The 903,680-nt window shown below is 47.3% G+C and overlaps 17 protein-coding genes and 2 long non-coding RNA genes across 44 annotated transcripts; 9 read left to right on the forward strand and 10 right to left on the reverse strand.

Moving 5' to 3' along the window:
• Nucleotides 1–721: 721 nt before the first annotated feature.
• Nucleotides 722–22,463, reverse strand: LOC142803702 (succinyl-CoA:acetate/propanoyl-CoA:succinate CoA transferase-like). The gene is made up of 7 exons (XM_075889354.1): nt 22,160–22,463; nt 13,401–13,553; nt 10,613–10,852; nt 5,398–5,586; nt 4,253–4,468; nt 3,332–3,469; nt 722–1,456 (listed from the first exon to the last, which is right to left on the reverse strand). The coding sequence occupies exons 1-7, from the start codon at nt 22,326–22,328 to the stop codon at nt 1,143–1,145; spliced, it is 1,419 nt and encodes a 472-aa protein (XP_075745469.1). The 5' UTR covers nt 22,329–22,463; the 3' UTR covers nt 722–1,142.
• A 651-nt stretch (nt 22,464–23,114) lies between these two features.
• LOC119161621 (uncharacterized) lies at nt 23,115–49,758 on the forward strand. The gene is made up of 10 exons (XM_037414194.2): nt 23,115–23,259; nt 24,233–24,350; nt 25,400–25,588; nt 29,680–29,859; nt 31,228–31,457; nt 32,783–32,977; nt 38,361–38,605; nt 41,097–41,393; nt 43,259–43,600; nt 45,187–49,758. The coding sequence occupies exons 1-10, from the start codon at nt 23,189–23,191 to the stop codon at nt 45,318–45,320; spliced, it is 2,001 nt and encodes a 666-aa protein (XP_037270091.2). The 5' UTR covers nt 23,115–23,188; the 3' UTR covers nt 45,321–49,758.
• Nucleotides 49,759–49,885: 127 nt separating this feature from the next.
• LOC119175764 (acetyl-coenzyme A transporter 1) lies at nt 49,886–70,288 on the reverse strand. Of its 2 annotated transcripts, none has more exons than XM_075889357.1 (10): nt 70,197–70,288; nt 62,080–62,359; nt 61,124–61,431; nt 59,694–59,848; nt 57,852–58,048; nt 57,552–57,736; nt 56,997–57,117; nt 56,358–56,579; nt 52,807–52,976; nt 49,886–50,490 (listed from the first exon to the last, which is right to left on the reverse strand). In XM_075889357.1, the coding sequence occupies exons 2-9, from the start codon at nt 62,338–62,340 to the stop codon at nt 52,818–52,820; spliced, it is 1,608 nt and encodes a 535-aa protein (XP_075745472.1). In that variant the 5' UTR covers nt 62,341–62,359; nt 70,197–70,288; the 3' UTR covers nt 49,886–50,490; nt 52,807–52,817. The 2 variants fall into 2 exon arrangements, with proteins under 2 accessions (XP_075745472.1, XP_075745473.1); XM_075889358.1 differs by having other exon boundaries at nt 62,080–62,362; nt 70,197–70,252.
• A 9,413-nt stretch (nt 70,289–79,701) lies between these two features.
• On the reverse strand, nt 79,702–94,873 carry LOC142803704 (acetyl-coenzyme A transporter 1-like). Its single transcript, XM_075889359.1, has 10 exons — nt 94,759–94,873; nt 93,140–93,419; nt 91,360–91,667; nt 89,172–89,326; nt 88,044–88,243; nt 87,044–87,228; nt 85,795–85,915; nt 84,585–84,806; nt 80,968–81,137; nt 79,702–79,901 (listed from the first exon to the last, which is right to left on the reverse strand). The coding sequence occupies exons 2-9, from the start codon at nt 93,398–93,400 to the stop codon at nt 80,979–80,981; spliced, it is 1,611 nt and encodes a 536-aa protein (XP_075745474.1). The 5' UTR covers nt 93,401–93,419; nt 94,759–94,873; the 3' UTR covers nt 79,702–79,901; nt 80,968–80,978.
• A 972-nt stretch (nt 94,874–95,845) lies between these two features.
• Nucleotides 95,846–140,136, forward strand: LOC119175742 (protein kinase C iota type-like). 3 transcript variants are annotated; one of them, XM_075889360.1, is made up of 18 exons: nt 95,846–96,084; nt 99,833–99,954; nt 102,087–102,176; nt 102,278–102,328; nt 102,889–102,974; nt 105,138–105,269; nt 105,850–105,961; nt 107,596–107,717; nt 109,960–110,124; nt 111,051–111,148; nt 115,806–115,942; nt 117,810–117,895; nt 121,098–121,185; nt 122,278–122,403; nt 129,614–129,693; nt 130,505–130,594; nt 130,737–130,852; nt 139,790–140,136. In XM_075889360.1, the coding sequence occupies exons 1-18, from the start codon at nt 96,035–96,037 to the stop codon at nt 139,875–139,877; spliced, it is 1,839 nt and encodes a 612-aa protein (XP_075745475.1). In that variant the 5' UTR covers nt 95,846–96,034; the 3' UTR covers nt 139,878–140,136. The 3 variants fall into 3 exon arrangements, with proteins under 3 accessions (XP_075745475.1, XP_075745476.1, XP_037282592.2); XM_075889361.1 differs by having other exon boundaries at nt 107,596–107,708; nt 109,957–110,124; XM_037426695.2 differs by having other exon boundaries at nt 107,596–107,708.
• A 178,334-nt stretch (nt 140,137–318,470) lies between these two features.
• LOC119161604 (ski oncogene) lies at nt 318,471–477,763 on the forward strand. Its single transcript, XM_075889364.1, has 6 exons — nt 318,471–319,485; nt 467,945–468,204; nt 469,633–469,722; nt 471,690–471,901; nt 472,790–472,998; nt 474,556–477,763. The coding sequence occupies exons 1-6, from the start codon at nt 318,571–318,573 to the stop codon at nt 474,817–474,819; spliced, it is 1,950 nt and encodes a 649-aa protein (XP_075745479.1). The 5' UTR covers nt 318,471–318,570; the 3' UTR covers nt 474,820–477,763.
• Nucleotides 332,943–334,866, reverse strand: LOC142803705 (uncharacterized). The gene is made up of 2 exons (XR_012894237.1): nt 334,609–334,866; nt 332,943–334,198 (listed from the first exon to the last, which is right to left on the reverse strand). It is a non-coding gene; the product is annotated as an uncharacterized LOC142803705 (long non-coding RNA).
• Nucleotides 405,839–410,484, reverse strand: LOC142803706 (uncharacterized). 2 transcript variants are annotated; one of them, XM_075889362.1, is made up of 2 exons: nt 409,333–410,484; nt 405,839–409,251 (listed from the first exon to the last, which is right to left on the reverse strand). In XM_075889362.1, the coding sequence occupies exons 1-2, from the start codon at nt 409,545–409,547 to the stop codon at nt 407,031–407,033; spliced, it is 2,436 nt and encodes an 811-aa protein (XP_075745477.1). In that variant the 5' UTR covers nt 409,548–410,484; the 3' UTR covers nt 405,839–407,030. The 2 variants fall into 2 exon arrangements, with proteins under 2 accessions (XP_075745477.1, XP_075745478.1); XM_075889363.1 differs by having other exon boundaries at nt 405,839–409,181; nt 409,317–410,484.
• A 6,461-nt stretch (nt 477,764–484,224) lies between the features above and the next one.
• Nucleotides 484,225–497,201, reverse strand: LOC119175721 (uncharacterized). Its single transcript, XM_075889365.1, has 4 exons — nt 497,166–497,201; nt 494,413–494,810; nt 491,098–491,697; nt 484,225–490,528 (listed from the first exon to the last, which is right to left on the reverse strand). The coding sequence occupies exons 2-4, from the start codon at nt 494,800–494,802 to the stop codon at nt 490,223–490,225; spliced, it is 1,296 nt and encodes a 431-aa protein (XP_075745480.1). The 5' UTR covers nt 494,803–494,810; nt 497,166–497,201; the 3' UTR covers nt 484,225–490,222.
• A 515-nt stretch (nt 497,202–497,716) lies between these two features.
• On the forward strand, nt 497,717–500,066 carry ida (anaphase promoting complex subunit 5 ida). Its single transcript, XM_037426663.2, has one exon. It carries the CDS (start codon nt 497,846–497,848, stop codon nt 500,045–500,047), a length of 2,202 nt encoding a protein of 733 aa, XP_037282560.2. The 5' UTR covers nt 497,717–497,845; the 3' UTR covers nt 500,048–500,066.
• A 3,411-nt stretch (nt 500,067–503,477) lies between these two features.
• Nucleotides 503,478–515,268, reverse strand: LOC119175705 (uncharacterized). 5 transcript variants are annotated; one of them, XM_075889389.1, is made up of 4 exons: nt 515,139–515,268; nt 511,540–511,609; nt 508,952–509,351; nt 503,478–505,883 (listed from the first exon to the last, which is right to left on the reverse strand). In XM_075889389.1, exons 3-4 carry the CDS (start codon nt 509,339–509,341, stop codon nt 505,581–505,583), a joined length of 693 nt encoding a protein of 230 aa, XP_075745504.1. In that variant the 5' UTR covers nt 509,342–509,351; nt 511,540–511,609; nt 515,139–515,268; the 3' UTR covers nt 503,478–505,580. The 5 variants fall into 5 exon arrangements, with proteins under 5 accessions (XP_075745504.1, XP_075745500.1, XP_075745501.1 ...); XM_075889385.1 differs by lacking the exon at nt 515,139–515,268 and adding an exon at nt 512,343–512,827; XM_075889386.1 differs by lacking the exon at nt 515,139–515,268 and adding an exon at nt 511,688–511,939.
• On the forward strand, nt 512,055–638,254 carry Pex2 (peroxisomal biogenesis factor 2). 4 transcript variants are annotated; one of them, XM_075889382.1, is made up of 10 exons: nt 512,055–512,206; nt 614,823–614,888; nt 615,223–615,300; nt 615,413–615,475; nt 616,688–616,885; nt 624,394–624,546; nt 625,907–625,954; nt 629,128–629,334; nt 634,523–634,666; nt 636,848–637,747. In XM_075889382.1, the coding sequence occupies exons 2-9, from the start codon at nt 614,847–614,849 to the stop codon at nt 634,625–634,627; spliced, it is 894 nt and encodes a 297-aa protein (XP_075745497.1). In that variant the 5' UTR covers nt 512,055–512,206; nt 614,823–614,846; the 3' UTR covers nt 634,628–634,666; nt 636,848–637,747. The 4 variants fall into 4 exon arrangements, with proteins under 4 accessions (XP_075745497.1, XP_075745498.1, XP_075745499.1 ...); XM_075889383.1 differs by lacking the exon at nt 512,055–512,206 and adding an exon at nt 536,138–536,247; XM_075889384.1 differs by lacking the exons at nt 512,055–512,206; nt 636,848–637,747 and adding exons at nt 614,557–614,662; nt 638,123–638,254.
• On the reverse strand, nt 542,016–582,684 carry LOC142803707 (uncharacterized). The gene is made up of 3 exons (XM_075889366.1): nt 582,345–582,684; nt 567,882–567,996; nt 542,016–542,864 (listed from the first exon to the last, which is right to left on the reverse strand). The coding sequence occupies exons 1-3, from the start codon at nt 582,595–582,597 to the stop codon at nt 542,744–542,746; spliced, it is 489 nt and encodes a 162-aa protein (XP_075745481.1). The 5' UTR covers nt 582,598–582,684; the 3' UTR covers nt 542,016–542,743.
• On the reverse strand, nt 634,679–729,815 carry LOC119175687 (uncharacterized). The gene is made up of 8 exons (XM_037426631.2): nt 729,616–729,815; nt 655,379–655,580; nt 649,144–649,206; nt 647,397–647,546; nt 645,259–645,315; nt 642,698–642,782; nt 641,544–641,602; nt 634,679–637,004 (listed from the first exon to the last, which is right to left on the reverse strand). The coding sequence occupies exons 1-8, from the start codon at nt 729,733–729,735 to the stop codon at nt 636,985–636,987; spliced, it is 756 nt and encodes a 251-aa protein (XP_037282528.2). The 5' UTR covers nt 729,736–729,815; the 3' UTR covers nt 634,679–636,984.
• LOC142803708 (uncharacterized) lies at nt 638,577–645,772 on the forward strand. The gene is made up of 2 exons (XR_012894238.1): nt 638,577–639,713; nt 639,789–645,772. It is a non-coding gene; the product is annotated as an uncharacterized LOC142803708 (long non-coding RNA).
• Nucleotides 729,816–730,019: 204 nt separating the features above from the next.
• LOC119161595 (eukaryotic translation initiation factor 4 gamma 1-like) lies at nt 730,020–841,074 on the forward strand. Of its 14 annotated transcripts, none has more exons than XM_075889373.1 (22): nt 730,020–730,127; nt 731,035–731,237; nt 769,220–769,245; nt 769,699–769,869; nt 770,019–770,102; nt 771,984–772,253; nt 779,492–779,573; nt 780,274–780,491; nt 787,309–787,903; nt 811,595–811,701; nt 812,468–812,734; nt 814,001–814,393; nt 815,259–815,609; nt 818,513–819,106; nt 829,924–830,049; nt 833,243–833,578; nt 834,726–835,523; nt 835,707–835,805; nt 835,896–836,069; nt 836,253–836,334; nt 836,521–836,670; nt 838,657–841,074. In XM_075889373.1, the coding sequence occupies exons 2-22, from the start codon at nt 731,102–731,104 to the stop codon at nt 838,839–838,841; spliced, it is 5,244 nt and encodes a 1,747-aa protein (XP_075745488.1). In that variant the 5' UTR covers nt 730,020–730,127; nt 731,035–731,101; the 3' UTR covers nt 838,842–841,074. The 14 variants fall into 14 exon arrangements, with proteins under 14 accessions (XP_075745488.1, XP_075745496.1, XP_075745494.1 ...); XM_075889379.1 differs by lacking the exon at nt 731,035–731,237 and adding an exon at nt 768,865–768,905 and having other exon boundaries at nt 730,034–730,100; XM_075889380.1 differs by lacking the exon at nt 731,035–731,237 and adding an exon at nt 768,865–768,905 and having other exon boundaries at nt 730,036–730,100; nt 769,223–769,245.
• Nucleotides 841,075–850,840: 9,766 nt separating this feature from the next.
• On the reverse strand, nt 850,841–853,735 carry LOC119175671 (translocon-associated protein subunit gamma). The gene is made up of 5 exons (XM_037426603.2): nt 853,559–853,735; nt 852,974–853,100; nt 852,793–852,885; nt 852,021–852,152; nt 850,841–850,971 (listed from the first exon to the last, which is right to left on the reverse strand). Exons 1-5 carry the CDS (start codon nt 853,683–853,685, stop codon nt 850,905–850,907), a joined length of 546 nt encoding a protein of 181 aa, XP_037282500.1. The 5' UTR covers nt 853,686–853,735; the 3' UTR covers nt 850,841–850,904.
• A 4,197-nt stretch (nt 853,736–857,932) lies between these two features.
• On the forward strand, nt 857,933–872,288 carry LOC119175660 (troponin C). Its single transcript, XM_037426593.2, has 5 exons — nt 857,933–858,165; nt 859,418–859,445; nt 865,243–865,386; nt 867,050–867,301; nt 871,590–872,288. Exons 1-5 carry the CDS (start codon nt 858,163–858,165, stop codon nt 871,616–871,618), a joined length of 456 nt encoding a protein of 151 aa, XP_037282490.1. The 5' UTR covers nt 857,933–858,162; the 3' UTR covers nt 871,619–872,288.
• Nucleotides 872,289–874,888: 2,600 nt separating this feature from the next.
• On the forward strand, nt 874,889–902,344 carry Dd (CTD nuclear envelope phosphatase 1-like protein dullard). 2 transcript variants are annotated; one of them, XM_037426581.2, is made up of 7 exons: nt 874,889–875,145; nt 880,911–880,977; nt 882,073–882,191; nt 893,841–893,912; nt 897,887–898,003; nt 898,963–899,074; nt 902,176–902,344. In XM_037426581.2, the coding sequence occupies exons 1-7, from the start codon at nt 874,891–874,893 to the stop codon at nt 902,319–902,321; spliced, it is 888 nt and encodes a 295-aa protein (XP_037282478.2). In that variant the 5' UTR covers nt 874,889–874,890; the 3' UTR covers nt 902,322–902,344. The 2 variants fall into 2 exon arrangements, with proteins under 2 accessions (XP_037282478.2, XP_075745507.1); XM_075889392.1 differs by lacking the exon at nt 874,889–875,145 and adding an exon at nt 879,507–879,608.
• The last annotated feature ends 1,336 nt before the right edge of the window (nt 902,345–903,680 follow it).

The following is a 903,680-nucleotide window of genomic DNA, read 5'->3' on the forward strand; positions in this document are numbered from 1 at the left end:
CTAAGCCAAGTGCCTCCTGGGCTACGGGACTTCAAAAAAGACAGCAGCTGGCAAGGAGAACTTCTTTTCATCCCATACTTAAAATGTTGTTTCGTACCACCCCACAGATTTTTGTTCTGGTGCCAGCGCTGTGCCCCAGCCACCCTACTTGCTGCTCCCCCAGTGGTGTACATTCTGTGAAGTGCGCGAGGCGACTGTAATTTTATATCTACTTGGGCACCTGGAAAAGAGTTTTTGTGTAAAACTTGTCTATTGCAGACAATAAATATTCAATACTTCTTCCCCTTAAAAAAAAGAATCAAGCTGGTGGAAAATATTGCTGTTTTTATTTCATTCATTAACAGAATATACTTCACTTTCCCGCGACTCGTCATATACACAGGTCTAAGAACGCAGCAACGACTTGTTCTCTGAATAAAGAAGAAAGCATTCTGTATGAAGCGCTTTCTCCCGAGTTCAGAACGGCACTGTCTTGCTCCTAATACGTCCCAATGTTTACATTACACTTGATGCAAGAAAGAGCAGCACTGGGCATGTGATGACTGCAGGACTTAAAAAGGAGGCATGAACTATACATAAAGGGTGGGAAGAGGGCTTGCTGTGCTTCGAAACTTTATAAGCACCACGAACCTCCTTGCTTGATGGAGACAGTTCTTGCGGCTTGGAAGACTGTGTAAAATGCAGTGTCGCTAAAAATGTAAACTCGGCCGACTCGATAGCATTAACATTGTGCAAAACAATAGATTTCTGTGGCCATCTCTACTGGATGTCTAGCCAAGCTGTGAAACAGCTCCATCTAGCTTTCTCTTAACTGGAAATGGCAGTGTTCGAGCAGCCCGATCGTTAGACGAAGCTCACTGCCCTTAGCAATGCTCATTAGATGCGGTGCAGAGCCTGCAATGATAGACATGTTGAACTACTCGTCAATCTTAGTCCCACTTAACGGGCTTTTTCTAACCATGCAGAGTCATCAAGTTAAATACATTATGTGCCAAAGAAAACATATATACGTCCCTTTTTGAAACATATCCCACAAGCACTGCCTGCAATTGGATGCAAACTGAACAATCTTGAAACAACGCTATCGCCATTAGAAAATGATGGAAGTACGGGTGCCTCTATCGAAATGTGAACAAGGAGCTCTACGGAGATGGCATGCATTTAAGCCTTTCGAAGGCTTCCTTCTCCAGTGTTTCCCTGTGGTCAGGGTGCGCTATGTTGATGAGAGCGTGCGCACGCTGGCGGATGCTCTTGCCGAAGAGCGAGGCGATCCCTTGCTCAGTGACAACATAGTGGACATGGCCGCGAGTCGTGACGACACCCGCGCCCTGCTTGATGTAGGTGCAGATCTTGCTGACCCCCTTGGCGGACACGGAAGGCATGGCCAGAATGGGCTTGCCCATTCCATCTTGGCAGATGGCCGCTCCTCGTAGGAAGTCCAGTTGCCCACCGAAACCTGCGAGATTTATGGATGACGTGGCGATGAGTAATTTTATGCAAATTTCGCAAACGCCAGTTAGAGCAAGCTTATCGTGGGTGCCCGTGTCGAACTAACCGCCATACAAACACATGCTCAGTTTTATATTTTTGGGAGGTTAAGATGTGATTGCGCATTATTGCCCTTGTTTTTAAACTGCGGCACTAAAAAGTGATTTCCCATAATATCAAATAAGCAGAGATGATATGGAAAGGTAAAGAATGAAAATCTAGAGAGCAGGTTGGCACGCAACAGTGTTGGTCGGCAATCTTGACACTGCCTCTATATAGTGTGTACGCTCCTATCTGATTGACACGAACCTTATTTTTTGTATTTGAGTAGATGAAAGAAGGGAAATTTTAAGGGCTCGTTTCTTTTTTCCTTCTTTCTTTTTTTTGGTTAAGCACAGCATTAATAAAAACTAGCAAACAATAAACCGCTATGAGTGATCATGATAACCACATGTCGTTTCAGATCTCTTTAGTATCAAGATTACGTTCGCTCTGACGTAAAATTGGCTATGCTGAGACGTGCACTATAGATGCTGGAAGCAAAAGTATGTGAATCGCTATGGATCACAATGACTCAACCAAACGAGTTTTCAACTTGTCATGCCTTTTTCACATAGAACTATTCCATTACACGTAGCACCGGGACTGATCTAACTGGATATGTCCAATCTACATCTCAGAACTTCCTGTGGTGAGCAAGCATCGTCTACCAGTGTTAAAACGTGGTCATTGTGCTCGGTGTTGACATGAGCTGAGCAAGCGTTTATCTGGTGGTTTCACTTCTCTGACAACAAATTGCCCTAGCTGTGTAGTGTGCCATACATGGTAACGATTGGCCTTGTAAAGCTGCAACTGAAGCACCTGGCTGAAGGAATTACTTGAACTCGTCGCTGCAATGAGTGTCACACTCTTGTTATTCGGTCAACACCACGATACATATGTCTGCAGATGCAACCTCGTGTCTGAAAAAAACAACCACATTGCCAGAGTTATCGGTGGTTGTTCTCGAATTATTTTTAATTGTCCACATGCTTTTGCTGGTTATGAAGCATGGAAACTTGGGCAAGTTGTTAGAAGATACCTGAATGCCAATCTTGACTCTTGTGGACCTCGAGCAAAGAAAGGAGCACACGAAATCGTGTGCTCGTTACCCGACGTGAAACTTAGTCAAGCTCTTCAGAATGAAGAAAAGCAATACGCTGTCAAAAGATTTTTTTTCCGAGCCGAGAATCGCCTTATAGCGTTGCCGGAGTCAATGACCTGGTGCTTGATCAGCTTCATGGCATCCCGAGTCGAGAGCCCCGACTGAAAGCCAATCATATTGTTGGTAGCATTTGTTAGAGTCGAGGTGTGCAGTGAGGCGGTTGAGCATGACGTGCTCGGCCGCCTTCCCGACGCACGACGTCGGTGAGATTGGAATGAGGTTCTCGATGCTCAGTGCCTTACCCGGCTTGGGGATCAGTACTGTGCAGGCTACATTTCAGCTTTTAGGAATGAGACAACTGCACCAGATTTCGTTGATTTTGTCCGTAAGAAATACGATGAAGTCATCGTCGAGGTGCTTGAGCATTTTGTTGATTATCCCATCGGTTCAATAAGTAGATCTCCCGTTGAAGGATGCGAGAACCTGTTTGACCTCAGATACTGTGTTTCTTTTTCTGTTAAAAGATGCAGCCTATATGCTTGGACAGCTGCCTGTTTCACCAAGTGCCCAGAAAAAATTGTCTTTTATGTGCATTTTTCTTTTTTTGGCAGTTGCGAGGTGTCAAAGGACTCCTACTGAAATAGGTGCTCTGAAGTCTTGGTTCAACTGCAGATACTCAAGTTCTTTTCAGATGCTTACCTGAGTAAATCCTTGTGCCAATAGAATCCGACACAACCTGGCCAGTGATGTCAACTTCTATGCAGGAGTTGATGGCAGTGACCTTCGGGTTCTGGCAGATGATTTGGGGGTTGTTGACGTAGGAAACGTCCAGCATCACTGCAGGTAAAAATCGCTTTGTAGAGATACACAGATGCAAACATTAAAGAGCTACAGCATTCACTTGCTGTCCATATTGTTAAAAATATATATAGATATTTTGCATTTGAACTGACCACTGCAGAAATGTTTGAGAGAACCCTGAAACACTTCTCACAGATGCATGCATGCTACACCGGCGGCGTAAGATGAACAGTGCCACAGCTGTCTATCACTGACATCATACGGTAGCTGGAATAGTAGTACTGTTATTTCGCACGGGGAAAGAGATTAATAATCATTATGGAACGACTTCTAGATATGCTGCATTTAGGAATAAAGCTTGTCATCTCTTTATGGTTCTTTGGTTTGTTTATTGGACTGAATGTCTCAAAGGCGACTCTGGCTATGAGAATCAGTGTAGTAGAGGGCTCTAGATAATTTTATATGGGGCAGTACCCCATAGCACATAGGTTTTTATATGTCGCCTCCGTCAAGGTGTGACCACTGCGGCTAGGATCCATCCTGTACCTTTCATACCGCGAGCGGAGCACCGCAGCGCCACATCAGCGGCTTCGTTTCTCGATGGCACAGTTAGCTAACTGAGCATGCAGTTGGTTGATCATGAGTCATTACTGCACCGAATAATCCTAGTGAAAGAATTTTCACCACCGACAAAAAACTGAGCTTGCTTGAAATTCACAGATTCAGTACAACAGCAGCAAGAGGCTAGCCTTGAAAAGAAAAGGGGGGAAAAAAAAAAAAGAACTGGGGCATATCGAAGATGAGATATGCCACACTAACCGAGCCCAGCGTTGCAGTTCATGAAATCGAACAGCTTCTGGGTGCCAATGCAGAAGCTGCCCACAATCTTGCCCTTCTCGATGACCTTCTTGTTGTTTGTGATGCAACCCTCTTCAACAAGGTCGACCACACCGTCACTGAACATCTCCGAGTGGATTCCCAAGTCCTTGTGGCCCTTGAGGCAGCTCAACACAGCATCCGGAATTGACCCGATACCTGAGAACGTTAGGTTAGGAAAGCATAAAAGAAAAGAAAACATGAGCTTGCTTTTGTTTTGTTTGTTGGTAGGGTTGCTCTCAGTCTCGGCCCAATTGGCGCTAAAGACAATAGGGCAAGATGTGCGATTACCTATAGGCAGACTGTGTATTAAAGAGAATCCTAAACACAGAAGGCAAATTACTTTCAAACAAGTTCTTGAAGGTGGTTGAATTACAGGGCCCAATGAAGCCACCAAGACACAAGTTATGGCAAACCTTTGTACATTGACCACTATTTTCGTGCTGGATGAATCGTCTCGCCCACAGTGCCCACAAATGCTAGCAACAGAGTTGCCTCCAGAATGCACAGCACAATCCCTTGTCAAAGGGAACACTTGAATGCGCACCATTCATACTGTTGGCCCCCTAGTTGCAAGTGGATGTTGAAATATTGGTAGCGCAGTGTAGAAGTCTATTGAAATTAGTCAGAAATTTTAACCACCAGTTATCTTGCACAAATCTATGTTGCTATGTGTTTGTTGCATCTACTCATGAATGCCGTCCACAGAGGACATCTCAACTGAAGGAGACTAAGGCACTCCTGAAGTTGCCAAGAAAAACTAACTTGGACAGCAGCTGTGACAGCAATGTCTTGTATCACGCGAGCGTGACGGACTTGTACCTGACTGCATGTTTGTGTAAGTGCGGTGTCATGTGCTCTCTCTCTCTTTCCACTCTTTCTTTTTCTTTCAACCTCCCTTTTTCCATTCCCACAAGTTGGGCAGCAAACCGGTTTTCCTGAACTGGTTAACTTCCCTGCCTTTCCTTCTCCACCACTTCTCTCTATGTTGCTACACTTTTGTAAGACTGCAAGATCCGGACATGTCCGCACCACTTTGTTACTACTGTATGCATTGCAATGCCAAGCACAAGGCTGCATTGACTCACCGAGCTGCAGCGTAGCGCCATTTTCGACCAGGTTGTCGGCAATGTTCTTGCCAATCTGCTTCTCCACGTCAGTCAGATTGGCCGGCTTATGTTCGGGCAGTTTGGCATTGTGCTTCACGAGGGCATCGAAATGCGAGATGTGGATGTTTCCGTCGCCCCACGTGCGCGGCATGTGTTCGTTCACCTGCCCTGAAAAGTGGCAGAGAGACTGCATGAAAAATAAAGTCTCTAAAAGGCTGGCCTATGCATTGAAAAATATTTCATGCCAGTTAAAAATTGGCAAAAATGGAATGACAGGAGTACAATGCATCTTTAGATATATGTCAGTTTGGTACACATGATGCACAAAAATATGGAATGTTTAAGATCCTCTAATCGTTTCGAGCTGCAATGTGCAAGGCATACAAAATGTGAAATGATATAATGGAGTTTGCAAATCTGTAGAGAGGGTGAAGAAGCAGAAGGGACACGGCGCTCTTCTCGGCCGTCACTCACTCTGTTCAATGTATCAGGTTAGTTATTTAGGCCGTTGTAATTGCTTTAGAAGCAGTGATGCCATGCTTTTTAGAGTGTCGTGTCCCATTAACAGTAAATGGCTTATCTGGACATGCTATGCTGTTTCTCGCGAGTGTATGGCTGCCGCATTGAATTGGTCTGTCTTGGAGGGTTACGATGTGGCCTCTCAGACATTACTACTCTTGGCTGGTGACATAGAACAAAACCCTGGCCCTATGTCTGTGCCTGAGCGAGAACAGATAAGTAAAATCGAAGAAATGCTAAAGGTTCTACAGTCGGGGCAGTTAACCGTGTTGGAAAAGCTGTCGGGCATTGCTAAAACTCAGGATGAGCTTCGGAAAAAGCTGGACGACGTGATTACTAAAACTAATGTAATTGAAAAGCGCCTTACTACACTAGAGGAAACAGAAAAGAAGTTCGCTGACAAACTAGACGACTTAGAAAACAGAAGCCGGAGATCAAACTTGGTATTCTTTGGAATACCAGATAGTCATCCAAAGGAAACTTGGGAAGAATCCGAAAATCTAGTTAAGTCTGTCTGTACGGATGTATTAAAGCTGGAAAATATAGCAATAGAAAGGGCTCATCGTCTCGGGGCCTACAAAACAGAAAGAATTCGTCCAATAATTGCTAGCTTTTCAGGGTCGAAAACAAGAGAATCTGTTCTGCGAAACGCATACAGATTCAAGGGGACGTCATACAGCGTATCAGAAGACTTCAGCAAGGCAGTTCAAGAAAAACGCCGGCAGCTTTGGATGTACGGTAAAGAAAAACAGCTCGACAAGAAAAATCGTGTACATTTAAGTTACGATAAGCTGGTAATCAATGGACAAGCATTTGCCTGGGATACTGACATGCACCAACCAGTTCCTCTTCGGGCGCATGCTCAGATATTGGGGCGGAAATGACATGATCATTCTAGCTTAAGAACAAATGGGAAATATACCATCACAAAAAGCTTTACACCAGTATTGTTGGTGGTCAATTGTCGAAGCCTAAAAAACAAAATTGATGATTTTACAATCTTACTTGAAACGGTGAAAGCGCAAATCGTTATGGGTACCGAATCATGGCTTGACGACACAGTTTCGGATGTAGAAATATTTCCGCCAGGTTTTACAGTGTACCGTAAAGATAGAAACAGGCATGGTGGTGGCGTGTTTCTTTTAATTTCAAGTAGCCTTGCCAGCGAAGAAGTTGTTTTTGATAATGAAACTGAATCAGTATGGTGCCGCGTCCAATTTCCCCAGGGAAACAACATCGTTTTTGGATCGTTTTACCGCCCACCTGACCACAACAATGAGTCTCTGATTCAACTTTCCGACATACTATCACAAATATCTCACTGCGTAATACTGGGAGGGGATTTCAATCTGCCCGATATGAAATGGGATTCCGACTGTGTAGCCCCACAAAAAAATCGAAATTGTTCTGCCTTTTCAGAACTAATGAGCGTCTATGGGCTACAACAATATGTGAACGAACCAACTCGGTTTAACGCTTTACTAGATCTTTTACTAAGCAATGACGAAAATGTTATTGTTCACACAAATGTATGTCCAGGAATTAGTGATCATAGTTGCGTTGTTGCAGAGTTAAACGTTTCTAGAATACCTGCGTGTAAGCAAACCCCTCGAAATGTTTTCATGTACGACAGAGGGGACTTTAATGCCATTTCCGAAGAGCTGGTCTTGTATTATCCCACTTTTTTATGCATATCGGAGTCATGCGGCATGGATGAATTGTGGCAAATTTTCCGTGACAAGGTTACAGAGCTAGTGAATATGTACGTACCTCAGAGGTGTCTAAGATGCAGAAAGAGGCACAAACCCTGGTTCAACTCTGAGATACGCAAACTTGTTAGAAAAGCAGCGAATGCCCATAAAAGGTTTCTTAAAAAGAGAACAGCACTAAATAAAACAAAGCTCAAAAGTGTAAACAAAGAGCTTAAGTTAAAACTAAAACAGGCAAAGCGTGTCTTCTTTGACAAGCTAAACACAGACTTGAAGTGTAATCCAAAATTCTTTTGGAAGTATGTCAAGAGCAACAGAAAAGATGATACAGCTATCCCTGACCTTTTAACCCAGGAAAAAACTATAACGGATGACTTGGAGAAAGCTGAAGCATTTAACGCCTATTTTCAGTCAGTGTTTTCAAAAAGAACTGAACACTCTCCAATGCTACCTTCAAAAAATATTGGTAATGAAATGGCGGAAATTGAAATTGATTACGCTGGTTTGGATAGTCTGCTGCGTACTCTGGACACCTCTAAGGCTACAGGGCCTGACGGTATATCATCTCATGTACTTAAAAAGTGTCACGTTATTATTGCACAATATTTATGCATAATGTACAAGTTGTCTCTAGACACCGGCGTTATTCCAAGGGATTGGAAAACAGCCAATGTGGTTCCTGTGCACAAGGCAGGAAGCAAAAAACATGTACAAAATTATCGTCCCATATCATTAATTTCAACCTGTTGCAAATTATTAGAACACGTTATTTATAGCGCATTGTTCAAATATCTCGAATCTACTCATTTCTTTGCCCGCTCCCAGCATGGATTTCGGCAGGGTCGTTCATGCGTCACACAACTAACTGAATTTCAGCATGACGTACTGACTGCGCTTGACCGTAACAACATTGTTGATGCATTATTTCTCGACTTTCGCAAGGCATTTGATACGGTCCCACATAATCTGTTAGATATTAAACTGGCTTCACTGAATATTAATGCTAAGCTGCAAACCTGGCTACGGAATTACTTAAGTGGTCGTAAACAGTGTGTTGTTTTAAATTCTAAAACGTCTTCATATGTAAACGTGACTTCAGGCGTGCCACAAGGTAGCGTTCTAGGTCCGCTGTTATTTTTGGTTTATGTAAATGATATAGCATATAACATAAAATCTTGCATAAAATTATTCGCAGACGATTGTGTCATCTACCGTCACATTACTTCAATCACAGACACTGAATTATTGCAAGATGACTTAAACACGGTAACACATTGGTGCTCCACGTGGAATATGTGCTTAAATATCTCGAAGTGCAACCACATCAGCTTTGCAAAGAACATTTCAAAAATCCAGTGCACATACAGTATTAATGGCGAGGCAGTCAAAAAAGTGCCCGAGTGTAAATATTTAGGAATTTACTTGACAGAATCATTCCATTGGAACAGACACATAGACCAAATGATCTCAAAGGCTAGTAGAATGTTGTTTTTTATTCGTAGAAACTTTCACTGTGCAACAAAAGAGGTGAAAGAAACTCTTTACTTCCTTCTTGTCAGGTCTATACTGGAATATGCTTGTGTTATCTGGGACCCGGCTCAAAAGTATCTTGCAAAAACAATAGAAAAAGTCCAAAACCAGGCAGCCCGTTTCGTCAGCAACAACTACGACCCATTCGCTAGTATGTCAGAAATAAAGGCCATATTAGGCTGGGAAACTCTAAAATCTAGAAGACGGAAACTTCGATTAAAACTTCTGCATAGCATATATTATAACCTAACAGGAATTAATAAGTCTGAATACCTACTAGCACCAACATATCGTTCCACAAGATGCCAACACTCACATAAAATACAAGAATACGCATACAAAACCACTACTTTTGCCAACTCCTTCTTTTTAAAAACAATTAGAGACTGGAATGAACTTCCCGAAGGTATAGTGAACTTGAGTGACAACAGTGCTTTTTTCTCATCGTTGTGAAATTGTGACATAGGTACTTCTCTTTTGGTACCTGTTGTCATGTGTAATATTGTACTAAAATATTCTTTATTTTTATATGTTGTTATAATTGAATTTTTCACTATGTTTGGCGTCTTATCGCAGAAATGTTTTCTATGACTTCTTATGTATACCCCCCTGCAGTAATGCCACTACGGCGTTGCAGGTACTATGTAAATAAATAAATAAATAAAAGGTTTACAGGCTGAAAATGCACCCAAACAAGTGTGCAAGCAATGAAGAAAAGCAGGAGCAAATTGTGTAAATGTTTGTGTGTGTGCCACAAGTTCTACTGTCTCTGCCATGAGATTGAACAAGCATATTAAGGGGCGGTACTGACATACATTTTTTAACACCAATTTACTTTGCCATACAGATCTCCTGAATATAGACACGGCTGTGAGCAAGTACGATGCTCAGCAAATGCTGATGAGACATTTTATTTCTGCGTGACAGTCTATTTTCACATGGCACACTTACTGAAATCGACACTGTCGCGTAATCTCTGCTGACCTCGTGCACCAGAATTGCTAGTTGTTATGATGTCAGGTATCAAAAGGTTAAAAATGGTTGCTCTTACCATGAAGCGGAGCGGCTGTGAAACGTCGGATCTTGTACAATGATATAACAAAATGCTCATAATGTGTCGTACAGTGCGAACTGAAACTAGCTTTTCAAGATATAGTGAAAGTGCTTCTTCAGGATGCACTCATACCAATACATTTTATAGGCTCTTGAGGGCTTGGCATTGCATTGATGCACACAAAGGGAAATGAAGAAAGAAAACAGCAACTGCAAACTTTCGTGTCAGTACCTATTTAAGTATGTCTTCTTTCCCTCACCCCTTTGTTTCACGCTCATGCTTGTGGGATTACTACAAATACTTATAAGATGGTTTGTACCACATTGCCAAAGAAAGCAAAGATACCACGTAATGGACCTGCCAGTCACAGCTGCTGACTTACCAATTATGTACTTGGCATGGGTGAGAGCTGCCCGCGCACAGTCGACACTAGTGCCCAAGCTGCAGTAGCCGTGGATGTCCGGTGGCGTCACTTGCACCATGGCAACATCAACGGGAAGCACGCCGCGGTGGAACACTTGGGGGATTTCGCTAAGAAAGATGGGCACGAAGTCAGCCCGGCCAGCATTAATGGCCTCCCGGCAGTTGGCCCCGACGAAGAACGACATGCTCCGAAAGATGCCTGTGCAGCAAAGTATTGAATATAATTTGCAGTAATCGTTTCAACGCTGTCTGTTTTTGCTTTCATTAACCCTTCGCGACAAACATTATGACAGAATCTCTATAAATGCATCAACTTTGATGCCAAAGCTTTAGAGAACTTGAAAGAAATGGAAGTGTTATTATAAATTGTTGTGTATTTCACAGCAAATAAATGTAATGATGTAAATGAAAAAATCAGGCAGATCCCACATACCATGGCAATTGGTGCCATGAAAGGGAAAGAAGACAACCATCTGTATATAGCACGAAGCCACAAGGAAATCTGTACTGATTTCTCAGAAAAAAAGCCTCTTAGTTGCCGAGAAATTCGTCCTGGTCCAGGATTGTCTTCACTTTTTTTTACACAAACAGAAAAAAAAGATTGATCACACAAGTGGGACACTCATGCCTGCTTAGAACAACTGGCGCACAAATACAGTATTCCTGTTTAAAAAAAACGCAGAATTTCTACTTCTACATAATTCATTAGTCCCCTTTACAACGTTACTCAAGCCACAGACAGGTGCTTCTAGCACAACATTGTCAAATTCATCAAAGAGTGAACAGCGCACTGTCGTTTCTGCACTTTATGCAAGTCACTGACTTCAAACATTGTATGCTTCAATAGTACTTTGTTCAACTAGTGAAATACCATTTTTGTTGAACACATTGATACAGATACACTTTCACTGACTAGGTAAATGTGAAACATTTATTGCCAGTATAAGGGACTAACAAGTAGTACATGCTTCAGATAGGAGATGCAATTGGAAATAATTGCAAAATTGGATTTGACTGTTACAACTATGTTCATGCTGTAAACAGTCACACCCAAAAAGTTTCTAATCTCGTAACACATCGACATAAGAAAGAAAAATAATAATAAAACTATTCAACTAGTTCTTTCAATTTATTTACAAATCAATGTCACAGCTAATTCTTCATAAAAAAATTGTATCAAACATCAAGCAAACACTTGCAGTGTGTGAATGTCAGGCCAGTTAGAGATGCACGAGTGCACAACAATTTCACACCACCAGTGGAGGCAAGTACATCCATTGCAACCTGGCCTACCTCCAATATGGCTTCCCTCTGTGCCCACTTCCTGTTTTTAAATCTTGCACCTCATCTTTCTTAAGTGCAGTATGTGGCCCTGTCACAGCTCCACCTGGTACTATGTTAAGCACAGCCACTCTGTTCGTTCGCCTCTCTGTTTCTTTGTTTGTTCAACTTTAGATTGTTCCTGTGGTTTTTGCTGTCATTCACTTCTTCTCACCCCGTAGGGTGCCCCTCCATTTCAACAAACCGTGCTGCTGCGTCTACCAGCAAACATTGCGTCACTGAATTCCCAACGCACAGACAGACACCAATAGAAAGAGGAGGAGGTTTCACAACTCTCTTGACGTGCTTATGTTGTTTAGCAACCGTTCTTAGTGTAAAGCACAAAAAGGCGAGTCGCAAACACCAGTTAACCTTGGGCTGTTCATACCTTAGTTGCACTGCACAAAAATCGCTTCCACTTGTAAAAGTTATCAGAAATGAAGGGCTGCAAAAGTTGCCACCTTTTTTTTTAAAGTCTGTTGCTTTATGGTTACTTTATTTCTTGAAGAAATTCTGCAACCTGGGGACTTTCAAATGCAAGAAGATTGTTCTGCCACCAAGTAAAAAAGTAAAAAAAGTTTAGTTGTTTTTATGCGGCAACAATTTGCGAAAAGTTCTGTCGCTAGAACCAGCATAAAGAAACTTGCATATCCAGAACATACGCCCGATATATAAAAGTTGTTGTGGAAAAGGGCCCCATACATAAATCGACCACTGTGTCTCCTCGAGTGTACATGGAAACCTAAGGTATCTTTGTATTCACCCTCACCAGAATGTTTTAGCTGCCTGACCGTAACGACACATGAATGACCACAAAAAAAAAAGTGCGCAATTATTAAGCCACTCATTAGTTTACTATCTTAAGCTTCACACCACAAAATAAACATTACATAAAAAAGTTCAACTGATCTAATAGCACTGAGCAAATCACAATATAGAGATTGTTTTCCCCAGTCAAGGTCAATCAACTTCATCCTGCTCGTGAGCAAGAATTATTGCTACGCATTTCTTTCTAAAAAAAAAAAACAGTCGCTTCTACTTTGTACCCATATGGCATCATTTTCTCTGTATTTGTGAAAACGTCGAAACAGAAACAAATGAAAGAAAACAATCATTACTCTACAAAGATGGAATGTAAAACGAAATGATGAACAGATCTGATTGTCTAATCAGTGTTGGTAAGCCTTCCAGTCTACATTTTTGTGCAATCCACATTCGCAACAAGTTTAGTACGGTCTAGTTCAAGTTTGCCTGGGAATTAAGGCCTTGCTGAAGCCCACCAAAGTTCTAATACAACTTGATAGCATCACACACATATGGTAAAATAAATGCTGAAGGCCATCAATGCTGTTAATTTTAAAAATACCCTAGAGTTTTTACATACCAGAACCAGTTTCACACAACCAGATGTAAGACTGCCGACTCACCGTGGCAGTCTGGGTGGTTGTATTCTGCAGCACCCTCAGTGTGGATGTGGCAGACCGTGACATTCTTAAGACCGGACTTCTTTCCATGCTCAACCATGGCAGGAATGAGCCCTCGTGGAGTGGCTGCCGCTCCATGGATAAACACTGTATCGCCTGTAGCCATTCAGAAGAAGAGAATCGTCTGCTGAAGAGGCAAGGTTTACATGACACGTACATCATGCCATTCTTGCATGCGACAGTGAAAAACATTTAAAAAATAGAAAGAAAAAAATGTAAACTAGTAATGCTAATCCTGCAGGATGTGCGAAGCTGGGTGGCCTTTCTTTTCTTTTGTTCTCTCTCCTTTATTTTATTTTTATTTTTCCCTCCCAGTATTATCTGTCTTTGTGTCTGTTTATTTATATATTTTTCTTTCTCTTCCCACTCTTTCTCTATCTGTTTCTAATTGTTCCTCATTCTTTGGTTATCTCCATCTTTCTTCCGTTTCTTTTTCTATCCTTTTCTTTCCCTCTATATCTCTATACTCATCCTATTGCCCATTAGAGTTATTGCATCCCTTGCTGGACAAATCAGTGCACGTGTTCTGAGAGCGAAACAGAAGATAGAAGAGAGCGCATGCCAGTTCATGATGTTGACAATTTTCGTTTGCAACTAATGGGGCTCCCTCTAAGCTTGAACAGCACCACCATTAAATATATTTTTTAGTCACCTGCACAGCCATAAAGTGCTACTTCGAACAGCTGCAAATGAAAAAGTTGTGCACAAGCCAAAATTAGTTACAAGTTCAGAATAACACACATATCACAAAAACTGCTACAAGGGCCATACTTCTTCAATCAGGTGATAAAAGCGAATGCATATCCTCTAATCATGGATATTTTAGCTTCCATTTCCCCATTGCAAGCCAGCCTTTCCCAGTGTCGTGACCAGCCGGAGCTACTGGACACATGATGACAGGTTCCACAACACAGCTTAATTCACACATGCGCACAGGCCTCGCAGCACACGTCTGATACACACATGCGCACAAAATATTATGCCTTTAGTAGAAGGATTTTTCCCCTTCCTCATATGCAACTTTGTAGGGCCCAGGCATCTACTTTCCGCATGCTTCAAACCAGGTCATACCCCAGTCTTCGTTCCCACAGCCAGTTTATTGAAAGCATTGATTTAACATGCCCAGATTGTGGGGCCGTATCTACGTTAGACCACATGCTCTGGCAGTGCCCCTCAACACACGATTCTCGGCACATGACTGAAGAGGAATGGAGCTCTGCGCTCAGAACTTGTACATCAACTCTGGGCTGTCTAGAGGGCCCACGACGTGGCGGTGAGGCTCAGCCTACTCGTTCAGACGTGGAAGCGGCCTGCTGCTCTACCTCCTTGAGGTAGCGTTCCTCAGAACCTCAATAAAGTTCTGTGTCTGTCTGTCTAGAGGGGCAAGCATTATAGCTATCAAGAAACTAAACTATGTGTTTTAGTTCTGCAAATTGCAACGGTGTCTCGCAGGCACTTTCTATTGTGATTAGGGCCTATCTGGATCAGGATCAATCAGCATCAGGTGCTGCTACATGTTCAATTGATATGAGGGTTTAACGTCCCAAAACCACCATATGATTATGAGAGACGCCGTAGTGGAGGGCTCCGGAAATTTCGACCACCTGGGGTTCTTTAACGTGCACCCAAATCTGAGCACACGGGCCTACAACATTTCCGCCTCCATCGGAAATGCAGCCGCTACAGCCGGGATTCGAACCCGCGACCTGCGGGTCAGCAGTTGAGTAATTTAGCCACTATGCCACCACGGCGGCGGGGCGCTGCTACATGGTCACTTTTAATTGTTATCAGGCAGAATTAGTATCACCACAATTGGAATCTGACTGCCAGATCACAATTTGGCTGACATCTGAGCTAAATTTGATCTTGATTAGTTTAGGCCCTGCAGCAGCAACGAATGTTGATAACGATCAAGAAATCGACTCAGATCAGATCTAACTGCACTTGAAAATGCCTCTGTGACACCATAATATGTATAGAGTTCGTTGCACACTTGGGGTATCTTGCAACGCATGCCACGCGATGTGGCCAGCGCTGCAGGCGCGTGCCGCCATAGCTGACGACGTGGTTTAACACTGTGCTTCTCAAGTGTCTGCGCACGCATGTGCTGCTGCCGGCACGCGACTGCAGCATAGGTCGCACTGCAAGATTTCCCCCAAGTGCAAAACAGACTGTACTTCTATCCTATGCAACTGAACAATGAACAAAACATTCCCAGTAATGACTGCTTAGTCTTTAAGGCTAAGCAGTAATTGCTGAGAATGTTCTGTTCTGTTATAATTTATAGACAAACTAATACACAATAATATTTCAATATCCAAAGCGAGTTTCTGAAACCATACAGGCAGGCAGCACATTTATATTTACAGGTTATATGATTTTCCAATCTTTTCTGTTTACTCCTGAATACTAGTTCATTATTTTGCCTGTGTTGCGGGTGCTCTGCCCAATGCTTTTAAAAGATTAATTGAAGTCGCCTCAACTTTTATGTGCTTGCTTTGCACCAACTTTCCTAATCGTATTTCATGCTACAGTTTCGAGGTGTTCGAGAAGGCTTTCCAAAGCGGATAATCCACCCTGTGGACATGTGGGCAGTCCGAACACTCACTTCAAGAGCTGCATTCTACAGCTGCGATCTCTGGTATTTCGTTACGCAAGAGCACAGAGGAGTGCTGATCCAGGATGGAGAAGCTGCCATGTTAGGAGTGTTATCAATTCTCCCATTGTCCTTTGGAAACCCTCGCGAGCTTGTTACGTTATCTGTCACCATATCTTTGCCAGAGAGGTATTGCGTATCTCTGATGGGTCAAAGAGTAATTCACACTGTTAGAGGATGCTGACACAAGAGAGCTGAAGAGCGCTTTTCGTTAAAGAAGGCCCACCAATTGACTTTTTCTTCTCCTAGCCGCGTAACGCACACTCGGCACCTAATGGTACTGTGCATGACTAACACAACCCATGGTGAGATCATCTGTCTAGAACAGTCAAATATTTCATGTGTGTTATAACATAGTGCTTCTGCATAGCCTCTTTCTCTTCAATGGAGACAAAGAAAAAAAATGCAGAGCAATAAATCCAACGACTTGAGGCAATTCCATGACAGACAACTACTACAGCTCTAGTAAAAGCAAACTTCAGAATTTCAGCTTACTCATTATTTTTCCAAGAATACTTTTCAAACATCATTAAGAAACATCATTCGAATGAGGCTTCTGATTCATTTGGACTTCCTGGATGCTTGCGAGCAGTAATGTGGCTAAAGATGCTTGGTGGTAGAAAAGTGAGTAAACGTTATGATCATCATGTTACTACGAGCACTGGCTGCTTCTGCTGGTCTATCTGCAACCTGTATTGGACAATCGTGGCTTTTATAAAAGAGATAAGACGGTAAAGGGACTTTCTTTAACAGTTATATCAACGATTTCATTTCCAAGGAAACTAAAAGTGCACGAAAACTTGGAGGAAAAGGGTGCACATTTACACACACACATGGTCACTTCCAGCCAATTTATTGTTGCAATACCGCTTCTACTCATGCCAGCACTTGATTGGCCCATATCAATCAATGCACAGAAGTTCGAGGCCCCCAACAGATGACACTTTCCAAATGACGTCATACTCAGAAAATTACTTTTTTTTTCTTGTCAGAGCTATTGATGGCATGCTTAACACATTTTACCTATCTTCCCAATCTCTAGTGCCTGGATGAAAAAAAAAAAAATCTAGTCAGCCAATTTCTGTTCATTCTGCATGTGTCCAACAACAGAACACAGCCATATCACTTATGATTTATTGCTTAAAAATCACCTGTCACATTCTTGACATTGTAAAAGTAAGCATGTAAGCGATCGATAATGCAACAATCTGTTTGCCCAACACAGCAGCGACTGTTGTTGGACATGTGCACAATGGTTGACGAAAATCGAAGTCGGCTAGACCATCGAGGCACGGGAGACAGAGAAGATTGGCGAAAGTGCATAAGTATGCTATCAATAGCTCTGACAGAAATAAATAACTTTCCGAGAGTGACCACATCATTTTGAAAGTGTCATTTGTTAAGGACTTTGAATTTTGGCGCATTAATTTGAGCCGATTAGGTTATGGTATAAGTAGCAGTGGTATTGCAACAATAAATCTGTTGCAAGTAGCACATGTGTGTGATAATGTGTGTGCCTTCTTTCACCCATGTTTTTTGTGTGCTTTTAGTTGTCGTCAAAATGAATTACCGCGCTAACTGCCACATAGGTGATTTTATTTGTATACTTTGTGTGCTGTTGTATGGTGTGTCCATTTTGCTTACAAAATAACTCGTAATCAATTTGCCTCAACTCATTTAAGCGAAGCTGTGTGCTTTACATGGTCACTTTTATATGCACTACTTCTTTATAAAATTGCAGGGAATAAAAGAGCAATAACGTTAATAATAATAATTGCTGGGGTTTCATGTCCCAAAACCACAATATGATTATGAGAGATGCCGTAGTGGAGGGCTCCGGGAATTTTCACCACCTGGGGTTCTTTAGTGTGCACCTAAATCCAAGCACACAGGCCTCAGAAGAGCAATAAGGTTACTTTTGATGAGATTTTAAATGTTAATTTACCACTCGAGAAGTATTTACAGTACTTACACAGATTATTAGTATAGAAAATGAAGACCAAGCCTTTTTCCTTTAATTCCATAAATGAATAAGGGCGCTCACAAAGTCAGGCATTTGAAAGAATCCGCACTTACCTTGATTGCCCCCCCCCCCCCTTGCTTTCTTTCTTCAAACAACTGTGAAAATGTTGGTGCACTTGGTTTGCATTCACTATCGCATAAAATATGATCAATCTTCAATACAGTACAATTGCTTAGTCTTTATAACATGGTTCTGTTGAACATAAGTTTGTTGTAAGCTGGTTCGGAAAATTTTCATGCAGCTGGGGATACCTATGGCTTTTCCCCTCTTTTCATTCTTTCGTGTTTTGTACCAAACATCTGCTAATGAAAAACCCAATCTAGCAAAAAAATAAAAAACTTGCGTGTTACAAGTCCACGCACTTCAGATAAACTGCTCGATGAAATGCCAGGTGCTCCAAGTGGCTGGATATTAGGTCACAGCTGGTTCATACCTGCCATGCTGTCGCAATGTTTTGCGACAAACTTGGACCTTTTTCAGGCCATATTTTGATACAGCTAATTTCAGAAAGTCCTTTAGAGGTGCACAGCAATGACGATTTCAATCTGTACAGCCTCTTGTTCTGTTAATAATTTGCCCTCAAGTGAATCTTTTTCTTCCATATTCTACAGTAAATTTCTGTTTCCTTTTTGAGTGTGATAATGTGCGCGTAGTTATTCAACATTGTACAGAACATTGGTGCAAGAAAATATTACAACTGAATAGGCTTTGCATGATGTTCCACACACATGACAATCACAACACGAAACTGATATTGTTGACTTTTACAAGCCTTATTTTCCTGTTCAGTCTTTTTTGTTGACTATAATGAGATAATTTCGCATATATTTAGGAATGAGTAAAATACAATGTTGGAACTATGCTTCCAAATGAACACACATCAACCACCCAGAATCCTTTAACCTGCATTGAAGTTTCTGAACACAGGCTTTTAGCACCTATTGTTATCCAAACGTCACTGCCATCAGGTGTAAAATGCACTCTCTTGCTCCACAGCAGAATGTGGCATCTGCTCGGCGATGGGCACGTGGGCATTACATTCAGTGCGAGAGCATCCGGGAAAACCATTTCTTTCTTTGCTTGGCAAGAGCCTCATGCGAAAGAGTGTGGCCGCACTTTGTACGTATGGCCGCACATTTTCGTTGCTACCTCTTACACAAAACGTCCTTCAGGAGATAAGACAAGGACACGAGCACACATGGCACACAATGAAAGAAGCTACACTCACAATATCGCCCTCTAATTATAGACGACCGACTGCCCATACACAAAACTGACGTGTAACTGCATTTCAATGTTCTGCGCATTGACAGTAAAAACAAGCACTGCAGAAACAAGCACATTAACAGTAAAAACAAGCACATTAACAGTAAAAACAAGCACAAAAAAAATACATAAGAGCTGTTAAACATCACACATGCACAGAAAAAGAACATTGAGAATGCGGAAGAAAGAAGCACCACTACAGTCGAAGCGCTATCTCTCAAGAGTCTTGCATTCATTGACAAGTGGCTTCAGCTTTTCCTCTGCTCTTGCAGCGAGCGAGCACTTGTTTGCATGCTAGCTTGCCATGATAACTGGCCACACTGTCATGTGACCAAAACAAGTTCGAAAGGCACAAGCAACCTCTTCTATCAGCTACGGACCACAGTCGTATCAGTGCACTAAGGCGAGGCGTACCCCCTTCTCCCGGAACTATCACAACCGAAGATAACTGCACTTCTCGGCCCGAGAATTGCCTTCGTAGAAGCCCGCATATTGCAAGTACTCTCTCGTTTAAATGGCCTGGCTTGTTGCATAGCAGTTAAAAAAAGAGAGACAGAGCCTAGCAGATTTTAAACGCCAGCTTGACAAGCAGTCCCAATCACAGTGATATAGAGCCATGTCGTCCAGAACGCCATGCAATTAGTAATGAAACATTGCTGTCACCCACAAAGCTCTGGAGCTAAAACACCAATTAGAGGCGTTGTTATAAAGGTCTTGCTTTAATATTGTAGTGCTACATTTAACGAGGACAGCACCTGTCCTGTATCTCTTTTCTTGCACTCATCAAAATGTGTAGCGCTACAATTTTTTAAAGTATGAATGTATTACCAACTAGCCTTACAGAGTGTTTTGTCAAGTTATAAAGGTGCCAGCGTTTAAAACTAGCAGCAAAAAAAAGAGACACAATTCTTGAACAATAGAAAACCGGGACAGTGAAGTACCTCTATCCGATTCCTGAGCATTTTAAGAATGATTAGATGAGCCGAATCACCGTTAAGCTTTGTAGTAGGGAGAGTAAAATGTCAATCATTCAGTTTTTAGCTGACCAGACCACCAGAATATACCAATCGCTTGCATCCACTAATATCCTACTACCAATTTGATAAAAGATGAATACAATGTTCGCTCTTCTCCCGTGTAGGCCAGAGTCGTATATCTGTCAACTCGAATGGACGCCAGAGGTTGCACTCACGCAGGGCGCTGGAAATGTGCGCTGCCACACCTAGCAGCAAACGATAAGGGGCGACTGGTTTAACTGGAAATCGCAACAACGTGCGGGAGCATAGACGATGGCTCGATAAATAATGCAATAGAGAGAATCGCCCAGCACTCTTTGCTACGTTTCCCATCTTTTTTTTTATTTCGTTTTTTTCCCTCGTGGCTAACGATTTCCTTTCCTCGTGCAGTTGAAAGCGTAAGTACGCCGCGCGCGCCGTTAACGGGCGCGAGGTCAACGAGCGGACGATTTTTACGAGAGATGTGTCGTGTGTTATTCAAGAGCGTACAGTCGAAGCATCCCTCCATTTTGTACGCAGCACCTCAAGGTCGAATTTCTTTACGTCCCGCGCCAAAAATGGAACGCCGCAAATCCGAGCGCCGCCCGCAGATCTTCGCAGTTTCCCGAGAAACTGGATTGATTGATTGATTTGTGGGGTTTAACGTCCCAAAACCACTTCTGATTATGAGAGACGCCGTAGTGGAGGGCTCCGGAAATTTTGACCACCTGGGGTTCTTTAACGTGCACCCAAATCTGAGTACACGGGCCTACAACATTTCCGCCTCCATCGGAAATGCAGCCGCCGCAGCCGGGAATCGAACCCGCGACCTGCGGGTCAGCAGCCGAGTACCTTAGCCACTAGACCACCGCGGCGGGGCTCCCGAGAAACTGGAGACTCCGCAACTAGAATTCTTCATAAAGAAAATAGAGAGAGGGGGGGGACTAGGACGTCAAGGTTACGTACGATTAAATAAATGCACTCGTGGCCCTACAACTGCGTTACGAGAGGAGATTTCTAAGAAAACTGAATTTTGAGGTAGTTGATTGCAGTTAATTCACAGGATGAAAAATACCGTTTTCGGTAGAAATAATAAAAAAAAAAAAAACGCCCACGCGCGCAGCGCGTTTGTAGGCGGACGGCGTAGCTCGAAATAATACGCAACGTCTGTAGCTGTAGGCGGACGGCGTAGCTCGAAATAATACGCGACGTCGTTGAGCTCGTCTGCGAGTTTCCCGCAACGTAAACTTGTTCGGCAGCAAGCGTCGTAATGCACGAATTCACTGTTCAACACATTGATTGATTGATTGATTGATATGCGGAATTTAACGTGCCCAAACCACCATGTGATAGTGAGACACGCTCCGGAAATTTCGACCTCCTGGTGTTTTTTGACGTGCACCCAAACCTGAGCACTCGGGCCAACAACATTTTCGCCCCCATCGGGAATGCAGCCGCCGCAGCCGGGGTTCGATCCCGCGACCTGCGCGTCAGCAGCCGAGTAGCTTAGCCACTAGACCACTGCGATGGGGCCACCGTTCAAACACAAGTGCGACGTGGACTCGGAGTCGCAACATCGATCACCGCTGATTTATGGCAAAGGAAGGAAGTCGTAGGTCAATTATGCTCGAAGTCCGCTGGGAACGAGAGAACTAAACGGACAAACAAAACGTGCGCTGAAAAAAAAAAACCAAAAGGCGTGTCCGCAATTGAGATGAAATTATTTTCCTGGTACCGCAATGCATCTTCACCCGGTCCTTACCGGACTTGATCGCGGAGACGGCTTCCTCGGCCTTCACCCACTTCGGATCGCGCTTCAAGGGCTGGAACGGTTCGTTGCAGTACGAGTAGAAGCCTCTCCGGTGAGCGTTCTTCAGGCCCGGACGGACGAACCGCTGGCAGAGAGAGGCCGCCTTGGACTTGAACGACATGGCTGGCGGTCAGATGCGAGAAACCTTCGCGAACGGCGAGACCTGTCAGACGCGGAGCGGCACGGATTTATATACAAAGCGGCCCAGTCGTGCTCGCGATCTTCTCCGCCGTTATCGCTCGGTCCGGCAATCCGTGCACGGCGGTGGTATGCGAGAAAGCAACACCTGCGCGGGCGTCGAAATCGGAAACTTGCGGCGGGATATGACGTGTTTGAGTTTCTTTTGCCGTGTAATTTACATCATATCCGTATGTAATTACGCTGAGTTGATGACGTCACCAAAAAGTGCGAAAGTTTGAAGTGTATTGTTTAATTTAATTTAAATGCTGACAGTGTTGCTGTGCGTTACGTACATGTGAAACAATAAATTATGAATTGTTTTTTGAGTACTTAACTTGAAGCTTTTGTGACAATTTAAGTGCGACAGCAAAAAACGTACTTTGCTAAAAAGTTGTTGTGGAAAAACACCTACAACAATTGCCGGGTATTTTGTACTCTACTAATGTTGCTAGCACAAAGAAATTAAAGAAAACGTGACCTGCAATACGTAAAAGTGTGAGTTGCTGCTAATCTTAAAGGCCAGCTTAAAACGCGCACGTTTTAAAACTAGCGTTGCTAGCGTGAAGTCACGGAGGAAGGAAAAAGGTACCTTTCCTTCCTCCGTGCGTGGAGTAATGATATAACATTACGTGGAGTAATGATACAACAAATCATCATCGCTCCACGTTTGTGCAGGGCGCTTCCCCCTCTTTTTTTTTATTTAATCTTTTCATTGAGACTCGCTGCGGCCATCTGCGGCGGTCTTTTTCGTTCGTTTGTAATTGTTTCTCGCAGAGTTTCTCGTGGAGCTCAAGCACCGCTATGATCTTGCCGGTGCTTGCGGGGGCAGTACTCTGTGTTCCCGTTCTTCTATATTCCTACAAAAAGATAAGGTGAGACTCTGAACTGCCTGAACTGAGCATAGAACTGAAAAATTGTTAGCGTCAGCTCGGAACGCCGGTGCCTGCCGCAAAGCCAAGCTTCGCGTTGGTCCCTTCGCCACGTGCTGTGCTTGCGCGCGCGCATTTCCTTTCGGGAATTTAACCGCGAGCGTGTGCGTGTTATTACGTGTCTTTACGTGCCTTCGTTTACCTCATTTACGAGCTATTCGCAGTGGGTGGACAGCTCGTCCAGAGTCGAGAGCTTCAGTTATGTGGCGTTCGCTAGTCGTGAGCGACGATGGGAGTTGCCGCTCTTAACCCTGTTGTTTCTTTTATACCCGCCTCGACAGTTTAAGCTTCGCCTGCGTTATTTACTAGGCAATCAAAGTCGCAGATTATTCGCGGTGCTCCTCGAGGTCCGAGCATCCGAAAGCCGCATTTGGAAGTCCGCGGCGCTTGTGGCTTCGTTCTTGATTTGCTTTAACAGAGGAGATGTTTTGTCCGCACAAAACTCGGCTGGTATGCACAACAAAAAGCAGGTGTGTACCAAGCAGCTCCTAGCATAGAATGGGAGTGAGGATGAGATGGGCTGGCGCTGGGTGAAGTGGGAAAGGGTGGGAGGGTAAACCATAGCATAATCATGTATGTGCGTACACTATATCATGACAATTAAGGGTTAGGAAAGGGAACTTAATGTGAAGAGACGGCAATGTGGAAATCAGAGAAGATGTTGATAGAGGTAGAGAGATAATGAAAGAAAGAAAGCAGATGAAAGAAGTCAATCTGTCTTTGCCAGGTGGTGGTGCTTGCTTTCTTGTCTGCTCAATCATTTTATTCAAGCTTTAATCAGATGACACAGGCGCGGAACTGGCTTTATTTGCATCTTTTTTCTTTTCCTTTTTTTCTTTGTGCGAACTGAATGTTATTATGGTGTCATTCTGCCATTTATGGAGATTCATTTTGTGTTCTCCAATTTCTCTTGCAGGCCTCTATTTTCTGTCAAGGTCAGCTGCTGGTTTTGTGGGCTGCAGACTGTTGTTCCTTACGGAAACATCAATTGCTGGGACTGTCCGAGCTGCGAGCAATACAATGGATTCAAGGCGGTATGTTGAAGTTGTGCTGTTGGAACGCTTCTTGCTTGAGTGTGCACTTCAGCCTTGAGGTGCATTAGTGCACATATTCAAATAAATGTCTGTGTTGAAAACTTAAGATTGAAATTGAAATATCGATGCATAGGGCTCGTGTAAACGTAACAGACTTAATCTTCATCCTTTTTATTGAACAGTTATCATTAATCCTTCTTTTGGGTATTGTAATATACATGAAGACAATCATTTTATGTAGCCAATAATCTGTTTTCTGGCTGGCACATAAGAACTGGTGTGATCATGGGGAAATGGAGTGGAATCCATTACATTTTGCATCTAACTTTACCAGGCAAGTTGATCCGTAAAAGTACTTTTTTATAATAATATAGTAATTGTTCTGGTTTTATGTTACAAACTGCAATGTTATTATGCGTGATACTGCATAGAAGGGCTCTGAAAATTTGGCTTCCTTTAACATGCTCCTCAATGCAAATGCGCGGGCCTCTAAAATATCACCTTCATTTAAATCCGGCCGCTGTGCCTGAAATTTGTTCTTTCAACCTTCAGATCGGCCTACAATTATGAGACTACCACAATGGGTCCTATTTGTGATATCACAAGACCAGAAATCTGATGGTGATCGGCCTAATAAGAGGGAATCCTACAACAGACTTTATATTGGGAAGTTTTATGAATGTCATTTATATTTTGTTTTTATAAGATATGGTTCTGGTGACTGTGATTGCTGACCTGTTGAAGCTTGTCAATTGTGATTGCGGAATTCAATTCCATTTGGCCTTTGTTGCAACTAAGAGTGCCCTGCGTGACTGGGTTATAACGCTTCACCTCGAGTAGCGCTAAACTGCCACAGTGCGCACATTACTATAAAAGGAAGCAACCTATCAGAGGCTGGTCTGCATTCTCACTTAATCTGTCTTCACCGCTTTCTATGTGTGCATACTAGTTTTGTAATTTTCTTGTTAATCACACTTGTAAAGCCCTAAGCCAGCATTTATAAGATTTTTTTTTGTTTGAATCTCTCATATTTATTTATGATTTTTCAGGATGGTGACTACAACAAGCCTATACCTGCACAATTCGATGAAGCCCTCAATTTCACAACGTCTAACTGCCAATCCGATTCCCCGCCTTCGTCCTTGAAACTGAAACCTGACAACCAGCTCTGTTCTGTGTGCAATTACCATCAGCTCATCAAGGTTCGTCTGCTGGCAAACTTCACTCCAACCGAGGAGGTACGTATGTGTGCCTTATGGATGTCCTCCACTGTCGTGTCCTGTTTGTCATTGTTGATTGCATTGGGGCAGTTTTAGACTCTAATGAGAGAGATAGAGTCAAACATATTGTAAATATATTAGTAAAAAAAATTGTCATTCTGTTTATTGGACCTTCTAGTCTAGAAATCCATTAGCTTTTTTCGCCGTCCAAGCTCGGTTAACTAGAGCTTGTTGCTATTGAAAGTCCGAGCTGGACAGGTTTGTCTCTTAATCCGCTATCGTCAAATTACGTTTTGCCAGTATTTTTGGATTCTGTTGATACATTCGGGTCATGTGGCATATAATGGCCATCTGGAGGTGTAAGACAAGAGCGACATTTCTTGAATTAGTAAAGTACCCTTTTGCAATACCAAAAGCACCAGCTTTGTAGTGTACTCTTGCTCTTAGTTAAAAGGACACCAGAGAGAAACAGTTACTTGTTTTAGATCGATAAACTAACTACCTTGAGAGCTATAACGACCAGCTAACAACATAAGTTTAATTGTCCTAAGTTGATTATTAGCGAGATTATCAAGGTTTAACTACGATTTTTAAACTTCACGCTAAAATCTCCGCGCATGACGGAACCAATTTCAAAACGAATTTTTTGTATTTTTGCGACATTGACTTGATTAAATTTTCTGAAACTTTGTGTGCTAGGTCTGGACACCCACAGATGCCAATGTACATCATTTTTACCAATTAGAAGCTACAAAGGACCCGGTAGACACCTTCAATATTTATTATGTGACAGTGTTTGTTGCGGAAATCTCAAGGTGGCGTCTCCATTCGCATTTTCTTTTCGCACATTTTCTCGCTTACCAGGCGTCGTGTTGCGGGGAGAGTGGTGTTTTCGGGATTGCGAAATCGTACTTTGCTAAAGCGCGATAAATCGTTTTGCTTTTTAAGATCCCCTTAAGAGGTAAAGCACTCTCGATGAACGAGAAAATGCACCGCAAAGAAAACACACGAGGCCATGCTGTCTTGAGGTTCCCGCACCAACTCGCTGCGACATTGTAGAGTTTTGAAGGCCTTTTCTGTAGGCTAAGGAACTATTTATTGGCAAAAATGAATGATGTTGTGTTCTGAGGGAGCCGAATGCGTAGTAACATAGGAAGATTTAGGAAATTTTTTTGAGCCAATATGACCAGAATAAAAACTGTTGAATAAATGTAGTATCACACAGTGCTGGAGCTTCATTCCTAAATTCAAAAATAAAAAGTTTGACTTATATCTTCTCATAATGGCCTTATGATCATTAAATTAGCTACAACAGATTTTTCAGAGAATAATTTACCAGTCGTAACTGTTCCTGTGGTTAATTTTAATGTCCCTTTAAGTTGGTTCTATAAAAAGTCAGTATTTGCGTATCTCTATGCGTTTTACCAGTCAGAAAATGCTGAAACATGGCCAGAATCTCTCGTGGCATGGCACGGTGTTCAAAATAATCACATAAAGGTTTTGAGTTTAGTTTATTTACCACGTACAGTTGTACAGTAAGTAGCTGGGACAGAAGAAAAAAAGCTGTATAAAGCAGCTTGACAAAGCCCCAAGGTAATGAATGAATACCTGGTTTCTGCAAATATTCGATTGCTTCAAATATTCAAACAAATATTGCTGTACTCGAATTTGCTTTGACTTGAATTTAAATTGTTGAAAATTTCAAAGTATTCGAAATGAACGAATAGGTTTTATTAGACCACATATAACCCCTTCTGCAAAGGTGATTTCACTGCAGCGGAAGAGTGCTAAGCCGCGAAAGAACCTTTTCAGGTTTATTTTAGCTTGCATGTAATTTTTTGTAAATGTGGTTTTACGGCGATGAAAAAGTGCTAAGCCATGAAAATACCTATTAAAAAAGTTCGAACTGCTTTGAAGCATTACCGCAAGATTAAATGAACATATTACCCTTGCATTGATTTACATTTTTAGTTTACAAGCTTGTTATGCCAGCTTATTTGCTCCAAGTATGGCAAATTTGAAAGCATAACGTAGTTTAAAGGTTATCATTTGCATTATACCAAAAGCCATATCCAGCTTCTATTCAACATTGTTTTTACATTTTTTGAACCAAAAAGAATAGCATTTGCACAGTATTGTGCAGGTTACTTTATTACCTAGACAAATATTTCCATTTTTTTTATAATGCTATGTGGTATATACTATTCAAATTCGATTTGCAATTATCCGGCTAAAATTACTATTTGCTTCAAATTCGCTTCAAACCTAAAATTCACTATCCGCATTAGTTTAATGAAAACACACCAACTAACCCAGTTCTCTCTTATTCTATGCGTAAAGCTTTCCTTACTTACAATGGCTGTGGTGTAATTTGGCTAGATATGTAAATGAATCGGCAGTGACATAATGTCACATATACGCTGCTGATCGCAAGTAAGCCTGATCGGAAACGAATTTCTCGGCAGTTATTGGCTCTAATTTAAAGCTTGCAGAAATGAGATACAATGTCTCCGCTGCTATTCAACGCTTGTTTACAAGAGATTTTCAGAGTGCTAGAAAGTGAAGAGATAAGAGTCAATAGAGAATATCTTATTAACCTACTCTTCGCTAGTGACATTGCCTTGCTGTACAACTTGGGATGAATTACAAAGCATGATTACTGAATTGAACAGGCAAAGTGGAATGGTAGGTTTGAAAGCTAATATGTTGAAAATTAACATCAAACAGTCTTTGTAGGTAACAGTGGTTTATTATAGGTAGTCACACACTGGAAGCAAAGTAGGAATATGTCTGTCATAAAACCTCGAGTAAACGTGCCTCCTATAGTGAAAAATTTAGAGGGGGTTGGGGGCTCGCTTGATTGCCCTATGAAATTCGAGATGGTGGCAAAAAGGCTTAAGAAGAATGCACACCTGGGCTTCTAATGGAATGCTTGATTGAGTATGCGTGCATTTACTGTTTTCACTGAACTAGAGGGAATCTTCGAGTTAAATTTTGTACATCTGATGTTAAAAGGGAAAAATTGGAGGTGTACGCAAAGGGCTCAACTTGAATTGAGGATGAAGCAATAAGTCATGAAACAAAAAAAGTGTTAAAGGCGTACTGACTCAAAATTTCGGGGCCGATAGCGTGCGGGATCAATTCTCATTAACATTCGTATATCATCTGCAAGATATCAACAGCGATTGTTGCTTGGAAGGTATTTTAAATTAATTTTGAAGTTTGCGTGAGCAACCAACTCCATAGTGCTATAGACACCATCGGAGGTGACCTCGAGGTGACCCCCTATTTCCCTCACCGTCTCACGTCACCACGCTGCGGTCAACAAAACAAGTTATCATGACGTCATAGCCGGCATTTTTTTTTTGCTGCGTTAGTTCCCAAAGCCTATATTTCTTGGCTGCTGGTTATGAGTGCGAGCCGTGGCGCACCCTTAGAAAGTTTTGTGTTTGGCGACATTCCAGTGCTGTTTTCTATTCGAAAGTAATTCTTGATGCGGATCATGCGGAAGTGCGTCATCGTTCTGTGTGCTGACATGGTCAAGAGTTGCACATGCTAGGTGGCGACAGTTGCACCCAGTTTTTGGAACTCTCTCAAACCGAAATGGAAACTGATCAATAATGAGGGGCCTGTAATTCGTTATCTATTGCGTGCTGCAGCAAACAATGTGTTGTGTCATGACTAACAGCCCTAGAGCAACGCATTGCAGCAGAGAAATGCGAGGCCAAAGTTTTTGTGTCAGTACCCTTTTAAGGGTATCCTTGAGGGACTCTAAGAGAGAAGTTGTGGGTCAGAGGATGGAGGCGAAAATGCTGTAGGCCCGTGTGCTCAGATTTGAGTGCACGTTAAAGAACCCCAGGTGGTCCAAATTTTCGGAGCCTTACACTTTGGCGTCTCTCATAATCATATGGTGGTCTTGAGACGCTAAACCCCACATATCAATCAATCAGTGTGGGTCAGGGAAAAAACAGGTGTTAAAGACATCTTAGTTAAAACCAAGAACAAATGGGCAGGGCATGTCGTGCAAAGGCAAGATAACTGCTTGTCACTAAAGTGTGGCATTATTATGGTAATATTGCTGTGCTGTAATGTCCATTGATGTGGTGCAGAACCATTTTGAAACCGAGATGGAGCAGTACCGACAGCACCTGGAAGACGTCTACGCACTGTGCCAGTCATGCGAGGCGCAGGTCAAAAGAACGCTGACCCTTCAGGACTCGCTGCTGCGGCCACACCTGGTTGGGCACATCCTGCCAGGCCATTGGAGAATTCTTGCACGCTACTGCCTGGTACGTGAGAGGCTTCCTCAGCTAGGGAAAATGCACGCAGTAATATATGGCAAACTAATGTAAAAATATACACGGTGGGGTATGACGTTATCACGCTTGGGAAACAGACACCGTGCACATCGCAGTGTAGCAAACCCATAGAGATTTATTGACTCTAAGCATGTGCGAATATTTAAGCGCTTCGAATATTCAAACGAATTCAACATTATTTGAATTTGCTTGCACACAAATTTTGATTATTCAAAATATCGAAGTATTTCAAGTGAATGATTATATGTATCAGTGCTTATAATGCCTCGTCAAGAGAGTTTCACTGTGGTTTGCAGGTGCCATTCCGTGAAACCATCGGATTAGGGGGAAATCCACATTGCGGCGAAGCCAGATTTTTTACTCAAATGCACGTGTTACCTGAACCACGATTATCTTTTGCACGTGCTTTACACGTGCACATTTGCACGTGCTTTGTACTAATTTTTAAAATTATTGTGCAGGTTAGTTTGGTCGTTGCAAATATGCCTATTTAAAATTATTCAGTAAAAATTTGCTTCGAACATGAAATTCTGCAAATTCGTATTGGTGCCTTTTGCATAGCAGTGAGCCCGCCGGTCAAATCATACAAATAGCACATCATACAAGTAATTATACAAGTAACAAGTCAAATAACACTGTAGAATGCCAATATAAGTATAACACAAGCAGGCAAAACATCGTAACACACAGTGTACTATAAACACTGCATCACAGACATTCAACTCGCTGCGGGAGTCTGCGTAAACTAGCCTCGTCATCGTTCTGGTGGACCTACCCATGAGAGCGGATCGTCGACGATCAGTGCCAAGCCCCTAAAAAATAAGCTCCACTTCTCATGACTCCGTATAACATCTCCAACGGCATGGCACCGTCGCGAGAGCAGAGCACCAACACTCACTTATGGTGACTATGCTAGATACCATGCCACTGCAGTGAAGCCAACCTGCAGAATGTGCAAGTACCATGAGACGAAAACCTTACGGAAAGCACGAGCTCAACCACAACACTAAATAGCACAAAGCCAGAAGAATCTCGTAAGGAAAATTAGGTTCCAGATTGCAAAGACATTGCAGTAGACTCTCAGTAAACAGAAATCTGTTTAACGGAACAGCTGCTTAAATGGAACAAATGCTTCTGACCAGATTGGTTTCGTTGTTGCATTGCATGTCCCTGTTTATCTTTCAGTAAGTGGAACTCCTGTTAAATGGAACACATTTTACTGGTCCCTTCAGGTTCCGTTTAATAAGAGTCTGCTGTACATGGAAGGAACTATGTAAGAGTTCCTTGACGTCACGGGAATTAACCCTGACCAACCTGCCTGTTCTTTTTTTTTTACAGCCGTGGAAGCAACGTCTGAGGCTCGCATTGTCCATCGCAGCGTCAGCCATGAGCGTTTCTGCCTCGACAATGTTGCTGTTGGCTTTGCTGGAGGGCAGTGCCGCGCTGACACAGTACCACACGAAGTTGGGCCTAGCTAGCGTGGTGGGGAATGTGCCGTCTTCGCAGCTACTGCAGCCTGCTGGTTTTGTATTGGCTGGAGGCTCGGTGCTCTTCGCAGGACGTCGGCGGTGAGTTCTTTAGCATGTTTGACGGGTTTAAAAGCTGCTTCTAGGGATATTTTCACTGGAGACTTCCTGGGGTGCTGCCATAGTCTTCTCTAGGCTGCTGTTAACATGCGTGACCCCCCAAAAGTGCACAGCTGAAGCTGCGACATCTGCTTTTGTTTTCCTGTGCAACAGCCAAACAAGGAGGAGATCCCCTGCTCCATTGGAAAGATCTGTATATGATACGCAATGAATCAGCTATTGCACCAGCTTGCCAGTGTTTCCCTTGAATATCTTTTCTTCTCTTGTTTTTTCTCGTATATTAGCCACACCTCCACAGAAGTGTCACCAAACGTAATATGCTCTTGGATGTGTTTCATTGCTGTAGTTCCTGAAAGTTCGTCCAAAGGCATGTTCATCACCTTTTCCGAACTCGGACTGCAGTTCCTTTGATGAGCGGCGTCGCCGTCAGTGGCGTAGCCGGTAGACATCAAAACATGAAATGAGAAAAAAATACCCCAGGCTGAATGTGATTTGAACTTAAGCCTTCTGCGTGGCAGTCTAGTATGCTACCACAGTGTCACACTGATGCTTGAAACTCATTTGCAAAAAGACACTACACAGGCGTTGTGTCGGGCGAGGGATCGCGTTAAGCTTTGTAATATAGTCTGGCAGACAAATACAATAATAACCAGTCGTCACACAATGCTTATTGTGCGACGAGTATGTGGTTTAATGCTTCTCATTCACTGCAAAGTGCTTAGTCATAGTTCTTCATCGTCATTGGCCACATGCAGCATCAACAATGTGCTCATAATATCTTACGAAGTTGTTGCGGGTACCTCGCTTATCCACAGAAAAATGAATAATGACATAGTGGGTGCTGTCCTACTTCCCCAAAATTACGATTTATGGTGTAGTCAATTACCTTGTGGAACGTCAAAACTTTTCACACTTGGTCTTGCCCCAACATGAAGCTGCGCTCAGAATTCGCACTAGCTAGTATTGTAACTGTCGGTGCATTTTTATTTGTATGCTGTTATTGTAAATCTTGGTGAACAAGGCACGTGTTTGTAAAACGTTGGATTTTGTGATTGAAAGACCCAGGGTATAATTCCAACATGTGCAAAACAGCAGTGCGTAGCTTTTTTATTTGATATTCCTTTGTGGCTGGAAGTAGACAGCATTTGGTGCCATTTGTAAATGCATTTCAATGTTAATATTTTCATGTTACATTTATTTTGACCTAACTGATACTTTTAAGCTCATGTGAGCACAGCCCAGAATTATGGCTGTATGAAAGCGAATGAATGACATTACCCCTACCCCCCCCCCTTTTTTTTTTTCAGTCTGGGCATTACAGCCCTTCTTCTCTGCTTCTTCTGGCTTCTAACGCTGTCCTGCAGCTACACTGCAATGGAAAACTGGCTAGGTTACGGTATCGTGGCATGGTGCCAGCTTGCTCTCTCCACTTCAACGGTCATCCTGGGTGCCTTCCACACATTCAACCTGCTCAAAAGCTACCTGCATGGCGGAGCCGTCAGGTAGGATTTATCTCTTTACACTAGTGTTCTCACACCACTTTTTTTTCCCTCTCATTTAGTACCCAAAGTACGTTCTCAGATTGACTGTGCCTCTTACAAATTCAGTTTATTGATTGATTGGCGGAATTTGTCGCACCAAAGAAATTTCGTAGTATGAAAAACGGCACCATGGAGAGTTCCATTTTACTCCGGAGGTTTTTTTTTTTTTTTCGTGCATCTAGATCTAAATGCATCAGCATTTTCATATCTTGCATCTATCTCAACATGGCCACCATGGCTGGGAGTCAAATCCACGACCTCTGGCTCAGTGGCATAACGCTGTGACTTCCAGCCCACCACACTATCACACTGCGCTGAAAGGGTACAAGCGGGGATATAGAATGACTGAGAGAGTCTGCAGGTAGAGCAATTACAACAGTAATACTTCGATGTACTTTTAAAGTACAGACTGTCCAGATTGTGTTCTACAGATTGTTGTACAGATTGTTGTTGTGTTGTAATCTGTACAGATTGTGTTGTCTGCTGTACTTTTAAAGCAAAACTCCTTGGAAAATATTCATAGCCTGCATTTTCCTACTCTCTGTGCCTCTGTCATCTGAGGGCTGTTGATACTCAGAAGCAGCCACTTTACTGCTACGTGAATGTAATGACTGCTCTGCTCCCCTTTGTGCTCTTATTTTGGCCTGGGAAACCTCCGAGTTCATTCACTTCTGAGCTTATTGTAATTACTGCATCAAAATGCTGTGACCGGTTGGGAGTTTTGGTCCGACAACTGTAAAATCTATGATGTGTATTGGAACAAATTGGAAAAATTGTACCTGCAATTTCGAAAACAACATGCGGCTTACAAGAAATGTTTGCTGGACGTTTCCCCGCTGCAGCTCCCCTCTGACCGAGGGGCAGGGCATGTGAAAAGGCTTGTCATTTTCGACAATCAACAACAGACAGTTATTGTTAAGTGAGCCAAGCAGAATAGCAGGCTTAAAAGAATAGCGGGATCGAAATGCGCATGCGCAGCACGCTAAACAACTTGTGGCGCTTACCATACTAACATTATTTTTAGATTTCCTTAAACCCTGCTATCACGCTAACCCTGAACTATAGCTGTCTAATCGCTGCGACATGCACTGGCAGCTCATTCCCCAACCAAACATTACTGGTTGGAGAGAACTCATGACCACTTGCGTTGTTAAAAGGGGGGGGGGGGAGGTACCATGTACTGCTATGGATTTTTATCAGCTGGTCCAATTAAATTGCATGTTTGATACACCTGTTATCACTAAGCAAAAAGGAAAAAAAGAGACCTAATAAGAGAATTTAATAAGGGTCAATAAGAGTTAATAAGAGAATTTAATAAAGGTCAGTGTGACAAAATTTGCAATATGTCTTGGCTGAAAAATATGATCACTGAAGCTCTCGACCTTGGTTTTCAAAGTAGACATTGCAGGCAAGAATTCCGCCAGCAGTGCAGGTGTGCAAATTGCTGGAGCCACAGGCAATCGAAGGTTTGCATACATCGCAAATTGCGCCAAACGGACCTTATTAAATTTTTTTATAATTTCAGAAAAAATGGGTAAATCATGACACACTGACGTATAGAGAAACATTTGATATGCTGCCCTCGTGTCATCACTGTGTTGCAGTGAAGCAAGTCTTGTTTTTTTTTGCAGGCGCAGGTTTCGCTTGACCACGAGACCGGCTTGTTTTGTTTCATTTTTTTTTTTTTTGTGCTGGAAGTCGTGGGGCTGGATTGCTTCAGCTGCCACTCATTAGTATCGCTAAGTTGCATTTCCATGTGGCTCTTAAAGGCCGTCTTTTCTGCAGATTTCTGTTGAAATCGAAATTGGAAATTAGCACACGTTTTCAAATTAACCACACAGATGCTGACCGTCACTTCAAATGATCCACTCAGACTTGCATTGCAAAATACGGGACCATAGAAACATTTCTAATTATGTGGAATCCCAAAATAACCAAGTTCAAATAAAAAGGTTTCACTGTAGTTAGCTCAATTCACAAAAAAACACCAATTTTATTGAAGAATAAGCTTGATTTAGATCACCTTAGCATTTGATTCCTTTCGTCTCGCATAGTAAATCGCATTCGTCATCGCAAACGCTCCATTGGCAAAAGCCTAGTGCTCTAGCCCTAAATGAAAGAACCCCCGGAAACGATAAATTGAATTCCATCCTTCGGAGTGGTTCATCCATAAGTGTTTTTCTTTGATTGGTAAACAATCTGCATGTTAAGAAGAAATGATGCAGGGCAAAGAGTAGCAGAACTACATGGTGAAGAACGAAGCTTTGCCAACGCTGTAGCAACGGATGTGCGTTTCGGAAAGCAACATAAACAATGCAAGAGATTGTAGTGAATGAGAGAGACGTCCTGGGGGCCAAAGTGATCGTCACTTTACAAGGTGAAGTTAAAGACAAAACGGGGCTGCAGTGTCCTCTGACCGTGCGTTCTCTTTCTCGCCCGCACCTCAAGCTCTTAGCATAGCTGCATGAGTGGTGAGGTAAAGACCAAGATCACGATGAGCGATGATGATGTCATGATGATTTCAAGCAAAACAATTCGCGAGACTCGGTGGCTGAAAATCGCCGCGGCACGAGGCCGCAACAAACGAGCCCGCCACCGATAACTCACCTTGATTTCCATAGCAAATGGCAACGGAGCCATCGATATTTCTAAATTCTCCGAGTATTTTGCAAGTATGCGAGTAGTGGGCACGCATTAATAATATTCCAAGGGTGAAAAAATGACGGCTTTTCGCGACACTTATGAGGCAAGCATCTTGCATTGCACACACCTTGCGCTCGCGTTTGCTGTCAGTACTCATGGTGGGCATCAAGGCGCTCACTATCGTGGAAAGCGTGGCCACTTTCGCGCAGGTTTTCCCATTTATTCATTATGGCATTGCAGAAGAATGTCTCTCTACGGTGTCTAAAAATCCTGCTCAAAGAACCAATGCGCTGGCCACGGGTGCTTTTGCCACCATAGGTGTCAAAGCAAGGAGTATCATGCTGTCTGCTATACGATTCTGAACGTTGCGTGCCCGCCGCACCACAAGTGGTGCTGCGCCCGGCTTTTAAAGTTCCCCTACAGGTCCCAGACAAAACGTATAGGGAAAGGTTCATAGCAGTGATCCACACCCCCACACCCCACTGATTTAATGTATGCGGCAGATTTTGCGTACATACCCCTCCCCGTGTACACGCTTATGGTTGCGTGTTGAATTCAAACATATGTCGTGGGAATCAACAAGTAACGTTAATCGTGCGCTGGCAAACGTGCCTTCATCTGAAGACTGGAGACTGCCCTGGCAACAATAATAAAAGCTCTATGTGCTTTCGTTCATAGTTGTGCAATATTCATACCGTATATACTCGTGTAAGGGCCGCACTTTTTTTTCGAAAATTTTGCTAGGTGCGGCCCTTACACGAATCAGGCCGATTTAGTACAGGCAGTACAGGCCAAAGGTCTGTACTGTTTATGCAACAGTAGCAGAGTGCAAGAGTCACAAATGACATGCCAGAAATGTTTTTATTCGGATTCCATTTCGCTGTCCTCGTTCTCGGAGGAGCTCGCCTCGGCGTCCGCGTCTTCCCAGAGACGGTCATCTTCGGTGCCGTTCATGGAGTTCGAAATTCCCGTTACCTTGAAGCTTTTAGCAACTACTTCTACTGACATGGCACGCCACGCATTCAAAATCCATTCACACACCTGTTGGAGCGACGCCCGCTTCAGCCGTCCTGTAGGGGTCTTCTCGTGGACGCCTCCAGCCATCCATTCAGAGTAACATCGGCGAAATTCCACTTTGAATGGTCTGTTGACGCATACGTCGAGCGGCTGCAGCACACTCGTCAGGCCACCGGGAATGACGGCCAAGTCCGTACGAGTTGCGGCAACTCGGTTCTTGACGCGGTCGGTCAAGTGGCCCCTAAAGCTGTCCAAAACAAGGAGGGCTTTCCGTTGTAACAGCCCTCCAGGTCTGTTTGCCCAGACGGTCTTAATCCAGTCAACGACCAGTTCCTCGGACATCCAGCCCTTCTCTTGCGCACGTACGACGATTCCCTGAGGGAACTTCTCTTTTGGGAGAGTCTTCCTTTTAAATACGACGTACGGCGGAAGCCTCCTGCCGTCTGCCGTGATGCACAACATCACAGTGCACCTTTGGCGTTCTGCACCAGTCGTGCGCACAGACACACTTTTCGCACCTTTTAAATCCACTGTGGTGCTTTCCGGTGCATCGAACCACACAGGTGTCTGGTCCGCATTCCCAATTTGGGACAGGTCGTATTCATGCTCCCTCCTGAGAGCATTCACGAAGCGATGAAACTTAATGACGTGGTCTTCGTACTCGCGCGGCAGTTTTTGGCAAATCGTCGTTCGGCGCCGAATAGAAAGCTGGTTACGGTTCATAAACCGCGTAGCCCAGCCCCGACTTGCCTTGAATTGTGCCGGGGGTATTTCCATGTGGCGAGCGATGCTGAGGGCTTTGACGCGTATCATGTCAGTCGATACGGCGTAGCCGTCCCTTCGTGTGTCGACGACGTAGTTGACGAGCTCGCTTTCGAGTTGCGGGTACTTGCACTTTTTCCCGCGAAACGCCTTTCGGCTCCTGTTAGTAGCGGCGAGGGCATCTTTCTGATTCATCCAGTAACGCACGCGCTTCTCATCGACGTCGTACTTTCGTCCAGCTTCCCGCTTCCCGTGCTCCTCGGCATAGTCAATCACTTGCAGCTTAAATGCTGCAGTGAATGATCTCAGATGCCGGCCCATCGTCCGTCACGTGCGCTGGCTTCTGCAGGGTTCACTACAACCAACAAAGTGACACCGACGACACCGATCTGAAGTCGCGCTGCCAACGTATCGACACGATGCTAGGAACGATGCCAACAAAGAGGCCGCACAAGGCAAATATGGCGGCGCGCTGTCAACAGCGTGGTCGGCGCGTCGGCGGAAGTAGAATAAAAGCGGAAAAGCGTGCAGCGCCATCTGGCTGTAAATGAACTAACTACACTTTTCTGGCGGGACATTTTGAACTTTTGTTTTTTTTTTTTTTCGAAATATCCGCTTTCAAAGTTGGGGTGCGGCCCTTACACGAGGGCGGCCCTTACACGAGTATATACGGTATTTTTGCTTTACAAAAAAATTTGGTTATTTCTAAGTTGTCCTTTATAATTGAGGGATTTCTTAATATCATAATAAAAATATCTTGAAGAATGGAAAAATTTATTGTTTCCGCTTCTTTGGCGCTTGTTTTGTGACGAGTATTTCCTTGTGTTGCTCAGTAGCATCTAGCAACACTGGTACATACTGTGCAACTACAGCACTTTACAGTGTCTCTATATTTATCTCTTTCACCGTCTCTTTAACCCAGAAAACTGGTTATTGGCAGAGGAAGCAGCCTGACATCTAGTCCCTGCTCCTCCAGTGCAGAAAGTCTGAGCTCGTCAACGTACCTGCCCAACTGGGAGGCAACACAGTGCAATAGCCGGGGCCAGTTCAGCTTCAGCGATAACCACAGCACTTGCAGCCGACAGACAAATACGGCCGCCAGTGACCTCTCCGACCGGATCACTGACGTGCACATCTCACCAGAGAGCGAGAGATCATGGACCACTAGTGAGCACGCTTTTTTGTGTGTAGCGTGCGTTTGCACCTCAATATCTGAAATAGCTTTAAAGGGGGCTTTGTGACACTTTTTGAGCATGGTCAGAAAACGCTGCTGATCAGTAGTCGAGGCTCCCAAGAAAATGCGAGCCAAATATTACAGCACAGCACGCGGCCTGGCATTCGCAATAAATTGTCAAAGTTAGCTAAAAATTGTTCTCTCCTCTCAGCAAAAGACCATACAAGCTCAAAAATCACTCGTCACAGCCATTGTATCGGCCACTGGTCGATTTGAGCATGGCGGGCTCGGTCATTGCTCAGGCCACCGCTTGAGGTCCTGTTTTGTCCAAAAGCGCAATCACACTAAAAAGCCACATATTTCAAGAAAAAAAAAAGAGAGAGAGAGAGAGAGATAAAGTGCTTAAAGTCACTAAGCGGGCGTGACATATTTTCTTTTCCCGAGTCATCCCTTCCCGCTTAGATTCCAATGCTTTCATCGGGACGAAAGGACAGAGAATGCGATTGCAGCGTGTGACAAATTTTTGTGACATTGCTCGTACTGGACAAAGTCTAAAAACTCTTGAGGTAATAAGCTTCTTTAGTGAATCCATTCCGTGGCAACTGGAAGAAGTGTTGCCTCTTTAAGGGCTCCTAGATGACCCAAAGGTTGAAAAAATTTAATGGTGTTAATATAGTTGCGCACGAATCTATTACGAACACATGACCATGAGAATTTTACAAAATGGGGCTATAACAGTGGAGTGACATGCGCTTGATGATCAACATGAGGTCCTTGCTCGTCTTGCTCCTTCTATTGTCTCACCTCTGCTCGTGGTCGAATGTCCCTCCTCACCATGCAAGGAGAATAAGCAGGGAGCGAGCAGGCAGACGAACAGGTTTTTTCTGTTGGTGGCATCAATGGCTTCCACTGGCGGCACCACAACCAACTTTGAGGATACTGACAAACCTGGAGGGGAGCAGAGGATTGTTATTATTTTTTATAATGTGGCAAATTAGCACGCATAGCTTGAAATGTTTGAAAAAATACAGGATGATGCTTGGGGCCCTTTAAACAGTGATGCACTTCTCTGCATTATGACTAACGTCTTATTTTTCACAGCTCTCTGGTTAATTCGTCTCTTAGCGTAATTTTAGAACTGCTGTTCAATACAGCAGATTGATATGAAATATATGCTTGATAAGGGTCTCTTCTCAGACATGGGCACTAGTCCTCCGGATGTTTAAAACTCTGCTCTACAATGAAGTTGGCGCGGAGGATACGGTTCGATAAACACTCATCAATTCATGCTTCGTGGGACCAGCAAAAGTGTTTTTATATGGATGTAAAGTTACGAAAAAACCCAAGAAAGCGGATGATGAAATGCTGCGATAGCATGACCCAATTTGGCAAAGAGCTTTACTACACTCGTTTGCTGATTAAATGATGTATATAATATTATAGCTGTTGCTTTTGTTAAGATCTACAATTGATAAGCACTTGCAACCTGTGGAGAATCTTCCAAAAAGCCGGCTCTTGGCAAGGCTTTCCTCGTGGGGTTTTTGCCTTGTGAATTTTCGCTGTGTAGAAGCATCTGCGATGGGGAAGCATCGCAAGTTTTTCTTTAAACCCATAGGTTTTTAATGCGAAATCTCAAGCAAGCATCCACCCCCCATACACACACACCTACAGCGAAAGATAATCCGACAGGTTTGGAGAGGGCTTGGCTCGGACGCAGATCTGAATTCAAAATGGCAGCAGAAGAGCCACAGAGAGTAAACAGCTCACACCCATGCTTCCAGTGGAATGCTTTATTGGGTGCGCACGCATCCACTGTTATTTGCCCTCGTTTAGGGAGAATACAGAGAGTGAGTGAAACATTGAAAATGGCGGAAGGGGACGGGTGCTCTTGCGCAGTCATCCGCGCATATTTAATATCTCCCGGAGCCCTCCACTACGGCGTCTCTCATAATCAAATAGTGGTTTTGGGACGTTAAACCCCACAAATCAATCAATATTTAATATCTCACGAGAAAGGCAAGGGGGGTGGCTTGCTCGGGATTTAGGGGCTGTTGAAAAAAAAAGGCTTTGCGTTACAATTGCCAAGTCACTGACCACCTATATAAGCCTAAAAAAAAAGGAAGGTAAAATTTTTCCCCTCATTACATGCAATGAACTCTCAGTAAGTGAAAATATTTTTTAAATGGAATTGCTCCTTAAAATGAAATTGCCTGCGATATGATTGGTTTTATATCTCAGTACTGTGCCTCGGTTCATATCTCATCGAATGGAGCGCCTTTAAGTGGAACATACCTTCCTGAACCCTTCAGGTTTCAATTAACGAAAGTTTATTGTATTTTCTTCACATTAGCCAGGGGCCAGACTCGGTCATTGAAAGGCGTTGCTTTCATAGGTTTGTTTTTTAATGCCATTAGTTCCTCACTTATCTGCATAATCGTGATCTTTCTCTCTCTCTCTTTGTCCTCTGTTATGAATTTAACACAGGCACGTGGTCCAAGCCTACAAGTCTGCAAGAAATCTCCCAAGAAGCTGCTTCGGCCAGCTGCACCAATTTGGCCGATGGCTTCGGCAACAACACACGCCCATCGTCGATATTGTGGCCCGCTAGGTTGCACTTTCAGCAGGGCTCACCATGGATGACCGGTGGCATGTGGGCCATGGGCGGAACGCGCACCTCCTCCAACACCAATGTCTTGTGGGGAGTACGGCAGAGTTTCGGATTGCTCACCCCACCTCCATCTCTGGCGGGGTCTGTCAAACACAGCTCCAGTGGGTCCATCGGTGAGTCGCACGCTGAACACCTTGAAAGATGTCCATTTACAGTAAACTCCAAACAATTTTAAAAAATGACGGGACCTCAGAATCGTGTTCGAATTATCAGAAGCGTGATTCTCAAAAGTTTTCATAAATATGACTCACGGCGACATACCAGTTAGTATTGGGATGACTGTTTCCTAGTGCCACAACAACATCGCAGTCAGCTCTGCATGATTACCATTAATGTTTTTGCTCATTAGTGATCATACTCGTGCTCGTTACTGTAAGTTGTGTGCTCGCAGCTTTAAATAAGGCATGAAATTCTGTCCCACATTCTGTCCTGTAAAAGCTTGTAACCCCTTTCCATTCACAAGATGGTTTCCCGCATAACTATGATGTACTGCGGCAAAACCAGCTTTAGGAAGCCTTTATTTTATGATTCTCATTCATAAACCGGTTTCTTTAATGTACTGCGGTAAAAGTGGCTTCAGAAAGTGGTAAATCAAGGCCAGACCACATCTTTTTTTTTTTCTTTCTGATTCATGCAATTGTTAGTGTGCTCAGGTATAATAAATTCTAAAATTTAATGTGTCATACTACTCACATCTTCTACGCTACTGCTATTCAAACCTTGTCACTACTCGAAGTTGCTCCTCCAAATTAAATGAGGTGACATTCACACATGCCTCGTTCTAATTTTTCAAAATGTTACGCTAGTTAGTCGGGTCATTAAAAAATGCTCAATCTTTTTTTTTATAATTCGTAATATCTACTGTTTGTGCTATTTCAATTCAAAGTTATTCATCCAAATAACTACGCACTTCGAATACGCTTCGAACCTCACATTTTGCCATTTGCCCGTCCCTACAGTTTATCAAAAGTTCTCGGTTCTACCTGTCACGGTGGTTACGTTGCGGTTAAAAAGATGCATGCAAGTGCTAGAATGCACAGCCATTTTGTTCCAGTGCCCTGGCCACTGTAAAATCTTTATTGAGAGAGAGACATTGTATCTAAGGATGCCGTCGTATGCATGAGACAGCCATCCACATAATATCACGAAAGAGTATAAATACATTGAATATTGCTGTTAGACCATGTGGCCTTGTTTCTTGTTTTACCTTTAGTTGGCATGGCATGTGCATCGCGTTCGCCATATATATTTTCGTACACAGTAAGAATGGTGTTGTGAGTTGAAGCACCTGTATGGCTCGTCTTCCTTCCATATGTTTCAGTGCTGTGGCACTCCAGTTTCCTGATGATAAAATGTCAACTAATGCTTCTGTGGGGGCCAGGTGACACAACTTCATGACAGTTTGTGCTGCTGGGAACGGAACCGACGAAAAGACCATTGAAAAAATGCACAGTGACCTTGCTTGTCCTTTTTCCTATCGTCTGTTCCTGACAGCACAAAGTCGTGAAAATGTCAAATGTCCACCTTACCCAAACGTTGACTCTGCGCTTCTGAGCTTCTGAGCTGTTGTATCCCCATGAGAGTGTCGTGGCCCACGGCTGGCCGGCAGAGAGGCCTAATGTTGAAAAGGCACACCGAGCATTGAGACGAGGCGCAGCATCTGGGAAAGACTGGGGAGTGTGTCCAAAGCGTTTATTGCATTGCGTTTTAAGGAAAGGGGGCAAAGGGCGATTGGTCGATACAGAGGGGTGTGACGCTGGTCACATGACGTATGCAGTCACGCCTCGTTGCCTACAAGGATTCAAAAAAAGCACAAGACATTGGTGACGTAGCTCCATCTTGTGACGCTGACCACTAACACAAACACACCGGTTTGTTTACATAGCACCAGGGGTTGACACAACACATCAAATCATGAGAGGCTTCACAGACTCGCTCATTTCCTTCCCATTTATTTTTCTCTCTTTCTACAACATAGCAGGTGCAGCTGACCGTAAGCAGAAGAAGGGAGAGTGGTGTTTTTTCAAGCAAAGAGACGCCTTCTTCTCATCGTCACCCGACGACACCCACATACCCGAAATGAGGACACCAACTCCTGCCGAAAACCAGCAAGCGAAAACATTGTTCAGCATGCACCGTTCATTGCCCGGCAGTCACATAATCAATGACGCTTCAACGCTGCGGCACCGTGGAAGGGTCAGCAGGGAGACTGCACCCAGCCCCGTCCTAAACACTCGCGGCAGAGCCTATGCAAAGTCCTCTGTCAGCGAAACGTCACTGGTGACGGACAAGGTCTCCGGCTGTGAAGCCACGCCAGCAGGTATGTGACATCAAGGAAACACCCTGCTTTTCTTTTTTATCCTGTGGTTTATGGTAAATTTAGCAAAATTGTGGCAGCTCTTCTATTTCGTTACAGTAAAAACTCAAGCGCAGCTAAATGTGTGCATAACAAATACATTCAAACCTGGATATAACGACCCTGTATGTAATGACTTATCGGTTATAACAAAGTGAAAAATAGCTTTGTTGTAAATAGAATGTTAAGAATATATGTTTAGAACAAATTTGTGAATATAACTAAGTACTTTCATGGCAGATCTGACATTGTTGTACTATAACAAGGTGCGAGTGTATCTGGAAAATCATGAAATAGTTTGACAAAAGTAATATTTGTCAGTGAAATTGTGCTAGAGCAGGGGTTGTTGAGCCTTCTGGCTTTGGGGAAACACAGGGGCTTTTCCAGAGTGCTGGCAAAGACCCAAAGTTCGGAGTATAATCGGAGGGGTGATAGGTAGGTGATGATGCTTCAGGGTGTGTGAAACCACAGTATTGGGCACCACCGCATTGGCCTATTATCATTGATGTCGAAGGTCATCGCTGTTGATGTGGACCTTCTGATAATTCATAGACTTGCATAATAGCCACAATAAATGGAGGATTGGGGCACTGTATGGGGGAGCAAGCCCTTCAGAGCCTACAAAATGGACCAGTAACACTGAGCAAGCCCTGGAACATTAATTGCAGCATGTTTTTGAAAACTAGTTATTTGTACCTCTTGTACATAGCGTCATGAGATGAGCTTCTCATCATTTGGTCACTCAAAATATTGCAACATTTTCACAGCCGCTTGACTTTGTGGTTCCATTGGCGGCTTGAGTGAGGTCTTTTTGCAAGTTTTAGTACCTTATGTCAAGTAGCCACAGTGGTGCGCATAATCATCAGAATCGATTCTGTAGCCTGACGTTACGCTAGTGTCAATGTCAGTAGGCACATAACGGAAAAATTGTTTTTAATATAGGAATAAAATACCTCATCAGTATTTCCTGAGCTTCACGCTTACTCGCTGCCATCTGTTTATTCGGGAGATTCGTATTGCAGATTAGAGTCAGTGTCAAAAATTGGTGTAGGTACCCCTCCAAGTTCCTTGGTAATCGGAATTCACCCATATTGTCTGTAAATGCCAGCCCAGGGGTACAGCCCACTGCGGGGCTTTGCTTCACAGAGCACCATCGATATGCAGTTCTTTTGTATAATTCCAAAGGCCGTCGGCACAGCCAAACTCTACTCGCCATGGTAACTTAGCATGTGGGGTGTCGCGTCACTAAGCTTGAGAGCGCGGATTCGATACCCAGCCATGACAGCTGTGCTTTGACGGGGGCGAGACGCGAGGAATAGTCGTGCTTAGATTTAGACATGCGTTGAAGAACTCCTGGTGTTTAAAATTTATGCAAAGTTCCCCACTGCCATGCGCCTCATCTTGCTGCTGCTCATAATCACATCATGGATGTGACACATTAAATCCCGACAATTATTGTTGTTACTACGAGCCAACTTTCTTGGCTCTAATTTAACAGCCACGTGTCTCCCTGTGACATGAAAACCGTGCTTTTCTTTCTGTCCCTACAGCTTCCAACGTGCACCTAGCCAAGCGGCCTTTTTCAACGCTCACCTACTTCTGTCTGGTTCTAAGCGTGGTGCTCAACATCTCGCTGTGTGCCTACTTTGTTTTCTCGTCTCGTCTAGCCTCCATAAGGCAGTGAATTAAGGGGTGACGAGCTGGCACAGCGCCCACATTCTGGGCGTGTGCACCTGACCATGACATTTCTTGATGACTTTGCCTTGTTGCATTTTCGTACATATTATAGGCAAGGAACATGCACATCACGAGAAGTACACAAGCGCCAACGTAGGGAAAGTGTAGCGCACGCTAATAACCTAGAACTGGCGTTTGGTGGATGCGTGAAAGATGTATTTTTTGTATGCGTGTGAAACCAACCGTGCAGCGAGTGGTAAAGTTTAGCTTGCTCTTTCTAGTGTACATACGTACCACCGTGAGCATTGAAAGTGCTCACACTTTTTGCATTAGTCGTTGTTGCCGTAGACAGGCCTAATATCTGGCAGCTATTCCTCGACTGTGCTGAACATGAGACTGCCATCCTTTTTTACTGAACCGGACGATATACTTCAATCATAGCACTTTGACAATTGTTGCATCAAAAAGCTTTTTGATTAACGCTAGTCTACAGTAGTGCCCATGGGTAAGCCGAAACAGCTTTGGAGGTTATCAAATTTTGTTGCTGAAACTGGCAAAAAGTGTTTCGATGCATAGTGACACCGCAAAGCTCTGCCTTTTCAGAGACGAACGAAGTGTCTAATGAATTACGTACCCACTACTTCAGATGGTTTTACACTTCACTACAACCCAAATGTCTCTCTTTTTGTTTGTGGACCGCACTTAGTTCCATCCACATTTGTTGTTGCATCACCTTTTTATTATACATTAGACATTGTAACATACTTCAGACGAACCTCCACTCGAGCGCTATTACTGTTATTGTACTTATGACTGTTATTTTTTATTTAGTGAGAAGCTCCTACGTTGCCTGTACATTCATATAGTGTAATATAAATAGTGTTGTGTTGTCGACTTTCCTAGGCTTTTGTTGCAGTGTCATGCACTGATGAAATTTCGTGTGCAAAATAGCGGCTATAAGCACTTGGCTAATGATTGTTTTCAGCATATTAATGAACTTAATTTCACATCAATGAGCCAAATATATGACTAGTGCACATCTACTTTACATAGAAGTGCGAGTAGAACAAAGGCATGAGCACTTCGTAGATTGGTACTTGCCAGTAACCTGCATTTCGCATTTTCGCTGCCATTCTGACATTGGGTCCAGTTTTAAGGGACCTAGCAGCTTAAAGTGCCGCAGTGTTATTTATGTTAACATTGTTTTTTTTTATTCACAAGACCTCATCTCTTGTGTTTGTTTCTCACAGCAGTTTTCGTGAAGTATACATCCAACTGCCTACAACACGAGGGGCTCGTAAATCATGCTTGTTTTCAGTGTACTAATGAACTTAATTTCACATAAATTAGCCAAATATATCACTAATGCTCATCTGCTTTACGCCGAAGTGCAAGCATGAGCACTTCGTAGATTGGTATTTGCCAGTAACCTGCATTTCGCATTTTCGCTGCCATTCTGACATTGGGTCCAGTTTTAAAGGACCTAGCAGCTTAAAGTGCCGCAGTGTTATTAATGTTAACATTGTTTTTTTTTTATTCACGAGACCTCATCTCTTGTGTTTGTTTCTCACAGCAGTTTTCGTGAAGTATACATCCAACTGCCTACAACACGAGGGGCTGGTAAATCATGCTTGTTTTCAGTGTACTAATGAACTTAATTTCACATAAATTAGCCAAATATATGACTAATGCTCATCTGCTTTACGCCGAAGTGCGAGCATGAGCACTTCGTAGATTGGCACTTGCCAGTAACCTGCATTTCACATTTTCGCTGCCATTCTGACATTGGGTCCAGTTTTAAGTGACCTAGCAGCTTAAAGTGCCGCAGTGTTATTAATGTTAACATTGTTTCTTTTTTGTTTATTCACGAGACCTCATCTGTTGTGTGTTTCTCACAGCAGTTTTATTTATTTTTTTATTTATTTATTGATTCCTCAAAGGTCCCATAGGGACATTACGTGAGGGGTGGGCATGACACGACACTTGAAAGAAGGGTAACAACATGGTAACGGCAACAGACTATGTACAGAAGTTATGGCGGCACTTCTATATAAGGGGTGCGGCACAATACTAGAAAGGAGGGTTACAATATTGTAGCGACAGCAACAGAATGGGTACATTAATTATGGGGGCACTACAATGGCGTGTTTGAAACGAGATTGGTCCATGATGGTAGCAACTTCAGCAGGTAGGTCATTCCACTCTCTGGATGTGCGTATGAAAAATGATTGTTGGAATGTATTAGTATGGGCACGTTCCGGATAGACTGCGTTGGCGTGGCTAGTACGGGAAATACGGTGGGCTAGTCGGATGTACTGATTTCTGAGTTGTTGCGAGTGGAAGAATTTGTGGTAAAAACACAGTCGAGCTATTTTGCGGCGAGATTGAAGTGAAGGAAGGTTAAGGTCTGCTTTTAATGCTGAAACACTTGAATAATAAGAGTAATCAGACAAAACAAATAGAGCCGCGCAATTTTGGACAGATTTCAGGGTGTTGATCAAATAAGTTTGGTAAGGATCGAAGATAGCGTTTGCATATTCTAATTTGGGCCGCACGAAAGTTTCGTATGCAAGTAATTTTATTAAGGGAGGGGTTAGGCCAAGATTACGGCGCAGGTAGCCAAGAGCACGGTTAGCTGAGTTCGTTATGTGGTTAATGTGACAAGACCAGTTTAAGTCGTGGGATATATGGACACCTAAGTATTTAACCGAGTCTGCAGAATCAATAGCAATATTGTTAATAGTATACTTAGGCTGCACAAAATTGTGGCGGCGGTGGAGAGAAACGTGCACAGTCTTTTGGACATTTAACGACATCAGCCAGTTATTGCACCAAACCTGTACGCGAGATAAGTCTTCTTGTAGCGCGGATATGTCACAGGTGCTACTTATAGAGCGATAAATGACGCAGTCGTCTGCGAAAAGACGGACGTTCGATGTAAGATATGTGGGGAGATCATTTATATATATGAGAAAAAGAAGTGGCCCCAGAACGGTTCCTTGTGGAACACCGGAGAGCACGTGCGTGAGTGATGATGTATGCGAATTGACGTGGACAAATTGCTGGCGGTCATTTAGAAATGCGCTTATCCAGTTCAACACAAATGGGTCCAGATTAAGGCGAGACAATTTTAGCAGTAGGCGATTGTGTGGGACTTTATCAAATGCTTTTTCAAAATCAATAAATATTGCATCAGTTGGAATGTTGCGGTCTAGGCATGAATGTACGTCATGAAGAAACATGGAAAGCTGAGTGTCACAGGAATGATCTTTACGGAAACCATGCTGATTAGGATTGAAGAAATTAACGGAATGCAAGAATTTGGCAATGTGCGAATACAATACATGTTCCATGATTTTAGAGCAGTTTTCGTAAAGCATACATCACACTGCCTACAACACGAGAAGCTGGGAAATCATGCTTGTTTATATGTACGCACTTCAAGTTATACAAGGCATAGTGTAAACCAGATGCTGAAACTGTCACCAACAGTTCCTTTTGTCTCGTGCGTTGTTATCTTATTTTTATGTTACAAAGACTACTATGCATTCTTCCTTCTTATTTTAAATCTCTTTTCGCATCTGCGTCCTTCATAAGGCGTATTTGTAGCTCAAGCTAAATGGTTTTGTGCGTAGTGTGGAATTTGGAGTTTTCGCGCGGTTCCGGGAACTTCTTTCCGGCTTGCTCTATGATGTCTCTATGGCTGTAAAAGCTGCTCACTGTAAATGTTGTTTTGTTTCGCTTTGGTATCAGACAACTCGGCGGTCTGCATGTTATACTGTGTAATAACCAAAGCAATGCTTGGAATACTATTCCATGTTGTGTAGGAGAAAGAGTGAACAGTGTCAGTTTTACTGGAATTAGGGTTAAGGTGTTCCAGCGTGAAAAGAAAGAAAAAAAAGACTTGTTTAGGCCAAGTGAACTAAACTTGTGGTATTTCCTATTTAAATAGTACTAGTAAGGTGAATCTTGGGTTGTGGCTTGGCACAGGGTGCTGTGTATTTTTGTGTATAAATGAAAGCTAATTTGTCTGCATATGGTTAACCTTGCCACACTAAGGTCACGCTTTTCTTGGAACGGTTGTGATGGAAAGGAAGTTAGTCTGCTGTGCAGCATCGTGGTTTATTGGCAATTTTTTTTCGGGTATCACCATTATTACATTCTGTTGCATGGAAATATATATAGTTACAAGCACGTAATGTAAAAAAAAAACATTATGCGAAGCTGCTGTTTTTAGCGACACAATTTGTTAAAACGAAAATTGAAGAAAACTGTGCTATGTGTGTGAATCTTTTTTTTTTAATTGTCTTCAATAAATGTGTCAGACGTATGTTGCAGTTGAAGAATCTATCAGGCATACCAGTATTAGTGTGCTTCCATGTTTAGAAAAGAGTGCTCTGGTTCCATATGCTATCATGATTAAACATGCCTTTGTGTCTAAAGGATTGCATAGAGCAGTGATTCTCAGTCATGGATGTGTCGCGGACCCCTTGTGGACTGGTGGAAGTGATGGGGGACCCCTTGCAGCGGAGGGGAGGGAGTGGGTGTACGTAGGTAAACTAGCAGACCTGGAGCGGGAAACAGGTGCATTTTATTGCTACCAAAAACATCAAACAAACTTGCCACATCACTTTATTTTGGGCAGTTCACCAATACGTGGCACAATCATGCTTTTAAAAAATGCGGCTGGGGGTTTCGCAGATCATACAAATGGATTCGCGGACCCCCGTTTGAGAACCATTGGCATAGGTTATAACGATTCACATTACTGTCAGCTGATAGTTCTATCAAAATATTTTTTTAATATAACGACTATCCATACTCATATTTTGTAATGCTCAAATTTGTCATAACCATGGTAATCCTTAAATGTGAATTTCAGAGTATTTTATTATATTTTTCAATTAACACTATACACAGAAGTTTACACCCCTATACTTAAAACGATAACAAAATACATGCGCCCACTTTCATACAGAGTACGAGATGTACTTTCCACAAATGCGTCTGAAAAAAGTCTCAGATGTACAAAATTTACAGTGCTTCAGATGCATCTACAACAAAGACGCATCTTTGCATAATGACTAGAGCGCAAGAGTAAATGAAAGACATGGCAGTCAGCTCCAAGGGCTTGTCATTGAAGTTTCTGGATGACTTATTTGTGGTAGCCTTAATACCTGAAATAAGGAAGAGGAAGGCGTGTTTGCCTTTTTGTGTTCACTTCCCTAATTTTTAGATTTTAGCATGCTTTTATGAACAAGAAAAGAATTTTGGTGCAGCAGCGCAATTTATCTCACTCTAAAACTTGTCGAAAAATTCTACAGTAGGGAATTTTTATTTTGTCCTTACTTTATTCATTAAGTACACTGAACTTTGCCAGTATTAAGTATTTACATATGATAATGCTATTGATTCGTAAGCATATTTTTTATGCCACTAAAGAGAGCAAAACAAAGTGATTGGATGTAAAGGCAGCTCTGCACAAACAAAACAAATATGTGCAAATTTTTAAAACTTGCACTTGTCTCAAGATAGGTAATTAGCGCACGTGCTAACGCTGGCCAACCTGGCTTCCCTCTGTACAGCACTGAAACTAACTATTGAAAAATTCAAAATCTATTAAAAATATTATTCTTTGAACATTGAAAAGGGGGACATGCGCTTTTATATTGGCATTATATCTGACCATCTGAAAAGTGTAAATAGCAATTTAAGAGGATACGTGACATGTGGTGCTTCTTTTTAAATACATATGCAAAGAAGTGTCGTCCTTACATTACAAGTGTGTTCTCCGAACTCTCTTCGTTGCAACGGGGTGTCTAGTCTCGGTAGCGGTGGCTTGAGAATAAGTAACCTATTATCGGAAACAGGCTTCGTAGTATTTCTTGCACTGTAGCTTTTGTTATTAGGAATATTGTTACTGATTAAAACGTACTACTATATCACAACATGAACTACTTTGCTGTTCTCACTCTCAGACAGTTTGCAGCCACGGACACCAATTGTATGCCTAGCACAGGTCATGGCACGGCGGTATCCACTGCGTTTTCAGCTAAAATTTATTACTGCAATAGCAATAATATGGACGCTTCTGGCGGGATTTTGCTGCCGGCGTCGACATCGTTCACCTTATATATATAAGTATCTATACATATGAAAACGCAAGAAAGAAAAATAATCCAGGAAAGGACTCCGGCGCGCAGAATCGAATGTCGGACCTCTGTATTGTGAGTGCGAGGCGTTAGCCACTGAGCCACGAAGGAGCACCTCTAACATTCAAATGGCAAGCTATTTATATCTACGATTTAGCGATGGTGATAGGCATCTTGGGGGTAGCTATCGTGTTTTCAGCATTACCAGCGAGATGGCGCAATTAGCGTGCATTGCCACATCTCACAATGCAGCAGCACGCTTTTATCTCCAATGCGTACTTTGCCCCGTGGAGAGGAGGGGGCGGACGCTCAAACTCGCGCCTCTACATCGCAGTGGGGAACATCGTACGTCTTGGCTGGCCTTCGGCTTTCACCGGAACGATTCTGTTGTAGTTATCAGGCACACAAAGGTCACTGCAATCGTTGCACAGTCTCCATTTGCGAAAAGGGCGTGCTTTTAGACATAGCAAAGTAACAACTGAGACGCTTATTTGCGTTCATCTGTACCTGTGAGTACGTTTCATGCATCATTTGTCTGTGAGAAACGTGAGGCATATTTTGACCTGCCTTCCATTTTTTGTGTGACCTTCCAATTTGTTGCTATCGCGTTCATTGCTTTGCCTTTGCAAAGCTATGGCCTTTCTTTTTATAGGCTACTCATGGCTATGACACAATATTACTTTGAACATTGCATAAAGTAACAAATATCTATAGGGCTACTTAATCACCCTTGTCATTACCATAATTTTCATAGTACACATCCCTTTCCTGTGTAGCAGTGTGCCGTCAAAGTGGCATTCTGAGGCCGTATGCGCACTCACTTAAAATGACCCTAAGTTTTTAGTGTGACTGGAGTACTACAAATGGAAAAGAAGTTATGCATTGACTATAGCGGAAAACTGGAATTGTTCAAGTTGTAGACAGATATACGGAGCCATGCACTCCGTAATGCTCTCAAATACCCTTATAGCAAGCTGCCTGTGACCTTCGGAATACATTATCAAAGAGGGGTGCTTTTGTAGAGCACTTTTATTATTTTTTTCATGCCTTTCACTGACATTAGTGATTGGTCGAAATTTTCGGGCCACATTGTTTCAACAATCGCTACTGGCTAAGGGTAGCATAAAACACTGAAAAGAAGTCATTGAATCACAATATAATTGCTCTGCAGCAGCACCTGATGACCTTGCTCAAATGTTGCCCACTGGATTGTTAACAATATCAGCTGGATTGTAAGGAATCATTTATTTTCGAGGTAATCGCTTTGTTAAGGTGTTTGTTATGATAGTCGTCCAACTCTAGTATCCACTGATAGAAGCTGCACACATTACTACATCGTACCTGCACTGTGATTAAGTGCACTTCCACGCGGACTGTGGCAAGGACTGCAGCCAGTTAGCCTTTCGCCGTGCATACAGCAGCCACAGGAAACCGAGTGCAATGCAGAACACCATTTCTATGTTGTAGCCGTCTATTGTAGTCTCGCAGGTGCCTTTTTGGCTGCTGCATATCTGTAGGAAAAGAAAATAATGTTAGTGTTAGGCAATAAATTTAACAACTTCGATTATAGAGAAACCCCTTGTTGAAAACGAGAATGCGGGTCTGAGTCCTAGGCGCAGCGGGTCGATTAAAGGGCCCTGCGACGCTATATGAGCACATATTTTTTATCGATTCTGCTGGTGCTGTGGAATGTGCTGGTATCGTTGCGCACATGGCAACGCCGAAATCATTGCTGTGATAATTTTAATTCACGGGACAAACTATCTTGATTTGAGACTACGGGGACATACATCGGCTATGTTTGTTATGGGAAGTGATGTCGTGTCGCGTGACGTGGCGACAAACACCGTTCGCTTTTTATTGACTTGACGCAAGAAAGAGCATGCAATATTCATATGGCGGTAGTTACGCCATACTAGTGAATGCTAAAAAGAGCAAAAAGGTTTTTTGTACTCTCTCAGAAAGAAATCATTCCTGTTTCGAAATGATGTATTTTCAAAACAAGAACAACACTTATTCTGCGAATGAGGCTATGGTGCGCCAGCAACTATAAGTGGAAACGCATGCCACATTTTTAGCGAGCCGAAAATGCAACAGGCGGTGGGCGCTGGCATTGCTGTAGAACGCTTCTTGCATGCAAGCCGAGAAGTGACCCTGCCCAAAGCGTATGTATCTTACACAGTGTGTCCGTGGGAGCGTCTGCTACCCGACGCACATGGCTCGTAGCAGCCATGCTAACGACACCATCAAAAAGAGCGGTAGCGAGGTATTGTATAAAAGCCACCATAAGGTGACATTTTCGGAATGTTTTTATTAGACGTGTGCTGTGATTGGAAGCGGCTTTTGACGTCAGCAGGCAAGTGAAATGTGAAAGAGAACGTTTCTCGTCCTTCTTTGCTCTAGTTTTGAACTTTGAGGACTCATAACTTCACTTTCCGTGCACCAATGTTCATCATTTTTGTTGCATTCATCTCAGTAATCATCGCTACACACGTTTCGGTGCTAAATAAGGCTGTCCCAAAAGTGTCGCAGGGCGCCTTTAAAGGCAACTATTAAGTCGACGTTAATTGTTGAAATAGCGGTCCAGAAACCTTGTAGTGTTAATTTGTGCCACGGAAGGGCCTATTTTGAAATAAAATCGCGTTTTAGTGGTCTACATCGGGTTAGTGCAGTTCAAATTACCCGCCTCACTGAAGCGGACCGACCGGACCTACTCACGTCACAGTTACCGTGCACAACATTGCTCAGCGTAACTGCGCTAGTAGCAGCAGATTGAAAGCAGCAGGAGCCAGAGCAGCAACAATGGCCATCCCGCCATTGGTTCTGAGATTGCCGACGTATTTTGGTTCAACTAGGTCCCGCTAGATGGCACCACCTGTCCGATTTGACCATGCTAAAAATTGAATTTTTGAACCACTCGTGCCATTCCCCGTTAGCAACGTTCGATGGTTCTTTTTTCCATTAATCAAATAGAAACAAACAAGCAGCACTCTATTGTGTCTCTTGATGTATGAAAGGTTTTTTATTTAGTGCAGTTAGATCGATTACTAGTGATCTATTGTAGGCGGTCCGTCTGATGTCATCGAGATCATTTTGAAAATGTCCTACTGCGGCGCTTGTGTTCTTGACATTTACCTTAATTTCTCGGTAAGTAGGACACTGTTGTTGATAATATTGTCGTTTTATATGTTGTCATACGTTGAGCTTTCACTCTGACGTAACTTGTTATTTGACTTTAGTGTCTCTTTTAAGGGGGATGGACGTCAAAGGTGAAGGAAGATGCAATTTTTTCAGTTTTCATGGCACAATATTCAAAAAATAAGTGACAAGTTTTTCCACAATGTGGCGAGTTTTTGTGCCCACAAAAAAATTAAAAAATGGCCCCAAACGCGCCTGATCCCGTGTTTGCGCCGAGTCAACTTGAACTTTAAACGGCGTTTTCTTCTAACACTACTTTTCGTCATAAAGGAACATTTTCACTGTAACCGCTGAAGCTATCAAATGCACACTTTTGCAACTTCTTTCTGAATACCATGCACCTTTTCTGAAGCAAAATAATGTTGTTGCCACCAGAATTGTATTTTTTACTAAAATTTTTTTTAGTAAAACAGCCTTAAATTCTAGTCATAAAATGTTTATATTTTCAACTAAAAATGGTCATGCCTACAATTATTATTTTTGTTCAGAAGTATACCCTGGGAACAGAAGAAATTTCACCATTTTACAGCACAATCTTTGTAACAAACGTTCTTTCAAAAGTAAAAACAGACAAATAATTTTTTTATTATTTTTAGAACAGCTTTGTATTTTCTTGCCAAATTCCCAGAATATATAGTAAAACCCCTATTCAAGCAACTTGCAAAGTTTTGTAATGTTTGCTAAAAAATAATAGAGCAATAGGCAGGAGTAGTTGCACACCCACCTGTGCTATGTCTCCCCCTTCAAGATAGTGGCAAAATACAAGAACGCTCACATACTTGTGATTCGGCTCCTAATAAAGATCACCCGGCTGTCGAAAAATAATTCCAAACCCCTCCACTGTGGCACATTTTGTAATTGTACTGCTGTTTTGGCAACGAGCAGTGCAGTCACATCAGCTTCTTAGAGTCATTGCAGCACAGCAATCTTTTATTGAGGTTGTATTGTGCAGATACAGATAGATTTCATTTACCGTTACGGATGAGTTGCTGCATTCAGTAAAATTATTTTACCACAATGTCTGTCACATTAACTTTTGCAAAATGCCAAATCCTGACAACTGCTTCTGTCTCTAGTTGTAACCTCACAGACTTCACTCACCATGGACATGCTTTCACGTACATTAGGTAAAAATATTGATCACTGTGGATATTAGGGGAAAAAAAATCAAAAGCTTCTGCCTTATCGGAAAAATGACGGCGAGGAAAGCTTCGCATGCGAGTTCCTGACATGCAATTTTTCTTCTTCATTTCGTGTTGTCGCATTGCACGATGCCCCCTCCTAAATTTTTTCTTTCCCCATGTCGGGAATGAGAATATGAACTTAGCCACAAAAACAATTAATTTGTTATAGGCAGCAATGACGGACATTCATTCATAACCTGGCGGCAACATCATGTGGCTATGCGAGATGACAAGTCACCTCTTCAAAAGATTGCATAGCCCTATTAGAAAGCAACAAGCTCACACTCGAGGGGGCATCGGTTATTAAAAAACAGCACATGCAGATATGCGTGTGGCCAGTGCATCGAGGACCCTATTTCTGTATCCTAGCTTGCACCGGGTTTTTCCTATATTCCGGTGCCGCTGAAAGCTGCAACTTGTAAAAGCTTCGCTTGAAACAATTTGGAGGTATCTGATAGCTGTTAGCGGGTGCTATATAGTTGCCATAAAAGTGAAGGTACGTGTTCTCACATTCTTGTCTTCCTTTGAAGAACAGTAGAGCCACGCTTCAGAGGCACCAACGCAGCGTTTGAAAGTAAAGCTGTCCACCATCCACAGTGCCACTGTCGCAGGCCAGCTGCTGCCTAGGTTGCTGACAGTGTTGAGAAGGGTCATGTAGGTTCCCCCAACAGCTGGGTCACTCACCCTTGCACAGAATGCCACCGAAGACACAAAACTGCTGTACAGGGTCACCTGCACAATCAAGACCAGGTGCATGTACATCTCGTTCAGCCACAAGTGCTGTCATAAAACGGAACCCGCCCAGCAAGTAACACGCGAGACATACAACAGGAGTGTCGATCAAAGAATCTGAGGAAAGCCTGAGGGGCATTGCTTGTAGCTCTTAATCGGAAGTGAAGGAAATACAAGATAAACCATAATGAAAGGTGAAAAATATTCTCCGCACGTTCTTGATTGAATATCCCGACTGCTGTGAACTATGGTGAGGCTATTTTCCCATCGACTTTTTTGTGTATCTCTTTATCTTATGCCTAACCCTGTGTGTGTGTGTAAGTAAGTGTTACAGTTGTTGGTGATAACAAAATTGTGAAAGAAGCCATCCCCATAATGAGGTTGGCCATGCTCAATTGCCGTTCAGTTATTCCTTACCTGGTACACAGCATAGACGAGAACAATGACTACATAGTAATAGAGGGGGAATGTTCCATCTGGATTCTTGACATGATACGTCCAGTGGACAAGAACCATGAACACCAATCCAAGGAGCAACCTAAAAAAAAGCCACAGATTGTGCTACAGTTATTAGTGATGTGTTGGGGCAACTATATCTTCCCAAAGGTTATTTAACCTGTGCACCCAGTTATTCTCCTCACTTAGCTTACACAGCAGGTGTTGCGCTATTGATTTTAGTCTTTGAAAATGCATCAAGCGTGATGATAAAGTAAAATTCCTGCTTTCATTAACTAGTAGGTCAAAGCTGTATGACTAAATTGGCTTTCTTCTCTTTTCGCTTGTTAACAGTAATTCCAGTTTTCAAGACAAAAACCTTTCTTTTGATTGATAAAGCTACATCTAGCAACCACAAGAGTATGTTTATGCATCCCTGAGGAAACGTATGCTTAATTTGTTTTTCTTAACAACATATTCGTAGTAAGCAAGTCAGTGCAAAGCTGGTAAGCCTTCACGTCATGCTGAGTTTCATACCTATATGGATAGGCCTTGAAATACACGTTGAGTGGCCTGTTGCCACCAGTGTGCTTGCTTATGATCACTGGCAACAGGATCTGAATGGGCGCCACTGGTATAGCCAGCAGGGCCAAGTTTTCGCGGCGCATGCCAGCCTCTAGAAGCTTCATCCCCGTCATGTTGTCAGCCGCTGCAAAACCAACCTGGACAGTTTCTTGAGCAATCAGTGTCACTTTTGTAATGAGGCAATAATTCTAGATAATTGGTGCATGGCACAAATAAATTTTACTATCAACATGCGAGAGAAACGGCGTTCACCTTGGCAGTGATTAAAAAGATGCATAAGGTGCGGACGCTGGGAAGCTGAAAGATGCGCAGTGCCATCTTGTACGCCTGAAAAATTCCCAGATCAGACCGGCCATCCTCGTCACTGGTTACTGTGCTTTGCTCGTGTTTCAGTAGGGCCACCATGGTCGTCGTCAACATGAACACGATCCCCCAGAAGTTCAGGAACCCTGCAGCCACCTTACAATTATCAAGTCTGAACGGGCTCATGAATGCATAAGTGGTTTCTCACTTTTAGTATAGATGTGAAAAGTTATTATGCTCAGACTTAGCACGGCTTTGCAGTAGCCAAGTGGTTAAATATTCATCATGATGTTTATCGAGTTCGGTGAAAATGATGCTATGACTTGAGACCCGTACAAGGTAGGTGATTATGGACACGCATATATCAAAGCTGACTGTAAAGTGTTGTTTAGTCCAATGATTATAGTGTGTGCTCGTTGCTTTATCTACCAAATGATGATACTGTGACAAATATAAAGAGGCCCTGCAGTACTTTGCCCAGTAATCATTGAATGGCTTCATTAAAGGAGTCTGTCCCTGGACAAATCCACTGCCGCAATTTTTCTTTAGATTCCGTCAAGTACGAGTGGAGTTTACAGGAATCGTCACAAACTTTATGTGCTTTCTCTCACCTTTCATACCAGTGAGTTCGCTCAAAGCTACGCAAGGGAAAGGGGGTTGATAAGGACGCAAGAGGTGGTGTTTGTTCGTCAGCGCACGTCATGGCCTTGAGCATTTTTTCCCCCCTTCGAATGTGCCTCTTACTTTCAGTGTGATCATAAGTGAGCATGTTGGCATCTCGTAGCATGCTGTAATTGTGCAGATTATGTTGCTCATTCAGCCGGTGGCCATGGATTTTGGATTTATGGCATCATTTGCCAAGAGAAGTAAGAGTGATCTCTAGCTGATTTGGAGAATTAATTGCGAATTCTAGGGCACGTGCTGTGCTGTAACCTTTAGCTCACATGCTCTGTGCCCCGACTACAAATTGACAGCGTTTTCTGACCATGCTAAAAAAGTTTTGCAGGGCCCCTTTAAAGGGATATTGAACAAAAATCAGAAAGAATGACAAATATATTGAAATTTCGCATTAGAAAGAGGCAGCTGTCGCGATAAGCAGAGTTTATTTCACATATTTTTTGCTGCATTTTTGGAATGTCTTTAGTGCGCACAGGGCTACACATCAGTGGCCGTGACGTCAGTTGTCTCCATGATTAATGCAGGGTGCACGTTGTCCTGTCTAGGTCCCTCACTTTCTTCACATCTTCCTTGTGTTCCACTCTCCCCCTTCCCAAATGGAACTGGGATGTTGACGCTTTACCCCACCCAGGAGCATTGTTCAGTTCTGATGCCATTTGGACTGGTTCTAGCTACTGTAGTGGGAGCAGAGTGCTGACGCAGGGGACAAGTGACATTGTTTTCACACCTGTTTTTGGTGGTGTTAAACATCACCTTCCCTGGTTCACTTTGCGGTGGCTAAATGCTCCAGTTTTAGAAAAACACATTAATTTCATCATTTAATCAAGTTTTTGTCTGAAATCAATGTTTTGTGTATTAATTTCGGCACGTAATCTCTCAGTTTGGCTGAACAACTCAGTGGCAAACATTTTGTTTAGTATGCGTTTAAGACATGTAGACATGCTGTTTATGACCCTATTATATTGCATGTTGCATGTTTAACGAAGCACATTATTTTATTCATGTAATGGAGTATCACAGAATTTTAGGTTGTCATAATATACTGAGACTGTTGTCATGAAATAAAGCAAGCACTGTAAATTTAGCCGTGAATTAACAGCAGAAGCTTCTCACCATCAAGAGTGACGATGCCATCTTGTTGGGGAGTGGACCTTAGATAGCGGTTGCAAAAGTCTGCAGACTCGAGAGCCAAAAATACCACGTTTCCCATGATGTATCCGACCGTTTGCCCCACAGAGTTGCACGTGGAGGCATATCCTACGTGCCGCCTGGAATGGCGAAGCAAGCATTCGAATCGTAACATTACTGACCTTTTTGTACTAAGCTAGTTAACATTTTAGAGGTTTTATAAGTGAAACTAAGCATTTTTCTATTTTTACAAAGCTAGCTGTAAATCATAAAAGCACTGGAAATCCTTCTGTAACGCATGTGGCTATGGGCTGTTGAACACACTACTGAAGTAGTCCGCTGGCTTCCTGCCAGATAGCTTATTGGGGCTGTCTACTAGTAGAAGAAGTGTAGTTGCTAAAGTTTGGAACTGTGAAACTAACAAAACAGTTGGTTTTCAAAATAAATGCCGATTTTCCAGAAGCCCTAAAGAGAGCAGCCCCAAGAGATTGAATTCATACGCTCCCTGCAAAAAAGTCCAGGTCGAAGTAAACAGCGCAAAAACGCAGACAGAATAAAGGAAGGACACAAGACTAGCACTGTTATGCTTTTCTAGCTTGTCTAGACAAGCATAACAGCACTGCATGACAGCTAGTCTAACTTGGGTAGGACTGTTGGGCCAGTTTCTGTGCAGGGCTCTGGAAGGACTAAACGATAATGAAGTGATAATATGACAAAAAAAATCGCCAGGCCTGCACAGAACGCGTAGCACAGTCACAGGGAGAGGTGGAAGAGCAGCTTTTCAGCGGCTCTCTCGAAAACTCTTTGAGTAACTGCTACAAGCTCACATGCAAAGTACCCACTATGCCATAAATCGCAATTTTTGTGTAGTACGGAGGCATTCACTGTGCCATCTTTTGTAATTGTTTGGAAGTGTGTGGTACCTGCTACACACTTGTAAGGTGCAATTTTTTTTTACGCTGTGGCTGACGAAGAATCGTGCCTGAAGCTTTTGGAATAGGTTGGAGCATTCAACGGTCCACTTGTTATGCAATTCGCATTGTGTGACGCCTGGTTGTTCATTTGCTGTTCTGAATTGCTTTGTTACTCGCAATTATGCAATTCGTTTCTCAAGATCGTCTGCCTAATGCCAGTTTGCAACAGAGTTTCATACTCCATGTAGTAAAAAACCAGGCTGGCACGCAGGCGACCCGGTTTCGAATTTCATTGTCTCCTTGGTGTTTTTTTTTCATTACGGACACCAGCGGACAGCTACGGCGCCCGCAACCTTATTTTGATCTCATAACAGCTTTTGCTGTAAAAGAAATAGTAGCAAGTATCCCATGCATAAGGGAGAAAATGTCAAGGATAGCACAACCGTGAAGAGTCTGCATTTCCCTAAGGAAGAGTGCGCTAAAAAGGTACTGTGCACTCACCGTGAGAGCATTGTGAGGGCCCAGCCATCGACAGCAATGTCCTGAGTAGCCGCCAGGAAGTTTAGTGAAAAGAAGACTAAGGTCAGCATAAGAACACTGGGCTCTGCCTTGCTGCTTCCTTCACCTTCACCCAGCAGAAAACTCATGTGCGATGACAGCCAGAAGAACGACAAACCAATGGCGTACTGGGCAGGCACCAGCCATGACTTGCGCCGGCCAAAGCGACTGGAGTACAGAGAGTCCACAATGGGGGCCCACAGGAGCTTGACACTGAAGGGCCATGCTGCTAAGCTGAACAGGGCTTGCTCCTGCGTGACATGAGGTTGTTTCTCCATTTAGACTAAAGCTTATCCTTGCCAGTACCTTGTAATCGCGTGTCTTCGGAGAATACAAAGATGCAGAGGGTAGGGCTGATGCTGCCTCAGGGACTTCGGGGCTTCAGAATCCAAGTAGCATGTGTTGAATGCGAACAATTCAGTGGTGAAGTCTTTGAAAAGTCATCGAATTGTGAAATTTTACAAGATGCTGCTAGATCACGCGCATAAGCCTGATGGTTGCAGCTTGCACTCATGATGCGAGTGGCTGGTATTGTCCCAGAAGACGAAAACGGCTCGCGTTTTCTTTTTCATAGGAGAGGCATCGATTCCTAGATGTTTTATGGCAGTGCAGTGTATATGCAGCTCAACGCTGCACGCTGGAGAAGCAAACTCGGAATGCATTTTACTGAAAGTACTAGATGGACGAGCTTACAAAGAGCAAAAGCCGGTGAATATGAGGTCACTGGTACCTTAAGTTATGGCTATAAATTCATTTTTTGTGTGCAAAAGTAACGTCCACCTCATAGATGACACTTTACATTAATGGCTGGAAATGGCAGAAATCTTTTTAAGGGAGAAGGTGAAGTCGAGAATAAGTGGACATCGTTTCCCAAATAAATCACTGAATGGATAGCCCACCTTGTAGCTGATGCGTCTGTTCTGAAGTAACAGTGGCATAGCGGATGCGAGGCCAAGTGGGACACCTTGGAGCACGTACAGAAACAGCAGGAGTGCAATGCTACGCCACTCTTCCAGCACACTGCCAGCGTATTCTCTATCATTGTGGTGGCCATCCCCACTCGCTTGGCCATTCTCCAACAGTGGTTCCTTGCTTGGAGCCAGGATGTCGTCCCCAATAGAATCTCGGCGTTTGTTGGTGGGACGCCTGTGCATCTCCATATCACATGGTGGTCTTCTGCTGCTCAACAGAAAATGGAGAGCCCACTTCTGGCCATTTGCTATCATTGAAAACACTCAACTTCTATTTATTAGCTACTCAATTTTGTAATAAACATTTTAATGTGCTGATGAATTCAAGGGTCCGTGTAAAGATTTGGATAAGCATATGTTAATCAGCAAACGGTCATGCAATAAAAGCTTCATATCATTCAAAAGCACAGCACACATTGTACCTGTGAAGAAATTTTTTCCGGTGGTGGATGCAGGGTTAAGCCGTGCTTTACATACGTTCATTCATGCATGCGCGCGCGCGCGTGTGTGTGTGTGTGTGTGTGTGTGTGTGTGTGTGTGTGTGTGTGTGTAACGAAATTTCAAAATACACCTGCAAAATTGGAAATTTTTCGGGGGGGGGGGGGGGGGGGGGCTGGACACGCTTCCCGGTTGCACCAATCTAGAGTAAAAATATTTTACCGAAAGTCGGCCTTAGTCCTCCCTACGCTATCGTTGTTGTGATAATAGTAGTATACGCTGGTCGATCCTCTCGGTAAGCAGCCCCTTCGGGTGTGTGGACCTTCCTCGGACTGCCCATGGCTAAACTGCCTTAGCACGACTAGGCGCGGTTCTTACTTAGCGATTCCAAAGACGCGCACATGCGCAGCAACTCTATGCCGCATATTATGACGCAAACAGTTGCTGCGCCAGACCACTTTCAAACTGCCACGATCGCTACACAACTGCCAAGCGGGCCGGCGTGACGTAGTCAGGCGTGGCGGCATGGTTTCGGCATATGCGCGGCTTAACGTGACGTCGCGGTAGTAATTGATGATGATTGATTTGTGGGGTTTAACGTCCCAAAACCACCATTTGATTATGACACGCCGTAGTGGAGGGCTCCGGAAAAAGAACCCCCCGGACCACCTGGGGTTCTTTAACGTGCACCCAAATCTGAGCACACGGGCCTACAACAATTCCGCCTCCATCGGAAATGCAGCCGCCCCAGCCGGGATTTGATCCCGCGACCTGCGGGTCAGCAGCCGAGTACCTTAGCCACTAGACCACCGTGGCGGGGCGTCGCGGTAGTGAAGCGCGCAGAGTCCGGGTTGTGCGCAGCTGTTCAGCGTGGCCAAGTTTTCTCTGGACGACGGCCGTTTTCGTGATCTGACTAACACTTTCGTTATTAATAAAGCTCGCATATTTGTCGCAAAGGCGAAGCATTGAACGCGATAGAAACGAATTGGAAGGTCACGCGCAGAATGGCAAGCAGATCAAAACTTGCCCCGCGTTTGTCACGCACAAATGACGCTCGCAACGTACTCACAGGTACAGGGGAACGCGAATAAGCGTCTCAGTTGTTACTTCGCTGTGTCTGAAAAGCGCGCTCTTTTCGCAAATCGAGAGTGTGCAACGACTGCAGTGACTTTTGTGCGCCCGGTAACTACAACAGAATCGTTCCGGTGAAAGCCGCGAGATAAGCGCGCGCGTTAGCGTTCACTGCGCCATCTTGCTGGCCATGCTGAAAACACGATAGTGGTTGCACATTGTAAATAGTCCAATGAAGTTTTCAAACAATCAAACCTCGCATTCACGCTTCGGAGCTCTCACGTTAAATTCCGCGCGCCGGAGTCTTTTTTTTTTGAATGCCTTTTTCTTTTGTGTTTTCATATACATAGACAACAGCACGCCTATCTCGCACCCAGGCTCCTTCGGCAGTATACCCTCGCTCGCAGAGACGCCATAATTTGTTTGGAACTGCCAAGGCGCGCCACGCTAGCGTGTCATGCAGTGACTCTGGGAGTCTAAAATGCGAAAAAGCGCCTGTTCACGCTGCGCCCGCTTATAGAATGACATCTAGCTGTGTACCACTGCGCTGTAATCTGATGCGACAACAACCAGCGCAAGAGAAAGAGATTGCTGAGCACTACCTGTGAAGTTCACAGCGCATGCCGGGAATCGTGGCAGTGCGGTGTTTTGCGATTGCACAGATTTCCGTCCAGAACGGAAAATGCTGTGCTCCGCCGCCCTATAGGATATAATCGCAATCAGCAGGAAAAACTACGAGCCTAGTAAAGTATACGAGTAAGTATACTTACTGCGTTTATTCGCGCGACTCCAGCTGTTCCACTTTACAGCGGCGATTTGCGTGCAGTATGCCTGTAGTGTGCGGCACAAAACTATTGCCGTACTTTTTCGCAGGCCGCATGTCAACAATAGGGTATAGGTATTACGACTCACGTGTGAATGCAAGCGCCGCGCATGTTTAGTACAACTGTAACGGCCCACTATCGCGATGCAAAAGGACGTGAACCGCGCGGAAATCATGGCTTTCGACTCGGTCGAACTGGGACATGTCTTGACTGTCACTATAGGGGAATCTACATGTGCTTTAGGCCAGCGTCACCGTGGCATTTTGAAATCTTGTTCTGGCTGGCACGTTTGCACCGCGTGTGTGTTCGGAGTGCCTGTCAGGACTGGCAATAGATACACATGTGGTGCATGAGCGTAAGCTGGAGCCAGATTCCAGCGCTACGTTGACGCCGGCTTACAGCACAAATTCTGCCTTGTCACAGCCAAGGCACGTCGCAGTTTACGCTGTTCACGTTTCTTTCAGTCGGATAATACGTACCTGATGAAGTTGCTCAGCAGTCTGCAATGCAAGTGCTGCATACATTCCGGACTGTTGAGAAAGGTCTCCTCAACGTTTCACACGAAATCGGCCTAAATTCCAGCACAGGAACCGCGGAACATGCTCACAGCCGCACTCGGGTTGTGAAGTTTCGCGTTTGATGTGCAGAGTGCCTGCTTGGGTGGCAGTTGAAAGTGTTGCTTCGCCGCGCTTGCAACAGATGGCGCCACGCGCTTTTCAATATGGCGGCAAGCAGTGAGCTCGTGTTTGTATACGTATACATATACGGTGAGTGACGGCAACGCCGGCGGCAGCATCCAGCCGAGAGTGTCAATACAATTGCTATCGCAATAAAACGAAAAGATGGTGATGATGCTTGAAATGAGACTTAGAAGTGAGAATTTGTGTGCACGTTAGAGAACCCCTGATGGTTGAAATTTTCGGAGCCCACCACTACAGCGTCTCTCATTCACGCCGTGGTACTGGCTGAAATTTTTTGTAAAAAAAATGTAGACGCGTCATGCCAACTTCAGCCGTTGCCGGGATGTCCCGTACACAGTCCTATTGCTACACGCCACGTATTGCGCCCCCAGTTTTCTGCGTGCGAGGGTGAGCAGAGAAGGCTAGACGCGTGATGTCATACAAGCGCCTATGTTGATTGATTGATATGTGGGGTTTAACGTCCCAAAACCGCCATATGATTATGAGAGACGCCGTAGTGGAGGACTCCGGAACTTTTGACCACTTGGGGTTCTTTAACGTGCGCCCAAATCTGAGCACACGGGCCTAAGCGCCTATGTTGCAAACGCACTTTTGAGTGCTAAAGTTTGGGTTCCTATAAGAGCGTGTTTTCCTCTCGATATCAGCTGCTGCTTCTCATGCTGCCAGCGAGCCTGAGCGCGTCCATGGTCTGCACGGCACCTATGTTGGACCATGTCAAGAAGCAGCACTACGTGGTTTTCAGCGCTTCACGCTTATTATATGTGGTCATAACAATGAAGCCATTGCGAGAAGTTGAGTTTAACTGTTCACTAACTTTTACCTTCATATGTTGCACAACCAGCTGGCAGATTCCAAAAATATGGTTTTGCTTTTCAGGAGTGAGCAACGGATGCGAACTCAGGCACAGTGCATGATTATTCCGTTGCCGTGTCGATATGTGTAAAGTCTATTACATTTCTTTGCTGTCTTAGGTCGCTTGTTTAAGCAGAAAAGTGCTGCCCCACACGAGTATACAAAGCGCTCAACACGGCGAGTCGCAACGCGCGTTGTGGCAGCAAGAAATGCGGGCAATAAATATTTGATGTCGCAGAATGTTGCTGCGAGAACTTTGAAGTAACGTGTACGCCCCCCCCCCTCCTTTTTTTTCTTCTATTGGCTTTCGTTTGTGCGCGCGCGCGTATTGAAAGCTTTCTATTTTTTTTTTCGAACTTTGAACTCGTTTGGCGCATGCCGGTTTGAATGTCAAGCGCTAAGATCCTGTGCGGACGTCTCACGTAGAGCGCGCGAAATGTCATATTAATAAGGACGAATAGATTGCATTGTGCATTGTGCATAAGGTCAAGATTGCATTGTGCATATTACACGCTCAAGATGCGTGCAAATCAATGCGTAATGAAGTGCGCACCACGCGGGCAGCGCAGGTCGACCGCAAGAGCGCCTTTTGCGAACCTGACGTGTCGCCTTCCCCCAGACCCCTGGTTCACTCCTGTCGGTCCTAAAAACATAACTGCCTGTAGGGCACTATTTTTGCTATCCAACCACCGAAGCCGACAAAGATGGCTGTTGGTGCGATGCATTAATTACCATTCGTCCACCACCGATGAGGATAACTGTCGGTGCGACACGACCATTGCCGAGACTGACAAAAGTATTTTTGCTACAAGATTCTTTCCCGACCATAGACAACGATAGCTGTGGGCAGGGGTCAGGAGCGTAGCCAGAAATTTTTTTTCGGGGAGGGAGGAGGAGGGGGGCACCACTTTGATTTCGGGAGAGGTACCCTTTTGAAATGGTTACTTTTCGCTCCCTATGCCATGGCGAAAAACGCTTTGGGGAAGAGGAGGGGGTGCTCGGGTCTGGTGTGCCACTCGTGGGCCATGTCACTGGTTGTCGGTACGGAAAAATTCTTTTTTGCTGACCACCGACAAGGATAGCTGTCGATACGAAAGATTCATCTCTTTGCTGACCACCGACAAGGCTGGCAGTACGACGAAGATAGATCTGTCGGCCGACTATACCGACATCGGCCTCGCTGTTTGCCCTGAAAGCGGGACACAGGAAGAGGGACAAGCACATGCACGTCTTGTTGCTGTCTTCTTGAGTCGCTGCAAGGTTGCGCGCTCGTCAAGCATCATGATTCATGAACCAGACAATTTCGCTAGCAAGATGGCGGACCGTATGTGCGCATTGCGCAAATCCGCACTCGTGTGCCGGCGTTACATTGTAACATTTAACTGGTGTTGCTGCTGTTTTATATATCGTTGTCAGGTGGCTTTACAGTTGGCGAAAATTTTGAACTGTTGGTTGAGGGAACAGAAGTATAAACATATATTTGCATTTGGTTTAAAGGCGTGCCGTAGTGGATGACTAGGGGCTTATTTCGACCACCTCAGTTAATAAATGCTTGAAACGACGCTTGGACTACGCCTCAAGAGTATATCAAGCGATATCAAGCCAGCCTTTTTGGCATCACCTTCTGAATCGCTAGCCTGGCTTCGCTTCTCTGGCGACACTGTGTCGCTATAGGAAAGCAACGTCTGTGCAGGTAACATGGACCGTTCAAATGTACTTGTTCTTCTTGAGCTTCTCTTGTGGCTCATGCTCACTGTATTTAAGGGTGCCCACTTCAAGGTCAGTTGCGAAGTGCCCACTACACCATTTTTTTTCTTTTGTGAATTCGCGTAGACCCACAGCACGTAAGGCAACATGCGAACCTACGCTAATGCCCACTTTGTGGATGCTTTTAATTTGATTGATATGTGGGGAATACCGCCCCAAAACCACCATATGATTATGAGAGACGGTGGTGGAGGGCTCCGGAAGTTTCAACCACCTGGGGTTCTTTAACGTGCACCCAAATCTATGCACACGGGCCTACAACATTTCCGCCGCCATCGGAAATGCAACCGCTACAGCCTGGATTCAATCCCGCGACCTGCGGGTCGGCAGCCGAGTACCTTATAGCCACTAGACCACCGCGGCGGAGTTTGTGGGTGCTTTCGGTGATGATGAAGTATGAGCGACTTGTTATGGGTGGGCCTTTAAACAACTGCCTCGTTTTTTTGTGCAATTGATATGTTTTGACGCCTGGTGTTTTGACTCCAGTCCCTAGATGACATTCATTTTTTTCCCGTCCTTTTTTGGAGCATGGACGTGGCCTTGTGATGATCGCCTGCTCCCCACGCAGACGTCTTTGGTGCGGTTCCCGCTCTAACAGAAGATTTTTTTTTTTCTCGCGTCTATCTCGAATTTTCGCGGGCAGGGAGGGACTCGAGAAGAGGAGGGGGGGGGGGGCGCAAAGCCAGCTCCATGCGTCGGCATTAAAGAGAGGGGAGGTGCAAAGACAGGCTCTTACATTCACATGATAAGGATGGGGGGGGGGGCGCCACGAAGAACCTTTCCCCCTCCCTTGCCTCAAGGGGGACTTTGCTCACGCTTGTGCTCTTTCAATGTCAGCGGAGGAGGTGTTGTAAGGAAATCGAGACAGTGAAGACTACGCGGTTCGCATTCAGATGCTTTAACGCGCACAATGACGACCGACAGATTTATCGTAACAGCTGCATTGCCGTTAGGTATAAAAATAGAGCACCCCTGCATCTCCAGGAGCGTTTAAACTGCACTTGCGCAACTTGTGTACGCGCGCAATAACAGCGGCGAAGATTTATTAAACAGCTGCGCGTTGTTCGTATCACTCGGTGGTGTGGTATGGGAAATAACGTCCCGGCGATTCTTGAGCGTCAGACACCTGCTTGGATACAGATTGCAAATCGTGAGGTCGTCGGACACAACGCATTAACGGATACACCGTACGAACGACGTTAATTCGACGCCATCCTTTTAACTTCGTTACAGCGAGACTTTGCGTGCATCTGGCCGCGCAATAACCCGATAGTGTAGTGGCAACATATGTCTGGCGACCCAGTGAATCGCCGCAGTTATCGGGTGCGCCCGTTGTCAAAACTTCCGGCGCGGCCTTTGGAAACGAAACCGAAATCGTCTGACTGAGCGTTACGGAAGTTGTGGAACTATTCAGGTTAATCCGAGGCTCAGCAGAATTCGGTTTATTCTCGCAGGTTTCGATATTGCGACATTCATCCGATTTGCCTGTGTATGCATATATATGGCTTGATGAAGTCGAGACATCCGAGGACATGCGTGTTGACGAGTGGCGTAGCGAAGGAGGCGAGTGTCAACCCCGCCACCTCATCGCTACACCAGCTAGCGGTCGATTTTGCGTGTACACACGCACGCATACAAATGCACGCACAAACAAAAAATGTAACAGTCACCCCCCTCACCCCTCCCAAAAGAAAAAAAAAGGTCAAGAATCTCGCTATACCACTGCGTGGCATTGGCTTGCAGGGCTGATCACATAATCGGTGCGATTCAGGAGAATAGTGATCGTTTTGCATGCCGTCGTACTATCCCGTCGAATACGGGCAGCTGTTGATTATACGCAGAACGAAAAAAAAAAACATTTCGGCAGGATTGGAAAAATTATCCGTTACAAATTGCTTTCCAAAATGCCACATCGGGACACAAGTGTACAATTAAATGAATAAAAGAACTTGCGCTTATATTCGAGTTCAAAAATTAGTCACTGATAAAGTGGACTACCAACAAAAAAAAAAGCGGGGGAGGGATGGGGGCTTGGCGCGCCCTCTCGTGTGTGGGGCCATTACAGGTTACCGCAAACGATATCCATTAATTCGGTGTTGTATAATGTGAACGACATCACCTAATCAACGCAGACTTGATAACACACACTGCATTTGTCCGAGGCCAAAGTTAAACGACACAAAAGACGAGGGCATGAGAACGTGTGATGTTATAACTGTGGACACTTGCCCATGCCAATGCACTCGAACACCGTGGCTCTTGTACTTCGGTAGGGATGCGACGTATAAATTTTGATTTCTATAGCAAGCGCGCGAGGCGTGTCTTTCACGCCCTTGCAAGATCCCACACAGCAAGGAAGACGCGTTCTCATGCAATACGCAATGTATCTCACCTTCGTAACTCGGCTCACAAGTCCTGCGTCACTCATTTAATAGTCCACGCGTGCATGCGGCTGCAGCAGACGATATAACACGCCGCCGATACATACGTGTCCCAGTCGCCTCGTTTCGCCGCTCAGCGGCGCTGCGTTTAAGAAACCCCGGCTGCTGGAAGTCTTGTTTGAATGTTTAAAACGCACGCAGCTGTACCTCGGGGTAGTATTGAAGGCGTATTTTACGGATGACTTTTTTTTATGGACGCTCGCGCGCGTCGTCAGATGCCGCGCGAAGCGAAAGTCGCGCTCTCTGCTCTGCAAAAGGAATGATGATAATAGTAAGAAAGAAAAATGTACCCGTTTTGTTCTCCTTATGTCGTGTCTTGTTTGACGCACGCATGCGGTCTGGTTCCAGAAGGACAAATTTTTGCAAGCCACGGCTAGAACCGGCTGCTTACACTCTGCGATATATATATATATATATATATATATATATATATATATATATATATATATATATATATATATATATATATATATATATATATATATATATATATATATATATATAGTGTCACGCATTAAAAATTGTATGCTCCTTTATGTAACAACGACAACAAGAAAAAGAAAGAAGTGAAGTGCTGGCATTATATATATGGATATGTGGTAGAAGTTCCGCAAAAAAAAAACAACATCGTTGACGATAATAACCGATATGTCGAAATGCCAACGGCGGAATTCACAATAAACGTGAGACGCTATTGACGTCGCTGTAGAAAGGTTTGAAGTGTTTTCGCATGCATAGTATCGTACAACGGTGAGAAAAAGGCTTGTCCGGAACCCGCCGAGAGAAAAGAGGAAGGCCGATGGGTATTGTTCTCTAGTTTCATTGTACAGGCGTCTCTCTCCCCTTCTCTTTTCAGTATGAATGCATAACTGGCACGCGCGCGCGCGTGTGTGTGCCTCTTGCGCTAACTGTGTCTATGCACAGCTGCGAAGTGACGCATGTCGCGTGATCGATGAAGCAATTGGTTGCTGAGAGTCCCTGAGCACACATTCTTGTGAGGTGTGAACGCGTAAGCGTTTCTTTCGGCTAGGTTGTTCGGGAAGGTTGCCCCATGGGAGTCGGCAGGGGAGTGCGAAAGAAGCACTTGAGACAGTGCGAAAGAAGCACCCCCCTCCCTACCCCCGGTGTACCCTGCGCGAAAATGCACGGCCGGGTTTGCACTTCCCAAGACAAAATTCTGCCGACATTCATCGGGGGTGCTGCAAAGTGGCGTCGCTCAATAGTGTTGAAAAGAGCATATCGTTCGCAGAGTTCGCCACTGGGGGGGGGGGGGGGGGAGCAACGACTGATCCTAGCGACCCTGCCCCGTTGGTAGGGTCTAAAACGCAACATGTTGGATGGACGAAAAAACGTTTAAACGACGCGGTGACTCGCTGCTTACAACGGCGTGCTCAATTGGTATGTCGCTTTCCGGTAGTAAATATAGGAAGTAAATAGTCGGAATTTCAACTTAGCGGCCTTCGACCGCCGTATATCCTCAAAATCGTGTCTCCCGTGTGCTCAGATTTGGGGGCACGCTAAAGAACTCCAGGCGGTCGAAATTTTCGGAGCCCACCACTACGGCGTCTCTCATAATCATATGGTGGTTTTGGGACGTTAAACCCCGCATTTCAATCAAAAACGTGTGTCGCCATCAAGGTCGGCAGAATTTTTTTTCGAGAAAGGGATATATATATATATATATATTGTTAAGCGGTTTATTGGCGGACACTCAGCGATGATTCACGACAGTGACAGTCAATGCGGGGATCGACTCTCTGCACGAGCTGCTCTTCTTATGAAAAGGGCAACCCACTAGAAGGCGCTGAAGAGGACGACCCACTGTTCAAAGGTTTTACCACAACTACCCCGGGTACGAAAAGGGAGCCGCCTGGCGACCTAACAGCTGGTTACAATGAGCGGGTCATGGTAGGCCTTGAGGCGCTCCACGTTAACAATGTCGCGTCCTCGACGACGCATGTCCGAAGATGGTTCGATGGGTTCAATCAAGTAGTTGACTGGGGAAGTGCATTTGACGACACGGTAGGGGCCTTCGTATTTGGGCAATAGTTTTGAAGATAGGCCAGTTGCAGTAGTAGGGATCGAGAGCCAGACGAGCGCTCCAGGGAGGAACGTGGGCGCAGTAGTGCTGGCGTCAGCGCGAATGCTTGTAGGCGAGACAGTTTCTCCAAAAGCCTGGGGCCTCGCGACGGTTTCGGTGTAATTTAGGGGAACAGTGACAGAAATTGGTGGGGGCGGCCTGGCAACAACTTGGGCGTAGCTGAGTGGCACAGATGCAGGAGGCGGCTGGTGGTATTCAGGGACGACCTCCGCGATTTCCTGCTGAATGGCTCGGCGGAGTGGAGGTAGAAGTGTACTTGATGGCTGTTGAGCATGTTGTGGGGAGGCAAAAGCCAGTAGAGAGACCTGGCAGGCAACTTCCTCACGCACGAACGACTTGATTTCGGCGAGCAAGGTTGCGTGGTCAGGAACTGCTGACAAGGCCGAGAGATCAGCATGCATCACGTGGTGGCGGGCGACGGGTCATCAAGCGCTGCCGCCGCAGCTCGTCGTAACTTTGGCATAACATGATGACTTCTGCCACAGTGCGGGGGTTCTTTGCCAGGAGCATGGTGAAGGCATCGTCGGCGATGCCTTTTAGAACATGCGTGATTTTGTCAGCCTCTGACATGTTCAGGTCGACTTTCTTGCACAAGTCATGGATGTCCTCGATATAACTTGTGAAGGACTCGCCGGTCTGCTGGGCTCGTTCACGTAAACGCTGTTCAGCTTGCAGCTTACGAACGGCCGGGCGGCCGAACACGTCGACGACAGCGGTTTTAAAAGCGGACCATGTCGAGAAATCAGATGCGTGGTTGTTGTACCACATGCCGGCCACACCCGCGAGATAGAAATACAGGTTGCCGAGTTAACCTGCCTCGTCCCAATGGTTGGAGACGCTCACGCGTTCGTACATGGCCAGCCAGTCCTCGACGTCGGTGCCATCCGCTCCAGTGAAGACAGGAGGGTCGCGGATGCGGGGGACACCAGGACATGGCGTCGGCGTAGGAGGAAGCGTTTGCTGGGCGGCGTCTTGGTACATGGTTGGAGGCACGGTACGGGATCGAAGCTCCAAGGGCATCGAATGCTGACCGAAGGTGTTTGAAGGGCACAGCACTCTCAGCACTCTCCACCAAATTGTTAAGCGGTTTATTGGCGGACACTTAGCGATGATTCACGACAGCGACAGTCAATGCGGGGATCGACTCTCTGCACGAGCTGCTCTTCTTATGAAAAGGGCAACCCACTAGAAGGCGCTGAAGAGGACGACCCACTGTTCAAGGGTTTTACCACAATATATATATATATATATATATATATATATATATATATATATATATATATATATATATATATATATATATATATATATATATATATATATATATATATATATATATATATATAATTAGAAGGGGGAGGCACGGGCCCGGCGTGCGTGCGACCTTCTGGCTACGTCACTGGTCGCCATAATAGCAATATTCATGAAAAGAACGCTAAAGTCAAATAACAGTGTATGTCAGCATATGGCAATGTATGTAATGTCTAAAACAACAACAAATAACAATATCATCAACAGCAGTGCCCTACTTACTGAGAAATTGATGTAAATGCACGAGAACACATGCATGCGCTATGAGTAGGACATTCGCAAAATTATCCCACATGACGTCAGAGTTACCGCCTACAATTATTCACTAGTAATTGAACTAGATGCACTAAATAAAGAATCTTATAAAGAAAATAACCACCGGACGTTACTATGAGGATGGCGCGAATGGTTCGAAAGTTCAATTTACGCGTGGCAGGTCGTGCCAGTTAGCGGGGCCCAGTTGAACCAAAACACGTCTGCCATCTCGGAGGCCATGGCAGGAAATTCTTCAATGGTAGTTGTTGCTGCTGTAGCTCCCGCTACTTTCGCTCGGCTGCTACTATAGTGTTATGGTGGCTAGCCACCATAGTACTGTTGTTGGCCGCGCAGTAAAGCCGGGCAACGTTGTGCACAACAGTGACGTGACAGGTTACACTTTGAGGCGGACAATTTGAAGTGTGCTAACGTCATGCGGACTACTAAAACGCGATTTTATTTAAAAATAAGCACCTTGGCACAAAAGTAGCACTTCGAGGTTTCTGGGCCGCTATTTCAGCGATCAACAGCGACCTAATATTTGTCTTTAGTGTCCCTTTAACAAAGATGGGAAAGGTCCGACAGAATATAAACTTGTGCAGGCAGACTTGGCGTCTCCCTCCCCCCGTTTTATGGGAGTAGGGGGGGGGGACTTGTGCCCCCCTCGTACGCACGCCTCACTCTACACTATAAAGAAAAATTGAATATTTGGCGGAGTGTTTCTGCCACATCTCCTCCGTGCTGCCACACAACAAAAATCTTCATCTACATTGAGTACTCTCCTCGCCTTATCACCACGGTTCCGGTAGTTCGCAGTCACGAACGGCGCGCGCTCGGTCGTTATCAGTGCGACATAATTCTTGAGAGATAAGTGGCCACCGCCTGGTGTTCAAGAAATGAAACGCGAGCAAGTCAGACGACAATAGACCTCTACCGGGGTACGTCACAGCGTGACGTCACCGGTGCACGTGCAAGGTGGTGGTTGGCAAAACACTCCCGCCGGTGGTTGAGTGGGGTGCAGTCGCTCGTTGCTTGGGTCAAGATTTTTTTTTCCTTTTTGAAAGCTCAATCTTCATCTCACAGTGGCAACATTTGGTGTGGTATTTGTCAGAGAACATCTAGGTACGTGGTAAAGTGCGTGATGAAATATTTGCCACGCTGGCTGGCTGTTTATCACGGAGAAGTGAACACACGTGGCGGCCTGTGCGAGGAACAGCGGCATCATCCTCGAAAATTTGCAGCGTTGACTGTGGCGTGTAGTGTGTGTTGAAAGGCATCGAAAATATTGGTTCACCATTACGGGCGGTCAAACTGGGACTATTGTGCGTAGTGTGTGCAGTGTGAATAACGCGATGCGCCCTGTTTGCGAAAACACTGGTGTTCGTTGTGGGCCGGTCGCAGTGACCGGTTATCGATAGAACTTTACGTTCTGACATTTTAGTCAAGGTAAAAACGCACTTGACGCGATTATTTGCGAGTGGGTACATCTCAACGTATGCGCGGCGTGCAGAAAAATAAAAGTGCATCATTTCCGGGTGATGTATACGACTACGCATGAGCTATAAGCATGTTGTAGCGTTGCCGAATCTGCATATACGCTTCACCACGGCTATAATTGGTATTATTGGATACCTGGTACGTGCTAATGGAAACAGCGGAGATTTTCGTTTCTTATCTACTTTGCACTTTTACTGCTCGATCCCTATTAAGTGACAATTAGCAATAGAAGGTCGTGTATCAGGCCTAAAGAAGCAATATAGGTACGACAACACGTTGTATGTGTCAAATGCAGCAAGGTAACTGTGCCAGATAATGTTGTTGCAAATGTTGTACATTATTAAGTTGTTGGGTATTACATTACACAAATAATTTTCACTCGGTTATAGGGAAACGCAGCGGCAAAATTTCACTTTAATTTTCACGAGGATATGTTAACCTGAGCCTTACACACGGCAAGTGTTTCTCTTCTTTTTTTTTCATTCATCTTTAATCAGAGTTTTGCGCAATGAGCGAGAATCTTATCCATGCCCCGCCGTGGTGGTCTAGTGGCTAAGGTACTCGGCTGCTGACCCGCAGGTCGTGGGTTCGAATCCCGGCTGCGGCGGCTGCATTTCCGATGGAGGCGGAAATGTTGTAGGCCCGTGTGCTCAGATTTGGGTGCACGTTAAAGAACCCCAGGTGGTCTAAATTTCCGGAGCCCTCCACTACGGCGTCTCTCATAATCATATGGTGGTTTTGGGACGTTAAACCCCACATATCAATCAATCAGAATCTTATCTATGACGTCGCGCACAGCAGCTCAAAACCATGCTGCCGCCAATGATGTGCCTCGTTTAAAACTGCAGTGCACATGCCACGATGGAAATTGAGTTTACATTCATGCCATTCAAATATTTCTCGAAGTGCCAGTCGCCGTGTACATTCAAAACGTTCGCTTTCGAAAAAGATCATTTTTTTATGGCTGCCATTTACGTGGGTGCAGCGTATACTGCGTGCTAGTCGCGTCTTTCAGTACTCTAAATAATTTAAAGTTTCTCCATCCATACATCCATCTGCGACGAATGATTTCCACACTAGGAGCAGTGACCCTTCCGCGACCCCCTTCTTTTAAAAGTCGTGACTTTCTGTCGAAGGAATGCAGACACAAATTTCTGTCGAAGGAATGCAGACACGCAGCTCTGCTGTGCAAAAAGATGCCGCCGGCGGAACTTCCTTGCCAACCAGCACCTGCTCCGAGAAAGGGTATGGTGGGCGGAGTGCCCGCATTGACGTAAGTCTGTTTACAAACAGGGAGAGGTCTATTATTGTTGTGTAGCAGAACTACTCCCCGAATACTCCATTTTTAGGATCTCTTGACGAACGCTCCCATTGCATCGAATCACGGCTTCATTTTCGATGAAGGCGAAAATTCTGGCTGTCGGCCCTCCACTACGGCGTCTCTCCTAATCATATGGTGGTTTTGGAACGTTAAAGCCCACATATCAATCAAATCAGCGCTCCTATTGGTTTGCGGCGAGCCGATTCGGCGGCGGACGCCGCAAAAATCGGTGCGAGAGCGATCAGCGGGGAGAGGGCCCTTTCGGCGGCCATTCGGAATGTTCAGTGTGAACGAGCCATGGCAGTGTACCGTGGAGCATTGCATGCAGTCCCGCGAGCAAATTCGCTGCAAGTGGCGCCGCGAATTCAAGCCTCTCGCGAAAACGCCGTCGCTTTTCGTTCGTGTTTCGAAAATGTAATGTAAAAACTTATATTTTTTTTTTGCGCGCTTGTAAAGGCCGATTTGTTTTCTCACCACACTCCCATGGGGCGCGATGGGGTTTTTTCATGCGCAGAATCGATTTCTTTTTAAATGCGAATGCATTTCTTAGTCGGGATATGTCAGGTATCCGGCGTTGTCCGCGGCGGTGTGCGCGCGCCGGCAGGTGTTAACTCCCCACTCTCACTCCCATTGCAACAGCTGCGGGCGCGCGCGCTCATCCTCGCCCCAAGCAACCATGTGGTGCGAGAGTGTAGGTGCAGTTAAAGGGACACTAAAGACAAATAACAATTTACGTCAAAGTGAAAGCTCAATGTATGACAACGTCTAAAACGACAATATTATCAACAGCAGTGCCCTACTTACCTAGAAATTAAGGTAAATGCACAAGAACACAAGCGCCGCAGTAGGATATTTTCAAAATGATCCCGATGACATCAGACAGAAATTATTGTGGGCATTTAGTATACCAATCCTCTTCATCTGTACATTATCATCATTATCATGTGTTGCTCATGCATCCTCATCGTTGTCAACGCCTACAATTAATCACTAGTAGTCGATCTAACTGCTCTAAATAAAGAACCTTCCGTGCACCAAGAAACGCAATAAAACGCTGCTTCTTCGTTTCAGTTTGATTCATGGAAAAAAGAATCGCCGTACGTTACTATGGGGAATAGCGCGAATGGTTCAAAAATTCAATTTTCGCGTGGTTACACGGGACAGGTGGTGCCATCTAGCGGGGCGCCACCTGCACCACCAACAAAAGCGTCTGCAATCTCTAAGCAAATGGCGGGAAATTGATCAATGGCCATTGTTGCTGCTGTGGCTGCCGTTGCTTTCGGTCTGCTGCTACTAGCGCAGTAAAGCCGGGCGACGTTGTGCGCGACAACAGTGACGTGAGACGGTTTGGTCGGTCCGCTTCTTGAGGCGGGTAATTTGAAGTGCGCTAACACTAAGCGGAGCACTAGAACGTGTTTTTATTTCAAAATAGGCCCTTCTTTGGCATGAAAGTAACACGAGGTTCTGGACCGCCATTTCAACAATCAACGTCGACTTAGTAGTTGGCCTTAGTGTCACTTTAAAGCCTTTAGGTGCGGTGCTTCGCCGCTCTCACTCCCCCTGCGCCCCACTCACCCGTCCACTCGCACCTCACTCTCGACCGTTCGCTTGCTGGGCACCTCTCAAGAACATCCGAAAAAACGCTGGTGGTCCCAGTGCAAGTTTTGCGATGCAGTGGAAAATTTGGTCCACATAGTGTAGACATGTCCGAGTAAGAATGATGGTTCGCACACTGTAGACTCCTGGGAGGCCCTGCTCTGCAGCCTAGACCCCAAGATCTAGTAAGACGTAATCAGTCAAGCCCTTGCTGCTGCCATATACTTGGTGTTCATGGCCGATGGGCTACGCCTGAAGTTATTGACCGACTTTTCTAACAGAGTTTTTCTTGCCATGGGGCTCTCTATATGGTTACTAGGAGTTGAGACATCACTGGGAAATCAAAATCTGTGTCCAGTATTTCAGTCAATGTGGAAATCATTATCCACGTGTTTTTCGAAGCTCCACGTCAAATATCCTTCAGCAATTATCCATATATGAGACACAGGAAAGGGGTTCTTTCAAATGGCAACGTTGGGCGACATTTTGTTTGAAATCTCCGCCATCTCTTCACTGTCCCAGCCACTGCAGGACTGAATTGATCAACTTTCCGAAGTTGGTTTGAGATCCCTGTTAGGATGAATCGTGAATACTTAGTAATGACAGAGATACGAAGTCTTCCAAGTGTCCATGCCGTGGTGCCGGATGTGGGCTTGTCTGGCATGCTGATCGCTTGTTCGCCTTCAGTTGGCTCATGTGTCCTGCATCATCATACACTGCATAGCATGTCAGGGTGGTGATCGTGATGTGAGCAACATAGGTTGGGAATCGTGGAGGCCCTCACAATTGTTTCTGTTGTTATTGTTACCATGTAGTTAGTAAAGATGCCAGAAATTTGGCTAGCAATGTCACCACAAATGAAAAACAAATTTTATTGCCTTCTATGAATATGTCATATTAACATTGATATGGCATTCAAGAGTTTGTGAAGCACGTGTGACAAGTTTTTATGAGCAGCCAGATTTAGGAAAGCAGCATTCCAGTTCTGTGCATCCTTGTATGTGGCAAGCATTTTGAAACGATGATGGTATGAGGTGTAATACAATTCACTGTACTGTCATCTGTTGGGTTAATTTGCTCTGTAAAGGGTGGTGGTTTGTTATACAAGTTTCGTTCACAAGTTCACAGATTCATCAAAATGACCACTTTAAGGATCACTGTAATTATTATGTCATGTGATCACAGTGGAAAACCTCTCCTCGCCACCTCTCACTTTTTTTCTCTGTAAGCAGAATGAAAAATTTAATTATGGAATTGGAACTATTATTTGATTTCATATTTAGTCAAAAAACAACTCCAATAATACTCATAATATGAAACATGGCCAATGCTTGTACACAGCACAACACACAATAAAGCTTTATACATAGACATCTGAAGAATGTTGGAATGCGTTTTCACATAACAACTGTACAGTACCACAGATGCTTGAGCAGCCGAGGCAAAGCTTTTTCACAACAGAACCCAAGTACGCGTTTCCCGCTACATGAGTTACGGAAGGAGTGGCAGCCAGCACCACAGCTTATCACTGAAGCTTCCGCTGCGCTTGTTTTTTTTTTTCACAGGGCTTAATATCTGAAAACAAAGAGAACAGCGGCCATAATTAGCAAAAGTGTGAAATTTCTCTGAGATTCTCATGTTTTCATGAATACATGTAGAAATAAAATTGTTTTTCAATAGAAAAGTGCATTTTATTACTATCAATATTTTTTCATTTCTTTTCTCCCATATACTGCGCTTACGTGAGTGTCCGCATATTACGTGCACTTCGCACTACGCAAGTTGAATAAAAGATAGTATATCAGAGAGTTGATTGATTGATATGTGGGGTTTAACGTCCCAAAACCACCATATGATTATGAGAGATGCCGTAGCGAAGGGCTCCGGAAATTTCAACCAGCTGGGGTGCTTTAACGTGCACCCCGATCCAAGCACATAGGCCTACAGCATTTTCGCCTCCATCGAAAATGCAGCCATCACAGCTCGGATTCAATCTCCCGACCTGCAGGTCAGTAACCTTAGCCACCAGACCACCGCGGCAGGGTACGAGTGTCACACAGAATGTGCAGCAGAAGTGAAGGTAATAACTGTAGAAGGATTACTACTGTGGCACAGTTATACAACTCCATTTAATTCACAGCTTTCAGAGCACCCAACACAGAGCATTATCATGATGGGAAGAAATGCAACCACTGCAGCATCTGTGCACTCTGCTGTTTTGCATTTCTTTTCAAACATCTGCCGCCTGGATAATAATAGAAAGCTACTGGAGTCATCAATGATACAATCAAAAACCATTCTAGCATCTTTTTATAGCCACCAAGGTCAGAGCTTGATGAAAACAACATGCCCAGCTGTTTGCGTTTATTTTCATCACTCCTGCACATTGCATACCTTTACTGAATGAACAGAAGTCAAACCTCAATGTAATGAACTCATAAATGCCGAAATATTGACTAGAACAATGCTAGCTAAAATTTGCTGCGAATACAGTGCAACACATATTTAGAAGTGCAGAACGAAAAGTGACAAAGGGGCACAACTACAAAGCAAGTTCTTCTGATGTCTTTTTTGCTGTTAAATATAGTCGTGCAAAGAAAGGTTGCATAGGTCTGTGTACAACATGATAATTAAGAAGTACCTGCGGTGTGATCAGGTGCACTTCCACGCAGACTGTGGCAGGGACTGCAGCCAGTGCGCCCGCCTCCGCGCATACAGCAGCCACGCGAAACCAAGCACGATGCAGAGCACCATCTCAATGTTGTAACCGTCTATCGTAGTCTCGCAGGTGCCCCCTTGGCTGGTACATGTCTACAAAGAAAATAGGCAGCCCCAGTGTTGCAGAGTCAACTGCGATTATGCGAAAATCTGGTGCACATCCAAGTGGTTTGCACGCTACTACTACTGAATGAAGATTGTTGTGTATACGTATCCCAGAAGAGTACGGCCTTTGAGTCCGGTCTTAGAGAGCCGCAGGGCATGCGTCGACCATCGTTGTGACGAGAACACGATAGTGCTCAAGGTCACAACACTTTATTGCCTGTGGCAACATCAAAAACGCAGTACAGAGCCGCTGCAAGGCGCGACGGGAAAGCAAATAGACTTATTCACGCCACGGGGGAGAAGTACTACACAGGGGTGCCGCGAGCACGTCTCCGAGGTAAAAGTGATTTACGGTGACACCGGGACAAAGGGCCCGGTAGCTCGAGCGAGGGCAAAGGCACTCGCGTTAACTTTGGAGAGATACGGGTCGGTGTAGCTTGGCCATGTACTAGGACACCGTACCGCTCTTTGGCCTAGCGTACGCAAAGGGGCAACAAAAGGTGAGCGTTCGCCTCGGGCGCGAGGCGCCGTGGGTGAAGTACGACGAGCCCCAAGCAATGGGAGTTGACGGACAGAAAAGGGAATGCGTACTCACCCTCAGCTGTCCCAGAGAAATCTGACTCATTCCCCTACGCGCGCGCGAAACGTCCCGAGAGACCTTGCGCACGGCGCCACAGTCGACATCCACTGCAGGGTCAGAGGGATTAAGCGTCCCTCCTCGCTCTCCCAGCGTGCCAAACAGCGGAGGAGGGCAGTCATGTCGGAACATGAGAACGGCAGAAATAGGCGGCAAAGCCCGCACTAAGGCGGCAGGCTAGCTTCAATTCCAACAAGATTATGAAGCCATGTTTGTTGAAAAAACACTAAAGACAAATCATGACTTGGTTTAGATTGATAAACTGCACTCCGAGAACTCTAACGCCGTAAGTGTAACTTGGGCGAGTCGGTAGGTCACCCATGAACTTGGCTCGTATCAGCGAGGTACATAAAACAAGGAATTGGATCACGTGCAAGATGAGTTGTGTTTTTTCGCGCATGTATAAAATTACCCACCGTCTTAATACAACCTGAGTTCTGGTTCCATGTGTTTCACAATCATAAATTCATTATCAGTGGAGAAAATTACATTTTAAACTTTGCACTGAAATCTCCACATGTAACGTCAGAAATTTCGAATTGTATTCTCGTATTTTTGCAACATTGCCTCGCTGAAAATTTCTGAAACTTCATATGCTATATACAGATGACAATGTACTTCTATTTTATCTCCTAGAAGCCATGCAGGAGCCAGCAAATGTCTTAGATATTCTCGACACCAGCGCATTTGGTGCGGGAATCTTAAGATGGCATTTTCACTCACATTTTCACTTTGTGCATTGTCTCGCTTAGCAAGCCTTGTGTCGTGGTAAAAGTGGCACTTTCGAGATTATGAAATTGTACATCACTAATACGCAAAAAATTTTCCTGCTCTCTAATATCCTATTAAGATTAAAACAACAATATATAAAGTTACTGTGGTCAGTGCAAGGTGCACATGTTTCTGTCCAGCTAATACCCTTTCTCCGCCTCTCCCCCTTCCACAATGACACTGAGATGTGCCCCCGTCTTTTGAGGCTTTATCCCACCTGAGAGCACTTCTCACTACTGATGCAGTTTGTAGTGGTTATAGGAACAATACTGGAGGCTATGCGGGTCGAAAGACGCTGAAGACGCTTGGCATTGTTGGCACGGCTGTATTTAGTGGCACGAAACATAGCCTTTGCTAACTCACGGCTCTTCTAGTTCATGGCATGGCTGCAAGACATGGAATTGTGAAAAATGCATTTAATTCATTTTTTTTGCTGGTCTGTGTTTGAAATGAAGGTTGTGTTTACCGATTTCAGCACCTAGTTGTTTAGTCTGACTTAAATCTCAGCACCAAAAATTTTGCTCAGTGTTTCTCCCTTCAAGTGTTTGTAGGATGTAATGCCAGTCTGCAGTTTTATAGCGATTCTAGCTTTGTTGGGACATTCTGTAAAGTCTCGTCGTCCATTTAATTAAAATTATTTGAACAGCTTAATTTACATTTAATACAGCTATTATTTCATGTTAAAGTAGGCGAGCTGTCCTAAACGACGGCCGTTGCCAGCACTGGAGCAATGTTTTGCATAGATAGTATGGCAAGAAGTAGCTGACGAATGTAATTTATGGTTAAAATAATCAGCCACACACCAGCACCACAGAAAAAAAAAGTTAAGGCAGCTTTGCAATAGAGGGTCTATGCCTCAAGAAGTGTGGAGCTGGGCAGGCTACTTTGTTTCTCTTTGGTTTCCCTTTGTTTCTTCTTCTTTTCTTTCTCTCTTTATTACTACTTTTCCTTTTTTTCTTCATTTCCCGCATGCTTCCTCTTTTTCTGCTTTTATACATGGTTTCGCATGCATGTGTGATGATCTTCAAGCTGCTGAACAAGCAAGAAAAAGAAGACTTCTCCTTGGTGCGAGCATGCACTTAATATGCCACAAATGGCTATGCTACAAGTGGTTTCGCGTGCGTTATGCCAAGCGACAGCAGCATATGAAAACCCAGGCCCCTAAAGTGCCCCAGACCTCAAAGCTTTTGCCCACCATGAGATATCTAACATAAATTGGTTCAAGACAAACTCAGTCGCAGCTTCCCTTCCTTGACAACTATTTTTGGCTATGCCAGTTCTACGGAGAGCTCAACAAAATCCATTTATCGAAGTATTGACCCACGAAGCAATGCATAAAACACATAAATTTAGGAGTATTACGGCATGCAACCGTGTGCAGTCATCACCCCGCTAATCTTGCTCATCTTGGTTTAAAGAAAAAAAAAAGGTTACATTGTTTCAAGCAAGTTATAAAGTGGTCAGCATAGGTGTAAAAAGAAATTTGACTCGTGATATACTGATTCAAGCCAATAAGGGGTGGCATCACCTTGAGTGAGTCGCCATGTTTAAACACTGCCAGATGAGTGATGAATTCCTAAAGAGTCAAGTGATTCAAACAGACAATTATAGGCCAGGGAAAACATAGAGGATGTCAACTGTTGCCTTTAATCGTAATGCACCCATTGTGGCAGATGTAAACTGAAAATGAAGTGGACTAAAAATTATCCTATGCAACAGATCGATTAGAAGGTTGCGGTTTCTGATCCCTCAAACAAAAGGGGCCATCTTTTGCCTAGTTCAGTTTACGTAACAATTTGTACACTACAAATAAAAGAACAATTAACATCCTCTATGCTTTCCCTGGCATTTGTCTGGTTGATTTATTTCACTGTGTCTAACGTATAACAGAGCCCCTGTAAGATAAATTGCCCTTCTGTCATTTTATCGCTAAACACTTGCACCCACATCTTCCTGGGATGAACACGAGAACCGAGCCTCAAAAAAAAAAAAAAAGCCCCTTCTGTCATTCAATCACTAATACTTACATCCAGATCTTCCTTGGACGAACACGAGAGCCAGCCTTTGGCAGCGCCAACACAGTTCTTGAAGGTGAGACTCTCCACCATCCACAGCGAGAGCGTTGCGGGCCAGTTGCCTCCGAGATTGGTGATGGTGTTGAGGAGGGTCATGTAGGTTCCCCCAATGGCGGGGTCACTCACTCTAGCGTGGAACGCCATCAGGGACACAAAAATGCTATACACGGTCACCTGCACATAAAGACCGGGCACACTGGCAAATCCCTGTTCAGTACTAATTGGTGTACTGGTAATATGGAAACCGACCAAGCAACATGAAAGATGTGCTCCATTAACAGAGAAAGCTGGTACAATCACATATTTGGTTAAATTCTTAGTCCCTCGTTTGTGCCACACTGCACATTCAACCAAAAGCACTGCACATTCAGGTGGCAAGAGCCACCTGATTGTGCAGTTATTCGGCAACAACTTGGTGGTTCACTTATATTTCTCAAGTCAACATTTTGACTTGATCACCATTTTTTTCATTTATATCCTTGCACTGTCACCACTATGTTACAGTATTATTGCCCTGTGCCATATATCACTGCCTGCGTGCAAGTGCTCTTTAGTTGACTAAACAAAATAAAATAAAGAATGGTAAGGCTTGTGCATGGACATGGACTTTTCAGATACAATGCTTCTTTTTTTATAAATTGCTCTTATCAGTTAGTTCAACTGCCATTGATTTATTCTTGGAGTCTACAGAATTTTAGCTCTTTATATAAGGCCGCCATGAAAACATCAATGATTGGCTGCGGGTGTTGACTCCGCCATATACGTATTGGCATCCACTGGTTGTGGTCACAGCAGGCATCAAGTTCAGCAAACCAGTAAACCATCATGTTACAAAAAACACTATATGTGAAACTTGGCATACTTATTCACTCTATTTAACGAACATGTCATGAACTTGTTTCAGTTTGGATGGGATGCCAAAGTTCATTATTCAGCTTCAAATACAGGCATCTATAATAAGAGTATACTATATTAAACAGCGAACATGCACTGTACTGCTGGTAGCTTATTGTAGTGAAAACACAATAACTTTGTCAGTCTTTATTACATTACTAGTAACAAAAAAAGCTTAGAGCGAAGAGTGGCAATGAAGAAAAAGTAAACTAGCATCTTCGTAAAGACATCTGGCAAGTTTATTCACTGTTAAGTTACGAATTCTTACCTGGTGGACCGCATAGACAATAACAATGATTGCATAATAGTAGAGGGGGAATGTTCCATCTGGATTCTTGACGTGATATGTCCAGTGCAGAAGAATCATGAACACCAATCCAAGCAACAACCTGAAGCAAGCCAGAGGTGTGCGACAGTAATAAAAAGAGTGTTAGGGTAATTGTATTTTCTCAAAGAAAAGTCAAGTCCCCGGTGTAGCCAATAATTCTTTTCACTAAGCTTGTATGACAGGTGTTTCACCACAAAGTTAAGTCTTTTGAAATGCGCTAAGCATAATAGTAAAACATTTCTCGTCATCTAGACGAACAAGAAGATTACTAGATTGACATTCTTTTTGTTCTTTATGCTTCAGTGCTATTTTTCCATAACCAATCCTAATTCACAAGAACTGTCCAGACCACGTGAATAAATACACTCCAGCCTCATTATAACGAAGTTGCATCGTACATGCAGATAAGATAGCTATATCCGAAAATTCGTTATAAAGGTTCATTCCTAACACTGTATCCATTGCAAGACTATTTTTCATTTACTTCGTTATAACCGATGTTTCATTATGCCCAGTTTAGTTATATTGAGGTTCGAGTGTAGCTAAATAAATTTGCACTCTTGACGTAAATTCCGCTTCATCTTGCTTCTTAATTTATTGATGTTATATGTGTAAATACGATGGTGGAACTAAAGAGAGAAAGTAAATAAATGCAAAGCTCTGACTCACGAGTATTTACCAATGATGCAACAGAAACAAAAGCACTTAGAAAGCAAGGTACAGTATAGGCACTGAATCACACACGAAAGTTTATGTTGCTACAAAGAACGTTCCGAAGAAGAAAAAAAAAACACGCATTTGCAGACCAACATAAAGCACTGACCAAGATAAAGAAACCAGCTTACAGGCATTCCAGAGAGAAGATAAAGAGGAGTGCAAGGCAGGGAGGTTAACCAGAAGTTAGTATCTGGTATGCTGCTCCCTTTCAGATTGATTGAAATAGCTATTCGTCTAAAAGATTTGTCTCTTTGCCATTTATGTATTTATTTATCTCCGCAAGATCAGAAGCATTACAGAGGGGAGTGGTCGCAAACAATGCAATACAGGAAAAAGGAAGAAATAAAACATCCAAAATGCGAGTGTCATGTTGCTGGGCTATACAGTTATATCTAATGCGGTTAAGTATTTACTAGCTGCAATACCAAACTGAACCCCCCCCCCATCACCACCACCTTGCTGAGTTCCATACCTGTATGGATACGCTTTGAAGAACACGTCGAGTGGCCTGTGGCCACCTGTGTGCTTGCTGATAAGCAGCGGCAGCATGATCTGAATGGGCACCATCGGAATGGCCAGCAGGGCTAAATTTTCCCGGTGCAAGCCAGCCTCGAGGAGCTTCAACCCAGTCACACTGTCGGCGACGCCGAAGCCCACCTGCACAGTTGTGGTAGAGTTCATTTGAATTCCTCATAGCTCGTTAGCTCAGAAAGACACACGAGTCCTACTGCAGGTAACCGAGCCGTGCGATACTCTACACCGTGCATGTGTGTTGTGAAGTGTGTGCACTGAAGCTCTATCTCTCTCTTTTATTCTCTCATTACCCTAGCAATATGTAGGCTAGCAGAGTGGACATGGTAGAGTCAACGTCCCTTTCTTTCCTGAGTTCCGTTACTCTCCCTTTCTGCTTGCATTCCAGTGCACAGCAAGATAAACCCATAGCTTTGCTGTAGGCCCTGTGCGAGAAACATTTTAAGGGCAAACATTGGGCAAAGTTTGAAGGTTATAGAAATCACATATTGTTATGATTACCACATGATAAAAACAGTGTCAAAGTTGTGAAACGCATCTACCGTTGTGATGGCGAACTGTACTAGCACCTGTGTTGCATTGTGCCCACGTGGTTGTGCTTTTCAGATAAACAATTACAACAGCCATTTGTAGGTCCAAGTAACAACACTGAGATGAGGTTAAAACCCCATTTAATCTCAATTCAAGACTTTTCGTTACTGTTACACAAAGCAACAAGTGGCCTATATTATCTAAAGATGATCCAACAGTCAAGCAGGCAGATGCAATCGCGATGCACAGCAAAAGGTCAATAGCTATCAACAATTACAAAACCTCTGATCATGTGTACCAATGCCATAAGAGATCCCTGAACTTTGCCTCACACTTCCACGTACTCAAACATTGGTGCAGGATGCTAATAAAGTCAAGCGGTGCACATGAAAATCACGAATGTAATTCACCTTGCACGTGAACAGGAAAATGCAGAATGTACGGACACTAGGGAGATGAAAAATGCGCAGGGCCATTTTGTACGTCTGAGCGATGCCAAGGTCGGGATGGCCGTCGTCCTCCTCTGTTGCAGATTTGTCTCTCTCGTGCTTGAAGAGCGCCACCAGTGTGGTCGTCACCATGAACACGATGCCCCAGAAATACAGGAACCCTGAAGATGCAGTACGTTGTAATGAAGCACCAACCTTGTGCACTTACATAGTATTCTATGTTCAAACATAATGCCAGTTATGGTAAATACTGCTAAACCAGTATTAAGCTTCTTCACTATAGTAGAAAGTAAGACGTGCAGACACAACAAGCTCAGGAGAAGGAATACAGACAATGCTTTCTTCTACAATGAACTCCAGCAAACTGGTTGAATTTTCCAACGTCCGTAATTTTTGGGAGTCACGCACGTGACTTTCTGAGCATTAAGCTTGTGAACGAGCGCACAGCTGCAGATTGAGAACACTTATAAGCTATGCTATCACATCTTCTTGCCACTTCAACTATCATCTGACTGGTGTAGCCGCAGCGGAGGGGGGCAAGATGCGACCTACCCAGAAATTTTATTTTGTATGGGCATATATACTATACGTACACACATACAAATGCATGCCTAGGCATACATAAAGTATAATTGAAACCCACCTTCTAAAAAATATTTCTCGCTATGCCCCTGACTGAAACACTGCCACTTTGGGAGACATCGTGCCAATGCTGTTGAGTTCCTCCTAAATACAAATGTTTAATGAAGCATACTGATTTAATTGTAATTATACAGTAAAGTATTATTACCATAGAAAGTTATGATAGTACAAATTTTAAAAATCTCAAGGCCTATTCAAAGTATGTGCATAGCATTTACTATGTGTCGTCCACTCATTCAGCAATGCCCAATCTAGGCATACAAGACACCGTGTCATTCGCTTAACAGAAGATGGTTTTCATGTCTAAACACTTTGTAGGACATTTTCCCCCTGAGCGGATGGCCAACGCAAACTGAATTTCAAGCTTTTAAACATAACCAAGCAAAACAGTCTCAATAACAACTGTTGCAGTAGAGCGATTGGCTGAGTAAGCAGGAGGCTTCTCACCATCAAGGGTGACAATGCCATCCTTCTGGGGTTCGGACCTCAGGTAGCGGTTGCAGAAGTCTGCAGACTCCAGGGCCAGGAAGACCACATTGCCCAAGAAATATCCGGCCGTTTGCCCCACAGAATTGCAGGTGGATGCGTAGCCTACATGCCTCCTAGAATGGTGAAGGAGACGCGTCATTTGTGGTACTTAGTAATAATATTAAATGACTACTTGTAGCACACATTTGCAGCACTCAGAGAGATCGTGTTCGCTTTAGCTAGGTCGTCAGAACTCAAGGAATGATAAACCTGACATGGAAATATAAGCTATCAATCCTGGAAGCTACCATGCATTTCTTGGACATCAGATGACAGAGTCTCACTATTGTTCAATGACTGTCCATGTAATAACTCCTTCCAGACATCATAGCGGCAGTGAGGTAGAGGCGCTCCAGTTCAGTGCTATCCAACTTACCTCATCTAACACAGAATGAATGGGTAATCTAACCCAAGTGGGATCGAAAATAGGCACTGACTTTCCAGCTACCCTGTAGTGAGAACAGTCCTGAACAGTCACAATTTCAAAGTGCTGCTTATGTTTAAAAAGAAAGACAAGCAAGTACTACTGTACTAGCGGACAGTGATCGGTTCCACATTTTGGCTAAGTTATGTGCAATAATACTTGCATAAATACTTTTGTATGGTTCCGGGCATTTAATGCTGAAAATTCAAACACACATAAGACATCGTAAATAACCTTTGCACATGTGTGGAAACTGTGCATTAGAATTTTCGTCTGTCAGCTTTTCGTAACTAAACTTCTTCATTTCTCGGTAACACCTGTTTTGTACGTTACCCATTACTCTTGCAAGGTTCGCTAGATGAAAGCACATGGGGGTATTCATACCACCTATAGAATCGTTTTGCACGTCCGAGTCAAATGCTGCCAAGCAAGAGCTGGCGCTCTTCATCACGCGGCGGCACTACTGGCGCCTCCTGGCAGGAGCGAGGTCACACAGGTGCATGAGGATGAGCACTCTTGGGTCTTGGTGTGGCTCTGGACGGTCATCTATTGCAGGTCTGTGGGGAAGATTCCGTAGTTCACAGCCTTCTATGGAGTCCCAGCTTTCTTCCAACATGTTTTATTTGTGTCGTATTTGCATTATTTGAAACATTACCAGGTCCGCCACGGTAGAGCAGTAGTTAGTGTGCTCGGCTGCTGGCCCGAAGGTTGTCGGGTTCGATCCTGGCCGTGGCAGTCGCATTTCGGTGGAGGCGAAGTGGTAGAGGCATGTGCACTGTGCGATGTCAGTGCACATTAAAGAACACCAGATGGCCGAAATTTCTGGAGCCCTCCACTGCGGTGTCTCTCACATCCATATCGTGGTTTCGGACGTTAAACCCCACATATTATTAATATTGGAACATTAGCAATATAAATTCAACTGGCAAGCTTGCCATTATAAAGCTGTTAACAGTTGCCCACATGTTTGTTGCACGACAGCGTGTGGGCAATTGTGTTTGTGTGCTCCATGAGCGCGGTTCTTTGAAGATCCCACAAGCAAGAGCTGCTGTTAGTGGCTATTCATAGTGATGTATGAATGATGATGGATGCATGAATGAATTAATTTCCTGAACCTGACACTCAAAGTTGTTCACACATTAACGCTGCACACAGTGGAACTTGAAGGTAACCATCAGTGTTCTTGGCACCATTTATGATGACTGTACAACCCCACATTTACAACACAAGATGCAAAACAAGCAAGCCGGATGAAACCACAACACAGAACGTCAGGCAAATGCGCTACGTGGTATAAGTCTATTTGCTCGGTACATTATGGCGTAATTGGTACATTAGAAAGATTACAACACATGCAGCCAGAGGTAGAGTGAAGAAGAAACAAGACGTAACGCAAATTCAACGCTGGGTCTTTGTCCTTCTTCACTCTGTTCATGTCTGTGTGTGCTGTTCCCTTTGCAAATCTCTTTTGAGATGTGATATCAACAAACCTACCGAGCAATTTATACAAACTTCAATTAATGCTTTTTTACTGCCAGTCTGCACTTTTGCAAGATAAGCCGGTAAGAAGCCTATACTATCTGTCTTGTATAGAATCGTGAGAACTCGCTCAATATGAATGCCGACATGACGCAGCTGGTGAATGTTGCACCGTTGCCAGTCGTAAGAAGTGCACCTACTCACCGCGAGAGCATTGTGAGAGCCCAGCCATCGACAGCAATGTCCTGAGTAGCCGCTAGGAAGTTTAGCGACAGGAAGATGACTGTCAGCAAGAGAACGTTGGGCTCTGCATCGCTGATTTCTTCCTCGTCGCCCAGCAGGAACCGCACGTGCGATGACAGCCAAAAGAAAGACAGACCGATGGCATACTGTACAGGCACCAGCCACGACTTGCGCCGGCCAAAACGGCTCGAATACAGAGAGTCCACAATGGGGGCCCACAGAAGCTTCACGCTGAACGGCCATGTCACAAAGCTGAACAGGGCTTGCTCCTGCAAAACATGAGATGGTGTACCACATTTCACTTCGAATAATTTGAAAGATTTTAATGGGCAGAATTATAGACGCAATTTCACTGGTTACAAATATGGATGGTGTCTGGAAACAAGTTGCCTTTCTGGAAAGGAAGATCATCTGGTAAGCGCTTGGCTCGGGCAATTTTCAAAATGCCAGCAACCAAGTGTCAAGACTGCAGGAACACATGATCTACTCTGCGACAGCTTATTCTTGAATTCAGTGCATGTGAATTCTTGTGCTGTTACTAGCTGAAAGATGCTAGCACCCATGTGGAAGTTTCCATTTCCTACTTTCGCATTCATCTGTCCAGTATAAAACAGTCAAACTTAAGGAATATGGATACAAAAAATTTATCAAATCTAGTTAAGTAAACTCAAAATTTTTGCTGGTAATATCAGCATATACAATCAATGTACAGAAAATCAGTGGCATTTTCATGTTGACTGCAACTTTCATGGAACACTGCATTGTCCTTTAGCAAACACAAACTATGCCAACAAATTACGGAAGGGAGGTTGGTGCTTGGCAGTGATGTCGATCATGTGGGGTGCTACAATGTACAGTGTCAAAGTCCATGATGTTGTCAAATTATGTAATGGCAGCATTGCAAACCAATAGGAGAGATGTTAGCGAGGCTGTAGCTCTGGACCAATCAGAGCTTACAAGATGGAAGTAATCAGAGAAGCTGCAACAGTTCTGGAGCATTTGAAGAGGCCATAGTAGCCTTCTGGGTTAACCGAAGTTGACAAGATGGTGGATTTGAAAATGTCCAGTTAAGACCCATGTATTAGAAGCACATATTTGCAATTAAAAGGGCCAACAATAGGCCAGAACATGTGATTAGATCCCGGCAGAAATAAAAAGACTGTCAGTTATAGCGACACATTCAAGTGTCCTTCTTGCAATCTGTGTGCTATAATTTTAAACCACATTTAAATGTCACAGAAAACCGGTATGTCATGCAGCCTAATGAAAAAGCCTTAGAGATGGGTTATGGAGTCACTTTCCTGTAAATAATCGGTTTTTCATGGGCTCCATAATCAGTGCTACAAATTGTGCATTATTATCCATCCCTGCTTTCTTCTGTTCTCTCTACGTGGTAAAACGAGTTGCACACTAACAAGCAGCGCTATTTTCGCGACAATAATGAAACATGTCAAGCTGCAGCGCATGCACCGCAAAGTGCCCTGCACGAACGCGAATCACTCGCACTAACCGCAGACTGTTTGCAGCATGTATTTTGTGTACACAACTTCACAGTTGCCACAGATAGACAAATACATATCATATGTGCTTTCACTGCGTTACTATTCCATGATTAGATACTTTGACCAATAAGATCTTTGTTGAGCAAAGGGAACGTGTACTACAAATATAAAATTGGCCATTGGTGCCTTTAAGGGCAGGGAAGAAAATTCCCACACATACTTCTGAACCGGTGACCCACCTTGTAGCTGACATGCCTGTTCTGGAGCAACAGTGGCACGGCTGATCCAAGACCGAGGGGGATGCCCTGGAGCACGTACAAAAACAGCAGGAGTGCGATGCTACGCCACTCGTCTCGCACGCTACCACTGTGGTCTTTATCGCTGTGGCTACCATCTCCACTTGCCCGGCCGTCCTCTAGCAGAGGGTTCTTGCTCGGAGCCAGGGCGGTGTCTCTGCTGGAATCTTGGGGTTCGTTGGTAAGACGCTTCCGCGCCTCCATGTCACGTGGTGGCGGGCTTCTGTATTCGAAAATGAGACATAGCACTTTCATTATTGCTGATACACAGCAAGTAGTTATTGAATACAAATTGGCTTGATTATCAACATTGCATGGTCGACACGTAGTGACAATGGTGTCGTTTGTTTTGGATAACGGGGCAATGAACATAAACCATATGCTATGTACATGCACGACTGTAACCAAACTTAACAGGTTACAAGGCTGATATTTAGAAAAGAAAACAAGAACTGTAGAATCATGGCAGCACAGCAGCACGACCAAATTATTCTGGAATGTCTGCATGACGAGTCATTAAACCATGCACATATGGAGCGAAATGTCCCGAATAAATCTTTTACGTTTTTCAGAACATGATGTTCAATAACCTTGACACGTGTTGCAATGAGGGCTTACTGACACGGCAACTTGAAAATACATAGCAGCGTAATGAAACCGAGTACACGCGACATAGCGTTGTGTGTGTTGATGCGCTTCAATCGCCTGTGTTCGCGATTACGTGTGCTAGCTTAAGTTGAAGGAATAGACTGCGATTACGAATATTGATGCAGGTCTCGTATTAAAGCTGCGCTTCCTACAGCGAAACCGTCAGTGGTTGTACGAAGACGCGTTCTAAACAACAACAAAAAAACTTTGTGTAGCCGTGTAAACCAGGCGAGTAGCGGCATTACACAAATGTACACTTGTAAACAGTTTGAGTGTACTCCAAGAAGTACCGCATTGATAAACCCACGGGGATCGAAATGGTTAAGCCAAAGACTTACGTACCTATGGCAGACAAGATACGACCTTCGGCTCAATAGAATATATTTTCATATGCATGGCGCGAAAGTAGCTTAGGTGTGCAGTTACGAGAGTGGCGTTACTTGCACGTGAAGTCGCATGTATTACCTATGGATCGCGGGCATGCGCTAACTGTTAGACGTGACAAAACATACCGGCAGGCTCGGAAAGAAAGTGGACGTGTAAAATATCCCGACAAATTCCACACCGGTCAGCGCAGGTGCCGCATTCAACGGACGGCGAGCAGCTGCGCTTGCATCAATCAAACGTCGCGTAGAGCACGTCACACGCGCCGACCAAACGTCGCGTTGCAAAAAGTGTCGCGAACACCTTACGTCCTACCGGCGTGTGTCCATCGGAGTATCGCGCGAGGTCGCTCGTATTCGACGCTAATCGATGAAAGACACGGCCACAGAACACCTAACCCAGCACCATTTTCACTGACTCCTTGAAACTACAGTTTGGGCCACGGCGTGGTTTTCGTGGCTGATCACGCGAAGCTCCGTCCTAAATATCTCACGGATCCAAAGACACGTTTCCAACTTAGCGCATCTTACCTCTGAATTCAGGCTAACCTGTGTCATTCATTTAGTGCCGTACAGAATGTGATTGCAGCCACTGATTGCAGCAGACGCTCCCGGCGGAGCTCGCACATACGTGTCCCAATAATAACGTTATTACTTCTAAACTTTGCCGCTAGTGGCGCTACGTTTCGCACAACCGCTAATGCACAAGACATTCATTATAAAAAGTTTACAAAGTGATGCTGTAATACAAAAAATACCTTTTTATTTGATAAGCTTTGGTGCATCAAGTCTGCAAGTATTTGATAGTGAAGAACACTAGCTAAAAATTACTTGCATAGAGAGCGTTACCGCACGTCGGCTTTGTTACTAATAGATGTTCAAAACATGGCAATCACGACAAACCAAACATGATTATTTTAGTGCAAAAACGCAAATTGTTTAAGGTTCACTTCTTAAGTGCTTTACAAATATTACAAATAAACTAAAAAATAGATAGATGATTAGATGTGGCTGTACCCTTTAGATCAGGCGGCGGCTGACGCCACCTAGCCGTAATACTTAATAAACTAACCACTAAATTTATCTTTTTTTCTTTTAAGTAGTAAAGTTGGACGGGTACTTTGCAGTGAAGAGTTTAATTGTCACTCGTGCCTTGACTTTAGCCACCAATCAGATAACCTCCTTCTAGTTAAGTCTACCCGCTTAAAGTCTATTTTGCCCTCCCTGTCCCTAAACCCCAGTGCTTTGAAAAACTATGCGCCATCATCCTGTACTATTGGGTGAAGCTCTTTACAGAACATTATCAAGTGTTCGGCAGTTTTTTTTCCTCTCCACACGCACTGCATACTGTGTCCACCCCTTATATATATATATATAAGGATTGTAGCGCCACCACAGTCAACCGCTGTTTGCATGGCTGTCTGTCCACCTATCTTACAATACCGACACGGAGGAAGGAAAGGTGAATACCGAGTTCTACCAAGTGACCGGACAGGCATTGCAAGTTCAAAGGTGGCCTCAGATGCTATGCGCAGGGTGTTTCCGCTTCCGTTTCTGGTACAACCCAGCATGGCGGCGGTGGAATTTCTGCTTTGACTCATTGGCGAGTGCTTGTGCAGCAAGATTGGCGAGATGCCTGAACGGTTGAAGGCTGTGAAATCGCGGACGCGCTGTCCGCGACGTTAGTTGGGCCCAAGTTCGTGAAAATCGCGATCCTCTATGAGCGAGTCGCCGCGCGCTTCTCCCGCGAGTTGACCACCGCACAGGACATCGTCGATCTGGCGAAGTAATTAATTCGACCTCCAACATGACTGACGGCGAAGGCAACGAAATTCGTGTCAAGACGGCCTACAATGGGTGAGACGACGGAGCGTGTTCTTTCCCACTCTTTCGTTTATCATTGTCTTTACGCAAGGTTCGTTGTTTTTCCCTTAAAAAGCAACCCTCCTCGTATCGCTAGGCTGGTCATCGTGATGACCGTTGACACACGTAATCTTCCAACATTTTTGAGTGTCGAACGTCGTATTTTGAAGTGTTTTTCTATGTTGTAACCGCGTATTTTGCTCGCCTCTTTGACGTATTCATGAGCTGTGGGCGATCGTTGTTTGTGTTCCTTTTTTTTCAAGAGAGAAAGACGTGCTCCCTGTAGGGCTTAATCGAAGTCGCGGCTTCTGTCATTTTGCCTGTTTTTTTTTTCCTTTTCTCGTCGGGCTCCTGTCACGCTATGCACAGGCGCTCGCCCCGTGCGAGTCAATCCGGGGGCTTCTTTCTACTTATTCTCCACGCACGCAGTGAACGTCTCGCTGACGGCAGCAGCCGGACTCGCTCGTGTGCGCTCGTAATAGACGGACGTTGATTCTCTTTTCTTTCTCTCGCATACTTTTTCTCCGGCTGGACTACGATCGTCGCGCGGCAATTAAGGACGGCTGACCTCGAAAAAGTGTCGCGCCGTTCGCTGGCTCGCGCGCGCTGTTGCTTCTACAATGTTATGCGGTTATGTCATTCGCAGCACCATTCTTATTACGCCGTTCCGACCTCGCATTAAACGCTGCCGCTAGCGCCCGAAAGAAATTTTCTGCATTTCGCAACACCACGTTCGCGCGCATTGCTCGCCAGCGAACGACGATACCGCAGTGCTATCACGCGGGCGTCGACAGTCCGCCGATTGTTTTTCAAACTCTCTCTCTCTCTCTCACAATCCTGGCGTGCTTTGCAGTGTTTTCTTGACGTACGATGCATGCGTTCCGCGGCGAGCGAGTTGGCAGCCCTTGCGTGACGCGGCGACGGCGCTACCCGTTCTTTTATTTTCCTTTTCTGGGTTTCGACGCGCGTGTTTGTGAAAATGGAATTCGTTCCGGTCACGGCCCCAACCGTTGTTCATTGTGTTCGCAGCAGCAGCGGTGGCCACCGCCGCTTCCCAACGCGCAGCTGCCGCTGCTCGTAACGGTCCTTCGGCTAAAAGAGAGCCTCCGCCGCTTCTTGATCGTCTGCTACCTTAATCGTCTGCTACCTCGATCGTCTTCTCGCGGTGCCCCGTCTCATCCGACCTCTTTCCTTCCTTGTTTCTTCTCGCCTTGCCGATCTAACGCACTTCTTTTTTTTTTTTTCCGGCCCACACACACCGACTCCTGTACGAGCAACGCCTGCAGAGAGACCCGCTGTCGGCAAGGAAAAAAAAAAGTAAAGAGAAAAGAGAAACATGGCTTGCTCATCGCAGCGAGTGTGCGTGCACCTTACCGTTTTCATCCTAGCCCCAACCTGTGTCGCGCGTTTTGTCTTTGCAATTTTATACGTAGCTGCGGCGCTGAAGAAGTGTTTCGGCGTCCGGTTATCGAACAGGTCCGAGCTACGCCCTTTTGAGTGCCTTGCGTGGGCGTTGCATGAATAAGCGCGCGCGCTCACACCCTGAATATCGGCCGCGGCGAAGCCGGGTTTTCGCGTCCTGTGTCACGGCTTTATTTAAACATTCGCTGCTTTGTTTCTCGTGATACGTTCGGGCCGAGTTCCGCGTCTTTTGCGCGTGCAGTGTCCGCTGGAATAACGGGGAACAGTTGTGTAAAACGATGATTCTTTTGTTTTAGAAGCGTATCGATTTGCGCGAGTTGGTGGCAGTTCGTTATAAATTCGCGCATAACATATTTATGAAGAAAAAAAAGGATGACATACAAAAGGTTGGACGTACACAAGTTTGCCTGAACTCCCAAATGCTTTTTTTTTGTTTTAGGTTGTACGCAAGTAACCATTCATCATCATTTTAGTTTGTTTAATTTCAGATAGTGTCAGTAGTGAAATTCATATTTTTTATGCGTAGTTAAAATCGCGCTACTCACCATTTATGCCACAGTAGCTTCGGCCAATGCCTTCATATTTGCCACTATGTGAAACCATGCAAACGCGAGAAAACTGGCGGGACCAAAGCCATGTCAGTTATCACAGATTTGCATAGCCAGTATTACAGTAGTAAGTAAGTAGTATTACAGAATCTGGGCAAACTTGTCACAGTTGAGCATGCTTCCGATTCTGTGTTGTGAAAATGTGTAACAATGACTTTATGATTTGCCTTAAAGCGAGGAAGTGATGTGTCAGTGCTTTGAAATGACAGTAACGTGAAGTAAATTGCATGAAACATAGAAGATTACACATCTTTCTTTTCTGTTGAAGAAACATTTCATTTGGTGTCACTTTAATCATGCATGAGAAGAAAATGTGCCATTGTGCATTAGATGGACCTGTAAAGTGCGAAAATCCTATTGTCTACAAAGAAAAAAAAAGTTCAGAAGGTATTTTGGGTTGCATTGTATTGAAAACATCAACTTGCAAGAAAGACACGTGTGCACGGTTTTAAACCTTTGTTTCATGTTATTTCAGCCCTCGTGGTTGATGTATACACGTCATATAAAAAATGTGATTTGAATTGTGAGGGCATATAGGCCACATATTGTTCGTGCAAATGCTGACAAATCACTTGTGGTTCGTGGTTCCTTCTGTGGGCTAAAAGCGTTTGCTGCTGAAAATTTAATTGGACGAGGTGCACATTTTATTGCATTGAAATCATGCCTCGAGCAGTGCGGACACCAAAACACATTTGAAATTTGTTTTTCTGATAATGGTGCATGTCTTATCACCGATTATTGGACTCAAAGCAGGGTATGGCAAGTTGGAGTGGCCGATTTTTTATAAGTCGTCTCTACAATTGTGTTTTATCTGTCAAGCTCCATACACACTATATCTGTGTGTCATACCAGGCCAACTGTGCACACATCCTTACACTTTCGCTATTTTCATGACACACAGGCGACTATCATCATGACAAATGGCAGTGTCCCACATCTTCGCTGAGTAGTCGACATCGCCCGGGGTTGCCAGTAGGTCAAAAGCAGAGTATCAATCACTCGCAGCTGCAACTTCCGTGGGTCGAAGCGACTCGGACCCCTGCTGCAGTTTACCATTCGATGAAAGTACACAAATCATGACCTTTGCAAATAAAAAAAGCAGATACCTAAAATACGGATGCAAGTTAGTGCTTTCTGGTCCTTTGTTAAGCACTGCGAGCTTCTGTCTCTCGAATACGTTCGTAATCATTGTCGAAGAAACTATTGATAGTTCTTTTAGTTTTCTGTATCATTTCCTTAAATTTCTGTCTTGGTTTTTGTTTTTTTTGCCTCCCTTATCTTTGCATTGCTCATTTTTGTCACATGGTTTACTGTCTCCTTTATATGTTCTCGCACCCTGCACAATAAACACAGTTGGAAGTTAGCGCTCGTCTTCATTTCCATTTGTCGTCATTCTGAGCTCGTGCTATAATAATCGTCACGACCAACCAACTAGCCCGAACCGCCACACTTCCCAGGAAAGGACAATTTTCAGTATTTTAATGTGACAGTTTGTTGACACGTAGGACCGCTAGCTTTCTCAGAAGTCGTTTGTACAGCCTTTCGCCGAAATGTCTGCCTTGTATCCTTTCACCACACCGAAACTCCAGTTTGTCCATAGAGGTATTACTGTTCCTGAAATGTCACGGAAGTGCAGAGCAGCAACACTTTGATTGTACTTAACTCACACATTGGCCGTAAACGTTTAATAAAATTAAAAACACGCTTTGCAGGGAGATCATGGTCATGTACATCGACCCATCCATCGCCCTCGAAAAGCTCTGCAAAGAGATGCGCGACATCTGCAAATTCAACGAGGAGCAGCCATTCACCATGAAGTGGGTCGACGAAGAAGGTACGTTGTCACAACCCCATTGCTGCGAGTCCCGGATAGTGAAAAAATATCGACCTGCAAGCCGGGGCTTTTAGAATCTTGTAGATGTGACCACTCTTTCTTGCTGCCAATCGCGAAGCTGCAAATTCAGTGTGGCTTTGATTAGAGACATGATAGTGCACTTGCGCACCACAGCATGCACACAGGGATAGTAAAGTGTAAGATTTCTTTTTTTTTTTCATTCAACTAGTGGGGAGTAAACTCATCAACTAATGCTGTTTTCTTTTTGTTTGTGTGTGTGCACATGCATATGTACATGTGCACGCATGTGTGTGTGAGAAAGAGGAACTCTGGTAATGACTGTTGGAAGGTAAGCATAGTGTAAACGTATTCAAGAAGCTTTTGACGCATGTTTATGTAGGAAGCTTACCTTGTTTTTTTCTCGATATTTTTTTAATCATTTCTTCATCTTGGGAAAAACTGCTAAAGTGAAGTTTTTTTCTTTTTTACTGGAGTCAGGGGAGGTATATTGATTTCTGGTCTAATATAACAACAATATGTTAAAGTTTTGACAGTGAGTGAAGGCTGCAAATGTGATCTTCCCTGATTTCATGAATACAAGAAACTTTTCCAGATTAACTAGAAGAAAGGCAGCCCTGTACTCTGCAGCTTACCGTTGATATGTTGTGCATTGCCTGTAAAAGAAAGCCTAGTGTTAGTGTCATGAAAGAATTGAACAGCAAGATAACAGAAAGACAGCACTAAAGCACATTTGTTTTTTATAAACTGCACAGGGAAAAAAATGCAAAAAGTACAAAGTACTGACTGTTTGGTTGTTTTGCGGTCTGTTGTATAAGCGGACCACCATTTGAAGCTGCACGAGAAATTGCATTTATATTTGCAAGAGAAGAGCTGTCATCTGAAAAATTACACATGCCGCTTACACGACCGTGCCTGCTTTGTTTAGTTTTTTTTTCTTTTATTTCCGTTCTCAAACCACATTGTTCATTCTACTTGTCCTCGCCTTGCGTTGCAGCGGTGTTGCATGACCTATTTTGTTCTGTTCGTACCGAGCAGCTGCAGCAGCTGCGCATTGTGTCGTCAAAGGGAATAGACAGGCCTTCCCGCCCTGCGCGGTTTCACTCTCCGCTCTGGTAACACCTGCTCGGAGCCCTGAATCGCAGTGTGCCCAGCACGGCATAGTCTAGACACATGATCTGTTCCAGTGTTTCGAGTGACGTGAATGCTGCCTAATGAGCCGTGTCACATTGGGAAAGAAGGTGGAGGAATCTGTTGCGCAGTGTGCCTAGCGTTGCAGCTTTCCAGGCTGCGTTAGGCCTGGAGGCAACGCGGGGGCCTTGTTCAAACGTACCTAGCTTCCTACAAACTTTATTTTTTGTCGATTTGCTTCTTTTCTTGCTTCTATATCATTTGTTCGGCTGTGCAAACTGTGCTATGGAATATCGTCATAGGATTCGCATTTGTAAACACCCAATTGCAGCCTCCTTTGAGTAATAGGGCACTTAACAAGTATAATACATAGGTGTTTGCTGTTGCTCTACGTCGTATTCCTTTACCCTTTACAATGTTCTTTTTTCTTTGTTGCCTTTTGATTAATTGCTGTTTGCTGTGTACAAAACTGGCATGAGGATCTGAAAGGTTATGGATCATTGTATACATCTCTCTTATTTTGTGGCATTCTTTCCTTGCTTGCAATCACGTTCACTTTAGCTGTTTCCAAGCTCTCTTATCCTATCAGGCTTGTGGTTTTGGGAGTCATTGATAGTGCGAGTAATTTATATTGGGAGCTGTTGACTTATAAGCCGATTATTAGTGGGGCTGTTGTTCTTTCGTTTTGAAGTTATACGGCATCAAATTTGATTGAGGTATGTTCGCTGGTCCATGATGTAGGTCGGAGCACACGTGAACTGCGGCTGAATCATTTAGCTTAAATTTTGGTGTGTCTTGCCTAGAGTCACTGCTAGCTTCTATGCAAATAAAACCAGTAGTATGGTCACTTATTCGTATGAAACTTGGAGTTGAAGGCGAGATGTGTAATGTAAAACAAACTGTTTGACTTGTAGCATATATATATATTCACTTCTGGTTTGTGAAAGGAAAAATGGCATGCTCTTGCTTCCTTTTTTTTGTAGGTGATCCATGCACCATATCATCACAGGAGGAACTGAACGAAGCCATCCGCCTTTACGAAGTCAACAAGGACTCGGAGCTCACCATACACGGTTGGTTTGAGAAGCTGCATTACATTGCAGTTACTTCTTGCACAGGATTTATTTATTTCGTTCTTTTGGTTTCTCATTGCACATTGTTTCGTGTCACGCAGTTTTTCCTAATGTCCCCGTGGCTCCTGGTATGCCCTGTGCTGGAGAGGACAGTAAGTTGGTTGTTATCATTTTCATGTAACCTTATCTCGCATCACGGTGTACAGTCATAGACAAAATAAATGTGAACAAGAAATCGTAAAGCAGTGCAGCTTTCTTATGTTGTGTCCCGAGAACACAGTTTTGCATTGATGATCACAAAAGACTGCTCGAAATATTGTTCGATCTTCATGCGTGGGCAAGGTGAAGCTGTATTGATCTTAGAGTACCAGTGAAAACAAAAATGAAACGTGTTTCAAAGTAGAAACTTGAATAGATATAGAACCTGCACTCTCGTCAAGTATTGGCAGATCTTTAACGTATAAAATTCTACTGTAAGGCTCTACCGGACAGCTTATGTTGGCTGCTGGTTCAAAATTGTTTTTCTGATTGAAGCTGTTCGTGTGATTTCACGGGCATTCATCTCAGGCACGGTGGGAAAAATGGAAATTTTCTGCACCACTTACAATTGGGCAAATAGTTTCTGAGAGCACACTTACGTTTTTCTAGACCGCCCGCTCATAAGGCTGTCTTGAATGCCCCTGAGGATGCTGTTGTTGTTTACACGTTTCAGAGAGCATCTACAGAAGAGGGGCTCGACGGTGGCGCAAGCTCTATCGTGTCAACGGCCACATCTTCCAGGCGAAGCGTTTCAACCGGGTATGAAGCTGTCCCACCACTTCTCATTCGGGAGGGAGAGACATGGCTTGCGTGTGATGGCACTTTTTTTTTTTCGTTGGGGCGAGATAATGCTGTTTGCACTTCTCGCCTCTTTAGTACACGTAAGAAAAGACACACAAGAAAAGACACACGGAAGGAGCTTTTGCGTACCTTGCGGTTGTCATCAATTCTCTCGTCTCTCGCAGTCCACCATCTCACTCAACGGAGCCTTACTGCGAAGCTCAGTGTTGAAGGAAAGGGCAGAAGTGGGGGGCTCTCTTATCTCGGTTGCGGTTCCTTTCTCGATTGAGCGTCGGTTCGTGACGAGCTCGCTCCGTGCACGACTCCCCCAGACTTTGCTTTTGTTTGACATGCATGGTGATTGTCGGTGTACGTCATGATACTGATCGAGCTGATAGTGAGTGATAATAGCCTACTTGTCTTTGTTGGAGATTCCTTTTACAGTTGCTGCCTTTTGTCACTGTTCTCAGCTCCTCCTAAACATTTTTTTCTGGGGTAGAAGAAAGTGAAATGCTCGTTACTCGATTTTGATGCACCTCATTTTTATGTCGCACAGTTTTGGGGGGTAAGCACATGAGCTGGCAGTTCTTGGGGGTTCAGAGATTGATCCTGCAGAAAAATGTTTGGCTGCTTTTGCTTTGCAATTCATTCTTGTTGTGACCTGTTATGTTTATCTGTCAGGCAGCTGTATGCTGTTAGATTTTGTAAAGCCAACACTGCACAGCTGTTGTGTGGAGGATATTCAAAGGAGAAAGTTATGTTTTTACACCTCTGTTGCATGACTATCCACTCTTTGTTATTGCAGAGTACTTACGTGTTGCAAAGCAGCAAGGTTACCTATATGTAAAAACAACATTCTCGGCCACATTTTATCAATTCTGTTCTCCTATGCGGGCAGCGTGTTCGGTTAGTCATGTGAGTTTTCCGCAAAATTTTGCTACATTGTGGATGTCTGCTCAACTGAGTGGAAACTGAATTGTGCAAATCAACTGGAACATTGTTTATGCATTTCTTTGACAACTTCTTTGACAAGTAGAAGTTGGACTGACATAAGCACTCTTTGGTTTGATTTCATTCAACGACATCATGAGAAATAATTTAATGCCGATTGTTGCTAAAGCCCATGTTTCGATGAGGAAGCTTGTTTTCTTTATTTCTATGTAAATTTTATATATGTATTGCTGATTTCATTCAAAGATGTTAAATATAATGTTGGGAGGGAGGTTCACTCATGGTCTTGTGCTTCCTATCCATGACATAACTACTAACTACAAAGGCTTTTGTCTATCTGCCTCTTTCCTTGAATGTAAGAAGATGAATGTAAGGGCCCATTTTTATTAATTAGACAACCCCATAATGAAAATGAACAGACTATAAAGCCAAGGAAGGTATAGGGGTTGGTATTTGTATCTTTCAACTTTATTCTACTTACTATACGAGTGTGAAGAAATGAAAGTAGATGAAATGGCGTGCCGCTGGAGGGATGGAATCTGCTGCCTTTGGATGACAAGTCCAATGCTCCATCATTTGGCTACAGCAGCCGTCGTCCTCCTGTCCACAGTGTTTACATGCATATATGCATGTAAACCTGAAAGTGTGAGTCAGGGCTATTCGTAGCCATGATGGCAAGTTTGGAACATTTGTTTTTTGCTGGAATCTCTGAGCACGCGATCTTTTTTACAAACTACCAGCCGAACAATTTATTGCAAAGACCTCCTTCCTTGTACTGAATGTTTTGTATTAGCAGTCAGTACTTGAAAATGCATCTGCTAGTCCAGTGGTTCTCAGCCATGGATGTGTCGGGGATTCCTTGTGGACTGGTGGAAGTGATGGAGGACCCCTTACAGCGGAGGGGAGGGAGTGGGCGTACGTAGGTAAATAACACAACTGAACACAACATGCCACATCACTTCATTTTTGACAGTTCATCAATACGTGGCCCAGTCACGCTTAAAGAAAAAAATTTGGGTGAGGGTTTCGGGGATCATAGAAATGGCTTCGCGGACCCCCATTTGAGAACCACTGTGTTAGACTATGGGGTCATTCGCATATGTCTCACGAGTCCGCAATATTTCTTGCTAGACTCGTGCACTGAGCAGCGTGCCTTGAAGCAGCGCCCCCTCGCTTATGTTTCTGTTGCAGCGTGCGTTCTGCACCTTTTGCCTGGACCGCATCTGGGGGCTGGGCAGGCAGGGCTTCAAGTGCATCAACTGCAAACTCATGGTGCACAAGAAGTGTCACAAGCTCATCAAGCTGGCTTGCTCGGGACCTCTCGTGAGTTTTTCGCACCCATTTGCCTCGTTGCGTTAACAGGATTTTATGAACGTGCGCCTGCAAGGAAGTTTCACTTCGGTTGCGTCAACTAAGCGTCAGTAAAAGAGCATGTATGACGGAGAAGTGCTTATTTGAAAGGGCCACGTCAGCGGGCTTCAGCCAGCAAAACACTCGGTGCACGACCTTCATCCTTGCCAAGGCTCTCGGCATGTGTTTGAGCATTTGTGTGTGTATGTGCTGCCACATGACTGCCAAATACAGTTTTATCAGTGGTAATAGTCTCCTGACTTACCATTTGAAGCCACACTGCAGCATTCACCTGCAGCTGGGTGGCCACAAATATGTAATTAATCATTTGGGGTAATTAAAAATATCAAGCTTTTATACCATAACTGCATAATCTATAGCTATCTAAAGTATTTAAGCATGCAAGTTATACTAGTTGTTTTTGTTTGTTTGCATCAGTACTTGTTTAAAGCTTCCCAGTGTACTGTGCTATCATACAATATGAAGTACTGATGTTCAGTACACAGAGTGTTGTAAAAAACTTGTGATGCGAGCCGCCAGAATGTCCTTCCAGAAAAATGACCAGGACCAGTTTGCTGAGTCGTCTGCCCCCACCACGCCAGCGCCATCGAGGACGAGCGACACAACAAATGGGGGCGAGGTCAACGGTACGAGTTTGACCAGAGGTATAGTCTTGCCTCTTATTGCCCCACATTCATTACCACACTCCCTGATAATCTTTAAAATCATGAAATATAAGAGAAAGTATGAATCACGTTGGTGTAGCATGTAGTTCAGTCATTTGTCATATCTGCCATCTTTTATCATGTTATCATACCTGTTTTTAGAGCTTGTTGATTATTGTTGTACATAGTCATACCAACAACTTTGCAACCCCTAATTTCTTCAAAGTAAAAGACAGAACAGACTTGTAAAGAGCGCAGTCCCCAGCCAATGCTTCATTCATGCTGTTGCAGGCTTGCCTGATTATTTAGATATAACAGTGGCTGCAGTGTTCCCTCCTTAAAATGAATGCAAAATTGTATTTAGTTCCAGTATATGAACATTGCATGGACAGCTTCGTTAATACTTCTTCTGTTGTTTAACCTATGGTGCAAGTCACATGGCAACTAATCAAATGATAACGAATTTTAAAATTAACATATCTGCAGTGAGTATGCACAATGTGTACATAACATCATATCATGCACATCATCATATCGGCGTGATGATGGCTATGTAATAGAATCACAGCATCACACCATGTCTATGCAATAGAAGGACATTTGAGGTTACACTGTCATGAATATTTTGTTGTAAAAAAAGAAGTCTTCAATGGTAATTATGAAGCTAGTTATGCAGAACACCCAAATATATCAAAACAATGCTAATTAGTGGTTGAGCAACCAAGGTTATGTGGTTAACCTTTTAAGTAAGTGCTTTACAATACATATTACAATTTACCAATGTAGGCTGTGAGTTTCCATTGCGAATCAATTAAATCTGAAGCGAGTGCAGAATGCATGGTATTGACCATTAAACTTGTGGGAAAAATGCACTCTTGTTCTGCATAATTTTCTAAGAAAACATTGTCTTGCGCATTGAAGCAGAAGAATAACTTCAATGTCCCATTTATGTTATTTCACATTTTTGGTATAAATACTATCTCAAAACTAGTGAATCCTGAAAATTGGTTCAGAATTGAGACTGCTTGCAAGTTCACCCGCTGGAGTCTGTCACTCCTAATATGTGTCGCAAGGTGATCATTAGCAAATGTTAAGTACCTAATTGCTAATTAATGTAATTTTAACATCTGTTGTCTTCTGCTGCTTTTGAATGTTTATTTTTGGAGTAATTTTTCTCGCTTTTCAGTGAAAAGTGAGCTTTCAAGAATTTTGATCGGTGTTACCTGAAGCAGTCTCTTTACACACTGAATCATGTGTTGAAAATATCTAAGGATTTTTTTCTTAATTAGCATTTTCGCCGTGTGGAGCAATTATTGTAAATCTTGGGGTAAGGTTTTGATGGTGTTTCTAGAATTTTGAAGTCAGCAGGCATGCCCTTAGATATATTTGAAACATTGCCATCAGCAATGTCCCAGGACAAGTTTGTCAAACAAGGAATGCTGCTTCAACCAATGTTTTAGGGAGAGAACTTGTCTTCGTCTCTAGACAGTGACATTCGTTGTTCAACGATTTCTTATCACTTCATGCCTCTATCATTTTCTGAACCAAGGTCTTGTTTCGAATCATAGGAAGCCACACTATGTGAGGTCAGTGTTTACTGATGTACGCTGTTCCTCCTTCTATCTTGTATCTAGCTGGAACTCCAAGGCACAAGACTCATCACAGGGCAGGCTCGGCCATTGAGACAACCACTGACTCTGCCGCCGGCCAGCTGGGCCAAGAAATTGATGACCAAGTTTCGGGAGGCGTAAGTGCTGTGCGTTCAGGTTTTGCAGCAGTTATTCCTGTAAAAGCCTTGTAGCTATGTTTGTAGCATTGTTTTAGGAAGTTTCTTTAGTGTACAGGGCAGTTATAGTGAATGCTCGTTTGTTACACATATAGCAAAGTTGACCATAAGGTCATCAGTTTTATGCACTTCATGATTCACGTCACAGATGTCACAAACTAGTTGCATTTCTGGGCTCCTTTAGAGTAAATGTAGCATCAAGGCTATGGAGCAGATGAAGGCAGCTGAGGTAGAAATAAATTTAATTCTAATGTAGTACTATATGACTGTATGAAACAGCATTGCTGCACTGTTCAAGCACAGCCGAGGGCTGCTGATATATGTTGGAGTAAATTTGCCAACATGTTGTAAGGAAGCCGGTGTCACGAAATCATTTGCTGATGAAGTCATCATCTGGGAATAGTACTGAGGTTTTGCCAGCCAAGAATGGATGATTTGCAAGGCAGCTGTCCTCGAAGTTTTTTTTTTTCCTAACCAAGCACTTTCATTTCCTGACAACCTTTTCTCCTTGTTGTAACCATAAATGCTTTTTTTATGGATGACTTCAAGATATTCATGCCTGATGTGACAAAGGAGCGGGGCACAGGCGGCCACCAATGCACCCTGGAAAGGGAACTCTTGGGAGGATTCTTGCTCACACAAGAACACACAATTTATTTAGATATTTATATGGGTTAAGTACACTAGGCGTCGAGACGTGCCCTTACATGAGACACGACCGGTTGTAACGAAGGCCAAAGAGGGAGTGCCCAGAGCACACGCAATGCTCCTTTTATATCCTCTGTCCATGCACGTGCATCTTGTCCGACGCCGATGCGCATTCCATATGGCGCACACGGACAAATCTCGCGTTTCTGCTGGACGCAGACCGCATTATAAAGGCTCGCAGATGACTGTCTCTTGCAGGGTGGACTCTTGCAATGCTATCTATTACATGCCTGATTCTTGACACTCGGCCTATGCATGTTGAACAAGAAACCTGTCGTTCGGGCGACGTACTTTGACAGGAACTGAAAGCGGCAAAAGTGCAAGGAGTGGGAAGGGCATTCTGTGAATAAGAGCGCTTTGAATAAGAGTGCTGCGAATAAGAGTGCAGATATTTGCAAATTGTCCATTGGACAGCTATGAAACTAAGGAGCCTGTGAGGCCAGTAGTGCCATGGTTAAACATTTGCACTGCAGTTGAGTGCGTTTAGTTAGCAAAGCTGCTTTCCTTATGTGAGGCTCTCTGTGATGAGTATTTCTCCACTTTGAGCGATCTGGAAGCCACTATTGTCATGTCAGCATTGAAGAAACTAAGCTTACTAATTACCCTGGAATGTAAATCATTTTTGCCATTTTATTGCCTTAATATTGCTTATAACAAAAGTTCTGATATAACTGAATGCACCCTGCATTACCAGTGCATTAGTTATAAGTGAGGTTTACTGTATTACCGCTATCAAATGGTGATTGATGCTTTCTGAGCAGTGACTTTCATTTGATAACAACAATAAGATATAATGTATGTACAGTGCTCACAGATTGTTAATCTACATCAAAACTTTAAGTGTAAAGACTGATATGTGCTCAAATTAACCATGTCCTCATGTACCAGCTACGAATTTGGCCACTGGAGGTTACACTGGCTCCAATGTAAGCATCTGAGTGGAAATTATGCCAGTGTGGCACATTGTGAACACAGCATAATCAAAAGTATGTGCATTGCTTAGTCCTAAATTGTTGCGTTTCAATTTGTAATTACTGTGCAAGTTCTAAGAACTGAAGGGACCTCAGCCATTTTGGAATGTGGCACCTTCTCTCCAGAACATTGATTTTTCGAGCAGTGATAGCTTACGTGGCAGCAGTCATGATGTGTGCTACGCAGCACAAAACATTGGCAAAAAGCCGCACTTAATTGAAAGCCTGTCTGGTTTCTATTTAAAAGCATTGAGAAAGTTAACTCATTAGGGACAGAAACAGTACTGCTCGGGGAAGTAGTCAAGCTGACAGATGCAGATGTGGTGTCAGAGGTGCACACACGAGTGACTGCAGAAGTAGTGTGCAGTTAGGAAGCGTGATGACTGCGCATTTTCTTGCACATGCCTGTTTCTCAGTTTTTTGTTGTGCAAGTTTAGCTTTCTTCACTGTTTCGGGGTTTTGTAAAACTTTGTGGTCCGAAGAATCGTCGATGCTTATCGCAATTTCCCTCTTTTGTTCCTTCATTGAAGCAGGTGGAATCCGGTGGCGACTCGTGTCAGTATGGTCTGAAGGACTTTGATCTGATCCGTGTGATTGGCCGTGGCTCCTACGCCAAGGTGCTCATGGTTGAGCTCAAGAAGACCAACCGGATTTACGCCATGAAAATTATCAAGAAGGAGCTTGTCACCGATGATGAGGTAGGCAGTGTTTACGGTCAGTCGCTAAACTTTTCATTCTCAAGCTTGTTTGGGGCCTCTTTCAGACCAGCATGTGTCCGAACCCGGAGACATGCAACTGCTGTAGACGAGCGCAGCATTGCGATTGACGTAGGTTACGTAAGAAAAGCTGATCTATCATCATATATTATGGGCATGCCCCCAGGCAACCTATCTGGGTTGCACAATGACTAACGACGACCATTGGGTCCTAGATGAGCTTTGTCCGGGAAGAGAAACTCTGGGCCACTGGCCTGGCCAATGATGCGAGCACCATTGGTTTACTGGGCGCTGTCTATGTGAGGACTAGTCCTGCCTCTGCTGGCGCTTTACTGCAAGGTTACTTGCTCCTAAAGTTTGCTCTGGATGCATAAAATGCTGATGGGCCTAAAAGAGTTTGTTGTGCAGTCAGCGGTTCTCAGCAGGATCGAGAATTTTCTCTCTCTCTCTCTCTCTCTCTTGCACTGTCGTTTTTTTCTTCCATAAAAGATTGCACCAAAGTTTAAGTTTTGGCACTTTTCACTTGCATAATGTGAAGTTCTCACTATTTTTGGCTTGTTTCACTGACCTTCATTGCCATCATGCCACTTACCATGCCCTGTCCTGTTTTTTTCTTCTTTTCGTTCTTTCATTGACACTGACCATCTCCTGACAATGTGACAAGCATGCTGTATATGGCATAATGTTTATTTTTTTTTAATATGTAAAGCAGCTTGATTTTACACAGTTCAAAATGAGTGGCCAAGTGGTTCAATCAGTTGATCGAATAAACTTGCTGTTATAGCAGCTTTACGACCTTCTGTTTTATCGTTTATGTTTATGATTAATTTAAGTGGTAATCTTTTATACACTGTGTGTTTCTCTGCATGCTGCTGCCAACTTGTGAGCATTTCATGTGTGGGGTGCAGGACATCGACTGGATCCAGACCGAAAAGCATGTCTTTGAAACAGCATCTAACTACCCGTTCCTCGTGGGCCTGCACTCCTGCTTCCAGACAGAAAGCAGGTCAGTCTTCAGGCTTCGTTGGCTTACTTTGTGGGGTCTCGATTGGCGAGTGACACGCCACGCTCTTGGAGTGAACGAACACAGAAGACGCGGTCGGTACAAACCAAACAACACACTTTTTAACTACTTTTGAATGACTATATCGTCCGCCAAATCGATACATCAATTGTTATCAACACGCTAAGTCATCATTACACAACATAACCATACACTCAAACAACATAACACAAGAGCACACAAAAGGCGGTGTCGCCAAAGCTTCACTCACCACGTGGGCCTACCGCAGGCGGCCCGCAGTGCCGTCCACGGTAGACCCACCGGAGAGACAACTGCTCGCGGCAACCGCCACACGCAGAAGAGACTCGCTCAACTTTCGCCCGCCACGAAGGCTTGCCTTCCGCCAGGGGTCACCGCTCGCGTACGCAACGCCACCTACCGCCCGATAGTTGTAACTCGAAATGCGGCTTTTGGGCGAGACACGTGCGCCACGCGGCGCAAACAACTTTGCAGGGGGTGTCAGCACCGCCACAACTTTTATGTGTGTATTGGTCATTGCATCTTCGCTATAGTGGTTGAAACGCAAGAAGAAAAAAACATAGTTGATACCTCTATCATAGGAATTTGTATAACACAAAAGTGAAACGTGTCTCAACACAAGTAATTGAGCTTTGATAAATACGTACATTGATAAATGCATTGATCAATGAGAGCCTGCACAATGTCTGCTGGTGTTAGGCGGCTAAAGAACCGTTTGATGTGGAAGCACCTATATTGACACCTGGTAGCAGATCGCCATCCTGATGACCAACATCGGTAATTAAGATCAAACCTTTGTGGTAGCTGAATCAGAATAAACCCTGACATAGGGAAGGGTGAATCCTGCACAAAGATGGCATCGGCAGGCGTATTATCTCTAGTACGCGATATGGCTCACAGACTTTGTCAAAATTTGTGGAGGGAAACCGCAAAGTGTGCGCTTTGTACTACAGTGGAGCCCACATGTAATGGCCCCACTTAAAACAAACTTTCGCTTAAAACTAACAATATCCGCGTGACCGTGAAAATATACATTAGTTCAATGGCACAAAATCGCACTTACAACGAACGTCTTTGAGCGCTGCTGATCGGTTACAGCGAACGTAGTCAGCGGTCTGCCGACTTCCCGGGGAATCAATTTCGACCACCAATCCGGCATCGGCGAGGTGCCCATACATTCTTATTGCTAAACGCCGACCCTGCCTCCGCGACCCTCTGGTTGCCGCTCTCCCCGACCGCTTTTTGTTACGCACCCTTCCGTCCTTTGTTCTCCCGCTACTCTGAGCACCCTGCACCGACAGACGAGGCCCGTGTTTTCACACTGCCACCGATCTTTCGAAGACCGGTCGACCATCTACCCTGTTTTTGATCGCTGTGGTACTGTAGGTGGCGTCGCCGGCCTTGAGTGACCAGACCATTTGCCGACATCATCGACCACCGACTGTATCCGCTAGTCTGGGTCTAGTCCACGCGCGTACGCTACAAAAACCGACGCTGATAATTCGCGATTCGTTTCGTGTTTAGGACTTGTTCTCGCTGACTTCGCACTCAACTCAGCATGCCTTCCGCGCGCTTGTGGAACCGCAATAACGGCTGTTAATTTACGCGGAACAAATCACGAAATATTGAAGTTCGTGAGGCCACGCAAATCCACCGACGCAACGAAACGATTTTTCGACCACGGCCGCCGATTCTTCAAACACCGCCGCGTGCATCAATTCAGGCGGCCATGCACTGTTTCCAAGTTTTTCTATGTGCAAGTTTCGCGGACCTTTCAAGCAAGCTACCCAACCTGCCTCCTTCCCGTGTGTTTTGGTTTTCAAGGTTGCCCTCCCGCCGCATCCTCCCTCTCTTTATCGCAACTCCTTGCCCTTTTCTCGCAAGTCTGCTCACCTCTCTTGATCACAACGCCTTCGCCAGTCTCGACAGCTCCGCGACGCCCGCCATGCTGGCTCGTTTCTGACTGGAAACGGGCCCAGAGCTGTTCCCCGCGTTCTGGCATGTGTGTTGCGTGTGCGCGTCTTGCTCGCTCTTGGTGTGTGTGTGTGGTCATGATGGCTGACGGGAGGAATAGCATGCTTTTTCTTGCTGCTCAAGAAAAGGTCGAAAGTGTGACCGCTTGGCTTGAGCGTAATCCACGTGTTAGGTGCCGCGTTGCGGAGCACTTGTTCATAGCTGTTGACCACATGGCAGCCAACTTGCCGCTTTGGGCGTCCCGGTATTCAGCTGTGGAGATGGTGAATATTTCGTGGGTGGCGGTGATGGCTACATGCACGGGAAACTATTTTTGCGAGTCCGACTTTGTCGACATCGGGCCCGATGCCGAGCCTGAAGCTTCCAAACTGCGGCAGCGATTTGTGGCAGCGCGTCGTCGACTCCGACCAGGGAGAGCGAGTGGGACATCTGTTGCGATGGTTTAATTACGGCCGATGATGATGCCAACACTGCGGAACCAACCGTGCACGGATTAAGGCATAGTGAATTAAGTACGTCGCGAGAGCGATTTGGAGGAATGGGATTGCGAAAACGAGGAAACTTTGGAGGCAGGGCCTCATGCAGCTTATGCCACAGGCCTCAGCGAACGAGCGCCCTGCCGTTTTAAATGAACTCGAGACTGCTCTTATTGCTTCTTTTCTACGAAACACGTGCATCACAGACTTTTTGGGTCAAAAAAAGTTCGTGTTTTCACTCGCAACTTTTTTTAAAAGCTGCGTTTCATTTACTACAAACTTCGGGATACAGCGAACTGATGCTGCGTCATACTCAGGTTCAATATAAATGGGCTCGGCTGTACTAATTGGGTTACCTGCTATTTTGCTCGCGTATAGACTTCCACACAGCGCCTCAGGTAGGTGAGAGGCAGAGCTCGTAGCTTGAGCCATCAATATGTGAATTCATCCTGCTACATGATGGCATGCCTCCAAACAAGAAAGCACTCAATGAAACTGTATGGAAATGAAATGGAGTGGAAATCAGTGAGCCAGCCTCCAAGTCTCTGAGTAGGGCACCTAGATAGATGCCAGTGTTGACCGAAGAAACACTGGCACCGAGGTGCCCTCGAGGTATGTCCTGCCAACGGTCGTTGGCGTCATAATGCGGTACTTCCCCTATCTAAAATGGCGAAAACTCCCCACGTTAACAAGGTCACTGTGAAAGAGAGAAGTGGTAAAATATGTAAGGTGTGTCTGTAAAGACTCATTGACAACGAGTAAAGCATCCGACTGCCATCGTCACGGCCCGAGGAATTGTGTTTTCGACGCCCAGAACCCTGTCATAAAACACTTTCTTGTTAAAATGTCTGGTTTGCCCAGAGCCGTTACTGTGCCTCCTGCAGAAAATTTGCATAAATGCTAAATCCTGTAGCACTTAGTACTAATTTTTGTGCCATCAAACATTTCTCCAGTGTTTTGGATAGTTGACTTTTCCTTACAAACACACTTTTGTGTGGCTGGTTTTAGGTTGAAAGCTGAACATCCTGGTAAGTTTTGTCGGCGGGAACCGCTCAGCCATAGATGTTTTGGGTGGTAGAAACAAACCATCGACCCTTGATATGCTAGTGTTTACATCAGCCGAGAGAAATGTGCTCATAGTTCTAGTGGAAACGAGCTAACATGACTGTCTTCTGCTTCTGAGGCGCAGTTCTGAAGTGTTTCGATGGGCTGAGCTTGCATTTGTTTCTTTTAGTTTGTAATCAACTGCACTCAGCCTTAGCGGTAGACCTCGAAGGAAAATTATGACTTGGAAGGGGGCTGCCTACGGTTTACAATGATTGAAAGTCGGAAATATTAGGTATATCGTGGTACGAGATATTGTTGAGTTTGTTTCCCGAGAGAATGAGGGGGGAAAAAAAAGGTGCCGCATTTTTGGGTGCTCATCTTCGCCTCACTATTGCTTTTGGGCAATTTGGTGCGATTGCAGTGCTACGAGTAAGGCAGTTTTGGCACAATGCCGAGAACACTGTCGTCTGTCAACAACTCTGGTGTGAGTCACGAAATACTCTGAGAAAGTTAATTAGTAAATGGAATTTGTTAAACGGAACTGCTGCTTAAATGGAATAAGTGCTCCTGGCAAAATTGGGTTCGTGCTTTTATTCTGATCCCTTGTTCATCTTTGAGTAGATGAAACACCTGTTAAATGGAACATATTTTCCTGATCCCTTCAGGTTTCATTTAATGAGAATCTATTTTCAGAATGGATCGTCTGAGAATGTGGTCGAAGTTTTTTCAGCAAGTTGCTGCACAAACAGGCACTTGCCTGTGCCCCGGCAGCTTTTTCATGTTTTCACGGCATATAAGATGAAGTCGTCGCAAGTGTGAAATTTTGCAGGCGTCAAGTGTTGTAAAGTTTGCAATACTGTAAAATAAGGTTACTAAATGAAGACACATTTATTACTTAAGGGATTCAATTAATCCACGCATCAGTATATCTTGCTCTCTTAGCCACTAGTAGACACTACTATCAAAAACAAGTTGTGCACACACCAGCACGCAGTGCACTTGAAAGGGTAATGTCTCAATGACTAAAGGGCTGTTGTTGATATCAGTGACGTTCTAGACATTTTCAAGGGTTAATCTATCGTTCTGGCACGAATATGTTACTAAGCTCGTATCTGTGTTTACAGGTTGTTCTTTGTGATCGAGTTTGTGCGGGGTGGCGACCTGATGTTCCACATGCAGCGGCAGCGTCGCCTGCCGGAAGAGCATGCCCGCTTCTATTCGGCTGAAATCTCCCTTGCCCTGAACTTCCTGCACGAACGGGGTGAGTACGTCTTTCGGTCTCCCCACTTATCGTGTGCCCGTGTGCGTGTGTGCTGCGCACATGCAGTTGTGGCATGGTGCGAAGTGAATGGCACTGCATTCTTTATATTGGACTCGGGAAATTAGATTACAATAGATTTTCAGTAATTCCTACATTTTTGGTAGGCCCACTATGTTTTCAATGTATCTTAAAGGTGCTGAATTCAAACCGCCTAATGAACAAATTTTGTAAATTAAAACGTTTTGCTCACTATGTCTGAAAATATGTGCTGCCTTTCATTTTCTTCAAGTTTAGCATGTGCATCTTTCTGTCTCTTACGGTCAGAAATAAAGCCTATTGCCTGTCTAGAAAGTAGCCAAACTAGCCAAGCCACATGCACCTACAAACATATGTTTGCCAGGAAAAGGGTTGCTGAACAGTTATCAAAGTCACTTTCCCAGCATTACACTTGTGTAAAGCGGGAAAGCATTTTAAGTTTCGGAAAGGATTTTTATTTTGTCTTTTAACTATGTAAGCAATCTCGCACTGTATAATAAGGGTACCAGTGTCATCGCTAACATTTAAAAACATTACTGGCAATCACGCAGTGGCATTGCTGTAACCCTGAGAAACGAACAATGCTAGTTAGTATGTTTCCTCAGGTCATATTTACAAGAACTTTTGATGATGTGAACAAAATCCTGCGATCCTCTCAAGTTTGAATAATTGAGAGCTTATTATAAAACAAAATGGTCACTTAGATTTCATTTTGGCATTCCTACTGCGTAAACTTATGTGTGGTAAATAACTGGCATCGCCTTGTGTTGCTAGTGTCGTGCCTTCTTGATACAGAAGTGGTCGTTGTAAATTATGAAATGTGTATTGTGGGTTAATGTGGCATTGAGAACCGTTAATTAGAACAGCAATGCATGTCATACCCCATTTCGACTGTTTATCTTAACCAGTGTGAGGCATGAAGTTTCTAGCATGACGTTACGCTTTTACCTCCGACAGACTTCAGTTTCCTAAGAGTCATTAACTGAAAAACTAGCTAGTGGGGATTCGTGAACAATTGTATTGGCTCTTGTCAAGCAAGGTATGAAGTCTACTACTGCTACAAAGCTTGTTCAATAACAGTTACCATCATTGCTCAACCCCCATTTTCACTGCCGAGTCGTGCAGTACACTCTGTGCGCATTGAAAATGACAGATAAAGTGCACAACAAGCTTCAATGCATCCTCTTATCTTTTATGTCAGCAGTCAGTTTTATAATCCATAAACAGCGCATGGTAATGAAAAGCTATTTGTAGAGGGGGAAAAGATATTGTGCATCATTTTCATGACACAACGCATTTTGGCGAGTTGATATAGATAGTACATAGTAAAAATTAAACAACGCAGAATCAAACAGACACAAGATGAAGAAAAGCAAACAGAACACAATTGCTTATTCTAAATAAAATTTTTAGTTGAAAAACACAATGTACTGGCTGACATAATCGTGGGGAAGAAAATCCAAAATCGCTGTAAACATCAGCAATTCCTACTTTGCACATGACACACTTTCTCTTGCACATGCAAACAGTGCATTTGCCACTTCCCAAGATGCTTTTTTTTTTTTTTTAGGGCTGTAAGTGGATGGCTGATGCAGTTATACTTCTCTTTTTGAATGGAATATACTTCAATGATTAAGTCGTGTTGCATCTATAATCACTTCATCTTGTTGTGAACGTTGTGTCTCTCACACTCAGTATGGTTAGCCACTTAGTGTGTGTCTATGTAATGTAGTGGTTGCTATTACAAAATCTTGGTGTCATTTGAGAAAGCAGTTTTTTTAGAGTGAGTGCCTCTTAGCAAGGCTGTATTTCGCTTTGTCTGTACCTGCAGGCATCATTTATCGGGACTTAAAATTGGACAATGTCTTGTTGGACCATGAGGGCCATATCAAGTTGACTGACTATGGCATGTGCAAGGTGAGTCCCAAGCATGTTCTCTAGGTTGCCTTAAGATGCCACTTTTAGATAATTTTGCATCTAAAGTGGGATGCTTGGGCAAGTTGTTGCAACATACTAGAAATTTGAAGAGCACAAAAGAGAGTACCAGTAAGAAAATAGAGACAGCAGCACTGTATGTTTTATATATTAAGTGTTGTTTTCTGTGTCTTTTTGTTAGCTGCTACTCTGTCTTTTGCACTGTTTTGATATTAAACGTTTTTTAAGTGCTTAGCACTTGAGGAGCCCCGCTTGCCTTCAATCCGTAGATCTCGTAGGATTATCGTGTCTACAATCAAGTGATTAATTAATTCAGGCCTAAAGCAAAGCTAACAATACTTAAAACCCGCATGAAATAGACAAACACTGTCTAAAATTATATAATTACTGAAAATAATGAAGACGCAATTGCAGTAATGAACTTAACATAGCTAAAGATGCTTGAAAAATGCAGCTGACAGACTCGCCGCGCGAGGGAGGGTGCCACCACTTCGCCAGGCACTATTGCACTTCCAACCAGGGCTTCTCTGACGTCAGCGCTTGCAGTGGTTCGTAACACCGTCATCGGTGTTACAAACTCCTGCAAAAGATCATTCATAGACAGAGACTAACCATAGCTGTCTATGATGAGAGATTAACGGTAGCTACAAGTATTGCTGGGTGCCTGTGCTACACACTTCCTCACTAGTACAGCAGAATTAGCGCAGAATTTAGAGAAACACCAATCTCTACACAAGAATGACGTTTACGCTGGATTAGGAGAACATTCTGCCCTGGGTGTGTTTTTTAGCTTTTTTTTCTTTCATTGGTGGTCTACTGCTGGTTGGGGGGCTGTAGCGGCTATAGCGTTGCAACACGAAGGTGCTGCTTTGAGTGCTCAGCCACAGTGTTCACCACTGGATGAAAGTTACCGTATTTACTCACGTAATGAACACACCTTTTTTCCCCATAAAATGTTGATGCCGATTTGGGGCGAGGGTTCATTACGAGGGAGAAAAAAAGTCACGGGAAGGAGTTATAACTACGAAAATTTCGCATGATGGCTTTGCTTGTGTTGGCCCATGAAATGCGCGACAAATTTTTTTTGTAGCCCGAAGCTTTTTGTTTTCTCTTGTAACGAAAGCTCACGGATCGATGCCGAAGTGTCGTCCAGCTGCTTGGTTCCCATGTTCCGGCGCCTGCTGTTTGTAACCAGCCGTGTAACTAGCGTACCGGCCGAACACGCCCTGCACAGCAGGTGTCCCAACTAAGTTCACAACGACAAACCTAACAACAAAAGGGCAGCATCGGATGGCGGCGCACAAGCGTTGTGGTAGAAGATGTGGGTGCACGAAGCGCTGTTCGGCGCGTTGGGTGCAGTTTCACTTTTCATGGCCTTTGAGATGGAAGGCGCACGGCGTGCTTTTCCACCGGGCACCTGTCATTTTGGAGGCTGCACACTTTGTTTTTTTTTCTGTTTTGTTTTTTTGCTTTGTTTTTGTGTTATTGTGTTTGCGTGGTGCTATCTGCAAAGACGTTTCCCCTGCATTCGACAGATGGTGTTTTGCCGCAAAAGGCATGACTTTCACATTTTTATTGACGTCTGCGCTCGCGCTGTTATCACGGTTGCAAAACTATGTTTTGATGTTTATTGTGCTATTATTTTGTGATATAATAGCTTGATCTAACGTTGTTTGGATTGTCAATAGCACTGGCTACCATACCGAAATAAAATGAGCAGATACATTAAAAACAGCTTTTTTTTCCCCTTATGACCAGGGGGGAAGGGGGTTCATTACACAAGTAAAAAAAAAACGGTGAATACATACTGCTTGTCTATAAGATTAAGGGGCATGTTGAAGAATCCCAGGGGCTGAAAATTAGTCAAGAGTATTTCTTATGTTTTGGTTGATGAGCGTATTGTGTGTGTATGTGTGTGTGTGTGTGGTGTGTGTGTGCCTTTTTTTTTTTTATCGTGTACATATATATGCTTCGGCGAAGGTTCATGTAGCTGCACGTCCTGTAGAGTTAAAAGTGAAAATATTTTCAGTGAAAATACTTTTTTTTTTTTTTGAAATATTTTCAGAGTGAAAATACTTTCAGCGGACACTCTTAAGGGGGCAGACTGCTCTTTGGGACCAAAAGTGACAAAAAGATTCATTTTTTAAAATTGACATATTTGGTTTCTGCAAGTATTTTTCTATCTCTCGGCAAATTTTCACGCACCAGGAAGTAGTAATATTTTTGTAATGTCATTTTAACTGTCCAGATTCTTGGTGCTGTTAACATGCAGAACCTGCAAAAAAATGAGGAACTGACTTTGAGGCTTCTTTAAAATTTCCCAGCACCTTTGTCTAAAGCTCTACGACCAATTTATGAGCGCCTTCATGAGGATTGCCAAACATGCGCACCATGATTGTTGCTTTTTGAAGAAACTGTGTGTTTTCAGTTTTTTCCATTTTTCTCAAAAAAGTAAATTTGTAACTATTCAACTTTGAGGCCTCAATATCTCTGCAGCTAGGGCAGGTACAACAATAATTCTATTTGCAGTGGAAACCTGTATGTGTGTAGAATGCAAGTATGGGAGCAGAATTTAGAGCACATGCCTTTTTAATTAATTACTAATCAAAATCGTAACACAATTCCGACTGCTTTTGAGATGTATAGTTCATTTCGCTGCGAAATAACCAATGAAGGTCTAAAAACAAAAACCTCTTCCATACTTTCACTCTATAGTCATTAGTCTATATTGGCATATCCTAAATATCACTTTTAATTAAGCACTTTTTTTTCTATGGTGGCCTTAAACAATAGGGGGTGAACTTAAGTTATCTCAGCAACAAAGTGAGTTACAGGAAAACTAATTACATATTTGAAATCAGCAGAAAAAACTGTATAACCATGTGCAGTTTTATCAATATCACTGAAGAAATAAACAAAAAAATGTCTAAGACCAGTCTGCCCCCTTAAATGATGTTTTATGATGATGGTTTGTAGTCTTGAGGATAATTATTTTGTCAATTTGCTGGCGTCACACCCCGAATTTTGTCGAGTTGTTGGTCAAGTATTTCAGCTTTGCTGTACCGATGCTCGGTTTTGAGTGTTCTTGAAATGCAAAGGTTTGCACCAGATCTTTGCAACATCTCTGTGAGAGACCGTCATGACAGAAGGTTGAAACGTTCGTGCCCTTCTGTCGCTTTTGTAGGAGGGCATTCGTCCTGGTGACACGACAAGCACATTTTGCGGGACACCCAACTACATTGCCCCTGAAATCCTCCGAGGGGAAGACTACGGTTGGTCATTTTCCGAGTGTTTTCCTGCGTGGTTGTTCTCTAACTTAGTTGCAGTTGTGCTCACCTGGGTCCATGTTCTCAGAAGTTATATTCAATTACCACAGTAATCATTGCCAATCGAATGAATACTGTTATGATTGCCTTGTTGACTGATATGTAGCTTCAGTTACGTATAAGATATCACTGGGCTAGTTGGTTGCTCACTACAATTTCAGTGAGAGCCCTTTTGGCAAGACCGAATGAGATGCGATGTAACAGGAACCGCAAATACTGGCACCAGTGTTTGGGGTTTGGTTTGGGCCTTTGTTTTGTGTTTGGTGTTATTTCATGCTCGTATATAATCTATGCAAGTATGCTGTTGGAATGGTGATGAGCAAATGCCACGTATTGCCATAGCATCCAGATACAAGTCTCCCTCATTTTAACAACTGTCTGACAACTATTTCTGTTTCTCGTGCTCACAAGTCAGTTATACTAATGTATCAGCCTTCCAGTGCTTCAAGGAAAACGTCTCTAGTGGTGCAGCCATTTCTAAAATGGCAGCAACCTCATGTGCATTTTTGTACGAGTTGCATAATCACCACATGAGCGTAGGCAATAAATGAAACACTCCAATGAGTGCAGTTAAAGTAAACCAAAAACTGTTATTCTTTCTTTGCTAATGAAATCTTCACTGTTCTGGTTCACTTATGGTTCATGAACAAATAATAGTTGCCCCGCCGCGGTGGTCTAGTGGCTAAGGTACTCGGCTGCTAACCAGCAGGTCGCGGGTTCGATTCCCGGCTGCGGCGGCTGTATTTCCGATGGAGGCGGAAATGTTGTAGGCCCGTGTGCACAGATTTGGGCGCACGTTAAAGAACCCCAGGTGGTCGAAATTTCCGGAGCCCTCCACTACGGCGTCTCTCATAATCATATGGTGGTTTTGGGACGTTAAACCCCACAAATCAATCAAATCAAACAAATAATAGTTAAAGGGTTCGTATCAGGTAGTGTTCTGGGTGGATGACCTGTTGAAAAGTTCTCTATGTGAAAGGTTAGCTCTGGCACTTTCCTTAGCACCACTGACCTTTTTCTCTGTCGACTGTCATGCAGACTTCAGCGTAGACTGGTGGGCGCTGGGTGTGCTCCTGTATGAAATGCTGGCGGGCCACTCTCCGTTCGACATCATGGGCACCAGCGAGAATCCCGACGAGAACACCGAAGATTTCCTCTTCCAGGGTACGTAAGCCTTGCTGCATGCATCGTTGCAATCTGGCAACAATGTAATTCATTCGTAGAGAAGCTAGTATTGTTACTGTGGTGCTACATCACGATGCTCATGAGACCAAATTAAATAAATAAAACTGATGATTTCATACTGCATGATACTGAAGTTTCTCCCCAAATATCTGTCTTCTATACGCTAAACTATGATGTCATACTCTTGATGCATCCAGATATGCTAGAAACACGGGTCATGCATCCGTGGATCTGTGGAGCACTTGTGTTCTTCGCATAAAAACTAATCTAAAAAAATAATGTTATACATATTGTAGCATAATATATTACAACATAATGTGTAATATTGCCGCATGTTGTTAGGCACCTACCGAAGTCTTGCGTCACTTCCTGCTCTTATGAATTCTGCCACCCCAACTGACAAGCCAAACGCGCCAAGCTAAACACGCCATGCATCGCTGGCTGCACGTGTCACCACACCACACACTGGAAAAAGAAGGCTGGCGGCTTTTCGAAGGAGCGGCACGCAGAAAGACGCAAAAAGAAAAAGTTGACGACGTTTCCACTAGCGTGCTCAGGACAACTTTTGTGTATTTAGTTGACGGGCACAAGTTCGCCATAAATAAATAGTTGTTTTAGCTTCCAGCGTTGTATTTGTTCGTTACAAACTGGTGGAGGTGCTGGGTATGATTCCAAGCCCATCTCAGGTTAGGGAACATAGCCTGGAACCTCGAAGGTTGGAGCCAGGGCAGTTGACTCCCATGCACCAACGCACGAATCGCCGCCTACGAGGTGAGCAGCCCGTGTTTGGTGCCCTCTTCGATTCTTTCAGACCAGTGGAGGCCGTAAGTTTCGGAGCCCCTGCAATGGCCGCCTAAGCGACTTCATTTCCATCACATATCGTTATGGACCCGCCCTGAATACCAGAGGTATTCCACGGTGATATTTTCTAGGATTCCGAGGACTCGCTCGACAGTTTCGAACGCGCCGCCAGACTGAACGGTTGGGACAAAGACAGGAAACTTCGCTACGTCTGCGTGGCACTGGAAGATTCTGCGTGTACGTGGTTCAAAAACCACGAAGCGTCCTTGTTGTCGTGGGACGATTTTCGAAGGGAGTTGTTTGCTACATACCCAAACACGGACCGCAAAGAATAGGCAGAGGCCACTCTTCAGACGCGAAACCAACAGAACAACGAGAGCGCCGCCATGTACATCGAAGACATGTCCTGACTGTTTTGCCGGGCCGACCCGAACATTGCTGAGGAAAAGAAGTTGCGGCACCTGATGCGTGGAGTGAAGGAGAAGCTTTTTGCAGGCCCGGTGCGTTATCCACCCCTTTCTATTGCTGAGTTCAGATCAGAGGCAACAATGATAGAAAAGACGTTGCAGCAGCGCGTGTGCCAATACAACAGGAATGTAAGCATCTCATCTGTTAGCGCGGCGTCGACAACCCTCACAAGTAACATTGACCTCTTACGTGAAATGGTGAGGGCTGTCGTAAGGGAAGAACTTCAGAAAATACAAATGACTCAAGGTCATCCAGCGATGTCCTCGCTTGCCGACGTTGTGCGCGAAAAAGTGTGGCAAGCGGTTCTTCAACCACAACCTCAGGTACTACAGCGTGCACAACCGGAGCCTCCGCCTCAGTTGTCGTACCCGCAAGTTGTACGACAGGACCTCAGACGCATGAATCGGGCGGCTATGACTGCTGTGACGCCTCCGACATTTTCTCCCAATACACCGCTACCAATGCCGGAAGCAAGACCACATAAGAGCGATGTATGACGCACTGTAGACCGGCGGCCCCTCTGCTGCCACTGTGGAGAAGCAGGTCACCTTTACCGGGCGTGGCAGTATCGTCGAGCGGGACTGCGTGGTTTTCCAGTCCATGCACCATGCCCGCGGAACGGTGAACGACCCTAGGAAATCGAAGAGTACTTGTCTTCATGCTATTCACCTCAAGGTAAGCAACAATGGGAGTCGCGTTCGACAGCACCCATGCGCTATTGGCCGCCAAGTCCTTGTCCTTCATCAAATCTCCAAAGACCACGTTTACCTAACCCGCGGCGGGAAAACTAGAGCCAGCGACCTGTGGAGGTGAGGCCGCTAATATACTGACAACTGAAGACCCTCCATTGTTAGCTCAACAAGACGGCGGCAGTTACGCAATGATGGACAAGTGCAGTAATAACAATGTTACCTCCGAGATATTAGTGACGATCGATGACGTCGAGGCCATTGCGCTAATAGACACTGGTGCAGACTATTCCGTTGTCAGTAATGCTCTCGCAAAAAAGCTGAAGAGGGTGATGACTGAATGGACTGGACCTCAGATACGTACTGCTGGAGGGCACTTAGTCCCGTGGGGTTATGCACCACAAGGATAGGAATAAGAGGATTCGTCTATGTCGGCAGCTTTATTATGCTTATCTGAATGCTCCCATGAACTGATTATAGGCATGGACTTCTTGCAAACAAACAATGCGACTGAGTCATTGACTTGCAAGAGTCCCAGGTTTCATTTTCTACGGAGAATGCCGTTGCCATCTGTAATGTGGAAAAAGCAATCAATCTACATCTCCACATCGTGGTCGAAGAACACGTAAGACCTGTGCATCAGTGCCCATACCGAGTAGCGCCAAAAGAAAGGGAAGCCATCAAGAATCAAGTGCAGAAAATGCTCAACGATTATGTGATCTAGCCATCGAACAGTCCGTGGGCATCACCGGTAGTGCTAGTCAAAAAGGACAACACTCTGTGATTTTGCATTTACTACAGAAAGCTAAATCAAGTCACAACACGTGATGTTTACCGCCTTCCGCGGATCGATGATGCCTTGGATAAGTTACGCAATGCTCACTTCTTTTCATCATTGGACTTTTTAAAAAAAGTGGATATTGGCAGATCGAGGTGGACGAACGAGATCGCGAGAAGATGGCGTTTGTGACCCTATATAGACTATACGAGTTCAAAGTGCTCCCTTTCGGTTCGTGCTCTGCTCCTGCTACCTTCCAGAGGATGATAGACACTGTGCTCTCCCGACTCAAGTGGCAATCGTGTCTCGTCTACCTCGACAATGTAGTGGTTTTTTTCCTCTATCTTCGAGCAGCACATCCACCGACTGAGAACAATTCTGGATGCCATTCACATGGCAGCGCTGACAATCAAACCGGAAAAGTGTCACTTTGGATTTTGTCAGCTTCGGTTCCTCGGGCACATAGTTAGGGTGGAAGAAGTCCGCCCGAACCCGGAAAAGATTGCAGAAGATTCCGAAACCGCAAGACAAAAAGGCCGTCAGACGATTCCTGGGACTATGTGCCTACTACAGACCCTTCGTTGAAAACTTTGCTAAGGTCGCTGAGCCTTTGACATGGCTAACGAAAGAAAGTGTACCATTCTCTTGGCGGGAAGAACAAGAAACAGCTTTCTCAGAGTTGTGACGCCGTTTGCATTCTTCTCCAATACTTGCCCATTTTGATGAAGAGGCGGATACAGACATATATACCGATGCGAGTAACGTTGGTCTTGGTGCCATCCTTGTTCAGTGGCAAAATGGAGAAGAAAAGGTCATCGCTTACGCGAGCCGCACTCTATCGAATGCCGAGTCCAATTACTCAGCGACAGAGAAAGAGTGTCTCGCAGTTATATGGGCCATCAGCAAGTTTCGCCCATACCTCTACGGGAGACCGTTTCGAGCAATCAGTGATCATCATTCATTGTATTGGCTGGAAAATATCAAGGACCCTTCGGGAAGACTTGCTAGATGAAGCCTGCGTCTGCAGGAACATGACATCACTGTGGTCTACAAGTCCAGTCTCAAGCACAATGACGCGAATTGCCTGTCTCGCGCACCTGTGGAGTCTCCATCATCTGACCAAGAACAAGACGTCCCATTTCTTGGAGTTCTGAATTTGTCGGAGATGGCTCGTCTTCAGTGAATGGACCTGGAACTATGCCCGCTTATCCAATACTTGGAGGGTCATCAAATTAAGGTACCACGAGTTTTCGTCTGTGGATTGACATCCTATGTCCTCCGGACAACGTCCTATACAAGCGCAACTTCGGAAAAAGCAGTGACACATTTCTGCTTTTTGCACCATCATCACTGCGAGCAGAAACCTTAGAAGTGTGTCATGACGACCCATCGGCTGGCCATATGGGTAGTAGTCGCACTTTGGCCAGAATCCACCGGAAGTATTATTGGCCAAAATTAAGGGATTCGGTGCACCATTATGTCAAGTCATGCCGGGATCGCCAAAGACGCAAAATACCACCATCGACACCAGCGGGTCTGTTGCAACCGATAGAGCCACCTAAAAGGCCACTTCAGCAAGTGGAATGGATTTCCTTGGTCCATTTCCTCTCTCTTCACCGGTAAAGCGCTGGATTATTGTAGCAACAGACTACGGGACTCGATATGCTGAGACATCACCTCTCGCAAAAGGAAAGGGGAACGAAGCAGCCCAGTTTTTCGTCACTCAGATTGTTCTACGGCATGGCGAACCGCGGGTTGTCATTACAGACAGGAACAGCATTTACTGCCCGTTTGATGCAGTCTGTTGTGAAGCTCACCCACACCGACCATAGAAGGACTACAGCATACCATCCACAAACAAACGGATCAACCGAAAGACTCAACAGACCTCTTGCTGACATGATCTCGATGTATGTGGACGTTGAGCACCAGGCATGGGACAGTATTTTGCCTTTTGCTACATTTGTGTACAATACCGCAGTACAAGAAACGACACACTTCACGCCATTTCAACTTGTTTATGGTCAGACGGTCACAACGACCTTAGACTCGATGTTACCTGTCAACAATTCGAATGAGAATGACCCGGACATCAGCGACTATATAGAAAGGGCAGAAGAGACACGGCGATTGACAAGACATCGTGTCATTTTACAACAAGGCTTCGACGCAAGTCGCTATAATCTGAAGCGGAGAGACGTACATTACAATCCCGGAGACAAAGTGTGGGTGTAGACGCCTGCACACGCACCTGACCTATCTGAAAAACTGATGCGGCGCTATTTCGGCCCTTACAAAGTTCTTCGCCGGTTAGGCATGCTAAACTATGAAGTAATTCCTGAAGGTCAAGTGTGCTCAACCAGACGCAGGAATCGCCCAGAAGTCATACATGTAGTACGAATGAAACCGTACTACGAAAGGCACTGAACGAGACAACTGCTAAATGAGCTCAAGCATTATTTATTATTTTATTTACAAGTACTGCTGTCCCATGCCTGGGACATTGCAGGAGCGTGTACAGAAAAATCAACGAAAGCACATCAATATTCCTTTACAATCAATACTCCTTTACAAAATTGTTCGACGTCAGCGTACGCATCGGGACGATGCGTTTCGGGAGGGGGACTAATACCACATGCTGTTAGGCACCTACCGAAGTCTTGCGCCACTTCCTGCTCTTATGAATTCTGCCACACCAACTGACAAGCCAAACGCGCCATGCATCGCTGGCTGCACGTGCCACCACACCATGCGCTGGAAAAAAAAGGCTTGTGGCTTTTCGAAGAAGCGGCACGCGGCGAGACACAAAAAGAAGTTCAGGTTTTCACTAGCGAGCACAGGACAACTTTTGTGTATTTAGTTGACGGGCACAAGTTCACCATAAATAAATAGTTGTTTTAGCTTCCGGCGTTGTATTTGTTAGTTACAATATAAACCATACTACAGTCTACTCTCATTCAACAGGCTGTGATAATGTGGTGAAACAACTCCGTTTTGTAAGGAGTCCACAATATTTAAATGTGTAAAGGTGGGTGAGTGGGGGTTGCGTTGTTGCTCAACATTTATTTCGATTTCGGTCCACAGTATAGGGCAGGCTAGTTCTGCTGATACGTGCTGAAGGTATTCGACAGCATCTTTACAAAAGAGCAGCAGGCTTTTTCAGCCACTTCTGTCGATTGACCTGGAATAAGTTTTTTGTATCTCTGCGGACGGGAAGACACACCTGCCTAAACGGGGCCCCCTATTGACCGCTGGGAGCTGTTACTCTCGCGCAACATCCACGGCCCGCTGGAGGGCACAAAGTTGATCTTAGAGTTCTGAACTGAGAAGCACCTCTCGTATTATTATTCGGATTTGACAGCAGAGCTCACCTACTTGGCACACCGGAAAGTCTTACTTTGAAAACATTGGTTGCGATGTCCAACAACGTTACTGTGATGAGTGACGAATGTCCCAAGCAAAACACAAACAAAAACTTTGTTTACATTTAGCTTGAGAAGAGATTTGCATGAAGAGATTAGCGAGCACCCTTGAACGATGATGCAATTGCTTTGCGCTGCATTTCAGTCAGCTGCAACACTTGAGCCATTGGCGTAACCAACGTGCGCTCAGACTGGCTTGGCTGCAGGCTTGGCTTGGCTGAAAGTCATCTATGTTGCCAGCCACAATTTGATAGCACAGAGAGCGGCACGATCAGGTCTGCTGGCATCCCGCATCAACACGGCAAAAGTACCCTTTCCGCACCCAGTTTAGAAAAAAAGTTGATCATTTCGTTTGCTGTAGCCGATAGTTCGTTGTATTGCGGTTCGTTAAAAGCGAACTTCGCTAGACTAACTTAATGCAGAGAGAAAACTTAGACTGAATAATAGTTTGCAATATCCAAGAGTCTGTTGTTAATGGGTCCATCATAATAAGTGCAGATAATGGAGTTAAAACCCGATTAAACAAAATTGAGGGGATTTGGGATTATTTTGTTGAATCGGGAACTTTGTCAAATCGGGGGTCGAGAGCATTTGTTCATCATCAGTCGGGGTATTCGTAAAATTGGGTTTCAATAAATTGAGTGTTAACTGTATAATACTATTTATCTCAAGAGAATTAGTTGCCAGGCTAGATCGTTCATAATGCTTAACTGCTGAGTGCATATTTCGTACAGGACATAGAATGGAAGAACAAGAAAATGTTTCTGATTGTCCTGTGCTGTGTGTGTTCCCCCATGACTTGTACCATTTTGCAGTTTAGCAGTAACATTATGCAATTTTTTCTTAGGCTGCATTGGCTGATTTGTGAGTTAAACATTCACAAGTGCGCACACTGTACGAAAAGCTGTGACAAAATATTGAAATGGTGATGCTTCAATAATTGGTGAGGTGTATGCTTTAGCTGTCTAATTTTAAAGAATTGATTTTTTTCATAACCTATTCTGCCTCCTTTACTTTTTTTTATTCTACAGCAATCCTCGAGAAGACGATCCGTATTCCACGCTCTATTTCCGTCAAGGCTCAGTCTGTGCTCAAAGGGTTCTTGAACAAGGTGAGTTCAATACTTCAAACATTTCATCTTGCACTGACAATGTCTGTGAAGTTTCAGTTCTGGTTTCTTCACTGGTGTCTACTCAAAAGCGGGCCATATGTTTTAAGAACGTTAGGAGGGATCTCCTACAAATACAGTTGAAGCCCTTTTTAATAGATGTGCACTGAGCAGCGAGTTGTCCTTTATATGAGATGTCTTTTATAAGCAGGTACCACGTATGCATTTGCTTAACCCCTATTTCAATGTAGGCACACCAGCGTCTCTTAAACCCAAGGGTCTTCTACATCCGTGTGTCTTATAAAGGGTAGCATTACGTAAAATGGTCTGTAAAAATTGGGCAGCAATGAGCAAAGCAGTGCTCGTTACGATATCACTTGCTTAAGTTACAACCAGCTATATCAGCATGGGGTGCCAACGTTAACATAAAACTTGCTCTTAAACAAGTGTAATAAATTACCATGTAATTTGCAGTGGAATGTCGGTTTGTGTTAATGTTTAGATGGATAGAAGAGTAAACTTAAATGCTCGTTTACTTTGTTAGAGACAATATTTATGAGAACTGACTGACAATTATATCAAGGAAGTATAGGGGATTATACGACGTTCTTGAATTGTCCCCTGAAAGTCGTGTAATGAATGTTCCAATGTATAAATTATTTTCATAGCTGAATGGAAGATTGTGAGCGCCAGCACTTAGGTGTATGTAGGTGCATTGCATCTTCTATTTCTTGAGTAGTGCACCAAGTCGCATTCTATTCTCAGCCAGCCAACTCATTTTTGCCTTTCACGCCTTCTTTGTTCTTTTGACCAGAACCCTGTTGAGAGGCTAGGTTGTCACCCGACCACAGGCTTCAGCGACATCATGTCGCATGCATTCTTCAAGAGCATCAATTGGGAGCAGGTCAGTGGCCTTTCTATTATATTTCTAATATATGATACTGTATGGCGTTGCTGGTGTTTCCCGACTCTTCTACATTGTTTGTTACTTCCAAGTCGAGCATGCCCAGTAACGTTCGTGTCTCTCATGGTCTTGTTTCATTCAGCTGGAGGGAAAACAGGTGACTCCGCCATACAAGCCCAAGCTTGGCACGGAGCGCGACTTTGAGCACTTTGACCCGCAGTTCACGAGCGAGCCCGTGCAGCTGACTCCCGATGATACGTGAGTGGCCTTCTTTTCACTTTTCTCACACCCTCTCCGACGCTCTTTTCTCTCGTATTTCGCACTCTTATCTCTTCGTACTGAAGTGAGAAATGCACAATACCTTGTGGAGTGGAGGTCTGATGAAGCATGGCGGGGTTTGCTGTGAGCAAAAGAACTTGTGTCATGTACAGCCGCAAGGAAAAAGGGGATCAATGCACGAGGGATCAGTGGCCTAGGGATCAACGGCCAGGGCAGCAAAGTCCCTCGTTGCAAGCCAAAGCACGCCTTTCATTGCTGCGATTTTCCCTCTGCCCCATCCTCTGCTTATGCTGATCTGTCGTGGTGCCGATATCCTAAAGTAGTGAATTAGCACTGATAGTTAAGGGAATTGGTTGAAATTCGTGTTTGAAAATATCTTAAAAGTAGTGTCCTAGTCTTTCTAGAGTGCAACCATTTTCGCAGCAACATTTTGGGCAACTACCTAGCCCCAAACGAGACACTGTGGTGGCTAAGAGGCTCAAGTGTCGCTTTATTAAATGTAAAGGTGCCAGTTCGGTTCCCAGCCAAGATGGCCACATTTCAGTGGGGGGCTGAATGTGAAAAACATGTGTGTGCTTAGATCGCAGATGCATGATTAAAAAGTGCAATAACAGTTAAATAATCCAGAGTCCACCTACTATGGCTATCTCATGGGGTTTTGCAAGCCAATATCCTAGTTCTTAAGATGTTCGAATCACAGCTGCTTAAGAGGGACTGACCCTCCCAGTAGTCTATCTTGAGGAACTGTAAGTTTTTTACCAAGAAGTGAGATTCACTGCTGCCTTAATTTTTGCTTCGGCCATCTAGAGCTAATAATGTTGCGAGGCACAGTGACAAATGATGAAAGTATTGTGAAGTTTATAAACATGCTTTTGTAGGACTTTGCATGGGTATAAGCACTGGTTGGCATTCACGTGTCAGCCTGATATCTGTATGTGACAGCACGGAACAGTCCGAAGATAACATTTGGGACGGGACACTTAGTGGGCACGATGCAGGACAGGACGTCTGCTTCGACAGTAATGTGCTCAGAAGAGAGGCTGGCGAGATAATGTGCCACTTTAGGTCTTCTAAGAAGCATACCGCAAAATGTGAACGATCAGACAGCCGTTTCGTTTTCCTGTAGCTGCTACCTTTTTTCACTTGGCGCTCCTTTTATGAATTTTATTTAGAATTTGCGTTATCACTCTTGTCTGCCACTTATCTGTCTGGTGACCTTTTCATGCGTCATCGCACACGCATTCCTAACAGCCTGCCTGTCCTCTTTGTCGACCTTTTTTTTATCTCTTGTGGGTGCCGTTATCTATTTTGGCTCAGCGCGTTGCTTGGGCAGCATGGCATGACAAGTGTCTGAGGTCGTGTCGGATGCTTTCACTTTTCCTGCCCCACTCTTGGCTCGGTTTCTGCCCGTTCCCTGCGTTGTCGGCCAGCGAGTGCTGCCATCTGGTTCGTAGCAGCGAAGATTGGGGCTTCCGACACAGACAACAAGAGCATTTAGTTCAGACATGTTCAGGCGTGCCAAGCAGTTGCGAAAGGTATACGTTTACTTGGCTAAGAATACCGACTCCAGCATGCCCGGTTTGCATTTATAGAGTGTACTGCCCTTTTATTGCCCGTCGTCTGCTCACAGCCAGAGCAGTCTGTTTTTGCATCAAGGATAAGCTGCACATCTTTATTGGCCTCTCTTCCGTACAACTTTCCATTCCTGCAGCCTTTTCCAGTTATCACCTAGGCTATTTTCTGTTTTTGTCGTCAAGGGCTATGATAAAGCCATGCTGTCTTTAAGACAGGAAGTCGAATCTACCTGATATTTAAATGAGTCGCTGCATCTGCTGTTTGTTCTTGTTGAAGAGCCTTAGATAGCATGAGCTCAACTTTTTACCTTACATGGCGCTCAAAGTTCACTTTTCTTGTTGTTGCTTCTGCAAGAATGTACTGTTCTTCTACATATATTTCGAACTTCTGCACAAATGTACAGTAAACTTCCATTAAGCCGAACTTCTGTTAAGGTGAACCACACAAACACTCCCGTGTTTGCTAACAAAAGAGGCCGTGTGACAGGCCTCTTCTGTTAAGACGTCTATCGCAGCGACCGACAATGACGGGGATTTTGCGCTACAAACATTATAGTCTTGATGGGGGCATTCAGATGAACAAGAGAAAGCAAAATGGAAAAAAATTATAATAAAACTTCCAGGCACGAGGACTCAAAGCAAATAGATGGCAAATTGCGACGTGGAGGGAGAAATCGAGATAAGTGGAAAAGAAAGGTCAATGCATAAAACTGGTATCCTCCACACTCCTAGCCTGTAGATAGAGGAAGTTCCAGCTTTATCAGCAAAGGAAGCAACAAAAAGCGTTTGCCCTTTCGTATTCTCCTCCTGTTCTTCAGTTCCCCCAACCAGAGTACAAAGAAGAACAGATGAACACAAGAGCTTGGCTAGAGAAGACAATACAAGGGAAGTGGCCAAAAAATGAAGCCAATTAAAGTGGAAACGGGAACAAAGATAGTCTGTACATTATAATCACATGAAACCAAAACCACATATGCAGCACTAGCACTCCAATTAAAGGAATCAGAAGCATTGTCATCGCCGCCATACAATGGTACAGGTTGTGGTCAGTTTGCATTGTTTTGCATGGAGCCTGTGCACATCGTATCTGTTCCCAGTGAAATGCAGCAAATTGTGATGCACCATTTTCATTATGAAAGTGCACGACAAAGGAAGGCCATTTTCCACACTAAATATAGCTGTGTGATGTCTTTTCAGTGCGCCCGAGGCTCGTGATCATGAGTAGCGTAAATGTAGATTTTCGGCTGCAAGTCGCTGCGGGCTGAAAATAAGAAAATATCCGAACCCCAAAGAAAAGCTTGCCGACTCTCACAAGCAACTTGGCATATATTGGCTTTGTCAAGTAGCGGTGTGCAATGGAGGCGTATATAAAAGTGGTAGCAAAGCCAGTAAAACAGCCTTTCGGAAGGTGAGCAGCCTGAAGAATAATTTTCTCTTTTTTTCAAGGAAAATTGTGCTTGTCTCTCTCTTTTTATCTTTTTCTGGTCGTCAAAATAGGGTCGAGGTACAGTTTTATTGTTCGGTAAAATGTGGTAGCAATTTATTCATGAGCATATGTATTCATTATGAACTCCCAAAATCGAGTACTCATTAGATTAGTCAAAATACTTTACTTGAAAAGATAGTTTTTATCAAGCTGAGCCAAATAAATTTTTTTTTCTTGTTCCTTTCCTCATTATTGCAAGTATACCTGTGCAGTGCTTTCGAGCATCATATTATGTGTACTTGGCATGTTAGCGTTAGGTTTTTGGGGGAACTTCTGATAAGACGAACGATTGTAATCCCTTGGAGTTCGTTTTAAAGGTAATCTACTGTAAATGTTGGACGGGTGCATGCAACTGCTCATCGTGCTCGTCGAAAATGCCCTGCTCGTGGAACACAAAGTTCTTGTCTCTTTGCAACAACGCTCTCAATGCCTTGCGTGCAGAGGACGGTCTCGGCCAGTGTCCTAATACCCTTTCTTCCGACAATTAACGATTGTCTATTCTATCTAAAGCTTTTGACAGTTCTTATCTTGGCACGCTGAAGTGGGGACACTCGCAGAGAAGATGGGAGAAAGTCTCTGCGCAGCCACAGTTGTCACATGTCAGGCTTCTGGCCATTCCGATTCGAAACGAATAAGCATTCCTAAAGGCCACCCCAATCCACAGACGGCACAAAAGTGTCTCCTCTGCTCTGGTTATTTTTGATGGAAGACAGAGCTGTAGGTGTAGGTCCAAATTATGAAGGCGGACGTTGGCGAATGCCGGTGAATTCCACTGAACGAGTGTCAGTTCTCGTGCAAGTGATCGAAGCCTTGCAGCGGCGTCCGTTCTTGATAATGGTATAGCTACACAAGGGGCATCATCATGAGTAGTTCGGGCTGCTTCATCTGCACGGTCGTTTCCATCAATGCTGCAGTGGCCTGGTATCCATTGATACGCTATGTCATGTAGTTTCTCTATAGCCTGGTGATGAAGCAGTCGTATTTCAGCAATTAGCTGTTCGTTTGGTTCATGACGATATGCCGAGGCAATGTCCTGGAGAGCTGCTTTGGAGTCGGAGAATATTGACCATGTCTGTTACGGTTCTTCAACTAGGAACTCCAGAGGGGCACGAATGGCGGCGAGTTCTGCCGCCGTGGATGATGTCAGATGCGAGGTCCTGAACTTTATCGGGATGGATTTCTCCGGAATTACCACTGCGCCTGTTGAACTTGTTGTAGTGACCGACCCATCCGTGTAAATGTGAATGCGTCCACTGTGTTTCTCATGCAGAAACAGTAATGTTGTTTGTTTTAGGGCCAAATTTGACAAATTTTTCTTCTTTTGCATTCCGGGGATGGTTATCAGGGCTTCCAGTGGATGTAGACACCACAATAGTAACGACGGTCTTGCTGCGTGCGTGAAGTTCATGGGAATCACCGTGCGATGTGGGGCAATAATAGAGCAGAACGCAGAGCATGGCCTGAAAGTTGGAAGGGAGGCGAGGTGATGCGATTGAATCAGGGTGGCATGTCTTATGTGCGTTCTTAAAGCATCGACACGAATGTAGGTTGTGATAGGGTGTTCATGAGCGATTGCAACAGTCGCTGCTGAGGATGCGCATCTCGGCAGCTCGAGGCATATTCTCAGTGCTTGAGCTTGTAATGACTGGAGGACGTGTACGCTTGTTATGCGGGCCTTGCCAAGCACAGGTAGGCGGTAGCGCATGAAGCCAAGAAAAAGTGCAGCATACAGTTGAAGCAAGGCTCGTGCCGATGCACCCCATGATTTTCCCACAAGAAACCTTAGGACGTGGGTGATCATGATCAGTTTCTTCTTCATGTAAGCGATATAAGGGCTCCAAGACAAATCACAATCTATTATTACTCCCAGGAAACGGTGAGTCTTTTGATAGCTGATTGTGTGTCCATTAATTCTGATGTGGTATGGCGTCATTGTCTTGCGCGCAAACGCAACTAGTGAGGTTGAAAAGTATGGGGCTTAGGACCCCACCTTGAGGTACGCCGCGATAAGTATGATGTTGCCTTGTTGCGCCATCTTCTGTCTGAACGAAGAAGGTTCTGTCCTTCAAATAGCTGTAGATCCATTGGTAAACGCGGCCTCCCAATCTAATGCTGCCCAAGGCGTCCAGGATGGTTTCATGTAATACATTGTTGTATGCAGCCTTAATATCCAAGAAAAGTGCCGCTGATAATCTCTTTAGGCTCTTCTGCTGTTGTACAGACGTGACAAGATCAACAACATTGTCTATGGAAGTCCGTCCACGTCGAAAGCCGGTCAAAGCATCGGGGTATATATTGTTATGTTCCAAGTACCACTCTAGGCGAGTCAGCACCATTCTCTCCATCACCTTTCCAAAACAGCTGGCAAGCGCGATGGGGCGATAGGAGGCCATGTCCGCTTTCTGCGGGCAAGTGGTCTTAGAGACAGACTGTAAACAGCGTCGTGGATCGTCTGATGACCTTCTCTCTCTTTTTTTTTTTTACGTCTCTTTTCTCTCATCCTTTATCCCCTTACCCCCTTCCCCAGTACAGGGTAGCCAGCCGGTCTGAGAACTGGCTAACCTCCCTGTCCTTCCTCATTTATTCCTCCTCCTCCTCTTGTCTCTTCGGCAAAGCCAGACAGCTAGCGTTGTTCACTCACTTTGTTGTCGTACTGCAGCTCATTCATATCAGAATGCAATGGTAAGATTGATTCGCTATGCTGAATTGGGGGTGTCAAGTCTGAGGATCAAGACAAACAGTTATCACATTGACTTGAAAGACCCAGGAATATGGTCTGTGTGCAAAATGCTGAGGCACGTTAAAGGGACCCTGAAACGGTTTTGGTGATTTTGTACAAACACCCATTTAGAGATCAGTTTGAGCTGTCTGCATAAACTGTGTAATGTATTACAACCCTTGAAAACTGCAAATTGCTGAAAATCGGAGCAGATCGCTGTGACTTGACCAAACGCATTATTGACTGCCCATTAACAGAGCGACATGCTTTGGCCACTTGATGTCATCGTGGCTGCTGATATGATTGGCTGTGATGGGCTGTAGAATGCACAGAAGTAAGATCGGCTGGTAGGGTGGCGGCACCTGTCGGAGCAGATATGAACCACTCGGCAATCTTGGTCTCTGTTGCCAGATGCCGTGTGTGCTGCCGGGCGCACTGTGTGATGACCTCTGAGACTGCGCACAACCTGTCGGCGTGCAATTTCGGATGTCTCGACTGGTAAAAGCTCAAATCGTAAAGTGCACTCATGAGTTGAGGCCAGGCAGAGGTCAGCAGGAGGGTATGATATAGTTGTCCGTAGCGGCCTTGGTACACAGTGCGTCACTTAACTTGTAGTGCGAATGGTATGATCATGTTCTCGCCTAAATGCCGACAAAACTGTTTCAGGGTCGCTTCAAAGAACCATAGAAATTCGAAATTGTTTGCTACCCTCCACTACAGCATCTCTTACAGACTGTCACTTAGGGATGTCAAACCCTACAATCCAACCAACCAAAAAAGGTGAAGAAAAATATCAGTGAATGATAAGTGGAGAGGTTGTAATATTGATGCATTTTGCCCGACTTTTTTTTGTGTGTGTGTGGTTGTATGTACATATGAAGGCAATTATTTGTCTGATGCTACCAATAGAGCTACCAAGTCGAGCATTCTCTCGTCCACATTTTCGGGTATTGCTGGCCAACAAAGAAGCAAGCCACTCTTAGCAGTCACTGCTGCAAAGCCACGCCAATAAGGTGGAGATGACCACCACACTGCCATAGGCCTCGTTGCTCCCACAATGACACTTTAAAGTGCACAACGAAGCCGATTGGTACTCTTTTCCTGAGCATCAAATTTTTGTCTCAGTATTCCGGACTGTGCTTGGTTTGTCGCAAACGGGTGCCCCGCCTGATCTCCGAGATTACAGCTCTATCAGTGCCGTGTCACCTGCTTTTTGAGTGTGTGCGCAGCGTGCGAGATAGCTTGACAGAGCAGGTCGATCTTGCACGAGAGCGGACAGCTGCCCGTTACCATACAGGGGTGGGACGCTTGCTTGTTTCCTTAACACTCGAACGCTGTTGCCTGGCGGGTGTGTCGTTGGCCATGGCATTCCTTTGCAATGAGGCATTTGACAAGACATCTGTTGCTTTCTGTTTTGTCTGTCCACTTTCATTTAGCACTCACGCTTTTGTCTGTCTACACATCACAATTCCGTAGAGCTGAAAGCAGGGATAAGTCGAAAAAATGTGACGTTGCTTGGTCGTTTGCGCTGTTGGTGGCATGTTGAATTTCTCAATCAGTTGCATGCTCAGTTTCAAAGAAAACTACATCAAGAACTAGCATGGGAGCAAAAAAGACTAGTAGCCATGCACAAATGCATCTGCTGCTTCGTGCTGCTTTGCTGAAAATGTTAAAATTTTAGCCGATATGATTAGCCTTGCTTATCCCTTGCAGGAGGTTCGATTATTCAGTGCAGTTTTGTCAGATCTCATTTGTGCATTTTACTGTGTGTTTGTGTAGTAAGCTGCCTATGCTGTTATTGTTTTCAGACCTTGTGCCAGATTTCTCTGCATGAGCTGCTCTTGCGTCATGATGCAGTTGGTGTTATGATAGCGTAAATTATGGATAGCGTTTCTTTAGCTACTGCAATGGGTTTCAGATGGGTGACGTAGCCGGTAAGTGATATCAGCACTATGCACGTTGTGGCGTACACGTATCTTGAAGAAGTACGGCCACCAGCGTGGGTCCAGTCTTAGCGAGCCGCAGGGCACGCGTTAACCGTCGCCGTGGCGAGAACACGATACTGCTCAAAGTCGCAACACTTTATTGTGGCAACACCAAACGCAGTACAGCCCGTTGCAAAAGGCGCGGCGGGAAAGCAAATAGGCTTATCCACGCCACGGGCACAAAAGTACTACACAGGGTGCCACGAGCACGTCTCCGCGGTAAAGGTAATCCACGGAGACACCGGGACCAAGGCCCGGTTGCTCGAGCGAGGGCAAAGGCGCTCGCGTTGGCTTCAGAGGGAGACGGATCGGCGTAGCCAGGTCACGCACTAGGACACCGTATCGCCCTTCGGCCGTGCGTACGCAGCGGGGCAACAAAAGGTGAGCGTTCGCCTCGGGCGCGAGGCGCCGACAGCGAAGTCCGACGAGCCTCGAGCGACGGGAGTCGACGGACGGAAAAGATTGCGTGGCTCACCGTTTGTTGCAGTCCCGGAGAGTATCTGTCCGCTCCTGACGCAGCGCGCGAAAACCTCTCGGGAGGCTCCACGCGCGGCGCCACAGTCAACATCCGCTACCGGGTGAGAGAGTTAAACGTCACTCCGCTCTCTCAGCGCGGCAGACAGCAAAGGAGGGCAGACATGTCGGGACATGAGAACGGCAGAAAAGGCGGCAAAGCCTGCGCAGAGGCAGCGGGCTAGCCTCAATTCCCACAACATGCACACTGAATAAGCATAAAGTTGTATGATTATATATTTCAAACGTTCCGACTCTAGAATTTGTTCTTCTGGTCTCCATTGCCAAAACCTGGTACTCTGACCACTACAAGCACAGGGACATGCGTCATTAGGCAGAGTAGAACATCTTTAAGAATGCTTCATATAGAAACAGACACGTTCGTGGGATTGCCACTTTTACCACGATGCTCATAATTTTCTCAAGAAGTTGCTTCATGCAAACTAGCTTTTGGTACATGTGGCTGTCACCATCGTGCCAGTCGCATTCCTGATGATACGTAATTGACCGGAGCAAATTCTGGCTTTAATTTGTAATCTGATCAGTTTTCTATGTTTCTATGCGTTTTCTATGCGCAGTTTTCTATGTTTCTGGGCTTCCAGCACTTTCCTGACGTTACGTTTGTTGTTTCTATTTCAGGAGACTCATCTCGAAGATTGACCAGTCGGAGTTCGAGGGATTCGAGTATGTCAACCCGCTACTGATGTCGCTGGAGGATTGCGTGTAGCTGTTTCCTGTATTATCTCCTTTTCTCGTTTCTTGTTTCCTTTGCGGCTCGTATCCCAAAGGAGAGCCGAGGGCCTGTTGCGCGCCTTTTTCTCACGATTGCGCGTGCAAGCTTCGGGGCCCGTACGGGCAGACCAAAAACGGGGCCAAGCCAGCTCATTAGGCATTCCTGCTCATTTTTCGAGGTCCAGCCTAGGGAAGTCACTGAATGTCGTGACTGTTTTTGAGAGGCGCTGACCTCAGTGTCGACGCCATAAGGCAGATGTCTCTCGGGTACTTGACCACAGGATTGGGCTGGCTTCCTGCCTTCTGTGGACCACACACACCCCTCGGAAGAGGCCTTCTTTTTTAAAATTAGTCCGTAATAGTTTCTCGCGCAGATTTTATCGCGAGCAAGTGTCGGTGCATGGGCATGCGTTTGTTTCGCTTGGGGCAAGCTTTTCCTCGAGCTTGTTGGTGCGCGTGTATTACAAGTTGTGGCCTTCCGCTGCCGTCGTTTCTGTGTTGTGGAGAAGTGCTCATCGTGAGGCTTAGTGTGCCGGTGCAGATAGCACAGAATTTTATTTGCAGAGCCATTTCCCATTAGTTGTTAAGCGAGACACATTTCGTTTCCTATGATACTTAAGGATCATTAAGCTACGCTGTGTTGTCATTAGAGCTAGAGAGCTTCCTTTGCATTCTTCAATTTCCTGTTTTGCGCTAGAAAGAGCAGTCAACAAATTATTTCCACAATTGTGAAACCGTTTTCAAAGTAGTTTGTTCTGACTGAACGCTTAAGGACATGAACAGCATGTGGTTGTCTCAGCTTGATATTGTCGAGACATTGATGCCAGATTTCCTGCTCGTCGAAAGAGGCCACCAAAGTGTGAGCATTTGAGAGGCGGTAGTCCCTCCATTCGCAAACGTCCCTATTGCCAAGTAGCACTTTCTATTAGGTTGTTGTGTGCACATAAGAGAATCATCGCGGTGCAGCTCCACCTGCCACGGCATCCTTCTGGGGTCTAGTTTTTTGAGTCGTCGAGTAGAACCCCGATGCTGCCGTGTTTTATCATAGTATTAGGTGTTCTTTTTTCTTCCCTCTCGTCCCGACACGCCAGGGACCGACCTGCATAATATTCGCATTCCATCTATCACTGTGAACACGTCTAGTTGTCTCTCTTCACCGCCAAATCGGACCAGTGCAGTCGGCACCACGGACTTTCTTCCACGTTTCTAAGCCCGCTTTCCTGTGATGTTGTGTGCCAGCGCAAAGTCGTCAGCGGTGAGAGCGGTTGTGGGTTTGACTTCCCAGTTTAGTACTTTGTTACACTTGTGTATTGACGTTTGCTAAGCAAGAAGTAGGCTGAAGTTTAGTGTATATCGTTCCTAAGAAGATTGCATTCTTATCAACGTAACTTCCCTTCGCAAACACCATAGTCGACATTTCCAGGTGCGTTTATTCTCATTTCTTTTCTCAAACACTGTATGGCCTATGTAGTGTTACCTACCCGAATATTCAAGGCACGCACTTTGACAACACTTGCATGCCTTAGGGCACGTTTCGGTCGCAACGTTGAGAGTCACAGGCTTGCATGCTTTTCCCGGCTTTGATTCCACACTTTTGCTACTTCAATGTCACGAACAGCTTGTGCGTTATCCATGTGGCATTGAATATTTGACAGGAAAGTAGCGAATGCATAGTTCACGAAAAACGAAACGCAGGCAGGCGAGGTGGCAGTTGCTGTTCGGGCAAAAACGAAACCTGAAAAGGTGTAGGTGCTCTTGAAGTGCTGTGTACTACCACTACTTTGTAGAGTATTAAGAGTGATGTTACACTCTAAGGGGTGTTACGTGTTTATTAAGGATGCAGCAAGATGAACTTAGCTGGACAAAAAAGCATGCCAGTCGAAACTTCGTTCTCGTTCCTGAGGACTAGACTGGGGCTGTTGGCGACCAGAGGAAGCAGCCAGTAAGGCAGCTCGTTTGCTCATCGTTAGCAGCAGAAGACAATGCCCTCCTGTTGTAGCATTCAGTAATGTTGGTGCCACTTCTCTAGGTTTCTTATTTGAAGGTGTTACGTGGACACGAATCGTTGTCCAATCTAGTACAAGTTTGTGAGCAGCTTACAATGTCGTTTGCAGTCATCACAGTTGGGTCAAAGAAAAATAGGTGCAGCTTAGTCGGCAGATATTGTGGCACATTTGTAATTATGATTCCACTAGCAGGTACTTGAGATGTGATAGTAACGTGGCACCTTTATGGCCTTTGCTAGCTTTTAGTGACCTGATCTTGCCAGTCGTACTGAATTCAAGCATAACGTTTACAGTAATCTGTTTTAGGTGTAAGTTTGAGTCTTACCATATGGGAAGATGAGAGGATGGCATTTCTTCAATCGGCAGCCTTTAGTGGGCTGCTTCGATATGAGTGACGCATTTATCAAAACCGTTTACATCGAGTGCTAGGCCACTTTTTTGAAGACCTTTTAGAGACCGTTCCTGCCATCTGCACTTCAAATATGCTACATTGTGACCCTCGTCAGCACTTCTCATATATGTGAAAGCTAAGCAGACAGAGTCTTCTCAAAGTTGGCAAGTATATAAGGTCATTCCTTTTTCGTAGTCTTTTTTTTTTTTACTTGCAAATTTTCGAGTTCTCGTTTTATCTGGTGCTGCCACCTTGAATGTAGTTGTGTAAGCGTGCGCAGGGCTCCAGTCATATTCGCGATCGATCAAGTTGCTTCCTTTTAAGATTGTTACCGACTGCGTTTTACTTTGTTGCGGCAAGTGGTGCAACTATTTATTTTCATTTCTCTTTCTTTTCCTTTGCATTGGCCTGAGTAACATTAGGTACGTTAGGACTTTCGACGAATGATTGTCTCGCACATTCCTGTCCCCAATGTCACTTTGAGAGAATGCTTATGTGATGTGTAAAGTACTATGTAGACATGTGATGCAGCCTTCTCAAGAGGGCACCGCGATGAGCTTTGTTATCTCTGAACCAGTATGTGGGGATGTTATCACGGGGAACACAGTGGGGCCAGAAAGAAAGTGTAAAAATCTTTATCACTGCTGTTCTTTGATCGGATAGCTTTAATTGTTTCGGAACTTGGAAATAAAAGTGTGAACCCTGTGGCTTACTGCTGTCACTATGATCAGCGCACTTGTTGTGTGTTCAGTTTTACTTTTGTTTCGCTCGCCGTACTGATTTGGGACGTCCCAACATTCATTGGAAGTGGGTGTTAACCATATGTTGTGTACAGCAGCGCCTGTCAGTTCTCTTTCAAATTCAGTGTTTTTTCGCGCTGCTTGCCTTTTCGGATGCTGGACAGGCAAAGAAAAGCGATTCGAAACTGAGGCTCCTCGTTAGATACATTCGTTCTGCTGTTGTTATGAACTCTTCTCATTGGAGATGACTTGTTGAATCGTGAGCGTATGTACACAACAAAGCATGCGACGCGAAATGTTTCGTCAGCGTGATTGAGCCTTATTTTCTTTTGTCAACCGCAAAGTATTTATATGACTGTAATGCATCACATCACATTTTTTATTGTGTTGTATGGTTTGTGATTATTACGTGTCATTCAACGCTGTTTTGCTCATTGTAATTTTACCCTGTTGTTTTTTCTGATTGTGCACGTACATGTATTGCAGTTTGGTAGAGGTCACTGAGCTGCAGTTATGCTGTTACTCTACCGTGGGCACTTGATTATGATTGATATTTTTTTATGTTGTAAGCTTTTATACTTCTTTTTTCGAGCTCAATTTCTAAACACCTTGTGACAGTACTCAGTTTCGCAGACGCTCCTGTTGCCTTTTTCTTTCTCGATCTACGAGTTGTGCTAATGTTACCAGCTGCATGTTTTGTTTTTAACAATTCACTACATTGTTGGTATTTGTGACATTTTTTGTGCATACACGCTTTCGCTTGTCACAGAGGCTGCATTTTGTGGCATGTTCTTTGTTGTACAGAAGTTTCGCCATGTTTTTGTAACCCTTCTTAAATATATATATATATATATATGTATTATATATTATACGTACACGTAATCAAGCGTGACGTGCAAGATAAGTCGCCTCCCTCGACAGCTCTTCGAAAGTAATTGCTTTTGGACACTCGTGGAGTGGACCCTCTGCGACCCTTACCATACACGCGTCAGCATTTTTACAGTGAATGAGAAAGGCATATGAAATAGTACTTATACTGTTTTCCAGTCACAAAAGCAGTGAGAACTCCTAGTGTACGAGGCAAGGCAAGAAACAATGACGCAGTTGTAGCCACTGCTGTGCTTTATTTGCAGGAGTGACTGCTATATGAACCCAAGCACACGAGAATATTACTTGGTGGCAAACGGTGACCATCTTTTTGTTCTCGGTTCTCGTCTCTGTTGCCAGACACTTAGTTCACTGCACCCGTTTAGCGATGTAAAATGCAACATTGCGTTCAGGTTCCAGTAAAATTAGCGCTATAACATGCAAGATTGTTGTACGTCTGGCTGTTCTCCTCGTTGATGAAGCATAGTTCTGACTGCACAGGCCGTGTTATCTGCTTTGCCTCTCTCATAACCTACCTTGCGTTTGTGCTGGCATTGCGAACCCACTCGGCCATGATCTATCAACCTGTCAAAACTACCAATCTTCTTGTACCTTTGTTTTTTCGCAGTGTTCAGTGGAAAGGAAACCTGATAGTGTAGCTCTCTACTGACAAAGAAATAGCTTGGTTCGGGAACTTCTTGTAATAGTCTGGGCTGTCTGAGTTATATTCAACAGCAAAATTCTTTAAGGTATAGTTTTATTCTCGAAAAGGTGTTGCTTGCATTGGGTGTGTATAATATTAGTAAAAGTGTTTACCACCCTTAAAGCTTTAGCAAGAAAATTTTGACAGCATTCTGTGAATGTATGTGCACTACATTTCTGTCTGCAGTGCAATGGATTGAAGGGCACCTTGCAAGATTTCAAGCGTCCTTGCTTAAATTGATGCACGTGTTCCAGATATTCCAGAGTTGTATTTAAAGTGATACTGAGCAGTATACAATGTACTTGAGGCAACCTGTAAATTCTGTTGAAACACTGACTCGTACTCATGTCATAGGTACACTGGTTATGCTATATGTTTGAGCAGAGATGACTTGATAGGTTAAATCTTTTAATTTTTCGTGAAAGCTGCAGGTGAACTTGCATCAACTAGCTAAATGTACAAAGTGAGGCGTTTTCACGCTCTGCTGAATACCTTGTGCACTTTCATGCCACAGTTGACTTTGGACTTTTCAACAATAACCTTTTGTGCGTATGTGCAGCAAACAAAGTGACGTCCCTCCATGGGCTTCAGTCGCGAAGATGTGGCAACAATTCACTGAATTGTCTTTCTTTTCTTGGCCTTCAAGGCATCACATAGCGTGAGCACTGCTGTTTGGCGAATATTGAATTACTGACACAGAGGCCTTTTCTTGTCCTTTGTAACTCCCGTATACTTGGCGTTTTCCATTTTATTGACAGATTTTTTTGCGCGTGTTATCTGTATACTTACAGCGAAACACGTGCTCATCAAAGTGAGCGCAAGTACGACCACGTGCCTCTTCCACGCTGACTTACGTCTCCGTTCGCATTAAAGTTTTCCCGGCGCTTTGCAGATGTAATCACTGTCGCGATGTCAGCCCGCCTCATGATTATGCATATCTGTCGCTGTTTGCCATTTTGAAAAGTTGCATGTGACGTGGCATTTCACGACATGCGCATGTTGATCCTGCTGCTGTGTAGTTGTTCACACTAATGCTATAAAGCTGTACTCACCGTGAAATAAAGAAAAAAAGTATTGTACAGAGGTGATCATAGCAGAATGTGTGCCGTGCGTTTTTTTTTTTTACATTTTGCTTTGGCTCTACACCGTGATGGGCTGTTCCAGGGAAAGCTGCTCTCATTAGAAACATTAAGAAGCATGCAATTGCCTAGCTATTCTGTGTTGAACTGAACATGGAAGCACAGTTTTGCATAATTGAAACACAAGCTAGGATATTTAAAAGCAGTGGCCATTGGTTGTGTGCATTTGCATGTCATCAGTGAAGCTACTGCCTCTGGCACAAACAATGTTCAGGCAAAATGATCTCATTACGATTATTGCTAGCGGCACCTTTTCGAGATCAATGGAAAGTTAAATTTTCTTACATGTGTTCACTTCACCTGTAGCTCATTTTTCAGTGGTTGTCCAAAAGCGCCATTTGCGCCATTTTGCTACAATTCTACTTGTCTGCGCCCAACAAAGCGCAACTTACGCCAAGTATGCCAACGCACCACCTTAGCCTTGGACCGTGGAACGCTATCCCCCGTATTCAGAAACGCTGCTTGACTTGAACTTAACTTGCCACCGACTTCAATGCAGCACAAACGCGTTTTGAATGCGCTGTCTTTAGGCGGTGCCAAGACAGCGAAAACACACAGACGCGTTTCAAACGCACTGCATTGAAGGTGGTTTCAAGTCAAGGAGAGTTTCTGGATACAAAGGTTACAGTTTATATTTGTTTTTGGTCTGGCAAACAGCCCCAAGCACTTCGATCGGCTTTCTTGTTAGTCAGTTGGCTTGTCGTTTACCATTGCTTGCCTGTCAGTTTCCCGCGTATTTGTCCAGCCTGTGGTAGGTGTTTTGTGGTCCAGTGTTGAGGGACGTGAGAGTGCCTTCGAACACAAGGTTCGGAGAATGAGCAAACGTAAGTATGGTCTCTTCATTAGGTGTTATCGCGGAAGTTGTTATCGCAAAGTTAAAACTAGGCCGTGATTATGTTGCAGTGGTTCAAACAAGTTGTCGCTGAATGGCATCGTGCGTGGAGACGCGTACGTTGGTACTAAAGCAGCTAAAGCGACAGCGCAGCAGACTTGCCAGCGGTAGTAGGTGTTTTCTGGACTTGCCATGTCGGGCTTTGCCGTCTAGCCGACGTGTGTGTCCTGCTGCTCGTCGCATTTGCAGCTTCGTGTGTATTTCGCAGCGTTCGTCTAAAGTTCGTCTAGAGGATACAGCCTCCTAGACTTTCCTTGCCTGCCGGATTATCGGCGGTCACTTGGGAAGCGGCCGTCGTCGGAACACTAGTGATGGCGCCACTTAAGTAGGGGTGTCTTCAAATAACTTTTTATGTTTTTGAAGCTCATATGCATAAAAAATAACGTAAAAAAATTTAAGAGGCGTGAACGTAATTATACTCAACCATACGTAAATGACGCCGTCATAGTTGACAGGCGTTTTGCGCTCATTGAACAGGCAACCCCTTCAATACAAGGCATAGCCTCCGAAATCAGCAAACGGCGAAATTGCTGATCTTAAAGGCCAAGTACAAAAACCATTATCTCTACGTAGATAGCGCCGCCATAGATGACGGGCGTTTCGCGCTCATCCGGCAGGCAAGGTAAATCTAGGAGGCTGTGATACAGCGCACTCGTTATCCCTAGAAAAGCAAACGTCACGACACGACATGGTGTGCGGCATGTATAGCGTGGTGTAGCTTTCTAAAACAGTGCCTTCGCTGATACTTTCACGGAATTAGCATCGGGCAGATCGGCATATACGAACCAAAATATTTCTGGTCTCGTGTGCTCGTAGCCGCTGATAGCACGACATTGCCGATATCGTTGCTAGGCCTTTTTCGGTTCACTTAAATAGTAAAGCTGACTGCGCTTCGGAATTGATCACCGACGCTCACAAGCCGCAATATTTTCTTGCCGTTGTTGACGCTTATTGCAGTAATTGCATACAAAGACGAAAACGCGCTTATTGTCGACAGCGTGAAATTTCTTATTGCCGACAGCGCATAATTGTTTTTCATTATTTCTAGTCACTTTTGTGTTGTTTTATTGCGTGAAACTGTTTTCAGTAGTGTAAAAGCGTTATTTACATAGGCAAATAAAGTCTGCAACATACCATGGTTTCCTGTTGTGAGCATATGAGCGAAATGACAGCGCTGCGTCAGTTTTGCTTGTGTCTATTTGCCCTAAAGTACCGAACAATTGTGCAGTTGTAATAAGCTGCACGAAATGTAATACACTTGATTCAAAACGCAGACTCAAAACAAAAAAATTTGCGCTACAGAACTGCTACACAATGCTCATGTGGCTGCTCCTAAATATCTGCAAAAGAACCTTCTATCCTGCAACAAAAATTGCTCCTAAGATCCGCCAGACCACAACTAATTTTTACAAGTCGCACTACAAATAAGCCCTATAATCTATATTTACGTATTTACGTAGTATTTTTACGTACTATATTTACGTAGTATATATTTACGTAGTAATCATTGTGGACGAAGTACAAATAATTTTATCTAAAGAAGTGATCATATACTTCGAAAAAGTAGTGTTTCACAGCCGTGCAGAGTGTTGTGCCAAAAATGTTCATGAGAGTTTGGACACAGAGACTCGGTTTATGACCAGTGCAGTACTAAGTGCGCAAGTGCAGTTAAAGATTCTTACTTCTTTCGAAACATGCAGCAGTTCATGGTGAAATAAGCGTGCTAACACAAATTCCATTTCAATTATTCACGCTTTCTGTAGCTCCTGATAAAACTTGCAACATAGGTGTTTCAGTTTAGCGAAGTTTCACTTTGAATAACTTTTTCCTACGTTCCCTCGAAATTCTTTCAAGTGAGGTTTCACTGTACAAAATAAAATTGCTTTCGGCTGCAAACAATGACGCAGCTTCTTGATCGCACTTGCCTTGATTGCTAGGATCCGTTCAAGGAGGAATTTTAAAAATAGTGTCAATTACGGCCCAGGAGTGAAGCCGTGCCCACCAAAATATGGCGGATACGGCCGCCATACTAGTAGGGACATGATATATAATTGGCGTTTGGTGGTGGCAACCTTTCTAGCCTCCTGTAATCCGCCAAACGTGTGTGCGCACACACAAACACACACACACACACACACACACACACACACACACACGCACACACACACACACACACAGAGAGAGAGAGAGAAACGAACAAATGAAGAAGCGACACCCTGAGTGCCGACTTCTAACCGACGTTTATGTGAGAATTCACACAGTAATGGCACGAATGCGACACTAATCATCTGGATAATCAAAACAGCAGCAATATAAGTAGCCCTGAAAAACTTTTTCAGTATGGTCACAAAACGATGCCGTTCGCTATAGTCGACGCAACACGCGAACAAATAGGTGCCGCACGTGGCCTGGAACTTACAAAAATTAAAGTTCGCTAGAAATCGATCGTTCTTTCTACAAATGATGGCATATATACGCAAATGAGTGCGCCATATACTCGACTTCGATCACTCATCGTGTGCCGCGCTGCGATATATATGGACCTTTTCACTCAAGGCTCCCTGGGCGCCGCCATAGTCCTCACCGGGCTGCTGTTAGTGCGCGTGACCGCCCCCCTCCCCCCCAAAAAAAGTATTACCGAGGCTGTGACGTAGGCTTCTGTACTGTTGTGCAACAGCCCAGAAAGGAGGAAATGCTCCTCTCCGTAAAAAAAAAGGTCAATCGTTACCTAGGTTGCCACGTGGCCGAACGCTCGCGATCACTGAACGCAAACCACGCGTTCGAAGAAAGAAAAAAAAACTGCTCAAGGTCATGAACGAGCGGGATGTAACTCCCCCTCGTGCCATCCTTCCCTGTTTTGCTTCCGGCGCGCTTGTCGGGATGAGAGAAGAGATAAAACAATTACAGCGTGCCACGAATCTCTGCAATCTAACAGTTTTGCGGTGGTTGATTAGCGAGGGAATATACGTCTTTCGCGAAGGCGTTCGATGGTCACTGCGAAAAGACTTGCAGGTTCCTTTGCCATGTTTTGTTTAGAAAATTGAAGCGTCACTAACATGATCGTTTGCAGAGTTCCCCGTTTAGAGGACGCAATCTCGTCGGTCGTGTTGTAGAGAAATATGCGTCAGGACCTATAAATAAAAAAAAATATTGCACGCTCGCCCACTAAAGGGAACCATAAATAGCTTGCAAAGCAGCGCATGGGTCGGCTTAACGAGACACCAAGGCAAATATTAAGTCGACGTTGATTGTTGACTTAGCGGTCCAGAAACCTCGTATAGTGCTAGTTTTGTGTCAAGGAAGTGCTTGTTTAGAAATCAGATCAGGTTGTTGTGGTACGCGTCGCGTTAGTGCACTTCTAATCACCCGCACGTGAAAGCGTACTCTTGGACGTCACGGCTTGCGTGCCCAACGTTGTCCGCCTTTACCACGTGGCTGCCGACACCAGTAGCAGCAGACCGAAAGTTGCGGGAGCCAAACAACGGCCATCGAACACTTTTCTGCCATCTCGGAGGCTATTTTGCTTGCTTAGTTCAACTGGGTCCAGTTAGGTGGCGCCGCTTAGCCCGCCAAAAACTGAACTTATGAACTCGCGTTATTTCTCATATTAACGCCAAGCGGTTCCTTTTCTATTAATCAAACAGAAGTGGACGGGCAACATTTTATTGTGTCTCTTGTGCACGGGGAGTTTTTTTTTATTGCAGCTAGTTTGATTGCTAGCGATTACTTTAAGGCGGACGCCTATATGATCACTAATTAGCAAACAGCATGGTAATACGACACGAATACTGGGTGTGCGTGTGTTAAAAGGTACAAAGACGAAAATAAAAGAGAAATGCAAAAAAAAAACAATGTACGTTTTGAAAACTCTGAAGCGGTTGCAAACCGTTCTAACGCCTCGGCCAGCTGCCACCTGCGCGTGCCGCGAATTAGGGCGCGCTAACGACGTCGCCTGCAAATGAATGCAATTTATACGGCTGTAACGGCCTTTGCTAAAAGGCTCTAATGCTAAGCGAGCAAGGAGACGCGCAGCGCAGGCGAGCCGAATCAGATGCCCAGGGCAGGCTGTTCGAGCTATGCCTTCCACGTGCTTGACACTGGGAGCAGTATACAGAATGCGCTAACCCTATTAACTATACTGTTCACTGTTGTAACGGTCACAACGTTCCTTTTGGCGATCTTATCACGTGACTTTTTCCATATACTTTTCGTTACGGGGCACTATATATGGCCCAACATTTTTGGAACTAGTCCTAGAAACGTCGCTATGGCTGAAGCGTCTGACCGGATTCGACTACCGTATTTACTATCAGACTTCCAGGGATGTCTGATGGATATAGTTGTTTGGCTAATGCTTATTATGCCATGGTAATGCGCAAGATAAAATAACACTATGAATAAAAGTAATAATAAAGACAACAGGAACGGGGACTTTCCGTATAGTGATGGCACTGTGGAACCAGGGCCGTATCCAGGAACTTTTTGCTGGGGGTCTTTATGTGTACAACGGCTAACTTTGACAAGTGTTGGTTGATGCGATGGGGTGTAACCCCTATCGTGACTAAACACAATACTTGTTTATCTTCGCTTGCAAGTCGCAAGCCCATGCTGTCCGAGAAATGGAACACATTTAGACAGCTTTTACGCGACGATGCGGCACCTCGCGTCGAGAAGAAAAAGCTAAAAGAAACAAACGTAACAGTTGTGATTTCTGGCTTATTTCGTGTTGAAATAAAAAACAAATAAACGTTACTCACATTGAGCGTCTGGTAAAGCGTCTGCTTGTGTGCAGACGACCATTCTGGCGAGATTTGATCTGAGCTGTAGAGTTTCTTACTATACACTAGAGGGAACTCTGGCGCTAGCGTTTATTGGAGCTGCAACACACGGCGCTTCAGTGAGCATGGGAATGATGGGTAGTACACACATTTGTATAAACTTCGTACTTCTGGCCTGCTTTTGGCTCCGTGTGTGTTCGTGTGGCTTGAAGCTGTTTTCTCACGAAACAAAAATCAGCAAATGTTCAGCGATTGTGCTTCACCAACCTATTTTTTTTAAATTACCTTTCCAAATTGGGTCACGAAGTTCAAAAGGGTTGAATCTTTCTTTCAAAACAAAATCGAAACACAGCAATAAACGAAGCCGCAAGTACGATTCGCCGCCCGCAAGTACGAAGACTAGGCAAATGTGTGTACTACTCATCATTCCCATGGTCGCTGAATGATCGCAGCGCCAGAGTGCCCTCTAGTTAATTTTGAGAAACTCTTATGATCTGAGCGATTCGCTGAGCCGCCATCTTGTTTAGACACCAAAGTAGCCTGCATCGTATTTGTCTACGATGCTACAGTGTACTACTAGTGCACTCTAACGATGCGGTCTTCTCGGAGCTGTCTACTTTGCCGGCTACGTGAGAAGTTGGAATGGGACTTAAGATGACCGTTGTCCATTTAGCTGTCTATTTAGCCGTCTACGGTGAGTATTGGAACATAGCCAATGTGTTCGTGCCTTATGGTGACATTATTTTGGCTATGCGACGAACGCGTAAGCATGCCGTCCAGGCAGCCGCATTAGCGGTCCCCTGTGTGCAGAGGCAGATTCAGCCACGCATTTGAAGGGAAGGGAGGGGGGCGATACTTTGCGAATTTTTTTTGCTACTTTTCTTAGGGCACTTTGTAGCTTTGTCTCAGCTAATCTCGACATTTAATAGTAAATGCTCTGGCGCATCGCACTCTAAAAGCCGACAGATTGAAACACACGCAGGATGAGCAAGATGAACAGTGGAAGCACCTCAGACAAGCTGGCTGACGTTTCGATAGAAAGACCTATCTTTGTCAAAGGTGCCTTGTCATTCTTGGCGTGTTAGTTGTAAGCTTGGTAGTAATGACGTCATCTCCTGTGGTGGCGCGTGTCCCTGTTAATTGCCGTCTGGAAAGAAAAACAAAAGTTATAAAGAGGAAGAGAGCAGCCCTTTATTCTGTGAGGAGCCCTCGCTTCATTACTAGTTAGGTTGCAATCTTACTAAGAATTCTCTTCACGAATTAAGGTAAGAGGAGGGGGGAGTAGATGAGTAAAAGTAATGGGCGGAGAAAAAAAACAGCAAGGTAGGTGTGGTGTGCAACGAAGTGAGAGTCGCCATAGACGCGAACGACGGAAAGAGCTAAGTATAAAACTTCCAAACCGGCAGACGGGTGCCGCGTCGAGCCACCGCAAAGGGTTGCCGACGATAGTGGCTTAGGTCTATTCCCAAATATCCACTTATGAATGGGAAGCGCAGTGAGATAGCAGTTATGAAAAGGGAAAAAGCTGGTGGCGTATTTTTAATTCATCGTATAATAATTTGTGCCTGCGCCGTTGAGAACAATCTTGCATGAATTCGAAACGCCCGCCTAAATATCATAAGAAAACTAGCGCCCTACAGAACGGGAGTTTCAAAGGTAACGTTCACTCAGCTAGGCTTTGGTGCCCTTGATAGCGCAGTTTTCAAATTGAGGGATCCGCGCGCAATGTAGAATAAAACGATGTGGGTGATTTGGGTATGTCCCTCTCAAGTGTAAACAAAGCATTCTTGCCTGAAGCACGCCCCGCCGCGGTGGTCTAGTGGCTAAAGTACTCGGCTGATGTCCCGCAGGTCGTGCGTTCAAATCCCGGCTGTGGCAACTGCATTGTCGATGGAGGCGGAAATGTTGTAGGCCCGTGTGCTCAGATTTCGGTGCACGTTAAAGAACCACAGGTGATCGAAATTTCCGGAGCCCTCCTCTACGGCGGCTCTCATAATCATATGGTGGTTTTGGAACGTTAAACCCCACATATCAATCACTCAATCAGCTGAAGGATGTAAACTATTGCGAACAGAAATAAGGCCTGCACCTTGTCGGCACATCGTCATTCGTTTCGGGTGTCGCACTGTGCCTGCACCACGGAACTCGTGCTGCACAACTTCTGAAATTCGCGTTCACAGCTGTGAACCAGTTCCGATTGGTGCAGGTGAATCTAACAGACCTCTAGTATAGAGCGAGCGCCAGGTGGCCGTCGGGGTATTGTGCGCCCCCTGACGTTGGCGATAACCACTCGTGGGTCGCCCCTCCGTCTTACTGGTGGCGATGTCGCGAGGTGCTGAAAACTGAGATGAGCATGCGCTCTTTAATAGAATTACAATATTTTGAAGGCAGCGTTTGTAACTAATAATCAGTCCACGCATGCTGGACTGTGGAACAACACAAGCACCCCGAGTTTGCAGATTCAGTTTCAGGGCTCCTTTTACGCTTTCTTCTGAGACGGAAAGAAGGAAGAGCAGCAGCGCGATCACCGTCGATAACCGAACTGTCTTTCCGTTCGCATATGTTTCATCTTTTGTGGAACAGAGGTGTAGCCAGAATATTTTTCGGGTGGTTTATGCTTTGTGTATGTTCATGCCTGCGTTTGTATGTGTGAGCGTATATATACGCAAAAAATTGAAAAATGGGGGCGGTTCAACCCACAACACCCCTCTCCCCATCGCTACGCCACTGCTATGGAGCCGCCACATGACACGCGTCTTCAGGGCACTGTACCAGTCGTAGCAGGGGGCGACGCACCGGTCCTGTGTGCTCAGATTTGGGTGCACGTTAAAGATCCCCAGGTGGTCGAAATTTCCAGAGCCCTCCACTACGTGTCTCTCATAACCATATGGTGGTCTTGGGACGTTAAACCCCACATATCAATCAATCAACCAAACGCGAATGGTGACCGTCGGCTTCAACGCGAGTTATGCAAGAGATCATCATCACGTTGTGAAATTATCCTACGACGTCACAGGTTGCCAAAGCTTGGGAATTCATCGTGACGTCGCCACATCATATCGTTGCTCTGTCAACGCTGGACTGATCCTGAAGGCAGTGCAAAACTAGATTCCGGGAAGAAAGCTTTCGAGAGGGGTTGTAGGGGGGTGGGGGATGTCAGCACAGTTGAATGAGAACAAGAAAATCCCGCACTAAATCCTTTGCAAAAGTTCTTTGTAATGTTTTGAATCATCCGCTTACGAATTGCGTAGTATAGGACAACCCAATCATTCTCTTGTTGATCGCGTGTTGGCCACCGCCTCTGCAATCACGAGTTAACCGAGCTGGTGGAGCCCTCTCACGCTCGGCGTGGTTATGAGCCGGGTGTTTCAGAAGCTCTCTTTCATGATTTTACGTAAGCTAATCCGATTACTTCGTGGTTAATTATGTAGTTTATAATATTTTATTTCAGACTTTCTCAGTTTATTTTGCACTGATTTTGCGCATTGGCTTTGTTTTAGGCCTGTATTCAACATTTTGTGACTCTGCGACCTGAGACGGTGGATGGACGGCAAGCCGAGCCCCTGCTACGCACTTAAAAGATGGTTCTAGTATTCCGGTCGTATGAAAGGCAAATGCATCAGGAACCACGCGATTTTTTTGTAAGCCAGACGTGCCTTAAATAGAAGCGTGAATCTAAGACAAACTTTGTGGCAAGTCACAAATAAAAAATGGCCCCGTATCTGCATGTTAATCTGAAAATGTCGTCGAAAGACAATAGTCTTGCGTGTGGAGAGAGTGAACAAAACATTTATTTGATGTTCTGCGCAAGAAAATTGGTGAATGGTATTCTGGAGGCGCTGCGTTAGAGCGTTTTGAGCGTGCAGCGGAGGAGAACGAGTGCATCAAGTCACATCACACGTCAGACAGTGAGCGTCATCTGGCATTTTTGTTGGAAAACGAAGTGCGCGTGGCTCTCAGACGGGTGTGCGCGCCCGTCTCAGAGGTGATAAGGTGCAGAACGCAAGGCGACTGGTAGGTGCCACCACCGTCTCGTCTTAGCAAAGCGTTGGAAACACTCGCCTTTCCGCGCAAGCGTTGCATGGTCAGCGCTGCGTGATAAGCGCTACGGTCCTTAAAATTACCTACGTATGCCTTTTCTAGTAAAAGACGCACATGCAGAATATATACGTGTTGTTATGGTTCCCCAGACATGCGCAATATTTGCTTTTTAATTGGCAATCGCACAAGTATGAACGCTAAACCTTGAGCAACATTGGTGGGCGCTGCGTTGGGGTCGGCCGTTCCAAGTACCAGGTGCCGTTAAGAGTGGACAAACAGACAAATGTACCGACAGACAGACAAAAATGTTTTGCGTCGAAGGTCCCCAAGAAAGACTATCGTCTTTAGGAACCGAATCCGGATCTCTGCCAAGCAACGGGGCATGGACGCATACAAGCCGGTCATTGCGTGCATGTGTCCACGTGCGTTTAGTGACAGCTGCACAACCAAGCGCGCGGCAGCGACCAGCTCTTCTGTTTGTCCAGCGATGGACGCGCGATGAACTACAGAATGCAGATCCTACGGAACCCCGGACGGAAGTGGACGCGTGGCGTATCGCTGATAAGACGGCCGGACGAGCTTCGGTGCGTGCCGGCAGCGACGGTGTTTCAACGGGACGGCCTTTGGCTTCTGACGCGGCGCAGATCGCTAGCGTCTACGTGCCCGTCGAATTTTCATCGTCGCCGGAAGCTCTTGCCGGCGTACCGTTATTACTGGCGTCGTCGGGGGAGGGGGATTAACAGTAGGGAGTGTGGGGTGGAGGAGGGTTTTTTTTTTTTTTACTCCAGCCGCTACACTGCGAACATGAAGCCGCAATATAGGTCAAAATGATATCTTTTCCAACTTTGTCACATTATTGTGGTGATGCTTCGGCTTGATTCGTTTCCGCAGTGCCTTTCTCATTTATTATAAGAACCTGTAAAGCGTCAATTATTAAGCCAAAAAAATCAGATTTTTTTCTAAAAACACAAGAACGCTAGATATGCAGCATTCTGCAATGTGCAGGAATTTGAAAATTTCGGTCAAGGCCAAAAATATTACGAATTAGAAATGAATAAACTATCATAGCCATACAAAGTCAGTGCATAGAGGTTAAGAAACAACTGTTTCTTAGTTACTTCTCGAGCCAGTAATTTTATATACAGTATTTAGCGTGACACAGTTTCACTTCCGTGCCTGAAGTTAGAAGCGCCATCTAGGCAGCACAATATATATTTTTTTGAAATCGACTAACCTTTCTCGCGTTCGCATATAGCACGATTTTATCAGCACAATCGGGTATGATCGAAAATTTACTTGTTAAACTCGATATGGAATGAGCGCGAGCAGGTGCGGAGTCGGGGCTTGTTTATACCCCTGTCACACGTGGCAACTTAAGTGCACTTTGAGCGAGTGTACTTACGGTCACAAAGTGTCGCTTTGGCGGTTCGCTGCTACACGAGAAAGCGAAGAGTACTTTGGAAATTATGGCAGAGGCGATTGACGGATATGTAGCACAACGTATATTTGTTATTTTTTCCACCCGTGTCTAATCTTCGGACCACGTTGTCTTCGTGGAAGTAGCACCGGTGGCACATTCCATCCTAAATGACTAGAAAACAACCCACCTACACATGTGCAAGTGTACCTGGAAGTTAACAACGTGACGGACGCAGCCATTGCTGTGCTGCCGCATCCCCCTGGCGAACGTGGCCGCAAACAGCCCGACGGTGAAAGTAGTGAGGTTGTTGTTGTATTTGATTACCTTTTTTATGCATAACAATATCCATACAACAAAAACAATGGTTTAAATACCTTATGAACGTCTTTGTGTACAAGCTACTAGTACCGATGCTACACACTTCATCGCAGCCGTCGCACTCAAGTGCACTTGCCGGCAAGTGTAGTTTGCAGCGAGTGATACTAAGCTTGCTCGTGTGACAGCGTACAAAAGACACTCGCGGCTAAATGTACACGCTCAAAGTGCACTTTAGTTGCTACGTGTGACAAGTTTATTACAGGGGTGGGGAGGGGGAACAGGAAATTTAGGCGCTGTGTTTTGACTATGTTCGATTTTGGGGGGGGGGGGCGCAAGGGGGGGAGGTGGAAATTATGGGGGGGGGGAGGTCCAGTTCACAATACGCCCCCACCGCCCCTGAGCGCGGGCGTACTTGTGAAGTAAGCTTCTCCTTACAGCTGCTTTTGTTGTGGGGAAGCAAGATTTGACGACCGCATTTAAAGCGATAGCTAATAAGAGCTCTTAGCAACGCGCGTTACACCCTTGACAGATATATTTGACAAACCTTGTAAGGGCCGCGTAATCACTTGTTTGTTTTCTCTCACCCCCAACTACATGGTCATCGTAGCATGGTCAGAAAACGCCGCCTTCCGTAGTCGCAGCCTTGTGCGACTAAGTGCACATTGAGGTTTTGTTTGTTTGTTTATTGTGACCATGGTCGGACGTCATATAACGAAAATTTTGACTCGTGAAGTAGAATAAACGTGCTAGTTTTGCCTGCTTTGAATACTGATGTGGTATTAGCCTACACGCATGGTCGAACCCGTACATCGATTACTATAGGGCTTCGGGCGGGTATAGCAGCACGCATGTTGATAGCGAATCTAATTACCGCGATTTCGTCACGGTGTTGCAATACGTAATGTCATTTACTGTATTACCTGCAATCGCTGCGTAGCCTTTCTGAGCTGGACACGTAAAGGTGGTTTTGGGGGGTTTCGTTTCGCCAGCAGCTTGCCACGTGCAGCGTTTCGTCATGGCGACTTTCCCGTGTGTGTCAACGCCACGCGAAGCTTTGTGCCCGACCCCCGGACACCGCATGCGCAAGACCTCGTTCAGTCTTCTTCCGGATTATCCTGTCTCCATGAAAGAGAGGGACGGCGGTCATGGGAAGTCTTGCAGTAACCTTGGTCGTCTTCACTCGGTTCGAATGCCACGCGGTCACATTATGTGTGCAGGCCCACGCGGGAACTAAAGAAAAACAAGAGAAGACGGGGCGAGAGAGAAATAAAAGATAGAAATAAAAAGAGAGTGTTCAATGGCCACTATTCTGAGCTATTGTCAGCGCTCACGTTCTCAGCGAGGGTTAGGAGATAGGGGCGCAGCCATGCTTTTTTTTTCAGGGGGGGGAGAGTGGGGGGTGGTGGAGGTAACCATATTTTGTGTATGTTGGTGCGTACGTTTTCATGTGTGCGCGTATATATATGCAAGCAATACTAAATAAAATCGAAGGGGTTTCAACCTCCTGCTCCCCCCCCCCCACGAAGCTACGCCCTAGTTGGGGAAGGGGGTGAAAAGATTTACCGTGGTTTTATTCGGTGAGAAATCTGTTGAAACAGCGTAGTTTCCTTTGTGATTTTTTGTGATCTTCAGTCATATTTCGTTATTTTGAGTGGGTATCTGTTATTACGTGTTTGTTAAAGTAGGAGATGCGCCGAGGGTGACATCCTGTCGCAACGTAAAAACAGACACAAAGAGAGACACATGACAGCACTAGCGGCATTGCTGTGTGTTTCTAGGCCGGCAAACATTCTGTTTAAAACGGCATGGTGACACACACGCACACTTATTGTGTCAGCATGCGTGCATCGTTCTATGAGGTGTATGCAAATGGCTCTGCTCTTAGCGCGGACAAAAGATCTGTGGGAGGTCAGAGAAAAAGAAAAAAAAATGGTCGAAGCTCGTGTCTTTCGCCACCGTGAAACGGGGATGAGAGTGGGAAGTCCTCGTTGCGTCGTACCGCGGCCATTCTTTACTCCATCGCCGTGGCATATGGCAGAAACCACTTACAGGCTGCCCACCGTCGTCGCCATGAATGGGCGAACCAGGAGCGGCCGGTTCGTAAGTGGCGTTCGCTCCATGAATGCCGCAACTGCACGTGTACATGGCTGGACCGGGCTCATCGCTCGCTGTTTCGCCTCTGTGCGCGCGTCTGTCCCCTTCAAACGACCCGTTGCAAATAGCAAGCTGCCCCTGTCGTAGATGAGAGCAGGAGGGATGGTGTGTACCGTAATGAAGCGCGCACAAGCGGCAATCTTGTTTGATTGGCCACGGTACGTGAATGCGTGAACTTGTACGAAACAAGAAAAAAAATAAAGTGAGAATATCAGAATTAAGCGAAGTTTTTGTAACTTGTAGATTTCGGCGGTGTCGTATACGCGAGAAACCGGGCGCCGCCGCGGGAGTACAAAAGAAAATGTGACCTTCAACGGTGCTCCGGTCACTATGCGTATTGGTGTGCTTTGTTTTCATTAACTGGCACTCTCTCGATCGTGCAGTTGTCGCCGATCAGCCGTTTTTCGTATAGAAATCTGATATCTCAGCGAGTTGGCTTGTCCTTTCACGTTGGCACATTTCATTCTTCCCTCTCTATATATCGATCATCGTTGTTGCCTGCAGCATCTGGAGTGGGCCGCTGCTAGGTGATAGGATAAAGGATAAAAAAATCACGGAATATTCACTAAGTGAATAATGATGAGCGGGCGAAGCAGTGGGATAGTTTGGTGTCACCGTAAACCACCCGTCAGATTGACCACTCACGCATGTACATGAGTGACGAAGCGGTGTACAGTTATGTACAATGTTGCATGCGCTAGCGAGAAATGTTTTTTCGTGGGGGGTGGGGGGGCATATCTTTGAAATCGCGATGTGTCTAGGTGTCTTCCTTTTGTACTTCAGTTTTTTTTTCGCATAACTCGGTCAAGTTCAAATGGCCATATTGCTTGCTCTCTGTGCCATGGTGAAAGGAAATTTCGGTGGAGGGGGGTGGGGGCAAGGGCTCGGTGTACCACTCCCTGCCTACGCCCCTGGTTTATTGGTCATAAATGGTATGTTGTGCTGAGTTGTGAATTCCGTTTTGCCTTCATTATTACTGCTTTGTCGTATCGTATCTATCCTGAAGTTTGCAAAGAGGAGGTCTGGGCGCGTTCCCCTGGTGGTTTTCGGTTGTTTCCGGTCGTACGAAATGCATCGTAGAGCATGTCGAGACGTCATCTACTGCACAGGCTAGTCTTTGTCCGTGATCATAATAGTCGTCAGCGTCATCACGGCTACGGCGCACAACTCCAACGCCGATAACAGACAAGCCTCGATTTTAAGAAACTTTGCCCCTAAAATTTAGTATAAATCACCGTGTTTCGCGAAGAGAAAGAAAGGAAAGAAAGATCGTCAGGTACCCAAACTCCAAGCTTCACTTGTCCCCATTTTCCCGATAGGCAAGGACTCGTTGCATATCCACTTCCTAGACCTGCAGCGCGGCCGAATATACCGGTACATATGTTTACTGTGCCATATATGGCTTTAATCGCTAACGACACCGCCTAATCAGAGATCAATAGTCCATACGAATTCACTGCTTCGTTGTCTCGCGCACACGATCGAACGTTTTGCAGTTTCTACGCATGGTGCGACCGTTATACGCGCATCTATGCGGCATGCAACGACCCAGCTATAGAGAACGGCCAAGTTTCAACACGCTAACCTCTTCTAGGCCCGTGAATAGGCGAATTGCGCAAATTTCATATGCGCGGCCGGGCCGCACTTCGCAACGACAAACTTCCCGGCGACAATCCTGTATTGTAAGTGGAGGTCGCCTTTGTATCCTATATATTTATAGTCATTCTCGCGAAGTACATGTTCTTTTATTGATTTCCCTTTTTTTCTTCTTCAATAGCGCCAGAAAGAGGGGTCACCGTGGTTGCGTAACATTATGACGAACATTTGTGCAACCGAACACACCTTGTCGCTGAAAAACGATTGATTGATTGAAATGCGGGGTTTAACGTACCAAAACCACCATACATGATTATGAGAGACGCCGTAGTGGAGGGCTACGGAAATTTCGACCACCTATAGGGTTCTTCTCAGCACACGGGCCTACAACATTTCCCCCTCCATCGGAAATGCAGCCGGGATTCGAACCTGCGACCTGCGGGTCAGTAGCCGAGTGCCTTAGCCACTAGACCACCGCGGCGGGGCGCTGAAAAACGATCGGGCGTCGATGAATTTAGGGTGTGTGGGGGGGGGGGAGACGGAATATAATAAAAGGAAGGAAAGGCTACCGTTTGTGGATTGCGATAGCAATATCTTGAGTTTGGCGTGGCGAAACCACGATGTGATTATGAAGAACGCAGTCGTGTAGGGCTCCGGAAAATTTGACTACCTGGTGTTCTTTTAGGTGCACCGACATTGCACAGTACACGTACGGGCCTCCACCGTTTCGCCTCCATTGAAATGTGCACGCCGCGGCTGTAATCGAACCCACGACCTTTGCTACAGCAGCAGAGTATACTGCAACCGCTACACCACCGTTGCGGACGTGGGTGAAATGCGAAGCTCACTACGAAATGACTTGGTATATGGTATGGTAGGATATCCTGAAATTTTGTTGAAGGATCCAGCAAGGATATTGGTCTGGCCTAAATCACCAGGAGTCTATAGGCGAGGGGAAGAAATCTTTCAACGGTAGACCTGGCTCTCTGTGCGACCTAGGTTCAGTCTGTGCTTGCAAGCTGGTCAAGTCAGTTCGCCAGCGTTCGAGACCTGGTTTATTGTTACCTTGTTTGCATACCCTCGCTTCAACTACCATATATGGCGAATTCGTAAATTTTGGACCGCCATATAGATGAGTATATATGTCTGTGTATGTGGCTACTGTTTACCATAATGGACGCCAATAAAGCCGTATATGACGCGACCGGCCCATGTAGGAAGCCAAGTGCAGCTATACGTGGCGCGAATGGTACAAAAGAAAATAATGCGGCCATGTATGGCACGCTATTGTGGGTAGGATTACGTGTGATCACAGTTTATTTTTTTCTACATATTCGGAAGGTGTTTTTTGGAGTTTGTATTTTTAGGGAAAATTCGGCGGGTATTGGAGTTTATTCCCCGTATATCACCAGTAGTCTGAAATTGGGCGTTTCGTATAAGTTGTTGCAATGGGATCTTATTGACAATTACTATATTCAAAGAAATTGCTTTCCATTATTGGCTGTAACCCTGTCTCTCTCCATTATTTCATTTTTATATACATCTTACGAGCGAGCTTGATTTGGTGGCTTCCGCGCTCCGTTGCGCATAGGTGAAGAGAGCGGGAAAAAAATCATGCATTGCTGCAACATTATCGGCTCGAACGCAGGTCATACCCTCCGCCACATCCAAAACTCACAAGAGACGAAGGCACTCACTACAGGCGTCTTCAAAGCAACACGTTTACCCACGGCGTACTATTGCACCATATGAGGCCAACGTTGCACAGCTACATCTGCCCTCACTGCAATGTGGCAGACACTCTGGCGCACCTCCTACTGCAGTGCAAAGTAAGCGTCCCATGACTACGAGCAGCAGATGCGGACCTCCTCAGTGAAGCGTGGGAGGCTGCGATCTCCCAGTCGGACCTGGTCGAGCAGCGTCGACTCGTCGCTGGAGCCCGGCGGGATGTCCAAGCCAGAGGGTTCCTGGAATAAGGGACCCTCCCACCTTCACTCACAAGCTTCTTTCAATAAATGTTTTTCTCTCTCTCTCTCACCCCGAAAAGTTCCACACGGACTGTGCCAGCTCGCGGTGTCCGTAGGGGAGTCGACGGGGTGCCGCTGATGCTCTCGCCAGCTTCGGTAGACGACGAGGGTGGCCGGTGTTGCAGCCGACTCAATTCGTTGCGCGGAATATTCCGTATACTCGCGTCAACGAAGACCGCGCTTTTCGCTGGTTCAAAGTCAACGATATGACGACCGAAGCAGTCAAGCTCTTCCTGGGTGTACGCATCTCCTTTTAAAGGTCTTTTCCCCGAACACATGCGTCCCCTTTCGCAACAGGTGCAGGAAATACTTGGCGCCATCTTTCCCGAGTGGCTTGTTGCCGGAAGTTTCTCTCACAGTACAAAGGCGCCTTTCCTTGGACGAGGAGGCGCGCGATCTTGAATGCGAGACGTTTGTGAAAGTATTACAGGCTTAAACCTTGTCGTATAGTGGATGCAAGTATTCAATTTACGATTTTATTGTTATTCGTGGAGGTGCCCTCTTTTCTACTGATCATTCTCAGCTTTCGAAGTGTCCTTTGAGAACGTTTGAAAGTGCCCTCTTAAAACCGGAGTTTATCTGGCTTTTTTTTTCGGATTAATCCAAAAACATGGAACTTTATATATATGACATCAAGCAGAACCATTTATGGGGAGGTGATAGCTGCAGGTCGTGTGTACAGCACTACACATGTTGACTATGTCAGGGCGGGCGTATACCCACACCCCGGAGGGGCCTGCCGTGGGTGTAGCGGGTGTCTATGACTTACGTACAGTATTCTGCAAAGAGTGTTTGCGAGCGTCTTCAGTCCGCGGTTTTGCTCGAGGAAGGAAGGAAAATAGGAGGAAAAGAATGGCAGGCAGGTTAACCAGCCTATAGGCAGCCGGTTTGCTACCCTGCGCATGGGAGAGGGATGGAGGAGATGAAAGATAGAGATTTATCAAGGTAGATAGCACTATTTCCTTTTCCTTGCTTTCGGATCGATCTTTACGAGCTGGATGCAGACACCACTGACAGTCGATCCACTCTTGCAAATGCGGCCCTCTTATGCAAATTCTTTCGTCTGCATTAATTTCTAATACATTTGTAAAGGTGCAGCCCTTGTACCTATCTCGTGTCAACTTGCCCCTGAGCGAAAAGCGTTCACTTCCTTGAAGCGTTCGCGTCACTAAATAAACAAGAAAAAACAAACGGCGTTCGGTTGATAAAAAGTGCATGGTGAAATGTATCCACGCCGGAAGACTGTCGCCTTTGAATTGGTTTGCACCAAGAGACTTAAACACGCAGCCCTCGGTCCGCGCGTGGCAGTGCTCGTCCCATATTTTTTTCGTTTATTTTATTAATAAGCATGCTCATGAGATACACAGCTGTGTCTGGTCTCAAGATTTTTTTATTAGATGCGGAGCATCTATTACTCGAGGCTTGTAGTGCGGCGCCGTCCGCAAGCCTCCTCCTCCTTCTTCCACCATCTGTGCATCCCTTCCTCCTCTACACACCGCGCGCGCTTCACTCCTCCACCATCTGTGCACCCTTCCTCCTCTACACACCGCGTGCGCTTCTCCTCTTCACGAACATTCGCTAGCTGTATAATGTAGCGCGCATGCGCCGTCACGCTTCGAGAACATCGGCAGCTGACGCGCGCGCATGCGCCGTCGCGCTTCGAGAACATCGGCAGCTGACGCGCGCGCATGCGCCGTTGCGCTTCTCCCCCTTCTCGAACATTCGACAGCTGACAGTGCATGCGCCGTCGCGCTGTATATATACTCAAGGTCGGCGCTCGCTCGCTCAGTTGCCGCTCGTCGGTTGGTTTGTACGGCGCGTCGACGTCCAAGGTCGCGGTGAAATGAATTCCAACGAATCCACAAACACAATGATCGACGTCCCTTCGACCAGCGCCGCCCTTTCGCATACGTGTGTACGTGTTCACTCATTTAACACCCCCTCCTACAACCACGTTAACCAATTTAGCCATCGACCCAAGTAAGTCGCACTTTAACACCCCGTTAACCAATTATATGCTCCGCATCCTCCTCAGTGTTCCCCCGAGGGAAGCTGCGGGCAATTTTTTTTTTTGCGGTACACCCCACGTGGTCACCATGTGCTAAAACATCACCGTGGAAAGCAAAAAAAAAAAACTTGATATTTCATAATCACCGTTTAGAAGGCACACCTCACTTAAACTCGGGATGGTCATCGATATCCAGCGCCTCCAGCCGCTTACGAGATGACGTGATAGCCTTACTGAGAAATGTCGTACAATCGAAAGGCATGAAATGGCATACGATGAGGCATGAAACGTCGTCGTAACATTGGATGTGGTCGATGTCGACCATTTTGAGTGCGTCCGTATATAGGATTGGCTCATGCAAATGCGACCGGGTCCGAACATTCGTACCGTATACACCTAGGCACAAAAGATAACGTCGCCCGCCCGCATAGAACTCCCACAGCGTGGTCCACCGAAGGCGGCGCCAGGTTTTTTCTCCTTATGCGAAATAATTCCAGCGAGAATAACTTACGTTAAAGCAGGGATTGATAAAACCCCAACACCCGCCTCGAAGGGAATCTAGACCACCCCCCTCAAATGGAAATTCTGAATAAACTCTTGCGTTTAAGCCTGGCTACCCACTGACACGAGTGGGAAAACTGATTGCCTCGGGCCACGCGGTCGCTTCGATCGCCCAGTCGGGCATGGCGGTTCCTATATACCAGTACGAGAGAAAAAGAAAGCGTTTCAGTAATAAATGTAGATTAAACAACCCCCGGTGGCAAAACTGAAAGTGCCGGATCAGCGAAACTTGGAGTGCTCCAAATACATATATCCTTGAGGCGCGCTCGCCTTCTAATTTAATCGAAAGGGCATCGGAAATGGCCGCTCTATATCTGGATGAAGGGGGACCGCGCCCGCATGAAAATGGGGAGAGAGAGGAAGTTCGTGCGTGCGTGCGTCCATGTGTCTTATTAAATCCATATCAAACGTGCCATAACGGGCCGTTTCGAACGGAACATATAGTACACAAAGTATAAATATCGCAGCTGCCGGCTGAAGCTGAAAGGGAAATTTAATAAAGGCGCAACGGCGGGTGGGCGGCCGCGAAAAGTTTTCAGCGAGCGCATACGAGAGATTGAACGCCGTCCTCGTCGAAGTCGTTATTAGTGATATTCGTGAATTGCCGGTTTTCTAACTTTTTTTTCGAAAAATTTCGCCGGCATTCAATTTACTGATATGAAGCCTGACCACTTTGCATGCGATTGCTTCCACTAGTCTCTCTTTCCACTCGGTCGCCGTCGTCTTTTGGGCGCTGCTGTGAATTATTCTGTTTCTTTGATTGATGGAAATGCATTTATATACAGCCTATTAACGGCTCTTATTGATACCGCGCCATTCATACATAGGGTGTGCACTTGAAACGACGCAGACTTTGAGCGAAGACGTGATAACTCAGATTTTTTTTATAGAAGGTTATAACTCATAGAAGGTGTTATAACTCACAGAAGATGATCCAACGAAGATCAGTTTGATTTATTTATTCCAAATACGGCCAAACAGATACTCTCTCCTATTCAACTAATGAATTTTTACGACATAAAATCTTTCCAGTTACGAAAAACAATTTACAGATTGAAATTTCTGTTTCATTTGAAGAATCGTCAATCGATACTTCCCCTTGAGCCCTATATGTGACAACATTGGCGTCACGAACTACAAGGCATCGACATAATGAATCACTATCAGCACCAAAACTAACCTATTCAAGTTCTTAGTTTTTTTTCGCGTACAATTAATGAATGGAACTTGCTGCCAATATCATCAGTGCATAGCATAAAAGCAATTGAAAGTCTTCAGCTTTGATGTTATGCTATTTTAAAATGTTTCCTTTGTTGTGTGAATATTGTTTTAATAATGCTGTGTGTAATGTTCCTTTGTTGTGTGAATATTCCAGAAACCACGTAGTGCTACTATTGTGCCCACCAAGTGCTTCTTTTGAAATGAAATCACGTACTAGTGGTCCGCATCACGTTACATACTTCACATTACCCGCCTCAAGTGGAACCTTTCACGTCACTGTTGCCGTGCCAACGTTGCCCGGCTTTACTGCGCGGCGGCCGACACTAGTAGCAGCAGAACGAAAGTAGAGGGAGCCACGACAGAAACAACGATCATTGAGCAATTGTCTGCCACGGCCTCCGAGATGGCAGGCGTGCTTGCTTCAACTGGGCCCCGTGAGAGGGCACGACCTGCCTAGTTTAGTAAACGTCCGTTCGATTAATCTGCACCAGTCGGAACTGGTTCATGGCTTTGCACGCGAAGTTCAAAAATTGTGCAGCGTGAGTTCAGCGGTGCAGGCACAGCGTGGCACCCGAAACGAATGACGATGTGCCGACAAGGTGCAGGTCTTATTTTTTTTCGCTTAATTTACACCATTCAGCACACACTTACCGATTACGAATTGCACATGCGGACAGTTTATGAGGCGCAAACATCTTGGAAAAACACACCTAATTTGTAGAGGTGGGTACGGTGCCTACGCCAAAGTGCTGCGTCGTCTGCTCAGCTGCACGCGCGGCTGCACCAAGCCGGCACCGTCAGCGTAGATGGTGCAGGAAAATTGTGAACCAGTGGTGCACCACTTCTGCACCTTTCGAAACGAATGGCAGGGTTCAGAGGTCGTCAATGCTGCACCGCTGAAATGAATGGCAAAGTGCGGCACCTCGTGAACTGGTTCACGTGGTGCAGGTGAATCGAGCGGACCTTAAGTAAAAAAATTGAACTTTTAAATGACTCGCGCCCGGCGTTTTTTTTAATGAACCAAATATATACGAATAAGCAGCATTTTATTACGTCTCTTGATGCACGGAAGGTTCTTTATTTAGTGCAGATAGTTCGATTACTAGGGCTTAATTGTAGGCGGTAAGTCTGACGTCATCGAGATTATTTTGCGAATATCCTACTCGCGGCGCATGTGTTTTTACATTAATTTATCGGTAACTAGAGCACTACTGTTGATAATATTGTCGTTTTAGACGTTGTACTGCATCGAGCTTTCACTTGAACTTCATTCATTTGTTATTTGAATTTAGTGTCCCTTTATAAACGGGATTTGAAAGGTGATCAGATTGCACGACTCTTTCTTAAATCAGTGATTGAAATGCACGCCGCGGTTTAGCGGGAGGAAGACCCGTAGCCAGAAAGAGGAGCCCTAGCCCCCCCCCCTTTCCGAATTTCGGTGCTAAATAAATATAAAATATGTGTTTTCAAGGTCTAGAACAAATGCCCCCCCCCCTCGAAAGCAAAAAAAAATATCACAGCATATGTATCCACGAAATAATTACGAGTGGGCGAAGCTCCGGGAGGTTATTACCTCCGTACATTGCCCACTCGATCATGCAAACACGTGACAGCGCGTGTGTACAATATATACAAAGTTGTTTATTAATCACTATGTGCGTATGGTGTTGAGATGTCCACAAGAATATCCATATAAATATCCACCCACATGCATATATTGGGTATCCATATCCATACGAATATCCATATGCATATGGACATTCATATCCATATAAATATCCACATGCATATGCATATCCACGTGTATATGGATATCTATATTCATATGGATATCCATATGGATATTCACTTGAGTGTTCGTGTGCCTATCTATAAGAATATCCATATGGATATGAATATTCATAGCGTGTCACGCTGACGGACAGTGGACATGGCCCGACACTAAGGGGCTTCTCCCCTAGTATTCCTAGCTACGGGCCAGGAATCACGGGCCAGGAAATACCAGCTCCTCCTTTGTGGGAGGATATGGTATTTACGCTTAGGTTCAAACCGACTATAGTGTTCTCATCGCACACAAAGCTCGCACGACTATTGTGATGCCACTGTGACGACGGGGAGGTAGTTTAGCGCGAAGGCATCTAATCAAATGCTATTGCACGCAAGGGAATAAGACGGGGGACGTAGATACCGATGAGTATAAGTAAGCCTTCAATAGCTTCAACTGCTCTCTTGCCCCCACACATGCACTCTTGTTCTTCTTGACCGGGCTGTTCCTGCCATAGGCATGCGTACGGAAGGGGGAGTGGCCGCTCCCCCCCCCCCCCTTAGTCAGCCTTCTACCTTCACATTATAGGGATGGGGTGCTCTAACAAAGATCCCCCCCCCCCCGAAGGGAAACCCCGTGCACGCCTACATGGTTCCTGCTTTGTTATTTTAGTGTGCTTGCTCATGTTGACTTCGTGATTTGGAGGAGGGGGGAGTAATTTTTTTATAGCATATCGCATGATGTCCTTTTTTAATGAATTGCTTGTTCTTCGCAATAAAACTTGAGTTGGAATTCAGCGCTCGCCTTCGTTGGTCTCTTTTAGTCTCGTCTCTTCCCTCTCGCTGTAATCACATTTGAAATGGAATACCAACTACCCCGTACTCGAACTTGGGACTACTGTACAACGACGGACGTCGTGGCTATTTTGTTCTACTTGTCGCAGGCGGTAACGTAACTTAGTAAAGTGAACGTCGGCGAGCGCAGGGTTCACCTTCACCTTCGGGGGAGGGGGGGATGAAGGTTTGTCGAAGTGACCCTCCACCCCTCTCTATTATGTCACTGTATGGTGATCAATTTGCGAACCCCCCCCCCCCCCCCCCCGTGTCGCAGCGCTCTCCCTCCCGCCGCGCGCCTGCAATCTCGGAGGCCATGGGCTGACATTGCTTTCCCTCTCAGGTGACCAAGAATGGCTGCCGCCCTTCTCCTCCTTCTCCCCCTCCCCCATGAGCACGCATATGAAAGTGATGCTTCGGGCTAATGGTTTTGCACACTGAATGCAAACAGCGCTGTGCAATAAAATTTCAGTCCAAAGCCAGAACTTGTCCACGTCGTTTACTTCTGACCCTCTGTGAAGAAATCGTTCTTTCCATTTAGTAGAGGGCGGTGTTACAAAGCAGTAACGAAGTCCTTGGGCCGGATGCTCCCAAGCGTGCCTTCCCGTCATCTCGGACATTCTGTGTGGGGGCGGGTTGTCACCTGCACCGGCTCTGTTTGTCTCGGCTGTGCGCTTTGCCTGCGGGGCAGTGGCTACGGGCGGGCCCTTCTGGAATCTCGGACATTCTGTGTGGGGGCGGGTTGTCACCTGCACCGGCTCTGTTTGTCTCGGCTGTGCGCTTTGCCTGCGGGGCAGTGGCTACGGGCGGGCCCCTCTGGAATGTGCGGAAGGCCGGTTGTGTGCTACAGGAGGGACTGCCGTGAATTTCTCCTGCGTGGTCGCTTCCGAGTCCCCGCGCGTGTGCCACGTGCACCTGCCACGTGTGTGAAGGGACACTTGTGTTGTGCTCACGATCAGTGGTTGGTTCCCCGAAGAGACATTCCGCCTATATATTCGGAACTGCACGGCGAGGCAGAGGGAGCAGCCCGCCAGAAGAAAACAGGAGAGTGTCGCGAGAAGGGTCGTCGTTCGGACGTTACTGTCCGACATGTTGCAAATAAACGTCTTGTTAAGTTTTCCTTTACGCCTGTCCCTCTGCCTCAGCTCTCGAGAGTTCTGACTGGTTCTGAACGTCCTCGTGGCCTGCGGAATGACGACCACCACCCAGCTCCATGCTACCTACTGGGTCCGCTGCGGCCACCGACGCGGCTCGTAACAACTGGATGGCAGCGGTGGGATTCTGCTCACGCCAAGTCGCAACAAGCTCGGGCCAGCATCGGGATCGTCTCCGCTGAGATCATGGCTGCAGGGTGCGGTGAGTGCTTGACTTTTCTTCACTGAGATTTCACCAGGCTTTATCTAGAGTTTTGTAGGAAAGGTGGTAAATTTGGATAACTACTCTACGTTGACCTGTGCATGGGAACGTAGCGTCCTAGTAGTAGTGAAGTTAGCAGCACTTGTAGCAACCATGAATCTGGAGGCACTGAAAAAACCGCTTTTGCTAGAGTTAGCTAAAAGTTTGGGTTTGGATGTTCGTGAACAAATGAGAAAGCCAGAGATTATCGAGGCTATTGAGAACCTTAACGCAGACGATGACGAGCTCTCAGAGTGTCTAGAGCTGATAGACGAACATGAAAGGCGCAAAGCTGAAGAGAGAAATGAGAAGCTCATACGCGAAGCAGAAGAAAGGGATCTTGAGAGGAAACGCCTTGAAATCGAGCTGCTCAAGGCTCGAGGTAGTAGTGAAGGTAGCGACGCGTCTAGCGGAGTAGAACGGAAGTCGTTCAGGATGAAAGACCTAATGCAACCTTACCGCTCCGGAGAGGACATGGGTCTGTTCTTGGTAAAATTCGAGCGCACATGCGAGAAGTCGCGTGTTACCAAAACGATGTGGCCACAGTGCTTGCTTACCCCACTACCCTGTGAGGCTGCCGAGGTAATTGCCCGCTTGACAAAAGAGGAAGCAGATGATTACGACCAAGTTAAGTCGAGCCTGCTAAAGAAATATAGATTGTCAGCAGAAGCATTCAGGCAGAAGTTCCGGAGCGCCGTAAAGCAGAAAGACGAGTCGTATGCTGATTTCGCATACAAGTTAATGTCTAATATGAGGGAGTGGCTAAAAGAGGCTAAGGCGTTCGAGCATAAAGAGAAAATCGTGGAGTGTTTCGGACTCGAGCAGTTTTACCGTCGTTTGCCCCAAGACGTTAGGCTCTGGGTGCAAGACAGGGAGGAGGTAACCACTGTTTCGAGGGCCGCGGAGCTAGCGGAGGATTTTGTTTCGCGCCGCGCGCTTGATAGAAGAGAAATTCCCCAGTGGGAGGGCCAAATCAAAAAGGCAACTGGGTGGAGGGGACATTCAGTCCAAGAGAATCGAGAGCGCAACACTGGTCCCGAAAAGCAACGGGAGGTAAGTAATGAGACCACGGTTGAGGAAAAGCACCAAAACAGTGCGTTTGAAAAGAGGCGACCACTTGTGTGCTATAAATGCCACAAGCCAGGTCACATTGCGGCCGTCTGCAAGAGTCCAAAAGTTGTTTGCTTCTCAGTCGACAGCGAGGGTGAAAACATGCGACTGTGAGCCATATATCAGAGAGCTGATAGTAAATGGAAAAGAGTGTCGCGTGCTGCGGGATTCGGCAGCGACAATGGACGTGGTCCATCCCTCGTATGTTGAAGCTGAACATTTCACAGGAGAGTGCGCTTGGATTAAACAAGCAGCGGAGCCATCAAGCGTATGCCTTCCGATTGCTAAGGTATGCATCGAGGGCCCCTTTGGCGCATTGCACACAGAGGCTGCAGTATCTGCTTATTTGCCAAAGCAGTATGCATACTTGTTTTCAAACAGATCCGATTGGTTACTAGGACAGAAGAACCTAGCGTACGAGGATGGGGTTGTGTGCGCGCTCACTCGCTCAAAGGCACGAGAACTCGCAACTAGAGCCGCACCGCTCGATGTTCCCTCGAGAATCACCGAGAAAGCCGGAGATGGAGAGCCCACGAACACGGTAGACACGATCACAACAAGCACTGATCAAGTGAGCGATGAAGGCGCGGATGAAAACGAGGAAGACCCTCTTGAATCTGGAGGTGTGTGTGAGGAAATGATTACTCCTGCATCTAGTAGCCTGCAGACTTTGCTGAGAGTGGATCGATCGTCCCTTATAGAGCAGCAAAGAGCAGACCCCACTCTTCAAAATATAAGGAGTCAGACTAATGAGGGTATTTCAAAGAAAAACGTGATGTATCAGAACAGGGCCGGGATACTTTATCGTAAGTATCTAGATCGCAGACGGGTGCAGTTTGATCAGTTAGTGGTACCGGAACGTTACCGCCGTGATCTTTTACACTTAGTTCACGGTAGCTCATGGTCGGGTCACTTGGGGGTCAAAACAACGAAGGATCGCCTGCTGCAGGAATACTATTGGCCGGGTTGTTTCCGGGAAATAGAAAATTTTGTCAGAACCTGCGACACCTGTCAGCGTGTAGGAAAACCAGGGGATAAGGTTCGTGCCCCAATGAAGCTCGTGCCAGTGATCACTGAGCCCTTTCGACGACTTGTGATCGAAACAGTAGGGCCTCTTCCAACAACAACATCCGGTTACCGTCATGTCTTAATAGTAATTTGTCCCGCGACCAAGTTTTCTGAGGCAGTGCCTTTAAAGGAACTGAGCTCGGTAGAAGTGGTAAACGCGCTGTTGTCTATTTTCGCACGCGTTGGTTTTCCCGCTGAAATACAGTCCGATCAAGGGACCGTTTTTACGAGTGCACTTCATGACTACAACTTTCTTAGAGAAATGTGGAATCCGATTAATCCACAGCTCGGTGTATCACCCCCAGTCAAACCCAGTAGAAAAGTTACACTCGGTAATGAAACGCGTCCTTCGAGCACTCTGTTTCGAGCGCAAAGTCGACTGGGATGTGTGCTTGCCAGCAACCATGTTCGCGCTCAGGACTGCACCTCATGAAGCCACTGGATTTACCCCGGCAGAATTGGTCTACGGTCGCTCTCTGCGATCCCCACTCCGTATTCTTCGGGAGTCATGGGAAGGGCGAGCGGAGGACCCTACGGTGGTTGAATATGTGCTAACTCTGCTAGAAAGGTTGCATAGAGTACAGGAGCTGGCAGGGGATGAGATGAGCAAGGCACAGGCTCGGGCCAAACGCTACTACGACAGGTCGGCAAGATCACGCCTGTTTGAAGCTGGAGATCAAGTAATGTGGCTGAAACCTTCACCAATGAATAAGCTAGATGTCCAATGGGAAGGTCCGGCGGAAGTCGTTCAAAGGCTGTCCGACACAAACTATCTGGTAAGGATGCCAGGTAGACGTAAGACGCAGCAGATCTACCACAGCAATCTGCTCAAACCGTATCGAGAGAGAGAGGTTGTCGTAAACATGGCGGTAAACGTGCCCGAAGAGCCACCACTAGATTTCCCCTTTTCGGGAGCGGAAAGAAAGGAGGATAACGCTGGTCAAACGCTCAAGGCCATGGTTGAGGTAGCTGAGCTCACAGCTAACGAGAAGCGTGACCTAGAAAGCCTCCTGATAGAATATGAGGACATGTTCTCGGAGAAACCGGGCCGAACAAATTTGGTAGTGCATGACATAGAGCTTACGGCCACTCAGCCCGTGCGGTCAAAGGCGTATCGAGTGTCGCCGCGTCAGCGTCCCATTATTGAGACCGAGATTAAAAGAATGCTCGAGCTCGATGTGATTGAAGCTTGGGAAAGCGATTATACCTCTCCGCTTATATTAGTGGAGGTTCCTGGGAAAGATCCGCGACCATGCGTTGATTACCGGAGGTTAAATCACATTACGAAGGATCAGACCTACCCCATACCAAATATAGAGGAAAGAATTGAGGCAGTAAGCAGTGCTAAGTACATCTCTACCTTCGACCTCGTTCGGGGTTATTGGCAGGTGCCTTTGACCGAAAGGGCCAGCAGATATGCGGCGTTTATTTCTCCCATAGGAACATACCGCCCTAAGGTGTTGAGCTTTGGCTTAAAGAATGCCCCCTACAGTTTCTCGGCTCTCATGGACAAGGTATTGCGGGGTTTAGAGGGGTTTGCCCTGCCTTATCTGGATGATGTAGCAGTATTTTCAGGGTCATGGTCTGAACATCTCACCTACTTGCGAGCAGTGCTTCAACGTTTCCGCGAAGCAGGTCTGACCGTGAAGGCTCGGAAGTGCCAACTTGGCCGAGCAGAGGTTACTTACCTGGGTCACATAGTGGGGCAAGGCCACCGCAGACCTTCCGATGTCAAAGTGGCGGCAGTTAATAATTTTCCGCAGCCCCGGACAAAGACAGATGTGCGGTCGTTCCTAGGATTGGCAGCATTACATTACCAGCATTACATTCCCCGTTATTCAGAGCTTGCCAGCCCGCTTACTGACGCTCTTAGAAAAACCGAACCTCAAATTCTGGAGTGGGATGAGAAGAAAGCGAGGGCATTCTTAGCGCTGAAAAATGCGCTCATGAGCCAACCTGTACTTCAAGCCCCCGACTACGCTAGACCCTTCGTGGTTCAGTGCGATGCAAGTGACCGCGGCATGGGCGTAGTATTGTGCCAGAGAAACGACGCAGGAGAGGAACATCCCGTGCTATATGCAAGCCGCAAACTAACTGTAAGGGAGGAAGCCTATAGCGCTTCAGAGAAAGAATGCGCCTGTGTTGTATGGGCGGTTCAGAAGCTCGCATGCTATCTCGCGGGATCAGAGTTTATTATCGAGACGGACCACTGTCCCCTCACGTGGTTGCAAACGATGTCGCCTAAGAACGGCCGGCTACTTCGCTGCAGCTTGCTATTGCAACAATACTCTTTCGAAATTCGTTACAAGAGAGGCAAATTGAATGGCAACGCTGACGGCTTAAGTCGTTGTTTCTAGGGATCTTGATGGCGTCAGGTAATCTGGCTTGGGTATTTAGGTTCCATTTGTTTGTGTGTGTGACAGGTTTACAATTGCTTTTTTTGTATTTGTGCTTTATCACGACACGTGTTTGTGAAATTGAGCAGCCTATTTCAGGTTGGGTTGTTAGAATTGCTGCTGCTATTGTAATGAAGAACAGGTCGTTTTGGATGAATTAAAAGCCTGGTGGGTCTCAGGAAGAGAGTATGGGCGCTTGCCTGCTTGGCAGTTGTGTTTCTCGCGTGGTGGACACATGTGCTGTCTTTCGAGGAGGAATGTTGGCCAGCAGAGCGGGAGCCTTTCTCCAATTTTGGATGACGCTACCAGAGGCTGCAGATCACCAGGGTACCAGAGGATTGCAGCAGAGCCGCATCGAGGTGTCCACGGCTTCAGCACACCAGCATTGTCTTCATCGACCTCTCCCCACAAAGGTGGATGACCTTCGTACGTCGAGGTCTCGGCCGGCTGCCGGGGAAGCTATTACAAAGCAGTAACGAAGTCCTCGGGCCGGATGCCCCCAAGCGTGCCTTCCCGTCATCTCGGACATTCTTTTGTGGGGTGCTGGTTGTCACCTGCACCGGCTCTGTTTGTCTCGGCTGTGCGCTTTGCCTGCGGGGCAGTGGCTATACGGGCGGGCCCCTCTGGAATGTGCGGAAGGCCGGTTGTGTGCTACAGGAGGGACTGCCGTGAATTTCTCCTGCGTGGTCGCTTCCGAGTCCCCGCGCGTGTGCCACGTGCACCTGCCACGTGTGTGATGGGACACTTGTGTTGTGCTCAGGATTAGTGGTTGGTTCCCCGAAGAGACATTCCGCCTATATATTCGGAACTGCATGGCGAGGCAGCGGGAGCCGCCCGGGAGAAGAAAACATGAGAGTGTCGCGAGAAGAGTCGTCGTTCGGACGTTACTGTCCAACATGTTGCAAATAAATGTCTTGTTAACTTAGAAGTGTGGCAGCTTGGGCTAGTTGGTATGGCATGACGATAGTTATTGCGCGTGTCTTTCGTGTCCTTCTTGTCTCTGTGTCGTCGTTTTGTTCTCGCGCAATAACTATCGTCTTGTTAAGTTTTCCTTTACGCCTGTCCCTCTGCCTCAGCTCTCGAGAGTTCTGAACGTCCTCGTGGCCTGCGGAATGACGACCACCACCCAGCTCCATGCTACCTACTGGGTCCGCTGCGGCCACCGACGCGGCTCGTAACAGCGGAAAGTTGTATATAAGTAGTTGCAGGGGAAAAAAAAGCCAAAAAGCGGGAGGCCCGCGCGCTCGTCGCGGCGGTCGCAGCGCTGTACACACTTTTCCAAATAAGTGCTCGCTCGCCGATTGGTGGAGCTCGTGCGCCTGAAAAAGGCCTGTTCGGATCGAGTTGTCGAACTTGAAATGCTTCTTCGGGTGCCCCGTGGTCTGAGCCTAAGTGAAAGCCCGTTGCAATCCATTTAAGAAGCAGCTCTTGTTTACGCCTTATATATATAGGCCCACCCTCGAAGCCCCTGTGAAGAACAAAAAGCAAAAAAAAAACGTTTTTTGTGTTTACGCCTTTCCCGTAGTCCCACGTGCCTCACCTCGCACTGGCTTCTGCCGCGGAGCTTACGATACAGGGCCAGCATAAATGGATTCGTTCCTTGTGTAAGGGAATTATATTTTCAAAAAGTATTACTCGTATGAGCCCATGAAAGATGTGAGGAAAGAAGCGCGAACTGACCAAGTTTCGCATATCCCGTATCCCGAATCCCAGGCCACTCATAAGTCATGACTATACTTTAACGATGAACGTCCGCATTAGACAAGCTGGAAAACGCCCCCCTATACCCAGTCTGCAACACGAGCCGCTCTGAGGGTGTTGTGGTGGTTTATGAAAGCAACCGTACTGAACGACCAACTGTGATTGATGGTTCGCAGACAACGTTTCAAGTGGTTCTTGAAGGATGGACGAAATGAGGTAATTTGGAAAGAGAAAAGGAGCTAATTTCTGTCTGCCGAATATGGAGAGACGGCTAGCCTTCTTGTTGAAGAGGAGGAAGGGAATAAATAGGATAGTACAAAGATAAAGAGGACAAAGCACTCGCCGCACACGAGTTTGGAAAGAGGAGGGAAGAGATAGGGAAGCTGGGGTACATGGACGAGGGAGTCTGAGGACGGGGGTAGATCGGCGAGAGCTACACAGCACCAGGAGATCGTGGACGGTGGGTTAATCAGCGAGACCTATGCTGGCGTCGGAGATCGCGGACGACACAACTGTTCAGCATGGAATCCGGCAAGGGAGACAACAACGTTGTTATGAGCACTACGACAATGGTCCAGTTCCCCTCCCTCCTTTTTTTAATTAATTACTGCCGCAAATTTTTCCTCTTCTTTTTCATTATTTTTCACCCCCCTTTTCCCCTTCCCAAGCACAGGGTAACGAACTGGAGCTTTCCTCCGGTGAACCTCCGTCTCTCTTTTTCCATCTTTCTCTCTTCCTTTCTCCGCATCGGGGAATTGGTCGTAGGGGTGAGAATGACCTAGATTTGTTCCGACGGCCTCTCAGATGAAAGAAGGGTGTGGTTGAGATGCTCAATGAGGATACTTTGTGTGGCGAAGCTCCCAGCTGCTCACATGAAAACCATCTGATCTTCCAGTGAACTCATTCAATTAACTTTTAATAATTGTATCCTGACAGTTAACATGCCTTTATCTAAACTGCGCTAATGCGTCGATATTATATGCATCTGAAATAACTCTTATCTTCAACCTGAACCATTTCATTTCGTGCCAGATTAATTTTTACGATGATTTCTTTCTGAATATTTAGAAATGCAGAAGTAAGTGTTCTACCGGAAGTGCTGGGAAGAGAAAAATCGCAGAGTGTCTTATATATGCCTCTTCTACTTTGAAACGGGAAAGATAGCACACAAATTTGTCTAATCTTCTTTCTTTCTTTCGGCTCCTATGTATCCGGGTGGTCTCAATCCGCTTTGCCGCAAGACAAAGTTCAGCAAGGGTTTAGCAGTTGCGCTTCACCACCTTGACGAAGTTCACAGCGGTGAGTTCCTTTATTCTGAACAAAACGGAAACGCAGCAATAAACAGAGCCACAATTGCGTTCGAAGCTCGCAAGCATGAAGACCCATCATTCCTATGCGTGTTGGCTGAACGATCTGATCGCAGCACCAGTCTCCTGTAGTTAATTTTGGGAAACTCCATGAAAAAAAAATGACTACTCTTGTTTGCTCGTGCCACTAAAAAAAAAAGCAGCTGTCTCGTCGTCCTCCTGCACGCGAGTGGAAGAAATCGTCTGCTACGAGTGTAATCTCGCGTCTATTTTGAATGAGCGCGTGTACGTCCCCGATGTTGTCGACAAGTGCGGACGATACGAGCAGACGAAAAACCAAACGTCCAGCGAACAGGACAAGCAGTAAAGTAGAAAAAAACAGCAAGAAATATTCTGCCAAGCCACAGGGAACGAGCTTCGCGACGTCGAGATATGCAGATAACCACTTACCGAGAACGAGAAAGTGGACACGCGCGCGCCGTTGTGAATACACTTGCGCACGTGTCTGCATATATACGCAAATGACCGCATTCGCACACGCGTCGTATGACCGTGCGCCGCGGCTGTGTACATGCGAACCTCGCAATACGTGCATCTGCGCCTCCTGCGAGCATACTTGGGCACTCTACGCGTATAAGCACCCAACTCTCGCGAGTGTCCGTGCGATTGGGCTCGGGAACTCGGAATTGCAAGCGTGCATATGCATTCTCTGGATCCCATCTGGAAAACGTACGCTGGAAGTGGCTCTCTCTGGAACGACCGCGCAACCTCTGGAGCGAAATCTCAGCGAGACGTATCCAAGAGGCTTCACCATCATCAACATCATCATCATCATCACCCTGACAACGCCCACTGCAGGGCAAGGGCATCTCCCATGATCCGCCAATCAACGCGGTCTTGTATTTTCCGTTGCCACGTTACACCTGCGAACTTCCTAATCTCATCGGCCCACCTAACTCTTTCTATCTCCCCTTCGTGCGTTTGCCTTGTCTGAGAATTTAGTTAGTTACCCTTAGTGACCAGTGGTTATCCTGCCTACGTGCTACGTTCCCGGCCCATGTCCATTTCTTCTTCTTGATTGACACTGTGATATCCTCAACCCCGGTTTGTTCCCTGACCCCCTCTGCTCTATACTTGCCTCTTAAAGTTACACCTTTCATTTTTCCTTTCCATCGCTCGCTGCGTCGTCCTCAATATAAGCTGAAACCTCTTTGTAAGACTGCATGTTCCTGCTCCGTAGGTAAGAATACTGGCAAGATCTGCCTCTTGAGGGTTAGTGGCAGATTACCATTCATGATTTGAGAATGCTTGCTGATTCTGGTCCCTCCCATACTTATTCTTCTAGTTATTTCACTCTCATGGTTCGGCTCCGCGGTTATTACCTGTCCTAAGTAGATACTCCTTTACAACTTCCAGCGTCTCTCCGTGTGCGCATATTGAAAAAGTGTTTTTCTGCTGATACTGTTGCACATTACTTTAGTTTTGTGCATATTAATTTTCAAACCTACTGTTCTGCTTTCCGTGTCCAGTTCAGTAATCACGAGCTGTAATTCGTTTCCTGAGTTACTCATTAAGGCAATGTAATCAGCGAATTGCAGTTTACTAAGATACTCTCCATTAACTCTTATCCCTAACTTTTCCAAATATAGGGTCCCCAAAACCTTTTGTAAAGATGCGGTGAATAGCAATAAAGAGATCGCGTCTCCCTGCCTTACACCCTTCTTTGTTGGGATTCTGTCGTTTTCTTAAAAAAGAGCTATGCAGGTTGTGGATCCACTGTAGATTTCTTCCAGTATGTTCATGTAGGGTTCTGCGATGCCCTGCTTCCGTAGTGCCTGCATTACTGCTGATGTCCCGACTGAGTCAAACGCCTTCTCGTAATCTATGCAAGCTATTTATAGGGGTTGGTTGTATTCCGCGCATTTCTCTATGGCCTGATTGATAGTATGAATATGGTCTATTGTAGCCTGTACGAAATACTGCTTGGTCCTTTGGTTGATTGAACTCTAATGTCGCCTTAATTCGATTAGCTATTATTTTTCTAAATAGTTTCGGACAGTAAGGTGATCGGCCTGTAATTTTTCAAGTCCTTGACGTCTCCTTTCTTATGGATTAAGATGAGGATGGCGTTCTTCCAAGATTTTTGTACCCTTCCCGTCAAGTGACACGTGGTATATATAACGTGGCCAATTTTCGTAACACAATTTCTCCGCCATCTTTCAGAAAGTCCGTTGTTACCTTATCCTCACAAATGGCTTTGCCTCTTTGCATTCCGTCTATGGCTTTCCGTACTTCCCGTGTCGTTACTGGTACGATGTCGAAATCCTCTGGACTATTATTGTTTCTCACGATACCATCCTGGTTGTTTCGGCTTACTTCTGTACAGCTTTCTGTAAAACTCCTCCGCTACCTCGACTACACATTGGTTATGACATTGCCTTCATTGTTCCTTAATGCATACATCTGATTTCTGTCTATGCACAAGTTGGCCTTTGCAGCGTTCAGGCTTCTGCCGCTTTTTTACAGCCTGCTCAATTCTCTCCATGTTATACCTTCGGCAGTCGGCTATACCTTACGTCTATTGAATATCTTCGAAAGCTTTATTATCTCTATTTTATCGGTTTAATTTGAGGCTTTCATGGTCTGTCGTCTCTTAATAAGATTTACAGCGAAAGCTCTTATGACATCACTTTTCGGGTCACGCGCAGTTGCATGTTGCCTGCCGCCGCCGCCGGTGTCCGTAACCACATCGCGCAAAATTAAAAACAACTTTGCACCTATGACACAGTGGAGCTTTAACCCGGGTCCGCTGGGTGCCAGCCCAATATTCTACCACTGAGCTACTCCGGTGCTTGTGACTTGCTGTCAAACTTGCCTGAGGCAAGCTTGATGTCGGGAAAGCAATCGCGTTAATACGGCTTATAAAGCGCCTTACAACAGCGAAAGAACATCCAGTCGTCGCACAATGCGAATAGCGTAACGAGTGGGCCGTCCGATGCTCCAACCCATTACAAAATCTCGTTCTTCTTTCCCTATTAACTGTGGCGTATACCCACTTCAGCCTTAATTCCTCATCTTCGTCAGCCACTGCATGGACAATTGGCACAAACTTCTTTGCAAGTGTTTAGCGGATACCACGCTTTTCAGAAGAATGACGAAAAATAGCATAGCAAATGTCCGTCTACTACCCGAAAATTCAGCAAGTGTGTTTGCAGTAGTTACCCAATGAGTTTTTTTCAAAAAGCTCTGAAAGGCCGCTCTTCTAGCTTTCGCTGTGACTGTGCTGCGCCTTCCGCGCAGGCCTAGCGTTTTTTTTTTTTTTAGTCTCCTGAAATAGTTTGCCAGTGACCTGTCTATAGTGACTGTACCTCCAACTTCCATTGCGCACTCTTTGATAATTAGTAAGATTATAGTTAATTGGGTCAACGCTAACATCGGTTTTCTCATTTGGTGCCTCGCATCTCTTCTGAAGCGAAACTCTGAATTCCCGTATTTTCCCTCTAATCACCAGTTCATTAATTGGTTTCTTGCGTGTCAGTCTTTGTCTTCGCTTTTTAAAATCCAGGTGAATTCGAGCTCTTACAATTTCTTGGTCACTGCATCGGAACTTGCCAACTATACACTATCCCGTACGATGCCTGGGTGTGCACACAGAATTACGTATATTTCGTTTTAATAATTTCGCCATTAGGACTTCGCCACGTACACTTACGGCTAGCCCGTTTTCTGAAGAAGGTATTCAAGATCCGTAAAATTTTACGTTTTGCGATCTTTACTAATATTTCAAGAGCCTCTCGTATTTCAAGAGCCGATGCCATATTCCCCCATTAAATGGTCTCCGGCATGTTTCTTGCCTATACTTAGGCAATAAAGTCGTCCATCAGAATTGTATACTGTGCCTTTACTTTATTGTTGGCTGACTCTACGTCTTCATGTTGGTATACGACATATTGGAATGAAACTGCGCAGAACGAGAAACCAAACAAAGAAGGACACATATACAGAAAAGCTGTGACACATACAACGCTCTGTATGTGTCATTCTTTGTTTGGTTTCTAGTTTTTCACTTTGACGCTGTTTCTTTTCCAATACGACCTACAGGGGACGTAATCTAGAATATAAATGAGCGGCTGTTTTGGCATTTCAGTACCCTTCGGAATGCGGCTACCGTACCACCGTGGTTACAGTGGCTGATTGGCTTGTGATACAAAAGATGTGGTCTGCATCAGGGCCGCGGCGGTGGTATTTCGACCGCGACAAATCGCTATAGAGATGGCTCTTGTGCTGCGAGATATCGGTGCACGTCAAATATCCCCATCTAGTGGTCGATATCGGTCGAAGCCTTTCTGTATACGCTGTCTCTCATTGCCCGATTCACTCCGCGAAGTTTAAACTCCGCATGCCAAACAACTTTCCGTAGGACAGTTGCCGGGAATAGGATTATTCCAGTTTCTGCGGCTATCCGAACAAACGTAAATCTGGGTTCTCTAGGTAGAATGATACGTGCGTGATACAGTTGCGCCCAATGTTAGTCGCAACATGATTACCGAGCTAAAATCATCGCCGACATAGAAAACCATCAGTGGACGTATACACTGTTCTAGGAGAGTAGGCAGAATCATTTTTCCAATATAGAGAGGGGGCACCCCTTTAAAATGGTCATTTTTCGCTCTGTATGTCATGGCGAAAAAAAGCTTCGGCTTAGATGACAAGGGTGAGGGGGGGCGGGAGGCACGGGCACTGTATGGACTATTGTTGTCTCGAAAAACCAATTTCACGTTTGCCACGCGGTGTCGCAGCGGAGGCTTGGGGTGTACCTTCAACGACGGCCACCGTGTTGCAACTCGTAGCGGGCGCCGGTACACGTAACCAAATATAACACGCACGCCTCCGAAAAAGATATTGCCCTCCTATATACTGCGCGCGCTGCTCGTTTATGAGGCCTCATACAATTACGTACACCTTCCGTCGAAATGTCACATAACGCCGCTGCGTCGTACGTCAACCCTTTTCCTCCGCTCATTTTTTTTTATATGGCTCGCTCATCTGCATATGGCAACGATCGAGCAAGAGATAGCACCGCCACCGCTGCTGCAGGGGACAGGTCGGTGACCCCTTTTACCCCCCCAGCGAGAACATGAGCTCGCTCAGCACATCTCGCCCGCTCAAATCGCGATTACGGGAGCTTTGGGAGGTCGTCGACTCTTTACTCGACACTCTCACTCTCCCACAGCCATGCGCGCACCCGGTAGCCAACCGCACCAATTCGTTTCTCATTATTCTTTCCTCTCTTGTAAATTTATCGCACCAGCCTACGGGAGACGGACGAACGAAAGGGAGAAAGAAAAAAAAAGCGACGCCGAGTAAGAGAAAGGGATTGGCGTTCATCGCCAACCCTTTTCTGCACACCGCAGCCGTGCACGCAGAGCGCTTCCGCCGCTGTACAGTCGATACACCTTTTCGTCTTTACATCGCGTGGAGTTGGCGCGAGCGTGTCACGCCATTCCGCCATCTCGTGGCCGCTTTCGTACTGAACGGTGCACCGTTCTGATCAGTGCGCGCGCATTTCGAGGTGTACGCGCGCATAGATTACACGGTCGGCGGCGCGCGTCGAAAAGCGGGTCTGTCGAAATGTACAGTCCCGGCGTTTCGTGACTGCACTTACGTTTCGAAAGACCTCGCGCGGTCTCCCCCCACCCTTCCCCTGCACTGCTGTGTTCTCTACCTGTTCTTCGTGTTTTTTCTTTTTTTGGCCAAATTTTCCGCCTTCTGTACACTAATTTTCATCTTGTTTTGTTCCCTGGCATGATGGCTCATACCCACTCAGGGGGATTGGCCAAGAAAGTGTAGTGCAGTTTTTCTGTGATCAGTTTAACTCTGCGTAATTAATTGGTATTATAATAAGACTAATGTAAAAAACATAAAAAGAGCAAACGAAAAAAAATCAAGTTGAGCAATTTTGAGATTGGAGGTGTTATGATTTAACACTCAGCTGCGTTTACTTCACTCTGCCCTGGGGAGTAATAAATAATTTTTTTCATTGAAGATCACAAAGGTATACGCTTGGTTGCCTGAATATAATCGCAAACGGCATTGAAAGCATCCCTGTGGCAATGTCCCAAAACTGAGGCACCTTCATTCGTTGGCTTCGTCATCAGTTGCACGCTTTCAGTGGGCTCATATTTCTAATTAGCTGCCTTTTTAGCGGACGAAAAGACGAAGAGTAGTGACAACGATGTTGGGAATGTATACACCCAACCCTAGATTTAATCGTGCATTAGACGAGACTGCAGAAACTGCTTCGGTTGTCTAATTAAGCTCTTTTTTACAAGGATACGATGTTTGTAACCACACGTCTGATCTCTAAATATTCATTTTCGGGCGTTCTGTATATATATTTTTTTCTTCTTAGTAATGGTACTGATTCTCTATTTCCCCCTCCCCCGCTTCTTTCCTACAGATAGCGCGCACGTGATGTTATGGGCACCGCTTCTGAACCTACTGGCACTCCAACATGGCGGTTTGATCACAAGTTTATGGCGGTTCACCTTCTTCAATGTGATAACGATTTGGTATAGGAACGCCTCTGCGCGCTAATAACTATATAAACCTGCAATGCGATGTTTTGATAACGCTAATGCGACATCGCAACCGCCACATCCACCGGTGCTAGTGCTCCAACACAATGGTTTCAATGACGTCAATGCGGGCTATTTATAGCTTACTGCACTTAACGTAGTTTCGCCTGACCTCCGGGATCGGATGCATAGAGAAAGCTTTTTGTGCCTCACTCGGTCTCGCACGGTCTCCGTGAAACCTGCCTTTGACCGAGTGGCTATTACATGTGATGATGCCATCATTGGGTGTCACGTTATCCGACTCCACAGGAACGCCGTCACGTCGCCACTACAAACCATCTGTGGCGTCACAGATAGCTATGATCGCGTGATAATTACTCGTCAATAATGTTGATGCCTCCTACGGTGAAATTTCGTGTTTTATGACGCATTTAGAGCATTCCAGTTCAAATAAAAATGATACAAGATTTACGTCGCACAGAACACAATATGAGCGGACACAGTAATCTAATGGCGCACTGATCACAAAATATTCGGGCTCTCTCCCCCTCTCGCTTTTCGGTTTATCGCTGTGCGTTCTTGCGTAGTCTGTACACAACACGACGAAAGCAGAATGTCGGTTTGTATCTTCTACACGGCGAGTCCACTCTCTCTCTCTGTATTTTTTTTCTGGTCCGTCTTATCTAATCGGGAACAGGGATACCATTCGGCCTCGCTGTGGCAGAAGAGCGCCCCTGTTATATTGCCACCCACACGTAGTGGGTCGACTGCAAGAGCGGCTCTACCATCTGGAGGAAAAAAGAAGATTTGCGTGTCTCTTCTCGGCTCGAGAGCCAGTCACGACTGACGCATCGTCTTAGAGCTAGCTACCCGGTCGTTCAATATATTCCCCAGTACTTGTGACTCATCGTGACAAACTGGTGGAGGTGCTGGGTAGTCTCACGGATGCTGCAGACCCCCCCAGGAAGCCGTAATACGAGTCCAGTGCCAGTCAATACTCCCGTGCATCGGACCAGCCGCCGAATCAGGGGATTGCCTCCGGAAGTCAACGATACTGCTCCCACCACGTCAACAAACATGACCAGCACTTCGGTACAAACCTTGCCAACCGGCACGGGAAGCACGTCGTCGAACCGATATACGTTGGAAAGCCCACGGGCACCGACGACGTTCCATGGTACGGAGAGCGAAGACGTTGAGGACTGGTTGGCGGACTTCGAGCGCGTAGCCAACTTGAATCAGTGGGACAACGCGGCGAAACTGGGTCGTGTTTACTTCTATCTTGAAGACGGAGCTCGCACGTGGTATCAAAATCGAGAGGAGCAGCTGACGACGTGGCCAGAATTCTCTCGTAGACTTCTGCAGACATATGCCAGCGCTGACCGCCAAGAAAGAGCTGAACGAGCTATTCTTGCCCGCGTCCAGTCACCAAACGAAACTGTGACCGCGTACGTCGAAGACATGACGCGTCTCTTCCGACGGGCAGATTCAAGAATGACGGAGGACAAGAAGTTGCGTCACTTGATGCGTGGTGTCAAGGATCAGCTTTTCGCCGGCCTCGTGCGAAGCCCTCCGAAGACGGTCGCGGAGTTCTTGTCTGAAGCCGTGACAATGGAAAAAATGCTACAGCAGCGATCAAAACAATATGACAGGCAAGCCAATGGCATGTCCACTGCTGACATTTTCGCCGCCGCTGGGACCAGCAATGACTCCTTACGTGAACTGATCCGTAATATCGTACGTGAAGAGTTGCAAAAGGCTGGTGTAGCACCTCATCCTACGGTTAGCTCCATTGCAACTGTCATCAAAGATGAGCTGCACCAGGCCCTCCGGGACACCTTGCCTCCTGATACAGCTGCGTCAGCTCCTGCTGAATACCACCGTAAGACAACCTACGCCGAAGCCTTGAAACGCCCTGCTGCATCGCCGCCTCTGTTCGTTCATCCTGCCCCTGCAGTTTCACTCGAGTCAGCGCAGCACATACCATACTACGAAGGCACGTACACGCCACCGCCCCTGCCCTTTGTCCGTGGTGCTTCTGTTGCCCACCGTTCGGTGCAACCGGTCCAGTACATCGACGATCGGCACTCGTATCCTCGGAAGTCTGATGTCTGGCGCACACCCGATCACCGGCCTCTATGCTTTCACTGCGGAGAAGCTGATCACTTGTACCGCCAGTGTCCTTATCGCCGTCTTGGGCTTCGCGGCTTCTCTGCGTACTCGCCGCCCCCCCGTTACGGTCAGAGACCACGCGACATTCAAAACTACCTCTCCCAGCAGCATGCACCACCGTCTGCCGGGCACCAGTCGCGCTCGCCATCACCGAGGCGATTTTCATCAATGCCCCAGCGGTATTCTACCGCACGATCTCCCAGCCCCCGCCGGGAAAACTAGCCGAAGCGACCTCTGGGGGCGGGGTCGCTGAACGTCGAAGCGCTGAAGACCTCCTATTGACGCAGAACCGTACAGAAACTGGTCCGACATTACCTGCTGCTGCAAAGGATAGCCGGCTTTCACTCGACATAGCAGTAACAATTGATGGTTGTGTAGTTAATGCGTTAGTGGACACCGGCGCAGACTATTCCATACAGAGCGGGAAACTAACAACGCAGCTGAAGAAAGTAATCACGCCGTGGCATAACTCGCAGATTCGGACAGCTGGTGGCCATGTCGTAACTCCACTGGGCGCCTGCACAACTAGAGTACAGATTCAAGGGTACACATTCGTAGCAAGCTGCCTTGTTCTACGTGAATGCTCCCGTGACGTCATTCTGGGAGTTGATTTTCTACAGGAAAATGGAGCTATCATTGATCTGAAAGAGCGCCGTGTCACGTTCTCAGCCCAGCGAGCAATCAACGTGCAGGATGACGGAATGCGTGTCGACGTACTCCGTATTTCTGAACAGAGCGTGACGCTTCCTCCCCGAGCCATACCACGTCATTTATCCCGCTCGTTGCCGTCATTCTGCCTTCGAGAGGGTGTGCTGTACAAGAAGAACGCTCGTTCGAACAACCGTACCTACCTCCTGGTGGTTCCTCGAGACATGCGAGACGACGTCCTCTTCGCTTGCCATGACGAACCCACATCCGGTCATCTGGGCTACTCACGGACACTTGCCAGAGTGAGCGAGAGGTACTATTGGCCAGGGCTTTCGGCAAGCGTCAAGAAGTACGTCAAGAGCTGTCGGGAATGTCAGCGCCGAAAGCAACCATCTGTTAAGCCAGCCGGTTTGCTTCAGCCCATTGAAGCACCCTGCACGCCGTTCGACCAAGTCGGCATGGACATTCTCGGGCCATTCCCCCTATCTGCGGACAGCAACAAATGGGTGATCGTCGCGACCGACTATTTGACACGCTACGCTGAGACGCAGGCGATCCCACGAGCCACGGCTTCTGAGGTAGCACAATTTTTCATGCGTCACATCGTGTTACGACACGGTGCTCCTTCCAGTATAATAACGGACAGAGGGACGGCATTTACGGCGCAGCTTATGGACGAGGTTTTCAAACTGAGCAACACCAGACACCGAAAGACAACTGCGTACCACCCGCAAACCAACGGACTTACCGAGCGACTGAATAAGACCATCGCAGACATGATCTCAATGTACATCGACGTACAGCACAAAACATGGGACCGGATCTTACCTTACGTTACCTTCGCGTATAATACCGCCGTGCAAGAGACCACGCGATTCACGCCATTTCGGCTTCTCTACGGCCGCGAAGTGCAGACCATGCTGGACTCTATGCTACCGTGTCAAGACGAAGACGAGTTGGCAACTGACGCCGATGAATTCGCAGAGCGTGCTGAGGAAGCCCGGCAGCTCGCGCGACTACACATCGGCCAGCAACAGCAGGCAGACGCACGGCGCTATAACATCCGCCACAGTCAAGTATTTTACAACCCCGGAGACCAAGTTTGGGTGTGGACGCCCGTCCGCCGCCGTGGCCTTAGTGAAAAGTTACTAAGCCGGTACTTTGGCCCTTATAAAGTGTTACGTCGCGTCAGTGACGTGAACTACGAAGTGGTTCCGGACTCAACATCGCAGGCACGGAGTAGGACACGACCGAGGTCGGATGTCGTTCATGTGTTGCGCATGAAACCATTTATTGCGCGTTGTTCATAACTTTTTCTTGCCGTACAGCGTTCTTTGTGTTACTTATTTATTTTTGTGAACTTGCTTCTTCGTTCAGTGATTTTTCCTATATTGGCACGCTCGGTAATTTCTATTTTTACTTTATCCGAATTTCCAATTTCTTTTTTTCCACGTGCCTATGTTGTAACATCGTGGTGGTGCTATGTACTTTTCTTTCCCCCTTTTGGGACTCTTTTTTTCTTTTCGAAAGGGGGGATAATGCCACCCACACGTAGTGGGTCGACTGCAAGAGCGGCTCTACCATCTGGAGGAAAAAAGAAGATTTGCGTGTCTCTTCTCGGCTCGAGAGCCAGTCACGACTGACGCATCGTCTTAGAGCTAGCTACCCGGTCGTTCAATATATTCCCCAGTACTTGTGACTCATCGTGACAATATATACACCTATTATCACTCAAAAATAAAAAAAAGAAGGCATGTGACAGATGTTCTGAGTATGTAACGTGTAGGTATGAGCAAAAGGCAATTACCGAATATCTACAGCGCCCACTAAATTTCCAGGATATCCGGTGAATCTGCGCACGCGAGGCTCCTAAGAGACGTCCGCAGAGGAAGATAAGACCTTCGTTGAAGAAGGGTGAATCATGACGGAAGCTGGTGGATGACCGAGCGCAAATCAGTCCTACAGCGTCAGAACCGTTCTACTCAGCTTCCACACATAAGTAATTGCATAGAAGGCAACGAATCAAAAAGCTCTCTTCGTTCGTTCATGTTCAGGGTAGTACAGCAGATTCGGGAAGGATGGACGGAGTCGCTGTATTCCGGCAACTGCATGGTGTCGCCGTTTCTTCGAACCCGTCGAACCCGTCGCTTGGGCACGTCGAATCTCGATATATCAACGCATTTCAAAACTACGGGGTTAATTCGCCCTGGTGGTAGCACTGCTCTCGGGGCACACCCCAAGATTCGCAGTAGGGAGGCGGCCGCATTGTCGAAACACCCGACGCCCTTCTTAAGCACTTTGACCCTAACCTCTACGAAACCCCTTCAGTGCACTGCTTATTGTATCTCTTGGTTTATGAGTTCAAGGGGTCGGAGGCGTGCTACGCAGCTCCAAGGGGGGGTCCGTAGCCCAAACGGGTTGCTTGTATGTCAATACTACAACAAGTAGCGCAGCAAACAAGCTTCAGAAAGGAAGAACAAGAAGAGCGTATGAAGACCGGGTGAGTTTCATTTTCTGAGCATAAACTTTAGTTGGAAGTTAGCGCTCATCTGGTCTTCTTGTTCCTCCCTGTGTCCTTATTTATGTGCGCTACCTGATCGACAACGGTTTCGTTCGAACTCGATTTCAGTTCTTGTCTGCTTGTAGATTATAAGTATGTATCTGCGTGTAAGATCAGCGTGCAATCGTACGTCTACAGCTTCCAGGCAAAGGGGGTCGCTTACATTATGAAGGAGCTGCCCAGCCATAACCTCGCCACCACCCTTCCCCAATTTTAAGCCCAGCCCGCTTTTTGCTAAATGCGTGGCGCGTCGTGGAGCCGTATAGATCACACTGTGGGCCGTGCTGAACACTTTGGCCCGTGCCGCCGTCGAGTATACTACGCCGTGGCACGCATGTTTACTCTGAAGCGTGGACACCGAGTGTTGTTATTCTACATAAAGAAAAGAAAAAAGGGCTTGTGTTGGAAGGAGGTCAGAGAGAAAGGGAATAGAGTTGAAAAGGACGAAGTTTAGAAGCAAGGCTGGAGCATGCGATGGCGCTGTTTAGCCCGTGATCAAAGGCCAGCGCATCCTTGTGGTAAAAGCAGGAACGCAGAGTCCAGCGAAACATGTCATCAAACGCAGCCTGCTTCTCATTTTTTTTTAAAGACCGCCTGCATGTGTGGGAGGGGGCAACCGCGGATACGCGCATTATCGTAGAAGCGAGCATGCACTTCTCGTTTTACAACACCTCGGCAAGGCCAGTGGCTTCGGCGAACTTTGGCATGGGTGGCACAAAGCCCACAGTTATCTCTCCCTCTGTCTCTTTCTATTTTCCTCGGCTTTTGGTCCATATCAGCGGAGGAGGGTGAAGAATAGTAGGAGAGATCGTGCGCGTATCTCTCTTCCTCTCGAACACAGATTTGTGAGCACTTAGGTCAGTGTGGAATAGGAGAAGAGGTTGCGCGTACTGCTACACCAGGAGTTCTGTCCTACTCGCTTTGTATCTCTCTCTCTCTCAGACACATACGTATGCACACACATACCCTCTCTACCTCCACTCTCTCCTCTCTCTCACGTGTGATCAACGATATATTGTTTCTGTCAGTGAAGGAGCCAGCTACAGAAATCTTTATGAGGAAGAGGAGGAGAGTTAGCGTGAGCTAGCGCGGTGCGTATCAGCGGCCAGAGGATGACGCAACGAGCGACCCTTCCGACCTCGGCCTTGCTTTATTTACTGCCCCGCTGTGCGGTGGAAATAAGTGCCTCCCCTTTTCTCCGTCCTCTTCTTCTTCCTGTAGATTGTACCGAGACTCGGCGCCGTTATCCTTTATGCCAGAGAGCGGCTTGCCCGCCCTTTCTCTCTCTCCCTCTGCGTGCATGAGGGGAAACTGCCGGCAACAACGCACGATTGCTTTCTTTTTTTATTTGTTTTTACCGGCTCACTGCATGCAAGTGGGGCTATAGGGCTTTGTTCTATTTCGGGTTCGGAGAAATGGTTCTCTATGTTTGTCTTATTTTTTGGTATTCACATGAATATATGAATTTAATATATACGATTATCTCCGCAGTCGATAGCCCACGGGGCACTGGAACGTCACGTCACAATAAAAAAAAGAAAGAAAGAAAGAAAGAAAGAAAGAAAGAAAGGAATAGAATAATAGAATCTGGAGTTTAACGTCCCCAAACCACCACATGCTTTTGCGACGCGCCGTAGAGGAGGGCTGCGGACATCACGACCATCTGGCGTTCTTTAACGTGCACTTACATCACACAGTATATAGGTCTCCAGCATTTTGTCTCCATCTGAATGTGACTCTCACGGCCAGGATCGTACCGGCAACCTTTAAGTCAGCAGCCATGCTCCCTTTCCGATGGAGGCGGAAATGTTGTAGGCCCGTGTGCTCAGATTTGGGCGCACGTTAAAGAACCCCAGGTGGTCGAAATTTCCGGAGCCCTCCACTACGGCGTCTCTCATAATCATGAAGTGGTTTTGGGACGTTAAACCCTACATATCAATCAATCAATCAATCAATCAATCAGCCATGCTCCCTAACCACTACACCACCGCGGCGGGCAAGTAAGAAAGAACGGATGAAAGAAAGAAAGAAAAAAGAAAGAAAAAAAGAAAGAAAGTAAGAAAGAAAGAACATGTCTGTCTGACTGTTTTTGTGTACCCAGCACAGTTTACTGCACAATTTCTCTCACAATGTTCCTAAGACACTTTCTTGTCTATTGCTACGACTCGCACCGCCGCCGACACTGTTGCGTAGTGCGCCGAAGTCACGGGGCCGCCAAGGTTGTTCCGTAGCGTGTGTTACTCAGCTCGCGGCTGTTCCGTAGCGTGTGTTACTCAGCTCGAGACGACGGTGAGTTAAGGCAAGATTTATGTACAGCATAGAATAGAGGCGTTCGGCACTGGGGCCGATAGCTTAGGGACTCGAACAATCGAGGTGTCTTCGGACACACTAACGCTGTCTTCTCTCTGACGCATACGTCGGCTGCTTGGCGAGGCGCCGCTTGACTTTTTTTATAGGCCCCGGGTGGGCTCTTACGTCACCAACGTCCAATCAGAAGCGCTGCTGGCCGTGTTGTCAGAATCCTCCAGTCAGGAGCCGCCGCTGGGTTGCACCCATGGACGAGTGATGTTGCCACGCATTGCGTAAGACTCGCCAGACTGGATGGTGCCGATTGCATCATCGGGCTGCTATCGGGCCCGTGGGCTGAGGGAGCTCGTCGTGCGTTGCGTAAGTCTGACTGGCGCCGCCGGGCTAGATAACGTCGTTGAGGGGGATGGCGTCAGGCGGGCTCGCCCGCTGGCCTTGACACAGATCGCCTTTGCAGAGCCAATGACGTTCGGTGTGGACTCCCAGGTGTAACATTATAGAACCAGTTATACATACATCATTGGCGCACTTGGGCGAAGTAAAACGTGCATTCGAAAGGTGTGGGTTGAATTCCGACCCCGGCGGCTGCATTTCGATGTAGGCGGAATATCAACAGACCCGGGTATACGTTAACGTATCGCATGATAAAGAGTCCCAGATGGTCAAAATTTCTGTTGCCATCCTGTACAGTGTACCTGAAGTATTAATTATTTAAAACGTGTAAGCAGTATTGTACGCTTCTCCGCAGAACAACGAGCAATGGGCTAGTGGTGCATCCTTCCCTACTTCACAACAATTACGGCGACCTATGGCGTAGTGGGTGCCATGCAAGTTCACTTGTACTAGCTAAACTGGTGTGCGCAAATAAAGACATGGACACAGAAAAGATGGGATAGGGATAGCGCTTGTCACCGTCCCATATTTTCTGTGTCCATGTTCTTGTTAGCACACACCAGTCTACCTTCAAATGATGAACCAACTCGCCGTGTTGCAAGTTTTACTGAATCACTCGTACTATAGTTGCCCCGAGAATGTTTCAAAGAAGCTTTGGAAAGACCGCTGTTCCAGCTTTGGCTGTGAATGTGTTGCGCGTTCCGCGCAGGCCTGTCGTTTTCAATTTTAATTTTTATTTACTCAGGAAAGCGCCGCAATGTAGGGGGCGCGCAGCTCGCGAGCTGGTGTGGTATTTTTCGTACCCAACGCGGCCTTACACTTAACCATCTAATGCTCTCGCCTTATAGACCCTTTCATTGTTCATATAGACCCTTTCATTGACATCCGGTTTTGCCCACCGATGTGCCAAAGTAACATCGGTGAGCAACAAGAGCTTCAGAAAATAGCCCGCTTATTTTCTACACTTTCTTTCCCTTACTTGGCAAAATATGTTCAAATAAATGTTTTTTTGAGCTACATGGAAATGACAACAGATTCTCTTAAAGTCTACGCACGTTCCTTTTATCTGAAAAACTAAAGAGAGACATTTCTTACATTTAAAAGGAACTTGAAAACGTGCTTTTAGTTTCGACGTCAGGAGCTGGTAAATGAGGTGACCGGAAATTTTCTGGGGTACAACGCTTTTGACCTTGAAACCTTCTATAAAGCACCACTTAGCATCATCATCATATCATCATCGCCGCACCGTTATTAATAATGATCATTATAGCTTTTATTCCCACAAGAACAGTGTTGGTGGAGGGGATAAGAAAAAAAGAAAGAAGACTATAGCCACTTGACTATGTTCTCACCCCCTAGTTACATCAGGCTGAGGTAATGGGGGCGACACAACACATAAACAAATGGTAGCAAGAACTGGTCCTAGTTACACAGCTTACAAGCACGCACGTAATTTTCAGTTCTAAAATTTTATTATTTCCATTCTGCGCCTGTCTTTACGGTGCTCTTTATTTTCAGATTCCCATACTAAGCTGCGATTTTACTACCGAGAGACCTGACCGCGGTTAGACACAACGACGTGAATCCAACGGGCAATTAGGCCAAGAAAAAAAAACACTGGGGACCTTTAATTAAAGGTGGTCGTAAAAGCTTTGATGTCCGCGGTAAGATTGATTGATATGTGGGGTTTAACGTCCCGAAACCACTATATGATTATGAGAGATGCCGTAGTGGAGGGCTCCGGAAATTTAGACCACCTGGGGTTCTTTAACGTGCACCCAAATCTGAGCACACGGGCCTACAACATTTCCGCCTCCATCGGAAATGCAGCCGCCGCAGCCGGGATACGAACCCGCGCCCTGCGGGTCAGCAGCCGAGTACCTTAGCCACTAGACCACCGCGGCGGGGCATCTCCGCGGTAAGCCACAGATGTGTATGTGCCACGAGAATTGGTCGAGCTCCGAGTACACCAGGTGCGTGCGTTAAAGGGGTCATGCCATGCCGGTCACCCAACAATTTGCGGGTTTCGGCAAAAATGAAGGTTGAGAGTCGAATATGCTTGCACACGTGTGAGAACTGGACTGTGAGAGATTATTTTCGTCCAAAATAAGCTGTAGCTCGGTGTCACACCGGTCCCGTTAATTAGGGAGGCAATCGCCGGGCTAATTCCAAGAGCCGAAGTATCGGCCCCCCGAACCGCACCACGAAAGCGTGGACAATTTAGAAGTGGTCCTCTTTGGCGCGCCAGCGGACGCCGGCTGTGGCCCAAAGAACAAGTCAGAGCCGAGAGTTGATAAACAAACAAATTATATTCTCAATAATGGCAGATCGAAAACAATACACAAAAATGCACACTCCACACTAGTTACATACAATACGTCACCAATCAAACAACGTACTACACGGTACAATCAGCCACACTCAAAACAACGGAAACAGACAACGATACGCACTACAATGCAGTCGCATGCATTGAACAACCAAGACACTTAAAGACTAAAGAGATAGAAAACCTATCCAGTCCAAAGTTCTTGGAACAAAAGTCTGGATGATACTCTTCCGAGAATCACTCACTCAAAGTCCAGCGTTGTTGCCGTTCCGCTGTCCCGAAGTTTCTCTTCCAGGAAACCTCGCGTCTACAATTGGCCACTCTCCAAACTTCAAACTTCTTCGCCGGAAACACGTCGGCTTCACACACGCAGCTGTTGCCACGCGTCCTCGCTCAATAGCGGTAAACACACGCTCTTGCCTGTAGCTCGAGCCTTCACCCCTCAGGTGGAAATCCTCTTCATCTCCGGCTTCGTCCCTACGGACCAAAACCTTCGCCGACTACACGGCGGAATCCCTACGCGCTCTGGCGCTCACTTCCGTCTCCTCCAGATTTCTCGTCTCGGCCGCTCGATTAAATACCTTCCGCGCCACCTTCCAGAACGTTCTCCTCATTTCGTCGGCGCGATGCGCAGCGAAGGCTGGGGAGAGGCACGAGACGGTTCGTTCGACTGCCCGCCCCGGAGGATGATTCAACTCGCTCTGTCCCCGCCCCGTTCGTTCTAGAAAAATCGCGGGCTTGCTCGGCCGCCGTTGTGGGGTGAGGAGGTTCATCGCTTCGCCGCTTCCGAGAGGAGAGGCGTCGCGCGCCCGGGGAGCCCTGGATGCTTGTTTTCTTTTTTTTTCTTTTGACCTCGCGGCGTTTCTCCAGCTCGTTGTCGCAAGAATTTGGCGGCGCGCTCATTTTTAGCGCTCGTTCTGTGACACTGCCCCCCACTTTAAGAATATTATCACATAATATTCAAAACCCCACAGACGAGCGCGAACAGTCACCACACACTCTCACAGACTGTAACACCATCAGTCGCTCATGACACTTCACATTCACAATAGATCACTTAATACAATTGTACATTGTAATTAAATTAAACAACACGTGAAAACACCACCACAAGCACATGAGTACAACACTGCACCACACATTCCCAATAATACAATTGTACGAAGTTCTCTCATTACAACAATGGTCCAATACTATTCATCACATCACAGCACAACACTTCGACACTTGTGACACAGGATAACACAATATTAACACAACATATGGCACTCAGCACTGCCCAACACATTCTGATTCGACCTCAGCACTTATCCTGAGTACTTCGAGCAGCGCTTGCGCCCCCTTTTGCGGTGCTCGCTCGATCTCTTGTGTTTCCACGTTCTTTTTCGGCGAGCCCTTTCCAACGACGGTATCTGAGGCGGCGTCTCAGCCATCGTTGTCACTTCCGACACCGTTAACGCGTCATTACATTCGACGGGTCCTGTCTGTTTATTTACCCGCTTGATCATGCCTCTACATTTTGCCCGGCTGGCCAACTCCGTCTCCTTTACACCGTCGGTCGGTTGAGGTCGTGCCGACGTAAGTCCGGTTGCTCGGCCCGCGAACTTATTCGACACGATCGTCTTCTCCTTCGCTGTCTCTTGCGCCGCAGCTTCACCTTGGGCTCTAGTGAGATCCGTCACGGGATGCTCCTCCACTGTATCTCGTGGCCGCTGTGTTGGCGAGGGCTCTATCTTCGGGTCTTCTCCCAAACATTCTGGATCACTTGGCCCTCGCGCCCCGTCGATGTTTCCGATGACAAGGTCATACAGGGGGGTCGTCATGCATAAAGCAGTAACCTTCCCGCTGAAGTACGGGGTTTCAACCTCAATTTCTGCTTCGGGAAGTATCCGAACCGTACGGTCAATTAGGCAAACCGGTTTCGTTCTGCCTGTCAACTCACTTTCCCGTACCAAATTTCTCCGCACGATAACCGTGGAGCTGCCGGTATCTCTTAACACCGTAATCTTTTTGTCCGCAACTTTTCCAGGCAGCGCTGGCATTCCTTTCGTAACACCGGTCGGCTGTTTTGACATTACAGCACCCACAATAGGAATTTTCTCCCCATTTTTCAATTCTACGAATCCGTCGGTGACGGCATTATTATCGGATTTCGGTGCTGCTTGCACACATGATACCTGGTGAGTTTGACTCGCTCCGTTTCGACATGCATCTGCTTTGTGCCCGGTCTGACCACACTTAAAACATTTCACTACCGTAGGGCTCGTAAAGATCGTTCGACAGTTTTTCGCGCGATGACCCACTCGGTTACACAGAAAACATCGCTGAATGCTCTCTGGTGCACGCTTCTTTTCTTCGGGAGCCAATTTCTTCGAATCATCGGGACACTCTTTCTTTACCTTGGCCAAATTAGTTCCACCTTGCGCTTCCAAGAATTGATCAGCCAATTCAAGCATTCCTTCAAGTGACTCCGCCTTCCTCTCTTTCAAATACAGCGACAGGCTTGGGTGGCAACTAGTAAGAAATTGTTCTCTAATTAGGAGCTCTCTAAGATCATCGTACTCCTGCGCTGTCCCTGAAAGTTCAATCCATCTGCCGAAATAATGGCAAAGTCGGGCGGCATACTGCGTAGCCGTCTCACCATCAGCTGGTTTTCCTGTCCGAAATCTGTCCCGGAAACCTTCCACCGTAAATCTAAATCGCTTCAGCAAAGCAGCTTTCACCCTTGTATAGTTGGCTGCATCAGTCGGCGTCAGCCTGCCGTACACACTGAGCGCTTCACCACTCAAGCAAGTACTCAAAGCAGTTGCCCATTGCTGTTCTGGCGAATTCTGGCTCCTCGCAATCGTCTCAAATCTGTGGAGGTACGCGTCTAGGTCGTCCTTCCTTTCATCAAACGCGACGAGCAGCTTGCTTGGGTTCAAGCGGAAGCCATGATCTTCCCGTTCGCTGCTTTCAACTCTAGCTTGGACGGGAGTTTCACTTCGCTGTTGCAAACGGAGCCGCTCGAGTTCCATCTCGTGCTGCCGCTGCCGTTCCCTTTCCTCTCTTTCTTCTTTCAGCTGTCGCTCTCTCGCTTCTCTTTCTTCTCTCGCCCTTTCGGCTGCCAACTTCTCTCTCTCCAGCTCCAGCTTCAACTGCTGCTCTCTTTCTTCCTTCAGCTGTCGCTCCTTTGCCTCTCTTTCTTCTTTCACCCTTTCAGCTGCCAACCTCTCTCGTTCCAACTCAGCTGCTTTTTCTTCCTTGGCCCTCTCTGATGCCAACCTCTCTCTCTCCAACTCAGCTTCTTTTTCCGCTTTGGCTCTTTCGACCGCCAACCTCTCTCGTTCCAACTCAGCTGCATTTTCTTCCTTGGCTCTCTCAGCTGCCTCTTTCTCCTTCTGGCTTACCCATTTCCGTAGTTCGGCGCCGGAAAGACCCATCTTTTCACCAAGAGCAACTAACTTTTCGAGATCCATTGTGTCTCGCAACTCGCAACTAAAACCTTGCCGCGTGCAAAAAGTATCTGCCTAAATCAGTCTATCGGAACACTCTCCTGCACTCGTTAACGAGAACACTGAACAACACACAAAATCGTTCCGATAGCACTATCAACAACTCGAGGCTCTTTCTCACTACTTTGGACACACTGTGCACCAAAAGGTCCTGTATCGCGGACGCCAGATTAATTGTCACACCGGTCCCGTTAATTAGGGAGGCAATTGCCGGGCTAATTCCAAGAGCCGAAGTATCGGCCCCCCGAACCGCACCACGAAAGCGTGGACAATTTAGAAGTGGTCCTTTTTGGCGCGCCAGCGGACGCCGGCTGTGGCCCAAAGAACAAGTCAGAGCCGAGAGTTGATAAACAAACAAATTATATTCTCAATAATGGCAGATCGAAAACAATACACAAAAATGCACACTCCACACTAGTTACATACAATACGTCACCAATCAAACAACGTACTACACGGTACAATCAGCCACACTCAAAACAACGGAAACAGACAACGATACGCACTACAATGCAGTCGCATGCATTGAACAACCAAGACACTTAAAGACTAAAGAGATAGAAAACCTATCCAGTCCAAAGTTCTTGGAACAAAAGTCTGGATGATACTCTTCCGAGAATCACTCACTCAAAGTCCAGCGTTGTTGCCGTTCCGCTGTCCCGAAGTTTCTCTTCCAGGAAACCTCGCGTCTTCAATTGGCCACTCTCCAAACTTCAAACTTCTTCGCCGGAAACACGTCGGCTTCACACACGCAGCTGTTGCCACGCGTCCTCGCTCAATAGCGGTAAACACACGCTCTTGCCTGTAGCTCGAGCCTTCACCCCTCAGGTGGAAATCCTCTTCATCTCCGGCTTCGTCCCTACGGACCAAAACCTTCGCCGACTACACGGCGGAATCCCTACGCGCTCTGGCGCTCACTTCCGTCTCCTCCAGATTTCTCGTCTCGGCCGCTCGATTAAATACCTTCCGCGCCACCTTCCAGAACGTTCTCATTTCGTCGGCGCGATGCGCAGCGAAGGCTGGGGAGAGGCACGAGACGGTTCGACTGCCCTCCCCGGAGGATGATTCAACTCGCTCTGTCCCCGCCCCGTTCGTTCTAGAAAAATCGCGGGCTTGCTCGGCCGCCGTTGTGGGGTGAGGAGGTTCATCGCTTCGCCGCTTCCGAGAGGAGAGGCGTCGCGCGCCCGGGGAGCCCTGGATGCTTGTTTTCTTTTTTTTTCTTTTGACCTCGCGGCGTTTCTCCCGCTCGTTGTCGCAAGAATTTGGCGGCGCGCTCATTTTTAGCGCTCGTTCTGTGACACTCGGCGAATAGAGTATGTCGAACGCGGGAAAGAAATTGATAGGAACAAAGAGAAACGGAAAGAAAACGAGAACTGAAGGGAACAACAGATCTAAAAAGATAGAAATACCGATGAAGAATGTAGAAAGACAAAACAGTAATAAAAAATTGAATGTACGAGGGAATGAGAGAGAAAGAGAAATGAAGAAAAATATATAGAAAGAGGTAGGAAGAAATTGGGCAAGGCTAAGAAGAAAAAGAAAAGTGAAGAAGCGAGAGAAACGAAAGGATGAAACAAAAAAAGTATAGAAAGAGCGAGAAAGAGAAAGAGAAGTAAAAGAAAGAAATTGGCAGATCCCACGTACAGTGGGAATCGATGATATGCGAAGCACGAATGGGAAATGCTGATATGTCACTTTATATCAGCACAATGTCAGGAGGTGGAGGTTAATGATCGTTTACTTTCATCATCTATTGACGTCACGTGATACCAAATTTAGTATATGTGGAACTAGCGAAATGACCACCAGCACGCTATGAGCGTGGTATGTTGTAATGTTCTTACATGACACGCGTGTCAGGATTATCATGTTTGCACCAGTCATATGTTTCGTCATCCATTGACGTCACGTAACACCACGTTTGGTATATGTGGAGCTAGCAGAACGGCCGCGAGCGCATCATGAAGGGCCCATTATACTCCAATGTAGCGTTGACGCGCGCGCACGCTGGGCTCAGCGACGCTACGTTAGCAAAACGCGATCACTGTATATTCTGACGCCAGGCGCGACCAGCGTCCGTCGGTGCGGCCCAACGGCAACTGGCACGAAATGCGGCATGCTGCATTGCGCGCCGATGCGTTACTCAGACAACACTGTGTCTCCCTCTTTTCGTGGCGGAGGGACGCCGGATGCGCTGAAACGCGCATGCGTCGAAGCAACGCAGCGCGGCGCACGTCTGTCAGTATATGGGAGGACCGGCGCCTGGCGTGGCAACTCCGGCGTGACGCGACGAAATGAGCGCCGGCGAGCACGCGCACCGCGTCACGTCGAAATGTATTGGTGCCTTGGCTGTGGCATGTAGTGATGCATCTCATGATTGTCATGTTTGCACCAGTCACATACCTTCGTCATCCATTGGCGTCACGCAATACCGAATTTGGCATATATCAGACTAACGAAACGGCCGTCAGCGCATCATCAGCGTGGCATGGAGTCACGTTGCTACATGACACGCATCTCATGATTATCATGTTAGCACCAGTCACATACCTTCGTCATTCATTAACGTACTGTAATACCAAACTTGGTATATGTGACGCTAGCGAAATGGCCGCGAGCGCATCATGAGCGTGGCATGTAGTCATGATGTTACATGGCACGCATGTCATGATTTTCGAGTGAGGGTCTGTCGCTTGTGTTCGCCATGCAATCATACCGTACCATACCAGTTTTGCAACATGCCATGTGAACGAAACCACCGCAAGAGGTGCAGGACCACGAAATGTTAATCATGACATTCCTGACATGCATGACATACATGTCATGATTTTCATGTTATTACTAGTTAACTATGTTCTTCATACAGTCATCTTGTGCCATACGAAGTTTGGTATTGATACCATAATCGAAACGGCCCGGGGAGCTAAATAAAAGTCGTAGGTGGCTCGATAGATAGATAGATAGATAGATAGATAGATAGATAGATAGATAGATAGATAGATAGATAGATAGATAGATAGATAGATAGATAGATAGATACGCTCAAAGTCGCCGAAATTCGCTAAGACATATTTCGCATTTAGAACAGGTACAGAAACTAAGACACAATAAACAGAGGAAGGGAAATTGATTAAGAGGAAGAAGACCCCAGAAAACAAAAATTTAAGAAAAACGTGAAAGCACACCCAGATTGGCCCTCCGGGCTTGGCATCGCTATAAAACGAAGCTGCCATTATTTTTCAACTGCAGCGTAGTAAGCGTGGCGTAAACTAAGCCCATTTAAAATAAACGAAACATTATCCCTCCCGTCTGAGTGGCATGCAAAACGAAAACATTTTAATTGCTCGTAATTATAACATTGCGGGTCCAGATGCGGCCAACGGAACGGTTGATATTCGTTCCAATTTAATTCGTTTCAATTTACGTGATGATTACTGTGCTGCAGTTAAAACGACTACAATTCAGGTACCGCATGCTTAACTGTCGGTTGTATTTATTTTAGATGCGAAGCAAGACTTTGAGTAGCATGTGTAACGCTGTCCCTCTGTGCGTCCGTACGAACGCGACGTAACGCGCTCCCCTCAGTGCAGGTGTTGAAGCGGTGCCAAGTTGGTCACGCCGCAGCTGCGTGTCGACGTCATGCTCCATTCGCAGGGCGCGCTGACGTCATTCTTTCCCTCGCCTGATGTGCGCTCGCCGCAGCGCCCGCAGCTGCCGCCTCGTTAGCTCGCCCGCAACACTGGCCACTCGCTCCGCTACAGCGACCGCCGCTCGCTACAGCCGACTTGCCATCTACGCCATTTACACTAGCGCTCACCACAGCACCCGCGTTAGCGCCGTTCAGCACGTGAAGCCACCCGTGATGAACGCTGCTTCTTCGCATCCCATCAGGGTTCCCTTGGGGAAGATTGTCCCATTTTTAGTTGTGTCGTCTGCCACGGTAGATCACTGGTATCGGTGCTTGGTCGCAGTTTCGATCCCGGCTGCGGCGGTTACATTTCGATGAAGGCGAAATGCTAGAAGTCCGTGTATTGTGTGATGTTAGCGCACGTTAGACACTAGGTGGCCGAAATTGCCGGAGACCTCCGCTACGGCGTCCCTCATAATGATATCATTGCGTGGTTCTCACTATAACATTCTTAGTGTATACTGGCCGCTATACTAACGAGGCGTTGTGCCCCTCAAAGGTGGCAGTTGCCAGCTTGCTCTCTCCCTCTCTCCTCTGTGTCCTTGTGTATCTGTGTATGCAAATCACGTTTCACTCAGCAAAGCTATGCCATTGTTGAAATGTTTTTCTTTAGTTTTTCTGTAAATTAATACAAAAGTGTGGAATTGTACCCACTGTCAGTATGTTCAGTGATGTCAATTATGTTTTTTTGTAGTAAACATTTCTGTATGCCCATTCCTGCTTAAGACCTGGTAAACAGGTCAGCAGTATGTAATAAATAAATAAATAAATAAATAAATAAATAAATAAATAAATAAACAATAATCTTAGTGTATAGAGGGACATATCCAAAAAATCCCAAGCATTTCCCCGAGGGTGAACATGGTTAAGTGCGAATGCACGGGGTCATGCTATAAGGGAGAGTAAAGTTAAAATCCGTTGGCATTCGCCAGAGAGTTAACGTAAACTCCCCCGTGTGATCACATTGCGACCCCCATTAGACCTTCTCAGGAAATCTTGGTGAGTTTACGCGTATGTGTGAGAGTAAATTCGCGCTATAATGATGTTTATGTCCGCGGCCCGCTTCGCCCGCTTGCGCTCGTCATCACGGGCTCTTCGCCGCGCTGCCTTGTCTTCAACCGGCGCGACATCTTCAACGACGCGTGCGATGCTCGCATTGGATTGCGTTGTACTCGTTGTTGGAGGTATCGCAGTCGAGGTTGATGCCTGCGATGGATCCATACCTATGACGACTTGCCGGTCTCGAGCAAGTCGTGGATACGCGGGCGCGCGCAGCCACGGAGCGGAGGGCAAAGCGCGCGCAATCACGTGGTGTGTGACGTTGCTGCGCCGTTGCTACAGACGCTCCTCGCGCCGTTGCTAGGGGAGAGGAGGAGACGGACGGCAAATTCAGTGTCGCTGATAGAGTGCACTCGCACTTAAAAGGCTTCGTGAATGGAGTAAAAAAATGGAAGAGCTTGGAGAAAGCTGCTGCTTGGGAAGGCAAAATTGTGGGCTCACTACATATTTTTCGAATTCGCAATTTGCACTTCAGATCATAATTAAATAAGTAGTTTTTCTAGGAATAAAGAAATGTAGAAAGTATCGGACATATTCACCTTATAATCGGCCAATCCCCTCCATTGGTTACAAGCCATGTGCAGAGGAAAACAACAAGGCTCGAGCGTGCGCTCCACCCTCCTTGTAGTGTAGCCTCATAGACGCGCCGGGTCGGCGCTTTTGCCGCCGGTGGTTGTGTTGCGTGGTATTCACTACCATTCTCACTGTATAGTGGGACACGGCGTCGGGAAGGGAGTTGAAGAAGTTGACGTTCGCTCTCGACTGACTGTGTTATTGTCACGTAACGATTTCGTGGTTCCGGGATGTGAAATCCCAAATATTATTATTATCAATTGGGTCTGTTGAAAAAAGAAGCAAGTCCCTCGGTAAAAACAATCACAAACTATCCACAGAGTGAATGATGATGAGTGTGGCGAAGCGTCCGTCCGTGTGTCCAACCGTCTGTGCGTTCGTCCGTTCGCCCTCCCGTCCATCCGTCCGTGCTTTCATCGGTCCGTCCATTCGTGCTCCCGTCCGTCCGTCCGTCAGTCCATCTGTGCGTCTGTCCGTGCATGCTCTGTCCGCCCGTGCTTCTGTTCGTCCGTCCGTCCGTGCCTCCGTCCATGCGTCCGTCGGTCCGTCCGTACTTCTATCCTTCCGTGTGTCACTCACACTAGCGCCATCTGCTGAGTGAGTCATACAACTAGGTGGTACGAATCGGTCACAAAGAGACATGCATGGACAAACCCACGGCTTTAAGAGCTTCGCCCCTAAAATACATTTTTCTCGTTAACCCTGGATATTGCATTGCTGCTGCTCATAATAATCACTTTGTCAACACGTACATGACTGTTTGCGAGCTCTTTGCAACATGACGATGAGGAAGCAGGTGTTTTTGTGCTGTGCACGCACGCTAATTGGTGGCCGGAAGGAATTGTTGACAGTGCGTGTCTCGTCTAAGGGTAACACGTGATTACGGTATCGCAAGCAAATTAAAAAGGTTGTTTAGGCTATACAGTGGCAGTCAGTTATTGCGTAAGGACAATGCTCTGAGGGCACTAAGACGAGACACCGTTTGACTCGTGTATCTTTCCGCGCTATGTACATACAGGGACTGGCACACATAGTAAATGGTTATACAGACTGACAAACGGATGGACGGATGGACGGGCAGGCAGGCAGGCAGGCAGGCAGGCAGGCAGGCAGGTAGGCAGATAAATAGATAGATAGATAGATAGATAGATAGATAGATAGATAGATAGATAGATAGATAGATAGATAGATAGATAGATAGATTTGTTTCAAAGGCAGGACACTTGGGTTCCTATGTATATGTCTCGCAGTCGTCCACAGCAGCAAAAAGACCCGTTTAGCCTTATCTCCTGCTAAAGATTAGAGTCGTTGAATATGGCTAGTGAGTGAATCCCTCTTCTGACAAAGCTAATTTTGTTATTTACTTTATCTGGGATAATTTTTTTTTCTCACACCTTCGCGTTTTCCTCAGTCACCTATATAACCAAACACTTTCGTAATACAATGTCACCGACAGGCGACGGCCAAGCAACCCGAAATTTCATGTTGGTACAAAGGTCTGCATCGTGAAGAGTAAGCCGATAGCGTGGGTTTCTGCTAAGCAATAAGCGTGCGCGACAACAGAAGCTTGCGAAAACTGAGTGGTCTTGAGATCACTGTGTCGCATGTTGCCACTATCGCCGTTATCTCGGCACTTAGCTAGTCCGCTTGCTCTGTTTAAACGTCAACACTTGTACCGGTGAAGGGACCGTCACGAAATATTGGGCCCTTTATGGTACATCGGCTAACATTGGCCTAATAGAAAGTATCTTGGGGCCAACTTGGGACGTATAAGGGTATCTCCGATAAGTCTGGGAGGTGAGCCGCCGTAATCACGACCTGCCTTGCAGCATCGCTTATAATGCTTATTGTGCAAGACAATACGTTTCAATACGTTTCTATCTATCTATCTATCTATCTATCTATCTATCTGTCTGTCTGTCTGTCTATCTATCTGTCTGTCTGTCTGTCTGTCTGTCTGTCTGTCTGTCTGTCTGTCTGTCTGTCTGTCTGTCTGTCTGTCTGTCTGTCTGTCTGTCTGTCTGTCTGTCTGTCTGTCTGACTCTGTCTGTCTGTCTGTTTAACCATTTATTTTTAGTTCCAATCCCTGTTCGTCAGTCATGCGTATATACATACGTACACTCGTCCGCAAGCTTAACGCCAACGCTCAGGCGCATGACCTGGACTACTTTCACTGATGCCATCCTCGAAGCGCTGGACACTGTTGCCGAGTTAATATCTTGATATGCTTGGATGGCATGTCTGCTTGCATGCCTACCATCTCGGCAACAGTACCCGATGCTACACGGTGCTAGCGTCAATCAAACTGTCTCAGGACACGCTGCAGAACGTTTAAGTTTGCTTGCGGATGTACATACATACATACATACATACATACATACATACATACATACATACATACATACATACATACATACATACATACATACATACATACATACATACATACATACATACATACATACGTGTTTATGTCGCTTCGCAGTACCACTTTCTGGATAGTCTTTTTTTTCGTCACCTAAGTACACTGATTATTTGAGCGACGTAAGCATGACACGTAAGGAGAAAGAAGATAAGAGAAACGTCCCTTATCCTGTTGATTGCACACCACACGACGGACCCCCTTTGCTTTCCATAAGGCCGCGGCGCTGTGCGATGTTTTCGCACCCAGAGACAGCTCGACCGCTCCGCGGTGACCATGCCTGCAACTCATATTTGTGCGCAACCTTCATCCGCGCTGACGTTTTCAGTTCACGGCAGACGTCTGCGAAAGGGGAACTGCGAAATGATAACGCGCCGCGGAGATGACCCGCTCGAGCGAAGAAAAACAGGCCGGCGAGATAGTCGCGGTGACGGCGAGTGACTGATAAGCTGATGCACGGGCGGAAACCGCAATGGCGTGCGATGTTGGAGACCGCCAGGGAAGTCCTTGACAAGGCCCCGCCGCGGTGGTCTAGTGGCTAAGGTACTCGGCTGCTGACCCGCAGGTCGCGGGTTCGGATCCCGGCTGCGGCGGCTGCATTTCCGATGGAGGCGGAAATGTTGCAGGCCCGTGTGCTGAGATTTGGGTGCACGTTAAAGAACCCCAGGTGGTCGAAATTTCCGGAGCCCTCCACTACGCCGTCTCTCATAATCATATAGTGGTTTTGGGACGTTAAACCCCACAAATCAATCAATCAATCGAAGTCCTTGACAAGCTGGAGGAAGACGCTATTATAGCAGCCGTTATCATCTGCAGTTTCCTGCGTGATGTGTATTGCGGGAGAAGCTTCGTAGTGCCGAGCTTTGGTGGCGTCCGTCACGCACCCCGAAACCGAAATTGAGACTGGATACCAGCACTTGGAAAACTACAAAATTCTCTGTAAAAAAATTATGTGTTCAACAACTAAGTATATGACAGCACAATACATGATCACCTGCGCCGTCCGCCTGTCCGCCCGAACCTTATACTTGTCTGGGACTTCAGCATAGACATTACGGACCTTGAAACATAGCTTCGCCTGCTCGTCGTCATTCACTACGTGGAGATACGTGGGTTTTTGTCATTTAAATTGCATCAGTTTTACCTAACGTTTCTGCTTCAAAGGGCTAATGTGTGTAACGAATAATAATAATAATAATAATAATAATAATAATAATAATAATAATAATAATAATAATAATAATAATAATAATAATAATAATAATAATAATAATAATAATAATAATAATAATAATAACAATAATAATAATAATAATAATAATAATAATAATAATAATAATAATAATAATAATAATAATAATAATAATAATAATAATAATAATAATAATAATATAAAAGGATATGGTGTTTTACGTCTCGAAACTACGCCCCGCTGCAATGATCTAGTGGCTAAGGTACTCGGCTGCTGACCCGCAGGTTGCGGGATCGAATCCCGGCTTTGGTGGCTGCATTTCCGATGGAGGCGGAAATGTTGTAGGCCCTCGTGCTCATATTTGGGTGCACGTTAAAGAGCCCCCAGGTGGTCGAAATCTTTGGAGCCCTCCACTGCGGCGTCTCTCATAATCATACGGTGGTTTTGGGACGTTATACCCCACACATCATCGTCAACGTCTCGTAACTACAGTATGATTACGAGAGGTGCCGTATGTAGTGGAGTGCTCCAGAAAATTTGGACCACCTGGTGTTTTTAACGTGCCCTGGCATCACACAGTACACGGCAGAGGCTTAGTCAGAACTTTTTTTTTTATTCGGGAGCGGGAAGGTGTCCAACCATACTGATGTATGTTGGTATGCGATTTTGTATGTGTGCGTTTAAATATAGCCAAGCGAAATTGAAAAAAAAATTCGGTTGGTTTTGAACCACCAAACCCCGCCCCCTGGCTGCGCCACTAGTACACGTGTCTCTTCTATTTCGCCTCCATCGAAAATGTGTCCCTGTCAAAGTACGCACGTACGTTACGTATGTATGTATGTATGTATGTATGTATGTATGTATGTATGTATGTATGTATGTATGTATGTATGTATGTATGTATGTATGTATACGTTCGCTGCAGAGTAATCACTTGCAAGCTCTCCAGCGGCAAAAAAAAAAAACCTCATCATTAGCTCGAGTGCGTTTTCGTCATTACGGCTAGACCATAACCCGCGGGCAGAAAAAGATATCTCATTTCGCTCGCATTCCATTTAGAACTCGCCGAATCTCGTTCCATACGTCCTGTTCGCCCTTGCGAATTCGATCGAAGCTGGCTCGCGTCAATACTCTTCCCATTTACCTTTTTTTTATTTATTTATTTCTCCCTTCTTTTCAATCAGCAGAGTCGACAGAGCTACAGGAATGGTTTGAAGAGTTTTGCGGCGATGCGATGTTGGCCCGGGTGCTACGCGCGGTTCCATACGCACTCGACCTAATTTTTTAAACGAGGGGAACAGAAAAAAACAACAGAGAAAAGCGACATCGGCGGCGATGTTTTCACCGAGAGGTTCTGTCGTATAAAGCTAACGAATCGCTTAACGGAGTAGGCCAGAACCGTATGGTAGTGCTGGTGTATGTCATCCTATTACACTGTTGTAACACAGGCAGATCCTACAGTATCGAACAAAATTAACGCTGTGGGTGCATTCTGGAATGCACCCACAGCGCTTAATGTCCGCGACGCTGACCAGAACTGCAGTTCTGGTCAGCATCGCAGGCATTCGTGGCTGGCAGCACAAAAGACGCCATCGAGCCCCGCTCGTCTGAAGTAACACGTTGCGTTTGCACTGGATTTTATTTTTATTTTATTATGGGAGAAAAACGTGTGAATGCAGCTATACGTTAGAGCTGGGTATATATAAGCAGGATATTCAATTTGATAATAAAGAAACGCTCAAACAGAAAAAAAGATTTGGAAATTGAAAAAAAAAAGAGAAGCACTATGTAGACGTGCTAAACTAGTTATCTCAGGCGTGTAATGTATACCTCTAAGTTGCGGAGTCCTATATGGTGATTGCTCATTTTACCGTGGATAGAGTCTGGGCAGAATTTTTGTTTTCATGTCCTTACATACAACATGAGTTAGAGATGTGTTCATTTATAACACAGTGAAGAGAAGAAATTTGGTCGATGACAAACAGCTAATGTAGCTTACATGATTTAAAAAAATGCATTTCTGTGCAACGTGACACCATCTCGTGTCGACCTGTTCTATCCGAGGTAAGTAAAATGAACGGAACTTTTACTCTTTTAGGTTATTTCGTGTTCAAGTTTACTAAAAACTGAAAGTTGCTTATACATACTACGCTTGTAAAAAAAAAAAAAGAAAGCGTGCGAAATAGCGGAGCGAACGACAACACCCGCGATAACCTGAGCAGTCTGCTCTACCGCCATTTTGTTCGGACAGCGATATAGCGTGTATAGCATATAGCATTCCCTAAGAATTCGCCGGCTACGTCAAATTATACTGCCTTCTACGAGCCTTTGGAAACGGCAAATTTCTTGTTCACCGATATTCAGACTGAGTTGGCCCACTGTCAAATTCCGCATAACTCTGACGTCTGCAGACTGTGAGTGACCCAGCGTGGCCTAAAATGTTACCATCATGGCCGTAGCCAGGGTGGGGGGAAGGGTCAGACTCTTTCTCCCGCGATTTTTTTTTCAATTTGTATATATACGCGCACGCATATAAACGCACTGAATAAAATACATTAAGTATTGTTGAAACCCGCCTCCCCACCAAAAAACGTTTATCCACATGATGTCCAGAATTGCACCTCTAATGTCCTGTCCTTTTTTCCCTGATTTTCCTGTGCTACCCGAGGTGATGCAAGGAAACTGTATGAGTCGGTGGCTTGCTACGTATTTCGCCCAAAATTAAGTTAGCTGTTATTCCTAGATCATGCTTAGTGCAGTACGAAAAGACGCGCAACTTTAAATAATAATAATAATAATAATAATAATAATAATAATAATAATAATAATAATAATAATAATAATAATAATAATAATAATAATAATAATAATAATAATAATAATAATAATAATAATCTGGGACCTTAGCTCCTAAAATCACGACATACTGAGACGCCGTATATAGTGAAGAGTTCTGGAGAGTTTCGAGCACCGCGAGTAACCTTTAACGTGCGCTGATGACATCGGCGTTGCGGCTCCATAGGAATGCGACTGCAGTGGCCGACATCGAACCCGCGACCTTCTGGTCAGTAGCCGTCACCATGGAAAGATTGAATAGAACTATAGCCCAACAACAAGTTTTACTACTTTCCGAGATCATATAGACGGGCTCTTTTCCAAAGCATTGCGAGGACTTTCTTCGTTTTCTCTTCGAGAAGCTATATACACGCGCCGTCCACAAATGTTTGCTTATATACTCCCCCGCTTCCTGTATGCATGCACAGTACCGATTTTCTGTATCTTCCGAATGGACCACCGCATGCCGTGTTTGAGCACCGAGGTTCGAGTCCGCCGCTAGTCTCCACGTGCCGTGCTTCGCTTCCTGTCTTCCTTCTTTCAATTTACGACCCCGAGGCGAACAGCGCGGGTTTTTGTTGATTAACCTCGGTCAGTATACTTCAGAAGAAGAGTTCCACGCACACTGGAAGGGAGGGCGCTTTTTTCGGCGGGTGCAGGTAGGCTCCATTACGGAATGCGCACTTACGCTGATTGCGACGGCCTCGGCAGATAGGGCGGAAAAGTCTTGCCGCGGTTCTCGTTTGCGCAATTAAGCACCGCACGTGTAACGACAGTGCATCTTCGCTGACTCGTACGTTAGCCGTAGGCATGGCTCACCGCTCCACCGTTAGTCTATAGGGCTTCATGTTTACGGAGTCATCCGCAAAAAAAAATTGGCAAACATCCGCCGGTGAAATTTTTTTTGAAAATTCGGATTTATCCGCTTTACTTCGATTTTGAAAGGGCATTCTCAACGTACGAGGGTATTTTCGGGGCTCAGAATCGTCAAACAAAAAGCACGCACTTCCATCCGCGGCAGCAGCACCGTAAAGTATCACTGCTTTTAATGCAACAAACTTGAAAGCTTTTAACACGAACAAACGTAGGTGTTTTGCGTTTGAGGATTTTCGCTTGTATGCGGATGCGTTTGTCCGGTCGAACCTTCCAGACATCTAAAATACACTTAGTCGGTATGCATATTTTTGTGCTCAGATATCATTTCAACTATAATATTTCGTAGTATTGAGAATATTAATAACTCATAGGTCCTTTATTTTCATCAAGACGATGCCAGAGGCTGGTAAAAAAAAATGTGAGTTGCAGCTTGACTGGCTCCCGCCACCGAAAAGTACACTTGGGCGATTGTACAGCACTGCACATTAACAAGCCTTATTAACAGAGTAAATAAGGAGCGAGTGAAAAAAAATGAAAGAATGAAGAAGTGTGGTTATAAGAGACAATTCAAAGCAGTTTAACTGGAAATAATTATTAATAGCACATTTCAACAACTTATAATGCAATATTGAACCCCGAATTTCGGTAAATGGCCGATTTACCAGAAGCGAATTCTGATAAAAGTCAAATTTCTCCAGAAAATAAACATCCTCTGAATCTCAAGAAAATGCCAACCGTAAACACGGAGCCCTATATATAACGTTTAATATCTGTATGAATGTCTGGGCTTGTGAAGGCCAGAATGACGTCGCTATCATCACCTCTTTGTCAAAAGACGATCTAGATCTCTCTTCGATCGAACCTTTAGTGTCGCCTCGGGTGATCTATTAGTCGAATTTACAGGGACATCTTCATGCTCCCCCGTAGGAGAGTAAAATGTACTCTGAATCGGCAAACAATGTTGCTAACCCTCATCCCATTTAAAACTGGCAGAACACTTCTATATTGATATTATATACCTGGGAGTTGCTTTAAAGGGGACTTGATTGATAGGTAGTGTTTAACGTCCCAAAACCATCATATGATTATGAGAGACGCCGTAGTGAAAGACTCCGGAAATTTCGACCACCTGGGGTTCTTTAACATGCACCCAAATCTGAGCACACGGGCTTACAACATTTCTGCCTCCATCGGAAATGCAGCAGCCGCAGCCGGGATTCGATCCCGCGACCTGCGGGTCAGCAGCCGAGTACCTTAGCCACTAGACTACCGCGGCGGGGCTTTGAAAGGGACTTAAAAAGCGCGTGATGACGACAGTCTTGTGTGAGTAAACTCTCAATCGCCCTGGCCGGTAAGGAGCTCGATTTCTTGGAAAACGGCAGTTGCCGTAGGAGTTAACTGTTTTCTGCAAAGCAGGGCCGACTTTGGCAAGGTGTGGCAGGTTTTTTTAAGTGCAAATGCACTTTATAAGCGACCCTGAATCCACCGTTCGCGGTGCGCCTCCTCCTCTCCCCTAGCAACGGCGCGAGGAGTGGAGAGGAGTAGCAGGAGTAGCAACGGCGCAGTGACGTCACACACCACGTGATTGCGCGCGCTCCGCCCTCCGCTCCGTGGCTGCGCGCGCCTGCGCAGCCACGACTTGCTCGAGATCGGCAAGTCGTCATAGATATGGATCCATCGCAGGCATCAACCTCGACTGCGATACCTCCAACAAAGAGTACAGTGCAATCGAATGCGATCATTGCACGCGTCGTTGAAGATGTCGCGCCGGTTGAACACGAGGCAGCGCGGCGAAGGGCCCGTGATGCCGAGCGCAAGCGGGCGAAGCGGGCCGGGGACATGAACATCATTATAGTGCGAATCTACTCTCACATATACGCGTAAACTCACCAAGATTTCCCGAGAGGGTCTAATGGGAATCGCAATGTGATCACACGGGGGAGTTTACGTTAACTCACTGGCGAATGCCAATGGATTTTAACTTTACTCCCCCTCATACCATCACCGCGTGCATTCGCACTTAACCATGTTCACCCTCAGGGGAATGCTTGGGAGTTTTTTTTTATTTGTTTGTTTGGGTGTCTTATGGCTTGCTTGTTTGCCGCTGGTATTATCTGCTAGGCTGTTTCTTTGATTGCTTGTTCGTTTGTTTCTCGGTTTGTTTTTTGGAAGAACTGCGCTATGTCGACTTTCAGCGATGGAAAATGCTGTCTTGGTGGCACGTTGCCGGCTGCCGATGCCGAACTCGAACTGCAAACAGATCTCGTACCACGCACTCTTTCGACCAGGGGTCACGCTACGCGTCACGTGACAGGGAAAACAACGAGCGAAGAGCTGAATGCAGGCCCGTCGTGGAAAAGGTCACTCCTTCGTTGTGCCCCGGATTATCAGATTAAGTTATTTAAGCAGCGCCTGCTGGGTTTCAGCTTAACAGTGAACGGTCTTCTCGTGAAACTGATCCCCCATAAGTGTCCTATACCACTCCAATACATATATACAGAGGCGTAACTCGCAAAAAGAAAAAAAAAGAAAATGGGGAGCGGGACAGTGTGCTTGCAACCGCCTCCTCCACCCCAAGCGTAACATAGAAAAAAAATGTATTTTTAAATAATAGACGTATGTTTCCAGGCGCATTCACGATATTCCTTCACATTCGTAATCATTGTTTATGGCTCACACTTGCACACTGTTTATAAATAATACCGTCATTCCATAGCGCGTTCTACTCGCTGTGGTAGCTCAATTGCAGCAATGAAATTATTGGGTTTTACTTTTTACTTGTCAGAGAGGAGAAACGGTAGAAAAGGAAAGGCAGGCAGGTTAACCAGACCAGGAAACTTAGCCGGTTTTCTATCCTACGTGTCGGAAGTTGAAAATGAGATTGAGAGAGGTAGGCAAAGGGTGGAAAAAGAAAGAATAAGATAACACATAACACAGCAGACACACGAACACGCAGAAAGTCACATGTCTATCACGCTCGCGTGGTACGTGACATGACTGTCACAGCCACTTGTTCAAGTTAGTTGTTTTTAGTTTCTTTTTTTTTAAATTCCAGAGTTGTTTGGTCGCCTTCAGCTGCAATGTCATCCGTGGAAGACATTCAAGAATACGCTCAACAGACATTCGCTTATTGTCAGGCGGTGCACTGAAATTGCGATACGATTAGGGACACGCTGTTTGTGGTGGTAGATAACGCATTATCTGTGACCGCACTGTGTTTTTTAACGTGCATCTAATTTAAGTGCACTGCCTGTTGTTCGTTCCGCCCCCTTATAATTGTGGCCGCTGGGGGGTAACGAACCCCTGTCTTCCTTATTGGTAGCGCAATAACAGGTAGCTGCTAAGCTATATATACCACGGTGGTATAAGCCGATCTGTATGGTGAGCAGGGAGGCCCAGGCACCAAAAGTGTATGGCTAATTTTTTTTTCATCCCTTCCTTCCCTCTTTATCCCCACTCTCTTTATTCCTGCCTGTGCCTTCCTCGGCCATTCTTCCTACCCTGGGTCTGCCAACCTGTCCCATCGTCTCCAACCTGTCTCCCTTTCCCAACGTTCCCACCCCCTCTCTTCTTTCATATCCCATCCCTACCCTGTCTTTCCCATAATTTCTTCCCTGTCTGTGCCTATCTCTCTCATCCTTCCAATCCTCTTGTTCTACTTGTCCTATCCTCTTTACCCTGTCATTACCTCCCTTTTCCATCATTTCTGCATGGTCTTTCTCATCGTCCCTACATTGTCTAGGCCCCCATTTCTCATCCTTTGTATCCTGTATCTCCCTCCCTCTTCAATTCTCTCTACCATGACCTTGCCTCCTTTTCTCATAATATTTAATTCTCTCTCACCCTCTCTCCCTGCCTCCCTGCAAGGCCGGGCATGAGTTATACCGCGGAGTGTCATAGTCTTGGGACGGAGAGTAATCGAGCGCACGCTTTGCCGATGCAATATCTCGGCATGTTTAGGCTAACAGATAGACCTATAGCTCGGTTATACTCTTAGGGGAACGTGTAGGGCCGGGCTTGAGTTACGCCGCCGAGAGCGTCATGGTCTGTGGACCAGGAATGGATGGCGCCGACGAGAAGTCACGCTCTCCTGAGTGTCGGCCCAATAAACTGTTTTGCAGGCCCAAAACTCGTCTCCGGTGACTGACCCCCGTATACTAGAACGCCCCTTCACTCAACGCTTCACCTTCACTTGAGAAATCCGATGGGAGCGCCGTCTCTAGGCACGGCAAGTGACTGCATATCAGCGATAGTCTGCCGCGAATATTGAATAGCGCAGCGTCATTTTCAGCCGAGCGGTGGCGCAGTGCTCAACTCTGTCAAGTGAAGGGTGCAAGTCGAGTCAAGGAGCGTTTGTGAGTACCGGGGTGAGACCTTGCCCCATTCACACATCGAAGAATTCACTGCCCCCCACCAAGTATAAGCGCACTTGAGGGTCTGCCTGCGCGCGCGAGAATAGGGGGGACCTCGAATCGGTGGACGCAGGCGCTTTGGAATACGAGACGCGGGCGAAAGTCAGTTGGAGACCGGTGTCAGCACCGGGGGAAAGCGCAACGCCACTCGCACCCATAGGCCAAACTGTCCTCTTCGCCCCTCATCTTCTTCTTTTTCCCCGACCCCCTGTGTTCTTCGATTGTAAACACCGCACGACGGGCCGTGGAGGTGCAGCCTGGGCAGTAACCACGGTGGGGTAGAACGCAGTGAAGCTCTGTGCTGCGTACTTCCTCGCAGTGCCCCGGGCTCTAACACCAAGTGATGTGTAGAAGAGTGAGGGCCTGTTGGTTGCACCCATTGTTAAGTGCAAATTAGTCTTCCCACTTTTAATTGCCCTATGCCAATGTAATACAGTTTGTTCGTAATCATTGAACGTCTCCTGTCGATACTTCACCCTCCGCCGAGCTACGTCACCAAGTATCTCTCGCGTCGACTTCGCGGGAAGAAAAGAACCTTTACTCTCCCCATCCTGTCCCTACCTCCCTTGCCCCGTTCTTTCCATCCCTTCGCTCCCTGCCTCTCCCATCATTTCAACCCTGCCTTTCACGTCGTCCCTATAGGGACGACGTGAAAGTCTATACTTTCTCAGGGAGAGAGGCAGGGTGAGGGTATACCCTCTCCCTGCCTCTTTTTCACGTTTTTTCTGTCTCATCTCAACTTCACGCGACCATCCATCCGACCATGCCTCTCGTTCCCTTTCCCATGCTTTCTATAGCTGCGTATATGCTTTCCTTTTCCATAGTTTTTACCCCCTCTCCCTCTCCTTAACCGCTCTTTCTTAATGTCTTTCCGCATTGAGAACGGGCTTACCTCACGCACCAATACGGTGGCGAAGATAAAGTGATCCAAGCAGGCAGCCCAGAACGGCGCACCAACGAGACCATTTCTTCTACCGCCCGCGCGTCGTGTTTGCACAAAGCTTTGAGGCGCCGAACTGCGTATATTACTCCTTTTAAGTCATATACTTTATTCTTATCTAAAGCGGCAATGTTCTTTTTTGCGCTGCTTCCACGAAGGAAGCCTCGGGCGCGTGCGAAAGCCCAGCGGATACTGCGTGGAATCTCTTGTTTACACGTGCGCGCGATATGAAGCCGTCTCTTTTCGGGAAGACCAGCCAAAGCTGTTAAAAAATGTGGATGGAAAGAGGCAGAGGTGGATAAAAGAGAAGAAAGGGTGAATGGAAAATAATAAAGTACGGTTAGGCCAGAACTCCCGTACTTTCACGGATATTGGGCGTAGTATTTTAATGCCGTGTGGCGCAACGCACCTGGTATATATCGTGCTGGTCTTTCGATAACGGAGTCGTGGGTTCGACCCCCCACTGGCCGCAAATGCTCTGACTTATTAGCGCCTCCTCTAATTTATTAATGCCAACCAGGTGCGCCCGATACAGCCGTTCACCACCCTCTTCTCTAGCCACTTCCCGCTCTCTCCCATAGCCCCCGTGATGGGGTGAGAGAGCCCATCGTGTAGGGCCTCACGACGGAAATCGTTCTTCATAATCACAATGTTGGCTGTCACGTATGGCACTGTAAAAAAGATAGGTTGTTTTGAGACAGCGTGTCACCGTTCGGGGCGCTATGCGGGCAACCAACGGGGGAAGCTTAACTGCGACGCAACTGCGTGCTCTCAGATGCACCGGCGGCATTGCTTCGAGCCACAAAGAAGGATCCCGGAGAAACACGTCTGTCACGTCAACGGGGAGGGGGGGGGTGCAGCGCCGCGTCACGTCCACTCCCTGAACTAGTGCGGATCGAAAGAGAAATAAAGGAGACGTTGTATACTTATGAACCGTTCACAGCCCTAGAGCCGGCTCAGCGCGTGTTCTTCGAAGTCTGGCACGGCATTCTCAAACTTTCTAGTTCCCAATGCACTGCAGCTTACCTGGCTTAGTGCACCCACTGTGGAACTTGTACTCAGAGCAAGCCTCTCCCATAATCCGCCAATCAACCCGGTCTCGTGATTTCTGCTGCCACGTTATATCTGCGAACTTTTTAGTTATTAATTTACTTATAAACAATTTAAAATGATATTATTTCCTATGAATATTAGTTTCATACTAGTTCATTTGTAGTCAAAATAATCACTGTACTGTCTGGTCTGAAGGGGAGAAAAACAACTCTAACGATCTTTCTCATTGTTTTAATGCCTACGTTATTTTTCTCTCTGTCACCGACATATAATACTGAAAATGTCGAAGTCATATAATCAATTCTCGGCCGACCCTCCCCTCCCCTGAGTGGTTATGAGCCATGTTTGAGGTATCATCATCAATCTCTCCCTACTGTACAAAATTTGTGACTTATGGATGGCATAGTGGGTGCCCTGCGAGTGCGCTTGTAGCAGTTATCCAAACAAAGAGTGTTTAGAAGAAAAAAATAAGGCTGTGAAAGGCCGCTCTTGCAGCTTTCGCTGTGACTGTGCTGCGCGTTGCGTGCAAGCCTGGTGGTACTTTTTTATTTCATTTTATTTTTCTCGTAATGAAGGTGTTCGAAAGACTAGAAGGGGATTTGTATTTAGTTTACTATATATAGGTACACTTTATTGAGAGCGCGCTCTCAAATGGCTGTGCTATATGTGTTTTCCCTATAGGCAATGCCATCATCAAGACGCTTGAATAACTACAGAAAGACGAACGCGCGTGCTCAAGCGGCCATGCTATATGCTGCTCAGTCTGCGTTGCACCAAGCTACGACAGCATACGACAGGCCTACCTTTTAAAGTGGCCCTGCGTTGGAACACTTGCTTCATGCAGCCATGGAATGTATGCATACCTTATTTCCTCATGAATTCATCGCCGGAAACATTTTTTATAATCCGTCCATGTACGAGCGGAGTAACGAAAATTTGTCGCACGCTGCAATTCTCTCTTTTCTCGTCCCGGCGATAGCGCTGGGAGCCAAGCAGGAAGCGATGGCACCGGGGAAGAAAATACGTCAGGCGCGTCTTGGGCCCTTGTGCTCTCTCTCTGTCCCTCTCTTTCTCTCTTTCTTTCTCTCTCTTTCTTTCTTTCTTTCTCTCTCTCTCTTTCTTTTTTCTTTGGATGCACAGCTTTTTAGTGCCATCTCACGCGCACGCGTCGCCAAGTCGCGCCCTCCCGCGGCGGCGCCTGCAGTACCGACCGAGCTTGCCATGCACAAATAAGGCGATATCTCATACTTTGAGAATTTATTGCATATTCCAGGCTGCATGCTGCACTATAATATTTGACGCGCTTGTTCTCGGGAGCCTCGACTACCGGTCAGCAGCGTTTTCTGACCATCCTCGAAAAGTGTCGCAGTGTCCCTTTAAGTGGTCCGCACTTTAAATCCTGAGGCCTCTCCTGCATATAGATTGCCCGATTATATAGAAAACTAAGAATGTGCTGCAAGTAAAGTTACCGGTCAGCTTATCCGTTCTCTATAAACTATTTACAAAAATAATAGCTAATAGAATAAGCGTGACATTAGAATTCAATCAACCAAAGGACTAAGCAGGATTTCGTACAGGCTAGCCTACAATACCATGCATATTCATACTATCAATCAGGTAATAGAGAAACGCGCGGAATACAACCAGCCCCTATACATGGCCTTCATAGATTACGAGAAAGCGTTTGACTCCATCGAGACATCAGCAGTGATGCAGGCACTACGGAATCAGGGCATCGACAAACCCTACGTAAACATACAGGAATAAATCTACTGTTGATCCACAGCCAACATAGTTCTCCACAAGTAAACCTACAGAATCGCCAACAAATAAGGGTGTAAGGCAGGAATACACAATCTCTCCAACGCTATTCACCGCATGCTAACAAGGGGTTTTCATGGTTCTAGATAGGGAACAGTTAGAGATAAGAGTTAATTAAGAGTAACTTAGTAACCTGCGATTCGCTGATGATATTGCCTTGATGAGTAACTCAGAGGTCTCATGATTACTGAACTGGACACGGTAAGCAGAAAAGTAGGTCTGAAAATTATTATGCATATAACCAATGTACCACAGTCTTGGCAGAAAACAACTTTTTGTGATAGGTGGAGAGACGCTAGGAGTTGTAAAAGAATGAAGGAATAGACTTCATTTAAAGTGCGGCAGTTTTCACCGGGGTGAGGTGGGGGAAGAGGGGATCAACCCCTGTCCCTTCCCACTTCCCGTCGATTATGATGGCGGTGCCCCAGGTGACCGCTTGAAGTCCTTGGAGCCGGGCGGCATCTTCAGCTTGCCGGACGGCCCAAAGCTGGTCGGCCAGCTCGTCGCTGGTAAGTGCCGCCTCCCAGCGGCAGCGCAGCTGACGCCGCCGATCGGCAACAGTGACCGCAGCCACGGTGGAGGCCGGCTTTCCCTCGCGTGGAGGTAGCAGTAGTTGTAAAGTAATATGTCTACATTGAACAGGTAGTAACCGCTGAGCCAAACCATGAAAATGAAATAACTGAGAAATAAGGGTGGGGTGGATCACATTCGGCGAGTATTCTCAAATAATTAATGGTAATCTATACCACTATCCCTCAAGAGGAAGGTATATAATAGCTGCATCTTGCCAGTTCGCACCAACGGAACGCAAACCTGGAGGCTTACGAAGAGGGAGAAAAATGTAGAGGAAAGGCAGGGAAGTTAACAGAGCTTTAGCTCGGCTGGCTACCCTTCATTTGGGCGGGAGGGAGAATAATGGAGAGGAAAGAGATAGAGAAAAAAGGCACAGCTTTGCCGCAAAGGCGAAGCAATGAACGCGATAGCAACAAATTGAAAGGTCACACGCAGAATGGCAAGCAGATCGAAACGTGCCCCGCGTTTCTCACGTACAAATGACGCACGAAACGTACTCACAGGTACAGATGAACGCGAATAAGCGTCTCAGTTGTTACTTCGCTGTGTCGGAAAAGCGCGCCATTTTCGCAAACAGGAGTTGTGCAACGATTGCAGTGACCTTTGTGCGCCCCGTAACTACAACAGAATTGTTCCAAGCCTAACGCCAGCCAAGATGTATTATTCTCCCCACCGGAATATAAGGACGCGCGAGTACACTCGCCTACTCTCCATGGTCTATGGTCGAACGTATGCGTGGGAGATGACAGCCGCCGCGCGCTCATTGCGCCATCTTGCTGCTAATGCTGAAAACATGACCCCCCCCCCCGAGATGCCCGCCAACAGTGGTAAGTGGTAGGTATAAATAGCTTGCTGTTTGAACGTTGATGGAGGTACCTCTCGGTGGCGCCGTAGTATTTTTTGCCGTTTTTTTTCTTTCTTATATATATATATATATATATATATATATATATATATATATATATATATCGCCGACGCCAGCGGCGAAATCCAGCCAAGGGTGTCCATATAGTTACTATCGCAATAAAAAGAACAGAAAGAGAGAGACGAATGAATAGTGAGCGTGAGACTATACACAGCACGGTGTGTGGATGTTCGTTCAGAAGCGCTCGTGAACTCCGGTGGTCCTCAAGAATCACAAGAGGGCTCTGTATAAGTGCAACCGTCGCGGAATCTTCTTTTCTGTAAGTGGTCTTGAATCTAGGTGACAGAGCTTGACTTCGATACCATGTCGTTGGTGATGGGCAGTGGCAAATAATGGCGCTTACAAAGAGGGTTCAGCTTAAATTGAGGGCGACAGAGCGAACGATGCAAAGGAAACTGATAGGTGTAACCTTAAGAAACTAGAAAAGAGCAGAGTGGGTCAGTGAAGAAACCAGGGTTAGGGATATCATAGTTGAAATCAACAAGAACAAATTGACATGGGCTGGGAACGTAGCACGTAGGCAGAATAACCGCCGGTCATTGAGGGTAATTGACTGGATTCCCAGAGAAGACAAACCCACGAAGGGGAAACAGAATGTTAGGTGGGCAGACGAGATAGGAAGTATGCAGGTATAACGTGCACCAACAGAAAGCACATGACTCAGTCATGTGCTTTCTGTTGGTGCACGTTATACCTGCATACTTCCGGATCATGGGAGAAACATTTGCCCTGCTGTGAGTGTAGTGAGGCTGACGATAATGATGACGACAGTCGCGCTCAGTATGACTTGCGACATGAAGGCGCGTGGCCTCACGAGCTCAAAAATTGCGCATGGCTTTCACTAGTCCCTATTTCCTTCCATAAACGTGTTTCTCTTGCTTGGGTATGAAAGGAAATAATATTTAGTTGGTGAAATATGAACAATTTGAAGCCACGCGCAAATTTTGAACCCCTGAGCCCACGTGCTACCGTGTTTCTAGTCATGTTGAGCGTGCCTGTACCTCGTGCAATGCAACACGCCGGTAGGGTTAGGTTGTACTTGCGAAACGGCGGTATGCTATTGCTGAAGAGGAACTATAGGAGGGAGGGAGGAGGCTTAACGTCGTAGAACGAAATAGCGAATCTCGCGAGGTCCTTTTTTTCTTTCTTTTTTTTTTGCAGCGACTCAAGTATAAGACGCGTTTGCATGGGGATCAGCACGGCGGAAGTTTTGCAGCGAAATTCGCGGACGGCGCAGCATTCGGGACGCGCGTGCTGCAATACCGCGGGCTTTAGCGACGCCGACCTGCCGAGCCTGCAAGCAGGAGCAAAGAGGGAGAGAGAGTGAATGGAAGCGAGTTGCTCGCCCGTTGATGCGTGGGATGTATACACCGAGAGTGCAGGGATTTCGTAAACTCGGCTGTTCCTGTTCTCTCCTTCGACCTAGCGCGCACAGCTGTTTTTTCACCACTGACACACACACACACACACACACACACACAGAGAGAGAGAGAGAGAGAGAGAGAATGCAAAAGTAAATCGCTATATAATCAAATACAATAAAGTTAACTCGCATATGCATCTCTAAAGCACGCCCATTAGCCTCTTGATAGAATAGCGCTTGCTAATAAATGAGCTGATTTTTATTCTCTCAACATTTCATATTTTTGTCTGCCCTTTTTTTCAGGCACCTTGCTACTTCTCATGTGTCACAATTCATCCACAAAGGGTTTTTATAAGCCGTTAACTCACGATACCGGTCCTGCAAGGTTCGGTATTTTTCCTATCCTTTTGAACCGACCAACGCGTTCAACAGTTTTGCGTTTGTGCACCGTGAAGGTAGAAGACTTTTATTGTATTTATTTATCGGTTTGCATGGCATCACATGACTAAAAGACGAACGTTTCGGCAGCCTGGCGAGGTTGTTCAGAATTTATAACATGCAATGCCCGAGGTTATGGATTTTTAATCATTAATCATACCGCTACAAAGTATATACCCGTAAATATAACATTATTACGGCTCGTTACCCGTAAACTGTAAGACTCTGTCGCATGTAAACTGTGAAATTGGCCCTGATAATTTACGGAGGTTGTTTATTTATGTGTAAAAATACTGCAATCCCGTTGTGAGATTTTCGCTGGGTGGGAATACGAAGTTAAGATATGACTAGTAATGCAAACAGAAACTACAAAAGCAAAAAAGAAAAAAATCACAAGTAGTTATAGTGTTAGGAATTAGACAGTGATATCAAAATAAATACGCTTCTAATACAACCGAAATGGCTCACAGAATGAAAAGAAAAATACTTTTCGCAAGTACTGCAAAGATTCTTCAGCGCGTCCTCAATGCAATGGGTGAGAACAAGAATTTGGACCCATCATTTGAGCAGGTATTGATTTTGCATGAGTGCATATCAGTAAACCCAGTTCTCTGTAAGCCTGGCTGGACTGACAGAAGTGCAATGTCGCTTCGCTAATTTGTGAAGGTGGCAGCCAAGCTCTTGTCGAAAAAAAAATGAGTTTTTGTAAAAGCTTGCATCGAGTTGGCTCGGCTACGTAGTTTCAGTTACTTTTACTTTTGTCGTGTAGTGAAGAAGTGACTTCTTATAGCATTGAGGTTCTTAAAGAAAACAACAAAGGGACTCTGGCGCTGCGATCGTTCAGCGATTATGATAATTATAAGTAGTTCACGGATTTCCTTGGTCTTCGTACTTTCGGGCGCCGAATCGCCCTTGTGGCTTCGTTTATTGTTGTGTGTCGGTTTTGTTTCGAAAGAAAGAACAAATCCTTTTGAACTTCGTCTCCCGATTCGAAATAGTAAGCCTGAAATAACAACGTGGTGAAGCGCAACCGCTGAAAATTTGCTTATTTTTGTCTTTTGAGAAAACAGCTCCAAGCCACACGAACACATACGGAGCCAGAAGTACGAAGATTAGACAAATCCGTGTACTATCCATTATTCCCAATCTCGCTGGAGGGCCGTGTGTTGTAGCTCCCATAGACACTAGCGCCAGAGTTCCGTCTATAGTGTGTATTTAGGAAACTCTCTATGTTCCCGTGGTCGTTGAACGATGGCAGCGCCAGAGCCTCCTCTTGTTCATTTTAGAAAACTCTATGCGTACGAGAGGAGATAGAGGGAGAGGAGACGCGCATGCGCGATAGTGGTGCAAGCGCCGTGGGGAGCAATGCATAGAGAAGAGGGCGGAGCAAACATTGGTGTGCAGACGCTCCCTGCGTTGGCGTTGCGAGGCGAGGGAGGGGAACTTAGGAGAGAAAAGAAGTTGCGCGTGCGTAGTATGAGTGCGGATGCCGACGCCGCGGGACATACACCCGAGCAAGAAGTTCTTCGCATCTAAAAAAGAGACCTGCTTGCTTCTAGACTCCCATAGAAGTGAGTTATTGACAAGCTCGTCTTGTTTTTGCAGGCGGAGCTTGTATACCTCAGCTGGTGCTGAAGATTACCGTCAGTAGCTTGAATGGACACAGGAGATGTTGTATGCGACAGCGCGATAACGGTGAGCATTTTCAATACAATATTAAGCATATATGTAACACTATCAGATGCACACGTACATTATGACAGGATGTGTAACATTCGGTAAGCACAAAACGCTGAAGGTTTAGTGTACAAATAGCAAAACAATGAAACATAATACGTGGTCATTTTCTACGCATAATTACACATGACTACATGTGTTTACAAGTTAACAAAATACATATTAAACTCTTCGTGAGACAAATTGTAGTATCGCAAATGCGATTATATAGAATTTTCGGTAAATATTTTGCTTAAAAGGTCGTAACTCATATCCGGTAAAACAGCATGGTACAAGTCATACTTTGCGAGATGCCCCGGTATGTCGTGGTGATGCAAGGTCGTCATAGAGAGGTCGTAAGAGAGTTTTTATATTCTTTGCGAAATACGAATTCTAAAAAAAAAACGCGGTATATCGATCCACCCATATGACGGTATTTATGTTATAGCACTCTTTTTTTTTAGACAAAACGTAGCTAACTCAAACACAATGATGCTTGTCGTAATATCTCAATAGAACTTGTTGTTGGGCTAGTTGGTTATTCGTCATATTGTAAAAACTTAGCGCAACCTTGACTCTCGCAAACACTCAAACAAGCACTCAAACATACATCCGAGTAACACACACGACACGCAGCGCTCACTACTAACACTCTATTTCTTTCAAGTGACCTTCTTATATACGTACAGGTGAATGCGCAAAGGCAATCATTAACAGAGCTGCGCATGTGGAAAGCCAACAGCGCATGAGGTATATAGCGCCGCCACACAACAAGGAACAAGTTAAAAAGGTCATCATGAAAAGCAGATAAACCAGCAGGATCACTAAATCCTTGCCTCGAGAAAAGATATTTCCTGTTGATGCAACACCAAAGACTACTGGCTCGCTGACACAGATAGCCTTATTTTTTTTCAATAAAATATGCTTCCAACGGCAGACGTGCAGATAAATTCAAGCTTCTTCCGGGAACCTTCATATCAGTGAATCGTAGTTCACTGCGGCAACAGGTGACACAAGATGTGCGTACTTCGTTTTTCTTGACCTTTAGCGCTTGCTCCCTAAGTTGGTCATTGAGGCATCCCTCGGTAATGCCAATGTACACGTTACCGCAGGATAAAAGAACAGCATGTTTCGTGTTACTTCTTTTTTTCGGCAATTAGTGGCCATCATGAGGAGTGAACGTAGGTAAGATTCATCACAGTCGGTCGGCGCACGTAGTGGCAGAACGAACGGTGCACTCTCTTCGAAGCCCGGGTGCTTCTCTACCGGGACCCCGGCTGCGGGAGCAGCGCGGCCAGAGCTCGTCGGAAGAAACCCGGGTTCATCGGAAAAATCCGCTCCTTCCGGGACCACCGTCGCTCCCCAAACAGCGGCCCATCCCCACGATCCCTCTCTTCCCCCTTTGGGCGGCACTCTTCCTTTTCTCCAGCGCACCTTTTCCCTATCTCCTCCCTCCGTGTTTTCATTGATGGCGAAGAGGACCGCGACGGAGAGGGGGACACGAGGAAGCCGTGGAAGGGAGGAGGAAAGACAAACTCACGGGCGCACGCTTGAGATTATTGACGAAAAAAAAAAACCTTACGTCAGATGGAGCCACCGCGAATCGATTGAAGCCGTACTACGCCGTTTCTCAAACCATACTGACTTCGGACGGCTATGTAAGCTGACGTTGCCTAGACGTATTCAAGGACCCGAGCTTGTCGTCTCTGTATGTCATTGTTGGGGGTTGTTCGAATGATGATAATCGGTCATTTATTTTTACTTCTAAAGCAGGTGAGCTTAGAGGGTGCAAACGCACATTGATTGTAACTGATGCATTACGGTATGCAGATAAACGAATGCGCGAACTTGCGAATCATTATCCCGTCAAGTGTTGTCATGCGTTACTGACACGAGTGTGTCTGTGTTCGTGTCTTTTTTTTTTGTCACAGTGTTAATCGCTGTAAATATACTTGCTAATCCCTAACATCGCACCGTGTGGCCTTCATCGGTCATTGTTTTACACTGTGTATTTCCTATCTCATCTTGACTATGTGAGGAATCACTTACAGCAGATTACATAAAATTAAAGATGCCTAAACGTTTCTAGGCAAAACTGCAAAGGAACAAATTCAATAGCAGAAAAGGCTGCTACTACAATAATTTGGTTTGAAAATAACATAAGGTAAGGATATTGACGCAGAGAGAGAAAAAGAAGGAAAGGAACGGGCTGATGCTGCCGCTGAAAAAAAATAATAAAAGATAACCCCTCCCTATAGCATTCGGTTGAAAGGGAACAAAATAAGGACGGGAATAAAAGGGAAACGAGCAACGGGAAATACAAACTTCGCAATTAGTAATGCGATGCATGTTCGTTATGGCAGTTAATCACTTCGCTCCTCTAAGGCATACTTGATTTTCTGTCACCGGGGATTGAGGAAAGGATGAAAGCCCAGGTGCGCCGTTCATGCGTAGTGGGCCCTCCAAGCCCGTCTTCCTAAAGAATGACTGAATACCTTCGTATCCTCCACCATCTGGTATGAGGAGAATAGACAAAGGGCGAGGGGGGTTCAAACTCCCCCGAAAATATTTAAATTTTGCTGGTGTATATATTCACGCTCACGTGCAAACGCTCGCATGAACATACATAAAGCATGGATACCCCCCGCCCCCTCCGAAAGAAATGTTTGGATACGCCCCTGTTTGGTATGCTCATGGGCGTGTGCGCCCACTCGTGGAACGTTGATGGTCTTCGCGTTGAAATGTTGATGGTTCTTCCGGGCCATAAACATTCCCACGAGTGGACGCGTTCCAAGAGCACACGGCCTGAGAGACAAAAGCAAAGTAGGAGCATTTCGACAATGTCGTCCGGCGAGTGCTTATTGCGTTCTGGCGTCACACGCGTTAGCTAGCTAGCTAGCTAGCTAGCAAGATAGATAGATAGATAGATAGATAGATAGATAGATAGATAGATAGATAGATAGATAGATAGATAGATAGATAGATAGATAGATAGATAGATAGATAGATAGATAGATAGATAGATTGCAGGAAGGATGCTACTGTAACATTCTGCGGCGACGCAGTATCCTCAGTGGCTAACGACTGTTATGGGCCTCTCTCTCCTTTTGCTCGTGGCATTGATTACCGTCGCCTGATCTTGTAAACATGCTTTTATAACTTTCGAAGAATATGCTTTCTCAGGAAGTGTCGTTATACGGCTTTGGTGGAAAGATGACACTTTCGTCGCTCCGACAACTGGCGAAGCCGGGCGATTCAAAAAACACAAAAACGAAACTTAACGATGAGGTTATAAGTTTATAAACATTCTTTCTTTTTCTGTGTAACCATCGCACGCGACACCACTGTCATGCACACGATTACAAAAGCCAGACCTTTCATCACGGTTCCCCTTCCACCGTTCTCCCTAACAGTTTCCGCGCCGTTTCCCTAGCGGGAAACTTTTTTCGCACAACTTCCGTTATATCTTCATCACAGCCATTGTTTCGACGTCAGGGCTCCCCTTTCGCGATTCGCCCGGGACACCAAATTCCATGTCACGGGCTATCCTCTCGAGAACTTCCCCCCCGAACAAAACTTTCCATTCTTTGCCAGCGCGATTAAAAGACCCCGCCCAACCCGTAAACAGACCCGCTCCGAGTTGAGCGTCGTCGCTCGGCTTTATCCCGCTTCCCGGAAGCCGTCCAGCGTGCCCGTACAAGCCCCCTTTCTTCATCCCTCGAGTGTGCACATTTGAGAGAAAAGGGAACTATTAAAAGTGTCCTGCGTGGCCGGTAGCGCATAGCCGGAGTCGCCGCCAACGCCATCAACAACGCAACGGGAAGAGGCGCGCGCAGGGAAAAAGGGATAACGACGAGGGCTGACGGGGTGAGAAGGGCTGGGGAGGCTCGGGAAGAGGACGCCCGGCGTGCCTTCCCCTCGCGAGTGCGTTGTGGCGTAATGACGCCAGAGCATCGAGCAATGGCGCCTCATTGTTGACGTCGTCGGTGGCGGCGTCGACGACGACGGCTCGCGCAAGCCCGCCGTGTGCGTCTGAATTCTTTGCCCATTTTTGTTTGCTTCAGGCATTCTTTTTTCCCTATCGACCTGCGGCGGCGGTGGCGACGACGTCAGTCTCCCCAGTGGCCGACTTCCGTTCACACCCTTTTCTTCCGCTCTCTCCCTCGCCTCTTTTCCAGAGTGGCACGATGTTTCGCCCCTCTCCACCCTACAGCTAGCGTGTCTTTTCTGTGCCTTCGAATCGCTTATTGCCTCGGTGGGACACCTTTTTTTTTCTTCGTTCCATCGCTTTTCTGTTTCTCTCTCTGTCTTCCCTGTTTTGTTTTTCCTCGCTACGCTCTCCTGTCTTTACGGCTACGCTCTATAGTGCCATCGTTGGCTTTTTTCGACGCACTTCCTCTGTGGCTTTTGTTCATCATCGCTGGTTCCTATTTTTTCCTTCCCTTTCGTCCTTCTCAATTCAGTGTTGAATCAGAACTCCAGACACTCTCCCTCTTTTCATGATCTCGCTCACCCATTTTCCCTGTGAAACGACGCAGCGTTCGGCTCTCGTTCCCTTTCGATCTGCCCATTCATTCTCTCTTTCACTCTTCTTGTCCAGCCTGCATTGGAATGCCAGACGCATCGTACCGGTACGCTACGCGGAAGGGCACGGCTCCTATATATATAATTCCGTTCGTATTAATACGTGATGCGGTGTGACTGGCGTTATCTACGTTTGCTATAGCTCGCGTGAACCTGCCTCTACGTCCAGCCTTTTTTTTTCTTTTTGTTTGTTTGTTTGTTTTTACTTTTTGTTCTAGAGACGGTTACAACTGTCTGCCGAAGTGGGGGCGCCTCTGTCTTCCACCCTCCTCCATCATCACTCTAGTCCTCCTATATACCCGCATTTATACAGGACTGTGCACTATGTAACATACGCCCTCTCTGTTCTGGAACTTTCCTCGGTGCGCATTATTGACCACGCTCACTCCCTGTACTTGCGCCAGGACCGAACCACCGGTGCGAAGTTTCTCTCTCTCTCTCTCTCTCTCTCTCTCTTTCTCTATGTGGCTGTACCGGGTTCTAATGCTCAGTAATAGTTTTGTCGCTTGTGAAGCCAGGTGCCGTTTTGCATACATGTTTCGCCGGAGCCCCGTGTGTTCCGAGCCGTGGTGGGCGCTTACGTGCGGCAATCGAGCTGGCTGGAAAGACGTCATACGGGTGCTGATGCTCCGTCGGGGCTCGGGCACTGCTAAGAAAGAAAAAAAAGAAAGAAGGAGAAAGAAAAAAAGAAAGAAAGGAAGAAGGAAAGAAAGAAAGAAAGAAAGAAAAAAAAAGAAAGAAAGAAAGAAAGAAGGAAGGAAGGAAAGAAAGAAAGAAAGAAAGAAAGAAAGAAAGAAAGAAAGAAAGAAAGAAAGAAAGAAAGAAAGAAAGAAAGAAAGAAAGGAGTTGGTGGGAGAGGAACAGGGCAACGGAAGACGACGTGAGAAGCGATATTCTAAAGCACAAATAAGGAGGCTGCGCGATGGTCCGCAGCTTCACTCACTATTGAATGCCTCGCTCGTCGAGGTACCCGCGATTGGACAAACGCACCGAAGAAATCGTCCGCGACGCTTGACAGGGGGTTTACAATCCTCGCTGCGTACGGTATACGTGATAAACAAACGGACAGAGATGACGGGCCCATGGAAGGGGACCCTCGCTCAATGTTGACAAAAGGCTCTTCTGCAGTGACAGTCGCCATATCACCGTTGCACGTTCGCTGGCACAGGTGGTGGCGAACATGCTGACCTCGTCAAACGCTGTCGGCATCTCGGATGACGTCCCGCTCTAAGCTTGTATGTTTGTCTTGTTAGTGTCTACTTGTCTCGAGCAAAGTCGTCACCGTTATGCTGGATCTTTATTTCCTTCGTCACTCTCTGTCCTTTCAAAACAAAGCACACGTCGCGATCGTAAAATGAACTGTCGTGAGTAATGTTCCGACCTGTTTGGAAGCCTTTATTTGTTAATTTTGCTTGCTTGCTTATGCCTCTCTCGTGTCTTTCCATTTCTTTGTGACATAGAGAGTGAGAAAAAAAGATACATTTTTATATTGCAGTATAGGTGTCATGAATCCAGGATGCCGTGAGCTCGAGCCACGTGTCCTGGAATGGGGGCGCAATAAGCCAGTAATCTTCGAAGTTTTGACGAAGGGAGGGGAGGGGGGGGGCTGTTAGATGGCGGATATAACATAGCGCCGTAGCAAGCGCTAATTCACGAAACGTGCGAGATTCATTTGCCATGCTGTGGGCATATAGCCAGGCTAACGATGAAATGAAGTGTGGAGTGTGGGATTGGGCTGAGTGGTATTTCATTATTACACTGCTCAGCGCAAAAATTAGACAACGCAAACAGGAAAGACGAAGGCCAGCGCACTTGTTTTTTAATGATGGGGAAACTTGCTCAGTATTGCTGAGAGATTTAGGCAGATAGATAGATAGATAGATAGATAGATAGATAGATAGATAGATAGATAGATAGATAGATAGATAGATAGATAGATAGATAGATAGATAGATAGACGGACGGACGGACGGACGGACGGACGGACGGACGGACGGACGGATGGATGGATGGATGGATGGATGGATGGATGGATGGATGGATGGATGGACGGACGGACGGACGGACGGACGGACAGACGGACAGACGGACGGACGGACGGATGGATGGATGGATGGATGGATGGATGGATGGATGGATGGATGGATGGATGGATGGATGGATGGATGGATAGTCGCCCATCTATCTCGATGCTATGAGCTCCGTATGCCAAGCACGACGTTCTACCGTTATCGAAACCACCTCTCGCTCCCATCCCCCGAGGCGATCTCTTCTCTGACAGCTTTGTTCTTGAGACTTATTGTGTCGGGATTAGTCGGACGGCCCTTCGTTTGGACAGCGCTCAATGCTGAAGGTGACAGCAGTGACCCCTCCCAGCGTTTCGGGATCACACGTATACATATACGTATACAAACACATTCGCTCACACTCGCACGGGTCAAGCAAACGAAACTATGTCACGAGGAGGGCCCTCTGTGACGGCTGTCAAGTCGGGTCGGTTCCGCTTCTGCCGGCCGGCTGGGACCGACGGTGTTACACCCGCGAGTTCCGCGACCACGCCTCCGCTGCGAATGTCGGGCAGAGGACGTGCGAGGACTCTGCCACGGGAGCCCGGGGTAGTAGGTGTGTGGGCGAGCGAGGCTGGGTTGACGGCGTCACTGCTCGTCTTCTCTGCAGCTGACAAAGTGTCCGAACTGTCGCGAAAACGAACCGACTTTCGCGGCGACGAACTTTAGCAAACTTGGAAGAAGACTTGCTGGTGGTCGAAGGTTGTGTACGCACCGACAAATTGAAGTTGTGCGCGATTCTTGTGTTTATGGAGAAGTTGTCTTAGCCTACCTGTGCGTCGTAGTGGTCGTTGTCGTCGCCGCTGTAGTAGCTGTAGTAGTAGTAGTAGTAGTAGTAGTAGTAGTAGTAGTAGTAGTAGTAGTAGTAGTAGTAGTAGTAGTAGTAGTAGTAGTAGCAGTAGCAGTAAGTAGAGGTAGTAGTGGCAGTGGTGCTGGTAGTAGTAATAGCAGGTTAGAAGTAGTAGTAGAAGTACTAATATAAGTAGTAGTAGCAGGAGCAGTTCTGGGGGTTGCAGTAGTGGCAGTTATATAGTGCATGCACTAGCGCTATATATTGTTCACGCTGATCGTTTGACCAAAGTGTGGGAGGTGGAAGGAGTGAATAAAAAAATTGCCCGCAGCTTCCCTCGGGGGAACACTGAGGAGGATGCGGAGCATATAATTGGTTAACGGGGTGTTAAAGTGTGACTTACTTGGGTCGATGGCTAAATTGGTTAACGTGGTTGTGAAATGGGTTGTTAAATTGCGACTTACTTGGGTCGATGGCTAAATTGGTTACCGTGGTTGTAGGAGGGGGTGTTAAATGAGTGAACACGTACACACGTATGCGAAAGGGCGGCGCTGGTCGAAGGGACGTCGATCATTGTGTTTGTGGATTCGTTGGCATTCATTTCACGGCGACTTCGGACGTCGACGCGCTGTACAAACCAACGGACGAGCGGCAACTGAGCGAGCGAGCGCCGACCTTGAGTATATTGTTACGGGGAGAAGGCGTCTGAAAAATGCCTTTACTTTAGGTAAACAGGCAGGCATACAATATGGAGCCCGGTCTGCACGAGCTCGCCCTAAACATCGTCCTCTTTTCTACAATGTTCATTTGTGGCGCCCCGTAGCATCACCCCCGGCGGCGAAGGCACCGTCTCGGTGCCCGGTTGGTCTGAGTAATATCGTTTCAGGCGAGTGACGTGAACAACGTCAGAACACGATCGCGCGCTGGTGGCGTTAAGAGGTTCAATTTCATATGTCACGTCGGTGACTTGGCGCACCACACGGTACGGACACGAGTACGGTGAAGTCAGTTTTTCGCACAGGCCAACTCGCCGCGATGGCGTCCAGAGAAGGACTGTGTCACCTTGACTGAAGTGGACATCACGATGGCACGCGTTGTAGACCTGTCGTTGTCGTTCCTGCGAATCGTTCAGACGCTGGCGAGCAATCTCACGTGCCTCTAGAGCTCTAGAAATCACATCACGGGCATATTCTGACGTGTGGCCAACGGCAGGAAGGAGCGTGTCGAAAGGCAACGTAGGTTCTCGTCCGTACAGGAGGAAAAATGGCGAGAAACCTGCAGTGTCATGCCGAGACGTATTATAGGCAAATGTTACAAATGGAAGGGCGGTGTCCCAGTCACGATGGTCGGAAGAAACATACATGGCGAGCATGTCCGTGATGGTTCTATTTAGCCGCTCCGTGAGCCCGTTGGTTTGAGGATGATACGCCGTTGTGAACTTGTGCTTTGTAGCGCAAGAGTGCAATATGTCTTGGATAACTTGTGATAAAAAGTAGCGACCACGATCGGTAAGCAGTTGCCGAGGAGCGCCGTGGTGTAATATGACGTCTTCTAGAAGAAAGTCAGCGACGTCGGTCGCACAACTGGTAGGAAGGGCCCGTGTGATGGCATACCGAGTGGTGTAATCCGTGGCGACTGCTATCCACTTGTTTCCGCTGGCCGATAAAGGAAACGGTCCTAATAAGTCAACACCTATCCTATAAAATGGTTCGGATGGGATCTGAATGGGTTGAAGGTGTCCCGCTTTAAGGGTTGCTGGTTTTTTGCGGTGTTGACAGGATTTGCATGAGGCGACGTAACGGCAGACGGATCGGTAAATGCCGGGCCAAAAGAAGCGACGTCGAACGCGGTTATAAGTTCTTGAAACTCCCAGGTGACCAGCTGTCGGAATATCATGCAACTGTTCAAGGACAGTCTGACGCATATGTTGTGGTATGACCAACAGCAGCTCAGGTCCGTCAGGATGCATGCTGTAGCGATATAAGACGCCATCTTGGAGCAGGAACATACGGAGAGACGGAGGAGTTGTGGGACCACTAAGCCGAAGGATTATATCTCTGAGGTGAGGATCACGGCGTTGCTGATCTCCGATGTTGCTAAACGCGGAAAGTGCCAAAACGCAAGTAGAGTCATCGCTCTCAGAAAGGTCTGCTGGGTCTACTGGATGACGCGACAAGCAATCAGCATCCTCAAGGTGGCGACCTGATTTGTAGACAACCGTGTAGGAATATTCCTGTAGCCGTAGAGCCCACCGGCCGAGACGTCCACAAGGATCTTTTAAGGACGACAACCAGCATAAGGCGTGGTGATCAGTGACAACCGTGAACGGGCGTCCATACAAATACGGCCGAAATTTAGCCACTGCCCAGACGAGTGCGAGGCATTCGCGTTCTGTGATGGAGTAATTTCGCTCTGCTGGCGATAAAAGACGGCTAGCGTATGCAATAACGCGCTCGCAGCCATGCTGTCGTTGTGCCAAAACGGCTCCGATTCCGTGGCCGCTGGCGTCGGTACGCACTTCCGTTGGAGCGCATATATCAAAGTGGCCGAGAATCGGTGGCTTCGTAAGTCTACTCGTCAGTTCAACGAATGCTCTGGTTTGTTCAGGTCCCCACACAAAAGTCACATTTTTTTTAGTAGTTCCGTGAGCGGTCGTGCGACGTCAGCGAAATTCCGCACAAATCTACGAAAGTAAGAACAAAGGCCCACAAAGCTTCGAACATCGTTCGCAGAGGTCGGCACAGGGAAATCTTTGACGGCACGGATTTTCTCAGGATCGGGACGAACACCAGAAGAATCGACAAGGTGTCCAAGGACAGTGAGCTGCCGGCGGCCGAAGTGACATTTGGACGAGTTTAGTTGGAGCCCTGCTTTGCGGAAAACCGAAAGAATTGTTGAGAGACGCTCGAGGTGAGTTTCAAAAGTTGGTGAAAAAACAATGACGTCATCAAGGTAACATAAGCAGATTGACCACTTGAAACCGTGAAGAAGAGCGTCCATCATTCTTTGAACTGATAGAGCCCGTCGGGAGTTATAAATGCCGTCTTTTCACGGTCCAGATCATCAACTGATATCTGCCAGTACCCGGAACGGAGGTCGATGGAAGAGAAATAATTTGCTCCACTAAGGCAGTCAAGAGCGTCGTCTATCCGCGGCAGAGGATACACGTCTTTTTTTGTAACCTTGTTAAGATTTCTGTAATCGACACAGAAGCGCCAGCTGTTATCCTTCTTTCTCACAAGCACAACGGGTGAAGCCCAAGGACTTGAAGAAGGTTCAATGATGTCTCGGGCAAGCATCTTGTCGACTTCTTGCTGGATCACGTGGCGCTCGGTGGAGGAAACTCGATAGGGTCGCCGGTGTACTGGATTTGCATCACCGGTGTTGATCCGATGCTTTACGACGGTCGTTTGACCTAGGGGTCGGTCGCAGAAATCAAAGACGTCTTGATACGACGCAAGAAGGCCACGAAGCGCAGACACATGCTCGGCCGGGAGATCAGAGGCAATCATTCCAGTTATGCAGTCTAGTGTACTGCGCGACTGAATACTTGCAGATGACAGTGTATCCTCTGTTAGGGCCGATATGTGGTAGTCGCCGGCCGGGGCAAGGGTTGCAAGGGATATTCCTCGTGGCAGCACTTCAGGGCAAAGTCCAAAGTTCACAATAGGGAGACACGCCACGTTGTTCTTCATTGTGATGATGGTGTGGGGGAACGTAACATTGAGCGAACAGAGTACTGTAGGATTAGGCGAAATGACATAATCGCCGTCAGCCGCAGGTGGATCAGAAGAGACGTCGATATACGTCACAGCTCGACAAGATAGGCGAACAAAGTCGGCGGAGCATAGCTTTGGCGGCGCAGGATCAGGAGGGTCAACGGCGTGTGGTAGGACAAGCTGAACAACACCAGCAGAACAGTCAATTAGGGCAGAATGCTCCGACAGAAAATCGAGTCCCAATATGATGTCGTGTGGGCAGTGGTCCAGTACGTAAAACAGAACAGTGGTATGACGTCCAGCAACAGTGACACGGGCGGCACACATCCCGGTGACCGCTGGTGTTGCACCATCAGCTACTCGGACAAGAGTGATCGGAGCAGGAGTGAGCACTTTCTTGAGTCGAGCACAAAGGTTGGAGTTCATGACTGATATGTGAGCGCCGGTGTCAATGAGTGCTGCCACAGAAGTACCGTCAACATTTACTTTAATCAAGTTGTTGTGTCCGGGTATCGTGTGTAGAGGAATTTCGGGTCGGGTCGTCGAAGCAGGCTCACCTCTAGGAGCTGCGCCCGTCAGTTTTCCGAGGACTGGTGGTAGGAGGGTGAGGGGGGGGGGCGACTTCGGTTAGTTGAGTGGTACATGCGTCCAGAGGGCGACGGGGAGCGGCTTGGTCGGGCGGGCCTGGATGGCGAAGCATCATCTTGTGCCGTGTAGATCGGCATCCGAGAGCCAGCTGGTGGGCGTCGGGTGTTGGCATAATGCGACCATGGCTGCCAACCCCAGGAAGTGCGGCAATGACGTGAAATATGGCCCACTCGTCCACAGTTGAAGCAGATCGGCCTGTCATCGGAAGTTCGCCATTCTGCCGGGTTCCGGTAACGTGGGCGGTTGTTCAGTCCGCGGGACATATTAGGTGTACTGGGCAGTCGGTAGTCAGGTCGGTTAACGGGGCATAGCGTCTGAAGTCCGGCGTTGGCCAGTTCCTGGCGTACGACACTCTTGATTAAAGAAATCGTGGCGCGAGAATCGTCAGGGGCCTCGACTTGGTCAGGCAGGGGAGATGCTGCCTCGATTTCGTGGCGCACAATGCGCACGATATTGTCGGAAGCAGCAGGGGCTGGTGCCAAACGGGCGTCCTCGCAGGTTGATGTTGCAGCCGTGTTGGGAAGACGCGAAAAGTGTGGAGTGATACGGCGACTTTTCGCGTCTTCGAAGCGTCGGCATTCATTAATAACGTCGTCTACGGTCGATGAGTTTCGATATACGAGGAGATGGAAAGCGTCATCGGCGATTCCTTTGAGGATGTGCGCGACCTTTTCAGATTCCGGCATCTTGTCATCAACCTTCCGGCAGAGGGTGAGCACATGTTGTATGTATGTGACGTACGACTCGGTGCCGGACTGGAGTCGGGACGCTAGCTCTTTTTCTGCAGCACAACGACGCCCGATGGGCTTGCCGAAGAGATCGATGAGTTTCTGCTTACAGATGTCCCAACTCGTGATATCTTCCTCGTGGTTGGAAAACCAAACTTTAGCTGTACCGTCAAGGTAGAAAATAATATTGGCCAACATGAGCGTCGGATTCCAGTTGTAAAGAGCGCTCACCCTTTCGTACAGCTGAAGCCATTCCTCCACGTCGGTACTGTCACTGCCCGAAAATGTGCCTGGGTCACGCGGTTGAGTCAGGACGACGGTGCGGTTAGTAGCAGCTGGATGCGGTGCTGTTGGTTGCTGCGTAGTTGGACGAAGCACGGTTGGGGTAGTCTCCGAAGAATCCTCGTGTTCGTCTTGATCAGGCATCGCACAGGCAGCCAAGCAACGTCCGCTGCGTAGAATCGTCGTGGTGTTGACTGAGGGAGGACCCGCACTCTCCACCAAAATGTTACGGGGAGAAGGCGTCTGAAAAATGCCTTTACTTTAGGTAAACAGGCAGGCATACAAAATGGAGCCCGGTCTGCACGAGCTCGCCCTAAACATCGTCCTCTTTTCTACAATGTTCATTTGTGGCGCCCCGTAGCAATATATACAGCGCGACGGCGCATGCGCTGTCAGCTGTCGAATGTTCTCGAAGGAGAAGCGCGCGCGCGGCACAGATGGCGACGGCGCGACGGCGCATGCGCTGTCAGCTGTCGAATGTTCTCGAAGGAGAAGCGCGCGCGGCACAGATGGTGGGCGACGGCGCGACGGCGCATGCGCGCGCGTCAGCTGTCGAATGTTCGAGAAGCGGTGCGGACGGCACGGACGGCGCACTACAAGGCGCGAGTATAAGATGCTTCCGCATCTAAAAATAAAGAAGACAAAGTGACAATCAGGTTCGGTATGATTGTGACGCTCGAGATTATGACAATGATAAAATATGACGATGACGACGCTAAAATATGACGCACGCGATCTCGCTAGCCAATCACATTCACTCGCACGCTTGCAGATTCGCAGTGTAGTGGTTTTCACATAGCGGAACTGGCTGATCTGTTTGTGGTGGTGTCTTTAATTTAATTCAGTGAATATTACTAACAAAAATTGTATTACAACAAGACAAATTATAAATATCGCACTCTCTCTTCTCTTGCACTCACAAACTTCGCTCCCTCCTTCGTACTCATTCAGTCGAGGATGCGAGCTACTCTGCACTACTCGAGATACGTGCGCCAGCTGGCTTTTATTAAAGTTTACGACGGGAATGCAAATTCGACTCGCGCGTGTCCGGCGGGGCTCGCATGATAAATGGACTCCGGTCCGCGTTCTCAGGCGTGATCATCGAAAAAGAAGTGCCCAGTAATGCGCAGCCGTAAACCTAAACTCGCGCGTGGAAGGAGGGCCTCATCTGCATCCATTAACTCCGGACCGACAATTTCTTCCCGCGGGCTTCATCTATCAAAGCGCGCACACTCGAGTGCTTATATAGCGCGTCTCACCTTTACTTGTTTTTTTTACGTGATGTGTGCCTATATTTATGCTCTTCCCGGCGCTTATTCGGCTATTATACGTGGCGCCGCCCCACGCTCTGCTTTATGTTGTTCAACAGCTTCTGCCACGCGGCCTTGCGGCTGCGTTTACTCAATGCGGAGGAAAACTTGGTGTTACTTTAAGTGGCGACAGGAAGTGGGATTTTGTGAACAGGCGCGATTGAGAGCAAAAGTAGTGTTGCGTGTGTGCGTGCGTGTGTGTGTGTGTGTGTGTGTGTGTGTGTGTGTGTGTTATGTGCGTACGTGATCGTGCCAGTTGTGTGTTTTCTGTGTGTGTGTGTGTGTGTTTCGTTTGTGTTACGTGTGTATGTATTTGTGTAACGTGTTTTTCACGTCTGTACATGTGTGCGATATGTGTGTAAGTTTCTGTTACGTGTATGCGTGCATGTGTTGAGTGTGCACGTGCTTGTGCGACGCGGGTATATGTGTGCGTGGATGTGTTTGTGTTGGGTGCGTGCACATTTATGTTTTAAGCGGGTGCAGAATGGGGGTCTAGAACAAAAGGTTAACGATATAAGTACTAAGTACCGTAACACGGTGGAGGCCTGTGCAGCTGTGTGTCTAACGGTATTATCTAGTGTGCGCAAGCGCTTTGAAAAAAACTGGCTGCAATTCCGCCCCGAGAACGCGAACATCCTACAAAGCTGTGCCAAACACCACTCGTGCTGATGACGGATGGTGGGTATATTTTATTTATTATACTAGAATAATGACCGTGATAATCGTCTCGTGGTCAAAGTGGTGAACCGGGATTGCTTCAGCGACCATTCTCAGCAAGACGAATTCGTTCTCAGGTGGCTGTGCTTGCGAGCTAAAGCCTCTGGTTATGCTGGAGAGACAAGCCTTGTGATTGGTGTCCAGGGTTACTTAGATTAGTAACTAACAATGTTATGCATCAGGCATCGCGTTTCTCACACTGCCTTGTCGTCTTGGGATCTCTATGCCTCAGACATTTTTGAAAACATTTATAGGTATCCGTTAAGACGATCTGAATATGCTTTTATCAGTGATACTGACTCCCTTTCTTCTAGTCCATTGACCGTCGTTTCGTACACCCCAGATTTGTAGTTGTTGTTGTCCTCGTCGTCGTCGTCGTCGTCGTTGTTGTTGTTGTCGTCGTCGTCGTCGTCGTCGTTGTTGTTGTTGTTGTCGTCGTTGTTGTTGTTGTTGTTGTTGTTGTTGTTGTTGTTGTTGTTGTTGTTGTTGTTGTTGTTGTTGTTGTTCAGAAGCTTCTATAGACTGGATAAACGTCAAAGATTCAGAATGTGCCATCTTGGAAATGTGTCAAATCTGATTCTTACGATGGAATACGATGAGGTATACTTTCCTAAGCCCGAATTCCAAGCATTCAAAGTCTTGAAAAGCCGGCGACAAGAATATCTTGCACACGGGGATATAAATAAGAACATAGCCACGGTTGCTTCAGTAATAGAAGAGGCAGGCGTGTAGGTATTCACTCCCCTTCTCTTGGCTGATCATATAGAAATTTTTCCTTCGTGCAGACGCTGTAGAATCAATAATGTTATGAACATAATTTAGGCATTTGAAATTTTCGCTGAAAAGCCAGCTGTGTCAAATTAGACATTTAATTTGAAGTCATAATAACTAGATTATGATGTTTTGTGTTCTCTGCCAAGGCACGTTGCCGGGCTAGTTGGATGAGATTCATCATTTTCACTGGTATAGCGCACCACGACAAGGACATACACAAAGGAGAGATGCACACGCACACAGCGCTAACTTGTTCTCGTTAAATCTATTTATTCTCACAGGGCTGCTCTGGCGCTGCCACCCCAACGCAATTTTGTTTAGACGTGAAATTAATATAGCCCTATTTTCAGTCATGTCGCTGAGGCAGATTACCAAGAAAAATACTTGTTATCCCGTTCGCTAATTCGGTGGTGAGCTTCCCAGAGGTTTTTGTTCCTTCGGCCCTCGGCTTGAGCCACACGAACGATGGTGATACCGTATCAATAGTTACCTTCACAAAACAAAACGAATGCGTACTTCCATTTCTTTTTATTATTGGAGTAATGTTCTCGTTAAAAACATCGAAGATGACTTTTAAATGCGGAGGATTTCTCACTCGCACGAGGTCGCGGATCCGATGTCGGCGGCGCTGTCCACACCTAACTGCGCTCGCCCGCGTCTCGTGCCAATTGTCGCTCCCCCCCCCTCTCTCGCCTCGTAAGGCTGACGTGGGCAGCGCATGCTAGTAATAAGTACTTTTATATGACGAAATTTTCGAGATGGCGGTACTTGGAGTGTTCATTAGATGGTGTTGCGAAAGACGGCGACGCCAACACGGTCCCGAAGGCGCCACTGCTTTCAACTCCGCTGGGAAGGTCACCAGCCGTTTGGTAGCGTATGTTTCTCAGCTCGCGACAGCTTCTGCGCAGAGCTGATAAGACGAGCGGACGAGACGACGGTGAGTTAAACAAGGTTTATGTACAGCATATATACAGAGGCGTTACAATTTCGGCACTGGGGCCGACAGAGACTCGAAGAGCCGAGCTCTCCTCTCTAACACATAGGTCAGCTTTTCGCCTAAGACCGCCGACTCACACACATGTCGGCTCTCCGACACGGGGACTCCTCTCACATAGAACCGCCGATCGCGACACGCCGCAGGGCTTTTTTTTTATATGCACTGGGTCCAACCAAAATGTCCAATCAGAAGCGCCGCTGGTCGTCAGGGCAGATTCCTCCAATGGGGTCGCCGCTGGGCCACGTCAGACCCCCAGACACGAAGACGCCGGCTCGCTGTCACGTGCGCTGCTGACTCACTGCACGTGGGCCAGAGATGCTACGCGCGTGTTTACGCCGTTGAGTTGTTCGCGCCAGGCGGACTGCGGGCTGGCCTTGACCCAGATTGCCTTTTTCAGAGGCACGGACGTTTGACGAGGACTCGCTGGCATAATAGCACCCCCGCCGCCAGACAATGCACCGGAAAGACGAGCTGCTTCCACGGGGCTCGGATGTCGGGTGCGCTCGTTCGCCAGGTCCCTCCAGGTTCGCCTCCAGGGCCATGGGGAGAATACAGCTCCAGACTGTTCCGGAAACACATCCCATTTTTGACGACGGATCCCAGCTCCACTGGCTTGTCGCCACAACTTGTCGACCAGCTTCACTCGTCTCTTCTGACCACCTTCGGTTTCAGCACCTGTCGATGGTTCTGCAACTTGCCAAGAACGGATCGACAACAGACAACACACGACACACGCAAGTGCCCTCGGTCACCCGACAGAACACCAGACAAAGTATAGTACAACATATACCTATCTACGTGTCTATCGGAATTTCGTTCCCTCTACATCAAGAGGCACATGTGGGACACAAGACTCTTAAAAGTAAGAACTTGAATTTTTCACAATTACAACAACGCAACGAATTAGAATACCACATAAAGTTGGCCCCTTGAGATCACTCTGAACGAGAGCGCTCAGCCCAGGTCGTGATGAGGTCAAAATTTTGCCCCGAATCGCCAGCCAGAAACCGAAAGGTTGAGAAGGTACTAGCTAGAACGCACTGCTCAATGCACCTGCATTAGCGTTTAGCTTTCCTTTTTTTTTTGATAGCGAACGTCAAAGTTGCGCTGTGGAGCAACATGCTCCACTTCAGTAACCGGCCACTTTTAGGCGACGATACCTATGCGGCACCAAGAGCTGCTCACACTTTCGACGTTGCACAGGGGAACAACGATACGGCTTGCTACGGATTGACTCCTCACCGCTTAGCTCGATATCGTGTTCGATCACCCTCGTGTTTCCGGGGCGGTCCGAAAACACGTCTCCAAACTCGGAACCAATCTTTCTCAGGTCCTCTTTCTCAGGTCCTCCTTCACTTAAGCTAGGCTCTAGGTTCAACTGTTCCCAGATTACTTTCGATCCCCCTTTGATTACATCACTAGAACTCCAAATTTCTGCTCCCTCTTCCTCTGAAGCATTCAACAGCTGATTTACGACCGCTTGATGTTGAACATTGGGTTTCATCAAGTTGTAAATTTTGTTCTGCCGCCTTCCTACTTGCACCTCATAATTTGTATCGCAAGGCTTCGATAATACTTTGGCGGGCCCTTCCCAATCAACCTCAAGCTTGTTCCTTTTGGATGGCTGCAGCAGCATTACCTGACTCCCTACTTCAAAAGCACGCTTCTTCACCGATTCCTCGTAGTGCTCCTTCGACAGCACTTTTGCCGCGTTTTTCTGGCTTTCCACTAGCGCTTCAATTTGGCTTTCCACTAGCGCTTCAATCGAGAGATCCTCACGCTGCTCTCGAATGAGCGTCTCTCGATCAACTCTCGGCAGCTCGCTCCAACTTTCCGCTACAGGCGAGAGCGTTGCAACCCTCTCGCTCTGACTCAATGGCGCCATGTCGTCTCCCCTTTCTACGGAAACCGCGCCGGTCGGTTCGGCGACGGGCCGCTCGCGTGACTGCTCCCATGACTCCCGCGGAAAATTTTCTTTCTGGGGTTCCGTCGACCCGCCGACAAGGTCACTTGAGAGTTCACCGCATGGAACAAGGTCAAGCTTCCGCGCTTGCGATCGCGTGAGGGCCATGCACGCTAAGTTGGGGAAGAACGATTTGCCCTGCTCTTTGAGAAGCCGCTCCGAGTTGTTGGAGAAAAGATAAGGAAAACGATCATTTAGCGCGGCAGACACAGCCGCTTCGGTGCGAAGCTCACCGAACGGGCCTTCAATGACAACCGTGGCAATTGGTAAGCGAACACTCTGCTCCTCGGCGACTTGCCTGATCCACGAGCATTCTCCTGTAAAGTCATCCGGAGACACCAATGAAGGATGGACAACGTCCATGGTTGCCGCTGAGTCTCTAAGTGCTCGGCACGTTTTCTCATTCACCCTAATTTCTTGGAGATACGGCTCCAACAACCGCATGTTTTTTTCTGATTCGCGGATTGTTGCGAAGGCAAACTTTTCCTGACAGTTTCTCGCGATGTGCCCTTCCTTTTTGCAGTTGTAGCAGATTAGCGGCTTACGTTTGTATTCCGATTCAAATGCCTGTGTGGTAGAAACCTCACTCGATTTCTCCGCTTCTGTTTGCCCTTCCCCTACACTGTCCTTCGTAAGAGACGGGTCCTTCTTGAAATTACGGTGCGGAGCGGGTCTCCGTTGATCAGGTTTCTTTGAAAAGCCCTCTTTTCTCTCATTCTTTTCAACGCGCACTGCCCTGCTGTGCAACTTTCGGCGAGTATAATACTCCTCAGCTAACTCTGCTGCCTTGTTTAGCTGTACTTCACCAAGTCTGTCCTGCAGCCAAAGCCTGACATTATCCTCGATGCAGCGGTAGAATTGCTCCAATGCAACGCATTCCACCACTTTATCGCGGTCGTCATAAACACCTTCGCCCTTGAGCCATTCAATTAAATCGGCCTTAAGCCGAAACGCGAAGTCAATGTGTGACTCATTCCCCTTTTCAGCATACCGGAACCTTTGCCTGAAAGCCTCGGGTGACAACTTATAACGTCTCAAGAGCACTTCCTTAACCTCGTCATAGCTCTCAAACGCTTCCCTCGACAAGCAAGTTATCGCGTCGGACACTTCGCCGGGAAGAAGAGCTATCAGGTTCTGCGCCCAAAGAGACCGCTCCAAAGCGTTTCGCTCACAGACGTGTTCAAACTTGACGAGATACTTCGCCATGTCCTCGCCTACTACGAACGGTGGCAGTTGGTCCCGAATTCTAAAACCGCTGACCTGAACTGTTGGAGAAGCTACGCTAGGCGCCTGCGAACACTGTAGGATTGCCAATTCTAGTCGTTTCAACTCGAGACGCTCCTGTCTCTCGGCCTCCTCGCGACGTTCGCGCCTTTCAGCTTCTTCACGTTCGCGAGCTTCGCGCCTTTCAGCTTCTTCGCGAGCTTCGCGCCTTTCAGCTTCTTTGCGAGCTTCGCGCCTTTCAGCTTCTTCGCGAGCTTCGCGCCTTTCAGCTTCTTTGCGAGCTTCTACTTCTCGCCTTTCAGCCTCCTCACGGCGTGCTTTAATATCCACCCAGGCCTCATCAACTTCCTCAGCTGACACTCCCTCATCCTTCATGATCTCAAGGATCGCTTGCTTTCGTTTCGCACGGCCCAAAGTAATGCCGAGTTCCTCACAAATTTCGATGAGTTCCTTCACTTTAAGGTTCTCCATCGTTCACACTAGCCTCTTGCTGTTTGCCCCTGTTAACAATTTACTTGCCGTACCCACTATAAGTCAACTAGCAAGACGCGCAAACAATTTTTCACTCTCCCGTGTTTACCCCCTCCGCATTAACTTTGGTTTCAAAGCACTTCGACTTTGCTTGAAACGATCAAAGCTCACTCTAATGCTTCACACAGCCTTTCTCTAAACTACTACAACCTGAGCTAGAGTAGTCTGGTGAACTGAGGGGAAAACATCAGGCACTCACCGCATCGATGTCGCTGACGCCGGCCGATCCCGCAGCTGCCAACCACTGTTGCGAAAGCCACCTCCGAAATCCCACCGCTGACCTCCACTGTTGCGAAAGACGGCGACGCCAACACGGTCCCGAAGGCGCCACTGCTTTCAACTCCGCCGGGAAGGTCACCAGTCGTTTGGTAGTGTATGTTTCTCAGCTCGCGACTGCTTCTGCGCAGAGCTGATAAGACGAGCGGACGAGACGACGGTGAGTTAAACAAGGTTTATGTACAGCATATATACAGAGGCGTTACAATTTCGGCACTGGGGCCGACAGAGACTCGAAGAGCCGAGCTCTCCTCTCTAACACATAGGTCAGCTTTTCGCCTAAGACCGCCGACTCACACACATGTCTGCTCTCCGACACGGGGACTCCTCTCACATAGAACCGCCGATCGCGACACGCCGCAGGGCTTTTTTTTATATGCACTGGGTCCAACCAAAATGTCCAATCAGAAGCGCCGCTGGTCGTCAGGGCAGATTCCTCCAATGGGGTCGCCGCTGGGCCACGTCAGACCCCCAGACACGAAGACGCCGGCTCGCTGTCACGTGCGCTGCTGACTCACTGCACGTGGGCCAGAGATGCGACGCGCGTGTTTACGCCGTTGAGTTGTTCGCGCCAGGCGGACTGCGGGCTGGCCTTGACCCAGATTGCCTTTTTCAGAGGCACGGACGTTTGACGAGGACTCGCTGGCATAACAATGGACAGCACATGAGACAGACAGACGGATGGACGGACGCTTCGCCCCAGCATTCACTCCGAGGATATGCTTTGATGCTTTTCTACCCCTTTAGTTTTTCCATTGCCGATAACGGCTACAATGTTGGAATTTGAATGGGTAAAAATCATTGTGTCGGAGCTTCTACATTGCATGTGCACGTTGATATTCCTTCGCCTAACTGTATTCAAAACGTCTAACATATATATCTCATCCTTTGCCAATCCCTCATAATGGGTTGTCTTCAAGAAAAGCGTCTATTTTGAGTGGGTTCAGAAAAAATTCGGCAGATCCCACTTGCCTGGCAATTGACGTTATGCGAACCATGCGGAGGGAAGGTGACCGTGTTGCAAAATTTTTCATTGAGCGACACGTCATGAATTAACGCGATATATATGTGCAAATTTGTCACGCACAGACATATGTTGTGAATAGTTGCAGATGTTTATGTAACCCGTTTTTTGCACTTGCGCAAGGATGTCAACTGGAACATGCGCATTAGCAACACCAGAATCTGATATGAAGCGCTGATGCTGGCGAAGACGTTGCCCCTGGATACTATACATAAATCAACTGCAGCGCATGACACCTAAGCACAATTGACGTTAACCCGACGTGACGACTGTATCAAAGGAGTACATATGCAATGTTTATAAAATGGGTAGGCAGCACTGCAGCCACTATTGACGTTTCACGAATACTATAGCGTCTACTTGAAAAGTAGTTGCGATACCTGGCGTAGCTCTGTGGCAGAATGCTTGACTGCCACGCAGAATGCTTGGGTTTGACTACTGCTGGGACCCTGAAATTTATTTTTTGCATTCGTTGGGGTGTCAACGATGCCTATGTCAGGTTTTTCTCAACACTGACATTTATTCTATGCCTTCCTTGGGTCGACGCTACCGATGCTGGGTATTGCTTAACGCTCACGCGTTAAAATTGCCATGTGTGTTCTTGTCCTTTCTAGGTAGATACTAAGTGTCTGTCCCCTGTGGCACATACGCGCTTACCAACGGTACATACCCGCCCGTGAGTATGTGCCACCGTCTGACGGGAAGTGTTTGAAGACGTACGCGATGGAATTGTGGCATTATTCATGTCTTAACCAGTGCGCCATATTCGTCAAACCATCTTACCCTCCCATGCTAATTTTGGTTCACGCCAAGTTAAGGGGGTGACCACGAGAGCACCCAAACGTGGACGGACGGACGGACGGACGGACGGACGGATGGATGGATGGATGGATGGATGGATGGATGGATGGATGGATGGATGGATGGATGGATGGATGGATGGATGGAAGGACGGACGGACGGACGGATGGATGGACGGACGGACGGACGGACGGACGGACGGACGGACGGACGGACGGACGGACGGACGGACGGACGGACGGACGGATGGATGGATGGATGGATGGATGGATGGATGGATGGATGGATGGATGGATGGATGGATGGATGGATGGATGGATACGCTCAATGTCGCTGAAGTTCGCTAAGAAACGCTGCGCATTTAAAAGTGCTTAACGTTTCCGACTACTTCATTCGCAACTATGGGAGAGCAGTGAGCTGTGCCGATTTGTACCATTGTGCGTTTAGGAAAAATGAGTAACGATTTAGAGTACTAGGTGCTCTACTATGGAAGAGCGTAAAACAGTCCCGTGGGCCTCTCACACTTGATGAGGCCCTGATAACGAAAATGGTCCAAGTGTTTTATTTTTTTAGAAAAAGTTTATGCTATCATGGGACGCAACAAACCTATAAAACGAGCGTCTACACAACAAGCACAATAAAAAGCAAATGACAAAGCACGACTTACATGACACATTTAAACAAAAGTGTCCAAGTCCGTAGGGTGTCCCTAATTTATGTTATTATTGACTACATACACTACATATATACGCTAATCACAATATCAACAATGTACATGATGATATATGTACAAAATTTACAACACTTAGTGAAGATCTTAGCAAGTATATACAACAGGTATAAAGATTCGCGAAATTTACAGAATTTACAGCGTTATAATGAAGTGCATATGTACAACTCACACCCATACGGGGCACACACAAACAGATATAAATAGTAAACACATACGGATTACATGGACTCATCAGACAATGACAGGTGACCTGGCTATAGGAACCAGGCCAGGTGGAAAACTAATCCAACACGTCTGTCAACTACGAACAGAAAGCGGCACCACAGTTGCCGCAGAAATTCTTCCTCCCCAAGGAAGAACAATTCCTCTGACAGAAACGATAAAAGTTCAGAGTATAAGCGTTCCCGAATCGGAAAGAGAGCACGACGACAATGACCTGCCGGAACAGCCTCGCACCTGTTATGCCACAAAAAAAAAAATGGCAGCATATCTACGGAGTGAATGATGGGGAGTGGGGCGAAGCATCCCTCCGTCCATGCGTTTTTGCTTTCGTCCGTCCATGCGTGCGTCTGTGTGGCCGCCCGTGCGTCCATCCACCCGTCCGTGCGTGCGTCTGTTCGTGCGTCCGCACGTCCATCTGTGCGTCTGTCCCTGCGTTCGTCCATGCATCCGCTCCTGCATCCGTCCATGCGTCCGTCCGCCCGTGCAGCGATCCGTGCGTCCGTCTATGCATCTGTCTGTGTGTCCGTTCGTCCACCTATTCAACACTCCAGGTACTACCACCTCACATCTTTTCATCATATATTCCTCATATAGAAGCACCGTCATCCAACGGACATTCCAAGGACTGAATGAGAGGAGGCACACGCACACTTTCTTACGGCTTGCACTTCGTGTCTACTTCCCACCTTTAACGACCTCGAGTTCATGGTATATACTAGTTCACTGTATTTATGGCACTGCGGCCCAACGCTCGCTAAACTTTTTTTAAACCAAGGAGGTTATGCCCAGCGAGTATAACGTAGCAACCTTTTCTTGTCAGATAGTGCTCAGTGTACATGCCAATGGCTGCTAAGGGGGAGAGACAGGAGAATTCGACGTTTAGTTAAAGAGCACGCTGCGATTTTTTTTATTGTTCAACAATGCACAGAAGAGATCTCCCACCGGCACCACCTTGGAGGTCAAAATGCAAGACTCGTTACACACTACTACTACGACTACGAGGGACGAACGGGTGCCGCTATAAGGAGCTTCGCCCGCAGCTATTAGAAGGCGTGCAAAGCGACTACACGAGCAGCGACCAGATGTGACAAAGCGATTAACACCTAGGCCACGAAAACTAGCGTTAACGGACTTCCAAAACGCCTTTGCAACAAAGCATTGCTGCAGCATATGCCGGTTAGACTCCTGTAATGGGCAGTTAGGACAAGTGGAAGGTGGGACCATGCCCCACTTCTCGAGTCGGTGCCGTGTTCGGAATACTCTCCATCCAAGATGCCACATGAAGTCGCGGAGGTGACCAGGCGAAAACGATGCCGTTATCGCGCTCCACGAGACATGTCTCGATCGTGCCAGACAGGCTGGAGAAATCAGAGGAAGCAGAAGTGCCGCCGTTGTATCTATAATGCGGCTTTCGAGAATGTCCACACCGGGACAAACCTGCTGCGCGTGTCGATAAAATGCTACTGCCGTTGAGTAAAATGCAGGCACGTTAAGTGTTTGCGGTGCAGAATTAAGCCGTGCATCTGGTAGTAAATAGCGTATCTTGGTGCCTAAGAAATAGCAGGCAAGATCACGCGCGGGGCACTGATCAACATGCAACAACCGAAGCAAGAATCGTAGGGCAAGCAGCCGGTAGCGAACAGAGATGGATGGGAATGCGAATCCACCGCAGTTTCTCGGTAGCCCAAAGGCTGCTCGGCAAACCAGCTCCTCTGTTCCACCCTATCAGAAAAGTGAGCCAATGAGGGATTGCAACGACCTAGTTATTCGTAATGTGGGCTGTAATACATGAGATATGTACCATGCACGGCCGCAAAACACCGCCTGTGCTAAATACCTTCTTTCGAGCATCGGTAAATCATACTCTTGTGTTTCCCGGACGTGTCGTTTTACATCATCGACTACTGAATTCCACAAGGAGGCTGATATGCCGTAGCAAGTATAATCAAGCCCCAAAATGCGAATTGAGTCACTTTTTTGACGACCAAAAAAGGGACTTAGGCAGGTGTCTGGGAACCAATGTATAAATATCGACATTTTGAAAAATTTAACGCAGCATCTGAAATCGTGCAATACGCAGCAAAAAGTCGTAGGCTACGGAATAAACTGTACTCATTCTTCAAATACAACGTGATGTCACCAGCAAATGCTGTCACCGTCACGGTACCACTACCTGGAAGAGGAAGGCCTCTAACGTAAGGGTCAGCGATTAGCGATTGAAGGAATGGTTCGAGGCTGAGTACAAAACGTGCAGGGGATAAAGGACACCCTTGGCGAACACCACGGGTAACAGGAAATGGCGCACTCTCTAAACCATCAAGAAACAACGTGCTGCGTATATTTCGGTACGCGTTTCTGAGAAGCTCAACGAAGTTTTGCGAGAAGTCAAATGCTGCCATTACGCTAAATATTAAGCTATGTTCGAGGCGATCGAATGCCTTTTCCTGGTCAAGTGAAACCAAGAGTCCCCGAGCTGATCTTGTTAACGTGTACGCAACTATATCACGCGTAACAAAGGAGATACTATGGATTTCTCTTCCAGGAATAGAGCACGCCTGATGATGACCTATTAAGAAAAGCATCGGGCTTCTCAAACGCCGAAAGATAACTGCCGTGAAAGTTTTGTAATCAACGTTGAGGAGCGTTATTGATCTCCACTCCTCTGATTGAACCGACGATGGGTCATGTTAAGGTATTAAATCAATTCGACCATGCCGAAAGCAATCAGGGAAATCAAAGTTCTCAAAACAGCGGCAAATAACAGAGGTGAAAAGAGCACCAATGTCGTCCCAAAACGTTAAATAAAACTCAACAGGCAACCCGTCCGGCCCGGGGGCCGAGCCACGCTTCATGGAAGACAGTGCCTTTTTCACTTCGTCAGCTGACGGACTTGTGAAAACTTGTTCAGCTACTTCTGATGAAATTTGAGGGAGCCTACTTATCATTGTGGCTGTCTCGGTGGTACCGCGATGTGATGACATTGTCGTGCGAGCCATGTTGGCAAAGTGATCTAAGAAAACTGATTCATCACGTGTCGGCGGCAACGCAGTGTGTAAGGATCTAGCAGCCGGAGTTCTTAGTCGACTCGATGGGTTGAGAAGCGAGCTTTTCTCAAAGCGTAGAACCTCAGGTTGGGCATATGGATTACGTCTGCAACGCCAAGCAGCCGCCGTCAACGACGAAGCTGCAATAAGGCGTTGAAAACGACCCCTTAACTCTCGCTGCCATGCGCGCATCAAGGAAGTTAGCCGATCAACCCGAAGAGCAATACGCAGCTTTGTGGCAGTGTCCGCTAGTTCTTCGGACGTATACGTCGTTTAAGGGCCCGCCCTGCTACTGATCAGTGTAAACGCCACTGTGTCTTGAGTGCGTCCCACAACCGCACACAAAAAAAGAGGCACGCAAGACTCTAGATAAACTGGAGCGTGAACGCACGTCGTGCAAAATGCGGATGTCAAGATGAAAAGGTCTCACTGATGATGAAAAGGGAAAGTAAGCCTCGAGCGTCACTGGTCGGTGGTCTGATATATAAACAGGGGATGATGGTAATGTTACTACATCAGAGTGCGACACGTAAGAAGCTTGCGCTCTCGGCACATAGAAACGATCCAACCGACTAGATGACGTGCTTCGCCGCCAAGTCCAGGCATACTGTGCTCCATGCACTATTCTGTACGTATCTATCAAAGAGAAATGTTGCACCAGGCGACGTAGCTCTCGCGCCTTCCAATCAGTGCGACCCATCCTGGACCTTGCACGTCAGCTCGCATGTCTAATACACAAATAAAATCTTGAGTGAGTATGATGACATGACGACCGCCTAGAAAATACACGTCCAGGTCACGGAAAAAATCGTTAGACATCGCTGCTTGATCTGGCCCATAAATACGCAAAACGCGCCGCTTGAAGGATAATAGGACGCAGTCAAAAGCCAATACCCGTCCAATCCCGTCATAAAAACATGATGATTGTGCAGAAGGAGGAGGAGGAGGAATAAACGTTTATTTTCGAAATGGTGTAGCGGTGTAGGTTCCGCGTTCATTTCAGGTGGGAGGTCTCCTCATTCCAGGGACCCTCTGGCCTTCGCTGCCTCCTTGGCCCTGGCGACGAGATGTCGTTTTTGGTCCAGGTCCTCCAAGGCGAGCTTGGCCTTTCACGTTTCGAGAAGGTGTTCGTTTTCTTTACCAGCATCAATGGTGTTCGGCGGAGGCGATAGATCTGTATTTTTATTGCATGGACACTCGAGGATCAAGTGGGCCAACGTGTCAGGTACGGCGGCAATCGGGCAAACATATTCGTGTAATGTCGGGTACAATCGGTGCATTAGTATGCCGTGTGTGTACGTGTTGCTCTGCAGTCTTCTCAGTATGCGCTGTCCCCTTTGTTGAGCTTCGTGTGTGGTGGCGGATACTCTCTGCGCGTCAGCCTATGGTGTTGCAGTACTGCAGAGTAAGTCTTAAGTAACGACTCAGCCTCCACGGACACAGTCCTGGCGTCTAGAAAGCGGGAAGGGGTGGCCCGGTAGGCGTGATCGCGGGCCGCGGCATGAGCCGCCTCGTTTCCCTCCAGCCCCTCGTGTCCAGGAACCCATGTCACACAGGTGAACGGCATCGGAGTGCTTCGGCGCTTCAATATCTGAATTGCTTGGGTAGACACACGACCTTTGCTGTAGTTTCGCATGGCTGCTTGAGAGTCTGTGAATACCACAGCTGCATCCAAGCACGTTGTGGTAGCTAGGGCAATTGTCGCCTCCTCTGCAGTTTCTGGGCTTCGGGTGCGTACTGTGGCAGATGCGAGCTCTACGCCCCGAGTATCAACGACGCTCAAAGCGTAGGCGTCTCTACCAGGATACTTGGCTGCGTCTGTATATCTGGCGTCTGGATCTTGGCTGTGATTTCGTCGTAGAGCATTCACTAGTGCCTGCCTTCTTTCCTTGTGATGTGTGGTGTGCATATTTCGGGGGATTCGTGCAATACAGAAAGATTCGCGGATGTTTGGCGGAATCCATTCTTTTCGGTCCGCGTCTGTGTCGCCTATAAAGGTTTCGCTATAGTTCAGCCGTTGTAGCACTAATCTTCCAGTGGGCGACAGCTTCAGTCGTTCTAGCTGGCTAACCCTGTGGGCATCGGATAGTTCCTGCCAGGTATTGTGCACGCCCATTTTCAGTAGTTTCGCAATGAATGCCGTGAATGGGAGCCCTAAAGCAATTTTGGTGGCCTTACGAATCATGATGTTCAGCTTCTCTACCTCTGCGTTCTTCAGGGTGAGGTATGGAGTGCCATAGGTTATTCGACTGCTGAGGAGAGCTTGCACAACGCGCAGTGTGTCTTGCTCTTTAAGGCCGCTTCTGCGGTTCGTGATTCGCCTGACGAGATCCGTTAGTTGAGATAACGTGCGCTGTAGTCGAGGGAGTGTGGCCAGAAGAGCGCGGTTAAAAATAATAATTCCAACTCCACAGAAGCGAGATGTCGCGAAAGAAAAATAACAGTCTAAATTAAATGCGCGTTTGAATGCACGAACGTGGCCAATCGAACAAATTAGTTTCTTGTAAACACAATGTTCTGCGCGGACTGTGCTGATAACCTCGGCTTGCTTTACTGGTTTAGGGAACCCCTGAACATTTGAAGAAATTATTTTCATGGTGTCAGCCATATTGAAATGAATATGGGTGACTTACCTGGTCGTGTTTTTCGATTCGGTACCCCGGGGATCTGTTCGGGGGCACTGGAGTACATACACCACACAGCACAATTCGACCCTCTAGAAGAGTGTTGAGGTTTCTTCGGTTGCTGGGACTTGGAGCGGCTATCTTGGGTGCCGTCTGAGCTGCTGCCAGACTTGTGAGCACGCTTGACCTCTCGCGGGGCTTGCATTTCCATGTCACATCCGCCTAGGCTAGAAGAGTCCGATGCTACTGTCGACTTCGAGGCTGAAGCTGCTGTCTGGCGAATCAGATGGTGGTAGGGCTGCAACATAAACGGTGTCGCCGCCTCCAACGACCTTGATCACGGATTGCTTGTCGAGACGCGTCAGTAAAGAACTCCCATGGCGTCTTGCTACTTGTTCAAGGAAATCGCGAGCCTGGCTTTCGGAATGAGCCAATGGGCTTTGCTCATTCGGTTTCAATTCTGCACCTGGTGAGACACCAGCGCCCGTAAATCTCACAACGTCGGCGTCTACTGAGCACTCAGCTGCTAGGTTTAACGATGAGTCCGCGGTGCCTCGGTGCCTACCAGCGTTTCTTTCTCGGCTCGCGCCGACGTCGAACATGGCACGGCATGTTTGCCTGGGACAGACGCGAGGTCAACCGCGGTGGCTGTTCCTATCACTGAGATTGGCAAACGTTGCGCGCTCCGCGGTGGTCTATAGTGGCCAAGGTACTCGGCTGCTGACCCGCAGGTCGCGGGTTCATATCCCGGCTGCAGCGGCTGCATTTCCGGTGGAGGCGGAAATGTTGTAGGCCCGTGTGCTCAGATTTGGGTGCACAAACCCCAGGTGGTCTAAATTTCCGGAGCCCTCCACTACGGCGTCTCTCATAATCATATGGTGGTTTTGGGACGTTAAACCCCAAATATCAAACGTTGCGCGCTCGGGTTGGTCAAGCTGCACACTTCGTCGTTTAATGTAGCATCTCAGAATCGGATTCTGGCGTTCTAGTGCAGCTCCGGGTTCCCGTTCATCTGTTGACGTTGGTGACACGAACGGTCGGGCAGGAAAGGTCACCGCAGTAGCATCAGAATATGAACGACGCACAGGGCAGACGGTGGTAGGGTGGTTATCTCAACAACGTCGGCAGGTGCGGTCGCAACCCTCGCTTTCGTGTCCGTGCACACCACAGCGACCACAGAACGGTGCTGTGCACTGCGCTCGACAATGACCACTAGAGCCACACCGACGACAAACACGTTGCAGACCGTGGTAGTCGAAGGTGACTCGATGACCAGAAACGCGAAGATAGTTAGGGGCGCGATTTTTGGGACTCATTTCCATCCGGACAAAGCGTGTGTCTGTGAGAACACCGCGTCTTACGCTCATGAATCCAGCGGTCACAGTCAATACCTTGCCGTATGGGGACAAAGCCTGGACGAGTACCTCGTTGGAGATGAAGGCTGGTAAAAACAGGCAGGCGACGTTAGTTACCTGTGGGCCGACGGGAACGACAGGAATACGCTCGCCACCGATGGTCAGGTAGCCAGCGTCGACGATGAGAGTCATGGAAGCCATTCTCTTGACAGTTACTGGAAATTTCGTGCCTCCTATGTGCGGAACGCAGTGTACCTCTGAGAGGCCAACTATTGAGGCCGTCGCGTCGACGATGGTCTCCGGCCTAGTCCCCGCAGGGACAGAAACGTCGAACGCCTGCGCCTTCGAAGGCGTCCACGACGTCGATGGCGCCATGACAAGATGAGGAGGACGTCCCTCACGTGGAACACGCAGGGGCGTTTGTTTGTTTGTTTGTATTCTTTAATCCATGGCTCGTACCCACTCTGGGGGATTGGCCAAGAGAACAAATAGTCTCATATGAACGATAACTCCATTATTGCTTACAACGAAAAAAAAGGGGGGGGGGGGAGTTGTATAGTTAAGACAGTATGTTGGAAAAAAAAGAAATAAACTAAAGATTTAGATAGTGAGAGAAAAATCAATAACAAAGTAGACACTAATAGCTACAACTTGATTTTGGGAGCCGACCAGACAGCTGGTTTTGCCAAACCCGATTAATTTGGTATGTCACGGATTTATCCAGAATAGAAAATTACTTTTCGACCCGTGTTTTTTAGTATTTGTTAACGAGGGCTTTATGTTGAAAAACGTTTAGAGTCTTGAATAAAATTACACACCGCATCGAATGCATCTCTGTGGCAATTTCCCAAAACATAGGCACCAAAACTTAGAACATTTTCTGCGGTTAAATTTAAACCTAGCTTCGCAAATGGAATATCTAAAAGTCGTTTCCTAATTAATGCATAGTTACGACATGAGCCAAAATAATCTTCAATTGTTTCTGATTCTTCGCAGAACGGACAAAGGGGGGAAAGTGTCAGACCAGCTCTGTGTAAATAAAAATTTAATGGGGGGACACGGCACCGGAATCTAGAAATTATAATTTCAAGTTTTTTGACGGACTCCACTGGGCTTTCCATGGAAATTTGAGATGCTGATAATCTGTCCATTGTGTGATATTTTCTAAACTATCTGTAAAAATAGCGAATTTCCTATATCTAACCCCTGATAAGTATTCTAACTCGGGAAGTACTGAAATTACTGGTCCATCGAGTGATGCTCGTGCCAAAGCATCTGCCAATTCATTTAACAGGATCACTTTCTCTTCGTCCAGGGGGGGGGGGTTAGAAAAAGGGGGTAACATTTTAGAGCACAGGGTACTCTACTATGGGAGAGCTTGAAGCCGTCCCGAGCTTTGTGACGGTGTGGACATAGAGAAAGGAAAATACAAGAGAGGACACTCCGCGAAACCTGGCCTCAAAAAGTGCGTCACGACTACGTAACGAACTAGTGCTCTCACCAAACGTCAGAGGACGCAAGCGCAAAAAAAAGTTATAATCAATGCCACAAAATTGTTTTTACAAAATAATAATTATACGCCCAAATCTGGTATGTTGTTTATACATAAAAACAATTTATTCAACACACCTTACCCGATTATTTTTCTTCAGCCGTACTGTCGTAAACACCATGCACCAAGCGACAAGCCCATGCATGACTGACAGCGAAAAGCTTTCGTCGCTTTCGTCAACGTCGGCTGCGTCGGCGTTTTCGTGCGTGAGATAACAGGTGAGGCACGTTTTCAAGCGAAGCTTGTTGAATGACATGTTGTTGGGCTTGTTGGGTCATTTTTTTTTTCAGAAAACGGTTACACCTGCGCGAATAAGACACCATGCAACAATCATAGGAACATGCACACACACACGTTGCGCTTCGTGTGTGCGAGTTTGTTTCTTACGTGGCGTCTCATTCACGCAGTTGTAACATTTTTCTGAAGCTTGTAAGGACGGGGAGGTTCGCTAAAAAGAAAGTTTGCGGCTCTATGCGGCGGCTAGACGGGAACATTGTGCAACGTATGCAGTATAGCAAAGGCGGCACGGCGTCAAGCCGAGGCGACGCGTGCTGCGTCTGCCACGGACGCGAGCGTCTGTGCGCTGAACATAGCTGGGCAGCTAGGTCATAGGCTCGGTGGCTCGGTGCAAAATATTGAGAAGCATTCGCTGGGCCTCGCATGCTTCACGACGCGTTTCCCGAAGGCTCGGAACACGAATAATTCTTGGTGTGCCGGAGACAAATCTGGACTAGCCAAATGGCCATCATCTTCGTTCCTTCGCTAGCCTTGTGCCACTAGTGCAAGCTGCCCACAAATTTTTTTGACGTTTCCAATATAATTTTACCGCACAAATTTTAACTACGATTTTTCTTCCCAATGTACTGCTGATACTGCGTACGCACGAAGGTGTTCTAATGTTCCCAGGCCGCGATACCATTGCATTACAAGGGATAGCGGCCTGGAAACTTCTGAAGAGATTTGTACGTGGTCTTGACGTCTATCTTTGTAAGTCAGAGTTTTATGGGTCAGAGATGTATCACTGGTTTTGTATTTTGCATCGATTAGCTAATCATTCAAAGGTGTTTGCTGGTACACTTATGACGTGCACACATCTTTTTCGTAATTTGACAGCGAAGCATCCACTTACTAACATTTTCAGACCGCGCTGATGTCATGCCGTCCGGCGGTCCAAGCTACGGCAGCTACTGCTGTGTATCGTGGTGCTTCAACAATGGCAGAACCCACAAGAAGCCTGGGACGAGTTTCTTCCGCATACCATGGGACGGCAGGTGTGTTAAAGCTTTTGTATAGCTTGCATGTCTTTAGGCTTACTGTTCGTACTTGCTCAGTGAGGGTAACAATAAAAAATCACTATTCAAGCACTTCCCTTTTCAGCTGATAGTTCATTGCCAATGCAGGATGAAAGCATGGATGCAGTATGCTGAGTAAGCCGGCTAGCCTATTGTACGCAACGTACAGGGTTTGTAGCGACCACTTTACTGCTCAAAGTTTCATGGACCCTGGGCACACAAGACTTACAAGAATGGTTGTTCCCAGTGTGCAACCAGCTGCACCATGTAAGTGATTGACTGAAACTCAAATATGTGCAATAGCAGCCACTTGTATTGAATCAGTGGCGACAGTTAACCGCGAAGATCTTTGTAGCCGATGGAGAAACCTCACTGTAGAAGTAACACTTGAAAAGTCTTAAATTTTGTTAATTGTGGGCTATTACCTTCCTAACAGCAGCTTTACATTTCTGTCATTTTTTGATGCTCTGGACCTGCGCAACTTGTTTTGAAAGACTTTAAAGGGCTATTTCACGTTATCTTCAAGCCTGAGTGCACATGTATGTATACCTTTCATCAGTGAAAGCTGTCGCTGTTGATAATTCCAAAAATCACAAATTACTTGTTTCCTAGTTGGTGCCTTCTCTTTTGTTCCACGTTCGGCCAATTTATGCATTTGAAAGAGCTGTTTAAGTTTCCCCATGCTACAAGCTTTGTAACTTGTACCAACTGCACATATATGCAGGTCCTCTGAGCGTCGCTTCAAATAGTGACTGTGACATGACTGCAGAAGCTGCACTGTAAGGTGCGGATGAGCTTCAGTTTGTGTTATTTTAAGCCTCTTACTGACACATTGTCGTAATTTCATTTCTTCAGGACCTGCGGTAGAGGCTTCAAAAAGCGGCTCCCACACATTGAGGTGCCCCGATGAACAGGGTGCGTTCAGTGTCGCGATTTCTTTTTTTTAACCCAAATTGACTGTTGACCAAACTTCTGCAGGTGGCAGCTCCCTTGTAGCTGGTGAAAGAATTTCTGCTGACTTCGTCCTGCCGGAAAAAACCTTGACCAGTCGTTTAGCTGTCACAAAAGAAACTTGTGTGACCGGTAAGTTGTACGTTCACTTCAACACCAGAGTGGATTGATATAGAGACTTCGGCAGGCCGCTCGCAAGATTGTTCCGACAGCACTGTCCAAGGCACTGAACAAGCTTCACAAGACCCTCCAGAAGACGTCTCCGCCAACAGCTCCGCGCCTGAGTGCCCTAGAGAAAATGGTGACTATGCTTTTATTGCAGCTGTTTTTAATGTGCTATTTCATGTTTAGGGCATTCTGAGGAAACTATCCTCAAAAGGACACTATGTGTGCACTTACAAAATGTAAGGGTGGGCTCTCAGTGATTTTCCTTTTTTTTGCATTGTCAACATTGTGAATGGTTTGTTTTTAGGTAGTGGAATCGAAAACTTTGCACCACAGAAAGTTGTGCACCTTGGGTCTGAAAGAGCGAGGAAGTGCTCGTTTGGGATTAGTTGTTCTTCGCTTTCACATCCATTTTTTTGTTTATTGCAGCGCGTTCCTGTGTGCCAGCGACAATGTCTCCATCAATGAAGTACAAGCAAACCATTAAACATCTGCAAGCCAAAGTAGCAGCACAGCGGAAAACTATCAAGAGACTGTGGAGACAGCCTCACCAAGCACCGTCATCGACTTCAAAGGCCCTTGGAGTTATCCGACCGCACGTCACCGAGGAGGTTTTTAAACTTCTTTCTGCACATGTTCGCTTGAGGCCCAAACGCAAGGGCAAGCGGTTTCCCGTGTGGTTCAAAAAATTCGCTCTTCACTTAAACTTCCGAGGTCCGCGAGCATACCGATTTCTGGCTCCATATTTTTCTTTGCCCTCCCGGCGTTCATTAAGGAGGTGGCTAACTAATGTAAAGATGACTCCAGGCATAATTCCAGGAATCCTTTCTTCCATATCAACAAATACTCAAGCTTGGAATGAACGGGACCGAGTGTGCCCTTTAGTTTTCGACGAAATAGCACTCAAAAAGAATTTGTACTATGATGCTGCAAGAGACGTTGTCCAGGGTTTTACAGATGATGGCACTCATCGCACTTCAACCATCGCTGATCGAGCACTGGTTTTTCTTCTTGTTGGTGTTTCGAGAAACTGGGTTCAACCGGTTGCTTTTACTATAGAGCACACATCAACACCATCATCTGTTATGCATAACTTGCTGGTGTCACTCATTTTGGAGCTTAGGAGCATTAATATTGCAGTGAAAGCAGTCATTTGTGACCAGGGCAGTTCAAATTTAAGTCTCGCTAACCAACTAAGAGTGACTGTAGCAAAGCCTTTTTTTGAAGTTAATGGTGAGCGGGTGTATTACATTTTTGATGTTCTGCATTTAATTAAAACAACGCGCAATAATGTCGAAGCACACCAGTTATACATTGGGGAAGACATCGTTAACTGGTCGCACATTGTAAGCCTTTACCAATCCTCACATGAGTTGCGGTTGCGATTGGCTCCAAAGTTGACTGAACGGCACGTTCATCAGAAACCTTTTTCTAATATGAAGGTCAGCAGAGCAACTCAGGTCCTCAGTGCATCAGTTTCGATTGCTATCACGGCAATGGTGTATGCGAAGGTGCTGCCTGCCTCGGCCATCACTACAGCTCAATTTTGTGATCGTATGGACATGATTTTCGATGCCTTGAACAGCTCGAGTAAAAAAAGAAGTTCGCAAAAGCTGCGGCATGCAATAATGAAAAATGATTTAGAGCTGATTGACTTCCTCCGAGGCCAGCTTCTCTGGATTGCATCATGGCACTTTGTTGGCAGACGTCAATCACAAACCATAGTAGGTTGGCAAATTACACTTTAGGCTATTTGTCAACTACGGGACGACCTCTCCAAAAGTTACAATTTTGAATACCTGTTAACACGCTGACTTCAACAGGATCTTCTGGAGGACATATTTGGCTACTATAGGCAAAAACAGGGTTGCAACACCTACCCCAATGTAGCACAATTTATTTGTGGCCTGAAGCACATCTGCATAAGAAAACTCTTCAAGCTGTCAGAATACGGAAATGTCGAGGATGATGAATGTGACCTCCTCCAGGAGCAGCTCTCGCCATTCTCCCTCACCAGTGCGTCTCTTGTGGATAATGAGTAGTGTGCACAGCCACAGCCTGACGACTTTCCCGCTCTAGACGATCTCTCTGAACTTGCGACCAACATTCACTCCCATATTATCGATGACTCCGCTGCATATTATGTAGCTGGTTTTCTCATCAAACACTTCCTTCGGAATGCATGTGACGGTTGCAGTTGCCCACAGTTACTGAAAGACGACAGTGAGACGCTTAAGGGTACCCACCAGTATTTCACAATGCTCAAAGCATACCATGTCCCCAGCAAACTTTTTGGGAATCTCACTGTGCCATCAGAAGCAGCTTTTGTATACGTACAACAACTTGAATCTCACTTTCTTGCTATAATTGAGATTACTGCACATCACCTGAAAGTGTGCGATGTTTTGTATCACCATCTGTCAAATGTTGGCGATTTTCATTTCTGCTCTGCTGGATGTCGCGCGAAGTTTCTGAAAATGTTTTGCCGGGTTCGTTTATGTTGGCATGTGTGTTTTGTGAACCGAAACTTAGATAGGGTTAGGTTCCAGTCTTCAATCTCAGGCATACAGCTTGACAAGTTCAAAGGTTAGCAATTAGCGGCGGGTTTACACTAAAGTATTCGAGTTGAGCCGAATCCTGCAATAGCTTTGTTATGTTATTACTTCATTACAGCAGACTTCATTATGGTCTTATATGCTTATATTCAGTTCAACTGGACTAACCACTCCTTCGTTGCATACATTGTTTTGGTCACCCGCTATGAGGAGTAGGGACACTGTGTATTCGCTCGATGTGATTTGCATAACCTTAAAAAAAATGTTGGGTATCCTGTCTGTATTTTTGTAGCAAATGCGGGCGAACTGTACACTTTACTGTGGGTCGCTTGGTCACTGTGTATGCTTTATCTCTCCAGCTCAAGTAATATATTGATAACAAAACCGCTTGTTGAAATGTCTTCGAGCGGGTAAGGAACACAGTATGAAGTGGGCACGGTTCACGTTATCACGCTTTTCGTATTTTAGCTTCTCATCAACCTCCTAATCTCGCCCACCAAAATTTTCAAAAGAATACCCAAACTTGTAGCGTTTGATGGGGCTGCGGACGCTGCCATTTTATTTTTATATAGCTTGTGATTGATAACGTACGATGTAGAGCCTTTGTGAAAAATAATGAGCCAAAGTGGTTTCCTTCTGCTATTTATTAGCCCTGTAATACTGCTCTCGTAGCACCAATTAAGGTCCACAATTCTGGATAAGTGATGACTACAATCTATTTTAGCTCGCAAGCGTCACAGCAACAACCAGACGCAAATAACTTGGGATCTTAAGTTTTTGATGAAGGCGATGCATAAGAAGAGCCACAAGACCTGCCAGTGTTGTAGCATAAAGTTTGTCTTTCACGTAGTGAGCAAGCTGCAAAGCCCTACCTTTCTGAGGACAAGCAAGCATCAAGTCTGTTTTTTTTTAAATTTTGGGCTAGCTGTTCTTAAGCACAGCCAGCACACTGCACCTTTGCCTTTCTTGATATTGTGTCGTGTCGTTTCTGTGCGCTCTTTTTTTCTATGCATTATTTCGGTTAACCCCAGGCGTGATTCGCGCCTTCATTGCTGTGTATATGTCACTTGTTCCTTCTTCATCAGCATTGTGCGCTGTGTTTTTGCAATAGATCCTACTTAACCACTGGCCCAGTGTGTCATACTTCACCAGCTTCTCGGCTTCTGCCAACTCTAGCGATGTGTGCGTTGTCCGTGTTCTCTCTGTATTTGTTACAATATTTGTTACAATTTATTTGTAAGGCGAGATGCGTTTGTTGTCTACCTTTGTCATCATCATCGTCATCAGCCTGACTACGTCCACTGCAGGACAAAGGCCTCTCCCATGTTCCGCCAGTCATACCTTTGTCATATTGTGCTTTTTATATTCTCAGACTCTACCTTGCCTTTGAATAAAACATTGCGGATACTCTGTCTCTTTGAATGATATATACATTGACCACTTGTTCCAAAAGAAAAACAAAAGCGCTGAATAAAACCGTAGTGAAATATCATTACCTGCATCTCTTTTTATTATAACTTAATCGAAATAAATATTACGTCACGACCAATTCGCACGAACCACTGAACAAAACAAAACAGGGAATCGCTAAATCAAAACGACCTACAAAAACTATCCATTTGGGCGATGAAAAGTGGCCTGAAATCATGAACTTTCGTCATAGCCAAACGTTGGTTACGCAAAGTAATTCAAAATTTGCGCCAGTAAAACCGAAACAGGAAGCGCACGCCACTTGCTCTCACCAACCACCAGGTGCGCTAGGGTCGATTGGGCCGCTGAGGTCTACGGGAGTGGCCACTCTTAACCTTTATTTGAAGATCATAAAGCCATCTCGACCTGGTGTGGTTAGAGAAACATGTTGAACGATTTTGAGTACTTCGTACTCAACTATGGGAGAGCACTGAGCCGTCCCGCTGTGACGAAGGTATCAACGAGCGCAATGAACCTGATTCTGCAGTTCAATTAATTACACGTACGCGCTCCGTCGAGTGTCACTGTGCTCCTCACTCTTCATGGCCTTATGAAAGACGCAAGGAACACTGCAAACTGACCGACGTTTTGAAAATATAATAAAGCTCGAAAAAGGCGCAAATCGGAGCGTAAAGATTAGCTGCTGATGACCGCATCACAGTTTTAAATTTAACTTGTGAAAATATGGTTTCTGTCTAAAATAAACAATAAAAAAATTGGGCAGATCCCACGTACTTGGGAACCGAGGTTATGCGAAGCATGCGGAGGGAAGGTAATCGTGTTGGAATTTTTTTTTTACTGGGCGACACGTCGTGAAATGACGCTAAATATATGTACAAGTATTGCACGCACAGACATATTTTGAAGGGTTGCAGATGTTTATATAACCAGTTGTTCGCACTTGCGCAACGATGCCAACTGGAACATGCGTATTAGCAACACCCGAAGCTGATATGAAGCGCCGATGCCCCCGAAGATGCTGGCCTGGACAATGCTACATAAATCAACTTCAGCGCATATCAACTAACCACAACTGATGTTAACCCGACGTGATGGCTGTATCAAAGGAGTACATATGTAATGTTTATAAAATTGGGTAGGCAGCACTGCAACCACTATTGACGTTTCACGAAGACTAGCGTATATATATATTTGGAAAGTAGTTCGTAGACCTGGCTTAGCTCTGTGGTAATATGCTTCATTGCAGCGCAGAATGCTGCCCCGCCGTGGTGGTCTAGTGGCTAAGCTACTCGGCTGATGACCCGCAGGTCGCGGGATCGAATCCCGGCTGCGGCGGCTGCATTTCCGATGGGGGCGGAAATGTCGTAGGCCTGTGTGCTCAGATTTGGGTGCACGTCAAAGAACCCCAGGTGGTCGAAATTTGCGGAGCCCTCCACTACGGCGTCTCTCATAATCATATCGTGGTTTTGGGACGTTAAGCCCCACATATCTATCAATCAAGCAACGCAGAATGCTCTGGTTGGATTCCAGCTGGGACCCTGACATTTATTCTTTGCATTCGCCGGGTCGACGCCACCGATGTCGGGTATTTCTTGACGCTCGGGCGTTAAAATTGTCCACGTGTGTTCGTGTCGTTCGTGAGTAGATGCTAAGTGTCCGTCACCTGTGGCACATACCCGCAAACCAGTGGCACATACCCGCCCGTGGGTATGTGCCACTGTCTGGCGGGAAGTGTTTCACGACGTACGCGACGGGACTGTGACAATTCATGTCTTGACCAGCGCGCAATATGCGTCAAACCATCTTACCCTTCCATGCTAATTTTGGTTCACGCCAAGTTAAGGGGGTCAAAGTCGCCGAAGTTTGCCAAGAAATGCTTCGAATTTAAAAGAGGATTGGACCGCACATATGGAATCTCGCACATATGGCGGCATCGGGTGCGCAGTTATGTGCGTCCGATTTCATCAAGGGAGTGTGGTTAGATGTGGGGAAGCATTGTGCTGGCTGGAGGGAGGTTCTGGCGTGGCTTGAGGGGAGCAGGTGCCCCTTTTGCACCCCTCTGACGATGTACAGGGCAGGGTCAGAAGGTCCTATGCCACGCTGCCATAATAATACATGGGATAGTGGCCTGGGAACCTTTGACCAGTATTGTACGTGACTGTAGTGGGTTACAGCCTAAGAATACACATGTACGGTGTATTTCAATTAGCGTCGTCGCTGACACCTTAAAAGACAGAATCCAGAGAGTGATTGAAAGAATTTATAGACTGATGAGGCGCACCTTTCACGATGCCCTTGCACCTTTTCCCCTGTGGGAGTGTTGCGAAACATCTTTTCATCTCGGTGGCTTTGTTTCTGTCAATACCGATTATCCCGGACTCAACCAAAACCCCACCAAAACGGCAGAGGGCAGCTTTCAGAGGACAATTTCGTACGTCTGGGCCAATACATGGCGGTTGTAAGTTCACAAAAGTTAAGGTTCGTGATTTTTCGCCATTGACCAGTCCACCTTCATTAATGGTATGCTTTCTCTCTGGCATCCAGATTGGCTGAAAGTTGATAATGTGAAATGTTTTACAGTATGATTTTGTTTTGTGCATACACGCCGGCGTCCATAGCCAGAGGCACCTCCCTGCGACGTATCTCCCCCAGCAAAGTTTTTTTTTTAATTTATATTCGGCAAAATATGGGAAGGTAGCCTGCGTTAGAGCCGGCTATGCCAATACCATGATTGATTGATTTGTGGGGTTTAACGTCCCAAAACCACCATTTCATTATGAGAGACGCCGTAGTGGAGGGCTCCGGAAATTTTGACCACCTGGGGTTCTTTAACGTGCACCCAAATCTGAGTACACGGCCTACAACATTTCCGTCTCCATCGGAAATGCAGCCGCCGCAGCCGGGAATCGAACCCGCGACCTGCGGGTCAGCAGCCGAGTACCTTAGCCACTAGACCACCGCGGCGGGGCGCCAATACCATGGCAGTTATGTACAATATAAACACAAAAATACGAGAAATTGGGTATAAAAGAAGACAAAAACAATCATAGGCACTGTGTGTACATATATACACTATAGGCCTTATAATGCATGAACGAACACAGTCTGTATGGGCATTGTTCGTATATCGGGATCACATATCAGATGGAGTCTGTACGAATAGGGGCAAGGTATATATATTATGAACTAAAAAGAGTTAATTAAGTTTGTGCCCACTTCCTTCTTTCCTCCGCCGTAGTCTCAACTGTTTCTATAATACAATTGTCGGAGTGTAGTACCAACGCACGATGTGATCATGAGCTCTCGGGAGCAGCATATAGTGGAGGGCTCCCGAAATTTCAACCACCTGGCCTTCTTTTAATACACTGTATGAAAGTAAATACATGATCTTCTGACATTTCACGTCCACCTAAATGGGGCCACCGCAGGCGGGATTAGATCTCGCGACCTTATAGGGCTGGTGGTCAAGGACCATAACAGCTATAGACCGTCTGGATGATGTAGTCATGACTGTTGTCGTCGTCGTCGTCGTCGTCGTCGCTGTTATTTCCTTAGAATTGGGAGGGCGAGGTCCATCAGAGTTGGATATCGCAATTCACAACCCTCTGTAGAACATTCGAAATCGGACATATGGCGAATGTCATATCTGCTATTCAATAATGTCGGTATACGACTTCGATTACTTTTCCCCCAACAAACTCTTGTTGCTGTACTGCTGCTGACACCATATAAATAATTGGTGTTATCGATTAAGTCAGCTGGACCAGGGGAAGAAGAGTTCAAGTCGTTACGTGTTTAACTCGACCTTATAGTGTTCCTCACTATTTGGTCGAAAGCGTCCGATGCTTCGCCAAACGTGACAATTAACCGTTGGCGGTGCGAACGCACATAGATTTTTATACGGTAATACCTACGGAGGGGAATCTGGTGCTATTGTCTACGCTAGCTCCTTCTGCGGCACTTGTACCCCCATGGAAATTATGGGAAGTACAGGCTTCGGATGTACTTCGGATGGATTACGTTCTTGAGATTCGCGACGCCTGTTTGCCGAATGTAAAACAAAGTGTTGCGAAAATATATTTAAATTAAAATTGCTTCATTCTTTTGTACGGAAATCTTGTTGCAGAAAGTTTCCATAACCATGAGGTAGAAGTGAAACTTTGACTAATTTAACCACCAGGGTATGCATTGCTCTGCCATTGCGTTCCAGATTTAGCATCAAGAAGTAATGAATTATTTTCTACAACACTTGAAAACAAACTTGCTTGTTTTGCCCTTGAAAGTACGCATTATCTATTTTTGGATATAACAATACAGTTAATTATTAAGTGATAAACACTTAACATGTCGTCTGCTGCAATGCCAGGTGCGTCTGTAAGTGATCTGCCACAAAGGCACCTCGCGTTTCGTTGTGCAGTCGAGTCAGAGGAGCGTGATGGTGCGTCTATACTTATCTTTGCCGTCGTTTTAAAGTCAATTTAAACGAGTTTTGGCAAAAAGCACTTGCGAAAAAACGTGAACTTTATGTAATATTCTGCACTGGCAGAAGACGTTACAACTGTCTGCAGCGGTGAGTAAACGACGCTTCGCTTAAACTGTCAAATACGACTCGTAAAGCTCTGAAGCCGCAGCGAATCTCGGACCTAGTGGTCTTCAGCCTCTTTGAACAACAAAGGCGCTGCTTCAGTGCTTTGCGCCGCACATGACTACCCACGCTGCGGAAAAACAGTAGGCCCGTGTACTCAGATTTGGGTGCACGTTAAAGAACCCCAGGTGGTCGAAATTTCCTGAGCCCTCCAGTACGGCGTCTCTCACAATCATATGGTGGTTTTGAGACGTTAAACCCCACAAATCAATCAATCAATCAGCTGCGGAAAAACAAAACTGAAACTGTAGAAAAGGATCCGTGAAAAGTTCGCTAGCTAACGCAATCCAATGCGAAGCCTGTACTTCCCATAATGTCCATATGGTACACGATTGTAGCGCCAGATTCCGCGCTAGGTATTATTTTATGAAACTCTATGACGTCGCGAATTGCGAAAATGTGTGGCGTCATCACACGACACCATCGCTCGCTCAAAAGGTCGGTTGATCACGAAGACTGTGCGAAGACTAGGTAACGCGCAGAAAGCTTGCAACATCTCTGATCTCGGAGGCCGTGAAAAAAACCGCATCAGGTGTCGAAGTACCTTGTGTACGGGTCCTGCCGCTCGTCTTGTCTTTCTGTTTTGTTTTTTTTTGCCGGCGCTTTTTCACTGCCAATACAAACCAAGTAGCCCGAAAGTACATCGTGACTGGTGCCGAAATTCTTTCGGAGGAGGGAGGAGGAGGATCAATACATCGAATGAGAGATGCGTTATAAGCCCTATATTGTGTATATATGCGCAGTCCTGGTCAAACGCTCCCAGGCTACGAGCACCCGAAAATGCGTGAAATAGTGGCCTGGGAAATTTCGACGACCCCTGTACATATAGATGCGTCTGGTTGTTTTCCTTCTTTTTTTTTCTTCTTACTTATTCGTATCTTCGTGTGTATTTTGTACTACGATGTTGGGATAGCTGGCACAAACGCAGCCTATCTTCCCATATATTTCTTTCCACGTTGAAATAAAAAAAATACTATGGCTTTCGCCTTCAAGTTGTCTCATATAAAGTTTTTTGTAGTTCTTTGATTGTTTCATTTATTTTACTATTATTATTTTTCGGCGTGGGGCACAGACAGCGGGAACACAAAGTTCGCGTGTCCGCGAATGCCCGCAAGCCTCTCGCCGTTCCTGGAGGCGAATTAAGCGCCCTTCCCCTTTTCTCCGGGGATTGCGACACGCGTAATATATGCGCATCGTAATGTATCATAAAGACGTATGCCCACGACGCCTTTAACTTCACTGTTGTGTTTGCGTTCGTTGCGTGCTCTACAAGTGTTGCAACGAAACCTCGAGGGCATGCCGCGGTGATATACAAGGCGGCGATAAAAGTTACCTAATAACGCCCAGAAAGAAGTTAAAAAAAAATATCTGTAGACGTTGATGGTCAGAGCGCGCGCTTGAGAGCACGCTACTTGTAGGAAAGGAAAGGAATGGATCTATAGTGTTGTGCATACGTCATAGAGGAAGCACGTTCCGCCATAAATTACGCCCCTCTCTTTTTTTTGTCTTTTTGTTTCGCAACGAGATGGTGCAGCTGCGGCTGGCTTGCGGTGTAAAACAGCACGTGTGTTTTTTGCCCAGCTTTTTTAATTATTATTGGGTCGTTTGTTTTAAAGCTCAGCGGGTGTCGCTGGAGTTGGTACACAAGCCGCGCGGTGCCAGCTTGGAAAAAGTGCAAGAAAATATTTTTTATAAGAAAAAGTGGGGAGGGAGGATTCTAGTCAGCCAGACTGCTTATATATAGTACAAACATGCGAATAACGGAAGCGAGTGAGAGAACATACTCGCGGAGAAGTATATTTTCATACGAAACTATGAGATTGGTCGTAAAAAAGAGTGTCTCCTCTTTCTCATTCTTCTTATGGGGCAATTTCCGAGAGCTTACGTATTCGTGGCGGACGAGTTTTATGCGCACAACGCGAACGTAAAATATTCATTTTTTTATGCACCTTATTTGGTATGTACAGAAGTGGAGACAAGACCGGAACACGAACGTATAACTGTGCTGTACTTTAAATAATTCGGCTATATAGTGGGAGAAAGATACTATTAATATGCGGAAAACTCGTAAAGCCGTTCCTTTACGATTTTTGAAGCTCCATTGGTTGGCTGGTCTGGTTTCGGCGCATTGGTCTTGCTATTATTGTTTGCTTCTCGTCTGCTTCCGTTCTTCTGTTTTTTTGTTGTTGTTGTTTTTTTTTCGTTTGTTTCTAGTCTTATAATGCTCGCCTCATGAAGGCCTATCCTCTGTGTGTTGCGTTTCGTCTGCTATTTTTCTATCTTGAGTCCTCGTCTGTTTGCTTACAAGATTACGGATACGCATGCTTTTCGTCTGCTTTTTATCTGCTTTTACATTTAGCGTTCGTCTGCTTTCCTTTCTGACTATTATCCGTCTACTTTCACTCTTTCGTCTGCTTTTTGTTTTCTGGCGCACGCGCTTCTTTCGTCTCGCTTTCATACACCTCTTGACGCATGCGGACGACTCGGGACGTGGAAGCCGCAACCAGAACGTCTCTCGAATATTTTATTTTGTTCTGTAAAATAAACACGCGAGAAAAGTGAAGCCTGGTACTCCGAAGGAAAATGCTAATCTTCAGGAGTGCGTGCATGCAACCCAGCTCCTATGCGAGCGTCGTCGTATGGAAAGCTTATATCGCACACATATAGTACACACACACCGATGACTGCAGACGTATCACCAACGCTAGCGCACACGATCACTGCAGCCATAACACTTCCGTGCCTGTGTAAACTTAGGAACACGCTCGCTAGGGAGCGCTGCATGCTTGCAGGCGAGGAGAGGAGGAGTAGGATGGAGAAATAAAACGAAACTTCAAGAACGGAAGAAGGGCTTTACTCATGCAAATGGCAGTTTCGTGGAGAGTATATATATATATATATGTGTACGCGACGAGCAGAAAATGCAGCTTCAGCTCTGTGCTCCTTGGCTCTCACGAGTACGCGGTCTGTGTTGTTTGGAGTCTTCGCAGAGCGCTTGCACCTGGCTGTATATACATGTGGGCTGGCAATTTCGGAGAATGGGCGAACGCGACAGTTTTCGTTTGGGGTTGGTGTGTCGTTCTCGTGTTGTGACACCCCTTGTTTACGCCTCGCGTTTTCCGACTTTGGGGTTTCTGTATGTATGTATGTATGTATGTATGTATGTATGTATGTATGTATGTATGTATGTATGTATGTATGTATGTATGTATGTATGTATGTATGTATGTATGTATGTATGTATTGCCACCCACACGTAGTGGGTCGACTGCAAGAGTGGCTCTACCATCTGGAGGAAAGAAAGAAGATTTGCGTGTCTCTTCTCGGCTCGAGAGCCAGCCTCGACTGACGCATCGTCTTAGGGCTAGCTATCCGGTCGTTCAATATATCCCCAAGTACTTGTGACTCATCGTGACAAACTGGTGGAAGGTGCTGGGTAGTCTCACGGATGCTGCAGACCCCCCCAGGAAGCCGTAATACGAGTCCAGTGCCAGTCAACACTCCCGTGCATCGGACGAGCCGCCGAATCAGGGGATTGCCTCCGGAAGTCAACGATACTGCTCCCACCACGTCAACAAACATGACCAGCACTTCCGTACAAACCTTGCCGACCGGCACGGGAAGCACGTCGTCGAACCGATATACGTTGGAAAGCCCACGGGCACCGACGACGTTCCATGGTACGGAGAGCGAAGACGTTGAGGACTGGTTGGCGGACTTCGAGCGCGTAGCCAACTTGAATCAGTGGGACGACGCGGCTAAACTGGGTCGGGTCTACTTCTATCTCGAAGACGGGGCTCGCACGTGGTATCAAAATCGAGAGGAGCAGCTGACGACGTGGCCAGAATTCTCTCGTAGACTTCTGCAGACATATGCCAGCGCTGACCGCCAAGAAAGAGCTGAACGAGCTATTCTTGCCCGCGTCCAGTCGCCAAACGAAACTGTGACCGCGTACGTCGAAGATATGACGCGTCTCTTCCGACGGGCAGATTCAAGAATGACGGAGGACAAGAAGTTGCGTCACTTGATGCGTGGTGTCAAGGACCAGCTTTTCGCTGGCCTCGTGCGAAGCCCTCCGAAGACGGTCGCGGAGTTCTTGTCTGAAGCCGTGACAATGGAAAAAATGCTACAGCAGCGATCAAACCAATACGACAGGCAAGTCAGTGGCTTGTCCACTGCTGACATTTTCGCCGCCGCTGGGACCAGCAATGACTCCTTACGTGAACTCATACGTAATATCGTACGTGAAGAGTTGCAAAAGGCTGGTGTTACACCTCATCCTACGGTTAGCTCTATTGCAACTGTCATCAAAGATGAGCTGCACCAGGCCCTCCGGGACACCTTGCCTCCTGATACAGCTGCGTCAGCTCCTGCTGAATACCACCGTAAGACAACCTACGCGGAAGCCTTGAAACGCCCTGCTGCATCGCCGCTTTTGTTCGTTCATCCTGTCCCTGCAGTTTCACTCGAGTCAGCGCAGCACATACCATACTACGAAGGCACGTACACGCCACCACCCCTGCCCTTTGTCCGTGGTGCTTCTGTTGCCCATCGTTCGGTGCAACCGGTCCAGTACATCGACGATCGGCACTCGTATCCTCGGAAGTCTGATGTCTGGCGCACACCCGATCACCGGCCTCTGTGCTTTCACTGCGGAGAAGCTGATCACTTGTACCGCCAGTGTCCTTATCGCCGTCTTGGGCTTCGCGGCTTCTCTGCGTACTCGCCGCCCCCCCGTTACGGTCAGAGACCACGCGACATCCAAAACTACCTCTCCCAGCAGCATGAACCACCGTCTGCCGGGCGCCAGTCGCGCTCGCCATCACCGAGGCGATTTTCATCAATGCCCCAGCGATATTCTACCGCACGATCTCCCAGCCCCCGCCGGGAAAACTAGCCGAAGCGACTTCTGGGGGCGGGGTCGCTGAACGTCGAAGCGCTGAAGACCTCCTATTGACGCAGAACCGTACAGAAACTGGTCCGACATCACCTGCTGCTGCAAAGGATAGCCGGCTTTCACTCGACATAGCAGTAACAATTGATGGTTGTGTAGTTAATGCGTTAGTGGACACCGGCGCAGACTATTCCATACTGAGCGGTAAACTGACAACGCAGCTGAAGAAAGTAATCACGCCGTGGCATAACTCGCAGATTCGGACAGCTGGTGGCCATGTCGTAACCCCACTGGGTGCCTGCACAACTAGAATACAGATTCAAGGGCACACATTCGTAGCAAGCTGCCTTGTTCTACGTGAATGCTCCCGTGACGTCATTCTGGGAGTTGATTTTCTACAGGAAAATGGAGCTATCATTGATCTGAAAGAGCGCCGCGTCACGTTCTCAGCCCAGCGAGCAATCAACGTGCAGGATGACGGAATGCAAGTCGACGTACTCCGTATTTCTGAACAGAGCGTGACGCTTCCTCCCCGAGCCAGTGTTCTAGTCGACGTAACATGCTGTGGTTTGAGCGATGGTGATGTGGTGGCCGAGACAAATTTAGAACACCTCCTGCAGCAAGGCATATGTGTAGCGAGAAGTGTAATACACGTTCGCGACGGCCGATCTGAATTGCTCGTTACCAACTTCAGCAACGAGCATCGACACCTTTTCCGTGGCACTTCGATAGCGTTTGCCCACGAAGTAGCAAACGTAACCAACTGTCTCACGTCAGAAATAGTGGATAACGCAGACACATCAATGAGCAACATTGACATCAATCCTGATCTGTCCACCGATAACCGGACTGCGCTGCGAGCGCTCTTGTTCGAGTACAGGTCTTGCTTCGCAAGTTGCTCAAAGATCCGCCAGACGTCCATCACTCAGCACAGGATCATCACGTACGAGGACGCACGCCCAATACACCAGCACCCCTACCGCGTGTCGGCTAAAGAACGTGAAGCGATACGTACGCAAGTTCGCGAGATGCTTGACGATGGCGTTATCGAACCATCCAACAGCCCGTGGTCATCTCCAGTCGTGCTTGTCAAAAAGAAGGACGGATCGCTACGCTTCTGCGTCGATTACCGAAAGCTTAACAACGTGACCAAAAAGGATGTGTACCCGCTACCGCGTATCGACGATTCGTTGGATAGACTTCGTCGTGCCCATTATTTCACTTCTCTCGATCTCAAAAGCGGGTACTGGCAAATCGAGGTAGATCAGCGAGACCGCGAAAAGACAGCCTTCGTGACTCCAGACGGCCTATACCAATTTCGAGTACTCCCTTTCGGTTTGTGTTCAGCGCCGGCAACTTTCCAGCGAATGATGGACACTGTCCTCACAGGGCTCAAGTGGCAGACTTGTCTTGTCTACCTTGATGATGTGGTGGTCTTCTCTGCCACGTTCGAGCAGCACCTACAGCGCCTGCGCAGCGTGCTGGAGGCTATCCGATCGGCGGACCTCACTCTAAAGCCACAGAAGTGCCACTTCGGCTATGAACAACTGAAATTTCTTGGACATGTAGTTAGCGCTGAAGGAGTCCGGCCCGATCCAGACAAGCTTGCCGCTGTTGCCGAATTACCAACTCCTGTCGATAAGAAAGCCGTCCAGCGCTTCCTTGGTTTGTGCGCCTACTATCGCCGGTTCATTCATAGCTTTTCACAGATAGCAGAACCTCTGACTCGTCTCACCAGGGACGACACGCCGTTTGTCTGGGAAAACGAGCAACAAGCTGCTTTTGATGAACTGCGACAGCGCATGCAATCAGCACCCGTTCTCGCTCATTTCGACGATGATGCTGAAACGGAGGTCCATACTGACGCTAGTAACGTTGGGCTTGGTGCAGTGCTCGTTCAGCGTCAAGACGACATCGAAAGGGTGATAGCCTACGCCAGCCGCTCTCTATCCCGTGCCGAGGCGAATTATTCCACTACGGAGAAAGAGTGCCTCGCAGTCGTGTGGGCAATCACCAAGTTTCGCCCGTACCTTTATGGTCGTCCCTTCAAGGTAGTGACGGACCACCATGCCCTCTGCTGGTTGGCAAGCCTGCGCGACCCTTCAGGACGGCTAGCACGGTGGAGCTTGCGGCTGCAGGAATTTGACGTCACCATCGTCCATAAGTCCGGCCGTAAGCATGAAGACGCTGACACACTGTCACGCGCACCCCTTCATGTCGTCAGTCAGGAAGCAGAGGAAGACGAAGGCTTCCTGGGCGCCATTAGCTCATCAGATTTGAGTAAACTGCAGCGGGATGACGCAGAGATTCGTCCGATTATCGATCATTTAGAGGGCCAGGGCACAATTATACCACGTCATTTATCCCGCTCGTTGCCGTCGTTCTGCCTTCGAGAGGGTGTGCTGTACAAGAAGAATGCTCGTTCGAACAACCGTACCTACCTCCTGGTGGTTCCTCGAGACATGCGAGACGACGTCCTCTTTGCTTGCCATGACGAACCCACATCCGGTCATCTGGGCTACTCACGGACACTTGCCAGAGTGAGCGAGAGGTACTATTGGCCAGGACTTTCGGCAAGCGTCAATAAGTACGTCAAGAGCTGTCGGGAATGTCAGCGCCGAAAGCAACCATCTGTTAAGCCAGCTGGTTTGCTTCAGCCCATTGAAGCACCCTGCACGCCGTTCGACCAAGTCGGCATGGACATTCTCGGGCCATTCCCCCTATCTGCGGACAGCAACAAATGGGTGATCGTCGCGACCGACTATTTGACACGCTACGCCGAGACGCAGGCGATCCCACGAGCCACGGCTTCTGAGGTAGCACAATTTTTCATGCGCCGCATCGTGTTACGACACGGTGCTCCTTCCAGTGTAATAACGGACAGAGGGACGGCGTTCACGGCGCAGCTTATGGACGAGGTTTTCAAACTGAGCAACACCAGACACCGAAAGACAACTGCGTACCACCCGCAAACCAACGGACTTACCGAGCGACTGAATAAGACCATCGCAGACATGATCTCAATGTACATCGACGTACAGCACAAAACATGGGACCGGATCTTACCTTACGTGACCTTCGCGTATAATACCGCCGTGCAAGAGACCACGCGATTCACGCCATTTCGGCTTCTCTACGGCCGCGAAGTGCAGACCATGCTGGACTCTATGCTACCGTGTCAAGACGAAGACGAGTTGGCAACTGACGCCGATGAATTCGCAGAGCGTGCTGAGGAAGCCCGGCAGCTCGCGCGACTACACATCGGCCAGCAACAGCAGGCAGACGCACGGCGCTATAACATCCGCCACAGCGAAGTATTTTACAACCCCGGAGACCAAGTTTGGGTGTGGACGCCCGTCCGCCGCCGTGGCCTTAGTGAAAAGTTACTGAGCCGGTACTTTGGCCCTTATAAAGTGTTACGTCGCGTCAGTGACGTGAACTACGAAGTGGTTCCGGACTCAACATCGCAGGCACGGAGTAGGACACGACCGAGGTCGGATGTCGTTCATGTGTTGCGCATGAAACCATTTATTGCGCGTTGTTCATAACTTTTTTCTTGCCGTACAGCGTTCTTTGTGTTAGTTATTTATTTTTGTGAACTTGCTTCTTCGTTCACTGATTTTTCCTATACTGGCTCGCTCATTCATTTCTATTTTTACTTTATCCGAATTTTCAATTTCTTTTTTTTCCACGTGCCTATGTCGTAACATCGTGGTGGTGCTATGTACTTTTCTTTCCCCCTTTTGGGACTTTTTTTTTTCGAAAGGGGGGATAATGCCACCCACACGTAGTGGGTCGACTGCAAGAGTGGCTCTACCATCTGGAGGAAAGAAAGAAGATTTGCGTGTCTCTTCTCGGCTCGAGAGCCAGCCTCGACTGACGCATCGTCTTAGGGCTAGCTACCCGGTCGTTCAATATATCCCCAAGTACTTGTGACTCATCGTGACAGTATGTATGTATGTATGTATGTATGTATGTATGTATGTATGTATGTATGTATGTATGTATGTATGTATGTATGTATGTATGTATGTATGTATGTACGTACGTACGTACGTATGTATGTATGTATGTACGTACGTATGTAGTAGTAGTAGTAGTAATAGACTTTTATTCAGCCAAATTTACAGGCCGAGCATTTCGACCGCCTGTGCGATCAGTCGACGCTGTTCTTCTTCCCCTTCGGCGCCGATCCAGTCGAGCCAGGAGGTGATGGAAAGGGATGGTGGAGGGTAATAGCTGGATTGCTGAGCAGTTGGGCAGTAAAACAGGCAGTGCGACAGGTCAGCGTATGGGGAAGGACAATTAGGACAGCAGGGGTTAGACCTATATTTATAAAGGAAAAGGCGAGAGGGGGTTATCAAGCAGTTCATTTGGATGTGCCGTAGAGTTCGAGCCTCCAGCGCCGTGAGTGATGGATGAGGGGGAGGGTAAAGACGCTTGTCGAGCCGGAGCTGGAGATATACCTCCTTGATAGTGTGACGCAAGGAGATCTGCCCATCGTTATTCGCGGAGCTCTCACTGTCTTCCGAAGGTGTGGGCCAGGGAATGAACGGTGCCCGGTGCAATATATCGCGGGCAAGCTGATGAGCTAGCTCATTGCCGTTAATACCCGAATGCCCAGGAACCCAGCGGAGGAAGACAGTGGAGGGTTGAAGAGCAGAGGCCGCTCGCTCGACCTCCTGTTGAAGAGCAGGGGGCAACGTGTTGTTCTGTATGTGACGGATGGCGGCGTGAGAGTCGGAGTAAATCGTGTACTCGGGGAGAGAAGGGAGGGAGGAAAATGACTGCATGGCGTGGACCATGGAAAGGACCTCGAGCGAAAGTACATTTGGCGGGTGTAAGTATGGCCCGCTGGTGTGCGTGTCAGGTGACGAAAGGTGTGGATGGTAGATAACGTAGCCACACGAGCCCCGAGGAGCCATGTATGAGGCATCCGTGTAGGCAACTCCCTGTGTAGAGAGAGGAGGAGAATGATGCTGTGCTGCCGCATGACGCCGGCCGGCGTGAAGAACGGGAGACATATTGGATGGGAGGGGAAGGATGCGAAGGTTAGAAGCAGCGGTGCTAGCGGCAGAAGGCAAGGTGGGCACGGAAACGGGAATGTGAGGGATACCAGCTTGGGCTAATAGCCATTGGCCTTGACGAGTGAGAGAAAGACGGGCAATCTGAGAGTCGTGGTGCAGAGAAATAAGAGAACGTAATGGATGGAAGAGGCCTGTGGCAAAGAGCTTAGTGGTAGAGGTAGTGAGAGGGAGGTTTAGAGCTGCCTTGTAGAGGCCTAATAGAGCTCTTTCAAGTGTGTTGAGTTGAGTTTCGGTGAAATGAACGTAGGGTACAAAGTACAGGAACTTGTTAAGGGCAAGCGCATGTGCAACACGGCACGCATGAGCCTCGTGGAGCCCCGACTGCCGAGTGACAACGCGTCGCAGGAGGTGGGCCACTGAGTGGCAAGTCCTCACAGCGTGATGTAGGGCCTGCGCGTTTTTTGTCGCGTGCAAAGGGAAGCCAAGAACTTTGCATTGCTGAACAGTGGGGATGAGAGAGCTAGAAAGATGTAGGGAGATGAGGGTATTGTGGGAGCGCTGGTACGCAGACCGGTTTAGCCAAAGTAGTTCACATTTCTCCGGTGCAGGGGACAGGCCAGCAGTAGCGAGAAAGGAAGCGATAAGGTCCAGGCCACGTTGCAAAGTATCCTGCACGTGGCCGGGACATCCAGACGTACACCAGAGAGTGATGTCGTCTGCATAAAAAATATGGTGGAGGTCAGGTATTTGGGACAGTTGGGAGGCAAGGGGGGCCATAGCCATATTAAATAGAGTAGGAGATAGTACGGCACCTTGAGGAGTGCCGCGGGTGAGGGAGTGTGGGTTAGACAAATGAGTATCGACTCTGAAGCGAGCAACTCGATTGGAAAGAAATGATCGGATGTAAGAATACATGCGGGAGCCACATGACAGGGAGGAGAGCTGAGCGAGTATGTGGTCATGACTCACGCCATCGAATGCCTTCCGTACATCGACGGTTACAAGCGCATGGATCTGACTACGAGAAGGTGAAAGAAAAGTATGCTGAAGAACAAGGAACATGTCCTGCGCACAAACGTGGCGTCGGAAGCCAATAAGAGAAGGAGGAAAAAACTCTTTCGCCTCAATAAAATCAGACAGTCGAGTCAAGGCCATTCGCTCAAGAGTCTTGCCAACGCATGACGTCAAAGAGATAGGGCGAAGGTTAGAGAGAGATGGAGGTTTGCCGGGCTTCGGAATCATGCAAATTAGAGATGATGTCCAAGAGCTTGGAAGACAGCCGCTGTTCCATGCTTCGTTGAATGTGTGTAAGAGAAATTCCTTCGCGTTGTCGGGGAGATTACGTAATGTAGTATATGTTATCTCATCCTCACCGGGTGCCGAGCGGGTAGATTGAGTGGCTAAGGCAGCTTCCAGCTCCCTGAGCGTGAATGGGCGGTCCAGGTCTGGGTTAGCTTCGCCACAGTAATCTGGGTAGGAAGGTGTGAGAGGGGGTGGGAGATACAGAGATTTTAAATTTTCAAACACATCAGATGGAGTCCCTTGAGTGAGAGCTTTAGCTAGGGTGGGAGCAACGGCAGGCTTGGTACCTAAGAGAGACCTAAACAGAGACCATGTAGAGCGCGAGTGCAGTGCGGAGTCAAGGCCGTCACACAGCGTGTTCCAACGAGAGTGCTCGAGAGAAGTGCCGTAAGCGATAATTTCAGCCCGCAGAGCATCAATTCGGAAGGAAAGTTGGAAGTTATGTGGCTGGGAGCGGAGAGCGCGTTTCAAACGTTTATGACGTCGCCATAATCGGAGGAAGTGAGGATCAGGGTCAGGAATGGGGAGTTGAAAACGAGCGCGGCGACTACAGGATGTCATTGCTGCGGAGATCCGCGACGTCCAGTCGTCGTAAGTTTTAAATGAGTCAGACAAAAGGTTATTACGGAATGCTTCCCAGTCAGTGTGAGCGACTCGTTGTTTCCGCCTATTGTGGGAAAGAGGGATGGTGATGTGTATGAGAAAGTGATCACTGAAAAAATTTTCAGCGGAGACCTGCCAGTGAAAAGGAAGGGAACTCCGAGAGAACGTGAGATCGGGTGTAGTGGAACGCTGTGAAACAGTGCCCGCTCGAGTAGGGGTGTCAGGAGTATTAAGAAGGGTGAGATGGCGTTCCTGGGCGAGGCAGTGTAGAAGGCGACCTGGTTTGAGTGTTTGGGGGTAACCCCAGAGCCTATGAGGAGCATTAAAGTCACCCCCAAGGAGGATATGGGTGGTCGATGGAAGAGAGTGCAGGAATTTGCCAAGAGCACTAAACAAAGAGGACGTGACAGGGGGGTTGTAAAATGACATCAGAGCGAGAGAAATACGGGTAGAGGGTTGGTAATAGACCACACCAACTAAATGTTTCAGGAGGGGGGAGGGTACGTCTAGTGGTTCAACGAGAACGTCATTGCGTACATAAATGGACGCAAGTGGCTTTCCCGTCGTAGCGTGATATGCACGGTAGCCCGGGACGGCAAGGGCCGCCCGAGTCTCCTGTATAAGGAGAAAATGGGGTAATGTTTGGCGGGTGAGAAGATATTGATGGAGAGGGGTCCTATTATGACGAAAGTTGCGGCAGTTCCACTGCAAAATATCGAGGTCCTTTTCACGCGCCATCTAGGTATTTGGAGTAGAGGAAGCACCTACGCGTGCGCGTTCCTTCTTTTTTGCCGGGGGAAGTGACTCCTGCAGGGAGTTAAGCATATAGGTGAAAGATTCCAGTTGCTTAGATTGGGTTTCGAGGGTCGTAAGAATCCGGACAATTGAATTTTCCAGCTGGACCAAACGAGTGTGATGCGCAGTGGTGGTGGTTTCGACCATGTCGGCCAATTTGGTTACATGGGAGCTGGAGGTCGGGGCGGTGAGTGTGGTGAGTTGCTTATTTAGCTCCGTGAGTTGAGAGGTAAGAGAGGATGTGGTAGTTGCGAGTGTCTGCGTCAGTGCAAGTATTTTCTGTTGTAGCTCATCGGAGACGCGTTGTTGCTCGCGCTGGTTGCGCTCCAACATAGCCAGTCGCAGATCGAAGGAGCGGCTCTCGTTACTTGAAAATGGTGAAGGTGTGTTTGATGAAGAAGTGCACATGGGAGGTGTTCCCTTAACCTTAGCGGCGTATGAGCCCGGGGGGGATGTTGCGGGAGGTGATAGGAGCTCATGCGCTGAAGAGGAAGGCGGCGAAGGCTGAGTGGCTCGGCGCATGGCTGTGCGACGGAGAAAAGCTGCTTTGGCGCAGTCGCGTTGCTTAGCTAGAAGGTAGGGGCAGGTGGAGTCTAGAGATGAGTGGGTGTTGACTTGGCAATGGATGCACCAGGGTTGGGCGCAAACGTGAGCATCGGGATCTGCTGGTAGAGGAGACGCACAGCGGCGGCACTTGGCCGGAACTCTGTGTTGGGGGCATTGATGAGCACGGTGCCCTATAGCAAGGCACCGAGAGCAAGTAGGGGGCTTGGGTTTATGTGGACGGCATCGGAAAGAGACGCGTTTGAAGTACACAAAGCGAGGGATGATGGTTCCAGCAAATGTTATGAGGACGGATTCAGTGGAGCCCATCATACGTGCAGCGAGTATATCTGAAGTAAAGGATTCGAGGTCATGCAAGAGCTGAGATGTTGTGAAGTGACCACCGACGTTGTGTATGACGCCGAGACATGATATTGGAGGACTGAGGGCATAGGGCTTAATGGTGATTGGCTTACCATTAAGTTCCAGACTTGTGAGGGAGAGTAGGAGGTGGGCAGTGAGAGGTGAGTGCGTTTTCAGAAACACAAGGCTCTGAGCAGGTTTGGCTTGAAGGGTGACCTCCGCACTGGTCTTGGGAGAGAGATTTGCGGCGGCTATGATGGTAGAAAGCAGGTCATAGAGAGGCAGTTTCGGCGTGAGTGTTCCGGGTGGAAGTTGGATTCCGACGGTGATGAGCTCGGAGCGGGTGCGGGCGGTCGAGGCAGGTTTTCGATTGGCGCTAACGGTGTTCCAGCTGCCTTCAGGGGATGGCGTATTGTCTTCGTTGACTTGCGATGCCGTGAAGTCCATTTCCGTCGATAAGTCGTCAGCTGAAGTGATGGAAGGCAAAACGTCGGCGATGGAAGGAACGACACTCGTCGAAACGCGCTTGTCGACGGACTCGGAATTTCCAATGGGTAGGCCAGACGCAGATAAGGTGGGGAGAGCAGCAGGCGTGGTTGATTGCAATGCCAACGCTGCATTACGGCTCTCGGGCTCCGGCGTTTGCGTGGCTATTAAGCTGAGAGTAGCAGAGACGCCACCAGCGTTGCACGTTGCTGGACCATGCGCGCTGTTGAGGAACGCTGCCTGTTGCTGTATTGTTGTCGGCGCGGGGCTGGTGACATTGCCAGATGTTGACAGTGGAGGCACGGCTGTATCAGCGGTACGACCGGAGGAGGCTGGGCTTACCGACAGGGCGTCAGTTGTCGTTGGTGTCGAGTGCTGGGCAGGACTCTGCATCGTGGAGGTGCAGGCGCGGCGCGTTAGGGTTAGCGCGGCGCCGCGCCGCTTCGTACTTTTGAAGGGGCCTGGGGGGCCAGCCTGGGGTCGGACCGGGGCCCGGATGGTGTCGGCGTGTCCCGGAAGTCTTCTAGAAGGAATAGTGAGCTTGTACAGACACGGGCGGGGCCCGGTAACGGGCCAAGAACACGTGAAAGTGGAGCACTGTATGCGGCCAGCCAAACAAAACGGCGCCACCTGGCGGTCCCCTACGTATGTATGTATGTATGTATGTATGTATGCATGAATGCATGTATGTATGTATGTATGTATGTATGTATGTATGTTTGTATGTATGTATGTATGTATGTATGTATGTATGTATGTATGTATGTATGTATGTATGTATTTAGCAATACTGCCGATCTCACAAAGAGACCTTTGCAGGGAAGGCATACATAATACAAGTGCATACATAACACAAGGGTATACATAATACAGAGAGACAGGAAAAAACATGTTCACAGAAACTGTGCAGCATGTACATTTGCTTCTATCATCTCTAAGAACATGAGTAAAGATAAGGCGTTAGTAACAGTAGGACTCAGTTGGTTCCACTCTCTTATGGTTTGTTGGAAATATGAATATTTCAAGCAATTAGAGTTAGTGTATTCATTAAGTGTTTGCGAGTGCCTGTAACGTGTCAATCTTGAACTATTTAAAAAGATTAGTTTTGACGTGTCGATGCGACGAAGAACGATGTTATTCATCATCGAGGCATTAGATCACTGTTAGCAATAAAGAAGCAGAACGAAGTGTGAAGAACGAAGAAGGGGCCCCGGACCCGATCGTCTGGCTGCGTTCAAGGTCAAGGGATCAACTGAGCGAGCCAGTGCCCCATGGCTTGTGCTCGTGCACGCCGCCCCTTCTTTCTCCTTTATTTGCAACACACTCACGCGGCCGGCAAATCGCAGCAAAGTTCGTGACTTTGGCGAGTGAGATGCGAACCATAGAAAGGGTGGGGTTGTTACATGAGGACGACGGAAGGCTTTGCCAATGACGATGAAGCTTGGGGAGGGGTGGCTTGTCTTGTGGAGGAGGTTAATCATACTCGCTGTAGTTTCCAGATGAATTCGTGGTCGCGTTTTTTGCCATCTTCAGGTCATACTGGGAACTTTTTCTGTTCTTGCGTTGCTTATAGTAGGATGAGTCTGATCTTCGCTTGCTTTCGTAGATTCGCGAGTTTTTTCGATAATTTTCGCGCTCCTTGAGAGTGATATTCGGCCTCTGCTCCTGGTGTTGCATCCAATTTGTTGCGTGGTCATTTGCTGCTTGTCCACTTCGGGAGTCGGGTAGTCTTTCGCATGTGCTTGGTTCGCAGTTGTTTCAGATCTGAATGAAGAATCCGAGGTTGATGACTGTTCCTTTTTATTTGACGAGGACGACGACGATGCCAAATGATTTTGGTTACGTCGGGCTGTGACGTCGCCAAGGGTGGGAATCTTGGCCGCGTTCGGAGGCAGTGGAGATTTGTCTACGCGCTCTGTGGCCGGTAGTCGATTGCCGGCGTCCGTCCCGGCATCGCGAGCGATTGGGCACATCGAGCTGACGCTTTCAGGTACACGAGTCTGAGTTAAGATGGTGGTTTTAGAGACGTCGCTGCGGGAGTCTCCCGACGACTTGTCGATCACGGTGTGCCTTGCTTGGCAAAAGTCCTCGTTTGCGCCGGTTTCCTGCATGAGGTGCGTGGCGTAGTGCTGGAGCTGTGCGGTGTGGCGCTCGTACATCCAGCGCAAGTCTCTGGCGTCAGGCGCCATCTGCTTGTGATGTTCGGTGGTGTCGTAGACGGTCATGGGGTCCATGAACCTGGATGAGTGTGGCTCGTAGCAGCGCTTCCGCTCGCACTCCCGATCGTCGACTTCATTGGGTTTCAGGAAAGACGAACTGGAGACCCTACCACCAGGATCAGGTCTGAGGCGCATGTGGGACGAGAAGTACGGCTGCACGCGTTGTTCTCAATGAGGCAATAATTGGGGGTACATTGTGCCGCACGACGGATAGTACATGCGTTTGTCCATCGGGTCTGGAAAGTAGGAGTGCTTTAGCAAGCTGTGGTTCAGGCCGTGAGAAACCGGGTCCTTGTAGTCGATGCACTTGGTGCGCCCGGGGTTTCCCTTGGCCATCGAAGTCTTCATGGCACACCTTGCGAACGAGTCCGTGCTCCCAAGCACCGTGGATCGCGTGGAAAGGGGCGGTTTTTCCAGCGTGTACCCGAAACTCTTCAACTGGTGGAGATGGGTTCGAGGTAAGTTGTCTGTAGGCTTGTGCGCGACGAACTGCGTAGCCTGGGTTAGTTCGACGCGAGGTACTGGCGTTGCAATCGGGAAGCATTGAGAAGTTAATGTCGGGGTCCGCTGGGACGACGAGACGTGAGGAGTCGTGAGGCTGGTTGACGGCGAAGTCGCGGCCTGCTGCGACGTCAAAGAGAAAGGAGTCGACAGACCGGACGAAGTCGCAGTCTGGTGCGACGTCGAGACGAGAGGTGTCATGAAGGCGGGTGACTGCGACGGGTGCGGGTGGGTTTCGCGGCCACGGCGCGGCGAACCCTCGATTGCTAGAGCGCAGGTGACACGATCTTCGTATTCGTGGGCGATAGTCAAGTCTGCCTCCAGTTCCTCACAATGTGGCGTAGCTTGAATCTCCTTGTCGACGGTGATGAAATGAGCGTGTTTCGCCACAACGATTTTGATGAGCTCTTGGAGCCTGTGAGCAGGGGTCATCGAGTCGGCTAGTAGGGTGTCGAGAGTCGATATTGCCTTGGTGATGGCTGTCCGGTGGAAGCCACGCTGTACTCGGATTTGATCCATTGTCGAAGTGGAGGGCCAGACGACCGGGTGGGTTTCGGCACCAGAACAGAGTGTGAAAAACGAAGAAGGGGACCCGGACCCGATCGTCTGGCTGCGTTGAAGGTCAAGTGATTAACTGAGCGATGTATATGTAGATGTAGATCCTAAACTCGTCACGCCCACCCTGGGGGACGGGCTAAAAATTGGGTAGCTTACAAAAAAACGAATGTATATAAATAAATACTGGCGAAAAGAAAATTAACAGAAATGTTGTTTTTCTATTATATTTAGAAAAAACTTTGATGAATTAGTTCCTACTGACTGAGCAATGAATGATTAATATCAAAGAATTTTTTTCAATAGCCTACAAGGGTGAACTGAGAACCTTTTGGTATTGAGGTTATTAAGTAAATCTCTTAGACTGTACAATGAAATCTTGCACGGCCGCGCACACTTTTCCGTTGCTGTGGCCTAAGGTATGTGTACCTAGGGATAGTAAATTTGACGTTGTCAAAGCTAAGCCAAGGATTCGTAATGGTATTTTTAGTTATACCTTTCTTAAAGTTGAAAACTTTATACAAGAGTTGAAAAAGTGCTCCACGGTTTTCTCTTCTCCACAAAAAGAACAAAGCTGAGAGGGAGTCAAGCCTGCTTGAAACAAATAAAAATTTAATGGAGGAATAAGGCAGCGTGATCGAGTGATTAAAACTTCCAGGCATCGGTTATGACATGAGGATGTATTCCAGGGTGTCTTTAGATGGTTGAAATCCAGAGAATTTTTTAAATATGGTGTAGAGAATTCTCGCATCATCATTTGCCTCCAAAATCTAGAAGCTATTATAAAGGCTGTTGTAGGGGTAATATTGATAGCTGGTCCGTCTAACGCTGCTTTCGCTAGTGCATCAGCTATTTCATTTAGAGTTATGCCCTGGAACCCATACTAATCGCACCTGGATTAAGTGATTCGGTACTGGGGAGTTGAATTCGCCTGATGCTTTCGAATCACCGGATGCTGTGAGCGCACTGCAGACCGACAAAAAGTCTGTTATTATTACGGCGGAATTCATTGATGTTGGCAGTTTTTGAAGGGCCAGTACTACGGCTAAAAATTCTGCAATAAAGATAGGTGTGAAATCAGGAATTTGGAGGGAGAAAAATCAGTCTAGAACAGGGCAGAATATACCGATGCCACTCTTTTCATCTCGCTGTGAAGCGTCCGTCGCAGTGATGACATGTGCTTGCATTCCTAGCAGGTAGTCCTGTAAAGTAGCTCTCAACAAATTACTCGGCAGGTGTTTAGCACTATTCGAGAAAGTGTCATCAAATTATATTTGGGGGGAACTTGTCGAGCTACAAATTGGCAGGAGCTCCCTAATTTGCGTGGACGGTCGAGAAGAGACTGTACAAACTTTACTTGAGGGGTGTGAAATTTATAGGCCAATGACAATTAAAAATGAACCAGGTTGCGCCGTGAAAACTGTTTTTACCCCTCAAAGGATATTCAAATGCCGTAAGTATGTTTGTATAGTCAATATTTTGAATCTGGTGAGGAGTGAGGGAATTCTAGCCTCTATATATACGCTACAAATTTAGGTAGCCCTAAGCACATGCGCAGTGCCTGCTTCTCCAGAACGAGGGGACGTAGCTTATAGGCAGGTGCTTCGGAGTATAAGATACATCCAAATTCTAGAATTGGCCTCGCATACATGTGGTATATTGATAATAACGTGGCTCTGCGCATTCCTGATTTCCTGTTGCTTATCCTCTGTAATAAGCCGACCGCCCGAACACCCTTTGCCACAATATACTCGATGTGGTTTCGCCATGCTAGAGATCTGTAGTATATCACTCCTAGATATTTGATGATTTGCACTTGTGGAGTGGTATCAGTTTTGTAGGAGAGATATGTATACTGGGTCTTTCATCGGAAATACTAATAATGCAGACTTGTTCACGTTTAGAGATAGATGAATAACGTCGAGCCAGCGCTCTATTTCAGATAAGTACATTTGGAGGTTTTGATAGAGAGCGTGAATGTCATGAGCTTACGAAAAGAACGCGATATCGTTAGCATATACATACGTCTGAACATTCTCATTGCATGAAATCGAGCCTATTAAAATATTGAATAGTACCGGAGAAAGAACAGCGCCTACGGTATTCCCTTTTCCTGTTTATAGGACTCCATGAAGCCTCGCAAGGTCCTTTTAAAAATACTGTAATTTATGCACGTAAGTTTTTTTTATAAGGAACAGATATTAGTGGGCACACAAGGTCGAATGTAACTGGAATGTGATCGCTATTAGTCGCAGTGTAAACAGTTGACCAAGATGAGATGCCAAGGCCTGATCTCGAAAAAGTTAAGTCTAAAAATGAGGATGGCATTCCTCTGATAAAAGGGGGGATACCCGAGCTATGACAAGTGAGACAATCACCTTGAGACCAGTCCCATAAGCGAGTACGTACCGCACGAGTCTGTCGTTAAGCCCCAAGTTATGCTATGGGGAGTTGAAGTCTCCCGCCAATAGGACATTGTTACCGCTTATAGAAATTACACTATCCATAGGGTTTGTGTCATGAACCCCTGACGGATAATATATATATTTGCTATGTGAAATGTTCTACCTGAAGGAAGACTCAAAGAAATTACTAAAATTTCGTACTCCGGCGACAGAAGCTGAAGCGTTATTTTTGCTTTGTGGCAAAATTTGGTAAAATTTACTAAAGTAACCCACACCTTCTTGGCAATCGATCTAAACGAAATGATCTTTAATTTTTTAATGAAAATACTGATCTGGAACTAACCAAGTTTCTTGTACCAATATTATATCCGTTTTTTTTTAACAATGAGACAAGATAATTTGTGGAAGCTCTAAAAATAGAACGACAATTCCACTGTAAGACTTTTAACGGCTCAATGATGGGATATACCAACAGTCGAAAGAACCTTCTCTAGTATGCTGGCCTTTACGACCTTGCTAGGCGGAGCCTTTTTTTGCTTCTGTCTGTGACTACACCGAAGAAGGGTTTAAGCGAAATTGGCTGCGTTTGTGGGCACGCGACTCGATTTCAACACCATTGTTGATACTGAGGTCTATAGTAGGGAAGTGACCTTTTATATCTGTAGGCTTATTAACCACCCGAGTGTCTTCTAGGAGCACTTTATCGTCTCTCGTGCTGCATCCTGCCATCTGCTGAGATGTCAGTGTAGAACTTGTCTGAGAAGAAGCTGCTGAGTTATTCATCAGCTGAGTTAACTGAGCGCTCATTATCTCATACAGACATTCTGAGTGGCTGGTGAATAAGCTGTCAATTGCTTAGTATACTGCCTTTTCTACTGCGGCCTCAATTGTTTGGGCAAAGCTAGCGTCTGCCATTGCATTTTGTCGATTCGCAATCCCAGCATACCCTTGTGTCCTTTCCTTGATAACTGTCATTGCTTCTCTCCTTGAGCATCGTCGTCTCATTTCACTCTGATTTTCACTGACGCTGATTTTCACTCAATTAAAAAAAAATGGAAGCTCCTCGGGGGTATCCAAACCCGCAACCTTCGAACTACGCGTCCGATCCTCTAAAATGCGAGGTACCGTGGAGGGTACTCCACCGTTCACATTTATGCAGGGTATTTATGTGTGTTTAATACCTGCGGGTGGGGGGTTAGCCAGTGCCACTCGATGCGCAGGGGATAGATAGATAGATAGATAGATAGATAGATTGATAGATAGATAGATAGATAGATAGATAGATAGATAGACAGACAGACAGACAGATAGATAGATAGATAGATAGATAGATAGATAGATAGATAGATAGATAGATAGATAGATAGATAGATAGATAGATAGATAGATAGATTCATTGATTATTTGATTGTCGTGCCGCCTGTTTTTTTCTTCTGTGTTGATCTTAACACTGTGGCGCCTTCCTCCTGCCTACTCCGGCCCGCTTGTTCTCTGAATTATTTCTCCTTCACAAAAAAGTTCCCCCTGAATAATCCACGCAACGAACCACGAAACCGCCCCCACGCGGCGCTAACCGCCCGTCTCCACGTTGTGGGAAATGCCCTCGGCGACCTCCCTTCCTCACTAGTCCCGTTCTCAATGCGCCTCGGCCTCCTCCTCGCTCGTTGACAAGACGAGAGGTCGTCGTCGTGCTTGTGTCGCAACAACGGCGGGTGCCGCCATAGCTCTCCAAGCACCCCCCCTTCTCCCCCACTGCCCCAACACAGCCGTGTTTGCGACCTCCCCCAAACCCGTAGCGCGCATATAGCCCGAAACACACACAGACAGGCAAGCGCGCTAACACTGAAAAAAGCGCGCGCATCGTTTACGCACGAGCGTCGCTCTCGAGTCTGACACCGGAGGGTCGAGAGAAAGAGGGAAGGTAAGAGAGGAGGAGGAAATGAGAGGCGAAGGAACTGTCGTCTTCTCCCTTCCCTTCCCAAGCTGTCAGAGTTAATGGAGTTCTGCCCCTGATTAATACGGGCCGGCTTGTTCGTTTCGGGGTGCGGAACCGCCAGAGCCCGCCCCTTCGTTCTTGCCCGACAGAGCAAGCGGCCCTGCAGAAACGGTGTGTAAGTAGTTCTCGAATGCCAGCGCCCTGCTCTTGCGAATGCGCGCGCGTACGCACGCACGTCAAACACGTGCGCACACGAGCTGGCACACACACACAAACTCGTCGCAGGAAAAAGAGTCTACGACAGAAAGACCGCGTGTGCGTGTGTGGGACGGGACCTCGTCGTCGCATAGCTTCTTTCTTTGCGGCGTTGTTGCCGGTTGCTTCACTCGCGCGATGCATGCCCCGCAGAAGTTGCGATTCCTACTTCTTCCCCCCTCTCCTTCATTCTCTTGTCTGTCACTCCCCTCCACATCTGCGTTGGAGAGAGCATCTTCGTGGGAGACAAGGAGAGGGAGGGATATTCTACATGACTGTGAAGCCAATCTTCGTCGTTCCGAAAAAAAAAAAAAGACACAGCCCTTGTAGCTTTTGCCAGGCTCTCCTCAGCATCAATGCTACATTTATGTTGTGGTGAAGTAATAAACTAGATCATGCATATATGTGTACGTAAGAAAAAGTGCTAAGGAAATCTTCTGTAGCCCCGTTGGATAGAAGGTTCCCTCGTCGAAGGGTTGGCTCCAGCGACGTTCTTCGTTCAACTACACGTTCAACGACTCCTGACGAGCATTTCATTTTTTTTACCGAGGTTAGCTGTCACGTTTGGATTCACTGTCGTGCGTGAGTGAATCTTCGGGGCTTTTAGAATACATGGACGTTCGCTGCAAGAGCTTGCTTTTGCAGCGAATGAATTCACGGCCAAGGACTTCGCTGTGGTCAGCAACCTGTCGGGACAATAGCTCGAAGAGGCTGGTATATAAGAGCTTATATCATACGGGTGGCATATCGCGGTCAGGGGGGGGGGGGGGGGTCAGCTGCTGTCAAAACGTATAACACAGTGAACAGAATAATAATAATAATAATAATAATAATAATAATAATAATAATAATAATAATAATAATAATAATAATAATAATAATAATAATAATAATAATAATAATAATAATAATAATAATAATAATAATAATAATAATGATAGTTTACTTCCACCCATACATAGTTGGTGGAGGGGGTGAGAATAAAAGCGACTATCCGCTTGACTAAGTTTTCACCTCCCGATACACATAAGGCAGTGGCGGTGGCGGCAACGGAACACCACAGTACAAAAGTACACAACATTGACAAAATTAGCAGTTATGAAGCTTTAAAACTCACTGCAGACGGTTTTGCTGAAACACACACACACACACACACACACATACACACACACACACACACACAGTGCAAAATATTATATAGAAATGTGAATCAGAAGTTACGATATGTGAACCACAAATACACTAAACACATTATTTACGTGCAGCGGTGACTGAATGAATAAATCTTCTAATCAACCAGACGTCACAGAGAAATTTATCTTGCATCCGCTTGTTCAATATTACATGCCTGCTCAGTTCCAACCCCTGGACAGCGCAATAAAACTACGAAAAGGAATCGGTGCAAAAGTATCTCTTTTCTGTCGGACACCGCCACATGCTTTCAGGAACAAAGACAGCATCGGTGCGCTCAGAGTTCTTTACAGTAACGCAGACCTTTTTGGCAGGGTGCGCATGGGAGCCCAGGCACACGTGTGCGTCTTATGTGCACATACAGAAGTGAAAGATTTCGGAGAAGCAAATAGTTGAAAAACCCTCCCTTCCTCCACATGGCTCCGCCAGTGAGTCTTTATTACACGGGGTGAAGTGTATCCGCAGCGCCCGTTCCCTCCCGGTTAAAAAAAAAGAAAACAAGCTGGACATAGTATGCGACTATGAAACTTAAGCGATGAACTATGTAGGATTAAGGGTGTCGGGTATGAAAATAAAGCTCACAACGGCCTGCCCTTTTTGTACCCGGCTTGGAGGTACAAGCACTTCTTGGAAAGTAACACGAGAGCTCATCGGGCTCCATTATCGTCGAAAGCCTGCGTGGCTACAAGCCCTCGTTCAAACAAAGAAGGGACTGATACGGCTGCGTAAAGGTATAACGCAGACTGTAGAGGTATATAATGCCGTCCCTCTCCACTTCCTCCCCTGTGCATACGCCTGTGAAAGAAAGCCTTTGTAAGCAAGCTCTCGCACTGTCATTGGGACAGCAATAGGCCGTTTTCGAAAGGGGTTCGTTGACCGAAGCGGTAAAGCTGTGGTTCTCGGCTGCTCAACTGAAGGTCGCGGGTTCGATTCGGTCACGTTTAGATGGAGGCGAAACGCTAAAGGCCCGTGTATACGATGCACGTCTGTGCACGTTGAGATAACACCGGATGATCCGAATTTCCGTCGCTCTCCACTATGGCGTCTCTCAATGTTATATATGACGGTTTTGGGACGTACGATAAAACCCCCGACTCTGTGGCCTCAGGCCATTTCCAATGGCAGCTTACGTCCGCAGAGCCGCTGCGGACTCCCAACCAGATCTGCCCATTATAATTGTTAGGGTTCGCAGGGTTTGCGTTGCTTGGATATGCGTGCGCTACAGGTATTGCGAAATATATAACGTGTGTGTACCGCAAGAAATTGGCGCGTGACGCACGCGCAGTGGCGATCTACAGTTGCTAATAAAGCAAAGCTTCGCGTTCTTCCAAAGCTGCAACAGTGCCTGATATCTCTTTCCTTTTCTTCTTCCACACGTGTTCTGTAACGCGCTACGATCTCCTATTTCTTACGAAAAAAAAATACGGGCATATCGATCGCGAAGACAGTGCAGTGTAGTAAACCGTTGCACGAGTCCGCCAGATTTCAATTATCGCGTTTACTCGAACAGTGTTCTTCTTGCAGTTCATAGGGTTGTCGATTGTTTGTTAGGTTAGGAATTACGTCTCCTATACTCATGGCTAGTGCTGACGAAAGGGTGCTAGATAGGTAAATACTTTTTCTATGGTTGGCTATGGGCTGTTGTGTCAGCTCCTGTATAAGTACTCATTCAAGTTCAGTGTTATGACTCCTGGAATATACGTAACAGCGATCATATCAATGCAGTCACTGAGTTGTCTCACCGAGACATCTCACTATGTCTCATCTATCTATCTATCTATCTATCTATCTATCTATCTATCTATCTATCTATCTATCTATCTATCTATCTATCTATCTATCTATCTGTGTCTGTCTGTCTGCCCCTCCGTCTGTCTGTCTGTCTGTCTGTCTGTCTGTCTGTCTGTCTGTCTGTCTGTCTGTCAAGTTTTTGACATCATTGAAGAAAGCAGGTATCGAAGAGGAACATCCACGCTAATATGATCCATGACACACTGGTCGCGGGTAAAAAAAAAAAAGATGTGTTGCTCTCGGGAGCCGTTGCAAGATGGGAGACGGAAAGACAAGTTATAAGAAGCCGGTCGCGCGACAGCCATGCGGGCTTCACCGCAGCACACCCTGATCTGACAGCGCTGCCGGGCGAAACAAGACGCCGGGGCTTGTCTTGGCTTGGCTCTGGCCGCATAACCCGCTCCATCTCTCTCTTTCTGCTCTCCACTCTCAGCAGCTCGTCTTCTGCTTTCTGGGCGTCTAGCAGACGATGGCTCGAAGGGGTGAACGACCTTCTCTTCGCCGCCACGTTCTCTTTCCTTTCATTTCTTTCGCTCGCTCTTATTTTACTTTCGGATGACCGAAGCTGTAGTCAGCAAGTCTCGTGACTCCAACGAAACCACCCCCCTCTCTCTTTGTCCCGCAGACTTTCATACCCTTTGTCTCCTCCCGTTATTATTTGTTGTCAGGTTGTTTATTTGTTGCATCTCCTCTCTCTTGTTGACTGGTTCGCACTCCCGGCCTTCCTGCTTCTCTGGACGGTGAGCTTATGCTTATATTTAACAATTTTGCTTTATTCGGCTCAAGCCTTTCTATTACTCTCTTCTTCCAGCAGCCCTTCTAATACAATGGTCTTACATACGTAGTTTTCTTCCTATTTCTTTTTCTTTCTTTCTTCCTTTCTTTCTTTCTTTTTTTTCGATAGAACCAGGTCTAATCATTTCCCACTGACGCCATTGAATGATGGAAGAAAGAACGATAAGACTATACATAAGTAAAGAAAAAGAAAGTGAGAACAGACGCAGCACCTATTTATTAACGCACCGTCGACCGACGGAAACATGTCCGAGGCGAGGCGCTCGCGGCGCGTTCCGAGTTTTAAAAGCAAACCTACAGTGCAAACCAAATGCGAGAGTACAACCAAATACAAGTGAAGCCGAGCCAAGCCGCAGTGGTTGAAGGATGAGACCCATTGGCTTTCGCTAGTTGCCTTCGCCGCAAGGAAGGGGCTAGTGCTCGCTGGAGTGCTCGAGATGCTCTAACACTACTTCTAGGCACAGTGGCGTAATCAGAAATATTTTTGGGGGCGTGTTATGCGGGGTGTGTTGTACAAGAGTTGTTATATAAGGGTGTTATACGGTAAATGAAATAAAGTAAGAGAGCCTGTGCCTAAACGATATCTCACTGATTTTTTTACTTGATTCTTTCACAGTAATAGCTACATAAGTTCGTAATTTTAAACCAGATTCCGCAAACTAGATTCAGAGTTTTCTTTTAAGAATAGGGGGGAGTGGTGGGCATGCAGTGTTGTGATGAGGGGGTATTTAGAAGCACAGGAAGTAGCACGCCATCTTAAAGGTACTATAGACTACTTTACGGGGACTTTCAGTGCCGCCATATTGGCGAACGGTGTTATGTCAGACGCGTATACGTATGAAGATGGTTCAGTTGGTGCTTAAAATATTAACTGACCGTGTTAATCCATGTGCCGATATACAAAAAAATTGCCCGCAGCTTCCCTCGGGGGAACACTGAGGAGGATGCGGAGCATATAATTGGTTAACGGGGTGTTAAAGTGCGACTTACTTGGGTCGATGGCTAAATTGGTTAACGTGGTTGTGAAATGGGGTGTTAAATGAGTGAACACGTACACACGTATGCTAAAGGGCGGCGCTGGTCGAAGCGACGTCGATCATTGTGTTTGTGGATTCGTTGGAATTAATTTCACCGCGACCTTGGACGTCGACGCGCCGTACAAACCAACCGACGAGCGGCAACTGAGCGAGCGAGCGCCGACCTTGAGTATATATACAGCGCGACGGCGCATGCACTGTCAGCTGTCGAATGTTCGAGAAGGGGGAGAAGCGCAACGGCGCATGCGCGCGCGTCAGCTGCCGATGTTCTCGAAGCGCGACCGCGCATGCGCGCGCGTCAGCTGCCGATGTTCTCGAAGCGTGACGGCGCATGCGCGCTACATTATACAGCTAGCGAATGTTCGTGAAGAGGAGAAGCGCACGCGGTGTGTAGAGGAGGAAGGTGCACAGATGGTGGAGGAGTGAAGCGCGCGCGGTGTGTAGAGGAGGAAGGGATGCACAGATGGTGGAAGAAGGAGGAGGAAGCTTGCGGACGGCGCCGCACTACAAGCCTCGAGTATTAGATGCTCCGCATCTAAAAACAAGAAAACATCGGCTTAACAGCCCAAGGTAGCGGCGCTCGTGTCTCAGGTGAAATAGTCTATACGAGCTGACAGCTGGTCAAGACGTCCTCACATACCACCTTCGCTATAGGTGACGTCGTCTTCATCGTCTCGAGATTTTTTTTTTTTTTTGAAAGCCGTACAGACTGACCTCTCTCCTCTGGCAAAGTTTTCGTAACACACTCTCACTCCCGAAAAAGCCCCTACGGGCGTACTTTCGATAATCCGTGCATAAGCTTACTCTTGCGCAAACTGTCCTACCCAAAGAATCATACGGTGGTTTCGGGACGTTCAACCCCACATATCAATCAATCTACCCAACGTTAGTAGAACTAGTAACGTTGGTTCTACCCTCATTTCACCTCCTTACCCGGTCCCCTTCGTTGAAGACCCCCCTCTCCATTTTGATTTTTTTTTCGTTCTGCCTTACCTATGGTGGACATCGATGATAAATGCGATCCTATTTTCGTAAATTGGCGCTCTTCATCCTTTTCAACCTCGCCTCGGCTTTAAGCCGTAATAGCGCCCTCATCGATTTTCATGCGCTGCTCTTCGCGTCGACAACGTGCCCCACCGGCCGGGGGTCGGCTTTCGCGTGGTGCGCACGGAGCGAGTGCAGTTCGCGGTTTGTTTTTGTTTGCGTGTGTTGTGCCCACACGGAAACCCGATCCAGCCGTTAAGGTAACAGTGTACAGGGGAAGTGCAGAAGAAGAAAAAAAAAACAAAGAAAACATGGAGGCCGAAGCGCATGGAATATGAGCTTATGCTCACATGTGTTTGAGCTTGCCCGATGAGGAGATACATATTTATTATTCAATGCTGCTAGTAGAAGGACGCTACGGAGGTGCTGTGATACAATAACATATGCAGGATATGAGTTCTGGCGCAGTAAAGAAAAAAATACGGGTGGCAAATACACAATAAAAAGCACTATATAAGCAAGCACGTATAAAAATGCATCATGGCGTCGTCGATATCACCGCAGCGGTTTTACGAAATAGATGTCATATAGCACCGCGAACACGAGTTTTAATTAGACCAAAAAGTAGGAGCTACCTATTTCCATCCAAAATATCAAGCGACATGTCATTTATTCATAGAATAAAAAAAGAAGGCCGACGTTCTGCCAGAATTTTCACGTTCTTATACTGCTGAAACACGATGTCACAAAGCTCGAAGCGTCCGGTTTTTTATGTGTCGGCGCCTGTTTCGACTGGACGACCGGCTTTGGTAGTAGCCTGGATACGCATTCCTCACGGCGCCTTTTGACCAGGGCGACGGTATCTCTTCCCTTTTCCTTCCCCGACAGACGCTAAGTCATGCTCCCGAATGAGAATACAGATAAGAGCGTCACTTTCATAACTCGTCCACGCCTCTCTGCCGTCTGCGTGGGGGGAGGGGGTGATTTTATATAGAAAAGAAGAGAAAAGTGAGCCCCGTAACTTTCTCTCAAGGGGAGAACACCCCAACAGTAGCTCACGAGGGATGGGGGTAGAGAAGGGAATAAAAGGATAGGATTAACAGGTAGAGAGAGAGAGGGAGAGAGCGAGGTGGTGGGACAGGGAGCGACGGAAGTGAGAAGAAGACAGGAAAGAAGGACACGTTTGCAGGAGTCCGAGGACGGGGCACCACTGGCGAGAGCTCTTGTCGGCCACAGGAGATGGCGTAGAGCTACGCTGTCGTCGTCGTTGGGGAACGGTGGCAGGAGGTGGCGTAGGTCCAAACCAGTCGGCCAGAGCTACGCTGTCGTCGGAGATCGTGAGGGCACAACCAGTCGGCACGGAATCCAGCGAGCGAGTCCTGCCATCTGCGTGGGCGGCCTCGATTAGTGCAAATAATCCAATTATTACTACGGAACAAACGAGAATCTTCCTTGATTTGACGCCCATTCACAAACCAAAAGTGAACCACGTGTGCACCATGCACCAGCTAGCCCAAGAATGCCTTTTAGTGACCTTCTCCAATAATGACGTCGCAGATGACGTCAAGGTGAATAATGACGCGACGTCTTTTATTGATATCACCTAAATTCGTGACGTCACGCCGACATCAAGACGTACGCCACACGGTGATGCCATCAGTTTACATGGTCAATGTTTTTTTTTGGGGGGGGGATGGGGGTAGGCATTAATTGGTCATGAATTCGCCACGCCCTGACACGTTTCAACACGTACGCATGGTCGTTTCAGCTCGTCTCCGCCCGGCTTCCTGTATGAACGAGTGGTTCTTGAGAAAAAGAAAGAGGCACCTAATTTCTGTCTGACTCTTGGGCGACACGGCGCCGTGCCTCGTAGGGAAGGAGGGGTAAAAAGAGTAGCGGTAAGATATAGGTAAGGAAATGGGACAGACACGCGACAGAAAAGGAAAGAGATAGGAAAGTTGGGAGCCGGTCGAAGAATTCCGAGGACGGGGCACCACACGGCGAGAGCTGCACAGGGTCAGGAGGTCACGGAGGGCGAACCAGTCGGCGAGAGCTTCGCTGGCGTCGGAGGTCTCGGGGGACACGACCGCTCAGCTTGGAATCCTCCGAGCAACTCGAGGCTTCCCGTTGGTAGTGGTTGTAAGGAAAGGAAGAAGGCACCTAATTTCTGTCTTCCTATAGGCGACACGGCGCAGTGCCTTATAGGGATGGGGGTAAGGAGGGATAAAAGAATAGAAGGAAATATATGAAGAAATAGAGAGGCAAGCGACGGAAAATAGAAGGAGATAGGGAAGTGGGGATCCGGTCGAAGCAGTCCAAGGGCGGGGTGCCACAATGCGAGAGCTACACGGCGTCAGGAGACCGCGGAGGGCGAACCAGTCGGCAGGAGCTACGCTGGTGTCGGAGGTCTCGGGGGACACAACCGCTCAGCTTGGAATCTTCCGAACAACTCAAGGCTTCCTGACGCAGCGCCGCCACGCGAAGCTGCGCGCCCACTCTCTCCGTTTGGGAGAGGGCGCGGCGCCGCGTCGGAAATCCACGCGCTTACACTCTACCCGTTGATGCGTACGTGCATGTGGTCAGGCCTTCATAGAACGGCAGCGCGCCTGTGAAGACCACCGACGAGAGCGGAGGCGGGATAGCGCACGCCTACTCCGCCGCTCATTTTCCTTCACAGGGTTGAATGGCTCCGACGTTTTTCAGCTTAAAAACAAACAAAAAAGAACGATCTTCCGTCATAGTATCGACTGACAGTGGCTAGATAACACTGTAGGTGAATTCATTGAGATAAAGTGATAGTGGAAGAATGATTACCCCTTCACTCTCCACCTCATCCAAAGTTTATATCAGTCCTCACCAAACTCGCTGCAGCCGTTAGGCCTGATCAAACCAATCGAACCACTCTCACCACACGCAAATGCACTTAATTGATTGATTTGTGGGGTTTAACGTCCCAAAACCACCATATGGTTATGAGGGACGCCGTAGTGGAAGGCTCCGGAAATTTCGACCACCTGGGGTTCTTTAACGTGCACCCAAATCTGAGTACACGGGCAAATGCACTTAAGAAATGTCTATTCAGCTGATTTTCTTCGACGCTTAGATTCAACTGTAATTGGACTCATGTGCTCTTATCAGCACCTATGAGTATATTAGAGTATTCTAAATTATCTGAGTACTATTCTATCGGATGTTTTCGCACGAAATTATTGTTGTCGTTATTATTTTTTTTCTTTTTTAATTCGAGCCTAGCATATTTGCTGCACCCTGTGTAGGCGATTCTCATACTACACCCTATACCAGGCAAACTGCTCCTGTTTACGCTCACCGATAATGTCGCAAAAGTGGAGAAGATAACAAAAGGACACAAAACACGCTAAGTGCTTGACGCTACGCACACGCCGCTTGCTTTGATTCCCGTCGTCTCGAGGTTCGGTCGTTTTTTTTTTTTTCTTATTCCCACTGCAATTTCGCTAATGCTGTGCACTACTGCGTCGGGAAACACAGCAGACGACGAAACGAAAACGAGCAGACGACCAATCGACAAAGAGCAGATGACAGATCGACAAACTGCGCCCGACAAATCGACAGAGAGCAGACGCGTCTTGTGTGTTTCTTACCATACACTGCTCGCGGTTCAATTACAACGAACAGACCAGTGAGCGGGTGCAACGAAATAGCAAAGTCAGTGCCCTCTCTTCCTCGCATACACACTGATACATTCGAACGCTTTCGTGTTAACACTCTCTCCAGCACTCCTCCACCCTTTACACGCATGTGCACACAACAGATAGGCTACTTACTGTAGCCGAACACTCGATGTTTGTAGATATACTCTCGCATACAGGAAGCTCTCTCTTTCTAGTCCTCCTCCCCTTCACTAACACTCCTTCCTCACTCACAGATCTCTTCGCCTTCTCTCTCTCACCACCTCTCCCACTCACGCTGCCTTCAGGTGCGTGCTCGCACGCAAATATATCTCTGAAGTTCATCTGGCTCGCACTCTGCCATTCCTCACTGTTTCTCTAAATACCCTTACCCAATGATTGTACATGTAGTACCAACGCCTCATACGCGTCATTGCATCTATTTCCTTCTTTCCTGCCCACTCTCTTCATCTTTTTACTTTCCCATTTCTCCGGCGTAGCGTACAGGACAGGTGTCTGGTTAACCTTCCTACCTTCTCTCTCTTATCCTCTTTCTTCCTTGCACACACATCTAACTTCTCTTTCTCTCTCTCTTACCTACCATCCATCCTACCCTTCCTACCATCCAACCCTTCAAGAACACTCCTCTCTTACACGATCTCTATCCGCCTTCTCTTTCTCTCTCTCTCCCATCTCCTGAGAAGCTGTTCGATTTACCTTCGCGGCCAAATTGGCTCTGCGTCTCGATTTATGGCCCTTTCCAAATGCCGGGGACCTCCCCTTGCTTCGTCGGCAGCCGAGATTCCTGTACCGCAGTCCCTTCTGCACTGCTCTCGCAAAGAGTTGAAGGCAGAGGATGCCCAGAAGGAAATGCAATGAAACAAAACAAAGTAAAACAGACAGTACGCCGCAAGCAGCGCGGACTGCAATCTGTGTGCGGCAAGCGTGTACCTAAAACCATGCAGCACGGCGAAGACTGCAAAGTACGTAGCGATACGGCTTTTGCAGCTTTTCTTTTTTTTTTCGGTGCCAAAACCGCCATGTGGTTTTAAGGTGCATGCCGTGAAGTGAGACACTCCTCAACTTGATTGGTTTAATGTTTGGCCTTATAGAAATAAATGTAATACTTGTCGGGGTTTTACGTCGCAGAAACACAGTGTAATTGTGGGGGACGCCGTAATGGAGGACTCCAGAAATCAGGACCTCCTGGGGGTTATTGAACGCGCACTGAAACATGTGCACGCGATTCTGTAGCATTGCGCCGCCACCCAAAACGCGGCCGCCGCAACCATGGGAATAAATTGCGTGACATTCGATTCAGCAGTCCTCCAGCACCATGGCCCACTAGACCACCGATCGGGTCTATGTTCGGCAAATGAAAATTCAATTTAATATCAGAAACGCTAATGTGTATACTCACATTTACGGTACACGTTAAAGAACTTGGTCATGATAAATCCTCGGTCACACACTAAGGAGTGACTCGCTGTCATATGAAGGTTTTGCACGTTAAACCTCCTCACCCTCCCCCTTTATTTTCCTGTACTGCGCTCTGCCGTCTAGGAAAGCTTACAGTGCGCAGAGTTCTCCTTCAGAGGGGGGTGGGGGGTGAACGTTCGTTGGAGCACCCCCTTCTTCTGTTACGAGGGAAAGAGTAGCCCTTGCCCATGCCCTCCTAGGGCGCTCGCCTACGAGGACAACCGCTAGGGCTAGAACGAAAGTCTCCCAGGTAAAGGCTTGTTTCGCTACTTTTATGCTAGAGTAAGGGCGTACTCATCATGACATCGAAAGGCCCATTCTTGAGCAACCCCTCCTCGTAACCCGTGCACGACCGATGCAGAAAAACAGGATTACAGCGCCTTCGCTGACCCGCTGCTATGTTGGAGGGGCTGTAAGTAAGCGCCCTTAGGTGTTGGACCCTTAATGAAACCACTTATGTTACTGCTAAATATCAAAACTATTAGATAGGCTGTCTATAATGGGCTGTTCATAATGAGGGCCACACAAATCTACATAATCAAATAACAACTCTCTGATCTTCATCGTCGTACCTCATTCCCAAGGGTATTAGTTGAAAACAGGACTTCAGTCTTATTAACGTGCAGTATATGCCTGTTGCCGTGCCCGTATATATTTCCCTTAATGAACTCATTTATGTTACGGTTGAGTATGAAAACTATTAGACAGACTATCTATAGTGGGCTGCTCATAATGTGGGCCACATAAATCTACCTAATCAAATAACAACTCTCTGATCTTCATCTTCGTACTTCATTCCCAAGGGTATTTGCTGAAAACAGGACTTCAATCTTATTAACGCACAGTGTATGCCTGTTTCCGTGCCCGTATATACTTCACTCCCCACAATCGACCGATCCGAAATGAGTGCAGTCACGGGAAACGCATGTTGGTGCAGGCTCTACTACACGTCAGAGTATGTATAGTAGAAAGGAAAGAATCGATACAGGCTAGTCATCACGCGCTGTTTTCGGCGTGCGTTCGATCTGTCGATCGCGCCTCTGTGGGCGCGTACATGAGAATCTAATAAAAATATTCGGCGTCTGGTGGCGGCTGCATTACATTGTGCGCCGTGGCAGTTTGAAGTACAGTGGGAACCTCTGATATACGACCAGTGAGAAAAACCAAACTATAACTACGGGGTGCTAGACTATTCTCATGAAGCAATGGAAAGCCTGTTGTTATTACTCAGCGGCAAACCGATTTCATACACCGGGTGTTTCAGCTTGCTTGCGCGAAATATGCGTTTGTTTGAATTTCGCCCACTCTAAAGAACACTGTGACTATTTTTCTGCCTGTTAGCCAAGAACAGCCTAACAACTAAGAACTGATACCAAAAAAAAAATTCGACATAGATGAAATAAGTGCTGAACATTACAAGTTTCGATTGAATAATTTTCGACTGATTTACAATTTTGAAGCTTTATTAAGCAACCTTTGTCAACTACCAAGCTCGTCGGATTGGCGGATATCTTAACATGTACAAAATATTACGACGTTTCGTAACAAGTGACTTTTCGCATTGACCATTTTTCACTTGAGGTACTTACTGAAATGTTACTTAAGCCATGTTCGTTAATTATCTCGCTAGATTGATTGGAGAAATATGCTGTCATGCTGCGTACGGTTCAGAACAATACCGGGTCAATTCGACACGCGTATGGCATGTGTTTTGTTTTCGTAATATTACGCTGAAATATGTTAGCTGAAACAAACATGGCTGTCTGTAATATGTTAGCTGAAACATACGAGTACGAACACCTCGTTATTAAGTCAAGTACGTCATATTATCTGCAGCACCACTTTAAGAAAACTTCACATGAGATAAGAGGTGCTACGATAAGCATATTACACTTCAGTTCCAATTAGCAACCATGTGGTTCAGACGCCGCTGAGGAGGCCCTCGTAGTCTAGCCGTATTTCGGGACACGTCATCCTAATTGTAAACTCCGATTGGTTCGCAGGGCTGCCACGACCTGCTCTGATTGGCTCAAACGTGGCGGTATTTGAGTTTGTACAAAACGAGTCCTAAAAAAAGAAGAAAAAAAGGACAAAGCTGAATTCCATGCTTAAACGTCAATTCGTGACTGACAAGAAACTCAAATTTTATACTTTCAGAGGTCAATGTGATGGTTAGCGGGTTGAACCTCAATAAACTGGCGCCACCCACTGAATGCGAGCTGCCATGAAGCGAGTGGTACGGTCATGAAACAATGTGGCTCTGCTCGTGAGTCTTAATTCTTTCCCCATTGGTCAGTTACCTTCGCTAATGAAATGCCCAGAATTCGGAGTGACTGAACGTGCCCCACGAGAACGATTGTATCGGCCTCGATGGCCACCACCGGAAACGCCGGCGCCACCGTCGGCGTGACGCACTTGGCGGCATCACGTGGTCTCAGCGGCAGCGTCGGTTGCTTGCGGAGCTCTGCCGCGTGCGGTGTATGGATGGATGGATGGATGGATGTATGTGGCTGTACCCTGTAGATCGGGCGGCGACTAACGCCACCAGGTGTGTCAAGCTCAATCAGCTCCACCTGCGCTGCGGTCTGTACGAATGCGGAAATGTTCTCGCATTTCTCTCCGCGCAGCTTCGAATTCCCGACAAACCAATGTGCCGGTCAGGTTCATTTCAGTTTGCCAATCATATTTCTCACCCACACGGTTTTCGAATCTTCAACTTTGAGAAACTGTGCCATAACCATGAAACTACGCAATTACGGCGAAATAACTGAAGATATCTGCGTAAACTAAATCGATCTGGAACTTGGGCCGTATTCACAGAGCTTCCATCCGGCAAGCCGGCTTCACTCACGATACGTCGCAGTATCGTGATTGGTTGAAATGTTCTCTTTCGAAAATGCGAAGATCTTGCGAAAATTTCTCTTAGGAGATGTTTTCGTGAATATGGTCCCTGAAGCCATGCGTCCCGCGACCGTTTGGGCGCCGTCATGCATAGGAAGTCAAGAGAGAGAGAGAGAGAGAACAACTTTATTAAAAATAAACGAACCCCAGTCCGAGTCCTCTGAAGCCGACACAAGCAGCGCCACACCGGCACGTGGGGATCAATCCGTGATCGCGGTGCAGTGCGGTGCAGACGGGCTGGCTCCGGTCTGCACCGCACTGCACCGCTTTATTTAGCAAGAGCAGAATAGATACATTGTATTGATTGTATCCTTTGGGGCTGAGAGCGCCTGCGCGGTCTCAGTCCTGGAGAGAGCAGAGGAGCGCAGAAGGAAGGGGAGACGAGGAGGTGAAAGAAGGGAAAAGAGGGGAAAGAAGGGGGGGGGAGGTTCTCGCCGATAAATGGTCGGCAGAAGGGACAGAGACCAGACGTGGAGCGGCCGGCTTTGATTCGCCTGCAGTTCGTCTTTGCGCTTTCGCCTGTTTCTTCTCTCTCTCTCGCCCTTGTGCCTTCCTTCTTTCCATTTATTTATTTCGATTTTTTTCATAGCGCTATTCCTTCCAGTGCGCCACGCCTTCAATTACATTCTTCAGGTTGGCTCGATCGTTAGAGGGTGGTTGCTGATACTTCGTTCTTCGCATTTCATATTGTCATTTACGGGGCTAAAATGACCGGTTCACGTTTCTGCGAAATAACACCCTACCACAGGGGAGCGGGTTACGCTCCAGCGGGGTTGTCTTCTGCCGAAGGGGGTTATCCTACACCGAGAAGGAGGCGGGGGGAGGGGGAGAAGGGAGCAGTTGCATGCTTGCCGACGACATTGCGTGTCTGTGGTTTGGTTGTTGGTTGGTTGGGGGGGGGGGGGCGCAACTCGTTGGTGCCGGGAGCACGCACCGAATGATAAGCCAAAAAAAGAGCAGATTAAGATCGAGAATGAAATTGTTAGGGGGATTCAGAAGGGATGCAGTGTGTAACGTCGCCAACACGATATGCACGTATACGAACACCCGTTCGGTGCCTCCTGAGTGTCCTCACGAAAAGCGGCAATCACTGAGAACCGGGGAAGACCTCATTAAAATTGTCCTGTGACGCTATGATGACTGGGAGACGTGGCGTGGCCCATACTCCATGATGTTCTACTCTCACTTCTTCCTCATCAGCCTCTACCTTCAGTCACTACCTACTTACGTTACCCACACACACACACACACACACACACACACACACACACACACACTCACTCACACACACACACACACAAACACACACACACACACACACACACATATATATATATATATATATATATATATATATATTGTGGCAATGCCTTCGAACAGTGGGTCGTCGTCTTCTAGTGGGTCGCCCTTTTCATAAGAAGAAGAGCAGCTCGTGCAGAGTCGGTCCCCGCATTGACTGTGGCTGTCGTGTATCATCGACGAGTGTCCGCCAATAAACGTCTTAACAATTTGGTGGAGGTGCGAGGTAGCAAAGGCCAGTAAGGAGACCCGGCGGGCAACTTCCTCACGCACGAACAACTTGACTTCGGCGAGCAAGGTTGTGTGGTCAGGAACTGCTGACAAAGCCTAGAGATCAGCATCACATGGTGGCGGTCGACGGGTCATCAAGCGCTGCCGCCGCAGCTCGTCGTAACTTTGGCATAATGTAATGACTTCCGCCACAGTGCGAGGGTTCTTGGCCAGGAGCATGGTGAAGGCATCGTCGGCGATGCCTTTTAGAACATGCGTGATTTTGTCAGCTTCTGACATGTTCAGGTCGACATTCTTGCACAAGTCAAGGATGTCCTCGATGTAACTTGTGAAGGACTCGCCGGTCTGCTGTGCTCGTTCACAAAACCGCTGTTCGGCTTGCAGCTTACGAACGGCAGGACGGCCGAACACGTCGCTGACGGCGGTTTTAAAAGCGGACCAAGTCGGGAAATCGGATGCGTGGTTGTTGTACCACATGCCGGCCGCACCCGCGAGGTAGAAAACCAGGTTGCCGAGTATACCTGCCTCGTCCCAATGGTTGGGGACGCTCACGCGTTCGTACATGGCGAGCCAGTCCTCGACGTCGGTGCCATCCGCGCCGGTGAAGACAGGAGGGTCGCAGATGCGGGGGACACCGGGACATGGCGTCGGCGTAGGAGGAAGCGTTTGCTGAGCGGCGTCTTGGTGCATGGTAGAAGGCGCGATACGGGATCGAAGCTCCAAGGGCATCGAATGCGAACCGAAGATGTTTGAAGGACAGTATTCTCAGCACTCTCCACCAAATTGTTAAGATGACGCGATTGACAGCGTGTAAAGAGCAGAATTCTTTTCATCCCTCGATTTGCGCTCAGGGTACTGGCAAGTACTTATGGCTGAGGACGCTCGACCGAAGACAGTTTTTGTCACCCCCGATGGCTTGTACGAATTCAACGTCATGCCGTTTGGGCTGTGCAATGCGCCCGCCACCTTTGAGCGCATGATGGATACCGTTCTGCGTGACCTGAAATGATACACGTGCCTGTGCTACCTCGATGACGTCGTCGTTTTCGCTCTAGACTTCTCGACGCATCTTCAACGCCTTCGGCATGTTTTAATGCGTCTGAGTGACGCCAGTCCGGAACTGAACCTGAAGAAGTGCCGATTTGCAGCTCGGCAGCTGGCAATACTCGGCTACGTCGTGTCCAAGGACGGAATTCTCCCTGATCCAGCCAAGCTTCGGGCCGTGACCGAGTTCCCCGAGCCGACATCCTTCAAGGAACTGCGCAGTTTCGTAGGGCTGTGTTCCTACTTTCGGCGCTTCATTCGAAGCTTCGCGACTATCATATCGCCGCTGACGAAGCTCCTCAGAAGCAACGGGCCTCACCATTCGTGGTCATCACAGTGCGACGACGCTTTCACAATGCTCCGTCGTTTGTTGACGTCACCTCCCATACTCCGCCACTACGACCCTACAGCCCCTACAGAGGTACACACGGATGTCAGTGGTGTCGGCCTCGGCGCTGTCCTTGCGCAGCGCAAACCAGGGTTCCCGGAATATGTCGTGGCGTATGCAAGCCGTACGCTTAACTAAGGCCGAGAATAATTACACCGTCACCGAGAAGGAATGTTTGGCAATCGTCTGGGCCCTTACAATGTTCCGACTTCATTTAATAGCCACCCATTTGATGTCGTCACCAACCATCACGTTGCATGGTTGTCTCAATGCTGCATGGTTGTCGTCATTGAAAGATCCCTCAGGCCGTCTCGCCCGGTGGGCACTTCGCCTGCAAGACTACGACATCCACGTGCTGTACCGCAATGGAAGGCAACATGCTGACGCCGACGCCCTGTCGCGCGCCCTTGCCTGACGACAATTCCCACAACTCAGCGTCTCACCTTGCCATTTCTTCCATTAGCATTAATGCCATTGCTACTGAACAGCGCAAGGATCAATGGATTGCCTCACTGATGAACTTGCTGACTGATCCATCCACTCCATCCACTCGCGCGTTGCGTCGTCAAGCCCACCATTTCGCCGTTCGCGACGACCTCCTCCACAGGCGCAATTACAAGGGTGACGACCGCCGTGGCTACTAGTCATACCTCGCAGTCGGCGCTCTGACATATGCGAATTTTTTTCATTCTGATCCGCAATGTGCGCACTCCGGGGTATCGAAGACTTACCACCGCATTCGCCAACGGTACTTTTGGCGCGGCATGTACCGCTACGTGCAGAAATTCGTTCGCTCCTGCATAGATTGTCAACGCCACAAAGCTTCAACGCACCTGTCACCGGTAGGTCTGCAACCTTACCTTGCCCAGCCAGGCCCTTTGGGCGCGTTGGCATCGATTTGCATGGGCCACTTCCACTAACGTCGGCTGGTAACCGCTGGGCCATTGTCGCTGTGGACCACCTCACGCGATACGCCCAAACGGCCGCTCTCCCCGCGGCTACAGCGAGCGATGTGGCCTCCTTTCTGCTCCAACGATTCATTCTGCGACACGGTCCACCCCAGAGACTACTTGGTGACCGAAGCCGCGTCTTCCTGTCTGAAGTCGCTGAAGCCATTCTCAAATAGTGCAACGTTGTTCACCGCAAAACTGCTGCTGACCACCCGCAGACGAATGGCCTCGCCGAACGCTTCAACCGTACGCTCGGCGACATGCTCTCCAAGTACGTCGCCACCGATCACACAAATTGGGATTCCATTCTACCCTTCGTCACCTACGCATATAATACCGCCCCTCAGAGCACTACTAGCTTTTCACCTTTCTTTTTATTATATGGAAGGCACCCGTCACACACCATCGACACGATACTTCCGTACAGGCCAGATCCGTCTGAGTGGGCGCCTATTTCTGCTACAGCCAAGCTTGCTGAAGAGTGTCGAGAGCTTGCAAAGACCTTTACTGCGCACGATCAAGAGCGGCAAAAAAGCATTCACGCTGACGCCAGCACTACTGCGCCCACGTTCCTCCCTGGAGCGCTCGTCTGGCTCTCGATCCCTACCACTGCGACGGGCCTATCTTCAAAAATATTGCCGAAATACGAAGGCCCTTGCCGCGTCGTCGAACGTACTTCCCCTGTCAACTACTTGATTGAGCCCATCGAACCATCTTCGGACATGCGCCGTCGAGGACGCGACATTGTTAACGTGGAGCGCCTCAAGGCCTACCATGACCCGCTCATTGTAACCAGCTGTTAGGTCGCCAGACGGCTCCGTTTTCGTACCCGGGGTAGTTGTGGCAAAGCCTTCGAACAGTGGCTCGTCCTCTCCAGCGCCTTCTAGTGGGTCGCCCTTTTCATAAAAAGAAGAGCAGATATATATATATATATATATATATATATATATATATATATATATATATATATATATATATATATATATATATATATATATATATATATATGTTCCAGCCAACTGTTTCATGCATTCCCCTTATACACTAATAGCACTATCATGGGTGGATGAATCTAACCCACGTCACAACCGCGCCACCCTCCATTATCCGTCATGCATGTGATCAAATCTTTCTCAACCTCACCACCTAGCTATTCTGTTTCTCAATTTTACAAGCTTCATAGTGTCACCCCCTTTTCTATCTTATCATACCTTTCTTTCTCCATACTTGTCACGTGACATTTTTTTTTTTGAGGGACGGCACAATGTCCGCGTAAAGAGGTTTGCTACAAAGGACCGCACTCACAAAGAACTTGTGACCGGGCCCCGGTCAAAACGTTAATATGTGTATGTCTGTGGAGTAATCATACGTGCATTTGCATTTCTTTCTTTTTCCACCAGTATACAAGTCGTTGGCTCATGCCCTATAACACACTATATATATATATATATATATATATATATATATATATATATATATATATATATATATATACACGTGCTATAAGGAAGCTGGAGCAATACTAGTCCCTGTATATGTTCCTTGGAGAGCATAGGAGAGCATAACTCTGCTTCACGTCAGGAGTCTGCTCCGTCTTTCCGCTAACTGTATGCCCCCATCATTCCTAACAAGAGGAGCGCATATGGAGCATAGCTCACCATCCCTTTTTACGCATCGCCCATTGGTCACCGCATACGTGTCTCCTCCACATTTCCGCAAACTGCTGTCCCGTCTGGAGTACTAATGAGGCCGTGCTCCGCAGTATAGAATGCGGTATATTACATAGAGGGCGCTGCGGGCGACAGTAATCAGTCGCGTACAGTTCCGAGCAGTGGTTTTAAGCGGAGGATATATATCGTATGCGCGCAGTGGGCGCGCACAATAGGAAGAGGCCATTAGCGCGATGACCACCTCTTGGATGTCCGGGCCAGATGGAAGCCCGGGAAGCAGCAGTGAGCAGCAAAACGTATACATATACGTGACATTACTGCAACGTCTCGTCGGTTAGTCTACGAGCGACTGTAGATTGACCAAGAGTGGAGGAAGAGGAGCGGTCGGAACGGGCATGAGCCGTGAAGGAAGAGTCGTATAGCCTCCGTCCGAGATGGTGAATAATGTATAGTCTTATGCTGCTCGTAAACTTTGTGCATCGCTGCAGTTTTGTTTTTTTGTTGTTGTTGTTGTCGTTGTTTTAATGTATAGCCGCGCTGCTTTCGTGATACCATGAAATATTTAGGTATAGACGCTAAAGATGGAGAGGGAGAGAAAGTTCTGACTCGTATGGTTATCTTTTGCAGCACAGATAAAGTCGGCCTCACGTATATATACCGTGAGAAGAAGACTATGGGAAGAGACGCGAGGTGTTCCTCATTTAATTATTTCGTTTGATAAGAAGAGGATATATGCCATACTATGATCGTCTTACGGCAAGGACAGCAACAGGACGGTATACACCGATGTATTTCCAGCGGCAAATTTTTAACGTGCAATCACAGTTTGTACCAGGGCTTGGTGGCGTTATCTTCCTAGACAAAAAGGTGGACTAGAGGTATACAGTCTAGTCGCCGACGTCGTGATCTATCTGTCTGTCCGCCCGTTCACGTGTGCTCCTCATTATGTGTTGCTCTCTCCCTTTCCCTCTCTGCCACCCTCTCTCTCCAACGGAGTCCGGTGGAGTGCCTTTGGCAATACGCCTATAGTTTCTTTGTTTCACGAAGCGCTTGGAAGGAGAAGCGTACTTACCCGCAAACACTGTCCCTGCGCGGACGACAATAAGAAATGTTTCGAGCGGGAGATTTCTTGGCGAATGGGCAAATTTCCCACGTTCAGCCTCACTAACTGCGTGCTGCGCAGCGAATGCTTGTGTGTATTTATCCGTCGTCACACCAGCGGATACCGCTGTAGTGCTCCGAATTCCAGCCGCGGCCTAATTGTCCGACCTGTAACATACGAGCGACAGACGCTAATGGGCACACTGTTTTGCTGCCGGAAGGAGCGACAGTTGCTTGAAACGTTTTCGCGTGCTCTCGCGCTCATTTGCTTACATGTTTTTTGTTTGCTTGATTCTACTTGATAATTTGCTTGACTGATAGACCAATTGGTCGCTTCTTTGATTTACTGATTGATTAGTTTCATGTTTGTTTGGTTTGGTGCAATTGACAGCTAAAGACGCTCGACTTAAAACGAAGAAAGTGTCTTCGTGTTTTACATACGCTTGCATTACTTGAACTATTTCTTCCGGGCACGACCAAAGCTAGAGAAGGTAGTATAGCAAGGGGTGAGTGGGGGGAGAGTGAGTAACTTCGTAATATTAACAGAATCAGACATTACGAGACAGTATGCGCCACACAAGGGCAGAATTCAAGACTTTTCCCTTAAGCTCTACTCCGAGCCTTTACTCGTAATATGCATGTGCAATATATACCGATTGCCTATATCCGAAGAGGCAGTTTGGCGGAAGATCGAAGCTTGAAGCGGCGAAGGATCCGTGAACACGGGATGTCACGTGGTCCAGCGTGTCAACAAGCTGACTTGTAGCCTTCAAGGCTGCAACTTCAAGGCAGTGGAAGCTTGAATACCGATTGACTGAAGTGTTCTTTTGACGATTCTATAGGGCAACCGCTTTATTGTCAACATGGTGATCAAAGTAGACGACAGTCAGGTAGCTCACGACGGCACACAAGTGCATGCATGTGTGCGCGTGTGGGTTCCATGCGATGCCATGTTTCTGTGTGTAATGTTGATTTTTTTTAATTTATGTGGTATAGGTGTTGTTGACTGTAATATTTGGAGCCCGTAGCTCAATGCTCATCGCTTGTTATTGTTGTGTGAGACTGTTATTAACTTACTTGGTGTACTTTGGTGGTTAGATTTGCGTCGCCCTTTGAATTGTGATTGGTGTAGCTCAATCGCTACAAACAGCTCGCGCGCGCGCGCGCGCGTGTGTGCGTGTGCGTGTGCGTGTGTGCGTGTGTGCGTGTGTGTGTGTGTGTGTGTGTGTGTGTGTGTGTGTGTGTACATGCATGCATGTGTATTTACTTCTTCATCTAGTTATTCATACTGCTAACTGCTAGCCGCTAGCCGAAAATTCCCGTTAGTAATTACTGATGATTCATACCGCTAGCCAAAAGGTTCGTAATACAGAGCGCAGTAATCCCGAAACAACCTTCAAAGATTACAGCAGACAGGAGCGACAGGACGTTATCAACTCAGAAAAAAATGCAGCACGTCCGTCATTTTTAACCAATTATGAACAGCATTCAAACAACCGTCACTATCCAAAACCATGAGCAAACCAAACCAGAAAGTACACCTGTGTTAAATCAGTGCCATTAGTTGGACACGCTATGGAGTGACCAATTATACGCAGATTTCAAATACTATACGGCGTCAGTAACAGTTACAACCGACGTATTAAGTTTTCGACGTTATACACAGGAACTTTGTCCACATGACATGACATGGCTTAAAATTATGTCAAATCTCACATATATACATTTGCCCCCGTGGCTGCGAGCGCCGCTGGTTGACAGTAGGACCACAAAATTTGAATACTCAATACAGTAGTTTAAGGTAGTAGGTTCAGTCCTTACCTGTGACAGGTTGATTTTTCATCGACTCTAGCTCGTGTCCATGTGTGTTATATTATTACACTAACGTTAGAACGTATACAAATAATGGCCACTATACAGTACCTTTCATAGCTTCATTGTTTGTTGGTCTCTGTAGATTACGGCAACAACAAAAAAATAATAATACATGAGCACCAACACACACCTTTCGTTCAGCCAAAGCGTTCGCCGTAGTGGAAAGAGAGAGAGGGCCAAACACTATTTTTGTCCTTGCAGTGGTTATGAGGCTTGACCTAACGTCGCTGGTTTGATCGCAAAGCCACAGCGTTCGCATTTCCATCAGGGCTAAATGGAAGAGCCCACTGTGTGCTGTGCAATGTCAGCGCACGATAAGGAACACCAAGATGGCCGAAATTTCGAGAACCCTCCCCTATACAGCGTCTCTCACGATAAACATCGTCGTTTTGAGTCGTAAAAAGTCTTCATTCAATGTACACATGCACGGTGCTTATCACTGCAGAAAGAAGATAACAGTGTTTGGGTATGCGCTTACCTGGAATAATGTGCGTGTATGCTACGCTTATACAGAGGGTACATGTTTTCTCTCTTCCTTCCGGGGCTCACTGAAAGAGTCATGCTGGGGCGTGTGCGCTCAAGTGACGCGGAAATGAAGTGAAAGAAAATATAAAAAAATAAACAAAAACCGCATTGCGGGGTGTGCGAGTGGAGGAGAACGAGCTGTGCGGGAGACCGAGTGCGAGAGACGGTGACAACGTGGCGACTCGAGGGTTGCCTTATGTTCTGCGCAGCCAACGCGGCGCCAACAACAAAAAACACGGGCCCGTGGCGACGCTTGGCGTGGAGGTTCGCCGAGCCGTAAACACGGGGCGGGGACGAGGCACGAACCGAGTCGAGGACCCATTGCGGGCCGAAATAAAAAGAGAGAGAGAGAGAGAACGACGGGTATTAAAAAAGCAGCGAGACAGATAAACAAAGCGAATAAAAGAAAACCAAGTGACGAGGCAACACTAAAAATGCTGAGAATAACGTTGCAACCGCATAATATGGTCGAAATGGGAAGGGAAGGAGAAAGAAAGACTCTCCGTTAATATTTTGCGTGTTTGAGCAAAGTCAGTCCCAGAGGAAAGTCGCGTTTTTTTTTTTTTTTTGGAGGGTCAAGAGTGAAGATCGTACAAATGTCTCCACTCTTGTGTGAAGTCTATAGATTCATTTCCGCACGGTTTAGCACCGAATCCAAATATCGATCGAGCGTTCGAAACCCACGTCGGTGATGTATATACAAGCCCCACTTCCGCGTCATAAGAAGAACGTCCTTAGAGTGTGACCACTGCGATAACCGCTACGCGTCAGTGGAGCATGTCGTTAGGGAACGGCCGCTATACGAAGTTCAGCTCTGCGTTGGGTTCGACAAGCTTCGATCGAGGACCACTCGCAGTCGGCAAAGTGGTTGGACCGTGGCCAAATCCTGAAAACAAAGGCGCGCATTGGGCGTGCTCTTCGGGATTTCTCATGGACAAGAAGTCGGTGATCTGTTTACTCACAGTTGTCTTGCTTCTTTCCTTAATAATTCTTAATAACTGCACCCGTAGTCATGGTATGTATATATATATATATATATATATATATATATATATATATATATATATATATATATATATATATATATATATATATATATTCTTGGGGTTTAACGTACCGAAACCACGATATGATTATGAGAGACGCTGTAGTGGAGGGCTCCAGAAATTCCGACCACCTGAGGTTCTTTAACGTGCACTTAAATCTAAGCACACGGGCCTCAAACATTTTCGCCTCCATAGAAAATGCAGCCGCTGCAGCAGGGATTGGATCCCGCGACCTTCGTATTAGCATGCACACGTCTATTTCTTCTTGGTTTCAACGCCTTAACACCTGTCGCCTTAACACTGCCGGATAAGGCGTGATGCGGACAGCGCCGCCTTTTTAGGGGCGATGCTCCTTATAACGTGGGTCTGTCGCTCCTCCTCCGTATGTATGTGTGTATGCTTTTATGTATGTATGTATGTATGTATGTATGTATGTATGTATGTATGTATGTATGTATGTATGTATGTATGTATGTATGTATGTAGCCACCAGTGGCACGTACCAGCTCTAGAGCGGGTATGTACCACAGGGGATGCGACATAGCGGTACTTGGAGTGTGCACTAGATGGACGCACGAACAGACGGACGGATGGATGCATGGACAGATGGACAGACGCATGGGTGGACGCACGGAAGCGCAAGTCGTAAGAAAGTATTAGCTTAACGGAGCCTCTGACCGCGGTGCGTGCTGGGCAACAGTAGAATGGCGACGCTCGCGATAAGCATCGCACACGCCTCGACCACTGATAATCTGACGTTGTCGCCACCACACATGCAGCATTACGCACGTAGGCCTTTCAAGGCTCCACGTTCCGGCTTTAATTAGTAAATGTGAACGCGTACGTCATACAGGTATATCGCAAAACGATCACGACCACAATCGGGTTTTTTCCTGCCGTTAGTCTCCGTAATTGCCGGAGCTATCTCGGAGGCCTCGGTTTTGCCTTTCGTTGTACGCCGATAAAGTGTGCACGCATGTATCCCCATTTGCAGTACATACAAATGAACGACAAACATGAACAGGACATTCTAGCATGCGTAATAAGACATTTAAACGCACAGGAAGCGAGACATCGATTGGGGAAGGTAACAGGAAAAGCGAAAAATCGCCAGGGCCATTTGTGCCGGAGAAAGCAAGCTTCGCACCATTGATCGTAAGATATATTGCTCGTGTGCGTGCACTTCATCGCTTTGGCATCGTGTGTATGCCCAAGTTTAACGCATTTAGATGTTACAAAAAGCATGTCGGAGTGCTTCCCTCGGACTCTATGTCATGCGATGCTCGTCGTTTACACCTAAATTGTCAGTAGCAGTACGCTGAAACAACTGAAACATCTTTTGCATTGTACCCGAAGTATAGTTTTAGCGGTCGGCTAAAACGTGGTAAAACCACGTTTTAGCTGCCGAATCGGGTTAGCGCACTTGAAGTTACTAGCCTCAAGCGGAACGTGTCACGTCACTGTTGCCGTGCACAACGTTGCCTGGCTGTACTGCGCGACCGTCGACACTGTAGTAGCAACAAAACGAAAGCAGCGGGAGCCACAGCAGCAACAACGACCATTAAACAATTTCCTGTCATGGCCTCCGAGATGGAAAGCGTGCTTGTTTCAACGGAACCCCGCTAGATGGTATGACCTGTCCAGTTTAACCACGCTAAAATTGAACTTTTGAACCACACGCGCCATTCTCCATAGTGACGTCCGGCGGTTCTTTTTTCTATGCATCAAACAGAAACGAGCAATTAAGCAGCATTTTATTACGTCTCTTGATGCACGGAAGGTTCTTTATTTAGTGCAGTTAGTGCGATGACCAGTGATAAATTGTAGGCGGTACGTCTGACTTAATCGGGATGATGTTGCGAATGTCCTACTCATAGCGCATGTGTTATCGTGAATTTGGCTTAATTTCTCGGTAAGTATGGCACTGGTGTTGATAAAATGGTCATTGTAGACTGTCCGTACATTGAACTTTCACTCTGACATAAATTATTTAACTTTGTGTCCCTTCAAGGAGAAGTGCGTGTCCTTTCAAGGAGGCTTAAAGGAGGCTGCATGGCGTTCATGGAGTTCTGCCTTTCTTTTTTTATTTCGAGCAATGGCGTGGCTCTGAGCGCGGTCGAGCCAGTACAATACTTTTATATTCACGCGGAGATACAGGCTACACAGAAATGTTCTTTTTTTGTGTGTGTGATGTATTCGACATATCGTCCACTGTAAAAAGAAAAAAATTGCAGCATATCCACGGAGTGAATGATGGGTAGTGGGGCGAAGCATCCGTCCGTCCATTCGTTCTTGCTTCCGTCCATCCATGCGTGCGTCTGTGTCACCGTTGTGCGTCCATCCACCCGTCCGTGCGTCTGTTCGTGCGTCCGCATGTTCATTTGTGCGTCCGTCCCTGCTTTCGTCCATGCACCCCCTGCGTCCGTCCATGCGTCCATCCGTCCGTGCAGCAATCCGTGCGTCTTTCCATGCATCTGTCTGTGTGTCCGTTCGTCCACCTATTCAACACTCCAAGTACCACCATCTCGCATCTTTTTATCATATATTCCCCATATAGTAGCCCCACCATTCAGTGGACATTCCAAGGACTAAACGAGAGGTGGCACACGCACACTTTCTTACGACTTGCGCTTCGAGTCTCCTTCCCAACTTCAACCACCTTGAGCTCATGGTATATACTAGTTCACTGTATTCATGGCACTGCGGCCCAATGCTCGCTAAACCTTTCTAAAACCAAGGACGTTACGCCCAGCGAGTATAACGTAGAAACCCTTTCGTGTTTTCTGTGCGTTGTTGAACAATAAAAATTTGCAGCGTGCGCATTAACTAAAAGCCGAATTGTCCTGTCTCTCATTCCCCCTTAGCAGCGATTGGAATGTACATTGAGCACTATTTTTTATTGTTCAACAACGCACAGGAGAAATCTGTCACCGGCACCACCTTGGAGGTCAAAATGTTATACTTGTTACGCACTACTACAACGGCTACGAGGGACGAACGGGTGCTACTACAAGGAGCTTCGCCCCTAAAAAACAAGTTTGGTGTAAACAGAAGAAAGCAACAGAGCGGTACTCGGCGCGTTTTCGGCGTTTTTTTCTTGTTTTTTTTTTTTTCAAAAGCAGCGATTTCGTCGTGAACTGCAACACAGCCCACAGCTTCGACAAGTTCACTTGCACGCAACAGCGGACCAAGCCTTGGGGATTTCCCCGAACTCTATTCGTCGTGGCCGTTTCCGGTTTCCTCCGGGGAGCCCATTAATTCCATGTTCCTCGCTCCACTACTACGCCGTTCAACCCGAGACGTGCTTTGCCTCGGCGCACTTCTCACCCCTTCTACTTCCTCGCCCCCACCGCCACCAGACAGGCCAAGAGAGATACGGCGCTATGCGCGCGCGTCCGAAAACGAGCAGCGGCGAAACGAAAGCTGCGTCTTCCGGGAGCGTGGTAGGAAAGACAAGAGAGAGAAAATAAAAACGCTCGCTGAATAAAAACAGCGCTCGACTGGGCAGGCCAGCGGGAGCGACGTCGGCAGCGACTGGCTAGCCAGGAAGAGGGAAAAAAATGATAAAGGAAAAAAGACAGCACGGGGCGCGAAGAGGTCTTCGTAGCAATCGCCGTAGCAAGTCGCAACCGCCGGGAGGAGGGTGCGCCGGCGGCAGATGCGACGGCGGCGCCTGCGAGCGCTAGCGAACGCCTGCATAGCGAGTGCCGGCGGCCAGCGTACGGATCGAGGGGGGGTGGAGAGTGGGGAACGCATGTGGCGGGGCCGCTCTGAAGGTCGTACGTCTGTGCGTCTGTCTAGGCAGGCGAGAGAGGAAGTGGCGGCGTTCGGCGCCGCCGCCGGTGGTGACGTCAAGGGCCCACGTGACCGTGACGCATATCTGGGGTCTGCTCGCTTTGGCAGCCAGACAAAACACGGCAGCGCAGTCTGGCGTCTGTGCGCCGCCGCCGACTGAGAGAGGAGGAAGACAAGACTGCAAGCCGGGACGAAGAGGAGGGCCGTAAATAAGCGCAAAAGAAAACGCCAACGAACACTCCTGGCTGGTGGAACGGGCAGGGGGTATCGGCGAATCGCGGGAATAGCCAGCCTCTTTCAACCCCTCTCCGCGAGCGCGGACGGATGGCGTGAACGGCGGTGGAGCTTGTGTTTAGCTGGTTGCTTCTTTTTTTTCTTTTCACCGCTCAGAGTCGCGTATTTTTTTGTCCCCTTGCCGAGTTTCGCCTTGCCTAGGTGTTTTCTCTGACGTCGCCGTCCCCTCTGGTCCCTCTCGTTCTTTACAGCGCCCTCATGTTCCTCCTCGCGATCGTTGCTGCTTGTATGTTCATGCAGCGCGCGGCTGCTGGTGCTGTCGGCTGGTGGCGCGTTGGCTGCTAGCAGTTCTCTCTACCTCCTCGCGAGGATAAGTGCAGCCGTGCAGCCGCTGCTGTCTGCTAAACGACGTAAACAAGAACCAGTGCTGCTGCCGCAGCACGTCCGACGGCAACCAGTCCAGTGAGGCAGGCATCTGAGGCAGGAACACGTCGGCCACAGAGGGATATATCTATCGGAACGCCGTCGTGCGTAGCTTCACTCTCGTGCGGTGTTGAAGTGTGGTGTGACGAACTTTCTAACAGACGTTGCGCGTCGCGATACTGCGACCGTCGGTAAAAACGACAACGCAGCTAGGGTGGCTAACGCAGTGTTGCAGCTGCAACCTTCGGCGTCGGTGATTTGAGTGCGTCGGCTGTTGCGACTGTTCGAACTGTGTGTTTTTGTGAGCGCGTTGAGGATACTACCAGCGAGGCTACGTGGTCTATCCGGAAGCAGCTCGCGATACGCTGCAGGAGCGGCACTGCTACAAACAAATAGGTTGCGGGCGCGCGGAGGGAAGGCGCGGGTTGAGGGGGCTGCGCGCGCCCGGCGTAAGAGCCAAGGCGACCGCAGCGCTCTGCCCGATCGTGGCGGTGGTGCGGGGAAGCACTCTTCGGCGCAGCAGACGGACTGCGATGAGCGTGGTGCGTGTGTCGGCCGCCGCTCCTGCGCGGCCCAAACTGCCGGCGCTGGATGCGGGCTCTCCATGACCGCACCGAAGGTGCTGCGGCCATGGCCTCGTCGACGACGACCACCACCGCGCAGACGACGTCGGCGCCCCCCGGGGGCGTCGGCGGTTGCACCCCGCACCTGAAGCGAGTGCTCAAAAGCTACCAGGCATCGGCCGTGTCGAGCCTCCAGGGTCCGCCCGCGCTCATGGCGGCCTCGGCCGCCGCCGATCCGGGCGGCGACGAAGACGAGCCGCTCGAGGCGCCCGCCTTGCCGGCGATCCAACAGCCGCCGCTGCTCACGCCTCCCGACCAGGCTCAGGGCAGCGAGCGCGACGAGACGCAGCTCGAGTGGAACACCATCTCGTGCTTCACCGTGGGCGGCGAGCAGCGGCTCTGCCTCCCGCAGATCCTCAATACCGTGCTGACGGACCTGTCGCTGCCGCAGATCAACAGCGTGTGCACGGACCTGCACATCTTCTGCCTGCGATGCAACCCCGAGCAGCTGGACGTGCTCAAGCGGGCCGGCGTGATACCGACCAGTGCGCCGAGTTGCGGCCTCATCACCAAGTCGGACGCCGAGCGGCTGTGCGCCGCGCTGCTTCACGCCGGCACGCCGGCTTCGGATTTGAACCGCAACCTGGTCGGGCCAGGGGTGCCCGTGTACCACGAGTGCTTCGGCGGCGCCTCCGGTGTGGTGTGGCTGGAGGCGTCCATGGTGCGGTGCCGCGACTGCGGCCTGTTCTACTCGCCGCGCCGCTTTGTGTGCCACGGCCACGGTTCGCGAGAGAAGCGCACCTGCCACTGGGGCTTCGACTCCGGTCGCTGGAGGAAGTACCTGCTCCTGGACGACCGCGAGCCTCTAGAGGACGCCGACGACATGCGCGCGCTGCTGCGACAGTTCAAGGACAAGTTCCCCGACGCTGCCAAGCGGAAACAGGCGAGTACTTCCGCACAGACTTCTCTTGCGCTGCGCAGATGGTGTTCAATAGCATAGCTCCTCATTGCCTGTCCCGTCACCGACCCCCTTGATTACATGGTCTACACTGTAAACCGCGCTTGTCACTGGCGCGTCGGATGTAGCGCTGTGGTCTATTTCTCAACCTGTTCGCCACCGTTGATCGCGTTGATTGTCTGGTCTACGTAGACCGCGTAAGTGCAGGGAGTGGTTAACGCTTTTTACCGGCCTGTTACGTGCACCTCGGCTGCCTTCCATTCTAAACAGTGTATTTTGGAGTTCACGCGCAGCTAGCGCTATCACGCGGAACGAGACTCCAGCTGCGAGACCGCGAAAGGATTGTGGGAACTTTCACTTTCGCGTCGGACCGTCGTGTTGTAGCCGACCAGAAAGAGAGATGCGTATCTCTTGAACGGTGCTTCAAAAAATTCTCTTGTCGCCCTTTGCACCTCGGGTACATATTTTTTCAAGCATTCGCGTTTCTGGTGCGTGGACGATGAAAAGCCGTTACTGTAGGCGGCAAGCAAGCCTCTGACCAAATCGGCGACTACGCTCACTGTTAAAAACACAAAGAATAAAAAAAAAAAGAGATGGAGCGTGGTTCCCTGCTTTCAGAGTTCCCCGAGTAAACTGTTTAGATATCGCACACACTTACGCCGACGTCTCCTGGCTTGAATGCGACGTGTTTGCTCGTGTTTTCGCTTCATGTTCTCCCGTCTTTGTCTTTCCCAACGTCGAGCCAGACGTTTTCTCAATGAAGTCCTAGATCCGGCAGCTTTGGGTCCGCGCGTACCTCAGTATACGTGTATATTGCGTCCTATCGTATTGACTCATTGTATACCCGCACATAGCGGGTAACGTGATCGTTGGTTCAGCGTGAATTCAGCGTGCCGCACGCAAGCGGGTGACAAATAAGCCAATTGGCGACGCTCTTCCACCCTCCGCTTGTTGGGTGCGGCAGTTGTGCCGGCACGTGCGTTGCGGCTGGGAGGCTAGCGCATGGAACTGCCTTAACCCCCCCCCCCCCCCCGCTTTCTGCTTTTCGACGGCCGCACTCACATAGAGAGCCCGAAAAACTGAAGGGCTTCCGCACGTAAGCACATTGGAACCTCTTGGAACTAAAAGCGCCTTTTCGACTCCACGATCACTTTCGCTGGCGACGCCAAACGAGTGTCTTACTACAGTTGGTTGTTCAGCCAGGTCTGTTCGCGCCGTTTATTGGAGCAGCATGCGCTTGAAGAAAGAGAGAAAAAAAAACGAGAGGATTGTCTCCAAGAGCGCACGCCGATCGCTCAAGCTCCCGTTGCTGCCGACGCGATGAGCTTGGCAGCTAGCCTGTGTTGCCGGCGGCGGCCGGCCGTCTTTGCAGTGGTGTAGATGCGCCGAGGGGGGACAGGGCGCGCGCTGGTCGGCGTTCGAAGGCCGCGGTACGACCTTGGCGCCGCCGCCGTGGAAGCCCGGGTCTTGCGGCGGCCAGATAAAAGACGTGGCTCGCGCGAATCCTGAACGGAGAGTCGTTCTGCGTCGTCGTCGTCATGTCGTTAACACTGTATCACAGTGTAGCGGCGCACGTCGAGAAGGGAAGGAAGAGAGGGCGGAATGTAGCGCTGGCTGCGAGCGTGGTTGGTTGGCGGAGAAAGGGAGAGGGGGGAGAATCTGCCGCCGTCATTGCAGTGGCGGCGGTGCCAGTGCTGTGGCAGCTTTGCGCATTTATCGATCCATTTCGGGGCTCCCGCCGGGCGCTGCTCGACCCGCTCCCCAGTACTGCGGTGCTGCGTAGTAAGAAAAAAATATATAAAAGAAAACCTTTAGAACGAGGCGGACGTTCCAGGGACTTGGAAGTGTGGCAGCTTGGGCAAGTTGGTATGGCATGACGATAGTTATAGCGGAAGAACAAAACGACGACACAGGGACAAGAAGGACTTTCGTGTCCTTTTTGTCTCTGTGTCGTCGTCGTTTTGTTCTCGCGCTTTAACTATCGTCGTTCCAGGGACGTCGCAGTAATAATGGGTTTACGGCCTCCAAAAGCGAGATATCCTTTTGAGAGACCCCGTAGTTGAGGGCTCCAAAAATCTTCGACAACCTGGGGTCTTTTTAACGCAAACCGAAATAAAAGTACTCGGGCGTTTGGCGTTTCGTTTCCATCGAAATGCGGTAGGCATTCGATCCTTCGACGTTTCGGGTCAGCAGGCGGGATACCACAACCCGTGTCAGCGGGCTATAGGGCCATCATAAAGATGGGAATTTCGGTGGTAACCACTGTGTGTATACCTGCATGGTTTATCGCCTGATTCTCCACACAGGGGCCGGTTGATAGCTATGGCGTAAATATACGCTGATCCTTAGTAGAGAGAGAGAGAGAGAGAGAGAGATAAAGCGATCTGGACTTTTGGGAGCGTACGTATCTCGTTCTGTGTGAATGTCTGGTCTCACGCACTGATGTTCCCAAAAGCTTTGTGTCGTATCGCCGAATTTCGTTGACGCATTCTGTAGTGTTGCACGGGAGTGCACAAGTTTACGCTCAGAGCCTCGGCTGTGCATTTTTTTTGGAGGGAGGGGGACCACGGCTGTTGACAACATCCCAGAGGGGATTAAGGGCGGCGCCCGGGAAGCCAGTGTAGTAGAGCAGTGGTTCCTCATCACTTCCACCAGTCCACAAGGGGTCTCTTAACACATCCATGGCTAAAAACCACTGATGTAGAGCATTTAGCGGATGGGTTCGAGTGCCGCTATATTGTACAGTTAACCTTTGTGTTTTTTTTATCTTTAACAATTGAACGAACCGTATTACGGTAGGCGGGTAGGCGCACGTGCAGGGAACTAGGTTTGGTGGGAGCATCCAAACCATCCATTACCATCCATTAGGTCGCGGGTTCGAATCCCTGCTGCGGCGGCTGCATTTCCGATGGAGGCGGAAATGTTGTAGGCCCGTGTGCTCAGATTTGGGTGCACGTTAAACAACCCCAGGTGGTCAAAATTTCCGGAGCCCTCCACTACGGCGTCTCTCATAATCATATGGTGGTTTTGGGACGTTAAACCCCACATATCAATCATTCGACAGCCCGCCCATGTGGCGGAGCCAAAGATGTGTTACGGAAAATAGTGCATAACGACGGCAGTATTCAAGGTTACACTTAGCGCGCGCACACACACACACACACACACACACTTCGAGCCCCGTCCGACTTGTATACTGCCGTCGTTTCGACGCTCCGTCGTCCTAGCGAGCTGCAAACGACCTACCGCAGATAGTTTCTGCCTCCCCCGTGCGTGCTGTAACAACCCCTTCGCCCCCTTCACGGAGGCGCGACCTCGTTGCCCAGAACGCGGGCGGGCATATCCAAGAGGGGTGTTGGCCGGTCGTTGTATCGTAGTTAGGTTGGAACGGTGAGTGCCTTTTCTCGGAAGAATTGGTCGCGTCGTCGTTTGCGTCGGGGAGAAGCTAATCTGCATTTTCGGGCGCGTTTTGCGCTGCGAGGAGGACGGCGACGGTCCTCTAAATGCTCCTCGCGTTACGCCCTTGTGCGCGTTGCGAGGCGATGTGCCCCGCCCCGCTGTTGCACCGAATGATAATAATAACAAGAAAGGACAGTGGTGGTAATAGTAGTCTCTCGCCATTACTCGTGCATGGGAAACGTGGCATACGCGTCTCCCGCGTTCTCGCGCGTGTAAACGATGCCCCGGAGTACCGGGTGATGAGGTGGGCGTACTCGTTCGAAATTGGGGCTGGTTTCGGCGTTCTGTTGTGCTACTTGTGTGGCACCCGTTATTATTGGTGTTTGTTACGCGGACGTGGAATTAATTATTAACACTTGTTGTTTCCTGTCGATCTCGTTTTCCGCCGATATACTCGCTATATATATAGGCTTCGCTAACGACGGACTTGGTGCTAAATGGGTCGAGTTATAGGCCGACCGGAGCGCGTTTACGCGCGTTTCTTTGTGTCGAGAGGATTGGACAGCTTTCCTTATGCGAACCCGACGACCTTAGAGGCGGAGAAAGCAAGATAAGTATTGACGCATATGCACGCGCCTGCTCGCGATTGGTAAATTCCAACCGATATTCTAATGTGCGTCCAACGATTAGCGATCGCAGCCGGTCAATGGCAGATAGCATCGGTAAACCAGAACCTGGGGCAACTCGGCTCGAGGTAGGGTGTAATTAAAGATTCTAGTTAATACAAGCGAGGCTACGCTGTAGTCTGCCGTTTTCACGGTGCCACAGCGCATGTGTTCATCCCTTTATTAATAGAACTAACGGACATTCAATTAAAGTGTAGGGGATCTTATTAGTCGTCAAGGAAAGTCTGGGGATCTTGTTGTAGTAAAAATATTTACTGCTAATAAGATACCCTATACTTTTTTGAGAGGGCGATCTGTTCTCATTATTATTGCGCCTAACGAAGAAATACAAGCCCTTAAAGTTTCCACTTCTGTTTTTCCCCTAGCGGGAAAGTCGCAAAATGCGTCCCGGTCTCGGAGGTTCTCGCTCTAGTTCTCTCAGTACCTACCAAAACGGCGGAGGGCTTTACAGCAAAATTGCTGTAAAGTATAAAGTACTGCAAAGTACTGTAAAGTACTGCAAAGTATAAAAATGGCGGGTGATCGCTAGAAGGAAGGGCAGAGGGGAACTAAAGAAATGGGCATGTGTTATCTCGCGGCGTCTTTGAAGCGCCCGAGACGTTGAAAAAGGGGAATGATTTACCTAACTCTCATGAAAACATAAGCCACACGGGCGAAACGGCACTCGCGTCACGTCGACGTCTTCTTTCGCTAGTTCGCAGCTGGGCACGTGCATTATGTGAAATTTGATGAGGAGAGTTGAAACCGCAGCATGCGGAGCGGAGTCTGCCGACTTTCTTCGTATTCACCTTTTCATAAGCGCCTCCCTGGGCGCCGCCATAGCCCTCCTTGGGCTGTGCAAATTGGCGCGTACACCTCGAAAATGCACTGACAACGCTGCGCCCTTAGCCTTTGTACTCTCGCGCACAGCCCATCATGGCGGTGTTTTTTTCCTTTTTGTGAAAAGGTGTAAACACGACGACCTGGTGGTGCTCGATAGCTGATCGCCGAAGGTCGGCGGATCGAATACCGGCCGCGGCAATTCGATGGTGATAGAGCGTTAAACAACCCTACGACAACCTTGCGTATCTGCTACAAGTGCTCGTATTGATAGAGACGTCCGTCGTTTCTGGGTCTTCTTTTGCGCCCCTTGCCGGGCTCGGAAAATTTTGCGAACGCCGCGTTCCAAACAGCAGCTGCTTCGTGGTTCTTTGTTCTGCGCATCTTGGAACCATTGAGGGTGCCTCGCTCAATCCCAACGAGGAGGCGCACTCGGCTGCACGAGGTTTGACTGACCGTGTGCCGGGTAACGCGTCATCTCCTGGGCGACCTGAGCCTCTCTGCTCGTACAACGAGATATGCAAGCACCACTATCTGTCAAGAAGACTGCTGCCTCTACCACACTCCTCGCTATGCAGTGCCCAATCTGTTACTCTCCGACTGCTACGAACAAACACTTACCCGAGCCCTGCGGCACTGCACACAATGTACCCTGAACGGTTTCCAAGCCCGGACTGCCCCCTGTGTGGTGGTTATGCGGACTTCGAACATGTACTGTGGGGCTGCGCCTCTGCCGGTCCCCCTTTCACCCAAGAGGAAATGAAGCGACTCATCAAGGCCCAGGACCAGACCTCTCAAATCCTGGCCGTCCAGAGGGCCCGCGCGAGGGCCGTCAGGTTTAACCTGATGGTCCCCGAGTGGGCCTAGCCAGGTGACGCTGAGTTTACTCGCGTCTATTGTGGACCGAATAAAGTTGTTTCACTCACTCTCTCGGCGGGGTGGAAGGAAGCACGTAGGAACAAGTTGGAGTCGAGAAGCTTTCTTTCATCCGTTATTCTGCTCTGAATTTAACTTTTTTTCTCAGCTTACGGCGTGAATTGAATTGAATTGAAGTTTATTTGTCATGAAATTCTTACAACGTGTCTGTCGAAATCGTGTGAAATCGTGTTTGTCGAACGAGATCCATATAAGAACGCGCGTATAGATGGCGTGTAAGGGGGTATGGCGCCCAATTCTCATGTCTGTTTCTTTTGCAAGCGAGTCGTCCCACTGGTGAACGGACTTCGTGTGTGACTGAAACATTATAGTCTTTTATTTTAGCAAGTTATGGACGTACGGTACTCAAATAAGGTGAAGCGGTATACGGTAGCGCGGGTGGGTTCTTTTTTTACCGGTTTTCCCGTTCACATCGCTCCTTCACTATACCAGTGGCCGCCGCAGGACGGCACACCGGGTGTTGTCCTCGGTGGCGTGGGTTCGACATCGCAGGGTCGGCGGCGCGTTCCAAGAATGCGATCCGCGCGACCCTGTTCCGAGACTCGGGCGAGCCACAACGGGTCTAAATTAACCCCGGGCACCCCTTTCGACACATCCTGTCTGCCTGCTGCTCCTCAACGCTCATACCTGTTGTCTCCCTTTCAACAGCTTACTCCCCCCCCCCCCCCCCTCGATTTGTGTCGGCGTAGCTTGACGTTCTTAAAGAGCACTGTTATGGCACTGTCTCGCTGGCACCGAGGGGAGCACCGCGCCGTGTTGGAAGCGCTTTCCGTAGAAGCGGGCGAGCTCGTCTACGACCAGAGTCCTTCAATGCAGTGATGAACTCTGGCACTGTACGACCAGCGTCCTGGTGCGACTGTGGTTACCACGTAGGACTCTGGTACGACTTACTGGAATGTAATTTTATAACAGCGCAAAAAAAAAGTGAACACTCGAGGATTTCCGCCCAGTCGGCGCTGCTTCCCCTTGGAAGTTTCGAGGAAGTCTGCAACAGCGTGCAAAACTTGGTGCTGCTTTAGCTTCTTTTTTTTTTTTTTACAGAGGCACGATGTGAGGGACTACACAGAACGAGTGGACAATATTCCTCCTCTCGTTCTGTGTAGGCAACTCATCTCGTGTATTCGTCTCCCTACGTTTTTCTTAAAAATGAAGTTAAACCAACTCGCCCAGTTTTTTCACGCTGTTGCAGACCTGTTTGAAACGGCAAGGGGAGCAGCGTTAGAGCAGACGTACGGTGACAATGTTGTGTGGGCCTTTCTTCCACTCGTTTTCCCGTAATTTCTCTCCAATTTGAATTACGTGGTAAAGTAATTTAAAGGAGAGACAGCACGGGCTCGAGAGAAAGGAACCACACCACGCAGAACGCCGGCTGTCTACTGGAAGGTCGCGCTGCGAGGGAAACGGAAGTGGACACAGGACGGTTTCACCTGGTTTTACCCTTCATTCACGCTCTGCGCATGCGCATTGGCGGTTAATTCACGCGCACCACGTCTTTTGGGGGTCACAAGGCGGCGACAGGTGCGCACTGAGTGGCACCTGACGTCGCCTGCTTGCTGTACTGTATACATCCCGAAAAATGTTAGGTCTCCGAGATCGTCTACCGGTGCGCAGCCGACCAAGTCGGAGGCGGACCTCCAGTTTCGATTTCGGTGGTCTTCACTGACAGCGCTGTTTAGACCTGAAAATTAGAGTTGCTATTAAAAAAGGCCCCATTGATAATTGGCGTCTTTTGTTGTCCGGTTATCGCCTCTTGTGTGTCCGTTCTCTGCGCGCCTTCGGTATCGTGCGGTTTAACCCACCCTTACTATAGACTAGGTAACAGAATCAGAATCAGAAATGCTTTTATTTTCCAACGAAATTGTTGAGGGTCCTTCAGGCGAAAAGCTGCATAGTACAACTTGAATGTGCCTGAAGGCCCTCACATGGCAGCAGTAACACTAAAACCAACATAAATACAGATGTTTAGCATATATCCAAATATAATACACCATTTTATTTGAAACTAGGAACTTGCAACATGTTGAATAACACTAGTGATTTCCCACGAACACATGGTACTTAAAAATAACATAGAAATGTAATACATATGTGAGAAGAGATGTGACAGTACATTGTGATAAATAAGAAACAATAGTATTTACAACACTAAGAAGAGCACGGCTATAAATATGACTATGATGCACAATATGATGATACTTTGTATATTGAAACACTGAGCGCGAAATAGATAATATAACAGAAAATGCGAAAATGTAATAACGATCTCTTTTGTATGTTCATTCCGATTTACAAAAGTAGTGTCTAATTTGTTTGCGAGTCAAAGTATTCGGATTAAATGTTTCCCCTTGCACTTTATTTAACAACAAAAGTAGGCTATGTCGTAGTGACTGCATAAAATAATTTTTGCGTCGGTTTAACGTTGGTTAAACCTCTCTGTCCCATCGCTTATTTCTTTCCTCCTGCTTTCGTGGACGCTTAAACTTTTCTTTGGTACAGTTTGACGAATACCTTTCCGAAAAGCAGCGCGAAAAAAAAAAAAAAACAGGCGTCCTGTTACTTGTACTTTCTTTGTCTTTGCCCCCTCCCCCCCCCCTTTTTTTTCTTCCTCGCGCTTCTCTAAGAAACATGACTACGAAATCTTAGCGCCAAAAAAACACAGAGACAAAAGAAAGAAACGTAGACAACACGAGCGCTAACTTCAAACCAAGTTTATTAGGAAACACACATGAATATATACGAACTCAAATCTCAGAAATCTCACGCCTTCTTTTTTAAACAATGTCATACAAAAACAAGAAATGTATTATCAGGAAATAAACAGGTAAACGCGCATGAGTAACTGTTAACAGCCCCCCGAAAAACCCTACAAACGAAAAAACATCAACTGCGCAGGCTTAACTCGGTGAAACTATGAAAACGTGCTCATCAGGAATGAAAATTCTTTATCGTGAAGGAGCACAGACGGTTGACTCACGCACTTATCGCCATGTTTTCGGATGATGCAGGCCTCAACTAATTCTCGGGTTAGCTGCTCTCTGTGACGAAATAGCACAGCTGTTTTTTCGAACATTGGTGTGCAGCCACACTGACGGCAATGTAATGCCAAGTGGGATGATGGTGTGCCTTTCAAAGAGCTATGGTGCTCGCGTAGACGGATATTGAGACACCGCCCAGATTGGCCCACGTAAACGTGTCCGCACGAAAAGGGCGTCTCGTATACCACCCCTTTTATACAAGACACGAAACGAATGCCATGTCTCATTGTGCACTTGCCTTTTTTACCACTATTTTTATTTTCACGGTGCTGCAGTCTCGGGCAAATTTCCTTCAGTTTACTTTTGGCTGAAAACACCACGTTGACGCCAAAGCGTGCCGCCACTCTCTTAAACCGGTGGGACACTCCGTGAATATAAGGGATTACCGAGAAAGGTCTGCTCCCTTTGCATCGATCCGTCGGCGCCAGATTACCACCTGCTCTTATGGTTTTAAGCAACCTTTCACTAACAGCGGCTATAACAGCATCAGGGTACCCTGCCTGCCGCAACTTAACTGCTTGTTCCCACATGCTTTGTCGCATCAAGTGCGGGCATGACTTTGAGATGGCAGACCGGATACAGGAGCTGGCTATTCCGTTCTTTACAAGTCTGGAGTGACCAGACTGGTAGTCGAGCAAGCCCTTTTGAGACCTTGGTTTATATCGCCAGCATAAACTATCAGGGCTAAATGCTAACTGGAGGTCTAAATACTGCAAAGCATCGTTCCGGGGCACCTCACACGTGAACGTCAAACCGTGCCCTTGCTCCCTGAACACCTTCGTTACATTAATCATTTTTCTGATAAAATCACACCTGTCCACGAAAACCAAGTAATCGTCAACATAACGAAACACTTTGATTGCCAGATCAAAAAGACTACCCTGTATAGCCCTGTCCACCTTTGCCAAAAATATTGTGCTCAGAATAGGCGCGACACAAGAACCGATACATACGCCAGATTTCTGAGCAAATACTTTCCCTTTCCATGTGACGAGTGTCGCTTCCAGGTAACACCTCAGTACCTCGAGGAACCCCTCAACTGACACACCTGAACGAGAGGTGAACTCATGTTCGTCCTCTTGAATCCCAATACACTCCTTTACACTCTGCAGAAGAGGGGCTTGCGGTAAGGAGTAGTAAAGATCCTCGATGTCGAGGCTAAATGCCCTTAAGCCTACCGAGTCGTTGTTCCTAAGAAAATCTACGAGCATATCCGAACTGGCCACTTGAAAAGGGTCATCCACAACAAGAGATTCAAGGTTCTTTTGAAGATATCGGGACACTATTTGAAGCCAAGTGTTCCTTTCAGAAACTATGGTACGGAAGGGAATGTCGGGCTTATGGGTCTTAGCGGTAAAGAAAACATCTAGAGTATCACCCATTTCTTTCTTTACCTTATTGACCAGTTTATCTAAACTTAGGCTTTTGAGCAGTTCCACTGCTTGTTTTTTTACCTTGGAAGGGTTGTGCGACACTTCGCGAAAATTCTTGGCAATAGCCACGCTTCCTTTCTCGGAAAACAATCCACGAGTCAGAACCACGAAGAACCCTTCCTTGTCGGACACTACACAAGTGAGGCCAGAGGAATGCAAGAAATCAACAACCGAAGACATGACAATATCATGCACTCGCCTTGGTCTATGCTTAAGCAGAACATCGGTGCACTCCGCCACACAAGTAGTCCTGCTGTCCTCGGGCACTCTTCGAGCCACGGACCTTGAAACCGATACCAGTTCTGCCGGGCGAAGGGCCGGTTCCACACAAAACTTGGGGCCTTTACTCAACACATCCAAGTGCTTGACTGGCACATCACATTCACTCAAGTTGAGCACCTTGGTCTCCGAAGTTGCCTTAGTTCTTGTTCTTGCAGGAAGCGTGGGTCTGACCTGGTTCCATAGCCACTCAGTAACTTGGGGTGGTATACGAGACGGGTGGTATACGAGGGGTGGTATACGAGACGCCCTTTTCGTGCGGACACGTTTACGTGGGCCAATCTGGGCGGTGTCTCAATATCCGTCTACGCGAGCACCATAGCTCTTTGAAAGGCACACCATCATCCCACTTGGCATTACATTGCCGTCAGTGTGGCTGCACACCAATGTTCGAAAAAACAGCTGTGCTATTTCGTCACAGAGAGCAGCTAACCCGAGAATTAGTTGAGGCCTGCATCATCCGAAAACATGGCGATAAGTGCGTGAGTCAACCGTCTGTGCTCCTTCACGATAAAGAATTTTCATTCCTGATGAGCACGTTTTCATAGTTTCACCGAGTTAAGCCTGCGCAGTTGATGTTTTTTCGTTTGTAGGGTTTTTCGGGGGGCTGTTAACAGTTACTCATGCGCGTTTACCTGTTTATTTCCTGATAATACATTTCTTGTTTTTGTATGACATTGTTTAAAAAAGAAGGCGTGAGATTTCTGAGATTTGAGTTCGTATATATTCATGTGTGTTTCCTAATAAACTTGGTTTGAAGTTAGCGCTCGTGTTGTCTACGTTTCTTTCTTTTGTCTCTGTGTTTTTTTGGCGCTAAGATTTCGTAGTCATGCATCTTTACCAACCCGCCCAACTCGCCGCACTCATCAGTCTCTAAGAAAGTTCGTCGACGAGCTTAGCTGGGCGGTTCGCGAAACGAAGCTTTCGGCGATGCTCCGCACTATTTATTGCGGACGGGTAGGGAGATCCATTAATAGTGCCGCTTCCGCTATCCGTTTAGCTCTCCTATTTTAGTCGGGGCCTGCACATCGGAAAGGTATGCATGCGTGTGTGTATGTAAGCGGGTAGAAGGTCTGGCGAAGCAAGCACAAGTGGCTTTCGAGAGGAGTATCGAAGGTGACGTTGACGAAAGCTGCAATGAATAACCGGTCACGAAAAAGAAAGGAAAATCATCGCGACATCTGGCGCAAGTCTACGCAGCTGGTGAGTGACGGGCGAGCAGGAGGAGTGGGATGATGCTGGTAGTTTGAAACAAGTAAGGAGTAGAGATATACACAGAAAATGCGTATATATATATATATATATATATATATATATATATATATATATATATATATATATATATATATATATATATATATATATATATATATATATATATGGCACACCGGCAACAAGGATAAATATATTTATTTCCCAACAGTTTCGGCAGGGGTCCTCCCTTCATCAGGGTATGAGTTATACTAACATGGACGTTCAAACTTCGGTGCTGCCGCGTCTCTCTCGCCTTAAAAAATGTTTGCAAGAGTGGAAGAGAACTGAATATATATATATATATATATATATATATATATATATATATATATATATATATATATATATATATATATATATATATATATATATATATATATATATATATATATATATATATATATATATACATCTAAAACAGTTCTTACTAACAACATGCGACACCTGAATATATATATATATATATATATATATATATATATATATATATATATATATATATATATATGTGTGTGTGTGTGTGTGGAGAGAGAGAGAGCAGACGTCGTGCCCTTCCATTCTTGTTTCCTTTCAGTCTGTGGACCTTTTTGTTTACTATTTTTCGTAGTCGCTTATATATATAGCTTCTTTCAATAGTAACCCTCGCCTCCCATCTCAGTTACAATGTAGCCAGCTGTGCTCAGTCCTGTTCTATTATCTTCAATGTCATTAGTCGTCTACTCTCTTCTCGTTTATTCGTCCGCTCCTCGTCCTGAGACCTTGCTTGTACCACACGATAGAGGCACGTCGTGAAGTAGTGCGAACGAAAAAAACACTGCGATGAACGACGAACAGCGTGCCGGGCATGAGCGGAAGTGAGTGAAAGAGGGGGGAGGTGGCACTCGATTTGGCCACACTCGTTGGAGGTGGTTTCGTCGGCCTTGCCGTGGCCAACGAACGCTGCCAGTTGGCAGTCACGGCTAGCGCGCTTGAGACGGGACCCTCTGAAGAGATTACTTTTAAAAAAAGAAAACTTTAAAATAAAGACGCTGGTCGTAGGAGACTCCTTGTCGCCTCCGATCTGGCAATGGCGGTGCACTGTGGGCCGTTTGGTATACGCACTGCCTCTGTAATAAAGACTTGGTAACCTTCCAGAGAACATTTCGTGTTTGACCGTCACCCCCGGAAGCTTTTCAGGCCTGCGCGTCACGTGACGTGACGTCGACGACGTCACATCGCGCCGGCCGGCCGGCCGCCCTTCGCTGGGTGGCTGCGCCAGCCGCGAGCGCCCTTCACGCCTACCGACTCGGGCGAGGTTCCTTGACACCATGTCCGCACGATTTATCAAGGTATCCATTGATTGTAAGGTTTAACGCGCTGACGCAACGCAGGCGATGAAGCGCGCCGTAGGGGAGGGCTCAGGATCAAGTTTTACTACCTGGGAATCTTTATTGTGTGCCGAAATCTCGTACACACGGGCGTTTTTGCTTTTCGCCTCCATCAGAAATGCGGCCGCCGCAGCCGGGTATCGAAACTGCGCCCTAGTGCTCAGCAGCGCTACGCCTTAGCCACTGAGCCACCGTTGCGGGGGAACTTATCAAGGTATCAAGAAATAATGAATATCGTGAATGGAATAATGCGTATTTATTTATCACAGCCAGACGTCGTCTGTACAAATATCACAGTGCACATTGTTCTCGGTCCAGGCAGACGACAGGCAACACAAGATGTTGCCCTTAATGCTGAAAATATGCCAAAAGTACAAAACACAATATCTTGCCACATAAAACTCAGAAAACAAAACAGATTGTAACAGCAAAAACATCCCCGAGCTTTGGAACAGAAAAAACACACTTTCATTTAAATTGTAGGTTAGAGGAAAACATACCATTCGTTTATCATAGTAGCAGTATCAACACAAGGTATCAGGTTCAAACACTTGCCAAAAAATACAATACATAAGAACACTGGTGACTAAATTGTGGTCCACAGCATGATAAATGACAGAAAGAAAAGTAATTGTACTACCACAGGTAGGTGCATGTCCTAGGGAAAAAAATCAAACAAAAATCTAAGAAAAAACAAATCACAGTGCACAACATGTCTGTACACAGAGTGCACAAGGAAAGTGTACACAGCTTAGGTACCAAAACGGACTGTACAACTGCTACAGTGGGCACCGAGGCAGTTCGAGTTAAAAAAAAAGAAAAAAGTACAGCACCTTTAAAAGCTAACAACTTGTAAAGAGATACAAAACTGGAAACAAGGCTCAAACAAGGGAATGTATTGCTTGAGCCAGGTGGCAATAAGTGCAGCGCTCCTCAGACAGCATCGACAGGTTGTTCAAAATTTCCAACAAGGAACTTACTTTTTGAACTGAGTCTGGTACAACAGCGCTACCAAGGTTCTTGATTGGTGAACCTTGATAGCAGGCAAAGACTTCAAGGTTTGCAAACACGGTCAATGACGCATTCAAACAAGGTTCACGATAGTCGATAATGTTCAAAAACATGGAGCACTCTTCTTTATGAATCACAGTCCACTTCGGAGACACTGACACCCCTTGCAGGCGAGCCCTTAGTTCTTCGAGGGACGAAAACCGGTCTCGTTCTTGCTCCGCTTCATATGACGCCAGCGACTCTTCTACAGCACGGGCGAGTTGGGAGGCTTCTTGTCGGCTCCTCTTGGCGTCAGGGGTTTCTCTCGTGCTCTTGTCTCGTACTGAAAGGTAGGACGGACAGCCGGGAAATACCGTTGGGACAGATCCAGGACGCAACCGTGGTACTGGGAGTGCAACTTCAATAACTCTCCCAGTCCTTGGATCCGTGTACGATGTCGTCTTCTCGATGCATGAAGCGTCGAAATGATCCGCGCACACCTGCACAAACGTTTCAAGAACGTCTGAGACGCCACTTCTCAAAAGAAAAAAATGCGCTCCCGTTTGCATGACCGCGTTTACAGTCCGTGTAGCTAAAACAAAGTCTACCTACGTTTCGCAAGCATCTAAATAAAAGCGCTGCGCTAAGCGGTACAAGCAACATGAAAGGAAACGCGGGAGCGTGATGTCACCGCACTCCACGAAGCGCTTCCACCGAGAGCTTGCAAGAATGGACGACACCACGGCACTGTTAGTGAACAAAGCGCAGCTGACCATCCTTGCTGCGAACGCTGCTGGCGTCAGCGCTTCGCGAGGCCCGGCGGCCACACGCTCAAGTATTTCCCATCATAGGTGATTTCTACCCGAACAAGCAACGACAAGCTAAGAACAGGAGCATCTCAAATTCTTACCTTAGTGCACGAAGTCGGCACGAAGTCCTTCCTAGGAATGGCGCGTAGCCATTGTTTGAGAGCGTCGGCGTCTTTAGGGAAGGAAAAGACTTGTATCTTCTTTCCTGTTTTGTAGTTGCCGGTGCATCCGGGTACACAACACTTATTCGGCATTGTCGCATCACTCCAGCATCACGCACGGAAACGAAATTGCCGCAAAACAACAACGGAAAGCAACAAACGCGAAACACCGTCAACACCACGCCGCCGAACCGTCACCACCGCCGCCCGCACTGCGCTCGCTGCCGCTGTGGCTTCCCCGAGAGTCGGCCGGCCGGAAATGACGTCAGATTGCTGGGCGCAGGCCTGAAAAGATTTTCCGGGGGTGACGGTTTGACACGCTAAAAAAAAGAGAGAGAGAGAGAGAGAGAGCAGGAGGCCATGAACGGCGGGATTACCGGATCGCGCATGAAGGTCGACGCGGATTAATGCAGTAGAGTGAACCAGTAGTTCAGCTCGGCGTTAGTAGACAGAGCGGCGGTGGTATACGTACACGGCTCAAAGTGAGAAAGAGAGTGAGAGAGAGAGATATGCGTTTCCCCGCTGATGTGTTGCGATGTCCGTAACACCCGAACGCTGGCCCGCGCGCATCCTGTAAGGGTGTCCTGAAAAAAAAAAAAAAGGTCCCGTTCGAATTAACGATTGCATCTTCGGCTGAAGTGCACTGTCACCGTGACGGTGGAAGGGAAGTTACGTCAAACACCGCCCGAGCTTCACGACCCGCTAGAGGTCAGAGGAACGTGTGAACTACAAGGCTCGAATCAACGACCGCAGCGCCGTCTGCGAGAGACGCCATTCGGCAATTTCCAGCGTCCTGTTTGTACTGGGAATAAAAGAGCAGACGACGGAAAACCGTACAGTGAGAGACACTTGCGAGACGCTGCGTGTTCAGTCTCTGCGCGTCTGTTCTCGAGGTGGTTGTGCACTATTAGTTCTGTACCAACTCGGCGAGGGTTGTGTTAATTTTGGCATGGCCTTCGGTGTCTAGTGCAATCCTGGCAGCAGTGGAAGTAGTAGCCTTGTGCGAGTATGCGGTCGGACGACGTAAGCTCACGCACGTTTTTTTTTTCCGCCCCGTCCCATCGTGTTCAGCGGCAGCGCCGTCTGTTAATTAAACGCCTGAAATGACGGAATCTCACCGCGTCGTCTGCTAGGGCGCGCGGGCTGATGGGATTGCACCACGCTCCACCGTTGGCCTCTGCGGTGCCGCGGCTGGCCCAGCCGAACATACGGCACCGCACGAGTGCACAGAAAACGCCACCGGTGCCGCCATCAGAAGATGCCATATATACGTGAGTCTTGCCCATAGAGTTTCCTAAAGTTAACTAGAGGGCGCTGCGATCGTTCAGTGACCATGGGAATGACGGGTAGTACACACGTTTGCCTAGTCTTCGTACTTGCGGGCGGCGAATCGTACTTGCGGCTTTGTTTATTGCTGGGTTTCGGTTTTGTTTTGAAAAAAATTGAGCCCTTCTAAACTTCGTGAGCCTATTAGGAAAGTGAGTCAAAAATAAAACGGTGAAGCGCAACCGCTGAACATTTGCCGATTTTTGTTTCGTGAGAAAACAACAGCTCCAAGCCACGCGTACACACACGGAGCCAAAAGCAGGCCAGAAGTACGAATATTAGACAAATGTGTGGTGTACTATACCCATCATTCTCATGCTCGCTGAAGCGCCGTGCGTTGCAGCTCCCGTAGACGCTAGCGCCCGAGTTCCTTCTAGTGTATATTGGGAAACTCTATGGTATTCTTGCCAAGGCGAACGGGAAACTCGGCTTTTTCTCAGCGCCACGTGCACGTCATCGCGAAACGGAACGCATATTTTGTCGACGATTTAACGTAAGACACGCGCGGGGCGCCGCCGCCAACCTGTGCTTCTAAAACGGGATCGGCTTGTCGGTGGCGTTTCCCATCGCCATGGTGTGTCACGCAGTTACGGTCCGTTCGTTCACAAAGTTAATGTCACTTGATGACGTCGGGCCCGTAGACCCCCCCCCCCCCACCTCTCTCTTCTCGAAATTCGGATAAGATGGGGGATGTTATACCGAAAACAAGTGATAAATGTAGGCTTTTTTTTTTCACCGTTTTCAACAAGAGCGCTTCCCCCCTCCCCTCGAAAAAAATTCCTGCCTATGGGCTTGGATGGTGTCATCCTATCATGGCATCGAGACGACACGAGGTTGACGAAATTTGTGACGCAATCGTGACGTGCCGAGGGGCTTCTGGGCCTTGAAATGTGAACGTCTTTATGTTGTCACGGTAGATCACAAGAACGCATATGCGCCACAAAAATTGGGTAAATCTCGTTAGTTGGTGGCCGTGCCAGTAAATGTGACGAAGGCAACGGTTAGCCGAGCAAAAATGGTCGAGGATGTTTGTCGAGCTGAGACGCACTTCCCTGCATGCTTCGCTCCACCGCAGTTGTGTGTGTGTGTGTGTGTGTGTGATTGATTGATTTATTGATTGATATGCGGGGTTTAACGTCTCAAAACCACAATTTGATTATGAGAGACGCCGTAGTGGAGGGCTCCGGAAATTTCGACCACCTGGGGTTCTTTAACGTGCACCCAAATCTGAGCACACGGGCCTACAACATTTCCGCCTCCATCGGAAATGCAGCCGCCGCAGCCGGGATTCGAACCCGTGACCTGCGGGTCAGCAGCTGAGTACCTTAGCCACTAGACCACCGCGGCGGGGCATGTGTGTGTGTGTGTGTGTGTGTGTGTGTGTGTGTGTGTGTGTGCGCGCGGAGAGTAGGATCAATACATCGACTGCTAAGAAAAAGAAAAAAAATAGAGGGGGTAGTGTGGAGGTGGCCTTGCTCCTTGAGTTGTTCCTCCGCCGTGCGCGTGCCTGTATCCTTAAACAGTGCTTTAGGAACGATACGAAATCTTTTCGGTATCGAAACAGTGTTCCCCAAAGAGAAAGTGTTCCCCAAAAACTCGCTGGATTCCTCCTTTCATCGGGAGTACGCAGTGCCGCGATTAGTGTGGTCTAGTACTTGCGTAGCAGGTGTATTGGACCTAAGAATGCGTTTACCTTTCGCGCGTACCGAGTTGTAATGGAAGCAAAACGAGACAGAGAGAGAGAGAGAAAGGGAACAGCTGTTTACCGCTAGCGAGGCTGCCCGCGCCGACGAAGAGCGCCTGGGAGCGACCCTCGTCGGCAGACGCGTCGACCGCCGACGCATCTGCCACGTACTCTGTCGACGATGTCGAAACCGGTTGGCGCCGACCGCCGGCCGTCGACTTCGGGGGGTCCTTTTGCGCCGGAGACGGCGGCGGTCACTGGTGCTTCTGAATTTGGGGGCGTCCCGTATATATATTCCTTCTCGGCTATCTTGTGTGTATAATAATAATAATTCTTGGGGTTTAACGTTTCAAAACCGCGACATCATTTTGATAAACGCTGCAGTGGAGGAAATTTCGACAACCCGCTGTTCTTTAACGTGCACCTAAATCTGAGCATACGGGCCTACAGCGTTTCCGCATCCATCGGCCGCCGCGACTGGGATTCGATTTGGCGACCTGCGGGCCAGCGGCCGAGTGCCTTAGCCTCTGGATTGCAGTGGGAAGTAACCGATGTGTTTAACTGTTTCGTGGCTAGCTTAAAGGGACACTAAAGCAAAATATATAATTTTTTTTAGATAATAAAGATCACTGAGGACTTCTAATGTCGTTAGTCTTACCATTACTAGTTCGTCGTTAGATGGGAAAATCAAGGTCAAAGTGCCATTTTTAAATTTCGCGCCGTATCTGCGTGCCTGAGGTCACGAATTTAGACTTATTTTGCGGACATTGGCTGGACTCCCGAAACTTGCTATGTCAAGTCTCTGGCCCCCCATCGGCAGACAGGGCTTCATTTTCGGAACCGATTAGGAGCTACGTTGGCGTTAGTAAACAGCGTTAAACTTTACGACGTCACTGCATTTGGTGCAGGAATTGTCATGGTGGCGGCGCCACCAATTTTCTCGCTTACCAATTGTCATCTCTCGGCGAGCGCGGTGATTTGGAATCGTTAAAGGGTAATTTACTTATAGCATTAATATTGTTTTTGTTCTGTAGTGTACCTTTAACGGCGGAGCTGTCTAAATATTGATACAGAGGTGTTTGTCTTTCGCCAGCTGGCTGGCTGATAGTATTCATTCATTTATTAACACTGTTAGCCCTGAAAAAGACCCGTTACAGAGCGGAAAAGGACAGAAGTTTCATTTTAAATTTAACCAAGGCAAATGGTTTTCACGGTTGCGCGAGGGGGCGACGGTTAGTCGAACTGGAACGGTACTGATAGTTTTAAGGCGAAACGTGCCACAAAATTCGAGTCATGCTTCGCGGGGTGTTTGCAAACAGCAGCGCGAGGAGAAATGACAAAACATACTTTTGAAGAGTACAACCAAAAAATAGCAGGGCAGCGTGCATCGTGTTCAGAAGGAAAGAAAAAAAGTGTAGGCAGCGAAGCGCATTATTATTATTATTATTATTATTATTATTATTATTATTATTATTATTATTATTATTATTTTATCGTCATTTTTGTTATTAATATATTATTGTTATTATTCGTAAGATTATACTTCCTCGGAACCAGCTTGCATGCTGCGGTAAAAAATGCCGCATGCTGCGGCATTTTTTCAAGCCTCTCTCCTGATAATCTCAACTACTTCGTGTTTATCGCCAATCGTTTTAGAATTGTACCTAGTTTTGCTCTGCAATTGTTTAACATATGTAAAGCATTGTGTATTCTTTTTTATCTTGTTCTAGTTCGTTCATGTGATTTCTGATTCCTGTCTCTTGTGTAAATTTATTTGCTTTTATTTATTTATTTATTTACTTACTTATCCTGTAGAACATTGTACCCTATCTTTTTACTTGTCCCCCCTTATGTAATGCCTTCGGGCCTTTAAGGGCGAAATAAATGAAATGAAACGAAACAGCGATTCGCTCGTTCGCTCAGTCGACAGACGCGAGCGACCCCACGCGGCGATGTTGACGGCGCGTCTCGTGGAGCTCGGGGGAAGGAAGAGAGCGTTCGAGAAAGGGCGCCAACTGCGCGGTGGTCGTAGGGGGGGGGGGAGGTGGTTTCCCCGCTGGTTGTTGTTACGTGACGTTTGCCGCGTTACGTTGCGTCTCGCTTTGCTGACTCCTCCCCCCTCCCGCTTAGCCCTGCCCTTGGGAACGGTCCTTTTTGTTTTGTCCTGGGGAGAGGAGGATGTGTGCGTAAGAGAGAAACGCTTTTTTTTTTTGTCAAGGTCGGGGAATGCTCGGCTGCTCGGTCGTCAACGGCCGGACGTGCGCTTTCTGTATTTTGATTGCTGGTTTGTTTGTGAAGGGGGAGCGTTGTTGCAGGGGAGTACGGGAACCGCTGCATGGAAATGTTGGGTGGCAGAGCGGGGTTACGCAGGCGCGCTACAATGGCCATTCATCCGCTGTGAGCTCTTTGTCTTTGTGTTGTTCAAAGAAACTCATGAAAGCGAAACGTTAATTTTCTTTTACTACTACTACTACTACTACTACTACTACTACTACTACTACTACTACTACTACTACTACTACTACTAATAATAATAATAATAATAATAATAATAATAATAACAATAATAATAATAGTGGTGTGATATCAGCCTAGCCTAAATGGCCCGCAATTGTGCCGCCCGAGCTTCCCCCTGAATTATAGGGGTCCGCCACCAAGTCTCTCACAGCCCAGTGTCTGAGCTCGGGTGCAACAGCTCAGACGTAACAGCATGCTTAGAAGGATGTAGGCAACGTCTTGTCTCATATAGATCGTTCTCCATAAGCATGCGAGCGGAGCCAGAAATGAAAGGAATGGAAGTCTTGTCACGTGTCTTCGTGGTTTGTTGTTACGTTCGTGCTGCTGCTGCTGCACTCCATGAACTATGCATCGTCCAACTAGCGTGCCGAGAAACGCTGGCAGAAATTCTGCACCGGCACGTGTGACGCGCACACTTTGGCGAAGTATAGTGCGGTATGCTCGTGGACCGTTATCAAAAATTGACTCTCCAAAAGTGCAGCCGCGTCGGCCGCCGGTTCCATTCCCCCTTAGGGTGGTGGTGGTGGTCTAATGCGTGCGTCCGTTTGAATAAGCAATGAACGGCCGAGCGAGGAACGCTATACGGGAGGTTCTCGTTGTAACGATCCATTTTCTTCTCGGGAAAAGGAAAAAAAAAAACAAATGGAGAGAAAGATGCTTTATCCGGTCGCCCCGGGCGCGACGATGGTTATAGCGCGAGAACAGAACGACGACACAGAGACAAGAAGGGCTAGAAGGACACCTTCTTGTCTTCTTGTCTCGTCCTTGTCTCTGTGTCGTTGTTCTCTCCTCGCGCTATGGCTATCGTTGTGTGATGCCAACTAGCCCAAGCTGTCATACTTCTAACTACCGGGCGCACTCTGCATCTCACCAACCCGGCCAGAGCAGCGGCGCATTGAAGGTCACGAAGTTACCGACGCAGCTGCGCCGCCATATCACCAGGGGCGGGACTATATAGCGAAGCCCGTTACGATGGTTGGCTGCGGGAATCGCACGTCGAACGTAATTTTTTTTCTAACGGCGACTGCGTTCAGCTAATCAAAAGGAAGTGACGTTGGGGTAGTTGGTATTGCATGTAGGAGGTATTCACTGAGCTCATCCCGTCAGGCGGCGCCAGCGAGTGCGCCGCCTTAGGGCCGTTCCACGCGCTTGCCGCACAGCCGCAACGCATGTGCGGGACCCCTGCCGCACGCAAGCAGGGGGCAAATAAGCCAATTGGCGACGCTCTTTCACCCTCCGCAGCGTCACCAATTGGCTTACTTGTCCCCCGCTTGCGTGCGCTAGGGGTACCGGCACGTGCGTTGCGGCTGTGCGGCAAGCGCGTGGAACGGCCCTTAGGGCTCGTTCCCACAGGCGTCGAACGACCCGTTCCGTCACCGGTTTTTTGTCAGGGGAGAGTATTTCCGACCCGTTCTCTCTTTCAAAAAGGGTTGACTGTGACGTAGAGCGATTTTCTGAGGGCTGCTTCCCACAGCCGTCAAGCGTCCCGTCCCGTCACCGTGACGTTGCAGGTTTTTGTCGTGGTGGTATGTAAACGATCTAGCATATAGGGCAGCATGATGTTCGATGGATCTGCACCTCACTAAGCGTTTTAGTTAGAAAAAAATATCAACACAACGCACGCTGCCGAGGACTTTGCTTGCGGTCCGACGATGACGTTTACGTGCTATAGATATAGAGGCTCGTTCTGTCGTTCGTACTTTGTTCGTTCCTCGTTCACCCCGTGCCAAAAAAACAAACAAACAAAATCTTATCGTCATCATGAACGGTTGTGCCCCGCAGAATTTTTACTACATCCGACCACTCGCAACTGCTTAACTAAAAGTGAACAAGGCAGCCCAACGAAATGGCTGAGACAAAATGGCTGCAAAATGTTGGCCCAACAAAATGGCTGCGAAGAGACGGTGGCGCTTCGCGCATGCGCCGTGAAGGAGTGCTCGCTTTCACAGAGTAATTTGATCTGTTCTTTTTTTCTCGTTTTCTGAAGATTAATATTTCTCTAAGGGTATATAGACTCGTTGTTGTTAGTCAGCGCTTGGTCTTGTGGCTTGTTGTCCCGTCCTGTGCTGTTGTGTTCAGAAATTAGGTATGTACCAACAAACGCGCATTGATACACTATATCAGTCAATAATAATAATAATAATAATAATAATAATAATAATAATAATAATAATAATAATAATAATAATAAATCTTGGGTTCACGTCCCAAGGCCATGATATAACTATAATAGACGCCATAATGGAGGGCTCCAAAAATGTCGATAATCTAGTGTTCTACAACGTACACTCGCATCACATAAGCCCCAACCATTTGGACTTCACCGAAATGCGACCGCGGCGGCCGGTATCGAACCCGCCACCTTCGGGTTGGCTACAGAGCACCACCGTATTCACCAATCCACCGTATCTGATATTTTATATCAGTTGGTGAAACGTTCTTGCCAAATTTCTGTCGTCACGAGTGTTTCAGCCAATAACCACGCGATTCACATGATTAGCACTCGCGAAAGAGAAGTCTGCCGCCATTTCGAAACGCGTCGAAAGAAACCCATATAGCGCTGTGGGGCGCGCCGCGCGCGTTGCAGTGAGGTCAGCGGCGACGCACGAGAAAACGGGTTTTCTCCATTTGGTGCGCGGTCAAAGAATGGAGTGCGTGCTGCTGCCAACTATCCCTTTGTTAAAAGAAAAGTAAAAGAAGAAAAAAAGAAAACGAAGCTCCGGCTATATATATATGAATGGAGACGTCTGTTACACGTATATGCCTCGCCGACAAAAGCGAGGCGAGCTTGCAGAGCGCAGACTCTCGCCGACCGCACCCGTCTCGGTGCGCCGTCTCCCCTCCGGTTTTGTTTATGTTTGTTTTGTTACGCGAAATGCGCAGCTGAAGCTGTCTCGCGCGCGCTCGGCATGCGAGCCAAAAGTGAAAGTCTACATTTTTTTATTTTTTGGAACTGGAATCGCATTCGATAGCCGCCGCTCCCTCAGTCTTCTGAGTAAAATCTATCCGGGAATATACACCAACAAATGCCCGCTATGCAGAGAACACCCCCACACTTTACCACGTGACATGGGCCTGCCAACACACACAGGTAGTGCCAAGAAACTGTGCACCAACACCGGAGCAGTGGGAGGCTGCGCTGTCCTTCTCTAAGCCTGAAGAACAGCTCGAGCTGATCGACAGAGCTTGCAAGATGGCAAAGGCCACAGGGGCCCTGGACTGAGGGCTCCACCTTCACCGGAAAAAAAGCTATTTGTAATAAAGTTTTGCATTCATTCTGGCCGGCCTTCCTCACATACGCACTGCTCAGCTCCGACCCAGGACAGAGCATGTCTGGATCAAGGGGCGGGCAGGCGGAGGCAGCCAACAGACAGCAAGAGTTCCTGGCCGACTAAACCGTCGTACGAAGTGTGGTTAACAAGGGCCTGTCGGTGGTTGTACTATACATCTGAAACAACAGTCGTTGCCTCCCCCAATCAAAGAAACCGACTTCATTAAATAAAGCGCAATGCTGGGCCAGTTGGTACAACATAATGTGGAAATATATGAGCGCACAAGGTAGTAATAGGAAAAGCACTGGGGGAGTGGAAGGCGGGGGAGGGGGGGTACCTTGAAGTGATAGTTGGTTGCGCCTGCGCGGTTGTGTTTTCGTGCAATGCATGTTTTCTAATAAAAAGTTCAGTTGTAAGTGAGCGTCTTTCCTGTCAAGTGCTTTTCCTTCTACCTTGTGCGCTCATACATTTCCACCGATTTCACTGGTTTTCCAGACGTCCGATTACCGGTGTTTAGCACCTTGTATACCATGATCACCGTGCACGCCTAATACAGAACGGGTCTAAATGTCCGTTCCGAATAATATCGACGTACATTAGTTGATCAATGATAGGGGAAAGCGGCAGGGCAGGTGATCGGAGCACGCAATTTCGAAGAGTACCGAATTTCTGGCCCCTACAGTTGGTTCAATGTCTTCGTGGCTGTTTTCCCTCAGTCATGGACTCGGTTCCCGTCTCTCTCTCTCTCCCCCCTCTATCTATCTATCTATCTATCTATCTATCTATCTATCTATCTATCTATCTATCTATCTATCTATCTATCTATCTATCTATCTATCTATCTATCTATCTCTTTCTTTGTGTGTGTGTGTGTGTGTGTGTGTGTGTGTGTGTGTGTGTGTGTGTGTGTGTGTGTGTTACAATAGTAGTAGAGACACCGACTTGCGTGCGCTGCTGCGTCTTTCGATGTGTGTCTCTCTCACTCGCTGCGTTTGCGCGCTTTGTCACATTCACCCTGACGCGTTGAGTGACGTTTCAGCTACGAGGACAGCCCCCTACCACCCCTCCTTCTTTCGCGATCTTTTGACGTCCACGTAAAGGCAGACGCGGCGTTGTCTAGCCGGCTGCGTGACGTCTTGATTTGCGATTGCAGCACCGCTTGATGACGCGTCTCGTACGCGCGCGTGCGAATTAAAAGGACCCCCTAAACAACCTCTGAAAATACAAAAAAAACGAACGCGTTTCATTATACTTCCCTGGCGTTTCTCTTGTTTTCGACTCAGTTCGTGACGTCAGCGGTATGTTCAATTGACGTCGTCAGGGATGAGCAAGCTCTTGAATGGTCCGTTTAGGAAGTATAGCTCAAGAGGGCAAATCTTCGGGGAAGTTGGTGGCATCTTATAGACCCTTTCAATGTTTACAAACACAGCCCCCTGATGACACCCCGTCACTTCATGACCTAAACATAAAAAAGAAGGATGTAGTTAATACAACGTACAGTTTTCGTCATCACTTGGAAAAGGACGGTCTTTCGTGTTATACCGCCTCGCAGGCTGCTTGCTGCTGGGTCGTAAATCCTAACGCTTAACGACGTCTTCTCTGTATGACAGCGGGCGACGTTATATAAGTCCCAACTTGAGATGTGTCTCTGTTCCCCGGTAATAAGGTGTCCCTTCATCTCTCTATGCGCGCACTCTTTTCTACACTCCATTCTATTTTTTTTCTCCCTCACTTTCTTTTACGCCGTTATACGTCTTTGACGACGACGGCTTGTTCTTCATCTCCGAAGTCGATGCCAAGACGCCTTGCTCCGTCCGCGTCCTTCGCGTTTATATTCGTGGCGGTTTCTCCTCTCGGGTAGATCAGCGGTGGGACGGCGCGGATAATTAATGGCCCGACGGCGGATCGAGCTGACCTTCTTAATGGATCTCGGGGCTGTATTACTCGCGGCCCTCCGCCGTGGACGTGATGGCCCGGCGGAGGAGGTGCAGGGGAGAGAGTGCGCGGTGTGTCGGCGACGATGAACGGGGCGCCACCCTCTTCCCTCGTCGTTTCATCCGTCCATCCGTCTGTCTGCCCTTCCGACCCTATACGGGGGTATGTACATACATACATGTATGGAGCGGATATAGACACTTCCCGGGAAGGACGGGAGTTCATTTTGGCGCCGACGTCCAGCGCGAATTTATCTGTCAATCCCTCCCTCTTGTTCCCCTCCTTCCTTACTCCCTCTTCTAACCATCCATCGTCATTTGGTCCGTCCATCCGTCTGTTTATCCTTCGGACCCATACTTGGTACGTACATACATATATGTGGAAGGATATAGACACATTCGAGAAGGTCGACCGAGGTGGTGGTCTTCATTTCGGCGCGGGTGTCCCGCGCCAATTTATCTGTCTTGGCCGCCGCCTTCCTGTCTTATATAGCTGTGCCCGGCTCGAATACGCCTTTTGCCGGCCGCCGACGACGGTCCGTCGTCCTTTTCCTCTGAGACGCTCGCTGTCACAATTTGAGTTTCAAATGTGGTGACCCGGCCCTTTATTTATAGTGTGTGTGTGTGTGTGTGTGTGTGTGTGTGTGTGTGTGTGTGTGTGTGTGTGTGTGTGTGTGATTGTGTGTGTGCGTTGTTTCGTTCGCAGAACTTTGGAACTTCACCTCATATATTTACAGTAATCCGCAAAAAGCGCCACACACGCAGCCAAGCGTTCTTGGTGCAACGAAAACACCACGCCTTCATTAGGTTCCTCTCGGCACCAACTTTTTCATTCAACACCCAAGGGAAAACCTCAATCAAGGAAACGTATAGCGGAAGGAGGATGACAGTCACGAGCGATATATAGATATATATCCTGCGTCTACTGCGGTGGTGTTGGGGAGGGGGGGTTGAAACCAAACCGTGATCGTCAGCGTCGTGCCAACGAGATTCTCATCGAAAAAGTATATCGAAACGAAAAACGACTTGCCTTCCCCCGCATTCACATATAATCGTCATGCGTGGTCTCGCCACCACAGTTAATGTACTAAATACTCTTAGGCGTAGAAACACACACACACGCACACGCACCAGGACTATTATAGTCAGAGTATTTGCTTTTCAAAAACTGTAGTAGACGTTTTTGTTGGAGTCCGAAGGATAGACTATCAAATACTTTCCTGAACCATATAAGCTACACTGTCTGTCTGTCTATCCGTCTGTCTGCATCTATCTATCTATGACTCCGCTTGTTATCACTATATATATATATATATATATATATATATATATATATATATATATATATACGAAGTGAGTATAGATGTATATATGTGCTTACTTATTCGATCTTAACGATAATATAGTGTGAACTGTCGCAAAGCGTCACCGAGAAAGAACACAGACGCCCACAAAACTACCGCTATAGTTTTTTTATTTTTGCCACCTTTCTACGTTGCAGACCTCGGTCGTCGACGCACTTATTCGGTTCTCGTTTATCGTCCTATGCTTATTTGTTTTCTTCTTGTATCGTCTTCGTCAAAACAAAAAATCACACGTCGGTATTTCTCGTCAGTGCTTCGTATTGCATATATTTACGAGGACACCGTTTATCAACGTCTTCCTCCGTTTCTTGTGCAGCCAGTGGCTTTGTCGTCGCTGAAAGAACCCCGGGTGATCGAAATTTCCGGAGTCCTCCACTACGGCGTCTCTCATGATCATGTGGTGGTTTTGGGACGTCAAACCCCACAAATCAATCAATCAATGCTGTCGTCGCTTCGTCGGTCACCGTTATGGCAACAGCATTTTGTTTGTTTTGAACTCCCGTTGGCCTCCCTGTTTTTTTTTTGTATCTACTATCTCCATATTTTTCTGAAGAAAAAAAGCACGCCCATTCTGGGCTGTGTGTGTGGGGGGGGGGGGGGAGATGGATGCAAGGGAGTTCCAAGAATGACGTCACACTCTCGGCAGTGCGTTTTTTGGGTGGTCGCGCCTTTTTTTAAGTCTCAGTTTCTAGGGTTTCTGGGGAGCCATCCTTGAAAGGGCGTATGTTGTGTACACACACCCAGCTAGGGAGCCTTCTGGTGTAACGCACGTTGCGAAAAAGTGCGCGCGTGTAGCCAGGGAGTCCTCTGGTGCGTATATACACCTTGAAGAAGGTGTACATATACACCCCAGTGCGCCTTCGGGTGTACGTGCATGCACGTTTTGAAAATGTGCATATATACGTAACCATGGGGAGTCGGCAGGTGTGTATATGTACGCGTTGTGAAAATGTGTACATCTAGGGAGCCTTCCGGTGTATATACACTGTGAAAAGGTGTTCATATACCCCAACGGCGAATACGTGCACGCTTTGAAAATGTCTGCATATGCAGCTGCGGGCTGTGGTATAAATATGCGTAACCATGCCCCCTCCCTTCTATACCTCACGAAAATGCAATACCGAGACAGGGAGGCCCCGTTTCGTGCAAGCGCGTCACAGTCCTGAAAGGAAATGCCTCTTCTGTCGCGTTCGCTGTCCCAACAAAGTGAGAGAGAGAGAGAGAGAGAGTTATGCACTGTGTACGTGTTTCAGAGACCCGGGCTGCAAGCATTATTCGCTCGTCGCAGTTATTTACAGTCGCGTCAAAGCGATTGTCTCGTTCGTGGAATAGGCACTCGCGTAACTTGCCGCGTGTCTGTGATGTCACGCCGAACTCCCCCCCCCCCTCAATTTTTAATTTATTGCGAAATTGCTTTTACCCTTTAACCTCTCGACATGTCGTCAATGTCGGGCAGGAAAACGACGCTTCGGCTGGTGTAACACAGATATCGAAACGGGCTTTCGTACGATACCACTTGGCTTGGAAGATGCCGTCTCTCAGTGTTGTGTTCATTTGTTAGTGCCCTGTGTTTTGTTTTTGTTTTTTTAAGATTGCGCGGCGCTGGCCCATAGTCGTAAGGCGCATCAGTATGCAATTGATAAGGGCTATCAAAGGGTATCAACACGATCTACTGATAAGAAGAAAAAAAAAAGACGATGAAGATTACTTCCGCCTTCAAGTCGTGTTCGACGGGAATTCTTATACGAGCTTTTCGCTTTCTTTTTTTGCTGGTTGCGCCACTGGCTCTATATATAGCGTACACACACAAACTTGGCGTCGCCTGCCGATCGTCTCGTTTGTCGCCTTCGAGCAGCTTGTATACATATCGATCGACGCAATCTCTCTCTCTCGAGGGAGAGAGAGCCGTGGATATGCATCGCGCGTATATAAATTCCGCCGCGTGGCCCCTTACGTCCGTACATACAATGTTTATGCCGTGGCGATGTGCGCGCTCTATAGCTCCCACGGCCGCCCGCTTTTCCTGATTGCCTGTTCGTGTATACCTCGAATATTTAGCGATCGCGTTGGTTCGTATATGGAGAGACCGGTGCTTCCGGAGAGAGAGCCGGTTTCGGTTATGCCGGTTATGCCAGACTTATGTACAAATGGCATGATTTGGCCGCAAAAGAGACACATACAAGAAAAGGAACACTCAAACGACAAGCACAGGCGTATCAGTGCAAAGGTGTATCAGGCAAAGGTGTATCAGTGAACCGTCGGTGACGTTGTATGCTTCGGAGACAAGATTGTTTGATTGTTGGATAGCGTAGGGCTGTATGAAGACTGCGCATGTCTATATTTTCGTACTTAAGTCTGGGTCTGCACCCAGTCTGCTTTAGTTGGAAAAAAAAAAAAAAAAAAGCCGCCTGTGCTTGTCGTTTGAGTGTTCCTTTTCTTGTATGTGTCTCTTTTGCGGCCAAATCATGCCATTAAGTAAATACCAACTAGGCCAACAATCAGTATTATTACATTATGTACAAATCTCGGCTCATTATCGCCGGCGATATATCTTTCCTCCACGCGGATGCTTATCCTTAGCTGAGCGAAGCGAGGCCGCACCTTCTTGCTGCGCAATGGCGCCGAGAAAGTGTATACCCTGCTCTACGCGATTAGTAGTCGACCTTGTCGCACACATCTCGGATATATATATATATATATATATAATGGTTACGTCACCTCAAAGGTCCAGGTGAGGTTTAGTGGTCGTACAGCAGCAGGGCTCTTGGCAAAACGGATCGGTGGAGCTCGCTATCTAAGGGGACAGCGCGCAAACGTCTTGTTGTTGTTGTTGTTGTTGTTGTTGTTGTTGTTGTTGTTGTTGTTGTTGTTGTTGTTGTTCTCCTATTGTTAGTGGCGCATACCCACTATGGGGGATTGGCCAAGAATCGAGTTGGTTTTAAAAATTACTGTTCAGATTTGTAATGATGGAGGTATAACAGAAAGATTACCGATAGCCTAGGAAAGTCTGGTGCTTAATGTAATGCATACAAATATCTACATAAACGAATTTATTCTTAGAATAGAGTAATAATCTGATTTTATACGTATATAATTATGTGGACATGTTAGGATAACGAAACTGGTTAATTAGTCAACCTATTAGTTTCATCAATATAGTCCCGGACGGCCGCGCACACTGTCGCATTAGAGAAACCAGAAATGGAATCTCCAAAAGACAAAATGACAGGCACAGATAAGTCCATAGCAATACCACGTAAAGGTATTTCTAAAAGGGTTTTTCGTAATGTATTAAACCTCCTGCAGGTCAAAAAGAAACGATCTACTGTTTCCAGTGCATCACAGAATGCGCACAGTGGCGAAGGTGCCTGAGCAGACCTGTGTTTATAGCCCCTTTCTATTGCAACCTGTTCCACTGGCCATGCATTAGGCCCACTATACTACGGGGGGGGGGGGGGGGGCATTATATATCGCGTTTGTGGCTCGCCCTGAACCCCTCACGGAATATGCGGAGCCGGACCAGGAACCACGTTTAATCTTCCGAGCCCCGGTCGCAACCGTTCGGCTGCCAGCAGCTACTGTGTCCACTGTTTAATCCTTAATAATGTCTACTGTGTAATCCTTAATAATGATAACAAACCTACAACGATGCCAATGAAAGTACAGGTTGAGTTACTAAAAGTAATAGTAATGCGATTGTGAAGAAAGAAAAAGTGGACGAAAAGGTTCCTTGCCATGGGCAGGGACCGAACTGCATGCGACCTTCGAATAACGCGTGCAAATAACGCGCGTCCGAAGGTCGCAGGTTGTGGCTGTGCCGGCGGCGAGGTATCATTTCGTTCACTTTTCTTTCGTCACATTTACATTAGAAGTACTTCTGATAACATCCCCTTTACTTTCTTTGGCATCGCTGTCCGTTAGTTCTAATAATGCTGTGTTCCTTCATGTAATCCTCATTGCATATTCTTGTTTATCAGTTCATTAATACATTTTTTTTTTCTTTTTCATTCTCGTAAGTTTAAGAGACATTCAGCTAAGCCTTTCGTTTTTTACTTTAACAATTGCATTGTCACTGCAATGATTGTCGTAATCTATAGCCTATTCATGAAACGATAGGTTTGTATTGCGCCATTTCGTGCTGTGTTGTAGGCCCTGGAGGGGAGCTTCACAAAGGTGGTGTTGTAATATTTAGTTATTTGGCAAAGTAATCACAGTGAACTAGTAACTTATACCGTTAATCTTACTCGCAATCGTGACATGCTCTCTCCCGTCATCCTTCCTAGTCGGCACGCCGCGCCACGGGGTCACTGAATTTTGTCGACACTGTTGCGGCCTCTTTGATTCAGACGTGTGTTCCTTCACTCTGGTTGACCAGTGCGCGTTAAAGAGCACCAGATGGTCGAAATTTCCGGAACCCTTCACTACGGCACACTTCATAACAGATAATCATATCCTGCTTTCTAGGACGTAAAACCCATTATCTTAATAATTGTGGTTGACGTGTCATTCTTGTCCTCTCTTCTTTCTCTGCGTCGTTTACCTTCCAACACAGCTTACACACGCTCTCATTTCCGTTGTAACCGCATTACCTGCAAGCGCGCGGTAATAGAAAATGTAACTCCCCCTCTCTCCCTCTTTTAATTGCACGCCCTGCTGTGGCCACTTGATCGCTGTACAGCTGAGTTCCCGTTTTAGCGCGTTTTCTTATTTTTCGCCTCTTATCTACATCTCCGACTTTCTCGGCCAGTCGCGTGCGTCCTTGGTTCGTTATCGGGGCTAATCTTGTACTCTGTTTTTTCTTGCTGAGCAGTAATGAGCCTGGCTTACGCAGTTGGTCTCCCTTTTCGTGGCATTCGAGGTTTCGCAGAGCCTGCCAATTCGAGGAGATTTACTTTTTCTTTCTCTTTCTTTCACTTACAAGAGATAACTGCAAGGACATGTCGATGTCCTTGCATTGTCTTTTGAGGAGGACAGACAGACAGACAGACACAGATAGATAGATAGATAAATAGATAGATAGATAGATAGATAGATAGATAGATAGATAGATAAATAGATAGATAGATAGATAGATAGATAGATAGATGGATAGATGGATAGATGGATAGATGGATAGATGGATAGATAGATAGATAGATAGATAGATAGATAGATAGATAGATAGATAGATAGATAGATAGATAGATAGATAGATAGACAGACAGATAGATAGATAGATGGATAGATAGATGGATAGATAGATAGATGGATAGATGGATAGATGGATAGATGGATAGATAGATAGATAGATAGATAGATAGATAGATAAACTATAGCGAATGCTATTTACTGTGGACGTCAAGATGAAGTTGCCGCGGCCAGGGACCGAACGTGCGACCTTCGAATAAAGGTTGGCATACTTGCAGACGTGCATCGTTTTGGGTGTTATTACGCTCCTGTCTCGCTTCACGTTGTTATAGTATACTGAAGATAATAGGCCAGGCCGCATATAGGCGGTCTTTTTCCGAGCTATCTTATTGAGCTTCAATATGGTGGCGGCGGCATACTATTGTATGGTACGCGCACATACGTGTGTCGGTGAGGGAGGACATGCAAAGCGATGGGCGATTAGCGAGATCATATGGCGAGACCCTCGTTTCCTCTCTACTCTTTCGTCATACTCCAGTTTTCCGTGACGTGTGGTGCTTTCCAACGGTCTCGTCTGAATTTTCCGTTAAGCTTGCAGGTGCTCAGCGTCGGCGTGCAGTTGGTGTTCTGGGCCTGTCGCTGGCGGGGAAAAAAATAAATAAAATGATACATAGGGGTCGCTAGATGATTGTGCACCTTTGTTTCCTTTTTTTTTTCTCGTTCGCAGACTAAAGGGGTCTTATTGAACACGATGGCAAAACTCTGCTTCGCAGCTGCGAAATCTCTCGATTTCCTATTATTGTCCGTTTTTTTTTCTTTCTTTCCAATTTGCTGTATCCGGGCGATGAGCAGATATCGTATAGGCAATTCGCAATAGGCTGACTGCGGATTTAAAAGTGAGGTCCAAAATATGTATTTATTGCTGTTGTGATCGAAATTTGGGTGTCTGCTGCGACGTTTGCTTCTTCGTTACGTTACGGCGTCTTGTTAAAAAAAAATTGGAGCAACTAGTTCGCCTTACTTTTTCTTCTTTTTGTTTTCACGGTGCCACCGAACATGTGCCCTTCCCCTGGCGGGAAAGTTGCGAAACCTTGTGTTGGTTTTGGATCTCGGAGGCGTTTTCTTTGGCGTTTCTGGTTGTCTCGTGTCAAACCGTGAAGCTTGGCCCCCTCCCCTGTCACAACGCTATAGAGAGCAGCACCGGAAGGACGGGAAAGGGCAGGCTATGGCGGTTTATGTATGCGGCTCGAGAAAGGGCGGTGTAGGGGGGGAGGTGCTGCTTTTGTCGCTCCCCCCCCAAAAAAAAAAAAACAACAAAAACGTACGCGTCTGGCTTTCGGCGTCGAGAAATTCTACAAACTTACACTACAACTGTTCTGGAAAAATCGAGTTGACTCTGCTGCGGTTTTTTTAAAATAAACATTGCGCACATATCGTGCATCTGTGCCCCGCTGGACCTTATTAAACTTATTTCAATCAATGAATCAATTCCACACATGTCCAATAAAGCTGCGGCCAGTATAGCCACGAATGAATACACGTTGAGCTTTCGTGTTGTGAACTAATTTCTGCGAAAGAGAGAAACACCGTTTTTTCGTTGTTGTTTTTTTTTTCAATTTAATTTTATCGTTGTTCGTTGTAGCGTAAACCCACTATACGAAAAATGGTCTTCAAATTGCGGCCTTTGCTACGTATTGACTGCTTATTTGTTTGAAGATTTCGGGAAATTCTCGGCTTCTCTCTCCGAGGATCAGCGAAAAGAAATGTGGCACTTGTAATATCAGCCGGCACCGCAATATACTGGGCAGCCACTAACTCTCGCCTTTGGCGGTAATCTCTTGAAGCCTCTCTGAAGTTGTTTTGTCATTCGAGAAGAGTCTCTCCCCCATATATATATTTTTTTCTCGCCGCTTCTCTTTAGTTCGCGAGGAAGTCCCGAGTCGAATCTCGGGCAGCAAGCAAGTCGAGCACGAGGTTCTGATTTCCGCGCTGGAATGAATCCGTTTTCGCCCTGTTCACTTCATTTTTTTTTCTCTCTCTGTTTACGTCTTTCTCGCAGTCCTCTCGTTATTGCTTTCGAGATTGCGTATTTGCTTGCACGTGTGCCTTGTCGACCGTAGACGGGATAGAGAGGGAGAGTCTTGTTTGCTTACCTTTACTGTGAGAAACGAGAAACTTATGTAGATAAGTGTGACTCCTTGTTTGACAATAAGCTTGACAAATATGACTGCTTGCGCTGCCAAGTTGTGACATCTGCAGCGAGAGGCAGACAGACGTGTTGAATTTCGCCACTTTATTCTTTGCGATCAAAGCGGAGTGGTGACGGCTGCCTTTGTCCTAGCCGCCAGGCTCGAAAACTCGTTTTTGTCTAGCTCGCGCCTCGAGCTCCCGAGTACGAGCAGTGCGAGAGGCGCAGCGCTGTGACTAAGAAGTGACGATCATTGATGATGACGAAGGCGCTATACCAACTATACTTACTGAAACTCTTCTGAAATAGGAAAGGATCGGGCGAAGACTGCCCACAGGTGCAAGAGGTCGTACTATACGGGACAAATAATGTACCCACATCATCCTTAGTTTCATTGATAATCTTTTGATTTTAATAGGTTGGGTCTAACGAAGAAAACGAGGCCACGATCTATTTATTCTTTGCTACCCCACCCCTGTGTCGTTCAGTACCATGCAGTGGGCTATTGAGTCTAGCGCACCATTAAAGGGCCACTCAACAGGCCGAAATTCGTTTGATCCCCATCCCAAAGAAGCTCGACTATTCGTTGAGTGGACCGCGGTGATTACATTTTTCGAATATTACTGTGGTGCGCACCGCGCAGCTAGAGCCCCCCTTTTGAAAAACAGTTCCCCCGCTCCTTTGCTACACCTGACCAATCCTCCTTTCACGCGCAGAGAAGCGAAGTCGCCTATCGGCGACTTGACGTAGCACGCAACTCGTCCATTGGTTTAAACCGGGCACGACGACGGGCTGAGGGTTCTCCTCCCTGTGAGGGTGAAGGGTGGCGACGAGGCCGCGCGCAAATCGGAAACCAGCTGAAACCGATGTTCCGACCCCTGTAACTTCCTGAATATAGCGCTTATCCGCAAAATAATTGCGGCGGCATGTTCACAAATCAGAAGTGCAAATATTTCTCTTGGTAACAATTTTTTTGTGACCTCGGGGCTGTTTACTGGCCCTTAAAAAAAAAGAAAAACGTGGCCTTCGAACGGCTTTTTTGTGTGTGCGTGGGTGTGTGTTCGTGTGCGTGGGTGTGTGTTCGTGTGCAATTGGGAAGAAATTTTCGATTTCATTCAACCGAACGCAGTATGGACTACATATATATAGGGAGTCGGTCGCCCTGCAAATCGCTTCGCTATGTCGTGTGTGCTATCTCTGGAGTGCATTGTTTAACTTATCTCCTTTCGATATACAGCCGTCGTTGCTCCCCACCGTTTATCACATTTCCCTATACCCGTTTTCCCCATTTCCCCAATCCCTAATCTCGCACCTCTCTCCTGCCCTTCATCTCCTGCGCCTTCCCCTGTTCTCAACGGTCGCCTGGTGTGGCGCGCGCGTCGTGCTCGGTGTTAACGACCTCGAGCGGAGTCGGGAAGACTCCGTGGGGAGATCGGGGCGCCCGGGATTTCCTGGAACTCGTGGAAAGGAAACGAGGGAGAGAGAGAAGGGGGGGAGCGGGAATGGTTAAAGTGGAATTCAAGTATCTCTAGCTGGTGGGAAGGGAAACGGAAGGATAAAAAAGCAGAAAAAAAGAAATCGACGAGCAAGAACACGCTAATCGATTATGGTTAGGAGAGAGGGGATGGGAAGGCCTCGTCGTGTCAGCGTCCCGCGTTGGCGGTAACCATCTTGCGCTCGCTTTGCACTCGTTACATTAGGGTTCGTCACGTTCTTTTGCTCGAACCGTTTGTTCATTATTTTTTTTCTATCGAGTTTGTTCTCTCTTTTCTGTGCATCGATTGCCTCGTTTCTTTTTTGACCTCGTTGATGAGGAGTTCTTTGAAAAAGCTTGCGCTGTTTCGTGCCCCTCCCCCTTTTCCCTTTCCTGGCTGGCAACGTCCTTAGCGTCTTAATGTGCCCCGCGACTTGAAGAAAATGTGTATGAGTAGCGGCTTTCCATTGAAACACAGTGTTTTCGTCGTTCTGGGCCTGGCGTTCGCACTTGTAGTTTGAGAGACGTGATAGGAAGTTGTCTAGTTAGCGTCCTTGCCTTTCCTTTTATTTTTCGATCTCCCCTTGAATAGGCGTGGAGAAATGTGCTCGGAAGATAGGTTGTAACGTGGATTTAATAAACACGCACAGGTAACAAAAACAGACGAAAAAAGAAATTGGCGCGATGAGCACACACTTCAGTTCGGTACCGGGTGGTCTTCGTACTTGTACGACTCTGTACCTATACCCATATCTTTGTAATTAATTTGACACGGACATTTTCCGCCATGTCTTCCATCATTAAGGGCAAATACCTGGCGCTTGATGCTGCGATGTCCTTTTATTGAATGATTTATTGTTTTTTTTTTTTTGTAAGCTGAGTGGGTCATTATCGCTGACTCTGAGCCAGACAAGAGCTGCACTTACCAATGACGCCACTTTGTACGACATGTTCTACAATCTGAAATAGCTATCGGATTGCAAGCCTCGTCTTTGCGTAACACGACGCAATGGCTAGCAGCGTCGTGTTAATTGCAAAAAAAAAAGGGGGGGGGGAGGGTCAGTCGTGGATGATCCGGGCAAAAAAAAAAGAACACTAATGACATGACTATCAAGAGCTCTCGCTTTTGTCATTATCCAGTTTTGTCGCTTTTAGTGTTTTGCTGGCTCCTTAGAGCTACAGTTGTAGACCGACAGTCCTGAAGCAGTTCTCAATAGTGTACGAATAGGGATAATATGAAGTCGCAGATTGAGGCTATTGATGATGATTCCTGATGATGATGATGATGATTATGAGTCTTACGCAGTTGCACCTAAACTCCCGAGTGGTGGCGGCGGGTTCGTGCGTCAGCCTCTTAGGTGCGTATATTGTACCGCCTGTCCCTGGTCGTATACGTTGTTGCACCGGCTGAAAGTCGTGTAAGTAATGGCGAGCAGCGTCTTCGTCGTCCTCTTCTCGCTCGCATTTAGCTCCGGAACGGCGGCGTCAGTGAGGTGGGGGGAGGGGGGGTGGTCTCTCGAAGATATAGCGCGGCATTGAGCGTTACCCTCTTCTCTCTTTGTGTTCTTTTTGTTTGTGCCAGCGTAGTGCTGTTCCGGCAGCCCATGCAACGGCTGCGGCGGCGCCGCGGAAGTGTGCCGAGCTCCCTTTATTTTTTCCGGGAACTGGCGGCGTCCTCCCCCCTTTTTTCCCGGAATCGTCTCCCGGGCGGTGCTTGCCGCGTAACGAGGCGACGGGGTCTTTCCTTCTTCACAAAAGCTGAGATATTGCGCGATCGGGGACCTCCGAACTGGGACGCACCCCCCCTCCCTCCTCGGAAGAGCTGTCTCGCTGTTACGACTCGGTCCCGCGCTAAATGGGTGCAGCGGTGAGTATGCTGCGTTGCGAAGTTCTTCTGTCCCGCCAGTGACTTTTCACCGAACCGCGGTTCCCAGCTGCGCGCCGTTTTTTCGCAGCGCCGAGAAAAGCGCGAAGCGGGCGATGGAACAGTCTGCTTAACACCGTCCAGACAGTGGGCGATGCCATTCGTTGTAAAGATCCCGGCATTTACATTACCATGGCCGATGAACACGAACAGACGATGGAAAAGTTTCGTCTGCTTAACGACGTACGTCCAGGCAGCAGACGATACTGTTCGTGGTAAAGTTCTCGACTTTTTTTTTTACATTACCGGCGCTGTTGAAAACAGACGATGTACAGTATATCCTCGGAAGTTCCATCATCGACTTGAACTGATCTGACCATAATAGCTAGGCTTCGTCGCATCTCGACGGACGACGCTGAAACGAAAGAAGCTCACAGCGGTGGTCGATGAATCAGGTTTTCGCTAACCTCCGGCCGAACAAAGGTGCCCCGGTAGACAAACTGCATTACGATATATCCCTTGAGCAGCAACACACTTTCCAGCATTCTGCACGGTATTGAACTTGTGAAACTGGAAAGGGCGTATCTGACCAGCCAGGAGAAAGCCTTTTTTTTTTTTAACTTCTCGCGGGGCAGACTGTATAAGTATATATTGCGAAAGGTTTGTCTTTGTTGTTCGCGATCGTTTTGTCTTGCGGCGGCTCTCTCCGAATCGGTTCGACGTCGTCGTACATTATTTCCTTGGAAGTTTTTCTGCCCCTGCAGTCCTTAGCTAGCCGTGGCATTTGTTTCCGGATTCCTGGTAGTGGCGTCTCTTTTTGGCCCTGTCAGGTGTAATCTTTTCTCGTTCGCATTCTCTCTCTCTCCTTCCTGTGCGCTGTCCATAACAGACGCGGCTCCGGTAACTCCAGGAACCGAGTCAACGACCTCCTCGACTGTATTCTCTGCCGTTTTTTTTTTAATTTTATGTTTCATATCCGTGGCTGAGGTCGCTGGCTTTTTTAACGTTCATTGTTCCCCTTGCGCGGACAGTGTTTTTTATCTCTCCAATTTCGTTCTTGCGTTTCGCAGTCTACCATCCTGACTGACTGTAGCCGTAAGTGCAGGCGATGCAACGAATTCGAGAGGTGTTTGGCATATGTATACTGCGTCGTATTCCTCACCTCTTGAAGCTACGATAATGAGCTGCTATACACACAGACACACGAAGGCGATTCCCGCGGGTGACTGCATAAACTCGCGCCGTGCGCGTTTGTAGTACGTAGATACGCCGGCGTTACGCGTTCAGGGAATGGCGTCGAATGACGACTATACTATAGCGTTGTGCGCTCTCCCTGTCACTCTTCACGCATGGCTGCTCTTTTATTCTCTCATTCTCACTCACTCATTAGAGATAAAGAGAAGGAGAGAATGAATACAAGTAGGCGAAGAGGCAAGTGGTTGAATTAATGGAGATACAGCGTTAAACCGAACACGAAGAACACAGAACGCGTGGTCCTGCGCGGAAGCTCTTGTACTGACCTAGCGCCAACTGGCCCAAGCTGCAGTTGTTTCAAGTTGCATGGAAGTTACGAAACGCAATTCCTGTTATGCCCTGTGAATGTTGTCGTCACTGGACTTGCGCCTCGCCGAGGTTTGCCACTGGAAAGAAGGACCCAAGACGAATGCACTGCAAGACGAAATACTTTTGTTTTCCTCGCTCTTTCTATCACCGCTGAAGAATGCACGCCCGTGCTTCCAATGCAGTGCTTCGTTGAATACGCGTGCATTCGCTGGTGTTGTTGGCCGTCGTTGCGCGAATAAAAACGGGGAATGGAGCTATGAGAGTGGCAGGAACGGAGGGTGGTACTTGCTCCTTCGCTCGCTCATTAGCGCACATTTCAGCAAAATCAGTTGCAAGTGAGCGTCTCTTTCCTGTTGTTCTGAAGCGCTGCCAGCGCTCCCCTTCGTAAGCCTCGTGCTGTATTCTTCCATAGCCTCCTCTATAACTTTTCGAGCGTGAGCTCTTCTCTCCCCCTTCCTCTTTCTCAACAGCACGCGTTCTTCTCGCTTGCGCGACAGTGCCGTATTTCTTTTGTCACTTTCTTCTTTCTCTCTACAACCTGAAGCGCCTCGTTGTGCGTATAACTGACACCTCCAACGCAGGTGTTGTCGTAAATCAAGACTTCTTCTTTTCTTTTCCCCCACACCGTGGTGTTTGTGTTTGCGCTCCTCTAACAACGCAGGTGGTCTTGGCCGTGGGCACGTATACCCTATACCGTCATTGTCCGAACTGGACCCCCTGCCTGGTAACCTGCGAGCCCCCCTCGTGATTACGTTTTTGGCTGCCGCGGGTCTTCTCTCCTGGGACTAATGAGAAAAGTCTTAGATTTCGGCGCTTACACAGTCGAAGTTAGGGGCACGCAAACCGCCGGATGCGCTACGTAAGAACACAAAGAGACACATAATAATGAGAAAGATAGAGCGACCTCCTCCTGTTATGCCTCGAGCTGAAACCGCACCAGCTGACTTTTGTTTTTGTTTCGTCTTTCTACGCTCGCGAGTTTTGCTAATCTCGCGAGGCGCTGAACCGTGCTGCCCGCGGGGTACCCCGAAGGGAGCGCCTTTTCTTGGATACAGCCAAACCGTGTGATCTCATTACTGTGCACACACCGTGAGCCCCGCAGCTTCGCACCTCTGGTACGGCTGTCTTGTTGTACACTACGAGAACGTCGGCGGCCTTTGTTTTTTACCGTAAGGTCTTTTTTTTAGGGATAATTGATACGTTTAGGGTATACGTATACGCAAGCGTCTACGATGTTTCCCGAGGAGATGGACGCTCCACCGTCAGTTATGGGACGAAGGCGAGTCTCCTTGACGAAGCGTTACCCTAACGTTGGCTACAATGACATCCTTTGTTCGACGATTTCTGATAAACCAGCTTGATCCTCCCCCTCCTCTCTCTCTCTCTCTCTCTCACTTGTATCTCTCTAGTGTTCCAAAGCGGCAACTTTCCATCACGCTGTTTGCGTTTACTTTTTCCCGCGTATCTTTTTAGTTCTTTTTCGTGTCATTGCGCGCCCGCTGCACTCATAGGAAGAAAAAAAAAGTATGTGTGACTCGTTTTATATACTCTGTTTTGGGAGTCGTGTGACCCACAAGAGAGTCAACGTGTGCCTCTATCTCTTTCAAATAGAGTCGTATGCGTGGAAAGGCGGGGCTCTTTAAAAAAAAAAGTGTCGGAAGACTCCTCCTGCCAGGCGAGAAAAATGGGTCGAGCGAACGGGGTGGAGTCGGGAAGATGGCGTAAGAAGAAACGGAATATTCCAGCGAGGAATCTATACTATACTCGTCCCCGCCACCCCATACGAATGCGCGACACCACTGCCGGCTCCCGCAGGCACCGCCCAAAGAAGACAAGTTTGCACGTCCGCAGGTTTCTTCGGGGTGTCGCTCGCTCCGAAGAATACACAGCAGTGACCTCAGCTAAAGAGTAGTAGTAGCAGTATAGTAGTAGTGGTAGTAGTAGTAGTAGCAACGTCACCATCATCATTCCAAACAACAGTTATAGGCTGCGCATCTTGGGAATAAGCTGCATCCTTCTACCAATTCCCGCCGTCTTACTACGGATCTCTTCTCCATTTCAAGGATGACCATCACCATGTTCTTCCTGTACTTCCTCCCTCCATTCTCCACTCCTACGAGGGGCGTAACCAGCAGCCCCCCCCCCCCCATTTTGGGGAGGGGGGTGTTAATTTAAGTATGTTCTGTCGTGTACTTGTATCTGTGCCTGTATGCATACACAGGGAAAATTTATAAATTACGGATCGAGGAAGGGTGGCAAGGAGGAAGGCTTGATCTTCTTGCTACCCCCCCCCCCCCCCCCTCTTGTGCACATTCTACCTTTGCCGTCCGGCCTGGCGATCCGTATTCGTTCGGGTTGCCGCGCTGCATGCTGTTGTTGACCGGAGGAATGCCTCCTCCTCCTCCCCCCTTTATAGTGTGTGTGGGACTGCGTTGTTCTCGGCGTTGCTCCACGGCGCTTTCGCGCGGAGAGCCCCCCGTCGTAATGACAGCGTTGACGCTTGTGTGCGCGCGCCTCGCCCACGTTGTTTTCCCCGGACCGCCGCTGCGTCTGTACTTAACGCCGTCCTGGCTGCGTCGCCTGGGAACAAAGACTGCTGGAGTTGCCCGCCGAGGCCGCACACTTCTGGGCTCCACAATGCGCAGCCAACGCTTGGGATTTCGCGGGGAGGTAAAGGAACAGTGCGGAGGTTTGTGTTTTCTCTCGGCAATGCGTTTGTTTGTTTGTTTGTTTGGGGGGGGGGAATCCACTTCGACGGAGCGCCTTTGTATTCGGCGAATGCACACACACACACACACACACACACACACACACACACACACACACACACACACACACACACACACACATATATATATATATATATATATATATATATATATATATATATATATATATATATATATAATATTGCGGGCGAAACTTGTCAACTCGAGCGCGTCAAGTCTAGAATGTTAAGGGTGCACTGATGCGCCAGCCCGGTGCATTCTAGCCACTGTACCTGTACGACCGTGCCTTTCGCACGATCTCTCTGGGAAGCGGTTCGGGCGAGCCAGCGCGACCTAGTTTGCATGCTTGTCGACTCGCGACGAGGCTCGATCGACTTCGGCTGTTCGGGCGAAATCGATGACCTTAGTTTTTTCGAGCGAACCTCGCACTGTCTCACAATTTGTCGTCGTCGTTGACGTCGAAGGTGACACTACACCTGTACACGGTACAGCAGTATTGCAATGAAAAAGTACACTGATAGGAGGGGGCCCTCCACAGTGCGCTGGTTAGTTGCGTATTTGCACGCGACGATAAATGACGCCCTCTCTATCGCGGGCTTGTCGTTTCTTATATAGAATTTCGATCTTTTATCGAGTTCGCGTGGTCGTTTCACGTTGCCACGTTTTTTTTTTGTTTCATTTTTAGCGAGCGCTCGTTGAGCACGTGGACGATGGTTCGATTCCCGGCAGGGAAGAAGGAAGCAGCCAGGATGGAGCGTTGCGCAGTGCCATAGAAAGAATAGTGGCCACTGGCTTGTCAGACAGGCACTGCAGCGGTAGACACCGTTGACGTACTGAGGTGCTTGTATGGATGCATGGTTATAACTGTACCCTTTAGATCGGGCGGTGGCTAGCGCCATCAAGCCGTAATACCTAACGAACCAAAAACTATATTTATTTTTTTTCCTTAAAAAGTGAGTTTGAGGATTCGTACTTGTAGCGACCTCGTGGCGCGCCCTCTATGATCGCGTGACATATATTGGCGGAGCCAACGTTTATAGATACTTTTTTTTATAAAAGTATCTATAAACGTTGGGCGGAGCAGCCCATCCTGCCGACGTGCTGCTGCTCTCCCAGTGGTGATAGGGGGCGGTGTCGAGCTTTGGGCCTGCGCACCGCGACGTCGCCACAAGCGCCCCAGTACGTCGTCTGTGCCTACCACTGTTTAGAAACATGAATACGCCTGTGAGGTTTCCTCGCACCCAATTTTCGCAATATATGGCAATGGCTCCTGAATTTTCTTGGCAGATTATGATATTGAAAAAAGAAATATTACAGCTATGTTCAGTTTCAGCTTATTTAGCAATCTTTTTCAGCAATAATGTTAAAGTACAGTGATTCAATGTTTTCATACAATGGCAATGGTCAACACAAAACAAATTGTAAGTCAGATTAAAAAGTAAAAAGATGCAGGGACAGGAATTAAAAGCTGCAATCCCATTGGGCTCACGTAAACGTACTACCGTGAGCAACATGAGCTGGAATGCCGAATTTGTGTTCTGGAATGCCGAATTTGTGTTAAATGGTTGTATGCGACGTGCTGGCGTGAACGTGACGCATTGAATTACCAGAAATATCTTTCCGCTTGAGCGTTTAGTGTCATGAACAGTTTCGCGCCTGCCAACTGCGTTTAGCAGCTCTGATCATTGAAAGGTAATTTGAGTGTTCCATCTCGTATTGGTCGCGACGTACGAAACTCTATATATGCTCACCCCTGCCCCATGCATGTTGACTCATGCGCGTTTGTGGTTGCACGTATGTCCGCTAACGGCGTTTTGACGCCGCTCTTCACGATGCGACGTCCGAACATGTGCTGTGGAGTCGCGCCGTTTCTTCTTCTTCTTCTTCTTCTTCTCCTTCTTCTTCTTCTTCTCCGTCTTCTTCTTCTTCTCCGTCTTCTTCTTCTTCTCATTCTTCTTCTTCTTCTCCGTCTTCTTCTTCTCCGTCTTCTTCTTCTTCTTCTCCTCCTTCTTCTTCTCCTTCTTCTTCTTCTTCTTCTTCTTCTTCTTCTTCTTCTTCTTCTTCTTCTTCTTCTTCTTCTTCTTCTTCTTCTTCTTCTTCTTCTTCTTCTTCTTCTTCTTATTATTATTATTATTATTATTATTATTATTATTATTATTATTATTATTATTATTATTATTATTATTATTCGATGCCGCGGCACGTGCTACGCGTTACCTCTCCTTCATCAGGGAAAGGCTCCTTGTATTCGAATGAATACGGCACGTATCGCTGTCGTTCGCATATGCTGCCGCTGCAGCGCAGCTAGGTAGGTCGACGGCTTTTTTACTTAAAGGGAAGAAATAAACGATGAGCTGCGGTCGGGACGGTGCTGTTGCGCAACGGATGGGCGCGGTAGCAGCGCGGGTTCCTTTGAACTCCTTTCCTTCTTTCTTTCTTTGCATGAATAGAGAGAAAGGGGCGTAGTAGGGTTCAGGGGGCTGCGTCTGGCTCGGCGTGGTCCCCCCGTTGCAATTTCGACTTTTGGGAAACTCGGGCTCACACACATACACAAGCACACGTACATGAACTTGAAAAAAAATAAATAACAGTACAAAAAGTGTGGTCTGCGTTCCATATGCCTGAGGTGATGCCTTCCCTCTCTCTCTCTGGACCGGCTCTACGAACATTGCGCCTGCGCGCTGTATACTGCATCTCGGTGATTTTTGCTAACCGGTCGACTACCTGATGACGGAAGGGGAAGAAAACGTGAAAGAAGAGCGGCGTTAGTTGTAATTTACTCTGCCCCCCCCCCCCCCCCCCCAAATAAAAAGAATCATTTGTCACCTAGTCACCTAAGTGTGAGCGCACAAATATGCTACTTGCGCTTCTTGCATATACAGGAACACTAGCGCCATACATTGACCGAATATGGAGAGAGAGGGGTTGCGCTGCGACGGACCTTCGCCCCCCCCCTCCCCTCCGTGAAGGGGAACCCCGAGTACGCCAGTATGGCTTTCCGCAATTGCCGCAACACCGCTGTTTCATGGTTGTCGCTCGCTTCGAGTGGTGCTCTTTCTGCTGGCTTCGAGCCAGCGTCGGTGTGACCCTCGAGTGGTGTCAAGTTGAGGAGACTTATCTCCCTCTCTTGGGCAACGTTTTTGAGGCAAGCCGTAGCTCGACGACATCCCCCGGGTAAGGGCAGCCGGCTGTGCCCATGCTTGGGGGGTTTCCGAGGCGACGAGCGAAACTGCACGAGCGTGCCACGTGTGGACAGCCGCCGTATCGGACGTTCGAAGGCTTGACCCCGCGCTAACCTTGATACGGAGGATCGGGTGCGGTAAGGCAAGGCAGTGCAAGCGTTTTTTGTTTTTTTATGGGGGGGGGGGAGCTTCTTAGGACGTCGGTCGTTCCCTCCTCTGTAGTAGTAGTGAAAGTACGTAGCCACCTCTAGTTTATGACTTGCTCAATAGATGACGCAGTGTGTATATGACCTTGGGAAGAATATAACTAGATGGCGTTAGTGGTTTTAGCACCTTATCAACAGAGAGAATGATGACGAGCGGGGCGAAGCGTCCGTCCTTGTATCCATCCGACCGTGCTTCTGTCCGTCCGCGAGTCCGCCCTTCTGTCTGTCCGTCCATGCTTCCATCCGGCCGTGTGTCCGTGCCTCTGTCTGGACGCACGGACGGACGGACGCTTCGCCCCACTGGTCATCATTCGCTTCGTGGACATGCTGTGATTTTATTTGTTTGTTCTGCAACATCCTTCACCGCTATATACATGGCGGCAACCGCGAAACTATGGTCACTGGAACATAATCTTGACGCCGTTGCGGAACTCCCAGTGAAAAAGTTTCATCTACACGAAACATGCTGTTGTGATGTGTTTCAACATTTAGTACACTAATGAATAGAGGGAACTGTGGCGCTGTCATCGCTTAGCCATCATGGACAGATGACGGGTAAAGAGGTATCTTGCCTATGGTATTTGCCCTTGCGGCTTCGAACGCACTTGTAGCCTTGTTTATTATTGCGTTTTCGCTTTTTTTGGGAGGCTAAAATATTGACTCGTTATGAATTGCGTGAGCCGATTTCAGTCGATTAGCCTGAAAGGCTCAGTGTGGTGAAGTCGGGCGGTTGAAACAAACTTTCGCTGAACTTCGTCTTCAACAAAGCGTTGATGACGAAGCCATAATTCCCACGCTTGGCTAGGCAGAACGACACGTGCAAGATTTCCCTCTGATGTGCTTCTATCAAACTGTGTTTCAAGCTCCCGAATTAGACTTCGGACTTTCGACCTTTGATATGTGTGGCTGTCTGCTCGGAAGAACAGAATGCCTTGGGCCGAGAATCGGCTATTGAACTTCAACATTTTGGCGTCTAATATTTCCGGCACGTCCGGCATTATTTTCGTACACTCAAACGGACCATCTTCGCGGCCTCTCGTGGCATCAGCGCGAAAGAGTAGTCTTGCGAGGTGGGAGGTCCTACCTCTTCTTCTTCCTCTTTTAATTGTTTGTTCCCTGGAACAGCGAGAGTATTATTTGCTTTTGAAGTCTGTGCACGCAGGTCATTAAACAAAACGAAAAAAAAACAGTAAAAAGAAGCTGTCATCAAAACGCAAGCCACTCCGTCCCCTCTGGGGTTGGCACGACGTTTACGGAAGCATTTCCAAATTTATTTATTTATTTATTCTCCGAAGAGGAGCGTGCGCTGCCACCACGCTTCGCTTCTCACCGTCTCCGTGACCAGGTTGCGTTGTCATGTGTCGTCGTCTTGGCTGTTTTCTCCCGTAGCGTACAACTGCGACAGCTCCAGCTGTTGTCGTTTGCAGCAATACCGGCGCTGGTGCTTCCTGTTTGTTGCGCCAGCTATGGGCGCAGTGACGAGGTCACACTACTCTGGTGACTGATTGCGCGCGTCGGGCGCCAGAAGCAACGGCGATGCCATTAGCCGCGTCGCCTCGTCACGCCGACTGTAATGGCAGTATTGTTTTCGTCGGGACTACCTGCCCCCCGTACGCAACACTGGCTCGAACGCGAGACCATTAAAGGAAAAAAAAAGGGGGGGGGGGACGAAGACGAAGAGGTTGTTCGGAATGCCAGAAGCGTCTGCTACGGCCGCCGTCTGTTTCTGTCCGTTTATAGCTTTCCTCCTCACTCTACTACGCCACAGCTGGCTCGCTCGTGTACGACTGTTCATTCTTCTTCTGCATCCCTCGGTTGTGCCACCGCCCTTCTTCTTCTTCTTTATCCTCCCCTCGCTCTTGAATCTAGTGCTGCGCCGCCCCGTCTCGTCGATTCGTCCTCGTTCGTTTTGGCCTGTTGCGTAAGCCGCCGTCTCACGCATCGTGCGTGCCGCTTGCCACGCCTTCTTCTTCTTCTTCTTCTTCTTCTTCTTCTTCTTCTTCTTCTTCTTCTTCTTCTTCTTCTTCTTCTTCTTCTTCTTCTTCTTCTTCTTCTTCTTCTTTGTGGTCCTACTCCTTCTGCCGTACTTTTTACGAGCCGTGCCGTGCCCCTCGTTCCGGCACCACGATTTGCACCGTGCGTATAGGTAGGTATACGTCACGCTGTATCGGTGGTTCCTCTCCTGCGCTCTTGTGTGTCGTCTGCTGAAGCCACAACGACGTCTGGTGTACCACGCCGTGCGTGCAGAATGCGTCGTCTGTTCCGCGGCCGCAGCCACTGCTTCGCCTGCAATACTGCCGCGTGTGTGTGTGTGCGCGTGCGTGTGTGTGTGTGCGTGTGTGTGTGTGTGTGTGTGTGTGTGTGTGTGTGTGTGTGTGCGTGTGTGTGTGTTGCTTGGCCCCTTAACTGCTGCGTCATCTGCTGTGTACGTGTCTGAGGGTCGTAAGAACCCCCCCTCCCCGGCAGCAAGGAATTGTAGTACCTTGTGGTGCCATTCCCGCGCTGTTTTCTTTCTTATTCTTTCATTCTTCTTAGCAGTCATTCTGGTCTCTCTCTCTCTCTCGTTCGCTTCATCGTCTTACCCATTTTCATTCCGCGCTCTCTAGTTTCTCCCGCGCTGTCATCTATCCTCTTGCGTAGGGCGTACGTTATAGCGCCTTCTTCTCTGGCCGGGCGCGTGCTTGTTTCCGATAACTGCAGATGCATATTGCACGTCACGAGAGGCGCGCACACGAAGCGATGTGCGCATTCCTTCTCAGCGCCGGTCGATAGGGCTTGACCTCTTGCGAGTATCGTCCGTCCCGGCCCAACCCTACTGCAACCACGCCTACTATATAGAAGTTCGAAGCGATTCTGATCCTCGACTCGGCTGTCTGCGGTAGTGGTGAATACTCGCACGTCGGTGAGTTCTCCACGATGAGTGAGGTTCGTCCAGGGAGGCAGAAAGGCGGGAAAGCGGGATACTCATGTGCTCTCTTTTGGCGGTGAAGAGGCAGGGGGGTAGTGCTCAGCCCCCCCCCCCCCGCGCTAGCGTCGAACTTGTGGTAACATGTTTACCTCCCCCCCCCCCGTCTGTAGAGATGAGGGGGGATATATCCCCGCAAGTGGAGTTGCTCACATCTGGACATCGTCTCTGCAACGCTCCATCTTCGTCGTCGCGCTCGTGCATAGATTCGCGCAAGTGGTTCGTGCAGAAAAAAAAAAAAGGACCGCTTCCGTTGCAATCGTCGTGTCGTGCTGGTTGTCAACGCCCGCGTTGAGCGTGGAATAACGCGTGATTGAAAGTCTCGTTGGGAGAGGGAAGAAGAACCGTTGGCATCCCATTTTATGTTATTCCTATCTGTACCTGTATAGCGATGACGGAATGATATGCGACACTCGAAAGTCTTCAATCCCACCTTGGCGCAGCAAACTTCAGTGAAACAAACTTCCCTCGTTTGTTGTTTTTGTCGCGTTACTCGGCGACGAAACTGAGCCAAACGACCGCATCCGATCGCAGAGAGCGCGTCGATCGCACTTCACGCTACAGAAGTGGAGTGTGCATCCGAAGATATCCGCGTTGCTATCCCCCGGTTTTTCTTTTTTACTTTCTAGCTAGCCGCGCGAGTTGCCTATCTCTTGTGCGGTAACGTCACCAAATGATCGGGGCAGCTACTGGAGGTCTTGTGCACTAAACAAAGCTGCTTACCGACCTTGACTGTATGGGATTTCAGTACCCTCCGATCCCCGGTGTCTCTCCCTCTCTCTTCGCTGCCCCGTAAGTTACGATACCCAAGACAACTGCTGCGACGCGTACGTCGTGCTCTTCAAGAGCTCTCCGGGAGTGTGTACGCGTAACAGCGACATCTGTACGAGCCAGCGAGTGAGCAGAAGAAGCACACGACGTATAGGACCACCACGTGGTACGGGGAGGGAGCTTGATGCATAACTGAGGTGCGCTCCGAACCTGTTCTCGTCGTCGGGATTGCTGAAAGAAACAAAAAAAAAACAAAAGTACACTTCCTTGCATCGGTCCTCGGTGTCTCGAAGTGTGTTGCGTGATTGACTGCGTGCGTGTTGTTGGCCGCGTGCGGTGTTGCTGTGCTCGCGTCCCTATACAGGTGGTCTCCTTTCTGTCCGTCTCTCGTTTTCTTTTGGCTCGCAGACCTGTTGTGTCGGAGAAGTAATACTGCAGAGCGCTCACGGGGTGTGTGAGGGAATTCGAATTTCGGAGCGCTCTGCCACCACGAACGGCGCTTTCTTTCTTTCTTTCTTTTTTTCGCGTGTGTATCAGCGAGACCATTGCGCCCATTGGTTGTGTGTAGGTCGGCTCTTGACGACCGCCGAGCAATATCAACGACGCCGAGTGAGTTAGTGAGTGAGTGTGCTTGCATATACTACATATTACGGATAGGTTTCAGTGCCGCCGTATTGGGCTGTGTTAACCTTGGGTGTTTCGCGTCTTCACCAACTAAACGAACCGTGTTATACGGTATAGACGCGTACGCATGAAAGCGGCTACGTAGGTGCGTGCGATGTTTCGTAGCCTCGTTCATTCACGTCGTAATATACAATAAACAATCGAAAGCATCGGGTTAACGGCCCAAGGTGGCGGAGCCCAGAAGTGTTACGGAAAGTAGTCTATAGCCCGCGCAATCCTGAGGCACGACGGTCTCAAGCTAATAAAAGATTATCGAATTGGGGAAAGCTGTCCCCTACTCAGCCAACTAAGCCATCTAAAATATTTTGAGGGCCTAGCCAGTAGAGCGGTTTCGAAAATGAGCAAATGTTAAACGTTAGGTTGATTGAGAAAGTTGGTTCTAATTAACGAAAGTCGCTAAGGTAATCTGTAAGGGATGAGTGTAAGGCAGCAAGATAGTAGGTAGAGCAAATGTCAACTGCATTACTGCTTGTGAGTGTGCGCGTGCTCCGATTGTTAGCAGATTGGTTCGCCTTCTTGAGTTGATTTAGTACTGCGTCGATGAAAAGAAAAATTGCTGGGCGTGTATACGAATCCTACCGGAATAGATTTTCTTTTTTCTTTTCCACATGCCGCGAATGCCATCGTGGGCAAAAACAGACATGGAAAGAAGGTCGTTATTTTTCTTCAGCGAGCTGCATGGGCGAGACACTGTTAAGCAGCGCAGTTCTCATCGGAGGTCGACATCAATTTTCGCTCGAGCGCGGTTTGAACAGGTGCGCATTTTTCCTGCGCTTGATGAATCGGCTCCCCCTTGGTGAGATGCTTTTTGGTTGTTTCTTTTTTGTTTCGCTAATGGCGAACAAAGGCAGCAAAGCGCGCGTGTATCTGTAGCTTTTTTTTTTCTTCGAACTGAGTCCGCGTATGCCACGCTACGTTCGACCCCCCCCCCCCCCCCCCCCCCAATCCACTACGTGTCTTTTTTTAGGTCTTTTTTTTCCCTTTTGGGTTATTATCGCGGCACGTGACGCTCCTTTGTGTCAACGACACTACGCTTTCGTTGAGCCCAACTGATACATGTGTCGCTCTCTTTTATGCGATCCAGTAGTTTGCCAAAGCTGTTCTCTGGTTTAGGCGTTTCGGCGAACCTATCTTTGGCAGGTGGTTTTAGAGGTCGTTTATGTCGTGGATCCCGTGGTGGTTGCAGTAGTCGTTTCAAAAGTGGTTTCACTGGCGGCTTCGGGGACGTCACTTCGAGCCACTTCTAGAAGGGCCGTGCATTGATTGAAGTCACTGAAATTTCTATGTGAATCACCAACATGGTGCACTCTTAGAAAAAGAAAAGGTAGTAGTACTTGCTGACTTTGTGGTAGTAATGGCTTGTCACGTATGTTACAACCCTGGTTATAGTAAGCGCAGTTAATAAAGGCGAGGGTGGTAATAGTTACTACCTTTGCTGTTACTACCAGCAATAATTAACTGTAACCACCCTAGCCGTTAGCACCCATGGGTAGTAACTTTTTAAAGGTTTCAAGAAAAAAAAAGTAGCAACCGATACCACCCTGTTCATTCATTTTGGCATAGTTCTTCGTTGCTAATGTTAGTCAAACAATGTTTTAATACTACAAAACTGCGGGTAATCTTGCTTGGTTTGCCATGAATGCGAAGAATACTTAGACCTAAGAAGTGCACATTTTGTTACGCTACAGGATGAAGTAAGCGTGGGGTATATATAGCACCTATTTTGCAGATGCATGTCTGACACAGGGAAGCATTTACAGGATGAATCATAACAAATGTATATCTAGAGCACTATATCATACTATCTGAATAAATGTGTTTGGGGACGTGGCACAAGACGATTAATCAGCCTTACTTGTGAAAAAATTATATCTAGTATCTATTTATTATAAAAGGGCCACAAAAAGACAATATGTACGGTGGCCGAAATCAGGTGCCGTACTCAATGGCATAACCTAGTGCATTTGAATGCTTTACACGGCTAATATAACAGCGGTTAAAAGCCTGCAGGTTATAATCATTTTTGGGGTGTGACGTGCCAAAACAACGATAATATTTGGAGACGCGTCGCAGTGGTTTAATTGTCACCGTCCTCCGGATTAATTGTGACCGTCTTGCTGTTTTCAATTGCCGGTCTTATTAATTTGCTGGAATTCACTAAGTTTGTTGTAGTTGTCTATTACAACTTGTGTAGCACTTGCTTATGGTTCGTTAACTTGTACTTCTCCGTTTTGACAATATCAGTATGACGTTTACATATCTAGGTTACGTAATTTAAAACCAAATCTTTTTTCTTGATCTGTTGATATCTCCTGCGTCATTTTTCTGTTTCATGATGATACGTCGAGACGATTCCTCTCATAAATTATCAGAATTGGAATAGCACACTGTTTTATATTAGATAGTCAACAGCCGGGTAGCAAAAGGGTAGTAATGGAGCAGGAAAGGTAGTAACTGTTGTTGTTACTGCCTATTTTATTTCAGTTACTGTCTACTAACATAAGTAGTAAACAGGTCGCAAGAAGTTAGTAACGGCTGCAGCTAGTAGCTGTTTACTAACGTAGGTAGTAAACAGGTTTCAAAAGAGTATTAATGGCCCAAGAAATGTTGTAAGCGCTACAGTTACTACCTTTTTGCTTGCAATTGCTACCTTTTTACTAACTTTATTTTAACAGTCTGGTACGCGAAGTTTGTCGTGTGACATTCATGTTATATATCAGCAGATCGCGTGTAAGTTGTTTTATTGGTGCACTGAGACCCAATAACGTTTCGTACCGTGTCGTTATCATACCGAGAGCACCTCAACCTAAACGCAATTATGCAGCCTTGACGTCATCATAACCGTCATGTTGGACCACCAATGCGTCAGAAGCTGGTTTCTATGACGTCACGTACGCGCAAGTGATCGATACGGGAAGTGTGTCTTACGCGAGGGTTTTCGAAAGCGAAGTGTTTTTTTTTCTCTCTCTCGGAATATTTCACCCCCATCGTGTGACGAGGTGCGATGACTATTGAGATAAATGATTAAAGATGATTCAGAAGGCTGGCAGTTATACAGGCTTAATATAGCGTCTCCCGAAGTCGCTTCATCTGCGGCATGCATTCGCGTACAGTCAGCACTCGCTTGTATTGGTTTGTGTTACTTCGTATGTTGAGTTAACGACGCGTTCTGTTTGATATCCGCCCGAAAGCAAATTCGCAGCTGATGGAAAACGACGCGCACAGAAGAGGACCAGAACGGCGACCGGGGCGACACTTTCATTTTGTTTTTGTCAGGGTACAGAGAATATATACGTAAAAAAAGGACGCATGGATATCCGTTGTTAGTAAGCCAACACCCAATCCATTGATTCAGCTGTGTACAAATTTTGAAGTAAGGTGGCCGAGTGAAGTGCATGTGAGGGCAACGAGAAAAGAGAAGTGGTTCTAAGAGGGAAAAAAAAAGAGATAAGTGAGCCCCGTAACTGTCTGCATCTGGTGCGACACCTCAACAGTAGCTCACAAGGGATGGGGGTGAGGAGGGATTAAAAGGATAGGATTAAAGGTAGAGAGAGAGAGAGAGAGAGAGAGAGATGCGCTGAGGGGCGCTGCCGTAGTCTAAGCGTTACTTACACGCTGCCGTAGCAAAACCTACAATAGTTATAGCGGCCCACGGGACAACGAGAAAAGAAAAACAAAGCGGTGGCAGCTGTTTATGGTATTGTAACTTGACTGCGAATTTCGCTGTTTGTTTGTTTGTTCGTTTCACTGGAGTGGGCGTTCAACCAAACTCTGCACTAGTAGATAGAATGAACTTCGGTCATTACCTGGAGAAAAGAGAGAGAAAAAAAAAACTAACCGGTATCTGTGTACCTTTGACAATGTTTCATTGCTTTGTGATGACGTCACAAGACCTCGTGATGCAATACGTCTTTGGTTTCTTATGTGACGCTAAAGAACCGCAGGCGATAAAAGTTACCCACTACCGCGTCTCTCATAGCTTCTTCACTCGCTTCGAGAGTCCGCAGCGGTGAAGCGGTGCGGTTATACGGAGCTCTGCGTCTGACCCGAAGATCGCGGGTTCAATGCCGCTGTTAACATTTCGACGAAGGCGAAATGCCAGAAGCCCGTGTGTACTGTGCGATGTGTCAGTGCACGTTAAGCACACACCGTGGGGTCGAACTTTCCGCAGCTCTCCGCTATGCCGTGTCTGCATGCTTTTGAGAAGTTCGGAGATTGTTATTTAGTCGCTTCGAGACGTTAAAGGAACTGAGATCAACAAACTGTGTGTGTGTGTTTGCTTGCGCGACTCCGCATTCGTTATGCTTGGCGAGCGTTTGGACGGGAGGGGGGGGGGGGGGGGTTGCAGCGCGACAGTGCCAGGCTGTTTCTTTCACTCGCTGAGTGCAGTAGCCAGTTGTTTACCGTGGAGCCACCCCTTTCTTATGTTTGGTTTTTTTTTTTTTTTTGTTCTCCGGTGCTCGCTGGCGCGAGTCGCTGTCTGGGCCGACGGTTGCAAACAGGAAGCGAGCGTGCATGGCGCAGGCCTTGAACGACGCGTCGATGCCGCCGCAGGCCGGTCCGAGAGACGACCGAGCGGGGAAGGGGACGAAAAAAAAAAAAAACTAATATCAACACGAGTTGAGGACGGAATGGAGCCGCCGTTGCCTTGATGTAATAGCTGTTAGAAGGTTAAAAAAAGAGTAGATCGAGACGAGCGGGCTGACGAACGAACTGACAAATAAAATAGGCCGTGCCATGTACCGGTGGTATACAGTGGTAGGTGAGACCATACGGACGAAACGAAGATAAATTGCGCGCACGAAGCGATGCTTATACAGTAATGATTGTTGGGGGTTAACTTCCCAAATGCGCCGTGGGATTATGAGAGACGCCGTAGGGGAGGAATTCGTAAGTTTCAACCGCCCAGCGTTTTTCAACATGCATACCTCATTAAGTACACGGGCCTCAAACCTTTTCGCCTTCATCTAATACGTGGCGGCCGGGATTCGATCCCGCGACCTGCTGGTGAGCAGTCGAGCGCGATAACCGCTACACCACCGTGGTGGGTCCCCGGTAAAAGTCCTTGAACTTCTTTGTCTTTTGCTGTTGAGAACATCCGTGATTTCAAGAGGAACATTGAGCGAAAGAAAAAACCGGAGAGAGAGAAAGAAACGAGGGAAGAAGCAAATACCGAGCAGTCTATAAAGTGGGTGTTGACTACCTGCTCTGATTGATGCAGCGGTCATCTTCGTGCGGCTTACAACAACAGCAACAACAAAGGCGTAATTGTTGTCCTGTGGCGAAGGCTTCTGAAAAGCTCGAGCTTCGCCAAAAAAAAAACAACAGCACGAGAACAAGATTCGTGCAACAACTAAAGAGCCCGCCAGTGCGAGACCGGCCTCCTGGCCTGTGACGCGCGATGTCATTTGTTGCGCATCTGGGCTCGCCGCTTTTTTTTTTTTTTTTTTACGTGTAAGAGAACGTACGCCCCGAAGGACAGCGGAACCATTTCCAGACTTCTGTCGGTTGGTTGTTGAACGGCGCTACTGAAGCAATCCGTATGCGATGTCCAATAATTCCGTATGTTTCCTTGTTTCCGTAAGAATCTTATGGAAATACATGGAAAACATATAGGAAACATATGTATCCTTAAGGAAACATAATGAATTATTGGACATCGCATACGGAACGTTTCAGTAGGGAGGAAGCGAGTCCCGTAGGAACGCGTAGATGCACAAACACGGCACGAAGTGAGGTGCGCGAACCGACGACGCCAGCGCGCCCACGCGGCCATCTCTGCACGAGTTTTGATTGTGTTGCGCGCGCGTGCATCTCGTCGTACAGAAGAAAAACCGTGCAACACGTTGCCGAAGCGTGAAAAACGTTCGGGAGGCAGTCCGCTAGGACGGTCTCGTCGTTGCGTAGAAGTCTGCGGTATGTTTTTATTCATTGGCGGACGTGCACGAACCTATACACCAATGGGCGTGCGCTTCAGATTGACGTCACGATACCGATGGCCCGTGGTTTGATCCCGCCTTCAGGGAAGATCGCTGAGCATGGAGCAAGAAAAAAAAAGCACGAGTGATGCCAAGCGAAGCCCACTGTGTCGGCCCAACGTGTAATCAAAACGTCAGAGCGTGCGGTATAGGTTTTAGTACAGTCAGTGTCGGTGGTGTACCGTTAGTATTGTCGTGTGTACCGTCACCTCCTGCGTGAGCCGGCCGGTCTGCGACGAACAAGCGTGCTTCGGATAAAACCTATACGGGGGCGCCACACTTGGAAGTCTCGTTGCTCGCGTGATCTTGGCGTAAAGGGTCACGTGTTGGGCTGACGCGGCTGGCTTGGCTGCGTGACGTAAATTCTCCCTTCTCTTTCTTCTGCCATGTTGCTGAGCGACCAGCTGTACAGTCTCGTGGTGTTCTGGGGCGTAGCTTCTGCGGACTTTCCTAAATTGTATCCAATCATCCTTGAGGTTTTCGAGCGCCATCTGTAGTATGTATAGTTCAGTTCCTTTGTACTCGCAGGTGTCCGAGTCTCAATGGCTACGTTTTGACAAGGGCAAAACGCCCGTTTACGTAGATATAATTATGCGAACGCTATGTGAACCCGAGGGGGTCGAAGAGACTAACAGTGCCGGCGCCCCTTCGTATTTCCATAGATTGTGGCTGGGAGAACAAATGAACACTTGAGCGTGGGTGCGCAGGCGGATTGCAATCTCCGGCGCCAAAAAAAGTCTCTCGTGCAACTATCGAGTCGTGTACCACATTCTTTGGTTTTCTGCGGCAGTCTTCGTAAGTAGCGCGCCGTGAGTGTGCATCCTGTAGTCCCGTTTGCGCGTGCATCCCGATTGGCGGTGCTCTTTGGTGCACTCGGGTGTGCTCAGCGCCGCGCCGGTGTGCTGCTTGCGGGCGATCTTGCACCCGGTGCTGTTGTATCAAAGCACAATGCTCGTCCGACGCGCGTCGGTGCCTGTGTGTGGCCACGCGCGTTTGAATGGAAGCTGCAGGCAGGGCGAAAGTTCCTCTCTCGTTTTGTCCACTCCTCTTTGTGACTGTGCGCGCGCTTTTGAGTCGGTGCGCCTATCTCGCTTTGAAGTGATTGGTGCCGCAACGCTCGCCGTTTCCTCCCGGGAAGGTTTTGCTGTCACTATATATATATATATATATATATATATATATATATATATATATATATATATATATATATATATATATATATATATATATATATATATATCTGCTGACCCGCAGGTCGCGGGTTCGAATCCCGGCTGCGGCGGCTGCATTTCCGATGGAGGCGGAAATGTTGTAGGCCCGTGTGCTCAGATTCGGGCGCACGTTAAAGAACCCCAGGTGGTCGAAATTTCCGGAGCCCTCCACTACGGCGTCTCTCATAATCATATAGTGGTTTTGGGACGTTAAACCCCACATATCAATCAATCAATGACCCCGTTTCAGTGACGTCAGTGTTAGCATTCTTTTTAGCGTTTGATAACGTACGCTCCTTACCATTGGAGAGTTAACTAACGTTCACTAACTTTCTGCGTAATCGTTAACGGTCTCCCGGTTTGTGCTGCACAAGACCCAAATTAAGTTATTCCATTTTATTTTCACTTCATGTAGAATGCGAAGTGAAGTTGCGGCTCAATATTGTCGGCGCGTCTTAGTAAAACTGTGTTGGGTGTTTGCTGGCTTAGAGTGATGGTCTGTCAAGAATGGTGCCACGTCATTTCCGTCGTGGAACTGACGTCGTGACAGGGAACGCCAGTAGCCCAGAAAATTGTCTTTGCGTCCAACGCATCTTCAACTATATTGTTACTGAGATACGTTTCGCTTTCGTGTTGTGAACGATTCGTGTTACTAAGATGTGTCGGCCACCAATTTGCCTCCTGCTCCTTCGCACTGTCCTCTGGCTTAGTATATTGTTTTTCAAAAGTTGTACCTCTTTTTCGATGCCAGGATACCCTCTGCATGATAGCGTAAACAGCGTGTTCGATTTCTTTGTTTCTTCGTTGATTGGCGGCACAATGTGCCGCGCGATATTTATTCCTTGTTTCGAAAGCCCGCGAAGTACTACGGAGTTGGAGCGCTCCGCTTTGGTGTTTACACTCTTGTACAACTTGCGCAACATGCTGTATTGTCATGCACGCTCGTTTGACGTGGCTTGCGTGTACGCGTCTACGCACTCAAGCAAGCAAGGAGGCCAAGGGTGTGTTTTTTTGACCGCGGACGTTTCGCGTATACACTATGAGCGTTTTGCCCGACAAGTATAGGCCCTGTGCCGTTCCCTCTCGAAGAGAGCGGCCAGGAGCCGTGTTTGCCTTTCCAGTGCCGCCAAAGGAAGTCGGGAGAGACGCTTAATCCCTTAATAGGGGCGACTTCCACGTCTTGAAACCCCTTTTCCCTTTGTTATGGCCACTTTAAACGGGCGCCGCAAACGACCTTCAGAGCGTCATTTGTCATCTTCTCTGTCAGCTCACGGAGAGAGTGAAAACACCGGTTGTCGACGGAAGAAGAAATGCCAAGCGGCGGGCAGACTCACCCTACCTGCCCGAGCAACAGCACCGCTTTTTTACGGGGGGACTTAGTGAGTGCTTGTGAATGTTTGTTGAAATGTGACCCCAATTCCTGTAAATTAAAGTTACTTTTGTTTAAATGTTCACGAGTGTTCGACCGTTAACTGGCTGGATAGCGGACGCTTTGACCCGTCAAATGCGAGCTGCGAGACCAGCATAGTAAAAAAGCGCTTCAACTGCCATCGGCCGCCAACTCAAAGTCCGCCGGCAATGGGATACGTCGCCACGGCAAGACCCCCGGTTGAACCCAGACACACGCCCATTGCAAGGATTTCATCGCCAAGGAGTTGAGCAGCTGACAGCAGAAGGGCAGCAACAAGGTGGGCTCATTTCATCTTTCGACGCTCAACGCGCAGCTCAGCACAGTAAAAAAGCGCTTCAACTGCCATCGGCCGCCAACTCAACGTCCGCCGGCAATGGGATACGTCGCCACGGCAAGACCCCCGGTTGAACCCAGACACACGCCCATTGCAAGGATATCATCGCCAAGGAGTTGAGCAGCTGACAGCAGAAGGGCAGCAACAAGGTGGGCTCATTTCATCTTTCAACGCTCAACGCGCAGCTTAGCACCATTGTTTCACATACGTCCGCTCCGAGACAAAACGTGCAAGCAAGAATGGACCAGGACGAGCTGACGCATGAGTGTCCAAATGTCACACCACAAGATGAAGCTTCCGCATCAAACGTTTGGCCGCAAAGAAAAACAACCCTATCGACGAGGGCTAAAGAAATGTACCAAACGAGCCGCGAAGAGCACTGCCGCAAACTAGATACTGTTTGGAAAAACGTGGAGAGCGCTCTTCAGGCACTGTCACGCGCTAAGGGAGAACAGTTTACCGGCGCCAAAACGCACCTTCGTGCAAGTTACGAGCGCTACGAACGTGCTACCGCAAGATACTCAGCCTTTCTCGAGAAGGCGAAGACGTTTGAAGCCAGACACGAATTACGGCTCCGACAGGTAATCGATGAAGATCGTGAGACGATCGTGAGCGAAAAGTTACGAGAGGCTACGCCACAAGAACGCGACAAGGCACATGGAACAGCATCGCAGTTCTTTCTATCGGTTCACTCAAGAGCTTCCTCGCGATCACGACGATCGGGCTCCTCCACGATTAGCCTGGCTGCTGTGCAGGCCCGCGCGCAAGCAGAGGCCGTCAAAGCAAGAGCTCAGTTTGGACGTAAAGAGGCCGCAATGCGCTTAGAAAAGGCAAGAATTGAGGCCGAGCTTGAGGTACTACAACATGAAAAAGAGGCAGCTGCTGCAGACGCGCAGGCAAGTGCACTCGAGGCAGCTGTGCAACGGGATGGCGGGGAGTGTGTGCGCCCACACCCACCTTTAGACCGGACAATACGGGTTTGGAGCTACATCACTGAGCAAGCCGCCATACGTGATGCCGAGCTTGCGTCTCTTCGGGTGCCTGTTGTTCATCCGAGAAGCCAGAGCTTGGAGCATGCCGAAGTAACCAACCACCTCCCGGACTTCAGTGACTATCACCAGCCGCCTGCGTACACGCCAGCACCTAACAGTTCAAGCTCAGAGCTTGCCGGCGTCCTTAAATTCCTGTGCCGCAAGGACCTTGACTCTACAGGACTTACGAAGTTTGATGATCGACCTGAGAACTTTCGAGCTTGGAAGTCATCTTTCAGAGGCGTCATCAGAGATGTAGGCCTTTCTGCGCAAGAAGAGCTCGACCTTCTAATCAAATGGCTTGGTCCTGAGTCATCGCATCAAGTTCGAAGATTGAAATCTGTTCATGTGGATGACTTCTCGAGGGGCTTAAACATCGTGTGGAAACGGCTCGACGACACCTTCGGAAACCCTGAGACAAAAGAGCGCTTCGTGCACTTCATGAAAGAATATAAAAGAAGGCGACGTCGTGCTCATCAGGGACAAAGAAGCAAATCGCAACGATTGGCCCATCGGCGTTGTCACCCAAAACCTGCCCAGTGCGGACGGAATGGTGCACAAGGTGGAGGTGAAGATTGCAAGGAATGGTGCAATAAGGAAACTCTGCCGACCGATATCGGAAGTGGTGCCCTTGTTTTCGCCATCAACAAACTGTGGCGTCTAACAAGCAGACACCAGACGGGGAGTGTGCCGTTCCCTCTCGAAGAGAGCGGCCAGGAGCCGTGTTTGCCTTTCCAGTGCCGCCAAAGGAAGTCGGGAGAGACGCTTAATCCCTTAATAGGGGCGACTCCACGTCTTGAAACCCCTTTTCCCTTTGTTATGGCCACTTTAAACGGGCGCCGCAAACGACCTTCAGAGCGTCATTTGTCATCTTCTCTGTCAGCTCACGGAGAGAGTGAAAACACCGGTGGTCGACGGAAGAAGAAATGCCAAGCGGCGGGCAGACTCACCCTACCTGCCCGAGCAACAGCACCGCTTTTTTACGGGGGGACTTACTGAGTGCTTGTGAATGTTTGTTGAAATGTGACCCCAATTCCTGTAAATTAAAGTTACTTTTGTTTAAATGTTCACGAGTGTTTCGAACCGTTAACTGGCTGGATAGCGGACGCTTTGACCCGTCAAATGCGAGCTGTGAGACCAGCATAGGCCCTCTTCATATCATCCTAACAGGAGAGGCTGCTATGGTTGGGAGAATTCGTTGCGGGGCTTATGCGCGCGTAGAAAGATTGCGTGCGATGTTCCCGACGTTCTATCGAGGTTCCTCCGCTGGTTCTCAGGAAGTCCTGCACTGTACTACATTACCCGAGGAAGCCCCGTGGCCTCCGAACGTGCGTGAGATCTCGGAGGCTATGGGTTGCTCGAAGTAGCCCCTGTACGTATACAGAGATGGCAAGAACCTGAATGTTGGAGCAGTGGGCGGCGCTATACTGTCCAGCCTGACTGATCAGCGAGCACTCATCGACCAGGCTGGACGAAAGGCTAAGGTCATTCCTCCCCCCCCCCCCCTCTCGTTACGAGTGTTCGTTTTTCCAGAGTTTTTTTTATTATGTTGATTTCTTTCGTTTTCACGTGCCTGCGATGGTTCGCACGACGTCGTACTTGAACAGCTGTTCGACGAAATTCGACACTGGGGACGCGTCGCATGTGAAACTGATGCTACAGAGAAGAAGGGAGACTGACAGAGGGGGGGGGGGGGAGTGGTGGGAAGCAGAGAGGTGAGATCGATACTCCACTCCTAGAATAAATGCACCGTGGTCCTCGCCATCCTCGTCTTGCACGTCATGCCAGCGGGCGGGTGGAGCTGTGAATGATGGAGCTGCGTGGAGAGAAGGAAAGGTCTCGGCGCGCGCGACTGGGCCTCAGCTGCTCGCTTGTGAAGAATATCCTCGTCTACATTCTCCCCATCCTCCTCCCGTCTCTGAAACTTTCGGGTCCCATTTCTTCATCTTTTGAAAGTTTTCTCGTCACCTCCCACCACTGACTGGCCCTTCTTGCCGTTTTGGTGCGCCACACCGACTTCCTCTCCTTCCTTCTCACGTTTCGCTCTCGAGAGTCGTCGTTGCTTGCATGCCCTGACGGCTGCTGTGACGATGACGGCTCGCCGATGGCCACGGCCGTGCATGCCGCCCCAAGTTTCACGTGTGCCCCCACCGATCAATCACAATTTTTGGACGTTACTGCTGCACCCCTCGCGTACGAGGCCTAACGAAGGAGCGTTCGATGAAGCCTGCGGGCGTTCGCGGCGCTGTGTCGTGTCGACCCCTCCTCCTCCGTCGTCGTCGTGTACGACACGTAGTGGCGTGCCAAGCAACACTCTCGATCCCCCCCCCCCCATTCGTCCGGGTCGTGTCGCCTCGACTGGGAATCCTGCATGCTGTGACGACTCGGGTTCCTCTCGGCAAGTCGACACGCTTTACGATCCCTTCCTTGGCTTTCCGCAATACTTGCGTAGACGGAAAACTGTGTCGATTTACTGAGCCAAAGGCCTTTGATGCCTCATCAGGCGCCCAAAACGACCGTCGGCTTCTACACCGGTGCAGCAAAAAAAAAAAAATCGTCAATTGACGATTGCACTCCGCGACGTCATCGTGACGTCACATGAGGTCACCGCACGCCATAGATGCTTAGCCTATAACTGGTCCGATCCCAGAGGCACTTCAAGGCCTCATTAGGTTCAACAAGCGGGAGGGGGGGAGGGAAAGGGGGTGTGTTCAACCACTTTGTGTATGTTCGCACGTGCGTTTGCATGTGTGCCTGTATATATACGTGAGCAAACATGAAAGTTTTCGGGGGTGGGGCAGGGCTGAACTCCACCAATCCAGCCCCTTTGGTTGCGCCACTGGGGAGGGGGCCTGTGATCAGCGGTGTCGAGTGTCGAGAAGGCGGCGTTCTCCTTCCCGTCATAAGGCAAACGCCACGAGAGACCGTATTTCTTTCATCTACAAAACAGAGCCGCGACAAAGAATTCGCTACATAACGTATTACGACCCGCATTACCGACTGAACGGAAACATGCATGTCCTATTTTTTTTTAATGCGGAGAACGTCGTAGTTTTTTAGAGCACAACGCGTAGCGGTGTTGTACCTGTCGTTCTGCGGTCCCGACGGCATTGAAAAGAGGTTTGAAGAGCGCGCCAGAAAAAACAAAACACAAAATTGAACTGGACAAGACCGGCTCGCCTTCGACCAAACCGGACTCTCTTGGGTCATAAGGAGCTCTATTTATTTTTCATCTTGACCGCTTCGATATTGCGGCGTCGAAAGGTAAGGGTAGCACTTGAGAACGTTAAGTGCGTACAGGCGTATGCGCTCCCCAGCCAGGCCAAACCACTTCTAGCGCGAGAGTTTTCGCGTCTAGTCCGTGCCCGCTCGAGTCGGCGAGCCCGCTACGCAACCTGGCTGCTTTGCTGTTCGGCGGGGTCGCTCTCTGCAGCACCGCCTAAACTAAATGGTGTTGCTTGCTCTCAGCTGTGGTGGTGCTGATTCTTGAAGTGGGAAAATGCACCTCATTTCTCTGTTCTGTCTGTCACTCGGGTGACACGGCGCAGTGTCTCGGCGGGGTGTCCTTCTTACCCCTACTCTTTCCTCCTCGTCAAAATGCTTTCAATGCTTTCCCTGGGCCCGTCTCCTCTCCCCCGGGGCTCCCTTCCTCCTTTTTGCACGCCGTCGACGACACCTCGCTCGTACGGCCTAGCTGTCCTCGAAATAAACTATTTTCCTTGGGGTCGAGCTGCGTGTGTGGGGTAACTCCCGCGAAAAACTGGGCACACACACACAAAAGACGGCAGACGCGACACGTAAGCCAACCAGACGAGCTGGCCGGCCTGCACTGAGGAGCCGGCGTCCTCGCCTCTTCGCATTCCCCGGCGGCCGCCAAGGAAACCCGTGCTTGGCAAAACGTCGTTGCTCTCTCTCTCTCTCTCTCTCTACAGTGTTCTCTCTCCCTCTCTGTTTTGAACGTTCGTTTTCGTTGCTTTACGCGCAGTGCTTTCCTGGTGGAATGAACACGTCCTAGCATTTTGTCAAGTGCCATGGAACTCGTTGATACGATTCTGCATAATGCGTTTTTTCGGGACCATGCCTCTCTTTGAAAGCGAAGTTGCCCTCCAGTGGGGTCGTCGTAGTAGTTAGCAGCAGCTGCAGCATGTAGTCATAGTAGTAGCAGTAGTAGTTGATCGTAATTGTTGATCGTAATCGATGTTGATTGTAATTGATGATTGTGATTGTTGTGGTTTGGCGTCCACGATATGAGTATCAAGGACGCCGTAGTGAAGGGCTTGGGAAGGTCGCGGTGAACCGTCGCCGCTTGAGTCGGTAGGACAGTCGTAATGCCTCGTCAATGTACCTGCACTACTTTTGAACGACGCCTTTTTCTCTGTCTTCTTCCACCCCTCCCAGTACTACTACTGCCCAACGTTTATAGAATCTTGCTACTACCGCAACGGCCGTTTATTTTCGTCTTCTCGAATCGCGCGTAGTCGTTCCCAACTTCGAACCAGACTCCGTTTTGCATAATTTTGTAGTTGGCTTCTTCGATGCTGTGGCCGCCAGCCTGCTGTCCCCAATATGCGTCCTTCAACGAACCCTGTAACCATTTATTTACGCGGACTCCGTACCGTCGAGCTACAGCAGTGCGTCGAGCCGCCGAAGTTCTCGCGTCGAGCGAGGTGCATTTCGGCCGAGTCCGTCACCCCCACCGAGCGAGTGCTCGCCGCTCGAAGAAAAAGAAAAACACACACGCATGCACAAAAAGAAAAGAAAAATCGCGAAAGGGGGCAGATAGGAAAAGAAGAAAAAAGAATGCCCATCCAGTGGTGGTGCCCGGCAGGCGGCAACGGCGGGCGAAAACTGGGGCTGCGATCGGGCTCTCTCTCTCTCTCGCTCATCCTCCTCTTCGCACTTATACCCGTTCTTGTAGTTATTTTCATGCACGCCTGGCTCGCCGCCGTCTGCCAAGTTTTTCCTGGGTCGGCTGCTAGCTGCTCCGGCGGCGGTGGTGGGGCGAGCGGACGGACGGACGACGGCTTGCACGAATGCGACCCCTTCCCCCCCCCCATCTCGAGGCCACTTTTTGTATTTCTTCATCTTTGCTGCGTCTGCTTTCGGTAGGGGTGGGTTTTTCTCTTATTCGGCCTGCTGCTCCTCGTTGGTGTGGTCTTTGTTGTTTTCACGTCGGCGCGTACTTCCCCCCCCCCCCCCCGCCCTTCGCTTCTCCCAGCTAAGCCTACTACTCCCTCGTATTTGTTGCTGCGCCTCTCTCACTAACCGAACCCCCCTTTCTCGTCTTGCGAGTTGTTTCTCGCGCACTCCTTCCATCTCGGCTATTCTTGATCCGTGCCTTCGCGGCTCCGGTCGAGTCTGCGCCGCCGAGTTTTTGTTTTCGTTCCACGTTCTTTGCTGTTTTTCTTTTTGCATCAGCTTAGCGAGCGCGTTGGAATAGTAGGGTGGTTGGACGAAGTGCGGCAAAGTGGTGGCTGCATGAGAGAGGAGAGCTGACGTTTTTTTTTTTTTCTTGATGTGCGGTAAAAGGGACGAGAGGCCCGGGCGCGTGCTGCTGCGGCATAGCTCGAGCGGCCGTGGCAGCAGTGGTGGCGAAGGGAACTTGTTTGGCTCACTCCCTGCTACGCTGCGCCGCCGCGGCTGCTGCCGCGATTGTGCGCGTGTTTCTTTATTTCTTTTTGTTCTTCATTTCGGGTCGTCCTTGTACTTGCTGCCGTCTAGAATGCGGTCAAGGAATCGGCGGCGACGGCCGCCTTCGCCGCCGCCACCACTTACGCAACATGGCGGCTGCCAGTGGCACAGCTGCTGCAGAATTCGCTGCCACCAGCCTAGGGCGCCCTGTAGCGTTCAGGACCCAGGTCGTTCCGCAATGTCGCACGAGGCAATAATGCCTTTAGCCAGTGAGTGCCTTCCCGGTGTTGTCGGGCAGTCGTGGGACCGATAGACAAAGTTTGGCGGCAACCCGTCTGGCAGGCTTGCCTTCACCGAGACAGCCGTATGATTGATGGGCTCTTTTCCTTTTTTTTTTTTCCTTTTTGGTATATCACCGCTCTCGCTGCATCGGAGTATCACCTCGGCAGTCCGCGGTACTACAGATCAGAGGAGTGCCGTAGATTCAAGTGCACCTTTTCTGGGTCACGTTTAGACTGCTCGTTTGAGAAGCGCCCCGGATCCGAGCGCCAGAGAAGGTTCGTGAAAGACAGCTTCAATGGCTCATGGGGAGATCAAGCGTGTTAAGATAGCGTCAATTTAAAGTTTACGTGTCGCACTTCTATCACGCCATTACGCTTAGTATGAAGTTGATAAGAAGATACCTGATGCGAGTTTTTACGCTATTCCGGCGATCTATAGAACAACCACGCCAATGTGCCCATGAAGTTGAAAGCGTCAAAGGGCTCCTCGTGTGCGGTCCTGATACTCGGGCCCGTGTACGTAAATTCGTGTGATGACGTGAAAGTGCGAACGCCTGATGGCACGGCTGGAGGATCATCTGTGCAGCAGCTCCCCCGACCTTCGTTTCGTGTCGCACGACGTTACGCGCAAGCATGCTTAACCCTTTGTGACGCTATGTGCACAATTGCGTACACCGCTCGTTTTTGCTATTTGCAGTAAGAAAAAGGCTTTGAAAGAGCGAGATATACCGCACTTTGGATGAATTGAACCTCCTGCATAATAAATTTGTCCTTATGTAACTTCATTTTGCAGTGCACTGATACATATAATCACTTTTTTTGAACGCACTACCACATTCGTGGAGTCGTGTGACGTGCCCGCTTCCTGCGAACTTTGTGAGAAGTCTGTCTGTGTTCGCAATAGATATAACAAAAAACAAATTTAGTACTGTATTCCTAGCCTGAGCTTTCATTCTATTTATTACAAAAGTAGGTATCAGTAACTTCAGAATAAAGAGATACTCGAATACAACCTAATTAGGATGAGTCACTATACCACACATAAATTCAACAATTATCTCATTATTCTTGTTGCAAAAGCATACCGAGTTTCTTGAAGTAACGTTGTAGTGGTTTGACAAATTTACAGACAGCTCTTTACGGGTGGCATCCGAAAGGGTTACGGGTGGCATCCGAAAAGAACTCGGCACCCGTATTTGCAGATACCGGAAATGTAGCTGCCTTGGCTGTACGCAACTATTGCCGCGAGTACGGGCTGAAACGTGGTTGTGCGCGTTTCTCCCCCACTCCCCTCTCTTTTTGCTATGCGGTAATGTTGTCGTGTAGGTTTTTGCAAGGCGTTCATGACATACAAAAAAAAAGAAAGCCCGAGTAGCAGACATATTTGGCTGTGTCGTTTCACGTCTGTTCTTAGTTTCGACCCATGCAATCCAAAGAGTGCGCGTATACTGACCAAGTGTATTCTTTTTGTCTCTTTACAGGTGAGTGAATCGGCACGAGATGAAGCCATGCCCTGTGCACGCGAGACACCGAATGTACCCACTGGCCGCCTCAATTTTGCCACCGGATACTTGTCCGCCTGTATTTTTTCTTCGGCGTTTCACCCCCTTGATTCTGCGACGATCACGTCCTACCAGCCGGTGAGCAGACTTTTGCCGACCACTGTAGTTTGCAATTTTTTTTACAGGTAAAATTACGAAGGTTAGACCACTCCTTGAGCCACAAACGAGGAGCGCTAACGACGCTGTTTCATTTTTTTTTTTTGAGGCTCTTTCATGCTGACCGATTGCAATGAACGCCCGCGACGTACAAGCCTTTCTATTCGCCCTCTTTTCGGTGAACGAACCTTGCACTTGTCCGTGGGAGACGCATGACAATTTGTCAGAGTTGGAGTTGCGTGCAGCTATAACGATACGGTTGTGTCGGCCTGTTGCGTGCGCTGTACGCTCAATTTCACTTTATATACGTTCCCACAGCCGTGGCGTTATGCTTGCACAACCCCTGCAGAAACACTTAAGACGAAGAAAAAGAGATTGAGCAGTTTTTTTATTGCCTCGCGGATGTAGTATCGTCGTCGTTGTTGCAGCGTCATCCGTATGCTGCACGTAAATACCGCGCTCGCTGGAGTGTACTCAGTGGCGTCGAGGGAAACTCACGTCTAAAACGGCGGCGTCCTGATGTTAGTTCCGCGCATCGAACGGACTTACCCCCGTATACTAGAACGCCTCTTCACTCAACGCTCCTTCACTTGCGAAAGCCTATGTGAGCGCCATCTCTAGGCAGGAAAAGTCACTGCTTATGAGTGATAATTTGCTGCTATTCTTCAGTAGTGCAGCGTCATTTTCAGCCGAGCGGCGGCGCAGTGCGCAGCTCGGTCAAGTGAAGGGTCGAGTCGAGGAGCGTCTGTGAATACGGGGGTTAGAGCTGATGTGGCCGCGGCGTGATCGAAGTCGAACGAGCTGTTTCTCGCTACGTGGCGCTGCTTGCTGACGTGACTTGATTGGCGAACGATGTTTCTCGGGCTCACTCAATAGGCGTGATCATATGTGTATGCATATAGGCATCGATGTTTCTGACGCTGCGCTCGTCATGGTTACAGCATGCGTGCAAGGTGCTTTTCGCGTGGCGGGTTGTTTGAACAAGCAAAAAGGTGTCTGGAAAGGTGCAGAGTGGGAGTGTGGCAGCGGGTAACTTAGCGCAATCCTTGGTGCTGTGATCACTTTCCTGGCGATCGAAGGCATAACGTATGTTTTGGTGGTTGTGCAGTGTTGCGGGAGCGTTTATTTATCGATATTTATTTAAAGTATCGAGATGCAACGAAATTCCATCTTTGCATTGGAAAGGGGGACACTTACATATTTAATGAGATGAACGTGGGGGGGGGGGGGGGGAACACTCATGTCGCGATGAAAATGCAATGAAAAAAAGTGTGGAATGCCATATTGTTGGCATCATGCGGTGTATCGTGTTAACCGTATAATCTCGCTGGCGACGCGGTGTCGATTTCACGCCAAGAACGGTTCGTTGCGTTTTGCCTTCCACTTAATTTTGGATTTCGCGTCTTTCCTTTGTGATTTTATTGCCGGCATAATATAATGAGCGTCGTCTCCCTCCCTCGCATCTGTAGAGAATGCCGAGAGGGAGGGATGGTCAAGAATCGTGGCGTATTCCTTCGTGTCTTGTGTATGGCTTTTTATGTATTATATGCTTTTTTTTTCGTTCACCCTGCTGTATCAAAATTCCGTACCGTTCACTCTACCGTACCATAATACTCCGTACCGTTCCTTCTACCGTGCCATAATACTCCGTACCGTTCCTTGCACCGTACCGTTCCTTGTACCGTACCATACTCTGTACGGTCCACTCTACCGTACCACAATACTCCGCACCGTACCGCGTCATATATCCCGCACCGTTCACTCTATACCGTACACGGTTCTCGTCGTTGACATCGTCGCGCCCTATGTTACTCGCTAATATCCGTCATTTCGTCGCATACCGTCCTCCCTATATATAGACACACACGCTTGTGTACGCGACGCATACACACGTTGTGCACTCAGGCACAGTTCGCGTGCTCGCCAGGCCCTGCGGAGTGCAATTAGCGAGTCGCGATAATAACGACGCCCTTCGTTATCGTCACTCGTCTGCATGCGACATGTCGCGGGGCTTATCTTTTATTCAAGTCGCGTCGCCGCATGTTGCTGCATGTTTGGAGGGAAGAGCCACAAGCATATGGGTGCGTGCGTGTGTGTCGCCTTTCTTTCGGGTCGCTATTCTTTGCGCCCCTAAAGTCATGCAGAGACTGGAGAGAGAGAAAGTGTGTTTTGCGGGGATGCGCTCTAGTCACATCCACGCGTCGTTTGTTGTACACAATAATTGTTGGAGTTTCGCGTCCCAAAACCACGACAAGATTTACCCACGAGGGACGCCGGTGTGGAGAGCGCCGGATGTTTAGGTCGCTTGATTGGTACACAGAACAGAGCTTAATTGATCGCTTGATTGGTGCAGGCGGCGTGCCTTCGTCGAAAACGGTGCCGCCGCTGACGGTATTTCGATACCGCGGTCTTTGGGTCTGCAGCCTAGCGCCATAATCACTAGACCGCCGCGCGAGTTATTGCTTTGATACTCGTACAACTTTGTAATGGCGCTGGACTAATTAGTGTTTCACGGGTTGTTACGTATTAAGCACTTGTATCGATCTTTCGTGTCTAAAATTCTGTTCTACTTTATGTCCCCTCACTGCGTGCATGTAAGTTAAAAAAAAAAACTTGAAATAAATCATGGTAGCACCTGGCACATACATCTCTCGTTTTTTCTGGACGCGGGAGCCGTGTGGATGCGGAGCTTTTACATATGTTCAGGGATAACCCCAACCTCCTTTCTTTTGACTACCCTCTCTTGCGAAATACTTCCGCGTATTCAACCGCCGCTTCGATAGGTACTAAAAGCAACAATCAACCGCCCCTGAACCCTCTCTCCCACCGTGGTAGTGCCTTTGTAACCGCGCTCTGTTTCTATCTGTCGCTCATTTCCTCTCATTTCGCGATTCATTTAAGCTCCGGCGCGTCATCTCGTTAAGCGGAAACGTGACACCCGGCCGTAGGGGGGGGGGGGGGGACCCAGACCAGTAGCTGCCGGATGGATTCGACTTCGCTCGCTTATCTTATCTATCTTCAGGTCGTCGTTTTGCGCGACCTCTTCACACACCGCGGCGCGCGATTCGCTCGAACGGTCGTCCATCGCACATAGTGCAGCGCCCCCTTGTACGCAGAATCTTGCGAGAATGCTTTCGAGCTCCGACGTTTTGGGCTTTTGACATCGCCGTTTCGCACGTGGAACGACGATTTGAACAACTATGTGCTGTGTATACGCGATTCGTAAGGGCGAGAAAACGGCTGTGGGCACGGGGATGCATTCGGCTTTATGCCGTATTCATGACGGGTACTGTATACGAAACCGAGAAAATTGTTTGCTGCGAAATCCCAAGATGGCGATGGCCACCGCTGATAGAGAACGAGATCGCTGATACACGCACGTCGCAACGCTGCGCATTCATTCATTCATTCATTCATTCATTCATTCATTCATTCATTCATTCATTCATTCATTCAGTATGGCCGCAATGACACTTTCCACATCGCCGAAGGTAGGCAGGGAAAAAGAAAGTGTTTCAGCGTTCGGATAGTTTCCGCGAGAATGACTGCAGAGAAACTATAAAGAGTTAAGGAAAAAAGGAAGTATCAAATTGGTTTCGTAGCCCTAATTTTTTTTATTTTTCTGCGCTTGTTCTTTCCCTTCGCTCTATTGCTTTCTTGCCGGTTGACTGGCTCAGCCCATAGATTCATTTTCTATTCTCCTGATATTCTCATAATGCACACATTTACTTCTTGAAGATATTCTTCACTCGGGGCGAGTTGGTTGAAGTTCGTTTTTTTTTCTTTTTATGAAGCAACGCGCGATTATACGAAGGACGGGAAAAGCAGCGCTTGCCCTGCAGGAACTCCTGGTCTCGTCCTTCGTTTAGTAACGCGACGTTTCGTCAAAAACCAATCTCTCTCTCTCTTTCATCCCACTCTCTTTTTTTTTTTTTAAAGCTGCGTTGCGCGTCAGAGCTTCGATTCACGCTGACCTCTCGCGTTCACTTTCGCAACCTCTCCCCGCTCTCGTCCTCCACGCGTTTTCCCTGCTCTCCCGCCGGCGTCGTCACGGCGAATGAATCCGCGATCTTAGTTTTAATTGCGGGCGCGAGAAGAACGAAGGTCCCGGCGAGCGTCATCCTGCACGCCGCGATGTCTGGCCGAGCCACGGCGCAAAGAAAGGCGTCGTCGCGTCGTTGCTATGCGGCCGTCCTACCGACCTGCCAAGCGACCTCCCCCGCTGTCGCGCTCGTCGACGTTGTGAGGGCGGTGGCGACGAGAACAGTACCGCGTTTACGCGCTTACTGTGCGCTCGACGCAAGTTTCCGAGCCTCTGTACAGACCAGTGGCTGATCCAATGAGATTGGAAGGGTTGCAGTTGAGGCGATTGCTCCCCCCCCCCCCTCACCACAAAGTATATGTCAGCACCCCCGTCGCTTTAGTGCTTCGTAGTTCACCTCCTATCAGCAATTAAGACAAATTAGTGAAACCAATGTGAGCTCACATTATGCTTTGAAGGAGGTTTTTTTTTCTCTTGCAAAAATAAAACAGCCATGACCACGCCCCCTTCTCCAGTCTTACTTCAGATGACCGCCCCCCCCCCAAAAAAAAGAGAAAAAAAGTGAGTGGCTGGGTCTGCCCCTGGTCCAGACATGCATAGACAAATACATACATACATACATACATACATACATACATACATACATACATTCTTTATTTCCAACAAGTCTTTATAACCAGTCGGGGGGGGGGGGGTCCTTCAGACGAAAAGATTGAGAAGACAGGCATTGGTGATTGGCAGACATGGGGGGGGGGGGTTGACATTTGAAGCGCAAATGTCAAAATATAGTTCTTTCGCGAACTCGTCGTTGCAGTTCGTGACATGCATGCACGTAAACAGAGACGCATTATTATCACGATGCCACGGCGCATGCGCCCTCCCCCTGGTGGGAAAGTCGCGAAACGCTTTGGTAGAGCCATGGCCTCTGAGATGGCGGGTGCGCGGCGTCTGCCGCGCGCCTCTCATCTCGGAAACCATGGTAGGGTCCCCTCACGCCTTTCCATCCCAAAGGCTTTTGCACCTGCGCAAGTACGGTATACACGAGGTTACTACGTGGAATGAAAAAAAAATGGAGGATTAGGGGGAGTGGAGATCGAGAACGGCGTCCGTACGAGAGTGAAGAAACTGCAGCAGATTCAAAGAGAGAGATAGAGAGAGGTGGAACGAAATAGAACAGTCGCGTTTAGCCGCGTACAGGATGCGAAAAATCACTCGCGGCGAAGGCAAGACGAAGACTAATATATCTGCTAGCCGAAGTGGGGGTTCTGCGTTCGTGGTATCAACTATTCAGTGTAGCACGGCTGCTGATCAACTATTCAGTGTAGCACGGCTGCTGCTGCTGCTGCACAGCTGTAGCACAAAAGTACGCTCGGTCCAACAAAGAAGCGCCCTTCGAGACAGAAACGAGATCGACGTTGAAATAAGTAGGGGGAGAGCGTTTAAGTGCAAGTTTGCTGTAGATGGGGGGCGTTGGCTGCGCTTTTTATTCTCCTCGCCGACAGAGCAGCACAGCGGTCAAATAAAAAGGTCACAAGAACATTTCTCTTCACCTCCTCTCCTCCTCCACCCTTGATGTATCACTTAATAACACATCGCGACGACGCGGCGCGATCCTCTTGTTCTTTTCTCTTTCTTCTTTTCTTTCTTTTCTTTCTTTTGCGTGTGGACGTTTTGCGCAGCTGCTTTCTTGCTGCCACATCGAGTGAGTGTGCGCGCGTGCATGTGTTGCGCGGCTGGCGTATCTTTTGGTTTTTCGTTTTGTTTCGACACTCTTCTTTCTACGGCGATGAAGTTTCGTAAGCGTATGGCGTACGCATATGGGCTGCGTGCCTTCGTGCGATGTTAGCGTCTCTCTCTCTTTCTCGCTACATTCCCCTGCTCACCGTCACGGGGTCCTTTGTGTTACGCACTGCTGTCTTCCACGGCTTTGTTTTTTTTTTTCGTTTTCGTTCTCTCTCGTTGCTCTTCTGCAGCTTGCGAGACATGCCTATTATTCGAAGACGCAATATGACTTTTCGGCCCGTCATGCCTACTGACATGTAGCCGTTATGCTAACTATTTTATATCGTGGCGCTTCTAACGCCTTTCGCGGTCGCCATAGCAACGCGCATCTACGTTACGGTGGCCTAGCTGGAGTGTCAGTGGCGCACCCAGGTGGTTTGTTGAAACACACACATTCGAACAGTAATTCGTATCGGGTGGACATTCGTACCATGGGAGCGTAGGCAGGCATTTTTCTCGGAATATGAGGGGGAATAAACTACTCTGTGTGCGTTCGTATGTGTTTGAATAAAGGAAGGGAGTTTTAGAGGGCTTGTTTTTGTTAGTTTGTTCGTTTGACGCAATCCTAATGAAAACCAGCAGATATCGAAGCCAAGGAAGTGTAGCGAACGTTAATTTTACTGTTTCAAGTGCATTGTAATCGCGATAGAGATGTAGACTCAGTTCGAAGACAACCTACCGATGGCTCAAACCGAACGTGCACCAAAGACTTTTCGTCATCATCACTTTCTTCCCTTTCTGTATCATGGTTTCTATAATAAGTACACTTAAAACAGTTCAATAAACGTTCCCTATACTTTGTTTGGCTCCGTTATCGGCTGGTTTTTATCAAGCTGGTGCCAAACAAAGCGTTTGTGTCTTCGCGTTTGTATATATCGCAAGCAAAGTGGAAGATTTTCGGGGAGGGGGCTAAAGTCTTCATTTTACCGCTTGCGCCAATGGATCATGTAGCGCCCGGACGAAGCGTCGGCGTCTCCCGTCCCGCCTGTACGCTTCGGCCTGCCTGGCAATCATCAAACCGCTGCAGTGCGATGTTGTAACGACGCGCTTTCGAAACCGCGACTTGAGCGCGCTACCCACCCACCAGCTGACAGCAGGCCCTTGAGCTGCAGGCAGGATTGCACGATGCGTGGGCCGAAAGGGTGGAGGGAAACGGAGGTTCGGTTTTCGTTTGTTTAATCTTCGGCGGGCTGTCATTATTTTTTTTTGCCTTTCTCATACGAGCGCTTGCACTGCGAATCAATCGGTCGTCAAGCGACTCGCAACGCGAGACGTTTAATTCGTTTACCACTTGGCTGTTAGCGAGAAGTCCTCGTGCGGGAACGGCCGCTACTCCTGGACCTCAAATGGAGGCATCAAATACAGCCTTAACGCAGTAGTCGACATTATTGGGCCAGCTCTGCGACCATGTTCCGATACGATCACATTTGGCGACAGTGTGAGTGACTTATCGGATCACTCAAAGCGGTATCTCCAATGAGATCGCCTCACGGTGTGGTTCTCTGATTGGCTGCGAAACCCAAGACGGCGAGAGTTGAAAAACAATGGTTGAATTCTGACATTGTCCAGACCCTGGGTTGCACATGCCCTGCGTTGCAAGCGGTTAAGCTCCGCTGTCATGGAAGCCGTGGCATCGATGAATTCTGGCGAAGTCCTCGCCGACGTTCTTCCGGCGAAGTTTCACACGCGCAGTTTCGGTGCTGATTAACAGGTACTCGGGACGTGCTTGAAGAACCCTTGTGGCGCCTTGCAACAAACTCTGGCGTACGCGAAGTTTTGCCCAAGGCGTGCGTGCGTTCGCACACGCAACAGTCAGATGAGGGTGTGTTGGACGTTGTGTTTGCTTGTCGCTCTCTTTGTACTGAGCGAAAGAGATAACTCCCGAGAGGACGTGGCTCCCCATTTGAAAGCCGGGCGGCCTGTTTCTCCTTTCCTATCCGGCTAGGCGGCGTGCTCTACACGACTGCGGTGTCCTTGTATGGAGTGTCTCTCGGTTGCTATCGTTACTTTCTTCGTCGAGCCCTTCCCGGGGACCTCGGCGTTGTCGACACCGCAGCGTTCTTCAAAGGCCACAGCGATCGCGGCAGGCCCCGTCGATGGCGGCTGTGGCCTCCTCGGACGCCCTTGAGTCTCCCTCCGCCACTTCCCTTCGCTTCTAGGCCGCTTTTTATTTCTTTTCACTATCTGAGCGTCGCCATGGCGCAGTTACGTAGTCGTGCGTGCGCTGCGAGCAGAACTGACCCTGCGTGAATTACGCGTGCTCTTTGCATGGTTACGCGCGCAAACTCGTGCAGCGTTGCGTAATGAAAGGGGGGGAAAGGCCAAGCGTGTACGGTGCACCGCTGTGCGCGCCGCGTTTCAAGCGTGCTCGCGACTGTTGGCAGCTGACCTCTGTTCTGCACGTGCGGAAGCAGACGACGCTGCGGTGATGGGGAACGCACGGTGTGAACGCCGCACATTTTTTTTTTTTCAGCCTGCACGACGTTCGGCGCGCATTGTGCAGACTGTACGCCGCATAGCTCACGGTGAACGCCGTGCATTGTACATTCGGCGGCGTTCACAAGTGCGTTTTGAAGTTGTTTTTCTTCCCCTACCGGCGTAGTCTGCTGGACCGCTTTTACGTCTGTCATCCAGAATAGAAACAGACGACATTACAATGTCTCCCGTGACTGTACTATATGAAAACGTGGATGCGACTGCGCGCAGACTTCGGCGTTCACAAGTGCGTTCACGTCTACCTATACATACTCCGTAGTTTCACGTCACCTGTTTAGAAGCAGACGACGCGGTTATCTTTGATGTATATGATAACGCGTAACGAGTGATACTAACTTGGAGGCCGTCAGCTAAATTAGAATGCATCGTGCTGTTCAGGGCACAACACAGGCGTTGTTGCGGCCACGCATACAGCCAGCTGCAGAGGCGTGAAAGTGCGTAACAAAGTGCTCGGGGCGCTCAGTATTATGCAAGTTTTATACACGTCTCCTCGCTTCTTTGACACCGTTGCAGTGAAAACGACCCGCATTACGATGTTATTTCCCTTCGTGAAACCGGCTACGGTTTAAGCATACCTTTGATTATTATTATTATCTTACTTTTAATGCGAAGTCGCTTATGTAGCCGAGTACTTTATTGATACCGTCGCTGTTTCGTTATAAAGAATTATTTCGCTTGGCAGCCCACAAACTCCACAACAACAACAACAACGCCACCAAGAAAACCTGTCATCTGCACAAACGCGGCGCGTTGAATTATTGCGGCCAGCGAAAGTATAATCCACCTACCCGTTTACGTTTTCCGTTCTCTCTCGCTCTGCGTGTTCCCTCATTTCCCAGCCTGCTCTGGACAAGATTAATTCCGTTGCTCCGCAAGCTCGCCTTTTTTTTACCTCGCGGCTTCCTCTTGTTTTCTTTCTCTTTTTCCGGCCACGCTTGGCGGTATTCGGCGTGATCCCTTGTTCTCGCCCGATGCTGCACCCTTGGAAATCGCCAACTTGCTTTGCTTGTTTCTTTTCTCGAGCAATTGCGGCGCGCGAACAAATTTTTCGTTTCACCTCGCGGCCGTGTTTCGCTATCTCTCGCCGTCTCGTTCTGTAACGCGCCGCAGCCCCCTCTTCTTCCTCCTCTTCTCCGAGTCGTTATCTCTCCCGAGGCAGGTTTGTTTCCGGATAGGTCCTTCGCGGCAGGCCGAGTCCTTTCGTCTCGCTTGCGACTTTCTCCCCTGACGCTTTCTCTCGCTTGCCCGTTTGTTTGCTCGATTCCTCGCTTGCCTGTTTGTTTGTTTGTTTGATCGAATTGCATCTTGCTTGTTCGTTTGCTTGGTTACTTGCTTGTTTGTTTGTTCTTGCGTCACGTCCGCGTGACGCAAGAACAAAGAACAACACAAGAACACTCCCCCCCTCCCCCGCCCGACTGCTGCGGCAACATCGGGGACGTGTAGTTGTGCCGTCGACGTAACCGCCTCGCAACTGCCCGTGAACGCGTGTTTGTTTGTTTGTTTGCTTGCTTGTTTGTTTGAACGCTAGGTTAAAAATAGGCGTCTTCTCACTTATATGCGTAGTCGGGAGCGATAAGGAACTTACTGATGCCGAGTATCGATGATGTGTCTATCTCGACCGCAAATTATTTTTTTTTTCGTGTGGGTGCTGTTACTGTTTTTGACGCGTTGTTTATATCGTCTCGTGTCTGAGTTTTACGAGTTTGTGTTGTAAGCAAGCAGTCAGAGAGCATCAGTGGGGGCGGGGAGTGATTCGTAAAAGAGAGAAAAGAAGATAAAAGTAAGCCCCGTAAACTGTCTGCATCATAGTGCGACACCTCAACAGTGGCTCACGAGGAAGGGGGTAAGGAGGGATTAAAAGGGATAGGGAGGATTAAAGGGATTAAGATAGAGATGTGGTAGGGACAGAGACGCCCACATACTGAGGAAACAAGCAGAAGATAGAAAAGATGGACGCGGTCGCGAGAGTCCCGAGGACGGAGCGCCACTCAGCGAGAGCTCTTGTCGGCGTCAGGAGATGGCGGAGGGCGAGCCGGTCGGCCATAGCTGCGCTGTCGCTGGAGGTCACGGGGCTAAAATGTGAAGAAAAGTGCGTAAAAGGATGACGTGGGCAGGAACCGAACCTGCGACCTTTCGAATAACGCGTTCGATGCTCGTCCTGTTTCTGCCCTCTTTATCGTTTCATCCACTTTTCTTTCTTCACATTTCCATTACAATTTGGCCTAATAGCTTCACCTATACTTCCCTTGCATTATTGTCTGTTGGATCTCATTGATATTGCGTCTAACAAGAATGGAAAATGGAAAGGAGCACGTGTGTGTGTGTGTGTGTGTGTGTGTGTGTGTGTGTGTGTGTGTGTGTGTGTGTGTGTGTGTGTGTGTGTGTGTGTGTGTGTGTGTGTGTGTGTGTGTTCCTTCTCCCTGATGGTTATCGCTTTGCGCCGGACCAAACCGGACTGGACGGGACTATCGCTCCAACGTGCACCCCGCCGCAGTATACTTTTAGTGCCGCGGTGACCTTGCCTTCTCGTAATTATTCGACCGACCGCGCGCGGGCCGACCCTGTGGAGCACGAAGTGTGCTCTATACATACTTTCGCGTCCCTCTCTCTTTCTTTCGGGCCTAATCAGTGCTACCCTCTCTCGCTTCTCTCGCTTGCATGAAATGTTATGGATGCATTTTCGCGTCCCTGTCTTTCTTCCTTCTGTTTTTTTTTCTTTTTGTCTGGTTTAATGCAGTCTAATAAATTCGCCAGCAGGACGCTTCTATACATACACATTTCACTCCCCTTTCTTCCTTTCTTTCTTTCTTTCTTTCTTTCTTTCTTAATCAGTGCTGTTTCTATCTCTCTCTCTCTCTCTCACACGCACGCGCACCGTGTAAGCCATAGAAGACTTCCCTCTCATGTTGCTGTTCATGTATGTTTGTGCTGTTTTCAAACACCAATCGCTCGTTACGTTATCGATTTCGGAATCGGTGACGACCTCGAGGCTGTCGTTGAGAGGGCGCCTCTTTAGCTGTTGACACCGTTACCAGACACTTAGTGGCGGATAATAATAAAGCAAAAAATATAAAAAAATAAAAGAGGCCCTCCAGTAAGCGAGTTCTTGAGCCGACCGCACGAACCGGGAATGAAGTTAAACTCGCGCGCCGCTGCATGGGTGCGTAGGCCGCAAATTATTTCCGAGCCGGCTCTCCAGCTGGCCCTGTTTCATAGTGGTCAGTGGAGAGGGGATTTTTTCGCTCGTAGGTTCGCCTGGGAGTCGTGCGTGGAGACAGGGTGAGAAAAGATATGCGTAAGTTGCGGGAGGTCGCTGCAACGGCCCGTCCACTTCAGCTATCCAAGTATATACGTCGACGTCGTGTCGAACGAGAAGAAGGCGATGAAAACGTTAACGATACCTGTAAAGAAAACGAGAAAGAGGAAAAAGTTTCGTTCTTTCTTTCTTTTCGTTATTTCTTAGTTTGTTTTGCTAAGTTAAGTGCCGAGGTATCCGCGCTGCGGCTTTGAGGTATGTACATGTCAATAGCTGCACACAGTCGCGCGCCGCGCTTGTTTATAAAGAACAAGATTGTGAAGCTCCTGACGCCGGGAAAAATGCGTGCGTGTTGGTGTAGGACGCGTTGTTAAGGCAACGTTTAAAGGAAGCCGCTGCTGCGGTGGTGGTTTTTGTTACGCCGCACCTTTTTTTTCTTTAATTGATTATTTGTTGTTTGCGTAACCTCGCGAATTCGCTGCTTCTTCCTTTCGGGCAAAAAAAAATATATATATAAAAAGGTGTGAACTTGCGTGGTCTGCTGAATGGTGCGTCGATGTGAAACAGTCGATGTGAAATGAGGTCTTCTTCGAAGTGATTTTCTTTTTGTCAGTTTTTTTTTTATTGTTGCACAGTGGCCAGTTTGTTTGGATTCCACTGGGTAAGAGGGCTTTAGCATCTACTTAAACTTGTTGTCGAGCTCAATTTCGTTACGCACGCCGCATCATTCTCATACGCAAAAAGATACTTAGAACTTGTGAAAAAAAAAAGACAACGTCTTCGTTTGGCATGCGATAAGATTAATCGCGAAGCGCCTCCCCCCGCCCCCCTCCGACGCGGTGGTCTAGTGGCCCAAGTAGTTTGCCGCCGAACCGCAGGTCCCGGTATCGGATCCCGGCTGCGGCGGCTGCATTTTCGATGGACGCGAAAATTTGGTAGGCCCGTGTGCTCGGGTTTGGGTGCACGCTGAAGAACTCCAGGTGGTCTAAATTTCCGAAGCCCTCCACTATACGGCGTCTCTCATAATTATATGGTGGCTTTGGGACATTAAGCCCCGCATGTTAAATCAATGAAGCGCCTTTCACGCGATACGCGCGTGCAAATAATAATGAGGTACTCAAACGAAACGCAGAACTGTTTAGACGCCCAAACAGGTTCTTTCTCGACCTCCCCCTTCCCCCCCCCCCTTTTTTTTTCCAGTTTCTTCGTAAGTTATTCAACCATATGGAAGCTGAGCCTTCCCTTGAGCCATCCAGTATTAGTTCTCGGGCTGGGTGGCGTACTCGGCAATTTACTCGCCATTCGGAGTCAAAAATAAGTGAGCCTAGCGGGGGTGGAGTGTGGTTGGTGGTTTCCGGAAGAGAGACTGACGGAACTTGGTGAGCGAATACCTGCAGTTGGGGCCAATTTAGGGCCGCGTAATAAGAACAGAACAAGAAATAGGTCCAGACAGAAATAAAAAAAAAAGATAGGAAGGAAGGACGGAAGAGCAAATCACAGGCCGGGCAGACGGGTAGAAGGGGGCGGTGTGCCTGACCCACTTGTGACGTCAAGGTCGCTTGGCGGCGGTTATCGCACCAGGAAGGCGACGACGCGATGTCCCTTCCCTCGACCTTGAAAGTGCCGGTGTATCCTCCTTCATCCGCCTTCTTCTTTCCTAGCGCTCTCTCCCCATTCCTCGTTTTCTTTTTAATCGGTTGCTATAACTATCACGGCTCGGAAGAGGATAGTTATAGCGCGAGAACAGAACGAAAACACAGAGACCTGAAGGACACGAGCGCTTCGTGTCCTTCTTGTCTCTCTGTGTGTCGTTCTGTTCTCGCGCTATAACTATTGTCATGTCATACCAACTAGCCCAAGCTGCCACACTCGGGAGGGGGTCGTCTGATTCTTAACGTCACGTGATCGCTTCGCGCTCATGCGCTCTTTCCGTGATCGCCACTAACTTTGTTATTTTCTAGGGTGTTAATCCGGTTAGTCTATAGTGTGGCCTCCAAGTTGGACCTTTTTTTTTTTTTTATCCCGGATGACTTGTCTGACGCGGTGTTTTGGTCGAGAAAACTGAGTCAATAAACCGGCGTTTCACTTATGCTAAAAGCACATAGTAAGTGCTGAAATAAATTATTAACAAATAAATAGGGTCTGTAGTCGACGTTCGAAACATGTAAAAGGGCTTCAAGGAGAACGTAACAAGTCCATGATATTCCACTGTTTCGACCGGTGGACCGGCCTGTTGCACCGCTGGGTTAGCAGAACGGCTTTTACCAGGCTATTAATGCAGAGCTGGTCGGTTTAATACACGAGAAAACTGCTTCGATGTTGCCGGGATTGCAGATTGGTTACGTTACACTCGGCCGCCGATTTGAATGTCACCGGTTTCATCGCAGCCGCGGTGCTCGAACTTCCGTAGAAGCTAAATGCTGGAGGGTCGGGTACCAGTGTATAGGGGCACGTTTAAGAACGCCAGCTGGTCAATCTGCGCGGAGACCCTTTATCACAGCGTGCCTTACGGTGGTTTTGGCGCTTTAAACCCCGGAAATCACGAGAAATCGTTCGAGTTGGAAGTTGTGTACGCGTTACATTCTTTTGATAACTATTTGAGCCGCGGTGGTCTAGTGGCTAAGGTACTCGGCTGCTGACCCGCAGGTCGCGGGATCGAATCCCGGCTGTGGCGGCTGCAATTCCGATGGAGGCGGAAATGTTGTAGGCCTGTGTGCTCAGATTTGGGTGCACGTTAAAGAACCCCGGGTGGTCGAAATTTCCGGGGCCCTCCACTACGGCGTCTCTCATAATCATATGGTGGTTTTGGGACGTTAAACGCCACATATCAATCAATGAAAAAACAACTATACAAAACGCCAACAGTTCCTGTGAACGGGGGAGCGTCAGAGCGCCACATCGCACCGGTGATCCAATTTTTTTTTATCGCGGTGTCACGGCGCAGGTGTCCTTCACCTAGCGGGGAAGTCGCAAAACGCACCTGGTGTTTTTTTTTTTTTTCATATCTCGGAGGCTCCGTTCGTTTTGGCGAGTCCTGCTGTGCCCGCAAAGCTACGCCCTGTCTTATCAAAATGGCAGATGGCAGTACGAAAAAAAAAAAATGAAATGGGTGGATTAAGCATTTGTGAGATATCGTTTTGAGACCTGCACGAAACGTATGAATCGATATTATAATAATAGTCGATTGATAAGCACGACAAGATTATGAGAGGTGCCTCTGTAGAGGGCTCCGGTAATTTCCACTAACTTGTGTTCTTTAATTAAGTGAATCGAAACTGTGCTGCCATTTGCGGACCCGTTTTTAATTAACCTTAACTTGCTCGTACTTCAATTATTTATGAGTGCGTCCTATACATGACAAAGTTAGACTGTTAATACCGCACGCCACAGATGTTGATTACTGACTCATTCAGCTTGTACCTTATAGCGCCTACACAGTGTGCAGTCTTATTTTTTTTTAAATTTCCTTCTCTCTGCCCCTTTCTCTTTATCTCCTTTTCTTTTCTGCTTAAGTAAAACCGGTTGTTCGCTCCACTCAGGCGTCCGTCGAATACGATGCGCTGGAATACGCTTGATTGATTCGCGAGTTGCGAGAAGTTTTTATTAACAATGTGCCCGGTTGATGTCCATTTATTCTTCTTGATTTCAACTATGATATTCTTAACCCTGGTTCGTTCCCTGACCCACTCTGTTCTCTTGTTGCGTCTTAAGGTTCCGTTCCGTTCCATCCCTCGCTGTGTCGTCCTCAATTTAAGCTGAACCCTCTTTTTAATATCCCTGTAACACGACCGAACTCTCTTGAACTCCTTCAACGTAAAACCCCGCTAGGTAGTTCGACGGAGATGGAGTTGTGGCAGTGTCACACGGCAGTGACGAGGTTGCAATAGTTTCCGCGAGGGGGCTCAGCCTGTGCTGTTTGAGTTTCGCACAAGTATCCCGATTTCACCGCTACGTGTTTTTTTGTGAATCTTCGTTATGCGGTTTTTCTTTACAAAAACACACTATGAAGTACGTCTGAAGCAAACAAAGCATTCAAAATTATTTCGAATGGAAACACATTCGCTAATTGTAGGAATGATGGCAGCGACGCTGGCCATCTTGTGCCCGGTAACGCTATGTTTGTTTACAACTGCGCTGTGCTCGGCAACTAGTTGGCTTTGTAGCTTGTGCACCAATGTTCTTGTGTTTCCTTCCCTCGTGAGCGCATCCCAAGTTACCCTTGAATTAGGTCTGGTCCCATTCCTGTAGCCGTCTAAGCAGGTGACAATAATGCAGCGCTGTCAGTCATTCCTCTCCCGGGCACACGCAAACAAGGCGACGACAAGAACCGCACGCATGTACTATGCCCTCCACACCGCGACAAAGAGACACACGTCATGAATGAGTACTGCAACAAAAGAACGTTTAATAATTCAAAAATGTATTTATTGTTGTCACTGCGGCAATTCAGTGCTCGAAAATTTTTTCTGACTTGCCGATACTGGGAACGAGAGCACCTCGTTCCGCTGTAAAGGGAGGTCGTCGGACGTCCTTCGCGATACGCTCCGTTTACCTTCGTTTGCGTAAGGGTTGCCGTACGACACGGACCCCATCTCCTTTGTCGTAAGGACGAAGGGGCTAAACGGTGTTCGCGGTGCCCGTGTGACAGGGGTATAAGCCTCCAGGTTTATGCTCCATAGGTGAGCATACCCGCAAGATGCAGCTGTTATATACCTTCCTCTTGAAAGTTAGTGGCTGATTACTATTCATGATTTGAAAATACTTTCCGAATGTGATCTACCCCATCCTAATTCTTCTAGTTAGTTCTCCCTCGTGACACGGCTCTGCGGTTACTACCTGCCCTAAGTAAACATATTCCTTTACAGATTCTAGTGTGTCTCTACCTATCGCAACATGTTGTTTTCTGTCGAGACTGTTTCACATGATACTTTAGATTTGTGCATATTAATTTTCAGACCCACTGTTCTGCTTTCCGTGTCCGGTTCAGTAATCATGAGCTGTAATTCGTCGTCTGAATTACTCATCAATACAATGTCATCAGTGAATCGCAGGTTACTAAGATACTCTCTTAAAATTCTTACCCTTCACTTTTCCCAATCAAGGTTTTGAAAACCGGTGAATAGCATTGGACAGAACGCGTCTCTCTGCATTACACCCATCTTTATTGGGATTCGGTCGCATTTTTTATGAAGAACAATGTGGATCAACTGTAGATTTCTTTCAGTATGTTTATGCATGGCTGTTCGATGCCCTCCTTGCCTGGTGCCTGCGTTACTGTTGATGTCTCGATTGAGTCAGACGCCTTCTCGTAATCTACGAAAGCCATGTATCTTATGAAAGCCGTGTATAGGACGGCCCGCGGGCAGCGCGGCTTGCGGTCCGGGTCGGCCCAATGCCCTCAGTCGGCGGCAGGCGAATGAATCGATTGGGGCGGCGGTGGAGGGGGGTACGTCGATTTGGGGCTGAGAGGGGGGGGGGGGGGAATCGATGTCGGGCAACACTGCTTGCTCTTCTGTATGACAGAGTGCGTCTCGAAGGAGAAGAGGAGGACGGAAGAGACCGGCTCGCTGGGTTGGCCAAGAAGTGGAGGAGGGATCGGACGACGCTCAGGCTAGACGGGTGCCGGCGCGCCGCTCGGTAACCCAGACACAGCGGCGCCGCCCGGGATCGGCGGCGACACCGACGCCTTTGGTGTGTTTGGAGAGGGAGAAACCGGCGCCAGTTTTAGCGGTTGTGTGTGTGTGTGTGTGTGTATTTGCGGGTTCAGTTTCTTGTGCGCACGTTTCTCGCGCTGTAATGCTGTGTAGTGCTTTTCTTGCGCTTCAACTGGCGGGCATCGTTGTAACTTGCGAAAAAAAAAAAGCTATGAGAGACGCGCTTTGTCTTTGACCATTGCGTCCTGCATCCATGGCTGCCAGAACTGACAAGTACAATAGACGCTGTTCGCGAGAACTTGCAAACTGTGAAAAAAAAAAAAAGATTCGTGGAGCCGAGCTGGTATAGAACTGAGAGGCCCGGATATTCTTCTTCTTTTTTTTATTTTTTTTGCCCGCTGCGCTTGTGGTAAACACTGTAACCGTTGAGCAACCACGGCTGGTTGGTCTCTGTTGGTTGGTCAGTTCCTCAACTAACTGTCGCACCAAGCTCTCAAGTACTTGCTCCGAATCGGACGGTGCAATGGTTTAAGTAATATAAAAGACATTGGTGCCTTCTTCATTATTTGCGTCTTTCTGGTCCGAAGAGCTGTGAAGTCTCAGTTTCGTAGACTTTTCTACAGACTTTGTAGATACATATGCTGCTCCATATACGTGTAAGCTACCAACGTGTCGGGTTGGGCAATCTATAATTTACCTTCCGGTGTTCCCTTCGTTTCCCGTTTCTCTCTCTCTCTCATTAGTCTTGTATGAAAACGCTCTTCCTCTAACGAAGTGAAACCGTGATAGTAGGCAATTCGTGTTCAAGCGACAGCGGACAACGTATACAAAGAAGGGGGATCTCGTTTTCCATCCACTTTACGCCGTGCGCTGCTTTATTCCCCAAGAGCGATCCCGTAGCAACTCGACGTATCGCTGTGATTCTCTCCCGTGCCACCCACCCTCTCGTCTCAACTCAACTAAACCCACCCAACCCCGGCATCTTTTCTTCGCTTTGGAGGGACGGTGCTCGCTGACGCGCGCCTGTGTGTGCGGTGCATGACGAACCCCGGTGAATGGCCCCCCGCTTCTTGCTCTTCTTCCTTGCGTCACTCTCTGTTCTGGCCAGCGGCAGACAGACCGGCAAAAAAAAAAAAGAGTCAGCAAGCAAAAAAAAGAAAGAAAACAAAAACGCCGCGCCTGCGCGGAACGCGCAGGACAGTCACAGCAACAGCTGGAAGAGCGGCCTTTGAGACGGCCTAGAGCCGTCTCAAAACACTCATTGGGTAACTGCTACAAGCAAGCTTGCTGGCTACCCACTGTGCCCTAAATAATCATACTTTTAGATGCGGAAGCATCTTATACTCGCGCCTTGTAGTGCGCCGTCCGCGCCGTCCGCACCGCCTTAGTTGAGCTAATTCATTACGTCTTGTTGAGAAACGGACCGATCCCACCGCTGACCTCCACTGTTGCGCACGATGGGCCGATCCCGCCGAAGCCACCACTGTTGCGTAGAGTATGTTTATCAGCTCGCGACTGCTTCTGCGCAGAGCCGATAAGACGAGCGGACGAGACGACGGTGAGTTAAACAAGGTTTATGTACAGCATATATACAGAGGCGTTACAATTTCGGCACTGGGGCCGACAGAGACTCGAAGAGCCGAACTCTCCTCTCTAACACATAGGTCAGCCTTTCGCCTAAGACCGCTGACTCACACACATGTCGGCCCTCCGACATGGGGACTCCTCTCTCTAGGACTGCCGATCGCGACGCGCCGCAGGGCTTCTTTTATTTACACCGGGTCCAACCAAAATGTCCAATCAGAAGCGCCGCTTTGTCGTCAGGGCAGACTCCTCCAATGGCGCGCCGCGCCAAGCGTCAGACCACCAGGCACGCGGCCGCCGGCTCGCTGTCACGTGCGCCGCTGACTCACTGCACCTGGGCCAGAGGGCGCCGCGCGTGTTCACGCCGTTGAGATGTTCGCGTCGGGCGGGTTGCGGCTGGCCTTGACCCAGATTGCCTTTTTCCGAGGCACGGACGTTTGACGAGGACTCGCTGGCATAACAGCACCCCCGCCGCCAGACAATGCACCGGAAAGACGAGCTGCTTCCACGGGGCTCGGATGTCAGGTGCGCTCGTCCGCCAAGTCCCTCCAGGTTCGCCTCCAGGGCCATGGGGAGAATACAGCTCCAGACTGTTCCGGGAACACATCCCATTTTTGACGACGGATCCCAGCTCCACTGGCTTGTCGCCACAACTTGCTGACCAGCTTCACTCGTCTCTTCTGACCATCTTCGGTTTCAGCACTTGTCGATGGTTCTGCAACTGGCTAAGAACGGTTCGACAACAGACAACACACGACACAAGCAAGTGCCCTCGGTCACCCGACAGAACACCAGACAAAGTATAGTACAACATATACCTATCTACGTGTCTATCGGAATTTTGTTCCCTCTACATCAAGAGGCACATGTGGGACACAAGACTCTTAAAGTAAGAACTTGAATTTTTCACAATTACAACAACGCAACGAATTAGAATACCACAAAGTTGGCCCCTTGAGATCACTCTGAACGAGAGCGCTCAGCCCAGGTCGTGATGAGGTCAAAATTTTGCCCCGAATCGCCAGCGAGAAACCGAAAGGTTGAGAAGGTACTAACTAAACGCACGGCTCAATGCACCTGCATTAGCGTTTACCTTTCCTTCATTTTTTTTTTTTTTTTGATAGCGAACGTCAAAGTTGCGCTGTGGAGCAACATGCTCCACGTCAGTAACCGGCCACCTTTAGGCGACGATACCTATGCGGCACCAAGAGCGGCTCACACCTTCGACGTTGCACAGGGGAACAACGATACGGCTTGCTACGGATTGACTCCTCACCACTGAGCTCGTTATCGTGTTCGATCACCTTCGTGTTTCCGGGACGGTCCGAAAACACATCTTCAAACACCAAAACAATCTTTCTCAGGTCCTCTTTCCGGACTTCACTTAATATAGGCTCTAGGTTTATCTGCTCCCGGATTACTTTCGATCCCCCTTCGATCACCTCACTCGAACTCAAAATTTCTGCTTCCTCTTCCTCTGAAGCACTTAAAAGTAAATTTACGACTGCTTTCAAGTTACTGTGATAAATTTTGTTCGGCCGCCTTCCTAATTTCTCTTCACAATTGGCATCGGAAAGCTTCGATACTACTTTTGCGGGCCCTTCCCAATCAACCTCAAGCTTGTTCCTTTTGAACGGCTGCAGCAGCATTACCTGATTATCAACTTCAAAAGCACGCTTCTTCACCGATTTCTCGCAGTGCTCCTTCGTCAGCACTTGTGCCGCGTTTTTGTGGCTTTTCACTAGCGCTTCAATCGAGAGATCCTCACGCTGCCCTCGAATGAGCGTCTCTCGATCAACTCTCGGCAGCTCGCTCCAACTTTCCGCTACAGGCGAGAGCGTTGCAGCCCTCTCGCTCTGATTCAATGGCGCCATGTCGTCTCCCCCTACCGCGCCGGCCGTGCCGACCGCTTTCGCGACGGGCCGCTCGCGTGACTGCTCACATGACTCATGCGGAAAATTTCCTTTCTGGGGTTCCGTCGACCCGCCGACAAGGTCACTTGAGAGTTCACTGCATTGAACCAGATCAGGCTTCCGCGTTTGCGATCGCGTGAGGGCCATGCACGCTAAGTTGGGGAAGAACGATTTGCCCTGCTCTTTGAGAAGCTGCTCCGAGTTGTTGGAGAAAAGATAAGGAAAACGATCATTTAGCGCGGCAGACACAGCCGCTTCAGTGCAAAGCTTACCGAACGGGCCTTCAATGACAACCGTGGCGATTGGTAAGCGAACACTCTGCTCCTCGGCGACTTGCCTGATCCACGCGCATTCTCCTGTGAAATCATCCGGAGACACCAATGAAGGATGGACAACATCCATGGTTGCCGCTGAGTCTCTAAGCGCTCGGCACGTTTTCTTATTTACTTTAATTTCTTGGAGATACGGCTCCAACAACCGCATGTTTTTTCCTGATTCTCGGATTGTTGCGAAGGCAAATTTTTCCTGACAGTTTCTCGCGATGTGTCCTTCCTTTTTGCAGTTGTAGCAAATTAGCGGCTTCCGTTTGCTTTCCGATTCAAATGCCTGTGTGGTAGAAACCTCACTCGATTTCTCCGCTTCTGTTTGCCCTTCCCCTACACTGTCCTTCGTAAGAGACGGTTCCTTCTTGAAATTACGGTGCGGAGCGGATTTCCGTTGATCAGGTTTCCTTGAAAAGCCCTCTTTCCTTTCATCCTTTTCAACGCGCACTGCCCTGCTATGCAACTTTCGGCGAGCATAATACTCCTCAGCTAACTCAGCTGCCTTATTTAACTGTACTTCCCCAAGTCTGTCCTGCAGCCAAAGTCTGACATCCTCCTCGATGCAGCGGTAGAATTGCTCCAATGCAACGCATTCCACCACTTTATCGCGGTCGTCATAAACACCTTCGCCCTTGAGCCATTCAATCAAATCGGCTTTAAGACGAAACGCGAAGTCAACGTGTGACTCATTCCCCTTTTTAGCATACCGAAACCTTTGCCTGAAAGCCTCGGGTGACAACTTATAACGTCTCAAGAGCACTTCTTTAACCTCGTCATAGCTCTCAAACGCTTCCCTCGACAAGCAAGTTATCGCGTCGGACACTTCGCCGGGAAGAAGAGCTAGCAGGTTCCGCGCCCAAAGAGACTGCTCCAAAGCATTTCGCTCACAGACGTGTTCAAACTTGACGAGATACTTCGCCATGTCCTCGCCTACTACGAACGGTGGCAGTTGGTCCCGAATTCTAAAACCGCTGACCTGAACTGTTGGAGAAGCTACGCTAGGCGCCTGCGAACACTGTAGGATTGCCAATTCTAGTCGTTTCAACTCTAGGCGCTCTTGTCTCTCGGCCTCCTCGCGACGTTCGCGCCTTTCAGCCTCCTCACGTTCGCGAGCTTCACGCCTTTCAGCCTCCTCGCGAGCTTCACGCCTTTCAGCCTCCTCGCGAGCTTCACGCCTTTCAGCCTCCTCGCGAGCTTCACGCCTTTCAGCCTCCTCGCGAGCTTCTCGCCTTTCAGCCTCCTCACGTTCGCGAGCTTCTATTTCCCGCCTTTCAGCCTCCTCACGGCGTGCTTTAATATCCACCCAGGCCTCATCGACTTCCTCAGCCGACACTCCCTCATCCTTCATGATCTCAAGGATCGCTTGCTTTCGTTTCGCACGGCCTAAAGTAATGCCGAGTTCCTCACAAATTTCGATGAGTTCCTTCACTTTAAGGTTCTCCATCGTTCACACTAGCCTCTTGCTGTTTGCCCCTGTTAACAATTTACTTGCCGTACCCACTATAAGCCTACTAGCAAGACGCGCAAGCAATTTTTCACACTCCCGTGTTTACCCCCTCCGCATTAACTTTGGTTTCAAAGCACTTCGACTTTGCTCGAAACGATCAAAGCTCACTATAATGCTTCACACAGCCCTTCTCTAAACTACTACAACCTGAGCTAGAGTAGTCTGGTGAACTGAGGGGAAAACATCAGGCACTCACCGCATCGATGTCGCTGACGCCGGCCGATCCCGCAGCTGCCAACCACTGTTGAGAAACGGACCGATCCCACCGCTGACCTCCACTGTTGCGCACGATGGGCCGATCCCGCCGAAGCCACCACTGTTGCGTAGAGTATGTTTATCAGCTCGCGACTGCTTCTGCGCAGAGCCGATAAGACGAGCGGACGAGACGACGGTGAGTTAAACAAGGTTTATGTACAGCATATATACAGAGGCGTTACAATTTCGGCACTGGGGCCGACAGAGACTCGAAGAGCCGAACTCTCCTCTCTAACACATAGGTCAGCCTTTCGCCTAAGACCGCTGACTCACACACATGTCGGCCCTCCGACATGGGGACTCCTCTCTCTAGGACTGCCGATCGCGACGCGCCGCAGGGCTTCTTTTATTTACACCGGGTCCAACCAAAATGTCCAATCAGAAGCGCCGCTTTGTCGTCAGGGCAGACTCCTCCAATGGCGCGCCGCGCCAAGCGTCAGACCACCAGGCACGCGGCCGCCGGCTCGCTGTCACGTGCGCCGCTGACTCACTGCACCTGGGCCAGAGGGCGCCGCGCGTGTTCACGCCGTTGAGATGTTCGCGTCGGGCGGGTTGCGGCTGGCCTTGACCCAGATTGCCTTTTTCCGAGGCACGGACGTTTGACGAGGACTCGCTGGCATAACAGTCTGATACAATAATCACTCGTTCTCTGCTACTGCAATATTCACGCGTTCATCAAGTATAAGGTTATTTGTTGCACTTCAAAAGCATACATGTGTCCGAGTTAAAACGGTCAAAGTTTCACATTAAATGCACCACGAAGGTAAAGTATTGGTACGGAAACCAGTAACACAAACATGAGCTTGTACGGTAAAGTTAGCTATTTAAAACCTACGCGAGCGTCGGTGCACACTGAACCATGCCTGTGTACTCAGGCATGTGTCTAACTCTGTTACCAGCCACTAAACTGTTTTAGCGGGACGGCTCAGTGCTCTCCCATAGTTGAGTACGAAGTACTCAAAATCGTTCAACATATTAGATGCGGAAGCATCTTATACTCGCGCCTTGTAGTGCGCCGTCCGCGCCGTCCGAACCGCTTCTCGAACATTCGACAGCTGACGCGCGCGCATGCGCCGTCGCGCCGTCGCCCACCATCTGTGCCGCGCGCGCTTCTCCTTCGAGAACATTCGACAGCTGACAGCGCATGCGCCGTCGCCATCTGTGCCGCGCGCGCGCTTCTCCTTCGAGAACATTCGACAGCTGACAGCGCATGCACCGTCGCGCTGTATATATACTCAAGGTCGGCGCTCGCTCGCTCAGTTGCCGCTCGTCCGTTGGTTCGTCGCAATAAATAAAACACCGCCCTTTCGCATACGTGCCGTACGTGTTCACTCATTTAACACCCCATTTCACAACCACGTTAACCAATTTAGCCATCGACCCAAGTAAGTCGCAATTTAACACCCGTTAACCAATTACATGCTTCCGCATCCTCCTCAGTGTTCCCCCGAGGGAAGCTGCGGGCAATTTTTTTTTGTGTAGTTGGCCAGCATTCATTCTTCGGAGAAGTGTAATATCCGCTACACAATTGCTCGGAATTTTGTGCAATTTTTTCGTTGATGTAGTGGATGACGACGATGAAAAATTATGCCTGAAGTGTGTATACGCCACAGTTAATAGGTGATCTAGTACAAGCTTTCGTAATGGGTCGGAGCATTCGTCCACCTTGTTCTTAGGCTATTCGCATTGTGTGACGTCTGGTTGTTTTTTTGCTGTTGTAAAACGCGTTATTGCTCATGTCAACGTGATTAATTTTCCCGAAAACAAGCCTGCCAAGTTTGCGAACAAGCCCCAAACACTGTGTGTCTTTGGTGTTCTAGGGCCGAAGCTCAAGCAAGCCGTGGGTTTGTCCCTCCTAGCTAGTCGTGGTTCGTGAAGCCTATAGTTCAATGACTCACTCAGTAGGTACGGACGGGGGGGGGGGCGCTTCCCCCACTCATCATTCACTCCGTGGATATGCTGGATTTTAGATTTCTTTTTTGTAATTCAAAGAGCTGCAGTAGTAGCAACGTTCTGCTACGGAGTCTCTTTGACAGCCCCAAGGCAGGTGCGTGGGGAGGAGCAGGAGGAATGGAGGTCGCGTAGCTGATCTGAAGGCTGAGTAGGCGATGCTATATATTGCAGGTATGTACGGCAGAGACGGAGAAGGGGGAGGTTGTTGCGTAACTCGTCACCACCAAAGCCTGAAATATGGGGGGAGGGGGTAGTTTGGCAGTGCGTAGGACTTTGGTAGGGGGGGGGGGGATGGACAGGCATTTTCCAAGATGACAGCGCGGTGACGGGTGACTGCTTGTCATTGGGGCAGCTAAAAAAAAAAAAGAGCTCTGTGCAGAAGCAGATGAAGAGAGTGAGGGTCCAGTGGCAGCGTTGCTATTTTTTTTTTCTTTAAATGCGGAGCGTTTCTTTGTAGCACGAGGTAGCATATAGACTCCTGGATGATATCCGGTTGCGTCCACCGATGTGTCCTAATAGCATTGATGGGGAAGGGAGGGGGGCAAGATAAGCTTTAGAATATAGCCTGCTCATTTTCTACACTTTCCTTCCGTTATTTCACGAAATGTAATAATGAAATGTGGCCCCACCGCGGTGGTCTAGTGGCTAAGGTGCTCGGCTGCTGACCCGCAGGTCGCGGGATCAAATCCCGGCTGCGGTGGCTGCATTTTCGATGGAGGCGGAAATGTTGTAGGCCCGTGTGCGCAGATTTGGGTGCACGTTAAAGAACCCCAGGTGGTCAAAATTTCCGGAGCCCTCCACTGCGGCGTCTCTCATAATCGCGTGGTGGTTTTGGGACGTGAAACCCCACATATCAATCAATCATTATTAATTAAATGCTATTTTGAGCTACATAAAAAACATATATTCCCTCGAAGATTACGCACGTTCCTTTTATCTGAAAAACTAAAGAGAAACTTTTATTCTTGAAAGAACTTGAGGACGTGCTTTTAGGTCGACGTTAGGGAGCTTGTAAATGAGGTGACCAGAAGACTTTTGGGGTACAACGCTTGCAGTCTTGAAATTGTCTAACTCAGCAACTCTAACGGTGGTTATCGGTGGTGGCGCCGTCCACGTCCTTATCGCGCATGCTCGCGTCTCGTGCCGGTCCGGGAAGAAACCCGCAAAACTTTCGCTCCCCTCTCCATCTCTCCTCTCGAAAGGCCGACGCAGGCAGCGACGGCTAGTAGAAAAAAAAAAAAAAAAAAAACTCCTCGCGCTGCACAACTGAGCACGCCGTATATGCAGGCACTGGATCGCGCTTTAGGAAATCAGTCAAGGGCGTATTGTCTTTCGCTTGACGTTGAAGACAACACTTTCCCTTTATTCGATAAATAAGAATGATGAAGACTAAATAACAATTAACCATTCCCAAGCCATACACATTTACGCAGCATTCACGCGATAACCCCACTCCACTGTACTTTCACTCGAGTTTCTCCAACGCCGACTAAACTTCAAGGCCGAAAGGCTGCCGCAGTGACGTCAGAGGGTGGGGGCCCAGTTACGCCGCGAACGCGGCGGAAAGCCTGCGTTTCGTTCACGTTTTATGAGAACCAACGCTCCCGCTCTCGCGGCTGCTGCGGCTTGATTGGGCCGAATAAAAGATGTGGAAAAAAAAGTCTTACTGATCATGCTCAGTTGGGCAACTGGGCCCCCAACCTCGCACGTCACTGCGGCAGCCTTTCGGCCTTGAAATTTAGTCGGCGTTGGTTTCTCCCGTGGGAAGACGTGGGCGGCATATTTTTAAGGAAAAAAGCTTCTTAAGCCGTAGGACGTTCCGTCCTCTGTAGTCGTGATAGTAGTCTGTATTTGGTCAACAGATGCCATTGTGTGTGTATGTGTCCTTGAGAATAATATAATTAGATGGCGTTAGTGGTTTTCACGGCATATTCACGGAGTGAATGATGATTAGCCATTGTGTGTGTATGTGTCCTTGAGAATAATATAACTAGATGGCGTTAGTGGTTTTCACGGCATATTCACGGAGTGAATGATGATTAATAGCGCTAACCGTCCGTCCGAGAGTCCTACCGTCTGTCTGTTCTTCCATGCTTCTGTCCACCCGTTTGCACGTCCGTCCATCCGGACGAAAGGACGGACGTTTCGCTCCACTCATCATCACACACTGCGTGGGTATGCTGTTCTTTTTTTTTTTCGACGCGTAAAAGGGAGAGAGTAGAGCAGCAATGAAAAAGAAGACTTCGAGTTCATACAGTCGAGGCAATGAGCTTTTCGTAGAGAGAGAGAAAAGAGAAACTGGGGATATCAAAGGGGGTGGGAAGGAGAGAGAGAGGGGGGTCATATTACGGCTCTGAAAAATAGCACCGCCGCCCGGCGTGCCTTTTTATACTCTTCGGTTCTTACCCCCCCCCTCCCCCCGTATTCACGAACGCTCCTCGACTCGACTTTCACCCTTCACTTGACAGAGTTGAGCACTGCGCCGCTGCTCGGCTGAAAATGACGCTGCGCCACTCAAGAATAGCAGAAAATTATCACTGATACGCAGTGACTTGCCTACATAGAGATGGCGCTCCCATCGGCTTTCTCTAGTGAAGGTGGAGCGTTGAGTGAAGGAGCGTTTGTGTCTATACGGGCATTAGTCGTCGTCGCCTCCTTGTGGCACTGCCGTCGATGCTACTTTTCTATGCCGCGCGAACGGTTGAAACGGCGAAGCCTGGCTCGTTGCAAGGGCGAGCCCTGCTGTGCTAGTTGCTAACTGCCGATCGGAGCTTCGCCGCGCATCTCGGAGGCTTCACAGGCGGGCGAGGCATGCAATGCCTGGTGGCACCAGCGAGCAGTAACAGTAGCTAGCCCTAAAGCCCCTGTACCTACGGAGGAGAGGGGCTTTAGCTAGCCCTAGTTCTTCGCCACAGAGATAGAGAGGGCACTGGCCGGGTTGCATCGAAATCTAAGCAATCGAGCGTACAACGGCTGTTTGTGTATTTTTTTTTTTTACAAGGAAAGCTGTTATGAGAACACAACACGAGTCACGCGCGGCACCGTATAGTTGTCCGCTCCCGCAGCCGCCGCTGGTGTCCGTCACCACTATCACACGACATTAAAAAAAAAAACTTCAGTAAATAAAACGAAAATTCACAGCATATTCACGGAGTGAATGGTGATGAGTGGGGCGAAGCGTCTGTCGTGCTGGTTACGCCTGACGCCGGACAAGGTTATACTAAGTGCAGCTTTGCCCCTGAAACCACCAAGGACACAGGGGGGGGGGGGGGGGGGTCCAACCCGGGTCCGCTGCGTACCAGCCCAGTATTCTACCACTGAGCCACGCCGGTGCTTGGGACTTGTTCTCAAGCTTTCCTTAGGCAGGTTCGATTTAGAGAAAGGAACCGCGTTAATATGAGTAACAAAGCGTTTTAGAACGGCAAAGAAACAACAGGTGTCACACAATGCGAATAACGTAGCGGGTGGGTCACAATGGCTTCTTCTTGATCACCCATTAAAGGTGGAGCACACTCATCTCAGGCATCATTCCTCATCGTTGTCAGCCACTGCATGAACAATTCGTACAATATTCCTTGCAAGTGTTTAGCGGATACCATGCTTCTCCGAAGGACGATGGGCAGCATAGTGAATGGCGGCCTACTACCCAGGAATTGTGATCATTAATGGCGTAGTGGGTAGCCAGCAAGTGTGCTTGTAGCAGTTACCCAAAGAGTGTTTAGAAAAGGCTCTGAAAGGCCGCTCTTCTAGCTTTCGCTGGATTGCGATTGTTTTTCGCAGGATCAACGATTGTTTTTCCTTCGATAATTCCCGATATCGAACCCAGCGTTATTCGTATACATACGAGAAGACCCTGTCTTGTGTGGCAAAATCGGTCCTAGCTTCTCTGCAATGCAAAGTTTCTAGCGGTGCCTGTCAGAATCGCTACTCGGCTATCTAATTGAATCTAGGAGCAGCGCAACAGACGGTGAATGAGTAGCTAACACATGCAGCGTGCTGTGCGTTACCTTGTCGAAACGTCGGCCTCGGCTATATAACTCGTGTTGAGATTTTTTTTCTTTCTTAACCTCTGCTCTTTCAGATTGGCAAGTGCCGTACCTCTAATAAATTTTTTTTAACTCAGGTGTTTCATAAATGGTGCTTAAATTTAAGCGTGCTAATCTTTTTCTTGGCATTTCGGACCCACGCCGAAAGGCAGCCTCCGGTGTCGAACGCGGCACCTCGAGGTTAGTAGCCACGAAACGCCTTTGCAGTCCGCTAAGCTGTGCATTTCGCAGCCTGCTGGCAGGAAAAGCCCACTTACGAGAATCGCTGTCGCGTGCGTGCGAGTTTGTTTAATGTAGTTTATATAGACTACGTAAAATTAACTTTAATTATAGTGATCGCCCTCTAACCCTTGTCTGGCGCATGCGGAAGCGGTCGTTCGCAGCCTCGTCAAGGGCGGGAACTTCAAACGACGTCAACACACACACACACAAAAAAAAATCTCATCCGAAATTGCCCTTTTAAGCGATTTCTTCCATTAGCTTGTGTGTTCGTTCCTGTGCGTGCTATTTGAGTCTAGGATAATTATTACCCCCTCCCCCCTTCTTTCTCTTCTCTGTCTCTATCCAACCGGGCCGGAATGGGAAGAGGGGGGGGGGGGGGGTTGCGAGCAAGAGAGAGGCGCATTTGGCTGCAGAGAAAGAAAGAGAGGTGCAGTGAAAGGGTCGTCTTTGTATATCCATCTCTGCTTTTTACGCAGAGAGAGCCCCGTGTGCACTGTTCATGCACTGCCGCCCTTCCGTTCTCTTGAGAGCCACTTTTTTTTTTCACGTTCTGTTTTGTGTCTCTCTACTTCGATCTTATTTTTAGCCGTATCCTCGCTTCCCCCAGTCGATGATGGCGGCTTGTCCCGTCTCGCTCGCTCTACAGTTATACTGGCACTGGGATTTGGAGAGAGATAGAGAGTGAAAGAGCTAGGTGGGGGGTACGCTTTTCCCCTCTTCTTGTTTCGCAGTCTCATTAGTGGTGCGGGGAGCTTGTTAATTAATTAGCTTCCGCGAAGAAGACGAGCGGCCCGCGATGGGAGGCAAAGGTGTCGAGCGCTTCGGTAGGAGCGTCGAAGCGTCGTTCACGCCCTCTGGCGGTTGATGTGCTGCACTTTCAGTGGCGATGATCAGCTAGCTGCTTTTGCCGCTTGCCGTAAATACACCAAGACAAACACTGCGCTCCGGTCCGCGTGATTGTTTGTGTAGCGCGCTTCCGCAAGAGTTCTTCTCTCTCTCTCTCTCACGCGCTCTCTCTCTCTCTCTTCCCATGTATGTGTTTTAGGGGCGAAACACCTTAGGTTCTCGCCGTTTTTCGGCGTGTCACGTCGTCGTCACGCTATTTCGCAAATGGCCGTGCGCCACGGAATTTGGCTGAACCCCACTATACTGGCCACTGATCAACACTAATGCACATTATGACTTAAAAGGTTCGTTGTTAATGGCTGAAATATTATGCCTGGCTTAGCAGCGGAGTCAAAATCCGTGGCGAAATTCACCGAGGCGCGCAAAATTCTTATCTGAAACCCGAGACACAAACGCGCGTCTCTGTGCTGAAGTCGTCTTTTTGAAACGCCACTTCTCGAAACATGTACGCAAAATGATGGCAGGTTAGAGAGCAAACGTTATTGTCGTTTGTGTTATTGACGTTTGTGGCAATAAATTGTTTCTAAACAAACGTTGTGCTGTGGAAAACACCTGCGAACTCTTCGTGATTCCGGTCCTCATGAATAAAGTTAATCCGGACTGCCGGTTTTCATTTTATTGTACCAAGTGTGCGGGCTTGCTCGATTTTGAACACATGCTCTGGCGCTGCTCGGCAACGGCCGGCGAGGTTTCTCACGGTGAACAGTGGTGGCAGCGAATGCTGCACAGTGACGCGCTGGCGGACCAACTCGGGGCTGTCCAAAGGGCCCGTGTGGCGGCAGAGGGGCTTGGCCTCTCTGTTCGGACGTGGCAGCAGTCAGCATCTGTCCTGGGCTGATCCCCAGGACTTCAAGAAAGTTCTCTATACCATACCACACTGCATGATTCGCCCCTCCCCAGCTGTCACGTTGGTGGTGGTGCAACGCCTTTTCTTTGTTAATGCATTGTGCTTCCTTTTAACTTTCTTTTTTTTAAGTTTTCACGTATATACGTTAAAATATGATGCGTAATAACTTAAGGCGCCTCTGCAATGCGTCGGCGGAACTGCCATGAATAAATAAATAAATATTGCACACTCTTCGACGTGGTGGTATACTGTGCTTTTCCCCTTTATTTTTTCTCTGTTAAAACATGGAGCGCTTCTATCTGCCGTTCGGCGACCATCTAAGTCACTTCTAGTGAAAAGGTCAGCCGGGGAATCAAACGAGAATATCCGGGCAACCATTCAAAAGTAAAAAAAAATGTCGTCTCTGCGGCCCAGTTCATTGTATACCGCTGGGCCTCATTACATGATAAGTTACAAAGATATGTCTTCCGATCTAGTTTACTGTTCCTCTTCGCGTATCAGGCGCGTAAGAATTTCATTTAGTTGTTCCGTGTATCTGTTAAGTGTGTGTGTGTGTGTGTGTGTGTGTGTGTGTGTGTGTGTGTGAACGTGTGTGCGTGCGTGCGTGTGTGTGTGTGTGTGTGTGTGTGTGTGTGTGTGTGTGTGTGTGTGTGTGTGTGTGTGTGTGTGTGTGTGTGTGTGTGTGTGTGTGTGTCGTTAGCGCTGCAACTCGTTCGCTTCGCAAAACGACACTCACGTCGTTGCACTGCTGCGGCTGCGGCGCGTGTCGTTGACACCGCGGCGCAGTACTCCGCCGCTGTGCAGATTGTTCCCAAGGGATCGTTGCCTCTTAGAGAGATTATCTCCGTTCCGTTCGCACTCGGCTTCTAGAGAACGAGCATACGAAGCAGTGTACACCAACAAACACTAAATGCAAGAAGGCAGATGCGACGGCGTTCAACAGCTGTGGCGCATCTTTCGTACACAGCCGCCGCATTCCCTTTCCTCTAGCGACATTGCGCGAGTGTAACGGTCGAGAAACTGGCGAGCTCGTATGCTTCATTTTTTTATTCTTTTTTTTCTGCTAATTTATGATCTTTCTGTTCCCAAGCTGGGCCAACAACTGTGTGCGGCGGTGGCAACGGTTGTGCGGCGCTTGTGTCGTTTAGCCACCGCCGCCCGCAAGCAGCAGCAGCATGCAACATAGTCTCGCTTGCGAATAAATAATCAAAGGGGTGAACGAACTTGTACCTCGCCAAGGAGGTGGCGGAGAGGGCAGGGCTGCGGGAGAAAAAGAAAGAGTTTATGTTGTTTGTCTGTGCCCGACTGAGGTGGCGGGAGCGTGGTTTGATTTTCTTTTCGTTTTATTTTCTTTATTTATTTATTGATCTTTTGCGCGGGAATTTCTTATAAATGTGCGCGCGCGCGCGCGCGCGTGTGTGTGTGTGTGTGTGTGTGTGAGTGCGTGCGCGTTCTAATCATGGTTCTGTTCGTTCTAGCCCGTTTTGCACTGCCGCGTGCGTCTTTTACCACTTTATCGCGTCCGGGCCTCTTCATAAGTTTACCAATCAATCAATCAATCGATCAGAAGCTTCCCGAAAGACCCTTCTGCCCTAACGTCGGCTCCAGCCAGACGCTCCCCTCTGCACATACATCTGTGTCACCGACGTCAGAGAGTGGCGCCTGGCACGTCCTCCGCTGACGCCCCGCTGCTGAACTTGGGAAGAAGGTGTCAGTTAGGTCATTCGGTAATGTGGCGACCCTGCTCCCTGTGTGCTTAATTTATATTCGTTGTTGTCCTCTTTTAACACGGTATATCCGATAAGCTCGCACACTTCGTTCAAGCACTCTCTTTCTTCCTCCTTCCCTTCCCCCGCTCACAAATCAGCCTAAGTTGATATGCGGTGTGTTTTTCATCAACGACCTAACCTAATCGGCCTCGTTGGAATGTGAGCACTAAATTGCTCTGGTGATAATGTAGATGCCGGACGTGGCGCAGTGATCGTTCTCAATTCGTCATCTAGGGCTGTGCCAATGTGTCGCCCTTGCGGCTGAGGCTGGTCTTGAACAGCTTTGTGTGTACATAAGAAAACCTATAGACGAGTGGTGCGTTGTAGGGGCAGACGCAGTGTCGGTGACCGCGGGGGCGTACGAACAGTCGCTGTGCACTTTCACCGTCGTTGTTGTTGCGGCGGCGGTGGTGGTCACTCACGGCGTGTTGTGTGCCTGCATCGACGACTTTACAGCTGGGCTTTTGAAATGCGAAGTGGCTCTTGACTCACGTGTGTAATGCCGTACGTACGTGCGTCCGTACGAAGCGCTTCAACGCGTTCCCCTTGCCGCGAGCGTTGGAGCGGTGCCAAGTAGGTCACGCCGCAGCTGCGCGTTGACGTCACGCTTCTCTCACAGGTGTGTGCTGACGTCACTTTCCCTCACCCGCAACACACTCGCCGCACCACCCGCAGCTGCCGTTGCTTCGGCCCGCTCGCAACACACTTCTCCCTAGCTTCACCCTCTCCACCGCCCGCAGCGCCCGACGTCGTGTGGAAACACTCTTTCGGCTTGTTTATCTGTGATGAAACTTACACGAAACCCAACCCGCCTCCTGTGTCCTTTGTTCCAAACAGGCGTTGACTCGAGTAAACGCTACACCGAGGTTCGCTTCAAACCCTTTTGCCAGCACCCGAGTCGACGCCCATTTCAACCGACGCCCGTTTCACATCCCATTAGGGTTTCCTTCGGGGTGATGGTCCATAATTTTTTGTTTCTCTCTCTCTGACTGTCTGTCTACTTGCGGGCACTTCTTTTTAACTCCTCAAACAGAAAGAAAGGAGACTCCCGTCTTTAGCTTCCACGTCTATAAACAGTGCCGAACTGGTGAAGCCTGCCGGCTATTGTGAGAGCAATGTGGGTCAACGCTCGCGCGGTCGTCGTTTGAAAGCTTAAGAGCCCGCGGGTCGGGGCCCGGCACCTCTCGCGAAAAAGCGTGGTCGTTTACTAAGCGCGAGCATTTGAACCCCCGAAGAGAACAACGAAGACAAAACAGCTGTCAGTTGAAAACAATAACGCTCTCATAAACAACGCAGTTTCTAAAAAACAACAAAAAACGTTAGGTTACACCTTTCGAAGGCAGCGGTGTTGCCACATCAAAAGCGGATGCGCGCATAGCTGCACCAGTGAGCGTGCGCACTAAAACTGACGTCATGAACAGGACAGTCGGTCGATGACCCCGCCGTGGGAGAACATTTTCGAGTACGGGAACGGGTCTATTGCAAAGGATGCGGATGTAACCTCTACTGCGCTTCGCTCATCCGCCGGAGCCGGTACTGGCCCGGTTAGCTACCCTGTGATTTGGAAAGAGAACCAAGAGATGATAGGGAGGGGGAAAGAAATAACTCACGGCAGAAGTGTGGTCTGAGTTATCTTGTGGCCGGCTGTACGCGTCAAAGCTTTCAGAACACTGTACTCAAGCTAACAAGCGAAAACTCTCTCGTTTTCAACTTCGGCCGCCGCCCTGCAGGGGGCGGCACAAGTCGTGCTGCTCTCCTTTCTATATTAAAAAAAATGTCACAGAAAAAACACTTTGCAATCTTGCTTGTTGTGTATTTTGCTCATCCTGCTTGGATTTTGTCCGCAGTATCTTGTAAATGAATAAAAATAAACGGCAAGAAATATGGGGGGAGGTGAAGGGGCAAGCACCCGGCTGGGCCTCCGCTCTGAACAGCTGAGTCGCACGTGTGTATGCACGTGTGTGACGAGTACAACTGCTGGCAGTGGCTGCTTGCTTGCTTGCTCGCTCACTCTTTCGTCGACTCCCCGTTCGCCCGTCGACCCGGTTCCCCACTTGCTCTGCTGGGCATCCCGCTGTGTCGGAGCTGCCGCCGCCCCTGCCGTGTCTTGCCTCCGCTCCCACCGCTGGTTCTTTTATTTCGCCCAAATTTCTGCTTTTGCTTTTATCCTCCTCTGTGAAATAGAAGAGAGAAAAAAACAAAAGACCTTGCCACCGCCGTCCCAGCGGTCGTCGTCCACGGGTGGTCTCTCTCTCAGAGAGAGCCAACAAACTTTTTGGGGAGCAACAGCCCTCCTCCTGAGCGCCGCCGACTTTGTACGAAGCCCGTGTGCAGACTTGACTGCCACTTTCTTCGGCGTGGCCCCCCATTAGGATCATGTCTCTCCCTCCTACTCTTTCTTTCTTTCTTTCTTTCTTTCTTTCTTTCCTTCTTTCTTTCGTTACCCAATCGGTGTTCCCCTAGCAACCCTTGCGTGGAGAGGAGTAAACGGCCGCGTTCGTTGGCGTACCCCGCGGAGAGAGAAAGAACTGTTGCGTGTGGTTCGGGCTCCGCTGTAGCCGCCGGCCGCCATGTGTTGTGCCCCGTCGTCTCGGGCTTCTTTCTCTGTGCGTGGCTTGCCCCTTTGCGAGTCTTTCGCGGCTCGGAAGCTCTGCGCGGCTGCTGCTTCCCCTTGTTGCTAAGCCTTCCTCCTCGCGCACTGCGTGCGGTCTTGCACGTCTTTGCAACAAAAGAAAGAAAGGCCGCGGAAAGGAATAGAGTGTGCAAGAATAACAGAATCGAAACGGCAACGAGAGAGGGAGAGGCGGGTGCGAGACTTTCAGTGTCTGTGCACTTCGTGCCAGGCTAAAGAGGAGGTGCTAAACTGTATCCTCGCCCGACTTTTGTTTGTTTTCGGTTTTCCCGCTCCCCGTTTTGAATGTCGGGCCGGCCCGCGATGCGTACGTGACGGCGGCGAGTGCCAGCGCTGCTGCACCCCTGCGGTGCCCGCCTATGTTTGCGGTCGGAGAGGGCATTGGCGGAGCCGGTGTTAGTTCAAACGCCGCGCAAATTTTCGAAATCTTACAAACGCATGCGCGAACATACATTAGGGGATGTTAACCCCCTCCCCAAAAAATTCTGGCTACGCTCTTAAAAGAAAAATGGGTGCTGCAGAAAAGTTTTGACGAGAAAAAAAATGGTCTTTAAGATTGTCGCACTTTATTTTTTCGTGAGTATTCTTCCCCCTCCCCGCTTTCTCTCTCCCGCATGCTTATAATGATGGCCTATTAGTATAGTTTGACCTTGAATATGCGGACGACCAACAGATACTTCCTCGAAAGTCTAGTCCGGACTCGCTCGCTGTATTCCGTGCCGACCGGTTGTGCCCTCGCGATCTTCAACGACAGTGCAGCTCTGGCCGACTGGGTTGGTCCTACGCCACCTCATAACGCCGGTCCCCGATGACGATGACAGCGTAGATCTGGCCGACTGGATGAGCCCTACGCCGTCTCCTGATGCCGACAAGAGATCTCGCTGAGTGGTGCCCCGTCCTCGGACTCCTGCGACCGTGTTAATCTTTCCCATCTTCCCTTTACTTCCGTCGCTCCCGGTCCCTGCGCCTCTCTCTCTCTCTCTCTCTCTCTACCTTTTAATCCCTCCTTACCCCCATCCCTTGTGCGCTACTGTTGAGGTGTCGCACCAGATGCAGACAGTTACGGGGCTCACTTTTCTCTGCTTTTTTTTATAACCACATAAAAAAGACTAGTCTTCCCCCCTACCCCTATTGTTAACAAGAAGTCGCATGACTCGACGGCTGCCGTACTTCGGTGTGCACGCTCAAGTGAGAATGCAGAAACAAAACTGGTGGAAATGGGTAGCCTTTCGTGCTCGCGGCACACAAGGTTGTTGCTACAGCCTGGCTTTTGGACGATTTCTCGTAATGTGTATTATTGCGATGCCCTTGAGTTCGGCTGAGCCACACAGCATATCTGTATCATCGGTAGCGGCGGCGCTATAGCTTTGCGTCCTATAACCGTCTTTTATGCGTCTACATAGGGAAATACAGTTGCAACGTGAACGCTCTTTATAATCCGTGGGCGTTTCTCCCTTCTGTCGATAACAAATTGTGTATAGCTGGAGCCGTGAAACGAATTCAAGTATACCGCCGTCTCGCTATACCTCTTTTTTTATTCTTTTTTTTCTTATTTGGCGTCTCGGTGTTGGGTGTTTCGAAGTCGGTCGCGGCATGTTGAGAGCGTGTTTTCCGCTGGGTCACCACTATATGCCGCTGATAATGAAGGGAGATACAAAAGAAGCTCGAAATCTAGGTTAGTGATATAGCTGGGAGGAGATTATATGCATGGTGCAAGAGATTGTCAATGCTTCGCAAGTTTTCCTGAATATCTGTTTCTCATATCGTTCCTCCTTTCTGTACTAAGCTCCTTACTAAGCATCAGTATCGTTGCCCTGCGAACGTACAGCGGATGAGTTCCATATCTTGGCCCTGCCCGTTTCTGAAATTTTGGCGACGTGTGTTGGGCTTTGCTGGAGGCATGTTTACACGCGGTACCAATGTTTTACAACGTCCAGGTGCAAATTATCTGCGCGAGAGACTTCCTTGAACTTGGTGACAGTGTGGTTGTTTAATGAAAGGGTCCAGCAAGTGAGCAAGTGAATTAAAAGGGTAAGTAAAGGACGCGGAGGAATTCTTTCGTCGAACCAGTTTGTTTGAGCTGGTGCGTCGCAGCGTCAGACGACGTTAGGCTTTAACTACGGCTGCACTCATATGCGTTGGACGGGTGGTACCTTTATTAAAAAAAGGAATGGTTCTGGGCCGCAGTTTGGAAATATGGGAGGGAGGGATTATTAGGTGGACAGTGTGAGCATATTAAGGTGAGACCAGCTCGCGTTCATTAGTTGCAGTAGACCTATAAGAGTCGAACAGGCCACTTGTAGGATGGGAAGAAAAAAAAATCTATAGTTGAGCACTTACGAACGCGCTTAATTAAGCATGTAGCAGGCTGCTACGTCGGAACAGCAAAGCCAAGTCTCTCTGCTGCTTCGTGGGCCCGTGGGATTGTACTTGATGATGATGGTTGGTTTGAACGTCTCATAATCACAATATGATTACGAGAGACGCCGTAGTGGCGGGCTCCAGAAACTTCGATCACCTATAGTGTGTGTGTGTGTGTGTGTGTGTGTGTGTGTGTGTGTGTGTGTGTGTGTGTGTTATGTACACATAGATCTATAGGTACATGGGGCTCTGGCGTTTCGCCTTCATCGACAATGAGGCTGGTACTCGATCTCGCAACTTTCGGGGTCAGTAATCGAAACTACATCCTACAGGAGCACCATGACGGGTAGAGTAGGGCTGCCCTTGTCTGTTCTTCAAGCCCGAAGCCGTCAATAGCAGCCTACCATTCAGAAGGTGTAACGTCGCCAGACACCTTTTTGTCTGCTCTGGCGTAAAAAAAAAAAAAAAAAACGTTCAGGTGCCTGGGAGTGGCGCTCGCGGATTCGCATCCGTGTGCCACGGTGTAATCCTTGGTTTAACACCGTGTTTCGTCGCGCTGCCGCAGTGGATCCCGGGGGCTACGTTGAAGGAAGCGCGTAATTGGCATCCCCTCCGCCAGATGCCGCAACTGTTTCGGCCGCTGTGGGAACCTTTCAGTGTTACGTCACAGTGATTGCTTCAGAGTTGATACAAGAGCTCCCCGACGCCCCTTGCACGGGGACAGCTTAGCAACTGCTGTGTCATTTGTCGCGTGATCATAAATGGTGGTGGTGAGGCTGGGCGGTGCCTGCGCGTCGTGACGTCACTACGGGTGCCTCGGTGTGCCGATGGCGCCTACCGCCGTTTATTAAGATGGGTTAGGTCTGAAACATAACCATTTATAAAACGGCCAGTTTCGCAAGCCGTATGATTGAATTATTCGGCCTATTTGCCGAGAGGCTATTCAAAAATAAAAGACTGAAAAGCCTTCAGCTCGAGGAGGGCCCTTGGGCTCTTCAGCTTGTTCCAAAAATCTGATGATTTATGCTGCGTTGTTGATTTTCTTCTTAAGAAAAAAAAAAGAACTCTAGTCTGGCTGTACGGCGTCGCTCCTCGGCGTTGTGTTGTTATGCTGATGCGACCGGTTCTTTCGGAGCCACGATGGGGCTGGCGTTGGGTTGGCGTTGGGTTGGCGTGTGTGTCGCTTCCTCGATTGCGTCCTCTTTTGAGTGACGAGTGCTGCCTCGCCTCTTCAAAAAAAAAAAAAAAAAAGGGATTTTGGACGGGGGAACCGAGAGGGGTGGAGTGGTCCCCTCTCCGCGAGCGAATGGCCTCTCCCCCAGCCAGGCGGTGGAGTCCTTCACAACGACAGGCCTTGTGGAAGTGATATATACGCAACGGCAGCGCTTCACTTTCGCAACCGTCGGCCCTTCCACTGCCTTCCCCTTCCAGGGCAGGCGTATTTGTATTTCTTTTTCTTTTCCGTCGTCCCGTATTCGCAGAAGAATGCATATACATAGCAATGTAGCGAGTCGGGCTAATTGGAATGCACGCATGACGGGCCATTGCCAGCGTAGACAAGACAGGCGACAGAAGAAAGTAGACGACACAGGCGCTTGTGTTGTGACTTTTATCTCTCTTGTCTCGTTTACACCGTCCACCATTACTAGGCAGATTCAATTCCTACAATCGTAGTAATAAGAAGATTGCGATCACATAGTGAGTCGGTTCACTTTAAAGTTAAAAGTAACTATTGATACAGTTCCTCTCTAACGATCTTCCTTAATTTGCCGTTATCGTCCCGTTGACGCCATGATACATTATCGTCGTGTAAAGTCGTTTCTTCGTGCATTCCTTCCCTGTCTCCATGCTTCATGTTCGATGAAGGCGAAAATGCTGTGGGTCCTTGTGCTTACATTTGGGTGCACGTTAAAGAACCCCAGGTGGTCGAAATTTCCGGAACCCTCCACCACGGCGTCTCTCATAATCATATGGTGCTTTTGGGACGTTAAAGCCCACATATCATTCAGTCATGTCTTCATGCTTACTGTGCGTAGAAGTGCAAGTGCGTGCGAAGTTTGTACCTGTTTGTCAAATATTCGTCCATTTCTACCTAAACTGGTGTGATACACGAGTATCTCGTCAGAAAAAGGCCAGTGGCGCCTTGGAATAAGGGCTCCACCCACGGAAGCCTTAGTATGCCGTTTCAATAAATGCTTATTCCTCCTGCTCCTCTTCGTCGGAAAGGCGTTTCACCGGAGAGTGCAGGCAGGGAGAGGAATAACTCTCGGGTCCGCCCCCTGCGCATTCACCTATAAAAAAAGACGAAGGCGAAGGCCTTCTTCATCTTCTTCTTACATGTCCTTTTCATTCGATTGTCGATTGCCCTGTTAACCGTCGCCAATCTCACTATCACTAATATACCTGGTACATACGGCCGTTTTGGTTGAACTGGCCATTGCTTTGTGGACAACATTTGAGTCGGCTACTTTTCGCAGCCACTTCACCTTGCTCCGTGTAACATTTTCTGCACTTTCGGCGTCTATCCAATCGACGCCGTTGTGTGTGCGTGTACGCATACAAATTTTTAAAATTGGGAGGAGGGAGAGAGAGATAGAGGTGACGGTTTTAAATCCCCAACTCCAAAACAATTAGTATTTGTGGCTACGCCCCTTACTCTGGGGAGGGGGGGGGGGCTGCGCTGCGTCGAGCGAAATACATTCGCTGAGTGCAGCAGTTTCCAAAAAGGAGTAAGATGAAGTGCCTTCGAAAAGGAAATGTCCGAAGCGAGCTCGTCGCCGCTGCACGGCGCACCGAGCGAGAGCTCCGGCTGTAGCTCCGGGAGCGGAATGAGGAAAGAAGGGATCCGAACGGGACGAAAGAGGGCGAGAGAAGAGGAAAGAAGGGATCCCGTCGGGCCGAAAGAGGGCGAGAGGAGAGATATCAGTTTAGAGAAGGGAGTAGTACTTACGCGTCGCGCGGTAAGAAAATGGGAGAACTCGGGCAATGTGAGAAAGAGCAGGGAGAAGGGACGGAAAGGGTAAATCGCGTCGCCTCGTTGTGCCATCGTGCGAGCCCAGAGAAGAGACGCAATCTTTCCTAAGTTTAGTTGACGCGGTAGCGTGTCTGAGAGGAGGAAGGCATCGCGAGGAGGAGTGGAGGCGATAGGCGCGTTCGTGGGGAGTCGGGGCATCGGAGAGGGTAGTAGGGGTTGAAGAAGAATGTGTTGCGCTATGCGAACTGCCGGCAGGAACGACTTTTGCTCTCGCATCCCGTCCCGGGAGCGTTGCGAAGAGGAGAGGGCGCCCATTGATCCGGAGCGCGTTCCCGGCGTAAGGGGCTTTAGCGTAAACAAGTGCGACGGCGCCCCCGCTGCCGTGGCGGCGTCGGCGACGTGTTACCCAGACGTCGATGCGTATAGGGGTGCAGTGCTCGGCGTGGGACAAGGTCGTTTAGTGATGTCGATAAGTGCAAGAGGGAGGCGCGGGAGGAATAAATATAAATTATGTACGTAGATATAGATACATTGGGATACATTACTTAAGATGTAACATCTGCCCACCTAACCGCTGCGCGCCCGTCCTTTGCCTGTGCTAGCTGGTGTCCCTTCTAACCGTATTTTTGCTCGGCTAATGTAGATACGATTCAGATAGATCATTAAGATAGACGTAGCTATGATGTAGATAGATTAGGAGTTAAAACATTACGTTTGGCTGCTCAGCTATATGAGAAGTCCTGTCGTTTTCGACCCACAACAAGCGACGCAAACGCGTGGCTGGTTTGAGACAGTCAACTATCCGAAACAGTCGAGGTGGGCTTGACGTCACGAAAATGGGTGAGCTCTATTGGACGGAGGGCTTATGCTTATTCTATTTCAGCGGGACTACGTTGGCGGTGGGTGGCTCTGACATATATTTTTTTTTTTCTCTTAGACTGTTACGGAGTATGGTATTGACTTGGTTACAGTGACGTCCACTATTGTTCGGCGTTGTAACCAGTAACGGACAGCTTTGCACAGCCTTTGCGCAATGGGTGTATGTACGTAGTATGTACTGAGTCTACGCCATCTCCTGACGCTGATCCCCGACGACGACGACAACGTAGCTCTGTCCGACTGGATTCGGGCTTACGCCGTCTCCTGACGCCGACAAGAGCTCTTGTCGAGTGGTGCCCCTTTCTCGGACCCCTGCGACCGTGTCCATCTTTCCTATCTTCTCTTTACTTCCGTCGCTCGCTGTACCTGCGCCTCGCTTTCTCTTTCCTCTCTCTCTATATATGCCTTTTAATCCTATCCTTTTAATCCCTCCTTACCCCATCTCTTGTGAGCTACTGTTGAGGTGTCGCACCTGATGCAGACAGTTACGGGGCTCACTTTTCTTTTCCCTTTAAGAACCGCATAAAAAGGGAAGAATTCTCGTCTGGCGGAGAGGAGACTACTTGTGGGTATTGACATTGGCACTTTTTCTTTCCTTTTTGTCGCTTCGATGCCTCTCTTGGAACAGACCTAGCGAAGTACTGCAGCCTAGCTAGCCCAGTCTCGAGGAAACGACTAAGGAAGTATATACACAGCCAAAAACGAGCGAACATGGGAAGCGGTCAAGACGGATCAGATGGTTCAGCCGCTCCTCTCTTCAGCTCGTTCGGCTGGATGCGTATGTTCTCAGTGCAACGCACAAACTAGCGCGGCGGCAACGGTGTGTGTACCGTAGAACGGCCTGACAACATCGCCCACGTCGGTTGGCGGGCGCCTTCCGGAGAGCGTCTTCTTGCGAAACAATTGTGTCGCTGTTACTTCGAAGACCGCGGTCGTTAAGCCGCGAATAGCGATGCTTCCTTGGCGATGGGGCGGGCGGCGCCGGTGGCGGGGCGACTTCGATCCGCCGTCGTCCCCCGTCTTCGCCGACGTGTCAGTCGGTACTCTTCTGCATGTCCTCTTCGTCTCGCATTTCTTAATTTCTTCTTGTTGAAGGTCTTTTTCTCCGTCATTTCCTTTGCGTTATTTATTTCTCCATTTGTGTGTGTGTGTGTGTGTGTGTGTGTGTGTGTGTGTGTGTGTGTGTGTGTGTGTGTGTGTGTGTGTGTGTGTGTGTGTGTGTGTGTGTGTGTGTGTGTGTGTGTGTGTAGACATGTCTCGATTCCTTCGCTGGACCGGTGCGTTTGAGACAGATGAGTTAGATTAATAGATTGACGTATATGTTTAAACAGTGTAGCTGATAGATAGATAGATAGATAGATAGATAGATAGATAGATAGATAGATAGATAGATAGATAGATAGATAGATAGATAGATAGATAGATAGATAGATAGATAGATAGATAGATAGATAGATAGATAGATAGATAGATTTTTAAAAACCTCCTAGGGCTAAGCAGTGTAAATGCAATGTATGTTCTGGCCGCCTTGTTCGAGCTCGCGAGCCCTGTTTGGGGAAGAGTGATGGCGCGTGTCGTCACTCTCTCGCCCTCCTTCGTCTCGTCTGGCATGCGGACAAGAGAAGGAAAGGGAAAGAGAAACGGCTGTTGCGAAAGCGTGGCGACGCGACTGATTTGTTTTTCCTCGTTCCTGGCGCGACTTTTGGTTGTCTTCTGGTGCCAACTTTCACGTTCTTTTTTGTTTCGCCGCTGTCTTATCCTCTTTTTTTAGCCGTAGCTTCTTTTTTTCTTACCTCCGGGCCACTCGCAATGCTTCCTTTGGCAAGAAGTTGCAAACGTAAGAGAAAGAAAAATTTAAAAAAAAACGTGCGGGTGCGCGAAGATAGCATGGAGCTGGAAGAAAAGAAAATATGTTATAATGTCAAAAAAAAAACGAAGCCATAGAATAAAAAAAGAAAAGAAAAACGAGGGCGAGCTTCAAGAGCAAAGCGGAGAAGTGAGCGCTACGGGGACGTCTCGCCAGTTTCCTGTACCCCGTTTGACACGCCGCCTTCTTTACAGTGTGCATATTCTTTTTGATTCTTATTAGAGATGCTTGCTCCTACTTGCTCCTTGCGCTTCATTCTCCAGTGTCTCTGGCCAGTGTAAAGAAACACTCAACGACAAGCACAAGCGGCTTGCCGCTTGTGCTTGTCTTTGAGTGTTTTTTGTACGACAGGCTTGCGTCGCTTAAATGCGCGCAGGATTCGTAGAAGGCAGCTGTTGACGTTCAGAAACCGTTCAGGGGTCGTACTGTGATCGAGACAAAAAGTTTCGTTCTTTTTTAAAGGAAAGAAAGGAAAGATGGAGAAAATGAAAGAGAGAGAGAGAGATTTAAGATATATGGGCGGCTGCGTTACCCAAATATTGAAGGAACATAAGAGATCGCGAACCGGGGACCCACCCTTTAAACTATGATTATATTTTTGAGTCGGGAGTGAACACCCAAATTCAACGAGTGCGCAGGTTCGTGCCAACTGCAGGGATGAAGAAACGCGCCCGATGATTCTGACACGGTATATCGATAATATCGCGGTATATCGATAATCGCGCGCGCGTGAGCCAACCGTCGATTAACTTACGTCGAGACGAAATCAAATGCCTGAACAGCTTCCTTTCGCGTGCTACCATACACGCGTGCAGTATTGATATAGGTTCTCATATTGCGCGGCCATGCGCAGATAAGGTGTCGCGCTTTCTTTCCACGTTTGTGCGCGTCTTCAGTTGTTAGTCGGCGTCTTGTGGCGTCCCGACTTCACTCTTATCTCCTTGTTCTGCGCGTCCTTTCTTTTAGAATGAATACTCGCCAACTAGGTTAATTAAGTTATATTCTTTAAAAATATATTTTCACGTTTTTATAGGAATAGGCAAGCCCTGTAAATCTACTTACCGCTAAATGTGAGAGTAATTAAAGTACGTTCTTAAAACGTACTCTCGGTTCTTAGTGTGCCTTGACGGCCCCGCCGCGGTGTTCTATAGTGACTAAGGTATACTCGGCTGCTGACCCGCATGTTGCGGGATTATAGAATCCCGGCTGCGGCGGCTGTGTTTTTGATGGAGGCGGAAAATGCTGTAGGCCCGTGTGCTCAGATTTGGGTGCACGCTAAAGAACCCCAGGTGGTCGAAATTTCCGGAGCCCTCCACTACGGCGTCTCTCATAATCATATGGTGGTTTTGGGACGTTAAACCCCACATATAAATCAATCAATAAATCAAATCAACTGTGCCTTGAGGTTTGGACGCCCAAAATGTCGTGACGTTTTCGCGGTCGCCTCTCTCCGTGGCTCCGTTGGTGAAGCACGAGCGGTCATTTCGAATGTTTTGCATGCCTGACGTCATCACAATTCGGCAGACTGCATGCGTGGGGTCACCGGAATCGTTACTGCAGTTCGCGGACACAGTGGTCAGTAGGTGGGATGTCGGCAGTCGACATTAATGTCAAAACAATGCATCTTAAACACAGGGCCGTCTTTGCATTCAGATTTGTATGGCATAGTGAAGGCACCCTCGAAAGTTAGTCAGCACCCTTTCAAGAGGTTATGCCGTACTCCTTCGTGTATCTTGTACGAGACATTTTTAATCTAGCGGACCGCTGCCAGACGGCATCCCGTGAGAGGTCTGGCCAATTCAGCGCTCGTGGATTGGCCCCAGCTCGAAAACTGGCTAGCATTACAACAATCGACACTGTCACTTGTGCGGCCACATCGATTCGGAAATAAGCCCGCGTGCACAGTGGACTAATTTCAGATTGTACATATATTTCGTGGGCCCGCACATGGACCTACGCATTATACACTTCCCTCTCCCTGTCGACCTTCCTTCCTCGGGCTAAGCGCCGTAAGATTCCTTTAAAAGAGCTTATTTGCTCGCATAACGTACTTATTTTTCAATTAAACCATCTAGTAATCTTTCGGTATTTTTACTCTGTATGGATGACAGCTATGAAGCGTAACTGTTCTGCTGCAATTATTAAAAGATCTCAAACCAAGTCCGGTCGCTCAAGCTTTTACTGTCGTGAGCAACAACTTAGGGACGATCTGTTTCCAAACATCTCTATTTCTCTCTCTCTCTCTCTCTCTCTCTCTCTCTCTCTCTCTCTCTCTCTCTCTCTCATTTTTTTCGAACCCTGCGTATTTAGGATGAAGTCGTGTATATAGCGCTACAAAAGTCCACACTATTTGACACTGCAACGCATTAGAATCAAGCCGTGCGAGGAGAAATTTTCATTTTGTTTGCCCGCGCCGTGGTTTCTTAAAATTTTACTCTTAACTGTATGTGTACGTATACAAAAGCGCACCCTGAATCTTCCTCGGATATCCGGGCTACGCAGGACGGGCCGGAGTAAGCTATCATCAAATGAAGATGCTTCGGTGTAGCGGTGTCTTCATACTATGGGGGGTATTCACGTGACGTCATCATGCACCATTTCCTGCACAACTCTCAGCTTCCAGCTGTTCTTCTGAAGACAACCAGATTAAGATTAGAAAGCGTGCCTTTCTCTGTTTTTTTTTTTTTTTTTGAACGACCAAATGGTGGCCGCGGTGACATCAGTGCATACTCCCTATTGCTGCAGCGTATTTGGGGCTTAAAGGCACATTATAAAAAAAAGAAGAAAACATTTCTTCCCGGTCCGCTCCATATAACCTTCCGCCAACAACGCTGTGCACGTTTTCATGTTATTATTTTTTGTCAAGTTTCTCTTGGCATTCGAACGGTGTTCGACCATTCTGGCGGAGCACCAGACGTCCACCTATCTTCCTTCTCCTCGTCCCATTACATTCCACTCGCTCCATTTGCGTCGCCTCTCAGCGATTCTTCCTTCTTTCCTTTTTTTCCGGGCAACAGGCGATGGCGCTCGCCCGTCGCTTTTTTTTTTTTTTTTTTTGCCTCCTTGTCAGATAGGAGCTAAACTGGCGGTGTTGCTGCGCGTGTCTCAGATGGTAAACTCTTTGCGTGTGAAGCCGCTGCCGTAAATGGCTGCAGCGTTGATACTTCTGTGGGCGAGATGCTTATCTCCACCGGCTCTTTCTATTGCCCCCCCCCCCCCCCCCCGACTTTCTTCTCTCTCTCTAACGGCCTTGGTGCGATAAAAGCGCCCGTGGAGTTGTTGTTCCTCGTTATGGATTCGTCCAGCCTTCTACTCCTAGTCTTTCTCGCTTTCTTTATCCCGTTCTGTACGGAGGTTATCGCTGCTCCTGCGCTGCCCGAACTATGTGGGCTTGCGAAGTAGAAACGCAGACGCAGAAGACCCGAGCACGCGGGACGGGCACAACAAAAGTCAAGCGTATGAACCAACTGGCTCAAAGTAATGGCTTTTCACCTTTTTTCTTTTTTACTTTAATGGAGAAAGCAGTACATTGAGACTTTACCAACCAACCGAAGCCTCACGTGTCTCATCAAAACGAGAGAGGTAGCCGTCGGTGTCGGCGCTACGATGTACGCAAAAAAGAAAAAAAGAGAAGAAGAGAGAGAGAAAGATGGGCGTGCATCTGGCACTGTGCATCGCAGCAGGGTTGTGGCGCAAGAGCTGGCCGATACGGCTCAGCTGTATGCTTGGGTGTGGTGGGGATGTTGCCACAGAAGAGCACGGCAAACTACACAATGTTTGGGTAGACTTGGTGCACCAAACTAGGACGAGGCAATGACTACACAAACACAGCGCAAGTGCCACGTTGCGTGCCACTGAGATATGCTCCGTTTCATACATCAAGTGCAGCGCTGTGGAAGTTATGCAAGAAGTTCGGCCAACAAAACGTGTATAACTCCGCGCGTTTCGCGGTCGCTCGTGTGGCTTCCTGTATAGGGCTGGTTCACTCTGCCGATAGTTATATATAGCGCAAGAACAGGACGACGACACAGAGACAAGAAGGACACGAAGGGCACCAGCGCTTCGTGCCCCGCAGGTCGCGGGATCGAATCCCAGCTGCATTTCCGATGGAGGCGGAAATGTAGGCCCGAGTGTTCAGATTTGAGTGCACGTTAAAGATCCCCCATGGTGATAAGGGCTGCAGCGCGAGCACGAAGGTGCTAGGAGAAGCGTGAAACGAAAGGCGAGGCAAGGAAAGCAAAGGGGACAAAACGAGCACTTTCCTGGTCTCGCCCTTTGTTTCACGTTTCTTCTAGCACCTTCGTGCCCGCGCTGCAGCCCTTATCACCATGGGTTCTAACCAACTAGCCCAAATAGCCGTTCTTCTTCAAAGATCCCCCAGGTGGTCGAAATTTCTGAAGCCCTCCACTACGGCGTCTCTCATAATCATACGGTGGTTTTGGGACGTTAAACCCCACATATCATCATCATAAGAACATCTAACTACTTTTCGTTGCGAACGCATCGATTACAGAAAGTCTCGCTAACTTCCGCAACGTTGCTCGTGATGTGTGAACGAAGAGTACAGATTTAGCAATTGAATTCATGTTTGCTCACGTCAGTCGTGACTTGAGACTTTGTTCACGCGTATATACGTGTGTGCATTGCGCATAAAATCAGTTCATAGTTTGCGCTGTGTTTTGGTCGTCCTTCTCTCGTCTACGGGTTTTTTTTTTTTTTGCGCTATGTATACCGTGAGAATGGGCCAACTTGCCCAAACAAGCCACTCCACTACAATGCTTGGGCGGTCATTGAGTACGTGCCGGTCCATGAAGATGATAATTTACTATCTATGCAAAACATAGACCACGATAGCTCTTCCTTAAAGAAAGACTCATCACGTGATGCTCGTGACGTCACAAAGTCAAAGGTCGACATTGATTTGTGGCCGGTATCGGCGATGCGTCACGACGCATGGAAGACGCTCGACGTTGCGTGACGTTCGGGAAGTGACTGCCAGAACGGTCCCATAAATACGTACGTCTACATACATACATATATATCGCCTTTTCGCGAATTAACGCTGCCTTTTTTTTTCCTCTGTCGGATCTCTCGCGTGTGTCGGGTTCGTGCGTGTCGTTATGTGTTGTGCCCTTATCTCTTTCTCCAGGCCGGTTTCTCTTCGGCCGGAATAGAGCGAGCGACGTGCGATTGATAAAGCCTTTGGGGCGGGCAGCGCGCGGCGGCAAAGTTCAGACACGTGGCGCTGCTCGTCTCGCCGCATTCCGCGTTTTTGAAGCTCCGCGCACGTGCTCTGGTTACGTAGTTTTGCAGCGTGTCTCTCTCTCTCTCTCTTTCCTTTTTCATTTTCGTACATTTTTTTTTCTTTCTCAGTACTACCCAGCTCCGTGTGGACGTCTGCGCCGAATTATATATTTTACGAAGAAGCGAAGTTAAACGCAGTGAGGGAATGGATCGGATCTCTGACTTGGTGTTAAGAGAGACCTCTACTACGCAGGGGCTCCGGAAGTTTAACTGAAGTGTGCGGGCGACGTTCGTGGGCAGGGACATATATATATATATATATATATATATATATATATATATATATATATATATATATATATATATATATATATATATATATATATATATTCCTGCTCACGGCAAGTTATTTTCCCCTCACTTTTCTTTCCTCTTATTCACATCACATTGGTTCTAATAACTTCCCCCTATACATTCCTTGGCATTGTTGTCTGTTAGATCTCATTAATATTGTGTCAAAAAAAAAAACACTGAAAAACGAGCCCTTAGGTATACACTTCTTTGCTTCAATATATATATTGGGGCGTTATAGATGTCTCTATTTTTAGTAAAGCGAGAAGGGAGGATAGGGTTCTAGCAGCTGTTAGTGAGAGGGTATCCCCCCCCCCCCCCCCTCCTGGTTTCTAACCTGTAAGAGCCACGGCCCTCCCCACTGCTCCCCCCTCCACAGTTCCGCAGTGCCTGCGAGTCCTACATGACATTGGCTTGTGGTATACAGGTTAGCTGTTGTGTCCTCGATAAGTAGCTGTAGTATGTAATACTACCGAACAACGTCTCATGTACAGTGTTCCTGGCTTTAAAGGGGTGCCGAACTGAAAAATTTTGAGTAGGCGTTTTTCTGCTTCATATGAAGTCTTCAAGCCTAAAAAAATGTGCTGCTAAGCGCGAGCGCACCCTAAGTTAGAAAAGTAATTACAGCATGTTTCAAGCAGCAAGTTTTTGGTTCCTGCTGTGCTCTGACCGGGTATGGTCTTCTTCTTGTCGCGTGCTCACGCAAGATGTCGCAACCGTAGAAGCGGCCATTCTGCCAGTTTTTTTGCTGCATAACGTTGTCGCAACTGCTGCTTGAATTCACCAGAAGTTGCACTGCCAGAATTAGTACTGAATTTTCAGCATTTGCTGTGCCTCGTACTTGCTTAGGGCAGTTCCTACGCTCAGTAGATTCGTATGTCAGAGCAAACTCTCCCCCGAAAAACGGCTTCAGTGCCCCTTGAAGCGATCGCGCGACAAACTCGACGTTTCATACTGATTTTCACGACAATAGCGTATAGGCGCGGGCATGCGGGGGAGTGGGGTGTGTGGGGGGTGTCAGGGAGATACACTCATTCCCCTAACAACTCTGGGGATGTGTCACGTGTGCCCCACATCTCTAATCAGCGAGACTTGTTGTCTCTCTATTGTGTAAAAGCGAGGTTATGGCCATCCGGTGTTTAGACGACAATGGCGGCTACAGGCCGCTGATACGTTGCATTCGAAGAACTGTTTACCGGAGTGTTCGAAACCGAAATGAGACGGTTCTGAGAAGGATGTCATCACTTCGTTTTAATTATTCTCTACCTACTGAGCGGTGGGTGGCTGGAGAAAGGAGGGGGGGGGGGGGGATAGTTACGGTGGTTAGTTAAACTTGGCCCTCTGACTTCGAAGAGCCTTTTAACAGACAGGAGGATCCCCTCCTGTTTGGGTGTTGCACGGAAGCACACGTCACAGGGGGGAGGGGGTCACGCAAGTTAGCAACAGGCGGAGAGAGAGGACGGCGCCCAGGGAGCCTTCAGTGAAAAGGTCATGGCAACGTGGAATGCGGTGATATTTCTTTGTAATATCTTGATATCGCCAGAAACGCGGTCGCCGAATGCCGCTGTTTCCGCGAGATGTTCCAGCTGTGCCGTGTATGTGCCGCAGGTGCTGAGACGTCCTCGTCAAGTTTCATCGCTTCAATTTCTGTGTACGCGATTAATACAATGTTTTGTTTGTACCGGGCGACGTGCCGTGACTGTTCTGTTTACGTGCATTATAGCCGTCTGCAACGCACGATGGGATATATTTTTTTTTTTGTCGAACGTTTTTCAGCGTGAAAGAATGTCAGAGTGGGAAAGCCAAGCGTCGACTGGCGGACCTCTCTATAGCGGGTGACTTATTTACCGGGAAGAATAAATACAAAAAGCAGAACAATAATCAACAAACAGGCTCCATACATTAAAGTATGGCAACGAATGGGTTAAATATGGTTTATATGTAGTATAAAAAAACGGCAAAACTTTAAAGGTGTATAAGTCTAAAAAACAAACATTGCAAATAACGCTTTTCGGCTAAAAATTACTATTTACAAAAGACTAATTATAAATTTCCGATGTGCTGGTGGTATATCGTCGTAGAAGCCGCGATAACGCTGCTCGCACACAGGCGTTTCGTAGATCGCAGATACTTCTTGGATCATAGCCTACACTCTGACCTTAGCCAAAAGGTGTTAAGCAAATATTCGGAACGCGCAGGGGAAAGAGCGAGCCACTGTTTTTTTTTAATTACAAAAATGTAATAACCAACACTGCGCGGAGCACGAAGTCTCCACCCACAGCGGAAGCTGAAGGAGTGGCCTTTCTAGAGCATCTTATAATAAATTTTGGGGTGATTCGACGTGCGGAGCACTTTAGAGGCCCGGGCTGTCGTCGCTTGGCGGAACGCACGCGAAATCACGTATAAAAATAGAAAAAAAAAAGATTAAGAGGAAAGAAGAGAGAAATATAAAGGGAAAAGGTAACTAAGTTAGAAATATACACTGGAAATGAAAAAGCAAAACAGAAAAGGCTGTCCAATTCCGCGCTTCCTTCATGTTTGACACCACTATTGCAAAGCTGCCTTATTTCTTTCTTTTAGTTTACCTTTTCTCATTACTTGTGATAGCGGTTACGGGCGGTGGCGGTGGACAACCGCACGCAACCGAAATTGGCTGTTGGGCAGCGGATACATTTATGACAATTTTCGCTGCAATAAAGTCTTCGCTATATATACTTCGCACCAATAAAAGTCTTCGCGCCATTTCGTGCATGGCGCGTGTTGTATAACGAATCCTGTTAACGGAAGCTATCATTGGAGCCAAGCGTTGGCTAAAACTTCGTCCAGTGCAGTGGAGGGGAGGAAACGGAGGAAAAATTTAAAAAAAAAAAACATTTTGCGATTGCAATAGAATATGGCTAGATCGGCCCCGAATGATAGGGATCTGTGTCCCCCCCTCCCTCTTCTCTGTCTCTTTCAAAAAAAAAAAGAGAAAGAAAAAGACGAAAAAAAAAAAAACGTTTTACGACAGTGCGAAATGTTGGAATCGCAGCTCTGTTTTTGTCGTTCCGCCGGCGCGGCTCGTATCATTACGTCGCTCGCTGCGCGGCTGCCCCAAACGAGCCGGCCTTCACTCGCCGTATTCGGTATGCTGCACGTAACCTCGTTGGCCACCTGTTTCCGGTCTTTCTCCCGTTCGTATACCTGCGGGGCTTGTCTTTCTTTATTGTTTTTTTTTTCTTTTTTACCCCCGCTCTGCTGCGATTTTTGTCTGGTGCCGCGCGATACGGACGCGAAACTGGCGCGAGAATCGAAGCAACATAAAAATAACAAAAAGAAAGAAAGTGCGGCTTATCTCTTTCTATCTCGCTGTTGTTTCGCTTCACATTACACGCGACGCTCTGCTCTTGCCAACTGCTGTAACCGCGATGCGGGGATGGCATAGCAATTCGTTTCGGCGTTCTCTCGAAAAGAAGTAGGAGGGAAAAAAACATGGTTGCTGTTCCAAGACAGTGGATATAATACTTTGTATAATTCTCGGACCAAAGAACAGATCAATTATGCAGTGTGAATGGATAAGTGATGCCACCGCGGGACTAAAAAAACGCCCTTTGTTTTCAGGAGTGTGCATGTGCACACCTGCAATACAGTTGTAGTATTATTATTGGTTCCTCCGTCTTTGGAAGCGAAACTGCAGAGATGGCGATCCCTGGTCGGGGGGGGGGGGGGGGATCATTATTAACATCACCACCATTTCGATCATCATAATCACCATGTCGTTTTCTTTGCTCACTTTACTCTGTGTGACACCTACGACTGCTACTACTACTACTTACTACTACTACTACTACTACTACTACTACTACTACTACCTCTAGGAGTATTATTCATAACGCTATTTTTTATCGTACTTTACTTCTGAGTGGAAGGTCGAAACATCGAATGCCGGCCGCGTTACGACGGAAGCGTAATGCTCGAGATCCGTGGGCTTAGATGGAAGAACCCCGCGTGGTCGAAATTTGCAGTGTCCACCTCTTCGGCTTGCCTCATAATCGTAGGATGTTGTTGTGAGGTTGAACCTGAAGTACTCTACTATTGTGACGATGACGACGGTGGCACATGGTAGATTGCCAAAAGAGTGTTCTCACTTCCATTATTTGGCCTGCCCGCCTCGCCGCGGCGGTCTAGTGGCTATAAGGTACTCGGCTGCTGACCCGCAGATCGCGGGACCGAATGCCGGCTGCGGCGGCTGCATTTTCGATGCAGGCGAGAATGCTGTAGGACCGTCTGCTCAGATTTGGGTGCATGTAGAAGAACCCCAGGTGGTCGAAATTTCCGGAGCCCTCCACTACGGCGTCTCTCACAATCATGTGGTGGTTTTGGGACGTTAAACCCCACGTGTCAATATTTGCCCCCCCCCCCCCCCCTTTATGAAAGGTGGCGCGGTGGTTGTGCACAAAGGATTAGTAAAGCGTAACCGCCGAAACACACGGCACGTGGGCGGAGACTATACCGCCTTAGCGTTGCTGCTTTCAGTGTCCCGTGCGTTCTTGCGGTTACTATTACGCAATCACGAATAACCAACTGGGGTACAACAGCCGCACCCTGCATTGGTGTGTACGGACTGCGTTGTTCACCTGACACGTGGTGGCCACGCTTGTGCCCTCTTTTTTTTTCTCGCGGCCCGCGACAGAGATGCGTCGCCGTGTGGCTCCCGCTTCCCGGAAAGAAGCATCTCGGATCCGCTTCCGTTTCCGAGAAAAGGTGAAGCTCGCGCCGCCTCTCCTGCCCGCCTTGTACCGTCGCTGTCATTTGGCCGAGTACGTTTGGTGCTTGTTCAGTGTATCGCGGTATCTCCTGACCCGAGTTATCTCCGCATTGCCCTTTTTCTTTTTGCTTTTCGTTTTTGGCAGAGGGCGCACGGGATCATATACTTGGTCGTGCCCGTAACATCCTGTGCCCTAGTAATATTACAAGGAAGAAAACAACGTTAGCATGGCGCGCATGTGGGCGGGTTGGATGTAATGGAGTGGACTGTTTCCTAGAGTTGCCTATACAATATTTACCAGGGGATGGGGGGGGGGGGGTCTCTGGCGCTTTGATCGTTTAGCCTCAACATTATACGTGGATTTGCCAATCTTCGTTGTCTTGCGTTTGCGAATGCACCTCTGGCTTTGTTTATTGTTGTGTTCTGGCTTTTGTTTAGAATTAAAGAGTGAATCTCTGTGAACTTCCACTTGAGTTCGTGAGCAAAAAAGAGGGGCTCCACAACGCGCTGCTCTCGGAGGCAGCTTTGCAGCTGCTCTGCCAGTTGCCGTGTAATAATAGAGGGCGGTGGCGAGTTTTAAGCGAGTTGGAACCTGCGCGCCGCAAGCGCCTCAGTATCATTGAGGGACGAGTCTATAGACTATTCCGTCTTGTTTTCTTCTTGCATATTACGACGTTGATTTAAAAGAGCCATTCAACATCGTATCACCATCTCAACCGTTTTCATGCTTATGCGTCTACCGTAAGACTTAGTTTCGTTGTTAAAAGATGAAAAACACAAAGGTTTATAAAAGCCCGATATGGCGGCATTGAAGCCCATCCGCGCTTGTTCCCGCGTACGTGCGGTAGCACCAAGTAGGCCAAGAACGAGTTCGTCTGAAGTGGAGCAACACCTGGTAGGTGTGTGTGCGTTTCTCACCGGCGGGAATGCTCATCCCCGCGGTATTTGTTGTCGTCACTGCTGGCCTCCCCCACCAAAAACCCAAACTATTCGGTGCTGCTTTCGCCAACGGAGCTCAAAATATCGTCGCGCCAACTACCACAGTCGGGGGTTCGACCCTGACCGGCCCTGCGGGCGTCGTTTTTTAGGGCTCCCCGGCGTTCCTCGACGCTGTGGGTGGCGTGCCGCGGTTTTCGGTCGGCGTCATAAAGACTGCTCCTTTAGTTCTCACTTCCCCCCCACCTCCACCACACCCGACCGTCTGCTGTCGCCCTCTACCTTCCACCAGCCTTGGCGTGGGCATTTTCGCAAAGCGGTGGCTGTCGAAGAAGGTCGACGCTTGTCCCCCCCGCGTCGTCACCCTCTCGCCGCGCCATAATTCATCTCTCGGCACCTTCCACGTGTCGCAATGTCCTCCGAGAACTGGGGGGACTCGAGCTGCGAGTGCGCCGATCTCGGGAGACGATGCCGACGTGCGTTGGAAAGACGCGATGGAAGCGCGTGGACACCGTGGCGTGGACCCAGCGTCCATGAGCTTAGTTGCGCTTAGTTGAATAATTCGCCCTCGCACTGCCAGTCTGCTTTATTTTATTTTTTTTTTTGTCACGGTGCATGCGCCCTTCTCCTAGCGGTAAAGTCGCGAAACTTGTCTTAATCTCGGAGGCTTTGCTTCTGGCAATGCCGGCTGTCCCTGCTCCTAGGAAAACTCTACCGAAAAGTGCAGATAGTGAAAGAAAATGAACAAAAATCAAGCCGGTTGATAGCATCTTTCAAATTGTCAGAGCGACCACTCCGTATAGGCGCTGGTCTCGCATGTCACTACAGTACCAGAACGGGAGCTTCTTCAACCAAGAAGCTTTCTTTTCTAAAAATTTTGCACGGACACTCTTGTGTCTTCGCGCCACAAGAGAGGATGGAATGGGAAAACGTTTATTAAAGGGAAAAAATGAAATAAAGGTTAGCAGCAAGTGGGTAGGGCTTCACTGGCCTAACCAGCCCGCCGCTCCTGGTCGAGGAGAACCACTTGGCCACGAGAGGGAGGTTGCCAGTTATTCCTTTTCTTTAATTAAGGTCCCTTTGACAACTCATTCGCAATCTCGCGGGATTCTGCAGAACTCATTCGCAATCTTATACAGACGCTTGTATATGGTTACTTGCCCCGCCGCGGTGGTCTAGTGGCTGAGGTACTCGGCTGCTGACCCGCAGGTCGCGGATTCGAATCCCGGCTGCGGCGGCTGCATTTCCTATGGAGGCGGAAATGTTGTAGGCCCGTGTGCTCAGATTTGGGTGCACGTTAAAGAACCCCAGGTGGTTGAAATTTCCGGAGCCCTCCACTACGGCGTCTCTCATAATCATATGGTGGTTTTGGGACGTTAAACCCCACATATCAATCAATGTATATGGTTACTTTTCATGACGAAGACCTATTTTTTCCCTCTCCATTCTATTCCTCACAAGTACTTTTTCTAACGCTTTGCTTGCTCTCTCTCAATTTTCTCTTTACCAGTGTCCTCTCCTCCCGGCGCTTTTTTTTTATTCTATTTATTTCCCGAGGATTTCACTCGTCAAACCCGGTCGTTTAAGCACTGTTCTTTCGTTCTTCTCCCCAACCCTTTCGTCTCATTTTGTTTCTTCCTTTTGTCTTTCTCTTCTAAGGCGCGCTTTCTCGCTCTGTTTCTGAGCCAGCTTCGACCGCCGCTATTTCGGTTTCGCGCCGTGTGGTTATTGTCATTCCGCCGGCGCGGCCAACGGTCGCTAGCGGTTCGGTTCGACGTGTCTCCGAGAGAATTGAGAGAGGCGCTCAACGCGGAAGTGAGTGTGGTGGTTGGCTGCTTGTGCGCTGTTTTTTTTTTTTTTTTTTGAGTCATCGCTGGCGGTATCTGCATGTCTTAAGAAGGGACTAGAAAGAAGTAAAAAAAAAGCCCGGACTGATGAAAAGTGGTAGAGCCTCGAGGGATGCAGAAGTAGAAGCTGTGTAGCCTTTCTTTTAGTTCTTCCAGCTTTTGCTGGCGAAGTGTCGTCCGCTCGTAGGATCTGCCGCGGGTTTTCTTTGTTTTTTTTTTTTTTGTTCCGTTCGAGGACTCCACTTTTCACTGACTTCGTTTTTCTTGAACGATGGAGGAAGTCTGTGCTTCTCTTGGGGAAGCCTGCTTAGCATCTCGCTTACGTGGTCTTAACACACAGCCGCATCTGTCCGTCCGTCTCTATCTGTCTGTCTGTCTGTCTGTTTGTCTATCTGTCCGTCCGTCCGTCTTTCTGTCTGTCTGTCTGTCTGTCTGTCTGTCTAAGCAAATATGGCCGATTGCGTTAGTAACGTGATTCTTTCACTGCAGTTTGACAGCATCATGGCTATTTTCGGTGGTACATGGCGTTGTAACATTGACAGCGCATTAGATAATTGTTAATAAAAAAAAAGTATCGACAAGCGACATATAAGTCGTTGCGTCGTTTTGTTTGTCTGTACAGTGGAACGAAATTGCTTATTTAAGAGTAGTCCGTTATATTGACGTTTTTGGTCAGGTAATAGTTAATCCTGTCAATTATTGTTGTATTGTTGTAAACCACTAGCACACGAGGTTGTGAGGCCCCGAGCGATGCGTCATCGCGGAACTGGGAATGTCGATGGAGCCAACATTTAGACCATCAGTCTATACCCATACTGAAAGGACAGGTCCTCTAATGTCTCTAAACGCCAGTCCCAACGACGCACTCTATTAAACAATTTCCTTAGCTCGCAAAAAATGCATTGGTTGTACCACTCGTGCACAGTTGTGCCGCAAGAGGTATACAACTTGACCGGATCGCGCTCTCGTATGAAATCACCTTTGCTTTGTAAAGAATGCCGATGGTTGGACGCTCTTTCGACTCCTTTTGACAGGCTAGTGCCATGCGCGGCCAATGTTTCCACACGCACTTGCAAGAGGTCAGCGATACGAAAGCTGCTCGTCTGAGCGTTCCAATCAACATTGTACTGGCCTGTACTTGCACGAAACAAAAACGTGTGCGGAAAGGCACGCTCGCGACAAGGGAGACACATACGCCACTACTCGAAGGAGCGCCCATTAGCCTACTCGTGGAGAGAAAAAAAAAAACTAAAAGAAAGGCGCACGGGCGTGTAGCGCAAACAGCTGCTTCCGCATCAGTGCAAACGAGTGCGCAACCTAAGGGCACGCAGCAGTCGATATTCCATGTTTATTTTCTGTTGTTTTGCTTTTTTTTTCATACTCCGTGCACTCGTCCTTCTAATCGTGGCGCAAACAACTCTGGGAACCCGCGGTGACAGCCCCGGGTGCTAAAAACGGTGCAGCGGGCACAACAGCGGCGCGTTCTTTTAGACCCCCTGTATACGACGTAGCTGCGTCGACCGAACAACAACAACAAAAAAAGAATGTAGTAATAATAAAACAATAACAGCGGTATGCCACGGTTTTGCTGCGTCGGGTGTCTCCGCCGCTGCAACGGTCCCCGTGGCGGTGGCGGCGTATTTTGAGCTCAGGTGTGGAAACGCGCCACGTCGCCCCAGCACGAAGTTTTTCGGGCCGACCCGGCTGGCGGGGCCAAGTAGACACGTCACATACCTGGCAGGTCCCCTTTAAGTCGACGACGCCACCTTGCCCTTCGCTCTCCTGCCTCTCCGAGTCTAAAGAGGGCGTCTTTAGCGGGTGGCTGGTACGTTTTAGTGCAATCTAGACGTGCTACTACTACTACTACTACTACTTATTACTATTAATACTACATACCACCACCACTGCGGTTTCTACTGCATTACTACTACTACTACTACTACCACCACTACTACTACTACTACTACTTATTACTATTAATACTACATACCACCACCACTGCGGTTTCTACTGCATTACTACTACTACTACTACTACTTATTACTATTAATACTACATACCACCACCACTGCGGTTTCTACTGCATTACTACTACTACTGCTACTACTACTAATTACTAATACTGCATACCACGACCACTGCGGTTTCTACTGCATTACTACTACTACTACTACTACTACCACCACTACTACTACTACTACTACTACTACTACTACTTATTACTATTAATACTACATACCACCACCACTGCGGTTTCTACTGCATTACTACTACTACTGCTACTACTACTAATTACTAATACTGCATACCACGACCACTGCGGTTTCTACTGCATTACTACTACTACTACTACTACTACTACTACTACCACCACTACTACTACTACTACTACTACTACTACTTATTACTATTAATACTACATACCACCACCACTGCGGTTTCTACTGCACTACTACTACTACTACTGCTACTACTACTAATTACTAATACTGCATACCACGACCACTGCGGTTTCTACTGCATTACTACTACTACTACTACTACTACTACTACTACTACTACTACTGCTACTACTACTGCTACTGCTACTACTAATACTACATACCACCACCACTGCGGTTTCTACTGCATTACTACTACTACTACTACTACTACTGCTACTACTAATACTACATACCACCACCACTGCGGTTTCTACTGCATTACTACTACTACTGCTACTACTACTGCTACTACTACTGCTACTACTACTGCTACTACTACTACTACTACTACTGCTGCTGCTGCTTCTGCTGCTGCTGCTTATACTGACTATACTACTACTGCAGCTGCTCCTGCTGCTTATATTGACCATACTACGGCTACTACTACTACGAGCGTTACTACTGCTGCTACTACAAATTCTTGCTTTCCTGCCAGTGTGCGGAAAAGCCAGAAACAGCGGAGGCTATCGATTACCGCTGCCTTCGTCGACCGCGTGGTGGCGCCACCGGAAGCGGGTACCCAAAGGGGTTATAGTGTAACTTCCTTGGCGGTACCTGAGATGGCTTTACGATGTTCTGGAATAGCGGCCGGTGCCAGGCCCAGCCAGAATATTATTTCTAGATCCGGAGTTACTCTACCAAACATCTGTACGCGTGTGTATCACCATCGTCATTGCGTCTTATATTTTGTACTCGCTCCCCCTCGGGCTGGTCATGTGACATGCGTGACTATTGCTACTGCTACGACGACACGTGGTACACCAAGACACCTACACGATAAGGAAAATCTTGCTGGTGCTTCTCTTCACGCCATTTATTTCGGAACGGCGCCCGGATGCGTCGAACGCGTCCACATTCTTCATATATATATGTTTTTTCTTGTGTGTGTGTGTGGGGGGGGGGGGGGGGGGTGCGTCGTTATCCTCTGGCGCCAGTCTCCCTGCGCGTGCCTTTTCTCTCTTTGCTGCGTAATTTTTCCTCTTTTTGTGCAGCCTTTTCTCTTTTTCTCTGTGCAGCCAGTGATACACGTGTTAAGCCTTCCCCGTGGCCTGCCTTTCGAAATAAAGTAAAATTGAAAACGCTCTCGCGAACCGCCTTTGCCCGGTTCATCCGGCGTCTGGCGCCGCCATCTTTTTCTTGTTTGCTCGGGCCGTCTGCTAGCGGGGAACAGACGGTCGCTCGCACGTGCGCTCGTACTTCCTGATTTACCGAATGCTCTCGCGTGACGTCACATTGACGTCACGCGTGCTACATTTTTACGGGGTGCGTTCCCATGTTCGCGCCGGTGGGCCTGATGCTGATGTCGCTGCTGATACTGCTACTAGTGCTGTTTCTTCAGTTTAGGAGTCCCCTCGGTTTGTTCCGGAGCCCTCCACTACGGCGTATCTCATAATCATAGGGTGGATTTTGGGACGTCTAACCCCACATATCGTCATTCCTCGGTTTGTGACGAGAAAAAACTGTGCAGCCTGCAGTAGGCGATGTTCGAAGTGTCCTACATCTGATTTCTACGGATATTTTATCGCCATTTTATCTCAAAATTCTTTCTGTGGTGGCCCAGAAACTTCTAGTACACCAATTCGATACATTCACCTAGTACATCATCCCAGTACATATTGACATTATAGCGAGGGGGGCGCTGATACTCGGGGAAGGGGGCGGGGAGGCACTTCGTAGTACTTCAACCCCTCTTATCCTTGAGGGGGGAACTCTGAGCCTGACACAGATTTCGTTCTGCACTCGGTAGTGCAGCCGCGTGGGAAGCGTAATACTGCCCCCCCCCCCCGTCCTCTATAAATCAGCTCTGGCGCGGCCGCACTTAACCCTTGGATGTGTGCTACATACTAACTCGGTATGTTTCAAAAACGAGCGTTTCAAAGTCTTTTGACCAGATAGACGACGGCCAGACGTCGTCTTGCTTGCTCTCTCTCTCTCTTTCGTTTGTGACCTGACGCGGTTCTTGGGGTTACCGACGTCTCGATTTTGGTCTTCGTCTCCTCTCGGCAACGAATTTTCGTCGTGTCTCTCTCTGCGTACGAGCCGGCAAACCTGGCGGCCCTCCTCAAAGGTGGTCCTATGTGTGACGCCGATTGGCTGAGTCGTGTTACAGCAGCGTTACAACGAATGCACATACACAACACTACACGAAATTAAAGGCCAATTGAACGAGAACTGCGCTGTACCGTTCCTTCGCGCTACCACCGTGATCCAAAATTTTGTCATGCCAACAAGCCCGCTTGGCGGGTTTCATTGTTTTTTTTTTTGTTTGTGTGTGTGTGTTTCGTTTCGTCTTGCCATAACCTAGTTAGAGGGCGATTTCGCCCCGCGAGAAGTACACTTAGCGCGACCCAGCGTCTCACACCGCCAACACAACACCGCCATTAGCGAGCCGCGCACCGTTCGCTGCACATTTGCGAATAAAAACGGAGGAGGACGAGTGAGAGAGAAGGAAAGAACTAGGCCATTGGAAAGCGCCCCCTCCCTTCCCAACTCCTTTCGCGCCTGCCCTGCTATGCCTGTTTGCGACCTGTTGCTCACAGATGCGGCTGCAGCAGCTAGGCCGGGAATCCCCCCCCGTATCATTACCGCAGCCGTGTCATTACGATTGTTATTTTTTTATTCGTTTGTTTGTTCTCTCTCCCGTCGCGGCATCGCCTCGATGGGGCATGGTACACGTATGCGCGGCGGCTGAGGATGGCGACATTGGCGTCTTTTCCCGTCTGGCGCCACGGAGTCGGCGCCACATCCTCCGGCGGGCCGCCGCCAGCGCAACCGGTTGTGTCGGCGGCGGCGTCGGCGAGCGTTTATCGTCGATCGTCGTCGACGTGGCCGTTATCGGTGCCGAACGCACGTGTCTTGCTTTATAGTCTACGTAGCGCCTGTCGTGTTTAGTTCATTTTTTTGTTATTTCGCCTTTATTTTATTTCTCCTGTATCCACGTGGTATCTGTTGCGTTTATTTGTTTTTCCCTTTATTGCATTCTTAGCGTTATCGGTTGACTTTCCCACTTCCCACTGTCGCTTTGGCGAAATCTCGTGCGCGCCGAGCCGCTGTGCGCGGGAGAATTGCGGCGTACTTTTGAATGAAGGGCTAGAGAGACATTCGATCTAGACGCGATTCTGACCGTCGTTTAGCTGTACGCTTATTTCCCCGTGAAAGTAAGGCCTGCCAACTCTTGAGCTTCGTAATCGCGTCTTGGAAAATCATCCGGATGTATAACGAATTCTCGGTGAAACAAATTGTAGTAAAGCTCGTCTCCTATAAAACAGCATGATCGCGTCTTGAAAAACGACCGGTGAATAACAAAAAATATAATACTAATAATGACTGTGGAAAGGGTTGTCGACAGTCGATGTAATGCGCGCGGGGGGGGGGGGGGGGAGGACAAGAGATAGAGGTTTGTCTGGTCGCTATCACGAACGCAGGCAAACGCATCTGGATCGCCCTCTGTATTCACAGACATGCATGCTTGCAAGAAGCAGACCCAAGTGAGCTTTTCTCGAGCTGGCAGCAGCTGACCGATAAACCTTCGCGCGCTATAGTAGACTGTTTTACGGAGATGTTTCACTACAGCCGTGCTGGGATGTTAGCCTTCGTGATTTGTATATGTAGCATCTAAACGAACAGCTTTACGGTAAACGCATACACATGAAAGTGGTTGAGTTGATGCACACGGTGTTTCATGGCCTTACTTCATAAAATTCACTTTGCAATATAAAAAAAAACATGAAAACAACTACTTAATAGCCCAAGATGGCGGTGGCCATACGTCTTAGGTCAGAACACTCAGACACGAGGCACTCACTTCGGAAGGGTGAACTGCGTACTTGGACCGGGATAGATCGATTCAAGATACGTTTAATAAAGGGGTTGTGGATGAACGTTAATATTGAAACAGCCCCGAAGCGTTGATTTAGTGGCTAAGTAGTTGGCTGCTGACCCGCGGGATCGAATCCCGGCTGCGGCGGCTGCATTTCCGATGGAGGCGGAAATGTTGTTGTAGGCCCGTGTGCTCTGATTTGGATACATGTTGAAGAACCCCAGGTGGTCAAAATGTCCGGAGCCCTCGACTACGGGGTGTCTCTCGTAACTCATATGGTGATTTTGGGGCGTTAAACCCCGCATATCAATCAATCAAACGTTATTGAAATAAAATGGGTGTAGAAATTGGGGAGCCAACCTGTGTCGAAGAGCTAGGTTGGGAGATCGACCAACTCGGCGTTGGTGGCGACGTCTCGCGGCGATATAATTAAAAACAATCTTTGAAGACCTCATCCAAGCACATCATTATGTAACGGCGTTCGACGCGATGTTCGGTTTCTGGAATAAATAAAAAAAAATAATATCGGCTGGTCCCAAAGGCGATGCAGTCGCTTAATTTTTCAGCTACCGTACTGACCTGCAACACTGTCAGCACTCGTTCGCACTGGTTAGCGCTGCCTCAGTGGCGGATCGATAGGGCAGTTTTAATGTTGGCTAATTAAATTATTGTTTAATTAAAGATTGCGTCGATGAAGTTATGGCTCGTGTTAGCAGAGTGGTTGCAGACCTCTGGTTTGTGTCGATTATCCTGCTGGACTAATCTGTTATCAGAGTGGCAATCGGGCCCGTAGGCAGGAGGGTTTTTTTTTGTTTTTTTTTGTTTTTGGTTTTCAAGTGGCACTTGCTGAAGGCCTTGAAAAACATCCATTTTACGTTCTTCTCAAAGAAAGAGAGAGAGTTCTTTCTGTTGCTCTGGTAGACGGCGCTCTCGATTTTTCGTTAACGAAGACATCACTGCTTGTCACCGAACATTAAAACAAAAACAGGCAATAACAAAAAAAAAAGCGAGCACGCTAACCCTGCTGATCGCGTGCGTTCCCCGGGCACGGCCGTGCTACGCGTGGTTCTTCGATGCCAGCGCCGGGCATCAACTAAGCCAGCCGCTCACACTGCTGACTCAGCGAAAGCGCGCACGAAAACGGGCGTGCTGCTGCTGCTGAGTCGGCTATGTTAAGCAGCGAGCAAAAAAACCAGAAGCGGGGTTGATGAGAGCGCTGGTCCGAGCTTTCGTTTATTTCCTTTTTTCGTTTTTTTCTTGTTTTTCTTTTCGAGTGGGTGCAAGCGCGCACAGGCGTTCTCCGTGTGCCCAGTTCCCTGAGCGTGATTGTGGCCGCAGACACTCACGCGCATCCGTTCGACCCCGTTCTTTTGTCGCGGACTTCGCTCACTTCCGTGTTCGCTTTATTTTTCCTTGTTTTTTTTTTTTTTTGGTTAGTGGCGATTGCGTGCTTCGGGGTACGGCTACAAAGTGACAACGTTGTGCATTTTAGAGGCGAAGCTCCTTATGGCGTGGCTTGTGCGTCTCTCGTAGGACGTAACCACTGGTGGCACATACCCGAAATAGCGGTCCTTACGATTTTGACCTCCAAGGTGGTTCCGGAGAGAGATTTCTTCTGTGCGTTGTTGAACAATGAAAGATAGTGCTCAATGCACATGTTAATGGTTGCTAAGGGGCAATGAGAGACAGGAGCATTCGGCCTTTAGGTAACGCGCACTCTGCGATCCCCATTAGCAGCTATTGGCATGTATATTGAGCACGATCTGACAAGAAAGGGTTGCTACGTTATACTCGCTGGGTGTAACCTCCTTAGCTTTAGAAAGGTTTAGCGAGCGTTGGGCCGCATAGCCATGAATACAGTGAACTAGGGCCAAACAACGAAACGTTCCTTTCCTCAGTAAGGAAGCCTTCATTTTTGTGAGGCCGCCTTATGTCACTCTGAAAGCTTCCTTACTGAGGAGCCCTCGGTAAAGGCTTCCTTGGCGCTTCCTCAGCTTAAGGTTGCTTTGGGGCTACCTTCGTGCGCCCTTAGGTCCGCTCCTTGCCCTGAACGAGCGCTTCGCCTCACAGCTAGCCCACGTGATGTTTTCGTTTTCGAGGAAACCCTCCCACCCCACCTCTGCGGGGAGACACGAGTGTTGCTAGAATGCACCACGTTTTGCGCTCGACTACGGTGGCTTTTCACATTCAGTAATCGTAGTTGGAAGAAAGCGTACACGCGTCTCTATATTAACCCTTCAACTTGGAAGTGATGTGGTGACCCAACTTTTCTTTACAGAATAAACGCTTGTGAGCAAAGCTTATATTCGATAATCTCGAACGCAGGAGCGCGGCAACCATTCCTCCCGCGAGGACGGGTTAAGGGAGCTTTCAGAGTACGCTTGCTTCCTCCGTCGGTCCTTGGATGTAAGGAAGCCTCACGTAAGGAGAGGACGCGGTCAAAGGAAAGGAACGTTTCGTTGTTTGGGCCCTAGTATATACCATGAACTCGAGGTGGTTAAAGGTGGGAAGTAAACCCGAAGCGCAAGCCGTAAGAAAGTGTGCATGTGCCACCTCCCGTTTAGTCCTTGAAATGTCCGCTGGATGGCGGTGCTTCTATATGGAGAATATATGATGAAAAGATGCGAGATGGTGGTACTTGGAGTGCTGAATACATGGATGAACGGACACACAGACAGATGCATGGATGGACGCATGAACGGACGCCGGCGCGGATGCATGGACGAACGCAAGGACGGACGCACGAACAGACGCACGCATGGACGGGTGGATGGACGGTTGGACGGTTACACAGACGTACGCAGAAACGGACGGAAGCAAGAACGAATGGACGGACGAATGCTTCGCCCCACTCCCCATCATTCACTCCGTGGATATGCTGCCATTTTTTTTTCTTTTAATGTTTTTCTTTAAACACTGTTGCTTTGTTAACAAGAATATCTGAGGGAAGCACCGAACTTGTAAATGTGTTGAAACAGCACCACCTTACTGCAGCCTTGTTATATATTAGTGAACTAGTGTGCGGCTGCGGGCGCGCTTCGATTGTTGACCCGAGCCTGGGCGTTGGTCCCGAGTGGCGGGGCCCCTCGGTTTGCTTCAGTTCTGGTAACGCAGGCTGCTTATCTTTTACGCTCCTCTCCTCCCCACCCTCGTTTCTTTTTGTTTTGTTTTCTTCGTGTGATTTAAAAGAGGCGAGAAAGCTCCATGTAAACGGGTGATGACGGAATGAGATGATGATGATGGTGATGATGAACAAACTTTATTTAATTAGCAGAAAGGTCCTCTTCCCCTTTCAGGTGCGAGAGGAGAAGGGAGGACGGAATGAGAGATTTTTTTTTTTTAGAGCGATCTCCGGATCAGTGAAGAGAGGGTTGCTTTTCCGTTACGCCCCTCCCCCCCTCGCTGTTTTTATCAAGGGCCCTTTCTGCTGTTTGGTACGCCTGACACACTAGTCGACGTATATTAATATAAATTAAGTTCTTGTCCGGATGGTGCGCAGTGACACGCATTTTAGAGAAGGAAGCCTACAATCCTGTAGGCGCTAGTTCCCATGTATAGTATACCGCGTGTGTATATAAACCTTGCTTGCTCATTTCTAAAACTTCCAGTTTTCGAAAAACAGGGGCATAAACGTCAACCCAAAGCGTGGTTAGAGTGCTGCCTTATAACCCAACTTGACGTCAAGTATTCTATTCCGGCTTGTTCCGATCCAGAGATTTTTACCCCCGTATTCAGAAACGCTCCTCAACTCGAATCCCATCCTCCACTTGTAAGTTGTGCACTGCGCTGCTGCTCCACTGAAATTGACGCTGCGCTTCTCGAGAATCGCTGCAGAATATTGCCAATATGCAGTGACTTGGTCTGCCAAGAGACGGCGCTACCATCGACTTTTTCAAAGTTAAGGAGAGATCTTGAGTGACGGAGCGTTTTTGAATACTGGGGGCGTTAGCACACTCTGCTTCGTAGTCGCTGGAGACTTGGGGCTGATGGGTAATTGGCGTATCCATGCGGCAAGAAGTGACTCTCTCTGAAGTCTTTCTCTGGTGGGGTGGGGGCGGTTTTCGCCAGTGAGGCCGCACCCCAGGCCTCTTTATGCAATTCCATCATCATCGCGGATGTATTTTTTTTTTCTTTCCTGCAGCAAGCGTAATCAGGATCATGATTATATTCCGAAAGTGTGTAAAACTTAGAAACTCTGTATGATCTTGACCATGCATGACGCGGACACTCGGACGCGCGTCTCCTGCGCGCCTCCCGCGGCGGTAGCAGTCGCGTGCCGCACGGCCTGCCATGCGCGACCGATGGGACGGTCACGTCGCCGGCGATCACGTGCGCGATATGCGTCGGCACCGCTCGTTCGTTTTTTTTTTTATTTATTTTCGCGCATGCGATGGGGCGAGCCGATAGGCGTGATTCAAGGCTATTCTTTCATCGTGGCCACCATTTCATTTACTTGTTTCCCACGAAAAACTGCGAAAAAAAAAAAAGAAACCATGATACGGAGGAACCTGTGCTTTTAGTGACCCCCTTTCCCCTTTTACTCTGGGGGGAGCCTCTCTTTCTCTTCTTTTTGGCGATGCGGCGAGGAAGTGTGGCCGTTTTCGGCGATATAACACTGCAGCGCTTTCCGGCTTGCTCGCTGGGTGTGTCCGTTTATTTCGAAATAGCCGTGGCGGTCGTGTAGCTTGGTGTGTGGCGGCTCAGCGCGCCACTTGCGTTATTCTGACCCCCCCCCCCCGGTATGTCCGCCTTTCAGAGAGGCTCAAAGGGGGCGTGTCTGTGACGTGATCCGGCAAGATAAGCCAATAGTTTAGCCTGTAGACCTCAAGGGGTGTTTCACACTAATATACGGACCTCCGAGTGTGCCAAGCAACGTGCGTAGCTTATTGCTACCGCATGGAAACATATCATGCGGAATTTCGGGGGGTCGAGGGCACAAACCCCTCCCATGGGCGGGGACTGCGATACAAGTCCCGGTGTGCCCCGAAAGCAGAGCTTGTGTAAATTCCGTCCACAGAGGGGACTCACTGAGAGATGCGCGCGTGGTTCCTGGTCACGTAATCTCTGTCGTGGCTGCCGACCTGACCTCATCTGGTAACCTCTCCTTGTCACCTATACGAGCACCGATAAGAGATGCTGCAGCCGCCTACGCAAAAGGCTCTCACAAGAACGGAAAGCTGAAAGGTAAATAAATGATAACCGAATCCGCTGCTGTATACCGGGCGGCCGACTCGATCGCCATTCACTGAGATAAGAGCCAGCCAGCTCGCGGCACGTCCATTCGATACCGCGCGGCACGCCGTCTCCCGCGTCGTATACACGTATTGCATTACCGTGCGAATTCTAGCACGTGCCCGGTGCAACTTTTTTTTTTTAAGAGAATATGCAAGAGGGTGTGTTGCTGATAACTCGTGCTCTTTTCCCCCAATAGGCGTAGTAATTTCCGCAGAGTCGACGGAGTGATTGTTATCTCGCAAGCGTATACGTTGTGCGCAGTGAAACGCGATTTATGTGCCTGCTTATTTGATTAACCCGATTGATTGATTGAGTGAGTGATTAATTGTGGTGTGGTTTTGTTTCGGCATGCTGGCTCGGTCATTCGAGGAATCGTAGGGCCATTTAAGTGTTTGTCGACTAATGAATGAACAAATTAATTAATGAACGAAACTGCCATGAACGAAGAGATAGTCTTTTTCGGCACCTTGTGTCAAGTGCTTCTATCTTTTTGAAACTTTATCTTAATTTGAAAGTGGGCCCTCAAGTGTAATCTGTGCAAAAAAGGCAGAAAGTGATTGATTTTGTGTGGGTAATCAAAATACGGAGTGGTAGACAGGCAGCGCTCCTCTATGTCTTGGTGGTGTCCTCCGGACCAATGAAAGCACTGCCGCGCACGAAAGTGGCGTTTTTTTGTTTTTCAAGTGATGCCACTGAACGAAACCGAATCCCTGCAGCTGCATCACTACTTCTCAGTGTGGTAGGCAAAACTCTCTCTGTCTCCCTTCTATCTTTATTTTATTGGGAATGGGGGGTCAACCACCTTCTACGTATATTAGTGCGTGAGCTTGTATGCATGCAAGCACACGTGTAAGAACACAAACACATGTATAACGTAACGTGCTCGTACATGCACATGTAAATATACATACACATGCAAAAATTTAAAACTTCAGGGCGGTTTGAATTTTCGGAATTTTCCGTGTCGTCGTTTTTTTTTAGAAAACAAAGACACCGGAACAACAGCGCTTGCATCAGCGCTTGGTCCCGTCTTTTATTTCCATGGCATCGTTTTTCTGTGTTTTTTTGTTTTGGTTTTTAGAGGGGGGGGCTGTGTTGCACTCGTGAGATATTATCTTTACCGGGCGACAAGTTTAATATACTAAACAGCTATGACTGGAGTGACGAAGTTTTTGATGCCGTGGGAAGCTGCTGCGAACAGAGCTCGCCCTTTTGCCTATTTCTATCGAGCTCAGTTTTTTTTTTTCTATCAGTCTAGCTAACCTTTTCATCGCTGACGCAGTCGATGCAAGACCCCATTGTTCCTTTTTCCCCCCCCTTCGATATCGTAATCGGCTGCCGATGCAAGGTTATCCTATGTACTCCATAGATTCACCGAACTCCCTGCGCCCGTTATCATTAAACTTGTCATCCGCTTTTTTTTTCTTTTCTTTTTTAATTCCTTTTACCTGTTTCGATTGTCCTGCCGCTCTGGAAACGCCATCGCTCACAACTTACCAACACTCGCTTCACCTGCTTTATCCGAAGTGACGAGAGTTGGCGAAGCGCTCAGATAACTCACCCCCTCCCCTCCCCCCGGCAACCTCTTTATTTTTTGTTCTGCGGAACTCTTTAGAGACCCGCGTTACTCACACATACCACCCCCCCCCCCCCCCCAAAAAAAAAACAAGTCGTCTTTTGTGTTCTCGATTATCTTCGCTCTCTTCGTTCACGTCAGCTCGTATACAACCGACTTCTGATGTAATCTCTTTAAATACGCGGTCGACAGCCGGAGAATGGAGGTCTCTAAAGGGAGACCGTGTGGGGGGACGGGGTGACCAGGGGAGGGTGCATGCAGGGGATCTGGAGGTTATTTACAGGGCGCTTTTGTTTATCCCCGCCTTTGACGGATCGCGTATAGGAACCCCATCCTTTCCATGAAGACCTTCCTCGCTTTTCATCCTCCGCACTTGTGGTGGTTCAACCGGTGCGATTGCTGCACCAGACCAGTTGACGAGCGAGAGAAAAATGAGATACGAAGAGTGTAACGAGAACTGCTTGGGGCTGGATCGAAATCACTTTTTTTTCTTCTATTGTTATTGAGATTGCTATTTAATTTTTTGCTCGCTGATTAATCACGGTTCACAACACACCTCTCGACTGAGCGCTATACCGCAGGACTGCACCATCAGCTTCTTCTTTCCCCCTATTTTAATATGCAGTTTATTATTATTATTATTATTATTATTATTATTATTATTTGTAACTTATGATGATCTTCTTCTTCGGGCCCTTATATAGAATCTTACCGGTCGATCAGGCATTCCCGTTTTTATTGTTGGGATAATAAAAGAACCTACGCAAGCGTCTTCTTATGTTTTTCTTTTCTAATAGATGCAGGTGGGTGTCTTCCTTGAATACTCGACTTTCTTATCTTTGTTCATTTAGGCATCGTTTTTTTTTTCTTCGTTGCGCGTCATTACTACTATTACTATCGTCATCGTCATCATCATCATAGCCTCGTCAAGCCCGATCAGCAGATTGTGCGCCGGCGACCGCACGGGTTCGACGCAGGGTTAAAATTGATAATAGATAGTATCTGTGCCGGATACCCCGAACTGCCCGCGTACGCACGCTCTTGCGTTCCTTTGTATTCTCTGTGGGTGTGGCCCGGAGAACAAAGGAACGCGAGAGTGACAAAGGTACGCATACAAAGGATCGGAAGAGTGACAAAGCTACCTTTGGGGGTACCCAGCATTAAAGCTCTCTAATAGTGAGCGATGAGAGAGATGAGAGAAGAAAAATGAAAAGCAGCGTGCTTAAACGAAAGGCTTGTATGTTCTGCCTTCTTGGTTACCTCTGTTTTATGTAGTTGTTTTCAATCCTAATTCATCCGCATCCTCGTGTGTTGTCGTAGACAGATTAAAGCCACCTTAAAAGGGAGCGACTTGTAAGGGAGAGAAATAAATAAAATGGAAAGATAGAACCGGCGGGGGCGCGGATGAAACGGCCGAACGTCGTGCAGACCAGGCAGCGCTTTCTGCCGACGTTGCGGGATCTAAAAAAATTCTTTATATTTTTTCCCTCTCCTCTGTCTTCTTCATCATCTTCTTTCATCAGCTTCTTTTTTTCCCCCGCGAAATGTGTCAGGCGGGGTAACTTATGAAGTCGCTTACAGTAAGCGCGTTCTCCCTCTCTCTTTTTCCGAGCTGCCGTCGGTCCCCCGAAAGGGGTGCGGCAGCCTATACGGCCGCCCGACGTGGTGGAGCGACGTTTGGGTTCGCCCTTGAAGCCGCCCTCTAAAAACTAAGACAGGACGGCGTGGCGTCTCCGTGTGCGCTGCAGTATGCCTGCTCTGAACCTACACAAGCTTTATTAAAAAAAGAAAAAAAGTCTTCTAAGCTACTCACCTCGCACCGTAAGTGAGACCTGGTGCGTATGTTTCACTAATTTCCTCTTTAGGGGCGGTAGAAGGTGCGTGACAGTGTTCCGTTTTTGTTTTGTTTTCTTGCGTACTGCCCATCGTTGGAGGGTACACAGTATACACTCACTTCGACATCGTGAAATGCACCACTGTACGTGTGCAGCGCGAGCGTCGTTTCGAAGGAGAAAACGTCGCTACGTAGAGCCCAATTCTCGGAAGGATGTCTCCAGAGAGGTGCTCCTCCGTGGTGGACGACTTTCACGCCAATTTTGAGCCTAATTGTACGGAACTTTCTCTCCTTCTTACCCGCGTAGGCGAGGAATTTCCGTGTGTAAGCTAGCCGCTTTAGCGGACAGTGTCATCGGATGTATTAGTTGGCGGTAGTTTCAGGATGAGAAGCGCGTTTAGCTGTGCGACCCGTATAAGGAAGCATGAGAGATTCGTTTGCAGGTTGGGTAGGAGTGAACGAACACAGAGAAAAGGTGAAGCAGCCTTCTGGAGACACTGCGCAACACCGAGCGCCGGGCCAGTGCTTGTGGGTAGCTTTGTAGTACACTTCAATTACACTGTACTTGTGGGTGCCTGGCGGCACTGGGAGGCGAACCCAGTACCTCCGGCAACGGAGGTGGTCGCTTAACTGCATCACCGCAGATGTGTCAGACGGCGCCGTTGAACAGTCTGTTTCATGTTGCTGAGTTGAGCTTACTTCTACCGCATGCAGTTTCAAGTAAGTGGTTGGGTCGAGGAAAATAATAAAGCTGCGTGAGGCAGCTTGACGATGCCTCACGTCCCAGATTCACTGTGGCAGAGGACACGATGGCACAAGCAAACAAATAAAAAAACATTTCAAACCAACATAGCATAGGAAACATCAATGCAGAGAAGCAGTCAACACAGACATATTTAGAAAAGTATATCTATTTACCAATGGAGCTATTAGGAAGAGTGCGCACATTTTCGCAGGTAATTTTTAAGTTAGGCAAACAGTAACTCGATGGCTTCTGTTCTCTCGCGCCCTTTCACTGCCACGTCGCGCGGACTCGCCGCAGGTCGGTCGAAGTCGTACACACCACTGCTGTGAAAGGAAAGGCTCGGAGAAATGAAGAGGGAGGAGGAGAGGTTTTTTATGCGCAACGCATCCGCTTCCTCCGTTGCATTTCCTCCGACGCTCTTCTTCTTCTCTTATTTCTTTATTTTTACGACTTTATATTTCATCCCGCGGCGCCTTTGTTTATCGCACGTCTTTCGTTACTCCGACGAGTTCGTTGTCTCGGGGCCCCTGCTGCAGACGCAAGAAGGGGGGGAGGGGGGTCAGAGGGGCGTGACTTCACGTGTGCGAGAGAGTCTTTATGTGGGTTGTATAGCATATAGGCGGCATGCCCTCGCGATCTCCGACTTCAGCGTAGCTCCCGCCGACTGGTTCGCCCTCCGCGGTCTCCTGATGCCGTGTAGCTCTCGCATTGTGGCACCCCGCCCTTGGACTGCTTCGACCGGATCCCCACTTTCCTATCTCCTTCTTTTTCCTCTCGTTGGCTGTCTTCTTCTGCTTCTACTTTCCTTCTATTCTTTTTATCCCTCCTTCCCCCCACCCCTATAAGGCACTGCGCCGTGTCGCCTGAAGGCAGACAGAAATTAGGTGCCTTTTTCCTCTTCATTGAAACCACTACCACTACCACCACCATGCACTTAGCTCGATTCCCGATATCTCCGGCGGGGAGCTGCATGAAACAACGGAGCCGCAGTGTTCTCCTGAACCCGGCGCGGCGCTGCAGCGGCGGATGTGTTGCCGAAAGGCCGGCTTGCGGAGAAGAAAATGATACCTCTGTGCCCTTTTTGAGAAGTCGCGCAAAACTTGCGCAAGTTTTTTTTTTTTTTTTCAGCATGCGCAACCCGAAGGGAGAAAAAAAAAAAAAGTCGTTTCTGAACGGGAAGTTATCCAAGCAGAGTTTCAGAGAGGCGGGGATACAAAGATCACCCTGTCATCTCTCTCCCTCTCAGCCCTTTCATTTTACTGAAGTTTGTACCGCTCGCAAATGCGGCGAAGACAGGAGAGCTTTGCGGGTGTACTTTCGCGTCGGTGTTGCGCAACGGTGCCACGTTGCGTGGTGGAAGCCGTTACGTCTGTGTTTATGTGCGAGAATTCGGCCATATTACTTATTACAGCACAAAGGAACGCAAACCCTTGCGTTCCTCTGTGTCGCAGGATGTGGCTGGGAGTACAGAGGAACGCAACAGCGTACGTATACGCACGCGGCTGTTTTCCGAACGACCCTTCTACAGAGCTCTCTTAGCTGTCGTCGTATAGTAGTAGTAGTAGCAGTAGCAGCAGTAGTAGCAGCAGCTGCTGCTATAGCTGTTGCTGTTGCTGCTGCTGTTGTTACCGAGGTCACGGGGTTAAGAAGGACAGAATAAAAATAAAACAAAATGATGATGCTTATGCTCGAAGTTGTTACAATCCTCGTAACAGTTGCGGTGGTACTGCTGATGTTGATAATGATGACACTCTGAAATTTGTGAGCGCGCGTATTTAAGTTTTAGTCTAGCGGCGTATTTACACCAACACGTGATCTCCCTAGCCACCCAGATTCCACTCTCGCGCATATACAGCTTTTCACGGCGTCGAACTGGCTCAAACTAAAAAGAAGAAAAAGTGAACGTGATTTGTTTGGCGTTTTAACGACGAGGTGTCGCGCACAACCAGAATTACTAACGCCGGCGGCGAGCAAGCTACAGATTGCAGAGTAGGGTATGGGGGCGGAGCTTTTTATTCAGCAGTCCCGTAATGCCTTCCTCTCACAACTCTTCCTTACCCGTTTACGCAAGAACAAACAGAAGCTCCGAACACCCAGATGGCGCCGGATGTGGCCTTGGGAGGAATGAGAACGCGCTGCATGGCACGCACGTATTTATTATATTATGCTGCAAACAACGCAGCGTGTGTGATACAGAAAAGGCAACGTGCCACATAAAATTGGCGCGCTCTGCGAATCCTTCACCAGGGAGGGTCGTGTGCGGACACCGCCTCTTCGTCATGACCGTAGGCGAGTTACGATGACAGCCTTCTTCCTGCCTTTAAGACCTTGCCGCGGCGCCTTCTTCGCTGTCCTTAAACTCGCTCTCCCCGTTCGCCGAGTGCGTACACGCGTGGCTTTTATTTCGGTTATTTCATTTCCTCCGCCGCTTCGGTCTGCGCGGGCACGTTCGGGTCGACTTGCCGGCTGCTGCCGCCGCCAAGGCCTTGCCTGATTTACGGCCCGGCCGCTCTCTCTCGGTGTAGCACTGCGCCCCTGCCGCATAGCACACACACACGCACACACACGAGGGCATGCCTCTGCTTTTGAAAACTGCCCCGCTGTCGGTGCTTACTTCCTCGGCGAGGTTTGAGGATGCGTCGGCGAATGCTTGCCCGTTGCGTATACTGTGTGTATATATTCGTCCGCAACTCTTGCCCCTCCCCTTTGCACACACACACACACACACTCTCTATATAACGCCAGCGCCGTCTCTAGCGGTGGTTGGCGGCAGTGCACCCCCGTATGTATACGTGACGTCGGTTCTCTCCCAGCTGGCTCGCTTCTCTTGGCCGTCATCTAGGGGCCGTATATAGCCGGGAATTATTTTCGGAAGTTGCTTCTGTAGGGGTACAGCGGCGGTGGCCGTCTCTCGGAAAAGATTTATAATTCACCCGGATTTTTTCGCCAGTGCAGCAACATTGGTATATGACAGCAGGGACGGATATATCACAATCACTTATTTCAAATCAAACAAGGTATTAAGTAGTACACTGTAGGAATATACAGAAGGAAGCCCCGTAGTCACAGACTGAAATGGGACATATATAGAAATATTGTAAGAGACATAAGACACAATGCCTGTGTGATGTATGTTCTTATTCTGCTCTCTGTCTTCCTCTCCTCCAGCCGGGTATGTGCCCGAGCATCGTTTTATTGACCATGACTCAGCCACGCTGCGTGCTTGTACAGTCCTGCCACGGCTGGCCATTATCTGGCGGTGGTGGTCACTTGGAAGGCGGAAACGTGCAAAACGTAGGCCATAGGCAGAATCAATGCCTCTGGCGGGCGGCATTGGCGGCAGCTCGCGGAGCACGGTCGCGGCCGCACTGCATCTTGCTGTGAAAGTCGGCCGATGACGGCTCTGGTGCGACGCCATTGACTATGTCGTGCTGGTCGTCGCATGCGTACCAGGAAAGCAGGCAAATTCTTGTCCAACAAAGCACGCCGGATGGTTTGCACAGGTTCTTGGCCTTGATGGCTCGACGCAGGAACCTCTGCGCTGCCGCACTCTGATATACCCCGGCGTCCATACGGGTTAACGCCACCATGGCTGTACACCTCGCTGCAGTCGCCACGAAGGCGCCATCGTACTGTTTCGCGCGAGCTCGCCGTCTGTCCGCTTCACGTCAGATTCCCCGTTTAACGCAGACGGCCTTGTGGTGATCTACGTGGCGCTCGGATGGTACGCTGCAAGTCATAATGTGCTTCCCGTCATCCCTAGCAGAGCCGCACGCCGGAAGGACTGATGCTATAGTAGCTTCATCCGCTTGTGGTGCATCGCTAGCTTCCGCCAAGCTACGGCGGGTAGATTCCGTCAAAACGGCCGTGCCTGCCATAAGTGTGTCGTCGGCAACCATGGATTTATTGAGAGAAGCACTCGCACAATATTGGTTCGAATCCCGGCTGTGGCGGCTGCATTTCCGATGGAGGCGGAAATGTTGTAGGCCCGTGTACTCAGATTTGGGTGCACGTTAAAGAACCCCAGGTGGTCGAAATTTCCGGAGCCCTTCACTACGGCGTCTCTCATAATCATATGGTGGTTTCGGGACGTTAAACCCCACATATCAATCAATCAACTCGCACAATATTCGCAATGTTCATAGACTGTCGCGCCACCTAGCGGAATTCAGGGGCGTCCTTTCGTGGATGATTAGTAGGTAGACGCTCCCGATGCTGCCTTGTTCGGCGGTACTAGCCGCAGTGTTAACGCGTTAGCAAGAAACGAACACAAACCACTTTGTGTGTTTCGTACATCAGTGAACATACCAAACCACCCGTGACACGATAAATCTGATTCGTTCTTGCGAGACGCGAAGCTTTCGTGAAAATACGTGGCAACTCACGCTTTCGATTATAGCCCACTGCGTACACATATCAGCTTCGCGAGATTTTCCGCAGCCACTTTGGATAGTTAAATGTTAACTTCTGACCATTTCAATTAAAACTCGCCTTGTTTTACGTGCGTACAGCATTCGTTGTACGCGGAAAGTAGCGCAGACTCGCGATTTGCGCTTCCAAACCTTGGCCTACGCTGCGCCGCTGCTTTTTACGTCTGTTGATAGATGGCAGCACGCAGCAAGGGATTCCTTTCTTGTCGGGTATCGGAGCGAAATGAAATGATCTCCGCACCCCCCGATAAACGTGGTGAGTGACGCCGTGTGGGTGTTGTGCGTGGTGAATTACACGTTGTTGGTGCTGTCGAAGTCGTTTGGTGGAGAGAATTCCTCAGATTACTTTCAGCAGTGATGTTAAAAAAACAAAAAAACATCTTGACTTCGAGGATTTTTCACAGGGCGTAGATGGTTGTCAACGCGCTGAGAGTGACAGCGACGATGAACGATCAGCTGCTAGCTCACGAGCAGCGAGTTGCACTTCACGTCCCGTCGTGCGTTAATGTTTTTTCACGCTCGTAAGTCACTTTTGTTGTGTCTACTGCACAATATCCCTCAACAAGCTCAAAATAAAAGCATACTTTTTCTTGTGCATTGAATGTATCCCAATTACAATGGATATCACAAAGCGCCCCATGCCAGCAACAGTTCATACGTGAATATTGGTTCGCGCAGTTTTCTGTAGCACGCACGGGATTACGCAAAGCATCGTTGATACACGGTCGATCAACTGACTACAACCCTTTGCACTGCGGCGAGAAAAGAGGTAGCGAATATTCGGCAGTTCCTACTGATTGGGAAAGTACTCTCGTTCGATATACATTCATTTGATAAGGAAGAGTTCATCCGGTGAAAGCGACACGGGGAGTGCGTCCGTGCGTCCTATCTTTTGTTATGCGAGTTCACGGGTTGATCATCCTTCCGCAGCCATCTTGGATTGAACGGCGCGCCACCTATAGGCTGTGGGCATTGCGAATATATATAACCGTGATGAAGGCCGGTCCACCGGTTGAAACTGTTGCAAATAAAATTAAGACAGCCGCCAAGTTCTCTCTCTCTCTACAAAGCGCAATCGTTTAACACGTATTTTATTCTTATTCTTTGCTGTCTTTCTACCTTCAACTTTTCATTGACTGTTCATTGATGTTCATTGGCCGTTCTTCATTGATGTTCATTGGGAAGATGTTCATTGGCCGTGGCCGGTATCGAACCAGCGACTTTCTGGAGAGCAGCCGAGCACCACCAAGGTGGGCTCCTCATTATAATATCGCATTACAATCGTGCTCGCGTGGCAACGTCGATGTAATTATTGTTGGGGTGGGGCGCCCCACAACCGCGATGGGAGTCTGACGGACGCCTTAGCCAAGGGCTTCGAAACTTTCTGACGATCGGCCGTTAACGTGCATCAGCGCGGTAAGTACACGGGCCTCACGCACTGTCGCCTCCTAATCGTAATGCGGCCACCTTGGCCCGGATTTCATCCCGCGAGTGTCGATTTGAGCACCACTAAACCACCGCGGTAAATAGCTTAAGGTGTAACCTTAAGAGAGCAGAGTGGATTAGGGAACAAACTGTGGTTAAGGATACCATAGTTGAAATCAAGAAGAGGAAACGGACATGGGCATGTAGAACGTAGACAGGATAACCGCTGGTTATTAAGGGTAAGTAACTGGATTCCTAAAGAAGGCAAGCAGGGAGACAGAAGGTTAGGTGGGCAGATGAGATTAGGAAGTTTGCGGGTGTATATCGGCAGCAGCAAGCACATGATCGAGTTGACTGGCGGAACATAGGAGAGGTCTTTGTCCTGCAGTGGACGTAGTCAGGATGATGATTATGATGATGATAATGATGAAACCACCGCAGCGAGTCGGCATGCACAATATCTTGCGAGTTTCACCGCCTGGTTTCCCTTCTTTCGCACCGTCGCCTTGCATCACCTGTCAAGCCGCGCATAGTGAAGGAGTTGAATGCAGCGGGATCATGAACGGGATACTGTAGCACCGGCGTCCAAACGAGCCGCATTCTTTCCTTCCGGCAGCCCGTGGCGCGCACGTTGGAGAGAGAGAGAGAGAGAGAGAGCGTGACAAAAACACCCCAAGGGCAATGTGTCACCGCGCCGTCGTCTTTTCGTCTTCGTGCTGTTCAGTGTCACGGACGACCACGTCCCCTCGCCCAGCCACGGGCTTCGGTTTCCCGCTTTTCGTGTTCGCCGCTGCTCACGCCACCGTACTCTCCTTCCCTCACGTTCGTTGAAGCGACCTGCAGCGCCTTATCTTTGCAAGCGCTTAAGAGCTGTCCCATGTTTGCAAACAGCGGTACAGGCGCAGTCGACATAGTGAAGCGCTTGTAGCGACGTCGCGTCGCGTAAACTCCACTACAGCTACAGGGCGGCGGCGAGCATTTGGACAAGCGCCTCACTATGTCGACGGCGTCTATTGCTGTTTGAAAACAACATGAAATGGGTCTGTAGTATCATCCACATCTGAAGTGAACACCACAGTAGCATTCAGGATCTTCTAAAAGCTGGTCCCACAACAATAATCGTCATCAGGCTTGCGTGCGCTTCCTTTCTTGAAAACTCGGCGCTGGCCACTTTCCTTTCTTTTCAGAGTGTAGAACGCGACACGGCGCGCTGTAGTCCCCGTAGTGACGTGTTGCGCCGCACCTGCGCGTTCATCCGAGGCGGCTCTTCCCGGCGACGATGTGTGGCTCAACACTTCCAGCAGCTGCCTGTCACGCGCGCATGGGCAGTGGCGGATTCGCACATCACAATGGACGCGAGGAGGCGACGGCGCAGTCGACGTGTCTCGCGGTCGTACGGTTCCTCAAAGCGTCGTATCGTATACCACGCTCAATGCAGCTGCGCGACCTGATCTTGTGGCTCGGCGATCGTCTTGCAACGGTGTCCCCGTAGCGCAACGAATACGGGCTCCGCTCCGCCCGAGTTGTTCGGTACACCTGCGAGCACGGGCCTTGTATGCACGAGCCGTGTGCGTCTCTGCTTGTTTGGGCGATGTCGCGTGAGCAGCTGAAAGTTGATATTGCAGCGACTGCTTCTTCATTGGCGTGTCCGATAGGAGGAGGGGGGAGGGCAGTTTCTAAGCCCCCTCCCATCTCGAAAAATTTCAATTTCGCCGACAAACATACCTACATAAAGGGTGTTGAAGCTGCTCCCCCACCACCTCCCTCGCCCCCCCCCCCCCCCAAAATTCTGGTTTAACCTCCCTGCCTTTCCTTGTATCTTTATCTCTCTCTCTCTCTCTCTCTCTCTGGCTCTGCCCCTGTACTACCATACCTGTCCTGTAAGCAGAAGCGGATCTAGCCACTAATTTTTTTTTTGGGGGGGGGGGGGCGATCGCTTAAAGTAACACCGTAAAGGGAAGGGGGGCGTGGTCATTACTTTTTGTCTTTACTGGCATAAAAACTCAATCATAGCACAAATACTGTTCATGTGTGCTCAAAGGGATCCCACTCATTTGTCCTTATTGATGATTCCAGCTGGAGGGTAAGCAGTGAAGAGAGGGGGAGGGGGTGCTTACAAGCATTGCGGGGGGGGGGGGGGGCGACCGCCCTTACCGCCCCCCTTCTGGATCCGCCACTGCCTGTGAGCACGTTCTCGTCAGCGTTTCCACATAATCAGAAAAAAATTTGCTACAAAACATCTTGGAAAACGATCTCGATGTCTAAAGCAAGTCTCAGCTCAGACTTCGTTTGGATCAGTAAGTACTGGGAACCTCTTGCATCTGTGCTATAGGCAGTTATTGTTGAATGTCGAAAAATCTGCTTGCAGGAATATTCGGATGACTTTTTTCAAACATATTGTTACGATATACAGATTGGTTTGAATAAGGGTGGTAATGGTGATTAATGCTTTGGTGGCAATGGATCTTTATTAGGCAATACTGGTTGTCCTTCAATCTTGACACTGACGGTGTTCTACGCATCCAGGAACATTGTCACTCCTCATCACAGCAGCCTTTTAAGACACCTTCGCTGCAGCTGTGAAACTGTGAACATAATTTTTCAAATTGGACAGTACTGGAACCTGTTGTGCATGAAACGTGGCAACTGCACTCCCATCCTGACATTTCATAGGGAATTAGTTGATGTGTCCCATGTGGTTTGCGATGTACTTACGTGGTTTATATGGAAGAAATTGAGGCTCCAGGGGGACGACTTTGTTAGTATCACCCGGTTGATTGTCTGACTGTGACTGCAATGTTGTGTAACTTGTCTCACGCCCTGTGTGCTGTGCCATAACAAATGCTGGCATCGAAAGAGAGTGCGTTACAGCAGTCTGCACAGCTTTCTCTAGGTTTTCGAGGTGTTGCTTACTGCATTAATAATTGTTGTCTTTCCTTTGTTGCTGCAGAGCCTAATGCACATCGACGCAGCAAGCAAAAAGCGAGCGGCACGCGCTTCCCTGTCGGACATCGAGGGTGGCGGCTTTGTGACCACTGGCGGTCCGGACTCAGCCTACTGGTACCACCAGCACAGCCAGTGGGCTAGGACCTCGGCCTTCAAGCCATGGAGCCCCGTGCTGCTCAAGGAGCGAATGGCGGCCAGCAAGCTGCCCCCCGGAGAGCAGCTGTTTGCCGGCCTCCCGACTCTGCCCGTCTACCTCAAGCACAAGTGAGTTGCATCTCAGGGATGTCTTTACACAAGGAAACTGTTAGGTTGCTGTGGTTGAGTCACTTCTTTGTGCATGGCCATCACGTGGAAGCTGTTGGCTTTTTATGGTCTGTGCTTCTTTGCGAATGGTAACCAAGCAAACACACGTACTCAGTTTCCTACAAAGCTAGCGAGAATTCTTGCAGTACGTGTTCGCACCAAGAAATACGGTAGTTCAATGATTTTACCACCAATAATGTGATTTCTCTCTGTTTATGGGTCGAGTAATAAATGAAAATATTTTCTGCCTTAGGAATAAACAAACCCAGTTATTTGTACAGTTTGAATAGGTTAATCTGGATTGCTAAGTGTCTCTTTTCGTATTGTGGCCTTTACGACTAGTCCTGGTGTTGCGTAGCCAGAGCCTGTCATGGAGACCTCGTTTACTATGATGAAATAAAAGAGGGATACACACGGACTTGTGCATTTTTCAGGCAACTTCTTGCATAGTTTTCCACAGTGTCCTTTGACGCCCATCAATACAGGTCTATCCAAGGTGTCGCAAGAACCAGTTTTTTGTCACACACGTTGGGCAAAGTATGGTAATAACAGTTGTTTTAATACCTGTGTTCACATTAGCAGTGGATGACCATGTACCAATGTAAATAATCCTCCTACATTCTTTCTCTTCCCGTCTGCTACTCTCTCATCCCTCGGGCTCAACAAAGTTTGGGTGTCAGGCATTCAAGCTAGGCAGTGTCTATCACCGAGCCGATGAGAGCCATATCACGGAGTGCAGCGGCAAAACGAAGTTCTTGCATAGCTTCCACAGTGTCTTCCAACGCATGTGCGAGATGAGCTGGGCTGCGGACTTCTCTTAGCTACAGCTATGCTTTTTCGTGAACTAGAGATCACTCCTGCTTCTCTTCAGTGCAGTTATCACCACTTTTTTTTCATTTCTGAGCGCTGCAATCAAGTTATAAAGAAAAGGTGGATGGAATGTGTGATACACCTGCTGATTATATTACACTCAAACCTCATTATAACAAAGTTGCATCTAACACAAAAATAAGCTCGTTAAATCTGAAAGACTATTTGTCATGTACTACATTATAACAGATGTTTCATTATATTTGTGTTCGTTATATCGAGGTTTGAGTGTATTTGCATATCAGGATTTTTTCCCTTTTTCCTCTGGTCCACACAGCACTTTCCCAAGACAAAAAAGAAAGAACAACAATAAAGCAGGGTGGGGTCATATCTGCTTTGCATAACTGCCCGAGATAAAAGCTGCATCGCACCATTCACTGTGCGCATCCACATATTCACAGCCATGCCATTCTAAAGCAAACAGATGTCTTGTTTCTATGCATCTACTTGGTCCACGAACTTGGCTGGGACAGGCAACAAAAGCAGAGAGCTCACGTCTTTGTCTTGATCTCCCAACAGCTTGGCCTACCCTGTAGAAGCGTACCTCCCGGCTGATGTCGCAGAATTACAGAAGCTGGGTCCAGCAGTCCTAAAGGCCGATCCCGACAGGTTGGTCTCTCCAGTGATGGTTGAAACCTGTGATACGTACTAAAAGGTCAGATTTATAAGAGGGGTATGTCCTGTTAACCTGGAGCAGCTGGTGACGGCTGTCGTTCAACGTGCAGCAGGTTGTGTGCCAGCCTGTGACGAAGGACAAGTGCCTTTTCCGGTTGTGAGAGTGTGGCACGAGTCACGTATGAAGAATAAAAAAATTAAATGAAGAAGGCAAGAAGTAGTTCCTACACTGGAAAGATATTGAACAACTGTAGCTGAGTCATTTATAAAGATTGATTCAGTCCACGCAACTGCCACCCTTCAGTTGTGTCATCACTGTTGATGTCATCATTACAGTTGGCCATGTATTGTCCTGTAGTACAAGTTATCTTATTTCTGCCCCATCTCTTTCCTTCTTGGGCAGACCCCTGAAATTGGCATCCCAGATATTGACAAGCACAGTTCTCGTTATAATTTATACCATCACAGTTGATGACAAGTGTAACTGTCATAGTGTGATAATTCCTACATCTAGAAAAACTGGTACAGTTTTAGTAATTTTCTACCGTGCAGAATGATACATTTTGTCATGCCAAGAGACAATTCGCCATCTTCAGGTTTGTCACTGCTGCTGCTGTTGTTGACATCTTCATTGTTTTTAAGGTTACACTGTACTACTTTTGAAAGCATCATCAAGAAGTGCTGTGAAGATTTAAAGATTAGAAGTGAATTGTATGATTCCATGATTTAAACAGCTGACACAAAGTCAGTTTGTTGCAACTCAGACAGCCACATAAAAGCGTGTGCAGACTGCCTTTGTGCACCCTAAAAGCTTCCTATTCAGCACTGTAATGGTCATTTGCCAGCCGATAATGGTCAGCTTGTAAATAACAACTGTCATTGCTCTAATGAGCTGCCCTAGCATTAAGAGGCATCATGGGCAGGACTGAGCTACAGTGTGACATGCAGGTTTCCTCTTGCAATGGATAAAAGCAGAGCTAATGACCACCTGTCAAACGGTTAATGTTGTACGCGTAAGAAACTCGTCACTATAAGCCTCACTGTTATGGCATAGCTAAATATGTCAGTTTCACCCACAGCCATCGCTGCACCTACCACAGTGAAATAGCGGGAATGCTCCATCCACAAAGGAAAGTTTCATATAACTTATATTCATATATCTCATATTAACTCATATTCATATAACTTATACAAGTGCTAGGCACGATATTACAGTGCCTACAATAATGCACTCAGACCTTGATATAAAGAACCTGGATACAATAAAATATCGGTTACAACAAAGTAAAAGAAAAATACTATTGCAGTAAATAGTGTTAGGAATATACTTTTATAACGAATTTTCTGGTATAACGAACTTATTTTAGTGTAATGTGAACACTACCATGCGACTATACAATGATGCTCACTCATTTTCATGATGTCAAGCACTTCTTGAGCATTTCAGACAGTTTTCTGTCCAACGCAGACGCATGTGTGTGTCGCTAGTTTTAATAGGTAACTAAGACGCTCTGGTAAATTTGCTCATAAATCCTGACACCACTACTCAGACAAGCACAATGCTTTAGGTAGTAACGACTTACCATTAATTCTTATTGTGCATAGCATTTACACTACCCGAGGAAGAGTACTTAGTTCAAGGAGAAACCACGCACCACTACTGTCTTTGACTAGTAAAGAGCAGTTGCCGCTGTCCTGCAGGTAGAGCTTAAATATCGTCGAAGGCGGTTGCAACCAATTGGACCATCATGACATAAGGGTGTGCTTCATCCTCGCCAAAAAGTTGGTTTCAGCAGCAACTCGAAACACACAGGCTATGAGTGTGCGGGACAGTGTGGTACCAGAGTCCTAAAAAGGTTATGAAGTCGTCGAATTGTTTGTTACAAAAGAACTGGCACGTTCGCAGGAAGATGCCAGATGCAAAAATAGAGTTAAACATCCTTATTCTTTCACCGTTGCAGGCTTGAAGCAGGTGTGACGCTGCCGGTTCTGAAGAAGGGAGCTCAGATTGTGATGGACGTTGTGCCCAAGAAAGAGCACGTGCCGACTGCCTGCAGCAGGTCGTTGGAGTTGGCATCGGGGGGCGTGGCACCTGCCGGCAAGCTCGTCAACGGAAGGCTGTCTGCTGACACGGAAGAGACCATGTCTAATAGCAGCCTCAGCACATTGTCTGGTTGGTCCCTCGACACTTTTCATTCGTGTTGACCCCAAAATTAGAACTCACTAGTTCTGCATGCAACCTTGGCAAAGCTAGCCTAATGACAATAGCTCCTGAACTTGTCCAAAATAAATCAGGTCTATTAATCTTTACTATAATCATAATAGAATCGCGAACGTTTCGTCCATCAAAGCTAACCTTGGCCTCCTTTTACTCAAAGCTTTTTATCTTGCACATGTACTGTTTAACGCTATCATTTACCAGATCGTGTTTATTGTGTCACGGGAAAAGATGCTCAGAGTTTTATCTCCCCATACATAAACCTTTCCATACGTATGTTTACGTTTGCACAAAATAAATTGTGAATGGCAATGCACTCGCCATCAACTGATTGGTGGTGCAGTCATAATGCTCCGTTGCCTGGTCAGACAAGGATGACTGCATATAAAGGGGCCGACAACTGCTTAGAACATAAAATGAGATGACTGCACGGATGGAAAGACTGTCCCTCGTAGTGACTTAAACCAACCCTGTCTTTCTCGTGGAAAATGAAGTTATATTTTTATTTATAGTTCCTTCGTGGGTGATTCTCGCCCACATTTTGTCACTAAACATTATGTGCCTTCTGTAAAGAGTTGGTAAACTTCATTAACTTGAGCTTTGAGTCTTTTAGTTTCGCACCACACGAAACGGAAGGTGGGAAAAAGTTTCGAGCCGCAAAGGACCAATGGCCCCTATGATGTCCTTACTGCATGTGGGATCCATTCGATTGTGTCTAAAAAAGAATTAAGTCCCTCAAAAAAAATTCTCACGCTACTGTCACAAAAGGACGTGGAAGAAAATAGTACGTCGTGGTAGGTTAAGGCTGAGGAATGGGCAGTCACCATGCTTTTGTTTTCTCAGGAGTGGAGGATGTCGGCATGGCCGAGGATGGCAAGGAAGGCGCCACTCTGGTTGCACCCGAGCTGCAGGGCCTGTGGGTGGCCTTCGAGAGGCACTCCCTGGGCGAGCGTGCTCGCCAAGACATCATGCACGAGGTCAGCCTGCTCCTGTCGGCGTGCCAGCAGCGGCATTTCATTGCCAGCTACAAGCTGCTGCTGCAACAGCGTCAGGTCAGTGTCTTCTTTCGTAGCGGCGTGTGAATACACTCGGACCTCACTATAACAAAGTTGCATCTTACACGAAAATAAGTTTCTTATATAAGGGTTCGTTGTATTGAGGTTTGAGTGAATTCGAAACTTTAACATAAATGTGTTGGCATTGTCACAGTGTCCATTTTGCTATTGCAATCTTACTTTCTCACTTCTGTTATATAAAAGGCACACTGAAGTGGAAACACTAAGTCAGTTTTACGCTGATAAGTCGTTCTTTGTGGGGTGTATACCATACAATATTTCGCTATATTAGGTTCATTAGTATAAGAACAGAGAGTGAAGGTCCAGGTGTTCTTGAATTTAACAATACCTTTGAACGCAAATGCCTATGTCATTTAAACGTCCTCATTTGATTTTTTTTTTGGTATTTTGGCTTCATTGAATCAATAGAACTTATTGATGGTCAACATGTTGATTCTGTTGCTTCATTAGAACACAACGCAATTGATTTTTTCCGTATATAAAAGTCACACATGCTCCAGCAGATGCTATGAAGATGTGGGGTTATTACGAACAATTATTAAGGAGCCACAAAATACCTACTAAGAAACCACCAGATGCATTTTTTGTTTTGTACTGTTTCTGGTTTTATCTTCCCCATACCAAGAGTTGCACTCGAGGTATTAGAGAGATCTTACAGTGGACAGGACTGTGCTGCAGAATATTTTGAAGAAAACAAGTGTAGGACTTTAAGGAGACACTAAAGGCAACTATAAGGTCGACGTTGATTGTTGAAATAGCGGTCCAGAAACCTTGTAGTGTTAGTCCTGTGCCAAGGAAGGGCTTATTTTCAAATAAAGTTACATTTTAGTGGCCCGCATCGGGTTAGCGCACTTCAAATTACCCGCCTCAAGAAGCGGTCCGACTAACGTCACTGTTGCCATGCACAATGTTGCCCGCCTTTACTGCACGGTAGCCGACACTAGTAGACAGAATAAAAGCAGCGAGAGCCACAACAGGAACAACGGGCATTGAAAAATTTTTTGCTATTGGCTCCGAGATTGCAGACGTGTTTTTGCCCAACTGGGTCCCGCTAGGTGGCATGGTATGTCCATTGTAACAACGCGAAAATTGAATTTTTCAATCACTCAGGCCATTCTTCAGAGTAACGTCCGGCGGTTCTTTTTTCCATGAATCAAACAGAAACGAACAAGTAGCATTTTATTGCTTTCTCTTGACGCACACAAGGTTTTTTATTTAGTGCAGCTAGATCAATTCCTAGTGATTAATTGTAGGCGGTTCGTATGATGCCGTCGGTATCATTGTGAGAATGCTCTACTGGGGCACATGTATTCTTGTGCATTTACCTTAATTTCTCATTTAGTAGGGCACTGCTGTTGATAATATTGTCATTTTAGATGTTGTCATTCATTGAGCTTTCACTCTGACATAAATTGTTATTTGACTTTAGTGTCCCTTTAAAGCAAGCATGTACTCATGTCTAGAAGCTAGCAGAGCCAATTTGAGATGGCCAAGAGCTGGTCTAATTTTTCATTATGTCATGGCTTCATGCAGGAGGCGGAGCCCATGCCTCCTTGCAAGCTGGGCTCCATGGCCAAGGGTGGCGACATGCCATCCCCTCGTCGGCCGCCACCAACAAGCGCCGTGCCCACGTCGCCACCCAACAGCACACACCAGCCGCCGACGGCCAGCTCTCCCGAAGCAGCACCACACGGGTCCCCAGTGAATTCGCACGAGGACAAGGAACTCTCAGCCTGCACTCCCCAACCGCCACCCAAACCACCCGTGGAACAACACAAGATGCTCCTTACCGCCTAAACCGGTGGTGCCGCCGCAGCATCGCATGCATCGCACGTCGCAGCGTGCGTCACTTAATGTCGACTCGCTGCGACCCTTCCACAGTTTCTTTCTGTGCTGTTGCCATTGACTTGGAAGGCCATGTGTGTGTGTATGTGTGTGTGTGTGATCATGACTGTGCATTCTTGTGGCCTGGGAAATGTGTTGGTAATGCGAGGTTCGACCCCATTGGAGGGAGGAGGAAGAGAATTGAGCATGCCACATTAATCTCGCTCAGCCATTGCGAGCTTTTGCGTATATGTTCATGACAAACAACATTGTCAATTGAAGGCAAATAATGTAAAAAATGTGGGCAGTTTGTGCTAGTGGTTTAAAGCTGAACTAACAGCTTGTGGGTGATCTAGACTTATAGCAAGGTCTTAATTAGTGCAGTCTTAATTAGCACAACCTGTTACTGCCAATGGACGTTTTTTATTCAAGGCAAGTCATACAGTAATATCTGAGGACAAAACCACGATATGAGGCACGCCGTAGTAGCGAGCACTGAAAATTTCGATCATCTAGTGTTTAAAAACGTGGACCAATGTCGCACTGTGCTCGGGCCTCTGGTAGTCCATCTCTATCAAAGTGCAACTGCCACGGCCGCTATTGTACCGGCAACTTTTGTGTCGGCAACGGAGCATTATGACTGCACCACCAATCAGTTGATGGCAAGTGCATTGCCATTCGCAAAATTTATCTGGAACAGCATCTGTTGAGACTTATTCCCACCAGGCATACCGGTTGGTTAAATGTAGCAGCGAAATTCCTGACAAGAAATCAAGAGCTAGCTTGGCTCTGCCAAGCATGCAGATTTGAGAGCCCTGAATAGCTCAGAAAATGCTTGAAATCTTAAAGATTGAAAAAGTGTAACAGGTATGCTGTTGAAACAGACAGAACACCAAGCCCGACTGGCCAAACCAAATGTATACGAGTGCCACAGAACCAAAAAACACCTGGTCAGAACACAAACCCGGTGATTTTCGTGATTTACAAAATGGACAGCATAAGTGAACAAGCTTCATGAAATGCTTTCTCTGTTTTGCACAGCTGTCTTGCCACATTCACATTAGATGAAAACATAACGGTTGTTACTACTACTACTGCTGACTACTACAAGATGGTCAACAAACGACTACATGGCAGATGTCGTGGCAGACTTCAATTCCTCAGCCTCCTCCCCATGTACCGTCGATCGCCAAGCCTTCCTCTCGAAGCAGCTATTGTGGCTGCAAATCACAAATTGGCTTTAGTTCTAGGCTTGATGACTGCAAACACAGGTCGGGCAAAAACTGTTGGTGTGGTCAATGTTTGCTTTGACTTAAAAAAAAAAAAAAAAAGGCACAACCAGTTGACGTTATGTGCCAAATTGTACCTGTTTTCTCTTTGAGCGGAAATTCTTTCTTTGGAAAGCCAAACCAGCTTTTTCCTGGGGCCCACCTCGCTCGTGTTTGATGAGCAGGTAACTGGTGCGGAAAGAAGCGTCAAATGCAATACTTTTTTCTGTTTTCCTTTTTCTCGTGCCGTAAATGCGACATGCACGCACAGCGATTGTGGTGATCAGCCGAGAACGCCGAGTCGCGGGTGCAGTCAGTACCGCTGCAAGATCTCGCCGGCGCTTTCGTTCGCCGAGGTCTTTTACCGTCTTTCCTCTTTCAACGTGTCCGTGTTATCGCCGTTGTTGCTGTTACGTTATCTTTTAATTCTTACTTACTCGCACTTCTCTCTCGTGAAAATGTAGTAGACAATGGCTGTGTGTTGTCATCAGCACAGGTGCTTTTTTTTATGTTTCGTGTCACTCACCTCGTAGTGTTCATAGCTTTCTTACTGTAACAGTGTTGGCCTGCCTGTTGTTTTCACCCCCCTTTTTTTATGGCTCATGTTTTATTCTAGACTCGAGAAGTTTTAATGTCTGTTGTTTCGTTTGTTGTTATTGTGCGAATGTATAGAAGCCTCTGTGTCGAGTATACCTCACGGTCTGGCTCGCCAAGCCAGCTTGCTTTCAATGGTGCAAGCTGAAACTGTTGGGCAGACACACAGCCCGGGCCTTTGCGCTAGATGTAACGCAAGTTGTGTGTGGTGTGTCTGAAACTTCTAGTGGGACGGGGTGTCCCTTCATGTGCGTTCGTCTTTCCTCAAGGTGCAAGTTGTGGGGTGTTTGGTGTATCCTGTAGGCAGGGCACGAGCATCGCTCTGCAGTGACAGTTTGCATTGTGCCAGCGTGTGTGAACCTTGTTTTTTTTTTTTTCCTCGACATTTTTTTCTGACCTGTGAGTGCTTCTGTTGCCCTGTTCTGTGTGCGTGTGTGTGTGTGCGTGCACATTTTCAGTCATCATTGCCCTTTTCATCTGTCGCGCTGCAGAAGCACGGCTTCTGTGTCGAAAGCCTTGTTCGCTCACCACTCACTCGTCGTCATTCCCATCGCCCATTTTACGAAATCGCAGTGCGCGTGGGGGTGCGGGCACGCGCACCTTTAATGAGGGAGGTTTGTTTCGAGACCGCCTGTTTTGCAGTCAACGGTCTTTGTTGAGAGAGCTGGAAGAGCACTCTGTGGTGTCGAAAATCTGTGGGAGGATGAAGCCGGATGCAGTAGGAATCTTGCCGGCGAGAAATCCTGAGTGGCGCGGAATGGCGTTAACAATGAAATGATTTTTTGAAGCAGCAGAGCTGCACTCATTGAACTTGATTTACATCTACTTACAGCCAAGTGATTGTTGCAGCACACTGCGGAAAGGTTAAAATAATTTTGCGGCCAGAATAGATTTGAATGACAGCGAACAACCTAAACACCATGACACGAAAGGTCACGGGTGCGATCCCGATCTCGGCAGTCAGATTTTGATGGGAAGAAATTTATGGTAGAGGCTTGCGTACTGCATGGTGGCACTGCACATAAAAAAACACCAGATGGTCAAAACTTTTGGAGCCCTCCACTACGGCGTCTCTCATAATCACTTTGTAGTGTTGAGACAAAACTTTAGTTAATAAAAAAAAATTACTCACATTAGTGCAGTCTGTGGCAGCTTGTGGATGTGCACCAGTTGGACTGATCAAGAAAAGCATTTGATGGCTTGAGACTGAACATTCCGTGCTCTGCACTATTTCTAAGTTCTTATCGTTCATGATTGTTACAAGCAACATTCTACTGCATCCTGGCCGCTTTTATTCACCGGACAGACTGTTTCGCATTTTGACTCCTTTAAAGAGAAAGCTGTCATTGTTGGTCGTCTAGCCCGCATGTTTTCATTGGGCACCCCCATACTGCAAAGTGCAGCCTGAGAAACGTTTCATTCAATGAGTATTCAGGGATTTTCGGAAAGACAGCTCCCATAGAGGTTTTTTTTTTCTGTTCCTCTTCGAGGTAGGTTTGTGCTTTTCATGTGAGTTCAACAACCTTAATGAAAACAACGGCAGGTTTCACACTCTGCACACCTGATCGTTGCAGCTCATTTCATTACGGTGTGCCTCGAGTGAAAGTTGCTGCGACTTTTTCTTTGGCAGCAAAACGCTCATTTACAGTGCGTCCATTTTCAATGGTCAGCTATCAGTTAACATACCAGTGGGCAATGCCTCCTACTTTGTGCTTTGATTCGCATACTGATGGTCTTTCCCACCGCCCTTATAAGTGGACTGCACTTCGTTCAAAATTTTTCGTTTTCTGTTTGGACAATTTTATCCTCTGCATCCTGAACATTTTCATTACGTGCACACGGTTCGTGCCTCATGCACATGTTGCTGCAGTATTCCTTGCACAAGCTCATTCTTTTGCTGAGTGCATGCAGAATCAATTGTATGCGCAATGCAAATGCAGCAAAACGACATATTTGTTGCTACAAAGAAACGATGCTGTTGCATTCGTTACAACAGCTCCGCTTCAACGGGACGCCAAAGGAAAACGTTAAGTTGGGACAAACTCATGAATTTGTCATTAGGAAGTACACCTTCCCATGTTAACCTCTTTCTTGAAAATTTATCCACCGTATCAACGGAGGGCTGTTATATTTCTAAAAAAAATTTCACTCGTGCCTAAACTACCACGCTGCAAGCGCTATTGCGTGGCTTTTGAGACTATCCAGTCTTTTTTCCGATTTCATTGGCTCAGTATATTTAGTGCTGAATTGATCCGGATAGTACTAGTTACACTTCCAGTTGCTGGTTCACAAACGTAACCTAGGGCCCAAACATGCCCCACAGTTTTCCTTCGGCGTCTCTCCATTTTTTTTTGTGTGTGTCTGTCTCTTACAGACACGGTACCTCATCATCTTAGTGAGGTGTTTTTAAAGCACCCGGTCAAGTCTTGCTTGTCGTTTATATTTCTCTTGTGTTTTTTTTTCTATTTGTGCGTGTGTGCGTGTGCAAAGTACTATTCGAAGCGGGTTTTCAAATGTGTGTGTCCTAGTCATAACGTCCCCACCTTTACATTATCCTGCACAACAACAACAACAACAAAATAACTTAAAAAAGTGTCACGTCGACACATGTACAAAATGAAAGAGAGATAGAAAAAAAAAATGAAGGCGACAAAGATCCGCAGCTAGAGGCTCAGCGACTTGTTCGCGCCGAGACGCTGTTTGACAGTGGCACAATGCGACAAGATGTAAAAGATTAAAGAAAACTAAAGAAGAAAAAGAAGATTTCAGAGATGGCACATGCACGGTTCTCGAAAGCATAGCTGGATTCATGGTGTCGGTTGCCTCTTGCAGTACAAAAAATCCGTGCCAAGGAAGAGACACTTCTCGCTTTTTTTTCACCATGCCCTTAAACGGTCAGCTCCAGAAAAAAAAAAAAGTTATTGGCTTGGCTTTTCATAGCGCATCATTGAAACTTTCACATCCTTCATCGTTTTGTTCGTTTCGAGCCTTTAGGACAGCATCGTGTCTCTCGTCCGTCGCCAACGGAGCTGCCGTTTCCGAACCACGACTTCAGCCCTTTTACCTCCCATGCACCTCTCTCTTCCATGTGTTTTGAGTAATCATAAATGTAACCCTAGTGCCAAGATACCAGTCATCATGTCCTCATCGTTTGTGGTGTCACTTCGCTGTATTTATTTTGAGCTTGGATCATGGTGTCATCTCCCGCGACCTGTCATTTTGTCTGCGACTTGACAGAGCCTCGGATTTAGGGCAGGGTCGACTTGCCGCAACCGACCGGTCGCATTATCACCGCGACAGGCTGTTTTATGTCGTAAATTGTGGCACCTGTACATAATGCAGTTGCTGGTTCCCATCTTCCATTTGCTCCCAACTCCCCGCATTCCTTCTTTTTGTTTGTTTGTTCACGTTCCATGCGTTATTGTCGTACGACCGCAACACCTCTTTTACGTCATCCTGCATCTGATCATCGTCACGTGCGTAACTCCTTCGTCGTTTTCGGTTGTCCAGACCGAACCCACGAAAGGATTGGCTTTCTCAGCCTGTTCGCGTCATTTTGAGCAACTGTACGCTGGACTTTGAGTGTTGCTGATGCAGTACTTTGCAAATGGGCATGTTTGTGATAGGCTAGTTGTTAATGTAAAAACAAGGGGGGGGGGGGGGGGGGGGGGGGCTCACAGGCCTTTGCTGAATTGGAGAGCTGCGATTCTGGGCGGTATGCACTGCTTTCAGTGTGAAACAAGGATTTCTGGCAGTGTACTTGCAGTGAATCAAAAGCAGGATGGACAGTGTTAAGGTTTTTCGAACTATCAGGTGCCTGATGAATCCGTGCACGAGTTTTGTACCATTCTGTGATTCTGGCGAGTAACGCTGTTGTCACGTGCACTGCCAATGATCACGTCTTGCGCAAAGCCTGTACAGTGCGAGAGTAATAGTGCACAGGTGGCCACCATATTGCGCTGGTGAACACAAAAGCCAAAGTCACTCGAATAAAGCAGGTCTGCTCGCCAATTTAGCCAGAGGAGTGGAATGTTGCTGCTTTTTGCTGTACGGTGCGTCACTTCGATCTGGGGATTTGTTTGATTGGCCCATCAAATTCACTAGTAACAGGCTCGCACTAATTTCGTGCCTGTTAAGGTGTTGTTCTGTGCAATCCTAGTCTTTTTTTTTTTTTTTCAATTAATTACATATTCGTGTAAGAGTTCAAAGCTAACACTTTTACAGGAAGCCACCTGGTTGCCCAGTAACATTACATTTTACACAATCACATTCAAAGGCTTCTGCTGCAGCGTTCTGTGCATCTATGCAGCAAGAGTAGTCTATACACTGCTCAAGAATGGCAGCTTCTAGTTCTCGAGCACGTGGCAACTTTGTAAATTTTTCACACTCAGGAATGATTTTAATCTTGTTTTTTTTTTTGGTCAAGGCTCACAAGCAAGCAGTTGCATAAACTTTGGAGTGGACCGTTCATGTTATAAAAAAAAAGTTGAATGCAGCAAGAATGAACCTTGACTTTCAAGGTTGCGACAGGCGTCGTTGTAATAACTGCTCGCTGGACGACGTATGTGGGAGGCATACCACATTGTACGTGTTGTACATTGAGAATGCCGTTCTTGGGATATTGGCCCGATGCGCTTCACGATTGCATTGTCATTTTTTTCTTTTTCGCAGTAGTCTCATTATCATAAAGCATTTGTTAGCCTCCAGTTGTGCTTGATTGTTGTTACATTGCTTGGGGGGACGGGGAGGAACTCGTGCACGCATGTGTTACGACAGAGTCCGCAAACACTGTTCACACAAAAGGGATGCTTTAGGATAGCCCGTTAGGTGCACAAAAGCAATTCACTGGTATTTGTGGGGTTTGGGGGGGAGGTACAAAGGGCTCAGCATAACAGAGTGTTACAGTTTATATGCAAGCAAGGAAGCCGTGTGGTAAAAGGAGAGGCGGTGGAAACGTCGTGGCAACTCGAGATGTTTCAAAAGACTCTCGCGTGCCATCGTCGAGGCGGTAGCCTTTATGCAGTGAAACCTGTGCTCACGTGTTCTAGAAGTCGTCTGTGTATGCGCTTTTCGTCCCGTACTTCTCAGCACTTGCGTGATTTGGCATCGCCCCGAATCGAGTCCGGCTCGAGTCGACTTGTCTCGAAGGAAGATGTCTGCGAGGACAGCCGGCCTGTGTAGCTTGAGCAAGGCATTGAAGAGAAAAGCTGTTACACGGCAGTAGAAGGCAGTGCACAAAAACAAACAACAACAGAAAGCGGCAAAACGTTGCTTGTTCTGCTTTTTTCCCCGTTGTTCCTTTATCGCTGTTTCTGCGTAGTTTCTTCTTCGGCAGTTGTCCTGCCTCGCGAGTTTAAGCTTGTCGTTTCTTGCTGTGTTTGTTGCGATGGGGGTGTTGTTACTCAAAAGAAGAACGAAAGAGAGCGAGTTTCGGAGGCAACCATGAGCGGCATGTTGCACAATACAGTGCCATCCGTACCCGGGGCGGTGAATGAAAGAGGCCAAATGGCAGATAAGGGCAAACTGTGTGTATGTGTTTTCTAGAAGGTTTCAAGAGTGTCGCACAGGGTTTTTTCCATTTTGTCTACTACTGCTACCCCCCCCAGCGCAGACTGTGGTCCAGTTATCAGTGCTCGATTTTGTGAGTGGCCAGAAGCGAGAGAGATTGTTCTTGTTTTTTTCCACGTGTTGCAAGGTTTGTGCCTGGCCCCGTGCTTGGGCAGAGAGAAAGATGTTGGCTGTGGATGGAGCAAGCATCGCTCCTGCACACAAGACTGTGATCAGTGCAGGCAGGATTGTGATATACTTTGAGGAGGAGAAGGGTGGTACCTGTGAAAGGAGGGAGAGCGAGAAAGAAGAGTTGCATCGATGGCCTGGCTTGCGAAACCAGCTGTGGATACAGATGGCCACGTATGTTGCAGCCATGAAGCATGCTGCTTTCATAGTTTTTTTGTTTCTTACCCACAGAGTTCTCGTTGCACTGCTAACTCCAGCAGCATGGGTTGAGCTCGCTGCGTTTTTTAGCTTCCTTACCCGAAATTTTTGCTTTCCTTGCTCTTAATCCGACATCCCTCACCAGGTTTGGAGAATGCGATGAAGCATAGCAACTTGCTTCTTAGCTGACAAACTGTTTTATCGGCCACCTTATCATTGCAGACTACGGAGAAAGCTGACGCACCCGAATGGTGTCGTCGCGACGCCTGTCAGCCCGGCGTCCCTGCAGCAGTCTAGCAACCATGCAAAAACCAAAGGAGCCATCCGGCTCCCGCAGCCAGTGCCATAGGTCCTGCACAGCGTGACGTCATGTGGCCTTTTTTTCCTCGTTTTTAGTCCGACAGTTGAGCAGGGTTGTGGGTGTTTGTACATGCAACAAGGAGAAAGGCCGGAGTGGTGCTACAGCAAGAGCCGTCTTACTCTAGGGTTGGCGGCCTGCTTCGCTAGATTGTGTAGTCTGTTTGCGGCAGTGAGAATGGCCTGAAGGGATGGTGTGCGAGAGAGAAAATTGAGCGTCGGCTTTTTCTCTTCTTTTTTTTTTTTTTTTGCTTGCGAGAGAAGGCACAGAACCTAAGTCACTAGCAACCCCGTAACGTGCACGAGGGTGGTGATATACTCAACGAATTACAACTGTCAGTTCTTCTCGTGTGCCCTTATTTGATTGTCTGTTTTTACAGTTGGCGTGTTGTTGGTTCAATGCTTGGCGCTGGAAGGATGGTAGACGTGTGTCATTGTTCACGTGAGGTGTTAAGAGCGTTTCATTCACTACTGTTTGTCATTGTTTAATTTTTGTATTGTTTTTTTTGCTTCCTCCCTGGACGACCCCCACTTGTGCACTGTCTTTCCTCCCTCTGTCGGGGGAGGAAGATGGCTTGAAAGAAGGGTGCAATGTTGCGAGTGACGTGAAAGGCTTTGTACATTTGCTCACGGCTGTAGAATATTGTAAATATATGTACAAGTCATTTGGAGGGTTTCAAAAGAGATAGTAAAGGGTTTGTATCTCAGAGCCCCCTGCCTTGCTTTTTTTCTTGCTTCCCTGGATGCCCCAATGACTGACTGGAGCGTCTTGGAAACAAAAAAAAAAAAAACTTTTGGGAACACTGTGTATGCACTCAAACATCGATTAGTACAACCAACCTGAATAACGACATATCAGTTATAACAAAGCAAATTAAGAATAGTCTTGTAAATGAGTCTTAACAATATAGCATAATAACATTTTCAGATATAACAAACTATTTTTGGTAACATGCAACTTAGTTATAATGAGGTTTGAGTGTACAGTTGCGGCCACGTCTGTTTAGAGCACGGGAACAGCCAGTTTTTGCTCTGCGGGGCGAAATCTTGGGGCAGTATCAGGCTCTGACGTGGCCAGCCTGACAACTAAACCACTTCAGAGCCGGAAATTGCTTCAAGGTTTCAGCCTGCAGAGCAAAAACCGGCTGCTCGAGCGCTCTACACAAACGTGGCCACGGCTGTACTACAAATAATCACCACTACACATACATAAACAAACAAGCCATTTTGTAAAAGTAACTTTAATGGTATAAAAATATGGAACCTTCTTGAGGTAGTCATAGATATTTTTTCTGTTAAGGCACTGAATGCTTCACTACTCTACAAACAATCTATACAATCAGCGGGCTGTTTTACACAAAGCTCACGCAAGCATGAAATGGGTGGCTGCTAGGAGTCGTGAGCGTTCAGCCGCACCTGGCATGTAAACCAGCGAACCATGGCTTTATGACACACCTTGACAACTTGCTGGGAACAAAATAATATAAAAGAACTGTGCAGAACTTGGAATCGGCATCAATGTGAAATGCAAAATTTTCATACAGTCTTGATCCCGCTTTTATAAATAAAGCCACACTGATTCTGAAGCTTGCACAAATTCTTTTTGATAAATATCAACATGTGGACAGCATTAAAAATTCTATGGTTTACAGCATTCAGGGAGTTTGGCAAGAAGTAACAAAGTAGAGAGGATGGTTTAGCTAAACATGAAAAAAAAAAATGCAGCCATCAAGGCTATTGATGCCACACTGGTTATATTGCCTTGGCATAGTTATCTTAGAGACTAGAATAGTATTTGCAGTGGACACTTTGCTCGAATTCTATTCCCTCCAAAGTTATTTCAACTTCTTGTCCGAATTCCTTAATATTGTAAATAAAAAAGAAAAGGGACAAGGAAAAAGCCAACACAGTCCTCACAATGGCACAAGTTCACATCATTAGAGTTAAGTGAGCGAGCACGTTTAACACAATGCGAGGCATAACGTTTACCAAGAGAGTCGCCTCGCATTTTTTTGCAAGCAGCACAAACAGAGTTATGTAGAGCAGTCCCAACTGAACCCATGAGAGGAAAAGATCACGTGCTTTCTCACAAAGCACGTATAGTTAAACGATTAAGTGCTGGCAATTCAATGACGCACTTGACGAAACACGCAATGAATCTCAATGCTTTGCCTCATATACTCGTGTTTGACAGACAATTAAAAGAATGGTGTCTGATTTTTACTGCAGTTTCTTCATGTACTCGGATCATTGAAAACGGGGTGTCTGTAGGACACACATTGCTCCGTGACCGAAGTAAAGCACACAGTGCTTTAGTACTTCAGTCACAGTAAAGCAGAGCAAGGACAAGCAGAAAACTGTCAGGAAATCTGAGCTGCTTTCTCCGTAATAGATTATCTTCTGTCCCTGTCAGAGAGCTGCTGCACAGGAAGGTCTGCACACAATACGAAGTAACAACGGACAATAACCACTTCGGGCAAATGCTCTTCCAGCCACCAGTTAAAACTCTTGAACCCACCCTAACCTAGCTAATTACGCGCGAGCATTCGCTGCAGGAACCACATATTACCCAGTTGCACTTTCACAGCAGTTGTGTTGCAAAAGCCGTAAGCTGCATCAATTAAATCTGCCTATGCACTAGCATCAATACAGTGTTGCAAAAAAAACCATTGACAGTACTCGCAAGAGGCACCACTAGTTAAAGGCAGACAAAACACTCGTCTCGCATTTAGTGCTCATTTCGCTGTTACTTCAAGTTCCAAAGACTTTTCCAAGCACAAGTAGGCACGCTGCTTGCTTTGTGGCAGCACTATCGCATAAAACATCACCGCTTGCAAGAGAGTCAACAGTGTTCTTTGTCCACGCATCAGTTTGTTCATGTTAAAAAATAGGGTCTCCACGTTTAAAAGTGCTACAATGTAAAAGCTTGAACTGACTCGCTGGCACCAGAGTCCTGCTTAGCCATACAAAGGAGGCCCTCACAACTTATTTGGAAAGAAAGGTTTGAAGGTGAACAAATATTTAAAAATCCTGAACCAGGATGAACTTTTTATCAAATGCAAAGATTTTATTTTCTCCAAAACGCTCATTTCCTTTTGTAGCATTGCACTGCATAATGAGTGGCTGACGATCCCTCCGTTTCCTAAATCTTTCTAAATGTTGTGGGCTTCTGCAAGACTGATTTACTCTAATTAACGATACATAGTCATTTCTCGCTTCTTTTCAAGAACTTGGCATTTGGTTGGAGAATTCATCACACACAAAATATTAACGTGAAAGCCATAGATTCCTTATTACACGCAAAATTTGACAGTGGGCATAGGCGACACCAACATGGGTGATGCAAAAAATCACCCCATGATCAAGTCGCCATAAGATGCCATCATGAGGTCACATGATGCCTTTGTGACATGACATTGTGGCAGGGTCAAAGGCGAGCCGATTACTGAAGTAGTTCAAGACCAAGTGAGGCGCAAAATGCTTGTAATGCCTCCAGATCTGAAGGCAGTGGGAAACTTATAAGGGCAGAAGGCTTTCAGTGGGGTGCAGGAGAGGATCAATTTAATAACTAAATAAACTTAAAAACAAACACTTTACAACACCATTTCGTCCGAGGCGAATGCATAATGGACCATGTGATGGTTATTGCCGCCAGCATTGTTACTGTTACACCTCTGGGTAACCGAGCTATCCATCAAGGGAAACTTGCATAAAATATGAACTAGACAAATCAGATCTCTGAAATGAACGAAAGTCTCGAATACCCCGAGCACAATTGTGGGACTTGAAGGAAGTTTTAGGTCAGTGCCATAGGTACCCTGAAACGTTATGACGATTTTGGATAAACGCATTGAGCCAGCACAGCAAGTACCAAGGATGATTTGGAAACAGATTTAAGCAATCTGCATCAACTGTGCAATTTATCACAAGACTTTACACATGTGAATTGCCTCAGCCGAATGAGTTTTCAACATCTCGTGCCTTTTACACGTAGATATTTTCAAGTACCTGTAGCACTCCTGGCCAATCTTATTGTATATTTCAGTCTACATCGGGGAACCTCCTGTGGGCAAGCGATCGTAGTCTGCTTGTGTTCCAACATGCTCTGTGTTGGCACGAGCCAAGTGATAGTGTTTACCAGTAGGTTTCTTTTGTTGGAAACAATGAATTGAGCTAGCTGTGTTATGTACCGCATACCTGCCTATTGTTGAGTTCTAAAGCTGCAACAACGTTTAATGTTCAGAGGCATCTGGCAAATGGAATCGCTTCAGCTCGTTGCTGCAATGTATTATCAGCGCCAAATGAAACCTGAACAGCGGCAAGCCTTTTGCGATAGTGTAGTGCGTGCCTTCTGCCGTCCAGTTATCACCATTGAAAGGCGCGCGCATCCTGTTTGGCAGCTTTGTGCATATATGCGTGCCTGTTCGTAGTGATAAACGGATCATCATCATCATATACTCCAAAATAGCTTGTGCTGATATACTCCAAAGTAGCTAGTGCACACATGTTGAAACCTACTAAAAGATGGCGAAGTAATCGTGTTAGAAAAACTGGGCACTTTATATACGAAGCGTCTCTAAACCGGAAGGGTACCAGACTTTTGTAAGAACGCCAACATCATTTTAGTTCATAAGAAAGCAGACGTCAGAGATTTGAAAAATTACAGGTCGATCAGCTTGCTGTACGTTTTCTACATACTATTGACAAAAATAATAGTTCATATAATTAAGGCGACATTATAATTTAATCAAACAACGGACGAAGCAGAGTTTCGTACAGGCTGCTCTACAATTGACCATATCCCTACTGTCAATCAGGTGGTCGAAAAATGCGCGGAATACAACCAACCCCCATACATAGTTTTCATACATTACAAGAAGGTGTGAGACTCAGTTGAGACATCAGAAGTAATGCAGACACTACAGAATCCGGGCATCGACGAACCTTACATAAACTTACTGGAAGAAATCTACAGTGGACCCACAGCCACCATAGTTCTCCATAAGAAAAGCGACAGGATCCCAATAAAGAAGGGTATGAGGCAGGGAAACACGATTTCTCCAATGCTGTTCCCCACGTGTTTAAAGGAGGTTTTCAGAATCCTAGATTGGGAAGAGCTAGGGATAAGAGTTAATGGAGAGTATCTAAGTAACCATGGCATTGTCTTGATGAGTAACTCAGATTACAAACACTGAACTAGACACAGAAAGCAGAAGAGTAGGTTTGAAAATTAATATGCACAAAACTAAAGTAATGTGCAACAGTCTCGGCAGAAAACAGCACTTTCCATAGGTGGAGAGACTCTGGAAGTTGTAAAGAAATACGTCTACTTAGGACGGGTAGTAACCGTGAAGCCGAACCATGAGAGTGAAACAACTAGAAGAATAAAAATAGGGTAGATCACATTTGGTAAGCATTCTTAAATCATCAATGGTAATCTGTCACTAACCCTCAGGAGGAAGGTGTATCACAGCTGCATCTTGCCGATACTTATCTTTGGAGCAGAAACTTGGAGGCTTACAGAGAGGGTTCAGCTTAAAATTGAGAATGACGCAGCGAGCGATGGAAAGGAAAATGATAGGTGTAACCTTAAGAGACCGAAAGAGAGCAGAGTGGGTTAGGGAACAAACCGGGTTAAAGATATCACAGTTGAAATAAAAAAAAAAATAAATTGACATGGGCCGGGCATGTAGCATGTAGTCAGGATAATCACTGGTCATTAAGGGTAGCTGACTAGATTATCAGAGAAGGCAAATGAACGAAGGAGACAAAGTTAGGAGGGACGACGAGATTGAAAAGTTCGCACGTATAACGTGGCCGCAGAAAGCACAAGACCGAGTTAATTGATGGATCATGGGAGAGGCCTTTGCCCTGCAGTGGGCGTAGTCAGGCTGATGATGATGATGAGCTTGTGCACACACATGTAGCTCTGCGACATCACATTGGTAAAATGTCTCCTTTTAGATTTCAACGGCTCCCAACAGACGTGACCACCGAATTTCAGCTTGGACAAGTGGAGTTGAAATGTCTTTCTCACTGCCAATAGTGTCTGCTACAAATGGCACAGCTCAGAACTTTGCAGAAACATTCAAGCTGGAACGACTATTGATGAGTGTTAGCATTCTGGTTACCTGCAGAAAAACAGCTCATGTAACGGCCAGCTTTAATCCAGCTAAACTTGTGTTTGTCATGGGGTTCAGTCAGCCTGGTTGATAATCGCAAAACTAACAAATAGTGGACTGAATGCACCGAGAGCAGCTTCCGTGATCTTAATATTTTTGGAAGAGAATGGCGTACAGAAGCACCACTCGAATTACCTGTGGCATGATAGTATTCGAAATGACGGCTCAAAAAGAAGGCAAGAAAAACTTAAAAACAGAACAGAGCACCCATTATAAATATTCAAGATGAGAACCCACCTTGTTCAGTCACAAACAAAACCTATCGCAAAAGAAAATGTTAAAACCAAAATACCAATGCGATCACTAAAGGTTAAGTTGCAATAATCAACAGAAACACTGAAGCCTCCACAAAGATAAGGACTGCAGAACGGTAGTGTGTCGGACTTGAAGGGACAGTATATACGTGTATGACAGAATATACACAGAACACCATCCATCACATGCACACCATGCTGCCACACAAAAACTTTGCCCTAGCATGCAGTCTGAGGACCACCGAGACAGAAAGTGAAGCTCTCTGAAACGAACAATCAGATTCCCCACCAACAACGCTTACACGACAATGGGCCAAAAAGGACAGTACTAGCACATACACCTATGCAGTTGCAGATAAAATAAACTTGCTTAGGTATTGCTTGAAATGCACCTGTCAGCAAGGTGCTTATTCATGGTAGCTTTTAAGAGCACACATTCTAAACAATGATGACACAACCTAGCAAAAACATAAGCACTACACTTCAACTCTATTCAAGTTCATTTCTTGAATTTTTGTATATATTGATGCTTTGTGTCACCCTTGCAGGGGATGCATGATGGCATGAGCTACCAGTCAAGTATAAAAAACTGACTATAATGCATGCTTCACTTAACACTTCTGCCCGTACTTAAAACTCTTGCACAGAGGTTCCTCCATATCTAAAATATTTTCAACTAGCCTCTTTATGCAGTTTGAACTTTCTTGATGCACCAGACCTCTTGTGCAATCAACCCTCTATTTTGTTCAGCTTTTCACTCAGGTGTGTGCGTTTACATCCAACAATGTCAGTAGTAAGCCTGGCCAAGAAGTTGCCACGTGACTAAGGCACCAGACTGAGACACAAATGCAGCCGCAGCCATGTCTTGGTGAGGATTGTCTCCACCAATCGCGTCGCAGTCCGTGAGATTGATCCTCGAAACAAGCATGCTGCCATTGTGCCCAATGACATCCTCGATGTCAGACAGCAGGGAATGCCTCCACCGGATTCTCGCCATGTCGACGATGGCATCCAACGTTCCGTGCTCTTTAAGCAATGCGGCACACTGAGACATTACTTGTCTCCAATGTAGGCCTAGTGGTTCGAGACAAGGCTGCCAAAAAGAATAGTAAGAGTTAGTTGCCGAAACCTTGCACACGACATAGTTTTGAGTACATCATCCTGTCAAACAAACGTGTTCACATTAGCCAACACAGAGGCCTCGAGAAGTTCTATCAAGGAAATATTCAAGTTCATTCAGAGACAACCGGGTTCCTTCAACATGCACCCATAGCTCATCACACGCAAGTGTCTCGGCACTTATTTCCACAGTAACCACATCATCAGTCTATGATTGTGCCTACAACCTCGCATAGATTACTCACTACTATAACACTATAATAGGAAGATTTTACAGTGCTTCGCTCACAACAACATCCCCTTCATGAACAACCACATAAAAAAAAGGGGGGGCAAGGGACAGCTATGCACTAATTTTGCAGAGCCTGTGGGATCAGCAGAGCTGGTGGCCTTGCCATCGCTTCCCTTTCCCACCTCCTTACTATATATGATAGTATACATGCGTACGCTATGCATACCCAGCAGAGTTTTTCCGAACACTTCACAGGGTGTCGGCAAGCTTAAACAACTGCATGGTTAAAAAGAATTCAGCTGCTGCCTCACCTGCCAGGAAGCCAAATCGGGCCATCCCTCGTCGGACATGCTGACGATGGCATGGGCCACGGGGCAATTTGGCCACTTCTCCTCAGCCTTTCTCTTATGCTGAGTGTAGGCGCCGTTCAAGCACCAGCAGATTTCCTTGATCCTGGTAGCCATGGCTCCAACTGTGACTTGTCCTCTGAGGCAGGCACGTCCAAGATGCCGCTCGAGCACGTAGGACACACACGTAATGAGACCATCTACACCCGAGCTCTCCAGATCGTAGCCATGCGCGGAGGGGCACACCAGTAAAGGGCAAATGCTCCCCTTCGGGCCATGGCTAAACAAGTCCTTGCACCATGTTACAGAAGGGAGTTTGCTGGAGATATAGTTGCGAGCATCGATTTGCGGATGCTTATGACCTCGAAGGTCGTACGGCCGAGCCTTGCCCAGGGTGGCCAGCTCACTGGCACTGTTTGAATCAAGATTCAGGTCTAAAACATCTAAGTGTATTCTGGGGTTGAGGCGTTCAAACAGGGCTATGTCGTAGACCCAAATGCACTGCAAGACGAATGGGGACTTCCTGTTGTTCATGGCCTCGTATGTACAGGCAAGCATACTGACCTGATGAAAAGAAAAAAAGGTGGGGGGGAGAAGCACACACACACACACACAAAAGACAGGGTAGGTCAGTCAAATGAATATGTGAAGCTAAAAGAATAGCCATCAGGTATACATTTTCACATGGAACAAGAGCAAAGGTTAAAAACTGTTGTTATTGATATTAAAGATCCTAGCAAAAAAATATTAAGATAAGAAAGCAAACAGAAGACATATCTATGCACTGGGTTTTTTCATGTATAGCCAGGATGAAAAATATGAGGCCCTCCAAGACTATTAAAAGGACCCTTCAACGCTTTTAAAGCACCTATCATATTTTTGATTAGCACATACTAATGGCTGGGGATAATTTTGCCATATTTCTAAGCACAGCTCCTAAATTAGTATTCTAATCATGCAGTAAGGTCACTAGAATGCTGACAACTGCATCAATGCACATTGGTGCGCACGAGAACTATCATGGGTGGCAATGACTGAAAAGCGCGCAGCCCTACGATTGGATAACCGTTTAGTATCCGGACCAAATTATTATATATAGCATTATATACAGTATTATATACAAAGTTCGAATCCGCGGGCGTGCACTAAAATGAACGGACGTCATACCGCATTGCGTTATTAGAACCCAAAGAAGTCACCTCCGGACTCGTTATCATGAATTAAATACAAATACACGATTATGGCAGATTACTTTGTAAATAAAGTTTATGGAGTTTTAATAGCCAACGAATTCAAATGATTAGTCAGCAATATGCCAGAAACAAGCACCTACATGCATTGATATGAGTAGTGAGCCTTAATATGAATTATGACACTAATTACTTGGCAGAGGTAATGCAATCAAAACGAAAGATAATCGGCAATTCTCGTTTGCTTGCGTTTCTTCTGCAGCAACTCCATGAGCATCATTTGCAGTTTGACCAAGAGCTCCTGTGCAGCGTCCGAATTTTAATCTGCTGAGAAATGCTGCTGTTTGGTTGTTTCTTTTAGTTCACTGGGTTGGGTTTAGAATTGTTATACGTCATCACCGTGGGCCGACATCTGGAATGAGCAATTAAAATCAGGGGCTCCCAGTTCGAATTAACTGTTGTCGATATAGCTACATTCGAATTATTGGGAGTTTTCACCTGTAGAAATACACAGGGGTGTGCTGGGACCAGGGCGTCAGTTCGAATTAACGAGTTTTTACTGTACTTGGTGTAGTTTTTCTTTCCTGTGCCTTTCTATTGAGCAACAAAAAGACCATGTCACAAAAACAACAAAAAAGATCACTACAACGAAAATGTATAGGTGCTGGCTGGCATTTTGCCTGTGGCTTTTTTGTTTGTGTGAGTCGGATGTACGAAACTAAAGGTTTTCCTCTTTTCTCTCCTTTTGCATCTACGTTTCAAAGCTACCTTGTGAATGTGCGAGACACTACTGATTGTTGTTGTTGAAGGGGCGCATTCCCTTCATTGAAATCAATGTCACCGCACCCATCTGCTGCTTCATGTGACTCGCCAAACAACCCGCGAAACAACTTGATGCAGTCCAGGGATGCAGGGCACAACTGTGCTTCGCCGCCTTTTTTCATTCCACAAATGCCCTTCTCGGAATGAGAGGCGGTAGTAGGGCTACCAACCGTCCCAGATTTTGGGGGACTATCTTGACTTCATACAGCGTTCGGAGTTCTGCATCGACCCTGTCGGGACGACTATATGTACCCGATTTGCAACTATACATACAGGATTGAGACTAAATACCCTTGAGTTGTGCGCCCCTATCACTGCTGTTCTTGCCGAACTAATACTTCAGCCCACGCAACATGCGAGTAAAAAACTTGGGGGCTGAGTAATGTTGGAGGGCCCCTTTAACGTGAAAGGAATGTGTTGCAGTTACATTTCATACACTGGACTGTGTTGCTAACATTACTTTTTATCCTTAATATTAATATACACTGTCAGATAATCCCGAGGCAAAATAAAGTGAGCAACTTAAAACTAAGGTTCAAATGCGTATATTACACAAATCTGAAAATTGCTGGTGGCAAATTATCAAGAGATAACAAAAATCTTGAGAAGCACCTGAGGACAAATTTTTTCAGGGAGCATCAGACAAATTTAGCAAATTCTTTCACACACACACTAAATTATTCTAATGAAGCTGATAGATCAAGAAGAAAATAGAGGTACAGAGGCCATTATTTGCTGCTTTTAGATCTCACGCTGGGGGTCCACTCGACAGCTGTGGGCTCGTAAAAGCAGTAGCACTGGCTTAGTGATACAAAGTGAATTATTTCAGACACACTGCTACAGTCCCAAAGTTTTTTTTTTCATAAGGTTTGGAGAACTTGGACATACAAATTGAAGAAGTACTAACAATTTTTCACATTCAGTTTGTTTGTGTTGACTGACGGTCTGACACGATCAAAGTCGTGGAGAAAGATATACTGCCAAGCCTCGGAGCACGCGCCGTAGCTTAACATAGATAACGTCTTTTTTTTTTTTACAGCCAGTATTGGTTTCATTTCCAGAAGGTTATGCTTTGTAACTACACTCACGCAGACGCTACGTCACAGCATGATACAATTTACTTTTTTTTTTAGCATACTGCCTTCAGCTTGTTCGATCATCTTACGCAGCTATTTTGCAGGGAAATATGATAAAGCAGCTCAGGAGAACATCGAGTGCCACAAAATGCCGAGTAAACAACTGCCCGCCTGAACGGTTGAAAACGTACCTTGCAAGCAAACTTGTCGTTCTGCAACCGGCGCCATTTCTCGCCATTCTCGAACGATACTACCTCCGCCTTCGGAGGTCGCCTGTCTCTGCAGAGCCGTAGCAGATGTAAAAGCCACTGCTTGGGATCCTCGGGCCCTTCGTCAGCTTTCTGGGGAAGGTAATTCCACACACCCTGGCACCACGACAGAGCCAAGAACGTCCACAGGAACCAACTCGAAGTCAACTTATGAAGATGGTGGCATGTTCTTCCGAAGTTCAGCACATCGAATGGTTCTAAATATTGGCAGATTTTTATCAGCACGTGGCCCGGCAGTTTTGTCCATGAGGGACTATCATCGGCCGGAAAATCCACTTCCATGTCCTCAACTTCTGCTTCGTGCACAATCATTCTGCCGACTATAAAACACAAGAAATCAACAGTACAATTGCAATAAATATACTTGAATAGTGAAATATGCTAAACTTTACACTCACTAACATCTGCTATGACGGTGAAACTAGTGAAGGTGCTGGTTATCGGTATAATGCGCTCATTTGATCCTGACACACGTACCAGCACTTTCATAATGCCGGAAGTATGACAGGCATTTCGTTTTCGAGGACTTCCTCCTGCATTTGGTCCAGGTGTTTTTACAGTAAATGGCATGAGGAGATTGTCGCATGGTACGTTCGGTGGGGGCTGTACTGCACTCTCACTTGGATTACAGAAACGCAGAGCCCACTTCCGACCCGAGTCGGAGAAAGTGCAACTAATTCCAACAAGCTGCCACATACTCGAGCAATCATAGTCTGGAAGACTGTACACATCATGTATTTCATTACAAACAACATGCAGCCTGACTTTATGGCATGCAGGAACATGGTGCATGCAGCTACGGCTTTCTACCATGCTGTCCCTAACCATGTAGCTTCTGGCACACTTGTTTGAAGTTCGAACAAAAACACAAAAAAGCACCCATAATGTGCAATAAATTCCCTGCAACTTCACTTGTTCTTGACGTATTCAAAAAGTCTTTGTGGCGATCAAGTCGCGACAAAATAGGCTTCTTACTGCGATCATTTTATGAAAACTTGAAAAAATGTTGAAGGATTCTTCTAAGGAGTCTGCAGTAAACATGTGGGTGTACACAAGCACTATTACATTATAAAATAACAAAAAAAATGAACAGGAAACTGCAGCAAGGGCCAGGGGTGGTAATGATGTAGAACTCGCCAAACGCCACATAGAACCCTCTGCACCATAGTGCAAGCCTGGAGAATCATAACCGGTAAAACAAATGAAAAGCAGGGGAAATATTTAAAGGAAAACGAAGCAGGAATGATCTGCTTCTTCCATAACACTGGAAAAAGCTTCTTAGAAAAACATACATATTAACCAGCAATGAGTTTTTTTTTTTTTCTGGCATTTCATAAAAATTACTCTTTATATATTGGAGAATGCACAAAACGTTAACAAGAAAGGCGCACTAAATATAACACGTGGTTTTGGAGGCCTTTGCAAAACGTGAAGTGTAGCGCTTAAATTTCAAGCTTTGTCTTTCGCGCGTCGATTAGTCGAACGATTTTCCCGCCGCCGCGGACTAATTCCAAGCGCGGCGCTAAAGTGTTCTAGAAACGGTAGCGGTGCAGCAAGCTATCTGCTCAACAGAACCTGTTAAATAAGAAGTTTTGCGCTTAACTGATCCCGCAAATAGTTATAGAATCAGTCACTTGAATCCAGTGAGCCCCGCTTTTTTTTTCTGTCTTGATTTTTTTTTTCAACTTAAGCGTTCTGTTCTCGCCAACATGCTCAACGAACAAGTGCACGAAAAACGCTTGCATGAAGCAGTAAGTAACAAGAATCGCACCATTCAAAAAAAAATTTTTTTACTTTTGTATGTTTCCATCAGCGAAGTGTTCAGCGCACGCCCAATAAACATACAAACACAAAGCGACATCTTGGCGTCGTCTGCTTCTGTCAAGAAGATTCGCCACTTATTTCTGCATGGTTACTGAAGAGTGTTCATCCTGTTTTATCGATTAGAAACACGACAGCGTGTTTGCCTTGTAGAAATGGGCGTATCTACGTGGTTGGTCAGCGAGGCTATAAGAAGGAACGTCTACGAACACTTGCCGAAACGGAGTGACGTACGATGTCAAATGCCGCTGATAGTGCATATAACAACACGGCGAGATAGACGTGCACGGCCATTTTTTTATGTCGTGGTTCTAACTCGGTGTATTAAAACACCGAGTTTGCTGGTGCAATATTTTCGTGAAGTCAGCGCACGATCACGATCGATGTATACGCAAGCAAGGACGCGATCGGAGCAGTGCGGTGCTGTTTTTCTGCGTCGTGAATGCGCGCTGGTTTCTTGCACAACAGCTGTGACTCGACCGTTTTAAGGTGGGTGGGTGTAGTCGCCGAGTAGCAAACAAGTTACGTAACGACCAGCAGATTTCAAACTGCGCCACGGCGGCGGCATGCGCCGCACCGAGTCAGCCGCAAAACATGCGAGGCGACAACAGGTCCAAACGTTTTGTAGCAAAGTGAACGAAGCGAGAGAGAAACGCCGTGTTAATGCAAACAGGTGCAAGTGCGGTCGCGAATTTTTGCACTAAAGATGCGACCGACATAGCGAGTTCAAAACGAATGCGAAAGAATAGGCTCCACAATCAAAAGTGACAACCGTAAAAACACAGCCACGCATAATCCAACAAAGTGACCCGAAATGCGGCATTCAAAATGTTCAAAACTCACACCAAACTTACTTGCCACGCGCCATGCACGCGCTACTACTGCGCAAAAACGAAACTTACCTTCCACAAAGAAGTGAAGAACGAAAGCGGCAAAAACGTCGTTGGCGTGAGCTATGGACAAATAATACGAGTCTGAATAGGTGGATGGATGCTATAGCATATTCTTTATAACGGAACGACAGCTGCGCCATCATTGATAGAGAACAGGTAGCTAGCGTTGCCTTTGAAATTGAGTGCTTAAAAACCTGCTAACGCAAACTCTCAAAGGTCATATGAAATCAAAGCAGCCACAAACGAAACTCTCAAAACCTTGTACGAAAATTTGTTTACAAAATATTTTTACGCACTCATAATTGCTTTATTTTATAAGAAGTTTTTTGTTTATGTAAACAAATATAATAAAATGGTTTTTGTTATAAGTTAAAAACACTCAAACCATTATTGAGTTTATTTTAAATTATTTAAAGATATATATAATAACTGGTTAGATAGATATGCGTAATGTTTTTACTACTCTTTGTTCGCATTCTAGCGTTTCCCGGTAGGTGTTTTGTAGCGTTTCCTTTTCCTGGTTTCTTCAAGAAGCAAAATGGCGCCCTTTACGATTTTCGGAGCTTGACGGCTTGCAGTCGGCAATGTCACACGAAACCTGACGCGTGTTTCGCCTCTATAGTGGCTGGAAACGACGAACGATGCCGGTCATAGGCATGGACAGCGGACTATGGATTCCAGCGGCCCTCGGCAACCCCCCGAAGGAGGTAATCACCGCTCACAAGCTCGCTATGCTCGTGCTCGTGTCCGAGTACTGCCGCGTTAAGATGCGACGGCACGTCAAACCGAACGAGGAGCCGTGGTCGCACACAAATCAGCAATGTCGGGACTTCGCTGTTCTCTCTCTCAAGCTCCTCCAGAGCCCCGACGTACCGCTGAGCGATTTGCTTGCCGCGCTGCGCCCAGTGTTGCACCCAAAAACGCTGGACCTCTTCACTGAGGAGGTGGCCATCATGCGAGACTCCGGCGTAGCGGGTATCATGGACTACGTCCCCAATCTAGACAACCTTCTCGCCGATCCCGTCGCCGCGACGCCCGCCGTGCTGCACAAAAGCAGCGTCCTAGGACTGTTCGTGCGACGCATGCTGCTCGCCCTGGACAAGCTCAACTTCAGCGCGCTCGTAAACTTGCACAAGAGCTTCCGCTTCTACTGCGACGAGGGACTGCGCCGACCCGATGGAGCAGACGACTGCGCCGTCGGGTTAGCGCGACCGGCGGCGACGCAGCGTCAGGCAGATTTGTTCCTGGCGCAGCAGGTGATGCTGATGCAGCTCAGCGAAAAAGCCGCCCTACCGCCGCCGCAGCTGCAACGGCGAATCAACCAACTGTTGGCCGGTAGCCGAGACCTCTTCGAAGCCCACTATCTCAGCTTCCTCAACTGCCTCGCCGTTCGCGAGTACAGCGGAGCGGATGACAGCCTGCGGCACTACTTTGACCGCGCCGTACCCGAGACCGCCAAGGGCGCCGTCGAAGACGGCGGCGCGACCCGAAACCTCCGGTACGCGTCTTTCAACCTGGCCACGCTGCACGCGAAGATGGGTCACCGCGGCGAAGCCCTGATCGCCCTTCGCGAAGCCATCACGCTCGCGCAGGACGCCAACGACGCGGCCTTCCTGCAGCACGCCCTGTCGTTCCTTTGCCGACTTCAGGGCAGCCGCTGCGACCCTTCCCAGCTTCGTTGTCTCATTACGCGCGCCTCCGAGCTAGGCCTGCACGGCGTCGCCTCGTTCGGCATACAGGCGCTGGCGCGCGTTGAAGGCGAGGCGGGCGTTGCGCCCAGCGCCGTCCTCGAGTTGCTGGGCAAGAGCGACCTCCTCAACTGCCAGCACGCCATGTCCGAGCCCGCGGCGCTAGCCGAGCGTGCGGCGCTCTGGGCTTTCTACGGATTCCAGGCCCTCTCCCAGCTCCAGTCGCACTGGCTGCTGCACGCCTCTCGCGGAGACCCTCTCAGGGCCTCGGGAGTGCAGCCCCTGGGAGAGGCGTCGGCCCTGGCTCTCCGCAACCTGGCCGTCGCTTTTACGTTCCATGGCCAGCACCAGAATGCCAAGGATATCCTCAACTTCGGCAAGTCGCTGTTCCCTCGGTACTCTGATTCGTACAAGACGCTCAAGTTGTGCTACCTCGTCACCTCCTTTAACGTGTCCCTGTACCAGGCGAACTGGCCGTTGGTGGAGAAGCTCGCTTCGGGCATTCGAGTACTGGACCACTACGAGGGCGACCTTTGTCGGGCACGCTCCCTCCTCTGGCAGGGCCACTTCACGGCAGCGCTGGACCTGATTGACACCTTGTTCAAGGAATGTCGCGACACAGGAATTAACTTTGTTGGCTGTGTGCCACACTTTGTGGGTCGTCTGTATCATCTCAAGGCAGAGCTCTTCATTGAAGCTTCGCAACCTATGCTTGCCATCCCGGTTCTTTGCAAGGGTCTCACGCATGCCGAGAAGCACCACCTGGCTTACATTCGAGCCATGCTTGTCGTACTGATGGCTGAGGTTCAGTTTCAAATCGGCCTGCCGGGACACGCAAGCACGCTGCTCGATGAAGTAGTGACGATCGTCCTCTCTCACGGGAGCCTTGCAGACATCGGACAGCTGTGTCTTCTGCGTGCTAAGTGCGTGTTTTCTAGCAAGGGGGTGGAAGCAGCAGGCAAAGCGATCCAACTTGCAACGACGTCTCTAGACACTTACACTAAGGTGCAGTTGAAGAAAGGCATAAGAGACGCAGCCTATTGGCTAGCATTAACTTGCCACGCAGTAGGCTTGGAGGAGCAGCGAAATGCAGCTGCCCAGCGATTTCGCCAGGTTGACGAAGAAATGGCTGAAAAACTGTTGTACGTTGTATAAAAGTAATGTTCTTCATAAATGCTGTGACAGTATCTTTACTTTTACTGAGTGCTTTTGTGTATCTAATTGTCTCTTTGTGCAAGTTGCATGGTTTCTGCAGCCATTCAATTTCTGATTTGCGCTTCTACTTTCTGTAAGAGATGTGTATAGAGTACCGTGCTAGCACTGTTGTACAGAACGTTTCAAGAGATGACGTTTCAGGAACTAGTTCATAGATAGAAAGCTTTTATATTCCCGAAGGGGATGGGGAGCAGCCCGCCTTGCTCTTCCAAATTTTTTCTTTGTTGCCTATCTAGGATCCAAACGTAAGTGCCCTGACCACTGAATTTTCCAATCTGTTTTTTTTTTCTTTCATGGCATTATTTATGATGGGCACGGCACTTTGAAGAAATTCAGTACAGAGAACTGATATGCTCATTGTGCTTGTATCGCAGTGAAGCGACAAATACACAGAGAATCCGCATTCCATCTCTACAGCAAATATATCTAGCAACAGCATTTTTACAATCATAGCTGAGTGACCGTCCTAATGTAGTGGGTGTTGAAGTTATTGGCTGTTTGTTTTTCTGCAACATGTGCGCACTCTAGCGGAGCATAGCAGAGCTCTGTATAGTAGAGCAAGGGGTTGGGAAAGGATAGTGAGAAGGAGGAGGTGAAAGAGGGGAGAAGTTTTAAAAAAGACAGTGAGAAAAAAATATAAAGAAGGCAAGTTGCAAATGTGCTCCCTGGACATTATTCTCTACTCACACTCAAATATTGAATCAGCACTCGTAAAATGCCCAAGTATTGTCCCTTCGGGTGTGGTTTTCTGTCCGAGATATTTAGCTTTATTGGTGCATGTGTGGAGAAATATCTATTAGAATATCTGAAGCACAGTATCTTTACTGCGCCTTTCAATATCAACGTGGAATGTGCCACAAGTGTGGGACTTGAAATCGACAAGCACACAAGCTGCAGTTACACATGCTTTTATTATGGTCGATGGTCACTAAAAAAGATTTGACTCTGGGCGTTCCTTCAGATTTTCTTTATGAATAATCTCCTGTTGGCATTGTTGGGGAGGAGGAGGAGGAAGCAACAAAAGGGAGAAGACAAGGAGGTTAGCCAGAAAGACAACCGGTTGGCTACCCTACACTGCGGGATTAGGGAAGGGGAGGAGAAAGAGGGAAGAGAGGGAAAAGAAAAACAGGTGGGGGAGAGACTGACAGTAATTTCACTACAGCGTGTACTTGGTATTGTTGAATTTGTATAATGTATAGGTTGATGCGAGCTTTAAGTTGCTTACTTTGTTTCACTTCAGGATTAACAAACATGGTATACTTATATAAAAAAGTCAAATGGGTAATTGTTATGTAACGACTTTTTTGTGTTTTCAAAATGTAACTGTAATTCGTTCCAAAATTGGGACAGAATGAGCTTTCATTCCTGTTGTAGAAGAACGTGTACAACACTGTGTACTGTATGTTTTCAGAAGTTTTGTACTTGTTACAGTTTTCAGTTGACCCTTTTAGAAGCCCAGTAAATGGACAAAAGAATAATGTGATACGAGAAGTAGAAGGTAGCGCACACTGCAGGCATCGACCTCTCAAAAATCTTTTGAGCTTCCACTGAACACTATCACATGTGCTCATAATTCACCTCTTAGCAAGCAACAATTTATGAAAAGTGACATTTATAACAATGAATGTGGCTGTCAACTTTACTTATTCAACGCTGAAACTGCGGGAATGATATCCCGATTCCAGTCCATCAAACCATGTGACCTAGCAGAAGTTGACTCCATTTTTCACTCCCCAAATGAGACCGAATATGTGCAATTAGCAAACGTATGCAGTGCTCCTAACAGCTTTTTCCTCAAGGTTCTTTATGGTGGTGAACAGTTCATACTACTAAAGAGGAGTAATCACTATCATAGCAACAGCCTGTGATGTCAGCACAGTGTGGCAGTAGTTAGCGCAAGTTTCTTAAATGCCGGTTGATCGTAATGGCCTTTGTGTCCTCTCTGATGAGGTTGAATTGAATCCTAAAGTACTCTTACTCTTGACAAATGCTATAATATTTATTAGTGGCTGAACTCTTTACCCCGTATACGTGCTTTTCGTAAGGCCGACATTCTAATGTGGGAAAACTTCTCGAGTAGATCAGTTTTACAATGTGCCACTTGCAATGTGCATGTTCACTCGCATGTTTACTTAGAGCAATTTATATATGCGTAAATAAACAATGCTGCCAGTTAGGGAAGGTAACATACCGTCGTCTACGCTGGCAATGCGAAGGAAGAGCCTAGTTGAAGACATCGTTTATTGTCGGCGGCCGTCCACCCCTGTTAAGCCCAACGAACTCTCCCAATGCCATCATGCATTCAAGCATACCCGCTCGGTTCAAGAACAATCGCACCAGCAGCATACCTTACCCCATCTTGCTCTCAGCTAGGATCATTACTGATCCTAGTAGAGCTTTACTGCCGACATATACAACTAGATCTGCCAGATTGGACACTCTTTCTGTCTACTGCCACTGCGGTTACATGCAATATGGCAGTGCTTGCCTGACTGACCTGAGATTTCATTGCGGTGGCTTGCATCCCTAAAACCCAACTCTCCAGGCAACAATTCAGGAAAACCTGCCTCAGCTTTTGAGCTACTTTCCTGATGACCCTCGTGGTGTCGGCACCGTGGATACATATTCGCTATGACTAAACTGCTAGAAAACATGCCAAGCAGTAGCCTATTCACACATTCCGAGACTTACTCTGCCTAAACTAGGGGCATCACTGTGGTGTGAATCATCACATGAACTGCTACAACCATGGACATAATTTTTTTGCCACAAATTAAGACGAAAAGAAAAGGCTATTTCTGCTGTTCCATAGTGCTTAGTGAGGAGCGGGGCTCAGCTCACTGACAGGTTGCACAGGCTCTGCATAAAAAAGAAAAATATGTAGATAGAGATCTGGCACACACAACGTATGACATCGCAGCAGAGACCTGCCCCAAGCGGGCATGTTACAGGGTTCACTGCAGCGCAGTGTAAACAGCTTTGCCCAATGAGGAGCCCTTAGCCAGAATCATAGCTCCTGCACTGCACAGTGTGAAATTGTGACAGGAGGTTTCGAAGAGAAAATCCACATTTTGAAGTGCATGTAGGTGCTTGCAAGTGTCAGGGCTTCACTACAGATCATGTTCCCTAAGATCTGAAAACAAATGAGCTGACTTGTAGACACAAAACTTAGTTGACACGAAAATTGGGAAACTTTTTGGGGAAATGGGTTCCCCTCAAGGCACTTTTTCTTTGGCAGTTAATGATGCTGCTTGGGTCTAGGGACTTTTAGCAGTCCCCTGAAGCACCATCATCATCACTGACGGAAGGTAGGGCGGTACAGAGGTTCATTCCCTCTTTACCCCACCTCGCCTAAAGGCAACTGCCATACTGATTTTAAATAAAGTTTATTTGTCCGTTGTGACACAGAATAATTTGCTTCACAATAAACAGTCCATAGCCAGCACCCTGTTTTATAAAGTAACTTGTGCAAGTTTGAAACTTGTGGCCGCTAGGCGTTGTGAGCATTTAACTGCAGCAATCCCGGGCTCTAGAACACAGTTTGACAACATGCTAGAAACCAAACACTAACAACTGGCATCAGTGTGCAATGCACAATTTACGTGCTTTCTCAATTCAACTACGCGCCAACTTCAACACAGCCGCAGATTTGCACAGATTTCTGCTGATAAATATAGACATCTGGACAGCAGTAAGAATTTTATAGAATTCTATGGCGTAAAATGAGATAGATGAGAAATAACAAAGGCGCAACACAGTGTTTTAGCCAAAGGTGGAAGAAAATACCACTCAACTATCACAGCTTTTTGGTCAACGGTACTCCACTATAAAATTTTCTCAGCAATGCCTGTCAACCTCTCCTGGCTGAGAGAGACTAGTATTTTTCTCCTGGTGAACACTTTGCTTGAGAGCTCTTCCTTCTCGAGTTGTATTCTTATTCACATCTGTTTACTCATCGATGCATCAAAAAGAAAAAAAAATGCGACATAAATGTCCCAACTACCTACAACATTGCACAAGTTCACAGCAATGGAGGCAAGCATCTGAGTAGTTCAAACTTAAGTCAAGGCACGACATTTTGTATGACAGTCATGCCGTATAAGATACCTACGGCCTGACAATTCAGAACCACGAGAATGCTAAACAAGAGAAGAACAAACTTAGTAGCAGAACAGAGCAACAGCAATCATTGTAAAAATGTCCGTCGTGGAAGGAATGCGTGTAAATGTGGCTTGGGAGTGGGGTGAATGCTTGTGTAGCTTGAGGAAGGGGAGTGGTTTTACCACATACACCCATGCAATCACAAAAAATATAAACCTAGTTAAGTACAGCAACAGCTTGTAGATTTAGAGTTCACAAGGCTTTAGATAATAAAAAACTTAACGACACACAAAAAAACTCCAGGTCTGTTCAAGTTCAGATCTTTAATTTTTCTCTATTATAATAATCTGCATCGGTGTTGTTTCCAAAACACGCTGCAAGCAACCAGTTACAAGAAGGCCCCCGCAACATTTTCTGAACATAGCACATCGCGTGGTCGGTAATCTACCATTACGTTTCAAGGTTGGGGAAAATTCACCTGGCAGATTATGCCGCGACTGGTCCAGCTCGGACGGACTGCAAACACAGCCATTGCTCAACATGAGCATCCCTGTGCGGCATACGGCCACCTCAGGGTGCCACTGTTTTCCTGCATCGCACTCTGCAAGGCTAAAATTGCACACTATAGAATCACGCCAGCGTGTTTGCGATCTCACCGAAGGTGAGCCGACAGGTTTCAAAACAGTCGTGCAACAAAAGGTGATGCCACACGCATGCCGTAGCTTCTTGCATTATTTTAATCTGACCTTCCCTTGTGAAACCGTGATTGTTGGAGGAATAAAACGCTCTAAACATGCAACAAATTCTTATAACTCTCCTTGTACGTGACAGATTCACAAAATTTTGGTGCCAATCAGTAAAGGCAACAAACTCTAATTCGATTATTACTTGGAAGGTGTCGTGTGGAGCCAACTATAAAATCCCTGCACACTCTATGCGACTTGCACCAGTGCTTGAAACGCAAGATTCTGCCCCCACACTCAGCACAATTGTGCTGAGTGTTGGGGCATAATGCTAATGCCTCACTAAAAATAACATCTCGTGTTTTAAACCTCAAAACCAAGATATGATTATGAGAGAAATCGTAGCAGAGTGCTGCGGTAATTGGAACCATCTGGTGTTCCTTTGCATGCACTGACGTCCTCTAGCACTTCAGTTCAATAGAAATGTGAGTGCACTGTTCAGTCCTACATCCAGTTTGTACTGTGTAGTTTACCATAATGAACCAGAACACTCTTCAGACTGCCAAACATCAACAATATCTAAAACTAGCCTTTTTAAGAGATCTGAACTTCCTTGTTGCACTCGGCCCTGAATTCAATTCTCCACTTTGGGTCTTTACACAAATGTGCCTATCAGCCCCCGTACAGAATCATTGCAGGTTCTGGAGAAGCACCTGCCACGTCACAAGGACACCAGACTGAGACACAAATGCTGCAGCAATGGCTTGTCGTGGATTGTCTCCACCAATCGTACCGCCATCCGTGAGATTGATCCTCGAAACAAGCGTGTCGTCTCTGGGTCCAACCACAGCCTCAATGTCGGACAGCAGGACACGTCTCCAACGAATCCTCAGCATGTCGACGATGGCATCCAGTGTTCCATGCTCTTTAAGCATTGCGGCACACCGGGACATCACTTCTCTCCAGTGCAGGCCTACTGGGTCTAGAAAAGGCTGTCAACGAGAACGATAGGCTTAGCTGCTGAAACTTTGCACAACAAATAGTTTTTAGAGCTTTATTTTGTCAAACAAACGTGCTCCCATTGGTCAACATAAAAGCGTCAAGAAATCCTATCAGGGAAATCTCCAAATTCATTGAGCTATCCAAATTTTTCAATATGCAGAAGCAACTTATTACCCAAGTGCCAATATACTCAGGCCCACAGAAACAAGGCCATCACAATCTAGAATCAGATTTAACATCTTGTACACACTCAAACCTTGATATTACAAAACCAGATATAAGGAAATATCCCTTATAAAAAAGTAAATGAAACATAGTCTTAGAATAGATATAGTGTTAAGAATATGCCTTCATAACGAGCTTCCGGATATACTATAACACTTAATTTCATGCAAGATGCAAGTTTGTTACAGTGAGGTTTGAGTGTAAGTTAATTACTACATAGCACTATGAAGGAAAGCCTTTACTGTGCTCCCTTGACAAACTCCCCAGCCTTACGTACTTGACAAGAAGTAAAATCGGGCTATCCCTCTTCAGACATGCTGACGATGGCATGGGCCACGGGACAGTCTGGCCATCTACCCAGAATCATGCTCTTATGGAAAGCAAAGGCATGGAAAAAGCCCAAGCATGCTTCCTTGATTCTGCAAGCCATCTTTGTCAGTGTGACTTGTCCTCTGAGGCAGGCATGTGCAAGTTGCTGCTCGAGCACGTAGGACACACAGCTCAGGAGCCCGTCAACACCCGAGGTCTCCCGAGCGTAACTTTCTGTCGAAGGACACGCCAATAACGGGCAAATGCTTCCTTTTGGGCCGTGGGGAAACAAGTCTTCAACCCACCTCGCACTTGAAAGTGGTTCGCTAGAGACATAGGTCTGAGCGTAAGCGTGGCTCAGGGTGGCCAGCTGGCTGACGCTGTTTGGATCGAGCTTCAACTTTGAAACAGTAAAGTCTATGGTGGGGCAGAGACGTTAGTACAGGCATATGTCCTCAAGCCAGAAATTCGGGATGATGAAGTTGAACCCGTCATAATAGTCCATGCAATGGTATGCCCAGGCAAGCATTTGGTATGCCCAGGCACCTGTTGAAGAAAACAGCAAAAAAAAAAAAAGAGCAATAAAGATAGGGTTGGAGTTCTTAATCAATCTACATTGGAACAAGGATTAGCCATCAGGAATTCAAGTTAATGAGCAGTCAAGGAGAGGTCAAATAAGTAAAAAAATTAGCAGCATAATAAGATTTATGTATGCATCCTGTTTCCTCATCTTTCTCAGAAAATTCGGAGTCTGGTGAGAGCAACATGTGAAATGTCAGTGTGTAAGAAAGTATACACCAAGAACTTTTTTTTACAGTGAAAGCCGTTATGACGTCACAAGGGCCGATATTGGCACCATAGTTGTCCGCCGCTGCCACCTGTGTCTGTAGCTGCTACAATGCGAATTGGGGAGGACAAACAAAATGAAATAAGAAAAAAAAATATACAGGATGGACCAGAATTTCAACAAGGGTCCTCTTCATAGCAGCCCATTATCTTACTCCAGAGCCATTCCTGTTTATTTCATTTAAAAAAAAAATGTTTTTCTTTCACAGTATTTGCTTGTAACTCACACAGGAAAAGACCCTATGCAGGCATTTTGTTGGGATGGAGCCACATTAACTTGTGTAATATCGCATGGTGGAAGAGTACGATAACAACCACGCATCACACAGGACGAATTGCACAACCAGTGGGTCGTTGAGTGTTTTCAACTCATTATAAAGTGCTCAGCCGTAATTCTTCGGCGTCATCAGCCACCAGATCAACAAAGATCACCTAATGCCTTAAAAATGCGTAGCAGGTACCTCACTTCTCTGTAGAATGATGAGTAATAGTGTATGTGGTGGATACCTTACAAGCATATTTGTATTAGTAGCCCTAAGAAAGTTTACAGTAGAAAATGCTGCCTTTCCCGCTTTTCCTGTGATGGTGTTGCACTTTCCAGGCAGGCCTGGCATTTAAAAGAAAAATGTTGTTTCAATTGTAGTTGGCCATGTAAAATTTATGCTGAGGCAAGTTATATCCGAGAGAAAAATAGCAGTATATATCACCACAAGCTCTGGGTATGGCGACAAAATTGTGGAAGATTTTTTTTTTTCCAGATGGTAGTACGTACATAGCGCCTAAACTATTTCCCAACTGACCAATTTCTTGCATGCTGCCTAAAGTAATAAGATATGTTCAGACAACACAGTGACGTGAATGAAAGAAAGTTAATTAATGGATGAAAGGGCCAGTTGTTTTGTTCTACACAACCTAATAAAGCCTCAGAAAGCACAAGAGAAATCATCTGGTGTTGTTAGATAGCACGAAGGGTTCATTGGCGAGCTGTAAGCTCAATAAAGTAGTACTGGCTTAGATACAGGGCTCCTTTGGCTGTGTGTTATTGAGAGTTTCCCAATAACACAGTCTAAGGGGCCCTAGATTTTTGTTTTAGTATTCGTAAGTTCTCATAAATATAACACACGCTTACATATCAACTTGTGCTGTTATGTTTATTATTTGCTGAAGGTTGTTCTATGTCGTGACACCACACAAATGATTTGAGCATGCGGAAGGGGCATATGATAATGTTTTGGCTCGTTCTCGTACGCTGGTCCTTGCTGTGAAAAGTAACACAGCAAAGTAAATAACACTTCCAGGTGACAGAAAAGCCCAATAAAGTATGTGGGAGGACGACTGCCATATAGCTCGACTGGTAGAGCATCGGACGAGTCATCGAGAGGTCATAAATTCACAACCTGCTAGCAACAAGTTTCCTTTTTCGTGCACTTTAATAACTTTACATTAATATCATAATTACCGCATTAAGGTCAAAGACAAAAAATAGAGCAGCTATACTTTTCATGGGTTCATTATCCATTGCTTTAATTCCGTTATTCACAACAAAGAAAACAAGCCCTTCATAAACTCTCCTTCTTTTGTTCATTACTTGCTGCGAGGACCGATGAAACAGCACAGCAGAAAACCGAGTGCCATGAGGTGCTGCATAAATAATTTTTTGAAGCAGTTGAAACCATACCTTGCAGGAGAACCTGTCATCCTGTATCTGGAGCCACGTCTCACCGTTCTCTAACAAAGCTCTCTCTATGTGTTGCACTGGCCCTTTTATGCACATCCGGAGCAGGTTACAAAACCACTGCTTGGGATCCTCTGGCCCGTAGCCAACTTCGTTGGGAAGGTAGCGCCACGCACCCCGGCACCATGACAGAGCCAAGGACGTCCACAGGAACCGACTCGAAGTCAACTCGCAAAGACGGCGGCAGGTCATTCCGAGGCTTAGCACATCGAATGGTTCTGAATATTGGCAGATTTTCATCAGCACATTATCCGGCAGGTCCATCAGTGAAGGACCATCATCGGCCAAACAATCTTGTTCCATCTCTTCCACAACTGCTTCGGGCTCATCCATCTTGCAAACTCTACGAAACATGAGAATATCAACATTATAGCAGCAATAAGTGTATTTGAGTAGCGAAATCTGCTAATCGAATTCTACATTCACTAATGACCTCTTCTGTGGCATTGATACTACTGGTGGTCGTGCATTTAGTTGATACCAAGACACTCCCAGTTCCTGCAACCATTTCTACACAAAATAGGGCATTTTGGCACGGCGGTTGCTAGTGACAACTAGCTCCACGGTTTGTTCTGTGAATTTTGCCCACAAATTGAAGTGAGGAAAGTGTCTAATGGTTAAAGCCTTAAACAGTATGCGGTGGAAAATTTGCCATTCTGCAAATCCAAATAAACGAATCTACGAAGTTCTGTGACAACATGGAAGAGATGTTGAGTATATGCAAACAGCTTATCTACCAAAAAATTTCAGCCTCCAAATGCGCTTGCATTATTTTAAACTAGGAAGCTGTTATAGGCGAGCATCAGGAAACGCTCCGTACTTTATTCACTAAGAGATTGACACTTGTGGTACACAATACCCTTGCCTGAACAATTTTTGAGAGTCAACACAATTGAATAAATAAATTAATACCCCAGTGAAATACAAAAAGCTGATTGCCACTGAAAGGTATTTAAGTGGAATAAAAAAGTGTTGAAGGCATTTGTTTCATCCCGACCCAGGATGCCAGAACAAAACTTCTGCTAAATCCCTGTCACAAACAGTATACAAACTTATACAAACTTCTTTATTCAGTACAATACAGTGCAAGTAAAAAGTTGATATAATACAGAAGGAGGTCCCAAAGTAAAAACTCTCAGGGGGACCTCCTGTGAATTCATGTATAAAAATACAGAACAAAGATTGGCAACTAAGAAAAAAACAGCAAGCGAATAAAACAAAATGAACGTAATGAAAATTATTATTGAAACTTATGGTAGTTCAAAATATTTACATGCAAGTGATAAAACAGGAGATAACTAATTGGATTAAATGGCTATAACATAACACATACATATCACTTAACTAATACAGTGTCACTTCAGAACCTATACATGTACACATAAATTATTATAACCGTATTTAAACACACACACACACACACACACATATATATATATATATATACACACATACATATATATTCAGGTGTCGCATGTTATTAGTAAGAACTGTTTTAGATGCCGCCGGAAACAATGTAATGAGGGGCTTGATTTAATAATTGCTGGTAGTGAGTTCCAGAAAGAATATGCAGAAAACAAGACTGTCATTTTACCGTAGTTAGTGCTTACTTTTAGAAGCAGAAGGTTACTATTTTCAGAAAACAGTGTGTTATTAGTATTGTGGAGGTTCGAATCCCGGCTGCGGCGGCTGCATTTCCGATGGAGGCGGAAATCTTGTAGGCCCGTGTGCTCAGATTTGGGTGCACGTTAAAGAACCCCAGGTGGTCTAAATTCCCGGAGCCCTCCACTACGGCGTCTCTCATAATCATATAGTGGTTTTGGGACGTTAAACCCCACATATCTATCTTAGTATTGTGGAGATGTGTGAGGGGAAGTATTTCAGCGGGAATGTCACCGACTCTACTTCTGAATAGTAAAATTCCAAGTTTGAGTTGAAAGGTGGAAATGAATGGTAGAATTTCGAGAGTGCTAAAGAGGGCTGCTGCTGATGCTGTGTAGGAACTATGTGTGATAATTCGGACTGCTCTTTTCTGAATGTGAACGAGAGATGTTAGGTGTGTGGCCTGGGTGTCACGCTTTGTCTTGCGAAAAGTGTGAACGCGGTATATGATCATATGGACCACTGAAACCACACACTGTGACAAAGGAGATAACGTAAGCAATCAAAGACACACAAGTAACGACTCTACTTTAATCTAACTGCCAATGTGTCGCGACTGAGAGGGTTAAGGCCTTAGCAGTATGCATATGGACACCGACAAGCATAGTACCCAGTAAAACAAATGAAAAATATACAGCCATTTATCTGCAAGGGCAAAGGATGATCTGTTTACCAGCTTAACTGTGCAATTCACCTTTCTGAATTAATGATAATCTGTTCTGTATGCCTAGGGCTGGGTTTGGTCAAGAAGAAGAACAGGAGGGAAAGGAAAGGCAGAGATGTTAGCCAGTCTAAAACGACCGGTCACAATAGTGCATGTGCGGCTCATCCAGTCACCTTCAGCCGACAGTCAGAGCCGTGTTGCTCACCTTTCTTTATATTTCGTCTATGTCGGTGACGCTGTTGTTGCAACGTAGGTTTACTAACTCCAGGTGCTTGCTGCAACCAGTAAATAAACAAATACACATAGGAACACGTCGTGTTGTCGGCTTATGTCATAACATTGAGCTCACTTACCTGCACATGAATAGTTAAGCAAGAACTAGCCGTTTTACTGACTACAAACACAACTGCATGTTCATCTTGGAGAAATATGGTTCTGTAGCAATATTTGACGAGGTTTGACAAAAGTTTGACAATGGTACATTAACTTTTCAAATGCTCATGGAAGCAAGCTATGATTACCTAACGAATGCGGACAGTAAAAGCGCAGCAACGCGGCAACTAATTAGGATTTTGTTTGTGTGAGTGCATGTGAAGCGTGAAGGTTCGTGGGGGGGGGGGGGGGGGGGGCACGTCTGTTTTTTTGCATGCCTCTAGCGGCCGAGGTTAGCGAACTTCACACAAGCCATTGTGACTAACGCAGCTCCAGTTGGTCAGTGGACAGTGCTTCTATCAAAAAAAAAAAAGGGGGTTACGTAACGACCAGCACACCTGAATGCCAAACTACACCACGGCCGTAGCATGCGCAGTGACTCGTCGAGTACACTTTAGCAGCGAGATGACAGGGGCCAAGAAAGTTCAGCCGCCAAACACGTGAGTTCCAAAATGTTGTAGCGAAATGAACGCAGCCGGTAGCGCGAAATCGGCGTGGAACAACACTGTAGGAATGCTGTCACGAATGCGTGCGTGACAATCAAAAGTGAGAACAGTGACAAGATAGCTGACTTACAACTTGAGTGACTCGATCGCGGATGGCGTTGTTCAACAACAGAACACCTACCAGTTTTAGTTCAACGTTCAAAATTTACGCAAAACTCGCTCGCCGCACAAGACTCGAGCTTATTAACAAAAGCAAAAAGAAAATAAAAAAATGGGTGAAGCTGGAGAGATGCGTTGTATCACTAAAGTATCAGGAAGGACGTTGTATGACCGAGCAGAGGATAAATGATAAAACTTTAGCCATATTTAAAATGAGAGTGTGGTGTAGGCTGCGTAGCTATAGTATCTGCATTTACACATTTGCTGATTTTACCTTTCTAAAAATAATGTGCGTTTTTATTATTATTCAACAAATGGAGTACGAGTAACAACATAACCTTCTTGAATAGTACTAGCATGTGCTGTTCTCTAGCGTTGTTTTAAACTTAACTTTTTTATACTGTTGTGTGTTTATTATTATTTAACAAATGGAGTACTAGTAGCAATATAACCTTCTTGAGTAGTACTGGCACGGGTTGTTTTCCATTATTGTTTTTGAAATATTTAAAAACTTAGGTTATGCTCTTCGAAATCGTTAAACTTTCTCAGTGCTAAACTAAAGACTAATTTATTTTAAGATTATTTTGGTATCTTTCATTCTGAAACAATTCTTCTTGGTATTTGTAAACTTATAGTTCACAATTTTCTTCTTTCAGTTTTAGGGTGGTTTTGGTTTTTTTTTTTTTTTAGGGGAGTGAGAGGGTAAAATGGCGCCATCTACGATTTTTCATGGAGAAAGGATGCAATTTCCCGAGCCTTTCTAGTCGTCATCGTCAAACAAACAGCACGTGATATATGCTTCAGCAACTATTTCTTTCGGCATTTCCTTACCGGCATACAACTGATATTGCATTTAATTAGGCGCAATCTCTATCATTGTCTATGATGCATGCAAGGAGCATTTTAACACTTTGTCTATTTTTTCTGAGTAAGACTTTCTCAGACGTTCAGATTACTGCAGTGCAGTTTTTTTTATGTACAAAATGAGTCAAGTTGGGTAAAGAACCGTCATTTGGTGTCAGCGTTAAGAACTGCATTAGTGTGTGGCTATCTTGGACAAAGTAAACTCGGCAAATACCAAGCGAGTGTCGGTGATAAACAAAGGAGCGAGAGAGAGAGATCAACAAGCTAAGAGCAGCGCTAATAAATGTGAAAATCAACCTCAAATGTCCCTGAAAGCAATGTTTACAGAACCAAAAACGTTGCTTGCAAGGGAGTGCCGATGAAAATAAAAACCAAGTTTCGCGCGCCTCCGTTGCGATCACTCATCGAAACCATATCTACGAAAAGGCGCTACCCAGCAGCTACTGTACCAGTCAATGTTCTCAGAACAGGCTCTATAAACGTTGGTACCGACGGCGTTGTCGGAGACTGTATGAGCAATGTGCTGACGCTATATAGAAATCAATTCTGGTGATCTCCTCAAGTATTGGCCGCGAGATCGAGCACAGTCGACGCCTGGCGGCAACTGGTCGAAGTGGTGAAGTGTAGATTGCTCCGCGCGGGTAGGTGTTCTGTGGCGTCGTCTTCTAGCCACGTCGTGTTTCTATGTGCGCGTACGTCATGCACGTTCTCAAAGTGCGTTTTGTCTGGTCATGTAAGCGCGAGTGTATCTGTTTCTACGTATGTCTGAAACGACGTACGAACGCATTTAGTCTTGCTCGGCTGCTAATGCATTGTAATAAGATCGGCAAGTGCAACTGGCCAGAGTGCCGTTCATTGTCTTCGTAATCTTAATTCAGCAGAATAATTTCAGAGTGGGTGCTGCTTTCTGCTTCAAGCGCATGTCAAAATGCTCTTGGCATGCTCCCAAAGCTGCGGACTATTAAGTGGTGTGTGAATACAGTATTTTGTAGCGACTCGGTTGTAAAAAGAAAAGATGCTCTATGCCATGCACTTGCGCGTTGTTGGTAGGTGTACAACTACGGCACTGTAGTTTACCGATCGTGTGAGGACCCTTACTTGTGTGTATCTGGCCGTGGTACGACTACATAGAAATATTACTATCACGTAAACTGTGACACATCGGTACTTAAATTGTACTTAAAACGGAACTACCGTGCGCAACCGTGTGCTTAGATTTAAGAATACTTCGAAGAGCCCAGACGTTGAAAATTAATTCAGGCGGCATGCCTTATATATAATATCGTATTATTTCACTGAACTTTTCATCTTATTTTACACTGTCTTCAGCGCTTGTGTGGCCTTTTTAGTGACCGACGGAAGGCAGTGGTCCTTTTTTGCGTGAAAAAAAAAAAACATGCTTGTCTCATTAACCGGGCCTCTCTTGTAGTACTGGCATGCACGTAATCAATCGATGAAATCTTTCTGCTGAACTCTTGTACAAGATTTATGTATTTTTACTGGTGCAGGAACATGCGCGTACACGTGGTAAATGCAGTGTAGCGCAAAGCGCTGTCAGCCATTAAGCTTTCCTGGCTAGACTTATCCAATGTCCCACATTTCATGGTGAACAGAATGAGAGGGGAAAAAATCATATGCGTATAAAGTGCGAACGGTGGTACCGACCTAATCGCACATATATGCGAGCTTTCTACGATCTTTCTTTCTCTTTTTTTTTTTGTAGTATGTGAATGACAAAAATGTAAATAAGTATTTAAGTCACGCTACAGCAGTGCGTAGCAGGCGAAACACAAGCTAACCACGTACAAACAACACAGAGAGCGTGAAGAGAGTCACCCAGGCTATGGTGGCTACCATACCCAGGCCGAGCATCCCTGTGAAAGGCAGAATGCGCTTTACTCACGGGTAATGTTAGCGTTGCACAGGCGTCGTGCACCGATTATGTTGAGAAGAGCTTAGATATTAACAGTAAACTGTAGTCAACGCATTTTATCCGCCGACAATCGGCTCAGAGCGCACGCAACGAAGCGCCGCTGCGCGTATTTGTATAATGTTTGTATACGCGCCGCCGACCGCATATCCACACTTTCGCGGGACGGTGCTGCCACCTATAGTCCGATCTCGCCGCGAATAGATCGACAGCGCTTCTTGTAAGTCCTAGGAGGTGGTAGCACCTTCCACTGAACATGCATCGTCGTTACGACGCGAAATCGCAAACAAATGGTCGAAAACGTACCCGTACATCTAGAACACTGAAGGGATTGAAGTATTATTAAGTAATCACGGACGCTCGATTAAAATTATTGTGGAGGCCCGTGCGCCCCAGAGGAGGCATGAATCGCGTAGTTGCGAATACTCCGGCTTTTTTGTCATAAATTGGGTGAAACCTCGTTTGATCAACAAGAGTGTTCTTTTGTGGCCGGTCTTTTTTTTTTAAGAAACCATGAACTCTTGGAAAGCTCCTCTGCATGTATTACTTCCTTTGGAAACAAAAAAATATTTTATACAGTCATTTGGGCTTTGAAAGCTGAACGCAATTCAGTGTCGCACAAAAATTCGTTGGCGCATATGTTAACCGCCTTTGTTGTCGTTCAAAGATGCCGCTAAACGCAGCGGCTTCAGGGGATGCTCATATTTGGCCAGATATAGCCTCGCGAACGCCACAGCTATGGTGGCTGGAATACCGCAACTTTCGTTTTGGGTCTCTCTCTCTTTGTTATAAAGACGGAGGTGGATGGAGAGAGAGGTTAGCCAGTTTTGTTATAGAGACGCGTGGCTGAGAAAGGGAAGTTTATTGTACACTTATGTAATGATACACAGTTACACTAAGCCGGGGTGTCAGCCATCTTCTTTATGTCTAACACCTTCTTCCTCTTCGTCTCCCTCCAACCCTGCCGAACGTCCACGTACACTCCCCCTCTTTGAAGACTCATCCCTCCTGGCGTGATACATGAAGACGTTTCCAATGATCGCAAACTCCAGCACACCGTCATCGTTAGTGTAACCAATCCTTTTGAGAACGTCATGTTGCTCTGCGATCTGCACCAGGCGATAAGGTCCCATGTACACCTGCTTTGTGCCGGGAAGGCCTTTTCTGACAAGCACCAGATCGTTCATTTGTATCTGAGGTATCCGCGTGTTGTGGCGGCGGTCAAAGTTCCTCTTCATACTTTCCTGGTATCGCTGGTAGGCTTCCGAAGTTTTTTAGTTTTTCGCACCAATTGCAGGCGGTCTGCAAAGCAATGTTCTTGATCAGCAGGAAGCACGGGTACATTTCCGAAAGCTGCAAAATATGGGGTATACAGCCGATGCTCGCAGTGTGCGACCGATTGTGATGAGCAACAGCTGCCTCCAAGCAGCACTTCCATCTGCCCTGAAAACCTGGGTACATTGAAATGAGCTGCTTCAAATCCCGAATTATTCTTTCAGCCATGCCATTTCCTGGTACGGAGCGCAGCGTCCCAATACAACTCCTCGTTCATTCGCCCAATCTTGCAAACTTTGACTGAGAAACGCTGTTCCATTATCTGATATTACTATTTTCGTATTCCTGAACATCTCTAGACTCAAAAGAGTGATCACACTATTTGCGTCTTCCCTTCCTGGCCCTGCAGACACTATTATTGTGCACTGGTCTATTGCCACTAGGAAAGACTGCGTTTTTCTTACTCCTGCAGCCTTCTTCTTGAGCTCTGCGAAATCTAGATGAACGACTTCAAACGGTACGTCGGAACGTTGAGGCAAAACCATCTCGTCCGTTAGCTTTGTGAACTTGGCATTGATGACAAGAATGAGCATACCGCATAACGTCCTCTTCCATGTGTTTCCACAAGAAACGCTGACGGATCTTGTGATATGGCCTCGAAAAGCCGTCATGTCCAGCTGAGTGGGGGGAGTCGTGATAGAGTTCCGAAATTTGAGGCACCATTGTTTCTGGGACTGTGAACTTTCCGTTGTGGAACTTAAGTTCTTCCCACAACAATGTTGCCTTGACTCTCTTTATTTAGTTTTTTGTTTCGTCATCTAGCTCTTCGCCATGGTCTGAGCCTCCCTTGTCGGTAGGACACGGGTGTTGCAGTAGGTCTCCGGTTTACAAACGGGCGTCATTCCTCAGCTCGTGTGGCCCTTGTATTCCTTGCAGCAAGTGTCAGGGGTTGACGCTGAGTTCCTAGGTCCTGGAGGTAGAGGTTTCGAATTCCCTGCAGAAGTTCTTCAACCGTCTTGGGTCCTCACATTTGTATTTGCTTCTGAAGGTCCGGACTTAAACCATGGATGATAAGCGGAACCACAGACGTCTCAGGCAAAGATGAGTCCGCCAGCTGTAGCAAGCGCCTTTCCCATAAAAATAGCCGAGTGCAGATCTAGACCTGTATTTGAACGCGATTGCTTTGTCCCATAGCAACACCCTGTTCTCGCTGAAGGAGCTCAGAAAGCTTGCTTTCCACTCTATCCACGGTTTGTTGCTGTGAGCGTTGACACGTCACTCGTACCAACTCTTTGCTATGCCCGATAAGAATAATCGCATGTTTTTCACTTTATCTTCGTCGCTGTGCCAGTAGTTTTCATTGTATGCATACTCGTAAAACGTGAGCCAGGACTCACGTGCTCGCGACTTGGCCTGCTTAATCTTTCCGTCGCGTTTACAAGCAAGCGCATCAAATCATTTTGCTGCCTATTCTGTTCTTGGTGCAGCTCAAGAAACTTGTTGATCAGCTGGACGGAACTGTCAGGCGAAGCAGCGGTAGCTGCAGGCTTCCCACCGTTTCTTACTGGCGTCAGCACGAAATTCTCATAGTCCTGAAGTTTCATGTTGATCTTCACCGTTCTTTTAGCAAGTAGATGGTCTGGAGCGAGCTTCATTTTAGTGCTTATATGGGAAACAAATGCGTCAGTGCTCACTGCTTCCGGAAGAGCTAGTTCCTCTTCATCTTGAGGCGTTGCAGTCAAGATCCGGATGCCACCGCGTTGATTTGCTCCAATGGTGGAGTTCATTCACATCTTGAATGTCCCCACAGAGTGTATACGCGGCTGCGCCAATTTGTAATGATACACAGTTGCACTAGGCTGGGGTCTTGTCTTGTCGTTTAGGAGATCTTGGCTCATACCCACAAGGGGGATTGGCCACACTGTACCTTATAATAGATATTTTTTTACAAAGCTTGCTAAAAAAAAAAAGACTGTGGTGTCAGCCATCTTCTTAATTTCTAACACCTTCTTCCTCTTCGTCTCCCTCCAACCCTGTCTGACGTCCACGTACAACTTGATTTGTAAATACACAAACGAAACATCGAGAACAGTTAAAGACAGTGTATACATCTTACAAACAATTACTAAAATCTAATTGATCCCTGGGTACCCAAATTTTACAAGTCAAAGGAAAATTAAAATGAGTCAAGTGACTCACATTTTACAGAATACTACGTATGCATGCGTACTAGTGTGGGCGCATGGGTTGTACGGAAGAATTGGAAACTTCATCTGTCCCTCTCTTACTCTGAAGAAACGTGCGTGCCATCGTCGAAGGCCTCTTCTCCGTGAGTTTCCAGCTGCTATTATGAGTAATTCCACACAACTTGAGCCGTATTTTCTGGAGTGCGGGATAGGCGCCTCTATGAGGCTTGTGCCGTACTTCCGCTAAACAGCGTCGCCGCCACAGTGTGTACAAGGCCACTGTAAAGACCAGTGTTGCAAACAGCTCACGTTCTGTTCTCGTGTGTGCCGTGCGAAAGTGATGTAACCGGGGTCCGCCCCAGAGAACCGCGACCAGCCAGAGTCTCGGGGAGATGTCGAGGACAGGAGCCCGGAGCTGTTGACAGTTATTTTTATTTACATTTTGTACAGGTAGCGTGTTATTACATGATGAGAGCAGCATCATGGAATCTCTCGACGGAAGCATGATGGGAGCTTCTGCGAGCTTGTGAGAGCTTGTCGGGAGAACCTCGGCGCTCGCGTTTTATGCCCTGGCCTTCCCAGGATTCCCTGCATGAAGAACAATGGAGGCCAGGACAGTCCAATGAAAATTGCCATATTCACCTCCGCCCTCGAAAGGGGAAGGTGAAACGCCGCCTCCTTTCCGACCAAGGAAAGAAGCACGCCCAGTTCAGCCCATGGCGAGGGAGAAAACACCGCGCACGACACAGCACGAAGGCGTTGAGTCTTACGTGGAAGTCAGTTTCGTAGTATGTTGCCGCTCTTTGTGCATCTCTGGGACTCGGAAGAAATCAGGCCCAACCGCAATGTCTCACGCGTCAAAGCGGCGTCAATATACATGACAATGTTGGCATACATGTACACAAGAACTCAATGCGATATCATGGTATAACGATAACAATGGATGCAATGAAACACGATTTGTAACAATCGAAATAATATATAACAACTCAACGGGCGCTGCTTAGCACCAAGTTGTCGAAAAATTAGTTGTATCCTTTCGTGTTCCACCTTGACGAAAGGGCACGACCAATGCCGCAGAAACTCGTGTTCCCCGAGGAAGAAAAGCTCCTCAGAGAGGAACGCGAAGATACCTCGTCTCATTCTCCCCAGTATCGGCCACAAAGCACGCCAGCGGCAGTTCGCAGTTACGGCCTCACATCGGTTTCTCCAAAGGCTGAACACTATTAAACGTGGATGTTCGCACGTCTTTGACGTTGCGTGTGCGGAATTTTCTTGGGACGCATAGAGTGCTCTACCTGTGTCTTTGTGTTACAACTTTCCTTAAAGATGACTCAACATGTTGGGAAACTTTATTGGTGATCAGCTCATCAATAATCAGCTTTATCGGTTATTTTCATCCTGAACAACGGGCTCTAATTTTATTATTCGCCTAGCGTTTGCACTAACGGAACTAAGCCCCTTTACCTCTAGGTGGGCACAACCTGAAAAGAGCGTTCTTGAAAGTGGCGGATCCAGATCGGTGGGGGGGGGGGGGCGAAGCCTGCGTCAGCACCCTCCTCTCTCTCTCTTCCGTGCTTGTAGTTCACCTCCTATCAACGATCAGGACATTTGTGTGAAACCACCGCGAGCACACATAAACAATAATTATGCTATGAAGCGGTTTTTTGCTAGTAAAAAAAATCACAGCATACAGAAAGAGTGAATGATGATGAGTGGGGCGAGCGTCCGTTCGTCTGTCCGTCCATTTAGCGAACACTCCACGTACCGGCATATTGTACTCTTTCATCATATATTCATCATATACAAGTACCGCCATTCAGCAGACATTTTAAGGACTATAAACGAGAAGTGGCTACGACACGGGACATTCGACCCTCGGCGTAAGCAGCGTCGCCCTTAAATCAAAATGTCTTGACCACACCCCTATATATCCAATGCTACTTCAATGCGAGAGCTTCCCCTGGAGTGAGTGGCTGGATCCGCCTCTGCATACACCTCGTCTTTTCCTATGTATACTTTAGATCACATTTGCTCGAAGAACCATCGCCCAAAGTATTTGTTAACTGGTAGCGTAACTTCCATACAAGCCCATGTATCCAGTAGTTGACGGCTTCTTGCCGCCGTCACCATCTACGTATGGAGGGTAACTATAACAGCAAATAAAAGAATAAAATACAACATCACAAACGGAAGCAGTATACCGATGTCATGCTTTTTGAAAAGTTTATTAATTGCGAACCTTTCACATGCCTTTCTGTAAATACGCGATTTCATCCCGCCTTTGCGGCTCGCTAATAGCGTGCGCGAGAGAAAAGGAAGACCAACAAGAAACATTGAGGAAGCAAGGTTGTTTTTATTAGATAAATAGTGCATTTAGAACATACGTTCTTTTTTGAAGTGGCAATAAATTTGGCAGTCCATGCGGAGAGATCGAGATATGTGCGAAGAATTAAGGATATACAAGGGCCGATCGCAACGTATGCTCTGTCGAGCACCTTAGTAAGCACACTACGTATTCCACTGAGGTGATACATAAAATACCTATAGTGCTTGCGGCAGAGTCTACATTGGAGAGACTGCCAGATGTGTTCATCTATAGCATGTTGCGTGAGCATATATAGAGTGTTAGTTTCTTGAGAGGTGCCATATCATCTCATCTTGGCTGCCATATTGTCATGAATACTTGGCTCCGTTTGCACAAACCTCGATCGTGTCGCATCATCACGATAACGAACACGTGAGATTGCAGGAGCATATACCGCTTGGCAAAGTGTTATCGCATCTGCATAAGTCAGCCGTCTGTGGCACTATCCGATTCAGGAGAGTTGCTTGTTGGGCAGGTTGGCACATACCACGTCTCTGCTCTCTATTTCTGCTGCTCTACTTTTTTTCTATTTCGAACGTTTAGTGGCTTCTTTTGTAGTGCACTATCGGAACAAGAGATTCTTTTCATCAGTCATAAGCGTGTAGTGTGTTTGGTTTGCATTTTCTGTTGCTGTTGTAAGGCTTCCAAAAGCAACGTCGAGCGGCGCCACTGCTCTTAGCGTAACTGGGAATATCGACGGCGCTCCTTTCGTTAAAACACCGTCGCCCCTGCTTCCAGGCACGCGCAGTGCTCTCAGTTTTCATCTGTGGAGCGTCACGGTGTAGCTGTTGCTCACTAGCAGCGCTCCGTGTCGAATGGTGGTGGTAGTGGTTAGAGGGAAGAGGAAAAAGGCACCTAATTTCTGTCTGCCTTCAGGCGACACGGCGCAGTGCCTTATAGGGGTGGGGGAAGGAGGGATAAAAAGAATAGAAGGAAAATAGACGGAGAAGAAGACAGCCAAGCGAGAGAAAAAAAGAAGGAGATAGGAAAGTGGGGATCCGGTCGAAGCAGTCCAAGGGCGGGGTGCCACAATGCGAGAGCTGCACGGCGTCAGGAGACCGCGGAGGGCGAACCAGTCGGCGGGAGCTACGCTGATGTCGGAGATCGCGAGGGCACAACCGTCCAGCTTGAAATCCTGTGAGCGAATCCCGTGTCGAACGAGAAGCGCACGTGTCTGCCGCCGCTGCCAAATCCGGCGACAAACAGCCTTCACCGGCAGCGTCTATCCCAACTAACGCATAGCTCAGCCGCACGAGCGTCGTGCCAAACTTGAGCCCGCGGGTGCGAAGCATCTTAGTTCTATAGTGCTTAGAAGTATATTCTATAGGAACTATACCTTAAGGTATCGCGTGTCGGCGTGCATTGTACGTCGTCTCCTGCTTCTGTCGTGACGGTCAATGGGTGATAGGCAGTCGCAGGGAACTGTGGGATACGACGGCTTCCGGTTCGACGAACCACCGCGGGTTAGCAGCGCCGCGGCACCCATGCATTTTTGTACCGCTCCGTTGAAAAAAAGCACCTCTCCGTGCAATGTCAGTGAAGTTTTTTTTTTGTTTTGTTTTTGCTAGCCGCGACTGCGACAATGACCACCTACGAAAGCCATGAACAGTAAGGAAACTTTTTGTCACACCGAAATTCTCTGCAATGCTTTTATGCTGCTCGGGGGTGCTGTCAGTTTTGCTAGCAGTTCAGTCGATACAGAAGACAGTTTTCATTATATAATACGTTACTGCAGATAAAAAAAATCACGATTTCAAAGATCTCAGGGTATGATGATGAGTACTCTGGCAGTGTGTTAAGAGTTCATTTCAGCATTGCTGCTTAAGCCGAAATCGTCGGTCGATCGGCATGGAGCGCATCATTTGTCGAGCGCGTTGAGATGTCTTATATATATATATATATATATATATATATATATATATATATATATATATATATATATATATATATATATATATATATATATATATATATATATATATATATATATATATATATATATATATATATATATATATATATATATATAGCCTTCAGCGCGCTATAAGATGCATTCGATTGATTGATATGTGATGTTTAACGTCCCAAAACAATGTAAGATGCATTTCTTTGTCGAAGTCGGATGCTTATTTGGACGCTGATTTTACTCAAGCTACGCGGCACGGCGGCACCTAAACAATACAGTCAGACCTAGACGACGCCGAAGAATCGAAACCCTGCGCTTGTTTAACGCGCTTCTTCCTTTGTGTGCCGTCCTGACGCACAGTTTGGCCAAGATAAACGCAAACGGACTCGTCCAGTGCTTCGTGTAAACTTATTCTTAAGCTTTCGCGCTTTTTTTTTTGTCATATATATAGATGCAATGCCGGCGCTCATCTCATATGACAGGTATAGATTTCGCCCGCGCGTTCTCATAAAATTTTTGCTAGGCGCGCCTGCGCGTCAATTTATTTCTGGATATAATATTCGCATCAATTCATGCGTAAGCTTTTTATTAGTGTGGAATACACACGTACTTGTGATAAAATGGTCTTCGCACAATCTAGATCCAACGTTCGGTACACAAGGTAGGCCAATTCTAGCCACCCTATATATATACCCAAAGGCTACTTGTCGCTGTGGCTCTCTTCACAGCTGCGGCCCACCTAATTTTTCTTTCTTCGTTCTATGCGAAACGATACATGCGTTTGCCTTTCACGCTCGAGTTGGAGCAGGCAACGGCCGAACAACCGACCATGGTTTAGCATCACAAAGATAAACGGGCGACCGCGCGCGTGAATCCTGAATAATTTGAGGCTTACGGCGGAGCAGTTCGCCGTCGTCTGCTCTTCTCGAACCGGAAGCCGGCAGCAGACGACGCATCCCACGATCCCTCGCTCTTTTACTGGTCACCTATTTGCTTGGGCGCAAGAGAGTGGCTGCCTTCTCTCGCCCATGGCTTCAGAGATTGGGGGCGCGCGGCGGGATTCTCTACCTTGCTAGGAAGCGCAGCCACTATTACACAGAACACGCAGTGTAATAGTGCATGGCTGCGCTTCCTAGCAAGATGGATCCTTACGAACTGGCCCGATACAATTGTTTATTGGGTTTTTCTAAAACGACGCCGCGCGCCCGCAATCTCAGATGCCGTGTCTCGTCAAGAGAGTTCACTTCAGCTATATGGAAACACTTCAGCTATATGGAAACTTCAGCTATATGGAAGCTATATGGACTATATGGAAACGTTCCCTCGTCCGCGAGAGACGACGCGCTGCACAACCGTTCACCGGTACCCCCATATATATAGGCACCGCATCTTGACCTGCAATTTAGTGTTGGTGGGAGATTTCTCTTGTGCGCAGTTGAACTATATAAACATTGTTCAAGGGCAGAGGTGGTGCCGAAGAAACGCTGGAACACATAATTTGCTCCTGCTCTGCTCTGGCCGGTGAACGATGCCACATATTAAGGCTGGTGGAACCTTTATTTTCTCAAGACTCTTTATCTTCCGCTAAAGCGATGGTGATGCAGGAATAGTGACGTTTCGGTATTTCGATCATTCGATCACTGTTTCGATTTTTCGGCATTTCTAACTCTCTATTGGGAGACGCTCTAGGTGCCGACCAGTGCGGACGCGCGAAAATCGGCTCCTGCTTTCAAGAATGCTTTCCTGTGGTATTCACGAATTTGTCGCTGAGTTTTCAGTCCCATCGTGTGCCTAAGTTCTCAGGAAATCAGCAGATACCATCTTTGTGCTGGTGAGTGGACTTTTAAACCGTTTTGGGGACATTTTCACACGGCAACGCCACCAGGAGATTTAAGCCTTACCAAGGAGGCGATTGTCGTCGATGCGCCGACCCGGCGCCAACGTGACTCAACGCTCTGCGCGTTCCAGGACCTGCAACTGAGAATGGAATACCGAGTAGATGGAGAGGACATCTCTCCAGAGGATTGCACGGAAGACATGGGTTGGAAGGAAGCCGAAACGAGACGCTCGAGGAATAAGCAAGCCGCGGTTAGCGTTCCTGCTGCCAAGGGTTCGACCAAGGCTGGCGTTGCGGGAGACGCTCGAGCCAGTCGTAGTAGGTATGACACCAAGCATACAATCGTGCGAGCTGGACGCATGCCGCCACTACCTAAGGACTTCAGCAAGATTGGGCTACGACCACGTGGAGGATTAAATATCTCGAGAATTGGCACTGGAGCCGTGGCAGACGCGATAGTACTGGCGGCCGGCATCAAAGAGGAGGAGGCCATGCAGGACATCATCTGTTCCAACTTGCAGCAGAACATTATGGTGGCAAGCACTCCGGACCAAGACAGAGCTTCAAGAAACACCAATGTCAAGCAAATTGACATTGGAGGCAAAGTTTTCGAGGTTAGCGCGTACGCCACGGCACCCCACGATGGACCTTCACTTTTGCAGTGCTCCCTTTACCGCAAGAACATCGATATATGTTACGTCTGTGGAAAGCTGGGACATCGGTCTGACGTCTGTCCAAACCCAGCTGAAACCATCTGCAGAGGCTGCGAGATCAAGAACCCAGATAGCCTGCACCAGTGCAATCCAATATGCAGGCTGTGCGATGGTCACCATCCCACGGCAGACAAGGAGTGCAAGAACAGGTTCTTAGTGCCATACGTCGTCAGACGCAGACGTTGGGAAAGATAGCGAGCAGCCGCAGAAGCCCGGGACGCATCAGTCACATCGAGTCCAGACATCAACGGCAAGCAGCTTATTCCAGCCTACGGGACCCAGAGCATCCAGACTACACAAGAACAGGAAAGGCGGCCCCACTCCAGGGGGAGGTCGCGTTCCAGAAGAGGTTCTAGACCCAAGGCCCGCTCCCAATCACGGGGGCGCTCGAGTTCTCAAGGTCACCATCAGGGTCGGGATCAGCCTGGGCGGCACCCGAATGGCCAGCTGCCTGGCGTTCAGTTCAAAATCACGGCTTCACACCCGGGGAGGACGCCTGCAGTTACATCCAAAGGCAGCTGGGCTGAGCGAATGCGCAACGGTGCGGCAGAGGTAATGACAGGTAAGCTGTCAGAGCATGATAGAATTGCACAGCTAGAGCAAGAAAACGCGAGACTTACAAAATCGAATGAGAAGCTATCAGCTGAGTTAAAGGAAATAAAAATTCTTCTCACTAAGCTAACCAGCGCGCAGTCTTCACAGCCAATGCCTCAGCCAGTTGATGTCCCTGTGGCTGAAAACGTGGGGGACACGATAACCACAAAAAAGAGGGCAGTCATGGCAGAACACGTGGAAGCCAACCAAACGACCATGTCAGATATGAAAGAGGTCTTTGACACGCTCAGCAAAGTAGTAGCCAATCTTAGCGAGCAGATGGGTAGGCTACAGTCAAGCGTGGCGGCACTGGAAGAGCATATGACTTTGCGCATTACAAAGGCCGAAGCATATCTGCAGAATACAGCAAGGCCTCCTCATGCACCAAACTCACCCCTTGGGCCACCAATACTAGTCGTACCAAACCTGTCGACAGGTGCAGCATCAGGCTCTGGCCGTCCATGTAATAACCATGATGGCAGCGCTACGTGAAGCATTTCGTATCTGGCAATGGAACTGTAGAGGTTACCTTAAAAAGAAGGCAGCCCTACAGCAGTATATCAGGAGCAGCCAAGAAAAGCCTCATATTATATTATTACAAGAGACCCTTTCTCCGCAAGCAACGTTGCCTGGATTCCGGCCTGTAATAGGGGATACTGAAGAGAGGGGAGTCTGCACCTTCGTATGCAACAAACTAACGCACGTAACCCACGACCTCAAGATAGAAGCAGGCCGGTTGGAACACGTCATGGTAGAGATCATGCCAGGTACCAGCAACTGTCAGAGCATTTTTATTCTTAATATATACAGCAGTCCAAAGGAACAAAGGCAATGGTTCAAGACGCTTCTAAAGAAAGCTGTAAATATCGCCGGGGAATGCCCACTCGTCATAGCAGGTGATTTCAACGCCCCTCATCATACGTGGGGTTACAAGTACAACACTGGGAAAGGAAATCGACTTTGGAAAAGTGCCAGTGAACTTAATCTCACCCTAATCACAGACCTCAGCCTACCAACAAGGCTTGGTACATCTTGCTGCAGGGATTCCACCCCGGACCTTACATTTGTAAGGAACATCAAGAAGGCCCAGTGGATGAACCTTGCTGTAGACCTAGGGAGTGACCGCTGCATTCTTGCCACTACCTTCTCCGTGGAGCGTAAAAAGCAGAGAAAATTCCACTTCACAGACTGGGATAAGTTCAGGAAGATAAGAATGGAAAGGGAACAAGATGGCCACTGACAAGGCTTGGAGCAGTGGGTCAAACAGATTAAAGATGACGTCAAATCGGTCTCCTCCACCATTACCACAGATTTTCCGGTTGAAAGAATGGATAGCCGGCTCGCTCATATTCTTGGGGCAAAGCAAGCACTACTGAACCGTTGGAAGGGTCAGCGCCTGAACTGAAGACTGAAGAAGAAGATAGCTGAGGTAAACAGATCAGTCGAGGAACATTGTCGCGCACTATCCAGGCAGCAATGGGACGAAATCTGCAACTCCGTTGATGGTCAGATGCGCAATTGCAAGACATGGAATATGTTAAGGCATCTCCTCAACGAAAACACCACCAAAACAAATCAAAAGCATGTTATCGCTCGAATTTTGCATAAAGAGATAGGGCGCACTACAGAACAGCAAGCTGTGCGGCGGCTCGTGCATAAGTACCTCCCAATCAAAAGAGGATTGGAACCACCAAGCAGACAGTACCAGGGCAGGCCCAATCCAGGTCTTGAGGGCGACTTTAACATCGAGGAGATCAGAAGAGCCTTGCATGATCTCAACGGCAGGTCGGCCCCTGGCCCGGACGGTATATCAAACAAGGCCCTTCGTAACCTTGATGACGATTCAATTGAAACCCTGAAGGATATTATTACGAGGCAGTGGGCATGGCTCTACCGTCGTGGACAACAGTTCGATGAAAAAGAAGTGGACTCGCCGCGCGAGAGACTGGCAGCTCTGAAGCGTCACTTTGGCATGTAAATATAGGAAATACGCTCATTTCTCTCTTCCGTGTGTTTGCGAGCTCCGTAACAAATTGGTGGGAGTGCTGGGTAACGAAGCGCCATACAACGGAGCTCCGCAGTGGTCGTCAAATCGGAGTTTCCGTGATGGAACACGGGACTGATCCCACGGCCACCTCTCCATCGGCCTCGGCGACGCCCGCACCATCCACGGCAACGCCTCCACTGGCCCCACCCCCACCCACGTACGTGCTGACGCATCCGAAGCATCCTGGAACGTTCTGCGGTACGGACCAAGTTGATGTCGACGACTGGATAGCCGACTACGAACGCACCAGTGCTCTCAACCGGTATGATCCGACTCTTATGCTGGCCAATGTGCTGTTTTACCTGAAAGGCACGGCCAAAGTCTGGTACGAGAACCATGAGGAGGAGATCGGCAGTTGGGACACCTTCAAGGAAAAGCTTCGCGACTTATTTGGGAAGCCCATCGGTCGAAAGGCGGCTGCAAAGAAGGAGTTGTCTATACGTGCTCAGACGTCCACAGAGCCGTATATCTCATATATACAGGACGTGCTGGCTCTATGTCGTAAAGTTGACAACGACATGTCGGAGTCTGACAAGGTTGGCCACGTCCTCAAGGGCATAGCGGACGACGCGTTCAACCTGCTAATGTGCCGGAACTGTGCGACCGTCGACGAAATTATTGAGGAATGCCGGCGTTTTGAACTGGCCAAAAGCAGGCGGATTTCAAGATCATTTACTCGACTGCCGAACACCGCAGCGACGTCCTCCTGCGAAGATGGACTGTCCTCCCATCGGCAGTCTTCACCAGCGTCTGAAATTACGCGAATTGTCCGGCGGGAAATCGAAGCAATTACACCTACTCTTCCCGCCAACGGCCACGTCGATTTGCAAGTACCTCAGGTTTGCTTGGTACAGTCGATTGTGCGGGAAGAACTGAGCAATTTGGGCTTCGATGTCTGCGCCGTTGCTCAGTCTCGACCAATTGGCTTCCGTTCAAGGTCGCCGCCTCGCCCCAGGTCACCACCCCAAGAAAGGTCTTATCCACGCTCTCGCAATCCGGCCGAATGGAGAACTGCGGATGATCGGCCGATCTGCTTTAACTGCCGCCGCATAGGTCACGTCGCACGGTATTGCCACAACCATTGGTCTTCGTCCCGAAACCAGTATAACACTGCTCGCCGCACCGATAGCTACCGTCGTTTCCAACCTCCTGAGCCGATCGCCGACAACTACCGCCGGCCTCTGCCCGTCGATTCCTACGCCTGCGATGCCCCTGATACGCAGCACAGCCGCTCACCGTCGCCTCGACGTCACCAGTCTCGTTCGCCGCCAGGACGTCGCCCGTCGTCCCCTTCTCCTCTACGACGACGCCCGACCTCCCCGCTCAATTCTCACCAGGGAAACTAAGCGGTGCAGCTCTTGGAGGTGAAGCTGCATCCTCGGTACCGACCTCAAATCCTCTCCTTGTACTGCCGACACGACGAAATTTGATCGACGTCGACGTTGACGGCCTGACTGTTTCTGCACTTGTTGACACTGGGGCGCATATTTCTGTGATGAGTGCCCGACTTCGTCGCCGCCTGAAGAAAGTGCTCACACCGGCTGCCCCTGGCGTTATTCGTGTCGCCGACGGAAGAAGTCTTGCCATCACAGGAATGTGCACAGCACGCATCACTATCGCCGATCACCCCACATCTGTTCTCTTTGCAGTTATTGAGCAGTGCCCAAATGACCTAATTCTTGGTTTAGATTTCTTGTCCACCCATGCTGCTCTCATCGACTGTGCAACCGGCGTTCTTCAACTTGAACTGCCTCGACTTGGACCTGTGCCGTCCTCACCGTCACACCGCTTGTGCGCTGTTGATTATGTTCGGCTGTCACCGCAAGCCACCACGTGTGTTGCCTTAACGATATCACCAGCTCTTCCTGACGGTGACTACATAGTGTCTCCATTGGTGGATGTGCTCTTGGCTCGAAGTGTTGCTGTGCCGCATACAATCGTGACTATTGTGGACAACTACGTTCAGCTTCCGCTCCTTAACTTCAGTAGTTCGACCCAAGTTCTCCCGCAAGGAATTTCGTTAGCCCACGTTTCCCCACTTGATGCATGTAGCATCGTGGCATTGGACCCTGAAGACTGTTCGTCCCCTACTGCAGCCAGCCGAGCAAACGCACCTAGCGACGAAATCACGATGATGATCGCCCCTGATCTTCTGCCCTGTCAGTTGGCGCAACTTCACCACGTTCTGACTACCTACCGAGATATTTTCGACTTCGATGACCGCCCTTTAGGTCAAACGTCCTTCGTGCGTCATCAAATACATACCGGCGATGCTAATCCTGTTAGACGGCGACCGTATCGTGTTTCCCAGTCCGAACGCCAGGTCATACAACGAGAAGTCGAGAAAATGCTCTCCAAAGGAGTCATAGAGGCCTCTTCAAGTCCATGGGCGTCACCTGTTGTTTTAGTGAAAAAGAAGGATGGCAGCTGGAGATTTTGCGTTGACTACCGTGCCTTGAACAAGATAACCCGCAAAGACGTATATCCGCTGCCACGAATCGACGACGCCCTTGATTGCCTTCATGGCGCGCGATACTTCTCATCTATTGATCTGCGTTCGGGCTACTGGCAAATTTCTGTCGACGACTTAGACCGAGAAAAGACTGCCTTCATCACACCGGACGGCCTTTATCAGTTCAAGGTTATGCCTTTTGGGCTGTGCAACGCCCCGGCAACGTTCGAACGCATGATGGACTCTCTTCTTCGTGGTTATAAATGGTCCATCTGTCTTTGCTACCTCGACGATGTGATTGTTTTTTCCCCAACATTTGAAACTCACTTAACTCGTTTGTCGACCATTTTAGCCGTTTTTCGTCGAGCAGGACTCCAGCTGAACTCGAAAAAGTGCAATTTCGGCCGACAACAAATCACGATCCTTGGTCATCTTGTAAGTGCTGCTGGCGTCCGACCTGACCCTGACAAGATTAGCGCTGTCAAGAATTTCCCTCTGCCTTCTTCAACCAAAGATGTTCGGAGTTTTGTGGGCTTATGCTCGTACTTCCGCCGCTTTATACGCGATTTCGCTACAATTGCACGACCACTAACTGATCTTCTCAAAAAGAACGTGCCCTTCTCGTGGGGCCAAGACCAAGCAGCTGCGTTTTCCACGCTGATCGACCTGCTCATTTCACCACCAATACTGGCTCACTTTGACCCGTCTGCGACGACTGAAGTACGCACAGACGCCAGTGCTCACGGAATCGGCGCCGTCCTCGCTCAACACCAGGGAGGCCAAACGCGTGTTATTGCGTATGCCAGCCGCCTTCTCTCCACATCTGAGCGAAACTATTCGATAACAGAGCGCGAGTGTCTTGCGTTGGTCTGGGCTGTAGCGAAATTTCGCCCCTACTTGTATGGCCGCGAGTTTTCAGTTATTACGGACCACCACGCTCTGTGTTGGCTGTCGTCGCTCAAGGACCCAACTGGCCGCCTAGGTCGCTGGGCTCTACGTCTCCAGGAGTATAACTTCGACGTAATTTATAAGTCGGGCAGGTTGCACCAAGATGCTGATTGTCTCTCGCGTTATCCGGTGGACCCTACTAGCCTCGCTGTCCATGAAGGCGATTCTTGTGTGCTCGCCATATCTGATTTGCACGACATCGGCACAGAGCAGCGCCGGGACGCAACCCTCAAGAAGGTCATTCAGCGAGTATCTTCAGGACATTCCGACCCTTCTCTCCGTCAATATGTCCTTCGCAACGACATTCTGTATCGTCGCAACATGAAGTCTGATGGCCCGGAATATTTGTTAGTTATTCCCCAACACATGCGTGCCACTATTCTTCAACATCTGCATGACGCACCGACGGCGGGACACCTGGGTTTTTCACGCACCTATCACCGCGTGCGGCAACGGTTCTTTTGGCCTGGCATGTATAAATTTGTGCGCCGTTATGTCGCTGCTTGCGAGCGCTGCCAGCGTCGGAAACGTCCTGCTCTCCGTCCGGCTGGCCTGCTCCAACCTATCGACATTCCCCCGGAACCATTCTTCCGCATTGGCCTCGACTTGCTCGGACCTTTCCCGACGTCCGTGTCAGGCAACAAGTGGATCGCTGTCGCAACCGACTATGCGACCAGATACGCGATAACTCGTGCATTGCCAACTAGCTGCGCTACAGACGTCGCAGACTTTCTCCTAAATGACGTCATTCTGCGGCATGGAGCTCCGCGCCAGCTTTTGACGGATCGGGGCCGCTGCTTCCTCGCAAAAGTTATCGACGAAATCCTCCGGAGCTGCTCTACCGAACATCACCTTACTACTGCCTACCATCCCCAGACTAACGGTCTCACGGAGCGTCTCAACCGAACTCTTACAGACATGTTGTCTATGTACGTCTCTGCTGACCACCGTGACTGGGACGCAATGCTCCCCTACGTTACATTTGCATATAATTCGTCAAGACATGACACCGCCGGCTACTCTCCATTCTTTCTTTTGTACGGCTGCAACCCTGCGTTGCCATTCGACACACTCCTTCCTTCTGCTACTATCCAACCAACGGTCTATGCGCAGGACGCTGCTTCTCGAGCCCGCGTCGCTCGCCAAATCGCGCACACTCGGCTCAGTGCTTCTCAGGCCGCACAAAAAGTCCGCTACGATGACTCGCACCGCGACGTTGACTACCCTGATGACTCTCTTGTCCTACTCTGGACGCCGTATCGACGTGAAGGTTTGTGCGAGAAGCTCCTCCCACGATACACAGGACCCTACAAAGTTCTCCGCAAGGTCACCGACGTCGACTACCTCATCACTCCCGTTCAACCGCACTCATCCTCTGCTACACCATCTACTGATGTTGTTCATGTGTCGCGCCTAAAGCCCTACTATACTGCCAGTCCTGATTGACTTAGGGGCGCCGTGACGGCGCTTTGTTCGCCGGGGGTGATATTACGAGGCAGTGGGCATGGCTCTACCGTCGTGGACAACAGTTCGATGAAAAAGAAGTGGACTCGCCGCGCGAGAGACTGGCAGCTCTGAAGCGTCACTTTGGCATGTAAATATAGGAAATACGCTCATTTCTCTCTTCCGTGTGTTTGCGAGCTCCGTAACAATATGATCAATGCAGCATGGAAAGAAGGCAGGGTGCCAGAGCAGTGGAAGCTAGCCAGGACGATCCTTATTCCTAAGCCAGGAAAGCCCCATACCTTGGACAACATGAGGCCAATATCCTTGACATCATGTATCGGCAAGGTTGCAGAACATGCCATACTGCACAGGGTAAGCAAGTACTTGGAAGATAACGACATATGTACACACAATATGGTTGGATTCAGGGCAGGGCTATCCACACAAGATGCATTGAAGCTTATCAAACACCAGGTCATCGACAATGAAACCAGAGACGTGAGAGCCATTCTGTGCCTAGATCTAGAAAAAGCGTTTGACAACATCCACCACTCATTCATACTCGAAGCAATTTCCAAGCTCGGTCTAGGGAAAGCCTTCTATGACTACGTATGGTCCTTTCTTACAGATCGGAAAGCCGTGATGAAGATTGCAGATATCGAGACCGCAGCAATCGAACTAGAAGCAAGGGGCACGCCGCAAGGGGCAGTGATTTCACCAATGCTGTTCAACATTGCCATGATTGGACTGTCAAAGAAATTATCGAGCATTGAAGGATTGAAGCACAGCATCTAGGCAGATGGCATTACCATCTGGTGCACAGGTGGAAGCGAGGGGCAGAATGAGAGCGCCCTGCAAGAGGCGATTGACACCGTAGAAGAGTACCTTAGTCCTTCTGGGCTCAAGTGCTCCTCGAGTAAGTCAGAACTTTTACTGTATCGGACTGCACGCCGGGGACCGAAGCCCAGAGGATGGAAGTCGTTAAACCAGATAGACATCCACCTCCATACAAATCAAGGGGATGGCATCCAGAGGGTCGACTCCATCAAAGTCCTGGGCATGCTGATAGAGTCTAGTGGCGCCAACAGCAAATCTATAGCCAAGTTAACTTGGAAAACAGACAGTGCGGTGAACCTCATACGCAGAGTGGCCAACAAAAGAAATGGGATCAAGGAAGACAACCTCATCAGGTTGATGCATGCGTTTGTTCTAAGCCACTTCACGTACGAGGCAGCAATGGTCAACTGGTCAAGAGCAGAGTCCGAGACACTGAATGTGCTCCTCAGGAAAGTTATCAAGAAGGTCCTGGGCCTACCCATACATACCAGCACCGAGCGTCTGCTTGAGCTTGGCATTCACAACACGCTCGAAGAAATAGCAGAAGCCCAAGAGAGAGCACAGTTTGCTATGTTATCTACAACAAGGTCGGGGAGAATGATCCTGCAGGAGCTGGGCCAACACCCAATGGCAATCAGACGCAATTACAATGATATCTCCGACAACATCAGGGAGAATATCACTGTGTCTCCTATACCAAGAAACATGCATCCAGAACACAACGTCGGAAGAAGAGTAGCGAGGGCCAGGACTATACTTCGTCAAGTCTCAAACGAGGAACGAGGGGTCGTATTTGTTGACGCGGCTTCCCACGCCAATGGGAAAGCGTTTGTGGCAGTGGTGGTCGATGGGGCTGGCCATGTCGTCAACTCAGTGACGGTCAGGACGAAAGACCCAATCATTGCGGAACAGGTGGCCATCGCCTTAGCACTCAAGATGGATAACATTGAAGTCGTCTACAGTGATTCCATGGCAGCACTACGGGCGTTCGCCAAGGGGACGGTCTCTGAACAAACGCTGAGAATACTGCAAGGCAAGAACATAACGCATCAACTTCTGAGTTGGTTCCCAGCTCACCTTGGGCAAATCAACGATTCCCCTCCCAATCTCAATGAAGCAGCACACGAGGCGGCGCGAGAACTCTCCAACCACGCCTTCCCGGGGATGCGTTCTACCGGTGAAGGGGATAACCGGGAAATTCTTACAACATATAACGAGCTCACTAAACATTTCTACCTGTCTAGAAGGATTTTCCCTCCACCTCACAAAAATATAACCCGGCCCCAAGCACTTACATTAAGGCTTTTGCAAACGCGGATGTACCCTACTTTGAAAATGTTACACATCATGTACCCTGACCTATACCCAAGTAATCTTTGTCCACATTGTGGGGGAATAGCTTCATGAGAACACATGCTCTGGCAGTGCACCAAATTCGCTCATATATCGAACATCACCTCTGCCAGATGGGAGGCGGCAATCCGCAGCTCATCCTTGGCAGATCAGCTCTGGGCTGTCCACCAAGCCCGCGAGGCGGCTGAGGAGCTTGGCATCTCAGTCCCCACGTGGGAGCTGCCCGCAGCACAGTGATCTGTGTTTTGAAGGACCAAATAAAAGTTTATCCAATCCAATCCAACTCTCTATTTTCGGACAATTTGGCTTTTTTTAAATTTTTGGCGTTTTAAATTTGCCCATTCCAATAATTCGGCATTTTGATTTTCGGCGTTTCTAATGCTACTCTAGAAAATAGCGTCCTTTCATTTTCTTCTTCTCGAATCACCCTCTCTTCGTTTTTTTTCTTCATTATTACGGCTTTGTGGTCTCTGAAATTGATAGACGATGCATGGTCAAATCACAGTAGTCGCGATACTTGGAACGAAATGTGGTCGAAAACCTATTGTTGTCGATATCAACAACCGCCACGATTGGAACGCAACAAGAAAAGCAAAAAAAATTGAAGACATCTTTTTTCGAAAACTCAATTTTATATGTGCCAATCTAAACTACGAATTTACTTTATGGTTTATCTAGCACTTGGCTAAATGGCTGATTGCCTCATTTACTTAATTTTTTATTTTTGGGTCGTGCCGTAAATTGGGGGGGGGGGGGGGTGTATGCAGACAGTGTGCTATCAGTACTTATGTCCAGTTCGGCGCATTGCCGGGTCAACCAGGTATCGCTCACTTTTGCGCGGCAGTTTCGTCCGACCCTTCCGCGCTTTATTTGCTTATGTGCTGTTTACTGGCGTGACGTTGCAGAGCTGAAATAAAGCTCACATAAAGTGAAGATAGCCGCTCCGGTGACCACCGACTGTCTTCGCAGGCGCACGGCCAGCGTGGCCTTGCCTTTCGTGACGGTGAATGTAAAACGCTAAGCAACGAAGCCGAGGTACGAAACGCTGTGCTCTGAGGTTGCCGACGTGATATTCTCAAGCCTGCTGTCTCGCTGCAGTGATTTACCATGACTGGGCAACGTGAGTTTTCGAACTATTAATTGTCCTCGTGCACAGTCCTGTCACAATTTCATCTCTGAAGTTTTTGTTGTTTTTGTTCTTAAATGGAATAGATTCGATTTTGCTAACGTTCAGTTGTTGTTGGTCGAATCTAGCCCCCAACCGTTCCCTTTTTCTGGATTTTTTAAACAGCTGCGAGTTCGTATTGTGTACATACATGCCTATGGAGGAAGTCATAACGGTTAATAGCGGACGTCATGTTAGCTTCCATACTCTGATAACTTTAATGCTATGTTTTCGCTATCATATGCTTATTGTAGCGGACGAAGTTAAGGCGGAAGTTTTCGCGTTTAAAGCTGCTCGCGTGGCGTCAAAACTTTCAGTTTATTTTTTTGTATTTGCACTACACTGGCTCGATGAAATTTTATAAAACATCATATTCAAGGTCTATGACACCCACGAATGACAATGTAGTACTTCCTTTTTATCGACTATAAGCTATGTAGGATCCAGTAGGTGCCTCATAATGTATGACGTCGTGGCGATTGGTGGGGGAATGGGAAGGTGTGCAATCGTCGCCTTGTGGTAAGAATGGCGTTCTCCGGATTTTCAAATTGTGCTTTACTATAATGCGCGAAAAAATCGTTTCACTTTCCGGTGTCCCTTTTAACGTGCACCTAAATCGAAGCGCACGGGCATTTGGTCCTGAACCAAACAAGTGGCCCGGCTCAATTTACGCGCTTTGTCCCGGCTTAGGCCGCTCACCGCGGCACACTTGCGTGCAGATTTACTCGGCGCAGTTGATTCGTGCAGGTTTATTCGGCGCACCCGTAGAAGCAACAAATACGCCGAACTTTTCCGCATTTTTTTTTTCAGGAGGCGTAAGCGCTGGTGCACCTATAGGTAGAAGACGTGCCTTTGGCACACCTACGTCCAAGAGCGTCGGCAAGTTTTTTGTTTGGGGGGGGGGGGGGGGGGGCATTGATTTGAAGTGTGGGCCGGGAAGGCAGATATGGTCGACCGTTATTTTGCTTTGGGGAAAAAAATTGAGGGGGGACGGGCTCGGTGTGCTACCCCGGGCTACACCACTGCCTATATAGTTCTAGCCTGACAACTTGACCGGCAGCCTTCACCTGCTGTACACCAGACTCTTTAATACGGACGTAATTCTCAGTTCAGGAAAACCAGCAGACTTCAGGCGTTCGACTTGGCGCTGCTGTCTTTCACCAGGCGCTTTCACAACTCGGCAAGTGCCAGCTCGTTTTGTTGGCTGCGAAACCACAGCGGTGTACGTGATTATGCGGTCCTCCGATCACTGTTACGTCATCCAAACTTGTCGTTGTACAAAAGTCAAATGCGGAAGCACCGAGTGCAGGCGCTTGCTGGGGGTGGGCGCCTTGCGGACCGCTGCAGGAGAACCTCGTGTCGCCCGCATCATGAAAACACCACAGTGCTGGGTCGCTGTGCGAAGGAGGAGGAGAGAAATATGCGAAGCTCTCATCGTTAAAAAAGATGGCTGCCGCGAGCATCGGAAGTTCTTCGCTAGCTCTCTGACAAGAAGCTAGATTATATTATCGGCAAAGAAATCGATACCATGTAAGGTTATCAATGCAGCTTTGTAAATTTATTAGAAGTCTTATGCGCATGCTGCCTATGGTTATTGTCTTTGTGTGCTGACAAGTTTAATGTAATAAAGTTTAGTCGAAGTCTAGCTTGGTCCTATCTTCTCGTACCCGTCTCTTTTATCGCTATAGTAGTCTTGACCTACTATTCTTTATACCAACTCCCCCCGCTTTCTGCCTAACTGTCCACTACCACACTTCTTTCTGTTTGCAAGTTGCAGAAGAAGACGTGCTGACCACCGGCGTAGACTGGGAGGGGGGGGAGTTCAATTCTTTTTCGAATTTTTTTCAATTTTTCATGTATGCTTGAATCGATATACACGCACTGGGCCAATACAAACACGCGGTGATGCGTGCCTTCTTCCGGCCTCCGACTGCTTTGGCAAGCAGCTGCACGCTCGGGTCCGGCACAGCCGTCCTCTGGCTCGGATCAAGAGCGGGCTCTTCGCATTGTTGCAATCGGGGTGAGGCGGCACTTGCCCGAATGTACCACTATAGACGAATTTATCTGGAATGCAGTACGCCATCTGTGGCATCGAGGTCGACCGCGCGTCTGAAGCGCCAGGCACGGCCTTGGTCTCGCCCTGCTCCTTGGAACACTGAAGCACTCCTCCGTCCCCGTGACTCAGCACACTTCCTCGCCTCAGTCAGCTGCTGCTCGCATCCGCTCAGCTGACGAAGAGGCCCGGCGGCTTTGTAAGGAGCCCGCGGCTATGACGACCACCGGTCCCAAGCGCACTCAGTGTGTGACGTCTCCGGGACCGAGTCATGCGGCCCATCCCGTCCGGTCCGCAGGTAGGTAGAGGGAGGCCCTGTGAAATGGCACTGCGAGGACAGCCCCCTCCTCCAGCCGTCTGTTTTTAGCAGGTCCGGCCTCCCCCGCATGCTCCTTCTGTGCGGCGTTACGATCTTTATTTAGTGTCGGCCCTACTCCAGGAGCAAACGACGCAAGGCGCGCTGGCGTCTGGATGACTCAGTCGACGTGAACACGCACACACTCTCTTGCTCGGTGTGTGTGCAGTCATTCAACCTTGGCTCCTCCCAGCAGGCCAAGTGACTCCGCCACTATCGCCTCCTGTCAAAACGGTATTCACTGGAGCTAGCTGGTTCATGGCTAACACTGGTTCTTAGCAGCGGAACTGAAAACAAGGAACTTATAAGCAGACAGACGAGGGCGTTGCTGCACAGTAACAACTGGAGTTATTTAGCCGTGCGCGTAGAAATAAAATTTATGTAGTTAGTACAGCTTTGTCCTTGTCTGCCTTCTCTATGTCCCTCGTTTTCACTTCCATTGCTCGGATCAGAGTTAGAATGCCAGAATTCTAGCTGCGGCTCGATTCCTTTCAAATGTAAAAAAAAAAGAGAAAAGTGCCGTGTTGTCGCCGATGATGTCATTACTAAGGTGTGCGGCGAATGCGTCTCCCAATACCATATATGGAAACAAAGCGCTGCATGGACGGAGGACTGTCTGCGGCGGCTGTTGTGGAACGCGCCCATGCGCTGCCTTCCGCGGTCTCCCGGATTAGCGAGGCAGTCGCGGCTCAGCTTATCGCAATGGCAAAACACAGCTGCGCTCAGAATGTACATTAGGCAGTATCGTGATGAGTATGATTGCCTACACGAGTGGCTCATACCAACTCTGGGGGAGTAAAGCGGTACTTTCCCAATTTCTGTTGTACAGGCGCGGCCACTGTTAAAGAGAACACTTGCGCGCAGTGTGTGTCTGTATTTCACTTTCTAGAATGAGAATAAGAGCTTAGATTTGCTTATGGCTACTGGTGGTTGACAGCTCTGACTCATTTCGACAAACTAGAAAAGCGCACGTTCAATGTTTCCCCATCCACTTGCAGTTAGGGAGTCAGCAATGAGAAAGGTACGCATTCGAGTGTTTCCTTTAACAGTTGACGCGTCTGTAAGCACGCGCTACAGGACTTTTACAGCAAACCTGCTATGGTCGGGAAGTAGAAAAGATAAAAAAGGCGAGAGATCGACTAGAGGGGGAGAGGCATAGAATAAAGGACAAACAGGAAAATAAAAAGTCAGAAATACAGAAGATAGCAAGACTGAGAAACACATAGGCGAAGAGAGTGAGACAGACAGACATAGACAAATTAAAAAAAAAACAGAATAAGCATATATTCCCGTGTAGTATATATTGGTGCAAGGCGGTGGGACAAAGATAGGTGACAGGTTACAAAGCCCATAGCTAAGTCGAAATGAGCTAAGTTCCCACCAGCTCTGCTGTGACTTAGCCTTGCACGGCTTTGTACAAGCTGCGTTAAATTTTCTGGCGTTGATTTTATATTCTTCTTTGTCAATATGTTGAACTTTTTTCCTGTTGATGAATGGTTGTTAGGTTGCGCATCATCTTGTATGTTCTGGCGTTTTCTTTTTCTTTCTTCCGCCTGTGTTTTTGAGAAAACTGTCCAGCGCAGCTGATTACTTCCCTCCTTCAAAAGACGCTTCTTGCAAAATCAACCAATCAATCAGTCAATCAATCAATACGAGAGCGGAGTCGCTCTAAAACGCACTCTGAGCCCGAGAAAACGCTGAAGTACGCCGACTCTTTTGTTTGCTTTGTGTGTACGCCTGTTCTTCTTCCCAGAGTCCTTGCACGACCTTCCGATGCTTAAGATGTTATCGATATCGCGTCCCTGCCCGTCTGCCTTTGCTCGGTGCAACCCGTATTTCGGCATCTGTCTGCATCAGAACGGGCTCTCTCTTTCTCTCCCTTCTCCACCCAGCCCCCATTGTCGAAAGACGAGTTCGCCCCCACTATTTTTACTCGGTGACGTCAGTCGTGCTGCCCTCGCGCACACGCTAGATTCGAAACGCGTCTAAACATGAGGCCCGATCGACTGCCATTTCGAAGACGAACTTATACACGCTCCATATGTACTTATCTGCTGTCGTCGAGTCATACATTATACGCCATCGGTTGTGTCAGCTTATTACCGTTATGTCACCGTAATCTCAATAAGAAACCTTACTGTCACATTACTTCATTCTGCTTCGCAGATAAAGCAAGTTGCCACGCTAATAAGTGGTCCATTTAATTAGCCTGTTGCCAAGATGGTGTAAAGCACCGCCGAAACGGCGGCCCATTTCATGCGGTAAAGACTAGACTTTCGAAAAGTCTCTCGCAGTCACGTCACTACAATATCTTTCAATATTATTTTGGTTAGGTCAACGATGAATTGCCTAAATAGTCTCCTAATCCTTCACAGTATCAGTTTAAAGTAGCCTACATAGATGGTTACGCCGACATGATATGGGAGCTTGCTACTGACGCGACCAATTAAGCTTTTCTCCATAACCTTAACGTTTCGCTCTAAACTATTCGCCTATAATGTGAGTTTGAAGTTTGTACAAAGAAAAAAAAAACTGTACACGTGCAAACTTCTTGGAACTCTAAGTATTGTCGACGAACGATCCCAAGAGAGCATTCTGTGGGGCATGAACATGAGCCGTGCTACGCGAAAGGCGGTGCTTGTTCTCTGCATAATAACAAGAGGCGCAATAGAACATGCTGTGCGACGGAGTTGGGTCAATCATTCAAATCTCAGCCCTTTCTTGTACTAAATTATTATGGTGTCTGGCTACTATAAATGTACTTTGCGGAAAAGAAGTTTTTTTCCCCCCTTCTGCAGTGTCGCCACTTAGAGACAGCAGTATATAAAGAAAAAATAATAATAATAAAAAACTTACCGCAGCTGGGCAACCACGCACGAGCAAACGCGCAGGCAAGAAGGTATTTCCTATTGAAAAAAGGCACCATTAAAGGAAACGAGGAGAAGTTGAAGTGTTTAAAAGCTGACGGCCCAGAGTTTCTGAGCGCTCTTTTATTTCTTCTTGCTGGTGTTGGAAATGTGCAGAAGCGATCACGAAGCGGGCTTTTTCGCACAACACCATTTACTGCAGTGAAGACAACTTCAACGGGCGTCACTGCGCAAGTTTTGCACGCTGCGCAGGTAGGAGACGATTACGTTAATTTACACTTGCCGCGCGCGCACTTTATGCGAGTGAAAAGACTTGACACACACACACACACACACACACACACACACACACACACACACACACACACACACACACACACACACACACACACACACACACACACACACACACACACACACACACACACACACACACACACATGCCCCGCCGCGGTGGTCTAGTGGCTAAGGTACTCGGCTGCTGCTGACCCGCATGTCGCGGGATCGAATCCCGGCTGCGGCGGCTGCATTTCTGATGGAGGCGAAAATGTTGTAGGCCCGTGTGCTCAGATTCGGGTGCGCGTTAAAGAACCCCAGGTGGTCGAAATTTCCGGAGCCCTCCATTACAGCGTCTCTCATAATCATATGGTGGTTTTGGGACGTTAAACACCACAAATCAATCAATAAACCGTGGAGCAGTTTAGGACCACACTGTCCTCAGCTCGTTTCTCGCGTTGGCCTCATCATGCATGTCTCACGTTTGATGCGCATAAGCCGAGCATGCGGGCTGCACGTTAGTAGAAAAGCTGTGGAAAACAGTAGAAAAGCTGTAGAAAGAAGATCATAGAAGAGAAATAATTCACAAGAAAAAAAAACAGAAAAGAAGGAAGTATTACATATTCACTCAAAAATAACAGAAAAAGAAAGCAGGTAAACAAAGTAAACGCAGAAACCGCTCCGCAGTTCTACGTACAGTTTTCGCTCGGGGTGGAACTGACTTGGATTTTTTTTTTTCGTCATATGGTCGAAGCGTGCTCTTGTGTCTGTCGCTCGTCATGCTCACTGATGCTTTCATCCGCAGCTGCTTTCACGAAGAGAAGTCGAATATCCCACGCCGCTTTTACTGGCATGCCGCGGACATCTTTACCTGACAGTATTAGAAGTCAGATTGCAACTCTAATGCTGTCTGGTAAGATGTTGACGGAGCCTTAGAAGATTGGGAGTCACAGCCGAGAGAGTTCCGTGGCGCCGTTCTCGAGCAGGTGTTGAACCACAAGGAAAAAGTTTCACGCTCAACCTGAAAAAAAAAAGAGAAAAATTGGCCCCGTATCTGCATGTTTCACTGCAAATGTCGTCGAAAGACGATAGTTTTGCGTGTGGAGAGAGTGAACAAAACGTTTATTCGATGTTTTGCGCGAGAAAATCGGTGAATTGTATTCTGGAAGCGCTGCGTTAGAGAGTCTCGATCCGTGCAGCGAAGGCGAACGAGCGGACCGAGGCACGTTAGACACGAGCGCCGTCTGGCAGTTATCTTCGAAAACGAAGGAAGGCGTGCGCGCTCGCGGAGAAACATGCGCGCCTCGCCTGTCTCGGAGGCGATAAGGAGTAGAACGCAAAGCGACGGGCAGGGGCCCCCACCGTGTCGTCTTAGCGAAGCGTTGGAAACACTTGCCTTTTTTGAGCATCGCGTTGCACTGTCAGCGTAGCGTGATAAACGCAACGGTCCTTAGAGTAACTTGTGGGTGCCTTCTTTAGTATAAAGGCACACATACAAATCATCGACGTGTTATGGTGTCTCAGATATGCGCATTAATTGCTTTTTAATTGACAATCGCACAAGTATGAACGCTGAATCTTGATTAATATTGGTGCGCGCTGCGGATGGGGTTGGCCGTTCGTGGTATCGTTTGGTGCCGTGTGGGGTATCGTTACTGCGAACAGACAAATATACAGACAGACAGACAGACAGACAGATAGACCGAAATTTTGGCGTCGAAGGTCCCCAAGGAAGACTATCGTCTTTAAAAAAAAAGGGGGGGGGGCAGGGCAGAGAGATAAAGAAACAGTATAAGTTGTAAGTAGCACGAACTACAGCAGAAATAGAAAGCACGGGCTTGTGAAAAATAAGAGGGAGAGAGAGAGAGAAGGCGGCAACACAAGACGACAGGGCTCCTTAACACACGTACAATCAAAGTAAAATGAGATGACTTCAAGAAAAGCATTTAAGAGTACACCGCTACTATGCTGAAATTTTAGTTCGTTCGGCATTTCCCTCGGTAGTTTTGACACTTTTCGCTCAATAAACGTGCAACAACCTTGTAATAAAGTTATTCTACATCAACGCTGAAGATAATAAAATCATTGGGATTACTATACACGATCAAGGCTAATGACACAGTTCAAGTTTCGAGCGATGAGACGAAGTCACGATAAGTTAAATGGCTTCTTTTTTCACGGAGCATCGATCTGTTCTGAGAGCATTTTCGCGCACGCATATTGTCAGTTAAAAACATGGCTAGGTCTCTGTCTAGCAAGCCTATTCGATGAAAGGCCGACAGAGACGTTTTTTAACAATAATAGAGAACAGCGCTAGCAGTTCTTACAACGCTTAAGACGCAAGACGGGGGGGGGGGGGGGAGAGTGAATTAAAATTATCGACTGACAGAACATCGACAACATATATTCCCAGTGAAACAAGGTAGTTTGCTAGTGTGCTTCCCCGCATAGATATCATTACTGCGGAGAAGCAAGCTTTGGCGCAACAGACGCAATCTGGAGTATCGCGGCGCGTCCACAGATCGCACAAATGATCAATCGAGCAAGAAATGTTGGGGTCAGTTGCACGAAGCTTATAAGGAACAAGCAGGAACCGCTGGGAAGTGCCTTGCGCGCTAGCGACGTTCGCTGCTCTAGGCTATGTTTTGAGTATTCTTTACGGTACATTGAAGCTACTACTACTACTACTACTACTACTACTACTACTACTACTACTACTACTACTACTACTAATAATAATAATAATAATAATAATAATAATAATAATAATAAACAAAAATTGACGTTTCTGAGTCGGTAATTGGTAAAGTACGTACAGTGAAGACATACAGCTGCCCAAATGCGAGACAGAAAAAAATTGCGCCTCAGTTGCAGCGGATAACAAAGTTAGTGAGGAGACAAGAAATGAAGTAGACAGTACAAGCGCGAACTATCAACCGAGTGTTATTGAACGAACTTGGGAAGAAAGAAGGCTTTCAGGGAATAGAAAAAATCGATTTACGAAGAGGGTGGGGCCCGGCGATCTCGCTCCACAGTCTTCAGATGCTACGCGTGAGGTGATTGCGATTACCAGATGTGGTGTTGCTTCAAATTTCTTATCCGAGTATGCTGGTTATATTGCTATTTCTGGCTTCCGACGAACTCGATTTCTGTGGGGGTTAGCGCAATGGAGCTGGAACTGACGCATTCGCTTTCTTGGTCTGATTTGCGAAAGGCTTCCGATCGCATGTGGCCACGAACAAATTGGGCAATCGGGAAGATCCATCGATGAGCGGCTCAAAGAGTATCGCTGTGCATGCCAGCAGACAGCGATCACAGGCGACCTCTCAATGCACTGCAGGGAATGTGGGCGCAGCCCACTGTTTGAAAAAAAAAAAACTACAATTCTGGCCAAATAAAAAAATAAGACTACACGCGAAATTGGGAAAGCCTTTCGCAAATTTGCGCTTGTGTGTGTGTGTGCCTTCTCTTGTTTCTTGTCACTTTTTCGCGCACTTTTGTCGTTATAGCTTCGTTCGTTCCCATATTCTCCATAGAGCAAGGGCTGTCGATTTTTATTTCTTATCTTTTACGGGCTTGTGCTCTTTACGCTACCTGACTAAGTAGTTATAGAGCCGATCGACCTTATGAAACGACCTAGGTGAAAGAAAAAAAAAAAAAGATGTTACGCGTCAGGACCGATGATTTCAAAAATGGCGACTCGCTTGTGGTGGCCCTCACAGATACACGCAAAGCCTTTCAAAAAGTTCTTCGTATAGCGAACTGTTCGAGTGAAAGTAAGATCGACGTCACCACACGCGCGAGCCACGTCGTCGCCTTGGTGGTCGACGGGCCGCTTCGATTCGTCGTCACCAAACCCATTCTCTCTCTCTCTCTCTCACCCCCTCCCCTACACACACACACACTCTTCTCTCAACAACGGCAACGCTCGTGGAGCGTGCACGAACAACACAGCAGCTGCGCAGATAAGAGGAAAAAAGAAATGCGCAGAACCCGTAGAGAGATAACGTGCGCTTTCTCTCTTGGAGTCGTGTAGCATCATAGCGAATGCTCCCGCGTCACCCTTCAAAAATAAAGTGCACAAAAATGGGAAAGTGCGCGCACGCGTTTCAGGTATGACGCACGGCGCACGCGTCGTGCGTATACGTTTACATACGCGTGGTATTCGATCCGACGCCGCATGTTGATCGCGTATCGCGCGGTGATCCTCTAAGTACGTGTACAGGAAGGAAGAGAGAGAGAGAAAAAAAATAAATAAAAGCTAAACGCCACGCAAACGTCCTCCAATCCGGAGAAACAGCCGTTGCGCGCGAGCATTGTGTAGTGTTGCAAGAGACGCGCGTGTGCGCGCTACATACGTAATGCTAGGAAGTAGCTGCGGTCGTGTGCCTCGCGTAGAAGGAGTATAGCGGGCGGAAGAGAAGTTTGAGGGGTGTGGGAGGGGGGAAGAGAGCGAAGGTTCCGCGGTCTATATTTGCGCCCCGAAAAAGCAACCGTGGTTCGCAGCAATTACAACCGAGAGAAACTCTGGGGGGCGTCCGGTGTCTACAATTCCCGCCCCCCCGCCCCCTCCATATACTATACTCCAAGCGCGGATCCCCTGCAAGATCGTTACACCGCACCGCACCACAAGCGACGGCGGGAGAAAAGTGCCCACTGTCACGAAAAGGGGTCCCCCCGCCCCCCCGCCGACAGTGCATTGTGCGTGGTTTCACGCTATTGAGAAGTATAAAAGGGGGTCGCACTGGTCATCAGAAGGAAGAGGGTGGCCTGTGACGTATAGAGCGTGGTGGGTCGTTGGGCGCTCGTTCAATGGGTTCTCTGAAACGCTTTGGGGTCTCCTTATCGCTGGATGATCCGTGTATGTATAGGACATCTTATCGAACCGACCGCATCGGCGAGTTCCTTGTTTCAGGTCTTCTATACACCGCGGTGACAGACGGGGGTGGGTGGGGGGAGTCGAGACGTGATGCTCCGCCCCTCCTGCTACCTCCGGAGTCCTTAAAAAAAAAAAAAAGATCGAGCGGGGCCACCGTAAGCTGCTCGGCTCTTTCTTCAAACGCATGAATATGCGAGACGCTCTGCCAGTACGAAAAAAACCTACGAATGCGCATGTGCGTACAACATGGCTGTCGGCACGCGTCCTCGTGTCAACAGGGGGGCCGCGCTTCGACTTCGAGGAAGACCACCAAAGGAAAAGAAAAAAAAGGGGGAAAGGACACACTTGGCCGATCGAACGTGGAGCCGTGTAAGCGTATATTTATAATGCGAGTTGGGGCAACACAAAAACAGCGGCGAAGGCGTAGGTACTGCGTAGGCGACATGTCGAGATACGGAGGTCTTGTACGATGTTCTCTCTCTCTCTCCTTCTATTACTCAAGCTTTTTTTCTTCATACTCGAGCACGCGTATATCGTATTTCGGAACGCACGAGCTGGTTTCAAAATGTCAACGGTGCTTCAAAGGACGAATCCCTGCATATCTCAGCGAAACGCCCACGCGTAGGTGCAGCTTATACGTATAGAGTGCCCGATCAAACCTCGACGAAACAAGCGAGGCGGCTTTCCAATAAAGCGCATACAAAAAAGTAGCGAATTGTACGTGTAGGTTTTTTTGTTATTTTTTTTCTGGTGACCGAAACCACCTGAGCTCGTTTTGAGTGCGCACCCAGTGGGCACACACACGAGTCTGCTAGAGCGAACTCTATCTCTCTCTTTCTCTCTCTCTCTACGCTGCTAACATTTTAAGAGTGCGCCGCGGTGGCACAGTGGCTAAGATGCTCAGTTGCTGAACTGAAAAGTCGCGGCTTAGATCCGATCGTGGCGGTCTCATTTCGATTGAGACAAAGTGCTGTGCAATGTCAGTGGACGCCAAAGACCGCCACATGGTCGACGTTTTCGGAGCCTTGCACTAAAGCGTGCCACGTGATCACATCGTGGTCTCAGTTCGCGAAGCCCCGCTAGTTATTATTATTATTATTATTATTATTATTATTATTATTATTATTATTATTATTATTGAGCACGTATCCCCGCGAGCATAAACTCGTAAATCCGACGATGCATCTTTGCCTCCGTAGGTCATACCGATATAGCTTTAACTCAAGCGTGTTTCGTGCAGCGTGAAATGTTGGGCGTCTCCGTAATCCTGTTGCCCTATACGGTGATAGTTGTTGCAAGTCTCCTCTCGGCCGTTAAAAGAGTAGTGATAACTCCAAGATTATACGAACAATTCCGCATCTGCGTAGAATACCATATACCAGAGCCAGGCGAGCAAGCCACGGAGAGAGGCACATCTACCATCCCTCGAATGTCGATTCATAACGGCGGGACACATTCGGCCACACACACGCAAAAAGAAAAAAAAAGGAAAATAAGGGAGAGGTAAACCGAATGGAAATGATGGCGTCACCTTGGGTTGTGCGTATGCTTCTAGTAGACGCATTAGCAGCTACTCGGCGTAGATGAACATTCGAGACCTCGAGGATATGCACGGGACCGGATACTCGCTCTCTTCAAAAATGATAAAACAAACAAACAAAAAGGAAGCGAGCTTATATCTACATCTCCGTCCTTGCCAAGCGGGTGACTGTCATGCGTATATATATTTTTTAGTTTATTGTACATATGACGTAAAAGAGAGAGCTAGGAAGGCGGACACCAAGCACCATCGTATCCCTTATTATACGGACGTCGCTAACGAATGACAACAAACGCAACATCATGACACGATATACCTTCACGCGCATTAATATCTGTGGCTTTACGAACACGCCAAAACCACGAAATGATTACGAGTCGTGCCGCAGTGAGGGGCTCCGGAACACTCGGACCATCTGGTGTTCTGACACCGCACATTAAATAAGGGCCGCTAGAACACTTCCGCCAAAACGCGACCACCGTGGGCGGGACTCGATGCCGCAAAGACTCGGGCCAGCAATCGAGCGAAATAATGAACAGTTAGCAATAATCTGCAAGGCGGCTTTCCTGTAAGGTTTGTTTTCTAACCAAAAAGCTCTCGTTCACAGACTGCTTTTCTCGTTCATTGTGTTGTGCTCGTTTGCCATCGCTGGAATTCGGAGAGGTGACGTTTTGTCGTACTCACGTGCCTTCGCTGCACAATGAGCGAGCAAAGCAGTCTGTGAACGAGAGTTTTTGGTTGGAAAACAAGCCTTACAGGAAAGCCGACTTGCAGATTATTGCAAACTGTCCATTATTTCAGTCTCAACGCTTCTACTTAGTTTTACACATCAGGTGCAACGCTGTGGAGGCCACGCAAGAAGTTCGCTTAGCAAGGTGTGTGACTGCGCACGGCTCGTGTTTGGCTTTCGTCTTTGTAAACGCTCGGGCGAGACAAGCGCGAATGCGCTCGCACAACGTCGTCGCGAAAGGCGACAAACAAAACATCAAGAGGTGAGAACAAAGAGACTCTAAGTGATCCAGTACAACTTAAAGACGGTCGTTTAAAGGGGGCGTCCTTACCGCCGACTACCAAAGCATGTTTATCTATCATTAAGACCAAAGATCAAATAAAAGCATGCCTCAGATGGAATGATAAAAGCATGCCTCAGATGGAATCTGGAAATAAAAGCATGCCTCAGATGGAATTTCTTAGTGCGAACGCATTCATTTCAAGAAGTCTGGCTAGCCTCCACAGCGTTGCATTTGATGTATGAAATGGAACTGACAATGCGCACCTGTTTGATGAAGATACGGAAGCGGCGAGGAGGAGATAGCGCCAGTGTAGGAAGGGTAGTGGAGGCGGTAAAGCAACCACTCTCTCGTCTTTCAACTCGGAGTATTTTAGGGGGCCCTTTAGGTCTCCCTAATTCGTCATTGTGGTTCAAACTGAACCACTGAAAAGAGGCCTAAACGCGCGCACGATGGCTTGCGAGGGCATGCAGAGGCGATGCACTGCGTAGACTATGCACACGCGCGAAGAAGCGAACTTGAAGGGCTCGTTTCGTTGTTGATGCAACCTTAATGAAAATCGGCAAACGAAACTATATGAAGGTATATAAGAGACGTTGATTTCATTACCTTAACTGTATTGTATCAACTACGAGACAGACGTGAACGTTCCCCTTGCGCGCGCGCTCTACCAACGCCTCCTACATTTCCCGTGCCTGCCGGGTGAGCGCGACACGCCGGTCATCTATGGCGGCGCTGCCTACGTAGGAGTAAGGGTTTTTGTATTCGGCCTTTGAGATCGGCAATTTTGGCGTTTGCTACTAGTTTCAGAGGATGCCTTGTATTAAAAAAAAATTGCTTGCTGAATGACGGCGTCACTTACGTAGGGTTAAATATAATTACATTTACGCTTTTGAAAACTTTTTAACGCTATTTTTGTTGCATATAAGCTTCGAAAACGTAAAAACCTATTTGAAAACACCCCTACTTGAGTGGCGCCACCACCGTAGTTCCGACGACCGCCGCTTCCCAAGTGACCGCCGATAATCCGGCAGGCACGGGAAATCTAGGAGGCGTTGGCTCTACGCATCCAAGGTCCTTGTTGCGCGAATCTTTACGGAACCGAGACGAGACAGAGGCGTTGCAGAGCGCCACGAGAGCGTAACGGCGACTTCCGGTTAAGCACGACGCCGACACATATTTCACCCCGTTTCGTTGAGCGCTTTCCTTACGCGGCGCAAATTAAACGAGTCGCATCGACTCGGTAGATTTGCAAGAATCACTTCCCGCGTCTGCCGGTCGTAAGAGAACCATGAAGCTGACCGGTACCACAGTCAATTACCATCACCGTGGTCCCAACCGAAGAAAGTATGTAAGCTCCGCCCACAGAGCCGCGCCTGACCTTCGCTTCTGAGAAAAAAGAAACAGTCGCGTTCGCTGGGTTCCGGTCGAACCGAAAACCCTTTTGCTCGGCTATCGTAAATAGTACGCGTATCATTGGTTAAAGGTTCGTCGTTACTATCTAAGACATTACGCCTGGCTCAACAGCGATAACTAAATTTCCCATAGATTTTACCGGGGCGGTCAAGTTTTCGTCCTAAAACCAGCGACACAAACGAGCGTATGTATGGTGAAGTTGATCTAAAGCACTGAAGCACTGTACCACTGATATCTTAAGCACTGAAGGAAAATTGTGGACATCGCTTGACTCTGGTTGCAGTATTTTCGTTTTTTTCATCGGGGACGGCTTTAAGTTCTCCCATAGTAGAGTACCAAGTACTCTAAATCGTTACGAACTTTTTCTACCCCCCCCCCCCCCCATCGACACGGGACGGCTTTATGCTCTTCCATAGTAGAGTACCTAGTACTCTAAGTCGTTAACCACTTTTTCTAAATACACAGTCGGCAGCTACATGTCCGAGCGTAATTTTCGTCGATGCCACTGTCCAGTTCACCTGTAATCGGGCACTGTTCTCTCATAGCTGAGTACAAGGTACTCGAAGTAGTTAAACAATTTCTCTAAACACACATGTCACTGTGAATCTTTGCTCGAGTGTTCGTACATTGAAACTGGGACAGCTTATTGCTCCCCCATAGTAGAGTACATCGCACTCTAAAACGTCGAACATTCTTTTTCTAAACGCACGCTCTTATGAACAGATTGAATAACGTCTCGATAGTGTGCGGTGTAATTTTTAGCAGTCAGCGTAACATGGCGTCCAGCTTTTGTCTAAGTTAGACTGACGCAATTCACATAAGTGTTAGGTCAGTTTAGTGTATAAGCGCTTGCGCAAACTCGTTCAATAGGCTTTCTTTTCTCGGATGAGTCAGCGTAAGATTGCCTCTATAGCGTTCGAATAAGCTAAACAGACGCAATTTATAAGTTTTTATAAGCTCCTATAACACCTGCGTGGTCTGCTTCAATAAGCTTTTCTGCGCGAATGGAGAACTTACGCAAATTATTTGTACACGGGCGTTTAGCATACTCGCGACGATGGCTTGGTGGGCTAATTTGTATCGAATCTTAGACATGTTGCCGCGCACGCAGAAGGGGATAAAGTGTAGAAGGAACAAGACACCGCATTGAAATATATTGTAAGCATTTCGTCCTCGCGTCGAAACACGACCTGGAGCCGCCGTGGCCAGGATTCGAACCCACTTCCCTGACGCCAACAGCCGCTAGAAGACACCAGGGAGTCTCCTGCTGCGCTCTCGCGTGCAACAAGTCCTTTCACAATGCGTTGCGCAGGCGCAATAGTGACCGTCTCGGAGCAAGAGTGATCGTGGCCTACAAATTCTCATATATCAACTTTTGGAAATACTAAAACGCGAAAATCAGATGTTCGCGTAATTGGGACATGCGCGAATGTCTACTTTTGGCGTTTTGATGTTCCGCACCATCTCGTCCATTATCAAGTTTCGTTATGCCATATCAACACTTACCACGATGTGCGACGCCGATGATCGACACACAACGGCACTATACGGGCCAGAGGTCTCCGACAGGCGAGTCTTTCTACGGAGAGGGTCAAGATCCGCTTGAACACGCAGTGCCGTCCAGACGAGACACTTATCTGCAAGTTTGTATCACCCGTCGAACGACACAAGCGACACACGCACACTCAAACGGATAGACACGCCTTCGACCGAAGTCTGCGCGGTGGTGTTTTTGTTTTGTGGCGGCAAAAGGAACGCCGTGCCGCGCTCGCGCCCGGTTTTTAAACGGATGTGCGGCGGCGCGCTGTTTATTCTTGGTGAGAGAGGGTCGGAAAAGAAGAAGAGAGGATGTGGTTGCGCGAGAAAGGGTGAGAGGGGGAGACGCCCGACGCGCGAGTCGAGGTTGGCGTCTGACTCAGCGGCTCGGAATTAGCCGAGCCAAGCGGCGACACGCGACGTGTGCCACGGAAAAGTGGTGATGCTTGTGGCGCGGCCAAAGGGAGGTTGCCGGGGGGAGGGAGAGGGGTGTCCCCGCAGCACACCAACAAGAACGCATCGCGCCCGGGTCTCGCGCGAAGGACCCGAACACCAAAGAGAGAGAGGAGGAATGAAATTTGGAGAGCGTGAAGGCAAGGCTACGCGCGGAGCCACCCCAAGGTCTTCCGCAGTTGACAACTACGGAGTCAGAGACCAAGAATTGAAGAGGAGAGGAAAGTTGTTGCATGGGAAAGGGACGCACACAACCGGAGAAGAATCATCACGAAGAGGATACGGATGCAGTTTAGCAGTGAACGACGTCTTTTTCCGGGCTTCGCTGACGTTAGTTGAGCTCGCACACGCTTCCCTACATGCCCCACCGCCGCAATTTTTTTTTTATATTATATACCGGGTGTGAGAAGTGTGGCTCGCCTATGTGGCACATACCGCAGCTACGAGCTGCGTAGCGCTCCCCAAGGATTAACCTCGACCTTAAACATCTGCGCCCTTAATCAAAAAGGGAGAAAGAGACACGCTTTTCCGGGAGTGCTCTATAAATGGCCCCGGCCTCTGCATCCTTCGTGACTTTTCGATGAGCGTCACAGACCCCGACGCCAATTGGTTTCAGTCGCGAATGAAACGACAGTGTCGCGCTCGTCCCTGGAACGGGAAGAGAGACGAAACGCGTTGAAGACGCCGACTCGACCTGCGTCACGCAAGTTGCTTGACAGCGCGTCACTTGCAAGTCGCTTGTCGGACGCCAAGGAGCGACTTTTTTTTTATCATCATTGCGTTTGGACCCAGGGGTTTTGTCATACATACCAGGGGACGAATCTATTCCTGGAACTTTGCACACAATGAGCAATGTTCCTTAGGTATATACTATATATACGTCATACGGCGATGACTGTGCTGCCCCACGAAGCGCGACACAGTCCCACCCACAGTGTGTTTCAACCCCGGCTCGTCACACGCGCGGACGCCCGCTCCAAATTGTGGCCCAGACCCCGGCGCAGCGCCAGCCGAAGAGGTTCCCTACAAGGATCGTCACATCTGGCGCTGCGGTCATTCATCCACCATGGGAATGATGGGTATTAGTGCGTGGATTTGCCCAGTCTTCGAGCTCTAATGCGCTTGCGGCTTTGTTTATTGTGATTTCGGCGTTTCTTTCGCGTAAGATAACGAGTAACTGTGAGACGATTTGAATTGGTGATCTCCGAGAAGTTCAAGGTGGTGAAGTGAAACTGTTGAACGCTTGCTGGTCTTCGTATTGCGACAAAGCACACGCAGGCCGAACGCAGCCGAAAGACGAATCCCTTGTATCCACCATTCCAATGCTGGCTAAAGCGCCACGCGTTGTATAGCTCCCATAGACACTGGCGCCCGAGCGTCCCTCTACTACCATTTACAGGAAACTCTGTAGGTGCCGGCGTCCCAGCGCGGCAGGGTTCAAACTGCCACAATCTTCCTGCATCTCCACCACTTCTTCCTGCCTAGTATATACACGTACGGTGTTTCATTCTTGTGAATTCATGCGTACTTTCTTGCGGCGTTCGACGAGGCAACGAATCTATATAGTCTATGCGGATCGCTGCGTTGTGTACAGGACAGTTACGTTTGGTAGAAAACGGTAAACTTCGGAAAGTCACAACAAGGCGTTTGAAGCCAGAAAGAGCCGAATCCCCCGAAAAAAAAAAATGCCTCCGCTTCACCCATTATTTATATTGGCCGAAACGGCGCGCTTGTATGTACACCTCGTTTATAATAGACAATAAGGTCGTAATTCAACGCAAACCAGTGTCTACGTTCTATGTGCAGTCAACCGAGCATATATCGGAATCGTAAAAAAACAGAATAGAAAGATCAAGAATCAGTTTATTATATCGAATAATTCGATATTAAAGGTGTGAATATTTACCGTACTTTTCGGCTCGTGAGTTGTATTTGTTCACGGCGTGACGGCAGGGTACTAGTTTCTACCCTCTCCGCGCGGTGCTTTTCTAATCGCATAACTCGCACTCCCAAACGTATGCGGCAAAAAAGCCCACCTGTGAGGCAAAAAAAAAAAAAAAGACAGCTTCGTGATGCGTTTTGTGCTGCCCGACGTTCGATGTATGTTCGAAAAAATAGTTCTTGTGCACAAAACGAACAGCGTATTTACGCAAAAAAAGAAGGCGAGGTTGTGTGCGCGCTTTTCTTTTTTTTCTTTTTTGACGTGTTTCCTTTTTAGTATTTGGTAATTATGTGAGCAATTTTTTGGCGAATCCTCCGGAGTGGGTATTCAGTGAAGACCACCACCACCATCATCATTATCATCACTTTGTGTAGCTTTTTTTTTTAAACGTTAACCAACATTTTTTTTACATTGCGCCAAATTAATTTCACAGTCAAAACACAGTAATCATATTCCCCTAATCTAGAAAATCTATAGGTATTGACTTGCATTAACCACCGGCTTCTTGGCCAATCCCCCTTAGTGGGTGAGAGCTACAAAAGAAAGGAACAAGCAAGCAAGCAAGCAAGCCTAGAGCGCTGTCACGTTGAAACAGTTACACTACGCTGATACGCTTACTAAGAAAGCGGCCGCCTTTTGAGAGACATATTGTAGCGAAAGGGTGCGTCCGCCGAGAAGACAAGACAACAGTCGGGCGCACAGATGTCTTGGCGCCACAGTTCGTCTTTCAAGTGAGAACCACGTACATACATCCCAAACTCAATCGTGTACTTATACGTGGCGCGGCTAATCGCTCCGAAACGCGTGCGAATCGAAGCACGTGCTCGAAATCACAACGTCCACGTGGTACGTTCGCTCTACACATATATTATGCAACAAAGGTGCACGTAGCGCGCATAATTAACGTTACGCGAGATTCTTACTTGATTAGTACCAGTAAATGCGTGCACTTTGTGATGTTTGGACGATAGACGTCAGAGGAGTCCCTACTGAAACGTTCCGTATGCGATGTCCAATAATTCCGTATGTTTCCGTAAGAATCTTACGGAAATGTGTGGAAAATATATGGGAAACATATGCATTCTTTACGAAAACATATGGAATTATTGGACTCGTATACGGAACGTTTCAGTAGGGGTATACGAACTCGTTTCGTCTTAAGCACAGAGAGCTGACTTGGTGGGCATTCGTGTTAAAGAGACAAGGTGCCGCAAGACACCTTGAGTTCTACATAGTGGCGCCCTGCCTCTTTAACATCATTTCGTCTACAGCGCCAGTCCCACCATACTTTTTCTTTTCCGTCTATCGTCCAAACATCGTTAAGCACGCCCGCTTACAAGTACGAACACGTAAGAACCCTCTATAGAGCCTCCATTCTAAAACTTACTTGATGTCGCGCTCCGTCGGAGGTGTGCGCGCTTCTTGGCTTGCTCGCTGGTCACCTCAGGGGACAACGCCTTTCTTGCGGCAGCCGAGCTGCACGGAGAGCGTCGGAAGAGGCACGATCGACGCAGCCGTCGCTCCACGAGAGAACGCATCGAAGATTCGGAGCTCGAGTAGCGGAAGGGTGAAATCAGCGCGTGCAGGCAGAAACAAGTCTGGCCGAGAGGAAAGGGAGTTCCTCTCGTTTTACTAGAAAGCGCCGCGCAGCAGCCCCGGACGGTGAGCCAATCCTCCCCGGTAGACGCGAAAGGGAGGACTCCGAGCGGTCGGTGAGTCAGCCCGCCTTGGCGACGTTAAACCGGTCGGGTCAGGACGAGCCGTCCGTCTCGCGGCGCTGTTGCACTTTTTGCACGAGGATCGAGACGGGCGCTGACGAGTTCGTCGACGGTTCCGCTGTCGGATGAAAGGGAGAGAGAGAGAGCTGCATGGGTCAAAGCGACCGCGAACTGCTATCGTGCACCGGCAGTGCATCCGATGGAAGGTACTTTCCCGTTGCTCTGCACTATAGCCCTAAAGCATCGTATTGCAGGAGCCGTAGCTTAGGAAACGAACAGGGGACAAGATGAAGACCAGACAAGAGCTTCATATCGTGCACCTCTTCGATTTTTTGCGCTATGGTATAAGATGAACTACCAACACGTCCAAACTTCAGGCTCAGCTCAGCGCTGAAAGAAGTACGGAGGGGGGCTTCCCACCACCCACCACCACAAACACTTGTCATCTGCCACCCCCTCCCTCCAAATAGAAATCATCGTCAAAACATCATCGCCTCCCTGCTCCCGCAGAGCCGCATATCTCCAAAGGTATATTACGGATCTGGCATCCCCGAAGGAACTTCCTTGTCGTGGTTGCGCCCCAATTGGGAAAATCTCGTTTCCTCCTGTCTGAGACTTCAGACTTCCGAAGTCCCGTAGCAGTGGAGCTTCAGCAAGAATCAGGCTTCACAAAGGAGCGCGGTCACTGCCCTTAACAAGGTAGTTGAAACGTTGACTCCCCCTGCCCGAAGACCCTTACTCGCTTCCAGCTGATGCACAGAGCTTGGTCTCGAAAGGATCAAACGCCACATTCAATTACATCTCTCCGGAAAACGCTACTGAGGGCAGCGACTGACTAGAAGTACAGTTGCGCAAATCACTCATGTCATAGTCACCTGGCTGCACAAGATTGTAAGACAGTGTGCAGCATCTATCATGACAGTCGTCCTCCTCACAAAATATTACAGCCATAAATCGCACCCTATACTATCTTGGAGAAGCAGGCTGCAGAAAGACAGAACCCTCGACCAATCTTTCCCCTTACATCGGTGCTTTTCACTCGGAGGAAAAAAAAAAAACGCAGCACTATTCCCAGAACAATATTTGTAAGGTTACGGGAGCGTTTTCCGGGATGTTCGATTGCATATAGCCATATGAAGGCAATAGTTGATGAATCCAGAGAAAGCATAGGCTATTCTACTTTCAATTCTCAACCGATGTTTCATAATTGTGAAATCAATGGGAAATTAATTAAAGTGAACGCTGCTGTGGATAAAAGCCCACAACGTTCCAGTATAGCGAACCTTTCTGGGGCACGACGGCTAATCGTTACGGTAACTAACAGCGCGAGCGTGAAAGCGTGTGTCAAAGAAGAACTACGTCCAGTGCATTTGTTCGCGCTGTTCTTACTGCCAGAACGTTCGCCCGTACGCGTGACTGAGACGAGAAGTGCTGCCTATTTGCGTACACCTGAAAAAAAAATACGGTGCTATGAATTTACCTTGACAAAGGCACCAGACCATGACGAGTGCCAACGCAAACGATCTACATGCTATAGTTTCCCAGTCTGCCATCTTCCTCAAAGACGCGCATTTGCCTCCAACGCCGCGAAAAGCATCCCAAACCGGAAATCCCTCGATCTCGTTAACTGGCGCTATAGTTAACCTCCCCTGCCTTCCTCCCCGCTCTTCCATCCGTCAACGAAAACGAGCTTCTGGTGAAAGGAAACGCGCAGACTCACCGAACTGTCGATCCGTACGATCGTGGAGAGCGTTTCGTGCGCGGCTCGCATGACTTGTGGCGGGGTGTGTAGCGTGCGACAGGTGCTCACCTCGTAGCGAGAATTCCCTCTCCTTCTTTTCCCCCTCTCTTTCCTTCTTTCGTATCCAAGAGAAGTCGCGTGACTCGGCAACTCCGAATCGACCGAAAGCACCCATCGCACCTGCTGACTGTGCAAACAACGCCGCGGATCGTCGGCAGAGTCACGTCGGTTTCTCGTATAATACCTTAAAGTTGGAGCGGTCTGTATACACATACGACACTCCCTTGGAATCTAATAGGCCTATCGCGGTGGCGTAGTCGGGGGCGTCGTTTGAGGGGTACAACCAACTCCCCCCCATCTCCGCGTATTCTTTTACGTTTTGTCTGTGTATACGAGCACAGATGCAAACACACGCAAGAACAATCATACCAAAAGAAACGTAGACTCATTTTTCGCTTTGGTGTCATGAAACGAACAAGATATCCCGACAAGGGTCCTGTATGCATTTGCCCAAGACGACACGAAGGCTAAAGCAAATCTTCCAGCTCGCTTCGCAGTCGATGCATTAAATACACACCCGCCCCTTCCACGGAAAGCTCTCTGCACCTAACGCGGTTTTACATAGCCTCCGGGATCAGAGACATTGCAAGCTTTTCGCAGCTCGTCCGGTTTAGCACTGCCTCCGTGATCGGATCACCTTCGACCAAGCGTCGATGTCATGCGATCATCAAAGGACGTCTCATCGATGTCCCAAATTATGGCGACATCTAGGTGACGTCGTATCACGGCACGGTTTTGCACGTCGCTCACTTCAAGGTCGGCGGTCAAATTGCGCGCAGGCTGAGGCATCGAAAATTTTGCCTTGCAAAAGAACGAAAAAAAAAAGGTGGAGGGGCGTGCACTACGTGACATTTGAAAGGAACTGTACAGCGGATGGCTTATGTTTCTTGCGTTTAAAGCATCACATTTCGAAGTGGTTCGTTGGAGGCGTAACGCCGCTAGTCTATGCGCGAAATTTAGCAGAATAAAAGCCTCAACGCACACACACAACCAGGTATACGTGCACGAGCACCCCCTATAGCGGATCATTTCTATGCGTCGTCACTCAAGTCGGAGAGGATCGAGCTGCGTGCCCTAATTTCTCCGCAACAACGCTCGATCGTCTCTCGAGCAGCGAATCACACGCGTCGTGGGGCACAGAAGCGATAAAATAAAGACAGAAATTAACTAATAAACAAAAAGAATAGAGCGAGCAACTTGAGTAAAGCAAACAAATATAAAACGAGCGTGGCGTGCCCAGACGACGGCGGAAAGACTGCCGGTGTAGTACGAGCCGATTGAGGAACGTCGTCGGAAGATATATTCGGACCGTGAAATTCGGAAGAGACGGTAACGAAAAAAAAAAAAAAAAGAGGGGATAGGGAAGATAGAGAGGGAACACGGCGCCGTGTTCTACTTACTACCCAAGCCTCGTCGCAAAACACGTAAACAAAGGGAAAAAAGAAAGGTTTAAGAAGGGCGCAGTTTTACCCAATCGATGCTCTCCACTACACTACCGCCGTGACACCCTAAGAAGGCTGCCGCGTACGCAGACGAAAATAAATGCTATACAGGTACACGTAGAACTATAGAATTGGAGGAGGGCGCTTTCTTGCCGAATCGCGCGCGTCTTAGCCTTTCAAACCCTCCTCTTCAACTTTCTTTCTTTCTCTCTCTCTTGCGTTTCTTTCTCATTGGCGTTCTACTCCCGGCAGGTGAGTGAGTGGCTTCCAAATACGAACACAGAAAAGAGAAAGCGAAACTATGAACTGCCGTAACCGTCTCGCGCGGAGGACACACGCAACGCGGGAAGGCCCGAAATGTTGGGGAAGTGAAATGATAGAAGAGACAAGGCCGAGAGGAGCCGACCAGCGCAGGTGGGCGGTTTGTGCGCGGTCGTGATACAGATACGAACGGTGCAGCCGGGAAAGGGAGGAAGGTAAATGGGGGGGGGACACGGCGCGAGCGGAGGAGGAGGGAATGCGCGTAGCTATCTCATACTCCTTGTATATAGGCGAGCGTTTAAAGGAGAAGTACCGCAATATGGGTATGGCACGCACTGTTCTATACGGGGGACCTGCCTTCCTGGCTTCTTGCAATGGCAGCTGGGAAGTCACGAAGTTTGGGTCGTGCCGCCCGCCTCGCCACCTCGGAAGAAAGGCCGACCGTTCGTTCGCTCGCACGCACGCACGCATGACGGAGACGATGCTGCTGTCGCTGCCGCTGCCTTACGTACCCATGTAGCACTGTTCTCTCCCTCTCTTGATAGAGAGAGCGCAGGACTCGGCGCTGCAGCTTGGCTATAGCGTCCTTTCTCTCTCTCAGATAGAGAAAGAGAGGCCGTTACATACGGGAGCTCGATCTCTTCCGACCACGCGGTGATGTGCGGGTCGTGCGCCTAACACGAAGTATTTATACCGGCGAGGTTTAGGAGCAGAGAAAGAAACAAAAAAGATGGAGGTCGTGCGGTAGAGGTATAACCAGAGAGAAAGAGAGGGAAGAATGACTTGAAAGAAGCCACTTATGGATAGATAGATCTACCGAGACGAAAGTGGGGGATAGTCGTATAAGAACACTCTACAGATAACGAAGCGTATAACAGAGAACGTCACCGCAGATGGTATCGTGGCGTGTCCAAAGATAACAGCTAGAAGTTCGAGATATAGTGAAAAAACAAACAAACAAAAAAAACAGAGGTTCGAAAAACAAAAGTTGACAGCAAGCGTGCAGAGCGTGCTCGATGTCATCAGCGACGGTGAAGGGTTGTACGGGGCCCTCCTTCCTGTCTTGGCGAGGTGTACCGCCGCTGCACTTGCGCGTACGCACACACTCGCGGGCGACGTCGCTATATCGGGAGTACACGGCAACGCGCACGCACGACACACGTAAGACTTCGCTCCGTATAGCGTACCGTTCAGGGACTCGGTCCCTCGAGGAAGGCCCGGCTTCGTATGAGTGTGTACTTTCGATCGCGGCGGTGTATGTGGGAGCGCCGAAAAGTAGACGCGGCACGCTTTCGGGTGGTACCCGCCACGTACAATGCACCTGGGCGCCGATGTATTGTATCGCCCGTGGCGTGCACCAGACTATAGAAGGCACTAACGTGCATGGCGTCGTGTTCTTGTAACATTTATTTTCGTTTTGAGTTGCTTGGCAGTTTTCAAGTAGCTGCACTGACGAAGACAAGTCCGCCAACGTTGGCTCCGACCACACCCTCTCTTCAAGGTACTTTTAGGGGCGAAGCTCCTTAGGGCGTGGGCTGTGCGTCCCCTGTAGCCTGTATGTAGCCACCTCTAGTTTAGTTCTTGCAGTGTTCACTAGATGGCGGTACCGTCCCCTGTATGTAGCCACCTCTAGTTTAGTTCTTGCAGTGTTCACTAGATGGCGGTACCGTCTCCTGTATGTAGCCACCTCTCGTTAAGTTCTTGTAGTGTTTACTAGATGGTGGTACTTGTAGCTGATGATGAAAAGATGCAAGATGTTATAAACTAGAAAGCGGTACTTGTAGTTGATGAAAGACGCGAGATCTTATAAAATAGGAATGATGTCACATATGGCGCGTGTCATTGGTTGAAGGCAATCGTTCGATTTAGTGCGGCGACGTACGCTAGGGGGAGCGTTGTAATAAAATCCGTTCGCTGTTGGCGCGCGCTCGGAGTCGCCGGATGGATAAGGCTGCACAGCGGAGAGAGCGCAAGGCGGCAGCAGCGCGCGCTCGCAGACAGAATCCCGATGTGCGAGCGCGCGAGGCAAGGGACATCGCAAGCCATCCATCGTCTAAGAACAAATAAAAGTTGATTTGTGTATATACACACACAGCGTTTCTCACGTCTTTACATGATGATCGACTGGGCGAATTACACGGAAGATTCACAGTTTACCGATGAATCCCTCCGGAGCTTCGCCCATTCATCATCATTCACCCCGTGAATATGCCGTAATTTTTTTCTTTTTTTATCAATGTGAGGTTTGTCATATGTAAACCTAGTGTGTATACATATGGCGCAGTATTTAATGACAAATTACTGAAATTACGACCAATGTTAAAAACGTATTAGTACGGGGGACACCTACGCCGTAGACTTCAAGCTCTTGAGTTATTCTGTAATCCGGCTGGCGAATGAAACACCGCAAGGAAAGTAGAATCAAAACGCAAGTGATTGGGGTCCTCAGTACTCATACTTACTCCCTTTCAAGGCCTAAACTTAAAGTCGAAACCTGCTAATAACAACGCGCACTGAATTTTGGCGCCCTATAGAAGTCACGAGTTTGGCACGAATGAGGATTAAGGAGCACGCTTGCAACAGCAGCCATCGCTATTGAATGATCAGTGGTGCCTGTAGCGAACACTAGCAGGTTCGAGCGCACTATCCAATGCTTGTCGCAGTCATTCAGCCACAGTTAGCCAAACCTAGCTAAAACTGACCATCAATTAGTCGGCAATGTCCTTCAGTAAGGAATCTCTTACCATACGAGGCGCTCACTTTTCACTGAACCGTAGTAATGCGCGGCGCTGACATTACTCGAGGCTATAATGGATCAGTCCTACCGAAGTGACAAAGCATTGCAGGTGAAATGCAGCAACGGTTCACGTTTTCATAGTTTGTATAACATTTAAATATCTTTATTGAGCCTTGTTTATAACTATCTTTTTTACTGGATAATTGATGGAGAAAGCCAAGAAGGAGATGAAAAATGGTGATTTACAGGTTAGATTTCACAGACTCAGTCAGTTGCGAACCAATGTGAGGGCGCTCCCCCCCCCCCCGCCCCCTTTTTGTTGTCTTAAAAATATGTGTTTCGTACCGGAATACGCCAAAGATCCACTGACATCATATTCGTCTCGGAAGTGACGTCATTACAGTACTGTTTAGAATGAAATGTGAACGACTTAACGTATAGTCGATTACGGGACTGCTATATGCAGATGTCCCAACAAAAACACGAGAAAGGACGAGTGTTTTAAATGCGAAGCATTTCTTTGCATACTGCACACACTTAGAGCGTTTCTATCTATCTATCTATCTATCTATCTATCTATCTATCTATCTATCTATCTATCTATCTATCTATCTATCTATCTATCTATTCAGCCGCCTACGTCTGGGAGCTCTCGCGATCATCTCATTAACTTGGGGTAGACTAAAATTAGTATAGGAGGGTGCGAGGGCTTAGCGATTATTACTGTCTGGTCATGACATGAATAGTGTGAAAAACCCGTCGTGTACGACGTCAAAGCCTTTCTTTCAGACACGTATGACGCATACCCGTATACCGTAATGTGGTGAGCGTAATCTTGACACGTGTTTGTGTGCACCACTAGACAGAATTTATGTTTCACCATGTATAAATCACTCAGGGACCTCGTGATATGCGCGTGCTTAACTCACTACGGAATTTAATTCGCTACAATATTTCAGACTATAACAATATCGCGTTATAAAACTGCAATCTCCTTCACGTGGTTCATGAGAATACCAAAACTGTCTTAAATAGAAAAAAAATACATGAAATAGCCTGAATTAGTCGTTGTTTTTTTTTCAGCCTTTCTAGTTGAAAGAGCGTCATTACTTCGTAATGCATTTAATCAGACCGGCTAATGTCACATCGCTACCACCTTACGAAAATCCCTAGATTCAATAAGAAAAGAAGCCAAATCCCTCAAAGGGGTCAAAAACTCGAAAATCTAGAGATAAATCACTAAGGTTGGCGATGCATCACTGGTGTTTGGAAAGAGTTGGTAACAATTTTGAATACTAGGTACTCCACTGTAGGAGCAATGGTAGGAGAGCATGCCCCGCCGCGGTGGTCTAGTGGCTAAGGTACTCGGCTGCTGACCCGCAGGTCGCGGCATCGAATCCCGGCTGCGGCGGCGGCATTTCCGATGGAGGCGGAAATGTCGTAGGCCCGTGTGCTCAGATTTGGGTTGGCACGTTAAGGAACCCCAGGTGGTCGAAATTTCCGGAGCCCACCACTACGGCGTCTCTCATAATCATATGGTGGTTTTGGGACGTTAAACCCCACAAATCAATCATCAATCAATCAATGGTAGGAGAGCATAACTAGCGATTGGTCAGACCCTTTCTTGCTGGGCCGTGAAAAGGCTCCAGTGGCCACCTTTTATATAGTAGGTTTCTCTATGGTAGAAGAGCACAAAGCCGTCTCGTGGTCCTCACATTGTCTAAGAGAATTTTATTTCCAGATATGTCTTACGTAGCTTATGTGCACACAGACAGACAACAATGATGATCATGCGTATGTACAGTGCAAGCTGTTATATACAGCGAAAATAACTTATTTGCGTATGCAGTGATGTACAATGGAAAAATTGTACAACAAAGACGGGACATTCATGAACATCGATATGATCAAACTTATATAACAGTAAGGCTATATGCACAAACAAGGGGGTCATTTACAGCGTAAGGTGATGTTTTTGCATCCACCTGTGAGGACAGTTTGCTCTCGAGCTCAAGAACAATATTTCACAAAAAAAGATATGTTTCTAATGAAGAAAAGAAGAATTCCCACTGTGTGTTTAGAAGAAGAGGTTAATGATTTGAGTACTCGGTACTCTCTACCATGGGAGAGCTGAAAGCCGTCAAAGGTACGTGTGTTTAGAAAAAGAGGCTACCGATTTAGAGTACTAGGTGCTCTGCTATGGGAGATCATAAAGCCGTCCCGTGCGTGAAAGTGTGTTCAGAAGAAGTCTGTGTGTTTAGAAAAAGCCTTAGGGGCGAAGCTGCTAATAACGGCAACCGTTCGTTCCTCGTATATTCGTAGTAGTAGTCGTAGTGTGTAACCAGTCTTATACATTTTGACCTCCAAGGTGGTGCCAGTGAGAGATTTCTTCAGTGCGTTGTTGAACAATAAAAGAATTCGCAGCGTGCTCGTTAACTAAACGTCGAATTATCCTGTCTCTCATTCCCCCTTAGCAGCCATTGGCATGTACATTGAGCACTATCTGACAAGAAAGGGTTGCTACGTTATACTCGCTGGGCATAACCTCCTTGGTTTTAAAAAAAGTTTAGCGAGCGTTGGGCCGCATTGTCATGAATACAGTGAACTAGTATGTACCATGAACTCGAGGTGGTTAAAGGTGGGAAGTAGACACGAAGCGCAAGCCGTTAGAAAGTGTGCGTGTGCCACCTCTCGTTTAGTCCTTAGAATGTCCGCTGGATGGCGGAGCATATGCGGAATACATGATGAAAAGATGCAAGATGGTGGTACTTGGAGTGTTGAATAGATGGACGAACGGACACACAGACAGATGCATGGACGGACGCACGGATGGCTGCACGGACGGATGGACGCATGGACGGGCGCAGGGGCAGATGCATGGACGAACGCAGGGACGGACGCACGCACGGACGGTCACGCGGACGCATGGACGGACGAATGCTTCGCCTCACTCTCCATCATTCACTGCGTGGATATGCTTCCATTTTTTTTACGATTTAGAGTACTAGGTACTCTGCTATGGGAGAGCATAGCCGTCCCGTGTGTGTGTGTGTAGTCTTTGTTTAGAAAAAGTGGGTAGCGATTTAGAGTACTAGGTACTCTACTATGGGAGAGCGTAAAGCCGTCCCGTTGTATTCTAGTCTACATTTCAAATGCTAGTGCTAAATTCTTGGAACCTAATCAACTACGCCCGACATCTTCCAAGTTTTGCTGCACACCCTCCAAAAGTACGATAGCTACTTTGGTCGGTTTCTGTGAAATCCTGCCAGTCAGTACTCTTTAGTTCAGTTATCGGCAAGGTTTTCCAGGAGTTCTTTGACGACTACACGTGACGTTTATCTGAGGTTATGTAACATCCCAAGCTGAACGGGAGTAAATACATTGTTTACTTATAAATTTGGCAAACTACGTGCTGAGAATGTCTCGAGATGCGAGCACTCGAAGTGCAGACTACCGGTGCGCGTTTTGGAGAGAGAGTGTTCAAGAGTCTCGGTTTATGTGCGTTATAAAATAATTAATAAATGTTATATAGGTATCTCGATTAGCAAACCGCATATTTGCCACGCGCAATTATTCTTCTTATTGTACAATATAGCGGCGGCTAATTTTGTGAACGCAACTCCCACTTTCGTGTCGCTACAGTAATTCCTGTCAAAGGGGCATCAACTGTCCATTTTTTTTTTTTTTTTAAGATGTGGAGCATTTTTTAGTCGCACGGTGTCGCGCTTCGGCGGTGGCACCATCCACGCCCTACTGAGCATGATCGCGTCTCGTGCCGGCCCAGGAAGACATCCGCAAAGCTGTCGCTCTCCTCCCCCTCTCTCGCATCGCAACGCCTACTACGCAGGCAGCGTCTGCTGGTCGAAAATAAAAAAGACTGCTCGCGCTGCACAACCGTTCACAGGCCACCCCTTATGCGTATAGGCACTGGATAGCGCGTTGGGAATTCAGTCGAGGGCGTCCTTACTTGACTTTCGCTTGACGTTGAAGGCAACGTTTCTCCTTCGTTCATTAAATAATAATAATAAAGATGAAATAACAATTGAGCATTCCCAAACCATACCCAATTACGCAACATTCACGCGATACACCACTGTGCGACGCATTTACTCCAGCTGCCTGTGGGAAGATGTGGGCGGCATTTATTTTTATTTTTTTTCTAATTTTTGCATCTTTTGAGACAAGACATACGTTTAATACACTTCTTTAAAGGGGGTCCTCACCGCGGTGGTCTAGCGACTAAGGTAGTCGGCTGCATACCGCGCAGGTCGGGGGTTCGAATCCCGGCTGCGGCGGTTGCATTTTCGATGGAGGCGAAAATGCTGTAGGCCCGTGTGCTCAGATTTGGGTGCACGTTAAAGAACCCCCAGGTGGTCGAAATTTCTTGAGCCCTCCGCTACGGCGTCGCTCATAATCATGTGGCGGTTTTGGGACGTTAAACCCTACGTATCAAATCAATCACTGCGATTAGAAGAAGTGGTTAACGATTTTAGGGTACTAGGTACTCTACTATGGTTTTAGGGTATATATATACAACCCCTTCCAACACTACAACCCTGCTGCTACTACGACTACCACTGCCACTACAACCACACCTCTTTCTGGTACTACTAATTACTACCACTTCTACCACCACCACACTTCTTATCACAACTGTTACTACTACTACCACCAGACACACTCTTTACAGCAACTGCAGCTACAACAACCTCTAGAGAGTATCGTAGAGTTTGGCACTATAGCAGTACTAGTGGAGTTCAGTTGTGTATAGTGTGGGTACAAACGGTGTACCACTGTCACTGAACAGCTGAGCCGAAGCGCACACGCTGGTGTGACAGTATCCGTGACTATAGGCGGCGCGTTCCCAATTCGCCGTTCTGCTCCGAATGCCACACACACGCGACCTTAAGCCCACGACGTCCGGTCTGCGCCGACGCCTCCGAGCCAGAGAAAGGGCAGCAGCCCGCGCCATGCCCAAACATGGGACCGACCGAGGACGTACGGGCCGGCGGCCTTTTGACACGGATTCATTCACGGCTGGTGGCCGGCCCACTCGACTTCTACGCACACACCGCCGCACCGGGGTCACACTAAAACGCTTCGCACTCCACACACTTCCCCGACCAGCACGGCGTACTGGCTTTAGCCCGCAAGGAGAGAGGAAATAAACTGTGCGGGGGTGTACACACGGCCGTTCGCGAGTACGTACAGACGTAACTTGTTTCGCGACGAAAAAAAAAATAATACAAAGGGAGAAATGAAGAGGATGCGTTCGCTGTAAAGTTGAGAAGAAAGGGGCGCACCTGTCGAATGTCGAGCAGCGCAGCGACCCCGTTCCCTCGGTGGCTTGCAGGTTCCCCAGCGGTAAGTGAGGGTCTCGCGGCCTTTGTCCTTTCCTCCTCTCCCCTCTTGAGTCATCTGCGGATGAGAGATGAAGAAGAAGGTGCGGTGCGAATCAGTCGTGAGCACGTTGCAGGGTAAACGTAAGCGTAGCAATAAAGAACACCCGGAGCAACAGTGTAAACAGCTCGAAAATTTAGTCAACGAAGTATAGCTTTAATTGTTACGCGTAGCAGACACCGCTGCGTCAGGTAACGTCAGTGTACGCCACTACGAGACATATGCTCTATGGGCCCCTGGATACGGGCCGCAAATTCACTTTTGTAGCCCGAAGGAGCCTCGGTCGCTGACTCGTGATTAGGAAAGGTAACCGCGAAGCCACAGGAGGCACCTATATAAGACACATGAAACGGTAAGAAGGTCGGTCATCATTAGGGAGTTTTAGAATAACGTTTGCAGGCGCTGCGGGCGTTGCCGGCATAGCGGGCGCCATATGAGATTTAGAATAGGGCTTTCTCCCCCTAGGAAAAAGTCTAGGGACTTTCGCCCCGACCACAGACCTAAATGCACGGAAGCTAAACATAGCACTTCGCGGGCCTCGCGGGCCACGATCGCCGCACGCTATTTAGGATTTTTTTGCGTGCGGGCCGCGAACGCGGACGGCGATTCGCGTTACGACGCATGCGCAGTGGCAGCGACCACACCGCAAGGGCTTGCGGTGCGCTATTCTATAACTCCCTATTAACAGGTGGCCTTCCACGTATGTGCACCGAGCACAGCTTTTGTTGGAAGACTGCTTCGTTTTCAGCATGACAAGACTTTGTTGCTAGGTGAGTCGGTGAACACTTGGCGACACCTTCATTTCAGTCCTAAAAAGGCGAGCACGGATGTCGACTCTTACGTGTTCGTCTTTTATAGCACCAACACGAAGACGTCTTCAAGCAGTCAGCACGATATGCCTCTTGCTTTGTTCCTTTATGGTGGTACTTGACATGTTATGCACGCACACAGACACTGAACATGGTACACGCATAGGTACACGCGGCGCGAAGAGTGCCATGACGTCATCATTACGGCGTAAGAAAAAAAAGGATCCGCTGGTCGCGGAGTCCATGCTGCTGCCGTTATCGCGGCAAGCAACAGGCCGCACACAGACGGTAGCGAATCGAAAATAGCATACTGGGCAAGAGGAATAGTTACTCACGTTTACTTTCTCATGTAGGCGGGCGCGCCATCGATTTGATAGCTGAACGTGTGCAGGCGCCAAGTGCGGGCCAATTTCGGGAAGTGATAATACTTAAGAAAAAAAGTCTTAAGGCCTGGCCACACTGACGCGCTGCAGCGCGTCAGCGCGTGGATATTTGACGCAGCGTCGTGCCCTCTCCCTATACAAAGAGAGGGTGCGCAGCTTGGCGTGGCCGCGCTCCCTCTCCCTCCGTAGGAAGAGGGCACGAGACCGAGTCGGAAAGATGCGCGCTGACGCGCTGCAACGCGCCCGTGTGGACAGTCCTTTAGATATGCCTCGTCGAACACGAAAAGCGACCGTCGGCGTCGACATGAGTTATATATAAAAAACACGTGATAGCATCACACTATGACCTCATCGTGATGTCACTGATCGCCACAGTTTGCGACGTCACCATGGCATTACTGTGACGTAAGATACCGCAACGTCACAGCTATGACGTCACACATGACATCGCTTGGCCATGGGAGGGCCCATTCCGCAGGCACGCGGGGCGCAAAATGTTTGCACTAGCTGCCTTCGATCTCGGAGGTTATGGAACCGTACGCTAGGCGCAGAGTTGTTTCGCTGGCGTGGGGGAATCAATACGTCAAGTGGGAAAAAAAGAAGAGGGAAAAAAACGGCTTTCGCTTTCGAACCATCTCAAGCGAATGCGTAAGGGTCCCTATGAGTTGTCCGCATTCACGATTTCGGTGCGGCTTCAGTCTAGTGAACTGGAATAACAACGAATACATTAGAACATACGGTCTCGCCATCGGGTATCGACGAGTTATTCGTGGCAACGCCGGCTGTGCCCCGGCCTATACATGATTGACGCGTGAAAAGAGGTTCCGCGCGATTGGTGCTTTTCAGTTGGTAAAAGGCCGAGCGTGTATGCGTTGGAGAGGTCATACATACTTCGCTAGGCATGGCGGAAGTCTACTGTAGAGTTTTTCCACTTTTGCGGGCAGCGTTTGCAACCAGGAAATGGCTTGCGGACGACGCGGTGCGAGGCACGCAAACGATGAAAGAAAGAAAGAATAGGAAAAGATCTAAACTAGAACCACCCAGATTTAACCGGCGGGACGTGCCTTCGCGGCCCAGGTGGAAGTATACAGATGGCGTTATACACGAAGACACAGACGAACACGCTGCATGTTTTTTTAATAGAATATTCAAAATCATCAGTATGTATCATAATCATCATTATATATCAGCAGTAGCCTGACTACGCTCACGGCAGGGCCAAAACCTTTGAAGGCATCCTAGTCATGTGTTTGCTGCAGCGTCCGCGGATAGTTCTTAATCTCATCTGCCCACCCAACTTTCCTCTCCCCCTCGCGCGCTTGCCTATACGCTCACAATTAATTCTGTTACCCTTAATGACCAGCGGTCCCCCCTCCTCTCATATTGCCTTCGCGCTACCTATCCTATAACAGAATGCGTTTCATTAATGTTCCTGTTCAATAAAGTTGAATAAACAACCTTATTTTTTCCTCACAAGTAATTCATTAACCACTCGTAACTAGTGAAGAATCAAGCTCTGATAGATTCGCAGTGATTGTATGAAAGGACTAACCGATTGCATGTTCACAATGGGTGAGCGATAGAATTGACCACTGATATATTCACTGGACGAATGCAACGATTGATCGATAGACGCACAATAGTCAATGAACAGATTGAGTGAGTGATTGACGCGGAGTATTCTCGGAATCGCGGATGGCCTAAGATGAACTGCCAGAATGACCTCGAGACCGATTGTCCGTACAGTCCACAGACTAACGTAAACGACCCATTTCAACATTATCCGCCGATCTGCGAATCGGTCGACGCTGCAGCTGAGCGGGAATCTAATCTTCGACCTCTCGATCATCAGAACAAACGCTGCGACCGCTGAGTCAACCCTTGAGGTATAGCACAACAGCACATATCCCGGATGAACGACGTGAATACGGCCTGACCAAAAGTCATGCTCGGACAGACGTCATGCTAGACCAGTCTATACACTACTCATAGACCAACCACGAATGCGTCACCGTGCCTGCGTGCGTGTGTAGACGACGTCTTTGATACCTTTCCCCTTCCCCCACCCTATCTCACCTGCGGGAGCTTCTCGTTGCTCGCTATCTCTACGTTTGTTTCAACGCTCATTGTTTCGACGCGAAGGAGCTGTCGATCCCTTCTTTTGTCGGCAGCCTTATGAGCGCTGCAAAAGACGCAGTTTTTCTTGTTTTCGTTTTTTTTTTAATTTTATCGCTGTCTCGACAGCAAAGGTCGTGAGCCTTGTCGCTGCACACCCACCGATTTTCGTCTTGTGTCGCTGTTAGCGAAATGTCATCTGTACATACTTGCATCGCATATGTAGTATACGTTCGAGCAATGACGAACACAGCTGATGACAAGCCTTACGGGCCAATGCAGGCAAAAAAAAATTTTAAAATAAACACGCCACTGTGGAGAAACAAAATACGTTAAAACGAGACGCAGACGTTAGCCACATCACTCAGCAGAGCTCAAAATTTAATACTTAGAAATGTAAACGTCCTCTACGCAAATGTTGTTGCTCGCTGTTGAACTTCGCGGAGCACGGGAACCCTAAAACACACATTTTCTGTTTTAGCTCATTAGTGCTGGCCGCTGTACTAATATACTTACGGTTGATTTCCTATATCCTGTCCTCATACTTTAAGATGAACGATTCCTCAACCCTCTACACGTAAAAGAAAAAAAAAAGGTGTTACTGTTTTCGGTGAGTTATCACCTGCCACGTATATGACTCCCTTTAAAGAGGAGGCACGTTAACTCTCTTTCGGGGCCCACTACTCCCCCAAAAGAGTATTGTGTTCTCCAAAAAGAGTTTTTAAAAAGAGTTCCTTTAAAGAGGGTGATATACGTACCAAGTCAGGGCTCATTGAAAGAAGTCACACGTACCCCACCCTTCCACCCCATTTTTTTTATGTGTGTGTGTGTGTGTAAGCGACTTTCATACATCGCAATGCGGCCAACTTGGATCCAATATCGGTGCGCTGTGTTTCTCGAAGCAGTCTACACTTACACGACCCGGCTACGGATCAGTTCCTTGTTCTGTCGTTGCCTAAGAGACGTCACTGCTATTGTAATACACTGTGAATCGTCGCTGACTAACAGGAAGACTGAAAAAGGATTCGACACGTGCGTAAGTAACTCATCCTCATCTACGGAAGTGTCACATTCGGCCGTAATTCGGAATAAAAGAAAAGACAACGGGGAGAAATATGTGGAAAAAATTATGTGGGAGCATCTGAAACGCTGATAAGAAAAGACAGAGTGATCGTTTTAGCGACACTATACAGTTAAAGACGAATTAGGTACTAATCGGAGGGTCAAAGCTGATACACGTCGAGAGACTTGAGTTTGAGCCACGGTTTTGAACACGGTGGCATTCTACCATGTAATAGTCACATCCAGAAACGCTATAACCGGATAAATGTATTAAATAAAAAGAAAAGGCTAGCAAAAGAAATATTTTTTGTTAAGACGAATTATTGGTGCACAAAACGACTGCTTATAGTTACCTATTCTTTAGTCATACTTTGCAGCCGAGAAGTACCTATACTCTCAGACCTGACCCCGGCTATTAATCTGTGGAACAATTAGTAAAGTTCTTCCATCCATCAGCCGCGATTGCCACTGCCCACCGAAGCTACACGGAGCAAAGCAGGTCTAATAGTAAAAAACAGCCACCGGAGAGGCATACGGGTCAGCTATACAAGTCAGCGATACGCAAACGTTTGTAAAAACTTGGTTTAAAAACACCCGCAGGTCTCGGAATCGAATCCTAGCTGCGGCGGTTGCATTTTCGATGAAAGCGAAAATGCTGTAGGCCCGTGTGCTCAGGTTTGGCCGCACGTTAAAGAACCCCAGGTGGACGAAATTTCCGGAGCCTTCCACTACGGCATCTCTCATAATCATATGGTGGTTTTGGGACGTTAAACTCCACATGTAGTGTGTGTGTGGTTTAAAAACCTCTGTATCTATTGACGTTTCGTTGTCAGGCATTCACTTATCCTTCCTTTATCCTTTGCTAGCTTTTTTTTTTGTGTTCCATGAATGTCAAGGGATGCCGTTATGATCGTATCGATCTTAATAACTAATAAAGCGTCCCTTCCGTAAGGTACATTAACATCAATAAACACTTTACAGCACTACATTTCACCAGTACTAACTTGAACTCAAAGGATATTTGAAGTTTAAGAAGCCCCATATGAAAAAAAAAAAGATAGAGTTATTATACAAACGGTAAAATAGTATATAGGTGTATACCTGAAAAGGCATGACGGAGCGACGCCTAACGTGGTTGCGAAAGCTCGGAGCGACAAAAAAAAAAGTGGTAATAATAATAATAATAAAGACCGGTCAGTGGTGGAAGTTGTCGATAGACGGCCCGGACTTGTGGCAAAGGATATCGAAGCCAGCAGCATCGGTAATTCGCTCCGCACACAAGGGGTTCATCCGTGGACGGTCAAGCAGCGGCGACGCGGTCCGGCCCGTATCCTTGCCGTGTCGGCGAAACTCTATCTCTGCTCCACCGACCGCTGCCGTCGACAGCGGAGGCTTCGTGATAAGGAAAAAAAAAAAAAGCGGCGAAGACGAGATACAAGAAAAGAACAGCTCAGCAGCAGAAGAGCTCTCGCGGGCGGCCGCGCATTTCGAGCGCTCGCCGAATCGTGTACACGTCTGCAAAGATGTCCCAAGCGCAGTCCACGAGTCACGTATGCTGTACTACACGGAGCTCGAAGAGCGTACGCCGTAACCCTCGCGGATAACCGTTGCCAACACCGCCGATCTCTCTCTCTCTCTTTCTCTGCGATCTGCAATATTAGTACCGTGCAGTGACCGCCAGAAAGCGTAAACCACGTGCCTGGATTTGTAGTGAAGGCAGCAAAAGTATTCCGCGAGGTACTATTCTCTGCTGAAGTATAACGCACCTCTGATGACCACCGGCTTGCGAACAAGCAGACTAAAAGCTAGCTCCTTCAAGTGGCTAAAGAAAAGAAAAGGCACACGCGTCCATGGACAAGCTAATTGTTGTATTGGACACAAAGTATAGCATTTCGTGCAAATGGCGTCAGTGATTGCCAAAGAAGTTAATGTTGACTAGGCCAGTTTGAACATTGCTTGTTTTTTTTATTTCTTGCATTTCTAGAGGGAAGAGAGAAGGGATCACAGTGCCACTAGTCCAGCAAGAAGCTCTGTCTTGCATGTATAGTAACTGCAGCATGTAGATTGCAGTCAGTAACACCATCTAATCGCTATGACGCGTGCAAGTGGTTGCTTCAGTCTAGGCGTCACGACCGCACGGGCCAATCAGTGCCGATCAGAATGGTGCAGAATGCACGGAACTAGCGAATTGGAAGCGCGTGTCCCATTAGACCGCTCTGCGGGATGCTTATCACGCATTGCAGCGGCTGCCACCACGAACGTCACTGCGCAGCTGTACAACATATTGACGTGCGTGAGCCTGCTATAGCAAACGACAGTGCTACGCTGCACGCCATTCAAGAGAAAGAGAGCACAGGACAGCAGTATACAGACGACAGTGTTGCACTAAAGAGAGAGAGAGAGAGAGCAGACGACAGCAGTTATAATGCAAGGGATCGTCTGCAGACGACTTGCTGGTGCCATGAACTGCTTCAACTTGGCCGGTCAAGCGGTTCGTCCTGCTTCGTGAGCAGAATTTCGCGCGCCTACTTACTTTTTAAAACTGCTGTTAGGCTAAAGGGCTCGCGCCGCTTAACGTCGGACTTGTAAGCGCATGAGATAAACGGGGAGGGAGAGCTGACTGTGCTTCAGAGTCTGTCGCGAGGTGCAGTGCGACGGCACCACTTCTGATGGCGCCAATGATACGGCGCTGCAGTGCAGACCGCTGAAACAGCACTCTGCGTATACAGCGGCGCTAGCGTATCGGGTACAGTCGCCAGCGCAAGCGACTTCTCGAGCTGACTGACCGTGTTTTCGTCTGCGTATTGTTCGCTTGCTGGCGTATGGACTGCCTCGTGATGGATCCGCTATTGCTGACGGTTTTCTTATACCACAAGACTGCCGCGATGATTCAAGTGCCACTAGAAAGTCGAACTGCAGCTGCATGAGGGAAAAGACGAACCAGCGCAAATTAATATTAGCGTCAGCTTGAAGCATGAGTCTGTTGCGATGTATAACTGGGAAATGTGGTCAGAATGTAACGCCAGAATGTTCACCCGGTGAAATGTGCAGAAGGAGTTCATTGTAGAAAGCGTTTGCATAGTTCGCCTCCCGACATACCGCCACACGATTGTGCTGGTCGGTTTCTAGCCTCAAGTCTAAAATTTAAAGACCGCGTAGATCCAAATATGGCGGCCCGTGGCGAAGTCCCGCTCGTCCTATTGGTCGCGTCAACTGACCGCCTGTAGCCCAGAGTACACCCATACCAGGTGACTTCTATACGGTCGAAACCACGTGCTGCAACTAGATAGCTCGTCATTAGTAGGAGGGGGGGGGGGGGGGGGCAATCGTACGCCGTTGTGGTGCCCACTTATAGACATACGAGGACTACGCAATGCACGCGATTGACGCCGTGCCCTATATTAGCTGATCGGGTATTGTCTGGCCGAGCCTGATCGTTTCGGCATATCGGAATCACATACAACGGGCGCCAGCCATTTGTGGCGAAAGTCGGCGATCGAGCGCTCGACCGTCGATATAAATGCGCGGGCGGCTTGCCTTCCGCAGTCGATACGCTACGTTGACCGCGCCGGCTGTAGGTATACGCTCTTGCGATCGAGCTTATAAGGCAGGCAACTGATTCGGGTGGCTGCAACGTTTTGTTATTGATGACGTCATAGACGTGCGCACAGGTAGCAGGTGCAGAAGGCGGCCACCGCCCTATAGACATATCAAGGGGCGGGTTTATGCGCCTCACCTTTACTCATTTGGCGCTTTGTCATTTGAAGACGAAAGCCTGAGACGGTCTCATCAAAGGCGAAATTTCACCATCAGCGCGCCGCGTCGGGGGATGCAGAAAATCGCGGGATGACGTCACAGACGGCAAACTTTGTGACGTCACGTCTCACGAGTACTTGATCACGTCGCACAGTAGCTTGGTCGAAGGTGGCCTGATCAGAGAGGCAATGCCAAACAAGGTGAGCTGTCTCCGATCTTGGAGGCAGTGCAAAACGACGTCAGGCGCAGAAAGCCTTCGAACTATGGCGGGGAAGCATCCATACATCGGCTGAGAGGGTAAAGCAGGTGTAGCCTTCGCCTTCGAATCGTCTTAAATGAATTCATAAGGGACCCTGTAAGCTAATGTGCGGGGATACGTGCACGCATTAAGTTTGGCGATAGTGGCGACCGAGAAACCCCGACGTTGCAGTCAAAGAACTGATTACACACTAAACCCGCAAATGTGGGGATCAATGGCGAGTCGTTGTGATAAGCCCGTCGTCGCTTCATTTTCACTTTGCGTCCACTGCGGAGCTCGTCCATTGCGGACTAAACCAAGTGAACGGGGCTGTGCTGCGATGACCTCTCCCCCTTCAACCATGAAGAATAACCCTTCTGCCGCCTATGCCAGAGGTGGATTCGATTTCGAACAGATCTTGGCAACGTGGTACCGTTCCATTCGAGCAATATCTAAGGCGACGTCCCGAGTCGCTTTTTGTGCGATAACCGCACGCACGCATGTTCCGAGGAAAAGAGGGGTTCAATGAGTCCTTATCTTCAATGAGAGAGCTACAGTCTTGTTTATATATGCAAATACGTCAGCTTCGGTTCCATACATTAGGACTAATCGTTGCTCTACAATGAATACGATGTTTATTTTTCTTTTTTTTTTAAAGAGCAGCTCATTGACTGTATACAACACACGCGTGTCCCAATTCGGAGGCCGTACCGCGGAGTTCGGCCATCATGCAAAAGTAACGATACGAAAGTGCTGACAATGCGGAACTTGTGTACTCCTCTCCCCAACCCCAGCGTTATCATGGTGAAGGCGCGCTACTGTTATTTGTTTTTATAGGCTTTTAGAACAAACACCATACTTAGAACGAATTATGCATATTGAACGAATTCTGTCTTCAGTACTAATAAATATATCAGTATAGCTTAGCAGGTAATGCCTGCAGTAATCTTCGTATCGATATGCAATTCAATACTGTACTGTTTTTTTTTGGGGGGGGGGGGGGGGGTCCACGAGATGGCAGAACACGACGTAGCAAACATAACCGTATTTAGTGTGGTGCACGCTTACATACAGCTGATATGAATGAAGATCTAGCTCTCTTTATTAAGATAAAACCATCTTTGTTTACGCTGTGTCATGCCAAACGAGGCACTTAGAGTGATGTGAGACAGAATTAGGTGCTGACGTACAGGAGGTCACCCACGTCGTCACGGCGTGCTCGATAAAACTTATAGACCGCATAGAACTCAAGTTTCGCACATTCATGCGCATATTTTTCATGTATTTGCACCCTTTTCACAACATTTGTAGATACGGACTATTCTTGGATCCATCGCCTATGCAACAAGCTTGACGTGAGCAGAGAATCAATCAAGTCACCCCCCCCCCCCCTCCCTTCCCGCAATTCAAATAACGATTGAGAGGATATACCAAGAAAAAAGAGAAAATGACACAGATATAGAGCTGCACGAGGCTACGAAAATTAAAAAATATATATAAAATTTACACAGAACATTTTCAATGTGTACTTACGGAGAAATATGCATATGCTAAGAAGTAAGAGACAAGCGAATATTGCGCGCGTGATGCTAATCGTATAATATATGTCAATTGAAGCAGGATGTATCATCCGTCAGAGTGTCTATACCTGGTCAGGCCTTTTAGCCTTCGGTCATTGCCTCTCGCAGGAAGATTTCGTGTTTTTCCAGCAAAAAAAAAAAGTTCAAACTGCTAGAACCTACGTACGTAACCTTTCGTACCGAGGAATCTAATATCCAGAACTCATAGAGCGTAGCTCCCCGTTACATGTTAATGTGTTTTAGTAAGCTAAATCGAAAAATCAATCAATCAATCGAGTACTACTCCGTGCAATTATTAGAGCGTCGCGCATTCGTGACGGGGTCTTACGTTACGAAACCACGATGTGATTACGATTCGTAGAGCACCCGAAATTTTGGCCACTCAGTGGAGTTATTTAACGTGAGCCTAACTGTAAGCTCACGCACCTCTCGCATCTTGCTTCCTTTGAAATGCGCGCCGCTTCAGCTGGAAATTCGATCCCGCGACCTTCAGGTAAGCATATCAAGCACCAGAATCACATGAGCTAACATTTCAAGCACCAGAATCACATGAGCTAACATATCAAGCACCAGAATCACATGAGCTAACATATCAAGCACCAGAATCACATGAACTAACATTTCAAGCACCAGAATCACATGAGCTAACATATCAAGCACCAGAATCACATGAGCTAACATTTCAAGCACCAGAATCACATGAGCTAACATATCAAGCACCAGAATCACATGTATAGGCTAACGCGAAGAGTCGTTTTTTTTCTTTCTTTTCGTTCATTAGCAACTAAGTATAAGGCCACTCTGCGAAGTGCGAAGTTGCACTTGTGACGTCAGACAAAAACTGAGTCACACGCAGAAGTGCGCTGGTTCACGGGCTCGCCGTGGTAAGAGTGGAGCCAAGCAAGGTTTGACATGGCCAGGTGGAAACTTTGTAAACCAAATCATCGCGCCCGTCCCTGTCGCACATGCACGCGCAATCTTCGCGACATTACGCGGGCTGCTCCGCGCAGCGTTCGTACCATCGTGGCATAATTTAGGCGGCTTATTGGTATATACAGCGTCGTACGTGGCATACGAGGGGCATATTTCAGGCGGGAGGGACGCGCTGCGCACTCAACCGGAAACGCGGAGTGGCGCGCGCAGCGCGTTGCACGCCTCCTGGCAGCCGAAACAGGTGTGTCGAATCAGTTGGATAGATAAGGTAGATAATTAGGATAGATAAAGCAGTGCGGCCCCGGTTTTAACGGCGGAGTTATTCAAGCCCGGTTGGTTGGTCAAACTTTATTAATAGTCCTGAGAGTGCCGTATACTGAAAACTCGGCGGGTGAGAAAAGAGAGGTTAACGGGATGAAGGGAGAGGTTAAAACATAGCATAGCCTTGTACAATATTGCTTAGCAAGGAGACGCAAAATGAAACTGGGGGCGAGGTGAAATGGAGAGGGTAAATGATGACGTAGCCTTGTATAGTAATGCTTAGCAAGGAGATGCGAAAGCGTAGTTGAGGGTGAAGTAAAATGGAGAGGGGAAACTATGTCATAGCCTTGTACAGTATTGTTTATCAAGGAGACGTAAAATGAAACTGGGGGTGAGGTGAAATGGAGAGGATAAATCATGACGTAGCCTTTTACAGTATTGTTCAGCAAAAGGATGCGAAAGGGTAGTTGAGGGTGAGGTGTAACGGCAAGGGTAAACCATTTCATAGCCTTGTATAGTATTATTTAGCAAGGGGACGCAAAATGTAAGTGGGGGTCAGGTGGAATAGAGAGGGTAAATCATGGCATAGCCTTGTACTGTATTATTTAGCAAGGGGATGCGAAAGGGTAGTTGAGGGTGAAGTGGAATGGAGAGGGTAAACCATGTCATACCCTTGTATGGCATTGTTTAGCAAGAGGATGCGAAAGGGTAGTTGAGGGTGAAGTAGAATAGAGAGCGTAAATCATGACATAGCATTATATAGTATTATTCAGCAAGGGGATGCGATAGGAAAGTAAGGGTGAGGAGAAAGGAAGAGAGAGCACAGTATGAAAGCGAAAAAGAAAATTGAAAGAAAAAAGTAAGACGAAGATGACGAAAGAAATCAGTCAGCGTTCGTCAGGTGGCGGCGCATTCCTTGCCAGCTTCGCCGTTTACTCAGGTGATCCCGGCTGTGGCGGCTGCATTTCCGATGGAGGCGGAAATGTTGTAGGCCCGTGTACTCAGATTTGGGTGCACGTTAAAGAACCCCAGGTGGTCAAAATTTCCGGAGCCCTCCACTACGGCGTCTCTCATAATCATATGGTGGTTTTGGGACGTTAAACCCCACAAATCAATCAATCATCGTTTACTCAGGTGTCGCAGGCTTGCAACTGATTTTAATTTTTTTTTTCTCAGTAACTTTCCCAAGACTTCCTTAATAATTGGTGAGATCTCTCTTGAAATATCTATTGGTGTTCGCCTCATGCGTGGTCTTCAATTCATACCTAGTGCACCAGCGCTACGCATGGTGGGACTTGCACAATTTCTGATTCGAAGATCGCGTTTTCAATAGTCTAACTATCGCATCATTAAATTTTACACTGCGGTAAATATTGAAATATACACCCATTACCCGGACGATCCCCTGCCCTACGTATGCGCTATAGGCCTGATGGACAACAGCAACAACAACAATGTACCCGCCAATACTGATCAGCACTGCGGAAAAATTATGCGTTCGAAAACACGTTTTGGGTGGGCTGCATGCGACAGACGTATGACAGTGTTGAAGGCACATTTGAGAGTGACGCTGAGTTGAGAATCTTGAAGGGCATTTTTCAAAATTCAATTGCCGTATTATGTTTTCGCCGGAAAGAAAGCATAACAAGTTGCTATGATATAACTGGAGCGCGGCTACTTCCCTAAAGATTATGCAATATCCAATGTTGAATGATTATAGATATTGGAAGGTATTCGTCTCGTGGTGGGTTAGCGGCTTCACCGTTGAGCTGCTTAGAACGAGGATATGTATACGAGTTCGACTCCAGTGCCCAGCGAACTCATTTCGATGGCGGGGCGGAATAATAATAATAATAAAGAACGCCCTTGTGTTTATACTGAGGTGCTTGTTAAGGAACATGCACTGGTTACAATTAAACCTGAGACTTCTACTACGGCACATACATAGTTGTGGTATGAAAGCAATTTCTTCTTATAATCAGTCCCCCCCCCCCCCGCCCCAACGTTTTTCCTAGCTACTATATGGTTCATTCACAAGCCTTTGTTTACCGACAGACTGTTATAGGCCGAGTTGCTTTTTTTCGTTTGTTTGTTATGCGTATCTACGCAGCTGCTGGTTGTAAAGAAGCCACAACGTTCTACCATATGCGCTAATCTAAAAGATATGTGCTGGTTTGCATGCAAAGCCGGTAATTCGTTTCTTTTTCTGCGATTAAGTGAAACTTCCGTATTGTTCCTTAACACCTGAACTGTGCGTTTCGAGAGAAACTGCGCAGGCGGTCTACACCAGGCTGACTATCCCTAGCACTCCATTAACAATTCTCTCTTCTTCTGGAAACTTCGTTCGCTTATATACGTACACTACATGGTGGCATTCATACTAACACATCCGAAATATTAGCACAGTTCCTAGAGCCACACAACGGCAACGTGTGCCTTATGACGGTACCATCATAGTGAGCAAAACATAAAAATAATAAACTGCCCCGCCGGGAAGGTACTCGGCTGCTGAGCCGCAGGTCGCGGGATCGAATCCCGGCTGCGGCGGCTGCATTTTCGATGGAGGCGAAAATGCTGTAGGCCCGTGTGCCCAGATTTGGGCGCACGTTAAAGAGCCCCAGGTGGTCGGAATTTCCGGAGCCCTCCACTACGGCGTCTCTCGTAATCATATGGTGGTTTTGGAACGTTAAACATCGCACATCTAGCTGACAATAAATAAATAAGTAAATAAATAAATAAATAAATAAATAAATAAATAAAACTGCGTTGCTATTGCGGGGATATCAGAGTGACGCACTGTCGCTCAATAGGTATACGGTGAAACCACTCGCAACAAATGATTCGCTGAAGTTCTGGCCGCATAGCCAGCTCTATGGCACGTGTCATTTACAACAAAGTGACTCGTATAACGAATTAATATTAGATTGTACCAGCCGTTGAAAAAAAATATATTTTTTCTTAAACCTCCACACTAAACTTGCTGATGCGATAAGCCCCGACGAGTTAGCGACCGGACGCGATCTTCTTGGGAACGACACACAGCATTACCTGGGCGGCTACTCCCGGCATGACGCAAGCACTTTTCGGCCACACACACACAGCGGAGCGGACGGGTCAACCGATGCCACCTGCTATCTCTACGGCGCTCTTGGAGCTAATAAACGTCAATCTCGGTTCACCTCCGGGTACGCATGCGAAGCTTTCGACCTTAAAAAGACGTTCAACTCACGTTCGGGATTCGAGTCCCAGCGGCGACCCATCCGGGACGCTTGGAAAGTCCAGCTGCCGTCGCCCGAGAACCAAGCTGGATCCCGCCACGCGTGGACGTGGCTCCCGAGAGAACCGGCTGTCAAAAACGCCTCTCGAGGGTCCACGGACGATCGCCTCGCCTCTCCGGGAGAACGGGGCCGGCGGCTCGCGATACGCCCTTTTCCTTCTTGCCTTCCCCTCCGAACTTGAAACGGCAAGGGTTCGGCGCCCATCCCGACGCGAAGAAGAAGCCCGTGCGCACCCGTTCGGCGCAAAGAGACTTTTGAAACGACCCTGCAGAGTGCCGCGCTTTCTCCTATATAAGCGGACCGGCCCACATTCAACACCACGCCGAGCACGTGCCGTGGACCGCGCCGCTGCCGTCGCGCGCGACACCTGGCGACGCGCGCGCGCCGGCTTCCGCCAATGGGAGGAGGAGAGTGCTCGGTGACGTCACCGACGTCGCTTGCCGCCTGGCACGCTGCCCAAAACGAGCGCACGCGCCCAGCGAGCGGCGAAGTTTTTGCGCTTTGCATTTTTCTTTATTTTTTTTTTTTGACGTCACGGAGAGCTAGCGCAATGGTTATGCGTTCCGTAAAAGTAAAAGAACAATGAAGAAGCGAGAGGTGTGCGCCTACGGAAGTGGATATGAGCGGCTGGCGTTCAAAGAGAAAAGAAGAAAGCTAGGTAGGAAGGAATAAATGGAAGAAGCTCTTCGGTGCTCGTTTTTGTGTCTTTCGTTTTTTGTTTTTACTTTTCGTTGTTGCATGCCTGTTCGTAGGGTTTCTCTCGCTCTCACCGCAGCCTACCCCGCCGTCCTCATCGCGTCACTACCGCTTTCCTTTTGCGTCGATGCATGCGGTTGTCCCGCGTTTCTTTTTCTTTTGCTTAGTTTCCAATCTGACCCGTGCGCTGACGCGCAGCCCTCTTCAATCCATGAGTGAGGAGGAGGGGGGACCAGATGATTCTAGAACACCCATCTTTCGCACGCGGATAGATCAATCGTATCGTCGTCAAAAATTCTATAATGCCGCAAAAGCTGCGCGCCAGTTTACAGCCGATTGAGCGCTAAGCGATGTCGCCGATGCGCTTAAACGCGCGGCTGGGACGTCCGAGGGTCGTAGTAGCGAACAGGTGCGCGTCTTTCGGCCGATTCATTCATGACTCCGCAGAGGCGCTTGCGGTGGTGGTGGGCGTGGGAAGCCGGTCGCTGGAGCGTTGCGATTCGGTTCGGTCTTTCGGGGCAACTCGCAACGAGTCAGTGGAATACTTGTGTCGATATTGTTTTGCAGAGAAGCTGCATATGGCCAGGTTGCGGCAAAACGTGGCGAGCTGTGAGTGCGCAGAAAAAAAAAATTAAAATGAATACTCAGTGCTCGCATATGCTACCTCAAAGGGTCTTCGCGTTTCCACTAGGCTATATCTTTTTTTTTCTTTACTTCCGGTATCCACTAGGCTATATCTCCAGCTTTTGGCAGCATGCATAGCTATGGGAAAGGCTTTTGTCCTGCGGTGGACGTATGAGTTTCTGACTTATGTCGTCACACACATCTAGATGTGTGGACGAACGCATGGGTAATCGGGCATTAAGAAAAAAAAAGTGGACATCACGCACATTTCTCGCCCCTTTTTTTTGCTGGTATGTAGTATTCACCGGCAGTCGATGACGTAAGTGGTGACCCCCTCCCCTCCCCCGCCAGGTATGGCGACCAGAATGACGGGGGGTGCCCGATATGCACTTTTCACCAATAACAAACATTGCCAAAACAAAGCGCATAAGTTGCCCGCCTTCCTTTCACGGCCTCCCCGATGTGAGGCCCGAAGGAATTCACTAGTGATCACACCCCACCGCAGCTGAAAGTTTCTAACACCGCCCCTTCACTCCCCCACTTCTGGATTTCTGGGCAGTTTGATAATTTCTTCATAAAAAAAACAATATATATTCGAGGATAAGTTCACAGTGATCTGTACTGCGAGCCTGAGTCGTCCTGTAGCGCGAAACAGGTGTTTCGGTGGTGACTGCACCAGGAGTGCGCAAATTTTTCGAAAGTTTCTAATTTCCAATTATTTACTAGCACTTTTAATAAAAAAAAAACTGTTAACTAATCGATGGAGTACGTATTGCGCTCCATTACCATGATGTCGTTAGGGAGTTGTACAAATTATTATTATGCATACCAAATAACAAAATAACGATTTCTTTATCCCTCACAGTGAGACTAGCCAAAATTTGGTACATTGAAAGTTCTATCATGAACGTTAGCAAGGTCTTTCTATTTTTTCTACTCCTTGTCTTCATAACATAATCTTGTTTATCTTAAATTCTCCCCGTGAGATTGATTTACTAGCGTGTGCTTAAGCTGCCTGATACAATAAGTTCGCTGTTCTTGTTATATCAGTATTGACTAATATGCGGGGTTTTAACGTCCCAAAACCACGTACCATATGATTATGAGAGACGCCGTAGTGGAGGACTCCGGAAATTTCGACCACCTGGTGTTCTTTAACGTGCGCCCAAATCTGAGCACACGGGCATATAGCATTTTCGTCACCGTCGAAAATGCAGCCGCCACCGCTGGGATTTTATCCCGCGACCTGTGGGTCAGCAGCCGAGTGTCTTAACCACTATATACTGCATGCGGTGGGGCTGTTATGTCAGTCTTGTCATTGGACCCCGAACAAACCGCCATGAGGCTACGGGTCCTATAGCAGTGTCGTGTATTGCCTGCGCGCAATGTCTTTAAAAAAAAGAAAAGAAAGAAGTTGGGCAGCTACGCAGTAGCGATGGGAAGACAAAGCTTACAGCGTAGTGGGTGCCCTTTCCACTCCTTCTTGTCCACCTCCTCCCTCTCAATTCTCTTTCGGGCCTCTTGCTACACTACACTTTTTTCTACACCCCTTTCCTCATCACGTCCACTGTTCCCTTTCCCACCCCTGTGCTATACAAGGCTATGCTCTGTGTTACTCTCTCCTCCCTCTCTCTCCCTCCTCGTCACACTCCCCTTTCTCAATTTCTCGCTACACAATAACATACTAGGCTGATTTATCTTTGCTACGTTTTCCTCTTCCCAATCATCACGCATCTTCTCCTCGCCCTCGATTCGCTTTCTCACGCCCTGGCTACAGTATACTTTACAAGGCTATGCTATGCTCTGCTTGCGTAACTTAGAAGTGTGGCAGCTTGGGCCAGTTGGTATGGCATGACGATAGTTATAGCGCGAGAACAAAACGACGACATAGAGGCACAGAGTCTCTGTGTCGTCGTTTTGTTCTCGCGCTATAACTATCGTCTGCTTGCGTGTGCGATGTCCGAGTGGTTGAGACGCCCGCGTTGGGGTCGTGGGTGCGCGGCTTCGAATCCCGTTTCGCCAAGAATTTATCTTTCCGTATGTATAGGGGAAGTTATTAGAACCAATGTAATGTAAATAAGAAGAAAGAAAAGTGGGTGAAAAAAAAATAACTTGCCGAGAGCAGGAATCGAACCTACGACCTTCGAATAACGCGTTCGATGTTTTACCACTGAGCTATTATGGCGGCTATTCCTCCCCCCCCCCCCCTAGCCACTTTATTGGGTGTATTTAAACGTGCTACGTGACGCCTAACAGGCTCATAAAGAGTGTCAGTCAGTGCCACCTGTAGCCATGGCGGCGAGTGTGGCACACTCTTTATGAGCCTGTTAGGCGTCACGTAGCACGCGAACTTATTACGAGCTGGCAGCGGACTAATAGTCGCTCGTATACAACCTGACGGCACCAAGTGTACCAGTACGAGACCCTCGTTAATGAATAAGGGAAAGAACTGTATACCTAAGGGCTCGTTTTTTTCGTGTTTAGACACAATATTAATGAGACCGTCACCTGTGTTGAGTCAATCGGTAGTTCGCCCAATAGGTACTGCCATTTTCTTGATTGTTTTTTTTTTTTGCTGTAATGGTGTCTTGCGGTAATGAAAAGAACAAGTAATAGTAATAACTGGTGTTTTACGTCCCAAAGCCAGGATGTTAGTGCGAAGAACGCCGTAAAGAGGCTCCGGAAATGTCGACCATCTGGCGTCTTCAACGGGCGCTGACTTGAACGTACACAGCACACGGGTCTCTATAGCATTCCGGCTTCATTGAAATGCGACAGCTGCGGCTGGAATTAAACCCGCGTGACCTTCGGGTCAGCAGCGTAACCTCTACACAACCGTGGTGGACAATGTAAAAAAAAAACAAAGGCTTTGTATTACGCTAGAACTACACAGATGTGTGCGCATTTCCATGCCTGTCATGTAAACCTCTTTTTGTAAGTATATCACACCGATGATACGAATTTCAAGAACACCCCATCGCAAAACGATGAAACTTCCATTGGTCATCGCACACCGTTGCAGATAGTGGGCCGATCAATCTCGTCGGTAGATTGGAGAGGAGTTCTTCACTAAACAACGGAAGCAGTGCACTGTTGTAAAGTAGAGCATTGATTTTCCACCCGTCTCTCTTATCTGGAACGACGCCACGCAGGTGATGGTATATATGCCAGCTGCGAACAGGTGTTGTCACCGGAGGCGCGGTTCATTCAAGACTTCGCAGAGGCGTCGGTGAGAGAAAGAGTGTGGGGAAAAGGAGGAGGGGATACCGATAACAGTTGTCGAAGGCTTGCAGCCACACACACACACACACACACTACGGCTTTCTCGTCTCTGCGGGTCGCATGAATCGAGCGGGGAGTAGGAGGAGGTCGCCCCTGTTTTGAGGTCAACTCGAAGGCTGCGTAGCCAGCGAGGGCCAAGGCGACTGACTGAGCCTGAGCTCTCTCTCTCTCTCTCTCTCTCTCTCTCTCTCTCTCTCTCTGTCTCTCTCGAAGGGCCGAATCACGCGAATAACGGTACGCGCGCTTTTAGATGCGGAGCATCTTATACTCGCGCCTTGTAGTGCGCCGTCCGCACCGCTTCTCGAACATTCGACAGCTGACGCGCGCGCATGCGCCGTCGCGCCGTCGCCCACTCTTCCACCATCTGTGCATCCTTTCCTCCTCTACACACCGCGCGCGCTTCCCTCCTCCACCATCTGTGCACCCTTCCTCCTCTACACACCGCGTTCGACATCTACAATTCTCCTGATTCTCCAGTGGACGCGCATGTGGCGTCGCGCTTCGAGAACATTCAACAGGTGACAGTGCATGCGCCGTCGTGCTGTATATATACTCAAGGTCGGCGCTCGCTCGCTCAGTTGCCGCTCGTCGGTTGGTTTGTACGGCGCGTCGACGTCCAAGGTCGCGGTGAAATGAATTCCAACGAATCCACAAACACAATGATCGACGTCCCTTCGACCAGCGCCGCCCTTTCGCATACGTGTGTACGTGTTCACTCATTTAACACCCCCTCCTACAACCACGTTAACCAATTTAGCCATCGACCCAAGTAAGTCGCAATTTAACACCCCATTTCACAACCACGTTAACCAATTTAGCCATCGACCCAAGTAAGTCGCACTTTAACACCCCGTTAACCAATTATATGGTCCGCATCCTCCTCAGTGTTCCCCCGAGGGATGCTGCGGGCAATTTTTTTAAGAAGACAATGCGAGTCGTGCGGCGCAGCTAACGCAGTTCGAGCGGTAACATATGGCTTCGAACACGAAATCATCATTATGCCGACCGCGCAGCAGACTGTCGACTTGAAACTTTCTCTTCTCGTCGCCGTTTGTTTCCAGTTTCTGTTTCAATTCAACAATATTTCTTGGTTTTTTTTTGTTGTTTTCGTCCCTGTCTCACCTACGCGCGATACTTTATTTGTTTTTTTTTTGTTTTTTAACAGCCGGGTCTTACCGTCCCACTTGTGTTGCGAAAGAACGTACGAGCGATTCGGTTTGTGACGTCACCTAAAGGGGCCAGATGGTCGGGGAATACTGTCGACGCGTTTTTCGTGGGGTTTGTCTTCACCTGTGTTTTCTTCGCGCTACGCCGCGGGGCAGATGTCGAGCCGCTCGAAGTTCTGGAACCGGCACTTAAAAGCAAACAAACAAAATAATGAATACGTGGCTGTTATTGTGCTTTGGAGAGCAGTGTTATTATTTAATGTAAAATTTAATTACTTAATTAATATAATTAATTATGGCAAGATATCTCCCCCAAAGAAGATGATTAAAAGAATGCCACATCGTCGATTATTCACTATAATATCTGGAGTTTTACGGGCCAAAAACTACGGTATGATTATGAAAGAGGCCGTAGCGGAGGGCTCCGGAAATTTCGACCAACTGGGGTTCTTTAACTCATGCACTGACTAGGCACACAACACGGGCCTCTGGCGTTTAGCCTCCTTCGAAAAGCGACCGCTGCTGCCGGGATCGACCCCGCGACCTTCGGTTCAGCAGCCGAGCCCCGCAAGCGCAGTTAAGTATAGTTCAACACAGTATACGCATCACCGCATTGCTAGCTTCGTGTGTTCCATACGCCACAGTATGTGGCTATACCGGCGTTATTTCTGCCGTATACCTGTGCGGTGACCTAGAATCGCACTACGCTTCATGAGTTTAAGGTGAAAGCTTCAGCGTAAGCCAGAACTAACCCCGATGAATAGGAGAGACGAGCTCTCTATGCTTTGTGATCCGTCCAGGTTTGTACTGAAGCTTTTTTCACCTTAAAGGTTATTTACCGAAATTGGCCAAACAGAAGCTTCATTATCAGGTTTATGGACAAGTATTTTGATATTCGAGTACCTCGTAATAATTAGGTTAAATTACGCACCATTTCGTTAATTGTGTGCGTGTCTGCACGTGCGTGGCAACCCCAAGTCGGTACGCACCGGCATATTCCCTGCGCACGCCCCTCGGGTTGTCAACATACGCCGGCGAAATCAGCACCTAGCGATAGAGACGGCTAGCAAGCCGCCAGAAAGCATGGGTGAAGGAACGATTTTATCCGGTCACTCCCACCTGCCAAAACTCGGTATGTAACCCGCGTTCACGGTGTAAAACGTCGTCGTAACCTTTTTCAAGCGTAGCTCAGGTGACACGGGGTAACTGTGTGCTCTGTCTATATTTAATGATGCGTACATTAAGATCTCTCAGGTTCCGCGTTCCTTCGAAGCAAAGGGAGCAACGACAAATGGTACTATAAAAGTAGTAGTATATAGTACGATACTACTATTACTGCTACTTCTACTAATACCTGTACTACTGCTAATAATAATAATAACAATAACAATAATAATAATAATGATGATGACAATAAGATCAAAGAGAAGAAGAATCTACAGTGTTTCTAACAATTTATATTATAACATTGCTATCTACAATCACACAGTGACCCGGCAGCCATTGAAAGATTATGCTTTGTCCTTTGTTAGTGGCGCGATGACAGATTTCATATATTTGAGATACCATCTGATGGTAGTTCCCGCGTCGTACACTTCGCATGTATACATTGAAGGGCCGCCTCGAAGTCACAGAAGATAGCCCACTTAGCAGGGGATTCTCGCATAACAAATCTAATTGCGGCAAGAAGGGCGGCGAGCTCGGAGCTCGTAGACGTTGTGACGTGTGAATTCTTTAACTTGACAGTGATTGACCGAGATGGCAACCACCTCGCCGGCAACGCTGCCTGTTGTGCCCAAGACGCAGCACCCACACTGCTCATACCACTGTCAAGAATTTGCGCCGCAAAAAAAAAAAAAAAAACTTCGCCACATCGTGCATAATACCACACTTGTGCATTGGAATCTTCCACTGCACTCCACTCGACGCCCACAGAACCTCGCTTCGTTACTTCAATTACAGCTGCTATCAAAGACTTCGCGACGGGACGCTACAATGATGTATCGGTTGTGTTGCCTTCACCAATTCATTAAGTCATCGCATTGGTATGGCTGACTCTCCCGACTGTGATAACTGTCATTGTGTAGAAACCCTCGACCATGTCCTGTGCCATTGTCCAGACTTTGAAGAAGACCGCCGGACTCTCCAGTGTGCCCTATGGAGGCTGAATGACCGACCCTTTACTCTGGAGAAGATCTTGGGAGCGTGGCTTTCAAGCACTTCACTCCAGAAAGCCACACGAGCCCTTCTACAATTCTTGAGGGCAACATCCCTGTGCGACCGCCTGTGAAACCTGAACTGTGTGTGGTGTGTGTGTGTGTGTTATGTGCAATGTGTATCTCCTCCTCTCTCTTTTTTTCTCCGTCATTCCACTCTCCCCCGAGTAGGGTAACAAACTGGACTTAGTCTAGTTAACCTCCCTGTCTTTCTGATATTTTTTTCTTCGCTCTCACTCTCTCTACTATGTTTGCTACTGCTATAACAAACACTAGTATATACTACTGTCATCGCTACTAGCAGCGAAGCGCTGGTTACACAGGGTTAGATATATATTAATAATAGCTGCGGTCTAAAGTCCCATACCACAATGTGATTAAGAGAGACGCCGTAGTAGAGGGCGCCGGCAGTTTCCACCTCTTGGAGTTTTTTAACGTGCACATAAATCCAAGCACACTAACCTTACGCATTTTTCCTTTACGCATTTTACGTGGAAAATGCGGCCACAGCGACCCGGATTCGATACCTGCGAGACAGCGCTCGACCACTAGACCAGCGGGGTGGGTTTACTACGCATGGTTGGAGCTGGAACCAGTGTGACCGATTTTGTTTCTTTTTTTTTTTTGAGCAGGACGACGTCGGTATGGCTGTACCTTGATACCGGTCAGTGCCATAGTGTCGGAAATGGGCAAGGCGCGCGATACCTTCAATTCACGGCCATCGCTTTAATATATAGAGAGATGGGGACGGGAAGAAAGCAGGCTGGTTAATCCGCTTGCGCCTGGTTTGGTACCCTACATTGACAGAGGACAAAGTGGGCAAAAAAAGGGGTGGGGGGATGAAAAGAAAAGGAAGAGCAACTGACACCCGCGCGCACTCACAATACAATGCACAGCGCAATCAAAGGAGATCGCGGAGGTCAGGTTTCTTTACGGATCGCACCAATGCTCTTCTGGCCTGCAGCGCAGATGGCGTGGTCGATGCCATGGCCGGCATGTTTGGACACTGCTAACCGTTTGAGATCTCCGAATCAATCGAGGTTGCCAAAAAAAAAACGACGTGCCCGGTCGTGACCATCGCGTGTGCGTATAAATACACGCTGTCCAATGACGTCCGACGGCATCGATCCGATCTATGTCGACACGGACACTGTGCTATAATGCGAAAGAGCGCGCCCAACCGAATGAAACCGCCGTGTTCAAAAAAAAAAAAGTGTCCACGGGACAAAATCATGTTGCTCGTCAGCTCACAATCGATAACCCGCCAGTTTTGGCCCTTCGATTCCCCGCCTCAACTATTCTTGCAACGTGTATTTCCCTCCCTCCCCTGCTCTCGCCTTCTTAAACATCGAAATACCATTCTCGCGAAGAGCCTGCTGTTGGGTCCCCTTCCGTAAATCCCATGCCGGGGATTATATCGCTGACGTCAGTCTGTCAATCGCATAAAGCTCGAGAATAGAACATGCGCCACGATAAATGCTATACGGGCAACAAGTCAATCGCCCGTCTGGCGCGCTCTTTGTAGTATATACCCTTTCTCCCGTAAGCACACACAGAACAGGTTGTATTTGTTTAGAGAAAAGACACTGCGACCTGCAAATCATTGCATGTGCTTGCCCCATTGTTGATACGCGCAGTTCTGAAGCGGTACTCATGGCTGTTTCGCAACGGTGCATTCAAAAGACTCCTGTTTCAATTACGGCAAGGATTAGAGACCCCGTGGGATCCACATTCATTGGTAGCCGGTTGCATGTCGACGTGTTACGCGCATACATTTTACGCTATACACCTCCCGACGACGGTCAAGCATATACAAATAGCCACCGCGTGGCTTCAACGTGCGGTCAGCCTTGCGATTCGTGCCGCCTTTTGCAACTACTAAACGCCGCCCCGAAATAGCCGGTGGCATTTGCTCTGGAAGAATGGAATCACGGCCGCTCCGCAGCGACATCGACGTAACGATTTTTCCCATTCTTCGGAGAGCATTCGGGCATCTTAGCGTTCTGGCGTTAGGGAGAGTTAGTTACGTAGCAAACATCACGCCTGTGTGACCAACAGCGGTCTTACTCCAAGCCACGCGACTTTTTTTTCTCGCCCAGTGATTCAGAAATGGGCTGAATGAGGGATACAAGGCGTCATCTCTTTTTATCCTCTTTTCCCAAAGAGGGGGTGATTGGTTGCGCGGGAGCGTGTTTATGCCTCATATCAATGGGATTCCCTCAATCTATCTATCCATAGGAGCGGCCCGTTATATATACGCGCGCACATACACGCTGCCAATACACGCTTTTTGGTGCCTTCTGCTGTCGAGCGCGCTGAGCAGACGACGCGCGGTAAACAGACGGCGCCCACCAACCCGCGAAAGCACGAGCTCGGGCGCGTGACGCGTCATGTGACAATCGGAGGGGCGGAGCCAACTTTCTCGTCATGCGTTCGCGTGCGTGGCGAAAGATCGAGAAGAGACGAGAAAGAACTTAGAAGTGTAGGGAAAGGAAATGATGGCGAATGAGGTGGGTATGCGTAAACTATGACAAGGCATGTATAATAATACAGAAGAGCACCATCGCTTCAGCGCGGCCCCTTTCAGCCGGCGTTATTAGTGTGGTCGCGCCTGTAAATAAGGCTGCTTCGTTTTCGCGGTCACCCGCTGTGCAGTAAATACTTGTCCTGTTCTGGGCTCGTGGTGGCCGGCCTGTTTGCGCGGCTGTTGCGCGATCGGTTTCGAAAGTCGGCGTTGCCCGCATTACCTTGGTGCGATGCCGAGAAAGCATCCGTTCGGCCATTGGCGAGTGAATTTGGGCGCTCTTGAATGGCATATCTCGGCCTTTGCGGTCACAATGAGAAACGTGCCAGCTGCTTTTTTTTTTTTCTCGAGTGGACAGCCACGTACGGATTGTCGCGTGGTTATATTCGTTATGACGATCTTCAGTGTCTGTTTAATTGCTGATGTAGTACCTCTATTATTACCAACCTATATCTTTGTGGGCATTAGTTTTGCTGCGTGACACACACGAGTCGCACGAATTGGCATCGTTGCGCAAGTGCAAACAACTTGTTATATAAACATCTGCAACTCTTCAACATATGTCAGATTTTTGCGAGGTTGTGGCCTATTGAATAGGCTATAGCACCCCAGCTCAGCTTTTGTTTTGTTTTTCGCGTGTCTATTTCGCTCTTCGCTTTCCTTGCTATCTTTATTCCCCATTCTCCCTTCCCTTAGTGCAGGGTAGCAAACCGGATGCTCCAATTTCTGGTTAGTTTTCCTGCTTTTCCCTCATTTTATGCTCTCTCGCTGTCTCTGTGCATGATATATATATATATATATATATATATATATATATATATATATATATATATATATATATATATATATATATATATACCATTATTTCATGACCTGTCGCTTAACAAAAAACTACAGCACGGTCACCTTCCCTCCGCATGCTTCGCAAAGCGCCGATTACAGAGGTACGTGGGATCTGCCACTTTTTTTTTTTTTAATTGGCAAGTGATCGTTTTTAGTCAGTCTGTGTCACCGTTCGCATAATTTTTTTTTTCATCTTGAATCCCAGAGTGATAGAAACACTTATACCACTGAGCGGGTCCATTAGCGAGGGATCAAACTGACGTCATCTATTGCATGTGATGAGAGAGGGGGGGAAAACAGAAGAGTGATGGTTTCCGTCCCCCGCCGCGTTACATATACATACGACCCGGCTGAAAGCGCAGCTTGCCACGGCGCAAACGCCGAAATGTATCTGCCATCCGAAGGTGTGGGACGGACGGTCCGGGACTGCTTTTAAGTGGGATGTGGTGGGAGTTGTTGTTGGCTTCGTGGTGCGCCTTGCATATTGCGGAGAAGACGACGACGACAGCTGTTCGCGAATCGTAGGCGCGAGAGCGGGCGCCCGCGTTTTTATTTTATTATTTGCTTGTTTTCTTTTCGTCTCCTTTTTTTTTTCACTGGGTCTTCGTCGTGTGCGCTGTCCACATTTTTATTTTTATTTTTTTTTATTTACAGGATTTCTGCTGGCTTCAAAGTGAAGCCGTAAGCAGGAGTGGGTAACATATAAATATAGCACGCTGAACATTTTCACAATATATTACGCACAGAGAATGTCGCGGACACACAGGTTTTAACGCGGTAAAAAGAAAAATATACAGTGCATGACCTGCAATTGCGCATAGCATAATACCTATATAAGTGCGTACTAACATCACTTGTGTACTAACAACGCAACGTCACAAAACAAATAGTACAAATATGGCAGGAAGACATGCTATAAATTTTTTAGCTCCGATAAGAATGACGCCACTGTCGCCGCCTCCACAATCCCACAAGGGAGGCGATTCCACTCGCGTACAGTTCGTGGGGAAAAAAGAGCCCATGTACAAGTTCGTTGTGCAAGAAAATTCCTGTAATTTTTTTGAGTGATCCGCCCGCGTGGGTCGTCGCACAACTTTTTCTATATATGCACTTGAATCAATGCCAAGCTTATCGTGGTAGAGCAGATACATATATTTTAGTCTTTCGCGATATCGCCGCAAATGTAGTGCTTCCAAGTTCGCTTTTTGAAGCAAAGCAGTGACTGACGTAAGGCGATTGTATGAGCGAAAGATAAATCGAGCAGATTTTCTTTGTAGTTTTTCTAGTTTATCAATATTTTTCTTTGTGTATGGGTCCCAGACTACGCAAGCATATTCCAAAAGGGGACGAATGTAGGTTTTATATGTTAATAGTTTTATTTCTTGCGTTGACTGTCATAACGATCTTCTAAGATATCCAAGCTTTCTCATGACTTTCTTTTCTAGAAAAGTGATATGTTCATTCCACCGGAGGTCTGAAGTGATTATTAAACCTAAGTATTTATAACGATTTACAGCACTAAGACAGCGACCATTTATTGAATACTGGAAAGCAAGTGGTGCCTTCTTTCTTGAAATTGTCATTGAGACGGTTTTTGTAGTATTGATGCACATCTGCCATTTTTCACACCAAATATGCAGTTTGTCCAGGGCACTACTTAATAATGCCTGGTCGGCAGGTGTGTTTACTTCCTGATAAAGGATGCAATCGTCCGCGAACAGTTTGATTTTGACAGGTATATCGTTTACGATATCATTTATATAAACTAAAAAGAATAGTGGCCCGAGAACCGACCCTTGGGGAATGCCTGATTGCACGGGCGCCGGACGTGAACATGAGCCGCCAACTGATACGCATTGACTCCTAGACGATAAGTATGACTCTATTCATGAGAGAAGCGAGTTATTTTGTAATATGGGTTTTAATTTTAACGAAAGCTTATGGTGCGAGACGCGATCAAATGTCTTCTGAAAGTCCAAAAAAATTATATTGATTTGACTCTGTTTATCTAAGGCTGAGGCAAACTCGTGTATTGTCTCAAGGAGTTGGGTAACCGTCGACATTCCCTTACGGAAACCATGTTGGCGGCAATCAATCAATTTATTTTGTTGCAGAAACTTTGACAAGTGCGTAAAAATAATATGTTCTAGCAATTTTGAGCAGGTACACAGTAAAGATATTGGTCTGCATGACGTAATTAGTGAAGGATCTTCCGCCTTAAGGATCGGAACAACCTTCGCGCGCTTCCAATCTCTCGGGAGTTCTGCAGTGGACAATGTTTTTTTTTTAATATAATAGATAAATACTTTGAACACCATTCTGCGTACCTTACTAGAAATGCGTTCGGTATGCAATCAATTCCTGGTGATTTCTTTATATTGATTTTAAGCAGCAGTGATAAGACACCCTCTTCAGTTATTATTAAGTCAAAAATTTTGGGTACGTCCTGAAAAATTGCAAAATTTGGTTGTTTCCCATCTTCATTAGTGTAGACTGAACAGAACTTGTTAAACGATGACGCAAGGAATGATTCTTCTGTTACCAATTCTCCATTAATGAGGATTTTATATGCCTGTTGCTTCCTACACATGGTGCTGAAGCGCGCAGGAACGACTCTATAACCACGCAGTTCTGACCCGAACATGCCACCGTCATCATATATTGATGAGCAACGCTCACTGTCCCCTAGATATGATGACATGTTCACAGATCACCACCAATGATGACCAGTTCACTACTGATGATATCATTCACCAATGATGACAAAGGTGTCACCAATGCAGCAGGTAACCTATAATGGCATGTTCACCAATGAGGAACGTCACCAACATCTTCACCGATGATGAAGATGCAGCGATGTTATACTCTAAATTCTAGAATACTTTTGAGCAGATTATTTGTCTCATACTGAAATCGAGACTTGCAGAAAGAAAGAAGGGAGACAGGATAGAGCGCATGTGCTATCCTGTCTTCCCGCTCTTCTTTCCTTCTCCTTGCGCATCATGTCCGGGTGTAAGTTCGGGTACGGATTCAGGTTGAAAGTCGCCGTAAGTCATCATTCGTCGTAATTGGTTGCAGACTCGTCAAGATGTACGAAGACAGCTTTTATTGTTACAATCCTCCTATATGAATCTGTAACTTTACAGCAGTGGTTCTCAAGTATGTTGGTGCCAGGAAAGGCTGGGCTGTATCTTATATGCTATCTCCTGTACTCTTTGGATATCTTGTATCTGTATCGCGATACGTCTCGCAAGACGGGTATCTCTATATCTGTATTTCCGTTGCATTCGATAATGTATCCTGTATCCCAAGATACAATATACTGCGGTCGTAGTGCTACACTGTGCGAAACATTAAGGAGGAGGAATAAATGAGGAAGGACAGGGAGGTTAGCCAGTTCTCAGACCGGCTGGCTACCCTGGCGAAACATTAAACTGACTGAAATCCGCTGCTGAGGCTGGTACTGGTGCCACTAACCACCTGAATAAAACTAAGGGCTGTGTGACATCAGATTATTTTTTCATCCGACTCCAACAGTCATGGCAGGTGTGCGCCTCCCTTTCGGGGAACAAGAGCAACACGACTGAGTGTCGACAGAAACTATACGTTCGCGGGCTTGTTCAATTGAGTGCCTTTCGTTTTCGAGAGTTTCTTCCCTTTATAGGTGTGTCAGAGTTGTGACACTTACCCTTAGCCACTTGCTAGCGCTTCGTACCACAATGCGTGCGGCGATGATTACCGAAGGTCGACAAGACTCGCTATCAGAGTACAACGCGTTTTGATCGCGCTTTGAATTGGCTTAGTTTTGTGGGCACCAGTTACCTCATTAGCGAGTTTCATTTCTACCACTGCCGCTTTCTTCGTAGTCCTTTCGCTCGAAAATTGATTGCGCGTTAGTGCGTGCGTAATTAAAGAACGGTTTACGCCGCCAAATAAAAATAATGAGAAGCGTAATAATAGCTTTATGAGCTCTATGTAGGCCTGCCTATGCACAATGTTCCACAAAAGTGTCGCTTACCGCGACGTTGTTGCTGTTCTACACCGGTGACTCGGTGTTGCAAAACGGTCTCCTATGGACAAGCTGAAACTGCCTACCGGTGTTTGCGTCATTACGCGAAGGCTTTTTATTGACGCTCGTGTGATTAGATGGCGATCTGCGAGGTGGTTGGCGAGCTCAGCTGTGACTTCCATCAATTACAGCAATGACAAGCAAGAACCGCTGTCAGCGAGGTGTCTATATTTCGCTGTCCTGTTACAAGCAGCGAAATCAAACGCTAATAAGTTCTTCGGGAGTAGACTGGTTTACTTCGGGACAAAACATTGAGATACCAACAAACATTTCATAATGAAATTTAGGCACATCTAAGAAATCTTCAAGCCGTCGTTTTTGTGCACAAGTGGTTCCCCGCTATATTGTGGGTGTCTGCAACATCAAGTTGGCGAATGTATTGAAGTATCCTAAGATACAATTAAGAAGTATCGTATCGGATGCAATTTTTGCAGCAGTATCTTGTATCCGTATCTCCTATACTTATTGTCTGAGTATCCTGTATCGTATTGCGATACAATTTGAAAGTATCTGACCAGCTCTGGAACCAGAGAACCCCGCGGCGAGCTTTGTATTTTTAATTTTTTATTTTCAATGAAAAATTACACCTTCCATCTCCCCCTACAGGAAACCAGGAGGGGACGCAAAGCAGCTTTGGGGGTGCACACCAAGTTTCCGTTTGCGTTCACTCGGTATTTAGTGTTTGTGTTATCATTACGTTGTGCTTGTGCGTTGTCGAGGAAATCTCGCTTGAATGGTGTGGTCGCTCCGTCGGTTCCCGGTGGCTGCAGTTGTCTCGAAAGCATGCAGCCTCGCTACGTTCGACGCAGACTCGCGTCGTCTCTGGAGCGACGCCGACGCTTGGCTTCGGCATCTGGACCTCGGGGTTCGCAGCTGGACGCTTGGCTTGCGCTTCCCTGGCCCGGACTTTGGGATCACCTTGCCTGCGCAGGCGTTTGCGTTCGGTATCGTGAGCCCTGCGCTATACTGCTGCTCTGCGACGATCTCGGCCCAGGTTAGAGTGCTGCTGCGGCTGGCGCCGACGACAACTCATTTGAACGGGAGCGAAGCGAGAATGACGCAAGCCGACCGAGTGCACGCGCTTATACGAAACGGGGGAGGGAGAGGAGGTAGTGGGTTTACAGGCTGCAGCATGGGGGAGAAGGAGAGATGACCGAACACATGCATAATGGCGGAGAGTGAGAGAGACAGAGAGTAGGCGCATGCGCAGTAGAGCGCGGACGCCATCGGATCAAGCTCGCTCATAATGATGATTTGACTTGTGGGGTTTAACGTCCCAAAACCACCATATGATTATGAGAGACGCCGTAGTGGAGGGCTCCGGAAATTTTGACCACCTGGGGTTCTTTAACGTGCACCCAAATCTGAGCACACGGGCCTACGACATTTCCGCCTCCATCGAAAATGCAGCCGCCACAGCCGGGATTTGATCCCGCGACCTGCGGGTCAGCAGCCGAGTACCTTAGCCACTAGACCACCGTGGCGGGGCCAAGCTCGCTCATAAGATGCTTGACGTCTAAAATAAAAGCACTGCGATGGCCTTATTGAAGCTTCGTCGTCAATAATGAAGGTTCCCTAGATCGATCACACCTCGGAATCGCCATCTAAGTGAGTCGAGTGGGCGAGTGCGGAATCGGTGAAAATTTTATCAGTGACGGGATCCTGCGGAAGCCACTTTGAGAACCCCTGCTATACAGGATGGAAAAAAAATAAAAATTAACAGTGTCGACTTGGAAGTTTGACAGCTGTGAAATCTGAGTCAATAGCGGAGCTTGCAAGCGAGCGCTGTATATCACCCGGCGAATGCAGACGGAGTTATTCGTTCTCGTTTTTTTAAATGTTTATTTCTTTCTTTATCTTTTGCTACACTGTCTTCTTCATCTTTCTAACTATATTGCCCTCTCCTCTTTTTTCATTCCTCATCGTGAATCCTCCCAATACCTTCACTTCTCTTTCCAACGTCTCGCTATCTTTTATTGCACATGGCTATGTAGAAGCAAAACGGTTATGTAAATGGATGTATCGTGACTTGCCCTATTTTATCCTCCATTTTCCCGTCCTCCTCCTAGCCCTCGCCTTCCTTTTCCACCCCCTCGCTATATACAATACTACGAATGAATATGCAATGCTAGGAGCTTCTTGGCACGTACCCATTTTCTGTGCATATACCAGTGTATAGTTTCATCTACGACACTGCTTTTACCCCGAGCTTAATATTGAACAGCTCTGCTGTTGAAATCGCAGCTCCACCCGCAGCTATAGCGAATTCATCCGCAAAAAAACTGCATATAACCTCCATTCAAAAAAGCTTACTCATTTTAGTGACTTCAAGCAGTTCTCGCGAGTCGCACATGGTTGATTTTCACGTTTACTCCATCGTGGTACAGAACAAACTACAGGAAACAGTGTCCAACATTAAGGGAGGTAATGAACACACACAAACGGCTGTTCCCGTCTGTTTCTTCTCGTGTGTATTTAGTTGCGCTCCCTTGATGTTTTTTTTTAATGCGAAGCATTTCTTAGCGAACTTCGGCTACTTTGAGCGTATCTATCTATCTATCTATCTATCTATCTATCTATCTATCTATCTATCTATCTATCTATCTATCTATCTATCTATCTATCTATCTATCTATCTATCTATCTATCTATCTATCTATCTATCTATCTATCTATATATCTATCTATCTATCTATCTATCTGTCTGTCTGTCTATCTATCTATCTATCTATCTATCTATCTATCTATCTATCTATCTATCTATCTATCTATCTATCTATCTATCTATCTATCTATCTATCTATCTATCTATCTATCTATCTATCTATCTATCTATCTATCCGCCTACGACATTTAGCTCTCCTGGCCGTTTCGATAATGGTATCGGTACCAAACATGGTATGGCACAGCATGACTGTATGGAAAACATATCTGACTAGTCATAACATGAAAATCATGACATGTATGTCATGAATGTCATGATTTACAATTCATGATCCTGCTGCTCTTGCGGTGGTTTTGTTCACATGGCATGTTTCAGGACTGCTATGATATGACATGATTGCATGGCAAACACAAGCAGCAGACCCTAACATGAAAATCATGACATGCGTGCCATGTAACAACATGACTACATTCTACGCTCATGATGCGCTCGCGGCCTTTTCGCTAGCGTCACGTATACCAAATTTGGTATTTCGGTACGTGAATGGATGACGAAGGTACGTGACTGGTGCAAACATGATAATCATGAGATGCGTGCCATGTAACAACATGACTACATGCCACGCTCATGATGCAATGCGGCCGTTTCGCTAGCGTCACATACACCAAATTTGGTATTACGGGGCGTGAATAAATGACGAAGGTATGATAATGGTGCAAACATTGTAAACATGAGATGAGTGTCATGTAACAACGTCACTACATGCTACGCTCATGATGCGCTCGTGGCCGTTTCGATAGCTTCACATGTACCAAACTCGGTATTACGTGACGCGAATGGACGACATAGGTAAATGACACATCCAAACATGATAACCATGACATGCGTGTCATGTAACAACATGAATACATGCCCCACTCATGATGCACTCGTGGCCGTTTCGCTAACTTCACATATGCCGTATTCGGTATTACGCGTGACGCTAATGGACGACGAAGGTGTGTGACTGGTGCAAACATGATAATCATGAGATGTGTGTCATGTGAGAACATGGCTACATGCCACAGTGAACGCGCCAATACATTTCGACGTGACGCGGTGCACGTGCTCTCCGGCGTTCCATTTCGTGGCGTCACGCCGGCGTTGCCACGCCAGGCGCCGGTCCTGCCGTATGCTCGTATGTGCGTGCCACGCTGCGTTGCTTTGACGCATGCGCGTTTCAGCTCGTCCGGCGTCCCTCCGTCACGAAAAGAGGGAGAAGCAGTGTTGTCTGGGTAACGCATCGGCGCGAAAAATTCGCATGTCGCATTTCGCGCCGGTTGCCGTCGGGCCGAGAGTGGTCGCGCCTGGCGTCACCTATTGAGTGCTCGCGTTTTGCTAACGTAGCGTCGCAGTGGCCAGCGTGCATGCGCGTCAACGCTACATTGGAGTATATTGGTCCCTTCATGACGCGCTCGTGGCCGTTTCGCTAGCTCCACATATACCAAATTAGGTATCCCGTGACTTGAATAGATGACGAAGGTAAACGAGACATACAAACATGATAATCATGACACGTAAGTTATGTAAGACGTCATTTACCTGCACCTCGTAACATTGTGCTGATTTTAAAGTGATATATCAACCTTTCTCATTCGTGCTTCGCATTTCGTCGATTCCCACTGTACGTGGGATCTGCCAATTTTTTTTATAATTAAGCATAAAAAACGGAGTGTATTTTGATATAGTGTTTAGCGATTTAGAGTACTTGGTACTCTACTATGGGAGAGCATAAGCCGTCCCAGACCGATCATGGGATCATTGGCTCCACACATACAATATGAATGAGGGGGTGGAGGGAGTCAGAAAAAAAGTGTTCAACGGTTTAGAGTACATGCATTCTAAATCGTTAACGACTTTTTATCATGGTACACTACTACGGAAGAGCAGAAAGCCGCCCAATCTGCATCAGATCTGTGTGTTTAGAAAAAGTGGTTAACGGTTTAGAGTACTTGTGCTACTTGGTTTTCTGCTATGGGAAAGCATAAAGCCGTCCCGTGGGTACTGACCTAGTATTAGGCAGATCTGACCCTCACTCACACTTGATGAGGCGTTGCGAGGCGAACAAAAATCGCTAGCCTGCCGATCTGCGAAATTATATGAACTAACTTTCTGCCTTCTGGCCTCCCGTGAGGTTTTCTGTTTTCCCGTAGTAGTGTACCATGATAAAAAAAATCACAGCATATGCACGGAGTTCATGATGATGAGTGAGGCGAAGCGTCCGTCCGTCCGTGCGAACGTCTGTGCGTCCATCCGCGCCTCCGTCCCTGCTTCCATCCGCCCGTCCGTCCGTCCGTTCACTGTGAACCCTCCAAGTACCGCCATCTCGCATCTTTTCATCATTTATTCAGCAAATGGAAATACCGCCATCCAGCGGACATTCCAAGGACTAAACGAGAGGTGGCATGCGTGCACTTTCTTATGGCCTGGTCTTTGTGTATACTTCCCACCTTTCACCGCCTCTAGTTCATCCATTCCTACATGCTAGTTCACTATATTCATGGCACGGCAGCCCAACCCTCTCTGAACATTGCTGAAACCTAGGAAATTACGCCCAGCGAGTTTAACGTGGCAACCCTTTCTGGTCATATAGTGCTCAATATGCGTCCTTCTGATATCAGTTTTTTGTTTAGTAATCATCAAATTCAAGGCAAATTTTATTAGAGATTAAGTCACCAATACTCGTTTCTGTAAGTTATTTTATGAGAAACAACTATCTTTTTATTTATGATTAACGTGCGTGGGTTTCCTCCTCAATTCAAATGAGTGTGCGCGTGCCGCTCCTCTAAAGTCCGGCCGTGGAGGTTGGACTACGTGAATCGCGGACGCACAACCCGTGGCTTAGGGAGCGTCGCCCCCGAAAGTGGTTAACGACTTAGAGTGCATGTACTCTAAATGGTTAACCGCTTTTTATTATGGTACGCTACTACTGGAGAGCAGAAAGCCGTCCCAATCTGCATCAGATCCGTGTGTACAGAGAGGGTTATTAATGACTTAGAGTACTTGTATTTCTTGGTACTCTGCTAGGGGAGAGCTTAAAGCGGTCCCGTGAACCTCACACTTTGATGAGTCGTTATGAGGAGAACAAATGTGTTTAGAAAAAGTTGTTAACGATTCAGAGTACGAGGTACATGTGTTTAGAAAAAGTTGTTAACGATTTAGAGTACGATGTACTAAACTATGGGAGAGCAGAAAGCCGTCCCGTGTAGTGCAAAAATCAAATATAGAAGAGCAACAATGCTCAGCGCAAAGTTTCTTGATGCAAGCAATGATATAAATTTACCCGACTTGGACACTGCCCCAGATAGTTCACCACACAGACAAACCTTTCTGTCGCTGGGTTCAAGTCGGAAGATTGAGTGAACTGATAAGTTAAGTTGTAGATTCTGGCAGCGCTGCTCAACCAAACATAATGTTTTAGGCAGTAACGCCGAAGTTTTATTTTGTATTACTTGTAGTACTTACGATGGCCGAGAAATAGTACTTACAGTACTATTAAGGCAGGCGTGCCGCGTTCGTGTGCTGTGGGCTGAGGTGACGCTTTGCCTCTTCGGCTGTAACCGTAGTATAGAATCCTGCACATAATCACATAACTGACCGAGTATCAGGCAGATCTGACCTTTCCCCTCCTCCCTTCGATTTTAAGAAAGGCGTTCGCCCCCCCCCACCTCCTTGTGCGTACGCCTGTTTGTAAATATTGCCTATGTTGTAAATATTGCCGTGACGTGGACTTAGGGAGCACACTCGGCCCCGCCGCGGTGGTCTAGTGGCTAAGGTACTCGGCTGCTGACCCGCAGGTCACGGGTTCGTATCCCGGCTGCGGCGGCTGCATTTCCGATGGAGGCGGAAATGTTGTAGGCCCGTGTACTCAGATTTGGGTGCACATTAAAGAACCCCAGGTGGTCGAAATTTCCGGAGCCCTCCACTACGGCGTCTCTCATAATCATCAGTGGTTTTGGGACGTTAAACTCCACATATCAGGGAGCACACTTGATGTTTACATGAAACTGTTTATTCGGCTGAACTTGTGGCCAGAAAACTGAAGGTCAGATTACAGCAACACACGGGCACTGCAGGATAGCGGCGAACAGGGCGTTGGTCGGCGGTCAACTGACAAGCGGTGAAGCGCGTCGGCATTTATACACTTGCCGTCGAATATTCGAGTGTTATATCGCTAGCGGCCACTTATAGGTTCCAGAATAATCTGTAATGTTCTCGAAGCGGGCGTGATCTTAACAAAATGATCTACTGCAGCCCCGAAGCTTCTCGAACACTGAAGGCGCGGTTTGCGCTGTGAATTACTGACACTGTAACGGGGCGATAACAAAACTTGGAGAAGGAATGTGGCATATGCATGACTCCTCCAAAATACTTACTGCCGAGGGATTGACATCAGCCTTATCCCCGTATTGACGAACGCTCCTCGACTCGAGATTCTCCCTTCACCTGACAGAGCTGAGCACTGCGCCACCGCTTAGCTGAAAATGACGCTGCGCTGCTCGAGAATCACAGAATATTGCTGATATGCAGTGACATGCCGTGCCCACAGACGGTGCTCTAATCTGCTTTCTCAAGTGAAGGTGGAGCGTTGAGTGAAGGGGCGTTCTAGAATACGGGGGTTAGAGTTACTCCATGGCGACACTCTCGAAAAGAGGTGCTTTGTTACGATGCAAAGGGTCTACACCGTTGCATCACATCTACGCTTGCGAGACGATGCGCACACCTCATCGGCAGTACGGGTCATCCCGAAATGTGGAGGGAAGCGATTTTATATGAGGGGAAAAGATGAAAAGTCAATCCCGCGACTGTCTGCAGCAAAGTGCGACACCTCAGCAGTGGTTCACGAGGGAGGCGATTAGGGTGGATTAAAAGAGATAGAAGTCAAGATTGAAAGGAAAGCAAAATATTGGGAGGCGATTGAGAAGTCTCGATCGGTGAGTGGACGGGACAACCGTCAGGCACGAAATCCGCTGAGCGTCTCCCGCGAAATGTGAACGCTGCAAAGTGCGATAACGCGTTCGATGCTCTAACCACTGAGCTATCACAGCGGCCCTGCTAAGTGCAAAACATGTATCACATAATTATGCAACTGTCGTCCCTTCGTGTCACCACTGCATACGATGCTTTCTACGTGAAAAGTAAATACATATCCGCACCTTCGTTTAAAACACGCGATCCACCCTACCGAATACGCCGGTCCTTGCCCCTGATATGGAGGACAGCCAAAATTACCACGCCTCAGATTCTGGCGCGAAAATTCAAGACGGAGCAGTGGGAGACCTTCCTCGCTGGCGAGGAAAAGGAGGCCCTAGTGGCGACCTGGACCAGGTGCGGCGGGCTGCTGAGGCCAGTGGAGTCCTGGACTAAGGGCCCCACCAGCGCCTCACCCACCAGCCTATAACCCTTAATTACCTCTTGTTTTTTTTTTTCTCTGTAATAAATGTTTTTCCATTCCATTTCGTTCGACGAAGACATCATAGCGGCTGTTACTGGCGACACTGGGCTGTCTTATGAGAGCTACGTATACAGTGCCCTCTGTCGGTAGATGGTGGCTGTGCTGGTGTTGTTGAATATTGACGAACAGCGACGTACCTTGGTTTGACTTTCCAGCAGTGCTCCATTGTTTGGTCGCCTTCCCGCAATGCCCGTATAGAAGCAGAGAAGCCAACTATAGCAGAAAAAAAAACCTTATCACGCGTCAGCCTGTCTCCCAACAAGGCGCCTATTTTTCTTTCACACCGCTGTAAAAACGAGGAATTAGCATTGTGAAGGCATCACGCAGAGAAAACGGGAACCCTCGTCTGATTCACTGCGCTTCGTACAGTTGTGGCCTTTGCATTGGATGAGCTGGACAAGTTCTGTGAAAAGCCGCCAGGCCTACGCAGAATGCGTAGCACCAGTCACAGCGAATGCTGGAAGAGCGGTCTTCCTATATAATATATCATCATCATCATCATCATCATCATCATCATCATCATCATCATCATCATCATCATCATCCTGACTACGTCCACTGCAGGACAAAGGCCTCTCCCATGTTCCGCCAGTTAACCCGGTCCTGTGCTTGCTGCTGCCAATTTATACCCGCAAACTTCTTAATCTCATCTGCCCACCTAACCTTCTGCCTCCCCCTAACCCACTTCCCTTCTCTGGGAATCCAGTTAGCTACCCTTAATGACCAGCGGTTATCCTGTCTACGCGCTACATGCCCGGCCCATGTCCATTTCCTCTTCTTTATTTCTTGAAATATAATATATAGTTAAACACTATTGGGGCAACTACTACAAACAACGGGCATGGTACCCACTACGCAGTTAATCATTGTAATCTTTCTGTAGTGGGGGAGCGTCTACTATGCCATTATTCGTCATTTTTCGGAAAAGCGTGGAACCGGTTACGCATTTGTTAGGCCTCGTGTACATTACGTTGATGCTGTCGCTGACGACTATTGTCATCTCTGGCTATAGCCGTTTTGTAGCGCTTTTAGAGTGCTCTCCTGAGATAGCAGGAGGAGCGCCTGGTGTACTCGGTAGTGGGGATCGCCCAACTCCTGTAACACGCATACCCACCCGTGGTTTTCTGGAGACAGCGCTGTTCAAAGATTGGGAGGGGTGAGGGGGGGCACCATCGCGATTTGAAAAGCCGTTTCGTATTTGTCCTTGTCGATGAATTATTGCACTCTAGCCAGCGAATTCCGTCGGAGCATTTCGTCCACTCCAGGAACAGCAGTTCTGCATACCTCGCTGAATTGCCTTCGAGTCTTACAGAATTCAACCAACGTTAGCGAGAGCTTAAGATTGACCAATCGACCGCGCGAAGCGACAATTAAAGCAAATGATTGGTCGAGGTCTATCGCCTGCCTGCCGGAACATGCTATAATAAAGCATTGAAGTACATGCACTCTGACACGGAGATCTAAGAAGGAAGCGGTACCTTTTGATTTATGTTTGAAGTTGTCCCGTAAGCACGTGCGCCTTAAAGAGGGTGGGCCCGATATCAAAACGTGGTGTCCCATAAAATTTGGATTGTTTCGTTAACTCTGCGAACCATGTATGCACGACGTCACGATGGTGCGTAGCTATGAGGTGGCTGTTTGGAGAGAGAAAGAGGGGGAGATGTTTATATTTTCAGAATAGCTTAGGCTCAGATGTTCACTTGAATGACATTTTCTGACCTGCTAGTGAGCGTTCGTGAAGGGCAAAAGGTCGAAAGATACAACACAAGGTTTTGAAGGCATAGTCTTCAAACCCCGACATGGTCCTGCCATCTAGACCCTAGACTAGACTCTAGATTTAGTCTAGTCTAGATCTGGACCAGACCCTTTTTGCAATGTCGCTTTCCGCTGCCTGTAACTTTTGTAACTTTTTGTAAATTTGTAGTTTAAATTTTTTTTCTCAATGTGAAATGCAGCTTTTTTCCCTTCGCACCAAACCGCGCAAACAGTGTATTTTGGTGTACTTGTCACGTGGTTAAATAAACTAAAACTCAACTCAACTCAACCCTAGACGCGGTGTTCACCTAGACAGTTCTCAAACAGCACACTGAAGAATGCCTTTCATTTTTGAAAATATGTAACTTTCTATCATCATCATCATCATCATCATCATCATCATCAACTGCAGCAGCAGCCTGACTGACCTCCCGCATGTAACTTTCCATTCTTCATTAAAAGGCGGCGGCTGTGCTGGTCGCAACAAGCGTACGTTTCCGTTGGTGACAGCAGCAGCATGTGGTCAGTGTGACGTCAGCAAGGCCTTCTAGACTTGTACGTAACCGCCGCGGGCATGCACGCACACGTATTACACCTGCGCGCGCACACACGTCTTTGGCGAACGCGCCGCTTTTCACGACCACGTGCGTACAGCGTAAACCCACGACTTCTTCGGCACACCTCGCCTCCGTGCTGCGCGGCCGGCAACGGAGAGAGTTGCCAGCTTTGCCGGCCAAGGTCCCGCAGGGGAAACCGGGGGCGACTCTTCGGCTAAACACACTCACGCACGACGTTCCACGCAGCTGTGGGCCCCCGCGAGAAGAACGTCTTCGGCGTCCGATTGGAAATCGCGCGGCGAATGTCCTTGCGCGTACGCTCACGCACGCGCACGCCTTTTTGGTGCGTGGAGAAAGAAAGCGACGCAATGCGTAGTGGATGTGTGGCGTCGGCCGTGCAGTTCTGTGAACGAAATAAAGAAAAACCTTCGCGGCCACGACTGCTGTGAGGTTGTGGTATTACGGAAAACGTACAGTATACGCGTCTGGCCTGTCCGGCGCTGCCGACCCATATTTACGACGCCTTTGTCTTTATATAGACGGCGCTAGCCTGCGTGTCAGGCATATACGTGTGAGGCAGTAATCAATAAGGTTGAGAGAAAAAATCGATGGAACGGAAACTATTCCGATAGGGTGAGGCCGTGCCACTAAACACATCTTAGTTGTGGTCAAGTTGACTTAAAAAAAAATGTTTGGTTAGTGGGAGACACAACATGAGCTTTGACAAAAAAAAAAAAAACGTTTTGTTGTTGTATTTCTGCCACGCCACTGCGTTTATACGACCTATTTTTACGGTCAGATATTGCGCGTACTTGTGCATGTGCAACTGGTTTGCTTGGTATGCTGATTTGATTTGCGGGGTTTAACGTCCCAAAACCACCATATGATTATGAGAGTCGCCGTAGTGGAGGGCTCCGGAAATTTCGACCTCCTGGGCTTCTTTAACGTGCACCCAAATCTGAGCACACGGGCCTACAACATTTCCGCCTCCATCGGAAATGCAGCCCGTTGCCGCCGGGATTCGATCCCGCGACCTGCGGGTCAGCAGCCGAGTACCTTTTAGCCACTAGACCACCGCGGCGGGGCTTGTTTGGTATACGAAGTCTTGGGAAATTTGCTGGAGATCAAGTCATCGATACTCATCTCGATAAGTTCATCTCGAGATTCACGAGTTGCAAATACTGGCTTCACACTGTCGGCGAGGCATCGCGAGAGATTTCGTTTCAGACCTTATTGTTCATTGCGGAGCGTTTTAGGGGACTTGCTTGTCGTCCGTCTGTACGCTTCTTGCGGTCATGATCACGCTCGCAGTATAGCGCTCAATAGAGGCCACAACAAGACATAAAATGCCTAAAATGGGGTTAAAATGAACAAACATAATCTAAAATAATATAATTTACAGACACGACCAAGAAGCGATTACAATAATCAACTAATAATCACTAAAAATGCTTCGGAAACACGCAATAGAAGGCGTCACCGTCTCTCCAAGCATATGGCCCTCCTACCGGCGCTTCTCCAGCGCCTCCGTTGTTGTGTCTGATGCGGGGAAACAACCTGACGAAGCTCTCCGCAGACGACGTGTATAGCTCAACTACCGTAACGAGCAAAAAAGTGAATGGAGCGTAGAAGGAAAAGTAGCTAGAAGACATGTCACAGTTTGCGAATCTCTCTGACAAGACTATACTAGTTACAGAGGGAAACCAAATGGTAGTATATAGATGTTCGGTGGGGAAGCCTTGCATGCTTACCAAATACTAACCACGCGGATACGGCCGTTCCTTCAATTGTTCGCTACGCAGGGTGCGACTGTTCGGATGACACAACAAACGGTGACGCGAACAACGTCTCGCATATTCTGCGCCGCATATGCTTCCTCCATTGCTGCATACGCACCAAACCCGTTTGCAGTGAAGGCGAAAGACGGCTCTGAGAAGGCTTTGAGACAAAGAAACCGCGCTTTTGACGATCAGTACGTGGCATTTAGCAGTCACGCGGTGACCCGAACCTTGGTACTCTTGTCACGTTTTCTCGGCCTGCAAGTCGGTTACGCGCGATCCTAGCTCGTGTACACAAGCTGAGAGCTGCACGCTGTACATGACGGACGCATTTTGCTCTGTACTTATTTCGATGCGTCGTAGTCCGTCCACTTAGTACGAGACGTGACGGATCGACCGAAGAAGCTTTGACGGACGTGCTCTGAGCGGAAGCAGCCTTGCTTGGGAAGGTCGCAGACCGTCGAGGCCGCGGACCACTTCTGATCAGCACCAGCTGCCTGTCATTTTCTCCTCGCGACGTTAAACGCTCGTGTACACCGCACGCCGTCGTGAGGTGGAGCTGCAGTCCTTCACGCTAGGCGTGCTCTCGCTATTGTGGGCGCTAACCATGGGTACCATGGTCACCGAGTTTGCGATAATATGTGTGGTAGGAACGCAGAGTAGCAATTTAGGATGAAGTGCACGCGTGTTTTGTCGTTAGATGGCCTTGATAATTGTTGAGGACTGCATAGAGGAACAGCAGCAGGTCACTCGCTTGGAAGGAGCCGCGGCACTGTTTGAAATGGGTGCCTTAGTTTCGAAATAAGTATTTGTTCCCTAATAGCTTATGTAAGGCTGGACCGCAGATAACGCTGGGTATTCAACATAAATCAAGCAGTTTATTTATAGTTTTTGCCGACCTGAATTTACACTTAGACTCAGGCTACAAGAATACAAGGCGTTTATGTGCTTTGGAACTGTGGTGTTTTTTTACTTAAATCGAAATGAATCGGTGCTTTGCACTGATTTATTGCAGACACTGCGGAATCATGCAGGGCGTCGATGAAGCATAAACATCTTGGAAGAAATCTACAGGGGATCAACTGCTACCATAGTGCTTCATAAAGAAAGCAACAGAATACCAATCAAGAAAGGCGTAAGGCAGGAGTGTACAATCTCCCCAATGATATTTACCGCGTGCTTACAGGAGATTACCAGAGGCCTAGAATGGGAACAGTTTGGGATAAGAGTTAATGGAGAGTACCTTAGTAACCTGCGCTTCGCCGATGACATTGCATTACTGAGTAACTCAGGGGACGAATTCCAACTCATGATTACGGAGTTGATTGAGTTGACTCATGATTACGGAGACAAGGAGAGCAGAAAGGTGGGTCTTAAAATTAATCTGCAGTAAACGAAAGTAATGTACAACAACCTCGGAAAGGAGCAGCGCTTCGAGATAGGTAATAGTGCACTTGAAGTTGTAAAAGACTATGTCTACTTAGGGCAGGTAATAACCGCAGAGCCTAACCACGAGATTGAAGTAACGAGAAGAATAAGAATGGGGTGGAGCACATTCGGCAAGCACTCTCAAATTATGACAGGTAGATTGCCACTATCCCTCAAGAGGAAGGTATATAACAGCTGTATCTTGCCGGTACTTAGCTACGGAACAGAAACCTGGAGACTTACAAAGAGGGCTCAGCTTAAATTGAGGACGACGCAGCGAGCAACGGAAAGAAAAATGGTAAGTGCAACCTTAAGAGACAAAAAGAGAACAGAGTGGATTAGGGAACAAACGGGGGTTAAGGATACCATAGTTGAAATCAAGAAGAGGAAACGGACATGTGCCGGGCATGTAGAACGTGGACAGGATAACCGCTGGTTATTAAGGGTAAGTAACTGGATTCCTAGAGAAGGCAAGCCAGAAGGTTAGGTGGGCAGATGAGGTTAAGAAGTTTGCGGGTAGTAAATTGGCAGCAGCAAGCACAGAACCGAGTTAACTGGCGGAACATAGGAGAGGCCTTTGTCCTGCAGTGGACGTAGTCACACTGATGATATGATGATGATGATGATGATGAAATTGGTGCCTTATTAATATCAATATTGCTATTGTAGCGGCGAGAGAAGGAGAGACGTGAGAAGACGTCGAAGGCGGCCGATGGGGCCGTGCTGATCTCGCCACTTTATTGCAGGCCTGAAGCGGAGCCACGTCGGCTACCAGCGTCCGCCACGCCAGGCGTGTCAGCTCGTTCTAATTCTCGCGCAGCTCGAGCTCGCGCCAGCTGCGCGAGAGACGCGGCGCGGTGATGGAAAAAATGATGATGGTGATGATGGCACTACACTATTAATATGAGACTGCAGTTAGATGCGAATGTGTGTTTCCGTAATTGGTGCGATTGAGTGCGCTGCGGGCAGTTCCAACTAATGGTTCTAACTGCACATTGTAATTTAGAACGGCGAGTGATAGTTTTGGATCGCACGCATGTGCTGTTGCTCCTTGGTACTGTTTCGTGTTTTGTATGCTCAGTACCTTCGAGAGGTCAGTGGTGGTCGGTAGCTTATTTGCTCGCCAATTACTCTCACATCACAGTTCGATGATGATGATGATGATGATAATAATAATAATAATAATGATAATAATAATAACAATAATAATAATAATAATAATAATAATAATAATAACAGTGTCATATAGATCAATGGAGATAATTAATCATTTGCTGTTCTTGTTCATTATGGTAAATAATATTTATGTATTGGCAGCATGCAATGAAACGAAGCCGCAATGTGGTGCTGTGGTGCTCCTGGCCAGCCGGCGCCACTTTTGGTTAGAAAACAGCGCGAAAAACCACAGCGTGGACACACAGAAAGGAAACGCACACAGCGCTGACTCAACAATTTCAACGAAGAATGCACAGAGCGCTGTGTGCGTTCCCTTTCTTTGTGTCTTGTGATTTTTTGTGCTGTTTCCTATTAATCTAAAACCAAGAAGCCCAGCTCTCCACAATTTTGCCCATTTTTGGTGTTGTCCTTGTTTTTTCGCGCCGGGGGTCATTCTCATAGTATCTAATCGTGTAAGGTAAACACTTGTTTATCTTATACTGTCGTGATTTATCTTACCGTGGCTGTCTGACGGAGTTCTGCGCGCGCACGCCGATTCGTCCGGGTCTCCGTGACAAGATTCTGCTCAGCGATAAAGCTCTGCGCGTCGACAACTCCGTTAACTGTCTTCGCACACTGTCCGAGTTTGAGTTTCGGCATGACACAGAAGCCTACTCGTTCAACGTTCTCGTCGTTGAACTTGTTTCTTGTGCGGTTGGAGCAACCGTAAACCGTGCTGTTGACCACAGTTGGTTTGATGCAACTTGACGCGCAACATTGCGTTGCTACCGGGGCATTTGTTCCAGTCCATGCATCACGCTGTAGTTGAGGAATCTTCTGACGCCGCAGTTGCTTAAATACAACAGACGGGGACAAAAAGAGAACACCGCACAATACCATTCAAACACCGAAGATACAGTGGCAATCGTAGGTCGTCTGCTGTGTAGAACCTAAAAAATGGTGCCCGGCCGGGCGCATCGCAGCCTTTACTCCTGAGTTTCAGTACATACTTTCGGGATTGAAATGAGACCTTTGTCTGAGTACTGGTTCATTTTTACTTGGTTTCTGAAATTATGTTTACAGCCTGGTAAAAAAAAAAAACAGACTTTCAGCATCTTTCAAACAAGCAATAAAAGCATGTGATAATGCAACCGTCTAGACACCTTAGCCAGCTAGAAGCTAGTCATTATTACATAACGGCACATAACGGAAAATTATTAATGTATGGGTACAATCACTATTGCTTTGAAAAAAAAAATGACACATTGGTGACAGTAAAAAAAAAAAATGAAGCACAAGAGATTCTCAACCGAACGAAAACCGGTTAACAATATGGTAAAGGCTAGCTGAAACCAACCTTGACATAAAATTGACGAGTATCTAAATAGAAAGTGCGTGGGACTGCGGCTTTCGCACGCAACGTTTCTGGAACTTGGTTCTAGAAACGTTCTAGAACCTATTTCTAGAAACGTTGGTCGCACGCGCTGAAATTTTCTGAAAAGGAGACGGGCAGCTGAAACCACATTTACGGGTCTCTGGTTTCAATCACCAACCGAAGTTTTTTTTTTTTTTCGCCTTTTCTCGGTCGCGCGTGTGTGAGGTCTAGTGTTAGGAGTAATTTAACAGCTGTAAATACCTAGTACAACTCCTGAATAGGGTTCCATGAGTAGCCTCAACGCCCCTGAAAAGCTGACATAGGTCATCTTTATGCCGTTGGAATACTGTCATATTAACGACATACAAGCGCAAATATAGAGAAATTTCGTACATACCAACGGCTGGAGTAACAGTTACTCTACCAATGGCAAACTAAAACCAACGTGGGCGAAACAAGAACTGACTTAGAAGTGGATTGTCCCGGATTCAAAAACGCCTAGCTTTGTCCCATCTTTGTTATTCCCATCGGCATCACCATCACCAGTATGGCGGCACTCTGCTTTTGCTTCTGCAAGTTTTAGCAAAACTTTTCCTCTTTGCTCGCTGTGTCGTGCGTGCCTTCTCTAATATTTGGTTCGGAGTAAGTAACCTGCTAAAGACTCAGTACCTGAGAAAGTTCTCATGTCACCTTTCCTTAACTTGCGCTTTTTCTTGGGTAGTTTTGGTTACACCTTCCCGTGCTGTACTTCCTACACCATTCGCTGCTTCCTTTAACGTGCTCTACGCGTCAATTTTTGCAGGCACACTTCGCTGGTCAGTGCCACATGACCACGGAGAAACCAGTCGTCGGCTCTCGAGTCAACCAGGTACGGTGCAACTGTATTCTGCCGTTGTAGCGCTTGCACGACTCTGCGTAGCCCTCTGTGTGCAAGGCTACACAAAATCGTTCCGTTTATTTGCGTTAGTTTCTTCGCGCACTAACGTTTACTCGTTTATGTGTGTCTACAACTCAGTGAACTTACTTCTACTGTTATAATCACGCTGCTGTGAGAAATTGCCTTCTGTGATTTGAGACGACCGCCAAAGGTTACTTACTGGCCGTGCATTCATTTGGAAAGCGTCACTCCGCCGTACTCCAACTTTGCTCGAACTTATTGGCAGGCACGCATTCACGTCCATATTTTTGTGTTCTATTTTCAGCTCGATGCTGTTGAACTCGACGATGAATTATTCGCGTTGTTCCGGAGCAAGCTCGGCGACGTGTTCAGGCATGCGGGCGTAAGTAGCCTGCTTTGTGTTTCATCGTGTGCCGTCGTGTGTTTCGGGACGTAACCTGTCGTGTGTTTAGCAGAGAGTTTACACACATGCTTGAACGCACTTGTCTCTTCAGGGTAGCTTCTACCCTACCTTCGAGCCTGAGATCAAAGCCATCCTGAAAGCAGTTCTCTATGGGGTAAGTGTATAATAATGCTGAAGGTGTGTTTCAAACGGTCATTTGTTTTCCGCATGACGAAACCCGTCCGCGTCCCAAATGCGTAACTGTGGTGCACACTGTTTGAAGCCCCAGCTCAACGAGCAGTGCGTAAAGGGGGCCTTTTATTAATTATTATTATTATTATCGGTAGTATTAGTAGCAGTAGACGTAGTGTGTCTCAGCAGTGGATGCTATGGATATTGACGAACCTTGATTAATTCAGCACATTCGTGAAGCCAACTTCAGCTGCAAATACCATATTAAGTGTGCCAAACAGAGCCGAGAGTGAGCACATGTGCATTGCATTTGATGTACAGGAACATTAAAATTTGGCATTTATTTTCCTACCTCTCCTCCATTGCCTTCGTTTATTGAATCTATCTGACTGTGTGTGCCCACTGTTTAGTAACTCTGGTTTGTGTGTGACAAAGTATCATATTTCAGCTTGCTTCATTTAATGAGCTCACGGAATGCAATGATTACACGTAATTACCTCAGTGCTCACAAAGAACCGCCTCACTCGAGTTTTTATTCGACACCACTGGTGAGCACAGCATGGCTCCTCAGCTGACAAAGAACTTGAGTTTTAGCGACGCCTCATTGGTTCCTGGGATAAAGTGTTGCCTTGGAAGTGCATTTTAACTACAATGCCTACGAGTTTAAAACTTTGCTAAGGAAACCACGTAAAGAGATACGAGTGACTTCACTTGACAAACAGTCCTTCCATATTCTTTATTGTGCCGAGTGAATGGACATTGCAGAACAAGTTATATACAGATGCCAAACGCTCAGTGTAACAACCATTCAGACCAAGCATCAAAATCTACAAGTTCCATTTAGTCCCTTTCTTAAGCTTCCACAAGGCAGCGAACGAGGATTGCATGTTTTAATGTTTGTTGCATTATGGTGGTCAGTAAACAAAAACGTGTGTCTGGAGTATCCTTTTGGTTGTCCTGAGAGATTGAGCTACTAGGCTTAAACGGAATTTGATGGGCCACCGCCAAAGAAAAAAACTGTTTGTTTTTGTGCATGGACATAGGATTTTCTTTCATTCATGCAACAACATTCTTTATTAGCTTATTTCTTTATTCTTTCCATTATTTCTTTATTTCTCCTTTATTCTTTCAAAAAAGTAAACGATTCCTTGAGAGTTCATTCGGTGCTCACGAAAACTTCTGTTTTCATTTTCAGTTCACTGTGTACGAGTGTGGGGCCACGGTGGGCCAGAGACTTCTGGGGCTGGAGTTCTTTGCAAACGGGACAAGCCTCAGCCGCATTACCAGGCGCCAGACATTGGCTCTCATACTTCTCAGCATTGGCTTGCCGTGGATTCGGGAACGAGGCCTGAACCTTCTTCTTCGGTTTCTTCCTAAAATGCAGCGTAACAAGGTCCGTTAATTGGCCATTGGAGGTGATTACCTCTGCCTGGTGCATGTAGCTGTGTACGCAGGGGCGGATACAGCCACCCACTTTAGAAGGGCAGCCGCTTGAATTAACACTGGAAAGTGGGGGGGGGGGGGGGGGCATGACCTTTAGTTCTTTGTTTTTACTAGCAAAAAAACCATGTAATGGCGTAACTACTGTTAATGTGTGCTCACAGTGGTCCCACTCATTTGTCCTAACTGGTGAAAGCAGGTGGACGGCAAGCACTGAAGAGAGGGGGAGGGGATGCTGCTTTGAGGTGGACGATCGCCCCTGCCCCCCCCCCCCCCCTCCTTCTGGATCCGTCATTGTGTGTACGTCGCGCACATTCAGTCGTCTTTTGCACAGGTGGTAAGCACGGTTTCAAAAAGCACCTCATTTCTCCTCGTAGCGACAGCCTGTACCAGTTATGAATTGTGTTTTATTAGAAATAATACACTTGAAACTATCTATAGCAGTTTTGCAGCAGATCTCACAAAAGTGAGTCATCACCTTATTTGGTTAGGTGATGCTGTCATCTAGATAACTATAATAATAATTACAATTTCTTCATTTCTGGCATAAGGACTGATTTTAAAACAAAAAAATTACTATGACTTCTTTGATCACAAAGAGATACATCTACAAATAGAAATAAGAAATAGTTAATGGCAAACAGAAATAGTACAGTGATATCATGATCATGTATCTGGATCCTTAGTCAGCTAGGCTAGTGATAGAAAGATGTTTGAAAACAGATGAAAGGGAATGGCTTAAAAAAAGGCACATATGTCACAAAGATATGTCTGTACATGTAAAGCACAATGTATGTAATCTAATTGACTTAAATAGTTACATAGGGCTCGTACTATGATGGCACTATGCACATTTTTATTGATGTGTTGTAAAAAACTTAGGTTGCTCTCTTTCTTCTTTAGGCTTAACCCAGTTTGTCTCGGGATACTTTTTTCATGAATGTATTGTTACGGGGAGAAAAGGCGTCGTCCAGTGTATTTACAATGTGTGTCTAAACACGTAACGCCAGACATACATGGCAGAGCCAAGTCCACGCGAATATCAGCGAGCGTTGTCTTCCTCTTTGCTGTCTTCCTCTTCATCTCCGACAGCGCTTCATAGCATCACCCCCGGCAGCGAAAGCACCGACCCGGTGCTCGATCGGTCGGAGTGGAACGGCTTTAGTTGCATGACGTGAATGATGTCATATGATCGCGCTGTGGTGGTCTCCAGAGGTTCGATTTTGTACGTGACATCGGTGACTTGGCGCAAGGCTCGCAATGAACCAGAGTATGGAAAAGTCAACTTTTCGCAAAGACCAACTCGTTGTGACGATGTCCAAAGAAGGATCATGTCACCAGGATTGAAGTGGACATCCCGGTGGTGAATGTCGTAGATTTGTCGTTGCTTCTCTTGCGAAGTCTTAAGCTGAAAGCGGGCAACTTCGCGTGCCTCCTCAGGTCTAGCGATTGCATCACGAGCGTATTTTGATGTATCAAGAACGGGTGGAAGGAGCGTGTCGAAAGGCAGCGTGGGCTCTCGTCCGTAGAAGAGAAAAAATGGAGAAAAACCTGTCGGGTCATGCCGAGACGTAATGTACGCAAATGTTACGAACGCCAAAGCTTCATCCCTGTCACGATGATCCGGCGAAACATACATTGCGAGCACGTCCGTAAGCGTTCTGTTGAACAGCTCCGTTAGGCCATTGGTCTGCAGGTGATACGCAGTGGTGAACTTGTGTTTTGTATCGCAAGCGTACAGAATGTCTTGGACCACCTTTGATAGAAAGTATCGACACCAGTCTGTAATGAGCTGTCGAGGTGCGCCATGGCGAAGTATGATGTCCTCGAGGAGAAAGTGGATGACGTCGGTTGCTCAACTGGTGAGGATAGCCCGGGTGATCACATACCGAGTCTTGTAGTCGGTGGCAACAGCTATCCACTTGTTTCCTCTGATGGATAGAGGAAAAGGGTTGGGGAGGTTAACACCAACTCTAAAATGGTTGAGATGGTATCTCTATGGGTTGAAGGTGTTCTGCTGGAAGGGTGGCGTGTGTTCTGCATTGCTGACACGATTTGCATGAAGCTACGTAACGACAAACAGAGCGGTAAATACCGGGCCATAAGAAGCGGTGTCGAACATGGTCGTAAGTTCTTGAGATGCCCACGTGACCTGCAGTAGGAATGTCATGCAACTGCACGAGAACAATCTGACGCATATGTGTAGGTATGACCAGCAGCAAGTGAGGAGCGTCAGGATGCACGTTGTAAGGGTATGCATGTTGTAAGAGAACACCATCATGGAGCACAAACACACGAAGCTATGGAGGCGTAGTGGGGTCACTCAGTTGGTTGATGATTCCTCTCAAGTGAGGATCACGTCGTTGCTCCTCTCCGATGTTTGCCAATGCGAAAAGCGTCAGAACGCACATGGACTCTCCACTCTCGGGAAGATCTGGTGGATCTACTGGGTGACGAGACAATCAATCAGCGTCCTCGTGTTGTGGGCCCGTTTTATAGACGACGGTAAATGAGTACTCTTGTAGACTCAACGCCCACGGTCCCAGACGTCCGGTAGGGTCTTTCAATGATGACAGCCAGCATAAGGCGTGGTGGTTCGTGACTACGGTGAATGACCGTCCATACTAATATGGGTGAAATTTGTCTATGGCCCAAACGGGCGCAAGATATTCGCTTTCAGTGATGGAATAACTGCGCTCCGCTGTTGATAAAAGACGGCTAGCGTATGCAATGATGCAGTCACTACCATGCTGTTGCTGTGCCAAAACAGCGCCAACACCATGGCCGCTGGTGTCGGTTGGCACTTTTGTTGGAGCGGATATAGCGAAGTGGCCAAGAATCGGTGGCGAAGTGATGCGCATGGTCAGTTCAGCAAATGCAGTGGCTTGTTCAGGACCCCAGACAAAAACCACATCCTTATTCAATAGGTCTGTTAGACGGCTTGCAATGATGGCGAAATTGCGCACAAATCTTCGAAATTAAAAGCAGAGGCCTACAAAGCTTCGAACGTCATTCGCACAGGTTGGCACAGGAAGATCTTTGACTGCGCACACTTTGTCGGGATCAGGACGAACACCTGAAGAATCAACAAGATGTCCGAGCACAGTAAGCTGCCGACGGCCGAAGTGACACTTCGAGGAGTTGAGCTGAAGGCCTTCCTTTCAGAAAATGAAAAGAATTGTCGAGAGGCACTCGAGGTGTGTCGCAAAGGTCGGCGAAAAGACAATGACGTCATCAAGGTAACATAAGCATATTGACCACTTGAAACCGTGTAGTAGAGCATCCATCATTCGTTAGAACCTAGCTGGGGCGTTGCATAACCTGATTGGCATCACTTTAAACTGATAAAAGCCATCAGGTGTAATAAATACAGTTTTTTGATGGTCCATGTCATCAACTGCAATCTGCCAGTACCCCGAACGAAGGTCTATCAAAGAGAAATATTTTGCATCACTGAGACAGTCAAGGGCGTCATCCATGCGTGGTAGAGGGTACACGTCTTTTTTTGTTACCTTATTGAGGTTTCGATAATCGAAACAAAAGCGCCGGCTGTTGTCCTTCTTTCTGATGAGCCCAACAGGGGAAGCCCAAGGGCTTGAAGAAGGTTCTATAATGTCCCGGGCAAGCATTTTGTCGACTTCTTTTTGTATGATTTGACACTCAGTCGAAGAAACGCGATAGGGTCGCCGGTGTATCGATTTGGCATCGCCGGTATTGATCCGATGCTTCACAATGGTTGTCTGTCCAAGTTTTTGGTCATTAAGGTCAAATACGTCTCGGTATGAAGCAAGGACACGAAGAGCGTGCACATGTTCAGCCGAAAGGTCTGATATGATCATTTTTGGGATCTTTTCGAAAGCAGTTTGACCCAAATCAATACTCGTGGGTGATGGGTTATCCACTGTAAAGGCGGAAATGTGGTGGTCACAGGCCGGGGCAAGGGACGCAAGGGAAATACCCTGGGACAGAACTTGTGAGCATAGTCCAAACGAAGATGCTGAGAGCAATACAGGTGACTTGACGGCGAAGGAGAGCGGTACAGTCAGGGAGGCGTCGATGGTGTAGCAGCATTGTCTTCATGGGTGGGTAGTCGAGAACAGGAGAACGCTGATTGTTGGAATAGTTGTACCAGAGTTGCGAGTTCCAGGGACTACGGCAGGGGCAGGAAATGTGGCCGACGCATCCACAATTGAAGCAAATGGGCCTGTCGTCAGGAGTTTGCCATTCCGCCGGGTTCTGGTACTGGGGACGGGGGGAAGTGTTTCTGGGCAGACAGGAGGACAGGGTGGACGGTAGTCTGATCTGTTCATGGGGCAGAGCGTCTAGAGTCCGATGTTAGCAAGCTCCTGGCGTACAACGGGCTGCATTGAAGGAGCCCTGCAACATTTTTGAGCATGGTCAGAAAATGCTGCCAATTGGTAGTAGAGGCTCATGGCAACAAGCGAGCCAAATATTATAGCGCAGCACGCGGCGTGGAATTCACAGTAAATTATCAAAGTCCGCTAAAAATTACTTTCTCTTTTCTCGACAAATCACGCAATAAGCCCAAGAACACTCGTAGCAAGCCCATCTATCAGCCATTGGATGATTTGAACATGGCACGCTCGGTCATTACAGAGATCGCCGCGGGAGGCCGTCACTTGTCCACGCGATCGCACTGAAAATGCCACGCATTCGAAGAAAGAAAAAAGTACTCCAGGTCACGAGGCACCCATGACGTGTTTTATTTGCCCCTCTCATCTCTTCTTGCTTAGCTTCCAGCGCATTCGTCGGGACGAGAGAAGGGAGAATGCGATTGCAGCGTGTGACAAATCTTTGTAACTCCGCTTATACTAAACGGATTCTTAAAATACTTGCGGCTTTGAATTTGTGAGGCAATATGCTTTTCTAGAGAATTAATTCTATGGTTACTGAAAGAAGTGTTTCTGGGCCCCTTTAAAGAAATCATGTGGGAATCGTCGTGGCCACAACTTTGCATGAGGACTGAAGCTGCAGCCTCGATTTCGCGGTGTACAAGGCGTACAATGTGCTCGCCTGCAGCAGAAGCAGGTGGCGGATAGATATCCTCGCAATTAGACGTTGCCGCTGTGTTGGGAAGGCGTGAAAAACTAGGAGCAATGCGACAATTTTTGGCTTCTTCATAGCGCCGACATTTGCTAATAACGTCGTCGACTGTCGACGAGTTGCGGAACACCAGTAGAATGAAGGCATCATCCGTGATTCCCTTAAGGATGTGCGCAACCTTTTCGGATTCCGGCATCTTTTCGTTAACCGTGCGCCAGAGGGCGAGCACATCCTGAATGTAAGTCACGTATGATTCGGTGCAGGACTGCAGTCGGCATGCGAATCCTTTCTGCGCCGAACGACGACGCTCAATGGTCTTGCTGAAGACGTTGATGAATTTGCGTTTGCATAGGTTCCAACTGGTGATCACTTCCTCGTAGTTGGAAAACGAAACTTTGGCCGTGCCCTCAAGGTAAAATAGAACATTGGCCAATGTGAGCGTTGGGTCCGAGTTGTATAGTGCGCTCACCCGTTCTTATAGCTGAAGCCAATCCTCGACAACTTAGTTGTCAATGCCGGAAAAGGTGCCCGGGTCGCGTGGTTGGGTCAGGACGATGGTGCGGTTAGCGGCAGTTTGTTGTGGCGTGGCAGGCCCGGCTGGCCAAGACACGGTTGGAGACATTTCCGATGCATCCTCGTATTCCTCTTGAGCAGACATAGCAAAGGCAGCCAAGGAACGTCCGCTAGGGAGAATCGCCGTGATGGTGAAAGGGAGAACCCGCACCTCCACCAAAATGTTACGGGGAAAAAAGGCGTCGTAGAGTATATTTACAAGGTGTGTCTAAACACGTAATGCCAAACATACAAGGCAGAGCCAAATCCACGTGGATATCAGCGAGCGTTGTCTTTCTCTTTGCTGTCTTCCTCTTCATCTTCGACAGCGCTTCGTAGCAGTATGTTAGGAGAACTCGCATGCCGAAGAGCTTCTTCTGTGCTTTGTCGCATCACGGGGGGTCGCTCGCCAACCAAAGGCTTTCATGAGTGTTGGTGTCCAATAAGATTTGACTACCTGTTGGAATCAATGGCCCAAAGTTTAGGGGCATCTAGCGCAGTTGCTGATGTTAGAGAAGGCAGCGAAAGACTACTGAAGATAATGAGGATTTGACAAAACAAATGTATGTTTAAATATGTTGTGTATGTGCTTCATTTTCTAAGAAATAATGTCAACAAACATGCTTTCACTTCGCAAGTGCTTTGTATCACGGGATGCTGTACTCAAAATTCCGAGCAAGCGCCCCCTCCACCCTTCGACAAGTCAATATTACCAGCAAACAAGAGAAGGTGTGGAAAGAGAGAGGGGAGCACATGGGGGCTTTTTATAACAGCGCACCAAACTTCGAGATGATGGTGAAAAAAAATTTTTTTTCACCATGAAAAAGACAGAAAGAGGGCATATGGACTTCTTCAGAAGCCTCATACTCACTCATGTCGTGGTCAATTACAATAGCTGTTTACAAACACAAGTAACGCAATGACAATGCTGTAAGAATGTAGAAAGCATGGAATAGAAACAGCTCTGATAATAAGCAAATCCAATAACACCAAGTAAGAAACACTAATCTCGGAGCCCCTACTTTTGCTGATTATGTTGTCATAAGTACCTTCTTAAAATACCAATGTTGAAGGCCATGTTTTTGCTTGCAAGACTGCAAATCGTGCTTGTCTTGTGGTAGCAAAGTTTAAGGTGCTACCGCTATTCAGGAAAAAAAAATATCTTAATTTTGACTAAAAATCTCGCGTGCAGGCGCTTGAAGATGAGGCTGCTAAGCAGCAGGATATGGATGAAATTTAAGCAGGCCGATGTTGCATGGCAGTAGACTAGCAACGCGAAGACAGAAAGAAGACGTCATAGTGCACTGTTGGCACTGTGCCATCTTCTTTCATGTTTCTGTGCCGTCATGCTATCAGTTTACTGTTGGATTTGGAGCAAGCCCAAGCCTCCAACCTTGTCAGTGTTGCATAGACATGGTGCATGATCAGGGTCCAGAAAGAAAGGGGGGGGGGACATACTAGAATGATGTCAGAATTTGATAATAGCTTTAGCATGACGTTCCTGCTCAAAATTTCATAGTATACATGAAACACTACTTCAGTTAATTGGGTGAACAACACAGTTTACAGTGTGCAGTATGAAAGGTGCACATTCAATTGCCAACGGGAGCACCCGAACGTGCACCTTTCATATTGTTTCGCCAATCTGCTTCCGGACGTCGAAACATTAGTCGTATACTGCACAAATCTGTCAGAACGAGTCAGAAATGTCAACCTCCTGCAGTCTTATGCAAATCTACGCCGCTGTGCTTTTACAAGGGAGTGAAATTCACACATGCTATTCATGAAAGTGTTCCCTTTATTCATCTGTACCTTTTTTTATGCAATCTTCTTGTCTCTATACAGGTTGAGCATGGAATTCGACACTTGGAAACAGCTGTTCGCGTGGCTTCCGTGGCCAACTTCGTCTTGTTTCTGGTTCGAGGGAGCTACTGCTCGCTGAGCAACAGGATCGTCGGTGTTGTCAACGGCCATTCAGCACGACCTATGTTACGCGAGGTAAGCCACATCACGAGTGAAAGCCGCGTCTCGTCATACGAGGAAGGCAAATGAAGCCAGTTGAAAAGCATTAGATTTATTTAGGAAAGCGTAAGCTACCAACCACACACCTGGTCTTGATGGGTAGCTTAGGCTTTTTGAAAAGAAGCTACCCACTTGCGCGAAAGGTGGTTCTGATTCTTCCTCATGATGGCCACGTGCCAACAGGAGCAAAATGTGAAAGGGCCTGTGTCCACGCATCTAAGTGCACAACAAAGAAACAGTAAGTTGAAAATAATGGAGAGTTTTCTGCTATGCAGTGTTGTATTAACCTGCACTGTTTGTTGCATACTAGGAAAATTGGGTAATAGTGGTGCAAGACTGGGACAGACAGGCTGAGATAGACCAAGCGCCGACTTTTAACCAGAATTTATTCATTCGCGCACTGTATTACTGTCTGTGAACCTAATAGACGGTACCTGATAGACAGTGCTTTGCCTGCCTCACTCTATTTGTCTTTTTCCTCGTACTGTTACCCACCTCTCACAACTCTGCACTGTCTCATGACCCTGTGGATCATGCATCGCCAAGCAAAGTTCGCATTTAGTTCGCTGTAACCACTCATTCGCTTTGTCAGTGTTTGTTATTCCAAGATTCAATCACAGAGCGTCTGCCTCCTTTGCAAGAAGCACTCGGTTCAATACCCGGGGTTGCCAGGCATTCGCTGGTTTTTCTCATGGGGTGGGAGGTACATCGGCGTGGTGCACTGTGCCGTGGGTGCTCACTATCTCGAGAGGGTGGCCTCTCGTTCCCACTCTCTTCTTTCACTCCTTATTACTCTCCTTCTGGCCACTCTGCCCTGCACTGTGCTCCTGGATGGGTTGCAGAAAGGAGTGTCTTTCCTTTTCTTGGACAACTGCCACTACTCCTGGAGGTGGGATAATAATTAGATTTTCCAGTAACAAATCAGCTTAAGAAATTCTTCCATTCGACCTAGACAGTGCCTTACGTATTCCAGTGTTTAACCAAAATATGCAACTGGACCCATCGAGGGGCTCTGCGAAGGGCCCCTCATTTCGGTTTTTCGAATACATTTTGGGTATTCTAGGCAGGTTTTTAGAATCGCGTGTACATGTGTGCATTGAAAAACACCTGCATTGTCCTTTTTTGGCTTTTGCGACTTGCGAAGCATTTCGTTATCTGACCACCATTTTTCTTGAAGTGTGTATATATATTTTTTCACCTTGCACATACTTTTTCATTCCTTTCTCTCCAGCCTGGCGAGTTCGTTGATAAATCTAGCATGAATGCATAGATACTTATATGGAAGATAAGTGAATCTGAGCAATAGTGGCATGTCTGTTATGCTTGCTCATTGCAGGTTCAGTTTGACTTCATGAATCGGGAACTTCTGTGGCATGGCTTTGCGGTAAGTTGGAGCTTGTTGCTCAATATCTTTTGGTTTAATAACACTTGCGGTGTGGGGTAAGTCTGTAAGTAAAGATACAAGCACACAGCTTTTTTGACCTCAAGTGCTATGGTTGATATCAGTGCTCTATTGAGCCTGTGCAGGGAGCAAGCCTCTCCTGCTTGGAAAATGCAAAAGGACGCACACATTTTTGCTATCGGTATTTTCTATCACTCCGCAGATTGCTGCGAAGGATATCAGCAAAGCACAGATATTGGCATGAGTCGGGGTTTTGCAGTCTTACTAAGCTACAAGGTATCAATAGCTAGTGTGTCTTGGAACATTTAAAATTGTTGTCGATGTGTATGTTGTGAAAGTGAGTGCAAGACGGAGCTCTTCACGGTTTTGACGTCAACTTGGCTTTAATGTAAACAACCAGCAGCCACCTGTGTCATGAGTTTTTGTTGGATGTCATGCTCGTCACATGTTCTCTCTGCTGCAGTTGTCAGTGCAGTACTTACCTGCAGGCAATACAATGCACAGAGCGTGCTTTAACACTGTTGTGTGGTCGCATGGTCAGCTGTGTTCACTAAAAGAGAACCACCCTGATCCCTCTCTCGGTGCTCTCTGAAACGGGAAACTGATGGGGCGCTACAAGAATGTCTTCAAATATAATTAACCATCACATACGCGTGCAAACAAGGTCTCCCATTATTGTAATTTGGTCATCAGCTACTCATGGACACTGAAAAAAAAAAATATGCAGATAAAAAAATTTTTGTGTCGGTACTCCTGTAATAATACTCTATGAAGAGTTGCTACACTATAGGTGTGCTAATGTTTATGCTTTGACAAGTAGAAGAACAACAACGCTGGTGAAATGATTGAGCTGTAACGAGATGAAAACATGGGCAACCAATGCAGCGTGCCCTAATCACATTCTTGCTTTGGGAAGGAAAATTTGTACAAGATGGTATTGGTGATTTTAGCATCAGTATAAGGCCTGAGGATTAAGCACTGTTATGAATACAAGCTGAGGCTTAGCTAAGAAGTGTAAGAAAAAGTGTACGAGATTAGAGGCTTGCGCACGTGCCATATCAAATCGCTCGAGAACAGCTCGTATAGGACATGACTGGCGAAATGGCATACAGCAAGTTGGTATACCGTATTGCCCCTTTTCTAGACTGTGTTTTGTTTGTGTCGTTCTTAAAGGATGCACTGGAATGGCATGGCACATCTGGGCGCCAGCAGTAAAGAATCAGTTCTTAAGAAACATATGAATTGTAGGGTGCTCTAGTAAAAAGAAACAAAACAAGAAGTTATCATCCACTGGACACTAGCACAAGGTGACAGAGGCAGGATAGACCGAAGTGCACTCTAATGCCTCTGTGCTGAAATCACCTGTACACCCAAACCTTGATTTAACAAACCCAGGTATAATGAAATATCGGTTATAACAAAGTAGCGAAGAACAGTCTTGCAATAGATGAAGTGTTAGGAGTACACCTTTATAAGGAATTATCGGTTACAATGACCCTATATTTGTGTAAAATGTAACTTTGTTATAGTTAGGTATGAGTGTATAACAAAGAACATTTTTTTCTGACCAAGCTGCATTGTGGTTGTTACGGCACACTACCCTGATAACAGAGTGGGCTGTTTTGCAGCAAATAATTATAAAGGCTCATTAGGAGATCATTAGGAGACAACTGCAGCCTGAAGCAAACCAAAAGTAATGCGATGATGTTTACTCTTATTGAAAGCAGTCGTACCTTGCTGCAATGTCGTTCAGATTTGACATGGTTAGGTGTGTCTATTCTTGCCTATATACATACAGTAACACTTCTTGTGTCGTGTCCCAGCGAGAAACCTATGGACACCTGAGTATTATCATCTCGTCTTCACACATCGTTCTCTCTATGTTCCTGCCTGATAGGTTGCAAAACAGTCCCTGTACTAAATTTGATGCGGTAGTACACCAATAAGTTTGGCCAAGTGTTCTACCGCAAGTTCATTCAAGGGCTTGAAAAGAGTTTCGTTTTAGCAGATACGTGAAAGCAATGCCAGAATTTCATTAAGGAATTCTTTAACTGGTAGGTAAATGAAAAAAAAATAATTTTTTTCAGTGAGGCTCGTTTCTTTGTTAGACTCGACTAAATGGGTCCCACGTACCATGAGGCCAATGAAATCATAGGTGACATTAATTATTGGTTGTAATTATGGTGTAATTACTGTTTACGATCTTCTTGGCCTAATTGTACGTTGGATGGGTTACTTCGGCTGCGTCAAACTGACTTGTAAGTTCTTCTGTGGTAGAGCTGTGGGCCACAGAGGCTGACATACTCGCTCGGTCTCAGATCGGGCTGCGCGTAAGTTCGGGTGAGTAATATTTGGCTGAGCTTGAGCCCGAGTAAGTCAGGTCGAGAAAATTTTAGTGAGTCTGAGCCCCAGTGAATTCAGTGTTAGGAATTTTTGGTTAGCCTGAGTCAAAGTGAGCCTCGGGCAGGATATATAATTTTTAGTGAATCTGAGTGAGCTCGACGTCTTGCCGACCTATGGTTCTCTCTATTCGACTTCAACATAGCCATCAGCCTTATGTTTGCTCGTGTTTACACTCATGTCTACTCACACATACTGCAACACACTAGTAACATTCATATGGCGCATGACTGTTTATTGATCAGAGGTGTGAATTAATTATGGAGAGGGTGTTTCTGGGTGCCTTCTTCACCCCCCCCCCCCCCCCCCCCCAAACTCTTTTGTGGAATTCCTGACAAAATTATCTCATGCGAGTCCAATGTTTCATAAAAATTTTCTTACTGAATCGGAATCGTTGATAAGTTGTACTTGAAAGTACAAGATCAAAATGTGCCACATTGAGCACCGAATATGTGAGATGGCGGCGTTAAAGAGCATCGGCACCATAATTGAAAAATGTAATTATACACTAATGCACTCCTCGGTCAGCTAACTTGGACTCGGATCAGGCTGCAAGTCCCAGTAAGTCTGCCTGAGAAAAATGTTTGTGAATTTGTTCGAGTGAGCCCTACGAACAATATATATTTTTTGGTTGGGTCTAAAAACAGCTTGTATTTTTTTTTACAATGTCCCATTTAAACATAGTTGGAGCCATTCAACTACCTCATTTTTCTTTAGACCTTGATTTCAATTTTGTAGGTAAAATGTTTCCGCAGGAGTTCATTGGCTTTCTTCTACCTCTGGTCAACGTATACCCAGCCAAGAACTTTGTGAGTCGGCAGTTGTTGCGCCGTAAGTTGCGTCCGACTCATCCGAACGAGCGGACACGAGGAGACATGGCCGAGTGTGGCATCTGCGGTGGCTGCCCGACGCAACCGCACGAGATCGGCTGCAGGCACGTCTTCTGCTATTACTGCATTGCGGTAAGTCACTCAACTACAACACGGAATGCTACTGCCTTGTTGGTGTAAATGTGCTACGTTATAAACGGTCGTAGCAATGTGCACAGCAAGGTGTGCACATTGGGTACGACTTTGATATCAACCAGCAGCTGCAGTAGTATGCGAGCTAATAAGCAAGATTAACATCTCCAACACATCATCGGTAAGGTACAGTAGTTGGATACAGCTTAAGCCTGAAGAAACCCCACTCAGAGTACCAAAGTGTGGCAGGTGATATTGCACCCGTAGCCAGAGAAATGGTCCAACTCTTGTATTCAGCTATGTTCTCCGACAGCAGGGTCATTAACCATGCGGAATATGACATCAATCTAAATTGCACACCCATTTGTGTAGGCTTGTGTACATCCGCCTTTGAGGTTAGAATGCTGCAGCCTTCTGACCTTCTAAAGTACCTAGTAGCCAACTATTATATTAAACAATGTATAAATTTAGACTACTGCATTTATTCGCGTGTAACGCGACCAGGATTGTAACGCGAGGGGTGTCTTTTCACTGCGTACAGGAAGAAAAAAAATATAACAAAAATGAAGAATTTGGGTGCATCACGGTATTTTTTAGACTACTTGAATTTTGTGAATTTCTTTATTCGATTGTAATGCGAGGCTCGACTTGAGATGGCAAAGTGTTACAGAAAAAGAGACTGGCGTTACATTCAAGAAAACACGGTAATAAGCTATTCCTTAAGACTCCTATTGGAAGTAATATTACGATGATAGGTTCACTGTCAGAGGAGACAGTGATGATACTATTAAGTTTTATTCTTGAATTTCACACCAAACTCCGCTACATTAGAAGTACCAACCTGGTAGGATGCAATGTTTGTGATGTCACATTGTTTCCTCCTTAATGGGCAAGATGCTGAAAACATTCCAGAGGTATCATTATCACAGCGAAACAGGTTGACTGCTATGTGATTATATACTGCCTTAATGTCATCAACGCCACCATGTCTGAGCACCATTACGTTAAAGGACCCCTGGCACCAAATTTGGAAACTTGAGATGCTTGTGTTGTTTGAGAGTCTGGCATGCGAGTATATTTCTGACCGATTATTGGTGACAAGCATTGAATAACATATTCTAAACATTGACAATAATGTACAAAACAGCAATAGAAATCACGTTTATTTTCAGCACATTTGTCACTAAGTTGCAACTTACAAACATTAAGTTACAAGCAAAAAACAACATTTTTAATGCGACTTTTGGCGTTGAATATTCCTACCCAACTCACAAATATCTACAGCAAGGTTCCTCACAGACAGGCACAAAATTTTAGATATTTTCATTGTTTAGTCTGAAACAAACATTCAATTTGGCAAACTTCATTCTCAAGAAAATACGTTTGCAGGCATATGGACTGCCAAACACTGTCATCATGGCTACTGCTATTTTCTTCAAACTCGAATACCTTAACATGGCAATTTTAGTGTGACAAAAGATGCACACATGTGATAAACAAAGGACAGAAAGGTGCTAGACAGGCACAGACAGGTGTCTGTTCTCTCTCTCACTTGTGTACATCTTTTGTAGCACTAAAATCACCATGTTATGTAATCACCAACTCAACCAGCAACAAGTTCTTATCGAACACTTGAGTCTATGAGGCCAGTGTAAAACTTTACTGTGCAAGCTTCAAACAAGTTTCTAATGCGTCTTTGAGCTCACCATCTGTCTGCAAATCTTCAAGTTCTAACTGGTACATATTCCTACCTTAACAAGATTCTGAAAGGATTGAACGCTACTCAAATGTTTTAAAAATCGGAGTATTTTTGTGGGAATCGGTGTGCTCATTTCTCCCCCAGCAGTTCTGCATCAAGGTTATACTCACTAGCCTGCTGTTGGAAAAGATTGAGTTTGAGCTCAAAAACCTTAAAGTCTGCGAGCATGTTGTGTACCAGCTTCCTTTTTCTGTGAATGAAGGGCCTTCTCTGATCTAATGCTTCCATAAAGAATCTTTATTCCCCAATTTTCAGTCTTGTGTGAAGAAATGAAGTGAAGACGTTAGCTGGCCAATGTAACCATAGGAGACAATGCCAGCTGAAAGAAATCTTTTTTTTTTTTTGTTCCTGCTAACACCATTTGAGGTCAAAATTGTCATGTCGGCTTTCAGATAGGAAGTGGCAAGGAGAGAGGGTGTCACGTTCTGCCGGGGGCAACGTCATAATGCCTCGCGGGCTGCATGCTGCTTGCAAGCCGCAGATTGTCGACACCTGCACTAGATGATTTCGCATTTGCACTCATAGTGTGAAACGAATCGTTAAAAAATCTTAATTCTGGTGATTGACACGACGAAGCAGTTATTGTATGAAAATGAGGTACATCTTGGAACCACGTGGAGTTCTTCAACATGCACCTAAGTCTAAGCATACAGGCAATTATGCATTTATTTGCCATCGAAATTTGGGACCACCACAGTTGTCAATCAAACCCAAGTCCTTGTACTTCTCAGTGTGAGAAATGGCTGGGTCCACAGACCCTTCGTCCATTGTATACTTTTTTCTGCTTCAGCTGTAAAAAACATGGAATACCAACTAGCCTGCCCCCTTACCTTGCTCCACAATCAGATTAGGTTAGTCAGTCTGTATTGTATTTTGCTTATGTGCTTCTGATGCTATTTGATTTGTATTTGTTCCAACCTCAACAACTACAATTTGCGTACCCCGTTGTAGTCGGTTACAATCTAAGAATAAGTATAAGCTTTACCTTTAGCCATGTCAATTTCACACAAAATGTCTATGCTCCATTCGTTGGTGTTAGCATATTTTTGTGATGACAAGCACTTTTGCAGGCTTAGCATAGCTTAATTCTGCCATATGTGTTTACATTCTTGTCCCTAGTTTTAACTAGAAAACTTTAATGTCGCGAAAAATGTTATCAGGGATTCTTTTATGAGTGCTCAGTAAAATATAGCATTTTATTCACAGATAGCAAGCATTTGTTTTCCTACGTACTTATTATTGAAAGAAAGCTAGTACATATGCTACAGCTGCCCAAATCTTTACCTAGCGAGTGCAAGTGGCCGACTTTTGTGGACATCAGTGCCATATGGCGGAGTCATGTTGTAAGCAGGGCGAGGATAGTAAGCGCATGCTCAAAGTGTGCGCTTAGCTGGGCCCATTTTGTGCTGATACTCCTTTTTAACATTTGAGGGTCAAAAGCGAACATGTACATCATCTGTCAGAAGCCACAAGTCAGTCGAAGGCTTGCATCCATGTCCTTTCCGGTATGTTTAAAATGCATGCCTTTTTCGATCATTTCTATTGTTTGGCACGTGCTGCCAAACTGTGGGAATATATGGAATTTTTTACTTGCATCCATGTTTCTCTGGTTTTTGGTATGCCTTAGCACAGTGGTGCGCAGGCTCCTTCCGGTTTTGTTCTTTGGCCGGTTTCCACTTGTTGCCCCCGTAAGACTGATGGCTGTCCTGTTCAGGATCTTTTAAAAAGTGACAGACTTGTTACTCTCTCGTTTAATGCTCTCCGGTGTGCAATTATACCTGCTTCCGTTCAGGCACTGACTGAAACAAACGATGCTCATGTGGTTGTGTTTCTAGTTTTGGGGACTCACAAAAACTACTTTGGTCACGGTAGTAAGACGAAAAATTATAGGTTTCGGACTTGTTTTAATTTTCCGGGCGCGCTCACAACTACACGGTTTTCTTCAATGCCTTTACCCGCAAAGTTTGCTTTCACTGTGAAAGTACTCGCTGGTTTCTCTGCCATAAGTAAGTCTAGTGACTATTCCTCTAAAATGCCGCTCATTACCAAATCATGATCTGATTCAGTAAATGCCAGCTTGGCATATGAGGAGTGACTTTCGAGTTAAGACTCTGATGTTGTTGACTAAGATCTCAAAAGCAAGCGTGGCGAGACAATGCTGACTAGATCGAAAGTGGCTTCTGCCTCCAACCCCCCCCCCCCCCCCCTCCTCGTGTTTCCACTAATGCCACCTTGTGCACTTATTTTACCACCTTGTGCACTTATTTGCCACCTTGAACACTTTGTCACGGTCAGCAGAAAAATTTTAGAAATTCTTTTTCTTAACTGGATCAATCTGAAGAATTTGTTGCAGCAATAAAATGATACTCATTTCAGGGACAGATTTTGCAAAAAAACATCGACCCTCAAAACTTTGACATCAACCCATATTGGTGCACTTGAGAAAAACTGTTCTTTGGCTTATATCATAAGTGGTGGCCTGTGGAATATTATTGTATTTCATTTACTGATTGCTTGCTCCAATGCTTATCTTTGGAACATGAAATTTGAGCAGAACCATTTGCCTATCTATGGTGCCTGCTTGTGTGAATTGCACTGATATAGTGTGACATCCTTCCAGACCAATAGCCTATCAGATGATGGCCCCAGCTGAGTAAATTTTGTGGGCATGTGCTTACCCTCACCCTGCTTGCAACTTAGCTCCATCATATGGTGCCGATGCACAGAAAAGTCTCTGCTCGTGCGTGCTACTTAAACATGGTAGGTTGTACTTGAACTTCAAATGAAAAGCAGCGCTCTTTCAATAGGGTGAAGTAAAGGCACGCTACGTTTTTGTGGGTTGACCTTATATTAATCAACTGAAGCTTTTATAATTTGCAGGTTTCGTCATCACTCATGAGAAACCCAGTGCCGGCGACTACAGAAACACGGCCTGTAAAAGTGTGCCGGTCACATGCGTAATTGCGTAGGCCATTTCTCAATGAGTGGTGCTCTCTTAATTGTGGGCTTGTTGGCGGTTATTCGTTTTCGATACTGCAATCCGATCCTTTATCAAAGTGACTTGTCATTTTGTGTTGCGACATTTCACTGCTGCTTGGATATGAATGCACGACCGGTGTTGCTGCCTGTAGAAACTGAAGTGTTACGTTGCTATGTAGGAGCGTGAAGGTCTAATTCCGAGCAAGTAGGGAGGAAACAGTTAGGAGGGAGCATTCTATAATGCTGTAGAAAGAAAGGAAGAGAAGTAGCACGTCAGGCACGCACACGCCAAGCTTCACTTGCTTCCGTTTCCGTTCCCCCAATAGGCCAAGGGCTCCTGAATTTTTCCGAATTTGCGTCTGGCTACAGCAATGTCAGAGGTCTACCTAGATACATATACAGCTAGACATTCTATTAACACCTTACGCCTCCTTTTTTTTTTTCTCGCAGAGCCAAGTTACAGCCGATGCGAGGTACTCCTGTCCACTCTGTAATTGTCCGGCCCTGGGACTGGAGAACGTCAGGAAAGCGGCACTCCCTTTCGCCACGAGCTGATGAAGAGGAGAGAATTGATTCGTCGAAGCATAAATTCAGGCAAGCTCTCTGTTGTTGCTTTTTTTTTTAACAAACTCATTTATTCACGTCTCACTTTTATTGGACTGAAAACTTTACAACACACGCACAATCATAAACAAATCACGCACGCTTTCTATACAGCATCACAAATGCACAGAAAGTTGTTGTGGAGCTTATTCTTTTTCTCTGAAACTAGTTATGTTCTGCAGGACAGTGCAGGGGTGCGGTTTGGCTTCTTTTTTTTTTTTTCCTCGTTTGGAGAACTTGGTCGACAGATGTCGGAAAAGTGGAGTATTTTGTCAGCATTACATTAGTACTATGATTGTATATCGATTATCTTGGTCTGAATCGATTCTTGTGTTTTAGAGGTAATGGCAGCCAGAGCTGTGATCTCGTATAGAGCGGTTAAGATATATATATGTGCTAGTACACACTACTTTGTTGCAGTAATTACATACTTTCCAGCAAAACCTGCACTTCTCTGCGGCCGGGTAAGTATGGCAGCTGGCTACTGCGCGCCTTAGCAAAATGCTCTCATAGCTACTCGTGCGACTCCTGCACGATTTCACTCTGCATATTCCTTGAATGGGAGGATTAGTGGAAGACAACACGTGACCTCTTCTGGCTTAACTCGAACTTATCCACTGATGAGAGATGGTACAAATTTCTTAGTGACTCTTGCTACAATTCGAACAAGGGCTGCTCTATTTTCCACCATTGGTAGTGATCCAACCAAATGTCGAAGTACGTGTCCCTCGATATACTAAATGAGCTTGACGGTGTCAGGCTCACTCGTAATGCCTAAAACACAAATTGCTGCATATTCTATAAAAGTTGGCTCAGAAGCTAATCTCGTGAGAAGGTTAAATTTCATCTAATTTCGACAACACTTCTACAAAATATGGCTAATTTCACGGATGAATGGTTGTATTTTTACAAAGTACAACATTGATCACAACCACCACACAAGGCACTTTGTTATCATAAAGCATGGAAAAAGAAAAAGGTGCATTGCCCCTGTTGTTTTTCCTATCTATCACAACCAACCACACTTGATTCGCTGACGTGAAAACCACGCAAACATTTTTTTCTCTCGTGTCAGACATACGCCAAGGCTAGCACATTCAGTGCCTGCCTTTCCAATTTTTTCGGGCTGAAATGATGCAGTGATTCTGTTCCCTGCACACGGGTACGTGGTTGAAAAATTAACCCACACATAGTAGTACATGTATAGCAGCTTCGTACCTCGTTTCTAAGCATTTAATCTTTCCAAACATGGTTCTTTGTGGTCTGTTAAGACACACTTGAAGTGCAAGTGTATCCGGAAACCAAACACTACAGTGAAACGTGGCTTCAATTAACATTAGCATTAACACACGATAAGGAAATGGTAATAAGATTGAGGTAAGACTGTTATAAATGTGTTCGAGCATTGCCATCTTGGGCTGTAAATGTTGCCGTATTTTATCCGTACCAACTTGATGAATGGTACTATAGCGAGCTCAGACGCACGAAAAGAGCCGTACGAACGTGTGTGGCATTTTGTGACCTTGTTCGTTTGACGTCAGGAACTGTGCGAAATAAATCGTGTACTAAAAGCCCAGAATGGCAGTGCCCCTGACTCAAAAACAATGTCATCTGTAGAATAAAATGGATTGGGAGACAAACAGAGATGAGCAGAAGATCACACGAAATTAGTTACCACTCGTTGCCTTGTCACACCCAGGAAAGGAGGTAGTGCACCAGAAGCTCACTACTGACGCTCTGCTTCCTTCGTTTGATTATTTTGTTTTCTTTACTGTTTAATTTTTATTCACCTTCTTTATCTCTTCTGGAAGGAACAAGATTAAAATTTTAAAATTCATTTCTTGTCTGGCACTGTGCATTTTACGATTCTCGCTGTGTATTATCTTCATCTCATCACTCTGCAAAGCCCCATGCGCCAGCATTTGAAAAAATCTTTCACTAGGTTCTTTTTCCATTGCACTAGAACTCTGGTGACTTCTTTTCTGGAGGCCGTAAGTCATGTTGTACCACCATTATATTCGCCACAGAGCGGACCAAGTGCCAACACTAACGAGAACGCATTACCACATACAATTAAACAAAGAATCAGGGCATTGTTCCAGCCTCGACACACACTCATACAGGCTTCTCAACACCGATGTCACAAATCGTCATGTCTGGCCTCTCGTGCAGGTTGACGCTGCTCTCCGAGCTGTTGTCGAGGCAGTGTCACCAATATCAACACGTCGCCAACCTCCTTTCTACACGCTATGTACACTATATACAGATGATGGATTCCTAGACGATGTGCTTGGGAACACCGCTGATCATCACCGCTTCTTTGGTCGTTCTGCAGAGAAAAAGAATGTTGCAGTGAGCTGGCTTTCACCATGAATGTGTTGCTGCGGTTGCGGAGTGTGTTCACTAACTGCTAACAGTAGTGCAATTATTTTTAAACCATGCACGCTTTTACACCAGTGTCGTCATAATGATCGTTGTATGTCTGTGCTATGGGCTGGGTAACATATATGCAATGTTTTTTTCATGTCTCTCCTATTGATTGCAAAGAGATTTCGTACAAGGTGATGAAGAATGTTCGAAGTAATTTATTTTACTTTGTAATATATGTATCTAGGCCCGTAGCCAGAAATATTCTTGGGAGAGGGGGGGGGTCAGTTGTGTTGAATGCCTTGAAAAACGCCTTTTTTATTGTCTTCTGTAGGACACCCCTTTTACTGCAATTTAGGTGTGGGGGGGGGGGGCCTAGGACTACCCCCTCCTTGGGTACAGGCTTGCATGTACGCGTATTTCAGTACCTTGTATAGTGTGCTTTCTTTTTACCTGGTGTGCAGAATTATGATTGTGCCTATATTAAGAGTAAACAGTGACTTCTGGAGAAATTATACCTTTAGCTGAGAGAAATCTTGGAACTGCTAGAAAGAACAAAGAACACTCGATTATTAAAAATGCTGATTACGGTTTAGACTGCTGAAATAAACAGGCCAGTCACGATGCCACGAAGATGTAGCAGCACTGTCATCACATTCCATGTATTGAAATAAAAGCTTCCACTCACTTGTGGAAGAAACTTTTTTTGCGGCCAGGATTAATTGATGTGGCTTTGTCTACCAAAGCTACTTTACAAACTACAGTTCTCTAAGCGAATCCCAAAGTGAGTTTGATGTTTGTTCACAAACATACAAAGCACTAATGCTGGGTCTTCTGCTCATTAATTGTGCTAAGTGCTCTGTATTAAGTGTGTAACTTATACGTTTTTTAACATGTGCTCTCGGTAAGGATGTTGAGAGCAAAAATCACGCCTTGGGAGGGGAGTAACTTCTATACTTGGTCAAAAATGTGAGAGAAAAATTCAGCAATGCTTATGATGCTGCCTAAAGCAAATTGTGAGTGCTGCTGTATAAGTGTCTTGATTTTACAGTAAGTTGAGGCAAATTTCTCTGCTTTCAGAAGCACGCTTCTCCGGATTTTGGCATTGATGGCATGGAGCCTTTGCACGGGCACCTCATTTATCATCAGCAGAAAACAACACACTATCACCAGTTGCATTTTTCACCATTCAGAAAAAATTGACTGAGACCATTTTGTGTGTAGGTGTACGATTTACATTAAGAAGAGAAGTTGCGAATGGCTTGACTGGCGCCGACAACTCCATGCAGCCCATTTCGCATCAATTGCCGCAGCCTGAGCGTAGCGCAGCTGCCTCGATAATCGGGATACTGCAGAAAGCAGCGCGTGGACATGTTCCACAACAGCCACTGCAGGCAGGCCTCCATTTATGCAGAGCTTTATTTCCGTATATGGTATCAGTGGACATTCCGACCACATAATTTAGTGATGTGGAAGCAGGGGTGTAGGTAAGATTTAAGATTTATTTGGGGGGGGGGGGGGGGGGGCAGGCAAATGGTCTTTTTGCACTTTGTCATCGTCATTGTTAGCCAGACTACGTCCACTGCTGGACAAAGGCCTCTCCCATGTTCCGCCAGTCAACTCGGGCCTATGCTTTTTTCTGCCGCTTTATACCCGCAAACTTCCTAATCTCATCTGCCCACCTAATTTTCTGTCTCCCCTTCACCTGCTTGCCTTCTTTTGCAATAATTCAGTCTGTGATCCTTAATGACCAGCTATTATCTTGTACTATGTATGCCATGGCAAAAAATTCGGGGTAGGGGGGAGCATAGGCCCAGTGTGCCAACCCCTTGCTACGCCACTACGTAGAAGCCGCTGTGGAACCGGTCGTTTAGCCACCGACGTTCCCTCCTCCCACTCCTCTCGCTGTCATTGTCGTTCATCCTCCACTGCGCTCCGCGTTTGCTCTCTCTTGTTCTCGTTTGTGCTCATTCTCTGCCAGTTACAACGATGCTGACGCTGCTCAATGCAGGAACGGGTGCCTAAGAGTGGCGCTTTAAAAATTGCAGCATCGCTTAAAGAACTACAGCGCACCTGCGTTTCACCTGCGGAATACAGCCATGCTAGCCGATTTTCGTTCGAACGGCAAGTGCTTTTTATAAGCTGACCTAAGTACTACTCAGGGTAACAAATTTGATTCCCAGAGAAGGGAACCGGGTTAGGGGGAGACACAAGGTTAGGTGGGCAGATGAGATTAAGAAGTTTGTGGGTATGAATTGGCAGCAGCAAGCACAGGACTGGGTTAACTGGCGGAACGTGGGAGAGGTCTTTGTCCTGCAGTGGACGTAGTCAGAATGATGATGATGATGATGATGATGATGATGATGATGATGATGATGATGATGATGAAGAAGAAGAAGTACTACTCATATAGGAGCTAACGGTTCGTTGTTACTACCTGAAACATAATGTTTGGCTCAACAGTGATGGCAGAATTCTTAACCAAGTTCACTGGGACCTCACAGTTTCTGACCTAAAACCGGCCACACAGATGCGTATCTGTATGAGAAAGTCGACTATATCTGAAGCACTGGATAAGTGCTTGGTGTCATGACAAATGAGAAAGTACTATTGGATGAAGCATTTATGCAAGTTCTGTCTGTGGGAGGAACGGCAATGGCTATTGGTGGAGGTGACTAGAGTATAAAGTTGGGCATGTTGGTAAGACATAGTTGATCGACGTAGCGCGTTTAGAAAGCGCGTGGAGGTGACGTTTTTCTTAGGCTATAACTGAGTATAACTGCCCCTACCTCTTAAATTACGGTGTGAATTACTTACTCTACACTCTATCTCAAAAGCTGGTTGCAGCATAGTGGCATATGTAAAGCACCAGGCATATGTAAACCACATGCTTACACAGCGAAACATATTTCTGTTGGTAAATGTGTGGTAGTGGGAAAAGGTTGAGTCAACTGTATTTGTTTGGAATATCCTAAGTCACAGCAATACATGATACGTTAGTCGCGATTCATGCATACGTTATCAGTATTTAATTATTGTATCAGGAGGTGCTTATAATTTGGTGGCGAACCAATGCGGCAGTGCCCATCCATATGCAACCGCCGCTCTGATCTGACCTCGTGCTTGCTACTTGACCAGTGCCCTGACAGCAACAAATAAATGGCGGAATGAGCTCTTGCTTCATGTCATCTCATGTCGAGGACAAAGTGTCAGGATATTTTGTCCTTGTTATTAAGATAAGCTGTTTGTTCAGCCACACATTTCAAGTCTTGTGCCCCAAAATTTAAGAATAAATCTTGAAACCGCGCAGTATAGACACAAATACACTGCTGTCGAAGTCATCACCATTATTATCATCATCAGCCTGACTACGTCCACCGCAGGACAAAGGCCTCTCCCATGTTCCGCCAGTTAAACCGGCCCTGTGCTTGCTGCTGCCAATTTATACCCGCAAACTTCTTAATCTCATCTGCCCACCTAACCTTCTGTCTCCCCCTAACCCGCTTGCCTTCTCTGGGAATCCAGTTAGTTACCCTTAATGACCAGCGGCTAAGAGCGTAGGATGCTACCAAATGCTCCCTTCTCTCACCCAATGCATGTTGTGTTGGGCAGCAGTGGCGCTGCCGCTGCTGCGCAATACTGAGTCTTTGTTGCTACCATTTGCTTGCTCTACTTGCTCAACGCATGAGCGCAGATGCTGCAGGCATGCCGAGGAGACCACATGACCACGTGGCGCAGATGAATAGACCGTAAGCTGTGTTTGCTCTTCCCATTGGCTAAGCAGCTCCATAGCTTCCATTGTGCTACAAACAGCTTGTTAGAGGATAGCTGTAGCCTAACCACTTACATAATTTCAAAAGGCCATTTCAGGGATCTTTAAAAGCAGTAAAGAAATCTGTTGCCCTTTGTATGCGGACTAACCTCAGCCGAAGATTCACAAGAGCAGCATCATCGTTTTGGGGTTGATGTAGTAGCAGTTATAAGGGGACTAAACGGCCGCTGTAAGCTGGAGCAACAGCCTTTGGGTTCTTATACTAGGAAAAACCTAGCTTAAGCCATGCATAGATGATCATGAAACAAAAAGGACAGATAAGGGGTTGTGAAGGTTCCGTCTTCAATCCTAGGTTTCTCTCCTGTTTTAATTGCCTGTGTACGTTCACTGTTTGGTTTATGGCTAAGCACGGTGTTTGTATCATCACACAATGCAATGGGTCCAATTTGAAGGCCTCTCCTCATGCCTGCTTACTGCATTACTCATTTTGTAGACACAAGCATTTAGAGCTTATGCCTTTTGTACTGTCTGGAATTTCTATCTTTCAAGCAGAAGAAATTCATGCCAATGTTATTACGAAGCACTCTTGGAGCACCACGCCTCAAATCATATTGAGACTAATGTGTTTAAAAATCATCGACCTCTAACCTGTAACAAATCTTTAGCATACCATTAATGACTCGGGTGTGGAAAAAATATTTAGTGTGGAGCAAGACAACGCATACTCACTGCGTTCGAAGCTCTTTTCTGTTGAGATCTTGCATTCCACGGAGCCTTGCTTGCACGTACTAAAGAAACAAGAGAAGCCATATGTAAGCACTCAAAGCTCTTTGCTATGACCAGTCTATCCTGAGATGACTATCGCTATTTCTCTGAAAGTTGCGTATTTATACTAACAAAAAACTTTGAAAACAGCAAAAGAAGAAAGCGGTTTAGTGGTAATGGTACTCGACTGCTGACCCGTGGGTCACAGAAATCGAATCTTGGCCGTGGCAGCCACATTATCGACGAAGGCGAAAGTGCTTGAAGCCCATGTACATAAATTTAGGTGCACCTCAAAGGACCCCAGGTGGTAGAAATTTCCAAAGCCGTCCACTATGGTGTCTCTCATAATCATGTGGTGGTTTTGGGATGTTAAATGCCATTATTTATTATATAATGAATCTGTCATTTAAGCTCATCATATTTTTTACCACGTTGTGCAGCCTTTCAGCAATCATACTTCAGAAGAAAAAATAGCCATATCCCGGCATGGTTTTTGTTGCAACCACGCTTATGTGATGGTCGAGAGTGGTCTTAAAGCAATGTTGTTTTCATTTGATGTGAGCTATCCGCAGCTTTCGTACGTTTTGCTTACATAGACGATGCTGACGTAAGATGTTCCTTTCTTTGTTTAGCTGCTTGTCTTAGCAGCTTCCGCTCTCAATCACAATAGTATGATCATATGTAACAGTTCCAGTACACAGAAAACGTGAAGTATAAAATCATACATTCTACACTGAGCAGCATAAACTGGCCTATCCATGCCAATTATTCTCAACTTTGTTTTATAAAAGTTTGGCATTTCATTGATGAACTTCAAAGGAAGGTATAACAAACATAAAATGTGTTAATAACATGCACTAGGATCATGATTAAAGCAAAATTTTGTAGTTTTTTGCAGAAAGCTAAAATTACACCAGGCTTATTTAATGTGTACTGCTGATAATGAGATTGACATGAGCCTTGACAGTATGAGATTGTCACACATGTAGCTGGCTGCTATTGTGCAAGTGCTTTGTGTTGTGAGCCTAGTGGGTTCTTGGTGCACAATGCAAACTATAAGAAAATGAACACGGTGTTTCTGACGTATTTGTGGGGTAGGTTCGATGGCACTGCCTTACCATCCAGTGATGTACGGCTTCTGCTTGAACTCTTCCATGCTCTTGTACTGCTCCTTGGTTAGGATGCATCCACCAGGAAGGAATACTGCGTGATAAAGGGGACAAAATTATGTGTAAGCACACTCTGGAATATGTTTTATGGGTCCGAAGTTCTGATCAGTGCAAAGACAAAGGCGATCTCAGAGGAAAGAAATTGTCTTCTATTGTTATAAAATACAAGTATGGGTTTGTTGCCGAGTATTAACTAGTCTGATTAGAATAGATGGCACTAAAATGAGAGGAGAAAAAGAAATGCATGGAGCATGGCTTCTGCTGTTACGCACCTTTACAATGTAACTAACTCCGTGACAAAGTATTTACTTCTATGCTATGTGACAAACATCATGTTTTGCATCCTGTTAAAGAAAGTGACTTCCATTTCAATGTATAATGAAGGTCCCCACTTTCTTTTGTAACCGCGTTTGACTGCATCTCTTTTTTGCTGTGCAATTTCTGCACACTTCTTAAAACTATTGCTTTTATCACTGTCCGCAGTGACTGCTTTTCTCTATAACTGCAACAGTTGTGGGAATATTTTCTGGAACGTGCACGAAGGAGCTGAATGCAAGGAAGCCTTGAGACCCGGTTTTCGTTTACATACTTGCACGCAAGACTTTCATTAGAATTGACTTTGTGTGACTGATTAACTCATTTGCTTGCTTCATTCAATCTCAACTGAAGGTCTTGGAGAGCACCTGTATACATTTCGATATGCAGTAGCTGTCAATGTTTTTATCAATTGTCTTGTAAAGTGGTCGTCAGCTTAGTCATGCTGTCTGTAACAGCTCATAGTCGAAGAATTTTTCCAGAAGCTTTTTTTCTTGGCAAGACAGTTGGAGTTGAATTGAAAACAAGAATAACCATTGCTGGGAGAGGCCCCTCCCAGACGACTGAACCGTGACCATCGATTGCCTGCACGACTAAAGAAATGGTCACGTTCGTGTGATGACTGGAGCAGTCACGGATCGTACATCAGTCTGAAGTGTGCTCCCATCGGTGCATGCTCATATTCATCCACCCTTGGGGAGGAAACAGCACAGCCTCTTGAAGTTTGGTCCTCGACAAAGTTCATACTCACTCGCTCATCTCACCGTAGACAAGACGTACTCACTCTCACAAAGCAAGTGAATAAAATGCAGTTGAGTTATAGTCATGTCCTATGCATGTCAGTCTTATGCATCGTCAATCATACAGTGTAGCTGGCAGAGCTTACTGAGTTGGAAAGTTGTAGTTTTGAGTGGTATGAGTGGTGTCGTCATAAGCAGGCATCACCTGGTCATCGATTATAGGCAGCCACTGTTTTGCTGGTGCAGTCAAACCTGGACATATTGAACTCGCTAAAAAAATGGAAATTAGTTCAATGTATCATATAATTGAATGTGAAGCTGTTAAAAATTCACCGTATCTTGAGTGTGAATTTCAGTGCGCAAGTTGGTGTCATGGAACTGGTTCGCTATACTGCAAGAAAGGCGGCTTACAGTGATACACGGGGATATTTTCTAGTTCTTATTTTTTTCACTGTTTTAGTATAGGGTGCGAGTTATATGCAGTTTCGGTTGTTGGCAAGAAAATACAGTATATATGTAAGACTCAACATCTTCAAACGTAGCTTTGCATACTCGTCAGGCGCCAGAAGCCTCAAGTGCCTTGGTCGTAATTGTAATGTTGCCATTGTTTTTTGATATGATACAAAAGATTCTTTTTTAGATGCTGTATGCAGTGGTGATGTCACACTTTTTTCTTCTGTATGTTCATCTGTGTTGATTATCCCCAGCTTCGAGGAAAATGGTCAGGTTCTTCCGTTTCACAGCAGTCATTGCATTAGCAGAGGGTAGTATAGAAGCGAACAGCGACCCCGCACAATGGCCACGATGAGAATGATTCGTGGGGCATCTTCCTAATCACACCACCCACTCTCCTAAATGCGTGCGGGGAAAGGCTTTTTCATGAGCAAAAGCTAAGATCTTGGGGCATGTCGCACTGCCCAACATTCGATATATTAAGTGTTGCAGCTATGTATTTCTATTCAGTGTAGCCGTAAACATTTCCATGCACTGTCGTTGAAGCATTTTCTTGTTTGAAAATTGTTCAATATGAAGGATGATTCAATTTATCAAAGTTTGATATAGCCAAGGTTGACTGTAGTCACAAAAGAAAAAAGATATATACAGTAGACTCTCAGTAAACTGAACCTGAAGGGACCTGGAAATTGTGTTCCATTTAACTGAGAGGTGAACAGGTGAACATGGGTACAGAATACAAGGCCAAAACCAAACATTACAGAGGCAATAGTTCCGTTTAACAGATTTCTGTTTACTGAGAGTCTACTCTTTTTTGTGTGTGTGCGTGTCGGCACGCATGCTCGCGCATGTGTGTGTGTGTGTGTGTGTGTGTGTGTGTGTGTGAGAGAGAGAGAGAGAGAGAGAGAGAGAGACTACAAGAAATGTTTGCATATGCATTTAGCCTATTTACTTTAGACAATGTATCAAGAGCCAGAGCTTAACGATGGTCGTACGGCTCACCTGTTTCACTGCCCAAGCTCTCAAGTTGTGATTGGCTGCCATCACCAGAAGATAGTGCTGCAAGGAACAGGTCAGGGATGTTGATTAGAACTACAGATAGTGGAGATAGTAGGTCAGGATTCATTGTAAAATGGGATGATACCTGCAAGCAAGGAAGAGAACAAGACAATACAAATACTTGAGTTGTCTTTTCCTCCTCTCACATGTCTTCTACTGTCATGTTTGCATGCCTTAGCATCTATTTTAATGTTTTATCAGGGATGACAAGCATGGCCAGCAAGACAACGCAAATAAATGTCAACTTGCCTTATGTAACTTTCGCTGCATAACACAGCAAAATGCCCACCCTTGCCATGATAATCTTCTTTAGTCAGAATAGATACAAAAACGAAGGGCAAGAGGCTGACACTTTACCCACTAGCTCTGTGTAACATCCTTGATGTTGCCGGTATGTTCTCTGGCCTCCTTAATAAGCCGTCAATAAATTATGATTGCATTGCGATCAAACACCCCACAGCCTGGTTCCTTTTTACATCAATTTTTTTCGTGCTAGAATGGTGTGTATATTGACGTTCAGTGACAATTCTGACAAAATGCTGATGTGCCATTGCTGTATTTTAGGTGCCACTTTTGAGAAACAAAACATTTGTCTTGTTTCACTCTTCTAGTAATTCATCATTTGCTGCCTCAGAACCAAAGACAGTTTTGCAAGCACTAATTTAGCAGCACATCCTAACATAATGGTGCTTTTTCGTCCATAGTACTCTCTGTCATGCTTTATACATTGATCTTGTGCACAAAAGAAACTAGCGAACTTCATGTTCACCAAAAGCCAGAAGAACATGTGAAACTGCATTGGCGGGCACTGTATTCTTCCCACCAAGTCTTCATTATGGTTAGGAAACTACAGGACATCCACAGAACGCAGTAATTGGAGCCCATAGTTTGACGTACGGCACACGGTCGCTCAAACCTTGACGCTCTCATGCTTGGCATAAGGCAACTAGTTGTAGTCCTTGCTGGAGACGGGTGTACCAAGCGCAAACCAGTGTGTTGCATTGGAGTGTAAATCAGCACAAGCAGGTGATGATAAATAATTTATCATTACTATTACATTATGAAACCACAAGTGCCACTTTCTAGGCCACGAAATCTTGCTGTTAATTTTGTAAAAGTTTGCACTGAGACATATGCATGCTCGAGTTTGCCATGCTTTATTATTACTATAGGTAATATTTTACCTAAAGGACATCAATGCACCACATGAGGGTGAGGCATAAGTGCTGCAGTAACGGGGACTAACATGATATGCTCATCATTGATGGACTTGAACTGAAATGATCAACTGTTGATTGTGCTTCTTTGTGTAAGTGCATAGTACTTAAAGGGTCCAGCTTGTCCACTCTCTCATGTCCTGTGGTCGCACGGTGGTCAATACCATAGGTGTAGCCAAGGGAGGGGGTGGAGGGTTCAAACCCCCCTCTGGAATTTTTCAATATTGCTTGCATATTGTACACTTGCACATACAAATGCAAGCATAAACATTAAGTGTTGTTGAACACGTCTCCATTCACCCAACGTAGCGATAAGCGCTTCTGAATACTCTGGCTAGTGCCCGTACCACAGCCTTGGCCAGAAAGGCAGTGGCAGGCGCTGTGTTGCCCTTCGTCTTGTTTCATGGTACTGGAGCTGCATTATGTGCAGGATTTATAACTACTCAGGAACTATAGCAGTGGATATATTTTTTTTTAGGGAGGATGGGAAGGGGTTGTGGTTAACATGCATTATTATGCTTTTATCTGTACTGGCCAAGCTTTTAGACTTGTAGAACACAACAAGCAAATAGCACAGTGCACAGATATACTGGTTCCAGTACAGCTGTTGTATCAACGCCGATATACTGTTTCGTCAAGCAGTACTTATTGGTCAGTCTCTCGTTGGCGTTGACATTAGGAATAACTGTACCGGAAGGAGCCACCGGCGGAGGCCGAGTGGCCTTCGACAATTATAGTGTTAACCCATGGCAGCACCAGTGTAATGTCTCTCGTGACCTCGGCTGTTCTTTCAAGTCGTGAAGTGTGGCCATTAATCTTTTACTACTCGCTGTCCTTGAGGTGTGCGCGGTGCACAAAACTCACTGGTCATGGCGTGCGGGTCGACGATGCACTCGCCCATGCTGGGCTGTCCGGTGAGCGGGTCTCCGACGTCCTTGGTGACGCACACCATGCCCTCGGGGCACTGCAGCGGCGCTGCGGGCGCGTACACTGGCGCCGTGCTGCATGCAATGCCTGCGCACGTCAAACACCCTACACGCTGTACTCGGTGCACACTTTCAGAGCTGTTTAAGTACACTTGACAGAAACACTGGATCAGTTTAGATTGGTGTGCCCTGACGACTCTAATGTCGTTGATTTCACTACAACGGGTGGGTTAATACAGCGAAAAATAGAGGTCAGCAGTTCGTTTTTGAATATCGCGCTGAAATATCCGCCGGTGACGTCATAGCATACTCTTCGTATTTCGTCATGTGCTCAGCCAACTATCCTGAAGCTTTGTGTGTCAAACCTGTGGCCCTCCCGATGGACAATGTATTTCGTTTTTGCTGATTGGGAACTGCGTAAGACCTAGTATGTGCACCGTCAAAATCTGTGACGCCACGGCGTTAGGTGCGGGAACCATAGGGTAACATGTTACTCTGTGCGGGAACTTCGAGGTCACCCGCGTTTTTTTTTCGCGCCTTATCTTTCTTACCATGCGTTTTCTCGTGGCAAGTGCGGCGATTTCCGGAGCGTTGGAAGCGTAAGTGACTGATATGGCAATAAAAAATCGGTTTCCCCTTCCTGGACAATTCCGGTCAGCTCGGTGTTGGCGAAAGACACCGGACGCGCCAGATGTGTGCTCGCGTTGTCGTCCGCTGTGTGCTTAGAAAAAGTGTTGAACGATTACGACTCCACTATGGGAGATCAGAAAGGCGTCCCAACCATTTCACGCCTGTGGCAAGGGGAGGGGGGGGGGGGGGGTGAGACGAAGTGGGTAACGATATAGAGTACAAGGTATAAGAGTACAAGAGATATAGAGTACAAGAGCTTAAAGCCGTCCCGTGGGCCTCAACTAGAGGAAACCAGAGTGCAAGAAAGGGGGAGGGGGGGTTAGAAAAAGTGGGTAACGATTTAGAGTACCAGGTACTCTTCTATGGGAGAGCTTTAAGCCGTTTCCGAAAATTCACAGCAAAGGGGGGGGGGGGGGGGGGTAGGAAAAGTGGGTAACGTTTTAGAGTACAGGATACTCTACTATGGGAGAGCTTAAAGCCGTCCCGTGGGCCTCATGCCTTTCTGTTATGGCGGCATGTATGTGACAAAGGCGAGGGATGCATTCTTGCAAACAGCTGGCGCGCCGATAGCGGCGATGACGACCTTACAGAAACGCGACCTTCTGAGGTGCACAGGTGTGGATGCGTTTTCTAAGCGCCGCTCTCCTGTAACTGATGCTCTCGGAATCGTGCGCTTGTGGGCGATCAGCCGTTCTTGATATGCCAGTCTGATCTTTTATCGAGGTCTTGTCATTTCGCGTTGCCATGTTTCGTTGCTGCCTGGATATGAGTGCATTACCGTCGTTGTTGTCCGTAGCAAACGAAGCGTTGTGTTGCTACGCACGCGGGAGCAGGTCCGGTTCCCGGCATTGATGAAAAAAACAATTAGGGGGGAGTATTATGCAATGCGAAAGAACGAAAAATACGTCAGGCTAGGCAAGCTTAACTAGCCTCTCGATGGGGCAACGCAACACGCAAAAGGAAAAAAAAAAAACAGACGAAAGTCGCAGATTAAAATGCCCGAGCAGCGCAACATACCAGTTCCACGTAAAGCAACGACAAGCACCATGGCTTACCGGTGAAGTGCTTCAGCGCCTTGCTTGTGTTGCTCGGGCGAGCTTCTTTCGTCCAGTCAATAACTGAAAGGGTAAAAAAAAAAAGAAAGAAAAAACGTTATACATTACGCGTGTATGTACGAATATTAGATATCATTGCTGATTGCTGTGCTCAGTCGCGGCCGAAATAAATTTTGCTGGCGGCTGTTTTTTTTTTCTTGCTCGGTCCTTTGCCGAGTGCATATGTAATAACCCCCGACCAGTGAGTGACCATGTATGAAAACAAAATCGGTATGGAAATGGCCAGGGCCATTACACGTACGGGAGAAACGAATGGCGAATATGCAGCATTAAGTGGCTTTCCAATTAAAGAGGCGTGACGGCTATTGCAATTAAATATTGCGCTCATTTGCGAAGCCTACAGGTTTCGGAAATGAACGCTGTGTGTTCGTGCGTGCGTGCGTGCGTGCGTGCGTGCGTGCGTGTGTGTGTGTGTGTGTGTGTGTGTGTGTGTGTGTGTGTGTGTGTGTGTGTGTGTGTGTGTGTGTGTGTGTGTGTGTGTGTGTGTGTGTGTGTGTGTGTGTGTGTGTGTGTGTGTGTGTGTGTGTGTGTGTGTGTGTGTGTGTGTGTGTGTGTGTGTGTGTGTGTGTGTGTGTGTGTGTGTGTGTGAAGAAGCTTCGCAATATAATGATGCGTAGCTTCCCGATTCCTCAAGCTATCAGCAAGCGAGCCCGCAATAACTTCAACTTCCGTGAACGTAGTGTATACGTATTTGCGCATACATTATGTGGCGCTTGGGAAAAAAAAAATATTAAGCTTGTGCTCTCGTCCGCTTCTGTCAAACATCCGTAACTCTCCTTCTCCCATAGCTATATACGCCAGTTATACTTTCCTCTCAATTTATGCTTGCCCGTTTCAAGCCATATACAAGAAAATTGGCCCCGTATCTGCATGTAACACTGTAAATGTCGTTGAAAGACGATAGTCTTACGTCTGGAGAGAGTGAACAAAGCGTTTATTTGATGTTATGCGCAAGAAAATCGGTGAATGGTATTCCGTAGGCGCTGCGTTGGAGTGCCTCGAGCGTGCAGCGGAGGCGAACGAGCGCATCGAGTCACGTCACACGTGAGACATGAGCGCTATCTGGCAGTTTTTCTAGAAAACGGGGCGTGCGCGCCCGTCTCGGAGGTAATAACGTGCAGAACGCAAGGCGACGGGTAGGTGCCACCACCGTGTCGTCTTATCAAAGCTTTGGAAATTAACACTTGCCTTTTCGTGCAAGCGTTGCATGGTCAGCGCAGCGTGATAAACACTACGGTCCTTAGAATTACTTATGTATGCTTTTTCTAGTAAAAGGCACTCAGAATATTAACGTGTTGTTATGGTGCCTCAGAAATGCGCAATAATTTTTTTTTAATTGACAGTCGCACAAGTATGAACGCTGAATCTTGATTAATATTGGTGGGCGCTGCTGATGAGGTCGGCCGTTTGGGCTATCGTCGTGTGTGTTTAAGGGTACCGTTAAGAGCGGACAAAGAGAAATGTACAGACAGACAAAAATTTTTACGTCGAAGGTCTCCAAGAAAAACTATCGTCTTACAAAAAACATTGTGACGCGGCGAGAATTCAACGTTTTTTTCTCGACCCATTGCGCTCCTCCCTCGGCGTCTTGTCATGTAGTGCCTTTACAGTACGTCTGTACGCACGCGCCGATTGGTTTAGGAGCACGTAAATGGTTCCTTAAACGGTTTTTAAAGACGATAGTCTTTCTTGGAGACCTTCGACGCAAAAATTTTGGCCTGCCTGCCTGCCTGCCTGTCTGTCTGTCTATCTGTCTGTCTGTTTGTCCACTCTTAATGACATCGCGTACTTGAAACGGCCGACCCCATCCGCAGCGCCCACCTATGTTGCTCAAGGTTGAGCGTTCATGCTTGTGCAATTGTCAATTAAAAAGCAATTATTACGCATGTCTGGGGCACCATAACAACACGTATATATTCTGAATGTGCGCCTCTTACTAGAAAAGGCATACATATGTAACTTTAAGGACCGTAGCGCTTATCACGCTGCGCTGACCATGCAACGCTTGCATGGAGAGGCGAGTGTTTCCAACGCTTTGCTAAAACGATACGGTGGTGGCACCTACCCGTCGCCTTGCGTTCTACACCTTATCACTTCTGAGATGGGCGCGCACACCCGTCTCAGAGCCACGCGTTTTGTTTTCTAAGACAACTGCCAGATGGCGCTTATGTCTCACGTGTGACGTGACTTGATGCTCTCGTTCGCCTCCGCTGCACGCTCGAGGCACTCTAACGCAGTGCCTCCAGAATACCATTCACCGATTTTCTTGCGCAGAACATCAAATAAATGTCTTGTTCACTCTCTCCACACGCAAGACTTTCGACGACATTTGCAGATTACATGCAGATACGGGGCCATTTTTTTTTTCTCATTCCGTTTTTGATTAGACGACTACTGGGGCAAATCATTGGCGCCAGAGTCGAATCAAAACACCCATTATTAACAGAGCTACGAGTACTACAGAAGTATCCTCCTCCGCTCCGTCTTTCGCCCTCAACTCTTCCTTCGAGCGCTCGGAGCTAAGCTCCGCCTTCAAGGCGCCTTCGTCACGTTGTGGCGTGAGACCTCATACGCATAAATCCCGCTGCCGATCCAATACCAGCAGTCTGTGCTGCGCGTTCCACAGCCAATCAGATCAGCTGGAAACGATCACGTCAGTGGGGCAGAGCGTGTCGCTTGGTGTATGGGCGGTTGAAAACACGTTTGGCCGAGTCACAGCGATCTGGACTGACTCGCTGCTTTAAAGCGTTCTAATGAATTACCCAGTTTACGCAGAGAGCTGAAATCGGTCTCTAAATTACCCTTGAGACTTGGTCTACCGGCCCAATGTGTTCCTAAAGAATCGCCAAAACCGTTTCAGGGTCCGTTTAACTTCGCATCGCGTTCTTCGGAGAGAAAAGAGTTTCCGAGCAGCAACTATAGGTCGCCCAGTTGCCAAGCTCCTTGATAACAGCTTTGAGCCTACTAACCCCCCGCCCCTTTATCCGGGGTTGTGTGTTCAGGAAACAACAAAAAAAATAGTACAAGTAAACAAATGAGATGAATGAAACATATAGCGTGTAGTGGATAGATGGCGCCGCCGCTCCCCCCAAAATATGGGTGCGGAGACCTCAGGACGATGACACGCGCTCTCCCCTCCTATATCTGTCTATTTATCTTAACCCCCCCCCCCCTTTCCCCGCTCCACGCCTATCTACCGCTCCACCATAGGGTAACCTCACACCGCCGCATGCGTCGCTAATTGCGCGCGTCGCCGCACTTAATTGCGCACGGCCGTCCGTCGTGCACGCCTTCAGCAAGCATGGCGGGTGTGCAGGAACGCACGAGGGCCACCGCGACGTACCACATGCGCGCAACCGCGGATGCTGCACACGCGTGCCACTCCCCTGCTGCTACTACGAAGTACACTGTACTGCTACTACCGCAAGCACCGGTGGATGTCGGGAAGGTGGCAGATGGCCCCTCGGAGATGGCACGTCCCCGCCTCGTCGACTGCGTGATCCGAGACCAACCCCCTTCTCGAAATAGCGGGCCCATATCTTGCTACCGCTTTCGCTGGTAGCAAATTCTGTCCCGACCGCGCCGCGGCTCGTGCTAGGCCACATAGGAAGGAGAGAGATTTAGAGTGGAGCATCACCTGACACTCGCGAAGCCTGGAAAAATGTCGCAAGGACCCTAATGAATTTTCAAGACGACCGTATGGCGAAAGCCAACTTATGCTTGTTTCGAGTCGTATTGATCGCGCCTGACGGCAGGAGCGGCGCAAGTGGGGGGCACGGGCGGGCTGGCGTTCCCCAAAATTCTCGCCTCCCCCCCCCCCCTTGCCTCTCCCCTCCCCAAGAGCAAGTGTAGTAACAACACAACACGCTAGTTCTGTGCCTTCCTGCACCCCTGGAGGAATACAATTGTCGTCGGTGCTCACCCAGAAAAGAAAAAATAGTCCAACGTGCTTTTGCGCTGCCTCCGTGATCGGGCCACTTTTGACCAAGGTACGATGTGATGCGATGACGTCCTCATATGGCCTGATATGACGATAGAATGACGTTATGACTACGTCACAAATTTCGGCGTGCTACGTCATCATTGATGATAATCTTTTTGCATCACTCTTGTTTACGCGCCGCCGACGCCGACTGTCGCTTTTCGCGTCTGAAGAGGCATGTGGTCTCCTCTCCTTCGAGGCAGCAAATGATGAGAAGACCACTTGTCGAAACGTTGGCTATACAGCTATATACACCCTGTTCAAAATGTTTTTCATCTCTTCGGCTCTCCATTTTCTGCTGGACTTTTGTTTTGTGACAGGCAAGCGCATGATAGGGGAACAAGTGGTAATTTCTGGCCACCGAGATTGTATGAATGGCGGAGCACAAATCCTGTTGGGCGAAGGCTCATCGCGACCAGGACATTCCCGTCGGCCAACACGGGCACAGCGTTCCCTTCGTGGGTATGGCTATAAAATATCCATTTTCCCATGAGTGAGCACAAACACAAGAGACGTATACGACACTTGGGTCGACCTAATGGACCCAGCTGAGGTGATGTCATGTTCGCCTCAGAGTCTCATTAAGTTTACTGCCATTCCTTGCTCGTCCCAGTCCTTGAAAGGTACCCCCGGCTTCAGCTATAGAGCTATGAAATAAGTGCGGGGAGATGTGAAAAACTTAGTCGTTGTGTTTTGACATTGTTCGTTCTTTGGGGGGCTTTTGGAGGAGGGCGGGAGCAGGTGAAAATGAGGGGGGCGCTGCCGCCCTCCTCGTTTATCGTGCTGCCCTATAGCGCCACCTCTGCAATATACACGCGTGAGGCCGCGTATCGAGCTATTGGGTGCGACCGAGTCTCTGAATAATCCTTGGGGGCAAAAAGAAAAAAAAAAAGCGGAATGGTTGTCAAATCCTTTGTGCGAGAACTGTAATCGTTGGACCCATGTTCAACTCCATTTATGAAGGCGTATGCGTCCACTCCAATTGTGCGCAATCACACTGAGTATAACTCGATTCCGTCCGACTGAACTTTCCTGTATAAGTCTATATGTATCTCACCCATCAGGCTGTAAAACTAGGTTATATAACATGAGTGGGCTATAGAACATTATTAGGCTATTTATTTTCAGTGTCATACAACCTACATAGGAGATGGGGTCCAAGTATAGGTCCAAGAACGTTTTTCAGCTCAAGAGATGACCGCGTCTGGGTAATTTTCAGTTTGGACGTTAGAGGCTTGAAGCTCCATTTTTAGAGTAACTATACAATCGCATGTATAGATGAACTTGTATACAACTGGAACACGTTATAAGGACATACCGTCGATATGATAAATTATAGCTCGTCATATACGACAGTCATTGTAACAGTAGATATAAAGATGGACCCTGACGAGTTGACTATCTGACTCGGGCGAAAATTCTAGATACAAAAATGCACGTACTGCGTGCAATGAGCATTTCTAGTTTCCGTGCACCATAGCCCCTATTTTTTTTTTTTTTACTTCAGCAGCTTCAATCGTCAAAAGCTTCGTCAAGTAGCTTTTCAGTCTCTTGGCCAAGTCAGCGGTGTCCCCAGCTTGAACGAGATTTCCACAGCCTTTTTAAGTACATCCTAAAGAAACATTTTCAGTATTTTTTTTGTGCTACATTTCGAGTTTTACACTGTGCGCGAACCAAAGGTTTTTTTTTTTTTTTCGTTGCAACCAATAATTCGGCGGCTCTCGCGTTTTTGATAAGAAGAATAAGTGTCACTGAAATGGAGCGTGACCGACAAGAGTTCGTGTTTAGTTGGCTATAACTCATAATTCCCTATGTCCGCGTTGATTGATTGATTTGTTGGGTTTAACGTCCCAAAACCACCATATGATTATGAGAGACGCCGTAGTGGAGGGCTCCGGAAATTTTGGCCACCTGGGGTTCTTTAACGTGCGCCCAAATCTGAGCACACGGGCCTACAACATTTCCGCCTCCATTGGAAATGCAGCCGCCGCAGCCGGGATTTGAACCGGCGACCTGCGGGTCAGCAGCCGAGTACCTTAGCCACTAGACCACCGCGGCGGGGCTCTATGTCCGCGTTCATTAAAACGACGTTCGACTCTAAACACGTGAATGTGTATTCTAAACGCGTATGCATAGACCAAGCACACGTTCGTACGATAAGTACGGGCCGTATCCGAGCACCCACCCACCCACCTGGTGGCGGCGCCAGCTTGGGCAGGCAGGTGAACACGCACCCGTTGAAGCAGCAGCGGTGGCTGTTCCAGCGGCAGTCGTCGTCGCTCGAACAGGGCTGGGCGCGGCACCGGGTGCGAGGCACGGGAACCCGAGGCGCCGGACAGTCGGCCGTGTCCGGGTTCAGGGCCAGCAGGTCGGCCAGCAGCTTGGACAGCTCGGACTGCAATCAAGACGTGTATGTGTATGATCTTAGTCATCCTCGATCATCGCTAGTCAAAATACAAAGTTCTGCAGATATTGTCAGAAATGTATGATAACCATGGGCGGATCCAGAGAAGGGGCGGTAGGAACTATCGCCCCTCTCCCCCCCCCCCCAAGTCCTTGTCAGCATCCCCCCTCCTCATTTCAGTGCTTGTAGTCCGCCTCATATCACCAATTAGTACGAACGAGTGAAGCCACTGTGAGCACACATTAACAACATTTATGCTGTTAAGGGGATTTCCTGCTAGTAAATACAAAAGGTCATGACCACGCCCCCTCTCAGGTGTTACTTCAGGTGACCCCCCCCCCCCCCTTGAAATGAGTGGCTCGATCTTCCCCTGATGATAATATAATCCCTTTTCCGAATATGCATCGCTCCCTGGGAAAGTCGTGGGTTCGAATCGTTATTCCTAAACATGACCACATAAATTCTTCTATGAAACGTAATAATAATAATAATAATAATAATAATAATAATAATAATAATAATAATAATAATAATAATAATAATAATAATAATAATAATAGTAATAATAATAATAATAATAATAATAATAATAATAACATCTGGGGTTTAACGTCTCCTTGAAACGTGGCCACGAGTGTTTATTTTATGACCACACGAGTTTTTTTGTAAGGGGTCCTAATGTCAGACAATAATGCGTAACTGTGCAGTGTTACAAAATCCAACACACATGGTAAAAGCTGAATGTCACAGCAGTAGATTCCGGCATGGAAGCAGCCAGCGGCGAGTTGAGGGCCCCCGCCGGTCCTTCCCCGCTGTTTCCTCGGGGCTTCATTAAAATTTCATTGTCTTTCGTACTAGAGGTAAAAAAAATACTCTCAACTATACATTTGAATGGACAGCTTTTAAAGTACATTTATTATGCGACGCAGAAAAAAAAGATATTCAGCGTTGCGGGAGAGTGATTGAATCTGTGTGTGGGAGGGTGTAAATTACTCACGACAGCTGATCTCGATAAGGTGCGAAATGCATGACGCGAGATGCATATAGGAGCCATCTACTCAAAACAGGTTTTTCGTGGCCTCCTGTTAAGAGGTTTGGTAAAAAGAGAAGGCTCGAGCTTGAGGTCAAGCGAAAGTTCAGAAGGTGATAAACATGCAAAACTATTTACGAAGGCATTCGACAGACTGGAATCGATACGCCGCAAATGAAAAGAATTGCAAAATGAAAACGCGTACCGACTTCGGCACTGACTTAAGACCTGATAAGGGTGACGTATGTACATGCGTGTATGCATATATATATATATATATATATATATATATATATATATATATATATGTGTGTGTGTGTGTGTGTGTGTGTGTGTGTGTGTGTTAGAGTGAGTGGAGTGTCCACTATTATAAGTTATGTAAATGTTTTCGGTTTCTCGACTCTGTTATCGGCTTCGCACCGAAGCTCCCGACACCAACCCGAACTCTTTACCGTGTCCACTCTTGTACCTGTATTCCGATTCCTATTTTAATCTTTCCGTACACAGTTCGTGGAAGTACTGATATACCTGCTGACGCTTGAAGAGGGACGAGACTCGACAACATCGAGCACCACAAAATACGAACGCGTAATGGTATACGACCGCTAAAAGCAGTGGTCGACGATTGAAACAGGTTTGACCGTATCGTTGTCGTCGTGCGTCGTTAAATTCGTGCAGCTATAAAGGGACTCTGCAACACTTTTTCGGCGTGGTCAGAAAACACTGCGCCGATGGGTGGTCGAGCCTCCCGACAACACGCGAGCCGAACATTACAGCGCAGCACGCGGCCTGGAATCCAGCATTCATTCTCAGCCAGCTAGAAGTTGTTCCTTTCTTCAGATGATGTCACATACCCAAAATCACGGTCATTTGCTGATTTGAGCATCGCGGGCTTCATAATTGCCGAGGCCGCCGCAGGAGGCCGCCACGTTCGCAGGAGGCCGCTCGTGATTACACTGAAAGCAAGTCGCACGTTCGAAAAAAAAAAGAGAAAACAGAACGAAAGGTCGGGACGCGGCGTAACGCAATTTATTTCTCTCGCGCCGCAACTCCCTGCTTAGCTTCCAGCGCGCTAGTAGGGAAGAGAGAAAGTAATTACAGTGTGCGTCAAATATATGTGTAACACCGCTCGTACTTGATGGATTCTAGATACTTTTTTGCGGTGATCGATTCGTGAGCTAATAAACTTGTATATTTTAGCCATTCAGTGGTTACTTGAAAAAATTGTTGCAGGGCCTGTTAATGCAAACGGCCTTAGACGTCTCATCAAACTCTAAAGTTGTCCGTCTGCGGCGTTGGCACGAGTGGCGCAAAAAAAAAAAAAAAAATAGTCGCGTGATGATGTCGCTTGGTCAAATCATGTGAGCTGATCCCCGAGACAATGCAAATCTAGGGGAGGCGCAATAAGCTGCAGCAATGCTTTCGATATCAGAGGCACTATAAAACCATGTTATCTGCAGAAAGTTTTCGTATCGGAGCGGCGGAGGATCAATGCATCGGCTTGGAAGCACAAAAGGGTGGCTGTCGCCTTCGAGTGGTCCTATGTGAATGCATAAGAGACCATATGATTGTCTTTTTATTTTTAAGTTGACGCCGCAGCTTGGCATGAGCATTAAACCACGAACCGCGGAATAGTTCAGCGGGTATAGATGTGTGCGTTGCTTAAGCTCGAAAACGCATGAGCTCTTTTCACGCACTCGGTGGCCTCCATGGGCCTAACTGCGAAAACAGCCGTGTAGTACATATGTAATACTTTGAGGGCTGGCTAAAAGAACTCCGAGCTTTGTCAAGAGTAATCCTCAATCTCTGAAATACTGTCGTGTCTTGCCTATTCCACGCATAAATCTGTGGAAATCAATACATTTTTCATTGGCGCGCCAGAAATATTGGTTGTAATATGAGTGCAATCTGAAAAAAAAAATTACATAGGTCCTTATAGGTAATCAAGAAAACAGCGCTACAACACGAGGACGAAGAAAGAATAAAAGAACAGGCAGTGCCTGTCCGGTTGTTTCTTCCTTCTTCGTCCTCGCGTTGTTGCGCTGTTAAGATGAATACCAACCGACTTGCCCAATTTTCCTCAGTCGACTGTGTTGGGGGACCTTTCGCATCCTATACTGGTCTTCTGACTGGTACAGTAAAGAATGACGTGCTTACGGACCAGTGCACGGTATATGGTGTTGCGTGTTTTTGTGAACACGCACTATACAATTGTCAATTAAAAAGTAATCATTTCGCATATCTGAGGCACCATAACAATACGTCAATGTTTTGTACGTGTGTCTTTTTACTAGAGAAGGCACACACTTCTAAGGACCGTAGCGTTAATCACGCTACACTGACAGTGCAACGCGATGCTCAAAAAAAAAAAAGGCAAGTGTTTCCAACGCTTTGCTAAGGCGCCAGTGTGGTGGCAGCTAGCTGCCCGTCGCTTTGCGTTCTACACTTCATCGCCTCCGAGACAGGCGCGCATTATTCTCCGCGGGCGCGCACGCCTTCCTTCGTTTTCGAAGATAACTGCCAGATGGCGCTCGTGTCTAACGTGCCTCGGTGCGCTCGTTCGCCTTCGCAGCACGGATCACGACTCTCTAACGCAGCGCTTCCAGAATACAATTCACCGATTTTCTCGCGCAGGACATCAAATAAACGTTTTGTTCACTTTCTCCACACACAAGACTATCGTCTTTCGACGACATTTGCAGTGAAACATGCAGAAACGGGGCCATTTTTTTTTTTCTTTTCGGGTCGTATCTATAACAAATCGTGGAAGGTGTTGAGACCCAGATGCCTTGCATGGTTTCTATCGATGATGCACTCTACAGCGATTGCCGAGCGATATCTGACAACCAGATCTCATCGGCGCAGACGCTATAGATACGATGAGAAGCACTGAGGAAGGGAAGGGGGCAGGAGGGTACGAGCTACATTTCCACGCGCAACACATACCGAGAGCCGATGGTGGAGGCCGTCGCGACGGGAGCAAGAGTTATTCTTCGAAGAACCGCAGCGCGAACGTCAGCACTCGAAATGACGATGAAATCGCTATGGCACTTTGTACGGAGTAGCGCAGCGCAATCCTTTCAACCTGGACTCGCCATACCTGGCCGCTCATCGTTCAACTTCTCGTTTTGTGCTCGCGTTCACTGCGGTACACGTGTTTTCGCTGAAGCCTTTTTTTTTTCTTATGGAAACATCTGTGCGCGAGGCAGACTAGGACAAAGAATACTGTGAATAGGACGGGAATTAACTCGTTTTATTCGTTACTGAATAAAATCATGGTCAAGCAACCACGCCGTCGGAACTTGCGAACCACCGTTAACACCATAACATCAAGAGCTGTTACATGTGCATGCTCACAATATTTTCATTGAAACAGAACGACTCCAACCAAGATGTCGATTGAAAGAGTGAGTGAGTGAAACAATTTAGGTCTATAATAGACGCGAGTTGTTTACTTTACAGTAAAAAAAATGGCTTGTGTTCTCAGTACAGAAGTTGGTGTTGATTACTCTGTTCCGACCACAACCGGACAAGATTTTGTCTGATGTTCATAATCTTCCGTAAGACAGTGTAATACAACGGGAAAATGATCGATCAATAATGACACTTCTTTGTCCAGTAATGATACATAGATGGAATGCTGATACATTTCGAGCCTTGTTCACTTATACAAGCGTATATTAGCTGTTATCGCTGTTTCTGTATACCTTGTTCGTGCGGATGCCGCTCTAGTTGATGAATCATCGCAGGCGTGCCCGTGTATAGAAGCGCGAAGCCTCGCGATGCACGCCGCGTATGAACCCTGCAATCGAGCTCGTTGATTGACGGGTCGATCGACTGGCTCGAGCTGATTGACAGGGCCTTTCTTTATCTGGGAGTGCGCTCCAATGCGACCGCGTATAAGCGTCGAGGGCGCAGTGAGTATTAAAGCAGCGATAGACAAAGCGGTTGGCGAGTTTCTCACGGCTGGCTTTTCCCAGCGTGCGCCTTCCGCGAAGGCTCTTCTTCCGAGAAAAGCGTGGCGAGCACCTTTGTTCAGGATGGGGGGGCTCATGCAGTGCATGTAGAGTTACGGAAACGCCCTCATACACATGTGGACGGAGAGGAGGAAACAGGCGCAGGAAGGGAGGGGACGAGGAGACAGAGAGAGAGAGTGGGTTGAATAGGTCAACATTTATGGTATATCGGGGGTGAACCCTAACACTACGGTGGTTTGGCTACCTTGAGAAGAGCTGAAAAATGATGAAGGCAGCGGAAGTATAACAGCGTGAAATGCGGAAGACCAGTAAATTAATAATAATAATAATAATAATAATAATAATAATAATAATAATAATAATAATAATAATAATAATAATAATAATAATAATAATAATTCTGTTTTTCCGTCATCAATTGCATATTGGAATCAACTTCCATTAATAGCTGTGAACTGTGACACCGTAGAATCCTTTATTGAAAATATTAAAACTATAAGTTTTGAACAATAGACGCAAATGTACGAATAGGGATTTATTGTGAGCAGTTTCTTTCCCTTTGACTGGTTTGTCCTATTAGCATGACTCTGAACGTTGCATTATGACACTGTTGTTTTGGCTACTTGGAATTCAATAGTTTTTTTTCTCTTTTCTTGGATTGTGTCGGTGCCTTTCTGTACGTGACATCATTGTTTGTATATCCTATGTACCACTCCTGCTTGGACCGAGAAGGTCTGCAGTATACTTAAATAAATAAATAAATAAATAAATAAAATAATAATAATCTGGGATTTAACGTCCCAAAACCACGATATCATTATGAAAGACGCCGTAGTATACGGATATACGTAAATTTCGAGCATCTGCTGGTCTTCTTTAAGGAGCACCGACACTGCACGGTACACGGGCCTGAACCATTTCGACCGCTAAAGGACACAGACAAGCGATCTGAGAGAGAGGCAAGAACTGTATCACGAGGCAAGAAGTGGAAGCGAAAAATGGGATTCACTACTGACTACTCGTGTGTGCGCTGCTGTTGCGATGAGCCTCCTGGACAGCGTCTGTAGAGACACCTTTGAAAGCTTGGATTGATTCTATTCGCCTGCGAGTTTAGCACGAAACTGCGCAGTTTTGACGCACGCCACCATATAGACGAGCAGGGCAGGAGGGGTGCACCCCCCCCCCCCCAACCGGTCACCTGGGATCTTCTGTAAGGCTTACATGCCTATTTATTGTCCGATATGACAGCGTTTAAACAAGACAATGTTCATTTTTCAAACAGCACTATGGGGGGAGCGTTCCTTGCTGGGGGCGTGCCGCTGCCATTGTTGGTAATATTTCGCGGCGAAAATGTATTGCCCTTATTGATGTATCGATTGCTCCTCTTGCAGTGCGTTGTCAACCACCCCCCCCCCCCCACACACACACAAGGCTATTTTAGCCGGTTAAGTGGGAAAACTATATTCGTTCCAGAACGGAGAGCACACACCTTGGCTAAGGTTATTTCAGCCGACTAAGGGGAAAAGTATATATATATATATATATATATATATATATATATATATATATATATATATATATATATATATATATATATATATATATATATATATATATATATATATATATATATATATATATATATTCGTTCCTGAACGGAAAGCACACACCTTTTTTCCCATCTTTTTCCCCATTCGCGAGGAAGAAGCATAGAGTTATTATACTAACTGGAAGAAGCTCCCGTCGAGTCTACTTCTTCGCGAAGCTTGCAGGACACGTTCGACGAGCGCGGCGACGAGAGAAGATGTCACGGACGCGCAAGCAACGACCGCTTCCACTTTTTGCCTCGTGATAAAGCTGTCCTGTCTCACCTTCTCTCTCGTCGCTCTTGTCTGCCGCGTCTTTCTTTTACCGGTCCTACGTCTTTCGAGCTGTTTTTTTTTTATTCTAGTGGTAGTGGTTAGAAGAAGAAGGCGCCTAATTCTGCAGCCCTGTAGGGAGCACGGCGCAGAGCCTTTACTTTCAAGATTGTTTTACCAACATATCCTAGCACCAACTATAGCTTTCTCTCTCTCTCTCCGTGTCGCGCACACGCTTTGAGGTATTGACGTATCTGACTGTGACAGAAAGGAACGGTGACAGAGACACTGACAAAAAGAAAAAAAAAAGCGAAAGCGTTGGGTGTCAAGGAAGAGTTGCGGTCCAGGATTGGAACGGGAGCAAGGGGCAGGCTTTGGTCGCTCCGATAGTGTGAGCTCCGGTGTGTCGCTGTTTATTTTTTTCTTTGTTCATTTTTTTACCCGTAGTTTGTGTACTCTTTCTTCTTTCGGGGGACGCAGTGGCCGACTTTACTTCAAGGCTAGCTCTCTCCCGACCGGTGTCGTCAATAAGCGCGGCACACTTGCGGTTGCGCCCTACATATAACCGTATCCTCTGTGTCTGCGGCCTATATTTATGCATATATTTTTTGCCTGTGTTTTGTACATGTGATCTGTATAACGGTGTTATATCGGACTGCGCCCGTATATATTCCTTTTTAGATATATTCGAACATCGTTAAGCGAACTCTGTTATAGAGAATTATCGGTTATAGTGAATTGAATCCGAACTTTGGCTAGTAACGTTTCCTTTCAGTGACATTTATTAAGACTGTATCGTTACAGGCCTCATCTAACGCGAAATTTGACCGTGGGCGCTCGTGGCGTCGGGTACAAGTGATGCAAAATATCATCATGACAGGATGAAGTCACCATTTGTCGTAGCAATGACGTCAGAGATCGCCAAAGTTTGTGACCTGGACTGGGGATCTCACTCACTGATCTACTCGCGCAGAAAATCTAATAAACGTTTTCTCACTCTCTCTCTCTCTCATCCTGGGAATAAATTTGCGCTTATTTGGTTGACATCCCTGCCTTCTCTTTTTCATAATTTCATTAAATTATTTCTTTCTTTCTTTGATCCGGGCAGCAGAGGTCGCATTTCGATTGAGGCGGAATGCTTTACTGGCTCACGTATTCGTGCTATAGTGAACTAGAAAACCTTCTAGAACACTGTAATCGCGCGATGTCAGTATGCTAGTTAAAATCGAACTTTTCTGAAAACCCCCACTACACCGTCTCCCATAGCCCGAGTAACTTCAGTACGTTCCATATTTGTTTCATTAAAGACTATAGCATTTCCTCGGATACACGAACTCAGAAGTTTCTGTCGTCCGTTCGTCCGTCCGTCTGTCTGTCTGTCTGTCTGTCTGTCTGTCTGCCTATCTATCTATCTATCTATCTATCTATCTATCTATCTATCTATCTATCTATCTATCTATCTATCTATCTATCTATCTATCTATCTATCTATCTATCTATCTATCTATCTATCTATCTATCTATCTATCTATCTATCTATCTATCAGTCTGTCTGTCTGTCTGTCTGTCTGTCTGTCTGTCTGTCTGTCTGTCTGTCTGTCTGTCTGTCTGTCTGTCTGTCTGTCTGTCTGTCACACGATTCAGCCTCCCGGCGGTTAAAGCACTTCCCTAACGCCCAGCCATCTTGATCTGGTTGCTGCGTTCGTACGTCTCATTCAAAAAAAAAAAAAACAAATATTACGCTTATCTTAGGCTCATTTCAATACCACGTATTAGTTATGTTTCCTTACTAGAATATACCTGAATACGTAATTCTAAAGTCCCTAGTGTTTCTTATAGCATCTTCGGGAATTGTGCCCAGAAGCAGTCGCGGCACGCTACGAATTAATGCGGGGATTGCACAGCGTCGCTCCGCCGATTTTTTCAGAGCACCTCGGAGCAACAAAAAAAAAAAAAGTGCCCCGACAGGGTGCGCCCTGGTTACCGAAGACGGTTGGTGCTAACCGGCGCGCTTTACCGAAAATGCCATTATACAGTCCGCTGAATATGCGACGCTATGCACGAAAAAGCGCTCTGCCGACGATATGGTGCTGCCACCTGGCAGTGGCCCTGGGTTGTGTACAAGCTCATGTTTCCCAAGGGCACTGCCAGATGACGTCCACGTTTCACGCAGCGTCTCCCCTATTTTTATCATGCCAGTTAGATGTGTCCGATTCAACGCAGAGGAGGCGCTGTCCGAGGCAGGTCAAAACATAAATGGCTGTTTGGCCGGCAGAAGACTACCGCCTTTTTGATGACATTTGCAGCGAAGCACGCAGATACGCGGCCATTTTTTTTTTTTACCTCAGTGTGTTCCTAGACGGGTTGCAACGCGGAGCTTTAACTTTTGGCGACTTAATTCGCTAGTTAACGCCCCAAGAGGGGCGCAATGACCGCGAAACGCCAGCTGATTGATGCTCACACGTTGGCCAATCGGAACACAAACGCTGATTGATTTGTGGGGTTTAACGTCCCAAAACCACCATATGATTATGAGAGACGCCGTAGTGGAGGGCTCCGGAAATTTTGACCACCTGGGGTTCTTCAACGTGCACCCAAATCTGAGAACACGTACTTCTAAAGTACATATACTAAAATTGGAACACAAACGCGTCTTCAAGTACGCGTGCCCGCTATTTCGTGCGTATAGTGCCGATAGGAGATACTTTCAGGTAGACGCTATACCAAAAAGAAAAAGAAGACCAGTCGAGAGCGCGAGCTGTAAACCGTTCAGCTGTAAACACTCATTTCGACATCAGACGGCGAGCTCTTCTGACACTTGAAGTGTTTCTTCTTTTTGCTTTGTTCCCGCTGACATGCATGAGGTTGCGCACCGCGTGGGGGCCGACGTTCTCCGGAGGACTCGTACTCGATAAAGTATAGACGCGTACGTTTCGACAAGCTGCAATGATAAAGTTTATAGCTCGCTTCGTGAGCGAGTGGATGAGCTGGCGGCAAAACCTCGTATATCAATACTCTTCAGAACTCTCGCGTTGCACGCGCAAACGTATAGGTACACACGGTGTGTCGATGCTTCGTATACACGCACACGTTGCTTGCCTTACGGACACTTGTGTCGTTTCTATTCTTGCGTACACTCGATAGACAGATATTGAAGGATGTTCTTATCACTGTGCTATCTGTTTCCTCCCCTCGCTCGCCTTCGTTCATCACTCCATCTTGTTTCTGCGTGCGTAGAGCGGGTGGCGTTCTTCCCTGTTCAGGTTGTACGAAAACCCTTTGTTGTGCTCTTCTTGCGCGTGGTGTCAGCTGTCAGCAACCCTCGTAACTTGCGTATATTCCTTCTTTACGATTGGTTCCTGCATGCGTGTTTGCAAACACTCCTGCCGTCTTGCGCCGGTACTCTTTTGTTTTATGCGTTTATGTTGTCTTGAAAATGACTACATCCGTCACTCGTGTTGACTATATCACGGTGGGTTTGAGTGCCGCCATCAAGGGCCTTTGTGTTTTGTATCTTTAACAACTAAAAGAACAGTGTTACGGTAGGCGCATACGTATGAAAACGTTTGGGTTGGTGCATACAATGTCCAATGACCCTATTATTTCACGTCGCGATATACAAAAACAACAAAACGAAGAAAGAGAAGAGATTAACAGCCCAAAGTGTCGGCGTTCAGATGTCTTACAACAAGTATAGTGTAAGAAAAAACGCCAACGAATTCATAAATATAATGCTGAAAAGAGAGCAGCAATAAATACGCGTGCTCGCCGTGCTATTGCTGTTCAACGGCAAAGAGGGCCGTGATAACTGAAGTCGCAATACAACCTTGTTGGTGCGCCATTTTTCTGGTTACTATGAAAGCGACGAGGGCGCGCGTGTGGGTTGTGGCATGTCCAGCCCCCTGACGAACTGGACGAACACAGATGCCACTCGAATAAAGGGCACGTTTTCTTTGCGATTGAGCTGCGTGGCGGTTTCAAAGCTCGTTGCTCCGGCGAGATTACATCCTGTGTTCCTTAAGTCTTGGAAGACCAGCCAACTCACGGATGTCCAGTAAAGCGAGCTAGAACGTAGTGTCCCGCTCATTTTCGTACCATCTGGAGTTATATTTATGCTATATAAACCGTGTATGAGAGGTGCACGCAAAATTTTTTTTCAATAAAGGAGAAAAGCAGGTTAATTACACGTTATCAATGTTTGTATGTTCGTTGGTGCGTTTGTACGTGTGCGCGTATAAATGTACTCGTGAATTTGAAAGTTTTCGGAGGGTTTTCGACCCCCTAACAACACCCCTCCTACCCCACCCAGGGCTACAGTCGGCGTCACAAGTTTAAAGACCGCAAGCTTCGAGAAAACTGAACTTCTCGGCAATTTATGGCTGTATTCTGCCGAACTGCGGAGCACATACTATAGTGCGTTTTAGAACAGGCCATATAAACCTAAATTCAAGGCTGTCTGCCGGAACGCACGAAATATATCGCCTTCCTCCTGCGTCTTGTGGTCTCGAAACATTCGACCCTGACTGTATACACGTGTGCGCCTTAAGTCGTCACCCCGAATGACGGACAAGCACTGCGGGAGGGCGCGTTCTGTAAACGCCCTAGGAAAAGCTGTAACCTAACTTAAATATACAGCATCGTGACGTTTACGTTCGCGACTCAAGACGCGTGCTAGCTATAGAGGTGGATCGCGTACACAAACACTTGAGTCACGTCCGCACAGCACTCGTGCAAGATGACATGACTCGGCAAAAAAGAGAGAAAGATTTAGAAGAAAAAAAAAGAGAAAAGGGAAAACCCCGAACTGTGGTGCATAACGAGCACACACATGGACACTCGCCAAGGGAGAACATACTCGCGACTAAGTGTTTATGTTGCATACTTCCGCCGCGCTAACTCGTTATGCGATAGCACAAGAAAAAAAAAAGAAGAAATATATCAATTTTTGCTTCTCCTTTCTCACGCGCGACTACCCGCGCTAAGGAGCGCGTTTGGCAATATCGCTCTGTCGCCCCAGTATAGCATCTATGTACCTGTGGCAAGCGACACATAATTGCTGCAACGAGGTGAAACAAGCAACTCAGCAGGTTGCAGAAACGTATATGCGTATATAGGTCATTAAAAAAAAAATAGATTTTGGGACCACGTAGCTCGCGTGCCGGCTCTTCTATATGCGCAGAGGTGTGCTTCACTGGTCGGCACCAGCTTGTTGCATACGACTTTTGCTGAGCAAGTATTCACTGTAAAGGGTGGGCCATGGTGATTGGCCATCGTGCCGTGTATAGGTGAAGCAGCGCGAAGAAATAGAACTAAGAAAAGACAAACACTTCCTTGTGCATCGGCTTGACAAAGTGAGGTTTTCCAGCGTTGACGTTAGCACATGTGACGTCATGTGCACGTTGACGTCACGCATGCTGGTAAATTGTGGTGTAGTGAGATATCACACATTTTGGTGAAATATGGTGTCGTGGTGACGTCGTTATATATATACAACTGTGATTTTTTGCCTCGCAGTTGTTCACGCCGCCGACGATCGCTTTTCGTGTTTGACGAGTCATATTCCAGAGAAGGCGAGTGGGTTAAGGGGAGACAGAAGGTTAGGTGGGCAGATGAGATTAAGAAGGTTGCGGGTAGTAAATTGGCAGCAGCAAGCACAGGACAGGGTTAACTGGCGGAACATGGGAGAGGCCTTTGTCCTGCAGTGGACGTAGTCAGGCTGATGATGATGATGACGACGATGTTTATTATATTATTATTATTATTATTATTATTATTATTATATTATTATTATTATTATTATTATTATTATTATTATTATTATTATTATTATTATTATTATTATTATTATTATTATTATTATTATTATATCAGGCTTTCGCCTCTAAAAGTGTTGTGTTTTGTACTCCTTTCTTAGAAGCCTTTGTGCTGTGGCCTGCTTTGCCTACATGGCACGATTGTAAATCACCTACTCGTCCACTTGCGCGCTTTAGGACCGTTTATAAAGTCAGTATTATTGCCATGAAGAGAGACAACAAAAAAATCAATGAAATCAGAGTATATATTTTTATGCTTTCCCCACATGATATCCTTGCAAAGACACGCACGTCTGCTAACGATGCATGAGCTGTCTCAGGACATCGCTATCGATCTCTTCATAATTATTAATAATTGTTGGGTTCTAACGTCCCAAAACCACCATATGATTATGAGAGACGCCGTAGCAGGGGGCTCCGAAAATTTCGACCACCTGGCGTTCTCTGACGTTCGCCTAAATCTAAGTACTCGGGGCTCAAGCATTTTAGCTCCCATCTAAAATGCGGCCACCGCGGTTGGAATTCGATCCCACGACCTGCAAGTCAGCAGTCGAGTGCTATAGCCGCTAGATGGTGTCCGTGTTGAACTCTTAAATTTGGGAGTTCAGAAAGAGATTGACCTGAGCGATGATTTCTTCGTCGTCCCGGAAACTATTAGTAAGCAGTGGGTGAGTGAGTTAGTGAGTGAGTGAGTTAGTGAAACAAGTTGGTCCACAATAGGCGCGAGTAGGTGAAACAAGTTGGTCCACAATAGGCGCGAGTTGCGCTCTTCGTGAGAACGAACAGGAAGATATGTCATGCACTTAGTGTAAGGTTAGGTAAATACGCCGCATGAGGCGATATTACTTAGCCCGAGGAGGCTGCGTACGTCGTCGCCGTCGCCTGCGCTGGACGTTCAGCCGGACGTTCCCGATGGGCGCACGCTGCCGTTTCCGTTTTGATGCCACAGTGGTGTTTGCACGGTATATTGCAAAGAACATGCTACTATATATAGACACACGCAGGCTTATGTTGATGTCTACATTGTACATCTGATATCATCATCAGCCTGACTACGTCCACTGCAGGACAAAGGCCTCTCCCATGTTCCGCCAGTTAACCCGGTCCTGTGCTTGCTGCTGCCAATTTACTACCCGCAAGCTTCTTAATCTCATCTGCCCACCTAACCTTTTGTCTCCCCCTAGCCCGCTTGCCTTCTCTGGGAATCCAGTTAGTTACCCTTAACGACCAGCGGTTATCCTGTCTGCGCGCTACATGCCCGGCCCATGTCCATTTCCTCTTCTTGATTTCAACTATGATATCCTTAACCCCCGTTCGTTCCCTAATACACTCTGCTCTCTTCCTGTCTCTTAAGGTTGCACCTACCATTTTTTCTTTCCATTGCTCGCTGCGTCGCGTCCTCAATATCAGTGTGATATTAACATATCACACTGATAATCCGAACTTCATGAACGCCCCTCTACTGAACTTTGATTAACAGTGTTCTGACTACGCGCGCGTGTCCATCCATGGTGTGATTTCGTCTGCCCCTTCTTTTCTTTACTTTCCAAAAAAAAAACAAAGTAGCTAGCTTAGGCCTTCCTGGTTAACGTAATTAACTCTGTTGCGCATGAGGGCACGACGCTATCATCTGCAGATAGAAATTCTGCAGGTGGGAGTCACCTGCGGGAGCTCGCCTTAACTCCTGCATTTTCCTCGTGACATATATCTCTTTGTGTCCGCATCATTCAGGCGAAAGCATTATGTCTCATGCGAATGTGGCCCTGAATTAAACGGCAGCGTCAGCACGAAAATGTGCAGTGTCACGTGACCACTCAAGCATGGCTCGAGGAGCGCGATCTGAGTGTTCACATAACCTCGCGATGTTCGCCTTACTACAAAATAAAAAGTGGCTTGCGTGTGACTCGGGAGATTCACTCGTGATTTTAGAGAGTCACATAACTTTAATGAAAAAAATAACATTCGTGTATTGATGTATAACCTCAAATATGCGTAACATTTGATTTTGGATTGACAACGTTTACAAAAAGTATGAACGCAGCCACCTGATCAAGATGGGTGTGCGTTGAACAAGAGGTTAAACTTTCGCCATGTGGCTGAATCGTTGAGCGGGAAAGACCAACAGAGAGACAGACAGATAGACAGAGAGACCAAACTTTTTGCGTTAAAGTGTCCCACTCAGACCTAATTATAGCGAAATTGCATCTTGCAAGAAAAAAGTTCGCTATACTCAAAACTTTATTATAAGGATTATCTCTAGCACTCTTATTTACTGCAAGACCATTTTTATTTACATCGTTATAACCGATCTTTTGTTATATCTGTGTTCGTTATATCGAGGTGTACATTGTTAAAAAAAAGGTAGCTTTCCAGTAGGGGTGCCAAGTCTGAAGGATGTGCAGAGCTGAGCAGCCTCCTTTGTTTCTCTTCGGTCTTCATTTTCTTTCTTCCTCTTTTTTCATCTTTTTCTCCCTTTATTTCGTCGTGCCATACAGAGCACTGAATGACTATTTGCCCGCCCTGACCCCAGTTCAGATTAAAAGGGTGCCCCCCCCCCCTCCATAATGAATTTCTGTATACCCCGCTGATATTTGTAATGCGAGGTTTATTTGCTAGGATGGAGTCGCGCGGAGGCAGATGAAAGGGCGGTCAGAACGTGTGAAATGGCTTCTGCGGTTGTTTCGACGCAACCGGTACGTTTCTCCGCATTGCGCAGACGTGGTGAAGCGAAGTATAACCACAGTACAAACGCAATGCCCGCTAATTGGAAGCGAAGCAGCGGTGAAAGAGAGGCTCGTGGAAGGCGAACCGACCGTGTTATAGCCTCTCTTTCTCCCGCTCATTCTTCCATATCCTCGCTTTCTCTCTATCTCCCCGAGAGGTTGTAAATAAGGCTTGCGCTTCGAAACTGCCGGTTTCGACACACAACGCACGGCGTCGTTCATTACGGCCTTGTTTTTGTTTGCGTTGCTCCTTTCGGCTCGCCGCTGCTACGCGAGGCAGAAAATAAACTTGAGAATGGAGAGGCGCGGCTCGACGCCTGGTCAACCGTGTGGACCGTTTCCGGAACGAACGACCCAATTGCTGAAGGTGGCGAGGGTGTGATGGTAAGGAGGCTGAGGCGCTCGAACTATGTGCATTCCTTTAGCGATGACGTTCGATTGCGTCACATTCCGATGACAGAGCCTTCGAAAAGACTCGCGGGCTCGCATCGCGTCCTATTTTCGAGCGTAGTTGCGTGTGTGAGTCTGGGTCACGTATACTCTACGTTGCAGCTACCCCCCCCCCCCCCCCACTTTTTTTTATGATCCAGATGTGCGTCGTCACGACGTCCTCCGCTTTCTTTGTGCCAGAGTTTATTGCCGTTTTGTTTGCTTTTGTACCCTTTTTCCCCCGGGAACGCTGACGTGTACCAGTAGGAGTGCCGAATAAAAATATCGCTTCGGCGGTGAGACCGGCCTTACGTCCCCAAGCTTGCAGGAGGTGTCCACCTATAAGAGGTTTGTAGCCGCGCGAACGCGATGCAGTGACAGATTGACTGTCGAAGGCAGTCGTTCAATTAGAACGATGATCGGTGTAGGAAGACCCGTAGAAATTGTAAACGTATTAGTTGTGATGTCAGATCAGGCTGCTATGCATGCCGGGGAAACAACAAGAGAAGGTGTGGGAGGAAAGAAATAAGCGGAAGGACAGCGAGGTTAGCCAGTTTATATAGACCTACTGGCTACCCTGTGCTGGGGAAGGGAATAAGGAGAATAATGTTGATAGAAAAGAGATGTTACATAGAGAGAAAGAGAAAAGAAAAAAATAGCGAAAGGGGAAAAGCAAGATTAAAGATAATGCGACACTAAAGCCTGTCTCTAAAGCCAGCTGCCCCCCCCCTCCAAAAAAAAAGAAAAACTTAATAAGGCTTTCAATGCCTTTTGGACTGAGAATGAACTCGGTGAATGACCCACAACTCTTTGTCCCGACAAAGGGTGACCATCTAGTCAAGCTATATGTTCGGTAAGTTCTTGTCTTGGCGCGTTGAAACGGGTACACTCGAACAGAAGATGGGCGACTGCTTCTTCGCAGCTAAAAAATTCCGCTACGAGCTCTTGCCATATCGGGGAAATCGGTGTAACCGAAACAAGGCGTGCGCGCACTGTACGCACTTATTTTTGTCTTTCAGGAGCGGAGCTCCTTATGGTCGAGCCATATATGTCCCCTGTCCGTCGGCGTGACACGATATGGATATCATATGGACATCATATGGATATCATATGGATATGATATGGATGTCTATGTGGAAATGAACTATCCGTATGAGTATTCATATGGATATCCATATAAACATCTCAACATCATATGCGCATTGTGAGCAATAAGCAACTTCGTATATACTATATACACACGTATTGTCACGTCTTTGCACGATCGAGTGGGCAATGTACGGAGGTTAATAATCCCCCTAAGCTTCGCTTACTCGTCATCATTCACTTCGTGAATATGCTGTCATTTCTTTCTTTCTTCCTTTCTCTTTCGATCTATCTCTCTTTTTCTTTTCGCTTTCTTTTTTCCCCTTCAATCGCATTGCGCAATGCAGCCTCCTAGCTTTTTAGATGCGGAGCATCTTATACTCGCGCCTTGTAGTGCGCCGTCCGCGCCGTTCGCACCGCTTCTCGAACATTCGACAGCTGACGCGCGCGCATGCGCCGTCGCGCCGTCGCCCACTCTTCCACCATCTGTGCATCCCTTCCTCCTCTACACACCGCGCGCGCTTCACTCCTCCACCATCTGTGCACCCTTCCTCCTCTACACACCGCGTTCGACATCTACAATTCTCCTGATTCTCCAGTGGACGCGCATGTGGCGTCGCGCTTCGAGAACATTCAACAGCTGACAGTGCATGCGCCGTCGTGCTGTATATATACTCAAGGTCGGCGCTCGCTCGCTCGCTCAGTTGCCGCTCGTCGGTTGGTTTGTACGGCGCGTCGACGTCCAAGGTCGCGGTGAAATGAATTCCAACGAATCCACAAACACAATGATCGACGTCCCTTCGACCAGCGCCGCCCTTTCGCATACGTGTGTACGTGTTCACTCATTTAACACCCCCTCCTACAACCACGTTAACCAATTTAGCCATCGACCCAAGTAAGTCGCAATTTAACACCCCATTTCACAACCACGTTAACCAATTTAGCCATCGACCCAAGTTAACCAATTATATGGTCCGCATCCTCCTCAGTGTTCCCCCGAGGGAAGCTGCGGGCAATTTTTTTTTTCTTCCTCCATAACCGTAAATCAGACGTTCATCGACGTGTACTGTCGGCGTGGCGCAGTGGCTAGTGTGCTCAGTTGGGAATCCGATCCACGTGTTCAGCCACAGCGCAACACTTCAGCGACTTCACGTAACAACTACGGTCTTGCGTTCACATTCAGGCAGCAATGAAAAGTGGCAACACAGAGTGACAAGTGACCTCGATAAGAGATCACATTTTCATGCGAGAAACTGTCGATAGCCGACAAACCCACGATCGAAAAAGCATCGATTATTGGAGAACGGCGCTTTCAGATACGCACGCGCACCGGTGCATATTTGAGGGTCGCGTTTCTTTGGGCTTTTCGGCGCCGAGTTTCGTGCGTGCACCGCCGTCAAATCTTCCAAAATGTCTTTCATTTGTTTTACGTTTTAGTGGGATGGCTCAGGGCTCTCCCATAGTTGAGTACAAAGTACTCAAAATCGTTAAACATCTTTTTTTCTAGTCACATGCTACCGAAATCCAAAATCGCCGCCGAATTTCCAAAAAACGTGTTTCATTTGTTTTATCGTTTAGTGGGACGGGTGCGTGCACCATCGTCGAATTTCCAAAAATGTGAGTCATTTGTTTTATCGTTTAGTGGGACGGCTCAGTGCTCTCCCATAGTTGAGTACGAAGCATTCGAAATCGTTAAACTTTTTTTCTAATCACATGCTACCGAAATCCAAAATTGAATTCATTATTGTAGCAAATGTGAGTCTCATTTGTTTTATCTTTCAGCGGGGCGGCTCAGTGCTCTCCCATAGTTGAGTACGAAGTACTCGATTAAAAACATTTTTTTCTAAACACATGCTACGGAAGTTTCTTACAGAATGCGTACAGTTAGACGGGGTCCTTGAAAAACGGGTTTTAAAGGCCCTTGAAAGTTTTGGAATTTTTTTGTCGTCTTTGAAAATCTTCGAATTTCCTGAGCAGTCCACTGCCATATTGACATTTCAACCCCTTTAATGTCGTAGATCACTGTAGACCTGACAAACTCCCCAATTCATAAACAGTAATGTAACGTGAGCGCACATGCTTCTCTTTTGCAGAATTAAGCTGGGAAAAATCAGTTTGTCTGTCGGTGTGGTTTATAGCAATGAATGCTATCTCAATCATTCCTATAATATCAACCACTTTTGTAAGCATTCAGTGCGTGTTGTGTTCTTCACCTATCAAGACTACTACATGTTTTTTTTTGTTATAATTGTGATGTCCATTTACGTAAGTACAATAAAACGAGCCATATTTGAAGGTTTTAGAGGAAAAAAATTCCAAGTTTTGCTTGCCGCTCTGCAGACCTAGAATAACCTGCAACAGGACCCTGCAAAGTCTTTGAATAGTCTTGAATTTTCGCTTTGGAAACCTGTACGAACCTTCTTCCTATGTTGATTGCCAGTGTGCTTGTTTGTCAATTTCGGTTGTTGTTTTGCTCTTTATACCACTTTTTTAAATTAAATTTTGACACTTTCATGATCATGCGTATCTTTACTGTCCACTTCCTGTGTGGGCCTGTGCAAAGGCTCACAGTATGAATAAATAAATATTTATACAAACGACAAAGCTTCTTTTGAAAAAAAAAATTGACAGAAGAGTTCATCTATCACTCGCCTTGAATTATCAAAGATGCGGAAAGTTCCCGAAGAGAGGCTAGTAATGTTTCAACAAGAACAATTTCTTTCTTTTTTTTATTTTGGTATCCGCCTACCGTATATAACCTCCGGAGTAGGTGCAACTGTAAGGAGTGCCTTTCATTGAGAGCGGCACGAGATAACAACGTTTTGATTGATTGATATGTGGGGTTTAACGCCCCAAAACCACCAAACGATTGTGAGAGACGCCGTAGTGGAGGGCTCCGGAAATTTCGACCACCTGGGGTTCTTTAACGTGCACCCAAATCTGAGCACACGGGCCTACAACATTTCCGCCCCCATCGGAAATGCAGCCGCCGCTGCCGGGATTCGAGCCCGCGACCTGCGGGTCAGCAACCGAGTACCTTAGCCACTAGACTAGCGCGGCGGAGCGGGAAAATAACTCTTGCAGTGCATACACACTTCAGAAAGACGCATTCCTGTCAGTTGAGACATCTGGAGGGAGTGACGGAAGAAAAAAATGGGAAGGGGGGAGGGGGAGAATGGGTTCCTAATTGTGTACGGAATGTCAGACTGCAGTACGCAACCAGGGACGGGTATGGCAATGAATGAATCCACACAAACCATGCACGACAGATACAAAACGCACGCGGAACACTTCTTTCAACACTCGGCGAACTGAAGTATACGCCTTAATCTGGCCATCGTACAACAATGTTCAACGGTGCCTTCGCTCTGTGAAATGCGGGGGCGCTGCTTGTGCACGCGTTCATAAAACGTCTCTCAGTTCAAGCGATTAGTAAGACCAAAAAAAAACTTATTTATAGGCACACATAGTTGTCTGTACTTATTAGGCATGCATCATTGTGTGTTGGTTCTCATTAATACTGTGTCTAACGAAGAAAATGAGCCCATAAATTTACACTCACTTCTTTTTCTTCATACGGTACGAATAACTTTATTTAAGGATTCACTGGAGCACGACCCCTCTTACTTCTTGGTCGAGTCCGAAAAAATGGAACCTTCGCAAAAGATACGAAAATAAGAAAAAAAATCACAGCATATACACGGAGGGAATGATGATGAGTGAGGCGAAGTGTTGGTACGTCCATCAGTGCTTCTGTCCGTCCGTCCACGCGTCCGTCCGTGGGTTGGTCTATGCGCCCGTCCGTCCGTCTATGTCTGTCTGTCCGTGCGTCCGTCTCTCCATACATGCGTCCGATCGCGTTCGACAAAGCACACGGTGCGCGGGTAACACCGACGAGACGCGAACCAAGGAAGCCGAGCGCAAGCGTCTTCAACGCGTCTCCCGCTCTGCTTCGTCCATGCCCCACTAACGGTGGTGGTGGTAGTGGTTAGAATGAAGAGGAAAAAGGCACCTAATTTCTGTCTGCCTTCAGGCGACACGGCGCAGTGCCTTATAGGGGTTGGGGGAATGAGGGATAAAAAGAATAGAAGGAAAATAGACGGAGAAGAAGACAGGCAAGCGACGGAAAAACGAAGGAGATAGGAAAGTGGGGATCCGGTAGAAGCAGTCCATGGGCGGGGCGCCACAATGCGAGAGCTGCACGGCGTCAGGAGACCGCGGAGGGCGAACCAGTCAGTGGGAGCTACGCTGATGTCGGAGATCGCGAGGGCACAACCGTCCAGCTTGAAATCCTGCGAGCGAATCCCCACTAACGATCCGCCAAGCGATCCGCCAAGTTCGGCGACTATCCAGGAGACTGAGGGAGGCACTCCTTCCTCGCCCACCTAGGTACAACCCGCGCAGCAGCCAATCGAAGAGTAGCGGTGCAGCGTCATCTAGAATATCCTCACTCAACCGCAGTTTGTATGTTGTTCTATGAGACAGCGCCGTCTATTATACTGTTCAAGAAATACCGCCTTCCTTTCCTTCCCGCCTCTTTTTTCGGGTTCTCGTATCTTCTTCTCTCAGTTAAACCACACGTAGCACGAGGTTAGACTAAGAAGAGCTTCGCCCCTAAAATTACTTCGATCATCTCCCCGAAGGGAACCCCGATGGGATGCGAAGCAGCAGCGTTGCGCACGGGTTGAACGGCGCTAACGCGGGTGCTGCGGTGACCGCTGGAAGATTCGTTTGAAGCGATGGCTGGCGTAGGTCTTGTAGATGGCACGTACAGACATGTTTCAACGCGTACGTTAGGCGCGCGTCAGGTTTATTGCGCGTGATTCGATGAGCCGGCTGTGTAGCGGACGGCGGTAGCGGAGGTGTTGTGGGCGAACGGACAAAGCGACAGCTGCGGGTGCCGCGGCGAGCGCGTGGCACGTGAGGGAGAGGTGGACGTCAACGGCGAGGGAGAGGGCGATGACCTACTTGGCACCGCGCCGACACCTGCGGCGCGCGACGTGTTTGTACGGAGGGACAGCGTTACAGAGGATAGTAAAAAGGCTCCATCGCTTCTAAAACGTCGCGACAAGCTTCCCACAACAACCTGCGTTTGATCCACGGCTTTCCGGCGATAAAAAATGTGGGACGTCAGCGGTTCTTGGAAAGCAACATCTGGGATATGATTTTTTTTCCGGGTAGTTGCTTATTTGCTTTCGAAAAGTGGCATAGCGCTAACACACACGGACGAGAAAGACATGAAAAGACTAGTGTATTTCGCGTCCGTGTGGTTAGCGCTGCGCCACTTATCTAAACATCCGAATCCGGGGACCTTAGCCGCCATTATAGTAGTAAATCTGCATGGCCGTATTCTGGCGCGAGAACAAAAACAACGACACAGAGACAAGAAGGACACGAAGGACACGAGCGCTCGTGTCCTTCGTGTCCTTCTTGTCTCTGTGTCGTCGTTTTTGTTCTCGCGCTATAACTATCGTTCTATTCTGTTATAACTATCGTCATGCCATACCAATTAGCCCAAGCTGCCACACGTATTCTGGCACTTCAACCTATGACATGACGAGCCTGACTGAATAGAGGTATGAGCAGACTTAGCGACCCTCCTCTCCTGTGCGCACACTTATGAACGCAGTTATATTGAACCACGTGGCATTCAAAGCTTGCACATACAGTAGCGCGCACGTTAAAGAACCCCAGGTGGTCGAAATTTCCGGAGCCCTCCACTACGGCGTCTCTCATAATCATATGGTGGTTTTGGGACGTTAAACCCCACAAATCAATCAAACATACAGTAGCGCAAGTGCTTACAATCGCAACTGTAAAACCGTGAACAGATGAACTTGTTTAGTGTTATTTTCTCCTCCCTTGAGGGGGAGAGATAGAGGGGGGCTAGGAGTTGCTGATCAAGTTGCCGAGACAGGGAACGCGTTGTTTGCTTTCCTTATCGCTTCCCCCTCTTATTAATGAGTCGTGTCATCCGACGAAGCAAAACGAAAGACGGGCACATTACTCAAGACGCGCACAAAGCGGGGGATTCATATTGCTGCATTGCCTCGTTAATCCATGCTCCCTCAGCTTCTCTGGGGTCGACGATAAATTCGCTTAGCGGCAGCGGCAATGGTCGAGCGCTGCGCGCCTATAACACGCTTTTACAGACCGAGCTGCGCTTGTAATCAGCGCCAAGATAAAAAGCTTTTCTTTCTCTCTTTCTTTCTTTCTTTCTTTCCTTCTATCTTTCCTTCTTCCTTTCTTTCTTTCTTTCTTTCTTGCTTTCTTTCTTTCTTTCTTTCTTTCTTTCTTTCTTTCTTTCTTTCTTTTATGGTCGCGGTGGCCTTCGCTGTCCTGTTGGCACAAGCTCACGCAAAACCGTTACGTAACGTCTTGAGCGTCGAGACACGTAGCGCATGGTCAGTCGTGGTGCGGCTAGTTCCATCTTTAAGCGCGCGAAAATTTTCACCATTTGCATACGCATACTAAGTGCCCCGCGCCTTTTACGACGTTCCTGCGTACTAGGGGTTCCTTTCTCTCGCGACATTGAAAGCTCCTGCTTTGACGGCTCGCAAGATGCATGCATTTGGCGGTATGCGCTCTGGACGTTTTCAACTGAAGCTGGTTAAAACTCGGCCGTATTTCCAGATACGGTTTCTTGAAAATGCTGCCAAACGAACTCAAACGATGCATTGCAGCCAGGTCTGGCACATAGCCGGAGGGGAACGTCCAGAACTTCGAAGAATGGCATTGCTGGATTCGTTTTAGCCACCTGCAGGTTACATAAAGGGTCCATAAACCACCTTTATTTTTTTTTAGCATTTCAACTGAACATGTGCATGAAGTTCAGCCTGCCGTCACGATCAGCAGTGCCTAGCACGGCAGTGCTAGACGCCGCCGGCGCGCCTCAAAATAAAACCGTCCCGCACATCTTTTCGAGCCTTTCGGTATTCTGCAGAGTTGGTAGACACCAGTCATGTCAGCAGCAGAAAGACCATGTTTGTCTACCTGCAAATACGCTCGCTTCCTGGCTATCATTATCGCCCGGCTAGAAGGAAAACCCGGCCGGGAGGAGGGACGTGCCATCGAACGAAGCGTGGCCAAGGAAAGAGCGCAACCACAAAGGGCAGAATTGCGATCATCAGAAAACTCCGCTATCACGGCACCATTTGGAAAAGTTGTCGTGGCCGCGTGTTCGCTCTGGACTCTTGCACAACCGCAACTGAATTTTTACCTCAGGATGGTTAAGGGGTCCTCTAAACGGTCCCTATGCGCCGTCTGAAAAAAGAAAGAGAGAAGAAAACTAAAAAAAACGGACGTGTTATTTTCTTTTGGCGTTTCCATTATTTGGGTATAATATGTGACGCAGGCAGTGTTCACAGTGACGTCGCGAAAAAATAAGCTCTCATTGGTTCACGTGCGAGGCATATCAGTTGCGGATTGTGTCATAGCCTGCTTCTCCACGCACCCGTTCTGTCATGTCTCGAATGACCGTCCGGCGCGATGAACTGATTTCACTTCGTTTTGTGCGTTTTCGAGGAGCGCACGCCAATGTAGCCCCGTGTAGTCGAAGAGCGCGAAATCCTTATAGGCCGCACGCTTACTGCTGACATTTTGTACGCGTTTTATGAAGAAATAAGTGGCGGCGAAGAGAAGACAGTGCCTCGGGTAGGAAGGGTATTGAAAGCTTAAGGGTTGTGCCACCCGCGACCTCCGATGCCATGCAGCGTAGCTCTCGCCGACTGGTTCGACGACCTCTTGACGCCGTGCAGCTCTCGCCGTGTTGTGCCCCGTCCTCGGGCTTCTTCGACCGGCTCCCAACTTTCCGACCTCCTTCTTTTTCGGTCGCTTGCCTGCCCTATTTATTTCTCCACATCTTTCCACTGTTCTTTTTTATCCCCTCCTTCCTCCCCTTCCCTACAAGGCACTGCGCCGTGTCGCCCAAGAGTCAGACAAAAACTATAGGTGCCTTCTCAAGAACCACTCATTCATTATCGTCCTTGAACGTGGAGTGGTTTAGCGACCCTTTAAAACGTGCGTGCGTGTGACAGGAGGTGTTTATCGACGCGCTGCCTTTTGTGACGCAACGCTGTGCCGCCAACCCGAACGTGGACTAGTCCTCGACTCAATCGCCACGGGCGTTCCCTTTGCCCGCCAGCGTCGTCTACGCTTGTACATGCGGTGAGAGGGTGGCAGATCGTAAGATGGAGTGGACGTGTGCGCATGCACACCCCTTCATGACCCGAGTTCCTCCTGTACGTATGTACTCTACTGCTTGTCTGTACAGCGCACGTGAACTCGACGCAGCGAGGATTAAATCGCGCCGGCGAAACGTCGGACGGCCGTGATTGATGACCGGCGGCTTTCTGGTTGGACCAGGCTATGAGGAGTCCGCTGACGTTATGGAGAAAGGCGACGCCACGTGGTAGGGGAATGGCCATAATGCATCGACCGTGTACGACATGCCACCGCGTTAGGTATAGTGCGTTTACGGGAACAATCCGGTTATAGTATTCATATATCTGCAGACGCGACACACATATGAAAATGCTCGCAGGCTCTCTTGTGCATTCAACCAAGAGGACTCGAAGGCCAAAGACGCGTTCTTTTTCTTCTGAATGCATGTATTGATCGTGCCCAGCCACCCATCGAAAGCTTGTTCCACCTAACGTCGTTTTGCACTGCCTCCAAAATTGGAGGCAGTGCCTCACGTGGTTAGCATTGCCTCCGAGACTGTAGGCTACCTGACCTGGTTTCGCGTTGTCTTCGTGGTATGAATACCTTTGACCAAGCTAGGTTGCCATGCGATGACTTCATCGTGTCACGTTACGTTATTATAACGTCAGAAACTCAGAGTCTGTAACGTCATCGTGACGCCAAATTGTGAAGTCATCACGCGACAAAGATGTTTGCAATCGCTCGTCCCCGACGCTGCCGGTGGTCACGTGTGTAGTGGTACTTTCCTTACATGTATACCGCTACCACGCTACCACATGCGGTAGTTATAGAACGCCATGCAGTTCGCAAGGTTATTGTATATGACCTCGTATATTATAGCAATGTTGGGTTATGGAGCAGCTGTAGCATTCTCGATTGCCGTCTTTTGGAAGCATTGGTGTGGCCAGGGGTGTAATTTGGTGTGTTCGAACACCCCCTCTCCTTTCGAAAGTTTCACATCTTTATGTGCATATATGTACGCGCGAACATAAAAATACACGCACGCACGAGAGTACATAAAAGGGGGTATTCCGGCGACGCCTCTGATTGGCATCATAAAGCTTACTAATACAGATCGAACGATATCACTGTGCTTGCCGTAAAGATTAGGTTTATGGGGGTATATAACATTCTGACGAGACTATAAGGCTAATAAGAGACACCGTAGGGAAGGGATTCCAACGATTTCGCCCACCTTGTGTTCTTTAACGTGCGCTGATATCGGTAAGTACGCGGCATAGAGTTTCCCACAATACTTACTAGAGGGAACTCTGGCGCTAGTGTCTATGGGAGTTGCAACACACAGCGCTTCAGCGAGCATCGGAATGATGGGTAGTACACACATTTGTCTAATATTCGTACTTCTGGCCTGCTTCTGGCTCCGTGTGTGTTCGTGTGGCTTGGAGTTGTTTCTTTTTTCACGAAAACATAAATTAGCAAATGTTCACCGTTTGCGCTTCACAACCTTATTCTTTTAAACTTACTATTTCGAATCAAGTCACTAAGTTCAAAAGGGTTCGTTCTTTCTTTCAAAACAAAACCGTGACCAGTAATAAACAAAGCCGCAAGTACGATTCGCCGCCCGCAAGTACGAAGATTACAGGCGAAAATGTGTGTACTACCCATCATCCCCATGGTCGCTGAACGATCGCAGCGCCAGAGTGCCCTCTAGTTGGACCTCGAGCGTTCATTCGCTTCCGTAGATATTCGACCGCCGGGGCCGGGATCGAAACGCACGTTTTTCGGAACAGTACCGCAACTACTCGGCGCACGGCGGCGGCCGAAATATGTGCAGTAAAGGACCAAAGGACAACGATACGGCGCCTCAGAGACGCGCAGTGCCGGTGCAAGGAACGCGCCCTAGTTTATGTACGGTTCGTTATTTTCTGCACGATTAACGGAAGACTCGTCGCGTAGAGCCCGGGAGGAGATCGCGGCCAGATGATTTCTGTAATGAGGAACGCCCCCACCAGGGGCGCAGTATAGCCAGATATTTTTCATTGGGTGAGGGTTGGGGGATGGTCAACCAACCATTATTCATGTTCTTGGTGTATATATGTCTGCGTGCGTGTACATATTCAGATGCAGAACTGTAAAAAAAAAAAAAACTAATTTGAAAGTGGGGGGGGGGGGCATCCATTTAGCAACAGCAAAGTGGAACAATGAATCGGCTTAGATTGATAAATTCTATTCTGAGCACTCTAATGTCGTTAATTTCACCACCACGGGTTTGTTTATAAAGCTGAAAATCGAGGTCACGGTATGATTCCTAAATTTCGCGCCTAAATCACCGCCCGGAACGTCACGGATTTCGAGGTGTCTTCATATATTTTGGTGACATAGGCTCGATTATGCGACCGCGACGGCCGGCGTCGAACCCTGGACTTTCAGGTTGGCAGCCGAGCGTTGTAAGCAGTCTAACGCCGCGGCGGACATATAGCGGTTCGCAGTGAATCCGCCTATAACAGACCATCCTGATATAGCGGACAGTCCGTTTCTACTCTCCGCGCTGCATAAATCGATGCAGGTTGCAGTAGCCAGATTTCATAACCGTCGCCAGACGTGCCCGTGAAGGTATATGGATAGCTCAGGATGATGAATGAGCATCCCTCTTTCCTCTGATCACTTTCGCTTAACGTGGTTTTATTATTAGTATTATTAATATTTTATTTCGTTGCACGGATGTCGCGGGTCGCCGATGCCGCAGTGCTGCCCTCTCGTGCGCGCGGGAGATTAAGGAACCCACGCCTCTTCGTATGTGCGCGCTTATATAGGGGGCATTAGTGTCTTTTCTTACTCCACCCTCGCCTTCTTTCTTTCTGTCTTTCTCTCTCTCTTTCTTTCATTTTCTAAGGGTGACGCCAAGGGACCATAATTCTGGCTTATTTGCAGGAGACCGGCGGTTTCAAGGCCGTCCACGCACAGCGAAAAGCCTTGGCTATAGACCGAAGAGAACGCGAAGGCATCGCCGTCTTCGGGACTCCGCCAGCGCTTCAATTTTACCCTGCCGAGTGGCAGGACGACGCGCGCAGTTGCGGATCGACTGTGCAAACTCGCCCTCTATACGTTCCAGCTATAAGTTCCAAGACTCTGTTTACTCCACGCAGAAGGCCCTGCAGAGTTGTGAGTTGGCGCTCGTCCGTGTCTGTCATGTCCTCGTGTTCTACAGGTTCGCAACCGCATAGTTACACACCAAGGCTCATATCTATTCTCGTGTTTCTGAGACTTACTGGTATTCATGATCATGAAAGTATATAGTTACTATAAATGCCACCAGATGTTTGGTAAAGCTTATACAGTAAAGAAAATAGCAGAGTGGATTAGGGAACAAACGGGTGTTAAGGATATCATAGTTGAAATCAAGAAGAAAAAATGGACATGGGTCGGGCATGTAGCGCGTAGACAGGATAACCGCTGGTCATTAAGGGCAACTAACTGGATTCCCAGAGAAGGCAAGCGAGTTAGGGGGAGACAGAAGGTTAGGTGGGCAGATTAGATTAAGACGTTTGCGGGTATAAATTGGCAGCAGCAAGCACAGGACCGGGTTAACTGGCGGAACATAGGAGAGGCCTTTGTCCTGCAGTGGACGTAGTCAGGCTGATGATGATGATGAAGAAGATGATGATACAGTAAATACATTTATGCATGGGCATCCAAAATGTGTGTGTGGGGGGGGGGGGGGCAAGCGGGTGCCTTCCCCTATACCCTGGAGTTTCGAATATGTTTTTATGCGCTAGCAATAAGCTATATACAAAGCTCAATCAGTAAGTTCGTTGTAAGTTAGCAGCTGATCGCTATAAAATCTGACTTGTACCTAAGTCGAAGATGGCATCCTCTCCCGGACAAGAAGCTCAGGACAGTCGGTGTCCTTGTGCATGCTACAAGTGTGCTTATAACCTAGTCCTCATAACCCAAGCTCCGGTGGCGTTTTCGTGTGTGATAAGTGCGCTGGGCACGCTGACTTAGGCCGCGTGCTATGTGGCTGTGCACCATGCGACACTTTCCCGAGGAACAATGGCCAATGGGACAGGATGCTCAAATATGACGTGCCCCAAGATCGGACTTCGGACTACCCATAGTCCAGAAGGCCCACCAGGGCACGCTGGGTCCGAGAGCCTTTCTCTCCGCCACCTCATGGGCCTTCCGGACGGCCCATAGTACAGAAGGCCCGTGAGGTGGCGGAGAGAAAGGCTCTCGAACCCAGCGTGCCCTCTCCACCTATCTTTTATATAACCGAGCGCGCTTCAGGACCTCTTTTCAGAGAAAAAAAGTTTTACCACTATTCGCATTCGTGATTTACCACCATGCGCATTCATGACGCGCATGTCCGTGTGACACGCCTTTCAGGTTTGCGAGCCAATGTCTCACGTTACAAACCGACCGATTCTGACACCCGTCACGTCAAAGCAGTCAAATGAAGGCTTCCTTCTCTCGGTATCGCGAACTTCTTTCGGTATTGGTCTGTGCGCGTGTGCATTAAGAAGGAAGTTTTTGAGCGCATGGACATGAGCAAGGGCGCAGTCTTGCTGCAATTAGCATTGCAGTTTCGGTATATTGTTATTCCGTCGTTTGTAAAGTTTGGACATTGCAAGCGTATGACAAAATTTAGACAATGCGAACGTGCGTCCCCGAATTCTGTTGTTGCGATTGATTCATCGAGCCCCGAATTTGAGAAGCAAGACTCGCGTTTGCGTAGCAGGCCAGATACGTTTCCGCAAGTGGCATTATAAATGTCTCGTTCCGCTTAGATAACTAAATAAAATGCACGCACGCAAGCAAAGTAGTGCTGTCCTAAAAGAAAGCTCGCGCTATGTGCGGTCGCACTTAGGCATTCAGAACGCGATCCCCACGCAAAGTCGCTCGCGTCGTCCGCGGGTGCTATCTCGGCCGGCACGACGTCGACACCTGCAGGAGGCTGCCTCCGCGCGCTGTTTTGCATTTCCGCTGCATAATACTGTGGGCGGGAGCCACGGCAGATAGGTATACGAAGATCTCGAGCAGCGAATGCCACGTTGCGAATGGTACACGCACGCTTCAGGAAGACGCATGCAAGGGCACCAACCTACGCGGGTCATTCATCCGGCTCGATCAAGCAAACGAAAAACTCGCAGGGTTCCGTACATACGCATTCGCCTCCAAGACGACTCGAAGACAAATTTTTCGTCTTTTTATTTTATGTATTGATCGTCCCCCCACCCTCCGACAGCGTCCTGTACCCTTCCTTTCTTGCCCCTCGTTATTGGCGCTGTTTTTTCTTTATGTCAATCATGTCGTACCAACTCGCCCAAGCAACCACGTTAGCTGTACCCTATAAGGTACAGCTAACGTGGAATCATATACATCGTTTCGCACTGCTTCTTGGATCGGAGACTTCGCAAGGTTTGTGCGCGTCACCTGCTTTGGGACAGCCTCCGTCATAACCCATCCTTTGTCCAAGCGACGATGCCATGTGATGACGTCATCAGGCGTCACATCACTAATTTTGACCATATGTGACGTCATATGACGTCATCACATAATGATGTTTGCAGCGCTCATGTGCTTAGTTGTTGTTGTTTTTCTATGTGGCGGCCTTCATTGTCGCCGACGGTAGTTTTCGCGTATGATGAGGTGTCGAAGGCGTTCGCCTTAAAATGCAACATAGGCTTACGAAGCTGGTTCTCTATTGGGGGAAGGATCAAGTGTAATCGCAGCAACCACCCCCCCCCCCCCCCAAACACACACACACCCCTAAGAAAACAATGTTCGCAATAATTCAAAAATCGAAATGAAGTGATAACATGCTTCTCACAACGTCCTGCCATCACGTTGGGAAGTAAGCAATTGCTGAAATGCAATACCAGAGATCCCCGGCCACCATTATAGTCAATGACGTGCTTGAAATGGTAGAACAGTGAAGGTGCGGGGCAGTCTTGGCACTCCCTTCGATGATTGAGGAAAAAAGGGGAGCCCACCCACATACCCCTGCTCTCCTGTGTGCACGCCTATGATAACATTGACTTGGCGTTAACGAATTCAACTATTAACCCGCGTGCGATCGCAAACCTATGCACCGCCATCGTCTGCAAGCGTGCGAGACGCGTCGATTCGTCTGCTCCTCCGTGAAACCAGACGACACGGTGCAGTGCGCGCTTGCTCGCCGTGCGCCTACGCCGTATGTACGTACAAGATTGCACGCGTCAGCGGTGGCGGCGGGATGTCAACCCATTGGGCGGGAAGGGAGCGGAGATGCCGCGCGTGTGCGCTACATCTAGGAGGAGTGAAGAGGACGCGTGTTCTCGGTCGCCTGCGTTAGATATTCCGTGACAGCAGCGACGCGGATCTGGCGCCAGGTCCCGCACGCGGCATCGCGGACAGGAGCGCGCGCCTCTCGACAGAAGAGCAGCAGACGACATCGTTTGCGCCTCCGTAAAAGCGTGCAGTACAGCGGAAGTCGCACGCTCTCAGAGGGGAGCACCACCGTGACAGCAAAAGGTACGACAGCAAGGGTAAATTTGTGAGCAGATCCTCTTGAGGTCCATCAACGTAATTACAGACTCTGCCAGCTGGCTGTTCTTCAATAGAGAAGCAGAGCTTCTAGACAGAAGCAGACGACATTTTTGTTTGCGGCCTCTGTAAAACCGTTCAGTGCAGCGGAAGTCACATAATCTGAGGAGAGAGAGCCACCGTGATAGTGAAAGTATGAGAGTGGCGGAAATTTGTGAGAATGTATGCTTGAATTCAATGAACGTAATTATGCAGACTCTGTTAGCTGCCTTTTCTTGAATAAACAGAAGTCCGCCTGTCGACAGAATCAGACGGCATTGTCGCTTCGTCTCCGTAAAACCGTGCAGTTCGGCAGAAGTCGGATAAACTGAGCAAAAGAGGGTATAGACACGCGAGTGCACTTGTGAGAGTTTACCATCGCGACAATACTAAATATGACAGTGCTGAGTGAATTAGTAAGAATGTGTGTTTGGGGTCAAATAACGTAATCACATACTCTGCTGGCTGACTTGATGAAAACTGAACTCGACGAAAACTCCCGCGTCCGCACGGGCACAACTTCCAAAATACTTCCAGCTTACAAATTGCGGCTGTGCATTTTCCCGCGCCCTTGTACATTAGTGACCGGTTTACAGCGCGCAACTCCGGTAACACTGCATGTACGTTCAGTGAGGCACGCGTACATGCGTGCACAACAGCAAAGAGGCATCCGCTGCAAGGAAGTGCGTGCGGAGGAGAGAGCACTTCGGAGGGAGAGAGTCCAATAAATGAGAGGCGCACGAAAGCAAGAGCATCGCAGAGAAAGAGCGCCGACACGGAGGGCTCCAGCGGTCGATGCTCTCTCTCCGAGAGTTCACTTTGGCGCGAGCGAAGCGAACCGCGGCTTCTTTTGGGGGCGTGCGTCTCACTCTGCGAAGAAAGTCTGGGTCCAACGAACGCGCGCGCCCCGGCGAGGTGGTTTATGCTTCGCAGCACGTGAAAGTACGTCCTCTTCCGCTCCCTCTACATATATCAGAGAAGAGAGAAAAAAAAAAAAAAGGGGGGGGGGGGGGGAGCACACTCCGCTAAGCGGTAAACGGCACGCGTCATTTACACGCCGCGTGTTAAACCGACTGAGTCCCGAGTAAGATGGCGAGATGGAGAAAAAGCGACCGAGTTGGAAGAATTCCTGAGCGGCGGCAGTTATAGCGCGAGAACAGAACGTCATGTCGTACCAACTAGCCCAAGCTGCCACGCTCCTATAAGCGGCGGAGCTCGCAGACGAACCTCTTCTGCGACTATACTTCTGTCTCGTGCGCTGAACGCGACGCATGCGACACCATAAGAGAAGCAAACGGATACATACATACATACATACATACATACATACATACATACATACATACATACATACATACATACATACATACATACATACATACATACATACAGAGACAGACTGATAGATAGATAGATAGATAGATAGATAGACAGACAGACAGACAGATGGATAGATAGATAGATAGATAGATAGATAGATAGATAGATAGATAGATAGATAGATAGATAGATAGATAGATAGATAGATAGATAGATAGATAGATAGATAGATAGATAGATAGATAGATAGATAGATTATAAGGACAGTTGGCGGCGCCCTGGGCTCCCCACTAGAGTCCAGCTTGCCTCCCCTTGACTCCAAGGAACAAACACTGTCAAAACACAAGTTCCTCCTCGATCCACACCGCCCACTAATGAAAACCCCAACTCATAATTTGAATAATTATGTCTGTGTGGCGGATTGAATGAGCGTCTGTTCCGGTGAACATCCTCCATCCCTCTCCTCTCCTTGCAAGACGTCGCCACAGGCTTCTACAAAATCAGAACTTTTTGAGGTCCTGTGCACTGCAGTGATCATGAGCGGTTCCATGCACGCTGCACACATGCGTCTGCTTGCGCCATTCGCAATGCATATATTTATTACACGAGCCGACTCGCTAGAGCCTTTTTTTTTCTTTTTTTTTCTGTTGCCACAACACCCATCTATAGGTTCCGCCGCAAACCTTTCTGCGAGCATGCAGTGTAAATGCAATCACCAACCCCCTTTCCCCCTCCAATCCCTCGATCCGTGTTCACTAGACCGGAACCGCTTCAAATGCGTGCATAAAACCAACAACCACACGCAGCTTGCGCCGTTCAATTGCGAGAACTGCTGCCGCGGTGCTTTCTTTCGCCACTTATATACGAGACCGACAACGGGATTGGCGCGAAATCTCTTTCGCTCGCACAGTTGGCGAGTGGTGGTTGAGAATAGACCAAGCAAAGTGAAACAAACAGGCAAGAGTAAGCAAATAACCGTTAATACAAGTGGAGCGCATGGCCCGAGGCGTCTCACTATTCGCGCCGGAATGAGCCGTCGTCTGCCGCGATGAAAAATCGTCTGTTCCCTCCGCGGCGTGCCGTCTGCTACCCGTTGCGCGAAGAGAAAAGAGAGCGCGACAGGCATTTGCCTAGGAGCGGGCTAACGTCCTCAATTCCGGGATCGCCGAAAAAGCAGCGCCCGCTCGAGACAAGCGACTAACCCTCAGATACTTGGGCAAGCTTGTAAGAATTGGCGATGACGTTTAGAAGCGCAAGAACGCCAGAAACGCTAAAAAATGAGAACCAGACGAGTGCTCTCCTGGGTCAGAGAATAGAGGCAAAACGTTTAGAAACGACTAACAATTAGGTTTAGGAGAACAGACGCTTAGGCCAGTTACTAAGGATACAAGATGGGATTTAGAAGAGCAAAAACGCGTGCAAGAAAAAAATACACAAGACGCGTAAGCATTATGTTACGTAAAATGAGACGGGACGCGACTATTTGCCAGCGTATTTACACCGATACAATCGGAGCGCAGCACACAGAGCGAGCAAACCAGTCCTCTTCGTCGTCGCCCAGAGAATGGTTCACCCTTCATGCGATAGCTACGTAGCAATAAGAAAGGAGAACGAGGAGAAAGAAGAGCGGTCGTACGTCCTGTCTGGTTCTCCATCCGCGCGTTCCTGGTGTTCTTGCGCGTCTGAATACCATCGTGAAGCCTGCAGCTCGAACTCGAAAAGGAAGAGAAAGAGAGAATCGCGAAAGGCAAAAGTGCCCCGACACGACCCAGAAGTCGTCTTCCTCCTCCATCCTTTTGGACTGCAGCCGCCCGCCACGCGCTAGCTGTCGCCCGATATAGCTACGGACCACGCGAAACGCGTCTCTTTTCACGCGTCGTGAACGATGTTTAGGCGCCTTTGGCTCGTGCACATTCTGCGCGGCACTCGGCTACGTGTGGCAGCGAGTCGTCCATCTTACGGTTCATTAGCTTTTTAAGGACGTCACCTTTAACAATGGCACATATAAACGGTTTTCCACCCCACTGATTCGGCCTTTACGAGTGGACCTTTCGTAAAACGTTGTTTGCTCGTTCGTTGCCAGTCGGGGTCCTTTTATTAACGAGTGAAGCCCTGTACTACAGTGCGTATGTTCTAGACAATAGACAGTTATAGTATACCGGAATACCGGGATACCGGGCGTACTGTGATAACGGAATCGAAGTGCGCATGCGCAGATACGTACGGTACCCGTGCCGCCTACCGTCTTTAACTTATTAACCATCCAATAGGTGACGCCGCCGTCCTAGCTAGGCCACGTAAACGCTATACCGCTAAACTATAAGACGCTTTCCACAACGAACGTTTGCTGCACGGTAAGGACATTCCCTTATCCTCCGCTATCACGTTAACCGTAAACTAGAACTGCCTATTATACCTCTACGTCACGTACGCGTTACAGCGCGAGGCGTGCCCCTCTCTCTTTGCGCGCCCTCTACCTACATGAAGGGCGACGTGTTCTCTCTGCATGCGTGCCCCCTCCCTCCAGAGAGGGCGTGCTTTGAGAGAGAGAGGGTATGCATGCAATGCGCTGACGCGTTGTAACGCGTACGTGTGGTTAGGGCTTTATCGATGACTCGGAGGGGCTCGCCAAGGGACCACAAGCACGCTTACTATCATTTCTATCTGGGTTTGCTTTGTAGAACTTCGTGTTTCCTGGTGCGTTCATGCTCTCCGCTGCGCCATACGCACGAGAAAAAAAAAAAAAAAAGCTCACACGGTTTCTCGTGCGTTTGCCTAAGACTACCTGAAGGTGAAAGCCGTTTCGTTCACAATGGATTGTTATAATACCTCTTTTCCTATTTCCAAAACCGTTATGCACGAAGCCCCTGGGTGTGGCGAATAACAGAATTACGCCGACTGCCATTGGTGTTTGGGCGTGCGTCATTCGTTTCCTGGCGGAGCAAAGGCACAAAGCCACGTGCCTTCTCTACCATTCATTTTCCCGCCACACGCGGCGTTCTTGACAACTTCGGAGACGGTCGCCGCCGAACGTAAAACGCGGGGAACCGTCTCGCACAAAATAAACACCCACGCGCGCCGCGAATGAGAAACGGCGAAGGCCGGGGGAAAATAGAAAAAAAAAAAGCAATCAAGGGACACAATATGCGACTCTCCCGCGCAGTTATTATCAATTTGACACGCTCGTCCAGCCGGTTCCGAGCGTGCAACGACACAGCGCGTGTTTTCTCCCCCACCCCTTTCTACTCCTAGGCATAATTTGCATAATTTTATAAACGCCTTCCAAGCGCTTCCGAGTGACACCCAGACTGCGCCACACCCCCGCCACGAGTTTGCTACTACTACACTCATTCCGCGCACGCGCTCTGCACATACATACATACATACATACATACATACATACATACATACATACATACATACATACATACATACATACATACATACATGTTTTCGTCATACTGCATTTCAATCGTATTAAATTGCTTCTCTATCTATCTTTCTGTACCCACGCAGGTACACACGCACTACACCACGTATACGATGGAAAAGGAGGAGGCACACGTACGCACGCGCACAATCATTCACGCGCACAGCGGCACATTTCGTTATTGCGCACTTATCATTCGCCGACCGAGCGCGAAAGTGGCACCGAAGCGGGCCAGAGACATTTCCCGCTGGTGCTGCCAACTGCTGCGAGGCCGCCCCCCCCCCCCCCCTCCCATTTCGCCGGGAGGCAAGTGTGATCGGCTCTCCGTCCGTTCCCATTCCGAAACTCACTGCAGGCTCTCTTCGTCTCGACTGTGTGTGTCTCTCTTTCGAACAGCTCGAGGAGCGCACAACAACCACCTCCATCCGCGAATGCCACCACCAACACGTAGTTCGCGGCTTCGTTCGCCTCTCGGTTTCTGGGACACGGCGTGCTGCAAAATCCGCTCGTAGCCCGGCTCCGTCGGCGAGCAAGACGCTGTTGTGCTCGTTGCTCGCAGCGATTGTGACTCTCTCCCGCTCTCTCTCTCTCTCTCTCTCTGCTTCGTTCAGCACGTCCCGCCGCGGTGGTGTGGTGGCTAAGGTACTCGGCCGCTGACCCGAAGGTCGCGGGCTCGAATCCCGGCTGTGGCGGTTGCATTTCCGATGGAGGCGGAAATGTCGTAGGCCCGTGTGCTCAGATTTGGGTGCACGTTGAAGAACCCCCATGTGGTCGAAATTTACGGAGCCCTCCACTTACGGCGTCTCTCATAATCATTTGGTGCTTTTGGGACGTTAAACCCAGCAAATCATCATCATGCTTCGTTCAGCACGTATCTATGCATATTTGACGACGCTCCCGCGGTACTCGAACCGTTATCGTCTTTGCCCCGCCCTGTGTCCAGCATTGATCGTTTCTGCTGCCGGTGAAACGAGCCATGTTGCAAGAGTGTGGAGTCGAAGGCCGTAAATGCATTGGGTATGACAATATTGAGCATAGAAATTTGTGTGGCCTATGGATATTTGGACATAGGCCACATAATAGTTGAAAAGTGAAGGCACGCTTATATTAGAAAAAAAAACATTTTTCTGCACGTAAGAAATGAAGAAAGAAAAAAAAACAACACGTGAGAATACCGTCGATGCCTTCATAACCTCGCTTCCGAAATGAAGGCACTGACTTCTTGCGTAGCTCGGCAGGCGTCGTGACACGTCCCTGCTTTGGCCCGTGATAGCCTCGCTAACTGGCTTCATACAGGAAAATTACTTCACGCTATGCAGTCGCCACCGGTGCCGCACCGCAGAGCATGGAGCTACACTTTATGCACCCATTGCCAAGACAGCTTGCGTTTCTGCACGATAATGTGTGGCCTTGCAACACATTATCTGTGTTGCAACATTATCCATGTTGCAACACTTGCAACATGGATCGTTTCCACGTTGCAAGAGTCTGCCTACGTCTATCAATGTGCTCGAGGACATAGGCAGATTTTATTTGTTTGTTCTTAATTTTAATTTTCAATAAGATATTTTGCTTTCGATTTGGATTCGCGGCGAGATGGAATTTCACTACTCGCACACCCACAGGCATTTTATGCAGAAAAATACTACATTGCTCCCGGAAAGGGTCAACCCCTCCATCCCAGGGCCGGGATGAAGGGGTTGAACCTTCCCCCACCCCCCGAAATTTTTTCATGCTGCATGTGTATAGCACGAACACATACAAAAAGACGCACAAACGTAACCCCCCTCCCCAGCCCCCTTCCTCAAGAAAAATGTTTCAGTCTTCGCCCTGTTGTGCCTCACTCAGGCACCAGGGTGTCATCATCCTTCGGACGGTGGTGGATTCGGATAATCGTTGTTGCGTAGCGCCGGGCCTATCCCGCCGCTGACCTCCACTGTTGAGAACGACGGACCGATCCCGCCGAAGCCACCACTGTTGCGAAAGACGGCGACGCCAACACGGTGCCGAAGGCGCCACTGCTTCCGACTCCGCCGGGAAGGTCACCAGCCGTTTGGTAGCGTATGTTTCTCAGCTCGCGACTGCTTCTGCGCAGAGCTGATCAGACGAGCGGACGAGACGACGGTGAGTCAAACAAGGTTTATGTACAGCATATATACAGAGGCGTTACAATTTCGGCACTGGGGCCGACAGAGACTCGAAGAGCCGAGCTCTTCTCTCTAACACATAGTTCAGCCTTTCGCCTAAGACCGCTGACTCACACACATGTCGGCACTCCGACACGGGGACGCCTCTCACATAGGACCGCCGATCGCGACGCGCCGCAGGGCTTCTTTTATTTACACCGGGTCCAACCAAGGTGTCCAATCAGAAGCGCCGCGGGTCGTCCGGGCAGATTCCGCCAATGGGGGTCGCCGCGCCATGCGTCAGACCACCCGGCACGAGAACGCCGGCTCGCTGTCACGTGCGCCGATGACTCAATGCACGTGGGCGAGAGAGGCGCCGCGCATGTTCACGCCGTTGAGATGTTCGCGTCGGGCAGACGGCGGGCTGGCCTTGACCCAGATTGCCTTTTTCAGAGGCACGGTCGTTTGACGAGGACTCGCTGGCATAACAGCACCCCCGCCGCCAGACAATGCACCGGAAAGACGAGCTGCTTCCACGGGGCTCGGATGTCAGGTGCGCTCGTTCGCCAGGTCCCTCCAGGTTCGCCTCCAGGGCCATGGGGAGAATACAGCTCCAGACTGTTCCGGGAACACATCCCATCATTGACGACGGATCCCCGCTCCACTGGCTTGTCGCCACAACTTGCTGGCCAACTTCGCTCGTCTCTTCTGACCATTTTCGGTTTCAGCACTTGTCGATGGTTCTGCAACTTGCTAAGAACGGTTCGACAACAGACAACACACGACACAAGCAAGTGCCTTCGGTCACCCGACAGAACACCAGACAAAGTATAGTACAACATATACCTATCTACGTGTCTATCGGAATTTTGTTCCCTCTACATCAAGAGGCACATGTGGGACAAAAGACCCTTAAAATGACAACTCAATTTTTTTTTGTTTCCACGTACAACAACGTAACGAATTAGAATACCACAAAGTTGGCCCCTTGAGATCACTCTGAACGAGAGCGCTCAGCCCAGGTCGTGATGAGGTCAAAATTTTGCCCCGAATCGCCAGCGAGAAACCGAAAGGTTGAGAAGTTACTAGCTGGAACGCACTGCTCAATGCACCTGCATTAGCGTTTACCTTTCCTTTTTTTTCTTTAGCGAACGTCAAAGTTGCGCTGTGGAGCAACATGCTCCACCTCAGTAACCGGCCACTTTTAGGCGACGATACCTATGCGGCACCAAGAGCGGCTCACACTTGCGACGTTGCACAGGGGAACAACGATACGGCTTGCTACTGATTGACTCCTCACCGCTTAGCTCGATATCGTGTTCGATCACCGTCGTGTCTCCGGGACGGTCCGACAACACATACCCAAACTCGGAAACAATCTTTCTCAGGTCCTCTTTCTCAGGTCCTCCTTCACTTAAGATAGGCTCTAGGTTTATCTGCTCCCGGATTACTTTCGATCCCCCTTCGATCACCTCACTAGAACTCAAATTTTCTGCTTCCTCTTCCTCTGAAGCCTTCAACAGCTGATTTACGACCGCTTGATGTTGAACATTGGGTTTTATCAAGTTGTAAATTTTGTTCTGCCGCCTTCCTACTTGCACCTCATAAGTTGTATCGCAAGGCTTCGATAATACTTTGGCGGGCCCTTCCCAATCAACCTCAAGCTTGTTCCTTTTTGGTGGCTGCAGCCGCATTACCTGATTATCAACTTCAAAAGCGCGCTTCTTCCCCGATTTCTCGTAGTGCTCCTTCGACAGCACTTTTGCCGCGTTTTTCTGGCTTTCCACTCGCGCTTCAATTTGGCTTTCCACTAGCGCTTCAATCGAGAGATCCTCACGCTGCCCTCGAATGAGCGTCTCTCGATCAACTCTCGGCAGCTCGCTCCAACTTTCCGCTACAGGCGAGAGCGTTGCAACCCTCTCGCTCTGACTCAATGGCGCCACGTCGTCTCCCCCAGCGCATACCGCGCCGGCCGCTCCCGCGACGGGCCGCTCGCGTGACTGCTCACATGACTCATGCGGAAAATTTCCTTTCTGGGGTTCCGTCGACCCGCCGACAAGGTCACTTGAGAGTTCACCGCATGGAACCAAGTCAAGCTTCCGCGAAAGCCTTCGCGCTTGCGATCGCGTGGGAGCCATGCACGCTAAGTTGGGGAAGAACGATTTGCCCTGCTCTTTGAGAAGCTGCTCCGAGTTGTTGGAGAAAAGATAAGAAAAACGACCATTCAGCGCGGCAGACACAGCCGCTTCGGTGCAAAGCTTACCGAACGGGCCTTCAATGACAACGGTGGCGATTGGTAAGCGAACACTCTGCACCTCGGCGACTTGCCTGATCCACGCGCATTCTCCTGTGAAGTCATCCGGAGACACCAATGAAGGATGGACAACGTCCATGGTTGCCGCTGAGTCTCTAAGTGCTCGGCACGTTTTCTCATTGACCCTAATTTCTTGGAGATACGGCTCCAACAACCGCATGTTTTTTTCTGATTCTCGGATCGTTGCGAAGGCAAACTTTTCCTGACAGTTTCTCGCGATGTGCCCTTCCTTTTTACAGTTGTAGCAGATTAGCGGCTTCCGTTTGTTTTCCGATTCAAATGCCTGTGTGGTAGAAACCTCACTCGATCTCTCCGCTTCTGTTTGCCCTTCCCCTACACTGTCCTTCGTAAGAGACGGGTCCTTTTTGAAATTACGGTGCGGAACGGGTTTCCGTTGATCAGGTTTCCTTGAAAAGCCCTCTTTCTTTTCATCCTTTTCAACGCGCGCTGCCCTGCTATGCAACTTTCGGCGAGTATAATACTCCTCAGCTAACTCTGCTGCCTTATTTAACTGTACTTCCCCAAGTCTGTCCTGCAGCCAAAGTTTAACATCCTCCTCGATGCAGCGGTAGAATTGCTCCAATGCAACGCATTCCACCACTTTATCGCGGTCGTCATAAACACCTTCGCCCTTGAGCCATTCAATTAAATCGGCTTTAAGACGAAACGCGAAGTCAACGTGTGACTCATTCCCCTTTTCAGCATACCGGAACCTTTGCCTGAAAGCCTCGGGTGACAACTTATAACGTCTCAAGAGCACTTCCTTAACCTCGTCATAGCTCTCAAACGCTTCCCTAGACAAGCAAGTTATCGCGTCGGACACTTCGCCGGGAAGAAGAGCTAGCAGGTTCCGCGCCCAAAGAGGCCGCTCCAAAGCGTTTCGCTCACAGACGTGTTCAAACTTGACGAGATACTTCGCCATGTCCTCGCCTACTACGAACGGTGGCAGTTGGTCCCGAATTCTAAAACCGCTGACCTGAATCGTCGGAGAAGCTACACTAGGCGCCTGCGAACACTGTAGGATTGCCAATTCTAGTCGTTTCAACTCTAGGCGCTCTTGTCTCTCGGCCTCCTCGCGCTCGCGACGTTCGCGCCTTTCAGCTTCTTCACGTTCGCGAGCTTCTCGCCTTTCAGCCTCTTCACGTTGGCGAGCTTCTCGCCTTTCTTCACGTTCGCGAGCTTCGCGCCTTTCTTCACGTTCGCGAGCTTCGCGCCTTTCAGCCTCTTCACGAGCTTCTCGCCTTTCAGCCTCCTCACGTTCGCGAGCTTCTACTTCTCGCCTTTCAGCCTCCTCACGGCGTGCTTTAATATCCACCCAGGCCTCATCGACTTCCTCAGCCGACACTCCCTCATCCTTCATGATCTCAAGGATCGCTTGCTTTCGTTTCGCACGGCCCAAAGTAATGCCGAGTTCCTCACAAATTTCGATGAGTTCCTTCACTTTAAGGTTCTCCATCGTTCACACTAGCCTCTTGCTGTTTGCCCCTGTTAAGAATCTACTTGCCGTACCCACTATAAGCCTACTAGCAAGACGCGCAAGCAATTTTAACACTGCCGTGTTTACCCCCTCTGCATTAACTTTGGTTTCAAAGCGCTTCGACTTGGCTTGAAACGATCAAAGCTTACTTTAATGCTTCACACAGCCCTTCTCTAAACTACTACAACCTGAGCTAGAGTAGTCTGGTGAACTGAGGGGAAAACATCAGGCACTCACCGCATCGATGTCGCTGACGCCGGCCGATCCCGCAGCTGCCAACCACTGTTGAGTAGCGCCGGGCCTATCCCACCGCTGCCACCACTGTTGCGTAGCGCCGGGCCTATCCCGCCGCTGACCTCCACTGTTGAGAACGACGGACCGATCCCGCCGAAGCCACCACTGTTGCGAAAGACGGCGACGCCAACACGGTGCCGAAGGCGCCACTGCTTCCGACTCCGCCGGGAAGGTCACCAGCCGTTTGGTAGCGTATGTTTCTCAGCTCGCGACTGCTTCTGCGCAGAGCTGATCAGACGAGCGGACGAGACGACGGTGAGTCAAACAAGGTTTATGTACAGCATATATACAGAGGCGTTACAATTTCGGCACTGGGGCCGACAGAGACTCGAAGAGCCGAGCTCTTCTCTCTAACACATAGTTCAGCCTTTCGCCTAAGACCGCTGACTCACACACATGTCGGCACTCCGACACGGGGACGCCTCTCACATAGGACCGCCGATCGCGACGCGCCGCAGGGCTTCTTTTATTTACACCGGGTCCAACCAAGGTGTCCAATCAGAAGCGCCGCGGGTCGTCCGGGCAGATTCCGCCAATGGGGGTCGCCGCGCCATGCGTCAGACCACCCGGCACGAGAACGCCGGCTCGCTGTCACGTGCGCCGATGACTCAATGCACGTGGGCGAGAGAGGCGCCGCGCATGTTCACGCCGTTGAGATGTTCGCGTCGGGCAGACGGCGGGCTGGCCTTGACCCAGATTGCCTTTTTCAGAGGCACGGTCGTTTGACGAGGACTCGCTGGCATAACATCGTGGAGTTTTCACCTTATGGGCTCCTTCTATTGACGTCAGTTGTCGTTCGCGGAGCCCTTCTCGGCAACTTGTTTTCAGCGCGTGAAAGAGTGGACGGGAAGAGCACTGTAGTGTGTGCTCTTCCCAATGCCCAAGTAGGCACTGCGCCGTGCTCCCGACCGGGTTGCAGAAATTAGGTGCCTTTTCTCATCTTCTAACCACTACCACCACCACGCCCAACCACATACCAACATGCCCAAGCTTCTATTCTAGAAAGTCTCAGCACCCCAGGTCTCGGCAGTCGAGAGCAACATTCCAGAGCAGGGTGCATGGGACACACAACAGCGCACCGGTGGTGTCGACTCGTTGACGCCGTGCAGGTGTCAGCTGTCTGGCCTTCCCTGTCCACGTGCGTCGTCAACGATATGCCTTTCGAGTACCCAGAAATGTTCATCCTGGCGCATCTTCAACCAACCGACGTCAATATACCATTAACCTTTGGAGGCACAGGCGTGCTCATCATAAAGCCCCGGCCTGTCCTGCAGGACTGGCAGCACTTGCTTCAATGAAACGAAACGATTTCTCTCGCCCCACGGCTGTGCCCCAAGCTGGCTCGTGTAACGAAGTAAACAGGAGGTCGCGAGATTTCTCTATAGTACACCAAAAGCACTAAGTTATTCCCCATACATACAGGGAATCCTGGTAACGCGATCGTTTAGTGGTAACAAGGGGTATTACAAACGGATTTAGACTTCCTACTTTTCTGCATAAGTACTTCTTGGGCAAGTTGATTTTTACTGACCATCAAGTTCTACACTTTTATGGGTTTTGAGCTTTACGGCGGTGTTAATATTTGATTGATTTGTGGGGTTTAACGGATTTAGACTTCCTACTTTTCTGCATAAGTACTTCTTGGGCAAGTTGATTTTTACTGACCATCAAGTTCTACACTTTTATGGGTTTCGAGCTTTACGGCGGTGTTAATATTTGATTGATTTGTAGGGTTTAACGTCCAAAACCACCAATTGATTATGAGAGACGCCGTAGTGGAGGGCTCCGGAAATTTTGACCACCTGGGGTTCTTTAACGTGCACCAGAATCTGAGTACACGGGCCTACAACATTCCCGCCTCCATCGGAAATGCAGCCGCCGCAGCCGGGAATCGAACCCGCGACCTGCGGGTCAGCAGCCGAGTACCTTAGCCACTAGACCACCGCGGCGGGGCGGTGTTAATATATAGTAATCTTCTCAGTTTCTTATTATTTCTTGAAAGATTTCCAAGAAATTCTGTTTTTTTTACTACTATTAATAATAATTGTTGTGTTTTGACGTCCGAAAAACACCATATCATTATGAGAGACGCCGTAGTGGAGGACTTCGGAAAGTTCGACTACCTGGGGTCCTTTAGCGTGCACCTAAATCTAAGCATACGGGCCTCAGGCATTTCCGCGTTCATCGAAATTTCGGCCACCATGGTCGGGATTCGATCACGTGACCTTCGGGCCAGCCGAGAGAACTAGCAGTAGTTGCGCGCACACCTGAACGTCTCAGTGTTATGAAACCGTCACCTTAATCGTGTGTACATTCTTTGCAGGCCTGCCGCAATGGTCTAGTGGCTAAGGTACTCGGCTGCTGACCCGCAGGTCGGGGGATCGAATTCCAGCTGTGGCGGCTGCATTTTCGATGGAGGCGGAAATGTTGTAGGCCCGTGAGCTCAGATTTGAGTGCACGTTAAAGAACCCCAGGCGATCGAAATTTCCGGAGCCCTCCACTATACGGTGTCTCTCATATAATCATATGGTGGTTTTCGGACGTTCGTCAATCAATGAATTAACGTTCTTTGTAAAGGGATTGGGACATCATGATTTTTACGTAGAAGTGAACAAAATGGCTGTATTCGGCCACAGCCTCCTTTTTCAGAAAAGGGGCGCTGTTTCGGTGGATACCCACCGAAAGAAACTCTCCTCAAAAAGAAGGTGTGGTTTAATAGAGGCAGTTGTCGTTACACCCACTTTTCGTTCATTTGAATCTATTGTCCGCGTTTTCTTTTCTTTCTTTTTTAACAGAGGTAATTGATGCGAGGGATTACTACAGATGAGGTGGGTATACACCGTTGTGGTTGCGCCTTCGCCAACGCAAATCAGGCGCGTATCACGCCAGCGGAGGGACGTGCAAAGAACGTGAAAGTCGGGGAGAGAAAGATTGTTATCACTCGACAGGATCGGATTGGTTTTCGCTCGTTACGAATTCAGCGCGCGCCGCTGCCGTCGGCAAAGTCGCACACGCATGCACGATCTAGTCGCTCTCTGTACGCGACGAAACGGAAGCGGAAAGAAAGAAATAAAATCAGAACATTACGACTCTCGGTTAAGATGGGAAGAAGCAGAAAGGCTCAGCTTGAACGCGGGCTTATCGTCGCGTCCACTGCTCCCTCTTAGCAGCAGCGGCACCCTGCAGAGTTCTCCTGACGCGTGCGCTTAATTCATAACGATGTTATCTGAGACTTCCTGTTACCACACGGCGCGGTAACCCTTGGCTCTCACGGTCGGTTTCGGTTCTCCACGGTTGGGGTGGTTTACGCCGACCTTACTAGAACCAGGACCTGGTTCTAGTAACGTTGGTTTACGCAATTACATAACTCGCCCGCGCGTGTGTGTGTGAGAGAGAAAGAGAGATGGGGAAGGGTTGAAAAATAGACGCTTACTTTTGCAGTTATAGCGCTGTCCCGCAGAATGCGGGAGAGAGAGCACACATGGCACTGCGATGACATTAGAATATATGACGCCGTACGCGCTCATGGTCTCTTTATCTCTGCCCTGCCTTCTCTCTCTATATGGAGAGAAAGAGATGGCGCGCAGTTTCACGAAGCCGCGCTTCTTCCTTCTCGATAGGGAAATGGTATTGCGCCGCGTCAAATAGCCACGCGCAGACGCGCTGCGACGGATACGTGTGGTCAGGCCCTCCTTTTCCCTAGAAAACATCGCCGTGCCCAGGCGCTCACGCGTTGTACCGAGTCGGTGCACTGCCCGGCGCCACTGGTAATCAAACTCAAAACACACCGCTTTCCTTTTGTTCTTTTTTTTTTTAGATGCGAAGCAGCTCTTTGACTGGTGTGTAACGCTGTCCCTCTGTCCGCACCGTACTCCCATGGCCGCAGATATTGGGGCGGTGCCAAGTAGGTCACGCCTTCCCTAGCAGTGCGCGCGCGTTGACGTCACTCTCTCCCTAGCCTGTTGCCGCGTGTCATCCCTCTCGCTTCACGCTCTCCACCGCTCGCAACGTTCGAGCGCACATCGATCGAACAGTCTTTCTGCGATGAGACACACAGGAAACCCGACCCGCCTCCCATGTCTTTGCGTTTCAAACAAACTCGAGTAAACGCTACACCGACGTTTGGACCCGCCGCGGTGGTCTAGTGGCTAAGGTACTCGGCTGCTGACCCGCAGGTCGCGGGTTCGGTTCCCGGCTGCGGCGGCTGCATTTCCGATGGAGGCGGAAATGTTGTAGGCCCGTGTACTCAGATTTGGGTGCACGTTAAAGAACCCCAGGAGGTCAAAATTTACGGAGCCCTCCACTACGGCGTCTCTCATAATCAAATGGTGGTTTTGGGACGTTAAACCCCACAAATCAATCAATCAGCTACACCGACGTTCGCTTCAAACCATTTTTCCAGCACCCGCGTCAACGCCCGTTTCAACCGGGTCAATGCCGTGCACACCACTGCTGCTTCGCATTCCATCAGGGTTCCCTTCGGGGAGATGGTCCGTCATTTTTCTCTATTTCTTTTCTTTCGTTAGTTTTGCGTAGTATGAAAAGGTGCAGTTGTGAATTAAAGTACCTATACTATGTATATCATTCAGAAAATAACAACAACAATCTGGCGGTTTTCACTCGCCATAAACACGATTTGGTTACGAGGCATTGCGTAGTGCAGGCGGGGCTCCGGAAATTTCGACCACTAGGTGTTCTTTAACGTGAACTGGCTTCGCAAGCTTCGCGGATCTCTAACATTTCGCCGCCATCTAAACGCGACCGCCGCCAGGATCGAACCCGGGTCATGAGCCGATCACCCCGAGCGCTGTACCCCCGAAGCGAACCTTCAAACAAGAGCGGAAAGAAGTCTAGTATAATGTACACACGACACCGACCTGGAACACACGCATCCATCAAAACCGTATCGCGCGGGGATGGGCCGTGCGCTCATACGCACAGTGTTATGATTTTGGTGCGCTTGCTCTAATTTATCACTGATTCAGCGCCTCATTTGCTCCCGCATACACAAATTGCGTGCCGGTATCTGCGTGTCTGTGCTTATTCCGTCTCGCGAGCGTATTGACTGCGAGGGCCTCCACTAGAGAGGCCAGCGCTGCGATCGTTTTGACGTCACAGATAGGATGCGTAGTTGTGGAACGCGGCAGCTTTGCTTTCGGGACACCACTTGCATCGTACTCCATGGCTGCACCGCTTCTTCGTCGCCATTTTACGACGCAAATTAGACACGAGAGTGCCACCGGGGCGTCGATTCGTAGTTTGCTTGCCCGTATTATCAGGTCTTACTACTTCTTTAAGCACTGAGCTTCAAAACAAAAGGAATCACGCACGGTGTCCACTGAAAAAGCGCGGGAAATGCGGTGTTTTCGCAGACAACACCACCCGGCATCCTATGAGTGACGTCATCACGTAGGTGGCGCTACGGTATGTGCTCGAGGCCAATACTCATTCCTTAGATATGGGACACGCAGGAAGGAGACAGGAGAAAGGAACGTTTGCTTGCGCGGTATGTGAAACTTGCGAGACCCTCCAGTCATATATCCTTCCCAGATTTTGTGCCATTGTCCCGACTTTTCATGCAGCGCGTCCCGCGCCATCTCCGTCGGGACAGTTGCTGAAAGTGGCTCAGACAGATGCCGTTTCAACGTGCGCACATTTGCCTCATTGACATATTCGTAATTGGGCGAGTACTTTTATGAGTTACGAATACGATCATGACTAATTAATTAATTTTCATTTACAAAATATAGTAATATAGTACAGTACACTAAGAACAATATATGTACTAGCTTTGCTTCGCGTGATTCGTTCCGGTTTTATTTAATCGAGCTGCGTGATAATTGGGACGCCCAGTATATATACGTACTCTTACGAGCGCACATACATGAAGTATGGTCGAATACCCTCCACCCCAACTCGCCTGAAAAAAAAAATATCATGGCATATATTTACGGATTGCATGCTGATGAGTGGGGGCGAAGGATACGTCAGTACGTGCGCGCTTCTGTCTGTTCGTTCTTGCTTCCGTGCGTCCGTTCGTGCGTCCTTCCATCTGTCCATCCGTGAATCCGTCCGTTCGTGCGTCCGTCGGTCCATCCGTGCAACTGTCTGTCTCCCCGTCCGTACGTCTGTACATTCGTCCGTCCATCTAGTGAACACTACAAGTACCGCCATCTCGCATCTTTTCATTATACATTCATCATATATAAGTACCGCCATCCAGCGGACATTCCAAGGACTAAGCGAGAGGTGGCACGGTCGGACTAGAGGAGCGGCGCGCGCGCACTTTCTTACGGCCTGCGATTTGTTTCACACCTTCCACCGCCTCTAGTCCATGGCACTGTGGCCCAACACCCGCTAAACCTTGCTAAAACCAAGGAGGCTACGCCCAGCGAGTGTCATACCCCTGTCACACGTAGCAACGTAAGTTCACTTTGAGCGAGTATACTTAGCCTCAAGTTTCATTTGCGCGCTGTCACACGAGCAAGTTTAGTGTCACTCGATGCAAAGTACACTTGCTGGCAAGTGCGTTCCCTAAGCTCACTTCTTTGCGACGACTGCGATGAAGTGTGTAGCCTCGGTGCCAGTGGCTTGTACAGAAAGACGCTGTTGCTTAAAGCGGTGCTCATAATATATTTAAACCATTCTTTTGTTATAATGAATATTGTTATGTATAAAACAAGCCCTAAAATACAACAATAACCTCGCTCCTTCACCGTCGGGCTGTTTACGGCCAAGTCCAATAGGGGGATGCGGCAGCACATGCTCGGCAATGGCTGCGTCCGTTGCGTTGTTTACTTCCAGGTACACTTGCACATGCGTAAGTGGGTTGTTCTCTAGTCATTTAAGATGGCATGTGCAACAGGTTCTACTTTCACGAAGACAACGTGGTCCGAAGATGAGATACAAGCGGAAAAAGAACAAATATACGTTGTGCTACACATCCGTTAATCGCCACTGCCATCATTTCCATAGTACACTTCTCTTTCTCGTGTAGCAGCGAACCACCAAAATGACACTTCGTGTTGCGGGGGGGGGGGGGTAGAGAAAGTGGGTAACGATTTAGAGTACTTGGTACGTGTAGGGGGGGGGGGGAGTAGAAGAAGTGGGTAACGATTTAGAGTACTTGGTACGTGTAGGGGGGGGGGGGAGTAGAAGTGGGTAACGATTTAGAGTACTTGGTACGTGTAGGGGGGGGGGGAGTAAAAGAAGTGGGTAACGATTTAGAGTACTTGGTACTCTACTATGGGAGATCCTAAAGCCGTCCCAAGCGGCCGAAGCAAAGATGCGTGTCGCTGAAAGTGCACTTGTGTTGCCACGTATGACAGGGGTATAACGTGGCAACCCTTTCTGCTCAGATAGTGCTCCAAGTGCGTCCTTCTGATACTAGTTTTGTATAGTCAGCGTCAAATTCAAGGCAAATTTTATTGGAAAATAAGTCACCGATACTCGTCTCTGTAGGTCATTTCATCAGAAACAACTAGCTTTTTATTTACAATTAATGTGCGCAGGTTTCCTACTGAACTGAAAAGGGTGCGCACGTGCCGCTCCTCTAGTCCGGCCGTGGAGGTGGCTACCTACTACTACTACGACTACTGCTATTACTACCTACTGAAGTGGTTACAGGATGGAAAAGAAGAGAAAAGTGAGCCCCGTAACTGTGTGCATCAGGGTGCGACACCTCTACAGTAGCTCACAAGGGATGGGGTCAGGAGGGATTAAAAGGATATATGATTAAAGGTATAGAAAGAGATGCTCTGGGGCAGCGAGCGAGGACATATCGAGGGGATAGGAGAGATAGGAAAGATGGAAACATGGTCACAGGAGTCCGAGGACGGGGCAATACTTGCGAGAGCTCTTGTAGACGTCAGGAGATGGCGTGGGGGCTACTATTTACATCGCAAACGCACGACGCACAGATTAAGGAGCTTCGCCCCTAAAAAAATTCTGGCTACGCCTTCAAAAAAAGTCCCACCGTACGTTTATCGTTGCCCCGTCGTTATACAGCGCATTTGTTAAAGTGAAGGGCACCTCAAATTGACACCCCGGGATATCGTGGCAAGCGAAAACGTGTGGGAAGAAAAATCTCTTACCATGCCCCCCCCTCCACACACACACACTCACCCCGTTGACGCTGTACCTGACTGTATTCAGTTCCTTTGTGTCTGACGACGGCGACGCGCGTTCCTCGTTTCCACGTGATGAAGAAAGCTGGGCTCACGTGCCTACAGCTCGCATGGCACGTGATCGACGCGCGCACCTTGTATCTCTTCCTCCTCGTGTCTGTCGTCGTCGGGGTGCCTTTCACCTCCGAAAATGCACGAAGTTGTCACGAAGGACGCGACGAGAAAGGTGACGCATGGTCGGCATCGTTTTCGCCGTATTCGCCGTGGCATAAGCCAACTTTCGTTTCAACTATTTCTGCCGGCCACGGTTTGTTGGTATATCAACGCGGAAGACGTCGAACACCTTGCCAACTATTTTCGGCTATCTGTCGCGCCGTACCGCACGGCATTCCATCACTCGGCGACAGATGTGCGACGACGAGCGGGAAGTTTGCTTGGGGCGAAAGCACCTTTCTGCAGCATATGTTTCGTGGGCGTCGTCAGAATGTCATCTTAACTACTGCAACCATGCAATGATCTCCCGAAAATGCATTGACGAAGCAGCGACACCAACCTCTGTATCACTAAAAATAAAAAATAAAGAGTCGAGTACTTGGAGAGTGATTCTGCTTCACAAAAATAATCGTCATCTGACTTTGAATTGAATTAAACTGAATTGAATCTTTATTTTCGTGTTTGATACTGCATTAAAGATGGCGGGAGTAAAAGCTTCACTGAGACGGCTTCACTATCTCTCGCTAGATTTCTTGAAAACCCGGCGCTGGCATATTTCTGTCGAAAATGCTGTGTGACTCCTGATGACGCGCGCGTCGTTTGTGACCGCGAACTTGACCCGCCGTGGTGGCCTAGCGGCGAAGGTACTCGGCTGCTGACCCGCAGGTCGTGGGATCGAATCCCGGCGGCGGCGGCGGCTGCATTTTCCGATGGACGCGAAAATGTTGTAGGGCACTGTGCTCAGATTTGGGCACGTTAAAGAACCCCGGGTGGTCGAAATTTCCGGAGCATAATCAATGGTGGTTTTGACGTCTATCTATCTATCTATCTATCTATCTATCTATCTATCTATCTATCTATCTATCTATCTATCTATCTATCTATCTATCTATCTATCTATCTATCTATCTATCTATCTATCTATCTATCTATCTATCTATCTATCTATCTATCTATCTATCTATCTATCTATCTATCTATCGTGAACTAGCGGAACCGTGGTGATAACGCGATGAAAGTGGCGCGAAGTAAATAACGATTATTGTAGTGTAGGAGAAACACTCCCCAAATACTCGATTTTCGTTTTAGAGTGTACTTGCTTGCAGCTGAATGAATTCAATCGGCCAAGAAGAAGCAGAAGGAGGTTTTCGCCTTGCATTCGTCTTTGACGAATGCATACGGGACTGACAGTTTTTTCTTTTTTTTTCTGGTCGTAATAAACCATCATCCGCACCATCTCCCCTCTCCCCATTCTTGTTCCCAGTAATGTACTCCTCTGGACATGTGCTCTGAATTGTAACTGTACCGCATATACGACCGATATCATCCCGGTAACGAGAGCTCAATGGGACGTCCTAGACGAGTTTCGCTTTTCAAGTACTGTTGGATTCGCATTGCCCGGGGACACATATTTGTACGTGTTTGCTGGAAGTATACGTTGCTTGACTTTCGAAAGGAAAGAGAAACTCTTGGATATAAGCGAAGGAAAAGAAAGCGTATATTCGAAAAAGCAACGTTGAGGGACGTTTTAGGAAGAATCGTTCGCTCCACCAGTACACTTCAAGGGTCCTCAGCGACTGGACTACACTGTGCGATCGCTCTGCCTGTACAGACCTCCGTCATTTTACAGCCACAACAGACCTCGCAGCTTCTTTCAAGCCTACTCGCGTCTGCAGAAAATGGTTCTCGGTTTCTCGAGCACGAGTTTCGATAATGCACCGCGCGCTGTTAAAGCTCACGACGCTCGGGAAGGAAAGATCAAAGCACTATCATGACCCCCGGGCCACCCCCCCCCCCAAAAGGGGGCCTAGGGAACTATTACCCCCCCCCTCATCCCTTCCCCTCGCATACCTTGGAGGCACAAAATCACCGTGCTACCCCTCCTCCCGGGCTGGACCATCAACCAGTGTGGAAGCGCAATGTGCTGCAGCAATATGAATAGGTGATGGGGGGAGTCAGGGGGAAAGGGGGAGAGCCGCACAATGCGTGCGTGTGTCATTCGCCGGCGAGGAGGGGTCCTTGGAAGAAAGCGCAGCGGAATCCGCCGCGGCGTTTTACCGAGTACGGTGGTGGCAAGCGACGATCGCACACGTCGCTCGGGTACAGCCTTGGGCGAGCCCCTTGCCGCGTGAGCAATAGACTTCTCAGCTGCCCGGAATCTCCTTCAATGCCCGCTACGCTCCATACCCGAATGCTGCGGGGATAGACACGCAAAGGCTTCGCGAGAAGTGTGTAATACCGCGCAGCGTTGTTCAAGCTGAGTGGAATGGACAACCAGAATAAATTAAAAAAAAAAAGCTTATAAGACTCTTAGTCATTCGCCTAAGGCTACTGGAAGACATAAGCCTTCTTCCTTACTATCAAAGCTAAGACAGCCAAAAAAAAAAATCAAATGAAGCTAAATGAGCGGCCTATCTGACTTGGCACGTAAAAACAGCCCCAAAACAGACAATGGCTGAAGCGGAGGTGACAAGGTGCCTTGTCGTCTTTGTCCTTGTCTCTATTTTTGCGCTGTTTTTACATCCCGAGCATTAACCACCAACTAGCCCGACTTTCGCTTCTAGAGCCTATTTAGTCTATAATGCTGAAGTGAAACGCATTTATTAACCAAGGTCTCGAGACCGTCAGAGTATTTCGCTACACTGGCAACTTCGTTGTAAAGGTTGCGTGCGCCATGGTCACATAAATGTAGCCGCAATGTTTTTTACCAGTGTGGAAGCTTCGTCTAGTTGGTCTGGGTTGGTCTGTGTAGAAACACGGCCGATGTAGAACAGAGCGATGAAATTCAGGAGGAAAGCGTCCATTTTTTCTCTGTCCCCATTTTTCTCTACGTTATTCAGCTATAAAATACTGCCGCAATGTTTTAGGAACTTCTCGATTACACATCGTAATTTACAACATCAGTTGCAGGCTGTCCAGAGGCCCGTGACGTCACTGAAAGTCATCATCTCCTGGTTCCGTCGTGGGCGGAGCCACCGACTTGACAACTTGATTGGGGAGCCTCCGGCTCAGCGTAATCATTTTCCTCGGGACGTTTCAATAAAAAGTTCTTGCCACTGTCACTGTCTCGATTTCTCCAGAGTACTCCGATAGATGGCGCGCTAAGCTTTAGAGTAGCCGAGTTTATTCCGGAGCTAACGCAACCCCGCCGATAACGCCGGAATGGTCATTGCTGCACGCCAATCTCGGAGGCCGTGGTTTGTGTGTAAGATACCATGCATTTCGCCGACGATGAGGTGCCGACATCTGTGTTTGCCTTTTCCGCTGGATTAAGACTGTTGCTGCTTTTACTACGTAGTTCGCCTAGTGAAGCGTTCCACGTTTACCGGTCGCTTTCTCGACCTTTAAAGGCACGCGTGACGAACGACCCGCGCATCACGCTTTTGTGGCCAACCACACCATTTAGGCTTGGCGCTCCGCTGAACCCATCATGCGATGCGGGGAGACCGGAAATCACGGCATGCCATCACCGCTTCCGACGGGGACGACTAGTCGCGCGCGGCTGGCGCCATGATGCCATTGATTCAGACGATTATGAGACAGACATCCTTGCTTAAAGGGCGCATTCCTTAGCAGTATTGGAAACCAAACCTACTGAACATTTTACCTGCGATTGTGGGTGTCGGGGATCTGTCCAACGACACTGAAAAAGACCATGGGGAAGGGTTGTGGCAAAGCCCCCTTTCCCTATTACGTCAATTTATGGGGCCGAATTTGCGTCCCCCCCCCCCCCAGAGTCACAGCGCCCCCTTTCTATTATGTCAATATATAAGGCTGACCGTGCACGACCCTCCCCCCCCCCCCCTTACAAGTAGATGGGGGGAGGGGGTAGCGCCCTTCGCGCACGCCTGTATGACTAGTGGTGGACATCCCGCCTCGGCGAATCATCTGAGCATTTCATTGTTAGCCCATCGCAACCGGCCAGGATTGAATTCTAACCTACAAACTTCCCGGCGCAAGTATTACAAGCGCCTGTCTATTACAGCAACCAGACATTCAATCTCAGCGTCACAGAAAAGTAACCTACGCGCCTTATATGCAGTCGATACTCGCATCCATGAGCAAGCGAAAACTAGAGATGAATTCGCCCATGTGTTATAGAAAGTTGTAAAACAAAGAAATGCTATCACGACATAATGCTTATGACAAATAAAAAATATTTATACGAGAACGTTGAAAAGCACGCCAAATCACTTATAGCGCACAATTCACGGCTGTTCCAGTTGGTGGATTTTGCCAAACGTACATGAGGATCCAGGACCGGACCAATGAAATTTCTTCGGGGGGGGGGGGGGGTGTAGAACGGCTAGCTTTGGCCACTGGTGGTCAATGTTAATACGTTGTTTAAATACCTTAGTATCACACGAAAAGTTGAAAATGAAAAACATTCGGTGGGTGTCAGAACCGCCCCTATTCACGAGTCTGTGTGACAGGCGGCGTTTTTCAACCGCATTCGTTTATTGGGCGTTATTCGCGTACAGCTTCCATGAGACGATGACCGCTCGACGACAAACGATGTCACTGTTGTAACGCCTGCTTGATTGAAATCGGCTATAGAGCATAAACATCGCCCCATTCCTTCCACGTGCTAGCACTTTAAAATACCATCTTTTTCTTAAATAGAGAACTGGAATTTATTTATTGCCTAAATCATTAAGTGCCATATACATTGTAGGTATTTCACTGTTGATGCTTCTATACGTATTTGTTTATTCTTACATGCATGTAATTCCACTCCTGACATGCCCTAACGAGCCGTGGTATATGTTAAAAAAAAAAAAAAAGACTTGTACGCGGTGAAGGCCATATATAGAGTTTTCTACAGATATCACAGATGTAAATGTGACGCCGTTTGAAGGTCGAGTAATTATTCTCGGGCTTCGTTAACTTTCTCCATCTTTGCAATGTTAACGGATCGAATTCGATTGAGAAGATGGATTGATCGCGTGCACGTATACATACATGTACGAGAGGAGAAATGAGTCGTGAAAGTCACTGTTCCGTATGACAGCAACGCAACTTCGATTCACGGACGTATACCGTTTGTGCGTATAGAGTGACAGAGGGACGCAATATTGTCTGCTTTCGCGTCGTCTGCAACGCAGTGGCGCGCAGCAGACTCCGAGCAAACAGAAGGCAAAATGTAAACAAACGTCTGGTCTCGCCTTATAGCAGGAAGCTGTCACAGACGTGGCAGCCAGCGCGAGCTGTTTTAAGCCTGATGTATTACACGCGCTTTGAAACGTACACCCGACACTGAACGAACGTCGTGTTATGACGGCTGCTTGACGCTTATGGCTACTGCAGGCCGCGTTTCAAAGGTCTTTCGTTCAGACACTGATACCCCTGTCACACGGGCACTTAAAAGTCTTTTAAGTAAGCGGTCTTTTTCCGAAAAGGAGTTCCTGACAGTAGACACACGGCACAGAGCGAACTCCTTTTCAGAAGCGGTCTTTTTCGTAAACGGCGTTCGTCAATCTCTTTTACGGCTCTGAATGAGTAGCCTCGAAACCAGTGGGCGCCAGCAATTTTCGAGTGGTAGGAAAAAAAGAGCGAATGCTTATTTTTCTGTCACCAAAACTTTTCGTAAAAACAAATTTCATATCCTGCAGAAGGTGTAATGAACTCTTTTAATGGTTATTTCCTTTTCTACTCTCGTAAGCAGCTACAACGCGTCGGCAATATCACGTGGTGACGCTCGGTCTTGTGCTGCTTTATCCTCTCCTTGGCGGCTTTTGCAGCGTCTGCCTCGCTTTCCAGAGCGAGAAGGCAGGCCGTGAGGCTTGCGATCTTCGCTTTTTCTCCCGTACGGTCGCCCATAACGTGTCGAGAGCAGTCGAGAGCAGCGAAAGACAAATACGGTAAATAAAAGCCCAGTGGTGCCAGACGGACTTGTGCACGTCGCTAGTTATGGGAATGCTTCCTTATCTTGTGTAAAAAACTTTCACATTGGTGTTTCTTCCTCTCTTATTCTTAAATTTATTTGAAGAAACGAGCAGTGCAACAAGTCTTCAATTTGTACATCGTGATACATCGTTTAATTTTCATTGCTTCTCTTTTAACTGCTAGCGCCACGCTTTCGCTAGCGTCTTCGAACGAAAACACTAAAAGGAGATCGTTGCTGCCGTGTGTCTGCGCCGCAAACACCTCTTTGTCAAGTCTTTCAACTTCGTAAAAGACCGCTTACTTAAAAGACTTTTTGCGCGCCCGTGTGACACAGGTATGATATACCCCTGTGACACGGAAGAAAATTTGGATCGCGATCGAAGCCGATTGGTATCGAGTTTGTCAATCGCCTCATTCGCGTCACACGCGAAAGGGATCCAATCGAGGAATGATCGAGGGTACGATCTGGCTTAATTGCGATTGAAAATGGCCGTGTGACGCCATATAACCAAAAAAGGAACTTTCTACCGCGATCGAGCTTGCTTGGGGGTGGGGTACTAATTTTTTTTTTATCCCGAGTGGAAGACATTCGAGTATTCGGAAGGGAGCCAAACACGGTGGTGCCCTTTCCTTCCTTCGTTCATGGTGCTCGATCACAATGGAAAGTGCGTCGTGTACGTGGCATAGAGTAACATAGTAAACACTACTCTATGTACGTGGCACCGAGGCTGAATCCTGTATGTAGTCGTGGGCACGCCTTTCGAGGTTGTCTTGATTTTGAAGAAACCGTACACGTGGTTCCCTCAAAATAATTAGCACGGATGGTACGTTTATATAAAAATCGAATGTACTGAAGATAAAAAGTGTTGTTACGGCGTAAATATGGGTGCTTTCATTCACTCGGCAATTAAATGTTACAGCAAAGGGAGCAATGCACACTTGAGCATGCATAAACGACGTTTTTGCACAAGTGCCCTAGTTTGAAATTGTTTATCACCTGTACGTTGAAACACTTTCGAAAGAATATCCACGATGAAAGCGTTGTAACACTTTTATCCTCCTCTCTTCTACTTCCTAGTGTGGCATTAAGGCCTACGGGACGGCTCTAAGCTCTCCCATAGTAGAGTCTTTTCCTTTCTCTATGGTAGAGTACCAAGTACTCCAAACCGTTAGCGACTTTTTCTAAACTGGCCTCATGAAGCGTGAGGCCCGAAGGACGGCCTGCCCTCCCGTACTATAGAGTGCCTAATACTGTATAAATCATTACCCCGTTTTCCTAAGCAAAGGCCAGTTGAATATCGCGCATGTGCCTCTTATGTCCACGAAGGGACGGCTGATTGCTCTCCCATTGTTGAGTACGACGAACTCGAAATCGTTAAACACGTTTTTTTTTTCTAAACGCAGTTTTGTCGTCTGTACGTAGCCTTCTTCCGGCTATAGTGCACTGTACTTCCGGTGAAGGCTTCGTAACTGGGACGGCTTTCTGCTCTCCCGTAGTAGAGTACCCAATACAAATCGTTAAACATTTTTTTTTTGTAAACAGAGACATTTTCATTGCTCTCCGATAGCAGAGCGTTTCGCACTATAAATCAACTACTAACATTTGTTCTAAACATTTGCCGTGTGCCGAGCGGGATCGCATACTAACATTTCACGACGTCTGCAACCGTGTATACCGCCGAACTTTAACCTAACCGCCGCTAATAACGAAATCCTTGCGAAGGCGCGGAGTGTAGTGTGGCACCTTTCCCCCGCACCTTTCCCTATCTTTACCCGTACTCCCCTGTGAATATTTTTTTCCGCAAGGAAAGCAAATCTTAATCATATCATGTCGGTGTGCCTTAAACACTCCCCTTCCCGTCCCTCCGAAATGTATTGAGGAGCAGTGGCTTGAAAAACGACGTCCAGGAGGCCATGGATTCTGGGTTGCGCAGAGAAAGTTGAGGAGGAAGCAACCTCCCTCCATGTCTATCCCCTTGTCGTTTTCCGTTCTAAAGGAAAGACAGATTTTTAACGTATTCTTGTTCGGTTATGTGCATGTTACATATAGACGAAAACTCTCCTTCTTTCGCGAATCGTCAACGGCTATTTAGTAGCACTAGCCATAAGCTGGCAAAAAAAAAAAAAGAGAGAAAAATTATGGCTCACTCAACAAATTTATTTTAGGGGCGAATCTCCTTGGAGGGCGAGGCTGGTGTGTTTGTCAGGACTGGATTATATGGGGCAAACGCTCAAGTAACGTACGGCAGAGTTGCCAGTTCCGCTTATAACGAACAGATTCGGGCTTCTTTTTTTTTTTTTTCGCCGAGTTGCTTGGAGAATTTTGCGGCCACCGCCACCTTTCTTTTTTTCCGAGGCGACGGGGGGGGGGGGGGATTATTTCTGTTTTTCCAGCAAATGTAGTTATGTTAGTGAGAGTCGCGGTCACCAATAGCGTTTTGTCGTTCGCTATTAACTAATGATTTTGTGTAGTTGAGTAATAAAATGAAACATACGTTCGGGGGAATCAACAAGTAACCTTAATAACATACCGGCAAACGTGCATTCGACCGAAAGTAGACTACCCTGTAGACTGTTAAAAAGTAATTGTGAGCTTTCTTTCATAGTCGCGCCTTGTTATACAACGTAATCGAAACGGTTTTCTCAGCTCCTGTTTGTAATGAGTGTCATTTTTAGTATAATTAGAAATAATTTTGAGAATAAAAAAATTCATTAAATTGTCTCCGCTTCTTTTGACCTCCTTCACGGAAGTCGCACCGCTTCCTTTTTTTTTTGCATTTGTGATGCTTATTTGCTTTAAGTCCGTACCAACTGGCAACTCTGACACACTGTGATATGAGATACACACAAACACACACACCCAAAGGCCTAGCAATAGAGCTAAGCTCAGTCACAATTGCGACAGAACAATATGAAGCACCTAAACGCACAAACCTTTTATACTGGCCGGCGACATCAACGTACAAGATGGACTTCTACAGGACCTAGCTTCGTCGTCGACTCTTTATGCCGCTTTATGCAACATTGGACCACTTTATGTCACATTACATGGGACAATTCTCAGGCAATGTACAGTCACTCATACCCAGAGCTTCCCCAACTCGTCATGTTTCCCTTCGTAGAAATGCGCGGATGTTTGTCATTTAGAACTCATCCGCATGCACTCACCGAAGTTTTACGGTTCCTTCCCACATGCTTTGTTTATATGTACTTAATAAAATGTTTTCTCTCTCTCTCCTCAATAAGGCTCACTCGAAGACATGCTTGACCAATTTCGTCTCAACCACCCTCACTCTGCCTTGAACCTAACAAAATCTTACTGATCCGGACTCAGACTGAAGGCTCGGTCGCCAAGTTGATGGGTCGCAGAAGGGGAGCGCGGGAGGGGAAGGGGGGGGGGGCGTTACGCTGCGGTAAAGCAGCGGTACTATCTATCTATCTATCTATCTATCTATCTATCTATCTATCTATCTATCTATCTATCTATCTATCTATCTATCTATCTATCTATCTATCTATCTATCTATCTGTCTGTCTGTCTGTCTGTCTGTCTGTCTGTCTGTCTGTCCGTCCGTCCGTCTGTCTGTCTGTCTGTCTGTCCGTCCGTCTGTCTGTCTGTCCGTCTGTCTCTCCGTCTGTCTCTCCGTCCGTCTGTCTGTCTGTCCGCCTGTCTGTCTGTCCGTCCGTCCGTCCGTCCGTCCGTCTGTCCGTCTCTCCGTCTGTCTGTCCGTCTCTCCGTCTGTCCGTCTGTCCGTCCGTATCTCCATCTGTCTGTCTGTCAGTCCGTGTGTCCGTCCGTCTGTCCGTCCGTCCGTCTGTCTGTCTGTCTGTCTGTCTGTCTGTCTGTCTGTCTGTCTGTCTGTCTGTCTGTTTCATGAACACGCAGACACGTGATATCTGGAAAACGCTCGCTGCGTTTCACTGTCCCGCGACGGCCAAGGTGGCACGATATATATTCATCAATGCGGTCATAGATGAGTGCGCTGCCATCGACCCCAGCATGAATTGGCCGAGTAACTCTAAACGAGGGAATCCCTAAATATGACGCGCGCTGCAGTAATATACTATATATATACACACACATACTCACGCGAGAACGCACACACACGCGGACGTCTCAGGAGGAGGCGAGCTGAGGGCCAGCGCAGCAGCTCTGGTTTATTTCGTCTAGCTGAGGGAACGAAACTAAGAGAAACAAGAAAATTTTCTCGCGGTCTACGAGCGATAGTGGCGCGCACGCAATAGTTTATTTGTCTTACGTTAACTCTTCGCCCATCATCGGAGTCAAAACACAAGCGGGGCGAAGCGAAAGAGTTCCGAGCCAGCGCTGTGCGCCACGCAGACGCTCTCTCCCCAATTCCGTGCAGCGATACGAAAGGCTGTACTTTGGTCTTCGCGTCAGCTAATGAGCGAAATGGAAGACGGCAGCCGCCGCGTTCTGGAAAAAAGGGCTCCATCATTGCGGTCTGTTTACCAAATACTACCTTGTAACGCTTTCGGCAAGGAATGTGGTGGCAGTAGCGATAGATAGATAGATAGATAGATAGATAGATAGATAGATAGATAGATAGATAGATAGATAGATAGATAGATAGATAGATAGATAGATAGATAGATAGATAGATAGATAGATAGATAGATAGATAGATAGATAGATAGATAGATAGATAGATAGATAGATAGATAGAACAAGCGTTTAGATCGCGCATAAGTATACGGTGTGGCGTACCTGCACTTGTGCACGTATACGTGTTGGACAGCAAACTCTTTATAATGTTCTTCAGATGGATAAGTGAAAGCACGAGCAACAAAAAATGTCGTGAGCTTTTACCAAGATAATGCTATAAGAAGGTTTTCGGTTCTGTACCCATCGACGGCAAGTGTTTTTTGTTTTGTTTTTTCAAAGAGCGAAGCTCTCAAAAGCTCGAGGGACATGTCAGGTGTCGGCAAAAAACCCTCCGCGCCGTTGTAAATCACACCATGGCCTCCGAGCGCGCTTGCCGTCCCGGAGGCCATAGTCAGGCGCCCTTGCTTACTACCCGTGGCTACCGGCGGAGTGAGTCCGCGCGCCGAGTTTGCCCGTCGCGCCAGCCGAGTATGAGCGACGAAAAGGCTGCGCTTCCACCCGAGGTTCCATGGCCAGTTTTGCACGCTAGTCTGTGGCACTAGAGCTCAAACATTCTTGCGCGGTCTGTGACGGACTGTGGTTGACTATACTGTGTCTACTCCAAGGAAAGTTCTCGCACCAGCCAAGACGTCCGCGTGAAGTGTGGCAGCTTGGGCTAGTTGGTATATGGCATGACGATAGTTATAGCGCGAGAACAAAACGACGACACAGAGACAAGTTATAGCGCGAGAACAAAACGACGACACAGAGAGAAGAAGGACACGTGTCCTTCTTGTCTCTGTGTCGTCGTTTTGTTCTCGCGCTATAACTATCGTCCGCGTGAAGCTCCCAAGTTCAGCCTGTTTCGCTGTTTCTTTTTCGTCAGCTTGTTGTTCTATTACACGATATTTACGACATTACAGTTAAATATCGCAAATCATGTGTCCTCTGCTTTCCTCGACTTTGTTGTCCGTTCGCTTCCTTATAGTGTGTCTATAGCTAAGAAAATTTGTTGTACTTATTATTTGTTTTTGTTTTATTTAACGAAGCTCCCTGAAACTTTGCAAGGTTACGAAGAGGTGATTTTACCAATATTCGGTGTCAGTGTTTGAGCTTCGAGTTGTCTTTAAAAGAGTTGCCCTCCCTTTTGCAAGCTCTCGCTGTACAAGCTCCCAGTTATGGATTCAGATGGGAAAGGAGTGACGTCCTCGGATAGGCGGTGGTCCCGACTTCGATTCCTGCAAAGGACCACTTTCCCAACTGATAATAAAAGCGTGGCGGTGTTTGCTAGTTGGGTAATTAAGCGCATCACTTTTTTTCCTGAGAAATTCATAGACATGTGATTGTTGCCGCACGACACAAACTATTGGACGACAACCTTTTTAGTGCATTTCGCTTCAAACCTCAGGTGTATTGGTTTGAGGATATGAAGATGATGCATATTTATGCGGCTCATGAGGGGGGGTGGGGATATCAGGGTAGTTGTAGGAGGGGAGGAGGGATTCGAACTCAGGACCCAGGAGGAGGAGTGAAAGCAGAGAGAGGAAAGGAGAAGCCACCATCTCGGGATGCGAGTACCACAACACTGAACGCCATGCCGGAGAAGCTTCTCTCCTGTAAAAAAAGGTGGGTTGGCCTCTTTTGCTTCATTCTCTCTCTCTTTTAGTTTAGCTGGTGCCGCTCGCCCATTGTGATCAGAGACCAGTCATGGGAGGATCTAGAAACGCCTTTTCAAGGTCTTCTAGTCATCGTTTCCTCGTTTGTTGACGCAATCCTTCGCACAGCTTTCCGAGCCACACCGCGTGAAATGGGTTGTTAACAAACTGCAAGCGGCATCAGGCGAAGCCTGTTATTCGCAAATGACCTCCTTTACAGATGTACGCACAACATGCGGGCCATAGATTGCACGAGTCCTGAAACAAACAAAAAAATAAGGGGGGGGTAGGGGGGGGGCAGGAAAAATATTTAGGACATACGGGACTCATTTGTCTATTGAAAACCGACGTGACGACGACTGAATGGAAGTTTCAAGGAGGTTTGTTTATTATTATTATTCTAGATACAATAGATGAACTCGTCTCCAGAACAATTGTGCTCCGTAACACGGTTCTTGCTCCATACCGGCTGTCCGACGCGAGCCGCCCCTGACTTTTCCTGCACTGCACGGAATAAACAAGACGCGGGTCACGTGGTAATGCTGTGCCAGCTTGTAACGGCGGTGTTACGTTGTTTGTGAAACGTTACTGTATGTGACCTGAAGGTAGCACATACAGTAACTCTACTTTATTTACCTAACCTTTCCCATCCCCCTCTTTTTTCTACGTTATTTTTACCCAGACCGCTGTTTCTTCGAGTCCTTCTTTTTGTAACCCTCTCTATTTCAACCAACAAGGCGGAGGAATACATAAGTCGCGGTATACAGTATACGGGTGTCGCAGCGAACGTGTAACAACTTACATACACGAACGAAACCGCTCTAGTCGTCATGTATAAGCGACCTCCTTTCTTGTGGTCAGCAGCGCTTTCCGATCGAGTGGCAACTGAACGAGCCGATGTGAAGCAGCGCACGTCGGTTTGTGGTCGATTGCTATCTGTGATAAAGCTTTAAATTTGTAAATTCCGTCATTAGGGAGATTTAGAGTAGCGTTGGCAGGCTTCGCAGGCGTAACGGACGCCAAATGAGCTTTAGAATAGCGTGTGGCCTCCTCGCAAACCCAAGTGAGCGATTGCAGCTACACCATAGCCTCGACACCCGCGCTTTGCGGGCCTTGCGGGCCGCACGCTGTTTCGGATTTCCCGCGGGGCGGGCGGACCGCAAGCGCGAACGGTGGCTCGCGTTACGACGCATGCGCAGTGGCAGCGACCAAACATCAAGAGATTGCGGTGCGCTATTCTAAAGCTCCCTATTAATGATAATCGTATCTGGGGTCTTACGCATACGCGCCGAAACACCGATATATGATTATGAAGAGTGCCGTAGTGTAGGGCTCCGGAAACATTGACCGTTCGCACAGCTAGTACGTGGAGAGTACATGGACAGGACAGCACATGGACCGTTGGCACAGTTCAATCGAACCAACGAACTCCGAGTCAGACGTCCAGCCCTGTACCGGCCGTCATTCGCAAGCTGCTGGAGTAACGCGATAATGCTCATTGTGAGTGGAAAAGAAATTGTTTTGAGGAAACAATCTTGACATAACGAAATTTTATTTTAAGAAGCTTTTGATTTGACGAAAATGGCTTCCCCGTCACGTATTTGCAGAGATGGAATGCTTATAGAGCCACGAGGAACGCGATGAGCAACACTTTGTCTCGGAGAGCTACAAAGACGGCTCTATTTTGTCCTGAAGCACCTCATGCGGTCACTTTGTGTTGAAACACCACATTCTCTGCGAGGTTCCGTTCCACGAAGGACGCACAAGTGTCGGTCTATGACGGACGAGTGAAACTTGTCTTTCGGCCGGCCTGGTATTGGTAGGCTGATCTGTCGATGCGCCGGCAGAAATGGCATGCCAACATGTAAATATGCAAAATGTACATATTTATGTTTTATTTGTCTCTTGTTTACCTTGAAGTATTTTGTGGTTGTGTTTGAGTGAACCATCGAATGTACATGTTTTTTCAACGTCATCTCATATCGATGTTCATGTAAATGACGTCTGTCTTGTCATCATCGTTAGAGTATGTCTAAGACGGAAATGTTCTGTTGAGTGTTATTGACGTTTGTGGCAATAAATTTTTTCTAAACACAAGCCACGCCATAAGGAGCGTCTCACGTCGTCGTTAGCGTCTCACGGCGTCCCTGGGCTGGCGGACGCCCGTCATGGCAAGCCAGCCCCCGAAGAAGGCGTTAGCCTTCGACGTAGTCGTCCTCGAGGGGACTAGTCCCGAAGACGTCGTTGACGCGACGTCTTCAATAGTAGGAATCGAAGAAGTATACTGCGTTCAGCACTTTGGAGGCCGGAACTACCAAGTTACCGTCAACAGTGAGGCCGCACTGGCCCAAATCGTAGACGCGTCGCACCTTATCATCCGAGGAGAGCGCGTCGCCATCGTACCCCTGGGACCCCAAGTGACCGTCCTGTTCCTGCCGTGCCGCGTACCCAGCGAAGTCCTCGCACAAGCACTCTCTCCCTACGGGAAGGTGCTGCACATCACCAGAGGACTCATGGGATCGCGCCCAACCGTGACCACTGGGACGCGATACGTCCGCATGGAAATGAAGGCTTCGTCACCGGTGCCCAACTACCTCAAGGTCGCGGGCCATCGAGTAACCTGTGACTACAAAGGCATCCAACGAGTGTGCCGTCGATGTGGAGACAGTGGGAACTTCCGCATGAACTGCACAGCTCCGTTTTGTGGAAGGTGCGGCGTTTATGGCCACGACGGGAAAGGCTGCTCGCTACCCTGTCGCCGTTGTGGGGACCCGCATGCCACCGTGGCCTGCACCATCAGGCCATCGTATTCCGAGGCGGCATCCAAGGATTTCCCTCCACTTAAACCAGGAACGCCATCTAAGAACAAGTGCGACGATTCGTCAACGCGAGCCGTGGTAACCGACCACGACCAAGGTGTGCCAATCGCGACGCTGCACCAGACGCCCACTGCGTCCCCAACGATTCCGGGCCTGGTACTCCCTCCAGGTACTGAAAACTTAAGTTCCCCGCGTCCCGTGGCCATTTCTGAGGAATCGCAGGCCAAGCCCTCGTCAGACGAAGCGCCTCGTGAGGACGGCGTCTCGGATGGGAATATTGCATCTGAGGCTCCTCGCGTTGCTGCTCTGTCGACAACAAGTTCAGGTGTCATCGAGGAGTCTACATCTCAAGACGACGACGCCTGCATTAACGAGGACTCCAACAGCACCGCGAGTGAGGCGCCCCTACAAATTGACGAAGACACCAGCCCCAGTGACTTAAGCCAGGACAGTGGAGACGTCTTTGTACCATCCTCGCTCAAAAACCCGGACACCAAACGCCACCGGATAACTACTCGTGACTTAGAAGCCCCCACCAGAGACAGAAGTCCCCTGTGGACTTCGACGCGATCCCGGAGGCCCCGAGCCTCCGGTGGATCGCCTGGCCGGAAAAAATGACTCAGCCACTTGCGGGGCATTGGCTCCCGCACCTGATAAAGGTACCCCTGCATTTGCGTGATCCTATACTAGGTTTTCATTTTCCCCATGGCTCTTACTCTAAAAGTTATTACTTTTAACGTTCAAGGTTTCCGAAATCCACAAAAACAGGCTGAGGTATTGGCTTTTGCACGTTCAGTGCACTGTGATTTGCTGTTCGTGCAAGAAACAAATTTTTTCAAGCTTTCTGATGTACTCGCTTTTAAGCGCGCGTTCAATATTGATTGTTTCTTTTCGTACGCCAGCACGCATTCGACTGGCGTCGGAGTCGTTATTTTTAACCGAGGTCTTTTACGTGACCATCATGTTTCCTTCGATGCCTTCGGACGCGTGCTGGCGTTCGACTGCACCTTTTTCTCGTTAAGAATAAGATTTGTTGCCGTGTATGCCCCAGCAGCACGCGAGAACTCAAACGCGTTCTTCCAATCTCTTGATGCGTTTCTTTTAAATTCCCGACATGTGGTACTTTTAGGGGATTTCAATTGTGTCTTAGACTCACACGCAGACGTTCGAGGTCCGGGTCGCGGCCGGTCAAACTGGAATGCCCGAGAACTCGAACGTCTAGTGCAGCAATTGGCATTGAGTGACATTCATCAAAGTGTGCATGGCAATAATTATGCCTATACTTGGCGTCGAGCAGCGTCGAGCAGCTGAATTGATCGCGTGTATGCATCCCCCAGTCTCATTACCTACGTTCACGACACCGGGGTAATGTCATTGCCACCGACACCAGTATACATTAGCGACCATCGGCCGGTTATGTTCTCTCTCCGCCTGCCAGCGGGGACGCCCACGATTCACAGACCATGGCGTCTCGATTGCCGCGTCCTCCAGGACTCTCAGGCTACGGAGAAATTATCCCGAGCGTTACGCGCATCGCTCATTGGGGCCGATGTGGCTGATTGGGATCGCCTCAAAGAACAGTGGCGGCATCATTGCAGTGCGTCGGGCAGAGGACTTTGCACCCGTATGTCGAAAGATGCGTCATTGTTAATCCAAAAAATACGCATTGCCAATCGAGATCCCAGTCCTTCCACTGTAATGCGGGCATGGCAAGAGGAGCTCGTTGAACGGTACCAGCGTATTATGCGTGCTTCTTCACTCTCGGCTGCAGCTTGGCGCTGTAGACGTGCACCGTGTGCGCACCCTGAGGTGCTAAGGTATGCACGCAGAGCTCTGCTTTGTCCACCAGGCTCGCCTGCCCACTCGCTGAACTCCATCACCCCAGCTGCTGCGGGTACGCGCGACTTTCAGGAATTCACTCAACACTTTGAGTCAATGGCTAAATCTGGTGCTAATGTCTGTTACCCAGGATCCGTTTCTTCGCATCCTCTGCTGGCAGATTTACCTCATGATTCCAACATGTCAAATGACGTCCTCCTATCACCGCCATCCGATGACGAAATCAAAGGCGCATTAGACGCAATGAAAAAGGGATCGGCCCCAGGGCCTGACGGACTCCCTGCAGAGTTTTATGTACAGTTCTGGCCTATCATTGGTCCAACTATGTCATGCGTCATTCGCAAGTGTTTCCAAGATATTACACTTCCAACTTCTTTCCACAAAGGCCGTATAACACTAGTTCCCAATAAAGACCAAATGTCCACGCGACCAGAAGATTGGCGCCCTATTACCCTGCTCAATGTAGATTACAAGCTCTTGGCTAACATTTTGGTGCGCCGAATCAGTCCATTTCTTGCAACATTAATCGCTCCCCACCAGGTCTGTTCTGTTCCGGGCCAAGAAATACACACCCATACGTGGTTAACGCGGGACATCATTCAATACACCATTAGCCGATGTGCGCAAGGACTGTTGGTTTCATTAGATCAAGAGAAAGCTTTTGATTTCATAGAACATGGCTACATACTAAATGTTTTACATGCATACGGATTCCCGGATAAGTTCATTAACCTTATCAATGCGATGTACACTAATTTAGAAAGTACCCTTTACTTAGATTCCCGTGAGAGTCACGCATTTAGAGTCACGCGTGGGGTCCATCAATGGTGTCCCCTCTCCCCAGTGTTATTTATCCTTGCATTAGAGCCCTTCTTAAGGGCCGTTGAACATCACCCGCAGATTCGTGGCTTACCCCTACCCGGTAACACTCAAGTAAAGGTCGCTGCATATGCAGATGATATCACTCTATATGTACATAATGAACAGCCGCTGCAGCATGCTCTTGATACATTCCATGATTTCGGTATTATCTCCGGTGCAAAGTTAAACTTTTCTAAAAGCCAGTATTTTTTCATTGGCAACCCCAGTGGTCGTATCAACATCACGTCGCCTTTACAGTGGTCTCCTGAGATTTCAATACTCGGAGTTACTTTCACTGTATTTGGTATAGAGGATAGCATCTGGTCATCCGTTGTACAAACTCTTCTAAATGATATCAAAGCAGCCAGGCACTTCGAATTCCCCCTCTTGGAACGCCGATACTTAACTCAAACGGTGTACCTAGGAAAATTTTGGTACCTTTGCCATTCTGTTAAACCACCGCTCCACGTCTGCAGGAAAGTGCAAAGCTGCATCAGTTCATTTTTTTGGTCTGGTGGCACAGAATTGTTATCGCGTCCAGCGTTAGCTCAACCGCGAGATCAAGGCGGTTTTGCATTCCCTGACGTTTCCGTCGCGGCTTCTACATTGTGCCTCCGCACTCTATTGCGAATACTAAGCAATGATGACATGCCCGCTCAGACACTGGCTCGCTACCATCTGGGGCCATCACTACGTGTCTTCTTGCCGGATAGCCAAATAAACAAAGGTCCCCAATCAACTGAATTACCATCTTTGTATCGAGCCCTTCTGGCATTTCACCGACGTTTGGAAACTACGTGCCCAGAGATAGAGGTGGCCGATTCTAAAGTGGTGGACACAATGGCCGCCCTTCTACGGCCCTTGGTGCCCCAGCATCGTCAATCTGTATTGAACCGCGCTTGGAAACCAATAACTGCCGCGGTGTTGCCAGGGCATCTCAGAGACTTTGTCTGGAGGTTGGGCTGGGGCTTGCTCCCCACGCGAGATTGATTGCAGCGATGGCAGGTAGTTCGCACCTCCACTTGCCCCAACTGCGTCATGGTAGAGACCAATCGACATGCGACGTTTGAATGTGTGGTTTCCCGCCTTTTTTGGCGTGCGGTTAATGCTGGTTTTCGGGGACAGGGTGTGCGAACTTTCGTGTCCAACGGCCGATTTCCGCGTAGCCGCTTCTCCGCTCTCTTAATAGTTGCGGGGCTGTTCAGCCTTTGGAGAAACCGATGTGAGGCCGTAGCTGCCAATTGCCGCCGGCGTGCCTTGTGGCCGATACTGGGGAGAATGAGACGAGAGATCCTCGCGTTCCTCTCCGAAGAGCTTTTCTTCCTCGGGGAGCAAGAGTTTCTGCGGCATTGGTCGTGCCCTTTCGTCAAGGTGGAACACGAAAGGATACAACTCATTTTTCGACCGACTTGGTGCTAAGCAGCGCCCGTTGAGTTGTTATATATGATTTCATTTGTTACAAATTGTGTTTCATTTGGATCTATTGTATCGTTATACCCTTGTATCGTGATATCACATTGAATTTTTGTGTACATGTATGCCACATAATCATGTATATTAGAGCAAATGTCTTCACTGTAACGTAGTGATGTTAGTCGTGAAATATAGATGTGCCGAAGTGTATGTGCCCTGTTACTGGAATGGTATGAAGCTTTGTGTTCTGTATATGCTGTAAATAAACTTTTTCTAAACAAGAAGCACCTCCTGGGTGCATTCATTTCTGACTAAGCCTTGCTTTAGGGACGGCTTTAGGCTCTCCCATAGTCGAGTACTAAGGACTCGAAATCGTTAACCACTTTTTTCTTAACACAGTACTCTAAATCGTTAACAACTTTTACTCAACGCACAGAAATTCTAATTACTAATTTTAGTCATTCTGCGAATCGGTACCGACATCTTTCTCTCTCTCTCTGAATTTACGTACGTAAAATCCTCTTTCGCGCATGACCTACCTATGAGATGCGGGAAAGACATTCTTTCAAACGACAACGTTAGCTGAGGTTTTGTTCAAATGCCCCCCCCCCCCCCTTTTTTTTTTGTTCGTGCTCTGACTCGGTTCTTCAATGTTCTGGCCCTTCTCGGGCTAAATTTTGAGACACCGGTCCGCAAAGTGAGGTGATTTTGATGACGCGTACCCCTGGTGTGCAGATACACAGGCAAAATTTAAAAGTTACGGGGGAAGGGGTGGAGAGTTGAGCACCCGTAAGTTCGCAATATCGCTACTATTGTCGGTAACTAAATTACGTTACCAACAACAGTCGCGGGGCTCCACTGTAAAGGCTATGATTGCGCCTGCGTTACTTGGCTCAACAAGCTGGCGAAGCAATCAATGGGGAAAATAAATTAAGTGGAGCGAGGGTATACGCTCCGGGTAGAGACAGCCTGCACTGTCCACGGTATTATATAGCAATTGCATCAAATTAACCAATGAACAACTATTCGCAACATTCTGGCGGAGTCAAAGCCCTCAACCAGTGCGTCGGAACGTAACTAAAACCAAGAACAAAAAAAAATGGCCGGAACAAAGACGAAACCAAAACGCTGTAGCGCAAGTAGACTTCAGTGCCCCTGAAGTTCGTTTTATAAGAACAGCGGCGTCGCAGATCCAAGAAAAGAAACCAGCGTAATTCAGGACAGAGACGAGAACAGGCAGATTCATTCACAAATCATCGCCAGCATATCAGACTCGATGACGGGCTGCTTCTGAGACCATGCTCACTTTCATGACCCAAAGCACTGAGCGTGCGCAGAAAATTTGTAATTAAATTTTGAGAAAATTAAATACGGGTAACTTAGAATGGTATTGATTCGCGCTTTGGTATGAATTCGTGATTCATTTTACTTTCGTTTGCCTTATTAGAACGTGAAAGGAAAGTGTTTTACTACGTACACCCAAATCTACACCCAAATCTGAGCACCAAATCCAAGCACCCAAATCTGAGCACACAATCTACACCCAAATCTGAGCAAACGTACACCCAAATCTGAGCACACGGGCCTGCAGCATTTTCACCTCCATCGAAAATGCAGCCGCCGCATCCGGGATTTGATCCCGCGACCTGCGGGTCAGCAGCCGAGTACCTTAGCCACTAGACAAACGCGGCTCATTAGCAGTAATTATAAGACGCATGTCAATAAATTGAAGTGGACAAAAAAAAAAAAAACAACTTCACCCGGCCTGCGGAGATCGAGTCCTGCAACCTTCGAATAACGCGTCCGATATTTTACCGATACGCGGGTTCGAATCCCGGCTGCGGCGGCTGCATTTCCGATAGAGGCAGAAATGTTGTAGGCCCGTGTGCTCAGATTTGGGTGCACGTTAAAGAACCCCAGATGGTCGAAATTTCCGGAGCCCTCCACTACGGCGTCTCTCATAATCATATGGTGGTTTTGGGACGTTAAACCCCCCATATCAATCAATCAATTAATCGATACTTTACCGATAGAGGTATACGGCAGCGGTCGGTCCTCCCGTAGGCTTTATCGGTTATATACGTGCATTTTAATAGTGGAAGTGAATTGAGACGAGGCAGGGAATCCCTTGTTCGGAAGCGCTGTTTACCGGTACTTGCATCCGTGCACTATTTGGCCGGGTAACCGCCGGTAATTAAGAGTTACAGACTGCATTCCAAGAGAAGGCGAGCGCGAGATGCAGAGTTTCAGGGAAATAACGGTGCAGCAAGCACAGTACTGCAGGATTATATTATTATTATTATTATTATTATTATTATTATTATTATTATTATTATTATTATTATTATGTTATCAGTACTTAACTAAAGGCGTGATTTGCATACAAGCATCTACGAAACCAAGATATTGTACGGTGCTGGTTCAACCCCCACGGGAGGCGACGGGTGAAAACGGATGCCCCGGAGAAGACTTCCAGGTCGAGTTATACGAATACACTGCGGAGATATCCTCATGATGAGGGACCTGATAAAACAGGCCGACTCAGCACGCGAATGGCTGTCGAGCTGTACAACAACGGTCACTGAGCAGATAAGAACGACTCTTAGGATTCGCACGAACAAGGCTCGTGCTTATCTGTCTGACAGATGGGCTCGATTTGGAAGGAAGATGAAGTAACAGTAGCGATGCACACACACAACAGCGAGAGAGGAGAGAGAGATAGAGAGAGAGAAGGAAAGAAAGAAAGAAAGAAAGAAAGAAAGAAAGAAAGAAAGAAAGAAAGAAAGAAAGAAAGAAAGAAAGAAAGAAAGAAAGAAAGAAAGAAAGAAAGAAAGAAAGAGGCCATATTCATTTCTGTATCTTCTTTTTATAAGGGCCAAGCTTCTTATTGCGCCGTGGGTTGTACGTCCCGTGTCGGCGTAGTTGGCAGTTGCATTGCATTGCATGCCAGTGAAAACGGTGTCACAGAATATCCACGGAGTAAATGATGATCAATGGGACGAAGAGTATGTCAGTCCCTCCGTGTGTCCGTCAAGAGTCCGTCCGTCCGTGCATCCGTCCGCGCGTACGTGTGTCCGCCCGTCTATCGGCTTCGCTCCACTCATCATTCACCTCGTGGATATGCTGTGACTTATTATTTTTTTTTTCGCGAGACAATACATCCTTCAGAACACGGGCGTCGACAAGGATGTGCAAAAGGGGCCCTTGCCCGCCTCCCATCCAAGCCACACCGACACTCTCCCCATTTGTAGTGTCCTAACCTTACCGTTTGCTTTGTATATAGCCTTCCATCACATTATTATACTACCTACGTTGTATTATAGGTTAACGCTTTCTTGTTTTGTTTTTTATCATGGCGTGTGACGGAGTGCGCGCCATTAATATTAATAAAAAAAAACGTTAGCCTAGAATATGCGTGAAGTTTCAGACTAATTTACTTTTTTTGGCGTAATACGCTTTATTATATACATGTCTTTCCTGCTGAAATCGCCCTTAGGATGTGTAGTATCTCTGAAATAATTGAATAAGTAAATTACACGGAGAACAGCGCTCGACTGTCCACACCGATACGATGTGGTTCGTGAGTTTTCCACTACTTCGTTGCGGATTGCGCGAGGTACACGCAAAGCCACCACAGCACAATGCGCGAGCGGCACGAACGACTTCGCCCCCGAAATTTTGACACGCATGTTCACAAACGCGAACACACACATTGCCCTTTTACAGTGTACCGCACTGTATGGACGATGCACGCACGTCTGCGTGTCAGTGTGTACGTGAACTGAGCACACATCGCCAGTGAAGCTGAGAGCTTAACGAAACGTCTGACCAAGTGGTAGTGAAAGTGTCGTTCCCGCTACATCGAAGTTACGCTATAGCGCGATCAATCGAGCAGAAAGACGCGAAAAACTTACGATTCGCACACGCGGCCACGCGACCCACAAGATATGGGTGAATCGCGCCTACGTCGCGAAATGGTTACTCCTTGCGTCGAAACGCTCACCTGCGTCAGCGGCCGAAGATCCTTATCCGGTGTAGCCGCGGCGTTTGACGGATGGCGCCAATAGCAGACGACGAAAGAAACCACGGCGACCAAGAGCGCTCGGCTACTCCGTCGAGCCATGCTCGCGCGTCGTTGCGTGCGCTCGCCTTTTTCCTCGCGTTCTGCTCTCTCCACCGCTTTCGAGACAAGTTCATTGCGGCCGGAGAGGAAGGAATAAAGAAGAAAGAAAAGGGCCATCACACTCCGATGCGTGCGTAACGAGAAGAAACAAAAGCATAAAACAACTCCGACACACGGCACGAGCGCGCGGGTACGTGGCGTCCTCTGTCCGTAGAGACGCGAAGTTTTGGAGTTGCGTTTAGCAGACGTCGCTCGTCGCGTCGTTCTCTGCGTGCGCAAATACTACGCGTATCCGCCGGCGTTACAACCGCAGGGAATCCCAAGGCTGCGTGTTTCTGCGTCGAACAAGCCCGGAGAAGACTTCAGTATCCTTTCACGTTTGCGGGAAACAGGTAAATTTACGTAGTATGCGGTGTCGATCGCCGGTTTACGCGCTCGTTTTGTGGGTTTCGCTTTATCCGTATGGAGCTACTCCCTTCGTTGGCGCGCTCTGCGTTGTAGTACGTGTGACAATGGCGCAGTTGGTGGTGCCTCTGTTGAAGTTCGCGTTGCCGATTCCGTTAACGGCTCCAACGAAACCAAGTTTTTTTCCGATCACATTCGGCCATACGTTGACACCTTCATCGCGTGAAACGGCTACGTTGCGCACCTGCGTGAGGAGGTGGCGCAGCACATGTGCGGCGCGCGTGTCATTCCTGCGTGTCTCGTGGCACTTTTCGGGCCGGCTTCCGAATGGTGCTCGAGAAGTACGAATTGTTTCGCTTCAACGTTTGGCGCATTGCGTACGTCAAGCTTTCTTTTAGCGCTAGCGCAAACGCGTCGAGTTGAGTTTGATCGCTTCCAGCTTGCTACGCCGTACGTTTTACAAGCGGTACGGCCTATCTCGGTTTAGAGAAGAAAAAAATAAAAGAAAAGAAAGACCACGTACTACGCTTTCGTTCTCAGCGTCAGAGAACCGAACTAAACTTCATATTATACTCCATAAAGATTTTTATGCGAGGCGATAAAAAATGCCATTTAGCTGGTTTTTTTTAAATAGGCACATTACTTGCGGTTTCGCCGCATAAAAAAGCGGCCGCTAGACATTTAGACCGGAAGTTGGTCCACGCACAGGAAGTTGAAAAAATACGTCGTCTTGCGGTGGGTACGCGCCGATGGCAGCCATATTGCGCACTCAGATTTAAAATCTCATCCAATCGAAGGGCTAAAACAATTAATTCTAGCTTTTGTGGATATTGTGTCGAAGCTCTGATGTCTGCTCTAGGACGTAGAGTGGTTATTTTATGAGTGTGTGACCAGGAACGACCCGTATGAGGCATCGCTCGCCACCTATGAGGACCCCAATTCATCGCTGTCTCGCTTCGCAATGAGCCTACCTCAGAAGTCAAAATACCCTGGGGTTTCGCCAAACATAGCGCAGCAGTCAAGAGGACCTCACACGTATCCTTTTCGCGGATTTGGCACCCGGATCTACCAGCAGTGTGTGGAGGAGTCGACCAAAGGTTTGACTGTGGCTCAGTTGTTTTTTTTTTAACCCTAGAACTCGGGCGATATTTTTCCCCCTTGCTCGGCGGCGACCGCTCTCAGGGGCCGTCGACTTTTTAGGCCTAGGCGCATGACCCGACGTCGCCGCTTTGAGCGTGACTTTTTTTTTTCTTTGCACGTTTAATCCTCTCGGTGCCGACGGAGCGTCCGTTTACAATACGGTGTGTAGGTGCCGGCGATATTTGACGGCCACTTTCGAAACACCCCACAGGCGAGTGTTTTCGTTGCAAACGTCGGTGCCTTAACAGCTGCTTTCTCGGGGCCGCCAAAACCGCGCGGCGCCTCTCAAAGTTGTTTCATTCGCGTGTAACCCGCGCTAGACGTCTCGAAGACGTCGAGTATGGTGTCGTGCCTCGGAAAAGAAATCGCTGGTTCCCGGTCGACGCGAGCGACCGGCGGTGATCGGAATTTTTGCGGACGCACGGTGACCCTGACTGCGATTTCGCTGGCCCAAATATTTGGGTCAGCGGACGCCTCTCTCGCGGGAGACGAGGTACCGTCACGCGTGCAGAACTCGCGGAAGAGAAGGGGGGGGGGGGGGCGTGTTGCCAGCGGCGTTAAAAAAAAACAAAGAAAAACACCTGCGACCATGATTTCTTGAGAACTCTGTGGGAGCCGCGGTTGACAATATCGGACCCGGCAAGCGCCGGCCGCACCCCCGACTACACTGTTGCATCAATGCTTGCGCCATCGTCTCGCGAGCATGTCTGCGTTGTCTCGGAGCTGGCACACCGAGCGCCGAAACTCGTCGCAGCCGAGTTTCGGTTCGTTCTCGACAAACGGTAATATAGTAACATGGTCCGTTGTGCTTTGGCAACCTGTAAAATATGCCTTCCAGTTGTGAATGTGCCACCTTATTCATTCGAGTTTCCAGGCACACACTCTTAACAGAACGCATTCACTTTTGTTGTGCATGCAACTTCAGGAGAGCTCCAGGTCGCTCTTGCCATCCGGTAGGGTGTTTTTCGAAGGAAACAATCTCGTGCTCTCATGCGACTGTGCCACCTTGTGCAGACACATCTAGCTTCCATCCGTACCATTTTACAAAATGCGTGCATGCACTTTTATTACATACTACTAGTCGAAACAGGCATTCCTAGTAGGGTCTCAACTAATGGCCGTCTGTTCAGCACACTGTTGTGGAGATCAATTCCATACTGTAGTTGCGATGGACTCCCTATGGAGATGTGTCAGCTGGTTGACTGTCATTGACTGACAGCCATCATTCCAGATTGTGGTTTGAACTCGCATGATGTCGACAAGGCCGGCTGCTTGTCATTTTTGAATTCTGAGCTCCAGATGTCTGTTAACATTATGTCGAACTGCACAGACTAAAGCTCAGAGCAAGGCTTGATGGCATGCGTGCTATTTTACTGCTTTCTGCTGCTAGTATTGCAAGCCACATTTTACTCTCCACGTTACAGAAAGGGCATTTTTGCCAGCTGGTTGCATTTGGGGCCGATTGTCAATTTGTCACAAAAAGACCCATTTGTTTGTTCATTTCGAACTGGCAGTGTTAGGTACTATCAGCATCAAATGAAACGCGAACAGCGGAGCGCGTGTGCGTGGCACAAGCATTATCAATGGCATAGTGCGCGCCGTCCACCAATCATTGACACAGACAGGCCCGCACATCCGGTGTGGCAGCACTGCACAATCCCTCTATAGTGCAATATTTCTGCTTGTGTTCCAGGTATGGTATTTGAAAGGAACCAAATAAAAAAAAATACGGAGGTTAAACTACAGCAGCCGAAGAAGAGTATTGTAGCACGGTTTGTCATCACAGAGTCAATCATCACGGAATGCCTGGCAAATTCTATATATAATAGACAAAGGTCAGTTCATAATGTTGGCAATTTCACGCTGTTTCACTTCATGCCGGTAAAGCGAAACAATTTGTGCACTCTCTTCCGAAGAAACACTCGGCATTTACAGGTAAAATGAAGCCTTTACGGGTCGTTCTTTGAAAGAAGGGTGTATACGTGAAGCAGCGCTGGTGAACGAGATATGACAATCGTTTGAAAATCAACTGCAATTCGATTATATTTCTCTTTTCGTTCTATCGTGCCAAGACACCAATTTCTCAGCGACGCTGCAGTAAAAGCAAGGAATTGCGAGTGATACGATGAAAAGCGCTCGGCAGGCCCACGAATTGCAACGTTGTCACCATATGAAAACTAGAGCAGAAACGGAGATAACGCATTCTAGGTGGATCGCGCAGTGCTGCCAAACGGGATGTGCACACCTGTCAATGGTGATGACTGGACGGCCAACACTATACTGTTTCTAATGCTTGAAACACGCGCTCCGCTGTTCGGGTTTCATTTGATGCAGATAGTACAGGATACATGACGTACTGCTTCCTGTATATGTTCTTGTATTAGGCCCTTTTTGGCGTAGATTGGTCCTCGTAAAGCTAGCTGCGGTTCTACTGAAGCAGCTGTCAGTACTGCAGTCTGTCGTAGGTTTGTCGCAGTATGTAAGCAAATAGCCCCCCCCCCCCCCCCCCCCCTAGTTATCTATGCTTCCATTAGATTAGTGTCAGTGTGGCCTTGCATGCCTGAAAAATGTTTAACATGTTTAACAGATCAGTGGGTGTGCTTACGCAAGGCAGGGCACTGAAACACCCTTTTGTCGCATCTATGAAACAGGTACTCGGTACCAGCATCATTCTCTATTTGTTCCCGTTGCACAGGTTGGAGCCCGATAAAGGTAGCAGAACTACGACACCTGTTTATCTATGCATGTGGACGGTGAAAAATAAAAATGCAAGCTTGCAATAAGTTGGCGTGCGACTCAAACTTTTGAGGATGAAAGCTTGCAGAGACAGAGATAAAAAAGTGTCTTCATTCCAAGAAAAAAAAAAAAAAAGGCTTGCTTTGATAAGATGTCATTCCTACCTGGCCACTTGCTGTCATTCATGATGTCTGCGGCTGTTCGCTCCATGAATGGACATTTGAGATGGATCACAGCTGCGAGGATCCCCGCTGTCCGTCGATGCTGGCCTCTGCGCCTCATTTTGAATGCTCACTATTTTGTGCTCGTTAGGGGCGTTGGAGACGTTTGGTCTGGTATTTCTCGCGGAGGATTGGTCTACAAATCTTATCGGAAGTGAGGAAAATCTCTCCTCCTTTTTTGTACTTTGCAACAAGGGTGCGCCTAATCTTGGTTGTGGGGGGCGCTTTTGTCTTCGACAGGCGTAAATCATTTCTTGTTAAGCTGTGCAAACTGAGCACTGCTGGAAAGTCTTTCTTCTACCCTCCCTCTGTTATCTTTAATCGAGGGGAGGGGTCCCTTTGTCTTAGGGGGTCTACGTAGTCGCTGCTTGGGAAGCACTGATGCTACACCTTGCCGACTAATGGAAAACTATTTCAACCCCTACTTTCAACTTAGACATGACATCGTGTACTTTCAACAATGGAGTCCTGGTCAGTATCTTGAGCATTCTTTTTTAGATAGCTTATTTTGCTTATCGGCTAATCATCCCTCGCCTGTTGCTTTGTTCTTGGGCGTTTCAGTTGTCGGTATTTTAGGGCTAGAGCATCTCTTCCCCGTGGTGCGTTCCATTGCCAGCAGCAATTTTGACCAGTTCTCGCATGCTGTGTGATTGTGTCCTTAAAATCTGCGATAACCTCCTCTAGTCGCCTTCGACTAACTCTTTGCAATGATTTGTGTTGGCAGTCGTATAAAAGATTGTTTAGTAGCTTGTTCTAAAGTTAGGCGCTTTGGTGTTCGAGTCGGTGCATGACAATATGGCGATAAGGGTGGCGTACTTATAGCATGTAGCTCTTGTGCACTGCTTTATAATATGCTGTCAGCCTAATTATATGTAGCACTATCGACATGCTTTTGCAGCTTCACCCTGTTGTTTTTCAGTAATGTCAGTAGCTGAACTTTGAGACATTAACTTGTGCGAGTGGCATGTGAAACTGGTCAACAACCCCTGGAGAGTGTGAATATGGCAAACATATTTGGTCAGTTTGGAGTAAACTGGTCAACAACCGCTGGAAAGTGCGAATATGGCAAACATATTTAGTCAGTTTGGAGTATTCTGACAAGCCCTATTGCATGCAGTAACAAACTGTTGCTTTAGGATCAAAACTATGCATTCAGCTGTGCACGTAAAACATATGGTAAAGCACTCACAGTTGAATGGCAAGCGGCTCTGGTTGCTGTAGAATGTCAAGGCATAATGATGGGGCATAATTTGCATTATTTCCATTCATTTGTGAAACGTGATGGTGCCAATTTCCAGTGCATGCGATAGAGCAGCTTCATTTTGGCGTGTCTAGCATTCTCTCAAGTTTTCTGTCTTGTCTTATGGAGACCACTTTCTGTTTGCCCAGCTGTTCGCAGCAGCACGTAACTAGCCACTCAGTTTTACTTTTTAACGCCACCAAATGGTTCAGTCTTCATGTATCTGCTACAGTGGGAACTGCGAAGTGCAAGCACCGATAAAGGGACTGTATTCGAAGATTATTATTGTTTGGGGATTACACTTTCAACGTACGCTAATTAGATGTTCAAGGAAAGGTGGGCAAATAATCACTTTAGTCATTTAGAATGATAATTATACATCACAAAAAGGCAATGATTATTTCAGAATACAGCCCCAGGTGTGTGCAGATTGGCAAAAACATATTGTCACAGGGGCTGAGAATGTGGGCATTGTCGCAGCATTTCCTGTACGTTGCTTGCGTGCTGATCGCATTGGGTTTGATTGTCGTTGAGGTGCATTCGGCTAATTTTTATTCGTAGTGGTGTGCGATCAACATCTCGCAATTGTTTTTATCAAACAAGGCTCATAGATATGGGGAATAACATTGCTTCGATGTTGCATACGCTTTTCATATATTTCACAGCTTGCCTACATTTGTGCATGCTACATCACAAAGATAAGGTGACTGATACTATGTAAACATCAGTTTGGTTCGATTCTATGAGACTCAAGAAAAAGAGTAGACCTTACTGACTGCACTTCACACGAAAACAAAAGCACAGCTGCCTTGCTCATGTCATAATGACATTTGTGCTTGATGTCCTGTTGCTGCGTTCAGGGCAGCAGGAAGGGTAAAATAATGGAGCGGACAGAGTTGGTTGGTATTCATGTTTAAAGACAAGGTGCGCAAACACGGACGCTGGAGAGGTCTGACACCACAAACACCGAATAAGAACTGAAAAGGTGCAGTTAAGGTATTTGATTTCTTCTTTATACAAGTTTATCGGAGGTTGGCTCATGCATGCACAATTGCTATTATTGATATGCTAGACCTCAATCATGAAGCGTGTTTCTTCATTCATGTTCATGTACAAAAGCATACATTCATCTTAATCTCACATGCATTTACACTTCCGACAATGTCACGATAGATCAAATCAAAAGCTTCTGGCTAGTTATCCCTAGTGAGGGTAGTGCTGAAGAGGATAATATCCTGTGTTTTTTGTTGAGCAAGTTTTGTTAAGAAATTGAGCGATGCGAGACTTGTCGATCCCGCTGCTGGAAGCCAACCAATGTGAGCCCCTCCCCCTTCTTTCTGATCTGAGGCTAAGCAGTTCTGTCATGACAAAGTCATGAGATTCTCTTTTGCCATAATTTTCTTGGGGCTTTAACAAAACAGTTGAAGCTTTTACGCAATTTTGGCCCTTTTGGCTGGATTTGTTTTGTCACTAAGGTTGAAAAAACTACCTGAGCTTTGAGCATATGTGCCCAGACAAGTGGTGCTAGTACTGTGCGAGTGTCTTGGATGTTGTAGAGCCTATGTGACACGCGCCCTGCGCTTTAGGGAATTATAGTTAGCAGGTGAAAATAAAACTTTATGTGCCGACATTCTAGCCGGTGACACTTCAGGAGTATAACCTGCGGCAGCGGTTCAGTGGTCGTGGCCCCTCTTGCGTTTTCTCCTCCCCCTTTGCCCTGCCTTGTTTTTCTTTACTTTATATATTGCCTCGGTCTTGTAATAAAGCTTCAGTTGATAGTCTGCACTTGTCTGTACTTTTGTTCTACTTTGTGTTTCCATCCGCTTTTTGTGCAGTACACTTATGGGTCATGGCTATGCTGATGAGCTCAGATTTTGATGACATGGCAGGTGCATTCCAGTTGGGACAGATTCCTAGTTCTTGTGTGTTCTTTGCCTGCACGTGACACAATCCAAGGGATTGAAAACATAATTAGAAGCTCATGTCCACATAATTAGAAGCCGGTGCAGTTTTCAAATATTCATCGAAATTAAAGTGAATCACTTGGTTTAGACAAAAAAAAATTGTAACGGTATTGTCATTAACATCACATTTGCAAAAGAGACCATAATAATTATAAGAGAAAAAAATCAGTTACGTTTTTATTCATGAATTTGTGCGCTGAAAATTCGACTGGTGAATGTCAGTATGACTTCATGGATTTCAAAGTATTTTTAACTTTCTTTGGCCACATTGGCATGATAAAATTTTCTGGAATGTGAAATGGTGTACTCCTTACTTCCTTTAAAATGTGGTGTAATTTTATTGGTTGTGGCTTTGTGGCAAATGGGTGCAGAAATCTCAGGCTGTTGGTGTCAGCAGCTATATTTTACTATTTGCACATTTTGTTTTTTGCTGAAAGTTTTCTTGTTGCATGAGTGGCAATATTAATGCTATATATTCATAATTTGCCAATGCAAGAATAATATTAGCCATCATCTTCAGTGTCCATCAATTACACCTACAACTTAATTGGAAACAATTGCAGGGCATTTTGCTGAATAATAGGTGCAAATATGAGTGCATCACACCTGGCAAGGTTCACTGAAGTCATGATGTTGCCCCCCGCCACGGTGGTCTAGTGGCTAAGGTACTTGGCTGCTGACCCGCAAGTCGCCGGATCGAATCTCGACTGCGGCGGCTGCATTTCCTATGGAGGCGGAAATGTTGTAGGCCCGTGTGCTCAGATTTGGGTGCACTTTAAAGAACCCCAGGTGGTCGAAATTTCCGGGGCCCTCTACTACGGCGTCTCTCATAATCATATGGCGGTTTTGAGACGTTAAACTCCACATATCAATCAATCATGATGTTGTAAGCGCAACATTTCTCGCGAGGAATATGAAACTTAGATGAGTTACAGATATCCATGCGGCAGGAAATGTATAGTAGTTGCGGTTTCAAATGCAATGTTTAAGGGCTGTCACTGCGCATTGCAACGGAATTTTTTTAGAACATTTAGATCAGAGTTAGCATTGCCCCGATTAAAGCAAGACATGTTCTGCATTTGGAGCTGAGGTCCCGCTGTCTGGCCAACCTGCTTGTGGGACGCTGTTGAGTCCCGCATTCGGCTGAAAGAACACAATCGCAGCCAGCAAACCTGACAACTGCACCCATATCCTCGCTATGACCTGTTTTCTTTCTTTGTCTATCTCTCCCTCTCTCTCTCTCTTTCTTGCTTTCTGTCATTCATGCCAACTTTTCTCACTTTCTCTTTAACTTTTTCTAGTTATCTCACCCACAGCAAAACATAGTCATGTGGTTAACATAAATGCTTGTTCAGCTACTGCATCTTCATAGGCAAGTGTTTACGGCGCTCGCCTTTGACCATGGCTTTAAATACTGCCTCAAAATTTCATTGTTTCATTTGCTTCTCCCATCCACTTCATATCTCCTCTTCTTTCCTCTCAACTTTTCAGAGTAGTGTTTTGTCGAACACTTGCCTCCCTCCTATCTGGCTAAGCACTACTAGTTTTTAGTTTTACTAAAATTTACCCCCCCCCCCCCCCGGCTCGCCAGCACTCTTAGCCCGCTCTATGCATATAATGGTGTGCACCTGTATAAAGTGCACCTGTAGTTGTGCTTGGTAGTAGGGCATTCGCAGCACTTGTGGCACACAAGACACTCGCGTTTTTGTTTACTCTATGCGGACTTGCTCCAAGCCAAAACAGCTCTGCTAATAAAAGTGTAAATTTTTTTTTTTGTTTGAGCTGTGAAACAGGCTTGTCTTTCCATCCCTGTTTCGTTAAAAGTCGTCACTGGTAAGTGTGGATGTAGATGGTCAGCAGTCATGCCGTTGGCAACCATCTGGAACACATTAGAAATCGTAAATGTATGTGGCGAGTGGTACGCATTCTTAAAAACCAAAAAGGAAGTTGCAGGAAATCTGACACACACAAAGAACTACATTTAATGTGAGCACTTGCATGAAACTTCGATATGTAAAAGCTATTTCTGGCCCCCTTTGCATATAAGGCACATCAATAGATGTTGCAAAGTACATTGGTAGAGTCTGCAAAGGCCATCTGCTTCTTTTTCTATAATATACTGCATGTCATTGTCGCAATGGTTTTGTCTTTCATTGCCTTTCCGACTCTGTAATTACATTGGGCGCCTGAGAATCGTTTCGATTGGAGCATTCAGTGTGCGAAATATTTAGCCTACATGGGGCGATACCCCCACCTCAGTTCGCGTGTGGCATTTAGCTGGAAATATTTCAAGTGCTTGTGGTCCTATGTAAATGGTTGGAGGAATGGGTCTTGTATCATGTGGCTGAGGTCGGAGACTGCCAGACAATTTCAAGGCTGTGCGCTGGCAAATGACCATCTGTACAATCATCGTGTCTGTGCGATTTTACTTTTGTATTTTAAAAATTTTTCACCTGCATTTGCGCATGCCTGCTCAGCTTGGGGCTGTGTGTTTTCTCATCCCAGCTGTATGACCTGGAATCGAGTTTGAGACTTTGTTGCTGCCATTGCTTCTCCTGAAAGCAATTCGCACCACAACAAAAGTCCTGGGAAATTGCGGACTAAGTGATAGTTGTGTGCATTTCAGTGCCTGTTGTTCCATGACACTTGTGCACATATTCCTATAAACTTGTACCAATAATCTTACGTTACATACAGGAATGTCTATTGTTTTATATTGGATTCTATTTATTATGGTATGGCAATACGGGTGTTATAAGGGTGACTAGTTACAGAATTTCCGACAAACTTGTGTTATCGTTATATTAGGGCTAGCTTGACAGTGGAAGTAATGTTATTGGCTGGGAATTTTTTAAAAATTTGATTGAGATATTGCACGGGCTATGTTGGTATTTGACCGCATGCTATTCTGCTTTCTGTATGTGATCATTAGGTATGGCTGTCGCTTTTCTTGGTAAAATTTCATCCCGCAGTAATTGTAGGCCCTTTCATTAATAAACACATTCCATGCATTATGTAAATGTGAATTGTGATCCGTTCAAAGCTGAATCTGTTAGATTTTTGTTGTGCGAAGGCTAACCATCAGTCTACCTTCTCTGCGACTTGCCGTTGGTGCTGTTAGACTAGGAGGCAGAGATGAAAGTTGCTGTGGCATGCCTGAACCGCAATACCGCTATGCTCGTACCTTAGCTTCGAATAAACGATGGTGGTGATGAACTTTGTCAGTATGTTCTGTAAAATGGGGTTGTGATCATTGATCAGTAGTTGCATGTTTGTTATATTACAGTTAAGCAGCCTGATCAAATTTTTTCCCTCTTCACACACATTGTTTGCTGATATTCCGATATTCTTTACCAAATTCTTAACATCTAGTTTATATCAGCTGCTTACCAATCAATACTTAGACATAGATGCTCTCCTTCTGTAGTTGTCGTTAAGGAAATATTGTGGCACTCTCAATGAGTCGAGCAGTATTCTGGACTTCTGAAAGCGGCCACCTCTCGATAGAAGTGGTCGCTGCTTCACAAAAGTTCTAATGGAACACTCATACTGTCGAAGGGTAGTGCTGCGCTGAACTTGGTTTAGAGGCGCTGTTGCAGCAACGAAAAAAAAGGGGCATAGATGAAAGGCCTGTCTGAAGACACTACCTAATGCAACCAAGAGGCAAGGAAGGTAGACGCAATACTTGTAGTCTTTACTGGGCAATGCAGGAATTATGACGTGAATGGAAAGGAATCGCAATGGACAAAGACTACTACTTGTAGTCGATAGGGACAAAAACTTGCAACCTTTGGATAATGCGCCCAATGGATCTAGCAATTCAGGTATACGGCGGTGGTCGCTTCTTGCTAGCAGTTGTAGTGCATACCGTGAGTGTACATAGTTGCTTTTTGTAGTGCATACCGTGAGTGTACATAGTTGCTTTTTATACGAATTAGAGTAACGCCCCAGTCTGTGTGCGCGTGACCTACCTTCTTTTGAGATGAATCCTTACTGCTTTCTGACGTTTCAAGCTCTGTTGACATGCTCTCTCTACTCAATTGAGGTGCCTACCTTTGAGAGGCTACGATAATCAACGCAGACAGGGGCGCGCTAATTCGGTGGCATCAAAGATAAGCGAGTTGCGTTTTTAGTGCTTGTGTTAAAGGGATCGGTCACCTTCAAGGGGGAAGGGGGGCGATGCCTACCCTAACTTGGTAGGGACGGGTAGACTTCCTGTGTATAGATATACAGTAATACCCCTGTCACACATGGCAACTGAAGTGCACTTTGAGCGAGTACACTATGTCGCGAGTGTCGTTTGCGCGCTGTCACACGAGGAAGTTTAGTGTCACTTGCTGCGAAGTACACTTGCTAGCAAGTGGGTTCCCGAACCTCACTTGGCTGCGACGGAGTGCGTAGTGGTACCACTGGCTGGCACAGAAATACGCTGTTGCCTAAAGCGGTGCTCGTACTATTTTTAAACCATTGTGTTTGTTTTGAGGAACACTGCTATTTATTAGAACAGGTCATAATACTACAAAAACCTTAGCACTCCGACCCTCGGACAGTTAGCGGCCACATTCGCTTGGGGGGATGCGACAGCACATGCTGTGCAAATGGCTGCGTCCGTCGCACTGTTTACTTCCAGGCACACTTGCACATGTGTAGATGAGTCGTTCTGTTGTCATTTGCGATGGTGTGTGCCACTGGTGCTACTTCCACGATGACAACTTGCTACGGTGAGACACAGGCGCAAGAATAACAAATATATGTTGCACTACAAACCCGTAAATTGCCACTGTTATTTCCAAAGTACACTTGGTTTTCTCGTGTAGCAGTAAACCGCCAAAATGACACTCTGTGAGCATAAGTACACTCGCACAAAGTTGCCAAGTGTGACAGGAGTATAGGGAGCTTGCATGAACGGTGGTGACGCTATGCACTCTGGGTAGGCAGCCATTTTTTTCGTCAGAGGCGGCCGGGTAGTGCAGCAGCGCAGTCGTGTTTCCAAGCGTTGGCGTAGCTTGCAAGCGTGATCGAGTGTGAGCGCGACGGAAATTTTACTGGAGGATGTGTCGAGCACGATGTCAGTCTCACCGGAAGACTACACCGCAGCGCTACGCCAGAAAGACCTCGTGTGGTACGAAAAAGACACGAGAATTCGCTCCGAGTGGATCGATTCACGCTTCGTACGGGCGACTGTGTAAGTGACGTGGAGTTGTGGCCGCGCGTCGACAACTCCGATATTCGTGAATTTCTCGTTCCGAGGACGAGTTTGAAAACCCGGGAGCAGATGAAGTCCAGAAAGGCCCTCGAGGAGGATCACAACTTTTCGAAGAGTGGCTGGTTGTGGGAGCCGTGGGCGAAGAAATCCGCCGCCGACACCATGATCGTCGTCACTCAAGTACGACGTGTTAAAAATTTTGAGAACGCTCTTCTCGTGCACGTGCGTCGTACTCCACGTAGAATAACAACGCAGTGGCAGGCTTCGCTGTTCCCGGCCATGCATGTGCAGTGCGCGGAAAGCATCTCGCCATCACTCTTGCCCATGAACAAGACGTCGACGGGGGCCTTGTGGACACACTGGGAATTTAATCGGACCAGAAACAAACACTAGCATCTATGGAAAAATCCAAGTAATTTAACACCTCTTACTTGAGTGACGACGACCACGGTGTCGGCGGCGAATTTCTTCATTCACGACTCCCACAACCAGCCACTCTTCAAAAAGTTGTGATCCTCGAGGGCCTTTCTGGACTTTATCTGCTCCCGGGTTTTCAAACTCCTCCTCGGAACGAGAAATTCACGAATATCGGAGCTGTCGACGCGTGGCCACAAGTACACGTCACTTGTGGCCGCACGAAGCGTGAATGGGTCCACTCGGAGCAAACTCTCGTCTCTTCTTCCTATCGCTAGAGGTCTTCCTGGCGTAGCGCTGCGGTGTAGTCTTCCGGTGAGGCTGACATCCTGCTCGACACTTCTTGGGAGTTAAATTTGCGTCGAGCTCGCACTCGATCACGCTTGCGAGCTACGCCAACGCTCGCAAACACGACTGCGCTTGTTGCACTACCCGGCCGCCTCTGACAAAAAAACAAAAAAAAGGCTGCCTATCTAGAGTGCATAGCGTCGCCGCCGTTCATGCAAGCTCCCTATAACTCTGGGGAAAGGGGATGCTGCGACGAACCTCCCTATTTCTTGCACGGGATCCCTGCGTGCGCTTGTGGTTGAGACTGAATCCGACGATGTGTGGCGACAAGCGCGGCTTTCGAGCGGTGAACTTCTGACGCGAAACGAGAAGCTCGCTCGAAGTGCGCCGTTCTCGTTCGTCGCCTCGTGACGACAGCGCTGGTTGACGCGCAGCGAGCGAGAGTGGCACGTGGGTGTTGCGTCACGCGACCACGTTGTCTTCCAGTCGCGTTCTGCTTCGTCGCGTGATTTATTATTATTTAATACAGCCACGCACGCGGTCGTTGGTGACGTGGCGATGCATGAGGAGTCACAGCTCGCGCAGCTGATATCGCAAAAAAAAAAAAAAAAGTGGAGCTGCGAGATACGGCGACCAGTGACCTCGATGATGTGGCGCGATAGGGAGATAAGATGATGAATAAATCAGACTGATGGGCTGGCTGATACTGCTTATAGTTAGGCTTAGCTCGAGGATACAATGTCTACTGTCCGATTTTGTTGTTTTTTGCCTTTTTTTTGGGGGGGGGGGGGGGGTTGGGAGACCCAAACTTTGGTCTCAAGTGCCCCAGAAAAGCCCACTCACTAATCCTTGACGACGTGGTCACGTGATACGCTATACCCCCCCCCTCCCCCGGTCTCCCGCCGATTTCTGCCTCGTGTGAAAACCTCGTGGCTTGCAAGAGTTGCCTTTGCGGCGCAGCTGTCGTATTTATTTCCCCCGCCCCCACTTTTGCACGAGGTGGATTGACTCGCGCAACACAGCGTAGCACGCGCCCGCCTTGTAGGCTTCTTTTACCTTTTTTTTTTTTGTGCACGAACTTTTTTGTTTTCTTATTCCTCTGCCGCCGCCTGATACTTGGGTAATAATAATCGCAGCTGCTGTAACCACCCTTTCCCTCCTCTTTTTCACCCTTTCTCAGAATCAAGTGTGGTACCTGTTTCTTTTTTCCCTGTAGATAGGGAGTGATGCCGGTCACGAATGCAGGTGGCACGCGGAAAAACAAAAAAAAAAAGTTAAAAAATAGAAAAACGTGCTGCCGCCTGTTGGCTTCTGTTGTTGCCGGCGCGACTCGCTGATGCCGCGAGTTCCGCATCGCAACGAGGTCTCAACCTTGGGTCCTCTCCTCCTCCCCACCACAAAGAGCTCCCTCTCTTTCTGGTCGCAGCTACTGTCTCGCTGCGTTATGTTTCATGGTGAAATTTACTTGATCTGTATATAAACAGCGCGTTTATTCAGATAAAACTTCAAAAACTTTTTTTTTAGCAGGTTATGATGTTGTATGTGGCGCGAATCTCATTTCTGCTGCGGCGGGACGTATTTGCGACTGAGGCGAAAATGCTGGTTGCCCGTGTACTTGGATTTGGGCGCGCCAGGTGGTCTAAATGTTTCCGGAGCTCTCCGCTACAGCGACCCTTCTAAAAGCGTATCGTGGTTTTTGGACGCGCAAAGCACCGCGGAGCGTTAAACCGCTTCGAGTGATGTTGCGCCTCCCGAACGACAGACCACCTCCTCGTTCACCTATGGGCCGAGAGGCAGCAGTGAGGACTGTAAGCCCTGTGGCAGCTTGGTCTAGTTGGTATGGCATGATGGTAGTAATAGCGCGAGAACAAAAACGACGACACAGAGACAAGTTGTCTCTGTATCGTCGTTTTTCTTCTCGCGCTGTAACTACAGTCCCTGTGATAGCTTTTTGGAGAAACGCATTTGTTGTCGCTAGCATACCTTCGCTGGAAAGAGGAGCGACTTAAAAGCTCAACGATCGAGCGAGGGGTTTCATCTTGACGGTTTGTGCGCAAGCACACAGACGCAAAGAAGGGAAACAGGCGGGTGAGCGCACTCTGTCAATTGCCCCCCCCCCCCCCTGTTTTTTTTTTCTTCTTCTCGATACATCCACTAGAATAACCTTCAGACCTGCGCGATCTAGTCGAAAACTCACGAACAGAGCACATGGCACAACTTGTTGTGATCACATGCCCGAACGATGAACAGGTGACAGGGCCGAAACGTTTCTCAGGCAGTGCAACTGGGAGTTAGTCTACAGACTCTTTTTTTTTATTATTGTCTATGAAAAAGGCCTGCACTGTCTATCTCGGAAGTTGTACTGCGATGCCTGTATTCGATAAAGGCGCTACTAAAACTAGGTGTGCACGCGCGCTCGCTGCCATGAAGAGAGGATTAGTGGTTCGGTACACCCGCAATATTTGCGTCTTTTCTCTGGTTTGACATCGTCTTCGTGCCTTTTCTCTGGTTTGACATGGTCTTCCTGCCTTTTGCCTCGGAAGTATTTTCAGAGGAATGGACAGTTTGCAAAAATAGGCAGGGTGGCTTTTACACTGTATAAGGTTCGTTTTCCAACCTACACCACTGCTTTTCTCGCCGATCGTGTTTTTGCCTTTCTCCCCTTTTCCTCAGGAACGACAGGTTCTGCATCGTCCACCATGCCATGGCTGAGGCTACCTAGCAAGCCCCACAACCACGTTGTATTAGTTGGGGGGGGGGGGGGGGGAAGACGTTTTGTTCGATGTGTCACTATCTTCAGCAGCCCTGGCGAGAGCACAGTTCAGGGCCTTGACGTTTTGTTGTACTCGCGTGCCTTCGCTGGAATTTGGAACAAACCTTACAGGAAAGCCGCCTTGTAGATTCTTGCACACCGCCCACTGACCATTTGCAGAAATCTGCAAGGTGGCTTTCTTGGAAAGTTGTTTTCAAATTGAAAAATCTCCTTCACAGACTGCGTTTCTCCCACCTTGCCTCTTTGCCTTCCACCCACTCCCTTCGGGAACGACAGGGTATTTCACCACCATGCCATCTGAGGAGGGTTTGTGTTCCAGGTGGGACCAGGCACACAGCAGTTGTTTGGGGGAAAAGTCGTTTTGTCCCACTCCCGTGCCTTCACGCGAATAGGAGTGGTGAAAAGCGCAGTGAGCCAGAAAAGCAGTCTGGGCATGAGTTTTTTTTTTTTTTTTTTTTCATTTTTGCTAGGAAAACAACCTTGCAGGAAAGCAGCCTTGCAGATTTCTGCAAATGGTCACTTTGCTGGAAAAGTCTCTGCATGCCTATGACGAATAGCTTTGCGCCTACAGTCGGAAAATGAGAAACGCGTAGACTGAATGGATTATCGAAACGTGGGGCCTGCTTAGTTGAAAGGGGTCGTGAAGCGACACGTTGGATCAGTTGAAATATTGTTATTTCAATCACGTGAATATCAAATTTCACCTTTAGGTTAACCAGGAAAGAAGAAATGAAGGCCAGTGTCGTGGGACAACTCTTGAGGGTGGGGGGGTAAAGTGATGTCAGCACGCGCAGCAGACATCGGATGGGGCTGCCAAAACGGGACGAACGCCCGTTTTCGGCAGTAGCGGAGCAAGTTCAACTATGTGGCCGAGCGGCTGTCCCAGATTCTGTCACGTCACCGCAGGGGGTCGAAATTTTCGGAGCCCGCTACTTACGGCGTCCTCCCTCCTAATCGTATCGTGGTTTTGGCCCTTTAATAAAACCGCAACGATTATCCATGTCGGAAAGCACCTATGTCGCACGCACACTGATCAAGTTCACCACTCGGTAGGCTTTTCTGGACTTGGCATCGTACTTTTAAGTGGTGGTACACTTATTTCTCGGAATGCATTCTTATTTCTCATTAACATTTATTTTTACTCGTTAATATGTAATTTCATTTATTAACATTTATTTTGCGGAATGGCCCGTTTTGCTGCTCCAGAATGCAGCATTTGTTAGTAGCTGTCCTCCGAAATGGCGTTGAAGAAACTGAAAACGATGAAATCAAACTGTGATCATCGAGTGAGCCTAAATTAAAACAAAAAAACAAGCTGTATATTGCCATCTTGCGTGGAGCTCGTATTCGTATAGTAGCTGGATACTCGAACATTGGCAATGTTTCGCGCATTATATATATATACATATATATATATATATATATATATATATATATATATATATATATATATATATATATATATATATATACACCTTGCGAGTTCGTTTACTTAACTTGATTTCTCGAAATTTCGATGCGGGCTACTTCCTCGAAATAGGAAAGTAACACTTATTGATGTTCAATGACCATTCCTCTGCCTAATTGTTTTCTGAAATTTGCAGTGATTATTGTGTGCGCAATAATAATGCAAAATACCAATAAACTATAATATGTATAAGACGCTCTAATGATGCAACAGGAGTCGTTCAGAAAATAATGCTGTTGCTCCGAAGACATCAATAGCTGCTCCAGCCTTGCATTTTTCTGTCCCCAACATCAAAGTATCGCTTTCACCACTGTTTACATGAATTTCCTCGTGATTTTCTGTGAAAATTCTGTTGCAAGACGGCTCCCGTGTTCTTCTGCCTGGTTCGGTCTTAACGAAATCGTCATGCTCGAAACGTGCGTTGCACTACTGGGTGCCCAAGCAAAAATGCCTGGACACTTGCGACCATCGCCTCTGGTTTTCTTTGCGGAATGCACCCCCCCCCCCCCACTTTTTTTGTTGTTGTTGATGTCCCCTTCTGATTTCGTCTCCCGCTTTGCGCGTTTCGAATACCGGCGATCCGTGAAACGACAGACAAAGCTCAGTGAAAACTTCCTGCTCGGAAGTGATTTTTATTTTTTTTTTTCCTACCCAAAACTCGTTCACGGGAGCATTTTCTCGTTCTTAGTGTTCCTCCCATCACACCCACGTTCCCCAGCCAAGGTGCGAATGCGCGTTCAAAAGATTAAAAAAAACTAAAAAAAACGGCATAGAGAGAGAGAGAGGTTCGTGCGATTGTTGGAGAAGTTGCATTTCCAATGCTGCCTGGCACCCGCAGGTTCCCGCATGGTTCGATGTGAAGAGAAATTCCTTTTTTTTTTTCGTTTTTTTGGCATGTGTCTCGTTTGGTTGGTATTTCTTTGCCTTCTGTCTCCCTCACTCATTTGTCACCTCTGCATGCCTCTGCCGTGCCTCCCCCTCCCCCCACTACTCCCATCTTGGGTTGCAGAAATAAACGTGTTTTCTCAAACTACTACTACTTCTTACGCATAAACAACAAACAAAACAGAAAAAGTAAGAAAAAGCCGCGCTCAGGGATATATGTCTTGAAACCCTCTCAATCGCCACCTGTGAAGAACTGTCCGCAAATGTGTCAACTCTGCACAACGCTATTTATTTTATTTATTTTCAACATTTCAAGGTACTCAGCATTCCATTGGTACCAAATTAATGTCATATAATTGTTGTTATATTAACAAATCCCGATGAAATTGCAATTGAATATGTACTCGTCCTTTAATGATTGGCGCTCTGATTTGGCTTTATTGGGAACGAATTTTCAGGCTATAGTGACAAGATGCGCTTTTTGGTTAGGCCCGTATTGAGCAAACAAAAATTATTACTGTTCGCGTGGTTCGGGAGGGCGCTGCACGTCGAACGAGGTGGTGCCTTGGGAAAGGTTGTCACATACAATAGTACACTGCAAGAATAAGTTAAATGAAGACGAGTTTATTGTGCAGGAGATTCCAATTCATTCTCGCTCTTTGTTAACTCCCTAATTGGATACTAATAGCAGAAGGAAGCGGCGTACAGATGGGATAAGTAACGATGCTTTTGCCGACCGGCGCAGGATTGTTAGATATGTGGGGTTTAACGTCCCAAAACCACCATATGATTATGAGAGACGCCCCGTAGTGGAGGGCTCCGGAAAGATCGGCGCAGGAAGCGGCCGCCGTGGTTCGGGTACAGAACCCGCGCCCTCGAGCTGCTTTTTACACGCGCGTCACTCGGCGGGTTTGGACGGCCTTCCAAGCGATTGACTCGGCGGCCAGGCGCGATCCGCTGGCACGCAACGTTTGGAAGGCCGTCGAGTCGGATAGTCTATAACAAAGTGGCTGACTGGGCTAGTTGGTTGTGCATACTTGAGGTTAACGGCGCAAAAAAAGACGGGACGAGCGTCGACTCGATAGTCGTTCAAAGGAGCAAACCTCTGTCGAAACTTCGATAGCCATTGGGCAACGGAAGCAGTGCGAAGGTGCCCGGCTATCGTTCACAGTGGGGCTCGTGGTCGCGAGTAAACAACGACGAAAATTTTACCCGTAAGCATTGAAAACGGTATTCTTGTTTTTAAATTGATTATTTAGCCACTTGTAATGAGCGAACTGCGCATTCTCTGACATAAGCAACGTGCTTGTCGTCTTGCCGTGTGCGGTTTGACTACCCAACAGTTTAAAATCTTCGAGTAAACGCAACGGACATATTTTGCGCTTTTAAGGGGATTTATAATATTGTACTTTGGTGAAATGAATACGAAAAACAAGCATATACAGTGGCACACAATGTTTTTTAGCGAGAAACACCTGAACCACTCAACGGCCGCAAAAAAGCTGGATTCGTTGTAGCGCTATCACTCAGTCGAGTTGCTAAAGTTGTGGTGTTTCGATCGCCATCGACTGGATGGCCTTTCGAAATTGCCCGTGTGACGCCACCTTTGCGGCGAAGCTGTCCCGATACGAAAGCTGCGAATCGTTTTGCCACGTGTTCTACAGTAAAGGCTCGTTAGTTTGAACCTACCGCTAATGCGAACTGACGCCCTGGCCCAGTCGTGTGTATTTCTGTGGGCGAGAGTCCAAGTAATTCGATCGACAGTGGTTATTTCGAACTAGTTTTCATCGCTGCTCGCTGCAGTCGGCTGAGTTGGATCACAATGCGTTGCAGAACAAAGTGGGAACGAAATTTCACGTAGCTGCAAAACAACGAAACCGCAGTATTTCTCGAAAGACGAGAATTCTGACGCTGCGCTACAGCTTTTGGGCAAGCTGCAAGCGATGCTTATTAGGGTTTCGATGGAAGAAGCGCAAGCGAAATGCTGATTACCTTTCATTTTGATTGCCTTAACTCGCGTGTTAACCCTCGCGTTTCGGAGCATAAAGAGCGTCTTTTGTTTCGAAATCAAGGCGTGTATACTCACGTGGATGCATGTCTGTGCTTGTTTGCGGCGTATCGCTGATTTACCAGTTAATTCTGCTCGCTGTCAAGGCTTCTTGATTTGAGCGAGTGACCCGTCACAAGCGTGTTGTAGCAGCGCTTAACCCGCTTTTCGTCCTCTTGGCTAAGATCAAGGTTTAACCTCATTCGCGATAACAATTCCAGAGGTGGCATTCTTTGCTCGTGCAGTGTGTCGCGGTGTGTGCGTTCATTTTTTCGCATGTCCTCTACTTCAAACTCCGCTTAATTAGAACAACCCCCCCCCCCCCTCTGTCATCTTGTAGTTTGAATTAACGAACAGGAATGGAAGAGCTTCGCCCATTTGCCCCAACGTGCAATGTACTATCAGCGGCAAGCCTTGGCTACAGTATAGTGGACGCCGTCCAGTTATCACCGTTGATAGGCGCGCGCAAACTGTTCGGCAGCTCTGCGCGTATATATGCGTGCCTGTTCGTAGTGATAAGTGGACGGCACACGCTGTATACCATCGCGAAGGCTTGCCGCTGTTCATTTGACGCCGATAGTACTCACTAGATAGACGGCTTGCATGCTAGGTCATGGACGCGCGACGTGTCTGCAACGTGACGAGTTAGATGAATACGGGGCAGTGTAATCGCGTGACGATTGACCGGCTTCAGTGTGATAACGACGTCGCTATAGAACGTTATCCGGTTTTTCCGCATGATTAACGCGGGAACCGGCATGCGTTATACTGACACCACTAACGCGACGTCGCTGAGTTCGCGTCGGCGACACCGGTGCAAGCTGTTAAGTTATAAACCCCAAACTGCGACGAGGTGGTCGCAATGCATTTACTATAACACCAACTGCAATTTATTATCGGAAACATCAGGGTTATACGAAATACTGGGAAAAGGATATTCTAATATCGAAAAAAAAAAGATAAAGAAAACGGTGGAAAAAAAAGCTATGCCGTCTATCTCTCCTGAATTATACTTTGAACTGTGGGCGTGCATATACTGCTATAGCGATAATTTTAAACAGCGTTTCAATATTTACAGATTCTCTAGCTTATTTTCTTTTTTGTGTGGTTTGTCCATTTTTGTGCGCGATAACTGCAATCCCGGTGTTTCTGAGGTGTGTTTCTCGTAGTAGGAACTGAGGTACTCAGCATCGAGGCAGTCGTCGGCGGTGTTATTTGTTCCCGTAACTTGGGAAATGAGACGAGTCATGAAATGGCTCTGCAGCACAGTTGCCAGTCGCGCCCCTTGTAATAGGGAATCGAGGCGTTTTTTTTGTTTGCATAGTTATGTTTTTTGCGGGCTCATTTGCATCTTCCCGGCAAATAGTTACATTTAGTGATTGCGTTCATCAATAAAGCTTTTGCTGATGACTGAGTCGCACACTGTTTAAATCGGCGATTTACATTAATCGTGTGCCGTAAAACGCACAATCAGCCGAATGAAAATTGTGCCCTGCATACAGCATGACATGACGTTATAGAAACCCAGGTGGTCAAAATTTTCGGAGCCCTCCACTACGGCGTCTCTCGTAATCATATGGTGGTTTTGGGACGTTGAAATCCCAGTCATCAATCGACAGCTTGAGATGAACATTGCCGTCAGGTCTCGAACTGGGCTTTCGTTCGTACTGGCGCGTATCTTTCGCTGCGGAAAACGATTAAACTGATTTTCTGAACTCTGATTCGTATGCTTTCATTCTTATTTTTTTGTTATAATTAAAAAAAATCGAGGAAAAAAAGATGATGGGATGTCCGCTTCTTGTAGGCTTCGTGGTGAAAGTGGCGCCCGCTTCTTTTGTGACGGCCATTACTCGCCGGTCAACTCTGCTGCCCGCAGGTGTCTGCGGCGTTTCGAGAAGCGTGAATGAGTGACTGTGTGGTTGAAGGAAAGGAAGAAGGCACTGTGTTATGCAGCGCGCACGTGTTCGACCGGGCTGCCGATATTAGGTGCCTTTCTCCTCTTCTAACCACCACCACCACGTGTTCGGTGATTCAGGAGATGACTCTGTGAGCCGTGAATTCCACACTGGGCCTCGTAGGCGATGCACGCTTCAACATTCCTGAAATGTCACACTAGGAACACCGCCCACCGACCCCACGTTTGTAGGAAGGCAACAAAAATGAGGAGGACCTCCTTTTGGAACAGCACTTTACGTGGCACCAGAAAAAGGTGGGAAGGGGAAACGTTGGCAAGGGAAGAGATTGGAAAAAAACGCATTCGATTGCGCCAGGCCTGGATCCGAAGCCCAGTGACTCCCAGTGTACAATCGCTATGCTTTTTCATTAATGTTGTGTCCATCGAAGAAAACGAGCCCTTAAATTTAAACCTTTCCTGCTGCAACCGTTGGCTTCTTTGGCCGCCTCTGACGACGTTGAGCAGTGCTGTGTGAAGTCCGTGGATATTCTTCCCCCTTGGTTTCTGGCGACATTGGTGCTATGCGAAATGTGTGCACGTGTTAGGTGCCCCGGGAGATAGGGAGTCAGGGAACCTTTGCGTTATTCTGTTCGTCCGAATGCATGCCAGGTTTTTTTTTCTTTTCTTGTTCGTGACCTCTGCAGACTTTTTCAACCAAGACCGGTATAACCCTCCCACTTTTCTTTTGTTACTTTTGCGCTGGAGTGCAAAAGTTGAGACGTTGATTAGAACGGCGAGGGGGGTGAGAGGGTACGTTGACGAGGTGCATATGAGGACCTTTTAGCTGCATGTAGCATAACCAATTGCAACCCGCATTCCCGACCATGCCTTGGCGTTTTTTTTTTTTTTTCGAATTCTTTGTGCTAACACGTGTTCCCGTGCTCTGCGTGACCGGACATTGTTGCACTGTTCTCTTTGCCCTCGCGTGAACCAGGGCACGCCAGCAAACCTTGCCGCTTTGTTCCTGGTAGGTTCGGCTGGACACTTCCACCCCCCCCCCCTATACGCTCCTCGTTTAGCGTGAACATTTCTCGCCTCCGTCCCTTTCTTCGTACCATATCTCTCACTCTGAACATTTTTCAACTGTCGCAAAGCGAGAAACGTGAAAAAGAGTAGGAAAGAGACACACCAGCGCTTCCATGCCATGACACTTGGAATCGTTTCGCGCTGGTCTCTCTCTCTTTTCTCCTCCGTTTTTCAACTTTATAGCTTTGCGCTTGTTCAGAAACGTTCAGCAAACTACGCTCCAAAAAACAACTTCCTCGAGGCTCGCATTAGAACACACCTGTCTGCTACTCCTGCATTGATTCCCTCCAGCGTCTCCATCCCGGCGCCCGCGTGCCCTTTGTTCCACCCTGGTTTGGTCGTATTTCGCAGCGGCCGATCGTCAGCCCTACATACATGCCGGCCTTAGTCAGAGGCCGAACTATAAGGCGTGCAGATATGGTTATTTGCCCCTATCTGGGTGACGGTCATGCTCGCCGTTTTTTTTTTCGTATAAGATACTCCGAGTCACTGCAATCAAGTTTGTTTTCCTTTTTTTTTCTTTGCTAGGATGGTTGTCATAATCAAGAACTTTTGCTGGGCTAGTCACTTCTGTTTGTCACTCCCCGGTGCTTTGTTGGTTAACAGCAATCCTAAACATGGTGGAAAGAAAGGAAGGGGGGAGCGAGGGGGTGACAATATCTTTCACAAAGAAACCTCCAAGTCTGTCTGTCTGTAATCGATGCTTTGGTGACAGATCTCCAGTGACCTCGCGTTACTGACCTCTGTGAGAGAGGAGGCAAACAAAAAGCGAACCTCATATTGGTGGTTTCGATGTCGTTGAACCACGCCCCCGTGCGCGTTCATTGGTTTGCCGTGGTGGCCAGTGGCGCCACTTGTGTGTTATGGTCCTTAAAAAACGCGGATTCCCGACGAAAAAGCCTCTTCCCATTCGGGACTCTCATCGGGCCAGGAGCTTCATCGGTTTCCGTGCGGCCGGCGAGGTTCCATCCAGAAGAGAGCGTCAGCGTGCGAAACCGTCGCACTCGCCGTGTAACTACATACAGTACTCGTACTCGCCGAGAGTAGTATTAACCCCGTGCAGAAGCGAACGCCGCACATGGCGCGTAACAAGAAGAAACGCTCCAAGGCGTCCCGGCAGACCAGCGGGACTTCACAATCGTCGGCCGCACAGATACCGCCCTTCGCAGCCCCATCGACGTCCTTCGCCCCGCCAAACTATCGTAAGCACAACTTTTTTTTTCGTGTTCCTAGTAGCGTCTTGCGAGAGTTTGTAAGCAGGCACAATATGGCGGCCGCGCGCCGCCATTTTGTGCCTGCTTAGTCAGGCCTACTCCATTCTTTGTCTCCGGTGGTATTTCCGTCTCGAAGCTGCGCCTCAGCGGCTCATGTTAAGTTGATTGCTAGTTAAGTGATGCCACTATAGCGCCATGTTGCGCCATGGTAGGCTATGTTTGCGTGCGCACTCGTTTTTCAGCTGCTAAGCCTACTGCTTACACAGGCCGCCATGTTGATTGACTCCACAGCCTTAACAAAGGCTGACTTCATAACCTTGGGCCACGCCAGCGAATGTTAACTTGCCGCTATGTTTTGCGAGCTTAGGCCTGCTCCACTGTCACCGACGCCTCGCTACGTTGCTGGTGTGGCTGTTTAATTGCTAAATGATGTCGTTATCGCGCTGAATGAACGCACGTTGCGTCTGGTAGTGCGCTCTCCGTTCACAGACGCAAAGGGCCTGACCACACGTATCCGTTGCAGCGCGTCAGTGCGGTGTTTTCTGACGCGGTGTCGTGCCCTCTCCCGATAAAGACCCGGGACACGTAAAGCCCCTGTACCTGCGGAAAAGTACCGCGTTCTCTTGTTCTGCGCCACTTTCTCCTCTCTCCAGCTCGAAAGCAAACTGCAAGCTTGTGGCGCAGTCGCAAGCAAAAATAAAGCGCCTGAAAGGAGGCGGTAAGGGGGAGAGCAGATGGCGGTCACGGAAACTCTGTCCATAGGGAGAGGGTGCGGCGCAGCGTCTGAAAGCTCCGCGCTGCGACGGATGCGTGTGGTTAGGCCTTAAATCGTTGTGCCAGGCACCGGTTTGAGTTGCGAGAACTGGACGAGAATAGGGGCACGTCCTTGTCTACCCTTCCTTTGTCTCGTTTTGTTATTTTGTACCGCTCTTCGAAGAAATCAGTCGTCGGTACGAACTAGCTCCGTTGAATACTGTGTCGGCCTTATGCTCGACCCGCTGTCATTTGTACAGTAACTTTGCCTTAGCTAATATCTCTGAACTAGTTAGGAGTACGCTGTCCGGTTGTCTGTTGCAGCAGTGCACGGCGAGGTTTTCAACCAGGAACGATTGCCGCGTGGCCAATGTGCGGCGCTTCTCGCGCGCATAGTAGTGTCAAGCAATCTTTAATAGTTGTAGTACTCGCTGTTGTGGCAGTTGGTGCATGTTTAGTAGGTGCATGTTTAATTAAGCTTGGCATCGCGTATCTTGCTCGTTGTGGTGCGGCGTGACTGGCGTTTTAAAAAATAAAAACAGAATAACGGGAATCCGGCTGACTGCCAAAAGGCACGCGGTGCGTAGGGACACGTTGTTTGTCGCATGTTTTGAGCTCTGGGGCTACTTCTCGCAGCACCCTGTAGCTTTAGCAACCGCACTGGCAAATTCCTGTAGTAACGCACAGCTAATGACCGAGAGGAAAGACGTGCATGACTGCTGAGAGGGAGAGAATCGCGAGGCAGGGGGTGTTGAATTGGATTTGTTCGCTCTGTTTAGGCGTGACAGATGTATTGCTCGGAAAAGCTAGCTAAATGCTTTGGTGGTCGTGTAGCGTTATTAAGGAGCGGGTACGATGTGTTAAAAGAAGCGCACAAACGCTAGCTTCTTGCACAATAGGCTTCCTGCTTCTCTCGTCAAAATGGTGGCGTCAAGCAATTTGGTTTTGCTGTCTATGAAAACGAAGGCAGGTTGACAAAGAAACAATATGACTACATTTACGCCGTTTTATCCCCTTTTGTGTTCGTTCTGTCGACCTCACGTTGTTATGGAAAGAAAGCTCTGGCCTCTTAAAGGGGCCCCGCAACACTTTGTGGGCATGGCCAGGAAACTGCCGATCGATTGAACAGGCTCCCGAAAACATGCGAGCCAAATGTTATAGCGCAGCACGTGGCCTATAGTTTACAATAAATTATCAATGTCAGCTAAACATTGCTTTCTCTTCTCTCGACAAATGATGGAGGAAGCTAAAAAATCGCTCGTCTATCAAAGGCCATCTATCAGCCATTGGCTGATATGAACATGGCGCTTGGTTGTTACAGGGATCGCCGCGAGAGGTCGCGACTTGTCCACGCTCGCGCACGTAATCACACTAAAAATGTCGCGTATTTGAATACAGAGTATTTTCTGTGCCCATGCCATCCATCCTTGCTTATCTTCTAGTGCTTTTGTCGGGACGAGAAGAGATTGCAATTGCAGCGTGCGACAAAGCTTTGTAACTCTGCTCGTACTGAACGGATTCCTAAAAATTTTGCGTCGTTGAAATCGTGAGGCAATCTTTCACTGAATACATTCCATTGTCACTTGAAAAAGTGTTTCAGGGTCCCTTTAATTTCCGTTCTTTACGTTCTTGAATTTCCTGTTTGCACGCCGGTTTTCTTGTTGGAACACCCCACCAACGGTTTGGGTCTGCTAGCTAAGTCTTGTCAGCTTTTCGCGTGCCCAATCGTGTCGTGGAGTGATCGTCCGCCGATTTGGTTTTGTTAGTGACGTTGTTGCCTCAGTTTTATGCGCAAATAAGATTTCCTTTCCGTCATCGTTCCCTTTCCGTCCGACGTCGACGTTTCTGTTGTTGCCTTTTTAACCTGACGACGCTCTGTGCTGACCGGAGGCGAGATTAAGAGCGAAATTCGGCGCCCAGATATTGACAAGATTGTTGACATATTTATCTTACACTCGGGTAGCCCACTGACCAGAAACTCTTGTGATTGCGTCCTAACGCGTGGCTGATATCGCAGAACATGACACGCGATGGGTGTGCTTCAAAAAAGAGTGACATGTTCCCGACAATACTCCCCCCCCCCCCCACAAAAAAAAAAACGAGTGGAAAGAGGATTTCGCTCGGAGTTTGTCGAGAAAAGCGTGGGAGCTGTAATCTATTGTTTTCAGTTGTCTAAATTCCGTGTACTTTGGCGTAAAGTGATATTAATGTGAGGTGGGAGGATCCGAACCTGCATTCGACTGCTGTTGATTGGGATCCAACTGACGGAAACGGTGTTTTTTCGCTCACTTTAATTCATTTCACTTTACGTTACAAATAATATACTCCATTTAATTAAAAGCACTCGCGCTTCACCATGCGTCGTCCTCTCCTCCTTGTTATGCAGCAGAAACAAAACATAGACGAGAGCTCCACCCTCCCTACGCATGTAGTGTCCTCGGAGTACACTAGCAAAGACCAGGTCTAAACTCCAGGTGGTGCACATTTCCGAAGCCCTCCCCTACGGCGTCTCTCATAATCATCGCGGTAGATATTGTTATGATTATTTATGGGAGGGGGGCGATAGCAGCCACGTATGGAAGCGGCTACGTCGCGACGTGACGTCATGTTGATAATCAAGTTGAATTTGGCCTTCTATGTAGTTAGGGCTGTTTCAGCACTGCGGTTTCAGCGACTTCAATCGAAGCCATCTGTAGTGGCGAGATGTCCAGCGTTACATCCTTAGTACTAGTTGTTTGAGGTCGGAGTAAACCTTGTACATTCGTGAATTCGCGCGCCTTATACCCTTCAGCCAACTGTATTCTACAGCTGCCAGATTCTCAAACCAGTTTTGCTCACAGCTGTAATGGAGCCTGATCGAAGCGACTCGCGGGGCTTCTTTGGCTTAGCTTCCTCTTCGTGTTTGGGTGGAAGAGCCATTAGCGGTGATGACAGTCCGGTTGGTGGCAGAAAAGAGTAAGAAGTAAGAAAGAAAATATTTCTGGGGGGGAATATTGCTGCCAAGTTATTTTCCTCGTTCCCCTTCGAGCCAACGGGCGTTCGCGCGCCCGCTCCTTGCGTCACGCGTTAAATCGGTGGACCCCTATCGGCTACGTTAGATGGAACCACCTACGGCCGACGGTTAGACCGACGTTTATGGGTACATTTTCTTTGGTTAGACGGGCTGGCAGGCTGGGTGGTTGTCGGACGAGCGGCCCATCCCGTCTTAGTATACGTGTTTAATAGCAGTGTCTGTTTACGGTAACGCGAACAGCTTACCGAAGCGGCTAATTGGCAGGCACGATTCTTTAGTATCCAGGCAGTCAGACGAGTACCTCGCCGCGCCTTTTTGTGCGTGTCACTATGGAAATACGGTTTTGAAGGCAATATAGCGTTGTATCACATGAAAGTGCTAGTGAAATGTACGAGATCGTTAGTACGTACTACTCCTATTGTGCACGCACCGTAAAAGATTTGTAACCGAGTAACCATCCAAGTTATCGCTAGGTTCCTGCAGCAACATTTGTACGCTTGCCTGGTCCATCCTTGTCACCGTTAGGTGGCACCACCTATCCGGCCCCCTCGCGTTCTGTACGGCTACGGTATCCGGTGTAGCCCTGGTTAGATGCTGTGGGTACGGACTTCATGACACGAATCTTTAATCCCTCCCCCCCCCCCCCTACCCGAGATACAGACTTGCTGCTCGTCCCTTCAAGAATTGAGCCGTTGGTTTTCCTGCGTCGATTCGGGATTGCCTTGTGTTCTTGGTGCAACCCCTTCCAGTAAAGCGCTTCACCTTATTTCACCAGGGGCCTGCCTCGTCTCTTGGTGCACATGTGGTGTATGTGGACTGCGCACGTCTTGCGAAGTTTTAATGCCGTTTTCTTGGTAGCCTTTTGCATTTCTCGAGTCATCCACATATTTATTTTTATAGTGCCGTAATGCAGAGATTTCGAGCGTTTCTGTGCGCGGTACTCAGTTTGGTCGTGCGCTGGAAAAAAAAAAAAAAAACTCTGGTGTCCGTATTTGGGCTACTTCCGCCTTTGCCGACCCACTAAGGTAAACCGGCAGGAAACTTGATGCGAGGCCCCCCCCCCCCCCCCCCTTTTCTCGATCCCGACGCACGGTCGAGCTGAGCGCAGTCGATACATTTTACGGCGTCGCTGTGCGGGCGCGTTCAGCCGCACGCGTATAGCGGACACGTAGTGGCTGGAATTGTCGTGCGGTGGAGGCGTGCCGCTGTAAAAGCTCGTTGACAATTCACACCCGACGGGCGCTCTAGAATAGTTCGAATAAAGTGGAGTTCGAATTGGCAGGCGGTTTCTAGGATCAGCGCGAATGGCGGACTATTGGCAAATAATCCACCTTTGGACTCTTTATCGTCCAATTAGGCGCTCATGCACGTTCGTGGGAGGCCATTTCGTTGCGTCACTGATACGCCAGCGAGAAGCTACGACATGCATTCGTGCGATCGTTTTTAGTGTGAAATGTATGGCGCTATTCATGCTTTAATGCCAGTTTCCTTATTTACGTGGCAGAGTTGTTGCAATTGGCATTAACTATAATGAGTAATATTAATTCGCTTGCGTTTATTTTGCTGCGACTTCATGAACATCGTTTGCATCTTCCCGATGCGTAGTAGCGCAGCGTCCGAATTTCGATATTCGTATCAATGCAGTTCTAGTAAATTTGGCTTGGGTTTGGTTATCACTGTGGGCCGACTTCTGCGAGAAGGGAGAAACACTGGGGACATACCGACGCGTCAATACCGACGCGTTCGAATTATCGGCAGTAGAAAGAAAAAAAAAACCTGGCAGGGATTCGGGCGAACAGAATAACGCTAAGGTTCCGTGACTCCCCATCTCCCGGGGCAACTAACACCTGCACATCTTCCGCATAGCACTAATGTCGCTAGAAACAAAGGGGATTACAACAGGAAAAGTTTAAATTTAAGGGCTAGTTTTCTTACACAGGGGTTTGGCGGTAGCGAAATGTTACCAAATCGGCAGTTACTCCCCTACGCCGTTTTGGTAGTGTTGGTTTGGGCGCATGGCTGGGTGAAGTCAGATTGAGATTGTCACGCTTAAAACCAGATCGACCATCGCTGCTGTGTAGGCAGGCGCCCATCACGGGCAACGTAACTATTGCTTTTGCCCATCTCTTTCCCATACGTTCCTCCATTGACTGCTGTAGTGTTCTCGTGCTCTGCGTCGCATTAGCATATATTCAAGGAAGGGAAGGTTGTTGATGGCGCAGTACGCCGTCCGAGGAGACGCATTCGCGGAGCAACAGCTCGGCTCCTCTTTTGCGCAGTAGTGGGCGCAATGCATTCGACAGAAAGGGACCGGAGAGAGGGAAGCGGTCGGCGTCGGAATGCGTTGACCTTTGAGCGAGCGTGTGGTGCGACGTGCTTTTTTTTCTGGTGGAATCGCGGTGTCGCTCTGCTTGCCTTGAGGGACCGAAGGCGCGTACACCGTGAGGCATGCCGTTGAGGGGTCGACGATGGTGCTGCTGTGTGTCCGTCAGGGCGCGGGAAAGGACACACAAACGGAACACATGCCGCGGCGGTGCATCGTGGCCTCCCGTAGCCCTCTGGCGAACCCTCTCTGAGTAGCTTACCACCACTGTTCGCGTGTTTCGGGCGCGTTCGTGTGCACACGCCCCCTCCCCCCTTGTCCTGGTGGTGTGCACCACCTCCTCTCCTATTAAACAGGCGATGGTTCGCGCGCGCTATTTCCGGCGATTCCACTCCCTGCTTCTCTGATGTCATGCCATTTTTTTCCCCCGGATGTCTGGGCGTGCTGGGAACTTCCGTTGAGGCTGGGCATGGCCTGGTTCAGTGTCGTCGCGAAGTTTTTTTTTCGTTCATTTTTTTTCTATCTTTCTTGCTGTCGATTGTCGACGCGTTTGAGAACCGTCCGCGTAGAGGAAGGTAAGCACCTGACGGCGCTGTTTAGTCTGCACTGTTTCAGCTTGTATCGACGGAGCTCGCGAATGGTGGGACAAAAGTCAGTGGGTAAGCGGGATTACGGTGTTAATTGTTACGGGATTACGGTGCTGATTATCTCTAGGCCACAGCCTGCGAATAGAGCAATGCTCAACTGGGGACTAGATAGTAACTGAGCTAGCTGCGCGAGATCAAATTTCACTCTTGCCCCCCCCCCCCCCCCCCCATCCCCTGAATTCAGGCGTTTAACCGTGGCGGCTTGTGTTGACCCGTGCTGGTTAAGAGATTCTTTAATTTAAAAGTGTACGCTGAATAAAGTTGGAGCATGCTGGTGTTCCGATTGAGTATCCATCGCAATACAAAATCTCGAGCACCAAATCGCTGATCACTTGGTCCTTTCACTTACATGAAACTGCTTCTCGTTTTCGGTCGCTATTTGGTGAGGAGGAGGTAAAACATTATTTGACCAAATTATTTGTGCTCTTACAGTTCTGGTCAAAAAAAGTTCTGGTCACCCTTTATCCCAAGTACTCCCCAGAGCACGACTCAATTGGGCTAAGAGCCCCGCCGCAGTGGTCTAGTGGCTAAGGTACTCGGCTGCTGACCCGCAGGTCACGGGTTCGAATCTCGGCTGCGGCTGCTGCATTTCCGATGGAGGCGGAAATGTTGAAGGCACGTGTGCTCAGATTTGGGTGCACGTTAAAGAACCCCAGGTGGTCGAAATTTCCGGAGCCCTCCGCTACGGCGTCTCTCACAATCAAATGGTGGTTTTGGGACGTTTAACCCCACATATCAATCATCAGTCAATCAATTGGGCTAAGAGGTCGTGTAGTTCCGTGATGCGGGCGGCCCGGTTTGTGGCGATCTTCTGAACATTGCACGTCGAATGAGCTCTTTCCCGCTTCGAAGCAGTCCTTCCCACTACTGCGCACAAAAAGCCGCCGAGTAGTGGTTTCGTTGCCAGGCGCATTAGCTTCGCCCAATCGAAGCGGTGGCCCGTGTGACGGGCGAGGCTGTTCCCTCCCCCCTGTTGCTTTCGCCACTGCGGCCACTAGCTCGTGCAACGCACGTGCCCGTCTCGCGACTGACCGAACTGCTGTTGCGGAGTGCGGCCGCTTGCGAAGTGCGTTTCCATCCCCTTCCCGCGAACGCGTTGTTTGTTCCCTCACCCTCTGTTCTGCGGCCGTTTCTTGGTACGCCCTCTCTGATCGAGCGCTGGCTTCGTTGAGTGCCAAGGCTACTGGTGGTGGACACCGCTGATGTCAAGTTCATGGAACCGTACTTTTTTTTTCTAGGCGATGAAATGGCTCCTGCCAGTTAAGATGGACCTGATATTTCGGGCCCCCGTTCTGTCCCCCTCATTTCTCAAGGTTTGACTGCTTCGTGTTTTTTTTTTTTTGTAGCGATGTCGTTTTCTCTGATGTGGCTGCTTGCCCATCAGAGTGCCCCGCCGCGGTGGTCTAGTGGCTAAGGTACTCGGCTACTGACCCACAGGGCGCGGGTTCGTATCCCGGCTGCGGCGGCTGCATTTCCGATGGAGGCGGAAATGTTGTAGGCCCGTGTGCTCAGATTTGGGTGCACGTTAAAGAACCCCAGGTGGTCTAAATTTCCGGAGCCCTCCACTACGGCGTCTCTCATAATCATATAGTGGTTTTGGGACGTTAAACCCCATATATCAATCAATCAATAATTGCCCATCAGAGTGACACAAGTAGTGTTATGTAAACCAGACGAGGGGGAGGGGTGTCTAGGTGCCGCCCGGCGGCCTCCTCTTTCTGAAGTTTGGCTGGGGGAGGGTGCTTTACGAAGTAATTAATGAAAATTGCATTATTCAAGGCCATGTGAAAGTGCCCCCCCCCCCCCGGTTGTGATTGCCCTGAATGGTGTGAGCTTTTTCGACGCATAGATGCTGACCGTCCTGTCGAAATCGGCGCGAGTAGAGAAGCAAGGAATGAATCGTTCGCGATCCGTGTATTGCGCGGGCAGGATTTCGCATAAAACCCGCGGTGCTGCTGCGCGCCTGTTGCAAAGGCAGCGTCCTCGGACTCGGGCGCTGCCCTGTGTTGCGCAGCGGCGGCGCCCTCGCTCTCGTGGGCGAGCGAGACGGCGGAGGGGTGGCGCTGCCGGCGGCGGCGGGGTGCACGTGTGAACGAACTGTCAAGGCGGCGGCGGCGGCTACCGCGCGGTCGTTCGCCGATTCCGTTGAAGGACAGGTCTATTCGTCGCGGCTCTTCGAGGCCGCGAAAATTCTTTATCGCTGCTTTTCCACAACCTCGCTTCACTTTTTTTTCTCGCATTTATTTCCGAGCATTAACCTCTCAATCTAGATTTTATTTGTGCTAAAAGATGATGTTTAACTTGCGAAGAGAAGCGAGTTCATGTGGGGCTTCATTTTTAGTACCACGCAAGTGACCTTAGCGTACGCGGAGCAACAAAACCCACGTTTTTTTTTCCCATTTCAACCCGGTTTCAGTTGAACTTCATATTGAACACAGACAGCGTATGCTTCAGTTGAACACAGACAGCGTATGCTAAGTGAACTTCATATTTAGCTTCTCAGTACCGTGAAAACGACCTTAGCGTACGCAGGAAAAGGTGCCCTGCTGGCGTTTTAATGTGAACTGTACATCTTTTTTTTCTTAGGTTTCGCGTCATTAGCTTTGTTAAGGGGAAGCTTTTAATTTCACTTTTCAGCACTACACATTCAGCCTATGCTGGACATTCAGTCGTGCTTTCGTTGCTATGTCCCTCATTGGCGCACAGTGATGCTTAAAAGTTACGCAACCGTAGCCGCCTACAACGTATGAAGTCGGCTGTCAATGCTGCAAGGCTTGTGGTCGAATGGCTCGTTTGTCTCTGGCGATGTTTCGCGGTACCTTTCACGACAACCAAACCCCCCAAGATTGTTTTTTTTATTTTATCTTAGCACAACTTCACAACCTGTTCTCGTTCCGGCGGATGCTGCAGTCTTTATTGTTCAGAAACCCTTCCTTGCAGTGAACTCAAAAGAAATGATAAACGATAAATAATAAAAAACCCTGCAAACGCCAGGAGTGGATGACCTTGTCCATTATCCGTCACCAATTTGCCTTTCATCGGTATCTTTAACAACCCAAAAAAGCGCAGACTTGTGGGTTATTTCTCCTGCTTTCTTGGAAGCTCTTCGTCTTTACTGGATCCACTCTGCAAAACTCACGTGGTCCATACTTCAGCTGCACTGCGTTTCGTCTCGCGTCAAGGTAGTTTCCTGTAGCGCGAGTGGAAGCCAGTGCGTGTTTTCTAGGCCTATCGGCGACAGGCGGACGTTGTGAAAGTTCCGTGCGCTAAGTAAAAAAAAAACAAAAAGCTGTGCCTCGCTTTACATTTCTGCGCGTACTGTGGCTGTGGCCTTAAATTTTTATTTAGTATCGAAGAACCAATAGCACCCGACGCCGGTCGGGCCAACTTCCGTCAAATATAAGTGCTTCACTAGCATTGAAGCGTCATTATTATCTGCTCGAGAGTAGGCTTTCGAATAGTGTAAATAATGTCTTTCGAATAGTGTAAATTTTTAATTAGTACACTTCAGTGTAAAAGCCTCTACGGTGTCATGAATGCCAATGAGTGGTTCACTGTAGATGTGAATCTGCAAACTAAACAAAATTTGCTGATTGTTGTTTCGTGACAACGCAGTTTCAAGCCACGTAAGTACAAAGATCAGGCGTATATAAATATATATATATATATATACACTCTAGTTCCCTCTACTGTACATATATGGAACTTAATGGGGAAGGCAATTCGCAACTTCCAGGTACTATGGCGCCGCTGAGCGGTGGCGTCCGGAAGCTCTGTTGAGACGTTTGAAGTTCTGAACCTGCGTCACGGACGCTGCTGCTTGTTTTCACAAGTTTGTGGTCGTTTTTCAACGCTGTGAACGGTCTCGATATTACCGTAAACCTTTCAGTTTCAGAAGTTAAAGGGAAAATTTCACTGCGAGCATCAAATTAGCGCCCCAAAAAGTCGTCAGGGGTTAAGAGGTTAAATTGAGCAGGCAAATAACCTAGTCCCATGAATGTATGCAGCACACATTTTCTGCACGAGTACAGCAACTTTTAGGTTTGCAGTTATCGCGCTTATTCGTCTGCTCGCTACGATACAATTTTGGGCACTCTCAACATGCTACCTCTGCATTTATTTACTTATGTTACTTATGTATGTTAGCGCGCCCCTACTTTCTCAACATAAATCCAAGGGCCGCCGAAGCGCGAAGAATTGCAGTCTTCGCCAACAGTGTCCTTTCCGGTATAGTCTCTATCGAGGTGATAGAGAGAACCGCCATGTTGGCTGTATAGTAGCGCCACCAATAGGTCGTGAAAGTTGCGGATAGTTTTTCGAGGAGGTTAGGGGAGGTTGGTCTGTTTGCGTCGGCAGGATCGCGTGTTGACAGCGCGGCGAAGCGATTGACACATCGCCGCGTGCTGGTTCGCCCGGTCGCGTGCTGGTTGCCGCCCGGTCGTTTAACCCGTTGCTGACGACAACGGCCCGGTGTTTTGCCGCGCGCCGGCTTGTTTACATTTTTTGTCGTCTTCCTGCTGCGTAGTTTGCCTCGGACGCTCTCCGAGAGTTGTGTGGCAAAAGCGGTACTCGATGCAACCCAACCTACCCCCTCGGTTCATTTTTTTTTTTTTTTTGAACGACAGCAGTTTCCTCTTCACTGCTAGAATTGGCGTTTCGGCAGCGAGTTTTCCGCTGGCGTGTTTAAACAAAGCAGCCTTTTTAAAAGAGTGTTTCGACATAGCCCACGTGTACAAACTAATGTTGTTCTGCAAACGTAATGGGACTCTACGCCTGCCGCTTAATTTCATAGTGAACTACAAAGTGCCACTGAGCAACGTAGTTACTTCGAAATTGACCCAATTTTATTAATTTATTTCGGGGAGCAGGTTGATTGAGCAAGAAAATGGGATCCGGCATAAAAAAACAACTTTTAGTAATATCCGACTGCCTTCCTGATTGTTGAACAGATTGTAGACCAGATAGAGGGAACACACGCGCGCGTACTGAGAAAATATGTTCGATAGGTGTGTTTTGTCTTGATCTGACCACCTGGCTGCTGGTCCGCATACTTGAGAAAAAAACCAGGAAGTCTTCCATAATTGCTGCCCCCCTCGTTTACACACGACCACCCATACGCCGTGTTTGCGGAAATTATTTATTGTTCGTCTCGCGGGTGACGGAGGGGGGGGGGAGGCTAATAATGGGACCTATTAACGCCGCGTTGTCGGAAATGCTCATTTAGGTTCAGTTTCCTTTTTAAACTGACGTTACCTGTACGAGTACTTTATCCCTAGGCGATTTGCACTGTTCAGCTTACACCGTTTCGTCTCCTCGCTCGGAGCGGCAACAAATTTTCTCTTCACGAAAACCTCAATAACCGTAGGGCACGCTTTTCCGGCTAGGTGGCGCAGCGGCCTGTGACGTAGCGCCGCGGGCGCTCCCTTCTTTCTCGCTGCGAAACGGGTCACCCCTTGAAATGAAAGAAAAAAAAAAGAAACAAGCAGTGGTACGCGGCATCGGCTACTGCGGCCGGAGGGAAGCGCGCCTGCCACGTAGGTTGACGTTGAAGGAGGAAGGGGAGAGACTCAGCGGTCGGTAGGGGCGGGGGAGGGGGAGGGAGAGGAATGGAAGGATAGCGCAGCGTGTAAAGATGGCATTCCTCGAACGCCGAAAACGCGGTGGTCCATCCGCGCTCCGGTACTCCGGGCTCGTTTACATACTTGCTATTATTATTACTGTTTCATCTTCCCGCGAGGAGAAGAGCGGTCGGTCGAAGAAACAGCGTCGTCATCGACGTCGGCGCCTGACGTCATCGCTCCTCGGCTACGTCACGCCAGGCATCGTAGCTGCTCTCCGCCGCTACTGCTAGCGGCGCCGCAGATAGTGTAGTGCTGCGCCCGTTCGTGGGCCGTGTCTTCCGATCTGCTCCGTTTTTTCTTAATTCATTTAGTGTGGTTGGTTTTGCTGCACTGTGCGGGTGCGCAATGCAACACCTCGTCGTCTTCGCGCTCTACGTCCGCTGCCTTGTGCATTGCTCGTCGTCGACGCTGTCCAGGGCTTAGCGCGTCCGGCGGTGTCCCTCAGCGGCGTCCCGTCATGTGCGGCGAGGCCTCCGAGCGGAGGTGCTACCTTGTCGTCGCTTCGTGCGGCGGGCCGACGTAATGGCAGCGCCCATGCGCTACGCTAGGAAGAGGCGTGGGCCGGCGGCGGCGGCGTCTGCAGCAGCCGCTGCTAACGCCGGCTACGTGCCGGCGCCCGTCGAAGGTGGTGGCGTTGGAGAAGTGGTCGAGGACTTCGGCAACAGCGGCACCTACTTGATCCTGACGGACAATCCCACTTGGTGGAGGCATCCTTTGGATACGCGTACCTTATCTCGTGAGCAACCGCCCAACCCTGTCTTCCACTCGCGGTGTTATTTCACTTGGGGAGAAACGGCGCGCTTATGTCCTGGTGGGTCTTTTTGGTAGGTAGGAAACGCCGGCAGTGGGGGTCGTGTGTAAGGTTTGTGCGTTTGTACTACTTTAATTTGTACTACTTTAATTGGAAATAATTACTACTTTAATGGGGATTAATTACTACTTTAATGGGAATTTGTACTAATTAAGTGGAACCATTTAGATTTGAAGTGTCATTCAATGCCCAATTCTTTCTAATCTGGATTTGTTTACGCAGTATAGGTAAACAGCTCTGAACGCCGTGATGAGTAGCTGATTCATAGATGGCTAACGGTGTTCCCATGTCTGCTCTTGTTTCCGCCGCGCTGGGATACCGTAGTGTGTATTAATGTGTCCAATAACGGTCGCCGCAGTGTACGAGTAGTGGGCTACGGAACTCGCCTGTTTCCTGGCGAGTCCATCTGTTTTCCCTTCCAGCATGGTGTAGGAGGACGTGTTTCCATTTTTCTGTTCAGCCCCAGGTGGTCGAAATTTCCGGAGCCCTCCACTACGGCGTCTCTCATAATCATATGGTGGTTTTGGGACGTTAAACCCGACATATCAATCAATCATTTTTCTGTTCAGGTTCGTGTTATTGGTTTGGCGTAGCGAAGCGTCTCCTGCTGGCTTCACATATGGCGGCAATGTGACTGTGCGCGTTTGTCAGTGGGGACTTTTAGAATAGCGCTAGCAGATTTTTAGAAACACTAAACCTAGTGTTTTTAAATAACGCTGACTTTTAGTGGCCGTCTAATGTGTTTGTTCGTACCTAATATTGGGGGGGAGGACAAGTATTTAATGTGCTTTGCAACAGTATCTCAACGCCGCATAGCAACGCTAAGCTAGCCTTCTTCCGCGACCTGTCTTTAATTTCGGGTCTTCTACCGATCTGTCGGCGAACAATTGACAATGCAAGGCTTTGTGTTCAAAACAATGCTCGTGTCTTTTTTTTTTTTTGCAATGTTTTGTACACTGTCCTTGACTTCTTTGGATCAGTATACAACACAGAACGCAGAACCCAGTGCAGGTTTCTCGAGGTAAGTACTCTTCTTTCAGTGCAGTCTCTGTTTGCACATGGCACTGTTCGATTTTGAAATGGTTTTTGAAAGATGGGGATTCAATTTCGTGCTACAGATTTCTTGGTGGTGGGTGCTCCTTACGGTGCAGCATGCCCTTGCATTTCTAAGGCCGTTAATAGGCTTTTACTTGAAAGCTAATTTTACAATCTTGTAAACCAGGCCTGTGAATTGCAAGGGAAATTATCTGTGTGCATTCGCTGCATTGTTGAGGCAAGCATTGTCTAAACAGGACACTTCCTTTCTCTTTTTTATGTGTTCCTGACTGGGTGCAGAAGACTACAGATTGCAGCACGCCTACGTAAGTGTTTGCTCCTTGCATGTTGAGTAATGTCTTTACTGCCTCTCTGAAATATTGGCTGTGCTCTTGGCAGTTGCTGGGACCCTGCAGTTTGCGTGTAGTGCAGAAACCACAGTTGCATTTTAATAGGTTATTGCTGTTCTGTTCGTTTGGCACGCTGATTGGCTTCCATTGAGGTTAGCAGAGCCGACATGCTAAATTTTGCAGGTGTTGCACTGAATGTGTGCCTTGCGCAAATGTTTTGGCGACAAAACAGCCTCTCACTGATAGTCTCTGGATCTGGGTGCTGCTGTGTGTGGACAAATTTGTGGTGGTCACATCAGGGCCCTAAAGTATACTCTCGCAAACTCCTGCTTGGTTTTGTGCTGCTTCTGCTGCTCTACATTTACTTGATCCTGTGCATCCTGTGGTCATCAAGCTGTGTTTTGAGTGCAATAACTTCACTTTGTGCAGCCACTACAGAGAGGGGGCGTGGGTAGCGCTGGCGGGGCTCATGAGATGAATAAGCAGGCGCTGGGGTCGCAGCCTCCCCCACCAGGTGGGCTGTACCTGGCCCAGGGTCCCTCGCCCCTGGGACAGGGTCCCCCCCAGCAGCCTCCTCAGCCTCAGCACCCCGGCGCCATGGTGAGCATTATCGTGTTTCCATTATGTGTGGGTTGTAGTAGCGTGAAAATGAAACGTTAATCATATAAGGTTAACTGCAAGAATACCTTTAAGCTGCTTGGTCTCTTTCTGACTTTCTGCTTAATCAACTCCTTTTGTTGCTCCGGCAGCACGTGGGTCAGGCCTACTACCAGGCCAGGCAGCCTCAGCAGGGGCCTCCACAGCCTCCTAACCCACAAGCAGCACCACCACAGGTGAGCACAGTCCTCTGTGTAATGGTGAGCTTGTTGTGGGGTCTTGCTTTAATGTGTCTGTGGACTGTTGCTTTTAATCACGATTGAGCTTAGCCCTCACCAAATTTTTAAGGATGTCAAAGAATTTAAATTTGATTGGTGTGCATCTTGACTCTTATTGTATTCCCATGAGTACTGCATGAACCGAAAATCTTGTGAAACGTCGCAACCTGATGTGGACAAAACTTGGTGTGTTATAAAATAGTTTGAATTGATTGAGTTTGAAGCCAAATTGAATGTGTACCTCAGGTTAGCACATTAAGTGTTGATGTGTACAGTTGTGCCTGCCAACTGTTGAAGGTTTGCCATGCACCACGGGGTTGCTTCAACTGTCTTGAAAAGGGACATGCACGTTTGTGGGTGCTTGTCGGGCAGCTAATGTTAAACTTCGTTGTTTCATGTATTGCTGCATAGGATCTCTTTGCTTGAGGGCTGTCGTGCAACAAGTCATTCTGATGTATCACTGATGGTAGTATTGGGACTCTAATGATTAGTTAACAGGAAAATGCACAAATGGAACATATTCCACATTCAGTTGAATACAGTGTTTAACACAATTTAAACATGCTATAAACACTACACTATTTTAATATCAGCAGTGTGTGCACGCCCGTTCAAGAAGACTGTTATGCATCAGTGATTAAACTCTACATCTGCCTTCGTTTCCAATGGTCTGATAGTTCTGGCACTTTACTGCTGTCCCATAGGCTGTAGCTGCCACATTTCGGGAGAGGCAAAAAGGTAGATGCTGTCGTGCTGTTTAAGAGCACTTAAGATTCTCATATACCGTATTTACTCGCATAATTCTCGCACTTTTTTTGGCGGAAAATCGATTTCATGCAAACGTACTAATTATGCTTACTAATTATAACTAATTATAGTACTAATTATAACTTACTTCTACAAAGATTTCTTTGAGGCACAAAAAAAGGGCAAGCTAATTAGAATACCATACGCAAAGCTTGTGGGAGTTATAGGCGTAGCGGTAGCGTTCGTCACTCAACAGAGGCCCTGAAACGGTAAGCATAGGACATCAGTATTGGGCTGATGGTTTTTTAACAGAATCGTTTGCAGTTTCCTTCTGACGAAATAAAGTTTACCATCAATCCGCGTCTTAGGCCACCGCAGGCCCAACACGTCTTGGTGGCTTTTAGCCGCCGTTGCCAGTAGGGAACACAACTCCGAAGGGCCTACCGGCGGCCCTGTTGCCGTTATTTAGTGCATGATCAATCACTTTCAACTTGGAAGCAGCCGTGTAGTTACAGTATCTCCCCATGTGACAAGATTACTGACAACATACAAAATACGCCGCAATGCTTGAATTGGATTGAATCTGCGCGAAATAATAGCACGCTTGATGCTTAAGATCTGGCACCAGATGGTGTGCGCAGTCATCATCAATAGCTGGAACAAGCAGACGACATTATTGCGGCAATTTTTCGGGGTGCGATAGTTACTCGTGGAGAAAAAGAAATCGTATCTTTGTTTCCGAGAATTATGTGAGAACTACCTTAATTACGCAAAGTAATTACGATAGTTGAAATTTCTATAGCCTTCCACTATGGTGTCTCTGATCTTGTAGTTAACCGAGAAAGACGGTACATATACGAGTGCAGAGTACACCTTCAGTTGTTCTGCATTTCTGAGTCTTCTACTTTGAGATGTTTTCCCCAGCTAACAATGTACCAACTCGCCCATATCGGTCCTGATCTTCTAGATGTTTAAGTCAATGCACAGATCGCCATTGTTGTGATGCACTGGCACGGTGGAGCAGCATGCTTTAATATGCTGATGTCACTTGTGGAGCATGTGAAGTGAGGGTGCACGCGGTGGTTGTCGCAGGTACAGGTGGGGCCCCAGCAAGTGGGCGCTGGGGGCGGACGCGGTCCTGGCGGTGGTGGGCCCCCTGCTATGGGCCGACCGCCTCCCCTGGCGCAGGCGGCACAGCTAGCCCTGAGCCCTCTAGGCACGCCCCCTGGTGCACCCCCCCAGACCCCCGTGGCGGCAGCCGGCTACCCTGGTGCTCTGATGCCGAACTTTGCCAACCAGGCAGCGGGGTACCCGGCACCACAACACATGTCCCAACAACCAATCATATTGGGCAACTGCATGGTCAGTTCGCAAATCGCTATACCTTCAATATCTGTTTACAGTAGGCTCTAAGTAAACTGTAATCCCATAAATTTGCTTAAATTGAACAGTAGCCGCTGATAAGCTGCTGATTGTACCAGAGTTCTGCACCCTTATTCATCTCTGTCTGTACACAAAACTCCTGTCAAGCTGAAAAAAATTTTCTGGCCCCTTCAGATCTATTTAACAACTCTACTTTAAATGGCTGCTTAAGGGGAGCCTATGGAGATATTTGAAGTATGCAATAATTTTTCTTGCACGTACGTCAGTTGGTTTGTACAATAAGTCCAACGTACCGTGACTACAGTACAAGAAAAAGTAACTCATCTGTCGCTGAATCCATCGATCTGAATTGCGGACTTCAGTTAGGCCTTACATACGAAAGGACTGCTGTAATCTCAATAGGTGGATAGCAAAATCTGTGAATTGTAGGCCACGTCGCCCCTCTGCACAGACTTACAATTCGAGGCGCCGTGATGCTGTGCGGGCATTCTTGCCAGTGGCGCCAATTTTTCGCATGTTCCACGTTCCACTCATGGTGCCCTTTTCTTACAAATTGCTGCGTAATACTTTGGAGTGCTATGCAGCATGATTGAATAGAAATGCAATCACTACGAGTGGTGATTTTTTTCATTGAAGTGGCTTCTCCGGACACATGCCTGCCTGTTGTTTTGCAGAGATGTTTATATCGCGCATATTTTAGTTGCATACAAAAATTTTCTGCACATCATAGGATCACAAAAATCCGTTCACTTGTTGTCATGTTGCTCACACAACCGTTAAAATTATTTATCAACTTTTGGGTTGCAAAGATACCATTCCGGGCTCGACATAGCGAATGGCTGTAGTAATGTGCGTCGAACGCTATAAATGAAACATGCTCGTATTGTTTTTTTATGCCTCTAAATATCTCTAAACAAGGTGTCGTACCTCACACGCTCGAACAATGTTTTTCAATGCATGCAAAATGATCCACATTAAAGGGCCACTCACCAGGCCCCATACCGAATTTTAGTTACAGTGGAAGTTGTTGGGTGTCCGATGAGGAACGTTTTGCCACAAAATTTTTCGAATCGGTTCATTACGAGCGGAGAAAACAGGTTTTTTGAAGTAGTGCGAAACGAGGGTGAGGAGGCGAGCTCGAAACCTTTGCAGTTCCGTAGCCTTCGCAAGCCAAATCTCTTCCCCACCCTCTCCGGCACCCGACCAAGAGATGACGTTCGCAGGACGTGCCCGAACAAGCCCAGCCCCAGTGCGGCGTTGCTTTGTTGCAGAGCGGTGTTGCTTTGTTGACCAGCGTTATATTGTGATCTTATGCCTGTTTCTGCGGGATTGTTTGGAAACGCTGGCTTAGTCGCGGTAGAATAGATGAGCACAATGAGTGCGCGAACGCTTAGCACTCTATGGCGATCGCCTGCTTAATGCGCTGACCGCGGGGACCCGAACGTATGCGAAACGCTGGCACATTAGCCCCGCAACTCGTAGCATTTTGAGGGAAAAAAAATGTAAAAAAAACGCGCACAATTTTTTGTTGCGTCTCATTATTTATTTCAACTTTTATTCATCTCTTAAAGCAACAAATACATAAACTACGCATGTTGTGTTAAATCATTTTTGCTATGCCACGTGGTATACTGTTGACAATGTCAGAGCAGAGTCATCTACGTAGAGGACCAACGTTACCGCATTGCCGTGTACGTAGGGCCATTCCTACACCCATGTCATGCCCTCATTCTCTACGCTTGCGCCGGTAGATGGGAGGGGGAGCAGCTTTCATCTTGAAATTTAACCCATTTCCGCGGCGCTTAGCATTGCGAATTTTGGCAGACGTGATTATGAACGCCTCGTCTACGCATTGTGCTTGTCAGCTCAAAATTGTCAAACATGGTGAGTGGCCCTTTAAGTGTACAGGTGTGCAAGATAGCCTTTAAGGCTATAAGTGAGTATAACATGACCTATCGGCACTTCACGCTTGCAAGTCTGACACAACAGACGCCAAACCATGCTACTCGTTGCTTGAAAAGTTTCAAGTCGCACAATATTATTTGGTGGCTCCTTTGTTCTGTGGGCTTTTTATTCCCTCGCCTGTTTCAATTAATTTGACAGACAGCGATGTAGAATTAATTTGACAGACAGCGATGTAGACTTTACAATAGAAATATACTCTATCGGCATACTTGATTGTGCAAAGTGCACGTACGTATGTAAACATTGTACGTATATTGGCATATGACAGCATGTGAACAGATGTTCGAGTGATTTGAAGTGTTCTCGGTGCACTTGAAAATACTAAATCGAGGCGATTCTGAAAAATTACCCTTGTGTTTCAAAGCATAACCACACGCTCTGCATAAAACTGGTTTCTCAACGTTCCTCATTTTCGCCCATATCTACGTCTCCCTTCGTTCGCTGAAATGCGTGAGATACCATTTATCCCTTCACAAAAACGAATTGAACAGAATCATTGAACAAACGGCAGTAAAAGCGTCTCGGAATTGCACGTGTTTGCGGGGTGTTTCCATCCTGATTATACTGTGCAGCAGGCACCGTGAAGCAGTAAAGGGATAGGCCCTTTACTTCAGGTTCTTATTTCAATGTGGCAGTGTCTGGCCATTCGAATGTGTGTGGAATCCAGCTGCAGCCCTATTTTTTAAAAAGGGCCCTAGTAGTAATGTGTATCCACTTGTGCCGAGCATAGCTTGTTGTATGGCTGATTTGTTGTGTTTGCCCCACTTTTCTTTAGATTACAGATACTAATCTATGGATGGTAAGTATTTGCAAAAAATATTCTCTCGGCTTCTTCCTAGTTACAGCAGAATGATCTGCTGGTCATTGTTTATAGTAGAATGGAAAAGACCATGAAATATAAAGACAGAACCCAGCATTCATGACTCTGATTCATATTTTCAGTCTGCTTAAGCTGAGATGCTCCATGAAACATTTACGAGTTATAGAGTTTGAGCTCCTTTTTTAAAATCTGCTTTTATTTTTTTCATGGCTCATTTAGTTAATTTTTCACAGACCATGCATTTGTAAAAACAATGCATTTTTGTGCAAGCTTAGGCTACAATAGTAAGCACAAGAAAGCTTTAAGAAATGGCAAATGTTAGTCGTAATGAATCGCAGAATTTAATAAAGCAAAGAAACATTGTGTATAACATTTTCGTGCTGACCTAGAAAAAAATTTTTTATGCTGAGTTTGAGTTTTATCATACTTGAAGATTATTTCAGCTTCTGAAATAATCTAGCTGAATATGCTTTGGAGACCTCTGAAAGTTTGAATTCAGGACATGTCGGCAAAGCTATCTTGAAAACGTTTCAGAATAATTCAGCCTTATATATTGGACCCTTACAGTCTCTGCAAGCTAAGCTGCCTCCTCTCGATGGGCCTTTTTTTTTCGGTACTACAGCGATGGGTCGTTGCTTTCGGGCTGTGCGAGGTTTTCGGCGGCAGTATACACTTTTTTCGAATGGCAGTTCTTGTGGTTTTCGAACACCAATGATTGCACAAAACTGCACGAGCTGCTCCTGTCAGACTCCGATTGCATGCCGTGCAACCACCCGCTTAAAGCTCACAGCGAAGCTGTCCGGTGCATTGCCGCTGGCAGAGGTCTCCTCGCTTCCACTGCATGACTGATACACGTGGCTTCACGCGTACATGGACGAAACAACAGTTGCAACGCATGCGTAATTTTGGTGCTAAAGTTCCGAAAACGATGCCTGTCCTTACCGTCTACTTGCCATTACTCTAATGAACAGCTCGCACCGTCCGCAGTTGGAGCATACTGCGCCGCTGACCAGGTTCGGCATCGCATCGGTCTCGCAAATAAATGTGCTCCCGCATTCGTCCTGACACTTTCTTTAGTAGTTGAGCATCTTTATCTTTCACTCTGGAGCACTGACAAAGTCATTGACGCTAGGAATGAAGCTCGAACAATCCAAATTGGATGCGTCGCTGCCGTCGCGGCTAGGCCTAGCAGCAGGCGAACCTCTCCTTGGTGCTCACTGCTTGTGTTTGGGGCGCCTTCCCTCGTACTGGTTCCGCGTAATGAACTTCCGTGAACGAAAGCGTTTCTCGCCGGCATCCATGGCGCGGAAATAACCCGGGCGGTTGTGTTCGTCGATGTCTCGGCAAAAGCAGGAGAATGAAGAAAGCGCTCGCATCCGACTGCGCGGCGGAATGCTCGCAACATATGGCAGGGCTCCGATCATACCACGTGACTTTGAAGGCCCACTCGCCACAGGAGAATGAAGTGGGAAAACAATTGTTTTGTTTTTTTGTTGTATTTTTAGCGTGAATGCCGCTCTGCTGAAGTGGGCCCCGAGAGAAGAGGGTTAGAGCGAAGTGCCGCGTGTGCGAAACTCGAGTGATTTTGCACTTTCACCAGCCCCTGCGAGTGCTTTAATTGTAGTTTTTGATAACATCTAGTTGATTCTCCGCTTTGATTTTTTTAATATAGTAAGGAGAAGGCTGGGAGGTATACAAAAACAAAATAGACTTTTCGACACAAAACCCACATCTCCCCCTTCAAAGCAACAAAACCCATTACGTTGTGTTGCCTAGCAGAAGAGCCTTGAAGCTTGGTTATGGAATATGCTGTTAATTGCTTCGCTCTAAGTACTTGCATAGTCTGATGCTGTCATGTGCACCAGTCCTTGAATTTAGCATATCTAGCTGAATCCTCCTATCAGAAGGCCGATAGAATGAAATTTCTGCCACAATGAGCAATTTTTCATGAAAATATATAAAAGTTCCACCACATTAGCATAAAGAACTTGCCTAACATTTGCGCTAAATTCCGCTGCCAACCGGGTCATTTCACGTTTGCTCATGACTTCCAGAGCGGTGTGGCTGCAATCTAAACGCCCTTGTTTTCATCGGAGGCACATTTTCTTCCACCACAACTCATTGCGGTAAATTTTTCGCTGTCAGCGCTCGGCGACAGGTCGCTCGTACACCATGACGCTGCAGGTGGGTTTGATGCACGTTCGGTACTCGGGAACTCCTGCAATGTTTTCGATGTCACATTCGAGACGATAGTGCCACTTCTCGTTACTAGCTCTGCGACCAAGAAAGACAACCACAGCGTTAAGGCACACGCACACCTAGTGTACACCCAGTTCTGCTGCAACCACTGAGAACACAAATGCGGTAGCGTCGACGCGATCATTGGTGACCACGAAAGTATGCACGTATCCAACACTCGCAAACCATGGCTGCTTGCCACCTGTCTTCAGATGGCAACGACTCGGGTCTCTGGGCACGGGCACGACCAGGGCACGCAGATACAAAACTGAACTACCATGTGCTGCAATCACTAAGCGGGAAACCGTGGTTGCTATCATGCGTACATCGATAGTGAGTGTGCTTTGAAAGTATGCAGCTGATATAGTTGAAGATTAAAGGCAATAAAGCCGTCAAGCAGCATGAAGAGTTGCTGCTTTCCTATCGTTCGCCTATGGCCATGGTAGTGTGGAGCTTTGGCAGCACTTTTTACTGTCTTTGTAGTCCTATGCAGTTTTTACATGTGCTTCAAACCTTTGTTCTTTGTAGCGTTGCTTGGGCAGGTTCATTCACGGTGCTGCGTATGCTGAACCCTAGGAGGGCCGTCTGAATATGTATCTTCTCTTGCATAACCTGCCCTGCGTATAACCGCCACCTCCATGTGCAAACCATGTGAGATAGAAGTACCCTCGTATTATCACAAGGCTGCCTTCCCTTTGGCGTGGGAGTACGTGCGGAGAGGGCATTCGCAGCACAGGCTTCCAGGGTCTGGTTGCGTCCGCACGGCTTTCTTGCAGCTTTAGTGGAGTGAAGTATAGCAATTTAACACCCTAGCACATTGTATTTGCACTCTTTGCTGCAGCATAGTTTGCTTATCTTGCGAGTGACCTCAGTTTGTGTGAGGAAAGGCTTGTTTATGAAATATATTGCTCTGTCTTTGTCTTGATATAGAAAAAAATATCCCCTGTAGCAGCAATTCAACCTTTTGTGTGCTTTTACCATATTTAGCTTTTGCAGCCGGCAAGCTTCTGCAGCACATAATGCGGCTGTTTGATTTCTTTACCAGCTAAGAGCAGTTTCGCTTTCGTTCATTACACCAGTTGGTTGCAGCAGATTATCTTGGCTCTCCATGTGCCGTATCGTAAATGTGGTAACCGTTTTCTAGGGTTAACTATTTCGTGTTTCGTCTCGAGAAGTTTTGACCTTGCATGGAAAGTCGATTTTCAAAATAATGCAGTGAATTGAATTTACCAGTTTCTATGAGATTTCACTGTACAGCCACAAATTGTACCAGTACGGATGGGAGTTGCTGATCAGACGGGGTTCAACAGAAATAGGATGTGAGCAGAGGTCGGCTGAAATGAGAGAAATGAGCATTGAACACATTGGCATCTATCAAGTGTGTGCAGTTTCTTTCTAGATGAAACCTGGGGGTACGCTTCAGGTTAGGGCACGCCACTTCGTTCGGACCGTCGATTTCTTCCAGCTGTTTTTCACTGCGCTGCAGCTGACCAACAAATATGGGTGAATGCATATTTTAGAGAGGCAGATATGTGCGAAAAGGGACTATTCGTGGAGCAACTTCAGTCCCGATAAAGTGATTAATTGCATTGGACTGCTCATCTACATGGAACATGTTGAATTGCCTTGCCTTCATCTCTACAGCAATTTGAAATTATGCCCAAAAGCCAGGCCCCGGCCACGATGGCAAGATCCACAGGATAGCCGATATACTGCTGCACCCCCACTTACTTTTTTCTGGACAGGTTCTGGCAATAAGTTTCAATAAGTTTTGAAACTTGTACAACCTTTTTGCCACAAAAGAAGCTTCAAATTGTATATCGTAAATCATTTTAAATTCATTTTTCATGTATAAACTTTTATAAACTTTTTTCTTAATGTGGGTAGTAACAAATATATATGCAACGTTTGTGCTATTGGACAGAACATTTTTAGCTACAGTTTGGTACCAAAGAATGTGAATAACCCATACTAACGCAGAAAAGCCCAGCCATATGATAGTGCCATATTGAATAAAACAATTTTCCACCCTTGTTCATTTCTGAACTTGAACACCTGGTACAAGGAACACATTTTCTCGGCCCCTTCAAGTTCAGAAAGTGCTGATGTTGAATGACTCTGATGAGTGAATTGATCTATCATCGCAATTGTGTACCGTTTCTAGTGAATTTATTATGATGTCGTGTTTTTGCAGCCGTACTCTCAGCGGCCTGGCCAGTTCAGTCCGGCACCGCAGTTCGTATATCACCAACCGACATATCTGCCAGCCCAACCAGGTAGGTACACCTAGGTTGTGCTCGACAAATATTGGCAATGCAGAACGCTGCCAATGTTGGAAACAAATGCTGTTACGGGGGAACCTGCATTATCAGAAGTGTCTTAAATAGGGAAATGTGCAGTTTCATCATGATGCATCAGTTACATCATGCTATGTGGTTCAACTTATATGGCCTACTCGTGGGAAGCAACGTGCTCTAGCGAAACATGCCACAAAGCTGCAAATGGTGTTGATCTTTACTCAAAAGAAGACTATTGGGTATGACAATCTCAGAATCTTTTTATAGCGATCATCATGGCTGCCTACACACAGTCAGAAACACTGTCATGTAGTCATCTTGTAGAAAAAGAAACCTGAGCCATAAACAAGAATTCTAAAATTGTCAGACCCTCAAAAAAAAATGTTTTGGGATTCGGAAAAAAAATAACTGCATCAAAATCCATCCAGCTCTTCCCGCGCTACTTTCCACATGTCCACATTCCCGTGCTACACAGCCTCATTTTAATATTGCGGATCAGCTTTACCTGTCAGTCTTGTCAAGGTATTGTTTTGAACACCGTTTAAAACACTTCCAATCACTTCTTCCTTTAATGCTAATCCTGCTCGCTGCTTGCCATGCGAATCAATATTGAATGTATATATATTGAATATATATTGCTGCCTTTTGTGTGAGCTGTGAATGGCTTCTCTTTGTGCAGCCACGCAGATGTTCTACAACACGCAAGGTATGGTTTCCGTGTCCCTACCGGCTAGTGGTGGGCCGCCCCAGGTGCAGGCACCCAGAGGGCAGCAAGCCTACCAGCAAGGTGCCTCGCAGCTTCAGCCGCGGCCGCGGTGTATCATCGAGATCAAGGACCCCGTCACGGGCAGGAACGTCCTCGAAGATCTCAAATCGACCCCTGACGAGACTGCGCCGGTGAGCGGCCCTTGTTGACTTTCCTCGCACTGGAAAAACGGAGGAAAATAAAAAAAACAACACTGCCAGAACATTTTTGTACTGTCTTGTCCCTTGGGTAGCATTGCATGCTTCACCTGGGGTGGCATCTGCACCGCAGCCTATGACGGGCAGTGCACCTTGGTGGTTCGAAAACGTGCGCGAAAATGAGACCTCTGTAGTCGCACTAACTACGGGGTGGCATATAAATGTGTGCACACCTTTGTTTGCACGATGTGCATGGCTAAAATGCTACAGTGAAACAGTTAGATGAACTCTAAATACGGCTCAAATCCTGAGAAGCCGCAAATAAAAATGTGACCGAGAAAAATTGCATTTCCAAAACCAATAAATACATTTTTTGCCGACAAAAGTAAACTGAAAAAAGCCATGGCTTGCTTAGTGAAACTACCTGCTGGAAAGCATGGCTAAAGGAACCAATAATATATTATTTTAGCTTACTGTGAGGGAAACCACTCTGTTGAACTGCCTGTTTGATTGACATTTCTAAGCTTGAAAGATACGCAATATTTTAAGTATGAAACCTTAAATGTGGTATGTGAAACCTTAAATGTGGTATGAAACCTTAAATGTGAAACCTTAAACTCGTACATTAATTCAAGAAATCAATGATAGCTTTCGTACTGCACCCCTGTCATCTTTTAGTAAACACAACTTTTGTTCAAGAGAGAATTGCAGCACTTGCACTGGGTTCTGATTCATGTTGCCAGATCATAAGGTGTGCTAAAATTTTACATTTGCAGCGTACCTGGTGTTTTATACTGTCTTTGATTAACATTTGCATACACTGCAATTTTAATTTTCAAAAGTTAATAAGATTGCACTACTTCAAACACCTCAAATCTCCTTAGGAAGCCCCAAAATTTTCTCTTAAATAGACTAGTCAAACTTTACAACTAGTCAAGCTTTACAACTGTCAATAGTGCATTTGTCAATAGTGCATTTTCAAATTAAGTCTGAATGGCAAGGATTGTTAACTTGCATTCAACAGTTCAGACTTTCTTAGTGGAAGTCACTTTTAAAAGTAACTGATGGTAACAAATTGCAATCTTGAAGTTCTCCTGAAGTTCATTTTGCAGTTTCACTGTACCATAACCTCTGAATGTTTTGTTGCTTGCAGCATGTCCTGGTGATAACACGCCTGGCATATCAGCATTGTGTCGGCTTTACGATTGCATGAGAAACGAATGTAGAAAAATCTCACAGAAACAAAATATTGGATCAGAGAGGCGTGATTTTTCCTGTTTAAGGGGGCAGACTGGTATTTGGGACCAAAAAGTGACAAAATTCATTTTTTGAAATTGACATATCTGATTTCTGCAAGTATTTTTCTTTCACTGCAAATTTTCACACACCAGGAACTGGTAATTTTTCTTAAATGTCATTATTAAATGTCTTAAATGTCAGATTCTTAGTGCTGCAGAACCTGAAAAAAAAGGGGGGGGGGAACAGACTTTGAAGTTTCTGTATTAGAAACTCTGCTACTATTTTATGAGCACCTTTATGAGGATTGCAAAACATGTGTGCCATGATTGTTGCTTTTTGAAGAGCCTGTTCAATTTTAAAGCCTCAATATCTCTGCAGCAAGGGCAGATACAATTGCTTTTGCAATTGAAACCTGTGTGTGTGTAGAATGCAAGTATGGGAGCAGAATTTATAGCAAATGCCTTTGCAATTAATTACTCATCGAAATTTTAACACAATTCCAACTGCTTTTGAAACTGGATACTTCATTATACTGTAAAATAACCAAGAAAGGCCCAAAAACAAACTCTTGCAGACTTTCAATCTATAGTCATGAATCTTTGTTGGCATATCTTAAACATTGCTTTTAATTAAGCATTTTTTCTCTATGATGGCCTTGAACAATAGGGGGTCTCAGCAATCTCAGCAATAAGACTAGTTGCAGGAAAACTTATTATTTGAAATCTGCAGAAAAAACTGCATAATCCTGTGCTGCTTGATCAAGATCTCTAAAGAAATGAGCAAAAAAAAGACTAGTCTGCCCCCGTAATTGTCGACGTGCAACGTGCAAGCATTTAAAACTTTTACAGTATTGACCCTAGACTAGTTGCAGGATCGTGTTGCGTAAAACTGCAATGTCTTTGAGGCGACAATAATGAATCCACTGTTGTCATAATGAGATGCATTGTGTGAGCCCGTGAATATTTAATAAGATCTTTCAACACACAGTCGCTTTGTATACTGTGGTCACTTCTGTATTTCAACTTCCAGTTACAAAATATTTTTGAATTCGTTCTGCAAACATGCATTGGTCAACACAATTGTGAATTTATTTAGTCATAGTTATGAAGTTTCTTTATAGAAGATTGTGAACAACTGTTTCAAATAAATTGTGAAAGTGACAGCCTACCTTGAGAATGATTACATTAACATTCTAGGGCTGCTTTTCAAACTATTTAACTATTTTAATAGTTTTCAATGCATATTCGATTCGGTGTCATAGCTATTCCATAGATATTCCAAAATTCACTATACACACACCCTTAGTCAGCTTAGGCTCACTTTGCAATGTTGTGCTGAAAAAACACAACAGTAACAGCACACTTTGTGCAAACACTCTGCATGTAGCACCAGTGTAATATGCAAAGCATGAGCGGCAAACATGTTCCTCCAGTTACTGGAGCGATGAACACTTACTGAAACATGCATGTACAACTCTTGCTTTCTTTTGTTCCCCATGGTGGTGGTTTTCTATCGTTGAAATTATGCTACCACTCTGAATGGCATCTTTGCATTCATTCAGAGCACACTTTTATGGCACGCTTTTGACAGGGACGTAGTTGTGTGTGTGTGTGTGTGTGTGTGTGTGTGTGTGTGTGTGTGTGTGTGTGTGTGTGTGTGTGTGTGTGTGTGTGTGTGTGTGTGTATTCGTGTTGTGATTCATGCTTGTGTTTGCGAGCGAGGTCTATTTTAGTACCCAAGGAGTGTAATCTGAGACTCGTGAAGTGAGTCCTAAATGAAGACATGAAGTGAGTCCTAAATGAAGACATGAAGTGAGTCCTAAATATAAATGTCCTTCCCTGAGTGGGGCATAAATATCTATTTCGCCAGCATGTCGTTCTATTTTATTAATATAGTATTGGTATTGCTACTCTCAGCATCACTACTGTGTTGCTCTGCCTATGTCTCATCTTACATTTCAGCACTGCTCATTTGAGTTGGCCGCATGTGATGGTGACCACAGACCTTGCGGTCACGTCACGTGCCACGCAGTAGCAGAAAGTGGGATGGTGATGTTGTGATTACCATCCCAAGTTCTGCTATTGTGCTGTTTAGGTGCGGTCACCATCATAGGTTTTGCTACTGTGCTGTTCAGGTGGGTTCACCATTATAAGTTTTGCTACTGCGCTCTTTAGCATGTGGGAACATGGGAGATGTTCAGCAATTCTTGCATACCACAGTGAGTGTGACTGGGTTGTGCCTTTTTTTGCAATTGAAACTTGTGTGTGTGTAGAATGCAAGTATGGGAGCAGAATTTAAAGCACACGCCTTTGCAATTCATTGCTCATCAAAATTTTAACACAATTCCAACTGCTTTTGAAAATGGATAGTTTATTTTGCTGTAAAATAACCAGGAATGGCCGAAAAACAAAAAAAAACCTGCATTAAGCACTTTTTTCTATGGTGGCCCTAAACAATAGGGGGTAAACCTAAATTATCTCGGGAAGTAGATGGGTTACAAGAAAACAAATATAAATATCAATCAGCAGAAAAAAACTACATACTCCTGCGTAGTTTGATTAAGATCACTGAAGAAATAACAAAAAAATGTCTTAAGACCAGAGTGCCTCCTTAAGTTGTGTATAGCGTCGTGTGGTGCTTATTGTACGCAACACCTACGACATCAGTGTAGCGGTCAGCAAGTAGAAAGTGAACATTTTTGGAAGATTACCCGCCAACGCGAGAAGACTTGGTGATGAGGACTGGCCAAGACTGGTACGTTGCACATCGCGAAACGCTCGAGTAGTTTAATCGGCAGCCTGAGATGCCACCACCATTTCTCAAAAATATTCTTAACTGGTGTGCCAGGTGGACTGAACAAGGGTGTTTGTTTTTGATTTGCAAAACACCTGTCGAGACGCCAGTTGCCAAGTTTGGGAAGAAGAGTTCAGTTCTTTCAATCAGTGAACACAACAAAGTGTGATAGGATCACACTCTTGTGCACCTTCGGACGCAAGTAATTTTCTATGGTCCCGGCAAAGCCCCATTAGCCTACAATGTGCAAGAATACAGTCGTGCCTGTGCGGTCGTTAGTCGTGCAGCTGTGATGAACTGTTGCACAGGCTTGTATCATGTGTCGCTGCTGGCGGGTTGGCACCATTGCACAATGGCTGCGAGTCGACCCCTTTTTGCTCACAAGCAAATCGCTGCAAGAAAAATCAAGTGGGAAGATCTTGTTAGAAAAAAAAAAAGTTGGGACATACAGTCGCCGACTGATTTTTTGGACCTGGCGAGGTCCAAAAAGTCGTTTTTGTCAGAAATATGAACTTTATTGCATTAGGTAGGCGAAAGCCCATGATTCTGCCTTGCCTCATACATGCTTGAAAGCAATTTGGTTCGCCCTTATTTGTGCCAAGGTGACATTGTCGCCATAAATGCTCGACAAAAGTGTCACCGCGATGGCGATCTCCGCTGCCGACAGCTGCGGGTGATCATCGTCATCATCCGAACTGCTCTCTAGCTGAGGCACAACCTGGCGAAGAATTGTTTCGTCTGTGGGCTCCGCACACGAAATTGCCATCGTCCGCACGAGCGAAGTCCTTAAAAATGTCATCGTGGCAGGCACATCCACTGTAACACTGCGGTGCTCCGCCTCCTCCCTGTACGGTGTGACGACAGTGCTGACCACTATGGCTCACCGAAGACGAAAAAATGGTCCAGTGTCACGTTTTCTATAACAGACACGGCCTCCGTTTGCTTTCTAATCTTGAAGGCAGGAAAGCCATTTTAAAATTAAGCCACTAAGCTTAGTCAAGCCGGCAGAAAATCCAACATGGTGGCGTCTATACAGGTTCGTGGCGCGGCTCAAAACAAGCGGTTTAGTCAGAAAAATCAGTCGAAAAAATGCATTAGCCCTATGGAAAACCTGACGGTGCACTTTTGAAGTCCGAAATATCGAACACGTCCGAATTTTTGGAGTTTGAAAAATCGGTCGGCGACTGTAATTGGATGTGTGAACAGGGACCAGGAGGAACGGACTTGAGTGAGCTAGGCCGTGCAATGTCAACTTACTTGATCGTTGAGCAACTTGATGAGATGTTGGCAAGGCCGTATTCGTGGGTGCAGATTTCGGCGGTGACAAACCGGACATCATTGGAAATGACTAGCAGCTGGTTTTAGCAGCTGAGATGCTGCACGTGCTCGACAATCTAAAGGATACTCTGGGGGTAAAGAAGTCTGCCGCATTTTCGAAAATTTGGTTTGCAAGAACCTAGCCAAAATGAACCAAAAAGGTGTTTTTCTGCTGGAACTATTGCTTCCGTGCAGTGAATGCTTCTCGAAATGAGTACGGCACTAGAACTCCCGTCTTTGCACTTTTAGGTATATCTGATATACTAGTTCTGTTCATATCTATGTTCCCCGAGCCAAGGACACAAGGTTCCAAATTCTTGCCACTTCCTGTCGTCGATGTTCATGTTGCGGGTGTTTTTTTTTTTTTTTTTTTTTTTATGAAGGGACCGACAACCGATTTTTTTCGACCCAGTTTTTTCCGGTGTGACAGAAGGCTTTCCCTTCATAGTGTTAATCTCAAATGCCGTAGTTAATCCGTAGTTAATCCTGCTGTAGTTAATCCCAAATGCACGTGGTCATTTTACAAGCAGTATTTTTCAATCTGAAAAGCTCTGAACATGGATGAGTTCTTTCATCCAGCAATGCTGAGAATTGGTAGCGATGGTGATAGTTTCTCTGGCGATGTGCATGCTGTCGTTCTACTTTTGCAGGAGTTTCTGCAACTATGCTTAACCACGTTTACTCTGAGCTTTACAACTAACAAGCCGTTGCAATGAGACGATGCGACTTTATACAGATTCTGTGTATTTGTACCGCGTCGCGTGCGCCTGTGCCCAAAGTTGTGGCACGCGTGTCGTTGATGGCTTGTCCCGTTGTCATGTAATGACAACGAGACACATGAGCCAGGTCACTGAAAACATCGCTGCACATATGCGTGGCTGGGCTGACTAGCAGTACACAACATATCTGGAACATTGTCAATAGAAACACCACATCCTTTCAAAATCTTGGTAACCCAAAAACTGCGTGCAGTTTTATGAGCACGCAGAAAAGTTGCTCAAGACACTCTGACAAGCATGGGATGATCTTGTAAAGCGAAGGCAAACACCTCTGTAATGCATACTAACGCAGACTCTATGTACAGTTTTATGGAGTAATATATTTTACTAATAAGAAGCAAACACTATTTCAATACTAAAGGAGAATTGTAGACCATGTACACTAGTTCATGTTCACATGCCAGGGCACATGCCAGGCCACCAGGTGGTGCCACAGGCTATTTTTGCGATTTTCAATGAAGAAATAAAAATATAACCAATTTTCGCGAGAAAAATGGGGTTGGTTTGAGTTGGTTTGGAGGGTTGGTTTGAGGGACAATTTTTCCATTTGTGCGGTCATCTCGTTCCACGTTCTAGGCAGTTGTCGGTCCCTTTAAATGTTTGTGGTCTTCGGTCTGTCAGCGCCATAAGAAGCTTGCATTCCAGCTGTTCATTATACACATTGCTTTGTCTTCTTCTTTCAGGAGCAGTCATCGGGTGCCAGTGACATTGCTGGCGTGTTTGCCGCTCAGGTGGCTGCCGTTGCCGCCGCTTCCTCGTCGGGTCCGCCGCCGACCAAAGTCTCCCTGCCGCCGGTGCTAGAACCCCCTCCTCCGCCGCCTCTCGTTGAAGAGGTCAGCCCCCACGAAGAGGAAGTCACTGCCCCAGTCGAGGAGAGGCGAGAGACTCGTGCTTCTCCAACACCACCTCCAACGGTGGCATCTACTGCGCTGCCGACAGAGCTTCGAGGAGTGGAGGTGGCACCAACGCAGGTTGTTTCTTCAGAGCCGGCGGAACCCAGCTTGGCTCCTTACGGCAGCGCAGACGTTGAAGCACCGTTGCCGACCGGTGATGCGGAAAGTGCAGTGCTCGCGGAAGAAGTGGTGGACACACAAAACAATGCTGATGCCTCGACAGAGGGAAGGACGCCTGTGGTTGTGGAAGACGTAGCCCCAGCGGCCGTAGTGACGCGTGCTGCGAAGAAGGACGCTGAAGAAACGCCGGCTGTGCCTTCCAAAACACCCACTTCTGTGGCACCGTCGGCACCGTCGACAGAAGCTGTGCGAGAGACGACAGATGGTGAGTGCTTGCTTTTGCTCCATCAGGTGGGTGGGTGGGGGGTGTATTGTGGGACATACGGTTTTTTTCTGGAGGCCGATGGATCGGGAAAATGTTAAGTGTGCCTTATGGGCACCTCCCCCTTAGGCCGGGGTCGCTCTGCAAAACGGGTGGTGACTCCACACCGCCATTTTTGCGACTGCATTCTGGCAGACAACGGCATCCTCCGAGGTCACACACAGTGAATCGTAACATGGCTGCTGCACTGTAGTGGACCCCACTGATGTCCTCATCCTAGAGCAGGGAACATCAGCATCAAGGCACCTTTCTGGCCTTTTCTACGATATGGCACAAAAGGCAACTGCCACAAACTGACCTGTGAGTATGTTTTGTAGCAAGTATAGAGCATGATGGAAGCTTTACGTTGTGTGGCATTACTACAGTGAAAAATTTAGCACTGCTAAGGCAATGATCTTGTATAGGCAAAAACTTCTTGCCAGGGAGCCCCTGTGCCCCAATGAATAAGCAGCTCTCAAATCGTCGCTAGGTGGTGGTGAGTACAGACTGCAACTGGTCCCATTTGTGCACAGTTCATGTGTGTAGCACTGTGCGTTTTAGTGACGTGATGCTTTTACAGCATCACTCTAGCCTTAAGTAAACTCGACGTTTGAGTAACTGAATGTAATGCTACCTGTCATTCAGAAGAAATTCATGCCGTGCCCAGTGTTTTGTTCCTTTTGTGATGCAAGTTGCGTGGCTCTATGCTCTTTTTTTTTTACATCAAGTTCTACGCTGTAGAAAATATGAAACAAGTTAGGCCAGCAAAATGTATAACTATGCGCTTTTCGTGGTCGTTCGCATGGCTTCTAATTAGTGCTTGTGCACCCTCGCGTTTCTTTGTGCTCCCCTTTGACGGGACTGGCGAACCGAAGAAAACGGGTTGAACACAAAAGAACGCCGGTACGGAATGACCCTTTGGTGTCCTATCTTGCACCAACACTTAGTCCAGATTGCTGCCATCGTGACGTACCCAGAGTATAGAGCCCCTATGTGACTTCACGCGAAAAGTAAGCTATACAGCCACATAATAAAACATTCAACGGAGTTTGTTTGTAAAGCACATACCTTCAATTACTTCTTGCCGTAATAACAAAACAAAAATTAAAAAATTGGTGGTAAGAACATCTACTTTTTATTGTGAACGTATTGACTGCAAGAAGTTTCGCTAGTTTCCGCAACAGAGTATAGGCACCATACAAATTAGAGAATGCCTAATAGTGTTTGAGTCTATTACTCATTGGATTACCCACTTGCTGGAGAACCGAACAATTAAAAAAATCTGAAATATAAAAATAAATTTACCCTGACTGTCTGCAGCCGTGAAGTCGGATGTTTTTAACACTGCACTTGTAGAAACTTCTGGGTATATCGCACTGAATGAAGCCTTGTTAGACTGCTTAGCAAGGTTTCATGTTCTGTGAATTACACACATTTTAAAGGGGCCAATAGTTCCAACAGTACTATCGTACTGTCGAAGAAACCTTCGTGTCTGCGGGCCACATTAGTGTTCCGTTTCAGTCATGAGCCAACCTCAAACAGGGTGCAAAAACGTGGCTGGTGAAGGGTGTTGCTGGGTAGCTTAGGCATTTGGTTGCAGGTCTGTCTAGAAATCTAGACAGCAAAGTTTTCCGGCCTTAGGGCGACACTGACCACAGCGGTCACTCAGGTCACTTATTGGCCCTCTAGCATAAACTACCCAGAGAGATTACCATTGATGCTGTGGGTATTTGCAGCCTCCTTTTGCTGCAGATTGGGCAGAGGCAAACAAGGCGAAGTCGGTGAGCAATGGTTAGTTTTTCTCGTGTCAAGGGTTTTATTCCAAGATGATTGCATAGCTTAATGAGACGTAGAATGGCATGTGCAATCATGAAATAGCTGTTTCTCCTTTTTCCCTACCACCCAATTGGAATACTTCCCCCGAAAAATGAATTGGCTCTAAGTGTGTGTGTATCTTTTGTGCTAATGGCACCAGCCTGGTCGCGAAGGTGTGGAACCTCTCAACTTGGAGGATGTGGACCTATTTCATTACCACTGTGGCAGAATTAAGGTTGTGTGTGTGTGTGTGTGTGTGTGTGTGTGTGTGTGTGTGTGTGTGTGTGTGTGTGTGTGTGTGTGTGTGTGTGTGTGTGGCGGGGGGGGGGTGGCAAGGAAAGTCTGTGTAAGGTTTAGGCTTTAGTCCCACATGCAGCCTCATGGCCGCATTGTTGCATTTCTTTAGTCTATGCTAACGTGCAATGTGTGTCACCAGTTTAGTTTATCCACGCTCACAGTATGCATCACCAGCTATGGTCGTGCTCTGCAGAACTCTCGACGAAGAAATGCATTGTTTCTGGTTTGCGACCACGAGGTAAGAGACCATTGCAACAGGTGTTAACATGGAGGCTTACCCGGTTGACCCAGTGCAAAGCTGGTTATGATCCAAGAACAAGTGCAGGCATTGCTCCCAAAACTACAGCGTGCGAGCCTTTAATCTGTGCAAGAGAATCACACGAGCAGGATAGGAGAGGGGATCTGCAGGCGCAAGAGGGCTGTAAACTCCGCGGGACATGGATGCCTGAAAGAGAGGAGGGGATGCGCATGCCCAGTAAAGGTGGTCGCACCGCACACCGGATCGAACTAGACCATAAGATGCTTTGCGTCGAAAAAACCGGCAGGCCTGCGTGAATGCTGGAAGAGTGGCCTTTCTACAGCCTTCAAACACTCTTGGGGTAACTACTTAACGCAGACTTGCATAGCCCCCATTATGCCACCATTGTGCCCGGCATTGTACCCACTACACACATGTAGTGGGTACAATGCTGTATGCATAAGTACAATTTGTATGCACTTTGATGCTGTGGGTGATAATTATGGCAGAACCATTTTTTGTAATGGTTTGCAAGCATTCAGCGAGCGACTGGTTGAGCAATACGCATCGAGTGACGCCTAGTTGTTGTATCGTTCTTCTAAAACCCTATTACTACCCACGTTAACGTGATTATTCGCACGACATGGAGCCTGCGCATAGTGCTAGCACCGGTTTGTCGGTGTGGCAGAAAGCCGGATTGCGCGTGGCTTACGGTATGGTCAAGGGGAAGAGGACGAAGAAGGGTGGTGATTGCTGCACGTGTCGCTCACGCGGTGCCAGCCGGGCGGAGGGGTATCCCCCCCGGGCAGCAGCACGGAGCCCGCCGGGATACCGGGGAGCGGCCGGCGGTGGCTACGCCGCCGGCCGGCCAAGGCTGCAGCGGCCCTCAACACCGCCGTCGCGCCCCAGTCACGCCCTCGCCCTGCGGAGGCTGCTGAGGCCGCGCATACCGCAGTGTGCACCGGCCGACCTGCCACCGCCGGTATGAATCCGCGTTTCGTTCGTCACTGAACAGCTTTAGAATTAAGACACTCGAAGATGGCGCTTGTTGGGTACGAGCCGCTGTTCGTCACTACTTGGAGGCTGTATTCTCGCGAATGACAATATCGCGATTCGAGTCTCTCCCGATTGCGAGCTACGTCCCCACACGGTCAGCCATACGCGCTTCGCTCCGCCCGAGGTGATTCGTGTGATACGGCGGAGGCCCAAATCGCAGTTCGCATCGTCGGACGGCGAAGCATAATCTCTTTGTAGCGCGAATGCTGGCTGCGGTGCGATCCGAGGCGCGTCACATGCCACGTGACTGATTCGTACGCCATCGCGTCCGTCGTGTGAATACAGCTTTAGCGTGTGTGTCCAAGCAGATTGAAGGTTCGTTCACACTTGCGCCTTGTTTCGCGACCTGTTCTTTAAGAGTGCCTAGCGCGATGTACCCGTATCGAATTCGCGTATGCTTGTGGAGATTTGGCCAATTGTGCGACCGGTGCAGGTGTTCCTCAGTCGTTTCTTATTCATGAGCAATATCCGATGCTGTTGCTGCCGTCGCGCGAATCGCTGGTGCGTGTCATACGGACGCTGCGTGTGGGGCTCCGCCCTGCGGCCGTATGTAATAGCGTGAAGCTTAATATATGCTTTTATCAAACTGGCTCCGGCATTTTTGCGTTGAGTGCAATTCTGCAGCTGCCGGTTACGTCAAGCGGCAGTATCGTGCAACGTGTAAATCCCCTTTCCACGTGGCCATCTGTTGCTCCGATGCGAGATGCCAGTGACATCGCATTCCCGGAATGCTCTCTCTCCACTAGCCGCGGATCGGGTCGGCGATATTGCCCGCTACAAGGGCGCCACAGTAGTAGTAGTACTCTGCGTTGTTAGAATAGACGACTTTCGAATGGGCGACCCTTTTCTTGTTTTTCTCGACGGCCTCGCGGGTGGACGGTCGTCCTTGTGACGTCATCGTCGACATTGCCGCGTGCCTGACCGCACCGCCGTCGCAGCACGGCTGGCTGCTTTCGTTGCAATGGTCCGGCACAGCGCCGTTTTCGCTATGCATGCATGTGCGCCTCGAAAAGGCAGGGAGCGAGTTGTGTGCGCCGCGTTGGTTGCCGGCCTGATTGGACACGGCCCGCTATCTTTGTTCTTGTTTCCCTCGTTGCCCGGTTCGTCTCTTCCCTCTCTCTCTCTCGCTCAGTCTCCCAGGCGCCGGCCGCGTTTCACCCCCTTTCTCGTATCTTCGGGCCGGGCCGGCTTCGCAAGCCGGCTTTCCCGCGGGCCACGCAATCTCGGTTCTTTTCCTTTCGTTCGCCGACGATGTCTCGCGGCCGGCCGGATGGCTTGTCCTTCCAGCCTTCGGTCAGCTTGACCCTCTTTCCTCCTTGCTAGCGCTGGTTTCTCCGCCCGCCACGTGATGTAGGTAGGAGTGCTGCTGCTTCAGCCGTCTGCGGCCAGCGACACTAGGACGTTTGAGGTCGCCCCTCTTCGATGAACGCTGTAGTAGCAGCATCGGGCGCGCCCCTCTCTAGACCAACCTCCTCCGGAAGAGATCAGTGACGTCGCTTCCTTTTTGTCTCTGGCAAATAGGGTGTTCTCCGCCCGCCGCTACACGCTGGTGGTGCGTGCGTGGCCCCCCCGAAAGTGGCGGTGGTGTGGCTGGCGGTTTGGCTCCTGGTGCGTGCGTGCCGTATGGGAACCGGAGGAGAGGACCTGCTTTTGTGGGCTTGATTGATTCGGGCAGCCCTGCCCGAGGCCGCGTTGAGCGACGACGCGACCTCTTCCCTCCCCCACCTGCGGGGTCGACCGCTTTTGCTTTCCGCTACGTTGTGCAGCCGCTGCTCATCGTCGGCGTGCGCGCGTCCGTTCCCACCAAGCAGCTGTTCGCGTTGTGCGTTGTATTTTTGCAACGTCCTCACGCCTCGACTGTGGAGTGCCTGCCCTGCAACGCCCAGTTTCCGTTTCGTTCTCGGTGCTTCGACGGATCACGTGTGTTTGTGCGACGGTATCTGGGAAGGTTTAGTCCGGCTCTACGAAAAACACTCGTACATCTGAAACTTGTCTCGGTTCTTTTTATTTGAGAAGGCCGTCCTTGTCAGAAGAGGCATGTGTCGCCCGAGTAAAGTGTTGTGTTGTGCTGCGCCGATTGCGTCGTCCTCGCTTCTCCTCGTGCTGTTTACCTGCGGTGATATCGTTTGACACGACGACGGCAGCGCTACGAGTTGCTGGCGTCTTCGTCATGGGCGGCGATCTGCCGGCGGCGGCGGCCACGTTTCGACATCCGGCTAGCGACGACGCCTAGACAGACGTTCGCTGGCGGCCTTCTACGCGACGCGGTGAGTGCTTGCGTACGCCAAGCCAAGTGTATACGCCTTTGTGGTTTAGTTTTTATCCCGAAACAGCGAAGTCGCAGAGTTTGTAAAAATCCCAATTGTCAAGGAAGCGGTGAATGATACGGGACATTGATGACACAGGACGCAACGGTGGCCCATAATCGCCCGCTAAGCAAGAAGCGAAACCAGTCCGCATGGATTTGTGGAAAAGCAAGATTCTCAGGCGGCGGCGATAAGTTCGTCCTGGTGTGGCATTGGAACCCTGTGCCTCTTCTGTAGGGGTCGTTTATGGCTAGGTGAAAGCAAAATACGTTTGTCCTGTAGCGCAGAAACTAGCACTTCAGTTGGTGTGGGGCGTTGTTGCCGAAATTGTCAAGACTCGTCATACTTATTCTGCTTTCTTCTTGTTCTCGTAGCTTGACATCCGCTGTGTGGCACGTAAGGGTGTGCGTGTCAATTCGATCCCGGTGGTCTCCATTTCGGTGGAGATGAGAGTGGACGCCCGTGTACTGTCAGTCACCATTAATTTCGTGGGTTCTTCATACGCAATACATCGCTCAAACGCTGGCCAAGATGAGACGCGATGAGGCGCTCGTTACTGTGTGTTGCATGCTGCTACTCCATGTGGAAGTGAAGCTGTCGTCAGCTGCCGAGACGTACATCGTGGCCGCTTGCGCATGTTGCGAAACGGTTTATGCCGTCGTGGCCGCGATCCTAGCCGAGTAGGTAGAGAAAAAAAGATAGGGAGATATATATATATATATACGAATATGCAGCGATGCGCGTCATGATTTGCAGTCTGGCCGATTTCACGGTTGTCCTCTAGATGCGCTTTCGAAGACGACACTACGTCATAATATGAGCTTTGTTTAAGAAATCTAGCAGATAATGACGCCGAGAAAGCCTTCGTGATAGTGGTACCGTAGATGTGCAGCAAAGGTGTACGAAGGGCAACTTGCCGCGGGCAGGTACCGAACTTCCGGAGGTCGCAGGTTTTCTTCTAAAGTTGTAGCCGAGTGCAATGATCTGGCCAGAAGCTATGCTTGTAGTCTACAGAGACTTCATTGGTCTTCAGGACGCTTAACGTGACAATGTTCTTTTTCAGATACTTTCCCGAATGTACACAGAACATATGGAAATATGTGCCATGTTTGTACGCGTGGCGTCTTAATGCCACACGAACCCGTTGCAGTCCCTGCAAAAAACGCCATTCGGGTCAATGTGCAGGCTCCCCTCGTGTGCCTAGCAGATGGTAAACGTTGAGGGGCTGTATGGGCGTGTGCTCATCTTTCCTCCGTTAGAGCTCATATGGGCGCTGCGGTTCTAGGCGATGCACTGAGAATACGACGATGTGACATGTATATAAGCAAGTGGCATGCAGTGGCAAAAAATCGCAGCACATGCACGTAGTGAATGATGATGAGTGGTGCAAAGTGTCCGTCGTCCGTGCGCGTGTCTGTCCATCCGTGCGTCTGCTTGTCTGTCCGTCCGTCCGTCTAATGAACACTACAGGTACCGCTATCTGGTATATTTTCATCATATTTATTATATAGAAGCATCCAGTGGACATTCCAAGGTATAAATGAGGGGTGGCTATCTACTACTACTACATACATCGCGGACGCACGACCCACGGCCTAAAGAGCTTCGACCCTAAAATCACCAACGCAGGTACGCAATACCGAACGCGATAATCCACCATTTGCGTGCAGACGCGCTCGGCGGTGACGGTGGCAGCGCCACTGCGGTACGTGTAAACTCGACGGTGCTAAGAATCTGACGCACTAGCTTTTGTGAAGGTATTGTGAAGTTAGCGATGGTATCGGCTGCGTCACTTTCGTCGACTTATCTGACGTCACGCAGGCAGTGGAAAGCCAGGTGAGCGTTCTGGGGCGATTCGTTTGCATACGATCAGTGCATATCTCAAGCCTGTAACAAACGCGTTGCATTCGAGTTTATACGGTATGCAGATGTCGGAAGGCGATCTCCGCTTGCAGGATACATGTTTGCCGACGAGACGGCCACCCTGATATGTCACCGTAGATAGCTTTGTCGGCAGCCATGCTGCTGTAGCAGCAGGAACATCCCCGCCTTTCGTATCGATTGCACGCGGAAGTGTTACGTGGAACGTTTTGTTGGATGCTGTTTTGCGCTCTCTCTCGCATTGTCGTCTGCATAACCACCGCCTCGATCCGCACTCTGTATGCATCGTCGGAATGTGTGCCGCCACATCCTGCCGGTGGCGCTCTCTGCGCGTTGCATAATGTGGTCTTCTCACCCCTTTCGCTCCCCCCCCCCGTACGTAACTGTGCTAGTTTGCGGACGCGATTGTTATCGCATTCGGCGTCTGCTTTTAGGCATAGCCTATGTATTGTTTCTCAGCTCCACGTCTCGTCTATTGTGTAGGCGGTTAATAATTGGCGAGTTAACGCTGCAACATTTCAGTTTTGTAATTAAAAGCAGCAGGAGGGGGGGGGGGTGGCTCTGGGGCAGCAAGCAACATGAAAGTGGCCAGTTCCGCTTGTACATAAGTGGGACTGGTCTTCTTTCTTTGCAGAGTCGCTCGTCGCGTTTCCTTTGAATTTTCATATCTCCAGCAAGTATAGTTCCAGCCAGAGGCGCAAATTTAGAAAAAATCGCGAGAGGTTACGCACATCTTGCCATGACGGCTATATTGTTTGTATAGATGTTGATTTCTTATCAACTTGCATAAAAGTTAAAATCGGGCCTTGATATACAATTGGAGAACGAACATAGGTTTTCAGCTTACGTAATTGCATTGTTTTGTGGAGTCTCTTTCCTGGAACGTATCGAACTGCTGTAACGGTTTATTTTCGCGTGGCTGATAAAATAAACACAGTAAAAGAAGTTGAACCAGCTATATACGCAGTCGTGCGTGTGAAAGGCTTGACAGTTGAAGAAATTTCCTGAGGGGACCATGATTTACGCCAATGAATTTAGTGATAATCACGCTCACCAGTGTACTTAGTGTGTTGAAGGCTAACATGCCTTGAGATTTATAGTATATATGTGCTTTATATCATACTTGCGCTTATTTTTGCTGTGCAAAATAATCAACTTTTGTTTTCTACCCCTCTTCTGAGACATATACCTACCATTATGGAAAGTATCTGCGAGAATGAAAAGTTCGCATTCGTGTTTAGTGAGTGTTTGTTATAAGGAGGTTAAACTGTAGCATTTGCCGTATTTCGTCCCAAAATTAAAAAAAAGGTTCAAAATGTTGAGGTGCGGATTATATACGGCGATTGTAGCGGTGTTCTTTTTTTAAAGCTAAGGTCACGGGTGCGGGTTATATGCAGGGGCGGGTTGTATGCGAGAAAATACGGTGTGTGCCGCGCGATTGCTTATACAGCAAGATTGTGTGGTATAAGACCGAACCATGCAATCCCCCCCCCCCCCCCCCCGCCGCATTAGCCCTCGCAGAAAATTTTTTCTTACTTGTAGATACCGGTTATCGTTTTGAGCGAGAAAGTTTCGTATTTCTATGGCGTGTGGGCGTGACGCGAATACGCGCCGCGGCGTAATTAAGAAGTCGTATACTATGAGAAGCTAGACATTTACGACCATTTGATGAGCCCGGAGATGTGACGCTTACGTTGACGATTGCCTTCCGTGCGCCCCGAGCGTGGTCGAATTCTTGTGTGATTGCTTTCGGCCTCCGATGGTGCAGCTGCTTTCATTCTCTCCGTCTTCTAGTACTAGCTCTCTGGTGTCTCTCTCTCTCCCCCTTCCCTCCAACCCTGGCGACGTCGGGGCGCCGCGCGCGATGGAAAACCGGGAAAGAAAAGCCCGCTCGAAGCGGCGGCGCGACTAATATTATCCGTCCTTGGGCTGTTACGCGATGCTGGGAGTGGAAGGACTACCACTATGCGGCTGGCGTTGTTTCTGGAGCCGCTGACGAGACCTAGTCCACCCCTTACCCCTCTTTTTTTTCTTTCGTTTTCCTCCTTCGCACTGAGCTGAACAAGCTGCATCTTCGAAAACGCGTTGCGTTGGCTTCTTTTGATTCCTCTCTGTACGTCTGAAATCTATTTGCCGCCGTTACTTTAAGGTTTTGAACGTGATAGTTTCAACATGGCCTCCGAGATTGCGAGCGCGCGGCGAGGTTCTCTCCGGCCGTCCCAATCGCCGCGCCGTAAAGTTAATACACTGACTATAGAGAAAAAGCTGGGCCGGAGAAGCTATAACCACAAAAGCGCTGACATCTTCGAACGTGGTCATTGTTGCCATCACAACACTTTAAAGAAGCGATAAACAAATAAAACACAGGCATGTTCACGTATTATAAAGTAAAATTGCATAATCTTAAGATCAACAACTTTTTAGTAAAGATACAATGGCCATCGAAGGGAAGCGTTTGCAGGTTTATTCAGTAGATGGCGCCACCATTCTTGTAACGTAGAGAGCGTGGCGATGCGGCTCGTTGCACCGACTTGCTTACGCGCCGCGTCCGCGTTCTTTGTTGCCAAGAGCCAGAAACTCGACTTTATGTGACAGTCTCTTACTGCGATGTAACAGAGATTCATGAAGAAAAAAAATGCCGGGTGCAATTGCAGCATGCAGTGGGGACTGCGAGTGAAGTCAACCGAGAGCCGAGTATCGTTCCATCATGGCGGCAGCCGAGCGGTTATGTTTTAATGCATGGGCCCTATGGGGAGTTTTTCCTCTAGTCTGTATATTAACTGTCAAGGCTCATTCGCATCGAAGGCGGCGCGGCGAAAGCGCGAACCTGTTCATACCGCATGCCTCCTTCCTCTGGCCGCGCGGCAGAAGAGGCGGGCATCTCGCGATTTTGCGCACGTGTCGCTATGACGTGTCAGTGCTTCTCCCAAACGTACACCGGCGCCAGCACCGCGCCTCCGCTGCTGCGTGGCGTTCTGATTGGCTGCGGCAAGTCTCGGCGGGCGGCAAAAAATTGCTCCGAGAACGATTGCTCCCGCTTTCGCCACCTGGAGAGGAGGTTTCTGCCGCTTTCTACGTTGCCGCCTCGCCGCTTTGGCCGCCGCGCCTTCGGTGTGAACGAGCCTGGTACTTTGCAGTGAGGACTGGTACTTTACAGCGAAGGATTTTTCACTCGTGCCTTGATTTCAGCCGCCAATCAGATAACCTCATTCTAGTTATTTATATCCGCTTAAAGTTTACTTTGCCCTTGCGTTCCCTAAACGCCAGTGCTTTGAAAAAAACTGCGCCATCATCCTGAACTATAGGGTGAAGCCCTTTACAGAATGTTATCAGGTGTTCAGCAGTTTCCTCCTTTCCACATGCACTACATACCGTGTCTACCCCTTTGTAATTGGCCCGATAAGTCTTGGTTCGCAGTACTTCCGCCCTGGCCTCAAACAGTAGAGAACTACCCCGAGTATTATCATAGATCTTTTCTTTGGCAATTCCCTGCATAAAAGTTCGATAGATGTCTAGTGCAGACTTTTTGATCATGCCGATTCTCCACATGTCGGTCTCAGTTTCCTTCACCTTCTTAACCGATAGTTAGCTTCCATTTTGTGTCGACATTCTTCATCTACAAGTAGCTGAAAACCTTCCTAGCCCAACGCTCCTCCCCCATTTTTCTCAATCGCTTTTCCAATTTCAGATCACCTTGTACTCCCTGATTTGGTGTAATCTTGTGAGCTCCTAAAGCAAGCCTACCTATTCCACGTTGCTTAATTTATAATCTTGCTTGAACTTCTGCTCTCATGCACAAGACAGCATTTTTTGCCGAAAGTCAGACCAGGAACCATGACCCCTTTCCGTATTCCCCTCACATCATCATACCTATTGTAATTCCACAGTGCCCTATTTTTCATCACCGCTGCATTCCTGTTACCTTTAGTCGTCACGTATATTTCATGTTCCCTTAGGTACTCGGTCCCGTTGTTATCCATACACCAAGATATTTGTATTTATCTGTTATCTTGAGCGTGACCTTCTGTATCCTAAGCTCATTACCTTCATTATCATTAAAAATCACGACTGCTGATTTTTCCTTACTGAATCTCTAATGTAACCTATCTTCCTCATTACCGCAGATGTCTATAATCTCTGCAAATCTTCCTTGCTGTCGGCCATTAGCACTATATCATTTGCGTACATCAATGCTGGTAGTGCCTGTTCGACGAGTTTTCCTTGTTTGACTAAAGAGAGGCTGAAGCCCAGTCCACTTTCCTCTAATTTGGCCTCTAATCCTTGTAGGTACATCATGAATAACAAGGGTGACAAAGGGCATCCCTGCCTAAGTCCCCGTTTTATCTCCGTGGGCTTGAACACCTGTTCTTCCCATTTTATAACTACCTTGTTACCTTTATAAATATCCTTTAAAAAATTGACTGCATCTTCCACACCTAGTGTGTCCAGTATTCCCCACAAGACCCCTTGATCCACGTTATTGTACGCTCCTTTGATATCCAAAAATGCTAGGGGCCTGTGTTCGTTTTCTGCTATTTCGATGCACTGCGTCAGTGAGAACAGATTGTCTTCCAACCTCCTGTGTTTCCGAAACCCATGCTGGAGTTCCCCTAGCACCCCCTCATCCTCAATTCATGCCTGCAGTCTTTCCTTTATAATCTGCATTGCCAGCTTGTTGACCACTGATGTCACTGTGTTGGGACAGTAGTTGTTTATGTCAGCATTGTCCCCCTTTTCTTTATAGATCATTGTCATCCTGCTAAGTTTCCATCAGGGACTTCACCATCGATTATTATTTTGCTCACTGCATCCATCAGGGACCTCACCTTCTATTATTTTGCTCACTGCATCCATCAGGGACCTCACCTTCTATTATTTGGCTCACTGCCTCACTCAATGTCTGCTTAGACTTTGGACCGAATGTCTTTATCAGCATAATTGGAATGCCATCTGCTTAGACTTTGGACCAAATGTCTTTATCAGCATAATTGGAATGCCATCTGGGCCTGTTGGTGTACTACTACGAACCTTCTTCTCAGCCCTTCCCCACTCTCGTTGTGAAAATGGAGCCACTGCGCCACTTGATCCATTCTTGTCAATTGTGGTGCATAAGGCACTTGTTTGTTGAAATTTTTGTCACCCTTGTTCTTACATATTCAATAGCTTCCTCCCCTTCTAGTCTAACACCTTGAGCTGTAGTTATAAAGCTCTACTCTAGGCTTGTCTCATTTCTTGGGGAGCTTAGATGGTTTCAAAATTTTGCAGCTGCTTTTCTATCCCATTTTATTTCAATCATCTGTTGGTTCACTCGCTGCTTAGCACTTCTGTGTCCCCTAGAGGCTTCGTTTTGCTATGGCTCTCTTAACTTACTTGAAAGAAACCGAAAGAGCGCCATGGTGCGGAGAAAAGAGGGAGCCACGCCCACCTCCCGAAACGCGCTCTAGGTGCGAATGGGACGGCCGGAAATAAACCCGGCGTGCGCCCGCAATCTCGGAGGCCATGGTTTCAAGGAGCTCGTTTCGCTAAAATTACGTTGTTGGCGTCGTTGGTTGTGACCGAAAAATCGAAAAAGATGCGAATAATAAAATAAATGAAAAATTCTGGGTCTTAGTGGAAATGCAGTGCTTAGAAATGCAGTGAAATCTGCTTAGAATGCAGTTAAAGTAACTTTCATGGTTTACAATCACACGTGTCCTGTATACATGCTTCACAACACATCAAATATTGCCTGTAATAATGCCTGTAACAAGCGTACTGCGCCTTTTTTTACTTAGAACATGTAGTAACCACGGAGCTGAACCATTACATTACATTACATAACTAGGAAAATAGGGGTAGGGTGGATCACATTCGGCAAGCATTCTCAAATTATGAATGGTAATCTGCCGCTGACCCTCTAGAGGAAGGTATATAAAAGCTGCATCTTGCCAGTACTCACCTATGGAGCAGAAACCTGGAGGCTTGCAAAGAGAGTTCAGCTTAAATCGAGGACGACGCAGCAAGCGATGGAAAAGAAAATGATGGGTGTAACTTTGAGAGACAAGAAGAGTACAGTGGGTCAGGGAAGAAACCGCGGTTAAGGATATCATAGTTGAAATTAAGAAAAAAATGGACATAAGCTGGGCACGTAGGGAGGACAAGCGCGGTTCTCGTGTTGACAGGCATACTGTGGCAAAAAGTAGCAGAGTTGAGCCACTCTTCTGATCACCGCTCGGTTCAGCGGATGGATGGATGTGGCTGTACCCTTTAGATCGGGCGGTGGCTAACGGCACGTAGCCGTAATACTTAGTGAACTAACCACTAGGTTTCTTTTTTTTTTCCCCTTTAAATAGTGAAGTTGAGGACTAGTACTTTGTAGTGAAGGGTTTAATTTTCACTCGTGCCTTGACTTTAGCCACCAATCAGATAACCTGCTTCTAGTTAATTCTACCCGCTTGAAGTCTATTTTGTCTTCCCTGTCCCTAAACCCCAGTGCTTTGAAAGACTCTGCGCCATCATCCTGAAAGGGTGAAACCCTTTACAGAACATCAAGTGTTCGGCGGTTTGCTCCTCCTCTCCACATGCACTGCATACCGTGTCTACCCCTTCGTATTTGGCCCGGTATGTCTTGGTTTGCAATACTTCCGTCCCGGCTTCGAACAGTAGGGAACTACCCCGAGTATTATCATAGATCCTTTCCTTGGCAATTTCCTGCTTGAAAGTTCGATAGATTTCTAGTGCGGACTTCTTAATCATGCCCATTCTCCACATGCACTCTTAAAAAAAATGGAGTGACGTTCTCTCCAATTAGGGAGAAACGGCGATGTCCCCAACGTTCGTCTTTAAATAGAGAAACGTTGCTCCCTTATCCACGGAGAAACACGTTCCTCCTTATGAAAATCATCATGGCTGCCCCCCGGCGAAGCGAGTAGGCTTAGCAAATGCAACGATTCTCGACTGATAAGGAGTACACGGCACTGAAAGTTACAAAAAACGGTCCCGCTGAGCTTGATATTGCACGAAATTATTATAAAAACAAGCAGACGAACCTGTGGCGGTGAACACATCGCGAAAGAGAACGACGGAGCAAGTACGTTTCGTTCGGTCAGAGAAGCCACGTTCACTCCGATAGACACGGATATATACTGCAGAGCCCTCACCTGAAGAGTGCATGCTAGGCATGCTGTATTTATTTCTCGCAGATTCACATAGTGTAGCGTAGCGAGGTTATCCATGCGTTTACCGGTCCACAGATCACGAGATGTGCCTCCAAACGGTAGACTCGATCGCAGCGAAACCATTCCGACTCAGTATTGCAGCTTTGATAGACAGATGTTCAACGTTATATAAGTAGCTGGAGGTGTGAGAGCGTCATAACCGTGAAGTAGGTGGTAGCTGGCGCCATCTGGAGGGACTGAACAAAACTAAAAAAAAAAATTTGCCTGCCGCGAGTCATACCCACTTTCACGGCTCCCTTGCGGACTGTTTACGCCTCAGCCCATTCAGGATTTTTTACGTCACTGCCCATTGAGGATTACTGTCACTGACACCGGAAGCCTAAATATGCGCTGGTGCAATGCATATAACTACACATGCACGCATGGACACATACTGCACATACAGTACGCAACAAATATACGCTATCATATATGCTAAGAAGTACACAACAAGAGCACAATCAACCACTCACAGCAACGAATAACACTACGACGTGTTTACTCACACCATACTATGAAAGCGCGCCAGCTTATATAGCAATGAATTTCGACTGACCATAGTGGCACAGGTTACAAGTAGGTTTTCTTACACTTTTTTTACGTTTCGTATCAATACCACAACATGCGCACACGTAAATATATTGTATCTGATGCTAAGAGAAACGCGAGTTTATTAATGGTTGCACAATAATGAACGGAATAATTACTAGAGCTTATCAGGTTTTCACGAAGGCGGATACCCCCAAGCCTTGCATAGTTGCCCACGGCATTCCGAACGCTGCGCCATCTGTTGACCACTGCCACAGTTATTTTTTTTTCTTGAAGCCTTCGAGAGTGCAAACACTTGCTGCGCGTTAGCCATTTTGGAGGTCACGTTTCTTTTTCTTGTTACTTAGAGAGGGCGCAGCATGCGGACCAAACTTTGTCTCCGTCGTGGTAGGTGTTCTGTGGTCACGTCGACCTCGTTTAGTTGCTTCGTCTTAACGTTTGCTTATATTCTTTTTACGTGCGTACCACAAGTGTGACCGTTAGCCATGGATACAGTACACCACTAGCCCTTCAATGACAAGGTTTTTGATGCGGTAACGACCGTCCTAGCAGTGCATACGTACGTTACAACGCGGGTCTAGCGAGAGAAATAAGCGATGACCTCGCATCCGACGGTATTTTTTCGTGAGCTATGACAGTGGCTGTCGGCGTCGCAGCAGCTCTAATACTTCAGTGGAGGAACTATCGCTGCAGTGCGCAAGTTTACTATAATTTCAGATGCCTCTCGCTTCAGATGCAGATGCCTCTGCATATGCATATGCCTCAGAGCAGATGCCTCTGCTTCAGATGCCTCTCGCGATTCGCCTCGCGAGTCAACTGGCAATCATAGTGCGTGCCACAATTTTGTTGTTAGCGCTGCGGCTGTGGTGGTTATTACTCTGGATTCGGAATACTCTTTTCACAAAGGTGAGTGAGCGTTAGTACTTACTTGCTGTGCACAGCTGTTACTAGAAGTGCATTTTGTGTTGAGTTTCTCACGACAAAGGAGAATCATGGACGAGAAAGGCATACTGCACGCGTGCATAATTCCTTCCTACTTCTCAGTGCTGGCATGGGCAATTCAAAACGAATGCGATTCAGAATTTGGTTTAACCTACAGAAGTCATTGGTTCACTTTTCACAAAAGTTTAGTTATGTTGATGTTTAAAAAGTTTCTGATGGTTGTAACCTAGCCTGGCGAATAAACACTCGGTGAAACTTCGCAGCCTGTTTCCCTTTGTGCTTTCACCTGCCGTGGTAGCGTAGCCTTATTGGGTGTCGTGTGACTATGCTGGAGGACGCAGGTTCGACTTCCGGCCACGGCGGCCGTGTTCGAATGGGGGTAAACTGCAAAGAACATCCATATGGCGGTAGTGGCACGTATAACTCTATCAATTGTATATGATCGTACTTTCATGCATGGAGTGTACAGTGGTATCAGGTTTCCCAGAATGATGAAAAGTGTGATGCTTTTTTACGCGCCTCTTTGAATTCACGAGTGCTGTTGGTGCCGTGCGAAACTAAAAATGCGTGGGCTTACCACGTATGTCGACACCGAAAAAAATCATTATTTTTTTACACTCTAAGGTAATCGATAAAGCAAGACTGCTTGGGAAGCAGAGCTTTTTGTATTCGTGACAAATTGGTCGTATGAAACAACACGAGACACACATGGAAGTGTGCGGAGCATCGTGCGAGTGCCTGACGATAAAAAAAGAGAGGCTTTTACTCTACACTAATAAAACAAAAGAAAACGTCACTCCTGCATTGCTTACAACAATCTTAGGTAAAAGAAATCGCTCGCGACTGGCCGCGGCCGGCTATAGGCTTGGCGTGCGCATTCGCGCGAGCAAGACCCCCGTGATTGAGGAGAAACTTGAACGCTGAAGGACGAACGTTGCTCCTTTGGTCCTTGCCGCGAGAGGGCGCGACGGGTAAAGCGCCCGAAAGGGAGGAAGTCGCTGCGCCGAAGGAGGAACGGAGCCCGTTTCTCCATTCTCGCTCCCTTTTTTTTTTAGAGTGTGTCAGTCTCAGTTTCCTTCACTTTCCTCTTAACCGATAGTTCTTTTCGGTTTGGCCACCTGCTGTTTTCTAAGTATTTACCAGTCAACTTCCTGGTTCGCTTCCTCCATTTTGTATCGACATTCTTCATGTACAAGTAGCTGAAAACCTTCCTAGCCCAACGCTCTTCCCCCATTTCTCTCAATCGCTTCTCAAATTTTATCTTGCTGCTAGCTTCCCTGCCCTCAAACGAACCGACGCGCTTTCTTTCATTATTACATACCAAGAACGTAAGGTAAAAATCGAGGTTTGCAGGCGTGACCGGAGCAACCAAGTTTGGCTCATACCTTCTTGTGAAATGGTAAGCGAAAAAAAAAAAATAAATAACGCGATGCTAGTGCTCTGAAGCGCAAGCGCTGCTCCTACGCGGGTGGTGAATGGCTTTCCCGCAAGACATTTCAACCCGATATGGCGTATTGTTGATGGAGTTGTTCATGTCCGCTCCGACAGATGCTGCCGTCCTACGAACCGTTCTTGCTTCCGCGCATTCTACTGCCCATGACAGCCAACCAGATCGCCAGCCATGGTCACGTGGGTGCTGACGTGCTCTGGCGTCGTTAAGTGGCCAGAGCATGTCGCCGCTCGCTGGGCGGTTTGAAACGCGTTTGGCCGAGTCGCAATGATTTGCAGCGATCCGCAGCTTTAAAGCGTTGTAATAAATGGCGCAGTTTACGCAGAGAGCTCAAATGAGTCTCTAAATTTACCTTAGCACTTGTTTGTACAACATCTCCAAACCCGTTTCAATGTCCCTTTAATAAGCATCTAAGACAAAGGAGGGTGATGTTGGGAGTGTCGAAAGTGTAATCACGACCCAGCAAGACGGCACGAGTGCACACCTGCCAGGCTGTTTGGTTAATTGCGAATCATTTTTTGTTCTTTGTGTCCCTTCAAAGGCGACCGTTCGCTGCATGTCTGCTCCCCCCCACTCCATAGAGGGCGATACGGCTGAACACCTGATACGTTTCTGTAAAGGGCTTCGCCCTTGAATTCAGGCTTATTCGTCCAACATTTGTTTTTATTGCTCGTCGGCGTAAACCTGTCTCCGTGCGGTTGCTGTACTCCTGCAACGGTACAGACAATGGGGCTCTTTGTGAGCGCGTGTGATACCGAGTGCTACGAAAACAACTCGGGCCTCCCAATGGCGTGTTTCCGCCGGACAGCAGCAGCAGTTTGACAAGTGGTGGTGGGGGTGCCCTATAGGCGCATTCCATGCGTGTCCCTCCCACGCACTAGCTCGTTCTCGAAATGAATGGTACGGCGGTCTCACGCTCGCAACTGGGCGTGCGTAGGCGGCGTGACGTTGTACGGTGACGCTTAGGAGAGTGGGTTAGGCTTACGAGGACGGCGAATGAATGGGAGGCCGTAGAGTAGTCTGCCTTGCGTGGATCGGCGGTTGGGTCGCGCGAAATGTTGCTCTGCCCACGCACTGTTGATGTTTAAATGGACGCCAGCTGGCAATTCCCGCACCAAACGATGTTTACCAAGTCCGACGTAGTTCTTCATTGGCAAAAAACATTTTCCAGGTTTGATGAAAGTGGGTTTGAGAGCCTCTGGCGCGCACCTCCTGACATCGACACTATCGTGGCGTCAGGCTACAGCGTCTTGTCGCACCAATTGGGCTTATTTGCGATGACGTCATGTGCCTAACATTCTGATCAGTCGCTGGATCATTCCCAACGAGACGAAACAGTCGTGGGAACGTCAACGACGTTTTGCGCGAAGACTTGCCAAGCTTGGATCGTTGGAACCGAAACTAGTGTGCCTTTTCTGGGGGCTTGGCTTTCCATTTTGACCCCAAAATACAACTGATAATTTTCACCTCGAAGGGGGACAAAAATGTTGCCGTGAAAGTTGAGCTGTGAAAGAGTAGCCAAGAATCGGACATCTTGACCAGTGGCAAGTGAAAACGTTAGCGTGTTGAAATCGGGCATGTTATCTCGCTTGCCGTTATCAGTTTAATGGAGGCAATTTGTCGAGATTGTGTTTGAGGCGTGCAACAGTTTCAGTGAGAAGCCCCCAAATTCTGGGAAAAATACTTCAGATAATGGTCATCTCGGTAGTCAATAATAGTTTTGGTCAGTGACACCAATTGTCCGTTTTCGTGAGGCGTTTACCGAACTGATCGATCCCTCGCAAAAATACTATTGTGCAGGCCTCGGGCGAAAGCAAGGCGAGCCAGATAAAAACATCAAAACCGCGCGGACCTTGTTTCAACCGCCCCCGGTATTTTCGTCGGTTACGTAGGTGGCCCCGGCGGAGACGCGTCGTACACTAGCAAAACGCGCGGCACATGGCGCTGACTTTGACGACCCGACGTTTGCGCCGAGCCTCGGCGGCCCGTTGTGCACTTGCTGCTGCTTTGCTCTGCAACGCCACACCGCTTGCAGAAGCAGCTGCTGCCCACTCGTTTCTTGTTCTGTTCGTGGTTTTCTGGGGGGGCTGGTTTTTGCTCGCTGGCCCGCCGAGAGGGTTTCCCTTCCTGGTCTGGGACGGTGCTCGCTTTGCCGCTTCTAAATTTGTCGAGTGCGTGCGCGCGCCGGCCGGCGCCGAAGGAGTCGTCGGTGCGGAGAGAGAGGAGGAGGCTGTCGTCGAGGAGGGGCAGGCTCCACCGCGGGAATTTTCGCCCCCTTCCACTCTTCTTTCTTTTGTCGTTCTCTCGCTCTCCGCGGCCCGTCTGACTGCGAGAGAGGCTGCCGCTGGCTTCATCGGCCCGCTTGGCACGCCGACGACCGACCCTCCTGCCGTTTTGCCCAGCGTTCTGAGTCGCCTCCTCCGCGGTCGCCGTCGGGCTGTGTGCGAGTCGTCCGCGGGTCTTGGTGCGAAGATAAGCGGGTTTTCCTTCGACGCCATCGTGATGCCGCGACCCTCGGTTCTTCGGCCGGGCGCCTGTTTGTCGGTGCGTAGTTGGTAGCAGCCGAGGCTGTCCGCCGCGCCACGAGGTCACTTTTTTTTTTTTCTTGCGGCGCGCCTCTGTGTGCGAAGCAAAACCTCGGGCAGTGTGCTGCCGCTGGTCGTTTTTTTCTGCGAATGATGAGCTGTGCCGTGTCGCCACCGTCCGTTGCGACAGGCGGGCGACGTTGCTGAGGCTCCCCGCGGTGGTCGCCCCCCAACCCCGCCCGATGTGCGCCGTTTCGGCGAAACGTCTTCCGGCCGTCACTGCTGCCTCCGCTAGGACTACTAGACAGAGACGGCGCTGGTGACGATGGATTCTTCCGTTCGTTGCGCGTATGTTGGCGGAGTCCGTGTTTGAACTCTGAGGAAGGAGCGGCCCGTCTCCGGCCCCCTCCCCGACAACACCGGGATCGTAAGGATTTGCACCCCTCCAGTGTCGTTCGTTGGAAGCTTCGGAGACGCACGTGGTCGGCCACCCCGTCGCCGATGATGGCGAGTGCGCGGCCGCCTTCGGCGGCTCGTGCCGTCAACGGGTCGTCGCACGGCCCGCCCTTGCCAGGTGAGAGAGAAAGAGCGAGAGAAAACTTCTTCTAAGTCCCTGCTGTTGGGTTGCGTTGCGTCATGGCGTTGCATAACTGCTGGCTTGCGCGTTTTTCATTTTTTAGTCCCGTTACCCAACCCTAACTCCTTCGCCGCCTTGTGGCTCGTCGCGTGTTGTGTGCTTTTATGACGCCTGATAAACGAGGCAGCTCTTCGCTGGTACCTCTTTGCGTCGAGTTGTTCTTGCACACCTGACTTCCGCGCACTTGTTTTTCTACTACCCCCCTCTCCGTAGTGTTTTTCTTTGCCGGCTGCGTTTCTTTCCGCTCGTAGCTGGTTGATGGTTAGCCACCGTTTCCACTTTTGGCTCTGGCTTGGAGGAGTCTTCGGTTAACCCTAGTGTGCCTCTGTGAGAGACGTCTGTAGTAGAGCGAGCTAAGAAGGGGGATGGCAGTACTGGTTTGCCTTATTGCTCACACCACGGGCGTATCGTTGGGTGCGACCCTGGGTGCTTCTCGCTACGCCCATACTGCGAGAGTTCGTGTTTTTTTTAATCCTTTCTAAGGCTTCTCGAAGAATTCATCGAATGTTCTCAGCTAACGAATCCAACTTTTAATTTTCACTTGTTGTTTCAGCCAGACCTAAGTACTCGTCAGTCTGCCGTCGATATGTTCTCGCACTCTAAATCCCTTCCGTCTGTCTGGGTCGTAGGGTTCTCTTCACCCAGTTTTTTTGTTATTCACTAGCCTTGTTCTAAAGAGACATAGGAGTAAAGAAGCCTTGCGCTGTGCGGAAAGGCGGAATGCGATCGGGTGTCGTACACGCGAAATCGCGCCGAGGGTTCGCTTTCGGCCGAGTTGCCAGGAGAGAGGAGGGTGCGAGTACCGAAAAAGAGGACCGGGTGAGGGGGGAGTGTGCAAATCCGACACGTGGCCGTCTGACCCTGCTGGCACGATGCTGGCGACGCGTGGCGTTTCTTTCTGGCTGAGATACTTCTGGTACTCGCTCCATAATCGGCCCACATTGGCAGGTCTCTCCCCTGTTTGACTCAAGTCACACTACTTTGGCATTTGTACTCTGTTATGGTACTTCATCTGTGCGACACCGTCACCTGTAGGCTTTTATAGTTGACGTGCCCTTGCGGTTCTACGTCTGAGTTTGTGTGAACATAATTTAAGGCATGGCACCGCTAATAGACTCGTTTTATGTGAGAATTCATGGAAAAGGTCTACTGGCCAAATTACCGTGCCTGCACTGTCGTGACACCAAGTTTATAGGCATAATTTCTCACATAGCCCTCGCATAGTCGTCAAATCAAGGTTGCAGCGTGGCGTTTTCGAGCTTCAACTTTATACAAATGTTGAGGGGAGGGGGAATGTCGCGGTTGTCTTCTTTTTGCAATTAAAATCTCATTGATACATTTTCTCTCAAACCAGAAAATAAAATTTGTCATGAAAAAATCCTCTAAACAAAAGAGGTCACACTTTGTACACTTCTCTTCAATGTATAAGAGTATATTTTCTAAAAAGTATTCTTGGCCTGATGCATCATCATCAAACGCTGCAGCCACACCTGGCCGCAAGGTTTGCACCACCAAACCGGCGCTGCTGGGCCCTTCAGCGACTTTGCAGCATGCAGGTTGTGGCTTGTTGAATTGCAGTCCGACTTGTATCTCGATGAATAATCGGTGTTCTGCCTATTGTGGTCCACTCTCCTTGTAGTGTTATCCAATATTGGGCGAAAATGTCGTAGTAATAAATGTGTCGGGTACAAGGGATATTGGCCGGCAATCAAAAGAAACTTGTAATAAGCTGAAAAACATCATGAAGCATCGTATTGAGATTCCACCGTTTCCATGCTCGTGTTTTTGTTATCTGCAGATTCTAATGTCCTGCTCTGTATAATTGCGCAGAGTACTGCATCCAATGCCGGTGCTGTACAGTTGCAACAAGTGCTGTTGCGACGTAGTGTGAAGTTGGTACCGGATTCCTGGATTAAGCATAAGTAATTTGTAGAGGCCACTTCTTTCAATAGTGGCAGCGTCTGAATTGCTGTCGTTTTTACGTGAAATTAAGATGCATAGTTGAAGTTCCAACATGGGCAAGCATTTCTCCCTATGCGTCTTCCAGAACAGCGTTGGGAGGAGTCGGTTGTCTTTCTCCACTGACTACATTTAGGGCAGTTTTGACTTCTTGAAGAAAGCATTGCACTAGTTTGATGGTTTGGTTACTTGTAGCATTGGACAGCTGATAAGCTGTTGTATGTGGTCTGCTAAATTTATACATTCGAGTGCCCTGCATCTGTTACGGGCCATCGCTGCACCTGAGTGTCACAGAAGACTTGCTTGATAGTCTCAGCCCGCTTATTAATGCGGACACCTTTCCTTAAAATATGAATTGGTAGCTAATCGGTTAGCACATAGATAAACCTTACATCCTTTGCCTTAATGTCTTCTTGCATTATTCTGGAGCAAATTTTGAGCCATGTGTTTCATATGGACTCTGCATTACAACTTGTTTCTGAAGTGGGTCTTGGTGTAATTCATGCTTTTCACAAAAGCACCCGATAGACCACCCCCAGGCTGTGCCACTGCTCCACTCTTGTATAGGGTCAGCTTAGTAAAGATAGCATCAGCCATGCTCAGAGCTTGCCTTCGTGTTTTAAAACCTGCAAGCAACGATCTCATCGAGCGCTCATCACATAGTTCTCAATCTGCTCCTCCTCGGAGGAGTTCGTGTGACAGAATGCAGATGCTGTGCGTAGAAAACTTCGATTGCTGGGTAACTGTGCTCACCTTGAGTTTGCTCAATCAATGGGTGTCTGAGATTAGGTGTTTTTCTTTCAGCGAGGGAGAGCAGGAAATCTGCCAAGAAGAAGAAGATGAAAGAGTGGAACAAGAAGGGGGAGAACAAGGAGGGTGGTGACATGGATGCCTTTGTCGACAAGGAGGAGGTCAGTACGCTCAAAGCAAAGGGGGAGCATCCTTTTCCTTCTACACTGTTTACATTTGAGCTCTAGTGTTCAGCTCAGTTTGCTAGTCAATTGTGCAAAATGGGCACCATAAAGTGTGCAGGCGGGAGCTGCAGTTAATTGCATAGCTTGGGCAAGGATGCTGATGACCAGTCATCACGGTAACTGGAATTGGCTGGCACGTAGAAATTCTATTTTGTGCATTTCTGGTACACTGTTTTCTCTGTATGTCTGAAATGCAGTAAATTCAGTAAAATAATGTGACAGTGTTGCCCAAACATGGTTTGATGGAGGCACAAACCCAGCCAAAGAGTGCATGTTTGCACTAAACATGCAGCCACTTGCCAGAGCAATTGGGGGCAAGAAAAGGATAAACGAGGTGCACGGAGATTTCAAGAGTGCGCTAAGTTCGAGTGTGGGGCTCTGCAGTCCCAGAATGTACCAGTAGATTTAGATGCAGATTAAATGAACCTCAGGTGGTAAAAATTTCAAAACTCTCCACTGAAGTGCCCCTCAACGTATCGCGGTTTGCGTCATCTTCCAAGCACCTGCATATAGTGCTTGGAAGATGACGTAATTTTTTGAAAGGTGTATGGCTCGGGCTGGGCTGGCTTTTTACACTCTGATAAACTGAGCTCTTGGAAGCTTCTGTGCACTCTGCACAATCTTTAATAAAATTGGCCGAAGGTGCGGCTGAACAAAGTGATCTGATGTGCCACACGCTTGTCATTCGCCCGACCCCTTGCAGCAGTCGGCAGCCCAGCAAAGTGTGGCAGCCGCTGTGGCTCCTGAGGCCCCTGCCAGGACACCCACACCCCCGATGAGGCTCAGCCCTGCACCGCCAGCGTCTGTTGCAGCCCCGGCGGTTGCGGCAGCCACACCTGCTGCCGCCGGCCCCACGTCTCCTCCTGCTGCAGAGCCGGCCCCCACTGTACCGGAACCTGCTCCGGCCACCACGCCCACATCACCTGACCAGACTGACTCCTCGGCTGGCGAGGATGAGCAGCACAGGAAGGCAAGTGGCAATGCACGCAAAGCAGTGTCATTATGTACTGCATGGTAATGGCTCACTATTCCATCAATACATTCATACACCTTGTAAACGCGAGCTAGCATTGGAGTTGGAGCCCATTTTGTAGCTTAGCAGCTGTTGTATGTAAGCACAGCTCAGATTTGCAGTCTTCCGTTCAAGTGTAATTACTTAGTTAATGTAAACGCAATGCATACTGCTAGCTACTTGAGGTTTGTTGTGCTACCTAAAGTATCGGAATTGTGGTAGTTTGCATATTTTAGGAAATTGACGAGAACATTGTGAAAACTTCGTGAGCGCTCTTAGAGCACCTATGCACATTCTCTATCGAAGTGGCTGCAGTGGCTGTTGGCAGAGCTGACATTGTTTCTTAAAAATTTCACCTGACTGTAGTGTTCTTCCTACTGTTGCATTCGTAGCAGTGGTGGCTACATTTTGATGAGAGTGAATATAAATGCTCTAGAGCCTGCCATTGTGGTGTGCCTTATTGTTGTGGGATGGTTCTGGCATGCTGAGTGAAAGAAGTGGGAAATGGCAAACAGATACTTCCCTGTCTTGTGTACTTGTATGTGAACAGGTAATAATCTACAATTGGGTACTGCATAGAAAGTAATGCAGTATTACCTGATTATGCAAAGGACTATAACTACACATGTGAACAGGGTAACTAGTTTATTTGCTTAATGCGATGTTAGCTTTCTACTGTGTTGGGCAGGCTGAACGCTGTTGGGCAGGCCGCTTCGTTCAGCCTGCCCAACCTGGTCGTCTTCAAGGACCCCGAGCACAAGCCCAACCTGGACGTCTCAAGGACCCCGAGCACAAGCAAGAGGCTATCATCTTGCTTGTGCTCGCAGCGTTCACATACGAATCTTCGGCGTTCACTTTGCCAGTGTTTCAGCCAGCAAACTTGAGGTGCATTTTTCAGTGCATTTCATATAGTAATTACTACACTATAATAAGATGATTATTCGTCTAAGGAAGAAATTGACTTAAGAAAGAAAAAAAAAACCTTTGTTTCATTGTTCATTCGTTCTTGATAGGGTGTGGACCGCATCACAGGAAATGTAGTTCGATTGCTAGGATGTTCTGGGGGAAAAAGAATGACGGAAAGTATTCTTATTTCTCAAGTGAATTTCAACATTAGCAATCGTCAGTGTCATGCAATAAATAAAAAGGCTGTGCAAGTACTTGAGGGGCAGAGTTGCGTGCAGTTGGGTCGAAGGTTCTAAAAGTCATTTGTTGAAATTGCAGGCGGTGAAAATTAAGAACGAAGAGAACCTAAGGGTCTCTCGGGAAGCCGCTGTCATGACTCCTGCCGCCACGAGCGACGGACTGGAGAAGGGCGATGCGGAAGCCATTGAGAACGTGTCAGAGGCCCCGACATCTTGTCCGGCAGAGGACATAGAAGACGGAGAAGTGAGCGAAGAGGTCGCAGAGGAAAATGAGGAGGAGAATGGCAGCAAGGAGAGCGGGGATGCCAAGGGCCCCGTGCTCAAGTACAGCTATCGCGAGGACCAGTGGAGCCCCCTGAACCCGGAAGGGCGCAAGCAGTACGATCGGCAGTTCTTGCTCATGCTCCAGGGAGAGCCCATGTCCCTGAAGAAGCCGTTCGGCCTGCCCAACCTGGATGTCATCAAGGACACGGTACATACCCTCTCGTTGGTGTTTGCAATGTTCACATTCGAATCTGCGGCTTTCACTTTGCCAGTGTTTCATCCAGCAGCTTGAGGCGCATTGTTCAGCGCATTTCAAATAGTAATTACTACACTGTAATTGAATTATTCATCTAACGAAGAAATTAAAGAAAAAATCTCCCTTTGTTTCATTGTTGAGTCCTTCTTGATAGGGTGCAGAAATGAACTTGTTGAAATGCGAGTATAGTGAAAGAGGGGATTAAAACACAAGATTTAAAAGGGACAGGAAACTGCAGCGCTTGTCCCAGGTGTAATTTCCTGTGTTCATTATGCAGCTGAACCCCTTTATAAGAGGGGACATACACCATAGAATTTTCTGCAATTACACTAGATGGAACTCTTGCGCTAGTGTGTGTGGGAGCTGCAACACACGGCAATTCAGCAAGCATGGGAGTGATGGTTAGTACACAGATTTGTTTAATTTTCATACTTTCAGCTCCGGTCAACTTCGTTTAGCTTGAAGTGGCTCTGTCACGAAACTACAATCGGCTAATGTTCAGCAATTGCACTTCCCCACTTACCTTTTAGGCTCGCAATTCCAAATCAGTTCGCAAAGTTTATAACCATTGTTCTTTCAATAGAAATGAAACCGAAACAGCAATAAACGAAGCCGTAAGTGCGTTCGTGGCACGCAAGTACGGAGACTGGGCAAATCCATGTGCTACTACTCGTTATTTCCATTGTCGCTGAACGATTGTCATGAACAGTCATGGAGTCATGTAAGGTTATGCTGCTGGAACTTCTAATTGAATTACAAAAGCCTTATTGTCGCCACACTTAGTGCTCACATATTTTGGTCGTTTCTTTTGTGGCAGGCTATGCAGCACAAGCTTCCAGACGTTCCGCGAGCAGGTGCATACCAGAGCGGTGGCCAGTCTTCCATGGGTGGTGGCAGTGGAGCTATGGGTCGCAGTGCCCACCCCGAGCACTTGTTCATGCCTCCGTACGCACGCAATGGCGTGGCACGGCCGCCCCCTGGATCAGGTGGTGGTGGACCCGGCCGGAGGCAGAGCCAGCCTGGCCGTGGTGGGGACAAGCCCAAGAAGGTGATCACGCTGTCGAGCTCGCTCAACCAGGATGTCAAGCTGCATGCGGCACAGAACGCCTGGAAGCCCTCACACAAGTCTGCCGCCGAAATCGCGGATGAGGAGGCTGCGTCAGCCGAGGCAAGTGGTGATTTACAATGCTCTTGTAGTCTACCCTGCATAGTAATAGTTGTAGTAGTCACGTGTTCAGAGGTACAAAGGAATAAAAAAAAAGTTTTGTTCAAAATGGGGGTTCCTGGAGCAGCAACAGTGGGCTTGGATTTTAAGAGTGTGGTCGTGATCTGTTGTGCGTGCTATCTCAGCAAGCATCTGTGCACTTTTCAACACAAGGAAACTGTGAAAAGGGCACTTGCTCTCTGGAGCAACACTATTTGCTTACACCTGCGTTTTGTAGGAACTTGCGATACCGGACCCAAGAATTGGCTGCTAGTTTTTCTTCATATAACAATACAATTTAGTTGTTATCGCATTCATCTGGCTTTGGGATATTAAACTCCACATATCAACGTCGCATTCACAGCATTGCATTCAAAGTGCTGTCATGTTGTTGCCAGAGCTAATTGAGTAATCGCCGAGGCTACGGTCCCGCGAACTCGCGGCATAAGGCGAAAGTGCGTGATGGGTGGGCCTCCTAAGATTAGTCCTCGTCACCGTGTTCTCTAAGAGTTTCCATCGGCGCCTAATTTGGCACATTCAGTGGTAAAAATTTATCTCACTGTTATATTGTTGCATAGAGGCCACAAATACAGTAAGACCTTGTTAAAATGAAGCGGGATATTACAAACTAATGGATACAATGAAGCAATTGCAATTCCTCTTGAAATTCAAAAACCCATGTATATAAAACCTCATTTTAATGAAGCAAAAATTTCCTCACAATGGATATAACGAACAATACCTCATCTGCAATGATAATTTGCTGACCATTTTGGTATACTGTATAAACCGAAATATAAGTAGATATTATCAATAAAACGAGCTAAAGTCGCCCCTCGTCTTATATAGCGGTGTCTAGTCGACAGTGCACCGCTGTCTGGCAGCATGTGGCTTGCATGAGAAGCTGGACATGGCCATATGTGCCTTCAAATCCAATAGCAGGTTTTTTTTGTGTGTGTGTTCGTGATGGTTGTTTTTGTTCGTGATTTGCCTCCAATCTGTTCTAAGTTCTCGCTCTGCTTGACATTGTTTCATTTTTAGTGGTCTTTTTTTCGTTCACTGAATATGAGTAGCGGTACAAGAACGCAGTACTCAGCTGTGTTTAAACTAGTTTGTTGAGTTCCCAGAAGCGGATGGGAATGTGGCTGCTCAGCGCCGCTTTGGTGTATCAGAAAAAAGCGTGTGCCATTGGAGGGTGCAGAAAGGGAAGCTGCAGATGTGCACTCCTCGGAAAATGTCATTTCGTGGGCGAAGTGCGGTTCATCCGCAGCTGGAGAATACGCTAGGGAACTTTGTGTGGGAAGTTCATGCGTGCTCGCTGCCAGTGACCATGGATATCATTCACAAGAAAGCTGTGGAACTCGCTCGAGAAGTTGGACTCGCGAGAGAATTTCGTGCACCAAACTCTTGGGTGCATCGATTCATGAGATGCAAAGAATTTTCTTTCCGGTGGCACACATCCATCTGTCAAAAGTTTCCAGACGAACTCGAGGACAGGCTTGTAAACTTTCAGGGCTTTGTGAACCGGCTTCGGGAGCAGAACAACTGCATGATGGGGCATGATAAAGCTTTTGTCCACTGGCGACGAGCACTCACGCTTAACCGTCGCGCTAGCATGCATGGCAGATGGTAGAAAGCTTTCCCCCTTGTGTTCCTGTCCGGTGTTGTTCGCGTTAACAAAAAGGGATACATGCACGAGGCCATTATGCTCGAATGGATACGAGTAGTCTGGAACCGTCGGCTAGGTGCAGCTATGTCTTTGCAGCATGCTTTAGTTAGATGCGTTTTGTGGTCACTTAACAAACGCTGTGAAGCGAGCACTGGGTGATGGAAAAACGGACCTTGCTGAACTTGCTGTATGGCACGGAAGACAACGCACTGTGGGAGGCAGCCAGCGACACTTCTCGTCTTCAGAAGACAGTGGTGCTTCGTCTGACGAATAGGAACAGTCGCGATGGTGGTTGAGGGGAGCTCCGACGATCGGAGTGCGGTGCTCCCTATTCCCAAATAAATGTCGTTTGGCAATTTTGGGTTGTTTTTCTTTTTTTTCTTTTTCGTTAACCTGAACTTAGCTGTCTGGAAATAGAAAAACGGACTTGAAAAAGCTGCTGCAGCTGATAAAGTATTCATCCGCGTGCGGAAGAGTCGGCAAAGTGATAATATTTAGGACTCGTTTTCTTCAAAATGATCTGCCAGCTGGTGTGCTGAATTTGGTGGAAATAAAGTGCATTGTTCTGTTTTGTTGTTTTTTGCCTTCCGGCGGCCGTTTTTCTCTTTGCGGCGGGCTGCTGTGATTTTCGTCTGTGTGTACATTCTCTCTTGCTGGTTAATTACTGGTAGAAATGGATATTGGCTGTAACAAACGAATTGTTATATAGAAGTAATTATGACTCCCCCTTCAACTTCATTATAACGAAGTTTGACTACATGCGCTTCTGTGTAGTAACGTGGGGAGGGGGGAGGGAATAGAAAAACTTTGTTATATGGAGGTTCGTTATTAGCAGGTTATGGTACACACACCATCTAGGTGCTTGACCTTTCAAGAGCTTTGGTTTTCCATGCTTTCTCCACTTCTTGCAGTAAGGCTTGGCTTTGTGTGTCTGTGCTATTGTTTTGAGAAAAGCAGTTATTAATGAATTTGACTGTCTTCTGGTTAGTGCAGCACATATGAGGTTGTCATTGGTAGGGGGTTCCATGCAGTGGAGTGGCAGGCCGCGCATTGTATAGCATGGACTCAACTAAAGCTGCCAGGATAATGGGCAGAAATTTTATTACAATTGTCCATTGCTGTGTCCTTTGCCAGTAGTCTGAGTAGGCATGGCAGATCAGAGAGGCCTGCTCAAACTCCTGGCTCGATCTTTTTGCAGGAGCTGTACCGGCGGGTCCGGGGCATTCTCAACAAGCTGACACCCCAGAAGTTCCAGTCGCTGGTTGAGCAGGTGCGCAACCTCGAGATCAACTCTGAGGAGCGCCTCAACAAGGTCATCGACCTGGTCTTCGAGAAGGCCCTGGATGAGCCAAATTTCAGTGTGCCGTATGCGAACATGTGCAAGCACCTGGCCATGTTCGAGGTGCCGATCGCCAATGACCCCGAGGGGCGGATGGTGAACTTCCGTAAGCTGCTGCTGCTCAAGTGCCAGAAGGAGTTCGAGAAGGACACCAGCGACGATATCCGCAAGGCGGAGAGGCTCAAAAAGATTGAGGAGGCCACCAGTGAGGAAGAAAAGGCCAAACTCACAGAGGAGCTCCTCGACGACGAGAAGAGGTCCAAACGGCGCTCTCTAGGCAACATTCGCTTTATAGGAGAACTTTACAATTTGAACATGCTGACGGCGCCCATCATGTTCGACTGCCTACGGCGGCTAATTAACTCAAATGATGAGGACTCCCTGGAGTGCCTCTGCAAGCTCCTCATCACGATTGGCAAGGAGCTTGACTCTGCCGCTGCAAAAGGAGCACAGGTCAGTGCCAGCATTGTAGCGACCCGTCTCTTGATATATAATTTCTACAGTTCTTTATAAAGAGGCATGTACTGTGCAGCAATTCTAGTCTTTTATATGAGGTGTCTCTTGTAAGAAGGGTACAAGGGTACCATGTTGGCATTTTCTTATGAACCTCTATTTCAGTGTAGGCACACTGATCTCATATATCCATTTGTCTTTTATGAAGGGGTTTGACTGTATTAGTTGCCTTCTATTTTGAGGGACTAGTGAACGTAAGTAGCAGTAGGGTGGGTGCCAAAATTTGCGTGAATAATCAGATCTGCTCTAGCTTTCTTGCCGCAGCCTCATGCGCAACCAATGCTAAGCGGTTTTAAAGCTTTAGCAGATCACATATTCGGTGCATGAAAGTTTCCACAAGGTACTCGCTAAAAATAATCTCTCATATCTAAAATCCTGTAATAATTTCACTGGCTAGCCAAAATATGCGTGCCGTATGCACCCGACTAGCCCGATCTTTCTTTTTAGGGGGTCAACTGTCACTTAGCAGTGACAGTTGCCTTGTGAAAATGCTCTGTGAAAATCTGCCTTGTGAAAATGCTCTTACTGGGTAGTCCAGTCAACTGTCGTTAACCACGCCCCATAAGCTGACCTCCAGTGGTCCTTGGGCATGCACGGGTGTTCTGCCTCGCTGCCCAGGATCCTCTGCCAGCTTGCTGGTGTTTTTTTTTGGGGTGTCTGGCGAGTCATGGTGTGGCAAAGGAAAGGCCTCCATCAGGCAACGCCTCCCTTCACAACTCACTGTGACGTGTGGCATGTGCCTGTGTAAAATCACTTGGCGGCCTACATTTCTTGCTGTTTTTCGCATTTTTTGCTGCTTTTTCCAATTTCTTCCGTAGATGACTTCTCCCAGGGTTCCTTCTCTCCAGGGTTCTTTGTCTCAGTATCATTCTGTAGCAAATTGGCGAGTGTGCTCATTTTGAAGAATGATTGCTTGGTCTCAATGTGTAGGGAATTGTCTTAATATCTAGAGAACTCGTCTTGGAAGCATGCTCTCTATGGAGGGTGGTATTTTAACCAAAGGATGTTTTTAATGTAGCTACTTAATTCAGAATTATAAAGAATGGTTAATTTTTTTTCAGCGTAGCACAAGATATTTTATATAAAAAAAAAGTTGGTGCTTATAATCACTTTTGAATATAGTTCTCAGTTTAGTTTAGAATTTAAAATATGCCGTGTGCATCGTAACCAGAGTGTCAGCAATACGTTGGCCCAAGAAAATGGCCCCTTCTGTGTACACGGGCTCCTAGCACATATTTGCACCTTGATTTTTCATCAGCGACCTTTACTGTGGTTCTGTATTGAGAATAGCGCACACTGCGACCCAGCTGTTCCCTTAGATTAACATCGTGCTCCACAAAGCAGAGACAGAGCTTTTTTTTTTTTTTTTTTTTTTGCACCCCCACTTGTGGCATACACTTTCTGACTATCATGTTGCCCGAACTAGCACCTTGCACTAATATCTTTGTCTGATTGCACCCATTTTTAAATTTTCCCTTTCTATTTAAAGCAGATCCCAATAATGGCTGAAATGACCCATTGAATCTAAATATTGCATGACTATTCCTTGCAATAAACAAACCTTGTTGCATGTTTAATTTAGCTGAAGTGAAATCATTTCTGAAATCTGCTGTAAAAAACTGTGCACTTAGGCTGCAATTTTAATGCAAAGTTTCTTGAATTTAAGGGGGGACGTGGCAAGTAAAACTAATTTTTTTATTAATGTACTGTTTGTGATGAAATTTGGTGTGTGTATGTGGATGATTGTGAGGATTCCAAATATGAAAACCGTTTTCAAATACCTCTTGTACTTTTTGAGTTACAAGCATAATTATACTAATTAATGCTCTTCGCACTTAAAGAGATAATTATTGCTAAATGAAATTATTTTTTCATATTATTATGTTCCCAAAGCATCAACTTGTGCAAAGAAGCTATTAGTTGATTTTTCTAGTTCTTGTAACCATAAATAAAATTTCCAAAACATGGATGTTGTTTTGCGCACACATCGCAGTAATTATAAAATGTGTTCTAAAAATTTTAAATGATGAGTAAGAAGAGAGATAAAGCTTTATTGCACTGCTAAAGGCCTCCTGAGCCTAGTGCAAAAAACGGAACGACTCTATCAGTCTTTGTTAAAAAATGACAGATGTTCTAGCGAAGGCACATAGGCGAAAATCAAGAGTTGAGAAAACTGACTTTGAAAGTTCACTCTTGTTTGGAAGTTCACAACATGCCTAAAACACTCAGAATCCTCCTGGGCAGTAATCCTGAGATGCTGTGGCCTTGGCCTCTGTAGAGCGCAACCCAGTTTTGCGCTTCTTTGTCGTGGAACAATGCGTCTTTTGAGCCCTCTTCACCCTTTTGGCATCCTTTTCGGCTGCTCGCCGCAAAGAGCAGTCTCCTGGATTGAAGCCCAGTTGAGCAGTGATCTCTTGCAGCGCACTCTTGCAGCCACCATTGAAACGGCAGACTGCATCTGCAACTGCACTTTCCACACTTCGAAGGGAGGCGAACTGGCTCTTGGACTGGAGTGACCAAATGAGGCTGTTCATACTCTCCACAGCGTTCTGGGTTTTTCCCTGCGCACACCTTTCAAGGAGCTCTTTGTTCGAGAGGCGCTTGTAGATTGGCAGCAGTGCCACTCGCACGTGAGGGGGCAGTTTATGTTTGTGAGGCGGCAGCGGCTCTCCCTTGGCCAATGCCTGATTGTGCGGGCACCAGGAGTCAGTCCCACTTGGGCACAGGTCGTGGTGTGGATCCTGGTCTGTGGATGTTACATGGTAATAAGTGGCCATGATGGCCCTCTCCATGCCAGGAACATCGTTGGGGTGGCTCTTAATGGCCCAGCCATAATAATTTGTCAACTTCTTTATAAGGCCCTGCGTCAGCCGGCCTTTGCCACCCATGCTCAGCCCTCGGCCTTTGGATTTGTGCTCATCAAGAAGGTTGCGCAAGGAAGTGCCCATTCTTTTTTTCACATGGTTCACACACTCCTGTTTCTTAATCAACATGTAGCCATACACCTTGTCTTGCGTGAGGGCAAGGTACGTACGGCTGTCACCGTCGCAGAGCACATTTGTGAGGGCTGGGCGGGCTAGGCATGAAGGCTGAGAGGCGTTGTGAACGAGAAGAATGCGCTTTATTCGAACATGAAAACGTGCCGACCGCGCCGGAGGCGGGAGCGAGATTGATAAAAACGTGTCCCCGGCCCTCGCTTGGGCTTGGAGTTTATCTGAGTAAAGGCGCCGCAGGTGGCGCTGCCGATTAGATAGGCCGCTACGCTATAGTGCGCATGCGGGCGCTCACATCCGGCCCCTCCTTGTCTGACCAAGTCCCATTGGTCTAGGAAAGGAGCACTACTTGGTGGCTTCACTGCGAGAGAGAATAGTCCTTCAAGCGCTCGGGTGGGCGCTTTTGGCGGTGAGGTCGCGAGGAGGGTACCGCTGGAGGCAAAACTGCAGGGCCAAGGGAAGCTGGTGGTTGAGATAACTCATTGCCAACACTGGGAGAGCCAGATAAGTCACACAAAGGCCACTCTTGGGTTTTCACAATGTAAGGCTCGACATAAGGTGGCACGTAGTGCTTGAGTTGAGAGACGTGCACTATCCTGTCTTGGAGTCGATCACGAGGACCTTGACCAGTTACGCGGCTAACGACAAACGTAACGGGTGTTTTCTGGTTGGTGATTTGGTATATTCCCTTGAATTTGGGTGCCAACTTTCCAGTTCCATCTGCTACAGGCTCTTGGCGGCGCACCCAGACGAACTGGCCGACTTGGAAGGAGTGGTCTCGATGGGACTGATCATATGCTGTCTTCCGTTTCCCTTGTGCTTCCTCGGTATTACCTGCTGCTACGGCCCGGTTCTGAGACAGCATTAGGAGACGGTCTTGTAGGGTCCTGGCTGTGGCGGGACGGTGGCGTTGATATGGGAGCTTGGGGACGTATCCATACAGTAGTTCAAATGGAGAGAAACAGCTGCTGGCGCTATAGCTTGTGTTGATGGCAAAAGCAGCTTCTTCGAGTTTGCTTGCCCAGGAGGTCTGGTCCGTTGGACACAGCTTACGAAGAACGGAGACTAAAGTCCCATTGCTTCTCTCTACAAGACCATTGCTGGCTGCGCGGTATGCCACTGAATAATGAATCTCAGCACCGTGCATGTGCATGAAGTGCTTAAACTGGTGAGATTCAAAGGCTGCTCCATGGTCAGACATGCAGTCATCAGGACAACCAAAGCGGAAGAACACCGACTGTAAATGTGCTATAACTTCCTTAGCTGATGTTGAAGTTACAGCCGCTGGGACAATGAAACGCGTGGCAAAGTCAATGACATTCAAAATGTACTTCTTTCCTGAAGCAGCCGGCATTGTGATGTGATCAATGGCAATTAAGGCAAAAGGAACATCCGACACTGGCATGAGACCCATTTTGCCAACACTTTTAGATATTGGGCGGTTGTTGCTTTGGCAGATCTGGCATGCTGTGACGTAGTGGGTCACTGAAGACGTAAGGTTTGGCCACCAGTAACGTTCTCTCACTTTGGTCAGTGTCCGGGTTACATCCATGTGGCCTCCACCGTCATGAACAACCTCCAGGACAGCCTGGCGCATCTTTGCTGGCACTACAATAGCTTGAGAACCTGAAGTCGCGTCACTATGGTACAGGATGTCATCAATTATGGCAAGGTCATGGTCCCACGATTCTGAAGATGACAGAGAGCGACGAAGGTCCTGGCACTCTTTGTCTTCTGCTTGCATAGCTGCGAGAGACTGTGTCTGATGGAGGACTGCTGCAGATAATCGTGACAGCATGTCAGCAACCACGTTTTGACGGCCTGGATGGTGCTGCACAGTGAAGTCGAACTCTGTAAGATCCATCAACATGGTCGTAAAACGACGTGAAGGCCTGATGTTGGCTGTTAAGCATGCAACGGTCCAGTTGTCAGTCAACAGGCAAAATTTCTTGCCGAGCAAGTAGTGTCGGAACTTGATCGTAACCGCCCAGTGGACACCAATACACTCCCAAACGTTGCTATGCAACTTCTTCTCTGCGGCCGTGAGTGCACGACTCGCATATTCGATCACAGTTTCTTTTCCACACTGTTTCTGAGAGAGCACAGCACCAATTGCGGTTCCTGAGGCATCTGTTGTGACTGTGGTTTGGGCGTCTGGATCAAAATGGCCCAGTACAGGTGCCTCTGTTAATGCTGTGCGAATTCGCTGAAAGGCTTCATTGCAGTCGCTGGTCCAGGCAAACTCCTCAGACCGTATGAGACTCTGCAACGGTGCTGCTATCCGAGAGAAATTCTTCTCAAATCGGCGATAGAAGTTTGCTGTCTGGAGCCATGACAAAACTGCTTTGCTGTTTGCAGGCTGTGGGATTTTCATGATGGCTTCGACTTTGGCAGGGTCAGGCTGCTTGCCGTCCCTGCTCAAAATGAATCCGAGAAACCTGATAGACTTCAAAGCAAACTTACACTTGTCAAGTGAAACTTTGAATCCACTGGCAAGGAGTGCACCAAGTACTTCGTCGAGTAACCTTGCAAACTCGTCAAAAGTTGGCGCAAAAACCAGAACATCATCCAAGTACACCCGCACACCGCACTTTGGGCAATGGGGCTGCAGGTTAGCAAAAATTGACTGCATGGCTCGCTGGAAAGTGGCAGGTGCGTTCTTCAGCCCAAATGGCATGCGGGTCCACATAAAGGTGCCATAGTGGGTCACAAAAGCAGTTTTTGCCTGGTCTTCCTTACGAACGCGAACTTGCCAGTAAGCAAACTTTAGGTCAAGGCAGGCGAAGTACTGTGACCCAGCAATGTCATCCATGATGTCATCCGCATGTGGAAGTGGTTGCACGACGTTCACAGTCATCTTGTTTAGGGGCACATAGTTAACACAAAGGCGCTTCTTGCTACCTCGGCTGACAACCACTGCGGGGAATGCCCAAGGTCCTAAGGCTGGTAGAATGATGCCTTGCCGAAGGAGTGTGCTTATTTGAGCCTCAAGAAAACGACGGTCTGCAGCAGAGTAACGGTAAGGGGATCGACTGTATGGCACAGCATCGGGAAGAAGGTCGATTGAGTGTTCAACACCCTCGTACAGACCTAAGTCATCCTCTTCACGAGCAAATACTTCAGCGTGCTTCGAAAGAATGCTCGTGATTTCCCGTTGTTGATGTGCTGGCAAATGGCTACCAACCTGAGCGGCAGGCAAGGATGGGTCAATGCAAACCTCTATTGTTGAAGAAGCACCTCGCCTGCATTCAGAAGACGGGCCGTTGGTGTTTGAAACCTCATATTGACAAGATAGTGCTAACCACGGGGGTTCATCTGGGCCTGGGAGTGGCATTCGCTGGAGGCCTGCTGAGCTGTGGTGTCCAGATACATGGTAATTGAAAGATGACCCCTGGATCATAACAGCGTTCGACATCCTGGGCAACAGTCGCTCATAGCACCGCACCCTTGTTCCTGTGGTGGGATGACGAATTTCAGTTGGCATGGGTGGCTGGAACACCAACTGTGCGTGACTGGCAGCAAACCAGTCTTCCCCCAATATAAGTGGCATGGCATTGTTATCGAGGACGGCGGCTTCCACCAAACCGGTGATGGGTCCCACAGAGATCTTCAAGCAGATAGCACCAGCAGGAGCCACTGTCGTTCCTCCAACGACAACTAGAGGGGGTCTGGTCCAGGGCAGGAGGGGCAAAGATCTGACAAGGTGACGAGAAACAAGTGTCACCTTGGAACCACTGTCTGGAAATGCGTCCACTTGGCCGCTTCCAGCAATTGTGGCGTTTACAAGGGCGCATTGGACCAGCGATCCATCAAGGGTCTCGGAAAGTGTGCTGTGAAGAGCTGGCGAAGGATGCGTTGTAGACTGTGTGGCAGTAGCTCTGGATGGGCACTTTGAAGCTAGATGTCCTTTTTGGCGGCATTGAAAACACACGGCTTCGGCCAAGTTCTGGCCAGAACGGTAGGCAGGAGCGCCGTGCCTCGTAGAGATGGTCAGGTACCGAGCCTCTTGTTGGTCTGGTGGTAGGGCTGCGATTCGCTGCGGCTGTCTTGTTTTGTCTGGTACCGCCTGAACATTCGTGCCCTCTTCACTGTGGTGGGGCACCTGTGGGCTTGGCATTACTAGTTTGGTGCTTGAATACCCTGGGCGTGGGAGTCGACGAGACAAGTGGCTCAATGTTTGGTCAAGCTGCGTTACGATGTCCATATAGGCGGCGACGGTTTCTGGCCGTTGTGCTGCTATAGTAGTGGCCAGGTTCTCGTCGGAAATGCCCTGAAGGGCGTACTCTATGCGCTGAGTGTCGGTAAGAGTGACTGGGCATCCCGAAATGAGCTTCAACTTCGCCAAAGAATAGTGGACCAGGTTCTCTCCGTGCGCTTGCACGCGACAAGTAACAGCTTGTTGCCACTGTAGTAAGGTTTGCTTGGCGCTGAATTGATCCAAGAAAGCTTGCCTGAAGGCTTCCCAGGTGGGACACTGACGGCCAATGACTGCTTTCCAATCCGCGGCTGCTCCACGGAGCTTTCCCAGAGCGACGGCGAGTACGGTTGAAGGCTCCCACGAAGCTAGGTTTCGAGTTCGTTCCAACTCTTCAATCCAGTGGGACGCTGAAATGCTGCCGTCTCCATTAAATGTAGGAAGCGATGCGGACAGGTCTGGAAGGGTCGTGACCTGAACTGGCGCTGCAGCGCGTTGTGACACTTGAAGGAGCTGTTGAAGTAAACCCGTCAGCAACTCGGTACTTTGGGCTGCATCGAAGCTCGAAGGAAGCGGCGTAGTGTTCGGGCGCTGGCTGGACGCTGAGGAGTCTGGGGAAGGCGACAAAGGCGTCATTGAGCGGTTTTGGGCTATATCGGCGAGGAGACGATTGATCACTTCTTCCTTCGGCCCCGTAGCGTCCAGGTTTCGGCGAACCAACTCTTCACGGAGGAAGTCTGCTGTAAAGCCGGCGAGGTCCTCAGGCGTAGCCTCGTTCCAGTTCACAGCGGCATGGCGTTCACAAGAAATTAGCAGAAGGAGCACAAGACTCACGAGAGACGAAAAAGGCGGGCAGGTCAAGTTGGTTCGGCTCTGCAGGCGAGCTACTTCATCGGGCGGGTGGGCGTCAGCACGACGGTCGGCGAAACAAAAGGCAAAGGCACGAAATGACTCGGACGAAGCGGCCGAAAGGCGTATCGGGCGGCGGACGGTAAACACAGGACGGAGCGCCGCGCGGCTAGTCCGGTGGATCACTTCACGAGGCGGGCAAAAGGCGACGTTCCAGGCATGGTTCGGAGTCGACTGCGCCAGTTGTGGGGGCTGGGCGGGCTAGGCATGAAGGCTGAGAGGCGTTGTGAACGAGAAGAATGCGCTTTATTCGAACATGAAAACGTGCCGACCGCGCCGGAGGCGGGAGCGAGATTGATAAAAACGTGTCCCCGGCCCTCGCTTGGGCTTGGAGTTTATCTGAGTAAAGGCGCCGCAGGTGGCGCTGCCGATTAGATAGGCCGCTACGCTATAGTGCGCATGCGGGCGCTCACACATTGATGTATCGAAGCTTGTACTTGGTAAACGATCTTTCAAACATGATCCTCGCTGCTTCTACTTCCATTTGGCCTGCATTAGCATCGGTGTTCTTTTGGCACTGTGGCTTGTGTTTCTCAAGCCACTCCTCATAGTTGTCGTCACCAGGCTTGGGACCAACAGCACAGCCTTGGCAGTAGTTGGACAGGACACAGTGGTCCAAGACCAAGCCTGTGTACAGCTCGATTACACAGCCCACGCCAATATGACTTCTGTGCCCCCTCGTCATCCACGTGCCGTCGTAAATGACGTCAATGTTGCCTGGCACTCCTCCTAGGTCCTTGTAAATGTCATGCACCTTCTGTGCACTTTCTGCTTCAATGCGGGTGGCAGCTGATGTGGTGGCAGGGTGGCTGTACTTCCTTTGCAGTCTCTGGTAGGACTTGTGGTGCAGTGCTCGATGCGAAATGTCCATCGCAGAAAAAATGTCATTTATGGCAGATTGTTTTCTGCCAACTGACTGCACAGCCCTCAAAGCACGCACGTTTACCTCAAAGGGGTTCGTTTTTTGTTGCCCGGAGCACCTCGGGGACGACCACGCACTGTTCACTATGCCACAATTGTCACAAAAAAGTTCCATCCTCGCCGCGAGTCCAAGGCAGTGCGTAGTCTCGAGGCGTATCGACCCTTCGTCGCACTTGTTGCACTTTACTGACGAAAGCAGACCGTTCAGCATCTTCTTATTTACAATGAAGAATGTGGAGTCCTTACCGCCGTCATTTTCGTCGCAGCCTTCGTTCAGAAGCTCGAGCTTCCGCTTTGAAGCGGATTTCGATGCTACGGCATCCAAAACATCCCGCCTTGTCTGCGCCCGCTGCGCGATTTCTTCACTGCTCGGAATCTGGGCCGAAACTCGCGATAGAATGTTCGACGCGCGCACGCCCGGAGTTGCAACGGCTGCCGACGCGGTGCCACCGCAATCGGGTTCGCGAGAGCGTCCATCACGGTCGACGGCATCCGGCGGTCTGACATACGACGATGTGGCACCTTCCACACTCTCGGCCTCACAACAATCAGCGAAGGGTCTGAGTAGAGGCTCCGTGACGCTTGAAGAGCATGCTCCGTCCGGAACTGCGACTGGGACGGCAGCCGCAGTCGTCTGCCCTTTGTTCCAAGCTTTCCGACGCTTGCCGTACTTGTGGACGCTCCGGAACTTTTTTTGCGACAACATAGCACCGCAGTATGAGCAAGCACTCAGAAGAGACCACCGATGTAAAACAAAGCTTGGTAAAAAAAGCACGCGAACTATCACAAAAACAGCCAACTGGCAAAAAACGAAGCGCACGCCGGATGATTCTCGACTCGGCGGCCGCAGATGCGCTCGCGCTTCCAAGGTTGCCAAGGTGCGCGGCGCAGCTTTGACCAGTAAGAGGTCGCGCCTGCTACCACGTGACCCGCGCAGCCAATTGCCGTTCTTCGTTTTCGTTTTTTTACTTGCTCCTCGCGCTTTTATTTTCACTCGGTGAAATACGAGACCGCGACCATCGGGAAGCCGGCTTTCTCCTCTTTCCAAAGCTACCAAAATGGCGGCCCACGGTCAACAACTTGGCGCGTTTGTGCGGCGTGAACAACACCGTTTCAGGGGCTTTTTTTTCGCACTTTTCGGCGACTAGCCTCGGCAAAAACACTATTTGCGGGATTTGTAGCGCACGTTTCGCTGTAATATTTTAGAACAAGGAAGTTGAAGGTCTGAAGATTACAAAAAAAAATAAATCAGAAAATCGCATATTTTGACCAAAATCGGCACTTTACTTGCCGCGCCCCCCCTTAAAGTTAAAGTAGACTCACATTGTCTGTTTTGTGAGTGCTCACCCTCTCATCACACAATCTGTTGTGTGCATTGAATAATTGTAAATTTCCCCTGTATTGTGTTTGTGAAATCTGAAATATTGAGTATACTATCAGATTACCTATCTATACAGCTATTTCTATTATTCCGTTCAGATTTGGTATCCCCATTTTTACTTTTTCACAACTTGCTTAACATTTTATACATACATTATGGCATTATGCTTTTGCGCTTGGTTCTTGCAATTTTGTTGTTTGGTTTTTCTCGGTTGGCTTTCCCCTAACCTTGCACTTTTGCACTTATTTTTTTTTTCTTTTCTTTTATTTTACCCCTCCCCCATCCTGCCCCTCCTCTTTGGGTGCGTCGGTTATCCACCTCCGCACGTCCGTCGGCGCCTTGAAATGTGGACACGCAGGGTGGTAAGGTGAATCCTAAAATGCAGCTGGACGAGTACTTCCGCAAGATGGAAAACATCGTCAAGAAGCGGGAAGTCTCTCTCCGGGTCGTCTTCATGCTGCAGGACGTCATCGATCTTCGCCAGGTGAGTATGCTCGTGCTACGTTCTGCGTCGATGAGAAGGGCCAAACTGACTTCGCCAATGCAGATAAGGTAGAAAGGACTTCAGGGGAGTGGAATCCCGAAGTGAAATCCTTAGAACGTGAAAGTGTTGCTGGAGCTGAGGTTTTGACAGGTTGTCTTGCCTACTTCAAGGTTGCTGCCTTGTAAACAAGACTTGAAAATGTTGGTTTTGGCAACACCCTATGTTTCAAGGAGGGCAGTAGTGGCATGCGTCTGCTTAGGCGCCATGTTGAAAGGCCAGTAAACAACCCAGAGGTCCAACAATTGCAAGGAAGAGAAATGCCGTATTTACTCGTGCAATGAACGGACTTGTTTTCTCAAAAAATCAAAGCCAGGTTGGGGGTGCGATTATTATGAGGGAAAAATTTTCTTACCTTTTTTAAAAATGCGGTAATGCAAAAAAATAAGCTAGGTCGCTCAGCTTCTTTGTTGCACTTCACTCATCTTCGGGGGTTGGAGGCGCTATCTTCTGCAAGCCGTTTCCGCAAGGCTGTGCACGCCATAAAAGCGTTTCGCGGCTATGTTTTTTTGCACAAGTTCACCCTAACAATAGTATATGCTGTAATCTCGAGGGGCGCCCAGAAGCGTAGCTACAACACGTGTGGTAACCTCGCACGGCGACCGTGACGATGCCATTTACATTGTAGCAAGCAACCAACATTGCAGCAACCTACCACCGAAGCAGCAAAACAAGCAGTCGATATCAAGATTAAAGACTAAATACGGCCGCCGCCTCGCTTGCTACCGAAGCGAGAATCTGGGGACCAGGTTGCGGAAATAGTCACGATCTCTTCTGGGGGACAAGCGATTTCTTTCTGGTTTTCCAGAAACGCCAAGACGCGATGGCGACAAGTGGCCCTTCGCGACAACTATAGCGACAGAAAATCCTGTTGTCGCGGCTTGAAAATTGTGTGCATGTGGTTGGGCCTTAGTTTTGTATTTAATGCAAATTTTCTTCTTTGTACAAAAAAATAAAGACGAGAAATAGCGCATGGGGGTTGCCAACCTTGGAAGCTTTCGCCGGTAGCTGAATCGTAGGATACAAGAGATAGACCAGTTTTTGCAATGAATTATCCATGAAACGACTATAGTCTTTAAAGATATTTACTCGCATTGTTGAAGTATCCCTAAAACGACTATATTTAAAAAGTTTATACATGTTAATGGTTTACAGTGGCCCAAGTAAGGTGCGAGTCTCGAAGGGGGAGCGCAAATACTCCCGAAATTTCGCGTCATGAACAAAACTAGCATAATCGTTAATCGGAACTGGGACACACGTGAACGAACGGGACGGAGCAGCTGGCTGCTGCAAAAACATGGGATCAAAGCTTTTCTACGTTACTATATTTTTTAAACAGGAAAGCTGAAGCGCGTCTAGCCTTTTTTACGTGTTTATTGCCTTTATTCTACCACTGCGCTAGCCACGTGCCCTCGGAGCTAGTAGATCGGTATCTCCTCGCCTCAAAAGTGGTTGCGTGCGTTACAGCGGCAAACGGTAGTTTTATTTTAAATCCACGTGCGCTGACTGTGCACGTGCCTTCAAAACTAAGCCGTTTTAGCGTACCGTCTAAAGCAGTGGGTCTGTGCATGCTTGTCTCTTGGTACCTGACTGCTTAGTTCTATGACTCACTCAGCAGGTGCAGATGGACGGACAGACATACGGACGGAAGATTCACGGTTTACCGATAAAACCCTCTGAAGCTTCGCCCGGCTTATCATCATTCACTGCGTGGATTTGCTGCGATTTTTTGGCTATGATTGCATCTGCTGCAGTTTTCTCCGCAGCGTTTGCGGAAAGCGGCGTCGCTTAAACTGATCGAGCGTTGAGTGGGTGTACACTTTTGGAGTTCTGTCATTTACATTGTCGCCATACACGATCGTGTCGAGAGCGACTGCGGTTTCGTCCATGGTGGTTTGGGCAAACGATAACCACATCCGTAACAGGCAGTGCGCGTGCTGGACACACGCGTAGTATTTTCGAAGATTTGAGCACGCTGCTCTCGGGCTTCGTTCGACGGTTTCATAACTAAAATTCATATCACCCACTGCTATGAGGAAAAGTGTTCGGAGCATACAAACTTTGGCCCAACGAATACAGTTTAATTTGGCTGTGGACTTTAGCGAAATCATATCTGCTGGTTTCGCATTACCGAGATTATACTCTACATTTAGATAAACGCCTCCTGAATTCGCTTACAACTAAATCGGGGGTTCACAAAAAGCCTGGAGCGGATGTTTGTCAATGCGGCCAGATCACACACAGAAATTTAGATTTCTGGGAAATTTTCATGACAACCATCAGCGACAATCCGGCGCTGCAGCACCCACAGACGAGGCATCGGCATTTGGAAATATTAACAGTTGGCGGCACGGTGTTTTTTACTTCGTTTAAATATGTCGGCGCCACTTTGCTGTGTTGACGCCGCACTGCTCGGAGGCACTTTGCTGATGCTTTGCCAGCTGCCATGTGATCACTGACGGCAGTGACGAGCTTTGGGTTGGGCGGTGCTTATTCGCCACGACAGCGCCCACTGCTGTTTACAAACATGGAATAGGTCTGTATGTGCGAACCTTCACATGAGTGGTCACCCCCCCCCCCTGATTAAGGGGAAAAAAAAAGCCTCTCTCCGTGCCTGGTCGCAGCGCGGGCTCAAGATACGGTTGGGAGTGACACAAATTTTCAGTGACACAAACGCCATCAGGACTAATGGACGCGAGATAACTTATAATTGTTGGTGTCTGAAACTTGCCCCGTAAATACGCCCTTTTATTGTCAAGGTGCATACATGAATGCTGCAAACATTGCTGGATTGATATTGTACCGGCAGGTGGAAGCTGGAACTCTGTCCCTAAGTACTGCTTCACACAGTTCCTAAAAGGCAGCAATTGCTGATACCACTTTGAATGCAATAAGTGGATAGAAAAACTGCGTCTCTTGCTACAGTACGTGCGGTTCGAGTACTATCCCTTCGGTGCTTCAAGGTGCCTGCTGCGCAGTGTTCATGTGCACGTCATTCGTGACCGTTAACTACCTCAACCATGGTGATAATGCGAGGAAAATACACACAGTAGATAATTATTATTGTTGCGTGGCAGAAATACTCCCGTAAGTACTGAATGGTTAACCTGCTGTTTGCCGCGCTCTCTCTTCACAGAGGAAATGGATCCCTCGACGAGACGAAAACATCCCGAAGACGATCGACCAGATTCACGAGGAGGCACAGCGTGAGCAGGTGAACGAGGAGCTTATGCGAGACAGCATGCCGCGGCCAAAGCGAGGCGAGGACCGCCGCAAGGGCGGCCGCGCTGGTGGTGGCGGGGGCTTTGAGGACGGCTGGAACACGGTGCCCACCAAGAAGCACGTGGATTTCAACAAGCTCAAGCAGATCAGCACCAAGCAGACGGAGATGGACACCATACAGCTGGGGCCTGGCTCTCGCATGTCCTCCTGGGCCAAGGGCAGCAGTGGCGGCGGCAAGTCGACAAGCCAGGTACACTCCAGTCTAATCATCACCTATACCATTTCTTTTGCTCGGCCCAACTGTTTCTCCTGTGCCATTACAGTAGTCGTGTCGGTTAGGTTGCCAGAGGCCTCTGTGCACATTACAGGACACCTAATGATTTAACTTTCTAGAGCCCTGTGGTACGGGGTCCCTCACAATTGTGCCTTGTAAATGCCTACCAGTATTGGGCTGAAGGATCATGGTCATGGGGATGCTCAAATTGTGTGAGCGTACATATTTGAAATCTAGTGGCAGTTGCCACACCATGTGATCCTACTAGCAAATTTCATACTGTTGCATTGTAGTACAGTGAAACGTCAATAAATAACTGCCGGGAAGGCGACCAAATATTGCTTAAAATGCCCACCACAAAACTTTCTTTTTGCCAAATGCACAAAAAATTCTGACAATCTCGCACTGCAGTCTGATGGCTTGTGGTGGTGAAGCCAAGGAGCATTTCGAAACTACTGCAGGTCCAGGATGCGCAGTGACTGACACAGTGGCAGAACGAACATTACGGGTTTTCCTCAATACTTGCGTACCACTATACGAATAAAGCAAAAGTAATTGCACTTAGCTGTGTAGCGCTTTGCCTACTTGACACGTGTCGAGGGGCGCACATCTCTCCTGTGCAAGGAGGCGGCAGCAATTGGTTGTCCAACACGTTCAGGTAGTCTCCTATTACAAGCGTGCCGTAGGCTTTAATGTGGCGCTGTGCTTCACGTTTGCCTGAAGATATTTGTTGGTGATGGATCATGCCGGCATGTTCGTCGGTGGTTGTTGCCACGCTATTGTTTTTACCCGATTACCACCCACAAAGGCACCATTGCAATCACACGGTGTTCGCAATTATCAATCGGCCAATATCCTCACTTCTCAAAGCGCCAAAAAACGGCATATATTACGGCATATTGCGGTGTCAGTGGCGCAGTAAACTTTTATAGCAATAATACTGATCGTGGTACGCACTAACCAGTTGACATAAAACGAACCACTATGGCCCATGCACTACTCTATGGGACTGCCGGGATTTGTGGCAAATATGTTTCAACTATTGGCATGTTTAAAGCGGGTACATAATAATGAAGCTTGACTCACTGGTTTGGGTGTCGCAACATTTCTCGCCTCTTTGCAGGAGCCTGAGGGACGACCGCCTGGTGCCACGAATCGCTTCTCTGCCCTGGCCGACGCACCGTCCTTTGACTCTCGGCGAGGAGCCCAGCGGTCAACCGCCTCAAGTCGGGAGTCAAGCCGCGGCCGGGGTGGGAGCCAGCAGCAGTCGTCCATGCCGTCGTCTATGGGCGCACGCAAGACACCGTCGCAGTCACGCGAGAGAGATGCCGCTCTGGCAGCGGTCAAGAACATCACTTCGTCCAATGCCCCTTCATCGGCGGCGGCGCCAAACGCTTCTGCGCCATCTCACGAACCAGAAGCTCGGGAAGAGAAGTCTCGGGAGCCGGGCATGGCCCTTCGTGGCCCAGCCAACATGGATGAGGACATGCTGATTGCACGGACAGAGGCCCTGGTGGACCAGTTCCTGTGCAACAGCGACCTGCAGGACGCGGTGCAGAACGTGGTGGAGCTTGCGTCGCCAGGCAACGTGCACCAGTTTGTGTCTACAGCCATCACGCACACGCTAGACCGCAACACCGAGGCCCGCCGACTCACTGGCCAACTGCTCAAGGAGCTGCTCAAGCGCAAGGTGTTCTCACTGGACGTCTTCACCAAGGGGCTGCACGAGGTGCTTGCGTTTGGCGAAGACATGGAGCTGGACATCCCCAAGGTGTGGGAGTATGTGGCTGAGCTGGTCTCTCCACTCTTCCTCGACCTGCTGGCCTTGCAGTACCTGCGGGACGCCACTGAGCCCCTGCGCCTCATCGGACGGGCGGGCCGGCTGGCTGCCTGTGTGCTGGCCTTCCTCGCCAAGACCCTGGTGAGTACAATTAAAAAAGGGCACGCGACAGTGTTGTTAGAGTAATTATCTTTTGTTTATTATAAAGCCTGTGTAACGACATTATCTCAATGCAGAGCTGTGACAGCGGTGCCCCATTAGAGTGAAAAAGTTGCTTGTTTTGGTGTAACAGTGGAGTGCAGCCAGTTAACTTAAATTTTACAGGGCGAGTCTGCTGTGGTCAACATGTGGAGGACAGCGGGCCTCCAGTGGAGCCATTTTCTGAAGCCCGGGGAGGATGCTGAAGCCTTCGCAAAGGCTAATGTACGTCTATTGGCCACTCTCTGTAGTTAGCTAGTTGCGTGGGTCTGTTTATGTGTGCGTGCCTTCATTTTGGTGCTGTGCCTGTTTCAGGGTGTTGCCTTCACATTGGGAGGAGTGCCGGCCACTCCGAGCACAGGCAGCGGCGCTCCCGCCGGTCGCACTGAAGGTGGATCTGTCGCGCCCCCACCTGAGCTGGAGTCCCAGCTCAACTTCCTGATTCGCACCAAGGGAGCTCCTTCCCCCACCATCATTGAATGGATTGAGGTGAGCTGTGCAAAGTGGTGTTTAGCGACGCTAACTTGCTGTGCAATAAAATGTTGCAAAAAAAAAAAAAAATGGCAGGACACGTCGTTACTTTCGACTGTTACGATTTGCCTGAAAAATGAGTGACTGTTCAGCAGAGGCTTCTGTGGCAGCACGATGTGAAACTTGTTTTTGTTTGTCCAGTCCAACCTTGGTGATGCTCAGACAAAAAAGCCGCCATTCATCCGTGCCTTGGTAACTGCCGTAGCAGAGAATGCCATCACGCGTGAGTACTGCCCTCCCCTCTCAGGCATTTTTCCGTGTCTTAGTCATACATCTAGAGAGGTGGCACTGGAAGTTGGTAGCCACCACTATTGTTCTCAACATATGAAGATTTTCAGTTGCTTCTGCATTATATACTTCCAGTTAACAGTGGTGACATAGTGACATTTTGTAAAACTGTCTTGCTCAGTGCTTGGTGATGGCAATGCCGAGCTGAAGGAGGACTTAATGAAGACGTACACGGACCTCCTACAGAAGTACCTCAACCATGATGAGGAGCGCGAATTACAAGCCCTGTATGCGTTGCAGGCTCTTGTCAACCGCCTAGAGCACCCAAAAGGTGAGACTACTCTTTGCCCTGCAGTGATGGAGCATGTCTTAAAGATTTAATTCCCCAAAGTATCAGCCAAGTGTACCCTAACCTCACTATAATTAAGTGAACTCTGTTTTTCTTTGATCTCCATAGAGCTACGTGAGCCCTTGAAATGTAGATAAACGAAGGTAACCAATTTGCTTTGGGGCATTTGTCAGCGAAAGCGTGCAGTTCATGGGAGAACGTGTGAAAGCTGCCATTCGTCCCAACTATACCCCGCTTCACACATCATGTGCCACGTTGCGGAAGCTAGTGAAGACTTCTAGGAGTCCACGTGTTCGCAACAAAAATGAGTTCAATGTTCTAACCACGAAAAATCTTTCTTTTGCTTGGGAGCACAAAAGAAATCTTCCATTACTTTTGCGAAAAGTAATGGAAGATATTATGTGCCTTACAAAAAAACTTGCCATTGAACGTTTGTTATTATGTGGTTATATAGCTTAGTTTTCACATGACATCACATGCAGGCTCTCTACTCTAAGTACGTTAGGATGGTGGCCATCTGGACTTTGTGTCAGTGCAGATTAGGACACCACAGGGTGTCCCGCGTTCTTTTGTGCTTACCCTGCTTGGGAGCACAGACACGCCAGGGTGCACCGGCGATACACGTTTCGTTGGCCAAACTTCTTGCATAGCTTCCGCAGCATTGCACCTGATGTATGCAACGGAGTATAGTCGCAGGCTGTCTGTTGCCAACAGCATTTTTATGGATGCGCATTGGCCGGAGTAATGACGGCAAAGCACAGCATAACTCGTGAACTGAGGCCATTCTGGGACGTGCTTCCATCGGCAGCCTACTTTTAAAGGGACACTGAAGGCAGCTACAAGGTCGACATTGATAGTTGAAATAGCGGTCCAGAAATCTTGTGGTGTTACTTTTGTGCCAAGGAAGGGCAAATTTTGAAATAAAATCGCGTTTTAGTTGTCCATATCGGGTTAGCGTGCTTTAAGTTGCCCGCTTCAAGAAGTGCACAAAAGCGTCACTGTTGCCGTGCGCTACGTTGCCCGGCTTCACTGCGCTAGTAGCAGCAGACCGAAAGCAGCGGGAGCCCCAGCAGCAACAACGGCCATTGATAAGTTTCCCACCATTCGCACCGAGATTGCAGACGTTTTTTGGTTCAACTGCGCCCCTCTAGATGGAACCACTTGTCCAGTGTAGCTACCCGAAAATGGAACCACTCGTGCCATTTACCATAGAAACGTCAGGCGGTCTCTTCATGCACAGGTTTTTCATTTGGTGTAGTTAGATTGATTACTTACATTACTTAGACAATTAGATTTATTGTAGCTGGTTCGTCGGATGTCATCGACATCATTTTGAGAATGTCCTACAGCGGCGCATGTGTTCTTCTGCACCTTGATTTCTAGGTAGGTAGGGCACTGTTGATGATAATATTGTCGTTTTAGATGTCGCACATTGAGCTCTCACTCTGACATAAATTGCTATTTGACTTTGGTGTTCTTTTAAGGCAAGATGCTGGTATTAACAATTTTTATTACTGGAGATACAGTTGATCCCGGATATAGCAAACACACAGAATTTTCGGGTATATAGAACACCTAAGTTATTGAAATTCCTTTGTAAAAGTATAGAAAATTGCATGGTTATAAGGAATGGTATTTTTACCCTTTTTGATATAACCCGGCGTTAGTAACACCGCTTGGATGACGCCATTTTGGTATGGTGCATATTATGCACAATGGCTTCAAATCTCGCTCAAGATGGCACCGCTCAACCCACTGCGCAACGCTCATAGCATGCACGCTAAGTTCGAACACATTGTTTTTTTGCGTGCATTTTACTGCTGCCGGGATGCTTTGAAGGCTCATTTTATCGTATTTCTCGACCAAATTTGGAGTTAATAATTCGAGAGTAGGCGCTCAGAGGTTTAAATGACCCGAAAATAAGAAATAAGTGCCCACTTTCTGACTCATTTGTCCCATTTTCTGCAGGCATTCTGGTGCATCTGTTCAATGCCTTCTACGACTGCGACCTGATCTCAGAGGACGCCTTCCACCGGTGGTCCCGCAGTGAAGACTTGGCCGAGCAGGAGGGCAAGGGCGTCGCCATCAAGTCCACCACCTCCTTCTTCACTTGGCTCGCCGAAATAGACGCAGAATCGGGCGACGACAACTGAGTTCGCAGCAGTTGCCACAGCCTGCCAGCCCCTCTTTGACCACTGCGGACGACAGTGCACGACAGAAGGTGGTCCCAGTCGTGCTCTCTCCCACGCTTCCAGCCGGACAAACAAAAACAAGCACGGCGTCCTCCCTCCCCCGTCGCATCAACCCAACTCTGAATCTATTTTCCGGCGTGGGGGAGGGGCGGAAAAGGGAAAAGCAACTGAGAACTGGCTTTGCAAACACTGGCCGGCCGCTGGTGATACCTTTCCCACTTTCTACACTGTCCTCTTTGCAACTGTCTGCTTTTAGCAAATTTTTGTTCGCAGCTAGGGGAAGTGTGCTTGCTTTTCCTCTGTCCCTTTCCTCGCTGCCCCTTTCCTTTACTGATCTTCAGCCAGTGGCCGCCGAGTCGTCTTGTTGGGGCGGGGGGAAAAAAATTCAGTGTCTGTGAGCGCGACACCGGCTGCAGTCGACGACGACACATCAGCAGCAGTGAAGGACGTGACTTTTTTTTTTCTTTGTTTTTGGTGACTGTGAACTCTGCAACAAGGACAAGTGATAAAAGTGACTGAATACAACAATGCTTCCCCTTTATTTTTTTCCTCTCCATCCTAACCTTTCCCCCTTTCTCTTTTTGAAAGGATTCTCAGACCGCCGCCTCTCGGTTCCCCAAATCCCGTTGAACTTTTCCCGAAGAGGTTGGCCTTTTTTCTTTCCTTTTGTGTTTTTTATATGGACAGATTTACATATATATATATTTTTTTCTTTCCACACTATTTTGCTACGTGCAAAAAGTGTCACCTTACTTTTTCTGTGCGTGACGACGACTCGGAAGCTCTTTTTTAGGATTGTGGCAACCACTCGGAACTGTTGTTGCGAGTTTTTTTTTTTCTTTTCAGACTGGAAGCAAATGTTTCGTGTTCATTTGCTACAATCATGATTGCTTCTATTTCTGGGTCTTTGTTTTAACCAACCTTAACTAGACCTACGCAACCTCTCTTGCTCCGTGCAAGTTCGTCTGTTTTGCTTTCTGTGCAAGCAAGCAAGAGGTGTGGGAGGATTCTCTGCCTGTGCATACTAGACCTGCGTTTATATATATGTATAACATATATATATATATATACACACACACACACACACCCACATATATATAAATATGATATATATATATAGGAATATATTTGAATGCAGGATCGCATCTTGCAAAAGATGGCGGCGCAGCCTATTTTCTCTGTTCACGAAGCAAGACTGATGCCAGTAGGGAAGCGTTGCAGAGACATTTTTCTTTTCCCTCCACTAGGTTTATTTTCATAAGTTTTTTCCCTGGGTCAAGTCGTCACCGCGCTTAGACGGCGCTACAAGCTGTGTGGACGACCGGTGATGAAAAGAGACAGTCTTCCTTGTCAAGACTACTTGACTTTGTTGGGAAGGCTATGCGATTTTCATCTCCTTATTTAAATATAGTGAACAAAGTCTTCTACGGTGATGGTGGTGTTTGGTGTAAATGTGAAAAGTTGTAGAAAGGGGGTGTGAAAGAAAAACACACACGAATCTGTTTTCCACCGAAGAAGTTTTGCGGGCACAGAAAAAAAAATATATGCACACCATAAAGTAAAATTCAAATTGCTCGCAACTTTTCTTTTTAAGCAGGAAGAATTTTTTTTATTGTAGGGCCTCATCCTATTTTCTTTTTGCCCCCTGTCCTCCCCCCTCCCCGACTACCTTTATTTTTCATTTTTTTTTAGCTAGGAAAAAAAAATATTCAAATTAAGCACTGTTGCTGATCCTAGAGCTGAGGCTCTTGAGAGTGGTACTGTTTGTAAAGGACTAGAATTTTTTGGTACAACAAAGTCTCTCTCTGAGGGAACAAAACTTAGAAAAAAAAAAAAGGCAAAGGAGACCGTTTTGGTGCCTTTACATGTATTTAAGATGCAATTTTTTTCATTTCGTTATTTCTTTTGGAAAAAAACTTTTTTGGAGTGTGTGTGGGTGCATGCACGACTGCAAGAAGGCTTGCATCATGTGCAGGGCTGTGTTGAAACTTTGAAGATTCAACAGATTTTTTTTTCTTCTTCCCTTAAATGCAGGTGGTGCACTAGATATGTGCGCACATGCCTTGTGGTTGGGCGAGAGGGATATAAAACTTGTAAATATAATGTGGGGAACTGAAGACGTTCCACATCTATGATTTTGAACAGCGTAAAAGGAAAGTGAAAATTAAGAATAAACTTTGACTTACAGACTTTACATGTTTGGAGTCTCGCCTCTTTCTGCTCGTTTGGCTGGGTCCTGCTCGAGGGGGGAGGGGGGCAATGGTCCCTCTGCAAGTGCACAGCTAAAAGTTGGTGGCATCTTGTGTGGCAATTAAAACCTAGCCATTCAGTTCGTGAGGTCTCCAGGCAATTGTGCCTGTTCTAAAAGCTTAGCTGTGAGTCTTGTCAGCATTGAGGCTACATTATCAAACTACTCCCACCACAACATGAGCGATGCTGCTTGTGTTGATTACTTGCATAATGAACCCATCCTTCCTTTTTCCAGAAAGGTCAACACTAATTTGAGATGGAGTTGTCATTATGCAACTCCATCTCCAGTAAAAGGTCGTGGCAGTTTTGGTTGTTGTGGCCCGTGAAATGCACACCAAATCATTTTGTAGCCTGAAGGTCTTGTTTTTTCCCGTAACAAGCGCGCACGGACCAACGCCTAAATGTTCAGCCATGTAGCTAGCGCACTGGCCGTACAACCCAGACATCAAAAACGAGGCAGCGGACAGCAGCGCACAAACGACGCGGTGGGTGCTTTGCATGGCCTCTAAAGTGGCAGGTGTGTGTCGAGTTTCTACGCAGTGCTTTTTTTTTTCTTTGTTCTTGGGCCACTGTGCTTGCACGGCACTGTAAGCAAAGATGTTGCTTCTGCATTTGACTAATGGCACTTTGCCACAAAAGGCGCGACTTAAATTTTTATTGACCTCGTCTGCGTTCAGGCTTTTTCAACTGTAGGTCTGTTCAATTTGCCTGCGCTACATGTTCATGAGGTGCTGCACCAGTTCATGAGGTGCTGCACCTTGCCATTCGTTTCAGCATTGACAACCTCTGAACCTTGCCATTCATTTCAAAAGGTGCAGAGGAGGTGCAGCACTGGTTCACAATTTTCCTGCACCTCCTACGGTGATTGTGCCGGCTTGGTGTATCCGCACGTGCAGCTGAGCAGACGACACAGTACTTAGGCGTAGGGGCCATACCCGCCTCTATACTAACGTGGTGTGTTTTGCCAAGATGTTTGCGCCTCATGAACTGTCCATGTGCGGTTTGCCATTGGTCAGTGTTAGTTGAACGGTCTAAATTAAGCGAACAGAAATAAAGCCCACACCTTGTCGGCACATAGTCATTCGTCACTCTCTGCACATAGTCGCACTCTGCACAATTTCTGAACATTGTATGCACAGGTGTGAACCGGTTCCAATTGGTGCAGGTGAATCGAATGGACCTTCTGTAGCATAGTCGCGAAACTATGCTTAGACTTTTATTGTGTTGTTATTTTGATATATAGGGGCTTGATTTAACATATCTTTGATCGTCAGTGGCACTTGGCACCACACAGAAATACTACACCCCTTTTTTGCCACTGCTTTGCCTCAACTTTTGAAGTGCCTAAGCATCGCTGGCGACAGCCTCGCCCTATGAGAATATGAGAGCACCGTTGAGAATGTGTTAAGCAATGTGACCTATTGCCAGAGAGCTTGCGCTCTGTGGCAATAGACAAAGTGGTTGAGATCTCCACTAGGTGCCTCTCCCCTAGCTGCCATTATTATATTCTCTTGTACAGAGACAATATGCAAACTCATGCAAACAAGGAAGTATGAGAAAGGTCACTGATAAGCATAAACTTCGGCTGTGTCTTCGAAAGTGATGTTGCAGCCCTCAGACTTGTGCAACAAGTGACAGTTGACAGGTTAAGCAGCCTGTGCAACAGGTAACCAAGAACTTGTGCTGGAAGCTAGGCATTGTAAAGTTCTTGGCTGCAGAGTCTATGCATCTAGCAGCTATTGTACTGTCTGCAGAAACCATCATTCAGTCAGTGAAGCAAGCAACTGGAAGTAATGCTTGGGGTAGGAAGAAAGCTCAACAGTACAGTCCAAGGGGTTCAAGTAACCATGCTGTACAGTTTGTGCAACAAGTAGCTATCATTCAGCCTGCGAAAGCGTTTGTGCAGTCTGTCCTGGCTATATGTAACATTTGGTGCCGAAGAAAAGTCTGGTAGTTCAGTCTTTAATATGCCAGTAATCGTCATACCATCTGTACAATAAGCTACGATTCTACCTGTAAAAACCATATTTACCCAGTTGCAATGCAACAGTTACTTTTCCAGAAAGAGAATACTGCAGTCTCTGCAAAAAGAGAACAGTTTATCTATAAACCAAGCTTGACAATGGGTCCATTAGTCACCTGCACCAATCGAAACCAGTTCATGGCTGCGGAGGAGTTCGAGAAATTGTGCAACGCGAGTTCAGTGGTGCAGGTGCAGCAAGACACTTGAATGAGGTGCTGACAAGGTGCAGGCCCTATTTCTGTCCGCTTAGTTTACAGCGATGGCAAACTGCACATATATATGGACAATTCATGAGGGGGCAAACATCTTGGCAAAACGCACTGCGTTAGCAGAGCTGGGTACGTCGCACACGGCTGCACCAAGCCGGCACAGTCGGCGCCTAGGAGGTGCAGGAAGATCGTGAACCTTTTGAAACAATATGGCATCGTTCAGTACCTTTAGAACTGGTTCGTGTGGTGCTGGTGAACCCAACGGATCTAGTGTACAGCCCTTCAGATGCAAGTGGAGTGTTGTACCGGCGGCGGAAGTAGCTGATATACTGCCTTCGTGCAGTCTGTGCAACGAGTTACTACCGTACTTGCTCTATCGTAGCCCAAGGGATCGTGATTGTAGAGTTAGAGGGTTCTGGAAATTTTTTTCCTAGTGGGGTTCTTTGAATGATAGTGAGAGGGTTGACTTCAGTGACGTAAAAAAATTTCTGTGTTGGATATACAGTCCGCCTCGGTAGCGCAGTAGGCAGCGCGTCAGTCTCATTATCTGTTGGATATAGAATAGTAGACGTCAGTAAGAATTTGGAAAAAGAACTCGTTACATTAATATGATATATATATACATATATATATATCATGTTAATGTAGTATTAATGATAGATATGGTATATGTAATAAGTTGGTGCAGAAAGCAAGCTTCACCCTGTATTGTTTGATACATAGAATGTGACTGATAACTCAATAATTCTTCTCAAAAGCTAGCATAGGTGTTACAATAAGCAGCTATTGCAGATTTCACATGTTATACAAAAGGTACAGTAGCTTACATAGTGTATGATTGTAATTATTTCCAATAAGTGCTAATCAAGTTACGGTTCATATTGTTTTTAATATGAACTGCAAGGAGACTGAAAACAATCGGCGCCCCGCCGCGGTGGCCTAGTGGCTAAGGTACTCGGCTGCTGACCCGCAGGTCGCGGGATTGAATCTCGGCGGCTGCATTGACGATGGAGGCGGAAGTGTTGTAGGCCCGTGTGCTCTCATTTGGGCCATCATTTGGGTGCGCGTTAAAGAACCCCAGGTGGCCGAAATTTCCGGATCCCTCCACTACGGCGTCTCTCATAATCTTATGGTGGTTTTGGGACATTAAACACCACATATAAATCAATCACACACACACACAATGCTGCGCAAGAAGCGACGCGGTAAGTGCAGACTTCTAACCGATGTTAATGTGAGAATTCACACAGTAATGGCACGAATGCGACACTAATCATCTGGGTAATGTAAACAGCAGCAATTTAAGGAGCCTTGATTTCAGCATGGTCACAAAACGATGCCGCTCGCTATAGTCGAACTGCCGCAACAAGTACCAATTGTACTGTCTGCAAAAAGCTGCATGTCGATGCAAGAGTAGCTATCTTGCAGTCTGAAAACTGAAGAGCAGTCTGTGAGACTATATGTGACAGTGCAGAAAGGAAGCTCAAGAACACAGTCCTTGAGCTTCAAGTAGGTGTTGCAAGTCTGCTCAACAAGAAACGATGCAAAAAGAAAGCTGGATTGTATGCAGGCCTTGCAACAAATACAGCGAGGTACGATCGGTGCAGCAAGTAATGTTTACACCGAGTGGTTGGCTCAGCAACTGTGATTTATGCTTTGGGTAGAAAGCATGACGGTACAGCCGCTGCAGCAGGTTATCATGCTGCACAGTTCATATCATAATCAACTTCTCATAGTTGGTGCAAAAAAAGGGCTGGAGAACTTTTCTGTTCTCCAGCCCTTTTCGGGAAGAACTTTTCAGCTTATAATACAACAAGTAATCGTGCAGTATAGTTGCCGCAGCAGGTAACCACGTCCAAGCGTCTATGCAAGGAGCAACTGTATCATACAACTGGTGTGAAAAAGAAATCTGGACTACATAGTTGCTGAAACAAATAAAAACAAATAACCATGAGGACCCACAATTTATTTAATACAGCATTCATTAGACAAATTACACATACAACAATAAAGGGGCAAGGAACTATGGCTTATTTCAGGTGCAGTTTTGTGTGAGCCTTGCAAACCTGCCTGCAACGTCGACATTACTAGCTTTGCACGCAAGTATGATCCGTGTCATACTAGTGACAATGTTGCACAGTGCTGCCAACTGAAGTAAGCATTCGAACTTGCATTAAAAGCGCGTATTTTAAAGGGGCTGACAGCAAATTTTGAGCCCCCATTCTGGGGCTCGTGGAAGTATCGGACTGCTTGCATACTACCATTTCAGCAAAGCGAATTAATCTAAGATCTTGCTTCAAGGCTCTTTCACTAGACTGCACAATGTACCAGTTTGTGGGAAAGAGGGGTAAATTTAAGGGCTCATTTTCTTTGCAAGACACAATATTAATGAGAACTGACAAACAGTGATGCCAAGGAAAGTATAGGGGATATTATTAGAAGTAATTATAATGCTATTGCGACGAAAGAGAAGTGGACGAAAAAATAACTTGCCGTGGGCAGGGACCGAACTTCGAATAACGAGTCCGATGCTGCGAGGTCTGGTCCCTGCCCACAGCAAGTTATCTTTTCATCCACTTTTCTTCCTTCACAATTGCATCAATGTCTGGCAATTTTCATTTATACCAGTTCTTTGTAGCTTTTAACTGGGTCCTTCAACACTTCTACGTAACCATAGAAAGTTTATTGTCTCGTGGATCAACCACTGCAAACATTTTTAGAATCTTTCAAGTGTGAAAGGAGTAAAAAAATCTCTTGCACGGTGTAATTGCTTTCTCTCATCTTGTGCTGACGATCATGCTGGAAGCTAAGCAAGGAGAGATGGCTGGTGAAAAAAAAGTTGAGTCATGATCATGTCATGGTGCAAGTTGGGGCGCCTTGTGCCAGGGCATAATATAATAATTAAATATAATAATTAGTCAAAACTATAAGAAACTATTTTCAGCTGACCTTAACAATTATTTGTGAATTCTCAGCCGTGTGCTGTGTTACGTTTGGCTTGTGCGTTCTCTGGAGAGTCTATAACCGGTCAACAGTGTTTTATGACCGTGCCGAAAAAGTATGCCCCTTTAAACATAAATTAGAAATATACCTGTTTGCATCAATGAAAAAGATTTCTGAATTTGTCACTAATGCTGTATTTCAATTGCCCTAGGATCTCATTGCTTGACATTGCAATTCCTCTAAAGGCAGCAGTTTCCCCCAGTAATATTTGTCAGAAGTGCCCAGATGCACTGAACAAGCAACATAAAGCAACTCCATTGAATAGAACTGATAGTTGGACAAGTTAGTACAGTTCAAGCACCAGCATTATTGTAAACCCTCGAGTTTGTTACTCAAGATGTTGATTACTTGTACAGTGAACCAAACCACTTGTCAAGGTAACCAACCTTCATCAGTTAACTTCTTTAATGCCTTGCTGCCTCCGCCATGGGCTTACCTTCTGCGAGCACTTCTTGTTCATATCTACTTCATGTGTTACCTCAACTGATTTGACAATAGATAACTTGCATGCGACAAACCTTGACAGACCCAGCACAATACATAACTGCGTGAGAGAGAAGAAAGTTTAAGCGGAAAGACAGGGAGGTCAGCCAGTTCTTAGACCGGCTGGCTACCTTGTGCTGGGGAAAGGGGTGAGGTAATGAAAGGTGTTAAAAAGAAATGTTGCGAAGAGAGAGAGAAATTACAAAAAAAAATTGCGACAGAAGAGAAGAGTATAAGACACTAAAGTCTGTCTCTGAGGCCAGTTGTCCGCAAAAAGCGCAGCAAAGCTTTCAAAGCCTTCTAGGCTGAGGATGGACCCAGAATCCTTTGTTCCGACAAAGGCCGATCGTCTAGTCTATCCAGAGCTGCAGTGAGTTCTTGTCTTTGCGCGTTGAAATGGGTGCACTCACACAGAAGGTGCGCGATGGTTTATTCGCAACTGCAGTAAGTGCATGTAGGAGAGCTGGCCATCCCAATGAGATCCTTGGGGGAAGACGAAGCTGCAGATCGGGATCCAAGTTATGCAGGCGCGCGTTTGTGAAGTCTGTTGAGTTCCACTGTACCAGTGTGAGGTCACGTGCAAGCGAACGGAGTCTTGTAGCTGCGTCGGTTCTTGAGAACGGGATGGCTGTGTATTGGGTACCATCGTGTGCAGATCTAGCGGCCTCATCTGCGCGGTCGTTGCCATATATACCGCAATGACCTGGTATCCACTGATACACAATGCTGTGTTTTTCGATTGCTTGGTGATGAAGAAGCCTTATTTCAGCTACTAACTGTTCATTAGGTCCATGATGAAAGGGTGACATAAGACATTGAAGAGATGCCCTCGAGTCCGAGAAGATAGACCAAATTCCCGAAGGTTCTTTTACTATAAATTCCAGAGCTGCACGTATGGCCGCAAGTTCTGCAGCTGTCGACGGCGTCAAATGCGATGTCATGAATTTAATTGTGATGTGCCTCGCGGAAATAACCACCGCCCCTGAAGAGCTTACTGAAGACAACGAGCCATCCGTGTAAATGTGAAGGCGTCCGTTGTGCTTCTCTTGCAGGAAAAGTAATGTGGCCTGTTTCAGGGCTGGATGCGACGACTTTTTCTTATTTTGGATGCAAGAAATTGTAAGAAGGGCTTTGAGTGGGTGTAGGCACCATAATGGTATCGGTGGCTGTGCTGCATAACTGCGCTGAGTAACTAAAGACTGCTGCTGCCATGATTTTTTATCGCATTTGAGAGTGGCCGGGCAAGAGATGACAAAGAGTCATTCACCCATAGCGTTCTTTTGTGCTTTGCCCAACTTCCTCCGTTTGTCTGTCGCGCCAAGGGGATTGCAAAGAATTGGAAAATGTACCAACACTAATCAGATGTCACCGTTTCTTGCCCACTCAGTCGAGCAAGAGTTCCCGCAGTTTCTTAACTACCTAATGGCTGAAGGTGGCGACTTCCATGTATGCATGGAAGTACGAAATTGCATCCCTGTGAGGCTCTTCCCAGAACATTAAGCAGTAATTCAAGAAGAATTGACCTTGATACTTTCAAACTAAGATACTTTCCCTGTCAGACAAAATTAATTGGGTAAAGTTTATTCAGTTCAACTCCAAATTTATTACTAAGAGTACAGTGTCTTCGTCTGTTGAGCGCTTTAGCAAAGTTCCTTCAGTCGCTCCAGGACGTCCACACAAAAAGCTGAATTAGCCTTTTCAGGTAAATATTTTTGGTTAAAAAAAATAGTTAAAAAAATGTTTCTACTAATTTTCATTCGGTCCTTTTGCATTTGTTACATTTTCATCTACAGGATCTAAGGCTCCAGCTCGGTGTGGCGTTCATAAATCCGTGTTTTGTTGCTAACCAAACCTGGTATGGAATCTCCTTGATGCGGTTCTCCCTAATGTGTTTTTTGACCCAATATGTTTTTAATTTGATTTCCACCCAAAGCCTCCTGCGAATAATGCATTTTCGTGTGTTCAATACGATCACATTTTTTAACCAATTGGATTTTGACCAATATATCTAGACATCATGCAGTCATTATTCAGTATACTAACTCAAACAGCATTCCTACAAGCCACCGTCGGTGTATTGCAGATCCACTGAGGCTACAGCAGTGGTGGCTTTGTGGCAAAAAGAAGAGTGCAACACAAATTGGCCAGCTACTTTAACATTGCTGGATGAAGGTGCGTAGCTGAAGCACCATGCATACTTTCCTCCTTTTTTAAAACTTTTTGGTTAATACGATTTTTGCATAATGCATCTTATTTTCCCATTCCAGTGAAAAGTGTATCAACATGATTCCACTGTCCTTTGCTTCTCCGTAAGAGAGAAAGCTTGTGGGCTCCGAACTTGTGCAGTTGAAACAAAGTAGTCCAACAACAGCGAGGTGTATCTTGAATCCATGGTTTTGCTGAACGTTGTGAAGCGTTCTCCCTAGCCTAATGACGCACAAGAGCCGTGTCTGAGTTTCTTGGCACTCGATTCACTGGTGGGAGCACCTCGGAGGCCCGTTTCCAAATGCCCATCAAATCAACAGCTCAAGCCGTTTCATGCTAACTTGATCATTAATTGAGTGTGTAGAAAAATAAAAATGGAGCGTTGCAAAATTAAGTACCCCATGCTGCAGAAGCAACAGGGCTGAATGAAAATGTGTGTGCACCTATGGTACGACACAGCTTCAGATTGTGCCGGCATCTTGCATATAAAAGGTTAACCAACACGTACTTTCCCCATCTGTCTTAACGACCGGTGACCTCATCGACGAAGAAGATTGAAAGAAAGGCTGCCTGTTTTTAAATAAAACAAGTTCTGTTACTGATATGTGTCCAACGCTCAACACTGTGCAGCAATGCAGTAGACACAAGGTTACTGGTCTCTACAGATCTGGAGCATGTGGTTCTGCATTTCCATCACAAGACCTCCACTAAACCAATCTTCAGTGCACAGTCTTATTTACACAGTGATATACATGTTTCAGGACAGCATTTGTTGAATGGGACTATTTCTTTAGTTGCAGATGACCAAGGATGACCACTTTGCTCATCTCTGTAGACCCTCCCATTATAAAGAAGTACAGACACAAATATTCTGCACCTTGTTCCTTTTTGCTTGTTTGTTTCAATGGGCAGCTTAAGACTCGCTTACAATGACTATAAACCTCACGCATGACATTTATCCTCTACTGAGACACGTTTTTATAGCGCCCAGCAGCAGTTTCGGTTTCAGAGAGCGCAGAGCTAGGCGGGAGCAGTTTCTGCGTTAAGGAGTCAACACTGCAATGCGGGTGCCGCACTGACCAGCCTACACAAACTTGTGATGTAGGCTTGTTTATGTTGATACCACATGGATGTTGGCATCAAGAGGTGCTCCGGATCTCGCACAGTCATGCGGCACACTTCAAAAGTTATTCTAGATATGTTCTAGGCTGTGATTTGCCCTTGATATTTCCACATATATCTACCACACACATCATCTTGCCACACACATATCTTGCATCAGTGCTCCTTTAAACTGCATACAACTGTAGAAGGCACACACATGACATTCTGCAACACAGGCAGTGTTCATATTCCCAAAGAAGGTGGGGCAACTAAAGTATTAAGAAGAAAACAATTAAATGTCTGTTACATTCAAAACTTTTAATTTTCGTCTTGATGCATACGTGTACATCTTGTACTTATTTTGCCCAAGAGCCATGCATTTGCTGCATTTTCTGTCATCCTGCAACTTATTCTTCCATGACGCCAGACTCTCTACTTGTTGCTGTCCAACGATACGAATTCTAAAAGCCTGAAAGAAATGGAACGGGCATAGACAATCCTCTGTGAAATAGCTGCAAGAAAGAATGACCAACAGTCCGTTGGCGAGAGCCTAAGCTAATTTCTAAAGAAACCCAAGTACACGTTTCTGCCCCGCATGATACAGCCAGGAGTGTGCCCGAGCCCCCCCCCCCCCCCCCCCCAGTACTCTCCACCTATGCTGTAGCATACATCGGACCTGAGAATACAAAATAAAAAAAAAAGTTTATTGACACGTGGACTCTTTGTGACATGAGAGAGATGTGGTGTTCACTGGGAGCCAGTGGAGAACAGTGCGAGCAGTCCCGCGGCACCTCCGACAGAGAGAACGTAGTTCCTGTTGGGCAAATGTCAAGGATCAAGACAGTTTATCATCGTCCAAAGCTCTAACATGAACTTGCATATTCACGTGACCTAACCCAGCAAAATGCACACACAAAAAAAGGAACATGCACCTGATTACATTTGAAGATACGACACTAAACACAAGGCCATATAAAGGGAGTGAACCATGCAACAAAACATTCAAAACAAGACACACTAGAACTACAGCTAATGAATCCATCATGTCCTAAATAAAAGGGTTAATGAAAATGTCAGTCCCCATATACAGTGGTTGTCAGGTTCAGCTTCGCGATGTTTCACACGTAATTACGTCATGTTTTGCAAAATAAATTGTGAAAAAAAGGCTATATCAAGCATGAGCAATGAGAAGTAGCATAGCTGGATATGTATGAAACGGAGTGGGGCTGCCGACTGGACCCAACTGATTAGCTTAAAATATTACATCGAACTGGAATAGTGAATCAAAAGCTGTGCTAAGTCAATTCAACCCTCTATCCAATTGTCACTATCTCAAACTTCAATATTATTCTGAAGCTTCAAGATCAGACACATGACAGCCTTTAGTACATTGTTCCCATTCACAGCAAAAGTAACCTACCAAAGCATATGCCATACTGAAATGACAATAGTTATGTACTTCGTACATGAAAGCCATAGTGAAACTGAACCTGTTTACTGTAAAAAATAGTAGTGTCAGCGACTAGTAGTCTTCAGCGACTAGTGCATTGTATATTGTTTAACTTTACATTCAGCACTATAAATGTAAACACCACTAATAAAAGCAAGCTAAGGCACTTCCTTAAAACTGCAACTGTGTTTAGCACAAATGTAGCAGTTACTCCAAAGCACAAATGTAGCAGTTACTCCAAAGAAAGCACCACAGGTCTGCAGAAAATGCACTGAAAAAAGTGCAGAGAGAAACCATGATCACACTAAACACGTTGCGCTGGCTACACTGCATTCGGGCCATAAGAGTACGGAGGGAACAGGCCATAACAACAGATGACATTGAGGCAAACCGATAGAACTGCAGAAGGATACATTGTCGGGCTGAACGCCTTCAGAATGTAGAAGGACGTCACGATGATGAGCGCCAGGAAGAGGGCGTTGTTGTAGAAGATGGAGAATGTGGTCGCCTCGTAGTCGGCCACCTCGTTTTTCTTCCACAATATCCTGCGAGTCGAAGAGAAACACATACATAAATTAATTTGGCAAAGACTGCGATGGGGAGGCAGATTCAAAGTAAGGTGCTTTTATAAAACTTCAGTGAAAACTAAACAGGCTGATTAGTGGTGTGGCAATGACTGCTATAAGCAATTGCTTGTGATAACTGCGTGATGTCGCTGAAAACTGGGCCACTAACGGTGTTGGCCCTAATCTAAAAATATAAATTAAAATTATCACAATAGAATATGAACTGAAGGCACTAAAAATGTAAGTACCTGCGTTACTTAGCCTAATGCTAGAAGTGACACGCACACCAGCCATTTGCTTACTTATAGAGGTGACACAACGGCAATGTGCCTGCATATTTCACCTAGCAGTTATGGCATCCAGGTGTTTTACCAGGAGGCAGTGGTTTGATTGAGCCACCCACAAAGTAATTCTTTTTTAGTCACAGAGCTATTCGGCAAGACTGCTGTCATGATAAGCAAAGATGTGGAAGCTGCACTAAGACGACTTAAAGAGATCATGAATAACTTCTGCAGCAGTTTAGAGCAGCACTTCCATCACTGCAGGGGACGGCACAAAAAAAAAAAAAAAATCTGCCTACGCCCTTGGATGCTAGAAATTAATGAGAGCCGTTTCTTACCTCTCATCCTTTTCCTTCTTGGACATCTTCTTGTCATCCGAGAGTTTCTTCATGATTTCTCGGTTGACAGCATCCTCCCTCTTGGGAGCGACTCTGAAGACGAAGAAACAGAAATAAGTAAGCGAAGCTTTTCACGGAGACTGCGCCAAACTGTCACGGATTGCACATGCAAATAACCTACTTGTGCTTGAGGACGAACTTGACGTTCTTGTAGGCGAAGGCGATCAGCCATGTGCACGCGATGGTCATCACCGCAAAGATGATGGACGACTGGTACAGGTCCATCTGGTGGATTCTCCAAAAGAGCCCTGGAATGCGGAGATCGGAATTCCACGTAAGAAACAGCCGCAATTCGGGTTCCATGGGAACGCTACCGGGAAACTATGGTAGTGCGAGCCTGCTCAGATGCCACAGTTCGTGTCAAAGGCCACCATCGACGGGCAAACACGAGCTACAAGGTGTTTCACTGCTTTGAGAGATATATTTGCTTTGACCAGGTAAGAAGGACGCGCATTTGCATGCGTGTATAGTGACATGTTCTAAGTATGCAGAGTTCTAAACGCCGTGACGGGCTGATAACAGCTACGTCAATAAGCATCGTAGAAGCAACAAACATCTGCTTTCTGAAACTAACGCAGAAATACATTGCGCCCGCCGAAAGGACGTCGCAAACTGGGCGAGTGTCGCATTTGTGGCACATGTCGCCGCTACTGAAACGCTTGTTCCGAAAGTACCGATTCGACGCGTAAAGTGTTTTCCGACTCACATATCGGAATGGAGGAGACGATGAAGGCGTTGCCATAGAACAGCGCTGATGACTTTGTGGACACGTTCCGGCTGAAATCTTGAAGCAAAAGCTCCTCTTCCTTCGTTAGCTTCCTACCGCCAGCCATGTTTGCGTCCCGAGAGGCTCGACAGGTCGCTGACGTCTCCGACGCGTGGCCGCTTGACGACCGTAGCGACACTGTGGCGTTACAGAACACCTACCTGTAAAAAAAAACATTTCCTGCCTCGTTTTGGTTTACGTACTTTTGTAAACGCCAATGCCATTATTGTAATCACCTAACAAACGTTACGTGCTGTCTTTTGTTTTACCTAAGTGCTAGTTTGTTGCACTTGTTTTGTACTTTCTTATAAGTCTAAGTTTAACGAATAAAACTAAATGTTAGCTAGCAACAATAGGTGTTTCAAACAACTTTTGGTTTTGTTTTTGTTTTATTGTTCCCGTAAAAATTAATAATTTTGTAACGTAGCGCTACAAAATATCAAGTTAAATTTTATGCCTAAATTTTTTGCAAATTTTTTGTTTGTTTTGTGTTTTTAAATTTGGTGTAATTAAAAAAGCGCTAGTGGCAACGTTGGGTTTCATAACAAACTTTCGTTTTCGTAGCATGTGTTTTACTGTTTTGTGTGGAATGTATTTTATGCAATATTCTGCTTAAAACACCGAACAACAAATGTACCAATGCGTTTCTGGTGATCGTTGTGACAATATGCGCCAAAACTGAGAAAGTTTCGGTTTCGTTTTAGGAGTGTTATTTTGGACCACGAACTACTTTACTTTTGACCTGCCCAAAAACCCCTCTCTAGCGCTCATGTTCTAGTTCATACCTTCTGCCGCTAGGGCTGCAACCTAAAAGCGGCGTGGCGCTAGTCAGCACCTGTTCGCTGACTTCACCTTGAGCGTTTGTGGGCATATTTTGGCTTACAAAGCACTTATAGTACGTAATAATTATGAACAAATAAAATTAATTAACGAATAAATATACTAACGGTCATTCAGAATTTTTTTAGCAATTAAAAGGACGCGACACCGTATAAGCTGTCCTGCATCATGTAAGTCTAAGGGTTCCCACGTTTGTCAACCAGTGTGCAATAAATAGTTAAGCGAACAGAACAGCTTACTTGACCAGCCATCTAAGTAAAGAAATGGTCACGTATATGCCAACAGTTCACCACAAAATGCAGGCATTACCCCAGCGCCGTAAAAACAACCATAAAGTAGCAGACGAACAGGTTATAGGTTGCGCCGCCAATGGTGAGTGGTTGAACGAGAGCGGGGACCTGCGCTTCCATAGGAGCCCTGCTATCTGGGCAGGTCAGGAGTACAGTAGGTCGTGTTCTGGACATTGTCAAATTCCGCCATGTTGTCAGAATCCGCCATTGATCAATGCTGATTGGCCCAGTGACCTTCTACGACCTCTCTGATTGGCCTAAAATGCCGCAATTACGAAATTTAACAATACGGTAGAATTAGTGTCCAGAATAGCACCCCACTACGGTACTTTGCAGCTGTTTTAGTCCAGACTTTTACCGCTCATGGCTGGCTAATCACGTTATAAGCGTGTGGGAACCCCCTCTACGACTACAGAGCAAGCGTGGAAAGACGTTGATAGAGGCACTCAAAGGCATCATAACCATGGCCCCAGTAATCCAGACATTTTCGCCGCTTTGGCTACTAAACGCAGCGAAAATACATGTGCCCTCCGTTTTATACATTAACAATAACTAACCGTAAATAATGTCGGGAATCGATCCTGCTGGTGGCAAGTTATGTTTTTGTTCACTTTTTTCTTGACATGTGTCTTGACGTGTGTGTGTGTCTTTCTATCTGTTTATTTCTGTACCTGTGGACAAATCTCGATCAGAGCATTTGTCCTCGATCATAGCAGCTGTGCACTGAAATTTCTACAGCGCGCATGTGCTACAAAATTTAAGCAAACTCTCTACCACCACCCCACTTTTCGTTCCTTGTTGATACGCCAGCTCCAGTCCCCTCATATCAACTTGATCATCATCATAAGGCTATCATACCATATTTTCAAGTACTGCAGGCTCACAATCACTTATTCTCAGAACAGCAGGTGATTGGAATCACTTAGATTGGAATCACTTAGCCTTCGAAACTGATATAACTGATGCAACTGCATTCAAAAATGTCTTATCAAGACTTCCGTATCGCTACAAGTTTGTTTTTTCTGCGTATTGTACTTTACTAGACTTTAGTTTTTTGTACTTTTTGTAAATATTCTGTATAATGCTTCCAGTTTTACTTTCATACTATTATTGTTGATGCTTTTGTTTATTATGTGCACCCGCAACCCCTCTATAATGTATTTATACCCTGAGGGTACTGTAAATAAATAAATAAATAAATAAATAAATAAATACTCGCCACACTGGTCCACTAAAAACTAACAAGGTAGCACGCGGGATGGGGGTACCGATTAGGGGCCGCATGTTGGAGCTTCTCTGCACGAGCAGACATGGGCCAAACATCCTTGCTGTAAAAAGAGAAAATCTCATGAATATTTTTAATGATGTCTGGGTTGGCGATTGATGAGGACGGCGTTGCAAGAGTGTCGGCTTTGTGGACGACGCTACTTTCGCCACAGTATTTCAGACATTGATTCTCTGTGCTGCATCGGTACCTCCGTAATCATGGTCGTCGGCAAAATATTCTCCACAAGGGGGGGGGGGGGTAGTGTTGCATTGCGTCTAGGATAACGAAAGAGCACTTGTGTAGCTTACAGGGGGCCCTGCAACACTTTTTGAGCATGGTGAGAATACACTGCCGATCGGTTGTAGAGGATCCCGAGAAAACGCGAGCCAGATAATGTAGCGCAGCACGTGGCCTAAATGTCACAATGAATTATCAATGTCAGCTAAAAATTTATTTCTCTTCTCTCGACAAATGATGGAGGAAGCTCAAAAATCACAAAGTCAAAAATCAAAAAGAAGGCCATCTATCAGCCATTGGCTGATTCGAGCATGAAGTGCTTGGTCATTGCAAGGATCACCGCAAGAGGCCACGACTTGTCCACGAGTCATGCGTGACGTATTTTCTTTGCCCATGTCATCCCTCGCTGCCTTCACTGCTTAGCATCTTTTGTTGGGACGAGAGAAGGAGTACAATTGCAGCGTGCAACAAATCTTTGTAACTTCACTCGTACTGTACGAATTCTTAAAATGTTTGCGGAGTCGAAATCGTGAGGCAATAAGCTTTTTTACTAAATTTATTCCGTGGCTAACTGAAAATGTGTTTCAGGACCCATTTAAGGTGAGGGCAAATACAGGTGATGCTTGAGATGGACAAACAGGGGTGGCGTCAGGGGTGGGCACGAGGGGGGGGGGGATGCTGGAGCTTCCTCAAATTTTTGCCTTCCCCTCCTCCTTGTTGATTTTCCAAGAGAGAACATATCATTACACAATGGTGTGCGTGCTGTCATGAATCATGTCATGACACAATTGTGGTGTCATTGTGGTGTCTGCATGCGTGCGTGTGCCATTTTGCAAGTCAGACTAACAATGTAAAGCACAGCAGGCGTCATCGTAAACCAATGGAATAGCAAGGCTGTTTATGCATTACCAGAAGAAGCGAGAGAGCGCGGGACTGCAACAAAATATGTGCCGGTTGAAAAGCAGCGAGGGCGAGTGCCAGCGAGGTTGAAGTGAAAAATCGCGGCCACTACTCGCACATACTTGCAAAATCGCGGCTGGCAGTGCAGCAGCGCATGTTCAGCGTGCAGAGAATGAGGGGCACAATTCGACGACCGGCAACGTCCCGGCAAGACGCGACCGACGGCTAACGTTTTGCGGCGTCGCGCCGCTAAAATTAACCCCTGGCCCACCCTAGATCCAAGACAGGCGTCTACGTAACAGAGCGAAAAATAAATTTAGAAAGAAAAGAGCTCGACAGGAGAGCTCGGCTTCGCGCGTTCAAGTTACCGCGGCGGTGTTCGGAATCACTGCGACGGCTTCGAGTTGGTAGTTCGGTGCAGTGCCGCAAAGCCTGGAGCCACGGCTCGTCCAACCTGGAGCGACGACTAGTTTAGACAGTGTATATTCTTCCGCCACCATTTGCTGGCGGGATTTTTTGTTTAACACGCAATTATTGGGTTACAAGTACATAGAAAGATGTGAAACTAGTATTTGAGCAAACAGAAAGACTATTATTACTACAAAGTTACGCGTGTTACCGTGTTACGCGGTGTAAATAGGGCACTCTTTTTTTTTTTCTCTCGTGTAGGTAAATGCGCTCTCGCTCTGGCTTTGTGATGTACGGTACTGGCGGAGCCGGGGCACCCGAGGTCCTCCGCCCCTGGCCGGACACCGGCGCTGACGTCACGCAAGGACCTGATCACGTGACGGATCCTCCGGCACGCGCGGTGGCTGCCGCTGTTTGTGATGCTGCGCGCGAGCGCCCAAAAATGGAGCCCCCGGCCGAGCGATCGCTTTGCGCCGACACACCCGCTCGCCAGTCGGGACTACCACGCGACGGGAGCGCGCTTCTCTCGGCGAACAAACCTCGGCCAGACCGTCCGAAGCAGCGGTACAGGGATTTGCCGTCGTAGCCCGTCCTGATTCAACATGGTAAAGCCTTACTCTGTCCGCTTCACGCTACTTCATCTATTCGTTTTTCCAACAAAATGTTTTTGACGCCACTCGGTAAAGCCGTGCGTCGCCTCTTGCGAGCATGTGATAAGGCACGGCGGTGTTGCTGACAACTTTCGCCCGATATATCTGGCAGAAAAAGATAAGTCTAGAAGGAAGTACAGGCAAATTGCAAGATGCTGGGAGTGAAAACACGCGCGTAGTCGTCGAAAATAAAATGTTATTCGCCAGTTTAGCAACATCCAAGTTATCGGGACGTTCATGAAATGCACGCGTACTCGTGTACTGGGTACTGGCGACTGGGTTTCGTGTCATACGTGTATTTTGCGCATGAAACGAACAATCTAGTTAAGAAGAAAGTACATCGCAGTGGACTGTGATTACGGAGCCTGTAGTAATCGGAGAAGGAAGCATTACAGACACGTGCAAGAGTCGTTATATTCTCGTCCTCTTCCCGTCTAGCTCACGTCGGTCAGATAAAGTGCGCGCTGCAAATGATTTTAGTCTCGCCCCTTTAACCGATTCGAAACGTCGACATTGTCATCGCTGACGCTAAAGCTGCAGCGTGCACGACGAAAAGGCAGTCGCGATGATTTCACACTGCCGTACACCGACGTGAGATTTAGCATGTTTAGGAGTGTAACTGCATGTCTCAGCTTTCGAAAACGAATACCTTTGACAACGTCATTCGTGCCGTCATATCTTCTATGAGTTTGGTATATTTATATGTAAAATGGTTCAGTAATCTTGAGACCTTACATGTCTGCCAACTAAGTCCTTGCTATATCTAATAATGTTGCTTGACTGTGCCACAAAAGCCATAACAATTTTGTTCTTAAGTCAATGGCGCTAAACCTATTTAAGCTATTTCGAGTTCACGATCGTCGTTACGATTAGCGTAAGTTGACATTGTTTGATGGCCATACACTTTTGTGATATATTTTTATGCTTTACCCTTTTCCACGGTATATACTCGCACCGTCAGGCGAAATCAGTGTCGTTTCATTCACGTTACCTTTCTTTTAAAGCCTTTATAAAACTATCATTTCGTTATGCAGTTGCCGCTGACTGTAAACCTCGAACCTCAGCTTCGACAGCCACTTTTTCGTAGCTATTGGCTGAGTCGATAGCTCTATAGTGCTAGCCAACGTTTTGGTGCCAGCACGCACATCTTAGATATTTCACTGTATGTTGGGTACGTACTAAACTTTGTGGCCATTGCTCATTGCAGGAAGACCTGACCAAAGAGCAAGTGCAGAGTAAGTCTTGCATCTTTTTTTTTTCTTGTTTTCAAGAAGGTTGCCAGAAAGTGTAAAGAAAAAAAAAGCACACGGAATAGCCATTGCCTATTAAAACATACTCTCAAAACTATGTATGGGCTCTATTGCGGGAAAAAACTCATAACGGACATTTTCTTTCAACTTTAATCTCCGATGACGCTGACATACAATTAGCTCTGTAATGTCGTGATTACGTGCAAGTTTTACAACTTTGGCATGTTTTTTTTTAATACGTTAAACGCTTGGGGAAACTTCCTAGTTGACTTCTTTTTTACCCTAAATTAAGCACAGATCGCCTTTCGCAACGTAAGCAGTTTACCACAAAATTCGAGCATACTCAACGCCCCTGTAAATTAACGCACAGTGGTTCGATACTTATGTGTTCATTCCCATTGTGTTATTGCCTTCGTTAATGATATATCGGTGGGATTAGGATTGACTAAACGGACTTAATTTGCAGAACCAAATAAAGAGAAAAAGATGGGATAAAAGATAAGCACGGGAGTTTTGAAATATTGATGTGAGGCAGTGTGTTGAACAGGAACGTCGAATTCGTGAGTTATACCAATCCTCCAAGTTCCGTCGCATGGTCGCTCTTACGATGCGCGACTGCACGAAGTAAAGGTGTTCATAATAATGCGATACCACGCTAAAAAAAAAGGCGTACTTAACTGCTGCGTACGACCAAAGAAACTGCGCCGTCCTGCAGAAATACAAAGCGACGGTTTTACCACCAACTCCTGAACTTTGCGCTGTAGATCGAGGGACGTACATTAATTGCATGCGACAATGACTCGTGTGAGGTGACCGAAATATCCTCTCAGCCTTGAATCTGGCATCTCGCCGGGCGTACAGTTCACGTCCACTGCAACCTGGATATATATTTTTTAAATTTTATTTGACCCTATTTTGTTGGTAATTTTTTTATTTAGCTCGATTAAAACGATTATTTCGTGCATTTGTGCAATAAAGAAACACACTGGTACAGTAGTTGCATAATCACAGGCAGCATGCAGAGAAACTAAACGTTGCGACTCTATTTGCCTGTTAGTTAAAGCCGAAAGTTATTCTGCGGGCATTACGTTAAAAGTGAGGTAAAAGATTGTGGGAAAACAGTGTGCTTTGGTTACGAGCTTAAAAACCATAAAGAGTCCGCAGTTTCCAATCTCGGTGAAATATTGTTGGTGAAAAAACAAAACAAAAAACTAACCTTGACATTGCGAAAGCAAGATTAACTAAAAACGGAAAAAGCATCACTATTCGTTGCGAAACTTTTCTTTCGAAATATACTGATCTTGAATCACGTAATTCGACCCCGCCCACGTGACATTTCAACAATCAATATCATGACCAGACGTATATTTCTTTAACTGTCAGCCACTGCCAAACCGGCTTTAGTGCATTAGTCGACCACGACAGTTTGGTAACATTGGCATCGGCCAACTGTTGCACAATGGCACCTTTTCATAGCGTACTTCACAGCGGCAGTAGTCTGGCAACAAACAAAAAATAAGCAATAAAACACTGATAAATTGTAGATAAAGGTGCAGAGTACTCGAATGCACGTGTACGTGTGTCCTGTGTGGCACGGCTTCCGAGAAAAGTGGTTGGGGATGGCTTCTATTCCATTGTATCAAGATTGCCACTTCATTTTGTCAAGTTCTTGCTTTTTTTACGTTTTTTTCATTACCATGCCAGCTGGGTACGCGCCCAACCGTAAGGTCCCTTGCTAGATGTAGCCAAGTTAACAATACCTGCAGACGTAGTTTTGACCCCTTCCTTTGCAGAAGTGGGCCTCCCATAGGAAGCGCTAATTGATAAGATACGCTCAACATTATCCTACTTGAACACTCCCTCACTAATATTAGTAGTATACATGATTACACTCGCCACTGATTTCATTTTCTCAGGGCATCGTTAACGAAGCAAACGCGTTATATAGTACATAGTACATATTGCTTTTATTCTAATTATTTTTATTGGCGTGCCAAATTTGAATATGCAGACGAATACTAATAATTCATAGGCATGGTTTTTCAAGGCAAGCGCCTGCCTTTTCAGTTTCTTTCATGTCTATACCTGTACAAATTACGGACTTTGTCAAAAAGACTTACGTAAAACATAGTACTGAAATTTCTAGAAAAAAAAGAGTTTTTTCGTTATTTAACCGCTCGAAATATAATAATAGAACATTTCATGAATATCGTTATCCTAGATTAAAACTTCTTTTTCGAACTCACGCTGTTGCGTGTGCCCGTTCAAACTCAGCTCCGTCGCTTTCCCTCTGGACCGTTCTCCTCGTTATTCCGCTTTACTGCAGCACTAGGTTGCTTGCGGCAAAGCACGCTCTTCAAGACATCCGAGTGTGAGTGAGTGAGTGAATGAGTCAGTGAGTGAGTAAGTGAGTGAGTTTGACACACACGCTCACAGAGTAATGCGCATGTCATGCGCAAGTCAGCTCAAGCCACAGTACGAGAGTTCCTTCGCGATCGCAACGAATCACCGCATTTCCTCAAATTAGTGAAGCTGTAACGTTCTGCTAGCTGAACAGACATATTATTTTCTTACGAAAGTTCAGACTACTGAACTTTCAAGCGTTATAACGCCGTTCATCAAGGCATAAGTACATTTAACGATCGAGCTAGGTGGAACGGTGTTCAAGAAAGTGTGCCATTTGTGTTATACTCACAGCAGTCATGAGTTTACAGTTGCTGTTTCTCCAACAACAATTACTACATTATTAGGGGTAAAAACTATCACATTTTAAATTCCTGTTCGAGAAATATTCGTTTTTTATGACCACGTACGAATGAAGAGCACATTATGGTGTAATTGTGAGATTTTTGTTACTTCCGAGTTGGGTATTTCGCCACAATGCAAGGTAGTGTTTGGTGAAGCACGCTTGCCGTGGGGAAACACTGACCAAATTCGCACAACGCAAGGAGATATCATTTATAAAGCGTTTGTTTGCATACATGGTGAGTGCACTCAAAATCTTTCTTTATAGTGCTACAGGTTAGTCGGCATATTTTAGGTGCCGTTGGAAAGCTGCTCTAACGTGCAGCTTGGGTTGAACGAGGGAGATAAGGTTCCCCTCAATCTGGACATGCATTTGGGATACACAGCTGGGACTACGACAGCATTGATCTGTTAATATACTAGTGGCCTATATATCACGAACACTTATTTCACTCTTGAATCAACAAACACTGCCCTACACACCTCCCTTTTCACCCGAAAAAACGTGAAAAGTAATAACAGACAACTCTACAGGCGTTTCAATTAGCAAACTACATGATTACGGTATGCTAACCTACAGGAAATAATCAACCACCAATAATATCCTACCCCTTCCCCCCGTCAGTGCTGAGTAGCGAACCGGTTGCTAATATCTGGTTAACCTCTCAACCGTCATCTTCATCTCTCTCTCTTGCTTACGTATGAACGCTGGAAAGCGGTAGAGGTTTCACAAATTTATTGCACATAATTATTGCCGAAAGGAAGGAAGAAGGCTTTAGAATCAATACATGGCAGCAAAGAAAACGGGCACACGAACCGGAATCTGCCTAGGTCACCCCTCGCAGAACGTCCCTCACTACCTATGAAGGGAAGGAAGCAAAAAGGGTCGCGCCACATCGAGCCGCCTGTTCGGAGCACAAGAAAAAGTAAAGAAAGAAAAAGCAGGGGCTCGTGCGCACACTGGTCTCTAGCGTTTACGGCCCGTCCCATCCCAAGCCCTCCAAGAATAGCTGCCAGCAGGCACGGCTCGGTGGCCTGCGGATCCTCTTGCGGCCGCTGGCGCGTCGGATTCTTCGTCGCTCTTTCGACACCCACCGAAGCGTCCGTCCACGTGCGCTAGGCCTAGCAGGACAAAAGACACCGTCCGCGCTTCTCCCCGGCGTACCAACGCTATCAAACGCTATACGACATGTATAGTATCTCCGGAGGAACGGCTCTTTTGAACAAGTACGCACAAAGCAGGCAGGGGTGGCACTAAAAGGGGGCGCTAGTTGCGAAGCATCTTACTCCCCCAACCCCACAAATCTTTTCTACCCCCCCTCCCCCCCCCCAAAAAAAACCGAGCCAAAATGCAACTCAGAAATTCCCAGCCACCCTTTCCCACTGACAGACCTAAGTGCAGCCCCCAATCTCCCGTTAAAGAAAAAAAAAAATCCTGGTGCCACACCTAGTGGAGCAACGCCGTGCGCTCGTGCTTGTTGTTTTTTGTTCTTTGTACGGTTTGAATGTGCGGCTTTCTCTTCGCAAATGTGCACGCATAGGTGCGCAAACGGCGAGGTCAGAGAAATGGACCTCTCCCGTCAGTTTTTGAAGTAGGGTTGATGGCAAGTAAGTATGATGGCATGACGGTTCTGACGGTAATTGCGTGCAGTGTTACTTGCCACCTCCCTCCCTCTCTCTTCTCCACAATAAACAACCTTGCGTATGCCAATAATATGTGTTCATTCAGAGCGCAAATTATAAACACACAGCTGCGAAGCAGCTGCATATGCTGATGCTGATACTGATGACCTCAGAAAGATGGCACTCACCCACAGAGGAGGATGGGCCAAGAACCGGGCGGCAGGATACCTAAATGAAACTGAAATGAAATTAAAGCCAATCTGAAAAATTAGTTTTGAGATAATACTGCCAATAAACAAAAAATGCTTGCTGAGCAAGTGTTCAAACCATCTCTTGTTCCCGACAGACATCGCTACGAATGATAAACTAAAGATCTGAAAAGGTTAGGGTTCACTAGCACGGTAATCTTTTAGTTGCATTGATGTAATCAAACACAGTGGAGCATATATCCCTGTGGCAGTGTGAATGTGGCTTATGAATGCATCTCATACTTTCTTCTCACTTCAGTGCCACCGATTCGACCCGTCTTATGTTTGCTGTGTTGCCGACCAAACTCAGCCAGTTTTATTGGTCGGCAAAATAATGTGGAGCTCACCTGGATTCCTTACTGAAATATATTTTGCCCTTGGGGCTTACTCGTACTACGGCTCACTAGAGCCTTTCTCATCCGTATTCACTCGAATTCGGATTCAGCGAAATATTACTCATCCAGATTCTCTAAAGTGTTACTTCACCTGAGTGAAGGAAAGAAGTTTACATTTAGGGGCTCGTTTTTTTTTTTGTTGAACACAATATTATTGAGATCTAACAGACAATCGTGCTAAGCAAAGTATAGGTGAAGTTACTAGAAGTAATTGAAATGTAAATGGGAAGAAAGTAAAGTAGACGAAAGGATAACTTGCCATAGGCAGGGTCCGAACCTGCGACCTTCGAATAACGCGTACGATGCTCAACCAACTTGGCTACCACGGTAGTCATCCCCCCCCCCTCCCCGGTCCACTCTATGGGGTACGTGCATTAAACGTGGGAGCGTCGGTCAGCGCCGCCAGTATCCATTGTGGCGAGTGTGGAAAACTCTTAACTACATCACACTAACCACTCAATTTGGATGACTTGACTAGTGATTGAGTTTGCCGACCGATTGGGGGAGGAGTAGGGGAGGGCGAAGAGCAAGAACCGTAACGAAAGCACAGGTCTGGCTTTCAGAAATAGAAAGGAACTCACTTGTCGTGAGTAATTGCTGATTCGAGAGAAATAGAGTTATGGAAACAAATACCCATTTGATTCACATAACTGTCAACTATCGTCCAACAAAGGGCGTCCTTGTTTCCCCGCAATTAGCCAGCCTTCGTCACGCGTGTGCTTCGCCTCATCCCTTTGTGCACGACTAACTCCTCGTATTATATGTGTGCAGTGTTGCGCAAGGCGTTCGACATGTTCGACCGCGACAAGAAGGGCTACGTGCACACCAACATGGTGTCGGCGATCCTGCGTACGCTGGGTCAGACCTTCGAGGAGAAGGACCTCAAGGAGCTCATCTCCGAGATTGACCAGGACGGTGAGCACAAAATCACCTTTCTATACGCGGCGACCGATGAGCGTGCTAACGTTTCGCCTGAGCCTCCGAAGTCTTCTCGTTTTGCTTATATATGTTATTGTTGCTGTAGGAACGTGCATTTGGACAGCTCCCGTGAAAGTTGACGGTTGAGCCTATTATAAGCTGATTTCGGCTTTTTTTTTTTTCACCGAGTCACGTGTGCATAATTTTCCACTCGCCGGTAGCGTTTTCTTTCTTTTTTCTTGAGAAGGGGAGGAGGGGGGGGCTTTGCATTCTTTCCCCCAGCAAATATAGCTATCATGTAGATGATCGCATTTGTAGATTATTTCGAACGGATGAGCGTTAATGTCAAACATACGTTGGGAGAATCAATAGGTAACACTAATCATGCACTGGCAAACGTGCATTCAACCATGGAGCCAATTTTAGAAATAAATACGTGCTTTCGTTCGTAGTTGCGCGTATATTCGCTATACAAAATAATTTAGAGATTTTTTTTTCAACTACCCTACGCACTTGAGTGACATTTTGTTATAACTAAAATATGTTCAAGAAAGGAAAAAAAAACGAATTAAATTTCACCCTTCTTTCGGGCTTCGCGAAATTCGCACTTCTTTCTTGCTTACTTTATGGCGATTATTTGCTTCTTAACTCCGTAGCACCCCCCCCCCCCCCAAAAAAAAAATTTCTGGCTACGGGCCTGAATACCAGCCATGCGAAAATTGTTCTACGATTTCAGCAAACCACGCAGTATGAAGTAAACGGAAAGCACTCGTTTATTACTGAATCTTTTTTTTTTCTGCACACGTGAATCGTGCAATTGGTAAAACTTTATTTTTGTTTTGCGCTCACATAAAATTAATAAATAAAAACAAAGAAAACTTGTGACTTCAACTTGTGTGTGTCAGACTTTTAATTCCGAGTGAACGAAAGGAGGGGTTCACCGAAAGAAGGGGTTACGGGTTCGTTTTTCCTTTGTTAAGCGCAGAATAATTACAACTAACGGACAAGAAAGCCGACTGGAAAGTACAGGGGACGTTATTTGTAGTAACTATGGTGTCGAATGTAAAGAAAGTACAGTGGGCGAAAAGATAGTCTGCCAGTGGGAGGGACCGAACAGAGCTATACTGCGGCGGTCCTTGTTCCGTTCACTTTGCGGGGTGTATATATGTGAGCTCACGTTCGCCTACATCTTTGGTATTTAAATTTCCAAGCTCACGAGAGAATCGCACGAGTCGGGCGGTTGTTGGCCGCGTGGTTGGCGTCAATTGAACAGGCGGTACGTGTTGTACCCATATATATATATAGCTAGGTATTTGTGCTCACTCAACATCAGCCTTGAACAGGCCGCATGGACATTCAAAGGACCATTAGGGGGTAGATTATTTATGCACAATGAATAAGAAATCAATATACATATCTATTATGAGCATATATGTACCTGTGTATATGTATAATATATCCCCTGATGGTCCTTTTAATGTCCGTGTCGGCTGTCCAAGGCGGATGACGAGCGAACGTACAAATTCGTTACCTTTGTACATTCACAGTATGTCCATTGGACGTACATTGTACGTCCGCGGATATCTGATGGATGTCCGGAATATCCGAGACGGACGTCCCGACGTATTCCTATCGAATATCCGTGGTTACTTGGGCACAGGCTCCGGCGAGCTGGAGTTCGACGAGTTCGTGGCGCTGGCCGCGCGTTTCCTGGTCGAGGAGGACAGCGAGGCCATGCAGGAGGAGCTGCGCGAGGCCTTCCGGCTGTACGACAAGGAAGGCAACGGCTACATCAACGTGTCCGACCTGCGCGAGATCCTGCGCGCCCTGGACGACGCCCTCACCGAGGACGAGCTGGACGAAATGATCGCCGAGATCGACACCGACGGCAGCGGAACCGTCGACTTCGACGGTACGTTATATAGTGTACACGCGCGAAAAACGATGGGCTGATGACAGCGCCCGTGTTTCAGTTAGGCCGAGTTCGGTATGAGAGAGCAAACACTCAAGAAATATTGGGAAAAAACAGCAGCAGAGCACTTTTACGCAGGCGACGCGTGCACCAATGGGCGTTGTCGCCGATACGTGTGAACAGGCGATCTTCCGTAATTCACGTTAGGTGCAGCAACTTTTTTTTTCTTGAAGGTGGCTTGTGGGGCACCTCTTTCAGCTCTGGCGGTGTCAATTGACACCACCGCACATTTCCCCAAGTATCTCGGAAACGCAACCAATACTGCTCATTCTTGGGGGCATAGTTATTCAATGATCCCCACTGCAATTGACATCAATATTGCGGCACGTTTGTGGAGGTAGCAGCCACAAAGAAGAAGAAGCACAACCGAGGTCTTCCGCTAAGCCGAGGTGCGTAAGTTGAGGCGAGTAGGCACCAATTTAGGGACGACGTACCGAAGCTGTTTCAGTGAGTATTAGGCTGAAAAGTAAGACGTTGGTTTCCATTTTGTGTACACTATTGGTTGTCAGAAAAAAAAAACTTTTTTTTTCATTTTCCAATCACTGGGCACTAATTACCTAATTTGATGCCACGTTAAATATTCCAAGAATGCTTGTACCAGTGGCTCAATTTTTTCGTTTGTGGTCTTCTGAAGTTCTAACTACGAGAAAAACACGCACAAAAAGTGCATCCGACCAAAATAAAAAATCCAGGGCTGAAAGGGTTAATACGCCGGCTGAGAGCAAAAATAAATGTCTTTCACCTTCAAGTTCCCTTAGTTGAGGACTTAAAGAGGCCCTGAAACACTTCTTTAAGTAACCTTGAAATGGATTCACTAAAAGAGCTTATTGTTTCACGAATTCAATGCCGTGAAAATTTTAAGAATCCGTCCAGTAGGAGTGGAGTTACAAAGAATTGTCGCATGCTGCAATCGCGTTCTCTCTTCTCTCGTCCCGGCGAAAGCGCTGGAGCCTAAGCAGGAAGGTACGGTAGGGGCGAATCAAATACGTCACGCGCGCCTCGTGACCTTGAACACTTTTTCTTTTTTTTTCTTGGAATACGCGGCTTACTCCGTGCGATCGCGCGCGCACGCGTGGACAAGTCGCAAACTCCCGCGGCGATCCCTGAGCGCGCCATGTTCAAATCAGCCAATGGCTGATAGCTGGCCTCGTACGCGCGATTTTGGAGCGTCTTCTGCCGTTTCTCGAGAGAAGAGAAAGAAATCTTTAGCTCACTTTGAAAATTCATTGTGAATTCCAGGCCACGTGCTACACTATAATATTTGGCTCGCGTGTTCTCGGGAGCCTCTACTGGCCGCTTTTTCTGACCATGCTCAAAAAGTGTTGCAGGGCCCTTTTAAAGGACCCTGTGAGTTTTTACTAACTGCTAGCTGTCCATGACGCTTCCGCTTGTATTTAAAACGCGAAATTTTCCATCCAGTGAAGTTTGAAGCTGGGAAGGACATGGTCTTCCAGAGCGATGAAACGGGGTGTCAAGGGAAGAGAAACAGAGTCCAGGAAAGCATGGAATTACACTGTGGCGTGTCCCGATGAAAGTTTCTAGACCCGAAAATATATCAGTTTGTGCAATTCAAATGTAATTAAATATCGTTGCGGGAGGCGCTTTTGTCGCGCAGTGGACTTGTAATAACCTGCTGTGATTGAAACAGCGCGTCACGCTGTCCAGTTCTCGCATGCGTCACTCCACACAGCAACGGTGTGTCATGTGTGTGGTTTCCCTTGTTTATTTCCTACTGGAAAGGATCTGCTAACCTTTCAGTGAACATCTACCACAACCGCAATATCTCACGGCGCGCTATTTCACCAGTCCTCGCAAGTCTCTCTCTCTCTCTCTCTCTCTCTCTCTCTCTCTCACACACACACACACACGCACACGCACATGCACGCACACAAAAGAAACTGCTGTTTTGCATCGATAGTTATGGAAACCTAAACTATAGCCTCTCTTGACAAACAGACATCGAGAAATCGATGTATTATATACGAGACCTGCATGCATACGTCTTTCGATTTACTGTAGATGTTTGTGATGCAATCGCTTTTCGCAACGAGCAGCCGCTTACTTATGCGACTCTGTCCCCATTTTCCAGAATATTCAAGGTGCTAATGACCTTGATATCGGGATTGTTTAATCATCCTTACAAGATTTTTTCTTTCCGTGTATCGAAAGTTGGGCAAGGATCTGAAGACTTGAACGGGCACTTGACCAATGAAATCCGGGTGTAGCCAAGGTTTAGCCAAAAAGGGAGGAAAGGAGAGAGTCTGTAGCGGTGGAACCTTTGTCCAGCTGCGCCAATTAATACAACCGTTAGAGAGCACTGGGTACGGACAAAATAATTACTTTCTGATTCAACCACACACATATATCAAAACACATAAATTAAAAAAATAAATTCGAATAAAATACAAAAGGTGCATATGACAAGCACCGTGCAATTAAGCTTCACTGCATTGCCAAAGTAGCCCGCCGAACTTTTGTTTGTTTCTCCGATTGCTTGGGGCGCTCCCTATGTACATGTTGCATAGACATGTCTCAACTGTCTTAGGTACAGCAGAGTAGAGATATTTAGTAACTGCTGCCCCTGCAGTCACACAAAACGTGCAGAAAGCTATGATCCTTGGTCTACAAAACTATACCAACAACCAAACCAGAGGCTTAGCCAGAAACATTTTTTAATTGCCGTTTATGTATGTTCGTGCGTGTGTTTGCATGAGTGCGTGTATGCACACGCAAAAGAAAAAAAAATTGAGGGGAGGGTCGACGGGTGTTGTAACCCCCAACCCTCCTCACGGCTAAGACAATGAACCCAACCAACATCGTCTGGAGCTATGCGGCGTACAGGAGCGGCGCTCCAACTGTCGAGCTCGTCTCGCGTGACAAGGCACATCGCTGAGGCCGGATGCTCTGCGCGAACCAGATGCGCCGACAAGGCCAAGATCAATCTCTCAACAAAAGGCAAAAAAAAAAAACCAAACAAAAGTAAGAAACGGGTGCTCGCATCGCGTTACGTCGAAACAGGAGAAAGAGCGGCGAGCCCGGAGTAACCGGAATCGCTTCCCTCTCCGCGGCCCTCTCGTGCTTGCGTTCTTCAGTCTGCGCGCACCCCTCCGCTTATACGCAATGGGCCGGTCGACCCCGACCCCTTTTCGGCTTGACGTCTCCGACGGCCCACCCCGTTCGACGGCGGCGTTGTGACTGCACTGACGCGACCAGTTCTTCTACTTTTCCTTTGTTTCATTGAGCCTCTTGTCGGCGTGCTGTTAATGAAGTGTCTGCTATATGCACATATCCGCTGAGTCTGTTTATGAATCTTTCCCTCCTGGTAAGAAAAAAAAAACGTTTTTTTTTTTAATTGGTCGGTTGATCTTCCGGGAACGTCATCTGAATGAAGCAGCTGAACAGACCAGATTCTTTTTCTCTTGCACCTGCGTTTAGAGCAAGCTCGCATCGTAGTAAACATATTTACCACACGTTATCGCTATCAAGCTGCCGCGGTCTTTCGTTGTACGCTAGGAGTTATACAAAAAGTTTGGTTCCAAGTGACCTGCAGTCCGCTGGCCAAACATGGCAGCGCCATGCCTAGCAGTCGACGGAAATCGTTGTGAATAAACATGGCAAGCCCCAGCGAATTGTAGTAAAGGTAGAAAAAAGTTACATATTATAATTATGACGTTGCAACGCTGCGATTTAGAGCAATTTTTCAAAAATTATTTTGAGTGCCTTTCCCTCACATTCTGTAAGGATGTTTGACGTTAGCCTGCCGACCATAATTTATGACCAGATTTAGCCACCGTACTCAAGGGTGGATCCAATGGTGTAGTCTAAATGTGTGGAATCCCCCTGGATTGTGAGTATGAGTTGCATATGGTTGTTCAATTAGCTTCACGATACTCATTTACATATAAGACTTCCCATAAACGGAGCCCCCCTTCCCTTTGATCAGCTCCTGTCCGCACTTCCCCGCAAGCACTCGTTTCATTGCATCGTTGTTACAGTTTCTTTGTTTCTTTGCTTCTTGCTTCGAGGCTTTGTTCCGTTGTAACAGTAACATAATCTTTATTCAAACTTATTGAAGTTACTGAGCTGTCTCCCATTTTCTTCTTTTTTTTTTTACTGCTTGAAATCAGACGTCGTACACGCCTCGCGCTATCGCCAGCCGGCAATCTAAGTCTTTCTTTCACATTATCTTTTTTTATCTTCACACTTTTCTCGCTAAAACTTTTTGCAGAGTTCATGGAGATGATGACCGGCGACTAGACCAACGGTCCATGCTCCCCATCGAAGCGCCACGGGGATGGGCTTCACCAGAGAAAAAAGGAACTCCACCAACTCCTTCGACCAGAAGCGCGGAAACAACGAAACAAAAGAAAGAAAAAAACGTTACTACACAAAGCGTCAGCGAATGAAAGAGCTAGATGGAGAGAGAGTGTGAGAGATATAAAGTTCTTCAAAAAAAAAAAATAAAAAAAAGTATATATACCCTAAAAAACCGCTATCCGTGCCAGAAAGCGGAAGCGAAACCGCGAATGCCCTAGGATACTGGCTTCGCGATGACGTTGTTTTCAACTTTGTTTCCTCTATTTACTTTATACAGCGTTGGCTTATCGCCGGTCAAAATTTGTGTGTGTGTTCTCTCACTTATTAGCATGTTTAAAAGTTCAGCTGTATACCGCGTCTGCGTGTTCAGTGGCATACCGTTCGACTGACTAAGGGAACTCAGTGAACGAAAAAAAAAAAAACCTAGGATGGTCATACAGTGGTTGTATATACCTGCCCTGTCATCTAAAGATGAATTTTGTCACAAACTACGCGGCGCGTAGACAGATGGCGTCAATGTAAGCGAACGATGTTGTTTGAAAGCTAATCACGATAAAGAGAAGAGTATTCGCCGGATATCGGCCATATAATAAATTCGTTTGTTTCTGTTTTTGGCTGTGCCTCGCTTGCTGTCCCTTACTTGGTTTCCAGTTCTGATTAAACGCTTCATTTATGCTTTATCGACAAGTGACACAAAGTTTTCGGTGTTTTTGTTTTCTTTTCAAAATGACTTCTAGGTGACGAACGCACGCCATTCGAAATTGGTCAAAAATCCTTAGGCACACCGAGCAATCAAATGAAGGGCACATCTCTAGCTTGAAATTTTAGAGCCCCTTTTAGTTGAATGCGGTTTATTTACGTTGATTAGTTATTGGAGTAAAGGATTTACTTCTAGTACAAGCCCAGAAAACCACATTGTGTGCGAGTTGGACCTCGAAGTTGAGAGCGAAAGTCTATTTTTTCGTCGTGCTTGCGTCGTCATAGCAACGGACATGCGCGATGTCGTTTTGTCCCCACCTCTCCATCGGTCGGCGAAATCTGTGAGAGGTCACGGCGAAATCCGTGAGAGTCACGGGAAATCCGTGACTCGAGGCCTTGATATCCGTTCCTTGACTAACACGCTGGAAATAGAGACTTTCAACGGTGAGGAAAAAAAATCACCTCCTTTACCTTCTGTTGCACTGATAATATAACAATTAATTGTTACCGCTTTACGTCGACCCAAGACAACGATCCATATACGATTATAAGGGATGACTGGACACGACGAAGACCAAGGGCCCGGAGCACTGGCCGAGAAGAAGGAGCCGTGGTCAAGACGGAAATTTTGACCACCTCGGTTTTTTTTTTCGTTAACGTGCACCTATAACTACACGGACCTCTGGCAGTTTAGTTTCCATTAAAAATGCGGCCGCCCCGGCCGGTATTTGAATCCGCGACCTTCTAGACCAACATGGCGAATTGTGCTGTTGCACGAGAGTGCAACAACCGACGTCACTGCATCGGCAGTGCATATTGAGAGGGATATGCGGATATATAAAAGATCCCAGAGGCGATTATATGGCGGCACGCAGGGAGCTTTTGTGTGCAAGGTACATACGAAGAGAAATGTGGACAGCATGTCACTGTTGACTGTTGTCTAGATTATTGTCCAAATCCATCCATTCATTCATTCACTTTTTCTGTCCCTCGCACTGATTTTGGTACGGGGCAATTCACTGCTCGCCTGGAAGTCGCTTACACCGCAGCAAGCTAGGTCTTACTATTAAAAAAAAAGTGGCAATGCAATTTTTGCGCTTACTTGTTTATTTTAATGCTTTTGCATCATTTGCTCCGGTATAGCACGAAAGGCCTACGGAACGTCGGGTGAACCAATTGGCCGTGTGCCTTTCATTCTTGTATAATTCAGCGCATTTCCCCTTCACGAGTTACTAAACCATAGTGACGAACCAAATTTTCTAGTAAATAATCTATTCCTTGCAGCCCTGTGAGCGAACATGCAACTTCGACCGGTGACACTCTTGTTCCGCCTGTTATCCGCTTCTCTTCGGATACATTTGGCCCCCTTTTTTTTTAACTATTGTCGATATATCCATGGTGCCACACTTTCGGATTAAACAAACCGCATAATTATTCATACTCAATTTAATTCAAGAGGACGCTCAAGAGATGAACGAATAACAATAGCGCTACTCTTGCAACGCGAAGACGTTTGACGGTAAGGTAAAAGGCAATATACTAAAGAGGGGACATGCAGGGAAGGTTGTTTCAGCTGTGCTAGCGTGAAACCTAGGGAGGAGCAATGCTTTCAGTGTGCGTCGGTGTTTCTCCCAGCAAAAATTTTACTATTTACTATTTTACCCGCCACAGGTCCGCCTATATCTACGCACCATCACTTTGCAGATGTTTCAAGAAGTTGTGTTCAAGTAGATGACTTCACCGTAGAGATGGGCGTTTGTGTTTCTGGTTTTATTTAGATAAGAATCTTATTCGGTAATGATGGACCATGACGACGACATGACACGCCGACAAACCGAGTCCGTAAGCTCCACCCCTAAAAGATAAAATAAAGAGAGAAGAAAACTCTGATGGGATCTAATTATCTGAAGAAGTCGTGTGTGTGGTTCATGTCGGCGTGTGGCGCCTGCAGCTTGTTGGTTATGTGCTTTGGTTCTACATTCTATATGAATGAGAGAGAGAGAAAGTGAGAGAAAGGGCATGAATGAACTTGCTCTGCCAAGTATATGAACGCAAGTTTCGGAAGGGCGCACAGAGGAGGTCGCAGGTTGGGGAGGCAACAGCTGGCATTGTCGAGCTATCAGAAAAGGCGGCCAAAAGAATCTACAACGCAGAGTTCAACGAGTGGGAGTGGCTTTTTTGGCGCTGCAACAAGTTTTTCATTGTCTTATTTTCTTTTAAAATTAAGGTGAGCGCGTCTTAGCGCGTGCCAGGGCATTGCGCGGTGAGCGCGGTTATTTAAAGATTTTGTCGTGGGCGGGCAGAGAACACGAAAACAAATTCAAGCGGCTTACAAAATAAAATAAAAAAAACGCCAAGATGTGCGCACAGGTTCCCAGGACGAAGCGCTTGGTCACGCTAAAAATGTTCACTTTTGAATCATTTCTCCGAAGAGCGAAAGTCTCGCGAAAGCGGGCTTTCGCTACTTTCGCTTTCCGCCGCTGGGCAGGGCTGCGGTAGCTGTGCGCAGACATATGCGCAGTCGACGCGTCTCGTGGTCGGTATCATGGCGGCCTCGAACCGTGAGATTTGGAGGTTCCGCTAAAAGTAAATTAAAGTTTCGGATAGTCGTACACTATATATATTTTTTAATTTGTGCATTTCGTGGGTGCTTCGTCAAACGTCTACCAATGTTGAAGCAGTTGCAAATGGGACTTCGCGCCTTCCTCCTACTGGCTTCGAAAATATGGAGTTTTGTATGTTATGTTGTTAGAAAACAGGTTCGAGCGGTGAGTACTGTTGGAGAGCTTGCCCAACGAATTTATTCATTCAAACGTCGCCAGCTGGTATTGCTGGCTTCCGTGCTTACCGTGTTAGCAGCTTGCGCTAGGGAGTGATTTGAGCGTTAATCGACCTGTTGACGCAAGGTCGCAAAGCAACCTTTGTGTCGCGGCGATACCTCTCTTGGGAGAGACGGTGGATTTCTGTGCATGGCCTTTTCTGACTCTACCATCCGCTGCCGGGGCGAGAAGCCCACCTTTCTCGCGCATACATAAACTTGTTAAGTCTGTCCAGCCTGCCGTTCATTTCCATGTGCTTTGTCGCGAGTCTCAAAAAACGTCCAAGCCCCGCGCCGGCAAAATAAATAACAAAATGAAGAAAGAAACCCTTGCGGTTTTCTTTCTTTCCTTTGATGTACCGCGGTGTCCTTGCCATTGATTTCGGGTCTCAAAAGTGCCACCGATCGGCTGTGACGCCTAGAGTATGGGCTGTGTCGCACATTCCTTTTCCCACAACTGGTTAGTGGTCTCGTATTTCGCGTCCAATTCGCTTTCGTTTCTTTCTATCGCTCGGACGCTCGCATTGAAAGAGTTCTTCGCTGCACGCAACTACGTAAGTTGCTCCACGCTCGAAGTAATGGCAACCCACTGATATGGACGCTTTATTGCGGCTCCATTAATGCTTGGGTTTATACGGGATTGATGGGTCTGTACTGACCTAGCAGGAAAAGAAACGTTGAACGTCTAATTTTAAGGTTTTGGAATTGCGCTCGATATTCGTAATGCTTGGCCAGATGTGAACAGGCGAGCGTCTCGTTCGTGTGGTGTTGCCAAGTGGTTGTGAGAAAGCGTGGTATCGCCGTTTTTAATCCCTACAACCGATTCAATGTCATATACTTGAGAAGCACTAGTAGAATCAACCGAGGGTTGTCAAGCAGCTGCGCTCGCTTGTGTTTGTTTTGCACGACCCTCGTGAATCACGTATGATGAATTTGTGACTTTAATCGCTCTGATTTTGCTGCAGGCTTGTAAATCTGGTGCCAAAAAGAAAAACGTTTCTAAGGTAACTGAAATTCAGTTCAAGTTATTCGAATGGCTTGCTTTAATTGGGCAATTGCGAAATCATTGTTAACTGGGAGTTGTTAAAATAGTGGAACAATGGCAGTGATTTCACTTTGCCTTTTCTTGGTACCTGCCTGCTCCAGCATAGCCTCGGAGGATTGTTCTTGTTCAATTAAAAAGTCATTTTGAAGACTCGCGCATTGATTTTTCTCATCTAGATAATTGTGAAATGGGTTACTCAAATGCACTTAATTGGTCCTGCAGTGAAGTGCTCATGATCTTGCAGAGTACGGGGCAGTGCCCAGGCGTTGGTCCCTCGCCGTTGGAAGTGTAAATCAAAAAAGAGAAAAGCTTGTTTAGTGTCTTTTAAGTTTATAACACATGTTCAGAGTTTGTAGCTCTTTAACCTCCGCCTAGTGAAGTTGAAGCTCGGGATGGCTTAGGGCGATCATATACTTCAATGATTCTAGCAAGGATCTTTCATAATCTTCCCATGTTGTCATGTGAACAGAAAATAGTCGAAAGAGAAAGCCCTGTGTGTTGCATTGAATAATTTGGCAACATACAGTTGGTGAGTTGCCACTCTTTCCTTGTTCTTTACGGGTGTTGGTGCATTGCCACTCTTTCATAGTCCATTGAGAGCGTGTAGCTGTCTCGCACCTGTGCCTAGCAAAGTTGAAGCTCAGAATAACCTAAGATGGTCATACAATTCAATGTTTTTTGGAAGGCTCTTGCTCAATCTGACCATGGAGTAATAAGAGTGAACAGTGGAAGTGCCTCAGGCAGGTCGGCCGACGTTTCGATAGGAGGACCTAACTTTCTTTGTTAAAAGCACCTTGTCATCCTTCGCGTGTTAGTTTTAAGCGGGTTAGCAGTGACGTCATCTCCTGGTGGTGGCGTATGTCCCTGTTTTGGATTTCAATCTGACCATGCCTTAATGCAGAAAAAGGGCAGTTGAAACAGAAGTTCCTTGTGCTGCACTCAGTGTTTCATGCCACATGCAGTTAGAAAGTTGCCACTCTTTCATAGTCACTCTGCTAGTTTGCAGTGATCACATGCCAGCATCCTACTTTTATTGAAGAGTCTGTATTGAGATCGCTGCGCAGGAATGCTTATCACATAGTCGGCCTTTTAAGCTTGTTTTCTTTTTGTTCCGGTGCCTAGTCGTGTTGTCATGGTTCATCCTAACTGTGTCTTCGGTCTGTCTCTCGTCAACTCTCCTACTACGTCATTAATGCGGCTAATGTGAAACTAGAAAAATTTATCCTGCTGTCTCTATAGGCTGTTTACGTCCTGTCACTGAACAGCTGTCACGGGTGGCCTGTGTTTGTCCCTCGCAGCTGTGCAGCAGCCGTTCTGATGCACCCCTGAAATGCGTGGAGCCCTTTCCTTCCTTGTGTTGCGAAACTGAGGCTCTGTGTGTGTGGGGTACAAAGCAGAATGTGACACGACGTGACTTGGTTTTCGTGCAGTGCGCTGGACATGTTTCGTTTCATTATATTTTATCTCTACGTTTTTTTATCGTAGAACAAGGCTATCTGAGTGTACTGGACAAAGTTCTGTTGACGTCTGTTTTTTGCTTTAACTGCTATTTCGGTTTGGTGTCGCAAGTGTTCATGCCAGAGTCGACGACGCTGTCACATTCATTTCCTGTCCTAATGTTTTGTTGCTTGCTGCACTCTCACACTACTAACACTAGCAGCATTTCATTTTTCAGTGTATATTTTCATTAGGTCACATAAAGGGGTATGCTTCTGTGTCTCTCAACCATTTATGAAAGAATGAAAAGCATCGATATGAACAGCGAAGTTGGTAGGCTCTGACGAGAATTTCTTGGCGCGGGATTGCTTGAGCCACCGCTCCAGATCACCTCTAGACTAGAGTGCCATATGCATTGGAGTGGACAAATGCGTAGCCTTTTTGAAACAAACCTGGACAAGCAGCCTTGTGTGCTAATTATAGTGAGAATAATGTCAAGCACTTCTCGCAACGGTGTTGTGTTACTTCTGGCAGAGGACTTTACTTATTGATTAAAATAAAAATGTTATTGAAAAGTTTCGTTAGACTGACATTAAGCAACTTTAGAAACATTGGATCTATAATGAAAAAAATGTTGTCAATGGGTTGCACAAGAGGAAAAAAAAAAGTGCAATTCTGGATATGCAAAGCCTTTTGTTTTTTTCTCTCTTACACTCCCGCTGACAGCAACAAATGTGATGTGAAAAATGATGATGATAATTTCTTTAAAAAGTTGTAGAATAGCCAATTTTACTGAGGCCACTGCTCTAACAAGCGTGCTTGTCATTGTCAAGGAAGGCAATTGATTGATATGTGGGGTTTAACGTACCAAAACCTCCATATAAATATGAAAGATGGCGCAGTGGAGGGCTCCGGAAATTTCGACCAGCTGGGGTTCTTTAACGCGCGACCTGCGGCTGCTGTCGTATAGGCAAGCAAGCACTCTGGTTGTAATGCTAGATTAACCAACATTCCCTCTTGGGTGATTTTTCATTGCTTTAAGCCGAAATCGTCTCCTGAACTTCTATCCTACCTACCCTGTTGGAAACATGGTGTCAGGATATGCATTGGTTGCAACACTGAATAGAAAGGAAACTTTGTGTAGCTATCTTAGTTAAGATAAATGGGAAGAAAGTGATATTGCATGGTTTAAGCATTGTGTGGAGTGCTGTATTTGCAGCGTGGTCACAAGCACTGTGTTTATATCATCAGGATAATACTGGCGATATCGATACAGGAAAAATTGCCTTGTATTCATCGGAGGCTTAAGTGACTGTGTGTGATGAGTACTGTTCTAGGGACTGAATCTAATTCAGTGGCCCAGAACAGGACCAACTATAGGTAACCAGGGATGGCCACCTATACTTTGGTGCATGTTTAGTTAGTGTGGGGGCGGTTGCACTAACGATAGTTTTCAGTGATCTTTTATTTTCTTTAAAATGGCATGAATCTAGAAAGAACATTTTGGCAATACATTTTGGCTCATACTTGCACAAGGCGCGTTAAGTAGGGTCGTTGCTTCACCTGTCCTTGCAGATAAACCCTCACAATAGCATGCTGACGCACATGCGGTGTCCTGCTTTGCTTTGCCACCTTATCCGACACCATTGCCTGGTTGATGTGCAAGTCACTTGCTGATAAGATACCGAGTTGTCTGTGCAGCTGATAAGAGTGAACCCCCTTATCGATAATGCGTGTTCTATTCAGAGTGTAGCCTCACGCAAACCCAGCATGTTACTTCCTGATCAGACGAGATTTTATAAAACTCCGAATTTCTTGCAACTGCATCCATTTTGTCGGTGTTAATTTTCTTTCTGTGATGCAAGTCGGTAGACAAGGACAAGGCTACCACGTGGAAGCCGAAACTTTAGTTTTCGACTACACCCAATTCGGTCAGTGTTTAGTTTTTTCTTCCTGTTACAATGTTGTCTTCCCGGACGTGTAATGTTTTTTTCCTCAAGAAACATTCACTGACGGCTATCATACTGCCTAGTGCAAATCATAAGCGCTGCTTCGTGTTGGGGCAACGCCAACTTAGAAGTTCTGGCTGTCCAAAGGTGTAGCAACATAACATTCTTTACATATTTCCACAGAAGTCCCCAGCATTAGAGTGCTGTGCACACCACCCTGTGCATCGCAGCTGCCGCAAACTAAGCGAAACGTGTGCAGTGCTCGCGTGCTACGTGCACTACTCTATGCATTGCAGATACTACAAACCAGATGAAATGCTGACAGCCCCATTACAACAAGCAAAGCCAGCCGCAGTGCAAGTGCCAGTCTTGCATGTGCATGAGCTTCGACCGAGGGGCCTGCGCGTGTCATGAAGGAAGAAAGCGAGGTTTGAGGCTAAAGGCTTGCGATATGGACAGACTTCGCGCATGCTCTTTTTCATTCTCTTAACTCTATCGGTTACGCCGCTGATGCCAGCCAACAACAGCGACCCCGCTCAGTGCAGGAACTGGTGCCTAAGAGCTGAACTCGGAAAACTTGACCTCCACTGTCGCTGTGGCAAAAGGTGGTGCTTCGCTTTGGAGCAGCTTGGCGGGATGTTTTTTTGAAGAGCTACTGCTTCAACCCTTTCTTGCAATCCTCTTGTGTGAAACTGTGTTTCGCTTTCTCTCGTATGAGACAGTCATCTCTGATGGAATAAGATGTGGTACTGTTAATCAAAAAAAAGTATTGTCTACAGCAAGACCATCGGATTAAAAAAAAGTCAACATACAAAAAAGTATGTAACAAATAAAGAAAAAATGCTACTTGAGATTTATTAAAATCAGTCAGCTCATGCAAAAGCATGTTTTAATTCCTCGCCATTGTAGTTCTTTTACCTTTGTTGTCTTTCAAGTGATGAGCATCCTGCGTCTTTTATCGTTGCGATGATAGCTTGAAACATTAAAGTTTTTGTGTTATCCGAGAAAAGAATGAAAAATGATTAGAGTTGGCAGCCTTGAGCAAATTACTGTGTTGAGCAGCTCGATTGCTCTCAGGTGGGCTCTGTTTTCATTTCCGTGGATCCAAATGAGCGATCTTACAAAAGTATTCAAGTATGCTAGCTCAACTTGCGAAATGAAGAAACCTCGTGCGATGACAATGAGAAAACTGTGCTTAAAGCTTAGGGCAAGTGCTCATTGTAGCGATGAACGCTTTGGTTTGACGGTGTATCTAATTGGACGTCCCGCGTTCCTTCATTTCAGGTCATACAACACCAGACAATCAAGTATGACGTTCTACCCCTCTCTCCACTGTCCAAGCATAGGCTAAGTGAGTAATGTGTGCGCCTTTCGAAGGCCTTCTTCACTTTTAAGCTGCTTTGCGTAGGCTTCTTTTTGTGTACTGTGATGAGTTACGTAAACAGTCTTTTTCTCTTTTGTGTGTATGTGTATGTGTGTATGTCACTGGCAATCTAGGCATATGGTGAAGTGCATTTCAGAGAGAGTGTGTGCATGCAACAAAGGATTTAAGCATAAATAAACTTTTCTCTTCCAAGCACTTCCGGTGGTAAACTTACTTCCAGTTTACCAAGTATTCAGGAAAAGTCTTCTAAAAAATAAGACTGGCATGAAATCGATGGTTCTGATCGATACGATATACGTATGATATTGGAAGTGCAAGTTTTCTTATGAAGAGGAACAATTATCTGTCAGAATAATTCATAAAAAAAATAGAAAAATTTTATTGAAAGAGTGGACGGTTTTTCTTGTGACTGTCCGGGATCCCTGCGGCATCTGGGGGAGCAAATCTCTACAGTGTATTGTTTTCTACATGGCCTTCGACATCCCTTTCGACAGCACTCTGAAACACACCATTAACACAAGGAGTGCGCCAGTGCACGCTGACACCGATGTGCGAGTTCCGCTGCTATACACTAAGTCAGGGATCAGGGTTGTCTCAAATTTTTTGTTTCCTTTCACTTTCAATGCTGTATCATGGCGCTCACCCCATTCATTAATTAGGACTGTAAACATTTTTTTAAGTAGTACTGTAAAGATACTTGTTGTGGATTTCAAAAAAAAGACAAAAAGAGCAGAAGCTACAGAGGAGGAAAACCGAAAAAAAATTGGCTGGCTTCAGAAATTTTTGCAGTTCTGGACACCTGTACTAGAGCACAAATATTTTAACATTCAACTGTCAGAACGGTGCTTCAGAACCATAAAATAAATTGCTCACTGTGAAGTGTGTGTGAAACAGTTCTCTGTAGGATGCTAGTTTTTTTTTCTTTATTTCACGTAGGATATGTGGGAATGGTCGGTACGTCTGCTATAGCTTTTGTGAGTGGTCTACTGGCTTTTCAAACCAAAAGCCCGAGTTGCAAGCCTCGATTAGCATCTGACATTGTGCCTTGCTCCATTTTCACAGGCTTGGTGAAACGGAAGATACTAGTCCTCGACTTGGATGAAACGCTGATTCACTCTCACCATGATGGCGTCATCAGGCAAATGGTCAAGCCAGGGACGCCGCCCGACTTTGTCCTAAAGGTTACTAGTACTCGTTCCTTCCCATTTTATAGTGCTTTATGGTGCAGCCTAAGATTGAAGATTACCATATAAACCGGACTATAAGCCGAGTGGGAATATAGGTTGACTCCCAAGTTCAGGTTACCGAAAAAGAGAAAGAAGGAAAACAACCCGAAAATGAACGTCACTTATTTGCGAATTGGGCGCACCGCACCTCGATCGTTGGAGCTCCCCTCAACCACCATCGCAACTGTTCCTATTCGTCAGACGAAGCACCATTGTTTTCTGAAGACGAGAGTTTGTCGCTGGCCGCCTCCCACAGTGCGTTGTCTTCCGTGCCATACAGCGAGTTGCTGATGGAACATTTCTTAAAAGCATTCTCCACCATGGAATCTGGCAAGGAACGCCAGGCTGAAAGCACCCAGCCACAAACAGTCGCAAGCGGAGGCAAACGGTAGGCGGCCCGTCGGTGTCTTTGGGTTGTCACCGGACATCTACTTTTGGTACTCCAGCCACACTCAGTCCTTGAACGGCTTGTTTAGCACAACGTCGATCGGTTGGAGGGTGGATGTCATACCACCTGGTATCACGGCGAGGTCCGTTTTTACATTGCTCAGTGCATGCTTCACAGCGTCGGTTAAGTGACCACAAAACGCATCTAACACCAGCATGCTGAGAAGACGCAGCAGTGCACCTGGCTGACGGTTCCAGACTACTCGTATCCATTCGAGCATCATGGCCTCGTCCACGTATCTCTTTTTTGTTGACGCGAACGACAACACCGGGCGGGAGCACTTTCTTCGGCATTGTCTTGCGTTTAAGGACGGAAGCTTTCTACCATCTGCCATGCATGCCAGCATAACTGTGAAGTGCGAGTGCTCGTTGCCAGTGGAGAACAGCTTCTTATCCTTGGCGCCACGCTGCATGATCATGGTCGATGAAGGCATGTCAAACCACATGGGGGTCTCATTCACACTGTCAATCTGCCCCATCATGCAGTTGTTCTGCTCCCGAAGCCGGTTCACGAAGCCTTGAAAGTTTACAAGCTTGTCCTCGAGTTCGTCTGGAAACTTTTGACAGGTGGATGTGTGCCACCGGAAAGAAAATTCCTTGCATCTCATGAATCTATGCACCCAAGAGTTTGGTGCACGAAACTCTTCTCTCGTGAGCCCAGCTTCTCGAGCGAGTTCCACAGCTTTCTTGCGAATGGTATCCACGGTCACTGGCAGCGAGCACGCATAAACTTCCCACACAAAGTTTCCTAGCGGATCCTCCAGCTACGGATGAACCGCACTTCGCCCGCGAAATGACATTTTCTGAGGATTGCACATCTGCAGTTTCCCTTTCTGCACCCTCCATTAGCCCACGCTTTTTTCTGATACACCAAAGCGGCGCTGAGCAGCCACATTCCCATCCGCTTCTCCAAACTCAACAACCTCTAGTTTAAACGCAGCTGAGTACTGCCTTCTTGTACTGCTACTCATATTCAATGAACGAAAATAAGACAACTAAAAATGAAACACAATGTCAAGTGGAGGGAGAACTTAGAACAGATCGGAGGCAAATCACGAACACAAAAAACAGACGAGAGAGAGAGAAAAAAAAAAACCTGCTATTGGATTTGAATGCGAATATGGCCGTGCCCAGCTTCTCATGCACATGCAAGCCACATGTTGCCAGACAACGGTGCACTGTCGGCTAGACACCGCTATATAAGACGAGGGGCGACTTTAGCTCGCTTTATTGAAAATATCTCGACTTATATTCCGGTTTATACGGTAGTGCCTGATCTTGGCGATATATCCAGGCAAATACATGTGTGTGTCTGCACTACCGCGGAACCTTGATGGTAAATCACTGAACTTGAGTTTATAAGTAAGCTTGCCACCACATTGGGTCCGAGCAGTGGCAACGATGCCTTAGGCAATAAAAAAAAAAAGGATTGCACCTTTTGCAGGTTAGTAATTTAAAAACCACCTAGCAGTGATTTCCAACGAAATTTCTCGTGCACATAAACTGTTAAGGGAAAGAAAAAAGTCGCACCACGTTGCCCCCCGCACTTCAGCGCGTCTCCAAAACTACGAGGTAATGTGACTGCCGCCAACACCAGGCACAAGGAAACGGAGCATGCATGAAGCTACTGGCAATCGTGGTTCCTCCGAACGTTTCACCCACTTCTGATCACTTTCAGTATGAGCGGTGCTGTCTGCTTACTCGTTCGTCTGCTATACACGTCGGTACGCAGTGCCTACACGAGTGTGCTCCTTGGGCTAACCTTAACCATCGTGCAGCACCCACTTCAGGTGCACTCTTGCTTTCCCCTTTGCTTGGGTGCACTTGTTTCTTAACTCTTTGCAACAAGCGTTATGATTGACTGTCATTAAATGTGGAAAAGTAACATAATTTGATGTGCTGTTTTTGAGACAGCGCATCAAATTATGTGAATTTCGGGAGTTGAGTGAATTTTCGGACCAAATAAATTAGAGTGCCCATTGCAGCATTGAATTGTAGTTACAAGGCAAATAATCATGTGGTGACTGTAAAACCAGTTCTTTCATGTTTCCTTGTAAACTGAATCGAACAACCCACTCAAATTGCATGCTATAGTTGTCTGCTGGAAGCTAGCATCCTTAAAAGGGCAAAAACAAAGAATTTATGTTGAAATGCCCCACATTTATAACGGCTCGTTAAACACGATACTTGCTGTCTTTGCGTAGCCAAGTATTTCAGCCAGAATGGATATAAAGGAACTTTAGGCAACAATAATGCTTAGTTTACCATTAGATCAGTATTTGTGGTCTCTTCCTTGCCACTAGTGCACGAAAATTGCAAAAAGTAATACCCCTGTCACACGGCCATTGCCGAGCTTTGTTGAACTCCATCAATGTAAAACTCTGTTAGGGATTTCGACAGAGATGCGGTTGTGCCCGTTTCGCACGTCGATTTCACGAGCTTTGGACAGAAGCCGCAAGAGGTCCATTAGGCGCTGCGGAACCGACGTCTGCATGCATGGTTTCGCGCCTAATCATTCTGGAAAGCGTGAAAAGCTGGGCCGGTTGATTCATTTTCATTCGTACGTGTGATTATGACAACTGTAATTTAATCACATAAAAAAAAAAGTTTGGGCTTTTATTAAACAAACGTGTACCTGCATCCATGTTGGCAGTCATGTTGACAGGAGCGCTGGTAACACTGCATGTTTGTTTTGGTGTGCATTTTTTTTTATGTGCGCGGATGTGTAAAACACACTGCAAGTTGTTGTCGAGCTCTTTAAGGTTGCGCTACTACCTAGATCACGTTGTCGTTCCCTATATCGGTTGGGCACAGGTCTCAGGCTGTGTCCACGAACTCCTTGCTGTTAATGGGAAAGAGCAGTTTGCACGTACTGCCTGCATTGATGAAGAGAGAATTCCACATCGCTCACTTCTATAACTTTTTGTAGTGTTGAAGTACAATAAATAGCACCGAAATAAGTAGGGAACGAGATACACAGGCGTAAACACAACCATGCACTCAGGTTCAAAGACACTTGTTAAGAATTGCGGCACGACGGTTTATGTGAGGCATGGCACTGAGAGTGATGCAATACTAATAGTAAATTGGCTATTGGTGACACCGACAGTTTATTTTAGACTATCGATAGGGCATATCATTTATCGATAGTACCGCTATCAATAAAATATCAATAGTATTATCGATAGTGCAAGTGATAGTACCATTGTTAGTATTACTACCAATATTACATGAATAGTGCTGTGAATAATTTTGATGTTGCTGGCTAAGGATATTGTTGAAAAGTATTTTCTGTACGTTATTATCAGAAATACTCAGTTTACTCAATTTATGGGCGATCTTTTTGGCAAAATGAAAAATGATTTCAGCACTGCAAATGCAGAAATATGTACATCAATAAACTTGTATTGACATGTGACCACTTACACCTTACAATCAACGAACCTAGTTCTTTATATTTTTATTTTGATATCACTACATGCCGTATAAATATGAAGCTGCGCAACTGTAAATGTAACTATCTTGCTTTTTGTACACGTGGATGACTCAACTTAAGGGGGGAGGCTACCCTGGAGACCGAACTTTTTTATTTTTTAAGATATCTGGATGAAACTTTCAGGGGTTGTTCACTACAATAAAACTAGCACAACTGCTAAGTTTCACGAAGCTGTGTTTCTTAGTTCCAGAGTTATTGAGGTTTAACTGGGTGCTTCGCATGGGTGCCTGAGGAAGAGTCGTGAGAAATCCCAGGACATAGTAGAAAGCTGAAATTCATTGTGGTCATTCCTTGATAGCTATCCCAGGGCGCTACAAAGCCGTTTTTTTTAATTCCCCCCCCCCCCAAAAAAAAATTTTCACGCAACTTTGAATTTGATGTAACCAGTAATGACCAGATTCATCAAAAATTAATTGTTTATTATAAATTAACAGCACCAATTTTCAAAAAAAGGAGCTTGTTACGCCCTTGCAAGGTCATTCAGGAACAGAATAAAAAAAACGGCACACAAATCTGATGAACGGTTTTCGAGTTCTTGCTTTCCTCAGCACCACAACTAGCAAAAAAATCCGTTCTGAGAAAACAGGCCGAGAAAGTTCAAAACACGTGTTTTCTTCAAAAAGCTCCAGCACAGTAGCTAGAAGTGTCCTGGCGCACTCTTTTCTTCTTTTGCCTGGCCTCCATCTTTTCTTGGTGTCTTTTAGAATTCTTTTTTAGGCGTAAAGCGTCTTTTTCACGAGCTCGCTGGATGGCCAGATGACCTGGTTGAAGTCCAATGGAGTCCGATATCACTTGGGTTGCTTTGCAGCAGCCGGCATTGTAGCGCAGCCCTGCTTCATGCAGTGCTGTTTCTACCGCGATCAAGGATGAGTGTTGTTCCTTCGGCATCAGAGACCACAGAATGGAGTGGAATGATTCTGATGCATTTTGCGTCTTCACTCCCAGGCAGCGCTGAAGAAGCGACTTTTGTGACAGTCTTTCGTAGATGGGCAGCATAGCTGCAGCGACATAGTCCGGTAGGCTGTGTTTATGTTTTGGCTGTGGCTCACGCTTTGCCTCTGCAGCTCTATGGCGGCACCACGATTGAGCCCCCTCTGGGCAAAGTTCATGGTGAGGGTCCTGGTCAGTCGATGTGACGTGGTGATATGTTGCCATCACTGCACGCTGCATGGCTGTTAGGTCAGTTGAATTGTTTCTCAGGGCCCAACCATAATATCCTGTCAGCTTTTCAATGAGGGCTTTAGTCAGCTTCCCCTTCCCACTCAGTGGCTTATCACTTTTCTGCACAATGTTTCGAAGAGCACTTCCAATCCTTTTCTGAACATGGTTCAGACATTCTTCTTTTACAATTGGCACTAGCCCGTACACATTCTCTTCTGTGAGGGCAGCGAAGGTACGGCTGTCTCCGTCGGACACAAGAGTGGTGTACCGCAGGCCATGCTTGGATACAGACCGCCCAAAGAGAGTCAAGCCTGCCTCCACTTCCATGCTTCCCGATTTTGCGTCTGTGTTTTTCTGGCAAATGTGGTGCTTCTGCCAGCTTTCGTATGCTGCATCTCCAGGTTTGGGCCCTGTTTGGCATCCAAGGCAGTGGTTTGAAAGAACTACAGCATCCAAGATGAGACCTGTAAAGAAGTCAATTACCGATCCCACTCCGGTGTGTGATGTGTGACCCCGCTTATGCCATGTGCCATCGTACACTACGGTGATGTCCTTGCAGAAGCTGGGGTCCATTTCTTTATATGTTTTGATCACTGCTGTGGCAGAATCAGCATAAAACTTCTCCAAAGCGGTGGCCTCTGGCTTCCTGAACGTCTCTTTCAAGTGCTTTTGAAACGTCTTGTGGTGAAGACCTCTGTAAGAGACGTTCATGGCAGCCCAAAAGTCATTAAGAGCTGTTTGCCCCTTGCCTATTTGCTTTATAGCCATTATGGCGCGGACATTTACATCGAAGGCCTGCGTGTCCTTTTTGCGGGGTGATGTCCATAATTTATCGACGGTGCCACAAGAGGCGCACACGACTTCAAGTTTTGTTGCAAGTCCAAGCTTGGTGCTCTCTCGGACAGTCATAGCACCTTTCAAACATTCTTTGCACACTGTGCGGCTGAGCACGACGTTAAAGATGTTCATTTGAACGAGCGAAAAATGTTCGCCCTCACTTGTCACTGCAGGTGCAAGAGCCGGCTGCATCAGTTGAAATTTCTTTTGCGTCGCCGGCGTAGACTCGAGTTCAGCGCGAACGGCGTCACGACGTTTCGCATTCGCATCGATTTCTTCCTTCGTTAGGAAACGCGTCCGCAGATGAAGCGACGGTCCACTCACGCTCGATGGCGGCACCGATTCAGACGAAGTGCTGGGTCCGGCGATATCAGAAGCACTCGGTGTCACACTGGATGGCATCGATTCGGAGCACGTGTCGAGCCCGGCGATCTCGGAAACACTCGGTGCATTTGCGGCTCCAGCCACACTCGATGTGTCGGATTCTCGACTGGCGACAGCCGACAACACAGTTCCGTCGCTGCAAGCGTCTACGCAGTCGGCACCCGCAGCAGAATAGCGGAATTTCGATGATCGTACAAGCCGCATAGCGCGCCTCCGCGCACCGGACTTCTGCACTGACTTCGGCTTCGTTGCCGGCATCGCCCGCAACTACAAAGACGAAAGGCACAGAACTAGTGCAAAAAGAAAAAAGAAACGAGAGAAAATTATCGAAAAGATAGCACAAGGCGAAGAGCGGCTCGTAAGCAGACGTCTGTCGAGGCGGACGGAGCAGAGAGCAACAACGAAGCGAGCGCGCTGGACGCGCCATCGAGAGGAGCGACCGCCCCCGCTGCTGCACAGCAGCCAATGGCGGGCACGCTTTCCCCCGCGAGATATGAATGCGCTGCTCTAGCCAATCAGCGCTCCGCATCGCATCGCGGGAAAACGCCAATAGCGTCTCAACTGTGCTGCCGACGCCATTTTGCAAGGCGGCGAACGAGAGAGAAAGAATTCACGGTCAAAACAACACCAAAATGGCGCGGGACGACCGCATGGTCCGGGAATGGCGCGCGCGCGAAATTTGGTTTGATTTCGGGATTTGCGCCTGTTTTGGACGCCGCGGCGGCCTCGAAAATAGTATTTTTTTTGCACTTTGCGGTTGAATTAGGTGCTGATAATTACAGAATAGGTAGTTTATGAGACATACAACCCAAAAATGTGGTTTTTCAAAAAGCTACTTTTTCGCGACTTTTCGGTTTTCAAGGGCCGCGTCCCCCCTTAATTGTCACATATCAACCAAGAATTTTGGTGAAGGAGCGCAAGAACATCAACTTTCTTGTCCTTCAGCCTGCTCCACCTGCTCTGCACTCTTAAGGGACCAAGTTTATGCTGAAATGAGTTCGCTTGGTTCATTTAATACAATCACCTATTATCGATATTGCTACTATTTGTCTGTTTTTCCATCGATTGTTCGATAGCGATTGAGCTGTCGATAGTACCACCGATAGTTCTGCGTCACTTGCAGAAAGTGTGCGCTCATATAGAGTACTTTTTTTTTTCAGTAAATGCACGTTATGGATGGACTATGCAGTGAAAGACTTTTCGATAATTATAAAATTCATTATTGTGTTGACTGCAGCTCACTCGTGTTTTGCAGTTTTTTCGTAACTACAGATTACTGGGGAGGAGAGTGCTTAAATGGATCCACTGCTAATGGAGATCGTCGAGCTCCCTTGGGCAAATTGCTTTGTTTAACTTCCTTGGCTTAAGGGAGACAATGTGACACAGAATGCATCTTCGTTTACATAATGACGATGGAGTTAAACAGATCTCACGGATGTCTGTGGGACAGGGGTGTAAGTCGCGTCTTCAAGTTAAGGTGCCACGTTAAGAAGGGCTGATTAACCGGTTGCCTGAGGTTGGCGTGTGCAATGGCACTGCAAGCAGTGGCTGACCACAAATGTGTGCCTTGGCGTGCCGTATCGCACAGTTCATCAGGTGCTATATTTAAAGAGGTCCTCTTTATATAACTTTCTTTTATTCAAGTAAGTTTCCAGTTCCCCCGGCAATCTGAATTGAGGAAGTTCCAGAGTTATGCCATGCTAGGAGCTTGCCATCATTAGATGTCGGCGAGCATTTGTTTTGTCTTCTCATTTTGAGATGTTACGGTCCTTTACCGTATCATGATGCCTGCATTTAGGTTAACGAATTCTAAAAATCGTTTTGCACTTGCTGTTGCTTTCTTATTTCTGAAACAACTCACGGGGATCACATATTTAAAGTATATCTTTTAAAACAATGTGTGGAGTATTCTTGATTCTAGAACCAGCTTTTTGAGATGGCTGAACTCGTCTATTGTTCAAATAACAGTGTAAGGACTGTTGCTTACTTTGGCTGTACTCGTGCTGAACATGTATATAAAATGGGCTGTAGAATGCAGTCTCTCTGCCGGATTAGAAGTTGAATGAGCCAATGGTAAGGGTAAAAAAAAACATTTGTGCGCTGCCTGTGGTTACCACCCTTTCTTGCCACCAAAGTTTGAGCCAATGATTGAGAATTTTCACCGCATCATGGTTCATGCTCGTTCTTGAATTGGTCACTGTGCTAATTATACAATAATTTACGACAACTTCTAGCTACAGTGTTGCAGAGCAGGTTGTCATTGCTCTTGCATTGAAGGGCGGTGTACATGACACAATTTATTCAGATTCCAAGGCTGCTATCAAGGCATTTCAAATGGGTATGGTGGCTCCCCATGTCCTACAGACCCTTAAAAAAAGCCAAAGATCTCAAAAATCACTCATTGGTCTGGTTTCCTGCATACCTTGGAACCATTGAGGGTGCTTCGATCAATCCTAACGAGGAGTCGCATTCGTCTGCACGAGGTTTGACTGACCGTGTGCCGGACAACGCGTCATCTCTTGGGCAGCCCGAGCCTCTCTGCACATACACCGAGATATGCAAGGAAGAGTGCTGCCCCTGCCACACTCCTCGCTCTGCAGGCCCCAAGTTGTTACTCTCAGACTGCTCCAAACAAGAACCTACCCGAGCCCTGTGGCACTGCACACAGTGTACCCCGAACGTTTCTCAAGCCCGGATTGCCCCTTGTGTGGCAGTTATGCGGACTTGGAGCATGTCTTGTGGGGCTGTTCCTTTGCTGGTTCCCCGTTCTAACCAGAGGAACAAGCTGATTTAAGGCCCAAGACCTCGCCTCTCAAATACTGGCCGTCCAGAGGGCCGGTGTGAGGGCGATCAGGTTTAACCTGACCGTTCTTAAGTGGACCTAGCCAGGTGATGCTGAGTTAACTCGCATCTATTTCGGACCTAATAAAGTTATTTCACTCACTCACTCTCACCAACAGCATCCCTTTGCATGGAGGAAAAAAAATGTTTTAAAGATAACACAATGTATGGCTATCAGCTCTGCAAAGCGATCTTCTGTGACCCAGTTCTCTCCATCTTTTCACTTGCCGAAAACACGCTTTATGCACGCTTGCTAGTTGCGTGCAATATTGTTTCCAGACATATCATCACATTGTGGCAGGCTTGAATATCGTGGCTGTGGCTTTGGCGGCCGCGTTGTTGCTAATGTTTGCTTTCCGCTTTTAAAGCGTTTATCTATTGGCTTTGATACTTGGCAACATTGTCATCATTGCGACGGCAACACATTCCGCGCCACATTCGCTGGATTCGTGTGGCATTTCAGCAGCTGCACTGAGAGACTGTAGTCACTTGCAACTCAAAGAGGCAGGAGAGGCATTGCATAGATGACCAAAGCACGGAAGCAAATATGTGTGGCAACCGCTTGCCTCCACCACTGTAAAAATAGAGTCCCGCTCATGAACTCAACAATGCCACCAGATGGTGGGGCTCATGACGTCAATCCAGAGTGGACCTCCGTTGGTGCAGGTCTGTGTGTATTTGCCGCTGAGGTGAAAATTGCTTTGCCTTCAAAATTTGCACCTGACTATAGAAACGACAGGCCAGGTGTCTTCATGTAAACGTTGAAGCACTTCGACGTTTTTTGCACAATTCTACCTACTGTCGAAAGCTTCAAGGTTATCACGTAGATCTACCCGATTACGATTTTCTTTCCTCTATGCCTGTTCGACTCTCTAGTTAGGTTCTTTTGAAGGCATATCTGAGGATGCATTCTCTGTCTTTTGAAGTTTTTACTCTATTATTTATCACCGTGCATTTCTTGTTAACACTTCATCATTGGGGTCTTGTTTTAACTGTATTGCACAGGGCCAAGCAGAATTTTCAAATAACGTAAGCTTTTGAAATTTTTGTTATAATCTATCTGCATTATATTTCTTACATTTTCACCTATCATTTGGTTTCATGCTTGATTTTATTTCAGCACTTTGCTAAAGACATAGTAGACTATGGAAACCTTTCAATAAAAGTGCTGGAGAAATTCTTCAGCTGAAATTTAGGAAGTCCAACTTGGAAATGGCTCTTTCAGCGCAGGTTTTCCTAGAGCACCCGTGTAAATGGAGCTGGAAAAAAACACATTTAGGTCCTCAAGTGAAGCGTTGTGAAATATTTAAACTCTGGCAGGGCTATATCTTCTAGGTCAGCTGTGAGTCTTAAGTCGCTTCCTACTTATATGTAGGTAATTTGATTTTTGAAGCGCTTGAGCGGCAAGCGAACATTAAAAAAAAATGCACGTTGACGCAATGATTTATTTTGGCCTGAAAGTTCACAATTCTCAGATCCGGCTTCTGTGACGTTTGATGCCAGCTTAATGATTGGCTGTAATTACCACGTTTTGAATAAAGAGTTTGCAAGTACCCTTAGAGAACTTAGTCTTATATACTAAGTTCTGGTTAATACTCTTAGTGAACTTAGTCCTAGAGCTAACGTGGTTGCTTGGGCGAGTTGGTATGACGTAATTCGCATAAAAACAGCGCCAATAACGAGGGCAAGAAAAGAAGCAGACAGACAGCAGAACTGCTGTCTTAGAGACTAAGTTCTGGTTAATACTCTTAGGTGACTTAGTCCTTAGTCTTAGAGACTAAGGTCTGGTTTTAATAATGTACACTTGCAATTATCTGTGGTGCGTGTGTGTCCAAGCTTCGGTCATGCGGGTCTTGTGCTAATACACATTTCCCAAAGAAAATAAATACACTGGAAAGATAGAAAAATACACTCAGAAAGGAGAGGACTCTTTATTAACCAAATGAATCAAGAAAGTAATGCTGGTATAATGTGAGACAAAAAAAAGGATAAAATAATTCTCACTATGTGTTAGCTACTGGGCCCGTAATTAGAGGGGGCTGAGAGGATAATGACCCCCCCCCCCCCATTTTTTATTGCTTTAACTTTTTACGTGCTAGATTTACATGCCTTCACGTCAACCACCAGTTCCCAAAGTTAGCCGTTATACCCAAGAACACTCCCGAAAAATATTCCTGGGTACGGCCCTGATTGGCTATGATAGACAAAATGCAAAGCATCATTTCTGTGCAAGTGCAATGCATGTGTGCTTTTTTTTTTTCATATCACGAAATGCTAGCAAAAACTTTTTAATACACTTCTATGCATTTATGTGATCTTTTGCCCTCGATGCGCTCACCAGGGAAAGCCTGTTTCATTTGAGTACAGTGAATTAATTTTCCGTTTGCCACTGTCATTTATTTATGTTTTTTCTTGCCACATTTTCATCTCTTTTTCAGGTCACAATAGATCGTCATCCAGTTCGCTTCTTTGTTCACAAGCGTCCACATGTCGACTACTTCCTTGATGTAGTAAGTGTGCGTCCATGACGACAGCATCTTGATTTTTACTCAATTTTGCACCTGTGAATTCTAGAATACGCCTGCTACGCGTTCGCATTGGGTCCTCTGGTTGAACCCGAGGACCCAAGAATAATGTTAGCAGTGTGACATGGCAGGTGAATCTACCATTTAAGTTCCAACAACAGTTTGTTTAAAGGGATATTTCACCTCTTTTCCAGTAATCATAAAATGACCTTAGTCGTGTAGTTTATCGCCTCCCTAATCGACTGCTACAAACATTTTGAAATCTGTTGGGTACGAGCAGGGGTATAGAAATTTGGCACATGCTCTGTGTGCTTGCTTTCTGTGCACCGAGAGCGCTGAAAGATTAAGGAGGAGGGAGGCTTATGACAAGAGAGCTAGAAAGCTGCATCTGCAGCTCAGCGCCCATCATGACCTTGAGCTTGCTTGTTTTCTTTGAACATGCACATAGTGGCCCACTTGGCCACACCACAATGTGGTCATGTTGCTGGAAAATGAGCAAGTCTCTCCTTTTGTGAAGAGCCTTGTTCCTGCCTTCTGTGGTACAGTGCTTTTCAAGCACCGCAGGAAAAACTATCGCACTACAGCACGCGTAGGCATAGAGTGGCGGTGCATCGTTATCAAGTATGTGCATGAAAGAAATTGTAAGTCCGAAACGCGTATACTTGCAAAGACCACTTTCCAAGGTACGTTAATTTTCTACTTGATTTCTTTTTTTTGTCTTTTTTCTTGAACTGTGAACACTCATTGTTTTTTAGTCACTTACAATGCTTCTAATGGTGGAACTATAATTCATTTGTGGGTGACGTCGGTTATCTAAAACGACACTGGAAGAAAGTACGGTAGAGAGAATAGTAATAATGTGCTATGTCTTGCAATCCCAGGTATACATGTAGTAGACTGGGCAACATAAAACTTGCAAAAGAGAAATGATCACTGAAACATTTTGATGTGTTGGGGTTTGAAACCCCTCAACTCTGCACCCCCTGGCTCTGCAAGTGAGGTATAGGTATGAGATTCAGGAGGATTGTCTCTTATTGCCCTAGCTGGTAATAACAGTTGCCGCAGTGTGAAAAATGAACCCGTCCTCTTATGCATTGCTTTGTATCTTAGCATGATGGGTGCACTGTTTTGCAGTAGCAACTGTGATACAAGAACAATAAAGAGAAAAAAAAAGTGGCTTTTGGCAAACTAATAGAAAAACATTGTGTCGTTTTCTCTTCTCTTTCTTTTTTTTTTTTTTGGAAGACTGTGTTGTCAGCAATAGATACACCACCAAAGCGTCTTGTAGGCTATGTGAACATGTTGACTTGCTGCATTGGCCCACACACATCCACCTGATTTGCTTGTATTGCACAGGCAAGGTCCGTTCGTCTGCTTTTTTTTTTTTGTCCTCACACACCCCGTGGTAGCCCAAGTGAGGCCTTACACGCAGTAGCCACAAACACAGGCACACACACAAGCAGAACATTCCGAGAGTTTGGCCTTGATTTTCACATAAAGACACTTGTCCCATTGTCGGAGAGTCGGTTTATTGTCGGAGGGTCAGCAAGGGTTGGAAGGCTCCCTGGATGCCGCCATAATCATCTATGGGCTATTGCTAATGTGCGTGACTGCCCCCCGAAATGCACTGCTGACAGATTTGAGCCTCTGTACTCCCGTGCAACGATCCAGAAAGGATATGACTCTGCGTGCAGCTGTCAGAGCAAGAGTAATAATAATAAAAAAGACTTGCAGATAACAGTACATAGTTTCAAGTTAGAAAAGACAGTGTTTCCTGAGGTAAAATGTTTTCACATGTCATAATCGGAGAGATTGAGAGCTCCGAAATTCGATGCTTTTGTTTTGTCCATCCAGATAGTGCTAGAGGAAGATTTTTGTTGTAGTGATAGGAATAATGTGTACTTTTGCAATATTTTTGGGTGAATTGTGTGTATACTAAAGATCAGGAGACCGTAACTACCATATCCTTAAGCTACACATGCTCACATGTGAGCACTATTTAAAAATTACTACGGTATTGCTGACATTTGCAGCACAGTAAATCAAGATAATTTACGAGCTTCATTTTGCATTTATGCTTTCTTTATTTAAAAACCCTATGTTTCTCTGGACACAAAATCAGCCACAGGATATTGAAAGCTTTCTACAGAAGTGGGCCCCAAAAGGTCTCTATATTGAGAATATTGCCTGATTTAGATCAGTGAATTAAAAAGTAACACATACGTTGATGAAATTGAGCACTGCGATGGACAATCTTATCCTTTGTATATGCTTCAAACATGAACCTCCTCTACTGAGTACTTGCTGGACAGTCTCCAGCAGAAGTTAGTCAATTCGGCTGTTTTTGTAAAGCTAAGCAACAATAAAGTAAACGTCCCTCAGTAATTTGCAATGTTCAGGAAGAAATAGGTTCGCAGTAGCCTTGAAAGGGCTGGGCAACGAACAATAACGTAACTGTAGCAAATTCTTCAGAAAATAGTCACCACTGAGGCACAGTCAGCAAAAAACAATGATGTAACTGGCACTCATTGTTGGCTATCCATCCCCAAGTACTAAAGATTGGCTTGTTTTCAGTATATATATATTTGAACTGTACAGGGGTCAAGTTTTAGAATAATATATGAGTAAACAATATAGAACAAGCAAAACAACTGTAGCGTCAGCTGGAAAAGCGACAAAAACTATGTTCATGCCGGTGGATGGAGACCGCCACCTTAATCTAAAGCCTCCCCTGCTTCCCAATATTGTATGCCTTGTAGTACTTGTGCCTCTTGACCTCAGGTGGCAATGGTCAGAAGGCCGCTGCCGACTTTCAAGTGTTGCTTGTTTATTTTCGGCATGCATTCTCCTGATGGGCTAACTTCTTGAAGGGGCCCTGCAGCATCTCTTCAAGTAACCATGAAAAGCTTCATTGAGAGAGTTACAACAAACACGTAGTTTTCGTGTGATCTTGAGCGTGGGCACGTGGCAGCCACGGTAACTACGCAGTTGAAATAAGCCAATTACTGTGAATTTGGGTGTATGGCATCATTTCAAGAAAGAAGAGGGAACAATATCTAGTTGTCTAGTTGACATTGAGAAGCCTCGTCTACCGATCGGCAGCATTTTTTGACAATGACTGGTGTAGCAGGGGTCCTTGAAGTCCTGCACTTGGCATTGTCTTATTCTTCACTATTGTTGGAGTGTGACAGTTTTGAAACGTCATAATGATTGTACGGTCTGCATACCAACTTTGTAACTTAGTTTAGAAACATGATTTATAGTGAAGCATAGATCACGGTGCCGTTATGAGAACTGCACTTGAATACTGCACTGCCCAATGCCCTGTATATTGAAAGTGGCAGTGAATGTTTTTGACATAACGGTGATTTCACAAGACCCAGGCGAGCGATTATTGAATAAGTGCTAACGCTGCAATCCGCGGTTCTTGTAGATCACCTATGCCTCGCATCTTTTCTCCTTCACACGTGATGTAGCATCATGGAAATGTGTTGCATAGTCACAGTCTCACAACTTACTGAACATTTTTGCAGAGGGCGTGTATTTTTCCAGGATCTCTTTAAACAATCGAGCTTCAGTATCGAACTTATAGTTATAATAAAGTGAAGAAAAAATAATGATGCCACTTCAAGGTACCTAAATAAATTATCTGTTATAATGAAGCTATTTCCATGTCGGGTTCAGATTTTTCTAACAAGGTTTGGCTGTTTGTAGCATGGATGTACAGCTGTATTTGGTCATTCCTTTGGGTCCTTAATTACAAATGTCGGTGCTGAGAAATTATATGAGATGGGATCGTGTCGATGAGAATGTAGTGCATTTTAATTGACCCTACTAGTGCAGGCAGATATTTGTGATAGGGTTTTTGAGCAAATGCATCTTACTGGAGGCCTAATTGGTTTTGATTACCCTTGGCAAGGTTCTGACTATTGTTAAGTGCGTCATTTCGTGCTATGCAGGTAAGCCAGTGGTACGAGCTGGTTGTGTTCACAGCCAGCATGGAGATCTACGGCGCTGCCGTGGCCGACAAGCTCGACAACAACCGTGGAATCCTCAGGAAGCGCTACTACCGACAAGTAAGGGCTCTGTGTATCCCTCTCTCTCTCTCTACTTGTTATTTATTTCCCACGCGCGTTTAAAGCTGCAAGCAGGTCGTGTATATTGAAGGCCCAGTGGTCGCAGGGCGCAGTTAAACTGTGTGTATAATTTTTTTAATGACCACGTGCCAGCAAAGCCTTGAAAATGTTCGTGCAGCTGCTGTAAATTTTTTCGGTCATTTCTGGGTGATTCCATCTACAATCGAACAGAGCATGGCCGGTTGACCTCTTAAGTTTATTTCAAAATTTTATATATTGTTGCTTAATTAGTGGAAAGAACAGATCCACAATTGGTTTCGCCGTTAAAATTTTTTTGAAGCACGGTAAATCAATAATGAGAGTGCCTTGCTTACCTGCTCTGCTGTTTTTTCCCCACTGTGGCGATGAATGACAGAAAATGTATCAAAGCTACGTACTTAAAATTTGTTCAGCTAAATATATGCATATTTGTGCTTATATGTGTATTTGTGCGTCTTTGGGGCTCTCATGCTGAGTGTGTCACGAGCTTAATTCCTCGAGGCTTCTTAGCTTAAACGATCAAATGGTAGTTCTTAACAGCCTTCTCCATTCAATTTTATGAAGCCAGTTGCATGTTGTGGGAGTGTTGGGGTGTGCTGTTGCATCCACACAACTATTGATGTGGTAGCTGTTGAATGCCGCATTAAGCAAACAATCACAAAAAATGAAGGATTGCTGAGGCTAAAGTTTAACTGCCCTGCTTTTATTGCTTTCTTAAGCAGCTCGATTCCCTTTTGAAACACTGAGTAGCAGGCCAGAAAATTTGTTCGAGCCAACCTCACAGCTTGTCTCTCATAATAAACCTCTCTTTCTTACTACTCTATAATTACAGCGCAAGATCACAGTTTCGTTGTGATCTTTGTTTCTTTGAAAGAAATTGACGATGTTTTTCTTTCTTTCCTTGCCTCTGCCCTCTTCAGCACTGTACACTTGATTACGGGAGCTACACCAAAGATCTCTCCGCTATCACGCAAGATCTGTCGAGCATTTTCATCTTGGACAACTCACCCGGTGCCTATCGGTCCTATCCAGGTGGGAAATATTTTGTAATCTTCTTGCAGGGCTGGGAAATATGAAAACCTTTTCCAGTCGATGTTTTCTTGTGCGGAAAAATGTATACTCTCATTGGCTGCTCGTTAACTCCCAAATATTTTGTAGAACCACTGAAGTGAAACCTTGAGTCAATTAAAAAGATGAACGGTTATTTCAAAACTTCATCGGTGTTAATTTTTTGATCACAGGCTTGCTATAAGCAGATAAATTGAAGATCGAAGTTTCATTTTCAAATTTTGGAAAGAAATTCCAGTGGTGGTGCATTTGGGTGACTTTGCCCAGTGTCTTCACATGTCAGTGTGATGTTACAGATGTCAAAGTATCTTTTGATTATTTGGCTACAGTGGCTCCGTAACAGTTTCCAAAACTTGTGCTTAGAGGGGGGCTTTTACAAACATTCTGAGTTGTTTTCTTGCGTCAAGTGAAAGGCCAAGCTGGTGAGAGCATTGAAAATGTGCTGGTAAGTGTGGGTGCACCTTGAAAAATGATTTACCTAATGTTTTCAAGGCTAGTTTTGGTACACCACCTGTACACAATGCTTGGGCAGTGATTAAGTGCGTGCTGATTCATGGTAGTGATAACTTTCTATATATGACGTATGGCAAACTTTGACCGTAACAGCTCTGCAATTTTTTTCTTTGCAACTGCTCCAGTAGTTCCTCCAAACCAGTATCACTAAATGTGTCAAATCTGTGCACATAAAGTTCTTGATTTTCAGCAGCGTGATTAGTGTCTTGTCTTAGCGCTTTGGCGGCTTGACCTGGCCACTGTCAGCTTGATTTGTTTCTTGGAAATTTCGTTGGCCGCGATAGTGACGAGGTTGACCCCATGAGTAATGCGACCTGCTAGGCATAGCAACATTTCTGGCTGACATGGGTATGCGTGTGCTTGCGATTTGGCACATGTGCTGTAACGCCGCCTCAAAGTCTTCTGAAACTGAAACATTCCTTCAGTGCGAGAAAAATCACCAATTTCCCACTTCTCAAGCTCGAAGTTTGCTTTGAACAGAAATAATGCATCTGGCATTGTAGGTTTATGAACCTCGACTGTACCGGTGTTCCGTAATTTTTGTAATACATAAGTAACCAAGAGGGTCATGTGGCACTTGTGCGTATATGGGGCTCCTTGAGTGGCGCTTCAACCATTATGGGGATAATAGAAAGTACAAGCCTCTGATCTACTTCAGATTCGTGGTGCTCGTTTACTTAGTGTAAAACAAAGTGATAGGAAGCTATTTCCAATCAAAACTTGCTTAGTTCTTCTGTACATAAAACTGATTGCAAAAGGTTTGTATGACTGGTAGATTGTAGCAAGGCCGATACAAGTTTTAACCATCGGGGTATTATGCATTGCTCTGCAATTGTATTCAAGATTTGGCATTACCAAAAGATGAATAAATTTTTTTACACCTGAAAACTAAGATGCGTGTTTTTCGCTCGAAATTACTCATCACCTATTTATGAAAATAAATATACTGTATCGAGGAAGAAGCAGTAAAAAAAAGTTTTCTGCTGCAATGCCAGTCCGTCTGCCAGTGTGCAGAACAACTATGAGAGCAGCGGCACGTGCAACGTATCGCCTGTTTTGTTGTAAAGCGGATTCATAAAGTAGAGTAGATCATTGTCTCTGTGGTTCACGCCCTTGCTGGGGGATCAAGCAAAGCATGGCGGTGCTTTTATACCCCTGTCACACGTGGCAACTTAAGAGTACACTTCGCCGCGAGTGTCATTCGCACGCTGTCACACGAGAAAGTTTAGTGTCACGCGCTGCAAAGTACTTTGCCGACAAGTGTGTTCGCCAACCTCGCTTCGCTGAGATGGCTGCGATGAAGTGTGTAGCCTCGGTACTAGTGGCTTGTACAGACATACGCTGTTGCCTGAACTGGCGCTCATACTCTTTTTAAACCATTCCTTTTGCTATGAATAATACTGCTATCTATTAAAAGAACTCATAATACAACGAAAAACCTCGCTACTCTAACCGTCGGGCAGTTTGCGGCCATGTCCGCTAGGGGAATGTGGCAGGACATGCTCTGCGATGGCTGCGTCCATCGCGTTGTTTACTTCCGGGAGCACTTGCTCAAGTGTAGGTGAGATGTTCTCTAGTCATTTAAGATGGCGTGTCCCGTTGGTGCTACTTCCACGAAGACAGTGGTCCGACGATGAGACACGGGTGCAAAAATAACAAATATACGTTTTGCTACAAATCCGTCAATTGCCACTGCCATCATTTCCAAAGTACGCTTCGCTTTCTCGTGTAGCAGGGAAATCCAAAAATGACATTTTGTGAGCGTTAAGTATACTCGCTCAAAGTGCACTTCAGTTGCCACGTGTGACAGGGTGGGTATTACTTTGCTTTGTCATCATTTTGGAGCCAAGATGACTGCGTCTAGCTAAGATGTAATTAGATATATAATAAAAGTGAAATCTATACAGTTCTCTGCATAGATTTGGGATGCTACATCAGCGCGTACCTGCGAGTGAATGATGCTTTGCTAAAGCCGTCAAATGAAATTTGTAAAGTCACAACGTCACCGCAAGCCAGGAGACCTAGCGTGCTCCAGCCACTTTCAACAGCAAAGACTCCGCTTCAACGAATTGCCTGGCCCTTTGACACGATATATATTGGCCATAGAATACCATAGGTATTGTGGCAGGATGGAGCTGCTGCAGATGGAACAAAAGTGGGGAAGTCTGTAGGAGAAGTCTTCTACTACATGCTTTGCTAACGCAATCCGATCCAAAGCTGTTACCGCCCATTTTTGTCATGGTGGTTGAACGATCGCAGCGCCATATTTTCATCCAGCTTATAGAATGGAACTCTGTAAGTTATGTTATATTACCACATTGTAATGTTTTGTACTCTGTCGCTTCTGTGATATTTTGTGTTTTCTTTTCTCGCCCCCCTTACTCAATGTCCCTACGGGAACCTGTAAGGTAACGTGAATAAATAAACAAACTCTATGTGCCGTCCTTAGCACCAGCGTAACAACAGTCATTGAGGAAACTTTCTGTTGCAACATTCTCTCTGCTTCTTGTTTTGCGCTTTATTATCCCCCTGTTTTGCGTTTGCCCTCGCAGACAATGCCATCCCCATCAAGTCATGGTTCTCGGACCCGAGGGACATGGCGCTGCTCAACCTTCTGCCCGTGTTGGACGCCCTGCGCTTCACCAGCGACGTGCGCTCAGTGCTGAGCCGCAACCTACACCTTCACAACATGTGGTAGCGTTCGCTGTGGATACTTTGTCATCTCCTCCGGCCGTACAACGTCTGAATTGCTGCCATCGACACCTCAGGGGCGACGTCCGACACTTCTTCCTGTCAGCCTCCACATTCGAGCCCCCAGCAGCCCAAACTCAGCGTTAGGCCATGTTTGGTGACGACGAACAATGTTGATATTTCGGCAATCTAACGATGAGTGTGGCCTCTACGGATTCTCCGCCGGAATCGTTGGCACCTTGATGGGACCTGCTCGTTGCCTTGCGCACGGCCGTGGCTTCGTTGCCGACCGATGCCCAGGTGGAACTTTGGGTTTTCGAGTAAAGGACAGGACCTCATTGGTGCCTCCACTTTCTCTCTGCTTCCTTTGTGACAAGCCACTTCATGTTCCTGGTGGTCTGCGTTTGCCCGCAACCCTGAAAAAGTATGTCTCTACCCAACACCCACCACCACCGGACACGTTCAAAATATCAGCACCAGCGTAACCGTCGTTACGATTCGAATTTTGAAAGAGCGTCCTTGCACTGTTTTCTCTTCAGCAGCCGTTATCCGGCTTCTGCCTCGATGGAACGGGGCAAAAATTTATGCGGCTGTGTTGTGCATATGGGCCACGCGTGTGGAACACTGGGACACAACAATGTTCCTAGGCTCATGTTTGGTGGTGCGCTTTGGAAGATACTTTTTTTTGCTAGGAAGTGAATTTTTTCAGGATTGATGAGAGTGGGCGCATGTGTTGTGGCACTGGCGTCAGGGAGACTCATGCCCCTTGTCCGTTGCAGCGCTATAAATATGCTCGATACGACTAAATGAAAGCACACTGTGCCATCACGTACCTCTGGGCCTTGGTACTGCACCTGTACCGCTGTTGTGGTTGTTTGATCGGCGGACTTTAGCTCTAGAACAGTTATTTTCTCCTTCTCTTTCGATGAAAGGTGATAGATGGATGGATGGAGCGTCAGTGTTATGGACCTGTATTGTGAAGGCAAGAGATGAATGATGGATGGTCTTGAGATTTGTAACTAGTATGCTGTTTGATGTGTCGCGCGTCAAGCATGGCAGAGAACTGACCCACTATCTTGAAAGTCATTGCGCCTTTATCTTGGCTCACCAAATTCATGTTATACTCTCTAACGTGATGCAAGATAGTTCATTGTTTGAAATTATAAATAAATTTGTGCTACAGTAGTTCTGCTCTGTTTGCATGAAACGGGCACATCTTTTTTTTTTCTTTTATGCTGGTGGTACAAATATGTTCTCTCGCATTAAAGTCTCGCCATCAATGCTTGAAGCCATCATTTCTTGTAATGTAAGCCTAATTGTAGGCACAGAATATAGCATTTTCCTCACTTCTTTTTTTCCCCTTCCA

Source organism: Rhipicephalus microplus, chromosome 3, assembly GCF_043290135.1.
Source record: "Rhipicephalus microplus isolate Deutch F79 chromosome 3, USDA_Rmic, whole genome shotgun sequence".
Taxonomy (NCBI): Eukaryota; Metazoa; Arthropoda; class Arachnida; order Ixodida; family Ixodidae; genus Rhipicephalus; species Rhipicephalus microplus.

What these genes read in the sequence shown, in the direction of transcription:
- LOC142803702 (XM_075889354.1), bottom strand. Translation starts at nt 22,328, where the DNA reads ATGTCGTTCAAGTCCAAGGCGGCCTCTCTCTGCCAGCGGTTCGTCCGT. An exon ending in TGGCGCTACGCTGCAGCTCG is followed by an intron (nt 4,469 to 5,397) that starts GTGAGTCAATGC and finishes TAACGTTCTCAG; the next exon opens with GTATCGGGTCAATTCCGGAT. An exon ending in TGGCACAAGGATTTACTCAG is followed by an intron (nt 1,457 to 3,331) that starts GTAAGCATCTGA and finishes TAAATCTCGCAG; the next exon opens with GTTTCGGTGGGCAACTGGAC.
- LOC119161621 (XM_037414194.2), top strand. Translation starts at nt 23,189, where the DNA reads ATGATCTTGCCGGTGCTTGCGGGGGCAGTACTCTGTGTTCCCGTTCTT. An exon ending in TTCTTGCACGCTACTGCCTG is followed by an intron (nt 29,860 to 31,227) that starts GTACGTGAGAGG and finishes TTTTTTTTACAG; the next exon opens with CCGTGGAAGCAACGTCTGAG. An exon ending in CTGTGAAGCCACGCCAGCAG is followed by an intron (nt 43,601 to 45,186) that starts GTATGTGACATC and finishes CTGTCCCTACAG; the next exon opens with CTTCCAACGTGCACCTAGCC.
- LOC119175764 (XM_075889357.1), bottom strand. Translation starts at nt 62,340, where the DNA reads ATGGAGATGCACAGGCGTCCCACCAACAAACGCCGAGATTCTATTGGG. An exon ending in ACAGACGCATCAGCTACAAG is followed by an intron (nt 61,432 to 62,079) that starts GTGGGCTATCCA and finishes CATGTCACGCAG; the next exon opens with GAGCAAGCCCTGTTCAGCTT. An exon ending in GCCCTCACAATGCTCTCACG is followed by an intron (nt 59,849 to 61,123) that starts GTGAGTGCACAG and finishes TCGCCATTCCAG; the next exon opens with GCGGCACGTAGGATATGCCT.
- LOC142803704 (XM_075889359.1), bottom strand. Translation starts at nt 93,400, where the DNA reads ATGGAGGCGCGGAAGCGTCTTACCAACGAACCCCAAGATTCCAGCAGA. An exon ending in ACAGGCATGTCAGCTACAAG is followed by an intron (nt 91,668 to 93,139) that starts GTGGGTCACCGG and finishes CATGTTTTGCAG; the next exon opens with GAGCAAGCCCTGTTCAGCTT. An exon ending in CGTCCAAGGAAGATCTGGAT is followed by an intron (nt 81,138 to 84,584) that starts GTAAGTATTAGT and finishes TTTTCTTTGTAG; the next exon opens with ACATGTACCAGCCAAGGGGG.
- LOC119175742 (XM_075889360.1), top strand. Translation starts at nt 96,035, where the DNA reads ATGACTGACGGCGAAGGCAACGAAATTCGTGTCAAGACGGCCTACAAT. An exon ending in TTTCGGGAGGCGTAAGTGCT is followed by an intron (nt 107,718 to 109,959) that starts GTGCGTTCAGGT and finishes TCATTGAAGCAG; the next exon opens with GTGGAATCCGGTGGCGACTC. An exon ending in CGAAGATTTCCTCTTCCAGG is followed by an intron (nt 122,404 to 129,613) that starts GTACGTAAGCCT and finishes TTTATTCTACAG; the next exon opens with CAATCCTCGAGAAGACGATC.
- LOC119161604 (XM_075889364.1), top strand. Translation starts at nt 318,571, where the DNA reads ATGCGGGCTCTCCATGACCGCACCGAAGGTGCTGCGGCCATGGCCTCG. An exon ending in ACGCTGCCAAGCGGAAACAG is followed by an intron (nt 319,486 to 467,944) that starts GCGAGTACTTCC and finishes TTGTTGCTGCAG; the next exon opens with AGCCTAATGCACATCGACGC. An exon ending in TGCTGCTGCAACAGCGTCAG is followed by an intron (nt 472,999 to 474,555) that starts GTCAGTGTCTTC and finishes GGCTTCATGCAG; the next exon opens with GAGGCGGAGCCCATGCCTCC.
- LOC142803706 (XM_075889362.1), bottom strand. Translation starts at nt 409,547, where the DNA reads ATGGAGAACCTTAAAGTGAAGGAACTCATCGAAATTTGTGAGGAACTC. An exon ending in GAACGTGAGGAGGCTGAAAG is followed by an intron (nt 409,252 to 409,332) that starts GCGAGAAGCTCG and finishes GGAGGCTGAAAG; the next exon opens with GCGTGAAGCTCGCGAGGAGG.
- LOC119175721 (XM_075889365.1), bottom strand. Translation starts at nt 494,802, where the DNA reads ATGATTGTGCACGAAGCAGAAGTTGAGGACATGGAAGTGGATTTTCCG. An exon ending in ACGACAAGTTTGCTTGCAAG is followed by an intron (nt 491,698 to 494,412) that starts GTACGTTTTCAA and finishes TCTTTTCATCAG; the next exon opens with GTCAGTATGCTTGCCTGTAC. An exon ending in CCGATTTGGCTTCCTGGCAG is followed by an intron (nt 490,529 to 491,097) that starts GTGAGGCAGCAG and finishes TCTTTTTGGCAG; the next exon opens with CCTTGTCTCGAACCACTAGG.
- ida (XM_037426663.2), top strand. Translation starts at nt 497,846, where the DNA reads ATGCCGGTCATAGGCATGGACAGCGGACTATGGATTCCAGCGGCCCTC.
- LOC119175705 (XM_075889391.1), bottom strand. Translation starts at nt 509,341, where the DNA reads ATGGATGAGCCCGAAGCAGTTGTGGAAGAGATGGAACAAGATTGTTTG. An exon ending in ATGACAGGTTCTCCTGCAAG is followed by an intron (nt 505,884 to 508,951) that starts GTATGGTTTCAA and finishes TCTCGTTGACAG; the next exon opens with CCTTTTCTAGACCCAGTAGG.
- LOC142803707 (XM_075889366.1), bottom strand. Translation starts at nt 582,597, where the DNA reads ATGGGCGCCGAACCCTTGCCGTTTCAAGTTCGGAGGGGAAGGCAAGAA. An exon ending in CTGGGACTCGAATCCCGAAC is followed by an intron (nt 567,997 to 582,344) that starts GTGAGTTGAACG and finishes TCTCATCCGCAG; the next exon opens with ATGACTCAAGAGGGGAGAGG. An exon ending in CGCTGCTCGACATTCGACAG is followed by an intron (nt 542,865 to 567,881) that starts GTGCGCCCCTTT and finishes TTTTTTTTTCAG; the next exon opens with GTTGAGCGTGAAACTTTTTC.
- Pex2 (XM_075889382.1), top strand. Translation starts at nt 614,847, where the DNA reads ATGACCACGGAGAAACCAGTCGTCGGCTCTCGAGTCAACCAG. An exon ending in TCGGCTCTCGAGTCAACCAG is followed by an intron (nt 614,889 to 615,222) that starts GTACGGTGCAAC and finishes TTCTATTTTCAG; the next exon opens with CTCGATGCTGTTGAACTCGA. An exon ending in TGAAAGCAGTTCTCTATGGG is followed by an intron (nt 615,476 to 616,687) that starts GTAAGTGTATAA and finishes TTTCATTTTCAG; the next exon opens with TTCACTGTGTACGAGTGTGG.
- LOC119175687 (XM_037426631.2), bottom strand. Translation starts at nt 729,735, where the DNA reads ATGGCTCGACGGAGTAGCCGAGCGCTCTTGGTCGCCGTGGTTTCTTTC. An exon ending in GAGCTTGGGCAGTGAAACAG is followed by an intron (nt 642,783 to 645,258) that starts GTGAGCCGTACG and finishes TTTATCACGCAG; the next exon opens with TATTCCTTCCTGGTGGATGC. An exon ending in AGAAAAGAGCTTCGAACGCA is followed by an intron (nt 637,005 to 641,543) that starts GTGAGTATGCGT and finishes TTTTCTCTGCAG; the next exon opens with AACGACCAAAGAAGCGGTGA.
- LOC119161595 (XM_075889367.1), top strand. Translation starts at nt 767,596, where the DNA reads ATGGCAGCGCCCATGCGCTACGCTAGGAAGAGGCGTGGGCCGGCGGCG. An exon ending in CCCAGTGCAGGTTTCTCGAG is followed by an intron (nt 768,906 to 769,219) that starts GTAAGTACTCTT and finishes GACTGGGTGCAG; the next exon opens with AAGACTACAGATTGCAGCAC. An exon ending in ACAGATTGCAGCACGCCTAC is followed by an intron (nt 769,246 to 769,698) that starts GTAAGTGTTTGC and finishes CACTTTGTGCAG; the next exon opens with CCACTACAGAGAGGGGGCGT.
- LOC119175671 (XM_037426603.2), bottom strand. Translation starts at nt 853,685, where the DNA reads ATGGCTGGCGGTAGGAAGCTAACGAAGGAAGAGGAGCTTTTGCTTCAA. An exon ending in CGTCTCCTCCATTCCGATAT is followed by an intron (nt 853,101 to 853,558) that starts GTGAGTCGGAAA and finishes TCCGCATTCCAG; the next exon opens with GGCTCTTTTGGAGAATCCAC. An exon ending in AAGTTCGTCCTCAAGCACAA is followed by an intron (nt 852,886 to 852,973) that starts GTAGGTTATTTG and finishes CTTCGTCTTCAG; the next exon opens with AGTCGCTCCCAAGAGGGAGG.
- LOC119175660 (XM_037426593.2), top strand. An exon ending in GACCAAAGAGCAAGTGCAGA is followed by an intron (nt 859,446 to 865,242) that starts GTAAGTCTTGCA and finishes ATATGTGTGCAG; the next exon opens with TGTTGCGCAAGGCGTTCGAC. An exon ending in CGGAACCGTCGACTTCGACG is followed by an intron (nt 867,302 to 871,589) that starts GTACGTTATATA and finishes AACTTTTTGCAG; the next exon opens with AGTTCATGGAGATGATGACC.
- Dd (XM_037426581.2), top strand. Translation starts at nt 874,891, where the DNA reads ATGCGCAGTCGACGCGTCTCGTGGTCGGTATCATGGCGGCCTCGAACC. An exon ending in GGAAGCGCTACTACCGACAA is followed by an intron (nt 898,004 to 898,962) that starts GTAAGGGCTCTG and finishes TGCCCTCTTCAG; the next exon opens with CACTGTACACTTGATTACGG. An exon ending in TGCCTATCGGTCCTATCCAG is followed by an intron (nt 899,075 to 902,175) that starts GTGGGAAATATT and finishes TTGCCCTCGCAG; the next exon opens with ACAATGCCATCCCCATCAAG.